This window comes from Thermobia domestica, chromosome 11, assembly GCF_964235325.1.
Source record: "Thermobia domestica chromosome 11, izTheDome1.hap1.1, whole genome shotgun sequence".
In the NCBI taxonomy this organism is placed as follows: Eukaryota; Metazoa; Arthropoda; class Insecta; order Zygentoma; family Lepismatidae; genus Thermobia; species Thermobia domestica.
Window position 1 is genome coordinate 87,544,675 of NC_137464.1, and position 897,575 is coordinate 88,442,249.

General features: G+C 35.4%; 2 protein-coding genes across 7 annotated transcripts; both read right to left on the bottom strand.

Moving 5' to 3' along the window:
* Positions 1 to 1,265: 1,265 nt before the first annotated feature.
* Positions 1,266 to 302,246, bottom strand: LOC145664262 (uncharacterized). 3 transcript variants are annotated; one of them, XM_081730772.1, is made up of 8 exons: positions 302,140 to 302,246; positions 54,137 to 54,245; positions 33,549 to 33,717; positions 27,284 to 27,472; positions 14,504 to 14,745; positions 11,501 to 11,710; positions 4,177 to 4,369; positions 1,266 to 2,846 (listed from the first exon to the last, which is right to left on the bottom strand). In XM_081730772.1, the coding sequence occupies exons 2-8, from the start codon at positions 54,183 to 54,185 to the stop codon at positions 2,708 to 2,710; spliced, it is 1,191 nt and encodes a 396-aa protein (XP_081586898.1). In that variant the 5' UTR covers positions 54,186 to 54,245; positions 302,140 to 302,246; the 3' UTR covers positions 1,266 to 2,707. The 3 variants fall into 3 exon arrangements, with proteins under 3 accessions (XP_081586898.1, XP_081586897.1, XP_081586896.1); XM_081730771.1 differs by lacking the exon at positions 302,140 to 302,246 and adding an exon at positions 203,797 to 203,925; XM_081730770.1 differs by lacking the exon at positions 302,140 to 302,246 and adding an exon at positions 65,054 to 65,234.
* A 24,403-nt stretch (positions 302,247 to 326,649) lies between these two features.
* Myo81F (unconventional myosin 81F) lies at positions 326,650 to 810,222 on the bottom strand. Of its 4 annotated transcripts, none has more exons than XM_081730773.1 (36): positions 809,993 to 810,222; positions 741,280 to 741,386; positions 568,856 to 568,918; positions 409,728 to 409,980; positions 402,173 to 402,363; positions 399,324 to 399,542; positions 397,816 to 397,980; positions 394,652 to 394,894; positions 392,923 to 393,048; positions 391,493 to 391,732; positions 390,620 to 390,765; positions 388,450 to 388,662; positions 386,258 to 386,427; positions 385,354 to 385,490; positions 384,190 to 384,335; positions 382,490 to 382,525; positions 381,809 to 382,010; positions 379,926 to 380,444; positions 377,607 to 377,802; positions 375,213 to 375,367; positions 372,079 to 372,303; positions 370,182 to 370,316; positions 369,650 to 369,879; positions 368,334 to 368,523; positions 367,426 to 367,587; positions 366,274 to 366,421; positions 364,476 to 364,756; positions 360,814 to 360,950; positions 354,966 to 355,177; positions 352,492 to 352,790; positions 349,526 to 349,733; positions 347,650 to 347,951; positions 340,770 to 341,009; positions 340,255 to 340,458; positions 331,957 to 332,644; positions 326,650 to 327,612 (listed from the first exon to the last, which is right to left on the bottom strand). In XM_081730773.1, the coding sequence occupies exons 1-35, from the start codon at positions 810,027 to 810,029 to the stop codon at positions 332,477 to 332,479; spliced, it is 6,705 nt and encodes a 2,234-aa protein (XP_081586899.1). In that variant the 5' UTR covers positions 810,030 to 810,222; the 3' UTR covers positions 326,650 to 327,612; positions 331,957 to 332,476. The 4 variants fall into 4 exon arrangements, with proteins under 4 accessions (XP_081586899.1, XP_081586900.1, XP_081586902.1 ...); XM_081730774.1 differs by lacking the exon at positions 809,993 to 810,222 and adding an exon at positions 756,197 to 756,392 and having other exon boundaries at positions 347,665 to 347,951; XM_081730776.1 differs by lacking the exons at positions 382,490 to 382,525; positions 809,993 to 810,222 and adding an exon at positions 756,197 to 756,392.
* Between the last annotated feature and the right edge of the window lie 87,353 nt (positions 810,223 to 897,575).

Below are 897,575 nucleotides of genomic sequence, written 5' to 3' on the forward strand. Positions count from 1 at the left end.
ATTTATGTACAAAAAAGTACTGACGTTCAAAATATGGAATTCGTAGACTGTAAGTACGTTTTTGAGGTCATTTATTCTCAAATGGTGGGCCGTATCTGTCGAGAAGTTGCAGACAGATTGTCGGTGGGTCGACATTAAAGTGGTTTATAAAACTTTATATTACTTTTTATTATTATTCAAAGGAATTAGGATGGTAGTTGAGAATGAATATTAACAGACCATTAGTCGAACATTTATTCAAGTAACTTTATTATAAATTTTAAGGGAAAACAACTTACATGAAGCATAAATTTCGTTGTAATATGAAAAATGACAAGAAAAAGGAAATGTAAATGAGATGAGATTAGTAGACTTGTAATCCATTTCAAACTATGTAGGATTCCTAAGGTTGTAATTATTTCATTCAGTATTTGTATGTTAACCTTTTGATATCTTGTGCTGCGAGTAAAGAATTCCAGGCAAGGACATTCGTATTTGACCTCACCGTGGGATGCTTGTTTCTAGGTAAGTTGCTTCAAGGGTATTGTTGTAATGAGCAGTTCATCAGCTGTTCAATCTTTGTACTGATGCTTTAGCGTTGTATAAAAACGAGGTCTAACATAAACATAATCTTGCAATAATTGTAAAACTGGAGTTTGGTAACGTATAAATTCGGAACTAGACCAATCATCTGCTGTATTTTCTTGATAATATTTTTGCTGTGAAATTTTATTTTCTGATTAGTGTTTTATAATCTGTATGTTTAGCAAACTGTGCCTGGTTACTTCCTTCCGTATCCGACAAAAAGAAATTTGTGTTGACGATTTGATGTATTTCATATAATGAAAATTAGATTTACTTTTCATGTAAGCCATCAAAGACTATTAGTTGTAGCACATTATTTTTCTTTATATTCAATCACAGTATTGAGTCTTTCATTAACGGTTTAATGTAAGCCTTGTCGACAATGTTGTTTTAATCGCATTAATATTCGGTTCTCTCTAGACTTGCAAAACTTGAATTTTAATTTGTGAAGTGAAAGAATTGCAAGATATTGCTATTTGTAATGTTCATTTTTAATATTTGGTTGTAACTTATCAAATCCAAGAGATTTGTAAGATTTTTTAAAAATAAAATTGAATTTAATAATCCCAACAGATTGATCAAGCATAAGCAGTTCCACCCAGATAGAACCGAAAATTCTTATTCAGTATTTGATCTGACACACGTGTCTCCTTTGAAGTTGACTAACACTGTTTCTGGCTTATTCTGGTGTAATAAACACTATTTTACTATAGAATCTATTTTATTTACACACATATACATACATACATACATACATTGTATATTTATCACATGTATCTTATTTAACAAGCAAAGTTTCAAGCTTTACAAAATAAAGACTTTCTCATGACAATAAAAATACAGTTTCGCAGAATAGACCTTTATTCTTTATAAATAAATATAGACCTTGCAAGTATACACAATCGATGCATTTATTATTTTCTAACAGACTTAGGGTCTATACAACTAGGTACAGTACAACACAAAGAAAAGGACAGGAAGGGTTCATTACATTGTCTATAATCTTGTGCTTTTTAAGATGGGCTTACACGTTTCAGGGAAGCAAAAGACATTTTACGTCTAATGAAAGAAAATCTTATCAAACAACTTGGATCCTGGTAATACTTCTGTCTTTGATCTTAATGGATTTTCCGCCTATTTTTGAATATACACTGTGGAGAGATCTTAAAATAATGGCACTGAACCTTGTTTTAATGGCTGGCCCTCTATTTGTTATACTACGTCACTGAGATAAGCATGTTATCAAACGGCCAGCTATGGAATTGGTCTCTTCTGTAAACGGTAATAAAGTGGACAGAGAAAGCAATCAAGTGGAGGGCGAGAACTCAAAATTGAAACTGATCTTTCTCTTTCAATGTGGTGAGACAATTTTAAATTACATTTGTTTAGAGAGGTCTTTGCTTCGGAAAGACACTAACCGGTCTTTTGCTTTCTTGGTATGCAGAGCCTCATCTAATAGTTAGCTGTACTGATGAGTGTCCGAAGGTGGGGGCAGGGTGGGGCCCGGTCCCCCCTCTGGCTCACGAAAAGTTAAATTTCTTAAGATTTTCTTAATACAAATAAAAAAAAACTACCAAACGTAATACAGCAACCAGGGAGATGAGCCCCTCCCTAGAAAATTTTCTTCGGGTGCCTATGGCTCTATTCCTTGCCAGTATATTGTCTATCAATGGGAATTATTTACCTTAGTGATTCATAGTTTGAGGGGCAGTACAATGAGCACAAGACACATGGAAAATACGATTGTCCTTATACGATACTCAAGGGCATAAGCCTGAAAAAAGTTAATACAGAATATAAATGTTGTTGCTGCTGTTCTGGTACGAACGTAAACGTACCAGGTTGCCAGTATTTTCCATCTTATTTTGCTGTTCCTCCATGCCTTGCTACGAGTATAGGTAAAAGTCAACATTTTACAGCCTGGATAAACACTACACTGCTTGAGAAACCACTGATATCGCACTTCTCACTACTAACATCAGACAAAATATTCTTATTCAGTTCTGTTAAGTAATTACAACTTTCTTTGTGGCAATAAAATGCAATCTACTTTCACTTCAAAAATGGTGAGAATGTTTCCCGAAGATAGAAGTATTAACACTAGTATGGGATCTTCATTCTGTCTTACGCCTTGAGAACAGAATCAACATACGTAACATGGAGATTTAAAAGATCCAGGAGCTACAATTTCCAAGATGGCACTGTAGGTACCAGCAATTCCTCCAAATATTCCGATGACGATCAAACACCATAGGTAAATACGTAAGCATAGTGGAATTGATCTGCAATTAGACGAGTGTTACATAGCATCACATTTACGTTTATTTGAGTTTACAAGTGTTAAATAAAGTTAATATTTTCGTTTAATTATGTCATGCGTTCCTATACGTAGTATAAAATTTTAAATTTATACATGTTGTAATCTACAAGCTATAATATTTAGGCTACGAATGTGAGCAATGTTTAGAAAAAAATAATTACAATCTAAGCTATAACATGTGAATAACATTTTTTCGTAATAAGGTTAATCGATTTTTACTTACTACATTCATAAATGTATTCAGAAAATTGCAGATGAAACTTTAAACAATTTCTTTCATGTATGTATGTTTATATACTTATCAAAGTGTATACCGAAGTCTAATATTTTTATTTTTTCAGGAATTTATCTTAATTAAAATGGTAATCAAGGAAGTTCTGACCCTTTTGTAGAGGTCTGTGTTCAATTGAAACTTACACCGTGAGTTGAATGCGAATAGAGAAAAGGTGAAGGTCAATTCTTGGTGTGGGTATATCCAACATACTATCTGGTTGTGGCAGTTCAGTTACATAGTAAATTTGCGTAAGGACAGAGTGAACATGGGACCTCCACAGAACGTCATAAGGGCGTTTACGCTGTACGAGTTCAAACTGGGTTCAAACGACGCTGCAGCTGGGCAGAAGATATGCCAGGCCTTTGGTAAGAGTGTCGTGACTACGCAAACAGTGCAACTGTGGTTTAACCCTTTAATTGGTAAACATTGATAGCATAAATTAATTATATATTCCTGTACTGATGGAATATGGGGTTTCTCGCGCACACACTTCACTTTTCTCCTAATTTTGCCATATGTAGACTACTTGTCGTGAAATCAGGAAATTCGAGCAAAAAAAAAAAAAAGTGTCTGATGTGAAAAATTGAAATATGAATGCAGTTAACAATACACAAAACTATAGTAGACAATATTTATATCCCACTTCACTTGTAGAAATTTAAGATCAAACTCTAGTCAATAGTTTAGTCTATATATTGTTTTTGTTTTGCATATGGTTTTTGAGTATGCCGTGTTCCTAATTTTGCTTTTAGCCACAAATTTGCCAAGTAAGCACCTTGCTGTAAATAAACATAATCCAATTTACTTAAGGACGTTTATATATATATATATATATATATATATATATATATATATATATATATATATATATATATATATATATATATATATATATGTATATATATATATCAAACTCGTTACATTTCTGTCAGCTAATGGTGTTTTACTCTGTTAACAGCACTCAACTGAGTGTACACAAACTGTGTATCATTTTTTCTGGATATCACTACTCACGTACCTTTCAGTCCAGTTCTCTTTCTTCTGATCGCAAAGAACCATGTAGAAATAAGGAGGAAAAACGAAGGTAAGCAATGTGATAGTTGAGGATCCAACTAGAGACAAAATCTTCCCAAAATCAGGAATTGTTTCCGCAATGAAAACCATTAAGATCATTAGCAACGTTCTAAGTAACACTCTCTTCCAATTGAAACCTTAAAAGTAATATTTTTTTTACAATTAATAAAATCATCATACTTTCAAAAAGAAATGGGTAAATAAAAATCTACACAAAGCATGGTGAAAACTACTATCACTGCACTTATATACATATTTTAGCAGTTTAATGTGGACACCAATGTGCATATATATAAACTAAATATACAACTAAACATTTTAAGTTTTGCTTGCATGAATCCATTTTTTATAAAGTGGAAATTTATAGTTGTATGTAAGATTATAACACTATAGGTATGATTTTAAAATATTAAAATAATACGATTAATAATCCAATTCTCTAATATATTGTCATCAAAAATGTCCATATTTGATTAACTAACGCTTTTGTGATCAGAGTATATACACTTATTTATTAAAACTAAAATAAGGTGTAACAGTTTCGACAGCTTAACGATGGTTTCATCAGAACCATCAGAGATGTCTCCGGAATATTGAAATATGAACTCAAAAGCGAAAGGCTTACCACACATTATTCGCTTTGGAAGCCACCTGTGTCTTTCCTACACTTGTTCTATTGGCCACCTGCCAAGACTTAATTACCCATCCACCAGTTTTTGTCTGTCAGATACCTGAGCTCCTTCGTGGCTAAGCGGTTAGCGTACGCGCCTTTGGCGTGGGAGACCCGGGTTCTATTCCCGGCGGGAGCTCATGTGGTTCGGATTCCACGTTAATCAGTAGGTCCACGTCTCCTATAGCCTCGCTGCTGAACGGGACGTAAAACTCAAAATCAATCAATCAATCTGTCAGATACCTGTTTCTGGATATATCTGTTTCAGTTAGTATCTGATGAAGATAATGTTAAGTTGTCGAAACTGACACACCTTATTTTAGATTTAATAAATAAGAGCATATACAGGGTGTCTACTAAAATTCCAAAATGAAATTTCGTGACTTTTTCGTGACCTTTTCTTTTCCAAATCACAAAATTTAGTAACATTTCCAAGAGCGATTTGGGTGCGAATTGGGCCCAATTTTCATGCGTGCGATAGAAGCGTGCTTCGCTTGTGATTTGGTACCGTCTAAAGCAGACCATAGACATTTTTGGTGGTAAATTTTGACATTTTATAGAACAAAATTTTGCAGTCTCTACTTATATTTGTACAGATATTAAAAAAATCGTAACCCAAAAGCTAAATGTTGTGATTTTTTCTTGATTTTCATGACCGTTTTCTGATTTCGTGACTTTTTCATGGCTTTCGTGACTTGCGTGACCGATAGACACCCTGATATACTCTGGTCAGAAAAGTGTTACGTTATTCCTATAGTAAGTTCCAGAAACATGATGGATATAGTTCCATATTTGCTGAGGTTAAATCTATTACAGTTTATACATGTTTTGTTTAATGGCGTAATTTAATGTTCACATATATACTTATCGATCAGTTTTAGAACCTCGATTTAGTAGATTTCGGAAGCAACGGACAAAATCTGAAGCAGCTAATTAAGTATGAAAGTCTATATTTTAAACTAAGAAATATGTAGTTCAGTGTACATTTACAGTGTACTAGGTATTTTACACTGTTAGATTGGATAGCGTTCTTGATTGAAAGTACGTACAATATACTGTATTGTTCCTCTTTCTTTCTTAATGTGATTGTAGATCGTTAGATAATGTGATCGTAAGCCACTAACTTAAGTGTTGGAACTTGCGCACATAATCGGTACCATCAGATCTCTATTGTCCCTCATTATATATTCCGATAAAACGAGGAATTAGTGTATTCAGTTTTGCCGGGTTTTTATCATTAACTACAGTATGTTTCAGAAACAGAATGTAGGTAAATATTAGAAGTAATTTAATTTTGAATGAAAACCTTCTTATTCGTCCATTCGTGGTTGGCCAACAGTTTTTAAAAAAATCGGAAAATTGTCAAGGTACACGAGAATGAGCTCTCAAAATGAAGCAGGAATATTTACATAGTCTACATACTCATCTATTTTAATGGAAAAGAATATAGTAAAACAAAATTTAAGACACATTACTGTACCCTACACCGAATTTGTTGGGTAGTCTATCTTGAAACGTGTATTTACATGAAATACAATACTCTATTCCGTTGAATAGGTACATTTGCTGTTGCACAAAGATATTTACCCTAATGTCATTGCTTGGTACACATTTCGAAATGCAACTGCTACTAAAGATTATAAACAATAGCAAAATACAATTAAAGATTTTTGTGTTCATTTATCTGTTAATTGATGCAACTTTCTTTTAATGTTAAATTTTTAATCAAACTTTTCTTATTTCTGATTTTTCAGTAACTTGAATAAAATGAACTTCAGTTGAGCGCAGCTTATTAGCTCCTGGCGTAGCCTAATCATAAGGGAGCTAATAGTTTCACTACAGTTGTATATAAATGTATGTGGTACTTTGTTTCTTGGTAACAAGAGGCCGAACTGTCTAAGCAATAAAGATAGCTATGTTTGATGGTCGAGCTCTGCCAGAGACAGCCTCCACTCGGCTTGTACTTTATACCTTGGTAGATACTGGCCGAATCTGAACCAAATTTGGTGGGCAAGTAGCCCATTGTCTAGTTAATGCAGATCGCTATATTTAGCGGCCAAGCTCGGCCAGGGAAAGGTTGTGTTCGGCAACATTGGAGTGTTCACAAGCTTTGTATACCGGAACTTCTGAGTTTGGTTCACCGACTGTGCTCCGCTTGTTGTTAATTTGTCCTTTTTTATTTTAAGTGCGAGGTTAGCTTAGTTTCTAAAATGAGTTTTAGTTTCCACTATGCTCGTAGTATTTGTTTGCTTAATTGAAAAGCAAATAAGAAAAAAAAAATAACTATTAATTTGGTAAATATCTCCACGGTAACAGTGGCACATATTCGGTTCTTTCAGGAATGTAAATTTCTTTAAAATCAAATTATTAATAAGTGTTTACACATTTTTAATAATTCTTTCAAGGCTACTCGTTTAAAATTCACGTAACACTTATGTTAAGATTAAAGGGTTTTACTTCGACATAAAGTTATGACTAACTAACTAACTAACTCTATGGCCTATGGAACCCGCAGGTTCAGTGCCGCGTTCACAAAAGATCTCCACTGACTTCTATCCTTAGCTAATTGCATCCAGTTTCTACTTTGTGTTCCTATCTCTGCGAGATCCATCTTAATATTATCCTCCCATCTGCGCCTAGGTCTTCCTAATGGTCGTTTTCCTATGGGTCTTCCAGTCAAGACTTTGAAAGCGTTTCTACTTTCTTCCATTCTAGCTACATGACCTGCCCACCTAAGCCTCCTAGACTTGACGACCCTAACAATGTTGGGTAAGCCGTATAAACTATGTAGTTCCTCGTTATGAAGTTTCCGCCATTCCCCATTCTCGTTCCTCTCGGGTCCGAATATTCTTCTCAGGATCCTGTTCTCAAATGCTTTTAGTATATGTTCTTCCCTCAGAGTAAGTGACCATGTTTCGCAACCATACAGAACAACAGGCATGATTATCGTTTTATATATTTTAAACTTCAAATTCCTCGACAGAATTCGCGACGACAAGAGATTTTGAACTCAATAATAACACGAATTCCCTGCTTTTAGTCGACATTTAATTTCTTCGTGAATATGATTTTCATCTGTTAATATTGATCCTAAATATTTGAAAGTATCCACTTTATCGAAAGTATTATTTAATATTTTAACGCCCCCACAATTTGCCGTATTACGGTCCCGACGCACTTCCATGTATTTAGTTTTCTCTGCATTTACTTCTAAACCCATGTCCCTGCAGATCTCTGCATTTATTTCTACTGTTCTCCTATCATCCCCTATTAAATTTACATCATCAGCATATGCCATCACCTGGTGAATACCGTTCAACTGTAGGCCCTGGTTGCTATCTTTGATTTTCCTTATAGCGTATTCTAGGACAAAGTTAAATAATAATGGCGACAACGCATCTCCTTGTTTCAGGCCATTTTGGACGTGAAAGCTCGTGGACAAACATTTTCCTACCCGGACTTTACTTTGGGATTCACTTAAGCATATCTTAATTAATCCAATTAGCTTTCTCGGTATTCCAAGTTCTGTAAGAACGTTGTACAATGTTTCTCTCCTAACCGAGTCGTAAGCTTTTCTAAAATCAATAAATAGTTGATGTACCGGGATATTGTATTCCCACTTTTTTTCGAGTATTTGGCGAATGGTAAATATTTGGTCGATAGTTGATCGATTTCGTCTAAATCCGCACTGATAATCTCCAATAATTTCATCTGCGTATGGGGTCAGTCTTGCTAATAGAATATTTGAAAGGATTTTATAGGATGTTGACAGAAGAGAAATGCCTCGATAATTATTACAGTCAGTTTTGTCGCCTTTCTTGTGAATTGAAACAATGATTGATTCTTTCCACTCTTGTGGCAATTCTTCCTTGTTCCAGATAAGGAGAATGAGTTTGTGTATCTTGTTCCACAATTTTTCGCCTCCAGCTAAAATTAACTCAGCCGGAATTTCATCCACACTCGGAGATTTGTGTTTCTTTAATTTCTTTATAGCGGCTTCTACTTCTATTCGATTGGGTTTTGGAATATACGGTTCTGCGGTGTGTATCTCCTTTTCTCCACGCGCATTAGTTTTTGGCTGCGTGTTCAGCAAATCGTCAAAGAAATCTTTCCATCTATTTAAGAGGCTATCCGTATCAGTGAGAACTGTTCCGTCAGCTTTCTTTAATATATAAGCACGAGGTTGATAGCCTTTCTTAAATTCGCCTATCCCCTTATACATGTCCCGAATATTTTTATTTTTACTATTATCTTCAAGTTCCTTAATTTTAGCTTTCAAAAAATTTTAGCGTTTCTTTGTTCTAAAGGTTTTGGAAGTTTCCCGCCTGATATCTGCGAAATTTTGTGTAGTTATTTCATTCGGATTTTGTAGCCACCGTAATTTTGCCTGTTTTCTCTTCTCTGCTAGTTTAATGCATTCTTGGTCGAACCATGGTTTGTTCCTACGTATTTCCGCGTGTCCCATTTTTCTATTGTTGAACTTTTAATGCTATCTCTAATTTCAATCCAAGTATCCTCAACACTAGTGCATTCCGAGTCTTCTAAAACCGAGAATCTATTCGAAACTTCAATCTGGTATTCCTTTCTTACATGGCTCTCTTCTAATTTCTTTAAATTAAATCTCTCCGTTTTCGGACATCGAATATTACCTTTATTGAACGATAATCTCTCCCGTATTATCGCTACTACCAGGTAGTGATCAGTGTCACAATCAGCCCCTCTAAACGACCGGACGTCAATTATGCTAGATTGTCTTCTTCTATCTACTAAAACGTGATCAATTTGATTATTCGTTTTTCCGTCTGGTGATGTCCAAGTGTATTTATGAACGTCGCGATGTGGGAATTTTGTACTCTTCACGATTAGGTTTTTGGATGTTGCAAAGTTCACGAGTCTAACACCGTTGTCATTACTTTCCTTATGCAAACTTTCGTTCCCTATAATCGGTTTGAAAATATCCTCTCGTCCTACCTTCGCATTGAAATCCCCTAATAGAATCTTCATATGGTATCTCGGGAGTTGGTCAAATATCCGTTCCACTTCTTCGTAAAAACTATCCTTTATATCGTCACCCTTATCTTCAGTTGGAGCATGTACATTTAAAACAATAATATCACACCACCGTCCCTTGAGAGTAATAAAAGAAAGTCTGTCAGTAACAAATTCAACCCGTTTAATTGCTGCTAATATTCGTTTGTGAACGAAAAACCCTGTTCCTAACTGGTGATTTTTATTTCCTTCCCCGTAAAAGAACGTAAAATTTCCGGAATTCTCAGATCCATTTCCTTCCCACCTAACTTCCTGAACTCCTACTAGGTCCATCCTGTATTTCTCTAACTCACTCGTAACAGATTTTAACGCGCCTGCCCTATAAAGACTTCTAATATTCCATGTTCCAAATCTCATGTCCATTTTCTTTTGCCGAGGTCGTGCCAAGTTATCAGTCCTTGTCCGAGGCTTTTGTGAATGTTTCTGAACAAGTACCTTTTTTTACAGGATGAGGGTGTTAACCTTACCCAAACCCCCAAGCTGGAGGACCACTTCTAGTCGGCTGTCCGCGACTGCTTATTCAGTATATTCGCAGCTAACCTCTATATCTAGAGGCCTTCTCCTCGATCCGCAACCTGAGGACGCGCCATGCCGTGGTGACAGGAACCCACGTTACAGGGGAACATAAAGTTATGACGCAGAATAATTAGAAAGATATTTAATTTAGGAAACATATGCTATTAATCACTGTTCGAAGTGGAAATAAACCAGAGGCGGTATGTTTGATTACGATTTTGACTCGACATACCGGCTACCTAAATGTTGAAATACAGTGAGGATATGTTGCCTAAAATATTGCATTTCAATTTACATAATGACTGAAAACCATTAGAGAGCTTCTCTGTAGTAACGTGTGAAGGAAGGGAGGGCATAGAGAGACTTTGATCTCCTCCAACGTTCTGAAAAACTATCCCCTTATGTTGTATTATACATGAAAATGCTCAAAAACCGAATGAGGATATTCATAATTTCCTGCGGGAAAGCTCCCGGTCCCCTATTCGACTGTGGGGTATTCCAAACACCCGGAAGGTTCGCTCCAACAGCAAACAACTTCTTAACCCGCAAGTGCTCAAAACACTTCATTTATATACATTAAGGCAAGAAGGCACACACATACAAACATATATAACAAAGAAACAATTCAATATGGCACATCAAAAAAACAAACTACTGTAGGTGAACTTTTTTGCAGAAACGTCATTTTCAAAACAAAAGGTAGGAAAAAGGTGGCGTTGTGAACTTAAGAAATTATTTCTACATAAGAAATAAAATATTTTACGTGCAAATCTATTTGTCAATTACTGATTATAAAAATGAATTTATTAAAGGTATTTAGCAACTACTTTTCAGTGAGGGTATGTTTTAATCATTGGAAAACCATAGACGGTATACCTTCATCACTGAAAGACCAGAGGCGGTATGGCATATCACTGCATACCGTCTCACTTCGACCACTGCTATTAATAAATATTAAAAATGCATTTTGTGTATCAAACTACAAAGAAATAATATTAAAAGTGTTTTTGATAGTAGTAATAATACTACTTACTGTTGGGAATTTTCAGATGATGTTCCACTTGTTGGCTAAGTGGATTTGTTAGAATCAAGAATGCCATTACAAGATGAATTAACATGGATACATTTGCTACAATTACAAGTGGAGCCGTTTCATCTAAAGAAGATAAAATATTTCCTTTCACGTCATCTCCAAACACGAAATAGCCTCCTGCAGCTACAGGTACGTACAGCACCAGTATCACTAGAAGAATATATTAAATTAATTTTAAAAGAAATAAGAACCTTGTATTATTTTACTATTTAAAAATACCTCATCTAGCCCCATAAAAATCATAGTGACTAAAAACAAAATCTCTGGCTTACTGAAAATATCGAAGTTTGGTTGAATAAAACCCATAGTGAGTGAGTAAATGAAAGTAACTTGCATAACTTCATAAAAGGACAATCTGTAATATAAAAACATAAAAATATAAAGATATTTAGTGTGTGATAGAAACCTTCTCGTAAATAAAGTTACCTTGAATGGCAATGAAAATAAGATCGTTTTCAATAATAACTTTAAATTAAAACTGAAAATAAATCACAGTTATAAAATTGCGTTGTTCATAATTTTGTCTCAAGAATAATATACACCCACCACAAAACTTCGGATCTCATAACAAAAGCACAATAAATACAGAAAATTCATGCGAAAAGCTATTATTAAAATATCACATACAACAGAAAATGCATAAATTAGTACGGACTCATGTTGCCGTTACTGTTGCCGTTGTTAGATCGATCTGCTTTCGTATGTGTGTGAGTGTGTGTAACAAATTTCTGTACATCATGCATCTTAACTAAAACTACATTATACATCTTAATGAGAATTGTACTGTATGTGTTAATGAAAATAGCGTTGCAAAGTGATTGCTTTGTACCTTTAGCTATGATTTGCTGCTCATAGATGCAACAAATAAATTTGCAAAATAAACTAATTTGAGAACTCCATCAAAATAAAAAAGTACAGGCCACCACACTAAATTTTCTCTCTCACACTTGTTAAATTAAATCATGTCATGCTGTAGTTATTACGCATACATTTATTTATAAAATATGAACAAAATTATTATAGGCGTTTTCTGAGAAGTTTGTATCGAAGATAGTTCATCACAAGAGCAAACTACCTATTGTGAATTTCTTTATGTGAAATTATTCATGGCTGCTGTAGGTTTTTTTCTTTAGAGAAGTATTTATTTAAGGAATATGAAGAAAATCAAGTAAACAATTTTGACAAAATAGTTTGCAGAAAAAGTCAATTCCGGAGACAAACTATTCCATTGTGGATTTTAAATGAAAAATGACTTAGGCCACATTATAGAGTTGTTAAGAAATATTTATTTATGAAATAACAATAAAATCCCATGAGTCATATTTTAGAAACTGTCCAAAAGAAGACTAACCCCCAAGAGTAAAGTACCCCTTGTGGATATTTTCATGCAAATTGACTTATGACATATTGTAGGTTTCTGAATAAAATATTTATGAAATTAAAAAGATATTTTCATATATATATATATATATATATATATATATATATATATATATATATATATATATATATATATATATATATACTATGTATGAAATATTGTATATGAATATTGTAATGAAATATTAACAAATTTGTCTAAGTTGTGGTTTGAGAAAATCATTCGAAAAGAACCCACTCCCAAGAGTAAACTTTTCGTTATAGACATTTTCATAGCAAATTAATTTTGCCATATTTTCGAGTTGTTAATGAAACACTTATTTATTATATAAGAACAAAGTCCCTTGAATCACACTTGAGAAAATGGTCTGGAAAAAATCACCCGAAGAGTAAACTACACCTTCTGGATATTTATGTCCTACTGAAGGTTTGTTAAATGAATATTTATTTGTGAAAATTGTCAAGAGTTCGAGAAAATTGTCCGTAAAGAATTCGTCCCGAAGAGTAAACAACCCTTTTGGAACTTTTCCCAGAGAAACGACTTACACTACATTATACGCTTGTTTGTGAAAAATATTATTGGTTTGTGAAAAATAAAGAAGAAACATTCCTTCCTTTTTTCACCCTTCAGTAAACTACCCTTATCTTTTGGGATAAGGAAATTAGAAAATAAACTAAGAATATTATTTTTTAATCCCTTAAGTTTAAAATGTATTCCAGAACATGAATAGGAAAGCGCACATTAGGATTAACGGACGAACAGACTGACAGACAGTGAAAACTCCCATTTTCGGTATGTAGAGGTCATGAAACGTGTAAATTTGTTGACATTTCGAATTCAATCTTTTTCATGGTTACCATACTTTCTTGTTTCCTGTCTTCGCTCGAAAGTAATAATAAAATTCAAAAAGATGAAAATCTTATCTGAATTACTTTATCACAATTAGCACTTCAGAAAACTTCAAAATAAGTTCTAGGTATATCTACTTAAGAAAAAACTTGCATGTTTTAACGAAAATCATATTCCATATATTAATGAAAATTACTTTATAGTGTATATTTAAATGGAAATCACATTGGACATCTTACGGTAAATCACTTTACGTATTTTAATAAAAATCACATTATGAATTTAATGAAAAGTACATGGCATATTTTAGTGAAAGCAACGTTACATATTTTAATGAAAATCACATTGTCACAATGAATGAATGAAAATCACTTTTCACATTTTAATCTTAATGGAAATCACATAATGTAAGCATGCAGTAACTAAATGGATGAAAATGTTTGCTACAACTAGTTACCTTCCTACAAACCTATTTCATGCGTGCAGATGTCAGGATAATGTCAGTATTGAGCACTCGTCTGAGTGTTTTGTAGGATGGATAAACGCAGGATAATGAGAAAATATTCTAAAGAGATTACACTCCTCACTTAAAAGCCTTGTATGTTTGCTACTACTGTAGGTAATACTATAATATTACTAATATGTAATACTGTAGGTATTACCAGATAATACTACACAATGTAAATCAGAAATTACTTATGATTGTTATTTACCTGTGAATGCTATAACAACACTAACTGGGAATTTTTCTCTATGTATCATGTCATTTTGAATTGTAGGGAATGTAGAAGCTCCTCCAAAAGCAAACAAAATTGTTCCAAACGCTATGAAGAATGTTTGGAAACTTGGGTAGGAATGAACAGGCTCTGGAACTGTCTTGATATCCAGCATTGTTTGAACGAAAATTAAGACACAAGAAATTATGGTTGTTCCAAGTGCTGTTATTCCAACAATCCTATGAAAGTAAGAAAAAATTGTAATTAGTAGGCTTATTAACGGACACAAAAGCATAAATAAATAGTTCTTACTTATAAGTACAGAAATCAAGCTCTATAAGAAAAGAAAATGATTGCTATCAGTAGTATGACTCGTAGGTTGTGAAAACAGCAGTTGCAATACCAGACGTATACACGCACATGCGGACGTGTTTCTGCTTCCTAGCGATACTTCAATATTTCAAATATACGAACATGAAAAAATATTTTTCTCTACTTTCATATTTATTGATTTAAGTTTATATTCATTCTTATTTCTATAATATTTAGTTAGTATTCACTTTAAAACATAATGATCACTGCTGAACATAAGTTTAAAAGTTAGCTATTTCTATAACTTACTGCAATATTACTACATCAATGAAACATATATACCATGTACTGTAAAACATAATGAGAATTTTAATAATTATGTATACTCCATTTCATTTATGAAATTAAAAGCAGTACCACATGCTTCTTAGCGCACTTGAAATAAAGTAAGACAATTGATTTTTCTTAACTTTTTATAAGATGATTAAAAACCGACAAGGAACATTTTGGATAACACTCTCTGAACTCGTACAAAAAACTCGAATTCAATTGTATGGACCAGGTTCATATTTAATTGCTTTTGTGAAACGTGTTTGTTAATCATTTCTAATTCCACCGTTACTTGCCCAGAAATTGATAAGAAAAAGTTGAAACATGCGCTGTTAAATGAAGAAATTCGTAACTGCTATGAAAGATAGACTCTTGATTGTCAAGTGACTGAAGCAGCTTGTCAACGATACACGAAAAGCAGAGCGTCTCAGGTATAAATGTGCTTTCCATGTTAAGAAATTAGAAGCTCATTGCGGTATGCTCAATGTTACTGGATGCGGTTTCAGCTCTCATGCAAACCAAAATGTGAACCTTTTTCTTTAATTTTTTTGTATGAATATTTGATAGATGTATGAATATTGTCCTGCATTGGAGAACAAAGTTTTCTTTTTTACTCAAACGCTGCTCTAATACTTCAGATACATTATTTGCAATCTGTTGCAGTAGCTGCATCTGGTTACTATGGATGTATTTTTGACTTCAGAAACAATCTTTTTACATAATTATTTATACAATCTCAGACATAAACCTTATAGACAATTAAGATTTAATAATATAGTTTACTTGACATTGGTGTGTAAAGATTAGTGAAAGGTGTAATGAGACAAAAAATTTTGGGGCCACCATTACTAAAATGGAGTGTTCTTAAAAAAGATCGAAATCAACTTTTACTGGACGCTGCTTTCTTTGTTTCATAATTCTTTAATTTGAAAAAATACATGTAGGAGTACTAAAATTACTTTGCTAGGTTTCTTTTTTCAATTTGTTATTGAGAGTAAAACTCAACCTAGGAATTAAAAAAATCATTGTTGCATTTACGTTTATGAAAGAGGTCACGACAGCCGACTTGAATCAGAATTAACAACGGTCAAAAGTATGATAGGAGAAATAAAAGAAAGTAACAACTAAGAAACAGAAGAGTATAATGGACGAAAGAAAGAAAAAATGAAATGAAATTAAATGAAATTAAATTTTTGAGTTTTACGTCCCACAGTTATGCCGGTTAGGCTAAGGGAGACGGTGATGATGAGTGATGAATGAAATGGTGGAATGAAGAAAGTGGGAGGAAACGGGAGAACCCCGAGAAAATCCACGCACACGGTGTTTGTTTACCACAAGAAAGAAAGAAAAAGAACGCATTCTTACATGGAATGAAATTTGACAAATAGAGTATTATTTCTGAACAAAGAGCACGAGAAAATGGAAAGTCAATGAAATTTTTATAAATTAGTAAATTAACACATTAAATTTAGTCGCAATCAATGGTTCTAAAGCTATTTAAAGTCATATTCAAGGAAACCGGGTCCTTCCCTTTGTCAAGTTTTCTACCTCTATTCAGAACTAGACAAATAATCTCTAGTTCTTGCGGGATTAATCATACCTTGAGTTAATGCCTAACTATAATACCTAAAAATCGTGGATGTCCTGAAACTTCATCCCTGATAAAGGGTGAAACCATTGCAAGGGAACTGACCTTTGGCAGACGAAAAATTCCTTTACCTCTTTAATATCTTTACCTCAACCTGTTGTAATTATTAAAATATGCTACGTATAGTTCAAGTAGAAATTGTATAAAAGAGATATCTCTCATGAAATTAGCAGTGAGATTGCTGAAATAAATGTCAGGTGAAAATAAGAATATTAATAAAATGACAACATGAACCAAATAGTTTTAATTTATGAATGAGTGTTTCAGTAAATCTTATTTTAAAACTACCTTACATTTATACTTATATATTCTAAGCATAATTGAATTCTATGAGAATAAGCTAAAAGGGTGTTGGGCGTAATTTACGATCTAATTTTATTTTTATATCTCAATGTTTCCCAACAAAATTTCACTGCATATCTATATACCATATATAACTATTTCATATGCATTTTAATTTGTGATGTTTTCTATGATGTGTGTTACATAGTTATTTCATGTGTAACTTTATTTTAATTTGTAATATTTTTATGTAAGATGTATGGTTATTCAATTTATATCTTAATTTGTTATATTTTCCATACATGGATTCTAGTTACTTCATATGTACGATATATATTCTATACAATGCTTTCAATTGTTATATCTTTATATGAGGCGCCTAGTATCAAAAGCAGCCAAATACACTTTTTACCGAAATTGAGTAATATATCGCTTGTTATATTTTTGAACTAAAGGAATTCCATGGAAACAGAATCCTGTTTAAAAGCTTAATATCTCATACTAAAAACTAGTTCAAATATGGGACTTTGTACGCGTGTACATGGAGCTTCACTGCACGTTTTGCGAGATTACTCAAAACTAAATGAAATGGATGTGGCGGATTTTGATACTAGGCGCCTCGTATATGATATATACATTTTCTGTACACATTTTAATTTGTTATGTTTGTATGGATGATTTATAGATATTCTGGGTATTCAATATCTAGTTATTCTATATGTACAGTATGTAGTTATCCCATGAATACTTAATTTGTGATGTTTCATCAATTTTTGTCTGTTTGTTATATAGATTATATGCATGTTTCGTCTCTCTCTAAAAATAATTCTACAACATTAACTGTTTAATAGAAACAATCATCATCATCATAGGTATTCTGCCTTTATTGGCAGGTTACTTGCCGCAGCTGAGAAGCTTCCATGCTCCACAGTCCTCCGCTAACCTTTTCGTCTTCGCGTATGATCTTTCTGTTTTAATGTCATCCATTAATTGTAGTCTCCTTCGTCCCCTCCCTCTCTTTCCCGCCACCATACTCTCTATGACGTCCCTCATGATACAATCTCTTCTTAGGCAATGTCCCAACCAGTTTCTCTTCCTCTTCCTAATAATATCTAAAAGTGTTCTTTTCTCACCCACCATTTCTAACACTCTCTCATTCGTTTTCCGCTCTACCCAACTAATTCTTTCCATTCTTCTCCACACCCACATTTCGAAGGCTTCCAGTCGATTTTCATCACCTTTACGTAATGTCCACGTTTCCGCCCCATACAGTACAACACTCCACACGAAGCATTTTATGAGTCTTTTTCTCAACTCTTTATTCAAGGTCCCACAAAACAGACTTTTCTTCCTCCTAAAGGCTTCTTTTGCCATTCCTATCCTTGCTTTTATTTCACGTTCGCATTTCATGTCATTACTAAGAATACTACCCAGGTATCGAAAACTATTCACTTGTTCTATTTCCCCCCTCCTACTTTTATATTTGACACAGACCCCTTCATTCCAATCACCATGGCTTTTGTCTTTCTAACATTTATTTTCATCCCATATTCTTCAAAGACCTTTCTCATTTTTTCTAACATTTTATTGATTTTCTTTTCAGATTCTGCAAGAAGCACCATATCGTCTGCAAATCTTATGCATCTAATCATTCTACCTCCTACCGAAATGCCATCATCATCATGTAGGCTCTTTTTAACTATCTCTTCTAGATAGACATTAAATAGTGTTGGCAAGAGGCAGCATCCTTGTCGAACTCCCCTACCAATTGCACTCTCTGCCGTCAGTTCTTCCCCTATCCTAACACTTACTTGTTGGTTCATGTATAAGTTCATGGTAGAAACAAAATTGTCCAAAAATAAGACAAACACCAACCAACAGAACGTATGAAGTTGAACAAAATGTTATGAATGAGTATACAAGCATACACCAATCGACAGAACGTATTAAGATTCAAAAAATGATATCAGTGAGTTTAAAAGGATATACCAACCGACAAAACGTATTCAATTGAACAAACTGATATGAGTAAGTATAAAATCATATACCAATAAACAGAACGTACTAAATTCAACAAAATGATATAAGGGAATGTTACAGCACATCGGTAGTTTTTGAGTTGAACAAAATGATGTGAATGGAAAACCACATACCAAGCAACATAACGTATTAAGTTTTACAAAATGATATGAGTGAGTATAAAAGCATATATCAATCAACATAATATATAAAGTTGAACAAAATGATATGAATAAAAATAAAATTATAAACCATTCAACAGAACTTATCAAGTAGAAGAAAATGATATGAGTAAGTATACAAGCATATACCAATCAACAGAAGACATTAAATTCAACGAAATGATATGAGTGTGTATAAAAGCATATACTAATTAAAAGTACTTATTAAGTTTAACAAAATGATATAAGAGAATGTTAAAGCTCACCCATAGTTTTTTGGTTGTAGAAAATGATGTGAGTCGGTGAAAAACCATATACCAATCGACAAAACGTATTCAGTTGAACAAAATGATATGAATGACTATAAAGTCATATACCAATCAACAGAACATATTCAGTTGAACAAAATATGAGTGAGTATACAAGCATATATCAATCGACAGAAAGTAGTAAGTTTTACAAAATCATATGAGTGAATATAAAAGCATATACCCATCAACAAAAGATATTAAATTGAGTAAAATTATATGAGTGAGTATAAAAGCATATACGAATTAACAGAAATTATTAAGCTCGCCAAAATGAAATACGGGAATGTTAAAGTGCATCCGCAGTTTTTATGTTGAACAAAATGATGCGAGTGAGTGAAAAACCATATACCAATTGACATAACATTAAGTTTTAGAAAATGATATGAGAGGGTATAAAAGCATATACCAACCTATAGAACATATTTAGTTGAACAAAATTATATGAGTAAGTATAGTCATATACCAATCAACGGAAGATATGAACAAATATTTCGAACAGTATACAAACATATACCAATCAACAGAACATTATAAGAACAAAATGATATGAGTAAGTATAAAAGCATATGCCAATTAACAACGCATTGAGTTCAACAAAATGATATAAAGTTATGTTAAAGCTCATCGGTAGTTTTGCATTGAATAAAATGATGTGAATGTGTAGTAAACCAAATACCAATCGACACGAAGTATTAAGATTTACTGAATTATATGAAGGCGTTTAAAATCATATACCAATCGAAAAAACGTTTTCAGTTGAACAGCATGTTATGAGTGAGTATAAAATCATATACCGAGCAACAGAACGTATCAAATGAAGAAAATGAAGTGAGTAAATATACAAGCAAATACCAATCAAAAGAACGTATTAAGTTGAACAAAATGATATGAGTAAGTATAAAGTCATATACCAATCAATGGAATATATGAAGAAAATAATACGAATAAGTATACAAACGCATACCATTCAACATAACATATTGAGAAGAACAAAATGATACGAGTAAGTATACAAACACATACCATTCAACAGAACATATTGAGAAGAACAAAATGATATGAGTCAGTTTAAAAGCATATACGAATTAACAGAAGGTATTAAGTTCAACAAAATGATATGGTTGAGTATAAAAGCATATAACAATTAGGACAAAATGTTAAGTACAACAAAACTATATAAGAGAACGTTAAAGCTCATCCGTAGTTTTTGAGTTGAACAAATTGATGTGAGTGCAAAACCATATACCAATCGACATTACATATAAGTTTTATAAAATGATATGAGGGAGTATAAAAGAATATATCAATCGATAGAACGTATTCAGTTGAAGAAAATGATACTAGTAAGTATACAATCATATACCAATCAACAGAACATATTAAGAAGAACAAAATATGATTGAGTAAAAAGCATATACCAATTAACAGAAAGTATTAAGTTCAACAAACTGATATAAGGGAATATTAAAGCTCATCCGTAATTTGAGTTGAACAGAATGATGTGAGTGAGTGGAAAACCATATACTAATCGACATATTATGTTTTACAAAATGATATGAAGGGGTATAAAGCATATACCAATCAATAGAACGTATTCAGTTGAACAAAATGATATGAGTATAAAGTCATATACCAATCAAAGGAAGATATGAACAAAATGATACAAGTAAGTATACAATCAACAGAACATTATAAGAACAAAATTATATGAGTGAGTATAAAAGCATATACCAATTAACAGAAAGTATTATGTTCAACAAAGTAATATAAGGGAATGTTAAAGTTCATCCGTAGGTTTCGAGTTGAACAAAAGTATGTGACTGAGTGAAACACCATATACCAATCGGCATAATGTATTAGGTTTTACAAAATGATATGAGGGAGTATGAAAGCATATACCAATCGATAGAAAGTCTTAAGCTCAACAAAATGATATAAAGGAATGTTAAAGCTCATCGGTAGTTTTGCGTTTAATAAAATGATGTGAGTGTGTAGTAAACCATTTACCAATCAACACAACGTATTAAGATTTACTAAATTATATGAAGGAGTTTAAAATCATATACCAATCGACAAAACGTGTTCAATTGAACAAAATGATATGAGTAGATATAAAGTCATGCCATTCAACAGAACTATCAAGTTGAAGAAAATGATATGAGTAAGTATACAAGCATATACAATTAACAAAACGTATTAATTTCAACAAAATGATATAAGGGAATGTTAAAGCTTGCCCGTAGTTTCTGAGTTGAACAAAATTATATGAGTGAAAAACCATGTTGAACAAAATGATGTAAATATAATATATACCATTGAACACAACGATTCAAGTTGAAGAAAATGATATGAGTAAGTGCACAACCATATACCAATCAAGAGAAGAAATTAAGTTGAACAAAATTATATGAGTATATTGGAATATACCAATTAACAGAACGAATTTAGTTGAACAAATTACATGAGTGAGTATAAGATCATATACCATTCAACAGAACGTATCCAGTAGACGAAAATTATATGATTAAGTATACAGTCATATATCAATAAACAGAACGTATTAAATTGAACAAACTAGTATGAGTATAGAAGCATATACCAATCAACAGAACGAATTAAGTTGAACAAAATGATATGAGTATAGAAGCATATACCAATCAACAGAACGTATTAAGTTGAACAAAATGGTATGAGTATAGAAGTATATACCAATCAACAGAACGAATTAAGTTGAACAAAATAATATGTGTGAGTATACAGGCATATACTAATCAACAGAACGTATTAAGCTTAACAAAATGATGTGTAAGTATCAAGGTGGATTGATTTAAATCAGTCTGATTTAAATCACGATTTAAGTCAAGATTTAAATCACTTGATTTTTTAAATAAAAATCGTTGATTTAAATCGAATTCCGAAACAAATTAATTTAAAGTGAAAATAAGTAAAATCCCGTTTCTGTTTTGTTATTTCGATTATGGAAATTAATAATCATAATACAATGAGACTCAAATGTACAGTATAGTATGAAAACAAATGTCATGCGGAGGATGATTAGGGAAAATCCCGTTTTGAATAAGCAACGGAGCAATCCTGCTTTCTTCTTTTCGTAACATTGGGTTTGGGTTCTAAGATCGTTAACTATTTCAACGGGGAAATCACTATCGACATTTAAGAAGAAAATTATTTTTTGAGCGTGTCTGTTTGTTTGTTCCTAGATAATAGGGCGTATTTAGAGGGGTCCTATCCCCTCTCCATTTTTTGTTTTAGAACTAGCTTGCGGCATGAAATACATAAATTTCGCCTAAAGTTATGAGTTCTTAAAAATAGGCCCTTGTCAAATATAAGTAACTTTTGTAAAAAAAAAAGTGTCATTTTGATAAACGTTGCTGTACTTTTTCCTTAATGCTTAACCTTTTAAATTATATCACCTATTTTTAGGTGATAGGGTAGAATCTTTATTATTCGATTAAAAAAGTACCAATAAGGTTTTTTACTTCGTTTTCTTCAAGACTGGAGGTATTCTAGAACACATTACATATGCTTTCACGCCTTTCTGCCTTGAGGAATAGTGTGTAATGACGTCATAAATTTAAAAAGATATTTTTTGTTATGAGTATTATTATTATTTTTTGGAGGGTTACATTTTGTATTCAGAAGACTGAAATTTTGCACACTCGATCAGTGCACCCCTTAATAATTTTCAGATGTTTTCAGATCTCTGTGTGGAAACAGCGAGGTCCAGATGGGCAAAAATGTTTAAAAAAGAATATTTTAAACAAAAACATAGCTTTTTTGCGATTTTCCCGCCTCAGATGGAGACATATGAATGGTACCATTTCAAAGGCTATTTTATTCTGAAGAAAATGATGTTCGTACTATGCTCCTAGGATAAATAGGGATGTCTCAGGAAACTGTTATCTGAGATCCTGTTTTGTCCGGGAATCTGGGGTATTTGAGGAATATTATTTTTCGCGGGCTTACTTTTGCACCTACAAGATTGAAGTTTTGCATATTTACTCAGTGCACCCCTCAGTATTTTTCAGATTTGTTTCAGATCTCTGCCTTAAAACAGAGGGAGGGGTCCACAGATGTATTTTTTTTTATATTTTTAACAGAAAATTCCTTTTTTGTGATTTACCCGCCCCAGATACATGATGGAGACATTTGAAGGGTACCATTTGAAAATTTGTTTTATTCTGAAGAGAATAATGTACAAATCACGATCCTAGGATAAATAGGGATGTCTGAGGAAATTTTTATATTACATCCGGGTCATCTGGGGCATTGTGGGAATGTTCTTAGCTCATTGTTAAATAATTCCCTCACCCTTACTATTCAAGATAGAAGCTTGAAATTTTGTACACACATTTAGTACACCCCTTAGTATTTCCCAGTTGATTTTGAGATCTGTGCGTTAACACAGGGGAATCCAGAGGGATCAATTTTTTTTAAAAAAAAAAGTAAAAAAATGCCGATTACTCTCAAAATTTCCCGCTGCAGGGACATGATAGGGAAATGTGAATGTTGCCGTTTCAAAAACTGTTTTATTCTAAAGAGAGTGATGTATGTATCATGATCCTAGGATAAATAGGGATGATGCTGTAGCTGCTTGACTGAAAGTCTATAATTTACGTTTAAAAGGAGCCATAATTTAAAAGGGTTAAGAAACATTGTTTGGGATTGATATAGGTTAACGATTGGGGATAATTCAAAATTCAACGCCAATACTTTCAGTTAAATAGCATAATTAGCATTTAATACTAATTCCTAATGCTTTTTCTTCAGTTCGCGACTTGCATTATACGAGGAGAAAGATTTGATTTAAATAAAAAAAATCGATTTAAATAAAAAAATCAACAGAAATGATTTTTTTAAAAAAAAAATCATGATTTTTTTCCACCCTGGTAAGTATAAAAGCATGTACTAATTAACGGAAAGGATTATGTTCAATAAAAAGATATGAGTGAGTATAAAAGCATGTACCAATTAAAAGAAAGGATTATGTTCAACAAAATGATATGAGTGAATATAAAAGTATATACCAATTAACAGAACGTATTAAGATCAACAAAATGATATAAGGAAATGCTAAATCTCATCCGTAATTTTTGAGTTGAACAAAATGATAGAAGTGAGCGAAAACCATATACCAACCGACATATTAAGTTTTTCAAAATGATATAAGGGAGTATAAAAGCATATACCAATCGATGGAAAGTAGTTGAACAAAATGATATAAGTGAGTATAATGTCATATGCCAATCAACTCAAGTTATGAACAAAATGATACGAGTTAGTATACAAACATGTACCAATCAACAGAATATTATCAGAACAAAATGATATGAGTAAGTATAAAGTATGTACCAATTAAAAGAAAGGATTATATTCAACAAAATGATATGAGTGAACATAAAAGCATATACAAATTAACAAAAAGTATTAAGTTCAACAAAGTAATATAAGGGAATGTTAGAGTTCATCCGTAGGTTTCGTGTTGAATAAAATGATGTGAGTGAAAACTATTTACCAATCGACATAATATTAAGTTTTACAATATGGTATGAGGGAATGTAAAGCATATACCAATCGACAAAACGTATTCAATTGAACAAAATGGTATGAGTGAGTATAAACTCATATACCATTCAACAGAACGTATCAAGTTGAAGAAAATGATATGAATACGTATACAAGCATATACCAATCAACAGAGCGAATTAAGTGGAACAAAATGATGTGTGTGAGTATAGTATCATATACCATTGAACATAACGTATCTAGTTGAAGAAAATGATATGAGTAAGTACAGAAGCATATACCAGTCAACAGAACGAATTAAGGTGAAGAAAATGATATGAGTACAGAAGCATAGAGCAATGAACAGAACGAATTAAGTTGAACAAAATGATATGAGTATATATGCATATACCAATCAACAGAACGAATTAAGTTGAACAAACTGAGATGAGTGAGTATAAAAACACATACCATTCAACAGAATGTATCAAGTTGAAGAAAATGATATAAGTATACAAGCATATACCAATCAACAGAACGTATTAAGTTGAGCAAAATGATACGAGTGTAGAAGCATATATCAATCAACAGCATGGATTAAGTTGAGCAAAATGATATGAGTGTGTATTAAATCATATACCGTTAAACAGAACGTATCAAGTTGAAGAAAATATGAGTAAGTATACACGCATATACCAATCAACAGAGCATATTAAGTTGAACAAAATGATATGAATGAGTATAAAAGCATGTACCAATCAACAGAACGTATCAAAATGATACAAGGGAATGTTAAAGCTCATCCGTAGTTTTTTGAAAACTGGAGAAAAACGATTTTTTATGTATTTCTAAAAAGTGATGCTGTACATGAAACATGCCAGTTATTGAGATAAAGCTTGTATTGGAATATTCCCTCATTAAGCTTTTTACTATGACATTATACCGATATGGCACTACACGGCATGGTTAATGAAGTATAGCTAAAAATGATAGATAATGCTTTATTTTTTATTTCTACTTAAATAAAATATTATCTAAATGCAAGGCCTACATCTGTTGATAAATCACTTCAAGCTTAACAAACTAACATACTTAAGTGAAAATTCTCATGTGTAGTATTTTTGGAGAAAATCGAGAAATGAAATTTTATGGAATTAAAGAAAGCATGATTTTCGTCACAAATAACTGACAGTTTTTATTTTGCTGGAAGCAGTAGCACTTGCGAGCGGAATCTAAAAAGAAAATCTATAAGGTGTTAGAAAACTTCAGGAAGAGAAGAAAAGAAAATTAATGTTAGAATAGCAAAGCCATGGTGATTGGAACGAAGCGATCGGTTTCAAATATAGAAATAGGAGGCGAGAAAATAGAACAGGTGACTAGTTTTCGATATCTGGGTAATATTATTAATAATGATATGAAGTGCGAACCTGAAATGAAAGCAAGGATAGGAATGGCGAAAAATGCCTTTAGGAAGGACAAAAGTCTTATTTCGTTGAACCTTAAATAAATAATTGAAAAAAGGACTCATAAAATGCTTAGCGTAGTGTAAATTGCTGTACTATATGGAGTAGAAACATAGACATTACACAAAAATTATGAAAAATGATTGGAAGTTTTCGAAATGCGAGTATGGAGAAGAATGGAATGAATTAACTGAGTCGAGGGGGAAACGAATGAGAGGTTGTTAGAAATGGTGTTAGAAGAACGATTTTAGATATTACTGAGAAGAGGAAGAGAAGATGGTTGGAACATTGGCTAAGAAGAAACCGTATCATGATGAACGTGTTAGAGGGTGTGATTATAGGAAAGATAGGGATAGTGTGAAGGAGGCTACAAGTAATGGATGATATAAAAACAGAAAGATCATACGTGAAGACGAAGAGGTTAGCGGAAGACCGTAGAGCATGGGAGTTTCTCAATTGCGGCAAGTCACATGCCAATAATGGCAGAATATCTATGATTATTATTATTACTATTATTATTATTATTGCAATTTTTTATGTATTGCATAAGTAGATAAACACACTCTGAAGTAGCAGATTGTTGTTTGCCCTTTCCTAACCGTGACACACAAACTCTTTACGCATGTACTACTTGTAAATGAAATCTTTGTAAATAAATTTTTCACTTTGATCCGTTTACCAAAGGATAAATAAGTATCCTATTAATGACCTAACAATCATGTACTTACCAGAAATCCTTTGGCGATCCAAACCACATGGCAGGACAGAGAATAGCGCTTATTACAAGAATCCAAATACAGAATGTGATGTCTGGGGCAACATCCGTCAGCAGAGCTTGAAGTGTTTGTGAAGCTAATAACAGGTATACAGTGCCAACGCCAAATAACGTTATTTGGATGCATACTGACACAACTCGACTGTTAAAGAAACAAAGCAAACAAATAGTAGTTAATAACAACATTTCTGCTAAAGATCATTGCATGAGATCTCTTCTCAGAGCAATTTTTATATGGTGGAGACTAGTAAAACTAATGCTAGATTTTATGTTTAAATATCTAGAGCAGTGGATCCAAACTTAGGGCCTACCCCTTTGGAGGTACACGCAGAGCGAGCACGGGAGCGCAAGCTACTGACAGAAATAAACTGCAATTATGAATAATACATCACTTCTAATGACCAGTTAAGTTCAGATTTAGCAAGCTTCACAGACGTTACATGTTTGACATTTTGACTTTCCTATTATTATTATTATTATTATTATTATTATTACGATTTCAGAATTCAATGCTGCACTTGAAATCATAGAATGAGTCAGACAAAAAGTAAGTATAACCAACGAGCCGGACGGATGGAGGCATGAAGTATCCAGGTTTTACGAAGAGAAAGAGGGCGCCTGGTAAACAAGTTTGGGAACCTCTGATCTAGAAGTAAGTGTTCCTGTGATGAATGGATATTGTATGTAGCCAGCAGATTTTTACTCTAAATAGATGTATAATATTTAAATGTGGACGAAGCGTCATCTGACAATTGAGAAAGGGTAGGATTTAACATAGGACATTAATGCTTTTCATTATTCATCTCGGGTCTATAATTCTTTTTTGGGGAGAAGGGGTTGGCAGATGGCACAATAGTTTAATTAAGGAGGTTTGGTCAAAAAACAACCTGTCGTAAACCATTCCCTCTACTTCTCGAGTCTAGCTGCGTGTAACTGTTTCTTCTTCCCTCCACTGAAATCCGGTTTTAAAGGGGCACGATTTTTGACATCATCTAGTCTAGGACATCGAGGATAACATGACGAGGGAACTCGGGCACATTCCTCGAAGATGTTTGATGATTGCTTTCAACGACAGCGATAACTTTGGAATTGGTATTTAGATGCGACACGGAAGAAATATTTTGAAAAGGACAAGCACTAGTAGTAGTAAGTCGCCCATATGATTTTTTCAGCATTAGTCCAGAAATTAAATTAACAGCTCTTGTATTTCTAAGCATTTATTATGTAGATTATACATTTAAGTAATTACACAAAGGCTTAAACGTATGCATAGCGCTACATTTGAACTTCTGGCATTAAAATAATTTGCATTTACAGGAAATTCTGGACTATTGGATTCTGCTAACGTAAATTAGAAAAACTCTATATTTTATCGGAGTGACTTAGATCGTTGTTCAATTTTCATCGATTCCTTTTGTTGATAGTAATTTGAAGTTTCTGCCTACAATCAAGTGTCGATATATACTCATCATGTATTACAGTAGTTAGTAATTATATTGTACCCCCTTTTAGCCTTCTATGGTCTTCTTGGTTTGGTTATGCTACTATGATTGAATTATGAGATTTCTGTTGCTATGGAATTATCAAAGAAAAGTCAATCTTCGATATTAAATGCTGCAAAATTATTAGATTGTTCCATTTTACTGACATCACATAATTTAAAATTCTATTTCTTCTTTCGAAACCGGGAGCGTAGATCAGCATGAGATAGTGCGCCATGGATAAATCTCGATATCTCATTTGAAAATGGCTTCCACAATTAGTGTCAAATGGTTAAATAATTCAAGTTTGAGACTTATGGCTTTGTAATCATCACAAGTAGGAATGATGTAGTAGTAGGCATTTCGAATCCGTTTTAGGCATGCTATAGAAATTTCGAATACTCTTGCACACAGTTTATTTTTTGAAGCAATAAAGTCAATACGGTAATTCGTATTAGGTTAATTCAAAATAGATGTTATTATTAATGGTATTAATTAGTAGTATGTTAAACACAATTACAATGCTTTCTATGATGCTTTCTATTGTTTCACTATTTTGTCCCTAATATATTTTAACATACAAACGCTTTCGGAAATTCAGTCTTCTGAATAATTCTAAAAGGTTTAAGTGCTATTAATAGAAAGATATAATCTACTACCAGTTCTAGACAATAAAACTTTCGATATTTACTCCTATTTTGAAAGTAAGTGAAAATAGGAAATGAAATATGATAAGGGGGCCAGGCTATGGCTAATAGTACGATTCAAATAAAAAATCAATATTTTGATAGCACTAGAAATGTCGCAAGATTGATCCCCAGTAATGGAATATTGCTACTAGTTACATAATCATACCACTTTGTTACGGTAGCTGTAGTTTTTTGAGAAGTAATACCCTTCCATTGCTATTCACTCATAAAGTAAGATATGAGACATCCACCCTCTCATAATGTAAAGTTGAACCCAAAAATGGTCGTCAATCATAAAGCGAAGATAGAATTTACTTTATGCATATTTTAGTGATTGCGTTAGTTTTCATTTTAGCTTCTAGATACACTGACCAGCCGAACCACTTGCTAGACGGTGTCAGGGATATCAGTCAATTAGTTAGTGTAATGCTTATGTGTAGAATGGGGAAGGAGGATGATATATCAGAGTTTGATAGAGGCCAGGTTGTGACGACCAGACAGCTGGGAACGAGCATCTCCGAAACAGCGCAGCTTGTTGGGTGTTCACGAGGTGCCTGGTCTTGATTAGTGTCTTCCAAAGGTGAAAAGGAAACCAGTACCAAACAAGGCGTGGGGAGACCACTCCTCACTAAAGATATAGAATATCGTAGTGTGTCGAGATTGGTACATGATAGGGCAGAAATTATGGCACAATCGACAATAAACTTTCAACTAGACAACGCAAAAGTGTCTGAGCACACTGTACACTGTTAGAATGGGTTTTCACAGCCGACGTCCTACACATGTACCTGTACCGAGTTAACCACATCGCATCGTCAATTACGACCGAAATGGGCACGTGCACATCGTCATTGGGCCACAAAGAAATGATACGACGCTGCATGGTTTGATGAATCACGATACTGAATTCATCACATCAATTGCCGAGGCAGAGTCCGTCTTCTAAAGGAACAGCTGCTCGAAACGTGTATAGTAGGACATCGATAGACTAGTGGTAGTTCCATTATGGTGTGATGAACGTTCACACGATCATCCATGGTCCCAGTAGTGCGTGTTGAAGCCATCATGACCGCTCCTATCTATCGGCAGATCATTGCTGATCATGAACATCCATTCATTGGTCATGTTTCCAGCTGCTAATAGTATCTTTGTCACAAGGCCAACGTTGTACTGTGGTTGTTCATGACGCACAATAGTGAATTTCAGTTGCTGCAGTAGCCCCCAAACTCACACGATCTTAACCCAATTCAACATCTTTAGGATGTCATTGAACGTCAGATCCGAGCTCATTAGCCCCGTCCTCCACAGAATTTACAGAAATTAAATTACTTGTGAGCAGCGACGCAACTAGGGTAGTTGTCGCCTAGGGCAAGAACTCGCCTTGGCTCTCTCCCCTGACCAATCAAACCAAAACGCTCCCAGACTATACCTACTCACACACTAATTCTCCCATTTCATTTTTCTTCGGTGGTAAAGTTTGTTTTCAAAATTGCAGTACATAATTTAAATTTTAGTTCAAGATAAAACACCAAACTAATTAGTATTTGATTGCCAAGTAATCTGAGAGTAGCATGCTCGACATATTCACAATGTTTTTGGAATTATATCGACATGTGCATATGTGTAGAATGAATCAGCAGTCTGTTGTTTTAGAATAAAATATTTAATTATGAGAAACAGTCAAGCTGTTGTCTCAAGTGTTATATTCTGACATTTTGCAAATCTCTTAAATCCATGTAAGTTAAATGAAAACACAAAAAGGTTGAACTAAAATTTAACTTTCCAGGCTCTTTTGGTTGCAAAGTTTTTTACAATGTCCTCAAAAGATAGCTTTGAAGCTAACTTATGTTCTATGGATATGATCCTAAAGTTGGTGAGTCGGTGTTGTCCTGTTAAGTTACTGAGGTAATTTTTTATGACTTTTTTGCTAATTTTTATGGCTTTTTATGACATTTCCTTGCATTATAGTAAAAATAAATATTTGCCCAGTTTTACGTCCCCGCAATCCGGCCCTCTTAGTAACGTCACTATGTGTGCAGATGTAAATGAAATGAAATCTTTAAGTTTTACGTCCCACGATTATGCCGGTTAGGCTAAAGGAGACGCTGATGATGAGAGATGAGTGAAATGGTGGAATGAAGAAAGTGGGAGGAAACGGGAGAACCCCAAGAAAACCCACGAGCACAGTGTTTGTCCACCACAAAGTCCACACGGCGCGAACTGGAATCGAACCAGGGACCCCAAGCACCAGAGGTAAACGCTCTACTACTCAGCCACCGCCCCCCCCCCCCCCGTGTGCAGATGTGTGCATTATGTTTACAGCCAGTTACTAAGGTCTCGTTGCTTCCATGCCAAATAGTACTGCTTCTGTATTGCGTACCAAAGGCGGCCATATCATATATTAGGCAAATGGTTATAATGTTTTGGCTGGCCAGTATAAGACCAATACAATTTAATAGGCTTCGAAACTTTAAAATATATATTACTTGTATTTTGGTGGTGGAAAAGATATCATTTGTATAAACGCTTGCGATATAATTAAGCCTCGTATTGGATTAGAAAGAATTTCGGAATTATATGTATCATAAGGACGTTTGCTCTATTTTCTCTCAATTAAAAGAAACATTGAAATACTTTGAACTTTTTAACCGTTATATTTGCTTACTCATTTCAATGCAAAAGATGAAAACAAAATACTGAATTCAGCATTTGAAACAAGATAGCCGTGTAGAATTTCAACTTAAGCAGATAATGTTAAGCTGCACAATTTCTACATAATGAACAACTTAAATAGCAATGAAGTGGTTGTTTCATCAACATTTCCTTCTCTGAGCTATGAATAAATGTGAAATATGGACCTAGTATTAAGTCGTTAATATACATAAAGGAGGGTTTTTTTATAGACAAATTTTCACTGAAAATAATAATAAAACATAATTTTTAGTTAAATATCATTGCAATACATGTTTTTGGATAAGGCTATTTTTAGGTAGAGTCTATGCCACATTAGCGGACACGGTAGCTCAGTGGTAGAGTGTTCACATCTGGTGCGTGAGGTCTCTGGTTCGATCAGTGGACTTTGTGGTGGACCAACGCCGTGTTCGTGGATTTCCTCGGGGTTCTCCCGTTTCCTTCCACTTTATTCATTCCATCATTGTATTCATTTCCCATCATCACTGTCTCCTTTAGCCTAGTCGGCATAACCATAGGACGTAAAACTGAAAGATTTCATATGATCTTTGATTTGATTTCAGTTTAGCATCCTTTTTAGCAGCGAGGGTATATGAGACTTGGGTCTACAGTTTAGCGTGGGATCCGAACCACATGAGCTCCCACTGAATCGAAAACAGGTCTTGCACGCCAAAGGCGCGCGCGCTAACCACTTATCCACGAGGGAGTTCAAAAGATTTCATTTCATTTCATTTCTTCTGTGCCAGATTAATAAAAGGATGAGGAGGATTGTATAACAAAATGAAACTTATTACGTAAGCTTTAGACTGTTCAGAACATATATTCCAAAAACCATAGAAAACTCCATAGACCATCTACAGGTTAGTAAAATAATACCCAGTATCAAAAAAATCCAACACTGAATAGGCGGTGTAACCGTCTGCGGATATCTGAAAGAATAACGAAAATCTGCACTTTAAATCAGGAATCGAGCGGGTTTTAGTCTTGTTGCTGTTATGTTCCGTTTTTATTATTTATTTATTAGCAACTTGGTTGCTAATTTTTTCATAAGTAACAAAATTCCGAACGCTATACATATTGACTTATAGAAATACTATTCGGACTTCGTCGTTCAAACACTATGCAGTTGAAGTAATTTTTTTGGGGGGGGGGGAGGGAGGGGAACGTAAGTTACTAATTTTTTAGACTCAAATATTTAATACTAAATTCAGTACTGTAATTCGGATTAACTGTAGTGCATTAAGTCACGTAAAATTATAGTGAGACAGATACCCTAAGGCACACCATAGATATATTGTATCTGTGCTTACGTTAGTGTTTCATACAGTTTATTGTTTCGAACGGAACATTTACTTACCTTGCCCACACGCCTTTAGCTTTGAGACCAATGGATTGGTAAGGATTTCTCACAGCCTCTTTAAACTCTGAGTACCGTTCTTCAACAATAGCCCAGCAGAGACCCAGTCGCGTTCCACTGTAACCAGCATTCACACAAAGGATGAAAATTAATATAATACCAATCCAACCTGAAAAAAAGAGAGGCGAAAATAAAGGTAAACAGATATGAAGCATTCATTTTCCTTAAACAATCCTATTACAGTGCTGCCAATTTAGCCATTTTTATGGCTTAATTTAGCGATTTTCACATGTTGATTAGCTAGAAAAATATATGGTTTAGCTATTAGCTATAAAATTTTAGCCAATTGTGCACCCGCAATTGCCAATTTCTAGTCACTTGTTGTTAGTAGTACTTGAATCTCATTTTCAATTAAAATTTTCATGAGAAAAATATGATTAGAATAAAATGAAAGATTAGTCCGAAGTCAGGAAAGTTGTCTATAGTGTAATATTTGATCGAATTTTATTTAAAAAAAAAGAAAGAAAGAAAAAAAGAAAAATAAACTTACGTCAAAAACAAAAATTGAACTTCACAACCACCGTGTTAGTTGCCATAGTAACGTATATTGTTTAAACATTTTGATTATTTATCGCAATTGTTAAATGTAAGTTAAATAATTTTATCATATGTGTTCATTGTTTCTAGTAGTGTTGATAAAATTTGTATAATGATAAGATTGTTCACCATGGCCTGTATGACGTACGGCAGGTGAGCATGTCGTTTGTTAATACGATTCATGCGATATTTTAAAAACAGATCCCAGATCCCTCTTTTATTAGTCATCATGTCATCAATATTCAACTCATAGGAATAATCACATATGACAATTGAGATATCGGTACGGCTCTATCCAGGCCCGCAACCAAGGAGGGCTAGGGAGTCTGAGTCCCCAGACCATGACGCGTCAGTATTAATACAAAATATACAATTTAGATATTTTTGCTTTAAAATGTTTTCTTCTCAACTAATTTTAATCACTTTAAGAAACTACGAGGTAAAGAAATGTATAATAGAAAACAGCTAGGGACGAGTGATAGCGAGAATTCACATATCTTTTCAGCAAAAAATTTACAATTTTTGGTAACTTCTCAACTATAAAAGAAGCGAGGAAAATTGAATATCGGTAATCGTTGTAGCTGGAATGGTCGGAAACAAATATAGATTTAGAAAAGACCCAAGTCAGAAAGAATACAAAATGAGTACCTAATTCCGTGAATTCCAAATAAAGTTAGGACGCTAGACTCTATTTGTATGTCTGGGTATTCATCTAGGATCTAGGAGATAAAAGTAAGATTGCTAACTCAGTGAGAAGCAACAGGAAACATTTTTTTAAGGTATAAGATTTTTTTGTTTTTCAATTACTAGAGAATAGAAAAATGGTAGTAATTGAAATTTAAATCTACGGTAGTAGCACTGCTGTAAAACACAGCCCTACAAATTTGCAAAATTTTAAAAAAATAAAGAAGTTACTTTACCAACAAATAGTGCTACTACCCTATAGTCGGGCAGAATGTCATGACTAAGGATGCACGATTTCGGGAAGACTGTCTTTTCTTTTGTAACAGAAACTACAGTAGAGATTTTACTTTATTTCTTGTACGTCCGATATTTTTTAAAAAATATTTTATTTCTGATTTCTTTGCACCTTTACTTTCGAGTGATGATAGCCAAGAAGAAAGAATGATCGTTAAAAAGATCAACGCATTTAGGCGTTCTATGGCCTCAACTTGTTTGTCATAAAAGCGATTTTTGGACGTTTTTGAGTCTGTTCTTCCCGATGCATGTACACTCGCGTAGAGGCCATGCCGTTTAATGCACACAGACCGAATTTAAAATGAGATGGCCAGTTTCTCTAGAGGCATTTTTTTGAATTTTATTTCTACTCCATACATAAGAGGGTACTTTACTGAAGAAAAATTAAAATTTGCAATTCTCTCGAAAATGGTGGTTTACATTTCATAACTCAATATACCATTAACAAACCTATAACATAGTATAGGTCTTTTTCTACGAAAAGTCCAAAAAGGGTAGTTTATTCTTGGAGGTAAGTTGTATTTGAAAGATTTTCTCAAAAACTACTCAGGCAATTTTGTTCATATTTCGTAAGAAATATTTCATTAATAGCCCTATAATATAGCATAAATAATTTTCCTGAAAACATCCGCAATGATTAGTTTACTCTTGAGGGTGAGTTTTTACGGGAGAGTTTCTGAGAAACATCTGAGGCCATTTTATTACGTTTTCATTAATATATATTTTATTAATAAAACTACAATATGGGAAGTGGTTTCTCATCACTCAAAGATTCAGAAGGGATTGTTTACCCTTGAGGTGAGTCTTTTCCGGATAATTTTCTCAAATATATCGCAGGAGATTTTGTTCATATTTCGTACCACGGTGGCTCAGTGGTAGAGCACTCATGTCAGGTGCATGTGGTCTCTGATTCGATCCTAGCTCCTCAAAATGAGCTACAAACATATTGTGCGTGTTTTTCTGATTATTCTTGTTTCTTCCAACTATTTCCTCTCCTATAGTTCGTTCATTATCATCATTACCGTCTCCCTTAGCTACGTTGTATGTACCCCCCCCCCAAAAAAAATCATATAAATAAATATTCAGTTAATATTACACTATAATGTACTGTGAACCATTTCACTGAAAAATTCACTCAAAAGATGTAGTTTATTCTTGAGGTTCAGTTTCTTTGGACTATTTTCTCAAAAAGTTCTTAGACAATTTTGTTCATATTTCATAAATACATATTTCGTTAACAACGCTAAAATATAGCCTAAGCAGTTTCTCCATAAGGAGTTTGCTCTAGGGATAAGTTTTACTCAGGCGATTTTTATCAAAAATTACTCAGCCGATATCGTTCGTATTTCACAAACATTAACAAGAGTGTCATATGGTATGTCATTCCAAATGATAATCAACAAGGGCTAGTTCCTCAGCTGGTTTTGACATCCTGCTTAGACCATTTTGTTCACATTTTATTAAATAATGTATTTTGTTAACAACCGTTCAATATGGTGTAAGCCATTTCTCCTGAAGATATCCACAAGAAGTAATTTATTATTGTAGTTAATGTTTTCAATGGTTTTCTCGAAAACTTCTCAGCCATTTTGTTCATATTTCTTAAGCAAACATTTCACTGACAACCTATAATGTGGGATAGATCATTCTTTTGGAAAAATCACAAGAGCTAATTTATTCTTGGGGTAAAATATTTTCAGACTATTTTCTCAAAAATTACTGAAGCGATTTTGTACATATAAATAAATACAATTACAACTCTACAATATGACCTATGATATTTCAAGGAGTATTTTATTCAACAAGGAGTATTTTATTCTTGGGATGAGTTATCTTCAAAGTTTTCTGAAAATACCTATTATAAATGTGTTTATATTTTCTAAAGAAATGTTTTAGTTATAAATACAGAATATCTGAGTTTGATTTAATATATAGGAGAGAGGAAGTTTAGTGCGTTGGTCCGTATTTTATATTTTATTTCTTTTTAAATATACATTTTAAATATTTTTTTCGGAAATTATTATTTAAATAGTAAAGATCATTATGCTTCCTTAATCTAATCCAATCTACATCCATTTCATAAACTATAAATTAATAAAGGTAGTATTAAGACCCCACACTTACCTTGTCCACGTTAGGGGGAAAAGTTGAACGATATTTGGTGTGAAAGGAATTGTGGTGAAAGAGAAATAGGTTGATGTTTTAATAAACGTTTGAAATGTCCATTATTATTATTATTATTATTATTATTATTATTATTATTATTATTATTATTATTATTATTATTATTATTATTATTATTATTATTATTATTATTATTATATTATAGGGAGTTAGAGTGAAGGGATATGTTGAGAATTATGGTTACCACGCATACGAGATCTCAGTAATTATTGCTGTAGAGCGGTTTAGAACTTTTCACGGCTTTTGCTCCCCCCTCCTAAACGTCTGTAGTTGGCTGCGGGACTGCTCTATCGCTAAAATTTTTCGTGTTGTTAACAGTGAAATCACTACCAATGATTTCTTTCGATCGATCTTGCGTCGTCTAGTCTAATCTTCGTTTCGCCTAACTAATTATTTTATCCTGTTATGCTTTCACAGACGAAATTAGAACACTAATTTGCCTAACCCTCGTTTCACCTAAAACGACTGACAAAAATTCTCGAGAATTGGGGGAAAATTGCATATTCTTAAAATTAATTTCACTTTTCGAAACTTTACTTTTCATTCATTAACCAAACAGAAGCAAGTAGTTGTCAATTATATTGATTCCTTAAAAAAAAAAAAAAAGAAAGAAAAAAAAGAAAAAAGAAAGAAAGAAAGAAAGAAAAGAAAGAAAAGTCTACTTTTAATTGGCCTTTCAGTCAATAAGGAATATCTGAATTTTCCCGTACCTAAGATTAAGAAAGTTCTAAATGTTGAAACAGTATTTTAAGCTGTTAATTTTGCTAGTGATCACAGATAATTATACTGAGAATAAAAATAGTCATTTTAAAAAATGAATAGCTTTCTCATTTTCCTTTCGTGTAGCTGATAAAAGTGAAGCTTCCCAAATAATATCAATTTCTATAATCCTTCATACAGAAGAAGAATTTTATTTTGTAATTTCCCGTTTAAGTTCTGTGATTTTTTTTATTGTACGCCATTTTAGGAATAACACAGGTTATGCAACAAGAATTCTTATTTCGCCTAAAATAACGAACACAAACTATATCTGTTATAACCATAAGTGATAATTGATTAGGCAAAGCGATGCGACATGCTTTTTCACTGGTTTCACTAATAGCCAGCGACGCAAATCTGTCTTCAACATTGGGGGTGGGGGACGTGTAAGACAGTTCAGATTTTTTTTTTTTTTTAAGGAATGTTCAAAATATTTATGAAGTTGAAAGACAGAGCTCTGGAGGATTAGGAGAGCAGAGTTGATTTCAACATTGGGAGGCGGACAGATTTGAAGCTTTTTCTGAGGGACATCAATTTCATCTCACTTTCCTTTGTTGTAATCGGACACAAATCACATTTCTCCCCCCAAAAAAACACATTTCAAATCGGATTATTGGGGGGGCATTCCCCCAGTTCCAAGATTGGAGGGGACATGTCCCCCTCATCCGCCTCGGGATTTGCGCCAGTGCTAACAGCTAACAAGTTCGCACTATAAGATCTGTTTCTTTTTTCTTTTTTTTTTCTTTTTTTTGTTGTTGTTTAAATTTTCATTTATGAACATATACTATTTTAGAGAACCCAGACTCCGGAAAATTTATTTTCAGGAATCGGAAATTTCACTTTCCGGAATTCGGAAAATTTCGGATTTCGGAAAAATTCCAAAATCCAGAGTTTTCTAAATTCCAAATTTTTTCGAAATCCAGAATTGGTCATCCATAGTACTTATTCCTATTATTCTTAATAAGTTGTTCATGTACAGACTTGGATATGAACTGTTAAGATCCAGCGATCTACACACGAACGATAAATCCATAATGATGTTTGTACTGCACAATAGTTCTCTGCAAATAATTAGTGTAAGAAACTCTGGATGTTCCAGCGACAGGAATGAAATACCATGTTAAATAAAAATATGCTGTTGTAAAACAAAAATGTATTTTCCACGACAAATTAACGAAAAAGTCTAAAAATCATAACTGTAGTTACGTTTTGAAGCGACCCTCAAAGCCTTCTGCAGTTTGTACTGCTAGTGCGATCAAAACAACAGTAATACTATCAATGTCACCCAGAGTCAAACTGACAGTATGGCTCGGATGTAACTCGTCTCTCAATGCAACATGGTAGTGTAATAGGCTTATATTCGCTTTAACAAAAAATGAAATGAAATCTTTAGTTTTACGTCCCACGTTTATGCCGGTTAGGCTAAAGGAGACGATTCGCTTTAACATCTCTTGCATGAAAACTAAAATCCAATGAAGAAATAAAGCTGATTAATATCAACAATATAATCAAATGCAGAATTATATATAACATTTCTAAACTATTATGTTTATTACAAATATAATATCGAACAACTTGTGTAAAATAATTCAAATAATTTAACAATTAACAATTTATTAAAAAAATATTCAAATAATTTATTAAATAATCAAATTCAAATATCAATTAAACCGTTAAATAGCTACTAGATAGCATGTATTAAACCTTTCGGATCAGATCAATAACTCACTAACTAATAATATTGAAAGTATAATAATTGAATTTTTAGCATGAACTTTATAGACATTCACCAAAAGGTAGCAACCTTAATTGTGTGCCGTGCTCAATTCTTTTGCAAGATTAGTTTTTTTCTTCTTTTTACCAGATAATAGTCGTCGAACCCTAAGTACCATCAATGGCCAGTTGTTGTTGGTACTAGTAAAACACAATGATAAATTATAATCACAGCGTAATATATCAAAGAACTTAAAATGAGCACGTGTTTTACGAAAGTTAAAGTATTCATAGTATTGATTTTTGATCCTTATCCTGTGGATGGTTAACACACATACGAGTGCCTGTGTAAATAGATAATTATCGCTTCCTTAGTATGCATTATATCTACGTCAATCAGAGACGCAAGAGATATGACGTGTTTGAATTCTATTATTAAGGTTAAACATGGCAAATATTTTTCTTTGTTTCCAAATCAAAGAAAGAAAGAAAAAAAGCATTGAGTGCTAAATATAAATTGAATGTTATACATGTCTCTTTCAAAAGCTAATTGTGTGGATTTTTTCTTCTTTTTATGATAGGCGGTAGTAGCATTCTTTTCATGGTGTGCATAACATACAAGGGTTGTTCATTTAATTCCTAGACTGGTACTGTAAAAAAATAATAGGGACATCTTACCAACTATTCGTGTTTGTCCGCTTCAAAGTACTCTCTTACTGTATCTAACGTCTGTCTCCGTCGCTGGAAGTAGTCCTAGAACGTCTGTTGAGGGCTACGCCGGAGATCCCTCGTCGTATTATTCTGGATGGTGACAAATCGTTTCCTTGTTAAGATGGATTTCAATGCTACGGACATGAAAGTCACACGGAACCAGATCAGCGAATAAGGGGAGATGGTATATGACAAGGCTGTTCTTTTTGCTCAAGTAGCGATAACCTCTTTGAAGTGTGACACCGAGTATTGTCATGATACAAACGCCACTCTCCATATGTACTTTTCTCCGGACGTTTACGACAAATAGAATCGCGTAATCATTGTAACACATCTGTGTGGAAGTCCTTATTGACAATTTGGATACGTGAAACAAATTTGTGTGGCGCAACTCCTAATATAAAGTAGCACTTTCCCCGACCATTTTGGGTTTCAGGGGTACAGATGTCTTCCATTGAAACGACGTCACTTTCATTTCGATTTCATACTCCTAGACCCATGATCCATACTTTGTGATGATACAGACTAGAAAAGTCGGATCATTAGCGGCTGTTTTCTCCAGTTACCTGCTGATGATGACAAAAGTATCCTACTGGTTGTGTGCGAATCCTCGGCATGAATTTCGCTTCTACATACCGCATACCTAATAAGGCTCCATGTAAGATTTGATTACATGAGCTGATGTAAATATTTGGCTTCCATGCAATTTCACGGACAGTCAGTCTACGATTGGATCTCACAAGTGTATTGATCTGGGCAATTTTCTCCTCATTACAATTGACTACGGGGCGGCCAGAATAGGGATCATTCTTCATGGGCATTTTCCCAACTTAGAAACATCCAAATCACTGAAATGCCGTTGTGTGACTCATTGTTGCATCACCGAAATGTATTTGCATTTATTGCGTACATCTCTGTAGCCGTTTTTCCAAGTTTAAAACAAAATTTAACACAGGTTCGTTCGCTGTTCATTTTGATCAGTCATTCCACAATCCGACACTGACCACACAACACACCATACACAAATTCTTCTCACTGAACATTGCCTTGGCTCAGGTGAGCGATAATGCTGTCACATCATAACGTCATGTTCTCACATACAACTACGGTGTGAATTCCGAGCTACAAGTAATACTTTCTAAAAAAAAAAAAAAATCAATTTGGAAATTAAGTGAACCGATCTAGTGTATATATAGACCTATACAACCACTTTATACTTCATTTGATGTCATAGACATACTCGGAACTTTAAATTAGAGGGAACAAAAATCTCAATACCTGAGTCATTACAGAAAAAGTATTAAGAGTGTATTCATGTATTATAAGCCATGTATTCTTCAATAAGATATCTGTAGGAAAGCTATCCATTACAAAGATCATTTGTCCCTCTTTTTCCGTGTGCTTCCTACGTTTACTTCTATAAACTAAATCGAGGTGTATATAGGCCCCTCAGTGGCGGATCTAGAAGGTAAAAACTGGGGGGCCAACCAGAACCCAGACTATGATAGGTATATCATAAGTTTACTATTAACTTCCATATATATATATATATATATCTTAAATTATTTTTGTCATTCAAGAAACTGGGAACCTAGCCCTACCCCGGCCCCAGGCTAGAACCGCCACTGAAGTCCCTACATAAAACATTATTTAACAAAACCAAGGTATCATAGTAAATGAATTGTAAGCATAACTGTTTAAAAAGGATTACATTTGTTACAAACACAAATTAATAAAACATGAAACAGTCGCTCATTTCCAGAAAGAATGATGTAACTCTCAATTTATTAACTATTCACAAATGGTTTATTCAATTTATTAATTATTCAAAAATTAATGAAACATGTCTATACCATATATCTTCTCTCGTTTATCTCTCTTTCTCTAGTGAGAATGGTGGTGGTCGGTGTGTATGTGTTTCAGATTGGATTTATAACTTGATCATCCAAGTTGATTTCCTCATTTCATTGGTTGTGTTTGAATTTCCTAATTTCAGTACTCTTTGGGATTATTTGTGTATTTAACAGTGTGTGTGCCTTTAGCTGGCAACAGTGTTCAAGCTGCTTAACGCTTTTCGATTGTTTTGTGAACAGTGTGAGTGTGGAGGCAAGAACATGCAGTTTTGGTGACCATATATCATGGTCGAAGATCATACTATATAGCACAAACAATAAGCCGTAGCATCACAATCATTTGCAACTAAAGACCTTGTGAATATGTTTATTCTCGTGTATTATTTTTGTGTGCAAACTGAAGTTGTAATCACATTAAATACAGTGAATTTATATTTAGTTGCATTCATGTGGTATACGAATCAAGCCTTACAGTCCACTACTATGAACATTGTTTTTAGCATTGTCATTGTATTTTAGTGAAATTACAAATATATACATTCATATTGTACAAGTACAAAGAATAGGTATATGAGACGTGAATATACACTTCAACGTGCTTTTCGAACAACGTTATCTACTATGGTGTATCAAATTTACTCTCCTGCTTCAAAAGCGGTTATGCCAATCATTTAGCCAAAAAAATATCGTATACCATTCTTTCGTACAGCACCGAAGCGGCATTATTGTCCACTGTGCTTTTGGTCTTGTTTATTTATTATTTTAAATGTATTTTTCATTGTTGATATTTTACTTAGATGGGAATATACGAAGCATATAGTAGTTTTCACTTTACATTCTTCACAAGGTCTTTCAGAAAACTTCTTTAGAGTGTATGTCTGTCACAATTTGATTGTTTTATCTCTAAATGTGTTACAAACAAGTTCATGTCTTCTTTAATTTAAAAGAATTAATGTAAAAACGTGCTTCACGTGACTTGACAATCAAGCGTACCGGTATTCTAAATTTAGATTTCAATGATGATAGCTACACGCTTATCGTCTGGCTTATGTGGTGAAACGTTTCTTATGAGAAAAACTTACAATCACAAAAATCAGGACTCTCATTCAGTTCAGTAGACGCATTACCAAACTAGTACAGTAAAACTAGTGAAAAATAGGGCTTAACCTAGGACTAATTGCAAAATAAATGAAACAAATGCCAATTGTTTTATTTTATGTTTTTATTGAGCATGCAAAAAGTATAGAAGAATTTAAGTAGGGGAACACCCTCAAAATGGCCACTTTCAATATAGCGGCCTGTACACTTTCAAATAAATTATGTATATTACTTTTTTCGGTTTATTTCTTCAAACCCATTAACTTTATAGTGAAAGTTCTCTCCTTATTTTTTATTTGTCTTTCTCTAATCTTTCGAGCTAATACTTCCAAAGTTACAGAAAATTATCTGTTGGCAAATGTTCTTTTATATTGGTTATTAACAATAACTGAATAGTACTTGGTAAAACAGATTGCTTATAAAATTTAAAGTTACGGGGAATAGTTATTTTCACTTAGCCACTATACACTCACAATCACATATGATTATTATTCTCAATACAGCTTATAAAATATAAAATAATGGTGAATAATCCTTTTTACATATCCACTATACACACAATCACATGTGATTATTATTCTCAATTTACGGCAACTGAATGTTGTATTCTAGTATCACTTCAGCGCAAAGAAATAAAAGTGTGAGTTGAAAACTAGTCTGGATACTCGTCTCAAAACAAGATTTAGGAGAATTCAGGCAACTTGTACCATGAAATTCTCCACATGCGGCAGTGCAAACCATTTGCTGTTTTCTACAAGTATTTTTTAGAATCACAATCCCGTCGAGATTACATCTGATGGCCTTTAGAATATTTGCAGGAGCTGCAGGTACGGACATTGGTATCAGAAGAAACCTATCTTCAACTTGTTTCCATCCGTATTCCTCTGGCTTCAATTGCTTATCTAATTCAATCCATTGTTGCACATACATATGCATCAAATGGAACGCTGCTGCATCACTTGTGGATGGGAAGCATTTAGCTTCAACCACAGACAATTGTGTTGATATTTTTTGACAAAATGTTTGGTAACGCAAGTTCTGCAACGTATCAGTTGATTTACCATTGTATAAATAAATTAAGACTTTTTCATCTGCAGCGATGATGTTCTTTTTGGTGGACGAAGAATCTTTGAATACTCTTGCTTGCTAAATAAATAGTTTATCTTTAGTTTTCTTCAATGGCACAATTTTACCTATACCAAGCAAATGCGATGTCGTATCACATTCAGCAATCGCATGAATAAATGGAAGGTGACTACAAGTTTCTTCACTGAAAATAGAGCATTCATGTTCTATGTCCCAAATACGTTATGAATTGCAACCCTTTTGTCCCTGTGATCTGAGATACAATGGTAATCCACCTGCTCTTGCGAAATAAGAAAGTAGTATCTAAATATCAGTATCTTCTGCACACACAAGTGTCTTCATTTCTCGATCAAAAGATCCAATATATTTCAGACAAATATTTTCTTCTAGGCCTTATGTCTCGAGAACTACATATTGTATAATCAAATCAAAACAAACAATTTTCTCAGTATGGTGTGCTTATTCCGTAAAAATATGAAAACTTGATTTAGGGGCCGTTCAAAAATTTTGTTGCCCCAGATCCAAAAAATCCAATATATTTCATTCAATCAAAAATTTTCTTATATGCCTCATATCTCGAGAACTACATATAATGTAGTCAAACCCAAACTATCGCTTAACTCAGTATGATATGCTTATTCCGTAAAAAGGTATGAAAACTCGATTTAGGAGTCGTTCAAAAATTTTGTGGTCCCTGATCCTAAAACTAATTATTTGCCAAGTTCACAATTTTTTTAATGCATTTTTTTAGATCATTCCCAAAATTCTTGGCCAAGATGGCAATCTTTTGAAAGATTTTTTGACCATTCCTAAAATTCTTGTTCTCTCACATTCAACACAAGTTTTTACAATGTAGACACCCGCGTCGTTAGTAGCATATAGTATTTGGAAGCCCTCTACTGGTAGTGTATCACTCAGCATGTTTATGGAACGCTGTTTATTGTTTGGGTTTGCGAGGAATAATTCCTTCTTAGAGTGAAATGGCATGTCCCCAGTAAATGTAACTTGAACTCCTTTTATTCGCTTCGATCGACGAACATGGGTTGTCTTTTATGCTTGGTCCAGAACAATAACCGTCAAAGATAATGAAAGCTTTGGGTTAGATTCTTTAAGGAAACTGCACATAGCTAGCACACACAGAATTAAAAGTCTCACGTTTTTTGCCGCCATCCACAACGACTTGTTTTGCTAATAATGTTTCACTTGATTTATTCAATTTATTTCTTACCATCTTCCACAACGCATCTGCTAATCAGACTCTTTCGCTTCTCTCATAAATTCAATGGTCAAACAGGGCTGAAGGATATTGTGATAATTCGTACTTGAACACCTCATACTTTATTTTCATTATTTGAATGAGCTACTAACAGCAGCCTCTGGAAGAGAATTTGTTCTTCCATAAACACATTTTGACCATCGATAAGAATATTGCTTTTCGCATTCATAGTGACAAATTGATGCAATCTTTTAAATGAATACTTACCAACCTCTTTCTCGACTACCTAGCTCAGAATTTTATCTCCAACTTTCTTTGTCATATCAACATTAACATTCATTTTACTTCACTTCCATTTATAATATTGTACAGCATAGTGTCTCCAATACTGAAGAAGAAGGGGTTTCGGTCCCGAAGGTATTGCAAAATAATTAAAACATCTTTCTGATCTCTCCTCACTCTAGCAGAGTACACTCCTCATGTTGATCACTTGTGTGATATTAAAGTCTCATAGCTCTTGTAGGACGTAGTTAATTTCAGTGTATGCTGGCATAGACAAAATCTAAAGTTACCTTTGGGACTTCCCAATACCTCTACCTCATGTTACTCCTCCTGTGGTTTCGATGTTTGTCATTAGAGTCTGCTCAATCACGAGATCATTAGAAAATTCTGCCCAGTAACGATAACTTCGTCGGGTGACGTGGTGCCCTCAGAGAACAATTTGTATACGTCCGGATGGTCATCTTGTAGCCGAGTCATTTCCTCTAGGTATAGGTACACTGATTTCAGTAGAGGTTGTGACCACAGGCTGCAAAATATGAAAGCATTTCTTTATATGTACTCAAATGCAAATTCCTCTGTCCTTTCGGATTGATAAAGCTGCGAAGGATATCTACAAGATTCATGTATTGAATCCATAGATTGCTGGTACGACTATCAGCTGCCAAAGATGTTTTCTTATCCTTGATAAGACTGTGAATTTCCTTCAGTAGTTCATGTGAAATGAGTTGGGAGTTGTTTTTTTTTTTTTTTTTGTTTTTGTTTTTTAACTTATAGCCATGTGATACAGTTCTCTATACCAAACCACATACCTTTTGGAACAATATGGTCATTATCAAGCAAGGAAGTGTCACTTGTCAAAGTGCTCTGCATAAGCTCAGGTGAACTTTCGTATAAAATGGTGTTCTCAGATAAAAGTATATTTAGAACTGCACCACTTAGTATGTGAACTACAGTGTTTGGTGCGTACACTAACTCTAATATCTCTTTCAACCCTGTTCCACTTATGAGATGCCCAATGCAACCCAAGAAACTCATCAGTAAGTGAAAACCTTCTAAACACAACGCTATGGAACTAAGGGAAGTATCTACAGAATTATCATGCTTTCCAGCAAAGAGACCAATATAAAGTATGTCAGTATAAGTAAAACCAATATGACCACTGGCACAATACATTTAATCTGCACTGTACTGAGAAAAATATAATTTAACATATTAAAAAGTCACAACCTAAAAGAAAACCTGTATATTCAAGTTTAAAATTATTTTTGTTATAAAATTATCTAAAAACATTTCAACTAATGATAATAATAATGATTTTCAAAGTAACACAGCACATATGTTTCTATGGAAGTTCTATAAACAGCAAAGTTTCTTTTAACATGCGCCGCTATTTATAACCTGCGGAACCCAAAGTCACAAACAACTTGCTTTATAACATTAGGAGTATGAGCCCGATTTTAATGATGTGGGTATCAAAATGAAGGTTAAAGAAAGACGAACAAAAGTTAAGCGGGGAACTTTCACTCTAAAGTTAATAGTTTTCTCGAAATAGCTATATATATGTAATTTATTTGAAGGTGTACTGATCGCCATATTGAAAGTGCTCATTTTGGGGTTGTACCCTACTTAGATTCTTCTATACTTTTTGTATGTTCAATAAGAACATAAAATAAAACAATTGGCGTTGGTTTCATTTCTTTTGCAATTAGTCCTAGGTTAAATCGTACTTTACTGGCCTAAACCAAGTTAAAATCGTGTAGAATCGTAAGATGTGTGCGTGCCAGCGTGGAAGGAGTTGAACAGTGTTCATTGCAGTTTATTTCGGTCATACAAGTTAGCGATAGCACCCTCCGACTAATTACTATATGCACTGAAATGAAATTAGCTGGGTCACTTTCAACGAGCTTTACCAATTACTTCGAAGGTTCTGATTATTTATTTAGAGAAGCTAATGTAGGTTAATGATCAGTACAAGACTCGATCCCGTCGTCCTATTTTATAGCTATCCTTTGAAAGGAGAACCTATGGAGGGGTTGTCAGATTTCTTCGTGGTTTTCCGTGTGCACTTCTTCTCTTCCTAGAAGTGTAGTTTCCATCTCTCGTCTGCTACTACTTGTTTACAGATCGTTAAATAAAAAAAAAAAAAAAGAAAAAGAAAAAGAAAAAAGAAAAAAAGAGAGAAATGAAATCTTTGACTTTTGCATCCCACGATTATGCCGGCTAGGTCGGTACTGTATGAGACGGCGGTGAGATGAGAAATGAATGAAATAGTGGAATGAAGAAAGTGAAAGGAACGGGAGAACCCCGAGAAAACGTACGCACACGGTGTTTATCGCGAAAGTTCAATTGGCGCGAGCTAGGATCGAACCAGGGGCCCGATGCACCAGAGGTGAACCCTCTACTGCTGAGGCACCGCAGCCCCGATCGTAAAAACAAATGTTTATATTAAAAAGATACATGTGGGTATACAGATCCTTGCATTATGAACCATTTAGCAACAGATTGTACCTATTGTCTGATTTTTTCTAGCTGTGACACACTAGTACTTGTACATTAAAAGTATCTAACTGTAGAATCACTACATAGATGTCTTAAATATACTGTGATATTTCTTTGTGACCATCATGATGTGCACCAAGAAAAATAGTTCTAAATGTCGGAAACAAAAATTACTTTTATACATGAAAAATTAAATAGCTCTTCTCTCTAACTTGACTTTTGTTGTCATTTTATAACTACTATGCAATTATTTCATCGTACACAAAACACTCTCGGAAAATTTACTTCATTGGAAGGAAGAAAGAATTATCTACGAAACTCATGAGAGCTGTAGGTGCCATGTCTCCTGGTGTATACTTTTCCTTCAGCTAGCAACTTTCCCTATAAATTAATGATAATGCGCGCAAATTATTGCACAAAAGTGAAAAAGAATATTCCCGTTTATCGTCCCAGGATTATGTCCTTTAAGCTAAGGAGGACGAATGATTAAGGCAAGTGAATGATAAGAGAAGAATTAGTGCAATGAGAATGTGGAAGGAGACAGGAGTGCCCGAGGAAACTCAGGGACACAATGTTGTACATTACAAACTTATTTGGCTGGGGAACGAACCAGGGACCCTATGTGCCAGAGATAAGTGCTCTGCCACTAAGTCCCTCGTACAAAGCTCCAATCTATTTTGAAGTAAAATATTACACGTCTCATACATTACCTTTAACCTTCAGAATTTCAACAGAAACCCTGAACACTATCAACAGTAAAGACTGAAAAAAATAATTTTCTCTTGTTGGGTAAAAGTTTCATGTACTATTTTAAATATGTATTAAGTCGCTGCTGTAGTGCATCTCTGTGCACATTTTTACAATACTGTCAAAGCTTCGCCAAACTGAAATGTCTCTTTGTTGTTAAAATTACCTTTTTCAACATAATCTAAGTTTTCGTTTTACAATTTAGAGAGTTTTAAAGTTCATTCCCGTATCAACTACGGCACCCGTATGTAAAGTAAATGGGGAAAAAATAGAATTTTCATTTTCATGCATTATTTCCAAAATTAATTTGTGTATGTATGTAATATTTTTAAATCATTTCTGACGTGTAAATTTGTTACTTTTTTTGACGGTCTGTATTTTGGTGGAGAGAGGTAGCGCTCCTCGGAAGTCCCCTCCCCCACTTCCGAATGTGTCCCCGATTTTCATTTTCTACTTTTTCATATACATTTTGCATAATTATAAACATTAGTTACACAATTTACGTGAATGAATTATTTCTTTATTTTTGCAGTGACCCGCAAGACGGGAAATACACCTACATAGTAGGCTGAGATACGGGAAATTAGTGAATTTTACGCTGAATAATTTACTGCATTTGACTTATTTACTAACAATTGTTTAAATTTATATTTTATTTGGTTATTTTTATTTAAAATCAAACTTACATTATTTCAACTGAAGAAGCTACGTATTTTTTTTTTTTCTGGAATCGCGGACACGATACCCATCATTCGTTTTTTGTTGTATTCTTTTAAAGTTACAGTTGGAAGTTTAATCGCCATTTTTCCATGTTTTTAAGGGCATTTTATAGACCATATGTCTAGTATATTTTTAGATTATGACCTTCCACCTCATATTGATAACACTAGGGCTAGAAACGTAGTGATTTATGAAGATATTCGTTGTCGTGGCGTTTGCAAATAGCCGTGTGTTTTATGTCATCTATGAAACAATTCAATATATTAAACGTAGGATTTTATTTTATTTATTAATTTATTTTTTAGGAAAAAATACTTTTTAATACACATTTCGATTTGATTCATTTCTGCGATGAAGCCAGCTTTAATTTCTTGGGGGATGCAAGTGGAGGGGCTAAAGATTTGTTTTCTGGTGGTCAGCTAAATTTTTGAATATCAAAACAACAATTTTATATTAGTTGACGTATCTCACAACACAACATGTCTAGTGGGGCAGACTATATCACCGGGGGACGTCTGCCCCTTGCCTCCCCTCTAGGGTCATCACTGATTCATATAATCAGGACTTAGTGCAAAAGCCAGTACAAGGAAAGAACTCAACAAATCATTCTTCAGAATATAACGATAAAGTTTGCCAGTTGCATTAGAACAATGTAAACCAATATAGTAAACATATCTTGTGTTTATTGGCGATAAGAAATATTTCCGTAACAAACATCCAGAAACACGTTTGTGTTGGTATCAAAAACTTAATTTTGAGGTGATAACGTGTAAAAAAAAAAACTTGTATCAAACTGATGAATTGTTAGATTATCGTTGGAGATAAGCATACGTGTATTTAATTCAATGTCGATAGAAATAAGGAAGACAATCGATTGTAAAATTCGAACCAAACAGAAAAACATGTGAAATAAAAATCTATCTATGTAATATATTTATATATAAACAAATTTGCTATGGACCTCTAATGAAAACAAAAAAAACAATAATAATAATAATAATAATAATAATAATAATAATAATAATAATAATAATAATAATAATAATAATAATAATAATAATAATAATAATAATAATAATTCAGGTATTACTGTTTCAGGTATTACTGTCCATTGTTAAGAAATTTGTAATTTCAGTCCATTACGATATAAAGAGTCCAAGGATAAATTTACAACTGTGAAGGAAATTTGTGATGTCAATTATCAGTTTGATACGTTGGCTACTAATCAACAAGTATTTATCAACTATCAACAAATTTTTAGCACTTTGTGTACGATTGTTTAAAAAAACGAATGAAAAACTAGTTTTAAAAAAAGACAGAAAACATTTGTGTAAGCTACTGGCATCTGTTTTAAATCCGCGAAAAATCTGTTTTAAACGAAAAAATTATGGGCCTTTGAATTTTTATCAATTTGTAGTTTTCAAATAATTAAAACTACTAATGAAAATCCTCAAGCGAAGAAACTAAAACCCATTCTGCAGCTGTTATGATATGACGAAAATGTTTTGTGAATTTACAATTCAATAATTGTGTTTCGTCGTAAATTTCCCGCTTATTTACTTCCTGGGAGTTGAAACATTTGTTCATGGTAAATGTTGTATGGATTGCTCACAGATCTACATGAAAATGTAAACACCATATACGTATATAAATGGAATATAAAATATAAGGCGAATGATTTGAACCACTTTTCCTGTTTTCGGTTTCAATAAACTATTTCAAAGATCAATTGGTTAATCTACTATTAATTTCTTTACTACTTGTATTAATTTCTTTAACGCTGAAATTTCTGGGTTAATGTACGTTTTGTTATACTATACATCCTCGGTTCAAAAATAAACTAAATGAAAAAATCTATATTGAAACGATAACTCTTTGATTATTAATCTTTGGATGTATTTTCGATTTGGACGAAATTAACATTATTGTTCTCTTTTCCTTAAAAAAATGAATAAATAAAAAAAAATGGAATGACATAGGCCTACCGTATCTAACAGTACAGAGAGTAGGCCCAGGGTCTCCCCAATGGGAAGGTGGAACCCCAACAAATGTCGGGAGGCCGTGAAAAACTTACTTTTTAAAGTTTCGTTTCTTGAACTTTGAGTTGAGTTGAGTTGATTTTAGTTTAGCGTCCCTTTCAGCAGCGAGGCTATATGAGACGTGGACCTACTGATTAACGTGGAATCCGAACCACATGATTCTTGAACTTTGAGTTTTTTAATGTTTAAAATTTCCAACAGCGATAAACTAATCATAACTTTTCTAGAGATTATCAAGTTAGTCCACTGATAATAGATGAATTTAATGACTTTTGAATTGTTACTTGGCTATTTTTATAAAAAGTGGAGTTTGGGAACAGTAGGAGCCCATTAAATCTATGGGCAGCCCTAAGTAGACCAAACAGTGAGGAATGATAGGCTGGCTAACTTCCAACACATTGGCTCTACGTTGTATTCAACCGCTATAACTCTTACGGAAGAAGTGAAATTTTGATTAGGAGTGCGAGATCAAATTTGTTGGATAAATGACGAAAAAAATGTTGGCTGACCAACATGCACTTTAAGAAACGTTGGGCTAACGTATTTTCCAACTCTGTTGTTGCAATTACCAATTCTCAACTATATTTACTAATAATCTACGTAAGGAATACCAAAGTTTGCTGTTCAAGCTTTCTTCCAGAAAATTTTGTCCCCTGGCGAGGGAGCGAAGAAATTAAATTAAGACGTGAGAGAGCTGCATTCTGTCAATATTTGCTGAGGGATATTCCCCCAGTAAGTGATAAATAATCGTAATTTGATTTATCTTACCTCCGGGAGAATTAGCCCACTCCGGAAGTATATCCTGGAAGAAACTGGTGCTGCTAGAGTGGTGGCACGTGCTATCATCCGTTGATGATTCACTCACTCCAAGTACAGGGAAAACAACTTTTTTTTTTTTTTTTTTTTTTTTTTTTTTTTTTTGTAATTATGATTAAATTTGAGTGCTAAATTTCCCATCGCAACTGATACATTATTTCTGAGAAATTTACTTACTTATTCCGTGACACTATTGTATTAATGTCAATACAATTCGTAAAATGTCAGCATTATCTCAGTTGTTGATGTTGATTTTAGATTTCAGAGTGAAGGCCAGTTCACAATTGTCACGGGATTTCCACTTTATATAGCCTTTGTGTAATTCTATGATCAGTGTCTGATAAATATGTTCTAGGAAGAAATAAAAGAGATAAGGGAAAGCATGTGTGAAAAGTCTGGTTTAGTTATTCACCACAAATTGTGATTATGATATGAAATAGTAATAATGTCAGGGATTGGCCTGTCAGGGAACTTCCCTCTGGGGCATTTTTCCGAACCTACCCACAACCTAGAGTCTGAAATGACAAAAGAATAAAAGTAACGATTCGGGTAGCGAAAACAAAATTTTTAGAGAGAACAAAATAGGACTTGGAAGAGTAAAGGAACAATCAAGAAAAAAAAAGTCATTAAATGTATTAAGTAGAGTAGCTATTTAAAACTGAATCCTGTGTTACTTCGCGGTTTGCTTCTCGCTTCCTCATCTTGAAGGGAAGGAGCTGGCAACTAAGCAGACTGATAAAATGCAGTGGTCGCAAGCAAACAACAACAGTTGTAGCGTAGTTGATGGTTTTGCAGGTACGTATATTCGTTATGGATTCCTCTCCCCTTCTTTCCTCTTCTGTTTCTCTCTGTTTTTCTCAGATTGTAAAACTGCACCGATCTCATACATCGGCCAGTTGGAAACAATTGAAGTAAAATATTGTAGTATTCGACACAGAAAATTAGACATTACGACTACGAGAGAGTTATAAAAAGTATCTGCAGGTGTGGAGAAGAACGTAGAAAATTATCCAGTGAAACGAAAAATCAGTTAAGAAATGTTGGCAAAAATTGGAAAAACAAGCACATCTTCTATATCTTTTATCTTCTATCATCTTACATCCAGGGCTGTCTTAATACATGAGCCCGATGGTCACTTGGCTATGTGTCCCACAAACAGAATGTATTACGCATAAAATTTACTCGTAGGGGCTCCAACGCAACGGTTTGCCGAAAGGATCACAATGTTGTTACAATGGGACTGCTTACATGATATCCTATTTTACCAAAGAACAAAAGAAAATCCCTTACTTGTATCGGCTACAGCCCTTGGCATGGCAAGAACTCCGCTTCCACCCATCTCAGCTGCAATGAAGAAGGCTGCTGTTGCTATCGTCAGCCCCTTCTTCTTCTCTTCTTTCTGGAGAACAATATAAAAATAACCAATCAACAAGCGTTATCATTTTCAAACTCTGATGCAAAAACTATTCCCGTATACATAACATTGCTAACTATAAAACAACATTACAAATATAATAAGTTGTTTATGTAAGTTCATTTAAACAATAAATAAAGCTTGCTCTCAAAAAATCTTACTGTACATGCCATATTTTGGAATTTTGCGAAAGCTAAAATCGTGGAATGGATTACGGCTATTGTTTAATAGTATATGATTGTATGTTAGTATATTACTAAGATAATAGTTTAATAGCACATCTTTGATTTTTTTTTCAGTGAGTTGGGATATCCGTATCATTTTCTTCAAATGGAAGACAGAATCATAAACGCAGCCGCGATTATCTCACACCAACGGACATATACACAGAATATATAATGCAAATCAATAATTATTTACGCATATATTCTTATTAACTATAGTAAATATCCTATACTAGCCTTCGGCTAGCTGGAGTCTTTGCCCCAAGAACCCCCCCGCATTGGACGGCCTACGGCCTCGTATCTCTCATGTTCCTATAATCTTAAGGGATTTCAAAATATGGCCCTCTTATCATAACAATTGCGGTGCTCATTCTTTTTCTTAGCATTTTTTCTTCTTTTCTAAGGGAAATACCAGAAAACGTTGAAACACGTCTTTAATTAACACATCTCTACTCTTGAAGGAGTCATGTTATTTTAACAATTCCAAACCCCACCCTTTTTCCTTCTCACCTCCCTTTTCCCCCCTTTTAGGTCAAATGTCTAAAAATACTGAAAAACATGTCTAATTATTTTAAATGAGAAATCCATATACCAAATCTCATGTCTCTAACCTTCAGAGACTCTGAAATATATACATTTTTTGATAATGATTACCACCCCTCTTTTTCCCCCTAACCCGTTGAATTTCCAAAAATCCCTCCTTAGTAGAACCCTACATTACAATTGTGCCCTATCTAAATGACTGACAAGTAAGGGACCATATGGTTGTCGCGCAAATCAGATGCAGACATACGCCATCTGATTGAGCATGAAAAGATATGGAGAATACAGAAATTTAAGGTGCTAAGGGCCATAGGGAGCGGAGTGAGGAAAGAGGAAACATTGAATGTCGGCAAATTTGGAGAAAGTCAGGAAAGTTAATTTCGTGCAAACAGGGAAAGAAAGTCAACCAAAAGAACGAAACTAAACATAACAAGGGCATCAAAGACAAAGAAAGATCATAATCAGGGTTGTCAACCGGACCGCAGTGTTGCCAGCGCTGCATAAGATTGATATGGAAGGTATAGCACAGTATAGCAATTCATGCACAAGGAAAAAATATTAGTAACACAAAAGACAATTGAAAAAACTCTGTACACGTGCCTAAAAAGGTTTAACGATAGTCGTGAGTGAATAATGTGCATGAGGGGGGCCAAATACAGACATGAAAGGTCCTTAATACAGATCAGTCGAGATTTGCTAAAGAGTTGCATTCAGGCAGAACCCTTGCCACTAAAGGAAGCAACCCAATCTTTGGTGCCGTAGGTTCAGTTACCGCAACGACGCATTCCTATATGATTATGCCGGTGATTGGGATGGACGGTACATTGCTTCCACACATGTATGTTCTTGTTTCGGAAGAACCCAGTGTTAACTTTCCAGTGCGCATGGTCGCTGAATTCCCCAATGTGAAAGCATATGCAAGCAGATCAGCGAATATGTCCAAACGGGATTTGCAAATCTTCCTGGAAAAAGTTTTGTGGCCCGATCTTCAGGGTAAGGATCGTGTTTTGCTTTTGGTTGATTCCTGGACTCCAAAGAAGGATGACACTCTTTACAATATGACAGTTCCTGACGGTGTTCAGTTCTACAAAAAGCTGATTCCTCCGAATGTACAGGCCTTATACAACCTGCTGATGTGTTCTTCTTTCGTCCATTCAAAAACATGGTGAAGTTCATCACAGATACGTTAGTGTTCTCCAGTATTAATGTGTGGCAACGTGAGAACCTTCTCCGCCTTCAGCCATTTGTTCATTACCAGTTTTCCTCTAGGCGATTCCAAAAGATGATACGCTTTGCGTTTTTCAAATGTGGCTACTCCAATGAACATCCTGGACAGTTTGAAACACCTTCTGCATATTGCTTTGAAAAAGGACTCACAGAGGAACACTGCAGAGACGCGTGTGACCAGCTTGCTTTCATCCGCTGTGCTCACTGCGAGAAATGTTTGTGTGTTGACCACGCATTCATTCGTGATCTTCACGTCAATTGCAATTAAACTACAAATAATGCGTACTGTTCTCTATTTTCCTCCATTTGTATTCACGCGGGTGTAATATTCACTCATGACTACGTTAAACCTTTTTACGCACGTGTACGTGTTTTTTCAATTGTCTTTTGTGTTACTAACATTTTTCCTTGTGCATGAATTGCTATACTGTGCTATATCTTTCATATCAATGTTATGCAGCGCTGGCAACACTGCGGTCCGGATGGCAACCCTGATTATGATCTTTCTTGGTCCCTGATGCCCTTGTTATGTTTAGTTTCTTTCTTTTGGTTGACTTTATTTCCCTGTTTGCGCGAAATAACTTTTCCCGTCATTCCTGACTTTCTCCAAATTTGCCGAAATTCAATGTTTCCTCTTTCCTCGCTCCGCTCCCTATGGCCCTTAGCACCTTAAATTTCTGTGTTCTCCATATCTTTTCATGCTCAATCAGATGGCGTATGTCTGCATCTGATTTGCGCGACAACCATATGGTCCCTTACTTGTGAGCACAGAAAAAAAAAAACAAGAATTTTAGGAATGATCCAAAAAAATGCATCAAAAGATTGTGATCTTGGCCAATAATTAGTTTGTGGATCAGGGACCACAAAATTTTTGAATGGCCTCTAAGTGGAGTTTTCGTATTTTTTACGGAATAAGCACATCATACTGGGTTAAGTGATAGTTTGGGTTTGGCTACACTGTATGTAGTTCTCCAGATATAAGGCCTCAATAAAATTGTCGATTGAAATATATTAGATTTTTTGATGCAAAATTGGATCAGAGGTCACACAATTTTTGAATGGCCCCTGAATCGAGTTTTCGGTTTTTTTTTTTTTTTTTTTTTTTTTTTTTTTTTTTTTTTTATAAACGGAATAAGCATATCATACTGAGTTAAATGATATTTTGGGTTTGGCTACACTATTATGTAGTTCTCCAGATATAAGGCCTACAAGAAAATTTTGACTGAAAAATATTGGATCGTTTGTGATATTTCCATAAGTAGAAGGTTTGCTTTCTTATAATTAAATATAAACTAATTATTTGCTGATCACATAGTGTCTGATGAAGCCAAAGAGTTAGTTGGCGAAACTGTAACACGTGTTGAATTTTAATGAAAATATATAGTTTTGCTCAGCAAATAATTAGTTTATATTGGATCTTTTGATCCAAAAACATCCCGTCTGACATGCTTTATGCAAAACGCAGCTTCATCCCGGTTCACACTCTTCTCCATTTCTGGATTTGTAAATAAGGCGTGCTGCACGACGTCACCTAAATATACTATGACATATTTACGCATCGAAAAGAGTAAAAGAAGTAAGTGATTCAAAAGAACATAAGCAAACAAATAAAAGAAAACGGAAGAGAGATCGAAACAAAACTTCAACTTTTTTAAATTAACAAACAAATTCTGACCAAAGCGTATATTAACTAATAAATAATAGCGTTACAGTTTCGGCAAATTAACTTTGCCTTCATCAGACACATTATCTTAACTTTGCCTTCATCAGACAGGTAATGTGTCTGATGAAGGCAAAGTTAATTTGCCGAAACTGTAACGCTATTATTTATTAGTTAATATATGCTTCGATCAGAATTTGTCTGTTAATTTATACAAGAAGTTCCAAAGCTAGAATGAGTGGTATTCAACTTTTTATAAGCAATGAGGCGATAAAAGAAAATGCTAATTTAGAAGACATATAGCAACAAGAAATGTTATATTAAATAAACAGGGAAGTAACTGATAAGCTATAGTTTTCTTTTTGTTATTTTAAATTGATAAAAATCACTTAGTATGTTCTATGTATTGTCCTTTATTTGTATTCATCATCATCATAGGTATTTTGCCTTTATTGGCAGGTCACTTGCCGCAGCTGAGAAGCTTCCATGCTCCACGGTCCTCCGCTAACCTTTTCGTCTTCGCGTATGATCTTTCTGTTTTAATATCATACATTAATTGTAGTCTCTTTCGGCCCCTCCCTCTCTTTCCCGCCACCATACCCTCTAGGACGTCCCTCATAATACAATCTCTTCTTAGGCAATGTCCCAACCAGTTTCTCTTCCTCTTCCTAATAATATCTAAAAGTGTTCTTTTCTCACCCACCATTTCTAACACTCTCGCATTCGTTTTCCGCTCGACCCAACTAATTCTTTCCATTCTTCTCCACACCCACATTTCGAAGGCTTCCAGTCGATTTTCATCACCTTTACGTAATGTCCACGTTTCCGCCCCATACAGTACAACACTCCACACGAAGCATTTTATGAGTCTTTTTCTCAACTCTTTGTTCAAGGTCCCACAAAACAGACTTTTCTTTCTTTTAAAGGCTTCTTTCGCCATTCCTATCATTGCTTTTATTTCACGTTCGCATTTCATGTCATTACTAAGAACACTACCCAGGTATCGAAAACTATTCACTTGTTCTATTTTCTCCCCTCCTACTTTTATATTTGACACAGACCCCTTCGTTCCAATCACCATGGCTTTTGTCTTTCTAACATTTATTTTCATCCCATATTCTTCAAAGCCCTTTCTCATTTTTTCTAACATTTTATTGATTTTTTTTTTCAGATTCTGCAACAAGCGCCATATCGTCTGCAAATCTTATACATCTAATCATTCTACCTCCTACCGAAATGCCATCATCATCATGTAGGCTCTTTTTCACTATTTCTTCTAGATAGACATTAAATAGTGTTGGCGAGAGGCAGCATCCTTGTCGAACTCCCCTTCCAATTGCACTCTCTTCCGTCAGTTCTTCCCCTATCCTAACACTTACTTGTTGGTTCGTGTATAAGTTTCTTATGAGTCTTCTATCTTTCCATTCCAACCCTATCTTTGTTAGAACTCCCAACAACAATTCCCAATTCACGCGGTCAAAAGCCTTTTCTAGATCAATAAATACAACATACACCTCTTTCCCTTTTTCTATAAATCTTTCACCGATCACCCTTAATAATCCAATAGCATCTCTAGTGCCCTTGCCTCTTCTGAACCCGAACTGCTCTTCCTCAACATCTTTATTTGTTCTTCCATATAACCTTCTGTTCAGTATTCGAAGCAGAATTTTAGCTGCATGAGATATGAGACTAATAGTTCTATAATCCTCACATCTCTTTGGGTTCGATTTCTTAGCCATCGGTATCATGATCGTTTTCAGAAAGTCTCTTGGCCATTCTCCTGTTTCATATATTTCATTGCATAGTCGCCACAATTCTTTCTTTCCCTTGTCTCCTATATTTTTAATGAATTCAATTGGTATGTTATCTATTCCTGTTGCCTTTCCATTCCTAATCTCGGATATAGCCTTCTCAAACTCATCCCGAAGAATACTAAATCCTTTATCATCCTCGCCTACTTCATTTTCCACTTCAACATTTAGGCTACACGGTCTATCCCTACTCTCATATAAGTCTTCAACGTATTCTTTCCACCTTCCTATGACCTCATTTGTCTCGCTGACTACCTTCCCATTCTTATTTTCTACTCCCATCATAATAACCCCTTGTTTCCTCCGAAATTCCATAGATTTCACCTCCTTGTACATTTCCTCATATTTCCCAACTCTTTCTAATTCTTCTATGTCCTCGCATTTTCTTTTGTAAAACTCTTCCCTCGCTTTGTCTGTTTCTCTTCGTAATTCATTATTTAACTTTCTGTACATCTTTCTGCTCTCTTCTGTATCAACCTGTTTCCACATCTTCCTCTCCCTCATTTTCTGCAACATCTGCTCCGTAACCCATGGTTTCTTAGCAGTTTTGTGCTCGCGGTAACCTACTGTTTCTTCTGCAGCCTGCTGTAAGCAACGTTTAATATGTTCCCACCGCGCGTTACTACCTGCGCCTATCCTTTCCTCGTTTGAACATTTTTCTTCGAATTTTTCAGCGAAAAGATTTCTTATTTCCTTGTTTTTCAACTTTTCAGTGTTCAACACTTTGTTACCTACTTTTCTTCTGCCTACATTTTTCAGTTGAATATCTACTTCGGCCAGCACAAGATTATGATCAGAGAAAATATCAGCCCCGGGAAGGGTCTTCGCGTTCTTTAAGCTATTCCGATACCTGTCCTGAATCATAACATAGTCTATCTGATATCTTCCGCCGTCTATTGGTGATTTCCATGTATATCTTCTTCTCTTGTGCTGATTGAACCAAGTGTTCCCAATTACTAGTGAATTCTGTCTACAGAAATTCACCAGTCCCTCTCCCCTTTCATTTCTTTCGCCTAAACCATATTTGCCTACGATACTACCTTCCTGTTTTTCTCCCACAACTGCATTGAAATCTCCCATTAGAATTATGCATGCACCCTTCTTCTCCCTATCTATAATTTCTTCTATTTTCTCATAATTTTCCTCTACTTCTTCATTTGCATGCGAAGTCGTCGGTGCATATGTCTGTATCACCACTAGATCCTTCGTTTTCCCTTTAAGTCTTAACATCATAACTGTATCATCAATAAATTCTACTTTCACTACCTTCTCCTTTAAGCGCTTTCCAAGAATTATTCCTACGCCATTATGACCGCCCTTTTCATTACCTGAGTAAAACATTCTATATCCTTCGCTGTTCAATACCCCATTACCTTCCCATCTAACTTCACAAACTCCTACCAAATCTAAATTATTTTGTTTCATTTCTTCTTTAAGATTTTCTAATTTTCCTCCCTGTAACATAGTACGTACGTTCCATATCCCTATCCTAAACCTTTTGCTCTTCCTTGTCTTTTTTTCTCTGTTTGTCTTCCCCCCATTATTACTTTCTCGTCCAATAGTCCTTCCCAAGCCATCCCAATCCCGGAGATCCGAATGGGAGGATATTTTACCTCCGGAACTACATTTTGACCTGCGAAAGACCATTGTTCATATGTTCTCTTTTTGCTGCCAGCAAACTAGGGAAAATAGAGTGGTGGTTTCCCGTTGCCTTCCACCCCGCAGTATCCCAGCCGTTAAAGTCACTCTGACCACGCCTGGGACTAACGTCCAAGTTGCCGTACCAATCACTATGATTTCCGCCAACTTGGCTACTGGATAACTGCTGCCTTCTCCCAGAACACTCTTCGTCTGGCTACTCCATTTAGACCAATTCGGTAGGGGTGGCCCTTCTGGTAGTGAACTACCACCGACACAGCTCTAAATTTCACTGTAGCACGCAATCCTCCCCACCCGACACATAAGTGTCTTCGTAAAGGTGGTGTTTATCGGGGAGGTTATTTGTATTAACTATCATTTTATAAGCATATGTTGTAAATAATTTTTCATCTCGTTTCAACGCAATTACAGTGAAACCTCTGGATAACGACGGACATCGATAAGATATGACTATTTGTCCGTAAATGTGTCCGTTAGAGAGAGGTTACACAAATTTAGATTACTCTAATTAACTAATAAACTAATCGTTGAGCAAAGCAAACAAATCCTAACTATATATAAAAACTACATGAACTGACATAAAATAAAGGGGTAGGCCTAATTCCAGTTGACGTTGAAAGTTAAAATCTCGCATGATTGAAGCTTTCTGAGGCTAACTCGCAAAAAAATTGCCAAAAGTGAATACTTTTAATTTTTAGGGGTTCTAAATGGGGGACGAAGAAATTCTCCATGTTATTTAATTTTTTTTTTTTACCTATAATCTCATATTTTAGATACTTAGAATTGGAACAAAAACTTGAAATTTGGTATTCTTGTACGTTTGCTACAGGGTCATTTAACAGAGTCGCTAAAACTAAGAATTTCCAACTTTAGAGTGTTTTTATGGGGAAGACATCTTTTACACTCCAAAATTATTGGGCATTTCCTGTAGGGCTACAATGAATAAATTTAACATGATTGTAGCTTTTCGGGACTAACCAACAGGAAAATTGCCAAAATTGAATATTTTTGTTTTTTAGGGGGTCTAAAGAGGCGATGAAGAAATTCCCCATGTTATTTAAACGGGCTTTTTTTTTTTTTTTACTTATAATCTCATACCTTAGGCACTTGGAATTGGAATAAAAACTTGAAATTCGGTATGATTGTACGTTTTCGTTAGCGTTACCGAAAGTAAAAAAATTCCAACTTAGAGTGGTTTTATCGGGAACTGAAAGATCTTTCCCATGTTATTCATATGGGACATCTTCTGCACCCTAAAATGTTTAGGCACTTCCAGCAAGATCAGAACGATGAAATTTGGCATAATTATGGTCTTCAGGTACTAACTCACAGGAAAATTCCCAAAAGTGCATATTTTTAGTTTTTAAGGACTCTAAAGGGGGAATGAAAAAATTCTCATTTTATTTGAATGAGCGTTTTCTTGAGATACAAAATCTTATCTTTCAGATAGTTGAAATACGAAAAGAATCTTGAAATTCGGACCAATTGTGGGTTTAAGAGGTGCTAGACCGTAGGCAGTGTAAACGCAGAGGTCAGGGAAGAAGCCCCTAACTGGACCTAACTCAGGAAATGTCAAGAGCAAATGCACGAAATTCACTTTTGATACAAAGACTGATACATAAGAGATGCGAGGCCGTATGCCGAGCAAACAATTAGGTCTGGGGGCGGAGCTCCCAACTAGCCAAAGGCTAGTTTTATTACAAAATTATAATATCTTGTGACACTTTTGTCAACTAAACATTTGGCTTCATCAGACACTAGATTACTCACAACTCGCATAGTAATTGAATGCAATATACAATGAATACAGAGTGGTGCACGAAAAAGTAGCCCGTGAATATCAAATCCTAGGAGCTTCAATAGCTAACATTGATATACAGGAAATCTTTGAATTTGTTTTGTGCTATGGAAAATCGCGTTGTTCGAGGTCTGTTTGCGATGGATTTAAATTGAATTTGTTTATGTAGCTGTTTAGAAAAATGAATTGGCAAACGTATTGCCAATTCTTAAATACATGTAATACAGTAGCAAAACCAGAGTTTTCTCAAACCTAAAGTACCCAAGATATTCCAATATATACCAAAAATAATGTCTAGTGCAGGTTTCACGTTGAATCCAATAGAACTATTTTTAAACTTATTCATCCATAGTGTCACGAGAAAAATAACCTTAAAGTTGGTATCTTTCAAGTCCCGCTTATGCCAATGGTGAAAGTGCCCACGGTTGAATACATTTTTAATTGTACTTTTTACACTAATTTGAGGCTGCTGAATTCAAAGAAACTATTTTAGAACTTATCCGTTCATCACGTCACTAAAATTATGACCTCAAAGTTGAGATATACATTTTTTTCTTTCTTTATCACAAGGAAGAAATTCATTGAATATGTCGTACCAAAAATCATATATTCACTTGATATACACATTGTATTATTAGTTAATCATATACAGCCACTTTTACTTAATCAAATAGTATGAAAACTCCAATTAAAAGATGTGTCGAAGCGTGGACACACTATTGTCATAAGCGGTTTCAAAGACTCCAAATTTGAGGTCATTCTTCTCGTGACCACAACAACGAATAAGTTTTAAAATAGTTCCACTGGATTTGCCATCCTCAAAAAGTATAAATATGGAATTAAAAATGTATCCCAGCTTGTGGCCACTTTTACCATTAGCATAAGCGATAACTTCAAATACCTCAACTTTGAGATCATTTTTCTCCTGACCCCAGGGACGGATAAGTATAAAAATAGTCCTATTAGAATCAGTATCATCAAATTAGCACTGCAATTAGAAATTTATCACACTTCGGGTTCTTACTATAGTGCCAAAATCAGATGTTCTTTCGCAAACATTTCTCAAATTGCAATTTAGAACAATAATTATTAGAGGAAAATATATGGAACAAACATGTTAAAACATCAGCCTGATATACATTAAATAAATGCAATGTGTATTAAGTCAAAACATTTTTGTTAAATGGTTCTATATACAAAATTAGGCAATATAATTAAGATAAACATAGAATAGCAACAATTCTACTTTTGATATTCATAAGAATAGACTCCGTAATCATTCTATTGTTTTTTTTTTCGATTCCCGGCAAGAGCTCATGTGGTTAGGAACCCACATTAAGCTGTAGGTCCATCTCTCATATAGCCTCTCTGCTGTAAGGGACGCTGAACTTAAAATCAAATCATATCATTCTTTCTTCATATGGAGACTTTCCATGAGGTTGTAGCCCATCAAATTAGAAAACATAGTTCAAATTATACATAAATTTAGTCTTAGAGCGACAAATAGAGACTTTTCGCTGTTGAGAAATCGCGGTATATTCGCTTTAATTACACGTAAATTTGGTTCCCTCAAAATTGGGAGTCTTTAGTGAATTTTGTCGAACTTTCGTGGACTGAGAAATATAGGAAAGTTCAATCCTTTATATTATTGCATCATAATGTTTACAAGGTTAGTAATAACTTAGCAAGCAATATCGAAATGTCCTGTGTCAGCAACGTTTTAAAATGCTCAGAATTAAAGTCAAAACACTAGAAGAACGGTAACATTCTTCGCCGCGAAGTACATTCCATGATGATTTCGACCTAAATAGCATGGATACGTAATTTAAATTAGTTCTTTCAATTTTCAAATAGTATCTTATTACTCTTACCTTGCCTTTATCTCCGGTAAATACCACCAGGTCCTTCATATCGGATGTCTATTCAGGTACTGATTTCTTCAAGCACACTTTATCGTGATGGACACGACAGCACATGGTTTCTATTATCAACACAGTACAAAAGTCAACAATGTTTCATTTAATTCCTGACATTGTTTATGTTACACAAGCAACTCTAAAGTATGTGAGATTTCTTCTTTTGTTTTCCAGTCTCTCTTTCGCGTACGTCCCTCCCTCTTTCATTTACTATACAATATTACTTGAGTCTCTAAAAGAAGGTCTAGCTCTAAAATAATGCCAAAGGAACACTTCATCTGCAGTAGCTCAGAATGTAAAAACTTCCTAATTTGACCTAAGATAGTGTGGCTTTGTGGTAGAATGTCCAAATTCTTGGGATCTGTCGGTTTCAAGCTCAATAGCTGAGAACAACCTCATATAAATGGCTAACGTAGATAGGAAGCCAGGGTCTGAGTCCGAGCCAGCAAGAGCCTAATTGAAAGTAGTGAGTTACAAGATTAGCTAGTGCGGGCCCCATTGAGGACAGCGAACCCGAGCCCCAGGCATGTAGCCAGGATTTCGTGAAGGGAGGGGGGTCCGTGACATGAAATAATGTGGTCATCACACCAGGGGCTCGATCATTCTATACTATTTTACTGAAACATATATTGGTTCGTTTAGCCAGGATTTCGTAACGGCGGGGAAGGGGGAGGGGGTGAAAAAATTCTGAAGGCCCAGGAGCTTGATCAATCTAAACTACTTTACTATCAACATATATTGGTTCGTTAGGACAATAAAATGAGGATATGTTGACAAGTATTTTAATAAAAGGCTATGAAGAAATCTCGAGTAAGATAATAATAATAAAAAAACGTATTGAAGATTTTACAATATATACGTTCTTCCTCAGTTTATTCAAATATAACAATTTTCCTTTTATTATGACCCCAACTATTATAAAAAGCACATATTCACTATTATAAAAACTACATACTTCATAATGTCTTGTAAACTATTTTACAATATCTGTGTTCCTTTCTCTGTTGAATCAAATGCTAACAGAACATTCCACACAAAAAATTTTGTTTTTATTATTCCGCCAACTACTGTCGGTTCCAAATCACAGATTAAAGGAGCAGTAGAAAATTTTTCTTGAAATAACATGTTTGATACTGCAAGGATGCGATGACGAAAAATTATGATAAAAAATGTCCACGCTGTTACACAACGACACTATGCTTTCGGAAGCTTGAAATCTCCCTGAGTAGTAGCAGAAATTCTGAGAATTCCGTAACTTCTAGAAATTTCAAATTCCCTGACAGGATATCTCGCTTAGCTCGCCACCATGTATTGCAAATAATACAAATCTCCTCATAAGAAAGAGTAACCAAAGGCTTTCTTTAGTTTTTTTTTTTATTATTTTTAACGTTGATCCTTCTTTTTCTCATTTTATGTTGTTTAATCCTTCTTTAATTTTTTCATTTCTGGTCTCGAAGGGGGGGGCGGACCCCTTGGACCCCCCTTGGCTACGTGCCTGCCGAGCCCAATTATGTCAGTAAGCACAAGTTCGAGCGAGTGCAAACCTGAGGAAGCGCGGTGGGTCTCACTGAAAGTAGTGAATGCGAATTGTTTTGGGGATACTGAGCATAAACACAATCAATCCCCGATCGAAAAATGGTTACCTATTGCAAACTTTGTAGTGAACAAAGGGGTTTCTCGGGTTTCGTTCCCTTTTCGTTCCCTACCATCTTCGCGTTATATCAATTCTTTCATCACAATTTACTTGCATTTATCAATTCCTACTTTAGCCAATCCGTGGGACGTTAAATCAAATATTTCATTATTTCTGGCGGGAGCTCATGTGGTTTGAATACCACGTTAAGCTGTAGGTTCACGCCTCATATACCCATTCTGCTGAAAGGACAATAAATTCTCATCCAACCAAATATTTAATTTCTTTCCTTTCTTTCTTTCGTTTTTTTAAATATAGTTTCAAGTAGGATATGAACTAGAGGTGCTTCCACGAGGATTGAACCTGTGATCACCAGTGATGGCACTGGTCATCGGATACCTTTGTGTCACGACTTTTGTCCAGGTCATCCGGGCATAGCTCTCGCTTCTTGGGGACAGTCTGACCCAGAGACCAGGACAGAACTGATGACCCAGAAACAGCTAACATCAAGTCTACTGCAGACTTTTATAACTTATTAATGATTTCCTATACTTCAGATCGAATTTGCGTGTTTGACTGATGGCGTAACATTTCTTAATTGAGATACTACCTATATCTTTACTATTTCATATATAATTTCATGTTTAGTCGTTTTCCAATACTGCAAAGTAATGCAGTGGTTTTTAACACAAACTACACAAAAATATTTAATGTATTCTACACGACAAGCATTACAGGCTCCCAAGAATAAAGTTTGACGATCCTTCATAAGGAAAACATGTAGTTTTTAATTTCTTTGTTTCTTAATTGTTTCTTAATTTCTTTGTTTCTTAATTATGTTTCAACGCAGTTTTCGATACAGACAGATTCATGCAAGAAAGAAATAAAGGAAAGAAAGAAGAAAGAATAGAAGAAAATTATCAATTTAGTGAGAAGAGAGAGAATCGTGTTTGCTACAATTACATACCCTCGGATATGCCGAGTCAAGGGTCTATCCGGGTTACACCGGGTTTTCGGGTCTGGTGAGTCACGGATCTGACTACTTCCAGATCATGATCCTTGATTTCGTGACCAGCTCTATCACTTTTGGCCAAGCGCTCATTAACGGTCCTCTTACTTTCTAGTATACTATTATTAGATACAGAAAGAAATACTTTTAGGTCAACCTAAAATTTATATATACTCGTATTGTAATTTTTAAGTTCCTGCTGAAAAGTTCTAATAAGTACAAGTTCATTTTTTTTGCTTTGCTAGAGTTGTCAAAGTGCATGATCTGTATGATTTCGAGTATAACCATACAGACAAATGGTTCCCAATCCTTAACAGACAAAATCCTTCGTAAATTCTGCATAATTTACGTCCCTCCTTCTAACTCGCTGATGATATGGCTTTTTGCCTAATTCTTTCTGGAATTTCAGATCCAGCATTGAATTCTCAAATCTTCAATAATAATAATAATAATAATAATAATAATAATAATAATAATAATAATAATAATAATAATAATAATAATAACAGCGTCCCCTTGCTCTTCACGCTACTTCACCCAGAACCATGATATAGGGGTTGTCACCCTATTCATGTTTGCCTCTTGATGCTTCACATAAATTAGAATGACAGTTTAGAATTCCCTCGTAGCTAAGTGCTCTTGGGAACGGGAGACCTGGTTTCAATTCCTTGTGAGAGCATGTGTGGTTTAGATCTCGCGTTAAGTCTCTTTGTTAAGGTCATCCCACTTTGGGCGTACGGACATTCAAAAAATACTTTTCCATCATACATAATTCATGAAACGTGTAAATCTTTTGAAATCTCGAATTCTTTTTTTTTTTTTTTTTCACGAGCCACAATATTTCTTGCCTATTATCATTCGAAAATAATAGTACATGCAATTGCAAAGTCTCCTTTACACTTAATTAGAGTGACTCATAATTTAATGTTCCCTTATGGCTATATACAGCAGTAGCATACGCGCCTTCAATGCGCGAGAAAGAGGCTCAATTTCCGGTGAAAACTCATGTCTTTCGGATTCCACGATAAGCCATAGGTCCACATCTCAAACAACCTTGGTGCTAAAAAAAATAGTTACACTTAAAAATGAACCAAAGAACCATCTTATTATTTAAGATAAAAAACTAGCTGAACCTGCGCTCTCTACACAGCCCATCATTCACATAAGAGCATGAATCTCCTTGTCATTCCTCACAACATCTGTACATGTCCCTTTATAGACACAAGTGAAAGACGTCTTGATAAAAATCGGCAAGGAGTACCATAAAAGGGAGATTTTTAATTTTTTTTTCAATATCTCGCACTGTTTGCAAGATTTGAGCCTAGTTCCGGTTGGAGTTTCTAATTCATTTATGAGCAATGTTTTCTTTCTTCTTGCATGCAGTATGTACCGTAATAAGCAAATACCGGTACATTACAAGCACAACTAATTATAATATAAGTGATATATTGTTTTCATTGGGCACACTCCAAACAATTAAGATTCGTCTTTTAATTGTAGAATCGTTTTTCGCTATCATCTGCCCATGAAACAAATGCCCGAGAGATATACAACCCTTGTATAGAACTATGTAGTGTTGGAATGTATAACTTGTAGGATATGATGCTTTACTTTTTAAGAATTTCAACACTTCCAGTGTACACCTAAAAATGTAATAAAAATGTAATAAAGAAATAACCGCCATGTTTTTTAAATATTCAATTAGAACTGGGCAATCTATACAATATTTGGAATCAACTAGAGAAAAAAAACACGTTTCTAGCAGAACTTCTTTGTGGCTAAGCGGTTAGCGTATGCGGCTTTGGCGTAGGAGACCCGGGTTCGATTCCTGGCGGGAGCTCATGTGGTTCGGATTCCACGTTAATCAGTAGGTCCACGTCTCATATAGCTTCGCTGCTAAAAGGGACGCTAAACTAAAATCAACTCAACGTTTCTAGCACTTGTGGTTTTCATGATCTCATTGTCGAAAAGATTTGAGACAAACATATAAACTTTTCTCTGGAGCCAAACATAAACAAACCTTGCATTTTAATATAAAGATAACAATACTGAATAGTGCTGATAAAATTACAATATTCGAATATTCAATTATTGAGATAACTCATTATTCGAATATTCCAAAAAAATTCCTATTAGAATAATAGTTCGAACAATTGTTGGGATAAGGAATAATTATTCGAAAAAATTGTTGGGATAAAAAATAATTATTTCAACAATTGTTGGGATAACGAATAATTATTCTAACAAGTATTGGGATAATGAATAATTATTCGAACAATTGTTGGGATAACGAATAATAATTCGAACAATTATTAGGATAACGAATAATCATTGGGATAATTGTTGGGATTACGAATAGTTATTCGAACAATTATTGAGATAACAAATAAGTATTCGGACAACTATTGGGATAATGAATAATTATTCGGACAATTATTGGGATAATGGATAATTATTCGGACAATTATTGGGATAACAAATAATTATTCGAACAATTATTGGGATAACAAACAATTATTCAGGCAATTGTTGGGATAATAAATAATTATTTGGAAAATTATTGGAATAACATGATATTCGGACAATTATTGATATAACAAATAATTATTCGCACAATTATTGGAATAATGAATAATTATTCGGACAACTATTGGGATAACAAATAATTATCCGGACAATTGTTGGGATAACAAATAATTTTTCGGACAATTGTTGGGAGAACAAAAAATTATTTGAACAATTATTGGAATTACATATAATTATTCGGACAATTATTGGGATAGTGAATAATTATTTGGACAATTATTGAGATAACAAATAATTATTCGAACAATTATTAGGATAATGAATAATTCGAATAATTATTGGGATAATGAATAATTATTCGGACAATTATTGGTATAACAAATAATTATTCGAACAATTATTAGGATAATGAATAATTATTCGGACAGCTATTGGGATAACAAATAATTATTCGGACAATTGTTGGGATAACAAATAATTTTTCGAACAATTGTGTAATGGAAATGGAAAAGGCTGAAAGTGCCACAAAGTAAAATTTCCAGTATTCAATAAAAACTTCCTAAAACTGTACTTTATCCTTTAAGGTGATGCTCCTTGCGAGTGCTCTAGAAACTAGTAGGAATTTTTCTGGCGCTTTGGACCTTCTCTAGGTTATTGGCGATGTCGTTTACAACACATTCCATACAAAAAATCGATTTTTTATTTTTTGGCACTTTCAGCCTTTTCCATTTCCACTACACAATTGCTCGGATTACAAATAATTATTTGAACAATTATAGACTGCGCGGGAGAAACAGTTTAAGTCAAAAAGCACAGGTTTTCAGGAGATGGTTAGTTTTATTTTACCAAGCATAAGTATGAACAACTTATCCTAACAGTACCAAGACGCGACTATTCAAGCCAAGTTTAGAATTGACTTCTACCAAGTTAACCGGAGGCGGAGCATGACATATATTTTCAATTTTGACTTATGTCATTTTGGCCAACTTCTGACTTACTCTATTTATCCCGCGCAATCCAGAATTATTGGTATGACAAATAATTATTCGAACAATTATTGGGATAACGAATAATTATTCGGACAATTGTTGGGATAACAAGTAATTAGTGTTGTAAAAAAACGGTTTTTTTTCTGTGAAGTTTTTTTCAATAAAAAACATCGTTCTTTTTCATGTTTTTTTTTTTCAAATGTCTGTTTTTTTTTTCTGGGAACTATTATTTATTGATTTATGTTGCAGATTATTGAAATAATCAACAGAACTTGAGTCGAAGCCCTCGTAACTTACAAATTGTTTGTTTCTTTGTATATATACGAGCAAAATTGTGTGATTATTCCTTTCGGTCCAAGGTCATTTTTGGCGTTTTCCTACATTTCCAGCTAATGACTTACTTCTCAAAAACTATTCATGCGATTGATATGGTTAAGGCCTTGTTTTTTAGAAAATGGATGTGGCTATTTTTGGTGTAAGTTGTATTGCAGTGTTGCCAATGGGTGGGAAATTATTAAGGGAAATGTAGGGGTGAAAATTTAAAAAAAAACCCTAACCGAATTTCGAAATTTTTTGTATCTAGCATCACTGCTGCTATATGGGTTCAAGTCACATAAACAAATCTTTGGTATGTTGACAAGGTACAGTGAAATCCTGAAGTCACTGGCTTCCATTCAGAGAGGGAAAGAAAAAATTCGGTCATACACATGAAATTTTGACACTTTTTACGCCTCAGAAGAAAAAATCAAATATGCCGGGGCTACAGCTTCTCTAATTATCCTATTGAAAGTTTTTATGGTGCGTTCTGTAGGGCAAAGAGGAAGCTTTCAGGTAGTGGTACGTTTGTTTTAATGGAGCCAGTAAGAGGGTAATAATAGAGGGGAAAAGGGAAATTTCCGAATTTTTCACCTAATAGCGGGAATTAATTGTTTTGGCTGGAAACGCTGTCATCAGACAGACGAAAACTATCTGAAAATAAACCGTAGTACTCCAAGAATATATCCTACAAGTATCATGGCGATAACAAAGTAAGCATGAAATTAAAAAAAAAAAAATCATTCTACCTCTAAAATTCACCATTTTCTTACCATTTCCAGAACATGCTTTATTATAAACCTCAACTGTACTTCCCCTAATTAATCTAGTGAAACTTTTTATGGTGCGCTGTGTAGGCTAAGAATGAGGCTGTTAGACACTGGTACGTTTGTTCGAATGTGGCCAACAAGAAGGAAATAATATAAATAAGAAAAGGGATTTTTTTTTTTTTCAAAATTTGCCCCTAAAATCTGGAATTAAAATTTCCTGTAGCTGGCAACACTACTATCAGACACACACAAACTACATTAAAATAAGCTTTGGTATCCCTCTAATATATCCTACAAGTATTGTGACGATATCTAATAAAGTAAGCATGTCAATAAAAAATATCGCATTCTACCTTTAAAAAATCACAGTTATCTTTCCAATTAGAGAACAAGGTCTACTGCAAACCTCATCTGTACTTCCCCTAATTATCCTATTGAAACTTTCTATAGTGCGTTGTGTAGAGCAAAGATGAGACTTCCAGATACTGATACGTTTGTTCCGATAAAACCAACAAGAGGGAAATAATAGAGACAAAACATATAATTTTTCCAAAATTTCTCCCTAAAATCTGGAATTAAAATTGTCTGTAGTTGGCAACACTGCTACCAGACAGACGCAAACTATCTTAAATTAAACACTGGTACACCATTAATATATCCTACAAGTATTATGGCGATATTTAAGGAACAAAGCTTCTAATTACCAAAAATATATTACGGTAAACAGAAAACTAAGGAAAAACTAGAAAAATCAAGGGTTAGAACCTAAATACGAATTTTACGTGCGTCCCCTAATTGCCCCATTGTAACGATCTGTACTTGCGTTTGTTAAGTAAGGACAAATGTTCGATTGGCGTAAGTTGACTTGCACTCGGTATAGGTACGGATTTATAAACAAAAATTTCTAATTTTTTTTGCCCAAATATAGGAGAATTTTAATTTCCCTAATTGGTAACACTGCGCACAGGCCCGTCCAATTGATGTCAACAGTTAGGTATCCATCCGAGGTATCTACCTGGTAAGTCTTAAGGATGTCTTTCTACAACGAAGGAAGCTACAGGGAAAAAAAGTAAAGGAAATTCGAAATTAGAAAATTCACGAATTTTTACTGGGGTGAAATTTGAGAAGAAAATTCAACACCGGAAGAAAAATAAATTAATATGATAAACCATAGTCCAACCATATTTTGCAAGAAAATATCCCGATATCTTAATTAGTGTCCACACAGGAGCGGATTAAACAAGTGACACACCCGTGTGTGCCACTTTGGCCACCTGGGCCAATGAGTATACATTTGATTACATTTTTTTGACTACTAACTCGTGTTGTTGTAGTTATAGTTTCGGCTAATAATAATATCGTTGTAAACAATAACTTTATAAGGAAAATCTTCTCTCCTTCTTACATCTTAGTTCTAACACTGTTGGTGAGAAATGCAGGGTGTTTCAAAATAAGTTTTGGGGTTTTAAATCTTCGTAGTACTTATTACATTTTACGTACAATTATAAGCAATGCATCAAGTGAAAGAGCACCTCAAACAGTCTTTGCTACAAGTGTTCAATGTGAGATTCATTCGTCACACGGCACACATCTAGTCGATAGGCGAGAAAGGCCCATAAACTTTCCGCCATATGGCACAAAACACATTCAATTTAGGGGAGTCTCGTTTCAACTGTAACATCTCCTGAGGATTTGCTGACGGCCAGATGGAAACATTATGAGTGTTCACATCAGCTCTTAGGTGAAAGGTCGATTTATCACCGAAGACGACACGATCCAGAAAATCTTCATTGTTATGCAGGAATATTTCACTTGCGAAATTGGCACGTAAACCGTAGTCGCAAAGGTGGCCATTTTCCACTGGGCTCCCGCTCACCTGTCTCAGCTGGGCTCGCGCTCGCGCTCACTTCCCTCAACTGAGCTCGCACTCACTCGGGCTCGCGCTCATCTCTCTGGACTGGGCTCTCACTCACTCGCGCTCGCGCTCACCAGTCTCAGCTGGACTCTCGATCACTAGCGCTCGCGATCACTTCTCCCAACTGGGCTCGCGCTCACTCGCGCTCGCACTCACTAATCTTATTTGGGCTCGCGCTCATCTCTCTCGACTGAGCTCGCACTCACTTGGGCTCGCGCTCATGTCTCTCGACTGGGCTCGCACTCACTCGCGCTCGCGATCACTTCTCCCAACTGGGCTCGCGCTCACTTCTGTCCACTGGGCTTGCACTCACCCGGGCTCGCGCTCACTTGTCTCAACTGGACTTGCGATCACTAGCGCTCGCGATCACTTCTCCCAACTGGGCTCGCGCTCACTTCTCTCCAATAGGTTTGCGCTCACCCGGGCTCACGCTCACTTGCCTTAATTGGGCTCGCGGGTATATGATGGGTATAAAGAGGTATTAAAATCTAGACTTTGACTAGCAGTAGGCCTAATTCAGTAGAAAATAGAGCTATTAATGCTATATATCAGTTGTCAGATATAAAAATAAAATAATAAAGATGTTGCAGGGTTTAATATATTAAACGTGGACGGACTTTGAGGAACTTGAAATAAAATGCTCCTGATATTTAAATCTGGGTTTTGACTACTAGTAGGCCTAGTTTCTCAATAGAAAATAGGCTATATGACTAACGTCATATAGGAGTTATCAGACATCAGAATAAAATATTAAGAGTGTTGCAGAGTTCAAGTCTTAAGGCTGTCATCACACTTGCAGACCAATACTCATTAAATGAATCTCTTTCTTATTTACTAAGATCAAAACAACTTATGAACAAAAAAAAAAAAAGCTTAGTGTTAGTAAATAAGAAAGAAGCTTGTTTGAGTGTTTGTCTGCAAGCACGACGGCAGCACTAAGAAGCAAAGCCTAAATATATCTGAGTATGATAATTTCGCAACCAAAAAAAAAAAAAAAAGTCCTGTTAGCAAACAAATTCTATTATGTAAGTACTCATGCCTTATCATGAAATTATTTGAATGCAGTTGATGAATTGTCAGGCTTATAAGAAAAATTTGGTTCGAAAATTTCCAGGGCCAAAATTAGGCTTACTTTCGCCCATGTTTCACACATTAAACTTGCAACATCCCTATTTTATTCTGATATCTGATAACTGCTATATGACATTAGTAGCTCTACTTTCTACCGAGTTATTTGGCCTATTTGTAAGTGTAGTCAAAAGCTAGATTTTAATATCCAGGGCATTTTATTACAAGTTCCTCAAGGTCTCCCCACGTTTAATACAACGCAACTCCGCAACGTCCTTACTATTTTTTTTAATACCTGATAGATAAGTCGTATAAGATAGTAGCTCCATTTTCTGCTTAGGAAATAACTAACACCTGAATTTCAATATTCGGTGAATTTTATTACAAGTCCTTCAAGGAAGCTTATGTTTGCTATCGGTGAGCTTTTGTCCATCCCTGTAATATGAGACTGTCGGTGAGCTTATGTCCGGTGAGTTTGCCGGTGAGCTTATGTCCAACACCCACATTACGCATAGATATCTCTTGTTTTTAACTAACACACAGATTCTTAGGTTTTAATTTTTTATTTATTTATATTTTTGTGAGAAGACAGCTTTAGAAGCAAAATTAGAAGTAGAAATTTAGGGAGACATTACAGATATTCAACATTCGTGAAATTACAGAACTTATAATAGCAAGAGCTAAACGTTTCCCGAAAATCTGCTAAACGTTTGGTAAAGGAAGTAACAGGATCTGATATCAGTGACTCTAAGTGTTTGTTAAAACCATTTTATAATAAAACAGCTACCTCTGCGGAAGCTAAAAGCAAACCAAAAGGTAAAAGGGAACTTTCTCTGATCCCTTTATATCGGTTTGAATGTAACACAACGAAATAATAGTACTTCAGAGGGTATTGCAATGTCAATGGTCTCATAGGCTCCAGTAATACTTGCAGCAGTTCCGGCCTATCCTACAGGGATGTGCTAATCAAAGCATTAAAAATTAGAGATTTTTGAGAAATTTTGGTAGTGTATACCTCCAGAGCAGTAACTTTTATATAGAGAGAGAAGGAAAAGTAGAAAAATATTTTCTAAATTTTTTAAAATGTACTTTTAATCGGAGGGGGCTTGTAAGAGAAGTAACACGGATAAAAATTAAAAGACTTTTTGTTGCTTCAAACTAAAAGAAGAAAACTTCCCTACTACATTAATTGTCGTATACAACAATCAGGGCCGGACTTCGGCGGATTGGACCGATTGTTCCCAGTCGGGTCCCGCGCTAGAGTGTAATCTACTATTTAGTGCCGTCTTAGCAGCATAATGTTCCCCAGTGGAAACCAGTGTGGCTCCTATGACTAAATTCTGCAAGTAATACATGCAATTAATTCATTCTGCTCTCGGGTTCCTCTGCCAAGTGATCATCAGACTGTTGGATGGCTCTATTACTCTTGGCTTGTGAAATACTCACAATAACATATTGTAATACATGTACTGTACATCCATGAACATATAAACAAGGGAGCGTATAGCCTGTTGGCCTCTATCCAGAATTTGAGGGAGTAAATAGTTTGTATTAAAAGCAATATTTTCTAAAGTTAATTCTGCAGTAGTTTCTTTATTTCTTTACGTTTCCAACTTCCGATGAAAAAATAAGCCTAGTAAGTGATATGACACCTCAATGAAGACCAGGATGATATAGTCTTAATGCGATTTCTTTACTTGTTTTTCTGGAACCGGGAGTCCCACAATAGTGTTCCCATTCGGGCCTGCATCTTCTAAGTCCATTAGATTACTTTTACCCCTTACTTTGAAGCAAGAAAACTTTATTTTTTAACTTTGTGACTTCCCTCAGGAGCAACCACTACTTTTAATTATGTATTTGAAATCATATTGTCCTGCTAAAATACATTAAATATGAATATTTATTAATTTAGGCCAAGTTTAAGAGTATTAAAATTGAAAATTTGAAAGTATGCGTTGATTATAGCCTGTATTTTGTTAAAACAACACCAAAGAAAATTAGAAGTTAACGAAAGCTCAATAAAGATGTTTATGAATGAAATTTACGTCATAACATCAGTTTGAGTCAAGAAGTTATGTGTAATACTTTCGAAAATGGTAAGCATATTCTGGTTCTAGTTTTCAATTCATCCGTACATTTCCTTATGTATATTAAAAGCCCGTTCTTTAATGGCGTAACATAACGGAAAAATAGAATTTTTATAAAATAAGGTAATATTAAGAACTGCGTTAAAAGAGGAAATGCAATTATGTCAATTTACGAAGCTATCGTGAAATTTAGAATGTTTTGTGTTTGTTTGGAGCTTAATATTCTTTTTCATCAGTGAGGTTATATGAGATCTCGCTCGTCTGGAAGATGAGAATACTTACCACTTATTCACAGTGAATCAATATGAATAAGTGCCTGGCAACCCTTAGATATTTCGTCAGGTATGTGCTAATCTTCACGGTAATCATCATCATCATCATCATAGGTATTCTGCCTTTATTGGCAGGTCACTTGCCGCAGCTGAGAAGCTTCCATACTCCACGGTCCTCCGCTAACCTCTTCGTCTTCGCGTATGATCTTTGTGTTTTTATATCATCCATTAATTGTAGTCTTCTTAGCCCCCTCCCTCTCTTTCTCACCACCATACCCTCTAGGACGTCCCTCATGATACAATCTCTTCTTAGGCAATGTCCCAGCCAGTTTCTCCTCCTCTTCCTAATAATATCTAAAAGTGTTCTTTTCTCACCCACCATTTCTAACACTCTCTCACGGTAATAAGATTTGATAAATCCGCAATGAAAATATTGTCAAACATCATCAAAATCGAGTTGTAATCAGGGGTAAAAATTGATCTGAAAAGGTTGGGGAACGCATGACGTCATGTCATCCCTTGTGCCTATCTTTGCCCACTATATTTTTTAGGAAGTGGAGGCAGGCCCGTATCCAGGGGGGTCTAGGGGGCCGCCCCAAAAAATTTTTGCGGGCCCCCTCTAAAATTTTCACGGTAGGCTTGTAAATGAACTATAATATAGTGATGAACTATAATATGGTTGGATCGACCGCCCCTAACTTCAGCCGGGCCCCCCTACAATTTTGGGCTGGCTACCGGCCTGAGTGGAGGGCCGCCATAGATATTTTTGGAAGTGGGAGATGACGTCCCCCGTGTTTTCCTTCACTTTTAACTCTGGTTGCAACAAACGACACGCCATCGTTTCAGGGTAGCTTTCGAAAAAAGACTTTAATGAAAGGAGGTAGGTGTTTTTTTTTATGTTGAATTGTTATCTTTCTTTTTTTTTAATAGCCCTTTGACTTATATGAGGAAGTATTTTTCTTTTAAATAGGCGAGATTTTACTCATTCAATTTTACTAATTTCTTATTCTGGCCTATTTAAGGGCTCCTTGCTTTAAAAATATTCAATGTAATAATGTTTTAGTTTTTATTTATATGTATTAAAATTACATATTTATAATAAGTGGTTAAATTTCGCATAGAATACATTTAAAGATCTCAAGAAGAAGTAGTCAGTAAAATTAACTGGCTAAAATTCTTTGTTTCCTCATATAAATTAATGGGCTGAATAACCATTATGATGCAAGTTATCAACATTCCTAAGAGCTACTCTTGTTTATTGGGATTTAAAGAAACTATAATTAAATAATACATAATTATTTCGCTCGACTTTTCTATGAACGCACAGCTTCATTAGTTGTTAGTAAATAAATTTCCTACTTCGGAATGTCAAGTAGTTTCCTTATTCTATGATCTCGCACACACACACACACACAAAGCTTGGGTCATGGAAGTTGTTACTAAAACCACAAAAACAAATACCTGCCTCAAATACCATCCTCTCATAATAGCCATGAAAAAGTTGGTTCTCTATCGAAAGGTGTTTGAAGTCCTCTGGACAATAAAATGACAGCTCAGACCTCAAGAATGTGATTTTTCATTTTGTAAAGTTGTTTAATTCTTCCTTTACAATTCTGCACATGGAATGAATTTCCTATTTTTTTTTTTTTTTTTTTTTGACTCTAAAGCAAATTAGTACACGTGAGTGTGAAGTGAGCGCGGGCTCGCACTCACTCGCGCTCGCGCTACCAGTCTCAACTGGACTCGCGATCACTAGCGCTCGCGATCACTTCTCCCAACTGGACTCGCGCTCACTCGGGCTCGCGATCACTTCTGTTAACTGAGCTCGCGCTCACTCGGGCTCGCGCTCAATTATTGAGCCCGAGCCCGGTTGAGCGTGAGTGCCGAGCTCACGAGCGTTGGGCTCGCGAGTTTGGACACCTATCTGTAGGCTTTAGACCTATAGCAACTGCAAACGATAAAGGCGTAGTTGCAAGCGTCTCCTTAATATTCTTCACACAGACGGCTGCACTGTACAGATTCAGTCAACACAGAACAATTATAGTTTATGTCAAATGAAATCAGACAAATTAACAAGTCCGGTTTAAAGTTTACTATACTGCCTGTACTATACTCTTACCAACATTCATATGCGGTAAGGTACGGTTAGGTTAGCTTGTACTTATTTAAATGTGATTGTCTTACATATATATGTAACGCCGATTTACCAATTTTAAAATCATTCATTGTCTGCAAATCTCAATTGTTTCAAGAGTTTCAAATTTTTATGCCTAAATGTTACCACAAGGGTAAAATTGTTATCAAACTTGCGCTTTTGACATATCACACTCCAAGCTGGGGAATATACTGTTCGAAGATTACAGTATGTTTTTAAAAAAAAAAAAAACATGTGATTGAGTTATCACTACTAAGAAACGATATTACAGTGCTCTGAGTATTAATATGTATTAAATAGTTAGTAAAATTAGCCTAAAAATGTCACAAACAAGAAAACACAGAGCAAGGGTGCTTTTGGTAAAAAGAAAAAAAGTGTTTTAATTTCTTTGTGGCAGAATATGCAAGGAGAGAGAGTGTCAAAAAGATTGCGATATTCATCTGTTCGTCCAATCGTTTGTTGTATAGTATGGCTTTGTTATTGTTCCTCTCGTATAGGAGTGCAATATTTCTAATTTCATTCTTGGTATAACAAAAAAAAGTGCATATATTTTAAACTATTATGGTTATATCCGAAAGCGAAACAAATCATTTTCAGAGGCGAGTACTTAAACTTCTTTATATTGCCCGATCGAAGCTGGTTTGTTTGTAACCAGCTAGCTAAACAGGAAGCGGAAATGACGTTTTCTTCACCAGCGTATTAAAACACAAAAAGCTTTCTGCTCTCTAGTCTCCATCTTTGCTACTTGCTCTTTCTAACGGCAGACAGAAGAAACAATGCATGTACATGCGTGCGTACAAAACTGTTTGAGTTGCTCTTTCATTTGATATAATATTTATAATTGTAAGTTAATTGTAATAGATACTACAAAGTTTCAATACCCTAATATTAATTTTGAAACACCCTGCATTACTTCAAATTGAGTCATTCTATATTCATGTCTTTTATATACATATAATCAGGGCCGGTCCTAGTCAAATTGTCGCCTCGTGCAATGGCATAATTTGCCGCTTCCCCCTTTCTCCAGAAAGAACAAATCTTAAAAGTCATGATTTTAAGTATGCTACTCCAGCATGATCAACAAAGGTGAAGGTTAGTGTAGTCGCACTCAAAAAGGCTTAAATACTTACTAAAAATGCAATCCCGTTGTGTCTTTTTTTTTCTTTAAATATTAATCTATTATGTTAGTGAAAGATAAAGCAAACACACCTGCAGGGGAAAGATGGTAATCCTTTTTATAGAATTCACTATCGAGCTTTATCTCAATGTATCAGTTTGCAATTCCAGTGCAACTAGCTCTTTTATCTTTATTTCTTGATTTTTCTTCTACATCTTCTAACATTTTTTTAAAGAAAAACTTGTTTCTATCTTCAATGATAAGGAACTTGTTTCTGACAAAAACAAGACTAGTTTCATATCAAAACTGTGATAACTTACTAAAGGGAACAGATATTCGCTACTATTCGAGAATTAAATTCTTGCATTTGACAACAATCAAGCAATTTGTGCTCGGATTTATTCGACCATTTGCTTTAGCACTGTCCATGTGGCCTTAAACTAATGCAACCTAAACATAAGTTATGAATGTAGTATTCAAATAGAAGGTCAGCTTCGTAAATGTACCTACCATCATCATGAAGTATGTTTTCCAACAAGAAATATTTAATTTAAATAATATACTTATGACAGATTTTGCCGGACCATCCAAGCTTGTCGCTCCACGCAAATGCACGTGTTGCATATATGGTAGAGCCGGCTCTGCATATTATATATATCTAGTCGACAAATTATTTATATATGACATTTAGAAAAACACTATTAGGCAAATTAGTATTAGTTTTTACCTTTAGACAAGTTGTTGGAATTTTATACTGTTCGTGACATTATTTTCGTACTTATTAAAGGCCTGCTTTCACGAAAAAACAAAATTTAATTTCTACTTTTATTTCTTAGTTGATATTGATGAAAACTGCTGAAACCCGAATTGTTAATAGGTATGGTATTCATGTAAATTGTAAAATATTTGTAGCGTATCAGTATCTAGCGTTTAATTTATGTTGCATTTTACGGTGATTACACCTACATAAAAAAAACTTCATACTTAAATAGACGTAAGATGCATTACAAATGACTATTTGAAAAAAAAACGAAATTTTGAAAAAAACGAGAGGCAATGTTTTTTTTTTAAAAAAAACGTACATATCTGAAAAATACGAGCCGTTTTTTATCTATTTACAACACTACAAGTAATTGAAGCGGTTAGAGGATAAATGTAGTAAATCTCGGGAAAATTGACTTTCACAACTATGACTGTTAACATACATCCTTCATTGTTTCCAGATCTCTTTATTGGGACGAGAACTCACTAAATGATATGTTATGTAACATGACTAACATATAATACGTGCATGAACCGCTAGAATTGCACGTATCGAAAAATATAACATAACACCTTTATCCTCTAAGCGCTTCAATTATTCGGATAATTGTTTTGATAATTAATAATTTATTCGAACAAATATTGGGATAACAAATAATTATTCGCACAATTGTTGGGATAACGAATAATTATTCGAACAATTATTGGGATAACAAATAATTATGCGAACAATTATAGGAATAACAAATAATTATTCGGACAATTATTGGGATATTGATTGATGTTGCGGTCGGACAATTGTTGAGATAACAAATAATTGAATCGGTTAGAGGATAAATATGGTATGTAATAAATTGTACATCTCGGGAAAATTGACTTTCACAACTATGTCTGTTAACATACACCATTCATGGTTTCCAGATCTCTTCACTGGGACTAGAACTCACTAAATGAAATGTTAAGTAGCATGACTAATATATAACACATGCATGAACCACCAGAATTCAACGTTTCGAAAAATATAACATAACACCTTTATCCTCTAAGCGCTTCAATTATTCGGATAATTGTTTTGATAATTAATAATTTATTCGAACAAATATTGGGATAACAAATAATTATTCGCACAATTGTTGGGATAAGGAATAATTATTCGAACAATTATTGGGATAACAAATAATTATGCGAACAATTATAGGAATAACAAATAATTATTCGGACAATTATTGGGATATTGATTGATGTTGCGGTCGGACAATTGTTGAGATAACAAATAATTGAATCGGTTAGAGGATAAATATGGTATGTAATAAATTGTACATCTCGGGAAAATTGACTTTCACAACTATGTCTGTTAACATACACCATTCATGGTTTCCAGATCTCTTCACTGGGACTAGAACTCACTAAATGAAATGTTAAGTAGCATGACTAATATATAACACATGCATGAACCACCAGAATTCAACGTTTCGAAAAATGTAACTTAACACCTTTATCCTCTAAGCGCTTCAATTATTCGGATAATTGTTTTGATAATGAATAATTATTTGAACAATTATTGGGATAACAAACAATTATTAGAAACAATTGTTGGATAACAAATAACTATTCCAACGATTGTTGGGATAACGAATAATTATTCAAACAACTGTTGCAATAACGAATAATTAATGTAACTGTTGTTAGCATAACGAATAATTATTCGGACAATTGCTGGGATAACAAATAATTATTTGAATGATTGTTGGGATAACGACTATACAAATTATTATTCCAACAATTGTTCGAATAACGAATGAAATAACAAAAGAAATAACCTTTGAATAATTAATTAAATAATTTTAGCAGCACTAGTGTTACATACCTGCTCCAACTTTGTTATTTACCTCATTGATCTGCATGCGGGAAATTATTTTTTCTGATATCTTTGGAATGAATTGGATTTTTGCAAGGCTTTGGTTTTACTATTTTAGTTTATATATCCTTTTAAAATGTCCCTTATTTCGTGAAAATTAGAATTCATTATACATTATTTTATTTTATTAACAGGGTGTCTATCGGTCACGAAAGTCATGAAAAAGTCACGAAATCAAAAAACGATCATGAAAGTCAAGAAAAAGTCACGAAATTTAGCTTTTGGGTCACGATTTTTTTATCTGTGCAAATATAAGTGTAGGTAGGAAAATTTTGTTCTATAAAACGTCAAAATTCACCACCAAAAATGTCTCTGGTCGGCTTTAGATGCAACCAAATCGCAAACAAACCACGTTTCTATCGCATGCATGAAAATTTGGCCCAATTCGCACTCAAATTCGCTCTTGAGAATGTTACTAAATTTTATGGTTTGGGAAGGGAAAGGTCACGAAATTTCATTTTGGAATGTTAGTAGACACCCTGATTAATTATAAATTTTAATTTAAGTAATATTAATTCTATATATAATGGAAATTCGTATCCGAAAAAGCAATAATGGACGTTTAACTAGACTTGAATTTAAAAAAACAGTAGAATGACGTCACTAAAATTCCAGTTGATTTCAAGGAAAACAGAAGAATAATTCTCCATATAGGTCTACTGTAAGTCAATAGAATAAAAAAAAAACTGGCATATTGGTACTAAACACAGTTAAATTGATTTAAGTAAATTGATAACAATTACAGAGACTGAAATAGCTATAAATTCACAAATTCACGAAAAGGCTTTGATTTGTTGTAATCGTTAGCTAACATAAGTGTGCAGGGGGCACTGTGGCTCATGGTAGAGAGTTCACCTCTGGTGTATGGGGAACTTGGTTCGATTCCAGCTCGCACCAAGTGAACTTTGTTGTGGACAAACACCGTGTGCGTCGGTTTCCTCAAGGTTCCCCCATTTCCTCCCACTTTCTTCATTCCATTATTTCATTCATTTTCATCATTACCGTCTCTTTTAGCCTACCCGGCATAATCGTGAGACGTAAAACTCAAAAAATTCATTTCATCTCATAAGTGTACAGTCACCTTTAAGAACATCTTATACACTTCCGATTTTACAACTTCCTGTGAACGAAGCTTTTCGTAATAAGAGATGTATTAGAACCTCTGAATTGTTTAAAAAAAAAAAAAGGTACTGCTCAACACACACAACACATGTTCACACAGTCACTGACGTAGAGTAACTTCTTTACCTCGTGCTTTTATTTTCTCAGATAAGGAGATGACATTGAAAAATACTCAACAGGTGTGCAATATTTGTATTTTATTTGACATAAAAATAAAAAATAAAAAAACTTAATCGAAAGATTGAAGGATGTGACAGCTATGATGCAATAAACTTGAACACTGAAAGCTAGAGGGTACAGTGAGAAGAGGTAGGAGTTGTTGAGTCAGTTAAAATTTTGCGGCTGCTATGCAGTTTCACCTTACCAATTTAGAAAATTTACTATTCTGCAATAATCAACGTCTATTCCTCCTGATGCTATACTGTAGTATGTTACATAAATATAATGGCTCTGTTTACATCAACTCAGAGCTACCAGTATTTGAAGAAACTAAGATCTCTACATACACTTAATGAAGTTAGTTAACAACATTTTCTATCTTATTAGCTTTAGCATTAAGCTTATTCTTTTAAATCTTCAGTTAAAGGCGGATTTAGAAGATAAAAACTGGGTGAGGCAACTAAAACCCAGACTATGATAGGTATATTATGATTTTACTATAAACTTTCAAAAATGTATAAATAATAGCTTAAATTATTTTTGTCATTCAGAAAACTGAAGGGCCTAGCCACCCCGGCTCCATGCTAGATCCGCCACTGACTTCAATAGTTTTACTACGATCATATTTATTATTATTATTATTATTATTATTATTATTATTATTATTATTATTATTATTATTATTATTATTATTATTATTATTATTATTATTATTATTATTATCTTTATTTAAAGTCTTTTCTGATAGTAGGTATTTCGAAGATTGTTACTTAAAACCAAATAAATTACATTTATAGATTTGCATGTGAAAAAAAAAAGTCCTTACAAGAACTATTATTTCAATGTTGTAGTAATTTGTTTAGTATTTAGAAAAGTTGTTTATTCCAAAGTTATGATACTGGTGGCCAGGGACGTACGGAAGGGGGGGGACAAGGGGGTCCGGACCCCCCCGAAAATTTAGCCTAATTTTAGGGGCAATTTTAGCAATTTTAATATAAAATAGCTTCATATTTAGTTTGAACCCCCCCGAAATAAATTCCTGGGTACGCTACTGCTGGTGGCAAATTATTGAATTCAATCTCCCAATTCATTTAATATCCATGATCTAAACAGTTTTCCTTCCATAATTGTTTAGTGTTAAGGACACTTCTTGGTTGGCTGATGCAATATTCTCATCTAATTACATGTGCCTTAAATTCTGTTTATGTTTTACAAAAGTGATCAGGTGAGGTCATCGTGTTCAAAGGTATGTCATGCAACTACTTCAGAAAAAAAATAAAAAAAGATATTACTTATCTCAATACTGTATTCCTAAATTTTTCAGTCTGTTCAGACATTGACAGGTGATAACAGCAACACATTTTTGTTTAGTTGTATGCAATGATTTTCATTACGAAATGATTTACTTTGTGTTCGCCAGATAATTGTTTTTTTTTTTTTGGGGGGGGGGGATTTCCTAAAGATAAGCAACTAGTGTTGCAAAAAAACGTTTTTTTTCTGTGAAGTTTTTTTTCAATAAAAAAACATCGTCTTTTTCATGTTTTTTTCAAATGTCTGTTTTTTTTTTCTGGTAGCTATTATTTATTGATTTTATGTTGAAGATTATTGAAATAAACAATAGAACTTGAGTCGAAGCCCTCGTAACTTACAAAATCGTTTGTTTCCTTGTATGATCTGTCAGGAAAGTAAATGTACACCTATTTTTCGAGTCTGGCATTCCTGCGCTCCATCCGTGGAGGGTATGAGAATTAAATCAATCAAATTGTTTACTGAGGGGCAAAAAGAAAAGCTTAATCTGAATAAGACATTGCAGAGGGGTACAAGCTGTGAATACGAATAGTGTATTGTGTAAATAAAGGACGACACCGAAAGAGAAAGCCAGAAACAGCTGTTAAACTTACAAAAAAAGAGTAAAAATTGTCGAAGTGGGAACATAAACACATATACAACAAATACGCCGACAACTAAACGGTCACCATGCCATGATCTTGGTGTAGTGGTTAAGGTGCTGGCTTACAAATGCAAAGGACGCAAGTTCGAATCCTTGGTAAGGACATTTTAAAAATTTTTGTTAATAATACATACAACTCATGAGAGATGGTAAAAGAGGTCGTATTTAGTTTTTCGTAGCAATTATTATTGGTAATGTTTAGTACTGTTAATACTTTTTGTCTTTGCGTATTGCTTTTATTCTTTTCTTCATTTCGAAAGAGAAGAATATCCGAACAAATGCCACCAAAATTCCTCATATTTTGAATGTAAAACGCCATTTGCAATTAGTAAAGAATAAAAATTGAACGTTCCGAAGTAGCTGCAAAAGTAAAAGGAAAAACATGGAAGTCGACCATACTCATGGTTACTAAAAATACAATTTCTACATGCCTTACACCTCCCGACCACGTTCTACGTTAGCAAGTAAGAGGCTTGTGTTTAGGTTAGGCTCGTCAATACGTTTTGCAAAGGGGCCCGGTTTAGCTCTGACGCACCACAGGTGCGAGAAGGGAGAAAAACACTTTTTCTCTCTCCCTCTGTGTGTCTATTTATCTATCTATTTGTATATATATAACGCTATTTGTGAATGCCATAACATCCTAATTTCAGCGGATTGAGACGAAACTTGGCACAAACATTATTGTTGAAATATCTTGATGAGTTCGTTAACCAGAATAATCAGATGAAATGTTCAAATGGTGGCCTTCAAACTCTTAAAAAGTTCCAAGGGAAACCAAATTCGCCCATAAATAGGTATTCAGAAAGTTTGAATAAATTTTCCTCTTTTACTGAATATTTGTGTGCAGAAACTTATTGAAATATTGGACCCGATTAATCGCCTAAAGAAGGTTCACGCCCTTTCGCTACGGTCAATTTTTTTTTTTTTTTTTTTTTTTTTTTTTTTTTTTTTTGCAAGAGGGGGTTATCTTCCTATTGGAACAAGATGATTGTTAGTGATGATATGAAATTACACATTGAAAGTGAAGTAACTTGTATAACGTGTTATTTGAAAGAATAATATAAAAAATGTCCATTCCTCTAACACAGAGAACTCATGTATTTCGAGTTCGGGAGCCTGAATGGCGAGGAGTGTTATTTGATTTGCTTTTTAGTAACACATTGCATTGCAAATAAAGGTAGGCAACATTAGTGGTAAGTAAAACAATAATAATAATAATAATAATAATAATAATAATAATAATAATAATAATAATAATAATAATAATAATAATAATAATAATAATAATAGGTGTTGTTTGTGGCAAGGCAATATCTTCCTCAGTTCTTCTTCAAACGTAATGATTGTAACGCCATATCTCCCTTACAAACAAAATATTAGCAATTTATATCGAGAGAACGGGAAACTGTAGAGCGATGGGACCAACGTTGGACAGTATGCACTCATAGTACTCAGAAAAGTAAGCGATTTCAATGCAAAATGAACGAAGAGTCATTGTCATGGGTACTCATGGGGCCACGGCAGAGCCCTCTTTAGGAAAAATGTCGATAGCTTATATCGAGAAAACAGGAGGTGATACTGGGATGGGACCAACGTTGGACACCGTGGACCCATAAGGCGCATCGAAAAAATTAGGGAGGCGGGCGCCAGCCAGCCTTACTTATTTCCACATAATAATATAAAATTATATTGTCGAAATACACACACGAGTTAGCTACTAATATTTCATATTATTATTATTATTATTATTATTATTATTATTATTATTATTATTATTATTATTATTATTATTATTATTATTATTATTATCTACAGCGTCTTTTCATTACGTGAGCATGTTTGACATGAAACCAAAGAGAAAATCCATCCTGTAGCGAAAAGAAACAACACTTTCTCTCAAATGGATAAAATATCAAGCCGAGATTGATTCGAACTCGCATGGACGGCGCGAAAAGCCAGTGCTTTGTCCACTATTTTTTTAAACTGACTCACCGAACGCGTTTCAGTAACTTACTTATTGCTAATTTTACTTGCTTCACTCGTTTAACTTGCTTTTTCTAATAACGACAGGGACACGAACACAGAAACATCGAGAACAGTTAAAAATGATAGATGCTCTCCCGCCGAGAATCGAACCCGAGACTCCATACACCCAAGGCTCACGTGCTAGCCTCTAGACCAGCGGCGATGGCAACGCTCACTTCCTGTGTCGTTAGGGATTACGACCACTGTATTGCCAGCTATCACTTCTGTGGGTTGTATACTATGATCACGTTTCTTCTTTGCTGGAAGAGTAAAACCTACATGAGGTATTTAGACCTACATGCTCTTCATATAATGTAATAAAAGGGTCATGGTGTCGGATTTTAATACATGACGTATTGCAGTATACAACATGCTTTGCATTACTTGTTTGTTTGTAGACAGCTATTAGCTTAGTGTTCTGAAAGGTTGTGTATAAACTAGGGATAGCCCGTTCCGGAATTATTAGTTTTCGGACTCGCGAAAGTAAAGCCGGACAAATTCCGGAATTCGGAAAATTCCAATTTTGTAATAATTTCGGAATTCGGAAAAATCCGGAATTTAGAAATTTCTGATTTCGTTAACATTCCGGAATTCGGAAAATCCGGATTTTTTTCGAAAGTCGGAGTTTTTCTCAATTCCGGAATTTTCTAAATTCCGGATTCTTTCCGAGTTCCGAAATTCTTCTGAATTCCGGAGTATAACTGAATTCCATAATTTTACGAAATCCGGAAAGTGAAAGTTCCGCTTCCGAAAAATGAATTTATTTTGGTTAATATGAATCGTGGCGGAAATAAGTCTTTGACCAGGTAATGGCGACTGCTTTGAAAGAAATGGGAAGTATGAGAATTCAATCTGTCATATTTGTAGTTTCGTGTGGAGAAAGAACGAACTTGTGAACCAGTGGTTTAAGAAAAACTCAAGTTATTAATATAAACTTTGCCGACTTCATAAAAGAAATACGAAAGACATTTTGAATCAAAAAATATAACATACAAGTCTGCAAGCGGAGACAAAGAAACCTAACGTAACCAGACTAAAGACGGATCGTTTACCGCGTAGCGATCGCGGTTCAGTGGTCAAGGTGCTTCTGCGAATGCACGTTGCAATTTTTTTTTCTTACTTTAGAATTTTTGATGGCGATTGATCAGCGACAACATACGTTTTATTATATTCAGATATTTGAATACTCGGATGTTTCAATACTTGAACTATCAAATCTTCAGGAATAATAATAGTAATAATAATAATTATTATTATCTCGTAGAAGATTAAAAGCTAGAAGCTAAATTATCGCTTAGGTCATACCATTACAAGGAGAAACGTGACATTTGGAAAGAATATTTCGGTTTGGTTTAATGTTGCTCACGAGAAGAGGAGTTTCTCATCTCGTTTCTAAAACAAATAAAATAACATGAGAATTAACATTTTACATTCGAGACGGGTCAGGGCTAAATCAAAATTTTCGTCTCTCTTTGGAGATGAGAATCGAGACGAGACGAATAGTATCGTAAACATTTCCCGTCTTGTCTCGATTCTCGAAATAGTGTATGTCCATTCTTTAAGTAACAATTGCTCTGTAGACTGAATCTCATAGGCTATTTCGTTACATTGTATTTCAGAGCTCATTGAATTATGCTCTGTGTAGGTATTTTTGTAGCAAAGCTTTTATATTTACCTCTGCATATTCTAAAAATTAGTTTATTATATGCCTTACTGTCGCGTGATATTCAGTTATATTTATTACAGTTATTTTCCTCAAAACATACTTTCTACATGAAACTTCAATAAAAGGTTCTAGTTTAAAATGTTGGTAGTTGCAGAGGTGTGTCTTGAAGGTACGGAACCCTTTCCCCGAAATCTCTACTTTTAAGTAAGTTTTGCCAAATTTCAGGGCAAGTTTAAAACTATTATTATTATTATTATTATTATTATTATTATTATTATTATTATTATTATTATTATTATTATTATTATTATTATTATTATTATTATTATTATTATTATATCAACTCCATGTATAATCTTTAAAAGATATACGGTTTGTGTCTGAATAGTAAAAGCTAATTGACTGTCGATCTCGGTCGTCTGGAAGTCTTCAGGAGGCAAGGACATCGGTCACGTTCTAGGTTTGAGTTCCGAAGGGGCAAGTATTCGGGCTCGAGCAAAAAATTGTTAAAATCATAGGCTTCATCCAAACATATTCAAAACAGCTGGGACCGGGTTTGGGCCTTTCAACGGCTCGAGCGGCTCGGCTTACAGCTCATTCAATATCGAACCGAATCGAGAAGTGAGCCGAGCCAACAGCTCACCACACCGACCCGATTTGAGCCATCGGCTTAGTTGAGCTGAGTCGAAACGTACTGATGAACTAGTTTCAACTTAGCTGGCTCAAACCGGTTCACATGAGCCGAGTAGGTGACCCATCCCAACCGAGAAAGCTCGAGCCATCGGCTCTATTGAGCTGAGTCGATGGCTTGTTCCAACTAAGCCGGCTCGGGTCATCGGCTCATTCCAACCGAGCCGACTCGAGCTGTTCGCTCAGTTGATACGAGCCGAGCCGGTTGATATCACTACCCGAGTTGGTCTTCTGCTTGGGCTCAAGAATTCGACCGTGCAGATCTCAGCCTTGATTTTAAGAACTACAGTATATACTTATATTGGTGATTACGACATTTGAGGCTGTCTCGTAATAATAATAATAATAATAATAATAATAATAATAATAATAATAATAATAATAATAATAATAATAATAATAATAATAATAATAATAATAATAATAATAATAATAATAAACTCTTGTCTTCTCGTTATCTAGACGAGACGAGATACACTAAAATTGCCCCACGAGATGCACTAAAATTACGAGATGAGACGCACCTCTGTCGTGAGCAACACTAAAAGTATTCCACATTATTGCTTACATTTCTCATGGCTTTTGCTTTCCAGTCTGATCAGGCCAATATTTCAAAACGAGTTAAAACGAGCTGAACGAGCGAGAGAGCCATTATCAAACTCAACGAAACTCGAAACTAGACCTCGAAAACAGCGACTTGGCTCGGAACACAATTCAAGAAAATTACCTTTGACTCGACTCAAATTGTACTCGAGTTGAATTGAATTTTGGCTCGACTTGTGCTCATCCCTATTCGTGTTTGTATTTTATGTTTCCACTTCAACAATGTCTACTCTTTTTTCTCCTTTTACCTGCTGTTTCTGGATTTCTCTTTCGGTGTCGTCCTTTATTTACACCGTGCACTATTCTTATTCCCAGCTTGTGACCCGCTTCAATGTCTTATTCAGTTTAGGCTTTTCTTCTTACATTGACTTCACATGTGATTGATTTAATTCTCACTTTCCGCGCACGACCGATGAAAATGTTTTATTATTATTATTATTATTATTATTATTATTATTATTATTATTATTATTATTATTATTATTATTATTATTATTATTATTATTATTATTATTATTATACTATTGAACTTGCACGGCGAAATTACTGTATAATACGATATCATTTCTGTAATTTTACTCCATTGTATGTTATTTCGTTTATTAATGGGCACTAAATTGTCTCCAGATCAACGAATAAATTAACTACGGCATGCACTTTGGTGGAAATATCATTGCAATAAGATTATTGGTTCGTTCCAAACATGTTCATGTAATGATATTTCCACCAAAGTGCATGCCGTAGTTAATTTATTCGTTGATCTGGAGACAATTTAGTGCCCATTAATAAATTAAATAACATACAATGGAATAAAATTACTGAAATGATATCGTATTATACAGTAATTTCACCGTGCAAGTTCAATAGTATAATAATAATAATAATAATAATAATAATAATAATAATAATAATAATAATAAAACATTTTCATCGGTCGTGCGCGGAAAGTGAGAATTAAATCAATCACATGTCAAGTCAATGTAAGGAGAAAAGCCTAAACTGAATAAGACATTGAAGCGGGTCACAAGCTGGGAATAAGAATAGTGCATGGTGTTAATAAAGGACGACACCGACAGAAAAATCCAGAAACAATAGGTAAACGAAGAAAAAAAAAGAGTAAAAATTGTTGAAGTGGAAACAAAATACAAATACAAATAGGGATGAGCAGGAGTCGAGCCAAAATTCGACTCGACTCGAGTTCAATCCGAGTCGAGTCAAAGGTATTTTTCTTGTAGTACTTAAAATTATACTGTAGTTCTTAAAATTAAGGCTGAGACCTGCACGGTCGAATTCTTGAGCCCAAGCAGAAGACCAACTCGGGTAGTGATATCAACCGGCTCGGCTCGTATCAACTGAGCGAAGTTGTTGTATTACTATACATCTGCTTCCGCCCCTGTCAAATCTGGTCGATCTCGTTGACGCGACATATTTGCTTTTTTATACCCCTTTCTTCGTTTACTGAACAAAACAGTAACTATTTTGAAATATACTACTGCGCATGCCTCGTAGATAAATATTTCTGATGCCAATAGTTTCCGTTTTGTCCAAGGAATGTTCTTTTTCTTATTCCCAGCATGACCCTTTTATTACATTATATGAAGAGCATGTAGGTCCAAATACCTCATGTATTACATAGAATGTAGGTTTAACTCTTCCAGCAAAGAAGAAACATGTGATCATAGTATACAACCCACTGAAGTGATAGCTGGCAAGACAGTGGTCGTAATCCCTAACAACACAGGGAGAGAGTGGTGTCCTTCCCGCTGGTCTAGTCGTTAGCACGTGCGCCTTTGGTATATGGAGTTCCGGGTTCGATTCCCGGCGGGAGAGCATCTATGGTTTTTAACTGTTCTCGATGTTTCTGTGTTTGTGTCTCTGTCGTTATAAGTTATTAGAAAAAGCAAGTTAAACGAGTGAAGCAAGTAAAATTAGCAATAAGTAAGTTACTGAAACACGTTCAGTGAGTCAGTTAAAAAAAAAAAAGTGGACAAAGCACTGGCTTTTCGCGCCGTCCATGCGAGTTCGAATTAATCTCGGCTCGATTTTTTATCCATTTGAGAGAAAATATTGCTTCTTTACGCTACAGGTAGTCCACTCTTTTCGTATTTTTCGCTGTCGTTCACAGTTAAAGTAACTGACTATTATTCTTTCTACGAATGATGGATCTTCTCTTTGGCTTCATGCCAAACATGCACACGTAATGAAAAGACGCTGTCGATAATAATAATAATAATAATAATATGAAATATTAGTAGCTAACTCGTGTGTGTATTTCGATAACATAATTTTATATTATTATGTGGAAATAAGTAAGGCTGGCTGGCGCCCCCCCCCCCTATTTTTTTCGATGCGCTTTATGGGTCCACGGTGTCCAAAGTTGGTCCCATCCCAGTATCACCTCTCGATATAAGTTATTGAAACTTTGCCTAAAGAGGGCTCTGCCGTGGCCCCATGACTACCCATGACAATGACTCTTCGTTCCTTTTGCATTGAAATCGCTTACTTTTCTGAGTACTATGAGTGCATACTGTCCAACGTTGGTCCCATCGCTCTACAGTTTCTCGTTCTCTCGATTTAAATTGCTAATATTTTGTTTGTAAGGGAGGTATGGCGTTACAATCATTACGTTTGAAGAAGAATTGATTAAGATATTACCTTGTCACAAACAACACCTATTATTATTATTATTATTATTATTATTATTATTATTATTATTATTATTATTATTATTATTATTATTATTATTATTATTATTATTGTTTTACTTACCACTAATGTTGCCTACCTTTATTTGCAATGCAATGTGTTACTAAAAAGCAAATCAAATAACACTCCTCGCCATTCAGGCTCCCGAACTCGAAATACATGAGTTCTCTGTGTTAGAGGAATGCACATTTATTATATTATTCTTTCAAATAACACGTTACACAAGTTACTTCACTTTCAATGTGTAATTTCATATCATCAGTAACAATCATCTAGTTCCAATAGGAAGATAACCCCCTCCTGCAAAAAAAAAAAAAAAAAAAAAAAAAAATCTGACCGTAGCGAAAGGGCGTGAACCTTCTTTAGGCGATTAATCGGGTCCAATATTTCAATAAGTTTCTGCACACAAATATTTCAGTAAAAGAGGAAAATTTATTCAAACTTTCTGAATACCTATTTATGGGCGAAATTTGGTTCCCTTGGAACTTTTTAAGAGTTTGAAGGGCTACCATTTTGAACATTTTCATCTGATTATTCTGGTTAACGAACTCATCAAAATATTTCAACAATTAATGTTTGTGCCAAGTTTCGTCTCAATCCGCTGAAAATTAGGGTGGTTATGGCATTCACAAATAGCGTTATATATATATATATATATATATATATATATATATATATATATATATATATATATATATATACAGTGGCGTATTTACGATTTTGTTTCGGGAGGGGCTTTGCTAACTTTCTGGGGGGCTTTGCCTGGAAATGTGAAAATTCTGCAAGATATTTCATTTACTTTACTATACTAAGTAAGATTTCGGGGGGGGGCTTAAGCCCGGTAGCCACCCCCCTAAATACGCCACTGTATATATATATATATATATATATATATATATATATATATAAATAGATAGATAAGTAGACACACAGATGGAGAGAGAAAAAGTGTTTTTCTCCCTTCTCGCACCTGTGGTGCGTCAGAGCAAAACCGGGCCCCTTTGCAAAACGTATTGACCAACCTAACCTAAACACAAACCTCTTACTTGCTAACGTAGAAACGTGGTCGGGAGGTGTAAGGCATGTAGAAATTGTATTTTTAATAACCATGAGTATGGTCCACTTCCATGTTTTTCTCTTTACTTTTTGCAGCTACATCGGAACGTTCAATTTTTATTCTTTACTAATTGCAAATGGCGTTTACATTCAAAATATGAGGAATTTTGGTGGCATTTGTTCGGATATTCTTCTCTTTCGAAATGAAGAAAAGAATAAAAGCAATACGCAAAGACAAAAAGTATTAACAGTACTAAACATTACCAATAATAATTGCTACGAAAAACTAAATACGACCTCTTTTACCATCTCTCATGAGTTGTCTGTATTATTAACAAAAATTTTTAAAATGTCCTTACCAAGGATTCGAACTTGCGTCCTTCGCATTTGTAAGCCAGCACCTTAACCACTACACCAAGATCATGGCATGGTGATCGTTTAGTTGTCGGCGTATTTGTTGTATTTGTGTTTTATGTTCCCACTTCGACAATTTTTACTCTTTTTTTGTAAGTTTAACAGCTGTTTCTGGCTTTCTCTTTCGGTGTCGTCCTTTATTTACACAATACACTATTCGTATTCACAGCTTGTGCCCCTCTGCAATGTCCTATTCAGATTAAGCTTTTCTTTTTGCCCCTCAGTAAACATTTGATTGATTTAATTCTCATACTCTCCACGGATGGAGCGCAGGAATGCCAGACTCGAAAAATAGGTGTACATTTACTTTCCTGACAGATCATATCTATACGAGCAAAATCGTGTGATTATTTCTTTCGGACCCAGATCATTTTTTGGCGTTTTCCTACTTTGTCAGTTAGTGACTTATTGCTCAAAAACCATTTACCCTATTGATATGGTTAAGACCTTGTTTTTTAGAAAAGGAATGTGGCTATTTTTTGATGTACGTTACATTGCAGTGTTGCGAGCGGGTGGGAAATTACTGGGGGAAATGTAGGGGTGAAAATTTACAAAAAAAATCCCTAACCGAATTTCAAGATTTTTTGGATCTAGCACCACTGTTGCCATATGGGTTTAAGTCACCTAAAAAAATTCTTTGGTGCATTGACAAGGTACAGTGAAAACCTGAAGTTGCTGGCTTCCATTCAAAGAGAGAAAGAAAAACTTCTCTGTTTCCATACACATGAAATTTTGACACTTTTTACGTCTCAGAAGCAAAAATCAACAGATATGCCAGGGCTACAGCTTCCCTAATTATCCTATTGAAACTTTTTATGATTCGTTCTGTAGGCTAAAGAGAAGGATTTCAGGTAGTGGCACATTTGTTCCAACGTAGCGAGCAAGAGGGAAATAATAGAGGGGAAAGAGAAATTTGCCGAATTTTTCACTTAAAATCAGGAATTAATTGTTTTGGCTGGAAACACTGCCATAAAACAGACGTAAACTATCTGAAAGTAAACATTGGTACCTTAAGAATATATTCTACAAGTATCATAGCGATATCTAACAAAGTAAGTATGAATTTAAAAAAAAATCTCATTGTACTTCCCCTAATTATTCTACCGAAACTTTTTATGGTGCGCTGTGTAGGCTAAGGACGAGGCTTTCAGACAGTGGTGCGTTTGTTCGAATGTAGCCAACAAGAGGGAAATAATAGAGACAAAATGAGAATTTTTTTTCAAAATTTTCCCCTAAAATCGGAAATTAAAATTTTCTGTAGCTGGCAACAGTGCTAGCACACACACACACAAAAACTATATTAAAAGAAGCTTTGGTATCCCTATAATATAGCCTACAAGAATTGTGACGATATCTAATAAAGTAAGCAGGTCATTAAAAAATATTTCAGTCTACCTAAAAAAAAAAAAAATCACAGTTATCTCTCCACTTAGAGAACAAGGACTATTGTAAACCTCAACTGTACTTCCCCTAACTATCCTATTGAAACTTTCTATAGTGCGTTGTGAAGGGCAAAAACAAGACTTTCAGATACTGGTACTTTTGTTCCTATGTAGCCAACAAGAGAGATATAATAGACAAAACACGTAATTTTTCCCTAACATCTTGGATTAAAATTTCCGTAGCTGGCAACACTGCTACCAGACAGACGAAAACTATCTTAAAATAAACACTGGTACATTACTAATATATCCTGCAAGTATCATGGCGATATTTAAGAAACAATGCTTTTAATTACCAAAAATATATTGCGATAAACAGTAAAGGAAAATCATGAGTTAGAACCTAAATCCGAATTTTGCGTGCATCCTCTAATTACCTCACTGTAACGATATGCACCCAAGTTTGTCAATAAGGACAAATGTTCGACTGGCGTAAGTTGACTTGCATTCGGACGTATAAGTACGGTTTGTAACAAAAATTTCGAATTTTTTGCCCAAATTTAAGGATTTTAATTTCCGTAGTTGGCAACACTGCGCGCAAGCCCCTCCAATTGATGCCAACAATTAGGTATCCATCCGACGTATCTACCTGAGAAGTCTTAAGGAGGTCTTTCTACAACTAATGAAGCTACAGGGGCAAAGTAATAAAGAAAATTCGAAAATTCTCGAATTTTTGACTGGGGTGAAATTTGAGAAGGAAATTCGACACACAGAAGAAAAAGAAACTAAAATGATAAACTATGGACAAACCATATTTGGCAAAAGAAAATATATACCGATATCTTAATTAGTGATCATACAGGAGCGGATTAAAAAAGTGACACACCCGTATGTGCCACTTTGGCCACCTGGGTCCGAAAGGATTACGAGTATACATTTAATTACATTTTCTTGACTACTAACTTGTGCTGTTGTAGTAATTATAGTCTTGACTAATAATAATATCGTTGTTGTAAACAATCACAATCTCTCCTTTTTACATCTTAGTTCCAATACTGATGTTGAGAAATTTAGGGTGTTTCAAAATGAATATCGGGGAATTAAGTCTTCGTAGTACTTATTACATTTTACGCACAATTATAAACAATACACCAAATAAAAGAACACCTCAAACAGTTTTTGCTTCAAGTGTTCGATGTGAGCTTCATTCGTCAAATAGCACAAAACATTCAATTCACACAGACGGTTGCACTGTAACTACAGATTCAGTCTTTGCAAAATTAAAAAACACAAAACTTTCTGGTCTCTAGTCTCCATTTTTGCTACTTGCTCTTTCAACGGCAGACAGAGGAAACAATGCATAGCATGCGTGTATACAAAACTCTGAGTTGTTCTTTCATTTGTTAATACTTATAGTTGTAAGTTAATTGTAATAGATACTACAAAGTTTCAAAACCCTAATATTAATTTGAAACACTCTGCATTACTTCAAATTATGTCATCCTATATTCATGTCTTGTATGTACACTCATGTCCAAAATTATTGTCGCATATCTATAAATATGTTGTTGTAGGAATATAATTTGATAACGAATCCGCCTGATATTTCTTATAATGTTAGTATGTGTATAATCGGCAAAGATATGTATGTGGCAAATTTCATGTCAAAGCAGCAGTAAATAAGAACAATAAAACGAAAATAAAACTTTATTGTCCATTTAGCAACATTTTCTTTTACTCTTTCTCATTTTCGTATTTATAATTCTTTTCCTTTGAAATTTACCACAAATATACATTTTCCGATTATACACACAGCATCAGTACCCTGCAAAATCATTATCAAATTATATTCTTACAAGAAGACAGTTATAGATATGCGACAATCATTTTGAACATGAGTGTACATATCATCGGGCCGGCCCTAAGCAATTTGTCGCCCGCGCAATGACGTAATTTGCCGCCTCACTCTTTCTCCAGAAAGAACAAATCTTAAAAGTCACGATTTTAAGTATGCTACTCCAGCATGAACAATGAAAGGGAGGAAAACTACACTCGCACTCGGAAAGGCTTAAATACTTACTACAAATACAATATTGTTGTGTCTGTTTTTTTCTTTAAATACTATTATGTTAGTGAAAGATAAAGCAAATACATCTGAAAGATGGTAATCCTTTTTATAGAATTCAATATCGAGTTTCAATCTCAACATCTCAACATATCAGTTTTCAATTATAGTGCAACTAGCTCTTTTACCTTTATTTCTTGATTTTCCTTCTACATCTGTTATTTTTTCTTTTTCTTTTTTTAAAAAGTGTTTCCACCTTCAATGGTAACGATCTTATTTGCGACAAAGTCAAGAGAAGCTTTCATATCAGAACTCTGATAACTAACCAAAGGGGACAGGCATTCGAGAATTGAGTTCCTGTATTTGACAACAATCAAGCAATTTATTCTGAGATTTATTTTACCATTTGCTTTAGCACTGATCATGTGACAAACTAATGCGACCTAAACATAATTTATGAATGTAGTATTCAAATAGAAGGTCAGCTTAGTAAATTTAGCTACCATGTTCATGAAGTCTGTCTACCAACAAGAAATATTTATTTTAAATAAGATACTTATGACAGATATTGCAGCCCCGTGCAAATGCACGTGTTGCACATATAGTAGAGCCAGCAATGCATATCATATATCTAGTCGACAAATTATTTATATATGATATTCAGAAAAATATTAGTAGACAAATTAGTATTAGTTTTTACCTTTAGACAAGTTCTTTGCATTTTATACTGTTCGTGATATTATTTTCGTACTTATTAAAGGCCTACTTTCACGAAAAAAAAAAAAAAGTTTTCATTTATACTGTTATTTCTTCGTTGATATTGGTGAAACAGTATAGAAACCGGGATTATTAGTAGGTACGCTACTCATATAAATTGTAAAATATTTGTACCGTATCAGTATCTGGTGTTTAATTTATGTTGCATTTTATGATAATTACACCTACATAAAAATACTTCAGACTTAAATGACGTAAGATACATTACAAATGACTATTTGAAAAAAAACGAGAGGCAATGTTTTTTTTTTAAAAAAAACGTACATTTCTGAAAAAATACGAACGGTTTTTTTTTCTATTTACAACACTATAAGCAATCATCTTCTTGATTGTCACTATAGTGAAAAAAACTTGGGTACATTTAGGGACTCAAATGTAACCGCCGGTTAAGCGTGTTCAATATAAAGCTAAACGTATAAATCTGTCTCTATGTTTGTGTGAAAGTAATTTATAATTATGTACAACAATGGTTCTTGGCGTGGGAGATCCGGTTTCGATTCCCGGCGGGAGCTCATGTGGTTCGGATTCCACGTTAATCAGTAGGTCCCGTCCCATATAGCCTCGCTGCCGAAACAGACGTTAAATTCAAAACAGACGTTAAATAAACTCAACTCAACCTTTTCGAGCCTAGCGTCCCCTTGGGTGAATGTGATTGTTCTATTGTAACTCAATCCACTGAATGCACAAGGTTGAACATAAGACTTGTCCGAAGCAGTTTAAAAACCAGAGAAAGGCGTCAATTCTTAAACTCAGCCTTGAATATAGGGATGTTCCAGATTTCGGAATTCTGAAATATTCGGAATGAAAATCTTCATTGCAGAATCGGAATTTAAAATCTACTCATTCCGAAATTTCAATTTCAATATTCAATTAAAAAGCATGTCCTTTCCAGTATCTCTGAAGAAGTTTTCAGTAGAATGCGAAATCATCCCTGAAATCCCCTCCCATTTCCCTCAGAATTTTGAATCCTGGTTTATGGACAGTGTTTCTACTTTTTACTCCATACCTGTAAATGTAGGTTCTGGCGACAACGCACCTTACGATCACTTACTGCATTGCACTGTGTCCGATGGAAGTACTGCTGCAGTTGTATCTATAGTGATCTGTCTATCTTCTTTACGTTGTCAACTCTTTTCCATATTGCGTTCCATAGAGGCAGTTTGTGGCCAACCAATGAAAAGTTGATTTTCAATCGGAGCCGAATTAACGCACTTTGACATCCTAGGCCAGTGGTTCCCTACCAGTATCTCGCGCAGTCCAGTAGGATGTATAGCGAAGTTTTAAGACTTAAGAATAATGCTGAATTTAATTATTATTTCAAATCATTTTTGAGGCAGACTGTACTAATCAACGCCTCCAGTGACAGTTTCAATGCTCAGTACGACATAGTCGATACTTTATAGAAACACCAACACTATTACTATAATTTATATTATTATTAATTAAAAAAAATCCAACAAGTGTGTCATGATGTGGACATTCAGCAAAATGTGTTATCAGTTAAAAAATGTTGGGAACCACTGTCTTGGGTTATGGTTCGAACTCCCACAAAAATGTAATGTAATTTCAAATAGGGTATATATTTATATTTACTTCAGACAGACTCGACAATAACATTGGCAGGATGGAAAGAGCACAGAGAAAACCATAGAGTGATGCTTAAAAGATATAGGAACGCAGAAGGACGAAAACCACGGACACCAAAGAATGCAGAAGACTGAATGATGGAAAGTCAGAGAAATATGTAGAACAGACATGGAACTTAACAGCAATGCAGATATGATGTGATCAGAAAGCACAAGGATTAGGAGGGAAAGCTAACAAAAGTATACGCACATCTGGAATCGAAGATCAACAAGATCATGTAGTCACTGACCATCAAACAATTTTTAGAACCTGGAGAAATACATAAAGGATCTGTATGATCAGAAGAACTGCCCCAAAGATATTGCGATTGAAGCAGAGATAGAGGTGGATGGTGAAGAAGAATGACTCAGTATATTGAAAAGTGAAGTAGTACAAGTCATCAAAGACATGCAAAGGAAGAAGGCCACTGGAAACTAAGACATACCAGCAGATTTGCTCAAGGTATTAGGAGACAATGCAATGAAAGTATTGATTTCACTTATTAATAAGATCTATCTAAGTGGAGAATGGCAAAATAATCTTGGTGTTACAATGGTTGAATTATCCAGAAAAAGCAAGCAAAGAAGTGCAGCGATCACAGAACCATTAGCCTTATTTCCCACATGGAAAGATTATTGCACGAATACTGAATAGGCAGCTGGAAAGTGAGATAGAAGAGATGTTGAAAGAAGATTCATTTGGTTTCCGGAAAGGAAAAGACATCAGAGATGCAATTGGGTTGATGAAAATTAGATTAGAACGAGTTGCGAGTAAAGAAAAAGTTGCGTTTGTATTCATCGATTGGCAAAAAAATTTTCGACCGGATCAATTGGACCAAACTTCTGAAAATGCTTAAAGAGATCTGGGTCAACTAAGGGGACCGATGAATCATTCGAACATGTATATAGGACAACGAGTGAAGTTGTGCTTGAATCAAGGAGAAACCAATAGTGTGGAGATTGGAAGAGGAGTCAGATAAGGATGTAGTATGTCGTCCCAATTATTAGACACTTACAGTGGATGCTTAATGAAGGAAGCATTAATGTAAATTGGAGATTTCAAGATTGGAGGGTAGATCATTAACAAGATCAGGTATGCGGATGATACGATTATTTTAGCTAGAACAGAAGAAGCACTACAGGAAACGATACACAAATAGGTTGCCACTGGGAAACTATATGGAATGGAAATCAACATCAAAAGTCATGAGAATATCACGTGAAAACGCGTCATTACGGATCGGAGTAAAACGAAAAAGAACTTGAAGAGGTCAAAAATTTCAAATATCGGGAAGTATTTTGGCAAGAGACGCTTTTTTCACCAAAGAGATCAGGTCACGAACTGCTTACCCAAAGAAGCACTGAACAAGAAAATATCAGTCTTAACTAGAGTTTCGAAATGTAGTGTTGGAGGAATAAAAGAAGATAAAATAGACAGAGAAAGTAACAAACAAAGATGTTTTAAAACGGGTAGAAGAGAAGAGGACGCTTTTAGCCAGCATCCTTTGTAGGAAAGCCAATTGGACTAGATACATCTTGCGAAGAAATTGTCTTCTTTATACCACCATAGATGGCTGTCCTCAGAATACGTTCTGCTCTAACATTTCCTATAGATGATGTCGATGTTGGGTGGCTTTCCATTATGGAAGATGCACCACATCACCAAAGACTTGAGAGATTTTTAGATTATTTTCTAGAACTGTGATTAAACAATTCCGTTATTCACATCTCCACGTGGAACTGCGTGAATCAACAACACAGAAGAATAATGCTGTTAAAGGGTGAAACTACAAACTGTAAGTCAACTCCTAACCTATACTGTTTAGTAAGTATTTAAAAAGTGAGACTGTGTACCACGACTACCTATATAAAAGAATAACATTGAAGGGAAACGTAGATGACACCAGTACATAAGATTGAGCAGAAGAATAGAAAACGTGTTAACTAAATATGTAGCCTTAAAAGATGTCAAGAAATCCTTGAGGAAAAGGTACACATTCAAAAGTTGGAGTAATTTTTGTTTGTTCCAGAAGACAAGCTATTTACTAATGTACTCATTGAACTCTTTCATACATCAGGAAAATAAATTACTAATTCATTGAACTTTGAAATTTACTTTGTTTCTTATACTTATTCGGAGCTAGATCTGACCAAAAATCCCTAAATATGCTAATAACAATGGGCAAATATGTCCCAAATGAGTGACTTGTTACAAATCACTCTGCTAGCAAGTTGCTCTTTGGCTAATCCCATAATACTTATGCGTAATCACAAATATGTCAATGTGTTAAAAATGAAGAAAGAAGAATGTTATATTTCAACCATTGGCAAATCGTTATTGGAAATATATATATATATATATATATATATATATATATATATATATATATATATATATATATATATATATATATATATATAAAACAAAAAGGTATAAATATTTCTAGAAGTTTCCTTTAAATATCATGGTCAGGCGTTCGACCAATCAGAGATAAGGATTTATTTACATTTCCCAGTTTTGGTCAATCACAAACAAGCATTTGTTTATATTTTTCAGATGTGTTTACCTTTAGGAACTGTTCTTTCACTTTTCCTGTATAATTGATCATTATATTTACGTTTATACGTTCTTAGGTGCCACGAGAAAGGTTTGTATGTATGTATGGTAAGTTAATGATTTCATATTTGAAAGGATTTTAGTCAGCGTTTAGTATGCAAAAAGCCCGGGTCCTCCGAAAAAGTCATATATTCCCCCTAGAAGAACTTGCTGACTACATCAATGTGGTAAAACTTGGTCTTTGTGTAGCGGTTGATACTGTGTGCCTATCCTCTAATATAGCACTCGAAAATATCCTCTCTTGGCTTGGAGAATAAGAAGTTATTTTGAATAGTACCGCCAAAATACCAGTACCACGAATGTAGATACTCGAAGTACTGCAAATGTGGCAGTACCGCAAATGTCGATACCGCAAGTGTTGCGCTTTTACACTGAGAAAAATAAGCGGTAACCTAGTGGAGGTTAATGGACAATTTGGCTGCTAGAACCAGTTAATAATTTGCAACAACCCTTCTGAAACCAAAAAGGTTAATTTACGAGGTCACCGGTAATCAATCGAAAAAGGTTACTGAAAAATGCGTAGAAACAATCCAGTGTTCGGTTGTTATTAACCTATAAAGTACGTTAGAAGAAGATAACTAATTCAAAAAGGTTAATTTAATTTAAAACCCTCTGTTGTTATCGACCAATTTTAACACAAAGTAAATTTAACCCTCCAGAACTTGTTTACTGGTAACACTGCATTACTAGAAGCAGAAACAACAACGTCGTCATTTGCAATTTTAAGAACGAAAAGTTTTCACAATTGTGAATACATCCGCAGGAATAGGAAAACAATTATTAAAATATGTATTCTGCATGAATTCATAGCGGAATGTGAAGGAAAGTTTATTTACGGAGGTTTGTGCAGTTTCTGACATTTAAATGAAAATAATTTTGAGAAACATCATTCTAGTACAAATAATCACACTATATGGTAGCACCACTAACCTTGCAACTGCTGTCAAATAATTCATACATTCGTAACAATAATTTCGTGATGATTACAGAAAACATAATACGTTGTACGTTGCTTTACGGTGCAAATACCGAAAACCTTATAGGCCGGTTTTGCTTATAGAAAAGAGTAACAACCAAACAAATTCTCACTATTAGTTGTTGCATATTTCTGATATTCTATGGGTTGCTTACAAGGGCATCACGTTACATATATAATTAACCAAGAAACCTAGCCTCTCTTGTGTTTGTTACTGTGTCAGCGAGAACCAAATATTGCAACAAGTCTTGCGAGCACAGCACAACACAATTACGATACTTAGAGGATTGACGAAAGTTTTCACTTTCGAAGGTTAATTGCTTTTTGAACCTCATCTATCATCCTTCTTTTCGCTTCCATCTTCATTTGGGCTTCGGCCCTAGGTTCTTTACTCATTATGACGGATCTTGGCAATGCTTCCAGCTCATCGCATCTCAGTCAACAAATTCAAGTTAATATAGGCCCAAACAGTCGGCAGAAGATTCAACCCTAGATTGTAACTGGAACGCTACGGTCAGGACTTAACACCTCTGTGTCTGCTAGTTACGCTGACTGCATCACTAAAGGGCAGCGCATTCGCTCTCGATCTCTCTCGGATGGTAAACAATCTATAGATCCTAAGAAACAGCGAATTACATCTATCATTGATCCAAGTGTGAGCAATAATATGGATTGAACACCCAATCCAGTCGATAACTCCAACACACATCACCAACCAGAGCCTGTGTATAACTTCCTGCTGACAGATTATATGAAAAGTATAACACCGTTCGAGCAGTTTTTCAGCAGTTGATTAAATATGTGCCTCGTTCTGAGATACGGGAAGTTGGTAAAACTCACAGGGGCATTATACTCAAGTCTACCAACTCAAACTTTGTACCGTATGTGCGAAACAAGGCCACTTTTGAGATCTTTGGACCAAAGGCTAAACTATCCGCACTAACTTCAAGTGCACGCAAAACTCCTCCTCCTCCTAGGCGATTGCCAATGCTATTTGTTGATATACGAGGAGTGGAACCAGATGTCACCGATGAGGAAATCTATGAGGAATTACATCAGGAAGGATTTCCTATAAAGCGCTGTATCCGGATAAAGAACAATAACGGTGCAACATATCTTGTACGGATACTCACCGATCAGCCACAGTTAATAGACCAATTTTTGGCCACTGGAGATTACATTTATCGACGACGTTATAAAGTCAAACCCTCTCGCACACCTCCTCCGCTACCGTTACGATGCGAGCGATGTCAACTATATAATGCACATCCTACATCCGAGTGTACTAATGATATTAAATGTGACTATTGTTCATTACAACATGCTACGAAGGATTGCCCCAATCAAAAGGCGCCACCAACAGTGTAGTACGTGTACTGAAAAGCATCCGACATATAGCTACAGATGTACGTTTGATTTGGAAAAGGCATTTGATAAGGTGTCTCGTCCTGGCTTGATATACAAACTACATAACTATATGCTGCCCATATCTTACATACGATTAATCAATACTTTCTTAACAGGGCGTCTTGCATATATTTCTATTAAAAACGCTTTATCACACCCATATTCTTACATTCTGGCGTACCTTAAGTTTCTTCTCTGTCTCCTTTGTTTTATTTATTATACGTTGCTGATCTCAAACTCACTCCTCACGTCCAAGTCTATCAGTTCGCTGATGACACAGCATTACTCACAATCGCTCGCACTATCCAACGTATTAATAGACTCTTGCAGCCAGCTATCGACACATTTGACCGTTGGTGTCAAGTCTGGAGACTCGGTATTAACTCAGCGAAAACACAATCTGTCATCTTTCTACCACCACGCAGACGATCCAGAGCGTTTCGCAATCCGAATTTATTAAATATTCACGTGGACAACACACCAGTTCCTCTTACATCATCTCTTACTTACCTTGGGTTGATATTTGACAAAGCTTACGTGGACTCCGCATCTTAAGAAAATCGTTACGCAAGCCAATAACAGATTAAATCTACTTAAAGGTTTAGTTGGCACCAGCTAGGGTTTACGGTCACCTACTGTCCTCCACACTTACAAAGCTTTTATGAGGAGTATTTTAACTTATGGCCATACAGCTTTAGCCGCAGCCCCCGACAAATTTTATAAACAATTGTCTATAATGGAGCGGCATGCTTTTAGATTGGCCTATCGAATTCACTTACCAAGCCCAACCAGACTTCTCTACGATCTCATAGATTTTCCACCGTTGCTCACCCACCTAGAACAGCTTCGCATTCGCTACATTACGAAACGTTTTGATTTACGACACCCAATGCTTAAGGATATACTACGCTATGACCGAGACTATGATGCACCACGACGATACGTTGATACTCCGCTTCAACACTATCTCACACTATACCATTTGCAAATGGATCCTGCCAATCGAGACTCACAAGTATTTGCCATATATCATCCACGCCATCTGTCTGTCATCTTCCATATATCCATCATATGCACAGTAATAACCAACTAAATGGGCCTCTCCTGTCTCCATCAGTTCCTGAATAGCCGCAGGAACAGAAGATAACTGCATCTGTCCACTAACAGAACCTCGTGTTGTGGCGTCCAGCACAATTCATCCTCATTTCATTTCCTCATCATTTCAATAAATTTTTGCTTTGAATTATTATTACTGTTACTCTTTCTTATTATCATTTTCAAGCACTTAGCCTTCATGCACTAGCACATTCATATTGTTCTTCTCGTTTCATATTTCTAACTGCCGCCATGCACACGCACGTATTATCTTTATGTTATTAGTTGCTAATTTATGTATGTCACTTGTTCTAGCTTATGTCTATTGTATATTATATATATATATATATATTACTCTAAAATTATGAATAAAGGAAAAATCCCTTAGACCACCTACCACTTTTATAGCATCTGGAATTATAATGAAACACTTCCCCGACGAAAGGGCGCAACCCTTTAAACGGGTAGACGACCAAAAAGAAAAATCACGTAACTATAACTGAACAATAAGCTTAGATAGTTGTTTCTTATTTTCATATTGTATTTTTTTATGCTATCACATCATCAGAGATGTGAGTGAAAGAATAATACAAAATATTGTAACTAATTAAGAAATGTTATATTAATCAAAAATTGATGCATCCTGTTTCGCTAACTGAGCAGTCGGTTATTCTAACATGCTAACTACGTTACCGGTTACAGCTTATGATTGGTAGTGGTAACTACGTGAACGGTTAACGTACCCCTGTGACTTATTACACTGTAATCTAGCAATATTAACCTTTTTCGCTTGGTTGCTGGGACACATGACTTTGTTGTCCCTATATTGGCAAACTAACTTGGTTTCTGTCCACGTTTTTCTTGTTTACTAGTAACCTTTCTTTTTCTTTCTTTCTTTCTTTCTTTTTTTGCGTGCAGATGGGAAGTCGGGGGTAAAGCGAAGAATAGGAAGAACAAGAACACAACTAATCTATGATTTGAAGAATAGAAGAAAATGTTGGGAGTTAAAGAAGAAGCTGAAGATCGAGAAACACGGAAGAAACATTCCAAGGCTCAAACCTTAAAAAGCATTAGTTCCAGAACCTGGCAACAGGCAGAATACTTAATAATAACTTGAAGGTGCTGCAGTCTTTTTTGTTCTAATACATGAAGAAAATGTTACATCTTGATCGAGGTATATCTTGATCTCGAAAATGGAAATGCATATTATAATCTGCAATGCAGAAACACCAACATGAGAATTTTCTAGTACCATAAATCAATTTATTCTGTAATACATAAGGCAGGCAAGAGGGAACAAAAATATACCGTCTCTAGGCTTCAAGCTAGTCAGCCTAGGAGCAATTTTGAGGTTGTCTTCGATCTCCTGTTTTCATCTGTAAGGCCTATCCCTTAACACTGCTAGTGTCTATGCTTTCAGCGCACGTCTTCATACACACACTGAAGCCTTCTGAATCTCAGTACCAGAAAGTATCTCTTTGACAAAGAAGTCAATCAGATGTTGTCGAAACAAAGTGTTAGTGTCAGATATTTTGAAACAGTTGAGTGTGCTCACATGTCCTTGATCGAGGCTAATGACATCCCATTACTTCGATGCATTCAGCAAACTCTGTAGATTGCAATAATCTACTTTGCGTATATTGATGGATTCTGATTTTTTTAAAATGCTCTAGTACATCCCTCGTAATTCTGCTTTCTATTCTATTAGCTATTATTAATAACATAATTAATCAATAGTGCTCTGAGTAGAGAAAAAGTAACCCTATTGAAGATTTTGATTCTCATAAATCAGGGTGATCATTTGTATGTAGGCACATGCTTTTGTATTTAATTATTAAGTGATTAGGTATTATCAATTATCTGTTAACATTAAAGGTAATTGAAAGTACTGAACATATTGTATTGTATTAATCTGAAGTAGTAAATACGTCTGTACGTAAAAGGCTTACTGAAGATGGTGTCTTTCAAGAAATAACACAACACTAAAATCACGTTTGTTATCAGACCACATAAGTGTTGCTGGGTCGAAGTCCATTTGTTAATAAAATTCCCATATGTCTCTAGAGGAATGTGTTCTTGTTTGTATATATATAAACATGTCATTTACACGCACACATTAATTCAATTCAGGAGGAACGGTGGTTCAATGGTAGAGCGTTCTCACCTAGTGCAAGGGCTTTCTGTTTCGAGCCCTGGCAAGACGAATTTATGTTGAACCGCACCGCATTTGTGGGTTTTCTCGGGTTCTTCTTTCTCCTAACACATTCTTATTCTACCAATTACTTCATATATTATTAATTTTCATTAATCACCCATATCCTTTAGCCTAAATAACATAAACATGGGACGTAAAACTACAAATTTCCTTTCATTACTACTTAAATACACAAACACATTTAGGATAAAACATCCGGCGACTCGTTGTATGCTACTACAAAGTTTTCTCCGAACTAATTAAACAAAGGTAAAATATATTAATAATAATTTCTAGGTGTGCACGCCAAACAAAGGTATTCTGTTTTGCATATATGAATAAATTCAAAATAAACAGTGTTTGTCATTAAAAAGGTTTTAATGACGTTTGTATTAATAAGTAAGTGGCCTGTATATTTTAGAAGTTCTAAATGTAAATGATGATTGATTTACACAACACGAATACACGGTTTACGACCAATGCAAGATGAATACACCCGTAGGACAAGAAGACAAAACTTCCGTAGCAAGAATTATTACTTTATAGATGTCCCTCATCTTGTACTAGAACTAAGCTTGTTTTGCTCATTATAGAGACTTCAAGTACTTCAAGCACATATATTTTTTTTAATTTCAGTTTTTGATATCTAATTTTTATTTAAAATAGATGATTGTTACTTCAGATTCTCAACTCTTTATTTATGTATTCATTTTTCTAACTCATTCTTTGTGTATTCTTGTATAACGCCAGTGTAAAGAAGCGATACTTACCAATGGGTAGCACCAAACTTTCCTTTATGGTTATTAATATTAGTGAAAGGGAAGATTGAATGAAATTATCTGTTGAGTCGGGTTTCAGGTGAAGTTCTAAGTCCATCTGATATGGTTCGTTCAGTGCATAAAGAAATCAAGTCCACTTTTTCCCCATTTTGAACCTATTTCATATTTAATATCTCCATCTACAGCTCCTTTCAGAGTTTAAAAAATCATGTCCAGAGATTATGAATAACTCTTATAAAATGCAGTGTTAGCTTCTTCATGTTCTATACGTCTCTTTTTCACACAACCTTGGTAATTGCACTTGATTCCTTCGTGCTCTGAACGGCCCATGTAGTGCTAGTGCTGATGTTGTCCACGAGACTAGAATACATTATCAAATTCGAAACGAGACGACAAATATGACAACTCTCGTCTCGTTTTCGAGACGATAAATTTATCTAGTTTCGTAGGTAAAATCAAGTTAACCCCCAGGTCCTGGACCTCAAACACTGTTTTAATGTTGTATGATTCATAAAAGTTCTAAATTGACAAAGTGATGTACGAATATAATGAAGAACGTTAATCTGTGTTTAAAGATACACAAGACATTACACAATATACTTCAATAATAAATATGGTTTAAATGTTATATCACAACCTTCGTAGATCTCTTGTGATGCGGAAGGCTTTTAGTTACTTCTAAATGAAATTCTTCGAGAACCGAGACAAGAGTTTTACGAAATATACAAGACTAGACGAGAAAACCTTATTTGTTGTCGTCTCGTCTCGTTTCGTAGGCAACACTGTAGTTGATGTTAAAAAGGGACCAAATCTCCAAATAAATAAACAAACAAAATTGATTAGAATAAATCACAGAGCAATTTTCCTGAACGAAACGTTATTTAGAATGTTTTCGTTAACAAGTGATGGAATGGTTACGTACTTCGTGACCCATAAGCAAACCCATGCCCGCCGCAGGACCAGACCCGATGTCGTGAACAGATCCATGATCCAGTGTGATTCAGATAGACTTATGACCGGATTGGCCTGCTATGATCCAGTACAACCAGGAGACGAAACGTCGCTATACACATGGGCAGTGGCGGCGTAAGGGCGGGGCGAGCGGTGCCCCCGCCCCGGGCCCCGCTTTGTGGGGGCCCCCGAACGGTAGGTTAAAATAATTACTAAAGAACTTGTTAGCGTGAGGTACAAGGGCAGTCAAGGTTTATAATTCACAGCTTCCCTAAAAGTAAAAGTAAATATTGATTAATTGTCAATCAATATTACACCAAATAACAGATGAAACAACAAACATCTGTATAATAAAACTAATTAGTGCCGGATTTCCGTATAAACTAAACAACATATAGGTTAGGGCCTCACTCTCTTGGGGACCTGCAAAGAAATTTAAAGACAAACTTAATGTAGATTAAAAACAAATAAAATAACAGTTTTATTATCTTGTGGGCTCCCAAAGAAACTTAAAGGATAAGCTGAATGTAGGTGAAAAAATAATAATACAGACATTTCACTCTCTTGGGGGTCCCCAAAAAAAATTAAAGAAAAAAGCTCAATGTAGGTGAAAAATAAGTAAAACCAGTTTCACTCTGATGGGGCCTGAAAGAAATTCAAAGGAAAAATGTATGTGATTAAAATGTGAATAAAATAAAAATTTCATTCTTCAATTACTTTAAGAGAAATTTAAAGGAAAAATCTGAGTGTTAATAAAATATAGTAAAAGAAAAGTCGAAGTATATTGTTTTGTCTACATTCTGCTAGCTTGCTTCCTGAAATATTACTATTTATTTATTTATCAGTTCAAGAGAATTGCACAAAGAAGTGATGAACGTACATAAAGCTTCATAAAGATAACCAAGAAAGTTATGTAGCTTTTTGTGGACGTCTGTGTTCAAATGGCCCTCAGCAGGGCCGGCGCTAGCAGTTTTGCCGCCCTGGGCGGTACTTTCACATGTCGTCCCTTCAATCCGCAAACTTTATTTGGACAGAAGACATTCAAGTGTCACAGAAAATTAATATGCCCCATTTAAAAACATGTAAAAAAGTAAAAAAAAAAAAAAAAAATGCATGGAAAAAATGGATGGGTAAAATGGAAAAGTAATAAAAAAAATGAACAACTTCTCTCGAGTGCTTACATAATATTAGACGACTCCATACACTACACAATATTCAGTATCCTCAATTTTGCTGTATATCTGTGATATGCAGCAGCGCATACAGAAAATAAAATAAAACAAGTATGATTTAGTCACAACTAAGAATTTTACTTTTTAAGTTTATTTTGTACCAAAAGGTGTTTCCAATAGAGTATGGAGCATGAAGATACTACGACATAACTAAGTGATTAGCCTAAACCTTATAATGTACTACAACACAATAGACAGACATAAATTTAACACACCTTAATTGAAAGAAACTTTTCTTGCTGTTATGAGCAATTTCCTTTATCACATTCGCGTAGTCCAATGTTCCAGCCAATTCGTGTACTGTTGATATCGCTAGACTACTCAAGTGTGTTTCACAAGGAGGGTGTCCGAAGTGTGAATCTCAGATTTCAAAAGTTTTTGTGCAGATCATTAGGGAGGCTCATGGAATAAAGATCGGCACAAGAAATTTCGGCGGAACCCCATATTTGGGTGGGGCAGGGCCCCTTTTCGATTTTCGGCTTTCGTAGTAAAAATCGGCCTTTTGATTTGAAGATTGACTTATTGTTGTCGACTATCGTTATCATTCGTCCTTATTTGCGTAAAGATACTTCAATTGTGGGTCGAGGATCCCTGTGTGTGTGGAGTCCCCAGTGGCGGATCTAGAAGGTAAAAACTAGGGGAGGTCGACCCCAGGCTATGATACTATATCATGAGTTTACTATAAACTTTCAAGAATATATAAATAATAGCTTCAATTATTTTTGGCACTAAAAAAACTGGGAGTTGCTCCCCCGGCCCCGGACTATATCCGCCACTGGGGTCCCCCTCACAGGTGTGATACATGTTGCTCCTTCATTTTGACGAGCTGAATTCAAATATGTCATTAAAAGGTTTTTGAGGAGCACATGTGCGGCACAGGTCTCTACCTAGTTTCTGGGATGCCGAATCACAAGTTGAAAGACAACTGAAGGGCTTGAAATAGAACTGAAGGGCTGAAGTTTGGCAGAATTCGTGCTTACTTTATGTATTGTATGTTTTACAGAAATGAAACTGATCGAAAAAGTGTTCCGCGCAAACTTTTGCAGCACCAACTACATTCCAGGAGTGTTATATCTTCGCACTCATCATATATCATAGTGTATAGGGCTCCTTCGTGGTTAAGCGGTTAGCGTGCGCGCCTTTGACGTGGGAGACCCGGGTTCGATTCCCGGCGGGAGCTCGTGTGTGTTCGGTTCCACGTTAATCAGTAGGTCCACGACTCATATAGCCTCGCTGCTGAACGGGACGTTAAACTCAAAATCATGATAGTGTCGTTTAAGGAAAATGAGAAACTCACTGGATTAACAAATTCTGGTGGCCTCGCATCTACATATCCGGATTTATACCGACTATATTTGAACACATCATGATACCTTGGCGATGATAGTTGTTCATAAACTAGCGATTACAATTTTATAATGTTGTTACGTTGTGAAGTTGTATATGAATTTGGTGTGAAATTACGAAATCTCTCATTTTCCGTACAAAATTCTTCCATATTCTAAAGCCCCAAATATCCAGTGGTTGTACAGCCCAAGTTGCTCCCGGAAGTATCCAGTTGTTTTTTCGTCCGGAATGTGTTGCTGTGTCTCTTTCTCGTTAAAAGATGATCATGAATCTACGAGCAAAACACTTTTGTCCCCTATGTTAGGAACGAAAACGTCATGGATTCACTCCTCCAAATGCAGCTTACCCATCTTTCCAGATTTTGATGTAGAAGCCTTAACATTTTGGGGCTGGAATAAAGTTTTCTTGACCTGTGCTCCAAATTTTCCTGTCGGCTCTGGGAATACAATTCATAATTGCCCAACTAATTTTCTACTGGCAGACATAAGGGGTATTATTGTATAGCTATGAGATAAGGCATTTTTGGATTGTGGAGAAGCTTCTACTTTTTTCCCCACCTTGTATGCCTAACATACGATTATAGTGCACTTTTATTGCAAAAACACTTTGATCGGAATTGTAAGTATTGTCTATATCGAATTCCGGTAACGTATCCCTGACTTCTAGCTGGAAAGATATGGCCAAAGTTTGTTGTGAAGTGTCAACGTCTGCTCGCAACACGAATTTTGTTACTTCTCGCTACACAATATTAGGTTTCCGATTAAAGGTGGTGCATGAACTTTTGGGACCCTTAAAGTTTTCAAGATTAATTTTTTTCGCTTTTTCAGTTGCCCATTTCCGAACATTCATGTCATGTACAGGCATGAAATCTCTTTTGGCTTCAATCCATACAGTAAGCACTGATTCTGCCAAACTTCTATTTCAAGCCCTTCAGTTCTCTTTCAACTTGTGATTCAGCATCCCAGAAACTAGGTAGAGACCTGTGCCGCACATATGCTCCACAAAGAAGTTTTAATTACATATTTGAATTCAGCTCGTCAAAATGAAGCGGGAACATTTATCACATTTGTGAGGCGGACCCCCCCCCCACACACACACATAGGGATCCCTGATCTACAATTGTAGTATCTTTATGCAAATGAAGACGAATGATAACGATTGTCGACAACAATAAGTCAATTTTCAAATAAAAAGGCCGATTTTTACTACGAAAGCCGAAAATCGCAAATGGGGCACTGCCCCACCTAAATATCGGGTTCCGCCGAAATTTGTTGTGCCGATCTTTATTCTATGAGCCTCCCTAACGATCTGCACAAACATTTTTGAAATCTGAGATTTACACTTCGGACACCCTCCTTGTCAGACATGAAAGAGCATATCGTCGCTGCGCCTCGAAGAACCACTATGTGTTAAAACCACAACTTTTCAGGATAAGTAAAAACATTCTGAACTCTTAAAATTTTGGCAAATAGACGGAAACACTTGAAAAATGTAATAAAATTGGTTCTGCATATATTATGCACTGGACATTGTTGTAGCTTGCTTCAACAATATTATATTATTATTTTTGTGTTTACGTAGCACATGTTGATTTATCTTTTGTGTCTTTATAAGCACATAGAGGATTTGAATACATCAATCAATGAGTACTTGATGAGAACCAGAAGACTTTAATTTCAATCTATAATTTTTTATTGTTGTGGCGAAACAATTGAACATTAACTTATGACATTTTAAGGGACGCTGCCTGACAGCTTTCTGATTTATTTGCACGACATAACTCATTTTCGACAAAAATGTCATATAGCGGTTCTTCGAGGCGCAGCGACGATATATAGTTTTTAATAAGCTTAAGTTTCGAAAAACTTCTTTCTCCACTTGCCACTGTTACCGGTAAGGTTAACAAAATCTAACTGCAACACTGATATCGTGAGCAAAGTCATGTTCATTAATTAATTTTAAAGTCTCTTTTAGTACATTTAGAGTTAATTATAGCGGATAACACTTCTTTCAGTTCGTCTTTCAAATCACTTGGGTTAATATCTTTAGATTATTCGTGTGTAAAAATGCTGACAAGTTTAGTACACTTTTCAGACAAAAGTTCAGGTGGCATATCTTTAAGATTACTTATATCGTAAAGAAAATCGAAATACTTGCTGTGATGTTTAAGTTGTTCAAACCTTTCTCTTAAAGCTAACACAATTATGTCTAGAGCTTTGTAATAAAAATCGATCTTGTATCTTGTTTGTGGATCTTCAATAGCTTCATTTTCTGCCTCGTACTGAAACTGTCTTCTTCTTTCGACTTCGAGCATGCACCTATTACCTATCCGTGGGTCATCTATGTCTAATGCTGATGCCAACTCCATCGCATCAACTAAGTAAAATTGAAAATTTTGCATCATTTCTTCTCCTCCTTTCAAAGTACTCAAATACATTTTCAAGAAACTCGACTGCATTCAACACATGAAAATCAATGCTTTGAAGACTTTTGCTTACTATGTTTATGTGGAGTAAAAAATCATACCAGATAACGAGTGAGCAAAGTAAAGTAAAGTCATGCAGCTGGTTTGCTATACACAGAGCATCGTGGGGACCATTCTATCTGTTTTATTGTCGTTACTTATTTGAAGTAAGGCATCATAAATCTACCCTATTTGATATCTAAGTTGAGTCAGAGCATCAATTCGGCTCTACCACCTTATGGTGCTTTATGGTTTTAAAGTGAGACTGCTAATTGGAGTCTATATTTCTTTAGTATGGCCCAACGTTGAGCTGACGCAAAAAAAAGTCATAAGGTTTTTTAACTATACAAAAAATGAAACTGCGTATTGAGATGCTGTGGCTACATTGTTGAGACAAGATTTAGTGAATGACTACCGCAAGGAGCATAGAAGGCTCGGGAATTTATTTCTTAAATTCTCCTCTGAATTCCTGAATGTTTGCCTTTCATATTGGAACCATTGTCGTATCCTTGACCATTCATTGTCTTTGACAGGAATGTTCATTTCCTTTAGCTGTTTAATTATTACTTCTGTGAGTCCTAGACTAGTGATGTCTGTTATCGGTACGAAACCAAGAAAGTGTTCGCAAATTTTTACAATGCATTCTCCATTACTGTATGTAATTTGAACAAAACGAACAATTATTGTCATTTGCTCAGTAAATTGGTTAACAACATGCTGCTAAAATCTAAATGTCTCTAGACGCTGTATGCTAGAACGGTCTGCTTCAAGTGAGAATGTATCTTTTGCATACTTGGAGTGGAGCGTTAGAACATTGCTGAATAGAAAAAATATAACAGAAACCTTGATAATCTTATCCATCCTAGCTGAAAATCTTATCTACGCCACTGCAAAAGAAATATTGAACGAGATACCTGTGGCTCATTCATTTTGATAATTGAAAATGATGAGGAATTCTCTGAATTTGCTGAGTGAGTATTTTCCTGAATGTGGGTGAAGTAAGTTCAATTACATTCTCAGGTGAACACAATTTTATTTCTCCATGTGGACCTATTAGGAAGCATTATATTTTGATAGTATACTTTTCTTTTTCAAATTTTGCCGCCCTGGGTGATGGCACGGCTCGACCCCCCCTCGCGCCGGCCCTGGGCCCTCATAACATGAGGTGAATGCGAACGAAGGTAAGGCGAAGATAAGTTGTTTGTGTAGGGTATATCCAACACACTACCTGGTTGTGGCAGTTCAGTTACAGAGAACTTGCGTAAGGACAGAGTGAACATGGGACCTCCACAGAGTGTCGTAATGGCGTATATGCTGTACGAGTTCAAACAGGAGTCAAACGCCGCTGCAGCGAGACGGAAGACATGCCAGGCGTTTGGTGAGGGTGTCGTGACTACGTGGACAGAACAACAATGTTTTAACAAGTTTAAGGGTGGTGACTAAACACTCGAAGACGCACCACGTGCCGAAAGACCAACACATCTACAAAATGAAGATCTTCACGCAGCAATTGAGGCGTACAATGGCCAGACAGTGAGGAACTGGGACTAAAATTCAGTGTGAGTAGAGAAACCATTCGGCAGCACCTCCATCAACTTGGGAAGCACTACAAATTGGGTCGATAGATCCCACATGATTTGACTCTGGGCCAGAAGGCAACGCGAGCAGACACCTGCTGTCTCGTCTGAGGAAGGAGCCATTTCTGAACAGGATGTTGACGTGTGATGAGAAGTGGGTCCTGTACGAAGCTCCACGGCGCCGTCGTCATTGGTTAGCATTCCATGAACTGGTTCCAAAACAGCCGAAACCAGCACTCCAGTGGTCCAGTGGTCCTCCTGTGTGTTTGGTGGACTGCTCGCGGCATTGTGCATCGGGAAATGCTACCAGCTGGTCAAAGCATCAATGCAACTGTGTTCTGTCAGCAGTTGAGCAGTGTTTAAGATAAACTCAAAACTCTGGAGAACACACTTCTGAATCGCAAAGTTTTTCTCCTTTACAGAACAACGCTAAGCTCCACGTGGCTAGGATGACCCAGGACACCATTCTTCGCCTTGGATGGAAAACACTATTGCATCCGCCACACTCCCCGGACATTGGATCGTCCGATTATTACTTGTTCCATTCCTTGGAGAATCACCTTAGAGAACGCAGTTCAAATCCCTAGTAGAGGTGCAAAATGCACTTGATACCTTCTTCGCTTCACGGCCCACCAAGTTCTACCGCGATAGAATCCATGGCCTTCCAGAACGTTGGCAGAAGGTCATCGGTGCTGATGGGGACTATTTTTGATTTTCCAGGTACGTCTTAGGTGACATATCGATGTTCAGTGTGATTGGTGAAAAATTGACAGAACTTTCTTGGTTACCTTTATACTAGGGTACTAGCATTCTGTTCCTAACTAAAAGCTCTTTGATGCAGACGCTATAGTTGCTGATTCGCTTGTTTTCCTTCTGTCTTTTTTCTTTTGCCCTTTACAAGTCGAATTTTCAGCGAGCGAAACTCTTTTGCTTAGCTGGTTGCTCCTTTTCTGCTCTTGTTTCTTGGCGTACAAATTTACACTTCAGCCCACAAATTTAGGGTGAATAAGATGTTCAATAAGAAAACAAGTTCAAATGTTCAAAAGAAAAAAAAACGTGAATTATGTTATATTGCTTCCTTCTATATTTAGATAGAAATAAAATAGAACTATTTCTTACTTTGCCAACTTTGTGCAGCAGCTAAATGATGAGAGCGAGGAAAGGTTAAAAGCATGTTTGTTACTCTGATTTGGCTTTGTTCTAACCGAATGACCTGGATGGCATAGAATTGTTTATATATAATCCGTTCACTAAGGTGTGCTTAGAAACCTAAAGAACAAACTTGACTTTTCTCCACAAGGTATACTGAAATATATATATATTTTTTTTTCAATGGGGCTTGAAGCTTACAAAAGTTTGGCAACCGCTCTTCAGATTTTGATAACACTACCCGTATCTGTCGCATCATTTGAAAGGTCTTTCAGCAAAATGAAGCTCATAAGACCTTACTTACGCTCGACTACGAGTCAAGAAAGACACGAATCCGGACATTCTTTCTATCGATAATGGAATAACATCTACTTTGGATTTTGATAATATGGTTGATACTTTCGCAGCTACTAAAGCAAGGAAGGTAGCATTCTGAATGCTGGTGGAACACAGACTAATAAGGTAGTGGAACTATTGCCGAAAGTTGTTTCAGGTTTCAACTTAAGATAATAAAAATACAAAAGTAGCAAAAGAATAATAAAAAGCCGTCATGATCTGTCAATTGACTGGTGATGAGTGATAATGAAAAGTAGGATGGTACAACTCGTAGTAGAATTCTGTGCTCACATATTTAATCTATGATGTAGCCCTATCCCCAATTATTCAATACATTCAGGATTTTTTGTTACAGTATATTCTAATACTAAGTGTGTTAGTAAGTGGTAGGTCTAATGGAAAGTTATAAGTGGCAGAATATAAATATGACTGAATTATTAAATACAAAATAATGGAATCATAAAACAAGTGTGAAATCTGGAAACAATAGTAAAAAGAACAAACAGGAGAGAAAGATTTTAATGCTTAACTATTTATTGATATTTCGGCAAAAGCAGTGGCACTAAATAGATCGTATATTATTACTGGGGAGAAACCTAGTAAAAGATAAATGAAGAAGACACAAAGGAGAGAAATCTATTCTAGCCATTATTTACTAGTTCGGTAAAAAAAAAAAAAAAAAAAAAAAAAAAAAAAAAAAAAAAAGTGTTTAAGTATCATGCATAATCACTGGAGAGAAAACGAATGTTAAAGTGAATTGGGCTAATTGTATGAGAGAAATCTGATCAAATAAAGCCCTTGTAGCGTAAACTCAGACAGGTGAAAGACTATGAATAAACTTATCATATGAGAAATTACACAGGACAAACACCAAAGGCGAGAACCGAACGAGAAAATTCTATAGAAAACTGGGAACTTACATTTAGAAATCGCATCGGTTATACTATTATTTGCATATTTTTCAATATCAGCTCATTGTTACATTTTGTAGGTAAATTTGTCTCTAAATGTATTATTAGGAGCATTACTTAAACTATCCTATCTAATTGCAGTACGCTTTTAACCTAGAATAGTATAACTTAGGTGTCGGATAAATTCTGGATTCTTTGCTGTATTGTTTTGTTTGTTCTTAATGTTATGTCATTTCTGTCATGAGTTGTAGTTTCCGTTACACTTGTATCCCTAATCTTTTTTCTGTCATGCCCATTGTTTAAAAATGATATATATACTGTATATATATGATATATAGAGTAGAGGGGGGCAAGAGTACGTGGGGGGTAAGGATACGATTCCTTAAAATCAGGTGAATATATTCACGTATGGCAATAATGCGCCACGTGGAGTTTGATGTTAATGGCGTCTAGAACTTAAACAAGTTTGAGTGTGCTGCGGCAAACTACAAGCTATCTAGGTAATTATTTATGTTTTCTAATAGTTTGATATAATATTGGGACATAAGTAGTTAATGAATTACTTACACAATTTTATAACGATTTCAAAGTACTATAAAGCGTTAGTTTCTAACATATCCATTGTTTGACAGGATGAAGTAAATTGACTTTCTTCCAACAGTTGGCTGTACAACATCACGGGAAAGTCAATTGTGTAGTGAGGGGGCAAGGGTACGCAGATACCGACGGGGCAAGGGTACGCGTGCGTACTCTTGCCCCTTCTGTTCTATGAAAAAGAATCCGATTTGATTTAGACCTAAGAATCAAAAAAGAATGTAGATTCTGTTGTAATAGAGAGTGACGGCAAACTTTATGAATACTGGTTCCCATATGTAGCCTCTAACGTTAAGAATTCTGAAGAATCCTGATATTTTCTTATGTACGAGGGATAAATTGTTATTCTAAATACCACTACTTACATAAAATATCTAAGGCAGTGTTTGAGTTTTCGAAACAGATAAACGTGTGAGATAGTTAAATTTGCAGTTATTGAATAACATTATGTTTGCTTATTTTATTCAGGTTTCACAAATGCTACGCTTTGTCCTCTTTTATCTTAAATGTCAGTAGTTTTCAGTGATAAATTTCAATAAGCCTTATGCAGAGTCGTTCTGACGCGTGATTAGTGCCATACTAAAAAGTTCGACTACCATATGTTTCCTGTAGTAGTCAGTCCTTTAGTAATCATACTTTAAAATGACTCTGCATAAGGCGGTATCAGTCCAATGATTGGTATGGGATCCTATAAAGATATATGAAGCTAACCTAACCTAACATTTGACAATATGTAGCTTCATCAAAGATAGGTCGAGAAGTTTTCAGGTTACCCTAGTAGGTGACAAGCATTCTGTAACTGATGGAGTAAGCCGAATTTGGAAATATATTTTTATAAAGGGTCTAAACAATATCTGATTTGTATGTATCCTATGCATTCCCATTATGACATAAGGAGAATTAAGGATTTTTCTTTTCTTTTTTTAAATGAGAATCTGCAACGTCTTTAGGCACAATAAAGCCAGTAGGCCTATTTACCGAAGAAATGGAGAACGAATTAGTGGAATATATCACATTACTGGGTCAATACTTCTATGACTTAACTTTAAAAGATCTAAGAAGAATGACGTACAATTTTGCTGAACGTAACTAGTTGCCCCATATCCTTTAGCCATGCGAATCGAATGGCAGGAAGAGATTGGACAGAGTCTTTTTGTCGTAGACATTTAACTATTGCTTTGCGACAGCCTTCAAAGACTGGTCAGGGAGAGCTCGTGAGTTTAGCAAGCCACAAGTTGAATGTTTTTTAATTGTCTAAAAGATCTTGTAAGAGAAAACGGCTTTTCTCTATAGGATATCTACAACATGTACGAAACTGGCATAAATACGGTTCCTCATAAAGTTCCAAAAGTCGACTAAAAATCAGTTTTGAATAAAAATTTATCTAGTGATTTTGGAGCTGTTTCCTGGTGAGTGCATTTGGTTTCTTTATTCCCCGGATATTTCCCAGAAAACGAATAAAACAAGAATTATCCGATGGCTCGCTGCCGGGTTCTGTGGGAATGATATCTGATTCTGGTTCATCAACTCACAACTTCATAGAATGGTTATATTATTTACACCAACATGTGCGATCAAATTCGGTTACGAAAAAGGTATTGTTACTTGTTGATAATCAGACCTCTCACATTTCAATCGAGGCGATTGATTTCTGCAGGCAAAATGGGAAAGTGATGTTTAGTTTTCCACCCCATACCAGCTATAATTTGAAACCATTAGATCGCTCCTGATTTTGACCCGCTGAAATCCTGGTACTCTACAATGTGTGATAAATGGATGAGGAATCATTCATCCCGCCTAATTCCAAGTTGCGAGTTTGTTTACTGAGGCTTACTACAAAGCTGCAACCATTGGTATCCAGCCTTCAAGAATCTGGAGTTGTCCCACTGAATCCAGATGTGTTCACTGAAGAAGATTTTCTTCCCTCTATTGTAGATGTGGTAGACTTAAATGTAGAAGTCAGCTCTGAAGATGGAAGCATTCCTGTGGCAACAAATCAAGCATCAGACCTGAATAGAGCCCAAAATCGTTCATCGGATGATTCACTGGAAGTAAAAAGGGGCCCATACGGCGCATCCAGATCAAGCACTCCTTTGCCAGTTGCTCGTCTTCCTCCATCTGCTACCAAACCTTCAAACAGTAACGCTAGATCCTCACTAGAAGCAAGCAAGAGCTCATGCAGCCTGTCCACTTCAAACACTCTTCTGCCGTTGCTCGTTCTCATTCATCTGTTACCAAACCTTCAACCAGTAACGCTGGATTCTCAGTAGAAGCAAGCAGGAGCTCATGCAGATTGTCCACATCAAACACTCTTCTGCCGGCTGCTCGTTCATATGTCACCAAACCTCCAACCAGTAAAACTGGATCTTCACTGCAGGTAAGCAGGGGCCCATGTAGACCGTCCACATCATGCACTCCTTTGGTGGTGGTCAGTCCTCCTCCGACTGCCACCAAGCCCACAACCAAAAATCTTGATCTTCTCGAGGTCAATCAGAGATTCTGACATCCTCTCCTTTCAAGCAGAACTTACTTCTGAAACGGCGCCTTCCAAAAAGCAAAGGCAAACATCAACTTGCACCAAGAAAGCTACAACCGAAGGTAACTCCTCAGGTCACTGAGGAAGTAGTGTACGAGTGTTCATTATGCAATTTCATCTACAGTGATCCACCAATAGAAGACTGGATCAAGTGCGCAAGATGCCATGAATGGTGGCATGAACAATGCACATCACATGAAGGAGTAGGCACCTTCATCTGTGATAATTGTTAATACTTTTTTGGGTGCGTACTCTTGCCTCTTTGATTTCGTACTCTTGCCCCACATATAGGGGCAAGAGTACGAATTTGAATGTTTTCATTTTATGCATTATAGTTTCTCCATGGACAGAGGTATATAAAAGTTGAGTTCACATTTCGTAAAGGAGAGTTCAAGTTTTGTGTTCCATATAAAAGTTTTCCGTTGTAACTATTTTTTACCAAAATATATAAGTTTAATTAAAATTTGCGTACTCTTGCCCCCCTTTCCTATATGCTGAATGTCACCCCCATTTATTTAACATATCCCAAATTAAGATGGTTTAAACACACACACACCAACGGGAAAGGGGGAGGAGGAGTAAACAGAAAGAATAAGTATGCAAATGAATGTCAAAAATAGCAATGTATAAATCATGATTGTTCGAGAAGGGGCCCCGAGTTACTTCACTGGCCCCGGGCCCCAGTTTGCCTTACGCCGCCACTGCACATGGGAAGTGTTTCTGGGGCTACAAATGCAATTTTAACAAGATAATTGTCTCCTCTCTCATTGCCATTTACTAAATATAATTTTCTTTCTCGCTTTTTTTTTTTTTAAACATCTGTGTGTGTCAAACATTGCGCTGAAATACAACTACGAAGTTTATCAGAGTACAAACGCGCCAGAATCACAGAAACGATTAGATACAGGTTTCTCTTATAATGGCCTGTCAAAATTTAATCGACCTGTAAAACTCGCCGTTTAGTATGTATGTAAGAACGAATAAACATGGAATTATATTTACGAAAACATGAAATAATCAAAATATGATTAGTAAATGTCACGCCGAGAATCAAACAAATGAACGAGTAAAAAAAAAAAAAAAAGAAAATGAAATAATTCAGTTTATCGTCCAATGATTATGTCCTTTAGGCTAAAGGAGACGGATGAGTAAGACAACTGAATGATGATGGAATAATTGATGGAATGAGAATGTGGGAGGAAACAGGAGAGCCCACGGACACAATATTGTCCACCACAAACTTACTTGGCTGAAAATCAAACCAGAGGTAAGTACCCTACCATTTAGCAACTGTGCCCCTCCAAAAATGAATGAATCTTCGAGCTCAAGCAGTGAGCATTATTAATCAATTATAAAATTCTACAGTAACGCTGCAGAGATAATATTTCTTCTACTTCTGGATCTATTCGAGTCATCAGGTCTTCTGGTCTTCGGGTCACCAGGTCTCACCGGGTCAGAACGGGTCTGAGAAACGAGCCCAGATCCGAATGATTCTTACAAAAGTCGTTACTCAAGTGAACCGGTGACCCATGACTCATTCCAATACTGCTTATTTGTCACTGTCTAATCTTGTAATTTGAATTCCACGCACTTTTATATTAACTATAACTGTGAAATTCTGTACAGATAGCCCTAGCCTACATAAACTCGGTGACAATATTACAATATTTTCACATAAATTTCGCTCCGAAACCTACATCTATTTAATTAACATTGTATTTAATTGCAGCAAATTGAACTCATTGAATTTTTAACTATACACCAATCACACATTTTTAACAGCTCTTTTGTGATTATCTGTGTACTCTCAGATTATTTGCAAGGCTTATTCGAAATTACAATATCTTTTCAAGTACCATAATGTTTGATTGTGATTGATTGTTAGACGTAAGCTTAAAAACAGCTGTCAATCTAGTTGTGATGTAAATGATCAGATATGAAAATTATGTTATAGTCATTACGTAACAGTATTTCTATTCTTTACATCAATGATGAAGTATTGCCAGGTAAACGTCGACATTTTTACAATCTAGAAATAAACACAATGGCTACAAATCAAAGGAAAATATATTCATCGTTCCGACAAAACCTAGTACGCTTGAACTAACATGTGATTGAAAAATTAGAACAACTTCGTTGCAATGTGTGGAATAACTAACTAAGATGTCCGTCCGTAGCTTCTCCCATTAGCTCATATTGTTGCCTAACTGAAATGCACGTTCTTCACACAGGAAAAGTGGTGTTATGTAAAATATTTCAAAGGTATATTTGAAAGCCCTTTTTCCTCGTTGATACAAATTTTAATCAAAGTAAGATTCTAAATCCCAAATTAACCCACATACTATGTTCAGAAACTCGTTTTGAACAGTTCAACTCACTCCTCGTGAATATATACAAAAATGGCGAAATTAAAATATTATAGAAATTGTGCTCCTTTCTTTCCTTAAAAACGAAAATTTTCGAAAACGTTGAAACAGGTATCCGCTTTTTTTTCTTTTTTTTTTTTAACTGAGGAGTCTATATAAACCGAGTTTCTTTTCCTCTCTTTAGGAGTTCATGAAACACTCTTATTTTTTGGCATAGATTTTGAATCTCAGGATTTGCGAAAGTGGATCCAACCCGAAAAAAACACATTTTTTTACGAGATGGATACAACTGGGTTTTTGAGCTTTTTGTTAGTATATTATTGGTATAACGAAGCTGTATTACTTTTCTTTGCGAGATTTTAACTGCTGTATTACTTTTAATTGCACGAATTATACATATTATTGAGATACACGACAACATTTTATAAATTATAAGGCTATTTTAAAATTATCATGAAGTTTTGAATATACTGCACGATTTAAAAAGCAAACTGACTTCGGTTTTAGATTAACTAAAGAATAAATTGATGTGTTGAAATATCATACAGAATTTTTACATTAAAAAAATAACTGAAAACAAAGGGCAATAATATTTCGAAAATATAGCGGCTAGAATGGAACCATTGTTTTTGGACCATTCATTAATTCCATTCATTAAACCTGGGAAAATTTCTTTATATGTAGGGTAATTCTGGGTGATATGAACATACGTCAGAGATGATCAATTACTTTCTTTTACACAGTAGTAACCCGATTAGAATGTAACTTAGCAGGCGGAATGCTTTTGATACAAAAGTCAATTGTTGCGCACAAGCAGCGCTTAATGTCTAAAAAAAATCAGGGTTGTTCTTTTCAAACCTGGAGAGAAAAATAAGCAAAAGCGCAAAGTTTTTGAGAAGGATGTCCCATTTTGGACGTAAGCCTACGTAACCAACATAAAAATGGAAAGTAATACAAACACAGGAGAAACAATATATAAGCTTAGAGTTTCCTAACTGGTTATCTGATTATCTTACGACTCGATTGAAGATCTTATTCCTTACTTCTGGCTTGGAAATGTTATTACTCGCTTGAAGATCCTATTGTTTGCTTGGTCACTAGGCTAGAAACGACATATATATCACATTTTATTGAGAATATGAGGAACAAGGCAGATGGATGAATCTTTGCGAGTACAAAAACTTTACTTCCCACAAAGAGATGCAACATTGTATTTACGGTAACAAAATGGTTATGTCCAATATCAGGGTGGTCGCCGGAACAGGCCATTTTCATCCGTCACACATTAAGATTTGATTTTGTAATTACTTATTGTAGCTTTCATTGTGAATAATGTAAATTTGTTTGGTTCATCATATATTTGAAATATACATTTATTTTTGGTATGGAGTATATTACTTCTTTTACTTCTCTTAACGTAGGCCTATTTAATAAATTCAAATTTCATATTTTATTTTATTATTATATGTTGATTATACTTCACTCCTTTCATATAGTCACTATGGCTACTGAGTGTCCTCCCATTCTACCTCTTTAGCATTATCATAATATCTTGTTTTTCTTCTCTTATCATATTGGCAACATGATCGGCGGTCACATACTGTAATTATTAAGAAAGGAGGAACATAATCATTAAGAAATATTCGGAGGACGTCGCACAAGATTTCAATTCTCGAACAGTAGCAAACACCTGTCCCATTTAATTAGTTATCACAGTTTTGGTATGAAAACTAGTCTTGTCTTTGTCACAAACAAGTTCCTTATCATTGAAGGTGGAAACAAGTTTTTTTTCGTTAATTTTTTAACAGATGTAGAAAGAAAATCATTAGTAAAGATAATGGGCTAGTTGTACTATAATTACAAGTATATTGAGATCAATGCTTAATACGGAATTATTAAAAAGGATTATCATCTTTCCTTTGGAAGTGTTTCTGTTTTATCTTTCACTAACATAATAGATAATTACTTAAGGGGCAGACTACTAAATATTTCTCAAAAGCTAACAATTTTTCTTTTTCCAGTTTTTCGTAAGTGAAAAGAGATAATGAAATGTAACTTACCTCAGTAATAGATAATGCTATTCTACACCCGAAAATACGAATTGTAAAAATTTTCAGTGCTGCCATCCATAGAAATTACAGAATGACCAGAATTTGAATTACCCAAAAATCTAGGTTATGGCAGCAACTAGAAAAATGAACTCTACGGCAATTGATGACTTATCATGCTGTCTGTGTTCCTTGTTAATTACATTTTAAATAATATTTGTATTTATTTTGTAATAAAGAGTGCAAAATAAATCATTTTTAATAAACGGTAGATTTAAAATACAAATATTATTTAAAAAGTAATTAACAAGGAACACAGATAGCATGATAAGTCATCAATTGCCGTAGAGTTCATTTTTCTAGTTTCTGCCATAACCTAGATTTTGGGGTAATTCAAATTCTGATCACACTGTAATTTCTATGGGTGGCAACACTGAAAATTCTTCCGATTCGTATTTTCGGGTGTAGATTAACATTATCTATTACTGAGGAAAGTTATATTTCATTATCTCTTTTCACTTACGAAAAACTGGCAAAAGAAAAAAATGTTAGCTTTTGAAAAATATTTAGTAGTCTGACCCCTTACGAGATCGTATTTGTGGTGTTCAGTCCTTTGTTCTTTCCCTCCCCTTGGTTGTTCATGATGGGCTAGCATACCTAAAATCGTAGCTTTTAAGGTTTGTTCTTTCTGGAAAAGAGGGTGCTCATGACGCCATTGCACGGGGCAGTAAATTGCCTAGAGTTGCCCGTGCCCCTGATGATAAGCTCCAACAACGTCTTATATAGTCACAGTCTGAGGAGGGACGTTAAGGGGATATTCTCTCCGCTGAGGTTTCTAACTCTCCATTTGATAACACGTAAATTTTGATACAGTAATTTCTAACAAACTATTGCAGGTAATGACTTGAAATTTTTAATAGAAACATACAAGACCCATATAAATCCAACCACGATCTCGAATTTTAGTTACATGCGTTAGTTTAATTGCAACAGGTTCTTCAATAAGTTTGGCAACAGAGAATAAAAAGTATGCTGCAAAGGGGGAAGGGGTTCCTGACCATCTGTTTGATAGCGAAAATCATATTGTGATTCTCAATTCTCAGTGGTCAGAATGGTCAGGAAAAAAGGTCCAAAACCACTTCTTTCTCCTTTTCACGGTTTGTTTGTTTCTTCCACCACCTACAATCACAAGAAGAAAACCATCTTAAGTGAACATTTTGAATTAGCAACGAAAAAGCAATAAGTAAAAGACAGAATTATACCAGAATTATACCGGATTAAAGTAAGGAGCGGTCACACCCTTCGAGAACATTTCAATACTTTCAATAACTGGAGTAAGAAAAGAGAATTTGCGTAATCTAATAAGAAGAGTTTGTTGAAGTGTGCAGATCAAAATGCATTTCAAGTGTCACTGTACTTCCCTCCCCTCCAAACTCCTTCCAAAGGAATTTAGAGTTATTTAGGAGTTCGAGTTTTTGGGCTGTCGGTATCTATGGCCATGTTAGCCGGTCACGTATGAGGGATGACGTCCTTAAGCGATCTCACTATTCGGGAAAAGGGAAGAAAGAAAGGACTGGAAAAGGAAGGAAGCGGCTTGGGACCTATATATCATGTGCCACCCTAGCACTTGCTTGGTGTGAATAAAGAAAATCCAGGAAAACTGCATTCAGGATAGCTGCCTGCAAAAGCTTTTTACACTTTTTCGACTGAGTACCCCACCAGTAATCGAACCCAGGACCTCTCCGAAGGAGTTCTCGTTGAGAATGGTTTCCCTAGTTTTTGTTTCTAGGTTTCATATTTAGCCTTTCAGTTATACTTACACTTTCACTATCCAGTCTTGATCTCGACTATCCCACTCGCACAGCAGCGTAGCAAATTATGGTGTTTCCTTCCTTTAGTCCCCGGATATTTGTAGCGTTTGCAAAACGTTTTTATTGCTCACGCGTACGCTTGGAATACGTTGACCATGTATTTAAATGTGGATGGCTAATCACAGTGCGTTGCAAACGCGAAAGCAATAAAAACGCGGGAAAAACGTCAGCTCGAGCGTATTTGGTGCGTTTCGGAACAATAGACCGCCTGCTGTTTAAAAGATGTCTAAAGGAAGGGAAAAAAAAAGGAAAGACGTGTTGCCAAGCAAGGGAATTTTAGCAAGAAACAGCTGCTTGGAAGATGCTTTGTGCAGAGTATTGGAACTCTGCTATTATGGACCTGGACTTGGCAAAAAAAAAAAAAAAAAAAAATCATATATTGTGATTCTCAGACCTGGAAACCCTGACTGACTCACAGTATGATTTGTTACTCTGGCGAAAGTAAAGTTACCCAGTAGCCACCTTGGTCGCGTTCGCTCTATGGGGTAACGCATTCTCAAATAGCCACAGACTAAGACTTCTTTTAAACAGCTGGCGGTCTATTGTTCCGAAACACACCAAATACGCTCGAGCTGGCGTTTTCTCCGCGTTTTTATTGCTTTCGCGTTTGCAGTGCACTGTGATTAGCCATCTACATTTAAATACATGGTCAGCGTATTCCAAGCTTACGCACGAGTAACAAAAACGCTTTGCAAACGTTTAAAATAGCCATGGCACTAGGAAGAAAAAAGATGAAAAATGGGAAACGATTGAATACTAATAACAATTCCCTTTATCCTTTACAAGATTCTTACTTATGGTCATATCGTCTTGTAGTCAGACTTCCGAACACAAAATTGCAAATCTCCAAGGGAGAGAAATTGCCACGCGTCTCCTATGTCAGTCTTTGAGTTTCTTCAAAGAATATCATTAGTCCAGTCAAAGGTTTTGTGTCGGGACTAATTAGTAACAAGCTGAATTTCTCAGGAACATTAGACCACAATATAAGGAGTATTTTCTGAAAAGTCTCCCTTTTAGACTCTTACATTTTTTGTGGAAAATGTTAACTTTCAGTTAAGTATCTATTACATCAGTACTATTTGTCCGAGTATCATGGGTTATATGTCATTCTCTTGCAAATAAAACGTGCTTTCAAACGGTATCATGCACATGTTTGCATGATGTACAAGGGAAGAGAAATTCGAGGTAAAATAGAGAACTTTCCCTCCGAAAAATCCCTTTTTTGAAATTTAGTGCAATTTGGAGCAACCCTGGCTACAGGTACCTGAATGTAATCTACTTTGCAAAATACTATGGTCTATATGTAATGTGTGTCCCAAGTTTTACTGCAATATCTAGAATAGTTACGACGGAAAAATATTTCTCAATCCTACTTGACAATACCGAATTTCATATATAAATAAGGAAAAGTGGGAAATATACATATATAAAATAAGTTTCCAAACACAGTATTATACATCCAAGTATCATGGTTAATACGTCATTCTTTTCAGAATAAAACATGACTTTAAATGATACCATGCGCATGTGTTTATAATGTACAATTTAAAAGTGTTTTGGGATAAATATGAAAATTTCCCTCCAAAAATCTCTTTTTGAAATCCCCCCCCCCGAACCGGTACCAGGTACAGATGCCTGAATATAATCTACCTTGAAAAATACTATTGTCTATACATAATGAATGCCAAGTTTCGTTGCAATATCTAGAGGAATTACAAGAAGAGTAAACATATTTCTTAATCTTGTTTGACATACGAATGAGATATTTTCAGAGAATCGAATCCAGAGAATCGAATCTTACCCTTCTAGTATGCCAGGAAACAGGGACGTACGGAAGGGGGGGGACACGGGGGTCCGGACCCCCCCCCCCGAAATTTCGACTTTTTAAAAATTTAGCCTAATTTTAGGGGCAATTTTAGCAATTTTAATATAAAATAGCTTCATATTTAGTTTGAACCCCCCCCGAAATAAATTCCTGGGTACGCTACTGCCAGGAAAATATGACAAACAGAACAAACAGCAGTATACTGCTTAGGATAGTGAATTTGAAAATATACAGGGTATTAATTTGTTTTTTTACTTGTATTATTGCTACTTAATATGACCAATTTTGGTTTGGGGAATTGTTCCTAACTTAGATTAGGGCCGTTCCATTATCTATCACCTATGGACCCGTCATGTCCTCGACTGGCAACAATTCGTAGCTGCTTAACAGTGCAAAATAATGTACTTTATACTGTAATAGCATCACGGATCACCCACCCAAAACACATGGAATGTAGAAAGTAGAATCAAAGATTCTACTTTCCACAATATTACTACACATTTTATACAATCGGTGTTTATTTGTTGACTGATAAAATTCAATTCAGCTCTCAGTCCAATCAGATTAAAACAAAATGCTACACTATTCACACTTGTCATCATCGAAGTCAATAACATCGTCATAGGCAGGAGAATTATCTCAGGAAAGTCCATTACAGTGTTCACACATGGAGGAACAATCTGACTCCACGTTTCTAAATATATTTGGCGCAAGGTTATTCAGAGCTGCAAGAAACGAGACGATCACCAGGTGCAAATATCTTAGAGCTTGGTACTGGTATCAAAGCTTTTGTTTAACATGCTCCATCTTTACGATAACCGTCAAAAACGACAGTGTCATTTCTTCTGTATATGTTTACAATGTACACTGACTGCTCACTGAATTGCGACCTCTACACAAGAAAATGTGGCCAGCAGCCGAGACCAGCCTGACTTGTGGTATTGCAGAGAAAGAACACACTTATGCTACATGTTGGCAGATAGTACACTGTTATAATGGGAAGTGGGCATTTTAATAGGGCATGATTGTCGGTATCCGAGCAATAAGGTAAGTCAATACCCAGACAGCAATACTTGTCGGATACGCCCTTTCCTGTGTGGTGAAGGTGTGCAAGGAGTGGGAAGTAAATTGGGTAACGGTGTCCAAGAGATGGAACTACGCTGACGTAAGGAAGTTAAAAAAAAACAAAAAAAAAAAAAAAAAAAAACGTGGGGCGAGTGTCGCATCAAACAGCTCGTGATAGTCAAACGAGCCATCAGTGTCTGGGAATTACATTACGTGACCAGTACAATGGTGGATGCACAACACCCATATCACACGCAACTATACGGAGTACACTGATGCGCATTCAGTTCTACAGCAGATTACACACTCGTCACCCACTCTTCAGGACTAATTACCACAGACTTCGTCGCGCTCGGGCACAAGAACACGCTAACTGGACCATGACGTGAAACATAGTGTACGAGTCTACTTGTAGTAGTTCATGGTGGGTATACTAACACAAGTAGAATCGTTAAATTTTATTAAAAAAAAAAAAAAATTCTTACGATAGCAGGTATCGTATAAAGGGTGGGGTAAGATTTTTAAAGAAGAGTAGCGTATCTCGCAAATCTCTGAAGCTAGTAAAATGAAACTTGACATTTTTATAAACTTTCCACTGTAAAAAAAAGAAGAAAAACACCTGAAAATTCAACACATAAAAGGGAAAGAACAAAGGGTGCACTTTCTTTAATGTTCGAACTCCCCATTACTTATTCACAAAATATTTATAAAGTAAAGAATGATTTGCTTAAGCTGGATGCGTGAAACTCGGTATTTCAACTTTTAACTAAAAGTAATAAAATATATATTATAGCGTCTTGAAAATTACACATTTTAAGAGGGAAGGAGGTTCAATTTCTATAATATTAAAATTTCCCACTGCTTATGAGATTTGGGCAGAAAACTCTTTTCCTTTAGGTCTGGATTCGTCCAGTTAAACAAATGAGAGTACAAAGTGGATGATTAATTAGATTCTTTTAATTATTTTAATATGTTGACGTAGTTTAATTTTTTAAAAGTGTTTCTTTCACATTCTATTATAAACATTATTAATTTGCTGTAATTATTAAACACAGACTAACCCTCACTTGGAAGGGGGGGGGGCGAGAGTTTGTTTTGGGTTTTAAGCCAACATTTGCCGTCCGTGACATAACCTTTGATTTTAACTTCACGTAAAATCAAGGCTCAGGTCTCAAAAATGTAGCATATTTGAAATATATTATTATTATTATTATTATTATTATTACAGTGAAACCTCTACTAACAGACACCTCTGTAAAGCGGACACCTCTCATAACGGACATATTTTGTAATCCCCAAATACTGTAATAGGAAAAAACCATGTTGACAAACCTCTCTGAAGCGGACACTCTCTAGTACGAACACGGACAGTCTTTTCTGTCTCTTATAGGTAGTGCTCTCAACGGGTCGGGTCGGGTTGAAGACCGACCCGACCCGACCCGACTGACCCGAACCGTGATCCGATCTGATTGACCTGACCCGATAACCCGACCCGAGCTGACCCGGTTGACCCGACCAGAGCTGACCCGATTGACCCGACCCGAATAGCCCGACCCGACAATCCGACCCGAGCTGACCCGATTGACCCGACCCGACAACCCGACCCGAGTAGCCTGACCCGACAACCCGACCCGAGTAGCCTGACCCGACAACCCGACCCGAACTGACCCGACCCGACAACCCGACCCGAGTTGACCCGACACGACCCGACCCGTAACCCGACCCGAACTGACCCGATCCGAGTCGGGTCGGGTCGGGTCAACCCGACCCGTTTGAGAGCACTATGGTCACGACACTGGGTGAACGCCAAAATGCACTCACATTGGGAAACTAGTTTTAAAAGCATAATTTTAGAAAATAAAGCATAAAGCATAATTTAAAATATATAGCACAATTCTCTTTAACTGAAAGTTTAACATACTGTGTTAATAATTTTTAAAGCCAATATTTACAATGCAAAATCATTAAGAACATAACAATGCAACAATGAAAAGCTTATTTTCATTTCTGTAAACTTTTCGGTGTAATCCTTTGATGTGGAGAAAAGAAAGTAAAAGGAGAAATTTTTCCGCCAACAATGAATAGTATGCAAGAACTCCATACTATATTGTTACAGTGACGACGCCAGCTTTAAGTTCTTAGGGGGGCAAAGGAGGGGCAGATACATTTTCGGGGGGCGGCTATTTGCCATACCAAAAATGACATATTTATTACGTTTGACTTATTTTACATTACATTGTGTATTTCGTTGCTGTTTTTATGTTAGATCTATATGATTATAAATTAAACTTATTTCAAATAAAATTTGTAACTAACAAATAAGTAACGTCTGCATATGAAATATTTTTCAATGAAACTTTTGAAGCCTAAACATAAATTGAATTACTTTTGCGTATGCTACAAGTAACACATTCGTCTATGTGCTACGTCTCTCTCTCTCTCTCTCTCTCTCTCTCTCTCTCTCTCTATATATATATATATATATATATATATATATATATATATATATATATATATATATATATATATATATGTGTGTGTGTGTGTGTGTGTGTGTGTAGAGAGAGAGAGAATTTACGAGGAGCTGCTGAAAATGTCGTAGTCCAATCCAGAAGGAATGTAGGTACTACACTGAGAAAAATCCATTATCCGGACAGCGGTATATTGTACAAATACAAGGATTCGTTATGTTTACTAAGGAAATCTGTACGGAGCGTACTTTATCCATATACTACTGAGGTACTGCCTTTTACCCGCTTAGATATTACATCATGTCGCTGCAGGATGTCTGACATCTAACAATCTTCCGTATTTTACATACGTATACGTATGTTAAATACTTCAGCTATATGTTAAATACGTCCATCTGTGTGTGAGATCCAGGCCGCCTATAGACACCTCTTTCTTTCGCCATGGCTGACGTCATTGAACTACCGTCTTTTGCTTGCGAAACGAGGTTGTTTACAAACGGAAAAGAAGAGAGGAAGCAAACAAATGCTTGGGTAAGTACACTAGTTAACTATTACTTTAGTTAAATATTCCATTAATTATATATTCTTTTAGTGTAACTTGCTTTAATATAGTACTAAGTAAGTAATGTAGTTTATGAATACAATTCTTACTATTGTAAAACTCGTTAATGATTGAGGACAATGGAATGGGTGAATCTGAATTTTGAGAAATCTTTGAATATTAATGTTTTGAAACATTTTACATTTCAAGGTAGCAAAATGAATGTTATGTGTTTATTCATTCCGTTTTATATGTGACGATTTATTACTTGGTGCAGATTTACTACAGGGCTGCTTAACATAATTGCTAATAAACCGTTTTCAGCGCGAAAATTCCCTTGTGTAGTGAAGATTTAGATTTCTGGGCTTTCGGCATCAATGGCCTTGTTAGCCCGTCGCATATGAGGGATGACTTCCCTCGGTGATCACACTATCCGGGGAAAGGAAGGGAAGAATGGATTGGGGAAAAATGGGGCCGCGGTGGCTCAGTGGTAGAGCGTTCACCTCTGGTGCTTGGGGTCCCGGGTTCGATCCCAGCTCCCGCCAAGTGAACTTTGTGGTGGACAAACACCGTGTGCGTGGGTTTTCTCGGGGTTCTCCCGTTTCCTCCCACTTTCTTCATTCCACCATTTCATACATTACTCATCATCACCGTCTCCTTTAGCCTAACCGGCATAACCGTGGGACGTAAAACTCAAAGATTTCATTTTCATTTTTGGATTTCGGAAGGAAGAAAACGGCCTGGGACCTATATGTTAGGTACCACTCCGGCATTTGCCTGCTGTGAATGAGGAAAAGCCAAGGAAACCTCATTCAGGATGGCTGGACTTAAAATCTTTTGATACTTTTTCGACCGAGTTCCCCCACCGGGATCGAACCCGGGACCGTTCGCACCGAAGGCGAGAGCGTTAGCGAATACGCTACGCGGGGCCACTAGTGTAGTTTAGAAAACTCATTTTTACTAGGATATTTGCAAGATTTTTTTTTCTTTTAGTTTAACGCCCCATGATTGTACATCAATGTAAGAGAGAAGGTGACGATGAGATACATGATAATGGTGGAATCAAGAAAATGTAAGGAAACTGGAAAGTCTTAAGAATAACCACAACTACAGTGTTCACCAAAAGCCTATTTGTCGGGAGCAGGAATCGAACCAGGGACCTACCGCGTCAGAGGTAAGCGCTCTCAGAGCTTTCTTTTGTTTAAAGAACTTGTTTACAATGAAATATATATATATATATATATAACGAAGATATTGACATATTTTACAGCCTCACTGAAATTAAAAAAAAAAGTAGTCAGGGAGAGCTTACTTGTCAGGTTTTTATTTTTTAATTTAATTTATTTTTATTTATTTATTTTTGCTTTGTTATGTTCCCTAGTTAATTAATGTTTGGGTTACTGAAAATTAAAACCTTTTTAGTATTATTGTTATGTCATCACTTTGGAACCAAAACGTTAGATTTTTTTCTTGTGTTTTCATATAGGAAGTTGGTGAGTTTGTGCCTTAGCACTGGTTTGGTTTCTAGAACGTAATTGAAGGTCATGTTGAGTTGAGTCTTGGTGGGTTTGAGTTCGTGAAGTGTCAGGCACTGCTTGTGCCCCTGTCTTCTGTTTGTGATGTTTCCTGGCTTTGGGCTGTGACGTATTTATGTTGAGGAGTACCAACGCAGGCCGCGTGATATACAGGTAGCTACAACACAGCTTCAACAGTTAACGAGTGCCATGTCTTTGAATTTCAGCTTTCGTTACGGCGTGACTAATGCAGTATAGTGCTAGATTGAAATTCTATGGGTGGTAAAAACGGTATGGTAAGAAATACAACGTAATTGTTATTAGTTTAATTAGTGTTTCTTCATAGTATTGTTTCACTATTTCTAGAAGGAATTAAGTATTAACGAAGTAATGAATAAGCAAAAGCACACATTGATTGACGTTTACTATTTCTCATACTCCATTGAGAATGTTTTGATCCTCAGTTGCGCAAACATCCAGTGTGCGTTTATTTTCTTTCTTTTTTGGGGGGTTTACACTGCCTCACAGATGAGCTCCCTCGTGGCTAAGTGGTTAATGAACACGCCTTTGGCGTGGGACACCCGGGTTCGATTCCCGGCCGGGGGCCGCGGTGGCTCAGTGGTAGAGCGTTCACCTCTGGTGCTTGGGGTCCCGGATTCGATCCTAGCCCCGCCAAGTGAACCTTGTGGTGGACAAACACCGTGTGCGTGGGTTTTCTCGGGGTTCTCCCATTTCCTCCCACTTACTTCATTCCACCATTTAATTCATTGCTCATCATCAGCGTCTCCCTTAGCCTAACTGGCATAACTGTGGGACGTAAAACTCAAAGGTTTCATTTCATTTTTTCTTAATCTCTTGCACCGACCGACCGATCTCGATCAAATTTCCAACGTAGATGCGCTTCTGGCCTGGGAGTGTTTTTAGCTATTTACTTTGACAGTAGAACTTAGGGGAGGGGGAGGAGGGGGACAGAAAAAATAAATGACTTAATTTACTTTGAAGTGTAAAAGTGCGAGCGTTTTCTTCTCTCTCTCTCTCTCTCTCTCTTTCTCTCTCTGTCTCTCTCTCTCTCTCTCTTCACTCCTCCAGTCTCCTCTCACTTTTAGGGCCGCGGTGGCTCAGTGGTAGAGCGTTCACCTCTGGTGCTTGGGGTCACGGATTCGATCCTAGCCCTGCCAAGTGAACCTTGTGGTGGACAAACACCGTGTGCGTGGGTTTTCTCGGGGTTCTCCCATTTCCTCCCACTTACTTCATTCCACCATTTCATTCATTTCTCATAATCACCGTCTCCTTTAGCCTAACCGGCATAACCGTGGGACGTAAAACTCAAAGATTTCATTTCATTTTTTCCTCTCACTTTGATTTCATGATTTCGCACTCTGATGAAAAGTATTAAATACCGCCAGGAAAAGTACTAATATATAACCTCTCTTTTAGGCGCCCCTCCAACCACGCGCCCGGGACACGTGCTTTGCTTGCTTGCCCATAGCTGCGGCTCTGTGAGCTACATAAGTAACATACAATGCTTACGTAATACTTTGGGTCATAAGTACTATTAAGAAAGGAAGAATTGCATTTTTTTAACTTTGGGAAAGGAGCTACTATGGGATTAAAGATAAGGTAGGAAAGGCAACACATTCCAGTCTATGCTTTCACCCAGCAGACATATTGTTTGGAACCAAAAAAATGTGACTTTTGGAATCTTGTACTTAGGTTCACAGCGGAAGCGACGAAATAACTTGAATCATCCATTGTAGCTCTCCCCGCAACCAGTTTCTAAAATGTTGGCAATAAGTTTGCGAAACGAGAGGTGACGACTCCAATTTTGGGTGAAAAGTCGCTATAAGAAATAATCGAGAAATTCATTGTCTATAAGCATTGTAAAAGTTGTAGATGTAAACTAAACAATATGTTCTACTCACTGGCGCAAATCCCGGGGGGGGGGGGGATGACGGATACATGTCCCCTCCAATCTTGGAACTGAGGGGGACTTCTCCCAAATAATCCGATTTGAAATGTGTTTTTTGGGAGAAATTTGATGATTTTTGTCCGATTGCTACAAAGGAACGTGAGATGTCCCCCAGAATAAGCCTCAAATCTGCAGCCTCCTAACGCTAAAGACAACTCTGATCCTCCACAACATTGTTTTTCAACTTCATAAGTATTTTGGACATCGCCAAAAAAAGTATGGTAACGGTCTTACCCTCCCCCCCCCCCAATGTTGAAGACAGATTTGCGCCGCTGGTTCTATTCACATCTTTGTAAACAGGGCGCAACCAATCCTTTAATTCAGGGATCATTTCAGGTTGTTTCGGGTACTTTTGTTCATGTTGTGGTCAAAATAGTTCCGAAATAATTAACACTACAGTACTTACGTTAAGCAATTTTTTGTAAAAGAAAAAGTGCAGAATAATTAAAAGACCCCAGAGGACAAATATAACAAACACCTTCTTCGCCTTTTTTCACGCATCTATAGCTAATCTTGTTGCTATCGGTGATGATGTATTACGTGTGTCTCTCAACGGAAACTCTGCGAACTAAAGGACATCAAGTTTGTAGTTATTCTTCGTTAGAGGGCAAGGGTAACATAACAATGCAGGATTGTGGAGTAGTGAGTACGCTGTATTTCCAAACTCTTCATCACTTGCGCTGATTAAAACAAACAAACAGAAAAAAAGAACGTAAAAACTGTTTTGAACTAATAATGCTTCTCTACAGATGAACATTTTGTTTGCAGCAAAAAGTCGCTAAATGTGTAAGTAGGTAAATCATTATTTAAAAATCACCCAAAAAAGTCTCCAATCGGAATTTTTTTTTTTTGTCGTTATCGTAGGGCGACCATACGTCCCGTTTTGACCGGGACAGTCCCGTTTTAGGGGCGTGTCGCGGCCGTCCCGTCAGTAGATGGAAAAAAGTAGTATTCGTCCCGTTTTATGTAAATGAAAGAAGTAAATAACAAACCCAGTACCTTTACTCCTTTTAAAAGTAATAATAATAACAAAGCGGCAAAAATTGAACTGAAAATCCCTATATTAAACATACTCTATAGTTCGCAGTACTGCTCGAAAGGCAGCAGAGGTTTTAGCAGTTGGTTGTGTGTTAAACAAACTTCAACGTGTCTTTCCTTTTTCATAAGTACCCGCTCTGTAACGAAGAGAGAGAGGGGGAACTCTGATATCAAGGCACTGATAAGAACAAAGGTAGATCTAAAAGTCTAGTGTTGCAAGAACCTGTCCCGTTTTTAACTGAAAATTTTATGGTCACCCTGCGCTATCGTTGAGGTCGAATTCCCCTTATTTAGCGACTTTACCCAAAATTGGCAACATTGACCCCCACCGAACAACACCCCGTCATCTTGAGCCTAGCCAGCATAATAGTGGGACGTAAAACTTAAAGATTTCATTTCGAACAACACTCCCAGAAACCTACTGTTATACTATTCTCAAACCACCCTTTCGTACAGTTCTCCCTATTCGAAAAAAAAAAAAATGTAAATAGCAGTGTTCATACATAAATATGGAACTCAATTTCCCTGAATTTTGCAGGTTTTCCAGGTATTAATTTTGCAATTTCCAGGTCTAGTGGAAGAAACTAATAGTACGAGAACACATAAATTTTAAGAATACTATATTTATATATTTGAGAATGGCCACCCTTCTCCCCAATGAACGATTGCAATTAAATATTGAGTCACAAGAAAATAAATAATTAAAATAAATAAAATTTAAGTTGAAACATATTAAGTTGAGAAGCCTACTAAGGGAATTATATAATACTTTTGTTCCATACTTGAATACATTCAAAATATACAAAAAAATATTGGCTTGGGGAAGAAAAAAGGGCCCGCGAGATTTTAACTGATTCTTGTAGTACTCGACGACAGAAATAGATTACTGAAAGAATTTTCAAAATCGGCACAGGCAAACATGAAGAAAATCGCATTTTCAGGTACCGGTTCAAAATGGGAAGAAAAAAGGGCCCGCGAGATTTTAACTGATTCTTGTAGTACTCGTCGAGAGAAATCGACTAGTGAAGGAATTTTCAAAATCGGCGCAGGCAAGCATGAAGAAAATTGCATTTTCATGTACCGGTTCAAAATGGGAAGAAAAAAGGACCGCGAGATTTTAACTGATTCTTGTAGTACTCGACGAGAGAAATCGATTAGTGAAGGAATGTTCAAAATCGGCGCAGGCAAGCATGAAGAAAATCGCATTTTCATGTACCGGTTCAAAATGGGGAAGAAAAAAGGGCCCGCGAGATTTTAACTGATTCTTGTAGTACTCGACGACAGAAATAGATTACTGAAAGAATTTTCAAAATCGGCAGAGGCAAACATGAAGAAAATCGCATTTTCAGATACCGGTTCAAAATGGGAAGAAAAAAGGACCGCGAGATTTTAACTGATTCTTGTAGTACTCGACGACAGAAATAGATTACTGAAAGAATTTTCAAAATCGGCGCAGGCAAGCATGAAGAAAATCGCATTTTCATGTACCGGTTCAAAATGGGGAAGAAAAAAGGGCCCGCGAGATTTTAACTGATTCTTGTAGTACTCGACGACAGAAATAGATTACTGAAAGAATTTTCAAAATCGGCGCAGGCAAGCATGAAGAAAATTGCATTTTCATGTACCGGTTCAAAATGGGAAGAAAAAAGGACCGCGAGATTTTAACTGATTCTTGTAGTACTCGACGAGAGAAATCGATTAGTGAAGGAATTTTCAAAATCGGCGCAGCCAAGCATGAAGAAAATCGCATTTTCATGTACCGGTTCAAAATGGGGAAGAAAAAAGGGCCCGCGAGATTTTAACTGATTCTTGTAGTACTCGACGACAGAAATAGATTACTGAAAGAATTTTCAAAATCGGCACAGGCAAACATGAAGAAAATCGCATTTTCAGGTACCGGGTCAAAATGGGAAGAAAAAAGGACCGCGAGATTTTAACTGATTCTTGTAGTACTCGTCGAGAGAAATCGACTAGTGAAGGAATTTTCAAAATCGGCGCAGGCAAGCATGAAAAAAAATCGCACTTTCATGTACCGGTTCAAAATGGGGAAGAATAAAGGGCCCGCGAGATTTTAACTGGTTCTTGTAGTACTCAACGGGAGAAATCGATTAGTGAAGGAATTTTCAAAATCGGCGCAGGCAAACATGGAGTAAATGGCATTTTCATGTACCGGTTCAAAATGGGGAAGGAACAAGGTCCCGCGAGTTTGAACCGCTACGATGTATGTTCACGAATGTGCCCGTCTTCTCAAATTTAGTTAATTACTGTGACACTGAAACATGTGACACAGAGTCACATTGTGGATGACTCTGCAATCGGCAACCACTGCACATATACTCCTCCCGCCCCACAGTTTGATTATTTCGATCCATTCCTCACGTGCTAACGGCATGGTTCAACATCTGCAAGAAAGAGGTAAATGTAACGTTCAATTGGCAATAGCTTTTCACCAAATTAAGCTGCATGAAATCTGATTGCATATTTGACATACTGAGAAAATTCTAGCCCGTGGCCATATGTATCACATATCCCACCAGTTCATAAAAATTTTGAACACAAAATTACGGTCGTCCGTGTGACGTACTCCCAAAAGGCCTAATGTGTATCACCCACCTCACATTCAATGAAACCACATCCGTGTAAAATTAAGAAAGGAACCTCTTATGATGTATACAGGATGTCTCAAACGTTCCCTGACATAGGGTAACTCTGTTATTATCAGAGTTACGACAAAATGTAAGAGGAAAAACATCTCGAAATATGACGTTTTCAATCTAAAGTGAACACTTTTTTAAAAAAATCGGACAAGATGAATGTGCTGTATACTCTTTATGCACCCAATTTTAAATGAAAATGCAATGTTGTCATTTACCTGGACCCACGACATAAGTGAATGAAGTTACTGTTTGAAACGGGGGCTGGCCATCGACATGTTAGCGTAAAAGACAGTAACTTCACTCACTTCTGTTGTGGGTCCAGGTAAATGGCAACGTTGCATTTTCATTTCACATTGGGCGCATAGAGAGTGTACAGCGCAAACGGGTCATCCGATTTTAAAAATTCCTTCACTTTAGATTGAAAACATCATAATTGGATATGCTTTTCCCTCCTACATTCTGTTGTAACTCTGATAATAACAGAGTTACTCTATGTCAGGGGACTTTTGAGACACCCTGTATACCTTATTTAATGTATGTTTGATGTCACTGTAACTGTAGTATAATTTAGTTTGTTTAAATTTACAATTTAATACAAGTAGATTCGGATTTACATGCGTAGGATTTTGTATGCATCTAACTAATGAATTCTTTTATTTTTATGCTTAACTTAGTGACTTGGCTTTGGACTGCAACTGATTATTGTAACCCATTATTGCTTGAGAAGAAACAAGATATCCGAATCTTCATTTGGAGAAATCAAAGGTCTATTGGAAAGCTGGGGATTACAATAATTAATTTCTACATTTCAAGGTGCGTAGTAAATTATATATTGTGTTTATTGTTAAATTACTATTATTGGGTTTAGAATCAATGAAGCACTTCATGATATTTTATGGGGATCAAGATGGGTGCCGGATAGATAAGTATTTGAGCGTCAGGCTCTTATTTCTTTTCAATTTAATATTTAATCAATGATTATTTTTCTCCCTCATTATTCCACCAAATCGTATTCCAAGATCATATATCCATTTTTGTTCGATATATCCATATTTTTGATCTCTTTCATATTTCTATATTTTCGATTTTTGATATTGTTTATATTTCGATATTGCTGTATTTTTCGATATTTCGAACAAGTTTCGATAGTTTGTCGACATCGATTATCTATATCTAAATTCGGATATCCCAAAGCCCTATCGAGCACCCTCCGAAATGAAGTTTTTGGCTATGGACCTGATTAGGGATGCGCACGAGACAAGACGAGACAATTTTTGTTACGAAATTCGAGACAAGATAGAGCTTTTCCAATAGAAACGGATCCAGTTTTCGAGACGAGACAACTTTCGCGGCACCTTTTCGAGAGGAGACAACCTCAAATCTTTTCTCTTGCGCATCCCTAGACTTGATCATGAGTTATCAAAAAAAAAAAAAAAAAAAAAATGTTAATGAGAAATAACATGTAAATACAATATAGGTAGCTAAAACATTTTTGTTTTCATTCTTCAGTAATGCATTGTTATTAATCTCAGGGGGGGCGGTGGCTCAGTGGTAGAGCGTTCACCTCCGGTGCTTGGGGTCCCTGGTTCGATCCCAACTCGCGCCGTGTGGACTTTGTGGTGGACAAACACCTTGCTCGTGGGTTTTCTCGGGGTTCTCCCGTTTCCTCCCACTTTGTTCATTCCACCATTTCACTCATTTCTCATTATCACCGTCTCCTCATCCTAACCGGCATAACCGTGGGACGTTAAACTTAAAGATTTCATTTTTTATTAATCTCAGCATTTTATAGTGTATTCTTAAAGGAGCAGTTCGACTTAGAAATGCATTTTTTACAATTCATTTCCATTTGTAGAGATGAAAATTCTAAAAGGAATGGCGTTTGTTTGATCGCGATACGTTCAGTCGTTAGCGAGTAACAGAGGAAGAAAGATTTTGTGATGACGTCATAGGTGGGCAAAGAGCGAGAGCAGGCTTACATACTACACAGTGCCAAGCATTTCGTTTGTGAGAGGTGCGGTGGCACGTTCTAAGTGCGGTTTCCTTTTCCAGAACTGATTGCAAAGACTTACAAATATCATCTGCATGTAGAAAATTATATCTGATGGTGGGCTGTACAAACGTTTTTATATTATAAAACGTATCCTATAAAGCATGAGTTCAGCGTTTCAAAAAAAGAAAAAAGAAAAAATAGAAACCAATATGTAAATAGATGGCGGACGAGATTGCTGCAACACCTAAGTACCTTTTCTTTAATCATTCTTCCGATTCCCAAACATAAGTATGTTCATTTTCACCTTTTGTTGCAATTTTTAACGCTGACCTTATAATTTTGTACTTCAAGGTATGTACAGGAGCGTAACATATGAGGCAAAAATGAAATAACATCTGTAAAGTTTGCCAGAATACGAAAAACACTTCACCGGTTAAATTTCTTTTATTCTTATAGCTGTCCGCGGAACAACTCTCATCACCCTTTTCATCATCATTGTCACATGATATAGAGAAATTAAACGATGGATCAATGTCTTGAGGAACAGTCATCGTCACTGATTCCTTCTACAAGCCGGTATATTTCACTCCCTAATTCATATTGTATAGCTTATTTCTAAAGCAATATCTTCAGAATCATGAGTGACATCGTCTCTATTACCCTCTAATGCTTCGTCTTGACTACAACCATCAATTGCGTCTTGTACGATATTTGTATGTTGGTAACTGGACATAGATCGGTGCTTGTTCAATGGCTCGGATTTTAAACCTTTCAATAATATAGTTGGAACAACATTCTTCATCAGTTTGCGTGTAAATAATTATCCTGGCGTTAGCCAGAAGTGGATGTAGACGGTAAAAACTCAGGGGGGGTCAGAACTCAGACTATGATATGTATATACATCATGTTTACTAAAAAACTTTCAAAAATATCTAAATAATAGCTTAAATCAATTTTGTCACTCAAAAACTGGGGGGCCTAGGCCCCCGGCCCCAGCCTAGATCCGCCACTGGCATTAACTTTTCTTTCAGTAAACTTGACTTCTCGAAGACAAGCTCTTCAAGATGTTTGGAACACGAGTGATTTTATTTGGTTTCTTTTTTTTTTTTTTTTTTTTTTTTTTGTCATTGATTTTCTTGGGCCATAATTTATATCGATCTGGTGATTTCTCACAACTTAGAAACGTAAGAAAAGATACTTTACGTCCTCAGCTTTAATTGCACAAGAATTACAACCGAAAACACAGCAGGTGTTAGGCATTTCTACTTCACTTCACAGATACAGCACGCGCTGTACTAACATGTGTTTTCTACTTCACACTAGTGTTTCTTTCAGGAAAAATATTCCGGGGGGAGGGGACACTTAGTATTCGGAGAGGCACATTATTTTTACACAGTACTATTATATTTATTACATTATAGACGTATTATTTTGGTCTCCTCCGGGGGAATCTTTCAGAGCTCCGGGAGACAGTGCCACCCTAAAAACATGTCTGGAAGAAACACTGTTTCGCACAACAAACGTAATTACTGCTCTCTCTCTACTCTTTTTCATATTAATGCTATAGGAAAAACAACTAACAGAAACTTCCCTCAAGAAATCAACACAGAGCAAGACTGCTAACAAATCCAAAACACAATCTATTAAATCCAATGTACTATTAAAGGTTTATCAGCTGCGTACAAGAGAGTGGTTGCTGACTCACATTGAGTTTCTCGCGTCCCACCAATGACGTCACCATTTACGATTCATCAAAAACAAATGCCTGTAGAAGCTGAACGAGACGGCCTATCAAGATATAAAAAAATACGGGTCTCTTATTTTTTGTTTCTCTTTCTATTGCACCAAACTTGTTTTTAACTCGAACTGCTCCTTTAAGCTTAAGGTGATGTATAATTAAATTTTGAATTCAGTTAACTTATTTTGTTTCTCAGATTGTTTTTAAAATGTATGTACAATTGTTTATGTTCATTCTCGAGAGTTTAAAGTGACGTATAGTTATTAAACATAGTATTTAATATTGTACTCTTAACGTGGAAGTGATATACAGTTAACTTTTGAATTCAGTTAACATTTTTCTTTCTGAAATTGCTTTAAAAAGTATGTAAAAACGTTTTTATTTTCTTTCTTGAGTGCTAAAAGTGATGCAAAGTTATTAAGCTTACTACTTTATATTGTATTCTCAACCCTAAACTGATACACAGTGCGTTTTTGAATAAATTGTCAAGTTATTTGAGTGATGAACACTGGTAGAAAATCCTGACTACTACTGGAACATTTTGATTTTAAGGTGACGACTACTGGTGCAAGGATTTTAAAATATTGTTTTTCCTTCAAGGGCTACTCCTTTTTGAATTCTGACTACATGGTCACTATAGGAAGGATCAGTGAGTCTTTCCAACTATGGTACAGCTCCGACAGATTCACGATGCTCAGAGAAGAGACAAAATAGTATGTTTTCAAACTTAAAGTGAGAACCACTGGCGTTTTTACCTTGCTATGCAAAAGTAAGTGAGTACTCCAATGGGGTTCCAATGCGGTACCTAATTTCTGCATTTTAGATATATGGAAATACATGTCTCTAAAATGTAAAGAACTGATTTTTTTAGGGGGGGGGGAATAAACTATAGGTATGTGGGGCTTGCATACTTGACGCTACAATTCGGAAATTGAATTAAAATATGACTAACGGCTATCAAGATGTTGTCAAATAAAGGGAGGACCAACACAGTTAAGGGGTTTTCGTGTTAGATGCTAAAATTTCCGAAATCGGTCATGGAAAGTTAATAAACACCAGTAGCAATTTCATCTTAAAGTAATTAGATATCTTCATGGGGTGTTAGAACATCATGGAGTCTACCAAAATTAAATTTTAAAAGCTTTTGAAAATATAATCTGACATTTGTAAACAGTATTTGAAATATGTATTTACCCAAAACTTCCAGCTAGTACATCTAACATCTGGAGAAACACTGTGAAATAAAAGCTTGAAATTTCGGAAACAATTATTGGTCGCAAAAAATTAAATAAGATGGTACTTCTATGGGTTAAATCAGTACCTCAGTACAATTTCGATCGAAAGATTAGTTCAGTCCTAGGTTTTCTTCAGGCAATTCCAAGGGTTCATCGAGCTGTGCAAAAGAATGAAAATTCGCTGTCAATATCTAAGATAGTAAATAAGATATAAGGAATTATATATTTTATGACGTGAAAATAGAGATCTTTATGGATTTGTACTTTTGGGTCTTTCCTATAAGAAAAAAATTCAGAAAACTACTGTATATACCTTAATAGACAATTCAGTGGGCGGGGACACAGTAGCTTAGTGGTAGGGTATTTAACTAATCTTTTTTTTTTTTTTTTGCAGAAACTATTGGAGTATTCACTTAACCCATAGAAATACGATCATACTTAACTCCCTATTTAATTTTAAAATTAAATAAAAGGAAATATTTCAGTGTAGCGACCCACGATTATGCATTTTAGTCTCAGGGAGACTATGATTAAAGCAAGTGAATGTTGTTGACAGAATTTATGGAATGCAAAGGTGGGAGGAGAGTACCCCGAGAAAACCCACGAATACGATGTCCACTACAAACTGACTTGGCCGTGGATCGAACCAAGAACCCAATACACCAGAGGTAAGCACTCTACCACTAAGCCACTGTGCCCCCGCCCATTTAATTGTCTATTAAGGTATATACGGTTGTTTTCTGAAATTTCTTCTTCTTACAGCAAATACTCAAAAGTACAAATCCATGTGGGTCTCTATTTTTACGACGTCATAAAATACATAATTCCTTATATCTCGCTTGCTATATTAGATATTGACAAAAAATGTTCACTTTATTTCAGAGCCCGATGAACGCTTGGAATTGTCCAAAGAAAATTTAGAGCTGAATTAATCTTTCGATCGAAATTGTACTGACGAGTCTGAGGTTCTCACTTAACCCATATAAGTACCATCTTATTTAACTTTTGTTAGGATCAATAATTGTTTTCTGAAATTTCAAGATCTAATACGCTTTTATTGTATGGTGTCTCTCTAGCTGCTAGATGTACTAGCTGGAACTTTTAGGTAAATACATATTTCTAATACTCTTTACAAATGTCAAAATATATTTTACAAAACTTTTAAAATTTAATCTTGGTAGACCCCATGATGTTCTTAAACTCCATGGAAATACCTAATTATTTTAAGATGAAATTGCTACTGATGCTTATTAACTTTACATGACCGGTTTCGGAAATTTTACCACCTAACACGAAAACCCCATAACTATATGGATCCTCCCTTTATTTGACAATATCTTGATAGTCATATTTTAATTAATTTTCTAAATTGTACTGTCTAATATGCAAGCTCCACGTACCTATGGTGTCGCTTTTTATTTCACCATATTTCGGTAACTGTTAGGCGTACCGACTTGCGGTTTCGGTAAACACACACCTCTAACGTTCTTTAAAACGTTATTAAGACATATTTTAGAATATTTAGAAATGAGAGTTCTGGGAATATCATGGTACCCGAAAACCCCCATCAGGGCGTGTGTGTAGTGTATTTAATTGAAACTACTTTTGAGGTTGTTGTAAGCCCTCGTAATTACGTTTCCGAAACTGCACCATCTAGTACGCAAACTCCACAGTTCTGTAGTGTCGCTCTTTATTTTCCCATATCTCGATATCCATAAGGCTTACCGAGTTGAGGTTTTCGGTAAACAGATGTCAGTTCCTTACATTTTAGAGACATATATTTTCATATATCTAAAAAATACAGACATTAGGTACCCCATGGTAGCCCGAACACCATTGAGGTACCCACTTACTTTTGAATGGTAATACATTTTGAGTTGTTGTTCAGCATCAATAAACACTTCATAGTTTTTCTACGTGCAACCCAAAAGTCCATACCTGACCGAACAGATTTTGTCCATTTAATCTCAAAAATGTTAAGATACTTTGTATTGTTAAGTACAACCAAATTAAGCACACTGAATATAACATTTTAAATATTTTCTGATTTTTGTTGCAGGTATTTCGTGCATCAAACCAGGATTCTGCTTGAAAGACAGTCAAAAGAAGCAGTGTAGGTTGTGGCTAAAAGTACGCCCTTTCTGAAGACAGACTCAGTTGTACTTACATTATTTTGTACGAATATATAACCCTAATAAAGATACTGTACTACAAATTATTTCTTTCTTCCATAAATTATAATAAAATATTATCTCTGTTTAAAGAAAATGATTGTTAATGTTAAGTCATTTTAATTCTTTTTCTCTGTAATAAGAACATTATCCCTAGCAATATTTTTTATCTTTGTGCTATTGCGATTGGATGAAGTAAAATTCTATACGAAGCACTATTATTTCAGACATGCATTAATAACTAATGTATTGTTCTGTATGTAAGACAATGTGTATACTGAACATGTCTAGCGAAGGTGTTGTTTTAATACAGAATCTATAACTCAGCTTTTCAGTAGTCAACTTTATTGGGAATCCGAAGAAAGAAGTTAAAAAAAAAAAAAAAAAAAAAAATGTTGGACTTACCAGCGTGTGTGTGTTCGAATTCTGGACTAATCCAAATTATCCAGAGAAATCATTATATATTTCTTTGTTGCTATTTCAGATGTATCCTTTATCCAAGTCGTATGAAACGGAGACTTCATACATCGCTATACTTTGTATGAACTATGTTCCGTATTTACTTAATCACTTTGTAACTTTCTCTAGTGTTGACAAGGCCGCAGGTGTCAATCGAATAGTTTAGTGTTTCACTCATGTCACCTTGTGACTAAGGTACGTCCTGTCGGTATATATATGGTACTGGGTTCAATTAGCGATAAAATACATTTTTAGCGTTAAACAAATGCAAAAATCTACACGAAATGAGATACCGTGATCTCTGACTTACGGATAACACCAAGCAACTAATGGTACTGAGTGTGATTGAGTTTACTAATTACTATTTGGCTAAAATCAGTGTTCCTTTATCTATAGTTCTTTTCGTGCTTTGAATTGCAAAGTTTGAAATAACCGTTTTAAATTATTGTGTATATATATCTTCCGAGTAATTCTGAGAATCATTGCTCTTTCTTTAAGCAATGTATGAGACTGTTAAATTGCTCTTTCCTTAAAATGTTGCACTAAGAAGGATGCATCCAGGAAAGTCCAAATTTGCAGAATGTCTATAGCAGGGAAGAATAAATATGTTTAGTCGATGGCTGCACAACGCCTCCGCTGTCACCACGTTGTCACACAGCGAATACAGCGAACGTTTAAGAGTATTCTGCACTTACTATTAGGTATCGGCCTGGGAACTTTGGCGCATCTACCCAGTCTCCTTCTTGGTGTTTCATTTTTAATGGCGAGTACTGAGTAGGAATAATATTGTAAGCGAATGCGTTTCCGGCTGACACCACACTTTTAATTATTGCGACATTTAAAAAAAAAAAAATACATGTTAATTAAAATGTACAGAGAAGTTATTTCTGGAAAATTCTATTCAGGCCTCTTGTGGTAACAACTGCACTTTAGTAGAAGATACTATTAAGGAAAAGAATGAGGTAAAATAATCTTTATATCGTACAAGCAATGGATGATAACAGCTTAATAAATGATTGTACGTAAATCTTGTTTGAGTTTGAATATAGGATTGTATAAGGCTGTGCATTTTGCATTATTATTGAGGTGCTGCAACTAACTAACTGCAAACCATATGATAAATTCTTACAGTAATATATCACATATTGATTTACTCTGTATGGAAACGAAAATAGTTTAATATATGGTTAACCTCCTTTGTGCCAGGGGCGGATCCAGAGGGGGGCGATCGGGGCGATCGCCCCCCCCCCCACAAGAGGAAACTTTCTTATTTTATATATAAATAAACCCATCCATAACAAGTTTGGAGCTCTTAAAAGTAGCAGTATTACCGCCGACCGCCCCCCCCAGAAGTCCGTCCTGGATCCGCCCCTGCTTTGTGCCCATAATTTTAAAATTAACGCTTGTGTCACTTTTCAACACTTGACTTTGCAGTAGCTTTCCAACGAATTAGCAGGAAGCCCAAACTTATAGGACACCCTGCAGGTAAATACATTTCTTTGGACAGTTTCACTGCTCCAAACTAAGATTTGAAAAGTGTAGTATTGTTAATTTTATTATTATTGGCACAAAGGAGATCAACCATATTTTAAGCTATTTTTGTTTTCATACAGAGTAAAACAATATTTGACAACATTACAGTAAGAATGTATCATGCACTTTGCAGTATGTTGCAGCACTTTAATAATGGTGCACTATACGTACACTCTAGATCCTGCATATGTCCGATCCATACATTACAAGAAGGCAATACGTATTCGATACAGGTAAAATCTGTATATTTCATATGGACAACCTATTAGCTATATACATCCAATCTATACATTACATATGGCCAACCTGTACGCGACATACGTATAATCTATATGCTGCATGCAGACAGTCTGTAAGCTACATATGTGCACTCTGTATGGTGCATACGGATATTCTGTATGCTGTATCTGGACAAGCTGTGTGCGACATAAGGAAAATCTGTGTAATACATACGTACAATACGTATACTGTATCTAGTCGTACGTATGGGGCACAAGTACAATATAGATGCTGTCTCGGGGTTGAACGCAAGAAACATACGTACAGAACGTATATTGCATACTTCTTGAAATCATGCTCCGTCCTGATAGTCAGTGTATGTCGTCATTATTAACCCACATGCTACATACGACCCTGACGTCACAAACCTAGATATTACCTCCGTATATACTTGTTACTGCAGATAACGTCACACGAATGACGTCATTGCACTTGTGCAGACAGTACGTATAATACATACTTTTTCAGCTATACGTTTGCTGCAGGATGTTATATACGGTTGTACGTTAAGTCCAGAAACTACAGGAATTACGAATGTAACCTACGTTTTTAAGTATGCCACCTACATTTTTTTTTTCTCAGTGTAGATAGAAAAATGAAACCGTAGTTTAGAAAAACATATCTCTGTATGTACAAATATAAATTTTCATATTAATAATGAAATTCTTATTGTTCCTCAGGCCTCTGAAGTGATTATGTGTGCCCAAACAGATAATTTCACGAACATCCAGATCCTTACTGTTATAACATTTTTGTTCCACCAAGGAAAGTCACCGAAGTAAATTAATTAGGAAATCAGTGAAACACCACGGGACTCTCCTCCGTTATATATAGTGGTGAAGAAGTAAGTGGCTTAGTATAAACGTAGCAAATTCTCAACAAATTATGCTTTACATCCAGGATGATTAAAAGCAATGACTCTTCCTGGAATCATGGATGCAATTTGTGACATTGTTCTTGAAAATTGCAGCATTTTAGCCAGTGGTGGATATAGCCCCGGGCCGGAGGGCCTAGGCCACCCCAGTTTTTGTGTGACAAAAATAATTTAAGCTATTTATATTTATTATAGTCTGAGGTCTGCACTCCGCTTTCTCAGTTTTTTACCTTCTCAGCAAAACTTGTGTCAGGGATTCTGGGTATTTCTTTGGAACTCGTCGGTAGCATAATTCAGAATGGCTTGGGTATGCGCAAGTTCTCGGCATAATGGGTTCCCAAAATATATGTCAGGAGAATAAAAGGGTAATGGCATTAAGAGAAGTCTTCTTCCAATTTGACCTAATGCTGATCAATTTCGCTGACGAATAGTAACTATAGATGAAATATGGTTGTACCACTATGATCCTGAATCGGAATAACAGTCAATGGAGTAGTAGCACTCATTTCTCCATCGCCCCAAGAAGTTCAAGACAAAGAAGTAGGTTGAGAAACGGTTTAGAACATTCTTCTGGTATAAGTATGGAGTGGTAGACTACCTCCTCAATGGTCAGATATTTAATCCAGAATCTCTAGATTACTTACAAAACTGAAAGAAAAATTCAAAGTTCAACGCTGCGGAAAATGAAAAGAAAGGAATTCTGTTCCTTCAGGAGAATACACCTGTCCATCAAGCCCCTGCGAACATAACTGACATTGTATAATCTAGGATTTCAATGTCTAGATCATCATTCTTATTCCGCAGATTTAGCTCCGTCTAACTATTACGTGTACTTATTTCCCAAACTTAAATAACACTTGAAAGACGCCATTTTAGATCTGATAGGGGTAGTGCTACGAACAGTGGTGCGAGGAAATCTAGATTTTTTAACTTTTCTGCAAAAGCTGTAGCACTGTACAAGGTAGTATATTGACTCTCGGGGGAAGAGAAGAAGAAGTAAAACTTCACCAATCCACGTGCACTCCTTCTGGGCTGGGCTACGAATTTTTCAGCAGTTTCTAGTCAATATGGTAGACGTCACGTCAGTACTTTGAAACAAAATAAGTAAAGGAGCACTAGTATAAACCAATTACTAACTAAAGATCAGCACTCTGACAATACATTTTATTGGGAATCAATTTCATTTCATAAGTTTATTATTATCATTTGCAGGAAGGGAAGACACAACTCTTTTTATCTCCTTCAAAAAATTAAGCCCTGGTAGTTGCGAACTAAGCTGTTATAAGCACATCCTCTGAATATTGGAAGCCGAGAATAATGTTTCAGAAAAAAGAAGTTTTAAATAAAACAAAATACGAAACTGAAAACTTCAAACCTGGACAAATACAAACAAGTTACGTGACTGGTTTTACCTTTCTTTTGTTTCCAATCGAAGTTGATCCAATGAGAAGAAAACAAGTCGACCAAATCTACTATTGTTCGCTAGGCACAATTATTAAAATCATAAGAAACAAGTATAACTAAAATTTACCTCAAAATGGGCTAAATTAGAAAACAGAAATATGCGTGCATACCCAGACGCTCAAAGAAGAACGCTTGAGGATTAATCTGCCACATAGTAAATTCATGGAAAGTAGACTACAATTTGTCAATGAGATTGGTTATGATACTGATATATAATACTACATGAAAAATGTTTAAAGATTGTACGAGTCTGGGGGGCAGTCTAGGTGGCAGTCAGGGGAGCAGAAGTAGCTACTAGGGGGGGCGCTCGCCCCCCTTACCCCCCTCTGGCGTCATCACTGTATTGTTATGTTTACTTTTTGAACTTAAGCACTTTCTGCACTTTTTGGTGGCATCTTTTACTTTCCCTTTCTGTATATATGTACCTGTAAGGCGCACACAAATGATAGAAAAAATTTATTCGAGCAAAGCACATCTCTTTACAATGAATTAAGTAGAAAGTTCATTAAATATGAGAGAAACTAGTTGCAAAAAATAATAAATAGATCAAGATATTTAGAATATTTGATGTATAATAAATATACATTATACACGATTAATGTAAAATAATCATTGAAATTAACAATAAAGCATAATTTAAAAGAAGCATAATTAAACAAGAAATAAACCATAATGTGGGTTGCTCTAACAATTAGAGATGCAAAAAAGCCGGCTTTTTTGAATCGATGGTTTTTTTCACATAAAAAGCCGGCCTTTTTGGGAAAAAAAACGAGAATTTTGGAAATTTTGGCTTTTTTCATTTTCATGATTTTTCTATCTAAATAGCTTTCTTATAGTATATTCTATAGTTAGATAAGAATTCCAAGACCTAAATGCCATATTTCGCTCTGAAATTCACCATTAAGATGGATGGAGCACATGTTTTACGAATTAAAGCTAACATGAAGAATGTAGTATTTGAGGGCAATTTTAGAGGCTATTTAACTTTTGAGTTATCGACATTTTTTTCCTTCTCTAGATCATTATAGTTTGTCATCTGTGTTTCATTTCTAAGAGCTTAGTACTCTAGCTTCTAGCGCAAAAGTTAAACTTATGTTTTTCTATATATCCGTCAAAGCGTACGTTTTTTAATATATCCATCAACCCGTACTTCCAAATTTCTGTTATACTGTAGCTGTGCAACGATTTAGCAATAATTTCCCGGATACAATCTTGAATACTAATTTATACAAATAATCAGTAGCGGATTGAGAAAAGTACTTTGGGAGGGGTTTCTCTGATTGTTTCATTTTCTAAAATGTCCTAATTTTAGTTGGGAGGAGCTTAAAGTTTATGAGTAAAGGCATAACTAATAGATATTTCCTTTGCTTTAGACATTCCGTAATTTTGGGGAGCAGGCTTCAGCCCGAAAGACCTCCCCTCTAACCTTCGCAAAACCGTCACTGCTGGTGATTAGTAATAATAACTATTTAAAAACAATAAGAAAGAAAGTCGGCCAAATCACAGTACACGCACTATTTCTACATTCACAGATGGAATGAAGAAAAGCCTTGTCAGAATGGTCGAATGCTGGGTTGAATCCGAACTTCCCGATAGAAGCGTGCAGTTGTATTTATCTTAAATATATTCCGTAGTCCTTTTTTTTTTTTTTTTTTTTTTGGTTGTGGTGGTGGTGGAGTGGGGAGAGTTCCGTAATGATATGAAGGGTGTGAGCCAAGAACATGGTAACCAACAAATTTTCAATTGCTGAGTTATGCAGCACCAGATAGACAGCAACGCATACCGCTTCGTTTAATCCTTCATGTATAGTCTTATGTGATAAATCAGCTTTCCGACTTTCAAAATGGATTGTGCAGCAAAAAATCTCTAATTTCTTAAAATAGTAAAATTGTAGGTTACCATGTTCTTGCCTCACGCCCTTCATATGTTGAATCCCTCTTGTTAAAAATTCAGAAAACTTGAGGACTGAGTAAACCGTGATGATGGTTATATAAAACTATAGAATTTCAAGAATATACAGAACCAAAAGCTCTAGATGTGCAGCCTTTAAGTGTATCATATAAATCTAAGTATTTCTCTTATGTTTTATTTTAATTTTATTTTGTTCCAAAAAGAGGGTATGGAATATTTTGAAGTAAAAATACTACATAGAATTTTCCTAGTTATTTGTGTATTTTTTAAAAGAAGTACTTACTTTGGCTGGTTTACACCAGCTGTTTTTTTTTTCTTTTTTTTAAATAAACACTGGTTTAAACAAAAAAAAAATAATAAAAAAAACGAAAAATGCGAATCGTGTGAACTTCATGGTGACATTTCCACTCATCAAACAATCTGCATTAGTTTTATTGCCTTTTCACCTTTCAATCAAAGTGTCCCATGTTCAATTCTCTGTCGAACCACAACCCTTCTTTCATGCGTAAACAAAGTAACGGTTCGGATGTAACTTTAAGCGAAAATCTTCTCCTTGATAAACTCGGTATTACGTAAGGATGTTAAGCCTAAACTACGAAACGAAACCAAATTGTATATTTCTGCATGCCTGAATGCCTGTTGTTTTATAAAGAAGCTAAGGTTGCTTAAATATATTGATAGAAATTGGCATAATTTATCGATTGCCTACGTAGCTTCCAACATTAGCTTCGATTAGACTTTCTACGTACGTACCAAATTTGTAATTTAATACCTCAGTTTTAGCGTACTGATTATGATATGTTGACCTTTAGATTTTATATGCAAAGCAAGAACAGGATTTTTTCGTTATTGTTTTACAGTTAGAGTAATGACGGGATTTTCCCGATGGCTAGGGCGGGAGTCTCCCAATTTAAGAAATTTACTGACAGGATTTCTTTAAGCTTATGTGACCTCTTCCAGCATAGCCCCGTTGTTGCATAATAACACCAAGGCGAAACAAACTTATTTCTGTCAATATGTAATATAAATACATAAAGCAAAATATCTAAACCCAAAAAACCTGGTTTAAGCCAAAAAAGCCTAGTTTAAACTCCCCCTCCCCCAAAAAACGGGTTTTTGGCATTTTCAAAAAAAAACATGGTTCTTCCCAACCCTGCTTACTTTTGTATATAGGAAGTTAAAAAAAAAAATCTTATATGCATTGGTTAATCCTTTGGAATTCATGATGTAAATATGTTGAGAAGTAAAATTGTTTGAAATATCTTTTCGAAACTCATGGTTTATTTTCGAGGTTTTATATTATTATCGGCATCAACCACTAATTAAATGACTTTTTGTGTTATAGAGAAGCGAAACAAAATCTGCTTTATCAATTTAAAGCAGAATTTTGAAAAAAGCCCAAAATTTCCCAAGCAAAAAAGCGAAGCAGAAAAAACCGAGTTTTTTTCCCAAAAAAGCCGGTTTTTTTTCCGAGCCCTTGCATCTCTACTAACAATTAAGTTGTATGAAGACGAGAAAAAAACGAAAGCTGATTCCTTAACGAATTTCGTTGATCTTCTTTGTGTCTACAAAAACGCATTCCTAGAAACCTACAAGCTAGGTATCATCTCTGTGATTATATCAGTTTCTAGTGCTACATGTGAAAGATCATTCTCTTCTTTGAAAAGATTAAAGACGTATACGCAAGTCAATGACTCATGAGGTTGAATAACTTAGTGTTACTTTATATTGAGAAGAAAATTGCTAAATCGTTAGATCTTTAACAAGTTGTGGATATGTTTGCTGCTGCCCACACCAATAGAAAGATCCTCTTCAAGTAGAGGCATGAACCTATAAGTTATTTTCTTTACCTCTAAAAGTGTATTTGCTTCCACTTAAGTCAACCAGCTACACATATTTTAAACGCCATGATTAAATAACTATTTACTTATATTAGAAATCAATTGCATTAATGAATCCTAGTTGTTTGAGGTACTAAATTCTTATATTTTCACTGTTTTCCAAAGAGTAAAATCATGAACAATAAAGATGGAAACATTCACCTTGAATACACACACACATATATATATATATATATTGGAGATGTCCCCCTCAAAATCCTCTTGGGCCCTTCATTGCTCCCCCCCTGAAAAAAACTCTAGCTACGTTACTGGACACCATGCACCAGAGATGAATTCTCTACCACTGAGCCACCGCGGCTCTGCTTGGGCTTGGTCGTCCATATCCAATCTCTCTTTTGGCGTTGCTTAAACAACTTCTAGTTTTGTTCTAAATCCAGACTCCATATTGGCGTAGATATTAATATTACAGTCGATTGGTAAAATCAATCTTCCACATTTAAAAATTAAAGTACACACAAGTAGAAAAATAAGCATTTATCATAAAAACACTAGCTGCAAGTGTTCAAAATAGATTTATGGTTTCTATAAAATCAATTGAAAATTGCTATTTTTAATTAGGCAGCTAGTGAAAAACTGCAGCTTTCGACTCCAGCCGAGTTTAAACTCAACCTAAACTCAGTTAACCAAAGTGAACTGACCCGAGTGACCCGACCCGACAACCCGACTGACCCGACCCGATAACCCGACCCGATAACCCGGCCCGAGCTGACCCGATTGACCCGACCCGACAACCCGACCCGAGCTGACCCGATTGACCCGACCCGAGCTGAGCCGATTGACCCGACCCGACAACCCGACCCGAGTTGACCCGATTGACCCGACCCGACAACCCGACCCGATTAGCCTGACCCGACAACCCGACCCGAGCTGACCCGACTGACCCGACCCGATAACCCGACCCGAGTTGACCTGATCCGACCCGACCCGTAACCCGACCCGAGCTGACCCGACCCGAACCGTTTGAGAGCACTACTTATAGGTATTATTTACCTCCATCCATATTACGGACACTTTCTCTAGAAACAAGTTGAAAAGTACAGAAAAATATATTTTCAGAAATGCATACATGTATCACCAAGGAAGCACTGTAATAACATTTTTCCTCGTCAACTGGCTGTTCAGAAACTCAGATGAAGCGTCTTTGTTTAACAACACCCTCATATCCTTTGCTTGCATTCCACTCCCACCCAACCTGTTTTAGAATCAAAAGTGATTGACAGTTGCCTGCCATTTGGGATGACACGTCATTCTACTGTTCCGCTGGAATCAAGCAGAAGACATGTTTGATACTTTTTGTCCGCGTATTCGCATATTGTCTTAGTGCCTCTATTTGTGGACGGAAATCTTTTTAAGTCATTCTGCATCGAATAAGCAATAAGGTGTAAGTTGTTGTGAGCTTTCGAAATGCCACGAGAAGCGCTAATGTTAAAATCGAATTGATTGAATTTTCGAAGAATACTGAGGTTTGCGAAGGAAAGCTGAAAATTTTTGTATCGGTAAAACACAAGCACCTGAGATAATATAAAACCAAGACAAGTTAATAAAGTTGTGGTATGAAAATGACAATGAAAATAGTATCTCATTGCTTTGAACAAAGTTGGTGTGCAAGTGAATGTTTTTGTAGAGTGCGGAATGAAAAAAAATCCTGTGTTAGGGTCGATGCTAAAAGCTAAGAATTTGGAGGTAGCAACAGAAATGAATGTTTCGGATTTCAAGGTCTCCAACAAGTGGTTAGAGAAGTTTCCGATTAGACACAAAATGTCTTTCAAAGCGATTTGTGGAGAATCCGCAGATGTCGACATGCCCACAGTCATAGAACGGTTTGATAAATTACCTTCAATAGTTTGTAATTACATATCACCTTATTTACTAATTTACGTAAGAAAATATCGAAACCTCTCTAAGACGGACACCTCTCTATAGCGGACAATTTTTGATTCCCCACGGCTGTCCGCTTTAGAGAGGTTTCACTGTATTATTATTATTATTATTATTATTATTATTATTATTATTATTATTATTATTATTATTATTATTACTAATACTAATACTAATAATAATAATAGTTAATTGCAACGGTAACAGCTATGTTAGTAATACTAAAATTATTGATAATAATGGTAACGATTAAAGAGTAGTTAATTACGAGTATGACAGCTAGTTGCTACGGAAAGAGTTGAAAATGATAAATATACGTGTTAAAATAATTTACTTCAAATCAACACAAAGAAAGCAAAATTTATGATGTATATAAATAACACACAACATTATGTTACTAATACAGGTACAAGGTCAACAGTTTGGAAATAGAAAGAAACAAAAACAGACATTATGAAAGATCTGGGAATCACATTTGATAAGTAGTAGTGATGTTTTGCACCACACAAAAACTATCTTGCAAATAGCAAGAAAGAACAATAGGCTTTATTTATTATTATTTTTATTTCAGAACGATGGAATATGTATTTTTACAAATTAATTGTAAGAACTAAGCTAGAATCTGGTTCTGTAATATTAAACAGTATATCTAAAACTTTAACTAAAAGATTGACAGTATTCTTGGCACGGACGCGATAGTAGCGCCACAAGAGATTTTTAGGTCCAGTGCCATTTAGTTCTTGTGCTGTTTAGGACTTATGCCGTTTAGGACTTGTGCCGCGAAATCATTTTTAGGGCTTGTGCCGTTTAGGTCTTATTCCGTTTAGGACTAGCGCCGTTTAGGACTTGTACCGCGAAATGATTTTTAGGTCTTGTGTCGTGTAGGATATGTGCCGCGAAATGATTCTTAGGTCTTGTGTCATTTAGGACTTGTGCCGCTTAGGACTAGTGCCGTGTCCCCCTTTTAGGACTTATGCCGTTTAGGTCTGTGCTGTGAAATGATTTTTAGGTCTTGTGCCTTTTTCATTCACCTGCTTTAGTTGTGAAATTCGCCACCACCATACGAAATTACGACGATGCAATAGCTAGTTGGCAATAATGTTATGAACATAGCTAATTCCAACGGTAACAGATATATTTGTACTTCTACAATTATTATTATCTGTTCTGCAGTTATACATGAATTACATTATATAACTTATTTCATTCTAAGAATTAATTATATAATTGGTTAAGAAATTCGTTTCTTTCAAATGGAGATACGAGAAGCCCATAACAAATTTCTAAAAAGGAATTCAATAAAAATGTTTAAACAGCATATTTTACCAACTTTTCTGAAATCAAGCAACCATTCAGAATTGCAATATATGTATATATACTCTGTGGAGTGTATTTTATTAAGAGTAGGACAAAATCCCAGTAACTTTTCAAAGGTAGGACAAAAGCCCACTAAAGTTTGCTTAATTAGGGCAAAAGTCCATAAGATATTTCACAAGTGAACATTAAATACCGACTGTATACATTAAGAACGCAGACAGTTACATTTCCCAGTGTGTTTTGATAGAGTTGGTATGTATAAGCAAGAAAAATTAACAAATAACGCTAAATTACTAATGTAATATGCAACACAATACGTTTGAAGAAATCAGTACATAGTCATTTAGAGGTATAGCCTGCAAAGTTTTCCAGGGGAGCAGGCTTTTTCATATTAAAAGCAGTGGCGGCCGGTGGATTGTGGTTTCGGGTGTTGCAGTACTATCAATCGGAGACAGAAGATGTAAATTGCACTCATTGACTAATCAGCATAACTTTGGATGCAAATGCTATGTGACATATGAAATTAAACAAAATTCTGATTTTAAAAAATAAAAAAATAATGCAGAACATTTTATTCGATTAGTCATCTTATTTAATTAGGAAGTGCATTCTCCTCTCTTTAATTGAAATAAATTTGTCTAATACATGCTGGTTGAACTCTGGTATTCCCATTATCAGATCTTTTTCGATGGAAAGTATTACCAATAGTGATAACCATTCTTGGAACATTCAATTCCTTAAAAGTGAAAATTCTTTTCCATGTGGAAAAACGCCTGTTTCCTTTTGTTGACGTTATAGGCACAGTTAATATTAACTTCAGAACTTTTGAAAATTTACTAAATATTTTTTTCTAGATTATTGCGAACAATTCATTCTACCAAACCCAGTCCCTAACAGTGATCCACATTCCTCTGCATCGTAGACTGAAGACAGTTCGTGGCAGAAATTAGTGTTATGAAAACATGTAAATTGGACATACTTTATTTACAGTTTATCTAGGAAAATTTAAAACAAATTGTAGAAATATATCTAATTCAAACAACATTGTTGCCGTAAGATGTCCTGTGAATTAAACTTTTTTTTTTTTTTTAATACTCTTCTGAATTGCCCTTTGCTTGTTTTGTCTAAACCTCAATTGCAAGTTTTTCCTCAGTGGACAGCTGGGCAAATTGCTTTATTTTCCTGTAAGTTATTTACAGAAATCATAGTATAGAATTCATTCAGAATTTGTAGGTTATTTACAGAATTAGAGCACACACAACTGAAGTAAATCTAATAACTAAAACTCAAAACAGCAGATTCAGAAAAGACAGCTAATACAAAAGAGGTATATGAATCGCGAATGTCACTTATACACCAACCCACACACGTGCGTAAGAGAAAAACTACATTCCAAATCATCCGTTTTGGTTGTAAAGAATGCACGATGAACACAATATACTTCCACACGGGGAGAAACAATGTTTATTAGTGATACGTTCTCGAAAGCATACTTTGAAACCCACCAGATGTAGGATCAGCATGTAACAGAAGCTAAACAGTATTGCCAATTCTACACCCAGAAATGTTTGCTGGGAGGGGTCCAAAGTATTTGGGAAGATCCAATACACCTATGTAATATCGAACCTGCCTTACTCTGCACCCGAAAAGAAGATAAGTAGTTAATTACAGTCACCTATATTTTTTGAAAAAAATAAACCTCATAGATTATTATTTTTATAAGAAAAGAAAGAGTACATGATGAGGCGTAAAATAAAATATTTAGCCTACATGAATCATTTATCTGTTAAACAAGTATAGTTCGTTAAGAAAGTCTACAAATGTTAGTCGAGTTTGGAAATTGTTGGGAGGTCCGGACCCGGTGGACCTCTCCCTCGTGGTTACGCCCCTGAGCATTGTTAACTAGACCCCAAATTCAATGTGCCGTTTCCCATCATAATGTTTCATGTGGAAAGTTTTTTTTTATTAAAAAAATTATGTATATGCTAAAATACTATCCACAAAGGGGGGACTCTATATATTAACTTATTAATATTTGGTTCACTAATTGCTGTACAAGAAGCCTTCATTATCTATACAAGGTAAGAATTAACTAGTAAATGCATGTTTACTTTCATTTGCATTCTACTCTATTACATATTTTCTATCTTATTTTGTAATTCTGCAATCACTTTTTTAATTGCCATTATATTGATATCCTTCAGTATAGTCCCGTAATTTAAAAATATGAATGCATAAAAGTAAATTCCATTTGTAATTGGTAGTGAAATAAGATTCAGAAATCTTATTTAGCGCGAGAACCCTTATCGTTCATTGGAAACCGTGCCGCGTTGTTGCAGAAGCACTGCAACGACCAGAGCCTTTAACTTCTGAGGTAGGAGAAAGACGACTTTGCATTCGCTCCAATTGCTGTGCTGAAGAAATCTGATCGTTGTATGCTCGCTGCAACATAAATTAGAGACTCTGTGACGCATTGTTTTCGCTTTTTATGAAAATGAAATGAAATCTTTGAGTTTTACGTCCACGGTATGCCGGTTAGGCTAAAGGAGACGGTGATGATGAGAAATGAATGAAATGGTGAAATGAAGAAAGTGAGAGGAAACGGAAGAACCCCGAGAAAACCCACGCACACGGTGTTTGTCCAGCACAAAGTCGCTTGTTAAAAAGAATTAATGGATTTTACAGTTATACAAGTACAAGATACGTTATTTAAAGTATATGGGAGGATTAGAAAGTATTTTTTCCTGTTCTTTACTACTACTGTTAATAATATATTTTTTCTTGAAATACGGTACGCTGCAACACTAACATTAGCCGCCACTGATTAAAAGTAAACTAAAAGTATATTTCCAAATTATGAAAGCTTCAATAAAACAATAAATATATACATATAACACACGTATATAAATAAGTATATTATTATTATTATTATTATTATTATTATTATTATTATTATTAGTAGTAGTAGTAGTAGTAGTAGTAGTATTAGTATTAGTATTATATTTTCAGTTTGTTTGCTGTTTAAAACCTGGGTCTTGACTGTGTGTGAATTTAAAACTACAGCTTGTGGGAAATGTACTAATAAGAAATCGGAAACTGTTCATGAAAGTCAATTTGTTTGATTGTCTTCTTCTTTTGTATTCTTATATAAAAGAGTTAAGATAAGTGACTTTGTGGGTATACTACTACAAGTAGAGTCCTTAAATTTTAATAAAAAAAAAACATTTTCTTACGATAGCAGAATATAAGAAAGAATTATTGGAAATACGTATCGTAAAAAGAGTGGGGTAAGATTTTTAAAAAAGAGTAGCGTATCTCGCAAATCTCTGAAGCTAATAAAATGAAACTTGACATATTTATAAATTTTCCACTGTAAAACAAACAAACAATAACTGAAAATTCAACAAATAAGAGGGAAAGAACAAAGGGTGCACTTTCTTTAATGTTCGATTCCCCATTACTTATTCAGAAAATATTTATAAAGTAAAGAATGATTTGCTTAAGCTGGATGCGTGAAACTCGGTATTTCAACTTTTAACTAAACGTAATAAAATATATGTTTTAACGTCTTGAAAATTACACATTTTAAGAGGGAAGGAGGTTCAATTTCTATAATATTAAAATTTCCCACTGCTTATGAGATTTGGGCAGAAAACTCTTTTCCTTAAAGTCTGGGATCGTCCAGTTAAACAAATAAAAGTACAAAGTGGATGATTAATTAGATTCTTTTTATTATTTTAACATGTTGACGTAGTTTAATTTTTTAAAAAGTGTTTCTTTCACATTCTATTATAAACATTATTAATTTGCTGTAATTATTAAACACAGACTAACCCTCACTTGGAAGGGGGGGGTGAGAGTTTGTTTTGGGTGTTAAGGCATCATTTGCCGTTCGCGACATAACCTTTGATTTTAACCTCACGTAAAATCAAGGCTCAGGTCTCAAAAATGTAGCATATTTGAAATATTATTATTACTATTATTAATAGTTAATTCCAACAATAACAACTATGTTAGTAATATCAAACTATTGATAATAATGGTAACTAGTAAAAAGTAGTTAATTACGAGTTTGACAACTATTTGGTACTGAAAGAGTTGACTATGATAAATATATGTGTAAAAATCATTTCACAAAAAACGCAAAATTTATGACGTATATAACTAAAACACAACATTATGTTACTAATACAGGTACAAGGTCAACAGTTTGGAAATACAAAGAAACAAAAACAGACATTATGAAAGATCTGAAAATCACATTTGATTGGTAGTTAATATTTTGTCACCACACAAATGCTATCTTGCAAATAGCAAGAAAGAACAATAAGCTTTATTTATTATTATTTTAGTAGTATTGATTTAGTCTCATGACCTTCAAAGAGGCCGCCTGTTATCAATATAAACAAGATAATTTGATATTAGTTGATTGATAAAGAGCACATGATGTGTTTCACAATGATAGATGACGAAATAAGGTTGATGAAATTGGGTTAGGTTTTTTTCCTGGAGATAGATGAATGACCTTTGTATTTTATTCTTTTGTGATAATTACTTGAACAGCATGTGATCAGATAAAAGGAAAGGGTCCCTGGAAATGGCCTCCGTGCAGGACCACAACGGATGACCCCCAGCCTATGGCCCCATGCAGGACCCACACGAACAGCATATGAGCAGAGAAAAGAAAATTGCCCCAAGCGCATGGACCCTGGAAATGGTCCCTGGAAATGCTCCCTACCGCATAGCGCCTACCTTACGATGAAGAATGTATGAATCTAATATATTAAAAGCTAGAAATGCTCCCTACCGCATGACCCCCATGCAGGACCCATACGAACAGCATGTGAGAATATTTTAATTTATTAGAAGCGTGTTGTTAAAAATTAAAATCAGGGCCTCCACCCAGGCCTTTTCCCTTATGTAATGACCCCTGCTTATGAAATATTAAAAGCAGGACCCCTAGCGTTTTGCTTTCTTTTGTGTTATTTATAACACTTGTAAAAATTGATGTGAAATAAAACTTGTACACATGAAGTGAACTTGGGAAAACCTTTAATAGGAAAAAAAGGAAAATAACTTTATTTTATTTTATTGCATTATTTTGTATGTCCATCCATACATGGTGCTCGTACTAAAGACGGAGTCTTGTTCTTATACATCCATCACCGAAGAACTTAAGACATATAGATAAATAATTTTGACCGTTGATTCGTGATTAAACATCATGTGATAAGTAATCGGGGCTACAACCGTATGATTAAGTAACACGTGATAAATCTGAAAGTACTTTAAATACAAGTCCTAAGAGAAAAAATATATAAAGATACACAATGCAATCGTATGAGAAGGATCACTGCGATATTAATATTGAAACATCATTATCTGATGCTGAAACAGAATTATATGAATCTTCAGATGAAAAATTTGATATTGATGCAATAGATTCATCAGTATTAACAGTTTCAGAAACCCCAGCATCATCACCATCATCATCAAGATTTTGGAGTTTAGACTGTTCTTGTAATAGTCAAAATGTGGACCGTGAATGTATAAAGAAAGCTATTGAAAAATGGGAATTTAGCGAGACGTTAATATGTGATGGTTGCAGAGAAGGATCGTATCATGTGTATGCACATGATTGTATGAATCTGCCCCCAAAATCATTGGAAGTTCGTGCTTGGAGTGTTATAGCAAGCCCTAGTGTTGAAGATGATGTGTTTTACCTGTATGCCAACACCCACATTATTGGAATATTAACAAGAGAAAAATTTTATGAGGCATATTTGGAATTAGTAAATGATATAGACTATTTCCCGGAATTACTAGAGGTTTTATTAAGAAAAAACAGAAGGAAAAATGTATCCGAATAGTGTGAGTGTTTTATGTGTGTTATGTAGTGCTAAAAATATTAATGTGAATTGTGTAATAAAATCAATAAAAGTATACTTACATGAAAATAATCCGCTGGATTGCAAATCAAGTACTCCTCATGATATTGGATCATTTGCAGCAAAGTATTTATCTCTTGATAAAACTCTTGGTGAACTTTTTGAATTGTATTAACAAGAACATAGTGAAATCTCATTTCTATGCTTTATGCGTAAACCTTGTGATCTTTTAAAAAATACAGAATTTGTTGGACAAATTATACCATATTTCATTCAGCTAACAAATGAAATTTCACCTTGCGTAAATCAATACATTATTGATATTCAAGATTTTAAAATGTCTGATAACGAATTTATTATTCGTGAGTTTTGTCTAAGCGCATGTGATGATACAGTAAATTTCCATTGCTTGGTAAAATCACAAATAGAATATAATTTATTGTCATTAGGTTGCCAAAAACAAATTGATTGGCTGACATTGAATTTACACGGTTTGAACTGGGATAGTAAAACAGGATACATTGTATCATTCATACGTAACCTTGTATATCAATTATGTGCAATGAATTCAACCTTTTGTTGTAAAGGTATAGAAAAATCTCTTTGGATTACGAGAATATTTGCATTAGATAATGTTATTGATTTAGAAACAAAACAATGTCCAGCATTAAATGATTTGTGTGGAAATACATTTAATGAATATTGCTCTTTTCACAAAAATGTTGTAAAGAGATCAGGATGTGCATGTCGTAACGCACAACAGTTGAATTACTGGTAGAAATATGAAAGATCAACAGCAGTAACTAATGCATTATCAAAATTGTAACGAGGATTTGTAAATTAAATGCATGAATATAGTTAAAAATTTTATTGTATAAAATTATATACAATAATAAAAAATAAAAAAATTACTTGTGTTTTCTTTTTAAAATGTTGTTTACATGTTTATAAACAATATCATTCTTTTTCAAATTTTTGTTGTTAAACAATTTTAAAAATATTCAACTGATTGAGTGCGAATAATATGATGCAAAAAATATAATACAAAGTATCCACATAACATAGAATCATCGTGCTGATATTGTTCACTGTTTGTAAAATATATTTTAGTATTTTTGGATAATTTTTTTATTTCCTTGGGAATGTCTCTAGCAAGACTGTCAAGGTAGAATTCATGTTTTTTCTCATTAATTTACACTGCGACGCAGTGTGAACCACTTGAATCGGATGTATCAAGATTAATTACAAGTGCTGCAGGTGGTTCTTCCATTACAGGAAGTTTATCAATAGGATAAATTCCGGTAACACTTGCACCAGTCACTTTATCAATCACTAACACTTTTAACAATTCGTCACTATACATGATTATTATTTTTTCTTAATTATAGTAGGTATGTAGTTATCACTGTTTTTCACATGTAAAACATAATCATACACTTTTATATATTCACTATGTAGTAATGCTTCATGAATACTGCACCTATATTGTCCAAAACGATGTTTGTTATGTGCACACTTGTGAACGTGAAAACTTAATGCAGTATACTTTGGACAGTCTATTTCTTCCAAATTTGTAACATTTCTTTGCAGAATTTCTTCAAGAAAACACTTTCTAGTTAATCCATACGTGTAAATACTGGTAGTATTTGAACAATATGATTGAAGTATTTCCTTAAGAGGTGAATACTCTACATCGCATTCGTGCCAGGTAATGCCATATACATTTTCACTTAGATATTTGTTTGTATTTGTGATGGCTCAGACAACTTATTTAATGGATATGGTGGTTTAAATATCCAATTTTGTAAAAACGGAACGTCAGGATTTACAATTGCTAGTTCCTTTACAATAAATTCGTCATCATTCTTATGGAATGCGGAGAAGTGTATGATCTGTCAGGAAAGTAAATGTACACCTATTTTTCGAGTCTGGCATTCCTGCGCTCCATCCGTGGAGAGTATGAGAATTAAATCAATCAAATGTTTACTGAGGGGCAAAAAGAAAAGCTTAATCTGAATAAGACATTGCAGAGGGGCACAAGCTGTGAATACGAATAGTGCATTGTGTAAATAAAGGACGACTCCGAAAGAGAAAGCCAGAAACAGCTGTTAAACTTACAAAAAAAGAGTAAAAATTGTCGAAGTGGGAACATAAAACACAAATACAACAAATACGCCGACAACTAAACGGTCACCATGCCATGATCTTGGTGTAGTGGTTAAAGTGCTGGCTTACAAATGTAAAGGACGCAAGTTCGAATCCTCGGCAAGGACATTTTTAAAAATTTTTGTTAATAATACATACAACTCATGAGAGATGGTAAAAGAGGTCGTATTTAGTTTTTCGTAGCAATTATTATTGGTAATGTTTAGTATTGATAATACTTTTTGTCTTTGCGTATTGCTTTTATTCTTTTCTTCATTTCCAAAGAGAAGAATATCCGAACAAATGCCAACAAAATTCCTCATATTTTGAATGTAAACGCCATTTGCAATTAGTAAAGAATAAAAATTGAACGTTCCGAAGTAGCTGCAAAAAGTAAAAGGAAAAACACGGAAGTCGACCATACTCATGGTTATTAAAAATACAATTTCTACATGCCTTACACCTCCCGACCACGTTTCTACGTTAGCAAGTAAGAGGTTTGTGTTTAGGTTAGGTTGGTCAATACGTTTTGCAAAGGGGCCCGGTATAGCTCTGACGCACCACAGGTGCGAGAAGGGAGAAAAACACTTTTTCTCTCTCCCTCTGTGTGTCTACTTATCTATCTATTTGTATATATATAACGCTATTTGTGAATGCCATACCCACCCTAATTTTCAGCGGATTGAGACGAAACTTGGCACAGACATTAATTGTTGAAATATCTTGATGAGTTCGTTAACCAGAATAATCAGATGAAAATGTTCAAAATGGTGGCCCTTCAAACTCTTAAAAAGTTCCAAGGGAACCAAATTTCGCCCATAAATAGGTATTCAGAAAGTTTGAATAAATTTTCCTCTTTTACTGAAATATTTGTGTGCAGAAACTTATTGAAATATTGGACCCGATTAATCGCCTAAAGAAGGTTCACGCCCTTTCACTACGGTCAGGTTTTTTTTTTGCAGGAGGGTGTTATTTTCCTATCGGAACAAGATGATTGTTAGTGATGATATGAAATTACACATTGAAAGTGAAGTAACTTGTGTAACGTGTTATTTGAAAGAATAATATCATAAATGTGCATTCCTCTAACACAGAGAACTGTAAATCATGTATTTCGAGTTCGGGAGCCTGAATGGCGAGGAGTGTTATTTGATTTGCTTTTTAGTAACACATTGCATTGCAAATAAAGGTAGGCAACGTTAGTGGTAAGTAAAATAATAATAATAATAATAATAATAATAATAATAATAATAATAATAATAATAATAATAATAATAATAATAATAGGTGTTGTTTGTGGCAAGGTAATATCTTAACCAATTCTTCTTCAAACGTAATGATTGTAACGCCATATCTCCCTTACAAACAAAATATTAGCAATTTATATCGAGAGAACGAGAAACTGTAGAGCGATGGGAGCAACGTTGGACAGTATGCACTCATAGTACTCAGAAAAGTAAGCGATTTCAATGCAAAAGGAACGAAGAGTCATTGTCATGGGTACTCATGGGGCCACGGCAGACCCCTCTTTAGGCAAAGTGTCAATAACTTATATCGAGAGGGCATACTGGGATGGGACCAACTTTGGACACCGTGGACCCATAAAGCGCATCGAAAAAATAGGGGGGGGGGCGCCAGCTAGCCTTACTTATTTCCACATAATAATATAAAATTATGTTGTCGAAATACACACACGAGTTAGCTATTAATATTTCATATTATTATTATTATTATTATTATTATTATTATTATTATTATTATCTACAGCGTCTTTTCATTACGTGTGCATGTTTGACATCAAGCCAAAGAGAAGATCCATCATTCGTAGAAAGAATAATAGTCAGTTACTTTAACTGTGAACGACAGCGAAAAACACGAAAAGAGTGGACTACCTGTAGCGTAAAGAAGCAATATTTTCTCTCAAATGGATAAAAAATCAAGCCGAGATTAATTCGAACTCGCATGGACGGCGCGAAAAGCCAGTGCTTTGTCTACTTTTTTTTAACTGACTCACTGAACGTGTTTCAGTAACTTACTTATTGCTAATTTTACTTGGTTCACTCGTTTAACTTGCTTTTTCTAATAACTTATAACGATAGAGACACGAACACAGAAACATCGAGAACAGTTAAAAATCATAGTTGCTCTCCCGCCGGGAATCGAACCCGGAACTCCATACACCAAAGGCGCAGGTGCTAGCGACTAGACCAGCGAGAAGGGCACCACTCTCTCCGTGTGTCGTTAGGGATTACGACCACTGTCTTGCCAGCTATCACTTCAGTGGGTTGTATACTATGATCACATGTTTCTTCTTTGCTGGAAGAGTAAAACCTACATTATATGTAATACATAAGGTATTTAGACCTACATGCTCTTCATATAATGTAATAAAAGGGTCATGCTGGGAATAAGAAAAAGAACATTCCTTGGACAAAACGGAAACTATTGGCACAAGAAATATTTATCTACGAGGCATGCGCAGTAGTATATTTCAGAATAGTTACTGTTTTGTTCAGTAAACGAAGAAAGGGGTATAAAAAAGCAAATATGTCGCGTCAACGAGATCGACCAGATTTGACAGAGGCGGAAGCAGATGTATAGTAATACAACAACTTCGCTCAGTTGATACGAGCCTTGCCGGTTGATATCACTACCCGAGTTGGTCTTCTGCTTGGGCTCAAGAATTCGACCGTGCAGGTCTCAGCCTTAATTTTAAGAACTACAGTATAATTTTAAGTACTACAAGAAAAATACTTTTGACTCGACTCGGATTGAACTCGAGTCGAGTCGAATTTTGGCTCGACTCCTGCTCATCCCTATTCATATTTGTATTTTGTTTCCACTTCAACAATTTCTACTCCTTTTTTTCTTCGTTTACCTATTGTTTCTGGATTTCTCTGTCGGTGTCGTCCTTTATTGAAACCATGCACTATTCTTATTCCCAGCTTGTGACCCGCTTCAATGTCTTATTCAGTTTAGGCTTTTCTTCTTACATTGACTTCACATGTGATTGATATAATTCTCACTTTCCGCGCACGACCGATGAAAATGTTTTATTATTATTATTATTATTATTATTATTATTATTATTATTATTATTATTATACTATTGAACTTGCACGGCGAAATTACTGTATAATACGATATCATTTCAGTAATTTTATTCCATTGTATGTTATTTAATTTATTAATGGGCACTAAATTGTCTCCAAATCAACGAATAAATTAACTACGGCATGCACTTTGGTGGAAATATCATTACATGAACATGTTTGGAACTAACCAATAATCTTATTGCAATGATATTTCCACCAAAGTGCATGCCGTAGTTAATTTATTCGTTGATCTGGAGACAATTTAGTGCCCATTAATAAACTAAATAACATACAATGGAGTAAAATTACAGAAATGATATCGTATTATACAGTAATTTCGCCGTGCAAGTTCAATAGTATAATAATAATAATAATAATAATAATAATAATAATAATAATAATAATAATAATAATAATAATAATAAAACATTTTCATCGGTCGTGCGCGGAAAGTGAGAATTAAATCAATCACATGTGAAGTCAATGTAAGAAGAAAAGCCTAAACTGAATAAGACATTGAAGCGGGTCACAATCTGGAAATAAGAATAGTGCACGGTGTAAATAAAGGACGACACCGAAAGAGAAATCCGGAAACAGCAGGTAAAAGGAGAAGAAAGAGTAGACATTGTTGAAGTGGAAACATAAAATACAAACACGAATAGGGATGAGCACAAGTCGAGCCAAAATTCAATTCAACTCGAGTACAATTTGAGTCGAGTCAAAGGTAATTTTCTTGAATTGTGTTCCGAGCCAAGTCGCTGTTTTCGAGGTCTAGTTTCGAGTTTCGTTGAGTTTGATAATGGCTCTCTCGCTCGTTCAGCTCGTTTTAACTCGTTTTGAAATATTGGCCTGATCAGACTGGAAAGCAAAAGCCATGAGAAATGTAAGCAGTAATGTGGAATACTTTTAGTGTTGCTCACGACAGAGGTGCGTCTCATCTCGTAATTTTAGTGCATCTCGTGGGGCAATTTTAGTGTATCTCGTCTCGTCTAGATAACGAGAAGACAAGAGTTTATTATTATTATTATTATTATTATTATTATTATTATTATTATTATTACGAGACAGCCTCAAATGTCGTAATCACCAATATAAGTATATACTGTAGTTCTTAAAATCAAGGCTGAGATCTGCACGGTCGAATTCTTGAGCCCAAGCAGAAGACCAACTCGGGTAGTGATATCAACCGGCTCGGCTCGTATCAACTGAGCGAACAGCTCGATTCGGCTCGGTTGGGATGAGCCTATGACCCGAGCCGGCTTAGTTGGAACAAGCCATCGACTCAGCTCAATTGAGCCGATGGTTCGAGCTTTCTCGGTTGGTTATGGGTCACCTACTCGGCTCATGTGAACCGGTTCGAGCCAGCTAAGTTGAAACTAGTTCATCAGCACGTTTCGACTCAGCTCAACTAAGCCGATGGCTCAAATCGGCTCGGTGTGGTGAGCTGTTGGTTCGGCTCACTTCTCGATTCGGTTCGATATTGAATGAGCTGTAAGCCGAGCCGCTCGAGCCGTTGGGAAGCCCAAACCTGGTCCCAGCTGTTTTGAATATGTTTGGATGAAGCCTATAACTTTTAACAATTTTTTGCTCGAGCCCGAATACTTGCCCCTTCGGAACTCAAACCCAGAACGTGACCGATGTCCTTGCCTCCTGAAGACTTCCAGACGACCGAGATCGACAGTCAATTAGCTTTTACTATTCAGATACAAACCGTATATCTTTTAAAGATTATATATGGAGTTGATATAATAATAATAATAATAATAATAATAATAATAATAATAATAGTTTTAAAATTGCCCTGAAATTTGGCAAAACTTACTTAAAAGTAGAGATTTCGGGGAAAGGGTTCCGTACCTTCAAGACACACCTCTGCAACTACCAACATTTTAAACTAGAACCTTTTATTGAAGTTTCATGTAGAAAGTATGTTTTGAGGAAAATAACTGTAATAAATATAACTGAATATCACGCGACAGTAAGGCATATAATAAACTAATTTTTAGAATATGCACAGGTAAATATAAGAGCTTTGCTACAAAAATACCTACACGGAGCATAATTCAATAAGCTCTGAAATACAATGTAACGAAATAGCCTATGAGATTCAGTCTACAGAGCAATTGTTACTTAAAGAATGGACATACACTATTTCGAGAATCGAGACAAGACGGGAAATGTTTACGATACTTTTCGTCTCGTCTCGATTTTCATCTCCAAAGAGAGACGAAAATTTTGATTTAGCCCTGGCCCGTCTCGAATGTAAAATGTTAATTCTCATGTTATTTTATTTGTTTTAGAAACGAGATGAGAAACTCCTCTTCTCGTGAGCAACATTAAACCAGACCGAAATATTCTTTCCAAATGTCACGTTTCTCCTTGTAATGGTATGACCTGAGCGATAATTTAGCTTCTAGCTTTTAATCTTCTACGAGATAATAATAATAATTATTATTACTATTATTATTCCTGAAGATTTGATAGTTCAAGTATTGAAACATCCGAGTATTCAAATATCTGAATATAATAAAACGTATGTTATCGCTGATCAATCGCCATCAAAAATTCTAAAGTAAGAAAAAAAAATTGCAACGTGCATTCGTAGAAGCACCTTGACCACTGAACCGCGATCCCTACGCGGTAAACGATCCGTCTTTAGTCTGGTTACGTTAAATTTCTTTGTCTCCGCTTGCAAACTTGTATGTTATATCTTTCGATTCAAAATGTCTTTCGTATTTCTTTTATGAAGTCGGCAAAGTTTATATTAATAACTTGAGTTCTTCTTAAACCACTGGTTCACAAGTTCGTTCTTTCTCCACACGAAACTACAAATATGACAGATTGAATTCTCAAACTCCCCATTTCTTTCAAAGCAGTCGCCATTACCTGGTCAAAGACTTATTTCCGCCATGATTCATATTAACCAAAATACATGCATTTTTCGGAAGCGGAACTTTCACTTTCCGGATTTCGCAAAATTATGGAATTCAGTTATACTCCGGAATTCAGAAGAATTTCGGAACTCGGAAAGAATTCGGAATTTAGAAAATTCCGGAATTGAGAAAAACTCCGACTTTCGAAAAAATCCGGATTTTCCGAATTCCGTAATGTTAACGAAATCAGAAATTTCTAAATTCCGGATTTTTCCGAATTCCGAAATTATTACAAAATTGGAATTTTCCGAATTCCGGAATTTGTCCGGCTTTACTTTCGGGAGTCCGAAAACTAATAATTCCAGAACAGGCTATCCCTAGTTTATACACAACCTTTCAGAACACTAAGCTAGTAGCTGTCTACAAACAAACAAGTAATGCAAAGCATGTTGTATACTGCAATACGTCATGTATTAAAATCCGACACCATGACCCTTTTATTACATTATATGAAGAGCATGTAGGTCTAAATACCTCATGTATTACATATAATGTAGGTTTTACTCTTCCAGCAAAGAAGAAACATGTGATCATAGTATACAACCCACAGAAGTGATAGCTGGCAATACAGTGGTCGTAATCCCTAACGACACAGGAAGTGAGCGTTGCCATCGCCGCTGGTCTAGAGGCTAGCACGTGAGCCTTGGGTGTATGGAGTCTCGGGTTCGATTCTCGGCGGGAGAGCATCTATCATTTTTAACTGTTCTCGATGTTTGTGTGTTCGTGTCCCTGTCGTTATAAGTTATTAGAAAAAGCAAGTTAAACGAGTGAAGCAAGTAAAATTAGCAATAAGTAAGTTACTGAAACGCGTTCGGTGAGTCAGTTAAAAAAATAGTGGACAAAGCACTGGCTTTTCGCGCCGTCCATGCGAGTTCGAATCAATCTCGGCTTGATATTTTATCCATTTGAGAGAAAGTATTGTTTCTTTTCGCTACAGGATGGATTTTCTCTTTGGTTTCATGTCAAACATGCTCACGTAATGAAAAGACGCTGTAGATAATAATAATAATAATAATAATAATAATAATAATAATAATAATAATAATAATAATAATAATAATAATAATAATAATAATAATATGAAATATTAGTAGCTAACTCGTGTGTGTATTTCGACAATATAATTTTATATTATTATGTGGAAATAAGTAAGGCTGCCTGGCGCCCGCCTCCCTAATTTTTTCGATGCGCCTTATGGGTCCACGGTGTCCAACGTTGGTCCCATCCCAGTATCACCTCCTGTTTTCTCGATATAAGCTATCGACATTTTGCCTAAAGAGGGCTCTGCCGTGGCCCCATGAGTACCCATGACAATGACTCTTCTTTCATTTTGCATTGAAATCTCTTACTTTTCTGAGTACTATGAGTGCATACTGTCCAACGTTGGTCCCATCGCTCTACAGTTTCCCGTTCTCTCGATATAAATTGCTAATATTTTGTTTGTAAGGGAGATATCGCGTTACAATCATTACGTTTGAAGAAGAACTGAGGAAAATATTGCCTTGCCACAAACAACACCTATTATTATTATTATTATTATTATTATTATTATTATTATTATTATTATTATTATTATTATTATTATTATTATTATTGTTGTTGTTGTTTTACTTACCACTAATGTTGCCTACCTTTATTTGCAATGCAATGTGTTACTAAAAAGCAAATCAAATAACACTCCTCGCCATTCAGGCTCCCGAACTCGAAATACATGATTTACAGTTCTCTGTGTTAGAGGAATGCACATTTATGATATTATTCTTTCAAATAACACGTTACACAAGTTACTTCACTTTCAATGTGTAATTTCATATCATCACTAACAATCATCTTGTTCCAATAGGAAGATAACCCCCTCCTGCAGAAAAAAAAACTGACCGTAGCGAAAGGGCGTGAACCTTCTTTAGGCGATTAATCGGGTCCAATATTTCAATAAGTTTCTGCATACAAATATTTCAGTAAAAGAGGAAAATTTATTCAAACTTTCTGAATACCTATTTATGGGCGAAATTTGGTTCCCTTGGAACTTTTTAAGAGTTTGAAGGGCCACCATTTTGAACATTTTCATCTGATTATTCTGGTTAACGAACTCATCAAAATATTTCAACAATTAATGTTTGTGCCAAGTTTCGTCTCAATCCGCTGAAAATTAGGGTGGTTATGGCATTCACAAATAGCGTTATATATATATATATATATATATATATATATATATATATATATATATATAAATAGATAGATAAGTAGACACACAGATGGAGAGAGAAAAAGTGTTTTTCTCCCTTCTCGCACCTGTGGTGCGTCAGAGCTAAACCGGGCCCCTTTGCAAAACGTATTGACCAACCTAACCTAAACACAAACCTCTTACTTGCTAACGTAGAAACGTGGTCGGGAGGTGTAAGGCATGTAGAAATTGTATTTTTAATAACCATGAGTATGGTCCACTTCCATGTTTTTCTCTTTACTTTTTGCAGCTACATCGGAACGTTCAATTTTTATTCTTTACTAATTGCAAATGGCGTTTACATTCAAAATATGAGGAATTTTGGTGGCATTTTTTCTGATATTCTTCTCTTTCGAAATGAAGAAAAGAATAAAAGCAATACGCAAAGACAAAAAGTATTAACAGTACTAAACATTACCAATAATAATTGCTACGAAAAACTAAATACGACCTCTTTTACCATCTCTCATGAGTTGTATGTATTATTAACAAAAATTTTTAAAATGTCCTTACCAAGGATTCGAACTTGCGTCCTTCGCATTTGTAAGCCAGCACCTTAACCACTACACCAAGATCATGGCATGGTGATCGTTTAGTTGTCGGCGTATTTGTTGTATTTGTGTTTTATGTTCCCACTTCGACAATTTTTACTCTTTTTTTGTAAGTTTAACAGCTGTTTCTGGCTTTCTCTTTCGGTGTCGTCCTTTATTTACACAATACACTATTCGTATTCACAGCTTGTGCCCCTCTGCAATGTCCTATTCAGATTAAGCTTTTCTTTTTGCCCCTCAGTAAACATTTGATTGATTTAATTCTCATACTCTCCACGGATGGTGAGTAGGTCTATGGCAAAATGTAACCATCGTGTGTGGTAATAGAACAATGGATTGCAGACAAACACCCTTTGTGATCGTAAGAGATGCTTCTTATGGAGCTGTCACATAATTCCATCATTTTGTCAATTAAAGAAAGAAGAAAACTGTCAATTTAATGTGACATATGGATGTTGCACAATACTTTAACTGTTGGAAGGCAGAGAGACATGTGAAATAGCTTTTAGAAACATGAGAAACATGAAAGAAAAGGATAGAATTTGAAATTGACAAGCTTTTTGTAACAGTGTTACAATTTGAACCTTGTGTCATTAAAAGAAAGAATATATTGTTACTTAAACGTGACATATGGGTGTCTGAGAAAGTTTAACTGTTGGAAGTCAGAAAGACATGTCAAATAATTTAGTTTAATGTATTTAGAAACATGGGAAACTCTCGATAAAGAACAATTGTTAAAAGACATTGCCTGTTTAAGATAGAAGACGTAGGAGTGAGAGAGCCCTTTGATGGGTGAAGAGTAACGAAAGGGACATAGACACCTGCTTGTATGTGTGTGTTCGAAGGTGATGGAGTTGGGGGCGAAGTGTACTGTCCATGGAATAAAAGCCATTGTTTAATTGATGCTGTGACTTGCAACCTAGGGAAAGATACCGCTCATTATTTTGAGAAGAGAGATTTTAAGAAAGAGATAGTTAAATGTGACATGTTACTTTTTAAAGTTAATGTATTGCTCCCCATACTGAGAGACCGCACGTAGGATTGCATGAGGGGAACTGTGTTGTTATTTTGAGAAAAGGACCAGTTTAAATTAACGTTTGACTTGTTACGCATTTTGTTAAGACCTTGCCACATACGTAGAGGGGAGAGAAAGAGTGGCCCTTCCTACCTGAGTTCCAAAGAGGAAAAAAGACTGAATGAATTGTGTACGTAAGGGAACTTTCACTTTTGTGCTTTTTGGAAGAAGTCTTCAAACAAGATTTCTTTTTAAGGTATTTCCGCATAAATGATTTTATCCTTTTAAAAACTAGATTATTGAATTAATTATTTATGAATATTAATGAAATGATAATGAATATTAATGAGATGGTAATGAATATTAATGAGGGGGTATTTTATGTATTGATATTGTATTTTCAGTAGCTGATATGTGATTTTAACATAGAATATCATCTTTTGGATACTGTATGGGTCTAATGGTGTACGAAGCTTAGACGAATGACAAATTGCATGTATTTGTGATTAGTTTGTAAGTAGGTACATGTATATGTAGCTGATATGTGATTTTTAACATAGAAAATCATCTTTTGGTTACTGTATGGGTCTAAGGGTGTACGAAGCTTAGACGAATGACAAATTGCATGTATATATGATTAGTTTGTAAGTGGGTACATGTATGTGTAGCTGATATGGGATTTTTAACATAGAATATCATCTTTTGGATACTGTATGGGTCTAAGGGTGTACGAAGCTTAGACGAATGACAAATTGCATGTATATATGATTAGTTTGTAAGTAGGTACATGTATGTGTAGCTGATATGTGATTTTTAACATAGAATATCATCTTTTGGATACTGTATGGGTCTAAGGGTGTACGAAGCTTAGACGAATGACAAATTGCATGTATATATGATTAGTTTGTAAGTGGGTACATGTATGTGTAGCTGATATGGGATTTTTAACATAGAATATCATGTTTGGATACTGTATGGGTCTAAGGGTGTACGAAGCTTAGACGAATGACAAATTGCATGTATATATGATTAGTTTGTAAGTGGGTACATGTATGTGTAGCTGATATAGGATTTTTAACATAGAATATCATTTTTTGGATACTGTATGGGTCTAATGGTGTACGAAGCTTAGACGAATGACAAATTGCATGTATATATGAATAGTTTGTAAGTGGGTAGATGTATGTATGTATGTATATTGGTTTTGATATCGGGATAGGAATATATGTATCATAATGTAGACATATTATCTTTCGTTTGCATGTAAGTGTTTTAAGCATGTGTTGTTGGCTTGCATAGCTTTAGGGGCTATACTAGGCTGGATGCAAACACCCAAAGTGTTTCTATTGTATTAATTTTGGATTGTAGCCTTATTTTATCGTATTGTAGAGCTGTATATGTTGTTGTGATGATATGCTATGTGAATGCAAACACATGAACTGATTATATTGTAGGCTTATATTTTGAATCCGTATGTATATAAGTGTTTTAGATTACCTTGAATACCATGTTAGAATGTATATAATGTGATTTTTTTACGTATTTATCCTCTCGTAATATTCATTGGATCGCTTACTAAGCAAGCTCCGAGGTTGAACACATCATGTTACCTCAAAATGTGAGCATGCCAAAGATGACCTAGTGCTATTTGAAGCACAAAGGATATCACTGTGTTATAACCATTTACGTATAGATATCTTTTCACTACAGTATTCTAATGTCTTATATTGCTACCTTTACTTACTTTTAAGATGCTTGTTCACCTTGTAGAAGACATTGTGACATCAACATGGTTTACAACTTGGGATAATTTATTGTAGGAAATACGTATAAACAACCTTATATGAAGCATAGGTATTCTTCCTTTATCTTATATAGAATACAGATACTTCATATTATATCAATATTTGTTGGAGAAATAAAACATATTATTATAAATTGTAACGCTTTATTGTATTTTTCAATATTGGCATATTGATATACATATATAGATATATTTAAATAAGATATTTACTATACTTAGAATATTCTTAATAACTTATTGACATATTTACATTATATATACGTACAAGTACCAACAGATAGGAAAACTTATGGACATATTTGATGATATTATGACCATGTTACTCCATGATGCTACCTTTAGACAGTTTACTATTTACATATACATAGAATACCAATCATTTAACACAGTTATTACTTTGATAACCATATGGCAATGTTCTATAGTCAGTAATACTGTTATGATTTAATCGTCGTCTTTTATTTTCAACTTTCTGATGTGTTTTAGTTTCAGACTTGGATACGATGACAAACCCAGGCTTACGAATAATTCTTCCTGGATTGTGTAACTGTTTTTTCTCAGCTTTATCCCGAACTAGCTGATAAAAATGATCAAAGTTAATTTCTTGTCGTGTACGATGATTTAAAGTTATTCCTCTAATTTTAAATACATAATCTACTTTCCCTGTTTGAACTTCTTTCATTCTATAGGCATAATTTTTTGGCCCTAAGCCTATAAATGCATCAATTTCCCACCCATCAGGAACTTCATTAGTTAACTCACCTAAATAGGAACCCAAAGAAAGTGGAGACTTTTCATTACGTTGCTGCACAAACATAATACTATCAGTGTCGCAGTACAATACACGCTCAGGATCTATAGCTGTTAGTAACTCGTAAAGTTTTACTGGTAATAATTGGTGGTCCAGTTCTTCAAGTGCAACTTTATAACTTGTATTTTCAGGAGACATTAAACAAAAGTTATCTTTACTACGATGTAATTTGACACGTAAACTTACTTTATTAGGAAGCATGCGATCTAAACTTACAATATCAGTATGAAGACGTCCGTACATTTCAAAAGATTTACTATTTTTTATTTTACGGCCACGCTTTTGAAAACCAGCATTTGTATTATCTAATTTATTAAAATGTTTTGCAGTATCTTTATGCCACATGACACATGTTAAATGTGTTTGAGAAGCATCATGAGAATAATTTAATAAAGTTTCAATGTATGCACGATAAGGTTAAGATCCTGATGAAGAACTAATTAATTTATCAATTAACGAAATATCAATCTGACTAAATAATGAATGTAGGAAATTATTTACCGGTGCAACATCATCATTAACTAAATTTGTCCCATCAGCTTTTGTAATTTTAGAACGTACATAAAGATATAGATATGCGGGATGAATAAATTCTCCTGTTTCTCCAGGGATAACAAATTCAATTGATCCTTCTGATGTTAATGTAGAAATAGGTCGATATTCAGCATTTATAGTTGCTTCAATAGCTGTTTCTGTCATTGGTATTGAAAAGAAATCAAATTCATTGGTACAGCATTCAGAACTATCGGAATTTAGGAGCGACATTATGAAAAGATATCGTTTATATGTTTATGTTTTGTTGGTGGTCCAAAATTTACAATTGCAGGAGCCTTCCTTTTGCGTGACCGTCTCTTACCACTACCAGTTAGCAACTGTCCAACTTTATTAATAGTTTTTGTCTTTAAATTATTACCAGCTTCTTTTACACGTGCACGAACTGCTCCTTTAAATGGTTTATTTTCCAATACATCACCTGCAACTTGTATACCGGTTTGTAATGCTTGACGTCCTACAGTTTTTGCACTTTGTTTAAGAAATGGTACAGCAAAACGAAATAACCCTTTAAAGAAACTCCTATACCATGTCCCCTTTGATATACAGGTCCTGAAAAATACGGTATTCCACGTCCACGATGTAAAGTAACACGTCTAGATCTCATTTTTATTATTATTATTATTATTATTATTATTATTATTTAACAGGAGAGCGTTTAAAATGAAGTGTTACGGTCAGTGTCCCAGATCGGAATGGCAAATTTCGCCCTGCATGATCTTTTAATAGTATTTCAATTGTGTTAAAACAAAATTTTGTAATTGGTATATAATGAATATCTTCAAAGGTAATTGTTTGAACTTTTCCATATTTAATATCTGAAATTGTTGCTATACGCAGTAACGGAGCCTTTGTATCACCTAAAAATTGATATTGTATAATGTCGGTATAAATAAAAATTTGATGTGGATATCCAATATCTACGTATGGTTGTTTGAATCCACGACGTTCTTTTACAAGATCTGATTTTTCAGAAAAACCTAATTGTAGAGCTAATGTAGGTGACAATGTAACAGATTCTACACGTTCATCGCGTTCAACACGTACAATATTTGAAAAGCTAAACCGTATAAATCTTCATAATGTGTTTAATTCATCTATTAAATGATGAATGGATGGATAATATCCAACAACAACTTTACTTTTCATAGGATCTGCATTTTTAAATTTGTACCATACAACATTTTCACCTTCGGTGACATTATAACATGTTAATGGAATATGAACTTCACTTAACCCTACGTACCAATCGGATTCTGATAATCGTATATTATTTTTTAACTGATTAATAAAATGTATTGGATTATTTGTAGGATATACATTTGTACTAGCGTTTGAAACTAATGTAATGTAAAAACTATCATCAATACTTTGAGAAATCATTTTCGTTTAAAGTGAAGTGTCATGTTTGAATTCCCGAAACGAAATGGTAATTTTAAACCGTGTTCATCTTTTAAGTTTACATCTATCGTATCAAAATATTTTTTCAACTTTAACATAATGTGGTGTGTGAAACACAAAAGATTTTACATTACCGTGTTGTACATTATATACACTAAGTTTTCGAACTAACGGTCCAATATTTTGTTGATGTTTTACGATATCAACACAAACATTAATTCAATTGGGAATATTATAATCTAAATTACGTGGAAATTTACCCCGTGATAATAATAAATCAACATTTCTAATTTTTGTTTATACTACATTTTTAATATCGTGTGTATTTTCATTAATAAATCCAAAAATATGTTGTAATCCTGGTGTAATACCAATCATACATTGATCTCCTAATTTTAAAGAATGTTTAATCACAATTTGATTTTTATTTTGTAAATATTGTAACATACGAACATTCTCAGGAATTAACTCAAGAATATATTTGATAGAGGAATAATATCCCGGTGTTACACGAACATGATGACGTTCAACTTTATCATCAATAACAGTAGTAATTATTATTTCTTCATTTTCACCAACATTATAAAAACTCTACGGAATATTAATTTGTGTTAATGCAACACCCCATTCACCATCACTTAAATCAATAGGTTGTTCTAATTTAACGCGAAATGAAGCTGTTGTATTATTATTAAAAAGTTTACTACTAGCATTTGAAGGAAGAGTAACGTAAAAGTCATGTGTAAGGTTTGAATTCATTTTGCAGACTGAATAGAATCGGATCTAATCCATGAATTCATACTTGACGGATATTCCAACCATTTTACATACATCCACCCATTTTTACGTTTTAATACTTTTCAATGAGATAAGTTTCCTTTGAATTTATAATTACTTTTTCTAATTCTTGTGCATAAAATATCCCTTTAATTTCTTCTCCATTCCAATCTTTTAATTTATGTCACGGGATTAGATTTAATACATTTATCAACAATAAATATTTCTTGTGACCATTTAGGTAAATATCCTTTTTCCAATATATGTTTATACTTACTAACACGAACATAATCACCCGGGCTATATTTAATATTTGTATTCTTTTTATTTACTGTATTTCCGTATAATGTTTCCCACACTTGATTCACATTGGAAGCATTTATGTCTGCAGGCGCCACTTTAATACTTGAATGATATGAATGATTATAATTATAGACAATTTGATGTAAGACATTAATATATCGATAAGTATTTTTGCAGTAAAGTAACGATACAATTTTTCTTTTAATGTTCTTATAAAACGTTCTGCTAAAGCACATTTAATTTCAGAAAGAACACTATAATGATTAATTTCATATTCTTTAAAGAATTGTTTTACGTGACGATTATAAAATTCTGTACCTAAATCGGTTTGCATGTCAAACACGAGTAACTTGAAATTTTTTAAAATTTTCTTATTGCTTTTGCCATTTCAGGACCTTACTTTGTTTTTAAGGAAATACAATATGCATAACGTGAAACATATCAATACATAATTTTGTTTTACGGTGTAATGTTTGTATACTCGATAAAGAATTAGGATTTGAATAATCATAATATATTTTTGATAATTTTGTCATTTTTACATACTATATTCTTTCCAATGTTTAAATAAATTAGATACTGCTTTAGGACTGGATGATTTTCTTATTTTACGAATACATTGTCTACTACTACTACTACTACTACTATTCAGTTTTGATTCTGGTGTGCCAATAAATTCTTTAGGAACATTAAGATCTTCTAATAAATTTTTAAATTCATGAATACCTATAGGATTTCTTGAATATTTTCTTGTACGAACATCATTTACTAAATCTATAATATTTGAACCAGGTATTGCTTTTCCTTGGATACGCACTACACCAGACTTAACCCACTGAATTTTATCAGAATTTGTCAACTGCTTTAATAACAGATCTATTTTCCTACGTAGTGTTTTTGGTACTGATTGTAAAATGTCTGATACAAATGGTAAAATAGAAGTATTGTTATCCTGTTGCAAAGCAAGTGATAATGATTTTTCTTCTTCTTGTTCATCCTGAATAACGGGTAATGTAATAGGCTTATGTGAAGATGATGATGTATATTGTAAGTAACGATGCAAAGCTTGTTGATATAATTTCCATTTTTGTTGTACACTAATATCATGACGTTTTAAAATATTATTCATTTCTTCATCTAAACGTGATTGATGTGAATCTATAGATTTTAAGATTGGACCGAATTTCATGTATTGCATTTTCAGGAACTAAAATCATTTTACGTAATTCTGACATAATTATCGACTAAAAATACTACTGCCTACTGGTGCTAGAAGTGGTCCCAAAATTAATGGTAGAAGCGCACCACCTTTTTATAGTAACAACCTCTTCTTTTTCTTTAAGGCAGTACGCTGCTGAGATAAAGCGCGCAAGATCTTTTTATGTCTACGTAATCGTTGCTTCTGGCGTGAATTTAAAGGAATGTTTCCTTTTATTCTGTTTTTAGCTACTTGAGAAATTGTTCTTATTAAATCCCCTAAACATTTTGTAAAATTTGTTTCCGTTTGTATTTTTGCATTTGTGCAAACCACGGAGCGTGTTGTAGTGTTGTTTTACCTTCAACATCTTGATACCGACTAAATAAAAATTTCTGTATGCATGTCTTTTATGTTAGCGTATACATGCATGATTTCATTAGGAAAAATATTTGTACGTATTCGCAATGCATCGTTTATTTTTTGGGTTAGGTCAAATAACAAATCAGTGTGAGGCTCACGTGTTACCTCTTCGAATACATTCACGATTTCCTTACTATATCGAGGCATAATTTGCCTTGCTAAATATTGTATTTGTAATTTATCACGCGGAGTTTTAAATACTATAATATAATGTGCATTTAAACTAATATCACGTGCATGTTTTCCTTTTGGAAATAAATTTTGAATAATAAATATAAGTCAACTTTTTATGATGTGCATACTTTGTAAATAAATTAGCAACATCACCATTGGTTTCCGACATTAAATCATCAAGTATTAATAATGAATTTTCTTTAATTTCAAAATTATTCATGTCAGGTATTCCTTCTACAAAACGTATTTTTGCATGTGCATCCAGGTTTGGTATTACTGCACCATAACACCAAACAATATTAAATTTTATACTAAAGATTTGATCACGTTCATTAAGTAATCGATTTACAAAACATGTTTTTCCTGCCCTTGATGGACCCGCAATTAAAATGGTAGAGGGATGTTGAAACTTTAACATGTTTTAGTCAAATGAATGCATACAATAGAGCTTTTGCTTTATATACACTCGCACATTCAGAAAGGAAAAAAGAAAAGAGATAGAGGTTTCTAAGAAAACGATCCAATAAATAATTAACAACGAGCTTTTATAAGAACCGAACAAACAAGCAAATAATTAACAACGAGCTTCTAATGAAGCGAAGGAAAAAAGCTTAAAGCTTTTGAGTTAAAATAAATTATTTAATATTTCACACTCATAGAGTGCTCCTACCACTTTCCATAGGAAATTTTAACAATGCCCTTCTATTGAAGCGATCCAACATAGATTCATTCACACAAGTCACATTTACTCGTTCGTGGGCCTATATCCGTAAGGTAAAGTCGCACGTTTTCTTATTGGTATATCGTCAGTTATGTCATCTTCGTCAACACGTTTACGTTTTTTATTTACCTCATGGTGTGTCTTAGTCTTTGTACGACTAAAGATACGGAACCCTGGTTTACGCACAATACTATTTGGGTTTTCTATTACTGTGGACTCTAATTGTCCAGACACTAATTTATAGAAACTCTCAAAGTTAATTTTTGAGAGGTCCTATCGTTTAGTGTATTCCCCGTAATTTTGAGTATGTGCCGAACATCCCCTTTTGCATTAATCAGATTATAACCATAATTTTTCGCGCCTAAGCCGTACAAGGTTGTAAATTCCCAACCTTCTGGAATTTCATCTGTTAGATCACCCAGATAGTTTCCAAGTGGTAACAAAGGTTCCTCATCTTTTTTCTGTATATACATAATACTGTCAGTCTCACAGTAAATGGCTGTCTGATCCTACAGTTGTTAGTGATTTCTGAAGTTCAAGTCTAGCCCACGAAGTAATAAAGGCAGCTAATATGACGTTTGAAAATTCCAGTGGGACATTTTCAGTTTCATTGTCTCTATATGTGACAATTAACTGATCATCATTAATTGGGACCACACTTTGAATTTCATACCTCGCCGACGTTAAATACCTAAGAAACGTAACTTCGTCACTAACGATTACACTATGTGACATATCAATGCGCTATCCCCATTTGCCATATAATGAATTGAGGTAAAGTTTTGCACATTGCCTCAATCCCGGGTTCGTCCTTATGTTATAATTTAACTGTATGCCTTCATGGCCATAATAGTCCTCGATATATTTTTGTCTCCTTCATTTTTACAATAAGCAGGAAAACCAGAGGCTTCCTGCTTATCTGAAGGAAGGAATTCACATAAGTTCCGAACAAACCACCTGAATTCCCCTCTTCAGGATCCATGAGTTCGAATTCCCATATTTCATGTATATCGAGTATTTTGTACCCTTTTTGAAGAGCCAGGTGTAACTCTGGAATACAAAACGTACCTGTAATAGCACACGCATTGTCACTATGAGTACAATAATCAGTGTTTTCCTCTTCCATAATGTCCGGCATAAACCAAAAAGTAATCGGCCTCCCGCCACGTACGGAATAATCAGAAAATACAAGTTTTTCGGGGGCAAAATAGATGCATTTTACTACACCATGAATACTTTCCACATCTGGAAAGTCCGGCCCCGTATGTATCTTAGGTGATTTAATGGGCATAGGTTTACGTGACCTTACATATGGATATAGGGACGTAATATCGGCATAACATAACTTTACATTACCCGTACAATTGACATAAGATTTAAACACTTCAGTGCGTCCGCCATTGTAACAATTCTTAGGAATAAGGAAATCAGGCAGGTTAGTACAACGTTCTTTAATAAACCTTTGTACGTCCTTATCCGTCTTTACCTTTTCATCCCAAGAACATTCCCAGATTTCGTACCTAAACTTTACAGGTACTTCCGGCGGAGCATTGTTTGTTCATATCTTTTTTCCATTGTATTGTATGAGTCTTGAGTGTCATGTAAAATGTTGTTACGGTTCAAAGGGTAACAACGTGGGCACGAGTGCCAGTAACAACCATAAAATTCGAAGGCAGCGTTGAGTTCCTCATGCCATCCATCAACTTGGTATCTACCAATATACTTTTCCCCACCTCTCCTAGCATGCTGGATTTCTATCCCTAATTGTTTTTCCATATACATAAGCCATTGCATAGCTTTAGTACTATACTTTGTCTTATGATGGAAACCCAACGCGGGAATTACGGGAATAGTATTTTCAGGCAAGTACAAAGTACGATATGTACGCATTGCAAGACCTGCAATCGTGGATGATGTAATGAAACATTGCAAACCATTCAATGTTTTCTCTTCAATAATGTCACTAAATTTGATGATCGCATCTGCTAGAATTCTAACATCGTTCTCGCAACAAGACAGCATTTCCTTTTTGAGGTTAAACTCCTCGCCACTTGCCGCACGTTCTTGGTGCCAGGCTATTAACTCTTGTTTTTCTTCGGTGCTTCGTTTTTCAGGGTCATAGAATTCAAGTGGAGGGTAGGGACTAACAAAATTTTGATTTTCTTCGGTGTTAAATAAATATGGGAAATCTCCCTTTCTGAAATTTCCGCGCAGACCTAAAGTTTTGGGAAGTTAAGATAATATACAACCAATAAATAAATATCTTTAAAGAAAATACGATTACCAATATTAATATTAAAAATTTTCTGACCCTGAATTACCACATTAGGAATAAGATGCTGCTCTTCTATTAGATTTCTAAGGCAGAAAAGACCATCGTATCTGCTAGCATTATGTGCAATACAAATTATACGTTTAAAATCAGTTGATTGAGTTGATTTTAGTTTAGCGTCCCTTTCAGCAGCGAGGCTATATGAGACGTGGACCTACTGATTAACGTGGAATCCGAACCACATGAGCTCCCGCCGGGAATCGAACCCGGGTCTCCCACGCCACGTTTAAAATCAGGTCGGTCTGCTAGTACACGGTTAATAAAGTCCGTCATTGTCTTAAAAGAAAAGGAACGATTTCCATTATTATCACCACAAGTTTTACAGAACTCATCGATACCTTTATTCATACAGTTGTAGCAAATATGCTTACAGCATACCATTATTACGACATGTTCCCTTTCACCACGCGCATTTGGTGCCTTTAACATCGTTTCTACATCATAAGCAATGTACATAAACCTATCAGTATGTACAGGTTTTTGTCGTTGCACAAACATGTATGAGTGATATCAACATGCTTACGACAAGTCGTACAAAAGTGTTCACCACACACATGGTTTGATTTTCGACGCCTGTTATGATAGATGGTACCGCAATTATTGCAGACCTTAACATTATCACACACAGATTTTCTGCCTTTATTACATTTCTTATGATTCTCAAAACATATACCATCAGCAAACTCTCTATTGCAGGCATTACATTTAATTTTATTACTATCATAATTTCGTACGTGTTTGCATTCACATAAAGAACACTGAGTTTCACACTTATGTTTATATGCTAAACCATTATATACTTGCAAACAATAATTGCAATACTTCAGTTTACCAAGTAATTTTTTAATGTATGGAATGGGTTCAAAATGACCAACAGTGTCACCTCTCTTATAGAAATTAAAGATCTTATTTTCTGCATACTCTCCCGGATAACGTACTATATATTCCCGGTCATTATTTTTATCTTCCTCATACACCACAATTTGATACTCCCCACTTAAATATGATTGGATCAAATCCAGGTCTTTAAAATCACAATCACCCTTTGCTTTAACGTCAACTCCTGCCATCTCGCAGAGAACTTTGCTTTAAGAACCCATGTATCCTAATCTCTTGTTTTTAATTTATACAAACTTTCGCTACTTGCTGTGTGCTTCGTAATCCACCAGACAATTGCCATGAGAAGGCAATACATATTATTGTTTTCTATGCGTATTAAACGCTTTTCCAAATAATCTTGATGATTGGAATACTTTTCAACAGCACTTGCTTCATTTCTTCCTTTTCCATGCATACTCTCTGCTAAGTGGAAGCGAAACAGTACTTCTTGCCGCAAAAGGAAATCCTCATTTGAATTTAAAACTCGTTCAACTGAGGAAAGGACAGTTCGAGCAGAAAAATCGTGTTTTCTTCTAAATGGTACATACACAGACTTCTTATTTCTACTATTGCTACTATCTATGTACAGTCCAATATAATCTGTGGGGCGTGCGCTAGATAACACATGTTCTAACGCAAAATTAAATAAGCTTTCAATATAGGCCTGTGGATTATCAATACGTCTTTCATTATCCATACGTCTAACCACGACTTCATGGCCCGTAAGATGAAACTTACGAAACCGTTTTCTGCTCTCTCTTATTACTTCGAAGTTATGACTACTCTGATTTTCCCCGTAATTATTATTATTTCTACTATCACTACTAGTAGTACTACCACTAGTACTACAATCAGTACTATTTCTACTTTTGCCATTATTGCTCCCATATCCAACAAATACGGGATCAGGGGCATGTGAGAGGCCAAGTTGAGGATCAGATTGGTCCCCATAACCATGATTATCCTGTACACAAGGTTGATTTTATACAGGGTTTTGTCCCTGGACATGTTGCGTGGGTTTAACCACAGCATCGTCCACATTTTTAACCAACCTCCTCACTTCTTGTTCTTCTTCATCGGAATTTAGATTTACTCCATCTAAAAATGCCAAGTCTTCATCACTCAAGTTATGATTTTCTTGAGGGGTCACAGTTATGGGTAATTCAAATGGAGTACTACAATTATCCGAAACAAATCGCGAACCAAAATCAAAAAAGTTGGATAACTCTGTATTATTTATTCTATCTATTTGACCTTCTCCGCACGCGTTGAATACATGAATCTGTTTTGAGCATAATTGTAAGACTCATTACTACGGAACAATTCGTGCACGAATAAGTCGAGCACATCGGCGGCTGAAAAAAAATGATTTAAAAGTATAAGGTCATTACCTTGCAAATCACGAAGGGCGTGTAGTAAAGCCTCACACCTTACACTGGCTCGATGACCTCATCTCTGTAGCTCCATTATCGCCTTCCACGTATTGAAGACACGAGGATAGTCATCAATACCGCGTAAAACTTCATGAAGAAAAAGTTCATCAATCATATTGAGCTCACCAGTGGAACACAGGAAATCCCTCTGAAACAAAGATTTTGAGTTCTATGTAATAAACATAAATCTAGCAAAACAGGCAATAATCAATAACTTGCTTTGAAAAAAACTATAAAAGAAACTTGCTTATTATTAATTACAGGTTAAAAAACAAGCTCAGCTAAAGAAATGTTCAGGAACTTGGTTTTAAAGTCTTGTTTGCTAACTGTTGGTTAAATAATTAATGATTAAAAACAAGCTCAGCTAAAGAAATGTTCAAGGACTTGGTTTTGAAAAAGTCTTGTTTACTAACTGTTTTCAATAAATATATTAATATTAATAATAATAATAATAATAATAATAATAATGAAATACACTCACCTTCTAAATCTTAGTTGATGTTTAAAAATTGAAGTCCAAAATTGAGAAAGATGGTGGGCACGCCTCGCTTATTTTTATTCTGGCACTGCAGGTTTTATATTTCTTGTTCAAAATTAGCACACTGTAAAAAAGGAATAATATTTTTAGACTAAATTCTATATTTTCAATTCAGTACTACTACTAGCACTAATAATATTTATTTTAAAATAAGTCAAGGCTAATCAACACGTTAGGTCCGACGGCGTACAATAAAATAATGCCAAAACGGAATATTATGTTAATATATATATCATTACATTGAACAGGTTCACGCATGTTTTCACGCAATCATATGTGAAGTATTGCCTTACTCAAAAGCATTCAGTATAGTATTAAGTCGTCTGTAAACGGGTTCATAAAACAACACGTCTCTGTGCAAGATTAAGACCCATTCTATATGCGTTTGCATTAATAGTACATATCTATGCAGCCTTATTCCAATTTTAAAATACGCTTAAGACACATTCTATCCGCAGCAATATTTATTCTCAAACTAAATATACCAAAAGAAAAGGCCCTCATTCTGTACTGCGGCCCACCGCAATATTTATTCTCAAACTATATATACGAAAGAAAAGGCCCTCATTCTGTACTGCGGCCCACCGCAATAATTATTCTCAAACTAAATATACCAAAAAGAAAAGGCCCTCATTCTGTACTGCGGCTCACCGCAATATTTATTCTCAAACTAAATATACCAAAAAAGAAAAGGCCCTCATTCTACACTATACACTCTGTAATTAAGCTTCCTCCTTAGTAATTCCCTAACTTGTCTTTGAATATCCTCTAAATAGTCCTTGAGTATCCTTAGTATTTGCTAACTACCCTTTGAATATCCCCTAAATAGTCCTTGAATATCCTTTGAATATCCCCTAAATAGTCTTTGAATATCCTTTAAATATCCCCTAAATAATCCTTGAATATCCCCTAAATAGTCCTTGAATATCCTTAGTATGTGCTAACTACCCTTTGAATATCCCCTAAATACTCCTTGAATATCCTTTGAATATCCCCTAAATAGTCTTTGAATATCCTTTGAATATCCCCTAAATAGTCCTTGAATATCCTTTGAATATCCCTAAATAGGGGCATGTGGCAGAGCCAGTATTTTAATTAACAAAATTCATAATTTAATGATTAATTTTATTTATTTTAAGAATATTGGATTTATGTAAGATATTAAAATTGTTGTTTGGTGAAGGAAAATAACAGACATAATTTAAGGTCAATGCAAGTTTGTAAAATTATACTATTTTGCCGTCAGCGAATAAAAACAAACAATAACAAATAATTGGTAGTATGCGAATGCAGGAAATAAATTTATAAAATCCGTCGGCAATAACATTTTGTAAAATCATGAGTTGCATTTGTACAATGTTTGTGAGCACGAGACACATTCACGGATATGTAGAAATTGCCTAGAATCATGAGATCAGAGCATTCCGAGTGTTGCAGTTTTTGATTCTCGAAATGAGGAAGAACCTTGTTTTTCCAAAGAAAGGAGGACACACGTGCCTGACGTCAGACGACGCCACCGAATTCCTGGAGTGAATTCTGAAACAAAACCAGAGGACAGGAGGTCTTTAGAGAGAGAAGTTCGGAGCCTATCGATGGAGTAGTACGGAGCGGATTTATCAAGTAGTACCGAGTCGCGAGAAGAAGTTAAACACTGCTAAGTTTTGAATGTGATTTGAAAGTACAAAGTCAATCATAACATTGAGACTCCAGTCTTCAATCTCAATGCGACTATCTTCAGTCAACTAACATTTAACGTTAGTTATACCAGAACATTGGATTGAGACGCCATATTAAATGTGGACCATTTATTAACCCGAGAGACACCTGTCAGCTACGATATCAACTTGGCGATATCGACATCTAATAATCAACCCAGGAGAGCGCCATCAGGGATCATCAACCGAAGACATTAAACAAGGTATGTGTGACTTCAAATTCAGTGTTCAAATGCTCAATGCTTGGTATGCATTGCATTCTGGCAAAGTTTCTAGATATCCGATTTTATCCACGACATTTACACAAGCAACATTTTCAAATAAGAAATATACCTGTTAGTCATATATTGAACTTATGAGTTGTCATTTCAGTTTAATCCCCGTAAGAAATATGCTTTATGCAATAACCTCTCGCATAGAAAACCGTAGCGTACCCACTCATTCTAGATGGTGAGTGGAAGGTAATCTGCTCAGTTCAACTATTGCATCCCCATTTCAAGGCACGAATTGAGCAGGTTGCCAATATTAAGATTACTCGCTTCCACTAGGGATGAAGTAGTTCAAATTGGTGTTCTCTTTTGTTCAAAGTTTTTATAACAAAATTATACCGTCAATAAAAACCATATGCCGGTTAATTTATTATTAAAATATAAACGTGTTCTTTACGTGGGTTAAGCAAATGATGTTAGGTTACAGTATTCACAACGGCGCTTAAAAGTATTTCCGCCAAGCGAATGTTAACCGGTAAATAAATGCAAGTTGTTCTTGTTTTAAAAATCAAATTATATTTTGTAATTCTTAATGTAGGTCATAGCAGTGAGTGAAAATTAAATTCATGATAAGTGTTTAGCAGTTGGTGTCCATGTGGAAAAAGTGCTTGCATTTATACAGAAGCATGCGTGCATCAATTACATTTATTAGTTTTCAAGGAATGGCAAATGCATAGCAGTGGAAGTCCAGGCATAAAAAAAGTATGCGCAAATTAAATTTAGGGCTCGGCCTATAAAAAACATGCGCGCCAACAAATGGAGTAACCTAATACTCAGGGCAGGGCAAAGCCAGTGTGCATTTAAGTTGTTTCCATAGAAGCAATCACAAATAAATTCAGGGTGTATGCGTAGCAGTTGGGGATCGGTCTATAAAAAAACATATGCGCCAGCATGTAGGGTAAGCTAATATTCCTGCAGGGCAAAGCCGGTGTGCATTTAAAATGTTCCTAAGCAAGCAAGCGCGCACAATAAAATTAGAATACTAATTCAATTATTCAGTATTAGCAAACGCGTAGCAACAAGTTAAAATAATAATTAATTTATACATTATTATCAAAGGTAAATAATGCTGCGTTAGGTTAGGTTAGGATAGTACCAAACCAAAAGGTTGTAGGGTAAAGGCGTGTTAGCGACGGTTACGTTACGATAGCTTAGTAACAAGTTACAGGGTCGTGCATTAAAGGGGGCGGTTAGCGGCGGTTTCGTTATATCAGGTTAGTAACAATGCAGTTTTACACTGTTCAAATAAATATTATAATAAATGGCCAATTTAATTTTTGTGCTAGGCAACTAATTCGTCCGCGGAACTAATAATCAATAAATAAATGCATGCCAGCGCGCGGTATTAATACTAAAAATATTTTATAATTGCTCACGACACGTTCTCAAATATAAGTTTGTATGCAATGGCCACCTTGGGTTAAATATCCGTATTAATTTTCGCGTTAGCGTACATGCAATTTTAAAAAGTGCAACAGCTTGTGCTAGGTGCTCACAGTAATTTTTATTTCGTGTTCGCGTAAGTACAATTTTAAAAAGTGCAACCAGCATGTGTTAGGTGCACACATTACATTTTATTTCGCGTTCGCATAAGTACAATTGTAAAAAGGTGCAACCAACTTGTGTTAAATGGCAATGGCATTTTAAAATTATTTCCGTAAATGCTTGCTATAATAAAAAATAAAAATGTTCGTGTAAACGCGCAACATTAATGGCATTTCAAACAAAGGCGCGGCATTAATGCTAAAATATTTTACAATTGATCACTTTTTTCTCACGTTTCAATGTAAATGTTCGCGAAGCACGTTAACGATTATGTGTTATACTTTTAAAGTGATTTACAATTTTACATTTTTTTCGTCAGTCCTAGGTTTAAATATTAATGTACAAAATGCGCGTCAGTGAATATGTGTGGATATATGCATCAAGTACAATAATAACTTACAATTTTCGCTGGTCGTCCAAATTTTTAGAAATCGTAAACACACACACGCAAAGTCACACAATTAATTACTATAAAAGGCACTCTCAATAGTAACAATTATATTATATAGAAAAAAGGAAACAGAGGGATTTATATATAAGTACTTTATTTAGTATATGCGGAACCATTTTTGCCATAAGTCCATGTGCTTTATTGCATAGAGGCGGGGCATACTCAATGTTTTCACCGTGGACATTGAATCCTCACAATAATAATTATTCAGTTCAGGGCATTAATCTCTGAAATTACAGTTTATTTTTTTCGTATTAGATTGTAATAACAAAATAAGTGTTTTCGCCGTTCTCTGGTTATCTCTAAGTAATAAAATTGTTTATATATATATTTACAAATACAAGTTCAGTTTGTAATAGGGCAAGCGTTCAATAACCCTTCAGTTCTCGTGATTTTGATTAATCTATTCTTTCTAAATACCCGTGTTTTTCGGTTTATTTTTTCTCTATCGTCAATATCAATTAAACTCGGACACATAAACTCGTGATCCTTCTGTGATTAACTCTGTTAGATATCAGTCATGCTTGTAGATAATAAAGGTTTTTAACCTCGCACGTGATACATAGTTTCCTCATTCTGATTAAGTTCGAATCATACAAATGTTTGTAGATGATTGCAATTAATCTGTGTTTCTTGTAAATAAGTAAAGTCTATAATGATGTAGGTCAATCAGTTTCCTCATTCTCATACGGTACAAAGTTAATCTTGACGTCACTAAAGCCAAGCCAAACGGATTTTCTCTTGTTCATTTCAATTTCAACGGCTCTCAAGGAAGGATGTCTGTGCCATTTAGTCTTCAGCTCACAAGTAAGAAAGATGTTTTTAATAAATATTACCCTTTTCATATTATACCTATTCCATTGTAGTAGGGGTAGGAGGGGGGTTTATTTTAAATTTCTCACATGCTGTTCGTATGGGTCCTGGGGGTCATTCGCTGTGTCCCTGCAAAGCAGGGAAGGGGCCATTTCCTTTTATCTGCTCACATGCTGTTCGTATGGGTCCTGGGAGTCATTCGCTGTGTCCCTGCAAAGCAGGGAAGGGGCCATTTCCTTTTATCTCCTCTCCTTTTATCTGCTCACATGCTGTTCGTATGGGTCCTGGGGGTCATTCGCTGTGTCCCTGCAAAGCAGGGAAGGGGCCATTTCCTTTTATCTCCTCACATGCTGTTCGTATGGGTCCTGGGGGTCATTCGCTGTGTCCCTGCAAAGCAGGAAAGGGGCCATTTCCTTTTATCTGCTCACATGCTGTTCGTATGGGTCCTGGGGGTCATTCGCTGTGTCCCTGCAAAGCAGGGAAGGACCATTTCCTTTTATCTGCTCACATGCTGTTCGTATGGGTCCTGGGGGTCATTCGCTGTGTTCCTGCAAAGCAGGGAAGGGCCATTTCCTTTTATCTGCTCTCATCTTTTTAACAGGTAGGTTCTAATAAATTAAAATATTCTCACATGCTGTTCGTATGGGTCCTGCATGGGGGCCATGGGCTGGGGGTCATCCGTTGTGGTCCTGCACGGGGGCCATTTCCAGGGACCATTTTCTTTTATCTGATCACATGCTGTTCAAGTAATTATTAGAAAAGAATAAAATACAAAGTCATTCATCTATCTCCAGGAAAAAAACCTAACCCAATTTCATCAACCTTATTGCGTCATCTATAATTGTGAAACACATCATGTGCTCTTTATCAATCAACTAATATCAAATTATCTTGTTTATATTGATAACAGGCGGCCTTTTTGAAGGTCATGAGACTAAATCAATACTACTTATTTTTATTTCAGAACGATAGAATATGTATTTATACAAATTAATTGTAAGAACTAAGCTAGGATCTGGTTCTGTAATATGAAACAGTACATCTAAAACTTTAACTATCAGATTCACGGTATTCTTGGCACGGACGCGATGGTAGCGCCAGAAGAGACTTTTAGATCCAGTGCCGTTTAGGTCTTATTCCGTTTAGGACTAGAGCCGTTTAGGACTTGTGCCGCGAAATGAATTTTAGATCTTGTGCCGTTTAGAATTAGTGCCGTTTAGAACTTGTGCCGCGAAATGAATTTTAGATCTTGTGCCGTTTAGGACTTACGCCGTTTAGAGCTAGTGTCGTGTCCCAACAGTAGTCGTATATATCATAATTTATCTAAATTGATCTGAGCCATTAAATCAAAAATAGAGGCTGTGAACTTATAGTTATTGCTTTGGAAAATGCCATAGAAAATTTTGAGTCGGGAACTGTGATATCTTGTTAAATAGTCATGTAGAAATATCTACGTGTTATCTCATAGTGATTCTGAAACACTTCCACGTGGGTAGACATTTCCTTAGCCACATAGAAACGAAACAAACCACTGCTATTTTAATGAAAATCTGGCATTTTGTACGAAAGTGATCTTTATAATACAGGGTGTCTCAGAAGTCTCCTGACATAGGGTAACTTTGTTATTATCAGAGTTACAACAAAATGTAAGAGGAGAAACCGTCTCCAAATACCAGGGAAGCAAGAAAGTTCGTGTGCTTTTATACTATGAAAGAAAACTGCCAATTACAGGGTTTTAACGGTTTATTTATTCGACAAAATAGCCTCCATTTGCTTCTACAACCTTCTCCCAGCGCTCAACAAGCTTGTAGATGCCAGTTTTGTAGAATATTTGTTCCCCAGACTCGAAAAAGTCAGCAACTGCATTTTTGATGTCTTGTTCAGTCTTGAACTGCCTGCCACGCATAAAGTTGTCCATGGCCAAGAATAAATGGTAAGCCGAAGAGGTGACATCTGGGGAGTAGGGAGGATGAGGTAGAAGCTCCCAACCAAGTTCCGAGATTACCTCCATTATCTGTTTTGCGGTGTGAGGGCGCGCGTTGTCCTGGTAATAGAGCACACCTCTTCTGTTCACTAGTGCTGGCTGTTTCTGGGTCAGTTTGGTGGCTACCGTTCTCAGTTGTGATAAGTACACATCTTTGATAATTGTCTTACCACGTTCCAAGAATTCGTAGTGCTCGGTACCATTTGTAGTCCACCAAATACAGAGCAAAACCTTGCGTTGATGGATGTTCGGTTTTGCAGTCAAAGGCTTCTGATCGTTCGGTGATAGCCAATGGTATGACCGTTTCTTATTGTCATACATGACCCACTTCTTGCCACAAGTTAATATACGGTCCAAAATTGGACAGATTTTATGTCTCGTCAACAAAGATGAACAGATATTCAGTCTTAGAACTTGGCTCGTAGCGGTCAGCTGGTGAGGGACCCACTGAACCAGTTTTCAGGTCTTCCCCAACTGATACAAACTTACCCGAATGGTTTCCTTGCTTACCTCGAATCGGTGAGTAAGTTCCGCACATGTTTGACTGCAATCATCTTCAATAGCGGCCTTCAGGTGGTCCATATCCAGTGATTTAGGTCTCCCAGAGCGAGGCTTATCTTGCAAGGTCTCATCACCAGTTGAAAAGGTCTGGAACCATTTTTGTGATGTACGTTTACTTATTATACCCTCTCCGAACGCAACACATTTTTTTTTTAGCTGCTTCTGCACCATTTGTCCCCAATTTAAACTCGTAAAGCAAACAAGCTCTAAAAACTTCATTTGACACTGACATGATCACGAGCGATTTTTACACACCACATTAACAAATGCGTTGCTGTATTCACCGTGGCTGATGTGTCAATGAATAAGCTTTCCCAAACAGTCAAAACTTTCATGCTCGGCGACAGATGTCGCCGCAGCAGCCAAATGGACGCGGGAGTTGTTAAAAAACGCACGAACTTTCTTGCTTCCCTATAATGTTTTCAATCTAAACTGAAGGATTTTTTTTTTTTTTTAAATCGGACGAGCCATTTGGACTGTACACTCTTTATGCACCCAATATTAAATGAAAATGCAACTTTGCCATTTGCCTGGACCCTCAAGAAAAGTGAATGAAATTACTGTCTTTTACACTAACGTGTCGATGACCAGAGCTCATTTCAAACATGCTTCCATTCACTTTATGTTATGGGTCTAGGTAAATGGCAACATTGCATTTTCATTTAACATTCAGCACATAAATAGTGTACAACACAAACGGCTCGTCCGATTAAGAAAATTCTTTCACTTTAGATTGAAAACATTATATTTTGAGACGGTTTCCCCTCTTACATCTTGTAACTCTGATAATAACATAGTTATCCTGTCAGGGGACTTTTGAGCAACCTGTATACACCGACAACATTTGGGAGGTGATTCCTCACACCAAGATAAGACCAAAAATATACACCAACCTGGGTGCACAAATGCTTGCTTTCGGAGTTATAGGCTGCCGAAAATGTAAAATAATAATAATGATAATAATAATAATAATAATAATAATAATAATAATAATAATAATAATAATAATAATAATAATAATAAATTTAAAGGTCCATAGCTTCAAAACTATGGGATCTACCGAAGTGGGGTCAGGACTTTATTTAGGAACTAGTATGTGCCCTATCCAAATATTCATGTTTCAGAATCCTAAGGTACTCACGCAACAATTTTTATAGAGGAGGTTCGACCACAGGCATGTAACTAAAACGTGCATATATATTGTAACTAAAAGGTACGGCAAAATTTACAGGGTGAATTCCTTATGGGTAGACAAGCAAAAGAGTTTATGTGATCATATGTCGGAAAGTGCATCGTTACAGAGTTACGGCCATTGAGCCGTCTGATACTGTGAAATGGTATCATACTGGTCACCCATTAATGTGACTCCATTTAAACATCGATAGTGTTTCGTAACTTTAAAATAAATAGATTTGTTACTAATTTGAATAAATGATTATAGAATATTGCTTACTATTTGTTATATTTAGATGTGCATAGTTTTATTGAATGGTTTTAGTGTCCTCGATAAAATTAACAAATATTAATTTAGATGTATTTTAAACATTATTGAAACAAGATACATAGAATTGAAAGAAGGTTATTAAATAATAAATATAGAAATTATAATTTATAACAAATTAAGCCTGTTATGGAGGAAGACCTCCATGCACCGAACTTCTTGTGTGTCGGTTCTTTAGCATAATTAATGAAAGTACTTACAGGTTAATTTCATTGCATAGGCTGAGGTTCATATTGACCAGGTTTCAATTCTAGTGGTCGACTAACTATGCCGTTCTGACTGACCGACTGACTGCCAAATGACTGGCCCTTTGTTTATTATTTGTTTAGTTTAAATACCTTTGGTTTTTGGCTTTTTACCTGTATATTTTTTTATTTTGTTTTTCTATTTTGTTATTTTTATTTTTATGTTTAGATTTTACTTCCTTGAAAGTAAGTTTATGGAACCTCAGCCTGTTTCTTTTTTCCCCAAATTAAGCTAAGAAACTAATTTTGGTATCAATGTGGTTTTGAAGGATCAAGTTTTCCTCTGATATGTATTTAATGTATGTGGGGGGTACCATGGCGAACAGGGAGGGAAGCTACCTGTTTTTCTGTTTTTTGCATCACGTAGTTACCCTCCCCCGGCCACCGTGATACCCTCCACATACATGAAATACATATCAATCGAGAGCTTTATCCTTCAGAAACACATTGATACCAAAATTACTTTAAGAGCTTAATTAAGGGGTGAGCTATTGATGTTTAAATTGAGTCACATTAAGGGGCGACCAGAATGTGACTATTCCACAGCATCAGATGGCTCAATGGCTGTAACCCTGTAACGATGCATTTTCTGAAATTTGGTCGTATAAATTTTTTGGCTGTCTACCCATAAGGAATCCACCCCTGAAATTTTGCCGTATCTTTTTGTTACACCCTCTATATATATTAATTTTCGATCATTTTTATATATCTCCCCTCCCCCCAAGTTTCGGGCTGAATTTGGATTTAAACGGCATCGGAAGTGTCACTGGTCATCTCAGCGACTCCGAAAACTATGGCTACAATACTAGTCGTTTTCGATCATTTTTATGTATCTCCTCCACCTCTCCATTAAGTTGCACCATCAAAGTGAATTGATGAAAACCGTCCCAGGCGCGAACTTCATCTGTGTTGAAATTTTGATCGAGATCGGTCAGATGGTTCAAGAGTTAACAAACATAGTCATTTGCATTTTTACATACGTATATACTGTAGATATGGGATCTCAAGCAGTTATCTGTACCTCCCACCCAAAAGAAGACATTTTTTCGTTTTCCTAACAACCTACCAGGACCATTTTTAGGTTGTTGTCATTCCTTTCAGCAGCGAAGCTATATGAGTAATAGTCCTACAGTTTAACGAGGAATCCAATCCCTCCCAACCACATGAGCTGCCGCCGGAAATCGAACCCTGGTCTCCCGCACCGAAGATTCGAACGAAACAGTTTTTAGGGCTCGTTAAACAAGACATTCCGGGTAAAAGAGGGCATCTGCTATCTCTACTTTCAATACATTAAGATGAGTTACATATTTATAAAAACTAACGAATTTATACAATCTTTCAATAATTTATCTTATCTTACCTGCATAATGGATTAACTGGAGCAGTTGTAATAACGGTACTGTTGAACCCCTACAAGTAAATGTGTTGTCTTGAAATTGACACACAGCGCTCAAAAGAAAAACTCTTGTCTGCGACAAAACTCTGTGTAACGCGTTACTAAGGAAAAACAAGGTTAATTTGTAATTAAATAAGTATGCTTTCTTTATCTTGACTTGTTTACCAAAAAACATAAATCAACTCGGAATATATATTCTATTCATTGTCTCAATCATTAGAATTTCAACGTGCTAGCTACTGATGAGTCAATAGCAGTCAATAGGAATTGTTCATTTCTGACTCACCTTCAGTTAATTTACCCCAAATAGACAAAATAAATTTCTATTGTAAATTGTAATGAATAGTTTTGTCTTATTATTTGTTTCTGATTAACAGGAAGTCAATTGTTATTTACATTTACAAATTCTTGTTTAACCTTAGAACAAACGAACTCACAAGTATTTTCAGAATCGTACACTATGTTTTCTTCTGTCACATTTTTCCTCGCAATTCGCACAGCTGTAAAAGGAGCTTTTCAATTCCTTTTACAAGAGTTTTCTCATGGCTATATGGCTAGCGCAAGCGTCTTCAGGGCAGGAGATACGGGTTCGGTTTCCAGCAGAAGTTCATTTGCTTCAATTCCATGTTAAGCTATAAGTAAAAATAGCTTCGTTGCAGAAAGGGAGAATCTTTAAGTTTTACGTCACACGATTATGCCGACCAAGCTAAAGGAGACATGGATGATGAGGAATGAAGGAAATGGCGGAATGAAGAAAGTGGGAGAAAACGGGAGAACCCCAAGAAAACCCACACGGTGTTTGTCCAGCACAAAGCTCACTTGGCGCGAGCTGGGATTGAATCAAGGACTCTATGCATCAGAGGTGAACACTCTACCACTGAACCACCGCAACCCCGCTGCTGAAAGGAATGCTAAACTAAAATCTAAGTTCATTTCAATCGAAGAAATAGTGCTGTTATCTGTCTATAGTAATTTGGAATCAAATGGATAAGTTTTTGATGTGAGAACAGAGTACAGATACCAACGATTTTCCGGTCTAATATAATTAGAAGACATAGTACGGGTATTGGAAAAACATTGACATACCGTTACATTGACGTACCTATCGTTGTGGTACATATTTCGGAAATTACGTTTATTGCAATTATATATATATATATTTCATACCACGACACCCCTTTTATCACATTCTATTGGCAGTAGCCCCCTTAAGTAATTTCCAATCTGTGGTCAGCTTTGCGATTATTGATGCTTATCCCTTACAGCTATATATACAGAGTGTTTCGAAACAACACCGACAACATTTGAGAGGTGATTCCTAACACGAAGATAAAGACAAAAAGGATAGACCAACCTAGGGGCCTAAATGCTTCCTGTTGGAGTTATAGGCTGCCGAAAACATGAACAAATGAACTTTAAACGTCCATAGTTCCAAAACTATGGGACGTACCGTAGTCTGATCAAGACTTCACTTAGGAACTAATATGTGCCCTATCCAAGAATCCATGTTTCAGAATCCTAAGGTACTCACGAAGCAATTTTTGTAGAGGAAGTTTGGCTACGGGGATATAAATTGTAGTACTCAACAACCAGGGGGTGCTCTTAACCTATGTCCCGAACCTCTACTTTCACGCTCTCTTCACAGTGACGTCACCAGCGAGGAACTTAGAGCTTGTCGTCTGCTTGACGCGCGAAGATTTGCTAGTAAAACCACAAACAATTCTTTATTTATTTTGGGTTTTTGCTATGTGGAATTATGTTGTTTTCTTTTCTAGTGGTGTACGTGGACGAATATTATTTAATAGAGAAAAGGTCTATATCTCGGAAGATTTCTTTACGTGAGCTTTGCTGTACAGACATGCAATATTGCAAGATAGTGTGAACTTGAGTACGTGTGTACATATGTATTTTTACGTGTGTCTTTCATCTCCAAGTGTTCCACATTATAGTATTAGGGATGTACCGATATATCGGTAATATCAGCCACTTTTGGGAGTATCGGCATTGGCAAATAAACACCGATATTTACCGATACATTTTTCCAACTATTTTCAGTTTGTTTAATATTAACAGTGACACTTATATTTCATCGGTTTCTTTTAGAGTTAAAAGTTGTTCTAAATTATTATCAATTCTACAATCAATCGATTTCTTTATGCATGTATACACCTTTGATTTGCACTATTCATATTCACTGATAGTTTTAGTCCCTTCATGCCAAGATAGTGAAGAAAAGACAAAAGTCCTCAGTCAGGATCATAGGCACCCGAAGACTATTTTCTAGGGGGAGCCGATTTCCCGATTTCAAAGTAAAATAAAGTAAGTTTATTTTCCTTATTCATTTTCATAAATTTCTATGTATGCATGAAGTTCATAATTTAAAATTATTTTTCGATATTTTTTCTGCTTATTGGTCCTCTAGATGTTTATTTGAGTTAGAAACCAGAGTAAAACTCCGGGACGTCGTGCGGGTAGAACAGGTGGAGCAATTGCCCCACACCTTGCACCACAGAATGGAAGAGTTTGACCGTTGAGGAAAACTAGCAGGTTAACTATCTCTAATTCATTGTTGAGATTAGTGTTGTCCACGAGAGGAGATCGAGGCGAGAAATGTCTAATCTCGTCTGCAATTCGAGACGAAAAGCATCTTTTAAATTAGTTTAAATTTAAAAATATGGGAGTTCTCGTCTCGTTTTCGAGGCAAGATGAGAAACTTCATGAGTCTCATTGGCAACAAAAGTTCACCCAAGTATTAAACCTTAAACACTGGTTTAGTGTTGCATGGTTCATCGTAAAAATAAATAAAAAAAAACTATAAATTGATAAAGTCATTCTAACAACACAATGAAGAGCATTCAAAGATACACAAGTCATTACACAATATACTCCAATAATAAATATGGTTTAACTGTTGTTATATCTCATCCTTCGTGGATCTCTCGTGACTTTAGGAAACCAGGACAAATTTTGTACACAAATTTATACAAGAGGCTAGAGAAACTTCGAGGCGAGACGAAAAGAGCTTTTTTCGAACATCGATTCTACAAGACGAGAAAACCTAATTTCTCGTCTCGTCTCGATTCGTAACGCTAGTTAGCATACAAATATTTAGATATAAACCAAATACATTTTTCCGGACTGTACTATTAATGTCATGAAGTGCAATCATAGCGTCAACAATGGTTACATTGAATATAATCTGTGATGGATAGTCGACATGACGTTTAACGCGGATGGATTCCGTTTTAATAATCATGTGAAGAAGATATGAATGGACAATTTTAAACTTTAAGCCTGAGTGATGTATATTGAACGAAATAAATTGCTAGGCATCATTGGTTCCGCAATTACTTTAACTCCAGGCACCGGAAATTTCAGAGATTGCCCTGGTAAAACACATATTTATCTGCAACTTTGCTTAAATACATTCACAGCAACATTTCAGATATAAATACATTTAAAATGTAATTATAATTCAACAATTATCTATCTCATAAATAAATAAATAAATAAATGATCATGCAACACAGGTACATCGTTAATTTTCCATAATATAAATTGCGTTAAGATGTTCTATTTATTGCTGGCTTATTTATTATTTATTTATTTGTAGTTTGTGTGTAGGAGAATGTTGTGACAGCGAAAATGTTATGCATAAAGAAAGAAAAAAGACATTCTGGCTGCTTCGTACACCTCTATACCTACTTGCTGCTCCTCGCTGGTGACGTCACGCAAAACGAGGAGCGAAGCGTCTTTGCGTATAGCTCAACCTTTCCTTCTAGTAACCTTGCTCAACAACTACCTCTATAAAAATTGTTGCGTAAGTACCGCAGGATTCTGAAACTTGGATATTTGGATAGGGCACATACTAGTTCCTAAGTGATCCGACTACGGTAAGTCTCATAGTTTTGGAGCTATGGACCTTTAAATTTCATTTTTTCATGTTTTCGGTAGCCTATAACTCCGAAAGGAAGCATTTGTGCACTCAGGTTGGCGTATACATATTGTTTTGGTGTCAGCAATCACCTCCCAAACGTTGTCGGTGTTGTTTTGAAACACCCTGTATCTGTGTGTAAGCTTTATATAGGAATAGTCGTGATAGTTTGGCAATAAGTATGGAAATATAAAAATATGTGTCTAAAAAAAACGGAATTCAAAATAATCTTTAAAAATATATTTTCCACTGCTAGATCCTAAACATAGTTTTCCTTTTCGCCTTCCTTCGCAATCCCCATGTATTCCTCTCACGAACCCCCTAAGGGTCGCGACCCCAACTTGAGAAACTTCGTATTAAAGAATATATTATTATGTGTCAAGCCTCTAAAATGTAGTTAGAAAATCACATGCCCTCCCAATTAATAGGAAAAATATTAAGAGAAATTATGAATATTTATTCGTTTATACGATCGATCCCCGCTCAAGCCAAGTGAACTTTGTGGTGGACAAACACTGTGTGCGTGAGTTCTGACGTTTCCCTCTACTTTTTTCATTCCACCATTTCATTCATTTCTCATCATCTCCGTCTTCATTATCCTACATGGCATAACCATAGGACTAAAACTGAAAAACTTCATTTTTTCATTTATACGAATGAGAAACAATTGAACAAAATAAACAAACAATTATCTTACCAGGGATGATATCGAAACTGCACCTTGAATTGGGAGACATTCTATACATTTCCTGATAGGACATCTCGAGCAAGTTCCAAAACAGGTGTTCGTTTCTTGCCCGGAAGTGACCCCGCCTTTGCAGGGGCTAAAATATGTAGAACATTTTGACCTATTTTCTATAGCAGGTGTACATAAAGTACGTTGCTACCCCTAAAAGTTGAAACATATGCTAAAACACCAAAACACCTGTTTCATTATTGTAAAAGCATAATTTAACGAAGTGAAAATATTTGCCCCAGGGTCTCCGCAGGGTCCCAAGTGGGGTCCAACTCAAAATTTGCAATTGAAAAGAGGGGCAAGTAGCATATCGTTTGAAAGCTAGTGTTAAAAGAAAAACGACAACAGAAGTCTCACAGCTCTAATCAAACTCTGTGCGAAATGGCGGAAGATTCAAAATTTGAAAACAGACTGCAGCTAACAGTGCATGGCCACCACTAGAATTCCAAACAGTGAAACAGGTGCCAAAATTCTAAAACACGTGTTTCATTATTTGAAAAGGTCTATTTATCGAAATGATAATGTTTACCCCAGGGCCCCTGCAGGGTCCCAGGTGGGGTCAAACTCAAAATTGGCAATTGAAAAGAGGGGCACATAGCATATCGTTTGAAAGCTATCCCGCTAAAACTTACCGAGAGCCCGTCTGGTAGAAGCGATCTAGAAACCTCTAGACCACGTGGCTGTTTTGCATTTACAAGTGTCGTTTTGATGTGAAGAACCAAATAGTTCGAAATTTGTTTCAAAGCTTCAGGTGTAAGGGGTGGTCATGAACTTTAAGATTCAGCATGTAGACGTAGTGTAAACACCCCACCATTTTGCACAGGATTGGCGTAGAGACGAAAGATTGGTTCCATACGCTGTCTGTTTAGAGAAACTTTAAAAGAACATACTATTTAACCCATTTGAAAATGTGTAGTTTGGCCGCTGCCCGCATATAGGAACTCCAGTACATACGTTTTCATTTCTATACATTGAACGTTTGCAATGACGAATTTAGAAAGCCAGCAACCCTGACCGCAATATTCGACGGAGCCATGTCTTCTAGACTGCTTCTACCAGACGCGTCGTCGGAAAGTTGAAGAACGATAGCTTATAAACGATATACTTTTTGAAGCCTTTCCAAATGGAAACTTCGAGGTAGACTCTGCGTGGAACCCTACGAGGGCCCTGGGGCAAACATTTTCATTTAGATAAATTGCACGTTTTAAATAATGTAACACATGTTTTAGAATTTTGACACCTGTATCACAGTATTGGAATTCTAGTGGTGGCCATGCACTGTTAGCTGCAGACTGTTTTCAAATTTTGAATCTTCCGCCATTTCACACAGAGTTCGCATTGAGCTGCGAAACTTCTGTTGTCGTTTTTCTTTTAACACTAGCTTTCAAACGATATGCTACTTGCCTCTCTTTTCAATTGCAAAGTTTGAGTTGGACCCCACCTGGGACCCTGCGGGGACCCTGGAGTAAACACTATCATTTCGATAAATAGACCTTTTCACATAATGAAACACGTGTTTTAGAATTTTGACACCTGTATCACAGTTTTGGAATTCTAGTGGTGGCCATGCACTGTTAGCTGCAGTCTGTTTTCAAATTTTGAATCTTCCGCCATTTCGCACAGAGTTTGATTAGAGCTGTGAGACTTCTGTTGTCGTTTTTCTTTTAACACTAGCTTTCAAACGATATGCTACTTGCCCCTCTTTTCAATTGCAAATTTTGAGTTGGACCCCACCTGGGACCCTGCGGAGACCCTGGGGCAAATATTTTCACTTCGTTAAATTATTATTTTACAATGATGAAGCAGGTGTTTTGGCGTTTTAGCATAGGTTTCAACTTTTAGGGGTAGCAACGTACTTTATGTACACCTGCTATAGAAAATAGGTCAAAATGTTCTATATATTTTAGCCCCTGCAAAGGCGGGGTCACTTCCGGGCAAGAAACGAACACCTGTTTTGGAACTTGCTCGAGATGTCCTATCAGGAAATAAATAGAATGTCTCCCAATTCAAGGTGCAGTTTTGATATCATCCCTGGTTAGATGAAGTTTGTATCCCTGATTGATGTCTACAGGACGTTTAGGAACATAGTGTAAGTCCATCATGCTTGATATTACCTATCTTTTCATGTGTTCTAGTTTCTAGCGATCGCCTGCCTCACAAAACAGCCCTTTAAACGGCTGCTCTTAATTTCATTGTAATCACACATTTTTCGTGACTTAAAAAAAGGATCCGTTTCAGCCGGTAGGGGGACCGCAGGAGAAGAGGAATTGGGGTGGAGCCTAAGCTCTGTAGGTGTGATGAAAAGTTCAACACGAAAGAAATGAGACAGATTTGTTACACAACGTTTCTGGGAAGGAGGCGTCGTCACCAGGGTAGAAGACCACTAACCTTGTTCCCTCTGGCGAAGTCATTGATTTTTAACTTTTAAAGAATTCAGTGCATCGTCAACGTAAAAAGTAGAAGGGCATCGCGAAGAAACTGCGACTATGAAACTTCAACTGGGGAGAACTTCAAAAGTGAAAGGGACTTTCAAGTGAATGTAATAGAGAAGATAAAAATGTCCTATAGGAGTCATTTCGATAATGCATTTTCAGGAATATAAATATGTCAAGGACAGTTCCTACAATTAAAGAAGAGAGAAATTCAAGTAATGGACTATTCGTAAAGTATAAGGCATCCTTAATAACCACACTTAAAAAAGCTGCTACCTCCAACAACATACTTATTTTAATATATTTGTAAATGATGTAATACACTCAAAGGATATGTTTACATCGTGAGGGAAGATCTTCCTGCGAAAGTTTGTTCTGTACCAAGTGCAATGAGTACTTTCAGGCTCATTGCTATTTTTTGTATATATTTACATATATTATAGAATATTTTAATATTCATTTTATTTAATTGGTTCTATTAATAAATATGTAATTAGTAGTTAGTACCAGCGCTGGTAAAAACATGATAAAATATGGTAAATACTTATTACTCATATATATATATACTATATTAGGGTGGTCCTTAATTTTTTATTTTCGAATTTCTTTGGACGAGCACCCTCAAATTGTTCCATGTGGAACTAAATTAAGCCAGGAGAAAAATTAGCTCCATTGAATAATATTAAATGGTGCCTCGCCTCAAGCGACCTAAAGTTTTGAATCCGATTACCATACATAACATATGGGAAAAATCTGAAATAACTCTTGAAATTTATAAACGCCTTAAGGGAACGCGAAGATACGCTGGATAATGCGACTAGAGGAAGAGACACACCTAATTTTGTGTAGTATTGCCATGGCGGTCATCTTGAAGTCCGCCATCTTGGATTCGGGTCAAAATCTTTAAATAGGAAGAGGATCATGTGACATATCATTTCGAGGTAGCGTTTCACCAGAAGCACAAATATGGCTCTATTTTAAAGATAGCTTTAGTCGTGAAAGAATTATTACCTGTGAAAAGATTTCTCCTCCAATCCAATTATTGTAACATGGATTGGAGACTGGTGGAAAATATAGTTAGGTTATTGGTAGTAACTATTAGAGTGTAATTAGTGAAATTACAGTAAAGTAGTTAAGCTTCGCAATAATAGATTTAACATTTTTGGCGCATCAGCGTGGGGCATAGAGTTTGGCATTGTATATATTGCGAAGTGATAGTGTAACCAGTGAAACCACGATGGATAAGTTAATCGCATTACGGAAACCCATTCGTACATTGTATACAAAGACTATCATTAGTGCAAAAGAAGAATTGAAGCAGAGTAATCCGAATGAAGAAAAAGTAAGAGTGTATATTACGAAGTTAAATAGGCTGAGTACAGAACTTGCTGATTGTGATACAAAGATTCTAGAGCAGTTGGCAGAAGAAGTAGACGCAATTGACGTAAGTGTATATGAAAGTGAATATAACAACATAGAAGAATGTAAGTCAATGTGGGACGAAGTGCAAGTGTTATATGAGCAGCTAATTAAGTCACAGTACGAGAAAAAAAGTGAGCAAGACAGCGTAATAGTTCTACTGGTTGTGTTAATTCATGCAAAAAACTGAAACTACCAAAATTAGAGCTTAAGAAATTTGGAGGACAGATTAGCGAATGGCTAGGTTTCTGGGAACAGTTTAAGAGAATACACGAAGACAAGGACATTGACAAAAAGGACAAATTTCAATACCTACTGCAATCCATTATATACATGAATTATCCAATTCTAAATTGATTACCATGAATCTAAGTGTCTGGTTTGGAAATGTTATGCCCTGATTTAGTCTCTTTCTTTGCCAAACCAAAGGTCGTGGGGAGGGGGGCCTTTCATAATATGTACGTGAGAGATACTGGCGGCCATCATTTTTGGATTGGCGAGTGCGTATGTCTTTGAAATTTTTCGCCCTGGTTTATATTACTTGTGCGAAAAAGGAATGGAGAAAGGGAGGCGCGAGGACATGCCAGTGAGCGAGAGACAAGGGCCCAAATATTTCTAGTCCCTAAATACAATTAACGACTTCAAGAAGCAACGATTCGCAACTATTTCTCCAGAAAGAAAAAAGAAAAGGAATTAAATCTTATTTTAAATAAAACTATATATTTATTATTTGGTATTTTCGAAATTTCTCGTCAACCCCTTTTAAGACAAAAGAGGAAATATTCTGTTCTCATTAAAACGTGCAGATATGCCCTACCGTTGCGTACCACCAGAAATAAAATACTGTAGATAGATAGAGAGAGAGAGAGAGAGAGACTATAGAAATGTACCTAATTACTATTAACTTCTTACTCAAATACGAGGGGGGTCAAATATAAACGGGATTTTTGTTCCTGAACATCAACAGTTGGTAGGACTGGCCGCGCGTTTCTGCTATGTTTGGGCGGGACCGCTGGGGATGTAGAGAACGTGCTGTTAGGTATTTCCCGCCATTTCGTTGTAATGTGCCATTACAGTCTAATGAGATTATGTTTTTAATAGGAGGGTGCCCGAAATTTTTTGCACCGACTGTATCTGACGTTTAACAAAAAATTTCTGGCTGTTCATATAATTCGTAATATTGTTCGTTATTCTATTTCAAATTAACATGGAAAACTGTAAAAAATTCATTACGGATTATAGTTTTGGGAATCAATATCTTTATTTATATTTTAAATTAGTTATAAGTCTTGTATATGGATGTGTAAATGGATTATTACAATTCTTACGGTGTCAGTGCTATCCGAAAATATAGATCCACTATTGGACGGAACTTTCCAGATCAAATAACCAATCTAAAATTCGACAGAATTTTCAGGACCACCCTTCACCTCTCTTTTAGATACCTAGGTCCTTCTAAAATCTAGTTTAATCCAGATTTTACCAAATTTTATTCGTTTCAAAGCCCCACCGCCAAAATGCTTAGTTTTGATTGGCTGATAAACCCACGCTATGATATTAGGGCGCAATTATTCCATTCCTTGCAAGAATTCCACTGAAGACGCCGGACTAAGATCTTCCCAGGATATAAAAGGTAGAAATTAGCTGGAAAAGCTGCATTAACAAGGTAAATCTAGTTGATAATGGAATAGAGACCATCCAGGAAGCTAAGGAGCCATAAACTATTAAATTTTCCAGATCAAAACTGGACTAAAAAGGCTGAAATAGGAAGTGCAATATAGGGACGCCATGATTTCATCTACTGATCGCTATGGACAGGATTCAGAAGTAGTGTGATTTCCGTTTTCTTTTCCTAAAACCGGTTCTGAAGATTAGTGTTTCCCCTGATATTTTCACCTTCCAAATTTCCTGCTAATTGAGGGTTATAAGACCTGTCCGTATATAGATTTGTTTATGTAGGTAGCGAGTGATTTCTTTTTTTAACATACAGTGACTCACATTAATATTCGGACACCATAGATATTACACATAATTTGCTTGCTATACATGTAAAAAATAATAAAGGGGAAATCAACGGAAAACAAGCAAAAAGACAATGGTTTAGTCGAACAAATATGTTATCAGTTAATTAAATTATGCAAATTAAGTTCACTTCATGAGCACGCAATTGTAATAAACTGTATTTTGGACGCCACTTTAATATTCGGACAGTTGTTTTAACGTTTGTTTATCGATAGCGAGCGAGACAGTGGAAGAGTTCCAGTTGCAGTTTAAGTTGTCCCGAGACAGGACATGTGTATCTACTTAGTTTACGAGTGATTAGTGTGACCGAGAGAAAGCATAAAAGGAAAATGGGGCACAAGGGACCAAGTACAACGTTTAAGCAAAGACAGTTAGTAATTTTTCACCGTGCGAAAGGTCTAACGTACAAGGATATTGCAGATCTACTCAATATTTGTAAAAGCATCATTTTGACATTGTACAAAGATTTAATAGAGATTTTGAATCGAGTCAGTGCCTCAAAAGGGCCGACCTGTGAAACTGAATGATGGAGAGAAAAGCAAATTGATTCAGAAAGTGAAGCAAATTCCGGAATAGGTGCGCTGAAATGAACAGTAGAGCTGTATGAAGACACAGGGAAGACGGTGCATCCTGAAACTGTGCGGCAAGTGTTGTGAAGTGAAGGGTTTAATGGGAAAATAGCTAGAAAAAAGCCTTTTATTAGTAAAATTAACAAAGATAAAAGAGTTAAGTTCGTTAAAGTTCATATTGAGAAGCCCCCAACTTGGTGGAATGGCGTGTTATTCACGGACGAATTACAATTCAATCTCCATGAGTCCGATGCCAAGATAATTGTGTGGCAGAAGCCAAATACAAAGTTAGATCCTGCAAATCTTCAACCTAAGGTAAAGCATGGAGGAGGAAGTGTGATGGTATGGGGGTGTATTTTTGCATCGAGAGTGCGAGAATTGGTGTTTGTTGAAGGGATTATGAGAAAGAAGGTTTATTTGAATATTCTCCGGCAAAATCTCCACCAAAGTGCTGAAAAATTAGGAATTATGGGTATGTTTAAATTTTACCAGGATAATGACCCGAAGTGTAAAGCACATGTGGTGCGCAAATGGTTGCTGTATAATTGTCCGAAAGTGCTTGAAACACCACCGCAGAGTCTCGACCTTATCCCTAGAGAGCATATCTGGGATGAGCTACAGCATAAGGTCAAACGGGTACAAGTAACGTCACGAGACGATTGGAAAAGGGCTCTCCGTGCAGCATGGGATGACATATCGCCCCATTCTACCAACAAACTTGTTGGAAACATGTCCAACCCTTTACAGGAAGTCAGGAAACGTCGTGGGTTTCTCACTAAGTACTAGCGAAGCGTTTGTGAGCAAGCAACAACACACACAAAACATCTATGTATTAGGTGTCCGAATATTAAAGTGGCGTTGCAAATACACAGTGTCATCAGTATCTGTAAGTTCTTTCTGCTTCTTTCGTTCAAGACACCATATTTGTACTTCTTTTCTTTCTATAAGTATATGAATATCTAAATACCTAATTTTTTCACTCACACGGCTCTCATCTATTTCATAATCCTTCCTACTTTTAACAAAATGCAAGTGTCCGAATATTAATGTGAGTCACTGTACATGGCGGCATTTAATTCTGTTGTAGTTAGTATAGTAATCACAATGCACGTGTAAATTTATAGTAAGGGCTCCTATCTGACTCCCAAATTGGGAGTACGGCTTCCAGCGGGATGAGTTGAACATTTAGTTTGTTTCCGGGTCCCTGCCCCTTCAGGGCAGGGGTCCTATTGTTAGTCAACACTTTGATATGTCCCCTCGGGGCATTGATTAAACAATACGTAATTTCTTAACACAGAATGTGATTCAGTGAATACAGGGCCAGTTGGCCCTGTTCCTTTCTTTCCCTTTCCTTTCGTTACCTTGCATAGAGCCGATTTAAAATGGTAAAATCTGAATGTTGTCTGTGTATATTTATTAGTATAACATGTATTAATGATAGTGATGATTGGTGTGTATTGGCATGATGTGTCTTGTAGTTTAAGTAGTATGTGTATATTTGTAATGTAGTATCAGTGGTAGTGGTAGTTAAGTGATGAAAGAGTGTGTGAGATAATTAAATATGGACAGTGTACTATTTACTATGCGATAAATTCTTTATTATTCCGTCATTAAGTGAACTCATACACAATATTTAATAGTGAACTTAACATAGTATAATAATTCCGTGTACAAGGTCACATTCAGTTGTTCAAGGGTTGATTATATCGTCGCTAGCCCTAGTGTCAAAAGTCAGTACTAACCGTCATTCTTCTGTCGAGGTGCTTAGTGATTTAGATTTCATGAAATTGACCTTTCTTTCCGAAATAAAACCTAGAAGGTATAATTCACAGCCCATATGAATGTACAGTTAGGTCAAGTGACCCAAAATTAATATATTCTGAAAATTTCAACATTCTGCCTAGTCTAGAAATCGAAATATTTAAATAAATAAACAATACGTAAATTTTTTAACAGAAGTCGGGCGATATGATGCTAGTTCTTCGCTTTGAAATTATATTAAATGTTCATTTCTTTCTTCGTGGCTGCAGAAGTTCATTGTTGCTGCAGAATTTTATAAACATTAAACATTATCGCAGATAATTCTATTTTCAGTGAATATACGTAGGATTTTTTTTCGTTCTTAATAAAGCTACCAGGTATTACATAGTATTGTGTGTGTGGTGAAGGAGTCTTGAGTTCGAGTGAGGTTGTCGTGCGGTGATCGGAATGGGAAATGTTTGTAGTGACCATAGATTTTAAAGTGTTATGATGAAATGTGTATATAGGCTGGGCGTAGATAGAGGAAACAGGGTGTTTGTAGAATATAGCGTCGTGGCAAATGAAAAGAATGATGATATGAATATGATATGAATATTAATGTGAATATGAATATAAAGTATATGAATATTGTAGTAAATGAATATAGAATATAGGACACCCATATAGTTAAATGTATAGTAGCCCAGTGAATACTTCGCCGCGTGTTGATATATAGATATTGAATAGATACGTGTAGCTACAGACATCTCAGGTTCTGACCCCTGCACCATAATATCACGCGGACCGGAGGGCAATATATAGTCGGACTATGGTAATACTTTGTAGTTTTATGTGTTATAATAATAATCAACCATAGTAATACCATCTGATAGAATGGGTAGCATCATACAATCGCTGACTAGACATATTGAATAATAAATTGTGAAAAGACAGTAGTAGTTATACATCAGGGCTGTAGTGAATTATATTTTCTGGTCAGTTTTAAAATAGAATATCCTGCTCCGTGAGATTTTTTTTCCCTTCACGTTACCTACTCGGGCTAGCTTACAATGTTCATGGAGGCGACAGCTCTGCCAGGGTTACAGAATCAAAACAATTAATTATTGAAATTTATTATACCGTACCCGGGCATCGACCTCTCCCCCCTTGAATATTTTCGTTTTCTTTTCTTAGTTTCCAAACTAGATAGTGATGGAAATTAATCGATGCCTCAGAATTTAGCGCATTCTGCGAAGGGGAGCTATCGGTGAGGTTTGGCCATAGAAATCACCGATCCAAAATTCAGTTTATTTAATTTTTTTTATTTTCGGCAAATCATTAGTTAGGGATATCTTAGCTAATACTTTTACTCTAGTTTCATTACTGTCCTAGAACCTCCTTAGTTCTTCTGAGGGGTCGAATGTTTTTTTTTCTTACTTAGAGATTTCAAAACTGGGGACGCAGTTACCCGGTCCCTTCCCCCTCTCCTTTTATCCTGCTGGTCTGGGCCGGATACGGGGATCGGATTTCAATCTTACAAGCAAATTCTTGTGGGATTGGGATCTGATGGACACAGAACTTGCATCCTTGGCAGCAGGGACTCCCTCTTAGTTTACGTATTTGAGTAGACCACCCCTTTTGGCATGTTAAGAATATTTTTTGCTATGAGTTGTTATATATTTAAATTCGATCACTCTTCTGTGTAGTGAGTAGTACTTTAATCTTTCTCCTTTCGTTGGCGCCGCTTTCTCTCTCTTGTCTCTTTCTTCCTTCTTACTTCGAGATTTTTTTTTAATTTTTCAACCTCTCCCCCCCCCCCCGATTTTGAACTTGTTGCTTACGATTTATTTAACATACAACTCTGATCTGAAATTACCAGCTGAGACGTTGCAAGACACGATTCATGGATAGAGTAGATAGTGATTGAGTCCTCCATCACATTTTGACCTATCGCCGAAATGAACAAAGACTTCGTAGTTGACGACACTTAAATTACGTTCTTTCACCGTCGTCCCTTTTAAGTTTTTTTTAATCCATTGGTCACTTTCTTTTCTGTGTTGGTTTTCGTTTACCTTGTAGTTGATCTGGGCCCAGAAATTGTATTTTAGGTTATCTAGTTATATCTTTAGGAATGCTCTGTGTTACGTGCCTGCTTCACAAAGTTTTCTTTTTTTTTTATTATTTAAGCACGAATTGATTATATAAAAGTTAAAATTTATAGACGCGCGGTATCAGGTAAAAAATCGATTTTCTTTTTCATATGTAATGTCGGAAGTCATTTGTTTCTTGGACAATGTTTGCAACCTTTTAAAAAATTATTGTTGGGGTGATTAATTTAAATGTGTGCGCATTTATAATAAATATATATATATATAGAGAGAAATGAATACGTCGAAATGTATATGTAAGTAGTATGTGAATATGATTTTAAAGTAAAAGTATGATATTAAATGTATTATGAATATATGTAAGAGCGCTCGTGTCTGTCCCCCTAAACGTGTATTGGTTGCTATAGTTTACCAGTGAGTTTCCGACGAATTTAAGAATGTAGATTTTGTCAAGAATACCGCCGTACACTCAAGTAATTTTCCCTTTCTTCTGAATCGATGTACATGATAACCTCTGTAATTATGTAATGGCATGTATTGAAAAGTAACGGCAGGTCTAAACGTAACCCACATAATAACGAATATTACCCCTGAACAACTAACCTAAAATCATTGTGGAAAGTGCACCTTGAATCCTTCTCACCTTCATATGTATCCTGTGACTTGACCAGTTTTTTTTTATCCTCAATTTGAACCTTTATACTCCGTACACCTGCGGGAGATCGTTTTTAAAAATCCGAATTATATACACATATATACGAAAGTGATCCTGAAGAAAGGTCTCATGACGTGTCCCTGTGTTAAATAAATAACTTAAAACTAAGCAAATAATAAGTTTGGAAATGGATCGTCTAAGAGGAGAAACATTCTCTAGTGAAAGTTATTTTCTCAAAATCCCTAGATGGGTAAAACGTCGTAATGTGCGATTGCAGACATAAACTGTTACGAGTTACAAACCAAATATAGACGATAAATGGTTTTTGTAAACCGATAGTTATATATATATATATATATATATATATATATATATATATATATATATATATATAAATGACCACAAACTAAGTCAAATGGAGCGAAATGTTTTGGACACTATGAGTAGTGCGTGATCTGTGATTTGAACGCTCAAAATCATTAATATTTTATTACCCGATGTGAGGTAGAGACTCATATAAGTTCTGATACACCAAAAAGTTTTTTTTCTTTTCTTTCCTCTTTGTCAATTTTTTTTTTCAAGTGAAATAAGTGTCTTTTTGCGTATGTCGCAAATCATAATTTGTTTTAGCATGCCTAAGATATGATACATGTAAATAATTTTTTTTCTCTTTCTATTTGTCAAGATGATTGGACATATAAAAAAATTACTAAAATATAACACTATGTACTCTATTAATATATAACCAAGAACTTGTGCTTTTAATATTTTCTTCATAATTACTTGTTTTGTCTTTTCTTTTCACTATGAATGTAATAAACTATTTGTACCCTTGTAGCTAGTTGATTTTCCTTTAAACAAATATACACTGTCCTGAGTGAGTGAGCGTGTGAATGCATGATAGATTTAATTTAGGTAATTTTAGTGATATCCTTTGTCATACTAACATCTGTAATATATGTGACATGTTTTAGTAGATGTGTTAAGGTAAATAACCTAGGTCATGAAGGACCGCTACTAATGGTTTAAATCGGCTCTAGGAGTGAAACAAAAATAGCAGGATGAGCCTAAATACGACATCTTTCTTCCAGGAAGTTGAAATTCTTATTGATACGATACATAAATTTATATTTAGTTTATAAGTCTGATTTTTTTTTCCTTTTTCTTTCTTGGCTAATTCATATGCGTGGTCGATCCTAGAGAACAGAGTTCAGATGCTGGATGGTTATCAATCACCGGTCGGAATAACAGTACAAAGAATGATTTCACCTTTCTCGTTTCCAGGTCTAGGTCTGGGCAATCCCACGGTCGTGGTGCCTGGAGCTAGGTCTGGGTGGTATGAGGGAACATGTGTCTATTCCGAAGCATTCCAAAATTGATTAGTCGTTAATAACATTTAGAATGATTCATCTTTCAACGACTTTCCCGACCTTTTACTATATTTCCGGAATTATCCAGTAATCTGTTTTCTTATTAAAATACCCTATTTCTTTTCTTTCTTCTTTTCCTACCTTCTTCTTTTACCCTTCTACTTTCTTCTCTTTCTTTTCTATTTCTAAATGAAAGAAAACGGAGTCATGATTTGAGAGTAGTCGCTATTGGCACGGTCAATAAGTTGTTTAGATGAGTTTTCTTCGGGAGTCCGATATGGAATAATCAACAATAACAAGAAAGTTTATTGGAATTTACTTTATTGGAAAATAATCCGGATTTCAATCAGTAGGTGATGTTTCGTAATCGTCCTCGTTAAAGAGAATTAATTTTAGCGACTTCTCTCCAGTACATTGCACGTTATTATTTTTTCTTCGTTTATTGTTTTTTTATTTTTAACGTTTTCTTTCATCGTCAGTATCGCTCATGATGTCGGAGCAAAAGGTGCACCCCTCCACTGCATAACGCATAATTACAAAATTTCTTGCTCGTGAAGGAGTTACAGAGGCAGAAATTTTCCAGAGATTGACTGCACAGTTAGGGGATAAAACATTGTCAAAGAAGCGTGTGTATGCCTGGCATAAAAAGTTCAAGGAAGGACGAGAACGGTGTGGAAAATCAGCAATATGATCTCCGTCCTCGGACCAGCATTATGGACGAAAACATTCGTGCGATTAAAGGCATTATTGACGACGATCAACGAGTAACAGTACCAGAAATTGCAGAACAAGTCGGAATCAGTTATGGGAGTTGTCAAGCAATCATCTAAAACGACCTACAGTTCCGTAAAGTGTGTTCCAGATGGGTTCCTCCCCTTTTGACCGAAAATCTGAAGTTGAGACGTTTGGAGGTCTGTCAGAGGCGTAAAGCAAGGTTTGCGAAAGAAGTGCATTTTTGAGTCGGATCGTCACCTGCGACGAAACTACACTCCTGAATCCAAACAAGCCAGTAAGGAGTGGCGGAGGAAAGGTGAGGCAGCACCAGTGAAAGCCAAGACTCGACTGTCAGCTGACAAGGTTCTTTCAACCGTTTTTTTCGATCGACGAGGCATTTTGCTGATTGACTTTTTACATGAGCGACGCACAATAAATGTTGAATACTACTGCGAGCTGTTGAACAAGGCGAGAGTTGCATATCGCCGCAAAAGACGAGACCAATTGAATCGACAGATCCTCCTCTTGTGCGACAATGCGCGATCCCATACTGCAGCTCGAACTGTCTCGAAGCTACAAGAAATGCACTGGACTACACTTGAACATCCTCCTTATAGCCCGGACTTATCGCCCTGCGATTTCCATTTGTTCGGACCGCTTAAAGAAGCTCTAGGAGGACAACGATTTGAAGATGACGAGAGTGTGGAAGAGTTCGTGCGCCTGGTGACACGACCCTGTTCTTTTTACGATGAGGGCATACAAAAAGCTGCCCATACGCTGGGACAAATGCATTTCCAAAGGAGGAAACTACGTGTAAAAATAAATTGTAAGTGCCTTATGGTATTCAATAAATGAATTTAAATAAAAATAATAAAATCCCCTTTAAATTTGATCCACCCTCGTAGAAAAAGTAGCCTGGTAGTTGTCAAAGTAGTTGAGGGAAATAGCATCTTTTATGCCCCTTTTCGCACCTTTTCCCTCCCTTTTTTGCTATGAAAATTACCCCTAAAATCTCTACCCCTAAATGATTGCAGTGGTGATCGCATAAATCGTACAACGAACATTCGCGAAATATTTAAATTCGGACAACAAACGTTGGGAATAATGAACACGGAACGAACACAAGAAAGAGAGGTGCTGTGTGTGTTTGTAAAATTGTATTTTACTGCCATCTATCTGCGTTTCCTAAAACCAGAATTGACAACTGCTAGTTATTTCTGTTCTCTGATTTTTTAAAGTGTTTCTCTGAACTTGTTATTGTAAAGGAAACTGATAATATTATGTAAAGTAAAATGAGTGGAGCGTCAATAACTATACTCACTGTAGGAAACAAACAAGATAAAGATAAAACGGGCTTAGTATGTTAAATAAAAACGAGTGTCACCTGGGGCTTTAAGAAGAGCAATTCCTTCTCCCCCTTATGAGTTTCAGATCAACAGTATACATTTTAAGCAATAGCATAGTAATATGGAATTAATAAAAAGTGTGAAACTGTCGAGTATCTGATTGGTAGGTTTAGAGTTTAGGTCTTTCCGTAACAAGACCATACGAGACGTGAATCCAAATTCTAACACGAGATTCGAACTATATGTGCTCCCACCGGGAACCCGTATCTCCCGCTCTAAAGGCGCGTGTGCTAACCATACACTACGATTTTTTTTATTAGAGAATCTTTCTTTGTTTCCAGATGGCAAAATTTTTCCGAAATCCGGATTCCGAATTTTTTCCGGAATCGGAAATTTCACTTTCCAGATTTCAGAAAAATACTGAAATTCAGAAAAGATCCGGAATTTAGAAAATCCCGAAATTCAGAAAATTCCGGAATTCGGAAAAATTTGGAATGTTTCCGAACTCCGGATATTTTCCGAAATCGGAATTTTTCCGACATCGGAATTTTTCCCGAAATCCGGAATTTTCCGCATTCCGGATTATTTCCGATTTTAATTTCCGGATTCCGGAAAGTAAAGATTCCGGAATTGGCCATCCCTGTTCCCATCATGTCCCTTCCAAGCAAAACCTGAAGTGGCACGCCTATACCAAGTTGAGGTCAGTAAGATTGGAGTTGGATGGGGGTATAGAATGACAATGCTATTAGTTATTTCCTAAAACCTCAAGAAGATAGAAAAAGCAATCAACACTGGACAGATTCTTTGACTCACAAACTTAAAAAAAAAAAAAATTTAAAAATGAAAATTTAAGACTGTCTATTATAAAAATATACTTAGCCTATAAATACACTTGGAAAGTATTTACTGTAGACGTAGGATATTTTATTTTTTTATTTTTACTATTGTTATTTATTTGGGAGGGAGGTCTCTATGCCAAATTAATAAAATTTTCGTGAAAATATATGATAAATTGATGATTGATTAACGAATAACTCGCGTAGTGAATGTCTCGTTTCAAATAATTATGTTACCAATTACCCATTACACATACGTAGATGCATTTTTTAAGGTAATTTAGAACCATAAATTGTATAGATTTCAGTAGGTTTGACGATTGCACTATATGAACCTTTCGTAATGTAAGTTATTTTATAAACAATTTACATTCTTTCTGTAAACATGATTCGTTTCTTTTGATTTGTGCTTCATTCCTCCATTCCTGTACACATGTTGTGTTGGGATGAAGAGATCACTAACATGTAAGTGAAATGAATATTTCCTTTCCAGGTTTCTTTTACTTCATATTGCCTCGTATTTTAAGGTGTAAAAAGAACTCTTTAATTTTCCTTAAATTAACAATTTATGAGTGCGATTTTTTAAAGGAAAACTTACTACGGAGGAATTTATGAATAAGGTACAAGCTGATTTCAAATTACCTACGAAAATTACAACGAGGGAATAGTTACTTCTAGACGTAACTACTATCTGAAATATTCGTTCTTTGCACGGAAAGAATAGGTTTATGAAAAATATTGGAAAGATATATTTGAACCCCCTTCCTCACATCCCTTTAATCATTCGTATTTGAATTGAAATGAACTGATAAAAGCTTAGCTAGACACAAGTGATAACTATATTCAAATTTTAATTTAAAACGGTGCAGCCGTCATTCTACGCCAAAAATTTATCATTTATCTTCCCTCACCTCACTTTGTTTAAAACAGTTGTTCCCAACCGGTGTGTCACTCAGTACTAAAGGTCATGTCGTGAAATTTTAGAATTAAAAAATCCTGATTAAGCATTTACCCTAAGAATTAAAACCAGTTTTGAGACAGGCTGTACCAGTTAAAGTCTCCAACGATAACAATATTCAGCACTATATAGAGTCACTACTTCATATAAACTTTTCGTCTTGCACTACTATAATTTATATTATTAATAATAAAAAAATCAAGTACTGTGTCGTGGTCTCGTGGGTGTTCACTAAAGTATGTCGCCAGTCAAAAAAGGTTGGGAACAACTGGCTTAGGATACACGTTTCAATCAAAGTAAAATGATAAAACAAAACTGGTAAATCCAAATTGTAATTATTCGCAAAATATTTTAAGAACAAAAACTGAAAAATTGCGTATTAAGGAAATTGCTCCTTTCCCCTTTTTAAAAGTGGATTTCTTTTCGAAAAATGCTAATACACGTGTAAATTTATTCTAGTAAGGAGTTTATAACCAGTTTGATCTGCCTAAGCTGTGGGTCTCCTAAGATGCTCTATTTTGTTTAGCATAAATGTTGAGAATCCTCCTTCAGATATACCTTTAATCGAAGTCAGATCATAAAAGCCAAATTTGAACGATTTAACGGTACGGATTTCTATATCGGACAAATATACGAACATACAATACTAGCTGAAGACTAACTGAAATGTCCGTTCTTCGCACGAGGAGCAGGATAGGTTTGTGGACAGTGATGCCAACCCAAATGAAAAATCCTATTTGGTGGGATTTCTTGACATTAATTTCTTAAAAAGAGATAAAAAGATTTTTTTAATCGAAATTCATAAAATATAAAAGTAACCAAGAAAATTCTGTCGCTTTTTGCGGAGCTCTGTGTTCAATTGACCCTCACACAGTGAGTTGAATGCGAATGGAAATAAGGCGAAAGTCAGTTGTCGGTGTAGATATATCCAACATACTACCTGGTTGTGACAGTTCACTTACACCGAGAACTTGCGTAAGGAGAGAATGAACATGGGATCTCCACACAGCGTCATAAGATCGTGTATGCTGTACAGTTTAAACTGGGGCCAAACGCCGCTGCAGCGGGACGGAAGATATGCCAGGCTTCTGGTGGGGATGTCGTGACTCCGCAGACAATGCAACGGTGATTTAACAAGTTTAAGGACGGTGATGAAACACTCGAAGACACACCACGTACCGGAAGACCAACACATGTACAAAATGAAGCACTTCAGGCAGCAATTGAGGCGAACAGTGGACAGACATTTGACGAACTATGACTACAATTCAGTGTGAGTGAAGAAAACATTCGGCAGCACCTCCATCAAAATGGGAAGCACTATAAGTTGGTTTGATGGGTCCTACATGATTTGACTCCAGGCCAGAAGGCAACGCAAGCAGACACTTGTGTTTCTTTGCTGTCTCGTCTAAGGAAGGAGCCATTTTAGGACAGATTGTTGACATGTGATGAGAAGTGGGTCCTGTACGAATCTCAACGGTGCCGTCATCATTGCTTAGCATCCCATGAACCTGTTCCAAAACAGCCGAAACCAGTACTATATCAGAAGAAGGTTCTCCTGTGCGTTTGGTAAACTGTTCGCGGCATCGTGCATCGGGAACTGGTACCAGTTGGTCAGAGCATCAATGCAACTGTGTACTGTCAGAAATTGAGCCGTGTTCAAGAAAACTCAAAACTCAGGAGCCAGCACTTTGCAATCGCAAAGAGGTCTTCTTGTTGCAGGGCAATACTAAGCCCCACGTGGCTATGATGACCCAGGATACCATTCTGACCATTAGATGGGAAATACTATTGCATCCACCATGCTCCACACACATTGCACCATCCGATTATCACTTGTTTCATTCCTTGAACAATCACCTTAGAGGAAGCCAGCTCAAATCCGTGGTAGAAGTGCAAAATGCACTTGATAGCAGAGATGGGGTGGGTCAGTGGGTCTAGTGGGTCAAGTTTTCTGAGTGGGTCAATGGGTCGTGGGTCAACAGCATGTGACCCACTGTGACCCACCATCCACCGTGACCCACTGCGACCCACCACCCTCAATGACCCACTGTGACCCACCACCCATCGTGAACCACTGCGACCCACCGACTCAGTATGATCTACCGACTCTCTCTGCTCACTGCATTGTAGACAGTATCTTCTGAAGACTGGTAAATTTGTCTCCGTTTTACTTTCAAGACCTTCATTTCCCTTCCTTTTCCACTTGTTTCTGTCTATTTACCTGAGGTGAGTATATCTAACCAAGTGAAAAAAGAACTTCAGGCACTTTTGGATATTGATATTTTAATAGTAATAATAGCAATAGGACTTACACTACAACTTGGCTTTCGAGACCTGTGAGTTTAGAGCTAACTACTGGAAAAAATACATTTTTGAATCACTGTAATATATAAATTATTATATAAAAAATTGAATGTAACTATGTGTGCCTGATCATCACGGTCAAATTGCAAAGTCAAATGAAATTACTTTTGGTATATTGTTAGGCCTTAATCCAAATTGGGATGTTATATTGCTTTTATTATAATGCATAATATCCTAAGGAGGTAGTGAGTATCCGAATTTTTGCGGGGAAAAAAATGAGTATCTCGCAAGCCGTTAAACTTACGGAGCTGAAATTCAGTGTATTAACTCTTTATTGAAAATAAACAGAATGTGTCCTAGTATTTTTTTTTAAATTCTCCTTTATGTGGGGGGTGGAGGGCACTTTCTATATATGGAAAATTGGTAGTGAATTGGTTTGTAAAAATGATCGAAAACGATCGATGTTATTTAAGAAAAAAAATCAGAAACAAAAAATACAGTGCTTAGCATCATATATCCATTGCTTTCAGCTATAATAATTGCTGAAGCTTATGTTTATTTTATGGAGCGCTTACAGCATAGGGTAATCAACCCATAAAGTTGTTAGAAAAATAGGCATAAAATTTGTACTGTAAGCTTAATTATACGGGAAATTTTGAAGTTTGGATTATACGCATAATTGTATGGAAAATTTTACACTTTTTTCCCTTTACGTTGGTCTACTTACTTTGATTTAAAACTTTGAAATTTCATCCTTTTTTTCCACTGAAAAGTATTGATAATTCAACAAGGAAATAATTATAGCATGATAATTTAATTGAAATTCATCGTAATTTGGCACATGGCAAACAGCAGTGTGGTAATTGAAGTTGAAGAAGGAGGGAAATTCCCATTCACCTCTGAAAACTTTCCAGAAACCTCGTTCCCTTTCGCTTTCTAGATGGGGGAGGGAACTTGGTAATGGTATCAAACCTTCATGTGTAATTACAAAAATTAACTTTATAAACAAATAAGAAATCATCAGTTTATCAGGCTTTAACTGATAATTTATTCACAAGATTCCCTATAGTAGATGAAGTTTCTGTTCTCCATGAGTCGACATTGCCAACTGACATGATCGATATGGAAAAGATGTATGGTGATAGAGAGATGATACTTCTTGCTGAGTATTTCAAACCTGACCAAGAAAAATCGTTATCAGACTTAAGTCTAACAAGTATATTGTCGATGAGAAATTGCAGAAATTGGGTAGAAGTATTATCAATTTCTACGACAGTGGGAATGGGGATTTCCCCTCATGAATTTACAGATGACTGATATTAGAAATACACTAAGTGCTCAAACATTGTCTAACTTGTTGCTCATCATTGTTAATGGCCCACCGCTAGACATGCTCAAACTAGACGAGCTAGTTATTTCTTGGTTGAAGGATGGACATCATTCCACTGCGGATGATTTACCGCCAAAAAGTTACCAACAGCGCCAAAAAGTTACCGATTTCAGATTTGTTTTAAGGTGGAAAATCACGAGTTACGGAAAATGTATACTTGTATTACTAATGGCTTATTTGTGTTATTCAACTTTGTACCTAATTTTTAGTAAGTCTCTTCTTTGCTTTAGGTAAACTACTTTGAATAAATATTCATAATAATTGCAGTTATGCATATTTGTAACTTAAATTTAACGTGGTGTTCTAGTGATTACACAAATTACAATTATGAGTATACTTTATGGAAATGCTCTCACATAGGGTACCCGAGCACTTTTATACCCTATGAACAACTGATTTTTCAAGTCTTTTGTTAGAAAAATACTGTGAACTGAGAAACCATAACCTTTTCCATATTGTACAGGGGTATTTTCCTGCGAATAGAAGTTTCTTGTGGAATGCGTTCAGAAATTAACACTTGCAAGAATACTCTCTTAGTACAGGTATATTTTAGGCACACACTAATTTCCCCCCTCCTCGAACTGTTTCAATTTCCTCACTGACAAACACTTTACCATTTTATATCGTAAAGGTCAGATCCACCGTTATTGTAACAGAGTGGTGCTTGAGCGATTGACTAGAAATTCAAACTCCGATTAGTGACAATTTCACAGTCTTGTTTTATTACAAGTGTAAACTCTTTAGTCAGTTCAGAAGAGGCCGTGGATCGTGTTCAGAGTTGATGACGATGGATTTTGGTGAGTCAGAGTAGGTCAAAGTGGATGAGAGTGGTTCATGGTGGGTGGTGGGTCACGGTGGGTCAGAGTAGGTCACGGTGGGTCAGAGTAGGTCACGGTGGGTGGTGGGTCAGAGTGGGTCACCGTGGGTGGTGGGTCACAGTGGGTCACCGTGGGTGGTGGTTCAGAGTGGGTCACGGTGGGTGGTGGGTCATGGTGGGTCGTGGGTCAGAGTGGGTCACGGTGGATGGTGGGTCAGTGGGTCGTGGGTCAAGTTTTCTTTGACCCATGCCAACTCGCTTCACAGCCCACCAAGTTCTACCACAATGAAATCCATGGCTTTCAAGAACGTTGACAGAAGGTCGTCGATGCTGATGGGACTATTTTTGATCTTCCAGGTATGTCTTAGGTGACATATCGATGTTCGAAGGTGGTGGGTGAAAAAGAGACGGATCTTTCTTGGTTACCTTGCAGTATTTAAATAGGTCAGCTTAGTAAATTTAACTACCATAATCGTGATGTCTGTTTCCAACAAGAATATTTATTTTAAATAGTATAGATATGATAGACTTTGCCGCCCCGTGCAAATGCTTGTGTTGCACATATGGTAGTGCCGACCCTGCACTTAGGATATACATTTCAATAAAAGTGTAATTATAAAAAAAAATTGAACCTCGTATCTCTCCTTACGATAACGTCCTTTAATCAAAGTAACATGATAAAAACCCAGCTTAAGATAACTACTGTGTTCCAAAAATTTATTTCAAACTGTCGGCCATTTCCCCGTGATGCGATCACAAACAACACACCACGTGGATTTCAAGTGGCGAAAGGAATAATAGAAATTGTTCTCAATTGTCCTTAAAACCGGAATTTTGGGAACGATGGGACAGGTGTTCGCCAACTTTTAATGAGGAATTTATTTAACAATCTTTATCGTCCTAATTTGAAGGTCTTATGGGATACTCTATTTTTGGTAGAAATTTTGATCCTCCACATTCCCCATAGTACACGCCCTTTAATGAAAGTGACTTAATAAAAAGCTAAGTGGGTTTAGGTACTAATGATATTTATTCAAATTGTTTCCGTGATGAGATCAGAAACAGCAGACTTTACTTTCAATGTGACGAAAAAATATAAGAAATTCCCTTAACTTCCCTTATTATTATTATTATTATTATTATTATTATTATTATTATTATTATTATTATTATTATTATTATTATTATTATTATTATTATTATTATTATTATTATTTTCTGCTTTTAGCTCTTTTGTTGAAGTTGTTAGTATTGTTATTAAAAGTGTTTTAATTTCTTCTTTTTATTGTTTTTTGGCTCAAAAGATCCAATACATTCCAAGCAAATATTTTCTTGTAGGCCTTATATCTGGAGAACTAGATATAGTGTAGCCAAACCAAAATTATCATCTAACTCAATATGATGTGCTTATTCCGTAAAAAATACGAAAACGCCATTTAGGAGCCGTTCAAAAATCTTGTGACCCAGGAACCAAAAAATTTCATTCAATCAAAAATTTTCTTGTGCGCCTCGTATGTGGAGCATTCCATTTAGTGTAGATAGACTGAAACCTTCATTTAACTCAGTATGGTGTGTTTATTCCATAAAAAATGCGAAAAGTCGATTTAGGGGCCGTTCAAATATTTTGTGGCCCAGGATCCCCAAAATCCAATATATTTCAATCAATCAAAAATTTTCTTGTACGCCTCATATCTGGAGAACTACATATAGTGTAGCCAAACCAAAACTATCACCTAACTCTGTATGATGTGCTTATTCCGTAAATATATATATACACGAAAACGCCATTTAGGAGCCGTTCAAAAATTTTGTAACTCAGGATCCAAAAAATCCATATTTCATTCAATCAAAAATTTTCTTGTACGCCTCATATGTGGAGCATTACATATAGTGTAGACAGACCGAAACCTTCATTTAACTCAGTGTAATATGCTTATTCCATTAAAAAAAAAAAAAAAAACAAAAAAAAAAAAACGAAAACTCGATTTAGGGACAGTTCAAAAATTTTGTGACTCAGGATCCAAAAAATCCATATTTCATTCAATCAAAAATTTTCTTGTACGCCTCATATGTGGAGCATTACATATAGTGTAGACAGACCGAAACCTTCATTTAACTCAGTGTAATATGCTTATTCCATTTAAAAAAAAAAAAAAAACGAAAACTCGATTTAGGGACAGTTCAAAAATTTTGTGGACCAGGATCCGAAAAATCCAAAATATTTAATTTAATCAGAAATTTTCTTGTACGCCTCAAATCTGGGGGACTACATACAGTGTAGCCAAACCTAAACTACCACTTAACTCAGTATGATGTGCTAATTCTGTAAAAGATACGAAAACTCGATTTAGGGGCCGTTCAAAAACTTTGTGGCCCAGGATCCAACAAATATATTTCACTGAATGAAAAATTTTCTTGTTCGCCTTATATCTGGAGAACTACATGTATCCCAAACCATCACTTAACTCAGTATGATGTGCTAATTCCGCAAAAAATACGAAATCTCAATTTAGGGCCCGTTCGAAAAATGTGTGGCTCCCCCCGAAACCTTCCAAAACCTATTTATTGTCGAAGATCGAAATATTTTGATGCATTTTTTGGATCATTTCTAAAATTCTGACCAAGATCGCAACCTTTTGATCCATTTTTAGATCATTCCGAAAAATCTTGTTTGAAATCTGTTATAGGGCGCGCTCGGTAGTTCAACATTCGATACTTCAACAAGCCCAGTAGTTCCACACTTTTGAGTATTTTCTCGGCGCACAGGGCAAGTTCAACTGTTTTGCAACCACCATGTTCAATAGTTCAACATTTGGCGAAGTGGCTAGCAGATTGCTCTGTACTTCAACGTTTTTGAGGTTCAGCCGCCCAGTAGTTCAACGCGATGTTGACAAACAGACCTGACAGAAGGCGCTACCGCAGCATTGTACTGTAGGGATGGCCACATTTTTTCGAAAAATACTTTTTCGAAAAACGAAAAACAAAAATTTTTCGAAAAACGAAAAACGAATTTTTTTTCGAAAAACAAATTTTTTTTCGAGAAACGGAAAACAAAAACTACCGAGAAATGGAAAACGGATAATTTTCTTAAAACAAACTGAATTCATTTCATTTGTTAGTACTTCCAAACTATAGTATACTATTCATACGTATAGGAAGTCTTATAGAACAGCTATGTTCATCTGTCTGTCTATCCATCCGTTCGTCTGTCGGCTGGCATCAGAGCAAGAGCTGTAAGAAATAGCGAGAAGCATACATAGTTTTGCAACACGAATAGATTCGTCTAATCCATTTGACTTTTATTTAATCCAGAAGTGGTAGAGATCTATTGCTTTCTGCTACATTGTTGATCACCACAGAACACAAACGGTAATGTATAGAAAGACGCGGTTTTCCAGAACCAATTCAGTGTCCCAAGAATATATTCAATGTTCGCCCTTATTACACTTGCAGCTTAAGCTATGCATAAGTGTCGGAAGTCTTTAGAACTTCTATCTGTCGACAGGTGTCAGAGCAAAAACAGTAACAGATAGAAGAGTCGTTTCTTGCGGTCGATTTAGAGACCCTAAAATAGGTTCGATCCTCCATTAACCCTCCATTCAAACCGTAAGTGGTTCAAATACCCTCTTTTGGTTTCAATTTTTATCTCTATAGAACGAAAAGAGTGATAGATAGCGAGAAGCGATTTATTGCAAACAATTTAGTGTCTGAAGGCAACATATAACTATCCACAACATTCAATCAAAATCAGAAATTGTTTATATTTACTACTATTTCCGGTTTCAATACTGAATTACGAGATATCGAGATGTAGATATTTGCAAGAGCTACCAAGCGATTCAGCTACCAAGAAATAGATCTATCTTTTCCACTAATCCTCTATTTAGATCGGGAGTTGTTTAAAATAACCATTTTCGGTTTCAACATTGATCGATATAGAACAAAAATAGTAATAGATAGCCACAAGTGTTTTTTTTTTTTCTTTCAATCGAATCGATACAGCGTTTCAAGAGTATATAAGCTATATAACATCTCAACCCACAATACTATCGAAACCGAAAGTGGCTGAATTTACTAATTATTGGTTTCAATACTGATTTTTATAAAGGAAAAACTTGGAGAAATCGTGATGCGGTTTTTCGCGATCGACTAAGCGTTCTAAGAATAGGCTCTACCTTCTCCCTTGATCTCTATTCACACCAGAAGTGGTTCAAATTACAATTACAAGTTTCAGCATTTATCGCCACAGAACAAAATTGGTAATAGATAGCGACAAGTGGTTCACCTACAATCGATTCAGGGTATCAAGAGGAAATACAATTACAATCCGCAACACTCCACAGGGGCAGAAATGGTTGAAGTTTATTACTATTTTTGATTTTATAGGTAATACTAATTTTCATAGAGCAAAATCGGTGAGAGATATCGAGTTGCATTTTTTTAAAAATCAATCCAGCATCCCAAGAATAGATTCCACCTTCTTCGTTAATACTTTATTTGAGCCGAAAGTGTTCAAATTAACCATTTCCGGTTTTAACATTTGTCGCGATAAAACAAAAATTGTAATAGATAGCGACAAGCAATTTTCTTGAATCAATTCAGGGTTTTAAGAGAACATATCGTCATAACCTGCATCACTCTTTTGTAACCGGAAATGCTTGAAATTTACTACTACTTTCGGTTCCAATACTTATATTCATAGAGCAAAAACTATAAAAGATATCGAGAAGATATTTTCTTAAATCAATTTAGCGTCCTAAGAATAGATTCCATCTCCTCCTTTAACCCTCTATTCAAGCCGGAAGTGGTTCAAATTAACCATTCCTGCTTTCAATCTTTATCGCCATAGAACAAAAACGATAAGTGCTAGCTAATAATAACTTTTTGATACGGATTCAGCATCCGAGGAACAGATTCTATCTTTGATCTTATTATTCTATTCCAACCAGGAGTTGAGCTTCTCCGTGACTAAGCAGTTAGCGTACGCGCCTTTGGCGTGGAAGGCCCGGGTTCGATTCCCGGCGGGAGCTCATGTGGTTCGGATTCCACCTTAATCAGTAGATCTACGTCTCATATAGCCTCACTGCTGAACGGGACGTTAAACTCAAAATCAACTCAACTCAACTCCAACCAGGAGTTTTAGTTGTGCTATTTGTTGTACTAAAGTTTGAGTATTCAATTCGCATAGATTGGAAGTCTACCGTAGTTTTACACTGTGAAACGAAACTCATTTGTTTTTTCTACAAAAACAGGAAGTAGAAAAAATGTATCACAACCAGGAGCGGATCCAGGAGGGTGATCGGGGCCATCGTCCCCCTCCCAGAAGAGGACACTTTCTTATTTTATATATAAATAAAACCCATCCCAGAGTTTGGAGCTCTTAAAAGTAGCTCTAAGTATTCTAGCAGTATTACAACCCACCGCCACCCCCAGAAGTCCGTCCTGGATCCGCCCTTGATCACAACTCCCGGTTTCAGTATTGATCACGATAAAACAAAAATAATAAGAGATAACTAGACATGTTTATATATATATATATATATATATATATATATATATATATATATATATATATATATATATATATATGAATCTCGATCGCTATCCCTCTATGTAAACCGGAAATAGTGAGAAGCTACCATTTCCGGCTTCATAGTAAAGAAAAAACGATAGCCGGAAGCAGTTTTTAATATGAATTCTGTGCTACAATGGTAGTTTCCATCTCTAAGTTTAATGCAACCGAAAGTGATAAATACTATATCTCTGGTTACAATATTTTTTTCTCATAGAACGAGAGATGTACTAGGAAGCGACAAACGTTTCTTTTAAATATATAATTTTATAATTCCAAGAAAAGATTTCAAGCCCTGCTTTTGGTCTGGTGGCTAGCGCGTATTCCTTTGATGCACAGGGTCCCGAGTGGGAAAACATTGAACGTGTTATGGTGGTTCGGATTCCACTTTAAAATGTAGGTCCAGGTCTTGTATAGTCTCGCTTGATATGAAAAGGGACGCTGAACTTCAACAAACAACCAAATAAAAAATATTTCATCTTAGTAGTATTCTTCTACTGAAGTTAGTAGTAGTAAAAACTAATACGAAAACGAAGACCCACCTCTTTAAAATTTGAATTCTTGTTGATGAGATTATTATAGTCAGATACTTAGTTGTCCTACCGTATATAAAACATCTTTAGAACAAATAGACCATTCAATAGTATTTTGTAAGTATTAAATTGCCTATTTTTGAAAGCAATCAAATTGTTTTTGATACTGACTTAATTAGTTATAGAAAATAAGAGAAATGAATGGGGAACTTAGTGAGAAGTCTTTAGAATCAGTATCAGTACATATAATCACTTCATGTTTCATATTTTGTTAAAATCAATTGTTAAAAGTCAATTTATTACAGAGTTGTCTGATACTATCACGATCAGTTTATACAGGATCCTTCTATTTGGTAATTTGTTAGTCTTTTTTGACTTATATTGTCGGGTTAACTGCTGTATCACCGAACCAATTTTAGGAAATTTATCGGGTCAATTGGAGAATTTATTTAAGTTTATGAGGAAGAGTGATTGAAAGTCAGGTAAGGGGAATAGTAAAAGCTCAGAAAGTGATTGTATTTGCTGATTCTTTTTGATGTTGTAAGCGGCACTGTATGTGGAAGCGGATGGACTATTTCGCGGAGAGGTACACTTGTTTTGCTATACGGATCCATAGATTGTAAAATGTGCAGAAAAATTCGTGCAAATCTTTACTTTGCCCATTTCATGTCGAGAACAGAATCCAACCGACCCCTGCGGGGCTTCAAATCCGTTCCTGCTACTACTACTACTACCAGAGATGGAGTGGGTCAATGGGTCGGTGGGTCAGTGGGTCAAGTGGGTCAAGTTTTCTGTGATAATTTATTCACAAGATTCCCTATCAAAGGCGTGGTAGATGAAGTTTCTGTTCTACATGGATCGACATTGCCAACTGACATGGTCGATATGGAAAAGATGTATGGTGATGGAGAGATGATATTTCTTGCTGAGTATTTCAAACCTGACCAAGAAAAATCGTTATCAGACTTAAGTCTAACAAGCAGATTGTTGATGAGGAGTTGCAGAAATCGGGTAGAAGTATTATCAATTTTCACGTCAGATTGCGGACGGGGATTTCCCCTTATGAATTTACAGATGACTGATATTAGAAATACACTAAGTGCTCAAACATTGTCTAACTTGTTGCTCATCAATGTTAATGGCCCACCGCTAGACAAGCTCAAACTAGACGAGCTAGTTATTTCTTGGCTGAAGGATGGACATCATTCCACTGCGGATGGTTTACCGCCAAAAAATTACCAACAGGAAATAAATCCGATTTCAGATTTGTTTTAAGGTGGAAAATTACCAATTACGGAAAATGTTTACTTGTATCATATTACTAATGGCTTATTTGTGTTATTCAACTTTATACCTAATTTTTAGTAAGTCTTTTCTTTGCTTTAGGTAAACTACTTTGAATAAATATTCATAATAATTGCAATTATGGATATTTGTAACTTGAATTTAACGTGGTGTTTTAGTGATTACACAAATTACAATTATGAGCATACTGTATGGAGACGCTCTCACAGAGGGTACCCGAGCACCTTTATACCCTATGAACAACTGATTTTTCAAGTCTTTTGTTAGAAAAATACTGTGAACTGAGAAACCATAACCTTTTCCATATTGTACAGGGGTATTTTCCTGCGAATAGAAGTTTTTTTTTTTTTTTTTTTTTTTTGAATGCGTTCAGAAATTAACACTTGAAAGAATACTCTCTTAGTACAAGTATATTTTAGGCACACACTAATTTCCCCTCACCTCGAACTGTTTCAATTTCCTCACTGACAAACACTTTACCAGTTTATATCGTAAAGGGCAGATCCACTGTTATTGTAACAGAGTGATGCTTGAGCGATTGACTAGAAATTTAAACTCCGATTAGTGACAATTTCACAGTTTTGTTTTATTACAACTGTAAACTCTTTAGTCAGTTCAGAAGAGGCCGTGGATCGTGTTCAGAGTTGATGACGATGGATTTTGGTGAGTCAGAGTAGGTCAAAGTGGATGAGAGTGGTTCATGGTGGGTGGTGGGTCAGAGTGGGTCACCGTGGGTGGTGGGTCATTGTGGGTGGTGGGTCAGTGGGTCGTGGGTCACGATGGGTGGTGAGTCAGTGGGTCGTGGGTCAAGTTTTCATTGACCCACGCCAACTCTGACTACTACTACTTATACTATGGATCCGTATAGTAAAACTGCACCCCTAATAACATAATCTAACGTAACTTAATGTAATCCAACCAAATATAACCGAATGAAGTATATTTTGCTCCATTTTTCGATTTTCAAATTGGTCCGGCGATACAGCAGTAATGCCAAATTGTCGATAACACATTAATAATCACTATTAGTAAATAATTATTTTTTAATATTCTGTAAAATATAAATTTTACACTGTTTACCTTTGTGAATTATTATTTCTAATTTATACAGTATCCCTCAAGAACCGAGAACCAAAGGTCTGTGCATCACAATATTTCGTGCTGAGCTCGCACGCGTACCAGACTCGTTAAAGTCTATGACCATATCAGCTTTGGCCAATATCGGACGAGTTTAACGCGTTTTAATGAAATTTCTTGATTTTACTAAGTTCAAGTTCAAATTTTCTGGACAGTATTTTGAGAAAAAAATGTTGCTACCAGCTAGTCAAAGCATCAATGCAACTGTGTACTGTCAGCAGTTGAGCCCGACTCTGGAGTCAAGAAAAAACTCAAGACTCTGGAGCCAGCACTTCTGAATCGCAAAGGGGTCGTCCTGTTACCGTGGAGTGCACTTAGCGCCCGTAGATTTAGCGCCCACATATAATATCGTATACTTAGCGCCCAGAAAATATTTGATGCTTATCAGTGTGCTAGGGTTGACCAAAGAGAGAACTAGTTTATATGTATAAATGTAGTTTCGTACTCAAATCATCTATCCCATCCCCTCTCTTTTGACGATTAAAGAACAAAAAATTTTCACTTGAAAGATCCTGCTATACTTCCTGCACAATTGTCATGTCACTTTTAAAACCCCTTAGGCAAGTTGAAAGAAATGTGTTCTTTTCTTCCTCTTCTGTTCATCACCGTCAGCTCTAACACTCTGACTTTTCATGTACATCTGTAATTACGTACAATTTAATTACGACTTAAGAGCATTACCATATCATCTATGAGATTTTCATATATGGATGTGAATTCATGTGCTAGTGTTATTTTAAAATTTATATAGTTTTAAATAATAATAATTACACGCACCTTAATGGAAATACCACTGCATGGAAAACAGCAATTATTTATGCACATTGCATAACTTCATTTCCTATCGTAAATACAGGGTGTCAAAAAATTCAAATGCCAAAATTTGCTGGGTAATTCTTTATATCAAATGAAAATAAAACGTTCTAATGAACATGTGTCAAGTGTTCTAAGCCGCCCTAAACGCAATCAATCACATTTTAAATCCTAGTTTAAAAATAATGGAACATATCGTAAGTAGTTAAAGAAATTCGGCAAGAACTAGTGTTTCCTCTATCTAAATATCCATACAAGGATACACTTTTAACCCTAGGACCACGGGCGGCGATTAAGCGGGGTGCAAAGGGGGGAAGTTGCCCCTCCACTTTTTGAAATGACCCATTAATGTATATAGTTTCATTTGGAAATATAAAGTTTTGTATGTATTATTGGTTCATAGAATACAAATGGTGCCATAAAATATTTGCCGTTCCATGAGTACGTATTGGTTATCTTTCCGAGAAGTTAAGAAAGCTACAGAAATTGCGTTTTAAAAATGCCACTAAAAATGGCCCAAAAATTAAGCTGTTGGAGCGAGACAATTCGAGCGTACTTTCATTTCATCTTACAAGGGCTCGATATGTTAGGAAGCCTTTCACAAGAAAAGAAGTCCTTCACAAGTTATTCTTTAATTGCACAAAAATTGACAGTTCCTAAAACAGTTCTTTTCTTGAAAAATTGACAGTTTTTTCTTCTTTCTTATAGTAAGGAATATTTTGATTTGATTTTTTTCAGTTTAACATCCTGTTCAGCAGCGAAGCTATATGAGACGTGAACTTAATGATTAACGAAGAGTCCGAACCACGTGAGCTCCCTCCGGGAATTGAACCCAGGTCTCCCACGTCAAAGGTGCGTACGTTAACCGCTTAGCCACGAAGGAGCTCAGTAAGGAATATATAATTTTGCAGTGTAATATACGAGTTTAGGGGTGTACATATACAGTTTTGTTAAACAATCAAATTTAGTAAATTCAACATAATTCTAGGTTTTAGGATTATTTTGTATAAATGGAATGTGGAGTGACTAAGTATTGTTGAGTTTTGATGTATTCCAAGAAAATGAAAACTGTAGCTAATGGCAACGAACATGTTTCGGGAAGCTGCAAAAATATTTCTTTGAATGTCGTAGCATATGCTTGTAGTATTCACTGTCTTTCTAAGAGTAATAACACATATAATAACATGCGTGGAATTAAAAATATAAGTTGTTCATTAATTTCCAGTTTCAATATAACTTGTGCAGAACAAGCCTTATTATCCATTACTATGATTATTTGATTAATATTATCCTTTCTATTTATTTGTTTTGCAAATTTGTTATTAAATAGGTCCCTAATCTGATCACACAATTTTCCAGACAGAATTTTAAGATGCATGATTTTATGATTTTTTGATTTCATGAGCAAGGAATCAGATCTCTTCTTACACCTTCGTTGTATAAGAGTACAAAGAGTTAGTATCTTGTATTGCTCTTGTCAATTTACGTAACAAAATATGAAACAAGATATATGGTATTTTAACTGAAAAAGATAGTTATACAGTTATACAGCCTTTAGTCTATATAACGGCCTCGTAATAGTTATACAGCCTTTAGTCTAACAGAGTGTTACAAGCAACCAGGAAAAGTAACATTGACATACAAATACTGTATTCAGATCATGTCTTGCCTCCCCACTTTTAACGTCCAATGCCGCCACTGCCTAGGACTACCAGGTGGGTCCATTGCACTCGTACGCATACTTTCTTTAATAATTACTAAGGCTTAGTTAAGTATTGAGATTCTATGACATTTCCCTGGTTGTGTTCTTGTATTATGTTATTTAAGTGTTTTTTTTTTTTTTTTTTTTTTGTTTTTTTTTTCATTTCCGTGAGTTAAGTGATAGTTTTTAAAATTTATAGCATTGGGTACCGAGTGGGTCCATTAAACTCGAGCCTTAATGAAGAAATATGAGGATAGATTCAGAATAGATTGAGATTGTGGCTCGTAGCGGAGTGAACGTTCTGATAATCTTCTAACTGTCCCAATGAAGTCAGATATAACATATTGCAACTTTATGTGTTATTATTTAGTTTGATTGATTTAATTATTTGCAATTTTGCTTATTTTAGTAGCAGCTTTTCTTTATTTATTCACTTATATAAATCCATTGTCAGAAGCATAATAGTTGCTTTTGTCTATCAAACTGTATTAATTTTTCCATTGTATGCATTTGCGTATCCAGGGGGAGTTTCCCGGGATATGAACTCCCAAGAACCAAAATTTTAAAAAGTTGCTAGAATAAAATCTAAATTTGCGCTTTCAGTCTCCACATTAACAAAAAAGTTTTCCGGAGTAGGACACTGATCCCCGTCCCCCGAATAGAAATCCTGGCTTTGCCACTGATTGTATGTAAAGTTTTGTTATTGTTAGTGTGTTTTGATCATTGCACGTGGTAGACAAACAGATCACTAACAATACACGTCACTATTGATGGTAGAGGAGGAATATTTTTGGTAAATGAATAAACAATGAAGAAATTGATTCCCGACAGACGATAAGATATTAGCAGACTTATATACAAATGCAACTGAAGTTTCTTGTTCAGGTACCGATATTGAAATGAGACGTTGAGTAGTTTTCTTATCCAGAGGATTGGTTAGAAGTTTGAAGCGTAGCACCTAGCCTATAGCTAATGCAAAAGCACGTGCTAATGCAAAAAGCAAAACTCCGGAGAAAAGCGATCCTACATGGGCTGTCTTATGTTTTGATGACAACATCGGCGCTTTGCAGATTCTTCACACACTCTGCAATATAATTTTATTCTTACATATAATATGATTGTAGACGAACAATTTCTCATTTTTTGGGTGCGCTGTCTCTTTTGACAATATATACCGGTACCCAATAAGATCACCCATTGCAAAACACAATACACAACTATCCTGAAGTGGTCACTTCTAGAGCGGAGGAAAAACTCAAAGTTATCATATATTACAACACAACAAAATCACACGTTCACACTAACAATCATATGGCTCGCTGTTAGATTACAAAACAATGAACAAAATGGCCTATGACAGTATTTTGCATAACTGATGTAAGTGGACTCAACACTTATGGTATTGTGTCATCAAAGCGTAATTTCAAACGAGAAACAGACATTAAACAAGTTTGAAATGCCGTAAATTCTTCATTTCGTCTGGTTAGCAGTTCGCCAACGTTGAGAAAAAATTACGGAGAATGGAAGCTTCCCTGCATAGTGAACAGTCTAAGAAATTCTCTCCAGCAAAGAGGGAGCACAAAACAATAACTTTCTGCCGCAAATGCAAGCTACATGAATGTACTGACATGTAACATTTTCGAAGTGTAACACTTCGATTTTGATAAGATTTGGCAGGTAGATATTACACATGAAATAAACGAATACGTGTTTTTTCTTTTCTGGGGAAAACTGTTTTAAGGGGTAAAAGCCTCCACCCAAAATTTGGAGAAATTTGAGGTCCGAAAGACAAGAAGAAGTTAGCTGGAGTGAATGAAATTGTACACAGATATTATAAACGTTAAATGATGGAATATGTGTTTCGTATTTTCCTGGGAAAAATGGTTGGGTGGGGCACAGACCCCTTCAAACCTTTGTTCTCGAAATATCAAAAGCGCTAATAACAGTACGTGAAAAATGCCTACTGGACATGGAGAATTACAACAAAACTATGTTTATATTTCATCACGACATATCAAAGTGCTAATTAGTGTAGTGAAAAGTACCTAAAAAGACATGGAGAATTGTAAAACAATTACCTGTGACTAATTAATTTTTAAATTTTGTTACGCAGAAATAAGTTTTCTTCTTGCAAATTTCAATATAATACTTCTGAATAGTGTTTTACTTCATAATAAAACCTTCCTTTTGCAATAATAATAATAATAATAATAATAATAATAATAATAATAATAATAATAATAATAATAATAATAATAATAATAATAATAATAATAATAAATAAAAATAATAAATAAATAAATAATTTTGTATTTAGTTTTATGTCCCATGGTTTTGCCAGGTAGGCTAAAGAAGACTTGAATTTACTGATTATAGTGGAATCCGAACCACTTTGATCATTCAATGCTCTCCCACCAGGAATCGAATCTTGAACCTCTTACGCCAAAGGCTTGCGTTCTTGCCACTAGACCAGCTAAAACAAACATATATAGGAATATGTAAATTAAACTCACAACCAGACGTGGCTAGTGAGGGAAGTCGTAAGCCAAAGCGTTCCAGACAAGTCACACGAACACGAAGTACATACATACTGCAGCACTTGGGATTGGCGAATTTTTACAGGGAGAATGAGAAAGTCCGATTTCTATGGAATGGTGGACGGATTTGTTTTCCTTCTCTCTGACAAGGGTCAGAAGTGATGGATTACTTACAGCAAATCGTACCAGAAGAAACTGAAGAATTCCTAATTTATTTTGATCAACATTACGCATCAGGTAGTATCTGGAGTATGCGACTTTCATCTTACGGTGATCTTACGATTCAATTTCTTTGCTAGCCTCTTTTGTTTCCTCGCAACATACCCGTTCATATAGCAAAATTACAGAAAGAGACACGAACGAGTAAATTGATAGAAGCTTCGAATTTGAAATTCCAAAAGGTTGAACCTGTCCATCCTTCCTTGTGGATGGACATTACAAAAGGATGAGGCCATGGTTTCAACTGCATCGAACAAGAGCAGCGAGATGAATTACCGAAGAAGAGGGTAAAATGGAAGACGACTAGCCTTCAAAGGCGCTTGTTCAACTTAGTGATGGATTATTCTCAAAGAAACACCATACTCGTTCAATATCTGATTGGAATTGATTACTGCATAAGGCTGTAACTTTAGGGTATAATGTGTACAATAAGGTTCGTAGAGCGATTAACTTATTGGTTCGTAAAGCAATGTTCTTTATATTATAGAACGTTACGTTGTTTTTCAGTGCTTGTAGTGTATGATATCAATTGCTTAACTATATAGATTTATATTACGCATAAAGCTGTGAAATATGTATCAGACTTAATGCGGATTGCTTGTTAGATATTTTTTTTTCTGAAACTGTGTAATACCATATGATAATATGACTTTTTTTCTTTTTTAGTATCAAACCCGATGTTGTTATATAGTCAGAGTTACCATATGACAGGTTTTTACCGGGACAGTTCCGATTTGGAAGCTCTTGAAATGAAATGAAATCTTTGGATTTTACATCCCACGATTAAAGAGATAGGAGTAGGATAGAGGAGACGGTGATTGTGAAAATGAATGAAATGGTGTAATGAAGAAAGTGAGAGGAAACGCGAGAACCCCGAGTTTATCCATGCATGCAGCGTCTGACTACCACAAAGCCCATTTGACGCAAGATGGGATCAAACTAGGGACCCCATGAACCAGATGTGAGTGTTTCTACCATTGAACTACCGTGGCCTGCATGAAAACTCTTATCCCGGTGTTTCACCAGTTTACATTTTGTCCCGGTTTTCAGTCGTGAGGATATGTTCACCGTTATTTGTATGCCTTATCCTCATTGCATTATTCTAGATTACGTCTGTTTTACATAGTTTTCACATTAAAAGCTACATATGTAATCTTAGTTTATAGTACATTTAAATATTGTAGAGCATTGCATACCACGGAGTACAGTTACATACATGCATACATGCATACATACATACACACACACACATATATATATATATATAACTACGTTTCTGCGTTTCATCCTTTCCTCCGGAGGTTATGATTCATTGAAGCGTCATAATCAGTGCTATTGGCAGGTCTCTCTGTCTCTGTCTCTCTCTCTCTCTCTCTCTCTCTCTCTCTCTCTCTCTCCCTCTTCATAACAGTTTTACTTAGTGGACGCTAAGTACACGGAACATGGATGTAAGAAAATAACAGGAATTAACGACCTGTGGAAAGAGTGGTAAAATGAACTGGACATCCCTGATTGTGAGATAAAATCAATATAAAATTCCTTCTGTGAGCTAGAAACACTGGGCGCTAAGTCTACGGGCGCTACATGCACGGAACCCCTGTTACAGAGCAACGCTAAGCCCCACGTAGGTAGGATGACCCGGGATACCATTCTACACTTTGGATGGGAAACACTATTGCATCCGCCATACTCCCCGGACATTGCACCGTCCGATTATCACCTGTTCCATTCCTTGGACAATCAGCTTAGAGGACGCCAGGATGATTCCATCTTTCGCGCTTTAATGAAATTTCTTGATTTCACTGATTTCAAACCTAACATTGTTAGCTAATAACTCAGGAACAAAAAATCTGTATACCATAATCTATATATATAAAAGAGAACGTACAATTCTTTGTCCGCTCATCACGCTAATACGGCTGAACCAATTTCTTTCATTTTTGGGGGGTTATTAGGATTTGGACCCTAGATGGTTTTTATCATATCACTTTAATTTTTAATTACCAGTGTCTTGAGATAATTGACCATTCAGGTGTCCACAAATCCTTTGTTAGTTCATCATAGGTAAAAATAAACGTATTTATATGCAACCCGCATGACCGTGTCACTCGGCGGGTTAACATAAATGACAGGCGATATACAGCGGAAAATAGCTTGAATCTTCTGTTTAAAATTTTTTAATTGATTTGCTTATTTTTACAGACACTTTTACAATATGCCAGCACCGGGATGACCGCAGCGAAGCGGGGCGGGTTAACATAAATGACAGGCGATATAATGTTAAGATTTACTGCAATCTTCTATGGTTTTTATCATATCACTTGAAAGCGAAAAAGTAAAAATTATCTAAGTAACAAAGTTTATTGCGTTCCGGGGTGACCGCAGCGAAGCGGGGTGAACGCTGCTAGTATTTTATACTGAGTTTCCATGCATACCAAGCTTGTCAATATTTACGATCCTACCAACTTTCGTCAAGATCATTTGAGTTTAATCAAATGCGTCTAAGCGAAATTTCTTGATATCACTAACTTAAAACAAAAATTTCATTAGCCATAACTCGGGAACCAAAATCCCAAACACCATAATATTTAATGTGTGTACTAAATACATCACAGTCCATAACCATACTAATTTTGGTCGTGATTGGATGAGTTTCGTCAATAGTAGGCATTATACACTATCCTTTCATTACATCCAAATCCAAGGGGGGACGGTAGATATGTTAGAACGCTTACCTCTTGTTCATTTCATCTCAGGTCAAGTAAGTTCGTGGCAGACAACATCGTGTCCGTGTGTTTACCCGGGAACTCCCATTTCCTCCCACATTATCATTCCACGAATTCCAAAAACTTTTCGGGAAACGAAAAAACATCGAAAAACGGAAAAAGAAATTTTCGATAAAACGAAAAACGATTTTTTTCGGAAAACGAAATTTTTTTCGAAAAAACGAAAACTTTTCCGAAAAACGAAAAACGAAAAATTTTCCGAAAAACAAAAAAATTTTCGAAAAACGAAAATTTTTTCGAAAAAACGAAAAAAATTCGAAAAAGCGAAAAATGAAAAACGAAAAATGAAATTTCCGAAAATCGAAAAACAGATTTTTCGAAAAAGGCCATCCCTATTGTACTGTAGATGTAAACGAACCTCCTCTCTTCTCCCCTCTATTTCCTCGCCGAACCGGACGACGCGAAGCAAGCCAGCAATTTAAAGCATGCATTGTTGAATTTCTTTGTTTCAACTGTACTGTTTTGATTGAAAAATGTGATTCTAAATTCGACTTAAATTTTTACCAGTAAATGCGTTTTTAAGTACAGTACATACAGTAGTCTTCTTCTTCTTCTTCTTGAGCTCCTCCGTGGCTAAGCGGTTAGCGTACGCGCCTTTGACGTGGGAGACCCGGGTTCGATTCCCGGCGGGAACTCATGTGATTCCACCTTAATCAGTAGGTCCACGTCTCATATAACCTCGCTGCTGAAAGGGACACTAAACTAAAATCAACTCAATTCTTCTTCCTCTTCTTTTTTTACGTATTTGCACTTAATCTAACCACGGGCTCTTTAGCAGGGTTGTCGCGGAGGACGCGTCCCCCAGATTTTAGTTATATATATCTAAAGAAACTATACTATTTTGTATACGTAAGTTTTGTCGGAAAAAGGATTTTGATTTTGAGTCATCTGAACCCCAGATTTTAAAAAGCTAACGACGCCAGTGATCTAACCGTCCTCAATTTATTTATTTATTTATTTATTTTACAAATATCCAGTAGTTTAACATTTCCGGTAATTCATTACCTTGCTAGCCCCATAGGTGTTGAACTACCGACCGTGCCCTGTATTTTCTTTTATTTTTCTGCTCTTTTCGTTACCCCAGTAGTTTAGGTAAAGACCTAAATTAAAGGTAAAAATTTCCTGCAAAATAGGTCAGCCTGTGAGACATACATAAACAAAAAGAATGATTAATGCATTAATATTGTAAATCTTAAACAGGAAAATCTCCTCTTAAAGCCGAGATCATACTCTGTACCTTACATTCCTTTTTATCGCTTGGATATTGTACCAAATGGTGATGTTCACACAGTGCCGAACTGGTGACGTTGCTACTTGGCGATCGCGAAGGATCCGAGTCACGCGGAGGCCCCGCAGGGATCACGAGGCGCAGGATCTGTAGGTCTTGGTCCAATTTTTGCCATCGCAAATGCTTTCTTCAGTATTCCCACCAAAAAGGTTGCGGAAGCAAGTTTGTCTTTCCGAAAAAAATCTTCTCGGGCTTCCCTTGCTCATATCAGGACGGCCCGGCAAGCCAGTAAAACCTTTCTAACTCTATGGCCTATAGAACCCTGAGTTTCAATGCCGCGTTCGCTAAAGCTCTCCATTGACTTCTATCCTTGACCCACTGGATCCAGTTTTTACTCTGCATTCCTATTTCTGCGAGATCCATCTTAATATTGTCCTCCCATCTGCGCCTAGGTCTTCCTAATGGTTGTTTTCCGATTGGTCTTCCAGTTAAGACTTTGGAAACGTTCCTACTTTCTTCCATCTTGGCTACATGACCTGCCCACCTAGACTTGATGACTCTAACAATGTTTGGTAAACCGTATAAATTATGTAGTTCCTCGTTATGAAGTTTCCGCCATTCCCTATCTCCGTTCCTCTTGTGCCCGAACATTCGTCTCAGGATCTTGTTCTCAAACACTTTCAGTCTACGTTCGTTCCTCAGAGTAAGCGACCATGTTTCGCAACCATACAGAACAACAGGCATGATTATTGTTTTATATATTTTAAGCTTCAAATTTCTCGACAGAATTCACGACGGCAAGAAATTTTGAACTGAGTAATAACACGAATTTCCTGCTTTTAGTCGACATTTAATTTCTTTGTGTTAATAGTCATCCTAGATCAGCGTTTCCCAACCGGTGTGCCGCGGCACACTGGTGTGCCGTGAATGGGCCGTTGGTGTGCCGCGAGGAATCGAAACAAAATTACTAATTTTATAGCAATCATAATGCAAAAGGTAGGGAAAAATGTATGTTTGTATTTCACATTACTATGAACCTCTACTATGAATCTACAAATTTAAGTTTCATACCAGGTTAGTTCTCTATATTTCTAATGTTGAAAAAAATGGTTATCATTGTTATGACCATTATTGCTTCTTTATTATTGCAGACTATTTCGTAACTTGAAAATTTAAAATTTCATTCAATCCTTTCGATAAATTACCTACATTTGAGTTTTAAAAGTAAAAGAGATTTGTTCGTTCGTTATTTAGTAATCTTCCTTCTTAGTAAAAGGTTGGATACAGTTTTTTTTAAACAAAGCGTATTTTTAAAAACCCGCGTCCGATATTTCATTGCAATTGTTTTCTCTTTTTAAATTAGAATGAAAAATAAGCATAATAAGGGGAAAAACCAGTGATAGTGCTTTCTTCTCTGTAAGAAGGAGATCAATAATCACAGAAAAATGCCATAGTGTTTTATATTTACAAATAATAATATCTATAAGTGTGCCGCGAGAATCCAAGTAACACCCGTAGTGTGCCGCAAGTTGAAAGAGGTTAGGAAACGCTGTCCTAGATGTTTGAAAGTATTCACTTTATCAAAAGCATTATTTGATATTTTAACGCACCCATATTTTGCCGTATTACGATCCCGACGAACTTCGATGTATTTAGCTCTCTCTCCATTTACTTTTAATCCATGTCGCTGCAAGCGTTTAATAAGACCTCTGCATTTCTTTCTATTGTTCTCTTGTCATCCCCTATTAAATTTACATCAGCATACGCCATAACCTGGTGAATACCATTTAAATCTAGGCCCTGGTTGTTTCGATTTTCCTTATCATATTTCAGGACAAAGTTCAATAAGAATGAGGACAACGCATCTCCTTGTTTCAGCTCATTTTTGACGTGAAAGCTCGTGGACAAAAGTTATCCTACCCGCACTTTACTTTGGGATTCATTTAAACATAGTTTAATTAATCTAATTAGCTTTTGCGGTATTCCGAATTCTGTAAGAATGTACAACAGAATGTACAATGTTTCTCTCCTAACCGAGTCGTAAGCCTTTCAGAATTCAATTGATGTACCGGGATATTGTATTCCCACTTCTTTTCGAGTTGTATGTAGAGTGGTAAATATTGATAGTTGATCGATTTCGTCTAAATCCGCACTGATAATCTCCAATAATTTCATCTGCGTATGGGGTCAATTTTGCTAATAAAATGGATTTTATAGGTTGTTGACAGAACAGAAATGCCTCGATAATTATTACAGTCATTTTTGTCGCCTTTCTTGTGATTGGAACAATTCTTTGCACTCTTGTGCAAATTCATGCCTGTTTCAGATAAGGAGAACGAGTTTGTGTATCATGTTTCACAATTTTTCGCCTCCAGTTAGAATTAACTCAGCCGGAATTTCGTCTACACCCGAAAATTTCTACTTCTATTCGGTTAGGTTTTGGAATATACGGTTCTGTGGTGTGTATTTCCTTTTCTCCACGCATATTAGTTTTTGGCTGCGTGTTAAGCAAATCGTCAAAGAAATCCAGTAAAACTTCATACTTAACAAATACCCCCCTCTAGTCCGTAACGAGCCCTTGCGCTTATTCACTTTCACCTGTTGTCTCATGCGTACACCGATAAGTCAAAACCATTTGTTTCCTTTACTTTTTGTTTACATAAAAAGATATATTCCAGAATGTAGACAAAGAAAAAGTAATCGATTTGATTGTCTGAGGTGAAGAAGTACGTAAAAGCTGTGAAAGTAACTTCACGATTACGTTTGATTGTTTCAGTATTATTGTAACCATTTTTTGCGATCTGTTTTGTACTACATATTTATTTAATACAGAAAATATGATTTTGTCACTTATGATGTTTTGCAACTGTCGTATTAAGTTATGTGTATATATGGGGGGCCCTTTAAGGACCCGTGCCATGGGCCCTCAACTTGGCCAGTCCGACTCTGCATATACTGTATATCACTGTTTCTACGGTTTCAAGATTGCAAGTGGTTCTTCTGTTTTCATTCAGTGTATGCAGAGTTTTCAAAATATTCGCACATTGACTTGTAACCTTCGCCCGTTTCATGCAGAGTTGCCATGCAAATTGACGTATAAGTTTGCAACGATATTAAACGAGATTTAATAGCAATTTTATATAACCGTTTTTTCTTTTTAGTGGGAGTTCGTTGAAAACGACAATAGACAGAACTAAGCTAAAATTATTAACGTAATTCAAAGTTCTAAGTTTATAAAATACTTGTATCAAGTAATATTAAGGGTATGTAGGATTTATTAACAGATCCATGTCGAACACTGAAAGTTTACTTCGTTTCTTTATGAAATAAAAATAATAAGACTTCAGGGTGCCCTAAAGAGCAGAGCCCACGGTGACCACCCGGTTCGTCACTTTAAAACGGCTTTATACAGTATAAGAAGCCAGAACTTAAAGAATGCAAATGAATGAAAAACAGACAATTAGTGTTAGGGATATCTCGCATACTAGAATTGATAATTATGGCTTCATTACACGAATATCCGCGAACCCCCGCTTGGTCTAGTTAGTGGCTAGCAGGCTTGACTTCGGTTCGCGTGGTTCCGGGTTCGATTCCCAGTGGGGGTACAGTTGAACGACCAAAGTGGTTCGGATTACACTATAAGCAGGAGGTCTCCTTTAGCTTAGCAGGCATAATCGTGGGACGTTAAACTAAATCAAACCAAACGAATATCCGTTTGCACACGGTAATTAATTCTATCATGATATAAAAAGATGTCTTTGTCTTCTTGCAACATCGAAAACTCAGCCCACTGGCAGTAGAAAGAATTCGTTATCTACACCTAACGTGCCTCTGGGTTGTCTCGCAATAACAGATAAATGATTAACAAGACAAACTTTAGCAACTTTTTTTTCTTGAAAAGCTTCTTTCCACTGAGTAGACTACAATGACTCAACAGAATTACGGCTTCGTTTTGTCATTTTCAAGATAATATTTTAATATAGAAACTGTAAACCAATTTTGTCCCAATTCTGGCAATGGAAATGAAATGAGTAAGAAATAGGAAAAAAGTATTTCATTCACTTGCAGAGATAAAGAATTTTGTTTCTTATCTGTCAATTGACGTCATTTTCAAGGTAACGACCGGAAGCAGTATTCTTCAATTCCTGATACGAAGGAGTGTGCGTTTGAAAATCTACCCATTTCTCAATAGTTCTTCAAAGATGAAAACTTGTGTATCTTCTAATGATTTATAAAAGGTTCGTGAGCGTGACTAAAAAATACAGTGGATCTCTCCAATCAAACTTAGATCATTACAATCTATTGAAAACTAAGATGGGTGTTGAATCTGAAAGTGTTCAAGGAAGTTACAATAGAACAAACAGCGAAGGACAAATATTTGTGGTTGAGAATGTTATAACATCTCAGCCTTTAACAAATCTAACTAGTTTAGATGGAAATGTGATAACGTGTCAACCGACAAATAATAATTCATCTTGGAGTGTTAATAGTAATATGGGTGAGGATGGATCAACACAAGACAGTGACAATCCAGACGATAGAAAAAAGAAACAAAATACACCTGCTTCTCCTCCTGCGGATACTACATGCTGTTGGTGGTGTTGGTACCCAACTCCTTATACTAATCCGAGCAGTTGTTGTTCAGGTGACGGTGAATGCTTCTGCTGTGACTGTGGTGACGCTGATTGCTGCTACTGCTGTGATTGTGGAGACGGTGACTGCGGTGACTGTGACTGTGGTGATTGTGACTGTGACTGTGGTGATTGTAATTGTGATTGCGGAGGTGCTGATTGTGGAGGATGCGATTGCGCATGTTGAATTGATGACATTTTAATATTTATTTACAATATATTTTGTTACTTCATACCAGCCTCCATCTTACAATCTCATGGACCCAATTGAAGTTGGATTCATTTAACAGTAGAGACACAGTATTTTTGTTGTTGGCCTAATATAGTGAGGGAATTGGGGAGCTAGGTACGCTAAAGGCGACAACAATGGGAGCAGATGTATGAGCACATATCGCCCAACTAAAAGTGTTCTCTCTGACTTGGCATAGTCTTCGTAAGCTATAAAGTAAGGCAATTTCTTTGAGTGTTAATGTGATTAATATAAAAGAGTAACAATCCAGAATTCGAATAAAGGAAGAAACGACTTGATCCTTTTTCTGTGGGCAACTTCCATTTATGGTTGTTTCCTCTTTTCTCTTTGTGCGAGTGACATTGATCACTTTGGCTGTGACAAAGAAAATGTATCTGTGATTATGGCAATAGTGAAGAACATGACTGCCGACAATGTGATTGCACGTGCTGGACACGTGGTTATTGTTGATTGAAAATAATACAATTAAGTATTTATGTGAGTGTCTTTGAAGTAGATAATTTTAATACTCGTACGATATGTTAACTGATTTGCATACACACACATAAAGTAGATATATCTAACTGTAAGATCTGAAATATGATATGCGTCATATTTAGCTGTCTATAATGCAATTTGGGCTTGCAAGGGGAATTGTCCCCTTAGTTTTATACATATATAAACTAATGCTAATAAAAAACATACATAAATCTTATATTGAATAATCTTGTCCCCCACGTAAAGCAAAACTGAAATGAATCTACTGATACAATAGGATGGAAATTTATCGTTTCAGTATTGATTTGAATGAGATGATAGTTTTGAATACCGGTAAATAAAACCCAGAAATAACGCACTGAAGAAAAAGAAGAATGCGTATTTATACTAATGAAATGAAACATTAACATTAACATGAAATATTACTCATTAGAAAATGTGGGGGGGCGTGGTGGCTCAGTGGTAGAGCGTTCACCTCTGGTGCTTGGGGTCCCGCGTTCGATCCCAGCCCCCGCCAAGTGAACCTTCTGGTGGACAAACATCGTGCTCGTGGGTTTTCTCGGGGTTCTCCCGTTTCCTCCCACTTTCTTCATTTCACTCATCTCTCATCATCACCGTCTCCTTTAGCCTAAGCGTGGGACGTAAAACTCAAAGATTTCATTTCATTTATTTTCATTAGAAAATGCATCAAAAAGTGTGTTAGTATTTTATTTAGTCCTTTCGAGACATATGGGCATATAAATACATAAATAAACACTACTTAACGTGTCGGTAAAACCATTCCTAAAGGGGGTTCATGTATCAGCATGCGGTACGGTACACAGAATTTCATCAAGGAGAGGGTACAAGATAACAAATTCATATTGTTTCATGATTTTTGTATATGAATCCTAAATAGTAAAAGTTTATTTTTTCACATCTTGTTGAGGAGGTTAAAACCTGGAACCCACCCTTAACTACGCCACTGTTATTTTGTGTCTTATGAAGCCTTTCAGCTTCAATAGAGACAATTAAAAATAATAGAGACAATTTTTAATAGAGACAAACCATTGAGACAATTATGAAAGTTTAAAAAAAAAAAGTGTATGGGCTATGTTTCTTTTCCATCTATCGTTTTTTAAAATTTTTTATGTGGGGTTGGGGGATATGGAGGTTCAATGGTAGGAGGTATATCTCTGAGCCGGGGCTTCAAATTTCGCCTATTCAAGATCTGCCTAATACCTCCAAGCTATGCAAACGTCAATCAAAGCGATGACACAGAGTTAATTTTCTTATTAGGCGAAAGTTGAACTTTAAAAAAAAAAAAAAAAAAAACTTGGTTTAGCTCGCATATGTTGGTAGTCCTGCACTTCATTAATAGTTAATATTTCCTCTTGAAGCTATTTTCGCTCTGCTATTAAATAGCCCAGTATGTAGGGGACATTTTGACAAAACCAGCAAAAAATAGTAGCTCAATGAAACTTGCAGGATAGTTTTCTTTCATCAAGTATAGTAATATCGTAAAAGTCCCTGAACAGCCCTCTTGAGCTTCATCCAATGGCTGCCATATCCAATTTGGGCGCCACCGTCTATAGAACAATCATGTTTTCCTAGATTTCTTACTTTAGGTTCAAATCTACGATCCTGGAACTTAAAATGTTTTCTAAATAAAATTTCCTTTGTTTGGTATATAATTTGTCTGTATAGGTCAAGTAGATATAAAGTTAGAAATGATAGAGTAGGTTTGTATCTTTTAATTTTGTACCTGTGTTTCTTTCAGGCGTATTTTTCTAATTATAGTATCTTGTTTCTTTGTACATATAATATTTATTAAGTAAAAAATAATATATCAACATACCATAATTTCAATTGATATATGTAAAAATGGTACATTTGAGAGTAATGGGGCATTATACGAAAGTTTCTGTAAACTTAATTAGCAAAATAGTCCATAGAGAAAAGGTTATTTAAGCAAAATTAAGTTTTTATAGGTGATAGAAACTATTTATAGTACATGAAAGACACAAAGTTAACACATTGCTAGCACATAAATGATACAGTACTGCACTGTTGGCACATAAACGATACGGTTGGATTTGATCAGACCCACGGCTGCTTCAGATGAGAAAAATCGTTGAAATAACGAGTTTTTAAGGAGGGTATTTATATTGTAGCAATTTAGGTTTTATATAATAAACTCTGCTTCTTTCAAAACAGGAAATGTACAGTACCTATTACACTGAAAAAAACTGAAAGATTCATAAAAGTAACATATAATGCGAGGGTAGTTCAACATGTCACTTTCATCAAGTTTTTTTTTTTTTTTTTTTTTTTTTTTCAAAATGTGGTTTCCCTGCAGTTAATGCAAATGTCTGAGTAAAATAATCTCGAACACGAACAGTTGGACTAACAAGGGAACATCTTATATTGATAGTAGCATTGCCTAATCAAACAATGAGCAAACGATAGAGGAGTGAAGAAAAGTAAGAAATCCAAAGTTTCATGGGTCGACATCCACAAACACAGGAGATACAGAGGAAAAAAGAATCTAGAATCATGTGAAGATAACAATGCAAAAGATACACTGACACAAAAAGAACTTCAAAATGATTAAAGTAATCACAATTACATTTACACAACAGTATAGTAAGCAAACATTGTACGCCAGACATGCTCAATAACATCTTACGTAAGTGCACCCGCGTAGCGTAGTCGCTAACGCTCTCGCCTTCGGTGCGAGCGGTCCCGGGTTCCATTCCCGGTGGAGGCACTCGGTCAAAAAAGTGTAAAACGCTCTTTCAGGCCAGCCACCCTGAATAAGGTTTTTCTCATTCACACCAGGCAAATGCCGGGGTGATACCTAACTTATAGGTCCCAGGCCGCTTCCTTCCTTCCCTTTCCCCGGATAGTGTGCTCCCTCAAATGTGACGGGCTAAATGGCCTTAGATGCCGAAAGCCCAGAAATCTAAATCCTAAATACTAACATCTTACGTAATGCAGTGTTGCCAACTGAGCACAAAATTAAGTTTTGTTAAATGGCACGGAATATAAGTTATAACATTAGAAAATCTAATTATGAGTAGAACCATACCTGTGAAGTCTTGATGTACAGTGTTGCCAACGTTTGAGGATAGGCCTATATGAATTCTTATATGAATCTCGGATGTAGAAGCTACATACATTACACGATTCGAACTAGTTGAAACCAAACCAGACCACAAACAAGAATATAATCACTGAAGTACAAACATAACGGACGAAGCACAGTGTCGAAACATTTTTGCCAAAGAGAAATGTCAGAAAAATACTAAAACACAGCACATAAGCTGAAATGATCCATGTCCTTGGATGACCAAGTGGTCTGCAGGCTAGCTGCTGGTACACATGTTCGGTTTCCAATTGCAGCGTTCTGCAACATAGTAGTAGTTAGAATCCTACATTTGAAGAATAAGCTTTATGACACCAATTGAATACTGTTTCGATCTCACAATATGAGACGGATGCCAGGGATGCCTGGTGTTCACTACGAAATGCTTCTTATCTCACACCCTCATTACAAAACTACGTGTGAATTGTTACCAGTAAGACAATATTCCAAAAGCAAAATACGTGAACTACATTTGACGCCTTTATTGTACTTATTACACAAAATCAGAGAGACTCTCCTGGTTTACATATGCACTTTATGTACGTTTAGCACTCTTTTCAAGCACCCTCTCCTTATAGGGACCAACATACTGTGGGGCGCTTTATCAACAGCAATACTGCAAAACTGACTACCAATAATGTGTGCGGTGATACAATGTTACGTGCATCAGAAAAGGTAGCCTGCTAATCAATTGTCAGTCCAAGCGCATGAATCATTTAAGTTTTGTGTGTTGTGTTTGATGCTATTCTGATTTTTCACTTGGGCAAAACTGCTTTGTCACTGTGCTTCGTCCAAGGGCGCAAGGTGGGGTGCTCCCCCCCCCCCCCTTTAGAGGAAATTTTGCTTCGGAAGATCGAAAACGCAATAGATTTTTTAGAATAGTTACCGCAAAATTTGAGACTACATTTGAAATGTAGCTTATACTTGCCCCTCTCCCTTGGAAACCACAACATGGTCGCCCTTGGCTTCGTCCCTTATTTTCGTAATTCAGTGATTATATTCTTATTTGTTGTCTCTTATTTTGGTTTTAACTAGTTCGAATGGTGTAATGTATGTACTCTTCTACATCAAAGATTCATATAGGCTTATCCTCAAACGTTGGCAACACTGTACACCAAGACTGCACAGGTATGGTTCTACTCATAGTTAGATTTTCTAGATGTTATAATTTGTGTTTCGTGCCATTTAACAATACTTGATTTTGTGGTCAGTTGGCAACACTGCATTACATATTATATGTTATTGAGCATGTCTGTGATCACAATGTTTGCTTACTATACTGTTGTGTAAATGCCATTTTGATTATTTAATAATTTTGAAGTTCTTTCTGTGTCAGTGTATCTTTTGCATTGCTATCTCCACATGATTCTAGATCAGGGGCGTTGGAACCGGGGGGCAAGGGGGCGGCTGCCCCCCTCTGAGATTTTCATGGAGGGCAAGATACTAGTTTTGAACCTCCACTTTCAGTCTGTATAAACATCACATAAAAGTGATTATATGAACTACTTTTGTTTCTTTATAGTAATGTGAAAAATTGTCTATTCCAGATTCATCTTTCTCTTTGAGACATGAGAACGGGCGCTTTGTCCCACCCCATATTAGACAGAAAGATTTAGGAAAAAGAATTGAAAATTCTCTTTCTTTCCATTGGTGTACAGTCTCGAAACACTAAAATCTTGTTGTTGTTTAAGTAATCGTACGTCTGCAATATGAAACGAGTAAACGAGTCGTTGAGCGAGATATTAAAGTTTAAAAAACGATAATAGTTTAAATGCGTAACAGAACATTTAATTATATTTTCTATAAATTTAAATTATTCTTACAACAATATGCAGAGTGCAGCAATTTTATAGTGAGGAAAAATGTATCACTTGTGAGCACTAAAGAATCACAGTATTTAGGACGTTCTTGCTTGAAGAGAGGACAGGGTTGGCCACGTTCACAAACGTCAGCAAGGACACTTCCGACAGGGATGTATGCGGGGGTAGACCCTGGGGATCCGGACCTCCCCCGAAGTCCCGATTATTCTGTATATTGAACTAAAAGAAACAAAAGGATGGAAATCAGAAATTGCCACTGCATACGTTTATACAGTACAGATGGTTTTACAAGAATATCATAACATTTAGGAATTATTCAGTATACCTAGGTAGTATACTTGTTCGTAGTTGAATTAGTGCACGAACCGCGTTGGTGTAATAATATTATTTGTTTTGGTGTTCCTCTTTCATGAATTTTGTTTTCCCCATGTTTGTGTGCCTTTTTTATGTAAATACGGTATAATGTTTTTGAAGCACAGTGTCCTATATCTAACAATCAATTTATTTTCTTCATATTACCCCAGGGGTAAAATTGGATCTGAAAAGGTAGGGGGCGGTAGGTAGCGGCATGACCTCACGACGCCCCATGCCTATCTTTGCCCATTGTAATTTTTAGGAACTGGGGAAACGCCGTACGTATTTTTTGGAGGTGAGGAGACAGCGTCCCTTTGCGCTCTCCCTCACTTTTACCCCTGAAAAGATACACAAATCAACAACATTTATTTTTAAAACAAGCTCTTCTATATTTTAAAACAGGGTAGATACGTTTTCTTTATGTTTAATTTCTTGGATTTAAAATCAAAATACGAGTATGTGTATTTCTCTAAATAGTTTTCTGTTTGCTGTGAACCCAATGATTTATGATTATAGAATATTGCAAGCATTATTATTATTAGTTTATCAGCCACATAAAGTCAATAACGAGCAGCCGTGTCGCAGTGGTAGCGTTGCGGCTCCGCATTCAGGAGGTCCGGGTTCGATCCCCGAGGCCAACAATCGTGAAAGGTTATTTCACGGTTTCCCTCAGGCAAATGCTGGGATGGTACGTTCTTTAGGGGCCGTGACTTTCTCTTCTAATTACTTTTTCCTTTAATTCCTCTGTTCCTTTTTCCGGGTTGTGTGGTCGCCGAGGGACGTCATCCCTTAGACACGTGAAGGGCTGATATAGCCAAACTCGCTGAAGGGCCCATAAAAATTCAAATCTTATCCCATCCACAAAGTCGATGGTCTAATTATTAGTTGGTGAACCTTTGCAACAATTTTTCAGCGCACAATTATTATTTACAGAGTTGAAATTTTGGTTCAGGTGATATTTGTGTTTGGATTCTTTTATCATTGCTTTACCAGCACAGCAGAAAGCAAAATGAACACTGTTTAAGTTCTTGGAAGGAGCACTCAGTTTACACATTAACGATCTCTTGAATCCCCTAACTACCCTAATCACCTAACGTTTACTTAGGCCATGTAGAAGAGAGTGCTGAAACCTGTAAATCAGTCTGACATTGAAATAAAAGAGTTAACTTTGCGTTACTAAATCGTTTGCTGTTTACGTAGGGATGCAAGGAAATCATACGTTGTACATGTGTTCCTTACTTTATTTCTTACTTTATGTCTAACCGAAAAAGAATCCAACACATGGTTAACATCATCAATAAAGAAAGTATCGAAAAATACCAATCTTCCTGGTGTTTATGAAAAAACTTCACCAACTACCAGTGCCAGCATTGGTATAGAAAGCTCACAACAAAATACATCTCAGAATTCTCTGCAATGTGCCTGACTTGAAGTACCAGATTCCACGAGCACATCCAAGCAGCAAATTGAGCAAAGCGTCAGACAAATTGCGCCAAATTCTCCCAACACTCCCACACAGTACTTGCCTAAAGAACTTGATGAAAGATCTTGTGTAACCGATCAAGGGAAAAAGTTCGAAATTTCTTTTTTTAGAAAATAAAACTTAGCCGACTAAGGATTTCAATTTTTCACGAACTGCATGCCAATCTTGTCGCGAGGAATGGCTTCATACATTCCCTGGTTACATTATGATAAGTCAGAAATTATGTTTTGTATTTTGATTGTATAAGGCATATTATTTGACAGGTAAAATGCTGATACAAGGAGCTGAATTGTTTTTTCTCGCCATAGGGTTCAAGAACTGGAAAAGGCCACAGACAAATTCACAGCACATTAGAAAAGCGGACTCAATTGTCCGAATAATGTCTGTGTGGGCATTTCCAACACAGTTAAAAATATGTATTTAAAATTGTAACCAGTTGAGAATGCTCCAAGAGCATTGCCAGAACGAACTTAAAAAGAATGGAGAGATGGAGCGGGAAGGATAACTGTCATTGTTCCTAGATATAAAAGTAAATCTTTTTATCCGCACCTTCTCTTTCTCGCAAAAATTAGCAAAATATCATTTCTCTATGACTTACAGTTCTCGAGATATGGCTGCTTAAATATCTAGAAATTCTAACTTTTTTGGCCAATATTTGGGGAACGGTGGCCAGTTGACCAGTAGACAGTAATCAGTGGCCACCGGTTACACTGTTCAACAAATTTTGATCGAAAGTATGTAAATTCTTTGAAATTGCGATTTTTACATTCATTTAAGCATAATATGAAAGGAAATGATAATAGAAGAATTTTCTTAGCTCAGGTTGTGAAAAAAAAAAAAAAAACGCCATTGTACAACAGTAGCTGTATACACCGTATATACAAATGTATTAATATTTATAGAACATTTAAGCAAAATCCTTGTAAAAACCTACATTTCACATTTTTTTATCTATTCCACTGTGATGTGATAAGCTGGGGAGTTAAGAAGTACCCTAACCTATAGCTTTCTATACCCTTGTACTTCCTTTTTTAAATTGCGCAAATACCAGTTTCACAGCGATACAGAAAATAAAGTAACCGTGGTCAAGTTAAACATTAACAATTCCGTAATAAAAATCAGTATTAACATCAAAACATGACAAATATGTACAAATACCTTTTGTGCAAGAACTACACTGCAGTGTAGACAAAAGTTTCAAGTGATCCCTTGTACAGGATTATGTTTATTTTATTTTGAGCGTCTTCGCTTGGCTTGCCTTTTGTAGATTACATCTGGAGCATCCCTTGCAATAGTCCAACAGTAGTCCGCCAATATGTTAGAACTCCACTTTCCCTCATATCTCTTCTCCATGGCTGCAATATCTTGATGGAAACGCTCACCATGTTCGTCACTTACTGCTCCACAATCTTCGGGAAAGAAGTCTAGATGTGAATGAAGAAAGTGGAGTTGCAGAGATATATTGCAACCAAGATTTTCGTAGCACAATAACAACTTTGCTACCAGTTGTTTGTAATTTGTTGCTCGGTGTCTTCCCAAGAACTGTGAACAAACACTCTTCAAGCTTTCCCACGCAGCTTTCTCCTAACCTTGGAGAATTTCGTCGAACTTGTGATCTTTGAATAGTTGCCTAATCTGTGGCCCTATGAAAACACCCTCTTTAACTTTGGCATCACTTAATCGAGGGAATTGTCCTCTTAGGTACTTATAGGCCTCATCCTCTTGGTTCATGCTCTTAACAAAACTTTTCATAAGACTTAATTTAATATGTATAGGGGGAAGCAAAATTCAGTTACTATCTACCAGTGGTTCATGCTGCACATTTTTCACTCCCGGCTGAAGAGTTTTTCTGGTACTCCAATCACTTTTGCGGTAATGAGATCCACGATCTCTACTGTCCCATTCACATATAAAGCAACAATACTTTGTATACCCTAACTGCATACCTAGCAACAGTGCTATTACTTTAAGGTCACCACAAATGAGCCACTGAAAATCGTAATATTTAATGGCTTGAAGTAAACGTTTCAAGTTTTCATAAGATTCCTTCATATGAACTGCGTAACCTACAGGAATTGAAGGAAGTTCATTTCCAATATGTAAAAGCACTGCCTTTAAAGTCACCTTGGACGAATCTATAAAGAGCCTCCACTCCGTAGGTTCGTAATTAATTTTAAGTGCCCTCATGAGACCATTTACATCTGTACATGCCACAAGTGTGTCTTCCATAGTAAAAAATGAAGTGAACATTATCTCCCTATTCCGATACACTGAAATATTTACTTTTTCCTGCAATAAATTCCATTGCTTTAAGCGTGACGCTAAAATTTCGGCTTTGCTTTTCGAGAGGTCCAAGTCTCTGATTAGATCACTTAGTTCCTCTTGAGTAAGTCTATGTGGTTCACACGGAGGTTATTCTACAACAAACGTAGGGTCCTTCAAAGTACTTGATTCAGGAGCTTCAACTTCTTGATCATCATTAGAAAAAAGATCGTATTCTTTAGGTGGGTCAGGAACAGGTAGTCCTTCTCCATGTGGAACAGGGCGCATTGCAGAAGGAATGTTAGGATAGATCAAGGCCCGCTTCTTCTTCGTGGAAATTCCCTTCTTGACGGAAGGAACCATACAAAAATAACAGTCTCTGATGTGGTCGCTTGGCTTCCTCCAAATCATGGGAACTGCAAAAGGCATTGAGCGCCCCTTCCCATTAATCCCAATTTCTTAGATTGCTGGCACAAGTGTTACACACAATGTGGGGTGCCCAAGATTTATCTTGGTCTCCAATTTTACAACCAAAGTAATATTGATAGGCTTTTCTTATTAGTGGTGTTATAGTCTGCTTTTGTGAGGAAAATGTCACTTCCCCACACACGTAGCAGAAGCTATCCGCACTGTTTACACAATTTTGCGGCATTTTTGTTTATTGAAATCCTCAAAATGTCACTTGAAATAGTTCCGACAACTATTTAAAAATATACATTCGAAATACCAGTATTTTTGCGTACTTGTAGTTGTATTTTTATGTCCTGCACTACACAAACGTCTCACCCAAAACGCTGATAACTGCACTAAACCTGTCTTTATAACAATAGCAGAACACTACTGAGATAAGGAACACAATGAAACCAAGCGTTCATATAGTTTCTGCAGTGTTGCCGGATCAGTGTAACATTTTACTCCAAACGAAGCGAATATATTTATTTTTAAAGCGTTATTATTAGACATGCCTGTAAAACGAAAAGTAGAGCTAATATTCGAAAATAACTTTCAAATTCGTGATCAGCACCACAAAATAAATAAGAATTAGCTGATTTTGTTCAATTTACATTTTCGTTGTTGAACAGTGTTATTATTTGGTACTAAAATCTGCACCATTCCTGTAGGTATTGATCAACACCAATATGACCTCTGTGTGACTTACGACTCCCGAGATTTGGTTCCTCAAATCTCCCGAAATCGGAACTATCTTTTGGCCAATATCACGGAAACGGTAAATTATAGAGAGATGATATTGGTGTTAATCAATCCCTAATAGAATGCCAAATATTTTCGCACCAATATTAATTGATGGCCACTATCCAACTGGCCACTGATCAAACCGGTGGCCAGTTGGCCAGTGGCCACCGGTTACTATTTGGTTCAAAAATATTTACCATCCTCTTAGGTATTGATCAACATCAATATCATCTCTCTACAATTTATGGTTCCCGAGCTATGGATCCTTAAATATGTAGAAATTGGCAATTTTTGGCCAATATCACTGGAACGGTAAGTCATAGAGAGATGATATTGGTGTTAATCAATATCTAAGAGTATGGTATATATTTTGGTACCGATAATAATTGGTGGTCACTGGCCAAACTAATTGCCAGTTGGACAGTAGCTACCGGTTACTCTTTGGTACCAAAATATGTACCATCCTCTTAGATATTGATTATCAATATCATCTCTCTATGACTTACGGTTCCCGAGATATGCCTCTTTAAATCTCTGGCAGTCGGCCATTTTTTGGCCAATATTTCGGGAACGGTAAGAGTGACGGGAAAAATTTAATCACTTTCACTGATAGTTTTTGATGCTCTATCGAATGCAGGGTTCAAAATTGAAAAAGAAAAATCACAAATAACAGACAGACAGACAGACAAACAGACAAACACACAGACATAGAGAATTCAGTAACGAACTTTTTAAGTTCGTTGAAAATTGTAGTAATAAACAGGCATTTTTTGTAAGTAGTACAATTTTTAATATTTTATATGTTCTTAACTGTAATTTAAGTGGTTGAAAATGTTTGCATCATACCAGAATCCAGCATAAAAGTGGCACTTGATTTATTAATCTTAAAGATGTAAACCAAAATGCTTCTCGTAGATGGAAATTTTACCCTCACGAAACTGTTTACAGCTGCATTATATTATTATTATTATTATTATTATTATTATTATTATTATTATTATTATTATTATTATTATTATTATTATTATTATTATTATTGTCCAACTATGTTGCATTAGGAACATATATTTGTGTTATCTTACCTATGTCACATTAGCGCATCTATTTTCAAGACAGCAGTTCAAAATCAGTTTGCCCCCCAGCTGAAAAATACTTCCGACGCCACTGTTCTAGATCCTTCTTTCCTTTGTATCTCCTGTGTTTCTGAGTGTCGGCCGTAAAACTTTGGATTTCTTACTTTTCTTCACTCCTCTATCGATTGCTCATTGTTTGATTAGGCAACGCTACTATCAATATAAGATGTTCGTTCACTTGTAAGTACATGAAAGTTTTATATTTGCAATACACCAGCTTCAGAAAAGAGTTTGCTGATGGTATCTCCAAAATAGTAATTGGGTCTCATTCTTTATTTTCTCCCCAATCAATTGCTGCAATATCTTGCTCCAGCCAAGTTTGCTCCTGACGATATACTTTTAACACGTGTTGTTTCCTCGCACTTACTGTTACAGGTAAACCTAAAGGTCACCATCATGCGATGCATAAAAGTGTAATTAGAAATGCTATTTCACTTTTACTAGTTCTTCAGAATTTGTGGTAGATTTGTTAAATATACTCACAACCTGTTGCAATTAACTGTCTATCTCTCGACTAGTTTCTTACAAGCTTTCTTCCCTTTCCGCAACAGAGACGAAGTCGTGTCACTTCCTAAAACCTCATGTAAAAGTAGTATCACGTCATCCATGTTTCCTCCTGCATGTTCATGTATTCAAATATTTTAGCTGGTTTATGAAATCTGCAATCTTTATGAAAGTTTTTATAAAATTAGAAAGAAAAAAAAAACACTTGAAACAAACAGATATAAGATTAAGCGGCACAAGCCTACTCTATCATTATCTACCTAATCTACAGAGATGTATTATATATGAAACGAAAGGAAATTTTGTTTACAAAGTATTTTGTTCGAAGACCGTAGGATTGAACCTGAAGTAAGAAATCAAGGGAAACATGATTGCTCTATAGAGGGCGGCGGCCAATTTAGATATGGGAGCCATATTGGGTGAAGCTTAAGGTGGACATCTGAATACTTGATGGAAAGACGCTGTCCTGCAACTTTCATTAACTTACTATTTTTTCCGGATTCAGATTCCTACAAACTAAAAAGTTTGCACTTAATTGAAAACTAACATTTTTAATACCGATGTTCCATGTTTTTTTTTTTTTCAAGCACATACTATATATTCATATACCGTAATCGTGCTTATACTGATTCTTAGTGTTTTGTTCAATTTTATTTTATGATTTGTGCAAGCTCACTGGGGAAAAAATCATATGTGGCGTACGTAAAATCGTATGTTACATTTGTAAATCCTGTAGTTTTTGGATTTAACGCACAGCAAACGTATAACTGAAAACGCATTTTTGTAATACTTTCTGCATAAGTGTTCCATCTATACGTACATTCCGTATGAAACAATATAGACGGTAAGGATCTCACATACAAATGGACGTACGTAACATATAGCTGACGAATGTAACATACATATTTGTATGTAATATAAGGAAGGCTGTTAGATATCAGACATCCTGCAACGGAATGATGTAACATCTAAAGGCAGTGCCTATGTAGCATACGAATAACGTACGCTCCGTACTGATTTCTGTGGTACGCAAGAGGATACCGATTTGTACAATATACCGCTGTCCGGAGAACGGACCACAGAAATTAGTACGGAGCGTACGTTATTCGTATGCTTCATAGGCACTGCCCTTAGATGTTACATCATTCCGTTGCAGGATGTCTGATACCTAACAGCCTTCCTTATATTACATACAAATATGTATGTTACATTCGTCAGCTATATGTTACGTACCTCCATTTGTATGTGAGATCCTTACCGTCTATATTGTTTCATACGGAATGTACGTATAGATGGAACACTTATACAGAAAGTATTATAAAAATGCGTTTTCACTTATACTTTTGCTGTACGTTAAATCCAAAAACTACAGGATTTACAAATTTAACATACGATTTTATGTACGCCACATACGATGTTTTTTCACAGTGAGCTTGCACAAATCATAAAATAAAATTGAACAAAATACTAAGAATCAGTATAAGCACAATTATGGTATATGAATATGTAGTATGTACTTGAAAAGAAAACATCGAGCATCGTAGAATTTATGTTACTTCATTTTATGTTTTCCCTAATACATTTTGTAACTTCATATAACATTTTCATATTTCGAAGTGAGATATATAATATTAAGTCATACACTGTAAATGTGCTTATACTGTTTATATATATATATATATATATATATATATATATATATATATATATATATATATATATATATATATATATATATATATATATATATATATATATATATATAGGGTGATTCAATAAGAACGTACCAGGCCTATATCGCAGCTAATACTACACGTAGAGCCTTCAAACAAAAAGTTGCATTACCAAATCATATGTGTAGAATGCAATACAAATAGTAGCGAGACCAGTGGTGTCTCGTGAATACCCCCAACTAGGGGTAGCTTCAAAATTTGAAATGGAAAGTGGTATAACTGTTGGAATCGTTCGAAAGGACATTAAATGTCATGCAACTTTTAGAGGACAAACTTTGTCATATCCTTTCCCATTTAGCCTCTAGAAGCGTTGTTGCAGACTTGTATCTGACTACCCGTAGCAGGGCTTTATCTCAGCTAATAATGCACATAGAGCCGTCAAACAAACAATTGAACTACCAAATCATATGTGTAGAATGCAATACAAATAGTAGCTACACCAGTGGCGTATCGTGAATATCTCCAACGGGGGCAACTTTAAAATTTGAAATGGAAACAGGGGTTGGTTGTGCCTCCATTGAAACAAGCGCACAATGGGAGAAACGTCGAGAGGAAACATGTTAGCATATTTCTTCCTCTGTGGCAGCAACACGATCGCATTACGAGGTCAAAGTCAGATGATGCGAGGGTTTCTGCATGCGGAACGAAAGAGAAGAGTAAATACTGGTCTGAAACGAACGGGGTGTGAGTGGTGACAACAATGGCGTCAGTAAGAGACCACGACGGGGAGAGAGTACATACTGTAACAGCAAGCAGAGGTACATTTGCTGCTGTTGAATAAAGCTCTAAATAGGGAACCAATGACATACGCAATATTTGAAGAGAGTGGTTTCCGTATGGCTGCGACAGAAGCGCAGTGGATGGGGAGTACTATGATGAGGGAGAATGTACGATGCTATAACAAAATGGAAGAAGAAACTATTGGTTGCAACGAAGAAAGACGAACCGAATGTGTTGTTGCCAAAGCATGGAACAAAACATGGGGACAGAAAGCTGAGGCGTTGCAATCAAGCCATTGGAGAAAGATGAGCAAAGAGCTAAAGAATCAGCTTACCTTCTGCGGATTGTAGTCGACGCCCCCTGGCTTTCACAAATGTTCAAAGTGGTGTCCCCGAACAGCAATACAGCGATTTATTCGCTGTACGTAATTGTGAGCAACAACTTCCAACTCGGCCACGTTGATGGTCCGGAATGCGATTCTAATACATTCTTGCATGTTGCGAACTGCAATTGGTCGGTTGGCATACACAAGATCCTTAATTCGACCCTAGAGAAAATAGTCCATATAAGTAAGGACGGGCGACCGCGAAGGAAACTGTGGATTGGAACCTCTTCCGATCCAGTGTTGCGGAAATAGAACATTTAGCTCTTCCCTACACATGGTAGCATTATGGGCTGGACAGCCATCTAATTGAAACCACAGCGTTTGACGTATATGGAGCGGTATGTTTTCCAATAGCGGCCGTAGATGGTGTCGCAAGAAACACGAAACATTGAACCTGTTAAATGACCAGCAAAAAAACATGGCCCAATGACCTGAGTCCCTACAATGCCACCCCACACATTAATGCGCCATCGGTGTTGCCGATTGACTTCTCTCATCCAGTGAGGGTTCTCCGCTGCCCAGTAATGTGCATTGTGGAGATTCACGTTGCCATCACTGCAGAATATCGTTTCATCAGCCAATAAAATGAAGTGAATGAAATTCGGATGTTCTCTCACGCGATTGACCACCCAGTTGCAGAACAAAACCCGTAAATTACAGTCCGCATCACTTAGTTCTTGATGCAGAGAGGTGGTACGGGTGAAAATGTGATTTTCACAGAATACGCAGGACACTACCTTGACTGATACCACGATCTCGTGCGACCTGCCGCGAAGATACATGAGGATCTACTGCAATAGCGGCAAGTACATCAATGCCAACGTCTTCATTTTTTACGACTCTTCTCGGGACACCATAGCGTCCATGTTGCCTGTCTGCCGCAATCGTGCTGCTAATCTCCGCAGCAGATTGTGGGAAATAGCTTGTCGCTGTGGATAGCGTTCAGCGTATAATCGAGTTGCAGCCCTATAATTTTCCCGGCATTCCCCTAAAATCATGAGCATTTGGAATGACTCCAAATTCGTATACCGCATGAATGTTATTTACTACCGACATTTCCTACTACAATCACTCAAACATCAACACAATCAAAGAGGTTTCAGTGCTTGTGGAAGTTTCGTATTCGTCCCGTCACGAGCTTGTAATGCACAGGGATAGTAGAACTCAATGCACGACATCTTGTCCATTACACGGACCACTTTAACTCACTGCAGAGGTTAATCACTCTCGGACTCTATACGCTTGTGTTGCCTGTTTTGGTCACAGCATCGCTCCTTCTGCCCTCTGTCTGACATAGCAGCAATCGCCTGTTCGAGGCCGCATAGACTATGTCTTGAGCAAGGTTATGTACGTGTTAGCTACTGGATCTACAAGAGTACCACCACACAATCACTGGCAACGATAAATGAGTGTGCTGTTCGAAACAACGACAAACAAGCCCACAACACATGCTCCCGGATTTGGGAGATATTTCATATTGTACGTACGCACACAAGATACATCGCGCGTCCACGTCATTGTGGGCTGGGCTACCCCTGGCTTAGGCCCCGAGTTAATCCTGCAAAGGCGTCGTCGGTTGTTTGCCAGGACATGGTTTGTACGTACCCTCCCGGCATTCGCCTGGTGTGACTGGGGACACCCTCGCACCATCTGACTTTCACCTAGTAATGCGACCGTGTTGCTGCCAACGAGGAAGAAATATGTCAACGTGTTTCCTCTCGACGTTCCTCCCATTGTGTGCTTGTTTCAATGGAGGCACAACCAACCCCTGTTTCCATTTCAAATTTGCAGATCCGCCATTGGAGATATTCACGATACGCCACTGGTGTATCTACTATTTGTATTGCATTCTACACATACGATTTGGTAGTTCAATTGTTTGTTTGACGGCTCTATGTGCATTATTAGCTGAGATAAAGGCCTGCTACAGGGTAGTCAGATACAAGTCTGCAACAATGCCTCTAGCGGCTAAATGGGAAAGGATATGACAAAGTTTGTCCTCTAAAAGTTGCATGATATTTAATGTCCTTTCGAACGATTCCAACAGTTATACTACTTTCCATTTCAAATTTTGAAGTTGCACCTCGTTGGAGATATTTACGGGACGCCATTGGTCTCTCTACTATTTGTATTGCATTCTACACATACGATTTGGTGATGCAACTTTTTGTTTGAAGGTTCTACGTGCAGTATTAGCTGCGATATAGGCCTGGTACGTTCTTATTGAATCACTCTGCATATATATAAATTTAGAAACTAATTTTTGTTATTTCTTGTCAATATTACCACCATAATTTTGCATTAGGCAAATATTGAAAGGCGAATCTTGAATTCAAGATTCGCCCACACTTTCTCTTGAGGTAACATCTACAAATTTAATTGCCTGAGGTTATTAGGCGAACCTTGAATAGGTGAAAGTTGAAGTTCGGAGCTTCAACTTTCGTCTATTCAAGATTTGCCTAACACCTCCTAGCTACGCAAACGTTAATCAAAGCGATGACACAGAGTTAATTTTCTTATTAGACGAAAGTAAAATCTTTCTTAAACCTTGGTTTAGCTCGCATACGTTGATAGTCCTGCACTTCATTAATAGTTAATATTTCCTCTTGAAGCTATTTTCGCGCTCTTATTAAATAGCCCAGTATGTAGGGGAAATTTTGACAAACTCAGCAAATATTAGAATAATAGCTTAATGAAACTCGTAGGACATTGTCCTTTCATCAAGTATAGTAATATCCTAAAAGGAAGTCCCCATACATCCAATATGGCTACGTATCCAATTTGGCAGTAACTGTCTATAGAACAATCATGTTTTCCCTGATTTCTTACCTTAGGTTTAATTCTACGGTCTTGGAACTTATAACAAAATATTTTGCAAATAAGATTTCTTTTATTTCATATATAATTTATCTCTTTGGGTCAGGTAGATATAAAGTTACAAATGATAGAGTAGGCTTGCATCGCTTAATCTTGTACTTGTGTTTCTTTCAAGCTTGTTTTTCTAATTTCCTTTTTTTTATATACATATAATATTTATATAAGTAAAATATTAAAGAAAACATGTCAACATGCCATAATTACAATTGTTATATAAAATATGGTACATTTGAGAATAATGGGACATTATACAGAAGTTTCTGTAAAATTATTTAGCAAAATAGTCCATAGAGAAAACTACTTAAGCTAAATTCAGTCTTTTTTTTTAAAAAAATAAACGATTGAAATAATTTACAGTACATAAGAGACACAAAAAATAACACATCCCTGGCACTGTGCACTGTTTGAACATAAATAATACGATTGAGTTGGATCAGATCCACTGCTGCTTCAGATGGAAAAAGTCTCCTAAACAACGAGTTTTAAGGAGAGCGTTTATATTTTACTAATTTAGGTTTCACATAATAAACTCTGATTCTTTCAGAACAGAAATGGTACCTCTTACCCTGAAAAACTAAAAAGAAAGAGAAAGAAGAAACTTCGAAAGATTCATAAAAGTAAAGTAAAATTCAAAGGTAGTTTAACATTAAGATAACGCCAACCATAGGCGTGCTCAACGTGGGTGCCATGGGTGCCTTGGCACCCCCATTAGACAAACTTTTTTATGTAGAATTATTACAAACTGACAAGTGAGAAGAGATTACGTGTAAATTATTTCCCGTCTGCATGTGTGCCGTGCGTCGCCGACGCAGCGTCGGGTGCAATGACTGTATCTTTTCTTAGGGGAAAGGGGGGAGCACGACATTCCATATGGTGGTGCTTTAGATCTGGCACCCACATTCCCAATGTCCTGCGCACGCTAGTTACGCCAACATTTCACTTTCATCCTGTTGTGTTTTTATTCCCAAAATGTGATTTCCCTACAATTAATGTACATGTCTGACGTGAGTCAAACAATCTCGAACTGAACTGTTGGATTAAGTACATGAGAGTTTTACATTTGCAATACACCAGCTTCAGAAAAAGAGTTTGGCGCTAGTAAGTCCAAACAAGTAATTGGGTAGCATTCTTTATTCTCTACTCCGGTCCCCAATCAATTGCTGGAATATCTTGCTCCAGCCAAGTTTGCTCCTAATGGCACACCTTTAATACGTGTCGTCTGCTCGCACTTTCTCTTATGGTTAAAACTGAGGAATGAATAGCTATAGTGTATTTCAGATGTAAAGCATCACGGGCAATAGCCAATGGTGCGCGATATTCCACGCGGTGTTGCCGGATCATGGACTCCCCTTTCCCTTCTCGCTCTTCCTCCAGTTGAGGTTATGACACATACATTTGCAACATTATTCGCAATGTAAATATACTATTCCAGCAAACTCAAGAATTTTGACTGTGCATCCTAGAAGTATATATAGCAATTAAATTACTTACCTATTAACTTTTCCAGTGGATATGCTAAACACTCGTCTTCAACACTACTTTCACTATCGTCTATGTCAGTTAATATTTCGTCATTGTCTGAATCTGAGTCTTGTAAATTTATTATCATGGGCTAAAAAAAAAAATGTAAACAAAAAAAATAATTCTTCGAGACTGATTTCGTAGCACTTTATTTTTTATTTTTATTTTTTTAAAGAAGGCTCCGCACTTGTACTCGGTTTGCTTAAAGACATTTTTGGAGAAGAAACGAACTACCACGAAAGAAAGTAACCCAGACACTGATGAATTCTGTTTATGCTAGAAGAGAACTTACGTTCCAACACAACTAGTACCTTTGTTTCCTTCTCAGTTTTCATAACAAATAACTTTCTTGGGCTTGGTCTAGGTCACACAAAAATAATCTGTCTGATTCCTTAGCAAGTCCATATGATCGAGTTTGTTTTGGGTTACGATAATTTACGAGACCATTCAGACGCCTGATGCTTTTGAATCCCTGCTGGAGGAGGAAAGAGGGAATAAGTGGTCGCATATATGTAAGGTAGTGAAACGTGAAGAAAAAAAAACATACTGCGTTATTCTGTCGAGTAAGGAAGAATTTATCCCGAAGTAAATTTCAAAACAATATTACGAACTTCCCATACTTTGTTCTTACGATGTTAGGCATATTATATATATATATATAAATGAATCAGATTCCAAAGGCCTGTAGCCACGGGGGAAAAGGGGGCCCTGTCTTTCCAAACTATTTCCAACTCCAAAACGAGGTTCGTGGTATGTGTTTAATAAACTTATTTAATAGTTAATGCAAATGAGGGACGTTTATAATAAAATATGAAAATTTTTTAAAAAATTAAACATCATCAATACGGTTTCTGTACCTAATTAAAACAACTAAAATTAACCATATGCTTTATATTCTCATTTCCCTAACTGGGAGGACACCGTATGAACTCTCTATTAGATTATTGCATAATAATATCTGAGTTGATATTTTTTCGAGTTTTTTTCTTTACTGTTTTAACCCATATAAATACAAAGTCAGATAAACAGACTGCTATAAACAGCATTTGTTTTCTTATGAATAGGTTATTGATTCATCTACAATCCGATTTTCAACTCAGTACTGTCAACCTCCGTCTTTTGATAAGGTAGCATCGTGAAAATATAACATGTGTATAGTATGTATGGTGAGTTAAAATGATTTCATATTCTGAAAGAGATCATTTGTTCTCTTTTAAATGTGTGAAAAGCTTTCCTCCCCCTGAAAGTAATGTTCCCCTAGAACAACCTGCTGGTTACACCCATGATTATTCTGTAATAAAAGTTGAGTTCTATTTCCAAATTGAAGAAAAATCCACTGGAAATTAGACGCGGGACTCATCGCTCGTTTTACTAATTGTTTTATATGGAAACATTTAAAAGCGTGTATCATAACAACCAGTTGACATAAAAAGATGTAGTTTTCACGTATGTGTTCGTAATTTTTTTCTCTACTTCGTAAAGTGAGCAGTTGATGTGCTAATACAATATTTCTAATAAGCGCCTCTGGTATTGTCAAGATTCGCAGTAGCGCGAGAAGTCAGCGTGCAGGACTGCTTGTCGCGAATTGTCAACACCGCTCAAAGCCAATTGGACGCCGTGTGAAGCCAACTCAAGGCCATGCCGCTTATCATTTGAAATCTGTTATAGTATGAAATAACTCTTCTGTATGAGAAATATCGACAGAAAGCCAGTACGTCACCATCATGCGATACATAAAAGTGTATTTGGAAATGTTATCTCACCTTATCTAGTTCTTTAGGATTTGTAGTAGATTTGTTGAATATACTCACAACCTGTTGCAATTAACTGTCTGTCTCTCAAGTAATTCTTCTCTTCCTCGAACAGAGACAATGTTGTGTCACTTCCTGTCACATCCTCTTGTTTCCTCCCGTATTTTCGTGTATTTTAAACATTGTGGTTGGTTGATGAAATCTGCCTTCTTTATGAAAGAGGTTTTAAAAATCAGAAAAATACGCTTGAAAGAAACAGATCCAGGGTTAAGTGACACAATCCTACTCTATTAATGGACACAAACATAAGATAACAATGGAGACAGAACAACTAATCGAGCTGAATCATGGCACTTCAAAATAAACAAGAAAGCATGGAATTCATACTTGAATATCACAGATCGGTGTAAAGCGTATACTATCTACTCATTATTCATATACCGTAATCGTGCTTACTGATTCTCGGTGCCTTGTTTAATTTTACATTATGATTTATGCAAACACTCGTAGAATTTATGTTAAGTCATTTTATGTTTTCCTAATATATGTGGTAACTTCATCTAACATTTTCATATCTCGATGTCAAACATATATCTAGTCATATGTCATATACTGTAAATGTGCTTATATTGTTTTAATATGTATATATTTTTTTAAATTTAGAAACTATATTTTTGTGTCATTTCTTGTCAGTACTACCAACATAATTATTCATTAGGCAAATCTTGAAAGGCGAATCTTGAATTCAAGATTCGCCTGCATTTTCTCTCGACAGGCGAATCCATTGTTAACATCTCTAAATTCCATTGCCTGAGGTTATTAGGCGAATCTCGAATATGCGAAAGTTGAAGACACTTGTTGATTATATCACCTCCAGTAAATCAAATAGTGCACTCTGGCTATGTGGATGTGGTACACACTTTTGGCGTGGGAGATCCAAGTTCGATTCCCGCTAGAAGCTTATGCGGTTCGGGTCCCATGTTAAGCTTAGGCCAACGTTCCCTATAAGTCCGCTGCTAAATACAAATTCAATCCAATCCAACCTCCAGTAAATAAAAAATGTGAAGGCTTACTCTACATCATTTCCTCTGGTGAGCTACTTTGACCGGTTCCTATACAGGGATGTCCTTCACCGAAAGATTTCTAGTGTTACGAAAACTTTAAATTAAAGTTTATCAGGAATTAAAGGATAACAGGAATAAGATTACGTTCATTTCTGAAAACAATTTACGTATGTACCTTATCTGTCATTGATAATTGACGTACTTTTCCAGTTAAGAAAACAAGGTATTATTTTTCTGAATGAGTTTATAAGCTTAATATTTCAGTATTATTTATTACCCAATATCCCTTCAATACTTTCTTTTATCTCTCATATATTTATATAAAACTTACAAACCGTAGACGAAATGTTGTAATTACTATATCATTGTAATAACAAGACGTGATGGAGTGTGGATCTGATACTGTTGAAAGTACAGTAAGTAGCGGTAAAAAACCAATGGTTAATAACGACACGACAGCACCATCATCTTCAATTGAAAATGTAAATACACTTCAATCCACAGCTGATCAAAGTGTTTTAAGTAGAAATGTGATAATATCCCAACCGACAAACAGTGCGTCTAAGATCACTAGTGATTTCGATCAGAATGGATCAACACAAGAGAGTGACCATTCAAAGGACTCAAATGCATCCGATGATGACACCACCTGTTGTGAGTGCTGTTTGCAATGCCTAAATCACCCAGGTACTGTAGGGTTGTGTATGACCTTGCGATTTTGTTAAACAACTGTTAACTATTAAAGAACTAAAATTTATCATTAGTACGTTACTGTTGTGCAATATTAGGTACGAGAAATACTGTTGTGCAATATTAGGTGGTTGCTCCTGATTTTGTCATTATGTATGACTGTTAATTCCTAGTGATAATCTTATGATTATTGGAAGTTACAGATATCAACAGTAGCATCACTATACATGATTGCGGACAACACTAAGTGCCACACAACAGAAAAGGCAACACTAAATGACTTTCCACAGACTACTACCTTTTTTAGTTCTAGGTTGGTGTAAAATGAGCATAGTTTTCGTGTACTTTTACTTTGAATACGATAATAAAATTTGTCATGTCTTGTTAATATATTTCGTTCTTTCGGTTTATGTCTCTCATAGGAAATATATCTGTGCTTTCGTCTATCATCAATCTTGAAACAGTGCCAAAAGAAAATTTCCCCAAATCTACTTTGACTAATTTAAACTCGCCCGCAGAGACACAGAAACAACTCTAAATATTAATAAAGGTCGGATACTACATACCGTGTGAATGAATCCACGCTGCAGTGGATCCGTCGTGTGGACTTAAGCATGGAAGATAAGAAGGAAGATCACGCGTGCGTTCTGATGTTATCGACGGCGAATTGAAAGTGTTCATCGAAATACATTCGCGAAAAACGTCACGAGAAGTTGCAGAAGAACCGAGCGTTGGTAATTTGGTCGTCTTTCTCAGCAGCTGGAGAAGCTAGAAAATGTGACAAAGATGAACAAATAGATGCCGCACGAATTGGTCGAAAACCAAACAAATCAGCATTTTGATTATTTTTTTTGGGGGGGGGTACTGCTCTTCTGGATCAAAAACGGTACTTTTCTCGTCCATAACGAGACATGCTCAAAAAATGGATGTTGTAGATAAACCGACGATATTCTGCATAATGACTGGATCTTGCTTTCACTCCTGAAATGTCTACGCAGCCGATGTTGTACTCAACGAAGTTCCTGGTGCTTGTAAGATGGTCTGTTATCGCTTTAGTCCACTACAGCTTCGTCAATCCATGCAAACCTTTCACAATCGAGAAATATTGTTAAAGAAAATTGGTAAAATGCACTCAAAACTGCGACGTCTATAACTGGACATTGGCCAACGGGAGAGGATGTTGCTCATACATGTTACATGACAACTATGTACGAAAGAAATGATATATTGTGAAATGAAACTCTGCATTATCTATCATGCTTATCAGATGTATCGCCTTCTCAGTTAAACATTTTAAGTCATCTGAACAAATTCTTGCGAGGACATGACTTCAAGCCAGTAAACAAAATGCATTCGAAGAGTTTATTGAACAAAATAGCATACTTCTATGCTATCGTGATAAATGGCCTTGTCTCTAATTGAGAAAAGTGTTTGATAGTGCTGGTGGATTTCATTTTGATTCAATGTGCTCTGTTTTAGCGAAGCTATGGCAGATTGAACTTGTGGTTAGCTGTTGAACAGATAATTTTAAATGGTCCAGATATTTATCACATGAACAGAACCTTACGAAAATTGAATCAGTATTAAGTAAGATATTATCAATATACTGATGTAAAGATATAATTTAAAACATAAATAGTTATCCAGGGGTGCCCACAAGGGGGGGCTATGACGCAAACTGCGTCATTGAAATATTAGGGGGGGGTTAAAAATCTATATAAATATGTTTGATGGGGGGGTAAAATTAATCGAAAAGAAGATTTTTTCATGGAAGAACACCTACGGATAGACAATTGGGGGGGGTGCGTCATGGACATAAGGGGGGGTGGGCACCACTGAGTTATCAGCTACTTCTTGTACATTGTATTTTGATTGATAAATAAAACCTAACATGTATGCTCTTCGGAACTTTTTTAATTAGCTTTTTTTTTTTCTTTATCAACTGAAGCTCTTTGATTTGTAAAGATAGATTATTCAATTGAAATGAGTAGAATATTGCATTACTCTTATCTTGACATATCTCAATTGTTATATATATCGGGGAGGATTATTAGGTTCACTTTTTCTTATCTATTTTTACTAGTTGTTGCGACAGTCTCCGTACTGCTGTGCACACACGCTGTGGTAGGCAACATAATGTCCTGAGTTCTATCATTACATCTCACATCTTCATTTCACCAATTATTTCTTAATCATTCTTTTACATTAATCATGTGCTTTCTTTAGCCTAGAGACCATACACGCGTGACGTTAATATAGCCTGTATAAATATCACCTATTCCACATTGTGATTTTTCTCTCTGACGTCACCAACAATCACCTCCCTCCTCCTCTTGTAAAGTCGGTTTTTTCTTCGTTTATCATGGATTTTCATTATCTTTAATCTCCTTCCGACTATGTAATTTTCTTTCTCTTTTGTATTTGGTCTAGGAATTAATTCGTGCGGTTGGTACGCACACATTGAAGCTGTAGTACAAACACAAAATACATAAATACCTTAAGAAAAATATTGTCCATCGCTAGCCACCACTTTCGCCCATCTGTCAGGCAATGTACGGATTCCGTGGCGAAAGAAGTCCTTATCCTTGGAAGCGATCCAGTCAGAGACCCATGTTTCGATATCTTCTGAAGAAGTAAACCGCTGTCCAATCAAATCGTTGTTCATGCAATCGAACAAGTAGTAGTCCGAAGGAGCAACGTCTGGTGAATACGGCGGGTGGGGTAAAACTTCCCATCCGACATTTTCTAAATAGGTTTTGACCGGTTTTGCGACATGTGGGCGAGCGTTATCATGTTGAACAATAAGTTTATCATGTCTGTTCTCCCATTCTGGTCGTGTTCTGGCCAGAGCTTGCTTCAAACGCATTAATTGTCGTCGATAACGTTCTCCATTCATAGTTTCACCCGGTTGCAGCAGCTCATAGTACACCACACCTTTCATATCCCACCATATGCACAGCATAACCTTTGCACAGTGAATATCTCGTTTTGGTTGTGATGGACCTGGTTCACCTGGTTTTACCCGGGCCTTTTTTCGTTTAGGGTTCTCGTAATGGATCCACTTCTCATCACCCGTAATAATTCGATGCAGAAACCCCTTTCTGCTCTGTCGTTGAAGCAGCAATTCGCAAATGGTTTTTCGTCTTTCAACGTCTCTGTCTTTCAATTCATGTGGAACCCAATGTGACATCTTTTGAATCATTCCCATGGCTTTCAAGCGTTTGGAGACTGTTGTTTGATCAACGCCTAATGCTGCTGCAAGTTGTTCCTGCGTTTGACACGAATCCTGCTCGAGCAATGCTGTCAATTCTTCGTCTTGAAATTTTTTTGGCTGTCCAGCTCGCTCTTGGTCTGCCAAGCCGAAATCACCACTTCTAAACCGTGCAAACCACTTCTGACACGTTCGCTCAGCTAGAGCATGGTCACCATACACTTCCACCAAAATACGATGACTTTCAGTCGCACTTTTCTGCATGTTAAAGTAATGCAGCAGGACACCCCGCAAAAACACTTTATCAGGCACAAATTGCGCCATGTTCACTTAACTACAAACTGGTGTTGTTGACACTTTAATCCACTGCCCTATACTACGAACGATACGCGATGACAGGGGTTTGCAACACATGTGTGGATACACGGAACTGTGGGACGCTCCGTTCGTTGCGCCATCTCTTGTCCACCAGCACGAATTAATTCCTAGACCAAATAACATGTCCTAATCATCATAATTGTGTCTTTTCCATATTTTCCTTCAATTCTACAATGTTTCTGTGCCTCTTATTTGTTTATCCCTGCTTTTGTCTTCCTCGGTAACTAAATAATTCTACCTTAATACTCTCATTATATGATTCTCTCTCGTTCTATTCAATTTGCTGTGTTTAGTTTACTATTTCTATTCCTTACATCTTCCCTTCAATTGAAGTTGATTATTTTCTATTATTATCATTTGTTTGTTTCCCTTTTACAATAACGAGACTGTGTGAGATTTGGACCTACTTTTTAAGGAGGAAAGGTAACCACTCTAATGCGTTCAATGCTCTTGCATTTGGGATTGAATCCGGAACCACATGTACCAAATCCGCCCGCCCTAAGCATTAGAACAGCGAGAAGGGTTGGATAGAAGTTTATAACAAAGAATTCCTGTCATTTGCGATACAATTCTGTATGTATCTAAAATGACAGGATGTCTGTTTGTGTGTGTGTGGATGTATGTGGAACAAGGGAACGCACTAATATAAATATTGTAATTCAAAAATTGTTAGTGTAACGTCCCACGTTTATATCTTGTAGACTGAATAAGATAAACGAGACGACAAATGTAGGTGAAATATGATGGGGAATATGTGATGAGAAAGCAGGAAAAATTCCGAGAGAACCCACGGGCACGGTTATTGTCCATTATACACATTGATAGGATTGTTCCACTATCATGATACGAAATATATCAATTGCCATTTACTTCACTGTTGATATTAGACCCTACATAATATTGAACACAGAGAAAATTATTCATTTATTCATTAGTGTATTGTAATCTCAATACATTACAATGTACCATAAAGGTAACCAAGAAAGTTCTGTCGCTTTTCCACCCGCCATCGTTGAACATTGATATGCCACCTAAGACGTATATTGAAGATCAAAAATAGTCCCTATCAGCATCGACAACCTTCTGCTAATGTTCTGGAAGGCCATGGATTCCATTGCGGTAGAAATTGGTGGCTTGTGAAGCAAAGAAGTTATCAAGTGCATTTTGCATCTCTACTAGGGAACTGAACTGGCGTCCTATAAGACAATTGTCCAAGAAATGGAATAGGTGATAATTGGACGGTACCGTAGTGTTTCCCGTCCAAAGCGTAGAATGGTGTTCCGAGTCATACTAGCCACGTGGGGCTTAGTGTTGTATTGTAACAAGAGCATTCAGAAGTACTGGCTCCAGAGTTTAGTTTTTCTTGAACAGGGATCAACTGCTGACAGTAAATAGTAGTTGCATTGATGCTCTCACCAGCTAGTAGCAGTTCCCGATGCACGATGCCGCGAGCAGTCCACCAAACACACAAGAGGACCTTCTGATGTAGTGCTAGTTATGGCTTCTTTGGAATCGGCTCATGGGATGCTAACCAATGATGACAGTGTTTTGGAGCTTCGTACAGGACCCACTTCTCATCACATTGCAACACCCTGTCCAGAAATGCCTCCTTCCTCAGGCGAAACAGCAAAGAAACACAGGTGTCTGCTCGGGTTGCCTTCTGGCCCGGAGTCAAATCGTGTCGGACCCATTGGCCCAATTTAAAGTGCTTCCCAAGTTGATAGAGGTGCTGCAGAGTGGTTTCTCCACTCACACTGAATTTTAGTCCAGTTCCTCATATGTCTGGCCACTGTTCGCCTCAATTGCTGCCTGAAGATCTTAATTTTGTACATGTGTTGGTCTTCTGGCACGTGCTGCGTCTTCGAGTGTTTCGTCACCGTCCTTAAACTTGTTAAACCACCGCTGCAATATCCGCGTAGTCACGACACCCTCACCAAAGTCCTTGCGTATCTTTCGCCTCGCTGCAGAGGCATTTGACCCCAATTTAAACTCGTAAAGCATACATGCCCATATGACTTTCGTGGAAATCCCATGTTCACTCTGTCGTTACGCAAGTTTACGGTGTAACTGAAGTTGCACAATCAGATAGTATGTTGGATATACCCACACCAACAATTAACTTTCGCCTTATCTCCATTCGCATTCAACTCACGGTGTGAGAGCCAATAGAATACAGACCGTCACAAAAGGCGACATAACTTTCTTGGTTACCTTTATACTTGTTCCTCCCAAGTCTTCGACCCACTGTACACTATGGTTAAAAATCGAGCTTAATTAAAAGCTCGAATTATTTACGTTTGACTTCTATTTAGCTCGGTTGCTAGTGGTAGAGCGCATACCTCTGTTGCGTGGGGAGTCCTGGTTCGATCCCTGACCAAGTAAGTTTGTGGTGGACAAGATCGTGTCCGTGCGTTTTCTGGATGTACTCCCGTTCTCTCCCACATTATCATTTCACCAATTCTTCCATAATCATTTACTTGCTGTAATCATCGTCTCCCTTAGCCTAAATGACATAATCATGGTATGTTAAACTGAAATATTTCATTTCCTTTTTATTTAGCAAATTCACCATCAAATAAATATTAACACTCAAATCTGAATCTGGTCACAGCTCTTGTCCTATTTTGAAATAATTAGTTCGAAACATAGTAGTTTTTATAAAACAAATTGCAATTAAATCCTCAACATTTTTTTAAAACTGCAAATAATCTGTAGGTTAGCGACATCAATTGATGTCAAGCAGGCAGGCAACGCAGTTGGCGTCGTCTATTACCATGATTGTTTACTATTAGGAATTAGTATGACACCCTGACTTGTTTCTTTTATATATATATATATAACGGGTTACAACTAAAAATCTGCACAAAATGTGCGGAATCATAAAATAAAACCTATTGACACAGTCATCTATTCTTTGGTATGTTGATAGTACACTCTTTGTCTACTTCACAATATGTTTGCTTTCTTTTTGGTGCGAAATAACTGGTAGAAAATGGCGTCAAAGGAAGAAGTCCTCCGTGCAGGCATTGTAAATTTCCACGAAAAACATCACGAATTGGGGAAATCATATTGTGTGATACACTTTGCTGCTGAAGGTGTGCCAAAAAGAACAATTTATGCGATACTTAAATCCGAAACAATAGAAAGAAAAGCAGGAAGTGGTCGAAAGGCAGCAATTATGACGAATAAAAATAAACAAAGTCTAAAAATGATGTTTGACAAGAAAGACAACATTAGTCAGATCAACGCAGCAAAAACATTTAAGTGTTCACAACAATATATATCTAAAACATTAAAATCAATGGGAATCAAAGCATGCATAAAGGAAAAAGCTCCATCTTACACAGACACGCAAATAAAAACTGCGAAATCCAATTGTCGTTGGATGGTCAGAAATTACAAAGGAAAATCGTTTGTTTTGGATGATGAAAGTTACTTTAGCCTTTCTAAATCCCAAATGCTCGGAAATGACATTTATTATTCCTCAGACAAGCAACACACTCCTTCTAATATAAAATATAAAGGCAAGCAGAAATTTGAAGGCAAAGTGATGCTTTATTTAGTTGTATCGGACAAAGGTGTGTCGCAGCCTTATTTCAAGCCTAGTGGGTTAGCAATCAATCAAGATGTATATGTGAAGCAATGTCTTCAAAAGATCTTAGTTCCCTTTATACGAAAATATCATTCTGACAATAATTTTATTTTCTGGACTGACAAAGCCAGCTCTCATTATACGAGAAAGGCTCAGGAGTACCTCATGTCCCAAAACATCCTTTTGTGCCCAAAACCAAAAATCCAACTAACTTGCCCCAGTGCCGCCCAATCGAAGGTTTTTTTGGACAATTGAGTGATAAGGTGTACAAACATAATTGGAAGGCAAAAACTGTTCAGCAGCTTCAAAGAAGAATACGCAAATGTTTAAAAGAAATTGACCCAACTGGCGTCCAAACAGACTGTGCGTCTATTCCAACACGTTTGCGGACTGTAGCTGATCACGGACCATTTGCAATGTGTCATTAGCATTTTCTTTTCTGTCTATGTATATACTGTAAATAAACGTTAGAACATAGTTACCATTTGTCGTCTTGTTGCTTTTATCTTACCTCGCATTTTGTGCAGATTTTTAGTTGTAACCCGTTATATATATATATATATATATATATATATATATATATATATATATATATATATATATATATAGAGAGAGAGAGAGAGAGAGAGAGAGAGAGAGAGAGAGACTGTTCCATAATTCGTGTTATTTTCTACAGCGCTGGGAGAAGATGAAGTTTATACACTATTAATGTAAAATTTGGCACTCTTATTGAGAAATATCTGAATTTTTCGAATTTCTAAAGAAAATAACAGAAAATTGCGGTTTAGCCCCCCTTTTAGGGGTGTAAACACGAAAGTTCATTTTCCTTATGGGAGATTCAATGTTAAATTTTAGAAGCAGTTTTCTCCAATGATTATTCGTAAAGATTTTGGAGCAAATGAGTTGTATTTGTTACCTCATTCACAAAGCTAGTAAAGCCGTCTCAAACATTATTTTGCGAAGGTCCCCCTTTTGGGGGGCAAGGGGCGTAAAAAGGTGGTGAGTGATATGTTACCAAAATTCCAAAATTTATTTTCGGAATGCCAGTAAGCGTGAGATTAATCACAAATGTCACAGAATTAATGCTCCAATGTCCTTACATGTAAGAGTGACTGACAATGGGGCTACGGCCCCCTTTCAAAAATAAAAAAAATCACCATAAATATCCTTAGTAGGGACATACGAGAAGAAGGTATTTTTTAATTAATATAACATTTGGCGTCATTGTATCAAAAGAGTATGCGTTTTTCAAATCTGGAATGTTATTTTGATAACGCACCGCCTTAGGGGAGCACAGGGGGCGAAGTACTCGATTATGGATCTTTATAAAAATTCAAAATTTTGTTCCGGAAATGCCAGTGAGGGTCAGATTATTCACAAATGTCACAGAATTAATATTCCGATGCTCCTTGCATGTGTCAGTGACTTTTAAGGGGCTACACCCTCCCTTCCAAAAATCATATTAAAAATTCACCATAAATATCCTTAGCAGGAACATACGGGAAGAAACTATTTTTTAAAAATCAATTAAGTTAAATTTGGTGTTAATGTGCTAAAAAGGTATGTGTCTTTTAATATGGGATGTTACTTTGGTACCGCACCGCCTTAGGGGCACAGGGGGCGAAACATAAAATGATGAATGTTTATAAAAATTCCAAATTTTATTCTGGAAATGCCAGTGAGCATCAGATTAATCATAAATTTCGCAGAATTAACATTCCAATGTTTTTTGCATGTGTCAGTGATTGATATGGGGTACAGCCCCCTTCCAAAAAATCATAAAAAATTAGCCGTAAATAAATTAATGTAAAATAATTTGTTATCTTAGTAAAAAGGTACGCGTTTTTGAAATATAGAATGTTATTTTGGTGACACCGGATTAGGAGGGCACAGGGCGCGCAGCATAAGCATTTGAATCTTTATTTAAAAAATCCAAATTTTAGTCTGGAAGTTTGAATGAGTATCAGGTTAATCACAAATGATACAGAATTAAGATTCCGATGCTCCTCGTATGTGCCAGTGATTGATGTGGGGCTACAGCCCTCTTCCACAAATCACGATAAATATCCTTAACAGGGACACGCCGGAAGAAGCTATTTTTTTAAAATCAAGTAATGTGAAATTTGGCGCTGGCGTTTTTTTTTAATTTGGTATAATTTTGATAACGCACCACTTTTAGCGGCAAAGGGGGCGAAGCATAAGATTGTGGAAAATGCTAATTCCAAATTTTATTTTGAAAATGCTGCTGAGCGTGAGATTAGTTACAAATGTCACAGAATTAAAATTCCGATGCTCTTAGCATGTCCCAGTGACTTATATGGGCTACAGCCCCCTTCCAAAAATCACAAAAATTCACAATAAATATGTCATAATTAATACGTAAGTTGTCATTATTGCAAAACAAAAAAAAAAATGTACAATAAGCCTGGAAATTACTGTAAATGAATAACTTCTGTCAGTGTAACTGATTACGCATATAGCTTTGTTGTTATGGTGTCACTGGAATATAATCAAAGAATTTTATATTTGTAAAAATCAATTAGGGCTCTTTTTATAGCAGGAAATCTCACACACAAATCACCTACGTATTTTCTACACACTTAAGCAGAACCATCTCGAAATAGAACACAAAATGACAATGGAAAACGTAGAAAAAAAAACTTAATGAAAAGTAAGATCTTAAAAATTAAAAGTGAGCTTCAAGTTTCAATATTGTTTGCTTTATTCGTAAAAAGAAAAATCATGTATTTTCATTACTTCTTACACAATAACCGTATTATCCAATTTTCCATAAACAACTTACTCGTATGTACTGCAGACGTAATACACACGGACACACGGTTGTAATAGAAACAAATGTTTCCGGAGGAATAAGAATCAGTTGCTGGAAATTATTCTTTGTAGAAAACAACTCTTTTTGGCTCTACTATCACTAATTGTTTAAAAAGATTATTAATCTAAGTGTAAAACCCATAAAACCAACTTACTTTTATTCGGCATGTCCTCCTGAACGATCAAGACATAAATTAATGCGATTTACTAAAGAAACTGTGAACACCTTCTCCAACATATCTGGAGTGATCATCTCTATACTGTGGACAATCCTCTGTTTCAAGTCCTCTACACTGTTACATGATTTTTGGTAGACAATTTGTTTTAAGAATCCCCACAAGAAAAAATTGCATGATGGTGTAAGATCCGGACTTCTTGGTGGCCATTCGACACTTGACCCCATAGAAATAATCCCTTTCCCAAAGTTCTCTCTCAAAAGATTTATAGTCGTGTTTGAGCGATGCGCTGGCGCTCCATCTTGCATAAACCATAATTCATCACTTTGACCTAAATTTAAACGATCAAGTTCAGCAAATACTTTTTCTCTTAGTAGCTTTTGGTATGATGACGTTGTTACATTTTCATCAAAAAAAGAAAGGTCCTATCACCTCAGTCGCAGTTATACCACACCAAACCATTATTCCTCGTTTGTCCATTGACACTTCTGATCTCACGTTCGGCTGTATCGATGACCAATATCTTGCATGTGATGAGGACACAGAACCATTTAAGAAGAATTTTGCTTCATCGGAAAACATCACTTGAAATAAGAACAGAAGGTTTTCATTTAACTTCTCGATAAACCAGTTACAGAAATAAACACGATCACCATAATCACTTGCACACAATTCAGAAACCATTCGGACCTTGTATTGTTTTACCTTCAAGTTTCTTAAAATTCTTTGTAGCGTAGTTTTCTTAATATTTAAGCCTAAGCTTCGGCGAGCAAGGGATTTCTGCGGTGAACTAGTAATAGATAACAACACCTGTCTTTTTGTTCCTTCTGTAGATACACTTGGAGATCTTCCTGCACTTTTTCTAGATGCAAGATGGGCAGTGTGAAAACAATTGCTGCAGAACTGTTTGTACAAACAGTGAATTTGCATATCGTGTACTTTTAATCCGAGTTCTTTAACTATACGGGATCTTGTTGCTCTTGAAGATTTTTCTGATAAAATGTACCATTCAATTCCATTAGCACGCTGATCCTGAGTTAAAGACTGCATGATAGAAGGACACTACAGTATGAATGCACTCTTAAAGTATACTGGAAACGACAAGTAATTATCAAGTGATTAAGCCAGTCTATCCCCGAGATTCACCTGCTATGTAATGTCCATTTCCGAAGAAGTCAATCTAACCCAGGTGTTGATTACAGACACGAAATCCTATTGAACTGTCAACACGTTAAGTCGTAAATCGTTGGTGTATTGCGATAAGAAATGGTCTGAAACTGTTGTCAGCACACATGAACAAGAAGTTGAGTCAGGAATTAGAGGGTGTTTTATAAACAAAAGTTTGTTGACATTGCTTAAAATCAGCTTACAGTGGGACGCCAACAAATGATTCGGACGTGTTCCAGTGCTTCTTAAACACACATCTCTTAGCATGCATTCTGAATAGGCCAGAGAGAAGCATGGAGGATAATAAAACAAAGTGGTGTGGTTCTTTAAATGATTTTGGGACCGGGAAGGGGGAATTGAATCACTAAAGTGGTCGCTGGCACATGGAGGTAGCTTCTAAACATTAATTTTGGTATATTTCCAAATATTTTGACGCTCACGGGAAATAACGAAAAGTTTGAATTTTTCTTACTGCCTATATTCCCTAATTTGGAGGTTTGGCGTAATAAAACTAGAAACGCATGTACCATCATAGATGAAAGGGGAGGAAGAAGAGGAATGGTATCGTATTTTCTACCTAAAACTGCTAATTTACAGCAAAATTCGTATAAATATAGAGCAAACTGCTTTCCGCATTTTACATTGAAACTCCAGTTAGGCCAATCAAATTTTGAGTTGACGCCACTAAAAGAGATCAACACATGACCATTATCATATTGTCGATTTAGCTCTTTTTCTAAACAAACATTTTTCGACAATAATGCCAAATTTCACTTTAATAATGAAAAATATTTACCTTCTGCGAGTAGATCCTTGCGTATAAGGACATTCATAACGAATTTCTATTGTTTTATGAAAGGGGATTGTAGCCTAATATCAGTCACTGGTACAGTCCGCAGCAAAAAATCTGCAACATGAGCATATATGTTTATTGTGAAGCGACGAAGTCTTTTGCTCCAAAATAAGTGTGCAGGGGAGGACGCCGAGGTTTCTCCTGGCGTGATTCATGCCACTTAGACGTTATGTTGATTCCTTGTGCTGTTAGTCGTAGTTTCACAATAAACTTACATGCTCATGTTGCAGGTTCTTTGCTGTGGATTGCACATGGAAATAGCATAGGAGCATTAATTCTGTGCGCCTTGCAATTAATTTCATGCTCATTGGCACTACCAAAATAAAATTTGGAATTTTTATAAATCGGCCCCTGTGCCCTCCAAAGCCAAAAATTACACACCGCGCCCTTTGTCCCCTCTCACCAAAATAACATTTCAGATTTGGAAAATACATAACTTTTTATTACAATAACGAGAAATTTCACATTAATCGACCAATAGAAAAAAAGCTTCTTCTGGTATGTCACTTTAAGGATATTTTCGTGATTTTTGGTGATTTGTGGAAGGTGGCTGTAGCACCACATCAATCACTGCCACATGCAAGCAGCATCGGAATATTAATTCTGTGTCATTTGTGATTAATCTAATACTCATTCACACTTCCAGAATAAAATTTGGTATTTTTATAAACATCCATCATTTTATGTTTCGCCCCCTGTGCCCCCTTAAGGCGGTGCGTTATCAAAATAACATTCCAGATTTGAAATGAAATGAAATGAAATCTGTAAGTTTTACGTCCCACAGTTATGCCGGTTAGGCTAAAGGAGACGGTGATAATGAGAAATGAGTGAAATGGTGGAATGAAAAAAGTGGGAGGAAACGGGAGAACCCCGAGAAAACCCACGAGCACGGTGTTTCATTCCAGATTTGAAAAACGCATACTCTTTTGATACAATGACGCCTAATTTTACATTAATTAAAAAATACCTTCTTCTCGTATGTCCCTACTAAGGATATTTATGGTGATTTTTTTATTTTTGAAAGGGGGCTATAGCCCCATATAAATCACTGGCACATGCAAGGAGCATTAGAATATTAATTCTGTGACAGTGGTGAAAAATCTGACGCTCACTGGCATTTCCGGAACAAAATTTTGAATTTTTATAAAGATCCATAATCGAGTACTTCGCCCCCTGTGCTCCCCTAAGGCGGTGCGTTATCAAAATAACATTCCAGATTTGAAAAACACATACTCTTTTGATACAATGACGCCTAATTTTACATTAATTAAAAAATACCTTCTTCTCGTATGTCCCTACTAAGGATATTTATGGTGATTTTTTTATTTTTTGAAAGGGGGCTATAGCCCCATATAAGTCACTGGCACATGCAAGGAGCATTAGAATATTAATTCTGTGACAGTGGTGAAAAATCTGACGCTCACTGGCATTTCCGGAACAAAATTTTGAATTTTTATAAAGATCCATAATCGAGTACTTCGCCCCCTGTGCTCCCCTAAGGCGGTGCGTTATCAAAATAACATTCCAGATTTGAAAAACGCATACTCTTTTGATACAATGACGCCAAATGTTACATTAATTAAAAAATACCTTCTTCTCGTATGTCCCTACTAAGGATATTTATGGTGATTTTTATTTTTGAAAGGGGGCTGTAGCCCCATTGTCAGTCACTCTTACATGTAAGGACATTGGAGCATTAATTCTGTGATATTTGTGATTAATCTCACGCTTACTGGCATTCCGAAAATAAATTTTGGAATTTTGGTAACATATCACTCACCACCTTTTTACGCCCCTTGCCCCCCAAAAGGGGGACCTTCGCAAAATAATGTTTGAGACGGCTTTACTAGCTTTGTGAATGAGGTAACAAATACAACTCATTTGCTCCAAAATCTTTACGAATAATCATTGGAGAAAACTGCTTCTAAAATTTAACATTGAATCTCCCATAAGGAAAATGAACTTTCGTGTTTACACCCCTAAAAGGGGGGCTAAACCGCAATTTTCTGTTATTTTCTTTAGAAATTCGAAAAATTCAGATATTTCTCAATAAGAGTGCCAAATTTTACATTAATAGTGTATAAACCATCTATAGTGTATAAACATCATTAATAGTGTATAATGATGTTTGGTTGAAACAAAAAATTATCTTTTATTTAACGGTTTATGTAAAATATTTAAGAATAAATAAATTTCTTTCACAGTTCCTTTGAAGAACTTACGTTATGTATATTATATCTTCCCTCATAATATATATTAGCAGCTATATAAATATTTACTCTAAACTAGCACGACACAATCGGAATTAATTTCATATCAGACCTTCTTAGGTAACTATTATCCATCTATTTATTAGAATTTGAATTATTTGTATTTTTGCATTTCTCGCAAAATTTACAATATTCTTCTCATAATACGTAACTATTTTATTTAGTATGATGTAGGCATACGTATTGTTATTTGGTAACAAGTTTCCATCGACCTGGCAACATTGCGTTATTTATGAATTAGTGATGACTCTTGAGAATACCATCTAGAATAAACATTATGTTATCGATCAAGTTCCTCATTGGTTACTTACGTTTATTTGAAAATATTTTAACTTATATAGAACTTATACTAGATATTGCCTCAGTTCATAATCCTCAATTTTTTGTTACGTCGTAACGAAATTTAAGACTATTAGCAGCTCCAACTTTTGAAACGTCATAAAGGGTGCCTCAAAATAACGAGCTCCTTTGAAATTATTAGTTTGCAACACTGCGATACATATGACAACGCGCATAAAGCATGAACTATAATAGAAACCACGCCATTTTGTTACCATGGAGCAATGGGATGGTGTGCAGCGTGCATTCGCTCTGAAAGCTTACGATAAGAATAATAACAGTGTGAGAGCTGTTCGTCGCGTATTTCGGAGGCATTATCTACTTCCATGACATGTTTAGGTTTCATTCGCGCACGCAGTGATCTTCATTTCAGAAATTCGAAGAAATAAGTTCGATGCTGAGTATGGAACACATAGGTTGACCTCGCAGTGTTCTTACACAACATATAAGGCTGTCGCCATTGCTTTCGAGAGAAGTCGAAGTCGCTATGTTCGACGCCAAGCATCGTCTCTGCGGCTACATAGGTGAAGTGTGTACCGTATAATGACGTTTTACCTAAAGTTCCTCCCACTCAAACTTCAAATCGTCTAGAAAATGAAACCCAATAATTACGAGCAACGCAGAAATTTCTGTGCAGCAATTTCGATGAAATTAGAAAATTACTAAAAGTTGTTTCACAAGATGTGGATGTCAAACGAGGCCCTTTTCCATCTCTGCGGCTTCGTGAGAAGCAACGTTTCAGATAAGAGGGTCCTGAAAACTCACATTTAGTGCATTAAGTGCCGTTACAAAGTCAGAAATTGACTGAATCGCTTTCCACAGATTCGTAATAATGGGTGGTTTCATCAGGACAGAGCAACATCACACATAACTCACCAGTCAATTGCAGCATTGAGACAGTTGTTTAGCATTCAATTGATTTCTCGATTTTCTGATATTCCATAGCCTCCAAGATCCCCAGATCTTACATTCTGTGATTTCTTTTTCGCTTAAACGTGTACGAACATTGAACTGCATTAGTTGAGGACTTGAAAACAAATTATCTAGGAAATCAATCAGATTACTGTGTATTTGTTAGTTACATCATACATTGTACGATGTTTCTGGATGGCTTCAGAAATGTTTACATGAAAACGGTGGTCATCTTATTGACGTCATCTTCAAGACATGAGGCCATCTTTAAATGTATGTAAATTAATTCATGAATCTCGTACCATGTATTAATAACTACGAATACACTTAATTTTAAATGCATCTTCTCTTGTTTTTCATTTCAAAAAAAAAGAAAGAAAAGAAAAGGAAAGAAAAGAAAAGAAAAGAAAAGAAAAGAAAAGAAAAGAAAAGAAAGAAAGAAAGAAAGAGAGAAACGTTATTTTGAGACTGTACTTCATGACTTGGACAAGGACAAGATGCTACAACAGTTCACCAGGCCGGATTAAGGGAGGCGCTTATGGGGTTGTAGCCCCGTGCTTCCAGGTGGATGGGAGCCTTTACTCTGATCAAAATCTCAACAAACTGTGTAAAAACAATCATATAAGATACAATTATCACCATAAGATAACATATGACCAAAAATATAAAACATATTCCCTTAATTTCCCTGTTGAATTTTCACAGAAATGTTTTAGTCAAAGTCAGCAGGGGCCATATATATATATATATATTTAGCCCCGGGCCTCCAGATGGGTTAATCCGGTCCTGCAGTTGACGAACCATTAACCGGCTGCAGCTGAACTTATGAACATCCAATGGGAGAGGTTACTGCAAGTGAAGCTGAATATAATCCATCGGGCCAACGTGTGCTAGGAACATGGCGCACAAAATTTCCTCCAGTGCCTGTAGAGACGGAGGAATGTATGTAAGCAGAGCCGTAGCTGGAGGGGGGGGAAGCGGGGCCATCGTCCCGAGCGCTGGTAGCAAAACGGCGCAGAACGAAGAAGAAGAAAGAAAAAGTGTTGTAAATGAACGACGCGTCGCTCCGAAAAAATATTGGTGCCCTATTAAATTAATATTGTCGCTTAACATTGTTAAAGATTTTCTTGCTGGCTCCGCTCGTAAACCAAATGTTTCAATAAGAGTCACAACAAGTTCTTACTTATTGCGGAAAGAAAATTATTGTATATGATTTCTTAATGACGATCAGTGATTTATCTACACCCCCTAACACTCCCACAGAACCCCCCTAAAATTTTCGGACACCCTCCGGGAAATAAACTCTTTACACCACCAACTACAAGGGTGCAATATTAAGAAGATACATTGTCATTCTGCCTAAAGGCCCTCAGGACTTTGTAGAAAATATTTTAAATGATCTTATCTTTAGGCAGAACGGGGATTCCCCGCTCTGCCGAATCTTTGCAGACAGGGAATTCTATGCGAGGAGAAAATTTTTAGGGAAATGGAGCACCGAAAAGCTTGACTCCTGGCATGTTTGTATGCAGACCGGAACTCATGTATAAAATGGCTTTAGTAACGAGGGCGGGAACTAAATCCAAGCGGTCAAAATGCAAGGAAAATTCTGACGAGGACAAAATCCAAGGAACAAAGTCACAGGAGTATATACAGGGTTTTCATAAAGTCTGGACGGATTCAATTCGCTTATAATTTACATAAAAATCCTCATATTGAAATCAAATAAAGTGCAAACGGTAGCGGAAGGATTAAATTTTTACCTGTAATCTGCACCAGCTCAGTTCATTCACCGCCACACCTCCAACTGGGCACCATTTACGTCCACACATTCGCGTAGGCGGCGCTGGAATCCACTCACAGTGTTCCGCCATGTTTGATCCGAAATACCAGCCACAGACGCCCTGATTTTGTCCTTTAAGTTCTCCAAACCACTTGGCTTCTTTGCATAAACTTCCGTTTTCACATGACACCAAAGCCAGAAGTCGCAGGGGGTAAGGTCGAGTGATCTTGGCGGCCAAGCGGTCGGGCCACCGCGGCCAATCCATTGGTTAGGGAATTTCTCGTCAAGGAACTGTCTCACCTTGATTGCATAGTGAGGGGGTGCCCCGTCCTGTTGGAACACGATGTCGTTCTGGATTCCACGTGCCTCCAGTTCCGGAATGAGGTATTTCTGCAACATATCCTGGTACGAATCTCCATTCAAGGTCTCCTCTTCAAAAAAGAAACTGACCCTTGCCCTCCCTCTCCCTCTCTCAACGTGTTCAGAGTTGTCGCTTATCTAACAGTGTTGCCAACTAAAAATTTAATCCTTTCGCTACCGTTTGCACTTTATTTGATTTCATTATGAGCATTTTTATGAAAATTATAAGCAAATTAAATCCGTCCAGACTTTATGAAAACCCTGTATTGGACGTACCAGTGCACATCCTATATGATTATTTTTTCCCTTGAATTGTCATATATTCTAAAACTAGCAGCGTTCACCCCGCTTCGCTGCGGTCACCCCGGAACGCAATAAACTTTGTTACTTAGATAATTTTTACTTTTTCGCTTTCAAGTGATATGATAAAAACCATAGAAGATTGCAGTAAATCTTAACATTATATCGCCTGTCATTTATGTTAACCCGCCCCGCTTCGCTGCGGTCATCCCGGTGCTGGCATATTGTAAAAGTGTCTGTAAAAATAAGCAAATCAATTAAAAAATTTTAAACAGAAGATTCAAGCTATTTTCCGCTGTATATCGCCTGTCATTTATGTTAACCCGCCGAGTGACACGGTCATGCGGGTTGCATATAAATACGTTTATTTTTACCTATGATGAACTAATAACAAAGGATTTGTACGTTATGGACACTTGAATGGTCAATTATCTCAAGACACTGGTAATTAAAAATTAAAGTGATATGATAAAAACCATCTAGGGTCCAAATCCTAATAACCCCCCAAAAATGAAAGAAATTGGTTCAGCCGTATTAGCGTGATGAGCGGACAAAGGATTTTGTACGTTCTCTTTTATATATATAGATGATATTTCTATTTTTTCAACTGAAATAACTTTTTCTTTCTTTGAAAATGCTGAAAACTCAATAAAATGTAAAAATGTTATAATAAAAGATCACTTTCACACACACCCATATGAAAAGTTCTGGGTATTACTATCTATTATACCTTTAACACATTTGAAATACGTTTAGCGTATTACAGTACGACCATTCATTTTAATTATGAAAAGTAACTGTGACGCTATTTGATTTTAAAAAAGTCGTTCTTATGTGGTAGCATATAGCAATCTTTTATTTTGAGTAATGTATAAATATTTATTTTAATTCTGAAGTACTGATCAAGATTTATTTTAGCAAAAATCAAAATGTGAATTACTATGACACGTCTTTTTTATTTCCGTAAAGTGAAATATTTCAGATAACATCTTAGATGCATAATAGTTGAAGAAAAAAAATTATTCTTTTACTAACTTGCACCTATGATTCTGTCGTTTGAATTTAGTCCGTTTTGTCTGAAATTTCCTTGGGAAATTGTCCTCTTGAATTTTAACCTGCATTCGTAATAATCTGTTTGGTAATTCTAACAGAGGCTGTAAGAAGAATAACTATTTCTTTCAGTTTTATCATAAATTTTAGATGTTATTCTACTTGTTCTTGTCGAAAAAAATGACTAGATATAGTTATGTTGTTAACAGTGTTATTCACATCTACTTCGTTAAAAATGAATGTGATTTTAAAAAAGCTACCTACAGAGAAATAGAAAATTGATTGACTCAGTTGCAAAAAAAGCCCTTTGACATTGTAACCGAAAAAAACATAAATAAACTTAATTTGGTATAATAATAAATTATTTCACATCAAGATTTTATTCACTTTTTCAGTAGTTCATCACTAAAAAAAGTGTGCATGCTAAGAGTCGCAGTACGTAAAAGGTGCCACAGTTCATATCCTCAAGGCATGTTTGGCCATATATTAAGTAAACAATGCAAGAGGATGCATAAGGCGACTCTTAAGAAAGAATGTTAGTGTTCTACATCACAACTCCTTTTTCGGCATCACCTTATCAGCTGATTTGTCTTATATACATTCTATACAATATGCAATAGTATCATATATACTTATAACTTCATATTTATATTTGAAATATGTATATTTTTGTATGTTTTTTGTAGTTTCAATCAAGTCAAAAGGTCAGATAATCGGGGATAATGGCCGTCTTACGCATCATTTTGCAATGTTTGCTTAATATATGGTCAAACAAGTCTTGAGGATGTGAACTGTTGCATTTTTTTACGTACTGCGAGCAGTGGCGGTTTTAGCGGGTAGGCACGAGCCTGCCCAAAAATTTTGAAAAATATATAAATACTAAAAGACACAATAAATAGTAAATATATTTTCCACTTTTTGTATTAATGGTAAATAATTATTTAATAAACAGCATCAACCACTACTGCTAAAGTAATTTCCTACTGCCATTAATCAATCAAATGTGCATATGTATCCATACGCGAGGGAACGGGTCTATCCAAAATTAAAATCCTAAAACCACTTCTGACTGCAAGCCTTAGCATGTTGGAGATGAACTACTGTAAAACTGAATAAAATGTTGTTGTGAAATGACTTGATACTAGACCAAAGTAGTGTAAGTTTGTTTTATCTTCGTTTCAGCTACAATGTTAAATGGCTTTCTTGCAACTGGGTCAATCAATTTTCTATTTCTCTGTAGGTAGCTTTTTTTTTTTTTTTTTTTAATCACGTTCATTTTTAACGAAGTAGATGTGAATAACACTGTTAACAACATGACTATATCTAGTCACTTTTCCGAGAAGAACAAGTAGAATAACATCTAAAATTTATGATAAAACTGAAAGAAATAGTTATTCTTCTTACAGAATCTATTACAATTACGAAAGAAAAATTCTCTTGAAGAAATCCCTCCCTGGACAGAATTCTTCGTCTCGAAAGATTAGGCAGAACGGGAATTCCCGTTCTGCCTATAGATCATTTAGAATATTTTCTGCAAAGTGCTGGAGGGCCGTTAGGCAGAACGGGAAGACACCATTAAAATCTTACTATTTTGGTTTTTAAAAGATTTTGAATTCTTGTTTTTAAGTGCCAATAGAATAAAACAACTTACTTTCGACAAGATAAATTTTCAAGCAAAGCACGCAACACAAGATTGAATGGAAATCAACCTTTACACGCCTCTGATCGTCACAACGCTTGATCAATCGATTCCAGCGATTTCATCTCGACGTCACACCACGCATGAGAAAGTCGACGCTAATTGGCTCTGGCTGAGGAAGGAAATCCAATGCATTCGTTCGTTGCATCAACGAATTTCAAAATTTTTCACAAAAAAAAAAAAAAAAAAAAAGATAATTAAAAAGACACTAATCGTATACGACCTTAATGCAAGATTGCACCCCCCAGATTTTTTGAACATCCCCCTTAGTTCAAAATTCTGGATAAATCACTGATGATCATTTGATATACAAGATACTAACAAGGGAAGGACCCACAAGTTGTCGCTCAAATCTGATTGCCATTCCACCTTGAAAATCGAAACATGCATGAGATGGTAAGTTAATTCTACAATAAACGATCGTTGGCATCATCCTAGCATTGCAATCACCTTGTGACATACGCAACGACAACTGAAACTAAATCTTTCAGTTTTATGTGCTACAGTTATGCCGAGCTCCTTCGTGGCTAAGCTGTTAACGTACGCGCCTTTAGCGTGGGAGACCCGGGTTCTATTCCGGCGGGAGCTCATGTGGTTCGGATTCCACGTTAATCAGTAGGTCCACGTCTCATATTGCCTCGCTGGTGAACGGGACGTTAAATTGAAAATCAATTCATTAGTTATGCCCTGTAGGCTAAAGGAAAGGAATGATTAATGAAAACGATTGATTATGAAGGAGTTAGTGAAGGAGAATGTAAAATAAAACCGGAAAACCAACGAGAAAATAAACGGACCCGATGTAATCTACCACAAACTGACATGGTCTCAGATCGAACCAGGAACCCCACACACCACAGGTGAACACTATACAACTGAGTTACTGTCCCAAGCCCCGTACACAATGGATTCGCATCGACAGGTAGGCCTACCTACACTCGTCGTGTTGTTCGGTGAACTTCAAACTCCTAGCAGCATGTTCTTTACAGATACTACGATTGACCTGCACTCGACGGAGGCCGGAATTTTGGGACTAGCATTCATTCTGCAGATATACATTCTGTGACGCGAATTTCGTTGGAATCAAACGTGTATAGTGTGTTTATAAGTGCGTTTCCAGCAGTATATAAATGCGTGCACCGAAATTTCACATAGATGTTTCACATAGACGACGTAAAAGGGTGGTAATAAACCAATGTCCGGAACTGCTTGATTGAGGAGTGAGAACGCTTCGAAAGTGTGGGAAAATGAACTTGAACTCAAAACGTAAGTGTCCTCCCTCCTCTTACAGCAATTAGCGTATGTTGTACAGTTTGAGTACTACATGTAATATGTTTGTTGTCTCACCATTGGCATGTGCGATTGCATAACTTTCACGTTTTAAACACTTCCTTAACTGCAGAAAAATAATGCTCTATGATGAGAACAATGTTAGTCCCCAATACACAATACTACATTTGATAATATCGAACCTTTTTCTTGAGACGTTTGCACTTGAGATTGTCTTATGCATTTCGCATTTCTTTCTAAACTCTATTGCATGGGTATCCCAGCTTCTTCTAATATCTTTAAATGAGTGCATGGAGCATCTTGCGTTTCTTACTTTCCCGCTCAAAAGGATCTCTCTAGTTCTCATAGGTTTCGAGTTCGATTAGGCATAAGTTAGTTTTCGTACCCTTAAGGCCTCTCCGGATATTCATTCAATATCGGTATATGAGGAGCGCCTGTGAAATTTCAGTGTCCCACATGCTTCAATAGCTTGATGGTGAAATTGGTAAGACGTCTACCTAGGTATCAATTGAACGACTTGGGTTTGCCTTCCAGTAAAGCGGAAATTGTATCCCGGAATACTCTCGTTTCAAACAGGTTTAATAATTTACCCAGCTTGGAATGGGTTAAACATGGATAAACCTGGTGGTAAAGACAATCGAAGGGTAGTGTTGATTATATCAACACCAGTAAATCAAAGGGCGCCCTCTGGCTATTTGGATATCGTATGCACCTTTGGCGTAGGAGATCCAAGTTTCGGAGCTTATGCGGTTCGGGTCCCACTTTAAGCTTAGGGTCACGTTCCATATAAGTCCGCTGCTGAATGGGACGTTAAATTCAAATTCAATCCAATCCGACCTCCAGTAAATGAAAGATGTGAAGGCTTACTCTACATCATTTTCTCTGGTGAGCCACTTTGGCCTGTTCCTATAGAGGAGTGTCCTTTACCGAAATATTTCTAGTGTTACGAAAACTTTAAATTAAAGTTTATCAGGAATTAAATTAAAGAATAACAGGAATAAGATTACGTTCATTTCTGAAAAGAGTGTATGTATTTTATCTGTCATTGAGAAGTTGACGTACTTTTCTAGTTAAGAAAAAAATAGTATTATTTTTCTGAATGACTTTATACGTCTACTATTTCAGTGTTATTTATTACCCAATACCTCTTCAACACTTTCTTTTATCTCCCATATATTCATATAAAAACTTACAAACTGTAGACGAAATGTTGTAATTACTATATTATGGTAATAATAAGGCGTTATGATGAGTGGCTCTGAAAGTATTGAAAGTACAGTAAATAGCAGTGGAAAAGCAATGATTAATAACGACACGACAGCACCATCGTTATCTTCAATTGAAAATGTAAATACACTTCAATAAACAGCTGATCAAAGTGTTTTAAATGGAAATGTGATAATATCCCAACCGACAAACAGTGCGTCTAATGTTACTGGTGATTTGGATCAGAATGGATCAACACAAGAGAGTGACTATCCAAAGGACTCAGATGCAACCGATGATGACGTCTACTGTGATTATAGCGCATGGGAATGCTGTGACTGCCTATTTCATCCTACTCTAGGGTTGTGTACGGTTTTGCAATATTGTTCCTGTTAAATAACTTAAATTTATCATTTGTACGGGAAATATTGTTCTGGTAGCTCCTGATTTTGCATTATGACTGTTTATTCCTAGTGATAATCTTATGATTCCTGAAAGTTACAGATATCAAGAGTAGCATCATTAGATTATTGAGGACGACACTAAATGTTACCGGTCAGAAAAGGCAACACTAAATGACTTTCCATCTTACTATTAGTTTGCTGTAAAATTAATGCAGGTTTTCGGGGACCTTTACTTTGAATGTGACAATAAAACTTGTAATATACTTCTAGCGTTTTGTTACATATTTCGTTAGTCTTGTTTATGTGTCTCATAGGAAACTGTCGACATAAAACCGGAAGGGTATAAACTGTACTTCAGCTGGAAATTACGAAGAACAGCTTCTGGTCTATCTTGCAACTATCGTGGATGCAGGTTATCTAACAAACCGCCACTATCTTCATTGGCTCAATCCTTACCTGAATCGACATTGGGTGCAGGTGGCTCTATGTAGATATAATGGGTAGCAAATTCATCACTTTCTAGTATTTCTGCTATCTCATGGACGCTGAGGCCCATGAAAAGGGAATTTTGAGGAAGTTTCAGTGAACTAGCTAGTGTGTCATATATGTAACACTAAATTCAAATACAAACTACAACAGAAACAAGCCATTATGGAAAGAACATGTCTATGTGGCAAAACGTATAATCATTCGTACTTGTATCAATGCCATCAAAATGCCTTCAATACAGTGTTGGGTAAGTTACTTGCAAGAATGTAACGCGTTACAAGTTACTTTACTTTCTCTTGAAATGTAACGCATTACTTGCCCCAAAAAGTAATTGTTACTTTATTTCGAAAGTAACGCGTTACTAACGCGTTACTTTTAGGTCTGAAACTTTGAATGTGAAAAAATCTTATTATTTCAATTTTCATACTACTATTACTACCACTATTATTATTATTATTATTGAAATGAAATGAAAGCTTTAAGTTTTACGTCCCACGGTTATGCCGGTTAGGCTAAAGGAGACGGTGATTATGAGAGATGAGTGAAATGGTGGAATGAAGAAAGTGGGAGGAAACGGGAGAACCCCGAGAAAACCCACGAGCACGGTGTTTGTCCACCACATATTATTATTATTGTTATTATTATTATTATTATTATTATTATTATTATTATTATTATTATTATTATTATTATTATTATTATTATTATTATTATTATGATTATGATTATTTTCGCACGTTTCGAATCGTTTTATGTAGACGCAAGAACAAATTCTTACTTGACAGCTATATGAAAATTTCCATATAATTGACTAAAATCCAATTCTGCGTTACTCGTAGGGATGACACGAGCGAGTTTTCTTTGAAACTCGATTCGACTAGAAACAGACATCTTTGAGCTCAACCCGAGAACTCAGCTCGAAAAATTTCCTCCAACTTTACTCGAATTCGGGTCGAGTTTCTTGTAGAGTCGAGCCAAATCCGGTGTGTACTTTCGAGTACTCTCTTCAAGTGTCTTGTATAGAGAACATAATTATTATCAATGATACTCCTACAACTTATTATTATTATTATTATTATTATTATTATTATTATTATTATTATTATTATTATTATTATTATTATTATTATTATTATTATTATTATTATTATTATTCTGAGTTTGGATTGAGGGTCTAGGTTGAGTATTCGGGCTCGAGAGAAACATTGTTAAAAGTTGTAGGGCATTGTCCAAATATCTTCAAAACTGCTCGGCCCGGGTTTAAAATTGTCAACGACTCGAGCAGATCGGCTCACAGCTCATTCACTATCGACCCGAACCGAGAAGTGAGCCGAGCCAACAGCTCACCCAACCGAGCCGGCTAGGGCCCTCGGCTCAGTTGAGCCGAACCGAGCAGATGGCTCATCCCAACGAAGCCAGCTGGAGCCGATGGTTCACCCCAAGCGAGCCGGCTCGAGCCATCGGCTCAGTTGAGCCGAGCCGAACTGAGCTTGTTATAAAAGATCTCTTGTGGTCTCGCTATCGAAACGAGACGAGACGAGATGCGAAGAGTGTCCCCTCTCGTGAGCAACACTATAAGTATTCCGTATTACTACTTAGCTTATATTTCTCATGTCTTTCGATTTCCAGTGTAATCAGGCCATGATTTCAAAACGAGTTAAAATGAGCGAGACATTTATCAAACTCGACTCGACTCGAAACTCGACGCTAAAAACAGTGAATCGGTTCAGAACTCGATTCGAGAAAATTACCTTTGACTCTTGTCGAAACTCGTGAACTCTACTCCTGTTTCATGTCGAGTTGAGTTTTAGCTCGACTCGTGCCCATCACTATGAGTTAGAAAAAATGGTTGTTTTATTATTATTCTGATAAACTAATAATAATAACAATGTTGTTATGTAAAATTAAAAATACAGAATATAGAGAAACATTACACTACAACTAATAAAATGAGAACATATGAACTGGGAGCGAATCAAAGCTCGCCAGTAACTCTAAAATCGATATATGCTTTTTAAAGGTAGTTCCAAACTCTATAATCAACGGGACTTTAGGATACGCAAACTGATCTAAAGGAACTCTAATATTAGATACCATCAACATTACATGAATAAAGTAGGCTTGCTAATCAGAAAACAGTTTATTTATATTAACCCCTTACTATATATTGTTAATTATGGAACCCTAGTTGTTGATAAATATTTCCCGCCGGGGCACCACTTTACTTTTAAATTCTGTCCACCATCATCCTCAGCTTTTAAGAAAAGGTGTTCTTTCAAATGTTCGAAAGATAAAATATTTTCGTTCTCCATCTTTATAAAAGCAACACGAATCAAAGTAAAATAGGCTACCGGTACCATTGCACTAGTAGTTCACTCACTAAATGTATTGATTTGAAGTTGTTAAAATCTACGACAAAATTTTGCAGGTGCTTGCAATCAGTACACGTGATTTCCCTGAAACTGTCATCATCTTAAAAAAAACAGCAAGTGGTACTATGTTCTTATCTCTTTCTCTTTATGTCGTAAGTGACTGTCAGTCACTGACATCGTTCATGCTCCATTGCTTCATTCTGAGAAATTCACTTACAGGAAAGTAACATTTGTTTCCGAAAAAAAATACACATATAGACCCATTTACTCATCCGAAATGTAACGCGAAAAAAGTAACGCAAACTAGGTACGTTACTTAACAAATTATAATTCGTTATCGTTACAGTTAATTTGGAAAAATGTAACACGGTATTAGGAAAAGTTACTTAAAAAGTAACGTGTTACTTGCGTTAGGTTACTTCCCAAGACTGCTTCAATGTTAGTAATATATAATATAAAATATACTTACTTTTTATGCGTATCCGTTCTTCATTAGCTGTGAGCAGATTTGAAACTTAGGAACACAATAAGCCAAACAAAACAAACGCGTACTCTCAGATGCGCTGGTTATCGCGAAGCAGTAAGTGATATAATCATGTTGCCAGGCCCTAACGAAATTTCTTTCATAATCATCTTTCAAAAAAAAAAGAACTTTTATATTCTGCATTCCATATATGGCACACTAGGCAGAAATGGGTTAAGAGAGGGTATATAGATAAACCCCTCTAGTTTATGTTAAAAAACGTTGTTACAGAGCAACTGGAACTGTTAGAGAGAACATAATTCCCAAAAACTGTGACCTGAAATCTATAGCAATGGTTAAGGAGGAAAAAAAAAAAAAAAAACAAAGAGAAGTATAAATAAAAAAAAGTAGCAAAGAAAGTGGAATTATTGTCTATATATATATACTGCTAGTTGTCTTAACAATATGAGATTGTGGTGCGGCTATCGTACAACTTTAATTTTTTAGGTTTACAAAAAAAAAAAAAAAAAAAAAAAAACTCGTTTCTCTAGATTTTCTTGAGACCTGCGCATGAGGTTTTACACTCACCCAAATCATTTCGTACAGTTCAAGTAGATCTACCGATTGACGTATGTGTCATCTTTGGACATTTTTTTTCTCTTGTTAAACGCTGATAATATTATAGAATATGCAATCAGAGGATATATCACAAACTTCTTTCGTACCTGTTCCATTAAAATTCACACACAAAAAAAAAAAAAAAAAAAAAAAAATCAAGATGGAAAGTATTAATAAAGAATTTGTATTTACATAAATGATCTAACGGGTAATTATTTTTTCAAAGATAACACGTACATTAATGGATAGATCTCAGTGAGCTGACCAAACTGATATTCTTGAGTTTAAATCCTCATGTGTAGTTTTCGAGAAAACTTTGTTTATTGTTCTTGTTAACCTAAAAAATAATGTACGGTAATCTTGACCTTTCATCTATTAGGGTAAAACTGATACTGAAGTATAGACCCTATTCTCATTGAGCTTTGCATTGGCACTAACAAGATATGGCTAATGATCATCATCATAGGTATTCTGCCATTGTTGGCGGGTTGCTTGCTGCAACTGAGAACGTGAGAAGCTTCCATGCTCCACGGCCTTCCTCTAACCTCTTCATCTTCACGTACGATTTCTCTGTTTTGATATCGTCCATTAATTGTAGTCTCCTTCGCCCCCTCCCTCTCTTTCCTGCCACTATACCCTCTAACAAGTCTCTCATGATACAGTTCCTTTTTCGCGCATGTCCCAACCAGTTTCTCTGTCTCTTCTCAATAATATCTAAAAGTGTTCTTTTCCACCTTTCCACCATTTCTAACACCCTCTCATTCGTTTTCCGCTCAACCCAACTAATTCTTTGCATTCTTCTCCACATAGAGCTTCTTCGTGGCTAAGCGGTTAGCGTATGTAGCTTTGGTGTGGGAGACCCAGGCTCGATTCCCGGCGGGAGCTCATGTGGTTCGGATTCGACGTTAATCAGTAGGTCCACGTCTCATATAGCGTCGGTGCTGAACAGGACGTTAAGCTCAACTCATTTTTCTCCACACCCACATTTTGAAAGTTTCCAGTCGTTTTCCATTTTTACGTAATGTCCATGTTTCCGCCCCGCACAGTACAACACTCCACACGAAGCATTTTATGAGTCTTTTTCTCAATTCCTTATTCAAGGTTCCACTTAACAGATTTTTCTTTCTCCTAAAACTTTCTTTCGCCCAGCGGCGGATTCAGGGGGCCCCCAGAAGAGGAAACTTTCTTATTTTATATATACGTAAATAAAACCCATCCCAGAATTTGGAGCTCTTAAAAGTAGTTCTAAGTAACAGTATTAACCCACCGGCCCCCCAGAAGTCCGTCCTGGATCCGCCCGGTTCCTATCTTGGCTTTTATTTCACGTTTGCACTTCATGTCATTACTAAGAATATAACCTAGGTATCGAAAATTATTCAGTTGTTCTATTTTCTACCCTCCCACTTTTATATTTGACACAGACAGCTAACATTAATTTTCATCCCATATTCTTCAAAGCCCTTCCTCAAGGTTTCTAACACCATATTGATTTTTTTTTCAGATTCTGCATGTAGTTAATGAGATGTAGTTTGTATATATTAATGACATGATTGAAACTTTAATTTTTATTTACTTGTAATATTGTCGAAATAAATAAATCGAACCGAGCAAAATTACATTCTTCAAGGTAAATTCTCATGAGTAGTTTTTGAGATAGAGAAAAATTAATTTATTGGAACTACAAAGTACGTTGTTTCATGCTAATAATAATTGATAGTTTTTTTTATTTCACTACAACAGTTTGTTTTATTTATTTACATAATGTATGAGTAATATAATACACTCAACTAGCAGATTTTACCCAGTTTTGGGTAAGTTACTTGTAAAACTGTAACGCGTTACAAGTTACTTTACTTTCTCTTAAAATGTAACGCGTTAGTAACGCGTTACTTGCCTCAAAAAAGTAACTGTTACTTTACTTCGAAAATAACGCGTTACTTTTAGGTCCGAAACTTTGAATATGTGGAAAAAATCTTATTACTTCAGTTTTCTGTACTGCTATTACTACCGCTATTATTATTATTATTATTATTATTATTATTATTATTATTATTATTATTATTATTATTATTATTATTATTGCACGTTCTGAATCGATTTATGTAAATGCAAGGACAAATTTTTACTTGACAACTATATGAACATTTTAATGTAATGTAACATTGACTAAAATGCCATACTGCGTTACTCGTAGGGATGGGCACGAGTGAATTCGAGCAAGTTTTCTTTGAAACTCGATTCGACTAGAAACAGGCATCTTTGAGCTCGACCCGAGAACTCGGCTTGAAAAATTTCCTCCAACTCGACTCGAATTCGGGTCGAGTTTCAAGTCGAGTCGAGTCAAATCTGGTGTATAGTTTCGAGTACTCTCTTCAAGTATCTTACACAGACAATAAAATTATTATCAATGGTACTACTACTACAACTTTTCTTCTTCTTCTTCTTCTTCTTCTTCTTCTTCTTATTATTATTATTATTATTATTATTATTATTATTATTATTATTATTATTATTATTATTATTATTATTATTATTATTATTATAACAACACTGTGTATAAACATGAAAGATAGGCGGTTTATATATGAATACTAAAAAGTAGTTGATTGCCAACCTCGATAGTCGTGAAGTCTAGGAGTCAATGACATTGTTCAAGAGCTTCTGAATTTGGGTTGAGCGTCTAGTTTGAGTATTCGAGCTCGAGCCAAACGTTGTTAAAAGTTATAGGGCACTGGCCAAATATCTTCAAACTGCTCGGCCCAGTTTTAGAATTGTCAACGACTCGAGCAGATCGGCTCACAGCTCATTCACTATCGGCTCAAACCGACAAGTGAACTGAGCCAACAACTCACCCAACCGAGTCGGCTAGAGCCCTCGGCTCAGTTGAGTCGAACCGAGCAGATGGCTTATCCCAACCAAGCCAGCTCGAGCCGATGGTTCATCCCAAGCGAGCCGGCTCGAGCCATCGGCTTAGTTAAGCCGAGCCGAGCTAAGCTTGTTATAAAAAAAACTCTTGTAGTCTCGCTATCGAGTCGAGACGAGATGCGAGCAGTGTCCGCTCTCGTGAGCAACACTAAAAGTATTCCATATTACTGCTTAGCTTACATTTCTCATGGCTTTCGCTTTCCAGTGTAATCAGCCCATGATTTCAAAACGAGTTGAAACGAGCGAGCCACTTATCAAACTCGACTCGACTCGAAACTCGACGCCAAAAATAGTGAATCGATTCGGAACTCGACTCGAGAATATTACTTTTGACTCGATTCGAAACTCGACTTGGATTCGAGTCGAGTTTTAGCTTGACTCATGCCCATCCCTATGCGTTAGAAAAAATGGTCGCTTATTATTATTCTGCTAAACTAATTATATAATAATAACAATGTTGTTATGTAAAATTAAAAATACAGAATATAGAGAATTACACTACAACTGACGAAATGAGAAAACATGAACTGGGAGTGAATCAATATTGCCAATAACTCTAAAATCGATACATGCTTTTTAAAGCTAGTTGTTTTAAACTCTATAATCAACGGGACTTTGGATATGCAAACTGATCTAAAAGAACCCTAATATTACATACCATCAACATTACATCAATAAAGTAGGCTCGCTCATCAGAACACCGTTTATTCATATTAAACCCTTACTGAATGTCGTTCATTATGGCACCCTAATTGTTGATAAATATTTCCCACCGGGGCACCATTTTACTTTTAAATTCTGTTCAGCAGTGGCGTACTTACGATTTTGTTTCGGTAGGGCTTTGCCTGAAAATGTGAAAATTCTGCAAGATATTTTATATACTTTAGTATAGTAAGTAAGATTTCGTGGGGGGGGGAGCTTAAGCCCGGAAGCCCCACCCCTAAATACACCACTGCTGTTCACCATCATCTTCAGCTTTTAAGAAAAAGTATTCTTTTAAATGTTCGAACCTTCGAACGATAAAATATTTTCGTTCTCCATCTTTATAAAAACAACACCATGCAAAGTAAAATAGACTACCAGTACCATTGCAGTAGTAGTTCACTCATTGAATGTATTGATTTGGAGCTGTCAAAATCTAAGACAAAATCTTCCAGGTGCTTGCAATCAGTACACGTGATTTCCCTGAGGCTGTCCTCATCTTCCAAAAGCAGCAAGTGGCACTATATTTTGTTATGTAAATAAACAAATCAAATTGTATCTGTGAATGTATTTGCAAACCTACCAACGTAAAGTTCGTAAGGCGAAACGGGAAAATGCACATTCCGCCTTGCATTAAGATGAAAAGTGATAACAGGTTTTACATGCTAATTTCATTGCTAGAGGTCATAAGGCGAAACGGGAAAAGGCGAACAGTGCAGGAATTGTCGGTCACTGACATCGTTCATGCTCCATTATTCCATTCTGAGAAATTCACTTACAAGAAAGAAACATTTGTTTCCGAAAAAAAAAATATACATATATTGTAGTTACTCATCCGAAATGTAACGCGAAAAAGTAACGCAAACTAGGTACGTTACTTAAAAATTTGTAACGCGTTACCGTTACAGTTACTTTGGAAAAAATGTAACGCGTTACTAGGAAGCGTTACTTATCTCCCTACGATAACACACATATACTACTTGTGAACATAAGCAACCAAAGATAAACTTTAATACTGCAGTATATATTGTACAGACTATTTACAACTATGTATTATCATCAATCTTATAAGTAATCCAGTACTGCTACTTTGCTAAAATCTTCGTTCTTTTTAAATTACACTAGGTCTAGTTATTAAACGTTGTTTATGTCTATCTGCATAACACCGAAGAAAATATGGATACGTGTTACGTAAAATGCATTGCAAACTTTGAGGGGGGAAGACCAGTGACACCAACCCGTGGGGAAAATCCCATTATATGGGATTTTTTCACCTGAATTTCTCGAAAATAGATAAAGGGAATTTTTGTAATACTTAGCAGCCAATATGGGAATTTTCATTAACAGCAACAAAATTCTCAGTGAGTGAAAAGTAGACCAACTGCTCCTTAATTATTTTGAAATCAATTTTAATTTCCAAGTTTTGTTGCCAAATTAATAACTGGAAAATGCATGCTAGTGCAGAAGTAACTAATGCAGTGTGATTTTCAAAACACAAGCTCCAAGAATTGTAAATTATGCTCTTGTATTTTTTAAAGACAAATAATATAAGTAACAGGAAAAAAGTAAATACAAAATAAGAAACAACCAACTCGAAAATCATTCTGCACAAAACGACTGTAGAATAAAGTACTTCTAGTATCCTTACGTTCATAACAATAAGCTGACACTAAGGAATTATGTAAAGTCTGATGAAAAAATATGTTTGTTTCCGCCAACATTTTCAACTGTCTCTTGCAATTAAGAATAAGAAAAATAGTTATTTATCCGTTACTTGATGAAAGTAGAAGATCGAAATTTACGAGTAGCTTACTCATATATTGATAATATATGACATACAATAGTTTCACTTTTCATTTATTTTTTTTAATTTTAATTTTGTAATTAGTATAACGTGGGAAATTCAAGAGCAGAACGGGAATTTCTGCCTCTCGAGATAGGATTTTATAATGTATAAGGTTGACATCATGAGAAAAACACGAAGAGACAAATTACTTCAGCTCAGACACATCGAATACATGAGTAAGGCTAACTGATGTTCATTAAAGTAGTTCCGAAGAGAATAATGGTAATCTCACTTTGAAATATACCTGGGCTTACTAAACAGCATTTCCCAAATATACAATTATATTTCAACAACTTTGTAAATATTTATTCTAAACTAGCACTACACAATCGGAATTGATTTCATATCAGACCTTTTCTCATGTATTTTGGAATTTATATGTAAGAATTTAACTATTCGTATCTTCGTATTTCTCGCAAAATTTGTAATATTCTTATAGTACGTAACTATTTTGTTTAGTGTGATGTAATCATACGTATTGTTCTTTTGTAACAAGTTTCCATCGACCTGGCAACATTGCGTTATTTATGAATTAATTATGAGTTTTGACAATATCATCTAGAATAAAAATGACGTTATCGATCAACTTTCTCATTGGTTACTTACGTTTATTTGAAAATATTTTAATTTATCTAGAACTTATAGAACGTATTGTTTCAGTTCACAATCCTCAATTTTTCGTTGCATTGTAACTTCAAATGACATAAAGGGTGTCTCAAAATAACGAGTTATTTAATTATTAGTTTGTAACACTGCGACACATATGGTAACGCGCATAAAGCATGAACTAGATATCATGCCATTCTGTTACCATGGAGCAGTGGGACGGTGTACAGTGTGCATTCGCTGTGTGAAAATTCACTATGAGGATAATGACAGTGTGGAAGCTGCACGTTGCGAATTTGGGCGACATTATCAACTTTCGTGACATGCTGAAGTTCCAACACAACACAACATAAGCTATCGTCACTGCTGTTGAAGTCGCTCTCTTCGACGCCAAGCATCATTCCTGCAGCTGGATAGGTCGTGTGTACGATACCGCATAATGAAGTTTTACCTAGTTTCTCCCAAACAAACTTCAGATCGTCCAGCAACTGAAACCAAGTGATCACGAGCAACACAGAAATTTCTGTGCAGAAATTTTAACGAAATTGGAAACTGACGAACAGTTCATTGACAAGATGTGGATGTTAGACGAGGCCCTTGCTCATCTTAGCGGCTTCGTGAATAAGCAAGAGATATGAGAGTCCTGAAGTGCCGTTACACAGTCAGAAATTGACTGAATCGCATTCCACAAATTCGTAAAAATGCGTGGTTTCAGCAGAACGGGGCAACATCACATACAACTCGCCAGTCAATTACAGCATTGAGACAGTTGTTTGACAATAGACTGATTTTTCAATTTAGTGACTTCCCATGGCCCCCAAGATCCCCAGATCTCACAGTCTGTGATTTCCTTTTGTGGGGTCACATAAGGCAAAAGTGTACGATATGAAACATCGAACTGCATCAGTTGAGGACCTGGAGACATGAATGAATCATCTACAAAATCGATCAGATTACTATGAATATGTTACATCTTACAATGCATGGTGTTCCCGGACACCTTCAGGAATGTTTACTTGAAAACATAACACTTTTTACTGACGTTATCTTCAGGACATGAGAACATGAGACCAACTAGTTAATGTATGTGAATTCATTAATGGCGTATCATCGCGTGGATAAGCATGGATACACCTATTTTCAAATTTATATTCTTCTATTAGTTTTCGTTTCAAAAAAGAAAGAAAGAAACGTTATTTTGAGACACCCTTTACTTTGAAAGAACCACTTCAAAACCATTCTTAACATTTTCTAATCATATTTTACAGTTGGGAAAAATTCATTATAAAATCAAAGTCCATTTCAATAATCAGCATAGTCATGGCCATATGTATACCTAAGGAGGGGTCAAGGGGACCATATCCCCCCTCATCAACTAATAAAAGAATACATAAACCAAAAATAAAATTAGTCCTAGTTCAGTGTTACTATGTTAAGTGAAAGTCTATAATAAACGGAAATTGATTAATCCGAGTTTCTTTCTCTCTTTCTTACTTTTCCGAAAGTTTTGCTGACTGTTTGACCTTTTTGCCTTGCAATATTTTCAAATACTACTACTTCAATACTACTATACCGATAAATAGCACACTAAAAATTAGCATACTCCATTCTTTCGTTTGTGGCATCCCGACTGCCTCTTAGGAAAATTTTCGTGTTTTGTAAAAAAAAATTATCGTTAAGAAATCAATTCTGATCGTATTCCTACAAATTATTGATTTAAACAAATTTGTGATTATAGAAAAAAAGAACATGATATTTTAAAACTGATCGTGATAGTTCAGTAACAGATCTACTGGGAAACATGTAAGAAATTAGAAAGAGTCAGAAAATATCGTTCATTTGTTGCTTTCTGAAATTAAATATCAACCATGAATCACAGCATTCGCCCACACCCTGTGTGGCAGCCTTTGAAGATAAGCGTGCTCTGTGATTCTGACCTCTTCTAAATATCAGTTTTCGCGCTGAGAGATTTTGGTAACCTCTTATTGTTTGTAAGAAAAGCAGACTGCCAGGGTCTTGGTCTTGTTTTACCTTCGTACATAACTGTCTGTGGTGATTGAACCATATAGTAGGGCGGCAACGTTTATCAGTGGCTCAATTCATGCTACAAAGCGAGCTTGGGAGGTAGCAATAAATTTATGAAATAATATTATTCATCTACAAAGGCATGGTGACGGATTTAAGTTCAGTTTCCTTGAGTTTTTCGTTTTTCGTTTGGTTATTATCTTGCATTGCGGGGAACGGTGTTTTTATTTTAATGCATAGCTATTTTCTTTTGTATTCGTTTTTGGTTATTCATTTTTTCTTAGCAACATGAAAAGGAAAGAAGATATGTTCCTCAACTTTTTCACCAAAAGAAGTAAGAATGCCCCTGAAAAAGTAATGGCTCCTCAACATAAAGCAATAGAGTTCTCTGTTCATGACGGGAATACTATTTCTGCGGAAACCTTGCATCGACAAGCTCTTCCTCTCCGCCTTTATGTGACCGACCCCAATGATGATATTGGAAATTCTGTTGGTGTAAAATTGAGTAATTTGTAAAAGGCTAACTTGTTAAAAAACCTATGGAAGCCTGATAGTTTATATAATTCTCCCTACGATGAAGCACAAGGCCGTCAGCGTTTTTTCCAGAGAAGGTGGCTCGAAGGTTTCAGTTGATTGGCGTGCTCTCATAAGGAAGGAGCTTTGTTCTGTGCGAGTAATATCCTGTTTACGGAAAGCAAGGAGACAGGCCACCAAAGTCTAAATGCATTTGTGACGAAATCTTTTTACGATATAAAAAAATGCACTAGAATCCTTCAAACAACACGAAAATCACAAGTACCATAAATATGCAGCGGGGAATAAGGTGTCAGTGTACAATTTAATTATCAAATTGAGAACCAGAAGAAAATAGAAGTGCAAGAAAACAGAAAAAACTCGTATTTGCCGAGGAAAATGTTCATTTGTGTGGTCAACCTAAAATCTATTCTTGTGGGAAAATAAAAACTGGGGTCGAATTGAGTTGCCATAGACCAAAACAGAACGACGGGAACTTCAGGAGTCTCCTGTTGTACCACGTCAAGTTTGGGAGACACAGTATTTGAAGAACATTTAAAGAATAGTTCAATAAACGGTATGTACACTAATGAAAAAGCACAGAATGCTTTAATAAATTTGTTTAGACATTTAATACAGTCTAAAATTGTGGACAAAATAAAGCAAACCAAATATTGCAGTATTTTCACTTATGAAACAATGGATGTTTCTGAAGCAAAACAGTTCTCTCTGTGTGTACGCTATGTAAATTTCGATGAGTATGTGCTTAAAGGAGCAGTTCGACTTAGAAATGCATTTTTTTTTACAATTTATTTCCATTTGTAGAGTTGAAAATTCTAAAAGGAATGGTGTTTGTTTGATCGCGATACGTTCAGTCGTTAGCGAGTAACAGAGGAAGAAAGATTTCGTGATGACGTCATAGGTGGTCAAGGAGCGAGAGCAGGCTTACATACTACACACTGCCAAGCATTTCGTTTGTGATAGGTGCGGTGGCACGTTCTAAGTGCGGTTTCCTTTTCCAGAACTGATTGCAGACTTTACAAATACCTGCATGTAGAAAATGATATATGATGGTGGGCTGTACAAACGTTTTTATAATATTATAAAACATATCCTATAAAGCATAAGTTCAGCGTTTCAAAAAAAAAAAAAAAAATCGAAACCAATATCATGTAAATAGATGGCGGACGAGATTGCTGCAACACCTAAGTAGGTACCTTTTCTTTAATCATTCTTTCGATTCCCAAACATAAGTATGTTCATTTTCACGTTTTGTTGCAATTTTTAACGCTGACCCTGTAATTTTGTGCTTCAAGGTATGTACAGAAGCGCAGCATATGAGGCAAAAATGAAATAACATCTGTAAAGTTTGCCAGAATACGAAAAACACTTCACCGGTTAATTTTTTTTTATTCGCATAGCTGTCCGCGGAACAACTCTCATCACCCTTTTCATCATCATTGTCACATGATAGAGAGAAATTAAAAGATGAATCAGTGTCTTGAGGAACAGCCATTGTCACTGATTCCTTCTACAAGCCGGTATATTTCCCTCCCTAATTCACATTGTATAGCTTATTTCTAAAGCAGTATCTTCAGAATCATGAGTGACACCGTCGCTATTACCCTCTAATGCCTCGTCTTCACTACAACCGTCAATTGCGTCTTGTACGATATTTGTACGTTGGTAACTGAACATAGATCGGTGCTTGTTCAACGGCTCGGATTTTAAACCTTTCAATAATATACTTGGAACAGCATTCTTTCTCAGTTTGCGTGTAAATAATTCTCCTGGCATTAACCAGAAGTGGATCTAGACGGTAAAATCTCAGGGGGGGAGTCAGAACCCAGACTATGATAGGTATATCATGTTTACTAAAAACTTTCAAAAATATCTCAATAATAACTTAAATCAATTTTGTCACTCAAAAATTGGGGGACCTAGGTCCCCGGCCCCAGCCTAGATCCGCCACTGGCATTAACTTTTCTATCAGTAAACTTGACTTCTCGAAGGCAGGCTCTTCAAGATGTTTGGAACACGAGTGATTTTATTTGGTACATTTTTCCCGTTGATTTTCTTGAGCCGTAATTTATATCGATCTGGTGATTTCTCACGACTTGGAAACGTAAAAAAAGATACTTTATATCCTCAGCTTTAATTACGCAAGAATTACAACCGAAAACACAGCAGTTGTTAGGCATTTCTACTTCACTTCACGGACACAGCACGCGCTGTACTAACACGTGTTTTCTACTTCACACTAGTGTTTCTTTCAGAAAAAGAATTCCGGGGTGAGGAACACTTAGTATTCGGAGAGGCACATTATTCTTATGCAGTACTATTATATTATAGACATATTATTTTGGTCTCCTCCGGGGAATCTCTCAGAGCTCTGGGAGACAGTGCCACTCTAAAAACATGTCTGGAAGAAACACTGTTTCGCACAACAAACGTAACTACTGCTCTCTCTCTCTCTCTCTCTACTCTTTTTTATACTAATGCTGTAGGAAAAACAACTAACAAAAGCGTCCCTCAAGAATTCAACACAGAGCAAGAGCAAGACTGCTAACAAAACCAAAACGCAATCTATTAAATCCAATGCACTATTAAAGGTTTATCAGCTGCGTACAAGGGAGTGGTTGCTGACTCACATTGAGTTTCTCGCGTATCCCACCCGTGACGTCAGCATTTACGATTCATCAGAAACAAATGCTTGTAGAAGCTGAACGAGACGGCCTATCAAGATATAAAACAATATGGGTCTCTTATTTTTTGTTACTCTTTCTATTGCACCAAACTTGTTTTTAACTCGAAATGCTCCTTTAAAGAAGACTCCTTGTGTTTTGTGACCGTGATGTAATCGAAAAGACTTATCAAAAGTGATAGAAGAAAGTGTCAATAGTGTTGGGTTGGACATGAACAATTTAAAGGGACAAGTTACGACGGCGCTGGAGCCATTAGTGGGGAATTTAGAGGAGTTCAGGATTTAATCAAGAAACAGTATCCTAAGGTCTTATACACACATTGTATTAGTCATTGCCTTAATTTGTGCTTTCTGATGCTTCTAAGGTGCAAAATATTAGTAATGCAATGGCATTTATATCTGAAGCTGCACCTTTATTCGTGCAAGTTCGAAATGAACAAAAATTCTAGAAAACAAAATTAAAGAGCTTTTGCCAAACTATGATAAATATAGATTACAAAACGTTTGTGAAACTCGATGGTACGAGAGGCATGAAACTATGCTACCATTCAAAGAAACGTTAAAGCCTGTTGTTTATGCACATGCAAAAATAAAAAGTGACTCAGGAGGAGTAGGCGAAGCGTCACTGAAGGCTTCCTTACTTTTGCATAGCATCTATAGCGCGCCATTTTTAGTGTCTTTGGTAGTGTTTTAAGTTACTGAGTGTAACATTCACACTTTCGAAACGGCTGCAGAAAAGTGATATTGACCTAGTGAACCTGGTTAAAAAATCTTTGGAAGCTATAAGAGAAAACTCGGAATTAGAATTTCAAAATATTTAAAGATCTTACAGACATTGCTTCCGAACTAGAAGTTGAAATATCTACTCCACGAGTGAACAAATTGAAAACAGACCGAACATGTCTACTTCGAATCCGGAGGATTACTACAGCACTTCAACTTTCATTCCATTCGTTGACAATCTAATTTCTGCGCTGGGAGAGCGATTCCTACACCATGAGGGAATCACTTTTATACATACACTGCCACATGAACATAACGAACGATGAAATAATAACTTTTTTTAAAAAACTAAATCTCATGTTCGGCGTCCTCAGTTAGGTTTATAGGTGAGTAGGGCCTATTGTTTCTTTTATTATATTCCTGCATGATTTGTATGTGTTGTTTTATTTCAGCGTTGTGTTTGTGTTATTTAAAGCTAAACTTATATTTGAGATTCGAGCATTCTTTGTTTTAATCTAAAATTACTCATGGTCATATTCAGAAAATGCCACTAATGACATAGCACTGGTCGCCACACGCGAATTAATATCTAAACGATTCACTTAGCATCGTCTCAGTGGCGTAGCAGCTGCCCCCGCAACCCCCGCAGTGCGGGGGGGCCCCGACGTATAGGGGGCCCCGAAGTCTTGCGATGAATAAAGATTTAAAGAAGTAGAACTTCAATCTTACTTCTATCGGCTTTACAACTAGGGCCCCTTCTCTATACTTTGCGGGGGGGGGGCCGCAAAAGTGTGCTACGCCACTGCATCGTCTATTTAGGTTACTACATAAAGTATAGGTATCTTTTCAAAATATCCTGAGTATACTGCTGCCCTCCTGAAAAAAAGTCCTGGATACGGCCTTGAATATAGTATAACATTTATAATCTTATCCATTGCGTGATTGGTTTATAGGGCTATCCAGAAAGTAGATTACGTTTTGGAATAAAAAATCAACAAAGTATAGGAAACAAATTTTATTATATACAGATGAAAGCCACACACAAATACTACTTTTCGACATAGTCACCATTCAAATTAAGGCATTTATCGTAGCGATGTACGAGCTTGGAAATTCCTTCGTCGAAAAATTCGGCCGCCTGCGACTTCAACCACTTCGTTACCTCTTCTTGCAGCTGTTCGTCGTCATCAAAACGCTGCATAGCCAGCCACTTCTTCATTGCTGGGAATAGGTGGAAGTCGCTCGGTGCCAGGTCGGGACTGTACGGCGGATGAGGAAACAACTCCCACTGAAAAGATTCAAGAACTTCACGCGTGACATTTGCCGTGTGGGGCCGGGCGTTGTCGTGAATCAACAAGATCTTAGAGCTCAACATTCCTCTGCGCTTGTTTTGAGTTGCTCTTCTGAGGTTTTGCAGAGTTTGGCAATACCTTTGAGCGTTTATTGTAGTGCCTCTTTCCAGGAAGTCCACCAAAATCACACCTTTTCTGTCCCAAAAAACAGTCGCCATCATCTTCCTTGCCGACATTGTTTGCATGCATTTCTTGGGTTTTTGGGGAGAACCTGTGTGCCCCCACTGCATTGATTGCAATTTCGTTTCACAGTTCACGTGTTTCACCCATGTTTCGTCACCAGTAACGATGCGATCGAGTAAAGAGTCACCATCCTTATTGTAGGCGTCCAAAAAGTGCAACGCTGCAGCCATTCGCTGATTTTTGTGGTCCTCTGTCAAGATTTTTGGAATCCATCTTGCACAAAACTTGTGGTAACCAAGCTTTTCGCTGATGATTTCGTGCAACAAACTTCGCGAAATTTGTGGAAAACTCAAAGAAAGTTCCGTTATTGTGAACTTTCGATTTTCACGGACTTTAACATCGACTTTTTCGACAAGTTCGGCAGTCACTTTGCTGGGTCTCCCACTTCGATCTTCGTCGTGAACATTGGTTCGGCCATTTTTAAATCTTATGACCCACTGTCGCACTCCACCTTCAGTGATAATGTTGCCCCCATACACTTCACACAGCTGCCGATAGATTTCTATCGGTTTACAGTTTTTTGCTGTCAGAAACCTTATTACTGCACGCACCTCGCAGCTCGCGGGATTTTCAATTAACGCAGACATTTCAAACCGTCACAGTATCTTAACGGAGCACAGCACGAACCTCTCACTAGCACGGCTAGATGCCGACTGAGCTGCGCAACGCTCTGACCCCAAGATGGCCGCGCTAGCCCCGCCCCTAGCGGACACAGACGAAAACGTAATCTACTTTCTGGATAGCCCTCGTATTTCATAGACAAACACTCTTATTAACAAGCCTACAACACTGCATAATTTATTTTCCCCACAAAAGTTCAGGAAGATATGGTTTCTTCCAACGATTTTATTTAATGGCTCTAATGATTTGATTTTTATTTTGTATATTTATTTTTGAAGAACTCTGAAAGAGTAGTTTATTAATTATGTGTTCTACAAACGAAGTTTTCCGAGGACATTTATCTCAGTTTCCCTCATATTTGAATAATAACTCTCAAGTACAGAGTGATTTATAACTCAATTTAAAAAACGGAAGCGAAAAACTTTAGTCCGGTGGCCCGAACCTTATTAAATGTTTAAGTTTAAAGTGACGTAAGACACATGTAAATTTACGTTTTTCAAAATAACTGTAAATGAAAAAGGCAATATTACAATTTGGAAAGTGGAAGTGGCGTGTTAAGACATTGAAAGTACTATAACATATAATGGTAAACGTCATGATTGACTTATTATGCTGATAATATATCCAAAACCCTTACCACTTCCTCATATACTGTAAGTTGAATGAACGTATATAGCGCATTATAATATAGGTAATACTATTAAATTGATAAGAGCAATGATCAAATTATGACGTTCAAAAATTGTCGTGTTGATTTTCGCAGCTGACAATATCATATCCAAAACCTTTACCACTATCTCATATAAGTTGGAAGAACTTACATAGCACATTAGAATATAGAAAGTACTATTAGGTTCATAGCAGTCACGATCAACTTGTAACGTTCAAAGATTGTCATGTCGTATATCTCAGCTGACAATATCATATCCAAAACCTTTACCACTATCTCATGTAAGTTGGAAGAACTTACATAGCACATTAGAATATAGGAAGTACTATTAGGTTCATAGGAGTCATGATCAACTTATGACGTTCAAAGATTGTCGTGTTGTATTTCGCAGCTGATAATATCATATCCAAAACCTTTACCACTATCTCATGTAAGTTGGAAGAACTTACATAGCACATTAGAATATAGGAAGTACTATTAGGTTCATAGCAGTCATGACCAACTTATGACGTTCAAAGATTGTCGTGTTGTATTTCGCAGCTGATAATATCATATCCAAAACCTTTACCACTATCTCATGTAAGTTGGAACTTACATAGCACATTAGAATATAGGAAGTACTATTAGGTTCATAGGAGTCATGATCAACTTATGACGTTCAAAGATTGTCGTGTTGTATTTCGCAGCTGATAATATCATATCCAAAACCTTTACCACTATCTCATATAAGTTGGAAGAACTTACATAGCACATTAGAATATAGGAAGTACTACTAGGTTCATAGTAGTCACGATCAACTTATGACGTTCAAAGATTGTCGTGTTGTATTTCGCAGCTGATAATATCATATCCAAAACCTTTACCACTATCTCATGTAAGTTGGAAGAACTTACATAGCACATTAGAATATAGAAAGTACTATTAGGTTCATAGGAGTCATGATCAACTTATGACGTTCAAAGATTGTCGTGTTGTATTTCGCAGCTGATAATATCATATCCAAAACCTTTACCACTATCTCATGTAAGTTGGAAGAACTTACATAGCACATTAGAATATAGAAAGTACTATTAGGTTCATAGGAGTCATGATCAACTTATGACGTTCAAAGATTGTCGTGTTGTATTTCGCAGCTGATAATATCATATCCAAAACTTTTACCACTATCTCATGTAAGTTGGAAGAACTTACATAGCACATTAGAATATAGGAAGTACTACTAGGTTCATAGCAGTCACGATCAACTTATGACGTTCAAAGATTGTCGTGTTGTATTTCGCAGCTGATAATATCATATCCAAAACCTTTACCACTATCTCATGTAAGTTGGAAGAACTTACATAGCACATTAGAATATAGAAAGTACTATTAGGTTCATAGGAATCATGATCAACTTATGACGTTCAAAGATTGTCGTGTTGTATTTCGCAGCTGATAATATCATATCCAAAACCTTTACCACTATCTCATGTAAGTTGGAAGAACTTACATAGCACATTAGAATATAGAAAGTACTATTAGGTTCATAGGAGTCATGACCAACTTATGACGTTCAAAGATTGTCGTGTTGTATTTCGCAGCTGATAATATCATATCCAAAACCTTTACCACTATCTCATGTAAGTTGGAAGAACTTACATAGCACATTAGAATATAGAAAGTACTATTAGGTTCATAGGAGTCATGATCAACTTATGACGTTCAAAGATTGTCGTGTTGTATTTCGCAGCTGATAATATCATATCCAAAACCTTTACCACTATCTCATGTAAGTTGGAAGAACTTACATAGCACATTAGAATATAGGAAGTACTACTAGGTTCATAGCAGTCACGATCAACTTATGACGTTCAAAGATTGTCGTGTTGTATTTCGCAGCTGATAATATCATATCCAAAACCTTTACCACTATCTCATGTAAGTTGGAAGAACTTACATAGCACATTAGAATATAGAAAGTACTATTAGGTTCATAGGAATCATGATCAACTTATGACGTTCAAAGATTGTCGTGTTGTATTTCGCAGCTGATAATATCATATCCAAAACCTTTACCACTATCTCATGTAAGTTGGAAGAACTTACATAGCACATTAGAATATAGAAAGTACTATTAGGTTCATAGGAGTCATGATCAACTTATGACGTTCAAAGATTGTCGTGTTGTATTTCGCAGCTGATAATATCATATCCAAAACCTTTACCACTATCTCATGTAAGTTGGAAGAACTTACATAGCACATTAGAATATAGAAAGTACTATTAGGTTCATAGGAGTCATGATCAACTTATGACGTTCAAAGATTGTCGTGTTGTATTTCGCAGCTGATAATATCATATCCAAAACCTTTACCACTATCTCATGTAAGTTGGAAGAACTTACATAGCACATTAGAATATAGAAAGTACTATTAGGTTCATAGGAGTCATGATCAACTTATGACGTTCAAAGATTGTCGTGTTGTATTTCACAGCTGATAATATCATATCCAAAACCTTTACCACTATCTCATGTAAGTTGGAAGAACTTACATAGCACATTAGAATATAGAAAGTACTATTAGGTTCATAGGAGTCATGATCAACTTATGACGTTCAAAGATTGTCGTGTTGTATTTCGCAGCTGATAATATCATATCCAAAACCTTTACCACTATCTCATGTAAGTTGGAAGAACTTACATAGCACATTAGAATATAGAAAGTACTATTAGGTTCATAGGAGTCATGACCAACTTATGACGTTCAAAGATTGTCGTGTTGTATTTCGCAGCTGATAATATCATATCTAAAACCTATCTCATAGTAGTTCCTATGTTCTAATGCGCTATGTATGTTGTTCCTTCATTAAATACTACCTTTGGGTTAGTTCTTCTGAAGGAAAGGGTACGAAATAACGAAAGAAGCATTTAAGATGAAGAAAACTTTGTAGATTCTTGAATGAAGAATAAGAAAAAGACTCATATTCGTGTGGAGTATTGTACTCTATAGGGCAGAAACATGGATATTACGAAACTGCGGTGAAAAAATACTGAAGGGCTTCGAAGTGTGGGTGAGAAGAAGAATAGGGAGCACTAGATGGGTCGAACTGAAAAAAAAAAAAAAACGAGAAAATGTTAGAAATAGTTGAAAAAACACTTAGATTATACAATAGAAAAGAGGAAGCGAAACTGGTTGGGACATTGGTTGAGAAGGAACAATGTATATCATGAGGAATATGATAGAAGTTGTAGAGACACTATTGGTGGAGTAGGGGGGAGAAAATGGCTATAGTTGATGAATGGTATAAAAAAGAACATTCTTTCATGAAGACGAAGATGTTAGCTGAAACCATGGTGCATGAAAATTTCTGTTTGTGGCAACTAGTCTGCCAATAATGACTGAATCTATGATAATGTTAAACGGTGATTTTTACAGCTCATGAAGGACTAACCTATGATGCATTCAATCATTTAATAAGGGCAGCGCATAGACTCCCAACACTTTCAATACGACAATTCTTCTTTTAGATAGCTCTCAATTCCATCACGATGCACAGTGGTACGAAATGCCTAAAACGTGGCCAAAAATGAAAATGTGAAGTTTCTATTTGATTATTTTTAAGTATGAAGTTAGCTTCAGCAAATGTTAGTCTCCTAAACTTCACCCATGGAAACCGTCCACCGTTTATACCAGAAGTAATATTGGAAGTCAAAGCGAACCTACTTTTGTGCATTTCGTAACAGCTGATTCGCGCGAGAAATATAGCTCGAGTTTCATATGAAATATTTCATTGTATACTTTCCCGATCTATTTAAATCAAAACGTACGTTGTTCCGGGAGGTATGTAAAGTATTTTAAAATCATATATTATTGGCAATACGTTATTTACTATACATTTATTTTCATTAATGTTTATATCAAACAATTCTTGAAATTATTACAAAGTTTATAAAAAACTGGACTCAAAAGTTTTATATGACGCCCCATTCCGCTAAATTTATATTGATTAATAATCTATGATCAATTTACTGCAAGAATGTGATACAAACAGCTGCGCCTTTTTTTGTACGTTACGAATGCATAAAAAGTGGCAGTTAATTCATATTTCAGCATTTTGTTAATGGTTAACAAAAACTAAAAAAGTAATGTTAAGATTATTATAAAATAAGTGAAAATTATGTTTACAAGGCACATACGAATAAGCTAGTCGATGCATACATATTTTAGTTTCCATTATTTTATAATTCATGTTAAATACATACAATAAATTGAATTAAATAAAATTGAATAATTTAGTAATAATAGAAGAGATTATTTGATAATATTAATTATATTAATTTCAGGTTCAAAAGATAAAATCATCCAATTATCAAGAAAAGAGATAATTTGTTTTGATGAAAGGCCATTTGAAAGGCGATCTATAAATCATAATTGACACTTTTTTAAAATCCCTATCTTCGAGGAGTGGTCGTTATCTTAAAATTTGTGACGTTGTATTAAAATACGTGTATGTATGGAAGATGTTTATTTAAGACTTATGGCAACATCAGATACATACATTTTATCTTTGTGAGAAGAACCTCAGAAAAAAGTTTAACAAGTTATCTGAAGATGCAGTGAAATTATTATGTTTACCAGCTACTATATCATGTTCTGAGGAATATTTACAAGAAACTTCATCTGAAGATTCACATGGGACAGCTGACGATGATTCCATTGAAGCCGATTATTAAATTTTTGTATATTGTATGCTTTAAAAAAAATTTTAAAAAAATAAAAAAAAACTGAATTGCATTCGTAATTCCTTTGTTTTAATTCTCCAAAAATATCTTGCTTTACCTAGGTCTATATCCTATTTTTTGCACACTAATTCTTCATTAGCACTGAATATTTTTTGGCATAATTTCGACTTTTAATGTGTAATTATATATTTTCACAAACGCATACTATATGTTTATATAATTTAATATATATTTTTTTCAATTCTGATCCGCCATATTAGATCCATCAATTTTAAATTTTCCATTTTGATATCAAATTTGTAATCAGTGAGGTGAAAAGCTCCAGCATACAATTTTTTTTGTTACTTTATTCCACTTTTTTTCAAAATTTGATCCACCATATTGGATCTGCCATTTTGAAGTTTTCAATTTTGACATCGAGTTCGTGATCAGTGAGGTCAGAAACCGTAGCACACTCATTTTTGTGCACTTTGAAAGAGATTTTGAATTTTGGCTACGTTTTAAGCATTTCGTACCACTGTGCGATGTTGAGTCGATCCCGAATAGATCAATAAAATTAGCATCAATGAATAGCGCTCATTGATTACTCTCATTAAATAGCGTAGTTAAATAGATCTACGAAACTTTGGAAGGCTTTTCTATTCATGTTACAAGAGAAACATGGCACACTTTTAGCATATTTCTTTCACAATTCACGTCAATCTTGGTTTTGAGTGGTTTGGAACAATAAAAATTCATTTAGTTTGCTGATCTGTGATTATTTATTATAAATACAAATAAAATTAATATATCATAAAACGTTCATCATATAAATGTTACAAATTGGTTCATTAACATCTTATTTGTATTTTTTTCTTTCTCTCTTTTCTACATTATACAAATCACAGACGACTCAAAGCTTTCTTCTTCTTCTTCTGCTTCTTTTTTAAAATTTTTTTCTCTCCTTTAGTTGCAAAAATTCAACTCAAAGAAAAGACTAAAACAGCACCCACCAGGGGTCAAATTTGGTATGCATAAAAGACGATCAATGTTGCATGCCCAAGAACAAAATGTACAGAAAATACAGACGTCTGCAATTTTTTTCCCGGTAAGAATCTAGTAAATACTAATGCTTATGAATCACGATGATTATTTAATATTTTATGTACTAATTAATATCTTTTCTTAAAAAGGTAGAGAGCTAAAGTTCATAATTCCTAAAATTCTCCACTATACGCATAATTTATCAAATTTAATAAAATAAAATTACTATAACATTTCTTTAACTGCCGTAAAACAAATCTACCACAAACAACCAATTAATCAAGAGATGTCAGTTCAGTTTTAAAACCTTGCACCAAAACTGCAAAAGTGAGTGTGTTTATAAAGTGGTTTGATCACGTGAGTGCCTTAACCTGGTGAACAAGGCTACAGAATAAATGGTCGAAATCCTTAAGAGAAAATCGCAAAGAATGAAGAATTTCCACTTGTGGTTTTAATAATTTAAAAAACATGTATACTTTCTACTGTAGACTACTGTATTTTTTACTGTAAACTTTTGTTTGATTGAACTTTAAAAGAAAAAGCTCCGAGTGGTAAACAGTGGAAGACGTAGATTTTTTTTTTTAAGAAAAGAAAAAAGGAAACTGAAATGTTATTGTTGACTACTCTTTTACTGTTTTTAATTAAATCACTATACTTCCTTAAAACTTGGATGCACGTAAAATAATGCTAGTATGCAGATTTAACCGAATTGATCCAGTAATAGGGAAAATGCAGATGGATCTGATCTAAACAATTATCCTGTTTCCTTGTGTATAATGCCTATAAAGCTATATCAACAAGAATTCGGGGGAGAGAAGTTTTTCGAAACAAAGAAAGAATATTAAAAATTACTTAAAACATAATTACTTAAACTTTTGTCCACTATAAATGAGAAAATTTCCAGGTGCTACGTGAATCAAGATCTTACTATAGATACGGTTTGGTTTCTAGATACTTACAAAATGCGTAAAAAATGGAGCAACACAATTGTCTTTTTCTGTGTTTTAGACTCCTGTATGAGATTTTAATCATTTGATTTACACCACTGCTTCGGACACTTTTAACGATTATCCTGAAGTTTTTTATTTATTTCTTTTTTCATGTATTTTCCCTGTAGGAGTGCTTAACTGTTCTATTGTCTTTCATAATATCTGATTTTCACCGCTAACAGTGTTAGATTTAACAGTAATAGCACATACAGCAATTTTAAATTGGTGCTTCACTTTGTCCACATGTGCGAAATTACATTGTTTCATACAAAATTTACAATCTATGGGTTTATTTTCCCGTTGAGTATGTTCTTTTCTCACGCGACTTTCTGGCTTTCCTATATTTTAAAGTAAATAACGTACAAAGTAATAATATGATACCAATTAAATTTTAGCTCACGTTATTGTCATTGTATACAACAAAGAGGAATTAAAACAATTACAGTTAAAAGAGCCTTTGTATACGCATATATACTTTTGAAAAGTTTTTCTCTAAAGTACTAAAAATTACTGATTTTTCTCTTCAAGAATTCATCTCTAGCTAAGACAGAAATTATAGGCTCCTTAATACATTTGCTCACAAATTTGTTGAGGCTTTCCATAATATAAACAGAAAATAGTGAAAAAATAATCACTAAAAATACACATACGATCATCCCCTTCGCTAAAATATATCACCAGACAAAAAAGGGACAGAAGAATGAAAGAACGTAAAATGCTGAAATGTGTCCAGGTGGGCGCCACGCTGCAACTACAGTTTTAGCTAATAATCATTTTACGTTGCCTCGATACTCCAAAAATTAAGACAATTCTCAATTTAAATCACTCGGTGTTGATAAACGAAAGCTCCAATATTCACTCAGGATTTATTAAAACAATAAAAAATGTCTCTACGTGATACGATAATTTGCTAGAACATTATGTTACGAAATCACATCGAAAGGAAAAAAAAAAATATTATATAAAATTTTAACTTTCGGAATACTACAACGAAAACATAAAGAAATACTTCAATTATTAAATTTAATATATGATTCATCTCGAAACATTATTATCTAGAAAGGTTTGACAACGAATGAGAGTCAGAATTTGATTTTAAAAGACAAACAAACATATATTTAAGAAAAGTTTAGATTTATGGTGAAATTACTGTTAATTTTTTCCTTTTCTTCTTCTTAAATTCCCACACCTTATCATTCAACAAAGTTGCTATACTTAATAAATCTATTAACCTAATGATTCTATTTCATTGCCGACCTTGCAAATTTGCTAGCAAAATTAAACACTAAATAGCTGTAATAAATTGAATACCATAGTTAAGTGTCAAAACATAAATTTGTACGACACAATTGTCATTAAAGGTTGTCGATTATACAGAAATATTTTTCGATTACCTAAGTAGAACATTTTTTATAACATTTAGACAACTGCATTACCTGTAATACATAAAGAAAAATATTTAATTTTGTTTAAGCAATTGAAAGTTGATGTCAAAAAAATATTTCTGTTCTGCGAATAAATTTTAACCTGATTCTACGTCCAAAATACATATACCCTTCATTGTTTGCAGTATTTTACTATTACTCTGTGAGTACATATAACAGAATTTGTCGGTAGTAATTTCTGCACATTTCACTCTTGAGCATGGCTATACCTGTCTTTTTTAACTTTGCATACAATTATGACGTAATAATTACAGGATGTTTTTATAATCTATATATTGGTATGTATATACAACATTTTAAATGTCTGTGTGTATAACTATCAATGTATGAAAAAAGTATAAAATAAAAAAACAACAAATAATGCCACATTTATTTTATGTATAAAAAAGTAACAAAAAAGATAAAACAACACAGTATAAAGATCAAGTAATTCAACAGTTTCTTTTGATTATATTGTTTGAAAGAAAGGAAATTATTTATTAAAAAAGAAAATTATTTTTATTTCCCTGATCCGAATATTACAAAAATCTCTTTTTAGAATACCATATACTGAATATTGTGCTTAATTTTTTTTCTGCATTTTACGCGCAAGTCTTTGCTTGTACATATATACATTTTTGTTTGATAACTGAAAATGTTATAAAAAGCAAACTGATGAAACATATTACTCGTTTATTTTTACATGTCTTCTGAATGATCTACAATCACACATCTAGTGTGAATATTTAGAAATATGGTACAATAGTAATGTTTTACGTTATAATATATATATTTATTTTATATATATATATATATATATATATATATATATATATATATATATATATATATATATATATATATATATATATATATATATATATATTCTTTCTTAGTTTAGTTCTTTATTAATAATTTGGCAACATAATTATTTTAAAAGCCTGTCTACAAGAAATGCTTTTTTCTTTTGACAATTTACGTACAATAAATATTGTTTATTATATATATATATGTATATACCCTGCAAGAACGTTATACAGGATAAGATAAGCAGTCATATGCATTTTGCTGACATGCAAATACTTTTTTTTAAAACACCAGGTCATATATTTTCAGCATATATGTTATATTCGCTGACATTCAGCATCGTCTCACATTCAGCATCGTATGTATTTTGCATTTGTTGAAACTTTCTATTTTTGACAGTTTGAGGATTAAATATACACACATGTAAGTATAAGAATTCATAAACCATGTACTGAATGTATTTTGAACTGTCCATTTGATCTATGATAATAATACTTTGAGCACATGTACATAACAATTACACCACAAGTAGATGTAATATTTTTTAAAATTAACGAAAAAGACTAGCGTCACTGTTCAAACAATTAAGATGATTTATATATAAAAAAAATATTTCCCACCCCATTTTGTTTTTCAACTGCCATATTTATTTATTCATTCTCAACATGAACAATAACTATGATTAATATTGTCTATACATGGATATCTGCCTATATACATTTTATTAATAGTAATTTTTCTTGTTTGGAAATCACAAAAGAAAATGAAGTTTTTTTAAATTTTTTTTTAAAAAATGACCGGATATTACATAAACACGTAACTACAGTATTCCGGTTCTATTCCTAAATATGTTATTTACTAATTAAGCAGCGATATAAAAAAATTAGCAATTGATTTGATCCAAGATTGTTTACAATGGAAGTCCAACTCTTCTATGTTCGTAAGATTTACCGGTTTGAGTATACTAGGTTTAAAGTTCAGCTTTTGAAGTTCCATTCAAATCCTGCTTTTATGCATTCGCTTCCCTACAAAAAATGATAAATTACGAAACAATATTAATAAAATATAACAAAATATTTTGTGGCTGTTGATAGCATTTGTTCGTGTGAAATCAGGAAGTTACTACACAAAGATATGATGCATTCCACACTATATCCTGGAACTAGTTCTTTTAACATTGTATCTATTGTCATTACTAGCACATGAGAAATGAAACTTATCATCAAATTAACACCATATGAGATCTCAATTATGAATCTACTCTCTTACGGCGGTGACTTGCATTCAGAACTTACAGAAATTTTCATTATTTTATTTATACATGTACAGGATTTCGTGTATTTGTGTAAACAGTTCTTTTTTGTACAATATTTAAATTCATTGTACTAATTTTAAAATACTACCTTGGACAAATCACATCATATTTCTTGGGGATCTATATTTCACTCAAGGCTTTCTTTTTCTCTGTGTGTATATATGTAAGAAATGACTTCGCGATATTTTTCAAGCTTCCAAGTTATTCCACATGAACAAAGGTAAAATTCGTGCACAATAGTGCAACAATTTTCTCTGAGATACTGTGCAGTACAGTAGTTTCAAATTGTAGCAAAGAAGGGGCCAATTTTATAAGCGTGACTTGATCCATATATTTTCAGGAGAAAAGAAGATATTGCGAGAGCAAAAAAACAAAATAGCTTAAGCAATCTGCACTTCTATTGTTAGTTTGTAGTTACGTTGGTTTACTTCTGAACCGAAGACTATGCTCATTAACCTTAATTTCGATAAAAAAAAGAAGAAGAAGAAGATGCTGCAATATTCCTTTAAATATAAAAACCTAATATTTTTCTAACGTTAATTGTAGTTTGATACAGAAAAATACGCCTTTCAGAAAGGTTTGCTCAATTTAAGGAAATGTTAGTAGTTCTTGAACGATTATTTATCCCTTTTTAAACATGTGCCTTCTAATCTCGGCGATAATAATAATAATAATAATAATAATAATATAAATGAAAAGTTGCTAAAGTAAAATAATTAAATGATGGGCAAATAGTATACATTAAATTTTACTTAAAATAATTCTTGATGCTCTGTAAGAAAACAAACAAAGAGTATTGAAGAGAAATAGGTACCAGCATCGAATATCAAGTATCAGGAAATTGTGGTGTCTGAACATTGAGAAAAGTATAAGAAAGATATCTTTCTTTCAGCATTGCCTCATATTTACATATTATAATGTAGTGGAAATCCAATTCTTCTTTTAATGTATTTAACTTGTAAAGTCTATGCCCTGAGTAAACATTGAGCTCTGAAATATGAATATAATGTCCAACGTAGGTACTTTTAGAATTGTTTTCCATTTTATTTTTATATTAAGGTATGGGATACATTATCAGTTTTTAAATAAATAAAACTTTATAACATCGTAACACATATGTGAGTGTTTATTATTATTATTTTTATTTTTACGGACAATAAAAAGACAAAAATATGATACAAATGTGAAAATTGAGATATATCAAATAGCATTTAGAGGCTAAGAAAGTATTAGGTTGGAAGCTGAAAGAAGTTTTTATATTAAAGAAAAAATATAAGTGAGAATGAATTATTTCTAGCATTAGAATTGTTTTTAAACGACAATAGAAAAGCATTATATTATCACAATAAACTATATTTACAAAATGCAAGATATAAATATGCATACTATTGAGACAGAGAAGAAAACTTATAGGCTAGTGCAAACTTATAAGCTAGAATGTAATCACTAAAACGGGATCAAATTTTGGATGTTGTAAATATACTCAGAGGAGAGTTGTTTTCCCTGAAAAACGAAAGAACATGTATGTTCATGAGATTTTAGAGTCAAATAAGATATTTTTAAAACCAAATTGCAGAAAGAATGTATTTCTTCATAAAATCAAATGTCGATTGCAAGTATTAAACTTAGTCTTGCAGAAAATATTGTGAAAATTCCAGATTTGTTTTCAACGTTCAAAATGAAATTTCAGGTATTAATGTGATGTAATGTAAGAAACAGGAAGATTACGGAATAGTGTTCAAGTAAAAGGAAAACAAATCAATCGAGAAGTCCGTAGAACAATGTCAAACGATTTGCACCAACAAATAAATTATAGTGAAAGAGGTACATAGAACTTGATAACATTTACATGTTTCCATACATAAACATACACATGTCGTAAATGTATACACAACGAAACTTATATAGATGTAACCAGGCCTATGTAGAAATATTAGAAATTTATCGCTTTACCTAGCATCCAATATGTAAATTAATGTATTTTATTATTATATAAATTCACCTACAAATCGTATTCGAAAAGAATGGTGGTGTCAAACACTTAATCAATCTGAGTCTAAAACAAGAAACAAGGAAACTTGTTATTGCTCTTCCACAAATTTTAATGGGTTCGCACGGTAGTTTATCTATTAGAGGTTAGGAACATAAATGATCTCTCTCGAAGATGTAGCATAAAGGTAAGATAATATCGCCAATAGTTGTTCATAGATAATTTTTGTAACGAAAAGTAAATTGATTCAATATTTGAAGGCATCCAAAGATAACTTGAAAAATTAATTACAAAACATTGTCAGGTTAATGTACAATATAAATATATGCTGATTCTCATAATAATTAAACATTTTATTTAAAAGAATAATAAAATAAACAAAGAAATTCTGACTTTAATGCAACTAACAACGCATATCTTTTCAAACAATAACTATTCAATGCCTCAAAAACAATCTGTTACATACCAGTTTTCCAGAAATGCTGCTTGACAATATTATTCGGCTTATAATACAAAGACAGTAAAAGTTAATTGTGAATATTTCAAATTTATATCTTGTTGCCACAGTATGTACACTGGTAGTTTCTTTCTTTGAAGTACTCTCTTAGATAGTCTCGTATACAATTTGCTTATGGATACTACTCCTAGTGAGTCACTTTAAGAACCTGACACACTAAAAATAATACAAAATTTACCATTTTTCTTTGCTTGTTTTTCATAAGTGATAGGAGATAACGAAATACAACTTACCATAATCATAGATAATGTTATTCTACAACAGAAAATACAAACCAGAAGAATTTTCAGCGTTGTCATTCATAGAAATTACAGTGTTACCAGAGTAACATTTTCCCCAAAAAATCTAAGGTAAGGCAACAACTAGAGGAACGAACTCAACTGCATTTGATTATGTATCATGTTGTCTTCGAATCCTGTGAACTACCTTTTAAATAACATTGTTCTTTAATTTTAATAACTCTATGTTAAACAGGATTCCAAGAATAGTTCAACACAACAGCAGTTCTACATAAAGTAGTTCGCAGGATTCGAAGACAATATGATACGTAATTAAATGTGGTTGAGTTCGTTTCTCAGGTCGCTGCCTTAACTTAGATTTTGGAGGAAATATTATTCTGGTAACACTGTAATTTCTATGGATGGCAATAATGAAAATTCTTCAGGTTCATATTTTCTGTTGTAGAATAACATTATCTATGACTGTGGTAAATTGGATTTCATTACCTCCTTTCACTTATAAAAAAAACTAGCAAAAAAATTGTAAATTTTCTATTAGTTTTAGTATGTCAGGCTTCATATTTCTTTCTTTTTCTCTTCTTTTTTTCACGCTCTTAAAGATAAGCTATTCTTAATATTAGACCAGTTTTCAAGCAAGATTGTGTAGAATTATGATTGAGTAACTGAATATTTTTTTAAGACTGGAAACGTTTAAACTTCTTATAGTTAACATTTTCATATCCATACTTTTAAAATAATTGTCATAATAATAGAAAAAAAATCTTCATATCCTAGCAATTTCCTATTTTATGATGTCTGTATATATATATGTACCTAAATACTGTCGTAACTCTTTCTGGTACTTCCGTACCTCTGTCCTCAAAATATTGACTTACAGTTTAAAATGCTTGAATGTTAGGTCTAAAATGCGTTTCATTCTTAAAGAAGAGGTCATTAAATATAAGAAAGTCATTACAGAATATCAAATAAACTCTAAAAATAAAAAAAGTGACCTGTGATATAGCAGCATACCACTAATACTGCTGAACCTTGTCTTGTAATAACATTAAATAATAGTGTGTATTAAAGTTTTTAGTTTAAAATTTGTTAAAGAAAAGATTTTCTTTTTTGTCATGGCAGTCATCTCATATGGAAAGTATTTTTTTCTTTATTTTTTTAAATATTCGTTTAAATATACATAAAACATTTTTAAAATGCATTTATATTTATAATATATATATATATTTATGTATATACATAACTTTTCTTATCTTATATATATATATATATATATATTTATACGTATATACAAACTAAAACAATACGTACACAGCTATAAAAATGTCCATAGCGTCACACTCATTTAGTAAAGCAATTAAGTCTCCTCGCCTTGCTAACCCAATTTAAGTTACGTTTCTTTTCTTCTTCTTCTTCCATTAGTTAACAGACCGGAAGTTCCACGTTTAACCTAACCAACGTCAACAACTTCTATTTTTCTTCTTATATTATCGTATCTTTTCTACGCTGTCAAAAGGCACATTCCGTACCATGTTTCTTCCATATCAATGAATGTTTGTGCTTCGAAAAGGTCAGCGTTTATTTTTGGCTTTATTTTGAAGTTTTTTTCAGATTATTATATCTTCGTGTGCATAGAAGTATGTAACAGTCTATTGTGTCTGTTATTTTTGTTAATACTAAAATGACTAGGTAATCACAAATGTGGTAATACTCCTATCTGTTCGATTTAACTCCTTTGCACTCGCACTTACACATATTGTACACTAAAATCAGAAACGTTTCATCCTTACTTTATAACTCCTAATGCAGCACAAATTTTCAATGTTTTGTTTTAGCTGGAGGTTTCATCAGTTGGTTTCAAAGGAGGAGCGGGCTTGTGTAGGATGCTAACTGGCCTATTATTTGAAGCTCTTTTTTTGTTGGCCTCTCGTCGCCTTACCTCGTGTGGTGATTGAAGCACTTCCGTATACTCCCGAATCAAATTCGCGATTTGGAAAGCCTGAAAAGAAATTTAATAATAGAAAATATGAAGTTTTTCATGAACTAAGAGTACTTTACCAATACAAAACAAAACGTAAGGAGAATTATACAAGCTTAAATTTCTTAAATCTTACTTCATCTCTATTAGAAGTTAAAACATTAATGTTGTTCTGAGTTTAAATGACTATAGGCTGAAAATGTTTGAGAAATTAGGACTAGATGCTTTTATCAAATATTGATATGATTTGTCAGATATGTTGGATGATAATGGATTGTTTTGATATGGACGTAGGGTTAGGATCATCCAGGAATGATCTTTAAATATACAGACGCTGGGTAGTAAAACATCTGGAGATTTGGAGATTGTGTAGAAAGATATGAACATATGATTAGAAACGTCTAAGAAATTAGAAAGAGTCAGATTGGTAATTTATAAAAATATGTGGAGTTGTATAAAGTTTGTACGATGGTGGAGTTGTATAAAGTTTGTTGAGGTGATCTTGGATTATTGGAAATAAACATTAAATTAGTCAGAAGTCTTGTTGTCTTAATTTAGTAATGCTTTATGTTGGAAAGAGTTTTTGGAAAACTGATTGCTTAGAAATAATTAATCCAAACATTTTATATGTATATTGTTTACTATCTATGGGAAACATAGCTAACTAAACAATTTCTCCGTCTCTTTATGAGTATATTCATCATAAATTTGGCTCTATTGTAATGTATGGCAAACAGTTTTATTCATTCAATTTATAATCCTTTCACGATTCTATTTGGATTCAAACAGTTTCGTCCCAGTTATCATATAAGTTCCTTTATAATTCACTAATCAGATCATTTGCTCCTAATCTGTGCAAATAATTGTTTCTTTAGTGATATTTATTATTAATTTTTTTTCAACACGTGAAATAAATAATTAAGTGCTAAATGTGCTTGCTTAAAGTACATTTAAGTTGTGTTAAATCTGCTTTACAACTACTTTTGTGTGATAGATTTCTTGAAGAACATAACATTGAATACCAGAAAATAATTTTTGATACGATACAAGTATCTAACATAGGGAAATTTATTGGTGAAATAGGAAGTCGAAATCATGAATTTATTTTAATGTCAACGAATAGACTTACAGCTGGATTTCTGCTTCGAAGTTGGATTTTAAAATAAATAAATAAATAAATAAAACACTGTATGATACATAAATGGTGAATTCAAATCTTTAGTTGAGATGTGTTCCTCACTCTGTATTTTTCATTAGCAGAAATTATTACAGCTTTGTTCTCGTTTGAATAACCTTCTTTATTGTATGGTGACAGTTAATTAGGATGATCAAAATATAGGCGTATCGTATAGGAAGTAGAATGATTTTTGGAAGGTTAGCTTTTAATATTAAAGTTACGGTTACGTTTGGGTTAATTTGCTTTCGCTTAATTATTACTTAACTGTTCCAAAATTGAATCTACATCCTGGAGGATATGCTTATATTGTATATTTACTGGCTAATAGTCTGATGTGATACGTTGCTTCCATTCACTGCTCTGGTTACTGTGATTCGTTAACGTGATTCATAACGTAATAAAAGAACTTGTAATTGTAGCAGAGAGTCGGGACACTGAATCGTGTTTTGCCATACATTATAATCGTTCCTTAAATTTTGCCTCAAAATTTAAAAGTGAACCGCAAATTTGGAAGGATGGTAGTACAAAGCTTCGCGAAATATTTAAAGATTTCATCTACCTTTTCCAGCATTTGATTTTAATTTTAGTAAATGAAACTCAATACAACAAATACGGTAATTTTGGACAGTAAGATATTTAAAATTAATCAAATGTTTTAAATGAATTAACAGTTCTTTTAAAGACCTTTCTTATTACTCAGATATTTGAGTACTCGTCAATTATGACGTTATAGCAGCATACAAAATTTCTGGCCTGCAAAAAAAAGATCTTAAAACAGTTATTTATTTGTCTTTTGATGCTATTATCCAACAGCTCTAGTTTCTAAATCTTTTATATTCTTCATTATATTTAAGTTGTCACTAAAATTAAAAAAAAAAAAAAAAAAAAAAAAAAAAAAAAGTGGTAGAGCTATTAGTGAAAGCTCTTAATTAGCTAAGCATTTTACGAAACGGTTATTTAACTAAAAGTAAATGTTCAAAACTTGACTGTTAGCAAAGATGTAACGAAACCATTTGCTTATTGAGTATTTTTAACGTTTCTACGAGTAAATGAATATTTACGAAGTTTACATGTGAACAATGACTAAACTTATCTCAGGCCTAAAAGACAGTACACAGTGAGAGAAAGACTGCATAATGAAAAGCCACAGAGAATAATTTATCAAGTGATCTCGTGTAGCTGAATACCGGTAGTTAATACATATGTATTTGGTGCGTAATTCTTGTTCGAATCCCGATAGGGCACATACTTTTCGGTTAAATTAAATGAAATAGATATAACTTGTATGGTTCAGAAATAATAATAATTAATATATGGAATTAAATAAATAAATTATATGAATTAGGCTAGAATTCTGGCTTGTAAAAGACATAATAAAGAAAGAAAATAACCTGTCCTAGTGTAAGTCACAACCAGTTGTAACGATTTTCATGGCTGATTTGGTAGCTGGTAATAACGATATTAATAGCTGATTTTAATGATAAAACTAGTTCTATCATACGAATAATATAGAGTTTGTTGTAAAAAATATAATATTCTACAATCTTCGCATCTTTCTCCATATTCGTATATTAGTATAGTAGTCTTGTTCAAAAAATTTTGACCACCCACCTTGCTTTAGAAGATCATGTTCTGGCAACCGTGCGTAGGGAATTTTAATACTTCAGCTCTAAATAAAGATTTAAATTGACCGAAAAAATCCATACTTGTTCAATTTAATTCCAATTGTATGTACCAATGAAGTGATTTTTAAAGAGGCAGATGGAAAGATTTTTCTTAACAAGGCTGTACCCTTTTTCTAAAACTAGATTCAACATTTCTACATATTCTTCCAGTTTACTATATTCATTGTTGAAATCTATGCAATCTTTAAAAAATATCTACATTTGTACATATTATTACAACTGTTGATATTGTTAAACTAGATTACAGGAATTCTCACTTTAACTAGAATAACTTTGTAAACGAAGTAGTAACTATCTTTGCACATCAGAGAAGGCAATGTTTTAAAGATAGAATCGGGCTTCAACATGTCATTGTTACAGTTTGAAATAATATTAGTAATTCTTGAAAATGGCCATCTGGAGTGGCATCGCGAAGAATTCAGCTTTAGCAGAACTTATATGTTACTAAATGCAATAAAAGCATCAACAATGCTACATTTTACGTTGATTACTTCACAATTTGAGTTAATTTATACAATAATATTATCTTGGTATTAAAATTAATTTTAAAATTATAATTTAGGAAGATTCGTGTGGAAGATATAATCAGTGTTGGCAAATAAAACACCTTCAATTCCATAAATTGAAGAAATGTAATTTCCAATATATTTATGGAACACAAATTGCCACTGTCAAGATTATAAGAATTCCACAAATATAGGGTGACCCAATAAAGCCTTCTACATTTTCGACTGTAACCTGTCAGTGGAGGAGCGAGAAGAAGTCATCGCTTCCGCTCGCCACTCTCCTGCTGTTTTCGGTAGTCATTATGGTTTGGTTGGGAGCTAATCATGAGTACGGCAATCGAAATGTCTTTCAGAAACAGCAGTTCTATGATTACAGTGCAAAGAGCTTTTTGCTTAAAGTTTGCTATTCCACGTAATGAAAATGTTCCTGATCGGAACACTATCTTGCAGTGGGTCGAGAATTTCCAAAGAACAGGTTCAGTGTTGAAAAAAAGAAAATCATCTGGTCGACCTAAAAGTGCTCATGCGCTTAAGAACTTTAAGGCTATGAGACAGTCTGTTTTGCAGTCTCCAAAACGTTCTGAAAGGAAATATGCTGCAACTATTGAGCTTCCCTGGGAAAGTGTAAGAATAATTTTACAAGAATATTTGCACTTTTAGTTGTTTGAATAAAAGTTATTCATTTTATGCAATAATAAAAAAAAATAGTCGCAAGCCGTTATATGCAAGGATCAAATATACATTTATGTTGCTAAATCTTAACAAATCCGATGAAATTAGGATGTTTTGAATTTTGTAGACCAATATTGTCTGAAATTGAGATTCCAATTTCAATATAGACAAAGAAATAATACAGTTATAGTGGTTACTTCAACAAATAATATACGGTAGATTGCATCAACTGGAGAGATGTTAATGAAATTAAACATTTCGAACGGATTCTGCTAGTGGCAATGCTCTTGTAGGTCAGATCAAAGAATCATTAACAATTAATTTATGCACCATCCTTACGAAGATGGACAATGAAGTAAACCAATTTCAAAACAAATTTCTTTAATGTTACCTATTGTAAAATTTACCTTTTGGTGATTGCGTTAAAAAACTACAATCTAATGTTTAATACAACAACGTGATTTGACGATTCCTTCCAAAAATATCTATCAGCAGTAGAATAAGTATTTGGCATATTTGGAATTCATGTATAAAATAACAGACAAATTCTGACCAAAGCATATATTAACTAATAAATAATAGCGTTACAGTTTCGGCAAATTAACTTTGCCTTCATCAGACACATTATCTGATGTCTGATGAAGATAATGTGTCTGATGAAGGCAAAGTTAATTTGCCGAAACTGTAACGCTATTATTTATTAGTTAATATATGCTTTGGTCAGAATTTGTCTGTTATTTTATACAAGAAGTTCCAAAGCTAGAATGAGTGGCATTTGGAATTCAAGATCCCTATTCAGCACGACGTGGTCAAACAGTTTAATATGATTTCAAAACTATATGTACCCTTACGGGAAATTGAAACCGGGTCTCCCGTATGGAAAGCGAGATGGCTGATCATTTAGCCACGAAGAGGCTCAGTATACAGAGTAGAAATATCTCCTAAATTGTAGTAATATTGTAAAAATACGCTCTTATAAATAGAGAGTGTTTTCTAATCAAGATTTGTAAAACGTTCTAGCAGCTGAAGTATCAGGCTTTGCCCTTGAAATTTTCTAAATAGCCTCTGGTCTCTCGAAATTTGCTCCCTCACAAAAAAATCTCTATTTATAGTCATGATAATTAGGGCTTCCTAATGGAAACGTACACTCAAGAGTGCATCGTATAAAATACCATTTTTCAAGGTATTAAGAGTCCATTTTAGCGTAAAAACAGAGTGTATGTAGAGAGTATGTATTGGTACATCTATTTTCAATTTGCACCAAATACTCGGCGTACATGCGAAAAAAAAATCTAATTAGGTTATGATCTTTTCCTGACAGTTACCTAAAAATAGACCACGCCAACGATGTAATTTGTATAAACGACAAATAAATAAATAAATAAACGAGCACAAACATTCAGCTTTATATTATATAACATTTGTACCTAAAAATTTACAGTATGTATTATTTGCATATAGTTTTCTTTTTCTTTTCGTAAAATGTTTATACTTTGGATTATTAGAAAAAAAATACATTCAGCACCAATTATAATTGAAGTAGTCGCTTTGCATTAGATAAAAATAAAAGAAAACTAAATCAGTAAATGATATAATAAAAAGAAATTCTCTATAAAGGTGGAAAGACAAAATATTTTTAATTAGAAGTCAATCACACTGTTCATAATCTCATATTGACTGGTTAAAGTAATCCAATACCTGTTTCAAACCAGCTTCACATTACAAAGAACACTTTTTTTTTTCTGGCAAAAAGTTGCTGGTACTTACGAATATTTTTTTCTATGTATTTTGATTGGCTGCTAAGGCAAGCGTTAAAATTTATACAGTTGGAAGAAATTAGCATGTAATGCCATCTATTGTGCGAATTACCTTTTAAATGCAATACCCTTGTTCAGTCTTCAAGTCAATTTAAATTGAAAAATTTATATCATAAGTATAACAAAAAATAAGAAATGACTAGTTAAAATTGCATTTTAAAAAAATCTTCAGAAAAACATTTCAGTACTGTATACTACCAGAAAATAAGTACTTGAAGAACATATTCTGAAAGTGTAAAAAAAAAAAAAAAATAAATAAATAAAAAATAAAATAAAATAAAAATAAAAATAAAAAATATTTTTAAATGCTTTATTTAAAAAATATAACGAACAAAATAAAAGAAATAGTGCTATTTTTCATTTTTTTACTTTTAGGAAAATCATTTTTTAAATCCAGGTGAATGACTGAAAAGAAAAGCATACAATCTCAAATATACAGGGTGGCCCAAAAGTAAGTATACACCCCTATATTGATCAAGTACAACATTCTAGCTTATAGGTTTATTTGCGTTGGCTGTTCCAAGCTTGATATAAGTAAAAATATATTAAGAACAAATAATAAAGAAACTAAGTCTACCTGATGGATAACAATAAGAAATTATATAAAAAGCAATGAATTGATAAGTACGGGACCGTATACCTACTTTTGGGCCACCCTGTACAATCAATTTATAAATTATTAAATTACCTTTTAAATCAAGTTATTTTATATGAGAATGCTAACCATGCTTTTCTTTTAAGTCATGCATAATTAGAATTCACTTTACAGTAATTTTCTTGAGATCAATTATTTTCTTTTACTTTTGTGTGGTTTATTTTATTTTATTTTGTTACATAGCCTCTAGAAAGATGTTGTTTTCCCTGATCGATTGCAAATTTTGTGAAGAATTGTTCAGATCTAATTGAATATTTAAAAAATGTCGTTATTTCTTTATTACATTTTCTAGGGGTACAATAGAAGTGTTGAAATTTTAAAAAAGTAAAGTATCATATCCTACGAGTTATACATACCAACACCACACATTTGTATACGGGGTTAGTATATCTCTCCGCTGTTTGTTTCATGGCCAAATGATAATGAAAAACGAAGGATAATCACTTTTCCAGTCTAAGATGAATCTTTGTTGCTTGAAATGTTTTGCCTAATGAACACCATATATCACTGACATTATAATTAATTGTGTGTGTAATGTATTTGCTCATTACATACGGTATGCAAGAAGAAAGAAAATATTGATCATATATAAATTAGAAACTCCAACCAAAAGTAGGCTCAAATCTTGCAAATGGTGCGAGATATTGAAAAAATCTCCCCTTTATGGCACCCCTTTCCTCTTTATGGTAACCGTTGCCGATTTTTATCAAGACGTCTTTCACTTGTGTCTCTAAAGGGATATGTACATATGTTGTGAGGAATGACAAGAAGATTCATGCTCATATGTGAATGATGTGCTGTGTAGAGAGCTTCGAAAAATCATGAAAAACTGAAATTGTTCTGGACCATATGAATATTACCCCTTGTGTACTACACAATCCAGCTTTACTCAGCAATAGAGTTGAGTTGTGTACGAAAATCTAGCTTCAAACTCAATCAAGATATCTAACTTAAAAATAACATAAAGGTAACAATGGAATATTGTATTGTTACCAGACTTATTTCACTGCGCAAAACTTCATCATTCTATGACGTCGGGAAATGAATTAATTTAGGTTGTAAAATGTTGAAGACACAGTTGAACCATTGCAGGTTAAAGAAAAGCTTATAAAAACTTACTTGTGAGGTAGAGAGGATCACTTTACTTTGCTTCTTCTCGCTTCCAGTGATGATCATAACGCAATTGAGAGCAGGACTATAACTCAGAATGCTCTCGTACTCATAGCTACAAAGAGCATTCCGTGAACGGTGTTCCAGTAAGTGAAGTCCGTCTTGATCCACAGCTAACCATAACACGCGAGGCCAATTCGAAGTAAAAGATTGCTGAAAAATAAATACATACATACATAAAGTACATAACTAAAGTATAAGTAAATTATACACTTCTACACTTCTTGATAAAGTTTTAAAACTGCACAAAATGAGTTTAAAATGTTTAACAAGTTACTTATCTAACGAAAAATTTTTAAAAGACTAAATCCCCTAGAATTATAACGAAACACATTTCTATTTCAGTAGCATGTCCAATTTAATTTTTTAAATGGAAAGTGATCAGTAAATAGTTATGAATAGATATTTTCACTTTGTTAATACATTTTTTTAACCCACAAATACGGAATATAATAATGACTCACTGTAACATCGAATATGGTAGCCTTGTGAAGAGGCCAACTTTGAATGAGATTGAGAAACGCCTTCTTAGCCTCTGTTGGTGTCAGTCCTTGCAGACTTCTGTGGTGCATGGCAATACTTTCGGCAGAGACGTTGGCAGCCATACGAGGGGGTAGACAGTGGCCTGAGATTTGTCGATAGTCAGGTGGCACATCGTTACAGTCTCCAAGTTCTAGTTGTGCTTGCAGGGCGCACAACATCACCTGCAAAAAACACAAGAAAAATGTTAGTATTATTCCGAATGACGAGTCCATACTTTTACAACGTCAACAAAAAATACAGTGCAGTATATAAAAATTAATACTTATATGTACGTGACTATTTCGAACCAAAAAATACACGTATATATACTGAAAACACTAAACAATTTACTTAGATATAGAGACTCCGTGGTCTGAGCAAAGAGAAGTGGTATGGAACTGCACAATCGGAAAAAATGACATACATTAAGACACTTTAATAAAGTTTTGTACAGTCTCTTTCTCTTTCTGCTCAGAAGGTGCCTTAAACGTCTCAAAGTTAACTGTATCAGTTTAGGTTTTCAGTATGTGTATTAGTGTACTTTCGCTAATGATGTAAGTGCAATACTGTGTGTGTTCAATGCATTTTTGTCCATATATTTTAAGAAGGAGTTAAAATATTTAAATATAACTATTTTGTATAACAACAACTTTTTAAAGTCCGTCCGAGTTAAGTATTTGCATAGTTAATACTTCCAAAGTTTATTTCTATTACGAGTAAAATAAAAGTTAAAATATTCTATACATAAGTTCATTCACTATTTGATACAAAACGTTATTGTCCATTGGTGGAAGTGAAATTTTAGGCATCGCGCAAAGAGCTTCACATATCAACCACCGAAAACAAAGAATATCACCAAAACAAAGCTATGTATAATTTTTATTTCTAGTGAAATAAAGTAAAATCTGATACAATCATTGTTTAAAGGATTATTAAATATGTTAACACAAGTATGCAACCAGAACGTATTCTATGAACAGTACATTACACTAATGAATGTTTTTTACATTTATGGTGTATGCCCATCAATGTTTGTCAATTAATAATGAATTTCAATATTTTATGAAATGCAAATATAAATAAATGTGAAAAACCTATTTTTATTTAATTTGAACACTCTTCGGACGACTTATTAACTAGTGAACTTCAGTCTAAGAAAATCTGTAAAAAACTTATTGTCTTACATTTCTTAGTCAGTGCTGAAATGGTATAGCAATATTGAAGTTCGACGATATAATAATATAATAAACGATCTGAGCAAGTTCTCATTTGCCTTTCAATGCTTATAATCATTGCCTGATGTTAATATATTTTAGTTCAATAATCTATCATATCGGATAAAGTTTTAATGATAAATGAACACAAAGGTATATTTGTAATCCTTTTCTCATTTTCTATGATGTACACTCGATCTCGATTAATCAATATGTACCATCTTCCAAATAGCTATTTACCATTCTCCATTCTTAATAATATCAATGCATTTATCATTATAATATTTCCATTACTAGAGTGAATCTGAGACATAAGTATTGGAGTAGTAACTACATGATTATGCGAAGTATTCACACTACAAAAGAAAACAAGTTTCAGAACTATAACACGAAATAGTCAAGGAATTCACTACAAACCGTTATTTCGTGGTTAAATGTGCCAGCTCTACTGTCATTTTATATATTAGACTCTGTAATCCACGAAAGATAAAACCCCAAGTAATATACAAAAAACGTCAATGTATATAATCACAATACACGAGGTAAAGAAAACACATATATTTCTTCATGTAGACTACCTAGTAGAAACATTGTAGATTTTTTTTTAAATATCCACTAAACTGTTTAATCATTTATCACATACCATTAAACTGAATTATAACGCTAATAGACTCAAGGCGGTACGGTAGAGAAAAAGCACCATTCCACTCCACCCCATATATATATTGACAGAAATATATTTCTCTGAATTGAAAATCATAAAAACAGTAAGATACATGTATCTAGTAGTAAATGAAACCAATACTAGACTTTCAAAGAGAAATGTTAAAAATATTGCATTTAAATCAAGGTAACTATATATTGTTACTTGGGATTGAAGCGGTTGCATGAAAGTGACTATATATATATATATATATATATATATATATATATATATATATATATATATATATATATATATATTAATAATTTGGGCTCATACGTAAATGTAACTTCCACATTTATTTGGACACTGAATGCAATAAATACAATACCAATTATAACTAATTTGTAAATGGAAACTTAAAGAATAAAAAAGTATTGGACTGGGTCGGGAGATGAATCCGAGTCTCTGGGTTCTGGATTTCATTCTCAGCTCAGTTCGCTTTTCACTCCGAATTCTTATTGAAGTCGTACACATAAGGAATCTGATGAAAGCGAAATTGATTGATTTATCCCATTTTTTTCTTTTTTTTTTTTTTTTTTTTTTTAAATATTTTGCGGATATTTTACATTCCGTCCTGATATTTAGAAAGTAAGTGATCTAATATAGTTTACATTACTCCTATGTAGTGTGTCAGTTTACAAATATCCTCCTATTAGTCATAATGGCAATCTTTGTTGTACGGGGTCAATTACATCTTTAATTTTTGTTTCAGATATTTTCCTCATATCTGAGAGCCGTATTCATGACTAGCATAACTGAAACCTTTCTTTCTTTTTCTTTTTTTAAAATTTCTTTCTGTTTTCTTCATTTAAGATTACTTCTGCGCAGACGTGATTGTCAAGGTTAACCATGACATTGCAGCCAGCTCAAAGCATTTTAACCGCCATGGCAAGGCCATGGGTGTTGGTTAGCAGAATACCATTCATTCATTAGAGAGGTTAAACAAAATCTCGGGAAACAGCTTGCACTGTAAAGAAACGATAATCAGGAAATCCAGTTACAGACTTACGAATTTGTTGACAATATGGGAAATCATCTGAAAAATGCATTTTCAACAAGTACGGGCGATATGTTTCTAGCTAATTATCGTAGGCAAAATACTTCAATTATAGTTATAGTTCAATTAGGAAATAGAAGATCATATATGAAATAATCAGTCTGCTCACAATTTCAGTTTGAAAACCATCAGATTTTTCTGCTGCGAATCCTATATTAGTATATTTTGACTTACATATTTCCTCTACGCAGTTAATGGGTAATTAATTATGAAAATAGAACACAAAAAGCCAGAAAGTAAGCAAATTAATTACGCATGCATGAATTAATGAATTAGAAGAGGACTACGCATGCACGCTATTGAAGTTCTCCGCATGCAATGAGAACTATATTCTCTTATAAGTAACTACTCAAGATATTGGATAAGCAGGAAGAAGACAAAATCCTTTGTAAAACACTCAATCCTGCAAAGCCATTAAAAATAAATCCAGAATTTTAATGGAAGTAAAATACTTTTTCTTGTTGTGAGACACGTTTTTATTAAAATAAATTCGGAATTAGCTCTAAAAGCCTAAATAAGAATGTCAGTATTATTTTATCATGACTTTACAATTTTCGCTTTTAGATATTTGGTATAAACAAGTTTAGTGAAAGAATACAATCTATTGCACTACAAATGTACAATTAAAAAAAAAAAAAAAGTTCCATGTAGACGAGAATCTCAGCATAGCGGCTAACTAAACTTATGGCTTAAGGTACCCGAAGGTTATTGCGAAAAAATTTTTATCTATTGAACTATATCTTAATAAAAATAGATCACTTTGGATTAACACTCACTTCCCTAAGGCCTCGATTTCCCACCTCCTTGTTTCCCGAAATATCTCTTTACCCCTGTATTTAGAGCTGCCAGGTCTCCGGACGCCGTTCAGAGTAACTGTGATCCAAAAATATTATACAAGTCTACGGACCAACGAAATATGACTATCGGCTTAAATATTTAATTATTTATAACTAATTATTTATGCCTTATATGTTGTAGTTAGTTGACGTTAGTTATTTACAAAGAATATATTTCTATTATAACAAAAGTTTATTTATTATTATTATTATTATTATTATTATTATTATTATTATTATTATTATTATTATTATTATTATTATTTGCATTGTTGTGTCTGTATTACAATTGATTCGACAGAGGTGGAGATGAAACTTAACATTAATTTCAACGGATATGAATTGTATAATAAGTTTTCCGTCTTGAAAACTTTAATATCAACACTTGGCAGGAAGGATAATAATATCTGTTTCAAATTATGAAATGTGTTTTTCGAGAAAGCAAATGCATCAAATCCACTCAAAATAATGCAGTATATCCTGCAAAATAATGCAGTAAATCAGTAGTACAAGTGTTAAATAGATATTTAGTGTAATGAATGCTTTCTGCTCAGATGATGGGAATAGAATGTCAACTGAACTAGTGATAGCCGAAATTTGTGTGAAAATGAGTTTAATAATGACGTGTAGAGATTTCCACAAAACGGTTCCCCTTAACACAAGAAGAAGATTCAAAAATTATTAATAATAAGGTACGCGTCCACAATCAATAACTTATTTTCATTTAGTCGGTACAGTATATTTTCGTTAGCAGTAATGTTACTATTAGTGGTTACAAGTGTTAGGAGTAACGGTGGTAATACAGTAAACATACTAAAAATTTAATTTGTGTCCCCAAATACACAAATAAGCTGGTTTCCAGACTTGCTCTCAGTTCAGTCTGGAAGCCCTACTATGTAATATTCCCGACTAAGACTCGATGCACCGTCCATCTCATATTTTTTGTCTTGTCAGAGAAAGGGTCAATTTTCGGAAAGAGTACTGATGGATAATGGGAAGCGAGTTCTTTACGATACTTCACAGTGCTCCCATCGTTGATTGTACCACATGAGTTTACTCTCAAATAACCAAAATTATAAATGCGTCAAGAGAAAGTTATGCTCTTTATTTGGTAGACTGCTCAGGGTATCATACCTCTGGGACTGCTGCTACCTGGCAAGACAACCTATAGAGTTTTGTATTTGTAATAAGTGAAATGTATGCAAGGAAAATTGACAATTGTGGAGAGAGTACTAATACAAAACGTCATTAAGATAACATTATTCAATTGTTATCCAACGTATACAACTATTATTCCAACTTAACTATTATTCCAACTTCCGTATATATCCAACTTAACTATTATTCAAACTATTAGTGTGGAGAATTGCTAATACATTCTCCATATTTTCCGTTAGCGTCGAGAAATGTTAATACGTTCCCAATATTTTCCGTTAGCATTGAGAAATGATAACACGTTCCCATATTTTCCGTTAGCGTTGAGAAATGTTAACACACTCTCCAGACATTACACCGTCGAATTACCATTTGTTCTATTTGTAAGGGACGGTACCGATTACACGTACTGAACGATTTCTTTGGCTCACATTCCGTATAGTTCTATCGTGAAATACATTGTTGCTGCTGGGAACTATTTCTGGTTTATTAAGTTACGGTAAGTCGAATATACGGAACTAGTCTCTATCCTAAGATTCTCGACACGGTAATAGTCATAAACTCATTTAGTTTTACCCGTAGTCACTATAGCAGTGATTGTCTCATTTTCGTATCCTCAGGATACATAACTTAAAAACTGTAATAAACTCTATATAACTATTTATCTTCTTTTAGAACATAGTAGATTGATACATAGCATGTGATACAGCGTCTCTATTTATAAGTGACTGAGCTTAAAGTAATAATTCCAAAGGCTTCTCCAAACATTTCTTCCAATCACTAGGCACTACATCATTAGTCTCCAACTTTAGTTTTTCATGCTGATTTAAAAAATGAACAATCATATTTTAAGCGTTAAACTCCAACTTCTTTTAAGAAAGCTATATACACTCATCCGTAAGTAGTATTGTGGTGAAAGAAGGTGTGCATTTTTAGGTCCTTGAAATCTTTATTAGAAGTCTATGCATTAAAGCATACTACTGAGAAGTGCGAGTAGAATTTTTAAACGAAATTTGAGTATTCGTTTCTATTTTGAAAATAGCTGTACCTATAATCTAGATTCTTGATTTCAATTGTTATGGTGATACTCATAACTAATACTGTCTTTTGTCCAGAATTGAAATTCGGGTTTTTATTTTCACATTTACTCTTGTATTAAATTTCCCCAATATGCACCTTTATGTAGTAAGTTGAGAAATCTCGAGTTCCATTAGTATTTTCCTAGTTACATTTTGTATAAAATATTACAAAGAAGAATTTAGTGAAAGCAGAACCAACAAGTAGCAAACACACTTCACACAGAAAAGTTTGGAATATTATGATGTTATGCAGTCTACGAGTAAGCACTGCGCAGCTAGCACAAGCCAGAGAGAGTTTAACGATATCATTTGTATCGTTATAAATTGCCACTGACATCATTATATGAACTGCAGTAAATATCAATAACCACCTCTGACGCTTCAATATCTTATTTTTATTCTGTCCAGATAGATTAGAGTTTCTTGGACAGAAAATGTCAATTCACTGAATAGATACTCTACAGCGTGTCATGAAATTGCAAAATACCAAAAGCTATCGTAGACGGTATTAAGTTACAGTGAAAACGAACCAGTTTGCTTACATCAGATGCAGCACAACGTGTTTTATTTTCTAATACTATGATCCACGTGCCTAAAATTTGTTACTGCTTTTATCATGCTATTCCAAACTTTCAGAATACGAATAAAGCATAGAAGTGGAATAGAATTTGAGAAAAACTACGAACGTGCTGATAAACTGCCAAACCCAAGCGAGATCCTCCACCATTTAGACTTTGAGGCAATCCACGATATTAAATGAAAATAATTGACTCACACAGAACCCACTTACAGCTTCCTTATCCGTGACTGGGAAACGATCAGCACGAAGACTGTGCAGCACTTGATGATAAAGAAGCTCCTTCTCAACAGGGTCATCTAAGTCTATGTACTGATCCAGGAACAAATGCTTCTTAAATAAAAACAAATGGTGGTGTCGTCGCGCAGCTTTTGCTGCCGTGCTTTGCGCACCTAATGACTTTGTTCGGTACCGTTCCCACTTAGACATCACATCGGCTACTTTCTCGTCTGGCATTAAACTTCTTTCCGTGTTGCCGAGCACTTCGTAAATAGCGTAGCCTGTGTATTGAAAAAAGAAAGAAAAAGGGTAAGTAATAAATTACTAGCAAGTATAGAGATTCTATATAATCAACAGCCCAACTTCTTTTAATATTGAGAATTAACCACAAAGAAAATGAAGTACACCGATATTGAAAGAATTAGCATACAAAATCATTATTAAAAAAAAAACGAAAATAGTTGTAATTTAATTAAAACAGAGTTATTATTATATACCATATCTATCATATGTATACTATGAGGAAAGAAAGAATGTGAATAACCTAAGTTTTTCACAGGAATTGAGAAAGAAGTTTGTTTACGCTTAAGTATCTTATATAAACCGTGAAATAAAATATACTTCTTTGTTTCAACCAAACATCATTACCATTGCGTGAATACTGTTACATTAGTAACTTTCGGATTGAAATCAAACTGTTCGGAAATGTTCTATCCTTTAATTAGAATATGTATGTGTTTCTGGTAGTTGTGTGTAGTTAGCAAAGTAAACAGCTTATTTTCCTTCATTTTATTCAATAAAGTTATGAGACAATTTCCATATGTATTCTGCTAATAATCGTAAGAACATAATTTCGCATACAGAACATTAAATAATATACTTACTAAGACTTGCCAATATAATCGAGCATCTTCATAATTAATGAATCAAAGTTACTTCCGAAGGTGAAAACACCAGTAAATAATATCATACATATCGATTTGGCAATAATATATTTTCTTTCAACACATCTTCTCATATTGAGAGGGAAAAAATTAATTTTAATCAGAATAGAAGTAATCTTGTAACTTTTTTAAAAAATCAGAAAACATCTTTTGGCATTTTAAAATTTTGTTTAGTGAAATTGTTTCGGTCTGTTGTTGGTAGTTATACTGGATTGAAAATGTTTTAAACATTGCAACTATTTAATTGGTAGAAAGTTTATATCCTGTATTTGACATATTGTATTGTTCTGGGTGTTTTAGGTACTAGAGTAAACAGATATCGAGGGATATCTTATTTAGAAGAGTAATAGCGGTCATATTATATTGGTAGGACATAGTCTACAATGATTGAGTGGCTTTGGTAGTACCTGTCCAAATACAGACTTCTGTCTATTAATTGGAATAATCAGAAACGCATATGATAATCTTCTTAGTAAGGTCTAAAAAGTCTGTTTTATCTTAACACATACGTCTAACTTTTTTATAATTATAACATTTGCTACCTATTTTAACCTTTGTTCACTTACTAAAACATAAATCGATCACTTATATTTTTGCAAAAGTATCATAGAAGTATATATTTTAGCAAGTTAAACAAATTATTGAAAAAAAGAGAAAGATTAGAGTAGTTTATACCCTTATTATAGTTGACTGACAAGAACTTCTTGGACAAATTCCGAAATTCTTATCACAATCGAACAACTAAAAGCATGAAGTATTAAAGAATCAAACATCCACTCAAATAATCACGAAATTAGTATCTTGTGTATATCTGTATTATACTTGTAAAATTTACAAAATAATAATAGTTTATTTTTGCCCCTAGCACTAAAAATAATACAGATCATTAATAACAATTATATCCTATGTACCTTTGGCTGTTTCTCTCAGTCCAATCTTAGTCTTGACCAGCTCCATAACGTCTCGAGCGGTGGCTGACGGATGAAATTCTACAGCATGATATTGTCCATCCATGAAATGAAAGCGGGCATAAATTGGCCTTCTGTTAATTGTACACATAATCTCTTCTTTTGATGGGGGCCATTGCCGCCGTCTCGTGCCTTGCGTTTTGTACAGGCACTGAAATAAACAACAGCAAAATAAGGAAACCGAGGAAAGCTTTGCACATATGTTGTGATAGGTATAGGATACTAATATTGAGATTTGAACTGTTAATTTTTGAACGTAAACTAAGAGAGACCATTACGTTAATTTTAATAAGTTTCTTAGTTTAATATGGTTGTATTACTCTATTTAAACATATATTATGACAATGTAGGTGGGATATTGTTTAGAATATTTACTACTTATTAGGGTATTCCATATTTTTGGACCATTTTATATTGTACTTGAATTATTAAACTTAGTGAAATACGAAAAACAACTATCACATACAACTGAACAACAATGTATATAATATTCCTGCAAGAAAACAAACAACAATTGCATTTAATTGTAATACCTTACCAATAATGTAAAAAAAAAAAAAAAAAAAAAAAAAAATCCAGAGCAACGATATTTTAAACTATTCAACAAAACATACGATTTACTAATCAAAGGGATTCACCAATTATGATTTTCTTTAATAAGATGTCTGCATATGAATTTGCAATTATTACAGAGGAATTAAAGGTAAATTATATAGTTTGATAAGTATATGTATGCTTTGAATATTTTTAGGGGACAATTTGCATCTCTTTTTAGGAAATACATAAATAATTATGTTAACGTTCAGTTTATCTGTACTTGAAGAGAGTTAAAAGGAAGCAATTTCTTTTGCAAATATATTTCTACTAAATGCTTAAATGATTCTATTGTGGTTCAATTACGTCATAAGTTCTTTAAAATATGAATATTTTATTCCAGTTGTTTGTACTTACTAAAAGTAATACCAAGCAACATGCACCATAATATGTACCTAAGTATGTAAAGTATGGGACAAGAATAAACGACCAAAAATCTCATTAAAATTAATGTCGATTTGGGTCGCTTGTTTATGTCCCGTACTTTACTGTATATTTTGTATAATAAGAAAATCTTTTTTTAAAAATCCACGTATCTCGCGCAATTGTTTGATTGTATCCTCTGCCTATCCCTATACTTCACTTGCTTTAGGTTCTACAACTTTCTTTGGGAATCTCAATTTATGAAGATTAAACGGAGAAGCGAATGACATACTGGCTATTTGGTCCCTTCTTCACCCAATATTCCACTAGGCATACTTGTAAAAATACACAATAAAATTCTAACAAATTCGTTTAGAAATGCATTTAACAATACGAATTGCACTAAATACTTCATCTAGTACATCATCAGTCAGATAACTAGCAAAGTTGTGTTAGTGCAGTTCTAATTGGTGATGCATTAGTTGAAGTATTTAATGTAATTCATATTCTTAAATGCATTTTTAAACGAATTTATTGTAATTTTATTGTGCATTTTTAGAAGTATGCCCAGTGGAATATTGGGTGAGGAAGGGACCAAATAGCCAGTATGTGATTCGCTTCTCGATTTAATCATCATAAGTTAAGATTCCTGATAAAATTTGTAGAATCTAAAGCAAGTGAAATATAGAGAAAGGGGAAGAATAAAATCAAACATCATTATTGCGCAAGGTAGGTGGAATTTTTAAAAAATCTTATTATACTCCATGTATATAACTTGCATAAAGAATATGAACATTTTATGGATGTATTGTTTTGTTTCAGTGAGTATGCTTAATAATAATAATAATAATAATAATAATAATAATAATAATAATAATAATAAAAATAATAATAATAATAATAATAATAAGAAGAAGAAGAAGAAGAAGAAGAAGAAAAGAGCTTCATTAAGCAACATACATAATGTATCCTGTGTACTTTAACAGTTTTTCGCAGTCCAGTTTTAGCGTTGATTAGTGAGAAAAAATTCATTATATACACAGACCTATTTCTAAATATACAGGGTATCCCCGAAGAAAGTGGCAATACTTTGGAAAATAGTAGTATGGATGTTTCTAAGTGAAGGAAAAGTTCATATAACCATTCCATGTGTTCTATTCACAACGGTTTAAAGGTTATGAACTATTTTTGGCCTTACGTTACTTATTCGTCATCCTGTAATTTTACAGAGGCGAGACAGAGCTTATGAATGGTGACGGAATGGCCTTTTCAATGGTATGCAGCACGTGGCAGTGGTGGCTTTAGAAGGGAAGGTATTGACGGAAATTTGAGAATCAATGTTGCCATCAAATTCCCTTAAATAATCTTAAAATCATTTTTTTTTCGATTTTCCCTCAATAACTTCTTTTTCAAAGATCCACTGCCATATGCTGCATACCTTTGTAAAACCCATTCCATCACCATTCAAACGCGCTATATTTCACCTCTGTAGAATAACTACAGAGTGAGCAATAAGCAATATAAAGAAAAAAATGGCTCACAACCTCTAGCTCTCAAACTGTTGAGAATAGGACACATGGTTATATGATTCCCTCCCCCCCCCCCTTAGAATCGCCTATATTATTTTCCAAAGTACTGACACTTTCTCCATGTACATCCTTTATATTAATATCTTATTTAAGTAAATCTGACTAAATTTCTACAGTTTCTCGATTTTGGATTGTAACTTTTTTTTTTCTTTCTTTATACGTGAAAGTCACATATTCTTGCTACATGTACTAATGATTTCTTGTTGCGTAGAGGAGGTAACAGGGTATATTATTAGTAACTAATACATCATAAGGGAACTTTATTACGCATAATGCGATGATTAAGATCTCGACGTATCCAGACAGAGCCACACCAGTGTTGTAAATTGATAATTGTCCCTTGTCGATTTCTTAAGGACTTACCTTTTCAGCAAATCTGGAATATTTGCCCTCCTCTGTCACATAGTCGCTAGAACACCTCTTTAAGTGAGCTATAAGATATTTACGGATTAATTTCTCGGGTGGAAGGATCACTGAGCACGCAAGAGAAAGAAGAGCCCAATGCCTCAAGTTGACACGAGAGTTAGGATCTGGATGGTCGGTTGTTTGCTTGATTAGTTGCAAGTAGAGTTCATTCAGGAGATTGTCCTTTCTCATACACAGTTCCATAATGTTTTGGATGAGATTCACATGTTCGTCTTCGGCTCTCCGAACAACATCACCTGGAACAAATAAACCATTAACATTAATTACCATGTAACAATACTATACTAAGCATATTACTATTCTACTTCCGTTGGCTCGTCTCATGGGTTTTAGTCTTTAAAGTACGGCTGCTGCGAGTTTAAATTCTTATAACCTTCTGTATTTACAGTGCTCAGATTCTGAAGATACTGTAATCTAACCAGTTTTCTTTGGTCACCATTGATCCATCATTGTTCCAACAAATGATATTGTTTTTCATCATCTCTTCAGAATTGTCTATTGTTTTCAAATTCTACCTTCGAATGCCAATAAAGTACTGTTCTTAACAAAGAAACGTCTCTAAGCTACAAATATCAGTTTCTCCTGTACAATAAATAAACTGCCTTAGTTTATCACTGAACTTCGTCATTCGCGAGTGCATCTATATTAGCTTTTTGGATCTCTTAATCCTTTCCAAGATAGCTATGTATTATTTTGCTGTAGTACAAGCGAAAATGAAGATATTTTATTTCTTAGTCGTCTTTGGATCTATCTATCTAGATAGATAGACAGTAGATGTCATTATTCAGGGGCATATAGAAGGATAAATTTAATTCTAATATGAGTGCTATATGAAAGGAGCCGCACATTTTGATTGACCAATCAGTCGTACACAAAAACGTCTGCAAATTCAGAAGTAAAAGATAAATAATAATAATAAAAAAAATAAAAAAAAATCAGTGTTTCAAAAACTGAAGAATGCTCTAAGCGAGATTTTACAATATAAAATATAAAAGAAAGAACGAGGAAGGGGGCGGGGATGCTATACTTAGTAAATGATCTGAAGTTATGCTTGCTAGTTAAAAGAAAACTATTGATGGAGATATAGGATGGTAAGGTTTTAATGTGAATTTTTGAATGATCTTGTTGGACAACTTTTCTAAATTGTCTTAAATATAAGTTATTCAAAGCTATTAAAGCCTCCTAATAAGTTACTTAAATCTATCGTTGCAGAATTAGGAATCAGTAGGTACTTTCTTCTATTTCAAGGAAGAAATCACACTATTTTTTCTTTCTTTTTTCACTATGCAACAATTTACTACTGATCCACATATATAGTATAGAAGAACACTTTACTAACTTAAATTGATGCTTTCTACATTACAGAATACTTTCAAAACTAAAGTCATGAAGTAAGAGCTATTAAAGCAATTGAGTTCAAAGTCAACTCAATAAAATTGTACATATCAATGAAAGAGGAAACAACCAATTTTTTAACACACCACATTCTCTGTAGATGTGTAATCAATGTTAATAAAATTGGTTTCCCCAGTAACTTTGAATAATACAACTGTATACAGTTTCCTATAAACTGAAGAGCAAGTGATACTTTCTTCTTGATTCCTAAATTCTCTTTAAGACACTACGTGATTTATTCCAATTGGTTAATTCATTGGCCAATTATTAATAAAAGTAATATTATAAGGCAAATATATTTTTGAAAGCAACTGTACATATATTAATAACATTACAAATCCCGATAATAATACGAAGAAGTAAATATCCTTCGACAAAATCTGTTGTGATCATTCGATTTCAAGTGTTACAGCAGTAAATTAAAATAAAGAAATTAATACAACAGATAAAGTAGTCAACTGTTTGAAATCTTAATAGCCGTAGAATGATAAATCAAATAAATATCCAAAATTGAAAAAACTTGAGAAACTAATTTCAATTGTAGGAAAAACAACTGAATGTCGAAATTAATGTTAACAACCTTTTAGAGTTTATTAGGAATTTATTGACGATAGTGCACCAACTTATATACAGAATCCCTAAATCTGTATTTACTAACGGTTTTCTATTTTGAATAGAATATGGTCCATATGCATATCTTTCTGTTTAAATTTTAAATCTATGTAGAGCTGAAGTTCAAATGTATGTTATAAATCTATAATATTTAATGATATAATGTTTTCATTAAAACAAATGCTTAGAAAGAACTGAAGCCGAAATTTTATTTTCTAAACTCGTAACAATTATTTTTATCAATCCTTGCTTTTATGTTTCTTTTGGTCAAACCAATGTATTTTTCATTACACTGACATGTGAATTCATGAACTTGTATGTAAATTTATAAATCTAGCGTACAGAAACTACATATGATACACACTGCATTTTAAGACGAAAATTTACTAAAAAAAAGCACTCACCGTCTTGACTGAGCCCAGCGTATGTCAATATGATCTGGAAGACCTGAAGAGCTATTTGTTCATCAGATTCAGGCATCTTACTTAAACTTTGAGGAAATGCTTGTCTACTGAAGGCCCAGTACGCATGGGGAAAACCTTTGTACGTTTCTCCATGATCCGATGAGCCGTGACTGTGTTCCTGTCGAAGTTTCTCTAGCCTATGTTTACTTAACCTGTAGAATAAGAAAGGTAGTTTAAAGGTAGCACAGTCATCATAGATGAAAGTTCAAAAAATTTCTCTTTTACGTATTTGTTTCCTCTACTTGTTTCTTACTACACTAAATAACAATGGCACTCTATTAGTAATGAAATAGAACAGAGAGCCGTAAAATTAAATTAAGCCGCTCCCATCCATTCAAACAGTATGTTATTATTGTTATTGCTTTATCCTAAAATCTTTTAATATAATAATTTTCCTTATATATTTTATTACTTTTGTTTGATCTCTCCAAGATTTTAAATGTAACAGTTCTATTATGTAGTTATTTCTCAACCATTTCTGGCTCTACATTCAAAATGTCTATAGACTTAAAAACAACCTTCAAATGTCATCAATTCTGTTTAATACCATACAAGCTTTAATAAATATTTTTTTCTCCAGTTCAACTCCTTAATTTGCTAGAATGTTAAGAAAAGCGTACCGGTAGTAGCACAGTAATAGAGGGTTTCCCAAAGTACAGCTTGATCACAGTTTTAATCATATGTCACGTGGGTTCTGAGATTGACAATTATTATACCCATAGTCTTTCTCTCATGTCGAATCGCTTAACAAATAAAAATAATAATGACAACAGAAAGATCACCATTCTATCAATGACTTAATCGCAATTTACTTTATTATCCATTTTTCTATATACGAAACCTAATGTGAAAATATAACGAGACCATTTATTAGAGATGCAAGGGCTCGGAAAAAAAAAAAAAACGGCTTTTTTGGAAAAAAAAAACTCGGTTTTTTCTGCTTTGCTTTTTTGCTTGGGAAATTTTGGGCTTTTTTCAAAATTCTGCTTTAAATCGATAAAGCAGACTTTGTTTTGCTTCTCTATAACACAGAAAGTCATTTAATTAGTGGTTGATGCCGATAATAATATAAAACCTCGAAAGTAAACCATGAATTTCGAAAAGATATTTTAAACAATTTTACTTCAACATTTTTACATTATGAATTCCAAAGGATTAACCAATGTATATAATAAACACATTTTAACCTCCTATATAAAAAAGTAAGCAGAGTTGGCAAGAACCATGGTTGTTCCTGAAAATGCCAAAAACCCGTTTTGGGGGGCAGTTTAAACCAGGCTTTTTTGGGATTTAAACCAGGTTTTTTGATTTAGATATTTTGCTTTATGTATTTGTATTACATATTCACAGAAATAAGTTTGTTTCGCCTTGGTGTTATTATTCAACAACGGGGCTATGCTGGAAGAGGTCCCATAAGCTTAAAGAAGTCCGGTCAGTAAATTTCTTAAATTGAGAAACTCCCGCCCTAGCCATCGGGAAAATCCCGTCATTCTTTTAAATGTAAAACAATAACGGGAAAATCCTGTAAAATTTAATTTGCATGTAAAATTTAAAGGTCAACGTATTATAATCAGTACGCTAAAACTGAGTGACACACAATCATAGTCAACGTCTTGCGAATAAAATCAGAAAAATAAACACACTGCTGAACAAGACTGCACTTATTTAATATAAAAATACATTTACACGTGACGTTTCGATCTTCTATCCAAGATCCTCATCAGACGTGAGTGTATAAAACATAAGAGAAATACTTGTGAGTGTACGTCTGATGAGGATCTTGGATAGAAGATCGAAACGTCACGTGTAAATGTGTTTTTATATTAAATAAGTGCAGTCTTGTTCAGCAGTGTGTTTATTTTTCTAAAACTGAGGTATTAAATTACAAATTTAGTATGTAGGTATCATTGAAAGTCCAATCCAAGCTAATGTTGGAAGCTAAGTAGGCAATCGATAAATTTTACCAATTTTAATCAATATATTTAAGCAACCTTCGCTTCTTTATAAAACAACAGGCATGCAGAAATATATAATTTGGTTTCGTTTTGTATGTTTAGGCTTAACATCCTTACGTAATACCGAGGTTATCAAGGAGAAGACTTTCGCTTAAAGTGACATCCGAAAGAGTACTTGGTTTACACATGAAAGAAGGGTTATGGTTCGACCGACAATTGAACATGGGACACCTTGATTAAAAGGTGAAAAGGAAATAAGACTAATGCAGATGGTTTGACATGTGAAACGTCACTATGAAGTTCACACGATTCGCATTTTTGTTCTTTTAATTTTTTTAGTTTAAACCAGTTATTTTTTTTTTTAAAAAAAAACAGCTGGTGTAAACGAGCCAACCCTAAGAGTAAAAACTTCTTTCAAAAAATACACAAATAACTAGCAAAACTGTATGTAGTATTTTTACTTCAAAATATTCCATACCCTCTTTTTGAAACAAAATAAAATTAAAATAAAACATAAGAGAAATACTTAGATTTGTATGATACAATTAAAGGCTGCACATGGTTCTGTATACTCTTGAAATTCTACAGTCAAGTTTTTTATAACCACCATCAAGGGCGCCCATCAGGGGGGTTAAGGGGGCGCTTGCCCCCCTAGAGGAAAATGTACTTCAGAATATTGAAAATCCAATAGGATTTTTACATTAGTTACAGCAAAATTTGAAACTATTTTTGAAACGTCGCTTATACTTCCCCTCCTTGGAAACCACAACATGGGCGCCCTTGACCACCATCACGGTTTACCCAGTCCTCAAGTTTTCTGAATTTTTAACAAGAGGGATTCAACATATCATTACGGAACAAAAAAAAGACTACGGAATATATTTAAGTTAAGCTAAATACAACTGCACAACAAACGTGACTGAGTGGTTGGCTTTTGCGCTTCTATCGGGAAGTCCGGGATTCAACCCAGCATTCGACCATTCTGACAAAGCCTTCCTTCATTCCATCTGAGAATGTAGAAATAGTGCGTATACTGGCCGACTAGGAGTGTAGGAGTTGGCCGACTTCCTTTCTTATTGTTTTTAAATCGTTATTATTACTAATTACCAGCAGTGACGGTTTTGCGAAGGTTAGAGGATCGGTCTTTCGGACTGAAGCCTGTTCTCCAAAGTTGTGGAATGTCTAAAACGAACGAAATATCTATTAGTTACGCCTTTACTCATAAACTTTAAGCTCCCGTCAAATAAAAATTACGAATGTTTAGAAAAACTAAACATTAGTAGTAAGAAAACCCCTCCCAAAACACTTTTTTAAATTCGCCACTGATTCTCAGTATAAAATGACCTTCAAGGTTGTACCCGGAAGATTATTGCTAAACATATAAACGAAACGAAATATTAGTTATGCCTGTACTCATAAACTTCAAGCACCTCCCAAATAAAATTAGGACTTTTTAGAAAACGAAACAATCAGAGAAACCCCTCCCAAAGTACTTTTCTAAATCCGCTATTGATTATTTGTATAAATTGGTATTCAAGGTTGTATCTGGAAAATTATTGCTAAATCATTGCACAACTACAGTATAACAGAAATGTGCAAATACGGTTTACGGACATATTGAAAAACGTATGCTTTGACGGATATATAGAAAAACGTAAGTTTAACTTTCGTGCTAGAAGCTGGAGTACTTTTGGCTTTATAAACGTTAACATATCAACAAGGAAGGTATAAAGAACGACAAAACATATAAAATTTGTTTTCCTTATGAATTTCTGTCTCTGCACTGACTCCATATGACTGTCTTTACCAGAAAACTAGTATGTTACCTTATCCTTCACACGTTTGTTTATACCATGCAATATCTATTGCAAATTGTTTGTCCATTTTAAGAATTATAATTACATATATCATCTGTAATATCTCATATTCATAACCCAAATTATGCCAAACAGAAATAACTCTGACACACAGCAACAAAGTTCTCGTGCCATAATAATAGATTCACAATAGACGCTCACTCAAATCCGGAGTGTTCGAAAACTTTTGAGCGGTAGTGTAAATCTGGAACCAGGTTAATATAGTAGTGCACTATTATTCCTTTGTAAGTTGTCGACTTGTATAAGCTGAACATTGTTATGTGAAGTTAAAGGTGGCAAATTTAGACAGGTTTTACTTTACGACGAAAAGTTATTTCATACTAAACAAGATATAGGAATTTGTGTACATGTGAAAAAAAAAAAAAAAAAAAAAAAAAAAAAAAAAAAAAAAACTTGTTATATAGTCCAGAAATTCGAGCCCCTATAATTATAGCATCACAAATTTCATATCCAGTTTGCTAGCCTAAGAGAAGACTTGGAAATAATCATTACTTAATAGCATTTTCTGTCTGGCTTATTTTCTATTATTTTTATATTCTTTATTGTTTTTAAATGATTAACTAAAATTTACGGATGGATGGAGTGCATAGTAAAAGACCTTAAATATATCCAAAATTAAACATGAAAAATCTTTTCAACCAATCCACACATAATATGCTATTTTCTTTTTCACAAACTAAACAATAACTCACCTTGCTTACATCTGCTGTAAATTCTTTCCTGAGTCAACACTTACACATACAATTTTACAAAAAAATACAATTCTTATTGAGTTTTGCATCATTACTTTACTGAGCCTAAGAATATTTGACTCACTGGAATTTACATTTTTTATGTAGCCACTTCCAATGTAAACACAATGAGTCATAAGTTAAGTTACATAGAATTTATCCTTTTCTCATTTCAGATCACTGTGTACAATTGAATGAGTACCTCAGTGAGTGAAGGAAAGTGCTGACGAAAATTGAAAGAGTGAAGATGATTTTCTTGGCTGACAGCCACAGTTCCAGAGAAATTAAACCGGAGGTACCAAGACAGAGCATGGATCATGCAGAATGCAATGGGGAAAATTGTATAACGGGTTAAGAAGACTGGTAGTGTTCACGACAAACAGCATAGTGAGAGATCGAAGACTCTCACAAATGCAAGAACAAAAACTAGTGTGTCACTATCTGTGTGCAAGAGCCCAAGAAAGAGTACTGAACGTCTCTCAATGGAACACAACGTAAGTCAATCGAGTGTCTCGCATTCTCCACGAGGAGAAACGGCATTCACACAGGATCTAAATGTTACAACACATCAGCAAGGACATCCCTGAACATCACCTACCGACTGCATTGATGAGAGCCCTGACTATAATTTTTTTGCTAATTAATGAAGTAACGCTGTATGTTAATGGGAAAGTTAACAAACAAAACCTGAGTTATTGGAGAGATACGAACTCTAATTGGACAAACTTTTCGAAAATAGAGGGAGGGGAAAATATTATGGTGTGGAGGTCACAAACACTTTATTGAAGAAGAGGGTTTCCCAAGCACGTTAAATAAAAAAAGTATGTGTCCCGAAGTGATTTCTTTACAACGTGCCTCTCCTCATTATGGGTTAGATTTTTTTTTTTTTTTTTAACGTATGATTGGTGGCCATGCGTTGGTCGCATGATGGTTCCATTGGGTGGCCATCACGGCTTCCAGACTTGTTAATCGATTGATTTCTAGCTAGGGCTCATTTAGATATGACAATTTTCTCAGTTAAAATTCAGAATATCCAGCAATTGAGGATAGTGTGTAGACATGATTATGTCAAACATTCTGGAAAACTAGCAATATCGCTTACCCATATGATGTTGAGAGTTACATATAGAATATTTACTGCAAAACCCTATGTAAATTGACTTTTGACTCGCCTTGTATTATTAAAGTTGGACGACAATATATTGATACAGTAATGATACACTACCTTCTTAGTGTATTTCTTATGAAACCTCCTCCTGCATCTTGTGGTTTCCTTAGTAATTCATTATCAACGAGAGTTCTTCGGCAATTAATTAGATTATGATAGAGACGTATTCTATCTTCATTAGTTATTGGTTTCAGCTGGAAATAATAACAATGAATCATAAAATGCATATAAGTGTCTGTTAAAACAAGTTCTCTATTTTATATCTGATACTGCTTAATACAAAATAAATGAGATTAGAAGTATGAGGTTTAGTATCTTAGAAACAAAACCCTTTACAAATTTTTACTTAGTGCTAATCCAATCCAGTTAGAATTGCTATCAATATTCCTAGACCTTACCTTACATTATCCTCCTATCTCTTTAAACACCATTTTTCTAACTGTTTTTCCACAAATATTATGCACTTTGAGCGTATTTCCCACGCAAGACACGTAGTCAGTATATCTTAGACATATTGAACTCATTATTTGCATTACATTTGGTACGAAATATATATATATATTCCATATAACAGAGCTTCCTCCATTCTACAATATATTCATTGGTCTTGAGAGGAAAATATTCAGAGGAAAAATAGGCAGTTTTACGATATGATATTCTCCGTCTGTATTTACCTCTAGGGGTAATGCCAATTTCCCGCATTCATAAGGATAAAATCACGCTTTTCATAGATTTTAACTTTTAAATTCTTTTTGCGTGACTAAAATATTTTTGTACTGAGTAGTAACATGAATTTTCCACCATTAATTTTTTCTTTTCTTCTTGTGAATTTCGTTATTTTTTTTTACAACTACTTCTATTTATTTAGTTATTATCTCCTTTTTCATTATTATTATTACTATTATTGTGGATTACAAATTTTCTAACCGGTTTTGATTGGCCAACATATACTTTGTGTTTCTGTATTTACTTTAAACCAATTTCTTTATAGGCTATAAGGAAGATAAAGGATTTTCCTACATTGATTTACTATTTCCTATTACCTCTATTCCATCAGGATATACCAACAGCTGGTAAGAACCGTTCTATGTTAGTTCTATGATGTTATCTTTTATATTCTTGATAGTGCTTTATCTACGGTTGCCATCTTTTGGTAAGCAATTAAGTAATAAAATTTTAGATCAGGATTACAAGATTTAAGTTAATTAAAATCAATTTCATTATCAGTACTGACATACATGCACTTGAGTATATACATGGTTATGCTATTATTATTATTTGTGACTTTGTTTGGGAGTACTGATTAGGAACTAAAGTAAATTGTCATGCCTTGAGTACAGTTTTTAACTACCTCTTTAATGTTCGTGATTTTAAGCATGGTTGGCTTGTTAAATGTGATAAATTGTAACAACATATTTTAATTTAAAGCGTTTGAATGTGGATTTAGTGTTAATTAAATGTTAGACTTTGTGTATGTATGTGTTTATGAGTTATGATACGTGATGGACTACAGGTAAACATGTTTTTAGATATAGGATAATTGATAGGATAACACTAAGTTGTGCATACACGTTATTTCTGAGATTATTGTTTCTAACATTTTGTTGTTATGTCTAAAATGCAGTTTTAAATAGAGCTATTAATTCCTTTATGATAGAATAGTTATATTAAAGTTTGTAGATTAAATAGTATCTCTACACACACAGATTTAGATGTTAACTCTTACATTTGAAGTAAGGAACATCAAAGATTCGATCAAAGATTTTCTTTGAAAGTTTTAGAGTGACATTTAATTCTTCTTCTTCTTCTTATTATTATTATTATTATTATTATTATTATTATTATTATTATTATTATTATTATTATTATTATTATTATTATTATTATTATTATTATTATTATTGTAGATTACTAAACTTTGACTTATATCATACATGAGTTTGAAGGCAAATCGACGTACTGTATTTTTTTTTAATTTGCCTTTGCTCCTCGTTTTTAGCGTTTTAATTTTTTTTCTTTCTGAAATTAGAACCATAGGTTTCTATATTAAATTAAATGTTGAAGTTTCTAACTCCTTGTATAAAAATTAGATGGAAATAATGTTGTGTGTTTAGATTTAGGTTACAGGGATTAGTTTTGTGGGAAGACGAAATGTTTACGTGCCACATGTGAGAAAATAGATTTCATTACATAATATTGCAACTTTAGCGTTTGAGATTACACTAGCTGAAATTCTGTTCTTCGCATAGGAGAAATAGGTTTATGAAAAGCATTTGAACCTATTGCTCCCTTAGGACACATTTCAATGAAAGTATTAAGACAAAAGCTCGTAAGATAATCTATTACTGCCATAAAGTTTTGAACCACCCTACCACTTAGAATATGCCCTTTAGTCAAACCAACATGATAAATCCAGCTTGATATAGACACTATGTTACAAACTTCATTTCAAAGGGGTCAGCCGCTTTTCCGTGACGCGACCACAAACAACTGACAACGTCGATTTTAACGTAGTGAAAAACATATAAAAAATTCTCCCCTCCCCCCTTAAAACCATAATTTTCAAAGACGTTGGACATATGATCTGTTTATTTGTAATGTGGAATTTATGTATCAAATTTCTTAACTTGACGGACTAGTGAGATACTCAATTTGTCGTGTAAAGTATTACCCTCCCCCCTCTCCCTTTAGGATACGCATTTCAATCAAATTCAGATGATAAATGCTCAGTTTGCGATAGGTGAATAACTACTCTCCAAAAGTAATTTCAAACAGTTCGGGCGTTTTTTCCGTGGTCCGATTACCCACAAGATCAGTTTTATTTTTATATGTCAAATTTTGCACACACGCTAAATAAATTATTTTTACAGCAAAAGAATAAATAATTTATTATATACTTGGAGATAAAAGAAACTTTTATCTTGCAACAGAATAATAATAATAAAAAAAAAAACCTTTTCCTTATTGTTTCGTTACTCTGTGGCGGAGTTTTGAAAATCATCTAATCCTAACTGTGAAAATATGTTTATAAAGTTGCAAGATGTTTCACTAATATTTTTCACGTATTCAAAATAAAGTTGATGTGCTTATTATTATTATTATTATTATTATTATTATTATTATTATTATTATTATTATTATTATTATTATTATTAAGGCTACATTTACAAAATTTTTGAAGTGAATATTAAATTTGAGTCGTCCAGGTGCAAAACGACTCTTGTCCATTTACAAAAAATCCCAGAAAACTAAAAAAATGTAGAATCTGCATGTTTTGTAGAACTGAGAACACCTCAGTGTGTTCATGTGAAAAAGATGAGCATCCTCAAATATTTCCTGTTCTACAAAACGCATCGATCCTACAGTTTTTGTTGGTTTTCTGGGGTTTTCTGTGGTATTAAATGGAATTCATGGATAGGAAAGAAGCCACGTACATGCTTCCAATTTAGAAGTAAATTAGGTGAATTTGAAGAAGTTGACCGAGAACAACGAACCAGTAAGGAAAAGTTTTTTTTTTTCTCCACATGAAAGTTATTTTTATCATCTAAGTGTTCAATATGTATCCTATAATTACTATCAGCAAACAGATTTGTCATAATTTTATTAGAAAGAAAATAATAAATTATATTTAGCAAATCGACGGGAATTTTTTTTTTAGAATTACCAATCACCCTTAGTATTATAAGAAGAAATTCGAGTATATTAACAACTAAACCCACCTTTCTCACAGGTATTTCGGCTTCAGTTATCCAGCCAGCTAAAGCTGGACAGTAGCTAGCAATGAGAGATCCAATTTCATTCTTCTGTGGCGTTTCAAACACAAAACATCTGTTGTGCATGTCTGGAAGCATCTTCATTAGATTGATCGTTATAAAACTGTCGCTAGGATCTAAGAATATCGACTCAATGTCGTTATATCTGTACTCGTACAAAATAAACTTGTCGTCTGGCTTTACCATCATAAGCCCGTCACAATTCACCCCGAGTATTAAGCTGTTGCCTACAATAAGAAACATAATTTATTAATACATGAGCGACATACCTTTTTCAATTTACAATTTGTTGGATTGGTTAATTAATACAGCTATTGGTTTCGTGCCACTGTAAAGGCGCTTGAGAAGAAGTTTATAGTTTCTTATCTATATCCGCCAGAAATAAATATTCATTCTGTTTTCAGCAACTTTTATCCTAATATAAACATGTAGATACTCAATGCTTAATGCTTTAATTAAAAAAGTTATAATGATATTCCGTATCAAAATTATTATTTTTATGATTTATTACACATCACACAAATTTGTTGCAACATATTTCTATAGTAGTAATTTGCTTACAACAATGCCCTGTACAACAATATGCCATTTATTTGACTTTTTCAAAAAAATTAATTCATTATACAGAAGGCTCTATGTTAATACTGATTTTTGAAACCAGCCTTTTCATTTACCTTGTACTTTGTCCTGCCTTTGCCAGAGTCATTTAATTCCTGTATTTTCCACGGAGAGGACGATGAGCTCGGGCCTGACATTCAATGACATTCAAAAGGTTAAAATGGGGTGAGTCCGGGGGCTACTGTAGCAATTAAATTTACCACTGTGCTCTTCGAACCACTGCAAAACAACGTTGGAATTGTGACAAGAAGCGTTCTTCTGCTGAAAGATATCATTGCCAGCTGGAGTTATGACCTACATGAATGAGTATACATGATCAGGAATTACATGCAGAGAGTTAAAGAGCCGTTATAGTACCCTCCATATGCACTACAGAACCCATGGATGACCATGTGAAGGTTCCCGAAATCATAATGAGGCCACCACCAGCCTGTCGTAGTCCTACTGTGCAAGTCACGAGCAGCTGTTCCTCTGAAAGACGACGGATTCTGACCCAAACATTGATGTGATTAGGGCAACATCGTGATTCACTGAACCATGCAATGTTGTACCATTGCCCGGTGTTCCACTGACGATAAGCATGTACCCATTCCAGTCGTAATCGACAATGCCGTCCCGTTAATATTGGTACATGTATGGGACATCGACTGCGGAGCCCCATATCTAACAGTGTACGTATGTCAAAGTCTGCTTTTAATTATGCCACAGTTTACGCCCTATCTTGTTCTATCAACCTCGACAGTCAACGACGTCCGACATTGTTAATGAGGTGTGACTGCTCCACTTCTTGTGGCTTGATGGTGGTTTCACCGTCCTTTTCCCACATTTGGAAGATATGGCAGATCGCGAACGCCTGACAGATCGCACTGTTACCGAAATGTTCGTTCCCAGCCATCCGGCTATCACAATCTGGCGCCAATCAAACTCTGATACATCGCCAGGTTTCCCCACTCTTCGCACAAACGTCACACTGACTGATTGAGTAAGATCTTTGTCACCGTCTGGCGAGCGGTTCTGCTGTGCTCTGTGCTTCTTGCGTCAACCTAACCATTTCGTTCTAAGAGTAACGGGTAGGTCATAATATCTTGGCTGGTGAATGTATATAGTTTCCTATTAATTTACTTACCATAAGACCAATATCCTCGATACGTCACGTTGAACATTGTAGTTCCATACAAAGGATATTGCATTACGCATGACAAATACAAGACTTTGGCGGTTAGTTCTGGTTTTCCAAATCCATACTGTCGATGTGCTTGAGCTAATATGGAAATCTATGAAAGAAATAATTTTAAATAAGTACAAATTTTAAACATACACAAATCTATGAAATATCTTATAGAAATAAAATTTGGCTCGTAGATTAAAGATATTAGGCATTGAAGCAAAAAATGAAAGTTAGATTTTCGAATTTTTAACTCCAGTAAAACTCAACATTTTATTATTTTATTATAAGAACTTTTAGTAATAACTAAACGAAGTATACGGTAATAGTGAATATAAAATTAATAAAAATTGATTTGTAATTTACTTTTTCCATTTGTTCTGTATGAATATTTAGTACCCCCTATGAAAAGAAAGAAAGGGAAGAGATAAGAAGCTTTTAAGTAAGTTTAATTGAAATATCATCTTATACAATTATGAATATAAGGAAAGTGTACAAAAATAGTATGAAAGTATTGTAGGAATTAAACTTGAGGATTTCTTTATTTCATTATCTTTGGTTCCATATTCATCTAGCCTATCATCTGAATTACAACGTCCTTCAATCTGTCACGGAAAGAGAGACAGAGAAAAAAATGACCAATGTCAAAACACGATCTTACCACTCGCTTGATATGACAAGAAAAGCATTGAAGAACCTCAGTCAGGATGAAAACAATATACAAATGATTTTTTTAGAAGGATCAGAGAGGTGCCGATGTATATACTTGTACTATATTACCATATAAGTATTTTGGATATATTGTCAATTTCCAATGTTTCTGGCTGGGTAGCATTGATCAAGGTGGCTAATCTGAACAGTACTCGAACTCACGGAATCCCTATTTACCGAAATTAGTTTTAAAAATTCATAAATAAATTCTAGGTAATATAATTTGCCCATATTTTCTCGTAGGCGCCTAATTTAAATGAATAAAAGAAAGGAATAGTCGTATTTTGTTTTTATTGTTTTGAAGTAAAAAGGAAGCTTAATGTCTTCAAATATTTATGGGAGTTTGTTTGAACAGTAATGTTAAATATAAACATAAAATAATTTGATGCATCTTTATCTTACCCACTGCTCATCATTGCGAGTCCTACTTATTCTATACGGGAGATACATGTCAACTTCTGCATAATACTCAAGTTTCCCGTCCTGATTATCACCAAGCGCAACTTGTGCTTGTAGACCAGCTAACTGCAAAGCTATCTTCTCATTTATGGGGAAGTCATCACACTGAAATAGCAAGTCAACACAATCTAAGTATCATTAAGAACAATGTCTTTAAGTTCATTTAATAAAAATCTACTTATAATATGAATTACGCAATATGCATAATAAGTATAAACTTTAATACAAAAATAACTAATGGTATATTGTCTTGCCCTTCTAAACTTAAATCAGAATACTACGAATTAGATAAAATAATAATACGTATAACCAGTTCTTTACAGACATTAAACATGGAAAGGCAGATAGAATCCTGCAATTTGCGAAGATGTATTAATGAACGAGATATGGGTCAATAACTCATAACACATTATCAGAGAATGAAAAAGGAATGAAGTCAGAAGGTCAATTTGGACACTGCATTAACTTACTATCATGTTTTACTGTATTATTGTGCTTTTATGTATTTTTGTGTTTGAGGTACAACATGTATATTGAGCACAAACAAACCAATCTACAAACATTGAAACATCAAATTAACATCATCACTGAATGAAGTAGCTATATATTTGAAAGAAAGAAAAAAATGGATGTAGACATGTTCGAAATTATAACTATCAAGAGATATAAATCTTTGGTTGAACTTTGCAAAATTATTAAACTCAACTATATGTGAGTTGGTCCGTTCCTGCACAACCCTGCCAAATTATATTAGAATTATTAATGTGATCAACTTACATTTTCCAAAAAATCGTACAATTACTGGAAGCAATTAGAAAAATAATAACGAAGAATAGTGAAATGCTTCTTACCTTTACAACACTGTAAACAGCTTGAGCATAGAGCATATTCACTTCCACAGGATCCTGAGAAAGCTCTCTGGTATTACGGAACAGTCTTTTCTTGAAAACAAACCTATTCTCGCCACTTCCAAGAGTTGATGTACTTCCTCGCTTGGTTAATGTTGGAAATGAAGATACACTACCAGCTTTCGAATGTTTGCTAATTACGAAATAAAACAAACAACTTACTACTCCCATTAGCTAACAAGGGGATTAAAAAACATATTTTCGATTAGATCAAAAACAGTATGTACTCACAAAAGAACTTGTTAGAGTATTTTTCTAAACTCAAACTTTTTTCAAAGAAAAATAAATATAAAAAGAGAATAGTGCATACTTTCAACGATAATATTAGATATCAAGCAGAAAAGGCAATTTAAAATATTAGTAATACCTCGATTGTTATATCATTCCTATATATCATTATGTGTAATCAGAAAGTGCATAATCTACTTCAACTCATTAGAACAGAGGAACAGAGAAGTATATTTGACTATAATCTCTCATAACGTTATTTTCCCTATGACCGACATAAGAACAGTATTTGGTTAATCGTCCATAGTATATTAACCCAAAAAGTCGTATAACATATAAGCAATTTTGATTTGTACTTGACCCAGTGCAATGTTATTCATCAAAGTATTTTCTTTTCTTTGGTATAATTTTTAAAGTAGCTTGTAAGTGGTATTTTGCCGAAAGAAAAAATAATGAATATTAAAACTGTATAGAAAAAAGTATTAAATATATATTCTTATAAAAGGGCCAGGATATTTTTATTTATTTCAATATGCAACTTAGAAATATATTGTAACACAGAAAACTGCATAAATTTGGACAGCCAATATAATCCTTAAACCTAAGTAACTTTTGTTGCAAAATTATCATCATTTATTTATTTATCTAAATTTCTTAAGGAGAGATTTGAAGTTGTTTTACTTGAAAGAGTTTTGTATCTTCTCCACGCTTGATCGACAAACAATAATTTAATAAATAAATGAAAAACAGAAAGAAAGAAGAGTAGTGTTTACGATTAATGTTCAAGTTTCAATATTTAACATACGGTAACCAAGTCGCGATTCATTGTTTCGTATGCGAAACAGATTATCACATTGTTTCGCATGCGAAAATTAAAACACATTAAACAGAGATCAAAATAAGATTTGAAAGACTATTTCATACTGTTGATATTTTAGTACTACATAACTATTAATCTGTTTATAAAATCTACTGTATCTAATATAAAATCTTCAGGTTGAATATATATTGACTTTTAGAAAAATTCTCACATTTCCCATGCTGCTATAACATCATAGAGATAATCATGAGCTCGAACATGTTCCTCGCCATCCGGCCGACTCTGATAAATAGCCCAGCCTTCGAGATTTTGTAGACCAAGCTTTTCTGCCAATTTCTGAGCCGCATCTGCCGCTGTGTCTGTTGGATGCACATCGATTGCTTTGGTTCGGCCATCAAGGAAGAAGAAGCGGCACACTATAGTTCCTAGCCTTCGCATTGCCTACAAATACACAGACAATGTTCTCCCTGTAGTGTAATTTGTACGAACAATATTTATTACATAGAATGAAGATATGGTATCCTTGATTATCAAATGCACTGTATTTTTACATCAACTATTCGAACAAAACCACAGCAAATAATTTAACACAGAATTATTTTCTGTTTGATTCGTTGATCTACAACTGTTCTAGAAAAAAAATATATATTGCAATCTCTTTTAGTTAGGAACAAATTAAATAGTGTTGACTTCATTATTGATACTGAAATACTAATACAAGTAAACAGAAAATTACTACTTACAGCTATTTCTACAGTGGAAGGAGGATATTGTCTACAAGACACTTTAATATTTTTGCAGTTATCCACACACCATTGTACATACTGTCTCAATTTGCCCTCAAGTTGCAAATTTTTCTTCAGGAAGCAAACAAAATACTGAAATTAAAAATGTAACCATTAATAAGTCATCATTGAAAATTATTAGAAACTACAATAACATTGTTCTGCTAGTAAGAAATTTTTTTCCCTCCATTGTTCAATTACGTTTCAAAATCTGAATATAATTCTCAGGTACTGAGATTAATTGTTGTTGTGCATTTGTATCATGCACTACATTAAACATGTTAGAAACTCAAAAATAAATTTTACACTTTTTCCTAACTGTGTAGTTCGGGTTTTTAAATGCTATTAGTGTTAATCTCATTTTACAATGATGATAACCAAATAGATTAACGTCATTACGCTATATCTTACGGAGGTCTTTCGCAACTACATGGTTTACTGGGTTGTGAAATTCTATCTTCTTCATTTCTAGTTTTCTCTTTTCTATTCAAATAGTTCCCCACCAGCCTGATTATGCGGGGTTCATACCGAAAATTACCTGTCCCCTCCGGAACCAAAGTAAGGTATCAAATGCAAGCTTACTAACCTTCGACTACAAGGACGCACATTTTAAATAAATAAATAAATAAATAAAGCAATTTTTATTTATATTACTTTGAATATATAACTTTGAAAGAGAAACTTTATTTATGTTAAGTATACAAACACATTAATATTTTACTTAAATCTTGCACCATGTAAAACGAGTTACATGTATCCCCTTCATCGTACAAATCTAACAATAATTTTTAAGTTAATAATCCAAATTAAGTCACCTTCATTTCAAACTACCAATATGCATTATTCTGGAATTTACAAATTTACTACATACTCAAAGTGAAGAAAAACGCCAGCTTTTAACTTTTTTATTTTATTTATTTATTATTTTTGTAAACCTAAAAATTGACACTGTACGATAATCACGCCACCTTTCTAAGATGAAACTGATACTAAATTATATTTTCATCAAGCTTTCCGTTACGACACTAGCAAGGCGACAATACATAGTATCGTTAATGAGATATAGCCTAAAATAATGACTAACTCTTAAACTTTAATAAGATATAGACTAAAATTATAATCAACTGTTGAACTTTAATGAGATATAGACCAAAATATGATCAACTATTAAACTATAATGAGATATAGACCAAAATTATGATTAACTCTTGAACTTTAATGAGATATAGACCAAAATATGATTAACTCTTAAACTTTAATGAGATATAAACCAAAATTATGATTAACACTAACATTGTCCGAAGACGACATACATATCAATCGATATATGATATCGATTTGAATAAAATTACGTGCTTCAGAGTAAATTTTCATGCATAATTTTGGTGCATAATTTTCGAGGAAAACTAATTTTATGGAGTTAAATAATATATCGTTGCTAAAATAGCATTTATTCTGTCGGAACAGTTTTTATTTATTTATTTATTTACATGTCTTTACTGCATACGTGAAGAAATACAATATTAACTAGCAGTTAGTTTGTCTTTCTCTTAACGTAGTGAAAAATAGACCTAACAGTGACACAGACATTACTTGTAGATGAGATCACTACGATTTGCTGATGGGCATTCTTTTTTTAAATTGTTCATTTGTTTTTCGATTGTCATTATAAATAGGGGATTGAAAGACTTAATCAAGCTTAACAGAATAATTTGTTAGTATTTTTGGGAGTTTAATCTTCAAAAGAACCTTGTGTGAACTTTATGTACTTTTTTCCTATATATTTTTTACACATTCACATTGGAATTATTTGTTCTTTGCTCTATTCTTTTAAAAATACATAAGATGTACGTACTTTGTACAAAAGTTTGCTCGGCTGGAAAGCAACAATACATAGACATAGGAGCAGCCACACTCGTTCTGTAGATTCATGACTAGGATTATTGGTGGCCTGCCTCATACATTGGACATACACTTCATCTCGAAGCTCCTCTCTTTCGATTCCATACCCAATAATCGATTGGATCACTTGGATCTCGGATTCAGCCTTTAATTCTCCTCTAATGTATTTGCAAAGATCCTGTACAAGAAATAAACAAGTAACATTATTAAATTACATGCATAATAACTACTAATTTTTACAATACAGAATGCTTAGAAAGAGTGTTGTGATTGTGACACACTCATGATGCAACTTCTAAACTTTGTGAGTCAGTAACACTAAACTTTAATGTACTGCTACTGTCTTGTGTTAATATTGTGTTGTACGATCGCAAGTAGTACGAGACGGTGTAGTATGGATTGTATGTGTCATGGGTCAGACGTTAGTGTTGAAAAATGGGAGACCTCTCCGATTTTCAAACAGTCAATTGTAAGTGCACGGTTAGTTGGTCCAAGTGTATCCAAGACTGTCACTACGGTAGACGTGTCGAGAGCATCATCAGACGACAAAAATAGTGGATGGAAACCAAGCCTAGTTGAAAAGGATCGTTAAACGTTACTAAAAGCTGTAGAGATAATGCTGCACAACTGACTGCAAAATTCAATCAGCATCTGAAACAACTTGTTTCTACAGTCACAGCCCGACGAGAGCTGCATAACATCCGAGATCTCTGATTACTACCGCCAGCGCCGTAGCGAGAAAAATATGGCACCGAAAACATCAAATATGGACCATCTATGATTGGAAGAGAGTAATATGGTCAGATGACTTATCATCATCCTTATTCCTAGGCCTGGTTTATGTATTCTGAACACCCAAAGAGAAGTATGCTCCGGACTGCCTACTTCTTTCTACCGTTAAACATGGCAGCGTTTCTGTGCTGGTGAAGACGCGATTTTATGGTATTTCATTGGTTTTATCAGAGGCGGCTCTATTATACAGTCACAGTATTATGTGCCTTTCCAATTGTACAAAAAATAATAATTAACAAGAAATAACTATGGATACTTATTCCTGTATAGGAATGAGGAGCGACTTTTTTTTTTAGTTATTTTAGTATGGAGTTTGCAATCTGCTTCAAGGTTGTAACATAAGCGTGTGACTACGCTGTGTTCTACCTTGGCTCTTTCTTGCGTTAGCCTATTTACTCCACTGGCCCGACTTCAACATTACTGAACATCTATGGTCAATTTCACAGAATTGAGTCCGGCACAGATTTCCTCCTCCATTCTAGTTCATGCAACCAAGAGTTGTACTGCAAGAAGAATGGTCCGATATTCTCTGAAAATGATTAACGAGTTATTTATCTCAATTTTGTCACTAATACAAGCTATACTGTAGGCTAAGGGTGATGCAACGCCATGTTGCTCAGGTAAGTTGCATTTTGTTAAGGTGCTGTATATGTTTTACCAAGTGAAGTGGTTTGCAATACCTCGCATCTCCATTTTCTATGGAATTTTAGATTTTGGTTGCATTCAATTCCCCACATCTGAATATACGTATGTGCAAAAGCTTGTGAACGAAAACCCAATAAAAAAAAAAAAAAAAAACGCGAAAAATTAACTTTTTAAAACCTCGTATCACATATAAGATGTGGTAAAAGCAGAACGGTTTTATTGCTCTTCTGAAAAGTTTGGTTTTCATGAGTTATGAGGTTTTACGCTTTTGCCGTCGATATGTAAATATTCCAGGTCTTGAAATCAGAACAATCTACCTCACGAGAACATATAAACAAAATTCACTTGGCTTTCGTTGCCTCATTTGATTGTCTATCTTTTTATGTGTAAGTCAACAATCGTGTAAATGCTTCTGTGTCCACATGATGTTTGTATACTAGGTTTGTCTGCTGACCACTTACGAGTTGCGCCACTACATAATAGTTTGATATTACTTTACTGAAATTATTCTTCAGAAATACGAAGACAAAAAATCCTAAAACAAAAGCATGAGATATTTTAAGAAACTCAGGTAATTTTTAAGTAAATAACGGCTAAACATTTCGAAAAGAAAATGGAGTAAATGCCTGTAACTTCAACTCTACACAATAGGAATAACACTTTACATCTCAAACAAAATACATGCTATATTTGATCGATATTACACTTTTTACCAAATTTACTTAGGAACTTTTTTTTTTTTTTGGTAAAAAGCTGGGGTATAAATTCACCTCTTACTCATTCTTAAACACAAGCAATAAAGATAATTGTGAAACCTCAAAGAAAATATGAGAAATACGAGTATTTAATCAAAATCTAATAATTTTTACTAAACTTGCCGACGAAAATTATTTTCTTACTATGTTATGTAAATATGGTAGCTTTAGTCACAAAGTTATGTGCCTTTCCAATTGAGACAAAATATAATGATCAAGAAAAAATATTATGGATATTTATTCTTGTATAGAGGTGAGGAGCGATCGATTTTTTTATATAGTTATTTTAGTATGGAGTTTGCAAATTAAAAGTAATGGCTGATTTTAACTCTAGCTAATTGGGATTATTGGAAATCCTTGAAGATAAAATACACCATACTGTGTCAAAAGCAGACATTTCCATTAAAGTTATCGAGGAAAATTTAATTATTTTCTTAGCACAAGTAGTAAAACACTCTGCAAATGAATATACTTTCATTTATTCGCTATTGCTTTCGCGAATAATTTTCAACTATTATAAATATTTAACTTTTTTATTTCATCATGAAATTATTTCTATCGTCGATATATTTGCTTGCAAATAGTATAATTACAAAAATAGAAAATTTATTATTATTATTATTATTATTATTATTATTATTATTAAGACTTATTTTCTATATTTTTCATGATTTAGTAGAATGTTATGTAATATGGCAAAACTAAAGTAGATACTTCAACAGAAAAGGATAGATTTTTGAAGCTAGAATGTGAATATTGTTAGCTTTTCAACATGAGGTCGATACGATAAATATAATAATTTCATTTTAAGATACGAGAAAAGTACCAAAAGATCACCCTATTGATTTTGAAACAATGTTAAACAATTAATAAAGTTAATTTATTTGGAACTTACCCTGAATATTGAGCAGGCAACATTAATATTGTCTGGATCATACATATGAATATGAGAGTTAGGTATTGTTGAGCCACGATAATAGGTAACCATTTCATATTTTGGCATAATCTCTGTGGACTTCCGTTTCCTTGTTAACGTAGCTATGATTGTCCCTGCAAAAACGATGTAAATATTTTTTTCACACTTATGTTGCCAAAAGAAAGAAGAAACTAAAGTCTTAATTTTAATAATTTTTACAGAAAATTAAAAATGGAAATACATTTCCTGAATAAAGTTTCGGACTGATAATGTATAACAATATTATACTCTGAGATCGATTTTTATTTATTACCATACAAAAAAGTTAATACCTTTTCAGTTCTTAATTAGGTACGCTATTGTGCCATCAAATTTTAAAATTTTGCAATCTTTATTCCAATTTTGAAGCACTTAATTCATATCAGCACTTATATTATGTAGAACAACACAATTAATATGTTTCTTTCTTGTTTTTCTGAAATTTTCGTTTGACCACGTTAAAATACGCTCTATCATGTATATGTTAGAATACAATAACATTAAAAAACAAGCTGGAGTACCTTCTAATGTGACTGTATAAATATGTATATTAGAAATATTAGAATGAGTACAATTGCATCAATGAACCAGAGATGTAAGTAGAACTTCCGAGTTATTTACTAACTGTATAATCACACACAGAAAACGAATTTTTAAAAGACATTGTTGTTATATTTTTCTTGATTATATATTAGTGAACTTTACTACACAGGGGGAGTACGAATCACTTGGCAAATATGCATTTGAAATTAATTATTGATCAACTACGAAACTACAAAATTCTTGTATCCTAACATTAACGCTTTCCGACTTAATTTGGTCGGATATTGCGCAGAACATTGCGCTATTGCCCTAAAAATTTCTTCTGTAGTTCACATTTCTGTAGTCATGCCTGTTGTTCTGTATGGTTGAGAAATAAGGTCCCTTACTCTGAGGAAAGAACGCAGACTGAAAGTATTTGAGAATAGAATCCTGAGGTGAATATTCGGACCCAAAAGGAACGGAAGTGGGTAATGGCGGAAACTTCATAATGAAGAACTGCATAATTTATACTGTTTACCAAACATTGTTAGAGTTATCAAGTCTAGGAAGCTCAGGTGGGCAGGTCATGTAGCCAGAATGAAAGGAAGTAAGAATGCTTTCAAAATTCTAACTGGAAATCAAATCGGAAAAGATCATTAGGGAGACCTAGGTAGGGATGGGAGAACAATATTAAGATGGATCTCGCAGAAAAAGGAATACGAAGCATAAACTGGATGCAGTTGGGTAAGGACAAAATTCAATGTGGCTAAATAGTGAAGTGCTTCCACCATTGACCCACGAGATATGGGTTCGATTTTTCGTAGAAGCTTACATGGTTCTATTCCAGGAGAGCTAAATCTTATATAGCGAGATCTCGGATAAATCCAAACAAATAAACACAATGAGTTTCATAATATGAATCAATGTATTGAAGTTTATTCACGTAGGCTATCCTCCCCAAACTCCTCCAGGACTTTTCTTAGTTATATCAAGTAAATAACGATGTTGCATTTAGACAAGATAAGACTTTTGTATTGGTAGAAGATCCTTAATTAACTCCATCACTGTAAAATCTTTTTTTGAACAAACTGTTCTTAAAAAGTATATAATTCCTTACACTTATTAAAATCGAAATGAAATGAAATGAAATCTTTAAGTTTTACGTCCCACGGTTATGCCGACAAGGCTAAAGGAGACGGTGATGATGAGAACGAAATGGTGGAATGAAGAAAGTGGGAGGAAACGGGAGAACCCCGAGGAAACCCACGCACACGGTGTTTGTCCACCACAAAGTTCACTTGGCGGGGGCTGGGATCAAACCCGGTACCCCAAGCACCAGAGGTGAACGCTCTACCACTGAGCCATCGCGACTCCTATTAAAATCGAAGTATCAGAATCTGGCCAGGACAGTTCTACAATTTACCAAATTAGGACTGTTAACTATTGGAATCCTCTGTCAACAAAGCAAATTAGACAGGACGAAAGTGCTTCAACCGAAATGTGAAATCGTAGGGAAGATAGTTATATTGCAAGAGATTTCCCTCGCAATATTACTTTGAAAGGGTTAAGCATCCTGTTTTTATTGTTTTTTAACTTCGAAATATCCTGTAACAGCGATGCATCTTCTAATGAAATGCATGATAGAACGATCGAAATAACATATACAAAATTGCTGTGAAAATAGAAACCGGTAGAAGTTTAAAAAGTTAAAATTTTAATAATAGTAGTAATCTATCCACAATTCTAACTAATAACATCAAAATCGACCAATAACAACATATTTAAAGAAAAATATATGAATTAAAGGATTACCTTCTGGTGATCTTTCGTGGGCATTGAAATAATTTTGAGCAAACTCTACAATATCATGGTACGTATCATCAAGGTTCTCTTTGTCCTGTTCTTCCAGCTCCTGGAGTTTCTTCTCCACTCGGTATTTCCGCCTCTGTTCACGTTCAGGATCATCTTCACAACGATTGTAGCGCCACGAGTAGGAAGACTGAATACCCTATAATTAAAATAAAAGCAAATACTTACAATAATATACAGGCAGTTACCAGTATTACCACATACACGATAATTTGAATTTTATTTGCCTTTTCGATTTATATTTGAGTCTTCTACATCTACTAAAATGTAACTTGTCAATACAGATTACTGTAGTGGGCATGATAGAAGAAATGAAAAAAAAAAAAAAAAAAAAAAATCTGAATCATAATGATTTTACTAAGTACTTAAATTATAGTAATATAAAGTAAAAAATACCCTGTATGGTACGCAGAACTTCATCAAGGGAAGGTGGGTGTTCAAGTTCCCAGGTTCGTATAATTTTAGGCGTGTATATATAATCTTAATTCTCTTATCTTACTTAGGCAGGGGAGGGTGAAACTCGGAAACCCTATCCTTCTGTACGTCCCTGAAGATAATCCTGTTTGACAGAAACTATAATGTGTTAAACAAGAAAGTCTACATTCTCTAAGAAAACCAAGATGGAGAAATTATAAAAATTCAAAAATGAATGTTTATGCTAATTACTGAATATTTAGAATTTGGTTTTGAAATCTATCGATTCTGCTGACATTGTATATTCTGCAAATGTTCCCGAAAGGACTTATAAACATCAAAGTCATACAGTCCGAATCTACAGAATTGTAGAAGAAATAAACGTGTGAACGTATGCTAGATATTGTTTATTTTGTCTCAAAAATGGCTTTCACGAAAATAAGCCACAAATTCATAAACAATACAGAATAATAGTATATACCATGTTTCTAGGCATTCATTGTCAATGTTGGATAAGGGAATGCAATTACTAATTTTAAAATGAATAAATATTACAGAAACACAGCATGCATTTTACGGTAATGTCTCGTACGAAAAGTTGGTTGCAATAATTTATTCGGAAAACACATATAAGTAATGAAAAGAAAATGGTTGAAATTCAACTTTATGCATTGGAAACTATAGAAAAAGAAAAGTTACGTAAACCACTAAGCACACTTTTACAAAAAAAAACTTGGAACTAAAGTTCAAGCTTTTTTTCTAAAAAAATATTTCAAGTGTACTTTTCACACAATACACTGACATCTAATATTAAACTTTCACTAATCCCAACTTTCAAGAAATGAATTACAATAACGCCTTCAAATAAATAAATAGATAGGAACTAAAAATCTACTCGAGTAACATTCATAAACGACAAATATTTATTAACAAATACACGAAATGTTACGTTTGAAAACATTAGTTCAAATGGATTAATTAGATATCTGATTTCTTCACATTTCTTTCTTACTTCATACAATGACAGCTCAATTCGAGGCTAAGTGAACTACCGATAACAGGGGAACACTTAGGATGATGACCTAAGTGGAATAATTCTTGAACACCGGTAAATATAGCAACAAGTCATTATATTCAGTAACCTTATTTGTAGCTAATAAAAAAATCTAACGAGAAAACAACAAAAGGATTAGATGTCAAAGTCAGTGCTTTGAAGTAATTATTGCAAAATTTAGCAAAACGACAGTGTGTGTATTGATTTGTGATGTTTCATCGTACATTCAAAGACGAAGAGAAATCATAGAAAATAAATTAAGTAAGTATACCAAGAAAAAGCCATCAGTTATTTTTCCACAAAGTCTTCAACTTTACAAGAAAAGCTTTGACTTACGAATTCGAATTGCTTTTTCTTATTAAAGTAGTAGCTATAACTTTTCATATGACCTAAAAACTACTAAATCTAATAAATGAGGTCTTTTTATTTTGAAGCACAGATCCCAACCAACGTGTTTGAAATAATAACAAAGAATGGCGCATTTCTAGTGTGTTGCGTACAGAAGAAAAAAATGCTTACTGTCGTGCTTTCTATCGATTGTTGAAGCTTTAGTTTGTAATATTGTATGTACAATAAATGTTCAGAAACATAAAGCTCACTATATCTTTTAATTGGTCATAGTTATATCGTTCATTTTCTTTAGTGCAAGCAGAAGAATAAACAATGTCTGGACTATTTGACAGCCCTTTAAAAATATGAAACAAATATTATATACCTATAATATAGATTAGCATTTCACGGCACCTCGTATATAATTTATACTATAGTTTTCGTAGTTGAAACATGATACATACCCCTGAAACTGATGATCCTCTAGAACTGGGCCGACTTTGACGAGGTGAACTACACACAGGGGAAACAGCACGACGAGGAGTTCTTATTCCAGAGCCTGGACTTGGAACTCGATCAAGCATCATGCTTGTCCTTTGAATCCTCTCGACGCCAGGGCTCTTTGGACGAAGCACAGTCTTATTCACCACAGAAGTGACAGGAGCAGTTCCATTTGGAAGAGGTGGCACACTACCGTTAGGAGCAGTCTCACCCTCGCGAGGAAGCACGGACTCGTAGATAGGTTCTCCATCCTGTGATGTTTGAGGGATTTCTCCATTCACAGCAAAGCCATTCTCCCACACATTAGAAATGGGCGGTGGAGGAGGAGGTTCTGTAGGCTCTGGTAACGACGGCTGTCCCAGTCCTTTGCCATTGCGAAGCGCTGGAATTTCCAGGCTGGATGGTGGCACTGGAGGTGCACCGGAACCTCCTTCAGTCTTTTGAGTTGCTTGTTCAAGCTCTTGTTGAATAACGGTCTCCAACTGAAATAAAATTAAGTAAAATAAATAAATAAATAAATAAATAAATAATATGTAGACTCACAATATAATTATTTGCTAAATAGACATGTATTTGTATTTTTTGTATGTAATAGTTATAAGCCTAGTTTCCGAACTGTAGAGCTTCGCAATTATAAGGTGCTAAATTAGACTAGTTTTGTAATTGAATTAATACGTATTTATAATGTATGTAATAAATAATGACGAATGGTGGTACCTTTTAAATAAACCATATGAACGTAACAATCATAACCGCTGGCATCCGTAATACAGTATTTAATTTATTTTATTTAAATATATATATATATAACAGTATATAATAGACATATATAATTGAAACACGTGTAACATTACATGCTTGATGCTAGTTATGATGTGTTGCTAACTTCAGTACAATTCATATATATCGTTAGGTCTATTTCCTTGCTTGAACAGTCTATCACGAAAGTAGCTATTATATAAATAAATAACGAGATAAGCTAATTTTATACATATCGGAATTAACAATTGCTTCGGGAAAGCCCGCTGGCTTCCCTTCAGAAAATCATTTTGTTGTGACATATCTTCGAATCAAAATTATGGCTTAAAATTACAAATATACCTAGTTGTGCGTAGACTGAATAAAATGATTAAGTGTGGCTTCCAAATCTGCTAACGCCCCAATTCGCTTAAATTCTTCTATATTTGACGTAACATCACTTGAAATTCGAAGTTATAGAATCAGGTAAAATTATTCAGTACTTTTTGTTGTACAGATATAATTGGTTACAATTTGAATCCTTCCTTTCTCCCTCCTTCCCTCTCTCTCTCTCTCTCTTCAAAATATCAGACACAGAATTTTAAACATTTTGGGTCAATAATTTCATGATACAACTGAATTCATTATAATAATATGGATGCCTCAATACAAAAGAATAAGAAACAAACAATACAATGACTTCTAATAACGGATATTGCAAACGCGACAAATATAAAAACGGAACACAAAGAGTTGCGTCAACACAAAATAGGCTTAACGAAATCACGAAAGTAGGACATTGTAACTTGAAAGAGTAAATAGTTCTCTGGTATTAAAAGCTTGGAGAAATTTTAAAATTTTAAATATTAAACTATATATATATATATATATATATATATATATATATATATATATATATATATATATAGAAAGGAGACAAAGTATTGTTGTCCTTCGTACATAGATAAACATTGGCTAACTCTTCTACTGCATCAAAGACTGGTAAAGAAAAAGAAATAAAAGAAAATAAATTTTCACCAACTTGCCATGTACCTTAAATAATTTAAAGCGAACTTTCTTTTTTTTCTTTTTCTTTTTTTTTTATTACCTCTACATCCAAATCTTCAACCAACTCATCCATACGTTCTCCAATTTCTTCAATAATTTGATTTCGATTCGGCTGTACTTCAGACAGAAACGCAAACAAATTATCCAGATCCACGCTGTCTCCTGTGGGCTCCGAATTTGCTAATTTGGAATTTAGATGTTCGGCCATTTGAGACAGAGCAGCTATTTCCTGCTGAGCCGCACTGTTAAATGGAAGAATGAAAAGCGTATAACACCTCTTGCTTTTTAAAAGAAAAGAAATTATCAAGTGCAAAAAGTTAGCATAACTGTTTTCTATAAAGAGAATTAGAAAGATACTAGAAACGAAATCCAAACTATGCCTTATCAAAAGTGTCAGCAACACAGACTGAACAATATCTAGTTAGTAATAAACAGCGCACATAGCCTCCTCCCCCCCCCCAAAAAAAATGTAAATTTAACATATTATTTAAAATAATTCAAAACGATATGACAGACTTTTCAAAATTGTCAAATAATATGAAGTGTTTTTAATTTTAAATATATAATAATTTCTTTCAGCTAGTAAACAATAGGATGTAACCAAATTCTGTGAAAGTTTTATAGACATACACACAACACACACACAAAAGAATCCGAAACGAATTGTTTCCATTATTGTAAATACAGGTAATAGTAAGATATTAAGCACCTAATCACTTACCCTCGGTCCATTCCAACTAAGCCATGATATTGCATGCTTGAAAGAACAATTCGCGTATAATTATGTTAGAAATGTCAAGAGTATCACAAAATACTTATTTTAGCCATTTTCGAATTAAAAGACTTGCGAAACAACCGAAATTAATCTAGTTAAAATTAACAGGTAACACTAAAAACAATAATCGAAGTTTATGTGATTCGAATTCTAGGTAATATTACATTAGCTGAAGTTCGGCGTAATTAATATCACATTTATTCTGATAATCTAATTGTATGAATTATCTAGTTATCTTTCATTTTTTTTAATTGGCAATAATATGGCACATTGCGACATTTGAAGTGAGATTTCTAGTTTAACGTCTCACGTTTGTGTCCTTTAGGCTAAAGAATATCAATCATTAACGAAAGTGAATGACTAGAAAATAATTGATAGAGTAAGAGCGTGGGAGAAAACAAGAGAACATCGAGAAAATTCATGGACACGATGCTGTCCACCATAAACTCACATAGTTTAGAACCTTTCTATTTCAAGTGTAGGGGCAGCGGTGGCTCAGTGGTAGAGCGTTCACCTCTGGTGCTTGGGGTCCCGGGTTCGATCCCGGCCCCCGCCAAGTGAACTTTGTGGTGGACAAACACCGTGTGCGTGGGTTTTCTCGGGGTTCTCCCATTTCCTCCCACTTTCTTCATTCCACCATTTCATTCATTTCTCATAATCACCGTCTCCTTTAGCCTAATCGGCATAAGCGTGGGACGTAAAACTCAAAGATTTCATTTCATTTTCTATTTCAAGTGTGCCCTTACCGGCGCTGGTGTCGATGTGTATTTTCCCGTACCTCCCTCGAAAGAGGAGAGACAAGTTGCTGTAGCAGAAATCTTTCAATAGTTGGATGCGGACAGTGTTGACACAATGAATTATTTCACGGACTTCGCTGTACATTGTCTTGGTAGCCATTTTAAGTAGCTTACGATCTTCACTCGTCAAGACCAAACGACTGAAATTGGTAACACAGCCAAGGTCTTTCCCCAAAGCAAAGGGAGGGTTTCCTTAGTAAGAGTGTGGCGGGTGTGGGGCCTAAGTACGTTTCACATATTTTCCGAGGGCACACTTGAAACAGAAAGGCTCTAGAATCGAAGCACATATTTAGGAACTCTCGTACCAGAGATGAGCTACCGTACCTCCCACTGCGACTTTGTTTCGATTTCTATTCGATACATCTTGATTGTAGATACAGAAGGAACATATAATTTACAGAGAATGTGTCGTAAAAAAACTGTAGATTTACATTTCATTTCATGTTGGAAAGCTGAAATATGTCTCAGATAGAGTCTGCTACCAATATTGTAAGAATACATTTCAGCAAGACTTTTCAATTTAATAGCCGTCAGTTAACTTAGTTTCAGAAGTAAAATCAGTAAAATTATTGTATTAGCGTAGTATACTAGTAATATTGATCAATCTATCAAAATGTGCATTTCAACTATGAAAATTAGATCATTTCCAACACAAAGAAATAAATAAAACATCGACTATAATAGTTGTAAGGAACCAATAAAATAAAAAGTTGCTATACATAATACTGATACAGGAAGAATTCACCTCAAATAAGTATTAGTAGACTTGTCAACCGATTCTACCACAGAAGCAATATTTTATTAATTTAAAATATTATTAACTATGTCTACTACGTTTGAAATACACACCGTTCACTTTCTTCCAATGCTTTTCTGTCATTTTCTGCCATTTGACTTTGCAACTCGAGCTCCCTCTGGCGCCGCTCTTCTTCTAGTTTCTCTCGCTTTCTCATTTCTTCTTCCACTCGACGCATTTCTCTCAGCGCTGCTGCCACCTATGAAAGAAAGAGAGAGGATAGATACCAAGGTTTGATATTAGAATGTCAGTTAAATCAGAAACGAATAATAATTCTCAGAGGAAAGTTGTCCAATATATATGAAACTGACAACTCACTTCGTAGATTAAATTTTGCATAAGAAACCGTATAAATATGTCAACTTAAAAAATACACCGTATATTATGTCATAATGACAATCCGAAGTTGTCGTCAATTATCATAATCCTGTTTCTTGTTATTCTTTGTACAATCACGCTGTACAATCACGTTGAAAATAATTACAATGATATTTACGTATTTTATTTTAAGAGTCTTGTAATTACTATTTGACGAATGGGTCTATCTCAAAATCTCAGTTTTTCAGACATAAAGAAAGAAATAAAAATTACATAGATAGGAAAACAGTTGAATATGTAATAACTCATCACCTGATCCAGATAATAATTATGTGGAATTATTGATCAATTATTGTATATTTAACTTTTTTCTCCTCTATGGAATTATATTTCTCTATATCTGAAAAAGTGAGACTTTGAGATACGACCCTTCGTCAAATAGTTGATATTATGTAAAACTACAACATTTAAATGTTTCTTCTTTTCCATCACAAGCATCTAATTACGCTTTTAAACGAAACTGTTTTACATATTATGTAAATTAGGGTATAAAGCACTTAAATATCAGAAGATAATTACATTATAGTTGTGACTGAATGTTTTCTGTATCTGATGACAATGAGTTTAGCTCAACTATTTTACAAGAATACAACAAATCTTCCAGATTCAAGAATTGAAAATATATTATAAACTTTTCAGTAGGCGATTTACGTAATCACTTATTGCAAGGATTATTGAGTAACTTAATGCTAACTTTGGAATTATTCTTGATCTTCCTGAATATTTTTCAATATATACATCAGTTAATGATCAATATCATGCGAGACGAAGTGACAATTCATAACTTACAAAGCCATGAAGAATATAAAAACAAAAGTATACATTGAACATTTTTTTACCTCTCTTGCAAACATTCCTCGCAAATGTGACTGAATAACAATGGCGGCTCGTCTCTTCTGAAGGAAGTCCAACCGCTGTTTCCATCCACGATACGCGTGTTGAACTCGAATGGCAGCTTTCCTCTTCTTAACGTATTCTATAATGAAAAGTATTTGTTAGAATTTGTAGAACCCTTTATGACCATTACATACTTTTTTACACTTCTAACATTGCTTTTTCTTCCCATTTCATGATATACACGTGTTAAATACAAATTTCCTCACAATATTGTTCCTAATATCCAAGAATGTAGCAATTTGAGATTAAAATTGAAGTAAGTTAATTCAGAATTGCTAAAGCGTCAAAAATTAAATTTTATTGCAAACTATTCTCCAAGACTGGAAAATTTATGTGACATACCAACTTCCAATTCAAAAAGGTGGAAGTGTTAACTCCACGATAAAAGTACTCACTGTTAACAATAACATAACACAATAGTGTTTATAGAGTAAAATAACCACCGAAGTTTTATACTATTTTAACTAAGACAATAGGCATCATACGAAATTAATAAGATATTTCTTTCTTTTTTATCTTCTTGGTACATATATATCGCTTTTTTTCATGTCACTTCTCAATCATTAAATTTTATCCTAATTATATTTTAAGTTAAAATATGAAATATGAGTTATTAAAATTAACTTAACTTATTTAAGATATTTTGTTACATTCTAACATACTAATATAGAAAATAATGTTATATTTAGACAGACTGGTAAACAATTCATAAAGTCGTCACATGTCTTTTACAAACTATCAGTTAATTCGGTAGAAGTAATGGTAACATTGTCATTTGATGTTATTTTATGTAATTTTGATTTCTTCACACATCTCTAAATGAAATAAATTAGTACATCACTTTACCTTTCCTAACCACGTAACCTCTCCATGTCTTCTGAATCTTAATTGCCATGGCATTTACAACTTGATTTCTACTGTCTTCGAGAGGTTCATGGACACAGCTTCGCAGAAACACTTTGCTTACTCCTATTTGCCACTCCATTTCAGGTAGATTATGTTGACGTAATATCGCCCTGAAAATATTTATTTATTTCTTACGTGTCTGACATACGAAAAATAATACAAAATTTACCATTTTTTTTATTGTTTTTCATACGTTAAAGAATATAATGAAATGCAACTTACCGAAATCATAGATAATGTTATTCTACAACAGAAAATATGAACCTGAAGAATTTTCAGTGTTGCCAGAATAATATTTCCCCCAACAAAACCTGAGTTAAGGTAGCGACTAGAGGAAGGAACTCAACTGAATTTGATTACATACCACGTTGTTTTGGTATTCTGTGAACTACTTTTTAAATAAAATTATTGTTTAATTTTAATAACTGTATGTTAAAACAATTTTGTTTATTACAAACTAAATGCAACTATTATTAGAAAGCAGTTCACAGGATTCCAAGATTACATGATACGTAATCCAATGCAGTTGAGTTCGTTCCTCTACTAGCTGCTTTAACTTAGATTTTGGGGGAAATGTTATTCTGGCAACACTGTAATTTCTATGGACGGCAACACTGAAAATTCTTCAGGTTTATATTTTCTATGGTAGAATAACATTATTTATGATTGTGGTAAGTTACATTTCATTATGTCCTTTCACTTATGAAAAACAAACAAAAGAAAAACGGTAAATTTTGTATTATTTTTAGTATGTTAGGCTCTTAAGTATGGAATGCATGTAGCGAATGAAATATACATGGTTACATGAAATTTCTTTCTCGTAAAATGTTAGCCATCACCTTTCATGTTTTTAGGATCAATGCGTTGTTTTTTTACCCATTGATTTATATGGAAAATTGTTTTCCTTGAAGTGGACTGGAGTCTTACTTCGTGAAAATTAAATTTTGTTACATATAATTTTAATACTTAATAATAAAATTTAAGTAATATTAAGTTCATATATAGTGCAAATTCATTTTGAAAAAGCAAGGGACATTTAAATCGACTTGAAGAAGAAATCAAAATCATATCATTAAAATTCCATTTCATTTCCAAAGAAAAGAGAACAATTATTCCTCATATAAATCAATGGGTTAATAAATAAATAAATAAAATATATAAAGGTAACGTAGGTACTCAACACTGTTACAAATTCAAATACAGGGTGGCCCAAAAGTAGGTATACAGTCCCATACTGATCAACTCACTGTTTTTTATATAATTTCTTATTATTATCCATCAGGTAGACTCAGTTTCTTTATTATTTGTTCTTAATGTCTTTTTACTTATATTTTAAGCTCGAAACAGCCGAAGCAAATAAACCTATAAGCTAGAATGTTATACTTCTTCAATGCAGAGGTGTATATACTTTTGGGACACCCCGTATATTATTGGAACAAAGAAATCCCAAAGCTGAAATGGAAAATGAATTTCATACCAGAAAATAGTGAAAATATAATCACAATATATATAATGTATCGCTAAATACTTCATCAGATACAAGAGCAAGACGTACAGAAAAGAAAAAAAAAAAAAGAACAAAGTAGTAGCTGTAAAGCATTCATGGGAGTCATGGTTTATAGATGACAAAATGACAAAATGAAATAAGTTTGTCCTCTAACTTTAAAATAGTACCATATGTAGCATAAATAGTAACTGATAATAATTGTATAGTAAATACTATTTTTTTTAAATTTCTGTGCACGCTTATTTTTTGAGAATTGAAGTAGGTTTTCGTTTTGTGCTTTTTCGAAAAACTACATCTTAGAAAAAAATACAGGAATGCAAAAATAAAAAGCTATCTTACAATTTTGTAATTTCAATTTGAACAAGAGTAAAGTCAACTTTTTTTTCCTTTTCTTTTTCCAACAAATGAATAAAGTTATATGTCTTCGTAAACAACTGTATTTAAACTATGATATATCATCAACATTGGATAATTAACATTATGATGATGGACTCTGCATTCAATAATTAACATTTATACAACATACATTTTTTCCTGTATTCTCGTATCAGCGTGAATTTTCGATGTTATTAGTATTTAATTCATTACATCAACTGTAAGATTATTAAACCAAACTTATTCTTACCTCACAGCATCTCGTTTCTCCATGGGAAGCTTATCTTTACATAAGCATCTGTACCTCTGAATAAAGTCTTCGAACGTCACGTGAATAGGATAGCCTTCTTTACGGATTCTAATAATATCAAGCATTCCTAAGTATTTGAGTTGATCCAGCACCAATTTGTCATCGTAGTTGTTTGCGGCTTTGATCATGTTAGGTTTTATACACCGAACATACCTAGAAAATAAATAAATAAATAAATAAATAAATAAATAAATAAATAAATAAAGTGATGAACATTATCATTAGTTAAAAGAAAATCACTAGAAAACGAAACTAACAAAATTAACTTTGAAATACTGTACAATCAGGGATTAATGGGATGTATACGTCGAATACTCACCAAACACTTCTAAAGTCTAGCATATACTAATCTTAAATTTACGGAAGTATGATGTATACGTAGATGGATATACGCTATATCTTTGAGAAACTTATTAAAAATTCTAGCATTATGTTGCGGGGTACAACACTATTATATTAACAAATTTTAGAGAAACATCATTTAAAAAATGCCAAAGCAAGGTGAATGGAAGAAATATTTAAAAGAACGTAACTCACTACGCTTAAAAGCTAAAATAATTAGTGTTCTGTAAAATTAACTAGAAAAGTTTCTATAACGAAATGTGCGACTTATTTATCCACATTTTGGTATCTAAAGAGATTTTGTGAGAAAGAATATCTTTTAAGATTTCAAGGGATAAGGGAAATACTTAGAATGAAAATAATTGATTTAAAAAAAAAAAAAAAAACTCCTGGCGCAACAGCTCTTAAGGTACCAGGGCCTACCAGTCGGTTTGTGGCACTCATGCCTTTGGAGTGATGTGTAGTCAACACATTCGATTCCATCGCTGATAACGCTGAATTTCTATAACGGAGTTTGCTACCTGCCCAATTAACGCTGGGTGGATGCCGTACTGCTAACGCCATCTCACAAGAAGCAATATCCCGGTGCGGCTAAGCGTTGGTATTTTGAATAAAAATATTTTGGAAAATTATTTTAGAACTGCAATGAATTTCTTCTGCTAGTAACCGTTATCCAGGTTTCTTGTACTTTCTGAAAGTTTCCACGTATTATTTTTTCCCCAGCGTCCTCACTCACGAACTTAAGAATAATTATTTCGTATTCCACTTTCCTTCATTTATAATAATAATAATAATAATAATAATAATAATAATAATAATAATAATAATAATAATAATAATAATAATAATAATAAAATAATGGCAATGGCAGAAGCCGTGAAGCAAGTGTGTATGTGTTCCGAAGATGCCTATTTTGAATACAATTAAGTAAATGTGTATTTATATTGTGGCAATAAAGAGCTGCAACAACATTCCGGGAACATTTTGACTGCCCTAGTATTACCAAGTAGAAACCTCTCCTTCACAGTCACTCTCAGATACTGACACGGATGGTCTTTTTCCTCCAACATTTTAGCAACCTCTTCAAAAGGGACAGAAATTATTTTCAGTTCATATATATATAGCATAAAAATACTTTCTGCGATTTGAAAATAAATCTGCGATACACTACACTAGACAGAAAATCTTTCACTCAAAAAATGTCTGTGTTGTAAGTTAATGACTTGGTGAACCATCACTCAGAGCGTTTACAAACTTAACTTCAAATAAAATTCCTTCTGCCTACAATAAATTGTTTTGTGGTGGAAATCGTACCGTGAATATTGCCTGCCACGAATTGCCACGAATTCTATGTAGAACTTCTGCCCTTTCCTGACAAATTTACTCCTGTTTCAATTTGGGTTTGCATCTTCCGCTACAGGCTTTAAAGATAAATTAACGAACGTCGTGTTACGATGACATTTCAACGGGGAATACTTCCCATTTCACACTCCTTAGGGTAAAAGAAAATGTCCGTATCATGAGATTCCTCCATGTCGATACATTATTTCAATATAACTGTAAATCAGCATTTATGACTAATATACAAATTACTGTGCAGTGCGTATAATTAATGCACGAACTGCGAGTAATATAAATTTGTGTAACCTTTCTGTTACGTACCATTCCATCGTGTCCATTATTTAGAGGTAAGCTGTATTACATTCTGAATACATAAAATTAACATAATTTGACACCATTTAGTTGACAATAGAAAACTTTTACTTACCATGGGTTAGTAGCTTGTAAAACATCAACTAATGCTTGGAGCTGATACCGGAATGTGTCACTAACAGTTGGTTTTCCTTTACTTGTTCCTCTGGATACTGTGCATCCTATACTACCCATCCGAGCAACAGTGCAACCTAGCAAGTCCTGGAATAATATCCCAAAATACTTAACGAAAATCTGGTAAGTAATATACTGTGTTTAATCTGAGTATTGTTTTTAGTTTTGTCATAATCTCTATTTACAATATGCATTAATTTTACATGGACAAATTATACTTAGGTATTATATGAATATTTTTAACTTATTTATTTTTTGACGATATGAGAAAAAAAAAATGTTTTCCTTGAGTCCAACTATTAAAATAAAATAGACCAAAATTAAGAATCAAAACTTTTGTCTTATAGATTTTAAAAATATTGCATTTCTATATTGGTTAACACTCCTTCTCTTCTTATTAAATTTCTCAATAATCAATTATACTGGCTTAAGAGTTACATTCGAATAATTCAAAGATTTCTGCGAACGGAACTGTTTTAATAATAATAAAAATCTTTTGATGATATTTGAATTCTTGATTTCTTAAGCAGAAATTCCCAACCTAGGAACGAACACTGGAGAAAACAGTGGGGCTAGCAAGAAGGGTGTAAGCTACTGAAATATTCTGTCGTACAAATTACAAGAGATTATGGAAAGTGATAATTGAATGTCCCCTCCTCTAAACTCGTACTTCAAACAAAATGCATCAAAGGCACCTATACTTAAAACCTAGCAAGAAGATCCACAAGTTTTACAAAGGAAGCTGTTAAGAAATAAAGCATGCTATAAACAATAATTTTATGAACACTCAATTTGGAATGCGATGATCTTTTACCTGATACATGGTGAGCTCCTGTACAAATTGGTTTGTTGACCTACTCATGAAATCGAAAAACACATCCTGTTGTACATCCCTATTCTTATCTACAAATCCTTCCACATTGTATGTCACTGAGCCTGCGTAATGATTAATGCTAAATTCTTTCTCCCATTTTCGCCTATCTTCACCCTTGATGTAGTTAGGGTGACCCTCAAACTCTGTGTGCAGGTTTGTAAGGTATGCTGTGTCTGAACCCTAGAGATAAAACAAAAGAAAAAATACTACAAAAATCATTCTTGTAATTAAAATAAACTTAGTTACTATTTGCTCTACAAGATTTTCATATTATATTTTACTAAGATTAAGTTTCATTACACTTATCGTCGTCACCTATTAGGGTAAGTCACTTAATTTTATTCTATAAATTAAAAGCTTCCGGTTCGAATAAGTATGTGGATATTGTATCTAGATCAAAGGAACATTTTAAAATCTCTGTGGATTCTTATAATGCCTACTTTCCAAGATTTTAAAAGTGAAAGCTCATTTACTAGTTTTATTATTATCATTTTTAAAATCTCGAACTATTAACACTCTTAAATATCCAGACTGTTAAGATAGTGATTACATTTTTCCGAGGTCACACTCAAATTTTCTTTATACTGTACAAGAGTAAAAAAAAAAAAAAAAAAAAAAAAAAAGGAAAAAAATATATTGAAACATATTAAACATACTATATCAGTTTGTATTTGAGTATTTTAGAGGTAGTTTGAGTCAAATATTCTTTTATCTTCACTACCTTTCTACGTACATAATTTTTAATCTATACACATATATAAAAGAGTAAATCCACTTACACATTTACTGATTCACTCATCAACAGATCTTCGAAACTATCTGAAGTAGAACCTTGAAAGGTTGTATAAATTTTTCCCTTGTACCCTAGGCCGCATATACGACAAGAGATCACGAAATTCAACTTCTAAGATAGGAAAAAGGATTTATTTGTTTGTTTTTCTGTTCACTAGATCTCTGAAGCTGTAAGACGTACAACCTTGAAATTTTATGTAAATAATTTTCTTGGACCCTAGGCTATAGAGAAGATGGAATTTTACAAGATACGATCCCTAAAGTGGGGCCTTGAACCTGTTTTCTATTTCTTTCTCCAGACCTCCAAACTTTTAGCCACCGAACCTTGAAATTTTGTACAAATATTCCCACTGTATCATAGACTGACGATAATACGATGTTTTAAGTAATGTGTTCCCTAATCATTCCGTTTCTTCTGAGTATTAAAATTCATCCATTACTTCCATTCTCATTCCTTTCCATTCATCAACTCTCTCTCCTTCAATCTATAAGCCGTAACCAAGAGAAATTAAACTAAGATTTCATTGTAAATCGAATATATAACAAGCATTATGTGTAATTTAATAAGGTAAACTTACCTTTGGCATATGACACTGTTCCGTTAGTAATTTAAGAATGCATCTCGGTGGCTTTTCAATTAATTCAAGGCAACAGGTATTGTCTGTGAACTGGATGTGTGAGAATTCTATTTGTTCTTGCCTATACTGTATGGAAGAAAAATGTTCATTAGGATAAAAAATCTGCAAAAGTAGAAGAAAAAATATCACATATACTCAATACATGCCAGAGTACCAATTATTGACGGAATAATTGAGGTTATCCCTGGATTATTAATATTGCATCCCTTCTCGAAGTAGTGAATTATTCATCCCTGATGGGGAAAAAAATCTCACTAATCACATAATAAAAGTAATTATTACGATATAATTAAATAAATCAAGTGATTGATTAAAGTATTACATTTACATATTCACAGTTTCTATAACACGACTAAACTACCGCAGATATAATCAATGCGGTTACCCTTCCAAAATAGAATGTATTTCCTGGTCGATGAAGCTGTTATTTTCTAGCCCTCTTATGTTCATTTACGTAAACTCAATAGATCATGGCTCTCTCTCTCTCTCTCTCTCTATATATATATATATATATATATATCTTCCAAAATAATGTTGAGTCAATATAAAGATATTTTATGAATACTTAAATAATTATACTATAAGTACACGATTAATCCCTTCTTAAGAAAGAGACCATTAAAAAAAAAAAAAAAAAAAAAAAAAAAAAAAAAAAACTGTGTGGTCCAAAAGTAAGAATAACCAAGACCTAATCTTCTTTAGCTGATGAGACCCCAAAACACAGTTCATTCACAATATGCGCATCGAAATTCTTTTCATTCTGTTAATTAACACGAGGAATGTAGAAAGTTTAAAAAGACCAGTACTGTGGGTGATCATCCCCATTAGGGACACCGACAAGGGAACATCAATAGGACTGTCGAGGTTACCCCCCCCCCAAAAAAAAAATGTACAATGCTCTTCTTTGAATTTGCAACTAAGAAAAGAAGCATTCACCGGAATAGTGAAAAATCAAATATTGGCATCTCTACAAAATGCAGCTAATGCAGAATCAGAGTAAAAACAATTTTAAACCGACGTATCAAATTCTGTGAATGAATGCATGATCAACTTATCCAAGCGAATGTTGGTATTATTTATTTATTTCATAAGGAAAACACAACAGACTTATGCCCAACGTTCGATTGAGTGCGAAAAAGTTTTTATTTGACGTTTATTTGAATTGATCTCCACTTCCCCGACAAGGTTTACTTTTGCCTCAATGAAGAAGTAAATCACCAGACAAATCGTTACTAAACGATAAATTCCAAAATGCCATGAAGTTTCTGATATGATGTGGCTTCTGGTAAGTACTTGCATCGCCTACAGAACCACATCATCGACGTCTAACGTCACGTAATGCAGGACATTGTGAAGCCTTCTGTCGTGACTGAGAGAACAAGTCGTTACTTTAAGCACATTATACTCGTATGCTATTTCTATTTTGAATGACATTCCTTATATGTGGAAACAACATCCTTTTGAGTAATATCTTATTATCCTTGAAATTCTGGTAAAGTTTCTAAAGTATGAATATATCTTACTCATTGCTGGGAAATATCTTTAAAACATTTATCATATTAACTATTTTTTTTTTACCATTTTATATGTAATTCAATATATCTTTTATAGTACTAAGTATATAATTTTATTTTAAGATTTGCATTCACCCTAGGATAAGAATACTTACTATTTCCTGTTCTAATGCGAAAACGTAATGATTAAAAAATTTGTGTAGTTTTTCATTTGTATAGTTGATGCAGAGTTGTTCGAAAGAATTGACATTGAAATTTTCGAAACCGAAGATATCGAGAACACCTAAAAACCTAGAAGAATCCTGGCCAGGGTTTGTGCATGTGTTGATGTGGTTCACTAACCATGCGAATGTCCGAGAGTACAAAGCTTTTGCCATAGCATGTCTGTTCTCTTTGGCCTGAAAATAAGTGAAGAAAAGAGTAAAAAAAATAGGTGTTAAAGCGTTTGATTATTTATATTACACATTACCTTAGCACCATTAAGTGATAATTTATTCATACAATATCAGTGTTTCATATACACTGTTATTCCATATGTGCAAAGATTGTAATACTGATATATTAGCATATTAATATATTAATTATGAGCATTTCAATGAATGATAAATTATTCAAGTATATTTCAAATTACGCTGTAATACACTGTCCATTATTACTATTAATAAACATCAACGTGAACAATAATAATAATGTAGTAATAGGGTTAAAAATGTTCATAGAAAAAGAAGTTCCACATGGCGAATGAAGAAGAAATTCAAGTCAATTTTACGTTTTTAAATTAATAATAATATATGATTATTTTTCAAATAAGGCATAATTAATAATTAATACAATTACTCAAAACAAACAAAAGACTATTGATTTAAAAAATGTTTAACCAGGAGACCAAGATAAAAATGTAATTTCAACTAAATCCAACAAACACTTATGAACACTATTAGTACTATTGGTAAAAAGACGAGAAGTTTGCACTATTTATATAATACCTCGAATGAGGTAAAAAAAAGAAAAAAAGAAAAAAGAAAAGAAAGAAAGAAAGACAAAATTGAGTTGTTGCTAACAGAATCTAGGTAGTGACATTTGTAATGAATGATATTGTGATTGATTTCGTATTGGTAAATAAAGTTCGTTGAATCTATAGCAAATAAATATTACCGCTGCAATGAGTTCAAGTCGAGAAAATAATAATAATAAAAAAAAAAAGGGAGTATGACTTATTAAGAGTTGCGAACGTACATGTACTTAGTTACCTCAAAGAAGAATTTTACTCGATTCACTTGATCTTGTCGGTAGGCTAACCTAATATAACACTAGCCTCGTATTATTTTGGAATAGCAACTAATAATAATAATAATAATAATAATAATAATAATAATAATAATAATAATGAAGAAGAAGACGAAGGAGAAGAAGAAGAAGAAGAATGGTAGTCTTATTCACTTTCATCATTGTTAGCATCACTAATCTAAAATAAAGAAGAAAGAAGAAGGGAGGACGGAAGACACAATGAAGAAATAAAGTTACAGATATTTAATCCAAATATCTGTAGAAGAAATAAAGATATATAAAGATATCCAAGAAATAAAGATATCTAATCCATACTCACAGTTGGCAACCATAATATAAGAATGTGTGTGGTGTGTTGCCATCTCTTTATAAAGAAGGAAAATTAATTTGAATTGAGATTTTGTAAAAATACTGACACAAAAATGCCTATCGAAGTTGGAGTTGTAACATTCTATGTTGTTGGAGCACGATAATGGGGAACTATGCATCGATAATTACTGTGCTGATGTATATAGAAAGAAGGATTTTCGATCTTCCATATAAAAAGCAAGAACAAAAGAAAAAATAATTAGCAGGTATATGAGAAGAAAGGAATTGTGGCTGCTAGAACAGTGGCATGATTATCTTTTTTGAGTTCTGCAGTGTTTATATCTCTTATTATTTTTTGTTTTCTTCACTTCTTTCACAAGAAGTCGCTCAAAGTCTACGTCGAAAGTTAAGCTTCATAATTATCATGTTATGCACCTTATATGGTTAAAGAAAAGAAAATCCGAAGCAGACACTGATAACAAATATCAGGAATGAGATAAAACACTGTTACAACACACAAACAAATAAAGAAAAAAACTATATTAAGAGTGCTTTTGGTGATGCTTTATCAGATGAACGAAAGACGTAGGAAAAAGAGAAGTACGAAGAAAACGGTAGTAACTGGGAAACGTTAGGCACTTCGTCATATTGCCTCCTAACTTACTAATCTCTAAACACTCTTAACCTTACCGTAAATAGTTCAATCATGAAATATAAACAAATAAAATAAAATCCTCTATTTCAAATTTTCTCTCTCGATATAATGCAAGCTTCTGCTCTCTTCAGAGCTCATGAATGTTGCTTATTATTATCCTACTCTAAATTAATCTTCAAATACAATTGGAGAGCAATGAAGTTAAGCAGTTTTCCGGATCTTTCGTTTTACGTATACAGTGTGTTACAAAAATATGTCACAATTTTTTGAGAACAGATTCCTCACAACGAAATAAGAAAAAAAGTTCAGATGGACCTGTGCTCAAAAGTAGATAGTTTCAGAGTTACAGGGTGCCGAAAACGTAAAACAAGTGAATTTCAAGTTCATAGCTCCACTACTACGGGACTTATCGTAGTCAGGTCAGGACATCACTAAGGAACTGCTATGTGAACTATCCAAATATCCATGTTTAAGAATGCTCCAGTACTTGCACACCGATTTTTAGAGAAGTAAATGGAGAGTGATCAAGTACTCGCAAACAGCCTATTTAAAAATTATTGTGGAAGTACCGAAGATGGATATTTGATAGTTCACATACTAGTTTCTCAGTGATGTTTTCACCCGACTACAATTGGTCCTATAGCAGTGGAACGATGGACCTTTAAAGTTCATTTTTTCACGTTTTCAACACCCTATAACTAAGAAACTATGCACTTCCGACCACCGGTTCATATGAACTTTTTTCTTATTTTGATGTGAGCGATCTATTCCCATGATGTTGTGACAAATTTTTATAACATCCTGTATACATGCATATCGTATTATAATATCAATGAAAACACATAATTTATTTTCGATTTTCATTACGTTGACTCACTTTTAGTTCAGGGTCGTTACAAATTATTCAAATGTGAATTATTAAATGAAGATATTACATATATCTATCTATCTATCTATATATATATATATATATATATATATATATATATATATATATAATTCACATTTGAATAATTTGCCGATAATAGTAAAGGCGATCTCCTAAATCTTCTTGAAACCTAAACTGACCTCTTGTAGTTTGAGAGGTATCTCCGTGATATTTCCTCGAACATTTATTTGCCTTAGCAGCGCCACCTGAATCAAGTCATCTAACTGTAGTCCTAAAAGTCCTGCTACTGTATTGAGCACTTCGTTATCCTGATTGGTAAGCTTACATTTCTCACCGTCAATATCCTGTAATAAACAACAGCAAAAATCAGAATAGTTATTCATATTAATTTTCAATAAACAGAAAGGATAGGAAAAGTAAATGCAATACAAAATCAAAGTTCTATTTATATTAAAGTATGTTGATAGGTTTCAAGTACTTTAGAATATATATATATATATATATATATATATATATATATATATATATATATAAAATGCTGAATTTTCGACGATCCGAGTTGCCACTTTCTTAAAATTCTTTTCACCAGAAATGAATTAAAGGTTTGGTAAGTTTTAGGTAAGTAATGGGAAGGACTTACTCTAAACTCCACGATAAATACTTTATTTGGAATAATGAAAATTAATAATTAGTTATCCTCTTCACCTTATTGTCATTTCCTTCTTTCCTCCTTTCCTGGAAGAGAATAATTTTAATCATGCACATTATATGGTACAGTAGAAAGCGGTAATTTTCCAAGCTCTTTTTTTTTTTTTTTTTTTTTTTTTTTTTTAATTTTGGAATAAGTACACGAATTTTAATAAAGTTTTCTTCCTGCAGACAGGATGTAATTCTGTGTATGCTACGGAAAATTGTATTCGAATCTGTCAATTTATCCCCAAGTTGTTGTTTCTGAAACCCTACTACTGGCAAAGCACTTTTGCTTTCGATCATATAAGTATAACCTTGAGATTTCAGAAAATTAATTCTTTCGAGAACAAAAGGAGGGTTTCAATTGTTCTGTAAGCTGTGCTTTCCTTCATGTTTTTTTTAAAAAGAAATGTAAATTACTGCATTTGTTTCTAAACAGCATATGGTTTTCCTTATACAATCCTACAAATTGGAGTGTGTTCAACAAGTCCCCTTATCCCTCTTTGGATAATGCAATTCATCATTTTTTTTCTGACTGAAGATGTCATGACTAATATTTATGTCTTACGAATAAAAGTAAAATAACCTGAGTAAAATCCAAACGAGGTACCGTGATTGCAACAAACACAACTGTACAAAATACAGTGACGAAAAAGTAACGCAATTGGTTTATGAGGAGTGTAGATTTATAGTAATTTTATTAGTTCTCAGTGCTGTAATTTTTGTTTTATTTAATTTTTGCAGTAGCTTTTAGAACAAATATTCTATGCATAAAATTGATATTTATTTAGTTTAATACAAATCCCCTAAAATTGCTACTTAAAAAATATATTTTCTTCTATGGGTTCAACAAGCCCCTCCTTTGGTGTGCTATGTTATAGAAAGTACATTGATACCATAAGGTTAATTATATGCCAATTCTTGAACATAAAAAAAGGAAGATACTTATTTCCATATCATAATTGATTCAGAAGATAGCACCAAATAGTGTACATACCTCAAATGTCATGTTTCCGAGCCATAGAATAGCAGACAATACGCTGAAAATTCCTTCACACATTTCTGGTGGAATATGAAGCACATTGAAAGCTAAACGCAAAGCGTCAAATTTTTTGGCATCATTCACACCGTCAATCTTAATACAGCCGGATTGATTGAGGTAATGGTAAAATTCAGGTGGTTTTAATTTAAACTGTTCAGCTAACTCCTTGTTAGACTGTAAATAAAAGTATGACAAATTATTATGCATATACTGTAAATTAAATTAAATTTAGTTTACCCTACTGACTACAGAAGTAATAAATGTACGCTTCGTTCTTTCTTTGCATTAATAAGATATCATGAATAAGAATAACGTGAGACTGAAACGATGAAGAAATATACAACCAAACAAGAAAACTTGTGAGAGTAAAGTATAGTAATAGTTGTAGTGTGACAGGTGTAATAATAGAAATGAAACTTCAAATAAAATAAAATTTTTAAAAGATATTAAAAAAGAACACACTTTCTTAATAAATAACAAACAAAATATGACAAATCATACTTAAAACTAAAAAAGTAATTCTGTTTCCAAGAAAAATAGTTTTTTTTTTAATTCTGTTTATGCATGACTTAAAAAGAAAAGCATGGAAAGTGCTCTCACATAAATCAATTTATAAATTCTTGAATTTTCATCTAAATCAAGTGATTGTATGTGAAAATGTGTCTCATGCGAGAATTTGTAATACATTGAAGAGAAATGTATACCTTTACAACTTCAAATACAGAAGATTATCATTAAAAGCACTCAATCTGAAAAATCATCTAAATGAATGACAAAAGTAATACCAGTAACCGTATTATTTAGAAGAAAGATCTTTCCTAATACATTATAGTTACTTGAACAATCTAATCTAATCACCACAAATCAAATGCATTCTACTTCTTGTCTTCATTAAAATCGCATATAAAACATGAAAATATACATGAAGATGGTTCAACGTTAAATATACAAATATTTGTTCCAGGTAACATATAGATACAACTTACAAAGTTGCAATGTAAATGGTAAAAAGTGGACACATGAGAAGGGCACAATACGAATCAGATTCATATTTTGTCTGTTACACAATTCAAGGAAAGGGAGAAAAACAACAGCAACAAAATACACAATTTCAAGCTGCTATGAAGTAAAAGCTAGAAAGTACATACTTTCAGATTCAAAATGGAAGTACAATGAATACGGGAGACACACATGGAAAGTTACGTATAATACTATTTGATTATTTGAACAGAGAGTGATAATATGACTACATACGTATATTTTGTATGATATTAATTGTACCATTTGTGAATGGATTAAATCACTGTCAGAAAAATCTGTGTCGATAATGAAAGTGTAGTTCATGTGCATCATCGATCGTAGTGTGCCATTTGATGAACTTAGATTGGTTATAATTTTCTCAGAAATAAAGTAGTCATTGAAGCAATATTCTAGGAGAGTTAGAAATCAGTCACCTTTATCTTTGATGACTGAAAATCACATCAAGTTTACGAACACTGTGGCCGGAAATGGACAATAGATTTCAAATAGAGAATATGGTCTCTGTGATATTTCCGTATTGATATCAGTGGTTACCAACAATGTGCCTTTAATAGAGTCAACAAAATTCTATATGATATGGACAAAAAAAGAACATGTCTGCAAATTGAAAACACAAGTATATTTAACTGGAAGCAGCAACTTCTTGGTTGCTTCAGGAACTGTGGCATGATCGAATTCATCACCTTTATTTGCTATCCAGAACCAACCAGAGGTATTTACATTTGTGCACTACTTGTTCGAAAGAGGTATTCACACAGTCACAATACTTATTCGAGAAAAAAAATATTTAAATTTCTTTTGATCTTATTCGCTGATTTACTTATAAATACCTTGATGTTTGGTGAATTAATAAGGTTGACTAGTTGATTCAACACAAGAACGTATAAATGGGATAGAATCCATTGCAATCACTGGCACATAATTATGCCATATCATTGCAGTGTATGACTGCTACGACAGAGTCAGCAAATTGGCATCATAATGTAGTTGACTTTATTATGGTGCCCTGCCAAATGGGAATTATTTGTCAAATCTGAATTGCCCTAAGTTCATTACTTAATCTGGAGACTTTTCAGTTACAAGACATATTTCTTTCATAAATACTAAGCACGTTCTTCAGCATCAGTATTTGAACTTTTGATTGGATCAAGTTTCTTCTTTGCTTTCATTAGCCAGATTCGCAATGAACGATCATGTACTACCGTATTACCTGAAGATAGGTTTACTTTTTTTTTTTAATTTGCAACCAATACTCTCACTATAGCATCTATAAAGTGGTTAGCTATAATTATTTATACTCAGTGCTCTAACCAGGAGTTTTCTTTGTCAGTATTTGCAAGTCATTGCCTTGTGTTTGGCAAATGAATGAAATAACCGGATAACAAGATCACACAAGTTTCATATGTGCAGAGTTAGAGTTCAGTGGTAGGAGTGAATACTACAATAATAATAAAAATTGGTGAATATTTATGGGAGTCGTGAGTACTTATGTGGGTTTGAGTGTCTTAAGCCGAAAAATATCATAGTATATGTGTATACGTGAGTGGCACTTGTAAAGATAACCGATTCACTAGCACATAATTGTTTGTTTCAAATTCGTTGCAATATGTCAAAGAAAGTTAACATATCTATATTAAAATAAACATATCTATAAGTTAACACATTTCAGCATCAGATGACGTCATACCAGTTGAAATATATCAAAGAGCATAATATTTAAAATACGACCAGTTATGTTATATTGTTAAAAGAAAATATCTTACCTTAGCACCTACAACTAACTGATAAAATACATGGTAGTTTCTTTCTTCTGGGCTTTGGAATGTTATTCGAGATTGTTCCAGAAGATAGTCTTGTATAATACACCCTTTGATCATCCATTTGCTATCAAAACATACTTGCATGAATTTCCCAAACCTACTGGAATTGTCGTTTCTAACGGTTTTGGCATTACCTGAAATCAAATAAAGAACGTACTGAATATCAGTCACACAGCACAAATGTTAGTTTACATCTACATTCCAGGCTATTATCTTAAGAACTATCCATGTCCTTTTTGATACGTTCATAAAGTGAAATATTTAAATATTAGAAAAATATAGTAAGGGCAAATAAATGACAACCAATGTTCAATTTGGATATTTTCACTGAGGGATTTCTTGCTTCTTCAGAGCCAAGTTCTCGTACACCTATCACTTCGTCCGAGTAGAAAAATAATAGTTTGAAACGCTATCAAGAGTTATTGAAATCCTAAAATCGGAAAATGGAATTTGTAACTTTAATGATGAGAACAATTCGGCCTCAACAACTAGTATATAAGTGAAAATATACAACTAAAATATGTCATTTTATCTCACATCTTTAAAACTATTTTCTTTTTTTTTAGGATTACTGTATTTTAGTAGAACCATGATTCATTTTATACATTTTTCCACTTATAAACTTCAAGTAATATGTATCCAAACAGAAAAATGTAAAATAAAGTAATTTGGGCTATTAAGCAAATTTAAAGTTCAATATTACAAAAGTAAAATTAGTAAACACTACTTTTCGTATGTGTACATTTATAAGCTTAAATTACGCCTAAGTCTAGGTTCTTTTTTGTGGTTTAGTTTGTTTTTCTTTGACAGTCGACAACTCAATCAGACTACCTTGCACATGGCCTCACTCACGGCTAACACACATTGCAATTTACAGCGCTCATAATGGGATTTGTTCAAATCTAATTATTCCTTATATAGATGAAGAATATTTAAATTTAATTTTTATTACCAGTAATTTAAATTAGAACATTTAACACTGTGTTTCGCAATATCCAGAACTGGGAAACTTCGTCCTTCACTATAGCACTGTCCTTACGTTGGTACAGCAAGTTACCAGATTTATTTTCCAAAAGGAAAACAGAATTCCTCATGAAAAAAAAAAAAAAATTTCAGGAGGAAAAACAAATTGAAAAATAAACTATAACGATAATAATAAGATATAATCACTTATCCAAAACTCCAATTTAATTACATTCTATTGACGGTGAGTATAGTTTATGAAAAAAAAATAATCTTTCAGGCTTACGTTCCACGATTATGCCATTTAGGATAAAGGGGACGAATGATTAAGGAAAGTGAGCGATTATTGAATAATTGGTGGAATGAGAATATGAGAGGAAACGGGAGAACAACGAAAAAATCCATGGGCACGATGCTGTACCACAAATTCACTTGGCCTATAATTTATGAAGAATAGTCTCACAACTTTACTTTTACATTAAAAAGGGTATGTAATTATTTTTAACATGTGAAGTCAAGAACATTACGCTGATCAATGTAATCCATTTATTTAAACATCTAAATTGAAATCTTCACACTGTGAGTTTTCATGAACAAATAAACCATATAGAGCTAAATCATATTAAACTACGTAATTAGTGTTTTGTCTCTAAACAAACTATTAAGAATGTTAACAAGAATGTCACAAGTCTGTACAATAAAAGAAAATATTTCCAACAATACAATTTAACAGTTATAGAAACAAAATTTCTTTTCAGACTAATAGTGAAGAAATTCTGATTTGATTCTTTTTTCAGAGAGATGTCGGATACTTTTGGCTTTTGTTCTAAAACATGTGGGGGGGATTAGGGCCACTGTTCGAATAAGGTCACTCTAAGAAAATTCAACCTGACAACGCTGGACAGCTATACAGAATGTAAAACGCCACATGGAGGGAGAGCTTAGAACGTGAGGAGTGTTAGTGGAACAAGTGGATGCGTGTTGTTTGTACAGTTTTCATTGTATGAAGAATTGAAGCTACGTCCCTGGAAGTAAATTGTTAGAATTTGACTACAACTTAAAATTCAATGTTAAGAATATTGTGTATTATATAGCATCTAGTTCTCCTAACAATGAAACATTTCTATATGTAAGAGCGATAGTTATGGGGCAACAGACAGTCACTTGTTCAAGGTCAGTCAGTGCATGGAAGTAGGGTTGCCACCGAATGATATGAAAATATATTAAATTGGGTGAATAAGGCCTAGTCATTAGGGGCGAATAGAACCACTACACTTTTATAGATTGTTTCAAACTTTAAATGCATGTAGACATGTTTTGAAGACGCCTTTAAGAAAAAATATTAATTATTTTGTTACTGTTTAATTTCAGATGACCATATACAAGAGAAAAACTGAAATCAAAAGAAGTTCTTCAAGCGGCACTGCAGGCAGTTAGAGGCGGTAAGAGTCAAAGACAAGCAGCGAGGATGTATGGTGTTCCCAGAACGTGCTTGCAGAGAAGAATTGAAAAGAGTACCCAGCGCGAAAAGAGTTCAAAAGAATAACACTAGCAAGAAGCATGCAGAGGTAATCAAATCACTGGATTTCATCGATCGAGCACGAACGAAACTTTTCAAGACCAATCATCAACCATGCTGTGCTACATGCCCTGGATTTTCTACTGGAAGATCGAAAGGATGAAAAAAAAGAGAAAAGAAAAAAGAAAGGAGAAAGCAAAAAAGCATAAAGTTGATGACAATACTTGTGCATTTTGTGGTATTTCGTATTACCACCCCAATTCTTTATCCTTCGACGATTGGATATCTTGTGTAAAATGTAAAGCTTGGTTCCATGCACGATGCGTAGGGACAGAGAACAAGAAGATGATGTTCACATGCTGACGATGCTTGGTTGCCTCTACTTCTTAAATATAAGTAACTTCAGACTCAAGTGTAACTATTGAGTCTCGAGTAATTCTATTATTACAACGTATTATGATTTCATGCAAGCAATATAATTTCATATGATACTATCTTTGATAACTCATTATTTGATGAATACTTTGTAATCCAATGTATCACAGTGAGATTAGTAATATTTCTATATTTACATTATTCATTAACAACAAACTCTTCTTTTTTCGCATTATTGTACTTTTTCAGCACAATTGATAACACATATGTTTGCTGTCTTGATAAATAAATGTATTTTCAAAATATATTCATTCAGTGATAATTAAACTTAATTGCCCTATTCACCCTTTGGGTGGCCCTATCACCCAATCAACAATGATGAATAGGGCCACTCATAATACTTTGTCTTTTTTAAATTTCCTCTCCAACTTTAGAGAATGTGTAAACATTTCTGGATGGAATCAATGGCTAATGGATGTAGGAAGAATATTTACTAGAAATTCGGAAAATATAATAAACAATGAAGGAGCAGCAAGTATGTTTTTTAAATGGCCCTAATCACTCACAATCCCCATATAGTTTAAGTGACAACCTCCGGTCACTAGTGTAAAGTAACGGTAACGATTGTATTAACTCAAAAATGTAGTTATACACAGTACACATACTCACACATGTAGTGGTACACAGTACACATACTCAAAAATAGTCGCCAAAACTGTTGGCATATTTATCCCATTGCGACACTAGCCGGTCGATTGCATCCTTGAAGAAGCTAGTATGCTGCTGTTGAATCCAGGCCTGGATCCAGTCACACAACTTCGTCTCCGCTGCGAATTGATGTCCGCGAATAGCTTGTTTTAGAGGTCCAAACACATGAAAATCACACGGTGAAAGGTCGGGACTGTACAGTGGATGTTCCAGCGTTTCCCACCGAAACTGCTGCAATGTCGTCTTCACCCCATTGCCCGTGTGTGGGCGGGCGTTATCATGCAGGAGGATAACGCCATTAAACAACATGCCTGGGCGTTTCGACTTGATGGCTCATCTAAGGTTCTGTAAAGTGGCTTGATAACGCTGGGCATTAATGGTGGTACCCCGTTCCAGGAATTCAACAAGCAGTGGGCCCTTTGGTCAAAAAAGAAGGACATTATGACCTTACAAGAACTGGTGTGCACGGCGTTTGATTTCTTTGCAGGTGGTGAAGTCGCATGTTTCCACTGCTTGCTCTGACGCTAGCTTTCCGGTTCAAAATGGTGACCCCATGTTTCGTCCCCTGTGACAATACACGACAGAAAGCCGTATTCCTCCTCATGATAACGTTGCAGATGACTCAAAGACAGCGCCATTCAAGTATTGCGCTGTTCGGCGGTCAGTTGGTGGGGAACCCACTGCGCAAAATTTTTTCAAAAGTTCAAGTGTTGATGCATTATGGTGTGGGCGGTGCCCACGCTAATACCCAGTAACCGATGGATCTTGTCCACGGTGATTCTGCGGTTGTCCAAGACTAAAGCATTCACTTCTGCAATCATTTCCGGTGTGATGACATGATGAGCCTGTCCAGGACGAGCATCGTCTTCCAGTGATTCGCGCCTCAGTATCAAAACTAGGTAATACCCGTAATTACATACGTAAATGTTCATTTTAAAAAATATAAAATCAAGAATCAATATTTTTTATATTCAAGTACATTTTTGTTTTGAAAAGAAGCCAACCAATGAAACATATTTTTTAAACCAATATATCATGTATATGGTTTTAAAACCAAACTTGCTCGTAAGTAATGACAGACAATATTTTCTTCTCTAATTTCTTTGATTTTAATAGTATCCGATTAGACTAATTACTATGTGGTATTTGTGAATTTTATTTCTGACTAAAACCTGTACCCAAAATATTTCAGTTTGAAATAAAATGAATTACTTCTAAAACTAACATTAACAAAATTTTAAAGTAAACTGTTTTGTATTAAAATATATTATATGAAGTCGAATCAACTTCAAAACATCTATTGAAGTTTTAATTTTTAAAAAATAAACAACTGTGAGTTGAAAATTTCAGGGAAAATTCGAAGCTTTAAGAAAATTCATGGAATGCAAACCTTTTCGTACTCGACTGAACTTCACAATAATACTTCCTCTGGATCTTTGCATTTCAGTTTGATTTCATTGGAAACACTTTAAGCAAGGTCTAACCTAACTCAAAAGAACGCTCACAGTTTAACATTTCAACATCACAACGTGCAATCACCAGCAGAAGTGGATACCTGTCTATATAATTTTATTTTGTCCATAAACACGAAATGCAGAAAACTATATAAGTATTACTAAACCTTAAAAAGGACATTTTTTACTTATGTTACAATAACTGTATTTAGATTGCACTATTCTTCCCAAGAGTAATGAGAACAGAAATTGCACAGATGTATGTGATATTTTTGATGACAACGTTTTTTTTTTTTTTTAAGTTATCATTACTACTGTTTTAAAAGTTGTAGGTACTATATAGTTATTCCCTTTAGTCTTCACTTAGGGCCTATCGCGTAGCCACGCCTATCGTCAGAAGAGGATCCCACAAACAAACAATAGTAATAAAAATTCAGACAACTTGCTGGATATTATTTTCAAAGATTCGTACTAGCATTCAATCATATCTATTTTTTCTGTAAGTCAGGTTTTAAAAATATTTCCCATTGGTTGTAATTATAGGTGGTAAAAACCTGGACTTTAAAACTAACTGCTCAGTGGACCTTGTCTGTTATGTATTTTTGCATTCCAATAATCTATATAATAATCTATATAATAATAATAATAATAATAATAATAATAATAATAATAATAATAATAATAATAATAATAATAATAATAATAATAATAATAATAATAATAAATCTCTTCTTATAGTGCTAGCAACAGAGATCAGCAAAATGCAGCACTTCGTCAAATTCATATTATTGTGTACCACAATGTGTAATCAAACAAAATATTTAATTGAATTTTTAAATGTTTATAAAATGAGCAATGTATGGAGTGGAGTCAGTTTGAATATTTTTTAGGATTCATAATCCAATGGGAAATTTAGGAATGCCTTGACTTCCACAATGCAAATGACCGGCTATGACTTCTAGAACTAGGAAGACGCAGAAAGAATGTGTAAAAATGTTGACATGACGGAAATATAATATAAATACTACCGGATTCTCTTCGGGGTATTGGAAGTTCTATTTTGATGTCAAAACTCTGCGAGTCAGATTATCCATCATTAGTTTTTCTACTCCGTCATTCTGTCCATCAGAGGTTCTGCTTATCACCGTTACCAAAAGTAAGTGATTATGCATTGTCTTCTCTAGTCTTAAAGTCATACCAGTCCATACCATGCTCTGTGATTATTCAAATATTCAACATCAGATCATTAAATTCTTATTCTAAATTATTTCTGTGTTATCGAATTTTATCTTTGAATTTCTATTCCCATGTTTCTAATCAATTCTGAGCTACGTTTTCTACGCCCCCAAGACTTAAATTACTTCTTGGAGGAACTGGGTGGATGTTAAGGCCATTAAGTAATTTCATGTATAAGAATGGTTTGGGGTTCACAACCCAGACAAAAGGTCTATGTTTAACATGCCTCCGGAAGTTTTTAACTGCCTTTTACGTCACAAAATCGGTCACGTTTAAGGTAGATTGCGAACCTATTTTAGGTTTTAGCAATATATTAATACATCCAAATATGTATATAAATATTTTAAAAGATAAAAGTAATATAAAATAAAATAAATATTAAAAAGTTAGCTTATTTACTCGTATTATAGCTTGAACCAATCATAAGTCACATGTTGAATGCTTATTATATACACTGTGGTTCATTTCAGTAGATAAACAATTATCATATTATTGTTGTTAATTTCCTTTGGATTTTTCTCAATTATAGATTCTTTTAGCAACTACCTATAATAGATCTATTATACCTATTAACCCATGTCCATTCCTTGTTTTCTCCGAACACTAGGAATTTCCAATAAAGTCCTGGACAATTTATGATTTTCAAGGGTCCCATCATGTAACACGAATCTATTTTTCAATAATTCAAGCTTTAAAAATATTGTCATTGTTCATAACTATAAGCGGTAAAATCGTATCTGGGTTTGGAACATACCTGATAAACTTTTGTATTCGCTCTAGGTTTTGAAAATAAACTCAGTTAAAAAGTCCAAATTGAATTTACTTTGGTTTTACTAAAACCTTATACAATGAAATATAATAATAATAGATGGATAGTAGCAATAACTATTCTAAAAAATGGTACATCGCAATGCATTTGCGCACAAAAAAACTAAGAAACTCTGTTGCAATAAAAATAATGAAATAATATGATTTTGACACATAATCATAGTCAACGTCTTGCGAATAAAATCAGAAAAGAAAACACACTGCTGAACAAGACTGCACTTATTTAATATAAAAACACATTTACACATCAGAGTGTACGTCTGATGAGGATCTTGGCTAGAAGATCGAAACGTCACGTGTAAATGTGTTTTTATATTAAATAAGTGCAGTCTTGTTCAGCAGTGTGTTTATTTTTCTAATATGATTTTACAACCTAATAGAAATACGTTTTAAGTTGAATGGAAGTAACACTTACCAAAAGCTTCTAGAATAGTGTTGGCTTCTAGAATTTGTTGTTCTACCCATGTACTAACGTTGCTGGTTACCGAACACAGGTACTGCAAGATGAACTTTGTTGTTTCTGTTTTTCCCGCTCCACTCTCGCCGGATATCACACACGATTGGTTGGATTCCATTGCTTGTAGCGACTTGTAAGCCGCTTCCGCCAATGCAAATACGTGTGGTTCCAAAGCACCCATCTTCTGACCATGATATCGAAACACATATTCCTAAAACAAATAAGATTAAAAGAGATTAACATCTAATTTTGTCATCACATATGAAATTCAAATTATAACATTATAAAATCTTCGTTTCTTCAGTTAACAGATTAATCTGCGTGAAATTGATAACTTACTGGAAAATACGTTAATATCAGTCAAAATTACAAGCGTATCGAATTACGTGCTAGCAGAACTGGACTTAAATCAATCAGACCAATTGCTCTCAATTTGGCGCCAGGTTAGAGTGTAATAGACTATAATGGATTTTTAAATATGTATTTTGATTCTACAGACCTTAGTGCACGTTCGCTAGAACCTGGAAAGGAACAAAATTGTTCCCGATTGTGCCCGGTACTTCCTAAGGCCGACTTTATGTACCAGGCATTTGGTATGCATCAGCAACATATACTTGTTACTGCATTGAATGAAGTACAGTACATTTAATTAAATTCATTTACTGATTTACGTCTGCCCGAGTCCCAACAAACATGATATACATACAATCTTGTTTTACACGGAAAATTACATGATTTATAGCTATGCTCAAATCTACCACTAAGCCTCTTTCTTTATCCACCTACAATTATAGTCTATTTGTAAAATTTCTTACAAATTAGCTTTATGGAATTCATCAAGTATAGCTATCCAAGATAAAAATAGGAATTGGATTCTTTCTTTATTAAGTATTCTTCCTGTAGGCAGGTTCTGGAACTAATGATTGGATCTGGAAACGGTTCTTCCACGTTTCTCGATCTTCAGCTTCCTCTTTTAACTCCCAATATTTTCTTTTATTTTTTCAAATCATCAATCTGTTGTGTTCTTCTTCTCCCTGATCTTCGCTTTCCTTCCACCCTTCCCTCTATGGCAGTATGAAAAAGATAATTCATTCGCAAGTTGTGTCCAATCCAATAGGTCTGCTTACAAAGGAAGCTGGTTAAAAGCGTTCTCTCCTCTCCTATCTGTTTTATAATATCTTAGTTTGTTACTCTCTTCGTCCATTTTATCTCTATCTTCCTCCAACACCACATTTCGAAGCTCTCTAAATATTTATTCTGTAACTTCCGTAATGTCCAAGTTTCTGAACCATACAGTCCAATACTCCATATATAGCACTTGACAAGTTTCTTCTTTAGTCCAATATTAAACTTGCTATTAAGAGTGATCTTTTCTTGCTGAATTCCTCTTACGAATTCTTGACGTGATCTCGTTGGTGCAGGAAGAGCATCTCGTCAATTTTTTTCCCAGATATTTAAAATGATTTTACCTCTTCAAGTTCTCTTTGTTCTACTCTGACCCGTAAGGGCATGTTTCCACGGGATATACTCATGACTTTCGATTTTTCGAGTTGATTTCCATTCCATATTGTTGCCTATTGTCAACTACTTTGTCCATCATCTCCTGTAGTCCTTCTTCGGTTCTAGCTATAACAACCGTGTCATACGCATACCTGACCTTTTTAATGATCTGCCCTTCAATCTTGAAATCTCCAACTTTCATTAGTGCTTCCTTTATTAAATATTCACTGTAAACATTGAATAATCAATCGTATAATTGAGGTGACACACTACATCCTTGTCTGACAAATCTCTATACTATTGGTTTCTCCTTGATTCAAGCGCAACATCACTCGTTGTCCTATGTACAGGTTGCGAATGAGTTGTCGATCTTCCCAGCTGACCCCGATTTCTTTAAAAATTAAGAAATTTTGTCCAATTGACCCGGTCGAAAGCTTTTTGTCAGTCGATGAAGAACGACCACAATTCTTCATTTGCGTCAAGAACTCGTTTTGATTTAATTTTTATTAACTCAGTAGCATCTCTGGTGTCTTTTCCCTTCCGGAATCCAAATTGATCTTTCTCTAACATTTTTTCTATCTTACTTTCCAGCCGCCTGTTTAGTATGCGCGCAGTAATCTTTCCAGTGTGGGGATAATGGTTTTATAACGTCTGCATTTCTTTGCCTACTTTTTCTTGGGTAATGCAACCATTGTAACATCAAGGAAATCCTTTGGCCCTTCTCCGCTCAGATAGATCTTGTTAATAAGTGAAGTCAGCACTTTCAATGTATTGTCTTCTAATAACTTGAGCAATTCCACTGGTATGTCGTCGTCTCAGTTGCCTTTATCCTTGATGGCTTGTAATACTTCACTTTTGAATATATTGGGTCCTTTTTCTTCATCATCTGCATTTTACTCTGCTTCGATTGCAATACCTTTTGGCCGATTCTTTTAGTCATATATCGGTACATCCTTTATGTATTTCTTCCAGATTCTAAGGATTCTTTGATGATCAGTGATGACATGACCTTGTTGATTTTCGATTCTAAACATACGTATGCTTTTGCTAGCTTTCCCTGCTAATTCTTGTGCTATCTGATACATAAGATCATACTGCCGCGCCGTTGAAATTCCATTATTTTTTCACATATATGTATGTTGCATGTATTTCTCTTTGGTTTGGTTAGTTTCTCTTCTTAATCCATTATTCAATCTTCTGTATTCTTTGAAGTCCATGGTTTCTGCCTTTCTGTGTTCCTCCCAGTGCCGGATTTACGTATAAGCTAAACAAGCTATAGCTTAGGGCCACACTCTCTTGAGGGCCCCAAAAATTAAAGAAAAAACTGAACGTACATTTCCCAAATATAAGGAAAACTTTTAATAAAATAAAATCTAAATATAGCATCAATCCTTTGTGTTGCGGAGGCTCTTTCTTTCATAAAATATCACTAGTTTCTTCATTTCTGTATATTGGGTGCCTACGTTCATTTGGGTATATAAGGGGCCCCATTACTTTCAACAGCTTAGGGCCCCACCAAACCTAAATCCGGCACTGGTTCCTCCATCTTATTAAGCATCGCTTCAGTTACCCATGGTTTAATGAGATGCTGATCAAAATGCTGAGATTTGTTAATAAATTTATTTTATTAAATGCAGATTATTTACAACTTTAGTCAGATAAGAGTTATTTTCATAATTAATTTTACTAAGGTGGGTATGCTCACTAATACATAATTTTTCAATGACGTATATAATTTGCCCAATGAATGTTTTACATAGTACATAATTCAAGGAACAACAGAGAATTAATTAGAAATTATTATCGGTATTTGTTTCAGGAAAGTAATGACAATTTTTAAGAGTATAAGATGGATGAGGAATCAAAAACTCATTTCACAGTCACTAAGAAATTATAATAACATTAGAATATCACACAAAAAAGTTCATTAAAGAAGCTTATTTATCTGGCAAAAATTTTAAGCATAACTTCAAGTTTTTTTTTTTTTTTTTTTTGTTTTTTTTTATCAATCTCACAACATTGTCAGTTACAACGTTGTGTTTTTTATCCTTATAATTCAGGGTTTTATGTAAGAACCTCATTCACGGTCAAATGAATGAAAATAATGAGGGATTTTGAAATATGACAAAAAAGACTAGATAAAGATAGGAAGAAATACATTAAAAGCACATTTTACGAAACGTGAGTCTTCCACTACAAACAAGGCTGGGAGAGTCACCAGCGGATCCAGAAGGTTCGTTTGGAAGGGGCAGATCGTGTCCTGGATAATGAAATGTAGGGTCGATATGCAAATTTTATATCAAAACGAGAATAAAATACTGTAATATATTATTAACAAAAAGATATATGCATAGACAATAATGTAAATTTTCAACAAAAATATAACAAATGATATACAGAGTGCACCATTTATCTTGAAATGCCTTTGTAACTTTTAACCTTATAATTTTAAAAAAAACGCTAAAATTTTGAAAATAAAATTAAATATTTAAGTTTTATGTCCCACGATTATGCCGTCTAGGCCAGAGGGTGATTTTGAGAAATGAATAAAATGGTGGAATGAAGAAAGTGGGAGGAAACGGGATAACTCTAAGAAAAATCACGCACACGGTGTTTGTCCACCACAAAGCTCACTTGACTAAAAAGATTTACCATGCAAATATCGCCAAAGGGACATTGTTTGACATACTCTACAACACTCCCAAACGAACAGTGTTGCCAACTTTTTAAAATACACTATGTCAAGTTATTACGAATTTAAAATCTACATATTAAACGAAAACATGCAATACTATGCCTACTGTTCAGTGTTTCAAAATAAAGACGCTACAGAATAAGAAAACATCGAAAAACAACCAAACTTTGGAGGCCTCTAGAAAATTAATAACACAAGTGAGACTGATGGAGCAAACCACGCCCATAGTATACGTACCATATTTCAAAAAAGTAAATCCTCATGTTAAGCGGGTTTGCATATCCAGACTCCCAACTATGAAAACATTTACGATCACTCCAATTCCAATCATTTTACGGATTAAACTTGTTTTAAATAAGTTATTAGTTATAAGTTGTTAGTTAAAATCCAATTCGTCGACGTGATTTATTCGAAAAATACTTTTATACATTGCAAGAGCTATAACGTCCAAATATTCAGTGCAAACTCGTACCGAAATAAACAAAAACGAGTGTAGAGCACAAAACTACTTTACACAAAAGTCAAAAGACTTGCGAAAGCATGTGAAATGGTCGAGTAGTTTGGATCAATAGTCTATCAACCAGATGTTTGTGTGTTTAAACCCAGTAGGAAGTTATTTTAACGTGTGTTCCTATTTTCATCCGGAGAGTGACGGCATTTCTTTGAATAACTATTTATGGCTAGGTTACGCGTCTTTGGTGCATGGTGGTTCAAATTCCACGTTAAGCTGTAGATTTCAACGTTTCATATAGTCTTGCTACTGAAAGAGAGGTAGGAGCAAAACTCAAATACAACCGTAACCAAACGTCTTGCCCATTTGACCCCAAAGTGACATGAGTACTTTAATACATTGTTGTACTTTATGAAATGTTTTTAATAGGCCTATATTAGTTCTTGATTTTACTAAAGTTACCTGTCAGTTAACAATAATGATCTCGGTATTATTTCTTTCAAGTGAAAATATCTCAAAATCTAATGTACAATTACAAATCAATAATTTACTCAGACTATGTCAAGTAAAGGAATAATTCTAAACAGTGATGATTTCAGGGGACGGCAGTGGAGGGAAATTTCTTTCCCAGTTCAGGAAGTACCCCGAGGGATTTCTTAGATCGGGCTCAACCCGGGTTACCAATATTTTCGCAGTGTTAATTTCGTCCCCTGTCTATTTTGACCCTCACCCCTCCGTGGGAAACGTGAAATAATCTGTAATTCTACGTGTTTTCATTGGTTATAAAAAGAGAAAAAAGTGAAAGCCAATTATGAAAAAAGCCTCTTCCGATGAAGAATTTGAACTAAAAAAAATCAAATTAATGTTTCTTAAAACATCAGCAGTCACATTTCTATACTCTAAATAAGTATGCACTTGATAGTGAATTTCCTGAAAACCATGTACATTCATCAATCAAACTGGTAATTAATCCCTCAAATTAATGAAACCGATCCTTCATGAACTTTCGTCCCAACTTTATTTTCTGACAACAGCTCAGTCAATAAAATACTGATTTATTTTGGTTAACATGCATCAACATGCTTTCTTTCTCGTTATTCATAACGAGTAAATTACAAATAAATAAATAAATAAATATTTTTATGTTACTTGTGCTTATTTCAAGGACATAATTCATTTTCTAAACAAAATATAATTACTATTTAGGAGCAGGAAAATTGTTATTATTAATTTGTACTCTTCTTTTGGGAACTGTATAATAGCAATCATTATTTATTAATTGCAAAGGGAGATCACTCCTTATTTCCCAGGTAATTTCCCCATTAGGCTTCAATTTGTGGAACACTGCTGAAAATCAGATATCAACAGTAATGTAGAACAAAATCGTGTATTTATTTTATCCACCGAAAGTTGTCAATAAGAGAATATGACACTCCAATAGAAAATTCGTTACAGTTAAAATGTTAAATAACGCTGGTTTAATGAATATTTCCTTTATTTAACAGAAATGCATATTTTATTTAATTAATTTATAGATTAACATATTTATAGATTAACATACTTAGACATAATTAACAAATATTATTTCTTCGTTTTATCGAGATTAACCAGGAAACTGAAATTAAAATAAGTAGCAAATATATGTGTATTGTATGAGGTATACCGATGTCTGAAGCATTTATTGTATTGTTATATCACTGTATGTGTGTTTATGTGGATAGTTTATTTCTTACTCCACATTCAGATAGTTGTCCAATTAAAAATAGTGAATATATAAAAAAAAACACTGTATTAGAAATATTTCACGCTCCAAAAAAAAATAATGCTCTTTCAATTCATTAGTAATATTGTGCTTTTAAATAATTGATATATATTTTAACTAGAGTTCTAGTTAAAAATTTTGTTTAGGTCTTCAGTTGATAATATCTCTTATACATTGCAACAAATGGAGGTGACTACTTTTGCCATACAACTGGAAAACAAATAACTATTCAATTCGCAGAGTGCTAGTAGCCGGAATCACATAAATAGTGAAGCCAATTGTACCTTTAGTGGTTAGGTTAGTTTAGTAACTATGTTTTTTTTCTCTCTCATTTAGTTTAAATGTTAGAAGGGTGTTTCAAGATCAATGGTCTACCTTGTGTGTATATATGATTTCTTTACTCCTCATTGCTGGTCTAGCGACTAGCGCGTGAGCCCTTAGTGCATGTGGTCCTGGGGTCGATTCCCAGTGGAAGAGCACAAAAACTTCGTTTCACAAAAAATTGACTTTCTTTAATCAACCGTCTCCTTTAGCCTAAAAAGCATAACCGTGGAACGTTAAACTAAAAAAAGAATAATTTCATTTCATTTTGAATTTTTGTTGGTACATTTTATATATAGTATTAAACTGTGGGTCTTACCCTATATAGCCTGGTTAATAACAAAGGATGTATGTAGAAAACAATCAACCCAAAAGTCTTAGATTCGATGCTTTTTTTTTTTTTTTTTTTTTTTTTTTTTACAAATTAATAAATAAAGATGAAATAAACTGCAGATTTTGTTTCGGGGATAAAATATAAGCTTTCAATTCAGAGAGCGTGAATCGTCTTACAAGGAAATAAATCTTACACTTTCTACTACGGGACATATCACGACCGAGCAAGAAACTAGGACCGAAACATCCAGTTCAAATGATATTTGTGCATAAATAGTACATATTTTGACTAGCCTTTGCGACTTGTCACACAGACTTGGTTGATTTTTTTTAAATGACTATTTCTATAATTAATGGTGCAAGTAAAAAAAGATCTTTGGAAGTGGCACCCTATACGCCCTCCCCATGGATGCGCCACTGAGAAAAGTCAATAACTAACCATTTAATTATTCCCAAATGCATGTCCTTTTTCAGACCGATCCATCTCGAATTGTTTTTCTAACAAACATTCAAAGGATGTTCATGTTCCAATTTGGACGGGATTTTACACCTTCAAAACACGCAACACGATATCGCAGAGACATCGAGTTAAAACGCCTTGTATACTTTGATTTCTTTTCAAAGCAGAAAAAGAACAAATATTAGCTTTTTTTATATGTAGAAGGGAAAATAAAGAAAATCGATAATATTTTTTCTAAAGCCATTTTTTTCGATCTTGGTTAAGTGAAAAGGCAAAGTAGTTTCCTCTACTTTTTTTATGTTTAATTTTCATGAAGAAAGAATGAATCTGGAGCCTGTTCATGTCAAATACCTTGACACAGCAGCATCATTTCAGATTTTGTTTGGGGACGGGGAGGGGTAAATAGGTTTCCTCCGACATGAGAATTTCACGTTTTTATTATTAATATATTAGGATATAATTTACCAAAAATCATGTATTCCTCAAACTCAAATATCGGTCCTGCTGTGGCAACACAGCCGGAGGACGCTGTAGCTTGCTTCTGCGACATTGCAGACTGTGTTGAAATGAACGAATTGTATACGATTCTAATATACAGGAAGATTCTTTATAGGGTTTACAACTTTAGTCAGTTATAATTCCTTATTGGAACTACATACAGACTTGGTTTATATGTCATTATACTGCAAAACACTTGAAGTTTTTTTTAATGACAAATCCATTATTGCTCAATGTGTGCATCTGCGGTCATCCTGGACACATTCCAACGAAAGTTGATTTCCTGCTAAACAGTAGCCAACATTTCGGAGGTAACGTCCGTGATGGCTGTTGTGATGCGATGCTTCAGTTCATTATCAGGTAGGGGAGGGGTGTACACCTTTACTTATCTTTCACAAACCTCCACAGAAAGAAGTCAAGTGGCGTGTAATCTGGAGATCGTGGCGGCCAGGCAATTAGTCCACCACGACCTATCCACTTATCTGGGAAACGCTGATCAAAAATTCCCTTACGTCTATCAGGTAGTGTGGCGGAACGCCATCTTGTTGCCACCATAAGCGGCGATCGTGATCATCATCAGCTAACTGTGGAACAAGGAAGTTCTGGAGCATATCAAGATAGGCGATGCCGGTGATGGTGCTCTCAGCAAAGAAGGATGATCCATATACCTTTGCTCTGGAAACAGCGCAAATACGTTCACTTTGGGGCTGCCACGAACCAGCTCCATGTGTGCATGTGGATTTTCCGTGCCCCAAATACGACAATTGTGTGTGTTGACTTGGCTGGAAATGTGAAAAGTTGATTCGCCACTGAGCACCACATTGGCCAAGAATAACTCATCACCACTAATGCGATCCAACATGGTAACACGTCGGGTATGTTTATCCGCTTCACTCAGTGCTTGAGCCAAGGGCAGTTTGTATGGGTTCATGGACAAATGTCTACGAAATACACGCCAAAGATTGGTCTGAGGGATACCAGTTTCTTATGATGCACGTCGTGCAGATTTTCGAGGACTGCGGACAAAACTCTCCCTAACTGCTTCCACCACATTGTCAGTCACGGGTGAGCGCTCTGGAGTCTTTGTGTGTTGCACAGAACAACCTATTTCAACAAATGTCTGGTGCCATTTGTACACTGTTGGTCTGCTGAGTGGTTCCTTGCCGTATTGTGTGCGAAACTTACCTGTACACTCTTGCTGGCTTCGTTTCTTCAAACCAAAACACGCACTTCGCTCTTTCCGCACCAGTGAAAGTCTTCATTTTAAACAACTGACCGGTAGGGCCGCGTGTGGTCAACTCCGCAACTACTCACTACGTGAGTCAAATTTGCAGTTTTGCAGTATAATGACACATAAACAAAAAAATGAAATCTTTGAGTTTTACGTCCCACGGTTATGCCGGTTAGGCTAATGAAGACGGTGATGATGAGAAATGAATCATATGGTGGATTGAAGTAAGTGCGAGAAAACGGAAGAACCCCGAGGAAACCCACGCACACGGTGTTTGTCCACTACAAAAGTTCATTTGGCGCGAGTTGGGATCGAACCAGGGACCCCATGCACCAGAGGTGAACGCTCTATCACTGAGCCACTGAGGCTCCTACATATAAACCAAGTCTGTATGTGCTTCCAATAAAGAATTAACTTATTAAAGTTGATATATACACTTTAATATAACTGAAGTTACAACTTTAATGTAACTGATTAAAGTTGTAAACCCTACAAAGAATCACTCTGTATATATGGCTTAATGTTGTACAGTGAAACCTCTGAATAACGGACACCGTAGATACTTTGTTATTTGTCCTTAAATGACAAATTACGGAGAGGTTACACAGTTTTTTTTTAATAATTATCTCTTGTTTAATGATTAGATCTTCAACCTTAATTCTTGTTCAATGATTGGCTCTTAAACTTTGATTTTGTTTACTGATTAGCTCTTAAACTTTGATTTTGTTTAATGATTAGCTCTTAAGCTTAATTTTTGTTTAATGTTAACTTTTAAACTTTAATTGTTGTTTAATGATTAGCTCTTAAACTTTTTGTTTAATGATTAGCTCTTAAACTTTAATTTTTGTCTAGCTATAGTGTTGTTTAACGAGAAGATATATCAATCGTTTGATCACATCCAGCTGAACAAAATGGTACGCTTGATTAAGGTATATTTTACGAGTAGTATCAATTTCTCCTTTGTTAATAGATGATGTGCTTATAGCATAGCATTAATTTTTAGGTATACAAAGAAATTACTTTTTTTCTCGGAAACAAAGCATGAGAATTTACACCTACCCACATCATTTTGTTTAGGTCAATGAGACCTATAGATTGGTGTAAAGAAGTACGGCAAAACCACCAAAAACTTTATTAAAACTAAAGACGATTTTGGTCGTTTATTTTTATTCCTAGGGATGCGCACGAGACAAGATTTGTGGCTGTCTCGTCTCGAAAATGTGCTGTAAAAGTGATGTCTCGACTCGAAAAATGTATAGTTTTCTATTGGAAGAGCCGTGTCTCGACTCGAATTTTGTCAGGAAAATCCTGTCTCGACTCGTCTCGTACGCATTCCTATTTATTCCGTACTTTATGTCATATCTTTGGTCCATTTTTTTTTTTTTTTTTTTTTTTGCTAAACGCTGATAATATTGTAACATTCGTTACGTGAATAATATTCGAATAACGAATTTTATTCAAATATTTGAATAGTGAATATTCGAAAAATCCATTATCAGAGAAATGATTTTTTGAATTTTAACAGCTGTAATGTATATCAAGAACTAAAATGGCGTTATGCTACTGTGATAAATCGAACAGAACATCACATTTATTTGCTTAGAAACATCGATTAAACATGTCAAAAGTTTTGTGAATGCGAACTCTGGTTTCATCAAATTCTTTGGAAAGTGCAATTAAGATATATTGCATCTATCTAGTTTCACCTTTCCCTGAGCGTGGCTACAGTTCAACTTTTAAAACATTATTTTTTCTCATCATTTTTCAAGAGTCATTTTCGTTTCCAAATCATCTTGTTATAGAACAAGCGAAATTAAACCTTGAGCTTTCGGTACTTGCGTTGTTAAAACTAGGACATGGATAATGGAAAATTATTTTAACGAACTTTCCATTATAATTAATGGCAAACTACGAAAAGCTCATTAAAAGAATGGGCTACTAACAGTATTAGATATTAGCCAAAAATCAATATTTGCTTCTGCTTTATTTAAGTTCTACATACAAGCCTTTAACTAATATTTATTTTCAATTCCTGTTATGAAGAAGTAATCCATCCATCTTTCTTGTTAGTCCCTCAAAGATAAGAAATGGAAAAGGAGAGCATAGTAGTTTAACGGTAGCATGCTCGTCTCTGGTAAGAAAAGTCGATTCTACGTTTGCAATGTGATCCGTGAGGTTTTTGTAGTTTTCTCATTTCCTCCTCACTTTTCCATTTCGTCTATTTAAAAAAACGCCATTCTTTTGCAATTATAATCGGTTCTTTTCTTGTGTTAACGATGTAGAATACTTGCCCCATCTTTATATTTTGGCTCACTGATTTACGCGCGGAGATTATTTTTCTGTTTCCTTTGAAATAAAATGGTAATATTATAAAATTCATTATGCGAATAATAACGAATTTCATTCAAATAATCAAAGAATCCGTTATTAATAAAATGAATTATTCGAAGAATCAATTGTTAGAAAAATGAATTATTCGAATTTTAACAGCTCTAGTGTAAGATAACTGCAGGTATATACGCCAGTGCAGCTAAATACGCCAAGTGTTCAGTGCTGGGATGTTTAAGACGAAATCCGTTAAAATGCGCCTCCAATATGTGCCACGGTCAAAATGCGCCTCCAATATGTGCCACGGTCTTGGACAAGTCCAATTTGACGAATACTCCGGGAGACAGCGCTGAGACGGCCATGCCATTCAGTGTTGTTTGCTTCCGGAAGATTCCGTGGGAGGACATTATTATTTCAATAGATCTTCATCTGGTGTGATGAGGAAAACCTAGTTTGGCATGGCTGGTCTGAAAAAGCTTCTACAGTTTTTCGATCAGTCCTGGGATATATCGTGAGAGCGTTGGCAACTACGCTACGCGGGGCCCATAATAAATCAAACTTAAGAAATATTAAATTTTGAATGTATAATGCAAATTCACTTTGAAAAACCAAGAGAAAGTTAACTACACTTAAAGAAAAAATAAGTAAAAGTCACATGATTGAAGTTCTGGTGTTGATATTCAACATCCTTGACTTTGGATGACATTCCAAACAGGGGAGCGCCCACGGGAGGAGTTCACCGGGTACGGACCCTCCCCCTAAATCTTCGTAACTCAATATACATTTGTACACTTTCTCAATAAAACTATACTTGCTTAACAGGGAAATAATTGATGTAGCATGAAAATTTTATCTTACACTTCACCTGTATTCTTTCTCTTATAAAAACAATCTAGTTGTATTATTTCTTTCTAAAAATATAGGTGGAAATATTTTACAATTACTTATCGTATTTTCGGGTGGAGAATAATACCCGTTTAATACTACATAAACGTAGGGGCTTGTAGCAAGGGCGGATCCAGGATATGATCTAGGGAGGGGCTAAACCATATTTTGCCGTTTTATCCAGTGTAAAGCAGGATTGAAGTCCATTTTATCCAGTGTATACCTGAGCATCAAGGAGGTCTATAGCCTCTATAGCACCCCTTGGATCCGCCACTGGCTTCTAGTATTGGACCAATCCCAACAAAAATGTCTAGCTGCGCGCCTGATTCCAGATTTTATACATAAGTAGTGAGACGTTGTGTGCTGTGTGGGTTCTCATTGACCCTTGAACTAGACCAATGACACATTCTTATTAAATGGAGTAACTTCAAAAGTTACTTACCTTATATGACAATACTGGTCTTACAGTTTAGTTTATCTGTACCAATCAATAACAAAGAAAGACCAAAATATACTGTATTTGCAAAGGCAACGTAAAATACTCGCTTTCATTCTCAATTCTCTTTGCCGCAAGCAATCGATACTTATTTATAATTCTGCTGCAAACGATAAAAAGAGTTTTCATTTCTCATTTTCTTAAAAATGAAAGTAGATGTCAAGCCTATAAAAGATTGAAACAATTATAATTTTTTTAAAAAAAAATGAAATGAATATACTGGCAATAGCAACTAATGAAAACAAGCATGGAGGAAAAACCCACATAAATTTTAAAACAAGCAACGTAGTATGTGTATAGCAATAAATAATTCATCCACCCGGTTTTTATCATGAAAAGAACATCTTTTATTTCATGTAAGTTTAGAAAATTCTTCCATATTTGATGAGTTTCTTCAAGAAAGGAAAACCTTTTCAAGAAGCCAGCATATTATTTTCGACTGAATTCAATTTTCTTTCAGCATGTCACACACATTATATTGTATATATATATATATATATATATATATATATATATATATATATATATATATATATATATAAACGTTACACAATGAATTCGTTGCTATGGAAACACAGCATCTCTCTATGTTCTTATTTTACTCTCCTCTCAAGATTTCATTTCTTCTTGTTCTATTCTTTCTTCAACAGCTCAAGCGCACAGCGATTCTCCTTTGTTTACGCTTCGGATAAAAGGGAAGAAAGAAAGATTGGACATTCAAGTACACTGTGCATTTCGCTTTAACTCGCAGCATGTGAAATCTACGACACACATACAAAAAAAGAAGAAGAAGAAGATAAGCTCTCAAATAGTAAATACAACGTCGTAGAAAACATGAGTTTTGCAAACTCATTGCATTGTTTGTTAAAGTTTTACCCTTTATGTACAGTACAAGGGCGTGATGAATAAAAACCCACAAAATAAAACAATACTGTTGAATGTTTTTGTCCGAAAACTAATCCAATTTCTTCCCACAAACAATTCCCTTCTCCTGCCCTGCCCCAAAAAAGAAAATAAAACAAAAATGGAGAATTTCTTTCTTAGAGGGTGCATACGAAATATACGCTTATCTTGATTTACACGATTCATGTTAAAGGGAAGATATAGTAAAGCACAAACATGTTTACGCTTCCAAAGACAAAATAGTATTCTTTGTTTCTATCAGGAGTGCATCCAGAATTTTTTGTTGGGAGGGGTCCTAGCTTGGGGGGGGGGGATTCCGATACCACAAGCTACTACGTCTATGTAGTATTGAACGGGTATTATTTTGCATCCGAAAAGACGATAAGTAATTGTAAACTACTTTCACCTATATTTTCAGAAAAAAATAATAGAATTAGATTGTTTTTGTAAGAGAAAGAGTACAGATGAGGTGTAAGATCAAATGTTCATGCTACATCAATCATTTCCCTGTTAAATTAATATAGTTTTATTGAGAAAGTGTACATGAGTATGTTAAGAACTGGACCCTGTGGACCCTATGAGGTGTGCCTGTGGTTTCTGTGGACTTTTTTTTTAGATTTCCAAACCATCCTATGCTTCGAAAGTTTTATAGAACGGCTAAATCTATCTGTTGTCCATCTGTCGTCGGGTATCAGAGCAAAACTATCAACGTCCCAACAATAGATTCTCTCTACCCATTCATTAACCCTCTATTCAAACTGAAAATTAAAGAAACTAACCATTTCCGGTCTCAACGTTGATCGCTATAGAGCTAAAACTGTAAGCGATAGCGAAAAGTAGTTTTCTGGAATGGTTTCAGCGCCCCGACAACTGATTCCATTTCCTGTGTTAACCCTCCAATCAAATCAGAAGTGATAGAAATAGCAATATCTGGTTTCAACGATGATAGCCATAGAACAAATATGAAAATAGATAAAGACGAGCAGTTTTTTTTTTTTTTAATCGATCCATAATCTGAAAAAAGGACACTATATTCACTCGTATCTCTCTTCTAAAACTGAGAATGGTAGAAATTTACTACTACTTCTGTTTTTGTGTGTTTGTTTGTTTAGTGTTCCATGATTATGCTATTCATGCTAAAGAAGACGGCTGATTAATGAAAATGAATGATTGTGAAATTAAATATTTATGATGCTCTTGGGAACGAACCCAGGATCATATGCACCAAAGGCACACACACTAGCCACTATACCAGCAAGGAAGGGTTATATCCACAAAGGAAAACAATAGAACCCATTACAAGTAATAACTTTCTCCGTATGAATTCAGCGTCCGAGGAATGGTATTATCTTTGATTTTATCCTTCTGTTATAATGAATTCGCATAGTTTGTAAGTCTATCGTAGTTTCACATTGTGAAAGGAAACTCACTGGCTTTCTTTTCATTTTTAAATCCAATGAAAGGAGTCAGTTCGTAAACTGTTAATGAAGTTATCAACATGCTAAGAAAAGGTACTGTTATTAGTAAGTATGTACATGCACACAGTAGAATATACAATATAGTTAACAAGTATAGCTGGTTATATACGAAAATGACTGATTTCAATTCGAAAAATCTAACAAGAGATCTAACTTTATTTAAAGAAATATATAAAAGTAACAACGGAATATTGTACTATCACCCGACTTAGGTATGTCACTGTGTAAAATTTGATCATTGCATGATATCCACAAATGAGTTAGGTTAAGGTTGTAAGATTTTAGGACACGATTGAACGTACATAGAATTTGTGACGGAAAGGTACCACTAAGGAACGATTTTTTAGCAGTTCGATGTGAAAGGAAGGGGGATAGGAATAACACTTATTATAATAATGAGATATCCATATTCTGGAACCTCTTACAGTTACAGAAATGAGATTTGATATTTAGAATTTTCATTTAAACTAATTAAACTATTTTTCAGCGATTTAAGATTTTGGGCTAAGAGTGGAAGAAAAAGGAGTGATGGTAATTCACTACAATGCTCTACGTGGAGTTCGAATTTTCTGCGAGATTTTGAGTTCAGAAGAATTTTATATGAAAGGTGCAGAAGGAAAAACGCAAAATATTGCCCGTAGTATCAGGTGAGTGCATTTGCTAGTATTTTAATATTGTTTAGGTAAAGTATTCAACATTGTGATTACGTTAATTTGAAGTATTCAAGTATGAATAAACTTTTATTGTGGACGCTAATGTATAGTTGTTGCAAAGTTCATGCTTCCTATAGGAAAGAATGTTAAATCATTTCGACATACTCCATTCTCTACGTTATCTTCTAAAAGATTCAGTTGATCTTCTACCATTTACATAAAGTTCATTAGTCACTGGGGCCGAAGCGGGTGAGTAATACTAAGGAAAAGTAGCTGGCAACACGGCGATTACATCAACTCACTGATTAAAATCAGCAGTTAATTGATGTGTTTAGTCGAGTTGTCTCTGGATTCTAGCAATGGAGAGTGAGGTTTATCGGGTCCAAACCCCCCAGAACTTCCTAACTCAACATACATTTGTACATCTTCTCAATAGAACTATGCTTATTTAGCAGGGAAATAATTGATGTAGCATGGAAATTTGATCTTACACTTCGTCTGTACTCTTTTTCTTATAAAAACAATTTAGTTCTATAATTTTTCTTTTCTGAAAATATAGGTGGAAATATTTTACAATTACTTGTCGTCAGAATAATACTCATTCAATGCTACATAGACTTAGTGGCTTATAGTATTGGACCTACCAAAGCTTGGATCTCCCCCCCCCCTCTAAAAAAAAGGGTGAAGGGTGAGCGCCTAGATTCCAGTAAACACAAAAGGCAGCAGGAATGTTTCTTTGTGGGTAGATTAGTGATCATTTACTAACCACTCTCAACAGTTCAGCTAACTTTCGAGTCATTTACGCTAAGCAATACCCTACTAATTGTTCGAGACTAGAACAAATCTGGTGTCATAAGGTTATTCAGAAAGAGTTTCAACATAACTAGATGTAATGATTATTGATAGGTTGTGTCCTAGAAGCAGTTCCGAAACATATTATAGTAGTATATGCAATATGGGGTGAAGTGAATAACCCGAGACGAGGCGAAATCGATATAAACAATGATGATTTCAGAGGTGAAATTCTCCCGAGGCATATTTCCGATCGTGCTCACGTAGGTTACTAGTATTTTCGCACTACTACTTTTATCCCCGTGTATTGAAAATCCTCTCCTGAGGAAATCTTTTGAAGTAATCGCTAGGTATTAATACAAGCACCTGACGGATATGAACTGACATGTTAAAGCATACCAAGCTCTTGACATCATGAATATTGTGTTGGTGTTTCTCGTAAAATTTGTGGAAAGTGTTAAAAGTAAGCTTACTTATGTAGTCAATTCATGCTTTATTGCTGTCATTGCAAGAAGTAACTATTATAATTGGAACCTTGAAGCGAAATGAATACAAAAGCCATTTATGTACTTTTCAAACAAGTGAGTTTTACTTCACTTCAATCTATCACATTCTGCCATTTATGAAAATATATATAGTGAAAATAGATTATTTCTGATTTTTAATTTTCTCTACACTATCTGGTCAAGGATATCCTTTATATTGTTTTCAATTGAAATAGCGACTTTTTTATAAAATGAACTCTTTCCTTTATACGCCTGAAACTGCATTTTCAGAGTTTACAGTGTATCTAGAATATAATAGATAGATATATGGGTAGCAGTAGTAGAATCTGTTATTTTGATGTTATTACAGTGTACCCACTTTGCTCATATGAGTAGGTCTATTCACTTTGCTACCACTGTTGAGACGAAATGGGTAATTCGCACATCTCTTTTAAACCATGCATTACATGTTAATTTCTGTACATGTTTACACTGTTCCACTTAAGATAATTAATAACAACATGGATACAACTTCTGTATATATAAAGCTCCCAATAGACACTATCTCCTAAGATAACATAGTTGAAATATACTCACTTCGCCCCCATTTACTCTAACTAAAGTAATTAAGTGAACATGTAAACTGGTCATACAGTTCAGTTGTTTGTATTGACTAGTAAATGGAAAGTTCTGAGGAATATACAGTATATAAAACAGGGAGCCTTTTATACATTTTCTCTTCTTTCCCGTAGGTGAGTATCTAATTTCATCAATGTAGCAGCTGCTATTACAAGGACACAGCTTGTTGGTTTGTGACCGTGCGTGGGGGGACTGGTTTTACTAATTAGAAATAGATTAATGCACAGGGTACGAAATATTCATATCAAGTTAGGAATAGTATTAAAGGTAACGCCGAAAGTAGTATGGTTTAATGTTACGGGATACATCTGTATCATATTAGACTCCGCTTGTTCTGAACAGTGATGTCAACCTGAAACGTTACAAAACTCCATCTCGAGAGGCAGAAATTCCCATTTTGTTCTTAAATTTCCCATGTTAAACTAATTAGAGAATTTAATATATATGTATATGAAAAATATTGTATATGACTCACTTTCTTCAATATACGTATGAGTGAACTAGTCTATTCCTAAATTTCGATCTTTGCATTTATCAAATAGTATATGAATAAATATTTTCTTTAATTGAAAAAGAAAATTCAAAATATGGACGTAAGGGATTCATTTTTGCCACCATTTAGTATTTACGTCATGCTTTTGTGAGATCACCTTTAGTTAACGTAACGATTTTGGAAGAACTTTATTCTCAAGTTAGTTTACGTGGAACATTTGCTAAGTTAGTTATTTCTCATTTCGTATTTTACGTCTTATATTATTATTATTATTATTTAAATTTTAGTTATTAAATACCACAGCACAATTTACGTTTCTTGAAGCTTGTTTTTTGTGAATCAGAAGTTATAAAACACTTTTGGACTAGTGTGCATTTTGTCTACTTCCTGACAATAAGGAGATGGGAAAATCCTTTTGTTGCTGAGATGAGGTATGAGAAAACCCATGTATGTAGCCAATCGCGACAAAAAATATCCCTTTATTTCTTTTCGAGAAATTAATGTTAAAAAAATCCCACAATATGAAATGTTTTCCCCAAGGATTAGCATCACTTGTGAGGATAAACTCCTTTCGTTTTTCAAGTAGATCACCAATTGTAACCGATAGTGACTTAATACAGAATATTTTGAGCCCCATCTGTAAGGGGTGGGACTAATCAGTTACACAGAACAGAGGACATCCTATTTCCATTATAACATCGAATGTTTTTTTCTGAAATGCCTCAAGATATCTCTACTATGCAAATTGCTCTTAGTCTCTTTAAAACCGAACGTGATTAAAGTAGGACTAAAACTCAAAAATAAAATAGTACAATGTTATTAGCGTATGGTAAAACAACATTCAAAGCTCAGACGTATAAGAGTAATCGATAGATTTAATTGAGCTGAACCCAATGATATACATGAGATAAATCATCATGCGTAGTTTTCGACAAAAACGAATTTTCATGCCTCTCACAAAGAGTATGTCATTCATGACTAACAATAACAGGCTTAATAATACAGTACCTAGTAAGGTGAAAATGATATTATAAAACGTATCCCATCAAACTTTTCACGAGGACACTAATAAGAGGATCAACTCTAAAATTATCATTAGCTCTCAAACTTCAATTTTTTTAAATTAATGCTTTTAAGCTTGTATATATTTCTTGTAAATTTTTAAAAAATAATAACTGGCATAATGTTCATGAAAAATATTTTAAAGATATATACATTTTTTTTTATCTGGTTTGCTGTAAATTCGATTTCACTGAAACTATGTAACGCTCATCGATCTTTTCTTCCCACTTATCGCAAAATTCCAATCTTATCATCAGCCTAGGACAAATAGGAAATAGTATTTACTCAAAATTTCAAGGTTCTACGCCTAATGATTTCGGAGATTTGGAGAACGAAAAAACAAATAAAATTCAGGCTTTCTTCTCCCCTTTTAGGCAGAACCGGATTAGCGTCTACACTGAGTAGGCTGGAGCCTCGGGCGAGATATTTGACTTCCTACACTTCCTCATATATTACAGACTAAATTAATTTATTGTATTTGAGGTTTCCTATGTGGGCGCTTCAGCGTTACAGGTTGAAATCATTTCTCTCTTCGAGTGATGTCTTCACTGTTGATTCAGTGGGCAGTACGCGAGTCTTTAGTGTATGTGATCCGGGGTTTCATTCTCGGTCGGAGAGCATCAAAAATGTAAACGCGTTACGATTATTCGAATTTCACCTTAAACTGTAGGTTCATGTTGATATAATCTTGATGTTAAAAAGTAACACTAAACTTCAACAAACAAACATCAAACAAACCTTTTTGAGTGATCCTGTCGTATGAACGTGTATTGAACAATGGAACATTGTGTTGTTGCGAAAGCGATTGGAATCATTAACAACAATAATTAGTTTGGTCCAGGGATGTAATGGAGCGCAAAGTGTATGCAAACCTATTATGTTTATAGTCCAGCTCATACTCTTCTTAAATTCGAGAAAGAACAGGCGTACATGGGGATGGCTATGCGCTACATTTTTTGAAAATGATTGAACGTATACCTACTCAAAAATCTTACATTACATGACTGGATGTAACTTAGGATAAAGTTTAAAAGCTCGATTAAAATATAGATTGAACGAATCAGTGATCTTGGTGAATCAGTAGTAGAACGCTCACGTCTGGTGCGTGTGGTCCCTAGTTCAAGCTCAGGTCCCGCCAAGTGGGCTTTGTAGTGGACTAACACTGTACGCGTGGGTTTTCTTGGGGTTCTCCCGTTTCCCTCCACTTCCGTCATTCCACCATTATTATCTATTTCATCATCATCATCATCATAGTCTCTCTTAGATTCGATACATAACCATGGGAGGTCATTTTTTAAAATAGATTTTTAACTTATTAAAACAGAGCGAGAAATATAATGGCACCTTCACATTCGGTAAGTAGAAATATATGTGAAATTGCACTACATTATTTTTGATTAGGGGGGAGGGTGGTACGGTAGTGTAGCCTAAAACGCAAGAATATGCTAATCCGGTCCTGCCATTAGGGGTCGCATTTTGGAAATTTCCGTCTTATATACAACCTAGCATACAGGGAAATGTTTTATACAAAACTTCAAGAGATCTGGCAAACGGCAGATAAAATTTTAAACCCCTTTTTGGAGCCGCATTTCGAAAAATTTCCGTATTACTTACATGTTAGTGTGCAAAGAGAATATTTATTTAAAATGTCAAGTTTCCACGTTAGTTTCGGAGATCTAGTCAAGAGTATGCCCAGCAAGTTCTAAAAGGAGGAAGACTATGACTTCTTCAAGTTAGTCTGGCGTCTTACATACAAAGAGTAAACCAAAAGTCTCCTTTCTGACTATGAAAGTATTAATAACTCACCATACATATTATTGGAGATGCAGATTCCGTGCATTTTCACACGGTGCAATCTCGCACGGTGCTCATTATCGAGCAATTTCACACGGTCCTGGTTATCGCATTAATCAGTCAGCACGTGTGGTGCATTTTCACACGGTCCATCTGCAATCACGTGATTCACCCTGAAACTCCTTTCACTACAAGGGGAGGGAGGACAGAACAAGTATGAACTGAGTAAGAACAGAGAAAGAGCAAATACAAGTTAAATATGAATAATTGCAATTAATACTAGAGAAGCTAGAAAAAAGAAAAAATTAACAAACACACGTTATAATAAAGAAGAGGAAAATAATTACAAAAATAAAATAAAACTAATATCGAAAATAATAGCAAATTAAAGTACATGAAAATAAAAATTCAGAAAAACAAATAATCTTGCGAAAACAGACTAAAATGTGTTACTGGTTTCCACTCCAAATTGATATCGTCTCTGCAGGTCGACTTTCAAGGCATTCTGCGGCTAAGTTGATCAAGATCTCTATTTTCGGAAATAATGTATGGACAATAAAGTCATTCTCCACAGCAAAGAATAAAATAAGCACTTTGTTAATGAAGTCGGAACCCATTGTTTAAAAATAGAAAGATGAGTTAAATAAACTTTTATTTTGTGATTATTCTTTTTCTGTTACTGCTTAGTTATCTCTGCAGGTGCGTATGGCCATGGTACACCTGTGAATCATGTCATTGGAGGGTGGGGGATAAATAGGGTATAAAAGAATCGCCCTTGACGTCTAATTCCTTAATTTTAGTGTTTTCGTTGTTGGGTGAACATAGTGATTCAACGTAGAAATGGAGTTTATAACAACTAGCAGAGGTAATCGTCTCTTAGTTCATGCAGGGTTCCAGTACTACATGCAGAGAGAAAACAGGGATCATACAGTATGGGTAAGTATCGTATTAATAGAATTAGGATTTTCTGTAAAAATTCATGTTTCCTTTTTTTATGTTCTTAATTTCTTTTCTTTTTTTTTGGGGGGGGGCGCGAAGGCTTCATATAATATGACTAGACATCGGATTTTTATGCAAATGCATTGTTTGCTCGTATGCATCTCTGTTAAATTTGGTAGGGGTTTCTAGAAATAATAATATAGTCCGAATTTGAAGCTTTGTAGTGCATATAAATGCATATTTCAAAGGTTAGAGCATATATTAGTACTCAAGAGCATATTCAGCACATTTTATAAGTTTTTATTTCAGATGTATGCTTACAACATGGAATAAATCCAGTTTTAGTTTATATTTTCAATACATTTACATGCCTATGCAACGGAAGGGCTTTTTGCATGAGAAGATGGAAGAATTCCTAATTTATAGACGACCAATAATGTTAGAAACCGATCACCAGAGCAGAAATGCCCACAATTACCAAAACGTTAAGAGAAATCTGATAATAATAATGACATTGTAATATCGTGTCGACATCAATTCAGAAACAAGAGATACGAGTATTGCTACTCAGTGAATGCTTAGCTCTAGTTGGTGAAGTTCGACACGAACTCCGGTCATTTTCTGGTAAATTCGGGCACTCCTTGAAAAAAAAAAATGACGGATCTTATTGGGAGAAACTCCAACTAAAAATAATTGAAGCCATGGGAAAATATTTCCAATGGTTAAATTTCAATTTGCCAGAATATATATATATACTACACTTGCTCCTCTGCGTAAATATTGTATAGTAACATCTATTGATGTTAATAGTTCATTTTCTGGCTACAAATGTCATAAACGGATACCAAAAAATGAAGAGAAGCATCTTGTGATACACTGTAAGGCTAATTGCGGGAAGAGTAAACCCTTGAAAACAATTATTATTATTATTATTATTATTATTATTATTATTATTATTATTATTATTATTATTATTATTATTATTATTATTATTATTATTATTATTATTTGTACAATGGAAACGTGTAGACTCGTATTATTTCGTCCCGGCGGGAGCTCATGTGGTTCGGATTCCACGTTAATAAGTAGGCCCACGTCTCATATAGACTCGATGCTGAACGGAACGTTAAACTCAAAATCAACTCAACTCGTATTATTTCGTGTTAATTGAATCCACTGTAAAATACAAATGTCAAGAAAACCAGAGATCGTGTTCTCATATAACTTAATTCCATTATTTGTGTGTGTTTTAAAACGTTAAGAGTATGTAACCTATAACTATTATAAAAGTAAATTCTAAAAAGAAGTCCCTGAAGTTGTATGCATATTTCATAAATTTTAAGTGCATAAAAATCCGATGTCTAGACATGACATGTTCTCGTAATACATGTTAGTTTCTTTTAATGAAGTAGGTTGGCTTATATTGTGGATTTAATACATTCTTAGTTTTCTTGGTGGTTGTTTTCATAAACTGGGCACCGATCGTCTAAGGCACTCGAAAATATGCAATAATGTATGATATCTTACTTTATGATATCTTACATGTATGATGGTATTTTGAAAATTTCGTTTTTTTTACGTTGTTTTAGTACTTCTAATATAGTAAAGCCCCAATTATCCGCGGAATTTGGTAGCAAGGGCACCAGAGATGGCGAAAATCTCCGATAACCCAAAAATATTTCAGCATAAACACTGTTTTATTGTACGAACAAGACATAATAAAACTTTTAAAATATGTACAATACAGCAGAAAATTGGAAATATTGATTTTTACAATGCAATTTATTTTTATGTATTAGAACATACAGTACATATCTGCGTACGGATTGTTATCCCGCAGCGACTCGAGTACTTATGAAAAATAATAGTAGGCGGCTGCAGCAGGGCTTAAAAAAAAAAAAAAAAAAAAAAAAAAAGTACTCGCAGATAATCGGAGCTTTACTGTGTTTAAAAATTAACTTTCTTTCATGTGATATTTTGCCTAAACAAATATCTACACATATATAATTGCGTAAAAGGAAGTAATAACACAAATTCGCATGTTTTTATGTTTCATTTTTTAAACAAAAGATACTTATGAATAATAATTTATTTTGTACATTTGTAACCGAGCAAACGCTTTTTTATGTGTGTGTACGTATATGCGAAAACACATTTCAATTGTTTATTTCAGAAGCTGATGTTTTTTTTATTATTATTATTTTAGCTATGCATCAACAGACAAGGTAAATTGCCATGGCAGGCTCAATCTGCCCAAGACAGAAGATAAAATAGCAGTTGTGGAAAGAGATCATCAGTGTGTACCTGATGTTGCAGTTTGCGAGATACGAAAGCGACTTTCAAATTGCAAGAAGAGAGCAAGAGACGAGATCCTTACACCAGTGTCTGTTATCTTCAAAGAAGAAATGGCTGTTCCAATTAATCAAGGTCTGGACCTAGTAACCTCCATACCATCGTATGATCAGAAGAAAGGGGGTTTAAATAGTGTTAGAAGGAAATCACTCGGCATACATCAAGGTGCACCGACTCCTAGAAATATCTGCTTTCCCGATTATATGATTCGGTTTGAAGATGGTACCTCGTTTTTACAGTACGACGCACTGGAAGGAGACGGACGAATTCTGTGTTTTGGTTACGAGGGTTTGAAACCAGCACTGAAGGAAAGCGAACAATGGTTTTTTGACGGAACGTTCAAGAGTTCCTGTAAGTATTTTTCCCAGTTATACACCATACATGCAGACACAGGAAGCACACATGATAAGACACTGGTTGTATCGGTCTTGTATGCATTGTTGCCAGATAAAACAGAGCGAACATACGAACAACTGTTTACATTTCTTAAAACGTGGTCTGGCCAGAACGAACCTCGAGTGTTAAAAATAGATTTTGAACTTGCTGCAATCAATGCGTTGCGTGCAGTGTTTCCCAATTCACAGGTTTCCGGCTGCCATTACCATTTCAACCAGAGTATCTGGCGGAAGATTCAGAGTATAGGTCTCGTCGAAGAATACCTCCACAATGAAGATATACGCCATCATGTTCGCATGTGTAGTGCATTGGCATTAATACCAACAAGCAGGATCGATGAAGGTTGGCTCACCGTCATGGAGGACTGTCCATCTGGCCAGAAAATCGAAATGTTCAACGATTATTTCATTGAACAATGGATGGATAATCCAAATGTTCCAAGAGAAATATGGAACTGCAACGGTCAAAGGCACAGAACAAACAACCCAGTGGAGGGTTGGCACAATAAGTTAAATCGCATCATATCTAAGAGTACACCACATATCTTTGAGCTTGTGAGTGTATTAAAAACAGATGCGACAGCTAGTTTTCATGCTTTCGCGAGACAGGGCTTAGACTGCAATTCGGAGAAGCGTAGAAAATTCACTTACATCCGTCTTGACGAACGATTGCAATTAGTCCTGGAGAAGCTAGAAAATGGCGCAGACCTTAAAAATTGCTTGAGAAGCTTGAGCTATCTCCAAAAGCTAAGATAATGGGCTATGAACTGTAAAAATGGGTTGACGACGTACAAAAGTAGAAGGTTCCATCTTAACGACGTGTTGTTCGCTCGGAAAACAACAAGATGACAAGGTTCTTCTTAGAACCGCCTTGGAGTATGGAGCTAATATTGTGTGTTTTACAAATCACAACGTTTTTCTATGCTCTAGGGCGGGCACATTTTTCTTCGATTGTTGAACTACCTGTCTGAATTCTCTGATGTGCTGCTTATTTTATTCTTTATTTATTTTAATATGTGATTATTCTATCTTCTGTCCCTAATTATTTTAATTTTTGATTATTCTTTATTTGTTCTTATTTTCATTTGCTGTTCTTTATGTATTAATATCAATTTCCGATAGTTTCTGTTATTTTTTTCATTTATTTCAATTTCTTATTGTATATGCTATTTTTCTCTTCTTCTTTACTATTGTTTTTATTTGCTGATTTCTTTGTTCTATCTTGTTCTTTGTTATTTTAATTTCTGCTTAATTTCTTCATTATTCTTTTTGTGAAAGTGAAACATTTTCTAAGCTCTCCTTCTCTAATATTAATTGCAATTGTTCGTATTTAACTTGTATTTGCTCTTTCTCTGTTCTTACTTAGTTCATAGTTGTTCTGTCCCCCCTCCCCTTGTAGTGAAAGAAGTTTCAGGGTGAATCACGTGATTGCAGATGGACCGTGTGAAAATGCACCACACCTGCTGACTGATTAATGCGATAACCAGGACCGTGTGAAATTGCTCGATAATGAGCACCGTGCGAGATTGCACCGTGAGAAAATGCACGTCACCGAGATGCAAGGGCTCGGAAAAAAACCGGCTTTTTTGGAAAAAACTCGGTTTTTTCTGCTTCGCTTTTTTGCTTGGGAAATTTTGGGCTTTTTTCAAAATTCTGCTTTAAATTGATAAATGAGATTTTGTTTCGCTTCTCTATAACACAAAAAGCCATTTAATTAGTGGTTGATACCGATAATAATATAAAACCTCGAAAATAAACCATGAATTTCGAAAAGATATTTCAAACAATTTTACTTCTCAACATATTTACATTATGAATTCCAAAGGATTAACCAATGCATATAATAAGATTTTTTAACCTTCTATATACAAAAGTAAGCAGGGTTGGGAAGAACCATGGTTGTTTTTGAAAATGCCAAAAACTTGTTTTTTGGGGGGAGTTTAAACTACGGCTTTTTTTGGCTTAAACCAGGTTTTCTGGGTTTAGATATTTTGCTTTATGTATTTATATTACATATTGACAGAAATAAGTTTCTTTCGGCTTGGTGTTATTATGCAACAACGGGGTTATGCTGGAAGAGGTCACATAAGCTTAAAGAAGTCCGGTCAGTAAATTTCTTAAATTGGGAAACTTCCGCCCTAGCCATCGGGTAAATCCCGTCATTACTCTAAATGTTAAACAATAACGGGAAAATCCTGTTATTTCTTTGCATGTAAAATTTAAAGGTCAACGTATCATAATCAGTACGCTAAAACTGAGGTACCGTATTAAATTACAAATTTAGTACGTACATATCATTGAAAGTTCAATCCAAGCTAATGTTGGAAGCTACGTAGGCAGTTGATAAATTTTGCCAATTTCTATTAATATATTTAAGCAATCTTGGCTTCTTTATAAAACAACAGGCATTCATTCAAGTAGAAATATATAATTTGGTTTCATTTCGTATGATTAGGCTTAACATCCTTATAAAATACCAAGGTTATCACAGAGAAGACTTTCGCTTAGAGGGACACCTCGAATCGCTACTTGATTTACACTTGAGAGATGAGTTGTGGTTCGACCGAGAATTGAACACGGGACCCCTTGATTAAAAGGTGAAAAGTAGATAAACGTAATGCGGATGGTATGATATGTGAAAACGTCACCATGAAATTCACACGATTTAAAGCATTTTTCGTTCTTTTTTTGGTTTAAACCAGTTTTTTTAAACACCCGGTTTAAATTACGGTTTAAACCACCTTGGTTTAAACCAGCCAACCCTGCTTCATGTCATTACCGATCTCTCCCCATCCCACCGCCAAAAAAAAAAAGGACTACGGAATATATTTAAGTTAAGATAAATACAACTGCACAACAAACATGACTGAGTGGAGCTTTTGCGCTTCTATCGGGAAGTTCGGGATTCAACCCAGCATTCGACCATTCTGACAAAGCTTTTCTTCATTCCATCTGTGAATGTAGAAATAGTGTGTGTACTGTGAGTTGGCCGACTTCCTTTCTTATTGTTTTTAAATCGTTATTATTACTAATTAGTAGCAGTGACGGTTTTGCGAAGGTTAGAGGGGCGGTCTTTCGGACTGAAGCCTGTCCCCCAAAATTACGGAATGTCTAAAACAAAGGAAATATCTATTAGTTATGCCTTTACTCATAAACATTAAGCTCCCGTCAAATAAAAATTACGAATGTTTAGAAAAAATTAAACATTAGTAAGAAAACCCCCTCCCAAAATACTCTTCTAAATCCGCCACTGATTCTCAGTATAAAATGATCTTCAAGGTTGTATTCGGAAGATTATCGCTAAATATATAAACGAAACGAAATATTATGCCTGTACTCATAAACTTCAAGCTCCTCCCAAATAAAATTAGGACATTTTAGAAAACGAAATAATCAGAGAAACCCCTCTCAAAGTACTTTTCTCAAGCCGCTACTGATTATTTGTATAAATTAGTATTCAATATTGTATCCGGAAAATTATTGCTAAATCGTTGCACAGCTACAGTATAACAGAAATGTGGAAGTACGGTTTGACGGATATATTGAAAAACGTACGCTTTGACGGATATATAGAGAAACATAAGTTTAACTTTTGCGCTAGAAGCTAGAGTACTAAGCTCTTAGAAATGAAACACGGATGACAAACTAAAATGATCTAGAGAAGAAAAAAAATGTCGATAACTCAAAAGTTAAATAGCCTCTAAAATTGCCCTCAAATAGAGCCTACTACATTCTTCATGTTAGCTTTAATTCGTAAAACATGTGCTCTATCCATCTTGATGGTGAATTTCAGAGCGAAATATGGCATTTAGGTCATGGAATTCTTATCTAACTATAGAATATCCTATAAGAAAGCTATTTAGATAGAAAAATCATGAAAATAAAAAAAGCCAAAATTTCCAAAATTCTCGTTTTTTCCCCAAAAAAGCCGGCTTTTTATGGGAAAAAACCATCGATTCAAAAAAGCCGGCTTTTTTGCATCTCTACATATTATTATTATTATTATTTCCAATATATATATATATATATATATATATATATATATATATATATATATATATATATATATATATATATATATATATATATATATATATATATATATATATATATATATATATCTTTAAAATAGGGTCTTGACAATGAAGGAAGTTACAATCACAGATTGCAAGAAATGTGCGAATAAGCAAGAAATTTATTTTAAAAAGACACTATTTGAGTTAGTCCATTTGTTTGACTGCGTTTATTTGGATATAAATGGGTTTTAAGAGTAAATTCAGACGCTGTTATATTGAAATACAATAGTATAGCAATAAATTCGCAACTATGTGCATCCAGTTATAATGGGTTAACTTTAGTTGCTTTATTTTCGTGTGTTGACATGGTTTATTATATTTCTCTTTAAAAAAAGTTTTCTTTCACATTCAATTAAAAGGGCTGGATAAAATAAAAAGTAAAGGCAGCATTGTTAAAATTCGCACCTGCCTTTATGCACAGAACACCTGTTACATTCCTTCAATGTAGTCGAATCCCATCTCCATCACCTTCTGCCAGGAGTGTGAAAGGCGTCGTATAATGTCAGCGCGTCAATCTTTGTCCATATTCCACAAGGAGCACCTATGGCAAGGACGATGGCTTCTCTTGTGTCATAGTGCTCATCGCGAAGCAGTTCCTTCATTTTGGCCAAAAGGTGGTCAAGAAATCCCTAAAAAAAATTGTTGTTCACTGTGTCCACCTTTCATTTTAATCTTCTTCCACATACATTGTACGTCCTTCCGATGGAGTTTCTACTTTCCTCTACCCTTTACGGCACTGCTGTTTTTGACTGAATAAAACCCAATCGTTATCACTCACCATACTTCATCGCCCCACATTCCTTTATCAGCTACGGAAATCTTGAACCGCTGAGAGGCAGATCTCTGACGTGTGAACAGGATGTCACTAATTTTTGTCCAACCTATGTATAAATATTCTTGCTGTATTAAATACCTTTAATAAACATAAAACAGATGGTAAGGAAGCCAGGACATCGTTTCGGGGAGGGGCAATATTTCCCCCACAGGCTACCTCTGGATCAAGTGAGATAAGTGAATCTGTAAATTCATTGTTTTATACACAGTATATAGAGAGATTAGTTTTTGCACTCATAGATTCAATTATGCTTTATTCTTTCTTTAAAGTAAACTATTGTTTAATAGCAATAATCTCCCAATTTAGAAAGAAACAAATCGTTACAAAGTCATCTTTGTATTGTTGAAGGACCACTTACATGCTTCGTCTTTTCTTTGATAACGTTCGTTGGAATGTATTCTACTTTTACCTGAAAAAAAAAAAAAATGCTACCAGAAACTTTTCTTTCCTTTGATGTTATTTCCCGGAGTACTTTCTTCTTCCTTTCCTACCGGAACTCCCTGAGTGATTCTGCTCCAATAACGTCTGACTTTACGACCAAATCTCATCCTTTTTTTTTTCTTTTCCTATTTTGTAGAAAAAATACAGAAGGAAAAAGATACTTGATGGAGACATCCTACAAAGTAGAAGTGGTTCAGAGAGTAAAGAATGCTTTCTTTTTTTCTTCTACATTTTCTTCTTTTACCTGACGTACAAAATCAACGAAGCGAATTTGTTAGACGGTTCTTGATAGTCTTATTAGCCAATATTCAAGACTATAAAAGGGTATTATAATATTTAAACTAACAGCGCGGAAAGCACTTTTAACCGTAGTTGGAAACAAGTAAGATTATCATGAACTTAAAAATAAATAAATAAAAAATAATGACGTCCTCTGACGTATTTTATCAAAATTTTGCATTTAAAAGTTTTTCCTGTTTATTTCACTGATAATGATAATAACGTGAAAAGTCAAGCTTGTCTTTGCTTGGGTTGCAGAACGGTAAACAATCGTCTGCTATATAAGATTCGTGTAGAATAGAAAGTAAAAAATAATAATTACAATTAAGTTTGTGATTGTGAGATTATTTACTCTTGAGCAGTTCGTTCTCAAAGTACATGTGACTTGATGTATTTGATGATATTTTATTGATTGATTGAATTGCATTTACATAATTTTGTCAACAGAAGGATATTATAGGACGAAACCTATAGTTTAAAGTGTGGCTATATAGGACGAAACCCATAGTTTAAAGTATGGCTATATAGGACGAAACTTACACCGTATACTTTAAAGTGTGGCTATATGGGACGAAACAGATACCGGTAGTTTAAAGTGTGACTAGAACCATTGTAAAGCCTTGTGCTCTAAAGGCATACGCGCTTGAAAATATGTACAAGACAATGAATCATTTTGCAAAACGAGCACGCCTTTCCCTCATTTTCAGGTCCTTGGTTAAAATTATCCTAAACCTTTCACTGTTTATCTGAAGCATAGCTGACAACTGCTGCGTGGTTACACGACTTATCAGCTATCCACACCATGCACGAAATTTCTTCATATTTTCCTCATTCCTTGACGCTAAAGGGAGTTCTGATCTTGGATCTTTAAACCAACATTTTCGCGTCCGTATTTGAAACTGTTGTACTATTGACACACCTGGATTTTTGATAATACTGCAACATCCAAACAATATCCTCACCATCTGCAACGCTTCGGTTATCCAATTTAGCCAGACACAAACTGCATCAAACTGGTTTCAACAGGAACTAACAGGAAGCTTGGACAAAAGGTATTTCCAGTGTTTTCATATTCGGTAATATTCTTAAGGAAGTTGACTATTCTGTAACTTTATGGGCGCACCTTGTATTTGTTAGTAAGATAAACCAGGGTTGCCCCCTAGATGGGACGAGGCAGAATTTTCGTGAAGAAACACCAGACCAGACAGAACTCTTCCAATAAATACATATACAGTTTTCGACCTGAGACAGAACTTCCACTACCCATTTTCGAAACGAAATTAGTGTAAAATTTCCAAAAATTTTGAACTTGTTGGTAAAAAAATCGTTTTTCCGGTTTCTTTCCTGAAAAATTGGGGTAAAAAATAAAAGTCTTTGTATTAGATTAACTTTACTAGTAGTGGAACCGTTTTATTATTTTTTTTCGAACACGTGAAAAATGTAAGATGAGAAATTTCAATATTCCGAATATTATAAAGAAAGCACTCGAAGATAAAAGTGTTGCTATTATTCTTGAAAATTAATAGTCTTTACTTATTTAATTTATGTGTTTTTTAGTCGTTTATTCGTGGATGTGCATTAATTACAGAACTTTTACAGTTACATACAAGTTCACCATCATGAAGCTTTTCTGTTGCAATAGGCATATTAAATGATACTGAGTTCTTAATATGCTCTTTGATCTGGTGAAGTTTTGTTAATTTTAACTAAATTATTTCTTAAAAGAAAGAGCAGTAGGTAAATTTCACTGATACTCGTGCACTAAAACATAATATAGACTTTTATATAAACTTTAGGTACAAACTCTTCTATGTAAACAAACACGTTTTCTAGTGCGATAAATTATCTATATATAGTATATAAAGATGAAAATTACTATCTTTACACTTAATAACTCTTGAACCACTCGAACGATCTCGATGAAATTTTCAACATAGATGAGGTTCGTGCTTGGGAGTTTTTTAATCATTCCAATAAGATTCGGAAAATAATGATAATAACGAAGTGGAAAGAAGCAAATTGGATAAAGAAGGTAGGAAGAGATAAACTGATGGATGAACTGGACAGGAGGCTTACCTATTAATGAATTATGGCGAAGAGACGTTTGGATAGCGTGGACAAGAAGAAAATAAAAAAGGCCCTTATAAGAACCAAAAATGGCGGAACGTGATTGGCTGGAAAGTGAACAAGGAGACTTAAGGGATTGGCTGAAGGCCTCAGCAAATAGAAATTAAACTTTTATATATATAACAATGAATAGATATATGTCTGTTAAAAGTATTTTAAAAATTGTTCATAACAATAACTATATATATATATGTATTTACATTTATGTTCTATAGTGTCTGAGGAAGGATATGTTAGATATCCGAAACCGTTACATATTATAGTTTAAAATATAGTGGGTTTGAAGCTTTGGTCAGTGTTTCTTTCGTTAAAATAATGAATCCAAAGCCATGGATAGTCTTGCTATGTATTTGTTGCCACAAAATTTTCCTATTCTAATACAAGAAACATAAGTACTCAATTATCTTAACTCTAAACTAATAAATATAAAACATTTTTCATTTTAAAAGCATAATATAGTAACATATTCAAAAATTTCATTTTTTTCCAAACTTCCCGTTTTTACCAAGCTCGAGTAAAAACTGTAAAAAACTAATTGTTTTTTACCCAAAAGTTCAGATTTTACCAGGCCTTCACAACACTAGACGAGATAGACCCAAATCTTGTCTCGTGAGCAACACTAAGGAAAACATCTTAAACTAAATACCATCTGTGGATGAAAAAGAACATATGGAAGTATACTATTGTGTTGATTAATTTCTGCAATACTTTAATGCAAAAAGGTGAAAACGTGAGTGGGAAGATCGCGAAATTTGATTCACTGGAGAAGAAATTTCTGGAAAATGGTGGTTATTTTAGATCCCGTATATACTGGGAAACAAAAAATAGTAAAAGTATATTATATATATATATATATATATATATATATATATATATATATATATATATATATATATATATAATAGTTTGGAGGAATGTAAAAATATGGCTACTTTCTGTAAACCTTGGTGAAACCCTGTATATTAAGCTTTTTTCCTTCATTCTGCACAAGAAACTTTAGTACGAAATTCTGCCACCAGAGGGTAGAAAATGATGATTCATGGCAGTACGATTGTTATGCGGGTGATGTTGCAGATTAATGAAAAGAGCGTTCAAAAGAGAAAAATAAATGTCGGAAAGCAAGATAGAGGGAAAGAGAATGTACAGAAGGCGGAGATCTAGTTGCCACAAAATTTATAGGAGTTTTCAAATAACTCATGTAGAATCGAGGTAGGAGGGAGGAAGAAATGTTGGAGCAAGGAATAAAAAGGGGGTAATTGTAAAACATTTATTTTTTCTACACGTTATTTATGATTCTCGTGGATCGAACATGGCGTTTTTTTTTCTTTCTTCAAATTCATCATAAGTCTTGGACAAAAGAAGTTCTAAGTTCTACAAACGTTTGCTTAAAATCTTCCATATTCTTCGCAATGAATTATACAATTTATTATGAAGGTTTATAATATGTACAACGTAGTGACACAGAAACCAGCAGTGTTGCTTTAGAAACTTCTCAGATATTCATAATTTCTTAAAAATGGGGTGTACTTATATTTCTTGAGCTTTTGCATTAGTCATCTTTAAATAGTGGCTTTAAGAGGCCTAATCATGGCGAAATTAAAATACTGCTAATTTTTCAGTAATTATCTGATACTTTCAAATAGATAAAAGATAAGCGAAATGTTGAACAAGAGCGCCGTAGACAACATTATTTTACTTGAGATACCGTTATCACGACTCACTTATCTGCTTTCGATTTCCAGCCATTTAGAATATCGGTATTTATTTTCGCGTTTCTAAATGGCTGCAAACGGAAAGCTACTACTACGTGGCTCGTGATAACGGCACCTCATGCAAAATAATATTGTCTAGCGCGGTCTTGTTCCACATTTTGATTATCTTTTACCTGTTTGAAGATATCACATAATTACTGTAAAATTAGCGGTATTTTAATTTCGCAGTGATTAGGCCTCTTAAATAGTGGCTTTAACACTGTTGAATATTTTTGTCATTTTTTAAGCCGATTTATTTATATAGGATTTCTTTTCAGTTTTCTTTGAAATAAACTAAAATTTTAATAGTTTGAGTTTATTCCTTTCTTCAAATCTGTAAAGATGCCCATTACTTCGTGGAAATTAAATTTCGTTATTGTTTTGACCCATATGGGGCTACTCAGGAAGGCTTACTAGGAGGGTAAGTGTAGGATACAGACCTCCGACAAATTATCAGTTATGTTGGTGTACATTAATTACTTCTCAGTTTCATAATCATTTGTTACAATCTGTTGTCCAGGAAGATAAAGCCAGGCTCCTTGCTGCCTCATCTCCCGAAGCGGGTGCATGGTTGATGGTGATAGCTTCTCCGCCTTTAGGCCGTCATTTGTCAAATGAAAACTTACGAATTGCTGTTAATTTACGTTTAGGTTTAGCTATTTGTGAGCCTCACTGCTGTCTATAGTGATCGCGACGACTCGTGAAGCCTGGGCGCTGCATGAATGATAGAACTGCTTTCCGTCACGTGTAATGCATCAGAAGAATTCGGAACGATTCGTGGAACTGCCTCCCGAACGCACACTTGAGAAGATGTTGCTAAACTTAAGATGGTAGGGCAAATGAGCGACAAAAATATAGCACTTAAAGAACTACAGCACGAACACTGACAATTATTCGAATTAAAAAGTAACAATAATAATAGCAAAATATAAAACTACAACAGCAGCAACAATAATAACAAAACGAAACAGAAGCAATCCGACAACACTGCACCCTCAGGAGATGTTCTCCGTATAGCGCGTAAGATGATACTGGCAAAATTTCATGGGTGGGGTTGACGACCGGAACACACCCACGCGTTCCATTGGGTTATGAAATTGGTAAATCTAGGTCAAGCTTCACGAGTTCTATACTCCTGGGGATCAGGTTAATCAACGTGGCATTTCATGCATGAAAAGCGCTGGTAGATACGCCCGACACTGCTCCGTTAATGATATAATACGTACTGCGAGCCCTTAACACTACTGGGATTTCTTCAATACGGGAACCTTCTGGCTGATTCGTTCGGATGGAAAGCGACCCGATGACACGACATTGGTTCCATGAATGAAAAGAATATGCTTATTATGGGACTAAACGTACGTTGATACCCTGCCTGTATCTGTAATGAACACCGGAGCTGTTGCTAATCACAGAGGGGTCGAAAAGCAAAGAAAATACAACAATCTTCTTGAACATTTTTTTCTCTCCAAGTATAATACTATCAAGACTCGTAGCGCTCATGATCCAAAAAGTCTTGATTTTATTAGGGAGGTAGGAAGACGTATCCGGTGAAGTTCATTCTACATCTTTCCTAATACAACGCATATATATAAAACTTTGCTAATTATATATAATTGTAAGGAAGTAGTTTCTTAATTCCAATGTATAAAGCAATATATTTTACTTTAACTGGTTTCGTGTATATTTTAACTTAAGATAGAATAAATTTTCTTATAAATTTCGTTAGATATAATTTTAATATTTAGTAATCAAACTTTATTTAATATTAAATATATATGTAATGCAAATTCGTTTTGAAAAAGCAAGAGATAATTAACTAGACTTGAAGAAAACATTAGTAAAATCACATCATTAAAAATTTAGTTCATTATAAAGGAAACAGAAAAATAATTCGGCGATTTACATTGTTAAAATAAAAGACTGCGCTCTAGCATACATACAACTATTAAGAGTTGCATGAGATTTGTATACAATAATATTTCAGCTACACAGCAAGTACTTTTGAATCAGCGTTTGCATTTAATAAAAATATATTCAGTTACTTTCGTACACTTACAAGTAGTTCATCTCCCCTGCAAACACTAATAAAGTTGTCATTCCTTGATTTTTTTTTTTTTTTTTTTAATTTTGAGGACGGTGGTCAACATATGTACGCTTGAGGCTCCTTACTACAGGGTCACCGACTATCAAAATCCTTACTGAGGTTGGTGAGATATTTCAAGTCAACAGTACAAGAGTGTTCAGATTATACAGCAAAGAACAATCCACGGAACAAGAGAAGAGCAGGTCGTCCATCTGATCTCGATACCAATAATTATCGACCCTTGATTCAATTCGCCAGAAAGAACGTCTTAATGAATCCAGGGAACTGCAAACAAAACTACTTCAATATAAATAAGAGGATTTAATATTGTTCCAAGGACAGTAAGACGTTTAAACGAAGTTGATCTGAGTTCAAGGATCCCTTACAAAAAGTTTCTATAGGGCCTATAGGGCTCTCATAAAGTTAACCAAATCGTCTGGGAAGAGTCGGTTGCAATTTTTCACAAATACAGTCAGTAGGGAGACCAACAAAAGAACCTGTGTTGCCACTTTAAAGTTCACCCTTTGGCTTTTGGTTTTTTACTTTTGAAGCCATCAGCACCAAATACAAGTAGCAGATATCACCCAAAGGAATGATAACAGTCAAATATAATGTGAAATTATCGATAGGATAGAACTAACCATGAAGACGCATTTTTTCGGAAGATTCATCCGATAGGACGTCTAAGTATCTCGCTACATCTCTCGTTATTTATTTATTTATACATATTTCTGGGCATTATCGGCATACATGGTATTACGGCTGTCACGTATGAGGGATAGGGAAGGCTGTCACGTATAAGGAAGAGAGCGGGCAGCTGTATCCGGGCATTCACCTGGTGTGAATGAGGAAAATCCAGGGAAAACCTCACTCCGGATGGTACTATACCTCTCAGTTCACAACATAATGACTCACTAAAATGAAGTGGACGGTCATCGGACCAGCCAGTAGCTCTACGATCTTAATTCTAACGAAAGTGTTTAGAGACGAATGGCATATCAGCTAAACAGCAGATCTTACCGAATAAGCGTTAGGATTTTTTCAAAAGACAGCTTCGGATACTTCCGTACGCGTACAATAGTCCATCTCCCACGGGCTGCAATTGTCATTCTTTCATTTTTTTAATTTTTAAGGACAGAAGTCAACATATTTACACTTCATGCTCCTTACGACCCCAAATGGGATCAACAACTGCGAAGCGTGCATGTCCACCTTTACAAGTTAATCAAAATCTAAAAGAAGAGAGACAAGTATGATACCTTGTGGAACTCCATTATTAATCCGAGTTTCTGATAGGCAAAGGAATTTCCTCCTTCTGGCGCTCTTAAAAGTTAAGAATAAAACCATTTGTGTAATAACCATGTAATCTGAGCATTAAGGATTTGCAAAAAAGAAAGTTTGGAGAAAGAAAAGACATTACAGATTTTTACAATCACACTCGTTGAAATACGAATCCTATGAGGGGGAGAAGAGGGTTCACATGCTTTCCACAAATCTTCTCCCTGCGAAATATGGGCATTTCAACTAGTTTCTTACTAAAAATCAAAATCAAAAGTGCTACAAAACGTAGTATAGTACTATTTCTCAGGATTAAAATAGGTATAGCGCTTAATTTTAATATACGCCATTATTAAGAAACCACACCTTCCCGGTTTGATTAATTAGCAGATGGGGATTTAACTGAGGTGCCAGCAGTGGTTATTTGCCCTTTCTTTCTTTCTCCTATTTTCAAGTCGTGATAGAAGGTCTGTACGGGATTCTGATGCACAAATTATAAATATTCATTAAGGCACTTTCACTAACACCTAAATCGAGTATGCCATATTTAATTAAAGCGCTATGGAAATTGAAAATATGTGCAGAGAAATTAGCACATCGTTCTTCCTAAAGAACAGGCAGCAAATTGTTGAGAACGTAGTCGGTTGAAACGAGAACTAAGCTTGCGAAATTGCCAAAAATTGTACTTTGTACTTTCAAAGAGGAAAGTTAAAAGAGATTGCAAATACAAGCCACATAAAAGCAGACACAGATACTTTGGGGTTAACCGCCATCTACAGTCCTTATGACTTCTCTGCAATTTTTGAGATATCCTTTTTTGTTTTATTTGGAAGCGTCTGTAGTAATTTTACAGAGAAATTATGGTAGAGAAGCAGAACAGAGCGAAAGATATATAGATACGGCCTTCACGCTTCCTTGACTTCGCTAGCAAAAGATAGGGTTAACAAGGAAGATGAGAACTCCCGGGATCGATGCCTCGTATCTCGAGTTTAGTGCCCCAGAGGAGATGCGTCGGAGAGCTCTGTTGCAAAAAAATCTTTCCCTTCCTCAGACTGAAGGAACTGAATCCGGTCGAAATATTTTAGCTTGATTTTTCATTCTGGTTTGTGTTTCATTTCCAGTTTTCTTGCAATACAGGGTGTTTGTAACAGAGACGTTCGTCTCCCCTATAACACGAAATTTTACCTTTACTTTGGGTTTATGAAAGTTTACTTTTACTTTGGGTTTATCCTTAGGACGTGCATAGAGAAAAAAGAATTTGAGGAAAGAAAGGAAAATAACAACCTAATTTTTATTTGCCGGAAACAGTAGAATTTGTTTCCCTTAGTTTGGTTATTTACGACGGTACAACTAATTTTTTTATTTTATTTTATTTTATTTTATTTTATTTATTTATTTATTTATTTTTTTGTAAGTATGACTGGATTTTGTTGTGACTTTCCGAGACACAAAAAAGTTGACCAAAAACGACACATTGGTAATCTGGCTGAGAATCAAGGATGACACATAATCATTATCAGTTCACATCATACCTGTTACGCATGGAATTATTAGCTATGCTCGAGTAAATACAAAAACAAACGAACTACCAACTGTCCGAAAAATATCTGTAGAACTTAAAAGTATTAATAACAGCTCTGTAAGTTATACAAGACATTATGTGCGTTTGTGTGTGTGCGTGTGTGATGCAAAAACTCAAAATATCTTCCTTTCTGTTTCAGGTAAAACATTTATCGTCTTATGCAGAGTCGTTTTGACGTACGATTAAGCAGCAAACATATGTAAAGTCGAACTTTTTAGTATGGCTCTAATCACACGTCAGAACGTCTCTGCATAAGGCCTTTAGAGTATAGGCTGAATTACTAGCAAATGACCGGATGAACGACACACGACAAACTGTGATGTGTGTTTTGGTTCAGAGACTAAACCAGACACATATTTGTGGCAGACAAACGAATACATACAATCGTGGTGATAGTGTATACACTTTAATTCGAGTTATTTCAATGAGAATTGTTTAAAATGTTCCGAGTCTTTCTTTTTCTAATTCTCCTTTTTCAATTTCTATATTTAGAAAGTTCTTAGCGAGGGAGTGATTGATTACTGTCCAGGGCAAACTGCTTAAACTATAGTACTCGCGCCGAGTCGTGAAGCTTGGGCTCTAAACCAATCATAGAAATATTTTGCTTGAGCTCCAACACATCGGAAAACTTCGGTACAATTCGTGGAGCCGCTTCCCGAGCGCACACATGGGGAAACGTCAAACAGCTGATATTCACCAACTATGTTGCCAAACTTTGAAAACATAGTAAACGAGTATATTAAAAAAAAAAAGCATTTAAAATTACCAATAATAACACTGTACAACAATAACTACTGTAACAACTAGTCTAAAATGGAAACAATAGCACAAATAGTAACAACGAAAACATAACGCAACAAAAAAGAATTAGCAAAACGGAACTTGACGCCAATCCGACAACACTATACTCTCGGGAGATGTTTTCCGTGTAGCGCGAGAGAAGACACTAACAAAATGTGATGGGTGGGGGTTGACGACCGGAACACACCCTTGCGTTTTATTGGGTGGTGAAATCGGTAGATCTAGGTCAAGCTTCACGACTCGGCGCGACTACTATAGAAACTTGATATTTGGATGGTGTATAGGATTTGTGACGCAAAGCAATACTAAGAAAGGATTTTTAGAAATTCGACGAGGAAGGAGAGAAAAATGCTGGTGGCAATTATTATAGTAAAATTTCCATATCTCCAAATGTCAGAGTGGTGGGAATATGAAATTTGGTTTTTATGGACTTTCCATTTAAAATAATTAGACACTTGTCTCACACTTTTTTTATATATATATATTTCCCTTACGAAGCAAGAGAAAGAGTGCGGGTTGCAAGTGATATAATAAGATGGCCTATCTCAAAATCTCCTAAAGTTAGAGATATGAAATTTGGTATTTAGACCCTTCGTTTAAAGTAATTAAAGACGTGTTTCAACGTGTTTTAAAAATATTTTCCCTAGAAAGGACAAAAGAAGATATGAAGAGAAAAGGATGGAAGTTACATTTGTTGCAATAAGATGGCCATATCTCGAAATAACTTAAGATCTGAGACAGAGATATGAAACTTGGTATATAAAGCTCTTATTCAAACCTAGTGGAAATGTGCCACAGCGTTTCCAAAAAATTCGCTTTTCACAAGAAAAGGGGTCAATTTCTATTTTTTTTTTCAATATATAAAAATGACGTCCAGGTTGTCAGCCGTATCATTATGGGAAAACGAGTAAACCACTTTTGAAATGAATTTTTACACACAGTCAACATTTGGCCATCATGTGATTTTATTATTTCACTTTGATTGAAATGCGAATTCTAAGGGCGAAAGGGGTTTAAATTTTTCACACAAAAAATAATGTCATAAACGTATTCTTGCCGTGCGAACAACGGAAACAGAGGGTGAAATGTGAAGTGCGAGGCCGCAGACAGGGCAAACACGGGGGTCTGGGAGCGAAGTCCCCGGTTAGCCAAATGTTACTCCTCCCATAAAGAGTAAAGTTCCATGCATCGTTTTTTATTTTAATGAAAATGTGCAGTGCAGTGGTTCTCAAACTTGTAGTTACCGCGACCCACATTAAATATTAAAATGTACTTTGTGGCCCACGTGCTTCACACATTGTCATTCTACGAAATAGTGGCATTTCAAACCAATTAAATTTTGTAAATCATATTTCTAATTTTTCCATAGAAAGGTAACACAGAGCTAACACTATTCTCAATGCAATGCCCTATCCATGACAGATTTTGACTCACCCATTCTCTTTCCATCCTAACCCAGCATCTCTACTGATAGTACTTACTTTACAACATATGTTTCTGCATGCAAATACAATTTTCACAATTCAAAGGAAAAACTTCTCGTGATCCACCAAAGAAACGGCCCACGACCCACACTTTGAGAAACACTGACCTAGAGAATGTGTAATGCTTTTGATTTTAAGTTCCTATGTGAAAAGGAACGTAGTAATTATATATATATATATATATATATATATATATATATATATATATATATATATATATATATATATATATATGTGTGTGTGTGTGTGTGTGTGTGTGTCAAACTTTTCTGACTGGAGTTTATACTTATTTATTAAAATTAAAATAAAGCATAACAGTTTCAATAACTTAATGTATCTTCATCAGACGTTAACTGGAAGAGATATCTTCATAACATTAAATAATTATTGTTATAAGGTAACTGCAGGTATACATGCCAGTGCAGCTTAATACGCCAAGTGTTCAGTGCTGGGACGTTCCCGACGAAATCCGCTAAAATGTGCTTCCAATATGTGCCACGGTCTTGGACAAGTCCGATTTAACGAATACTTTAGAAGACAGCGCTGAGACCGCCACGCTGTGCAGTGTCGTTTGCTTCGGAAAGGTTCCGTGGAAAGACATTATTTCAATAGAGGTAAGAATTCGTTATTAGTACCGTACTAACTCAGAACATTGCTGATTGTTTACAGCAATGTATGCCTTATGTCGTGTCCGTCTAGGTACATTTTATTTTGTAAATGTAACTTCAATATTTGTGATTCCATGGCTACTTAATCAATACCAAGCATAATGAAGCGAAATACGCCAGGGGTTGTGGAGGACTGACTGCATGTTTTCATTTGTCCCACATGTTCCGTTTTTAAGTCAAAGTGCAGTGGCATTCTTTGTTTATCTTCTAATAGAGTAAAACTTTTCAGTTTGGAACTTCATTTCAACCTTGTAGATTGTCGTTTTTACATTTTATCTTTTTATCTTCATGTTGCACTATGGTTATTCTTTTTTTTTTTTTTCTTTCTTTCTTTCTTCAGCTATGCTGTGCAGTAATATTTGAGTTCGTATAAAACAGACGAAGTGAGCAGTTGCAAGATTTATTACAGGTTTCTAGTAGCATCGTGGACTTGGCGTAATTACCTGCACGTATTTTAAATTTGTAATACGTAACAATCATTTATTGTTATAATTTGATGTTTCATTTTAAATTTATAATATAACAGTTTTCTTAATCATTATTTTTTTTATTTTTACTTTTCTGTTTTATTCTTATTATTTTAATAAATTATCCCAAATATAAATTTATTTTAAAGTTTCTTCGCAATTTGATGTTTTATCATATAATTTTATTTCTATTATATAAAGAGAATAAAATTAACTGATACTTGGAATAATTTTAAAGAGAATCCGCTTAAGAATGATGAATGTTGGAGAAAGAAGCTTAGGGTACGAAAGAATGAATAACAAATATATATCTACTTTGAGAGATTTTTAAAAATACAGAAAGAAAATAATACGTAATTCAAATATTGACATAACAAAAGTTAATGCGTACAAGCTCTTGATCTCTCTTAGAATACACGAGAAGTCGCTCATTGGCAAGACAGTTAATGAATCAAGTGATGTTTATATAAAGAAGTAGGGTCGTCTTAGAAATCATCCATTTACAAGATTATTAGCGTTAAATGGGGATAAATATTCAAATATAGAATAGGTAGATTTTATTGAGATGAGCAAAATTATATATCATACTTGACTATAATAGCACACGCGGAGAAAAAGAAATGAATTTGAAAAACCTAAAAATTTTGATGCTGTACGAGAACCAAGTCACTTACTGCGGTGAAATTGATATTGAAATATTCATTCTTCCTTTGATACTACTGCTGGCTTGTGGCTGCGGTTAGCATATGCGCCTTCGGTGAGGAAGTCCTGGGTTCGATTTCCGGTGGGTGAACATGTGGTTCAGATTTCATTTTTAAGCTGTAAATCCACGTCTCATATAGGCTCGCTGCTGCAAGGGACGCTAAATTCCATCCCAACTAATCAATCATGATGATACTACCAAGTCGACAGTACAAAGCATAGGTTAATGAGATATAGCCTAAAATTGTAATTAACTTAAATTTTAATTTAACTCCAAACTTATTATGTTTAACTCCAAATTTATAATTTATGTTGTTCAAATGTAAGGCATATACCTATCAGCCAACAGACTATAGCAAGTTGAGTAAGATAACTTGTTCGAGGATAAATTTGCATGTGTAATTTCGGAGAAAATGAATAAGAAGGAACTTCTGTGGAAAGGAAAAAGCGCTAAAACTAATCGCTTATTGTTAGCCGTTTCCTAACGGCGACTCCATTCTCTTTACGCACATACTACTTGTGAAAGTAAACCTTTTAAAATACTATAATATTGATTTTATAAATATTTGCATCCAAATAAAATTCAAATCTGTTGCAACACATATTTTTCAAAGAGTATTTTCACGTGTATCATCAACTTCAAGTGATCAAGCATGAATACATTGTATTCTCTTATTAGCAGTGGTAGCTGTTCTATCATTCTATTTCTGTAATAAAATCCCTAACGTCCCTCGGTTATGTGATTAGTTCCTGTGTTAAATTCAAAGCGATAAAATTGTTAGGAGCTAATAATAAGAAACATATAGGGTTGAACCAGGGATGCCCGTATGATTCTTCCCAAGAGGAAAAGGGACAAAAAGACCCGACACACAATTGCAGTCGCAAATACATGCACACACCTTAATACAGATGTATACATGATGTAAAACAACTTTTTAAAGCACATTGTATAAATTTATTAAATACAGTTAAGCCATCCATTTCCAAAACCATTTACAGAAAATCCCGGAAAACTTTTTAAAAGTGTAGACTCTGCATGTTTTCTAGAACTGGGAATATTTCAGTGTGTGCACGTGGAAAACTTGAACATCCTCAAATATTTTCAGTTCTACAAACCGCATCGATCCTACAGTTTTTCCCGCTTTTCTGAGATTTTCTGTAAATGGACAAGAGCTGTTTTGGAACTGTATGACTCAAATATATTATAATAATGTGTAGCGTACGCGCCTCTGGTGCAGGAGGATCACAGGTTCGATTCATGCTGAGAGAGCCTTAAGTTTGAACGTATTACGGTCGTTCGGATCCTTAAACTGTAGGTCTATGTCTCATAACGCTTTAGTGTTGAAAAAGGACGCTAAAACCTAACCAAACAACCAGCTACGGTATTATAGTATTTAAGTGTGTTAGTAAGCAAATCTAATATATTTTGATAACTAATTCGAAGAACTGAACAGGTTCTGAAAATCCAGAAACGGCAATTCACCCTCCTCCTGTTATCCCACACTGTGGACCGCCGTGAGTTTGGTAATTGTTTCTGGAGAATGAACATGTACTGTGCATTAGGTATAGTAAATAGTGCTGTAGGTGTAGGATCCTACTATCTGTATTTGTAAACAATGGAGACATTGAAAAGCAAAGCAATTGACAAAAGTGGTTTACAAACTGACATTTCAGGAGTATATGGCAAGGAACGGTTATTATTATTATTATTATTATTATTATTAATAATAATAATAATAATAATAATAATAATAATAATAATAATAATAATAATAATAATAATAATAATAATAATAAATTAATTTTTCAAGTCATAATACTGTGGAAAAAGTTCATAATTAGGAAGACTAAAAAAAGGTAACAAACAAAATATAAAATTGGTTTATGTTCCGGCTGCGCATGTGTTCGAAAGTTTGCCGAAATTGGGGAAAAAAATCACATTTTTACGATAACTTCTAACATTTTTAAATTAGCCTCTTCCCGAATATAATAGCTCAAATTCTTACGTATTTGACGCACAAACAATAACGTTTAAATATTATTTAAATCCATCAACATTTTCCGATCGCGCATTGCCTTGAAAATTAATGAAATTTTTGGAAAATAATTTACAAATAAGGGTAGATCACAATTCAAGGAAAAAAAGTATTAACTACTTACATGTGGTTCCTCCCCGATAAACATTACGAAGACACTTATGTGTCGGGTGGGGAGCATTGCGTGCTACGGTGAAATTTAGAGCTATGTCGGTGGTAGTTCACTACCAGAAGGGCCACCCCTACCGAATTGGTCTAAATGGAGTAGCCAGACGAAGAGTGTTCTGGGAGAAGGCAGCAGTTCTCCAGTAGCCAAGTTGGCGGAAATCATAGTGATTGGTACGGCAACTTGGACATTAGTCCCAGGCGTGGTCAGAGTGACTTTTAACGGCTGGGATACTGCGGGGTGGAAGGCAACGGGAAACCACCATTCTATTTCAACTAGTTTGCTGGCAGCAAAAAGAGAACATATGTACACTGGTCTTTCGCAAGTCAAAATATAGTTCCGGAGGTAAAATATTGTCCCATTCGGATCTCCGGGAGGGAGATGGCTTGGGAAGGACTATTGGACGGAAAAGTAATAATGGGGGGAAGAGAGACAAAGAAAGAAAGACAGGGAAGAGCAAAAGTTTTAGGATAGGAACATGGAACGTGCGTACTATGTTACAGGGAGGAAAATTAGAAAATCTTAAAGAAGAAATGAAATGAAATAACCTAGATTTGGTAGGAGTTTGTGAAGTTAGATGGGAAAGTAATGGGATGTTGAACAGCGAAGGGTATAGAATGTTTTACTCAGGTAATGAAAAGGGCGGTCATAATGGCGTAGGAATAATTCTTGGAAAGCGTTTAAAGGAGAAGGTAGTGAAAGTACAATTTATTGATGATAGAGTTATGGTGTTAAGACTTAAAGGGAAAACGAAGAATCTAGTGGTGATACAGACATATGCACCGACGACTTCGCATGCAACTGAAGAAGTAGACAAAAATTATGAGAAAATAGAAGAAATTATAGATAGGGAGAAGAGGAGTGCATGCGTAATTGTAATGGGAGATTTCAATGCAGTTGTGGAAGAAAAATAGGAAGGTAGTATCGTAGGTAAATATGGTTTAGGCGAAAGAAATGAAAGGGAAGAGGGACTAGTGAATTTCTGTAGACAGAATTCACTAGTAATTGGGAACACTTAGTTCAATCAGCACAAGAGAAGAAGATATACATGGAAATCACCAATAGAGGGTGAAAGATATCAAATAAACTATGTTATGATTCAGGACAGGTACCGGAATAGCTTAAAGAACGCGAAGACCCTTCCCGGGGCTGATATTTTCTCTGATCATAATCTTGTGCTGGCCGAAGTAGATATTCAACTGAAAAATGTAGACAGAAGAAAAGTAGGTAACAAAGTGTTGAATACTGAAAAGTTGGAAAATAAGGAGAAAAGAAAATTTTTCATTGAAAAATTCGAAGAAAAATATTCTAACCAGAAAAGAATAGGGGCAGATAGTAACGCACAGTGGGAATACATTAAGCTTTGCTTGCAACAGGCTGCAGAAGAAGCAGTAGGTTACCGCGAACAAAAAACGGCTAAGAAACCCTTGGTTACAGAGCAGATGTTGCAGAAAATGAGGGAAAGGAAGACATGGAAAGAGGTTGATACAGAAGAGGGCAGAAAGATGTACAGAAAGTTGAATAATGAGTTACGGAGAGAAACAGACAGAGCGAGGGAAGAGTTTTACAAAAGAAAATGCGAGGACATAGAAGAATTAGAAAGAGTTGGGAAATATGAGGAAATGTATAAGGAGGTGAAATCTGTGGAATTTCGGAGGAAACAAGGGTGTACTACAATGGCAGTAGAAAATAAAAATGGGAAGGTAGTCAGCGACACAAATGAGGTCATAGAAAGATGGAAAGAATACTTGGAAGACTTATATGAGAGTAGGGAGAGATCGTGTAGTTTAAATGTTGAAGTAGAAAATGAAGTAGGCGAGGATGAGAAGGGATTTAGTATTCTTCAGGATGAGTTTGAAAAGGCTATATCCGAGATTAGGAATGGAAAGGCAACCGGGATAGATAATATATCAATCGAATTCATTAAAAATATAGGAGACAAGGGAAAGAAAGAATTGTTCCGACTATGCAATGAAATACATGAGACAGGGGAGTGGGCAAAAGACTCCCTGAAGACGATCATGATACCGATGGCTCAGAAATCGAACCCAAAGAAATGTGAGGATTATAGAACTATTAGTCTCATATCTCATGCAGCTAAAATTTTGCTCCGAATACTGAACAGAAGTTTATATGGAAGAACAAATGAAGAAGTTGAGAAGTAGTTCGGGTTCAGAAGAGGTAAGGGCACAAGAAATGCTATTGGATTATTAAGGGCGATCGGTGAGATTTATAGAAAAAGGGAAAGAGGTGTATGTTGTATTTATGTTGACCGCGTGAATTGGGAATTGTTGTTGGGAGTTCTAAAGAAGATAGGGTTGGAATGGAAAGATCGAAGACTCATAAGAAACTTATACATGAACCAACAAGTAAGCGTTAGGATAGGGGAAGAACTGACGGAAGGGAGTGCAATTGGAAGGGGAGTTCGACAAGGATGCTGCCTCTTGCCAACACTATTTAATGTCTATCTAGAAGAGATAGTGAAAAAGAGTTTACATGATGATGATGGCATTTCGGTAGGATGTAGAATGATTAGATGCACAAGATTTGCAGACGATATGGCGCTTGTTGCAGAATCTGAAAAGAAAATCGATAAAATGTTAGAAAAAATTAGAAAGGGCTTTGAAGAATATGGGATGCAAATAAATGTTAGGAAGGCAAAAACCATGGTGATTGGAACGAAGAGGTCTGTGTCAAATATAAAAGTGGGAAGGGAGCAAATAGAACAAGTGAATAGTTTTCGATATTTGGGTAGTATTCTTAGTAATGACATGAAGTGCGAACGTGAAATAAAAGCGAGGACAGGAATGGCGAAAGAAGCCTTTAGAAGGAAAAAAGTCTGTTTTGTGGGACCTTGAATAGAGAGTTGAGAAAAAGACTCATAAAATGCTTCGTGTGGAGTGTTGTACTGTAGGAGGCGGAAACGTGGACATTACGTAAAAGTGATGAAAAACGACTAGAAGCATTCGAAATGTGGGCGTGGAGAAGGATGGAAAGAATTAGTTGCGTCGAGCGGAAAACGAATGAGTGGGTATTAGAAATGGTGGATGAGAAAAGAACACTTTTAGATATTGTTAAGAAAAGGAAGAGAAACTGCTTGGGACATTGCCTAAGAAATTGTATCATGAGGGACGTCATAGAGAGTATGGTGGCGGGAAAGAGAAGGAGGTGGTGAAGGAGACTACAATTAATGGATGATATCAAAACAGAAAGATCATACGTGAAGACAAAGAGGTTAGCGGAGGACCGTGGAGCATGGAAGCTTCTCAGCTGCTGTAAGTGACCTGCCAGTAAGGGCAGAATACCTATGATGACTTACATGTTTTCTTCTTTATTAAATACAAGCTCAAATATTTAAAAACAAATTATTTTAGACCATTAGTAATATAAAAAGTTATCGTAGAAATGAGATTTTTTTTCAAATTTCGGCCAACTGTAGAGCACATGTGTGACTGGAAGATATATAAAAAAGATTTTATTTCTTTTTTTTACTTTTTTTAGTCTCCCCAATTCGCGACTTTTCCGAATTATGACTTCAAACTTAAGATTTTCAACTTTTCCGAATTACGACTTCAAGCAAAATATTTTGAATTTTTTCGGCCCACCCTAGTGAACAATTCGTTACGAAACGCATTCTTACAAGTAGTATATATATCATTGCTGCTAGGAGTATGTGGTGTCAAGTGTTAGAAGTATACGTGTCACTGTTAAGGAAAGGCAAATAGCAATAGATATAATCTGCTAGTTAACAGTGTCTCTTTCTACATACAAAATACATAAATCTACATTCTGTTATAGCAGGAAAACCTTTCAAATACTTTTTTGGCAAAGAACGACATGAGGCCATGAAAATCAATTCTTTCTCCTCGATTTCTAAAAAACTGAGAATTTACTCTTAAGAATGCCAATTTGTTCAGTTCGATGTCAACTGTCAATTAATATAAGGATTATTTTTGCACCATATTAGAGTTAACACGTTAAGTGCCGCGTGAGACCAGGTTGGACTCACATAAAATATTTCCTTACGGCCACAAATTGCCATAGTTTTTTTTTTTTTTTTTTTTTTTTTTAATATTCCGATTTGACAAATCAGTGTAAGCTTTACATTCATTATAATCCAAACCACAGCGTGACTTTTGAAAATTTTCTTGCCTCTTTGGGATTTCCTTAATTTCGTCTGTATTTACTGAATTGTATACAAATCGCAGAACAATGATTCGTTTTTACTATTGTCAACTTCAACGGATAACCATCTTCTGCCAGAGTTTACGTATCTGATTTACTTCTTCTTCAAAACCACCCGTACAACAAAGCGTGCATAAATTCCCGCTATACTAAACTCGTTACTAGCTTACGCATTTGCATTTACCCCGGAAAAATCCGGAGACAACCGGCTAAAATTTGCGTGGTAACATGTTGGTCTTATGCTGCCACTAAACCTATCTATATGATATCTGGGACCGCGTGAAACCCAACGTGTCACCACAGGAAAGTATCAACACTACATAGTACAGATACTACAGAATTACCTAAAATAACTAAGTTATTACTTAGAAGGATACAAAGAACCTAAAAATGAAGAAAACACATTTTGGCCACAGGGGATGTTTCTGTTGCAATATAGGCGGCATTTAAAAAAATTAAAGTTTTAGACTTAATCATAATTTGAGTCACCGTATTGTCATTATTTTTACAGTTTAAGATCCCACAGTTATGCACCGAGGCTAAGGGAGACAGCGTTGATGATGAGATGGATAATAATGGTGAAATGGCGTGAAGTGGACGGAACGAAAGAACTCCAAGGTAAAACTCACGCATATAGTGTTTCTCATCACAAAGCACATATAACGGGGGCTGGGATCGAACCAGGGACCCCCGCATACGCCAGAGATGAGAACACTACCATTACGGTGATGCTATACTGTGTACTTGCTAATTAGTGTCATATAAGGAAAGGCTTTATGAGGATGTACTTTAATATTAGTTCCATTTTAATAGGTGGCATGGTTATAGTAGTTTGCACAGAGAAAAATCCGTTCTCTGGTCATCGGTATATTGTACAAGTATACGGTATCTTCTTGCTTACTATAGAAATCAGTACGGAGCATACATTATCCGTATGCTACATAGACATTGCCCTTAGATATTACATCATGCCGTTGCAGGATGTCTGACATCTAACAGTTTTCCGTATATCACATACATATACTTATGTTACCTTTGTCAGCTATATGTTATATACGTCTATTTGTATGTGAGATCCTGACCGCCTCTATTGTTTCATACAGAAAGTACGTATAGATGGAACACTTATACAGAAAGTATTATAAAACATGCGTTTTCAGTTATACGTCTGCTGTACGTTGAGTCCAAAAACTACAGGAATTACGCATGTAACCTATCTTTTTAAGTACGCCACCTACAATTTTTTTCTCAGTGTATAGCATCAACTTCTAGGTTTACAAAAAAGAATAGTTTTACTCGGTTTTGTGGAAATCTTTGCATAATGATTTCATTCTGTTCAGCTCATAAGATCTATCAGTTGGTATATGCCTGACCTTTGGACATGCTTTTTCGTTATTTGCTGATAATAACGTAGAGTTATTATTATTATTATTATTATTATTATTATTATTATTATTATTATTATTATTATTATTATTATTATTATTATTATTATTATTATTATTATAAATATTATTAAATGGCATCCGTTAATAACCACAGGAACTCCATATTCCATGAAGCACAACACACGCTTCGTTTAGTTTATTTTACCTCCACTGGAGAGTGTATTATTTTCTCTCTCCTCCCAGTTTTTATTTTATTTCCTTTTTCTTTTGTTTTACTGCAACTATTGATCCAAAGTTAGTGTCGTCACACGCAGTGTGTGTTTTTGCTCTAGCTCGGCGCAACAAGAGTAAATTTCCTGTTTCTCTTCCCTGTTCCCTAACTCCCTGGATAAATTTATAATAAAGCCATGTGTTGGGGTCATATCTCAGTAAACCTTGGCGACCTTCTTGTTTCAGTGTTTTATTTGCTTTTTTTCTTTCTTTTTAGTTCGTTCTCAACTGCTATACATTTACTGATCGACGTCATGGCTTCATCATCAAACAGGAATCAGGTTGCCAAATAAACATTCAGTCCATGCTGCTTGCTTGGTCATCCATTTTTTCTCAAGCGTTTACTTTTTTATTTTATTTTTTTTATTTTTGTGGCTGTTAGTTATTCAAGAGATTTTATCATATAAAGCACGGTGCATGATTTTAAAATACAGTGAAACCTGTCTTCAGTGGAATCGAGCGGGACTCGCAAAAATTTCCGTTAAAGACAGGTTTCCGCTTAATGGAGATAGACCTTTCCGTTAAAAAAATATATATATGCTTATAACGGACATAATGAGAAAATACATTGATGTACGCAACTTGTCAATTACAGTACTTTTTCCTTCTACGGATTAATACCCCAAAAAACTTAAAATAAACACAAAATATGCTGTGCACACTTTCCTTTATTTTTCCCAATAGTCAAGCAGGATTTTTTGCATACATTGCTACTACTTGGCTGCGGTATACTTCAGGACACAGAAAAGCTTTCTCTGGAATTTTGAAAGTCCTCTGAACTCTTTCCTCCTTGTTTTCACGACACGTGATGGAGATATATAACTTCTGCTTTACCTCAATTCCTTTTTTCCAGAACTTTGTTTTGTCAGTTTTCTTCTCATTTTTGTTGGCTGTCGCTAGTTGCTACACAAGCGGAACAGAAGTACGCCTACAAAGAAGACTGACAGCTGACATGCTACGTAGGACTAGCGAAAAATTATAGGAGCTGAATATGAGTAGTGATTGACGAAGGTCAACACTGCCCATAAAGATTTAACAAAAGAACGAAGTATTTATCGCAGACAGTATATGTTTACCCTCTCACAGGATGTTTAAAAATTTTCTAAACGATGTAGTCTGAAACTCAGAATTTTCCGTTAAAGGTTTATTTTGCTTTCCGTTGTCCGCATAACACAGTTTCCGCTTAATGAAGAGACTTTTACATGTCTTTTACTCCAAAATCCATGGGACCATGAAATATTTCCCTTTAAGACAGTTTTCCGTTTAATAAAGGGTCCGTTGAAGGCAGGTTTTACTGTATTAAAAAGAACATAAAACACTACACTTTTACGTACAGTATTCCGCATCGAATTTTGTATTTATTTCAACTGTGTATATTACACAAACCCTCAAATTCTGTTGATTGAGCTTTCACTAATGCTTTCCCAGCATTATGAAGCATACATTAAGATGATATTTTAATAATATAATCAGAGTACGGTTTGTCCAACTGTGAATTTTGGATTCTGTTCATTACTAAAACTTCCCTTTTAGGATTTTTTTTTTGGAAACAAATGAATAACGAGACTGTTTAAATTTGTTTAGTTATGTGTAACAAACTTTCAAAGAACAGGCTCCAGGTCAACTGTCACTAGAAGCATCATCATTACTACTACTACAACAACTACTACTACTACCACTGCTGCTGCTACTACTACTACTACAATGATAATAATAACTTGATTTTGAATGCTGCGAACAGGTCGTAAGTAAAATTACAGCACTTGTAAGAGTATTGCATAATAACATTGACACAATATGGTACAAATAAAATAATAATGAAATATAAGTCAATTGTCAACTTAGCAGTTTAGTGCCCTCGTCAGAAAGTAAACATACACGAATTATTTAATTCAAGATGTTTTTTTTTTTAAATAAAGATTTAATAAAAAAAAGTAAATTAACTAAAATAATATTTTCTACACAATGTAGTGAAAGTTTCATTTAAAATGAGTTAGTGTTACTTTCTAAATTTTCATTCCCATCAAGCTAAAATATATCTTTTATTGTCATATTCGTTAAAAAAAATACTGAGATAAATATAAGGTTTTAAAGATTGGCAGATGATTGTCAAAAATTTAATATATTCATTAATCTATTTGAAACTTACTCTGTAAGTTTCTTTTAAAATAAGGTTTGATCAGTTTAAAATATAACATTTCGTAATTATTTTTAATATTTCCGAATTCGAATTTAATGGGACCATCGTCGATTGAGTCTTTACTTTATAATTTAGTACCCTTAATACCTACATTTTCTAGATAATATTTGCTACAGTACTTATTTCCTAATATCATTTAAATAAATGATTTATCGATGAATTTTCTTCTATGAAACAAACTTAGAGTCCCCAAATAATGTAGACAATAATCATAATTATGAGAGTAATAATTCTTTTTCACTCTATAACAAAATTGCAGGACAAAACATTTCTGAACTGCTTCTACTTTGCTTATTAGCGTGTTACAGATACTGTTTCATATTACGGAACCAAACTTTAGTTTAGATCAAGTGTCTTGTATATAAATAAACATATGAACTACCATCCTTAAAATCAGACCATTGGTTTAATATAAATCCTACAATTTACCTTGCTCCTTGTACCGTATTATTTATATGATAGTCAAATTTGAGTTGGTTATCAGATACAATGCCTAGCTCTTTCATTTGTTGTTCCTTGTTTATTGTTATCCCATTTATTTTATGTGTACTAAGAAAATATTAAGTCTTGTTCGTAAATGTCATATATTTAGTTTTTTTTCACAATTGATTTCTAATAAATTACTTTTACAACAGTTATTTATTCTATCTAAATATTTTTGTGTTAAGTAATTATTTTTAACTATTCTTAAAAAGATGTCATTTTTTTTCTTCGAGAAAATTATTTATATATAAGCAGAGAAGAAGAGATCCTAAAGGAGACTTCTTCCTAATAATAATAATAATAATAATAATAATAATAATAATAATAATAATAATAATAATAATAATAATAATAATAATAAAGTTCTCATCGCTGACCTAGGCACTAATGTCATTGGTTTATGAGGTTCCGGGTTCGATTTCGGGTGCGAGAACACAGTGGTTCAAATCCCATCTTAAATTGTCTTGCCTCATATAACCTCGCTGCTGACAAAGTACGTAAATAAAAGTTAATCAACTAACAATAGGAAAGGAAATGGCAGCTGGCCAGGGACTATATTTAATGGCTCCATCTCAACGTTTGCCTAGTGAAAATGAGAAAACAATCTAGAAAGATCCTAGATTGTCGATCACCGAACCTTTGGACTTCTAATAGCAAAGCAAAAACGTTAACCATTAGCCTATGCCCGAGAGAGAGAGAGCGAAAGAGAGAGAGAGAAAGAGAGAGAGAGAGAGAGAGAGAGAGAAGACACCAACAATTGATACAGAGCAATATTAAAGCAGACAATTTCTACAACAAGAATAGGTTAACTAAGAATCATGATGCACAGAAGCACCTAAATTAGACAGTGATCTTGATTAAGCAATAATGACAATGATTGTGATTATGGTGATCACAGTACCGAGGTTCTATGAGCTGTGAAGCTACACCTTAACGTAGGAATCCAGGAATCCATCATGTGACTCCACTGAAATTGAACTTTGGGCTAAGTACACAAAAAGCATGTGTCTAGCATATCCCCTTATCGAAATTCCAATAACGGTAAAAGCTTATTTATTTATTTATTTTAATACAAACTAGATTACGTAAGTCGTATTCAACAACACAAATTTTCTACTTAAGTTCATTTCTGAAGTACACTTATTTCAGGAACGACATAAAATAAAGGAAAAGTGATCAAACGCTGAAAATCCCGAAGTATAAAATTTAAATGTAATCTACAGATGTTGAATACAAAACTTCATTATGAACGAACAGGCTTACGAAAGACTTTTCTTCTAGTATCTGAATGAAAAAAAAAACTAAACCTATTTGATTAAGTTCAACTTTAATATCACCGCACATAAATACTTTTTTTAAAAAAAAATATTTTAAATGATACAGAACTGAAATATTAGTTCAATGGATTTTTCTTTCTTAAGTGTTTGTACTGTAGATATTGTGAAACATATAAATTCAACTTGAGGATTTCGAAGCTCCAGGTTAAATTCTTTAAACATACATATTATTTTCAACGGACGTGTAGTAAGTTTGATAACTTATTATTTAAGTTCTTCATTTTCAAAAATCCTAAAATCACACGCGATGTTTGTTATAGTGCAGAGCAGTTTGCTTCTTTTCGTACCCTGAATGCTTAAACTAATTGGAAGTACCTGAATTTATGCAACCGTGTTGCATCGGTGTGTTATGTTGGTTGCGTACGTAATGGGCGAAATTTAGTCACCGGATTACTTCACTAAACATTATGCCGTTCATTTTCACAATTCTTTTACATCGACTTTTTTTTTTTTAATAGCAATTTGAAAACCATGTGCTTAGAAGAAAGAGTTCGTAGATACACTTTTGATTGCTGCAGTATTATTTCGTAGTGTACAGCTTCTGGGAAAAAAGAAGAGAGTTTTCTTTTTCCCTCTGATCATAATTTACATTTACCGCTTTCAAAGATCTGGCTTCTGAACACTACGGGCCTTATGCAGAGTAGTTTTAACGTATGATTAGCGCCATACTACGAGTTGCGTAATGCATAGTGCGAGCGAGTGACTAATGCATAGTTGTCAGAACTGTATTCAGAATCTCTTGATTAGCACGTAGTAGTTTACTAAGTTAATCACAAGTGACTAATTAATTTAGAGCAGATTGTGCCCTGGTTTAGCCACAATAAACTTACATTATAAGAATATAAAGACATTTTATTATCTATCTTTTTTTATTTCTTTCTTTCCTTTTAGCTCATTGGGTGAGTTAACTATAAAGTAGATATTAATCCGAGTCCTGTACAGTAGGAGAACTGTTTCTTAAAGTGAACAGTGACAGATGAGTAGAAAATTTCCAGTTTTCTAAGGGATACATACAACTGATCAATAAATTATATTTCTTTATAATTGCAACATGATCCTTCTATTATTGCTAATATTAATTGACTTCTACATATTCATGCCATAAATACATCCCTCAAAAATAAAATAAAAAATTGTATATCTAATTTCGTAGTTATTTTTATGTTGTTGTGATGTCAAACCACAAAGAAAACATTTCAAGTTTCGTATTTCATATCATTTTTACAGACTGTGCGCCCGTCTAGATTTTCATTGTTGCCACATTTATCTTTGTCGCCCGATGTATTATGGTTATATTAGTTACTCATACCCAAATCAATGTATTAGCTGAACTCCAAGCAGACTCTGAATACAAAAAAGTACAACTTCTTCAGTACAAAACTAATAGAACACTAACTAATCGCGTGACTATCGCTTGATCAACGAATTCTTTCTGAATACCATCCTATAAGAATACTTGACAACCTTACATAACAGGATTATTATTGACGAATGTAAATGTGTAACGAAGCCAATAAATACTCTGTTCTTGCATACAAGGTGTCCCTTTTCCTAATTCTGAATATCCATTAATTGCAACTCATTAATTTTCCATGTTTTTTTATAGTCCCTGAGACTTCGAAGTTCCATATTCCTTGCTCTACTAGCCCAGTGGCTTCATAGTGCGTTAGGTAAATCGACTAAAATTTGCTCTCATCCGGAAAACTACACAGGTCTGAGCAAAAACGCGAGTTTTGCTTAAATGTAATTTTTATTGTTATACATACACAGTATATTTACGAAAAGGTAATATAGAATTTTTCGATTTATTATTTTAAATAATCAAATAAAAGAGTAAATAGCAGATGAAAACATTGGCTTGTGATATGGCGAGATTAACTACAATTGAAGAATGGGAGCAAAGTTGCTCAGTGGTCTGGCTCGAGGAGTCCCCGGTTCGATTCCAGATCCATAACCATGGTTCTTCTCAGGGTTCTCCCGTTTCCTCTCACATTTTATCCCGTGAATTCCTTTCATTAATCAACGTATTCTTTAGCCTGCAGGGTATAACTGTCGGTTTTTTTTTTCAGTTTCATTTACCCCCGTATAAATTCAACTTTAATATGTTTAAACGGATTTCCTGGATTATTTAGACCAGGCATGTGTAAGTTGGGACAGTGGGTGAGTCAATCATAGAAGATTTACTGGTGTCCAAGGCTGTGCGAGACAATGTATCCCATTTTCACAAGAACTTAATAGCCATATTCAAAGCAGAAACTCGTTCAATTCTGAACTAGTCCCTAAATGTTCGGTGGTACACTGGATGTTTCATCGCGAAAGATATTTTCAACATGGACATCAGATATCCAAATAAATAAATAAATAAATAAATAAATAAAATCAATACAGTTTAAGAGCTGGTGAAAAGGTTCAGTGGGTCGGAACCAGTCCGAGGGCCGATGTTGCACATGCCTGATTTAGATGCTTTCACATGCTTTCACAATCACATTTTGACTCCAGCAGCTTTGAACTCACCGAAGGATTGATGATTCATGGAAGTTAATGATTATAAAAGGAATTGGTGGAATGAAAATATGAGGAAAAAACGGGAGCACCCAGAGAAGATCCGGACACATGATTGCACACAATGTCACATAGTTTGGGATCGAACTATGGACTAATCCCACCAAAGGTGTGCGCTATACCACAAATCCACCATGACTCCATTCTCCAATTGCAGTTAATATTATCATATCACAAGCCAATATTCGACTTATACAGTATTTCGATTTTCATGTCCATATATTTCGTCTGTATAGTTAAGGGAAAATTCTCAATTTACTTTCTTTGGATCCTCTTTCTTTGGATTTATTTATTTAGTCTTCAAGTACTTTATAAACCCAGAAGTTATACTAACATAACAACCAACAAACGTACTAACTTAAAAATTTGATTCCTCTGTGAGAGTCAAAAGATACGTGGATACATTACCAAGGGAGTGTTGGTTCGAAGCGAATCATGTTAGACGGGAAAGAAAAGTTGGAAACAGAAAATCCTCATGGCGCAGGAAAGCGATAGATGCAAGCCACCCGAATGGATGGATACAGAAATAAAGCAAAAGTCTGGCCGGGTGGAAGAAGGAGGAGGAGGAACAGAAAAGGAACGGGAAATGGAAGCTTAAAAAACAAGAAGAGAAACAGGAGACAGCACACGCGGCGGCCAAGAGCAGAAGTGGTGGATGAAGCAGCAGTAAAAGTGAAGAACACAAGGGAATGGAAGTTAAGCCTTGGGGCTTTGAAATTTTTAAGGAAGACGAACAACACTGCAACTACAGAAACGGGGAAACAAAAATTAATGGTGAAAACTACAGACCGTCAAGTTAATCCGTGATGCGAACGGCAAATAGGCTACTTTATTTTTTCTTTCTTTTCGTTTGTTTTTATTCCTATTTCTACTTTCTGTGAAGTACAGTAGCGCACATAACAAAAGTTTTTAAAAAAAAAAAAAAAAGAAGGAAAGGCCTAACGCTTTGCCGTGTCAGTAAATAGTTTATCAAATTAAGCTTTGACTTGGAATACATTTCACTTTTTTAAATATTAAACCACACTGGATTAAGTAGAAACAAAACAATTAGGAAGACTAAACAAGCCATTTGCCGTTGTCTTCCCCTCAGGAATTCTAAATATTAAAGGGAGTTTAATCATGTCAATATACAAGTGGTTACTTCGACTTCAAAAGTTTTGTACACTACACTTTCTCTCATTTTTTTTAATGTTTAACTTGCATTACCGTAATAAATATATTTATAGTCCTTGTAAATAAATTCTATTTTTCTGTGTTACAGGTACCAAACTTCAGAATAGGTATTGTATTTACTATAAAATATCTTGGATTGTTGATGCGCCTGTGTTCGGGTCACATTCAGTGGAATTAAATCGTATTCAACAGAACTGGCTCTTCAGTTTTGGTAAGAAATCAAAGTTCAATGGTCTCATGACAAGACTGTGAAGTAAAGTGAATGAAACTTGTACAATTTACACAGGTAGACAAATTACAAAATGATAAAATAAGATATGTATATGTTGCTATTTCCACAATTTATCACTGAACGCGTTACAGAGGTCGTTCATTTAATGGATTTTACTGTACTATTATATATTCATACTTTCCTAAAGGTCTCTTACAGTCTGAACAAAATCAGCTGGGAGTATCTGAGTCAGTTTTTTTCTTTTCATTGCAGGACAATTTTTCAGAACAAATATGTTAAACTTATACACTGAGTTCCACACTGAAAATTGGCTCATAGATTGCGCGACAGTTGAAATGATTGAATCAGTCTTCGCATGCGTAATGTGCTTAACTTCTTAAATAATCTTCGAATAACTAAAATTACACTCTTGGAATATTGGTTTAGAAGTGGGACCCTACGTCGTAAGGACAAGAAATTCATGTAGAAGGGATACGTGTAAGGTTATACAAGAATAATACGGCAACTGTAGTTGCGCTAGCATTATACGTAAGTTGTTTTAACATTACTAAACACTAAGAATTCCTTTTATAAGGTTAAGATACTAAAATTTGTAATTTTGACTGACAAGCTAATGCAATTTAATAAGAAACCTGGAGTCTGTCGCCACAGGAAGGAAACAGAAATGTCCCATTGGATCCTGCCGAAAATAGGAATTTTCCATTGGACCATTTCCTATGATATGCCAAAAACAGTAACTTCCAATTAGCTTCTATTGAACTGTTCAGTTTTGGTTTGTTGGTCTTTGTCTTTTTTTTTTCTTAATTATTTATTTAAGGTATATACCAAAATCAAACTTTCCATTGTATCCTATTCTGTGATATGCCAAAAGCAGTAACCTCCCATAGCATCATATCTTGTGGTAAGCCAAAATCAGAAACTTATCATTGGATCATATTCTGCGATATGCCAAAAAGCAGAAACTTCCCACTGGATTCTACCTTGTAATATGCCAATCCTATCAGATTTTTTTTTTTTATCTCCTACCGCTCTACGTTCTTCCCTTTACCATATTCTTTTCCCATTTTCTTGATTAAACTTTGGACACTATAGGGAGACTTTTTAAAAAAAGTTTCATAATCCCATATGTGACATTCTCATTGTCATTAATAAACAAAATTGTCCTTATAATTTTGGACATCTTGTAACATGAGCGTGCGATTTGACATTTTCTCTTAAGTGCACCTGTGGTGAAATGAAATGAAAAGTAAAGAGTACTCAATACAAACTACTCACATTATATATATATATATATATATATATATATATATATATATATATATATATATATATATATATATATATATATATATGGGAAAAAGAAAACCGCACACGAAAACAAGACTAACCGAACCCGAAGGATTATAGAGTGAAAGGGGAAAAAATATTAAAGTTAGAAGAAAGAACCCAGCTGGAGAAGGAGGGAGAGAAGAGAAAGAAAAATCAGCCAATATTGGTCGATGATATTTGTTGGGAGTCCCTGGGTTGCAGGGCATTATAAGATCAATACTGTCTGATCCTCTGTATCAGGGTGTCAAGAGGGGAAGGGGAAAAGGGGGGAAGAAGAAAAAGGCAGAAAATAGGGATAGATTAAGACGAAGGTGTCCCAATATACCCAACCACCAACATTCAATACGAACAGCCATTATTGTTAGGTCAAGAATAGGGTAGATGTTGCTATAGCGGAAAGGGAGGTTTCACTTTCCTATCTTTGGGTGAAAGTTAATTCCCGGTTGAAACAAGTCGCTGTGACATCCAATTTGTCGTCCCTCTTTCTATCGTCCCCCCTCATCGCAACACAGGATATCCAGAGCATAACCAGGATATTAAAAAAGATATGTAAAATATTGAATTAAATAAACGAATCATACAGATAGGACGAAATATCAGTATAGGGAAAATATGTTATCTCGTGGTGTAAAATGAAAAGTACTGGGCCCGACTGATTATATCCTATATATATATATATATAATATATATATATATATATATATATATATATATATATAAAATGAAAGTCGCTATGTTTGTGACTTCGTACCTCTTAAACCATGCGACCAATCTCGATCAAATTTGCCACATAGATGAGGTTTGGCCCTGGGATGGTTTTATCATTTCACTTTGACAGTGCAACTTGGGGGAGGTGGGAGATATTTAAGAATGACCAATATTGATGTCGAATCCATAGTTTTGGGGGTCGCTGAGACGAACGTGTCACTCCCGTTGCCGTTTAAATCCAAATTCAGCCCTTTATGTCGAAAGTGAAACATGTTCTCCCGTGCGAAGAATGCGTATTCTGCTAGTGCGTTATAACGAACCATATCCCTGATATCCAGAAAAAATTTAACCTCTCAACCTTAGGAAGAGCGACTAATTCCTGTAGTCTTATTCCTATTTTCTCATTTTACATCACAATTATATTTCTTCTTTTTAATGCATTTCATAAAAACATTGCCTTTAATATTTTATAGTTATTTTTTTTTCCTTTGTATCAGGATCACGCAAGTGCAACTTATAAATAATGTTATCTTAGTTCTTACGTATCTGCGTTACTCCACAAGGTAACTCTTGAAGGAAAACGAATTTATTTATTTATTCTTTTCAATAGCTAGCTAGCTAGATCATTACCTCGGTTGTTAATGAAGTCAATCCGCTATTTTCACGGAGTAAGGGTGACTTTAATAGTGGCTATCCATATTCCATTTTCACTATTGAAAAAAAGGTGTATAATTGTAGAATGCTAGAAGTCACATATGGTACCGTTAGATGGCAGACAACACCCTCTAACGGGTTGACATCTACCGGACAAAATTGAAACTCTAGGCGTGATCCTTTTTACTCTCTTTAGATGAGTTTATTATAATATGTTTTGATGAATTACAGCCGGTAGGGAAAAGTTCCTCTTTTGAACTATCCTACTGATATCTGTAAGTTCGCCGTGTGTATTATTATAGACACTGAAATATAGACTTAGTGGTAATTCCTTATATATACGTATCTATATAAAGAAACGATTACTAAGTTGGCTACCAGAGTAAGTTGGGCAGTGGTAAACGGTTCTTTTATGTTCATGGGAGGTCTCTCGTGGCTAAACAGATAGCATACGGGCCTTTAGCGTGGGAGACCCGGATTCGATTACCGGCGGGAACTCATGTGGTTCGGATCTAATGTTAAACTGTAGGTCCATGTCTTACATAGCCTCGTTGTTGAACGGTACGCTAAACTAAAAATCAAATCCTTTATGTTCATGAAAATTTGGTGCCCTACACTCCTACGTAATACTGTAGTCAAACATTAATATTGTTCTATTGTGCAACAACAAAAAAGTTAGGAAAAATTACTGACAAGAAAAAATAATAATAGAAAGACTCATTTTAATAACAAAACATAATAAGATAAATACTATTCCTGCGGAAATTATGCAAATAGTTGTCTTAGAAGACCCAATATAGTTACAACTGGTAAGAAAATGTATTAAAACTTGGAAGAGAAACTAAGAACACACGAAGATATTAGAAGTAATAGGTGAATTATCGAACACTGCGTATGATGTAGATATGATAATAAAAAGAAAATGGAATAAAGAGTGTACAACACTAAATAAAGGGTAAAGAACAAAGGATATAATACTGAACAGAGTGATTGACTTATATTGAGACGAATTTGAATGTGCTATTTACCTAGTAAATGCAGTGTTTCTATCACCAGTTGTGTTCGATCTCCAGGCCACCTCTATTGATTATTGCCCGGTATCGAAGCTTCCATTGCAGGAGACTTTGTTGCAATTGAGCCATGGGTATTACATTCCACTCCCTTTACAGGTTTTCCACACGCCAAAGACAGTGCGGACTCGACGATTGTACAGACACCGGTTTAGGAGTCCGAAAGCACAGTAGTCCATTGGGCTGGAATATGGACTCTTGACAGGAATGTCAGAGAAGGGAATTGCCGAAATTCCTCTTTTTGTTTCATACGGCGATAGAATTTCAATGATGTTTTCGTCATGTGGCTGGATGCTTTGTCTTGTTCAATTCAACCTGATTCACGTTCTGTCTATACAATGTTGGGATGTCATGTTGGTACATTTCAGTCAAGATTTGAGTCTGGTAGTACGCAGCATTGATTTTGACATTTTGTTCCACTTTTCAAAGACGTAGTTTGCCCCTGTACGAGAAACCGACTACAATCATGAACTCTTTTGGGAAACGATTCTAGCTGCTTGCGTCGTTGTGGTGGACCCAGAAATCTGTACCACATATTTCCCTATAATAAGATTCACTGTGACACGACCTAGACGAAAATTATGCACCTGACACATTTCTAGGGCGTATAACGCCGTGAACATAGCGTCGGAAAGGGCCACAATGAACCCCTTCAAGAATCTCTTCAGTTTCGGATGCATTAGATTACCCTCAACCACAGTGCTCTACACTGAGAAAAAAGATTGTAGGTGGCGTACTTAAAAAGGTAGGTTACATGCGTAATTCTTGTAGTTTTTGGACTTAACGTACAGCAGACGCAGACTTAGCGTACAGCGTCATGTGAAAACGCGTATTTTATAATACTTTCTGTATAAGTATTCCATATGTACGTACTTTCCGTATGAAACAATATAGGCGGTCAGGATCTCACATACAAATGGATGTATATAACATATAGCTGACGAAGGTAACATAAGTATATGCATGTGATATACGGAAAACTGTTAGATGTCAGACATCCTGCAACACCTAAGGGCAGTGCGTATGTACCATATGGATAACGTATACTCCATACTGATTTCTGTAGTAGGCAATAGAATTCCCTGTATTTGTACAATATACAGCAATGTTTCATTTAATATTGAAATATTAGACTTCATTTTTATATTTTAAATATTTAACCTATATTTTAACTACTTAGTTTTTTCCGTGTTTTGTTCCTTTTTTTATTTTGTGAAATTACTTGTCAAAACGAGAAATTAAAAAAAAAATAAATACGAATAAACAAAAATAAAATTGATTTAATGGATATTTCAGAACTATTAAAATAACGGATAATAATCTTCATGTGATATATTGTGTTTGGAGTAAGAATCAACAAATATAAAACGGAAAGTACGAGAAAATGAAAACATTAGAGAAACAATTCATAAATATTAAATAACAGTGGTGAGAAACAGGAAACCTCAAAACAGTCATTAAAAAGGATGCTTAATTTGTTTTCTTTTCAGTTTGTACTTTTCAGTTTTCCATTATGAGAGTTCTGTACATGTAATATTTTATTTATTCTTTCTTTTGTAAAATAATATAACAAAATAAAGAAACAAATAAATGAAAAATGAAAAGAAAGGACATGATTTAAAATAATATGCCAAAAAGGAAGTTAGCCAGGTTCAAATATGGAAAGAGGAGAGAAAGAAACGAAATAACAAAAAGTGATAGACAGAAAGGAAATTAATAAGAGGCAGTTGCGCCTGCTATGAAAGAACTTGGCCAAGCCAGGGGAAGGTAGAGGCTGAAAGAAAGTGAGTAAAAGGCCTCCAATCAGTGAATATTAGGGAAGGGAAAGCAGAGTTTTCACTGATTATGTCTGCCCCGTCAACTGTCTCTTTAAACCAGCCATTTTCAAACAGTATGCCGCGACGGAATCATTGATATGCCGGGAGAACGTTAGATCATTGCAGAATATAATGTACGCTTTATAGGCAAGTTTACTATTTATATCTTTGAAAACGGAAACAACTATTTTCCATTATTGTATAGTTAGTTGCAGTTTGTAGGCAACACCTCTTTATGATGAAGTGCCGCGGTGGCTTAGTGGTAGAACGTTCACCTCTGGTGTCTGGGGTCCTTGGTTTGATCCTAGATCGCGGCAGGTGAGCTTTGTGTTGGACAAACACCGTGTGCATGGGTTTTCTCCCGTTTCCTCCTACTTTCTTCATTCTACTATTTCACTTATTTCTCATCATCGTCGTCTCCTTTAGCCTAGCCAGCATAACCTACGACGTAAAACTTAAAAGATTTCATTTCTTTATGATCAAAAATATGAAGTAACTTGGAATTAGCTATGATTCTTTTAACCTGTGCCGTAGGATTTTAAATTACACAGTCAGCATACTAAAAACTATTTTAAAAAAATAAAAATAAAAACGTTGTTCCAGACTGAGGGTTTTAAAATCAAGCACTAAAGAATGGTTTTAAAAACGCTAAATAAAATATTAAAGTAGTTTAGGATTAAAAGATGTTTTTTTTTTAAAATAACATTAGCACAATTATATATTAACACACTTGTAATTTTATTGCGCACGCATTTTACACTTTAAGCAACAGTTACTAAGAACGACATAAAAATAAACACGAACAAATAATATATACTGTAATACTTTCAAAAGGAAAGGAAGATTTATGATACCCTATAGTACACATATAGTTAATATAATAATTCAGAAACAACACTCATTTGGCAACTATGAACCTCTGTAAGTTAATATAAGCCATGTATAACTCTTGTAATTTTGAAATAAGGTAGGTATAGATTAGTTACACACAATGATTTTTTTGGTACTTTTCTTTGAGATCTATCAGAACTAACGAGAAAAAATAAACATTTACGAATTCTGGAGTTCCTTATTTACAATTAGTTTAAATACTGTAAATAACGTTATACTTTATATCTTTTATCCCACTACAATGACTGGGCACAAATTCCAGTTACATGAGGTCAGTATTTAACTGCCTGCAACGAGAATAGCTTCTATCCCTTTGAATCAATGAATTATTCAATAAACGATCGTAAGCGAACTAGCGCAATGTTTCATATATCATATATACTGTATATATACATATACTACATTCACGGAGCTCAAAAATCAATATGTCGTGTGTGCAAGGTTATGATAGTACGTCACGATTTCCCTCCATACGATGCAGAATTAAAACGTTTTGATATCAGTTATCACATAGTGTCATTAGATTACATAACCACATAACTTAGACTGCATTAAATAATTGAAAACCCTATCCATCATACAGTTCTCTTGTAATAAATGAGAAATGGCAAACAAAATTTTTGTTTTAATTTTAACCATGAAGAAAGGTAAATAACAAAACCATTATTACGCACTAGTATATACACTGGTGTTCAAAACTTAAGCAAAATAAGAAAAGTTGCATGCAAGGGTCAGGAAGGGTGTACGCATGGGTACGGGAAATGCAGCCGTCGGCGCGTATTGCTTATAAGGCGCATTGAACAGGCCGTAGCAAGCAGTAGCTTGGTCTTCTGTGGCAAGAAATCTAACTCTAGTGTTTATATTATGTGTAGGTCTGTTACGGTGAGCAGAGGGTATTGTCAAGTGGAATGTGGCAATAGACAACAGGAATATAGTACAAAGAGGGCATTTGGATGGTTATCCTTCGTTTTCCATTATCAATTGGCCATGAAACAAACGCCGGAGAGATATACTAACCTCGCACACAAATGCGTGGTGTTGGAATGTATAACTGGTAGAATATGATGTTTTAAAATTTCAATAATTCCAGTGTATGCCTTTAAAAAAATGTAATAAAGAAATAACGGCCATTTTTTAAACATTCCACTAGAAGTGAACAATCTACGCAAAATTTGCAATCGATCAGTGAAAACAGCATCTTTCTAAAGCTCGCGCTTTCCAAGATATCATTGTCAAGTAATTAGCCACAAACATAAACTTTTCTTGACCACATGTTAATTATATACGCGTAGATGCCAGTTTGAATACACTCAAAGAAAATTTGCGCCGAAAAGTATTCAGGCGAAATATAGAGATGCATTAATATCTATCTCACAATTTGAGGTGCGTTGACTTTCTTGTGTTATCCAAGTGTTCTAAATGAAAGCAATTTTAGTCCACTTACTCTAACGTAGCTAGCGGAGCCACTAAGTTGAGCAAAAGTAGTGTCTAGTTTCTCCCCTATGCGGATGAAAAATGGATGTGGAAAACAGGAAATTAAGTACTTGGAATAGAGGGATAGGTTAAGAATTAGGGTTCAAGGATGCTGCGTTCACAAAAAAACTGTCTATTTATGGCTCTATTGCATAGACATTTTCTTCCATAAATTAATATTCCTCCGGCACAAAGCACTCTAGTTTCCTATACTGTTTAGCAGGTTGATTCTTCACTGAAGTTGTGTCTTCACTAATAAATCGTTTTTAACACAAGGAATAAATTTTCATTAAATTATTGTGGACATTAATGAAAATTCTTTCTAATTCGGGGGCAGTAATGAAAATTAATCTCGTACGAGTGGTTAAATTATGATATACCTAAAAGCAGTAAAATATTTCAAGCCATGTAATGGGAGAACTGTGTTAAACATATTACATAATCGGATATAAGTACATACGATATTGAAATCATGGAATATCCGTACTTATTCGTAACGCGAGTTTTAATAACTCTTGATTTGATGTAATACACACTATCTTGACATACGTAAATAGACGCCTGCGGGGTGACACGATTTCATCGAAACACTGAATGAATGTGAACTGCTGATGAAGATAAAGTAGGTAGTAGTCTGAGTACGAACTACAAAAAATAGCACCATGGTGTGCGAACGTTGTTGTGAGGAACTGGCGGAGTTTACCCGAAATGAAATGAACTTTCTAGATTTACGCCCCATAATTATGTCTTCTAGATTAAAGGAGATTGGTGAATGAATGTGAATGATGAAGAAATAGTTGGAGGAATGAGAAAGTGGGATGAAAGAGGAGAACAGCAAGAAAAGTCGCGAACACAATGTTGTCTGCTACGAATTCACTTGGCCTGAGATCGAACCAGGGATCCCTAGCACTAAAGGTAAGCACTGTACAACTGAGCTGTGAGAGTTTACCCGAAGTCTCAAAATTATGCACTGGAAGTGTGCTAGAAGTCAATGCACCATTAGTATTGCGTTAGTGTACCACTATAGAGCAGTTCAAACTGGATGGACAGACATGAGTAGACCCAAGATCGGTAACCAATGGTAACCAATGCTACGCCTGAAATGTGTTGTTATCTGGAGTGCATGAGGTTAGTCGTTCAAATCTACCAATGACATCACAGCCGAGGTTAACAAGTAAGCGCGAGTCACAAGCGGTAAGGAAATTACTGAAACATCGAGGAGATGGGGACTCTTCCTATACAAGCAATGATGCAGGAAAAAATTCGGTCATCACCTGTATAACAAACACAGCATATTTGGAACCATGAGCCATTTTTACAACGAAAGCTGATTTTGTGAATTCTGGAAAATCTTTCAGTTTTACGTCCCACGGTTATGCCGGTTAGGCTAAAGGAGACGGTGATCATGAGAAATGACTGAAATGGTGGAAGGAAGAAAGTGAGAGGAAACGGGAGAACCCCGAGAAAACCCACGAGCACGGTGTTTGTCCACCACAAAGTCCACACGGCGCGAGCTGGGATCGAACCAGGGACCCGAAGCACGGAGTGAACGGTCTACCACTGACCCATCGCGCCCCCATTTGCGAATTCTGGGATAGCGTAGACAGTGGGTATGCAAGTAATCCACAGAAATGATTCACCATTTTAATGTAAAATATGAAAGTGTAAACATTATGGTGTAGCATGCAATTGTAAGTGTGGTGATGTACTATTGAAAACATCGATCTTGCTTTTTTTTTTTTTTTTTTTTTTTTTTTTTGGAAACAGGCGAACCGTCCCGGTGTGCCTTATAGATGACGGGCATCACCGCACAGGACAAAGCTGACACCTGCCGAAAGAGCCCAAACATGATTCAAATTCCATAGCCCGAACAATCCCCGTACCCGAACCTTATAGAAAAAAAATCAATATTTGAAGACATAATTGTTGGAATTTTACTTGTATATGAACCAATAAAAAAAATGAGGGATTAATCTATGCATATTTTTTCTCTGTAGTTGATAGCCCTTGACTTAATGCTATAAAAACATATTTAATAAGACATCCTACAATTTGTTCACAAGAATTTTTAAATGAATGCGTGAAGAAGTTGTTCGACACGTGTAATTTGATTTTTTAAAATTTATGCATTCTAGCGTGAATGGAAGATCTTCATTTGCGCATGTGCAAAAGCTAATGACGTGTATCAGAAATGAATCAATCACTGCCAATACGGAAACTCTAATCTAGCGGAAAAGCATCGAACTTATTGTTATTACAAAACGAAAACGAAAAAGAAATATCGAGATGATTTGGGAAAATTCTTATAGCTTAGCCTTTGGTACCGAGGATAAAGGAAAAAGCATTTTACTTTAAATCTGAGGAATGACATAAGAAGTTCATAATACAGTATAGAACTTGCTGGTTCTTGTTATCTTTTCTATTTATTTTTCTTTCTTGAAGAGAATATTTAATTTGTTATGATAAAGGATGAAAAGAAATGAAAGAGAAAGATGAAATCTCAGCGAAAAGAAACCACAGTCGTACGACGTCAGAGGTAAACTCAATTTCGTTTTTTTCTTTCTTCTTCTTTCATTTCGTTTCTTCCATATTTTCCCGACATGTCGTAAAACAACGAATACGTATTCTTCAGTTCATGATATTTCAGCTCTATCATGTCATTTCTTTTGTCTGCTTTTAAGGATTCAGACGGAAAAAAATCTTCAATTGATTTTAGAATGAAGTTTAATTTTCTTCCCTTATGACAGTATGTAGTATTTCCGTGTATAACTGCGTGTGTGCCATTAGTTAACATGATCCCCAATGCGATACATCCCTCTATGTATGATATTTCAATATATTGATCAATATTTCAAAATATGAAAATATTGATATAACAAGATTTTAGGAATGATCAAGAAAAATGGATCAAATATTGCGATCTTGGCCAATAATTAGTTTTTGCATCAGGGGCCACAAAATTTTTGAACGGCCCTAATTGAGTCTTCGTATTTTCTACGGAATAAGCATATCATACTGAGTTAAGTGATAGTTTGGATTTGGCTACACTGTATGTAGTTTTCCAGATATAAAGCGCACAAGAAAAACCTTGTTTAAAATATATCGGATCTTGGATCAGGGGCCACAAATTTTGAACAGTCCCTAAATCGAGTTTTCGTATTTCTACGGAATAAGCATATCATAGTGAGGTTAAGTGATAGTTTGGGTTTCACTATAGGTAAGATATAAGGCGTACAAGTAACATTTGATTGAAATATATTGGATCTTTTGATATTTTTCCATATTTTGTTATTGGAATATTATGAGCAAATTTTCTTGTTGCCTTAACATTGATTTTCAATATCCAAATTCCAACAAAGCATGGCCTTACATGCTATTCCTCAGTGAGGGCCAGAATTTGATATTGACCCATGTCGTGAGGTAAATTGAACTAAGAGATCTAAATAATCAGGAAAATGAAAGATCTCGGTATATCACCTACAGATAAGAGTACTAATTTCCATTTGACCAGTCATGGCCCTCCATGGGCTGTAACGCAAGGGATTTTTAAAATTATTTTATGTAATGTAAAATGCTATATGCATATGATATGGCTAAACAACAACTGACAGAGTACATGAAAAAAAGTACAGCAAACCCCAACTTATGTATGTCATTGTACATAAATCTTTACGTAACTTGAATTTTATGTAAGTAGAATTTGTAAATTGTTTCAGTATCTTCGAAGTATACTGTAGTATTTATTATTGGTTTATATATGTATATTATTTACACGATATTATTTTATAAATGGAGTATTACCTTACAGCAGCAATAACTAAGTATAAACTATAAACGTATGAAAAGTATGCAAGTTCATTCATATATTTGGGCAAGTCAAAATGATGGACCCGATTTCAGACATTTATTCTCTGAAATCTAATAATCTAATAATTCTCTAAAATCTATAGTATGTAATTGTCAGACATGCGTTTCGAAAGGTTAACTTTCACAGTTTCCACGCAGTGTTTCCACTTTCTACCGCTAAGAGTCAGCAGCGAGCAGTTAATTCCTTAGAGAACTGAAGAACAGAAATCTTTCTGTGTGCTTGATTATCATTTAAACAAATCTGTGATTAGCGTGCAACGCAATTTCCGTACCAAAATATCGTAAAGACCCACCTTATGAACATTGCAGAGATTTGGGCTGCATCTGTAAATGAAAAAATCGACTGGCTTGATTTTGACCGCAAAATGCTACAAAAAGTTTGCCAGGCGATAGACTATTGGCTTGACGTGTGCCGTGTTAAGCGAGATGATCACATACAACACTTGTGATATGTTTGAACAAAAATTTAACAATTAACATTTTTTAACACATGTCTCATAATAACACAAGTTTTTCAGATTTCACAGAATACATTTCTGAAATCGGGTCCATCATTTTAACATGCACTGTATGCTTTTATGCATAAAATATATATTATGTATACTATGTAAAATATTACAATGGACGTCAAAGCTGAAAATATTGTTAATACGCGCTAATAGTTCTAATTCTCAAACTCTATTGTGTAACTGCGAATCGACGTTGTAAGTCGCGTATTACGTGTCAGGGGTGACTTACTGTACTGCTATTTACGTCTCTATAAAACAATTGAATATCAAAATAAATTACTTATATCTTTGGAACATTAATATTGCAACAACTAAGTTGAGGTATGAGGGGATACAAGCTTTTTCCTCGTATCTATTTCGCCTATCAATACAAAACTTCATACACACATTTCTTATCCCCTGTAGTATTTTTCGAGATACACTTGGATAGTCTGCTTTTACCCGGGGCTACTCCACAGGGGTCCAAAGTTGATGAGAGGGAATTCTGGAGGGAATTTTCCCGACATTCTCCCAATTTTCCCTGTTCAAGTACGTTATGGGCCCAAAACACAGTACCTTTGGAAAGCTAGTTTTATGCTGAAGAGAATGAATTGTAAACCATTACTTTCCAATTAACAATGTTGATGCAAATAGCTATTTCACTGCGAGTGTACGATTTTCTTTATACTAACAGTATTAACGAGTCCCAGAGACTTACTCAATTGTTCATGGCCCCTAATTTTTTGTGCATGAACATATCTTTGTTATGTTTATCTAATGGACTAGGTTTGATTCGGATATCTGGATGATACGCTCATGTTCGTTCCTTTCAAGCATTTCGTTTCAACAACACCGTAATAGTTTGGAAGTAAAGTTTTGTTAAGTTTTGTCACATGACTATGAAGTTCGTAGACGGAAAAGAAACAACCCGTTTTAATTCTACCGATTCTTTCATTGTTTTAAATCTATAACAACAAAAGCAAAGAAAAAATAAATGAATAAAGTTACGTTTAAAAGAATACCTTCACTTCTATTTTTGATTTCAAAGCCCGAAAATAGATGTGAAAAAATAAAACGTTCAGTGAAAGCAATTGGTATAGGAAAAAGAATGCATTCACTTCTATTTTTGATTTAAACGCTCAAAAATAGAGATCAAAAAATAAATCGTCCAGTGAAAGCAAAAGCAATTGGTACAGGAAAAAGAGTAAAAATATAGTAGTAGTAGTAGTATAAAAATCTCAGCGAGAAGAGAAAACTTAAAAAAAAAAAAAAAAAACTTCTTGTCCTGTTCCAAATGATTTCCAGCAACTTTTGGCGGGTTGTAACATGGGTTTCGTTTCTTCTTTTAAAAACTTTTCTCTCACTCTTCCATCGTTTCCTGTATGGTTGGGATTAGTGAGACGGAAGTAACATAAAAGAAGTAGTAAGGGACCGAAAAAGAAACTTTAAAAAAGGGAATGTAAGGTGAAGTATTTTTCGAAAAAATACTTGAAGAAAATATGGGGATAGAACGCCCGACAAAGGGGAGAAAGAAATATCAGTCAGAGGATGGCGTTTCCAATGCTCAAACTTGTGTCTTTAACGAACAACTGCGTAAGACGTTTTTCATTTTGTTCCAAATACATCCTGTCGTCTTAATTTCACTTCGCACTTCAATACTTCTAATGACTTATATGCTTTCTTTTTTTTATAAGTTTGCTTTCTTTCTATTTTGTTATATTATCTGTCAATTAACTTCCCTAGAGTTTTTAAATACGACACCAAACAAGTTATGCATAAATAGAGGAGTTAACGTTCAGTTGTGTTAATACTTGGCGTTATAATAAATAAAAATAATTTATATATATCATTAATATATTAAATATTAATAAAATTATTCTTATCCCTGTATAGACATGAAGTAGGATTTGAATTACGGAATTTGTAGGTTTGACTTGATTATTTAGAGAACAGAATGCACATTGAAGACTGCACTCTGCATTTATTGAAGAATTTGATTCTTTAGAGAAACAAGTACTGTTACAACTGAGTGCATATTTGAACTGCAGAATTTGTAGTTTTGCAATCGTTGAAAGATAAAACTCCCTAGAGAATTAGAGGTTTTATTGGTTATTCATAATGGAGTAGACTTATGACGAGTGCAGGAATTTAAAACCGTTCAGTGTACAAATTTAAAATTTTGTACAATTATTGTCCTGGAAACATAGGATATGAATCAGGCGAAATTCGATTCTTAAAGGAGAGAAAAGGTTTAATCCACATTCCGCACAATTAAAAAATGACACATTGTACTGTGGATTGGTCACTCGTGACTTAGTTCACCTGATACCTCTTTGCTATTTACATTTGATATCTCTTAAAGCCTTAATTTACCAAGTTACTTAAAATTGCCCAAAGGTGCTAAATTGGTACAGCGCCGTAACTTAGAATTTTGGGGGGAGGCAAGCATTAATACGCGTATTTGGGCCCCCCAGGAAAGTTGTTTTCTAGTTCTTGGGCCCCCTCTTCCAACTTTCTCTTACTCTTTATGGGGGGCCCGGAGCTTGTGGACCCTTCCGCGCGTCAAGATCTATAGAGGCCGTTAGTTAGGCCCCTAGGCCCGTTCCATACATGACAAATTAATGAAGGGCACAATATTGACAAATCTCAAAGCCATACGAATAAATATTATTTCTAGGGCCCCTAATAGTAGACTTTTTTTTTTTTTTTTTTTTTTTTTTACTAAAATGGGCCCATGACTCATTTTGTTTTATTTACCTTTTGTATGCTGTTTTGTTTATGTAATGTAGTGAACTGTTTGATGTTTCATTTATAATTTCATGTTCGTATAGTATATGACGCAATTTTGTCTTAAAATGGGCACCCCTCGAACGGCGGGGAACAAGTTACGGCTCTGATTGGTGATCTCTAACTTGGTCATGAAACTGACGATGAGTAACTTATACAGTTCTATCATATTTATCAGCATTCACCCTGTTACTGGCAAAATAATTTTACGTTATCAATGGCTTCTTACATTCTTAGCTTTCATTTCCCTAGTTCAATACGTTGAGTATACTAATAATAATACATGAGTAAAACACATATGTCGCATCACGCATTAACAAAATTTTTCATATAAAATTTTCATGATTTCAGTGATATTTTTTAACATCACAAAGATCAGATCATCAAAGTAATTCAACGGTATGAATTGTATGTAATAGAAAATATGTCTCCTATTGGATCTCTAAGGATCGCAAGATTACGAGTTTGGAAATATTAGATTTCTCTCGAAAATTCTGTCAGATCTCTAGCTTTTCAATCTAATGATTACATCCTGTAATAGGTGATCCCACAGGTACTACACAGATTACACAGGTACACATCAAATCCTCTCGGACCCAATCAATAACTTAATTTGCTGAATGATGTTTTTCTTATAATGGAACTTACATGAATCTCTTAGTTCTTTAATGTCAGCAAAATGAACTTACAGATACCTGATATTTCGATTATTTTGTACTTCATTCCTAATTCTTCAGTGAACCATATGAACGAAAAGGAAAGGACTGTGAATTTTTAGTGGAATTCAGTTAATTCTAATATTGCATTTATCACGTCCTGGTACAGTGAAAGCTCTACTAACGGACACCTCTATAAAGCGGACACCTCCCATAACGGACGTATTTTGTAATCCCCAAACACTGTAATAGGAAAAAGTATATTGGCAAACCTCTCTAAAGCGGACACTCTCTAGTACGGACACGGACAGTCTTTCCTGTCTTTTATAGGTATTATTTATCTCTGTATTACGGACACTTTCTCTTAAACAAGTTGAAAAGTAAAGTAAAAATACATTTTTTTGTAATTAATACGTGTGTCAGCAAGGAAGCACATGAGGGTGTGACAACATTCTGCCTCCTCAACTGTCTGTTCTGCAACTCAGAGGAAAGGTCTCCGTTTAAGAACATCCTTATGTCGTTTGCTTGCATTTCACTCTCACTCAACCTGTTTTAGACACAAAAGTGATTGACAGTTGCCCGTCGTTTGGGATGACAAGTTATTCTACTATCCCGCTGGAATCTCTAACCAAGCAGAAGACAAGTTTGGTACTTTTTGCCCGCGGGTACGCATATATTGTCTCAAAAGTCATTACTAGACTGTAATTAACTCACAAATTAAAGCAACATATCAAAAACGTAGTAAGTAGCGATAAGTGTAAAGTGCAGAGATCTATAACATCTTATTTCCATGTTGTGCTTCGAATATAGAGTATTGGATGGAGCAAGATAATGCAGGTAGAGTAACATTTTGCTAATATTCGTAAATACATGATTCATGCAAACATATTTTTTCTAATTGCATAGTACCTTTTGCTAATTTACGTAAGAAGATATTAAAACCTCTCTAAGGCGGACACCTCTCTATAGCGGACAATTTTTGATTCCCCACGGCTGTCCGCTTTAGAGAGGTTTCACTGTATTACTACTCTGACTTGTGCTAGTTGCAGATAGGTGCAATTTTCTCTTCTGGATAGCGCTGTGCAGGCCTGGATTTGTGCCTGGACTGAGTAGGCTGGAGTATAAGTTGGTTCCCTCTTCCTGCGATATATATTACAGAATAATTTATTCTTCTAGAAATTTTTCATGTGGGTATTTCTGCATTACAAATTAGAACTTACTTCTCCCTTTTCGAGATCAAAATATAAAATTTTCTTCATGTATTAAAACAAAATGGACAACAGCAATACCAGTACTTTCAAATTCAGTAAGTAGAAACATATTTGAAAACGTACTACATTACTTTTAGGGGAGAAAGTGGTTTTGGTAGCGTAGCCCAGGGCGCAAGAGTGTGGTAATCTGTCCCTTGCACTGTGAATAATATTTCATAATTTTTATTTTTAAACCAAGTACATTTTTTGTGAATTTTTAACAAGTACAATTGTTTCCTTTTTTAAATTCAACTCAAAAGCAGTTCTAGGTATTGACTCATATTGCTCGATCTCCAGATGCTGGCCAAGCTTGGATGACCTTTCTAGAACTAAACGTTTGTTCGTTACGTCGATACTTTGTTTGTTTTTAGGAGAGATACATGGTTCTCGCTTATACTCAAATTGCACCATATGTAAGAGCCAGCTGTGGCTAAATGATGGAGCGCTCACCTCTAGTGTATGGGATCCCTGGTTCAATCCCAGCACTCGCCAAGTAGGATTTGTAAAGAACAAAATCGTTTCCTTGGATTACTGCTCAATTGCTCAATTCTAATAAAAATTCCTGTCTACTCGACCGTTTATTTCACTGAATGATGAGGAAAAATTGAAAATCTTGTAGGATAACCAATACCGAGAACTGATCGCGACATCCTCCGGTTAAAAAAGAAAAAGTAATCTTATACCACGTTCATATTCTACACCTTTATATTGTGTTTGGTCAGTATTATGTTCATTGCTGTAGAAAAGAAAGTATTTTTTCATTATATAATGGCTCCTGCGTGGTGATCCTACGTTAATGAGAGAAAAGTCAACAGTTGTCGTCTCCTCCGCATGTCTTTACGTAAAATAATCACCCTTCAACCAATCATCTTTATCCCAGAAGTCACTGCGAGAGAGGGAGAACAGAAATAAGGAGTTGGAAAGAAAGAAGGGCAAAATAAAAAGTAGTGGAAATATCATCTGAAATGACGCTCGAGTTGACAGGATACAAATGAAAAATCAAGGGAGAAGTTTCTTTTCTCCGGGAGGTGGGGGATTGGAAATTACAAATAGGGATATGGCCTGTGGAAGGAGGACCAGAAGTAATGCCCAGCAGTTTAAGGAATGAAATTTAAGCCTGGGTGGTTGGTTGCCTGGTAGGGATAGATGAAGGGGTTGGTGTCTGTGGTAAGGAATGGAGAAGAAAAAACTAGGGAGGTTAATTAAGTGAAGGCAGTGAAGTGAAACAAGTGAAGGGAAATGAATAGACAGAGAACCTTTCACCCGCCCACCGTCAACTTCCCTTTCGTCAAGAAAATGAGGCGAGACTATTGTAAGGATCTGTTAAACAAATTAGTCAAAGTCTGAATTTTTGAGTTACAAGTATTACTTCTGACATTTCTCCAAAGACTTTTTTGTTTTATCTTTCTTTTTCATTTGTGTATGTATAATGAATTGATTGTAGTCAGTCACAACGAACTCATAACAGACTTTTAAAATGTAATGAGCTAGTTAAGATATTAAGCGTAATGGATTTTTGCAAAGAATCTCATTCATTACTTCCTATGTCACATATAAACTACACATATTAAACACAATTATTTTAAAAGGAATTTTATTAATCTCCAGGAGGTTACACCTTCTTTTTAACTAGAGACATGTAGGAATCAGCAACTGTTATACAGATTATTAGTTGCGCACTTTCATCGAAAACTGTTGTGATATGCTTCGATAGTGTAAGGAATTTCTTAGATTTTAATTTAATTTCAATAATTAATTAAAACTATTTAGAATTTTCCTCCACGATATGAGTTTCGGTGGGGCTTGCAGCTCGCTCCATTCGATGCGCCCTCTAACATTTTAAGACCTTACTTTTATCTCCAGCCATTTGAGACTTACAAGTATTTGACATTGTATTTGAATATGCAAGAACTCATCATTAAATGGTGGATATTTTGTAAACAGTGTCTCACACAAACATATACACAAAAAAATCTCTTCCTATGAAAGTTCCATGTTTTTCCATGGTCTTTTCAAGATTTATATATTTAAAATTTTCGGGTAACTTTCCGGGTTCCCGTGATAGGGAACTCCATAAGGCAGGAAGAGCGCTCCTTTCGATGAGTCCTGTAACATTTTCTTATCTTTTCTTCCATTATTTTATCTCCTACCAGGGGTAACGCGGGGAGACACCGTTACCTCACTTCCCAAAAATGTCAATGGCGTCCCTCTATTTCCTAAAAAAAAAAAAAAAAAAAAAAAAAAATACAATGAGCAAAGATAGGCACGGGAGACGGCGTGACGTCATATGTCTCCCTACCTTTTCAGATCCACTTTTACCTCTGTCTCCTATCGTTAGTAACTTACAAGTGTAGGACATTTTATCTGAAACACCCAGCATATACATTTACATTTGTTAATTTCTACTAATTTATATTAAATACTATGCATGAACAATTTTTCCTATATTTCTTGAGTTAGGACGGAAAGGATTATGTACAACGGTTTGTGTAGTACAAGCAGCAGCGTATTTAGGAGTTTGTTTCGGGGGGGAGGGGGCTATGCACAATACGTGAATAAGCACTTATATTTTTTCCTTTTGGGTGCCGACAATTTTTAATGAAGTTTTGCATATAACAAATTTATTTCGAAGGAGGGCTTGAGCTCGATAGCCACCCCTAAATACGCCACTGAGTACAAGTATCATATTTCCTTTGTTCTGACCTTTTCTTCTCTTTTTTCTTTTTTTAGTTTATCGTCCCACGATTATTCTCCGAGGCTAAAGACGACGACGATGATGATGATGATAAATGAAATGGTGTAATTAAGAAAGCGGAAGGAAACGGGAGATCGCACGAACACGGTATTAATCCACTACAAAGCCCACTTGGCGAGACTTGGAACCGACTCAGGGATATCACGCACCAGAGGTGAGCACTTTATCACTGAGATTTGCCTAATAAAATATGTGCACATCAGCGAAACAACAGTATTTTTTTTTAAATACATATTAACAATAAAAAACTATTACGTACTTGTAAAAATAGAGGTCTATGTTTTAAGAAATAAAAAAAGTGTTTAATAAAGAAAGTACCAGCTTGTAGTACTGTGTAAAATCAAATCTCTCTCTATGCTTAAAATTAGTTGGAAACACTATCATAGTGGCAAAGAAGGATTACAATTTACTTTTGCAGATCTACAATATTACACATAACTTTAAAAAAAAAGGTTGAAATACAACTCGATTTAGTTGAACCTCCCTTCTCTTAGATATAACTGACAGCCCTATGGCAGAGAAAATCCTCTAGAATATTCCACGAGTACTGGCATCTCTAGAGAAAACTGAATAACACGCATTTATATTCTTCATCTTGACAGTGTTGCAAACTAAGAGAGATAGGAAACTGTATGTGTGTAAGTTACATATAAAATATTAAACACCGGGATATAATTTAATTGTTTTTGGCAAACGAAATTTCATGCACATTCTCTCCTCCTTTCTTTTCTTTTTTTCTAAACTAAGCAATGTTAAGCATCAAATTAAAGTCATCTAAATGCTTTTAACGCCGTCAAGATCATCAATTTTTTACTTTCATTTTGAAACCTAGATTACAATATCTGCCTTTCTCCTCAACACAAAAGCAGAACACATGGGAAAAGGGCAGAATTCTCTTTCTCTCTCTTAATATGTAGACAGAATACACGAGATGGAGATTTCTTTATTTCAGCTACCATTAACATTATAGAAAGGAATATTACACACGATATTTCTTATGTTTGCCATTTGAATTATATAACACACACTTACGAGATGATTAGACGATATGCATTGTTCTCCGTTTGAGCTTTGCCACCCTCCAACAAATCGAATTCAGAAAACTTGAATTACATTTATTGCATAGCTTTTGTTTTTAATATCGTTTCATTAAAAAATAGAGCCCAATTGTATCAAACTTCTTTTCATGCCAGTTGTGAGCTATTCTTATTCGAATTGTATCAAACTCCTTTATTCGCCATTATATAGGCAGGCCCGTATTTATATATTGTGCGCCCCTGTGCTTTAAATAATTTGCCGCCCCCCGAAAACGACCAATATTAGAGTTGAATTCATAGTTTTTGAGGTCGCTGAGATGAATACTGACAGTTTTAACCTAATTCAACTTCAAGGTCATACTCCACTATCCAGGGAGGGGGCTAGATTTTAAAAGTAATCAAAAATGCCAGATATTAGTATTGAATTCATAGTTTTCAAGGTCGCTGAGTTCAACGGCATCAGTTTTGGAAACGGGTTGGGAGAGGATGACTTTTTAAAAATAATCAGATAAACTAGCTAATTAGTAACTACTATAATTAGAGCGATTGAAACACATTAACATATTTTGTCGCGCTTGCGCAGGACTCTGCGAGTTGCTAGTTTTTATTTTACTTTATTGTAAATCTTAATAGTGGTAGAGATTTTACCTCTGAGACATGGGGCCCTTGGTTCGATCCCAGCTCGTTCCAAGTGAGCTTTCTGGTGGGCAAACACCGTGTACGTGCTTTTCTCGGGATTCTTCCGTTTCCTCCCACTTTCTTCATTCATCCTCATTATCACAGTCTCCTTTAGCCTCGCCGGCACAATCGTGGGACGTAAAACTTAAATATTTCATTTCATTTCATTTTTAAAAAGTCTAAAATTTTGCCGGCCTGTGCTCGAGCACAGAATAGCACTTACCTAAATACGGGCCTGTACATAGGTGTAGGTATATAGAAATATTTTATAACAAAACCTATTAATCTCTCTCTTTTAGGTTGAACTCAGCTCGACTCACTCATTCTTTAATTCACTGAATTACGCTTATGATTAAATTTAAGCTTATATGATTATATTGTTTAAGTATAATATATTAAAAAGTGTATACATTTACATGTAAAATAATTAGTAATGGTAGAAAAATTAGGTTAATCTTTGTTTGCAGTATAAGCAATGTATAACCATTAAATTGATTGGGAGGTATAGTGGAGGCATCAGTAACAAGGTTGTTTCTCCCATATAGCTAACCACTAGAATTAAGCTAAGAAGTTTTAATGGGGAATTTGATACAATCAAATGGAAACAACTACAAATTGTCGTTAAGTACTACAAAGCCGAATAAAAAAGAGATTCATATAATCCAAATGATAACAGCTCTCAACTGCATTAAGTTTTCGGGTGAATTTCACATAATACAAATGGAAACAGCTTACAACTGGAATTAAGTTTTATAATGACCAATAACGAAGTCTGATACAATCAAAATATAAACAGCTCAGAACTGGCATGTCAGCTCGGAATTGAAGTTCTATAAAGGAAACTAACGGAGTTTGATATAATCTGAATAGAAACAGCTCACAACTGACCTAAAGTTCTAATAATGGCAAATAAGAGAGTTTTATACAATCCGAATAGGAACAGCTCACAAATGGCATGGAATTCTAATGGAAAGGAAAGAAGTTTGATATAATCCGAATATAAATAGCTTACAATTGTCCTGAAGTACTAACAATTGCGATTAAGGGATTTTGATACAATCCGAATAGAAACAGTTCACAGCTGGCATGGATTTCTATATACCTATGCGTGTATAATGCTGTATAAAGGAGTTTGATACAATCCGAATAGAAACAGCTCACAAGTGGCATGAAGTTTTAATGGCAAGGAAAGAAGGTTGGTACAATCCGAATAAGAATTCTCACAACTGGCCTGAAGTTCTAATAATTACGAATAAGGGAGTTTGAGTTTGACACAATTTGAATGGAAGTAGCTCACCATGGCATGAAGATCTATACTGACCGATATAGGAGTCCAATATTCTAACCAGAAATGATACATTTATCAGCCTCGGTTTTAATACGTAGATTAGGGAGAAAATTGAACCTATCATTGGGATGCTGAATCAATATATTTTTAAAAATCTCGCTAGCTCTCATTATTTTTTTGCACGAATATCCAATGCTAAAAGCAAAAACGACATATTTTTACAATTTCTGGTTTCAGTCAAGGAATTAAAACCAAGAACCTATTTTTAGAACACTAAAATTCATATTTTATAAATTTATTTCTGCTTATTGGGGGCACTTTGTTCTATGACTATCAATAGTGGAATCGAAAATTGTAGTTAATTTCAATCACTTACGGTTTTAGCAGAATGATTAGGTACGAGGAGGTCATGAGATGATGAATCCATGTGACAAAAATGTTTCTCGGTATCTTTCATTATTTTTACTTTATTGCGATTAATACTGAAACTAGATGGGTGAATTAGAGTTTAGCATCCTTTTCAGGAACGAAGCTAAATAAAAGTGGACCTAGGGCATTACATGGGACCTGAACCACATCATCTCCCACCGGAATCGAGCCTGGGTTTTCGGAGGAAACGGTTTTAATATAGGAATGAGGACGGAGATGAAATATTATTCTTGGGTCGCTGGATCCATGTCAGAAAATCATTTTTCATTCTCTCGTACTGCTTTTACTATGATACCTGTTGATAGACAGACAGACGGACGGACATAGCATAGCTTGGAAATCTAATTCGAATTTCCTAATATATCCTGCACCACATAAATCAAGAGATTAGTTGTTTTCGTAATCTAAAGATACGTTGACTGAAGATCGGACTACTTTAACGTTTTTCTTAAAATGAAAGTGTTTTATTTATTTATTTATTTATTTATTACCAACATAAAAGAAAATACTTTAAATTTAAATTGGTAACTGACGAAGTAGTATCGAGTTAACCAAAGTTACCCGAACCTTATTTGTAATAGATAAAATCTACAAGCAAAATAAATTATGGGAGAAAGATTTATCGACAGATGGAGTTAAGTCTCTAACCTTGTGTTTAGTTTGATAAACAAAGAAAAATATTCAGGTTTTTGGAGATTTGAGAGAACGCAATAAAATAAAGATATTCATGTGGTGAAGACTGCAAGCAAAGTTCGTGCTGTAGCTGAATCGCGTATTGCAAACATTGCGCTGGCTGTTTGACAGTCAAATCTCGCGTAGTTCAGTTTGCGGAAGCATTCATTCAGATAAACGGGAGACCAGGGATTCAATTTTCCATTGATGCGGTTAGGTTCTGTTTCTTTGTATGTACGATTTGCAACTTAGTTCATGAATATTACATGTCAAAGTCCTTCGATATGTTTTGTTGCAGAACTTTCTTCTGTTTCTTTTCTTTTGGCTGATTGTACAGCTTCACCAGTACAAGACAACTCTCGTTACTCAATGGGCATGATTGATAACCAATATTATAAATATCAGTACTGCCTTGCTATTTTTAAACAGCAAATTGATTGCTTATACTTTAGAGGTGTCTCTGACACGTGCTAAGCGAACGAGCGCATGGTTCAAACCTTTTAAAAGTAGAGATTAAGTAGAGAAGGTTGTTCGATTTGTATCCTATGTATGTATCCTAACTGTTTCTCCAATATCCCAGTATTATGGACTATTGCCCGACACCGCAACTTCCACTGCAACAAATTACGTTAGATCACAGCATAGAAATTCCACATCATTCATCCCTGCAGGTTTTCCATTAGGTAGTGAGATCGAGGCTGTAGACATAGTTTTAATAGTCCAAACGCACAGAAATCGACTAATTGTGCTGCCGTCGTGGCATATGACACGATTGTCATGAAAGGGAATAATATAGATTCCTATTTCCTGTTTCCAGTCACGAGAGCATGGGTGGACGCTTTGTCTATGTGGATCTGCATCTAGCATTCCGCACAAATGAGGAACGTATTTTCGATAAACAAGGGAGTTATGATGGATTTCTGGAATTAGGCACCATTCACCTTCATGCTCTAGTCCTACTTACTTACTTCCCATTGTAATCGTATCCTGTAGGAATCACCCTATCTGCAAGAAACTTTCTCTGTACTGGCGATAAATTTATAGAATGAAATTCTATATTAGGATCATGCAGTGAGATTTTTAAGATCGTGTTGTTAGTACGCCCATTCATCGGTTTGTTCGTTACTCCACGAGGTAACTCTTGAACGAATGCGAATTTTTTAATTCGGATTTTTGCAAAAGATAGCTAGAGCAATTACTTCGGACGAGTTCGTTAAACCTTTACCAGTGTTTAGTATTATATTTTTAAAAAATGTTATATTAGTGGGATACATATAGGTTGATGTACTGTCAAGCAGACTCAGAGTGTTTAGAAAACAATGACTATGATCTGTTAATATACTTGAATTTACACGTGCAATGATGAATATAATTATATATTGTAAGAAATACTTAGAGTAATAAATATTTAAGTGAGTGTACTCTGCGTGTTAAAAAAAAAAAACTACTTTGAGGACCATAATCTATTACGTATTTAAATTTTTTCATAGCAGACTATACATATGTACTCTTAATTTATATTACGTTTGAATATTTATAGAACGAGCTAAGTCACGGTATACATTTCATTTATAATCTTAGGAACTAAGATGCATGTTAATTTCCTAACTATCATTACTGATACATGTGACTGGAATGAGACAAATATGGCACTTGTGTCTTGATTATGTACTTTTTATTGATGGAAGGGGTGAATGTAATCTACCAAAGTATTCCGCTTTAGTAGATTTATCCCCCACCAAAGTATCATGTTGCGGTTATGTTTCACATAGCCTCGGTGATGAAAATGGACATGAAAACAAACCAAAAATTACTAACAACATGGAACACGCGACAATTTCGGAAATTATTTCGTTTTATTCATTATCGAAGAAGCATTGGAATTGTTTTATATAAACAGGTAGCAATGTCACCTGTATACCACATGAAGAACTTTGGATCGTATGGAGTGATATTTTTTTCAATTAACATTCCAACCGGACGTGGTAGTAGATTTTATACCACTTCCGGTGTTAGTAAAGATGGAACACATTCCTGGGACGTTTAATTAATTGTAGAAAACCGCTGCTCGTTACATATTACCGTTTTTTTTTTTCTCCACAGCGTTTAACGTTAAACCCGGAAGTGGTTCATTCCTACAACTGACGGTTTGAATCGGGGATTAAAGGAGAAGATATGCTTATTCTTAGAACGTTAAATCGACGATCTAAAAAGCACTTCTCGCTATCTCTTGTAGTTTCTTGCTCTATGTAGATCATTATTGAAACCGGAAATTGTAGTAGATTTATATAACTTCCGGTTTAAGTAGAAAATTAAAGAACGGAGTCTAAATATATTCCTGGAACGCTTAATGAATTGCTTCCGCTTCTTCTATCTATTACCTTTTTACATTATATTGATCAATCTAGAAACCAGAAATGGTTAATTTCTTCCACTTCCGGTTTGAATAGCCTATCACCTTCATCAACAACATCGATTTCTAACTTTTACATCTTGGTCTACCATCAAGTAATTCTTGACACATACAAAACTTGTTAAAAAGAAATGTTAACTTACTACTTAAAGTAGGCGGGGAAAAATCGACCATATGGTATTATACGGAGTGTAATGTTAAAGCAATTATTTTCAGCGCTCAATAATTCATGACTATTCACACAACAGCAGCACGGAAACTGAGTACTTAATTTCGTTGTTACTCCACACCATTAGGACGATGTAAAGTGGTCAACTTACAAGATAATAATGCGAAATGTGGGACTAATGGGAAATCTTCATGATTCCAGAGATAGCTCATAAATGAAGAGCAAACTAATGAACTGATCAAGTTATAAAAATAGATTAGTCAGAAAGTTTAAGGACGCATTGTCACACAGATTATCAAATTATTATTTTTTATATATATGTAGCTATATAAAAATCTTTTGAATAACTAATTTTATAGTGAAGATGATTATACAGTATGTCACGTTTAGATAATAGAATAAAGTTGTAATAATAATGTTTTTTTTTTAAGTTTACTTATACATCTTAAAACAAATATTTTTATTTTCAAAAATGCATTTATTAAGTTACACCTGAGAACTAATACTATTGAAAATCCTGCATAACTTAATTTCAAAACTTAACGTCCTTAGACCCATGACACTTTTATTCCCATTCTTGTCAATCTAAATACTAAAGCGCAACACATATCTCTTTATTGTATACTATTTTATTTTCTAATCTTCTGAGACTTCCCTAGCCAGAAATACTGCTGCTATCAAGGGAAAATAGTGTCACAATTACCTTAGGATTTGAAATGAACTACTTACTTTTGAGAAGTAGGAAGATATTCTTAGAAATTTTAAAAGTTTGACTTTTTTGAAATACTAAGTTTTCGAAGTATGCATGGTATTAACAGCACGGTTGAAACTTTGAATACTCCAACAAAGAACAACTTTAAAATTTCTCCTCAGAGTACACGTATTGGGCGCGTAGGAAAACTTTTTATTAACTATTATTGTACCTTATTTACAAAAGACGAACATATCAGTGCATCACGCTCATTTATAATAAGTGAACAGTCACGTTAATACGTGTCGCTGTCTGCTTAACTAACTTGCGTGCAGACAAGCAACTTTCGATTTAAAACTATTGTGACGATTTAATTGCAAATTAAACATTGCATTGCTTCAATTTAATTATTTCAAATTAGGAAAAGAGCCGCAACCATATAAAATTTGAGCATTAATATTTGCTTATTTCTACTGTACTAGAAATAAACTGTGTTGATTTTCTTGCAATATACTGTGATAATTTAATTGCAACTGAAAATTATTGTTTCCATTTTTGTAACACACTATAATGATTTAATTGCAACTGAAACTTGTTTCAATTTTGTTTCAAAATTATTTCAAAATGGATAGTAATAATGTCGAACAGGAATGTACTTTTCTATTTATTATTTGTATCCTCGTCGCCAAAAGTGCCTTTACATCGCTGTGACGGGTATGTGATCGCGCAGTACTGCAAGGAAGGGATGGTTGCATAAGAAATTGTGATTAATTTTGAAGAGTTTTTATTTTGACTAGGGAATTAACATAGGTGAAGGGAGAAACGACACAGATTTGAAGCATCAGCGCACTGTTATTGAAGCATCAGTGCACGAAAAGATTCGTATTCTCAGTTTTTCTATTTATTGTTTTATATGTTAAGTTAAACACCACAATATGTATCACTGATATCGCAGATCGTATTATTTTTAAAATCGTGTTGTAACCTATTGTCAAAACATTCATCTCCAGACATGATGTAGAGAGAAGAGAAAGAGATACGACATCTGTAATATATGTATATGTGATTCACTAAGTAACTGTAGAAATTAGTTCAAGGACACATAAGAGAGCGAAAAGCAGGTCTAGAAGTCTGAACTTTTTAAAAACGTCCTAGATAGGTGAAAATATAGTTAAAAATTGCGAAAGGTATCATGTAATTTACCTTTCTTTTCTAGTATACTTTTTCTTTCACATCCAAACATCTCTATTCAGAATTACGAGATAAAGGTGAGGAGAGAAACATTCCCATTTCAAGAATTATATCAGGAAAAAAATCTTTTGACTTAGACTAGTTTCGAACTCGCAACCCTTGAATCCATAGCTCAGCGCTATACCGATTGAGCTAACAACTTCTGCAGGCAAAGCCTGATGTCTACAACTACCGGTTGCTGAATGGTGTGTATTAACCAAGTTGGCCGAGATAATTGCTTCATATAGCTATTGCAATAATAATAATAATAATAATAATAATAATAATAATAATAATAATAATAATAATAATAATAATATAAAGCAGAAGAACAGAATTTAAAAAGTCGCATATGTTAAAAGTTTGACGTGCAGAGTAAGTCCTAATATGAGATTTTATTAATTATATATAATCAATGTAAGCGTGGTTTATTCGTGCATGCTACTCAAACTGCGCAACTCACTACCGTAGTCCCATAAGGGTTGTACGCGCATGGTACCGTAGCCTTGCGTCCTCCAACCGTGAAGAATGTTTCGGTTTGAACCTATGCGTGTCCTAAGAGGAAGGAGGAGATTCAAAGAAAGAAAAGTGGTTTAGAAATTATGCAAACGTAGAATATCTCACGAGGTGAGGTGATATAGAGTTCAGCGTGTCTTTCAGCTACTACTCTATACAAGACGTGCATCTACGACTTAAAGTGAAACCCGAACCACACGACTCCTGACGAGAATCGAAACCCGTATCACGTCTAATTCTATTATGGGAGACACAGGAACATGTAAAAATAATCGAAAATGAACTATATTAATGTTAAATCCATAGCTTTTGAGTACCAAATTTCTCAAAATTAAATCCCCACGTTAAGCGGATTTGCATATCCAGGCTCCTAACTATGAAAACATTTACGATCACTCTAACCCCAATCATTTCACAGATTCAACCTGTTGTATATAAGTTATTAGGACGTAAAATTGAACATAATTTATACGAAAAAGACTTTTATGCATTGCAAGACCTGTAAGTGCCAAATATTCACCACAAACTTACAGTCGTATCGACATAAACAAAAAGAAGTGTGAAGCAGGAAACTACTTTACCCAAAAGTCAAAAGAGACGCACTGAAGACATAGGAACGGGTCGAGCAGTTTGGGTTATTCTTCTTTCAATTACAAGTTTATGTGTTCAAACCGTGAAGTGTGTATTCGTTTTTTTTTCTTTTTTTAAAAGTGTGTTCCTATTTTCATGAGAGAACTGAGAACATTTCTTTAAATAAATCTTTGGCAACTACTTTTCTCTCAAATTCCATTAGAAGGGAACATTATATGAATTGCAAATCTAAAATCCACAGCTGAGAACAAAATATTATGTTCAATATTTCATTATTATCCTTTGATTTGTAATGAAAAACTAACTATAAGCATTGACGATTTCAGAAGATTCTCCCCCGGTAATGGTCAATATATGAATGAGAGAAAACTGATAAAACATTATTAGTCCACTTTGAGCATGATCGAAGATAACTTATGGCCACGAAGGGGGAAATTTATGTCGACAGAGTCTCAAATTCTCCCACAGGTCATGCCCTGAAATCATCACTGTTTGAAAGGTTTCCTTAACAAATAGAATATTACATTTATTTCTCGTTCTACGTTTTGAAATGGAAAAAGGATAATTTTAAAGTGAATTATAATACGATAAACATAAAGATTTATAGAACTAATGAAGTAAATATTCTTGTGTAAGTTATCGATTTCTAATCAGATTAAAACTCGAATATTCGTTTGCATCGCACTTTAAAGTAAATCCTCTCTCTATATAATTCTTACTGGAAAGTATGTTTAACTCCAATTACTTAATCAATATTTTTAATAATATATTTTTATTGTAATACTTTTACTATTCAATGTCGTATACACTACATTTCCCAAAGCAAAACCTCGCAAATGTATAGTGGACTAGTGAATATTATCAAATGAATTATTATTTTGTTTACGTAAATACTGCATCGCCTCTTTTAAAACTTCGTACTTTAAATAATAATAATAATAATAATAATAATAATAATAATAATAATAATAATAATAATAATAATAATAATAATAATAATAATAATAATAATAATAAAATCATAACCATACCTTTATCAGAATTTCAGGCTTAGTCAATAAGTGAATTCAACGTGGTCTCTATTCGAAGTTCTATTTAATCGAAACCGATAGGAATACAGAGAGAAACTTCGAGAACAAGTAAAAAAAAAAATGTTACTTTGGTGGACAAATGCCTTAGACAGTTTTTTCTTTTCTTTAAGTTAACTTATTCACCGAACGTATCTGAGTAACTTGTCTCTATTTTCTACTCGGTTATATATGTTTTACAATCATTTCCGTTAATCTTGAACGACAGGAACACGAATATAAAAACATCTAAGAGAATTAAAATTCCAAACTCCCCCACCGGGAATCGAACCCGGGACCCCATACACCTAAGGCACACGTGCTAGCCACTAAACCAGCGGGGAAAGCAAGTGAAATGCATTTTGTAGTATCTGAAGTTTACACCTATTTCATCCTGCTGTAATAATGTTTACTGTAGGTTCTCTTACGTATTCGTCTGTAAATATTATATAAATTATCAGAATTATTTATGATCTTCCATGGAAATTCACTGGTGCATGCGCAGTAGAAACAGAAGAATGCAGTTTACTGATATTAGTCAGAATGCAAATTTCTAACAGGCTATCAGAATTCCTTATTGGAAAGTAGTGGTTCCCAACCTGGGGACGCGCAGCTTCCTCCTGAGTAAGCATGAAGTGGGAGTAAGGGGGCGAAAGCTACTGGCAGAAATGAATTGTGAAATAAATTATTATTATTATTATTATTATTATTATTATTATTATTATTCATACCACTAAATCAATTTCTTCACTGCTTTCTCGTCGCAGTCCAAAACCCAAGCGATCTGAATGAGAGTTTGTTCCACTTTTACTCGACTATAATTTCTCCTCGCAGACTAACAGATAGTTCTCTACAGCCTTTAGAGCTAGGCATTTTGACAACTTGTAGAAATTTGCATTGTGATTCGTATTAGCAATGACAGTAAAGTGGATCTTCCTGTTTCTTCTGTGCATAATCAGCATCATTATATCAGAAGTATTCCGCCATTACCAGCGGTCATTTACCGTAGCTGAGAAGCTGCCATGCACCACAATCTTCTGTTAACCTCTCCATCTTCACATACGATTTTTCTGTTTTGATATCGCCAATAGCCTAATTGTGTTTCTATATAGTCTAATTCATCCCCTCCATCTCCAGCACATCCCTCATGATACAGTTCCTTCCTAACCAATATTCCAACCAGTTTCTCTTCCTCTTCTTAATAATATTTTTCTCCTTCCATTTCCAACCATCTCATTCGTTTTCCTCTCGACCCAGCTATTTCTCCCCATTCTTCTCCACGCACATATTTCGAAAGCCTCCAATTGTTTCTCATCATTTCTGCCTAATGTCAATGTTTCTGTCCTATAAATACAGTACCCGAAGCATTTTATGAGTCTTTTCTTTTCAACTCTAAGGCCCCACAAAATAGTATTTTCTTCATCCTAAAGGCTTCTTTCACCATTTCTATCCTTGCTTTTATTTCACGTTCGCATGTCATATCACTAAGAATACTATTCAGACATCAAAAACTAGTCACCTGTTTTTTTTCCGCTCCTACTTCTATATTTGACACCGATCGCTTCGTTTCTATCACTATGGATTTTGTCTTTCTAACATTTATTTTCATTCCATATTCTTCAGAAGCCTTTCTCAAATTTTCTACATCTTATTAATTTTCTTTGTAGATTCTGCAACAACTATCATATCAACCCCAAACCGTATACACCTCATCATTCTATCTCCTACCGAAATTCCATCTTCATTATGAAAACTCATTTTTTGCTATCTCTTCTACACAGCTATTAAATAATGTCGGCGAAATATATAATATCTGTTGAACTCACCTTTCAGTTACACTGCCTGTCTACTGTGCATGCGCCAGTGAATTTCCATGGAAGACCATGAATAATTCTGATAATTTATATAATATTTACGGACGAATACGTAAGAGAACCTATGTGAATAACATATATCATTCCTCAAAGTAACGAATACGGTAAACATTATTACAGCAGGATGAAATAGGTGTAAACTTCAGATACTACAAAATGCATTTCACTAGCTTTCCCTGCTGGTCTAGTGGCTAGCACGTGTGCGTTAGGTATATGGGGTCCCGGGTTCGATACCCGGTGGGGGAGTTTGGAATTTTAATTCTCTTAGATGTTTTTGTATTCCTGTTCCTGTCGTTCAAGATTAACGGAAATGATTATAAAACGTATATAACCGACCAGAAAATCGAGACAAGTTACTCAGATACATTCGGTGAATCAGTTAACTTAAAGAAAAGAAACAAAGTGCCTTAGGCATTTGTCTGTAAATTGAAAGGAACTCTTAAAGGTTAGTTCCAGTCCCACCAAGGTAACATTTTTCTTTTATCTGTTCTCGAAGTTTCTCTCTGTATTTCTAGCGGTTTCGATTAAATAGAACTTCGAATAGAGACCACGTTGAATTCACTTATTGACTAAGCCTGAAATTCTGATAAAGGTATGGTTATGATTTTATTATTATTATTATTATTATTATTATTATTATTATTATTATTATTATTATTATTATTATTATTATTATTATTATTATTTAAAGTACGAAGTTGCAAATGAGACGATGAAGTATTTACGTAAACAAAATGATAATTTATTTGATAATATTCACTAGTCCACTATACATTTGCGAGGTTTTGCTTTGGGAAATGTAGTGTATACGACATTGAATAGTAAAAGTATTACAATAAAAATATATTATTAAAAATATTGATTAAGTAATTGGAGTTAAACATACTTTCCAGTAAGAATTATATAGAGAGAGGATTTACTTTAAAGTGCGATGCAAACGAATATTCGAGTTTTAATCTGATTAGAAATCGATAACTTACACAAGAATATTTACTTCATTAGTTCTATAAATCTTTATGTTTATCGTATTATAATTCACTTTAAAATTATCCTTTTTCCATTTCAAAACGTAGAACGAGAAATAAATGTAATATTCTATTTGTTAAGGAAACCTTTCAAACAGTGATGATTTCAGGGCATGACCTGTGGGAGAATTTGAGACTCTGTCGACATAAATTTCCCCCTTCGTGGCCATAAGTTATCTTCGATCATGCTCAAAGTGGACTAATAATGTTTTATCAGTTTTCTCTCATTCATATATTGACCATTACCGGGGGAGAATCTTCTGAAATCGTCAATGCTTATAGTTAGTTTTTCATTACAAATCAAAGGATAATAATGAAATATTGAACATAATATTTTGTTCTCAGCTGTGGATTTTAGATTTGCAATTCATATAATGTTCCCTTCTAATGGAATTTGAGAGAAAAGTAGTTGCCAAAGATTTATTTAAAGAAATGTTCTCAGTTCTCTCATGAAAATAGGAACACACTTTTAAAAAAAGAAAAAAAAACGAATACACACTTCACGGTTTGAACACATAAACTTGTAATTGAAAGAAGAATAACCCAAACTGCTCGACCCGTTCCTATGTCTTCAGTGCGTCTCTTTTGACTTTTGGGTAAAGTAGTTTCCTGCTTCACACTTCTTTTTGTTTATGTCGATACGACTGTAAGTTTGTGGTGAATATTTGGCACTTACAGGTCTTGCAATGCATAAAAGTCTTTTTCGTATAAATTATGTTCAATTTTACGTCCTAATAACTTATATACAACAGGTTGAATCTGTGAAATGATTGGGGTTAGAGTGATCGTAAATGTTTTCATAGTTAGGAGCCTGGATATGCAAATCCGCTTAACGTGGGGATTTAATTTTGAGAAATTTGGTACTCAAAAGCTATGGATTTAACATTAATATAGATCATTTTCGATTATTTTTACATGTTCCTGTGTCTCCCATAATAGAATTAGAGGTGATACGGGTTTCGATTCTCGTCAGGAGTCGTGTGGTTCGGGTTTCACTTTAAGTCGTAGATGCACGTCTTGTATAGAGTAGTAGCTGAAAGACACGCTGAACTCTATATCACCTCACCTCGTGAGATATTCTACGTTTGCATAATTTCTAAACCACTTTTCTTTCTTTGAATCTCCTCCTTCCTCTTAGGACACGCATAGGTTCAAACCGAAACATTCTTCACGGTTGGAGGACGCAAGGCTACGGTACCATGCGCGTACAACCCTTATGGGACTACGGTAGTGAGTTGCGCAGTTTGAGTAGCATGCACGAATAAACCACGCTTACATTGATTATATATAATTAATAAAATCTCATATTAGGACTTACTCTGCACGTCAAACTTTTAACATATGCGACTTTTTAAATTCTGTTCTTCTGCTTTATATTATTATTATTATTATTATTATTATTATTATTATTATTATTATTATTATTATTGCAATAGCTATATGAAGCAATTATCTCGGCCAACTTGGTTAATACACACCATTCAGCAACCGGTAGTTGTAGACATCAGGCTTTGCCTGCAGAAGTTGTTAGCTCAATCGGTATAGCGCTGAGCTATGGATTCAAGGGTTGCGAGTTCGAAACTAGTCTAAGTCAAAAGATTTTTTTCCTGATATAATTCTTGAAATGGGAATGTTTCTCTCCTCACCTTTATCTCGTAATTCTGAATAGAGATGTTTGGATGTGAAAGAAAAAGTATACTAGAAAAGAAAGGTAAATTACATGATACCTTTCGCAATTTTTAACTATATTTTCACCTATCTAGGACGTTTTTAAAAAGTTCAGACTTCTAGACCTGCTTTTCGCTCTCTTATGTGTCCTTGAACTAATTTCTACAGTTACTTAGTGAATCACATATACATATATTACAGATGTCGTATCTCTTTCTCTTCTCTCTACATCATGTCTGGAGATGAATGTTTTGACAATAGGTTACAACACGATTTTAAAAATAATACGATCTGCGATATCAGTGATACATATTGTGGTGTTTAACTTAACATATAAAACAATAAATAGAAAAACTGAGAATACGAATCTTTTCGTGCACTGATGCTTCAATAACAGTGCGCTGATGCTTCAAATCTGTGTCGTTTCTCCCTTCACCTATGTTAATTCCCTAGTCAAAATAAAAACTCTTCAAAATTAATCACAATTTCTTATGCAACCATCCCTTCCTTGCAGTACTGCGCGATCACATACCCGTCACAGCGATGTAAAGGCACTTTTGGCGACGAGGATACAAGGGTTGTAACCATACTTAGATTTGAGCATCGGTATTTATGTAACCGCATGTTGATTGGTGGGCAAACTTTTTTAAAAACAAAAATGTTAAATGTAATGATTTAGAGCTTTTAATTAAACACGGTTTTAAACTTAAGTGTACAGTGGGTCAAAGCCTTGGATGCAGCAAGTAGTTTATATTAACAAAAAACTCATTATGTATAACTAAAATGCAAACATATCCAGTAAACATTGTAGAAAAATTCGGGAATAAAAGCGTTCTAACAGCCCAATTCCCTCACTCGTGGGTAAAACTTTATTGGTCAATGTTTAATACATGATATAAGATCATTTTAATATCTTAGTCAAATAAAAAAATCTAATTATTGTATTTATTTGTTGGGTTCAATTTATGAATAAAGTATTAGTTTGCACCACTGTTCCTACTCAAACTGGAAAACACACCCCTCATTTCTCTCTGTCGCAGCTGGGATTCGAGGGTAAAAGAGAAAACTGTCAGTCTACGAGATTTCCTATCTCTGTCCCTTCTTGCGAACTAAAATCTCTTGGATCGTAACTGATTTCTACGTTTCGAAAACAACCAAGACTAGCTCTCTCTCTTTTTTTTTTTTCTATTTGAGATGGAGTGCAAATAAAACAAATGAACGAGAGGAAATTATGTTTGTATCTAGGGGAGAAAATCCTCCTCCCTTCACGTTCTCCACAGTGCTTCTCTCTTTTTAACATCATTTCCTCTCAAGAACCAATAGGCAGGAATTTCCTGTTCTTTAACTAGACAGAAATTCAACTACACTGATACTTATCATATTATACAGACAGCTCTATTTATTCGTGTATCGAAATTCAAAAAATTAAGAATCAATGTCATTCCCAAAATTATCTTAAGTTTTGTAATTTCCTTCATAGCTAAAATGACTTAATGATCTAACTTTTTAAAAAAGTCTTCAATTCATAGTTATCACTGGACACTGGATTTATATGCAAATGCATATTTTGTTTGCTTATATAAATCTCTGTTAAACTTGGTAGGAATTTCTAACAACAATAATACAGCTCAAATTTGAAGTTGTATAGTGCATATAAACGCACATTTCAAAGGGTAGAGCGTATATTAGTGCTTAAGAGCATATTTAGCATATTGTATGTTTTTTTTATTATTTTTTTATTTCAGATCTATGCTTATAGCATGGAATAAGTTAGTTTGTATTTTCAATGCATTTAATGTCTATGCAAAAGAACGGCTTTTTTCATGGAAGGATAGAAGAATGCCTAGTTTATGAAGGACCAATAATGTTGGCAACCAATAGAGGAGCAAAGACGTTTACAATTGCCAATGCGCTAAGAGAAATCTGGTAATGATAATGACTGTAATATCGTGTCGACATCAATTTAGAAATAAGAAACGTGAGGAATGTTGCTTCGTGAATGCTTAGTTCTAGGTGATAAACTTCAGAAACAGCTCCAGTCAGTTCCTGGTAAATTTAGGCGCTCTATCGGAAAGAAATTGACGGATGCTATTACCAGAAACTCCGATTACAAAACAATTTACGCCATGGGAAAATACTTTGAAGGGTTAAATTTCAACTTGTCAGAAAATATATATATACTAAACTTGCTCCTCTCTATAAATATTGTCCAATAACATATATCGATGTTGACAGGTCATTTTCTGCCTAAATGTCACTAACTTATACCAAAAAAATTAAGAGAAGCATCTTTTGATATACTCTAAGGATAATTACGGGAAGGGATAAATCCTTAAAAACATTTTTTTTCTCAGTGGAAACGTGTAGAAAAGTGATGCTCGTATTATTTCGTGTAAAGTAAATGCATCTAAAATACAAATGCGAAGAAAAATTAAAGATCGTGTTTTCATATCACTATGTTTATTTTAATCTCATAATTTGAAAGTGTTTTAAAAAGTCAGGAATAACTTATAAACTAACTGTGATAAAAATGAATTTTGAAGAGAAGTCTCTGAAAGGTATAGTATACTTTCGATGTTATATTTCACCTACAAAAGTTTGTCATACCTTTGCTGCATGTTTGAAAATGCTCTCTTTTATTGCATTGTTAATGCATATTAAGTACACATTTTAACATATTTAACAGCATCGTTGCTTGCATACTTCATTAATTTTAAGGGCATAAAATTCTATGTCTATTATCACATATTATACATAATTAAATTTTGAAACATAAAAAAAGAATAAGTATGTCCTCCGAATATCTGAAATAATAAAACTCATAAGAATGGTGGTTATAAGAATTCTACTGTCACTGTGAGATCAATTACACCAAATTCAAAAGCTTCCATCCAGTACGTTCCCAATCACATCTTAATATTTAAATTAGAAATGTTCTTTCTTCCTCTTCCATTTCTACTGTACTTTCTACTACACCTGTGTGAATATAAATTATTCTCAATGTTCTACTAATTTATTTTCACCTTTCCATTCATTTCTAATTCTGCTTCGTTTTTGTCACATTTTTAAAAACTTCTACCGGACTAACTTAACTTTGTTCACCCTACTGTATACCCGTATTTCGGATGCTTCAAACAGCTTTCCACTGTCGATATTTTAAAAAGAAACGTCTCATGAATAATATTATATCTGTTTGAAATAATTCGGTATATTATGAGATTGTCGATATGCAATTCGACAAACTATAGTTTCGAGCAAATACCGACAATAATTTAAACGTTCGACGAAAGATATCCTAAATTTATATTTTTACGAAAAAAGTTGCGGAAACAGAACAGAACCTTGTGGCATACCCGATAGTATTTTTTATTTATTTACTTATTTAAGAAGGAAGCAATTTGACACAAACGTTAGTCATCTTTAGTATTCAATATCTATTAAGCCCATTAGCTACCACGTACTGCAGTATTACCTCTAACTTAGATGTAATCCCTACTCGACAGAAGATATCCCAACTTTATTATCTTAAAAAAAAGTTGCGGAAACAGAACAGAACCTTGTGGCATACCCCATGGTATTTTTATTTATTTATTTAAGAAGGAAGTAATTTAACATAAATGTCATTCATCTTTAGTATTCAATATTTTTGTAATCCATTTGCTACCAAGTACTGCAGTGTTACCTCTAACTTAGATGTAATCCCTATCTCCGGAACTCCAATACGAGATATATCAATGCAGGCAGGAATATTTATCACTGCTGAAAATAAAGCTTGATTTGTGATACATGTGCAAATGTCAAGAGATACCGCGATGGAAAGAAACAAGATGGAAAGAGACGGAGTAGAAGGAATAGAGAAAAAGAAGAAAATTAGGATAATAGTGTGGGGGAGAAAGAGGCAGTTTGGGTTAGAGGCTTTACCGTAATAAAGACGAATGAGTTACCAGATCCTGCTCCGTCAAGCCCTGTATAAGGACCATAGATTCACAAAGACTTCCGCGCACACTTGCGTCGTTATTTCATAAATCTGTTGTGCCGTATTACTCACACAAAAATAGCATTAACAGATCTGTGTTTTTTGCTGTATACTAAAATTAAGTATAGATGACAGCATAAAAACGTAGCATCGTTGCCAACACACATACTGTAAAATATTTTAAAGGGTGTGATTTTTTATAATGAAAAATTACAAGGATTATGGTTAGCAGTGCTTCCTGTAGATTCAGGATTAAAGTCAATAAGGATCAGTTAGTACTTTGAAAGCAAGTATTAAAATATTGACGTTTCATTGGACCTGGATAATCTTTCTTCAAAATTATTACTTGCATCACTAGAGAAGAAAAAGAAAGTGTTTATAAGAAGTAAAGTCTAACTTCTAAATAAAAAACTTTATACACATATAACCACAAATCAAAAAAAAAAAAATATATCGCAAAACATGGATTGTGCATTGAACTTCATGGTACATACAACTTGAATTTTTGGAGTTTTCATGTAGTGAGCTGGATGTAGCCTATGTAACAAAAACTTACATTTCTTTCTTCCTGAATTCCAACACAGAGAATAAGTACAGCAAACAATTACGACCATCATTTTTTTTCTCAATCTCTTCACCAAAACGAGTGTTGTATTCCACGGCAATTCTGAATGGATTAGACCTTAGGAACATTAGAAATATTACATGTACAGTCAGCGACAAATGTTTTTTTTTTCGTTTGGTAAAATTTATTTTGGGAACGGTATGGCTGGAACCTACAGAAAATGATATTGTTTTTTTAATTTACTGAAAACTGTACTGAAATCGTCCTTTCATTCTGAAGTTATTTAGGCCACTGCGAAACTAATTTCATCAAACGAAAACAAATTTTGTTGCTGATTAAAAATGATTATACAAATCGAAATATTGAAAAAAAATATATAAAATAATATTCATCCATGGAAAATAAAGAAGTCCAAAATAATTATAGGTAGAAGTCGAAAAGTAATTTTAATTTGATATTTAAGCTTGACTCACAAGTCGAAAATTAACTATTCAATCCACACCAAAGCAAAAGGTTTGGAATTTTTCTTTTCTTTTCTTTTTTTTTTTAACACTGCTATTCAGAACAAGAATGCATGAAACGGACCTGTTAAATTTTAATAATCATCACTGGTTGTGGCAATGTATCGCTCACTTCTATCTTTTCTTCTTTTAAAGAATACTATTTCTATATTCTTATTTATTATCTAATTTTTTGTTTATAGGTATATTATTCGATCTTGATCAGTAAATCATTGTAACCTTTCTTAGATTAAGCTGCAATAAGATATTCAAATATATTTTTAACCCTAGCCGAAATTCCCATTCTTCGTACGGGGAGAATAGGACCCTCCCCATGCTTGGGATATGCATGGGACATAAATTTAGATTTAAACAGCCTCAGGAGTGTCACTATTTATCTCAGCGATCCCGAAAAACATGAATTGGTCAATAATATTGGTCGTTTTCGTTTGTTTTTACATGTCATTCTCTCTTATTCCTTGCCAAAAAGTGCCAAATATTAGGCCAGCGTCCACTTATGAACCAAAAATCGCAAAAAATCAGTTCAACAGTCTAGAAGAAGTTAGCGACCAAACAATTCATATTTACTTTTATTTATAGATATACTTACAAGTCAATGATCTAAATGACTTAATATAAACAATATATTAATAACTCTTTTGAATCACTGAAAACTATTGATCATGAGCTTTGCTGTTTAAAAACAAATAAATTATACAAATCCACATAGAGAAAACGAGTAATTCATCATAGGGAGAATCAGTGTTCAATTAATTATAGTTATTTCAACATCCGACAACACAACGTCAGAGAAATTTTTAATTAGATACATTAATTAACAGAAAAATAAACAGGGGTAAATTCTAGTTCAGTAATAAACAAAATATATACAATAACTTGTCTGCCCTCTATTACATATTCACAAAATACAAACAATGACAATCATGATACGTACAAAGCCCTTGAGGCTGATGTAACATCCCATGGTAAATGTCTTCATTAGGCAAAATCTCTCTTATTTATGTGATTATTCGTAGAAATATAGTACACAACGAAATACCTTGGTGCATTATCAGTGCATAAACACAAATGTACTTTCACAAAACACCATACAGAGTAGTTACAAGGTATGATAATAGTGATTTTTTAAAAAAACTTTTTTTTTTAATCGACTGCAATATGATTACTTTAAAACAGTTCATTCCCTTTGCGTGACAACACAACATTACTGCACGTTTTGCAAATAAGAACAGAAATAAAACATTGAACTGCTGAACAAGACTGTACTTTTCATAAAAACACACATACACTCTGATGAGGAGAGTGTATGACTGATGAGGATCTTGGTTAGAAGATCGAAACGTAACATGTAAAGTATTTATTTTTATGTAATGATACAGTCTTGTTTGACAGCTCAGTGTTTTATTTCCCTTTGCGTACAGACACAACCTTGGGAGGTCTTTGGAGCTCGTCTTTTGAGTCCCCGTAGGAACATGTTACATCCGCCTTATGGACGTTTCGTGTTATGGTGTTCTTTCATTAATAGTTTCAGCATAGCAAAAAGAACAGTAGTATCATTTCAGATTTTGTTACTCCACCAATATAAAAGTCATGTTTTCATTCGTTAGTATACTAACGTTGATTACCCGATTCGCTGGGTTGAAATAAAAACTTTAAATGCACAACTCTTTATGTCGTGTGTTTGGTAAAAATGACAGTAAAAATTAAATATTAATATTGTGGGCTGATTTTTTATTTAAACGGCATCAGGAGTGTCACAGTTGATTCCTGCGAGCCCGAAAACTATGGATTCGACACTAATACACGTCACTTTTAACATTTCCAATCCCCTTCCTCCTCCCCTAAGTTGCACCGTCAAAGTGAAATAACAAAAATCATCACAGGTCCGAACCTAATCTATGTTGAAAATTTGATCAAGATTGGTCGGGTGGTTCAAGCGGTGCGAAGTCACATAGTCTCTTTCATTTTTATAGATAGATTAGTATTTTTATATATGGAGAGATCACTATACAATTGACTAAAAAGTATGTATTACTCAAACTCAGAGAGAGTGGGCTATTCCCCACCTTATCTTCCCCAAATGACGCCTCTGGAATAAAAGTAAATATGCTGCTTGCTATGGTTTCAGATTTGGGAATAAAGAGTTACATGGAGCAAAACAGGATGAACAAGAATACTGTAACAGTGCTACTGAAATGTCTTTGGATGTCAAAAGCAGCCTGAAAGGACAATTCATTATTGGATGACGTCCTCTACATTCATCTTCTGAAATCCATTTTTCAACGTCGCTCATTTCGAGTGAAAGTTTCTTTGACACTTTCCAACAAACGTCCTAATCACCGTACGCGTTCCTCTGGGATCCTGCACCACTTCCTCCTATGTAATCTAAATGCGGGGGACAACTATAAAGAATGTCATGCTGTCGACTTTCGCTGATAACGCGATTTCTGCAAGATCAGATACACTCAACTTTGGCTGAAGGGGTATCTCGATCTCCTGGGTGATTAGATGACCTGCTTGAGAATTAAAATCAATGTGGCAAACAAAGGACAATGTCATCTTTCGGTTAACATCTCCTATAAACTATAGTTAACACTACAAATAAGAGTCAAATATCTTTTCATTTTCCTGCACCGGAAGTTCAACTTAAAACAATATCGAGATAATGCAAGGAAAGCAACATTGAAACTTCGGTTAATTTATTTCCTGTTTCGTTCAGGATCTAACCGGTGTCAGCTCAGCACATGACTTCGCCTTTACTTCATGTTCATCAGATCATTTCTTCTCCACACGCATCCATTGTGGGACAGTACTGTACCAACGAATAAATTGTCTATTCAACAAAGGCAGAATCATGCCGCACAGATAATCTTAAGTTACTCCAGAAATATAAAGATAGCACAACTACATGAAGATTTGGATATTCTATATCGACATGAGTTTATGATCTGCAAATGAACTTTCTGGCGACATCTTCAGCGTCCCTTCGGCCATTTCTGGTGACACCAGTCAACTAGATCCGCCATTTTACATCTATTCCATGCCACCGCCATAGCCAGAAAGGCCTACATGTACACTCATGTCCAAAATTATTGTCGCATGTCTATAAATATGTTGTTGTAGGAATATAATTTGATAACGAATTCGCCCGGTATTTCTTATAATGTTAGTATGTGTATAATCGGCAAAGACATGTAGGGCCTATGTGACAAATTTCATGTCAAAAGAGTAGTAAATAAGAACAATAAAACGAAAATAAAACTTTCTTGTCCATTTAGCAACATTTTGTTTTACTCATTCTAATTTTCGTATTTATAAGTCTTTTTCTATGAAATTTACCGCAAATATATATTTCCCGATTATACACATAGTATCAGTATTAAAGGTACTCTACAAAAGCATTACCAAATTATATTCTTACAAGAAGACAGTTATAGACATGTGACAATCATTTTGGACACGAGCGTACATTACCGATGAACGTGGGATAGTAAAAGTGGTCTCCCAACGCTACTTCCCTCAGCAGTGATTGGAATGCTAAGCAAGCTAAATATGTAACAAATATCTCACATCGAAATTCGGAACTCATTCCTATTATTTGTCAACCAATTACCTCAGTCAAGCCTCGAATGTTAAAGTATGGTCTATGGTACCAAAAATTCAATCCCGCACTCACGAAAGCTTTCCATTGAATACTGTTCTTAGATAACTGGATCCAGTTTCTACTTTGTACTCCTATTTCTACGAGATCCATCTTAATATAATTATGTATATCAGCATTATGTAATGGGAAGTGTTAAACATCGTGTATAAAGCGATACATATAGAATTTCTACATTTATGATTTGACAAACTGTTATACAATAAGAATACACAACATAAATGACAGCCTATTAGTCTTCCCTGTTGAATGAATCAAAACAATTTGAAATAAATCGTATGTAAATACTCACTGAAATTTTGGTTTGCGATTTGTACGTTAAAAATTATTGATTTAAAATTGGCTTTATCATACTATTGTCCTGATATCATCTATTAAATGAACATCATCAGCACAAGACATACCTGGTTGAGTACCATTCAGCTCTAGACCCTGGTTGCTATCTTGAACTTCCTTATAGCGTAGGTCAATTCCAGAACAAAACTAAATAATACTAGCGACAACATATCTCCATGTTTCAGGCCGTGAAAACTTGTGAACGAGTATTTCCTTACTTAGACTTTACTTTGGGTTTCATTTAAACACATGTTTATCAATCTAACTATAGCCTTTTTGGTATACTAAATGCGGTAAGAATGTTGTACAACTTTCCCCTCCTAACCGACTAGTAGGTCTTTCCGAAATAAATAAATATTTATTTATGTACCAGAGTATTGAAATCCCATTTCTTTTCGAGTACTTGGCGATAGTTGATCGATTTTTTATTAAATCCGCACTGATAATCTCTAATAATTTCATCTGCGTAACGGTCAAACTTGCTAACAGAATCCTGCTAATAAATTTTTATGCATAGTTTTCGAAAAAAAAAACGAGAAAAACTAATTTTATGGCGTTAAAAGGTATATCCTTCGTTGAAAATCTGATGTGGTTGAAAATTTTCATTCTGCAGGAATTTACCGTATACCGTTTACTAAACATTGTTAAGATCATCAAATCGAAAAGGCTTAGGTGGGCAGCTCATAGTAGCCAGAATGGAAGAAAGTAGGAACGCTTTCAAAGTTTTAACTGGAAATTCAATCGGAAAACGACCATTAGGAAGACTTAGGCGCAAATGAGAGGACAATATTAAGATGGATCTCGCAGAAATAGGAATACAAAGTATAAACTGGATCCAGTTGGAAAAGATATAAATTAATGGAAAGCTTTTGTAAATGTGGCATTGAGCCCCCGGGTTCCATAGGCCATAGAGTTAAAACCTGTGACAAACATCTTGGCATTTCAGCTAAACGAATAAAACACAAGCTCTGACGCGAGTTGCCGAGTGCTAAGGGGTGGGGCTATGGCTAAGCAGACGAACTATAGCGCGAGCAGGTGCCAGAGGATGGACGTAGATGTGTACAAAATAAACGTGGCAATACCGCTTGTCTCTCATTTGCTAGCAGCATTTAAAGGGAACTGGGAGCGCCGCCTTGAAATGCCAAGATGTTTGTCACGCCGTTTAGTTACGAATATACTACATAACTTATGTACAAGTACTGTATATTAAAGCTGTAGAGTGTTAATTAGCAGATTATATCTGTTATTGTTTACTCCTGTAGTGCTACATACTTGTCAGAACTACAAGAATAAAGACAAACCTTTGAAATTAATTCAAGAAACATCTTAAGCATGGACCTTCGTAAATATGAAGTGGATCTTATATCGAATTCAAAATTGAAGTGAGAAGGGAGAACTGAAAGTGAGAAGGGAAAAAAAAAAATGCTTCACAAATCACTTCCCATAATACCTAACAACCCCTGTCTTCATCACCCTTATCGCTACACCACCGCACCGTCGCCATCAAATTTACGCTCTAATCATTTGAACAAAGGACAGGGGGAAAGACGAAAAGTAACTGGAAGGACCAGATAAAACGTCGTTAGTGCGACTCGCAATTGTTTTCGTGTTCTTAACGACACGAGGGGAGAAGAAAACCACCGGCCTTGTTGAATTCAGAATGCGATGTTGGGGCCGGTGGATAGAGGATAGACAACAAACATTCTGATGTTGATAATATCGCTTTAACACCGTGTTACCTACAAATTTGTTGCAATTTACGCTGAAACGGTGTGAAAATCAATTTAAAAGGTAATAGTAATATTTAAGTTCAATTTCGCTTCTCTACCCTCCCTCGCCCTATATTTTAGAATACGGAAAATGAGAAAGGTATAAAAATACATTATAACATTTCAACCAGTAGTATTGTTTATATATCTCATAATTCGTTACCCATGTCAACTACAGTTTACTTAAGGTGGTAATTATTAATCCCATAGCAAACAGTACTTAAGAAATGTCATCCTACATGCATATTCCTTGAAATTCAATTTGTTAATTAATTTATTTATTTATTTATTTATTTATTTGATTAGTACAACTTCTGACAGACCTGAGTTTATGATACTATAGCAAGTCAGTCTTATATCTAAGTAGTAGCGTACGCAGGATTTCATCAAGGGGAGAGAAAGATTCAAGTTTTTAACTTCATACCATTTCAGGAATTTTGTATATACATCTTAATACATGGACGGTAAAAGCTTATTTTTTATATAATATCTCATTCGTGAGCGGGATAAAACCCAGAAATATACCCTTTGCGTACGCCACTGTACCTAAGAAATATTAATGGGAATGTTGAAGTGAGCGCTTTTCTGTGTAACGAACCCATAAGTACTAAAAGCACTTGTACATGTGGTGTTTCCTAATCATTATAATGCGCATTCTAGTTTTGAAACGAATTTAACTCAATTAAAATATCAAAATCTGACAGAAGAAAAAAATCACTGTTACTACTGATACAGACAATGATACATTAATCTAGATTATTCGCTTCGATCCAGGTTGGCAAAAACCATGGTTTTTATTGAAAAAACAAAAAAAAAAAAAAAAACTTTTTTGTTTAAACTTTTTTTTGTTAAATAATTTGCTCTATGTATTTATATCACATATGAACAGAAACATGTTTGTTTTGCCTTGGTGTTATTATGCAACAACCGGGTTATGCTAAAAGGAGTCACATAAGCATAAAGTGGAATCCAAAGCACTTCTCGCCATACATCCGAGAGAAATTGTTCTCCATTCGAACTCGAAACCGGGACTAATTGGCCACAAATGTGATACGTCTGCCGACTCACACATGAAGGACTCCTGATAAAAATACGTTGCACTGATCTTTACATACTTGTTAATAAAATTGTCAAGAGTCATTTCAGAAGGGCAAAAAGATAAACAGTTGCACAAGTGAAACCATTATACAGAATTACATATGGACAATTTCAAAATACTGCAGAGTACAGAAGAACTAATTTAGTCGAAGTTAGTTCACTATGACTTTTATTAGTCCAAGTTAAAGAAATACAACGATTTAATTTGCATATCAGTAAGAAAGGTGAAGAGATACGAATTATTTGAGTCCACTTTGGCTCTGACCCATTTATACATAAATAGATACAAAAGATACTTCTGATTTCAATAAATGCCTCTTGTGGAGTTTGCATGACCCCCCTCCGCCAAAAAAGTAAGGGATTTCGATGTATTTTATTAATAGTAAACATTATTATAATGAAAAAATATTTAAAATTTCTTTGATTGCAATTAAACAATAACAAACTATAAAAAATCACAGAAGAAACATTCACAAACTTATTTTTTTTAAAGTTGCCTTTGTAAATAATCTCTATGAGTAATGAATGGGGAATTTAGGCCTGAATATAATACGAATAATATACGGGAGTGAAACGTGATACCGGTATCCCGCAAATGTGTTTTTATCAAGATTTTACGAACACTTACACTTTTCGTTTTTTTTTTTTTTTTTTTTGGTTTAAACCAGTTGGTTTCTTTTTTTTAACAAAATAGCTGATTTAAACCAAGATTTAAACCAGCCAACCCAGCTTCGATCTGATTTTAATCTTTTAATCAAGGTTGCTCGCTAACAAGGGAAGTTCGGGAGAAAGCACTCGCCTGCAGAGAAACTAAGCATGCCATTTGAAAGACCAATTCATGCTGATTACAACAAGCTAGTAAAATTTCTGTACGGTTGAGAACTTTTCGAGAGATTCAACTTGGAAGTTATTTGAGAAAATGAGTATATACGCATTTAAACGCGTTAAGTACATTATTAGCAACGAATATTGACATGATGATTTGAACTTGCTACTGCTTGATCACTGGGGTCCTTTCGCAGACAAATTGTCCATTGCAAGTTGGATGAGGGATGGCAAAGACGTAATGGTTGAGAATATACCAAAGAACTGCACACGATTTGTACAACCAACTGATGTGTTTGGATTCCGACCAATCAAAGATTATGGCAGGAGATTTGTACATATTATGAAACTTCTTCATCCGGACGTTATGATGTTTAAATTAACGAAACAATCAAATAAAGTTCGCGTCCATGCTAATGAATATGTTCCGATCACCGCGATACATTGGATCGTTTCAGTTTGTGTTGCAGAAGGCAGGTTACCGAACAAATTATATACCATTTGAATCACCTGTCGAATTTGCTTTTCGCTTTGATTATGAGAACTGTTCCCTTGACGGAGGGGCCGCGGTGGCTTAGTGGTAGAGCGTTCACCTCTGGTGCTTGGGGTCCCGGGTTCGATTCCAGCCCCCGCCAAGTGGACTTTGTGATGGACAAACACCGTGTGCGTGGGTTTCCTCGGGGTTCTTCCGTTTCCTCCCACTTTCTTCATTCCACCATTTCATTCATTACTCTTCATCACCGTCTCCTTTAGCCTAACTGGCATAATCGTGGGACGTAAAACTCAAAGATTTCATTTCATTTTTTTGTTCCCTTGACGGATGCAAACGCAATTGCACATATAAAATCTTCATGGTGCAAAGAAGTCTTTTGCCTGCGTCATTTCTTTATAGAACTGAAGAATAGCAGTCAATTTTCATCTGTAACCTATCATTATTGTGAGCAGTATAATGACTAATTTTAGCTAAGAAACCCATTAGTTATTGCAAAACAGTTTCTTTTTCTGTTACCTCCGATAGATTTTAATTCGAATGTCAATATTCGTTGCTAATAATGTACTCAACGCGTTTAAGTGCATACATACTCATTTTTCATATAAACTTCAAAGTTGAATCCCTCGAACAGTTCTCAACCGTACAGGAATTTTATTAGCTTGTAATCAGCATGAATGATCTTGCATCGTTTGGCCTAATCCTCGTTTCGCCTAACCAATTATTTGACACTTTTATGACAGATAAAAGATAAGCTTTATGTCCGCCATTTTAGGCCAAATAAGGATACTCGTTTGGCCTAATCCTCGTTTTGCCTAAAATGGTGGACTATAAAAAAATCGTTGAGATAAAACTGGAGGGAAATTTTTCGAAAAAAAATATTCCCTACTATGTGAAGAACTGAGAAATACAGATGAAAAACCAGTTAAATCACTCTTCCATATTCAGTTTCATAAACTGTTAAATCCCAAACCTGCAAATAACCTAATGAGTAAAGCAGAATCAAACCCGGTTAATTCCATATTTCATACAATTTGAGGTTTCGTACTGTATAGAATTACATTAGTAATCTGGATATTTATTGCAACTCTTCGTAAATCATTCGAAGTTTTATTTGGCAGAATTTGAAGTGTGTGCTTACATTTTTTTGGACTGAAAATTGAAAAAAAGAAAATGAAATCTTTAGTTCTACGTCCCACGATTATGCCGGTTAGGCTAAAGGAGACGGTGATGAGAAATGAATGAAATGGGGAATGAAGAAAGTGGAGGAAATGGGAGAACCCCGAGAAAACCCACGAGCACGGTGTTTGTTCACCACAAAGTCCACATGGTGCGAGCTGGGATCGAACCAGGAACCCCAAGCACCGGAGGTGAACGCTCTACTACTGAGCCACCGCGCACCCTGGACTGACAATGGAGACACTATACGTCTTAACCTAACTGTTCGTGAAACTTTTCTGTGCTTATTTGCTTTTCTTTAATAATTACTAGACAAATGCACGCAAAATCGAAAGAAAACGATACTCTAAGCAGCGATGATCATAATTTTGTTATCAGACAACACCAAAATTGTCTAGAAAACGTACAAGACACATGAAAAATTGGAAACGAAATGTAGCCAAAAAGACAAAGTGAGTGGACTATCTATGGTTAAAAGTCGTTTGTTTTGTATTTCAGGGTAACTCTTTACTTTGAACAGAACATTGTTAGATTAGGTTCTTCTCTAAACAGTCTCTTCAGCTTCAGCAGAACCTCTTTCTTAAAATGTCTCGTGTCAATTATCATTCAAAATTATAACATGCTTCTGGTACAACATGTTAAAAAAATTTGCCACTTATTTACCATTTCTGATTCTCTTTCTGCCACTGTTTTGCTCAAACTCAACATTTGCACCTTTTGTTTTTGCTATATTTCAAATTCATATATTGGGATAATTGGCAAATTAATATTCACCCTATGTTAGTCCATAAAAGGTTACAAACTCTTCCAAAATATAGTCATTCAGTTTAGAAATGTATACGGATAGGTATAATTAACTCCGCTTGTAGTTACGAAGGGTTTGACGATTGAAAGCAGCTCAAAGCTCACGTTTTATAAAGAGGTTTTTGAGGAATAGAAAACCGAGAAAATGGTGATGCACCAGAGGACGACGACGATATGGATTTCCATTTAGTAGATGATGATGGAGAGGAGGTTACATAATTCAATTTTTTGCACATTTGGATCCATTGTTTTCAATTTAGGACAAAATTAATGTAGCATTTATGTATCCATATTCATTTGTGCCAATCTTGTGCAATGTATAGTTGATAATACATCCCCCCTAATATTTTAGTAAGCATAATACTGATTTCTGACTCTGACTCCCTTTCTTTTTAATAGGTTTTGTATCTTGAGCCTTAACAAAAATGGCCGCTCGTCCAGATGCAAAAGCTGTTATTTCCATTTACATACGCAAAACCTGTTAAATCCAAACTATTTTCTTCAATAATGCAATTCACAGACTAGTGTGATTTTACAGCTTTCGACAGGCCAATACTCACATTATTCTTAATTTTTTAATGTTCTCTAGTTTCTAATGTTATTTTACAATTATGACGTGTTTAAACAGTTTTTCTCGATTTGTCACAAATTTTAAAATGTGAATTTAACGAGTTTTGTTATTCACCTACTCATATATATTCGTATATATCCATGGTCCTAGTAAATACATAAATTAGTTTTGGTAATCCTAACTCCTCGAAAATAGTTAATATAATATTAATCTAAATATTTTGCATTTCTTAATTCAATATATACTAGGGAATTTTCTCTTTTATAATTTTCCTCTGGTTGAATTTCCAAGATTTTTTCTTATTGTCCACCATTTTAGGCGTAACGAGGATTAGGCCAAACGAGGATCCTTTTTTCGCCTAAAATGGCGGACACAAATCTTATCATTTATCTGTCATAAAAGTGTCAGATAATTGGTTAGGCGAAACGAGGATTAGGCCAAACGTGGCGACACGAGCATGAATTGGTGTTTCAAATGGTATGCTTAGTTTCTCTGCAGGCGAATGCTTTCTCCCGAACTTCCCTTGTAAGCTCATCTCCACTTTTTCGAATTGCACTGAATAACATGAAGACAATGGAGAACGTAAAAAATTTAGAAGCAAAATTCTGCCTGCAAAATTCTATGACTTGGACTAATACCGTAGTTGTTTACAAGATTTTTCGTAATAGTGTAGAAATTTGGGTATCCAATAATTATAATATAAAATGAACTCTCAAATTTCTGAGCTATGAGAAAAGTCTTCAAAACAGTTCTTAGTTTGTTTAATAACATTTTATAAACACTATCTAGGTTACTTTCTGCATTTTTAGTATTGTACGTTACCTTTAAATTATTTATTAAAATTCAAAGAAGTAGGGGTTAACTTCATGAAGATCCTTATAAATTTGCGATACAGCTTCTTAAAGGTTAATTCACACATAGTGTGCCGTGCCCATGCCATTCCCCTACCATGCTCTGTCCATGCGATGGCAGCGACCATTCACACATACCGTGCTGTGCCGTGCCGCTATTTTCTACACCATTTCCGTTGGTTCTGCTCAACATCGTGTCGCTTCGTATGCTCCGAAAAAAGCCGAAGGATCGCACCCGACGAGCCACGACCGGACTAGTTTCTTTTCAAGGCGACCCCTTGGGGCACGGCATCGATGGAATACGACATGGAAACAGCACACTACGGGCGAATTAACCTTAATTGCAGCATTCCGTGTACCATTTGGAACCACAGAAAGAAGAAAATAGATATCCTATACTTGCTCCTATCGACATAGTAACCACGCCAAGATTCGTTATAGATAAAAAGGCTAGAATCCGTCCTCGGGCAAAACACCCAGATAAGACAACATTTAATGTCGGTTTTAGTCTGTAGGTAGTCTGTAAGAAGAGTGATTTTGTTTGTTCCCTCAGTAACGAGCTATTTAGGACAAAACCTACATTTTAAAGTTGGTTCTGAACCATTGTAATGAGCTCGATGCTCTCTCACTGGAAATCGATCCCGGAATCTCGCTCACCTAAAGCAATGCGCTATAGTCACAGTACCAATTAGGAAAGCCTATAGGCTAAAGAAGATAATGTGAAATATGAATGAATGTTGAAATAAGGAAATTATATTATTATTATTAATAATAATAATAATAATAATAATAATAATAATAATAAGAAGAAGAAGAAGAAGAAGAAGAAGAAGAAGAAAAAGTAGATAAATAAATTAATAAAAATGGAAGGAAACAGAAGACAAAATTCACAAAGATTATATTTGTAAGCCTACTTTACAAAATCTTGAGCTTCAAATTTAAGATCTTTACCACTGTGCCCTCGCCAAACATACAAAGTTTGAAAGGGCATTTCTTAGGGACTAAAAGTATCATAGTCGTAATTAGCGTCAAATCACAATAGTTCGAGTAATCGTATCGGATTTCCTACCCACCCCACATAAAAAACGGAAGATCTTAACGGATGTCTCTTCTATAACCAGCGATGTACGTATATGTGCACAAAGAAATTCGACAGAATCATTAGGTGGACTCAGTATTGGTCAAAGCCAAGTTAAAATATATAAACTTCCCAACGTTATAAACAGTAGCTACGTGATAAACGTACACAATGCATACAAAACAAACGACTATGCTCACGAGGGCACCATTCTCTTGACACTAGATGGAACATAGCTTCCTGTTTCAACGGAAGGTACCTTATCTTTCAATGTTACTTCTTTTCTTCTGTCTCTACGTCACCACGGAGTCTCCCCGCCTCTAAAGCACGTGCTGGAAATAAAAGATCATCTTGAATGGAGTTGGCGAGAGAAGAGGAATATTTTATTTTGGAAAAATGACACTTTTTGGAACCATAAAAAAGCGTACTACTACACCAAGTCCAGCATTCATGTAACTTCCACATGTCCATGTTAACTTTAAAGGAAACGTTTAAAGGAAATTTACTTCATTCCAGGGAGTTCATTTTGTATATGTACAGCATTGCTTTTACTTTAAAAAAAAAAAAAAAAAAAAAAGAAAGAAAGAAAGAAAGAAAGAAAAAAGAAAAAGAAAAGAAAAGAAAGAAAAAGTGTGTAAAAGAACAATAGAGAGGATATTAAAATTAACAAATATTCCTAGAATTATTTAGATTTATAACCGCACTTACCGAGGTATTTGTCGTTGAAGAATTACTGTTATTAACCCATCGGAATGATGATGGAGTATGGAGCTGTGATCGCGCAGAGTATTTAAACGTTTAAAGCACACGATGACCAGAACTCGTGAAGTGTACCCGGTCAATATAAATGAAAGAAAGACATTTTCCTGGACAAAGTTGTTTCTTACAGAGGATATGCTTTCTCTCGTAGATGATACACATGGGTTGGAAATCTCCTTTCTACATATGCTGTCAAGTGCTTATAGGCAGGGTATTCCCACGTGTTAAACTATTTTGTTGTATGTTGCATAAATATGTGATAAATCAATATAGTTTCAACATATAATGCTACACCTGAGTCACAAATCTGTCCCGCGATAGTATGATTGAATTAATATTATATATATACCAAAATAAATAAATATAATAATTAAATAAATGAAGATAATTTTTACTGTATAACTTACATTCCTCGTAACATATTCCAAATGGGTGATTTTATGCTGCTTCACCCTATAGTTTGCTTCTTTTAATATTTCTGTCCAACATCGAGACTAGACAGCATGAGCCAAAAAAAATGAACCCAAACCAAGTGCTGAACAAATGAACTGCAAGGCGATTGTATACATCAAAGACAAAAGGCGTATTATATGCGTTCCTTCCTCCCTACAGATACTGCTTGAAATGTTAACCGCCTTGTTCCAGGCACAGGTTGCCCGATGGATCACATTCAGTTCCACTAGCTGTAATTCGTGCCGTGGGATGTTGGAAATGGGGTGTTGCGTATGTGGAACACCTTGTTATTCAGATTAAATAAAAATCCCAACTTGATACATCAGGAACTTTAGAGGCTACAGATATTTAGTCAGCTTTATCTCTTACCGGGGATGAGGTTCGGGATTACACTCGCAGAAAGCGCGAGCGCTAGACACTTGGCCACGTTACCGCCAAAGGTCAAACAGGGCTACATATACGAAGCATATCACTCAAGTACGGGTGTTCAGAAATAATTTGTAGTGTTATTGGTTTAAATTCGTCAGAGAGAAATTGATAAAACTGTTGGTCTGAAGAAAATTTTACTTCGCGAAACAGGCTTTAAACACTGCTAAGGTCCCTAAGGTCCCTAGCACTGGCTTGATGGATAGTTTTCATTTCAGAAACCATTTGGCGGTCCCGTTTGCTTTTTTTTTTTTTTTTTTTTTTTTTATCAGGAGATTTTCCGAAACAAATGAATTTCGTTACAGTGTGAAACCATGCTAGGCTTCCAAACTAAACTGGAAGAAGTACATCTATAATTTCTGGTTGTAACAAAGGGATAAGATCAAACGTTCCTCGGATGGTGTGTCCATATAAAAAACAATTACTTGCTATCTTCTATTGATTTTGCTCTACGAAGATTAATATTAAATCCGGAAGTGGTATTTGATGTCTAGTACTTCCGATCGCAATAGAGGAATAAAGTGAGAGATAAAACATAAGCTTGTGCAATTGCATCCATATTTAAGAAATTGCCCCACATAACATAGTCACTAACGTTCCCGCCTTTGGTGCGAGCGATTCCAGGTTCGATTCCCGATGGAGACACTCGGTCGAAAAAGTACACAAGCTTCTTCAGGAGTAAGATTGTCTAGGATTTTCCTGAGTCACAGGAGGCAAATACCGGGATGGTATATAACACAATGGTCCCAGGCCGCTTCCTTCCTTCCTTTCTCCCCAATTCCCCGGGTAGTGTGATGCCGGGGACGTCATCCTTGAAACGTGACGGGCTAACATGGCCATAGATGCCGAAAGAACATAAATCTAATTCCTAGTCTTCTAATCTCATATTTAAGAAAACTGCCTATTGCTATTTATTAGTTTTTCTACTATGACAATGAGTGTTCAAATGGGAAATTTTTAATTTTTACTACTTTCGGTCAGAATATTGTGTTAAGGGACAGAATAGAACCTATTCTTGGAGCGCTGAATAGATTACAAAAAATAACTTCTTATTATATCTTACCATTCTTTCGCTATGGCGACCAATGTTGAAAGTGGAAATGATCAATTTCAACCACTTTCGGTTTGAAAAGGGGGCTAACTTAGTTGCTGAAACCTATTGTTGAAATACTAAATGCATCCCAGGAAAATGCTTGTAGATATCTCTTTCCGGTTTTGCTTTGATAGCTTCGACAGACGAATAGACAGACCTAGACGTTTTATAAGACTTCCGACACTTATACATAGCACAGTGTGAAATCACGGTAGACTTCCAAACTAGGCTAATTCAAAACTCAAACTTGAACTAGTATATCTATATAGTTGAATAGAAGAATAAGATCAAAGATAGACCCTGTTCCTCGTACGCAGAATTCATATCAAAAAGCCGTTACTCGTTATCTCTTACATCTTTTGCTCTATGGATATTAATATTGAAACCGGAAGTGCTAATTTGTCTATCACTTTTCGATTCCAGTAAAGGATTAAAAATCAGAGGCGAAACACATTCCTGTGTTACTGAATCCTTATCAAAAACTGCTTGTTGCTATCAATTCCGTTTTATCCTGTATATAATCGGTGCTGTAACCGGAAATTGTAAATTTTCACTACTTTCAGTTTGAAAAGGTAGATAAAGTAATGATAAAAGTCATTCTTGGGACGCTGAATCTATGTCGAGAAACCGCTTTTCCATATCCCTTACCTTTTTAGATCTACGAAAATAAGTATTGAAACCGAGAGTACTAGTAAACTTCAACTATTTCCGGTTTTCGTATATGTTTGCGGGCAGTGGTGGTATGTCCTTCTAAGACGCTGAATCGATTGCAAAGAACAGTTTTCCTCTATCTGTTACAGTTGTTGCTCTATGAAGACCATTGTTGAGACCCGACACAGTTGATTTCTACCACTTCCGGTTTGAGTAGAGGGTTAACGGAAAAGATGGAACCTATTCATGGCACCCTGAGTAGATTGCAAGAACAACGCCCTCGATATCTCCTCTACGAAAATCTGTATTGAAACCGGAAGTAATAGTAAATTCGAACCAATTCTTCATAGGAAGCACTGTGACCCAGTGATAGAACGCTTATCTTTGGTGCAAGAAATTCCGGGTTTGATTCCAGGTAAAGTGGCAGTCAACCTTATTTCCGTGGATTTTCCCGAGGCTCTCCCGTTTTCCCTCTCACTAGTAACGATTTCAAATAGAAAGTACAGTAACTCAGGTTGAGCACAAGAGAAAGTATCCGAAGCGAGATTTTTCACTGCCTCGTATATTCTCATTCACCAATTCTTTCATAATCTTTCAGTTTTATTAAAATCATTCATCTCCTTTAACCTGAACCATGCCGGGAGATTAAAAATTTCATCTCATTTTCAACAATCGTTAACTGGTAGCCTTACCGACCAAAGTTTAGCCCTCAATAATCCTTTCCCTAGAATAAAGTAGGAGGAAACGGGAGAACCCACGAGCACGGTGTTTGTCCACCACAAAGTCCACACGGCACGAACTGGAAACCACAAAGCTGGGCGTGTTCATTCGATAGCCTTCCCCTGTATCACAAGGAATAATCTTAGACTGCCCATTTCCCTAATGTCGTTGTACTTCTAGTAGTATCAGTAAGTTATTTTAGAACAGATGATACTATACTATTTTTACCTGAAAAGCTAGCAACATAGATTCATAGAGTTGAGGCTTTTAAATTTTTCCAAGGAATGACCTTCGGAAATTTGTGCTTGTGCCTTTGCATCATGTATATAAGGAATGTGTGTGTGTGTGTTGCATGTGCATTTGCAAGAGGAATGAGAAGAGACTTGTCCTTGTATATAATGCAGACACTAGAATGCTACCTTAGGGAGTTACCGTCTGAGTAAGAAATAAACACACTCTGAGTGAACTACAGGTATAAACAGAGTAATGAAATTAACCCGTGAGGGAAAATATTTAGGAAGAAGCCTCTCAAGAGAACGCCAGAATGCGCATTTGCAACATTTTAAAACTTAAAGGAGAACGAAAGATTAATGTAACACACACACACACATATATCTCCTTTTCCCTACGTAAACATAAACCCTTGCAGTACCACAACCAAAGTAGGACAAAGAAATTTGAGACATCTGCAGTGAAAAAGAGTAGTAGAATAAAAGCACCATTACACTGCCTCGTTTTTCTTAATTGTGTGTACAGGATTCAAAAGGGAAGAGAATATGCCGTTTTGCAACCTCTCTACCCCCCACAAAATTACGTCGTGTGTTACTTTCATTCTCCCAGGTAAACAGATTGACTTACAGTATTTCTAAAATGGTACGCACATGTATCATTTAGTTAAACGTCATTTCTTATCATCGTATAACAATTATGACAATGTTAATGAAGCTAATTTGTATAATACGGGGTTTTTCTCAACCTGGGAGTCAGGATCCTTACGCGGGTCACGAGACGAATACATAGGGGTCACAAAAGAACGTGTAATGCCAAAACATATTTTAAAGATTATTTTTGAATTTCTTATTTTGGTACACATATTTTTTATTTCCATACTAATTGTTATTTGTTATCCCTAGTCTTTCTGTATAAGGCTTATTCATATATACCTAGGTACAATTAACTGGAAGCGATAAGCAAAAATAATCAAAAACCTTATTACAAACCGGAAATTACTTATGGAATCGCTTATGAAGAACATGTGATAAAAGGGGTCGTGATATGAAATAAGTTGAGAAAGTCTGATATAAAGTACGTACAACTTTAAAAAATAATAATTTAGACAGTGGTTCTTAAGGGGGCAGACTACTAAATATTTTTCAAAAGCTAACAAATTTTCTTTTGCCCATTTTTCGTAAATGAAAAGAGATAATGAAATGTAACTTACCACAATAATAGATAATGTTATTCTACATCCGAAAATACGAATCGGAAAAATTTTCAGTGTTGCCATCCATAGAAATTACAGTGTGACCAGAATTTGAATTACCCAAAAATCTAGGTTAAGGCAGCGATTAGAAAAATGAATTCAAGGGTAAATTGATGACTTATCATGTTGTCTTGGTTCCTTGTTTACTATTTTTTAAATAATATTTGTATTTATTTTGTAATACTTTATTTATTTTGTAATAACTTATGTAAGTTATTACAAAATAAATACAAATATTATTTAAAAAGTAGTAAACAAGGAACCTAGATTTTTGGGTAATTCAGATTTTGGTCACACTGTAATTTCTATGGGTGGTAACGCTGAAAATTCTTCCGATTCTTATTTTCTGGTGTAGAATAACATTATCTATTATTGTGGTAAGTTACATTTCATTATCTCTTTTCATTTACGAAAAATGGGCAAAAGAAAATTTGTTAGCTTTTGAAAAATATTTAGTAGTCTGCCCCCTTAAGGTGTGCGTTCTTATTTCTAAAAGGGGCGGTGGAACAACAAGAGGAGATAGAAAGGCGATATACTTTTTAAGAGAGCATTTGATGGAAGAGGTATAAGGAAAAAAGATGGACAAATTTTAGAAACAATATTTCCTTTTACTTTATATATTCTTCAAGGCTGATTTTAAGAATTGAAGCCTTTTTTCTGGATTTTAGATTGCTTCGTCCAAGCCTTACGTTCAGCTTTATGCATGGCTTGATTGGGTTAAGGTGATGGGGGGCCGCTAAGGCCGAGAAGGTTGAGAACCACTGATCTAGATTAGATGACTGCTCTCCTTAATGGAGATTCAGTGGCTTACATGGAAAGTTCAAATCATGGCATGCAAGATTTAAATAAAAGAGTATAAAATTCTATAATCATTTATATTATATTATCATTTCTAGTGCTCTTTCTTTAGACGAATTTTATATTAGGAAGCCTGGTGTTGGAATTAAGAAATAAAATGAAATGAAATCTTTAGTTGAATGCCCTATGCTTACGCCTTTTAGGCTAAGGAAGACGATGATTAAAGCAAGTGAATGATGATGGAAGAATTGGTGAAATGAAAAAGTGGGAGGAAACGGGAGTGCCCCGAGAAAACCCACGGACACTATGTTGTCCACCATTAACTTACTTGGATGGGGGTCGAACCATAGACTCCACTCACTAGAGGTAAGCGCTCTACCACTGAGGCACCGTGCTTTCCCTGCAATTAAGATTACGTTAGGATGGACATCTAGCAATTAACCACGAGACAATCGTTAGAATGCGACGAGAAAACTTTACACACGAAAAAACATAAAACATTATTTAAAAGTTTCAATTGTCTTTTGTTTTCTTTCTTTTTTTTTTTTAATGTATAATGCATCCTATCATGGGAGTTCCAGTAGCACTAATAGTACTGGTTAATGATTTTTTAGTAGTGCTGGTGATTTACTTCTAACAGCCAGCTGGCAACGTGGAGTTTATTTTATTGAGTTTCCCTGCTGCTAGTTCTCCCATGAGAGTATTTGCAGGAAGAAGACAAGATGCTACAAACTCCCCTTTTATTCATTTCTGCCACCAACCCAGCCCATCCATCCGTCCGTCCGTCCTAGCACTTTTCCTTCTTCCCTGTTCTTAGCTCGCTATGCTGTTCTACGTACTTCCATCCTTCACCGTCCGTTGACAGATACTGCCACTGCTTAGACAACACCCTTTCATCTACAAGACTACGCTTCATCTCCCCTTGCTTTCTTTCTACCTCATTTTTTCTCTTTCTTCCTTATTTATTCCTATATCCATAAGAAGTGCGTAGTAGTCTTCCCTTCACGAACTTCTGGGACAAGATTTCATTTTTTTTTTATTTATTTATTCTTCCCCTTTTCATCTTTTTTTCTCTATATATCTGTTCCATCTTTTCTCTTTACAAATTTTTCCTCATCCACAGTTGCTTTCAAGGCCAAAAACTGCTGCTTTATTTCACATATATCAAATAAGCAAACGACTGACTAGTGAGTTCCTAACACGAGTAATTCCCGACGTATATAAATACAGAGAACAGTCAAAAATAGATGCGGCTTCCCTTCATGCTCTATTGCTTCGCTCATTTATTGCATCAAACTAATATATTAATTAATTATATGAATTATACACATGCTAAGCGTTGCTGTGTAAAACGTTTGGCTTTCCTGTATTAATTTTGATTCTAGAAAGAAAATTAACCTGCATAAAATTTTTTAAAAAGAATACACGGAAATATGTCAGTGAAACAAACGAATGTATAAATTAAAATAAGTAACCTTAATTTGCTAGCTGGTTAATTTAAATTTTAGCGTCCTCGTCAGTATTTGAAACTACATGAGACGTAGACCTACTGCTCAACAGAAGATCCTTGCCACATGAGTTCCCACAGGGAATTAACCCGCGAAAAATGGATTTGCACTATATATCTAATGAATAATGTATCTGGGATTTGTCCTGTAATTACAGATTAGTAATAAATTAATGAGTGTCTGTTTAGTCAGCTTTTATTTTTATTTAAGTTATGCATAGTTCGGAATCTAGAATAAACAGGATTTAGGGAACTTCTCCTTCATATCCTCGTTAAATCGCACAGCAATGTAGATCGTGAAACGTCAAAATATGTTCAATGTTGGATTATATTATTATTATTATTATTATTATTATTATTATTATTATTATTATTATTATTATTATTATTATTATTATCTCAGTCAAAGGTGGATAATGGTTCACATAAACTAGAGTTAGATAATAATAAAGATATTGAAGAAGTAAGTGAGGGATTATGGACAGAAGTTGTATCAAGGAATAAAAAGAAAATTAATGATAAAGAAACAACTGTCAATCAAAACTTGGGAAGAGACGTTTAAAAGACTGTGCGTAAATTGAATATTGGCTGTAACAACAATAAAACTGACTTGTGTCTCGTATGAAGAAAAAAAGCTCTATTTGTTACTAGATTTAGTGCAACTCCCTTCGTTGCTGATGTTGAAGATATAGTAAAAGAACATTTGAATAACTTTAAGTGTACTAAATTAAGAACTAAATATGATCCGCATGCATCATTTCATATAGAAGTCAACAGTTGTGATTATAATATTATCAATGTTCCAGAAATTTGGCCTAGAGGTATTCTTATTGGCCCTTTTTACGGTAGATTAAAAGTATTTAACGATTGCAATGGTCAAAATACTTTAGGCTCAAATGGAGAGGCAAACCAAGAATAATTATAAACTTTGGTACCAGAATGTACGTGGTCTTAGGACCAAACATGAACAGTTTTTTCTTCTGTAGCAGACTGTGCTTATGATATAATTGTTATAACTGAGACGTAGTTAAGTGACTTACATAACAGTGAGGGTTATTTTCCAGATGTTTATAATTGTTTTAGAGCCGACTGAATATATGAACCTAATGTTTCTGAAAGAGGAGGTGGAGTGTTATGTGCTGTTAATAGAAATATCCAAGTTATTCCAAGAACTGAGTTTGAGATCTTTGAAGAATGTATTTTACTTCAAATTGTTAATAGAACTGGCACTGTTTATGAGAATTTTTAATAATATTTTTATTACGATTAATCCACTGAATTATGATATTCTCATAATTGATGATTATGATATCCCAAAGGTAGATTGGGGTAATAGAGATTTCCTTCCTGGCATACATTATTATGCCAAATGCAAGGCCAGAATATTATTTTCATTCCTGGATGATTATAATTTAAATGTTGTTTCTAATGTATTAAATTTAGATTTGGCTATATCAAATTTTAATGTTGTTGCAACTAAAGATGTTTTGCCTATTGTTATTCCTGATTCATATCATTATCCTATCGAGGTTACTATATGTAGTAAGATATGTTCTTTGGATGTTGCTTGTTTGCCAAGATATTCCTTTCATAAAGGTGATTATGTAGCCTTATACCAGGAATTAGCGGAGGCAGACTGAACTAATATCTTGTTAGCTGAGAATGTTCACCTTGCTGTTGATGCTGTGGAGAATGTAATTAAAACCAGTGTGAATAATAATATTCCTAAGTTTATACCCAAAAGTAGGAGTTTTCCTTTATGGTATTCTAAAGATCTTATCTGTTTAATTAAAGCGAAAGAAAAAGCGTATAAAAATATATTTAAAAAAACTAAATCTGATGATGATTATATTATTTTTGCAAATTGTAGAAGGCAAGTTCAATTCAAACTTCGTATGGATAGGAAAATGTATATTTCGGGCATTGAATATTCTTTAACCAAAAACCCTAAAAAATTCTAAGGTTTTGTGAGTAAGTATAATAATCGCTCTAAATCTTCCTCAGGTATTATGATTGATAATGAATATGCAGATGACACCAATAAATTTGTCAATGCATGGGCTAAGCTATTTGAATCTATATATCAAAGACGTTCGTCTTATGATGAAACTGAATTATTATGTAACTCTGGTAATAGTAAATTTTTTGCTAGTTTTACAGTTGATCAGGTTATTAATGTTATTAAAAGACTGAAAGTTAAATCCTCTTGTGGAATTGATGGTATACCAACTTTTTTAATTAAAGGAATTGCGTATATCATAGCCCCTATTCTTGCGTCATTATTTAATTGGAGTATACAAACCTCTACTTATCCTAAGAGTTGGAAAATTGTTGTTTCTCCTATGCCTAAGGTTAATGGGAAAGATTACACGGATTATATACCAATTTCTATTATGGAAATATTACCTAAAATTTTTGATAAGCTTGTATACAATTATCTCTATAATCATGTTTCTCCAGAAATTATGGATCAACAGCATGGCTTCATGAAAAATAGATCTACCTTGTTCAATCTAACATGCTTTATGCATGATATTATTCCTCCTGTAAAAACTCAAGGACAAGTAGATTAATATATTTTGATTTTTTTAAGGCCTTCGACAAACTTCCTCATGATATATTAATCAAGAAACTTAATTTATGTGACCTATCATCATTCTTTATTAGATGGTTTATCTCATACTTAACTTATAGAAGATTTGTTGTAAAATATAAAAGTCATGTTTCTGATATATATCATGTTTTCTGGTGTTCCTCAGGGATCTAATTTAGGTCCACTTTTATTTATTTTGTTTGTCAATGACCTTAAAGAAAATATTAATTGTCAATGTGTCATGTATGCTGATGACTTGAAGATTTATCGTGCTATAAATGATGCTAGTGACTGTGCTAAATTACAAGATAATATTAATATCATTGTTAATTGTTCAAAGACTAACGCTTTACCTTTGAATTTTAACAAAACATGTTTGGTATCTTTTACCTTAAAAACAAATCCTGTTTATTATAATTATGTGGTCGAAAATATCTTGGTTAAAAAGCTTGTTCCTATAAAAGATCTAGGTGTTGCTTTTGATGCCAAATTGTTATTCAATAAACTTTTGGAAAATATAGTTTCCAGAGCGAGAAGAAATCTGGGAATCACAAAATGGATCTCTAGAGACTTCTCCTCTTTAAAAACTTGTTTAATTTTATATTTTGGAAATGTTAGAAGTCAACTTGAATATTGCACCAGTATTTGGAACAAAGGAACCCAATATTTTCAAAGGGATACAGAAATAGTACAAAAATTGTTTCTTTCATGACTAAAATGGAAATTTAAATTTCTATCAGGAAAAACTTATAATGAAATTAGGTACCACCTTGGCCTATTAAAATTATCTGAAAGACGAACTTTATTTGACATTAAACTGTTTCATAATATTTTGTCTGGTAGGTTACCACTGATTTGAGGCCGTTAGTCTTGGTGTTCCTAACATGACTAGAAGAAACTTTAAAATTTTCAAATATAACCCGAATTTTAGTGATGCGCCTATACATAAATGTCTGTTAAATGCAAACAATTATTTGCATGTCATTGATTTTTTTACACCTGATTTTCCTTCTATCCAAAGAAAGTTTACGACTTATCACTTATCATAATTTATTTATTTTTTTCATACTCACAATTTCATCACTGTCTGTGCATGCCTTTTGCTTTGTTTTCTTTTTTATATTTTGATTGTAATTTAAGTTGTGTTTTATGTAATATGTTTGTCTGCTGCTATTGTATGTATTCTTTTTTCTGTATTTAATATTATTGTATGTATGATTGTTTTATTGTTTATGTACTGTACTTGGAATTGTAAATGCACTATTAGTTTGTAATTTCCAACTACTAATAAAAATATTATTATTATTACAAGATTTTCTTTATTTCTATAGCGTTCGAAATAATGGCCTATTTATAATCTACTACGGGCCTGAACAATATAGGAAAATATTTGGAGGCCAATTTTATTCGCCCACCCCCTTCTGACAGTTCGCTTACTTTGTGTAAGCCATATATTTTCTTATTTTTTTCTATCCATATCCTGTTTCTTCTTTCAGGAGTCGCGGTCTACGTTTGTCTAAAAATCGGCCCGGTGCCAATGGCCTTACCTTGCAGAAGAGGCTTACTAACCAAAACATTGTATTTTTAGGCTTGAAACCAAGTCTAAGTTCAGATATTGGTCATGCCACTATGCCAGCTACCCTCTTCCTGTTCCGAATGGATTTTAAAAAGGGAACATAAGTTTTTGTTTTACTTTTATTCGTGGGCAGCCATTTGATTACCATTGGCCAATGGTATTCAGAAAGTTGTTGTTTTCTTATGTGTAACATGTTCACATACGGAAAGGAAAAGCACGAAACTCTCTCCCTACTATTAACTTGTAATATATACTAGTTGCCTATGATACACTAGTTTCGACTACTGAAAATGTGTTTTAATTCTCCTTTGCTAAAAATAGCTCTTGCCATCTCTTCCTCTATTCTGAAACTTAAAAGACATGTTCTATTTAAATTTGGTAGCTTTAAAGAAAAACACTGGAAATATAATACCGGAACTTCTACTTCGCTAAGGTTCAATTCTATTCGATGTCTCCATACTCCCAGTCGCCGAAAGATACATTTGGTAATCAATTTAGTTGGAAATATTATACATCCAACTGACCTGTATTATTAAAAACGTTCAGTCTGATTCAAGAATGATAAATTTTTAAACTTAGAAATACGGCATAGTAACATGCATATAGTAATATTATATATATATATATATTACATAATTTTATCAATATACATTCAATACATTGATAGTATAATAAAAAACAAAGAGAAATTTTGCGTTAAAATCTTTAAACATAACCTGTAATAAAATATTAAGTTCGTATTTTAGTGCCAGGATTCAAATTAAATCCCGTTATAAACGTCAGTCATAAAAAAAAAAAAAATGCAATCACACTAGCCATTAAAATCAACATAAACCTACGTCACACCGTTTATATGCAGCTGTATGAAGAATATTGCTTCTGCAAATCATTGATTGCATTTTCCATGTGATAACACAATGCAACTTTCAATATTATATTACATCAAGTTTGTAAAATATATTTAGGAAGAATGTTGATATTTAACTTTTTTTAAAGTTAATAGCTTTCATAATAAAAGTAAATGAACCACAAACGAGAGGAGTAAAACGTCAACTGAAAATTATGTTTTGTTAGCCAAGGTGAAATGTATAAGCAAATGAACATATTTTTTTCTCAGTCATTTCCCGTGCCTTTCATCGAAATCAATAATAATAATAATAATAATAATAATAATAATAATAATAATAATAATAATAATAATAATAATAATAATAATAATAATAATAATGTACAGCAGGGGTGCCAATGTTCGACCGTGGGATACTTGTCGACCAGGAATTCCTAATAGATAGCTCGCAGTGGTCTGTATCATATTGCCTGCATCGATCACTGTTTTAAAATTTCCTCTAGCGGGCTAGTTCTTTTAATGTAACGTCCCATGGTTATGCCCTTTAGGCTAAAGGGGACGGATGATTAATAAAAGCGAATAATTGTAAAATGAAATTGTATATATTCTCTCAACGGGAATCAAACTCGGGACCATGTGCATCAAAGGCATGCGCGCGCGCGCTACCCACTAGAATAGCATAGAGAGTTCTAGCGGGCTAGTGAACAGATATAAGTATAATAGCTCTTAATCCTAAAAAGTTTGGTCGCCCCTGCTGTAGAGAATGGTGAATGAATATAGGAAAGTACTTAAGTTCAATTGAATCCAATGGATTGTATGACGATGCAATACACTTGTATTTACTTTCTGCATAAAGTACGATGATAAATCAAATAGATTTTCATTATATGAATAAGGAGAGGAGAACAACGTTTGAATTGTGCTAAGAGTGTGCCACGTACAAAGTGTCAAGAAAAACGCACACGACAAAACGTGGAATCCAACTCATGGTATCACTCCAATATCATCATAGTTTATTTCCATCAGTATGAATTCTGTTATGAGTGGAGAGTCACTTGACACAAATTAAGAAGATTCCATCGTTGACTTATCCATTATGACGTAGAAATTATTCACATTATTCTCTATTCAGAAATATGGGAGCTAAGCAGACTTTTCCAGATTATTACAATACGAAGCACGTATAGATTCATTGAAATTTAACGTCCTTTTTCAGTACCACGGCTATATAAGACAGAATCGACTGCTTAACGTCCAGTCCTAATCAATTACTTATGGCTAGAGTAGGGGGTTAATCCTACTGGCAAGGGCTCGAAAGTTGAAGACCTAAAACTTGCCTAAAAAGGGCCTATAGAAAGACCTAAAATATCTATTTAAAAAAATCACCTAAAAACTGGAAAAAAGGACGTAAAAATAAGACCCAATTTGATTAGAATTACATATTTAATGAATACAAGAAATACAAGCTTCTGGTAGGTTAACGGTCTGTCCTTCCACAAACGGAAGTACACTAAAATAAGAAAACTTTCTCACCTTCACTCCCCTTGCTGGAGAACATTGCTACGCCTCCTTATCTGACTTGCGATGGTTGCAGATCTGGTCTTATCAGTCCAGTCTTTGAAAAATGTCTTATCTTTTGAATTTTCTTTACTAAAGAAAAGATGTTTAAGAAGTAGTGGTGATTCGAATTAATGGCCAGTAAATTGATTGTTGAAAGATGAAGTGCAAAAAAAGACGTTAAGGCCTATGGAAAGCTTAAAAAAAACCAATAAACAAAACAAAAAAAACGCCGAAAAAAGCAATAAAGGACAAATAAAATACACCATTTCCTGACCTACATTGACCCAAAATGAACATATATTATGTTAAGCCTCGTCTTTGGGCACTCGTAAAAAAGAGGACTTTTCCTCAATTTTCGGGCCCTACTTATGGCATTCTCCTGAAGGAAGATATACACTGACCAGCCGGAACATTATGACAACCTATCTTATATCGTCGACAGCGTCACAAACTGTCGTATCTCAGTTTTCTAAATTTTTCAGGAGAGCGATTTTTAGGTTTTCACTCAACTTTGAACAACCATAACTCAAAATCTATTTTACCGAAAGGAGAGAAAATTTACCAAGTTATAACTTAAACCATAAGAAATCAATGTAGAATGTTTTATGGAATTTGCCTGTAAAATCTTGTGGAAAATTTGGCGGGAAAAAGATACGACAGTTTGTGACGATGGTAATCCTCTCTTGTATGAAAGATACGACGGATATTTTTTTATACTGAGAACTACATTAATAGATGAACAATCGGAATATATTGCATTTTTATTGAAAAACTTCGTGTTTATTACACAAAATAATTTAACAAACGTTTCCTGAGATTCTTGAGGGTAAAACGAAATTACTGAGAACACACAAGAAACACAATATTAAGAGCATACTAACCATAACATAAAATAATGCTATCACGTTGTCATTGCCAGAATATAAAATCTTGCAAAGTAATTTGAAAATTGCATGCTTTGATATTGCACTTGAGAAGGTTGGCTAATGTGGTAAGTTTCTGTAAAATTGAACATGTTCAGGGTTTCGAATGATTGGAGTTGGGCCCGGACACAATGATAACGAGTCCTCGTAGGCGTGGGAGACCCGAGTTCGATTCCCGGCGGGAGCTCATGTGGTTCGGATTCCACGTTAATCAGTAGGTCCACGTCTCATATAGCCTCGCTGCTGAAAGGGACGTTAAAAATCAATCAGTCAAAACGAGTCCTCGTACTTCTCTGGAGCGATAATTTTTGACAAGTCTGTAAAGTAGGAACTTCTATCTGGTGGATTCAATCTGCGTTCTTTTCAGGGAAATAGTTGTGTAAGTGTCCTTAAAAATGACTTGTCTTAAACTGAATGCAGTTTGGATAGTCTTTGTTCACTTTCACTTCGCGCATTTCCGTCCAATTGATTGGATCTCCATTTCCGTCACGTCTAACTGACAGAATACCAAGACAGAGATCTAATCTCATACATCGCTTCTGTCAACACAATGAACGGTATATGGGTTCCTTTTCCTTGCCGGTTTAACAATCGGTTCAAGTTGCGAGGGTACAAAGTTACTGCCACAGTGCTTAATAGATGTGCTTATAGCACTGTGGACTGAATCTCCCTCATTTTGTCGATGCCTCGATTCAAAGAATCGGAGAGAAATTTCTCTGATGTTCTTACGTGTTTGCACCGCATACCCCATCATAGTAACCAACCTGAACTCCTACTAGGTCCATCCTGTATTTCTCTAACTCATTCGTTACGGATTTTAATGCGCCTCCCTATAAAGAATTCTAATATTCCATGTTCCAAATCACATGTCCATTTTCTTTTGCTGATGTCGTGCCAAGTTATCAGTCTTGGTCCGAGGCTTCTGTGATTGTTTCTGAAAAAGTGTCTTTTTTTTTTCTATTACAGGATGAGTTTGTTAGCCTCACCCAAATCCCCAAGCTGGAGGGTCACTCCTTGTCTGCCCGCGACTGCTTATTCAGTATCTTCGCAGCTAACCTCTATATCTAAAGGCCTTCTCCTCGATCCGCAACCTGGGGCCGCGGTGGCTCAGTGGTAGAGCGTTCACCTCTGGTTCATGGGGTATCGGGTTCCAACCCTGCTCCCGCCAAGTAAACTTTGTGGTGGACAAACAGCGTGTGCGTGGGTTCCCTCGGGGTTCTCCCGTTTCCTCCCACTTTCTTCATTCCATCATAACATTCATTTCTCATAATCACCGTCTCCTTTAGCCTAACCGGCATAAGCGTGGAACGTAAAACTAAAAAATGTCATGTCATGTCGATCCGCAACCTGAGGACGCCCCATGCCGTGTAAATATATATGTATACAGCCCCGCATTGATCAAGTATAACATTCTAGCTTATAAGTTTATTTGCTTCGGCTGTTCCGAGCTTAAGATATAAGTAAAATACATTATGAACAAATGATAAACTAAGTGGATAACAATAAGAAATGATATAAAAAGCAATGAGTTTATCAGTACGGGACTGTATACCTACTTCTGGGCCACTTTGTATATATAAACAAATTGCTTTGAATATAGGCGTATCTGTCCAGTTGCGAAAGATCTGTTGCTCACAAACTGTCGTAACTCAAGATACGACTGTTTGTGAAAATGGTTTATATGCTTCATCTTAAGATACGACACAGTGACGTCATCACCTCCGTCAAAACAACGCACATTACAGATGTGTCGTTTTGGGAAATTGTAGAAATCAGTGTATGCAACTACATAGTAAAATATCTCAATTTTCGATTTTTTTGAGATACGACTCTTTGTGACGCTGTCGACGATATGTGCAGCTTTGGCTTGCAAGGCAACAAACAGAGTTGTCCTACTGAAAGATGTTATTGCTAGCTGGAAATATGATCAACATGAATGGGTGCACCACGTGATTAGCAATGATCTGTCGATGGGAAGCAGCAGTTATGGTGACCTCCACATGCACTACTGGGCCCATGGATGACCATGTGAAGATTCTCCAAATCATAATGAGACCACCATGGCCTGTCGTGATCCTACTATGGATGCCTCCAGCAGTTGTTTCCCTGGGATAGGACGGATTCTCGATGTGATGAAGGCAATACCGTGAGTCATCGGACCATACGCCATAGCTCTGCTGTCCAATGACGATGGACACGTGTCTATTCCAGTCGTAATCGATTATACCGTACGGTTAATATTGGTACAAGCATGGGACGTAATGTCTGCTATGGAGGCCCATGCCTATGAGTGTAAAGTGAATTGTGTGCTCAGACACACTCGTGCTTTGCCCACTGTTAAAGACATTGCACCAATTCTTTCATAATCATTCACTTGCTTTATTCATCCGTCTTCCTTAACCTAAAGGACAATCGTGGGATATTAGATTGAAAGTTTTCATTACATATTTTCTATTTTTAAAGTCTCCTGTTAATTGTATCACTTATTGCACCCTTATCCTGATGTACAAACCTTGACAGTCTACTACATCTAACATCTTTAATGAGGTCTAACAGTCCCGCCTTGTGGCTCGATGCTGGTTTCACCATCCTTTTCCCACCTACGTAAGACATATCCACGGTAGCTCACGAATAATCGAGAAGCCGCGCTGTTTCCGAGATGCTTGTTCCCAACCTTCTGGCCCCTATCAAACTGTGATATATTGCCATTGTTCCCCATTTTACGCACAAGCATCACACTGACTGAGACCCCTCTCACCGTTTGGGGAGCGGTTCTTCTGTGTCCCGTTCCGCTTATGTCAGCTCAACAACAGTAGAGCTTGGTCATAATCTTTTTGGCTGGTCAGTGTATATAAAAATAAAAATAACAGAGAGGCCACCTAGAGCACTAATTTTGTACATAGATAGATTTTCAACAGATCTAATCACGTACGGAACCGTTTTTCGATATTAGGTTTGGGCGGTTTATGAGGATGTTTCTCGCTGTTTCGAAGAACGTCTTGTTTGTATGCAATCCACAATACCCTTTTTTGTTATGTGGCCTCATCCACATAAATTGATATGATCGGTGGACAGTCCAGATAACATTTAAGCACAAGTATACGCACTCTAGTGTCAGTTGGAAGATAACCCCGACAATTCTGAACAAACAATACTGTTCATCAACTAGTGTTCATTTACTTCTTTTTTCCTTCAACCAGTAATTATTTCAGAGAGTGTCCTGGAGGAATTTCTCTCGAGGCAAATCTTCAATCATACTCAACGTCGATTATAACAGTATTTTCGTAATAATAAATTCACCCTCCCCGTGTATAGAAATTACTCCTTAGGAAATCTAAAATCGAAACTGCATGTAACTATACTACCTATCGTATTCCTCACTTGTTCTGTAATAAAACTAGATATTACAAAATTTATTTCACCTATGATTTAACTTCTAATTTAACCAACAAATTTCCTGAAGAAAAAAAAAAAACGAATATTTGTCTTACATATTTTGAATGACCACTTTATATTAACGAGTACATACAAAATACACCTGAAACGATCAACGACCTCTGCTAATTTCTTTCTGTCGACGAAAATAGGGCCATTAACAGAAGAAGGATGGATGAACGTCACTAACTATTAAGTTCTTTTGTACAAAACAGGAGGGAAAAAGTCAACTCTGACCTCTAATATTGACGTAAAAACCGGAAACTATGACGCCCGCCCGTCCCGTCTCTCTACTGGTTGTTATGGCAACTGTGGTCTCTCTATATATGTCCTGTTGATGAGAACGAATGAAAACTTACACGAGACCAGAATGAGACAATATATATAGGAACATGAGGTATGGGTGCTGCTGGTCATCTATATAAACTCATAGTTTGTGAAACTTCATATATATATATATATATATATATATATATATATATATATATATATATATATATATATATATATATATATATATATTGCGTGTGTGTGTGTGTGTAAGTAATATTTTGCATTCACGTGTTGGGAAAGATTACAATTTATACGCTCAACCAGAGCATTAATGACGAGAAATATGTTTCTTTAACAATGAGTTACTATATTTTTAAAAAGTACGTAATTTTTCAACTGTAAAATATCCTGGCTTGCAAAATTGACTCCGTAATTACGTCTATTTCGAACACTAATTAAGCGTCTATGACCTTGAAGTTCATGTTAGTACATAATTGTTATTATCAACGGGTATGGAAAGGAAGATTTCCAGGTTTTAACCCTCTCCACTGAACAAGAAAATAAATATAAGAAAATGAAATGAAATCTTTAAGTTCTACGTCCCACGCTTATTCCAGCTAGGCCAAAGGAGACGGTGATGCTGAGAAATGAAAGAAATCGTGGAATGAAGAAAGTGGGAGAAACAGGTAAATCCCGAGAAACCCACGCACACGGTGTTTGTCCGCCACAAAGTTCACTTGGCGCGAGCTGGGATCGAACCAAGGACCCCATGCACCATATGTGAACGCTCTACCACTGAGCCACCACCAAAAAGTATGAAAAAATTGCCATATTAGGATATCTATAGTACAGAAATCATTAAATAACATGAACTTGGATGCTTGACTCCATCCGTTGAAATTCTGCGTACACTACTGACTGTTATTATGTAACATTAACCTCCAGTTCCAGCACATAGATCATATGAGACGTGAATCTCTCACTAGGATCGAATATGGCAAAGGCGAAAAAGTGCTAAACATACATTTAGGTAAGAGAATCCCAAAGTACTTTATTGTTTCATAAATAGATGTCACCACAGTAGTTGAATAAAATTCTAAATAATGAGACCAATAATTCAGCCTCTCTGCAACGATTAAACAACCCAACAAACTACTTGGAAAATGGTAACCGCGAGGATAGGAAGGAAGAAGGCACATTTGGTTAAGATTTCGACGAGTTTTGATATTATGTGTTTATTATAGTGCATGTACTAAAATTGTATCAAAATTATTTAATTTAAAACCATCATTTCGCTGTTACCACACAATTATTTTATTTCATCGCCTATATTATGTGACATGGGCATGGACACTCGCAGCGGAGGCAGACGGCCGGACTTCAACAAATTGGAGCAATTGCTTGGAATCAGGCTCCGAGTTAGAACGTAATCTAATCTTGGTTCTCTAATACACCAAGAATACGTTCTAATATATACTTTTCTTCACAAACCCAGCGACTGTGCCATCTTCAGTTTGAAACTGTCAAAACTTCGTTGAGATCATCAATTCTCCAAGAACGTTTGAACAGTTTAACACAGGGATGTAAATAAGCAACACAATTTTACTCGCCGCCCAAGGAAAAAAGCTACTAGCACACATCCCACAAAAGAATTACTTACTTACCTTCGGTATGATACCAAATACTCGCCCGCACCGATGAACCACTCGCCTCGGGCGAGTGCTTATTTGCATCCCTGGTTTAATACTTTTGTCTATTGGGAGCTCATTCGTGGCTAAGCGGTTAGCGTACGCTCCTCTGGCGTGGGAGACCCGGGTTCAATTCCACGTTAATCAGTAGGTCCCGTCTCATATTGCCTCGCTGCTAAAAGGGACGTTAAACTCAAGATCAACTCAACTTAACTTTTGTCTATTGGATCTGAAATTACCAGTAGTGTGAACTTAGCCACAATTTTAAGACTTTGCAGAGAAAACAGCTAGAAAAATAACTAATAAAAATAAATAATAATATGACTCATGTGTAGTTTATGAATGTTAAGTGATTTTTAGAAGTTAAAAAAATACAATTTATTTTCAGCAGTACACTTAAATGTTTGTTTTTAAAAAAAGAAAAATATATTTTTAAAAAATCATATTATGGTTACTAAAAAAGTGGTATTGCCACTATGTACTTTTGAGCGGTGATATACAGATATTGTTAGTTACTTGTAGCCTTACATGTACCTATGGAATTTTATATTGAAACTAGCCTTTGGCAATTTTATATGGAAACTTTCTTATCTATCGGCCTTGGAATCAACATTTAATTCGTGAACGTGCTCCTCATATTTCCCGAATTTGCCTATCCGAGTGCTTCGATCCTACACACTGTCTTTGCTCGGCCTACGGCCTCCCACCTCTTGAACCCACAATTCTATCGTTTCTTTTCCTATTTTCAACTATCTAAAAGATAAGATTTTGTATACCAAGAAACCGCCCATTTAAATAGCATTGGAATTTTTTCATTCCCCTTTAGACCCCTAAAAAAATAAAAATAAAATATTCACTTTTGGCAATTTTCCAGTGGGTTAGTCTCGGAAGGCTACAATCATGCCAAATTTCATCATTCTAATCCTGCCGGAAATACCTAAACATTTTGGGTGTAGAAGACGTCCCATATAAATAACATGGGAAAGATTTTTCAGTTCCCCATAAAACCACTCTACGGTTGGAAATTTTCATTTCTGACGATTCACTTAGGTAACGCTAACAAAAACATTCAAGCATACCAAATTTCACAATTTTATTCCAATTCTAAGTACCTAAAACATGAGATTATAGGAAAAAAAAAAAAAAACGGGAAACATGGGGAAATTCTTCATACCCTCTTTAGACCCTATAAAAATTAAAAATATTGACTTTTGGGAATTTTCCTGTGGGTTTGTCCCGAAAACCTATAATCATGTCAAATTTAATGATTTAGCCCTACATGAAGTGCTCAATAATTTGGGGATGTAAAAGGTATTCCATATAAATAACATGGGAAAGATTTTTCAGTTCCCTACAAAACCACTCTAAAGTTGGAATTTTTTATTTTTACTGATTCACTTAGGTAGTGCTAACGAAAACATACAAGCATACCGAATTTCATGTTTTTATCCCAATTCTAAGTACCTAAAACATGAGATTATATGTCCAAAAAAAAGGCCCATTTAAATAACATGGGGAAACTCTTCATCCCCTCTTTAGACCCCCTAAAAATTAAAAAATATTAATTTTTGGCAATTTTCCTGTCGCTTAGTTCCGGAAAGCTACAATCATGTCAAATTTAATTATTGTAGCCCTACAGGAAGTGCTCAATAATTTATGTCAGCTCATGTAGTTTTACCTGTATATATAGTTAAGATTAAGATGTAGCTTACATATGTTTAATCTATTAACTAGCATGCATTTTTCAAGTGTACATTTTAATTGTCTGACATTCTTCCACAGAGAAATAAAGTACGTGATAGGCATAATAGTATATATAATAGTACATAGTATACTATATAGTATAATAGTATATATATATATATATATATATATATATATATATATATATATATATATATATATATATATATATATATATATATATATATATATATATATATATATATATATATATATATATATATATATATATATATATATATAATCCTATAGATCTTGGTACAAGGTGACTGGAAATATGGGCCCCAAAAATTGTTTCCAACCCTGGAAAAATCCTGCGGGCCTTTCTAATCATGGGCTATGTAATTTTATTCTTTTTGTGTATCATTTTTATTTGTCTATTCTCTTTTCGCTTGACTCAGTCAACGGTAAGTGGGTCAGGGGAAAATCTTTAATGAACATCCCACATATTAGATCATAATTATAAGTACAGTGTTTGGCCATAATCGGAACACCACTTTCCACATATTGGGAATATTTCTCCACTAATCTCTTTCTTTTTAAGTATGACTAGCTGAACCCGCGCTGTTTACTTAGCGCATCATTCTTATATGACCATGGATCTCCCTTCTGTTTCCTCACTATATTTGTGCATGTCTGTTTACACACACAACTGAAAGACATGACTACTCACAAAGGGAGTGAATTGCTATAGACAAACATATAAACGTAGCATTTTAATATATAGATGTTGGGTTGAGTTCGTGGCAAACTTGGAGAAGTGACAGACGATTTCAAACGGATTTTTTTCTTCTTATAAATCCATACCCGTCTAAGTACGCCTCATTGCAGCTTTTGAGGCCTTTGAAGTTGTCAGCGTACAATAGGTTTTGGCATTCAGATTTAAGGAAAGCGCCTGCAATATCTGTCAACCCGCTCTACGTAGCTCCTCTACTGGTTGCCAAACACAAGGATATGAACCTAACCTTCGCTCTAGCGACAATGTTAATCTTATGGGCTTAAAAACTCCCATAAAATGTTAATTAGAATATTAACGGCACTTTAAAAAAATGAATGAGTAATCGCAGTTCTACACAAACATTGAAATAGTGGTTTCCGAGAACTCGTTAAAAGGAATTGTCCACAAACATATAAATGAAGTTGGCCACAACTAGCATTTTCATATATAGATACTGGTGAGCTAAGCTGTGTTGCCACCTCCCCTTCCGCTACGGAAAACACCGCACCCTTACATACTTTATATCATGTACACACACACACACACACACACACACACACACACACACACACACACATACACACATACACACGTACACACAGACCAACCATATGAAAGTTTCCATCCGAATCAACTAAAATGTGTGAAAAGTGCTGTTAAATTAGCACCTACTCTCAACGGAGTCGAATACTTGGGAAACTACACGTATTTGTTTTACTTTCTTTAAAATGAACTGAATTTAAATACTTTTATTTTAAGTATTTATTATTCAAATTTCTTTAAAACTTTTCTTACTTTGTAAAAAATAAATATTGTTCTATACAACTTTAATATTTAATAATCAAATTTAATTTAAATATAGTTAAATTCATGAATAATACAAATCCACTCTGAAAAAACAAGAGATATTTAACTAGATTTGAAGAAGAAGTACATAAAAATACCACAGTTAAAATTCTAGTTCATTTCAAACCAAAAATCCCCATACAAATTCATGGGAAAAAAATAAATATAGCTTTGATACTCAACATCATTAACAACTTGTTTAAATAGCTCTGAAACAAGAAACATGATTATAAAGCCTAGCTTGAATAATGCTACGGCGCCGAAAATCTCTCAAAAATAGCGATAATCTGGAAAAATAACTGAAATAAACCCTATTTTTACAAATCCATTGAGTGTTCTGAGTAGACTGCCATCTAGCGGAGAAAGAAAAAAGCAGGTGACTTTCCGGATGTTGAGGAATACAGTAGGGCAACCGGAAGTAGGATGGAATAAAATCTCCCTTCTCTTTCCATCTCTTCCGGACTCAAATCCCACATGACCAGCAGAGGCAGTTCAATATCCGACCCACATCAGATAACAGATATAATAAGCAACAATGGCACTTGCCTCCTTGCAATTGGACTCTGTGACGTCGCAAGCTAACAATGCGGAATCGTAACTTAGAATGGTGTTGACAGTTACGTATAAAAGTGAGAGGGCTGGTTGAATCATATCAACAACAATGATGATGGTTTTCCGTGTTTTTTATCTTCTTTTTTTCTTGTTTTACTTTTAAAAGAGAATAATCTCCGAGCTCTCGAGTTGGGAGGGCGGGGGAATGTAGCACAAATAGCACGCACTGTAAACGAAAAACAAATGACACCCATTTTCTGTCAAATCAGATTAGGTTAAATGTTACATTTTTTCCCCTCCGCAACACCATAAAAAACATTGAATTGACAGAATTAGATGTTCTCCATTTTTTTAATTGTCTTCTTCTGCTTTTTGACCACAACTTAATGTTTAACATACACAACAAATCACCAGTTGCGCATATAAGTGGTTCGTGAGAAATCTCTGTAAATATATATATATATATATATATATATATATATATATATATATATATATATATATATATATATATAAAGAGAAGTTCTGAACCTTGAGTGACTGACGGATTAATCAACGCCCAGGGCAAACTGCTTAAGCTAGAAACTTGCAATTTGGACAGGGCATAGGATTTGTGACGTAAGGTTCCATTAAGGGAACATTTTTTTTTGGAAATTCGATGCGGAATGGGGGAAGAGAGGTGTGACAATTATTAGGCCTATAATATCTCCGAATCTTTCAAAGGTAGACTTTTCATTTAGACTTTTCATTTAAAATAACACTAGTTAACAAAGGTTTTGTTACATAAAAGGAAATATCTGTTCTTAAAGGAACTTTTTGCGCTGAATTCGAATATGCACTCGGTTTTTCTCCATCACGTACGATTTTCCCGTAACAGAGGGATTTTCGGGAAAATCCCTCAAAAGTTTCCCTTTTCGTTTATTTTACACCCCAAGATCTTGTCCCCTTGCATATACTAACATAGAAATTATACCTAAGTATACTTTGATTCATATTTAACAAACCCTCCAAGTTTCGTAATAATCGCTTTATTCTTTCTAGAGAAATAAATAAAGTTGAGGTAAAACGTTTTGCTTTATTACCACAAACACATATATAAAATATAATACAATATAATTTACAAGTGTGACAATTTACAATAAACAATAATACAAATGTACCAAAAGGTCATGAAAAGACAATCAAAACTATCACAATATATGAAACTTCCATTGGGTTACAAAAACGTACACTACTTCCTTCTTTTGTAAGAAATGTTGCATTCTCTAACAAGACCCCAACAATAGTCCCCCATCATTGAAGGATCCCATCGTCCCTGGTACCTTTTCTCCATTGCCATTATATCTAGGTGGAATCTTTCCCCCTGTTCGTCGCTGAGAGCACCTAGGTTAGCAGGAAAGAAGCTGAGGTGGGAGTGCAAAAAGTGGATTTTTAAAGACATCCTACAACCCAACTCTTTGTATTTCTGTATCATGTCCTGTACGATTTCTGTGTAACTCTCAGCTTTGTTATTGCCCAGAAAGTTGCGCACAACACATTTAAATGCTGTCCAGGCAGCTAGCTCATCACTGTTTAACTTGCTGTCAAAGCTATCATCAAGCATTAATTTCCTAATTTAGGGACCAATAAACACTCCCGCTGAAATCTTAGCATCATTCAGGTTAGGGAACTCATCTCGCAAATACTTGAAACCTTCACCAGATGTGTCCATGGCTTTGACAAAGTTTTTCATAAGTCCTAACTTGATATGAAGTGGCGGTAGTAATATCTTATTAGGATCTACCAAAGGAGCGTATTTGACGTTGCATTCTCCAGGTACGTAATTCACTCTAGGTTCCCATTCCTTCACTTCATAATGTTTGTCATCAGCTCGGCTATCCCATAAACATAAAAAACATTGGTATTTCGTGTAACCGCACTGCAGTCCTAATAAAATACCAACTACCTTGAGATCACAACATATTTGCCAACAATGGTCCTTGTAATTTATAAGATTTAGCAAAGTTGACATGGTGTCATAGGATTTCTTAATCTTCACTGAGTGCGCAAGTGGTATAGAAGGTTTTTTATTTCTATTATGTAAAAGGACAGCTTTAAGGCTGACCTTTTACGCGTCGATAAATAACCTCCATTCTTCTGGAACGTAAGGAATTCCTAGCTCCGCCATCAACCCATTTATATCCGTACATACGCACACATTATCTTGCATTGAGAAATAGCTTGAAAATTGAACATGCCTTTTCCTGTACACAGATATGTTCGTTTCTGCATCCAATAAGTTCCACTGCTGGAGCCTTGATCCCAGAAGTTCCGCCTCTTGTTTTGTCAGGTGCAAATCACGGACTAGGTCATTAAGTTCACATTGCCGGATGAAATGTGGCTCGCGAACACAGTCAGGGATGAACGTTGGATCCTTGGATGTACATGTTGATGTCGATGGTTCATCAAGGTCATGATCATCATCAGAGTCTTTTGGCCATATCTCTTCCCAGTTGGTAGGGGGCTCGGGAAGTGGAATTTCATCCCCGTGCGGAATAGGTCTAATTGCGGATTTAACGTTGGGATAACTTATTGTGTATTTGTTTTTTTTTTTTTAGAATGTCCCTTAACTACTGTGAGACAAAAATAACAACCATCCAGATGGTTGGTGGGTTCTCTCCACACCATTGGTACAGCAAATTTCATGAACCTCCGTTTCCCTTTGGCCCATGCAAGTAAAGTGATGTAGCACGACGCACAAATTATGTTGGGTGCCCAAGTTTTGTCCTGATCTCCCACACGACATCCGAAATATATATAATATGCTAGTTTCACCGATGGCGTAATGGATCTACACTGTCCTTTAACTACAAACTGGCCACACACATAACAAAAACTATTTGGTGAGTTGACACACGAACGCCGTCCTCTTGACGCCATTGTACTGATCACAAACTATACTTCTGGTCTTAGTTGGGTATAATGCCGTTAAGATCAAACATGAAGACACTCTTAGCAGCAAAGACAACTTTGAAAGTGAAGTAGTGTTAAACCACACGTCAATATAAAAATGTACAAAACTCCCTCACCAGGTGTCAAGAACACAAGAAAGAAAGAAATGCGCGGGGGGAGGGGGGAAACGATACCGTAGTGGAAAATTCAGACTGCATTAGTTCATTCTTGTCAACAATAAGTCTGTATTCCATTCTTTCTTTCTTTTGCATTCTGTTACATTTGATAACAAATATTGATAACCATTTCATGAACAAAACGAAAAAACTTGGAGAATTGTATATATATGTATTAAGATATACATATACTGTACGTTTAAAAAAATATACGTTGGAAAAACATTTATTTTTATACACGTTTCTAATTTACAGAGAGCAATACAAGGGTGTTGTTGACTATTGTAAATATTCATTTTTATGTCTGTGTTTGTAGTAATAAAGCAAATCGTTTTTACCCCAACTCAGGAGATCTGAAAGCATTACTATCAGGTGCAATAAACAGTGCACACAGTATACATACAAATATATTTATTTCTCTAGAAAGAACAAAGCGATTTTTACGCAACTTTTAGGGTTTATTAAATATAAATCAAGGTATACTTAGGTATAATTTCTATGTTACTATATGTAAGGGGACAGGAGCTAGGGGAATAAAATATCTGAAAAAGGGAAATTTTTGAGGGAATTTCCCGAAAATCCCTGTTACGGGAAAACTGTACGTGATGGAGAGAAACCGAGTGCATATTCGAATTCAGCGCAAAAAGTTCCTTTAAGATCAGGTGATTTTTCTCATGTAACAAACAAAAAGTTTAAATTTGTTAACTAGTGTAATTAAAAGACATGTTTAAGCGTTTTCTTTTGAAATATATTTCTCTTCCAAGAGAACAGAAAAGGTGGGAAGAAAAGGGTAGAAGTTGTAATTGTAATAAAAATCTTTAAAGTTAGTCATGAAAATTGGTGTTTAGGCCTTTAATGTAAAATGTGCTTTAGCGTTTTTTTATGTTTCCCATACAAGGGAAGAAAAAAGGTGGGAAGAAAAGGGTGGGAGTTGCAATTCTTATAAGAAGATGGTCTATATCTCGAAATCTCTTGAGATTAGAGACATAAGTGGGCATATGTCACATAGTTTCCGGAAATTCCGCTTTTAACAGGAGCAGCAGTTTCAATTTTTTTACTCGATACATAAAAATGACTTCGAGGTTGTCAGGCCCATCATCACGGGAAAATGGGTGAACAATTGGAAATGAATTTCTGAACATAGCACTTGAGCCGATATGGATTTTTGTTTTCAGTTTGATAGAAATGTGTATTTTAAGGGGGAAAGGGGTTTACATTTTTTGCAAAGAACAATGCCATACGTGTATTCTTGTTCGAAGAACGAAAGCAAAGGCAGGGGCTTCGGAGCGAAGTCCCCAGCTAGCCGAAGGGATTTATTCGTCATTTGGCCTAACTCCCATTTTGTCTAACACTTTATCACGTGTCAACCATAGATAAAAATCGCATCCGCCATTTTAGATGAAATGCTAATTCCCATTTGACCTAATTCTCATTACGCCTAACGATCTTATCAGCAAGGAGATACTCCCTATATAAAATATGTGATAGTGTTTTATACTTATACACGTATACATCTATTTCATACAAAAAAAAGAAAAAAGAAAATAAAGAAAATTCTCGAAGAGCATTGCCAGAACGAATTCAAAGTAATTATTTTTTTTATTAACTTTTACAGGTTTCATACCAATTGTAGTTTATTATTATGCCCATTCAGTGGCGTAGCAGCTGCCCCCGCAACCCCCGCAGTGCGGGGGGCCCTGAAGTCTTGCGATAAATAAATGTTTAAGAAAGTAGAACTCCAACCTTACTTCTATCGGCTTTACAACTAGGGCCCCTTCTCTACACTTTGCGGGGGGGGGGGGGGGCTGCAAAAGTGTGCTACGCCACTGTGCCCATTAAACAATTCTTCTAATATGTCCATCCATTTATAATTTCCTTCAGTACTAATTTTTTCCATATGTTTTGTTTAAAGGTTCTGTTAATACGTTCTACCATATGTTGTTTTATGAAGACATGCCCAAAATGGAGGGCTCGAACTTGAAAAATTCCCAAAATATCATCTCTTTATGACTTACAGTTCCCGAGATGTGGCTCCGCATCTTCCGAAATCAGAACTTTTTTGGCCGGTAATGGTAAGAGTGACGCGAAAAATTCCATCGCTTCTTTCAAATAGTTTTTAATATTCTATCGAATGGAGAACTCGAAATTGAAAAATTTGGAAATAACAAAAGCACATACATACACAGACACAGATAATTCAGTAACGAACTTTTTAACTGACTTACAAACTTTCAAAGACATCAAAGAAATTACTACAATCATATTAACAAAGTTTGCCAAAAAAAATAGTCATTTCAATTTTCAACAACAGAAGAGAGTGAAAAAGTTCAATTAACAGTTAAACAAATTGTAGCTAGTGATTGGCTAGTGGTCGTGACTGATCAGTTCGTATTACTGATAATCAATTGCCATCAGAATAATATGTCAATTTCTGAATTTATTTATTTCAGCAAACATAAATACAATGTAGACTTTTCCAGTTATTCTTTTATTCAGTTCTTTTTTATTCTTTATTCTCTGGTGTTGAATTCAGTGTTTGTTCAAAACTGACAAAAAGCCTAACATATCACAAGAAGGCTGGAGATGTTTATCCTTAATGTACTCATTGTAGAATTCAATATGCTAGTTCAATTAATTACACAAACTATTAACAAGTGTAGATGTGAATGAAGTCGTGTAATGCTGAAGAAAACAAAACTGAAGATATTTTTCATGATCCCTGCAACTTTACTTCGGTAAATCTGAGTCTAGTTATAACCAATCGCGGATAAAAGAGCACGGGATGAACATTTAAAATTCAAAGGTAATTTAATTTATTTAATATAATTCTTGTATTACATTGTATGTCGTAATACAGTTAATATGCATAAGCCAAGAAAAGGAAAATAAAAATAAAAAGAAAGGAAAAAGAACAATTCAAGAAGTATCGCTGACGTCTAATGTGATACACAGCACAGGAAACAATACATAGTCATTCCGCGGTGTAGCCAGGCGTTCTTCTATTAATTTCGTAGTAATTTCTTCTAATAATTGTACTAATCTCTTTGATGTAAGTTATTATTTGTACGAAATAGTTGTGTACGTGTATAAGTATGGAAACTGTCAGATCTTCTATACATGGGTTATTTCCTTCCTGAGAAAATCGTTAGGCGTAATGAGAATTAGGCGAAATGGGAATTAGCATTTCACTTAAAATGGCGGATGTGATTTTTATCTGTAGTTGACAGCTGGTAAAGTGTTAGGCAAAATGGGAATTAGGCAAAGTGGGAGGACACCAGCCGAAGGCTAATCATTATAAAAGCAAGATATCTCCGTGTGTTAGTCATGCTCCTAATAGTTCATAGTCAGGCTAATAGTTGTCGCTAGCCGCACTGCCTCCTGCCTGACGCAAAAATATATATCGTAAGCTTGCAGGCAATTTGCAGAATAGGCATGGGCGCGAGACGCGAGAAGTCTCGTCTCGTCTCGTCTCGCAAACGAGACGAGAACGCGAGACGAGACTTGTAATATTTTGCGAGACGAGAACGCGAGACGAGACCTGATATCTTTTGCGAGACGAGAACGCGAGACGAGACTTCAGCAAGTCTCGCGCGAGAAGTCTCGCGAGACTTCTCGCGGTCTCGCATAATTTACATTTGTGATATTGATATGGTATTCTTTTGCAAGTACCATCATACATATTGAAGAGAAGATAGTTAATAATGTCAGGATCGAGTTTTGTAATAAACATCGGTGTACCGACAGTAGAGCGCCAGCAAAGATAGTGATGGCAAAAGAGCGACGACCAGGAGAGCGATACACTGAGAAAAATCCGTTCTCCGGACAGCGGTATATTCTTCAAATATACGGTATCCTCTTGCTTACTATAGAAACCAGTACGGAGCATACGTTATCCGTATGCTACATAGGCACTGCCCTTAGATGTTACATCATGTCGTTGCAGGATGTCTAACATCTAACAGTTTTCCGTATATCACTTACATATACTTATGTTACCTTAGTCGGCTATATGTTATATACGTCCATTTGTATGTGAGATCCTGACCGCCTACATTGTTTCATACGTAAAGTGCGTATAGATGGAACACTTATACAGAAAGTATTGTAAAACATGCGTTTTCAGTTATACGTCTGCTGTACGTTAAGTCCAAAAACTACAGGAATTACGCATGCAACCTATCTTTTTAAGTACGCCACCTACAATTTTTTTTCTCAGTGTAGCCAAGAGATCGACGGACCAAAAGGGCGACGCACAAAGAAAGCGACAGCCAGGAAAGCGACGGACCAAAAGGGCGACGCACAGAGATCGATAAACTATGGATCAAATGCTTGAAAAGTGGTCATAATTCAAAATCAGTAAAAATGGACAAAAAAATTGTTATAATGAGGCTTTGGTCTTGTTAATTATCAATTTGACATCAAATAAAAAAAATGGAGGACCAAATTTGGAAAAAGTAAAATTGGCGAACTGGACTTGGTAAATTGGTGCATTTGATTTTGTTGATTACAAACTTACTAATTTGACATTAAAATTTAAAAATACAAAATGGCGGATCCATATAGCGGACTGTGTCTGAAAAATTTGAGATTCGAGAGGAAAGATACTTTGTCTACTTCAATAGCTAGGACAGAGTCAATCTACCAGTCATTTATTAATTAAAATATAACTTAATGAAGTCATTTTAATTTTTCAGTTAAACAATTGTTCTTCTCCCCCTTATTTTTCGAAAACTTAGTCCTCAACCATATAGAGTCATTCCACCTGAAAGCGAAAAATCGAGCAAGTCGGTCGATTATGTGAATGATAATAACCAGAAATATATATAAAGTTCTAAACCGTGTGGAACAAAAAGGCACAGAGAAACACTAACAATATTTTGATTCCAGCAAGAAATATGCTTCCTCCACAAGTGGTGAAAATTTCAATTTGTATTTCGACTTACTTCTGTCCCGGCATGTGTTTACGTGGCTGCACGTTCCTTGCTGCTTCACGTTCATTAGCAGCTGTAAAATTCCACAAAAACATTCTTGTAAACGAAGTCCGGGTATAAAAAGGAATGCAATCACAAACGAGAGTTGTGTTTTTCTGTTTTCACTCCTTTTAGTAGACTCAGTTCACGATTGTTTGTAACTGCTTGCAAAATTTGATTTTGTTTGTAGCGGTTTCAGGCCCTGGGATGCAGACAACACAACAATCTTGATGTAGCGTTGGAGCTTCAAAAGGCTGTAATGGTCACATCTGTTTTGGAGATTGATATGTATTGCTTTCTTTTCTTTCTTTCTTTCTTTCTTTCTTTCTTTCTTCTTCTTCTTCTTCTTTTTTAATTTTGGAGCAACAACAAACAATATAAAGTGACAACATGAAAACAGATACTTTAGTGAGGCTCAGAAACACAAATTTGAGCGTTTTAGTCATTTCCGATCAGAAGTTAGAGGGGGCATAGCTCAGCATCCGTTCTCTATGCACTATATACTTTATACCACTAGCACTAATAGGAATTAGAAACACAAAAGATGATTTTCTTTTCTATAGAAAGTACAGATGATACTTATTATTCTCTCAAAATTACGTTCCCTTTGACACAACAAATTTTTTCAATATTTCTTCCGAAAATATAATTTTGGTTTAATTCATCGACTTGGACTAAAAAGATCCAAATATTTCGTAATCCAAAATGTGTATTTGCGTCACTACTACGTGGTAAAAAAGAAAGGACTGTCCACATATCTATAGTGCAATTTTGAATTTATTTATTTTTTCATTTTCGATAGAGCTCCAAGAAAATGAACATAACTTAAGATTCAACTATGGCCGTATCTTCAACATGAATGGCGTGCATTACAAACCATTCAATTTTCCTTCCTATCACATATTGATAAGTGTTCAGACAAACACTCAAATCTCGAATGCGACCGTACGAAGATTTTGGCATAATTTGTCGTTTCCACATGGAATAACTCTATAGATATTGTCTACATGTTCAGCCGAATCTCCATGGAAGTTATTCCCTTCATCACCTTCGTTTGAGTCGTCTAAATTTTTGTCAGCTTCCGTGTTGGAAATAATTAAAAGGTTTACAGCTTTAGATGACAAATTCTTCATTTTTTTATGAAATGATTTGCCCAAAGAAGAAATGAAAGGATCTATTGTTGCCAAAAGCCTTCGGAACTTTCACCCATGTTTTCAATACGAAAACAGTTTCGAGAGAAATTCTGACAAGCTGACAAGAATTCAGACGGTTCAGACGATGAATTCGATAAAGATTCGGCTGAACGTGTAGACACTTATATGGTTGAGGATGAAGCTTTCGCAAAAGAAGGAGAACAACAACAATTGTTTCGCTGAAAATATCTTCAGTAAATTGTCCACTGATTTCGCGTGTTTATTCTTTATATAACTCCTCCTGTACCATTACCACGCTAAATAAACACCAAAAATGAATTGAATTCAGGCCTGGTCATACCGAAAGTGAAAATGTTTACTATTTGCCTAAACAAACAGCTAAATTTCCGTATTTTGTTTTGTTTAATCTTGTTTTTGAGGCGAGAGATAGAGACTGGGCGAGACAAAATCAAATCTGTCTCGCCTCGTGACCAGGACTGGTGATATTCAAGAAACAGTTCACATTTGTTTCGAGATAATATATTAACGACATCTCAAGATAGACTAATTTTTCCTCTTGTCGCATCTCGTGAGCATTACTAGTTAATATAAAAACTACTAATACTATAGAATTAAACTCGTTTGGACCCGACACTACTCAAAACTTGAGCAAATATCGAGTCGAATTTGAGATTTTTTGAACCGAGTTCTCGAGTGGATATAAAATATTTTATTTCGAGTGAAGCCAAATTTAAAGAAAATTTGTTTGAACTTGCTCGCCCCCAACCCTCGAACAGAATGGGTCCAGAAAAGGTAAATCAATATTGTGCGTTCGTGCTGTACTTTGCAGTAAGGAACAATGCTGTCATAATTATGAACTCCCCAAAGATGTTAATGTTCTACAAAATTGATACCTTAGAAGTGCATGGTTCTTATCGAAACATCCCTTCCACACAACATCATCACCTGAAATCGTAGAGACAATCGCAGACGAAGACAAGTCAGTAACTAATAGTTTATTTCTAAACTTTTGGGCTAGCATTTATTTGAACATTTACTATAAATTATGTCGACTAGTGGAAATAAAAAAAAAATACAATTTTCCTTTGTATTATGAAATTTGTATTGATTTTTTAATGTTTTACTGTCATTTTGGTAGTTTCAAAGTATCTTGTTAACGGGATAAGTGTTGTGACTTTTCGGCAACACTGATAGTTGCTTAGTTAGCTGTTCTTGTTTCTTGAAATGGTTTGGTCAGGTTGTCACAATTACTGATTTCATGATAGGTTTAAGTTAACAAGGTTAATCAAAATCTAGTTATTTTAGGAGATTTCCTCATAACAAAAGATTCAAGAAATAAAGATAGTGTTGGTTTTTCTTTGTCGCTATTTCCCCAAAATGCAATAAAATAGATTCTTCCATTATCTACACTGTTTTCTTTATTTTCTCTTTGGGGTCGTGAGCCAAGATCATTGGTCATAAAGTTCTTGAGGAGGGGGAGGCAAATAGGATAAAAAAAACACGTTTTTTCTTGTGTATCCACCCTCCTCCTGATGATGAGACAACATCTTGACAAATCATAAAAGTAGGATAGCAAACACCAGTACAATACACTTTTTTTTTATTTCTTTATTGAGGACATATTTGGAAGCTGTCTTTTCGGAAAATTTTGTAGACGGAAACAATGAACTTAGGTAACATTGCATATTCGCGGCTGTGGTTTCCGGTCTTCTGTTATTGCACCCTCGGTAAAAATATCCTAGTTCAAAAATATACGGCTCGCTTTGATTTTTCCTTCAGTGCAGAAATTCGAGGCGTCGGTCAGAGGATACCATATCTTCTCTCTCTCTCTCTCTCTCTCTCTCTGTTTCTGTCTGTCTCTGACACTCTGACTTTCTTCTTCCTATTTTCAATGCATTATATATATATATATATATATATATATATATATATATATATATATATATATATATATATATATATATATATATATATATATATATATATATATATATATATATATATATGAGGGAAAAAGACACGTGTTTAGTTCCAATGTGATGTAAAGCCTCTGGGTTTAGAACAGATTTGTTCCCGCTGCCCACCAAATTGTTTTCTTACGGTAACTTGTTTTATGAAGGCAGAAAAAGGACTTATTGGCTTGTGTAAGAAGGAAAATTTTTTTAGTCAAAATAAAGCAGTTGTTTCTTTCCGTAAACATAAATTTAGAATAAATGGATTTATGGCTGCAAGACGGATCCTCTCACCAAAACCAGAACTGATATCTGCTTAGCTTTTATTCGTCAGAAAAGGAGGGGGAGAAAAGTGCTGTCGGTACTCCACTACTTTTTTATGGTTTTGTTTTGATTTTGAGGAAAAAACTAGTGTTTCAGATTGCAAACAGTTTGAAATATTATTTCAGAATAATAATAATAATAATAATAATAATAATAATAATAATAATAATAATAATAATAATAATAATAATAATAATAATAATAAATTTTTATTTAAGCTCATTGTAGTCTTTCTTGTAGTTATTAAAGATTAATCTCTTAAGTCTCAATTGTTAAGAAAACGTTTAGATGAAAGTTGTGAAATATATATTACTAACGCTGTATGTTTACTATAAATACGGCTATTTGAGTTACCGTTCTTACCAAGATATTTGAAAGCTTTTATCTTGCAAGTAAGATTACTCAAATGTAACATGCCAATTTCATTCATACTTCACATAGACAGACTACAGAAAACCGGCATTTTTTAATAGCGAGAATGTGGGGTGTAAAATCAAGCATTGTGAATCGGAATGAGTGGATAAGCATTGTGTAACAATGCAACTATGAAACAAAACTATGTAAACTTTGAGTATACATTATTTGAAAAGGGTCGAATGAAGACTACATTATTCCAGTATTGATTTGCGAGACCGCGAGACCAACGCGAGAAGTCTCGCGCGAGACCGCGAGACAAGACTTCAAAAATTTTGCGAGACGCGAGACGAGAACTTAGGTCTGCGAGACGAGACGAGACGCGAGACGAGAACAGCTTTTGATTTTGCGAGACGAGACGAGACTTGATTCAGTTCTCGTCTCGTTTGGTCTCGCGCCCATGCCTATTGCAGAAGAGCTGAAGGCTTGGGGAGAACAATAACTTGTGTTTCTAATGTATTTTACCCGAACTGACATTTTCCTGATTGCAAAAGAAGAGATTTTATTTATTTATTTATTTACTTTTTCAAAAGAAATGGTTTTATTTCGAAAAAGTCATATTGGTAAAATTGCATTGAAAGCTTCATACAGCTTATACAACAATTAATACAGTAGGGAACCTCTCTTCCCCCAAATTCTAGTGATTTTTTTTCGATTTAACTTCGCCCAAGAACCGCTACTGAAAACAAAATAATAATAATAATAATAATAATAATAATAATAATAATAACTTTTTACATACGGACGTGCTTTCCCAGCAGACAGAGGTTTTCTTATGTATTAAATATTCACAGTCTGTCAAAAGATAGGCAATAGCTATAACTCGTTTCACTTACAATCATTGTCCTTACATAGGGAAACCTTTTACTTTAAGCACGATGAGCGGACCCTGTAGCCCGTGTAACGTGAAAATAAAAAGATAGTTTCAAATAAATAAATAAATAAATAAATAAATAAATACATTCGCAGTGGCTATGTGAACATTATCCGTTCGCACTTTCGATATGGGATCTGTGGCGGATACAGGGGAAGTACAAAATGGCTACATTTTTCTGCTAAGTTCAGATATTTAGCACGCTTAAGCTATTCCACATCATGTTACAGTTATTATAGCACATCATATGGTGACAGGCTTTCCAATGCTAATGAAAAAATATAGGAAATCACGACGAAAAAATATAGGAGGTTTCGTGAAGCTGTGAAAACGGAACACTTCAATTATCCAATAGGTAGAAATAAAGAAATAAAAAAAAAAAACAGATGGAAATTACACCAATTGTTATATGAATATGCATGCTACTCTAAATATAATTAAATGGGTAATTATCTCGTTGCAAAATTTTATACGAGTTTCTTAGTGTTTTCGTATGTAACTCACCAGTACTAAGCAATGACCATAAGGAAAGTGTAAAAAGGATCTGTATCAGAAAATCAGTGTTTGAAAGTATATGTCTCCAAGATCTAAATGAAATGTAAATTAAATCTAAAATGTAAACATTCTGTAGCTGGCGTTTTTAAGGTAAAATTTGACTAAGTATATCACATTCTACAATTATTTGCCCACAGTTAGTGCAAAAAGTATTGATACACTAAATAAATTACTTATAAGTTTTTAAAATCACTACTCCATAGAACTTTTTAATGAATATGAATATAAATTTTGTAGGTGTATGAATACCTTTTGCGCTAACTGTATATTGTTTGATGTAATTATCTTTAGACAATAAGCAGGAAAGGATGAAACACAGAAGAGTCTCCATTCAACCACCCTATTGTGGAGACAAAAGGCCCTCTAACCATACCTCATTTCCTTGTGTTATTTTCACAAGTGGAAGTAGCAATGTCACAAAAATATAGGAGGTTTCGTTAAAATATAGGAAATATAGGAGTTTATAGGAAGAGACGCAAATATATAGAAAAAAATAGGAAATATAGAAGTATTGGAAAACCTGTGATGATAATAATTTGATATATATCGCTACTTTATTCTGTTTTGATGTAAAACTTTTATTTTGAGCCTACCTTCATCGTCCAGGAGGAGATTCGCAACTCCAGATGACCCTTCTAGATATCTACTGTATGGGAGATAAGATAATTACCATGCTGATACAATTTTGGTCTAACTTAATTATTAATGTAATCAAAGAAGAGGTTAGAGGTCATGTAGCAAGAACCCAGCAAATTATTACGCATTAGGAGTAGCATAATTGTTTAACGTGCTTGACTTCTAGTTTCAGAATGTCTCATCTTTCATGATAATTACAAAATTACTTGTGAATTATACGCAATTCCCACCCAGACGGCAATTACTGTATTAGCCTGTGATAACGTTGGATTATTCTTTTTGTTCATAACATAACCTAACAATATTGGATTTTTAGGCTTGTTGAGATGTCAGAAAAATAAGGGCAAGCTGGGAGAGATGAAGGAACGATGGTTCTTGGACGCATTACGCTGAAATAAGGGGAATGGAAGGTCAGAATGTCGTTCTCTCCCTTTGAGAGAATGTCATAGACGAAGCTCGTAAAAACAGTGGAATGGGATGAAAGCAACGAGAGACACGCACAAAATGAAATATACCAATTTTGAAGTCTGTCCACGACCCACGGAATTCATTTTCGCTCTTTCATATTTCATGTTCTGAAGGCGTAGGAGGAGAGGGACATCTTGTGAAACTGTGGTCAAGGGTTGTTTGTGGTCCTTAGGTTGTGTGTTGCCAACCAACTTCATTTCCACTTATGTTACAAACACTATTTCATAATGGAAAAAAAAAAACAGAATAATATGACTTATTTATTTGCATCCAATTATTAGCTTCCGGGATGAGTATACAGGAGCTTCACTCCAGTTATATGAGCGTGTCTGGAGGTGTATTTGGTACTTTCTTTCTTCATAACGACTGGTCGGATCTGAAGCAAGTATGGTCTAAGGTAGGGATGGCCAAAATTTTCCGGAATCCGGATACCGGAAAATTTATTTTTCGGAATCGGAAATTTCGCTTTCCAAAATTTTTCCAATTTTACTTTCCGGATTCCGAAAAGTAAAATTCCGGAATTAGCCATTCCTATAGTAGTCTAAGGAATGAAGATCGCTACATTTGGTGACCGAGTTCGGCTACGGTAAGCTCGGCTCGGCTCGACTTGTATAGGGTACTTCGTTTCTAGGTAACTACTGGTCGGCCAGATCTGAATGAAATTTGGTGAGCAAGTCATTTGAGGGATAAAGATCGCTACATTTGGTGGCCAACCTCGGCCAGGGATAGGCTTGGCTCGGTAACGAAAGCTGTGATCCATAGCTTTGCATACCAGGAGCTTTTGAGTTTGGTTCATATTGACTTGCTACTACGGTACATAAATAAGGACCAGTCACGGTCAATCAGATAGTCAACCGTCACAACCGATGAGAACACATCAGTCACTGAGGAACTCGTCCAGAAAAAAAGACAGGTGCATCACCACGAGATAGGTCATCGGAGCACACAGGCATGAGAAAAGGATCTGTTCCATTGATAGGGATACAGGAAATTTTGAACTCACTGGGTTCCACAGCTTTTGGTAAGCAACAGTTCAGAAGATTAGTCAACTGGGATGGACAGTACTACACAGTCCCGACCTCTGGGAAACACTTTCGAGTGACAACGAAATCATTGCATGTGTGAAAAAAATGGTGTAGTGACCAACCTCAAGAGTTTTACATACGTGCATTCATGTCAAAGATGACTGAAATGCACTGAAGTAAATGGATCATATGTTGAGTGACATTTCCAAAGAACCAATGCTTCTACCTACACAATTTCTTTTCTCTAGTGCTTACCACCATTGAACTGATTAGGATTGTGCGTTTCTTTTTGACCGACCTTTGTACATTCCAACACTTTAGGAAGAAGACTTCCGAAGTGCATGAGTATATCGTGTGAAAAGGCTTACATTAAGATATATGCACGCTCTGAGACATCTTGTAATGTTGTTTTATGTTAGCGAAAAACTTCAAAATCTTCTCAACTCTTTTTTCTTTTTCTTCAACATGTTTCTTGTTTCTTTTTGAGCAACGAAAGACAGAATGGGTAGAGGGAGGGGGTTGTACTGTGCCATTTTTAATGGAAAGACGACGTTAGAGGTTTTCAGCTCTGAAATATGAAGGCCATTCTAGCATCCTGAGAGATGGCAAAGTTTGTCAAAGTCAGTAAAAGGAATCCACTTTCCGTTCGTACGTAGCAACTGAGAGGTGATGTTAGTTCCCTGTGGATGGATGTAGCAGAGTCTATCACTGTTGAAGGAAAGTTATGCCATGCCGGAGAATATAGACTTAAAAACTCCAAAGAATTCCTACTACTGCACATCAATGACACAGGAATTAAGAAACATTACACAAAACGATTGTAAATTTGTAGTTCTATTTTTAGTTAATGGGTTTAGAACAAGCTAAAGACCATTGTGTCCTGTTAAAATTGTACCACTTTTTGTTTTCTTTTTCCAACATTTTTCTTAACTTGAAGATAGAGTAGGAAGGTACGCAAGGCTCACCAAGTCTGAGTCTTTTCCGAAAAATAATCTTAATTCATCTTGTAAAATGGTCTTAATTCTTTTTTCACTAAATAAGTTTCCAATAAATAACAACGCTTGTCCCTCTCAAAACAATAATTCTGACTATATTAAAAACATATATAAATCATGTACTACGAGAAGAAAAAAAACGTTATTAGATGCAGGCCTGTAGCCAGAACATTAAGACAAAGGGTAGCTAAGGTCAATTTTGCGGGCTGACAGAAGTTAACTTTATATTCATAAATATATGCGGTATTACCAAACAACCGAAAGTTTCAGGGGAGTCTGAAGGTGGTCGCAGAAGGGGGCTGAGCCTCCTTGGCTACCTTCTAGCTACGGACCTGATTGGGTGTACAGATTCTTTTATCCTCAATATGTACAGACATAAAAATAATGGATACAATTCTTGATCACTTGTAAACAAAATAAAATAATCATCTGAAGCATTTTATAATCACTGAAAAGTTCCTTGTTGACAAATTAAAGGATAAGGGGAAAAAACAAGGAATGTCCATGTATGAGATTTTTCGGGTGCTTTGTCGTATCTGTTGGTGACTCTTAGTACTATTTGACTGTATATGCCATGCATGCGAAGATGTAAAAGTGTTCATGTAAAAAGGGGGAAAAGATGTAACTAACCCTATTCTTTTTACGCGGTTTTCAATATTAAAACGCCGTTTTCTCGAAAATGCAGTTTTGTGACATTTCTTCTTTTTTCCTCTTACCCTTCAATTATACCTTTTGGAACGACATACGTTACATTTGATTTTTACTTCATTGAATTATATTGGGAATTGTTTTTATGTTTTCTCTGAAATGAATTTTATTTACTATGTTATTCGGTTGATTTCGTTCTTTAGATATACTTAAAACATCTCTTACTTTCTCAAAATGGATTTGCATTATATACGAAATGTTATTAAATATTAAAATTAAAATAAAATTTAATTTTCACCAAATATGGGACATTAAAATAGATTTAAAAAAGAAATAAGTTAAAGGAAGCCATTAAAATTCAGGATCGTTTCAAACATAAAAATAACCCAGCATATAATTCAATGGACTAAAAGAGAAAAAGATGGCGCATATACTCTACATAGTTAATTGTAATATGCCCGTGGTTCTCACAGTGGGGTCTGCGGGACCTAGCCAGGGGTCCGCGACGCATAAAATTTGAAATGTGATGTAATAGCTGTTATGCAAGAAGTATTCTTAAGATTAAGAAACTGTAGCTGTGGGCAATACGAGTACAAAACAATAACTATTCGTAATTTCCAGTGTTCAAGGATTTCATTGATTCTTCAGGTGAGAAACTCTCTGCTGGAATGCACAAAACACTTGTAGAACATTTGAAAGCATTAGCTGCAAGTTCTCGAGAATATTTCCCTGTCGCACAACCTGCTAATGGTTGGATTGAAATCCTTTCACTAATGTAGCAATCCATGACATACAAGGTATGAATCTCTCTAACACATAATAAGAACAGCTATTGGAACTATCCTGCGATACTTCATGGAAAAATGTTTTAAAGAAAATGAACTTTGTAGCTTTTGGTTGGGTGAGCGCCGTGAATATGAAGTGTTGCCTAAAAAGACATTGCAACATTCGATGCCTTTCCCTACCACTTACTTATGTGGGAAGACCTTTTGTGCTCTTTGGAGTATTAAAACCTTAATGTGGAATCGGTGACAAAACTTATTCCACATTTCAATGCAATCATAAAAAAAAAAAAAAAAAAAAAAAAAATCATTCCTTACATTAGTGATCCAACATTTGAGAACATTATTTATCAACTGGATTTCCTTTTTAAAAAAATGATTTTTAGTCTTGAAAATAACTGTATTTTCAATTGAAATTTCGTTGGTTACGAAACAATCGTGTATCTTTAGAATCAATTACTTATTGCGTTATTTTTCTTGATCTTTTTCTTGTCAGTAGTAATTCTAATTAGTATATTTTTTAATACCATGTGAAATTTTAGATAGCATTGCAAGGAGGTCCGCAGATCACTTTCCGAATAAACAAGAGGTCCGAGTTGTCGGAAAGTTTGAGAACCACTGCAATATGTTTTTTCTTCTCCCACCTTTTCCTGTTAAACGTGGCTTTTTATCAAAATATTCATAACGAAATTTCCTTTCCTTCTCATGTAACACTAATGAGTTTTTCTCCCTTTTAATACCTTCAATAGTATTTTTTCTCTTCCTTTCAACACGTTTTCACTGCTTCTTTGTCCTACTCAACTAATTGTCTCCAATCATACATGCTGAGGGACTCTTAATTGATTTTACAATTTTATGTAGAGCTCCCGTGCAGTAAGCTCATATTGCTCCAAACAAAACATACGAATAGTATTCTTTTCTCATTTTTTTTAAATAAAGACACATATCCCCACAAAAGCGATAGAAAATAAAAACAAATAAAAGTTTTTATTTTTTTAATTTTTAAACCTATCAAATGTAATTTCCTATTTTATTCATGAATATAAGACTACATGTGGTATGCAATCAAATACAAACGTATAACAAAATTATATATACCAAAAAAATCCATTAAAAAGACGAAATTTGTTTTAAAAAGGTACGGTAATGTTCTGCAATTGAGGGAAAAACATAGACAAAGTATTTGAGAACAAGATCCTGAGACGAATATTCGGACCCAAGAGGAACGAGACCGTTTACCAAATATTGTTAAGGTCATCAAATCTATGAGACTTAAGTGGGCAGATTATGTAGCAGGAATGGAAGAAAGTAGGAATGCTTTCAAAGTCTTAACTGGAATCCAAACAATCGGAAAACGACCATTAGGAAGATCTGGGCGTAAATGGGAGGACAATATTAAGATGGATCTCGAAGAGATAGGAATATAAAGTAGAAAGTGGATCCAGTTGGCTAAGGATAGAAGTCACTGAAGAGCTTTTATGTATGCCCGGGTTCCATAGGCCATAGAGTTAGTTAATGTTCTGCAACTGACATAAAATACCAGAACCTTGTAGAATTTTGTAACTTTTGTGTGGACTTCATTCATGCAAGATGTATGATCTGGATAGTGAATTAAAATGTGAATGACGAGAAAAGGTAACTGGTAACTACCTTTTGCTATCAGTTATCTGAAAACATATCACCCCCTTTCATTATCAGTTATCTGATAATGTGTTATCCCTTTTATTAAAAGTTATCTGAGAAAAACATAATCCCTTTTCTTATCAGTAATCAGAAAAATATATAATTTTCTTCGTTATCAGTTATTGGGAAAATAAGCAACCGGTTTTGCTATTTTTAAAAACTTGTAATTCCTTTTGTTATCAGTTATCGAAAAACATATCAAATCCCTTTTCTTATCAGTTTTTGATAAATATTTCACCCCCATTTTATCAAACTGAATATTATTTATTCGGAAAATTGTAGATCCGATATTAGGTATGATCCTTTCTGCAGTGGTCTGTTGTAACCGTTCCTCAGAAGAGTAGTATTCCTTTTGAAAATAAACGCTTAGTGATTATTGAGCTGAGATTAAATTACAATTGGACACGTGACCTGGATCTTAATTGTCCTTGATTAAAAACCAATCTAATGCATTATTCTGAATGCTTCCTTGAGGTTCATCTCCTGTAATTTCGGCAAAGTCCCCGACTGTGAGTGAGAGAAACTCCCATCGTCTGTGTTGAAGAAGCGGATATGGATTTTCAGTCACGTCTCCTGACCGGATGGGCGCCCTCCACTCGGCGTCATTGTCTTTCACATGACATATAGAGGTTCATGCACTTCACTCATGTCCATATTCATTAGATGTCGCACACACACACTCGGCTATTCACTCTCATCACACAAGGAAAGCCAAGTCTTCGTAATTATAAACTAAATTCTGATGTTGCAGCCAGACACATCACTTTATATTGTGTGATAAGTAGTCATCGATTCTCATTACCACAGTTTTCAACATTTCAATTCAAACAGATAGTTAACTGACTCACTGTGCCAAGTCAACTTAGAAGGCTTTGTACTACCACCGCGAATTGAACCACGGGCTACCCGTACAAAGGGTGTGTGCGATATCCATTCTACTATAAGTACTAGCTTCCATAAATAATATCTTTAAAAAAAATCCTATTATATGTCTCACTAAACTTTAATGAGGGCACATTTGGATAGGAAAACAATCCTAAATTATGAATTCAACATCGTGTACTACATATGAAAAGACAAGAAGTAACAGAAAAATATACATGAATACTTGTATATTTTGTTTTCTTTCTGCATAGCTTAAGTGAACGGAACACAATCGCTTGACTGAGTTTTTGTGTTTTGCTTCCTTATACAACATCCATGTTTGAATTTATACAGTTGGCGGATCCACAGACCATCATACAAAATTAATCTTCACACTATAGGCCGTTTTCCACCACACCGAGGCTACAAAATAATAATTTTATATTAATAATAAATATATTTTTTTAATCACTGATCCGATTGTCTTTATTTAAGTAATGCACCACACGTATCACTGCATTGACTGAAGCTAATTTTGACATGCAAACTGGAAAATGTCTTCTAATGACATTAAAAAGAAAGGGAAAAAAATTTGTTCTTCATACGATAGACTTGACTATTTTAATTTACACTAAGAATATGTCAGACTTACTCCTTATTTTAGCTACGTTCGTTGCAAGGAAGCTGTACGTTTTCAAATAATTAACGTATGTAGAAACGAAACCAAACCGTATTTTTGACGTAACGGCCCCTTTGTGAGTCTAAGCTTGCTCCAGCGCCATCTGCTAGCGACCGGCTGAATTACGTCCAGTCTAGCGGCGAGCACATGGTCAGGCGCTGCGGCGCCCTGTCTCTAACAGGCGCATCAGGAGCTCTCTAGACCTTGCGGTCGTCACGTCTGGTTTTCACGTGGCTCCCCAGTCTGCCTCACGACGAAAGGTGGGTGCCGAAAATTAGGGAGCACCGGCCGGGAATGGGACATGAGACCAACGTTCTAACCACTAAACTACGGTTAGATTACATATGCTCCCTTAATTAACATATGTATGCGGGAAATAAAGGAAAACACTTAGAGTAAACGGGGTAAGTCCATGAAGTATTAATGGCTCCTAACTTGAGATATGCGAACAATAATAATTAGTAATCACGGATAAGAAATATTAACTTTTCTTTACAGTGTACAATCATTAAAATTACAACAAAAATTTAATGGAGAATAAAGCAACTTTGATAAAAATTAGAATGTCACAACTGGCACATCAATTAAACAACTCGCTTATCTAAGGATGTTTATTCCCCTTTCCAAGGTTCATGACGAAATTCCTTTACATTTTGGTTTATGTCCCCATAAAATCAACATCTGGTTCTATTTTTTCAATAGTTTTAATTTCTAAGAAGTCCCCTTCCCTCGTACTTTGAGTACAGGTTTCGGTTCTTTGCAAATTTTACACATTTTATAGATTATCTTTCCAAATACGCCGACTGGTTTCAAGATTTCACTTTTCTCTCTTCCCTAAAAATTTCAATGACGTAGTTTACATCACTAACTTGGTACCCTTGAGGTTACAATACCATTTGCAAATACTTTATTAAAGTAAAAGAAAGTGAGTGAGTACTTACCGGTGTGTAGATATCCAACTCCTTATAAGGATTCACAGCAACCAAAATAGTCCCTGTATAGGTCTGTATTAAGAGTTAAGGATAATACTATTTTCCTTAGGATACATTCTGTAAAAACTAATGCAAAATTACTTAGAGAGTAAAAGCTAACACATGAATACTTATTTAATGCTATGTATTGCTCTTGTATCCCCACATTATTATTTATGCTACTTTTTTATTTGTTCATTTCTTTGTTTTAAGTAATCACTGTTTTAGAACGAAAATAGATTGCTTTAAAATGAAGGTTCACCTCGTGTTTTTTTCTTATAACAATGCAACACAGAACATTATTTACTAAACGGCGTGACAAACATCTTGGCATTTGAAGGCGGCGCTCCAAGTTCTCTTTAAATGCTGGTAGCAAATGAGAGGCCAGCGGTATTGCCACGTTTATTTTGCACACATCCACGTCTATTCCCTCTCACCTGATTGCGCTGTAGTTTGTCTGCTTAGCCATAGCAACACCCCTTTAGCACTTGGCAAGATCGCGTCAGATCATGCGTTTTATTTGTTTAGCTGAAATGCCAAGATATTTGTCACAGGTTTTAAGTCCAAAGTCCAGCAACTACTTAGTTATTCAATCAATTACAGAATATTTAGTTAGTTTATACAACATAACTTCCAATCTTACATATACTAGAATATTTTTAAGTGTTCTAAAAATATGCAGCACACATTCGGGAGTGTATTCGTGAGGAGTGAACAAGCAAGACAGCTTATATACCTAAGAAAGCTTCGTTTCCGAGATATGAAGGGATATTAAGGCAACAGTGAATGTTAAAACAGTCTTACACAAATGCAAATTGTAACCTTTCTGCATAAGTACAGATCGCATATCTTCTTGCTGGACTTGCCTTATACGTAAATGCGTTGTGGATTGACATCGGGTAGGTGCGGAGGCAAGGGCGAATATCTTTTTAGCGTTCCCAAATGTATCAGATGGTACAAGTATAAATGGTTTACTACACCATTTCTATAGTTGATCGAGGAACTTACAGTTGCAGAACTAATCGTCATATGCTGATTCCAAGTACCCGAAGCACAATATCCAGAATATTTTACTTGGTCTTCCGGTGTGGTCGTCCTTGTGTCTTTGAGTGCTCTAGAAGAGTATCCAGCTTGACTTCCAATTTGTCTGATGCGCGGACAGGATATGCGACCTGTTTTCAGGCAAGAAGGTCACATTTTCCATATGTCGAGTCGTACTCTGTGACTCTCACTTTTACGTCAATAATTCCTTACATTTCCGAATGGAAGCATTTCCCCACAGACACTCATACAAACTTTTTTTTTTTTTTTTGTCTACCTCTGACGACAATACTACTGATTTTATACCGCCTATTTTGAGGACAACTCATCAACAATCTGTTTTAATATTTGCAACCCATCAACAATCTAAAACTTCGTCAACTTCATAAACGCAGCTAAAGCAACAGAACAAGTTATTGAGTATTTAATATTAAAAAATAAGATGAAACATATGAATATCAATAAAATGTTGCTGTTTTACTATAAGAGTTGTTTCGTTAATTAAAAAATAAAACAGTTGACTGCGGTGACGTTTCCAGAATCTCCTCAAGGAGGAAGGGTTCAAGTTCCCAAGTTCATATAATTTCAGGTATTTGTATATATACCTTCATATGATAAATGATTATTTTTCCATATTATCTTGGTTAAGGGGGGAATTAAATCCAGAAACCTTCCCTTGCATACGCCATTGGTTGTGTGTACGTGTAATGCAGGCAAATTAATGTACACTAACATATCACAAAATATTTTTATTTGATGTAGTTTCTCACCAGAGATACATGACACTGCTAGAATACTTTTCTGAAACTAACGGTTTTTAAAGGAAGAAACCATTTTGTATAATTATTTTATAAGTTTAATAGGCTTGCAAGCAACATAAGGTATGGTAAAGACAAGAAAATCACGAAACGTAACGAATTAAATCGTCTTACAAGAGACTAAGCACAGAGGCGTCATTTGAGGCATTATCAGAGCAAGGGTAAGTTTGAGAATGACATGTCTTTTATCAATAATATATTAACATGTAAATGAAAATGTGAAACTTTACTTATATCGAGGGATTTTTCGAACCCCAAGGAAAACCTGAAACGATGGTACTATCAAAGCATAATTATTATGAGAAAGCTCTGAAATTTAAGTTCCGCTACTGCAAAAGATAGGCCTACCTAACTATTACGCCTTTGCATTTTACGTGAAAAGACGATTCAAATTAAAAAGAAAAAAAGTTCAAAGGATCGATGCACGTTACGTTCAAGCCAATTTAAAGGAAATCAACGCACCCAGATGATTTTCCTGTAATATGTCCTTCGTTAATATTTTTCGAAGTCTTTACCTTTTAATATAAAAGAGGATATAATCCAATTACAACATATTTCCTTCTTTCTACTTTCCACAGAAGATGAGATGAAGAAGTGCCTCTTAGATATCATTATCTTCGACAGGGAAATTGCCAATTAATGCCATGTAAACGTATTCTTCAATACATTCTTCTCCATTATTATTATTATTATTATTATTATTATTATTATTATTATTATTATTATTATTATTATTATATTAATTTACCTCTACTTTTCATGCTGCTAATCGGTAACGATAACATCATTTAGGCTATAATTAAGAGTTTTTAAACAGACTGCTAGTTATACTTACAATCATCTTATCCATTTTTTTAATGACCATAATTAAGATTGACTGGAGGCAAACATCATGAACACAGAAAGGAAAGGAGATTGCGCCAAGTTGGCTTTGTGGTAGACAAATACCATATGCGTGGGTTTTCTCTGTGTTCTCCAGTTTTTTCTTCCACTTTCTTCATTCCAACATTTCATCATTCTCATCATTACCGTCTCCTTTAAACCACGCGGCATAACCGTGGAAAGATTCCATTTTATTTTATTTAATTAAGAGAAAGGCCGGGGAAGGGTGTCTAGATTGAATTTATTTGTTAACAAAATTCCACATTAAGAATGATTCCAATTAATAATGAACCACGTAACAAAACAAAAATAATGATAATAATTAGATAGGCAGATTGCTTCTTTGGATTTTAAGTTCCCTTTTCAGCACTAAGGTTATATCAGAAGGATTTGCTGCTTAAAGTGGGATCCCAATTATTATTCAGGCTTTTAATTGACTGATGACAACGTAGGCTTCTGTTACATAAGGAGACAGTTACAGTACGCACGATGTATAAGGAAAATAATGTTACTAACGAGACGAGAAATTTCTGATCTCGTCTCGATTCTGGCCTCAAAAACGACATGAAATATATTTCTAAGTTTGAGATGACACGAGAAACGTGACAATTCTCATATCGTTTTCAAGATAAGACGATGAGTCTCGTAGTCAATATTAGTTCACCAAAGTCATAGATCTCCTTTCTGTGTTCTAGTGTTTAAGTGTTACACGATCCATAATATAAAAACTATAAATTGACAAAGTGATTGTACAAATATAATGAAGAACGTTAATCTTTGTTTAAAGATACGCAAGTCATTACACATATACTCCAATAATGCATACGGTTTAAATTACCATTTATATCACATTATTCGTATCTTATTGATTAAATGCATATCTCGTCTTAATTTACAAAATGAAATTAGAAAAAGTAATCGAGACGAGATGAGAATTCTTAGAAAACACAGACAAAACTTCTACGAAAATTTACAAGGCGAAATAAGAAATCTCACCTCATCTCGCTTCGCCTAGACGAAAATATAAGATATATGGGTGGAAGGGTAATGTTAAGATATTCAGGAGAGTAGCATATTGCAAGTAAGTGTGAACAGAATATGTAAAGTGATGCATTAGTAGGGTGGACAGAACGGAGAGACAATTAGATAATGTATGATTTTTCAACAAGAAGTAGGGATTAAACATGCAGTAATGAAGAAGTGGCTCCAAATGAAAACAAAATGAAATATTTCAGTTTAACGTCCCACGTTTATGTCCTTTAGGCTAAGACAGACGATGATTAAGGCAAGTGGATGATGATGGAATGAGAGAATGGGAAGAGATTGGAGTACCCCGGAAGAACAAACGGATACGATGTCGATGTTGTTGACCACAAAACTTACTTGACCGGGTATCGAATCAGGAATCCCACGCCCCAGAGGTAAGCGCATTACTATTAAACCACCGTGTCCCCCATTCCACCTCAGATGGTACCAAACAACAACAACAAAAATAAATAAATAAATAAATAAATAAAGAGGTTAATATAGGTCTCAAGTAGGGTTGGGTACAGTGAATGCCGTAAATGATAAGGATGCGTGTTAGTTTCAAGAATTCCAAAGTTTATTATAATAAGAAGCTTGTAAGTAAACAACACAAAGAGATCATATTCTAATACTGAACTGTTTTTTTTAACTCCCACGACTATCCTGTGAGACTAAGGAAAAGCACACTGACATGAGAAAGCACACTTGGCGAGAGCTGGGATCGAACCAGGGACCCGATGGATCAAATGTGAGAGATCTACACTGTTAAAAATACTTTCTTAAATCTGAACAATCGTTTCTTATCTGTGCACTGAGAATATCCTTTCGTAGAAATAAGAGTTTGAAACTCTCATTAATGAGAAATGAAGAAAAGTAAATGTGGTTGTATAAAGTAAAACGAGAAAATATACTGTTACTTTCCTTATGAATGAGAATTGCCAAATCTCATTTCTAAGAAAATATTGTCTCAGTGCACAGATAAGAAACAGTCTCTCAAATTTTAGGAATTATTTTTAACAGTGTACCATTGAGCCGCTGGCCCCACACTAGTGCTGAAATGAAAACTGCTTTATATGCACTGAGAACAATGTGTTGTTTTAAGCCAGGTATTGTTCCTGATAAACGTTTACAGGAATTAACGACAATTTCAACTTTATGTTTTCTTTTAACAATATTTAGGAGTAGTTAGCTAAAAAGCTAAAAAAAAAAAAAAGTGTTTTAAACAGTTATACCTTTACCTTCCCTAAGAAAAGAGATGCCATAAGGAATATTTTAGTAAAGATCATTGTAACGGTTAAGTGAATGCTGACCCCAAAACGGTCAGTTTCTTTCTTTTCGCATTCCACAGATAATATGCCATCTCTTCTATTGTCAAGCATTGGATATTGTGTCTTTTACTATATTTCGATGGTCTATGGCAATTTTATATAAAGTTCAAAGGTCTACGTATGAGATATCATTTCCTCATAACTTACAGTTTTGACGTGAATATCACAGCAAGTGATTTGATTATATAATGTTATTCAAGAGGCGAGAAATATGTCGCCTTGTCGCAAGTCATTACACAATATTCTCCAATAATAAACATGGTTCAGATGTTGTTATATCACATGCATCGTGGATCTCTCGTGACGGGGAAGGATTTTGACAACGTCTAGACAATTTTTTCTTTTTAAATCGTCATGGCATAATTTCGTACATAAAAATGAGACGGGAGACGCTTTCCGAGAATCGAGACGAGAAAATAGTTCTGTAAAATTTCCGGGACAAGACTGAAAAACCTCACTGGTCTCGTTTCATCTCCTGGGCAACATTATGCATTACACGTATTCGCCTCTACTTATTTTTAAATGTAATTTATTCCAAAGTCAATGATGTTGATATATATATATATATATATTTAAGTGCATCGATACCTTGTCTTTTATGCGGGAGATTCGAGCTTGATTCCTGGTGATAGCATATAACTACCTGATGTAAGTTCAGATAATACGTTAAACTTTAACGTATTATCCGAACTTAAAGTATAGCTCGATGTCGCCTATACTTCGATACTAAAAAGTTTTCTTTGTCAACGAAAATTATATTGGCAATAACCTGATGACATGATAAATAATTTGATATTTTTGTACAGTACCGTATTTCGCTTCTGTAAACTAAAATCTATAAAATAAATACGTACAACATATTCATACTCGTAAAGATATTTTAAACATATTTTTGAAGAACATAGGAAAGAAACATTTTGGATGACGACTTAAAAAAAAATCACATAATTTGTCCTCATTTTTTATACTGATAATGATTTAAAAACAGCTAAGTTTAAGCTACTGAGGATTTTTTTTTTTTTTAAAGCAAGGTATTTCTTTCTAAATCTACAGAAAAAGCAAACCTTAAAGCTAACGAAGATTCTTATTGAGATATCGTTCTTGAAACTGAACTATTAGGAAAATACTGAGTTTGTAATAAATTTAAGCTACAATAAGAAAGCAATCCATTCCATTGGAGGTTCACGATTCAAGATACAAGTAAGTTAATAAAAAGTTAAAATTGTGATACAGATTAATATAATTGAATAAAACAGCACCGGTACTTTGATTAGAATTTGCACAAAAAACTAAATTTCTTTATTTTGACTGAGAAAATTATAGAAACGCTTAGAATATCTAATTTCATTAGTAACAACGTTTAAGAGCAACTAAGTGCAAATGCAAGCATGGGGAACGCAGTAAACATCTAAAAATAACAGGAAATTAATTTTGTATTTTAGCAAGCATAAATGGAACTCATTCCATATACCCTTCACAGTATTAGAAGTGCTATGAATTCCAATTGTGATATATTGAAAGCAGCGGGATATCCTGAAAGTGTATGCAACACAATAAACATACTAGCGATTGTGTATGCATATCACATCAAGCGATTAATCCTGATCAATATGAAACCTATCATACATACACGGCGGGTGTCTCGCCGGGGCGTGTATAGTAAAACTCAGACAGGAAGGTTCTGTACAAAGTCAAAAGGTTTTTGTGTATGCGTAGGTGTGCGCGCTTGTGTGTAAAATAATTTCTATCTTCCTCTCTCTCTCTCTCCCTCTCTCCCTCTCTCTCTTTGTTATCCTAAAACTCTTTGTGACTGACGGTCGCTCTCCACTCACTCACTCAACTTCTCCTGGTCTCTGCTTCTTCGGACAATTGGCAATCGCGTTATTGTAGGGAGAATGTGGACGGAATTAATGCGTCAGTTTGATGGTTTTCTTCGAATTATAAAACCCAAACGCAAGCCAGCGGTCTGTGATTATTGGAGGACTCTTTTGTCTGATGTTCGGTTGAGCGCATCCATTAAAGATTTTTTTTTTTTTTTTTTTTAAGTTCGTCTCCTGGTTGCCTAGTAACGTAAAGCTCCCATGGAAGAATGTGTTTGTATGCATACATTCACACACTTACATGTGGACAAATCCTTTTACAGAAGATATCGTCCCTTTTCCCTAATCGCCTTTTGCATATCGAAATTTCCAGAAATTGTACGGATATATACTTACCACCTTTTAAAAAGAAATGGCAGATAACCACTCAAAAACAGACATTGGTAGATTTTTCACTTAGTAAGGAAAGTAAAATACGGCAAAGCTAATGCAAAAAAAAAAAAAAAAAAGCATAGGCTATGTACGTATTTGATACCTTGTAATCCTATATACTTATCGTGTTCTTCTATATATTAATCCTTTGCAATCCTATACATTCGATACTTTCGAGCTAAAATTAGGGCATTGGGGTAAGATTTCTTTCCTTAGGTTGTAGCAATAAAATTGTAATTTTCACCAATATAACTTCCTTCACAATCCGCCACTGATGTAATTACTCTTTTGGAACCTATAAACGCCTTCCCAGAGGGAGCTCATGTGGTTCGGATTCCACGTTAATCAGTAGGTCTACGTCTCATATAGCCTTGCTCCTGAAAGGACGTTAAACTCAAAATCACCTCAACTCAACATATGAACGCCAGAGCACATTTGCAACCAGCGGCGTAGCGTAAGAGAACGCCGGTATGCCCGGCATCTCCTGTTAATAAGAAAAAGTACGTATTTCATTATATATAAATTGTTTGCTTGTAATTATCACAATTATTTCCACTGCAATCTTCTGGCGCGCTCTCTCGGCTTACTTTGACAAGAGGAACCTACGCATGCGCATCGCTCAGATGCACATTTTCTGTCTTTCCTCCTGTCGTATGCTATTTTCCTCGGGCTTCCAGGCCTACTGAAAGCATCGGGGTTTCCGTCTGCTTTCTGTTGAATGCGCATGCGCAATACTTCCCTTCTCACTCCTCCTCATCCCTTGCAACCCTACATTTGCTTTAGATATACGCTGGCATATTCAAGTATTTCCAACTGCATATATTTTGAACTAAGCTATAGTTTCTGAACAGAACGTACGAGCCCTAATATAAAGGAAATAGAACAAAACGGAAATGGTTAGTCCAACGCATTTTTGAAGCATGCCGGTTATGTAAATAATAGTATTAAAATAGTTATGCCTTAATCGCAACTAAATGCATCGTAATTGTAATCTTCATCGTAAAGGAGCTCAAAGACACAGGCATAAATATAAAGCATTCTGTAGAATTACGGTCACCGATCTGGTAGGACAAGAGAGCCACCACTCCCCGTCACTCGCAAAGATTGTGCCAGGGCCCTTCAGTCACTGGCACAAATCTCGGGGACATAAGGGGAACATGTTCTTTACAATCTTGTCCACCCCCGCAATAATCCGATTTGAGATTGTGATGATAATTTCTATCCGACTGCCACAAACGAAACTGATGTCCTTTGACTTGTTTCATTTTTAAAAGAAGAATCGTATTCTTTAATATTTCATTGTCATTAATTATTAGTAGTCTATTTTCAACTATTTGTTTAATTCCTGTAACAATTCCTATAATGTTATTGCGGTAACCATAATTTTGCTCAGATAAGAGTATTGTTGCGCCAAATATAGGCCTGATTGATTTTCTTTCATAGTTTTGGGGAAGTCATTATTTGTATTGTTATAAAACAAATGTCCTAAAATTTTAATGTGGATCATTGTGGATGCGTAAGTAGAAACATGTCAATTATTATTATGCATATATTCAAATTTCAGAATGTGCTCACGGCACTGAGTTGTAATAATGATATGTACCACTATTTCATCTACATCATTTGGTATATAATATACGAGTACAACAGGTTTACCTCAGAAATCTGATTCATCTACTGTAATATGAGTCTCTTCTCCCCTCCCCCCCCCACAATAAGCCTTAAAATGTACCCTCCTACCGATGTTATAGACAACTCTGCTTCCCTAATCCTCCACAGCATTTTTTTCAACTTCATAAATATTTTGAACATCGTTAAAAAAGGAAAGGATTATGGGAACAGTCTTACCCATCCCACGAACGTTGAAGACAGATTTGCGCCCTTGACTTCAGTATCTGGATACAGAAACAGGCCCCCGGAGTTGGTTTAAGTGCTTTGTATTTACATCTTCAAATGATATATACAATCAGGCCCATATTCACGAACGGACGTCTGAGTTCCGGACCCAAAATGACAAATTTCTAGGGGCGATATATATATATTTGAAAGAACAAGATTGACGTGTGGTATGTGGAGAAAAAAGCCGCCCACGAGAAAGAAATGAAGGGAACGATACTGGAAACAATGTTCATACAAAAGTGGGGCCTAGTTTTCTCGTCACAACGGTAGTAGCAAGAAGGAGCTGAGACAATTGGTTTTTAAATTCTAACGTAATCCACGCATTCGCTTCTCTATGCCCCACTAGACCTCCAATTAGTGGGGCTTCCTCCTAAATTTTGTATAACCCTATATTTCTATTCGGAATAGCTATGTATTGCTGCTTGATCGCACAAATAACTAACTTTGGCATCCCCCTTTCGGAATATCACGCTACGCTACTGTTTACAACTATATTTCATTAGATTTTTCTTATTTTGTATCCACATAGACCACTTGGAAAAATTAGATGACGTTGGTAAATGCGACGTTCATCCAGCATCGTGAGAACAAAGCGATGTAACTTAGTGTCGAATCTGAAAAACCTAATTTAGAACGTCTTTGTTGGAAAAGTGGTACATACATATGCAAACTTCTTCGGAATACAATCACATCACCTATCAAAACAAATCATAGCTTCAGACATAATAAGTCATCGGCTTCAACCAACAGAGCCAACGCGGAACATATGCATAATGGTGCATTCTGCTGCAGCAGCAGTGTGTGTTTGTTTCTCGAAAAAATTGCTTCGATTTGCAAGTGATTTCGGTGTTAATTATTACATTCATATATATGCTTATATATGGCAAAAGGATAATTTCATATAGAAAGTCGCTTGAAAATTTTACCTCGGGAGTTTTCTCTAATATCAGGTCGTCGAAAAAGTATTGAGCCTTTTGCGCACGAGATGGCGTTAGTATTTCAAATCTCAGAGAATATGAGCCGCAGTGGGACAGTTGACATAATTTGACAGCTGACAGTTGAAGCTCTCCCGTGCGATAAACAGGAACTGAACCATTCTTCATGACGCCCTACGACAAATAGATCTGATCCCAGACGCCCCTACTGAGCCGACCCACTACCCGAAAAACGGAGGCATCCCGGATGTACTTTATATGCTCTTGATGGCAAACATTGCAGTCCTGGAAGACCCATCAGTTATCTTCGATCTCCAAAACCGACCACCTACCAGTGCTCTTCACAGTGGCCACCACTTACCACGTCCCACAGAGGCAGCTGCCGCGGATCAGCCACACGGATTGGAACCAATATAAACTACAACTAGCTGAGATGATAGACTCAAGAATAGTAACAACCACACCCACTGAAATAGACGCTACACTGGATGTACTCACTGCGTCTTTCAGACCGCCTTCCGACTGGCCACCAGACGTCAAGACATAACAACAGCGCCACCGCCGGAGGACCTCCGCACCACAGCGTTAATCCAACTAAAGCGAGACGGAAGTTGCACACCACCCGCTACCCACGATTCAAAACGCTCTGGAACGCCCTCACCAAACGAGTAAAGAAGCGTCTCCAAAGAATTAAATACCAACACTGGAACGACAAATTCCAGACGATAGCAGCAGCATTCCCAGAATTCTGGCGACTCACCAGAGCGCTAGGAAGGCCTAGGGAACCACTAAGACTACAGCCATTAAAATCCCACGAAGGATTAGTCTAAATGCCAGACCATGCAGCAGTCTTCGCAGAGCACCTCCAGAAGACCTTCACTGAAAATGACGTTCCACCGGATACAGAGACAGAGGAAAGCAGTCTATAACACCATCACTTAACTCAACCAAGAACAACAATTCCAGCCAAGACATCTTGTCACACGAAGAGAGATGAGCAACAACATTCGTCACATCAACAGCCATAGGGCATAGGGCCTGACAGGATTCCACCACTTGCCTTAAAGAAAGCAACCCGGAAAGCGATAGTTCTCCTGTGCAAGATCATAAATGGAATACTGGGTACCGGCCACTTCCCAGCAGTATGGAAAGTAGCCCGCATCAGCATGATCCCGAAGCCAAATGAAAAACGAACAGACCAAAAAGTGTACCGTTTCATCAGTATACTCTTCCACCTGAGTAAGATGGTCGAGAGATCATCCGACGCAAACTACTTCAACACGTTATGGAGGCCAACATCTTACCAAAGCACCAATTCGGTTTCCAGTCTAGACAGAGCACTACTCATCAGTTAGTCCGGGTCGTAGACCGAATTGCACAACTCATTCAAGCGCGCTTCCCAACATACCTGGTGAAGATAATACAGGACTTCCTGTCCAACTGAATGTTCAGAGTCTCACACGCAGGAGAAGTTACTGACCCAAGACAAATAGCAGCAGGAATACCCCAGGGCTCGTGTCTTTCACCTCTGCTGTACACCAATTAAATAGCAGATATACCAGCGACGTTTGCGGATGACACAGCAGTCTTTGCCAGCAATCACAATCATCGATACGTCGAAGCGTCACATCCAACAACTGGAGCGATGGACAAGGAAGTGGAAAGTGAAAATCAACGCCACAAAAAAAAAAAAAAAAAAAAAAAAAAAGCCCTGGTTGATTTCACACAAAAATATAAAGGCAAAGAATATGACATACGGCTGCATGGAACCCAGCTCCAACCAACGAACCAAGCGAAATACCTACGAGTAATGTTAGACAAGAATCTAACCTTTACGGCCCATATAACTGACACAGCAGCCAAAGTAACAAGGACCTTCGATGCCCGGCTGCCATTACTTCTCACCCACAAATTCACTCACGAGGCCAGACGACAGATTTACACTCAATGCATCAGGCCACTAATGCTGTATGCTTACCCAGCGTGGCAGCATGTAGCCATAGACCACCTTCACCAACTCCAGAGAGTACCAAACCGTGCCGAGTACAGATTTAAGATTTAATCACCACAATTTTGTGGTGTATCTTATAAACCATACTGTTTACTGTTGTCTTGCCAGTGTCATACTGAAAAGCTTGATTTACTGTTTAGACTATTTCAACTTCAGTTTCACCTTAATAGGTGGCATGGATATCGAACAGTATAAATTTTTGGCAATCACCGGCCACGCCCTGGACACGAGGATTGACCAACTCCATGAGGACCAGGAACTCCCGCTACTAGAAGCAGTACGCCTTCAACTCGCAACAGTCCAGAACCACGACAAGGAAGTGATCAGAACCATAACCATAGTAGAACCACCCAGGAGAGCATACCAAATGCCACGACCATCTTAACAATGTTAAGAAACCATCCAACAACAGCAGAAAAATCACGCCAGGAGCTCGCGACAGTAGCAGCCTCGGAAACAGATACAAGTACAAACAAAATGCCACCAAACCCCAAATGGAAGGCATGGGCTAAAGCCCGAAACTTCGACAAAGAAAACCCAGCTAAGTACTCAACTGAAGTCAACTCAACTCAGTTGAAGCTAATAGATGTACAAAAAAAAAAAAAAAAAAAAAAAAAAATGTTGGAATTCTTGTAGTCATACATAAGGTAAAATGAGATGACTTTACGCAAAATTCCGCTACATTCTACAACTTTATTTCGATAAAGGCGCAAATGCTGCGCAGGCCTGTAAAGATATCTGTGCTGTTTATGAGGAAATTACGTTATCCAAAAGCAACAGATAAAAGATGGTTCAGTTGCTTTCGTTCTGGAAATTTCTGTGTCAAAGGTTTTCCTCACAGTGGGCGACTAATCACACCAAAAGTGGATGATATTCTGAAAAAAAATCGAGCAAGACCGGCATGTAAGCAGATATATAACAAGGCCAATGACCTAAATATCCATCACCAAACAGACTTCAAGCCATCGAGAAAGCTGACTACAAAAAGAAGCTCGAAATTTGGGTACCACAATAAACCAATGTAAGGCATTAGGAATAAAATAATACAATTTGAAATAATTAAAAAACATGTTAGGACACTATTAGAGAAGATACAATGGAAGGAAGACAAAACTATGAAACTTAATGGCTAGTGTTAATGGTCTAATTCCTATATCAACACAAAATTCCCTAAGTATCAGCTTATGGATACTTCTATACATGCAACAAGTCACCTACCAGTGTTGGAATAAGATCATAACTGTACTAATCAGTGCTGGATTTAGGTTTGATGGGGCCCTAAACTATTGAAAGGGGCCCTTTATACGTCCAGCTTTAGGGACCCTTTATACGTGAAGGTCTTTTTTTTCAGCGACAAGATGTCGCCGATTTTTAGGTTTGAATATATGCGATATGCTACTTTATGGATCTAATGGATATCTACATGGAAACAAGGGCTCATTACAAACAGGGCTGGGAAACGGGGCTGGATAAAAAGGGTCTCATTACAAGTGGGGCTGAAAAATAGAGCCCTATTACCTGCATCATAAAAGCCTAGTACATAACAATACAAAACACCATTGTTGTATGTGTGTGTTTTATCTTATTTGCTTTTTCTTGTTATTTGGAAATTACATTACAATCAGTTTTTTTCTTTAAATTTTTTGGGCCCCCTAAGCTATAGCTTGTTTAGCTTATACGTAAATCCGGTACTGGTACTAATAGAGACAGAAACTGAATCCCACTAGCTCTGAATTCAAGTAGCTTCCTATTTATCATATAATTCTGACGTAAATTTAGTTAGAATCCACTAGCGCTCTTTGTTTTAGTCATCCCCCTTAATTTTTGCATGCCAGAGACGCCTATGCGAACTATTGGAAGGCATTGAAGTTTTTCAAGGCTCTCCAACTAGAAATTGAATCCGACAATCCAAAGGATTTTGTATCTTAAAATATGTAACCTAGGAAAAATAATGTAGATCTTACACGAATGTCCGTATCCGTCAGATATTGTAGTCTATATTTTCATTTGCCCTCTTTTAATTAAATTGGAAATTTCGGGATGAAAGCTATACCTTCTTGTAACTTAAAACAAGCTTAAAATAGTATGATCTAGTTGAAGTAAAGATTAACTAATTATGTTAATTATATCTAGAAGCTACGTTTCTGGCAACTGCATTTAAAAGTTGATAAAAAGTTATATGTGAGTAGTTCTCTTTCCTTATATTTGAGAAAAGTTCATGTTTGGAAAAAGCATTCACTAACTCTAACATCTTAATTTCCATCTTCTCTCGTATTCAACCCCTTCTCTTTTTCCTTTCAGTTGATTCCTTGCCCCCTCCTTCCCTTCATTCGACATCAACCGAAGCTTTATGCAATTTCCTAACAACCCCCTCTTCTTCTTCTTCTTCTCGAAGCAGATAAGCGATAAACTCCACCTTCTCTATCGCGCCTATCAGACGAAAGAATGGCTCTCGAATCCAGATTATCGATTAGCATCGTCAGGCAACCGAACGTTCAAGTGAGCAAGATGTTGACTGGGGGAAGAAGAAAGCTGATGACGGGGGAGAGGAGGGGCAAAAGAAAATCTTTTGAAAACATTCAATAGGTTGCCTATCTGCCCAGGCGGTCTGTCGTTCTACGAAAATCATACATTATCACATTTTCACTTCAGGTGACTTATATATATATATATATATATATATATATATATATATATATATAATCTGTTTTATTTAGGTGGTATAGCAACGCTGTTTGCAACACAAAATCAAAGAAATATGATGCAAACGAAACACTGCATCGCAAAATTTGATGTAACTATGATCACAATTTGCTACCGGAGTGAGCTTTCTTGCAAGTAAAACAGCATAACAGTATCTTCATAATAGAAAGTTTCTCTTTTGATATCTCATATTGTTCTTGTAATTTTTCCCTCGAAAATCCGATGTTTTCCTTTCCATTCCTTTTAGTACTCAATAACGCATACCAAACAACTATAGATTGCATATCACATTACTGGAGACTGGTCGTAGATTTGACGACAAAGTCACCATGTGCACTTTGATATTTAAAGTATATGTAAATAAGGCACCTGAATGAGCTTTTGAAATGCAAGACCTCATCATACTATTCGGAAATCAGTTAACTTGGAGAAGTCATAACTTTAGCAATAATCCATTTTTTACCTTTAGTTGTTTAAATCTCTGATAAGTAATTCATATGTAATACATTTACACAATCATTTTATAAAAGTTTTGACCAAAAATATTCTTTTGCTATATCTTATTTTCCATTCAAATGATGAAATATATAATGTTCGGTTTACAACTCTAAAAAGAAAGAAATATGAATTGAATCGTTACAGTATCTAGCTACTATATGAGTTAGGAAACTAACACTTGTGTAAAATTAAGTTTTTTTTTTTGGGGGGGGGGGAGGATCATGAAACTGAAGGTTCACTTTGTAGGTTGTGTAATACTAATTCCCCGTTTCTCAACGGATTTACGGAATCAGCACTATAGATATAACCTCTCTCTCTCTCTCCCTGTGCGTGTGTGTGTGTGTATGTAACCTCTGTATAGATGCATTCAAAACCAGGTACTAACTTAGGTAATCTGCAGAATGACGAAGTTAGTATTTTAATAAATGTTATTCTGATTATTTTCCGTTTATTTTGCTTTCCAAATACGTATTTGCTATATACAAAGTTGTTTATTTTCATTATTTGACGTTCACGCGAAACAGTAATAAGTTAAATAAACAATTATTTATCTTTCAATAGCTACCGAAAATGCTATACAAAAATCATTAATTCTGATTCAAATTACTACGCAAAAAGCAAAATTTAAATACAGCGCTGATTATACAGGGTGCCCAAAAGTAGAAATACACCCCTGCATTTATCAAACATAACATTCTAGTTTATGGGTTTGTTTGTTTCGGCTCTTCCTAGCTTAAAATATAAGTAAAAACACATTAAGAACAAACAATAAAGAAACTAAGTCTACCTGATGAATAACAATAAGAAATGTTAGAAATGCAATGAGTTGATCAGTACGGTACTGTATACCTACTTTTGGGCCACCCTGTATATAAGCTTACGGATGTAATGTTCATATCCTCTCTTTTCTAAAGAATATTTACACATATAGGGAAATATAGCTACTGAGTATGTAAAGAGCAATCATTCTTGTAATTTACACGAATTATTACCGTACAATGAAAGCAATCAAGATGACTTATTTTTCCTACATTATGCTTTTACTATATTTCGAAACACAATACTCATAGTTTGCGTTTCTACGATTCATTCGACACTGAAGAATTACAGAATCCTCTTTAAAACATAAACATTTAACTTAGCTATGGTGAAATAATTTACAGCATTTGCCTTTTAAGATGATGCTGATGATTACAGCATCTACCTAAATGTTTTAACAATGACATTTACAGCTATGATGACATCATTTACAGCATGAGTTTTAAAACATAGACATTTAACTTCCTGGCTATGGTGAAATCATTTATAGCATCCGTTTTAAAATACTGTTATCTACAGCTATGGTGATATCATTTACAGCATCCGCCTTCAAAAATTGATATTTAGGCTATGGTGACATTATTTACAGCATCATACTTAAAGCATAGGCATTTATCTTCCTGTTTATGGTTAAATCATTTACATCATCCGGCTTAAAACATAGAAGGCTTGTAATTAATACCTTAAAAGAATAGCGATTAAATTGATTTTGTAATTTTGGTAAGTTTTAATTAAATCAATTACATTTTGCAGGAGTTAATAATTGATAATTGCTTTTTTAAAAGTTAGTCATTGTTTTCTTTCCCCTCAAAAATCATGTTAAATGTATATCCTGCAATAGCAATAACATTATAACAGTTATATATATATATACGTGCTCCTCGTAGAACTAACAAATATACAAAAATGTATTTTAAAATAGGCCTACATAATTTTCATTGCTAGATCTTAATTTTATTATTAATTATGAACTTGGTTTGAGAAAGTAACTTTTCCTAATAAACAATTAATTTTTTCATGTCTTTAAATTTCAATCATTAACAATTAGATCAACTTTCACAACTGAAGACAATTCTCATTGCATAATAGTGAAAATTGTTATTTTTAATATTAATATTAATCAACTATTTTTCTTTACCTTAATTTTTAATTATAATCCCATAAATATTTCATTAATTTCTACAATTATGAAATATAGACATTTTAACTTGGCAATATGATATCATAGCTCTGGAAGAATCTGAAGGTTTTAATTGCGAAAAAAAAAAAAAAACAACTCCCAGTTTTTCAGGATAAATATCCATAAAGAATGTATTTATTTTAAGGATTCATTTGAATAAAGGCTTATGTAAAAACAAATTAAAATTTTTACATGATTTAGTTTAGTCAGATGAGTATATTTGTTACACGAGCCCTTATTCAAATCAACCTTCCATTTATTGTAGTTTTCGCTGGATATGATCGACAGTGTATCTGTCGGATCTTATTTTTCTTTTTCACTTCAGGCCAAAATTCCTTAACTAGAAAGGTTACATTATTAGAATTTATACTTAAGAATGCCAATCTGTCAAACTCGGTAGGATCTAGCAAATGACGTATGTCTTATCTTTGGGCAATACTTTAGTTAAATAGAACATAAAGTTCAATATATAATTTTGGGTTATATCTCATTAAAACATACTACATATTGTCATCTTGCCAACGTAATAATGAAGAGCTTCACAAACGTATACTTCAGTATCAATTTGAGGACCGTTTTAACAAAATTCAACAAATGCCTTTTTTTCAAAATGCGTTCTTTTTTAACATATTCTGGTACTTAATAGGAGCCTCATACAATAGCTACCAGAAAATACCACGAAACTGAATATTTGCCGTTGTAAAAAGAGCCGGAATATAGCAATGTTTTTTTACAAAACTCGAGATCTCCATTTTTCAAGATTCTATATTACCTAATTAATCCATCTTTTATACAGCACTGTGGAAACTAAAAACATAATTTTTAAAAGTGAAATTTAATAGATTTTACACTCGGACAATCGTACAACATCTTGCTAAGCGAACAATGCATATTCTCCTGTGTAATTCTTTTTCATGTTTACTCGTTGTTTTACTATAAGATTAGTATCTGTTATAGAACGCTCTTTTTAGAACATTATTAAGATGTAAGAAGATATTATGAAAAAGTGCAGGAGGTAAAAAGTGGAAGAGAAAGCAGATCTCGTCAAGTCAAAAGAGTAAGAAGTGCACGATTACACCCTCAAATGAAGAGCTGAACATAGATTGTAACCATATTGAAACAACAGGATATTTGTGTTTCAATGATATTCGTTTTAGGGATAGCTTGCATATAAATGAGACAAAAGTTGAATCGATTTTTTTTTTTAACAATGCTAGCCAAGGCTAGCTACCTTTTAAGGCTTACGCCCTGTTTTAGGGAAGTGGTGTGGGAAGATTTAGGTTTCATAGTCTGGGGATGTTATAGCTAGGGATATACTTGAACCTGAACCCACAAAGTGAAAGTGATGTATATATTTCTTGAAAGCTTGGGTCAAGGTAAAATCAAAACCGGTTACCAAAATTGGGAAGGTCTGAAGTATCCCGCTTGAGGGCAGCATGTTACTCATTCTTATTAAAATATTTGAGCGTGTCCATAAAGGCCGTTGCAACAACCCCGAAAAATCTGAAACGGTGAGACAGATATGAAAACAGAAAAACATGTCTTTCATCTTTTCAAAAGTACAACATATCAAAGTAAAATAAATTGTTCCAGGGTCCCCCGCAGTGTCCCAGACGGGATCCAGCTCAATTATTTTAAATGGAAATGGGGGTCAACTTGCATATTATATGAAAGTTGGTTTTAAATAAAAGAAGATAAATCAAGTCGCGACTACCTACGATAAGCTTATGCAAAATAGCGATGGGTCCAAATATCAACACAATCTTCATTTCAAAGTCTATGGCACTCGTATGAATCTCAAACGGAGGGATAGGTGTAAAAACATAAACACGGATATGTCATTATTTCAAAAGTATAATAATCCACAGTAAAAAAAAAAAAAAAATGTTCCAGAGTCCCTCGCAGGGTTCCAGACGGGGTCCAACTCAAAATGTTGAAATGCGAAAGGAGTTCAAGTTGAGTATCGTATGAAAGCTTATGTTAAGTGAAAGATGAGGAAATAAGTATCGACTCTTGATGATAAGCCTGTGCAAAATGGCGGTGGGTCAAAATGTCAACACAAGCGTCATTGAAAAGTCTATGGCCACTCCAATTAATCTGAAACGGCGAGACAGATGTAAAAACAAACAAAGAAACAAACTAGAATGTATCAAAGGAAAAAAGAAATGTCCCAATTTCATTCGCAGGATCCCAGATCCAACTCAAAAGTTTCAAATGCGAAGGGGGTAAATAAGCACATCATGTGAAAACTCGTGTTAAATGATACAGAATTGGACATTGAACAAGTCTGGACTGTCGATAAGCATTGCAAAATGGCAGCGGGTCATTTCCTTTGATATATTCTAGTTCTTTGATTTTTTTTTTGTTTTGTTTTTTGTTTTGTTTTGTTTTCTTTCTACACCTCTCTCACCATTTCAGATTAATAGGAATGGCCATAGACTTTCAATGACGCCTGTGTTGACATTTTGACCCACCGCCATTTTGCACAGGCTTATCATCAAGAGTCAATACTTATTTCCTCTTCTTTCACTTAATATAAGCTTTCATACGATACTCAACTTGAACCCCTTTCCATTTCAACATTTTAAGTTGGACCCCGTCTGGAACCCTGCGAGGTACTGGAACATTTTTGTTACCTTGAATGATTACACTTTTGAAATAATGGCATATCCTTGTTTATGTGTTTACACCTATCCCTCCGTTTGAGATTCATACGAGTGGCCATAGACTTTGAGATGAAGATTGCGTTGATATTTTGACCCATCGCTATTTTGCACAGGCTTATCGTAGAGAGTCGCGACTTGATTTATCTTCTTTTATTTAAGACCAACTTTCATATAATATGCAAGTTGACCTCCATTTCCATTTTAAAAATTTGAGTTGAACCCCGTCTCACCGTTTCAGATTTTTCGGGGTTGCAACGGCCTTTATGGACACGCTCAAATATTTTAATAAGAATGAGTAACATGCTGCCCTCAAGCGGGATGCTTCAGACCTTCCCAATTTTGGTAACCGGTTTTGATCTTACCCTGACCCAAGCTTTCAAGAAATATATACATCGCCACCACTTTGTGCTTTTGGGTTCAAGTACATTCCGGGTAAGTGCTGTTATATACCTTTATTCATTTAATTGCTGGGCTTTTTTTTATATAAACAATTTTAAACAATTTCTCATAGGACAACTCCTGGACCACCAGTAAACTGAGAGGGGTATTCCAGACCTCGCGAAAGGTCCGCCCCTTCCATAACACACAACCCCTAAATCCGTCCATGCTCAAATTTTCAGATTTGAATACACCTAAAGTTTCCTTCGCACCTGTACATATAGGACATCCAAATTCACCATTATTGGATATTAAGCCACGTATATTCTTTAAATTTGACCTCCCACTGTCCTTTTAGCGTTTAGGTCTTTTTGAGTGCGAGTGCCTTTTCCTCCCCTTCGTTGTTCATGATGGGGTAGCATACCTAAAATCGTGACTTTTAAGATTTGTTCTTTCTGGGAAAATATGGTGGCAAATGATCCCTTGCACGGGTCAGCAAATTGCCTAGGTCCAGCCCTGGTCCTGACGTACTCATAACAATCCTTTCCGATTTCAGTGTAAACGAGCCTCACTACTTGTTGTTTGGATTGGACCCATAATGTCTTCCTTTCTGTAATGTGACCCTTATCTGCAACCAACACAATCAACACGAGTTCTTGTAAAGGAGCAAGGGGTGAACGTCCTTGTAAATACCTCATTTTAAAAACAAAAGATAATAAACATGCCGAAATAAAATCTTTGACGTGCAAAGCTATTCGTTAATTACTGTGTATAAACAGGATTTGTTAAAGGTACATTAGCATCTATTTTCCAGTGACGGCATGTTTCGGTCTCTGATAAACCAGAGACGGTATGTCTTCATCACTAAAAAACCAGAGGCGGTATGGCATTCCACCGCATACCGTCTCACTTCGACCACTGCCTAGCTTAACAAAAATAAAGAAGAAATATGCATGAAAAAGTGGATATGTTGAGTTTTGTAAAAAATTATATTTTTTTCCTCAATAAACGCTGTTAGTGATGAACTTCAATTATTCCTTTGTACATGGATGACCAGTAACAATTGTTTGAAATCTTTTGAATCAACGATGTTGAGTACAACTTAAAAAAAAAAAACTGTTCTGCAAAAGTTTGTAAATGGCATTTGTTGACTTTGTTAAAACGGTCCTCAAATCATCTTAAGAGGTGGCGTGGTTTTCGATCAGCATCAATTTTTAAGTTTTTCTCAATTTTTCTTGTAAACTACGCATGGCCTTATACACTGAAGCATATAAACTCTGTGAGATTTATCGATTGTTATATACATATGTCTGATCTTTGAACAATTTTCGTTTTCGTTAAACTAATAATATTGTAGAAATTATTATCAGCTAAAAAAAAAAACAAATGTCACGACGTGTGGAGCGTTTAGTGAAGTACGTCGTTAGTAAAAATAAATAAATAAAATAAACCAATGGCCTAAAATTCCACAAACAGCAACACTGGGGAAGTAAACATTACAACAATATTAAATAGATTTTTTTAAATGTTATGGTTACAATTAATTTTAATTGGAAAAGTGTGTTTTGTAAATGTGAAAACTTTATGTGTTAAATTCTTCAATTAGTGAATTACTCGTTTTACCCTAATTAAAGATTAATTTTAGCCTCAAACAAAGCCACAGTAACTGTATCTGTGTTTGTTTTCTATTTATAAATCAATTAAGTTTTCATCTGAAAACGTATATTGCGTAGGATTAGAAATTCGTATAAATTACATAGTCATAAGGTTAATATCATTTCTCTATGTGTATGTGTGTGTGTTTGTGTGTACAAATTAGGGAGAACAATATCGGAGTGGAAATTTCTGCTACAGTGTTTCCTGCCTAATTGCATTCTCCCCAATGGTTTTATTAAACAAACATAGTGGCTGGAACGCAATATGATTAATGGTCTACGTTAGAGTGAAGCCTGTTACGACCATCATTATTCTATAACCTGAACTTCTCTTTGCAAAGCATTTATGAGTAGCCATTCATCAATAACGTTGAATACTCAAATCAACAACACTAATTTGGGTTATATCATCAAATTAGAACAGCATTGTGCCTCTTCGTTAGACAAGTGGTTAAATAACGTACCGGTACTTTCTGTGCACATGATTCCAGGTCCGATCCTCGCTGGGATTGCTTGCTTCAGATACAAACTGCAGTAATAGTTCGGGTCCCACTTTTCATACAAAAGATCATGTCTCATATAGTTTGGCTGCTGGAAAGGAGTTGTAAAATTTCAAGTAATCAATTAATTATCACTCTTAAAAATTCAGGTAGTTTCGCAGAGAAATCACCATAAATTTTACAGATAGTTTTAACAAGAAATGAAATTTGAAGTGAAATTTTAGTACTTTAGTACAACTACCCAGCATTTGACAAATGTTATTGTGAGATGTTTGAAATTGTTAACACATTTCTAGTAACTGAATCTCCACTGAGTTACAAGAAAAAAAAATATAACTTTTAATAATGTTATTTATTCTGGATTAATCGTAAAACAATTTGATAAGTTATTCAATCCTTTGAGCATGTCGTCGTCTCCTGGATGTCCTAAGACTGTTCTTAAAACAAATGTAGCCCGCACTTTTGATCTGCAGTTTCTTCTCATGTCATCTGAATTGCGTATAAACAAAGAAACAGACAAAAAATCTTCTTCGCGCCATTTATTAACTTGGCATGTGTCTGTTTCTATCCAAAGAAATTATTGTAAAATTTCCGGTGAAAATGTGGCGTCCCCGATTGCCAAAGATTTCACCAGAAAAATTACAGTATATTTTTAAAAGACTGTATATATATATATATATATACGTGTATTATTGTTCTAGTATCTTAGCCTTACAATAGGTTTCGTTTTCACTTTAGCCTAATGCAAAGAAGAAACAGAGCTCTCATTAACTTTATACCGAGTAGAAGAATTTCTGCCATAAGTTTATGCAGTAGTGATTTCAGAATACTCCCATCTTTCAATACACAGCCGGTGAAAATATTACTGTGAATATTGTGGTAACTTACAATGAGTGAAAGGAGACATGCCTCCGAAAGGGAGATTTTGTAGTTCCAAGTCAATTCCAATCAAGCCACCAGAAAGAAAGCATCATTGAATTCATTATGTTACTGTTGTCCACAAGATGAAGTGTGACAAGAAATAAGGTTTTCTCATTTTGCCTCATAAATTTTGAAGGAGTATTGTTTCGATCCTCGAAAAAAAAAAAAAAGGTTATTTCGTCTCGTTTCGTTTTGTAAATTAATGTGCAAAATTTGTTCTATGATTTTTCTCCCTCTTATTGTACCCTAGAAGTGATCAAAAGCCTTCCGCGCCACGAGAGGTCCACGAAGGGTGTGATATAACAATATTTAAACTATATTTCTTATTGAAGTATATTGTTTAATAACTTGCATATCTCTAAATGTTGATATATATTCTGAATAAGTAGCAGTAGAACTGTGTTTGAGATCTAAAACTCAGGTGAAGTAGTGTTGGCCCGTGAAATTTCTCGTCTCGTTTCGAAAAGGAGACGAGAATTGTCATGTTTCTCGTCCTGTCTTAAATTTGAAAATGTACTTCTCGTCTCATTATCGAGACGAGACAAGAAAATTCGTGGGGAACACTAATTTTATTGTCGAGAAATAGGATTATTCCATTTTCTTTGTTTTCTATTTTGTTATGATGTGAAGTGTGTTAGCGATGAAGCTCATTCTCAGTGGAAACATGTATTTAATGGGAATATTTACGATTCCATTATTTTCATCCTGAATTAAGACGAAACTGTGAAATAGGGAAACGGAAATTCACGATGACACCTGAATAACGGAAAATAACTTGGACATCCATAATGCAGGATATCCATTTGTTATTCGACTTTCAAGCAACGCTACCCATAAGTCTGGTCTTATACGATATCGCCGTTCGTCTGTCCATCTATCGACAGAAATCAGAATACAAATGGTAAAGCGACAATTTATTATATATATGGATTTCAACCTCTGAAAAGCCACTTCTATTTCCGTCCTTACCAGTCTATTAAAACGAGAAGTGGCAGTAATTTCTTACTTTCGGTTGTTTGGAGTGTAGCGTCCTTTTTTTAGCACCAAAGCTACATGACACGTGGACTTATAATTTAATAAATTTAAAGTAAAATCCGAATCACTGTAACGTAGTGTTCGAAGTGAAAAAAAAAAAACAGAGGCGGTATGTTTTATTACGATTTTGACTCGACATACCGGCTGTCTAAATGTTGAAATACAGTGTGGGTATATTGCCTAAAATATTGCATATCTATTTACATAATGACTGAAAACCACTGGATAGATTATGTTTAGTTACGGGGAGAGGCATGGAGAGACTTTGATCCCTCGCCAACAACTTTCTAAAAAAAATTTAGAAGTATCCCCTTATGTTGTATTATTTAGAATTATACAGAAAATGCGCAAAAATCGAGTTTTTATAATAATAATTTCCTGCTGGAAAGTACCGAATCTCCTACTCGACTGGGGGATATTCTAAAGCCCGGGAAGAATCGTTCCTACAGCAGACAACCCCTAAATCTACTCATGTTCAAAACACGACTTTTATATGAATTAAGACAAGAAGACGCACACACATATACATACGAAAGAAACAATTCAATATGACACATCAAAATATAAACTAGATGAACTTTTTTTTTTAGGACATCTCATTTTAAAAACAAAAGATAGGAAAAAGATGTCGGTGTTGTCAGCTAGAAATTACTTCTAAATAAGAAATAAAATCTTTTTACGTGCAAAGCTATTCATCAATTTAGGAGTTTTATGTAATAGGAGCCCATACCGGCATAGGCCCTTTTTTTATTTTTATTTATTTATTTATTTTTTACGGAGATCGCATTTTAAAATTATTTGGTATTAATTCTATAAACCTGCAAAATTTCATTCTGATATCGTAAGTCTTGATGCTGCTACAGTGAAGGAATTGAGATCATCGTGAGGCAAAAGCGAGTATCTGCTGCTGTTATGTTGGTGAGGTAGTTGTTTGAACAGCGTTGAATATGTCGAAATGTGCTAGCACGAATTCGATATAACTCCAAGAAACAGAAGAGACAGTTAAATATGCTCATGGTAACATTTTGCCCCTGGATTGCCATGAAATTTGCTGTTACAGTGAAACATATATTTCTTGTCAAGAGATCATTCTTTCAACTAGTGTGGTAGGAATGTTGGTTTGTGCCGAATGAAAATGGTCAACGATGGAAAAGTACTTACCCTTGACAAATACGTACAAGTGCTGAAAGCAATTCGAAAATACTCCCTCCTTTTATGGTAAAACATGGGGCACCTGTAGCATCAGCAACTCGACATCCTTTTAACATTCAGTACTGTGTACAACTTTGTTTCAAACCATCAGGTGATATTCTAGCTGTTGATGCGTATACTCCTGCATACATGCTGATTAAGTACTTTACTCGATCGGACCGTGACGTAAATCTTGTAGATACTATGTTTGGAAGTCAACCAGCGCAGCGCAGACGAACCCAGCTGAAGAACGAGACGTACAGAGTTTGTCCGCTTTCTAGATCCAGATGCTGTTGTTTGGTACGAGGAAGTGTTCCGTCAAGCCAGGCATCAGGGATGCAGAGGATGATCTTTACCAGTCTTTCTTTCAGACATGTTTTTGGGGTACACTGCCTCCCCGGAGCTCTGAGAGTGCCCCTCGGAGGAGACCAAAATAATACGTCTATAATATAATAATAAATATAATAGTACCACCAGTGCACGCCCGGAATACTAAGTGTACTCGGAACATTTTTTTCTGAAAGAAGACTGATCACGAGTAGAATTTACCGGCTGTCCATATGCATTGACTTGTTTCCAGTGTACAGGATTGTTACATGTCTAGTTTTTACATAATACGTGGATTACTTTAATCTATTATTGTTGCACACACATTGTTATCTATTCTTTATCTGTGTTCCTTACGTTGTAATTACGTTTCTTTATTCATTTTCACAAACTTTATCATACGACTGCTGTGATACACATACAAGAGAATCCTAAGTCGTTCTCCTTAAAAAGAGCCTATAAAAGCCTTTGTTAAAAGATTCATATTTGTGTTATAATGAAACGACCTGTTACTTTCTTTGTATTTTGTGCAAGAAAACTAATAAATCTATGTTCTTTTTTTGTGAAATGCACATGTACAAACATTAAATAAAAGATATATCTTTGTTTGAAATGTTTACACACAATTTTCTCAAAGCATAGTTTCCCGTTATGGGCTCTTATTACATAGAACTCCTCAATTACTGTACTGTGTATAAAAATGGATTTATTAAAGATAGTTAGCATCTACTTTCCAGTGACGATATGTCAGCACTGAAAAACCAGAGGCGGTATGGCATACCACCGCATACCGTCTCACTTCGAACACTACTGTAACGTATTCACATTTTAATTCCAGGATCCCGTGCATAAAAGACACACGAGCTGGCTACTAAAGCAGTGGAAAGGGTTCCATTTTCGGTTTCAATATTGTACCATATACGGAAAAAACCGATAAGAAATGCGAGAAGCGGTTTTCTAATATGAATTTAGTATGCGAAGAATGAATTACATCTTCACCATTATCTCTGTGTTGAAACATATAACACACATATATATACGTATATATATAAACATATACATATATTGTATAAATACTTAATGATTATCAACTTCAACGGTAACTTATTGAAAGACGGGCATTTTTATATGAAATGACTTTGCAACACTGACAAAGTAAGCTAAGTAATTTCCATCATACTATTAGATCGATTTATATTGCTTACCATAGAAAACATCCACATCCCAATAGAGAGAGAAAAAAGAGTGAGCTGAGATGAAGTAAGAGAAAATTTTCAGTTATTGTAGGAGCAAAGGAATTCCCCTGAGACTACATGAATCACCGCCATGCGACATTTCTCTTCCTCCTCCTCAGTCCCATCAGCAATGCTCTCTGAGTCAGCTAATGTCACTTCTCGTTACAATCGCGGGAAGAAAAATAAAGTATGACTCTTTTAGGTTAGAAGAAACCTTTCTTTTCTTTTTCGTCAAGAAACAAAACAAACAGCACGAGAGGAAACAAAAACAGCCAATGAAAGTGAAAGATTTATTTTCCCTCTATTCAATTGATGAACAGTCACGTTCAAGAAAAACGGAGGTTGACTATATATCTTTAACTTTAATTGATCTGTACGTTCATTCATTCATTCATTGTTGGGACATTACTGTACAGTCTTGTTAAGAAAAAACTGGCCTCCACCTCTTTTTGAAAAGCCCTGAATTCTAACCTACATTTGGAATTAAAGCAAATAAATTTGGATTTTCTTAGGCCAATTATTCTGTATACGGAACATGGTCACTTACTATGAGGGAAGAACGTAGACTGGAAGCAAGGACGTACGCATGGGGTGGGTCCTGGGGGTCCGGACCCTCCCCGAAATTTCTACTTTTGTGTAAATTTAGCCTAATTTTAGGGGCAATTTTAGAAATTTTAATATAAAATACCCTCATATTGAGTTTGGACCCCTCCCGAAATAAATACTGACTGGAAGTATTTAAGAACAAGATTCTGAGGCGAATGTTTGAACGAGAATGGGAAATGGCGGAAACTTTATAGGGAAGAACTGTATAATTTATACCCTTTACCAAACATATTAGGGTCATCAAATCTAGCAGACTCAGGGCATGTAGCCAGGATGGAAGAAAGTAGGAACGCTTTCTAAGTCTTAACTAGAAAACCAATCGGAAAACGACCAATAGGAAGACAGACACAGATGGAAGGGCAATATTAAGATGAATCTCGCTGAAATAGGAATAGAAAGTAGAAACTGGATCTAGTTGGCTAAGGACAGAAGTCAGTGGAGAGCTTTCGTGAACGCGGCATGGAACCTTCGGGTTCCATAGGCCATAGAGTTAGTTAGGCCAATTGAAATCTTTACTTAGAGCCAAAAATTTGCATTTCTTATGTGCGGTTGCCACAATATTTTCTATTCCTTTACTTGTATTGCTCTATTGTACTTGCTTTAAAAGGACCTTGACAGCAGTGAACACACAATGGGTCGACGGAAGTCTTCCTTGGTTCCTGTGTTCAGAATAACTCTTGCTGTGATTTATTTTTTCACGCTTATAAGTGTAAAAAAACGTGAAATACTCCATGAAACAATACCGTACATAGCAGCATGCGTTTACAGTAGGCTGAAATCCCAAAAAGCTGGTCAAAATATGAAAACATTGGTCAATTCGCATGATATTATGCATATATAGATATTCGACGACGCTAATGACGATTATGAAGTCACAAATCAAAAATTCAAAATGGCGGATCCAATATGGCGAGCAAACATTCTTTAAAATTCTCCAAATGGGCTGAAAACTAATATATGAGGTCAAAAATGAAAAATTCAACATGGTGGATCTAATATGGCAGACAAAATGTTTTAAAGCTTCTCCAAATAGGCTGAAAACTAGTTTCATCAATGTTTGAGGCCGCTGATAACGATTATAAAGTCAGGATTTGAACATTCACAATGGCTATGACGTAAACTGTGCAAATAACAAAATAACATATATTTATTATTGCTATATTGTCAATTTACTAACGCTTGTTACAAATTGGTATTCTTGAAATATATTGGGAAACACATGCACAAATTTTGCAAGGACACCTTTGGGCAACTATTTTTTGTGAATTTCTTTAGCGTATAGTATTGCGTATGTCGTAAAATCAAAATTCGATAGAATTACGCAGAATTCGTAACTATTTTTCTGCATTTATCTACTTTTTGTGCTTACCTTTTTTTCCTTATTTTTCGTTAACTGTAATGATAATTTGTGATAACTTCAATTGTTCTCTCAGCTTAAATAATTTAAATGACAATTCTACATATCTTTACTTATTGTTATTTTATGAAAGCATTGTTTGAAATGTTATCAGAAACATGGAACAGGGAGTAAAGGGTCAACATTAGGAAACAAAAATATTCCTAATGTTGTATTACATATAACCGAATAATTAATAATTGTATGGTGTACTGCTACAGCCACGTCTCCCCATCTTAGTTACCACACCTCCCCATTATCTTCCATACAGAAAATAATGCTAAGTCGTAGCAAGAATCGATTCTCGTTTATTATAAAATGTAACTAAAAATTAGTTGTAATTATTAAGGATTTGCTTTGGTTATATACTTTGATTATATAGTCTGTTTTGTGGGACCTTGAACAAAGAGTTGAGAAAAAGACTCATAAAATGCTTCGTGTGGAGTGTTGTACTGTATGGGGCGGAAACGTGGACATTACGTAAAGGTGACGAAAATCGACTGGAAGCCTTCGAAATGTGGGTGTGGAGAAGAATGGAAAGAATTAGTTGGGTCGAGCGGAAAACGAATGAGAGAGTGTTAGAAATGGTGGGTGAGAAAAGAACACTTTTAGATATTATTAGGAAGAGGAAGAGAAACTGGTTGGGACATTGCCTAAGAAGAGAATGTATCATGAGGGACGTCCTAGAGGGTATGGTGGCGGGAAAGAGAGGGAGGGGCCGAAAGAGACTACAATTAATGGATGATATTAAAACAGAAAGATCATACGCGAAGACGAAAAGGTTAGCGGAGGACCATGGAGCATGAAAGCTTCTCAGCTGCAGCAAGTGACCTGCCAATAAAGGCAGAATACCTATGATGATGATATACTCTGAGTATATAATTAATTAGTCTACTATATACTCTGAGTATGTTCTCAGAGTATATTCTGAGTATATAATTAATCATCATATCATTAATTTTATGATATGATTATTTAACATATCATCTCCCTTAAGCATTGTGTAATATATACATGTATTTAAAACAAAGTACAATGAATGCATGAATAAACGCTGAGCGACTAACCAGTTCTCTTCTCTGCTACACATACATCCTTTCATTGCTTAATTTCTCAAATGAACTGTCCACGTTCGGTTAAAAGAGAAGATCCAGGGAAAGAACCGACTCTTACGGTCTTTTACTTACTGGACCTACTCCCATGCTTTGCAAATTCGTTTCTAATTGTTGTTAAAAAGTTTACGGAGTTAGTTTTCATTTTGTATGTGAAGTATCATTGAGAGTCCAATTGCCACATCAAATCTCTCAAACGTTCACTTTGTTGGTATTATTTTATTTTATTTTATTCATGTCGGGAATATACAATACATAGGCTACAGCAAAGCACAATTACTGAACTGAATTAAAAAGCCGCTCAATGAGATCCACCGAAACCATCGCCTACAACAAAAACTGACTGAACCAAGATCTGTAATAAATAAAACAGCTGATTGCGAGTGACCGACACACAAGATACACGTTTCCAAACATTTTTGCTCCCGAAGAATCACGGTTCCCGAAGAACCAGTGCTCCCAAAGAACTCGGTCACCCAAAAGAGCCGTTCAGAAGACCCAACTCGTTCACGAATGAGAAAGACAAATTACTAATGTTGAATGGCATTGCAGTATAGATAACAAAAGTAACAAACATGATTGGTTTCAGTAAACCAGTGAATGGACTTCATCCTCGACCTACCAAAGAATGCAAACCTTACCTAGGGGCACGGAAGGAAGAGAGCAGGCTGTTCCATGGAGGAATCGCCACTGGTAAAAACTGGCAGCAACCCTGCGTTTTGTCACTCTGTCTCAAACTCATCAAATTGTTTGATTCCTATAACTAAATTAGTGTATTGTAATTTGTTTATAGCACGTTAAGAGGAAATTTATTTACCATTCTATCTTAGATTTAGGCCCAAAGAAACATTGCATGTATTATATAAATAGTAAGGATCCATTACATCTATTAAAACAGCTCTTAGAGGTAGTTAACAATATCTGCACTTCTGTGTTATTTGTCCGTGCGTGAGTGAACCAAACTAACACTAATATTGCAACTGAAAATAACTTTCCTTTAAATATTCATGACGACGGAAGGAAAACCAGAAGGTTCAACAAATCTTGTCGTGTTCTATTGCGGATGTCATGTTAACAGACACTGAACATTTTCTACGCTTAAAGGTCAGTGCATTCAGCGTAAGTGTGTGTGCATGTCATCAATCACCTCAAAAGTGTGTGTGTTTTGGTTCTGTCGTGCAGCTGGGTTTCGACAATGTTGCCAACCACATACAGTTAAAATTTATACTTCCAAAAGTTATTGAACTCTAAGAAATACAAGCATCCAGACGACATGTTCAAATGGAGACTGCGTAATCAGAGCATAGGAAAAAACACATTATTTCTTCTCATATAATATACATGTTGTAAATGAATGTTCAATTTCAATCAATTCATCAATAAAACAAACAACTATTCATTTGTAAAGTTCGATGTCCCCAATAAACCTCAATCAAAGCGGACATAAGACTATTTCTCAAACAAGGTATCTCAAACAAACCCGATTTTTCCTATACATTATAACTAGGAGCGCAAATTAAATTTTAGATAGTAGTTATAAGTGAGGACATTTTATGGTTCCCCTTGAAGCAACATAGTAAATAAACGTTAGTGTGGTCCCTCGAAAGATTGACTGTAATATCTTTCTTTCAAATATACATATTTAATAGGAACAAAGACAACAAGTTGTAAACATGTGATGCGTTAAGTCTCTCAAACGCTACAAATGCATTTCTATATAAATAAGAAAAGTATTTTTGCATTAATTGCTATGACAAAAGAAACTCTAAAAAAAAAAAAAGAAATTATATCCCCTCACAAATGGTTGGTCTTTATAAGGTTATTGCCTTCTCTCCAGTCGCGGTGTGTACGAAACTGAAAATTTTGAGGAACATTTAGTTAGCCATCCTCGGTAATATGGGAGTATCCCCGCCAAAGAACTCCGAAAAATTGGCAATTACAAAAGGAAATTTTAAACATAGTTCTCAAGCAGGGTTCGAGGTTCAAATTAAACTTCTATGCCAGAAGGCGAATGAACTTCTTGATTTGTAATTTCTGATAATACCGGGTTCCTATAAAGTTTGGAATACCTTAATGCAGAAGGAGCTTCAACTGTCTGCCACCATTTCCAACTAACTTTCTCAGACATTACGTGATTTCTTTAAAATATTTTCAGCTTGTAAAGCTAAGAAATAATTACTGCAGGGTTTTCTTTCTTGAAGATTACCTAATTCATGGATTTTCACAGTATACACAATAATAATTTCTCTATGACAAAGTCCATGAAGTTGACATTAGGTGGTAGGACATCAGGTTTCAATCTCAGCGTCTGTGAAATACGTATGTAAGACTACCGCCATATCATCAGGAACAATATACAACTCAGCCCAAACTCTTTTCAGCTACCTTGTGGCTATTTCTAATTGATTGATGTATAGCGTCAGACCATGGCTCTCACGCTGCACCGGAGCTAAGATAAATTAAATTATGATTACATACCAATATTGTGCAGGACACGTTCTTAAGCAAATAGTGCCTCAAAGCAGTACTATAAAATTTTGATTTTGCACATATTTGGAGACAATTTTTCTGGAAGAAAGTCCTCCTGTATTTTGCTCGGAACAGGCACTTGGAAAATCAGTAAGAGAAGGGCAGGAAAGTTATAAGAGTTTAAGAATTGCTGCAAATATTTGAGCAGTCAATCTATGGCCGCGGAACCTAAAAGACTCCGTTAAAAAGGTTTGTGTGTTTTGTCACGACTGCTTCAACAATGTGTAAGTTGATTTACCCGTTTCGTACTTATACTGCTTGCTGTGTCTCTTGAGAATAGACGAAAGACACTATGATGCAACAAACTAGATATGAATAACGTAAGCACTTCGAGTTATCTTAAGGCACAATGAACGAAAAATAATATCATTTGTCAGATTATACAATTTAAAAGTCCGTGTAAGACCATCACTTAGAAAATGTGCTTATGAGAAACAGAGGGTTTCCCTAACACAGCGGTTCTCATACGAGCTTAGGATAAATTTTCCTAAGACGGGAAATTCGAAAAGTCGTACGAACCAATAAACGACGCGCTATAGCCAGCCTAATGGCACACGTTCAAGTGGATGACGTTTCGTCATAAAATATTTCTATAACAAATATCGACTCTAAACGCCGTTATTTCAATTTCGATTACTATTATTTCTAAAGGGAGCAAGATCATCCAGTGATTGAACGTTCCCCTTCGGTTGGGTTGAGTTTGAGTTTAACATCCCTTTCAGCAGTGAGACTATATGAGACGGGACCTACTGATTAACGTGGGATCCGAACCACATGAGCTTCTGCCGGGAATCGAACTCGGGTCTCCAAAAGCGCGTACGCTAACCGCTTAGTCACGAATGAGTTCCGTTCCCCTTTGGTGTGAGGTTGATGGACAACATCGTGTCATAGGTTTTCTCGGGATTCTCCCACTTTCTCATTCCACCAAATTTTTCATAATCATTTACCTTCACTAATCATCCGCCTCTATAGGGCATAACTGTGGGAAGTTAAATTTAAAGTTTTACTTAGATTTATCATTTCTGAATAGACAGGGGTTAGATATCTCTTAACCCTTTTGGAATTTTGGGATTTTGAAGGAAAGTTTTAGATTCTCAGTCAAGCAGATACTGCCTCATCAATATTTAACCTAGGATCATGGTTCGTACCTCAATCTCTTCAGAATAATACAACTTTCCAAACAGACTATTCGGATGACCTATCATATGCCTGAAAAAGGAAATTTGAGGAAAATAGTTTTTTAAAAGGAAAATACATTTTTTTTCAAAAGTTGATGCCCCTCTGGAGTCTTTTCCTTATCAAAGTAAATAATAAGGAAATTTGTAAAGGGGGAGGGGAAAGAAGGAGCAAATAAGTCATAACACATGTACTCTGTCTGATGGTCATGTCGACGACATATAAATGTGTTCTTAGATCACATAAAACATTTTAGACAGTATCTGCGAGAAAACAAAATAAGCCTTTTGCATTGTACTCCTGAAGGTCAAACATGACGTTGTAACCCCCACCAACTTGGCGAGCTCCTTCTCAAAACACATGTGACCTGTTTTGCAATGCACATTTTGTGACATCACCAGGAATGGAATCTGATATCACGCGCGCCAACTATTCTACTACACGAAAATAGACGTGAACTATACTATTTTTCATAAACATTACAACATGACCATTGTTATTACTATATAGTAAGAAATAAAAGCTTCTATACAACTAATATATATACTAAACCACCCTTCAATGTCACGTTTTCAATCTTTTGGCTTTATTTTTGAGATTTCCTCCCTAACTTTACTTTTTATTTCAATTTCGTCTCATTTTCTTTCCTCCTCTAACTTTTTTTTTTTAAAAAACTCCTGCTTCCCACATTAATATCCTAGTCACACATAAAATTACGCCAGGGGAAAGGAGGATGACGGCAATAACCCACTTCATCCCTCAGTGGGGGACATTTTTATATTCCACACGGGAGATTTAACCCTTAAACTATGAAAAGGCCACTAAACACAAAGAACGAAAGATCCTCAAAAAGGAAGAAGGAAAACAAAAAGTAAAAAAAAAAAAAAAAAAACTTTATTCCCTTCTCCTATAAGTACGACATGAATTTCCAAAATAAAGTCACCCACTTAAACAACATACAGAGAACATTACTTGTAAATTAGTGTGCTCCTTGTTAGAGTTCTTAATGTTAATTTTACATTGAAGTTAATTTGTTTAAGTGTTCTTGTTTGTTACTTTTTACTTTCTACAATTACACTGTATTTTGTTTGTACTTTAATGTCTCTTTTTAGCATCGTAACTATGAAATACATTGTTCTATAGTGTAATATGGAATCTGAATCATAATATTCCCAACGGGATTCGAATCAGAGAGCTTTCTCCTTAATTCGCCTATCACTTTACCAAATAGTTTTCATAATCAAACATGAGTCCGCCATTTTAGGCGAAATGAGGATTCCCATTTGATATAATTTTCTTTTTGCCTAACCATTTTATTAAGGAAGAAATCGATGTACGATCTAGTAGTGTTTTCAAGCAATACAGAAAACACACTTACTAATATCATTGTGAACATATTAATTTTTGTCGTGTCCAGAATTTAAACTATAGTTACTATTATACGAAATATTTTAAGAATCGAGAGTCCCATACAAGACTTACTCAAAGACCATAGTTTAACGATATGTTACGTAGATATTTTAGTAATAACCCAAATAAAGATACAGCATTGTATCGTATACTTAGGCCTACACATAATTTCTGATTCAAAATGAATATTCTATGCCTGGCAAACTGAAAATTGTCTTTAAAGTAGGCCCTGATGCATTTCAAAGAATATACAGGAAGTATTATCTCCTTGGCTAACACTCCAGCAATGTTGGCTGATCGAAATTAAACCATAATTATATAAGCATAGTGCAGTTTTATACCGTCTTGAGCTAAAACATAAAATGTCTAGTTTTCAAAGATATGAAAATGTGTGAAGAGGCTGAATGATTTTTGGCAAATTACGAAAGAATAGTATTTTTTCCGATTCACATTTTGTACTTTCCAGCAGACCAATAAATCCGACAATGAGTGGCATTAGTGTAGTATATACACACTGAGAAAAGTGTTCTCTGTACATCGATTCAAATCCCCGATCTCATAGCAGATGACAATGAGAATATTTCGTCAACGTTCACAAAGCATATACTAAGGTGGGTAGTGAGAAAAACTGGCCATTTGTGACCAAAAGGACGTCTGATGTTTTCGAATTTTTTGGAGGTCATTTAGGTGGCGAGCATCGACCTTGAAGTTTTAAAAGCAATTTTATTATGCAATCCGCACAACAATTTCACAAAAATGTCATTATTTGGCTTTTTTAATGTATTTTTTCTACACTATGGTTATTTATTGTTCAAATATGTTAAATTCGTGCCTCAGAAGTTGTTTCCTGTGCTGTTTACTTATGCTTTTGGTTAAAAAAAAAAATTGTCAAATTTAGGCTAAAAATGTCTTTTTTATTTATGTTTTTCAATTGGGTTTGACTTTGTTTTTTATTCGAAAGCTTTCCGATATAAAAGATTTGGCATCCTGATTACTAATGCTTCCTCAATTACTGTTAAGCACTTATTTTCGTAGCTTATTATACTTCGAAAATATTCATAGCTCTCCATTAAGAGGCGACTGCACTGCGAGTTCCACCCATCTCAAATTATTTTGGCAAACACGATTTTACATGATTTAAGGGACAGGCCAAGGTTTTATTTTAGTTTTCTTCTTCGACTTTACAGTAACTTTTTTTCAAAACGTCGACATATGTCCTCTAATAAAATCATTCCTTCTGCCTCTTAAAAAAAATCATGTTTGTCAACATAATTCGAGATGGGTGGAACTCGCAGTGCAGCCATCTCTTAGTGGTGAGCTCTGGATATTTTCAAAGCATAATAAGCTACGAAAATAATCGAAGTGCTTAACAGTAATTGAGGAAGCATTAGTAATCAGGATGCCAAATCTTTTATTTAGTCTTTTATATCGGAAAGCTTTCGAACAAAACAAAGTCAAACCCAATTGGGAAACATCAATAAAAAATATATATTTAGCCTCAATTTGACAATTTTTTTTTTTACCTAAAGCATAAGTAAACAGCACAGGAAACAACTTCTGAGGCACGAATTTAACATATTTGAACAATAAATAACCATAATGTAGAAAAAATACATTAAAAAAGCCAAATAATGACATTTTGTGAAATTGTTGTGCGGGTTGCATAATCGAGTTACTTTTAAAACTTCAATGTCGATGTGCGCCACCTAAACGATCTCAAAAAAAAAAAAAAAAAAAAAGGCGTCTTCTTGCAGAGACAACACGTATGTGTACGGCACATATGCACTATCCATGCATAAGCCGTACATGTGAACATGTGCATTTGTGTGGATGATGCATATATACATAACCCGTGCTTAAGCCGTACATGTGAATATGCGTGGATGAAGCACACATACATAACCCGTGTATGTGCACAAGTGCATTTGCGTGGGTTATGCACACGTACATAACCCCTGATTAAGTCGTGCATGTGTACATGTGCATTTGCATGGATGAAGCACACATTTATATAGCCCGTACTTAAGGCGTTATGTTCCCATGTGCATTTGCGTGGATGAAGCACACTTCCATAACCCGTGCTTAAGCCGTTATGTACACATGTACATTTGCGTGAATGAAACATACGTATATAACGCGTAATTAAGTTGTGCATGTGCATATGTGCATTTGCGTTGATGAAGCCATTTAAATAGGCTACTGCACATGTGTATGACACGTCTATAATATCGTGCAAATGTATACTTTTACTTTCATTCTGCTAGTATTTAAAACATGGAATATGGCTTAAGTATATTTAATTGAAAGTTGTCGTTTTTCCTCCAGGCGGTGTTGTAGAGACTTTCGACGAATGACAGCTCAATGACTGTAAAACTCCGTAACGTCCGCTGAGCTAGGATGTAAGGTCAACAGGTGGCAGAACTGTACTGATATAACTACTGTCAGACAGTTCATAGGTTTACAAAATTATTTTCGTGACCGAATGTAGCAGAACATGTTACATTATTTGTTACTTGGCAAACATGTCAAATATACTACCTAAAGCTCTGCTCATTACAAATAATAAACTCCGAAAGTAAAAGACAATTATTAGATACTTCTGATATACTTGGAATGTAATGTCTTTGGTGTTATAGATGGTGTTACTGCGTAAGGCACCAAATATATAAACTTTTTTTTTCATCTCGAATATGCTTTTACATCACCTCTGCACTACGAGGAAATCACCTGTGCCTTACATGTAAGTCATCTGGGTACTGCGAGTAAATCATCTCTGTCCTACATGTAAATCACTTGTGCACTACATGTAAATCGAATATGTGATACGTGTAAATCAACTGTACGGTAGGTGTAGGACGTGTGCATTGCACATGTACTGCGCACGCGAAAATGTTGAATAGGACTTGTGACGCTTATGTGCATCACATGTACGGGCGTGCATTTATACAGATGATGCACATGTTGCATCCGTGCAATTTTACATGTACTATACGAGTACTGTACGTGCATTGTGCAGTCTGGGTGGTCACATATGGCCACTTTTCCTCACTACCTACATTAACATTTCGGGGGAAAAAGTTTTTTCGATACACCCTAATGTACAACATTTGGTGGCCTCTAGGTGACTCCTTTCTATATAAAAGTTGATCACACACACATTTATTATTATTATTATTATTATTATTATTATTATTATTATTATTATTATTATTATTATTATTATTATTATTATTATTATTATAGTCGTAGTAGTAGTAGTAGTAGTAGTAGTAGTAATAGAATAATATTAGTAATAGTAATAGAAAAATAGTAGTAGTAGTTGAATAGTAATACTGCAGTAGTAAAGATAAAGCAAAGAAGCACCGACTGGAAAATAAAGTAAGGTTAGCAACACTGAAGTTCTTGAGCCAGGTGGTGGCTGGTCGAGCGGCACGCGCTCTGTCCTCCAGGAGGTATATATGTATGTATTTTTCTTTCATTTTTCTTCTAGTGTTTGGTAAATAATCCAGAAGAAACTTGAGGAGGATGAGGTGGCAGATGTGCAATGAAAGGTCCCTTCCCTTTTATCATTGCCAGACACCCAGGAGGAATATGTATATGTTACATCATGCTGTATTGGTGGATTGGTTGCTGAGTAAGGTTTGTGAGTAGTTTCTTAATTCACACATTGTCAATTCAAAAAGTGTCTTTTATTGATTGTAATATGAGAAGATTATTATTATTATTATTATTATTATTATTATTATTATTATTATTATTATTATTATTAATAATAATAATAATAATAATAATAATAATAATAATAATAATAATAATAATAATAATAATAATAATAATAAGGGTGGCTTTTATGCTGAACAAACATAATCACTTTTATTCTGCAGGTGAAATCATGATGTTGATTTGGAAAGGATAATTTCTGTTCGATTAAATCTCATCACCTTACAGAGAAGCATGGTGGCTCAGTGGTAGAGCGCCTATCTCTAGTGCAAAGAGTCCCTGATTCGATTCCCGGTCGATTAGTTTGTGGTGGACAACACCATGTCCGTGAGTTTTCTCGGAGTACTCCCATTTCCTCCCACTTTATCATTCCACTAATTCTTCCATCATCATTCACTTATTTGCCTTAATCATCGTCTCCCTTAGCTTAAAGGACATAATCGTGGGACGTTAAACTCAGATTTCATTATCATCACTTTATTGTTTACATTACGTTTTCCTGGGGATCATTTCAGAAGAGTCTCCATTGAACTAAGATGCCCCACGCACCGTAGAAAATAAGTCTAGTAAAGCTAGCAAAGAGGTTCGTACTACAACTATCAACAAAACTCAAAGTTAGTATCTATTATGTACTATTACTAGATTTTTTTAAAAAAAAGTCAACGATTTTATTCATTCAAAGCTAATGAGAAAAGTTATGTTTGATAACTTCCATCCGTATCATTTATTAAGTTTTCCTTCTTCATTTTAAATCTTGTTTCATGATATGGAGAATATTTATTGGGATTTTTTTTTTAAAAAAGAAAAGTTATCTTAACTTTGTTCCTTAAAAACAAAAATAAATCTCTAAATTTAAGTCTGCATGTATCCGTTTCATTACTGTTTACAATTATAAAATGATCTCCACTGCTATAAATCGGTATCCAACCAGAATTATCTTGTTTACTGATTTTTCCCTTTCAAAACATGCAAGCTTCCTCGTAGCCATACAGTTAAGAAATGTGCTTTCAGCGTGGAAGACCAGGGTTCGATTCCCAGGCGAAGATCATGCAATTTGGATCCCATGTTACGCTAAAAGCAATATTGAAAACAAAAAGTGATAATATCCAAGAATTACATAAATATTGAAAATATCAAATTTAGAAGAAAGAAAAAATAGCCTCTGATTTTCTATATATGGATGAGTTAAAGCAGGGGCGGATCCTAGGGGGGGCGATCGGGGCGATCGCCCCCCCAGAAGAGGAAACTTTCTTATTTTTTATATATAAATAAAATCCATCCCAGAGTTTGGAACTCTTAAAAGCAGCATTATGACAACCCACCGCCCCCCCCCAGAAGTCGGTCCTGGATCCGCCCCTGAGTTAAAGTCAATCATCCATAAATAAACATTAAATATTTCTCATGTGTTTAAAGGAAATGTGTTACTTCTTAATTGACAACACTTTTTTTTTTTCAGTGAATGTAGAAGCTGTCTTAGATAAGTACACTGCCCAAAGGTAGATTTTAACCCGTTTACCTAAGCTAGCAATGTGGAATGAGTAAAGCAGCGCCTATGATTGAAAACGGTATAAATGGACAAAGAAACTATAGAGTTGGAGTTAATGAATAAATTGTAATTAGAAAATGAAATTTTCCTATCGTGGAAATAAACCGTGGATTTTACGTTTCACGTTTATGCCGGCTAGGCTAAAGGAGACGGTGATGATGAGAAATGAATGAAAGGGTGGAATGAAGAAAGTGGGAGGAAACGGAAGAACCTCGAGAAAAAACACGCACACGGTGTTTGTCCGCCACAAAGTTCACTTACCGCGAGTCCAGGCATTGAATCAAGGACCAAGGATCGGACCAAGGTCCTTGGGGGCTCAGGATCGAACCAAGGACCCCAGACACCAGAGGTGAACGCTCTACCACTGAGTCACTGCGGCCTAAATTATAATTAGAATATATTGTATGAACAACTGAATCTTGTGATTTTATTATACAAATACTCGCTCGGACACCTTAATATTCCTCCGACATAAAGCATCTTGACTTAATACAATGGCAAACAACACTTAACAAATAGCACTATAATTAAAATAAGCAAGAGAGAACTTTTCTTGTCTCGAAATAAAAAAAAAAAGCTGATTATATTACATTTGATTTTAAGTTTAGCGTCCCTCTCTGTAGCCAGGCTATATGAGACGTGGACCTAAAATTTAACGTGGAAATTGAACCACAAGAACTCCCGCCGGGAATTGAATCTGGGTTTCTCAAGCCAAAGGAGCTTACTCTAACTGCTTAGCTACGAGGGAGCTCGAAATAAGCAAAGCGTTAACTTATTTAACAAAGATACAAAACATAGAGTTTTAACATTTTTCAAATCACCTAGAATTTTTACATTAAAATCTATCATTTATTGTTGAGACTAAAGAAAACTCGGGGGGGGGGGGCAATATTAAGTGCGGGATCCAAATCTGGACCGTCTCGATTACAACAAAAATATATTAACCGAGACTTATCTAACAGACATATTCTTTGGGTTTAATCCAGGGGCGGATCCAGGCGAGGGCGGTCGGGGTGATCACCCCCCAGAAGAGGAAACTTTTTTATTTTATATATAAATAAAATATATAGTTTATTTTTTGACGCTCTTAAAAGTAGCTCTAAGTAGCGGCATTACAACCCACCGCTTCCCCCCAGAAGTCCGTCCTGGATCCGCCGCTGGTTTAATCCTTTCTATTTTGTAAATAGAATGGTTAGGTGTATGCGATTTGTAGAGAATGTGGCGTTCGTTGCGGAATGCGAAAAGAAAATTCGTAAGGCGTTACGAAACTTGAGAAAAAGGTGCTAAAGGATAAAAATAAACACAGGCAAAGCAATGTTGATTGGAACGAAGCGGTGGGTATCAAATGTAGCAGTAGAAGAACAGCTGATTAGTTTGCGATCCGATACCTAGGTAACGGAGGGCATGAAGTGTGAACATGAAATAAAAACGAAGGTAGGATGACGAAAGAGGCATTTAGGTGATAAAAAATCTGTTTTGTGTGTCCTTGATTAAAGAGCCAAGAAAAAGACTAATAAAATGATTAATGTGAAATATTTTACTCTATGGGGCAGAAACATGGATATTACACAAAAGTGATGAAGAAAAAAAAGACTGGGAAGTTTTCGAAATATAGATGTGGAGAAGAATGGAGAAAATTACCTGGTCGAGTGAAGAACGAGTGACAAAGTGTTTATAAATAGTAAATGAGAAAAAGAACAATTTTAAATGTAATTAAAAGAATGGAAAAACTAGTTAGAACATTCCCTGAGAAAGAACTTGATCATGAGGCAGTTTCAAAAGGTACGGTGGCAGGAAAATGGAGGAGGAGACGAAAGTTGGTACAATTAGTGGACAATATTAACAGAAAATTGCTAAGTCTACACGAAGCGTTCAGCAAAAACTATGATCCACGAGAGCTTCTCATTTGCGGTAAGTTACCTGCCAATAATGGCAGATTAAATACACTGGTGATGAATTACTCTTCCAGGTTGAAAGGCAAACATTTTGACTCAATTTTGGACATCCATAGATCTGTGTTGAAACTCAACAACGTTGGACAAGAGGACTTACAGAAAGGTATCCAGAAAGGTATCCAGAAATTATACAGCCATACAATTGCCTCTGTACAACAAAGAGGGCCATATACTGAAGTTTAGCAGCCAATCAAGGTAATTCCCCTCTGCATTATTTTCTAATAATGCCAGTCTTAAAATTTAGTAGACATATTGTATATAATGATGATGATTATTATTATCTACCAGATACGTTCTTTGAGTTCAACCGTGTCATATATTTTGTAAATGAAGACGTGCTCATTTCAAAAATAAACATGCATAATCTTATTTCCAGGTATGATCTATTATACATTCTGAATCTGTATTTATTTATTTATTTATTTTGGCGAGGCATTGATTTTCAATTTTCTGATTTTTGTCAGTTTTTTTTTTTTTTTTTTTGGTATATTACGTAACACGTTTCGGAAGGTAAATAAACGAAAACCAAATAGTCTAGTTTGTTTGTTTGTTTGTTTGTTTTCTGTTCCTTTCCTGCCTCTTGAATGATGGATTACGCGAAGAAGCGACACTACGTTGATTGACTTATCAGTTGATTCTCTCTATCTCCTTCTTCTTTCTTCTTTTCCGTTTTCGTTGAACCTTGGTTCGGGTTCAGGATCACTCTGCAAGAAGTAGGTCGCCTGCATTTACACAGAGAGCAGAAGGAAATGGATCTTCTTCCTTCTTCCATTTAGGCTGCCACGGATCCGATCTCCTTAAATCATCTCCCCCTCTCCTCCCTCCACCATCCTTCTTCGATCCTTGTTGCAATCTCCTCCAATCAATAGGAAACCTTGACACACCACTCAATTCTGTTACAACCTCCATGATTAATGAAGGATATCAACACTCATCGGATTCCTCCCACCCACAATTCCTGCTAAATTCAACTGGCATTTGCTTTCTAGGTTTTTTTAAATTTTGTCGTTACTTCTCGGTTCTAGAGGATTAATAAGACTGGATACCAGTATCAACATTTAACTTAATCAAACTGTTTCAGTTCAGGGAAAATAAAGAACTTTTTGGTGGAATTTATGCTCTGGATGTAAACTTATTAATAGTAATAACACTGTTAATAGCTACGTAAATATTAGTTTAACGTCCCAAAATTCTATAGTTTGCTAATTAACTAGGTGAGATGTAATTTTAGAATATGGCTTTTTTTTTTTAATGTAAGCATTTCCCAAAAACTAAAAATTTTGGTTGAATTTATTGTAAATTGTGTTATTTTACCATAAAATATACTGAAAATTCTACTACTGTAAATTACTGTACTCGACGAGACCATATTTCGTGTTCTCTCATCTCGAAAAGGAGTCAAGAAAGTGGCGTCTCGTCTCGAAAAATTTATTTCTGTCTACTGTAAAAATCTATCTCGTCTCGTTTCGTTTCGTTTCTTGACATGAAAATTCAGTCTCGTCTCGTCTCGTGGACAACACTATGGATTATAGAACGAAGTCACATGACGTTAGTCTGGTTAAATTCACCAACGATAGCCAATTATGAATTTTAAGCTAAGAACGAGTTGAGTTGATTTTGAGTTTAACGTCTCGTTCAGCAGCGAGGCTATATGAGACGTGAGCCTAGTGAGTAACGTGGAATCTGAACCACATGAACTCCCGCCGGGAATCGAACCCGGGCCTCCCACGCCAAAGGCGCGCACGCCAACCGCTTAGCCACGGAGAAGCTCTAATCTAAGAACGACGATTATATAAATGGGAATCAATCATGATTATTAACTCGCACTCGAGGGGACATTCTTATTACTTAGCATTCTTAGTTTCTAATCAGGAGCTTCTGCGCTCAGATTCAGGGCTGGTGACCATTTTGACTAAGATTCTTACAGGGTTTTTGGCCTTCCCTCACTTCCTTTTCAAGTAAAATGAATTTTCTATTTTCACATTCCATGAATGTATCCTACAGATTAAACGAGACGGATAATTAATAAAATGTGAATTGTTATGGAACTGGTATAATGAAAATGTGCAAGGAAGCGGGAGAATCCCGAGAAAATCCACGAACACGATGTTGTTCACCACAAACTTGCGTGCATGGAGATCGAGCCAGAGACTCCTCACATCAGAGGTAAGCGCTCTACCACTGAGTCATCGTTCCTTCCCCGTCCAAAATGGCAAACTATTAAAACAAAAAAATCATGTGGGTGAAATATTGTATGGAGAATCAAATGAAAGGGTTCTGTCAGAGGATTTCCATAGCATAGCGTAGCCCCGATATTATGTTCCCGCATTTAACGCAAGATTAATTTAGTCCCGAAAAGCAACGCTATATACATAATGCATTTATGTTCGCACTTAAGTATGTTAGTAAATTTCCCACATTTATCGGGAGAAAATCGGAACAAACATCCGATGTACAGAATTAATGGGTACAACGGATTGATATATTGTATATTGCTGACGGAACGTCATATTTAATAGAATCGACGATGTGGGTATTTCGATCCTATCGACAAAAAAATAATCAATGTTTCGATAAGTATTGACTGACACTAGCGCCGATATTTCCATCGATTATGTTCTATTGAATATGTTCCTAGATTCTCTACATGCAATAGCCTATCTGAATTTGTTCATATCTGTATTATTATCCTGAGATCAAAAATGTTATTGTTAACAATTCTTTTTCTTCTGGTGAGAGCATGCTGGCTCACTAATAAAAGCTTAACTCTGGTGTATGGGGTCCTTGGTTTGATCTCCCGGTCAAGTAAATTTGGTGGACAACATCATGTCCGTGGGATTTCTCGGGGAACTCCCGTTTTCTGCCACATTCTCATTCCATCAGCACTCATTTGTCTTAATCATCCACTTCCCTTAACCTGAAGGGTATAATCGTCAAACTTTAAACTGGAAGATAACATCTAATTTTTTTTCAGGTTTTTAGGATTTAGGATTTAGATTTCTGGGTTTTTCGGCATCTATGGCCATGTTAGCCCGTCACGTTTGAGGGATGACGTCCCTCGGAGAGCACACTATCCGTTAAAGGAAAGGAAGAAAGGATTGAGGAAGAAGGAAGCGGCCTGGGACCTATAAGTTAGGTACCACACCGGCATTTGCCTGATGGGAATGAAGAAAACCTCATTCAGGATTGAGGAAAACCTCATTCAGGATAGCTGGCCATTTTCGACCGAGTGCTTTCAGGTTTTTGTTAGATTTTACTTTGATATATTCGATCATTCTTGCTGTGGATTTCAGTATGGAGTTTTCCGTCTTGAGGAGGTGAAAATATTGATAATGTACACTCATGTCCAAAATTATTGTCGCATGTCTATAAATATCTTGTAGTAGGAAAGTTATTTGATAATGATTTCGCCCGGTAATTCTTATAATGTTAGTATGTGTATAATCGGCAAACACATGTATGTGGCAAATTTCATGTTAAAAGAGCACTAAATAAGAACAATAAAACGAAAATAAAACTTTTTTTCCATTTAGCAACATTTTGTTTTACTCATTCTAATTTTCGAATTTATAATTATTTTCCTATGAAACTTACCACAAACATACATCTCCCGATTATACACATAATAAGTATTAAAAGTACCCTCCAAAATCATTATCAAATTATATTCTTACAAGAAGACAGTTATAGATATTCGACAATCATTTTGGACATGAGTGTACATACAATATTTTTTTTAAAAGTAACTTAGAATCAGTGGTTTTCATTTAATAACCTTTTTGAAGCAAGAATTGTTTTACGTTGATTTAAATATGATAACTGTATTTTTTTTTAAAAAAAAATGAGTAATCGATATAATTCAGACACGTAGTTTTAAAAACACAAAATGTATTAAAATATGAAAATATTTTTTTTTATCTTATCTCATATCATACAATGTAGTGAAACTTTATAATGCATACTTCTTTCGTATACCAAAACCCTACTTATTGAAAACTCCCATTTAAGGAGAAAAACCAAAATCCCTAAGCAATTCTTTAAATAAAGATATACTTTATTGCGATTCAATTATGTATGTAGAACACGTTAATGAACAATTACTAAAATACTTAAACGTAAGAAAATATCGATGCTATGACAAATACAATGAAAACATGTTTCATTATAAAAATATAAGAAAACATGTTTGTCAAATATAATGGTTTAGTTTAGGTCTTTTTTTTTCTTTCATGAAATTAATCAACCTATTATAATCACTAGCGGATCCAAAAGGATCGTTTGAAGGGGCGAATTGTCTATAGAAGGATTCATGTAGATGATGAGGTTTACATGAAATCAGAACAAAATAATGCACTATTTTGTATATAGGCCTATAAAAAGGTAACCTTTGAGGAGGGAGGCTAGTAGTCCGCCAGTGGTTATAATTAACGTGTCCTTTTAATTAGTTTATACCCTACATCGGAATCATTCCAACAAAATCCGTTACCAAAAAGCTTTCCACAAAACAGCAACGTGAATCAATATTCCAGTGCCACCACCCTCTTTACGCGTGTCGTTTTCAATTCGAATGGGGTTTGGCTGACCTTTCATATATTTCAACACACTTGTCATCTGCGAATGAATTGAATTTGTTAACAAATATTCGTCTCACACTTTCGAGAAGGCATCCGACAACTCGATACATTTTGTGACAATTTTTGTTGTGTCTGTCTCATGCAGGCAGCCCATAAATGAAAACTTTTTTTTTTTTTCTGTCTCTATGTCTCTTCATAGCATAGTAACTATACAACAGACGACAAAAATTAATTTGGCTGGGGAGTTCTTTCTGTAGCCTCGTAGTGATATTAGCATATGTCTGCTACATTTATGTGTCACTCACTACAAATAAAGGTTGTTTTTACTCCGAAAAATCCCCGTCAGATGGACGCTTCGCGTGATTGCCACCTCGATGTGCAGCTGTTTTAGCAAGTCACGTGATAATATGCTTCTAACTGGAGGAAGGGGGCAAACGAGGGTGGGTTTCTGAAAACGAACAGAATGATTTTTGTTTAGTTTTGGTGCCTGCAAGCGGAGATTTTTGTTACTTTCCCCTCCCTCCGCCTTTCCTTTTGCCTCGTGCACAATCCATTTGCGTGTTTTGCCTACAGTGTTCTCGTATTGCCGACAAGGGAATCAGGAACAACCTATGATGATTATTGTACAGTAATTGTGTTTGTGTGTGACTGTGACATTTGCTTTTTTAAAAGTCTAGGAGGTGGAGAGAAATGTTCAAATAATCACCATTCATATTGTCATATATGGAATTAACGTCATGAGTGCAAGAATAAAGAAAGGGGTAGTCTACTACAGATTTTTTAAAGCTGTTTAGAAACATACCTGAATATTTGTTTTGATCTTTTAAATAAAAGAATAAAGGAATAAGCGTAAATGGGGAAGACTTGACTTATCTTCGTTTTGCTGATTACATAATCCTCTTCCAAGGGCGGATCTGGAAGGCAAAAACTGGGTGCCAGGCAGGGCCCAAACTATGATAAATATATCATAAGTTTAATATAAACTTTTAAAAATATATAAATAATAGCTTTAATTATTTTTGTCACTAAAAAAAAAAAAAAAAAAAAAAAAAAAAAAAAAAAAACTGGTGGACCTGAGCCTAGATCCGCCACTGTCTCTTCGCAAACAGCAACACAGATATGCAAGATATGACAGAACTTAATTTGAAGAGAAAGGAAGTCGGGTTGAAATGAATACGGAAAAGACTAAGGTGACGCTCAACAACTACCTAAAGCAAGTCAAAAGATTCACTTTAAAAATAAGGAAGGCATTAATCAGTAGTAGGTCTAAAAGGTAAAAACTGAGAGGGCAGCTACAACCCAGACTATAATAGGTATATCATGAGTTTACTATAAACTCTCAAATATATGAATAATAGGGTACATTTTTTGGTGGTTCGAGGCTAGGTCTGCCACTGGCATAAAAGGAAATGAATACCTACGCCTATCTGGGACAGAAGACATTCATGAATGGCAACAAAAAATAGAAAATTAACAGACGTAGTAAGTTTGGCTGGAGTACATTCGGAAAGAACATGTTGCAAAAGTCAAATGCTGAATATGTCTAAAGTGCAAAATTTTTAAGAAATATAAAAACCAAGAAAGTTATGTCGTTTTTTCACCTTCGAACATTGATATATTACCTAACACGTACCTGGAAGATCAAAAATAGTTCCAATCAGCATCGACGACCTTCTGCCAACGTTCTGCAAGGCAATGGATTCCATGGCGGTAAAACTTGGTTGGCCGTGAAGCGAAGAAGGTATCAAATGCATTTTGCACCTCTACTAGGGATTTGAACTGGCATCCTCTAAGGTGATAGTCCAAGGAATGGAACAAGTGCAATGTCCTGGGAGTATGGCAGATGCAATAGTGTTTCCCATCTAAGGCGTAAAATGGTGTCCCGGGTCATCCTAGCAACGTGGGGTTTAGTGTTGCCCTGTAACAGGAGGACTCCTTTGCGATTCAGAAGCGATGGCTCCAGAGTTTTTCTTGAATACGGTTCAATTGCTGATAGTACACAGTTGCATTGATGCTGCTGGCAGTTTCCGATGCACGAAGCAGCGAGCAGTCCCAAAAACACATACGAGGACCTTCCTCTGGTGCAGTGCTGATTTTGGCTGCTTTGGAACCGGTTCATGGGATGCTAACGAATGATAACAGCGCCGTGGAGTGTAGGACCCACTTCTCATCACATGTCAATATTCTGTCCAGAAATGGCTCTTTCCTCAGACGAGACAGCAAAGAAACACAGGTGTCTGCTCGTGTTGCCTTCTGGCACGGAGTCAAATCATATGGGACCCATCGACCCAACTTGTAGTGCCTCCCAAGTTGATGGAGATGCTGCCGAATGGTTTCTCCACTCACATTGAATTGTAGTTCCACTTCCTCACATGTTTGGCCACTGTTCGCCTCAATTGCTGCCTGAAGATCTTCATTTTGGACATGTGTTGGTCTTCCGATACGTGGTTCAACTTCGACTGTTTCTTCACGGTCCTTAAACTTGTTACACCACCACTGCACTGTCCGCGTAGTCACGATAGCCTCACCAAAGGGCTGGGATATCTTCCGCCCCGCTGCAGGGGCGTTTGACCCCAGTTTGAACTCGTAGAGCATATACAGTATGCCCTTATGACGCTCTATGGAGGTCCCATGTTCACTCTGTCGTTACGAAAGTTCATTGTGTAACTGAACTGCCACAACCAGGTTGTATGTTGGATATGCCCACACCAACAACTGACCTTTATCTCCATTCGCATTCAACTCACGGTGTGAGGCCAATGGAACACACGCCTCCACAGAAAGGAACTTTCTTGGTTACCTTTGTAATTTCGTTGAGTTTTTATTTTTTATTTTTCTTAAATTTTACGAGGCAAATACCGAAATAGTACCTTCCAAATTTGTGTTTATCGCCCTTCTTTCACTTCCTTCACCATTGTTATAATTTTTATTCATTTCAGTATACATTTGCCTCGCAGGTTATTTGGAAAATGATTAAATCAAGCAATTAATAAGCAGCGACTAGTTAGCTTATAATAAAGGATTATTTTTCCATATCAAAAACACCCTTTGAAAAAAATAAACATCAACAAACTTTACCATCTCATCATATGATATGAGACCCAACATTTTTTTGCCTGCGGACTTCTAAACCTATTACAATAATGGCGATGAGCACAGCTGGATGTTCTAGTACTGCATCGGTAACATATGTGAAACTTCTAAATCAGAATTCAAGAGCCTATATAGGATAACATAACGATAACAGCAAAAGTAATAACTTTTAGATGTTTCCATTACTATTATTGTAAAACTTCTAGCATAAAAAAAAAACTTCTAACATGGAAAAAATAGAAGATAAACGTCAAACTAAAATATTAAATTACATCCTTCAGAAAACGTCAATTCACCTCGAGTATTCTCGCCTCGTTAGAGTCTCAAGTCAATTTATAGGATAAACATGCGCCCGGCGGCAAATTGCGGAAACCAAATTACTTAACGAGATATCCAAGCGGAAAATGTGCTTTACTTCAAAAATCGTCATCTGATGTACGTGGGAAATGCTATGCTACAAGTCTACCCTTTTATATTCAGCACACGGATACGAAAAGAAAGAAATGAAAGAAAAAAAAACATATCTAAACATTTATGTAAATTTTCAAAAGCACGGCAGAAAAATATCCAGATATGAACATTTTGCAAATACACTATACAATAAAACACGTTCAAGTTGTCCATCCATTATTTCCACACAAGATGTTTAACTTTCACAAGAGGAAAGGTCAATTAATAGATACGAGTAGCTCGGTGGATAATCTAACAGATTCTTTCAATGTTTAATTGATGCATATCCCTTTTCAGTACTGACGTTATGAGATGATATCAAGGTAAATTGTAAATTGGGGTCCAAACAGCACATATCCCACCGGGATTCGAACTCCAGAACACGCGCACATAGAAACTTCAGCCATGATTTTTAGAACTGTAGCCCAAGACCTGATTATAAGATGGGGTAAAAAAAATGTCACCTTTAGTGTAATATTCCGCTCTTATCCTCTGAAGGCTACATACAGATAATGGCCACAATTTTAACTATCCAAACTCGTAGACCTAACTGGCTAGGTATCCCACGTGACATACTTTAATATTAATCTTTCCAAATTTGACCTAATTTTTGTTGTTAAAAATGTTCATTTTAGTTGTTAAAAACATACCATTCGCCGTTCGTTTGTCGAATTTCGTTCCCGTGACACAGCATTGCAAAATGAGCTCTGAGGGCACCGATCAACGTAATTTTCGGATGAGCTCAGCAAGAACACCGTAGAAGCAGACTCTCGGAAAAGTGTCCTTCGTGCAACCGTAGATAAGTTAGGCATACACCATGCCATTCTCGTTCGGTGGCTCCGTGCAGTCGGTATGGTGAAAAAGTTGGAGTCATGGTTGCTACCAGTTAACCATGAAATGTCGTTTGAAGGTATGCAGTTCTCTGTTTGTACGGCGTAAATGGAAAGTGTTACGACAGTCATAAACCGGCAGAACACTGGGTAGTAATCAACGTCCAAAATGGTTTCCAAAACCCGCAGAATATTTTGTTGCTTGTGTGGTGGTCTATGGTGGGATTGATCCATCATCTCTCTCTTCGTCGATATGAACTTGTGGATTGATGCAGTGCTAAATTCGCTTAAATGCACCACAAACCTTTTCTCAAGCATCCAATATGGTCAACAAACATGCTGTCCTCATGTTGCACGAAAATGCATATTTACATATCGATCAAAGGACGGTGCACAGTCCACGAGTTGCGGTATGAAATCCATCTTCACCCATCGAATTTCCCGATATCTCACCACCGATTACCATACTTCTTTCGCCATGAAATCTAATCGTTGGCAGTGATAGGAAAAGCCTGTGGTTGCTTACCGTAACTATTTTCATTAACTATGTATTATTATTATTATTATTATTATTATTATTATTATTATTATTATTATTATTATTATTATTATTATTATTATTATCCTTTGGAAATTACAAAGCTAGGGCAGACATTGCACTAATACCAACCTAATAGTAAAACAGTAAATTTGACAGTAACGTTATAGCAAAATTCTGCATAACAAGCTAGAAACTGAAACGAAGTATGTTTGTTTGTTTGCTGAAATTCATTGTTTCTTTTCAGCACCGAGGCTATATCAGATGTGGATCTACAATTTAAGATGGAATCCGAACCACTGTAACGCGTTCGATGTTTTCCCACCATAAATAGAATCTGGAACCACATGCCCCAAAGGTGAAGCACTAGCCATTAGGCTAGTGGGGAGGGCTATGAAACGAAGTTGTGTATTTACACACTATAGAATAGATACTACGCATCTGAGGCAGTGCTGTATGCTTGTTTCATTTTACAATATGCAATCAATAACATTCATACACTAATACCATGCTTTAAGAAGTATATTTCGTGGCGTAATGGATAATGCGTGTATTTTTTGTGCATGTGGTCCTAATTTCAATTCCCGGCCTAGCTTCTTCGAATATACACCCATATAATGCTTCGCTTTCCTTTTAAAAATAGGCCCCGTCTCATATAGCCTCGATGTTCAAGAGGCAATCACAATCAACATTACTAAGATATGGATCGCTGATATATGAAGTGACTTAACTCCAAATTTGAAATTGAGGGGTGAGCGCAACAGTGGTCTAACCCATCTTTTTTAAAAAATTGGAGAAAAATCAAGTTAAAGTTAAACACATGTGCTTTTCGTACAATATACCAAAAGCAACCACAAGTGATTGAATGTGTCATACATTGTACATATATATGTTGTACAAAAACCCACATGTATTTTTATTTAAGTTTAACTTGATTTTTCTCCATTTTTAAAAATGTGGGTTAGACAACTGTTGCTCTCACCCGCTCAATTTTCCAAGAGTGAAATTTGAAATTCAATATCTCATGAACAATTCATATTTCTCTCATGTTGGCAACCAAAACATAATTAGGGAGCTTATGGTTTTATAATTTACTGTTTACAAAAACGTTTTTAAAAAGGTACCCATGTATATAAAGGAATTAAATAATTTGTCAATTTGTTTATCATTTTTGGATTTAGGTTACTTCGTATCCAAGCGGTCCATATATTTCAGATATATCTAAAATACTCGAGTAAAATCAAGTACACAGAACAAAATTTTTCTTGCACAATTGAATATGCCATTATAGCTAAACGTAATTCATTCATATTTAATGATATAATAAACGTTTTATGGTTCTGATAATTTCTGTAAATTCTTGCTCGCCTATTTTACAATAAAGATACAAAAAAAATCTGGTAACGTAAAACACATTTTTGGAAAAGATGGAAGTCTTGTAGTATTTTTATGTAGCTTGTAAAAGGCTCTAATTTTGCTGCTGTTTAGGATTAACTTAGCTGTTTTACAACACTAAGATATAGGTGGAAACTATCCTCGTGCCACACAGAAAGTGACCGCATGCCACTTGTATTAACACATGTGCTAGGAGCTTGCCAATCTTGGTCTGCACATTCAAGCACCTTATACTTGAAATACGTTCAAGCGAACTTTGACTGTATTCTTAACAAAAACAGAAAGGAAATAAATTCTTTTTATAGCTTATTTTACCTTGGGATGATATGCTTTAATGTAGGATCCGTGGCCGTTTTTTTATCTTTAAAGAAGTGTTTTACGGCTAACTTAATACCGGATGTTAAAGTATTATTCGTGCACACTCACTCAGAGGCTCCCTTTTTTATCTTTTTATTATTTTTTTAACATTCACTATCATCACTTGAAACGTGATGAGAAAACTTTTTTTTTTAATTTTATTTGTATGTGTGTTGACTGCAAGATCCATACTATTGACGACTTCAAGAGGACCTCTCTTACTTCTTCTTCCTCCCTCTATTATTCTCCCGATATTGGTTTTACCAACAATGTTGCCATCTCTATTTATGAACGATTTTAAAAGAAGACCCTCGTTTAATCTGTGTTCGTGTATTTAGACAAAAATGTCTGCAATGAGTTTCTAGGAGTACTGAATCAGGTGACGTCATCAACCGAAAGGTGCAACGGGTCAATCGACCCTTCTAGAAATTATTTACATTTATGTTTAAAATCAAAACTCAAGGTGCTGAGCTAAGTCGGTTGAGTACTATAGTCACTGCATCCGCGCTCAAAAAAAAGACTTCGATGAAATGTATCAATGTGCGATAGACAGCCAGCCAGCGATTGGGAGCTATTTATTCTAAATCAACTGCTAACAAGTTTCTATTCTTTTCTTTCTTTCTTTCTTTCTTTTCTTTTCTTTTCTTTTTGAATTTACGTCCAGCATTGTTGTTTCATCACAACAATTTCTAATACTCTCTAATTAATTTTCCGTTCGATCTAAGTAATTCATTCCAGTTTTCTTTACAACATATAGAGGTCTGCGCAGGCTCGGCGGGCCGGACTCGGGCCTACAAAGCATATACCTGGCATCACTTCGGGCCCGGGCCGTAAATTTTTAAATATAGAATCATATTTCTCCGGCCTAACTTCGTAAATATAGTATACATCGAAATTTATTAGATCATTCTTTCTGGAGAACTTTTAAAGTACAACTACAAAATGAAACCTCTTCTTGAGGTAAATAAAAATACAATTTTCCGTTAATTATTAAGTTTTTGTAATTCGGGCTTATTTCATTATCACACGAGCCCGAGCCGGGCTCGGACCTAAATGCTAAAACATATTTCAGACTCGGGTCGGGCCTCACATTATAAACTCACGGGCCGGGCCGGGCCGGGCCCGGGCAAAATATTCTGGCCCGTGCAGACCTCTACAACCATATTGCGAAACATCTAGCACTGTTACAATTTTTTTCATGATGCCCATATTCAGCATGATGATACAAATAATAATCATAATGAAATCTTAATTTAACGTCAGATGATTTTGCCCTGTAGGCTAAGGGAGACGATGATTAAAGGAAGTGAATGATGATAGAAGAATTGGTGAAACTATAAAGTGGGAGGAAAAGGAAGTAGCCCAAGAAAACATAGGACACAATGTTGTCCACCATAAACTTACTTGCCTGGGGAACGAACCAGGGACACCACGTGTCAGAGGTAAGCACTCTACCACTGAGCCACTGTGCCTCAATAATAATAATAATAATACCTCTTGTCCAGCAAATCCTGAAAGTACGCTACTGCACTGAGAGAAAAAAATGCTGATTGTTAGCTTACAAAAATCAGAGGCAAAATTTAGCAGGTTTCTCTATCAGACACAATATTTTCTATACTAGGCTACGTATAGGTTTGTTACTTAGTGACTATAGCTGCTATTTATTCTCAAATAGCTCCTAACCAGTTTGCTTTTCTTAAAGAAATCACGTCCAACATTGTAGTTTCATCCCTTTTATTTCTAATACTCACGTGATTATATACTTTGAGTATATGCTTTGGTAAACATTATCTAGTTATGTACACTCATGTCCAAAATTATTGTCGCATGTCTATAAATATGTTGTTGTAGGAATATAATTTGATAACGAATTCGCCCAGTATTTCTTATAATGATAGTATGTGTATAATCGGCAAAGACATGTATGTGGAAAATTTCATGTCAAAAGAACAGTAAATAAGAACAATAAGATAAAAATAAAACTTTCTTGTCCATTTAGTAACATTTTGTTTTACTCATTCTAATTTTCGTATTTATAATTCTTTTCCTATGAAATTTGACACAAATATACACTTCCCAATTATACACATAGTATCAGTATTAAAAGTACCATGCAAAATCATTATCAAATTATATTCTTACCAGAAGACAGTTATAGATATGCGACAATCATTTTGGACATGAGTGTACGTATATCACACGGTCTTATTCTTGTATACGATCTAGATTTTCCTTCTGACTGGAAATAAACACCCAGGGAAAAGAAGCAAGTAAGAACCTGCACGGAACATATATGCCCAATCCCCCCCCCCACCTCAGAAGAGGAAACTTTCTTATTTTATATGTAAATAAAACCCATCCCAGAACTTGGAGCTCTTAAAAGTAGCTGTAAGTAGCAGTATTACCCCCCTCCCCAGAAGTCCGACCCGGATCCTCCCCTGTAAGGAGCAGACATGCATCATCTACACTGATCTGACTCCAACACAGTACAGAAAATCGCCACCACAACACTTATTATATAGTTCTGCCGTGACTGCAGCGCTAGAACAGATTCTTCTTTTTAAATTGGCTTAATTTTTATCCCCGTGTGGCTAGCACGTACACCTTTAGTGAACGTGGTCTTGGGTTCGATCCCCTGTGGGAAAGCATTGCAATTCGCGAAATTCACATTATGGTGGTTCGGATTCCATCTTAAACTGTAGGTTCACGTTTCATATAGCCTCGGTGATGAAAAGGGAGATAAAACAAACGTAATAATAATAATTCCTTAGTTCAACTAAAATATGTAAATTTTAACTTTTTTCTTTTAAGAAAGTAGAAAGTATAACAAATTATTAATTTTAAAAACTGCTGCTGTTAACTCTTTTGCTTTGTTAAAAAAAAAAGAAAAGAGAGAGAGAGAGAGATTTATTCATTTGAATGTTTTATTATAGTTATATGGGCTCCGTATTAAAGATTCTATCAACACATTTAGATTCTATGTGGGAACTTTAATTTTTACAATGTGGCGCTCAACATTACTTATATTGAATTTAACATGACTTCACACATAGGTTCAGTGTTACTCCTAAAATTACCGAATACTTCATTCACGAAATTCTATCAAGCTTTTAAGATGTACGTGAAAATAAACATAAACTTATATGCAGACAAACGAAAAATGTTACCATTTTTGTACTTTCGCTGTGTGTAATAAGTAATTTCAAACTTTTTAAAAATATGTCTATAATGTAAGCGTAACACAGAGCGTAGACAAGGAAATAGATAATTTATTTTTCAGAACAATAAAAAGTTGTACAGTATTTGGAAAGCAAGTTCGGCTGTATTACTGTCAACAATGCTTCCACTTGATATTCTTCAACCAAGATAATGCAGTATATGCGAGACTACATTCTACAGCTGGAAACAGACAAGATAAAATAAATCAAAATATAAAACAGATCGTAGCAAAGGGAGTATGAGAAATGCTTATGTCTACCAAAAATCGACAAATTTTCTCATAAAATCAGATTAGAAAGGAGAAAAAAGTAAACCATGCGGCAGGGCCGCAACTAGGGGGGGGGGCAGAGGGGGCACGTGCCCCGGGCGCGTGGTTGGAGGGGGCGCCGGAAAGAAGATATACCAATTGTTTTAAAAATCGCACCCTTTCCCTTGAGGAACTTATTCTAGAGGTTAAAAGAAATCAAAAGTTTACTTGGCCTTTTCCATGGGACCTCTTTTCGTTGATTATATATATATATATATATATATATATATATATATATATATATATATATATATATAGAGAGAGAGAGAGAGAGAGAGAGAGAGAGTCTCATCTAAATAGGTGTAATGTCATATATTAAAAACCTAATATTGCATGCATTTGTTCCCTTGGGCGACCACAGAGAATCCGCCCCCCTTTCCTTTTCCTACCACAAGGAGCTGTTTGTTTATATAATTCCATTGAGAACAGCTCTGAAGTTTAAAACGCTGTTATCAATAGGGGCGGGGGCGAAAAGTTCCCGATTTTTGTTGCTTGCTGGTGGTTAAAGAGTTTAGCTCAGACGCGCCCCCTGTAATGTTACGCAATTGCTGTAATGTTTTTAAACTAGAGGGCAGTTTTGTGGCGGAAAAGATAATTTACACGCCTCGGTGTATTTAATTGTTTCTTGTACGCCTACCAAGAGATTTTGCGAGTGAAGCCTGTATGAAGTTTTATCTATTAGTTTTGCTTGAGAGCTTTTCGAGGCATTTTGAATTGTTATCTATTAGTCCAACTTATGCTTTATTATGCTTTATTGTTAATTTCAATCATTTTTTTACATTAATCGTGTATAATGTATAATATTTACTATACATTAAATAATCTAAATATCTTGATCTATTTATTAATATTTTATGAAGCAATTTCTTTCATATTTAATGAAGTTTCTAGTTAATGCACTGTAAAGAGAGATGCTTTGCTCGAATCAGTTTTTTCTATCACTTGTGTGCACCTTAGAGGTGCATATATACAGAAAGAGAAAGTATACAGAAAGGTGCCCAAAAGGTACAGAAAGTGCTCAAGTTCGAGAGGTAGGCCTACACATAACAATATAGTGTGGAGTTCTTGTGTGCTTCATTGTTGATGGAAAGTTTTCTTCTTTTCTCCACATCAAAGGATTACAACGAAAAATTTACAGAAATAAAAATAATCTTTTCATTGTTGCATTGTTATGTTCTCAATGATTTTGGATCGTAAATATTGGTTTTAAAAACATTTCTCATCAGAATTGGCATTTTGCAAACTCATTGACCATCTGATCAACACTCAAACTATAATGAAAAATCTTTGACGCTTTGGAACACCCGTGACATCAATAGTCGCGCGGGCTACAGATGTAGCCCATGAAACTTTCAAGCAGAATATCCTTTCGATTTTACATTTGACCACACCCTAAACACGCAGAATGATAGTTGATAGAAAGGTACACAGACACCCTTTGAGTTATCATCTCGAATTACTTTGCGGCAAGGAAAATAAAAACGCTGGGCTACAATGGTAGCCCGCGCGCGTATTGGAGGGTTAAAGTACTTAAAAATCGATATAACTGGTTTCATTAAGAATGTTATTTACAGTTGCAATCCATAAGTGATACTTTTCGACTAAACCTTGGAAGGGGGGGGGGCGCCGAATTGTGTGTTTGCCCCGGGTGACAGAAACCCTAGTTGCGGGCCTGCCATGCGGCCTTACCAAGTACGCCTAATTAAAAAAACGACTTTCTAAAAATGATCCTGTATATGAACTATTGAAGCAACTGAAAAACTTAAGAGAGCAATTATGAATTTTGAAGTGATAATACTTCAACTGCAAGCTCTCTTTTCACTAAATGATCAGTAGTTCTACCTAACAACGCAGCCGTTCCCGCTTCAAATCCCAGCGGGAAAGAATGCAGTTGAAACAGCAGATCCACGTCATACAATCTCGGTACTCAGTGAAAAAGAGTGTTAAACTCCAAATAAAGGAGAATGTGGCTTTGCAGGACCAATACCTTTGCAACGAATGGACGGACATGAGTACCGGTTAATTAATTAGTGTTGTATATACAGTACTTACTCTCAGAGACGGTGTCCTATTTTTTGTTGTGATTTCTTTCAAGAATCGCCACTGCTTATATCATAGTGCAATAGTATTTGTCGTAGCTAAGTAGTTTGCTGTACAAGGTACTGTTTTCGAGTTCTGGGTGGGAATTTATGTGATTCTAACGCTGTGTTAATTGATTTTTGAGGGTTAGAATTACATAAATTCTGATTGCTATGATTTTTGAGAAAGTAGTCACAGAACTTTTCGAAAATGTGTATATATTTTTTTTCAGCGTAGCGTACGTTACCGAAAACATCATTGAAATTACTCCCAAGTTATGGCCTAAAGAACGCTGAGTTATCAAGAACCATTTAAAAAGAACTTGTTGACCACTGTACATCTACTCAATAGGCTTCACCCTCCGTACAGAAGCGATCCGATGAAGGGATGTAATGACACACAGCAGTCCGCAAGTAGGCCAGCCAAGCTGCGTGTTATGATATCTTTAATTGAGGTGAAAGAAGGACTGTCTCACGAGGCAAAGTAATGAACCGGTAAACTGGTGTCCTCAGCCCCTCACATGAGTTCAGATCCGTGGAGTAGAGGTCTCCGTGAATTTACAATGTGAAGCCCGGCCCGAGTCCGAAATATGTTTTAGCATTTAGGCCCGAGTCCAGCCCAAGCTCGTGTGATAGTCAAATGAGCCCGAAATAAGCCAGAATTACAGAAAACTAATAATTAACGCAAAATTGTATTTTTATTTACAGCAATTAGAAAGACTATTCATGGCTTTGGATTAATTGTTTTAACAAAAGAGACACTGACCAAAGCTTAAAACTTTACTTTATTTTAAATTATAATTTGTCTGTTATAACAACATTTATATATGTGTCTGTATTTTCATTAATTTCGATCGTGTCTGAAGAAGGATATGCTAGATATCCGAAACAGTTACAAATTATAATTTAAAATAAAGTAAAGTTTTAAGCTTTGGTCAGTGTCTCTTTTGTTAAAGCAATTAGAAGTTTAATTTTACAGTTGTGCTTGAAAAGTTATCCAGAAAGAACGGTGCAATATATACCGTTAGGCCCGAAAAGACCCGAGAAATATGGTTGTGTATTTAAAAACTTACGGCCCGAGCCCGGCCTGGGCCCGAAGTGATAAATGATTTGTAGGCGGTAAGATTTATTTTGTTTAGAGTTCAGATACCACAGCTAACAAGGATAATTAGGATATAATCAAGGATACGATTAATTTAATCGATGGATGATTCTAGCCAAGATAAACTATGTGTTCAGCAAAGTAGTACTTGAATGGGAAGTATCATTTACGAATAATATATATGATAGTGAAGACAAAACAAATCCTTAAGGTATGCTAGCACATGCAAGAAATGTAACTGAAACTGAATGTAAGCTTGTCTTTGATGTATGTAACTAAAAAATAGGTTATACCGTACACATAAGTAACGGGGTGAAACCTAAGACAAGTGGAAGATTTTCACTGAAGCGGTTGATCAATAATAATGGAAGGATCAAAAGTTGATTATTGGTGACAAAGAGCAAAAACCAACTTGAGTTATGTGGTCATAGAAATATAATAGGTAAGGATAAAATCTCGTTCAAAGAATTGTTTCTAACTCTTCAATAAAAATAATGGTAATGGTTTGGTAAGAAATGCGAGAATTGTTCGATTCCCGGTAGCAGCTCATGTAGTCCAAAATTCACGTTAAATTATAGGTCCACATCTCATGCATCCTTGGTGCTGAAAAGGACGTTAAAGTTCAATAAACAACATACGACGAAGCTTTCTTGGGTTTAAGAATACTAAAGTTACTATTCCTGCTAGTTACCATGATAGCTACATTTTTACAAAGACTTTCATTTCCAGCTATCCACAGAGGTTACACCCTCTTTTTCGGAAAAAAAAATAATGTTATTAATTTATTGTGTTACATGAAAGGAAATGGTCTAAGATTTAAGGACATATCGAAAAGCTATAATGCCAAACACAGTCAAACAGGAAAATTCAACAGGGAAGACATTTAAACGTCTGAAGAACGGAAGCTACATTGAAGCGTGTTGCGTGCTGAAACAGAATAAATAACTTCGAAAGATAATCCAGCGTATCTTTTACCTTTCTTCAGTAACAAGAAATTTTCTCCGTGCCTTATTTACATCCTAAATTGCAGTGCCATCTAGTATGGAATTTTCGAACTTTAGTAACTATATAATTTTCATGTTTTGAGGACTAAAAGAAGAAGAAGAAGAAGAAGAAGAAGAGCCTCACGAAACATTAAAGTAAGCTTAGTTTGGGCTTGCATTGTAAAAGGAAGCACGGAAGAAGTTTTCGTTAGAAGTGAGAGAAGAATGAGAAATGCCGTACTAGACAGATAGCTTTTTTTTTTTTTTTTTTTTTTTTTTTTTTTTTTAAGGAAAAAGAACTTTAAGAAAATTTTAAATTATCCGACAGTTAAGTATTTTCTTCCTTTTCCTATTTTCGAAGCCAGCCACAGTCTGTAACTGAAGCCCACGAAGAGAATACGAGACGTATGGAATCAATAAAAAGCCTGGATGTTGACCCCGCCCTATCCCGGAACCAAGAAAATCCTCGGGCTTAAGAGGAAAGCCTTCTACACACAAAATACTTTGCAACTTTTCACAAAAAGAGGAATGAAAAGTGATGTTAACATGCAATTGTTCCGTAGTAGCCTAATTCCTGGCATTGCCAAGCTAAAGAGACATTTCTTGGATTAAAACCACAGGTTTCTGAGTTAAAAAGACTTTCTAGGACTAAAACCACAGGTTTCTGAGGATTTATATAATAGTACTTCTCTTATTTATCTTTACGTTCTTGGAGGACGAGAAAATGACTGGATAAACAAGGATTTTCACAAAATATGTTCTTTGTCTAAGAACCTCTGCAGTAAACGAGTATATTGTTAATTTAGTCTTAATAAAAGAACGATAAACAAAATTCTGAACATACGACTTAGTTCACGAAAATTTATGACAATGAGAAGAGCTAAGAAAAATATTCCCCTATCTGTGCTCTTTAGGACAATGAAGATTTTGGACTGTTTAAAGCAAAATGTTATAATACGAAGGGAATATCGAAAGTAATGCAAAGGTGATCATAAAGGACGAAAGAACAGACGAACTGAGAGACATCTAAAGATCTGTTTTTCGGCATGTACGTCCTTAAAATCTCGAGTTTAATTTTTTTTTTTTCACTATCACCATACTTTTCTCTGTCCTATCGTCGCTCGAAAGTAAAAAAATAGGGGAGAGCATAGCAATGATCCTTAACACGAAATCCGAATTACATGAGATCCCACTTACAATTGAACCCGGATCTCCCTCTAACACAGATTTAGCTGAAATGCATAGATTCCGAAACATGAATACATGTATATGCAAATTTGTTTGTGGTGCGAGCGGTCCTGGGTTCGATTCCCGGTGGAGACACTTAGTCGAAAATGTGTAACAGTTTTATTAGGCCAGAATCCTGAGTGAGGTTTTCCTGTGTATTCCTCATTCATACCAGGGGAATGACGGGATGGTACCTAATATAAATGTCCCAGGCCTCATCTTTCTTTCCCCACTCCTTTCTTTCTCCCAAGTTCCGCGGGCAGAGTGACTGTCGATCATCCTTCATACGTGACGGGCTAACATTGTCGTAGCTCCCGAAAGTCCAGAAATCTAATTTCCAATCCTACTTCAAATTGCTAGAGGTGTTTTCGGGTTCAATTTCCAGGCAGATACATGTTTCTTTTGTGTATGTGTGTGTGTGTGTGTTGATCCAGAATGGTGTAAGTGGTCTCGCATAACGTAGTCGCTGAGTGGTGCGACTACGCTGAGTAGCCTTTGGTGCGAGTGGTCCTGGGTTCGATTCCTGGTGGAGACACTAGGTCGAAAAGGTGTAACTGTTCTTTCCGACCAGCTATCCTGAGTGAGGTTTCTCCGGGTTTTCCTTATGCACACAAGGTAAATGCCAGATGGTAACTAACACACAGGTCCCAGGCTGCTTCCTTCCTTCCATCTTCCTCGGATCGTGTACTTGTCAAGGGATCTCATCCCTCATACCCGGCGGACCTAAGGCCATAGATGCCAGTAATAAATAAACAATTAAAAATAACAGAATAGTGTGAATTGATTGGAAAACTATTTGCAGGAGAAAATAATGGGATCTAGGTTTAAAAGACAGTCAAAGCTAATGACGGGAGGTGCTGATGTTCTGACCACACATCACGTAAGTACGTAATTAGTTTCTCTAGACCTTACAACTACATTCCCTTCCTTATGAAAGTTTTGTCCACGCCATTGTGAACGAGCAGCGATCTTAATCTATAGCGCTACATAAAATGCTTTTATAAGGTTAGCATTTCCTCAATTGGACAAATGATCGCTTCATAATCGCCGCTAAAAAGGTTGCTTTATGAACACCTAAGCAGCTTTGATCTCTTTCTTGAAGAGTGATTGATTTTTAACGGAGCTGACTAAACTTTTCTATACACTGATCTACTAGAAAAACTCTATATTATGATTCGTTAAAAAAAAAAAAAAGCTAAGAAGCAACTTGCTAATGTTTTGGTAAACACCCTGAATGTGAAACAAAGAAATGGTACTTAACAAAGGGCGAAGAATTTAGAATAGCTTCCTGTCTTGAAAAGGAACACTAGAAGCCTGTCTCTCCCCCTTTTGAAGTTACCCTTAGTAGTTCCTTGAAGAACGATGTACGCCCTCGAGCCAAAGAGAAGAATGAAGAGAAAGGGAAGACTGAAACTTGCTGTGAAAGTACCGTGCAAAGTGTAATTACAATCTTTTTAATTAAAAACTTTGTAATTAAGAAACTTTTACGCTTCTGTGAATTCAACGAGCCCAATTTTTCTTTGTCTATTTTAATATACAAATAAGGCTTTCATATCATACTCCTGATTCTGCTTTTTGTTGTATACGATAGATCTACTCTGTTCAGGGTATGCTGTTTGCCTTGCCCTTGAACTACTAATGTATATTTCTGTATTAGTTTAGTTTAGACAATTTTTGCACTATTTTACTGTAGAAGAACAAAAGCTTAGAGTAATGGTAGCGCCTAGTCCTTACAACCATTTTTTTTAAAAAAATCAATTCCTGTAACTGGTTATCCTGATTTTGGTAAGTTCTAACAAGAACAGCATCGTAATAACAGCAAAAGTATATTTTTCTTTTCTTTTTTTTCTTTTTTTTTATAGCATTCTTTCACTTATATAATATTCTGTATTTTAAAAGAGTTTCCATACACGCAATGGCGCACACGACTAGATATTGGATTTCTTATGTGTGTAGAATTCAAGGTGATCATACTAATTTACGCCCTCAGACTGAAATTACAAAGTAGAATAAAAAACTATAAATCTGTAGTTTCTGTCACCACATAAATTTACCTGTTTCTTTTTTTGTAGCTGATTGCTCGTGCTGCAAAGTAGAATTGATTAAGAATCAAAGAGTTGAGGCTGTCTCGTCTTGAAAAGATGTCTCGAAAGTGATATCTCATCTTGGAGAATGTATGTTTATATTGGAAGGGCTCACTCTTATCTCGCATCTTGTACAAATATACATCGTCTCATCTTGTGACCAATTCAACTGCAGAGCACCTATGTGTCTGCATGGTTGATGAGTAACCCAGCATCCATAATAATCCAGTACTTAGCGCTACCTCTTATGAAAAAAAAAATATACATATTTTGTGTACACCATTTCTAAAAGCGTATTATAAGGTATAGAGTAGGGTGACAGGTTGTCCCGCTGTTAATGAGATTCTTCTTCTTCTTCTTCTTCTTCTTCTTATTATTATTATTATTATTATTATTATTATTATTATTATTATTATTATTATTATTTATTTATTTATTTATTTATTTATTTATTTATTTATTTTTTAGAAAGTTGTTCAGCGTCCCGAGAAATATACAAACGTGGTGTAAAATTACCAATTTCTTTTTTAAAGTGTTCTGTTTTGGGCTCGTAGTTACATAGTACACTAGTAATTTCTTGTATGTTCTTGTTCCTCGAGCTAGATATTTGTTCCTCCCTGTCATGAATGACGACATAAGAATGAGTATATCTAGGTCAGTGGCATCATTTCAGATTTTCCCAGGGGGAGGGGCAAGATTATAACCACCGACATAAGGAGTTCCACATTTTTTTGTTAATATATTAGAATACCATTTATTAAGAAGTATGTGTTTCCTAAATTCAGCAAGGGGCAATTGCTTCTTGCCCTTCCTAAATGATGCCCTTGATCTAGATGGCTTGCAAAATTATGCCACTTTGCCCAGTGTCCATTTTTTCCAAACCTGGTCAAGCTGTAATATATAGGGTGTTACAAACGTTTGTCGCAATATTTTAGAAATAGATTCCTCACATAAAAATAAGAAAAAAGTTCATATGGATCTGTAGTCGGAAATGCATAGTTTCGTAATTATAGGATACTGAAAAAGGAGAAAAAATGAACTTAAAAAGTCCATCATAGTTCCACTACTACAGAACCAATATTAGTCGGGTCAAGACATCACTGAGGAACTACTATGTGAACTATCCAAATATCAATCTTTCAGAACCTCCGGTCTTGCACAATCATTTTTAGAGACGCTGTTTGGAAGTACTTGATCACTCTAAACCTACCTGTCTAACAAGTACTGGAGCATTCTTAACCCTTTTCTTGACAATGTATCCTTTGGGATACATATTTTTTTGAACATTTTTCGTTCTTTGACTACCTATTTTGGCAATGTATCCTATGAGATACATTACATCACAGCCTTGTCTAAATAAAACATGTAACTAAAATGTGCAATTATCTATTATTTTATAATGGCACGGAAGTCGCTTCAGAAAAATGTGTTTATTGTATAATAAGATGTCAGAAAAGCACCCAGAGATAGACATTTTTAGCTATAGACAGAATTTTACTCTAAATAAATAAGGTGTAGATCATGTTATATGTATTTTAAAGTATTTTGCAATCGTATTATTTTGTTATCATATGTGTATTTTAAATTATATTATCATGATGGAAAACTGTAATTAGGCATCCGCCTATTGTTTTCTGAAATAAATAAATAAATAAGTATTTTTCTGAGCAACACGTCTCCTTGCCAAGGAAAGGGTTAAACATGATATGTGGATAGTTCACATACCAATTCCTCAGTGATGTCTTGACCCGACTACGATAGGTCCCATAGTAGTGAATTTATGAACTTTCTAAAGTCCACTTGTTTCGTTTTTGGCACCCTATAACTCCAAAACTACCCACTTTTCAGCACAAGTCCATATGAACTCCCCCCCCCCCCCGCTTATTTTGATGTGAGGAATCTGTTCCCAAAATATTCACCCTGTATATGCTCCACTAGCGTCCCATTATAGCATTAAAATGCATATAATTCAAATTAATCTTACATTTGAGATGATGTGCTACGGGTTAATTTATGCTGTGTTCCGCCGAAATCAATACTAGGTGGAGCTTCTGTTAAACAAGTCGTAAACAAACATTCTCACACAAAACAACAGAATGAAAACCAATCTCACTACAAGTAGAAGAAAGTTTTTTTTTCTTTCTTTCTTTTTGATTTATGATATCTCGACTTGAAGCGATGGTTCTTTAAGATACGAACTCTAAGCTGTGTTCATTACTCTTGCAACAACACTTCAGCACGCAAATTGAAACTAGTCTTTCAATGGCGATGTAAACGTTAAGACTCCCTATTCATTGACTGGAATGACGAGGACGCCATCAAACGATGTAGTGTAGAACCATTGTGCCTCGTTTTATAGGAATTGAAGGGGGTTGATACATATATACGTGTAGAAGGCTCTCTACAACTCAAACTGTTATCAAAGACAGCACGCGAAAGGCGGGGAAAATATACTCTTTCGAAAAGAACATTTCAGTTTTTTTTTCTCTCTGTTTCTTTAAGCTTCTCAATCATTCACACGATATAGTCGTAAAAATGCTATTAAAGAATCAAGAAGCAAAATTCTTTACAAAAAATATTTTTTTTATTCAACAATTTTGTATCTAAAAATAAACTTAACTACCATATAACTTTTCAAAATAAAATATTACTGATCCAGTTTTCTTCAGAAGAAAATAAATAAAGGCATCTTCAAAATAGGCCTACTACTATTGTAAAAACGTAGGAAATACAGTATATGCTTAAGAAAATGGAACTATAGCCAATGGTAAGCTTATCATAACACATCAATAGTATAAACAGACTCGAAGCAGAGGAAGGACCGCGAGCAGAGGTGCTCATGCCTCCATGGCAGGAATGAACCCAGATTTTTTGTTGGGAGGAGTAAAGCAAGCCATTACGTCTCTGTAGTATTGAAAGGGTATTATTTAGGGATGGCCAGAACAGGTTCCTGGTGGTTCTAGAAGATCCGGTTCCGGAACCGGTTTTTCGGATCCAGGTCTAGAACCGGTTCTTTGGATCCAGGTCTGGAACCGGGTTTTCGGATCCAGGTCCGGAACCGCTTCCAGAACGAGTTCTGAAAACCTGATCTCCGAGAACCGGTTCCTGGTGGAATCGGTTCCGCCGGAACCGGATCTTTGTAGCCATCCCTAGTATTATTCTGCACCTGAAAAGACGATAAGCAGTTGTAAGATACTTCCACCTATATTTTCAGAAAAAAGAAAATGATAGAACTAGATTGTTTTATAGCAGCAGAAGGAGTGCAGATGAAGTGTAAGGCCAAATTTTCATGCTATATCAATCATTTTCATGTTAACAAGTATAGTTTTATTAAGAAAGTGTACAAATGTATGTTGAGTTAGGATTTTTTTTGGGGGGGTGGAGGTCCGGACCCAATGGTCTCCCTCCATGAGTGCGATCCTGCTCCATGGTGAAGAGCATATCTCTTAAGTTAACTCTAAAAGCAATACCTGATTTTAAACTTAGTCTACTAAATGGTTCTTATATCTGAAATTCGTATACAAATTTGTAATTGTTAATTGGAATATTTCCGTTTTCTTTTGTTACTATGTCCCATATAATTAAAATGTTTGGTAACCAAATGGGTCTTATATATTTACCCTGTCTGTCCGTGTGTCCGTTTGTCCGGGAGACAAAATATCATTCACCGGAAGTGGCAGAGATCAACCATTTCGATTGATCGGGAATCGATTTTGCGTCATCCTAAGAATAGGTACAACCTACTCTTTCTTAATCCAGTAGTATTCAAACCGGTACTGCCAGAAATCAATCACTTCCGGTTTTAACGCTGATCGCTATAGGGTAAAAACGGTCATATATAGCGAGAAGCGTTTTCTGCAATCAATTAAAACGTCCCAAGAATACCATTCCATCTTCCCTCTAACCTCTGTACTAAAACCGGAAATGGTAAAGTATCACGCCATACTAACCAAACTTCTTCACGTGCCATACAGCGTTGCCAGATTTGAAGATTCAAAAGTAATGAGGTCGTGCTCCAAATGTAACGGATTTGAACTATTTGTAGCCCAAATGTAAAAACGAATTATTTTGCAGCAATACACTTTCACGAATCATAGATACCATTATCGATTTAATGGAAACATTGGAAACACGTCAGATGTCTGGGTTGGCTGTGGTGGTATATTAGGGCAAACTCCATACTAGGTCAGGAGTAGTAGAACTGCAATGTGCAATCAATTGGGTAGACGGTGTTAGTATAAAATGAGCAACCTTCCTGATTTCCTAGGAGACTCGTTTGGTTATATCAGTTTTTTAGGCTCTGAAATACACTTTACAACGTTTAGAGTACATTGTCTTCCAAAAGTCCTGCAAAAAAGTAAAAAGCTGTAACTTTGAAAGTACTACTTACAATTTTGTATTTTGTTTGTAAGTTTAGTGGAAATGTTAAAATTTTTGTTGGCAACAATGAGCAGATGTAAACGTTGATGTCATAACCGCAAATCGCGTGACAAAGATGGCGTCTACTCAAGAGAAAACGCAGTGTGTGGCGTGGTTTTGTGAGTTAAAATCTAGTGTTTTGGTGAGAAGAAAATTCCGACAAAAATATAAGAAACAACCACCTGCAGGTTCAAGTATCAAGAGATGGTACGATAAGTTCCTAGCTACTGTAAGTGTCTTGGACTTGCCTCGTAGCGAAAGGCCAACAACCAGTGTTGATGTGATTCAGTCCGTGCAGGAAAGCGTGTTGCGAAGTCCAAAGAAATCGTTGAAACGCAGATCCTTGGAGCTGCGAGTGCCAATAACAACGCTACACAATATCGTTCGTAAGAAAATGATGCAGAAGTTTACAAGCAAAAACCGAAAGATGTTCAGGACCTCCGGAAGCAGATACGTGATGTGATTGGGAGTATTACGGATGAAGCACGTCGAAACGCCATTTTTCCATACTGGAGCAATATTTGGACGTAAATGGTGCTCAGCTGGAGGTTTGGTTTTGAAACATTGCTTGGAAACAAAATTTCAGACTTTCTTACAAGTCCACTAAAAGTTTTGTACAAATACAATAAATGGTTACAAAGTTACAGCTTTTTACTTTTTTGCAGGACTTTTGGAAGACTCTGTATATTTATTTTACTGTTATTCTACATTTCTTTAATTCATTGGTTTAATTTTTTTTTTTTTTTTATCTGGGAGCCATGAATTTTCGAAGTTTTTACTGTAGCTTTACTTAATCATTATGTTAATAAGGATACTACAGTAATACAATTAAATTTGCGGTGTTCCCGTTTACACAGCTCCGTACAACTATAAGCTTAGATATTAATTGAGACAGGAACACAATTGATATTGGAGCAGCGTAAACTCAACAAAAGTATAGTGTTGTCAGATTAGGAGATTACTATGTACTAAAACAAGAATTGAACTTGTATCGAACATGTTAGTTGTAGTAAAACTATTGTTTATTGTGAATATAATACTCAACAATCAAAACTTTTATTGCGTTAGGTCTATATAAAATTAATAATTTGTGATTTCAAAAAATGAAAATAAGAAAGTAGTGCATTCTTAAGAGTTATAGCCTGCAGATAATTAAAAGTAGCCCAAAAGTAGCGTATCGCCCAATTTGAAATTTTGTTAGCGAGGGTATTATAAAATCGCTCAATCCGCTTCTTATAGTCCCATCTGGCAACTTTGTACACATGTGTTAATGACACACTTTGCGTGACAAACCCCTTTGGCACTATTGGCAGAGAGGGTATGGTACTTCTTTTCTGTGCCTACATACAGGGCCGGATCTAGGGAGGGTCAATTCGGGGCATTTGCCCCGGGGCGCAGCTGGTTGAGAGTATGTAGGGGGCGCCATTACGATGCAAAATCGGGAGAAATTAGGGCAGATATACGTCCTTGCCCCGGGCGCAATATTTCTTAGATCCGGTCCTGCCTACATAAATACATTATATTAGATAATGGTATATAAAAACAGCAAGGAAAAAATCGGCATATCAATCTTAACATTTGTTGCTGGTTGTAGCCTGACTCCAATTGTAGCCATGTTACAAGAAAATTATCATTCAAGGTCATCCTTCCCTGGAGTTTCAAGAGAGGTTCAATTCATCGACATACATCTCGAAATATATTCATACACTATATTATTTAATATAGGCTATTTTACATTCTATACGATGGTACTGTAGTTAATAAGGTTATGCAATGTGCATAATGTTCTTTTACATTAAGTATTGTGTGCATGCGTAAATTAAGGTCTGTGTGTATTGGCAACTGAGCTTGTGTATCGGCCTTTGCTCCCTCCCCATTAAAAAAATCTGCGGACATCCCTGTTAGGATCTTCCTTTACTTTAAAAAAAAAAGAAAAAAAATCAAAGTAAAATCGCCTTTGGCATCAGAGACCCGGGCTTGAATCCCGGCGGGAGCTCATGTGGTTGGGATTCCACGTTAATCAGTAAATCCACGTCTCATATAGCCTCGCTGCTGAACGCGACGTTAAACTCAAAACCAACCCAACGCAACAAAAATGACTTGTCATTTATTGATAGCACTAAGCTTCTTCACACTGACTGAATGGCATGTAACCTGCAACACATTAGAGTAGTTTAGGTTGCATAACTTTAGAAGCTTCTGAGATACTTTGGACGGCTCCAGAACGAGTGACCTACCTCTAGAACTTCCAGACAATCGTGTAATTTTTCCAATCACACCAACCGCTTGAGCTTCACAGGTAAGCAGTTCTATGATCAATGAAAATCCAACGTTCCCATTCGATGTTCATTTTTTTATTTAACATTATGGAGCCCAAACAACTAGTGCAATTGAAAAAAAATGCACCAGTTAATGTAACGATAATGTAACGATAAAAAAATGAGATGTAACGATTTACGTTCAATATAACAACACTTTATCAACAAAGTTGTCTTAGATTTTTCTCCAATCCAAAAAAGTGGGTGTTTTTTTGTGATTAAGAGATGATTAAGCGGGTGACGAATATAGAACCTGAAAATCGAGTGGTACCCTCTAAAATCTGGTAATATAGCAACCCTAGAAGGGAAGGTCCAACACCAATTGTCCTGTCCCGATTTTTCCTTAAGAACAGTTGGCAACCCTGGCTATACCAGTGTAGAGCCCAAACGGTTGGTCCAATTCCGAAAATTCCAACATTTTAGATTGAGAACACATAGACTACTTTCCAACAACATTGCTCTCTTATCATTTTTTTTGTATCTTCAATAGTTACCGAGATGGCCTATGTAAACGGATTTATAATAATAATAATAATAATAATATTAATAATAATAATAATAATAATAATAATAATAATAATAATAATAATAATAATAATAATAATAATAAAGGTACTACAAAAAGGCGCAGTGTAACTTGAAATCAGTTCCTTTCCGTTTAAATGGTTATATTTCCGTTTCAAATGAAGGTTCGTTCGTGATTCCGTCACTTCTCAATTCCCCTACCTCCAATACTCAATCCATGCACCATAAAAACGAATAAGCCTGAAGCACGCACACCCACGTGTACGGGTTAATCTTTAGCCTCTTCCAAAATAAACCACAACAAAACACAATCTTCTCTGATGTTTTCTTCATTTCCTCGATACAACTTTTTCTATTTCTCCATCTCCAAGCACTAATTTCAGAAAGCTAACCCAAACTCTTTCCGATTCATGTCTATTTGGAATGGAAGATTTTGTTAGCGAAAGTTGACGAATAATAGTTTCTTCTTTGATTAATGTTATTCTTCTGTACCAGGCGTTTGTATCTCATAACTATTGTATATACAAGTTTACCAATACTTAATTTTACAACTCCTTGGCTCATTTCAAGGAAAATAACAGGTCGCAGAGCCTCAACAAGCAAAATTTTACATTATAATACATAATATCTATTTGGTTGAGCATTACCCTCACATGAGATTGTATCCCAAAATCTTAAATAATCTTGTTATTACAGAAAGCTGAAATACAGTAAACTTTCGACTATCCGGCCTAGTAAAAAATCATTAATAAAAATTAGGAATAATTTTTTGAACCATTTACTCGACCTGACACGCCGTCTTAAAACAGTGACTTTGTTAAGGAGAAGCAGTCACAAAGGAGAATCAAAGATTTTTGCAAACACACACACACAAACTATTAGATTTTTATTCTTTTAGGATTAGGATTAGGAATTAGACTTTTAGGGGGTTTCGGCATCTATAGTCATGGTAGCCTGTCACGTATGAGCGATAATGTCCCTCGGCGACCAGCACTATCCAAGAATAGGGAAGGTAGGAAACGGCCTGCGACTTATATGTTAGGTAATATGCCACCCCGGCATTTACCTGGTGTGAATAAAGAAAACCTCACTCAGAATGGCTGACCTGGAAAACCTTTTACACTTTTTCGACCGAATGTCCCCACCATGAATCAAATCAGTTTTTTTCCTTTACATGGTATGAGCCTCCAAATATACTAAATAAGTATTACTATGATACAATGGTCCCCCACTCTCCCCAAATGTTTGGGGCCAATCTCTCAAAGTTCGCCATCCCCGCACAAAAAAAAAAGTACTAGAGAAGACAGGAATTTGTTGTAGCAAAACGAAGATCACTTGCTCTGTAGATTAAATCTTATTCAATTTAACGTTCTTAAAAGCATTATGGTTTAACTAAAGTTTGATTGTGTTATTTTGAATAGAAAATTGTGTCTTCCCCTAAAATAAAGAACTCTAGGCACTCCTACTAGAATATCAAAAAATATTAACGATAACCTACTGTGCGAAAGGATTGACTAAAGTATATAGGTGTGCCAAATATTAAGTGCATAAACATGCATAGCTTTGAAGGTGAGTTATGGACATAAATTCGAAATAATAATACCGTAATAGCAATAATAATAATAATAATAATAATAATAATAATAATAATAATAATAATAATAATAATAATAATAATAATAATAATAATAATACCAATTTCAGATTTAGATTTCAACACGTAATTGAAAAATTAATGAATATGCTGAATATTGAAATTAAATATATTTTCAATTTTAACTCTAACTCACTCATTTAAAACTAGGATGCATAGTTTTTTTTTTTTTTTAAATTTCAAGTGTATATGTGGAATAATATGACATAATTTAGCTATTTTAAAATAATAATATCTATATAATTGTTTTTATCTGTTTGTCGTTATATATTGGGCATCGAAGCAACTTTATATTCCTATAGTACTTGAAATATTACTTTAAAAGTTAAAATAGGGAAATTAGTTGTTTAAATACTTGTTTTACATGTATCTCGCGACGGATTTTATACTCTGTATGAAGAAAATTCACAAAATGAACACGTATGTTACGGTGGAATTGACACGATAAACCGTTACGGCTAGAATGAAGCAGTTGCAGGTGAGAAATTAGGGCCGACAAGTGTTAGTGAGATTGAGCGATAACTGATGGTCATAATATCATACATCGCCAGTAATCGAACTCAGAACGACGGGATAAGTGAAGCATAGTGTAAGAACTTCGGTATTTTCTAAATATCGGTTTTTGATAGCAAATATCGGATATTGCTTGATACGAGCTCTAAACCTCACAGTGTTTCACTGACTGTTCATCGCTGATGGTTTTTATCCGAAAACTTTTCCTGTCTTTCCTTATAAACCAGGACCTCCTTGTTTCTGGTTTCTATGGAAACATAGACAGTAGCTCTCTCTTCTTTACACTCGTTGTATTACGAAGCATCAAAGAATAGTCCCTTCCTCACCTCTTTCATTCGACTGTTTACTCTTCCTCGTGGTCGTCTGGCCACGGCTAAATTACATTTCAGCCAATCCTTAGTGCCGTAAAGGGATTTCTAGTTGCTTTGGTAACACGGCCAGATTAGCTTAACGAGGTGTAATCTTTACACGAAAAAAAAGAAAAGAAAAAAGAAAAAGAAAACAAAAAAAAACAACGAGAGAAGGAGGAGAAAGATACAACACGCACATTGATGCGGGAACTTTGTGGTATACACAATGGTTCAAATAGCGTAATTAGATTTAATTCATGGTCATATAATCTACACATTTACATTCATACAGTTATATGTTCCGGAAGCATATTATATTTTGATGTTTGCATTTAACGTGACATTATTAGGCGGTTTGTTTTAATAAACTACTACTTACGGGGTCTTCAAAATTTTAAAATCATTTTATTCCTGTTTTCGAGCCATATACCGTTAAGAAAATAATAATACAAGGAAGCCTCTTTTAACGGACACCTCTTAATATCGGACAACTCCATAATACGGACAAACTTTTTTTGCCCCGACAAAAATTTATACAAAGTGTTTCAGAACAACACCGACAACGTTTGGGAGGTGATTATTAACACCAAGTTGAGAAAAAGTATAGACCAACCTGGATGCACAAATGCTTCCTTTCGGAGTTATAGGGTGCTGAAAACGTGAAAAAAAAAAGAACTTTAAAGGTTCATAGCTCCAAAACTAGGGGACCAACCGTAGTCGGGTCAAGACTTCACTTACGAACTAATATGTGCGCTATCCAAAAATACATGTTTCAGAACCATAAGGTACTCATGCAACAATTTTTATAGAGGCAGTTTGGCTAAGGGTATATAATTTGAAGTACTCACCAACTACCTCTATAAAAATTATTCCGAAAGTACCGTAGGATTTTGAAACATGGATATTTGGATAGGGCACATACTAGTTCCTAAATAAAGTGTTTACCCTACTACGGTAGGTCCAATAGTATTGGAACTATAGACCTTTAAAGTTCATTTTTTTTTAATGTTTTCGGCAACCTATAACTCCGAAAGAAAGCATTTGTGCACAAAGGTTGGTCTATACTTTTCATCTTATCTTGGTGTCAGGAATTACCTCGCAAACGTTGTCCGTGTTGTTTTGAAACACCCTGTATACTATTATGGAGAGGATCCTTTTACGAACACAGACAGTCTTGTTTTACCTTCAACGTTTTAATAACCTCTTTATAACGGACAGGAATTACTCAGCTCATATGTATTTAGCACAAAAAATATTTCCTACAAAATTTGGAAAATAAATCTTCAACTAATGCAAAGAAACTTCGATCAGAAACTAATGTTAGCAAGGATTACACATTTGATAACGATTTCCAACGTTCCTCAAGAATTTCATAAGCCAATGATGATTGATTAGTTTTGTCCATATTTTCATAATGTTGCATATTCTTATTGAGTTACTTTTACTTTTCATACAGTTAGTGGGTTAAGGGTATTTTTTATAGAGGTTTGACTTGTACTTCAGAAGAAAATTATTACACAATCATATTTTGCAGTACACGCCTATATAAATACATCCACTAGTGATACTCTTCCTTCTTTACAGAGGGGAGTTAACGCGCCCCCTCATTTCCCTCAATAATTCGAGCTCTGAAAGTAGTAGTGTTTCAATACTAGTGCATATTTACATTTATAAATGAAAGGAAATGAAAATTTTCAGATTAACATCCCACGTGGTGTTACTGCAAGAAGAGACATATCTTGTGTCTCGTCTCGTCTTGTAAACGAGGCGAGACAAAACCATTTGAAGCGAGATACGAGACGAGACGAGACGTCTTGTGAAATGTCTCGTCTTGTCTCATGTCTTGAAGATACAAATACAGTTTTTGAATTTGTTTAAAAATGTATTAACTCAACGCTTATTATTTCAAATGAGGACTATCCTACAAAGAACAGGGAATACCTAAAGTTCTATTTTAAAAATAATTCTTACAAACAGCTTTCATTTCCATTTTTCAATCGATTCAAGTTTAATTATTTTGTGAGACTGCTCCAGGTTCAAGTATAATATTAAAGCATTCGTCGAGATCAGTGTTTCAGAAGATTTCATTCCGGGGGCTGGTGGGGATATCGATGTATAAAGATCCTGTTATAGAAGTACAAGTTCTCTTAATGTCAGGTTTATCAGTAACTAACCATTGTTTCATGGTCTTTCTCGTTCCGAACAAAGACAGAAACGTGTCAGCCTTTTTCGGCACTGATTTTTGAAAGGATTCTGGTTTAACAATAATTTTTTTTTTTTTTTTAGTTTTATGATTTTATTCGAACCTACGCCACTTTTGAAATCGGAAAATCACATGGGCCTCCATATTTGTTGAAGTGGCGCCAAAGATTCTGAAAAGAGGATTTCAGAATAACAGGGGAAGCTTTAGCTTTCGACTATACCGACGTTATTGACACATATTCCTGTCGTAGTGATTCATTAGGCCTACTAGTTCAGTCGAAACTAAGTAGTCGTTGTTGAAATATTGTAGTCGTGTTGTGTTGTGCTGTTAACCAAACCAAACTTGGTTAAAAGTTATAATTGTAACAATTTGGCACAACAGCTCCTTTTTGGGTGCCTTAGCTGCTCTAGTGTCGACACGAGACGAGACGGAATCATTCGAGTCGAGACGAGCGCATCTTTTTGAGACAAGACACGAAACGAGATATGCTTTGCACGAGACGAGACAACCTGAAGTTTTGTCTCGTCTCGAACACCAGTCCCTCGATTATGCCAGTTAGGCTAAAGGACACGATGATAAAGCACGTGAATGATGATGGAAGAATTGGTGGAATGAGAATATGGAAGGAAACGAGAGTATCCCGACAAAAAACACGGACACGATGTTGCCCACCACAAGCTTACTTGGCCGGGGATCGAACCAAAGACTCCATGCACCAGAGGTAAGTGCTCCACCACTAAGCACCGTGTCCCCATTTACATTTACAATAATTAATGCATTTACTGTATACTGCATACAATTACCACACGAGCTGTAAGTAATATAAATAAATTTGTGTAACCTCTCTGTAACGGACACCTCTCATTACGTCCGTTGTTGGAAGGTTTCACTATATATGTTTCTACAGAGGCGGATCCAAGGGGAGGGCTATAGCCCCACCCCTCGTCGCTCAAGTGTACAGTGCATAAAATGGGCTTCAATCCTGCTTTACACTGGATAAAAGTGCAAACTATGGTTTAGCCCCTCCCTTGATCATATCCTGGATCCGCCACTGTGCTTCTAACATTCCAATAGGTTCAAACTATCAAGTTGTAATTATCATTGAATACATACAGCGGAGGACGGTGAAAAATAAAAGGCCCAGAAATAAAGTTTATAAATATACATAAACGCATTAGAACGATAACATGTAAATGAGGAATTACATACACTCCAAAAGACCTCACCTTTAGTTCTGGGTGAAGGCTTCGAACCTTTATATTGCCGGTACAGCGTCCTGCTCCAAAATATTACTATCTGTTTTGAAATAAAATTTCCAAATAAAACTTCTTAAACTTACACACATTATTTTATTCAGCTCAATGAGATTTATCGTCTCATCTTTGATTTTTTCTTTAACAACTAACAATATTGTAGAACATTTCACATTGTCATAAATATAAGCAGATTACCGTATTTTGCCATTATTATTACTACGGTTAAGTAAGTAATTTGCAAGATTCTAATGCATTTTGCAAAGAGCAAGGCAGTGTAACGTTAAACCTCATTAATTAAAATCAAGCCTGGAAACTTTGTTACTTTTCTAAATTATCAGTGGCAGATCTACAGGGCAAAAACTTAGGAGAGGGGGCAGAGAGAACTTAGACTATGATGGTATATTATGAGTTTACTATAAATTATATATATATATATATATAAGCTCAAATTACTTTTGTCATTCAAAAGCTGGGAGTTGTAGGCCTCCCGGCCCCAAGCTCGACGCGCCACTGCAAATTACATGGAATATTTTAACGCTTCTTTTAAAATTCAAAGTGAAAATGAGTTCGTACTTCGTTCATTTTAACGATGTTAATGTGGCACTCAAATCAAAATTAATGTATTCTTTGTGCGTACGCACATTTTAGTATCTGCATGCTAACACGCACATTCTCTCTTATTGAATTAAAAAAAAAAATCTTTCTTCCTTTTTCTGACAGCCTTGAAAATTCTCCTGCCAATAAGTAAAAATACATTGACTAGTTAAACTCCTGTTAAACATAAAATATTTATTGAACAGTGAAGTACTTTATCAATTAATTTGATAAGTCTTATCGTGTCTTCCATATTTACAGATCGTTCGTCAATATTACTTCCGCGTTGCGTGTGGTACACCTCACCACCTCTCCATTGGGTTCTTCGTGTGCGTGTCGTTGTTAAGCATTATGGTAAGAACTCTCAAACCCAAATCAACAGACGTTTTTAATATGAAATGAACAAAACTCGTGTGATGCAAGCCAAAACCAATCAAAACGCATTACACATATAACCGAACACAAAAGGTATGCGTGTTAAGATCTACCGTTCCACAGCAATGATTCTTCTCCGTTGGACCCCTCCATCAAAGAGAACGGTTGAGTACGCACTAAAGCAGCACACACCCAATGCTATTGAAACGATGTGATCGCCCCTTTTCACCCATGCATACTGATACTCAGTGCGTATGATATGACTACGTGCTTAGTACGTACAGGAAGTAAATACATACTGTATATTGGAACATATGGCCATGTGCATAAAGAAGATAAACAACAACCATGTAATTTCATGAACAGTTCAAAGGATCTGTGGAGTTTTAACACGGTTTATATTCAACTTGTTCTGTATAATTTGTCTGTCTGATCAGACTTTGCATATCGATTTTTCAACCACTTCTAACTTTATTTAAATTTCCCCGCCACGATTATCTCCAATAACTATACCTAGGTACAATATACATAATCAATTAGGAACCAGGATTTATACGTTAATTCACCCTTCCCACTAGTCTAGCAACTAGCACGTGTGCGTTTGCATCATGAAAACTTTAAAAGCATTACGTGATTCGGATTCCATCTTAATCTCATACAGCCTCGGTGATAAAAAGAGACGTTAAATTTTAATAAACAAACAAACAAATATTAATTAATTACGTCAAATTAGGAACTGGATATTACCGCAAGTTTAGAATGTGTTCACTGCTCATGAGTGATAGTTATGCAAATAAATCTCCATCACAATATGTCACTGATAGTCCATTTATGTATTTATTTATTTGCTTATTTATTTATTGTCAACACAACAGGCTATAGCCCAATTACAGTGTTGAGAATTACATAATTACATATTCATAACGGTATTTCTAAATTTCTTAGGCGACATATCACAATATCCAATTCATTGTTATTTACACACATTCTATTATACAAAGTTTTTGTTCTCCAGATTGGCGATTTCATCAATATATTAGTTTTTATTTATTTTTCCAGTAATTTTACGTGTTTTCACTGAAGGAACATGAAAATTCAATGAAGAAACTAAGTCAGGACAGTCGAAAATATTTTGAGTTACTTTCTGAATAAATAATGGATCAATCGTATGACGTCTTCGTTCTAGTGTTGGAAGATGAAAGTTCTCAAAGATGGTTTTATACCTGTCGTCAATAGGATACATGTGAGGCAGGGGCGGATCCAGGACGGACATCTGGGACGGACGTGTTATACTTAGAGCTACTTTTAAGAGCTCCAAACTCTGGGATGGGTTTTATTTATATATAAGTTAAGAAAAGTTTCCTTCTCTGGGGGGGGGGATTGCCCCGATCGCCCCCTTCGATCTGCCACTGATGTGAGGTTCTTTGTAGGTTAGATTTTTTTTAAATGCCTGTATTCTTTTTAATTACTTACATTTTTTTTTTAGTTGAGACGGATTCCAAATAACTTGGAGCGAACATACGCATTGTACAGCTTCTGTAATGTTGAACAGTTCTTAAAATTCTTTTCCTGTTCTAATTTTGAATCATAATAGTCCGAAAGCTTCACTTGTAATACTTGCAATGTGATTGTCAATACCTCCCTCATGCAAGTGACGAGCGAAGATCAAAAGTAGGGCAACACACTTAATGCTTTATACAACTGTATATTATTCTTTATTTTTCCTTACATTATGCTTTATTATGCTCTTTTCCAAAATTATGCTTACTTAAAAATGCCGTTCCTTGAATTATACTTCATTCCTACCCATTTTTGTTACATATTTGTTTTATTTTAGCCTAGCCGGCAGCATAGCCGTAGGACGTAAAACTCAAAGATTTCGTATTACACAAGCAAGGGCGCCCATGTTGTGGTTTCCAGGGGAGCGCAAGTATAAGCTACATTTCAAATATAGTTTCAAATTCTGATGTACCTATTCTAAAAATTCTATTAGGTTTTCGATATTCCAAAGTACAATTTCCTCTAGGAGGGCGAGCGCCCCACCTTTCCCCCCTGATGGGCGCCCTTGTACACAAGCATTAAAAATGTAAATGAAACTACTAATTTTCCCTACTAAAAACTACAGTACGGTACATCAAGGTACGGCGATACAAAATTGCATTAAGGCGCGGAGAGAGGAAGAATTCGAACTTTCCATTGTTACGCGTAAAGGCAGTTGATTTCCATTGTTTGTGGCCTTTGTTGATATATTTTTTCTTTGGTGCAAAATATATTAACATATTTCTCTTTGTTGTACGTATACACAGGATTCTGGAATAAAAAGCATTAAGCATTATGCTTTATTTCTGTAAATTATGCCTTATTATGCTTATAAAATTAGCAAATTTGGATATGTAATCAAAATGTATTGGTTTGTATCTGTGGTCAAAATCACAGATATGGTACCAACCATACGTGGAAAATTTCATTATGCTTTTACTGCTTTTTGTTTTATGGTTGCTCTATTAATAAGCAACAACAAACAAACAAACAAAAAAGTTTTAAAAGTTTTTTAATATAATACATTTTATTTAAAACTGATTTTGTTTCTTTCATCTTTCAAAATGGTAAGGTTTTCATATATAATTACCGTCAATTCAATGTATTCAAGTGCAGTTTAAAAAAGAAAGAAAAAATGTAAAGTGGGCACCCCACCCGCTAATTTTGTGACTAACAATACTAAACAAAGAAAAATTTGAAGCATTTGTGAAAAGAAATGGATCATTGAAAAGCTTTTTAAAAATATAACATTTAAGATGATTTTGTTAATTACAATTATACCATACATACATGGTTGTTTTAATTTATTCGTCATTAACTGTCGAGAACAAGAACGCATAATTGAGAATTGTCAGAGAAATAAAACGGAAAAAATAACAAAAAAAAGTTGTTTTCCTTCATGAAATGATATGACTAGAAACATTTATACAGGCACAGTTCTTTTAAAGAGATATTATGAAATAAGTAGTTGCATGTGTTTGTATAAATCTTTCTAGTCCTTACTCAGGAGAAACAACAATTTAAAAGAAAATATTTTAAAACATTTTATGCTAGCAAACCCTTCTCTATTTTTTTAAATAAGAATAATTCTATAATACTTTATTATTATCGGTTGACAAAAAATATCAAAAGATATATACAGGGTGTTTCAAAACAACACCGACAACTTTTGGGAGGTGATTCCTAACACTAAGATAAGGCAACAAAGTAAAGACCAACCTGGGTGCAGAAATCCGTCATTTCGAAGTTATAGGCTGCAGAAAACATGAACTTTAAAAGGTCCATAGTTCCAATACTATAGGACTTACCGAGCAAAAAAACAGTCAAAGATATCAAGAAGGAGTTTAAAAAAAAACAATCGATTCCACGTTCCAAGAACACGTTCCATCTCCTCCATTAACCCTCTATTCACACAGAAGTGGTTCAAATTAGTCAATTCCGATTTCAATATTTATCATCACTGAAGGAAAACGATAATAGATAACGACAAACAGTTTTCTACGATCGAATCAGGATCTCGAGAGAACATATCATCACAACTCGCAATACTTTAAACCGAAACAGAAAATGGTTAAAAATTTACTACTACGTTCGGTTTCACTACTGATTTCCATATCTTTCAAGAATGGTAAGATATCGAGATTCGATTTTTTTTCAATAGATTCAGCTTCCCAAGAATAAGTTCCATTTTCCACTTAACCATCTATTCAAACTGAAAGCGGTTCAAATTAACTATGCAACATTTACCGCAATAGAACATAAATGGGAAAAGATAACGATAAATACTTTTCTGCAATCGATTCAAGGTCTCAAGAGAACATATCATAACCCACAACTGTTGAATTTACTAGTACTTCTGGTTTCAATATTGATTTTCATAAAGGATAAACTATAATAGACATTAAAAAAAAAACGGTATTTTGCATTCGATTCAGCGTTCAAAGAATAGATTCCATCTCCTCCCTTAGACCTCTATTGAAACCAGAAGCGAAATTTACGAATTTTGTTTCATTCTTTATCGTCATAGAACACAAACAGTAAAGCATAGTGAATAATGGCTTTTTGATATGGAACAAGTACGAGGAAAGGTTCTATCTCCGATCTTATTACTGTATTGCAACCAGCAGTTCAGCAGTTATAAATGTATTACTTCAAGTTTGAGTATTGAATTCGATTAGTTGGGAAGTCTACCATAGTTTCACACTGAAACGAGACTCACTTGTTTAAATTTAGGATTAACTTAAACAGAATTTAAAAAAAAATAAATATAGAATGTAGAAATTGAGTCAGCTGTTATCTACAAAATAGTATAACCCGTGTTTGAAGTGGAAAAAAAAAGCAGAGGCGGCATTTTTTATTACGATTTTCACTCGGCCTAAAGGCCACCTAAATGTTGAAATACAGTAAGGATATGTTGCCTAAAAGATTGCATTTCTATTTACTTAATGACTGAAAACCATTGGAGAGTTTCTCTGTAGTAACGGGGGAGGGGGGATATGGAGAGATTTTGATTTCTTGCCATTAACTTCCTGAAAAAAATAAAAATATCCCCTTATGTTGTATTATAGAGAATTATACTTGAAAATGCTCAAAAACCAAATGAGGATATTAGTAATTTCCTGCGGAAAAACTCCAGGTCCCCCACTCGACTGAGGGGTATTCCAAACTCCTGGAAGGTCTGTCCCCCACAGCAGAATATCCCTAAATCCGTCCATGCTCAAAACACGGCATTTATATCTGTTTATTTAACAACCACCAGATACAGCTCACAGGCCATTTTATACTGGATATTTAACACCAACAACAATAGCAATGGAAAGGATTTGGGAAGGTATCGGCCAGGGCCTGTTTAGTAGGTACCATCCCGGCATTTGCCTGGTAGAACTGAGGAAAACCCTGGAAAACCTCAGTCAGGATGGTCGGCAGCGGGAATCGAGCCCGCGACCTCCCGAATGCGAAGCCAACGCTCTACCACTTGAGTTATGCATTAAGGCAGGACCACACACACACTCACACATACATACATACATACATACATACATACATACATACATACATACATACATACATACATACATACATAACAAAAAGAAACAATTCAATATATATCGAAATATAACCTAGGGGAACTTCTTTGAAGACATTTTAAAAACAAAAGGTACGCAAAAAGATAACAAGAATGTAGGTGTTGTCAACTTAGAAATAAATTCTACATAAGAAATAAAATCTTTCTACATGCAAAGCTGTTCGCTGATTGCTGCGTATAAAAATGGATTTATTAAAGGTATGTAGCATCTACTTTCCAGTGACGGTATGTTTTAATCATTGAAAAACCAGAGACGGTATGGCATACCATCGCATACCGTCTCACTTCGACCACTGAGTATAACTGTATCCAATTCTTTAATTACAGAACACAAACTTTGTTTGCAACTTATGACGCCATAGTAATTGGGCAAACAAATTTATACACTATACAAAAAGTATAGTTAATGTAATAGCCTTTTGCAGACGTCAATTCGTTCCCTATCTACAGGCTTGATATTTATCGTTAAAATTAATAAAAGAAAAGAAAAAATGAGGTGAGGTTAGCGAAGGGTCTAATAGCCACTAGCCATTATAAACCTAAACAACTTGAATGCGTTCCTGCTTTTGTGTGAAAATGTGTGTATTCGGATGCAGTTAATGAATTTATAATATAAGAAATTAATGGTCTATATATCAAATAACAGGAAAGGTTAACAGATCAGATGTCAATAGGGAAGGGTTTGGTCTTCGTCTCGCTAGCTGTTGGCAAAGACTTTCGCCCGAGGAGCTTAACAAACCACGGAGTGGAAACCACTAAAGTGAGGTGACCTGGGTGACAAAGCCTTTCTTTCTCTGAAGGAAAAAATAAAATTAAAAAAAAAAAAAAACATGCGCCCCCCAAAGGACAACGAAGCAATTAATCCCGTAGAGAATTATATTTGAACTCTTGTCTCGTAGCAGACCAATAAACGTTGCCACGTCTCGCGGATCGGTGTTGTCAGAACAATCTCCCATTAACTTCTTTTCTCGCCCAAGTTTCACTAGTTGACATTTTCGGCCACCTCCATGGCTCAATTTGAGTTGAAAGGAAACGGACTGCGCCTGAGTTTACATGTGTCGTTTCATCACACGCATACGTCGTCCCCTATTAACTCTGTGTCCACTAATAACACCGCTTATGTACACGTAAAAGGGTTGAATGTATTTGAGAGTGTGCGGCATCAGATCTCACTGCCTCGCTTCGTTGAACGATCAATAGTGTAGTGCAGGATTGTCGAACACTCAGAAGCAGAAAAGCACACAAAAGAATGGAGAGTCGTATACACAGAGCTGCAAGCCACGTGGAACATGCTTATATGAACATTACTAAACACACACGAAGTTCGGAAATGCTGTAAAAATGGGATGAAGATATTAATAATTCTAAATCTCTATAGTAGATGCTACAAAATATATACTTTACTTTATTACTGTATATAATACTTTCAGGTGTAAGTGATGAAACTGACCACCGAGCTTGTGCAAGTGAACTGTTGGAATTGTCGTTCCGTATTCACGAGATTCTAACTCGAATTTCTAAGTTCGAATTGGCGTAGTCGACTATTCTGAATACGTGTTCTCCAAGCGAGTGCAGGCCACCAGTAATTAGCGTTCTAGCTTCGGAATCTAAAGTTCTTAGTTGAAATTCCGCGGCCATCAATTCTAACTGCTGGCGTTTTCCGAAACTTTTTATCAGTTCTATTAGATGAATGCCAGGACAGTACCTTTAAGAATATATATATACAGGGTATTAATGAACTAAACCGAAAAATTGTAGGAGGTGATTCCTCACAGCAAAATAAGAGAAAAAAGTTCATATGGACCTGTGGGGAAAAGTGCATACTTTCAGAGCTAGAACTGTCCAAAATCACGAAAAGGCCAAATTTCAAGAGACCCTATTTCGAATTCGAGAAACTGTGAATGGCGGTCCTTATCAGCGTAAAGAAAGTCGTGCATACGCAGTCCAAAACTGCACATTTCAATAATGTTCAATGGGTGTACAGAGTATTCCTGCAGGGTGAAATTACCAGATATGCCATCAACCGAATTCTGAGATATGCTCTGACTTTATGATTGGTCCAAAGTAGGCAAATGATAAGTTTTGATAGCGGTGAACACGGAATTCTTTGGCGCGATGTCGAAAGTGTTAAGGATCGTCAGCAGCACGATCTCTCGTACTCGGGAAAACGCATGATGGAATGTTTTTTTTCCTTCTTCTTCTTTTCACGCTCATAAGTGAAGAAAACGTGAAATACACCGTGACTAAATACATTGCATCACGTGTTATTCTGAACACAAAAAAGCATGGAGCTGCCGGTTCCCAACACTTCCAACTTCCCTCAGAAGCACTGGATGTCCATTACTGTCACGTCTTACCTACTGCCTAATTTGGACTTTCCTTGAAATCAGTGTATATCTGAAAACTTTATTGAGAACATATCTGAGAATTACACCCGGTAGGGAATATCCTGTAAACCTACTGAAAATTAATGAAATATGCGTTTTTGGATTGTGTATGCGTGACTTCCTTTACGCTGATAAGGACCACCGTCCACATTGTCTGGAATTCGAAATATGACCTGTTGAAATTGAGCTTTTTCGTCTTTTTGGACAGCCCTAGCTCTGCAACTATTCACTTTTCGCCATAGGTTCATATGCACTTTTTCTCCTATTTTGATGCGGGGAATCGCCTCTTACACTTTGTCGGTATAGTTCATTAACAGACACTAACCCTCGAATAGCTTGAGATTTCGTTCTCAGATCCCCGAATTAACTCGGGCTTGCACCTCCCATATCCCTAACCTATCTCTAATCTTAAGTGATTTCGAGATATGGCCATCTTATTATAACAACTGCAGGCCCCACCCTTTTCTTCTCTTCTTCCAAGGGGAAACATCAGAAAATACTAATACTCATGTTTAAGTAACAAATCTCTACTCTTAAGAAATTTCGAGCCATAGACATGCTACTTTAACAATTGCAAACCTCATTCATTTTATTCCCGCCTTTCTTCTTCCCTTCTAAGGAAAACGTTTTTAAAAACGCCGAGACACATCTTTAATTATTTTAAATTAAAAGCCTACCAATTTTCATGTATTTAACCTTAAGGGATTTTGAGATATGGCCATCTTATTGTAACAATTACAACTTCCGACTCTTTTGTTTTCTTCCAAGCTCCCTTGTGGCTAAGCAGTTAGCAACGCGTCTTTGGCATGGGAAACTCGGGTTTGGTTCCCGGTGGGAGCTCATGTAGTTCGGATTCCACGTTAAGCTACAAGTCCACACCTCATATAGCATCACTTCTGAAAAGGATGATAAACGTAAAATCAAATATTTGTTCTTCCCTTGTAAGGGAAATATCAAGAAACGCTGAAACACATATTTAATTATTTTAAATGAAAAGTCTAAATACCAAATTTCATGTCTCTAATCTTTTTGAAATATTGCAACCCCTACTTTTTTTCTACCCGTCTATCTTCATCCCATGTAGAGGAAGCATCGAAAACCATTAAAACATATCTCTAATTATTTTAACTGAAAAATCGAAATATCAAATTTCATATTTCTAACCTTAACAAATTTAGATATACAACCATCCAATTATAACAATTGCAATCTCGGCTTTTTTTTTTTTTTTTTGGCAAGTTGCCTATTTTCTTCTCTTGTGGGGAAAATATTAAAAACCGCTGAAGCACATCTTTAATTATTTTAAATGAAAACTCTAAACATCAAATTTCTTGCTTCTATTTTAAACGAATTTCGAGATACGTAGCTATCTAATTGTAACAATTGTAGCCTCACCCTTTTTCTTCCCTTCTAGGGCAAATAGAAAACGGTGAAACATGTGTCTAATTACTTTAATTGGGAAGACCAAATTTCATGCCTATACCATTCATAGATTCCGAGATATAAACATTTTAAGAGAACAAATATTAATTTAGTTATTTCATAATAATTGGCTTTTATTTATCATTTATTTCCATTAGCCTAAAAGGCATAACCGTGAGTGAGACGCTAAAGATTTCATTTCATTTCAGTTCTTCCTCCGAGAGTTTATCCTGTTCTTGAGACAAAGTAGATTAATCAAACCATGTCTACCTCTCCTTTCGAATTCTAACAGTGTTCTTCTAAGTTTAGCAATGTATTACGTATTTTAATACTTGTTGAAATATCGTGCTTGGTAGTTGTTAATTTTCCTCATACAACTTTTGATAAAATACCCCAAAAATTATCCATTTTCTTTGAGGGTCTCCCTTGCGACGCCTCTACACCACATTTAAATGTGAATTAATGGAATCTACAACTAAAAATAATGAACATTCTTTTTTAACCGAACTTAGTACGACATGTTGTTCTCGAGTTATGAGTGTTTTTGCATTTTTCTAATAAATTTTTGGTTGGTCATCGCACCGAAAGGAAGTATTTCTAATAGATTTGACTATACTCTTTGCCTTATTTTGGTATCAGGAATAACTTACCAAACGTTGTTGGTTTTGTTTAGAAACACCCTATATATACAAAGAATTAATGTTCTGTACCTACAAACTTTTCAGAGGTGATTTTTCACATCAAAATAAGAAAAACCGTTTCTATGAACCTGTACAGAAAAGTACAGAGTTCGGAAGTTAGAGCTGCCCAAAAGCGCAGAAAAATCCACAGACTCATTCATCACCATAACTTGGAAACCGCTCAGTGTAGGAACTGAAATTGTGTATAAATGTTTTTCATGGCAGTAAATAAGATAAGCTTTTGCGAAATTCGCCCCCAACAAGGGAGGAAACCATTTATCTCCATTCATCAGATCTTTGAAATATTTTGGCCGTAAGAACTTGAATTTCATTCACATTCTTGCATAAACTCTAGGCTGTGGATAAGTTTTGTGAATGTGAAATTTGGCTCTAAGGAGGAAGAACTAGAATGGAAATTATTTCAATATTCACCATAACTCAGAAAACGGGTGTAGAAACAGAAATTTTGTACAACTAGCAGGTACTGTACGAGCAAAATGTTTGAGGGGGAAAAAAAAGCTGATATTGGTGCATTTGGTAACAACGTAAAAATCTAAGGGACATGTTCTATATCCATCAGGAAGTATACATTCCAGACAACAGCAAGTAAAAAGTATTCTATTTTAGTAGAACAACTTATTGAGGAAGACATGGGAGCATAACACAAGAAAATATACCTAAAAAGAGGGAAAATCACACTCACATTCACCACATAACAAACACGCGGAACGTGCTTGCTTTTCAGCATGCAGTTTCGCTCCCCTTTACAACTCTTAAAATGTCAAGTAACTCCAGACAAATAACTTGGTTTGAACATAAAAAAATATAGTAACAAGAGAGAGAGAGAACGAGCAAAAAGCGGCAGGGGAAAAGATTACCAGACAGGGGCTTACCCTTCGCTAGGGTGAGAGAGGGCCGACACAGTTGAAACGTATTAAGTTGTATAACACAAAAAGTCAAATCTTGTGTTAATAAAATCTCTCCGAATAGTAACATTACACAGGAAATATTATTATTATTATTATTATTATTATTAATCGGGAAAATGTCCAAAGATGAGACATACATTAATCCACTGAGGTCAATAGAGCTGAACAAATGATATCATCATCATAGGTATTCTGCCAGTATTGACAGGTCACTACTTGCTACAACTGAGAAGCTTCCATACTCCATGGTCTTCCGCTAACCTTTTCACCTTCACGTAGGATTTTTGTTTTCATATCGTTCATTAATTGCAATCTCTTCGCTTCCTCCCCCTCTTTCCTACCACAATACCCTCTAGCACGTCCCTGACAGTTCCTTCTTAGCCAAAGTCCCAACCAATTCCTCTTCCACTTCTTAATGACGTCTAACATCGTTCTTTTCTCCCCTACCATTTCTATGACTCTCACATTCGTTTTCCGCTCGACGCAGCTAATTCTCTCCATTTTTCTCCACACCCACATTTCGAAAGCTTTCAGTTGTTTTTCATCATTTTTTGCGTAATGTCCATGTTTCTGATCCATACAAAACAATCCTCCACACTAAGCATTTTAGGCCTATAACTCTTTTTTTCTCAACTCTTTATTCAAGGTCCCACAAAATATTTTCTTCCTCCTAAAGGCTTCTTTCGTCATTTCTATCCTTGCTTTTATTTGGACGAGCGTAAATTCTTATGTGTAGTGTTCGAGACAGTAAAAAAAAAAAAAAAAAGTTTTATCTTGCAAAACTATAAATTGACGCTGTAGAATAACCTTGCCACATATTCAGATAAAATTAGTATACTAAATTATATCTTCATAAAGTTTTTCATTATGGCACTAGAAAGATCACAGTACACAGTATCGTTAATGAGATATAGCTCAAAATTATGATTAACTCTTAAACTTTAATGAAATATAGCCCAAAATTATGATTAACTTTAAAACATTAATGAGATATGGCCCAAAATTATGATTAACTCTTAAACATTAATAAGATATAGCCAAAAATTATGATTAACTTCTAAAATTTAATGAGATATATCCCAAAATTACGATTAACTCTTAAAATTTAATGAGATGTAGCCCAAAATCAGTGTTGGGCAAATTTCAATTGAATTAACAATTAACAATTAATCTGTAAATTTAATTGTTAATTGCAATTAACAATTGAAATAAGTAATGGTTAATTGTTAATTGCAGTTGGCCATTAAAAAAGGAGAATCAATTGCAATTGATCAATCGATTGAAAGTAATTGCAGTGGAAAGTAATTGCAATTGAATTATGTAATTCAATTGCAATTGAAATTAATTGGCAATTGATTCAATTGCAATTGATTTCCACAGCAATTACTTTCAATTGATTGATCAATTGCAATTGATTTTCACTGATTAATTTTCAACACTGTAGTTCAGAGAGGGCGTGGGGCAATGAAAACTTTAGCCATGACCAATTGACTCACCACCCGTCGTGACCCACGACCCACCGTGACCCACTCTGACCCACCACCCACCATAAACCACTCTTACCCACTGTGACCCACAGACCCACCAAAACCCATTGTCATCAACTCTGACCCATGATTCACGCCCTCTTCTCTACTAACTAAAGAGTTTAAACTTGTAATAAAACAAGCCTATAAAATTATCACTCATCGGAGTTTGAATTTCTACGATCAATAGCTCAAGCACCGCACTAATACAATAACGGGATCTGACCTTTCTAATATAAATAAAATAGAGTTTGTTCGTGTGTCTGTCTGTCTATCTTTGTGCGGCCTGTGGACGAGACGAGTGGACCGAAACTTTTCAAAATTTGGTCACGGGTAGCTTGGTCCAAGCCCCAGACCAAGACGAAGAGTTTTTTTTTTTTTTTTTAATTTCTTACTACGGGGTCTTCAGGGAACGTTTACCGGGACCGGCCTGGGGACCAGAAAAGTCGACCGAGAGTTACCAAATTATGGTCAAAAATATCTTGGTCCAGATCCCACACCAAGGCAAAGCGTTTTCAACAAAATTCGAACCAGGGGATCTCAGGGGGGCGTTTACCGGGACATTTAAAATAGAACGATATCAGTGTCGATTTCATAGTTTTCGCGGTCGCTGAGATCAATGGTGAAACTCCGATCGCATTAACTTCCAAATTCACCGTATTCGGCTGCGGGCCGTGGGTCAACGGGGGGGGGGGGGAGATACCGAAACGTAAAAGTAATCCAAAATGACCGATATTAGTGTCAAATCCATAGTTTTCGCGGTTGCTGATATCAATGGCGACACTACCAGTAGCGATGACTTTCAAATTCATCCACCGTTGTATGCGGGCCTTGGGTCACCAGAGGGGGTAATTCCGAGACATGTAAAAATAATCGTAAATGACCGATATTAATGTCAAATCCATAGTTTTCGGGATAGCTGAGCTCAATGGTGAAACTCAAGACCGCGTTTACTTTCATATTTAGCCCCCATCAGCTAAGAAAGGGGGGCATTATAAAGGGAATCACGAGACATGTAAAAATAATCCACAATGACCGATGTCAAATCCGTAGTTTTCGCAGTGGCTGAGATCAATGGTGATACTTTCATTAGCGATGATTTTCGAATTTAGCCACCATTGTATGCGGGCCGGAAGTCACCGGAGGTGGGGAATTGCGAGACATGTAAAAATAATGGAAAGTGACCGATATTAGTGTCAAATCCATAGTTTTCGCTGTCGCTGAGATGAATGGTGATACTTCCACAGGCGTTGACTTCCAAATACAGCCCCCATCGGCTGTGGGCAAGAGGCATTGTTTTTTTCAAAATTGGAACCAGAGGATTATAGGGACTTTTACCGGCATATGTAAAAAGTATAGAAAATGGTAGATGTTAGTGTCACATTCATAGTTTTCGCGGTATTGGTTGGTGGTTGGTGGGGGCCAGAGGAGATTTTTTCACAATACGAACCAAGGAGGTCTGAGGGGGGTTCACCGGGACATGTAAAAGTAGTAGAATTTGCGTCGAATCCATATTTATTAGGGTTGCTCAGACGTGTAGTGACACCACCGATAGTGTATACGTTCAAATTCAGCCCCCATCGGCCTTCCCAATGAAAACACATGTACGTTGTTGGATATATATTCACACAAAATATATCCAATTTTAGAAATGTTTCTTAATTGTTCTCCCGTTGTTCAGTTCGTTTACATTGATATTTTATTTGATCGGTGCGAAGAACGGGCATAACAGCTAGTACGCAAGTGTTTGTTATGGAACAAATTACAATGAATTCAATTATATAGATAATAATTATAGTTATAATTAATAATTATTTCCTTGTTGAATTATAGATACTTTTCAGTGGAAAACTGAATAAAATTTAAAAGTCCCAAATCAACGTAAATTGGACCAACGTAAAGGAAAAATGTATAAAATTTTCCATATAATTAAGCTTACAAACTTAAATGGAAATTCAGCTTAATTACATGGAAATTTTTTGTGTCGTTTTTGCGCCTATTTCCTCGTTTTCTGCGTCACCGGAAATGGGTCAATGTTATCCTACAAATATGGCGGAACAAGTTAATGCTGTTCCGTCAGGAACGATTTCGAGGTCGTTTTCTTCACAGCATCTTGTGCGTGTTTTCTATCGTTTTGTAAGCCTATTTCCATGTTTTGTGAATCAATGGTAGTGGGTCAAAATGGGCATTCAATGTGGGAAGAAAAATGATCCACTCTCCCACCAGTATCGAATTTCAAGGTCGCTTTTTCACATTGTTTAGTGCATGTTTTTACCGTTTCTGCGCATATTTTCACGTTTTGTAGGCCAACGAAAGTGGGTCAAAGACGACCTACAAATATGGCAGAAAAAGACATATTCATTCCACTTTAAGGTCCATTTTGACCGTCTCCCACTGACGCACAAAGCGACACAAATCATGCATAAAAAATGTGAAGGAAACGACCTCGACATTCGATGGTGACGGAACAGCATTAAGTTATTCCGCTATACTTGTAGGCCATTTTGACTCTTCGTTGTCGCACTAAAGTGGAAATAAGAGCACAAAACAGTACAAAGCAGACACTATACGATGCGAAAGAAACGACCTCCAAATTCGATAGTGGCGGAACAATGGCTCTATTTCCTCACACATTGATGGACCATTTTGACGCATTTCTGGTGATGTTCAAAACGTGGAAGTAGGCGAACAGAACGGAACAAAATACACACTAAACGATGCGAAAGAACCAACCCCGAAATTCGATAGTGGCGGAACAGTGAGCCATTTAACTCCCACTTTAAAGCCCCGTTTAACTCACCTCGGGTGATGCACAAGACGAGAAATAGGTGTAGAAAACTTTTTTTTTTTTAAAAAAAAAGGCACTAAACGATGCGAAAGTAACGATCTAGAAATTCGATAGTGTCGGAACAGTGGGTCATTTTCGTCACACCTTGGAGGCTCATCTTGACACACTTCTGGTGACGAACAAAACGTGGAAATAGCGGCACAAAACGTAACAAAACAGGCACTAGTCAATGTGAAAGGAAGGACCTCAAAATTCGGTAGTGGCGGAGGAGTGAGTCATTTTCGTCACACTTTGGAGGCCCATTTTGACACACTTCTGGTGACGCGCAAAACGTGTAAATAAGGGCACGAAACGGCACGAAACATTCACTAGTCGATGCGAAAGGAAGGACCACGAAATTCGGTAGTGACGGAGAAGTGGGTCATTTTCGTCACACTTTGGAAGCCCATTTTTACACACTTCTGGTGACGCACAAAATGTACAAAACAGGCACTAAACGATGCGAAAGAACCGACCCCGAAATTCGATAGTGGCGGAACAGTGAGCCATTTAACTCCCACTTTAAAGGCCTGTTTAACTCACTTCCGGTGACGCACAAGACGAGGTAGGCAGGTACAGAAAACTTTTTTAAAAAATAGGCACTAAACGATGCGAAAGAAACGACCTAGAAATTCGATAGTGTCGGAACAATGGGTCATTTTGGTCACACTTTGGAGGCCCATTTTGACACACTTCTGGTGACGCGCAAAACGTCGAAATAGGCGCACAAAAGGGTACGCGGTGTGAAATTAACGACCTCGAAATTCGATAGTAGCGGAACTCTGTCATTTTCGTCCCAGCTTGGGGACTCATTTTAACCCACTTCCCATGACGCACAAAACGGAAGTAGACGCAAAAAACGGCACAAAACGATGTGAAGGAAACGACCTCGAAATTCATTGGTGGCGGAAGAGCAATAATTTGTTCCGCCATATTTGTAGGCCCATTTTGACCCACTTCCGGTGATGCACAAAATGTGGGAATAGGCGCACAAAGCGACACAAAACACGCTTCAAAAGATGCAAAACAAAGTACCTCGAAATTCGTTGGTGGTGGAACAAGTTAATGACGCCGTGAGCACCAATATAAGTATATACTGTTGTTCTTACCAGGGGGTGCGGTGGGTCAGTGGTAGAGCGTTCACCTCCGGTGCTTGAGGTTCCTAGTTTGATCCCAGCTCGCGCAGTTTGGACTTTGTGGTGGACAAACACTGTGCTCGTGGATTTTCTCGGAGTTCTTCCGTTTCCTCCCACTTTCTTCATTTCATTCATTTCCCATCATCACCGTCTCCTTTAGCCTAACCGGCATAATCGTGGGACGTAAAACTAAAGATTTCATATCATTTTTTGTAGTTCTTACCATCAAGGCTGAGAACTGTACGATCCAATTTTTTAGCCAAAGTAGAAGCCCAACCGGAATAGTGATGTCAACCGGCCCGGCTCGGTTCAACTGAGCGTACAGCTTGAGCTGGCTTGGTTGGGATTACCCATCGACTGGGTTCAATTGAGCCAATGGCTTGAACCGGCTCGGTAAAGACGAGTTATCGACTCGGCTCGATTGGAGCCAATGTCTCGAACCAGCTCCGTTGAAACGAGTCCATAGGCTGGGTTCGAGTCATCTTAACTGAGCCAATGGCTCGAACCGGCTCGGTTGGGGTAAGCAATCAGCTCGGTTCGGTTCGGCTCGTGTGAGCCTTCGGCTCGAGCTCGCTCGGTTGGATGAGCTGTTGGCTCGGCTCACTTCTCGGTTCGGCTCGATAAGTGAATGAGCTGTGAGCGAGCCGCTTGAGTCGTTGACAACCCTAAACCCAGGTCGAGCAGTTTTAAACATGTTTGGCTGGAGTCCCATAACTTCTAACAATTTTTGGCTCGAGCCCGAATACTTGCTCCTCCTGAACTCAAACCAAGAACCTCGTGACCGATGTCCTTGTCTCCTGAAGATTTCTTGACTACCGAGATCGACAGTTAACTAATTTTTGGTATTCCGGTACAAACCGCCTATATTCCATGTTTATACAGGTACACGATGTTATAATAATAATTAGTTATAGTAGTAGTAGTAGTATCATTGATAATTATATTGTCTATGTAGGATACTTGAAGATAGTAGTACTTGGAACTACACAAAGGATTTAGCTCGAATTGGCTCGACTCGACTGGAAACTCGATCCGAATTCGAGTCGAGTTGGGGAAAATTTTTCGAGCCGAGATCTCGAGTCGAACTCAAAGATGTCTGCTTCGAGTCGAGTCGAGTTTTAAAGAAAACTCGCTCGAACTCACTCTTGCTCATTCGTATTGTATGCATGACAGGCATATAGAGTTCTTTCGAGGGGGATAGAACCATAAACATAATATATTTAAAAAATACTTCGTTTCACGGCTTTCTTCCCAGGGGGGAAAGGGATGGTAGGTATCCAGCATTTCTTATAAGTACCTTATTTGCAATATGTAAAACAGTAACAAGTGGACAATACAATATACACACATCTTCTTATCTTCACTTTTAATTGCTGATTTCAATTGCAATTAACAATTACAAGTTTCAATTGTCAATTGCAATTAACAATTGAATGTTTCAATTGCACCCTTTGCAATTGACAATTAACAATTAAAAGTTTCAATTGCCTGGTGACCAATTAACAATTAACAATTGACGAAAATTTAATTGCAAATTTTATGATTGAATTCAATTGCAATTGAAATTAATTATCAATTACAAATTGAAATCAATTGCAATTGCAATTGATTTTGCCCAACACTGCCCAAAATTATGATTAACTCTAACACTTTTATTTCCGCATTGAGTTTAATTGTTCTTGAAAGACCAACTCTTACGTTTCCGTCTCTTCTTTAGCTCTTTAAGCTAAAGATAGAGAAATAATAACGGGATATTATGTTATCGTGCACATTTGTCTTGAGCTCACTGATATTGTGTATCCACGGTTTAGCAATTTTTAAAAGTTAGTTTATAATTGCCTAGGTATTAACTACGTAGTTAGCTAATCTGCATGTAGGTGACATTAGCGTGAAGTATTCAATAACACTAGTCAACAAATTTTAACTTTTTTTCTGCCACATGAGAGCAAACACCTGATCTTAAAGGAACTTTGGCCGCTGAATTCGAATCTGCAATCCGTTTTTCTCTATCACGCACAGTTTTCCCGTGACAGAGGGATTTTCGGGAAATTTCCCCCAAAATTTCCCTTTTTCTTCATTTTTGTACCTCTAGCTCGGGTACCCTTAGGCATATAAACATACAATTTATATTCTAAGTTAGCTTGATTTATACTTAGTAAACCCTGTAAGTTTCATCTGAGTCGCATCATTCTTCATTGAGAAATAAATATATTTCTATAAATATATGCTATGTGTACTGTCCATTTTACCATATACAATAGGTGCAGAAAAATCACATGTAACTTCCACGGGAATTACAATATAAGCAAGGTTTATATACTTCATTGGATTTGTAATGAAACATACTTTACAATAATGTATACACTATGTCCACCATTTTTATAAGAGGGAAATTTTAGAGGGATTTTTCGGGAAATTCCCTAAAAAAGTAGATTTTTTGTCTCATGTCACTGTTCATATAGTGATACAGAAGCGGGAATTGCGCCAGAATATAGATTTATATCAATTCAATAAATCAATAGCTCACTAGTAAACAAGGTTTTTGCCACATGAAAGAAAACGTCTGATCCTAAAGGAACTTTGGTCGCTGAATTCGAAAGTGCAATCCGTTTTTCTCCATCACCCACAGTTTTTTGCGTGACAAGGGAAGGGGGCTGAGAAATTCCCTCAGAATATACCTTTTTTCCAAATTTTCGTATCACTGGCCCTTGAAATATAAATACAAAAATGACACCATATAAAACTTTGATTTATACTTAAGAAACCTCGCAAGTTTCAGAACAATCGCATTATTATTTCTAGAGAAATAAATATAGCTGCATGTATGTTGTTTGCACTACTTATTTTAAGACGTGATGCTGCGTTCTTTGCACCGAAAGAAAAAAAAACAATTTCATTTAAACATACAGGCACAAATACGAAAAATGAGAGTATACGACATGGAGTAAGAGATCTGTGGTTTTCTATCACCTGACATGTGATTGCATTGATACTGCTGTACAGCTGTACAGCAACACTGTTTAGCTGATGCAATAAAGCTGCGCAAAATCGGACTCTACTGATAAATTGTCAGGTCTATGGCAAATAGATAAGGAAGTGTTGTATAACTGCATGCATATTGTAGGTTTAGTTTTAATTTGGATTTACCTGTGACAAGTGGTCGTAAGTGCGTGTGCGTGTTTGTTTTCTTTCTCCGCTATGAAGAGATCGCGGCGTGCGTGTATAAACTCGCCGAACACTTTCTGTTACGTGTGTGGAAAATATACTGTGAAAAGTCAGCGCCGTTCATTAACAGAAACGTTAAAACAAGCTTATTATAGCTATTTTAGGTGTCATGTGGGTGATCAAGACAAAGTGTGAGCTCCCCATGTGTGCTATGTAACATGCTATTCTACTCTTATTAAGTGGAAAAGTGGCTATAAAACTCGGGCGAGAACCAACCAGTCATGCTGAAGACTGTTATTTCTGTCTAACAAAAATTTGGGGTCATTCTAAACGAACAAAATCTAATATTGAGTACCCAAATGTTCCATCCGCTCTAAAACCCATACCACATGGACCTGAACTTCCAATCCCTGATCCATACGCACAGTCAGAAGAATCTTCTCCAGCAGAAGAGCAAGTAGATGAGTTGCCCGAACCATCAACCTCCTTTGATCCAAACTATAGCCCAACCAAAAACACACCTCTTCTTGTTAACCAGTCCAGACTGAATGACTTACTGAGGGATCTAAATCTGAGTACGCAACAAGCTGAGTTGCTCGGATCGAGACTTCAAGGATGGAATTTACTGGCTCCTACCACCAGAATTTCAATTTTCAGAAACCGACATGAACAATTTTCAGGTTACTATATAATGCAAAATTCCCTCTGTGCATGTACAAATATAGATGGTTTAATGGATGCACTAGGTTTCCAACACATCCCTGAAGAATGGAGGTTGTTTATCGACTCCTCTAAAACAAGCCTTAAGGCTGTTTTGCTACATAATGGGAACACTAAACCATCAATTCCAATGGCATATTCCGTAGAGATGAAGGAAACTTATGAAAGTTTGTCTATGTTGTTAGCTGTGATACATTATAACAAGTACTGTTAGCAAATTTGTGGTGATTTAAAGGTCATTGCTAAATTACTGGGGCTTCAGGGAGGATTTACGAAATACTGTTTTCTTTGCTTGTGGGACAGTAGGGCAACTGAATCACACTACATTCAAAAAGAATGGTCCCCAAGAGAAACATATATGCCAGGGAAACGCAATGTTAAGTATTCTCCCTTAGTTAATTCAGAAAAAATTCTGCTGCCGCCTTTACATATAAAATTAGACTTACTGAAAAGCTTTGTTAAGGCCATGGACAAGAATGGAGAAGGTTTTGCGTACCTTAGAAGTCAGTTTCCAAAACTTAGTGACGCGAAAGTAAAAGAGGGATATTCGTCGGGCCCCAAATTCGGAAACTATTAAAGGACAACATCTTTGAGACAAAGTTAAATAATGATGAACTATCCGCCTGGAGAGCTTTCAGTAAAGTGGTGTATGGATTTTTGGGAAATCATAAGGCAGAAAATTACCGTCAATTGGTTCAAGAGCTGTTGGATAGCTATCAAAGGTTAGGATGTAGAATGTCTCTGAAAATTCACTTTCTTCATTCCCACTTGGAATTTTTCCCCGAGAATTTAGGAGCTGTAAATGACGAACAAGGGGAACGATTCCATCAGGATATTCAAAAAATGGAACAACGTTATCAAGGTAAATGGGATCCTCATATGATGGGCGACTACTGCTGGTTTTTAGTTAGAGAAAGTGACTGGCACTACAAAGGAAGAATTAATTGTAAGTACAAATGTTTTATTTTCATACTTTGTAAAGCAGTTGTGCATTTGATCCATTGTGAGTTATTGATATTTGTTTTTGTAGGTCAATATTAATTTTTTGTTTACTATCTTGAATAATGTTTAAAAGGCGTGGAAACTAAGAATTTTGTTGTATACTTTTGGAGTTAAAGATCAGTTTTTCAATAGCATTAATCTGGCGCAATTCCCGTTTCTGTATCACTATATGAACAGTGACATGAGACAAAAAATCTACTTTTTTAGGGAATTTCGCGAAAAATCCCTCTAGAATTAACCTCTTATAAAAATGGTGGACATGGTGTATACATAATTGTAAAGTAAGTTTCATTACAAATTCAATGAAGTATAAACCTTGCTTATATTGTAATTCCCGAGGAAGTTATATGTGATTTTTCTGCACCTATTGTATATAGTAAAATGGACAGTACACATAGCATATATTTATGGAAATATATTTATTTCTCAATGAAGAATGATGCGACTCAGATGAAACTTACAGGGTTTACTTAGTATAAATCAAGCTAACCTAGAATATAAATTGTATGTTTATATGCCTAAGGGTACCCGAGCTAGAGGTACAAAAATGAAGAAAAAGGGAAATTTTGGGGGAAATTTCCCGAAAATCCCTCTGTCACGGGAAAACTGTGCGTGATAGAGAAAAACGGATTGCAGATTCGAATTCAGCGGCCAAAGTTCCTTAAAGATCAGCATTCTTCTTTCATGTGGCAAAAACCTTGTTGACTAGTGTAATCGTTTATGCACGTAGAGAACTTATGTTTGATGACAGCTTGATTTCAATGATCTGTAACCCCTTGGCTCATCTGTCTTAGCATAACCATACTTTTCCTTTTCTTTTTCTTTTCTTTTCTTTCTTTTTCTTTCTTTTTTTAAAGACATGAATATCGAGAAAGCTCTCGTAGTCTACAAGATGTGAAACCAATCATTACAATCTACTGCAGAGATGAATTCCATTAACGAAGAGTGCTGAAAAATATGGTGCGAATTGTTCGAACCTGCCTTCAGGAAAATGGTGGACATTTCCAACACTTGCTGTAAGACATTACCAGTTGAGCATAACTACACTCCATGGATCAAATGAATTGTATGTCTATATTATAGTCTATGTAAGTGGAATTATATTGCATAGTATCATGATGTGCAGGATCGTGCTCTATAATAATAATAATAATAATAATAATAATAATAATAATAATAATAATAATAATAATAATAATAATAATAATAATAATAATAATAATAATAATAATAATAATAAGAAGAAGAAGAAGAAGAAGAAGAAGAAGAAGAAGTAGTAGTAGTAGTAGAAGAAGAAGAAGAAGAAGAAGAAGAAGAAGAAGAAGAAGAAGAAGAAGAAGAAGAAGAAGAAGGATACCACCTAAAGAAACTATGAACATGATATTACCTATTTTAAGCTCATACTGTCCTGACACCATACAAATGGGTACTCTGCTTTTAAGCTGCAATGCCCTCCCTAAATAATTATTTCAATAACATTTATTTATTGGTTAAAAATAATGCAGCACACATGTTTGTTGTGAAGAGATAGTGATAGATAGAATAATTTCGGTATCCGGTTGCATGATGATTCGGTGGTTTGCAGCTACCCCGCAGGAGTTTGAAAATCCAATTCCCAGCCTTCCACTCAATTGAGATCAAACATCACGAGAATTGATGCAGCGATAATCAGGTTTTCCACGTGTTCTCTATCTCTCTCTCCCCGTTGGTCCCTTTCCTCGATGTTCAGCATCATCACCGAAATGTCAGAGAACAGCGTGTCACACCAAATTGACTCTAATTTAGATTCTGATTTCTGGGGAAATTGGGAAAACCTCTGTCTATACCTTTTCTGATCTCTCTTTAAAAAAAAAAAAAAAAAAAAATCTCGAGGGACACCCGTTGTCTGGTGTCTGTGTCGGGGATAAAAACAAGACAAACAAAGCTTGTGACTGATTTTCTTGCGGAAAAGAAGAGATAATTGTTGAATCAAATTTTTTGTTTAGCTCTTCTCATCTACACATAGAATGAAACCAGACTGAAAGAAAATTGAGCCTTCCATCAGTGGCGGATCTAGAAAGTAAAAACTGGGGAAGCCAGCCAGGACCCAGACTATGATAGGTATTTATATCATGAGTTTACTATAAACTTTCAAAAGTATCTACTAAAAATAATAGCTTAAATTATTTGTCACTCAGAAAACTGGGGGGCTAGTTCCCCCGGCTCCGGGCTAGATCCGCCACTGTTTTCCATTCTGGAAAACTGCTATTATGATATATCGTTATATTAGGATTGTAGCACACGTAAACGTAGGCCTACTTACGTATATTGTCATTTTTACAAAGTTCTTTTGTGACAACATGTAAACTATAATACAAATTATAATAAATGAAGAAAAAGAATTTTCAAGAGATAGGTACTCAGGTTTTACAGAACACGGCTGCATTTAACAAATTCTTCAAGGGCCTCGATTCTCGGGGGCCGGGGAGCTCGGGCCCCACAATGCTCATGTAGGCCTCCATGTATTCTTATAGTATTTTTTATTGTTAAATATACTTTTATGAATAGGGTATATACAATATTTGGCATAATTTGAATTCAGTTTGTCTTAATCCTCAAATATGCCTTCTTAGACCCTTATCTGCAACCAAACACACATCTAAATCTCCTCCACCCCTAAGTTATAGAGACATCGGCGCCCTTAACGATACGCAAATTTTTAGTATGAAATCAAGTAATTGTTCGCCGAAATGTGCCAAGGTAAAGCCTCTTGAAGTTAAAATTTTAGGATTAGAGATGACACTTCGATTTTTTTTTTCTATCAAGGAAGGTAGAGTTATGGAAACTACATAGAACAAAAACCATCTTCCGTCACGTTTCTAAGAATATAATTTCCTATCAATATTTTTTTAAAAAAATATCTTCAGTCCTGCTTCACCACGTTTTTCTGACTTCCTTTTATCTTGTACGTGTGGGTGGGTGTGTTACACCAGTTATATTTTAACCTTCTCTCTACAGAAAATTATTCCTAAATTATTTCTTAATAATTTGTCATTCCTTTTTAGTAATTACAATTTCGGACTTCGGAAAGAAACAAGTAAGCAGGTTACGGAGAAAATAAGATTCTATAATTATATTGGATTGGCTTGGCTCACAGTAGGATTGAAGTGCAATGAAACCTCTAATTTATTGTCCAATGGTTACTCCCTTAAGGCTAAAGAAGGTGAATGATTATGAAAGCATTGGTGGAATGAGAATGTTGGAACAAATGGGAAAAACCAAGAATACGGCATTGTCCAACATTAACTTACATGCCCTAGGATCGAACTAAGAACTCGTTGCGCTAGATATACACTCTCTACCATTAAACATTGGTCCCTCTTCACAGAATACGATGTAATGGCAGGTTTTGATGCTTCCAACTCTCTTAAGCTATAAATTTGATTATTAATACTACTGTTAAAATTATTGAATATTGGTTATTCGAAGAACTGTTCCAGCAATAATTCGTTATTTGAACAACTGTTCGAATAATGAAATTCCTTATTTGAACAATCGTTCAAGTAATGAAATTCGTTATTTGAACAATCGTTCAAGTAATGAAATTCGTTTTTTGTACAATTGTTCGAGTAATGAAATTCGTTACTTGAACATTTATTCGAGTAATATAATTCGTTATTTGAACATTTATTCGAGTAATATAATTCGTTATTTGAACAACTATTCAAGTAACAATTCATTATTTTTATTCGAATATTAATTCGTTATTTGAATAATTGTTTAAGTAACAATTCGTTATTTTAATTTGAATATTAATTCGTTATTTGAACAATTATTCAAGTAATTACTCTCTATTCGAATAATGAATTATTTGAAAGATGGAACACATTACTGTGCTCCTTCATCTTCAACGGATTTCCCACTCGATTACACAAACCACAAGAAGTAAAACATTAAATTGCATATATCCTGGATCGTACAATTGAAAGAAAGTAAGCACGTGAAAAATTGTAAGAATAGGTTTCGTGGAATCATTTTGAATAAATTTATATAATGATCGTTAACATATGATCTTTCGCAGATCAAAATGTAGTTCCGGAGGTAAAATATCCCCCCATTCGGATCTCCGGGAGGGGGATGGCTTGGGAAGGACTATTGGACGAGAAAGTAATAATGAGGGGAAGACAAACAGAGAAAGAAAGACAAGGAAGAGCAAAAGATTTAGGATAGGGACATGGAACGTACGTACTATGTTACAGGGAGGAAAATTAGAAAATCTTAAAGAAGAAATGAAACAAAATAATTTAGATTTGGTAGGAGTTGGTGAAGTTAGATGGGAAGGTAATGGGGTATTGAACAGCGAAGGATATAGAATGTTTTACTCAGGTAATGAAAAGGGCGGTCATAATGGCGTAGGAATAATTCTTGGAAAGCGCTTAAAGGAGAAGGTAGTGAAAGTAGAATTTATTGATGATAGAGTTATGATGTTAAGACTTAAAGGGAAAACGAAGGATCTAGTGGTGATACAGACATATGCACCGACGACTTCGCATGCAAATGAAGAAGTAGAGGAAAATTATGAGAAAATAGAAGAAATTATAGATAGGGAGAAGAAGGGTGCATGCATAATTCTAATGGGAGATTTCAACGCAGTTGTGGGAGAAAAACAGGAAGGTAGTATCGTAGGCAAATATGGTTTAGGCGAAAGAAATGAAAGGGGAGAGGGACTGGTGAATTTCTGTAGACAGAATTCACTAGTAATTGGGAACACTTGGTTCAATCAGCACAAGAGGAGAAGATATACATGGAAATCACCAATAGACGGCGGAAGATATCAGATAGACTATGTTATGATTCAGGACAGGTATCGGAATAGCTTAAAGAACGCGAAGACCCTTCCCGGGGCTGATATTTTCTCTGATCATAATCTTGTGCTGGCCGAAGTAGATATTCAACTGAAAAATGTAGGCAGAAGAAAAGTAGGTAACAAAGTGTTAAATACTGAAAAGTTGAAAAACGAGGAAATAAGAAATCTTTTCGCTGAAAAATTCGAAGAAAAATGTTCAAACGAGGAAAGGATAGGCGCAGGCAGTAACGCACGGTGGGAACATATTAAACATTGCTTACAGCAGGCTGCAGAAGAAGCAGTAGGTTACCGCGAACACAAAACTGCTAAGAAACCATGGGTTACAGAGCAGATGTTGCAGAAAATGAGGGAGAGGAAGATGTGGAAACAGGTTGATACAGAAGAGGGCAGAAAGATGTACAGAAAGTTAAATAATGAATTACGAAGAGAAACAGACAAAGCGAGGGAAGAGTTTTACAAAAGAAAATGCGAGGACATAGAAGAATTAGAAAGAGTTGGGAAATATGAGGAAATGTACAAGGAGGTGAAAGCTATGGAATTTCGGAGGAAACAAGGGAGTATCATGATGGCAGTAGAAAATAAGAATGGGAAGGTAGTCAGCGAGAGAAATGAGGTCATAGGAAGGTGGAAAGAATACGTTGAAGACTTATATGAGAGTAGGGATAGACCGTGTAGCCTAAATGTTGAAGTGGAAAATGAAGTAGGCGAGGATGATAAAGGATTTAGTATTCTTCGGGATGAGTTTGAAAAGGCTATATCCGAGATTAGGAATGGAAAGGCAACAGGAATAGACAACATACCAATTGAATTCATTAAAAATATAGGAGACAAGGGAAAGAAAGAATTGTGGCGACTATGCAATGAAATATATGAAACAGGGGAATGGCCAAGAGACTTTCTGAAAACGATCATGATACCGGTGGCTAAGAAATCGAACCCAAAGAGATGTGAGGATTATAGAACTATTAGTCTCATATCTCATGCAGCTAAAATTCTGCTCCGAATACTGAACAGAAGGTTATATGGAAGAACAAATAAAGATGTTGAGGAAGAGCAGTTCGGGTTCAGAAGAGGCAAGGGCACAAGAGATGCTATTGGATTATTAAGGGTGATCGGTGAAAGATTTATAGAAAAAGGGAAAGAGGTGTATGTTGTATTTATTGATCTAGAAAAAGCTTTCGACCGCGTGAATTGGGAATTGTTGTTGGGAGTTCTAACAAAGAAAGGGTTGGAATGGAAAGATAGAAGACTCATAAGAAACTTATACATGAACCAACAAGTAAGTGTTAGAATAGGGGAAGAACTGACGGAAGAGAGTGCAATTGGAAGGGGAGTTCGACAAGGATGCTGCCTCTCGCCAACACTATTTAATGTCTATCTAGAAGAGATAGTGAAAAAGAGCCTACATGATGATGATGGCATTTCGGTAGGAGGTAGAATGATTAGATGCATAAGATTTGCAGACGATATGGCGCTTGTTGCAGAATCTGAAAAGAAAATCAATAAAATGTTACAAAAAATGAGAAGGGGCTTTGAAGAATATGGGATGAAAATAAATGTTAGAAAGACAAAAGCCATGGTGATTGGAACAAAGGGGTCTGTGTCAAATATAAAAGTAGGAGGGGAGAAAATAGAACAAGTGAATAGTTTTCGATACCTGGGTAGTGTTCTTAGTAATGACATGAAATGCGAACGTGAAATAAAAGCAAGGATAGGAATGGCGAAAGAAGCCTTTAAAAGAAAGAAAAGTCTGTTTTGTGGGACCTTGAACAAAGAGTTGAGAAAAAGACTCATAAAATGCTTCGTGTGGAGTGTTGTGCTGTATGGGGCGGAAACGTGGACATTGCGTAAGGGTGACGAAAATCGACTGGAAGCCTTCGAAATGTGGGTGTGGAGAAGAATGGAAAGAGTTAGTTGGGTCGAGCGGAAAACGAATGAGAGTGTGTTAGAAATGGTGGGTGAGAAAAGAACACTTTTAGATATTATTAGGAAGAGGAAGAGAAACTGGTTGGGACATTGCCTAAGAAGAGATTGCATCATGAGGGACGTCCTAGAGGGTATGGTGGCGGGAAAGAGAGGGAGGGGGCGAAGGAGACTACAATTAATGGACGATATTAAAACAGAAAGATCATACGCGAAGACGAAAAGGTTAGCGGAGGACCGTGGAGCATGGAAGCTTCACAGCTGCGGCAAGTGACCTGCCACTAAAGGCAGAATACCTATGATGATGATGACGTTAAATTGGAAGAATAGCTAAATAAAGTGATAAATATATTCATTAAGAGCATCCCAAACTTTAATGACAAGTACAATTTTGCTTTTACGGTTATACGTATAAATTGCGAACCTTTTCTCGATTTTAATCGCGAGAAATACGTAAAAGCTCTGTTTCACCATTCTTTGGTCGTCTGACGGTTGAGGATAAATAGCCTCCTAAATTCTCCATCCTTTCTCTTAAGAGAAAGACTAGGAACGCCTTCTTCCCGGGGTAATGTCTTTACTAAATCTTTATAGAAGGAAATTCAGCTGTTGGATGAAGACACCGCGCGATCTATGATACAGCTATTTAAAAAAGCACCAACACTTAAGCAACTTTTCCTTCTTCTCACTGCCTGGATAAAAAGACGATAAAATAGGATAAGAAAGTAGGTGCATTGTCGAAACTGGTTGATTCACCATTTTGTTCGCAAGAAATAAGCAGTGGTGGCCCCCCCTTGTGTCCATGACGCACCCCCCCTTAATTGTCTATCCATAGGTGTTCTTCCATGAAAAAAATCTTTGCGATTAATTTTTACACCACCTCAAACATATTTATATAGATTTTTAACCCCCCCAAATTTCAATGACGCAGTTTGCGTCATAGCCCCCCTTGTGGGCACCCCTGAAATAAGTATACTTACATTACCAACATAGAACATTCAAATATAGATTTTAGTTCTGCATTTTATGAGGTAATGACACTGTTAAAAGCAATTCCTCAAAATCTAGGGGATGGGAGGAAGTCTCATATTCGAGAATATTAGTTTGTTATAACACAGTAATTATTGTTTAACACAATAATTTGTTATAACACAGTTGTTATTTGCACAGATTTTTTTTTTTTTTTTTTTTTTTTTTTTTTTTTTTTTTTTAAGAAATGAAAAGATCAAAATTCTCATCTCGTATTGAGAATTTTGACTTAAAAACATTAACATTTCTCTGCTCAGTTTTCTAGAGAGTACAAAATACTATAGTAAACTAATCATTTTTTTCTTTTCTTTTTCGTATTACGTTCGTTCTGGTCCAATTCGTCGTCTAAGCTTGTGACGTCATAATTGATTCTAAAACTTTTATTCTTGCAGAAAGTTTATCCCAGTGATACCTTGTAATCCGAACTTAAACCGTTTCGGAACCTCGTTCACGTTCTAAAACAATTTCCAAATAACAGTGACGGGATTAGTTCGTTCTTGAGTTTCACGAACTCGAATTTCAAAATCTAACTTTAACAGGGAATACACTAGATTTCAAGGCAAAATATTAACAAATAATAATAATAATACTTGAATTAAAAGGAACTTTTAAGGATTCATGGCGAATGCACTAAGTTGTTACATAATAAAACAAAGCAGATACAAAAAATATAAATAAGCAGCGAAAATCATACGAAATACTTTAACTTCAGCGTCCGACAACGAACTGAACGGCAAATTGAATTTTGGCCTAAGCGTACGAAAAACGTATGCACGTACAAACATACACAATAAACATACTGGGCGTTTATATTCCGAAATTGCGTTTGTGTTCCGAGACAAAATTTGTTTGAATTTTTCGTCCGTGTTCCAAGTTGCTCGATTTCTGGGGCTTTCGAAGTCCGGAGGCTATTATTTTTCGTCTCTCGCAATATTTCTTAAAAAAAAAAAAAAAAAAAAAAAAAAGATACCAATTTCTAATTTAGACAGTTAAAAATATTAAAAAAGTATTAGAAGCATGTGTGCTCAGACCATAGGCAGCCCAAAAGTGTAGGGGGCCCGGTAAAAGTTAGGGGGGCGTCCAACCATATTAAAGTTCATTTGCAAGCCTACCATGAAAATTTTAGGCGGGCGCCCCCCATGACCCTCCTTGGATACGGGCCTGGGTGTGCTCACTAGTAATAGCATAAAAAGATATTTTCTTAGGAAGGAGGTGTCTCCTGACTTCTGACTTGAGAATTGCAAGAATTTTTTGAAAAGAAATGTTTATTTTCTTTTGACATTACATTCTAAGCCCCCCTCTCCCATCATTATTTTCTCTTTAGTTCTATAGTAACTCACCGTCTCCTTTAGCCTACCCGGCATAACCGTGGGACGTAAAACTCAAAGATTTCATATTTCTATAGTAACTCATTTGCATACTGGATTCTTCTAGGATTGATTCCGTTTATTGATTCTTTTATTTCTGTTCTTTTTTCCCTTAAATTTATTAAAAGACAAATTTTATGATTTCATTCTACACTATCGTGTAACATATATCAATGAAAATGTACTATATCAGAAATGTGTTTAAAACTATACATTTTCCATGTCTTATTGATAAGAAATAACTACCTGAAAAAAATATTCCTTCTTAATTACAAAAATCCGGTTTTTTTCTTTTTAATACAGTTTTACCCACAATTGTCAAGTGTGAAAATTCGATGCACTTAACTATCTCATTGCTCAGTTGACTGTTTCATTTCTAAGCAACACAAATAGATTACATACAATAGCATGTTGTACTCGTATAATTACTTTTGAAAATAATCGTATTGACCACGGTCTAACTATACTCTGTCTATAAGGATGGAAGTATGGAGGGGAAATTCAAATTGTGTTCTAGAGGGGACCTGGCGACTTAGGTTTATTAGGCATTACCCGGTTAAAAATGTGCTACCTTTCCGGCTCTCGGCCTTTGTAAGTTAAAATGGCAAGGAATATCAGAATGTAATAATAATAATAATAATAATAATAATAATAATAATAATAATAATAATAATAATAATAATAATAATAATAATAATAATAATAATAATAATAAACTCTTAAGAAAACACTATAACACCACCGATCACCTCACAAAGTATATATATAGGCTGTTATTTATAAATGATTCACTAAAAATAAGTGCAGAATGGAATATTTTTATATTCGAGTGCACATGCATTCACTTTATGCAGATCTTCATACAAAAATGTTACACAATATGATGACAACAATCGATAATTCGTTCGTTTAGGATTCTCCCACCCCACCCGTATTCAAGGAAGCAATTAAAAAAGAAGTTCCCACACCAGCCAGCAATTCAGCGATATTTTATGGGATGGAGGGAGGAGACAATTACTCATCGTCGTCACCAGAGAACAAAAATATCTCCTCTTTCTTCGCTTGATTACACTATAATCATTATCTTCTTCCCCATTCCTCCTCTTGTGCAGCAGTCAATAAAGTGAACAGAGTGATGATTGCATAGGGGGAGAAAAATCATCTTGACCTATTTTTTTTTCCTTTCTTTTTGTTGGTCTAATTTTCATAAAAAGGGAGAGAAGAAGGCATCAGAAATAAATTGAAGGGTGGAACACAAAGAGTTAAAAAAAAATCGAGGCCACTTCTAAGTCTTTTCACATTTAACATCGGAGTTCAGTTGAGAGAAATACACAGTGAAGGTTAAGATCTTATTTTTAACTACGAAACCACTTCCAGGTTATTATTATTATTATTATTATTATTATTATTATTATTATTATTATTATTATTATTATTATTATTATTATTATTATTATTAAACTCTGACTTAACCAGCCCATCAAGGTCTATATCTGGCAAGATGATTTTAGCTTGATAATATGCGGTCAGCACATTGGCTCTCATTGTCATGTTTCTGATTTTCTAGATTGCAGTTCTAAATAACTTAGATTTATTACCTACCTCAATCGCCGAATTCCGTGTCCCATTCGGGAATCAAACTGTTAATCTCGCTTACCAAACATCTGGCTACACAGAAAATCCTCGAAATAATTAATTATTGTTACAGTAGAGTTCCATTAACTCGACTCTCGATGTCTCGACATTCCGTATAACTCGACAATCAGTTTTACTAAAAACACTAGATGAGTTCTGGTGGCCAAGCAGAACATTATCTTTGAAACAATGTAGTATTCTTTATTAGTAACTACAACGGAGGGTAAAGTCAGGAGAGATAAAGCAGGGCCAGATAGGGGGGAAGCATATGTAATATTCAACTAATAAGCGTATGGAATATCGCAATCTTCACTACAGGAGCATTAGTTTTTCAATTTTTGTCCGTTTTCATTGTAAAAGCATAGGAAGTCTTACACAACGACCAGGAGCGGATCCAGAGGGGGCGATCCCCCCCAGAAGAGGAAACTTTCTTATTTTATATATAAATAAAACCCATCCCAGCTCTTAAAACTAGCTCTAAGTACCAGTATTACAACCCACCGACCCCCAGAAGTCCGTTCTGAATCCGTCCCTGAGAACAACTATATCCATCCGTCGGTCTATCTGTATGCAAAAAGGTTAAAAGTCGTGTTCACACTCATTGTTTTATTCCTACCAGAAATTGAAGATGTATCACTTACTGTTTTCATATCGAACCGATAGGATTTGGAAGTCTACCGCTACGATCTGGAAACAGAACCCACTTGTCATATAGTTAGAATAAAATTATGCACAGTATACTGTACGTATAAACGGTATCCTCACAGACAGGACATTACTACCATCAATAACACAGACCAAAAACTAAGTCTTAGAATAATCTACAGTAATTAATGACGGCCTCCCACATCATTAAATTAAAACCAGTTTAAACCGAATGATTGCAAGTAGTAGTGGCGTCATTGTTCGGACTATGTATGAACACTGTTAGGGGTATTGTCTGTCACTGTTAGGGGATAACAGGGGCTCATTTGAGAAGGGCAATTGCCCCTTGAGTTTGAAAAAACATGCTTTATTTAATAAATTGTATACTAATACACTAACAAAAAACGTGAAACTTTTATGTCAGTGGATAATCTTGCTCCCCCTCCCTGCTAAAATCTGAAATGATTCTCCTGAGGCAAATCAAACAACAATGGGTACAATCTGCTAGTAAACGGTGTTTATATATATATTTCATATAGGGTAAATAAATAAATAAATGAATAATCTATTTCAGAAGAATAACCACTTAATTGCAGCAGATTGGCGACCCTCTTTAGCACCATATACATCTATTTTTCTCGAAAATTACGCATCAGAATCTACCACCAAACACGCATTTTGTTCAGCTCGATGTCGTCTATCGATTGATAGATATGTATGTCTTGTTTCTGCACAATGTCATAATTAAACAAAATAATAATAATAATAATAATAATAATAATAATAATAATAATAATAATAATAATAATAATAATAATAATAATAATAATAATAATAATAAGAAGAAGAAGAAGAAGAGGCAAATATAATTTTAGGTTATAGGTATATCTCATAAATTACACCGTGTACTGTCATTTTGTTAGTGTTACAATAAAAAAGGCTTGAGCAGGGCGTATTCTTCTATATCAGTTTCAGTTCCATCTTAATAGGTGGCGTGGTTTAAAAAAAATCGATTTTCTCGAGAACTACACATGAAGATTTACACTCATCCATATGATTTTGCCCATCAGCTTACTGAGATCAGTCCATTTGCTATGAGTTTCATTTTCAGACAATTTTGTTTTTCGTTGAACGGTAATCATATTATAGGATATCAACAGAGAGATCTCCTTTCAGCTAGGTCTCAGCTCTGATACTAGCCGCAGCCACACGATCTTCATCCATGTTGACAAACTATTAATAGCAATAATCGCGAAAAGAGTTCATATAATGTAGTAAATAGCTTTTTTAATGGATGTGTTGTAAAATGAAGATAAGGGATTAAGACTAGAAGAATCGGGCGCTCTACGGGCTAAAGGTTGTTGTTGTTGTTGTTGTTGTTATTATTATTATTATTATTATTATTATTATTATTATTATTATTATTATTATTATTATTATTATTATTATTATTATTATTATTATTATTATAAGGGAACTGAAAATTATAATAAATAAGAAAACTAGATATTTTGCCAAAGCAAGTCGAATGAAAAGTAATACATAATATCAAAGGTACTCAAATCTACGGAAAATTGTCAAAAAGAAAAAGAAATATTTAGAGGCGAGAAAATCCTATTATTTGAGTCTGAAGAACATATCAATAAAATATGTGTTTCTGGAAAATATTTAAGAATTCTCATGACAAACAAATATCAACTAAAATGAAATATAACGACAAATTAGTTACAGAATCAACTGTTTAAACTGATGTGGAACTGTTTAAAGACAATAATTTTAATATAGGCTTAAGTAATTATACAAAAAGTCACTATACTAATTATCTATCTCCAATTAGTATCTGTGATGTAATAGATATACCTAATATTACCGAACCTGATGTAATTCAACCAATTAAAGTGATTAATGGAAGCACTTACTCCTACTGAAGATAATATCTCTTACTATATAGTTAACGCCTGTAGTACTGAATTGTCAACTGTGCTAGAAAATGCATCCCAGAGAACTGGTGTCTCTCTTTCAGTATGGAAATAAGTACACATTGTATTAGTACACAAATCAGATGATCTAAGGAACAAAAAACAAACAAAAAAAAAAAAAAAAAACTCTAGGCCAGCATCATTAGTCAATGTATTTTTGAAGATATTTGAAATCATAATACACGGACATTTATATTTTAATGTAATAATAAAAATAAAGTGAATAAAGTGAATTTCAAAGTGAAGTAAATATATATAAAGTGAATTTCAGCACAGGTTCTATAAAGGGAAATTAATTATTACAAATCTTGTACATTTTACTGATTTTACATATTTAGAACTTAAGAATAGATTATAAGTAGATACAATATACATATTGATATGTAAAAGGCTTTGATTACATAGAGCATGGACTTCTAGCTGATAAATTAACAAATATATTCGCTGGATGAAGAGTTATCTTCCAGACAGAAAATATAGAGTAAAAATTGATCAAGTAACTTCTAGTCATGACTGTATAAAGAATGACATATCTGAAGGATGTCCTTTGGGACCCCTTCTTTTCCCCCCTATTTATTAATGATCCGTCTGAAAAGAATTAAGTACTCAAATATTCTGTTATATGCCGATAACTTGAAATTGTTTAGAATCGTAAGTAATGAGTACGCGGTAACTACTTACTGCAAAAGATTGAGGTATTGTTAGTATGTGTTGTGAAAACAACTTTTTAAAAATAAATTGTGAGAAAAATATATTTCATATAATAAATAACGCAATACTTTGCTAATGAATATGTCATTAATAGTATAACGGAGCAGAAAGACGAACAAATTAAAGATTTAGGCATAGTGTTTGATAGAAATATAAAGTTTAGAAATCGCATTAATTCCGTAGTGCAAGGGACTGTATGAAAACCAAGGTTCATATTCAAACTAGTGGTGGGCATAAAAACCGGTTCGGTTTTTCACCGAAACCGGTGCAAGTTTTTTTCCAAATTTGTTCTCTTTCTCACCAGAATAGTGTTTCGTTGTTCTCCGGAAACCGAATCCGTTTCCACAGAAATAGTTTTATGTATTTTCCAAAAGTTTTCATCGAAACTAATTTCGGTGAAAACCGAAACCGGTTTTGGAGAAAAACGAGACCGGTTTCGGCGAAAAACCGAACCGGTTTTGGTAAAAACCGAAATGTCGGTTTTCGGCTTTCGGTTTTTCTAGAAACCGGTTTCGCCCATCCCTAATTCAAACAATTGCCTGAGTTTAAAAATGCTAGTTCATATGTGTATTTACATAAGAAACTTGCAACATCAAGATGAGAGTTTGTTCAGTTATTTGGAAAAAACATATGTACGGTATATCATTGGCAAACAAAACTAAATCGGTACAAAAATGTTTCATTAGGCTATTATGACAAAATAAATAGAAACTATTACGCACGTAGTTATGAATATTGGAGTCAATTTTTGGGAATACAGGCATTAAGTGACAGGTGAAAAATTATAAAACAGGTTTTATTTGGAAAACACTTGACAATAAGTATTACAGTGAATACTGCCTAAGGATACCATCGTTAAACATATGAAATGGATCAATAGTTGTTCCTTTGAATCCTAAATCTGTAACTTTAAGAAGAATGACCAACTCTTTTAATCTAATCTGAAACCGTTATTTTAATCAGCATGTACACATGAAGTTTAAATATTGACGCACATCATGTGCAGTAGGTTTGATGCTGTCTCTATTTTGAGACTACAAAATGTTTCGCAATAATATGACAAGAAATGACTACTTAATCCGATAGTATTATTATTATTTTTATTGCTTAAATAGGAATATCTTTTTTGGCTATGCTGCATGCAATACGTCTTTATATTTCAAAAATGACAAGTGCTGTATTTTTGCCATTAGGCTGTTCATGGAACACTATTATTATTATTATTATTATTATTATTATTATTATTATTATTATTATTATTATTATTATTATTATTATTATTATTATTATTATTATTATTAGGGAAGTTTGCTAGCGCCCAATGCTTTTAGCGCTACAATCCCTTCGTTACAATTTCTTCATTCTATCCCACAACAGTCTTACACAGGGTGTTTCAAAACAACACTGACAACGTTTGGGAAATGATTCCTGACTCCAAGATAAGAAAAAGTATAGACCAACCTGAGTGCACAAATGCTTTCTTTCGGAGTTAGAGGCTGCCGAAAATATGAAACAGTGAACTTTAAAGGCCCATAGCTCCAAAACTATGGGACCTACCGTACTCAGGTGAAGACTTCACTTAGGAACTAGTATATGTCCTATCCAAATAACCAAGTTTCACAATCCTGCGATTCGTCCGCTACAACTTGTATAGAGGTAATTCGTGAGTGCTTCAGATTATGCTCATAGCCAAACACCCTCTATAAAAATAGTTACGTGACTACCTTAGGATTCTGAAACACGGATATTTGGATAGGGCACATACTAGTTCCTAAGAGAAGTCCTGACCCGACTACGGTAGGTCCCATACTTTTGGAGCTGTGGACCTTAAAAGTACATGTTTTCATGTCTTCGGAAGTCTATAACTCCGAAAGGAAGCATTTGTGCACCCAGGTTGGTCTACACTTTTTGTCTTCTTATCATGGGGTCAGGAATCACCTCCCAAACGTTGTCGGTGTTGTTTTGAAACACCCTGTGTAAATACAAATATATGTCTTATGTAAGTACGGATGTGCTTATTCCGTAGAAAAAACAAAAACTCGATTTAGGGGTCGTTCAAAAATTTTGTGGCCCCTGATTCAAAAACTAATTATTGGGAGAGATTGCAATCTTTTGATGAATTTTTTGGATCATTTATAAAATTATTGTTGATGCTCAAACTTATTGATACGAAATTAACAGAATGTCTACTCAGCAGCAACCAACCAAACTTTTGTGATGTTCTGGATTGCATAAGCAGGAGGCGCTCGATAATTATTTCAACATATTTAATTTTCATAATTTTACAGTAAAGCGGTAAACTAGAGCAAAACAATATGTGAAAATATAATACTGCCATCCGTCTTACGTAGCTGTACAAATTGTTAGAGCTGTAATTACGTAGTACGGAAGTACGTTAAAATTTAAGTTGCAAGATTTGACCCTAACAAACAGAAAAATTGACTTAATAAGCTAATTGTAAATATATATATATATATATATATATATATATATATATATATATATATATATATATATATATATATATATATATATATATATATATATAGTAGTAAAGGCGTATTGTTGCCTACCATACCAGATGCGAAATAAGGTTTTATCGTTCCGACTAGTAAATTTTGTCGAAGTCAAGTATCGTCTCAATTCTCGAAGAATTCTTTTCCGTCCCGTCTCGATTCTCGGAAAGCTTTTCTCGTCTCGTCTCGCTTTGTATACTTATGTGCAAAATTTACGCCCTATTTTTTTTTTTTTTTTTTTTATTAATCTCAACTAGAGGTTATCAATAGAGATTGGATGTTAAGCAAAATGCATATTCTTTAATATTAAAGATATGGTCAAAAATAACGTTTTAAAGTTTACATGGGGAGTTATAGTTTCAATTTAAGCCAATCTTATTTTGTCTATTTTGCCCGTTCCTGCATAAATAATTGTTTTAGTGCCTAATATTGCCTATTCTATGCATATTCTTCAAAAATAAGACTTTGTTGGGGAAAAGTATATAATTTAGTATTTCAAGAAAGGATGCTGCCTCTTCCGAGAAATATAAGTGCTGTTTGTACTGAAGTCGTAAAACTTCGGACTGCTATGTGTACTGATAAAGTGTTGTAAAACTTTGGACTGATGTATGTACTGATAAAATGTATAAAATTTGGACTGTTACGTGTAATGATAAAGTGCTGTAGAGAATGTATTTATCAAATATACTGCACATGGAATACAGGTCAATCTTCGTTTTTATATAGCAAATACAGTAAAAGAAGATAGTAACAAACAAGTATGTTTCTATATTCTTTGTACATTATCTATGACTTGAATATATATTAAAATTGAATTGAGTACTTATCTTCATTATTTCCAGTTACATTTTAGTGCCTATTTTCCTGTCTATTTTTTAAAATTTTAAGTGCCTATTTGCCTGTCTATTTTCCAGGTTTTTAATGCCTAAATATCCGGTCTCTAGTTATTAGAATCCTTCTGCTTTACGAAAGATCCACGAAGAGTGTGGTATAACAACGTTTAAACCATGTCCAATATTACAGTATACAGTGTTACAGTATTACAGCTATCTTTAAATGTTAAGAAATACTCTTCATTATGTTCGTACAATCACTTCATCAATTTACTGCTTCATACTGCAAATCATGTAAGACTAAAGCGTGTTCGAGATGTAAGACTTGGATGAAGTAATATTGTCCACGAGAATCGTGAAATTTCTCGTGTCATGTTGATTTTTGCCTCAAAAATGACAAGAAAATTTCTCGTCTTGCGGTCAACACTACAAAGGCGCACAAAAGTGGATGCGCTGACCACGCATAGCTTAGTTGAATGTGACATTATATCCCAGAGTTTTCCAAACCTACATTATAATGCGGAGCTACAAGAATTAAAGTTCAATATAATTAACTTCCATATTTAAAAAAAAAAAAGTTTTTATCTTGTAATTATCTTCAATACTTTGATTGCACTGTTTGTGATGTTAGAATTGCGTGTTTATAATCACAGCTTCTTCGTGTGCGTTTTGTTGTGGTTTTCATATGTTTTCTTTGTAGGGTTGGCAAAACTAGTTGGTTAACCCTTTTCATCCCCCGTTCCACAACATGCGTGGCGTGAATCATCAAGTGTGTCCCCAGGGAAAAAGTGGCTCGGAGCTTCCGCTGGTGGGAAGAGAGGGTTTTAGGGGTATAAAATGCAACGCTCTCTCTTTGCAATGACGCAATCGAACCTTCTAGACGGTTCGAAGAGGCGCCACTTTGGCGTCTCCATAGTTGACATATTGCTATCCCTCGATGGTGATACACAGTCACTCGGAAAAATTACGATACAAGCTGCCTCCCTCTCGAAAAGAGTGAATGCGTTTACTATACGGTACGTAGTAGCTGGCTCTTATAGTTGAAAAATTGAAATAAAAAGCTGATAACATCATAAATATTATAGAAATTTATAGCATATGCTTAATGAGACAATGTACTAACAAAATAATAGATATTTCGTAGTTCAATGAACATTGGTAGTATTATTGAGAACTAGCAGAATGCCCGTTCTTCGCACGGGAAGTTAAAATATCAAAATGCTAAACTATGTTTAAAAACTCATTTAAAACTTCTCTGATATTCTCCCGTGATGATGACAGATAATGTAGCAAATTTAGATATTGTCCCTTCCCCTTTAGAAGAGGGATTTTCGAAAACGTTAGGATACATATTGAATTATTTTTAATGCGAAGTTCATATACCGAATTACTAAGATATATTTTGGAATAGATTTTGAACCTCATCTCCCTCTTCATAAGAGACATTTTAATCAAAGTTACGTCATGAAAATCTAGTTCAGGTTAGGTAGACAGTATGTTCCAAAATTCATTCCAAAGAGTTCAACGGTGTAGATTTGTATAGCAAGATTACTAAAAGGTGGAAGTGAGATTGGGTACTTGGATTTTAAAGTTCTTTAACATTGACATTATAGCACACACCAAACCATGTGTGCCCAACCGGGCATCGAACATACGGGACGAAGCTGAAAGAATACTAAGGAATACTAAGAACTTGACAACTAGGATGCCCATTTGCAGATAAAAATTGCCAACTCCTCTGTAATTTTCTTCCTTTCCATCGCTATTCTCTTGCTCTTTATTTTATATATACTGTAAGTTATGCATTACTTGGCCCTTCCCTTCTGTCCTGGAGTTATAGTATTTTCCTGGCTCTAGATACTTCTCAATAACACAGCATTAATGCACAGTCATACACGAAAACACATATACTATTAATTCGTGTAAAATTAACGGAGTATTCAATATATGAATTGTAAGTATTGCACGAAATGGATTATATATACTCTGCAATTCCTCATCGACAATATGCTTGTTAGATTTAAGTCTGATACGATTTTTCTCGGTCAGTTTTGAAATATTCAGCAAGAAGTATCATCTCTCTATCACCATACAACATCTTTTCCATATCGACCATGACAGTTGGCAATGTCGAATCATGGAAAACAGAAACCTCATCTATCACGCCTTCGATAGGGAATCTTGTGCATAAAATATCAATTAAAGCCCGATAAACTCATGATTTCTTATTTGTTTATAAATTTAATTTTTGTAATTACACATGAAGGTTTGATACCATTACCAAGTTCCCTCCCCCGTGTAGAAAGCGAAAGGGAACGAGGTTCCGGGGAAGTGTTCAGAGGTGAAAGTGAATTTCCCTCCTTCTTCACCTTCAATTATCACACTGCTGTTTGTCATGGGCCAAAATACGATGAATTTCAATTAAATTATCATAGTATAATTATTTCCTTGTTGAATTATCGATACTTTTCAGTAGAAAAAAGGATGAAATTTGAAAGTCCCAAATCGAGGTAAGTAAACCAACGTAAAGGAAAAAAGTGTAAAAATTTCCATATAATTATGCATACAATCCAAACTTAAAATTTCCGTGTAATTAAGCTTACAGTTTTGTGTCTATTTTTCTCACAACTTTATGGGTTGATTACCCTGTGCTGTAAGCGCTCCATATAATAAACATAAGCTTCAGCAACTGTATTTTTTGTTTCTGAATTTTTTTGTTAACTAATATCGATCGTTTTCGATCATTTTTACAAACCAACTCACTAAAAATTTTCCATGTATAGAAAGTGCACCCCCACCCCACCCACAAAGGAGAATTTTAAAACAATGCTAGGACACATGCTGTTTATTTTCAATAAAGAGTTAATACACTAAATTTCAGCTCAGTAAGTTTAACGGCTTGCGAGATACTCATTTTTTTCGCAAAAATTCGGATCCTCACTACCTCCTTATGATATGTAGCTATTATAATGAAATCAATATAACATCCCGATTTGGATTAAGGCCTAACTATATACCAAAAATCATTTCATTTGACTTTGCAATTTGGCCGTGATGATCAGGCATACATAGTTACATTCAATTTTTTATATAATAATTTATATATTACAGTGATTCAAAAATGTATTTTTTCCAGTAGTTTTCTCCTCTAAAAACTCTCAAACCTCGAAAGCCAAGTAGTAGTAGTAAGTCCTATTGCTATTACTACCATTACAAATATCAATATCCAAAAGCGCCTGAAGTTCTTTTTTCACTTACTAGTTAGATACTCATTTCAGGAAAGTAGACAGAAACAAATGGAAAAGGAAGGGAAATGAAGGTCTTGAAAGTAAAACGCACACAAATTTACTAGTCTTTAGAAGATACTGTTTACAATGCTGTGAGCAGAGTAAGTCTGTAGGCCAGACTGAGTCGGTGGGTCGCAGTGGGTCATGGTGGGTGATGGATCGCAGTGGATCCCGTGGGTGGTGGGTCGTAGTGGGTCACGGTGGGTGGTGGGTCACATGCTGTTGACCCACGACCCACTGACCCATTCCATCTCTCGTGTATACCTGAGCGTCGAGAGAGGGCTATAGCCCCCATATACCCCCTTGGATCCGCCCTTGTATACTCGTATATTATTTGTGAGTAAAGAAATTAATTAAATAACTAAATAAGGAAGAGCAACTCCTTCGGTGTTATTCTTGTACAATCCTGGGCCAGACGACATGTCTGTTTTTGACTAAACCTGGACTTAAATGTCATCAGCACGGTCAAAAACCGATCCCGAAAACTATGGATTCGATACTAATACAGAAGATTGTTTGGTTTATATCCGATCATTTTTGACGGATACTCACCTTAAGCGATACCGCATCGACACTACCGATCATGTTCTATTGGACCGTATTCAGCATTGTGGACTAACCGCGTACGAAGCCGTTTTTCAATTTTCGACTCGAGAGAGGAATGGAAGGGTTAAAATTGGTGCAAAAATTATGTTCAGTGAACTATAGTGCCTGTTATTTATGCAATCGACTGTCCTTCCAGTCGTAGAGTTTACATACATTTAGGAACAATATTGACGTCATTACTCGTCGGTTATCTAGTACTTCCATTTTCTTTACTTTCAAAGATTTTGCACAAACACAATTCTTCCATGCTAAGAACGGATACGTCTGCTAGTTAAGAATGCAATAGTTTTGTCAATATTTTATTTTAATTTTCTATCATAGGCCTACAATGATCAATAACTAAATTTCTGACAATCATAATGAATGCAAAACGAGGAAAACTCCTATCAAACTAAAAAGAGAAAAATCCTGTAAAAATTAGAGTATGCAAACTACGCGGTGGCGCAAATTATGTGAGTAAACACGGTATATATATAAAGATGATAATGTTCTCTTCCTAATAACGAAGTAAGAATGTTTCAATGTTCCCCTAAAACGTTCCATCGTCATTAGCTTTGGAAAGGCTATTTTCTGTCTTCTCCTCTGAGATTCTAAGATCTATCGAGAAACAAATAATTCACGAAATGAATGCCAAATTCCTCTCAAGTTAAGTCGAAACTTTGCGGGGAAAAAGTGTAAGACAGAAAATCTACGAAGAAGAGATTTCCTAATAAATAAATCAATCCTTGTTTTTTTTAGCCGTATTCAATTACATAAGAAGGAACCCAATGAACAACTAAGAATAAATAAATAACATAACACAACAGAACCAAGAGCTCCAGACGGTGGATATGTCTCAGTTTCTCTTACTTTTTTTCAAATCCAGAGGCGTTTTGTGTGTCTACTCAATTTGAACCCTGTCAGTTACTTTTGTTGGAGCGGGAGATGGAGAGAAATAAGCTCCGGGGCGGGAGAAGAAGGAACGAGACAAAGTGAATTCATGGACGAACAAGATTTTCCCATTATCCATTCGCTTTTATGTTCTTCCTGTATATAAAAGGATTGTTTTGTCAATATCGAAAAAAGAGAGAAAATATATTTAAAAAAATACTTCATATATATATATAGTGGTGCTGGTGCTATTCAGCCGGTTCGCACCGGCTCCCTAGAACCGGTTGTTAAAATATTTCGAGTTCGCTGAACCGTTTCTTATACCCACACAAAAGAGTAAATCGTACCCAGGTTCAGTAAATTTTAGTTTAACTACCTTTGCTTTTAGAAATTCTTACAGCAACAGGGTTAAACATATGATTTCTCAGAACAAAGTATTAGCATTTATTTCGTAATCTCAAATGCTCGGATATCAAGAATGAAAACTGGGATCATATAAGTGTGGTGGCAAGGGTTATTTATATTTGAAACTCATACGTACCATTATGAACAATTGTAGATCCAATGCTGGGTTAAGGTCTTTCCAATACTTTTTAACAATCATCTATCTGAAATAATTCGTTTCCAATATACTCGCAGTGCTACCTAATTTCGTCCCACTACCTTATATTAGGATGTTGTGTAGGTCCTTACTGGTTACTTGTGGTATCCAGTAAAAAAAAAAATTGCTTTTGTCTAACTCGTACGGTTTGTTTCCTAAGATAGTTGTATATATTTATCCATCTACCCTCTCTCTTATATTATATAAGGTACTTGGGACAAATAAGGCCCGGAAGGAAATAAGGCCGAATGAAAAATTTCGTAGATTAGAATCACTGCAGGAGAAATCTGACAACATCACAAATAGCGATTACTCACACAATGCCTGTCTGCCTGATTGGTTAGATGAAACGCTGACAGTGTTGAAGCATCGAGAAGCCACTTTCCATGTGTTGATATAATTTAAAAGGGCAAAGTAAGTTCATTTTCTCTGTGTAGAATAAAGCTAACCCGAAATATTTTGTATATTTGTGATGATCATAGTGTTTTGTATCTGGAATAGTAGTTACTTCCTTTTAGTTCGAAACATGTTTGTAGATAATGATTTATAAAATGACGAGTACATGGTCGGTAAATAAAGCTCATCAAAACCTACTGGCCCTCATTACCCTACAAAACATGTATGCATTGTTAAATACTTAGAAACTGGCAACTTGAATGTGTCTTAGTTTGTTATTCTTTCTTGGCCAGTGCCAGCCTCTGTAGTAGGGCAGTCTATCGTGTTCGGACCTATAGTCCGCGTCACCCGAATTGTCGTGTGGCATCAGCCAATAAACTCGCAGTGCGCTGTTACTAAACCTTCAGGGAGAAATCTAATCATTCGCAATTGATTTTGTTCGTATTTGTAATTATGAATGATTAGATTCCTCCCTGAAGGTTTAGTAACAGCGTACTACAAGCTTATTGACTGAGGCCACACGCCAATTCGGGTGACGCGGACTATAGTCAGGGGTGCCCACAAGGGGGGGCTATGACGCAAACTGCGTCATTGAAATATTTGGGGGGGGTTAAAAATCTATATAAATATGTTTGATGGGGGGTAAAATTAATCGAAAAGAAGATTTTTTCATGGAAGAACACCTACGGATAGACAATTGGGGGGTGCGTCATGGACATAAGGGGGGGTGGGCACCACTGCTATAGTTATTGACTATGGGGGTTCGCAGATTTGAGTTCTGCGTTGGAATGTTTCATATTGTAAATCTCCATTTTTAATGCATGCGAATGGCTCATACCAATGTCTTTGGGTATATTTTAAGCAAATTTTCGTGCGGTTCTGAGCGTTCGAAGTATCTTGGTATCGTTCATTATGCGACAAAGATTGGATCGGTGACATGCGAAGCTGTAAAGGCTGCGGTGTATGGGTACACGACGAATGCATTGGCTTGGTCGACACCGATGATAAAGAATTCATTTGCTAAAGTGTTACAAAGTGTAAACATTGTTGAAAGTTAGTGTGAAATCTGTTTTCAATGGTGACTTGTTTATTATATGTCCAAGCTTATTCTTTAAAATTCAGGTAGTTGCAACGACTTAACTAACGACTGCATAACACAATGGAGATTAGCTATATCCTTAATATTTCATATCCATATTGTTACTAAATATCGTTTTATTATTTGTATTTGAAGTGCTGTAAAAATATTAAGCGTTAATTGAATTCCAGTGGTGTCTCAGGTCGTAAAATTTTACTTTTCAAATGGTGGTCCTTATTTACCTACCGAGCGGGTAATAAGGCCATTTTGTATGTCTGTTTTTCAATACGTTTTTCATACATTGAGCCCAACGTTTAGGTTAAAGTTAAGATAGAGAAAACATTGACAAAATGCATATAAAGTTTTGTCTACTACATGTATTTAAGTAGTAAAGCATTTAACTTAGGTGGGCCTTATTAGCCGCAAGTACGTTATATATAAGTAATATTAAGTATTTCCTTTGGCCAAATTTTACTTTTATCTAGGTTAAAATAGTTTTTGAAAATGTTTACAGCGATTGTGTAAAACTATGTTTTGGCCCTAGAAAATAAGTATACGTCACTATTTCATCCAAACTTCAACAGTGAAAACTGCGACTTAACTTCAGAGTCTTTAAAATGGGCTTTTATAACGTTTAGTCACATTGAATGCAGTTTAAAATCATGTTGATTTCTCTGAACTTCCACCTCTCATGCTTGTAAGTTGATCCCTCCTTGCTATATCACACTGACATCTTGTGTGTTACCTACAAGACCAGAAGTTCGTTTTCAAATTCGAGACGAGACGTGAACCATGACAATTCTCGTCTAGTTTCGCAGACGAGCAAAGAAATTTTTCGAGTCTCGTGGGCAACACTAGTTTACCCCCCACATAGCACAAGTACGTCCACGGGATGTCCGAGCCTGAGCCCGCAACGGACGACGGGACATCCCGGGATATCCGAATGTGCTCCCGGGACATCCACAGGATTTCCGCGGGAGATCCAGATGTCCGCTAATATCCCGGGATACGGGATATTCAACGGGACCACGAAGGGATGTCTATTGGTTTTCCCTCGGACCTCCTGTCCCATCTGGGACGTCCTGTGTACATCCTACATGGGAATCCTTCAGGACGTCCATGAGATGTCTTCTCATTGTCCCGATAATCCCGGGAACCGAATGGGATGATTGGGATCAAAATGGGACATCCCAGGGACGTAGTGTGCTATCCAACTCTTACTTCCCAAATACTTACTGTTTTACTGTTACATGATTCCTAGTATAAAAAAAGAAAAAACTATAAATCGATGAAGTGATTGTATGAACACAATGAACAGCATTTATTAAAGATACACAAGTCATTGCATAATATGCTTCCCTTCGTGCACTTCTGATAATGCGAGAAGATTCTGATAACTTGTAGATGAAATTAAGAATAAAATCAGGGGATAAACTTTCTTTGTATAAATTTCCAAAAGCAGACGATAAAACATTTTCGAGAATCGCAGACAAGACGAGAAAAATCCTTCCAGAATTGAGACGAGGCAAGAATTCGACAAAAATTTACGAGACAGGATGAGAAAACGTTATATCTCGTTTTATGGACAATACTAGTCCTATGGAAAGTGTTTTCCAAACACGGTTCTGTAAATATTGCTTAAATTTAATTAACTTAATTCTTTTTCCCTCAAATTTCTAGGAAGAAGATTATACTCAGTGATGTAACTTTTCTTGTTACCTACTGTTTACTATCTTCTTCATTCTTTTGCCACTTAAAGTATTTTCTCTTCTCATTTCCTTATTTCAGTGTCTATTTCATGATTGTGCAATTCGGTTCACACTGTTCAATGGTTTCCTGCTAGAGATAGGACAACAAAGGAATACGTATATACACTATGCATCAGCGTTTAACGCAATTAGTTGCTTTTCATTTAAACACACACGTGTTTCTTTTAAGCTTCTTAAGTTTCTTTTAAGCGTGAGTATTCATTAAGCTCGAGTACAACATAAAGCTAGTTACCTATTGGTTTGAAGTTTAGCATTCATTTTCAACACAGAGGCTACATGAGACGTGAACCTACAGATTATCGCGTGATTCGAACTACACAAGCTCCCACTGTAATCTCCAGAATTTGAACACTAGATATAGTATTTTGATATTAGCCCATGTTTACATTTATACACTAATTTATCTACTGTATACTACATACAATTACCGCATGATTTTGAATACTCTAAATTTGTGTAATACCACTTTAACGGACACCTCTCTCACTGAAGAACAAATGACCATGTCAGTTATTCATAGGTTTGACTGTAATACATATTTATCATAGAGAGGAAATCATATCTATTTTATTTACAGTTTTGAACGCAAAATGAAAGCTATAAACAGAATTTTAACTTTTTTATATATAAAAAAGGATTTAGGATTTAGATTTCTGGGCTTTCGACATTTAAGGCCATTTAGCCCGTCACGATTTGAGGGATGATGTCCCTCGGCGAACACCAATCCGGGGAAAGGGAAGGAAGGAAGCGGCCTGGGAACCTATAAGTGGGGTACCACCCCGGCATTTGCCTGATGTGAATGAGGAAAACCCAGGAAAACCTCACTCAAGGTGGCTGGCCTAAAAAAGCGTGTTACAGTTTTTCGGACGAGTGACCACACCGGGAATCGAACCTGGGACAGCTCGCACCGAAGGCGAGAACGTAGTGACTACGCTACGCGGGGCCACCTTTTTATATAAAAAATCAAATATATTTTAAGTAAACAAAATGTTAGAGAAAAAATTAATCTTTTTTACAAACACACGATTCTGGTTTCAAATATAAAATTGTAAGATAAATAAAGGTGAAATTAAAACCACCATTTCAGAAGAAAAATAGCATGCTTAAAATTGATTTTTTTGTTACTATGGAAACTCAAATATAGATATGTATATACATTAAAAATACATATATCCCCGCGGGTTGATTTTGTTTGTATACGTATTTTCCCTTCTACTTAAAAGAAAATAAAACAATAATATTAACAGATAAAGAGGATTTACAGCTACAACCATTTAAATTAATCAAATAAAGAGGAAAAATCATAGTACATTTTAATAATTTTCCCTCAAAAGATAAATACATTAAAATATTCTTTGCCTATCAGTGTTGTTACACAGCGAAAAATGAGGCGAATCATCTGACAACAGCTACACAGGTAGTAGTGCTTCCATCTGTTTTGTTTGTGTTATTCTTGTCTTAGCATATATGAACATAAGATGGCAGAACTGTTGCCTGTGTTATTGTTGTCAGACGATTCACAGGTTTACAACAATATTATTCTGACCGATTACTGAAAACAGAAGATTATTCGTTACTTGGCAGAAGTGACAAAGATATTTCGCAAAGCTTTGCTCATATTAAACGATAAATATCAATGCAAATTTTCTCAGGTAGTAACTAGATATTTTTGATATGCTCGGAAGGCGATGTCTTTGTGTTGAATTAACACACAAGTAACACGATAAACTGGTAGTCATTTTGTGTTGTTTCAACACCTCATTTTTTACAGTGTACTCATATAAGAATATATTGATACCCTTATGATGAGAAAAGTCTCCAATTTTAATAGTTTACGGTACACTATAATAAGGAAGTTTTGTTTCACGTTGGGAAACTTTAGTATACTCCCAAACTACTGCAAATTCAGTACTGAAACCGGAGGTAATAGATATAACTTCCGGTTTCAATAGAGAAATAAAGCTGAAAATGAAGTCTACTGCCTCTTGCTATCTATTAATATTTCTACTCTATGATGATCAACACTGAATCCGGAAATGATTTATTTCTACCGTTTTAATTTTTAATGTAGTGTTAAATCTATTCTTGTGATACTGAACCCACATCAGAAAACGTTCCTCGCTGTCTTTTACCGTTTTCGCTCTATGGTGTTCAACGTTGAATACAGAAATGGTTGATTTTTACCATTTTCAATTTGAATGCAGGGTTAAATATTCTTGTGATACTAAATCCACATCAGAAAAAAGTTTCTCACTGTTTTTTTTTTTTTTTAACAGTTTTTGCTCTACTGTGATCAACACTGAATCCGAAAATGGTTGATTTCTACCGTTTTCACTTTTAATGTAGTGTTAAATCTATTCTTGTGATACTGAATCCACACCACGAAATGTTTCTCATTATCTTTTACCGTTTTTGCTCTATGGTGATCAACGTTGGATCCGGAAATGGTTGATTTCTACCATTTTCAGTTTGAATGTAGGGTTAAAGTCTACTCTTGTGATACTGAATCCACATCAGAAAACGTTTCTTACTGTCTTTTACAGTTTTTTCGCTATGGTGATCAGCATTGAATCCGGGAATAAATGATATCTATTATTTTCAGTTTGAATATGGGGTTAGTCTATTCTTATGATACTGAATCCACATCAGAAAACGTTTCTCACTTTTTTTCAGTTTTTTTCTCCCATATATGTCGACAGATTGACGAACGAACATAGTAGTTCTAGAAGACTTTCCATACTTCGCATCGTTCGGAAGTTGGTTGGAAGTTCATACTTCGCATCGCATGGAATTATTTTGAAGTCTTAAAAAAAGCTGACAGTTGTATCAAGATTTACATGTCGCAGCAATAAGCAGAAGTGGGTTACAATAATGGGGCGAATCGAGAGAAGAGAAGAAGAAATCTTACTAGAAAAAAAAACGAATGTTAAGGAGAACCGAAAGGGGAAAAAACCATAGGAAGACCGATATTACGACAGGACAACGGAATAAAAACAGAAATAACCAAGTTAAAGACCGATTAAGTACCAGCGACAAACCAAGAAAAGTGGCAGATTGTGAAAAATGCCATGAACCTTAAGTTCACTTTCTAATAATCGCCTCTAGTACTAAAAACAGTTGCGAGTAATCTGAGGTTCGATTCCCGGTCGGGATTCTCGGTCCAAAAAGTGTAAAAGCTTTTGTCAAGCCAGCCATCCTGAATGAGATTTTTCTGAGTTTTCCTCATTCACACCCGGCAAATACCGGAATGGTACCTAACATAATGGTCCCAGGCCGATTCCTTTCTTTCTCCCCCAATTACCCAGGTAATGAGATCGCAGCGGCACTTCAGCCGTCATACGTGACGTCCTAACGTGGCCATAGATGCTGAAAAACTCAGAAACCTAATACCTAATTCTAATCCTACTAAAAATAGTATGTAACTCTTCTACATCTTGTAAATGCCTAATCTCTGTAAATCCCCAACAATGTTTTGTAGTCACGAACCAGTACAAACAAAGCCGTTCTATCTAGATTCTCTGTAACATGAACTTTAGTTCCGATTTATCAAAAATAATGATCTTGAAAAAGAGAAACGTTGAAAGAAAATACAAAGAAGCATCAGAATGCTATTATTTTTGCATCGGAAAGAAAATACCACGTTTAAAGTTGCTGATAGAAGACATGCAAACCTCCGAAAGGCGTAAAACTATGTAAAAATATGTTACAGACATCCCTCATAATTCTATTTAACCTTCTATTGATTACTCCAAGGTGAAAAATAACAGAAGGCAATCGGTTACTTTATACATAATTTCCAAATATGGCATGCGATATTCTGCCGACAAAGTGGAGCCTAACTACATATAGACAAATCACGATATTTATTCTGACATCTGTTTAGATAGCGTTTGTCGTTATGTTATTGTTCCGCATCACGAAACGCATGGAAATTATAGACGGATGTATACTTACGAAGCAACACGTACTTAGCTTATCAGTATCCTAAAAACGTATGCAACATGTGACAACCATTTGTATTGAAGGAAGTATTCATTTATTTCATTCAAATACCACGTCATTTTACTGATGTAAACGCAGCAACCAGGATAATAATAACAATTCTTTTTATCAGTATTGGCAATATACTTAATTATCACAACATTTCGAATAACACTATATTAGAATATTGTTGGAACTATTTATAAATGCATAATTATTCGAAAATAAAATGAAATGAAATCTTTGAGTTTTACATCTCACGTTTATGCCGGCTAGGCTAAAGGAGTTGGTGATGATGAGAAATGAATAAAATGGTGGAATGAAGAAAGTGGGAGAAAACGGGAGAACCTCAAGAAAACTCACGCACACGGTGTTTGTCCACCACAAAGCTTACCTGGTGCGAGCTGGGATTGAACCAGGAATCCCATACACCAGAAGTGAACGCTCTACCACTGAGCCACCGTACCTCCGCATAATTATTCGAATAACTAAAGAAATTTAATACTAATATAGCACAAGTTTAAAACCAGGGATTGTTTTGAGAAGGTATGATAGAATAATTAAATGTATATGTTCTTATTATGGCGCATTGAAGCGTGGGGGGGGGGGGAGCAGAGCATTCCTGTAGCATAATACGATATATATGATCTCCGAAAAAGAATGGTGAGGTCTGATTGAGTTATTGTATATACAAAGTAAATATAACTTTATTGCGTTCAACACTCCAAATAGTTTCTACAGTGAAACAACAGACATTCTAGTAACAAACGAAGTATCCAGAAAAAATCTCAATAGATTTCGATATATATAATTTGTGAGGGGGCGGTGGTTAGGGTTATATGTGTGTGTGAAAGAGAGGGGTTTATTTTCCTTTTCTCTTCTGAAACAGAAGGATTTTCATTACTTGTCTTTTCTGTCCTAATTGTTTTCTACGTCAATATTCATTTTTATGTATTTCAAATATTGATCTTCCATGTCTAGTTCTTTACTCTGTTTATTATGTCAACAGAATGTTGATCCAATCTGCATGTAGAATTATTAGGCAATTCCTATATTTCTCCCTTCCATCAGGACGAAATGCAACTGTTTGTTGTTTGATTCTTTCAATAAATTTTGTAAGGAAATTTTGAGAGACAGGTTAAAATATTCGAACTTCGTTTGGCAATATACATTTGATCTTTTATTTACACATTAACAGAAGTGCCTGTTCTTCGCACTTTTAAAGTATGTAAAATATTCATGGATATAATATTTGTAAGATATATTCTATATGTATATGTAGTATACTTGTTGACCCAAGGATCCTTTGGCCGAAAATCTTCAGCTCGGCTCGCCGGCCGTAAATTCTGCAGCCATTTGTTACAGTTATGTTATGTGGGTTATCTAACATTCCAGGGGTTTATTTACTTCATCAGCCTATTCAATGAACACTTTAATTATCAATCTCGACCTGCAGATAGTTGATTATTAAATTGAAATGATACAAACCCAGCTTGACTCAAGTGCTAAGTAAGTTTAAAAATTAAATTCAAACTGTTCAGCTGTTTTATCATGAAAAAGCAAAAACATCGACTTCATTTTTATATATGAGATATAATTGAGTCTTCCAGGAAAAAAATATAGAGAGTTAGTAGAGTTACAAAAGAGTTAGGAAGGCAGGCGACAAGCTTGATGTGCTACCCTCGTCGCCGATGCACTATCCCTGGTAGCTTCATAAGGTTACTTTAACTTCTATCATTTTCTTCAAACTTTGTAGTTGGAACGCCTCCATTTCGGTATACGCTAAACAAAGTAAGCTAGTCTAACTTGGTCAATCTCTCACTCAAAGACATTCATTCTTTTGTTGTTGTTGCCTTACATATCACCTAATTCCACCATATCAAATTAATTATCTCTCTCTCTCTCTCTTTATATATACTTTTTCTGACACATATCACACCTGGTTAGATTCATAATTGGGCACAAAAGTTGTCGACGTTGATCCCCCATCATGAAGCAACTGAAGAATTACGTACACTTTCATCTAAGAAGCAAGACATAACTGGTATTGAGAAGGAAGTCGATAAGCTAACCAAGCACAATTCAGTTGAGAAGCACAATTAATGAAAATGAATGATTATGGAAGAATTGGTGGAATGAGAATGTAGGAGAAAACGGGAAAGCACCAAACTGAAGGACATGACGTTGTCCAACACAAATTCACATATCCTGCGATTGAATTAGGAATTCTGAGAACCTAATCTATTAGAGAGCCACTACACACGTGCACTCAAATTTTTAGTTTAAGGCTTGCAGGAATCTTTTTGCAAGATTAGATATATATTTTCAGTTGCAGTTTTTCTGTTATGTTATGTGTTAAACAATATTTGAGGTCCACAATCTTAAGTCCAACCTAGCCATAATGTCCATCGGGAGAGAGTTAAGTTGGAAACTTCTGCAGGACCCATAAAAAATTCTAATCAATTTGCGCAGGCAATAGACGAATTACTTCTTGAATAGATCACGATTATGTGTTATGTCATTCTGTGCTGGTAGCAAAAAATAAGAAAATGAAAACAAAAAGCAAAGATGTGTGCTTTCTCTTATTTTGCACGAGAAGCAAAAATTAATTGTTACAATTTCTTGCTATTTCTTTCACATTTTTGCTCATGATATCATTATCTGTGTTCTGGCTGGGCTGCTCCCCCAACTTTTTACCTTCTAAATGAGCCACTGAAAACTACATAATATCACATCATACTGCAATATTTTCCCACTATTATATTTTTCTTAAGTATTTTTTTTTAAATAGCTATTATTCTGTAATTTCTACAATATTATAAAATTATTTACAAAATACCACAGGGTTTTGTTGAGCATCCTTAATTGAGATATAATTAAATTATTCACAATGGACAGTTGTTCAACAAGAACAAATACCACAGGGGATAAATTAGTTATAAATAGTTTATTGAAAAACAATTGATTCAACGTTTGGTTTCTGTTCTTCGTGTTGTATTTAGTTGACCTCCGCCCCTTTTTGATAATATATTTTAGGGGAAACAATACAAGGAGATAAGGGTGGGGCTTTGGAGGCTCCGTATCTGCCAGCAGAAACAGCACACCCACCAGACGTACGGTCGGTATACAACAGAGGGATTTTTAATGCGTCTTGTAGTCATAGCAACGGTTGAGAACAGATCAATGGACAGTGTGGCGGTAATTCTTGCAGCACTCACCAGAATGCAGCACTAGTATCTCAACGACACACGCTTGAGAAATCCACATAACTCGTACCCTCGAGAACAGTTGAAATTATATGCATTAAGTATTCGGAAAGTACTTACACAAAGCATTCTATTCTGTTTGTAAATGAAATAGTTGATCTTTTTTCTTTGGTTTTAAAAATGATATCACGTGTGATGAAATTGAAATCAAAATGTATTTTCTAATAAGAAAAGGGAGAACAATAATTATTAAATGGCCCTTTAAAAATCCCCCTGGATTCTATACATCGCTGGGTAAAAAGAAGGCGTAACCGTCTAAAACTAGCCCTTTTTCTAGACATAAAATTCTTTTTTTTTTTTAAATACATATTGCAATCTGTACATATCTGTACACATATATAAAGTAGCAGTGTCACGTGCGCATCAAGTGAAGAAGTTGGGTTTTATGGCGTGATATTTTCTTAATATTGAAATTGAAAGTGGAAGTAAATTTGTAGCAGTTACTGTTTTAACAGAGATGTTACAGTGGAGATGAAATATATTGTTAAGATGCTTAATTGGCTACAGAAAACCGCTTCTCGCTATCTATCACCGTCGTTACTCTATGGTTATCAACGTTAAAACAGATAGTTTGAATTTATGGTTAAAGGAGAAGACGTTCGAAAGTCGTAGTAGATTTCTATCACTTCCGGTTTCACTAGAGTTGAGGATGGAGATGGAAACGTATTCTTGGGATGCTCAATTGGAAACTACTTCTCGTTATTGATTACCATTTTTACTCTATAATAATCAACGTTAAAAAGCAGAAATGGTTGATTTCTAACTGCTTCCAATTTGAATATCGCCCATATCATCGAACTAGATTCAGTGGCGGCGCTAGGCTCTTAATATTAGAAGGACAAGAGGGGAGACAAGAAAAGTTTGGGGGAGGCGAGGCAACTACACTTGTTTTGCTTTGAATATTATTATTATCGGTTGTATATTATTATTATTATTCACAAGTTGTACATAGAAAAATGGGGGGCGAAAGAAGGGCAAGAAAAATATTGAGGTGGCGGTCACCCCTCCTCGCCCCCTGTAGCGCCGCCACTGACTCGATTCTTACAGTTTGACCCTCTACATCAGATTTTTTTAAATTTTTATTTATTTATTTATTTATTTATTGTCCCTCGGAAGAATGGCCACACACATTGAGAGGCAGGGCAAATATACAAATATAAAAGAGTGCTGGTACACCAAACTTCTTAAAAATTAAAACGAAACGAAACAGTGTAACTAATTATTCATCTTACAAGTGAATTCAAAAGACGCTTTGAATACATTGGTGGCAACAAATGGTACAAAACGGTTTGAAAGTAAACTGGTGCCCGGAGTAATTGTTCCAATTAATCTATCAGTATTATGAACAGTCTGTCGTTTTTACTTACTTAATTTGTATGTTTAATATCTATAGACTACGCGATCTATCATAGATTCTTCGATGTACCGGTATTCATTCTATCTACCTAGCATTTGTTTGTTTCTTTTTTGACTATCTTTCAATTCTTATTCCATTAACTTCAATGCTCTCACATCTAGCTGTGAAACATTGCGCAAATGTGACAGAAGAGTGAAGTTAGGTTGAAAATGAATATGAAAAACACGAAAGTGATTTTCCAGAGAACAACTTCCCAGGCAAGAATTGAAGTTGAAAATATATAAATTACAAGTAAATACCTAAGTCTATCTGACACAGAAGATATTTATGGATAGTAAAATAAAGAAATAGGGGTATTGGCAGTGGGTCGGGATATATTGAAAGAGAAAACTACGATCGATGTATCAAAATAACATTTGACCAGATACCAAAAAACAAGAAGAGAAATAGGAAATGTCTTCATTCAAAGTGGTAAGACGATATCGAGAAGCACTGTAAAGTAACCTAGAAATGAATTAATAACATCGATGAGTCTGAAAAAAGAGTTAGAGATATCATCAGCAGTGGATTGAGAACGTTTGTCTATGATTTATATACACTAGCTGAACCTGCGCTCTCGACACAGCGCATTATTCACATACAAGCATGAATCCCCTTGTCACTTCTTACAACATCTGTATATGTCCTTTTACAGGCACAAGTGAAGGACGTCTTGATAAAAATCGAAAAGAGGTATCATAAAGGGGAATTTTTCGATTATTTCTTTAGTATCCCGCACCATTTGCAAGTTTTGAGCCCACTTCCGGTTGGAGTTTCTAATTCATGTATGATCAGTGTTTTCTTTCTTGTTGCATGCAGTATGTAATAAGCAGATATATTACATATACAATTAATTATAATTACAGTAGAGCGTCGATTTTCCGAAGTAATTGGGGGACATGGGCGTTCGGAAAACTGGTTTGTTCGGATAATCGAACTATACTGTACTGTACTGTACTTCTACAGCCAGTGCCAAACCGACAGAAGTGTGCTGATTGTTGAAACACAGCGACTGGCGGCTTGGCCGGTCAGTAGCGCCTTATGAAAGCCCCATTAGAAGCAATGTTCCGCCAGCGGTGGCTCAGTGCGGCGACTACTGTGGGAAACTTGGTTTGGGAGTGAGGGGGATGATGGACGGTAGGGTGGGAGAGTAACAGGTGCGTGCGAGTACACAGTTCGGTTAAGCGGTCGTTCGGTTGACCGACGTTCGGATAATCGACGATCTACTGTATATGGTGTTCATTGGGCAAAACACTCCGAATAATAAAAATCATGGAGAAATTGTTATCCTTCGTTTTTGATTATCATTTGGCCATGAAACAAACGCTGGAGAGTATACTAACTCCGTATAAAAATATGTGGTGTTGGAATGTATAACTCGTAGGATATGATTTTTTAAAGTTCAATACTTCCACTGTATCCCTAAAAAATGTAATAAAGAAATAACGGTCATTTTTTTTAATATTCAATTAGAACTGAACAATCTACACAATATTTGCAATCGATCAGTGAAACTCTATCTTTCTACAGCTTGTGGTTTTCGAGATATCATTGTCAAAAGAATTGTCCACAAACAAATAAACTTAGCATTTTAATATATAGATATGCATGTTCATCGTCCAGGTGAACCCCCTCCCAAATGACCCTTCTGAATCCGCTAGTGAATCGAATTGGAACTAAGACAAGATGTATTTATTTATTTATTTACAAACATACTTGAAATGAGTTTCGATTTCTGAACTGGGAGAAGGAAGACATAAAATGAAAAGGATATCATCTGATTCATCTTCACTTCGCTGATGACAAGGTTTTCTTAGCAAATATTACAGAATTTAAGATATGATTTAAAAAAGAAAAAAAACTTAATTTAAAGGTTAAAGAATTTTGAATTAAAATGGATATGGAAAGGACAAAAGTAATATCAACAAATTCGCAAGGAAGTCACGAATAGCAGTTGAAAATACAGGACGGCATCAAAGAAGGCATTAATAGATATATTAAGCTAGGTTAGAGTATTCAGAGGGAACAGTTTCATACTGGGAAGTTAAGGCGCCGATGTGTCTGAAATGCAATTTTTTTAAAAAAATAAATGTATTCTACTCGTTTTGGCATATAAATCGGACATATAAACAATAACAAAATCCAACAACCACTCTCTATAGTCTACACCACGAAACATTGGGAGATAACAGAGTGACTCTTTCGGAAACTAGACCCAAGAAAATGCAAATACTTCAGCAAGCTACGAACGTATAATTATGAAATTTACGTCGAAGAAACATGGAACATTGGAAAAGAAGAAGGAAATCTTATAATATCGCCGAGATAAGGACTGGCATCTGGCACCATGTCGCACATTGCAGTGTGTACACTACCCTGTCATTGCATTGTGCAGCAGTAAAAGTGAATAGCGTATACACATAGAAAAGCGTGTATTTATCTTTTGTAAACACTTGATGGTAAGCCGCATTTTTGAGGAAATATGGTGATAGAAAAACATCAGCAAAGCAAATAATTGCAAATTTGGTGAAGTTCGAGATGACACTTTCACAAATGAGACAAAGCGTCCAGCTCTTCCTGGACACTGATGAATGATTCTAGATGCCTCTCATGAAGTAAGACATGTACTGTAGTTAGTGTTCAAAATATATCTAAAAGTCTGAGGTATTTCCATTTTCTTGAATCTTGTGCCGAAAGAGTTGCCCTATATACGTTAGAAATTACACGAGAAAATTGGAAGAGAATCATATGGATTGAAATAGCACAAAGAACAGGCAATACAGAGAAATAAAAGCATTGAAGTGGTAATGGATCGAAAAAATTGCAAGAAATAAAAAGATCAATGAAGAAAAAACATCTTTGAGTAGACCCTAGGAGATAAGAAACGATCTAAGAAACATGTGATGAAATCAGGAAGCACTGAAGAATAGCAAAACAATAGAACAACCCTAATATAGGGTGGTGCAGAATTTACACATCAGTTTCAATACTTTATACAGGAATTTGTTTACTTATGTGGTCCTGGGAAGTTTTATTATTACATGTGAAGGTATTATTTACTATTACCTTTTTCTTTAGCAGATGTTTACAGAATACAGGGAATTGTGAACTTCTAAATTATTTCTGTCTTTCTTTTTTATTACAGGCTTCTAAAGAATACTTGGAAAGTATGAAGAGATTAAGCAAGGAAAAACGGACTAACTTCGCGAACTTTACTTTAGAACTTAACATTTAATTGTTCCAACTCAACAAACATATCGTCGGCATTTTAATGTGCGACAATGCCCACATCAAACAACAATTTTCCGTCCTGTAGTGCGTTTTGGAATGGAGATTGGTGCGACACAGGCAGGGGCGGATCCAGAGGGGGGGAAGATCGGGGGCTATATTTATTTTATATATAAATAAAACCCATTCCAGAGTCTGGAGCTCTTAAAAGTAGCTCTAAGTAGTAGTATTACTACCCCCCCCCCCCCCGCAGAAGTCTGTCCTGGATCCGACCCTGGACACAGGTTGAAACTCTTCTCGAAGATATGGCAATTGCTTCGAAAAAAAGAGTCCATCTTTGTGTTGTTATAAATGATGGTTCCTTAAAAGTCATAGTTTTTCACATATGGTGTAGAAACATTTTCATTTCATATCTTAGTTAGAACCAATTAGATTTATTTCAAAACACTGCATTTACAATTCCAATTCAAACCCATTGGGAAATTCTATTCTATTCTACTCTCTCTCTCTCTCTCTCTCTCTCTCTCTATATATATATATATATATATATATATATATATATATATATATATATATATATATATATATATATATAGATAGATAGATAGATAGATATAGATATAGATATATATAGTTGCGGAGAGGAGTTGGAGAGATTCTGATCCAGTAGTGAACTGACAGCAGTTGGTAATTACTTCAGACAGAAGCTGGATGGGGAAAGTGTGTGCTGTTCTAAAATTTAATTTCTTTGGCTGTGAAAAGAATTCAATGAACTTATAAAAATTAGCACATATAATTCCTCATTCAATAAATACTTAATATATATTAGAGATTTAAATCTAGAGAACATAGAAGTAAAGTAGACATAAACATAGCCATCCTATAAGCCTAAATGGTATTTACTGCAAATGTTCATTTAGAACTTCTCTCAATTGACAGGCGACCGACAGCTAGACAAAGTTGTTCTCCCCCAGACGGGTGCTGCTGGTTGCAGGGAACGAGGTATTTGACGTCACGCGACGCCAGCATCACGCAGAATCAGCATCACCATTGTTAATCTTCCCGAACTGGCATTTGGACAGAGCAGTAAAACTATTGGTGATTTAGAAACAATTTAATAATGATGCTGAGTCCTATAGTAGTTGTAAAGTATTATGTTCTCTTCTATTGTTTGTCAGTGAATCTGAATATTTACACAAAACTAGATAAACTATAAAAAGTTTCTAATTGATTCGTTTTTATCTTTCTCTATCATCATTACTTTATCTTTTATTTGCTGTTCACTTTCCAGCTACCTACAAACAGTGATGATTTTACATTTTCTCCCCCCTCGACAGTGCTGTAGTCCTAAAAATTTTCAGAGGGTATACGCTGTTTTGTGATCATCTATGATTGTCATAAAAGACGGCAGTTTTAATGAACAATGTAAAACGCATTCAATTAAAATATAAAGAATACACTACTGTTTTATATTCTAAAAACATTTCATGCTATTTTCTTGATGACACTCCTTACTTAAATCACACCATTAATAGCAAATATGGCAAATATGGGGTGTAGGAATGAAGTAGGAACAATTAACTCCGAGAGGGAACAAAAAAAAAAAAAAAAAAAAAAAAAAAAACCCTCGCGGAAATAAGAAAATTGTGCCAAATTTAACTCTATTTTAGTTTCGAAAAAACATAAAAAGACTGTACTTAGAAAAAAATGGATTTTTCTCATGAAAACCCCTGCTAACTCCTGAAATATCATGCAGTGATACTTGAACACCAGCTAAGAATATAAGGGGAAAGGTGATATAGTCACTTTATCACTGAAGTCATTGCCCGATTAAATACATAAATAAATATAAATAAAGCAAAAGTAGAAAAATACCGTATGCTTTGAAGCAGAGGGTACACTCTAATGAATAGGATTAAGCAGAGGGTATACGGCGTGTACCACCGTGTACCCTCAACTACAGCTCTGCCACTCGAAGGACGGACTTTCAACACATGAGGCTGAAAAGTAGCTCTTTAAAAAAGTACGTGCTCTGGTAATCCACATCGAGCACGATCGTAGATATAAATTGGGAGAATTTCGTAGCCCTCCCATGGGTATATGGTTAGTGTACGCGCCTTTCACGAGGGAGACTCGTGTTCAATTCCCGATGGAAGTTTATGGTTTCAAAACCCACATTAAGCTGTAAGTCCACGTATCATATAACCATGTTGCTGAAAGAGATACTATCCAAATTGTATCTAATCCAAATTGTAGTTTCAGGGAAATCCCTTCCGAGCCACCCCCTCAAATTATCAGTGGTTACAAATGTTTATTAGCTTCAGTATGATTATGACATTGGGATTTCTCGTTCTTGGCAAATACAAAATTCAATCTCCCACTCCAAGAAGCAATAAATTAATTCACCACCTAAAACTTACAATCAAGGCAACCAAAACTCACGTCATGGTTCTCATACTTCCATTGAAACGTTCTACAATTAGCCGAAATCGTCAATTAGGAATTCAAGAACTTTGAATGTACTGCAGTGGTTCGGTGGACCTTAAACTGCAGGTGTGCAAATAACATAGACTCAATGTTAAAAAAGGGACCAAAGTTGAAACAAACATATCTAATGGGTTCCACTAACCGACAACAATTTGTCTGAGTTAAAATGATACTTTACAACCCTCGAAGTTTGGACGTGCATAATTCGAAGATGGAAAATATACTGGGATGTTTCTCCGATTTCTTTGTTAATATTTTCGACATTATGTATAGTAGAAAGAAATGTTGATGCATGTGTACAGTACGACTAGGAAGTTTAATGCGATATGCATGTCGTAAAATATATGACACTCCGAAATTTGGACTCTACTATAAAAGTCGTGGTAAGCACCAATCGAAGAAATGCATTGTAAGTTTTAATGAGAATATCATATTGTAATCCTCAAATGGTTCCAGTTTGCTGTTTTTTTTTTTTCTCGGTTCTCTGGTTTCGGTATTTTAATTAGATACTGTACGTATATAGATAGTACAATAAAATTATTACACTCTCATGAATAAGTAGATTTAACTGAACTGAGAAAAAATCCTCCTCCATTCGATTTTGCGTAATCCCTAATCAGTAGAGTAATTCTAATTTTTTAACAACCGGTTATATTATATATATATATATATATATATATATATATATATATATATATATATATATATATATATATATAGATAGATAGATAGATAGATAGATAGATAGATAGATAGATAGATAGATAGAGAGATAGAGAGAGAGAGAGAGAGAGAGAGGGTAGATGGATAGATATAACTCTTAGGAAACAAACTATACAGGTAGATTTATTTATTTATTCATTTATTTACTGGATACCAAAAGTGACAAGTAGAGAACTACACAACATCCTAATGCAAGGTGTGATAACGAAATTAGGTAGCACTGCGAATATCTTGGAAACTAATTATCCAAATAGAGGGTTGTTACAAAGTATTGGAATGACCTTAATCCAGCAGTGGTATGGTTTGTATGCGTTTCAAATATAAATAACCCTTATCACTACACTCATGTGATCCAAGTCTCATTCTTGATATCTGAGCATTTGAGATCAAGAAATAAACACTTATACCTTGTTCTGAGAAATCATTTTTTTTTTTTTAACCTCGTAGCTGTAAGAATTTTTAAAAACAAAAATAAATGAACTGTTCCTGGGTATAACTGGGTAAAATTTACTGTTATGTCTGGCCATAACAAACGGTTCTGCGAACTCGAAATATTTCAACAACCGGCTCTAGCGAACTGGCTGAATAGTACCACCTTCCCTAATAATGCACTAAAGCATGAAGTTTGTAAGAAATTGTATTAATAATACCGATTGAAGAAAAAAACGTGATTAAACCCAAATTTGATTGTTAATACCCTAGAACCAATGGTCGGCATACCATAATATTTCTTATTGGCATCGAGTTCATCGAGACCTATCACAATGCCAATATTGGTCAAGACCATCGTATGTCAAAAATTTCTTGATTTCACTGAGTTCAAACCCAACTTCAATGGCTAGTAACATAGAAACCAATATAGACTCTCTGCACATGGAAACCGATATAGTCTGTACCCCATATTTCATATTAAGCTCGAATACCTACAAAAATCTTCAACGTCTGTCCCCATGCGAAAATTGGTCAAGACCGAATGGATTTATTTATCGCGATTTAGTGAATTTTTCTTCATTCTGCTAAGTTCAAACCCAAATTTGATGGTCAACAACTCTTTGGACTCACGTGAAAGCTCGGTCTCTACAGCTACGATCGTTCCGCCATCTTCAAACCAATACTTGACTGATGCTTCACAATCACGATCAAAACTCCATTACTATGACGCAAGAATATTATTACGAGTATGCTAGTTTGTAAAAAGCCCAGAGCTCTTTCTCGAATATTCTTTGTAACAATAATTCCCTCAGTTTTAATTAATGTCAGTTTAAAAACAGCACTTACTTAAAACATTAACATTGTTTTGTTTGTTTGTTTTTCTTTCTTGAAATTTAGCGTCCCTCATCAGCACCGATGGTATATGAGACGTGGACCTACAGTTTAAGGTGAAATCCGAACTGCCTTAAGGCGTTTATTTTTTTTTAATGTTCTCCCACTGGGATCACGTACGCCAAAGGCGCACTAGAATAGTAGGGAGAGTTAACACTGTTTTTTTTTTTTTTTTTTTTTTTTTTTTTTTTTTTTTTTTTTTTTTTTTATATATATTATTGGTTTCTGAATGCTTCAAGAGCGTTTTAGTGGTTATATCGTTAATATGTACCTTCAGAGACCCAGGTTCAATTTCCGGTAAGGTTCAAGTAATTAAGATTCCATGTTAAGTTATAGTTCCAGGTCTCATATAGTCTTGGTACTGAAAGAGACACCAAACCTCAAGATCCAAGGAAGATACGGTGGCTCAGTATTAGGGTGTTCTCCTCTGGCGTGAGCAATCCTTAGTTTTATAACGTCACGCGAGGTGGTTGTAGACAACATTGCGTTTGTAGTCTTTCTTGGGTTTCTCCCATTACCTTCCACATTCTTATTCTATCAATTCACTTACTTTTATTAATTATCATCTCTTGTAGCCTCCTGGAGTGGGAAACTCAGGTTCGATTCCCGGCGGGAGCTCATGTGGTTGGGATTCCACGTTAATCAATACGTCCACGTCTTACATAGCCTCGCTGCTGAAGGGGACGTTAAACTCAAAATCAACTCTACTCAACTTCTTTAGCTTACAGGGCATAATCGTTGGATGTAAAACTATATATTTCGTTCCAAGAATTTCTTGCTATTGTTTTTAACGAAACCAACGACTTTTCTCCTAGTGTTGACTTGCTACTGCTGTTTGGTCAGAAAGCAAACTTGATGCTAAAAATCTCTCTTTATTCGCAATTGCATAGAGGCTACAGTGACAATGATGAGTAAATAACGCCTCTTGCGTGTTCATCCTAATTTTGGTTCCTGCCTTTGTGTAGTTTTTTCCTCCACAAAATCTCGATAATTCCACTAAACTAAGAAGGTTTTTGTGAACTTACTTCCTTTCGCTCAGGCAGAAGCAATGGCGCACATAAAATAGTCCAAGCGCACACTAGAAACCTTAACCAACTGATAATACGAAAAAAAAATGGCCATCTACCATCCGTTGAAATACAGGGAGAACGTAATTAGATTACAGAGAAGTTTAAGCTTCCCTAGGCTCATTTTCAGAAATTAGTCTCCCAGAAAGGAACACACACACATTCAACACCCTTACACATAAAATGACCCTGCAGAAATTTGGCACATGTGGTCCCTTTGACCTCGGCCGAGTCAATCCCAGAGGAGGGGGAAGAAGGAAGCAGAAGCTGGAGGAAGAGGAGGGGGAAATTACATCCTCTTCTCGGACTTTAATTGAGGCTAATGTGGCACCTCCGACAAGGCAGTGGTTATTTTAAGCGAACTTCTAGTTCGATTCTTTGCAACTTCCAAAATTCAAGAGCTGCTGTGGGTAATAAAGCTGATTTATATTGTGTGGATAAAGCATAATAATTTGCTGTAGTATATATAGATGTATGTGAGTATACAATAGTAGTATTGTATTAACGTGTAATAGCTGAATAAATTGTAACGTGTCAAGCTTGAAAGTCATAATTAACAAATCTAGACTTAATAATTTCAACTGACTACGTTTCAAATCATCAGTTCCCAACAACTTCTCTCTCTCTCTCTGACCTTTCCCTTTTGTAAGTCCTACAAACTGTTTCAGGTAGCACGCCATGATTATGGCCTCGATAGAATAAGAACGTAAGAGGGATCAAGAGAATCTCGACAAATGTTGGCCTCCACAAACTTTCAAGGCCTAGAATTGAACTAGGGACCCATCGCACCAGAACTGGGCACTCTATCATTGAACCACTGTACCCTTTAACTAGTAGTAAGAAGCTAGTAGTAGTGGAAGTCTAGGTGCCAAATATTTATGTTAATAAACTTAATAGATAATGAAAATAGTGAGTGGTTTTAAGTCTCAAACTTGGACATGTACTCGCAAATATAAAGCAAATACGTTGCTCAATTTTAAGTGGAAGCACTTGCTCATATTTGAACTTAATTTAGCTGGAAACACATCGAGAAAATACAGTATTTATCATTTGAGTACTGTATTTAATACAGAACATACACAAATGAATGATACTGTTTCAAAAGTAGATAACAAATTTCTTTCTTACCAAACAGGAGCATAACCTACACCAACAGCAGCAGAAACTATCCAAGTTTTTTATACGCTACAGCAGTTTGCTTCTCATGCTTACTGATGGACCGCGCGTCTAATTTCCAAGACGGAGTCGAAGTTGAAGGCTTTCCGTGTGCTTTATTTTAAAAGAATATTACCGACAATTTGTGAAAACTCGATCCTTAAGTAAAGGCAACACTTCTAGAAGACCTCATGTATGTGATAAGAGTGATAGCCTGGTAACACTGAAAAAAAAATGCGTGAAATGTTTCAGCGTAGTTCCAACGAGTAATTTTTGTGAAGAGATAAAGTTGAAAATTGAGAAATATGGTTTCATACAAACACAAACTTTCTGCGATGAAGACACATTTCATATCAGTGTTAAGGTGAACAGATACAATATTCGTATCTGGAGAACCAAGCAACAACAACTAGAGTGACTCTCTGAGGTTAACGTTTTCTGTGCGATATTCCGCGAAAAAGTGTACATTTTTTTTTACTAAAGCAACTGTGACTGGTGATTTATTTTTGAACATGCTGGAACACTAGTTGTTACTCGAACAAAACACCAATGTTGACGATTACATTTTATAAATGGACAGAGCACCCCTATTTTCATAGGAATACATGAATGATACTCAATCGTACACTTCCAAAGCGTTGGATCGGACATATTGCAAACTTGTCCCTTGGTCAGCCCGTTCCTCGGTCCTTACACAGTGCGATTTCATTCTTAGGGTCCTCGTCAAAGTCCGTATGTTTATTTATTTATATATTTATTGTAATTTAGTGTTTCTTTTAGCACCGAGGCTATATGAGATATGGATCTACAGCTTAGGGAGAATTCGTTCAAATTTTACAAGGAGTCTTCCACCGGAAATCGAACCCGGAACCCTGTGCACCAAAGGGAAACATTCTAGCTACTAGATCAGCTGGGAGGGCAAAGACCGCGTGTTTAATTACCACAATTGACCACGTCCCTAAAGGAACTTAGCGATCGGATAACCCATGTACTGCTAACCATTATAATGGATATGCTACACCAAGATTGGGAGGAAATTGAGCAGCCTAATGCGGATGTGTCGCGCACCGGGGTTCGTTCGAAATCTTTTAAATGGCAAGGCATGTCATTTGATATATCATTTGAAAGATCATGGATAAACATAACTTTTGTAGTGGGTCTTGGGCTACCGTTTGCGAAATGATAACTATTTATTTAACTGTTAGTGTTACTTGACTGTGCAAAAATTCACAGTCGTTTGTTGTTTACAAGTACTAGACACTTTGTCTGAAACACCACTACGTACTACATATAGTAATATGTTAGGATTATTAATGAAACATCCTATATTCTTCAAAACTACAAGAACTGACATAAAATAAAGGGGTACTTCCGGTTGACGTGGAAAGTTGAAATTTGTCATGATTGTAGCTTTCTGGAACTAACACACAGGAAAATTTTCAAAAGTGAATACAGTATTTTTAATTTTTAGGAGGTCTAAAGGGAGAATGAAGAAATTTCAATGATATTTAACCCCTTGCACTGAAATGATCTCGTCATGGCTCGTCTAGCTCGTCATGGCCTCTCGGTGCCAAATCGCACAATGACGAGCTACACTCGTCATAAAATTTAAACTATTGTAGCATCACGTAGAGTTACTATATTGATGTTTTGAAAGTTATATAATGATAAACCATCTATAATACACTTTTATAACTTATATCTCAATTATCAGAATTGAGAAAATAAATCGTAATGAAAGGGGTTAAATGGGCGTTTTTTTTTTCTTTTTTTTAAGTCTATAATCTCTATACTGCTTGTGGATATTTTCATGAAAGTGTTTTAAGCAACACTATGGGAATAGTAATGAAATATTTATTACTGCGGAATATGAACAAAACCGCTTAAGTCGATTTTACCCTTTTGTGGGCAATGGGAAGCGTAGTTCCCGCCAAGGGAGCTTGCTGCACTGGGAAGCGATATTCCCCTTAGTCATAAGTCTTTTCATTACGGAAATGGGAATTGCACTCGAGAAATGATTTTGTTTGTTTGTTTTGAGTGTGCTGGAGAGCATAAAGAAGGTATCGTCTCATCCCTTGTAGAAAAATTCGCCCACGAAAGGGTTAAGAAAATCATCCGAAAAATCTCAATTCCAAAAATAAACTACCTCATCTCGATTTTCCCCAGAGAACTGACTTATGCCACATGATGGGTTTGTTGTTGACAAATTGATTTATGAAATATAAACAAAATCGTTAGAGCCGTTTTTGAGAAAATCGCTTTCTTTAATTTTTATCCGTAAAAAGGTACCCTTATTTTTACGTGTAGAAAGAAAATTTGAAAAAAAAAAATCCCCTGGAGAATCACATAAAAACCTTCAGTTTAAAATTTGGTTGAGGTACGTTGAACTGTATGGCCTCTAGGTGAGTGTACATCAGGACGAACAGACGAACAAACGGACAGATATATTGAAAGATTACTATTTCAGTATCTATGACTCATGAAACGTCTAAATCCGTTGAAATTTGGAGTTCCGTTTTTTCACGATTACCATACTTTCTTCTCTCATTTCGTCGCTCGAAAGTGAAAAATTCGGAGGTCGAAATATAAGGACCACACATACACACACCTAGGCTTTATATATATTGCAAAGTTTTCTCTTTTTTTTTTTTTTTTTCCAACTGTTCTCGTTTGCCGCCTGCAAATCGTTATGGCAGATTCAAAGGAACAAGGAGTGTGTTTGCTTCCTACTTGGAAAATCGGAAACGAAAACTTACCAAATACTTCAACAGGCTTTCAAGAAGGATACTATGAACCGCATACAATTTTTTGAGTGGTTTGGGCGCTTTAAGTTTGGTGAGATGAGTGTTGAAGATCATGCTCGTTCTGGGTGCTCTTCATCATTTCGAAACGACGAAAACATCGAACAAATCTGCCCCAAAATCAGCGAGGATCGTCGTTTCATGATCGATGATACTTCAAAATAGGCAGGAGTGAGTTGGAGCTCGTAACAGCGTGAGGTTTTGCAAATGAGACATGTTGCCGCTAAGTTTGTTTCCCGTCTGGTCACACAGGATCAAATCATTCTTCTGAATTTGAGTCAGGACTTGAAAAATCAGATTGAAAGTGATCCAAACTTTTTGACCAACATGATGACATTTTCCGAGAATTAAACAAAATCTAAAGGAAAATGTTTTGATGTGTAGAGGCTGTAAAAAGAACTTCGAAGAGCGCATTGGACGATATAAAAGCTCCAGAGTTCCAGAGGTGCTTCAAACAGTGGGAAAGAAGATGGGAGAAGTGAATCGCATTTAATGGAGAGTACTTTGAAGGAGACTAAAAGAATTTTGTAAAAAAATTAATAAATTATTTTTTTTTTTTAGAACGAAAGTCCGGTTTCTTTTGGGTCCTCCCTCGTAGTTATATCAATTCTTTTCAGATGGCAGCTAAACTAGATATTGATTGACACTAGCATCACTTATTAGTGTAGCAGTCGATTCAACTGCTTATTGTATTCGTAGAGTAACGCTAATGAAGTTAATCTGCGACGTTGCCTATTGTGAAATTTTGATTCCCCATAGTGGCTGAAAGAGGCTCCTCGCTTTAATTTGACCTGTAGAATAATTCTGTATATATATATATATATATATATATATATATATATATATATATATATAGAGAGAGAGAGAGAGAGAGAGAGAGAGAGAGAGAGAGAAGAGAGCAACACCAGAAGAGACGATATACTGTCGTTTTTCGAAATTCTTTGTTTTGTTTTTTTCGATGAAAGAATAAAAATAAGCTTCATTTGTTTCCATCGTTATGGTGGTCATTGAAGTAGAAAACTTATATTACAATAAAGTCTTCTCCTTCGACTTAGCTAACTGCTTGTTTTATCCATTCCTATAATTTATTTTAAGATATCACTCTTCATTGTTTGGGAGCTTGGCGAAACATTGTATTATCTCGAAGATGAATTCATTGTTCAAGTTTCATTTCGAAAATGAATTTTTCAAAAGGAATAAAAAGCTCAGTTTTACTCGTTAGTTTATCAAACAAAACTTTTCCACTATTAAAAAAAAAAAAAAAAAAAAAAACAGAGCTGAAGAGAAACGCAGGCAGATGACGAAGCCACATTAATTGTAGTGGTTCTTGTTTTTTCATTATTATTATTTTTTTCGTTAGTCATTTGTTTGTCTTCTTGCTCGCTTCTATAATCTTTCTTAGAGTGTTCTTGAAAGCTGAATTTCTCGTAATTTGTCTTGTTTTGTCAGTATTTTAATATCCTGTCTTTTCTTAGCTGTGTATTACAATCCTAGGACTTTTATGCGTGGTAACGGAATTAAAGGCGTTTGTTTCTGACTTGAAACACATGGTGTTCATGTGATGTGCTTTTCTTTGGTTAATCTTTGTCTTGTATGATATCATGTTTCTTGTAATGAGACTTTTTAAAAAGAATGTGTTTATCTTATTGCTGTACTAGATCAACATTAAAACTTATCTCTTCAACTGACTGGAGAGATGTGGGCAGAATAGTAAGCAAAGGATTTTTAGGGATATGGCAAATGTGCGTGCAATTTTTTAATTGAATCACAATGTTTCTTTGAAGTCCTTCACTAAGCTCAGCCCATTTTTTTTAATTTTATTGAATAACGAAATTAATGAAGAACATTAAAACATTTTTAAAAAAATGAAAAATCAAATTAAGTATTTTAGTTTAACGTCCCATGATTATGCTATTTAGACTAAAGGAGACAGATGATAAAGGCAAATAAATTATGATGGAAGAATTGGTGGAATAGGAATGTGAGAGGAAGCAGGAGTACCCCAAGAAAACCCACGAACACGATGTTATCCAGTACAAACTTACTTGGCCGGAGTTGAAACCAAGGACCCCACGCACCAGAGGTAAGCGCTCTTAACTCAGCCACCGTGCTCCCTATAAAAAACTAGAAAGTGAATCAGATAGTATGTGTAAAGTGCTACTACATGAACTAAAACCAAACCACTTGGTGTGACAGCCCTTTGTGGGCCTGAGCTGCTCCAACGCCATTTGTTAGCGACCAGCGGAACTTCGCCCAGCCTAGCGACTACTGTCTCCAACAGGTTTATCAGAAGCTTTCTAAACCTAATGATCATCCCATCTTTTATTCACGCGACTCCCCAGTTTGCCTAATGACACTGGGTGGACGCCAAAAATTGGGAAGCACCGACCGGGACTCGAACCCGAGACCACGCGAACGTATGATGCTCTAACTACTAAACTACGGTTCCCCGCTACTACATAAACTAATATGTTTTCAAAACCCTTGTTTACATTCGGATGCTCTTCAATTATGACGTCATGAACTGTGTACGTTAATTTATTTCTGGTCTGAAAGGAAAGGTTTGGAAACAGTTTCTGAGGAATTTGGTTTTACCAAAACTTCTTTATATATTTACCATGTCTGTCCGTGTGTCATTCCGTCTGTTTGAGAGTTAAAAAATCTTAAGAATACACCACCATCAATTTTAGCCAGCGTAGGGGGGCGCGATGGCTGAGTGGTAAAGCGTTCACCTCCGGTGCTTGGGGTCCCTGGTTCGATCCCGGCTCGAGCCGTGTTGACTTTGTGGTGGACAAACACCGTGTTCGTGGGTTTTCTCTGGGTTCTCCCGTTTTCTTCATTTCATTCATTTCTCATAATCACCGTCTCCTTTGGCATAAGCGTGGGACGTAAAACTAAGAGATTTTTTTAAGCCAGCGTGTAGATGGTCGAAAAGTCTGAATCGAGTCCTTTGATGGAGATGATCCATAAATATAGCTCCTATCTATTCCTTTAGAAAGTTATTATAGATGGATTTATCTTTGGTAGTATGCTGGTTTCATACAATTCAGTTACTTTTTAATAGTCTAACCAAACTCTTTCACTTGTAGGCTTATTTAATGGCATTTTGTAGACAGTATCTGGCTCACTTTTCTGGAATGTAACATATCCTCACCAAGATAGAATTATCCAAGCGGTGGTTGTGGCGTAACAACAACAACAACAACAAATGAAGCGCACGAGAAGCCATATTGGTATGTTAACTTCGTGAAAAGTATCCTCAGCGTTCTAACACAGATTGACATTCACTTCAAGAGACTCAAAATTGTGTATACAATATATCAAATTTTATTGGTTTCACTTTGATACATTGCAGAGATAAGTAAGAGTATCTCTATATATAAACTTTGTGCAATTATCAATCTGAACGAACAATCAAATAAATAAATATTAACAAGTGAGTAGTGCTGGCTTTTGACGCAAACCACACCAGTAAAAATTAAAATTATTAGGTTAAGTTTCCCGTCTCTTAGCCCGTACCGACAAAATTTTATTTTTTATCGAAGTGACTTTTCTCCTCAAAAGGTGCCGCCATTAAAAGTAAGTACGATATCTTTAAATATTTTATCTAGTATAAGACCTATATATTTTTCATTCTATTTTCATTGTAAAGTAAACTTCCATACAAGAAAAAAAAAATGACAACGTATGACTGGAAAGTATATGAGCGTATCAACGCAGCATAATAAAGCCACACTTTAGCAATGTTCTGAATTGTCATTGGCATTAAACACCTTAATTATATTTTATAAATATATAAAAATCAATGAGCAATTAATTGATTGGAGATGCAATGAAGATGTCAGGAAATGAAACGATTTGTACTTGAATCCATGAGACCACTAACTAAAGTACAAGTTTACTTCATTACGTCATCCTTCTACTAATTAAGTGTTTAACTATTTTACATTATTAGGGTATAATGAAAAAAAAAAGTCCAAAGAATAAACGCATAATTGAGAAAATATGTTTTATAATATTTTCCGTATAAGTGTTCCATCTATACGTACTTTTCGTACCGGTATGAAAGAAAGAAATGAATATAGGCTGTTAAGGATTTTACATATAAATGGTTGTGCATAGCATATAGATGACGTATGTAATATACGAACACTGTTAGATGTCAGACATCCTGTAGTGGCATGATGTAACATCTAAACGGAAAAAGGGGCAATACGTATGTACTATATGGATAACGTATGCTCCGTACAAATTTCCGTAGTAAACATATGAATTTCGTATATTTGTATAATATACCACTCTCCGGATAACGGATTTTTCTCAGTGTACTGCTTGCTGTCTGCTTTATTACTTATAAAAACGTGACATTGTGAACGAAGAACTAAAAAATACTGTTACCAACATGTAGGAGTCATGAATATGTAAATTATTTAAAATGTGGTATTCGAATTATTATTTATTTATTTTTCACAATAGACAAGTTCTCTTTACTTTATTCCTATCACTACGTAAAAATAATAACTAGGTCTAATAATAATGTATTGTAAATGATGTTTTTCATTCTATCTGAAAGAAAATAAGTGAACATTTAGTTGGATACAGTTCAACTATTAGATAAATTTTAAACAGTGATAAATATAGAAATAAATTACGAATTTACAATAATTAAAACTTCCACTTTGTTAATGTTCCGAACGGAAGTGGTTAAGCCTCGTCATACAAACTTCCTCTTCCTATAAGCAAGAGATCACAGAATTAGAGAACAAAAACTGAACAGCTCCTGTTTATGTTATTCGCATGATTTATGTTAAATTTACTTAACACTTAAAAAAAAAATAAAAAATAAAAAAAAAATAAAAAAATGTAGAAGTGCATGATTCAACATTACCGGTTACATTATGTTACTTGGTATTTTATTTCTTTTTTTTTCTCAGTACAAATAGATAATTTCTTCTTCTGTTTAATGAATGATAAAGTCACTCTTTGCGTTTCTTTTACAGGCAAGATAAAACTGTTAGTCGAAATTGCACTGTTCTAAAGTGATTCCAAGCAGGCACCTCCGTGGGATTTTTTCTAAGAGGCGAAGACGACGGAAGACCAACACAAAAGCGTAGTCGCGAAGAGATGGCGTGGGTCAATGAAAACTTGACCCATGATCCCCTGACCCACCACCACCAAAACCCATCAACTCTGACCCATGATCCACGCCCTCCTCTCCACTGACTAAAAAGTTTACACTTGTAATAAAACAAGGCTGTGAAACTGTCACTAAGGCCTCTTTCACATTATCCGACGATTTGCCGGATCCGTTTCCGGCTGTTTGCCGGATCCGGTTTCGGCCCCTTTCACATTATCCGGCGTTTTGCCGTGGATGAAAAATATGCGAGCAGGGTTGCTGTGCAACTGAGAAAACAAAACTCTCTGACTGTTGTCGTGTTGTTGTGGTTGTAATGGACAGACGCAAAATGTGTTTTCTACTCGCCTTGTTAAGACACAGACAGAAAAAAAACGTCAGAGAGACATATGGGTTCACCCTTTTTTTAGAGAAGCGGTATCTTGAAGGAGATTTTTCTATACTGTTTCCACAATTAAGGGAAGACGAAGGAAAATTCTTTAATTACTTTCGTATGTCTATCGCATCAACTATTGTCATTCATTAGTTTTGTTAACGTGGCTGCAGTGGACAAATACAAAATAATGTGCATTTTATTGCTTTGTTACCAGGCCCGTAGCCAGCCCAAAAATTTAGAGGGGGCCCGGTAGAAGTTAGGGGGAGCCCGACCCAATCATAGTATACTTCATCACCATATTATATTTCATTTGCAAGCCTACCGCGAAACTTTTAGGGGGTCAGCCAAAGTTTAGGGGGCCCGGCCTCCCTAGTCCCCCGTGGATACGGGCCTGTTTGTTACCGAAATGAGAGAATATGCCACATACAGAAAAGATGTGCACTTTTTATTAGCGAAGCCGTATTTTGGAAGATATTTTTCTATACTGTTTCCACAATTGATAAACTTGGACAAAATAGCGGCCCGGTTCTGGATATTTAAAATACCGTTCCGGTATTCAAATGTTGTGACTGAGAAAACCAGGCTAAAGTCCTCTCGGAATAGTCAACCGTTGAGGTCTACCCGAGAATCTCAAGCCAACATTCAGCCACTGACCCCAAGACTGGTCTGTAGGCATTATTATTATTATTACTAGCTGTTATGCCCGTTCTTCGCACGGGTCAGATAAAATATCAATGTAAACAAACTGAACAATGAGAGAAGAATTAAGAAACATTTCTAAAATTAGATACATTTTGTGTGAATATATATATCCAACAACGTACGTGTTTTCATTGGGAAAGCCGATGGGGGCTGAATTTGAACATAAACACTATCGGGAGTATCAATATACATCTGAGCGACCTCGATAAATATGAATTCGACACAAATATTGGTCATTTTCTACTACTTTTACATGTCCCCGTAAACGCCCCCTGAGACCCCTCCCTGGTTCGAATTGTGAAAAAATCGCCTCTGGCCTTCAGTCGATACCGCAAAAACTATGAATGTGACACTAACATCTGTCATTTTCTACTACTTTTACGTAGAAAGTAAACGCATCTGTGATCCTGTGGTTCCAGTTTTGAAAAAACAACGCCTCTGGCTCCCAGTCGACGGGGGCTGTATTTGGAAGTCAACGCCTTGGGAGTATCACCATTCATCTCAGCGACAGCGAAAACTATTGATTTGACACTAATATCGGTCATTTTCGATTATTTTTACATGTCTCGCAATTCTCCACCCCGGTAACTCCCGACCCGCATACAATGGTGGCTGAATTTGAAAATCATCGCTAATGAAAGTATCCCCATTTATCTCAGAGACCGCGAAAACTGTAAATTTCACACTAATATCGGTCATTGTGGATTATTTTTACATGTCTCGGTGATCTCCTGGCCCAAGTTCCTTAGCTGATGGGGACTAAATGTGAAAGTAAACGCTATCTTGAGTTTCACCATTGAGTTCAGTGACCCCGAAAGCTATGGATTTGACACTAATATCGGTCATTTTCTACTACTTTTACATGTCCTGGTAAACGCCACCCTGAGATCTCCTGGTTCGAATTTTGAAAAAAAAAACGCATCGGCTTGATCTGGAGCCTGGACCAAGGTACCCGTGACCAAATTTTGGTAACTTTCGGTCCACTCGTATGGTCCCCAGGCCGCACAAAGACAGACAGACATATAAACTCTTTATTTTATTTATATTAGATTATTATTATTATTATACTATTTCTGGTTTATTCTTTTGTTTTAAGCGTTCCGACTGTTGACTCAAGTCTCTTTAAAGCACTGCTCTAGTCCCTGGATTCAGAGGACTATTCAAGAAATTACAGCCAGATAATTATAAAATATATAAAGCACGGTATATTTATCAAATATCACATTGTGAATTCTCTCTTGCTTTGCGTAGCAAATAGTACATAAATATATAGCTAAAGACTATATTGCTGAAATATTTGATAGTGTATATTTCAATTTTGAGTCACCACAAATTTATAGAAGGTCATTTGTCCAGTGCTACCCGGACATCTCCCAATATTCTATTACATAGAAAAATAATAATTTATATTGATTTCAACACTTCGGTAGTATTGGTCGTTTTCAATTAACTTTACATGTCATCTTTCCCCATATATTGTATGTACAGGTTTGGTTAATTACTCTAGATGCACTGGGCTAGAATATAACCACATACAAAAACACACTCAACACATACACAAAACCACACGCTCCCATATTATGGCAGTCACCTTTTGCTCTTTCCTGGCAACACTTGCTTTCTCCCCCAACACCCATCCGGTAGTTTGCCGCGTATATGTGAAGAGCTTCATTGCTTGTAATGTCCCGCTTGGCTATACACGGCGATTTGCCGCGCCGGATTCTAGCAGGGAGATCCGGCTGTTTTTGCTCGCCGGATAAATGTCCGGCGACCACCGCACATATGTGAAGAACTTCATTGCTTGCAATGTTTTTCTACTTCGTCCGGCAATTCGCCGGAACCGGATCCGGCAAATCGCCGGATAATGTGAAAGGGACATAATAGGAGTTTGAATTTCTACGGTCAATCGCTCAAGCACTGCTCTGTTACAATACCGTCGATCTGACTCTTACGATATAAAATGACAAAGTGTTTGTCATGGGCCATATTACGATGAATTTTAATTTATCATATATAATTATTTCCTAGTTGAAATACAGATACTTTTGAGTGACTGTTTACAATGAACTGAACTTTGGTCCGTGGGTCATGGTAGGTTATGGTGGATCACTGACTCGTGGTGGGTCGCAGTGGATCACGTCCTGTTGACCCACGACCCACTCCATCTTTGGTCATGAATGCACACGTGTGCTCATAATACGTCATATAAAACAATTATTTTCGCACATTGCATGACTTCTTCATACAAGAATAATGTGTCTAATGAAGGCAATAATAAATATGTTGGAGAAGCTGTAACACGAATTCATAATATAACAAGTGTTCGTTGTGGTTAGATTTTATTTTCAAGTACTACAATATTCAATTTAAATACTGTAGTGTGTTAGTAAGCAATTAACATGTCCCCCCCTTTGAAAATCTAAGGATGGGCAATTGAACACCCTTCCCTCCTTGTTCCAACCCTACGGGTGGCCATGACTCCAAATAATTTTTATCAGATTACAGACACCAGAGAAACAGAGAGAGGGGGGGGGGGGGAGAGAAAAAACGCTATACAATATTTTCGTATCAATTACCTCGATACGAGTTGTCTCGTTTGAGTATGGTTTCCATAACTTACAGAAAATTGTTTTACACGTAAAATACCTATACTCGACTAAATCCGCTTTGTTTCAAGGTTGTTGGTAAAAGAAAGTCTATAGCTTATGATTTGAAAGTTGAACATATTATCTGTGTTTTTTAGGCTAAAGGGAAGGGAAGGGAACTAAATTAATAATGGCGAAAGAATTGGTTAAATTAAGATAAGAGAGAAAATCGGAAAACGACCAGACAAAACACTATCCAATACAAATTTGCATCCTCTGGGCAGTGCCGGACTGGCCACGTTGGCTACTTGGCAATCTCCTGGGCCCGAGGTTCGAGAGGCCCCGCAGGTATCATGAGGCGCAGGACCTGTAGGCCTTGGTCGGAAAGCTTTCTTGAGGTTTCCTACCAAAAAGGTTGCGGAAGCGTAAGTTTGTCTTTCCAAAGGTCTTCTTGGAGCCCTTTTGCTTATATCATGATTGTTCTTGTCGGGCTAGCTTGATGTTGCTGACATCTCTAGTGATGCTTTTTGAATTACTGAACTCACCGGTATTGACCGGAATTGTCTGCTTCTAGAATTGAAGCAGTTTGCTAGTCAAATGACGCGAAGAGAGCATTACAGACCAAAGCAAGCCTAATGAAAACCATGGTGATGGTGAATGTGAGTCTGAAAGCGGAAATGAATCCGACACACAAACTGTGAAAAAAATGAAAATATGAACAATCAAAAGTACTTTAAATGTCTATCATGTTTCACTTTCTCTTCTGTTTCAGTTTTCGCAACAGAGTAACTTGTTTAGAAATTTGTACACTGCTTTCAAATTTGTTCTTACTCTCCCATGTACCCTACTCAAGTCACATGTGCGAGGGCATTTTCTAAACTGAAAATTGTTAAAACTAGACTAAGATCTATGTAAGTCATAACCATTTGTCTCCTTTACTTTTTGTTTAAAGAAAAGGATTTATTCCGAAATGTAGATAAAGAAAAAGTAATTGATTTGATTGCCTTAACATGAAGAACTGCGTAAAAAATTCACGATTTCATTTGATTGTCTCAGTATTATTGTAACTTTTTTGCGATCTGTTTTGTACTACATATTTATTCAATACAGAAAATATGATTTTGTTACTTATCATATTTCGCAACTGAAGTGGTAAGTTTAAATATACGCGCATATATATATATATATATATATATATATATATATATATATATATATATATATATATATATATATATATATATATATATATATATATATATATATATATATATATATATGGGGGCCTTTAACAACCCGCGCCAAGGGCCATCAACTAGGCCAGTCCGACACTGCCTCTGAGATTGAACCAATGACCCTTCGCACCAGAAATAAGCGCTCTACTCCCGAGTCACCGTGGGAATCTGGTTGAGATTTTGCTTAACGTCCTTGTGTAGTACCTAAGTCATAAAGGACGGGGCTACTATTAAAGTGAGATCCGAAGCAATATTACACCTAAAACGTTGTGCTTCCAGGAAGGTACTAGCTAGCGATTACGCGAGCGCTCTAACATTGAGGAAAACAAAACAAAACAAAACAAAAAAAAAAAAAAAAAAGCAATTTCCTTGTCTTCCATCCGGTATACTTGTTTTCATCAATACGACTTCTTCTCAAATAATCCTGCTTACAGATTGCAAATAGATGGTACTCAAGACATATGAAAGCGTCTGACGAGATGAAAGTAGGATTATATTCAATTTCATTTCAAGTACACTATCAAACAGAGCATTTGACATAAGCGTGTCACAACCTCTCTAAGGCAGATGTCTTTCCACACCATCATAAACAAGATAACAAGAATATTTATGTATATGCTCCAGAATGATACGCAATAGGCATCCGCCTTGGAATGCAGTTCTCCAAAATCCACCTTGGGGTGCAGCAGTCAGAAGAAAACCCTACTATCGTCACAGGTTTCGTCATTCTTAAATTAAACAATAGAAATAATTCGATTTATTCCTCATAGGCTTTGATGTTTTCTTTTCAATAGCGAAAACTCAGGTAATTTACAGGAAAACTCAAACTGTCACTCGTACAGAGGATTAACTGCAAACACGAAACATACAGAAGATAAATACGACCGTAAAATGTACGAAAACTGCCGTTTATTTGTTCTTAATGGCCTAAAGGTTAAGATGGATAATATTAAAACAGTCTATGAAGACAAGTATCTAGTGGCGTATTTACGATTTTATTTCGGGGGGGGGGGGGCTTTGCTATCTTTATTCCTGAAAATGTAAAAAATCTGCAAGATATTTCATTTAGTTTAATGTAGTAAATAAAATTTCGGGTGGGCTTAAGTCCGGAAGGTCCCCCTTAAATACGCCACTGCAAGCATCGGTACTGCAAGACAATTCTTCGCTGGAGTACAATATTGTCGGACACAGCAATTACAGTACAGTACATAAAAGATTGGAGGTAAATCATCCGTTCAGCTAATTACTTTCAGAAGAGGTTGTCGACTTGTGTACACATATCTTTACTCAAATAAACAAGATATTCGTATAGGATAAACATTTGTATTACCCAATAAAGGTTAGTTGCTCTCGTGTACGAGAAATAATTTCGTTTCTTTTATTTTTCTTCGTGAGGGAAATAAAATTTTAAGGGAGAAAGCATGATGATTGAATTTATTGGCTGTAACAGACGTTACCTGCAAACAGTCTGTTAGAAGCGTACTGTACAGTGAATACTTTTTCTCTATATATGTGCAATAACTTTTGAAACAGTGAACAAATTTGAGTTCGTAGTTGTTATGTACAGTAATTTTATGTTCTCTCTACGTCAAAGGACACCATATTTAAATTTGTCCATTCATTCTGAAGTCATTGACAACCAATTGACCACGTCAACCAGAACACTAGCTATGAGCACCCGCCGGTGCCGGGTCTAAATGCAAAACCTGAATAAAAAAGACTAAGACAAAATGTCCTTTGGTTGTATACAGGCAAGGCATTCTTAGAAACAGCGATAAATGCATACATTTTGATCCCCCTGCAAATCGCCTCCTGAAGCCGAAAATAGAAAGAACTGCTTCATACGCGGTTAGATATGGTTAAGATTTAAATTTGTACACAATTTGGTGGCTCTAGGTGAATACTTTCTTGCAAAATGCTTATGATAGACATGCACTGCAATAATAATAATAATAATAATAATAATAATAATAATAATAATAATAATAATAATAATAATAATAATATTATTATTATTATTATTATTATTATTATTATTATTATTATTATTATTATTATTATTATTATTTTGATACATAACTAATAGATATTCATAACTCAAAATAGATTTAAGTAGTATTGAGTTTATATTGTATGTATAAAATACAAGATCACTTTGACAAAGCAAGCAACATTTAACAAAAGTTGAAAAAATCAGTAGAAATTAAACCATTAAAGTTTCAGTTCATTTGAAAGGAATTACAGGAATATTTCCTCAGATGAATCAATGCGCTAAAAGAAAACTAAACAAAGATGGCGTAGGTACTCTACACTTTTAAGGATAACAGTAATTATGGTTTCATTACATATGCATTCATTTGCACTTTTTGATTAATGTTTGATAGAAGATGCTGTGCTATAGTTATCAAAAACTGAGATCCTTCATACAATGTTTGCTTGTTTATTCTAGTGGTGGGCCTAAAAGCCAGATTTTTGTTTTATCAAGAAAAACTGAAACCGGTTTTTGAAAACTTTTTAAATAAAAAACGGTTCGGTTTTCTAAAAAGACCGGTTTTGGCTTTAAAAACTATTTTTTATCCAAAACTTATTGGTTCTTTGTTAGCCTACTTGGAAAAAACTACTCATTGGGTTAGGGGAAAATTTACACTGGTTTCAGTAAAAACATGAAACTCTTTTGAAGATAAACCCATGTTCGATTCCCGGCGGGAGCTCGTGTGGTTCAAATTCCACGTTAATCAGTAGGTCCACGTCTCATATAGCCTCGCTGCTGAATGGGACATTAAACGCAAATACAACTAAACTCTTTTAGAGAAAACGGAGAACAGTTTCGGCGAATAAAACGAACTGATTTTGGAGGTTTTTGTAAAAACAATTTTCGCCCATTCTTAGTTTATTGAAGTTCAGCGTATCTTTTCAGCACAAAAGCTATAGTATGTGAAGCGTGGACCTACAGTGAATAAAACCACCATAATGCGGTCAATGCTTTTCAACTGGTAATTCCGCGCGTGCTAGTCACTAGATCAGAGGGAAGTACCATCCTTGACAAAAGAAATTTGTTTTTTGTACGTTTTGAAAATAATAATATTAAAAAAGCAAGGAATATTTCACCCTCTCTTAAAAAATTACTGCTTCGAGTTTCAGACAAGAGTTTACAACGAGTTCTAGATCCTTTACAGATACCGTACTGAAACAATTAGGTCTAACTGACGAAAAGTTACAAAACTGCTGTACCATGTGTTGAATAACAGCGTACAGTAAGTATCCTGCAACAACAACAAAAAAATCGTCTTCCACTGTAAATTACCTAATATAGTAACTATAGTAGATAGTATTTTGCCTTGGCAAGGAATGTTAATGAACGAGCAAGTGTTAAGAGGATAATTCCGACCAAATTCCAGCAATAGACGCGAGATGAGAGGAACGTAGTTTACCATCCTTGAATAGTGGTTAGCTAAATATGGCGTACAAAATGTCTGACAAAGCAGTTCAGTTTATTTTTTGCTTTTTTTTTAAAAAAAAAAAAGAAAAAAGAAACAGGTTAAAGATTTTTTTCGTATTTCTTTTAAAGAAAATCCAAGAAACCATATTGTGTATATCTTGACTTTTTAATTTTCTTACATTTATATTTATTTTTTCAACTGTTCTCTTTCTTCTTCTTCTTTTTTTAACTAAAGGTTTGAATAAAGCACGTTTTATAGCCTATAACATACTGGTTTAATGAAGGGAGACCATGTTATTACAGGAAGCCACTAGCAACTGAGAAACAATTTACAAATAAGAAAAGATAAAAAAAAAACTTTAAAAAATGTAAATGAAAGGGGGAGGAATCTGTGTGCCACCCCTTTTCATCAGCACCACCCTTAGCCCAAGTGTTTATTTACATTAGTCTCCGAAAAGGCAAAGAAAGGCTCATTCAAGCTTTTAAAAAAATGATTCCTAAAAAAAAGATGTGGATGATAGAAATAAACAATAAAAAAAGAAAGAAATGTTTTAAAAAATATTTCTAACATCCGCTCTAAATGCAACGATAAGCAAAATTTGTCTGACAAATCATTCCAGATGTTGTTGCTTACATCACTCTATAAGAGGACAGCGTCATATGTCATCGTCTAAAGAGGTTTGATATGAACAAGATGAATGAAAAATTAGTAACATTGCATGCTTCCTTTACTTTCTTTTGTTATTTCAGAGGAAACTGCTGCCATGCGCGATTTGCTTTTATAAATCCTAAGCCCACAAATATAAGCAACCCACGTTTCTTTATAACACGGAATTTGCATCAGTGAACATTATATACAGGGCCGAATGTACCACTAAACCCGGGGCCTCAGGTCGCAACGACGAAAATTTAATAAGCAAGACTAAAAATGTACACTGAGAAATGAACGTATGTAGCATACGTTAAAACGTAGGTTACATGTGTAAATCCTGTAGTTTTTGGACTTAACGTACAGCACACGATACATTGAGAAAACTTCGTTTTCCGGACAGCGGTATATTGTACAAATATACGGAATCATCTTGCTTACTACAGAAATCAGAATGGAGCATACGTTATCCATATGCTACATACGCACTGCCCTTAGATGTTACATCATGCTAATGAAGGATGTCTGACATCTAACAGTTTTCCGTATATCACATGCATATACTTACGTTACATTCCTCAGCTATATGTTATACGAGGGTTAGGGCAAAAGTCATGGAAACTATTTTTTTTCCTTGAAGATATCGGTCCGGTTGGAAAATGTGACATATACAGACGAAAGGACAAGATGTTAACTACATGTGTGGACAATGAACAGCACTGAAATATCGTAACACACTAATTTATTACGGTAGTATACAGGGCAATATGGCCTTCACGGTGCAAAAGAATGACAACACAGTACACATACAGTTGACTTGACAAACTTGGGCCTAAAGACCCTCAAAGTAATCCCCTGCTACTTGCACCACAAGCTGCCAACGATGTGGGAGGCGCTGAATACCATCCGCCTCAGCATTGGCCACACCATGTGCGAATCGGGTCACCTGTTCGTGCACAGCATTAGCAATGTCCTCGCGTGTTGCAAACCGCCTACCACGTAGTGGTTCCTTAGTCTTTCGAATGAGATCAAAGTCACAGGGCAAAATGTCAGGAGAGTACGGTGGATGCTCCAATTCTTCCCATCTCCAACGTCGCAGTAGCTGCCCTACATACTCTGCTTTATGAGGTTTTGCATTGTCGTGCAGGATTATTGCACTGTCCACAAGATCCGGATGTTTCTCCCGAACGCCACGTCGTACCTGTCGCACCAGGAAGTCTCTGTAGTACTGTGCGGTCACTGTTCTGCCATGTGTAACAAAGTGGCAAACAATGACACCTCTAACGTCATACGCGACGATCACCATCAATTTGACTGGGGAAGAATTCTGACGGAATGTCTGCATCCTTGGTGATCCAGCATGTCGCCACTCCGCGGACTGACGTTTCAGTTCTGGTTCTTATGCCCTGGCCCAAAATTCATCGATGGCGATTATTCGTGACAAAAATTGATCCCCGTCCTGTTGCCAGCGTGCAAGGTGGTCGGAGCATATTGCACAGCGCATTCATCTTTGAGCTTCCGTCAGTGCATGCGGTACCCACCGCGATGCGATTTTGCGTAGTTGCAGCTCATTGCGCAATATCCAGTGACGGTGCGTTCCTCGATGCCACTTGCCTCCGCCAACTCCAGTAGCGTCCATCGTCTGTCTTCATCCAGCAGCTGCTCGATGACGGCACGTGTCACGTCGGTCCGCACACTGACAGGTCGTCCCGAACGTTGCTCACCACTGGTTGACACACGTCCTTGCTGAAACTTTCCTACCCACCGTGCTACTGTCCGGTATGGTATTCTCAAGGTCTTCCACTAATTCACTGTGACATTCCATCGCATTTCTTCCTCGGAGAATGGCTGTTTTGATGTAAGCGCGCTGCTCAACACGGGTTACTTCCATCTCGCACGACAATCACTAACTGACTGATTTCACAGCCCTCGCTGTGATACTATCAGCTATCACAGAGACCATCTGTTGTTCTGCATACACTCTATGCCTGCAGAACTTCCACGCAACACACAGAAGTTTGTGATCCGCTCACATATCTTCAAGAAAAAAAAAATAGTTGCCATGACTTTTGCCCCAACCCTCGTATATGTCCATTTGTATGTGAGATCCTGACCGCCTACATTGTTTCATACGGAAAGTAGGTAGCCTATAGGTGGAACAGTTATACAGAAAGTATTATAAAACATGCGTTTTCAGTTATACGTCTGCTGTACGTTAAGTCCAAAAAATATAGGAATTACGCATGTGCCCTACCTTTTTAAGTATGTCACCAACAATATTTTTCTCAGTGTAGGTATAACTGAAAAAGTATATTTTATACGTACTTTCCGTATAAATGTTGCGAATAAAAGAACGTACGAATAAAAGAACTGTATATAGGCGGTCAGGATTTCACATATAGATGGATGTATATAACATATAGCTGACGTATGTAATATACGGAAGACTGTTACATGTCAGACATCCTGGAACAGCATTATTATTATTATTATTATTATTATTATTATTATTATTATTATTATTATTATTATTATTATTATTATTATTTAACGTTTGCACACTGTTATCCAGACAGCGGTGTATTGTACAAATATACGAAATCCATATGTTTACTAAGGAAATCAGTACAGAGCATTATCCATATGCTACGTACTTTTCACTCTTAGATGATAATAATAATAATAATAATAATAATAATAATAATAATAATAATAATAATAATAATAATAATAATAATAATAATAATAATAATAATAAACATGATAAAGTCAGAGTAAACACTCTTCAAAGTAATAATTCATTTAGCGAATGTATTGGCTTCAATCATTGGTGGTTAAAATTGAGTGGAATTTTAATATTGTACTTATAGTAGATAGTTGCGTAAATGCGGTTTGAAAAAAGTTACTTTATTTCTTGTAATCAAAATGATCATTTTGTATTACATTGGAAACATAGATTTTAACAATCAAAACAATTATTCTATTCGTTTTGGTGGTTTTTAGAGCTTTTGTGTGATTTTAACTATTATGGTCGAAAATTCAAATCGAATTTCTTCTATTACTGCACTAGTGAACGCTGTAAAAAGAAATATTATTCTCTGTAACTTGATCTTTTTCTTTTTAAAAAATGTTACAATTCAAATCTTTCTTTAGAGCAGATTCAAAGTGAAAAATCATTAAAATTCATATAAACATTTTGAAACAAAGGTATGTATAAAATAAGTTTATACTTTTAAAAATTTTCAGTGTTAAAATTTACCCAATAGTGATTTACTCCCAGTGTTAAGTACTAGGTTACGCTTTAGATAGCTTTGGTGCTGGAAAGAGGCCTTAAACTTCAATCAATGAATATGTATTGGTTATATTTTCTGGATAAATTGATGGGTTAGATTGAAGTCACATTACTGTATTCAACCCTAACTGTATTCAAGTCGATCCATCAATTCCGAACAAGCATTAACTAGCATGGTAGGAAAAAATTTCCCCTCCCAAACATCTATTACAATATGAGGCCCTGAAAAGCTTGATTATTTTATTATACAAGTAACCTCTGAGGTAGTGCAGATGAAGATTTAGAAGAATTATTTTCCTTCCTAATTGCTAGAGCAGTTCTATTTCAAGTGTATCCCTCCTGGAGCTATAATCGATGTATGTTTTTCCGTACCTCCCTCCAAAGAGGAGAAACAAGTTGCTGCAGTCGAGATCTTTCAATTGTTGGATGTGGAAGCGTTGCCACAATGAATTATTTCACGGACTTTGCTCTCCTCTGTCTTGTTAGCCATTCTAAGTAGCCTACGATCATCACTCGTCGCGACCAAACGAGTGAATGACAAATTGGCAACATAGCTGAGGTCATTCACTTCTTTTCCCTAAGCAAAGGGAGGGTTTCATCCGTCAGAGGGTTGGCGGGGCTGAAGTATAGTTCGCATAATTTCCGAGGGCACAGGTGGAAATGACAAGCTCTAATATCCTAATTTATAACATTGCGGAAACCCGGGAGAAATGAAAGAATTTTCGCCTTTCAAAAATCCTGTTCCCAAAACCCATGGCCTCTCCAAAATTGCTCCTTGTATCTGACATGATTCTGAAGTTACTCACATCATAAGGTATGTTACGGAGTTAGTGATACATAAGTTACTGATACGAAACCTGTTATTATGGAGTGCAAAGCTACTCACATCATAAGGTATATTACAGAATACAAAGTTTCTGAAATGACTGGTATATTGCGAAAGAAGAAGTTACTGAATAATAGGGCATATTAAGACGTTACTAGAATGATAAAGTATATTACGGAGTGCGAAGTTACTGAAATGACAGATATATTACGAAATAAAAAGTTAGTAAATGATAGGGCATATTACAGAGTACGGCGTTACTAAAATGAGGAAGTACCGTATATAACATTGAATGGTGAAGTATAATACGGAGTACGAAGATACTGATATAAGTTACATTAGGAAGTTACTGATCTGATAAGGTATATTACGGACGAAATTAATACGATAAGGTATATTACGGAGTAACTGCTATGATAAAGTATATTATGGATACGAAGTTACTGATACCATAAGGTCAAGGTGTATGTATTATGGAGTATGATCTTACTGTCACCTTTTTTCTTTCAACTTTTAACTTAACAGCATAGCTTACAATGATAATAAGACATAAAGTATGAATAAAACAGATGCAGTTGATATGAACACATGAGAGAAGTTTTATCTGGCGAGATGTTAGTGCGTTGTTGTGTCACTGCCGGAAGAAGAGACTTGAATTACGATAATCTACACAAACACCAAACACGCATGCACTAACGTTGACTTATGAGGAAGGGTGTTGTATGGATGGCACAGATTGGGGTAAGTGAGAGAATGACACACTATATGGGGATGAAGTACTCTCTTCCTCTCTCGGTTGCCCACATACTCCAACGTTGCTGTTGATGATGATTAAGCTGAAAAATGTACAAGAGGGTGGGAGGATGGTAGGAAGGCAACACGAGATCTATAATTATTTCTAGCGTGTGTGGTCATCACTTGGTATTAACTTCTATTCACACAGCGAGCGCATCTTGTATAATCTCAAACAGGAAGTCCGCAGTCACAAATGTCGTGGATGTCATATGTTTTGACATAACGAGGTGAGTATAACATTTTCATTCTATCATGACAGAAACAAAATAATAAGAGCAAAGGTCAGCTGTGTCTACAAGACGAGTTTCGGTTGATCGAAATAGTTGCTTTTTGTTCAACTAGGGACAAGGAATAGAGATATACACAAAATGTATGTCGTATTATCTCCTAATTTAAATGATATTCAATAGAGAAATCGTCCCAAGAATTGATAGAAAACTGTTCAAAATACTCTGTCCCGAAACTTAATATCAAGCTATGAAAAGCTGTGCGCTATTCCCTCTCCTATATGATCAGTAACATTAAATTGGAAGTTTCCCTACTATGGAAAAAATAATCCCTTTTTGATTTAAGCGGTTAGCGTCCATACTGGGAGACACGGGTTCGATTCGCGGTAGAGCTCATGTACTTAGGATTTTACGCTAAACTATAGGTATACGTCTCAAAATGCCTCGCTCCTAAGAAAAACCCTAAACTGCAAATCAGTTTTTTTTTTTTTTTTTTTTAAGTACACACTAGATTTGAATCGATGATCGCAGAAAAAACTGAATCTTTTTTGTATAGTTTTGAGATATTACAGAAAAAAAACAAACTATTTAAGTCTCTTCAATGACCATTTTTCTGCACTTCTATAATTCAACGCTTCATTTACAATATTGTAAAACCTTCGACTCCAGTCCCTCCTATACAGAAAGTTACATATACCACTAGGTGATCGGGAAGTGTCCACAAACGAAATTCATAAAAATGAAAAATGAAATCTTTAAATTTGACGTCCCACGATTATGCCGGTCAGGCTAAAGAAGACGGTGATGATGAGAGATGAGTGAAATGAAGAAAGTGGGAGGAAACGGGAGAACCCCTAGAAAACCCACGAGCACGGTGTTTGTCCACCACAAAGTCCACACGGCGCGAGCTGGGATCGAACCAGGGACCCCAAGCACCGGAGGTGAACGCAAACGAAATTCATATTAAAAAATAGATTCAGACCCTTTCTGCAGTCATCAATTCATTTGCAAATTTACAATGTGCTAATGAACAGTATCATCATTAACATTATATCAACTTGCTATAAACCCCAAAATGACTTTTCTCGTCTATTTGAAACCATGTACGTCCTTAGATGTAATGTTTATTTTTTATATATAAGATTTTAACAAAGGCCAAATGTTCAATCCCTTGTAATTTTGTTCATATTTATTTGAAATGCGTCATATTACAATCATAGTATTCGATATTAAGTTACTTTGGATGTGCATCGCTCTCGTCCCGTCCGTCTCAATTTGGTTATTTATGTAGTAGACCCCTCAATAATTTGGATATTTGTGACGCTGTAGCGTCCTTAGTTTGAAACGTGAATAGTAAATGTGATATTGTAAATTTTCGTTTAACATTTAAATTTGAAGTCTGTAATAAGAAGCTCAATACCATTTGAAAAATGACACATTGGAGTGGAGACCCTGTTCATGTGTTGATATTGCACAGTACCCTTTTCAGGACCAACAGGGATTTCAAGAAAATCCTAGACCTTTACGTTCGCTGCCCTAGTACCCCTTTTGATTGTCATAGGTACACAAACAATATGTCGTTGTAAAGCTTATAGAACACAGATTCCAACGAGCTAACTTTTGTGCCACCCCGTGCCAAGCCGATAGAAGAAGATTTGTTTAATGTTTTTTTTTTTTTTTTTCAGAATTTGTGAGAGGCTTGCAATACTGTTACTTGACGTACGCAGGAAAAAAAAATCTTTTCACGTGTACGCCAGACGTTATAGGCCAAGGGTACAAAGTTCAGTATCAAGTGAGAAAAAAAATCCGAACGTGTTTCCTACGAAAATCATTCTGCACATATTTTTCGAAATATTTTGGTCTACACTGACGTTGGCAGACCTAGCGACGCCCCTAATTGTCACAGAGATATAAGCCATACCTCGTTGAAAACCTTATGGGACACAGACTCCAATGAGGTAGGAATTACGATTATGAAAAGGGGTGGGATTAATAATTATTATTATAAGATGTCCATATCTCGGAATCTCTGAAGGTTAGAGACATGAAATTCGGTATTTAGACTTCTTATTTCAGATAATTAGAAACGTGTTTCACCGATTATTAACATACTTTCCCTAGAAGAGAAGAAAGAAGAAGAGTTATAACTGTTATAATTGGATGATTATATCTCGAAATTCGTTAAGATTAGAATATGAAATTTGATATTTATGTTTTCATTTAAAATAATTGAATTAGTTATTTCAAAAAGGCCATATATCCACCAAAGTAAATTGTTGAGGAGAAAGAAAAAAGTTTGGATTGCAAACTCGACGTGTACAATGGCATCGATGATATTGAGACAATAGTGTAGGATACGTAACATAACGTGGCCACACAATTGAGGTTTTCACATGGATCTGCGTTTCTTCGCGTACGTCTCGAATTTGCACTAAAATGAAAATGTGGTGGGGATGGACATATAGCCTTTTCGAAATGACTGATTCAATTAAAGACGCGTTTCAGCGTTTTTTAATATTTTCCTTAGAAGGGAAGAAAAAAGGTGAGGGTTTGCAACTGTCAAAATAACATGGCTATATCTCGAAATCCTTCGAAATCCAGATCTCCACATTTGCTCGGCCTACGGCCTCGTACCTCTCATATGATTAACATATCTATAATCTTAAGGAACTTAGAGATATTATCATCTTATTATAACAGTTAAGCTCTCCTATTTTTCCTGCCTGTTCTTCCTTTCTAAGAAAGGAAGAATCAGAAAACTGAAACACATTTTTAATCAACATGTCTCTACTTATAAAGAATTTCAAGATATAGTGATGTTATTTTAAGAATTGCAAATCCCCACCCTTTTTTCTTGTCTTCTAAGGGAAATATTTAAAAACTTTGAAACACGTCTTTAATTATTTTGATATATATATATATATATATATATATATATATATATATATATATATATATATATATATATATATATATATGTGTGTGTGTGTGTGTGAACCCGATCCCCTGAAATTTTAGTGGCCCTCTCATTGCCCCTCCCCTAAAAATAATCCTAGATACGCTACTGATCAACATATTGTATATAGTCCACCCTGTATATATATCTTCGACAAAGTAATGAATAATGCTTTGATTGGCGATTAATATATTCTGATCTTACCCAATATCCACAGACTTCCCTCTCCTGTCTCCATTCATCCTATACATGTATGTAGACGAAAATACTGTCTCTCTCTCTCTCTCAAATATTCAAATGATGAATTGTTCTACTTTTGATGGCGCCACACAACTCGAGAAAAGCGATTCAATGTACAGTTGCCGTTCTAGGAATTAATCAAACAGGAAAACACACATACATATACAATGTAGTAATTTTCCTTGTTGATCTGTTGTTGATCTCCAAATTTAGTTATTTCTTGCAACTAGTCTTGCTTCTACCTAATAATATACGAAGAAAACAACCCGTTTAAACTGAGAACCGTTATATATCAACAGTAGGAACTGCGTATTCAAGTTAGACAAAGATATACTGTACGTACAGTGTATATTCAAACATATCTTGAACTATTTCTATTCTTTTTCTCGGAATTTATCAACGAGACGACTATGTTTAAGTAACTTCATATTAAAAGTAAATTCTTTTAAAAGTTATCCCTAAGGTTAAAATATGTTCACTATATTCTTAAATTAATAACAACAATAATAAAATCATATGATAAACTAAGTAAAATCAATTCCCAGGTATTACTGTTTATGAAGGGCTATGGTCGACCAGACGATTTTAATTGATATGTGATTAGCACATTGACTCTTACTATTTTCGTTTCCTTGCATGGACTGCAGTACTTCTTAATTCAAGTAGCTCTGCAACTTCTTCACGATATTGGATCAAAACCAGAAATAAAAAAAATATGCTCCCTCGAGAATTGAACGTTGGGCAACACACACCGATAACATGGATTATCAACATTTAGAACATAATAATAATACACCAGGTTATAGCAAAAATCTAGAAAAACTCTTCTACTTTGGAAACGGTTAAAGAAAGTGAACATGGGTAAGCTGTGTTCAAGTACTAGAAGAGACGACGTACCTCATAAAAGTACGAGGATCATGTAAATTGTGTTGAATTTGGGTCGAGAAATAAATGGATAAGGAATCAAATGGCATCTTATTTAAGACTAGAAATATATAAGAAAGAGTTGTGAAGTTACCTTGCATAAGTTTATTCGCTAACACGAACACGATAAGATAATGGTCATTGAGACGGCCGTTAGATACCTTACACAATATGCTCAATGTTGTGGCCATTTTGACGGCCATGTAATCCAAGTTTTTTTTTTTTCTTTCTCAACTCAATTGTCGTGGAATCGGAACAACAAATCTGGTATAATGATGCCAGAAGTATTCATGTTTATTTGGTGGACGTGACGAATATTCAGGATCTTACTGAGTACACTAATTCTCGAGGTGGTAAAACAGATAAAAGTTGAAGAGTATATATCAGATCGGCAGATCACAGGTAAACTTCACGAGACTTAATCGATTAATTCAACATCCGGGAAGTTGTTGATTCAAAACTGACAGGCGAGCTTCTGGTTTGTGTAATGGGCCACAAAAGTTTTTGCAGTAGTCACCCCACCCTGGCCGTAAAACCATTCTCCTGACACTGTTTCACTATACTTATGTAGGAAAACTGAGCATGGAAAGTGGCCATGACGGACATTCCCTATCCAGTAAAAGTTTAAATTAGGCGCCATTTCACGACACACACTCGATTCACTACAACTTCGGACACACACTGCTCAGGACAGCAGGCAGTGGGTTATCTAATTCGGTCCAATATGAACCGAACATTCTTCTGTACAACTGGATTTTCAATTAAACTAGCTTTATTTTGCTAACTGTGCATGCTTTGTTTATCTATTATAGTTTACTTATATATATATATATATATATATATATATATATATATATATATATATATATATATATATATATATATATATATATATATATATTCTTTGTTTTCGTAAGTTCTAATACATGTAATATAATATAAACTATTTTCTATCAGTGACTCGCCCTGAAATTTCCTATATCCGTAGTAGGTATGAACCAGAAACAAATTTCCATAACAAGAAATCCTCCAACACCTAATCTACTGTTAATTTCTTGCAAAATAAAATGGCCAGGGAACTTACCTGCTTTAGCCGAGACTTTCATGGACGTCATATTTAATTGGGAATAAAATTTTACAACAATTCTTAACAATTTTAAAATATTCACCATTTTACATAAATATTATTTTAAGTAGTAACACTGTAACGTTTCGAATTCGAACAAGAAGCAGAAAAAATAATGAAGAAGACATATTTAAATTTCTTATAGTATTAATGCAAATCTTGTTTAACTACATCAATAAATAAATAAAATATAGCAACTGAGTTACCGTTTCTCAGTTTGTTTGTTTGTATATTTGCCAGTTGACAAATGAAAAGGATACATAAATCTGGTCCCTTTTATATCGAACGTGTAAGTTCTTATTGATGCCGACGTCATCAATGTCCGAGATAACAGTCATATCCGGAACACCATCTTCCGGCCGGCACCCTGAAAATAAAAAAAAAATAAGAACATACATGTTATTAATAGTACCCTAATTTTATTATTATTTACAAAAAATAGTAAATTTCTTGATAAATTAGAAACTCTGAGTTTGTACACGGTTATGATACTTGCACTATCATATACACTGTATATGCAGTGACATAACTAGGCTAGTTATCGCCAGGGGGCAATAACTTGCCTTAGCATCCCATACCTCTGACCAACCTAATCAAAACGCACTCCGACTACACCTCATAGGTGTCTTCCCACTTTGCCTAATTCTCATTTTACCTAACACTTTATCAGCTGTCAATCACATGTAAAAATCACATCTGCTAGTTTAGGTGAAATAGCAATTCTCATTTGGCCTAATTCCCATTACGCCTAACGATCTTATCAGGAAGGAAATACCTGTACATAGAAGATCTGACAGTGTTTCCATACTTATAGATAAATAAGTGACAGAAACTTACATATAAAAGCCACAGTTTATTTCAAATAACTTAAACATAAAATATTTCAAATATACAATAATAACGTACATGAAAGAAATTACTACAATCACTAAAATAAATTACTGTGAAATTACTGGAACTGGATGGCTACGCCGCGGAGTGAATATGTACTGGCTCCTATATGGGTATTGTATTGTATATCAGACCAGACATCGGCGTTACTTCTTGAATTGTTCTTTTTTGCTTTCTTTTTGGCTTATACATATTAACTGCATTACAACATAATGTAGTAGTTATACTAAATAAATTAAATATCCTTTGAATTTTAAACTTTTATCCATGGGCTTTTATCTGCGATTTTATCTTCGATTTTGTTTTCTTCAGTATTACAAGACTTCATTCACATCTACACTTAATAGTTTGTGTAATTAATTGAACAAGCATATTGAATTCTTGAGTAAGTACTTTAAAGACATAACATCTCCAGCCTTCTTGTAATATGTTAGGCTTTTTGTCATATACAGGGTGACCCAAAAGTAGGTATACAGTATAGTACTGCATTTTATATCATTTCTTATTGTTATCCATCAGGTAGACTTTGTTTCTTTATTGTTTGTTCATAATGTGTTTTAACTTAGATCTTAAGCTCGGAAGAGCCGAAGCAAATAAACCTATAAACTAGAATGTTATACTTGGTTAATGCAGGGGTGTATACCTACTTTCGGGCCACCCTGTATTTTATATTCTAAACAACCGGATTATCTATTTGGATTGCAGCCGATGAACAAACCCTGAAATCAATACCAGTGAATAAAGATTGAAAAAGAATTGAATAAAAGAATAACTAGAAAAATCTATGTTGTGTGTATTTTGTTCAAATAAATAAACTCAGAATTGATATATTGTTTTGATATCAATTGATTATCAGTAATAAGAACTGATCAGTCACGACCACTAGCCACAATTTATTTAACTTCTGGAATATGAACAAAAAGTAGTCAGTGATCGGCTAATATCAATGAGTTTGACCAATCATGTGCATTTTACATTCTGATACCTATGTATATAAATAAATTGGTTTCTTATTCACACTAAGAGACTGTCAATTTCGTTAAGTATGGAAACACTGTCAGATCTTCTATATAGGGATATTTCCTTCCTGGTAAGATCGTTAGGCAAAATGGGAATTAGGCCAAATGACGAGTAAATCACCTGATATTGGCATCAGACCGTAATTCTTCTTTTCTGTTTTTTTTCTTCAAGTGGTAAAGCTTGATTTGCCCCTCTCCCCTAGTTATGTCACTGTATATAGGTTACAGTACGTACAGCATTATGTGTTACACAAGAAGTCGCAGAAAGTTACGGGGAACGTATGGTATTTTCCTAGAAGATAACGAACAAGAAACGGAGGTGATGCTTCATTAAATACTGTCGATCAAAAGCAGTGTGGAGATGATTGTCAGTGTATATACAGAAAGTGGTGTTACCTTTTTTTCGGCTCTATATTCAAATTTCTTCCATGTTTCCTTAATGAAAATCAAATATTGATCGCTCATAAAGAAATCATTCATATTAGTAATACTTACAACTAATGGTACATTTTCAAATTACGTATAGACAGAAGTATTTGAAAGATAATTACCTATTTGAAAGAAAATATAGGCAAGAGTAGTTAAAAATATGTGTATTTCATGTGAAAAACACGTTTATCTCGCACTTTGAACAATTACTTACCTGAAAAATAAAAGAATCAAGAAAAAATCGGCTTATTAAATAATTTCTTGGAGTTTCTTAAATTCCGAAACCGAGACGTCCTTGTCATTCCAACAAAGTTTGTTGGAATACCGCAATTAGAATGGTGTACACAGAATATCATTAAGGGGAAGATTCAAGCACCGAAGTTCATACCGCTTCAAGATTTGCTCGATATTAATTTACACTTTAACACACTCAATTTATACTTTTCCATCTTGTACGAAGGAAGTGAGTTAAAACCAGTAACCCATGCACTCTTTTAGTACGCCACTTTTGAGAATCAATGAAAATGATGGACGGATGAATTCACAAGGAGTCCCAGAGGAATTTCTCCCCGGGTGAATGGATTTAATTATTAGCTACATACTAAAGCAACAATATTTAAATGAAGAAAATTATTTCTAACGCGAAGGATTCATATTTCCTTCCACCTGGGATGAAAATGTCTGCTCTTCTCTGGCTTGTCTTGTCTTGTCTTTTACACTATTATCAGTGTTCTATAGGCGCACCAGGTTTTTCACCAGTATGTGCTATAAATGTGAAAGAAATTCGTTATTCATTTTTCAAATAGTATTTATAAACAACAAATTGCATAAATTTTCAACAGATTGTTATCGTTGTTAAAGATTGTTATAAAGATTACACCTACATCAATCAAACCATAATTAGATTTAAATGTACGATTTAGCCGAGTAGTTATTGATATTTTTTTAAATTTTATAATTTGCTCTGTTTATAGTACTTAATGACACCCGAATTAAATGACACCCATACAATTTTACTTAACGCATGGTATAAACACACTGAGCTGTTGGTTATGCATGGTATTGCGTGTTACGCAATATTTTTAACACTGGTTATGTATTGTTAGTGCTGGGATATGCTATTAGAATATGGTTATTGGAATAGTCTTCCACACACTAGTTATTGGGATGTTCTTCATTCCCTTCATACACTGATAGCCATAGTACGTAAAAATCCGAGTATAACCAAAATGGATCAAATCATATTTGATTTTTCTGCAGGTTGTTTATCCACAGTTTCTGAATGATCTATAATGAAACATTAGCAGTGGCGATACTTATATAGAACAGAGGAAACAGCCTCTTCCCCCTTTTGAGCCTCTAAATAAATTTACTTTATTCTAAAACTTTAAAAAGTAAATAAAAATACATTTTCTAGTCCATTCGCTGGCTTGCTTAATCAAGCGCAGCACCGTATTAACTTTTGTAGTCTGCACTTCAACCGTAAGTAAGAAACATGTTTTCTTCCGAATAAAATCAGCCGGACACGAAGCTCACATCTGTGTCGTTGAGGGCTTTCCTTTGGTGAATGGTTTAAAAATCTAACATTTCGTCCAGTTCACTTCGTTTATGTAATTGTACTTTGCTACGCAATAAAGCAATTTGTTCATCGTTTGTTATAACGTTAAAAGAGAAACATCGGAAAATCTTAGGTTTGCATACTCCTAATTAAATCTATGCAAATAAGACGACAGCGGACCAGCTGTTCCAAGTTCACAGATTCGGAAATTTCGTCCTGTATAAAATCACAGGCAATGATAGAATTCAACCAGCCTTTTGGTTCACTGAATTTTATAATAAAGTAGGAATATTTTAATTTAAAATTTAAATTATTTAAAATGCCATCTTGCAGAACTTAAAACCAAACGAAAATCTTATACGCGTACTGAGTATTTCCAAAGTACTTATTATAATTCTCCGAAATGAGTAACTAGATGCTCATTAAATGATAGATGACAATATTTGACATATTTATTTCCTTTCAGAGAAATGAGTTCGAAATTTCTGCGAAATCAGTGATAGAATAATTTTCATTTAGATAGGAGGTCACATGAATAGTCCCGAAGGCATCTCAATCTAATCACTGTATTCGATTACATAAGGATTGACATTTAAGTGAATGAGTAACATTGCTGTTATAATTATAATGCAAAAACATAATTATAATGCAAAAACATAATTATAATGTAAAAAGGAAAAAGAAAAGAAAGAAAAACGGAAAATAGAATGTCCGACTAGTGTCACAGGTTTCGTTTATCAAAACTGAAATTAGCATTTAGAAGATATGAAGAGGGTGGCGAGTCGGTGAACAAAAGCAGCTACATTGAAGCTGCTGAATTTGATTGCAGGATATGATTCAAAACATGCCAACCAGTTGCCAAACACAAGAACTTTAGCTTTGAAAATTTCAATACAATTCAAAATGGCTTAAGTAGTTCTATAGCAGAGGTAATATTGACGAAATGAGTGAAATTTTCAGTTCTTTTTCTTCTGTGTTGCTGAACAAACAAGTTGCAACTTTGAACACTGTTGCACTACGTCACAATAATGATAGAAGAAAGAATCATATGATTTACAGAAATTCACTGGAAATCAATCAACTGTACGAAAATACGTAAAAATGAAAATAAATATTTAAATTAACGTCCCACGAATATGCCAATTAGGCTAATGAATGATTGTAAATGATTGTGAAAGAGATGGTGGAACGATTAATCACTTTAAGTGATTTATTCTTAGTGTAAGGTCCCCATGTTTATGTCCTTTAGGGTAAAGGAAGTGGATGATTAATGAAAGTGAATGGTTATTAAATTAAATTTTCTGTGCTCTGCAACGGGAATCGAAACCAGGACTCGGTGCATTAATGCGATAGCAATTAGACTAAGGAAGAGGGTTAATATTACCGTAGAGTTTGTCAAGCTGGCGAAGAGTGTGTGACTATTTATATCCTGTTCCACGGCAGGAAACAGCACCACACTCCACTGATTACATTAATCAATTAACACAGTTTAAAGTCGACGGCTCACTACCATGCCGTCCGAGACCACTTTGAACACTTCTTCAGTAAAAGATAGATTGATCAAAGTGGGCTAATTATTTGACCACCGGATTTAATTTAACTGAACTTAACAATTAGTATCTATCGACAAAAATATAATAATAATAATAATAATAATAATAATAATAATAATAATAATAATAATAATAATAATAATAATAATAATAACAATAATAATAATAATAATAATAATAATAATAATAATAATAATAATAATAATAATAATAATAATAATAATAATAATAATTGTGTGACATCCTTCAAGAGCTTCCACCGGATGAAACAGAGGAGAGATCAGAAAATGGAAGGAGGCACGATGTATTGAAACGGAGGGTAATACAGAGATGAACTGGAACGCAGGACTTTACACCAGACCAGAAGTGGAATAAATTGTTACAAAAGCTTACAGTATAAAAGGTGAATACATATATATATATATATATATATATATATATATATATTGATGTACATGTTGCATATGTGTGTATGTGTATACGTATGCATATTTAGGTGTAATAGTGTTTATATGTTCATTAATTGTTAGTTTAAATTAGTTTAGTTAAGATCGTCATTTTGTGTTATTAGCAATAGAAAGCATCTATATAGGAATTTTCAAATAAGTATACTTAAAGGGGATTTGCTGCTGCCAGGAGCCAATCAGAAGAAAGATGTCTCAGCTGTTGTATGTATATAAGACTGTACACTTATCCTCTATCTCATAGTGTTTGATGAAGCCAAAGAGTTAATTAGTGAAACTGTAACATGTATTTAATTTTCAATCAAAATATATGGTTTTGCTCAGCAAATAACTTGTGTGTATAGAGGAGAAAAATGTTTCAGCTTAGGGAAAGCCTTGTCTAAATAAACATAGTAACTAATAAATTATTAGTACGTTCATTCAGTTGTTATTAGTTGGTCCGATAGTAATATCGAATTCACTCGTTCTGAAGTTTTGATCAACTCTAGACTTCAAAAGCAGACCTTACTCGTTACTGCTTCTATGAATTCCATATAACATTAACGTTGTTAGACATTAAAGTTGTTCTTGTTATGTAATTGATTCACAAACTTTGCTTGTGATGAGTTATTTATGCATAGACAGTAACAACGTGAAACTTTAACGTTGTTCACTTTCACTCAGACAATGAGATACAAAACAACAGCCATAAAATAAAATAAAATAAAATAAAATAAAAACTTACTCTAACAAAATTGTATTTTCATCAACATTTTGGTTACGATGTCTATACGTAAACAGTATTTCGAAAAAGACCTTTAGCTACTCTCAAAAGGATATACTTGTAAATACATAATTTTTTTCAAGAACAAATAGAAACTAAAAAATAATCAAGTTTCAACGCAGCGACAAGCTATTGAATTCAACAATATTTCTTATGCTACATTTCCTACATTTCTGTAGGTACGGAAATATTAAATTTTACAAGTTTATTCGCATTCATCAGAAGCATGTTCGTATTTAGTTTTGAATACAAAGTTAAAGTAATTGATTTGCTCTATTGCTGAGCAGGGAGCATGGTGACCAGCGGTGTAGCGCTCAGCTGTGATGTGGTAGTTCCGTCGTTCGATCCAGGCCATACGAGTTTGTGCTGGGCAATATCCTGTCCATTCGTTTACTCAGAGTTTCCCCGTTTCCTCTACATTCTCATTCCACTGTGCTTATTTGTCTCCTTTAGCCTACAGGGCACAACCATAGGATACCAAATGAAGGATTTCATGCCCGAGTGAACAAGTATGTACTGTGCAACCATAATGTCGGACTTTAAAATTTTATTATAGTAGTCGTTTCCCCAAAGCCCTTGGCTCGTTGTACACTAGCGGTTAACATCATCCTTAACTGAAAGTTTTAATTGTTTACATTTAAGTTTCTTTCATTTTTTCTTTCACTTAAGTTTGCCCACCAACTAACTTGTGTTACACATATTAATACTCAAATATAAATATGACTACGACCCTTGTCTTAATAATAATAATAATAATAATAATAATAATAATAATAAATACAGCAAAGCATATTACGTTTATTATCAAATATATATAGTTACATCTATCTATCCTATGTCAATAGAACTACATTACATTAGTCTTAAGATTTTAGCTTTTTCCGCTAGGCTAGTAGCTAGCGCGTGCGTCTTTGGTGCCCGAGGTCCCGGGTTCGATTTCAATTGAATGAGCCTTGAAATTTCAGTGAATTACAATGGTTTGGATTTCATATTAAAATATATGCCCACATCTCCTACAACCTTGGTACCAAGAAAAAAAAGGGAATATAAACGCCCGGGAACCAACCCTCCAACAAGTTTTAACATTTCTCGAGTGATCTCCCCCACCCTAATTACTATGACACACAATTCCTAAGGTAAGAATCGCTAAAATAATCGAAGGGAAGTAATGTAACAATTAGTGTGGTAAAAACAACCTGAGGCCTGTAGAGCGATCATGTAATCAAACACTCTTGGGAGACGAAATGAAAATCCGTAGTTTACGGAGGGGGAAAAAAATATTTAATTGAAATGGAAGCTTTGCCCTGGATTTAAATTCATTTCTTCATTTTAAGAATATTTCCAAACAGTACTGAATGACTGGAGTTAACAAAGCAATTTGAAACACTACTTTTTCATTTCCGTTTATTTTCATTTTTCCAACTGGATTCAAACGGTTTGAGGTTATTCTGTACGAGGTGATCTTGCATTTTGATGTTCTATATACACCCGATTCCACTGGAATCCAGTCTCATCGTAGTTCGGAGACTAAGCAAGTTCTGTCCTTCATAACCGTGGTGCCACATAAGAATACAAGTGGAAATGATCAAATCAGTCTAATAAAACGATACCATATGAGAAAATAATTGCAATAAAAAAAAACAACAACTCTTTCATTGGGAAAACAGTTGCATTCTGAAATGATTTACTCTCTCTAGCTCACCATTTAATATAATATTAAATAGAGTCTTATCGGAATCATTAGATCGGGTCAAGTCGTAACGAAGGAAATTATACAGTTCTATAAATATTTTAATGGCAACACTTCCGGATCCTCTCAGGAAATTCTTCATGGTGTGAGATATTTCCTTTGCGTCAGCATCCGAAAAGAGCATACAGAGAGAGGTTTCTCCCCTGTTTGATTTCCCTTGGGGAATCTGAAACTGAGATCATTGGGAAAAGTTGTTGGTACGATTTACTTCTCCGCAAGCCTTGATCCAATGTAGTTATATTTATATATCTTGTAGATATTCATGAAAATACCTAATTTGCTTCTACGAGCTGCTTGTTCTTGCGATTGTTTTGATGCACTCTGATGAAAGTGGTCTACCTTTTAGTTCGTGAAACTTACACATTGCACAGAGATAGGATAAATACCATCTCCTTTAGTATTTCTACCAGAGTATCAAAAAGAATAAGCAATGTTATTATATTAAGATTAAGAATTAGATTTCTGGGCTTTCGGCACATATATCTATGTTGGGCTATCATGTGTGAGGGATGTCGTCCCTCAGCGATTTTTTTTAATATTCCCCATCCCTTTCAGATGGATTTTCTGAAATCCATGTAAATGAACTGCTATTTCATTTACAATGTATCGAAAAACTCTCATATTACCAGGTTGAGTGCAAATATACGTATCAAGCAGCGTTATTTATTTATTTATTTTTACTTACTCTCCCTTGTGACTGCTATGCATATTGATTTTATGCAAATACACTAGCCTTCGGCTAGTTGGAGGCTTCGCCCCCCAGACCTTTATGTTTGTTCGATCTACGGCCTTGTACCAAATTTTTTGTTACCATTTCTATTTTTTAAAACACTTTTTTGTCTCCATCATCAACAGTAAGAAGTTATGAATGTTTTAAATTTTTAAATGGCCGCCATTTTGAATCAAGTTGGCTGAAGTATCTCAACAAATGAAACTAAGTACTCTACCAAGTAAACACATGCCATGTATCATCTTGGTACGATATATATATATATATATATATATATATATATATATATATATTCAAATAAAAAAGAAAATAAGTGTATGTTTCTCACAACAATTTTATTGTTACATTAAAGTATGTATTTCAATCTAGTTTTCTACATAGTTTCCACAATATTAAGGCACATATCATAGTGTAAACAAACTTTTGAATACTATCCTCAAAGAAGATTGCCGCCTGATTTCACAACTATTGCAACACGGCCGTTATGACTTCATCATCGTCGTCGTGCGCTGACCATCTAGATGCTTCTTAAAGTGCAGGAACATGTGGTAGTCATTGGGAGCTAGATCGGGACTGTACGGAAGGTGATCAAGTTGTTCCCAGGCAAATTATGGTATGAGATTTTAAGTTTGAGTTGCCGCGTGGGGACGGGCATTGTTATGAAGCAAAATAATTGTCTAACTCAGCATGCCACGCCTTTTGTATTGGGTTGGGTGGTGCAGTTTTTGTAAGCTCTCACAATACACCGTATAATTTATTTTCACAACAAGGCAAAAAATCCACAAGTAACACTCTCTTTCTGTCCCAAAACACAGAACACATGATTTCCCGGGCTGAAATTGTTTGCTTCAGCTTCACTTTCTTGGATAATGTTGAATGCCGCCATTCCATGGGTTGTTGCTTTGATTACGGTGTAACGTAAGTCACCCATGTTTCGTCCCCTGTGACAATTTTGCTTTAAAAATCCTCACATTCCTCACTGTGCCGATTAAGGAAAGCCAACGCACTGGCTACACGTTTGGGTTTATATACATCAGTCAACATTTCACAGAATCGATTGAGACATTCATTTGAAGAAATAGTTTGAGCACTTTAGGCGTCATTAATTGTCTTCCACTTCTTGAATACTTTGTTCTTTGTACTGAGTAAAATATGTAAAATTAAGTTAAATAACTCTGTGTGTAAGACAAACAGTTTATATGATTATGTAATGGAAAATATGTTGCTATTTTTCCTTTAATATTTGTGCCTCACATCAAGATTGAAAGAATGAATTCGAAGTTAAAAAATCACTCAAGGTTGCAAAGCCGGGAGGATGATTTTAACACGCAGGAAAGGGTTGGAAAGTCAGTTTCAATGCCATTTCCAGAATTAAACTCTGGAAGTGAACTATGGGTACTTTAAAAAAAGTATACAAAGTCCGATTTAAAAATATCTCCTATGGTTGAGGGGGCGAAATTTGAGGATGCTGCCGTAAAGATTTAAGAAAGTATACGTGGGACGTTAAACTGAAAGATTTCAATTTTTTAAAGTGCAAATTTCACTATATTCAGTAGTATTGGTTTCTACACTAATATCAACACGGGGCGATAGAAAGTCCTCGGAAGAGGGAAGGAATAAATTCTAACTGAGTGAACAGATAACCCTCACAATTACTGAAATGTCAGTCTGTAACAGTAGGTTAAACGGGATAGATTAATTATCAGGAAAAAAAAACTGACACATTAACTGGAAAGCTGAGGAGCCATATGAATGCCGTCGAGAAAAGAATACGCTGTTTTTGTGATGTAATATCTTTAATAGGTAGGTATGTAGTTACTAGGTTTCACCCACAAAACTCTCTCATATGTCAGTCAAAACTTCTTTTTTTTTTTTTTTTTTTTTAAACGGCCTCTGAATTATAAAATACGCCTCTGAACCCCTGCAGCAGGGGTAGTCTTCATAACATCGAAATTGTACAATTAGGATTAACCTACAACTATTTTGTACAAACGAAATAACTGTCTTTAAAATAAAAAATAATCACTATAATTAAAGCCTTATTCTTTTTAATTTCCTTCTTTCATTCTTTTAAGAATCCTGTCACAGATTAAGAGAACAGGGGGAGGGGGGAAAGAAACGAGAGAGATAATCACCACTCAAAGATGGCGTCATGTAAGCTAGAAAAATGCTTCCGTTCTCACGCCTTGAGCGACCTTGTTTTAATTGCAACACCTAACGCACTCTCAATTCTTTCTGAAGAGCTGTTTACATTCAGCACAAAAAGACTACCTAATGATATTAATGAGATCCAACAAATTATGAAAATTAGAGCCATTAAAAAAAAAGTCTGATGTGAGATGCTTAATTTCATTAAGGATACTCATTCATATATTCATACAAAAGAATAAAAGTAATAACAAAATTCACTTTTTAAAAATTTAGATTTACATTTTGTTACTTGCAACAGTTGAGAGACAGAAGAATGGTTGTACGTGCGAGAACTTTTAGTTATGGAATTTTGGAATGGAATTTTTTAATTACATACATAAAATTCCGAAACGAATCTTGGACATCAGTGGCGGTTCTTGAAGTAAGTCACATCTATAACAAATTTAAATGCTATTGCTTCATCTTAAGGGAAGAAAACTTACCTAATGTATTAAGTTTTATACAGCTTTTTTTTTTTTTTTTTTTTTAAAGTTGTATGAAACTTTCTTTCGTCAGTTTGGGGCGATAAAATTTAAGTTTTTATCGACGTGATTTCCCTCAACCACTGCTGGAATACTTCTAGTCAATGCCCCTTAAATAATGTAATACTTCACAACCAGGATTACCTACAAGGCAAGAATTGAGTCTGTCTCGTCTCGAAAGGACGGCAGTGTCGATTCCCGGAAAGTGTCGTGACAGTGATGCCTCGTCTCGGGAAGTTATCTCTTTTTAGTTATCTGCTTTATCCCGTCTCGTATGCTGTCACGAAAATTCTGTCTCGCCTCGTGGATAACTCTATTGACAAGGGTACTGATATACAGCCATCAGTAAAAAGTTTCTCGTGATAACAAAACATTTGCACATTAAGATTTCTCATATCGTTTAACCATAAACTTTTATACGTTAGGGCGGATCACTACGCGGAAGTCAATATAAATTTTAGTTCATTCCCTTAACTATTGCGTAATGAAATGTTACATATTATAAATATTGCACTATAAAATAGAATTACGTTTCAGCTACAACACAAGATACCTATAACAGATTACTAGTAAATTCTCTACCTTGGATCAACAAAAATCGACGTATACCTGAAACCTCTTATACTATGATTATCATCCGACAATAAACTTTCATACGTTATCGATAACAGATTATAAGTACGTCCTCTATCTTTGATCAACAAAAATCGGCGTCTAGCCTGCAACCTCTTTCATTGTTATTACTATTAATTTTATTTATATCACAAAGAAAACTGTAGATTTAATCATGTATTCAAAATAGAGTACCCTTAATATTTCACTTGTTAATGTATGCAAGAGAAAGTGGGTACATCCCCCGAAGTGTTTGGGTGCAATCTCCTAAATTTAGAGTTATTTTGTTACTTGCTCATTTATTTATTCATACTTCTGGGCATTACCGCCATCTGTGGCCTTAATCCATCACGTATGAGCTACGACACCCCTCGGCGAGCACGATATCTGATGCTGGGGAAGGAAGAAAGCAGTGTGCCTTATATTAGGTACCATCCAGGATGAATGAGGAAACCCCAGGAAAAAATCTCTCCAGGATTGCTGGCCTCAAAAACATGTTACGCCTTTTCTACCAAGTGTTTCCACTAGAAACCGAACCCGAGACCCCTCGTAACAAAGGTGAGGGCGTTATCGACAACGCTACGTTACGCAGGGCTACTAGAGCTCTTTCATGGCTATGTGGTTAAAGTACGCATCTTTGATACGGGAAACCCGGGTTCGATTCCCGGAGGGAGCTCATGTGGTTCGAATGGTCCACGTCTCGTGTATTATCAGTGCTGACAGGGACGCTAACTCCAACCCAACTAATCTTCTACTTCCTATTCTCCCTCACCCCAAAATATGTAGAAGAGGAGACTACAGTTGGTTCTGACAAAACCAAAGTAACTTGCTTTGTAGTCTAAATGTTATTAAATTTAAAGTTCTTTAAAGCACCAGTACGGTATAATTAAACTTCGGTTGTGCCATTTTCAATGAAATACTGTCCTCGACCAAAACTCTCTTAGGCGCAACCTGTACCCTAAAATCCGCCTGTGGCATGGGCGGCGATTAGGGGGGGCAAAGGGGGTCAGTTTCCCCCCACTTTTTTGAATATTCATTAATGTATATAGTTTCATTTGGAATTGTAAATTTTTTGTTATGTATTAGTGGTTCATAGAAAAAAATGATGCCATATAATATTTGTGGTTGCATGAGTACGTCTTGGTTGTCTTTCCGTGGAATTAAGAGAACTACAGGAATTGCATTTTAATTGCCACGGAAAATCGTTCAAAAATTAACCTATTGGAGCGCAACAATTACAGAGTACTTTCATTTCTTCTTACAAGGGCTCGATATATTAGTCAGCAGCTTTGAAACTAATTGAGAGAACATTTTGAAAAAAAAAAAAAAGTATTTCACAAGTAATTCTTTAATCGCACAAATATCGACAGTTCCTAAAATGTCTTTTCTTCTTTCTAATAGTAAGGAGTATTGATTAAAAAGAGAGTAATAAGAAAAAACTTCTACCTTTTCCATTGTTTTGCAGTGTAATATACGAATGAAGTGGTGTGTTTAGGGGTGTACCAGTGTGCATATTATTAAATTTAGTGAATTCGGTATAATTCTAAGTTTTAGGATTATTTTGTATAACTGGAGTGTGGAGTGATTCTAAGTATTGTGTATTGATGTGTTCCAAGAAAGTGAAAGCTGCACCTGATGGCAACGAACATATTTCGGGAAGCTGTAAATGTAGCATCGTCGTCTGAGATTCAATACCGTAAGTAACATTTCACCAATTTTACAGGAAAGACAAAAAACTGTCTAAAAATAGCTTTAACCTCTTTATGAGCGGTATTACTTTGAGGGAATAACAGAGCCGTTTGTCGTTATGTAGGTGTACTACTTAATTAGATTATGCCCCTTCCTATACTGATTCTAATGGAATCAAAAACTCAAATTCGCCATATGTGGTTTTGAATATCAGACGACGATAGCATGTATGGAATTAAAAATATAAGTTGTTCAAAAATCCCCAGCATATAACTTTTGCAAAACAAACCTCATTATTAATATTATCCTTTCTATTTATTTGTTTTGCAAATTTGTTATTAAATAATCTGATCACACAATTTTCCAAACAGAATTTTAAGATGTTCATGAGCAAGGAATCAAATCTCTTCTTACACTTTCGTTGTTTAAGAGTACAAAGGGCTAGTATCTACTTGCGTTGCTCTTGTCAATTTACTTAAAATATGAAATACGATATACGTTTACACTAAAATAATAAATCGCTGAGCAAAGCAACGTTTACATATAAAAATAATAAATGTATGACAGTATCGCCAACTAACAGAACATATTGCCTTCATCAGACGATATACGGTATTATAACTGAAAAAGATAGTATCCTATTAGTTATACAACCTTCGTCAAAGTGTTAGGAACAATCAGGGAACTAACATTGATACAAAAATATTCATGTCTTGCCCCCCCCCCCCCCAGTTTTAACGTCCAATCGCCGCCACTGGCCTGTGGGCAGCCCAAGAAAGTGAAGAGAAGGAATAAAAAGATGTTAAAATGAATTGTACACTAGAAGCAATTTTTTCTAGTTCTTAGAGAAAACTAGAATCAGAAGAACGAGTGATTATTTAGTGTTTTAGGGATAATTAAACGGGAGAGAAACGGTCTCAAAAAGAGTGATAACTGGTAAAAATGAGTAATCTGGTAAACCTGCTCTTAAACTGTAGTACCAATCCTAAAGTGATCATCAACCTTTAGGTACCACGATGGAAAAGAAAGGAAACAAGAAAAACCCACCTTTTCGACGCATCGAGTCAACGTACGATCGACGATTCGACATGTTGATTGATACTCCTTCAAATATTGACTATATAATGCACTAACATTAACAACCGTAATTTTGTATATTGTTATAGTCACACACAACACACTTTATCAATCAAATTTAGACGCACTTTCATACTCGAACACTTGTTTTCAGCATCTGCCTACTTAGAAGACTGAAAGCTCCAAACAACAAAGTTGCAAAACAGAAAATAAGCTTTTTAAGCTGTGTGAACTGACTTCCTCTGCAGGAACCACTTCCTTCCTATTTCTTTATCTAAGTAAACATACGTTGCCACATTAGCAGCTCAAGATTTATGCACTGGTTAAGTATGTTATAAGTTTTTAGATACATTGATTAAAGAGAGATACGTTTAACGATGAAACAATTACACAAAACGAAAAGCGACGGCTCCGGTTTTCCCCCGGCGCGGCGTGTTGATTCCCCGTTTGTGAAATTTCGTAGTTTTTAGCCCGAAAGAAAATGTAGCTTTTGCCCGAAAAGAACTGGTCTTGGCCAAGATCAATCACAGGAGCTGTTTCAGTTCACACAAGAGATGAGATTTCTAATATGTAACATTAATCTTCATTGTACGAAAAGCAGCCGAAAAGTTCTCGGAATTCTGTTGTAGCTATTTATTACCACAACAAAAGCACACATTCACTTAAGAGTCTTCATCCCGGCGAAATTAAAATGACGCTAATTTTACAGTAATTATGTGATATCTTCAAATAGATAAAAGATAATCGAAATGTGGAACAAGAGCGCCCTAGACAATATTATTTTACATGAGAAACGGTTATCACAACTCACTTATCTGCTTTCGATTTCGAGCCATTTTGAAAATCGGCATTTATTTTCGCGTTTCTAAACAGCTGAAAACGGAAAGCTACTAGGTGACTTGTGATAACGGTACCTCACGCAAAATAATATTGTCTAGGGCGCTCTTGTTCCATATTTCAATTATCTTTTATCTATTTGAAGATATCACATAATTACTATAAAATTAGCGTTGTTTTAATTTCGCCGGGATGAAGACTCTTAATCGCCCTCAAAGTTGCCACCTTCGGAACACACTTGTTCCACCGCTTCTGCGATTAGTGGAAACACCGACGAAAGACCTCTTTTGGTATCTGCTAAAGCTCAGCCGTCGCATTGGCTTTTATCTCTTCTACGTTGGCCAAACAGAAAAGGCTCATTTTTAGTTTTGGGAAGTGCCAAACATCAGATGGTACTAAACTTTTTTTTTTTTTTTTTTTTTTTTTTTTAAGGCTATCAAAGTCTCTGAAGCAAATTTTCTTTAATTTGCACATAAACTTGATGTTTACGCGTTGCTCGATCTGTGAAATTGCAACTACTGATCACTACACATTCCTCCGTTTTCAGCTACATTACTCGCACACTGCCTGTTATGACCTGCTCACACTTGTAAATTTTATAATAAGGCAACCTAAGGAAAAACCTTTTTAAAAAGTTTTACGTAACACGCTTATGCCGGCTAGGCTAAAGGAGACAGTGATGAAAGAAATGAATGAAAAATGGTTGAATGAAGAAAGCAGGTGGAAACGGCAGAACCCCGAGAAACCTACGCACATGATGTTTGTCAACCACAAAGCTCACTTAGCGCGAGGCTGGGATCGAACAAAGGACCCCATGCACCAAAGGTCAACGCTCTACCACTGAGCCACCACGGCCTGGCAACCTAAGGACTATATTCTATAAGATTCATTGTGATTGCATTACAAATGCCAAAGCTACAATAGCATTCCGAGAACTTTTTTTTTTTTTGACTGCTCCTCGTATTTAAATATTGCACTATTAAAAGGAATAAATACTTGCGGTTCGAAGTTGAACTACTGCAGTAACACATGTAAAAAAGTAAATTCTAGTAAAAGTATTGAGATACTGCACGATCTATTCGAAATGAAATGAAATGAAATGAAATCTTTGTAAGTTTTATGGCCCACGATTATGCCGGCTAGGCTGAAGGAGACGGTGATGCTGAAAAATGAAGGAAATGGTGGAATGAAGAAAGTGGGACGATACGAGAGAACCCCAAGAAAATCCACACACACGGTATTTATCCACAACAAGGTTCACTTGGCGTGAACTGGGATCGAACCAAGGACCCCATGCACCCGAGGTGAATGCTCTATCACTGAGCCCCACGACCCCACGATCTATTCGATTCATAAAGTCCATAAGAAATCAAAATAAATGAAACACGAAAATTTGAATACTAAAATCAAGTTCCCTCCACACCTTACCCAGGCTTGGAACTGGCTATGATTACTTAATGCCGAGAATGTAGCTCATTGTTGTATGAGAGGTCATATTTAGTTACATTTGGTTTCCACACACAGGATTAATAAACTCCTTTGTCAACTGTTTGTTTCCGAAATGCTGTTCAGTGTTTGTTAAAGCTTTTGTATGTACACTATTGCACGAATACATTTGCTCAAGTCTCCCGTTTCTCTGTATTTTTACAGAATCTTCTTTGTGATTCACACGCAATGACATCTTCCTTTTCTTTGCAGATAAACCAATTTCACCTGACTGAATTGCGAAAGTGAAGTTATTGGTTAATTTTTCAGACGATGAACTAAGAGAAAGAGATTAGAGGTTTTACATCCATTAGAGGTTTTTAGAGGTTTAATTTGCGATTCCAACCCTCTACGGGGACGTTAGCTCTGAACGTTCCATAATTCGACAGGCATGTTTGGATATTCCAATCAATGCTCTACGAAATAATCGAAAAATTCAGTTAATTTTTCAGACGCAGGAAACATAAACACGAGTTCCAACCAATCATCCGAAACATTTTCTAGCGATAAGGGGGGGGGGGAGGGGATAAGTTTGAAAACATCCTGAATGCGAGCCGTATACTTGCAAATTCTTTACTTTTCCTATCACAACAATTAAAATGTTGATAGAACCAAAAATGGAACCAAGTGAAAAAGAAGAATTCACCAATCCAGCAAATTCAAACAATTTATTACACAACGTAACCTGAAAACAGCAAAATTATGAACTATAACTTCGTCAAGCTTTCTCACAACACCTAATAACAGTAAGTATAGTGGTCCCGAAATGAAGAAGAAAGGAAGCGCCCTGGGACCATTATGTTAGATAGCATTCCGGGATTTGCATAGTGTGAATAAGGAAAATCCAAAAACATCTCACTCAGGATGCCTGGCCTGAAAATACTTTTACACTTTTTCCACCGAAGGTTCCGATCGGGAATCGAATTGGGGACCACTCGCACCAAAGATGAGAGCCTCAGTGACTACGCTACATGGTGCCACAAAAGGAAAAAAAAATGAAGAAAGAAGAAAATCTGGAAATAGCCACATAAGTTACGACCGAAGCTCAAATGTATGTATAACACCCGTATTCCTCAAGGTATTGTTCGTGAATACAGCATGGAAACTAGGAGAGCCAGGGCCGGATCCAGGATTTTCTGAGAGAGGTGCACCAATAACTACCAGTACATTTGAATTAAATTTGAGTTTTTTTTAAATGCCTTTAGGCATCTGTGATGTGAATAAGGAATTCCTTTGGAAATGCTAAGTGTCTGCTCTCGATGAATTCTTTTCCTTTAACCTTCAGAAAAATGACTTAAACTATTGATTTTGCAAAACTCACTGCTAGCTTCTCACTTTAGGTAGTGTATATTTACAACAAAGGGGAGGAGGACGCACGTGCACCTTTGCACCCCCCTAAATCCGGCCCTGAGGAGGGCACCTAGAAATTTTTGTTGAGAGGGGTCCAATTCTTGGAGGGGAGGGTTCCAATTCTACAAGCTACTACGTCTACGTAGTATTGAACTAGTTTCATTCTGCACCCGAAAAGACAATAACTAATTGTAAAATACTTCTACCGATATTTTCAGGGAAAAAAAAAACTAAGTTTTGTTTTTATAAGAAGGAAGAATACAAATGGAGTGTAAGATCAAACTACATCAATCATTTCCCCGTTAAACAAGTACAGTTTTATAGATAAAGTGTATAAATATATGTTGAATTACAAAGTCTTCAGATGGTCTGGACCCGGCAGACTTTCTCCATGTGTGCACCTGTGATGGAAACTTTTTCAAACAGCGATGTTTCTACTTCCGCGGTTGCCCGGATGTTAAACGAAAGTAAATGCTTATTTACTTCCGCGATTGCCTGGTGGCTAAAGTAGAGGGATGTTAAAAAGAAGTAAATGCTTGTGAAACTATTCGAAGTGTAAACAAATACGTACACCACTACACTTACATAACCTAAATCGAACCAAGAACCCTTAGTAACCAGAAGCTCCCAACTCACTGATGAGACACCGTGTCTTCCTATGGTAATACAGGAACGTGTGAATATCAAAAAATAAAGTGAGAACTCAATTTTATTAATATACTTTCCGAATAACTACCGAAACTTGACCTTAATCTAAAAACAGAGCTCTATAGCACATACAGCAATATGTATAACACAAGTGAAATTTTCTATAGCAATAGTTGTACAGCCACGAACAAAAATAAGTAAAGGTGGGAGCCATATTCGTGAATGTACGTAATTTTTTTCAGCTGAACCACATACTTATATAATAAAAAAAAAAGATATATTGACTGATCTGCCGTGAATAGAAAAAGATTGACTAGTTCCCAACTAAAAAGTAACAAACCTATGACGTGCGAATGAAAGAGGAGCGGTGAGTTTATGGTAATTCCAAGAAAACACTAGTTGTGGTATTAGCCTTAAGTCATTTTTTGTAAGTACAGAAGAATTCTAGTAATAACTAGTACTACATTTGTGTGTGTGTGTGTGTCGAAGTAGGCCAACTTCAGTAAGGAATATTAGCAAAGAATTAATTTTGTCGTATAAACCACAACAAATGAAAACTATTCAAATAGTTTAAGCACTGTTCTTCGATACAATTAAATGAAATAACAAAAAAGAAACAGAAAGAAACATAAGATCACATGCAAACAGACGACTGCATGGATCCACTATGATTAACATAACCATAAAATCTGCACGAACACGACTGTACTGCAAGACTGGTAAGTCAACTTTTTTCTTTCTTTCTTTCTTTTTTTGGTTGAATATTGAGAGACGCTCAACTGTCAAAAGCCACAAATATTGTTTCAGTTATTCTGGTGGAATTTCCTCCTCTACCTACACTCAGCACGCAAGAATTCAAGGTATGCAACAGGAAACTAACTGCTGCTGCACACAAAATCCTGTACATATGAGAGGGGAGGAGAAAGTGAAAATCCAACTGGCAGGTAGGGTATATTTAGTAACCTGCATATGCCTTTCAAACTGGAACAATTTCACAAGACAGACTTTATGCACTGTTAGAATTAAACAAGTTGTAGCGCAACAATGCACTAATACGTTGTTTAACTTGTGGTTTTCATTTTTAGATATTTTACATATACTCTGTTCATAGGATAAATTGTACTTCTACTGAATGTACAAATTTTATGGTCTCATGAATTTTGTCACGTGGAAATACTATCTAGAGATGCAAAAACAAGATCTTCAACTGCTATAGATTATTTCAATCATGTTATTTTCACATGGAAGAATATTCCAGTGGAATATATTGCGAGTTCCAGGCATATTCCAGTAAAAGGACCGGAGGAATATTCTGTGAAAGATTCCTGGTAGATTACTGACATATTCTCTCCATAAACATGAAGAATATTCCTTGAGAATATCACTGGAATATTCCACAAAGCTTCCCAAAGTTTCGAGAACCTCATAGGAATATATGGAATCGAAATGGAATATTCCTGGGATATACTGTGCTGTGTGGGTATCTGTTAGACCAGAAGGTTGAATTTGTGTCGCGGAAAGACAATCCTCCAAATGTGCCTCAGTTCAGACTAATTGAGAAGTTCCGGGTGCTTTGCAAACTATGATACAATAAATTGGGAATGACCTGCACCAACGTAACAACACTCAAAACGTCTGTGGCCCTACAAGTTTAAAAGGTAGCATACCATCTAGAAAAAAAGTTGTTTACACCCTTCAAACACAATCTGTGACTGGTTGGTTAGGAAGGTATAATAACATGCTTTCCACAAATTATCATTCATATTGTTCTTTCTCCCGTTTTCCTTCCACTGTCATTCTCCGTTTGGGACAGGAATAGTGACTCATTCTTTAACTTTCATTACATTCCTGATTTAAAGTGAGTATACGCCCTAAATTAGGTCGGTATACGCCACATACTCCCGTATATGCGTTCCATTATATCCCTGCGACTGAACTATATAAAAGAATGAGGAAGAAGAAAAACAGATGACCTGTTTCCAGCATTGCTGTTCACGACAGGCCCGTATTCAAGGGGGGTCTAGGGCAGGCCGGCCCCCCTAAAATTTTCACGGTAGGCTTGCAAATGAACAATAATATGATGAACTATAATAGTTTTGGATCGGGCCTCCCTAACTTCTACCGCCCCCCCCCCTACATTTTTGGGCTGGCTACCGGCCTGGTTCTCGAATACTTGAAGGAAATTAGATGCAAGGAAAAAAAGGATGAAAGGAGAATTAATTCTATGTCTTTGAATAGAGTTAAGAAAAGCGTGTGTCAAAGATTTAGTATCAAGTACTGTAGTCTATGGGAGAAGAATATATTTGCTACATAAAAGTGATGAAAAGCGACTAGGTGTATTCAGGAAATGGAAAAGAACAGTTAAATTCAACTAGGACAAGCCGAAAATATTGATAAAACAGTGAGAACAGGAGAGAAAAGAGCAGTATTACAAATAATTATAAGGATCAAAAAAAGTTAAGACATTATTGAGGAAGAAACTGCATCATACTATTCGTGATACGCAAGAAAGACAAAGGACTACAATTAGTAAAAGGTAATAAAACGAAGCCGCACTAGGCTTAGTATTGCTGTAGTAAGCTAGTAGGCCTAGCATGTGAAGTCTTCATTAGTTCTCACTCAAGTCTATTTTTGATAACTGTTAATGTCGACGAAATGATTATGTAAGCTCTCTAATTTGCGGCAGTTGATGTGCAATGATCATGGTTCTTATTACAATTAAAAGAGCACTGCTTAAACAATAATCACTTTCCACTTAATTTTCCGGTATGTATTTGACAATCGATAAGCTTATCATGAGCGAAATAAGAATGAAAGTACGTTTAGCGTCCAGATACAAATAAGATGAACGTACATTTTAGTGAAAGCTGGGCTGAACAGGCTGCAGTAGCATCAATTCAAGTTGATATTGGTTTCATATAGTATTTGGCAACACTGATGTCATTTAATTTCAAGTGATGCTCTTCAGCTCTTCTCTCTCTCTCTCTCTCTCTCTCTCTCTCTCTCTCTCTCTCTCTCTCTCTTTTTTTTTTTTTTTTCAAACAGTGAAGAAATAATTTGTATGTATAAAAGCTGAGTATTTACGAAGTCCCGTCTCCTAATCTTATTAAAATGAAAGAGAAACAAACAATGGGAGAACAGGTGCGCTTATAAGTTTTCATAAATTGTATGAAAGTGATTCCCTGAAGATAAATGGTATATGATGAACAAACAGCTGAGCATCACATTGTGTTTTCACTAGTTATGGGTTAAAGGCAGCGCTGCTACAACAGGAAGCTGCTGTGTGTATATATCACAGTATTTTAACAGCAAACAATGCTAGTTCCTGATTCTATAGTTTTCAGTTTCCGCTCCCAAAAAAGGGACCGCTTTGCAGAGCATGGAATAACGAATGAATACATCCATTTGTTTGTGCATATTGCCATCCATTTTTCACATTGTTGGCGTTCTTGTGTGATTTCTTTCTTTCTGTTGCTGTAAAATTGTGCTATACACAGTTCGCTACAGGAAGTTGACATTTTGTGTCAGATAGATTGGTATCACTGACATCAAATAATTTTTATTTTTCCATTTTATAACTCGTAGACATTATTAGGTAATAAATTATTTAACTTTTCATAGTGTAAACAACGTTATCTAGAGGAAATATACGGTCAGACGGAAATTTTTATAATACAAATTAGATGAACTAACCTTTACAGGTACATCTTCAATGTATTACCGTTAGTTACATGATTTCCTTTAAAATGCCATTTTCAACTAACATCCAGATCTGTGTATGAAATTAATTCCATAAAACAAGAAATTTGAACAATGGTTGGCTAAATGGCGGATTACGAAAAGAGTCATATCATTATTTCACAACAAAATAATAATAATAATATTATTTTAATATAGGGTGACCAGACGTTCTGATTTTATAAGGATTGATAAGCTTTTCTCGAAATGTCCTCCAGTGTCCCGAGATAAATACAAATGAAACGCAAAATATCTTTAAATAAATAAATAAATAAATACAGGCCCTGTTTTAAGTTCGCGGATAGTGGTACATTTTTAAAAGGATTTCTTAAATCCCAACTTGACTCTGGAAACAATTCGGTTTTATAAAATAATTTCATATTTTTTCGAACAGATAACTGTACCATGTTTCCATATACAATAACCTTCTGGCAGGTGCGCACCTAGAAATTTTTGTAGAGAGGGGGGTCCAAGTTACTTTTGGGGGGGAAGTCATATACTACAGGACACCACATCTACGTAGTATTGAATGGGTAGTATCCTGAACCCGAAAAGACGATAAGTAATTGTAAAATGCTTCCAGCCTATATTTTCAGAAAAAAAAAAAAAAAATACAATTAGATTGTGTTTATGAGAGAAAGAGTACAGATGAACTAGATCAAATTTTCATGTTACATCAATCATTCCCCTGTTAAACATAAACAAGTATAATTTTATTGAGAAAGTGTACAAATGTAACAGGGTGTCTACCAAGCAAGCATAATCAAATTCTCTGACTTTCCCTGACATTTTCCCTGAGAAAATTATAATTTTCCCTGACTCTGTCATTCTTTTTTTCTTAGTATAACTCACGAAAAATAACTTATATTTTAAAAAATGAAAATGAAATCTTTGTTTTACGTCCCACGCTTATGCCGGTTAGGCTAAAGGAGACGGTGATGATGAGTAATGAATGAAATGGTGGAATGAAGAAAGTGGGAGGAAACGGGAGAACCCCGAGGAAACCCACGCACACGGTGTTTGTCCACCACAATGTTCACTTGGCGGGGGCTGGGATCGAATCCGGGACTCCAATCACCAGAGGTGAACGCTCTACCACTGAGCCACCGCGGCCCCAACTTATATTTAAAGTGAACTGTAAGTTTTCATCACTGTTTATATGCTTATACAATATTCTACAAACGTACAAACGAACCAATTCATTTACCTGTAATTTATGACTATTTTAGTGGCATTCCTTCACCCCTCACAGCATGGGAAAATTTTTTCTCTGACACACAATAAAATTCCCACTTTCCCTGACCTTTTCCCCGACCCTGCAACTTCCCTGACTTTCCGTGACTGGTAGACACCCTGTGCATGTTGAGTTTGGAAGTTTTTTGGGAGTCCGGACCCGCTGGCTATTCCTATAGGTGCGCCACGCTCCTAGCTAGGTGCATTGTCAAATTATGCCAGTTTGCCGGTATTCTGTTTTATTTATTTTCCAAATTGGACACCCTACTTTAACACCAACCACATTTTTTCCCGCTTTTTCTCTAACTTGACAATGATGTCATATAGCATTACATTTATTGTGTGCTGAACTAATAATAATAATACCGGATGAAAAGTGCTGAAAATGCGGAGACACATCGGAAACAATTGAACACGTCACAGGCTCATGCAGTATAATGACACTCACAGAGTATCTAAAAAAGACAACCACTGCTACAAAAAAGCATTCACCAGTTTTTGGCACATAACATGGAACTAATCACCGATACCAAACCATATTACAAATACCAACCAAAGCCAGTACTTGAAAATGATAAATACAAACTCTACTAGGATCGAGAAAACAAAACAGATGTAAAGGTACCTGCAAACAAATCCGACGTCACTACTATCGATAAAATGGACCAAGAAGTAACGCTCTTAGATGCATCAATACCATTGACTCATAATTTGCGTACAATATTCAGTACGAAAATAAGCAAAATCATTATCTCGGCTATAGCAATTCTTCCGAAAGTACTGTGACAACTTGAATAGATAAATGCTAAACATCTCCTAACAAATCTACAAAAAATCAGTAATGCTAGACATCTGTCATACGGTCAGAAAGTTCTTTGGAGAACTCTTCAAATAATCTGCACCTGCCAGAAGCGACAGTCAGATTACTAAGCTGAAACCATTTTAAATAGAGATATAGCAATAATAATAATAATAATAATAATAATAATAATAATAATAATAATAATAATAATAATAAGAAGAAGAAGAAGAAGAAGAAGTTAATATAGCTACTATGCAAAGTGCTACAAACATCTCGCTTTATCCATTTAGAAATGAGGATATTTGTGCTTGGGTTTCCTCTAAAATTTCCATCTAAACGTCTCGCGTCGTCTGAAAAACTGCGTTATACTCTTTGTGAAGACAGTCAAAAGCTATAAAAACTTCAAAAACCATAATTTGATATTACCTCAATGGAACGCACCTCACCTACACCTAGATAGCAACAATACTTAGCTCACACATGAACATAGCTTCGACGAAGCACCACCTTTAACATGTCCCTAGAGTTCCAGTTTTATAGCACACCTCACGCTTAATTAAACGAGCATTACGCCACGGTTTCGCAAATGTGTTGCGATTTTGTTTTTATGGCCGTTTCTAAGTTACCTTAACATGACACCAGAAACTACTTTCTTCTTTTAAAACATATATCACGTTAAGATATTCATCTGTACTGCGGACAACACAAGAATATTATTATTATTATATAAGGAAGCTTGTTCAACAATAATAGAAGAAAAAGTCTTTAAAATGTATATAACGTGAATAGCCATCATGGAATGCGTCACTCATCTTACCAACCACCCTCCTTGCTTTAACCGGCAACAGTTAAGAAGGGGAATGCTTCAACATAAATGATCTGCGCAGATGTCATACTATTAAAATGAGCGACGTTATTGCTGTTACATAAAAGCAAAGCTAACCAAAAACGCATCATGTCAAAGATGGTAAAATACAGAAAAATAAGGACATAAAAGCCATAAATAGAAGCACCCTCTGCATCGTTCTATTAAAATAAGTAGCTTTTTTTAAAAAATGCTTTTAAGGTCCCTCCTCGGCTGTGGATAACAGATGTGCTACAACATCGTCCTAATAGAATAACAAAATTCAATGACTTTTGAGGCTTATTATCTTCAAGTACACTTTCTTTCCCCTTCTAGAAAATAGTCCTGCTGGTGATTCATGAGCATCAAAGTGTAATTAAGGTAAATTTCTACAAGAGACATTTTATTACAGTTTTCTTTCTTTCTCATGCCAATTATCCAGATAAAATTACCACAACTGTTCTTTGAGAAGATGGATATTATTATTATTATTATTATTATTATTATTATTATTATTATTATTATTATTATTATTATTATTAGTTTGTTGCGCCCAAGCATTCGGCCCACTGTACATTACTGCTGATTAATTAAAAGCCCTAACGTTTAACAAATTTATTTATTTATTTTTGAGAGTTTGACCGCCAATCACGCCAAAAGCGGTTAGCGTACGCGCGTTTGATGTTCGATCCCTGGCAGGAGCTCACGCGGTTCGGATCCCATATTAAGTTGTAAGTCAAAGTCTCAATAGTCTCGCACGCTTAAAGGGACGTTACATGAAAATAGAATTAAACCTTTTTTCTACGAAATTATTCAGAATTCGTTATACACAACAATATCGTAGGTAGCAACATCTATTAGCGTCAGAAAGGCAAGTGATAACGCAAAACTTTAATTGCTAATGGTAAAATGGTCACCTTAATAGATGTCAGTATGTGCGCTAAAACGTTCTCAGTTTATTGTAAGAATTCTCGTTGTGCCCCTTGACTTGCTACAACAAACATAACACAACTCTTAAGCGAGGTTGTATAACATTCGAGGATATTTGCGTTACTGGCAAACTGATACATTCTTGTATTGTAAATAGAATTTAGCTACGTTAATAATAGGCATTCAGGCACTTGTCAGTCCAGTGATGCACTGGTATGCATAAAAATCAAAATTTGCAGAGAAATTGCCTGAATTGGAATAAAACCTTTTCTTAAGTCTCACGATTATGCCTTAAGTGTGTTGATTACTTGTGCCATTTTTGTTTTCTAGTTCATTGATTTATATGAGGCAGTATTCTTCTCTTTTCTCTTTTTTCCGATTTTTAATTGTTCAGTTTTAGTGTCTGGTTTCTTCTTCAAATCGATACATCAAAAAATGGTGGTTGGTCTGCCACTGTTAGCGTGTTATTTCAACACCAAGGCCACCGCCGTCCTAGGGCACGAGCGTTTTATTATTTTTAATCATCAAACGGCCCTTACTTTTGAAATTCGCCTCGTGTATATATATATATATATATATATATATATATATATATATATATATATATATATATATATATATATATATATATATATATATATATATATATATATATATATATATATATATAGGGGTTGGACAAAAAATCTAAAACGTTTCCAAAAGTGTGAAAATCATACCCAGTATGGTGTGGGGCCTCCTGTTGCAACCAAAACAGCTTGGATCCGACATGGAATGGACGTATACAGCTCCTGAATCGTGGTGTGTGGAATTTTGTACCATTATTCCTCCAAAACATGCTCCAGTTCCTTAAGGGATGCTGGTGGAGGGTAATGAGACCGAACACGCCTTTCTAACTCAGACCACAATGGCTCAATGATGTTCAGATCTGGTGATTGTGGGATCCAGGGGAGGTGTGATAGCTCCTGGTCATGCTCCTCAAACCATGATTTCACAGTTTTTGCAGCGTGACAGGGGCCAAATCATCTTGGTAGATGTCATCACCATCAGGGAACAATATTTGGGCCATGGGTAAAACCTGGTCCCCCAAAATAGCCTCATACGCCTTAGCATTAATCATTCCATGCAGGGCTACCACGATATCACTGTCCATACTGTAACAGAATCACCCCCCATGCTTTACAGTTGCGAGCAGACAGTCTGTATCATAGGCCTGCGAACGGGTGTTCTCCATACGTAAACACGACCGGTTGTTGGAAAACAAGGTGAAGGTCGATTCATCGGACCACATTACGTGCTTTCACTGCTTATGAGTTCACGCTTTGTGGTCCTCTTCGCATTTACTGCTGTGACCAGGGGTTTGTCGATAGCGGCCCTGCCGTGAATTTTCATTTTATGAAGTTTCCGTCGCACTGTTTTCGATGAAACCGGGTACTGTAGGCCGAATTGAGTTCAGACGTAATTTTCATTGCAGTGGTCTTCTTTTTAGCTGCTACAATCCGTTTTAATGCACTCCGGTCTCTATCTGACAGGATTGTCTTTCAACCACTGTTGTCCTTTACAGACGTCGTTTGCCCATGAATTGTGTATGCCCTCGTGACATTGGACACAGTGCCTTTCGATACCTCCACAATGTTCCCCACTGTTGCCACTGAAGCTCCAACCAGACGGGCACATCTTTGGAAGTCTGTCAGGTCGCCCATTTTACCGCACCACTTTCACACCACGACACTCACAGGTGAACTGGTTACTGCTGACGGAAGAGGAAGGTCCACATGACACATTGAAAACAAGAAACGATCGGCCACGTGTAGTACAGTGGAGGGCCAAACTTACGTGTCCCACCAGGTCCATGTTTTGAGGAATAAGAGTATGGGTCATGACAGGCAATCGTTCGTCATATCGATGAAAAGACCAATATTTCGTATACATTGCTTCGACGACACATATCTCCGGAACTGATGAAGATATCAGAATCATACAAAAACAGATAGCACACGTAATAGGCATTATATACGTATCCCGTTCATTGCACTCACATGTCCCAGTATTCCGGACGAAATTCCGGAATTCGTATTCTAATTTCTGTCTGCTCATTGAATTTAAATAATCCAAAGTTGCTTGCTTTCACAACAATGCAAGCAAGCGGGAAAATAAAGAGGTGTTTTCACAAATTTGTTTGGCTTCTTTCTTTCACTCTTGGTTAGATCATGCATGTGTGTGTGTTTATTCGTGTGTGTGTGTGTTTATGTCTGGTTGTAAGAAACGGTTCTGCGAACTCCAATTATTTTAACAACCGGTTCTCGCGAACCGGTGCGAATCGGCTGAGTAGCACCACTGGTTGTGAGTAGTCTAATTTCAGTGATCGTAATTATAATGGGAAAAATAATGAAACCACGGGCAAACAATTTTTCCAAACACGAGAAATGTATTTTAATTTCATTAGTAGAAAAATACAGATATTATTGAATGTAAACAGACTGACTTGGATCAACGAAGTTTAAACCCCCAAATTTGGCCGTGCAAACTAAAACCAAGTTTATCCACCATTTGACCGAGACTTAACCTTGAGCGTTCTTGGTGCAACAAACATTTTCACCGATCTTGGTTATGACCCTCGTTTAACAAACTTCGTTGGTGCACACAGCCATTATACATATCCACCGAAACTTAAAAAAAAAAAAAAAAAAAAAAAAAGAGAGAGAGAGAGAGAGAGAGAGAGAAAGAAAAAAACGGCGTGACAAACATCTTGGCATTTGAAGGCGGCGCTCCAAGTTCCCTTTAAATGCTGCTAGCAAATGAGAGGCCAGCGATATTGCCACGTTTACTTTGTACACATCCACGTCTATCCCCTATCACCTGATCGCGCTGTAGTTTGTCTGCTTAGCTATAGCCACACCCCTTTACCACTTGGCAACGTCGCGCCAGAGCTTGCGTTTTATTCGTTTATCTGAAATGCCAAGATGTTTGTCACAGGTTTTAAAAAGAATGATCTTGGTTTAACAATTCTAGGAGAGGTACGCATAGAAAAGAGTTTAGTTTTAGTTTTTTCTCGGATATTTTGAGACTTGCATGAAACATTTAATTACAGTATTCTTAAAAAAATCCCTGAATAAAAAAAATAATGTTTTTCACTAGGAAGACAAAAGGACATATCGTAGACTCGGTAGATTCTTCACTTCTAATAATACAAATAATTCGTAATTCCTCTGGTCAACGAAATGTTACAGTAATGTTCAACGCTAAAATATCACTGATTTTATCAATGATAAAATATGTTAATCGATAGATAGTGTCAGTTACTATATCCAAGTGCAACATACGTGTTTTTCACAATTTTCACTTATAATTGAAGTTCGAACTAAAATTTCTTTTAGTTTCAAGATTTAAAATCAAATTTACAACAAACCTATTTTAAGCCATTACCAAGGTTTCTATTTCAAACGATTAATTAATTACAGTGCACTATAAGTTTTTAGCACGGAGCTTGGATTGCATTTTATACCCCACTGGGAATCGAAGACGGGACCACGCTCACAGAAAGCATGTGCATTAGCATCATAACCACGAAGAGAGACGTTTGTACTTCAAATGTAATGACAAGAGATACGACTTTTTAGTTCCGTTGGTTAACCATCCTGACAGGTTTCTCCAGGGTTTTTCCTGTTCTGGAAAGAAAACTCCAGGATGGTACACTTAAGTATAATTCCTAGCCGACTTCAATCCAATGTAATTCCCGTTGTTGCTGTCTGACTTGTTATTTGTTAATTGGGGTCGCGGTGGCTCAGTGGTAGAGCGTTCACCTGTAGTGCATGGAGTCCTCGGTTCGATCCCAACTCGCGCCGAGTGAACTTTGCGATGGACAAACACCGTGTGTGGGGGTTTCCTCGGGGTTCTCCCGTTTCGTCCCACTCTCTTCATGTCATTCATTTCTCATTATCACTGTCTCCTTTAGCCAAACCGGCATAAGCGTGGGACGTAAAACTTAAAGATCTCATTTCATTTTTATTTGTTAATTATTGTAGTGTAAATTAGCCACATAATCTATATTTGAACGTTTTTTAATAAATAAAAAGTTGTTTCGCAATCAAGTATGTTCTGAGGATCTGGGTGAGAGCAGGAGGGACTAACTAACTAACTCTATGGTCTATGGAACCCAGAGGTTCAATGCCGCGTTCACAAAATCTCTCCACTGAGTTCTATCCTTAGCTAACTCTGGGTGAGAGCAGGAGGGACAGAAAAAAGAAATTGCAAAAGATAAATTTTCTTAAACTATGTGCACAATCACGACCATGAAATAGATGGAAAATTCCCCAACATAGGATTGCCATACTTTAATATTTAAAAAACTGGGGATTCTAAACTGTAAGTACTGATGTGAACTTGTGTATAACAAATACTGACCTGGGATCCTTCGGACCATTTTTTTTTTTTTTTTTTAGTAGTGATTTCTTTGTTAAGTGACACTTCCAGTGTACTTTTCTAACGAAACTAAAGTAAAACTAATTTAGTTTTTGCTTTTAATGTTTTATTAAGTTCCACAAATGTGAGTCACGAATTGTAAAGTAAGTATTACAGTACGATATCTGTAATTGTAAGGTTATCTCTAAGGCAAGTTTAGAAAAAAAAAAAAAGCAAGTGATACATGGCAGATATTCTTTATACGGTTTTCTCTATAAGAAACACAAAATAATTTCTACTTTTTTTTTATCATAGGAAAGGTAAAACTTATTTAGGAGTCTTGGTCCATCTCTTATAAAATTTCTAATCATTTTTTAAAGATTGCTACTTGAAATCGTACTAACATACAAAATCACCACGGTTTCACAATATATGAAATACAGCATAAACATTTTAAAAGAAAAAAAATATTAATAATGAATCTAACCTAAACAAAATGCTAAGGATACCGTAATTCAATTTGCAATCATTTCTGAATATATAAAGATTAGGTGAACATATAGACTAGGTAAAAAAACAAACAAAAAAAACTGTGCATTAGAGCAAATCTCTTATTAGCAAACGGCCCTGTGCACGCGCACTAAGCAAATAGCTCACAGCTTGAGTCTGAGCGCGAGTCCAAATTTAACTCAATCGCGATTGAGATTGACAGAGATGTAGCGGTTTCCGAGGAAAACAACAACACTTTATCAACAAAGTCGTCTTTAGATTTTTCTCCAGCCCAAAAAGCGGATGGTTTTTCTTGATTAAGAAATGATTAAGCGGGGGACGATTAAAGGACCTGAAAATCTGGTGGCACCACAGCTATCTCTAGGACGGCTATGGTGGCACCCGCTAAAATCGGGTAATATGGCAACCCTACCCAACACCTCACTATTGAACGGGGCTTCAGAACGTGGTCTAAAATAAAGACATTATTCTCTCGAAAACAGGCTATTCTGAATTGAAAGTATACGCGAATAATGATCATTTCACGATAAAACTAAGAGAGCCTTTTAATGAATCAGTTTCAAGTTTCAAACAGATATATGTTGGAGTCCAGTGATATGATTGGATAACACAAATATTTGATGACTAAGGACATAACTAAAATATTTGGTAACCAAGGAGATAACTACACTATTTGATAACTAAGGATAACTACAATATTTGTTAACTAAGGAGATAACAAAACTATTTGATAACAAGAGATAACTAAAAAATATTTGATAACCAAGCAGATAAGTACACTATTTGATAACCAAGGAGATAAACTAAAGCTTGTTAACTAAGGAGATATTAAAATATTTGATAACCGTTACGCATGAATATCAATGATCTGTTATTATGTGAAAGAAAAAAAAAACGTAATGCAAATGAAAGAGAATTACCACCTATGAAGAGAAACAGGATTCCGATGTATGAGCGTTATGTGATGATGGCCACAAAGCTTCACCTCCTAAATTAACGACGCCATTCTACACACCAATAAACGTGTTCCTGCTCTAATGACTCTGAAAGAACTGTTCATATGGTAATTGTGTGAAACCAGGAACAGGGATGTCAAACGACAATAAACCAAGAACGAGAGGTCATACCGGATTTTCATACTAGTACTAAAAAAAAAGTATAATACAGAGCTATACAACTTGATTGTACAGTTGTGTAGAAAATAACTTGATCATATTTGCTTTCGACTGTTATTTGGTAGTACTTATGAAGTAAACAAAATTGTGTTAAGAACACAAACTATAATAATAATAATAATAATAATAATAATAATAATAATAATAATAATAATAATAATAATAATAATAATAATAATAATAATAATAATAATAATAAAGTTAGTGGTGGATCGCAGTGCGTAGGAGCTTCTCAATTTGCGGAACGAATGCCCAGGACACAAGGCGAAACCATTTTTGTCAGAAGAGACGAGACGAGACAATAGAAACATACATTTTTCGAGACGAGATGGCCCCAATTATTGTCTCGTTGGCAACTCTACAAATGGGATTAAAAAAAAAAAAAAAAGAATCAGGTTCTCATCGAACATGACAGACCAGGTTTATAGTCTACACCCCGAACGTGTCCGGACCGTGTAAGATTACGTAGCAATTATCAAGGATAGAGCGCTTCACTCAAGATAATTAACAATATCATATTACATTTAGAATATTACAGCGCAAACCTAGCAATGAAGATCACTAAACCTTCTATCTGAATATAACGTCCTGACTTTAGTAAGATCTTTGACATTGAATTATTATAAATTATATGACACATAACGAGCAATATCTTATGAAATTGTTTATGACTTGACTGCAAATTACGTACACTGAGGGAACATGAAATTTATGTGTACCTGATTTTTACTGCACTGACAGTGTGCTCTTAATAGTAATGTCATCTGCTGAAGGAGGGAGGAAGGAGTGATGCTCAGAAGAGTGAAGATTTTTGTTTAAAATGAGGAGGGTGAGCGTTGTTGAAAACCTTCCTGTAGAAATGTTACTATTCATCACGCACACAAGAGGAGAAATGGAATTTCCGAGCTGCTGCCATTACCACTTGAAAAGGGGTTGTTTCTTCCTCGTACCTTCCCCATCCTATGGAAATAAGTTTTCGAAATAGGAAAGTGCAAATGAAAGAGAGAGAGAGAGAGCAAAATACACTGAACATTCAGTGGCGTTAGGAATTTTCGAGTGTTGGGGTTGAAATGAATGTGGGAAAAATGCCTACTCAGATCGAAGACCAATTTCCTCCGGAAATCTCTCATATTTGTTGATTATTAAAATACACGATGGCTGGGTCTCTTCTACTTCTCTCAGTGTTAATACTGGATTAGAAGAAATGTTGATCATCGTTGGTTTTATACTAATCCTTCCATTTTGCGGAATCCCTAATAACCTTTCAATTACGTGAATCTTCTCTATCTCTCGCTTTCCTTTTCTTCTTTTCTCATTTACTGCTTCTTTTATCTTTTTGAAAACAATTCAAATGAAACCTTAGGGTAGTAGCTGAATTATTAAGTTCTATTTTTTGTGTGTTACTTTCTTTAATAACTGAACAGATCGAAGATCAATTTCCTCCGGAAATCTCTCATATTTGTTGATTATTAAAATACACGATGGCTGGGTCTCTTCTACTTCTCTCAGTGTTAATACTGGATTAGAAGAAATGTTGATCATCGCTGGTTTTATACTAATCCTTCCATTTTGCGGAATCCCTAATAACCTTTCAATTACGTGAATCTTCTCTATCTCTCGCTTTACTTTTCTTCTTTTCTCATTTACTGCTTCTTTTATCTTTTTGAAAACAATTCAAATGAAACCTTAGGGTAGTAGCTGAATTATTAAGTTCTATTTTGTGTGTATTACTTTCTTTAATAACTGAATAACTCTCCCGCTGTTACTCTGTTTCTATGTTCAGTTTGCCCTTTTGATCTCTGTACTAAGTATCATTCTGGAGATCCAAATAAGAAATTAATTTCGGAATATTTTTACCACACAAGAATCCATTCGATAACTTGGTACTTGATCTTTAGTACTTAATACAGTAAGGTTGCCAATCCTACATCAAACGCACCCTTTAAAAAGGACCCCACGTTTGTCTTGTTCATACACGTGTGCTTGTGCCCAATGCCCTTCGACAATGAGATCTCGAAAACTATAAGCTCTAGGAAACGTGCCGTTTTCGCTTGTCGGTTCCAAATTTTGTTTAGATTTGCCAGTTCTCCATCAATAATAATAATAATAATAATAATAATAATAATAATAATAATAATAATAATAATAATAATAATAATAATAATAAAGTGTCGTTACTTTTCTATTTAACGTTTCAGTCGACGTTTCAAACCCATAAGATTAACATTGTTCGTAAGGTGTTGTTAAAGTTGATATCTTTGCGTTAGGCAACCAGTAGAAAAATTGCGTATAGTGGGTTAACGGACATTTCAGGTTGTTTGCTTTAATTTGCATTAAAAAATATACATGCTGCATGCTGGCAAATTCAATGCCGCAATGAGGCGTACTCAGATATGGATTTATAAGAAAAAAAATCCATTTGACATCTAGGCCTATCACGATAATAATAATCGTGATAATAATAATAACCACGATAATAATAATAATCGTTGCCACAAACTCGCCCGAGCATCCATATATTAAAATGCTATGTTTATATGCTTGTCTACAGCAATTCGCTTCTTTTATCAAGTCATTCCGTTCTTCGCTCATCTGTAAAGGAACGAGTTTAGATATAGTGAGGAAGTAGGAAGGGGATTATTATGTTCATATTGGAATGATTCACTGGAACACGTATGACTTACAATCTGCAAATATATATATATATATGCGTGCGTGTGTGTATGTGTGTGTGTGTGTGTGTGTGTGTGTGTGTGTGTGTGTGTGTGTGTGTGTGTGTGTGTGTGTGTGTGTGTGTGTGTGTGTGTGTGTGTGTGTGGAAAGACATCCTTCCATCACTGAAATTTGGTAGGAAAGGGGTGGCATGTAAAAATAATCGAAAACAACCAATATTAGTGTTCAATCCATACTTTTCGAGGTCACTGAGATGAATAGTAATACTCCAGAAGCCGCTTATGTCCAAGTTCAAACACAGCGATATCGAGGTGAATCAACCCTGGCGTGGAGATGAGAAGAAGGCGGAAGTGTTGAATCCTCAGTGTTCAGAATATCTGAGATGAATAGTGGCAACTCTAATGCCATTTAAGTGTAAGTTCAGCCCTATTGGCATGGAGGACAGAAGTAAACTGTCCTAAATGACCGAGATTACTATCGGATCCATAGCTTTCGGGATCACTTCGCTGATTGGTGACACTTCCGATGACATTTAAGCTCAAGTTTATTGAATAGAACGATACGCGGATAGGTGTTCTCGAGTCTTCAAAAATTCTGCTTTAAGAGAGAGGGGTTCTGTAATTACTTTCGCAGCATTGAAATCGACGTTGTCTATTCGCTGAAACGTTTGAAGCGAATTATGGAACATAATTAGTACCTATCTCAAGTCGAGATTTATTTTTATCGTGTCCCTTTAGCATGGGCGCCCAAATTAAGGCAGGAGGCCCGAGCCTCCCCTGGCTTAATAAAATGTATTAAATTTCTTACGATTTTCTTAATACAAAGAAAAAATACTAAATGTAATATAGCAACGTGGTTAACCAGGGAGATGCCCCCCCTAGATACTTTTCTTCGAACGTCCATGCCCTTTAGGGAAACAACACACCCTAAGGGAATAGATGGGTACAAAATTTATCCCCAAAATGGAGTATCTTATGGTTTTTATCTTTACAATTTCATTGAAATACGCATACAAAAGGGTGAAAGGAGATGAAATATTTTCTTCAACCAATTTTCCACGTGCAAAGAACGAATACTTCAGATAGTATTTCATGAATAAACATCTCATTAATAACTGTATAATCTGGCAAGATTTTTTCCTTCAAAAAATTTAACAAGGGCTAGTTAACTCTTAATGTAAGTTTTCTTCAGACGATTTTCTCAAAACAGCTCAGTGATTTTGTTCACATTTCATAAACAAACATTTAATTAACAACCCTGCAATATGATGTAAGCTTTTTCTCCCAAAAATATCCACAAGTGGTAGTTTTATTCTTGATTTTTTTTCAGACGATTTTCTCAAAATTGCTGAGCGATTTTGTACATATTTTATAATAGGTCTAAATACTTGAATAATATCCACACAATATGAGTATTTTCTCATGTCCTGGGGTGAGTTATCTTCATTTTCCAAAAAGTCTGTTCTGTCAATATTTCATAAACCAATGTTTCAGAAACAAATACAGCATGACTTGATTTAATTTAAAAGATAGAAGTGATAAACTTCAGTGTGGTGGTCCATACTTAATAATAATAATAATAATAATAATAATAATAATAATAATAATAATAATAATAATAATAATAATAATAATAATAATAATAATAATATTATTATTATTATTATTATTATTATTATTATTATTATTATTATTATTATTATTATTATTATTATTATTATTATTATTATTATTATATGTATCATAAAACTATATTTTCATTTGTTTCTCCTTTTCGTTGGAAGACTAAAAATGAATTCATATCTTCGCATTCAAAGTTTAATTTATCATTGTAACTTTATCATATGCCAACGTCCTTGCCGCTCTGGAATACCACTTCTCGTGAGATCAGCGAAGTCAAGTACGTAGTATTGGGCCTGGTCAGAAGAAAGATTAGTAACTGTTCGTTCTCACCAGGTGATGTTCATCATTGCAGCGTCCACCCAGCATAGTAAGGATAATATTTGGGAGCCACTTGAAAGAAGTCGTGAACTCAGGTCTAGAAAGCCAACATTAAAGAGGAGGGGAGTCGATATGCTGACCACACATCATTCCATACACTGGTTGGCCCTGGATCATTAAAAGCTGTTGTGCCCGGGGTTAAGTTTAATACCAACTTATTTATAATATCGTTCGTTGTATCTGCGGACCCTATTCCCTACAAATAAATAAGTAAAAACAAGAACATTAGGAATGATCAAAAAACTTGCGTCAAAAGATTGCGATCTTTGCCAATAATTAGTTTTTGGATCAGGGGCCACAATTTTTTTGAATGGCCCCTAAACCGTTTTCGTATTTTCTACGGAATAAGCACATTATATTGAGTTAAGTGATAGTTTGGGTCTGGCTACACTATATGTAGTTCTCCAGATATAAGGCTTACAAGAAAATGTTTGCCTGAAATATATTGGATCTTTTGATCCAATAAAATAAAATAAAAAATAAAGAAAACCGTTCTGATCCCTGTTCATTCTGCTTAACATTACAACAGTCTTTTCCAAGTTGCTACTTAAAAAAGAAGAGGAGGTAATATGAATATGATACATCACTTAGAATACAACGGCAATAAATGTTACAACATATAGTCTACATGCTACATGGGAAACAATTTAACAAGTACCAAAAGAGAAACAAAGAAATATGAAAGAAAGAAAGAAAAAGTAAAATTCATGTATTTGTGCACAACTGCATAACTATACTGTTAAATACTACAACACTAGTCTTTTTACATAAGCTAGAACGGAAGTAAAAATGACAAAAAGCGAGAGAAGATGATCTTAGCGTAGGGTGAATAGGATAATTTGTTGTGGTTCTTATCTGAACACCATGACAACTTGGCTGTTCTTTGTCTCTTCTTTGGTTGCAGTTATTGTTCTCCCTGTATCTCACGGTTCTTGCAAGGATCAAAGGTTACTGTCTGACACAGCCCTTTGTTTCCCATACGCTCAGCGAAAATTTAAGAAAGAAAAAAAAAAAGTATGAGCATGGATAGAAGAAAAGTACAGTACATGGCTATGAAACCTTTTATCTTGTGGTTAGAAATTTCCTTTTCTTTTCATTCAATCCTGCCCTTCTTAATTTGCAAAGGAAAATTAAACTTAGTCACTTCTCAATATGTCTTCTCATTTGTTTTACGAATCGTTAAATCCGATTAGCGATATGTTAGGTAAAGATAAGATATTTTAACGGATGGTTAGTGCGGTGCAAACAAATGATAAAACAGGCGATTAGACTCAATTCAAGCAAAGAGTGTTAACTTTAACAGTGAATTACTAGTATATGTTGGGGTACAACCATTTAGAGGCGATGAAGTAAGCTAAATGCGCTGATACGTATCAGCAAACCACAGCCCATCTCGCCAACCATGGTTCATCATGGGCTGCTGTAACGAAAGGAAGTTTAGCTGTTAATATTTATTTCGAATAATAGTAATAAAAACCTGGAAAGAAATAACCCATCGATCGTTTTCAATGTTTCATCCTTATACCTGTCCACCTGTCTTACATTGCTCTATATATTTTAATTGTTGCACACCTTATATAGAATCTTGTTATTCTATTGTGAAATCAGAACCTGCAAGCACACCAGAATTTTTCTCTGTGTGAAACTCGATGGTTTCAGATAACAGTGGCTCTGGTAAATGCAAACAAATTACGATACAAAAATCAAGAATTAGTGAAATGAGAATATAAGAGGAAGGAGGAAAATCCTGAAAAAACTCTCAGCAACATTGTTCACCACATAGCTTAAGATTAAACGCCATCACCCTCCTCTAAAGTTGAGAGCTCTACCAGTGAGCCACTATGGCACGTAGACTTAAGTTGCGATCAAAGCACTTATATTATAGCTACATATTTATTTATTTTAAAGAAAGGCACATTTCCATCATTCGCACAGTTATGCACAATTCAATTAAGAGCATTTTGCAACAATTACAGAGTGAAAACCAACTATACAGCATTCTTCAGTAATCCTCAAACAGGTTTCAACGCGCCAATATTCAGGCCCGTATCCAGGGGGGTCTAGGGGGGGCCGCCCCTCCTAAATTTTTGCTGGCCCCCTCTAAAATTTTCACGATAGGCTTGCAAATGAACTATAATATGGTGATGAACAATGTCATTCCGAAAGACGAGAAAGGGGGTAGGGGTAGTCCCATGTTCCCACACTTACGTCCTAAAGGATAATTAAAACGACGATAAACACAAGCCCTGACATACGAAACTTAAGATTTTCGTAAAATTCAGACCTTCTACCGAAGAGGATCTTTGAAAACACAGGAGAGTTAAAGGGATGTCAAACTGCAAACAGTATGCTCCTATGCAAAAACATTTCCTCAAAAGAATAGGAGACACTAAGATCCCCTAAGACCCTAAGATATGCAAAATCCAAATTTGAATCGGATCGGGCCCTCCTAACTTCAGCCGAGCCCCCCCCCCCCTAAATTTTTGGGCTCGCTACCGGCCTGCCAATATCGAACAGCTGATTGCCAAACGCCACTGGCGACTCTTGAGAGAAGTCGCATTGGTAAAACTAAAGTTTATCGCCATTAGTTAATGGAATAAAGCTTATCTAATGTATTAAGTACTGTATACAATTTTCTGAAGCTGTATGAAGCTCTCTCTTTTTAGCTTGTAACGATAAAATTTAAATTTTCACCGATGTAGCTTCCCCCAAGAACCGTCACTGATATGAAGCAAATGAGAACTTACTAGTGTTTAAATACATAATGTTCTCAACGATTTATACAGTTTCAAGGTCGTTTTATAAAGACTTTCTTATGTGCGATAGAACCTGTAAATGTTTAACAACGTTCAACAACCCTCAGTTTTGACCAGGAGCACACCCTGCGAGGGCTCCACCAGGTCTTAACCCCCCTCCAATAATTCGTAGTTTGACTAACATTTGTACACTTTCGTAACACAACTATACTTCTTTAACAGAGAAATGATTGATGCAGCTTAAAGATTTGATTTTACACCTCGTCTTCAATCTTCCTTTTGTTATAAAAATAATCTACTTCTATCATTTTTTTCTGAGAACATAGGTGGGAGTAACTTACAATAACTTATCGTCTTTTCGGGTGCAGGATAACAGAGGTTTAATACTACATAGATGTATTGAACCTCCTCCCCCCCCAAAAGAAAATTGGACCTCTCTCGACAAAAAATTCTGAGTGCGCACCTGGTTTTGTCTATCATAGATGGCGCTAAGTATTACATACGTCAATGTGAAGAAGCAGAGTGACAATGACGCTCTGAAAGCACTTGCGAATTTCAAACATCTCTAACAAGAACTTATAAAGTTCTCCATAAACGACCTCGTCTCATACACATAAAATATCCATTTTCCTGGCATCCGAATTACTATTTTATTGTATTATTTCTCAGGCCCGTATCCACGGGGGGCTAGGGGGGCCGGGCTACCCGTAAATTTTTACTGGCACCCTAAAATTTTCAAGGTAGGCTTGCAAATGAACTATAATATGGTGATGAACTATGATATGGTTGGGTCGGCCCCCCCTAACTTCTGCCGGGCCCCCCTAGATTTTTGGGTTGGCTACCGGCCTGTTATTTCTGACATATCAATTTTATGCTCCAACACTGCATTCCAGATGACAAGCACTTCTTCCACTACTGCAGTTTATTAGCTTCATGTTTTTTTCTGGGTCCGCCACTGCTGTAGACGTGATAAATTATTTTTTATACTATTTAATATTTCTTAAATTTCAGTTTTGTATGGGGAACTTCAGTTTGCAGTCTTCTACATGTTTAGTGTTTGATTCCATGTTAAGTAGTTTTACGTATCCAGCGCACAACGACTAAAAGTATATGTTAATTATTGCTTCCATTAAATTTGATTCGGTTCAGCATATCCTTTCGATTTTCTTGAAAAACTTCATTATGAAAAAAAAAAAAATCAAGTAAAACCAGTCCTTCTTGCAACCCTGCCGTGTGACTGACGTCACTTGTAAACAAGGAAATTAGTTCGCGACTTTGCCGCACGCACAGATAAATCAAACGGATAGGCCCCTATACTGAAATATGAATTTCTAAAGTTATTGAACACTGCATAATATATATATATATATATATACGAATTTCCATTACAAATAGTGACTTGTATTAGACAACTTTGAAACTGCATACATTATTTACGATCACCCGTTATTCTTTAATTCAAAATAATGGGCCTTGTCATTTGCCAAAACATTTACTATTATTCTTCCACTATGAATACACAAAACAATATTCTCCCTAGTTTGCTTTAAAAAAAAGAAAAAGAAAGAAACATGAGGATCCTGCATGAAAGCTTAACAAGTACATAAATAACAAAATATTCAGTTTTGTGTTAGTAGCATAAAATAAACCAGGTAGTTTACATGTTTTGTCTTCGTATAAGTTGGGAACACTTGTTCACTTTAAATAAATAAATAAAACCTGGTAGCAACAGTCTTAAAAAAAAAAAAAAAAAAATACGTAGAAGATAGTACTACAGACAGAATTTAGAAAGAGTTAACATCACAGAAGAATCTCACGCCAAGTAGTACGTTCGTTCAAACACGCAAAAAAAGTACATTAATAGTTTAGTTATAGGAACCTTTTATAAAATATTTCTTTCTTTTTTTGCATGTAATAAGTATATTGCAGTATCATGTATAGCGCTCTTGTGCGCGCAACTGCAGAGGGGTCTATTTGGTCGCTGCTGCACTCCGGGTGGTATGGCGGTTGCATCCACAATGAGGCAGGAAGGATCGATTGAAGCGAGAACGGGGGAAAGAGGGGGGCACATGTCTGACAGTCCCTTGGACGACTCCCCTAACCCGACGGACGGCACAGTGCAGTAGAAGGGTATGTATGTATGTTCGATAGGCAAGCACGATCAGACAGAAAGATAGAGTGATGCTGACAATGCATTTATTGGGGAAGTCTACTCCCCCTATAACCTGCTTCATCTTTTACCAGACTGTGCAATAATGAATAAATGCTCAGAGAGACCAGTCACGTGTGTTTGTGTGTGAAACGTGCTTTGAAACTAACATTTACTAACGAGAATACCCAGAAAATCAAACAAGTGCAAAATAAACAATTTCGACAATGTCATTCCGAAAGACGAGAAAGGGGGTAGGGGTAGTCCCATGTTCCCACACTTACGTCCTAAAGGATAATTAAAACGACGATAAACACAAGCCCTGACATACGAAACTTCAGATTTTCGTAGAATTCAGACTTTCTACCGAAGAGAATCTTTGAAAACACAGGAGAGTTAAAGGGATGTCAAACTGCAGACAGTATGCTCCTATGCGAAAAACAATTTCCTCAAAAGAATAGGAGACACTAAGATCCCCTAAGATATACAAAATCCAAATTTGAATTCAAGAGAAATATGATGAAACAATCAACTAAACGATGAAATGGGAACAAACGGAAACGCCCTCAGAAAATCCAAATAGAAGATCGAAATGAAGAAAATAGATCTTCCAGCTTTACTTTCCATGATTATGCCCTATAAGTTAAAGGAGACAGACGAGTATTGAAACTGGCTAATTATGAAAGAATTGAATGTATGAGAATGAAGGAGGACACGGAAGAGTCACAAAAAAAGCCCCAGATCCCCTACCAACAGGATCGAACTTGCAACACTAAGCAGCAGAAGAAAGGCGAGGGGGGGTATAATAAATACAAGAGTTTCCACACATCCTAAAATACTTCATTACGCACATATGTAATGCTATGTAATCGTTGTCCTAAGGACGTGGACTAGCACACTGCTAACATTGATATTACCACTCCGATTTTGCTAAGATGCATTAAGGACAAATTAACGCTTTGGTTTGCCAGAGAAAGTATCATGTCTGGTGACAATTCAATCCACTTAAGATTGCTGTTGCTCGCTTCCCTAATAACTATCTTTATATAGACCCTATATACCTTTTTCTCCACCTCTTCTAAGCTCCATCTTTTTACTTTCGAAGAAGGATGATAAGAGAGAAGAAAGTATTGTAATCATGAAAAATCGAATTCAAGATTTCAACCGATTTACATATTTCATGGTCTCTAAAGGTTGCATTAGTATTTTTGTCCTGAAAGTGAAATTGTAGAGGGACGTGTACAGACACCCAGAACTGGAGGTACTGTCAACAAACTCACATCAGTAAGAAGTCAGTTGTCGAACTGACGAGGTCACAAGACATTCTTGTACAGTCAGAAACAACAACACAACAACGAATCAACACAATGAATTTCATCGTCGATTTTTTCCCTGCAGATTATCAGGAATGCAAGACCACATGAGATCATTTTCTACAGCAGAACTTCAACGTTCGATTCACATCAACTGAGCACTGGAATAGAACGAAGACTGAAACAGCCGTGTGGTTAAAAACCCTATATTTACACAAAGAGGAATCTGAAAAAGTTGCGGCGAAAGATGATCCACATCATGTCTCTCAACTTGATATACAGAAACACAAATGAATGCCAATCAATCAAGCGTAATCAGAATAAAACTGAAACTTCACATTGTAACAAGAATAAAGCGAAGTGCCCCGCTATATAAAAACAACGAAGCCTCAAAAGTGAAGATGGGCTGTAAAATATCAAAAATACTTGTGAAATCGGGTGATAAAAAATTCGTCATCATGGGTGAAGTAACATCCCTGGGAGCGAATGTCCCTGCGAACTGCAAAATAAGTATTAAAAAAAAATAGTGATCTGGCAAGTAATTGATCAAGATGGTGTCGTTAGCAAACCTGTCGTCATGAAGCAGACTTTGAATGAGGATATCTACTTAAACAATATCTTAAAGGATCCTTTTTTACGATTTCTATAGTTATATATTCATAGACATAAATTGCTCTTCTATCCGAACTTGCCCACAAGTCATTATAGGCATACCAAGTCTGTCCAGGCATATCTGTTCGGACAGAAGATTGACTGTGTTGCGGAAAGACAATCCTCGAAGTATGCCTTAGTACAGACCAATTGAGAAATTCTGGGCACTTTTCAAATTGGACTAGGCTACAAGAAATTTGGTACGACATACCCAATATAACAGCATTCAAATCAAATGTAAGTCTAAAAGGTGGCTGCCCAATCTGGAAAAAGTTGTTTACATCCTTCAAACGCAATTTGCGACTGGTTAGCTAGCAAGGTATTGATGTAGTACCGTAATTAATGTAAAATGCATGTAAAGAAGTCCTCATTCCTATTGTTTCTCCTTCTTCCTTTCTCCTTTCACTGTCATTCCTCATTTGGGACAGGAATACTGACTCATCCTTTGCATACCGAAAAAGTGATTTTTTAACATCTTTCCGTCCGCCCGACTGTACGGGAAGGAAAGGAAGTAAAAAGCTTTGACCAGGGCCTGATTTATATAGTACCATCCCAGTATTCCATAGTTTCATCAGAAAGACAAAAATGCTTTTGCATTCTGGTGACCACCTAGTATCGTATACCGGGTATTTTACAACAAAAGTTAAAAACGTAAAGATGAAAAAAATATCGGACAACTGAATTTCGAAAATATCACTTCTGCCTGGTAACTTGATTCAAATTGTTATTAATTCACTTGCATTCCAGAGCAAGATCACCTTTGGGACATCCATGCTTTTTATAAAGATTTACGAAAGACTCACAAAATGTTTCGTACAGAGTTTTGAACTCTATGGGGAAGAAATATGGACACTCCGTAAAAGCGACAAAGAAAGTTCAGAGGCTTTCGAAATGTAAATGTGTAGAATAATATAAAAAATGAGGCAAGTCTAACTAAAGTATTAGGGACAGTAGGAAGAAAATGAACAATTAAAGAGAGAAAGAGAAGCTGGATAGAATATTGGCTGAGAAAAGAAACATTATCCTGGTGAACGTGATAAAAAGTACGATGGATGCGAAAAGGAGGGAAGATTGAGGCTAATATTAATTAACAGTATTATAACACCTAGACAATGAGATTAGCTGAGGATCGCAGTGCATGCAAGCGACCTTACAATAACCGCAGAATACCTAGGATGATGATAATGATGATACATACGTCTAAATGAAAATATGTCTAGAAGGAATTTAAATATACTGTGCATATATTAAGTTCCTAATAAGAGTTTACATTAAAAAATGTAAAAGTTTCTATTAAAATTCAAAATTCAAATTTCAAAATTCATAAGTGTTTATTGAAAACTAATTTCTTTCTTTCTTTCTGCACAATCACATATTTTAAAAACTTCACAAACTGCCACTGCGATTAATTATATTTTTCAGAATTTATGGCAAGATTTTCCTGTTGAAAGAAATCGGAAAAGAACTTGCACAGCAATTCCCTGATCCCATACTGTTTGCAAAAATTTCATTTTACTACCAAGGCCGGTATTGTTTGTTTAGTGATCAATTTATGAATGACAGGTATATTTATCAGCCACGAGGGGGAAAAATTAGTTTGAAATAAATCGATTCTGGTTCCTTAAATAATATTTCTAGAAGGGAGAAATCACTGAACCACTTGTCAGATTTCTATTTTCCTTTTCCTAAATTATTAAAGTTATGAATACGAATACTTACTTTATTCAAAACTAGCAGCGTTCACCCCGCTTCGCTGCGGTCACCCCGGAACGCAATAAACTTTGTTACTTAGATAATTTTTACTTTTTCGCTTTCAAGTGATATGATAAAAACCATAGAAGATTGCAGTAAATCTTAACATTATATCGCCTGTCATTTATGTTAACCCGCCCCGCTTCGCTGCGGTCATCCCGGTGCTGGCATATTGTAAAAGTGTCTGTAAAAATAAGCAAATCAATTAAAAAATTTTAAACAGAAGATTCAAGCTATTTTCCGCTGTATATCGCCTGTCATTTATGTTAACCCGCCGAGTGACACGGTCATGCGGGTTGCATATAAATACGTTTATTTTTACCTATGATGAACTAATAACAAAGGATTTGTACGTTATGGACACTTGAATGGTCAATTATCTCAAGACACTGGTAATTAAAAATTAAAGTGATATGATAAAAACCATCTAGGGTCCAAATCCTAATAACCCCCCAAAAATGAAAGAAATTGGTTCAGCCGTATTAGCGTGATGAGCGGACAAAGGATTTTGTACGTTCTCTTTTATATATATAGATGTGAAAATGTAATTGCAGTAATTCTTCGGAGTAAATGTCGGTCAGGAAGCCGAGATAAAGCCTTATGACATTAGTTTCGTAAATGATTGCTTCTACTTAGATATAGTGCAAGTATGTTTATTGTTTGCAATCACAATGAATCGGGTTGTCATTTCTCAACATGTTATCGAAAAGTATTGTGCACGTATTGTGTTCCGTATAGTTTGCTTATATTTCAGTTTGACATTTCCATGTCCCTTCCTCGTCAGACCTCATCTCTGGCCCTCTTTGAATATTCCACTTACGTGGTTTTCATCTTTGTCATGTTGGGACTCTTGGGAGATACTGGAACTCCTTCCACCTTTTCTCGTTCTTTGGTAACAAGCATCTACCGCTGATATGAAGCAATCAAGACATAAGTGATTAATTAGCGCAATAACTTACCTCAATCTTTCCTATATGTGTATCACTGTGATAATTTTCTTTAATCTACGTCTTTCCAATCAACATTAATAATTTTTAAAGATTCAGAACTCAATTTGAACCATTCAAACTACGCAAATGAATAATGTATTTGGTATTGGAAGTAACCTATTGCACGTAAGTATACAAAGCACAGCTTCGGTTCTCAGGGAAAACATTTTGTAGTTCGATTCTCGTAGAGTATAGAATTTTCGGTGACTACTCAACATCGTGAAACGATAGAGGTGCTGCCTGAATTAAAAGATAGTTAACTTATTATTTATTTAAGAAGGTGACAACAAACACGATAGGAAAATGATATGGTCGCCATATCTTGAGCTGTAATGCTATGATTTTATTACCTGAATTTACCGCCTGATCTTTATGATTACAACACCTAAATTTCTTCTAGTTTCAAACACAGAATGAAGTAAGTAATCCGACTTGTATATCGAACTTCATATTGACAAATAGATAATATAACCGAACGTATTTTAAGAGGATACAATGTCAGCTAACTAAGTAGGCAGTCAAGTGCGTTCACACTCAATAATTTCCGAGGACAAGGAATGTTATTGTACTGATTTTAACTATAAGCTTCACTATTTTCTAATGTTCTAGTATTGTAGCAGTATATAGACAGCTAGCTGGGTTTCTTCGCAGTATATCGGCTGAAAATTGTTTATCGAAAATCTCAGTAAAATATTTTTTATTGTTTAATTTGTTTAAAAAAATGATCCATGATTTATTTATATTGAAATAGTTGCCTAAGTCGTTGAAAGTTTGTTGCGCCTGGTACCTCAGTACACACACACACACACATTACCCTCATGAATGAGTCCACACAGCGCGGGAGGATCGATAGCTATGGCATTGACCCGTGCAGTTTCCCTCAGTGCAAGACTTGCTTCTCAAAGGGTGCGGCTCTCCAATACAGTATTACGTTGTGCATTGCAGACTTACTTGCATCTACGTATTCTACTACCACTACTACTACTACTAGGTATTCAATTATATTTGGTATTAAAGAGTATCGAAGTGCCTACCCATCAGAATTATTTCTGAAAAACACCATCATCTAGTGGTATAGCTAAAGTAAGAGAATAAGGTGGCATAAATCAAAGAGGTTTAAAATGAATTTAAAAAATGAACTCCTTTCCTCCTTTCGTCTTAGTTTATTTCAGTTAAAAGAATATTTTCTTAGTTTGGTTACGAGTGTAATGCTGGAAAAGCAAAAACTAGTCCTCAGATTTGCAGCATTTTTAACGAATATTATGTGCTTTTACCTACTTAATATGGTAGCTTCCTCGTGGCTAAATAGCTAGTTTAAATTTTAGTATGAGAGACTTATTTTCGAATCTCGTGGAAGATCAAGTTGTTCGACTTCTACTTTAAGCCGTAAACAAACGTTTCACACATCCTTTGTGTTAAAAAAGTGATATCCAACTACAAAGGAACAAACTATTCATTGCTATATATGAGACGTAAATGGAATTATGTTTAACACATGGTGCTTTACGCAGAGTCGTTTTGACGTATGATTAGCGTCATACTAAAGGCCTGACTACTGCAGGAAACATGTTAGTCGAACTCGTTAGTAAGGCACTAATCACACGTCAGAAAGACTCTGCATAAGGCCCATGGTGTTTTATAAAGTAGTTTCTCCATTACAGTCACAGTCACAATCTAAAACATATCTGACGTAGAAATATAATCGTAAACGCTGAAATTTGTATTCGCTTATTTTTAAATTATGAGTTTTTATGATGCGTTCCGGGAAGTACGGGCGAAAATAGCAAAAGCTTGTTTCCTGAAAAAAAAAAAATGTACTCTGAATGGCCAAAATAATAGTCATAACTTTAAAAGTGTATTTACTAAGAGAAAGAAGAACAATTTTCGCAGTATTAATTTACACAGCATAGACATAGGCACGTAAGCTTGACTGTCACAGAGCAGTTTGGTATTGCTACTCGAACACTTCAAATGTAATTTCTGAGCGTTCAAACTGCACATTAACCTTTAATGAGTTTGTCCATATCAGTGGCGTATTTACGATTTTGTTTCGGGAGGGGCTTTGCTAACTTTCGGGGGGCTTTGCCTGAAATTGTGAAAATTCTGCAAGATATTTCATATACTTTACTATAGTAAGTAAGATTTCGGGGGGGAGGGCTTAAGCCCGGAAGCCCCCCTAAATACGCCACTTGTCCATATTATCCAAAACACCTCTATGTCTAGTTTCATCTTCCTAACTTCAGTGTCTCGTGACTATTGTTCGAAGGGGAAAAAATACAAAACATAAAACGTTTTTTCTATCTATCATTTATTATCTGTTACTTTCGTGACAAAATCCCAATGCGTTTCTAACTATAGTAGCTTGGGATGTGCATTGATGGTGAGTGAATCATTTTAACCTTTTAAATAAATGGAGTATAGAGCAGATAAATATGAAGCGTTGTATTTTAGTATGTTCTGCTGTCTGTGGAAGATATTCCCAGTATTAATTGTCAATGACACTACATTCTCATGTACTACACGAGGTTCAAACATGTCGTTGCATTTTTCCATATCGAAAATGTTGTAAATTATGACCGAACCGACATTTTTCGAGGCTAGTGCTGCTGCAACATGCATCCAAGTAGTAATGAGTTTAATTTCTGTCCATGTTTCATATTTGTAATTTATTTGATGTTCTCAAATCTTCTCACCATGTACTTTCCTTTCTTCACAGAAAGACTTCCTCGACTTCTTTTGATCAACCATTCACGTGTAACGGTATTGTGTAATTTTTATATAATAACTTGAATTTACGCGCAAAATGTGCTTTTAAAATATGCACAAGCTGTTCAAAAGGAAGAAGAAGAAAACATAAAGAGAAATGGATGTAATTTCTTTTCTGTTATTATGATTGATGTTCTGTTGTGATAGTGATATGATATGTTTTGTAAGTCGTCATAGCAACGAAAAAAAAAAAAAAAAACATAATATATAGAGAATCCATCTTGTGATATATGGATGTACAATATTTAAAAGTGTGTAAATGTTTAATTTATTACGTACTACAATAACGAAAGGTAATATCTAAATGAAGTATTTAGATGGATTTTGGAAGATTTAGATGGATGAAGTATTTAGATGGATAAAACAGTAACATAAATTATATAAATATACAGACTGAGGGCTATAACTACATATAAAATATGCAAAACAAGCATTAAGCTAATTACAAACTGGTACTTTTCATAGTAATACACATTTAGTGGTCGTTATACACGTACGGTATGTCTACGGTTACAATGACTAAATTATCAAATGCAGGACATTCTTCCAGAAAAGGCAGAACTTTTCATTAAAAAGTCGGACTTTCTTTCTTTGTTCCACTGAATATTTCAATGTTACTCTTACGACATAAATTGAGGGGGTGAGCGAAACAGCGGTCTAACCCACACTTTTTAAAAATGGAGAAAAATCAAGTTAAACACATGTGCTTTTTGTACAATATACCAAAAGCAACCATAAGTGATTGAATGTGTCATACATTGTACATATAGCTATATATTGAACAAAAAACCACATGTGTGTAAATTTAACTTCACTTTTCTCCATTTTTAAAAATGTGGGTTAGACCACTGTTGCACTCATCCCCTCAATTGTAAAATACAAATTGGACATTGAAAAACTTATCAAAAACTTTCTTTCGAGTCATCTGTGCTCACACACCTTTATTTTGAAGATACTCTAGATGTTTCATCTATGGTTATGCTTTTAATATTTCCGAGGTTAATCCATTGGAAACGGTATGTATACTTCCCTCGTATCATACAACACAAGGCCCGTTCTCCGCACGGAAGGATAAAATTTATGGAAGTTAAAACATCAAATGAAGTGCTAACCATGATCAAAAATTCATTTCAAACATTTCAGCCATTCTCCCGTGATGATAACACAGACAATGTCGATGGCAATACTATATATATATTGAGAAAAATATTATAAAAATTGCCCGTTTTCCTCTTAGAAACAGAATTAAAAAAAAAAAAAACGCTCGAATATACTTTTATTTTTAATAAAGAGTTTTTCATTACAGAATTTCATCTCTTAACTTGAGGAACTTACGAGATACATCGTTTTTGACATAAATTTCGAACCTTCTCCCAGCATTAGGAGACGTATTTTAATCAAAGCAACATGATAAAAACGTAGTTACAAGTACTAGGGCAGGAGGAGATACGGTGGCTCAATGATAGAGCGCTTATCTCTGATATGTACACTGTAAAAAATTTCATAGGTAAATTTACAAAAGACGGTGGCAATCTGTTTGCCACTCCTTTACGTTAATCAATTTACACCCAGAAAGTAAAATTACTAATATGAAATGGTGTAAAATTACATTTTTATCAATAAAAATATCACACCTTTTTTAAATAAAATTACTGTAAATTTGTTAAAACCTTCAGCAAATTTTGCAATTTAATCTAAGGAAATGCATATCAACTTACAAAATAAAGAGTAAATGATTTTACATTGATGTTTGGCAATTTAATTACAATTTTTTTTCAGTGTGGGGTCCCTGGTTCCATCCCCGGCCAAGTAAGTTTTTGGTGGACAACAACGTATCTGTGGGATTTCTCGGGGTACTCTCTTTCCTCCCTCTTCCTCATTCCATCAATTCTTCCATCACTCACCTTAATTATCGTCTCCTTTAGCCTAACGGACATAATCGTGGAGTCTTAAACTAAAATATTTCATTTCATTTCGAGGTACAATGTTCCAAAATACATTTCAAATGATTCAACAGTGTAGATTTGTATAGAGAACAAACATATTAAAATACATTCAGCATTGTGTGTGTATATGTTTAAAAAAAAAAAATTACCAACCTTGAAGCAGTTGTCTGAAACTTGAGAAAAACGGATATTTCCCAGTATTCCTAGAAACCCACCCGGATAATTTTTTCGGGACGAAAAAAGAGGATATGTCCGGATAAAAGATGACATTTGGTAACCCTAATCTGGCCGTTGACAGCATCAGAAAATTTAGTTTACTACTATACATTTAAAACATCTAAGAGAAGTACTGATTCATTAGTTTGTAGTGTACCTCATCAGACAAGACGATAAATAAGGTTTCCTAGGTTCGTCTCGATTCTCGAAGGACCTTTTCTTACCTCATCTTCAAATTCTCATCTCGTTTTTTTTTTTTTAATATATATTATATATATACACGTAAATTTGTGTACAAAATGTCTACCCTGATTAAAAATAACACTAGTTAACAAATTTAAACTTTTTGTTTGTCACATGAGAAAAATCACCTGATCTTAAAGGAACTTTTTGCGCTGAATTCGAATATGCACTCGGTTTCTCTCCATCACGTACAGTTTTCCCGTAACAGAGGGATTTTCGGGAAATTCCCTCAAAAATTTCCCTTTTTCAGATATTTTATTCCCCTAGCTCCTGTCCCCTTACATATAGTAACATAGAAATTATACCTAAGTATACCTTGATTTATATTTAATAAACCCTAAAAGTTTCGTAAATATCGCTTTGTTCTTTCTAGAGAAATAAATATATTTGTGTGTATACTGTGTGCACTGTTTATTGCACCTGATAGTAATGCTTTCCGATCTCCTGAGTTGGGGTAAAAACGATTTGCTTTATTACTACAAACATAGATATAAAAATGAATATTTACAATAGTCAACAACACACTTGTATTGCTCTCTGTAAATTAGAAACGTGTATAAAAATAGAATGTACTTCCAACGTATATTTTTTTTAAACGTACAGTATATGTATATCTTAATACATATATATACAATTCTCCAAGTTTTTTCGTTTTGTTCATGAAATGGTTATCAATATTTGTTATCAAATGTAACAGAATGCAAAAGAAAGAAAGAATGGAATACAGACTCATTGTTGACAACAATGAACTAATGCAGTCTGAATTTTCCACTACGGTATCGTTTCCCCCCTCCCCCCGCGCATTTCTTTCTTTCTTGTGTTCTTCACACCTGGTGAGGGAGTTTTGTACATTTTTATATTGACGTGTGGTTTAACACTACTTCACTTTCAAAGTTGTCTTTGCTGCTAAGAGTGCTTTCATGTTTGATCTTAACGGCATTATACCCAACTAAGACCAGAAGTTTAGTTTGTGATCAGTACAATGGCGTCAAGAGGACGGCGTTCGTGTGTTAACTCACCAAATAGTTTTTGTTATGTGTGTGGCCAGTTTGTAGTTAAAGGACAGTGTAGATCCATTACGCCATCGGTGAAACTAGCATATTATATATATTTCGGATGTCGTGTGGGAGATCAGGACAAAACTTGGGCACCCAACATAATTTGTGCGTCGTGCTACGTCACTTTACTTGCATGGGCCAAAGGGAAACGGAGGTTCATGAAATTTGCTGTACCAATGGTGTGGAGAGAACCCACCAACCATCTGGATGATTGTTATTTTTGTCTCACAGTAGTTAAGGGACATTCTAAAAAAAGCAAATACACAATAAGTTATCCCAACGTTAAATCCGCAATTAGACCTATTCCGCACGGGGATGAACTTCCACTTCCCGAGCCCCCTACCAACTGGGAAGAGATATGGCCAAAAGACTCTGATGATGATCATGACCTTGATGAACCATCGACATCAACATGTACATCCAAGGATCCAACGTTCATCCCTGACTGTGTTCGCGAGCCACATTTCATCCGGCAATGTGAACTTAATGACCTAGTCCGTGATTTGCACCTGACAAAACAAGAGGCGGAACTTCTGGGATCAAGGCTCCAGCAGTGGAACTTATTGGATGCAGAAACGAACATATCAGTGTACAGGAAAAGGCATGTTCAATTTTCAAGCTATTTCTCAATGCAAGATAATGTGTGCGTATGTACGGATATAAATGGGTTGATGGCGGAGCTAGGAATTCCTTACGTTCCAGAAGAATGGAGGTTATTTATCGACGCGTCAAAGGTCAGCCTTAAAGCTGTCCTTTTACATAATGGAAATAAAAAACCTTCTATACCACTTGCGCACTCAGTGAAGATTAAGGAATCCTATGACACCATGTCAACTTTGCTAAATCTTATAAATTACAAGGACCATTGTTGGCAAATATGTTGTGATCTCAAGGTAGTTTGTATTTTATTAGGACTGCAGTGCGGTTACACGAAGTACCAATGTTTTTTATGTTTATGGGATAGCCGAGCTGATGACAAACATTATGAAGTGAAGGAATGGGAACCTAGAGTGAATTACGTACCTGGAGAATGCAACATCAAATACGCTCCTTTGGTAGATCCTAATAAGATATTACTACCGCCACTTCATATCAAGTTAGGACTTATGAAAAACTTTGTCAAAGCCATGGACACATCTGGTGAAGGTTTCAAGTATTTGCGAGATAAGTTCCCTAACCTGAGTGATGCTAAGATTTCAGCGGGAGTGTTTATTGGTCCCCAAATTAGGAAATTAATGCTTGATGATAGCTTTGACAGCAAGTTAAACAGTGCTGAGCTAGCTGCCTGGACAGCATTTAAGTGTGTTGTGCGCAACTTTCTGGGCAATAACAAAGCTGAGAGTTACACAGAAATCGTACAGGACATGATACAGAAATACAAAGAGTTGGGTTGTAGGATGTCTTTAAAATTCCACTTTTTGCACTCCCACCTCAGCTTCTTTCCTGCTAACCTAGGTGCTCTCAGCGACGAACAGGGGGAAAGATTCCACCAAGATATAATGGCAATGGAGAAAAGTTACCAGGGACGATGGGATCCTTCAATGATGGAGGACTATTGTTGGGGTCTTGTTAGAAAATGCAACATTTCTTACAAAAGAAGGAAGTAGTGTACGTTTTTGTAACCCAATGGAAGTTTCATATATTGTGATAGTTTTGATTGTCTTTTCATGACCTTTTGGTACATTTGTATTATTGTTTATTGTAAATTGTCACACTTGTAAATTATATTGTATTATATTTTATATATGTGTTTCTGGTAATAAAGCAAAACGTTTTACCTCAACTTAAGAGATCTGAAAGCATTACTATAAGGTGCAATAAACAGTACACACAGTATACATACAAACATATTTATTTCTCTAGAAAGAATAAAGCGATTATTACGAAACTTGGAGGGTTTGTTAAATATGAATCAAAGTATACTTAGGTATAATTTCTATGTTAGTATATGCAAGGGGACAAGATCTTGGGGTGTAAAATAAACGAAAAGGGAAATTTTTTAGGGATTTTCCCGAAAATCCCTCTGTTACGGGAAAATCGTACGTGATGGAGAAAAACCGAGTGCATATTCGAATTCAGCGCAAAAAGTTCCTTTAAGAACAGGTATTTCCTTTTATGTAATAAAACCTTTGTTAATTAGTGTAATATATCTAAAAGTTATAAGATTCCTTTCTCGTTGCGTGAGGTTACGAAGAGTGTGATATAACTTCTAAAACGGTATTTATTAGTAGACTATATTGTTTAATGGCTTGCCATTTACTGTGTTCGTACTATCACTATATCGATTTATAGTTTTTTGCAATATGGATTATGTAACACTAAAACAGTGTTTGAAATTAAATGAAATCTTTCAGTTTAACGTCCCACCATTACTCCCTTTAGGCTAAGGGAGACAGATGATTAAGACAAGTGAATGATGATGGAAAAATTGGTGGAATGAGAATGTGGGAAGAACGGGAAAACACACGGACATGATGTTGTCCACCACAAACTTACTTGGCCGGGGACCGAAACAGGGATTCCACGCACCAGAGGTACGCACTCTTACCACTGAGCCACCAACCCCTCTAAAGATGTGTTTGAGATCTAAAACTTGAGTGAACTAGAGTTGTCTGCGAAGAGTCATGAAATTTCTGGTCTCGAAAAGAGACGAGAATTGTAATGTTTCTCGTCTCGTCTCAAATTTTAAAATTATACTTCTCGTCTAATTTTCGAGACGAGACGAAAAAATTCTTCTTTTCTCGTGAGTAACACTATTGATTTGCTGTTATAGCGAGAAGAATGCTTGTTGAAGACGAGTAATTGCTTTGCTTGGCACATTCTTAGCAAATGCCACGACCTTGACTTACTTAGAAATAAGTCATTTGGTCGCTTTCACATTTAATTTTTTTTTAATAGCAATAATCATAACGATTTCAGCGAAAAACGAAAGCATATCTGTTACAAATGGAAATGGGTTGATTCACATTGTGAGTGACTCTTCTTCCTCGTCACCTTATGGTTACTGTGTTTACATTTAGTGGGAGTGTTTTGCAAGTTCGCACAAAAGCAAGAAATACAAAACCGAACAGTGGTTCAGATCCTGTTTTTCATCTTCATCGTGTTGCGCAGGAAGATATATATAAAAAAAAAAAAAAAAAAAAAAACATCATACATATCTCGACTAACCAGCAGGACAGGTAGTAAAGTACAAGTATTCGTGAAAAAGATGTTTAAAAAATAAAAAGAAGAAAAAAGGAAGCAGCTTTGGGAAAATTCCCAATATTGAGAATTTGTGAATTTTTATTCTACATTAGTTATTTTACGAACAGCACAGCATTTTTGACGAAATAACAGCTTCTTTCCTACTTTTCTTCTAATTGCTACCAAAAATAACTTATTATTACTTAATTATACTCTGACAACTTTAATTTATGGAATCGGATTAATCTAGGAAAATCACTAACTAAAATAGTCACGGGCTAGAAAAACAATCCTTGTTCTTAAAACATTCATCTTTTCTTCTTCTCAGGTCAGCAATCTTTCGATCAGTTTGAGGTTGTTTTCCACTCTTCCCTATCTTGAACCAGATTTTACATTTCCATGTTCGTTTTCTTCTTTAAATCTTGTATCGTTTGGTCCGCATATTTCAGTCGCGGTCTTCCTCTAGGTACTTTTCTTTTTGCCATTCCTCCGGCCGCGGTGGCTCAGTGGGAGTGGGAGAATGTTCACCTCTGGCGCGTGAGGTCCCTGGTTCGACACCAGCTCGCGCCAAGTGGACTTTGTGGTGGATAAACACCGTATGCGTCAGTTTCTTCGGGGTTCTTCCGTTTTCTCCCACCTTATTCATTTCACCATTGCATCCATTTCTCATTATCACAGTCCCGTTTAGCCTAGCCGGTATAATCATTCGACGTAACATTCAAAGATCTGATTTCATTTTTTCTGCCATTCGCTCCATGTCTCATAATGTATCCAATCATCCCATCTCGTTTTTCGAAATATTCTTCGATACACTTCTATCCTCTATTACCATTTCCTCTCAACTGATATATCTAATTTTCAACATTCTTCTTCAGCACCAAATTTCCAAGGCGTACGTTCTTCGTTTTTATTATTCTTTTTTCTCACAGAGTACACGCCTCACATCCAAACATTACACTATATACATATTAGTACAGTCAAATTAGACAAAAAAAAAAAAAAAAAGAGAGAGAGAGAGAGAAACCCAGAAAAAATTATAACAAGCTGAAATTTTGCACATACCTTGGGAAAGTGTATATAACAACATACTAAAAGTCCTGAAATATACGGTGACGGGTTTAGCCACCATATTGGAAAATGGCCGCCAAAGTGTGGTTTTTTTCAAGGTAATAACTGGTTATCTACGTTTACAGACACTTACCAGTCTACTACACACATGAGGAAAGTAACGGAGATATTTTTTTAAAAAAAATCCCCAAACTTTCCCTTCTTCCGATTGCTTTTTCTTAATCAGTTAACAGTCTCGTCCTCTGAGAGTAGCAATTAAACTTACATTAAATACACCATAATACACATAATATAACATTCAAGTTTCATTGAAATCATAGTGATAGAATTGGAATAACAAATAAAACTTCGTTAAGTACTATTCCTTGACTACACATAGAGCGAATAAGGCGATCTGTCAAGCTATATTAATCAACTGTTATGTTTACTTCTTCAAAATCAGTTGTCACATCTCAATTGTTCCTTGAGAATCTGAAGAACAAATCTAGATTTTTAAAAATACTTTCTAATCATCTCAGGCTGCTGGCACCAGTGTTCTTCAAGCCCCTGGAGATGCAGATACCCATGCTGTGCGTATAGCAATAGAACTCTCAAACAGCCAAATCCAGCATCAATTGTTGGGGAAGATATTGACCTGCTTGTACTTTTGGCCTCATTAACAAGTGAGGAAATATAAAAATAACCAAGAAAGTTATGTCGCTTTTTATGGAGGTCTGTGTTCACTTGGCCCTCACACCGTGAGTTGAATGCGAATGACGATAAGGTGAAGATCAGTGTTTGGTGTGGGTATATTTAACATATTGTCTGGTTGTGGCAGTTCTGTTACACCTCGAACTTGCGTAAGGACAGAGTGAACATCGGACCTCCACAGAGCGTCATAAGGGCGTGTATGCTGTACGAGTTGAAACTGGGGTCAAACGCCGCTGCAGCGGGGCGGAAAATATCCCAGGCCTTTGGTGAGGGTGTCGTGACTACATGGACAGTGCAATGGTGGTTTAAGAAGTTTAAAGATGGTAACGAAACATTCGAAGACGCATCACGTTCCGAAAGACCAACACATGTACAAAATGAAGGTCTTCAGGCAGTAGTTGAAGCGAACAGTGGCCAGACATTTGAGGAAGTGGGACTACAATTCAGTGTGAGTGGAGAAACCATTCGGCAGCTCCGCCATCAACTTGGGATGCACTACAAGTTGAGTGATGAGTCCCACATGATTTGACTCCGGGCCAGAAGGTAACGCGAACAGACACCTGTGTGTTTTTGCTGTCTCGTCTGAGGAAGAATCCACTTCTAAACAGGATCTTGACATGTGATGGAAAGTGGGTCCTGTTCGAGGCTCAGCGGAGCCGTCATCATTGGTTAGCATCCCATGAACCGGTTCCAAAACAGTCGAAACCAGTACTGCACCAGAAGGTCCTCTTGTGTGTGTTTTCGGTGGACTACTCGCGGCATCGTACATCGGGAACTGCTACCAGCTGCTCAGAGTATCAATGCAACTGTATACAGTCAGCAGTTGAGCCGTATTCAAGAAAAACTCGAAACATGGAGCCAGCACCTCTGAATCACAAAGGTGTCCTTCTGTTACAGGACAACGCTAAGCCCCACGTGGCTAGGATGACCCAGGACACCATTCTTCGCCTTGGATGGGAAACACTATTGCATCTGGTATACTCCCCGTACATTGCACCGTTCGATTAACACATGTTCCATTCCTTAGACAATCACTTTAGGGGACGCCAGTTCAAATCTCCAATAGAGGTGCAAAATGCACCTGATACCTTCTTCGATTCACGGCCCACCAAGTTCTACCGCGATGGAATTCATGGCCTTTCAGAACGATGGCAGAAGGTCGTAGATGCTGATGGGGACTATTTTTGATCATCTAGATATGTCTAAGGTGGCATATCAATGTTCGAAGGTGTGGGTGAAAAAGCGACAGAATTTTTGTGGTTACCTTTATAGATGTTACATTCATTGAACCTGGTAGGGGAAAAGCCCCTTCTAAAGTCTTCAGTTCAAGAAAATTAAAAGGAAATCTTAGAAACATGAAGACCCATTTAACATTTTTATATGCTGTCACAGGTGCGGTACATCATCAGCTCCTTACCGCCAAGGAAATTAAAAGGCATACCATTTGCTGAAGAAACGCAAAGACCTACAAAAACAAGTCAGCATTTTCAACAATGAGAATGCGATCCCTGAACACGTAACTGCTCCTGGTGAATTGCTTTTTCTTACTTTGTACGGTGCTGAAAGATCAGTGCTTACCTTAGATCAGTTGCGTTATCAAGCATTCATGAAAGTTATTGCGAAATATCCCGTCACAAGTGAAATTCAGTTGGAAGCTCTGTCACCTACCAGTACAGCAGTCCATCAATACTTATTTCGGGTTTACCATCAGGTACAACTCTGGAAGGGCAACGAGCTACTTTCTACCTCCTGGGGATCGCAGAGGATTGACCAATGATGTTTGGAACCAATGATGACAGTGAAAGCTCCAGCTCTGGACTCTCTATTTTAACTTATATATTGTAGCTGCAAGATGAAGTGTGAACGCATAGTTAAATGCAGAAAAATAGGACTAATATGTACCTCGTTGCGTGTACATTGTAATGGCAGTGGTTGCACTAATTCCTATTGTGAGGAAATCTATCCCGATGAAAATAATACGAACGTGGGCACTATTGAAACGTAATAAATCATTATTGAAAATCCAGACTGCCTTTAGAAACACTTTGTTCTGGAAAAGGTACTCTGTTCTTAACGAATTCTACAATTGTGATTGCCTTTCATTTCGGATACATGAAAAGATTCTGAAAGCCTCTTTAATTGGAACTATTGTAGACTGTGCACGTTATCAGATTTTTTCTTATAGGTATAAGTGTTACTATTGATTAAATTAAAGAGAATATGGTGACTCGTAGATGATTTGCCTAAGATTAGGAGTAAACTAGCCTCCGATAGAACCCTGCTACACCAGTTGTATAAATATTTATTTCTTTTCTATCCTTGTGATCCTAATGAAACTTGGAAGCTATATTTTGCGAATTATGTTGTATTTAATGTAAGTTTAATTGCTACTCTCAGAGGACAAGATTGTCAACTGATTAAGACAAAGTAATCGGAAGAAGGGAAAGTTTGAGATTAAAAAAAAAAAGTCCTTCCGTCACTTGCACCATGTGTAGTAGACTGGTAAGTGCCTGTAAGCATAGCCCTTTGTTATTCAAGTGAAGTAAAAATAACACCAATAGTGCAAATACAACGTGAGTTATAGATATTAAAGTGAGAACCAGTTATCACCTTTAAAAACCACTATTTAGATGTTATTTTCCAATATGGCGGCTAAACCCGTTACTAGGTATTTCAGGAGTTTTAATATGTTGTTATATACACCTGTCCCAAGGTATCTGCAAAATTTCAGCTTGTTATGAGTTTTATCTGGGTTAATGTATAAGAAAACTAATCGGAAGAAGGGAAATTTTCGTGATTTTTAGAAAGAAATCCCTCTTTTACTTCCAACACGTGCAGTAAATTGATAAGTGTGATGCATGGTCTACAAGCCTAATGCTTTGTTATTCGAATGAAATAAGAATAATATCAATAGTACAGATACAACGTGAGTTATAGCTATTAAAGTGAGAACCAGTTATTACTTTAAAAAAAAAAAAAAAAAAAAAAACATGGTTTTGCGGCCATTTTCCAATGTGGCGGCCAAACCCGTCACGGGATTTTTCAAGGCTTTTAGTATGTTGTTATATACACCTTCCCAAAGATATGTGCAAAATTTCAGCTTGTTATGATTTTTTTCGCCTTAATGTACATTTTGACTGGACTATATTTCTTTTCTTCAGTTCTATGGCAATATTTCCGTTTATAAGCTTTTGCTTTTCTTCGGAGCCCTTTCCGTGCAACTTTTTACATGTTTAATCAATATTTCATTATCCTAACATCGGTTTTCTACAATAAATCTATAGTTAGTATTTCCTGTCCATCGTGTCCCCAGGTTATATATAGAAGGAAAGATTTAACATACGTGCATAATTCGTCCCTGTATACGAGTAGTAATTTATTATTTTATGTTAGATCTCAGCTGACACAAAAGGGGGCAAAGCTGTGAATTAAAGGGAAATATCTGCAGAAGAGATCATTCCTGATACGGGTTTATATATATATGAACATATCATTTTTATAATCAACGATTATCACTTCTATTCAACTCTTCTTCACAATTACATGCTTTGGACAATTTATTTCCATTTACTCCGCAGTACTTCTTAATTCGAGTTTAGCGTCCTTTTCAGCAGTGACGTTATATGAGACGTGGACCTGCAGTTTAACGTAGGACCCGAACCGCATGAGGTTTCACTGGCAATCGAACCCGGGTCTCCCGCACCAAAGTTCTTCACTTCATTACATAATCTTGCATAAGGACGTTTCCTAGATTTATTCTTGCCACTTTATTTCCACACTGTGATAACGGCAAGATTCCACCATTTCTCTCGAAAACACCATAATGAAAAACTAGCTACAACTAGTATTATTATCTAGGGACGGTAATTGATGGGGTAACCACACATCACACAAAATTGTCATACTGTTTGACCGAACAGACATGATCTTGACTTCTAAAGCACCAATTTAAATGTTCAATATTGATTTAGCATTTTTAACACTTTCATACATTTTAAATTCATTCTATATATACGTGTTCGAAAATTAACTCGAATTTACAGTTGATTCTCCAGTAGCAATGATGTCAGTACACTTCACTAAAAACCCGTTTTTAACCAAGTCCCTACTTAACGTAAGTAAAGTAACAGATGTAAACACCTAAGAATCAAGTTTTATTAGGCATAGAGGGTCAGTAGCCTTACTTACTTAAAAAGAAGAAGCCGAGATAATTTTTGAAAGGCTAACTTGCGTTACCTTACATTCATACATACCAACAAACAACTGAAAATTTGAGGAAGCTGAAGGCTGTAGTAGGAAGAAAGAGGCTCAGCTTCCCCTGACTACCCCGTAGCTACGAGCCTGTAGCCATAGATAAAATATGCTTCTTATTGTTTCGATGGATAATTAACCTTTTTCCTCTTTATTTGGTGTTGGTCTAGACCTAAGCAAATCGTTGGAAGATCTCTACAATACTTATAAATAAGGAACAACTAAAAATAAATAAATAAACATAAATTCAAAACCAATCTGAGTTTTTGATTTCCTAACTTCAAATTATTATTTTTCTAACAACAATATTAATAACAATAAATTCCCAATTTAGATTTTTTAAAATACAAAAATAAGGAAAAGCCTATACTTTAGCTGATCTCATTGGGAAAATTTCTATATATTTAGTGACATCCCCGCTACTCAGCAAGAAAACTACAACACATATTTTGAGTATCTTTAGCCTAAAGATTGTGTTCACATCGAAGTCTATACAATATTACTAAAAAGGTTACTTTTCTGCGGCTGAAATGTGTTTCGTGCCTTTATTTTCTAAAGATCAATAAAAAAAATCATACTTCGTTTTTCCTGTAAGATATTATATATATATATATATATAAACGACGTGACAAACATCTTGGCATTTGAAGGCGGCGCTCCAAGTTCCCTTTAAATGCTGCTAGCAAATGAGAGGCCAGCGGTATTGCCACGTTTATTTTGTACACATCCACGTCTATCCTCTGCCATCTGATCGCGCTGTAGTTCGTCTGCTTAGCCACAGCCATACCCTTTAGCACTCGGCAATATCGCGTCAGAGCTTGCGTTTTATTCGTTTAGCTGAAATGCTAAGATGTTTGTCACAGGCTTTTAGGGGTGTGCCGTGCTGTTGCCCACATTTCTTTATAGTACTCTTTTATTCTTATAAATTCAACAGTGCAATTTCAGAAATCGTAATTGCATTAAAACGAACTGTAATTGAAAGGCAGATTGCGTTGAAACGCTCCTTCGATTTGCTCTGGTCAAGTAATCACGTTCTATTTCATTTATTTATTCATTCATTTAATAAGAAATTTTCCAAAGCGTTCTCTATCAAATGAAAATTTCTGTCCTAATCTTACAGACCTTGCTAAAAGTTAGGACATGAAATTAAAACACGTTGTGAAGGAAAAATAACCCAAAGGAATTATTATTATTATTATTCCGCAAAACAGTGACTCACACCTGAACTGGTAATTTGGCAACCTTTTATTATGTTTTATGCCATCACTCGACACAAATAAAAAGAAAACAGGTCAGTGTCGCCTTCTTCCTTTTTTTTTTATCTGGGAAGAAAAAGCTAAAGTTGACAAACTTTGTTATACTGCATGAAGAAATGTTGACAAAATGTACCAACAAGCAAAAGGATTTCTACGAATAGTCCTTAAACAAGGTAATGTCATATTATCTTCAATCAACAGAGATCGTATAATTACGAATCTACTGCACCGCATAGACTGCAAATCTTTTTTCTAAGTAGTTTACTGTACACCGATAAGCTTCACACCTGAACATTTAGTACTATTACATTTGTTTTCCATGATACACCAAAAGTGGTGCGAAAACGCTCTCCACCACAAAATTCATAACATTCAAGAATGTGTGAAGATTCTATGCAGATAGCTGTATTATGTATTACCCACTATTCCTTAATCAGTTGCATTACACTGAGTACAAAATTATCAGTTTAAGATTGATTGGTCGGTTCTTCTGGGAAATTAAACTCAGGACATGAGTGATTATTGCTAATCAAAGCCGATGGAAGATCATACACACACACACACAACTATTAAATTAAATATACAGTAATATGACGGGAAAACTTGGAACTAGTGTATCTTATGATACCCCAAATATTCGCCTCACTCAGTTTGTAGGTATTACAGAATGACGGGATTATTCCTGTTGTAGTTTTTTTTTAATCTATATTAACGTATTTAATAGCCAACACTAGCATCTCAAGACTATTTTACAAGAAACGCTTATTCAAGTAGTCTAGAGCCCTATTTCCGATTATCAGCGAGAAAAAATCAATATATGAACGGCATATTGAATAAAGTCGCATGCACTGACAAGGTAAAATTATTTTATTTCGAATATTGAAATCTGAAACCTACGAGTAATCGTAAACAACAGAATAAATCTTAAAGATAATTTTGTAGATATTGAACTCCTTGCTTCCAAGTAAAGATGGCGTAAATAGAGGGAGCCAAGCTCCTTAAAATGCCGTTGGATCACGAATAAGATTCTTTCAATTTTCAGAAGTAAGGGTCATGACCTACCTCGGCAAAATATCCTAGTTACACCAATGGTCATGGATCAAGGGTGCTTACATGTGGGTTTTAGGACGCAGGTTTTGCCAATGAGAATATTGGGGGGGGGGTAAATTTTCATTGAAAATGGTACAATCAAACTGAGGAATTGTAAATTGGGGGGCAAGATAATAAATCTGGAGGGATAAAGGTTAATTTGGAGGTTTCGCCCAAGCCCTTAGGGAGATTAGCACCCTCTTGTGTATTATGAAAAAAGCTAACAACCAATTCTCAACGCAGCTAACAACCAATTGTGCCCTTCTAAGCCAAGTGGTTAATAAGCGTGCTTATAGTGAAAGGTGGATCAGGGATTCGATCACCGAGAGAGTAGTACTTGCCTCGGATACAAACTGGATATTTCTTTTATTTTAAACTTGTCCGACACGATTTGTAATTTTTTATGAACAAGTTCCGCGACAAACATGAGAACAAAAGTCAAAGCTAAAACACCAAGATCGTCACATTCACTAATAATTGCCCAAACAAACACTATATTCAGCAAATTTCACACCTGCTATTATCATTATTATTATTAAATCGTACAATTTCAACGCAAGTATTACGGTACTGGTGATTGTATGTTAAGTTTTAGTTTCAAGATCCTCCAAAATTGAATTCCTTTCGACTACTTCTCCTGTAGACACTACAGAGATAAAGAATCTACTCGTTTAGCGAAACATTCATCTTCTAAATAGAGAGAAAATATAAGAGCTTGAAAGAAATGCCTCTCTTGTTTCCTTCAGTATGATAATTATATGTAAGATGCATTTATACCTTCTTTCACCTTTAGGATAGTGGTTAGCGCCAGGCCCGTATCCAAGAGGGTCTAGGGAGCCGGGCCCCCTGAAATTTTCACGGTAGGCTTGCAAATGAACTAAATATGGTGATGAACTTTAATATGGTTAGATCGCCCCCTCCCCCTTACATTTTTGGGCTGGCTACCGGCCTGGTTAGCGCTTCGACTCGCAACTGGGAGGTACCGAGATAGAACCCGATGACCGGCCATTCTATTTCTCCAGGTTTCTTCCTCAGTTCCACCAGTCGAATACTGGATTATACATTTAAATATTCCTTGACCGACTTCCTGCCATACATTGTTGTTGTAACTGATGTAGACTGCTGAAAAACTTGTCCTCACAGTCTGTAAGTGAAAGTTCGTTAAATCAAGATTTTAAAGTCTCATCTGCTTAAAACAGTATTCGACACTTCTCGGATTTTAATTCGAGATTTTGTGATCCAACCGGGAGTCGAACCACATTTGCAAAAGCAAGTGCATTAGCCATGTGGTCACAAACAGACAATCCTTTCAGCTTTGTACAGCTGAGCCTTTCAGGCTAATACAGACTGGGCTCCCACTGGAGACAGGACTAGAGACCAGATGCACCAAGAACGAGCATGGAAAGCACTAGAATTAGGCTATTTCCAAACATCAAATTCAGACGAAAGAATATATAAAAATGTACCTATGTATATTCCAGCATAACTCTAGTATAGCATAGCTGGGGTAATTTCAACCAATTTTGGTAATCTGGAAAGAAATTACCGTGGGGATAAGACCCCGTAGCATCCCTAAGGGAAAGTAGGAAGAAGTGATATGCAATAATGATGGAAAACGACCGATATTAGTTTTAAAGTTATAGTCTTCGGAGTCGAGATTAATAGTGACACCCTTGATGCCGCTTAAGTTTAAATTCAGCCTCCATTAGCACCCATATGGGGGGGAGGGTAAGATAGATCGATATTAGTGTTGAATCCATAATTTTCGGGGTTGCTAAGCCGATTAGTGACAATCCAAATTACGTTTAAACCCAGATTTAATGAAGAACATGTATATTAGCAGGCTCGGATATTGTCGTTATTTACTCTATTCTGCTCTTAATTTTCTGATATGGGCAATGCTCAAAGCATTGTTCGTCAAATAGAATAACGAAGTAACTTATTCCAACCCCCGTCCAAAAAAAAAAAATCAACAAGTGTGATTGGATCGAATATTTACCGGGCAAGATCGTAGCTAGCGGGAGGCCAGGGGTGGCTCAGTCACCCCCCCCCCCTGCAACCATCTTCAGCCCGTGAAATGTTTAGTTGTTTGTTGGTATGAATACCAATCTCAAATTAGCTCCCCCAGGAAATAATTTGCCCCTCCTTCATCTCAGTGTTCTGTATTGGCGTAACTGTGTTATTTTGCTAGAGGTTGTGACCTTACTTCTGATAATAATAAAACTATATTATCGTACAATATATATAAACAAGATACGGTACCTGAATATACGATACTTCGTGAAAGATGTTAATTCTAAGCATACACGAATAATATATATATATATATAATAAAGTTATTAAAGAAAAATAGACAGAGAGAGTAATTTGGGAGGCCATTATACTTCCCTCTATCATAAACACCGACTTCCTTATATCCAGGCAGCAAGGAGACCTTTTTAGAAAAAAAAGAAGAAAAAAATTGGAGACGGGATAAGATGTAAAGTCAGTATTAAATATCCCTGTTGGAAATGCAACTCACAATAGCTTTGCATAAACTATGGTAAACTTATTATATTATTTTTTTGATCCGATAAAAAAAATTGAAGGCAGGCGCTAAGACACATGTAGTAACGTCTATGGCTCAGCGGTAAAGCACTTCTGTGGTATGAAGTGTCTTTAGTTCGATCCCAGGTGGCGTAATATAAAATATTGGGTCCGGGATTTTCTAGATATGTCTCATCATTTCGATTTTATTAATCCTTTCAACACTATATACTGGCAGACTACTTAGCATCCAAGTGTGGAATACTAAGCTTAAATTTCATTTCAATCGCTCTATTATAAGTACTACAATATATACGGCGAATAAATATGTAATATAATATAATCATTACTTCTACTACTACAACAGAGAACATGAGCGTATTCATGATCCTAGGTTCTAAATATGAAGTGTTTTACAAACTATTTTTAAAAATCATCTCAGAATTTCTACTCAAATCTTTAATAAAGATTTCGCTATCATGCGGTAGAATGATTGAAACGGTTACAATGTAAAAACTTTGACAATAAACTGGATTGTTTCATACAGTATATGCGAGCCACTCCCTCTTTCTGTCAAGCGCAAATGTTCCCAGTTCGGCGATCGATTAGATTCTTTACTTTCAATTACAAAGATTCATTTTCCGATTCTGCATTTACTGATACAAGTATACTAGATGTGGTACACTCTCTCCCAATTAATCACTTTTTAAAAATAAATGAGAATTAAATATATAAACAAAAGGGACCACCACTCCCGGGCTCCCCCTATCATTCCGCCATTTTTGCTCTACAGCTCCGCCACTGTTTGATTATTTATTATTATTATTTTAGTGCTTGTATTTGTTCTAAAGCTAAACAAACGTAGGGGTTTGGATTCTGAACAGCAATTTAAAAATTCAGTTTGACGTTTTGAGTCGCAGCTTCACTCTCAGATACTTTTCTCCAGCCAAAGAAAGACGAAAAGCATTACCCGGTATGAATCATCACGCCGCGCTATTTGTATTGATGTTTCTGTCAGTTCAATGTGCAGTACATCGGGGGAAAAAGCAACGAATATATATTATTACATTAAAGAAAATGAAAATAAAATTGTCAGGTCACAGGGATAATTTAAGAAACATTTCGCATCCATGAAATCCAAAGTACTGGAGCAGAAACATCAAAGTGACATATGGGGGTTGGTTACAATTTGCCTTTTAAAAAATCCGTGGTCGACCGAAAAAGAAATTTGTACTTACCGTACGCATGGTACGTCTGTTCCACAATCGATGACATCACTGCGTTATCTTATTTTAAACACTATAGATACAGCACCACGAATTAAAAACGAGACATTAGAGAAAAACTAAGAACAAGAACATCGGAAACAACACTATCTTCCAAAACCATTTCCCGGTTTTTTGGTTATTTTCACCACCCTCACTATGAACACAGACAAACTGGCGGCGTGTTCTGACAGCGTCGGGTGGAGGGAATTGTTTTGATGACATTCTGCGCAGTTTTGCTGCGCACTTGGGTACCCAGCGCGTGTCGTCTGCTGCCATTACAGGGTTGCCGCGGATCAAAATATTAACTTCAATATAGAACATTTTGTTACGGATAGCACTTTGATCAATTCATTATTATTATTATTATTATTATTATTATTATTATTATTATTATTATTATTATTACTGAGAGACAGTATCAATACTAGTAATATGTATTTCTTCTCTCGCTACTGGTTTTGGCGTGGGAGGTCCGGGTTCGATTCCCGGCGGGAGCTCATGTGGTTCGGATTCCACGTTAATCAGTAGGTCCACGTCTCATATAGCCTCGCTGCTGAACGGGACGTTAAACTCAAAATCAACTCAACTCAACTCTCGCTACTGGTCTAATAGTGCGCTTTTGGTGTACGTGATCCCGGATTTGGTTTTCGGTGAGTAATCATTAAAATTTGTACCGATTTCTGTGGTTTGTTTTTCATCTTACACTGTAGTCTACTTACTGCTGGAAACTTCCACAAATAAACCTTTATTTCTAAGAAAAAGTGTAGTCCTATTGTTGGTCCTGATGGGATGTCTGATTTGATGCCTGGTGAGAAACTCACCTGAGCAACACAACACAGGAATGAACTCAGGTCACCCAGCTGACGTCACAAACTCACTATCAGTAAACGGCCAGCAAATACGCTGAGGCACCAAGTCAGTCAAGAGGTAGCGCGTCGTTGGACAGAATCGTATAAAGATGCACCATGGAGAACAGAGAATTACGATTAATTTTTCTTCATGATCTCAAACTGGAATATTCTGCAAAGCCTCAAAAACCTTAACAATGCACTTGGATCAGAAATGGCTAATGAACGTATTATAAGACGTTGATTAGTCAAATTTCGTTCCGGTGACACAGCATTACAAAACGAGCATCGTGCAGCCAAGGCCGTAACTTGTGGAGGCAAGGGGCAACTGCCCCCAGGGAAGCTCCCCGTTGTTGGAGGGGGCTAATTTTAAGACAAAATTTTCTTACTCCATATACGATACGACTATGAAATTTTAAATGAAGCATCAAACAGATTCACTATATTACACAAACAAAACACACACAAAAGGTAAATAAAACAAAAATGAGTTGTGGGCCCATTTAAGTAAAAAATGTCTACCATTAGGGGCTCTAGAAATAATATTTATTGGTATGAGATTTGTCAATATTGTCCCCTTAATTAATTTGTCATGTATGAAACAGGCCCAGGGGCGTGCGGGAGGGCCCAGAAAAGTGAGAGAAAGATGGAAAGAAGTGAGCCTATTTTTTTAATTTTGCGGGAGGGCCCAAAACAAATTTTGTAGGGGACCCAAATATTAATGCTTGCCACCCCCCTTCTCCAGAAAAGATCTAAGTTACGGCGCTTCATTCAACCACCCAAAGTACGTGTAAGAAATAACCGACGACGCACCGACCAACGTTATGTTCGAATGAACTCTTCAGGAACCCTATGGAAGCAAACGCGGGAAAAAGTGTTCGTGTCATATTGTCGTCAACTTTATGCAGACGGTAGATTGAGAGTTGGACTCATAAGTGCCACCAAGGTTGGCTGTCAGGAGGTGTGCAATTCTATGAACATAAATAATAACCGCTAAAGTTTCTCGAATCAGATTGTCACTTCAGATTTAAAAAAAAAAAAAAAAAAAAAAAAAAAAAAAACGAGTGTGCTATGACAATCATAAGCTGTCAGGAGAATAATTGGATCGTGATCAATGTATAGGATGACTTCGCAAACGACATCTCCAGTGATGGAAGATATTGTTGCGTGTATGATCGTCTATCGTGGATGATACTTTTGAAGATAATTCAAATCGCAAATGATTGTAAGTGAAACCCACAATCTAATATAGGATTCAAACGTAATATATTTTCACTGAAATGTAACGTTTTCTCGGATCGAAAGTTTTCTTGTCTTTTCCTCTGATCTGCGGAAACTTGAAATTCTTCCTCCCTGTCAAGACTATTGTTTACAGTACCTTAGTGATAGAAAGCCTACTTACCTCTGATACGAGATGTCCCTAGAATGAATTTGTAATGGACAATGTCCTGTACGTGGGTTTTCTCGGAGTGTTCCCATTTCCTTCCAGATTTTGAGTCCACCAATCTTTTCATAATCATTCACGTTCAATAATCATCCCTGTTCTTTTGCACATACCTTCATCAATAATCATCCCATATAATCTACGCACATATTCTTATATAAGCCCTATACTTCAAATTCTACGGAGAGATAACAAATGTAATTTTTATTTATTTATTGTCAATTGTCAATATACCTTTTTCGTACTTCTTCTCACTATCTCAATTGAGATTTCTGTATTTCAACAGCTGCAAACTAAAGTCCTTTTGACCTAGGATCAATTTATTATTATTATTATTATTATTATTATTATTATTATTATTATTATTATTATTATTATTATTATTATTATTATTAATAATAATAATAATAATAATAATAATAATAATAATAATAATAATAATAATAATAATTCTATCCCAAGAAAACAAACGGACACAATGTTGTTCACCACAAACTTGCTTGCGCAGGGATCGAATCAGGGTCCCCACGCCCTAGAAGTAAGTGATCTAGCATTGGGCCGCCGTGCTCCCTTGATACTGAATAATATACCCAAACTGGGCTGAACCAAATAGGATAACCACAAAGGATTTTCACCAATGTAAAGATACAAGATCGAGTTGCTCGCACAGCCAAACATATTCTCTGGTTTTATTATGGTCACGTAGTGAGACTTATAAAAGTATAAAAGTATAGACCCTCTACGGGTCCGTACGTCGGTCCGTCCGTCCGATTCTTCACATGTGATAACTCCTGAAAGCCAAGGGCCGCGGTAACTCAATGATAGAGCGTTCACCTCTGGTGTGTGGGGTCCCAGATCGCGCCAAGTTAACTTTGTGGTGGATAAACATTGTGTGCGTGGGTTTCCTCGGGGTTTTCCCGTTTTCTCCCACTTTCTTCATTCAACCATTTATTTTATTTCTCATTATCACCGTCTCCTTTAGCCTAGTCTGCATAACCGTGGGGTACGGTACATAAAACTCAAAGATTTCATTCCGTTTTCTTGAAAGCCTATTTTTGAATTCTGTTGTTTGTAATGGATAGCCAGAGCAGTCAAGAACCCATGACATTCCATAGCTGCTTTGCAACGTGTACAGCAGCAAAGCATTGTTGGTTGCTTATGATAGAAGGACGTGTAACTTTTTCACTCTAGGAAGTTTATTATTTTCGTGTGATCCTCTTTGCTGTCATTTGTATTTATTCTGTATTATTTTCTATTTATTCATACAATGTAAGCAGATTTTTTAAAAAAAATATATGCCTTTTCGATTATACCGTACTCAACAACAAGAAATGAGTTCCTATATAGATATATAGTTAGCGTACGCGACTTCGGTGCAGGAAACTAGAAATTGAGTGAGTCAAGTAGGATAAGATGTCTGAGTGTGTCAGTGGGTTTGTGGGTCAATAAGACATGACCCACTCTGACCCACCGCCCCACTCTGCTCAGTGTATTTTAGACAGCATCTTCTGAACACTGGTGAATTTATCTACGTTTTACTTGCAAGGCCTCTGTTTTTTTTTTTTTTTTTTTTTTTTTTAATTTCTTTTCCATTTGTTTCTATTTACTTACCTGAGATGAGTATATCTAAGAAGGTAAGCTATCTAACTCCTTGACGAGAATCGCATTGAAACTTGCATAACTGGATGGACATATTGAAAGATGGAAATATACGATTCGCAACGTCGTCGAACAGGAAGTAGAATGATCTTTTCCCATAGCCCCTGAAAGTTATGTACTCTGGTCATACACGCCAGAATAGGATACACTGGAACCTGTTTTCTCACGAAAACAAATATTGCAAACTCAAGATGATAACAGTCGGATTGGAATTTCTAGTACGTCATTGATGCGAATCGATGTCAAATGGAACACGATATACGATCGTTAGTTACAAACGAAGACGTTTACCCGGTGGAGAAAAGGGACACGCTGAAACCACAACGCAAAAATGGCTTTCTATGATTATTATTATTGTTACTAGTATGACTATTCTTCTTCTTCTTCTTCTTCTTATTATTATTATTATTATTATTATTATTATTAGTAGTAGTAGTAGTAGTAGTAGTAGTAGTAGTAGTAGTAGTAGTAGTAGGAGGAGGAGGAGGAGGAGGAGGAGGAGGAGGAGGAGGAGGAGGAGTAATATAATTGGTATTATTAATATGAGCAGTATGATGAGTAAAAATAATAATAAGTAATTTAGAAGAAGACAAGAAATAGGTGAGCCCGTTAAGTAACGAAGGACTTCTGCCCATTTTGAGTGTCCTCTAGAACTGCTATAAAGGTTTTAAAATCCACAAACAATCATACCCTAGCCGGGATTCAAATTCGGGACCCTTGAGTTGCTGGCTTGACGCCCCAACCAACGCGAACATGAAGTCGGCAATAAGACGAAGACGGCGACAAAGAAATAATAATAATAATAATAATAATCCTATACCAGTGGTTCTCAATCTAATTTCGATCATGACCCCCCATATTACCACATCCTCTTGTCAGCTATACCCCTTAATAATTTCTGGCGTGTAATAAGCTTGTGTCAGATTTTTCATATAACTATTGCAGAGATCTCACTATATACGTTTATTTCTATACTATCATAGCAGAATTAATTTCTTGTATATAGTGGATACAATAACTTCCCTATAAGCGAATGGATTAAAACCAAGTTTGGTCCGTTCATTCATATTACAAATATCGAATCCGATCCATCATACTGTTTCAAAATGGATGCCCTTTAAAATTTTTAAAACTTCATAATTCCCTTAATTTTGGGTCATATGATTAAAAAAAAAAATAAAGTGCATTTGCATTCTTCTGGTATTTCAATATGCAGTTTTCATTAGTTTCATATCGTAGCTCTTTCATTTAAATTTATTTTTAAACAATTGTGCACCTATAGAAAATGTTTAGTAGACTTTTTTCTTTTGTTCTTGACAGTATGTATACAAATATGTAAAAATTTACTATCAGTACAAAATTCAAAATAATAATTATTTTAAAATATTTTCCGGTATTAGATTCTAATTGTATTACTGGGGCCGCGGTGGCTCAGTGGTAGAGCGTTCACCTCTGGTGCTTGGGGTCCCGGGTTCGATCCCAGCCCCCGCCAAGTGAACTTTGTGGTGGACAAACACCGTGTGCGTGGGTTTTCTCGGGGTTCTCCCGTTTCCTCCCACTTTCTTCATTCCACCATTTTCATTCATTACTCATCATCACCGTCTCCTTTAGCCTAACCGGCATAACTGTGGGACGTAAAACTCAAAGATTTCAGTTTCTAATTGTATTACTCTCTTTCGCTTATCTTCGCGACCCCCAGGTTGAGAAACTCTGTCCTATAGAATACTATTTCTTCTTCTTGCAGACCTCGCGTTCGTGTTAGTTGAGGCGTCAAGCCAGCGACTCAAGGGTCCCGAATTTGAATCCAGGCTGGTGTATGGTTATTTGTGGATTTTAAAACCTTTATAGCAATTCTAGAGGACATTGAAGATGGGCAGAAGTCTTTCGTTACTTAACGGGCCCAAAAATATAGCCTATTTCTTGTCTTCTTTTACTTATTATAATTTTTACTTATCATACTGCTCATATTAATAATACTAATTATAGTACTACTACTACTACTACTACTACTACTACTACTACTACTACTACTACTACTACTACTACTACTACTACAACTACTACTACTACTATTACTACTATTACTACTACTATTACTAGTACTACTACTACTACTACTACTACTACTACTACTACTACTACTACTAATAATAATAATAATAATAATAATAATAATAATAATAATAATAATAATAATAATAGTCATACTAATAACAATAATAATAATCATAGAAAGCCATTTTTGCGTTGTGGTTTCAGCGTGTCCCTTTTCTCCACCGGGTAAACGTCTTCGTTTGGAACTAACGATCGTATATCGTGTTCCATTTGACATCGATTCGCATCAATGACGTACTAGAAATTCCAATCCGACTGTTATCATCTTGAGTTTGCAATATTTGTTTTCGTGAGAGAACAGGTTCCAATGAATCACATTCTGGCATGTATGACCAGAGTAGGCCTACATAACTTTCAGGAGCTATGGGAGAACAATCATTCTACTTCCTGTTCGACGACGTTGTGAATCGTAAGAGTAAGCATATTTCCATCTTTGAATATGTCCTTCCACTTGTGCAAGTTTCAATGCGATGCTCGTCGAGAAGTTGGATAGCATTCCTTGTAAGTGAAAAAGGAACTTCAGGAACTTCTGGGTATTGATATTTGTAATTGTAATAATAGCAATAGGACTTGGCTTTCAAGACACAGTAGAATTTTACATTTTTTTTCTTTACGTTAGTCTACTTTACCTTAATTTGAGATTTTGAAATTTCATTCTATTTTCCACTGAAAAGTATCTGTAATTCACCAACAAAATAATTATATATGATAATTAAATTGAAATTCATCGTAATATAGCCCATGAAAAGAGTTTACCATCTTATATCGTAAAGGTCAGATCCACCGGTATTCTAACAGAGCGGCGTTTGAGCGATTGACCGTAGAAATTCAAACTCCAATTAATGATAATTTAAAAATCTTGTTTTATTACAAATGTAAGCTCTTTAGTCAGAGGAGAGGAGGGAGTGGATCATGAGTCAGAGTTGTTGACGATGGGTTCTGATGGGTGGTGGGTCACAGTGGTGGTGGGTCATAGGTTAAGTTTTCATTGACTCACACCATCTCTGCAGGAAACACGGGTTCATTTCCGGTGGGATCTTATATGGTTTGATTCTTATGTTAAGCTGAAGGGCAATGTTTCATACAGTCTCGGTGCTGAAAGAGACACTGAACCCCAACCCAACCAAGCAATAAGAAACGCATTCTAACAATGACATTATAGCATACGTCCATGGAGTATGTGAAACTGATTGCTTATAACACCATTACAACTCATGAGTAAGATGTCTTGCGCTGCTCTATAGTCCACCTGACCACGCATGCCGTCATATAACGTTCTTGGAAGATCCTGAAAAGTAGAACAGTCAATGTACTTCATGAATGAGCTATAAATATTGTTACTATCAAATCAGTTTGGTAACGTTCAATCATGCAAAGTCATACCTCATTCAACACTATTTTAAGATTTTTTTTTTTTTTTTTTTTTGTTTTAATAACTTAGCACAATCTAAGATATTTATCAGAAAATAAAACACGTATCAAAGTCATGATGTAGATAAAAGAAAGTGCCAAAATCACGATTAAATTAAAATTAGTTGGGAAACTTATAAATAAAGGGTACGGGGCATTGCACTAAACTTTCTAGATCTCAACCCTTTAAACTGAATCATATTATTCTGTAGTTATTACGGAAATATCTATTTTTGAAATATGAACTTAATTACAGCGGTGTTTCGGAATACCTAGTATCGAGGCAAACATCCCACGAGCGAACTATCTCTTGTAATTAAAATATACATTAAAAAAACTCGCCCCCAAGACCGAACTGACCATTATGAATCATTTAACGAGAATTATCTATAAAATATTGTGGGCCTGTTAATGGAATATTTATTTATGAAACCTGTCATTTTTGAGAAAACCTTCTGAGAGAAATGCATCTCCCATGATTTTTTGAAAGATGTAAAATGATGTATAAAATATTCTAGATTGTTAATGGAACAGTTTATGGAATATGAACAAATTGCCTGAGCCATTTTTGAGAAAATCGTTCTAGTAAAACACTTCCAAGAGTAAATAAAATACACTTTCTGTTTTTTTTTTTTTTAATAGAGAATCTGTTTATACTACCTTATGAAATGAATGTTGACTTACGAAAAATAAACAAAATCGTTACAGCCATTTTCGAGAAAATAATTTAATTTTTGAAATTTCGAAAAATCGCTCTGAAGAATCTCATTTAAATAATAATAATAATAATAATAATAATAATAATAATAATAATAATAATAATAATAATAATAAGTATAAGTATAAGTATAAGTATAAGTATAAAATTTGGTGCAGATACGTTGAATAGTAGGGTATATGGCTTCTTCAGGGAGTGTGTTCATCAGGACGAACAGAGGACAGAGATCGAGAAATCATTTCTTCTGTATGTAGAGCCCATGAAACGTGCAAATCTGTTGAAATTGCGAATTCTATTTTTTTTCTTTTCCACGATCACCATACTTTCTTCTCTACTATCGTCGCGTCGTTCGAAACTTAAAAAAAAAAAAGCAAAATTCTATTTTTGTCGGTTGTAATAGAGTTTAGTGTCGTATTTAACACTAAGAATATATGACACGTGGACTTACAGCTTAACGTGGGATCCGAGTCACATAAACTCAAACCGGAAATCGAACCTCATTCTCCCGTGCCTTAGATACGTAAGCTAAGCATTAGCCATGAGAGAGTTCCTTGGTTAGTTCAAGTTTAAGATGGAATACAAAGCACCGTAATGCCTTCATATTTCAAGTCTCCCCCACCGGAAATCAAACTCAGGATCCCATGCACAAAAGGCACGCGAGCCACTAGTTCACCGGGGTGGATACTATAGTCTGGAATTTCAACATTTTAAGTACGAACGTTTTGGGTTGGTATGTTCCTGAAATATTGTACGTGGACACATAGCATTTGGTTTCGACGGAGGTTGAACCGGGGACCACATACTGAGTAAACCAGTCAGCTATTCAGAGCCCCAGATATACTATTTATAAATAGGCTGTGTAAGAAGTGCATAAAATTTACAACATGAAAAAGTAATTACACATCGTAATTGTTATATGTTGGATGATAATTAATTTAAAAGATGCTGGCAACCCTGGAGCACGATCTCATGTTACTGGCAGGCGAAGAGAACAGCATGCATGAAACATTACAGCAGCAGGCAGATATTGTGCTGTGGAGTGAAATTGAAAGTGAAGAATAATATTGTCATCTTATTTCATTTGTAACTGCTTTCATTCCGCCTGAAAAACCAAGATTATCTTTCATCTACACAACATGCATTCATAATTTCTCCTTTTCCCGACCTCACGGAACATATTGCAGCCTAATGTACAGTGCCTGATTAATTATTCTGTATGGGATAAGCGCTCCCGGATGTCAAGTCACTCAAATGGTCTACGATGCAATCTTCTGATTCATCTGTTTTAGAACCAACTAATTCACATCTGTCTCCTCAACTGACGCGCGTGTGTAGGTGGGGGATTTTGCGAAATTGTAAGGTGGGTTGTTTTCACAATAATTGCATAGTCAAACTGCGGAAGTTGGAAGGCCAATAACCATGGTTTTGTTCAAAGGAGAGGTACACAGGGAATGGTCATCACACTACTGCATGAATAATCCCGTAACATAGGGAAAGTATAAGATATAACCTTCCTGTAATTTCTCTCTACAGACATACAACTGGAATTTTGTGATTGTGTGAATAAGAATCCGGTGATGTAGAACAATGTGTGTTCTCCTTTCTGGCAACCGCGACCCTCTTCCAGCAAGGATAACTGAGATATGGAAATAAAATTTAGAATCGAATCTGAACCAAGTCTAAGTAAAAGAGCTTTCAGCTCTGGTGAGAGGGGTCCTAGTTCGATTAAAGTTGTACGAATTTATAGTTGACAACATTGCGTTTCTGAATATTCTTGGGGTTCCTCCGTTTCTCCCCACATTCTTATTTCGTCATTTTTTCACAATCATTCACTTATGTTTATATATATATATATCACGGTCTACTTTAACCTAAAGGTATTGCGAACTACATGCGTAAACTTTCATATGGAATAGGACTCAGCTGTTCCGCATCAAAGGCTAACATTTTTAGGATTTCCACTTTTTGAGGCTACTGCTTCCTTATTATTTATCGTAGGATCATGGTCCATACTTTTTTTTTTTTTTTCAGAATAGAGCATCCTTTCCAACGGTACCACTCGCTTGTCCGTATTATACACCAGAAACGGTAAAATTAGGGAAAACCGGGAGTGTTTCGAAAAAATTCAAAATTTTTGCGCCCCTGTGTCCAGTATGTGCCTTACATGGGAATGTTTCCAGTATGTGCCTTATATACTTCTGAGAAAGAAATCACATGGATGGCAAGTGATAGTCACAGTCTATGGCCGCCCCTAGGCACATGCCTGACATGTACCTGGGGAACGTGCTTAGTATGTTCTAATTACGTTCCCCATGCTATAAGCTTCAATGAACCACAAAATTACTCCCCCAAAATATGTTAAATCGCCTATATGCGTAATGTGTTTACATTAAGGTGAGTCTAAACAACACTTTAAACAATTAAAAAAAAAAAAAGCAAGGCTACCCTAGGGTGGGCGCGAACCACCACCCTTTAGATTACTAGCCGCGTGCTCTATGGACTTGGCCACGGAGAAAAAGGCGACCGTAGACGGATAAATTGTTGAGGTCTTTTGAATTTTGGCTAATCAGAGTGCTCCTTTAACGGCGTATATTCGACGATAACTGTTTGGGATCAGATAAAATCTACTTGCCATGTAATTTAATAACAAAATGACGAGTGTCTATTTACTTTATTTCATGGTTCTTCCATATTCACTTTCAAATGATCGGCAACAGTTGCCAGCTAAGAAAGTTGATGCGTTTGTTGCTTCTAGTATACAATCGCTTAGAAAAAGAAGTAACAAATGCATCAAATGTGGGAGATGAATTTAGAACACCTAAATGTATCATGCCTAGTACATCTTGTGCTGTTAGAGTATCTGAAACAGTATGTACCTAAAGGACGTACCTAGAATCTGACAGATATATGTCCCAAGTGACGACATAAAAACAAATGACTGTTAGAGTGCGAAACTGAGCCAGGTATATAAATGCTATATTTGTGGTACATAGTTGCAAATATCAATTAGATGTAACAAGTACCTAAAAATGTAGGTAGCTGAAGTAGATACTTAGCACATTTGAATATCATATGTGCCAAATATTGGGTACCTAAAAAGTAGCTAAGACATCTAAATGGCACATTCCTAGCACATCCTTTGCTGTTAGGGAAGATAGCAAGTGACAGGTGACTGGGACGGAGATCTGTACCTTAAAAATTAAATTCATTTAAAAAAGGAAGAAGAAAATAAGTGATATAGAAATACAAAAGTTTCGTTTGATGTAAGTTCCCTAACAGCACAATTACATAGCAGGCATATGCCTATCATATTCCCTCAGGTACATGGGAATGTGTCCAGTATGTGCCTTACTTACCTGTGAGAGAGAAATCACATGGATGGCAAGTGATAGTCACAATCTATGTCCGCTCCTAGGCACGTGCCTGACATGTACCTGGGGAACTTACCTAGTATGTTCTAGGTATATTCTTCCCCATACCGTAAGCGAAAATTACTCCCCCAAAATATGTTAAATCGCTTTTATGCGTAATTTGTTTACAATAAGGTGAGTCTAAAAAACACTATAAAAAAGTAAACAAAAGAAGAAGCCGGGGCGGGCGCGAGCCACCAACCATTTGATTACTTGGCGCGTGCTCTTCCAACTTAGCCACGGAGGCGATGAATATAACGTTGCTTGTGTAGGTCTTGCGGGTCTTTTAAAATTTGGCTAATCAGAGTGCTCTTGTAACCCTGTATATTCGACGATAACCGTTTGGGATCAGATAAAATCCGCTCGCCATGTAATTTTATAACAAAATGACGCGCGTCTCTTTACTTTATTCCATAGTTCTTGCGTTCTTCCATATTCACTTTCAAATGATCGGCGACAGTTGGCATCTAAAAAATACAATTCTTTATCCCTAACTACGTAAATGATTAACTGTTCACATATGTATGAAAGATTCATCTTAATTTTTATTCATCAGTTATGTCATTTCTTTCTTCTAAATTCATCTTCCAAATTTGATACATTTGTTGCTTCTTTCTTCTAAGCGATTGTGTACTAGAACTAGAAGGACAGGAAGTGGAGCAGAAAGCGCGAGAAACCGTTGCATGTTACTGCGCATGAGCAAATGCAAACAGCTAACTGTCATTCGTGCGTCGCTGCAAATATCAATTATGTCGTAGGCATCTGAAAAAGTATGCACCTAATAGAAGTACCTCGAACATGAAAGATATATGTCCCAAGTGACGACATAAAAACAACTATAACAGTGCTACATTTGTGGTACCAAATTTCACAAAATTAAATCCCCACGTTAAGCGGGTTTGCATATCCAGGCTCCTAACTATGAAAACATTTACGCTCAGTCCAACCTCAATCATTTCACGAATTCAACCTGTTTTACGTATGTTATTAAAACATAATATCGATTGTGATTTATTCTAAAAACACTTTTATACATTGCAAGAGCTGGAACGTCCAAATATTTACTGAGAACTCATAGTCGTGTCGGAATAAACAAAATCGAGTATGGAACAGTAAACTGCTATAACAAAAGGCAAAAGAAGATGTGCAAAGGCATACAAAATGGTCGAGTGGTTTGGGATGATACACTATCAATCACATGTTTGTGAGTTCAAACCCGGTAGTAAGTTGTTTCTTTTTTTAAGTGTCTTCCTATTTTCATCCGGAGGCTGAAAATATTTCTTTGAGTAACTCATTGAAAAGTTCTTTTGTTTCAAATTCGATTAGAACGGAACATTATATGAATTGCGAATCTTAAATCCATAGCTAAAAAAAATGAAGTATACTCACTACTCTATTATCCTCTGATTTGTAACGAAAAACTATTTATAAACAGTGGTGACTTCAGAAAATTATCCTCGGGGGGAATTTCAATATGCGGGTGGAGGGCAAACATTGGTAGTCCACATTGAGCACGATCGGATATATGGTCCTGAAGGCGGAAATTTCTTAGCTCGAATGGGGTCTCAAATTCTCCCTCAGATCATGTCCTGAAGCATCATTGCTTAAAAGCTTTTCGTAACAAATATAATATTACACTTGTTTCTCGTTCTACATTTAGAATTGGCAAAATCATAACTTATAGAGGATTATAATAAAAGTATAAAAATTACAATACCAATCATGTATAAATTATCCTGTAAGTTACCAACTTTGGGTCAGATTAAAACTCAAATATTTGTTTTCGGATTGCACTTAGAAGTAAGTCCTCTCTATATAATCCTGATTGGAAAGCCATTTTAAGACTAATTAATTAATCAATATTTATACGAATATATTTTTATCTTACTGTTTTTACTATTCAATAGTATATACACTTCATTTCCAAAATCAAAATCTCGAAAATGTATATTGTACGAGTGCAGACTCGCAAAAAATGATTATTTATCATATATATTGGTCTCTATTCAAAATTCTATTTAACCGAATCCGAAAAGAACACAAACAGAAACATCGAGAACAGGTGAAAAAAAAAGAGAGAAAAAGACGTTGTACCCGGCGGGGACTCGAAGTAAGTTCGAATGGTGCTTTACAAGCCAAACGCCTTAGACCACTGAATATTTATTGTACTCTGTCACTAATATTACATAGCAAAATTACATGGAGACAATATAGGCGTAATCTAGGACCGACCACTGGGAAGAGAGCGTAAGATGTGATTCTGAGCAAACTTACTCCGCTGTACGATGATAATGGTTATGCATAACAAGGAAAATGTTCACAAGCACAATTCATGGCCTCCCGGTCTTTCCCGACAGGTGGGACAGAGCTGCTTGCAAAAAACCACTGAAAGATTGTCTTTCAAGATCGACTGAAAAATATTTGCGGCGTTCCCGTTGTAGAAAATCGAAATATAAGCATTCATCATTCCACGGCATGGAATGATGAACATATAACAATGTGGTACCAACTAACCAGAGGACCGTATTATGTTTGGTTTTTGGGTAATACTGAAATGCAGGAAAGAATAGGAGATCGACTGTAAATAAAGAAACAGGTGTACGGCAGATCAAGCTCAACATACGAAGGAGGAGGTTCCAAATAATATCGGCACCTGAACATGACATGTAGCGATGAGATAGTGTGTCGGAGTGGCCACAATATTTGCAGGTGAGGGTTGTGGTACGTCCAATGCGCAGAAGTCGTTCTTGTGTGGCAGGCAGTTGATGAACTATGGTCGTCCATACCGCTTGTGTGTGCAAAGGGAGGACATTGGTTCTTAGATTTTGCCAAATATGGCGCCATTGTTTATTGGGGAACATATCCTGTACCCGGACTCTCACATCTACAAGTGACGCTCTCCACAATTGCTGGTATAAGGTTTGGTGAGTATATGTAGTAGGGGAAGCAAGCGCACCAGAATATGTCCATGCTTGAACAAGATTGGTGACATAGGTAGGACATAATTTGCCAAATCTGCAGAAAGGCGGATTCCTTGGTTGGGAGTATTCGGGCCAGAAACATTCGATCCACACCCGTGTATAGTCCATGTGGGGCTCAACGTCTTGATACGCATCTAGCATGTATAGAACTTGACTTTTAAGACGAATGTTTACGAGTCCAAGGCCCCCTTCGCTGCGAGGAAGATAAATAGTGTTGTGGCGGAGGCGGAAGTAGTAGCCCCGCCAAAGAAACCACATAAATACAGATTCAATTTGGCGAGCGTAAACAGAAGGGAGGGGAAAGATACGCGCGTAGTACCAAAGTTTAGCAGCAACATACTGGTTAAGATATTGGACCTTATGTATGATATGCAGACCTCGGAACCGTTGTAAGTATAGCAGCTGCTTAATCTGAAGAACTATAGGACGCCAGACAGCATCCATTTGTTTGCGTACATCGCTATGAAAAGTTATGCCGAGTACTGTTAAAACATCAACCGTGGGAATGTGAGAGCGTGAATCAGGTAAAGAGGGTAGGGAGAATCCGTGAAATGACAGGAGTTTGGTCTTGTGTTTATTGTATGCCAAGCCGGAGCACTGGGTGAATTCGTCAGTTATGCGGATGGCGGTGAGCATATCTTTGGGCGTAGTTCCTATTAAGGTTACGTCATCCGCAAATCCGAAGACGTGTAATTGATGGTATTCCGGTATACCGGGAGAGGTAATGTTAGCCAGAGCCCGGAGATAGGTATCTAGAACTATCACAAAGAGGCTCGTCGAGATGCTATCACCTTGCCGTAATCCGCGTTGCAGAGCAAATATGTCAGAAAGATGACCGTTGATCTGTACTCGACATTGGGCCGATTGGTATAGTTGTCTTATGACTTGTTGAAATGCAGGAGGAAATCCCCAAGCGTCTAAAGTTTGAAGAAGAAACCCGTGATCAACGCAGTCATATGCGGAAGAAAAATCTATGCCAAGGACCCCCGCTTTAATGCGCCGAGTTTGCACGTACGCTATAAAATCCCGTAACGAACGTAACACATAATAGATGTTATATTTGGGGTGGGTGGCTGCCTGATATGGACTAATATACTTTTGCAATATGGGTTTTAAACGTGCCGTCAGAATTTTGGTAAAAAGTTTCAAATCGGTAGGCAGTAAAGTGATGGGTCGGTACTCCTGTACAGTCTGGGAAGTGGCGGATTTCGGGATAAAGATTGTGATTCCGACGTTACCGCGGATGGGGCCTCCCTGTAAATATGTATTAAATAACTTGACTAGGGTATCGGAAAGAAAAGTCCAGTATTGTTTATAGAACGCGTACGGCAGACCTTCATATCCTGGCGCGCCCTTTCCTTTTGTTGCCTGGAGGGCCATCCATATTTCCTGAGAAGTTATGGGGCGCATGAGATCACGACCCTCTTCCTCCGTAATCAGTTTGGGAATAATCGACAAAAACTGAGTTGTAACATTGGTGTCAGAAGGTCGGGGTTGTACTAATTTATGGTAATGCTCACGGAAAACATTTAGGATCTGAATCGAATCACTAGTCATATCACCATTCGGGAGTCGGAAAGCTACTATTGTAGCCTGTTTCCGCCGGTGCAATAGACGTGCAACGTCGTAAATAGTGACAGTTTCCTGGGCAAGCCTATAATATGTGGTCTCATTAATAAAAGAAGGCATGAGTGTGGGAGCCTGGAGATTTTGGAGTCGTAGTTTGAGCTGTTGCACTGTGCGTTTATTCTGTAGTGAGGGGGCCGCACACCATGCCTGACGCAATGCTTCATAGAGGAATTCAAACATCAACTGCCGATCGTGTCGTGTTTCGTGTCCTTTACCTTGGAAGAACCGAGCGATCTTAGGTTTAAGAAATGTCGTCCACCAAGAGGCGAGATCTGGAAAATATTGTTGCATCCTTTCCCAATAGGAATATTGTTGTTCCAGTTCCTCCCGATAACCGTCGTGGTGAAGTAAGGATGTATTTAACTTCCAGTATCCTCGCCTGCTAAGGGCTGGCAAGGGTTGATCTGTTTTTATGTGGAGCTTGATCGCTGCATGATCGCTGAAAGATGGTATAATAGTCTGTACGTCAATAATAGTGTGAAATAAGTCAGGAGTGACGTATATTTTGTCAATCCTACTTTTCGAATGTGAAGTACAATGGGTATAGGTCCTCGGTGAATTGGAAACAATGACTACATCCCGTAAGTGATAAGCCCGCAAAAATTCCAAAAATGCGGGACAAGGGGGGGTGGGCGGAATTGAATCTGCACTGGTTTCAGTGGTATTCCAATCAGCCATGATTACCATACGAGAAATATTAGGAGGCAGGAATTGTGGCAAACTTTGGCCATAAAATTCAGCCCGTTCCTTCTTAGCTGTATAGCCAGAAGGAGCATATAGTCCGACGACCAGGTGCCCCTGTATGACACAATGAATAATACGTCCGTCAGGGGAGAGAGTAAGATTGGTATGCCCCAATCCTTTTCTGATAAACATCCCTACTCCAGTGGTGGGTCCTATATTAGCAAACACATCATAGTCCATCATATTGTGAAATGAATCATGTATAAGTTCTTGCACACAAACTACATCCGGTTTATGACATACGAGAAATTGGTTTAAATATGCTTTTTTATCGTCACTACTTGAGCGATTTAAATTTATCGTGAGAAAGGATAAAGAGTTTATCACAGTCATATAGAGGAAAATTTTGTAGTATAACACTTTTGTGCAATGTCGATATCTACGTAAGTTTATGCTACTCAAAGTTAATATGAGTCTTAAAACTAAGAAGTGAAGCAAAAAATAACTTACAAAATCCATGATAGATGTTTATGAATATAAGTGCTGCAGGTGAAATTATAACCATACGGCAATGGTAGATTTAAACACAACTAACACTCAAGGATTTCCTGTTTGTATACGTGGTAAATACCGCTGTTCCACTCTGCACTCTTGCACTATTAGAATCGGAGGGCACTTGTGTTGTACACACGTGACGTAGAGAAAAAAAAACAAACCAACGGAGGCACACACCACACTACTTGGGGTGAATTCGTATCCATTGACCTTGAAGACCAATACCTTATGTATCTGTTTCAAACACCTGCTGTGGGCGAGTCCGTGGGTCTCGATCGCAAGACAGAGAGACTTGGCTGCCTTCCAAGTGAGAATTCAGTTCTTCCTTCCGGGATAATTTGCGTCTTTTTTGTTTAGAAATAACATCGCTAAATTTAATTCCTTGTGTCTCATGCTGGAGAAACTCGCTTTCAAAGGGTTCAAGATGCTCTTCCTGTGTCTCTTTCGGGATCTCACTATCCTCAACTGGTGAGGGATGTGGTTCAACCTCCATGTTGTGTGAGGTGATATGCTGCTCTACTCGTATGCCGGAGGCCTCCGATTAGTGCTCTCAACGGGTCGGGTCGGGTCGGGTTGAAGACCAACCCGACCCGACCCGTGACCCGAATTGACTGACCCGACCCGATGACCCGACCCGACCCGACTGACCCGAACCGTGATCCGATCTGATTGACCTGACCCGATAACCCGACCCGAGCTGACCCGGTTGACCCGACCCGACAACCCGACCCGAATAACCCGACCCGACAACCCGACCCGAGCTGACCCGATTGACCCGACCCGACAACCCGACCCGAATAACCCGACCCGACAACCCGACCCGAGCTGACCCGATTGACCCGACCCGACAACCCGACCCGAATAACCCGACCCGACAACCCGACCCGATCTGCCGCGACTGACCCGACCCGACAACCCGACCCGAGTAGCCTGACCCGACAACCCGACCCGACTGACCCGACCCGACAACCCGACCCGAGTTGACCCGACCCGAACTGACCCGATCCGAGTCGGGTCGGGTCGGGTCACGGGTCGGGTCGGGTCGGGTCACGGGTCGGGTCGGGTCAACCCGACCCGTTTGAGAGCACTATGGTCACGACACTGGGTGAACGCCAAAATGCACTCACATTGGGAAACTAGTTTTAAAAGCATAATTTTAGAAAATAAAGCATAAAGCATAATTTAAAATATATAGCACAATTCTTGGAAAATTCTCTTTAACTGAAAGTTTAACATACTGTGTTAATATTTTTTAAAGCCAATATTTACAATGCAAAATCATTGAGAACATAACAATGCAACAATGAAAAGCTTATTTTCATTTCTGTAAATTTATCGGTAAAATCCTTTGATGTGGAGAAAAGAAAAAAGTAAAAGAAGATTTTTTTCTGCCAACAATGAATAGTATGCAAGAACTCCATACTATATTGTTACAGTGACGACGCCAGCTTTAAGTTCTTAGGGGGGCAAAGGAGGGGCAGATACATTTTCGGGGGGGGGCTATTTGCCATACCAAAAATGACATAGGCTATATGATTATAAATTAAACTTATTTCAAATAAAATTTGTAACTAACAAATAAGTAACGTCTGCACATGAAATATTTTTCAATGAAACTTTTGAAGCCTAAACATAAATTGAATTACTTTCGCGTAAGCTACAAGTAACACATTCGTCTATATGCTACGTCTCTCTCTCTCTCTCTCTCTCTCTCTCTCTCTCTCTCTCTCTATATATATATATATATATATATATATATATATATATATATATATATATATATATAGCCAGAGAGAGAATTTACGAGGAGCTGCTGAAAATGTCGTAGTCCAATCCAGAAGGAGTGTAGGTACTAGGTAGAAAAATGAAACCGTAGTTTAGAAAAACATATCTATGTATGTACAAATATAAATTTTCATATTAATAATGAAATTCTTATTGTTTCTCAGGCCTCTGAAGTGATTATGTGTGCCCAAACAGATAATTTCACGAACATCCAGATCCTTACTGTTATAACATTTTTGTTCCAGCAAGGAAAGTCACCGAAGTAAATTAATGAGGAAATCAGTGAAACACCACGGGACTCTCCTAAGTTATATATGGTGGTGAAGAAGTAAGTGGCTTAGTATAAACGTAGCAATTTCTCAACAAATTATTCTTTACATCCAGGATGATTAAAAGCAATGACTCTTCCTGGAATCATGGATGCAATTTGTGACATTATTCTTGAAAATTGCAGCATTTCACCCAGTGGTGGATATAGCCCGGGGCCGGAGGACCTAGGCCACCCCAGTTTTTGTATGACAAAAATAATTTAAGCAAAATATATGTCAGGAGAATAAAAGGGTAACGGCATTAAGAGAAGTCTTCTTCCAATTTGACCGTAATGCTGATCAATTTCGCTGACGAATAGTAACCATAGATGAAATATGATTGTACCACTATGATCTTGAATCGGAACAACAGTCAATGGAGTAGTAGCACTCATTTCTCCATCGCCCCAAGAAGTTCAAGACACAGAAGTAGGTTGAGAAACTGTTTGAAACATTCTTCTGGTATAAGTATGGAGTGGTAGACTACCTCCTCAATGGTCAGATATTTAATCCAGAATCTCTACATTACTTACAAAACTGAAAGAAAAATTCAAAGTTCAACGCTGCGGAAAATGAAAAGAAAGGAATTCTGTTCCTTCAGGAGAATACACCTGTCCATCAAGCCCCTGCGAACATAACTTACATTGCATAATCTAGGATTTCAATGTCTAGATCATCATTCTTATTCCGCAGATTTAGCTCCGTCTAACTATTACGTGTACTTATTTCCCAAACTTAAGTAACACTTGAAAGACGCCATTTTAGATCTGATAGGGGTAGTGCTACGAACAGTGGTGCGAGGAAATCTAGATTTTTTTAACTTTTCTGCAAAAGCTGGAACACTGTACAAGGTAGTATATTGACTCTCGGGGGAAAAGAAGAAGAAGTAAAACTTCACCAATCCACGTGCACTCCTTCTGGGTTGGGCTACGAATTTTTCAGCAGTTCCTAGTCAATATGGTAGACGTCACGTCAGTACTTTGAAACAAAATAAGTAAAGGAGCACTAGTATAAACCAATTACTAACTAAAGATCAGCACTCTGACAATACATTTTATTGGGAATCAATTTCTTCCATAATTTTATTATTATCATTTGCAGGAAGGGAAACACAACTCTTTTTATCTCCTTCAAAAAATTAAGCCCTGGTAGTTGCAAACTAAGCTGTTATAAGCACATCCTCTGAATATTGGAAGCCGAGAATAATGTTTCAGAAAAAATAAGTTTTAAATAAAACAAAATATGAAACTGAAAACTTCAAACCTGGATAAATACAAACAAGTTACGTAACTGGTTTTACCTTTCTTTTGTTTCCAATCGAAGTTGATCCAATGAGAAGAAAACAAGTCGACCAAATCTACTATTGTTCGCTAGGCACAATTATTAAAAATCATAAGAAAGAAGTATAACTAAAATTTACCTCAAAAGGGGCTAAATTAGAAAACAGAAATATGCGTGTATACCCAGACGCTCAAAGAAGAAAGCTTGAGGATTAATCTGCCACATAGTAAATTCATGGAAAGTAGACTACAATTTGTCAATGAGATTGGTTATGATACTGATATAAAATACTACGTGAAGAATGTTTAAAGATTGTACGAGTCTGGAGGGGCAGTCTAGGTGGCAGTCAGGGGGGCAGAAGTAGCTACTAGGGGGGCGCTCTCCCCCCTTCTCCCCTCTGGCGTCGTCACTGTATTGTTATGTTTACTTTTTGAACTTAAGCACTTTCTGTACTTTTTGGTGGCATCTTTTACTTTCCCTTTCTGTATATATGTACCTGTAAGGCGCACACAAATGATAGAAAAAATTTATTCGAGCAAAGCACATCTCTTTACAATGAATTAAGTAGAAAGTTCATTAAATATGAGAGAAACTAGTTGCAAAAAAATATCAATAAATAGATTAACATATTTAGAATATTTAATGTATAATAAATATACATTATACACGATTAATGTAAAATAATCATTGAAATTAACAATAAAGCATAATTTAAAAAAAAAAGCATAATTAAACAAGAAATAAAGCATAATGTGGGTTGCTCTAACAATTAAGTTGTATGAAGACGAGAAGAAAACGAAAGCTGATTCCTTAACGAATTTCGTTGATCTTCTTTGTGTCTACAAAAACGTATTCCTAGAAACCTACAAGCTAGGTATCATCTCTGTGATTATATCAGTTTCTAGTGCTACATGTGAAAGGTCATTCTCTTCTTTGAAAAGATTAAAGACTTGTATACGCAATTCAATGACTCATGATAGGTTGAAAAACTTAGTGTTACTTTATTTTGAGAAGAAAATTGATAAATCGTTAGATCTTTAACAAGTTGTGGATATGTTTGCTGCTGCCCACACGAATAGAAAGATCCTCTTCAAGTAGAGGCATGAACCTATAAGTTATTTTCTTTACCTGTAAAAGTGTATTTGCTTCCACTTAAGTCAACCAGCTACACATATTTTAAACGCCATGATTAAATAACTATTTACTTATATTAGAAATCAATTGCATTAATGAATCCTAGTTGTTTGAGGTACTAAATTCTTATATTTTCACTGTTTTCCAAAGAGTAAAATCATGAACAATAAAGATGGAAACATTCACCTTGAATACACACACACACACACACACACACATATATATATATATATATATATATATATATATATATATATATATATATATATATATTGGAGATGTCCCCCTCAAAATCCTCTTGGGCCCTTCATTTCCCCCCCCCCTGAAAAAACTCTAGCTACGCTACTGGACACCATGCACCAGAGATGAATTCTCTACCACTGAGCCACCGCGGCCCTGCTTGGGCTTGGTCGTCCATATCCAATATCTCTTTTGGCGTTGCTTAAACAACTTCTAGTTTTCTTCTAAATCCAGACTCCATATTGGCGTAGATATTAATATTACAGTCGATTGGTAAAATCAATCTTCCACATTTAAAAATTAAAGTACACACAAGTAGAAAAATAAGCATTTATCATAAAAACACTAGCTGCAAGTGTTCAAAATAGATTTATGGTTTCTATAAAATCAATTGAAAATTGCTATTTTTAATTAGGCAGCTAGTGAAAAACAGCAGCTTTCGACTCCAGCCGAGTTTAAACTCAACCTAAACTCAGTTGACCAAAGTGAACTGACCCGACTAACCCGACCCGACAACCCGACCCGATAACCCGACCCGACAACCCGACAACCCGACCCGATAACCCGACCCGACAACCCGACCCGATAACCCGACCCGATAACCCGACCCGAATAACCCGACCCGACAACCCGACCCGAGCTGACCCGATTGACCCGACCCGACAACCCGACCCGAATAACCCGACCCGACAACCCGACCCGAGCTGACCCGATTGACCCGACCCGACAACCCGACCCGAATAACCCGACCCGACAACCCGACCCGAGCTGACCCGACTGACCCGACCCGATAACCCGACCCGAGTAGCCTGACCCGGCAACCCGACCCGAGCTGACCCGACCGACCCGACCCGATAACCCGACCCGAGTTGACCTGACCCGACCCGACCCGTAACCCGACCCGATCTGACCCGACCCGACTCGGGTCGGGTCGGGTCACGGGTCGGGTCGGGTCAACCCGACCCGTTTGAGAGCACTACCTCCGATGTAGGCGATAAAGGCACTCGTTTACTGGGAAGTTGGGTATCGTCCTTTGCTTTCTCAAGAGACGTTATTGTAAGTGCAGGGAACTCCTTTGGGTCCGGAACCGAGGGTCGATGCTCAAGATCATCTTCTTGGTTACCAGATTTCGTAGAAATGACAGGTGGGGCTAATTTGTAGGATGTCTTAGGAGTCACTTTTCCGAGTTCTGTCATGCGAGGAATTGACGGAGAAGTGGTCGGGATTACACTCGTTGCCCCTCGGGGTTGAGCCCCCCGTTTCAGTACACAGTTCGCTACGGTATGCATAGAGCTTTGGCATCGGAAACATGTAATCGGTTGTCCACTGTATGATACTCCTACTTTATAACCATGGACTAGAAGTCGGGATGGCACATGAGATGTCAGTTTAATATGTACATGGCGAGTTCCAGTTTTAATACCAGGGGGATAAGGAGGGGCCCATTCCTGATCTTCTATTTTAATCACTGAACCATATGCACTAAGAGCCTCACTCAATAAGTTGTTCGGTGCCTCGATAGGATACTCAAACACCCGAAGGAGGGTAGTCGGATCTGCTGCGGAAATAATTCGAACAAAACTCACTTCCTTATTTGAATGAGTGAATGGTACCTCACTAGGGGCATGAGCTGCAAAGTCATCGTATTCCTGTTGCGTTTTGAATTTTAGAAAAATACAAAAATTTTCACTATTTAACTGCATGGCACTGATGTGATCAAAAATACCTGGGAAAGTGGAGTTCATCCAATGGTAGATTTCCAAGGGAACTGGTCGAACTGCACGGAACTTCTTGTCAAATTCTAGTTTAAATTGAAGATCTTTTTTATATTCCATATTCACGTTTGCACTGATACACCGACACTACGCCGAAACGGCAATAATTGAGAGTACGGAGTATAACTCCTACTTCAGTAGTTTTGCTTTGATATAGTAATCAGAGCTATGAAATACACTTAACGTATATATGGTCTACGATACTATAGGCTATAGTACACTGTGGAAGCACCAGAGCACCCGTGTTGACTCGACGGCGGCTTGATGCGAACTGGACCACTCGGCTATGGTAACAACTAGTGATTGCAGCAAAGGCTTCGAGTAGTAGTTCTTATTACAGAATAACATTTTCCATTGCCTAAAATTTAAACCTAATTTACTTTGATATAATATATCTATTAATTTGTTTCATGAACGTTTTCGTTACTTTGATGAATGATGTATGTTGTCGATATAGATTCTATTACACGCTGTTTCGTAAATATTATAGAAAATATCAGGGTTATTTATGATCTTTTATGGAAATTGACTGGCGCATGCGCAGTACACAGACAGTTCAATTGGAAGGCGAGGAAGGAAACGCTAACACACTGTTAGAATGTTTCATCGCTGTGAAGTATAAAGAACAGCTAAAATGTATTTTACGCTTGTCATTGCGTAAAGAATCACCAGGTTAATGTTTGTCCAAGTTCTCACTAATCAACTGGACTCATGAAAAATAATTAATATTGTCATTACTACACAATATGAAGAATAAAGAACGTATATTACACCACATTTTTCTCGAATTCGAACTTAGCTAAGGAAGGGACAATAAACAAAATGTGATTTATTCATTCGAATTGAGATAATTCAATGAAACTAGAAATTACACAATCAAAAGGAAAAATATCGTTAAAAAGACAATAATACTTTTATCCGAGATGTGAAATAAAGTTATTAATTAACTGAAATGAAAGTAATATTGGGCATGATATAGAGTAAGAAAAAAAAGTAAATGTATTCTTAGAAACGTTCAAAGTAAATTCACAAATAGGCTACTTTTTGAAGATATACTATTCTTCCTTTACGTTTTAACGAACTAATAAGTAAACAAGCAAAGGAAAAGAATGAAGAACAAAAGTATTGCTCTTGAAAAAAATAAAGATATAATAAATAAATGAAACTTAAATAAATGTTTACACAAAAAATAACACACTAGTACTTCGTGTAGTCACCTCCAGAGTCAGTAACTTCTTGAAGTCTGGAGGGGATACTAGATACAAGTCTCGAGCAATACGACGGTGTGTCACGAAAATGTTGCCACAGTTCCATAACATGATTTTGAAGAAACGTTTGGTGTCTGTCTTCACGTCTCTCTTCCCATTCTTGCACCATGTAGGCCCACAGATGTTCATTTGGGTTCAAATCTGGGAATAGAGGGGGCCACTCAATACAAATTAACTCTGGATGTTCACTTAGCCACTCTCGTGTTTGCCGGGAAGTGTGAACAGCACTGTTGTCATGCATAAATATATATTCTTCCTGTTCGGGGAAGTTTATTTCTAAGGACGGTAACAACGTATTTTCGAGGATATTAATGTAAACACTGCTGTTCATTCAGGCACCGCAACCAAATCTCCAGGACCAGCAGCCGTCATGTATCCCCAAAAGTGTGCTGATATTCGTCCTGAACAAGAAGTTCTGATAATATTTTGTTCAGCATACCTGGTTCCGCGCGGTCTATACAATATAACTCTGCCTTGTTGGTTAGATTTGAAAAACTTCTCGTCGGTCCAGATGACTAAGTCCCAATATGACTGAGGTTGGGTTATGTTATTCTGTGCCCATTCCATTCGTCTGGCCTTGTGAGTTTCAGTCAGGAGAATCTTCCTAGCGGGTCTTGAACAGTGTAGACCAGTCCCCAATAATCTTCTTCTTATTGTTTCGTGAGAACAATTATATTCTCTGGCTTTGTCCAAGAGGATTGACGTGTGGCGTAGAGGTCTGTTGATTACTTCTGTAACTAAAGCTTGATCTTGAGCTGCAGTTGTCACTTTTGGCCTTCCACTTCTTGACCGAGACCTGAACCATTCACCACCTTCTTCATGTCGCTGAACCCATTTCTTGACCGTTTTCTTGTCACATCCCAGATCTCTAGCAATCTGAGGCACAGTTTGTCCCATTTTTGCTCGGCCTATGATTTCTCCTCTCAGAGCAACAGACAGTTCTCCACAACCTTTAGAACGAGGCATTCTGAGAACCTGTTAGAAATTTGCGTTCTGGCGTGTATGACAAATGTCGGTAAAGTGCACATTTCTGTTTCTAGTGCGCATGCACCAGTCAATTTTCATGAAATATAAATGATCCTGACAATTGCTGTAATATATATGAGCGAATACGTAATAGAACCTATATTAACAACATCATCCATCAAAGTAAAGAATAACGTAAACATAAAACAATTTCAACAGACTATTACATCAGGCCAAAATAGGCTTAAACTTCAGAGAATACAAAATAAATTTCATACTGTAACAAAAGATTGAACATGAAACACGCTTACTATATTTTCAACTTGTCAGATTATCCGAGCGGACTAAGGTTTTGGCTAGAGATTCTGAGGCACCATTCAAGAGTAGCTCGAATCCCACCACAGTACAATTTGGTTTTACCTCTTCTTGACGTTTGTGTTTGTGATCCTGCTTGATTCTATTAAATATAATTCCGTAATACGGTAAAATATACGTAATATTTGAAGTTCTTAACCTCCCATTTTTACATTTTTCAAGCTCAATTGAGAAGAAAGTGGTAAAATGAAAGTACAAAGATTTACAATAATTACTTAGCATTTACTGTCATTGTAATTGTAATTAATTTATTTATGAAAATGTATAATGAACTAAAAATATATTTAGTAGGTCACTGTCTCCATTTTTCGATTCTAACTTGAAAGTTACAATTTAGGCGGTGACATGTCGAAGACCAAGGGGGTTGAGGGGGTTGTAACCCCTCCCATTGATACTTTTATATTCTATTGAAATAAAAAGTGTTTCAGTTTAGAATCTTGGAAAAGCAACAATCACTGTGTGTGGAGGACGGTTTATTTGTACTACGATTTATCACTTCCAAATGTGTAGAAGATGTGACTGGATATTGTGTATAATCATTCAAGAAATATAAGACAACGAAGGGACTTCGTAGACCCTTCACGCCACCTAAGGAGGACGAAGTGCGTCCCGCCGTCCCTCGGTTGGGAACTACTGCTTGCGAAAGAAACATTCTAACAGTGTGTTAGCGTTTCCTTCCTCGCCTTCCAATTGAACTGTCTGTGTACTGCGCATGCGCCAGTCAATTTCCCCTGATATTTTCTATAATATTTACGAAAGAACGTGTAATAGAATCTATATCAACAACATACATCATTCATCAAAGTAACGAAAACGTTCATGAAACAAATTAATAGATATACTATATCAAAGTAAATTAGGTTTAAATTTTAGGCAATAGAAAATGTTATTCTGTAATAAGAACTACTACTCGAAGCCTTTGCTGCAATCACTAGCTTTTACCATAGCCGAGTGATCTAAGGCGTTCGGCTTGTAAAGCACCATTCGAACTTACTTCGAGTCCCCGCCGGGTACAACGTCTTTTTCTCTCTTTTTTTTTCACCTGTTCTCGATGTTTCTGTTTGTGTTCTTTTCGGATTCGATTAAATAGAATTTTGAATAGAGACCAATATATATGATAAATAATCATTTTTTGCGAGTCTGCACTCGTACAATATACATTTTCGAGATTTTGATTTTGGAAATGAAGTGTATATACTATTGAATAGTAAAAACAGTAAGATAAAAATATATTCGTATAAATATTGATTAATTAATTAGTCTTAAAAATGGCTTTCCAATCAGGATTATATAGAGAGGACTTACTTCTAAGTGCAATCCGAAAACAAATATTTGAGTTTTAATCTGACCCAAAGTTGGTAACTTACAGGATAATTTATACATGATTGGTATTGTAATTTTTATACTTTTATTATAATCCTCTATAAGTTATGATTTTGCCAATTCTAAATGTAGAACGAGAAACAAGTGTAATATTATATTTGTTACGAAAAGCTTTTAAGCAATGATGCTTCAGGACATGATCTGAGGGAGAATTTGAGACCCCATTCGAGCTAAGAAATTTCCGCCTTCAGGACCATATATCCGATCGTGCTCAATGTGGACTACCAATGTTTGCCCTCCACCCGCATATTGAAATTCCCCCCGAGGATAATTTTCTGAAGTCACCACTGTTTATAAATAGTTTTTCGTTACAAATCAGAGGATAATAGAGTAGTGAGTATACTTCATTTTTTTTTAGCTATGGATTTAAGATTCGCAATTCATATAATGTTCCGTTCTAATCGAATTTGAAACAAAAGAACTTTTCAATGAGTTACTCAAAGAAATATTTTCAGCCTCCGGATGAAAATAGGAAGACACTTAAAAAAAGAAACAACTTACTACCGGGTTTGAACACACAAACATGTGATTGATAGTGTATCGACCCAAACCACTCGACCGTTTTGTATGCCTTTGCACATCTTCTTTTGCCTTTTGTTATAGCAGTTTACTGTTCCATACTCGCTTTTGTTTATTCCGATACGACTATGAGTTCTCAGTAAATATTTGGACGTTCCAGCTCTTGCAATGTATAAAAGTGTTTTTAGAATAAATCACAATCGATATTATGTCCTAATAACATACGTAAAACAGGTTGAATTCGTGAAATGATTGAGGTTGGACTGAGCGTAAATGTTTTCATAGTTAGGAGCCTGGATATGCAAACCCGCTTAACGTGGGGATTTAATTTTGTGAAATTTGGTACATAGTCGCAATGTTGGGTAAGTTACGTGCCTGAAAAAAGTAACTTTTACCCTACTTTGAAAGTAGGGCGTTACTTTTAGGTCCGAAACTTTGAATGTGTAAAGAAAAAATATTACTTCAATTTTCCCTATTATTATTATTATTATTATTATTATTATTATTATTATTATTATTATTATTAATAATAATAATAATAATAATAATAATAATAATAATAATAATAATACTTTTGCACATTCCGATTTTCCCCAATCATCGTAAATGTTTAGAACTGTAGGTTGATAATAGTAGCGTTGCTATATCCTTTCATGCGGACAGTTACTTTATTGGAAATTTGATGTGCTTCGCTGACTTCATAAACATAATATTTCACGTTCTGAATCGCTTTATGTACATGAAAGAACAAATTCTTACTTGACAGCTATATGAACATTTTCATATAATGTTACACTGACGAAAATGCCATACTGCGTTAGAAAAAATGACCGCTTATTATTATTCTGCTAAATTAATTATAACATTGTTATGTAAAAATTAAAAATACAGAATATAGAGCAGTATTGCACTACAACTAATAAAATAATACATGAACTGGGGGTGAATCAAAACTTGCCAGTAACTCTAAAACCGATACATGCTTTTTAAAGCTAGTTGTTCTAAACTCTATAATCAACTGGACTCTAGGATACTCAAACTGATCTGAAAGAACTCCAATATTACATCCCATCAACAAACTATTTTCTAGTAATCAGAACACAGTTTATTCATATTAACCCTTTACTCTATGTCGTTAATTATGGCACCCTAGCTGTTGATAAATGTTTCTCGCTTCACTTCAGACCAGGGATAAAAGTGAAGAGGAACGCGGGTGGAGGCTGTCCCCCTACTTTCAGAAAATATGTGGCGTCTCCCCACTTTCGAAAGAAATATCAATCGGCAAAGAATGGCACAAGGACAGCGTGACGTTATGCGTCCCCTTACCTTTTCAGATCCATTTTTACCTCTGCTTCAGATCTTGACTTTTAAATTCTGTCCACCATCATCCTCAGCTTTTAAGAAAACGTATTCTTTCAAATGTTCGAACTGTAAAATATTTTCGTTCTAGATCTTTATAAAAACAACACCAATCAAAGTAAAATGGACAACCATTGCACTTGTAGCTCACTCACTGAATGTATTCATCTGGAGCTGTCAAAATCTATGGCAAAATCTTACAGGTGCTTGCAATCAGTACATATGATTTTCCTTTGTTACACTCATCTTCCAAAAACAGCAAGTAGCACTAAGATCTTATCTATTTCTCTGTATATCGGTGACTGAATGTCGGTCACTGACATAATTCATGCTCCATTTCACCATTCTGAGAAATTCACTTACAAGAAAGAAACATTTGTTTCTAAAAAGATATGTATACATATATTGTAATTACTTATTCGAAATGTAACGCAAACTAGGTACGTTACTTGAGAATTTGTAACGCGTTATCGTTACAGTTATTTTGTGAAAAATGTAACGCGTTACTAGGAAACGTTACTTAAAAAGTAACGGGTTACTTGCGTTACGATACTTCCCAAGACTGAATAGTCGCAAATATTAATTAGATGTAACAAGTATCTAAAACTTAGGTCGCTGAAGTACATACTTAGCACATGAATACCTCATACCGCAGTTAGTGTCTGATGAGCACTTAGCAGTTAGTGTCTGATGAAGACAACGTTACCTTGTTGAAACTGTTACACTGGAATTTAGTTTTTAATAAACAAGTGTATATACTCTGGTCAGAAGTGTTTATTATTTCTTTAGTGAGTTCCAGAGTCGTGATGGATAGAGTTGCACATGAATACCATATGTACCAAGTGTCGGGTACCTAAAGAGTAGCTGGGACACCTAAATGGCACATGCCTAGCACATCTTGTGCTGTTAGGGTTAAAACTATGAAGCACAGAAGAACATATTTTCTCAAGAATTAGCAGTTAATATTATTTGGAACAAAGAAATGAGTAATAGAAGTATTAATGCAATAAACTTACTATTACAAGATTACAGGATTGAGGAAAAGTTAAATAAGACGGGAAACTTTCTTTAGACTTACGATTATTAACTTTTATGTTTGTGGAAAGATGGTGTCAAATATGAACTAATTTGAATTTGAACTGCACCCCTTCTGCTGCAAGGAGCTGAAAGACAGCAGACATTGATGGTTCATTATTAATTTCCATATGGTTTCTAGGGGTTAAGTTTAGAGTTGCCCCTCCACTTTTTATATATAAAAAAAAGGAAAATTTACAGGAGAAATGAGGTAAGAAATAATGATTTGGTGTTTTTATGTTATGTTTAGTTGCGTAAGTTTGGCAGTAAAGTTAAGTTTAATATGAGAAAAGATGTAGAAGTGGATACTATTTGCAAGACGCGGAGGGGTTTTGATGATTCAGCAGCATGTTAGTCGTATACGATAGCGAATTATTGCGTTGAATGTGATATTTCCGCGTTCAGTTTTACAGAATTATATAAGGATAATGAAGAGAATTTATTAAATTTTTATGAGAACCAAGGATTAATGAACTTAAGTGATAATTGAAGCTTCTATGAGAACTGGTTCCAGTCACTGTTCTAATCTAACTAAAGTCTTAACCTAAACTAAACTAACCAAACCTAGCCTAACTTAACCTAACATAACCATCTTTTAATGTTTTAACTGCTTTTTTGTAGGTTTGAAACTGGAGGGGTAACTCTAAACTTAAGCCGTTTCTAGAATGTATCGAAGTCTGAGCTCCTCTAACAAATGAAATTTCATGGCAATAAGACAAGATAGAATATGTGCACATCAAAATGTTGTTAAAAAGATGACATCTCGTAGTCCTCATGAGTAACGTAGCTGTCACCACGAGCTGGCACAGCCCGTATCTGGTCGCCAGCAAGAGGTTATCTTGCAAAGCATGGGATAACGCATCTGACAGCAAAATCCAAGTCCGTCGGAACAAAAGCCTCCACCCACGAATCAGATAAAACTATTATAACCAATAACAACAAGAAACAAAGAATGTCGAATCTCTATAGGTCCACATATTGTATAGCATTACGTACCCCATGTATCCAATACACAACTGAAAAGAACAATCGTCATTGACAGGTAAGTATTTTAATTTCGTCTGTGATTTAGGTTAAGTTGATAGGTTAGATTAGGTTAGCATTTCCAGGTATGTCTATAGCTAGGTAGTTTAAATAACGGTATGAGGTAGCTTGCCTGTATGAATGACGACCATGTAAGACAATTTAGTTTCGAACCAAACCCTAGTAACTATATACAGGGTGTCTCACTTAACTTTGCGACCTCAAATATTTCCGAAATAACAAAAAAATTGACAAATCTGGTTAGGCAAGAATGTACTCATGCCAAAGGCCTATAAAATTCTGTAAACAACAAGTGCCCCCAGAGGTCCCATCATAGGGCCCCAGGGGCCTACTCGAAAATTTCAAATGGAAATCCCCTATTTTATTGCAGATTCTGATTCTACGATCAAAACTAAGCAACTTTTACTTGAAGCACTTTTTCGTTATTCTAATAGATGGCGCTGTAATCGCAAAAAATGAATATCATCATACATACGTCCCCTGACTTTGCGACCTCAAATATTTCCGAAATAACAAAAATGTAATAAATCAAGTTACGTAAGAATGTACACATGTCAAGGGCCTATAAAATTCTGTAAACAACAAGTGCCCCCAGGATCCCATCATAGGGCCCCAGGGGCCTACTCGAAAATTTCAAATGGAAATCCCCTATTTTATTGCAGATTCTGATTCTACGGTCAAAACTAAGCAACTTTTACTTGAAGCACTTTTTCGTTATTCTAATAGATGGCGCTGTAATCGCAAAAAATGAATATCATCATACGTACGTCCCCTAACTTTGCGACCTCCAATATCTCTGAAATAACAAAAATGTAATAAATTAAGTTACGTAAGAATGTACACATGTCAAGGGCCTATAAAATTCTGTAAACAACAAGTGCCCCCAGGGGTCCCATAATAGGGCCTCAGGGGCCAACTCGAAAGTTTTACACAACCCCCCTACTTTTATTGCAGATTCTGATTCTACGATCAAAACTAAGCAACTTTTACTTGAAGCACTTTAAGTTATTCTAATAGATGGCGCTGTAATCGTAAAAAGTGAATATCATCGTACATACGTACCCTAACTTTGCAACCTCAAATATTTCTGAAATAACAAAAAATGTAACAAATCTAGTTAGGTAATAATGTACACATGCCAAGGGCCTATAAAATTCTGTAATTAACAAGTGTTCCCAGGGGTCCCATCATAGGGCCCCAGGGGCCAACTCGAAAATTTCAAAAAGAAACCTCCTATTTTTATTGCAGATTCTGATTCTATGATCAAAACTAAGCAACTTTTAGTTAGAGCACTTTTTCGTTATTCTAATAGATGGCGCTGTAATCGCAAAAAAATGAATATCACCGTAGTACGTCCCCTAACTTTGCGACCTGAAATACTTCTGAAATAAAAAATGACAAATCCATTTAGGTAAGAATGTACACATGTCAGGGGCCTATAAAATTCTGTAAACAACAAGTGCCCTCATGGGTCCTATCGTGGGGCCCCGGGGGCACCTTGAAAGTTTTAAATGGAAGCTCCCTACTTTTGTTGCAGAGTCGAATTTGGGATCGAAAATACTCAAATTTTACTTGAAGTACTTTCCGTTACCCGCCTAGATGGCGCTGTAATCACAAAAAGGAAATATCATCGTACGCTATCTGGGATTGATAATAAACTGAAAAAAAACTCGGGAAATACACGTGCAATTAAAAAGCACGAAGTATGTGACCAATATTTTAAAAAGGCTTAGCATAAAACAAAATTGCTTTAATTTACATTTCAATGCGACCATGGTAGACAATTATGATATGGAAAAGAAAGATTTTGTGTTTTGCAACAAGGAACATCTTCCCTAGAATTGTAAATGTCAAGTAGACCAATATGTTTATTAAATATCACGTGGCATGGACAGATTAAATAAAATCATTATTTCACACTAGTACGTAAAAGCACAAATGACAAAGGAGATTTCACAGGAGAACAAATTTACAAAACCTGGATAAAGCGCAAAGAAACTTAATTGATATACAGGGCTATTTAAATGATCTTCACGATTTCAAAGGTTTGTAACTCAACTTTGTTCAGCCATAATGACATGCAGCTTATGTTAAATTAGAGAAAACTCAAAGTGATTTTTTGTTTATAAACACATGCGTGTTATGTTCCTTATCAAGAAGAGTGCAGTTTGTAATTCAACATACATCAGTTTGATAGTATAATTCTTGGCACACTCTTTTTTACATTCCAGAGGCAGGAAATGTATCTGCTTCTTAAATACGTCCTCAAAGTTCAGTTAAATTGTTAAGGAGGGGTGACTGATACATTTGGATTTAACATAACCCTAACTTCGTTGAAAATTCCGTTTCACATGAAAGTAGAGAATAAAAAAAACTTGTCCTGTCTTCGTTTCCTGCTATCTAAAATTACTGTTACCCTCGTTACGGAATGCGTAACTACACATCAGCTTTACCAGCCACGTAATGTCTTTCCGTTTTTATTTTCTTCGAAGAACTTGGTTATCATGAGTCTCCTTGCCTCTCTCGACTTGGTTGTCTAAAATTGGCAGATTAACAAAGTGTAACTGCACTGAGAAAAATGATTGGGTTGAAATTGGCCCTATTGGTGCATATTTTAACCCAACCACGTGGCTAAAACTGCTCCGACCCACATAGGGTCAAAGCGTTTAGTTAAATTGGGTTGAAATAAATTCAACCCAACGTGTAGTTAAATATAGGAGTCCAACCCAACGACCCAATTGGTTTAAAATCACTTAACCGGTTAGTACATTTAACCCAACTTGGTGTACAATATGACCCAATAAAGTGTAAATTCCATTAACCCGATAATGCGTTTGACCAAACGTGTAGTTAAAAGTAAATAAACATGGGGTAAGAAATGACCACAGTGTGGGGTCGCTTGGAGAAGGGGAGTGTAAATAACCCACCAATGAGATAAAATTGACCATGGTTGAGTTAAAACATGACGAAATAATGGGTTAAAAGAGTAAATATCACATTAACCGTTACGGGATTTAACAAACCATGCGTTGGTTACAAAGGTGACCCAACACTACACAATATAAAATGATTACCGCTTTATCGTGTTACTTGGAATTTTATTCAACACCACGGTCACGGTCACGGTAATGCTGAATTTTTGTCAAGAGTATTGGGCCGAAGCCCCTGACTCCATGAGTAAGATGGCAGAAAGAATATATACAGATGTGCAGGTGGCTTGTTGGGTATTACTGTTGTTTTGTTATGTCTGTGAGACTACGTCTGCAACTGTCGCAGAGTAGCTGATGTTGAAGTCATTACGATCTAAGGAATGATATTAAAGGCGTGGCGTGCGATGAACGTTCCGGAGAGCGCATTTGGTTCCAATGGTAGCTATAGCTGGATTTTGTTTTTTGGTAAAGTATGCCAGAACTTATGGTGGAGATGCCGTAGAACTTCCTTAACAAGAGGCAGCTCTAAATCTTCCAGAATTTGGCTGTTGCGTATATATCTATCGTGACCAGTGATGATACGACCGGCTCTCGTTAGCACACTTTCAAGTGTTTGAAGATGACTGTTAGAAGCATGTTGCCAGGCAGGGCATGCATAAGAAAGTGTTGATAGGACTATCACCTTCAATATGTGCACGCGGAACTCATGAGAAATTGAACTGCAGCGAAAGATGGGGTACAATGCTGATATTTTGCGTAATGCTCGTTGCTTTATATCTTTGATTTGTGAGGTGAACGTTAACCCATGATCTAAAGTCACACCCAGATATTTAGCATGTGTGGCGTGAGGAATGTGTGCGTTCTCATACGTTAAATTTCGTCGGGCGCGGATGCGTCGTCGACTGTGGATGACAGAACAGCTTTTGTCTGTATTGATTTTAATTCTCCAACGCCTTGCCCATTCCTGAAAGCCGTTGAGTTGACGTTGCATGTAGATATAACACTGTGCAAGTGAGCTGCTGGTCGTAAAAAAGGCAGTATCGTCAGCATACGTTGCGGAAAAGCAATGTGGTAAGGTCGGGAGGTCTGCCGTGTACAGATTATATAAAAGTGGTGAACGTACAGCGCCCTGTGGTACACCTGCTTTGATAGATCTAGACGTGGATTTGACACCGTCAACAGACACATGAAATTTTCTCTCAGTAAGGTATGAACGTAGTAAATGTATAAGACGATCTGGAAAACCTTGGGTGTATAGCTTATATAATAGTCCTGCTAACCATACTTTATCAAAGGCTTTTGACACATCCAGGTATACTCCAAGGGTGTGTTGTTTCCTGTTGAAAGCCGTTGTTAAATGATCCACTACTCGTACGAGTTGCGTTGTAGTGCTATGTTGAGCACGAAACCCAAACTGATGGGAAGGTAGAAGGTCTCTATTATCTACGTGATGTTTCAGCCTCCAGAGAAATACCCGTTCGAAGAGTTTGCTCAAGTGCGATAGAAGACTTATCGGCCTGTAGTTTTCCGGGAGCATTGGATTCTTGCCAGGTTTGGGGATTGTGATGACACGAGCTTCCTTCCAGGTCTTGGGAAAGTAACATAATTGAAAGATGGCATTAAATAAGTAAGTTAAAAAGACCAGTAATTTTCTAGTTGGATGTTTGAGAATCTCAGATCGAATCCCATCAGGCCCAGATGCTGTCTTTGCCGGCAGACATTTTATATGTCGTTCTATTTCCCGGGTGTTACTAAAGTGATGCCATGTGTAGAGTTTTGTGTACTTATGCTATATAATGTGGTTCGGATGTGCTGTTTCAGATAGGGATCGAGGCGTGCTCTATTGGGCTGGAACTGTTCTTCCAGAGAGTCAGCGAAAATGTCCGCTTGCGACTGAGGATCTTGAGTCAGTCCTTGAGGTCCTTGTATGACTCTAGCTTTGGAAGCATTTGTAATACGTTGGAATGATTTGGAGTACGTCCAAATTTTACTGTCATTTAGTGTGACATTTCGAAAAGTGTCTTCCCAGTATTGTTGATTCTGTCGCGTAGTGAGCATCTTGAGCTTCATACAAAGTTTGTTCCACAAAGTCTTATATGCGGGATGAAGCGTGTGCTGCCATCGACGTGTAGCCCAGCGTTTCAGATGAAGGTAAAGTTGTAAATGAAAACTGTCGCATCGACTGGTTTGCGTTGGAGAGATTATGGTAGTGGAGCACGCTGCCTCTGCTGTTCGAAGTGCTAGCGTGATGTGAGAGACCGCTTGATCGATGTCCGCTATGGTGGCAGGCCTATTTCGTAGATCGATCATGGTGTTTAGTTCTTGTTTAAATAGGTCCCAGTCAGTTTCTATTTGCTTGAAGATGGGGGCAGAATGGGCGATGCTGCGGTGGGAGACGTGAAAAATGACTGGATTATGACCAGAATCTAAATCTGAAATGACATAAGGATGGACGGTAAATGATACGTCTTTGCAAAGGGCTACGTCAAGCACATCGGGTTGTCCGCCGAATTTTGGATGATGAGTTGGGTCTGGTGGAGCACTGATGATGAAGTTGGACGTGAGTAGATATTGATGTAAAGTATCTCCAGCAGTGTTTGGGGTAATGGAGTTCCATTCTCCATGTTTAGCATTAAGATCTCCAGCTAAGATGACTTTGGGCCCTAAGTTAGCTATGACATCGAAGTCTGTGGGCTCTAGCTGTGTAGCCGGGGACCTGTACCCGGTGACCAATATTAATGGAACGCCTGGAGTTATTAGCTCAACACCAAGTGCCTCCAAAGTTAGTAAGGGTGGTATTGTAATTGACCTGACGGGGAATGCCTTTTTGATTATGAGTAGTAATCCTCCCTTCTGTCTGCCCACTCTATCCTGTCGATACACAATGAAATTGGGCAGTCGCCAAGTAGTGATACGAGCAGTGGAGTGTGTTTCTTGAATAAACATGACATCAACTCTATGGTGTATGAGAAATCTAATAAGCATTTGTTTCTGCCCCTCGAGACTATCTGCATTCCACGTAGCAAGGACAAGTGTGTGATGCAATACGCTGGATTTAGAAACAGCCATCATCAACCATTTCCGCTATTGTTTCTATTACTGCTGCAGCCTTGGAAGCTGAGTCTGCTGCTTGGCGGAAACGGGTAATACCACGTTTAATATGCGTTATTGTTTTGCGTAATTCTAAACCCTTGAGAAATGAAAGAACGGACTTTAAGTCTAGGTCTTCTTTCGGGCCCTCCTGTTGTTCGACAGAAGCTGATTGGGTGTGGAGAGAAGTGGAAGCTTCAGCGTCTTCATTGTCCGTAGCCATAGGTTGGATATTAACAGTAGTGGGGATGGAAATCGTCTCTTCTGATGGTTTGTTGGAAGTTTTCTTAGTCTTATCTGTAAGTTTCCTCGGCTGTTGGGCCGGCAATTTAAGAGCCTCAGAATAAGACTGGACAGCCACGGTAATTTGCCGGGTGATCTCCCTGACAGTTGGCGCAAGTGGCGGGTGTGGAGGAGTCTGCTTTACTGCAAGATTGGGTGAAATGAAATTGCCCACATTTGAGACAGCGCGGGTGGGCTTGGCAGGTGTCTTGTGAATGCCCCAAGCGTTGGCATCTGTAACATTGCAGTACTGAGGGAGGCTTGTATGGTTCGATGTGGACCTTGTAATGAAGAAGGTTGGTAATAGCATATATCTCCTTAACAGCTGCAGTTCGTTCCAAAGCAACCAAAAACAGTGGCATCACAATTTTCTTGTCATCTGTCTTGCTATTGCGAGACATTTGGTGGACGTTTATTGGTTTGTAACCGAGACGCAATAGTTCTTCCTTCAGATCGTCTAAGTCGGTGTCTATGGCAGTTTTCGGACAACGACCTTAATAGGCCTTTCATTTTTCGCCACGCCGGTAGCATACTCAGTTTTTGTTTGTTCTCAATAAGCCTTGATAGAATTATAATCATCTCTGTTTGCTGCTTGAATACGAATGTGCTCCTTATTGGGATGAGCTAGAGGGGCTCCTTCAATGCTCGTGATAAGGTCTTAATAAAGTATAAGTGTTAGTAATTCCGTAGATGAAGATCGGAGGAGGCTTGAAACTCGATGGCTGCTTTGTCGTACCAGTGTTAGTGCTAGCATCGTCTGATTGCGTTGGGGACAAAACATCGAACTTGTTACTGAGTGGGAGAGGTGGATATGCTGAGGGACTATTAGAAAGGTGTTCTGTCTTGTTTAGGTTTGCTAAAGAAGACCTACGTCGCTTTAACGTTCCTAGAACAGTGAAATCCATATCTTCAGGAGTATTCGAAGTGGATGGTTGCGAAGCACTTGGCTGCTTGAGTGGAGCGGATTTCAATTTCGCTGGGGCGGCAGCTTGCTTCTTTTTGCCTAAAGGCACTAGAAAATCTTCTGGTTTGTACATTGGTTTTATTATTTTCCTCCTGAGACCTGGAATCCGGGGTGATTGTACTTTTTTTTATCTGATTTCGCTGATGTCTTCTGAGAAGCCATCTTTATAACTAAGGTGGGAGATGGCGCTAGCTTACCACAAAAGGGGTAGTGACGGCCCCTGTGTATATTCTGGACTTAGAGCAAAGCTCTAAGTTTAGAGTTTATTAAGGTGCTCTTTTCTCCAGAGAGGAAGCACGATAGTAATCGTTCGCCGGTATAAGTGCCAAAGTCGTCAACTATCTTTTTTCTTCAGGTACCTCTACCTCCGAAGAGGAGAGTATTAAAATAAATCGTTAAGCCCAAAGAATAGCAAGGTCGTCTAAAGATAAGATCAAGTTAGTATGTTAACCTCCGTGGAGGCACAAAAACAATTCGACGGTTGTTTCCTTAACCTCGATGAGGTAAGTAATCCAACCGTATACACGAAGATCGCGAAGAAATTCAACAAATGGAATACCTAAATGACTCGCTTATTTTTCTCCGCCAGCTACGGATACCCTATTTTTTTTACCTGGTTAGAGCTCCAGGTGGCCAGTTCAACACCAACTTTTTTTTTAAGGCTAGCCGAAGGCTAGCATCCTTTGAGAGGGCTACACCCTCTTTTAGGAAAGGGAGTTAAGAGGACCATTATGGGAAAAGGTATGGGTGGTTGGGCTATGGGCTATTATTTATTATTATATTCTTTATTATTTAACATGTTATTGGAAGGACATTATGATCTTTGCGATCATAAACATACTTATAGGCGAACTGGAACATAAATCATGGTTATACGTGAGAACAAAATTATACATATATAATATACGAAATATAGGATACATAATACAACATATAATATAGCAAGAAATCTGAAGAACATACATAATATGGCAAGCAAGAGAAATCAGACAACAAAATATAAAGTGAAGGTATTAATAAGCGACATGTAGAAGTCATGATGAAAATGAGAGATGAGATGAAGTGCACTTGACGCCACAGCACAACACAAGAAGTGTTAGAAAGACGAATGCGGTTATCTTCTGCCTAGGGGCTGCTCTAGGCTAATGGAGACGTGGTGAACCCTGTTAGTGAAATGAAATTACTGTGCATATGATGGAAAGATATGCGGTAGATGAATATGCAAACGATAATCTTGGAGAATCTGTAGATCGAGATGGTCGGGAGGGACTGTGTAGCAATATAAAGTAAAGAGAAGGTGAAGTGGAGTATGATAGTACCGTGCAGGAGATGAGTGGAGTGCAAGATGATGCATAGTTTCAAACAATAGGGGATGGTGATGTGTGTAGCATTGAGTAATGAATTTTAAGCGGAGAGTTTCGAGATGGTAGGTAAGAGTAGGAAATGATATTAAAGAATACAGGTCTTGAGTTGGACTCGGGAGAGAAATACGGAAGGCGATGCGGAAAGCATGTCTCTCAAGAATGGCTAATTTCTGATAATGTGAGTAAGGAGCGAAAATCCAAGCTGGAAAACCGTAAGTAAGAACTGGGCGGAGGAAGGCCTTGTATGCGTTGAGAACTATGTGTGATGAGAGACCCCAGGTTGTGCCAGTTAGTCGTTTCAAGAGGTTGAGGCGGTTGTAAGCTTTAGTTTTCACACGGTTGAGATGTGGTTTCCACGTTAAATGATGATCGAATAGTATGCCTAAATTGTAACGGTTCGGGTTGGAACGATGGCTGCATTATGAACATGGAGTGACAAAAGAGATGGGTTTCGGTGGACCTTGGTACGTTTACGGGGCGGTATGAAAACAATAGCTTGGGTTTTGGTGGCATTAATCTTAAGTTTCCACTTAGAACACCAGTGCGTGAAGCGATTGATGGCTATTTGTAATGAATGATTGATGTTGTGTATAGTTTTGCCAAGTGCGAGAAAATCTGTATCATCAGCGTACTGGAATAGATGGACGTCAGGAGGAAGATGTGGAAGGTCTGCAACAAAAAGGATATATAATAGCGGGGAAAGGACGGAACCTTGAGGAACACCGCACATGGGAAAAATGGGATGTGAGAGTTGTTCGTTAATGGAAATATAAGATATACGACAGACAAGAAAATTATAAATGAGGCGAATGTATGCCATCGGAAACTGAAATTTAATGAGCTTATAAATTAGCACCAGATGCCAAACCTTGTCAAAGGCTTTCTCAAGGTCGAAAAGGACGAGACATGAGGGTTGAATGGAGTTGTAATGGTTGGTTATGAGCGTGGTTAGGCGAAGGAGCTGATCAGTAATGGAGAATGAGGGACGGAAACCTGCCTGATGAGTCGGAAGAAGTTGGCGGTCTTGTAAATATGGATGGAGGCGTTTCACCAGAATGCGCTCGAATATTTTGCTCAGTGTGGATGTCAACTGGATAGGTCGATATGAAGAAACATCTGACTGCGGTTTACCAGGTTTGGGAAACATGAGTGTCTTCGATACTTGCCAGTCCGTTGGAAAAACCCTGTGCGTAAGATAAAAGTATAAATGAGTGCCAGAAGGGTGAGTAATATAGCGGGGCTTTCTTTAATATGCCGATAGGTGATCAAATCAAAACCTGGTGAGGTGTTGCGTTTGCGCTGAATGACACTGGTGATTTCTGAGACTGTGATGGGATTGGTAAGAGCATGGTTGGGGACTGTATGAGAGATATGAGGTTGAAATGAAGGGCGGTTAATATCGACTTGATCGACTGGATGAGCAATGTTGTCGGACTATGAGGGTGTGAATATAGTTTGGAGATAGTCAGCAAATGCATTTGCTTTCTCGCTGTCGGAATGTACTGGTGTATCGTGTAAGAGAATCGGATATGGAGTCTTAGAGTGTTTGCCACAAAGAGCATTGAAGCGTTTCCAGTAGCGAGTAGGATGAGTTGTATCGGAGAGTTGATTACAAGTTTTAACCCATTGGCGTAATTTGTATGCGGAAATATAGTTGCGGACCGTTCGTTGAAGTTGATGATGAAGTCTTAGAGCTTCTGGATTTCTGGTGTGAAGAAATTCGCGGTAAGATTGGCGTGATCGACGGACTAATGCTAGATATTGTGGTGGTAGTTTTGGGCGGTATGGGATTGATTTAGATTGAGGAATATGAAGTGCAGATGCCTGTTGAATGGAAGTGGTGATGAGATTGACCTGATGTGAAAGTTCTTCTGGGGTAGTAGGGGCTTCGGAATCAGCCAAAGTGTTTTCGAGATACGTACGATATTGTGGCCAGTTGGCTTTATCGTAACGGAGTGAAATACATGGTGAAAGTGTGGATTTGACAGAAGCCAGACCTGAATGGTAGATTAGCTTGATGGGTGCATGATCACTGCCCATTAAGTCTAATACATCACTATTGCAGTGATTAATGATGGTATTTGAGACTATTGCAATATCGGGAGTGGTGTTGCTGATAGGACGAGTACAGCGAGGAAGATTGAGAAGACTACCTGTAGTATGAACTGTAATGTAGTCAGTAAAGAATGATTGATCGGCATTTGAACGGCTATGAAAGTTGACATCGGCCAAAATAATGAAGTGTTTATACGTATTTGAGATATATGAGAAGAACGCATGAGGTATAGGAAGGCCGGGGCGCACATAGATAGTGGCAAGAGTGATGGCAATATTACGGAAATACAATGTGGTGATGAGATATTCAGGGAGATATAAGAGGGGACAGTTGTGAGAACGGAACGGAATGGTGTGACGGAAACCTATTGCAGCTCCACCATTGGCTCTGAGGGCTGGCATAGGGCTATCGTGGCGAAGTAATGTGTAACGTGATAGGGAGCAAGATGAAGTGGGTTTCAGAAAGGTTTCATTCAGGAGGAAAGCTGTGACTTGTTCTTCTAGTAAGAGGGTTTCAAAAACGACTTTGTGTTTAGGAAGAGATCGAATGTTGAGAAACAAAAAAACTATATCCATATTGAGTACAATTATACTGATGTTTCGAGGCGAGTGGTATGAAAATGAACATAGTTATTAGCAGGGCCCGGATTTTGTCGACCTAAAATTTTCTAGAAAGTAACCTATAAAATGACTCTAAAATTCCTGTAAAATGACCCTAAAATCCACAAAAGTTGACCTTAAAACTTGTAGTATTTTAAACGTTTATTTCATTAAAACATTGACATTTTAAAAATATCTATTGGATTTTAATTACCATTTGCACTCATTTTCAAAAGTTTTGTTTCAGTTAGTTGCAGTCAATTGATCATTTGTATCTGTGGTTTAAAAAGAAGCAATAATATTGAAACTAAACTTTGACCAATTTAGTAAATAGCGAAGTATTTCATATTTGAATTACAGATATATAGGCCTATATCCAGTTAAGCAACATATAAACATTTTATAAGCTGTGATACAACAAACTAACTCAGGAACTTTGTAATCGTCACAAAATTTAGCTAATATTTTATTCAGCATTGTAGTAAATAACTGTAAACATTGTTACGATTTTATTGAATTAGCAGCCTTAATTATATACGGAACAGCATCTGATACAAAAACAACATGGTCATGCTGGACACCTTCAGGCCAAAGTAGGGATAGCGATTTATCGAAAAGAATACATATTGTAAAATGGTTTATAGATTCCAACACTTCACCAGTTAGCAAAAATATTTAGTAGGTTCGTCGGCTTTCATGGCCCCAACAATAATATTGACTATATAGCGTTCCTTCACATCACTAGTCTGTCTATAGAAACAAAAATTTTCTGAGTCCAAAGTTCCTCTCTTATTTTTCTTATTGTGTCCTCGTTACACTTTGGCATGTAATTTTTCCTAAGATTCGTTTCGTCTGGAATGGAACGACCTGTATGACGCTCCAGGAAATCCCGCAATTTTACATTATTGAGTTTCCAAAGAGGAAAATTGGAAGATACTAAAACTTCACACAACTCTTTTGAAAACTGAGGATTTGCCTTTACTATTCGAAGTACTCTCCACAAGTAACAACTGCGAACACTTGCTTTCATGTTTGTTTTCAACTGCGCGTGAATGTTTTTCGCTTCTGATATGCTTCTGCACGGTGTATCTTTTCTCTGCTGCCACTTTTACTTCACATACTTTGCAAAGCAATATTGTACCGTCAGTACTAAAAACATCCACACCAAATTCAGAAACAATCTGTCTTAAATGAGAATTTGTAGATGGTTAAGGCCTCGGCATTCTACATACTGAAAGCATCAATTCACTCTCAAGTTGAAACTAGGAAGCATACTTAAAGAATAAAAGTTCGCAAGTGTAGATTGTGTATGCCCTGTTTAAAATCTTTGTACGTCTTCTAATCTATTTTTAGTTATTCACGTAGTCATATCTTTTGTGGTAAACAACCTACAACCATCTGCTTTGGCCACTTACGAACCCCAGCCCTCGTCAATCAGCTACTGCTAAGTGTTCATTAACTTATTAGGAATGCAGTTTTTCCACCCCAACAATCAGGAAGCAGGGAAAAAGTTAATTTAACTTCGTGTTTTTAAATCCGTAAACAGTTTTCATTTTAAGGTTTCCTTATGTAGAAGAAAAAAATAAAAAGACCATAAGTGGCCTAAAAGTTACCTTAAAATATTAAAAATTGACTTGAAACTTCAAAATGGCAAAAAGTGGCCAAAAGTTGACCCTAAAAATATATATTTTTAGAACCAAGAGTTGATGGATAATATTTCTATTTGAACTTGCCTTGTCCTATGCGTAACAGAAAAAAGTTGACTTGTCAACAAGATCCGGACCCTGGTTATTAGTGTACGTTGCGTATAATGATACATGAAACGTAGATTTCGCTGCGGCAATAATTTGTTGTAAGATATGCTGGCGGTGAAAAGGGTGAATATTTTGCAGAGTAAGAGAAAGGAATTCTAGTAACTTACTAATGGTGACAGGATCGTCAACGGAGTGATCAGTGGAAGTGGATGATTCAGCGGTTCTCAAAGGAACAACAAGTTCGGGATGGGTTTCTTGAGCGGAAGGTTTGCCTTTACACTTATAACTATAAGCTGGATGGGGTTCGGTGCAAGTAGGGCATTTCGGGGGCTGAGTCATGTTTGTGCAAGCACGAGTTTGATGAGGTCCAGAACAAAAGCTGCATTCGGTAGGATTTTTACAGGCCGTTGTATGATGTGAATTGTATTGTTGGCATTTTTCACAACGTATTGGTAAAGGTGAGGACGACCGGGAAGGTTCAACACGGTGTCTACGTTTATAAATATATGCTCCTTTAGATAACAAATTGTTGATCGTGTCTTGAGAGGGCGTGAGTATGCGCACCATATAAGTGGCACCAGCATTGTTGTTTATGCGGACAGCTTTATGAATAGTATGCCCTTCGAACTGGAGCTCTTCTTGAACCTCCTCATCGGAATACGTCGGGTCAACCCCACGAATTACAACAGAAAGAAGTGGAGACCGTTTCGTCAACACCAACGATATCGCCTTCCGAGTATATCAGAAATAATTACATACTGGCTGTGAATATTTTCATTTCTCATAGCCATAAGTAGTTATTTCAAAGCTTTTCGCAGTATATGTGACATTTGTGCAAAGCTACAAATAACGTTCTAAGTTTTCTGTAATTGGCCAAAATAATCGTTTTTTAAACTTGTGAACAGTCTAACAATAGTTACACAGTAACGGTGGCGCCATCTGTTATTCTTATATGCTAAGACATAAGAATAACATTAGGAAAAAAGATTACAGCACTGCTATTCATGCATTGTGGTTTCGATGCAATGATTTGTTTTCTTTTTGGCGCTACTTTCTTCCTCCGCAGCCTTCCGCTTGGACCAGAGCTAACGTTGCTATTGTAATCGTGCTCTGTCAAGATATAATTTCGAGTGAATGGACAGTAAATAACAAACATGTGTTGTAATTTTTGTAGTACTTAATAGTCCACTTAAATCAGCTTCGATTAGACTATATGTTTCACGTATTATGACACTTTCCGTTAACCAGGTATGACTCAAGTGTTGGTTTAAAATACTCTACGGTGACATATAGTCATTTTGTCGACCCAACGGTTAATGCAGTTGGATTGCAAGTGACCATCCATCGTTCCTAAAAAAAACAATTTGGTTTAAATCTTTTTAACCACACCGCATGGTCACGTTTCAACCCAATCATTTTTCTCAGTGTGATGTTTCACAACATACGCTCAAACTGCACACCTTTCTTGGTCTGGCAGTGAGCAATTCGATGGTATACTGCATCCCTGGTGACGTTCAGTTCAATAAGTGCAACTTCATCAACAACCCTTTGACGAAGATTATCCAAAGTGGTTGGTATTGTTTGATATAGAAAAAATACTCGGAGTTTTAGATAAATCCAGAAAAAGTAGTATAGTGGCGATAAATCAGGGGAACAGAGAATGAGCGGGCCGCCCAATCTCACCTCTTTTGCAAATCCGTTATTTAGGAAATTCCGCGTTAAGAAATTGCCGCATATTTACACCGTTGTGCGATCTTGTACATCTTGCTGAAACCATCTGTGGGCAAAATTGTCTTCTGCAGTATCTCTCATTGCTGGAACTATTTGATTTCGAAGCATCTCCTCACACAGTTCAGAAGTCAAATTGTTATTAATAAAAAAAAAAGGGCCCAATTATTGTATATTTAGCACTGCCGTCCAGATATTCAACTTTTCAGGATGTAGAGTGTGTTTGAAAGGACCAATGAGATTGTTGTCAAATCAAAACCTGCTATCACGTCTGTTAATGTAACCGGTTAGGTGGAACGTGCCTTCATCAGAGAACATAATGCTGGTAAGAAACGTAGGATCATCATTGGTTTGTTTCATCATATCTTTACAAAATTCTACACGGCGATCAAAGACATCTTCATTCAGTTGGTGTATCGCATGAATTTTCTATGGGTAGAACTTCATTTTCTTTAACATTCTTCTTGCAGACATGGACTAATGTTATATTGTTCCGCAGCTTTATGAATGCTAAGTTGAGTATTTTCAACAAATGACTGCAACATCAAGCTATTTGTCGCTGATTTCGGTCGACCAGGAATGTTACAATCCTTTATAATTACCGTTTTCTCGACGCGTCTTATGATACACTCGACAGTAGATCTCGAAATGAGATTGTGTGGAACGCGAAATTTTTCGTTAAATATTACCCTTACTTCAGCACATGACCCTCGGTTATTGCCCATCCTCGTATCATAAAGAGCGTTAGAACTTTACTTTGAGAGCAGTTGAAATACAGTAGAAATACAGCTTGAGTGTTGAGAGGTTCTCTGTAATAATGCCTACTGGTACCAATATCAAATCATGGCTTCTATGTTGCTGGACCGTAATTTACAATCAATCATAAGTATTTGCAGAACATGACATAGGGGTGACACATTTGTGTGTTCTGGTCAAATCTTATTTGTTCCACTAAATTTATAAGAGCCCATTTGCTCTCTTAGATCTACCGATCAACTTTACATGTTCATATTTACTTCCACTTCTCAAATGGAATTATATGCAGTTTCAAATCAAATTGTAATTATGCACATCTACATAACCACAACAACAAAATAATGATGTCCTTTTAAACTTTACTAGATCCACCAATCAACCTTACGTGTTCACTTGCACTTTTCTCTCTCTCAGGTAAAATCACATGGTCTATATTCAAATCAAATCGCATTATACATATCTACATAAACATGGCAAAAATGAATAACTTAATTCTCTTTTGACACTATACCCAATTATTAATTGAAACTTCATGACCCAACGGAGAGCTAAAGTAAATCAACTTTCATAGTGCCCACAAGCTCACAGAAAAAATATCAGTTCTTGAAGAATATTATTATCACAAACTTGTGTTCTAACTTTGTTTGCAAGTCTTAGCAACAACATCACACAACATGTACAGTTCTTGAACCAGCTTTTCATTTATCAACCTCAGGTACAACGATATTATTATTTTTGCGATTTATGTGTTATCTAGGAGGACAACGAAAAAATACTTCAACAAAAGGTTGCGTATTTTCGGTCGCAGTATACGAATCTGCATTAATGGAGAGGATTTCTATTTGGAATTTTGGGAAGATGAAGATAACTTCATTTTATGTTAGTTGAATAGATATTTTAAAATGATTGGACACGTACTTAAATTGCAAGTGTATTTTTCGAGGTATTTAGATTATCACTAGCCTTGTGTGACGTACAAGCGTACGATGATATTCAATTATTTTTGATACAGCTCCAGCTAGTAGAATAACGCAACTGTACTTCAACTAAAAGTTCTTTATTTTCGATCGCAGAATCAGAATCTGCAATAAAAATAGGGGGTTTCCATTTAAAATTTTCAAGTTGGCTTCCGGGGCTCTATGATGGGACCCCTGGGGGCACTTGTTGTTCACAGAATTTTATAGACCCCTTACATTCTTAGGTAACTATATTTGTTACATTTTTTGTTATTTCGGAAATATTTGAGGTCGCAAAGTTAGGGGACATACGTATGATGATATTCATTTTTGCGATTACAGCGCCATCTATTAGAATAACGAAAAAGTGTATAACCGCTACCAGGTTATAGAAGTACTTTTTGTGGTCACCCTATATATTTCGTAAAGACAGTGATTATTATTTCCGATTTATACTTTGTTCTGCGACGCAAATAAGTTCTTTCTTCGGTGGGAATTGCTTCCTTCCCACATAATTGGACAAAGAAGTCTCTCATTGTTTTTTCATATATATATTTAAAACATTGCTTTTGGAGAGAACGTTTCAGTTAGTGACGAACCATTTCAGTGTTTCTCCCTGACTTATTATTATGCTCAGTATATATTCTATAGTTATTGGGAACTGAAGTAAGTGCTTTCTTTAATCGCTTATGAAACATTGCAATAGATTAGAGTAGACTAAACCAGAACAGGTATTCAAGTGACCAGAGTGACGCCGGTTGCGTTGGTTTTGCAGTTCCTTATCCGTACTTTCTCACGCCAGAGTTATCGCAGTGTCTCGTGCATTGTAGGCAGTAAACTAAAATTAACATAAATTATTTTCTGTATTCTGCTTGCATGTGCATACAGGTGCTTTAACTGAGTGGTTTTTGGAATGACCTGCCAACACTCTTCAGTCGAGCATAGCAGCCCGTACCTTGAGCTTTGGTGCTCAGGGAGTTTGACTCCAGGTCTGGAAGCCGTAACCACGCACGTTGCGTCGAGCTTCAAGTATGATTTTGAGTTAAGGGGCATAAGCTATTAGCCGGTGAAGGACGTTTTCTTACGGCTAGCCCCAACTGGTGAAGTCCCAGGTCCGCAGACCTTGTGCGTACATGTCAGTTATATACGCATCCTCCAATATCAGCATTCTACTCTTTTTTTAATTTGCTGAAGACTCATCTTTACGCTTCAGGATTGTTTGGCGCAGCAACTGGATTCCTCGTGGGATTGTCCAGGCAACTTTTCCCCCAGTGCTAATCCCCAAGTGCGTCAATGGTGTGAGAGAAGCATTAGCAATGAAATCTGAATTATAATCTTATATATATATATATATATATATATATATATATATATATATATATATATATATATATATATATAAGGGCTACAGTGCATTAGAAAGGCAAAGTGTGATTTTAGTGATGAAAATTATTATACATATTCTGTGTTCAGTGTTGCGTTCCTTCTTCTTCGTTATTTTTTTATATCATAGTATTTTAATAAATAAGTATAGTGTTATTTAATCCAGTGTGTTTTCGTTGTCTGTGTGAGTGATGTTTGTGTGCGTTGTGGTCTGGATGACCGTCTGATCGTCCGTGAGGTTTTCGAGACGAGACACCCGAACCTCTGGGCGCCTAATGCTCGTCTCATCATCGAAACCGACGAACGATTTGGAAACAATTTGTAACCCTTCTTGGAGAGGTCCTTCATGGTCCTGTCCAGGTAAGTTCCAGTCTCAGGAAAATACTTATTGGTAGGACCACAAACCACGAACAGCGACCAGATTACACGGAGTGGTTACAGATAAATGTCCGCCCGAACAGAGACCTCGAATTGAAATGGTTACAAATAAGTGGCCGCCCGAACAGAGACCTCGAACTCAAGTTGGTTACAAGTGCTTCAAGTAAAAGTAGCTTAGTTTTGATCGTAGAATCAGAATCTGCAGTAAAATAGGGGATTTCTATTTGAAATTTTCGAGTTGACCCCTGGGGTCCTATGATGGGACTCCTGGGGGCACTTGTTTTTTACATAATTTTATAGGCCTCTGGCATGCGTACATTCTTGCCTAACCAGATTTGTCAAATTTTTTTGTTATTTCGGAAATATTTGAGGTCGCAAAGTTAGGTGAGACACCCTATGTAGGGGAGAGGGGAAGACTCAGGTACGATTTTTACTTCCCCGAGATTTCAGAACATATCGTCAGCTTGAGAAACATGATTTTTTCCTACTTAAATCGTGATTCTTTAGCTACAATTACAATGTACGATATTGTTTCTACTAATGTCCTACCTGGAGTAAATTACGTTTTACGAAAGGTCTGCAATCTGTACAGTTCGCGGCATAGAAATTGTTACAAAAAATCTAAGTCCAAATTAATAACAAACTCTTCCCCGTTTTCTTATGCATCCAGAAATACATGTCTCAATCGATTAGTTGCTTCTAGTACTATCCAACTTCAACTCCTCCCCTCCTCCACCTCTTCTTGTCTAAAGCAGTGTGTGTGACGTAGTACACTCTTTCCATTCAGACGAAAAAAAAAACAGGAATCAAGTTTACAATATTATAGCTCTAAAACAGTCTTTTCCATTCGTTTGTTCTGAAATATTTTTTAAGAGCCTATTTTTTTTTTTAGAAAAAAAGTCTCACAATCTTCCCATAGCTTCATTAATACCTTTAGTTTCATTCTTTCCCTTCTTTAAAGACTGCATGCTAGTAAGATGCTCCCTAAGAAATGTATGGAAATTGCCAATAACGGCAATAGGTTTTGTGCTTCCTAAATTCTGTAATGCACGCACAGACCTCTAAAACATCTGCTGACAGAAATGAGTGTTATTCAATGATTCATTTCATTTCTTTTCAGTAATTGGAAGCAAATATTCCAAGAGCGTCATTTGGGCAGGACAGGGGGGTGTAATTTCCCCTCCGTTGAGCTTCATAAATACATATTTTTTGAGCAAATGTATAGTAATACACTAATAAAAAAATGGAATTTTTTTGTCGGCGGAGACCCCCCCCGAATAAAATATAAAATGACACTGCCTTTAGCAACAAACCTATAGAGTTACGATAGAACATTGCTAGAGAGCTTACATTTGGTTTCAAGAGTCGAAGGTTTGATCTCAAGCCATATGACTTCCTGGGCGACATTGAGAGAGACAGAGAGAGAGAGAGAGAGAGAGAGAGAGACAGAGACAGAGATTAAATATGGAGGCAGAGAGGAATGATTTATATACACAGATTTAGTACTGTGGAAAATGATCAGACAGCATTCGTATTATGACGAAAATTGTGATTTTGTGAAACAGAAGAAGGGAAGGTTTCGAACTGCGAGGATCAGATTAGGCAGTTAAGGTGGAGAACACTTTTAAGAGCAACAGATGATTACGAATGGAGAGAAAGATCTTGAGAACTGAGGAATTAAGAATTTTTAAAAATCTGCAGCTTCCGAGACGGGTTTCGAACCGCGAACCTTGTAGTTATCCAACCATGACTTTATGCATTCTGGTACGGAGAACTTTTACTCATGCACATACGTTTCCTTTAGCTACGTTGAAAGCTAACTTAATGGGATATTCCAAAAGTTGACTTGGTGAATGCGCCGTTCTGATAGGATATAAACCTCTTGTAACTTAGTTACAATGTGCATAATGAACCTCTCATTGTTCAGAACACTTTTTAGGGAAGTAAAATTTGTGTTAATTAGGTTACATTTGATAGAACCATCTGATAAAGTAGTCCCAAACCCTGTGCGTCATTGTTAAGTGAATGGTTAATGTAAGTTACTCCTACGTGTATGGTCCGAGCTTCGAATCAAGACCATTCTTATTGATTATTTTCTTTGAGCTACGCTCACACTGTGCATTCCACAAATTCAATTTTGAAGTAATGTAGTCATAGCTAGTTTAATTCGAAATTATTTTCAAATATGTTATTAGTTATTACATGCGTTTCTTTAATTGCGATGTTTCAAACTTGATATCAAATCTTACAACCTTAATGTAACTCATTTCCGTACGGCATATCATCATGAATGTTTGCACAACGACGACAGTCAGGCGTTAATACAAAATTCAGTTCTTACTGTAATGTATATATATATATATATATATATATATATATATATATATATATATATATATATATATATATATATTTAGAAAGTTTGACTCAGAAAAAAACGTACAGTGCAACATTGACTCTTGGAGGAATTCCAAACGAATTTACTATACGTATAAATTACCATCTCAACAATCTACTGTGGGGGCTAAGACACTGAAACCTTTTCAGGGAGGGAAAGGAGTTATAAGTAAAAAAAAAAAAAGTAATAGAATACAAAAAATACTGGTGTCAAATTCATAGTTTTCTGGTTCAAAGAGATGAATAGTGGCTACCAGATGGCACTCCTCACTTGTTTGTGCGTCATAAATGGAAATTTTTTTAAAAGAATATATTTTACATTCAAGTATCTATCTATTAAAATGCTACGATAGCAATTAAGAAGGATTTTTTTAAGCTAGCCAGCGGCTAGCACCCTGTTAGAGGGTTACGCCCTCTTTTAGGGAAGGGAATTTTATGGAGCATGGGTAATGGATGTATGAAGGATGGTCTATGGGAAGGTAGATATCAACTTATCTTTATTTAGTGATCTATACATAAACATAGGACTTAAGGCTTTTGCAGCCTTAACATTAGGTTGGTAGACATACAAAATAATACAAAGTTAACATATAATATACATAACATATAATGTAGGTGGTATAAGAAGAAACATGTAAAACACATAGAAACAGGATGATAAATCAAGAAGCGATGGTTTAGAGATAATGAGAGTTATTAGTCAGATGCAGAAGGAAATAATTTATACACTATACCAAAAAAGTAGCGATTTGTATGACGATGGAGGTGAGAGATGAGATGAGGTGCAAAACACGCCACAACACATAGGAAATGTTAAATAGACAAATGAGAGCATCTTCTTGCCTAGGGGCGGCTCTAGGCTATGATGTGGACAGGGGGAGCCCATATTAGTGAGAGGAGAATCACTGTGCAGTAGATGGAGTTATGAATGGGTGATGAAAATGAGTATGGAAATCATCGAGGAGGTTTAAGTCTGGGTGATTCGGTGGTAGTGTGTAACAATACAGGGTAAATAATAATGACAATGGCGTATGCATATATCGAGAAGGCGTGGGATGAATTGCTAAATGGTGCATGGCATCTAGAAGAAGAGGATGATGATCGTGGTAACGTTTAGTAAGATAAGTAAGTCTGAGTTTTTCGATATGGTACCGTAATGTAGGGAATGTGATAAGACTGTAAAGATGTTGGGTAGGGCTGGGTAATTTGATTCTATGTGCAATTCGGAAGGCATGGCGTTCAAGTATTAGGAGTTTGTTGTAAAAACTGGTTGGGGCAGATACCCAGGCTGTGTGGCCGTGTGTGAGAGTTGGGCGGAGAAATGCTTTATAGGTAGTAAGAACAGTGGCTGGTTTTAAACCCCAAGTAGTGCCAGTTAAACGTTTTAGTAAATTTAAGCGATTGTATGCTTTACAAGTAATTGATGGCAGATGCTGCTTCCAAGTTAGATGACGATCGAATGTCACACCTAGATATGTTGCTGTCTTACTGGCTTGTATGGGAATCTGGTCAACCTGAATGTCTAGTCTATTGGGGTTGCGGCGAATTCTAGTTGACTTTTTGGGTGGTAGAAATACGACCGCTTGTGTTTTTAAAGCGTTAATGTGAAGATGCCATTTTGTGCACCAGAGACAGAAATTATCTATAGCTGTCTGTAGAAGCGTATTAATTTGTTGCATGGTATTTCCCAGTGCAAGGAAGGCAGTATCGTCAGCGTATTGCACCTTGTCCGGTAGTGGAGGCATATCGGTGACAAACAGAAAGTATAGAAGTGGAGATAATGCCGAACCCTGTGGAACACCAGAGAGGAGAAAAATGGGATGAGATAATTTATTGTTGATAGAAACATATGCAAGTCGGCCAGTCAGAAAATTGTAAATGATTCGAATATAAAGGATAGGAATATGAAGGCGAATAAGTTTGTAAATGGGACCCAGATGCCAGACCTTGTCAAATGCTTTTTCTAAATCGAACAAAACGAGACAAGACGGTTTGATAGAATTATAATGATTAGTGATCAAACTAGAAAGACGTAGCAGTTGATCATTGATGGAGAAAGCAGGTCGGAATCCGGCTTGATAAATAGGGAGGATGTGGTGTTCGGCGAGATATTGATGAAGGCGTTTGACCAAGATTCGTTCCAGGATTTTACTTAATGTGGATGTGAGCTGTATGGGGCGATATGATGAAACATCGTCCAATGGCTTGTTTGGCTTTGGAAACATCAGGGTTTTCGACATTTTCCAGGTGGTTGGGTAATACCCTGTGCGAAGAATAAAAGTGTAAATCGTAGCTAGAAGGGTTAATAAGGAGAGAGGACTTTCTTTGATATGGCGATACGTGATGTTGTCAAATCCAGGTGCAGAATTACGTTTTCGGGTAACTACGGTTCTGATTTCGTCAACAGTAATAGGAGAAGCTAATGGTGTGTCAAGCGGAAGAGAGTGAATTATGCTGGGTTGTAACTGGTAAGCAGCGAGATTGATCTTTTCGACGGGATGAGATGCATGCTCAGGAGGTTGTGGTGTGAATATGTTTTGTAGATTGTCAGCAAAAGCATTAGCTTTTTCTACATCGTCTTGTGCAGGTGAGTTTTGGATTATAAGAGGATATGGCGTCCTGGTATATTTGCCACACAGCGCATTGAATCGTTTCCAGTACTTGGAAGGATGATTAGTGTCTGAGAGTTTGTTGCAAGTTTTTACCCAACATCGAAGTTTATAAGCACGTATGTAGTTATGTACTGTGCGCTGTAACTGTTTGTGGTGACGCAATGCTTCTGGATTTTGGGTGAGAGTATACTCACGATAAAACTGACGTGAACGTGTTATCATTGTGAGGTAATGAGGCGGTAAATTGGGCTGATACAGTCTAGAGGTACTGGTAGGTATGGACAAAGCACTGGCTTTCTGGATGGAAGATGTAATTACGTTGATAGCAGCGTACATATCGTCCTCTGTTGAGGGCACTGTAAGATGAGCGGTGGAAGTGGAAAGATGAGTCTTGTATCTGTCCCAGTTTGCTTTATCGAAGCGAAGGCTTGTGGAAAGAGTAAGTTGGGTTTGATGTGGGTTTGAGCTGTGAGTATTGATAGAAAGTTTGATTGGGACATGGTCGCTGCCGAGTGGATCTAGTACTTCAATGAGGCTGCGTGAGGCAAGATTTGCTGACGTGATGACGATGTCTGGCGTTGTATTTGATATGGGGCGAGTTGGTTTAGGAAGATCATGAATAATCCCAGTGGTATGAGTGGTGAGGAAATTTCTGAAGTTCGTTCTATCCTGCTCTGTCCGACTGTGCATATTAAAGTCTGCCATAATGATATAATGGGTGAAGGTGTCGGAAATGAATTGAACAAATTCAGTAGGTAATGGGTGGCCAGGCCGTATGTAGATTGTTGCAACAGTGACGGTGAGGTTTCTAAAATAGAGTGATATGATAACGTATTCTGGAAGATGAGGAGTATTGCAGATGTGGCGTCGGTGAGGAATCTTATGAAGGAAACCTATGGCCGTACCACCATGGGCACGTTGAGCTGGTAATTTGAAGTCATCGCGTAACAAGGAATATCCGGGTATGCGACATGTTATAGATGGTATTAGAAATGTTTCGTTCAGCAGAAAAGCATTGGCATGTTCTTCCATGAGTAATGTTTCAAAGAGCACTTTGTTTTGTCGAAGAGAACGGATGTTAAGATATAAGAACACCAGAGCCATGGTGGGAAGTAACAGGTATGGATGTATGAAAATGGACCGTGTTTCCAGAATAGGTGGCAGTAAAATTGATATTGAATGTGGATTTGGCTGCTTGAATGATCTGTTGAAGTATGTGCGGTCGTTGAAAGGGTTGAATGTTTTGCATTGCCAAAGTGAAGAACGTCAGAAGTTGATTGAGAGTGATTGGAGCGTCTGACGGATGGTGATGAGTGATAGGTTGCTCAGGAGTACGAAGTGGAACGACAAGCTCGGGATGATCTTTTTGTGGTTCAGGTTTGCCTTTACATCTATAACTGTATGCAGGATGTTGCTCCTGACAAGTGGGACATTTTGGAGGAGAGTTGAGATTCGTACAAGCACGTGTAGGGTGTGGTCCGGAGCAATAACCACATTTATGGGTGTTGCGACATTCAGCAGTAGGATGCGTGTTATACTCTTGGCATTTTTCGCAACGCACTGGCAATGGTTGTGAGGAACGGGATGGTTCCACTCTGTGTTTGTGCTGATAGATAACTGCTCCGTTCGCTACCAGATCGTCAATAGTTTCCTGGTGGGAGGTCAATAAACGAACCATATAGGTAGGACCTCTATCGTTCTTGATCCGAATGGTTTTTGTGATTGTATGCCCTTCGAATTTCAATTCCTCTAAGATTTCCTCATCAGTGTATGAAGGATCTACTCCTCGAATGACCACTGAGAGCAAGGGCGTACGCCTAGGAGGAGGTGCTTGTTTACGACGGTTGTCTTGTAATGATGTTAATTGCGCATTTTTGCCGAAAATGTCAACAGAAACTTTGTTCCGAATAGTGGAAAACAAAGATGAATCGGTAGTCTTCAGGATGATACCATTGCGCGTGTGAACTATTTCAGAGATGGCTGCTCGTGGTAGATACTTTCGTAGCTGAAGAGCAACAAATTTTGCGTTCGAAAACTTTGTGTCGAAATTAGTTAATAGCATAGAGTAAATTGAGTTGGATGCATTAGAAGATTGATCGTGAGGTGGATCGGCAATGATCATTTCGTCTGTATCCGTATCTGAATCTGAATGCAAATGCTGCTTTTTAGCTGGAGGTGAAGCGAGGCGGGCGGCATAGCTCTGTTTCTCTTGAGGAGATCGAGATCGAACTGAGCTTGTAGAAACAACAGAACTTGTAGATGCTTATGAGGTTTTCCGCTGTCGTCTATTTGTAGCGCAAGAGTCCGTCCGTGGTTCTGCCTTGGTGGCACGAACGGATGGTCCGGCTACGACGCGCGGGAGATTGGAATGCTTGCCACTAGTCTTAGAGCCGGTTGTCTTGCCAGAGTCCGCCATAATAATGAACAAGCCGATGGGCAAAAGCCCAGGATAAAGAAAAAAGCTGTGTCTGACAATATAATGAGAAATGAATGAATAAAAAATGTAGGTGAGAGTACCCGTTTGGATAGTACTCAAGGGAGAGTGAGACTCCTACCAGATCCGTAGCACTGAAGACCCTTGGCTAGATCAGTCTGGACTACAGTGCTCGAAGAAATGGCGTGGAGAAGCACCCAGGATGAGGAACAGGAAGGAATTCCAAAAAGCAGCTGTTCTGACGTCTGGTACGTCACAGCTGTTAATGATCGATTGATTGAACAGTCGATCGGAAGTATGTTAAGAAGGACTGAGCTCCAACCTATAACTTTGGCTTTCAAACCTTTGATTTACGATTATTTGTGATTTCACGTTTATAACAAAGAGAAATAATTTTAAAAAGGTGTACTTTAAATAAATTACTTGAAGATATATTTTCACAAAGTTTATCCTTTTAAATTATTGTTCAAACTCTTTGCATTTTAATAAGCCTTCTCCGAAATAAATGCAAATGAATTGTGGTACCATCTTTGGAGTTCTTTTAAACTACACGTTTGTGGGCATTTGTATGTTTGTGGTCAATAATTTCGACAATGAGGTCTCGGAAACTACAGGCTCTAGAAAGATGCCGTTTTCACTGATCGATTGCAAATTTTGTGTAGATTGTCCAGTTCTAATTGAATATTTTTTTAAAAAAAACATGACCATTATTTCTTTATTTCATTTTCACGGGTACACTGGAAGTGTTGAAATTTAAAAAGAAAAAAACTAAAGCATCATATCCTACACATTATAAATTCCAATACAACATAATTGTATACAGGGGTTGCATACCTCTCGGGCGTTTGTTTCATGGCCAAATTATAATGAAAAACGAAGGACAGACATTTCTCTACTCTAACAGTAAGTTGAATCTTTATTGTTTGGGGTGTTTTGCTCAGTGAATACTGTTTGGAGTGTTTTGCCCACAATACATCACTGACATTATAATTAATTGTGTTGTAATGTATTTGCTTATTACATACTGCATGCAAGAAGAAAGAAAACACTGATCATACGCGAATTAAAAACTCCAACTGGAAGTAGGCTCAAATCTTGCAAACGGTGCGAGATATTGAAAAAGTAATCGACAAAATTTCCCCTTTATGGTATCTCTTGCCAATTTTTATCAAGACGTGTTTTACTTGTGTCTGTAAAGGGACATGTACAAATGTGAGGAATAACAAGGTGATTCATGCTCATATGTGAATGATGCGCTATGTAGAGAGCGCAGGTTCGGCTAGTGATTGTTTAAAAAAAAAAAGCTTGTCCTTCAACATTATGTTTTATAATTATTTTCTACTATATTTCTTATTTATAATAACATTTTCTATATATTTTGTATTCTATGTTATACATTTCTTATTTACATTTTACGTCTTACATTTGATGAGGAACTTATGACAATTCAGAGCAGCAGGGACATACACAAAATACAGGCCCTGGCAATCCAGAGCTCCTGCCTCACGAAATCACTACTTTTCTGTAAATTATATCTAATTTTAGAGATGATAGACATTTTAGTAAAACATGCCCTCAAAAAGCCTTGTCTACGCCCCTGCAAAGCAGTGAAAATTTTAGAGTGAGCAGTTAGTAATGTTTCCCCAGAAGTTACATCTCCGATAATTCCGAGTGTGATATCAGTATTTGTGCATTATCACTTTTCACCCTCAGTGTATTAAAACGTACGAAAAAGAAACTGTTCTAAAGTCTTCACTGGTTCCCCCTATGACCTCATGCCAATAGGGTCAACCTTGGACATTCTGAAACGAAGAAATACAACTTTGCAAGCGGAGGCAAAGAAACCTAACGTAACAAAACTAAAGACGGATCGTTTATGGGGTAGTGATCGTGGTTTCAATGCTCGCTCATTATATTCTGTTCTCTTCACATTGTCCTCTCAGCCGACTCAGTTACGAGTAGTACAACAGTTTCCACATATAGAGTGGCAGCAAGTCTGGGCTAACATTTGGAACCCAATCTTACCTTCCTATATGCAAGTGTTATGGTTTCAAGTAGTCCAGCAACTTATCCCAACACGTGCGCGGCTTTATGCTATACAACGAGCACCTGATGCTTTGTGTACTATATGTCGTTCTGAGGACACTTTGGCTCATCGGTTTACAACATGTGAGGGAGCGCCAGTGATATGGAACGCCTTGCAGGTGATGGTGGGTCGTATCACTCGTCGTCCGAGTGCACAGTTTCACATTGATCATCTGCTCCTGCCGGACTTTCATTTTTTTCCCCCCACTAAGCATCGTACAGTGCTTTTCCTGCTAGCCAGCACTTTACTATATTTCCAGCGGCATATCACGTTACTAGATGCACGCACTTACTTTGATTTTCTTCAACGTACACGCCGGAAATGTTATTCTCCGCAGCAGGAAAGGATTTCTTTTAGTAGGTTTTTAGAAGTGCTTTTGTCATGAACTAAAGTTCCTCTCTCGTGTTTTTTTTATCATTATTATTATTATTATTATTATTATTATTATTATTATTATTATTATTATTATTATTATTATTATTATTATTATTATTATTATTATTGTTGTTATTATTATTATTATTATTCTGTAATTTTGCATTTCTTTATTTCTAGTTCTCTGCATTTATAGTTGTAGACCCAGAATTGGTGATTTTTATATTTATGTCTAGTGATTTATTGTTTAGACTCAGCTAGTTGAGTCCATTTTGTATTTTTCAAGAAGGTAATAATAAAACTAGTGGTTGAGTGGTCAAGGCACTGGATCAGTAGTCTAGAGGTTCGTGGTTCGAATCCGCATCGGACACTTTTTCTACTTTAGGATTTTTGATGGCGATTGATCGACGATGACACACGTTTTATTATATTCAGATATTTGAATACTCGGATGTTTCAATACTTGAACTATCAAATCTTCAGGGATAATAATAGTAATAATAAGAAGAAGATTAAAAGCTAGGAGCAAATTATCGCTCCGGTCATACCGTAACAAGCAGAAACGTGACAGTTGGCAAGAATATTTATGTTTTGTTTAATGTTGCCCATGAGAAGAGAAATTTCTTATCTTGTTTCTAAAACAAACAAAATAACATGAGAATTAACATTTTACATTCGAGTCGGGATAAGGGTAACTCAAATTATCATGTCGCTTTAGAGATGAGAATCGAGACGAGACGAAAAGTATCGTAAAGATTTCTCGTCCTGTTACGATTCTCGAAATTGTATATGTCCATTCTTTAAGTAACAATCGCTCTGTAGACTGAATTTTATAGGTTTTTTGTTAGTTTGTATTTTACCGCTCATTGAATTATGGTCTGTGTAGGCACTTTTTTAGCACAGCTTTTATACTTACCTCTGCATATCCTAAAAATTAGTATATTATATGCCTTACTGTTGAGTGATATTCAATTATTTCTATTACAGTTATTTTTCTTAAAACATATAGTAGAAAACTTTCTACATGAAACGTTAGTGGAAAGTTTTTGTTTAAAATGTGGGTAGTTGCAGAGGTGTATCTTGAAGGTACGGAACCAATTTCTCCCAAATCCCTAATTTTTTCCAAATTTTAGAGCAACTTTAAAACTTTTAATACCATTATTATTATTATTATTATTATTATTATTATTATTATTATTATTATTATTATTATTATTATTATTATTATTATTATTATTATTATTACTGAAGTGTTGTTAATTTAGTGGTTCACACTCTTCCACCCAGCTCCCGCCTAGTGGGCATTGTGCTGAATAAACACCGTGTGTATAGTTTTCTCCGAATTTCGCTTCCTTCCAGTTTCTTTATTTCAACATTTCTTTCACTCTCATCATCGACTTCTTCTGTAGCTTAGCCGGCATAACCATTACTTAAAAACAAATTTTTGTATGGCTCTTCTGAGTTCAGTATCCCTACTTTCTACATGAAATTGGCCTGGAAACTTTCCGTTTAACATTTAGCTAGTTGTAGGGACGTATGCAGAAGGTATATCCTGATGGTCCTGAGAATTGTCTCCAATCCCGAGTATTTTCTAACTTTTGCCTAACGATAAGGTCGATTTTACAGATTTTAATATAATCTGTCCTCATACGGAATTTGTCTTCTATATTATTATTATTATTATTATTATTATTATTATTATTATTATTATTATTATTATTATTATTATTATTATTATTATTATTACTGAATATTTGAGACCTAAATATTACGTCATATTCCAATGGAAATAGGCATAATGAAGTTAAGAAAAATCAAAAGAAGTTTTTGGACCCTCTATAAGGATGAATTGCCTTTTAAGAGATACTTTGGAAGGAAAAGAAGGGGGAAAAGACGGTGTCAGCTACTGGACAATATGAAAATCGAACCTTCAAATGCCTTAACAGAAACTAAGTAGGATTTGTGTTCATTACGATACATAGTAACGCCCTTTCTTTGGGTAAAAGACATTGGATTATGTTTGCGTTATATTGATATTTTAACAATATATATATATATAAAAGAAAATAGTTCGTATTTACCAATTTTGGTTGAATGAATATATGGAATGTATTGAAAATGACGAACAGAAATATTATTATTACTTTTAGTAAGAGTGGAAGAACTTAGAAGAACTTAGAGAAGACCCACGAGCACGAGGTCCGTCTCAAGCTTACTTGCCTTGGGAACGAACCAGGCATCCCACCCATCAGATAGTTCAGTTGGCGGGGTCTCAGTTTTGATTCCCGATGGGAGAGCCTTTGAAATATTAAATGTCCTCGATGTATTTGTGTTTGTGTCCCTGCCGTTCAAGGTTACTGGAAATAAATGTAAAACGAGAATAACCGAATATAATAGAGGTAAGTTACGGAGATACTTTCGGTCTTTTTTTTAAAAAAAAACATAAATTCTCTAGACTATAGTATTTTATCATGACAGAAATCAGTGTTTCATCATTAATAAAATATTGCAATCGTACAGTTTGTAATTTGTTATATACACGAGTGTTTCTTGACTCTTACTTAGAAGAGCAGTCTTAGTGTAGTGGCTTGAGCAGTCGTTTCTTGAGTCAGGGGTCCGCTGTTCGAGTCCCTCCGACGAAATTCATAAAAATTTTATAATTTACAAAGTTGATATTTCTGATGTATTATAACATGAAAAATAGTCAATTTCTCTCGTTCTTGGAAGTTAGAGTTGAAACGATTTCTTTCACAAGTGGAAAACTAACGTGATGTCACAGTCTACGCTCTCGATTCCTACTGTGTGAAAACTTGGCGTGTTTCGCAAACAATTCATGAATGCAAAACGGTCATCCTTAAGGTCTAGTATGAGTCATAAATTTGTCTGAAACGACATTGTGGAATTGTTTCTACGTTTTTCCACTCTTACTAAAAATAGTAAGAGTGATTGTAAGAATCCTAGTTATCCTTGCCGTCACTCTGCCTCTCACTCTGTCGGCTTCCCCGGAAGCCTCCCTACTCTCTTGGTTACCATCCATACCTTGTCCCAGTGGCTAACTTGACACACTGTTTCTGAAAGCTTGACGACAGCCAGGGGTCTGCCCATAATTGCTGGCCCGCTTAGGAAACTGACGGTCAAACTTGCCTCCTTCGAACTTGGCAATCTACTTCTGCAAGCTTAGCTCCAGACGGGACCTGTGCGCCCAGAAACTGGTAGCGAGGTTAGTAAGTTGACGGCCGAAGTTCTGTCACTCCCCTATTTGATGTGCGTATAGACAGATCTAGATTCATTGTCTAGTTGGCTTAAATATACCGGTAGATCAAATAGTTATACCTGTGCACCTAACCCTTCTACTAGGACTGACTCGTGCCCTCCCAGTCTAATGAAGTTTTGTTTTATTTTGTGAGTTTTTCTCTGTGAAAGTATTTAGAGATTGAGACATGTCAAGAAAGTTTTTGTACACATTTTGTATAGACACTTAGTTACACTTATATTATATTCGGCGTAAGCTCTAAACTGCGATAAACAAAGCCACGTGAAACTAAATCTCGCTGATTTGCTGTTGTCCTACCGACGCTTGTACTCCTCCGCAAAATAGTTCATGGGATTGCATTATTATAGTCGTTGAGCCAGGAGGTTTCATGGTTTCATCTCTGAGGACTTGGTGTATCATACATTTTTTGATTCAACACAATACCAGAATGACTTTTATCCATAATACTGTCAGTTACAGGGTAGCTATTGGCCGCCATATTGGAAAATGGCCGCTAATATTGCAATTTTTGAGACCATTTGTTAACAAGGGAGTTGCATGATTACATCTCTGTGGACTTGGTGTACTATACATTTTTGATGCTACACAATACCAGAATGGCTTTAATCCATGATACTGTCAGTTACAGGGTAGCTAATGGCCACCATATTGGAAAATGGCCGCTAATATTGCAATTTTTGAGACCATTTGTTAACAAGGGAGTTGCATGATTACATCTCTGTGGACTTGGTGTACTATACATTGTTTGATGCTACACAATACCAGAAGGGCTTTTATCCATGATACTGTCAGTTACAGAGTAGCTAATGACCGCCATATTGGAAAATGACCGCTAATATTACACTTATTTTATTTTTCCTTGTTGATAGTTACTCAAATTAACGGAATAAAATTAACAAAAGTTATTGATCTTAAAATGTTCTGAAAATAATATTGAAGAAACTATAAATAAAGACATACATGGAACAAAAGGTACAACGATATTCAGCAAAAGACCTGCAGCAGTTGAAAGATACTATTTAAATTCTGGTATGAGAGCAGCATTTCTTCACATGGTTCGTGAAAAAACAAGCTGCAATTCTTCTTCAGGACAATCTGTGCTACATCCAGATCTTTTTTCCCTAGGATCCAAAAAGATGAACGTGATGTTTCAGCGTTACAAAACCTCATGACCAGTGAATAGATAAATCCGTTCGAAGAAATAGATGTGATCAGTTTATCTACTGGAGCTGTGCCAACTCCAGACATTGTCAAAGACATGGTCACAGCACATGAAGTAGACCAAAAAGCTTATGAAAAATTCAAGAAAGATCATCTGTCTGAAAACTCAAAACCAGAAGATTTTTTCAAGCCTCTCAAGAAGCAGTAGATGAAGACGTTCTCTGATTTGAAAAAGAAAGAGAGTATGAAGATGAATAACACAGAGTTCGTTTTCCCCTCTGGGACCTCTTCCATGGTCTTTGGCTACTCGTAATGGTTCGATTCGAAAAACTGCTAAGTCCACACTGATGGAAGTCCTGACCAAAGACTTTGCAACTGATGGGCAAATTCCTAGTGACGCTGTTAACATTTTTGATGGAATGTGTCTTGTTCAAAAGCTGCCTCAGGGACTTCAAACATTTGGCGAAGTAGCTGACAAGCTCTTTTCGAGAATATTACAAAAATCCGTATCTTCTCAGACAATTTACGTTGTCTTTGATACGTACAGACAAGTGTCTATAAAAAGTAACGAACGAAACCATCGAGCTGTCGGTGATTCTATAAAAGTGAAACATATAACTCCTGCCCATTCAGTCCGAAAATGGAAGCAGTTTTTATCTGATGACGAGAACAAAAAAGAACTTATACGTTTCATTTGTAAAGAGTGGCAGGGCGTGCAGTATCTCAATCAGCTGAATACACGAGTTATGTATGTTACTTGTAAAGAAAAGTGCCATAAAATTACAAGCTAACTGGCACAAGAAGCTCCTGAGTTGACATGTTTCCAAGAAGAGGTGGATATCCGACTTCTTCTTCACGTACAACATGCTCTTTTTTCGGGATTTAGAAAGATAATTATTAACTCCGTTCACACAGATGTTGCTGTTATTACACTATTTGCTATAGAAGAACAGTTGAAAAAGTACAAGGAATCAATATTTCTAAAATGTGGATCTAGTGACAGAGTAAAGTACTACAACATGAGAGATGAATGCTTTTCTAGGTCAAGAAGTGTGTAAAGTATTGCCCGAACTTCATTCATTTACTGCGTGCGATTCAGTAAGTGCATTTGCAGGCAAGGAGAAATCTGCAGCCTACAAGATAATGACTCAAAATTCTAGACTCAGAACCGCTTTAAGTATTCTTGGAACTCAAGCTGAAATACCAGAGGAAACAAAGAAGCAGCTTGAGTTCTTTGTTTGCCAGCTCTACTCTAGACAACAAAAGTTCACTGACATCAATGAATTGCGTTACAGCATATTTTCTGCTAAAAAGGGGTCTGTTGAAACTCATAGCCTTTCTCCATGTCGGAACATGCTCTATCAACATATAAGAAGAGCAAACTACCAAGCCCTCGTTTGGAAGAAATGTCTACAAGCTGATCCAGAGCTTCCATCCCCAGTGGACCATGGCTGAATTTCTACAACGGACAGTGAGGGAAGATCTTGTCTGGGAGTACAATGGATGGACTCTCCTGCCCCTGAAGCTGTTTTGGAACTGATGTCATGTTCTTGCCCAAGAAAATGTGCCATGCCTTCATGTGTGTGCCTTTCCAATAGCCTCAGATGTATAGACATGTGCAAAATACAGACCTGTTCCAACTATGAAAAAGTCACTGATTTCGACGCTGGACTGTCATCTGATGACGACAGCAGTGAAGATGAAGACTAACATGAATAATTTTTGAAGAAACTTATTAGTACAAATGTTAAATACTTCAGAAATATGTATCTCGGTAAAATATTTCCAGGGAAAATAACAAGTGTTACAATTTAAAACAAGGCCGTTTCTCCTTTAATCGCAAATATCTCCTAATCGATTGGTTCTAATAAAAAATATTACTGAACAAAATATGTGCAAAATTTTATCCTCTTCAGTTTCATTCCTCTTCATTTTCTCGATAAGAGGAACCGTTTATGAGATAAATGCGCAAAACCTCGTAAATGTAGAGACATGGCAGCCATTTTTCAAAATGGCGGCTTTAAGCTACCATAAATTTCAGGGTATCATCATTTGATGAACACCTTGGACCACTGTGAATGCAAAAAGATATATATCATCAAGTCCTTAGAGATGAAACCAAAAACCTATTTTTTGGATTCTGGCTCAACGACTATTATTCACTAAGCAACAATTGTTTAGGAGCGAAGTTCAAATCTTTTTTTTTTTTTTAATCTTTCGAGTTTCTTTTCTTTCTTTTCTGCTGCTGCTGTAAGTATCTGGACAACACGAGACAGTATTGTCAAAATGCACGTGCATAATTTGCTCCTCCCCGTGGGGAGTGGGAGAGATACATCACTAGCCAATCGTATTTGTGACAAGCGGAAGGATACGAATATTTTGTTTATTGGAGTTTAGAGCTTACGCTGAATGATGTATAGCGCCCCAGCTCGTGGACTTGTAATCTCATTAGAACCAATAAACTGCAGGCTTACTGCAAGGAACTGTACTTTTGAGTTTTGCTTTCAAGTGATAACCCAAAGGATTGATATTTCGTCGAGATAACGAATTCCATCCTCTTTATTAGAAGTTAAGTCCTGGCCGAGGCCAACGCTACCTTGTAATACTAAAATCTACAGATTGGTTATTAGCTGAGTTCCTGTTCGAGTATATAACTTTGCCGCTCGAGTTATAATTGGTGATTTTGCAGAAACTTTGTTGACATTTAGGAGTATTTTGGTTAATTACTAAACTCACTTGTGTGGGTGCCGGTCTACGCAAACGCATACCACCGGCTCGCTACAAAATGTTGTATTAAAGTTGGGATATTCCAAAATCACGGAGTCTTGATGTAGCAAATATTTGAATACATTTAAACAGAAAATGACAATGAAAATATCTGTATTTACTTCCATTGCTGAAAGTGTAGATTCATACTGTTTCTTACCTACAACCTTAACAAATGTTTATGTCATATTTCATATTTTTGATTATGGACTTTCTACTTTCTACAATTCAGAGATTCCAATATTCTGGAATTGGGAAATTGAATTAATGACTTCCTAATGCCACCTATTCGACCACCACTAGTTCTTATATAAGATACGCGCATGTCACAAGACGTGCAGGTTGGAAGTGCGTTAACGAAATACAATTATGTATGTTTCAGTCTCTTACGTAAAGTGTGAAGAGAAATGCTAATAATTTCAAAAGAGTAGAACAAACCGCTTTACTCAAATTACACAATAAATAGTGTATTTTACTCTGCATTACTCTGATTTTGCATTAGACGAATAAAATGCATATATAATAATAAATTACTTTAGCAAATGAATTAAATAAACACCAGATGCAAAATCTCACATTTAGTGATTATAATACTATTAGTATCTTTAAGAAGTAAATCCCATGCTGTAATGAAAATATTGAGAAGTAACTTAGGAACTTTTGTATGACAAATAGCTGTGCACAAATACACAACTCACACTTACGTATTGCCACTACTACACGTTTTACTTAATTTGTATTATGCATTCACATATACGTTCTGTCAATACACACCATATCTTAGATGTTATACTTTAAACATAATAATTACCACGGGCGTCTCTAGCGGGGGTACAGGGGGAACGCGCCCCCCAATATTTTGTTCAGGAGATGAAATTGATCAACGTTGATCTATATGGAAGAAGTAAAGAGAGGCAGAATAAATTAATTTATGTGTTAGGATGATGTGACTGAAATGTCCATTTAACGTATGCAACTTTCAAGGATATATACAGTGTGCCCGGTGAAGAAAGTCAAAGATTTTGGAAGGTCATAAGGGAGGTCATTCTAAGCAAAAATGCTTATGTGAACATAGGATGGGGGTAACTTTTTTGCCTCTTACACTTACCTATTTTCGTTTGAAATATTCTAGCACACCCTGTAGTTGGCGTTATGTTACATATTATACCTCGTTTGATAGCTAATGAAACAGGCTTGCAGGTGGTATACAGACTATCACAGTACTACAAACAAGAGCGATGTAACGAAGGGAAATTTTTCGAATTTCCCTTAAAAATTCCCTTTTTAAAAACAATTTTGCACTGGTCTTGAATGGAAATACTGTCGCTAGAGAAACATTATCTAACTAGGCGAAAATGATATTGTATACCAAAGATCCAGGTGAGGTGTCAAGATGTTAGCTTCATTAGAAGTCATACAAAAGCATTCTTCCTAACTCCTTACTATAATATAGCAAGACACAGATGACGTGATGTCTGAACTCCAATTTCAGTAGTGGCGCTAGGAGCAACTAGGCGGTCAGAACACTCTCCGCTTTCTGTTTGGCAAGTCTCTGTTGCCATGTTTTTACCCTACCCCTCTCCCCGTACCTTTCCTCTTCGTTTTACCTAAACGTTAAAAAGTAGAAGGACGAAAAAGTCTTTTTACTCAGGATCATAATATTGTGTTGGTAGTGGATACAAAATTTGCTTATTTTGTTAAACTATTTTCAGACTACCACGTGTCTGTTGGTATCTAGCTTCTGTGTAGGCATTTGTATGAGTTCTTTACTCCTTTTAGGCCTATATATCGGCACGTTTTCGTTTAGGTATGCATTCTGCCGTTCCATTATTATAAATGATTTACGTAAATTCTCATGCACTTCGTTAAAACGGAAGATAAAAGACTACGAAAGACACTGTATAATGATGCAACAGACTAGGCTTCCTCAATCTATTTATTTTATATCACGGCCCCCTTTTATCACACCTTCTTGCCTGCGAGCCTCACAATTAATTTCCTGTTTATAAGTTTTTTTTAATTTCTGTTCATCACTTACGGTAAGTTCAATTTGTATTTTTCTTGTACTTATATCTGCCGATTTTAATGAGTTTCATTCCTCTTTTATTCCAATTGTTTTTAAAACGATTCTTGAAGTTAATTTCTCAATATGCTTTTTTGTATTTGAAAACAAGTGTACAAATAAAAATATGTCTATCAAAAGAAGAAGTTCAAAATATTAAAAAAAAAAAAAATTCTGCTACTAGATCCTAATTACATATATAATCTACATTTCTCTCCGCACCCTCATATCGGGCCGCGGTGGCTCAGTGGTAAGCAGGTGGCAATACCCGAGTGGTCTCGGGCGTTCGGCTTCGGATCATGAGGCGCAATCCACTGGGGGTTCGAGTCCCTCTGAAGAGCACGGTCGGATTTTTAACTGTCCTGGACCTTTCTGTGTTCGTGCTCCTGTAGTGTTTGGATTACGCAGAAATTGCACGAACTGTCCATGGCAAACACTATCCCGGTTGGGACGAACTGTAAAAAAGAAAAAGTGGTAGAGCGTTCACCTATGGTGCATGGGGTCCTTGGTTCGATCGCAGCTCGGACCAAGTGAGCTTTGTGGTAGAAACATCGTGTGCATGTGTCTCCTTGAGGTTCTTCCGTTTCATCCTACTTCATTCCACCATTTAATTCATTTCTTATCATCACCGTTTCATTTAGTCAAGCCGGCATGATCGTAGGACGTAAACTTAAGATTTCATTTATTTCAACCCTCATATTCTAGCGAGTTCATGGTTGAGAAACCTCGTAATAGACAAAGTGGACAATTTATTATGAAAAAAATGTCCCATGCCTGAGTCCTTTGAGCTAAATGAAACGGATGATCGATAAAAGTGAATTATAAAATCACACGTACTTTTGTGCTTTCACTGGAAATCGAACCCGGAACTATGTGCAACAAAACCACACGCGGTAGCTACTAGACCAGAGCGAAGGGCTATTTTAATATTGAATAATAGGGGTCTATAATGAAATATGCATGTGATATAAAAGGCCTGGACTAAAGGCGGGATTTTCAAAAAATGTCAACATACTTATTATACCGTTAGGAGGCAATGATGATGAGATAGGGGGAACGAATATTATGTTCCGTACATGAAGTAAGTTTTTCTCCATATTTATTTTACTTTATTTAATGATAATAATAATAATAATAATAATTGTATTTTAATTACGTGTTCATTTGTATATTACCAACACTTATTCACATAACCATAGTAATATATATATATATATATATATATATATATATATATTCTTATTCTTATTCTTTGCAATCACTTATTTATAGTTACAGAGTTCCTTTCTTTCCCCCTTTCCCATCTCTTTCTTTGTTGAGAAGGACAAAATCAAACGTACACGTTAAGAGGCAAACGTGTCATCTGAGCGCCACGGACTTTGAAGAGAAACTGAGAAACACACCACGCATATGGTTTGTTATTTCGTCGGCAGCCGTCCCGTATAGGGTATCTTAATGTTAAATGTGGCAACTCATCTCTGTTGATAGTCATGTTAGGGGTGGGTAGTGTGTTTGCAACTCCTATTGGTTGACACTTTCTTGTAGTCTGAAAAATAGTGTTGCAAAGTTGAGGACATTTCTCTACGTTGACGGAGTGATGAGGATAGGTACTACAATATTATAAAGCAAGTTTACTCTGAATTTCAGAACATATTTGGAGCATTATGTGTAGTGTTGTAAATAGAAAAAAAAAAAACGTTCGTTTTTTTTTCAGAAATGTAGGTTTTTTTTTAGAAAAAAAAACATTGCCTCTCGTTTTTTTTTCTAAATTTCGTTTTTTTTCAAATAGTCATTTGTAATGCATCTTACGTCTATTTAAATATGAAATATTTTTTTGTAGGTGTAATCACCGTAAAATGCAACATAAATTAAACGCTAGACACTGATACGCTACAAATATTTTACAATTTACATGAATACCATACCTATTAACAATTCGGATTTCAGCAGTTTTCATCAATATCAACTAAGAAATAAAAGTAGAAATGAAATTTTGTTTTTTCTTGAAAGCAGGCCTTTAATATGTACGAAAATAATGTCACGAACAGTATAAAATTCAAACAACTTGTCTAAAGGTAAAAGCTAATACTAATTTGCCTAATAGTAGGTCTAAATATCATATATAAATAATTTGTCGACTAGATATATATGATATGCAAAGCCGGCTCTACCATATCTGTAACACATGCATTTGCATAGAGCGGCAAGTTTGGAGGGTCCGGCAAAATCTGTTATAAGTAGAAACCGGATGTTTAGGGATTAAAAATTTGGAAAATGGGCAGCAAATAGGCACTTAAAATTCTAAAAAAAAAGCAGTAAAATAGGCACTAAAATGTAGGCCTAACCCGAAATAATGAAGATAAATACTCAATACAATTTAAAAAAATAGATTCGTCATAAATAGTGTTCAAAGAATATAGCAACATACCTGTTTGTTAATGTCTTCTTTCATTCTATATGTAAAAAACGAAGCTAGAGAGAGAGAGGGAGAGAGAGAGAGAGATTGTAATGTACCATGTGCTTGTGTTATTTACAGTATATAAATTATATGTATTTCCCAATTAAGTCTTATTTCAAAGAAAATGCATAGAATACGCAACATCAGGCACTAAAGCAATTATTTAGGCAGTGAGGGCCGAAATAGGCAAAATAAGCAAAATGAAGTTGGCTTAAATCGAAACTATAATTCCCGATATAAAATTTAAAATGTTATTTTTGATCATATCTTTAGCATTAAAGAACATTAAAGAACATTTTGCCTAACATCCGGTCTCTAGTTATAAGTATATTATTCAAATTAAATATTTCTTGTTGGAAACAGACTTCATGATGATGATAGTTACACTTACTAAGTTGACCTATTTGAATACTACCTTCATTTGTTTAGGTTGTATTAGTTTAAGGTCACATGGACAATGTTAAAGCAAATAGTCGAATCAATCCGAGCACAATTGCTTGATTGTTTTCAAATGCAAGAATCCAATTCTCGAATAGTAGCGAATATCTGTTCCACTTAGTAAGTTATCACAGTTTTGATATAACAACTAGTCTTGTTTTTGTCAGAAGCAAGTTCCTTATCATTGAAGATAGAAACAAGCTTTTTAAAAAATGTTAACAGATGTAGAAGAAAAATCAAGAAATAAAGATAAAAGAGCTAGTTGCACTGAAATTGCAAACTGATACATTGAGATTGAAGCTCGATATTGAATTCTATAAAAAGGATTACCATCTTTCCTCTTCAGGTGTGTTTGCTTTATCTTTCACTAACATAATAGATTTATATTTAAAAGAAAAAAACAGACAAAACGGGATTGCATTTTTAGTAAGTATTTAAGCCTTTCTGAGTGCAACTGCACTTACCCTCCCCTTCATTGTTCATGCTGAAGTAGCATACTCAAAATGATGACTTTTAAGATTTCTTTTCTGGAGAAAGGGGGAGGCGGCAAATTATGCCAAGCACGGGGCGACAAATTGCCTAGGGCCGACCGTGTGTATGATGATGAAAGTTGGTAGTTGATAATAATGGCACTTCTTGTATATGTATATACAAGACATGAATGTATGATGACACAATTTGAAGTAATGCAGGGTGTTTCAAAATAATATTAGGGTTTTGAAACTTTGTAGTATCTATTACAATTAACTTACAATTATAAATATTATATCAAATGAAAGAGCAACTCAAACAGTTTTGTACGCACGCATGTACATACATTGTTTCTTCTGTCTGCCGTTAGAAGGAGCAAGTAGCAAAGATGGAGACTAGAGAGCAGAAAGCTTTTTGTGTTTTAATAAAGATTGAATCTGTACAGTGCAACCGTCTGTGTGAAGAATATTAATGAGACGCTTGCAACTACGTCCTTATCGTTTGTAGTTGCTACAGGTCTAAAGCCTACAGACTAGGGTTTACGTGCCAATTTCGCAAGTGAAATATTGCTGCATAACAATAAAGATTTTCTGGATCGTGTCGTCTTCAGTGATAAATCGATATTTCACCTAGGAGCTAATGTGAACACTCATAATGTTTGCATCTGGCCGTCAGCAAATCCTCAGGAGATGGTACAGTTGAAACGAGACTCCCCTAAATTGAATGTGTTTTGTGCCATATGGCGGAAAGTTTATGGGCCTTTCTCGCCTATCGACTAGATGTGTACCGTGTGACGAATGAATCTCACATCGAACACTTGTAGCAAAGATTGTTTGAGGTGCTCTTTTACTAGATGCATTGCTTATAATTGTACGTAAAATGTAATAAGTACTACGAAGACTTAAAACCCCGATATTCCTTTTGAAACAGCCTGCATTTCTCACCAACAGTGTTAGAACTAAGATAAAAAAAGGAGAGAAAATTTTCCTTATAAATTTATTGTTTACAACAACGATATTATTATTAGTCGAGATTATAACTACAACAACAACACGGTTTAGTAATGTAATCAAATGTACACCAGGTGGCCAAAGTGGCACACACGGGTGTGTCATGTTTTTAATCCGCTCCTATGTGGACACTATTTAAGATATCGGGATATTATTCTTGCCAAATATGGTTGGACCATAGTTTATTATATTAATTTATTTTTCTTCTAGTGTCGAATTTCCTTCTCAAATTTCACGCCAGTCAAAAATTCGAGAATTTTCTAATTTCAAATTTCCTTTACTTCTTTTTTCCCTGTAGCTTCCTTCGTTGTAGAAAGACCTCTTTAATTCTTGCCAGATAGATACCTCGGATGGATACCTGACTGTTGACATCAATTGAACGGGCCTGTGCGTAGTGTTGCCAATTAGGGAAATTAAAACACCTAAATTTGGGAAAAATTCAAGATTTTGTTTATAAATCCGTACCTATACGTCCGAGTGCAAGTCAACTTACGCCAATCGAACATTTGTCCTTACTTAACAAATGCAAGTACAGATTTTTACAATGGGTAATTAGGGGGTGCACGAAAAATTCGTATTTAGGTTCTAACCCTTGATTTTTCTAGTTTTTCCCTTTTATGTTTACCATAATATATTTTTGGTAATTAGAAGCTTTGTTCCTTAAATATCGCCCTAATACTTGTAGGATATATTAGCGGTGTACCAATGTTTAATTTAAGATAGTTTGCGTCTGTCTGGTAGCAGTGTTGCCAGATACAGAAAATTTTAATTCCAGATTTTAGAGGGAAATTTTGGGAAAATTATCTGTTTTGTCTCTATTATTTCCCTCTTGTTGGCTACATCGAAACAAACGTACCAGTATCTGGAAGTCTCGTCTTTGCCCTACACAACGCACTATAGAAATTTTAGTAGGATAATTAGGGGAAGTACAGTTGAGGTTTACACTAGACCTTGTTCTCTAATTGGAACGATAACTGATTTTTTTTAGGTAGAATGAGATTTTTTATTGACATGCTTACTTTATTATATATCGTCACAATACTTGTAGGATATATTACAGGGATATCAAAGCTTATTTTAAGATAATTTGTGTGTGTCTGATAGCAGTGTTACAAGCTACAGAAAATTTTAATTCCAGACTTTGGGGGCAAATTTTGAAAAAAATCTCTTTTTTGTTTCTATTATTTCCCTCTTGTTGGCTACACTCGAACAAACGTACCAGTGTCTAAAAGCTTCGTACTTAACCTACACAGCGCACCATAAAAAGTTTCACTAGAATAATTAGGAGAAGTACAGTTGAGGTTTATAATAAACCATTTTCTGGAAATGGTAAGAAAATGGCGAATTTCTGAGATAGAAAGAGATATTTTTTAAAATTTCATGCTTACTTTGTTAGATATCGCCATGATACTTGTAGATGTTTTTGGAGTACCAAGGTTTATTCTCAGATAGTTTTCGTCTGTCTGATAGCAGTGTTTCTAGCCAAAACAATTAATTCCCGATTTTAGGTGAGAAATTCGGAAAATTTCCCCTTTATTATTACCCTCTTGCTGGCTACGTTGAATCAAATGTACCACTACCTGAAAGCTTCCTCTTTGGCCAACAGAACGCACCATAAAAAGTTTCAATAGGATAATTAAAGAAGCTGTAGCAACGGGATATCTGTTGATTTTTGCTTCTGAGGCGTAAAAAGTGTCAAAATTTCATGTTTATGATGACAGAGAATTTTTTCTTTCCCTCTTTGAATTGAAGCCAGCAACTTCAGGATTTCACTAGACCTTGTCAACACACCAAAGAATTTTTTTAAGTGACTTGAACCCATATAGCAGCAGTGGTGCTAGATACAAAAAAAAATGAAATTCGGTTAGGGATTTTTTTTGTAAATTTTCACTCCTACATTTCCCTCAATAATTTCCCACCCGTTGGCAAGACTGCAATGTAACTTACACCAAAAATAGCCACATCCATTTTCTAAAAAACAAGGCCTTAACTATATCAATCGAATGAATGGTTTTTGAGCAATAAGTCACTAACTGAAAATGTAGGAAAACGCCAAAAATGACCTGGGTCCGGAAGGAATAATCACACAATTTTGCTCGTATAGGTACAAAGAAACAAACGATTTTTAAGTTACGAGGGCTCTGACTCAAGTCTGTGAAGAGACTGTTGATTATTTCAATAATCTGCAATATAAATCAATAAATAATAGTTGCCAGAAAAAAAAACAGACATTTAAAAAAAACATGAAAAAGAACGATGTTTTTTATTGAAAAAAAAACTTCACAGAAAAAAAACCGTTTTTTTACAACACTAATTATGTGTATTTTAAGAAATTCGAAATTCTATGACTCTTAGCAGAATTCCGTGACTTTTCCCTGTTTTCCAGGTTTGTCGTCACTCTGCTACTTTTATTCATATATAAATTAGATGCTTAGATACTAAATGTGGCACGGTGATCGCTACCATTTGTTCTACCAACATATCGGAGATTTCTGAAAAAGAAAAAAGTACCTAGAACTCCTTATCATCACGTCTTTTATGAATATTCTCATTTCCTACACTTGCAAGTGAATTTATGATAATTCGAAAACTTCATCGAGTGTTTCACGCCAAGTTAATTAGGGTCAAAAACACATTGTCAATTGTCATTATCAATCCATATTTCAAGACGATGTTGTGGTACAGTAAGAACGTTATTTTTTGTTATACTTTATTTTTGTTTTTAGCAGTTTCTTCATTTCTAGGCAGCTTATTACTCAGTTCAATAGATAATCGTTAAATAAAATTTTCATTGAAGAAAAGTACAGGAATGCAGTTTTCGGGTAATTCGGAATTGTTGTTTCAACAGTTTCTAAGCAATGACACTCTTCTATTACGAGACAATGGATTTAGAGCAGGAGTTCAAAAGTTACTGATGAAACTAGCAGAGACTATTCGAATTATAATTAGTTAGATTTACCTTCTGTAGGGATACAGTTAGTACTACTTTAACTTACAAAGATAAATCCTATAGCGGCCATTAACAAAGAGATGTACTTCAAAGTTTAATTTTTTATGTGGTTTTAGACAGCAATCATTTTGGTATCAGAAAGATTTGAACAAATGCAAAATTACAATGATAACTTTAAATTTCTGTATGACATTCCTCCTTTCTTAAAAAGTGGGAAAGAAGTGAACTTATAAAGTGTTGCATCAATATTTAGACGGTTTTGACCCATTAAGGCGGGTGTGATATCCACAGAAATGATCTGCTAGAAGAGCCGTGCTTTTATCACCAATGCTGCCCCGTAAGATTTGCTAAGGAAAGATGCTGTCCTACATAACCTCAAATTCATTTATTGCCATTCAATAATATTTTTGTTGGCTATTTCAGTGTCAGGTACTACCGGAAAAAGTTTTACCACGCTAAAACTAGTAAAAAGCTATATCAGGTCTTGCATTTCACAAGAACATCTAAACGGACTAGCAACGTTTTAATAGAAAGTGAAGTGCTTCGTATCATAAATGCAGAAAAATATCAACATATGCCAAGGACAAAGTCAGAAGAATACATATTTGATGTTTTACGTTTTAGCTGCAACTTCTCGGAAAACTTATACTTTCTCCCTGCTCTCCAATACGATTCTTATCAATGAGCTGGATATTGTACAGTCAGTTTATGTAAAAAAAAATCTTTTGCTTACACATGGGCGGCGATTAGGGGGGCAAAGGGGGGCAGTTGCCCCCCACTTTTTTGAAATGACCCATTAATGTATATAGTTTCATTTGGAACTATTAAGTTTTTGTATGTATTAATGGTTCATAGAATAACAATTGTGCCATAAAATATTTGCCGTCCCGTGAGTACGTATTGGTTGTCTTCCGGTTCAGTTAAGAAAGCTACAGGAATTGCGTTTTGATAGCCACGAAAAATGGCCCAAAATTTAACCTATTGGAGCGCCTTAATTCGAGTGTATTTTCATTCTTCTTACAAGGGCTCAATATGTTAGTCAGCCGCTTTGGTACAAATTGACATAACATTTCGTACAAAAAAAAGTCCTTCACAACTTGTGAATCACAAGTTATTCTTTAATTGCACAAAAATCGAAAGTTCCTAAAATGTCTTTTCATCTTTCTAATACTAAGGAATATTTTGATTTGATTTTTTTAAAGTTTAACATCCTGTTCAGCAGTGAGACTATATGAGACGAGGACCTAGGCCTACTGATTAACGTGGAATACGAACCACATGAGCTCCCGCCAGGAATCGAACCCGGGTTTCCCATGTCAAAGGCGGGGTAATGTTTACAGTGTAATATACGAGTTTAGGGGTGTACATATATATATTTTGTATATACAATTAAATTTAGCGAATTCAACATAATTCTATGTTTTAGGATTATTTTGTATAACTGGAGTGATTCTAAGTATTGTTGAGTTTTGATGTACGTATTCCAAGAAAGTGAAAACTGTACATGCAACGAACATGCTTCGGGAAGCTGCAAAAGTACTTCTTTAAATGTCGCAGCATATGCTTGTAGTATTTACTATCTTTCTAAGAGTAATAACATACGTTTAATAGCATGAGTGGAATTAAAAATATAAGTTGTTCATTAATCCCCGGTTTCGATGTAACTTTTACAAAAGAAGCCTCGTTTTTCATTACTATTCGATTAATATTATTTTTTCTGTTTATTTGTTTTGCAAATTTGTTATTAAATAGGCCCCAAATCTGATCACACAATTTTCCAGACAGAATTTTAAAATGTTCTTGAGCAAGGAATCAAATCTCTTCTTACACCTACGTTAAGAGTAAAAAGGGCTAGTATCTACTTGCGTTGCTCTTGCCAATTTACTTTTAAAAATTTGAAACACGATATACGGTATTTTAACTGGAAAAGAGAGTATCCTAATAGTTATACAACCTTTCGTCAAACAAAATGTTAGAAGAAACCAGGAAAACTAACATTGATATACAAATATTGAGATCATGTCTTGCCCCCCCCCCCACTTTTAACGTCCAACCGCCGCCACTGTGCTTACATATCCATTAACATACGAAGTGTGTAATTTAAAATTGATACAAAATCTATGAATGCGTAAGTAATGGTAAAAAGTTAACAAGCTTCATTTCTCGTACGCATTTATAACATCTATTAACTTACAAAATACGACATGATAAATGTTTGCATGCTGCACTGAAATTCAAGTATGTATTCGATTTCTATTGCTTCTAAAACAAATGAATATCCTCCTGTCAATGTTGGATCCAGTGATCTTGTCTCCAAGAGACTCACTTCACGCCTAGCACCACCTGTTTAGTCTCCGGATACACGCTATATCTTCACGAAAAGATGGCGGATGGTCGCGCGGCCGGCGGCGTCGCTATTCGAGTGTCTGACTGCTACCATTCCTCGATACTACATGTCACGAGTCCTCTTCAGATCGTTGCTGTCCGTATCTTTCTGTACCAGCCTATCACCATCTGCTGTGCGTACATCCCCCGCACCGATGCCTTTACTGCAGCCGATCTGGAACATGTCTTTCACCAGCTTCCCGCCCCTATTGTCTTCGTGGGTGACTTCAACAATTACCATGCCGTATGGGGCTCTTGTTGAACTGAACTTCATGGTCACGAGATTGTAGCTTTTCTTGCCGAGACGAACTTGATTCTGTTGAACGATGTCAGTCCCACGCACTTCACTACTGCTACTGGGATCTTTTCTCATCTGGATTTGTTCTTCTGCAGCCCAGCTCTGGGAGCTCAACTTCAATTGCGTGTACATCCTGATCTTTTTAACAGCGATCATTTTTCACTGGTACTTACTGGGTTTCAGCTCCCTCCAGCTGCACCGTCGTCAAGATTCAATCTGCGCCTATCTGACTGGGCACGGTTCTCTGCAGCTTTGACTTCACCCCAGACCTGTATCAGTCCGTCAAGGAACAGTGTGCGGCTTTTCAGCGGAGTATCTTGTTGGCATCCGAAGCGGCCATTCTCGTCCACCATTGCCTTCGTCGAAAACGCGTCGTTTCTTGGTGGCTTAGAGATTGGTCAGGCTATCCGTGCACGTCGACGAGCCTTGCGTGCTTTTCGTTGTGCTCCTAGTGATACTAAGTTGGAGCAGTTTCGCCGCCTCCGTGCCCAAGCTAAGAATGTCATCAAACAGGCCAAACGACGCAGCTGGTATATGTGTCTTCACTTTCTGCCCAGAGTTCAATCTCTGAAGTATGGTCTAAGGTTCGTCGTCTACAAGGGCATTCTCTTTCAAATGGGATTCCTGCTTTGATCTTCAGTTTCGTTGGGTGCTAGGCCGTGTTGGCGTCCCTGTAAATGAGCTGGCCGACACTGCTTTGAAGGAGGCTGCTCTTCATGATCGTCGTTGCCGCCTCCCTGTTCCCAGCACTGATGTTCATCACGTCTTTTCTCGTCTTCTGCATCAGCGCTGGCAGTCATCATGGGATCAGCAGATCAACAACAAACTCCATGCTGTGAAGCCCCGTCTTGGAGTCTGGTCGTCGAGTTCCCGCCCTTCACGATTGGAAGAGAGGGCTTTGGCTCGCCTTCGGATTGGTCATAGTCATTTGACACACGGACACCTTTTACAGAGAACTCCTCCTCCTTACTGTCACATCTGTGGTCAACGCTTGACTATTCGTCACCTTCTTGTGGACTGCGTGCCTCGTGCGCCTGTGCGTGCTCAGTTTGGCCTGGCCGCTGACCTCCGAACTCTGCTCAGCGATGATCCTGGCATCGTCTTGAAGGTGTTCCGATTTCTGCGACATCAGCAAGTTTTATCCGCCATTTGACTTTTCTGTGTGCCTCTGTGACTGTGCAGTGTTGTTATGTGGATGCACCGCTTTTAACGTTTCACGCATTATTTATTATTTTATCTTGTACTTTTCTTTTTCTGCTCTCAGCCTGGTGCTCTGCATGACTGTTTTAGTGTGTTCCTTATGACCTTCTGTTCTACTGACAGTACGTTTTTTTTAAGCTGTGGGTGTTTGTGTCTCTTCGCGTTTACTGTGTGTCCTCCTACCTGGTGATGGGTGCTAAAAGACCTCCGTCGTCGGCGCACCCACCCCTACCTTTTCTATCCAATCCAATCTACCGGGAATTGAAACGCGGGATTCCATGCCAAAGATGCGTTTGTTAATCTACAATCAACGTCATAATGTGGATGCGGTTCTGCAAGTCTATCGGGGACCGAATTCATTATGTGTATTCATACATACCCCGCCTTAAACATACCTTACATGATAATTGACCCAAGTCCACGTTAATTCTGATCTTCATGCTAGCAAAAATAGGGAAATTCATGTTTATGTAACCTATTTCTTTGTAAAGTTTGAAATTTTGCTATTTTCTACTTATTGTTAATTATTTTATAATTATTTATTTGAATTACAAGTGAAACACTTACATTTTTGTTTGTGGCTTCGCATGCATGCAAGCTTTCACAGTAGCATTTCAGATTAAATCAGTTTAAAATGTAGTTCAAGAGTTTTCATTCGTTTCTTAAACGCTTAAAAAAAAAAAAAAAAAAAAAAAAAAAAAAAAAAAAAAAAGTTACGCACATACATTAGGTGTTAAATTCTGAAATCCTAAAGTGCATTAAAAAAGTATGTTTTTTCCATTCATAAAAATTTATATATATGCGTAGTAAAACAAGCACAATCCTTCATTGAAAATGTATTGCGAGACACTCTCTTGCACTTGAAACAATACGACTCATTCTCAGGCCCGTGCTGGACGAGGGTGCTGGACAAGTCTACCAAAAGGGCGCTCATACAAGCGTGAATACGTATATATATATATATACACTGACGTCCAAAATTTAAGCACAGGTGTGGTTTTCCCACAAATGTACCCATTATGATGCTTACGACCATTATGATGCTTACCAACAATGTCATATACGGAGGAAAACAATAGCAGAGCTACCTAGTCTGCCACGAATGGCATATGTGAGTTGAGCAGTAGTCGGTGAGGGTGGTTAGTGCAATTGCTGTGCGTGTGCATGGTAAGTGGGCAATTGGTTAGGCCTGCTTTCTTAAGAACATCGAAACAGTAAGTAAATGTGCATTGGTAGAATGGTACAAAGACAGCATCTGAATGAGTTTGACCGTGGTCACATTGTCGGCAAATTGGCAGAAGGACTGAGAGTAATCAGTGGGGCACGAAAATAGGGAATTCATCATAGCATAGTGTCAAGAATGAGGTCGAGATACCAGATGACCGGAAATGGGCAAGACGTGTCGGAGGTGATCGTCCAGGAAAAGACCAATATTTGGTGTTAAGTGCGAAACGAAACTATCGCAGTAATGCTCGGCAACTGATTAACTTCATTACAGCAGAGGGACACGTGTATCGCGCCAAACTGTAACCAGTCGATTACGCGCGGTAATACTTTATGCTCGTAAACCAGTAAAATGTATCCCATTAACATTGTCACAAAGGGGCTCGTCTGCGATGCTGTTAAGAGCACACTACCTGATCGGACTGGGGTCGAATGATTTTTTCAGATGAAAGCCGCTTCTGGCTGTCATCTGATTCTGGATGGTAGTATATCTGATGTGAATCTGACACTCAGTACCACCAAGAGTACATTGTGGAAACGAACAAACCAGTCGGTGGAATCATGGTCTGGGCCGGCTTAATAATGGACGGACGTAGTGAGTTGCAGTTTGCAGAAGGAGGGACTGTAACTGGCGCCAGAAATAGTAATGATGTTCTTCTCCGTCATGTTCGTTTGTTTCGTGGAACTGTCGGTCCGGAGTTTTGTTTTATGGACGACAATGAACGTCCACATCGTACAGCTGCCGTGGCCACCCTCCTTAAAGAAGAGAATATTCATCGAATAATGTGGCCAGCGTACTTCTCGGATCTGCACCCCATACAGCATGCTTGAGATGCTCTCCTGAGATATGTTGCCGAACGTATACCTCCACCCAGCAGTCTTTCAGACCTCCGACAGGCTCTCAACGAGGAATGGTAGGCCATGCCACAAGAACTGCTTGGTAATATTGTTTCCAATATGGCACGTCGATGACAGTCGTGCATTTCTGTTCGAGGAGGGCATATTCCATACCGATATCTCTACGAGAATATTCTACTGTACTCTTCTTTGGTGTATTCTGGACATAAGTTTCGACATTGGATATGTCTGCTTTTCATATTCATCATGTATGTCACTCTGTTTATGTACTAGCCATTTCATGAATCCAAGAACTATAATTTTACCTCAGGTATTGTATTTCTAACCCCAACTAGAAACTCTAAACCTGGTAGGTCTTAGGTCACTTTCTAGTTCCTGCCTAATGAACAGTATATATAGTTCGTGAACTTTCTAGTTCGTGAACAGTATATATACATACATACATACATACATACATACATATATATATATATATATATATATATATATATATATATATATATATATATATATATATATATATATATATATATATATATATTGTAACTTAATGTAGTAAACGTCGGGAGGTGATTCCTGTCCCCGAGATAAAACGAAAAGTATACCAACTTGGGTGTAGAAATGCCTCGGAGCTTTGACCACCAGAAAATTTTCAGAAACATGCAAAAACAGCCATACTCGAGAACGACATGTTGGACTGAAAGCGAGCAAAAGGAAATGTCCATTATTTTTAGTCCTAGATTCCATTGATGTACAATCGGATGAAGTGCAGTGGCAGATGCACGGGTGACTCTCACAGAAACTAGAGGATTCCTTCAAGTATTTTATCACACGTTGAATGAGGAAAATGAGCAAAAATCAAGTTCAAGATTTCAACAATCAAAAGCAACAGTACATCGTTCAAATTAGAACACTTAGAATTAAAAAGAAAGATATATACACATGTGTGATTAATCTATTTTGTATCAGCATAGAATAAACTGCTGGAAGAATTTAAATGAAAATAAATTTTCTAAAACACACAGGAACAATCGAATTTGTAAATAAAGAGCTTAAAAAACTTGTAAACTGCGCTATACCGATTGTGCTTAGGTTCTGAAAGTCTTTTGGCAATAAATAAGTAGCAGTACGAAAAACACTTACGGTACATTATTTTATCAAATAGACCTAAATGTTAATTACTTTACTGGCTTTATACATATGTTTTGAAAAGTAATTCTACTCTATCCGTTCTTTGTCAATAGCAACTGTATGAATGTGTAATGTTAAACTGATATTCAGAGCAGGACCGTCTCGTACATATAGACAACCTAGGTGGCTGCCTAGGGCGGAATGGCAGTTTTTTTTTTTTTTTTTTTTTTTGTGTGTGTTTTGTTTTAACGTGTAATGTATCAACATTAGCCCAAACGTACGTGCGCCAACGCCCTACACATTTAGGAAGAGGAAGTTAATGAAAAGTGAGATCACCCAAGATCTGTTACTGCTTTCCTATATGGAGCGGGGGAACATCTATCTATCCATGAAGGAATGTGATATTGACGTCTAAGAACTGTGTTCTGTGCTCAGAGGAATTTGTCATCATCTTAATAACTCAGTATCAACCCCTGAAGAAGTCTTAAGCTACATTTACCACCATGGTCTTGAAAATGGATTTTCTAACGTAGGCCTATGTGTAACTCTTCGTATTTTACTCACGTTGCCAGTGTCCGTGGCTAGTGGATAACGATGTTTTTCCAAATTAAAACTTATTAAAACATATCTTCGTTCTACAATCTCCCAGGAAAGACTAGTAGGTCTAGTCACAATTCCTATTGAAAGTGAGTTAGCAAGACAAATATACCCGGCAGTCCTAGTGAAAGAGTTTTCAAGTATGAAAGCAAAGAAAGTACCGTTAAGGTTATAAATGCTGTTGCTCAATTTATCTGAAACAGTGAGTGAGAGATTTATGTAAGTATTAAAATGCACCATCCTAACACCACGAACTTTGGACACATTGCAGTCACTAATCACGTTGCTATGGCATCTTTTTAAAAAGAATTACAACCATCTTTTGTTTTATATTTACAGTGAATATCGACATCGTTTACATTACAATAAAACTTTAATTTCCTGTTGCCCTGTGGTTATATTAGTAAAATTTCATCCCAAATACCACAGCAATAAAAATGTTTTTAAAAATAATTGGTTTATAGATTACTTATTAATACTATAGAGAGAGGCCTTGGGGGTAAAGTTTATTTTATTTAGTGCTTAAACAAATGGTAACAATGTGATAATGTAGTGAAAATGTCAGGGGTGACAAGGTTTCACTTTGGTTTGGGTTTGAAGAAGAAGGAGATTATTGGGGAACGCAGACATGGGTTTCGCCTAGGGTATAAAATATCCTAGAGCCGCCCCTGATTCAGAGGAATTTAAAAAAAAAAAACAAATATTTCGTAGGCCGCCTTTTATCAGGGCCTTCACAGGTTCTTTACCAACAGCCAGTATATGAATTTGGTTGGTATACAGAACAACAACTAAAACCACTTATCTATAATGTGAAGTTTTGCATGGTGCACTGTACCTTTCACGGGTTTCTTATCAACAGTAACAGTACGCAATTATTGTTCAGAACTGTGCTATACAAAATAATAAATAAAACCGTTTATCTTTGATGTGGTTTCGCAAGGGCGTCTTAAGTAAAGGGTGCACTGTACCTTTCACGGGTTCTTTACCAACAGTAAACAGTATGTATTCACTGTACAGAACTGTGCCATACAGAAGAATAAATAAAACTGTTTATCTTTGATATGGTTTCGCAAGGGCGTCTTATCTTAAAAGCGCACTGTACTTATCACGGGTTCTTTAACAATAACAACTGTAAGAATTTATTATTTAAAAAACTAGTACCTTTTATTTATAAGGTGATGCTTCGGAGGGCGCACCGGGACATGTCTCGGTATTCCGGTGGACCAATACGGGCCTGCTCATTCTTTCTCTCGCGAGAAGCAGAACAAAATTTTTTCGGACCAGTTCTTCCTTGTACGCAGCGAGCGACAAAGCTTAGATTGAGGCTCTGTCCTGTTCCCTTCTTCCGTCTGCAACAAGGAAGGGAAATAAAATTTTGTCACAAAAATCGTGTGATTACATTGTACGTAAAGCTAGGCGTTTAAAGAGTTGTTTTATAACAGCAGCATACGCTAGGATGAGCTAAGTCCAGAACACCAGCAGAAGGTAACACCAAGCATCGTGACTTACGCTATGTTGCCATATCTCTCATGGACAGCGTAAGAGTTACAAACCGATACAGGAATATGGGATCTACATAGGAATAAATGTCAATTTTTAAAATTTTATTTAATTATATTTTTCTTATTAATTGGGAATGCACATGACTTTATCACTACATTATAGAACCTCCCCTGGCACTTTTTTATAGTAATTTGAGGATGTTGAATTACATGAAATCATTTTAGATCCTATCCATTCATGGGGTCCCGAGAAAAATGATCTTAAAATTTGGATCTGTGAAATACGCTTATGCCAGTAGTAAAAGTGCCCACGCTTGGATAAATTTCTAATTGCATTTTTTATATTAATTTGAAGACACTGTATTCAATGGATCTATTTTTGAATATATGCGTCCATGGGGTGCATAGAAAACTGATCTCAAACTTGAGATACTGTATAAACAATTATAAATATCCAAACTTTGGGGTATTTTTCTCGTGACTCCGATGGATATTTGTCCTAATATTAGTACAAAAAATGCAATTAGAAATGTATCCAAGCGTGGGCACATTTCACTACTTGCATGATTATTATTTATCTAACTTTTTTTTTTTTTTTTTTTTTTTTTTTAAGCCTTAGTAAATAATTTCACCCATAAACTAGATAACAATGCTTGTCAACTCACATGAGAAGAACTTGGAACTTCCTCACTTTCTGTATAATAAATGAACAAACTGTCACTCAGAATCTTTTTTCAACGTTTGCATAACCGTAAGTTGATGCTCGGTTTACAGCAGACGAGCAGGAAAGGGGTAACAGAGGAAAACATGGAAATGATAGTAAAATGCAAAATGGATTGCCAACCTGCCCGGACAACTCAAAGGAAATACCTCGCTACCCATTAGTTTATGCCAATTTCAGAACCAAATCTGAGTTTCTTTTTTTCTTAACTGCTTGCCTAAGGGAGAAAATGAATGAACAGCGCTAGAAAAGTTTTCAGTTATTGTTGCCTATTGCGTTATTGTTGATGCCTAAAAATATATTTACTGGTGGACAAAAACAGCTACATTTACATTCTTCCAGCGGGTTCGATTCCTGACGGTAGCTCATATAGTTCGGTTCTCACCTTTAGCTATAGGTCCACGTTTCGCACAGGCTTGCTGCTGAACCGGACGGTAAACTCCAATTCAACCAACTACTTACATTCTTCCTTCCAAGTAAAACATTTTTATACGCACTACTTTTTCTCATTCGAACAAAGATACCAGTACTGCCGATATACTTTACACTAAAAAGAACTTAATTTCTCAAAATTGCATATTATACTACTGTAATATAATACTGAGGTACTGTTCACTCACTTTCCTGTACAATCCACACTGAAATGACAATCATGGTACTACGTAAGTAGGCTGCACGTTTACGAAACCTGTGCAATTAGACAGTATAACGTTAGCGAGGAAAAGGTTAAACAATACATCTAATGTCATCTATTACCAGACAAAGGAACTAGTTATAAAGTAAAAGCTTATTTATACTTTGGTTATATTACCTTCGGGCACTTTGCACCTTTTAAAAAATTCACAAGAAGAAACGGAATATATAAAGAACAACAACGATTATTATTGTTTCATGTAGTTTATTACACAATCAGAAAGGGGAGGGGTGTAAAAGAAAAAA

Bases quoted from the DNA above. Each gene is read 5' to 3' on its own strand.
- LOC145664262 (XM_081730770.1), bottom strand. From the start codon at position 65,092: ATGAAGGACCTGGTGGTATTTACCGGAGATAAAGGCAAG. The intron at 27,473-33,548 runs GTAAGTAAATGT...TTTCTTTAACAG, and splicing joins GCTAAAGGCGTGTGGGCAAG to TCGAGTTGTGTCAGTATGCA. The intron at 2,847-4,176 runs GTACGTGAGTAG...GTCTAATTGCAG, and splicing joins AAAGAGAACTGGACTGAAAG to ATCAATTCCACTATGCTTAC.
- Myo81F (XM_081730773.1), bottom strand. From the start codon at position 810,029: ATGTCATCGATTGTGGAACAGACGTACCATGCGTACG. The intron at 372,304-375,212 runs GTAAGTTCCAAA...TTTCTTGTACAG, and splicing joins TTGCCTGCTCAATATTCAGG to GATCTTTGCAAATACATTAG. The intron at 340,459-340,769 runs GTGAGTCATTAT...TTTATTTTTCAG, and splicing joins CTACCATATTCGATGTTACA to CAATCTTTTACTTCGAATTG.